This window comes from Schistocerca gregaria, chromosome 4, assembly GCF_023897955.1.
Source record: "Schistocerca gregaria isolate iqSchGreg1 chromosome 4, iqSchGreg1.2, whole genome shotgun sequence".
Taxonomy (NCBI): Eukaryota; Metazoa; Arthropoda; class Insecta; order Orthoptera; family Acrididae; genus Schistocerca; species Schistocerca gregaria.
The window spans coordinates 169276943-170412616 of NC_064923.1; the positions used below are offsets into that span (position 1 = coordinate 169276943).

The 1135674-nt window shown below is 42.5% G+C and overlaps 1 protein-coding gene across 1 annotated transcript; it reads left to right on the forward strand.

Moving 5' to 3' along the window:
- The first annotated feature begins 71002 nt into the window (after positions 1-71002).
- Positions 71003-951353, forward strand: LOC126267503 (nephrin-like). The gene is made up of 14 exons (XM_049972800.1): positions 71003-71860; positions 377667-377796; positions 571453-571664; positions 648096-648206; positions 736281-736484; positions 805287-805438; positions 861133-861277; positions 864063-864193; positions 867296-867455; positions 891788-892081; positions 906216-906512; positions 920037-920297; positions 924005-924144; positions 947000-951353. Exons 1-14 carry the CDS (start codon positions 71779-71781, stop codon positions 947327-947329), a joined length of 2649 nt encoding a protein of 882 aa, XP_049828757.1. The 5' UTR covers positions 71003-71778; the 3' UTR covers positions 947330-951353.
- Positions 951354-1135674: the final 184321 nt, after the last annotated feature.

Sequence of the window (1135674 nt, forward strand, 5' to 3'; positions counted from 1 at the left end):
GGTTGCTCAAAGTAACGTTTTTACATAAAAAAGTGCTTCAGAAAGGTTTTAAATATGCTCCTCCCCACCCTCCATCAAGAAAACAACTCGATGTTATGAAAGTTGATATTGAATATGCCCTAACGAAAGAAACCACTGCAAAATATATAGTTGCCAATGCACTTAAGAACGACACTAAATTTGTGTGTAACATCCCACAGTCTATTGACTTCCACACCCTCAAGTCCTTAAAACAGAAATTACAACACCAAAGTATCATTGCCACAAAATCTGATAAAGGCAACAATACTGTCCTTTTGAACAAATGTGATTAGGTGGATGAAGTTAATGATTTCCTAAATACCACAGGCTTCCAAGTCCTTCCAAAATATCGTACTAAATTGTTCAAAGAGGACGTTAAATATGCAATCAATTCATGCAAAAAAGCCTATTATCTGAATTTAAAGCAAAACTGTTAACTAATATGAACCCAGTGCCTCCTAGAATGTATAACTTCCTGAATTGTAAAAACAAGATGTTCCTAATCGTCCAGGTGTATTATCACTTACTGCTCCATCTTAAAAACTGGCCAGTAAACTGGATGTCCTAATTAAGAGCAAGACTAAATTCAAACCAAAGCATGTTATTTCAAACTCTGTGGACCTAGTAAACAAATTTAAAGGTATATCTGTCTCACACAGTGATAAATAAGTATCCTTCAATGTCAGCAGTTGTTTTCTAACATACCAGTAGCAGAATGCATTGATATTCTGACAGAACTGATGCACAAGTCTAATGTCAATCCCTGTGGAATTTAATGACTTGAGACTGGCCATACTTACCTGCTTTTCACAGAGCTATTTCCAGTTCCAAGAGACTCTTCATAAACAATTAGGTGGCTTAGCTATGGGTTCCCCACTTAGTCCACTGTTGGCTGAAATTTTTATGGACCATTTTGAACAAAATTTTCTAAAAACAGAATCTTTGAGTGGAAACGTCAAATACTGGTTTAGATACGTAGATGATGTCGTGTGTATATGGACTGATACTACAAGACAACTCAACACATTCTTGAAAAACCTTAACAGTCAACATAAAAATATCCAGTTCACTATAGAGATTGGCCACATATCCATATACTTCTTAGATCTGACCATTAACATCAGTATACACACACATTGTTTCAAAATTTACAGAAAAAGAACAACTACAGACACAGTAGTACCTTCTTGCTCAGAGCACCCCATAGCTCACAAAATTGCAGCTTTCCACTCAATGATACATCGTCTCATATCCATCCCCATGTCCATAGATGATTTTAAAGTAGAGTTAGATACAATAAAATTTATTGCCACAGCCAATGGCTACAATCCAGTTCTTATTGACCACATCTTACACAGGAAACAAAAACGGAAAATTATACCACTCCACTATGCCCCACTTACTTCTCCATCCACAGTCTGCAAGAAATGGTGTACACTACCATTTGTAGGTCAGGTATCACAGGCTGTAGCCAAAGCACTGAAAGCCTGCAAGTATTGGCTTTCCTACTATGTCAGAAACACGATAGCACAGTATTTTTTTAATAGCTAAGACAAGATCCAGTTATTAGCAAACAGTGGGGTATACAAAATCTCCTGTTCTAAATGTGACAAATTTTACCTTGGTCAGTCAGGCAGAGACATATGAACTAGGCTGGCTGAACATGAATGCAGCTGGAGGTTGCAGAATTCAGACTCTGCATTTGCTGAGCATGTACTGAGTGAGGGTCACAACTACCAGCCAGTGTCCCATGTACTTCACTTAGCAAACAAAGGCCGTAAACTCAACCTGCTGGAAGCCCTGGAAATTAACAAACATCTCGCTCACAGTCCAGATCTCAACATAAATCACCAGACACAGCTCAACACATGCCCTCTCCTAAAATTCATATAATCATATTTGTTGTTCATTACTTCCCATTTCTTCCTACATATTCCCATTTTCCTGTATTCATTAAGTTGTTTTGATTTGTTGAAGTTGTCTTTGCATTCCACATAGACTGTAGTTTCAATAGTTAAGGCTTTCTTTTAACTGGTGCTTGTATTACAGTCAATGTTTAACATCCCTTGTAGTTGTATCATCAAATACTGTTCAGCTCGTTTACTTAATGAAAACTGATACACAGCCACTGCTTTGATTACAATGTTAATGTTAAAATATAGTACCACCACATTCTCAAACTGTAGGTTCCCACAAACAATTCCATTTTCCTGCATTTATTTATTTATTTCTGTTTATTTCTTTGATATTGCTGAAGTTTCTTATCTGTTCTGTATTTACATTGATAACTGCCTCTTCTTTTAATTGGTTGTGTACCACTCTCCATGTTTCATATCTCCCAATGCAGCCTTGTCTAGTACTAACTTTATTTTATTTTATTAGTTTTGTTTATTAAGAGAAACTGTTATGCAGGCGTGCTATTCCTATCTTGTGGTAAAGGTTTCCTGTCTCCTCCATTGTTATTTATGTACTTTTCAGTTCTTACTTTTTCATTGCAAAGATGTTACTTACTGTATGTTTCTACTTCAGTCTAGATGTGTTACTTCTCTTCCAATGTTGTTTGCTAACATTTAACTTCTTTGTTGATAAAACTCAGTAAATGTCTGAAGATGGTCTTGTAAGCCGCAAACCGGTTAACAATAAAAGTAATATTGTTGAACAAAAGCAAACTGGTGCTTTTCATTTATTAAAAAAGTATTAGTTACATTTACACTCCTGGAAATGGAAAAAAGAACACATTGACACCGCTGTGTCAGACCCACCATACTTGCTCCGGACACTGCGAGAGGGCTGTACAAGCAATGATGACACGCACGGCACAGCGGACACACCAGGAACCGCGGTGTTGGCAGTCGAATGGCGCTAGCTGCGCAGCATTTGTGCACCGCCGCCGTCAGTGTCAGCCAGTTTGCCGTGGCATACGGAGCTCTATCACAGTCTTTAACACTGGTAGCATGCCGCGACAGCGTGGACGTGAACCGTATGTGCATTTGACGGACTTTGAGTGAGGGCGTATAGTGGGCATGCGGGAGCCCGGGTGGACGTACCGCCGAATTGCTCAACACGTGGGGCGTGAGGTCTCCACAGTACATCGATGTTGTCGCCAGTTGTCGGCGGAAGGTGCACGTGCCCGTCGACCTGGGACCGGACCGCAGCGACGCACGAATGCACGCCAAGACCGTAGGATCCTACGCAGTGCCGTAGGGGACCGCACCGCCACTTCCCAGCAAATTAGGGACACCGTTGCTCCTCGGGTATCGGCGAGGACCATTCGCAACAGTCACCATGGAGCTGAGCTATGGTCCCGCACACCGTTAGGCCGTCTTCCGCTCACGCCCCAACATCGTGCAGCCCGCCTCCAGTGGTGTCGCGACAGGCGTGAATGGAGGGACGAATGGAGACGTGTCGTCTTCAGCGATGAGAGTAGCTTCCGCCTTGGTGCCAATGATGGTCGTATTCGTGTTTGGCGCCATGCAGGTGGGCGCCACAGGACTGCATACGACCTAGGCACACAGGACCAACACCCGGCATCATGGTGTGGGGAGCGATCTCCTACACTGGCCGTACACCTCTGGTGATCGTAGAGGAGCACTGAATAGTGCACGGTACATCCAAGCCGTCATCGAACCCATCGTTCTACCATTCCTAGACCGGCAAGGGAACTTGCTGTTCCAACAGGACAATGCACGTCCGCATGTATCCCGTGCCACCCAACGTGCTCTAGAAGGTGTAAGTCAACTACCCTGGCCAGCAAGATCTCCGGATCTGTCCCCCATTGAGCATGTTTGGGTTTGGATGAAGCGTCGTCTCACGCGGTCTGCACGTCCAGCACGAACGCTGGTCCAACTGAGGCTCCAGGTGAAAATGGCATGGCAAGCCGTTCCACAGGACTACATCCAGCATCTCTACGATCGTCTCCATGGGAGAATAGCAGCCTGCATTGCTGCGAAAGGTGGATATACACTGTACTAGTGCCGACATTGTGCATGGTCTGTTGCCTGTGTCTATGTGCCTGTGGTTCTGTCAGTGTGATCATGTGATGTATCTGCCCCCAGGAATGTGTCAATAAAGTTTCCCCTTCCTGGGACAATGAATTCACGGTGTTCTTATTTCAATTTCCAGGAGTGTATTTAACCAGTAACTCCATTTAATTTTACTGAGACCTGATAGTCAGGGAGCGGTAGGATAAGGCAACGATTCTGTGTGGGGCTGTAATCAGATACCGTTGGCTTCAGTAAACGTACACTTAATCTGAGGAAATAATTTTCAACAATCATTGTAAACGAATTTACTACATTAACAGCTGAAGGCCTTACTAAGAAGGAATTCGAAATTATTTGTCGGCTGAAGGCCACAAGCAAATTCAGAATACTCAACAGCTTAAGGCCTGATTTATAAGTGAGGAAACCGGTTACACATTAACAAATACTAAGATAGTTTCTTCTTAAACAATCCAAAAACCTGTAACAAGCTGAAGGCTTTATTAAGAAATAATTGCAAATTATCTGTCGGCTGAAGGCCGCAAGCAATGTTACACACAATCGACGGCTGAAGGCCTGATTAAGAAGAAATTCAAGATTATTAGTCGGCTGAAGGCCACAATACATTTCGGAAATACTCAACGGCTAGAAGCCTGAATTACAAATAAGGTAGGCAATTATACGTTAAAAATACTAAAACCTTTTTTAAATAATCTCAACAAAATGTAACAAGCTACAGTGACGGCTGAAGGCCTCATTAAGACAGAATTTCAACTAACTGTTACAAGCTATAGTGACGGCTGAAGGCCTTATCAAGACATGAAATTTTAGGAACAATAAATGTGTGAAGGTCTGATTAAAAAAGAATTCTAAATTATTTCTTGGCTGAAGGCCACAAGCAAAGTTACAAACAATTAACGGCTGAATGCCTGATTTACAAGTGAGGAAGGCATTTACGTGTTGAAACATTAAGGTAAAGTTTAAACAATTGTGACAACTTGAGCAAGTAAGGGGGAGTGGTCCACAGAAAGTGTTCCACGGATCGACCTGAGGAAGGTCACTACAGCTGTGCAAATAGTGAAACTGGCAGCCAGGTGTAATGTTCACCTAAGGAGGGAAAATCAAACCAGAGACACTTTAAACGCCGGTCAACCGTCTTAGCAAATCCACCGAACACCAGATAACCAGAACAACGATGGAATGTACGCTAACCTCCAGGGCAGGTAACTGGGGCATTAGCGTCTACAAGGCAGTAAGATACCGCTGGTAGCACTTCACCAATAACAATATAAAATCCAAACTAATATCAAGCAGTAGAGGCGTCCAATAGCTTCCGCCAACCTGACAGACTCCACTTCTTACGGTTGGTCTCACAGCAACACGCAAAAACAACAGCGAAATCTCAAATAGCGGAGGTTTCACTACTGGATACGGTTGACTCAACTACAAACATCCTGGGTTCAGTCGTCGACTACAGCTCCTCGATCGGTCCCGGTCTGCTCTCGCGCTGCGGACCTCCTCGCTATTCTGTCTGAAGCAGAACTGCCTGACACACGTGACAACCCAGAAACACAAGCAGTCGCGCCAAAGATAGCACCACAGTACTGACTATGGATAACTGCTGCTGCTGCCACTCGCGGACAAAAAGTACTATCAAACTCAGTGGCGCCATTAACACAAGAAGGAAACGAGACGCCACCACCGCTATTACAAGAGGCCAAGTACTAACGGCAAGAACGGTAGGCGCACACGGCTAATTTACTTTGAAAATTTAGTATTTCGGAATAACTAATTCGCACTCAGTGCTTTCTGATTCATTTATTTTCTCGTGTACCTCTGTGCTGCGGAAAAGAGTGACATCCTTCTGTTGCAACGCCAGTAATTATTAGCTTCAGTTTCCTTGCCATTACTTTTCTTCTGACTCTGGAGATTCATTGCGCTAGCGGTCTAGCGATCGTTTAATTGATTCAAATGGCTCTGAGCACTATGGGACTTAACAGCTGTGGTCATCAGTCCCCTAGAACTTAGAACTACTTAAACCTAACCAAGCTAAGGACATCACACACATCCGAGCCCGAGGCAGGATTCGAACCTGCGACCGTAGCAGTCGCGGTTGCGGACTGAAGCGCCTAGAACCGCGAGACCACCGCGGCCGGCGATCATTTAATTATCCCATTTTTAATTAATAAGTGATTTCTTTATATTATCAGAAATTTTTGCTGTAAATATTACGTGGCACCCCTCCCCCAACCCTCCCCCCCCCCCCCCCCTCAGCCCCACCCACTTCAGCCCCAGAGCGGTTCGTGAGTGATTGCACTATATTCCACTCATTTCAAAATTATCATCAGTATTTAGCTTAAGTTTAGGATAGATTCTTCCTTTAGAAGAGACTTTTGTACACATTCCTCCAGCTAACGGGTGTTATTTTCTATCGGTGACCATAGCGTTGCTCACTGTAAAATCTCGTTAGGCATATGGGATCACCGTCAGTTATATTGTAGTCCAGTAGGCCTGTTAGGAAGGAGAAGGTTACAACACGCCATGTGTGAACAAGCTTTGTCCTTTTCCAAAACACCACCACGCATACGACGCAACAGGTGATGGCGCAGAACGTTCCATTGTGTCGTCAGAGTTCCCTCAGTCACTACCAACCACGACCTGTGCCTCTCCAAAATACCCGAAGAATATCGCCGGTCCGAAGTTCATCGCTGTACAGGCTGGCGATGGTCATCAGAGATAGAGCAGAAATAAGATTTACCACTGAATACAATGCCACGCCATTTATCAGCACACTATGTTTCCCGGTCAGTACACCTTTCCAAACAGAGCCGTTTGTGTTATGAAGAGGTCTTTGTTCAACTGATGGAATATGGTAGTTGGTCTAGTTTTATACTGAGAATATTTCCCGTCGTTAGTATTCACTGAACGGTCTGTGGCAAAGAGACTCTGTGCACCGCATATAATATCAAAAGTTGTCCCAAGAAGATATTGGCTCAAAATTGGTTCAAATGGCTCTGAGCACAATGGGACTCAACATCTGAGGTCATCAGTCCCCTCGACCTTAGAACTACATAAACCTAACTAACCTAAGGACATCACACACATCCATGTCCGAGGCAGGATTCGAACCTGCGACCGTAGCGGCAGCACGGTTGCAGACTGCAGCGCCTAGAACCACTGGGCCACAACGGCTGGCAAGAGATTGGTAATTCCTGTAAGTAAAGTGTAACTAAAATCACCTCTTACGTTGCGCGTGCTATAATGAGGCTGGTAAGTGTTTTAAGGCCGTATGACAGCAAGATCTTTAGCGCCAGTAATGATATCAGTTGGAGGAATAGCATAAAAGAGCAATCCGAATGAAAAAAGGGTCCGGAAAATTCGGAACACACACACGCGTACAAAAAGCAACAAAAATCACATTGCCAAATACAAACGAGGGTCCGGAAAATTCGGAACACACACACGTGTACAAAAAGCAACAAAAATCACATTGCCAAATACAAAAGAGGATAAAAAAGAAAAAAAAACAGTGGAAAGTATCAAATGATGACTGAGACACCTGCGGCCGCTTATCGCTGGAAGGAAAGGGTGTAAACAGACCAAAGTGGAACACACTAAAATTTCCAGCTCGAAAGCTTAGGCAAGACTCCAGACATACCACAAAATTTTAAAAGCTTCTCTACACCCCTCTCGTCATCAGATAAAAAGAGTGCACATTTACATAGCGTGCATTGCCTTACATTTTCTAGACGAATTGTCTCGACATAGCTGCTTAAGACATGGAAAGAGTTAGTAAAACAAACCGTTATCACGAGTAGGAACAGCTGCCCACCCAGGGATATTCGTATTTCAGAGATATTTTCGTAGAATTACTGTGACGAAATTAAATGAAGTCACTAATCCACATATCACATAAATTTTACTTGCGAACAAAGGGTGTATACACCCTGGGTGTCTAATGCTCGCATGATTCCAATGTGTTCTCATGTAGAACGACTATACTCCGTTCAACATGGAAGTAAACATTGCATGATGTATTCCTCTTCTTTATTTTTAACTTCAATTGGATTTCATTTCCATGGAACGCAAATCGCGCCTCTGCAAACTAAATTCGCGTAGGTTCGGTTAGAAAAATACAATTTACTTTCAGTCTCCAAGCTCCCTCATCGCCAAAGTGGCTAATGCATTTAATCCGCAGCTGTTCTCTCTCGCCCACTGCTGGAAGATTAGGCAGCAGTTGTTGCATTAAAGCAGAAGTCGCGAATTAAAATATTGAATTCTCTGTATCTACATCTACATTCCACATCTACATTTATACTCCGCTAGCCACCCAACGGTGTGTGGCGGAGGCCACTTTACGTGCCACTGTCATTACCTCCCTTTCCTGTTCCAGTCGCGTATGGTTCGCGGGAAGAACGACTGTCTGAAAGCCTCCATGCGTGCTCGAATCTCTCTGATTTTACTTTCGTGATCTCCTCGGAAGGTATAAGTAGGGGGAAGCAATATATTCGATACCTCATCCAGAAACGCACCCTCTCGAAACCTGGCGAGCAAGCTACACCGCGATGCAGAGCGCCTCTCTTGCAGAGTCTGCCACTTGAGTTTACTAAACATCTCCTTAACGCTATCACGGTTATCAAATAACCTGTGACGAAACGCGCCGCTCTTCTTTGGATCTTCTCTATCTCCTCCGTCAACCCGATCTGGTATGGATCCCACACTGATGAGGAATACTCAAGTATAGATCGAACAGTTGTTTTGTAAGCCACCTCCTTTGTTGATGGACTACATTTTCTAAGGACTCTCCCAATGAATCTCAACCTGGTACCCGCCTTACCAACAATTAATTTTATATGATCATTCCACTTCAAATCGTTCCGCACGCATACTCCCAGATATTTTACAGAAGCAATTGCTACCAGTGTTTGTTCCGCTATCATATAATCATACATAAAGGATCCTTCTTTCTATGTATTCGCACTACATTACATTTGTCTATGTTAAGGGTCAGTTACCACTCCCTGCACCAAGTGCCTATCCGCTGCAGATCTACCTGCATTTCGGTACACTTTTCTAATGCTGCAACTTCTCTGTATACTACAGCATCATCCGCATAAAGTCGCATGGAACTTCCTACATTATCTACTAGCTCATTTATATTTATTGTGATTGGTATAAAAGATGAATAGCAGGCAAAGAGCATAGTTTCAATTGCCATTAAGCACAATGAGCAAGAGAACTAAAATTAAATAGGGAACAACTTCACCGTGGGTCAGACGGAAATTGAAAATTATGAAGAGAACTAGCAATAAAACCCTGTTGAAAACATTGGACATCCTTTGGAAATGTTTTCGGGTATTCAACAGTGTGCCGTCGTCCTAATGGTTCGAAATTTCCGCAGGCTGAGTTGTTGCCATCTCCATGGTAACCGTAGGCTGCTCCACTGGCAAATTGGATTGGAACGTGCGCTGCCGGGATGCGAACAGCGATCAACAGTCTCAGTGCTCGCATTGCAAATGTCGGGAAGCCATTGATGCTTCGAAGGCACATCTAAGCTCTTCAATTGGATCTCCCCAATGTGGTAGTGTTCTGAGCACCCTCAAGGTGGGGCCTTACATATCACATAGTTGTAGCCATCACACAGGTGGAAGAATGCATTTAGAAACTCATCATGTAGCCGATCTCTATGGATTCTTTTAAAATATAGTCCCAGAATATTTTGGCCTGTTTCAATAAACTGATGCCGTCAAATCACGCCATGTCCGTTAGAGAGACAGTGTTCCACCACAGTTGAACTTGGTCATTATTCATCTGTGTGACGCTTGTGTTTCATGTACCATCCTGTTATCGTCCATTTGGCTGACGTAGGTGCATTTTTCCGAACCAGAACGCGATGCGGTAGACATCCGGTCCTCCTTTTCGTCCTCGGCAAGAGATATTGCACCAGTTTTCGCGGGTGTGTTGTACAGGCTTTGCCAAAAGTTTACCGTCTGCCTCCGGAAGTCGTGACCTACCCCCGCTCGATTTTATAGCATCCTTATCATGACGGTGGTTGTAACGGTTTTTCCGCAAAACTGTCTGCAAGTGCTGCACACCGAAGCTCACTGGGTCGGATATACCAGAGGTTTGTGCACTAATGGGCTGAGAACGCGTTTTAGTTATGAAGTGATTTGTACTAGAATCATACAAGCATAAATTTGTGGACATTTAACCACCAAAGTGTATATTTAGAATGTACAGGATGGTCAAACTGAAGCAGGCCCGAAAATCTGGGTTGTCTACCTCTGAGCAGATATGTTTTGCCTACCCTGTAGGCACATATGTCATCAAATAGTTTTTGATATTGCTGGACTACAGTCAGGCAATACGTTTTTAATGAACACGCCACCGTTTGCTGTATTATTATTTATTTAATTACGATCCAGGTTTCGGCCTTTACTTTATTGGAAAATGGCCTTAAATGACGAAACAGGGGTCGTAATTGAATAAGCAACTATACCGTCGAATGGCGATGTGTTCATCTAAAAATACGACTCATCGTTTCTTTTATCCACAACCAGCACAGTTTTTCTTAGGTATTGATGGGAGTGGCAATAGCTCTACTAGTAACTCAAGGATTACAGATTGTTCATGAGGGCAATCGTTTCATATGGTTTCATATGTCTGACTGCACACGTTGTTTGAGTCATTATGGGGCCTTAAGAAGCAATTGAGTATACTGCACAGCCCTTACCCTTTCTTTCGGAAGAAGCAAGGAAGGTTTTATTAACAATGAGGTCATAAAGAAACAACATAAACCTCGTTGGACAGAAATCAGCTGTGCAGCTCTGGAATTATCAGTGAAAGGTTTAGTCCCATCGCTGATAGAGAGGTGGCAATGTGCTCTTCGGCCATCAGGATAACGTGGCTGCATCCTGTTCGAGTGTCGCCTGTCTAAATAGTAGTTATGGGGGCTAGGATACAGTCAGATAGACGCCAGAGGCTGGGATAAACTATTCATTAACTAAAAAGTGCCAGATACATTCGACCAAGACGGGTAAGCACCTACATCTCACAAGTGTGGTGAGGTGTCGAGGTCTCGCTCGCGCAAAGTGTGGCTGCAATATGTGAATGGCTTTGGTCAGACATCTGCAGGCTGCTTTCTCAACGAGGTAATGGTGGTGGAAAAATTCGCATGTCATGTGGGGAACATCAGGTGTTACTTGTTGCGCTCATGAGCTCTGCTGCCGTGCTGCAAGGACCCGATGTCTGGGAACCAGGAGTGGACTGTAGACGATCCCGCCGTTCGAGACGAAGAGTCAGACTGGTTTTCTGGCCTCGCCCACGCACTCTGTGAGAACAAAAGTCGCCACGTTGTTGTTGTTGGCAAAACTTTTGTTAGGTGCTCGCAAGTACCCACATAGGAAAATATCGCCCAGGGCTGCAGAGAAATAAAATGTGCAATTGGAATGTCTCACGGAAAGCCTCAGCTGAGATGTGGAGGATCGAGGCCAGTGGGTGCTGTCTGATATATCCACCAACGGCGACACAAAAATATCCAGGTAGCAATGACTGAACAAGTTTCTTTATCAAACATTAAACAGTACATCTGATTTGACGTCGATTGAAACAAAACATAAAATACGACACTTCTTAAAATAGAACAATAACACTCCAAATGAATGAATGCCCGTTGGATTATTACTGAGTTCATTAAACACAAGCTTTACAGTGGTCTGTTCCTGTAGGGAGAACAATTTCTGCCTCCAGAATGAGATTTTCACTCTGCAGCGGAGTGTGCGCTGGTACGAAACTTCCTGGCTGATAACAACAGTGTGCTGGACCGAGACTCGTACTCAGGACCTTTGCTTTTCGCGGGCAAGTGCTCTATCATCTGAGCTACCGAAGCACGACTCACGCCCGGTCCTCACAGTTTTACTTCTGCCTGTATCTCGTCTCCTACTTTCCAAACTTTACAGATGCTCTCCTGCGAACCTTGTAGAATTAGTACTCCAGATAGAAAATATACTGCGGAGACATGGCTTAGCCACAGCATGGGGGATGTTTCCAGAATGAGATTTCCACTCTGCAGCGGAGTGTGCGCTGATATGAAACCTCATGAGAGATTAAAACTGTGTGCCCGACCGAGACTCGAACTCGAGTTCTGCAAGGTTTGCAGGAGAGCTTCTGAAAAGTTTGGAAGGTAGGAGACACTAGCGTAAGTAAAGCTGTGATGGTAGTGCACTTGGCCGCGAAAGGCAAAGGTCTCGAGTTCGAGTCTCGGTCGGGCACATACACAGTTTTAATCTGCCAGGAAGTTTCAACAATTTCTGTGTTTGGGGTGCAGCCATCTGAAAGTTAAACAGGAATAAATTAATAAGTCCACAAGTCTACCAAGACAATAGGGCCACAAACATTCCTACATCCATAACTGGCAGCTCCCGGTGTTGCAGTGTCAGATGCGAACCACAGTGACATCGTAAAGGCGGTTCTTGAGTAATATTCACATTAATAGCGTCCTTGAGCAATCACAGCCCGGCCTAGGAAACTCACCTGGAGCGAAAGAATCTGATCTGGCATGGCCTGAACGCTGGAGTCCTTCATGGCCGAGTAAGCGAGCACTAAATACGAGATGGGGCGAGCACACCCTAACTGGATAGGCTGCCCGCACAAGATCTTGTGACCGAACATAGAACCCGTGACCGAATACGTAGCGCGTAACTATAGCACATTACATGTGTCATTATCCGTGTGAGACTGCATCCAGTACGGGCTTCTCATTTGTGGTATGTCTTTCTCTCTGTAATCATGTAGCGCGAGGAAGCCAGTGCGGTAAGACGTAAGATTGAACGTTTACACATTGAAGAAACAGGAAGGTCTAAAAGCCCAAGTATGGAGTACATTCTGTTTGTTGTAGAAGAAAACAGTGCATAAACTGCTCCTCAGTACTGTGTTTACAGTCGGGAATCATTCATTTAAAGAAATGAAGTTGCAAGGAACCACACGCAGATACAGCAAAATGTGTTGAAATGATATGAGACCTTTTAATGCTGTTTCCGGTGAAGGTTTCTGAGAACTAGGTGCGCATTATGGAGAAGATAACCTGGCAGATGTCATGCCAAATCCCTCTACTATACGCAGACCTGTCAAAGAACAAGCTAATGCAAAACGAAACAGCATAATGCCTTCTGTTATTGAGAAAGTTATTAATGAAACACGTACTGCGACAGTTGACATGTGGACTGATTCGCTTAATCAGGTGCACTATTTGACGCACATTACATTAACACTGATTGGTCTCTTGCGAATAATGTTTTATTTACAACAAAATTCCCGGACGTTAAGAATATATGAAAGAAATTGAGGAGAGAATGGCTGATTGGGGCATTTCGCCGGACATGTCGCACAGTTTTGTTTTTGTCTCCGACCAGGGTGCCAATGTAATAAAGGCTTTGGAAAATCAGGAAGGGATTTCATGCGCAGGTCATTGTATAAACACAGCACTTAGCCGTACTTTCGATGGAGGTAACTCCTTGTTAAATCGTGCCCCGAACATCGCATCTACGATAAATACTGAAAAATGCATTGTACGGTACATTAAGAAAAGTGGCCTCTGCTCGTCTTTGAAATCATCGTTGAAACAAGTGGCCTGCACGCGCTGGAACAGCTTGTACATTATGCTGGAATCCTTACACACTCAGTATAACGAAGTTACTGCTTTGCTGATGGAGAAGGACTCCACTTACAGATTGCAAGGATATGATAATAACCTTGCAGGAAAAACTGCGCATTTTCTGAGACAGTTTAAAGAGGCCACAGATGAAGCAGAAGGTGAAAAAGAATTAACAATCCAGTTAGTTCGCCTTTGGTTTCACAAACTGCAACAAATTTGCAGTGCCAATGACATTGACTGTCAGGTGAGTAATTAATGCAGTTAAAAGCACTGTTTCGTTATGATACGCGATAGAGTTATAATTAACTACTGTAATTGATGTGTACTAACAGATATGTACTTTTTAACAGGAGGTACAAAGGATTAAAAATCGAGCACTGACTTTCGTTTGTGAGAAGATTGTGATCACTTCCAGACATAAAGTTGCCAGGTTTTTTGCCATTTTTCCGTGTTCTTAATATGCTTGAAATAAATGAAAAGCAGGAAATTCTTAGCAATGTGCGCCTAATGTTTGTTACTTACGGAGGTACAACATGCAATCATTAACATAATTGTTTGTGCGTGGTTAGTGGATAGTGCATTATAGAGAAACCGCAATGTTATAATTCCTACAATATTTCATTAACGTAAAACACCTCGTTTTTACAGGAACGATTCGATGATTTGCACATCAGTTCTGTATTACTTGTCTCTTTTGATTATTATCTTAGATCCTTCGAGTACTGTGTCATCACCACGCAGAAACAGAGATCGTTTCAGGGAATGGAGGAACAACACAGCATCCGCCGCAGATGAAGTAGATCTCTACATTTTAATGCATCCCGGATATGATGATGACATCTTTAAGTGGTGGAGCAGACATGAGACAGATCTGCCAGGCTTGGTTGCAGTTGCAAAACGTATTTTATGTATCCCAGCAACAAGCGCACCTAGTGATAGGTGCTTTAGTAAGGCCTGCATGTTACTAACAAATCGCTTCAGTCAATTAAATCCGGAACGCGTTAGTGATTTACTGCTGATCAACAATTACAATAATTTTGTTTCTGTTGCAAACAAGTGACAGGTATGACAAGTTACGTCTGTAAATGTAAAATGTTCATAGTATGCTTCCTTTATGAAGATGGTTGTCTTCTAGATTACAGGGACAGCACTTCTCTAATGTTTCCTATTAATGAAAGGATAAATGTATCTTCTGTTTGAAAATGATACTCGTCTTCTATCCGCCATGGTATTGATATATCATTTTACGTTCCAAGTGCTTTATGAATCTAGCTGTGTCACACACCCGTTCTTAGAAACGTTACTTTTATATTAGAAGAGAGAGAGAGACAGAGATAAATACATTGTGTGTAAGTGTGTGTGTGTGTGTGTGTGTGTGTGTGTGTGAGAGAGAGAGAGAGAGAGAGAGAGAGAGAGAGAGAGAGAGTCAGAGATGCGTTGGATTTGTACAGTACAGTGCAGCCAGCCGGGGTGAAGAGAGGTGAGACGTCAGCGGTGTTGGTCATGCTCTGTTATCCGCGTGTCCGGAATCCGGACAACAGACATGGGGCGAGTACGTGACCGAGCAGGATGGTGTGAGGCCGGAAACGAGCAGCTCGGTCACCCCTTTAACAGGCGAGCCGTGACCTGTCAAACATTGAGCGTTGCAGCACTCTACTGAACGCTGCTCTAAGTACCACTCGGCAGTAGGATATTACTTGTCTTATTATCGATCTCATGTCCTGCGCAAAAGAGCAGGCACGTCCAGCCTGTGGCCTCTAGTCGTTCTTGGATTGACTCCTGCTGGATAGATTGAGTAAGGACATCCTTCTTCCGGAAAATTGTTCCCTGTCTGTAAGACACTTTTGAAGCAGTGAAGTGATGTTGGCTGCTGAATGCAGGCGTTAATCCTCTGTACATCACAGTGCACTTCAAGCTGTGGCTCATGTCAGCACCAATCACACCTTTCACTTGGGTTCTGAGGCCAGTCTAAATTTTTACGTGCTGCTGGTAGAACTGGAGATAACCAGCCTTGTTCACAGGGTACAGTAACAGCTTACGGTTTTGAGTATCATAACGAGAAGTGATCCGTAACATCAAAGAGTAGGACCTCCTCTCTGGCTATGATTCCGTTCCAGTAATTAATGTGAATAAAAGACTTTTTCATCAGGTGCATTAAAATGACAGTCTCCCTTGCAATTGCAGTCACCACCACATACGCTGAACACATGTAGGTGATTCCGACTACTATAGGGGTGAAATACTGACCCCTACTACTTCCATATTTTTCACTTTCTCTTATATTCATTCACACACACAATAAAATCACATTTAATGTTTTCCTTTTTATGACACATACACAATAAAATCAATCAAATAACAACACACAGCTACAGAGTACGACTTACAATTAACATTTCTCTCACATACACTTTTTACATTCTTCATATACTTACATTATTCGCAACAAACAACATCATCATAATTTTTTCGACAGTAGTGACACCAAGCCATTGTATTCACTTAATTTCATTCATCATAATGTTTTTTCGAAAGCCTGGAACAGTATTAACTATTTAAATCATCACTATAGCCGCGCGTGATGAGCCGAGCGGTAGAAGACGCTGCAGTCATGAAATGTGCGGCTGGTCCCAGCGGAGTTTCGAGTCCTTCCTCTGGCATGGGTGTGTGTGTGTGTGTGTTTGTCCTTAGGATAATTTAGGTTAAGTAGTGTGTAAGCTTAGGGACTGATGACCTTAGCAGTTAAGTCCCATAAGATTTCACACATATCTGAACATTTTTTTTTTCATCAATATATTCACATCACCCAGTAGTGCTAAATATTTATCACCTTTGCTGATAAACTTAGCTTCTGGTGAACAGTAGAGACTACATGGGGATGTGTTTGAGTTAGAGGCAGTGCAGTTTTTTTAAGTTAGATTCCAAACACACACTGATTGTAATTATTGATGTTAGCCAACTAATGCAACACTGTTTCATACCCTTCCTCTGTGCATTATGCAACCTGCCTCAGCCTTGAGTACATGTATTTTTGCTCACAGACCAACAAATACAGTAATAAGTTGACTATAGAGTTCATCCTCTTTTTAGTATCAATAGAACATTTTAACCGTTCTTTACACGGAAACCGAAAGTATCAGATCATGTGTGGACTGTACACAGTGAGAAGCCAGTCAAGGAGTATTTGGAGGTGAGAGTAAAAAAAAAAAATAAATAAATAAATAAAAAATAAAAAAAATAAAATAATAATAATAATAAATATTTGAAAGGATAAAGTGTTCCAGTGCAACTTGGCCTCATAAGTGTGATGTAACCCACTATTCAGTCCGATGGGTCACCGCGAAATTTCTTCCGGTGCACGTTCATGCACTGTGGGGCTAGTCAGATGTCTCTTTTCAGTGCTGCAAGTATAGAATGGGTGCTGCAGCGCACCGACTGTGCTGTCAGGTGAGCGCTGCACCCACACATTCCAACACTGTCCGGGACAGAAGGCCTGCCTGCGCCTGTTTGGCTCCACTGCCAATTGTCCTCTTCACCACAGAGAGGAGCGCGCTGCACCGACACGTGCACGCTGCGCGCCAGCGTGCAGGGCTTCTGCCGCAGTTGACCGTGACTGTGCGGAGTGCCGCATCGTCGCTAAAGTGTCTGCACGTGTGAAACTTGAGATGCGTTCGTGCCACTCCCATGGCTGCGCCCAACCCTCGGATGCGCTGCCCACGGTAGGCACAGCTCATCTGCTGCTGCTGACACTCAAAAGGCGTCATCCACCTGCGTTGCCACCCGGCGTCTATCCCACGTGGTATTTATTGCTCCACTTTGGCCGCTCGTACTGCCACTACCTGCAGCCCTGAGCCCGACAAACCACATCTCGCAGGGGTGCAGCAGCCGCTGTATGGCCAATATCGCCCAACCGTAGGCATAACTGATAGCTCCATGTGTGCCTGAATCTCTGAGGGAATTGACCTGGAGATGGATCGTAACCAGCTGCGCTTGCTGCCCGTGCCGCTGTCATGCTTGCATTATGTATAGTGGTTGGCCGCCGGCATTGGCCGCCACCTACTGTAACTTTACGATACACCGCAACCCATGAGTAGCTAAATACATTACTAGACATTAAAATTGCTACACCACCAAGATGGCGTGCTACAGACGCGCAATTTAACCGACAGGAAGAAGATGCTTTGATATGCAAATGATTAGCTTTTCAGAGCATTCACACAAGGTTGGCGCCGTTGGTGACACCTACAACGTGCTGACATGAGGAAAGTTTCCAACAGCTTTCTCATACACAAACAGCAGTTGACCGGCGTTGCCTGGTGAAACGTTGTTGTGATGCCTCGTGTAAGGAGGAGAAATCCGTACCATCACGTTTCCGACTTTGATAAATGTCGGATTGTAGCCTATCGCGATTTGGGTTTATCGTATCGAGACATTGCTGGTTACGTTGGTCGAGATCCAATGACTGTTAACAGAATATGACATCGGTGGGTTCAGGAGGGTACTACGGAACGCCGTGCTGGATCCCAACGGCCTCGTATCACTAGCAGTCGATATGACAGGCATCTTATCCGCATGGCTGTAACAGATCGTCAAGCCACGTCTCGATACGACGTTTGCAAGACAGCAACCATTTGCACGAACAGTTAGATGACGTTTCCAGCAGCATGGACTATCACCTCGGAGATCATGACTGCGGTAACGCCTTGATGCTGCATCACAGACAGGAGCGCCTGCGATGGTGTACTCAAAGACGAACCTGGGTGCACGAATGGCAAAACGTCATTTCTTCGGATGAATCCAGGTTCTGTTTACAGTATCATGATGGTCGCATACGTGTTTGGCGACATCGCGGTGAAAGCGCATTGGAGGCGTGTATTCGTCATCGCCATACTGGCGTATCAATCGGCGTGATGCTATGGGGTGCCACTGGTTACACGTCTCGGTCACCTCTTGTTCGTATTGACGGCACTTTGAACAGTGGACGTTACATTTCAGATGTGTTACGACCCGTGGCTCTACCCTTCATTCGATCCCTACGAAACCCTACATTTGAGCAGGCTAATGCACGACCGCGTATTGCAGGTCCTGTACGTGCCTTTCTGGATACAGAAAATGTTCGACTGCTGCCCTGGCCAGCACATTCTCCAGATCTCTCACCATTTGAAAACGTCTGGTCGATGGTGGCCGGGCAACTGGCTGGCCACAATACGCCAGTCACTACCCTTGATGACCTGTGGTATCGTGTTGAAGCTGCGTGGTCAGCTGTACCTGTAAACGCCATCAAAGCTCTGTTTGAGTCAATTCCCAGGCGTATCAAGGCCGGCAAGACGTGGTTGTTCTGGGTACTGATTTCTCAGGATTTGTGCACCCAAATTGCGAGAAAATGTAATCACATGTCAGTTGTAGTATAATACATTTGTCCAATGAATACCCGTTTATCATCTGCATTTCTTCTTGGTGTAGCAGTTTTAATGGCCAGTAGTACACCTTGAACTTCCATATTCAGAAAGCATAATTCTGAACGGTTAAACTAGAATTTCCAGGTTTTGCTTTCGTTTGTAATTTGTGGAAGTAGAGGTGTAGTCTTTCGTCCTTAATATTTAGTCAGTAAGTCGAAGAAGCTGTGTGGGAGCTGAAAGAAAAGTTCAAGAATGGGATTAAAATTCAGGGTAAACGGACATAAATGGTAAGATCCGCTCTCGACACAGTGAACGTGAAGAACAATTACAGATCTTGAATGGAGTGACTGGTCTAGTAGAGAATATGGACTGAGAGTAAATCGAAGGAAGACGAAAGTTTTTAGAAAGACCGGTAATAGCAATGACAACAGCATAAACTTAACATCAGAAGAGGGTATCACATAGTAGATGACGTTAAGGAATTGTGCTACATATGCAGTTAAATAACCTATGACAGACGGAGAAATGAGGATATAACAAGCAGACTTTTTTTGTAATTGTCATTAGTCTTCTGACTGGTTTGATGCGGTCCGCCACGAATTCCTTTCTTATGCCAAACGTTTCTTTCAGGATAGCAATTGCACCCTACCTCATCAATTATTTGTTGCATGTATTCCATTCTCTGTCTTCTTCTACTGTTTTTATCCCCTGCAGTTCATTCCAGTACCTTCGAAGTTATCCCCTGATAGCTTAATATATCCTACTATTCTGTTCCTACTTCTTGTCAGTGTATTCCGGATGCCCTTTTAAGGCCTATTCTAGGCGGAACCTTCTCAGTTCATTCAATCTACCGAATTTTCAACATTCTTCTGTATCACCACATCTCAAAGGCTTCGATTCTCTTCCGTTCTGGTTTCTCCGCCGTCTGCGTCTCACTACCATGCACTACTGAGCTCCAAACCTACATTCTCAGAAATTTCTTCCTCAAGTTGAATCCTATGTTAAATACTAGCAGACTTCTCTTGGCCAGAAATGGCCTTTTCACCACTGCTAGTCTGCGTTTTACATCCTCCTTGTTCCGCCCATCAAAACTTATTTTCACACCTAAGTAGCAGAATCTTTGTAATGTTAAGTTTCTCGTTGATTTCAGTTCTGCTACTTCTCATTACATTCGTCTTTCTTCGATTTACTCTCAAACCATATTATTCACTCATTAGGCTATTCATTCCATTCAACACATCCAGCAATCCTTCTCCACTTTCACCGAGGACAGCAATGTCATCGGCGAATAATGTGTGATATTCTTTCATCCTAAATTTTAATCTCACTCTTGAATCTTTCTTTTAATTCCCTCATTGCTTCTTCGATGTTTAGGTTGAACGTTAGGGAGTGAAAGTTTACATCCCCGTCTTGAAAATATTATCTATTATCCGCATTTCTCTATAGGAACCCGTATTTCTCTTAATTTCGAACATCTTGCACCATTTCGCTCTGTCGAACACTTTTTCCAGATCGACAAATCCTATGAATATGTCTTAATTTTTATTCAGCCCTCCTTCCATTACCAGGCGCAACAACTGCCTCAATTGCTGTCGTCGGCTTTCCTAAAGCCATACTAATCGTCATCGAACATATCACCAATTTCCTTTTGTATTCTTCTATATATTATTCTTGCCAGCAACTTGGGCGCGTGAGCTGTTACGCTGATTATTCGATATTTCTGGCACGTGCGGCCCTTGATGTCTTCGGAATTGTGTGGATTATGTTTTTCCGAAAGTTTGAAAAAATAACGTCAGACACACATTCAACACTCCAAAGTGAATAGTGGTTTTGGTGCCACTTCCCCTAATGATTTCAGGAATCCTGATGGAATGCTGTCTATGCCTTCTACCTTATTTGATCTTAAGACTTCCATTGCTCTTTTGAATTCTGATTCTAACACTGGATCCCCTACGTCTCCCTGTCGACTCCTGTTTCTTCTTCTATCACGTCATCAGACAAATCTTCCCCATTGTAGGGATCTTCAGTATACTCTTTCCTCCTAACTTTCCTTTTCTGTGAATTTAACAGTGAAATTACCATTTAGCTCTTAATATTACCGCCCTCGCTTTTAATTTCTCCGAAAATGTTTTGATATTTCCGTATGGTGAGTCGGGTCTTTCGATAATCATTTCTTTACGAATTCTTCACATTTTTCATGCAGCCGTTTCGCTTTAGCTTCCTGTACTTACTATTTATTTCGTACCTACGTGACCTGTATTTCTGTATTCTTGAATTTCCCTGGCCATTTTTCTTTTTCCTTCTTTCATCGATCAGGTGAAGTATTTCATCTGTGATCTATGGTTTCTTCGCAGTTGCCTTCCTTGTACCAATGGTTTTCTTTCCTACTTCTGCAATTTCCATCTTTAGAGATGCCCAGTTCTCTTCAGCTGGACTGCTTACTGTGCTATTCATTATCGCATATCTATAGCCTCAGAGAACTTCAACGTGTCGCTTCATTCCTTAGCACTTCCGTATTCAACTTCTTTGCGCACTGATTCTTCCTCACTAATCTCTTAAACTTCAGCCCACTCTTTATGATTACTATTGTGTGATCTGAATCTATATCTGCTCCTGGGTATGCTGTAGTAGCCAATATCTGATTCTGAATCTCTACCTGAAAATAATGTAATCTAACTGAAATCTTCCCATATCTTCCTGCCGCTTCGAAATAATCTTGAACGGAGTATTCAATATTTTTAACTGATATTTATTGCAGAACTCAATTAGTATTTATTCTCCCTCGTTTCTACTACCAAACCAATAATATCCCGTAACGCTTTCTTCTACTCTTCCACTACAACCGCATTCCATTCTCCCATACCTATTAGATTTTCACATCCCTTTACGTATTGTATTAGCCTTTCAATATCCCAATGTACTTTATCTTTAAGTCTCCAGCTTGCGATGTCGGCATGTGTGCCTGAACTATTGCTGTCGCTGTTGGTTTGTGGTCGATTCTGATAAGAACAATCCTATTACTGAACTGTTGACTGTAACACTCTCTGCTCTAGTATCCTATTCATAAAGAATCCTAGCCCCGTTAAATTATTTTCTGCTGAAGACGATATTACCCCATACTCATCTGACCAGTAATTACTGTCTTCTTTCTATTTCACATCACTGATCCCTAGTATATCTAGATTGAGCCGTTGCACTTTCCTTCACAGATTTTCTAGCTCCCCTACCACGTTCAAACTTCTCACGTTCCACACCCAGACTCGTAGAACGTTATCCTTGGACGCTTACTCAGTCTTTCCTCATCGTCACCTCCCCTTTTGCGGTCACTTCTCTGAGATCCGAATGGGCATTATTGTGGAATATTTTGCCTACTGAGAGATCGTCGTGATACTTTTTCAATAGAAGGCCACATGTCCTTTGGGTAGATGTTCTGTGTCCTTAATGTGGTAGTCTCCATTGCCTTCTTTATCTTCATGCCGTTGATTATTGCTGATTCTTTCGCCTTTAGGGGCAGTTTCCTGCCCGAAGAGCAAGATTGTGCCCTGAACCCTTGACCGCTTCTGCGCACTCTTCTGACAAGGCCGTTGGCTGAATATTGACTTCTTTTACCAGAAATGTTCGGCCAATATGGCTGATAATTTTTGTGAAATATTTTATATGCGGGGTTTGAACACGAGACTGACGACTTTTTTGACTAGTAATCAAAGACACTACCGATTGATCAAGACAGCGTCAGACTTGCAGTGGCTAAAAGGGCATTGCTACCAAAGAGAATTCTACTAGTATCAGACATGGGTTTTAATTTGAGGAAGAAATTTCTGGTAATGTACATTTGGAGCACTGCAATGTATGATAGTGAGACATGGACTGCGGGAAAACCATAACAGAAGACAATCAAACCGTATATGTAGTGCTACAGAAGAATTTTGAAAATCAGAGGAACTGAGAGGGTAAGGAATGAGGAGCTCCTCTGCATAATCGGCGAGGAAAGGAACGTAAAAAACATTGGCATGAGGACGGGAAATAATGATAAGACATCTGTTTTGACACCAGTGAAGAACTTCTATAGCACTAAGAGGGAGCTGTAGAGGGTAACATCTCAAGAGAAAGACGGATATTGGAACACATCCAGCAAGTAACTGAGGTCATAAGGAAACACTGTCACATAATTTTAGTCTACAATGGGTACGTGTTACTTATTAAATGACCTTGTAGGCGAATATTTTGAGGTTAACGGCAAGTCGGTTTTGCTAAGTTAAACTACAAATAAACTTTCCCTTAGAATAATGTTGTATGTATCATATACTGTAACTGGTTTCTTATCCCGTTTTCAACTCTGTTGCTCTTCAACTACTACCTCTAAGTTGATTTCCAGTACTCATACTTCAGAAAAGTATGAGACGTATATGGGGGTATATTTTTGAATACTTTGTGGCTAGATGATCCGCTCTTTCCTCTAATGTTCTGAACTTGTTGTAATGTAAGGGAAAGATTTTGAATCTATTTGTAAGAATTCTTTACGACATATCTGTATGAATTGTGAGTAGATTTTCTTTAACCTCTAGGAATCTGCAGCTAGCAAAACGTTATTGGGAGATACAGCGATTCCTAACAGTTCACACCATCTTCTTCTGTTTCGCTTTTGAGTCGTGATTCATTCTGTTTTATTTCTTCTTTCCTATAGGCATCACTTTTGCTCCGCGTGATGAAATTAGGTTCTTGCACCTTGCTTCACGGACGTGAGTATTTCAAGGACACTGTAACACCCCGTGCCTCGAAAATCGCATATACAAGATTTCAGAAATCACTGTCCCCCTGGCTTCTTTCAACCTTGAAGGGAGTATGCTTTTGTTTTAAGGCTAGATACAGATGTAATTTACTCGTCTCGATTTTCAAAGAAAAATCACAAACCATACCGTTTTTTAGTCGCAGTTGTTTGCATCAGACTGCACACGGGATTAGACCGCTGTGAGCCTGCAGAGGCCCTTTCAGTTGCTATTGGCAATTAGCAGCTGCTGACGCCAAAACTGTTGCAATGCTGTTTCACCTGTCTGACTGTAAAACGAAAGTTTTAGACCAGGAGTGTCCAAGCTGCGGCCCGAGAGCCACCTACGGTCCAAAGCAAGTATCAATGTGGCCCAAGAAGTGAGCATCTATCCCAGGATCAGTAAAGAAACGTCTATAAAATTCCGTTTATGTACACTTATTATAAATTTAAACATAATCCCAAAGACGGTATGAAATTGTAAGCCTTACTTCGCAATCTGATGCAAGACATTGAAAATTAAATACAGGAATTTCGAAAAAATAATCTAATCTTTTTGCATTTGTGCGACAATGATATACAAACGTTGTCCGAAGGTTTTTCAGGTGGACTGCATACAGTGGCAGTCTAGCTTCAAACAAAGACAAAAATGTGGTCATGTGGCTTTGTTGAGTTTTGCAAACCATGCATGCCCAGTGACAAATATTCGTTGGTGCACACTCGTGTGTAATATATCTCATCATATGGAAGCAGATATGTTCGTGAACACATATTTTCAAGAGCAAAGCACACCAACAGTAAATATAGAACCGAAATCTCACATAAATACCTTGAGAACATGCTGATAATTGTCACCACTTCGATCGATCGTGATATTGATATATTAGTTTTCCAGATTCAAAATCAAATGGCACACTAATTCTATATTTTGTAACTACTTACATACAAAATTATTAATGAGATTTCATCAATAATCCGCCAAAGTAGTTCGATCTTGATTTCTTAGAATAAAGAATCTTGAATTCTATATTACTTAAATGTATGTTCTAAGCACCACCGACCATGGTTATTGTCCCTCATCGGTTGTAGGGGATATTAAGTATGCTATGTGCGTTCACAAATACTTCCAACGTGGCGCAGCTAAGCTAAAACGTTGGACACCTACCCCTTGTCCTTCTTTCTGTGTCTCCCTGCATTTCTTCTCTTCCCATCTTGCATTCCATCTCGGTTCACATCTTTAGCATTTCATAAGTGGTAGTTGGTTTACCCCATTTGGGAAGTGTATTAAGTGGCATAATATGAGTGCACTGAATTACGAAGGAGGACTGTCTGCTGTAGGTCTTATAAGTTATTGAGTGATGATATCAAGACTGGTGGCTTTTAGCCGCAAAGCTCAGTCAACGTTAACTGTAAATTATGTGAGTATTATGAAGATGGTTAATAAAGAAAGAGCTAGGTAAGCTTAAGAGGAATATTATGAAGAGTAATAATGTAGGAAAGCCCGTGCGGTTTAAAGCACTGCTTCCCGAACGGGAAGGCGTGCGGTCCCCGGCACAAATCCGCCCGGCGGATTAGTGTCGAGGTCCGGTGTGCCGGCCGGCCTGTGGATGGTTTTTAAGGCGGTTCTCCATGTACCTCGGCGAATGCGGGCTGGTTCCCCTTATTCCGCCTCAGTTACACTATGTCGGCGATTGCTGCGCAAATAGTGTCCACGTACGCGTACACCATAATTACTCTACCACGCCAATTTTGGGGGTTACACTCGTCGAAACCTGGGGGACGCCACTGGGGGCTGAACGGCACAATAATCCTGGGTTCGGTGTGCGGCGGCGGTGGGGAGGGTGGACTGATGTAGCCTGTTGTAGGGTTGTGAACCACTGAAGACAACGGCAGAACGAAGCCTATTAGTCGTTTCAAGGTCCCCGGTTCCATACACAATACAGAATGATGTAGGAAGTAAACTGAGAATATGTTGATGTAGAAGTGGTCGCAGTACGCGTCTGAGTTCCCTATGAGGTGTAAAAATGCAAGGTTGTGGTGATTGCTACAAGCAACATATCAGAGTCGAATGTCGAGCTTCCAAAGCAACATGTAGCTCTGAACTTGTGGAGAAACGTATATTTGGATAGAACATTGCATTAGCTATGGTGCATGCCTCCACCAACACGCCTAAAAGTGACTATGTAACCTATGAGACAGGTAAAAACACTATTATAACGGTTACTGCGTCGGACAATGTGTAGCTGGCCGACTGATGTTAATTGTATGACTTACACAGCCGCCCCTAGAGGTCAGAGAGCTATAGTCGAACATGTGTGAGTTGGGTCAAAATGGCTCTGCGCACTATGGGACTTGACTTCTGAGATCAGCGGTCCCCTAGAACTTAGAACTACTTAAACCTAACTAACCTAAGGACATCACACACATCCATTCCCGAGGCAGGATTCGAACCTGCGACCGTAGCGATCGTGCGGTTCCAGACTGTAGCGCCTAGAACCGCTCGGCCACCACTGCCGGCTGCAGTGAGTTTCTACATCAGGCAAGAAAGTGCATTTTGAATGATTTTAAGTCGCATCCTCTGTGACATGCGAACGCTTGTCGTAGACAGCAGGCAGCATGATGCAAACACGTGGCCCGGTACAACTGTCATCTTGCGGTAAACCAGCCACGCACAAACACGATACCAGAGGCTTCAGACTTTGGTTGGGGCGTCGTAACATAACTCTTTTGTTTAGAAGGATTTTTCTTTACGAATTTTGGGGTTTCTTTTGAATAAAACACCAAGTTTACCTTGATACCTAACTTTTCCTTCAATGCTACTTTCTACAGTTCTGCTTTGTTGAGCATTTCATTTTGTTGCCAAGTCCACGGTGTACACTCACTTATTTCTGTTCTTTTCCTTTCAAAGTATCGCTAATAATTGTTAAAAAATTTTGCATGTGTATCCTCTGCACTTCTTTACAATATTCTGTTCTCCTGTTCGCGGTAAAAATGTTGAGCAGTCTTTTCCTGCTCATCTGCCTTAACCAATGTAATTGTCAACTAAAAATTAAGCCACTTAATTCCTTGACACCTCTGTCTTTTTTGTATCAAAATAACTCTTACCCTGGAGCTTCTCTGCTGTATTTCAATGAAAGCAATTACAAATTCCCTAAACAATTGCCAACGCGTCCTGAATTTAGTATTTGCTGAGATTACACACAAAACCTCTCTAGGACATCACTCCAATCTCAAATTGTGCAGCCTTTGTTTATCTCATTGAGGCAGCACTCTCTGCACTATTGTAAAGACCAAACTCTACTGTACTACATCATTCTAGTTTCCGACAGCACATGTACAATCTGAGGTCAGTGTCCGGTCTTCTGTTGCATAACCGTTAACACTTTTAATTCATCCACAGAATTGATGCCTGTCTACCGTCTGCCCTTGTCTTACATTCGTTGGTATGTGATTTTCTGATACATAGCAACATCATCCTCCATTTAAACGTGCTATGCTCTCCTGAAGATCCTGTCTCCTCTGCAGAAAGTAAACAATCCTTCATTACCCGTCCTCTTGACTGCGAGTGGCGTGTCAATGGTAGACCTAGGAGTCCTGCACAGGGAACTCTCATGTTGTTGTATCGACCCCTAACGAACAAATCTGAAGTGGTGTTTTTCACTGAAACTGAAACTGAGCCAGTGGGATTCACTTCACCTGTTATGGGGAAACCTGTTTTGTCCGGAGTCGGAAAGACGCAAACACAAAATGGTAGGCTTCTGTTAACCGACGGTAGTTCAGACATACGGCGAATGATAGTCCCTTAGAAAAATGGCACCAAGGGACATGAAAAGACACCAGATGTACTCACTGTACGCCTGAGGGCCTCATTCCACATGTTGAAAAGGCTATTCCGACAGCCATTGAGGGAGCAGGATGCAGTCAACGCGCTGGAACAAATGACGCCTGTCGTCTGGGTTACGAAGGCATTGGTGGCTCATTCCAGCGGCTGGCAGAGAAGGTTGAGAAGACCAGTCTAGTGCGTGGAGTTTCAACGAAGCTCACTATTTATAGCGTTGTTCCCAGAACCGATGGTGGCCCTTGGGTCTGAGTCGAGTGAAAGGACTGAACCAGAGATTTCGAAGGTTCTGTGATAAACTGACCTGCAACGTCTTGGACTCGCGCCATCGAGTTGAGAACTGTAGGTTTCCCCTAAATAGGTCACGTGTGCACTATCCTTCAGTGGCTGCTACTAAGGTACTTGACTATTTGTGGGGTGCATACAATTGTTTTCTTAGATAAAGCAGCTCACCATCCAATCCAAACAACGATAGCTGTAGGAAACCCAGACGAATCAGTGTAAGATCAAAATAAATGCGTCCAACACGTGACATGATTAAAATCCTAATGGCAAACTGCCGAAACATTCGCAACAAAGTGAAAGAGTTTTAGTGATCATGAAAAGCAGTGATGCTCACATAATACTAAGTATTATTCGTCATTCGTTTTGTAGCTAGAGTACTGGAGAAGTACAATCAGTCTACAAAGGACACTGCTTGTAAATTACTCGTGATACCGGTTCTACAATACTGCCTAAGTGTTCGATATCCGTACGAAATAGGACTAACAGGGGATATTGAACAAAAACTGAGAATGGTAGCACGAATAGTCACAAGTTTGTTTAATCCGTGAGAGAAAGGCACAGAGGTAATGAAGGAACTGAATTGGAAGAGTCTTGAAGATAGACGTAACCTATACAGTGAAAGTCTATCAACAAAACTTCAAGAACAGGTTTTAAGAGATTACTCTTGGAATAATGTACAGCCCCCTACGTATCGCTCACGGAGGGATCGTGTGGGTAAGATTCGAATAATTACAGGGCGCACAGAGGCATTCAAACAATCATTTTTTCCGCGCTCCATACGTGAATGGAACTACAAAAAACCCGCTTATACCATGGGACGTACCCTCTAGCATGCACCCCATGGTGGCTTTCAGACTGTAGATAAAGACGTAGATGAAGATTTAATGTGATGCAGCTAGTATAAGAGACTAGCTGTGCATTTAAAAACATACCGTTCCATCAAGATAGCGCGTTGGCGGCGCTGGGACGCCTTCACATGCCTGTTCTCCCTCCCGTTCTCCAATCACACCGTTTCACTGCCCCTCTCCTCCTGCATCGTCACTCATGTCTCTTTTGCAACTTGCAGCGTGTGAGCCTCCACTCTCTTCCCCTCAAGTAGTACTTGCTTCATTCCACAGAGAGTAGCCCTCTCAGTCAAGCGGCCATTATGTTTTTTTTTTTTTGTTTTTTGTTTTTGTGTTCCCTTCCTGCCCCACAATGCTATCCATATGGTATTTTGCCATCAGTTTCAGATTTAGTTTACATACAACGTGAAAGGAAGAAGGCAGGAAGATTAGAGTTATACGTCCGGTCTATATCGCGGTCATAAAGGACGGAGCATAAGCTCGGATTACTTCGAGGATGGGGAATTAAATCGTCCGTGCCCGTTTAAAGTAACTACTCCGGTATTTGACGGGAGCGATTTAGGGAAATCACGAGATATCCAAATCACGCTGACCTGACGCGGGTTTGTACCGTCGTCCTACCGAACCCGAGTCCAGTGTGCTAACCACCGCGCCACCTCCCTCAGTCACACAGTGTGTGGGCTCTCGTCATACTGAGACACATTCTAGGCGTAACACTTTTTATATTTTCTGCTCTGGTCGAAGAGTCAGTGCATTCCTCTAAGATTAGTCTTATGAACAGGATCCGGATAAGTTTTGTTGTTTTATTGTTGTGAACACTTATACTTTATTTAACACTAGCTGACAAACCCAGCAATGCCCAGATATTCCTTTAGCCGTTTTTCTATTAGACACGAAAACACACACTGAACTGTGTTTGTGCCGAAGCATTGAAAAAATTTCTTTTTCATGTTTTCATGGAAACATCATTGGGATTATTCCTTTATACATTATTTACATTTCTTTGTATGACTGTTGTATAAATACAGTATCCAAGTTAAGATACATGGTCCCTGACACCCTGACAGGTTCTGTACGCTGAGCGCAACTAGCTGTGAAAAGCGCTACTAAGTCAGGGGTATCTTTAAGTTGACTCGACTGCAGGAGTGTCTCAGTTGTTAAGAATAAATGTATTAAAAGTTCATTCATGATGCGGGATTTTTTCACGTACCTCAGTGCTTATGACGTTGTATACCTTGAATTACGGCACAGCCCTTAAAGGGCAAAAGGTACTGATTGGCCGCCATGTCATCCTCAGCACATAGGTTTCACTGGATGCGGATATGGAGGGACATGTGGTCAGCACACCGCTCTCCCGCCCGTATGTCAGTTTCCGAGACCGGAGCCGCTACTTCTCAATCAAGTAGCTCCTCAGTTTGCCTCACAAGGCCCGAGTGCACGCCGCTTGCCAGCAGCACTCGGCAGACTGGATGGCTCCTCATCCAAGTGCTAGCCCACCCCAACAGCGTTTAACATCGGTGATCTGACGGGAACGGGTGGTACCACTGCGGCAAGGCCGTTGGCTATGTTAATACTGACAGCGAAATATGATGCGAATAGAGTCAATCGCGAAGAAGTAATATGTTTAAATATGATGCGTTTATAACGTCATATCTCCTGATCTATGTGTCATACGATGATATAATTTTCTCGGTACATTCAGCGGCACATTTCAATACTGGCTGAAAAATGTGTTGTGAACATAGTTAGTAGAAAAGAAATAATAAATTGAAACGTCATGCACAATTCGGCAGTTTTTCACGTGTCTCCGTGTTTATTAGGTCATAGCTCCTGAACTGTATACGACACCACAGTATACTTTTGTAGATGTATTGAGCGGCAAACGTGAAATAATGCCTACGAAATTTATTCCAAGTACAGTTAGTAGCACAGACGTAATACATATAAACGTCATTGATGAAGCAGAAGGTTTTCGTGCGTTTATTTGTTTACGATGTCATATCTCTTGAAACACGATAGATGCGTGGTCTTTACTCCCCTACTCATGATTGACTGGCAGTAAGGGATATGTGTACGAAGTTTGGTTGAAATCGGTCGAGTGGTTTAGGAAGAGATTTACAACACACACACACACACACACACACACACACATTTTTACATTATGTATTGCATTCTAGAGTTTAGTCTGTGTTGTCTCTATGCATATGAATTAACATTTTGTACCTTCCTGATTTTTTTACTGGTTTGGTAACAGATGAAACACAATCGAGGCTTCCAAGTGACATGGTCATTTTATGCCTTATCAAGGTTCACCTGGCAGTCTTTGAAAAGAAAAACTAGAGTTCTCAGCGGTCCTCATTTTGAGCCGATCACCCAAGCAGTGCTGTTTACGGGTTTTTCTTTCAATTTTTTCTACTTTTAAGTGTTTGAGGACAGTTTATTAAAAATTATTCTAACAGATTTGTAGAACATTGTGTGTTTAAAGACATTATTGCGAAAATTTTTTAACCTGTGTGTTATTCTAAACAATAGATCTTGTGCAAATATACAATGCAGGTGATGAGACTTAAACACGTGGCGTATTTTTGCCATTTACCTTCTTAGATTTATAGGAATGATTATCTTGCCGTCGGTTTTGCTGCCAGAGGGACATGGAGCGGTGTCAAATTAGTGGACCATACTTTCTCATAGCGGTGACTGAAGGGGTTGTGTGCAGTGCTCTTGCATAAGACAGTTGGTGCGTAACGAGTGCACTTTTTGATGTGATGGACATTAATTATTTGCCTCGAATGTGTTACCACAAGTACTCCTTATTTCATGTTGCTATTGCAGCTGTGATATAATGAGGTGATGAGGTGATACAGGTTGATGATTAACTGGTGGGTCTGGGATTTTGATAGGCGACCAAAGGATTGTGTGCTTTGTACAATTTTCTAAAAACTCCAAACTGTACACCAAGTGTACTCCTTCCACAAACATTTAAGATCGTACCAGATCCTCATTTTGCAACTAGGAAATATTGAGGAACGTCGAGTCTTGAGCAGTAAGTTAAGAAAACTATTGATTAGGTGTCTCTTACTCAAGTAGGATTTACACATAAACTTACGAAAATTTAGTACAAACCTAGACTCGTAATTTATTCATATCCTAAGACGATTATTTTCATCTTCTTCATGATTATGTTATTAATTTCTTGTATCTGTTACTTTTTTGTGTTAGGATGCTTCCTACTATAAACTTTAGTTAGTAAGATGGGAATCAAGCGTCTCAGCTGAATGTAATACACTACTGGCCATTACAACTTTTACACACAGAAGAAATGTAGATGATAAACGGGTATTCATTGGGCAAATATATTATACTAGAACTGACATGTGATTACATTTTCACGCAATGTGGGTGCATAGATCCTGAGAAATCAGTACACAGAACAACCACCTCTGGCCGTAATAACTGCCTTTATGCGCCAGGGTATTGAGTCAAACACAGCTTGGATGGCGCGTACCGGTACAGCTGCCCATGCAGCTTCAACACGATACAACAGTTCATCAAGAGTAGTAACTGGCGTATTGTGACGAGACAGTTGCTCGGCCACCATTGACCACACGTTTTCAATTGATCAGAGATCTGGAGAATGTGCTGGCCAGGGCAGCAGTCGAACATTTTCTATATCCAGAAAGGCCCGTACAGGACTTGCAATATGCGGTCGTGCATTATCCTGCTGAAATGTAGGATTTCGCAGGGATAGAATGAAGAGTAGATGCACGGGTAGTAACACATCTGAAATGTAGCGTCCACTGTTCAAAGTGCCATCAATGTGAACAAGAGGTGACCGAGACGTGTAATCAATGACACCCCATACCATCACGCCGGGTGATACGCCAGTATGGCGATGACGAATACACGCTTCCAATGTGCGTTCAACGCGATGTCGCCAAACACGGATGCCACCATCATGATGCTGTAAACAGCATCCGAAAAAACTATGTTTTGCCATTCGTGCTCCCTGGTTCGTCGTTGAGTACACCATCGCAGGCGCCCCTGTCTGTGATGCAGGGTCTCCGAGCTGATATTCCATGCTGCTGCAAACGTCGACGAACTGTTCGTGGAGATGGTTGTCGTCTTGCAAACGTCCCCGTCTGTTGACTTAGGGATCGAGACGTGGCTGCACGATCCGTTACAACCGTGCGGATAAGATGCCTGTCATCTCGACTGCTAGTGATACGAGGCCGTCGGGATCCAGCACGGCGTTCCATATTACCCTCCTGAACCCACAGATTCCATATTCTGCTAACAGTCATTGGATCTCGACCAACGCGAGCAGCAATGTCGAGGTACGATAAACAGCAATTGCGATAGGCTACAATCCTACGTTTATCGAAGTCGGAACGTGGTGGTACGCATTTATTCTCCTTACACGAGGCATCACAACAACATTTCACCAGGCAACGCCGGTCAACTGCTGTGGCTGAGAAATCGGTTGGAAACTTTCCAGATATCAGTTCGTTGTAGGTGTCGCCACCCGCTCCAACCTTGTGTGAATGCTCTGAAAAGCTAATCATTTGCATATCACAGCATCGTCTTCCCGTCGGTTAAATTTCGCGTCTGTAGCACGTCATCTTCGTGGTGTAGCAATTTTAATGTCCAGTAGTGTATTTGAAAAGTGGTGTCCTGAAAACCTCTTATCGAAATAGGACTACTACCCACTGTCTTAGGAACTGCAAGAACAATAGTTGGGTTACGTTTTGCGAATGATGTAGTACCACTCAACTGTTGCTGTAATCCCGCACAGTTACTTTAATTCAATTACACTCCTGGAAATGGAAAAAAGAACACATTGACACCGGTGTGTCAGACCCACCATACTTGCTCCGGACACTGCGAGAGGGCTGTACAAGCAGTGATCACACGCACGGCACAGCGGACACACCAGGAACCGCGGTGTTGGCCGTCGAATGGCGCTAGCTGCGCAGCATTTGTGCACCGCCGCCGTCAATGTCAGCCATTTTGCCGTGGCATACGGAGCTCCATCGCAGTCTTTAACACTGGTAGCATGCCGCGACAGCGTGGACGTGAACCGTATGTGCAGTTGACGGACTTTGAGCGAGGGCGTATAGTGGGTATGCGAGAGGCCGGGTGGACGTACCACCGAATTGCTCAACACGTGGGGCGTGAGGTCTCCACAGTACATCGATGTTGTCGCCAGTGGTCGGCGGAAGGTGCACGTGCCCGTCGACCTGGGACCGGACCATAGCGACGCACGGATGCACGCCAAGACCGTAGGATCCTACGCAGTGCCGTAGGGGACCGCACCGCCACTTCCCAGCAAATTAGGGACACTGTTGCTCCTGGGGTATCGGCGAGGACCATTCGCAACCGTCTCCATGAAGCTGGGCTACGGTCCCGCACTCCATTATGCCGTCTTCGGCTCACGCCCCAACATCGTGCAGCCCGCCTCCAGTGGTATCGCGACAGGCGTGAATGGAGGGACGAATGGAGACGTGTCGTCTTCAGCGATGAGAGTCGCTTCTGCCTTGGTGCCAATGCGTGTTTGGCGCCGTGCAGGTGAGCGCCACAATCAGGACTGCATACGACCGAGGCACACAGGACCAACACTCGACATCATGGTGTGGGGAGTGATCTCCTACACTGGCCGTACACCTCTGGTGATCGTCGAGGGGACACTGAATAGTGCACGGTAATCCAAACCGTCATCGAACCCATCGTTCTACCATTCCTAGACCGGCAAGGGAACTTGCTGTTCCAACAGGACAATGCACGTCCGCATGTATCCCGTGCCACCAAACGTGCTCTAGAAGGTGTAAGTCAAATACTCTGGCCAGCAAGATCTCCGGATCTGTCCCCCATTGAGCATGTTTGGGACTGGATGAAGCGTCGTCTCACGCGGTCTGCACGTCCAGCACGAACGCTGGTCCAACTGAGGCGCCAGGTGGAAATGGCATGGCAAGCCGTTCCACAGGACTACATCCAGCATCTCTACGATCGTTTCCATGGGAGAATAGCTGCCTGCATTGCTGCGAAAGGTGGATATACACTGTACTAGTGCCGACATTGTGGATGCTCTGTTGCCTGTGTCTATGTGCCTGTGGTTCTGTCAGTGTGATCATGTGATGTATCTGACTCCAGGAATGTGTCAATAAAGTTTTCCCTTCCTGGGACAATGAATTCACGTTGTTCTTATTTCAATTTCCAGGAGTGTACATTGGTTTGTTGGTTGACTTGGGGTAAGGGACCAAACAGCTAGTTCATCTGTCCCACGTGTTCCGACATAACGTCAAGCACCGGCCCGACGATCAAGAACGGAAGAGCAGAGAGGGCTGTGAGACGACGGCAGCCAATAGGAAGCTGACAGACCCCTCTGTAGGACGGCACCAAAACCGAAACGGCCTCTACATGAAGAGAATATAAGAGCCGCGTCACGTATCCGGGGCCCGAGTTGTAGACGAGCTCTCCTACGAACGCTAGAGCAGTGACTTATGAACCGTATTGTTTTGATTACATTGGAATTGTATATACCGCAGGACATTGATTATTTGCAGGTCGCCATTTGCTTGAGATACACCATTGTGCATAAGCAAAGTGTTGTCACTTATCTACTGCAATATAAATCTATTAATACGATTTGCTTTAATTGTCTTCTAGTGATCCGAGAAAGCAGCTTTCATAGAGAGCCTGTTTGAGACGAGGGGGCAGAACACAGTACCATCGGATAAGGGAAGGGCAGGCAAGGATGTCGGCCGTTCTTTTTGAAAGGAATCATCTCGGCATTTGCCTCAAGCGATTTAGGGGAATCATGAAAAACCTAAATCAGGATGGCCGAACATAGGTTTTGAATCGTCGTCCTCCCGGATGCGAGTCCAGTGTGCTAATCACTGCGCCACCTCGCACGGTAACTCACTTACAGACGGAATATTTTTTGGCATGAGCCGGGATTATCACGATCATTGGCAGTCCCCTGATTTGCGGAGTCACTTCTATGGGTCGATACACAAGTATTTGCCGCCTATAATTTGGATAAATTCTCCATTCAGTACATTCTTGACTGGAAAAGTAGATGTGAACTCCACAATAAAAGCGAACATCAGCAAACAAGTAGACTTAAGTTCGCCTCCGTGTGCGAATAGTTGAGGCGACCGACCGTCATGCACCTCTTTGGATTAATAATTGTGCCAGGGATTTTTCCTTGGTGGGAGGACTGGACCTTGGCGCAAGCTCCCTCGTGATGACATCTGGGGAGCTACATGAGTGACAGGTGGTGGCTCGAAGGTCTGAACGTCTACAACGGCGGGAAATATGGTTTGCTGATCCCATGCCACTCCATACCGCATCCAGCACTGAATGACTGAGGATGATATAGCGATCGTTCGACAATCGGCGGGTCTTCACGACATGATAGCCGGGGTTACAGTTTTCAAAGCTTCTTGCTCTTTGCTAATTTGAACCCCCCCCCCATTACAGCAACAATAGGGCAGGTAAATAGACTCGAACGGTGGCCAGAATCTCGTTGCTATACTTTTGAGGGAACGACTTTGCGTGTATGTGGTATTGGTAGGTTTCAGTTGTGTTTCGTGGTGTGTGTTGCGTTAGGAATTTTGTAATAGAGGCGAAGAGTTTTACTGGCGTCGCTGTTCACGTATGCTCAGGTTAACCCGTGCTCGTGCACGTTCTTCGGAGAAGATGAGCGAAGCTGGAAATGAAGTAGCAATTCTATCATTAACTACCGATAGTGAATGAACTACGGGGCTGTAAGACAGTTCACAGCTTATTGAAGTTAGGGAAAGTAAAAACAATACTTGCCAAAGATCAGTAGTAATAATAGTGAATCAAACAAAAGGAGAGTTAGCAGGGAACAGCCCAAAGACGAGTCCTTGTATGCGGCGAATGTGTCTCCATCACAGGCTACGAAGCTGCTGGATGCGAGGAGGTGGCACAGTGTGTTACGCATCGTACGGCAACTTCTCCATCACCGCAACCCTTTAATCTTCTACCCTTTCTGTTGTAATGGCTCTGCAAAATTAGAAACAACATACCAGGCAGCACAATAAGGTCGATAGCGCAGTACAAAAAGTCGGAAGAGCGTTTCAAGAACACAGAAGAAAATTTGTCAGCACTAGCGTTGATCAATAAGCAAGACAGGCAGAACGGGGCCTGCAACAAAAAGACGGAGAAGCAGTCCACACAAAGTAGTTACCTTTTAGCGAAGATAGAAGAACGACTAGTGTATAGCGTAAAAGATTGTATAAATAGACAAGAAGATCAAAGACGAAGTCAGAAAGCCCTGAGACAAAACGACTCAGATGATTCATGAACAAATGAGTAGTTATGTCAATAAGCTAGGCGTTTCGTCTCAAGAGGTGAAGAGCATGATAGATGAATTGGTCAAGGACGTAGACGTGGAAGCAGGAATAGTTGGGCTACGTTATGCGGGGTACAAGTAAGTCGAGCAGTGGTCTTTTTATATTATGATAATAGCACATCAATGAACTTGATAGATCAAGAAGAATTAAGGTCGTTATTCCAAATGAGGTATGTCCAGGTGTCCATCAACTATCGCAACCGAGAAGCATTAGTAAAATTTTTCAAGGAAAGTGAATGAGGCATTGGTTCAGCGAAAAAGATAAGCGAAAAGAAGACGAAGAATTATATGAAGATGGTATCTGTTCTTTCCCACCATGTCCGAAAGAACAGGTACCATCGATGACCATGCAGCTCCCTTAGAATGAAATGATAATCAAATCAAGACCCTAAGTTGTCGACCGGCGTTGGTAAACATCAATGGGGACAGTTGAAAATGTGTGCCTCTACCGGGACTCGAGCCCAGGATCTCCTGCTTACATGGCAGACGCTCTGTCCATCTGAGCCACTGAGAGCACAGAGGATAGTGCGACTGCACAGATTTATCCGTTGCACGTTCCCCGTGATTCTCATACTCCCAACATAATGCCCACACACTACATTCGTTGTGCCCCTGCCCATTACACTCATTACTCGCGGCAGACAATCTTACCGAGTCCCGTAAGAGTTCGGGTAATGCGTGTGCATCTAGTACAGAAGAAGAAGGTCCATGGCCGGTTAGCCATAACTATATGAATATAGTATCTGTTCTTTCGGACATGTCCGGGTTCGCGTCCCGGTCGAGGCACACATTTTCAACTGTCCCCGTTGATGTATATGAACGCCTGTCGCAGCTTAGGGTATTTATTTAATAATCATTTCAGACGAAGAATTACGTCGGCAAAATGACAGACTCTGTCGTATACATGGCGATACAGGACAATTCCCTGCGAACGTACAGCCAGCCCTAAAATCGAGAATGACTTAACACGGAAACACTCTTTAAAGAGGTATCCCTTTTCCCTGACCAATCGAATTGTCTGCATCCAAAGATTTGGATCGAACAGTTCCAAGACAAACTTCAGAGGTCACGATCTACAGGGTACAAAATATATTTCATATACGCTCATTTCTGAGAAGAAGCAGCAGCCACGATGAGAGTAACTGTAGCTCAAAGCCGAACTTATGAATAATTCAGATAGACATTTTTGCATGAGCCTGGGCATAATAGATTCGGAACTATAATGAATGAGCCTCATGCTGGATCACAGTTTTGCAACTCGATTCAGTACCAAAAATAGATGATGACACGAAACCAGTTCTTGGATGCACGAATTCAGCAGAAAGATTTAATACAAATTTACCATATAAAGTTGCCTAACAGAATTCAGAAGCATTTTACGCTTTCAGGCCGAGGAATGAATGATGTCAGTGGGTTCCTACATTTACTGAATGAACTTGGATATCACTGCAGGGCAGAAGTTACTGAACTGGTACACATTGTTCAAATCTGCCACGGGCAGGTACAATATATACCACGTAATGAAAACTGGCGAGCAAGGCCTCCGCACTCCAGGAAAGGAAGAAGGAGGCGCCACCGAAGCGAACAGATTACAGACGGCATCGCAGAGGATGCGATGACCAATGAAGACAGGGCGCTTGAACTCTTCAGGTGTGCGAGGAAATCAGCGACACAAGGACAGAGAGACAAATGCTAGTGGTCGAGGGTCTGATATCAGTGTGTGATGGCATTCAACTTCCCAGAGCGTTAGTCATAAATTGCGGTGAACTGGAAAGGAATTTGTTAGAAGTTGTCGCCAAGTTCGACAGCCGAATAGAGTATATTACACATCCTGTAACTGATTTGACGCGGATGACGTAACAGTGTCGTGTATTCAAGACTCAAGCAAATGAGTCTTGCACTTGATAAAGAAGGGTATAAAATGTGCGACAATGGAAAGAGGTGACCAATGTTCAGAACGTATGGAATCAGAGTACAATGTTTAGTACATGGTAAATCGATGGAAGTTAAGCAACATGTCAGTGCTGACATCGCCTGTCAATCACACAAAGTGCTTATTTTCTAGTTACACGTAAGCTGGAAGTGAACACAATTATAGGGCCCAACATTTTGAAATTTTGGAGAGTGGTGATGTATCCGAAGCAGATATACACTCCTGGAAATGGAAAAAAGAACACATGGACACCGGTGTGTCAGACCCACCATACTTGCTCCGGACACTGCGAGAGGGCTGTACAAGCAATGATCACACGCACGGCACAGCGGACACACCACGAGCCGCGGTGTTGGCCGTCGAATGGCGCTAGCTGCGGAGTATTTGTGCACCGCCGCCGTCAGTGTCAGCCAGTTTGCCGTGGCATACGGAGCTCCATCGCAGTCTTTAACACTGGTAGCATGCCGCGAAAGCGTGGACGTGAACCGTATGTGCAGCTGACGGACTTTGAGCGAGGGCCTACAGTGGGCATGCGAGAGGCCGGGTGGACGTACCGCCGAATTGCTCAACACGTGGGGCGTGAGGTCTCCACAGTACATCGATGTTGTCGCCAGTGGTCGGCGGAAGGTGCACGTTCCCGTCGACCTGGGACCGAACCACAGCGACGCACGGATGCACGCCAAGACCGTAGGATCCTACGCAGTGCCGTAGGGGACCGCACCGCCACTTCCCAGCAAATTAGGGACACTGTTGCTCCTGGGGTATCGGCGAGGACCATTTGCAACCGTCTCCATGAAGCGGGGCTACGGTCCCGCACACCGTTAGGCCGTCTTCCGCTCACGCCCCAACATCGTGCAGCCCGCCTCCAGTGGTGTCGCGACAGGCGTGAATGGAGGGACGAATGGAGACGAGTCGTCTTCAGCGAAGAGAGTCGCTTCTGCCTTGGTGCCAATGATGGTCGTATGCGTGTTTGGCGCCGTGCAGGTGAGCGCCACAATCAGGACTGCATACGACCGAGGCACACAGGGCCAACACCCGGCATCATGGTGTGGGGAGCGATCTCCTACACTGGCCGTACACCTCTGGTGATCGTCGAGGGGACACTGAATAGTGCACGGTACATCCAAACCGTCATCGAACCCATCGTTCTACCATTCCTAGACCGGCAAGGGAACTTGCTGTTCTAACAGGACAATGCACGTCCGCATGTATCCCGTGCCACCCAACGTGCTCTAGAAGGTGTAAGTCAACTACCCTGGCCAGCAAGATCTCCGGATCTGTCCCCCATTGAGCATGTTTGGGACTGGATGAAGCGTCGTCTCACGCGGTCTGCACGTCCAGCACGAACGCTGGTCCAACTGAGGCGCCAGGTGGAAATGGCATGGCAAGCCGTTCCACAAGACTACATCCAGCATCTCTACGATCGTCTACATGGGAGAATAGCATCCTGCATTGCTGCGAAAGGTGGATATACACTGTACTAGTGCCGACATTGTGCATGCTCTGTTGCCTGTGTCTATGTGCCTGTGGTTCTGTCAGTGTGATCATGTGATGTTTCTGACCCCAGGAATGTGTCAATAAAGTTTCCCCTTCCTGGGACAATGAATTCACGGTGTTCTTATTTCTATTTCCAGGAGTGTATGTACTGGTACAGCTAGACGAGAGAGAAATCAAACTAACCTACACGATCAATTCAGGCGATCTGGCGGACAAGAATATTAAAAAGCTAGAGATCGTACTCAGTATCGTAGGGAGATTTTCACTTGGAAATGAGGACGGACAGTTAATGGAGACATAGGAGGAGGAATTAAGCAACGAAGAAGAAGAGAGCAAGCAGCCTGTTTCGTGAGAAGGTCTGAGGGAGGAGGCTATGAGAGGATAGAAGGGAATGCGTCAGGTTCTGAAGGATGAGACAGAGATGACGACGAATGGAAAGGTGTTCGGCCTTCGAGGATTAAGAGATGTATTACCAATACTTAGGATGTAACACTTTTGGAGAGGGTGGAAAAACTTTTCATGTATTCCTCCATCCATGAAAGTGGAAGGTAATGGTTCGAGCCACATTAAGCGGAGATGAGTTTGAGTGCGTGAATGGAGAACTGGTGATAAAACCCAGGTGGAAGTGTTTCGTTAAGAACATGGGACGTCCGACGGTTCTGATGCTGCAAACAGGCTAGAAACGATGGGGATGAACTATAGGGCACTACGGTCGCAGGTTGGAATCGTGCCTCGGGCATGGATGTGAGTCATGTCCTTAGGTTATTTAGGTTTAAGTAGTTCTAAGTTTTAGGGACTGATAACCACAGATGTTAAGTCCGCTAGCGCTCAGAGCCATTTGAACCATCTTGAACTATGGGGCATCTTATTCGATTTAAAAGTTGAGCATAGTCAGTAAGCATCGGAAGTAGGGTAATACAGAATACAGATTACGAGCTGGTTAGTGACGGAAACTTTTACATCTGCAGACAACTCTATCCTCTTCTGTCTCGAAACATTTCCACTCTACCTTTGTGGCTAAAATTTCTGATGAGCGTATCTAAATGAACAACTCAAACCCTCCTACTGGCAGATCTCGCCGCAAAAATTCTGAGCTCGTAGTGCAAAATAGTCTGACAGTACAGAGTGCCACAGAAGGGTAAGTCTCCATTCCCACAATTTGTGAACTCACACAAGTCGTAAGCCACTTTTAATTTCCCTACAATACTCCATATGGACTGTGATTTAAATATCAGACCCAGTGAGGTGTCTGCAAGCTTCGAAGCTTGTCCTAACGGTGAAGGTTTGCTCTTCCCACATTACGAAGTGATCTTATCTTACCAAGGCACTCAGAGTAAGATACTTTTACCACCGGCTAACCAGACGATGGTTCCCCGTATGAGCCATCTTCTCTTGCTAAGGCACCTAGAATCGCATGCCTCTACCGACTGCTAACCGGAACATGCAGCCCACTTTGTCAATAGCTGTCTGGAGGTGCTCTATAGAAAACATTTCTGCCACGCGGAAGTGTTGGGAATAGAAAACTCCAGCTAAGACGCCGTCAGTTCGAAAAACCTTAATCCTCTCCAACGGCCCACTTGAAGGTCCGTGGCGAAGCAGCCCCCGGCCCTCGTCTACACAGTGGTTGCGGTTGACCTGTTTCCCTGTAACTACACAGAGATTCAGTACAGCAAGACGTATTAAATTTATTATGAAAAGGAAATCTCAGTACATATCACACATGCCCCTTCACAGTCAGCCGGCCTGTGTGGCCGTGCGGTTATAGGCGCTTCAGTATGGAACCGCGTCACCGCTACGCTCGCAGGTTCGAATCCTGCCTCGGGCATGGGTGTGTGTGATGTCCTTAGGTTAGTTAGGTTTAAATAGTTCTTTGTTCTAGGGGACTGATGACCACAGATGTTAAGTCCCATAATGTTCAGAGCCATTTGAACCTTCACAGTTAAGTCCTCCATTGTGTGTTCGTTGTATTCCTGGATTCTTTTTTCATAGTCATCAGTCTTCTGACTACTCTGATGCGGCCAGCCAGGAATTCCTCTCCTGTTCCACCCTCTTCATCTCATAGTAGCACTTGCTAACTAAGTCCTCAACCATTTCCTGTATTCCAATTTCTGTCTTCCTCTGCCGTTTTTGCCCTCTACAGCACACTCTCGTACTATGAAAGTCATTCCCTAATGTCTTCACAGGTTTCCTATCATGCTGACCCTTCACCATGTCAGTATTTTCCACGTATTCCCTCACCGATTCTGAGCAGGACCTCCTCACACCTTATCTTAGCAGTCCACCTAATTTTCAGTAGTCTCCTCTAGCACTAAATATCAAATTCTTCGATTTCTTTCATATCCGGTTTTCCCACAGTTCACGTATCGCTACTATGTAATGTTGAGCACCATGCGAACATTCTCAGAAATATCTTCCTCAAATTAAGGCGCATGTCGATATTAGTAGACTTCTCTTGGCCAGGAATACTCTTTTTGCCAGTGCTAGTCTACTTTTGATGTCCTCCTTGCTCGGTCTGCCATTCGTTAATTTGCTACTTACATAGCAGATTTCCTTAACTTCATCTACTTCGTGACCATCAATCCTGATGTTAATTATCTCACTCTTCTCACTTCTGTCACTTCTGATTACATTCGTCTTTCTTCGATTTACTGTCGATTCATATTCATTACTCATTAGACTGTTCACTCCAGTCAGCGAATCATGTAATTCTTCTTCGCACTCAGTGAGAAGCAATATCGTCAGCGAATCATATCACTGACACCCTTTAATCTAGAATTTTTATACCACTCCGGAAGCTTTCTTTTATTTCCGTCATTGCTTCTTCGATGCACATATTGAACAGAAGGGGTGATAGAGTACATGCCTGTCTTACACACTCTTTTATCCGAGAGCTTCGTTGTTGTCCGTCCACTCTTATTATTTCCTCTTATATGTTTACCCGTCTTATCCCAATTTTTCGAAGAATTTCGAACATCTTGCCCCATTCTAGACTGTCGAATGCTTTTTCCAGTTCGACAAATCGTATGACTTATCTTTACTTTTCCTTAGTATTGCTTCCATTATCAACCACGTCAGAATTGACCCTCTGGAGCCTCTATCTTTCCTAAAGCCCAACTGTTTGTCTTCTAACGCATCCTCAACTTTCTTTGCCATTATTCTGTATATTACACCTGTCAGCAACTTGGATACACGAGCTTTTAAGCTGACTGTGAGATAATTCTCGAATTTGTCAGCTGTTGCAGTCTTTGGAATCGCGTAGATGATATTTTTCCCCATAGTCAGGTGGTATATCGCCAGACTTATACATCTAGACACCAACTTGAATATTCGTTTTGTTGCCACTCCCCACAGTGATTTTAGAACTTCTGATGGAATGTTGTCTATGCCTTCTGCCTTGTTTGATATTACGTACTCCAAAGCCCCCATAAATTCTGATTGTAATACTGGTTCCCCTACCCCTTCTAAATCGACTCCTGTTTCTTTTTCTATCACATCAGGCAAATTTTCCCACTAAGAGGGGCTACAGATGTACTCTTTCAACTTATCCCCTTTCTCCTTTGCATTTAACAGTGGAACTACCGTTGCACTCTTTATGTTACCATCCTCGCTTTCAATTTCTCCGATGGTTGTTTTGACTTTCCTGTATGTTGAGTCAGTTTTTCCGGCAATCAGTTCTTTCCCGATTCCTTCAATTTTTTCATGCACCCATTCGTCTTAGCTTCCTTCCACATCCTATTTATTTCATTTCTCAGCGACTTTTTTCCGTATTCCTGAATACCGTTGAAAATTTTTGTACTTCCATATTTCGTCGATCAACTGAAGTATTTCCTCTATTATCCATAGTTTCTTTGCTGTTACCTCCTTTGTACCTATATTCTTCATTCCAGATTCCGTGGTCGTCCTTTTTAGAAATGTCCATCTTCTTCAACTGAACTGCCTGCTGAACTAATCCTTATTTCTGTATCTATAGCCGTTGAGAACTTTAAGCGTATCTCGTCATTCCTCAGTGCTTCCATATCCCACTTCCTATCTAATCTCTTAGACTTCATCCTGCCCTTCTTCTCTACTATGCTATATCTGGCTTGTGCCTTTAGTTTTCATTTTTCAGGTTTTCTAGCTTCCCTACCACGTTCAATCTTCTGCGAGTCCACCCCCGCCTCGTAGAATGTTATAGGTTCCTTTGTTATTCACTCATTCTCTCTTGGTCACCTCCCCATTGACTGTCCCCCCACGCCTACGGCGGGTTCCTGACAATCGGTTGGGGGTACTATTCCGGAATCTTTTACCAATGGAGACGTAGACACCTTTTCAGTAATTAACGATCAGCAAGAACTTTTAAATGTTTGGGGGGCCTGTCCTATTGGTGAAGGCCGTGTAACGACGTTAGTGTTAGCATACGAATGACAGAATCATTCCTTGTGTAGCTTGCATGAATAACCTGGAAGATACAAATAAAATGTCCGGTTCAAGCAGCCCTGGGATGTATAGCGTACTACGCTATGAAAAGTAGTTGCTGAACATGAAAAGTGCTCGGTTATTAACGTCTGCTAACAATGTGCTGTCGACTCCCCTGTTCCTTAGCGATTATCTGAAAACACTCCATACAAATTAAAAATCATATTTATGTGTCGCGGTTTTTGTTAGTAGAAATAAAAAGCAGAATTACTAAAATTTCGTATTAAATTGAGAAAACCTAATTATCATTTACATGATAAACTTTCCAATGAGCTCAGATGAATAGCGTCCATACCTTACGAGAGCGAGACAACGAAAGACAGACTCACAAGAGATAACAGAACATTCGAAGTACAAAAATGTCACACGACCAAAAATAGTCCAAGGATTAGATATGAGGCTTTAGGAGTCGATATACTCAGGTAAATGCCTAAATTTGAAGTAAGAACACTGGTGCGTCGTTTACAGGGTAATTTCACAAGTAGTTCGTACATAGAAAATACGATAAAATAAAAAAAAATACAATACAACGGTCACCTGGAGAATATCCTTATTTGTAACAACGAATATCATGGAAAAGGACCTATACAACCCACGGAGGAAACAAAAAACTAAAGAATAACATGGTTCGAGAAAAGGGAAGGCAAAGTTGTGTGCTTAGGCACGAAAATAAGTTTACGGAATATGTAGTTTCATCATACAGAGATTTTTATTGTTTTGCATTGTCTATCATATGTTATGGTTGTATGTCTTGTGTGTTTTAGAGTGGCCACCCCAGAATTAAAATGATGAACCTGCATTTAGAATTCCAGGAAACAAAACCAAGAAATATGTTCGCAAAAAAGGAAGACAATCTGCCGCTAACAAAGGGAGGACAGTCGCGTATGTTACATGTTTCGTGCTTAGTAGTATGGCGTGCAAAAAGGTAGCCTGGATTTGCATGGTCATCACTATACAGGGGATTCCAAAAAATATCGGCGGAATCCTCTAGAAGAAAAGATCTTCGCATGCACTATGTATGAACAGCACGTACACTAACCTGTAACCATAGGTACCCGCGCGATGATTGTGGTACTCTCCCAGGTTAGGTTAAATAAATAGGTTAAAACTGAGTATACACTACTATACAGGATGTTACAAAAAGGCACGGCCAAACTTTCAGGAAACATTCCTCACTAACAAAGAAAGAAGATATGTTACGTGGACATGTGTCCGGAAACGTTTACTTTCCATGTTAGAACTCATTTTATTACCTCTCTTCTAATCACATTAATCATGGAATGGAAACACATAGCAACAGAACGTACCAGCGTGACTTCAAACACTTTGTTACAGGAAATGTTCAAAATGTCCTCCCATGCATCCACCCTCCGTCGCATGGAATCCCTGATGCGCTGATGCAGCCCTGGAGAATGGCGTATTGTATCACAGCCTTCCACAATACGAGCACGAAGTACCGGGGTTACGTAGACAAGAGCTTTCAAATGCCCCCATAAATGAAAGTCAAGAGGATTGAGGTCAGGAGAGCGTGGAGGCCACGGAATTGGTCCGCCTCTACCAATCCATCGGTCACCGAATCTGTTGTTGAGAAGCGTACGAACACTTCGACTGAAATGTGCAGGAGCTCCATCGTGCATGAACCGCATGTTGTGTCGTACTTGTAAAGGCACACGTTCTAGCAGCACAGGCAGAGTATCCCGTATGAAATCATGATAGCGTGCTCCATTGAGCGTAGGTGGGACAACGTGGGGCCCAATCGAGACATCGCCAACAATGCCTGCCCATACGTTCACAGAAAATCTGTGTTGATGACGTGATTGCACAATTGCGTGAGGATTCGCGTCAGACCACACATGTTGATTGTCAAAATTTACAATTTGATGACGTTGGAATGAGGCCTCATCCGTAAAGAGAACATTTGCACTGAAATGAGGATTGACACATTGTTGGATGAACCATTCGCAGAAGTGTACCCATGGAGGCCAATCAGCTGCTGATAGTGCCTGCACACGCTGTACATGATACGGAAACAACAGGTTCTCCCGTAGCACTCTCCAGACAGTGAAGTGGTCAACGTTACCTTGTACAGCAGCAACATCTCTGACGCTGACATTAGGGTTACCGTCAACTGCGCGAAGAATTTCCTCGTCCATTGCAGGTGTCCTCCTCATTCTAGGTCTTCCCCAGTCGCGAGTCATATGCTGGAATGTTCCGTGCTCCCTAAGACGCCGATGAATTGCTTCGAACGTCTTCCTGTCGGGAAACCTTCGTTCTGGAAATGTGTCTCGATACAAATGCACCGCGCCACGGCAATTGCCCCGTGCTAATCCAAACATCAAATGGGCATCTGCCAACTCCGCATTTGTAAACATTGCACTTATTGCAAAACCACGTTCGTGATGAACACTAACCTGTTGATGTTACGTACTGATGTACTTGATGTTGGTACTGTAGAGCAATGAGTCGCCTGTCTACACATGCACTGAAGTCAACATTACCTTCCTTCAATTGGGCCAGCTGGCGGTGAATCGGGGAAGTACAGTACATACTAACGAAACTAAAATGAGCTCTAACATGGAAATTAAGCGTTTCAGGACACATGTCCACATAACATCTTTTCTTTATTTGTGTGTGAGGAAAGTTTCCTGAACGTTTGGCCGTACCTTTTTGTAACATCCTGTATACATCAATGTCATTCATATCTACATTGGTCATTTTCGATACAGTTTGTCCATTTTCAAGAGGTCAGGGAGCCAAAATGTAATTATAGTGGCTAAAACAATATTTATGTTCTCTCATAAATAATGGTAAGTATTTATTGTTGTAGTTGATGTTAAGTGGGATGGTGAGCGTTCAAAATTTTCTTTTGTGTTTATTTGAGGCTAAATAATTAATATGGACGACAAAGAAAGAATCAGATGATGGGACGGCTTATCAGTGGGATGGCTGCTTCGCAGCTCTGGTTAGGCCTTGTCACATTGCCGCAGGGTGGACACGAAAAGGCAGGAGTGCCACTGAGTCTAACGTGTCGGAGCGCTGTCAGCCTCTGGAAAGGGGCTTATCTGCAACAGATCATGACGGCCACAGGAAGGGACCAGCGCTACCCGTTCGCAGCTGGAGATTACTGCGTGCTAGTGGTGCTAGGGATATCCCTACTAATAGACAATGATGAAGCCAAGAAACAGTGCTTCAGGGGTCGACTTACTCCTATCCACGGAATTAATATCAGAGAAGTTTTGAGTCGACCTGGAACACCAGCATATCTATACGAAGTTTCAAGTAGTCATTATGTTTCCCACAAAAGGACATGCTACATCAATGAATAACGTTTATCATGTGGAACACTTACATTAAACTCTTACGTGCGTGTGCGCATAACCCATGGAACAATTGACACAAATGTAACAAAGCTGATTTATCAGACGATATTAATTTCGTTCCCGTTACGCGTGTGTCAGGATGAACACTACCTTGCCACTCACCTTGGAAACAATATTTGTGAGTCAAACATGTAGATTACTCATATTACTCACCAAGACATTTAGAACACTGGACATAGAGCAGAGCTGGGAGTTGTAAACTTTATGATGACAGATCATGAAAGTGATCCAATTTTTGATTGTGAACACACTATGAACATACAAGGTGCATTCAAGTTCTAAGGCATCCGATTTTTTTTTTCTCTGGACTGGAAAGAGATAGAAACATGAGCATTGTTTTAAAACGAGGCCGCGTTCATTGTCAATACGTCCCAGAGATGGCAGCACCGTACGGCAGATGGAATTTTACCACCAGCGGCGAGAATGAGAACTGTTTTAAATACTTAAAGTGGCGACGTTTACCTTACTTGAAAAGCGTGCAATCATTTGTTTTCTGAATTTGCGTGGTGTGAAACCAACTGAAATTCATCGACAGTTGAAGGAGACATGTGGTGATGGAGTTATGGATGTTTCGAAAGTGCGTTCGTGGATGCGACAGTTTAATAAAGGCAGAACATTGTGTGACAACAAACTGAAACAAGCTCAGGCTCACACAAGCCGGTCTGGCGACATGATCGAGAAAGTGGAGAGAATTGTTTTGGGGGATCGCCGAATGACTGGTGAACAGATAGCCTCCAGAGTTGGCATTTCTGTAGGGTCTGTGGACACAATCCTGCATGACGACCCGAAAATGCGAAACGTGTCATCCAGGTGGTTGCCACGAATGCTGACGGACGACCACATGGCTGTCCGTGTGGCATGTTGCATGGGACTTTCTTTTCGTCGGTTGTCATAATGAATGATACGTGGATGCTATTTTTCAATTCAGAAACAAAGCGCCAGTCAGCTCAATGGAAGCACACCGATTCACCGCCACCAAAAAAATTTCGGGTAACCGCCAGTGCTGAAAAAATGATGGTGTCCATGTTCTGGAATAGCGAGGGCGTAATCCTTACCCATTGCGTTCCAAAGGGCACTACTGTAACAGGTGCATCCTACGAAAATGTTTTGAAGAACAAATTCATTCCTGCACCACAACAAAAACATCCGGGAAGGGCTGCGCGTGTGCTGCTTCACCAAGACAACACACTTGCACATCGAGCTAACGTTACACAACAGTTTCTTCGTGATAACAACTTTGAAGTGATTCCTCATGCTCCCTACTCACCTGACCTGGCTCCTAGTGACTTTTGACTTTTTCTAACAATGAAAGACACTCCCCGTGGCCGCACATTCACCAGCCGTGCTGCTATTGCTCAGCGATTTTCCATTGGTCAAAACAGACTCCTAATGAAGCCTTCGCCTCTGCCATGGAATCGTGGCGTCAGCGTTGTGAAAAATATGTACTTCTGCAGGGCGATTACGTCGAGAAGTAGCGCCAGTTTCATCGATTTCGGGTGAGTCGTTAATTAGAAAAGAAATCGGAGGCTTTACAACTTGAATGCACCTCGTACATAAAAATGACAGCCTGGTGCGTGAAATCCAGATATGCCACAAGCTAACTGATGTAACTCTTCATCTGAGCTTATAACCCAAAATGCTCTTCCATGAGAAAGGCTACAGAAACTCTGTAGACATCTCATTTTGTAAGTGAACTATCAGTCAAGGCTACTCGTGCGATAACTAATGTGTTTCTTCAAGAACAGTGAAGTGTATTAATATTTTTGCTTACATTTGTGTTTTTTTTTTCAGGAACATACTTATGACTCTTACGTTGATGTTTATGTATTCTTCAAGAAATGTGTTTTCAGAGACTGACTTCTAGGTTCATTCAGGATTATTCATTAAAAGAATGATCTTGACATCCATCCACTGTGGATATGCTACTTGTATATGTTATGCTATCTTGTTATGCATTGCCTAGTATGAAAGTAATTTTGTTTTATTTTGAGCATCTCACTATGATATCCTCTTCAGTTTAATGTCACAAATACCATTATAATTTAGAAGTATGTACTATAATCTATCACACAGTAACACAAGTGTTGTTATATAAGTATTCTTGTAATTCTGTCAGTGTCACTAATGTTATCTATGTACGTAAATATCCAAACAAAACTATGACTATATATCTAAATGAGCTTCATGGGTTACAAATTTGTTCTATAATCTGGTCACATAGTGACGTAAGTGTTGTACAGGCTTATTTTCTAATGTTCTGAATGTCCACTCTATGTGCACACCTGTATGTCAGTGTCTGTGTCTGTGTATGTGTCTAAATATACAGTGTACTGCTCATAAACAAAGTTCACAGTACAATTTTCTAAAAGTGTTGATGATTTACAATGGTAACACAGTATGTGTAAATGTGTAAGAAGTGACTCTCCAGATGACTCTAGGTATTAATAAACTTGAATAACAAGCCATTCATGTCTGATGTGAGGATTTCAAGTCATTGCCTTCTCTTATCACTTCTGTAAAAACAAATAGATGTGTATGTGGAATTTTCTTAGCTGGTGCTCTCAATCCAAATAAATTTACCTTTACACCAGCAAACATTAAAGAGTGGGAGCAAGGTTGTGGACAATATGATATATGTCATGAAGCACATCAGTCAGTGACAATCCTAAAATAGAATTAAAATAGTACTCACAGTGAGAAAGAAAGTCTTTGATATGCATGAACCTGAAACATGTCTCACCACAGCTATATTGGCAGCAAAGTTCAAGAGGCGTGAAACGGCTTGGAATGGCCCAGTGATATGTGACAGTGTTTTCGAAAACTGTCCTGTGACCCGTCTAATAATCCAATGTGCAAATCCGACTACTAAATCAAATAAAATCATTAACGCTGCATGAAAAATGCAACTAACAATAACTAATAGCAATGACTGCTATTCTGAACAGCTGTATCTCTTTTCCTTTTGGTACAGTAAAGGAGTCTTGTTATGCATTGCAGGCTCAGGCTTTCAACCGGCTATCAAAAGGCGAGAGTCATCAGGGGGAACCACTCGTAGTAAAAATTTTTCTGCTGAAAGTCAAAGCTTCCTGGAGCTAAACGCAGGGAAGAGCGGTCTACTAACCAAACACAGCAGGAGGGACAAGGAAGTGCAGCCAGCCGATCAAAAGGTTTCATTGTACGTGAAGTGAAACGAATCCCTCTTGTCAAACATCAGGATCTGAACGACAGGAGGAGAAATGCGTTGCTAATAGTTCTATTCTTTTATCTTGGCGGTTCGCGCATGCCCGCCCAGGCGCGGGAGACTGCTGCATTGCCAGTTGCACGCGCCAAGCAAACTTACGTTTAGGGGGGAGCACGCAGTTTATGAAGTAAAGCCACCACGACCGCATTAACTGTTTCGCTGCTACAGAGACGTTCTCCCCGCATTCCGCGCTGTGCGCGTTTTTGTCATCACTGCACTGCTCGCCTGTGCAGATACATGGTGTTCCGACTGCTTTGATACATTTATCATGCGATTTAACAAAAACTATTTGGCCCAAAAATTTGATTTTTACACATCTTTTTGACTGATACCTTCCCCCCATAAATGACTTAATTTTGTTTCGATGTTCAACACAGTTATTGTGCAGCATTAAACGTAGTAAACCGCTGCACGAAATTTTGCGGAGTTTGCAGAGGTAAAGTCCGTTTCCGTATGTTTTATATCACTTGCCACTAGAAATTTCAAATAATTACATTCAAAGTAATAAAATTCATGAAGTAACACACTTCGATATTGTTTTAAAATAAAGAAAATATTAAGTACAAACAAAGTCTGAACTCGGAACCATTCGCTTAGCATCCAAACACTTTAACCAATACACTAACGCAGTTCGTCATTCGATATAGTTCCTGGAGGACTTTAAATGAGGACGCAAAATACCGACATACACTATTGGTGTGACTATGAATTACGTTTCATTGAAATACAATAGGAAATAAACAATTATCGCTGTTCTTTATGGCGAAAAAGCGGTTAGTGAGAATGATACAAACACCTTTGCTTGCTATAGCCTGAATTAGGAGGCTTATTGCTTGTTTGGTTTAATTAATTAATAGAATATGAAGCAATTGGTATAAAAAATGCTTTATCCAAACCTTCTATAAAAGAAATTCGGCTACCAAGGCATTTCTTTCGTTCAGTTACTTTATTTATGACGGTACGTTTCTAAAACTGAAGACACTCGTCCGTGCTCTCTACTGCAGACGAGCTCTGGCAACGTCGTTCTCTGTTCATTGGCTGACGTGTTTCGTGACGTCAGATGCGCAGAACGAACCTAAACTCGGCCGCCGTCATAAAGGAAGCGCACTTCAGTATGAGCCACTGGGGCTAGAGGACACTGGCTAAACTCTTTGTTCAGTGTATAATAACGTGATCTCTGATTGGCTCTTAGTCATTATTTTGTATAGAGGGAGAGTTCACGTATGTGTGTACATAGACACATTCTTATTGGCTATTATTACGTATATGTAGCGAGGGAGATTTCCTTCGTTTTGCTTCATTTTTTAACCATGACAATATCTGTAAAAATTGGGGTTTTGTTAGCATGTTTATTAAATTATCATTGGTCGGATCTCACAAGGTCTGTTGCAACTGGCCGGCGAGATTCAGATACTAGCGGAACTTGCTAAGCTTTTTAGAGGAGAGTAATGAAGTTCCTGCTCCTGATACATTGTAGAAGACACTTCTCTGCAGCTCTTGACGGAATATGCATCACTTTAGAGCTCCAGAGTTACATGAGTCCTTCTTACAGAAGATCTTACCAGAGATGAATTTTTAATTCCTAGTCACTTCTTTAGAGTGGTAAGCGTGGGCCGTATGGATGTTCAGTGAGATAAGGGGAACACAGTCGTTCACCTTGCATGTTTCGTTATGCTGATCCGATTTTCACAGCCAGCTATATGCACCCACTATGCAACTTAGGCGACAGTACTAATGTTTGTTCTTCCTTTCCCAGGACTATTATTATGGTTAATAACTAATTCTGCAAACATTGGTGACATCCATCTTGTGTAACATATATCCACCCACCTGTCCCAAGGCTTTCGTGTACGGTTGCAGTTGTGAGTCATTTGTTAACTGTTCGTTTTCTTGATTCAGAGAATATAACATTTTTGATGTTTTTGGCAATAAATCAGATTGTGATAGTGAGTACAAGTTTCTTTTTTGTCGTTTGAAGGATTCAGTTTAATGTGTGACACCTATATTTTCGTGCTGAACTGGGCTACCGCTGGTAGTATAATTAATTTAGCCTGAGCCCTTTTAATGTACATGATCTTATGGGGAGTTATCCATCACTGTGGGTCACCGGCGATCAATTGCATTTCAGCAATATGCTAAACTCCTCAATCGACACCTCACGTTATGAATAACATATTAATTTGGTAAGTTTGGATTAAATGTTCTTTTGATTTACACTGAAGTATGGAGATGTTTCACCAGACTGCAAAAATTTATTGTATTTTGTGGGGTCTGTACCTGTAGTCTGGAACTGGAACGAGCTGGAATCGAGAACTACCGAAATGTGTGCCACAGGAAGAAACAATCACAGATTCACATGACAAATTATTTTACTCGACAGAATGCCAGTTATAATAATTTACAGAAAAATATTGCGAAAATATAAAAAGTTTAGAATTAAAAAAGTAAAACATGTATGATACATTCGGCAATGATGTAAGCGGTATCATTCACTTCCAAGGAATCGTAGAATGTGCAGAACATATGCTTTCTTATTTCTGAGCATTAACAAAGATACAGTATTGACTTCAGCGATACTGCAATGTAAAAAATTTCTCGTTCTTAACTTCAAGAAATAGACCATGGCTGTTACTAGTAACTCTTTTCTCTGCACATAATGTGTTGCTCAACGGAGAGTAAAAAAATTTCTTAGGATGGGAAGACCATGTGGTCTGAACCCCAAAATTACATGGTACTTTTTTATTTCATTACTCTGCACAATGCGCAGTTAAGTACTAATATTTACAACACATGGCACATTGTACTGGCGCTTCTTCCGAAAAACCCACTCCTTTGTTTGTTATCTAGGGTTTTTCTTTGCTCAGTATTCTGCTTCATGTTTCTAATCCTGCCTTTCCTTTCGGTCATAAAGCACTGGACGGAACGAATCACGTGGAAAACAACTAAAGTGACGTGGTATGAACTACAAGGTCACACACTTTTCAGGAGGGATAATTTGCTCTGAATGAGTATGATTCTTATACGCATACCAGGAATCAAGCAAAAGTAAGTTATTTTTACCAGCTATTTGCCAAACGCAGTGCTCATACCATAGATGTACTCCTCTTACGCCCATCCTCCCACTCTTGCTTTCTGTGAAGTATGCCTTTATGCCCTGGCAAGATAACACACACGAGAAAGAAACCTAGTGGCAGAGCATCTGCAACATCTCGCAGCACAACAAATAACCCTCCAGCCTATTCACTTTCCAGATTAACAGGAGGAGGAGGAGGAGATTAGTGTTTAACGTCCCGTCGACAACGAGGTCATTAGAGACGGAGCGCAAGCTCGGGTGAGGGAAAGATGGGGAAGGAAATCGGCCGTGCCATTTCAAAGGAACCATCCCGGCATTTGCCGGAAGCATTTAGTGAAATCACGGACAACCCAAATCCGGATTGCCGGAGACGGGATTGATCCGTCGTCCTCCCGAATGTGAGTCCAGTGTGCTACCCACTGCGCAACCTCGCTCAGTCCAGATTAACAGTCGCCATAATTGTATACGAACGCGTACGTTTAAATGATCCTGATACAATACTCACGGTACCGCTAATTTGCGGGGTTTCCGTCATATACATTTACTCTTCAAATTCCTTACTTAACGATGGGATAAGTTTCTTCATCTTATCTATAAATTTGAGGGCCAGTCCCGCAGTGTGCTCTGCATCGTCAAGTTCAATGCTTGGTTCAAAATTTCGTTATTTTACATCATAAAAACCTGTAGTACTGTTTAGAATTATGCAACCAACCACTGCTTCCTCCGAAATTCATGTAATCTATCACACGTAACTTGATGTGCACAGTGTAGGATTTCATTATCACGCACGTCTCCTAAATAGTATCGAACATCATTGAAACGCGCAAACACCAGTTTCTGTAACAAGTGCGCCTTGTGCTCCCTTGAATATACACTCCTGGAAATGGAAAAAAGAACACATGGACACCAGTGTGTCAGACCAACCATACTTGCTCCGGACACTGCGAGAGGGCTGTACAAGCAATGATCACACGCACGGCACAGCGGACACACCACGAACCGCGGTGTTGGCGGTCGAATGGCGCTAGCTACGCAGCATTTGTGCACCGCCGCCGTCAGTGTCAGCCAGTTTGCCGTGGCATACGGAGCTCCATCGCAGTCTATAACACTGGTAGCATGCCGCGACAGCGTGGACGTGCATCGTATGTGCAGTTGATGGACTTTGAGCGAGGGCGTATAGTGGGCATGCGGGAGGCCGGGTGGACGTACCGCCGAATTGCTCAACACGTGGGGCGTGAGGTCTCCACAGTACATCGATGTTGTCGCCAGTGGTCGGCGGAAGGTGCACGTGCCCGTCGACCTGGGACCGGACCGCAGCGACGCACGGATGCACGCCTAGACCGTAGGATCCTACGCAGTCCCGTAGGGGACCGCACCGCCACTTCCCAGCAAATTAGAGACACTGTTGCTCCTGGGGTATCGGCGAGGACCATTTGCAACCGTCTCCTTGAAGCTGGGCTACGGTCCCGCACACCGATAGGCCGTCTTCCGCTCAAGCCCCAGCATTGTGCAGCCCGCCTGCAGTGGTGTCGCGACAGGCGTCAATGGAGGGACGAATGGAGACGTGTCGTCTTCAGCGATGAGAGTCGCTTCTGCCTTGGTGGTAATGATGGTCTTATGCGTGTTTGGCGCCGTGCAGGTGAGCGCCACAATCAGGACTGCATACGACCGAGGCACACAGGGCCAACACCCGGCATCATGGTGTGGGGAGCGATCTCCTACACTAGCCGTACACCTCTGGTGATCGTCGAGGGGACACTGAATAGTGCACGGTACATCCAAACCGTCATCGAACCCATCGTTCTACCATTCCTAGACCGGCAAGGGAACTTGCTGTTCCAACAGGACAATGCACGTCCGCATGTATCCCGTGCCACCCAACGTGCTCTAGAAGGTGTAAGTCAACTACCCTGGCCAGCAAGATCTCCGGATCTGTCCCCCATTGAGCATGTTTGGGACTGGATGAAGCGTCGTCTCACGCGGTCTGCACGTCCAGCACGAACGTTGGTCCAACTGAGGCGCCAGGTGGAAATGGCATGGCAAGCCGTTCCACAGGACTACATCCAGCATCTCTACGATCGTCTCCATGGGAGAGTAGCAGCCTGCATTGCTGCGAAAGGTGGATATACACTGTACTATTGCCGACATTGTGCATGCTCTGTTGCCTGTGTCTATGTGCCCTTGGTTCTGTCAGTGTGTTCATGTGATGTATCTGACCCCAGGAATGTGTCAATAAAGTTTCCCCTTCCTGGGACAATGAATTCACAGTGTTCTTATTTCAATTTCCAGGAGTGTAGATAGTTTTTCTTATGAACTACATGGTAATGCTACTGCAGACGTATTCCGAAATCTGTTCACGGTTGTTTTTTTACGAGACTGCTGACGATCTTACATCTACGTAATCACGTTTAGTACCCGCACCTTGGACTACGATTGTCCTTTCCTACGTTTCACTGGAGACGGCACTTGTGGTTCCCTGTCCGACGAGGATGATGAATTACGAGGTTCATCACCTGTTTCTGCATCACTTTCACTTGTTAAGCCCTTGTGAATGTTGTGCTCCTCATGTGCATTGTCCACGCAGTCCAGTGTACAGTACACCACGCGTTCCAGTGACTAACTTGCACAAACGCTAATACTTTATCTGCCGCTTATTTCTAACTCTCTGATATTCCTTGGGTTCCTTTCTGACGCAATGTCAACTTCAGCAATTGTTGTCGTAGATGCAGTGCAATGTTAGCTTCTTTTATTGTTGTCGTTGCTCTGTTTAGTGTCAACGCCAGTAACACCTTAGCAGTGTTGTGAGCTACTCGTCAACTAAGCAGTTAACTACGCTCCGTAGTCTCATGCTGTGCTCACCATTTGATGCCTCCAGCCCCGCCCTCTCTTGCCATTAGCAGCCAATATTGTGGCTGCTTGGTAGACGATACGCGAAGTGTCGAACGCCGTAAAAATCATTGGCCTTCTGCGACCTCACACTCAAAGCGTTCCTTGAACGATGTTTTCATGTGCAACGTTAGTCTGATAGTATGTACTATACCAGGCTCGGGTGATACGGGCAACCTGAGTAAATCATTTCTTTGTTTTGAGAGCACTATGGTTTTAGGCAGCAGCGTGGCAGGAGGTTTGCCGTGAGTCGTCCGGGGCCGCAATCAATCAAGCGATTTCAAGTGTTTTGAAAGACGAAATGATAGCAAGTTCTGCTGTCCAAGGTTGTGACTTTTGTGTAACTACACTGCAAAAGAAACTAAAATTGGGTGTAGGGGATAAGCAGATATTGACATATTTGATGGCATTTTTCTAACTAACATTGTGTTTGGGCAATTTTTTGAAGAAAACCGGAACCCGTGTGTAAGATATGATGGTGGGGACAAGAACGTCAACCATACGGGGAGAATTCACGCTATTAAATATAAAACAGATTTTTCTTTTTTTTCAGCTTAAAAAATTAGGTAAGTATTATATAGGTAACTTGTATCGGTTAAAGAACCAAAATATTTTTTTTCTGTAGGAAATGGACGTGTAAATTTTTACTTTAGATTTTTTATTATGTAGTATTTTTTATAAACAAATAGATTAAATTTCTCTGTGAACCACGAAACTACGCTTTTTACTTAAAATCCCGTATTTTGTTGTTTGGCCCGTACTGCCCAACACTTACTAACGTCTGGGAATATAGGTCTTAAAAAAACTTTTGTTAGTGAGTGTCATTTTGATTATAAATGTATTTTTTGCCATTTAAACGAAAACACCTATTCAAAGAAAAATTTTATGCAATAGCGCATTTCAGAACAGCAAGCGTTTCGGCTTAGGTTGCTCATACTAGCCTTAGCAGCCCTAAATAACAGTAACAGATAAAAAAGAGGGAAATGGCAGCGGGCGTGGATGGCGAGTGGACCACTAGCATGTTTTGGACTGAGGTCCGGTTCCGTTTTCTTGTTTTTGATCAAATTTTACCAGAGAATAGCTGGATGTGATGCCAGTTTGGAACACCCGACGTCCTTGTAGTGAGAGGATAAGGATTTTATTTTTCCATCTCTTTCCTCTTCTTGTTTCTTTTTTATCGACTGTTTTCAAGGAGTCCTCAGATGTGACGCCAATTGGGAAAGCCCGACGTCCTTTGAATGGCCCTGGTATCAAACTGAGAACCTGACCCAAATGGACCCGTTGGCGCAAGTGAAAATGTCGACTCGCAGCCGTCGATTGAAGAGTCTATAAGACCAATGACAATCGGAAGCACTCTTATTCCGAAACAGAGACCCGAGGAGATGACTTGATCTCATTTCAAGTAACAATACTAATGTCTGCCGATATTTAAAAACACTCCGTAACATTCAACTGAGCAATGTCCTAAGTCTGAATCATAAATGCGTTAAATGAAACTTCTGACCACAAATATTAAACGTAGGTCAGGCGGCGAGGAACAAAGAGTACAATCGTTTTCTTCTATTATTCCTCTTTTAAAGACGTATTTCGCCCTTAAATATTTATCCTGTTACCTTCAACGCACTGCAGTTCTCCGTGTTTTTCGCCTGTTGTTAGCAATGTTTCACTTTTCTTTAGTTGCACCCATACCGCCATTTTAAAAATAAGTGCCAATTCCACCTATCTTTTCTTGGTCTATCCCTACCAGTTGAAGCCAAGGCAATTTCCATGCAGCCATACAAAATTACACAGTCACATTGTGTAACAGAAACGTTTCGCTCTATTTCCACAATGAAATTCGAACCCAGTTTCGAATGTACCTTCCTGCCATTATTTTTATCCGGAGTTTAATGTCGACCATAACACACCAGGACGCCGTTCCGGTACCTTTCATGGAATGTTTTAGAACTCACTGCAACAAATCGACAACTGAAACAATTGAAATTTGAAGTAATGCACTAGTATTAAATCACAAAGTAACAATAATTTGCCCCTGTGACGGCACGAGTGAACGTGGCTCACCAACGTGATGCGATGGGCTATATATTTTAGACCACCCTACATATTATATATATATATATATATATATATATATATATATATATATATATATATATATATATATATATATATAGAGGATGCTCCAAAAGTTCTGAAACACCCTGATAATATCCAAATGCAGTAGCAAACATGGAAAGAGAGTCCCTACACACGAAGAACGGGAAGGGGGAAACTTTATAGGCTATTCCACCAACATGGCGGCCATATTGAAAGCCGAGATCTTGGATTCAACTCCAAAATTTCAAATGGGAATGTGGTCATGTGACATATCAAACAGATACAGAATTTCACCAGAAAAACAATGTCGTTGTTATTTTAAATATAGCTTTATTCATTCTCGGGTTATAGCCAATTACTTGCGGCAGCAGTGGGACACTTGGCAGTGTGAGTATTACGTGCTTAGAAGTCATAAAAAGGTAGCTGAAACGGTGAAAGTGACTATCCCATGCCTGATATGTTACATGTGTTTAACTGTTTGATATCATTTACTCATGCTAACATTTTAATCATTGCTTCCTTATTTACAGGTTACAAAATGTCCTTAACACATGAAGAATGCATTGAAATCATCTTGATATCAGGAGAAAGAAGCACATAGGTCATTGCTGAGGATTTCAACAGTCGTCACCCAACCAGACAGCCCATCACTCACAGCGCAGTTGCCAAGCTTTTGGCCAAATTCCGAGCAACAGGTTCTGTCGCAGATAAACCTAAGGCTGGAAGACCAAAATCTGCCACCGATGAAGCAACAACAGTGAGCGTGTTGGCATTATTTAGCAAGAGTCCGCAACGGAGTACTCGTCGCCTGTCACAAGAATGTGCGGTTAGCCGTACCTCCACACTGAGAATTTTATCGCAGCACAAATGGCACCCATACAAAATACAGCTGCTCCAACACCTGAACGAGTATGACCCAGACCGTCAGGTACAGTTCGCAGAATTGGTGACACAGCAGCTGCAGATAAATCCACGTTTCCCCTATCAGGTGCTCTTCAGTGATGAAGCCAATTTCTTTATCAATCGTGAAGTGAACAAGCAGAATTACAGATACTGGTCGAACGCAAAACCGCACTGGGTCGATGCTTCCAAAACGGTCGACTCAGAAAACGTGATGGTCTGGTGTGGTGTGTGGGGTAATAAAGATGTTGCACCTTTTTTACTGATGGTACGTCAACAGCCAACGGTTATCTGAGGTTATTGTATGAAGAAGTGTGTCCGTCGTTGTTAATGGAGGACGGGAAATTTCCGGAATTCTTCCAGCATGATGGAGCCCCACCACATTATGGGCACAATGTGCCAGCATACCTTGTTGTGCAGTTCCCTCAAAAGCGGATTGGTCATAGGGGTGCTGTGGAGTGGCCACGACGTTCACCAGATTTGACTCCTTTGGATTTTTATCTTTGGGGTCATGTCAAAGCACTGGTTTATTCTGAGAAAATATGGGGAATTTGCATCATCTAAAGCAGCGAATTGTTGATGCGTATGGTCAAATTCAGCCAGATGTGTTGCTAAAAGCTCATCAGGACTGGGTTCAGAGGATAGCATTAACAACCCAGCATAATGGAAAACATATTGAGCCATTCCTATGACTGTTGGTGGCCTCTCAGGACTGTGTAACATCAGCGTAATGTCTCTTCGACACATAACACACATGCTGCTGAGTGTCACACCGCTGCCACATGTAACTGGCTATAACCCGAGGATTAATAATGCTATGTTTAAAATAACAACGGCATTGTTTTTCTGGTGAAAATCTCTATCTGTTTGATGTGTAACATGACCACATTCCCATTTGAAATTTTAGAGGTATATCCAAGATGGCGACTTTCAAGATGGCCGCCATGTTGGTGGCATAGCCTATAAAGTTTCCCCCTACCCGTTCCTCGTATGTATGGACTGTGTTCCCTTATTTGCTACTCCATTTGAATTTTATGAGGGTGCTTCCAGACTTTTGGATGGGGTGGTGCACTGATCGTGACCGGGCCAGATATCTCACGAAATAAGCGTCAGATGGCGCTATGGTTGGCCCGTTAGGTTGCGCTGCCATAGGTCAAACGGATATCAACTGTTTTCTTTAAAAAATGGGAACCCCCATTTTTATTACATATTCGTCTAGTACGTAAAGACATATGAATGTTTTAGTTGGACAACTTTTTTCGCTTTGTGATAGATGGCACTGTAATAGTCACAAACATACGGCTCACAATTTTAGACGAACAGCTGGTAACAGGAAGTTTTTTTAAATTAAAATGCAGAACGTAGGTACGTTTGAACATTTTATTTCGGTTGTTCCAATGTGATACATGTACCTTTGTGAACTTATCGTTTCTGAGAACACATGCTGTTACAGCGTGATTACTTGTAAATACCACAATAATGCAATAAATGCTCAAAATGATGTCCGTGAACCTTAGTGCATTCGGCAATACGTGTAACGACATTCCTCTCAACAGCGAGTAGTTCGCCTTCCGTAATGTTCGCACATGTCCTGACAATGCGCTGACGCATGTCGTCAGGCGTTGTCGGTGGATCATGATTGCAAATAACCTTTAACTTTCCCCACAGAAAGAGATCCGGCGACGTCAGATCCGGTGAACGTGCGGGCCATGGTATGGTGCCTCGACGACCAATGCACCGGTCATGAAATGTGGTATTCAAAGCCGCTTCAACCGCAAGCGAGCTATGTGCCGGACATCCATCATGTTGGAAGTACGTCGCCATTATGTCATGCAGTGAAACATCTTGTAGTAGCATCGGTAGAACATTACGTAGGATATCAGCATACATTGCACCATTTAGATTGCCATCGGTAAAACGGGATGGACTGTGCGGCTGGTTCCGGTCCTCCCTTGGAGATGGGTGTCTATGTTTGTCCTTAGGATAATTTAGGTTAAGTAGTTTGTAAGCTTAGGATCTGATGACCTTAGCAGTTACGTCCCATAAGATTTCACATACTTTTTTTTTTTTTTTTGATGAAACGAATATCAATTATCCTTCCTCCCATAATGCCGCACCATACATTAACGTCGCTGATGTTCCACTTGTCGCAGCCATAGTGGATTTTCCGTTGCCAAATAGTGCATATTATGCCGTGTTACGTTACCGCTCCCCCCATGAACCATGGACCTTGCCGTTGGTGAGGAGGTTTGCGTGCCTCAGCAATACAAATGGCCGTACTGTAGGTGCAACCACAACGGAGGTGTATCTGTTGAGAGGCCAGACAAACGTGTGGTTCCTGAAGAGGGGCAGCAGCCTTTTCAGTAGTTGTAGGGGCAACAGTCTGGAGGATTGACTGATCTGGCCTTGTAACATTAGCCAAAACGGCCTTGCTGTGATGGTACTGTGAACGGCTGAAAGCAAGTGGAAACTACAGCCGTAATTCTTCCCGAGGGCATGCAGCCTTACTGTAAGATTAAATGATGATGGCGTCCTCTTGGGTATAATATTCCGGAGGTAAAATAGTCCCCCATTCGGATCTCCGGGAGGGGACAACTCAGGAGGACGTCGTTATCAAGGAAAAGAAAGCTGGCTTTCTGCGTATCGGAGCGTGGGATGTCAGATCCCTTAATCGGGCAGGTAGGTTAGAAAACTTAAAAAGGAAATGGATAGGTTTAAGTTAGATATAGTGGAAATTAGTGACGTTCGGTGGCAGGAGGAACAAGACTTCTGGTCAGGTGAATACAGGGTTATAAAAACGAAATCAAATAGGGGTAATGCAGGAGTAGGTTCAATAATGAATACAAAAATAGCACTGCGGGTAAGCTGCTACAAACAGCATAGTGAACGCATTATTGTGGCCAAGATAGACACGAAGCCAACACCTACGACCATAGTGCAAGATTATATGCCAACTAGCTCTGCAGATGATGAGGAAATTGATGAAATGTATGAGGAGATATTCAGGTAGTGAAGGGAGACGAAAATTTTATGGTCATGGGTGACTTGAATTCGTCAGTAGGAAAACGGAGAGAAGGAAACATAGCGGGTGAATATGGATTGGGGCTAAGAAATGAAAGAGGAAGCCGTCTGGTAGAATTTTGCACAGAGCATAACTTAATCATAGCTAACACTTGGTTCAAAAATCATAAAAGAAGGTTGTATACATGGAAGAATCCTGGAGATACTAAAAGGTATCAGATAGATTATATAATGATAAGACAGAGATTTAGGAATCTGGTTTTAAATTGTAGGAGATTTCCAGGTGCAGATGTGGACTCTGACCACAATCTATTGGTTATGACCTGTAGATTAAAACTGAAGAAACTGCAAAAAGGTGGGAATTTAAGGACATGGGATCTGGATAAGCTGAAAGAATCAGAGGTTGTACAGAGTTTCAAGGAGAGCAAAAGGGAACAATTGACAGGAATGGGGAAAAGATATACAGTAGAAGAAGAATGGGTAGCTCTGAGGGATGAAGTAGTGAAGGCAGCAGAGGATAAAGCAGGTAAAAAGACGAGGGCTGCTAGAAATCCTTGGGTAACCGAAGAAATATTGAATTTAATTGATGAAAGGAGAAAATATAAAAATGCAATAAATGAAGCAGGCAAAAAGGAATACAAACGTCTCAAAAATGAGATCGACAGGAAGTGCAAAATGGCTTAGCAAGGATGGCTAGAGGACAAATGTAAGGATGTAGAATCTTATCTCACATGGGATAAGATAGATACTGACTACAGAAAAATTAAAGAAACCTTTGGAGAGAAGAGAACCACTTGTATGAATATCAAGAGCTCAGATGGCAACCCAGTTCTAAGCAAAGAAGGGAAGGCAGAAAGGTGGAAGGAGTACATAGAGGGTTTATACAAGGGCGATGTACTTGAGGACAATATTATGGAAATGGAAGAGGATGTAGATGAAGACGAAATGGGAGATAAGATACTACGTGAAGAGTTTGACAGAGCACTGAAAGATCTGAGTCGAAACAATGCCCCGGGAGTAGACAACATTCCATTACAACTAATGACCGCCTTGGGAGAACCAATCAGGACAAAACTCTACCAGCTGGTGAGCAAGATGTATGAGACAGGCGAAATACCCTCACACTTCAAGAAGAATATAATAATTCCAATCGCAAAGAAAACAGGTGCTGAGAGATGTGAAAATTACCGAACTATCAGTTTAATAAGTCACAGCTGCAAAATACTAACGCCTATTCTTTACAGACAATTGGAAAAGCTGGTAGAAGCCGATCTCGGGGAGGATCAGTTTGGATTCCGTAGAAATGTTGGAACACGTGAGGCAATAATGACCTTACGACTTATCTTAGAAGAAAGATTAAGGAAAGGCAAACCTAAGTTTCTAGCGTTTGTGGACTTGGAGAAAGCTTTTGACAATGTTGACTGGAATACTTTCAAATTCTGAAGGTGGCAGAGGTAAAATACAGGGAGCGAAAGGCTATTTACAATTTGTACAGAAACCAGATGGCAGTCATAAGATTCGAGGGGCATGAAAGGGAAGCAGTGGTTGGGAAAGGAGTGAGACAGGGTTGTAGCCTCTCCCCGATGTTATTCAATCTGTATATTGAGCAAGCAGTAAAGGAAACAAAAGAAAAATTCGGAGTAGGTATTAAAATTCATGGAGAAGAAGTAAAAACCTTGAGGTTCGCCGATGACATTGTAATTCTGTCAGAGACAGCAAAGGACCTGGAAGAGTAGTTGAACGGAATGGATAATGTCTTGAAAGGATGATATAAGATGAACATCAACAAAAGCAAAACGAGGATAATGAAATGTAGTCAAATTAAATCGGGTGATGCTGAGGGAAATAGATTAGGAAATGAGACACTTAATGCAGTAAAGGAGTTTTGCTATTTAGGAAGTAAAATAACTGATGATGGTCGAAGTAGAGAGGATATAAAATGTAGACTGGCAATGGCAAGGAAAGCGTTTGTGAAGAAGAGAAATTTGTTAACATCGAATATAGATTTATGTATCAGGAAGTCGTTTCTGAAAGTATTTGTATGGAGTGTAGCCATGTATGGAAGTGAAACATGGACGATAACTAGTTTGGACAAGAAGAGAATAGAAGCTTTCGAAATGTGGTGCTACAGAAGAATGCTGAAGATAAGGTGGATAGATCACGTAACTAATGAGGAGGTATTGAATAGGACTGGGGAGAAGAGAAGTTTGTGGAACAACTTGACCAGAAGAAGCGATCAGTTGGTAGGACATGTCCTGAGGCATCAAGGGATCACAAATTTAGCATTGGAGGGCAGCGTGGAGGGTAAAAATCGTAGAGGGAGACCAAGAGATGAATATACTAAGCAGATTCAGAAGGATGTAGGTTGCAGTAGGTACTGGGAGATGAAGAAGCTTGCACAGAACAGAGTAGCATGGAGAGCTGCATCAAACCAGTCTCAGGACTGAAGACAACAACAACAACAACGTTACCGCTGTTAGTGAATGACACATCGTCGCTAAACAGAAAGTGTGCAAAACATCTGTCATCGTCCCGTAATTTGTCTTGTGCCCAGTGGCAGAACTGTACACGATGTTCTAAGTCGTCGCCATGCAATTCCTGGTGGATAGAAATATGGTACGGGTGAAATCGATGTTAGTGTAGCGTTCTCAACACCGTCGTTTTTCAGATTCCCGATTATGTAGCAGTTTGTCTGATACTGACGTGCGGATTAGCCGCAACTGCAGCTACAACACCTTCTTAGCATCATCAGCTGTTGCAGGTCGTGGTTGACGTTTCACATGTGGCTGAACACTTCCTGTTTCCTTAAATAACGTAACTATCCAGCAAACAGTCTGGAAACTTGGATGATGTGGTTCAGGATACCGAGTAGCGTAGATAGCACACACCCGTTGGGCATTTTGATCACAATAGCCATACATCAACACGATATCGACCTTTTCCGCAGTTGGTAAATGGTCCATTTTAACACGGGTAATGTCCCACGAAGCAAATATCGTCCGCACTGTTGGAAGGTTACTTACAAGTTTGTGAGTATTACAACAACATAAAGCGAAAAAAGTGGTCCAACTATCGCATTCATATTTCTTTACGTACTACACGAATATGTAATAAAAATGGGGGTTCCTATTTTTAAAAACGCAGTTGGTATCCGTTTGACCTATGGCAGCGCCAACCAGCGGGCCAACCGTAAGGCCATCTGGTTTCCCCCTTTAAGCTAGACGAGTTTCGTTCTTTGCAGTTTTTCGTTTGATTCTTATTTCGTGAGATATTTGGCCCGGTTACTGTCAATGGACCACCCTGTACATGTGTGTGTGTGTGTGTGTGTGTGTGTGTGTGTGTGTGTGTGTGTGTACAGTGTACCAAAGGTAAGGTGATCTCCACTCGGCAGTTGTGATCGCTACATATCGCCTTTTGGATTGCCAGAGCACCCTCAGCCATCTAGTAGCATATCTACGTCTCGTGTTACGTATGTCAACAAGAAACTAATAATGTAAGCAGTTTTGTAACCTGTTGGCCTCTATAATGTGCTTTCACGATATTTTGTTTTTTCAGCGGCTTTCCTTGGTATCTCCCGGTGATCCGACTGAACAATTTCAGCTCCTTGAATTGGGTCTCACTGTGGGAGTGCCCGAAGCTGTGGGAAGATTCTGGATGGAAGAATCTAAGCATTGCTTAACATGTTGGGCAAAATGTGTCGGTTGTGTGTCGCTCGTTTCAGCAGCGGTTTGTGGAGAATTTTACACCCGTATATCACATTCTGATCGTCTGAATAACACAGACACGCGTTAAGATCGACACATTGTGCGAGCAGCGGTGGCCGAACGAACATCATCCAAGGAAGAGAGCCGGGCAATTCACGTCCCTGCTATGTCACCAAGGACTACTGGTGCATGCAGAATGAAAATTTGAGTCAGCAGCGGAGTGTACGGTGATACGAAACTTTCTAGCAGATTAAAACTGTGCGTAAGACCGAGACTCAAAATCGGGACTGTCCCATCTCCGAGTCTCGGTCCGGCGCACAAAGTTGCCAGGACGTTTCAATTGCTGCATTATTGCGGCAGGACTAAGATCATTTGTGCCTCTAGCTAGGCTATACTGACAGCACGACACCCCCAAACACGGATACTGTGGTGACGTGAAAGACTCAGATGTAGAGGGGAACGGCGCTCTGTCGTATTCAGTGATAAGATTAGGTTCTCTCTGTATGGGAATGATGGACGTACAGGAGTACGGGATAGACCGTGAGCGGCCTATTTCGGAGTGCCATCGACCACAACACTCAAGTCCAGTACTGGACAGGGGAAAAGAAGGGGGGGGGGGGAGGAATCAGCCATAACTCACAGTCACATTTGGTGTTTTTGCATCACACAATAAGCAGTGCCCAAGGTAGTTGCAGGGCTTCCAGCAGGATTATTCGCTTACGTATAGAGATTGCAGAGAAGCAGTGCTCTTCGTGAAATGCAACAACAGCCTTAGCTAGCGAGATCATCTGGCATGCCATCAGTTGAACACGTGTGAGACCTCATTAAGTGGTAAGCTGGGAAGTTCCACATAGTCTGCAAGAGTCATTGCAGCGCAAGTGCAAAGCTGGGAAGATCTCCCAGAATCATTGGAACTAAAGTGCAAGATTCTTCGGGCAGTTTAACGCAGGGTGTCATTTGGTACCATTATGATCCTACGTAGGATGGGTCTATGGCCAACGGCCTTACCGCAAGAGTAACACCGCTTCCCATCAGATCACCAAAGTTAAGAGCTGTCGGGCTGGGACAGCACTTGGATGGGTGACCATCCGGTCTGTCGAGCGCTGCTGGCAAGCGAGGTCCACCCAGTACTTGTGAGGTAGGCTGTGGACCCACTTGATTGAGAAGCTGCCGTTCCAGGCTCGGAAACTGAGATAAGGCCGGGATAGCGGTGTACTGACCACATGCCCCTCCATATCCACATCCAGTGACGCCAATGGGCCAAGGATGACACGGCGGCCTTCATGGCCTGTTCGGGAGGAGTTATAGTAAGCGACCGTTGTGAATAAAACTGTCTACATTGCTTATTAAATGTGTGTTTATTAAAATGTTTCAGCTACCATCAGACGTCGTTTCAGTACTAGCACAAAATCTTGTCTAAGCTTTTTGGTATCTAAGGGCGGCAGTAGGCGAAACGTCGTAATAATTAATAAGCCACCTAGACGTCTTCATTCACCAAATGGTCTCAATTTTCAATTTGATTCGTGTATTTATCATCACATACTGCTACATTGATGAACTAACTGCAAGTCCACTTGCCAATTACTAGGGTTGGAACTTTAATAGTGGCAACTATTTATTTACAGCTTGTACAAAGTAGATACGTGTTTCGAAGTCTTACTGACCTTCAAGGCAGTCACGAGCATTGTGTATAACCCGTTGCCAGCTATGTGGAAGTCGAAAGATGCTCTTAGCAGTGCCATTTGTGTTGATACTTCGAGCGGCGCGGTGTATAGTCCAACGAATTTGTAACAGTTCTCAAACGAATGCCGTGAAGTGTTTCCTTCAGTTTAGAAATACAGTTGAACTCACGAAGGCTTAAGTCAGGGGAGCGCAGAAGGTGGTATAGCACTTAGCAGCGCCATCAATCAAACAAATAAGTAACAGCGTGCCATGAACGTGTTTGAGCATTGACCTGGAAAATAATGGTCAGGTCCAGCAGAAAGTGTAATCACTTCTATCACTAAGCTGGTCGTAGGTTGTGTTCCGAAAATGAACAGCATAGAGGAGTGATGACACTTTCTGCAGGACCTGACCATCATTTTTCAGGACAATGCTCAAGCACGTACAATGCAAACTGTTACTTATTTGTTTGACTGATGTGGCTGCTAACTGCTGTACAACCTACTGCACTCCCCTGACTTAACCCCTCCTGAGTTCAACTCGATTTCTAAACTGAAGGAAACACTTCACGGCATTCTCTTCAGAACTGCCACAAATTCGTCGGAGAATAGGCCGCGCTACTCGAACTGTCAACACAACTGGCTCTGCTAAGAATATCCTACGACGTCCACATCACTGGCAACTGGTTATACACAATGCTGGTGACTACTTTGAAGGTCAGTACACCTTTGAAACACGTATCTACTTTGTACGAGCTACAAATAAGTAGTTGTCACTACTAAAGTTACAAGCTTCCTAAATAACCTTGCCCTTGAGGAAGTTGCATTATTTCCCGGCACTGTCGTATGTCCCATAGAAATATTGAGCTCATAAAATCCGAAAAAAAGAGAAAGAACGTAAACCGAGAATCGAAGCTCGGTTTCGGCCGGTGTGGCCGAACGGTTCTAGGCGCTACAGTCTGGAACCACGAGACCGCTACGGTCGCAGGTTGGAATTCTGCCTCGGGTATGGAAGTATGTGATGTCCTTAGGTTAGTTAGGTTTACGTAGTTCCAAGTTCTAGGGGACTGAGACCTCAGATGTTGAGTCCCATAGTGCTCAGAGCCATTTGAACCGTTCTTGAATCCTCGAACCTAAGTATTTTATGACAAACGACTACCATCCTCACTAAACAGACAAACAGCTGAACAGTATCAAATAAAGATAGTCGTTACACATGCAATTCTAATGTTGGTAAAGTGATTTTTTTCTAACGTCTGTTTTCCATCGAAAATATGCTGTTTATAAAATTTTGTTATGTTTTTGTACTGTTAATATACAAGAATCACGCCCTTTATGCGATTGCGTGTAGACCTTGACGAAGGTCCTTAGTTACTCGCTAGGCTCCCAAGCTACACAAACAGCAATTTTTTTTTCCTGTGCTGAAGAGCTTCCGACGACTTTTCGCTAAAAAAAAAGCCTTCTGCTTATCTTATACAATTGACCCGTCCCTCACAACCTCACGGTTGTGTGTCATACGTCGCATGGAGGCGGAGTACCTGTTGTTTTCTTACCCGGGTTCGGCTTACATATCTATGGTATTATGTTAATCGGTATACTTCGGTCCCGGGTTCGGTTCCCGGCGGACACTGGGATTTTCTCTGCCTCGTGATAACTGGCTGTTGTGTGTTCTTCATCATCATTGACTCGCAAGTCGCCGAATTTCAGTGCGAGTCGAGTGTAGCGTGTTCTGCGATCAGCAGTCTTACTTTGTGCATTCGGACCCCGGAGAGCTCTTCACCTCGGCCGCTGAGGCCCGCTCTTTTCGACGCCGCGAATTGTTACGAGGCTTCACGTCACCGCGCGGTCGGAGCAGCCGGCGTTTGGCACCCGGCGTGCGAGGGGTGCGGAAGCCGGCCGTCTGCTGAGAGCGACGAGTGGCGGAGTAGCGCGGCCGGCGCATGCGCGTGCAGAAGGCGGGCCGTTCCCGCATCTCGGCGGCCGGCGGCCGGCGGCAGTGGCGTCCGCGGAACACGCGCGGCTACAGCGCCAGCGGCGGAACGTGCTGGCGGCGGCGCACTGGCGCCAGTGGCGACTGGCGAGGCGGCGGCCCAGCCTGGAATCGCGCCAGGCGGCGCGGCGCGAGCCACTCTTTGCGGCACCGGTTCTCGTCTGCCGTTAAAAAAAAAAAAAGTTGTGGATTTACTGTTGTGGAACATACATTCTCCAAAACCTTCGACACGCGAAAGGTCAAATGTGGCGGATGCACAATAATTGCGGGGAGGTAAACAATAATTTGCGACAGCAGTGCCGTAGCCACTCATTGCTTTAAAATGGGGTCACAAATAAAATCAAACACTTATTTTTTATCTGCTACATTTTTACACATAATAGTCTTCAGATATCTCAACGAACGAGAAAGTAATTGCTATAGTGCTGTCTGAATTGCATGTAGCTACCTAATTCTCACTCGTGCAATAGAAAAGAGACGAAACTGTTTCGACGCGGTGATGAAGAGTAGCAAATAGCATCCAAACACAAAATATTCCTTAAAGGTTATTGGGCCTTCAACTAAATCCCCTTTTCCTGTTTTTGTAGTTGTTAGAATAAAGCTAAAATACAATTGGTGCTAACAAAGCACCTAAAGGAGATAAGTGTACTAGTGTATATTTTGGACGTGATGCAGTGTGATTCTAACCCGTGTGACGTAATCAAATAGTGTTCTCATAATATAGTGTGCCAATATTACGCAGAGCAAGTGAACTGACACTGGATCCCATACACCAAAGATGAAGACCACTAAAGCGGCCTTCCAACTCGCTGCAGTGTTTCTGCTGGGCGTGATTTCACCGGTATCTGTCTCAGCTCAAGGTGAGTACCGAAGGTTACTTCCTATCAAGTGAAAAACTACAACATATTGAGAAATATCAGAATGCTAATGATATTCGATACTGACAAAGGATATATTTGTTTAACACTTCTCTCTGTATACATCAATGTATCCTCCCCCAATGTCAGTGAAATTGATCGAGTTGTTGCTTGTATATGAATTGAAAGTGTCGCCCAGCCACAAGCTAGCTTACGCTATTCTCACTACTGTCCACATTAACGCTCAAGTCGATCCTACTTGTCAGTTTATGTTGTAACAGCAAACCGACTCGACTACAGTTTTTGGTCAGTTCGGAAAGAAAGATAATTCAAAAATAACACCATGATTCAAAATTAGACTTTCTGCTGCTTTTCGATACAACGAGAAGTGGCCGTTTAGAAATTTTTACGATTATTTGAAGGTGTAGTCTCCAGTTCCTGTATTGAAAAGCTCAATTACGGTGACATGGACAGGGCAAAAAGTGAGTCAGTCATGGTGATATTTTTGGCATCTTTTCTCTGCCGTTCGTCTCATATATGTGGAACCGTTATTTCACGATTTTTGAAAGATGTAAACTACATTTTGCGGCCTTTAATACAAAAGTGCCTCCAATTCCATGGAGAATGCTGCATGCTACGACTAATATCTGGCCTGACTTCGATGACTTTCTCGAATGATATGGTAAGTCAAATATTTTAGTATTTCAGATTTCTCTACAAACTTGTCATCAGATCCAGGACAAATCCGAAGCTTTTGACCAGTAGTTCATTGTCTTCGAAGAGGTGAGAAACAACTGTCACTGAGATGAGGGATATCCAAAGACATAAGTTATAATGGTGCGTCCGACCAGAGGTTACATAAGCGCCAACAATGGTAACTCTTCCACAGCATCTTTGGTCTAATACCGCTAAAGTAAATACTGCAGAGAGCGCCAGCGGAGCAATTGTGTAGACGTGATGTAACATCGCTGGAAAGGCATAATCTCTGGTCACATGGGAACGCCTACATCATTTATATCTGTGAACTCTCGTCACAGCAGAGACTTTCAGTTTCTCTCCTAGCGTAGATAATGGAGGGTATTAATCCAAAGCTTGACAGTTTCTACCAGTTTGACGTGATAAATTCCGTATTACAGAAGGCTGATAGTAATACGATACTTCCAGCATTTCTTCTAGAACACATGCTCCAAAAACGTTGTCAACTTTAATTCTACTATACATTCAAACCACCAGGATATCCTTTCTTCCAAGGAGAAGTAATGGAGGAAGGCGTCAAAACTATAGCTTCTCTCTGACAAAAAATTTCGTATCGATAATTCAAGAGATACTTTCTTTAATCCCAGTCACTACATGTTCCTGAACATTAAATTTAATATGCTGTTACGGAAGTATTTATTTGTTTTAGTTTCTATTTATATGTTTCTTTCATCTAGCAAGATTAAGACATTCCAGCCGCATCTTGATTCTGACCAGGCATCCCTAGTAAGTTAACAATACGATATACGCACTACATCAGCAATACATGACAATAATATTTACAGTGATAATAAACGTAATAATGATGTTTAATAATATTTCAGGAATGCCAGTCTAGTTAACACTGTCTTATGTTATTTATTACTACGTTTCTAGATGTAAGTATCTAACGGAAATTGATGGCAGCAGTACAGAATTAAAGACAAATACATAAACATCTACCATGTGAATACCATAAAAAGACAACTATGACTATAATAAATTGAATAGTAATACTTCACGCAATTACAATTCCTGTACGGTTTTGATCTCGTTGTCCTTGAAAGCTTACAGATTACTTGTAGGAAAGGAATTTTCAATAGTTGACTCCTTTATCACTAATTATTTCCATTGACAAAGTTTCTGTTTTTGAATCCGACCTCTTGGTCACGGTCAGTGACTGGATGTTACTCAAAAAGAGAGATGCTTTGATGTATGAAAGAGGACGAAATTAGTATATGCCCGTCCGGAACAAGAAAACGATAATTCTTCATCAGACCGCTTGTCACTATTCTGCACCAAGATTCAGACATTTGTCTAGAGTCTTTTGGAGCGAGAACATACGACGCGTGGGCCGGTGATCAATCCATGACAAGAGGACGTTACTTACAGGCATCGATCTAATGATAATCGATAGGCTGCCGGAGATCGTCCGTGCTATGAAGTGTTTTGCACTGACATGCAACAGCACAGCACCAGATCTACTGCGGACGAGTTCACAGTCATCTGACCGATACATTAGCCAATTAGTAGACGGGTATGCAAAAGTTAAGGACGACAGTAACTTTCTCATGCCATGCCACTACCAAGTAACATAGTTCAATGAAACCTGATCCACACATAGTACTGTATAGTACAGTAACTAAAAGAAATACGCCATGAGACCACCTCAAATATCACTATCACAGCAATTACACTGGTTCCACCACGATTCATGTTGGTTCCCCGAAAATTACAAAAGGTGGCATACGGTTCTGAATACTGCGAGTTATAATCGCGGATGGCATTGCAAACTTCTCAGTATGCTCCCGTGCTAACTAAAAGATACAGGCGGTTTTGTGGAAGGGCGCTCCATTCCTTCACCAGAGCGGTTGACAACTGCTGATACGACTACCCAATGCATCTTCCGCGCACTCGAAGTCTTTTAAGTTAGCGTAACGGGTAGAGCAGTCCATTCGCGGAATTACCTCCCCTTCCTAGAGCTGCTTCGTCTGCCCTCTTTAACGTGTTCGCTCACGGTCATTCATAAAACTAAAGTCACTGTCGAACGCAGCTCTGAAAAGACCCACAAACGTAGGAGTACAGCGTCACACTAACGTTAACCAGTAGTGTACTAGGTTCAAGATTTGGATGTCAGAACGCTCAAGCAACATCATACCTCCCCACACCCTAAAGATCATGTTGGAAAACGTCCCTGGGGACATTACGTGTTTCCACCTCTTCATATAAGGATGTGCCGAGCATTGCTGGTCGAAGTGTGTAAGATGGTCATGTCATTTTGAGTTTCGTATGCTATCGAAGCACACGCGAGAGAGAGAGAGAGAGAGAGAGAGAGAGAGAGAGAGAGAGAGCAAATTACGTTACTGTCAAACAAACTTTGGTCTTGTCGTGGAACAGTGTTTGCCTCTGCGCAGTCTGATGCATCCTTAGTTGAAGTGTGGTGGGTGATGGACGTACTCTGTAGTGCTGTGTTGACTTGTGGTTGGATCTGTTAAATGAAGAAAACTAATTGTAAAGGACACCAGGGATGAATATATATTCCAAAGTGAAAGGAATTTAAACGCTGAATAATGTTATTTTCTGAAGAGAAGAAACTTGACGTAAGAGAGCAGCGCTGCACACCTAATCGGTATCATCGGAAGATATTTAACTTGGTTCACTAGCTCAGAGCTGAGAGAAAGACCACCCTGAGTCATATTAACTAATCTGTTTGATATCTACAGAAATTATCTGTTGACATTGAAACTTCTTTAAAAGATTGTTCACTTTGTTAAGCATAGTGTTGTTTAGTCGAGTGTCTTGTATGAAGTTCACAAGAAGTCTTACTCTGTTTGAAAACACACTTCATTCTAAACACGTTGCTTTGGAACATCATTAAAAATATTAATAGATACTCTCCCCGCCCTCTTGTTTATCATTACGCGTTAACAGATGGGGTACGCAATAGTTTAGGAACTTTATTTAGAAACAGAGATACAGCTTAGCCGCTGCATGCTCACTGTTTGCTTTTTTGCCGTCGAGAAATCTTCAACAATGTCGTCAAGACGCGAGGTAATTGGAAATTTTGGTTACGGCCAGATAATTCTTTTACTTAAGTTGCGAATTTAATATATTCAGACCAGTTACAGTTTAATTAAAATTAGGTTAATTGGATAACAGTTTGTGAGTACACAGTTCTACATCTACATATATACTCCACTAGTCACCAAGTGGTGTGTGGCAGGGGGCACTATTCGCGCCAAAGTTATATTACCCTACACCCCCCCGCCCCCCCCTCTGCCCCGCTGTTCCACTGCCGGACCGCACGAGGGAAAAACTCGACTGTCTGAACGACTCAGTACGAGATCTTATTTCCCTTATCTTTGAATAGTGATCATTACGCGATTTGAAAGTTGGTGGTAATGATATATGCTCTACATCCTTAGTGAAGATCGGATTTCGAAATCTAGTGAGCAGCCCCTCCTGATTAGCTAGTCGTGTATCTGCAAGTGTGTCCCACTTCAAACTTTCTATGAGATCTGTAACGCTCTCGCGATGGCTAAATGAACCAGTCACGAATCTTGCCGCTCTTCTTTGGACCTTCTCAATCTCTCGAATCACACCCAACTGGTAAGGGTCCCACACAGACGAACAATACTCCAATACTGGACGAAATAACGTATTGTAAAGTATTTCCTTTGTTGAAGGACAGCATCGCCTTAGGATTCAACCAATAAACTGCAACCAGAGTTCGCCTTACCCGTGTAATCTGATCATTCCATTTGAGATCATTTCGAATAGTCACACCCAGATACTTGACGGACGTTACCGCTTCCAAAGACTGGGCATGTGTTTTTTACTCGTAGATTTATGGGGATTTTCGCCTTGTTATACGCAGGAGGTTACACTTACTAATATTGAGAGGTAACTGCCAGTCATTACACCACGCTTTTACTTTCTGCAAATCCTCATTGATTTATTCACAACTTTCAGTGTGATACTACTTTCCTGTAGACTACAGCATCATCGGCAAACAGTCTAAGGCCGCTGTCAGTATCATCAACCAGATCGTTTATGTAAATCGTAAAAAGCAGAGGACCTAGTACGTTGCCCTGGGGCACACCTGAAGTTGTGCTTGTTTCTGTAGAAGTCACCCCTTTCAGGACTACATACTGCTTCCTGCCTGTTAGAAAACTTTCTATCCAACCGCATATGTCATCGGATAGACCTTAAGCGCGTACTTATTGTAACAAGCGACAGTGCGGAACCGAGTGGAACGCCTTTCGAAAGTCGAGAAGTATGGAATCAAACTGGTAGCCGGTATCTAGAGCCTGTTGTACATCATGCACAAAGAGGGCCAGCTGTGTCTCACATGACCGCTGTTCCCTAAAATCTTGCTGTTGTCTGTAGGTGAGCTTCTCAGAGTTTAGAAAGGTCATTATGTCTGAACACAAAATATGTTCCAAGATTCTACAACAAATCTATGTCAGTGAAATTGGCCGGTAGTTATGTGCATCCGATTTTTTACCCTTTTTATAGATTGCTATGACCTGGGCCTTCTTCCAGTCCCGTGAAACTTTCCGCTGTTCCAATAATCTCCGACAGATGATGGATAAGAATGGTGTTATATTTGTAGCATAGTCAACATAAAATCTTACGGTGATACCGTCTGGGTCAGATGCCTTGCTGGGGTCTAAGGTTTGTTAATCTGTAGACTTTTCTACAAAGGGAGGTAAAGTTAGGCTAAATTTCAGACAGAAACAAAAAATAGTTTCGAGGTTACAGGTGTTGCTGTACGTGGAAGTATAATACAGCATTGATGTGCCTGAAACCCAAATCTTTGAAAATGCACTCTCACCGATCAGTGTTGTGCTAATCTGCTCTTCCCTCATATCCCTCTTTTTGGGGTACAATCGGATGGAGAATTATCGTTTTCTATTTCTTGATGGGCGTATTCTAGTTTCTTCCTCTTTCGTGCCTGAAAACATCTTCCTTTGTGAGTTCAACCAAGTCACTTTTGTGGATGACCGTGACAATATAGCAGGTAGAGAAGTCTAGGAACGAGAGGATATTCGGAGAATGAACTGGCCCGCCCGTTTTCCCGTTTTAAATCCCATCGAGCACTTACGGGATTCCGCAGGAAGATGTATTGCAGGACGTCCATACGCACCAACGACTATCCAGCAATTGTCTACCGCTCTGGTGGAGGAATGGGACGCCATGTCACAAGAAATTCTTTCCAACTTTGTGGACAGCATTGGGGTATCTTGCAGAACATGCATTGCCGTCTGTGGTCATCAAACACTTAGTTAAGAACCCTGTCCCGCCATTCACGATGTGTAGGGCACAATCATGAATCGCGGTGACTTCAGTGTATTTACTCTCTGTGCTTATTAGCGTCATTCTGTCCATCTCATTGAGTATCTACTTCAGTTCACCTTCTGTACTATACGGTAGCCGTTCTCTCGATGTGTGGCCCAAGGATTTTATAGCTCTGTTACTTGGTAGTGCACATTAGCGAGAGTTACTTTCGTCCGTACGTTTTGCACACCAGTGAAGGTCGCCCACGAGAAACGAACGGGTATCTAATGATTTATTCATATTGTCATGGACTCGAACACAACTCTGCAGTTGCTGTGATTTCATTTCATATGGAATGGCTGAGAATGAAATGTAAGAATTTATTGTTACAGATATCAGAGAGACCGAAAAAATTCAGCGATTCAAGAATCTGTTGCATATGTTGTTCAAGTATTACACAGGTTAGAGGAGCTACCTTTCTTTTTCAGGTATCAGTGAATCAGTGTTTAGTCGCAAGGTAGGGTTGTGAAAAGTGCAGGCTTTTATGCTGAGGTACTACTTTGCAACTAAGTAACATTTACTAGTTTTCTGATAATCAAACATATTTGTGTTGCGAGAAAGTATAAGTCCCAATAAAACAAAAAGTGTTTTAAAGATAGATGTAAGACGCCGAACGTGTATCAAGATGACATCTCCTACTAAATCGAAGTCTTTGTGATTCGCAGGCTTCATTGTTGTTGTTCGTTATTTCATTCAAACGGCGACTAAAATTACCCTCTTTACAGATTCAAAAGTGATGCTTCCTCTGTCTTCAGCATCCGCTAACTGAAACTGAAAACTATAACAGGAGATAATAATATGTAACTCGCGGCCTAATGGTAAAAAATCATTTTCTTGAAATAAAAAGCACGTGAACGTACGTAAGAAGTTCTAGTCGCTGACTAATCGGGTATCACTGTTATTTCCGCAATTAATTCCAAATATTATGTCACCTGTTTAGTCATACATGTATCTTGAACAAATCAAACCACTCACCATCATTATTTACGCTTTTGAAGCGACACAATATTGTGTTTTTACTGGTAGGAATAGTAGAAGCAACATTAGCACCAATACTAATCATTTTAGGGCAATTCTCTGACTTCATGTAGATTAAATTACGAAACACATGAAGCAGAGAACACATATTTTAATGAATTAATCACAATTGACGTGCCATAAGACTTCAGCAAAAAACTTTCAGGATGATCAGATTCAACATAAAGTGGGTTTGTGTAAACTGGAGACGGTCGGGTAGAAGTGGACCAGCAGAAAATATAGTCAAAAGTGTTGAGAGGTAAGGATTTTGAAGCAGTTTGTTTTGTCTGCTTAAATCCTTCCTGATGACAAAATTATGTCATCCTATTACATTGGGAAGACTGGAAAACATCAAGCAACCAATTCAGTGAGACTTCATCAAATTCTGACTGCCTCCTTATTGCAAAATATTTGACTGTTGAACGATTACTTCACAATGGATGTTGCTCTCGAAAAGCAAGAAATAAAAGCATCAGATATCCAAACGACAGTTGTTAAAATCAGACTCTGTTACCCTGTGTCTCCTACATGTGCGAGTGTTCAAGTTACTTAACATTTTTCGTCCCTTCATTACCAGTGTAATGTGTTCAATTCTTTCCTTTTGTCCTTCTGTTAACCTTCGCATCACCTACTGAAAGAGAGCGAAGTCTTGCGTACTACCTCTGTGAGGAGTTTTTAAACTTTCTTTATGTATTATATGTAACTGTTCGCGTACATTATTTCTGCAGTCAGAGTCTGGAATCAGCTTACAATTTGTTCCAATGAGAATAGGAAAATCCAAAAGTCTCAGACGGATCGATGTATAACATCACCGTTGTATCCATTCTGGTCCCACTATTCTGTCACAATAATCACTGCGGTATTCGATTCTCTAAACCGTTCCATAACTCAGTGGGCCCTACTTTTCATCTTTGTGGCTCTAGTTGCAAAGGGCTATCAATGATAATGCTGCGTGAGTAATAAGCGAAATACGAAAGGTAGGTAACCTACTATAACTGCCGGTACTAACACGAATATTAGCGACTTATTCCTTTGCCTTAGTAACATATTTTAACTTAAGGGTTAATTTGGTACTTAAATAATAAACACTGGTGCAGGAAATGGTGGCAGAGAAGAAATGTTTGGCCGTTGTGTGGCCATAAATGATTAACAAGTCTGAAACACGTTTATTAACAACAGAATTCAGTAAACACATAGCATGAGTGAAAGGAAAATGATCGGCGCTCAACCCTCAAATACACAGTAACTTACCATATAGTATAACAAATGTGAAACCGCCTGCCAGACAAAATAATTTTATGTTTTACTATAACGAGGATGTCAGAAAACAACAGACAGTCGTACCAGTAGCACCATTAGTAATCATACGGACTGGGAGGAATTGCAAGAAATATAAAATGTGGTGTCTAACTCATGATACCAACTAAAACAGCCTCAGAATTAATACTGATACAATGAATCAACAGAAGAAAAACTAACTAGCAGTACTGACTATAAAATAACGTACACTCTTAGGGTGCAATCGTTCCACAATCATATGCTACTGAAACATATTTCGGACAGCAACACTAGGTCTGGCAGTGGCCCCACTGTTTTTGCAGTAGAACAACTACCACGGCATAAGCTGAAATACAGCCAGATAGAGATGTTGAATATCGGCGTTTTCGCCATATACAATCGGTATGACATTCTTCTTATGGACCACCACTCAAGAGCACACAGCAGAGTTAACTTCTGGCTTCTCTACAGCAGGACCTTCCATGGTACCAAAACGACAAACACCGTCCGATCAGCCGGAGCAGGAACCGATGCTTCTTGTTCACAGGAAGTCACTGCAGCTTGGGTCCAAGCTCCACTGGGCTGCCTCCACTGATGTCCATACGATCATTCTAATTTATCTACCCGAAGCGCGCATCGGCTGGCTGTTTGTTGTGCTCGGCTACTTCCTTCAGTTTCCGGTACCCGTGACGACAGCGACTGCCCCGATCTCCATAGACACACGGATGCTTATAAATGGCTAACAGCAACCAACCACTCCCATCTTACAAGGTGCCGCTGCTCGACGGGCAAGCTCCTGCACCAGGCACTTCGAGACAAATAAAACCGGGAAGGGCGCTCTCCGTGTCCCAGCAATCAGGCCCCTGGCGACGACTCTGAATTATTGCAGCTCCGTTGCCAAACACCACATTATTCTCCGCTCCCTCTTACAGCCACTCACAGCCTCACCGTGACGCTGCACTTACTATTTGGCAGGTTAGCGCATGCTCTGTTGCAGTAGGAAAGCATCACCAGTACTAGCGCCCACAGAGACAGGACTTTAGATGTATTCTGAATCATTAAATTATAGGAAATATCCACAGGCACATGGATTGGATAAAGAGGTAGAAACACCACAAGAAAAATGCGTGTTTGAACATAAATATAGATTTAAAATAAGCTCGTAATTGTTTAGTAGCAAGAAACGTTCAGGAGTGGAATTAAAATACAAGGTGAAAGGATATCAATGATACGATTCGCTGATGACATTGCTATCCTGAGTGAAAGTGAAGAAGAATTAAATGATCTGCTGAACGGAATGAACAGTCTAATGAGTGCACAGTATGTTTTGAGAGTAAATCGGAGAAAGACCAAAGGTAATGAGAAGTAGTAGAAATGAGAACAGAGAGAAACTTAACATCAGGATTGATGGTCACGAAGTCAATGAAGTTAAGGAATTCTGCTACCTAGGCAGTAAAATAACCAATGGCGGACGGAACAAGGAGGACATCAAAAGCAGACTCGCTATGGCAAAAAAGGCATTTCTGGCCAAGAGAAGTCTACTAATATCAAATACCGGCCTTAATTTGAGTTAGAAATTTCTGAGGATGTACGTCTGGAGTACAGCATTGTATGGTAGTGAAATATGGACTGTGGGAAAACCGGAACAGAAGATAATCGAAGCATTTGAGATGTGGTGCTATAGACAAATGTTGAAAATTAGGTGGACTGATAAGGTAAGGAATGAGGACGTTCTACGCAGAATCGGAGAGGAAAGGAATATGTGGAAAATACTGATAAGGAGAAGGGACAGGATGATAGGACATCTGCTGAGGCATTAGGGAATGCCTTCCATGGTACTAGAGGGAGATGTAGAGGGCAAAAACTGTAGAGGAAGACAGAAATTGGAATACGTCAAACAAATAATGAGGACGTAGGTCGCAAGTGCTACTCTGAGATGAAGAGGTTAGCACAGGAAAGGAATTCGTGGCGGGCCGCATCAAACCAAAAAAAAAAAAAGAAAATTGTTTAGTCTCAGATACACACATTATGGAATTAAAACATTTGTTTCGATCACCTGAGATCATCTTCAAATCTAAGCATCTGCTTCGGCAGCCCGTCTTGTCTATTGAGAACCACTTATCATAGCACTATTTTATGCAGTTCTCAGTAGACAAGATGGCTTGTTCACACAAGTACTTAGATCTGAAGATGATCCAGTATGTGACTGAGATTGAACAACGAATGGGAATTATTTTATATATCAATACAGTCCTCTCGAGACGAATATGTCTGATATAGTGATAAATGCAGATGCTTGCCAAGCCTGCGGGTAGAATTGTTGTACATGACCACGACAGGCATCTGTGCAGTGTCTTCAAAACACTGCAAGTGTCAGTCCTGGTCAGAACAGTGCTCTGATGTTGTTGCGAGTGTCCCATCTTAATGATTTCGAAAGCGAACACATTGTTGGTGATTCCACAACCAAGAGAGGCTACGTGCTTGGTGTTTCAAGAGGGACCGCATCGAAGGTCTGTTCCGGATGCAGGGTAAGCGGAAATACAACAGCAAAGTCACAATGTGGACGAAAGAATGTGTTGACTGATCGTGATACCCGGCAATCTAAAAGGATTGTGACGACAAATAAGAAACTGACCGGTGTAAAAGTCAGTGCACAACTGAATGTTGCACTTGCGGGGCCTGTCAACAGCCAAACAACATGGAAATAATTCTGTAAGCAGGGAACTGGAGGGCGGCTTGAAATGGCAGAACCACCCATCACTGACGCAAAAGCTTGTAACGGGAAAATGTGGTACCAGAGCCATAAAACATGAACCGTTGGGAATTGGAAAAAAAGGAGGTCGGATGAGTTTTGTTTCACAGTTTTTCCAAATTTTGGTGCTGTTTACATCCTAGAGTGAAACATAGCGAGGGTTCGGTGGTGATTAGGCAACCGTACCGTGGTGTTCCATTGATCCCATGATTACACTATGAGTTCTCATTATTTCCAAGGACAATGACAGTTTTATCTGATCACGTCCATCTCATGACATAATGATAGATCCATAATGGTGATGCTGTTTTTCAAGATGATAGAGCGTCTGTTCACACAACTCACATCATCCAGGACTCATTACGTGAGCACAAGGCTTCATTGTCGCAACTCCTTTGCCCAGTGCAGTCACCATATTACAATATCATTTAGCCTTGCTGGACTAGTTTGGAGAGAAGGCTTAGTAATCGCTATTTACCTCTATGATCGTTACCTGAATTGCCATTAGGAAGTATGGTATACGATTTCCTTGAAAACCGTACAGAACTAGTATTTATCCGTTCCAATGTCACTGTTAGCTTTTTAGAATGCCAGCGGGTATCCAGCACCGTACCTGACATGATAATGCGTTTATGGTGATTCCGTTGTGAACGCGCAAGTATTGTAGTATACGGCATCTTCTCTAATTTCCCTTCTGTCTGTTCCCATCTCCTCAAGAACGCGTAACGGTAATCGCTCGCTGCTGTCAGAGTCTAGCTCAGCTTAATTCCCAGACGTGCAACACTATAGAAAAATTGGTTGTGTCTGGTGCCATCCAGCAACGACCGAACAAATGATCAGTTATCTAATCACCCATCGTAAATTGCGGTATCATACGAATAAATCCTGTAAGCGAAATGGTATAGTATTACATGAATGGAAGCAAAATATTTGTGACTTACACCCTATTTTGGTCCAACCATTACAGCAATGATGATAAGGAACCGACCGTAAATCGCGATCTCATACCGAATAAAAACTGAAAGCGAGGAGCTGGTATTACATTACATGTTTGGAGGCCAAATATTCCCGGCTTACACCCAGCTTCGGTCCAACCCTTATAGTAAGGGTAAGGAACACGAAAAGAGAGGAAGTGATCCACTGTCAACTTGTTCATCTTTAATAGATCTTGAGAATGAGATTTTCACTCTACAGTGGAGTGTGCGCCGATACCAAACTTCCTGTCGGCACTTATTAAGTCATTTAATGAGTGTGTGAACTAAATGATTGCTTTTGAGGGACCCAAGGTGCCACATTTCCCTGAAGCATCTCAAACTGTGTAGAGGTCTGAGCTTTAACAATCAGCTTTTCACGTATTGTGGTGATTAGTGACTGCAGTCCCAACATTGTCATTCATGAAAGCTTTGCTAAGAAAAGGTCATTCACAAATATAAATGTGAGGTACACAACCTTACCTTTTGCGCTTCAGTACGGAGCTATAACCTTCTCCATGGAAATCAGCACGGACTTCGATGGAAATTATATACGAAATTAAATTTGCGCTTTCCACACACGATGTACTTATCAGAGGAAATCCTACTGATACGGGCTCTGTAGCAACTTCGCTACATTGCACCATTTTAGAGAAAGGGCGTCAAAATTAAGAGTATAACTGGAAGTGCACTGTTAAAAGCGGAAGAGAGAGAGAGAGAGAGAGAGAGAGAGAGAGAGAGAGAGAGAGAGAGAGAGAGAGCAGATATGTTGAAAGAGTGCAATCAAAGTTTCTAAAAGCCGGAGTAAACATCTCTTCATGTGAAGGGAAAAGAACTGGAAGTTGATATGGAAGACCTAGAGGACCAATTATTAGAGACAAACAGGGCTTTGAAAAACTTGTAATCAAATCAGGTATAAGTGACAGACATCATACTTTGGAATCTATAGGCATTTGGGAAAGATGGTACCTAGAATCACTGAGGCTGGAGAAATACACTTGGACTTCCATAAAAATAACAACCATGCATCCCAGAGATATAGCAAGAGCAGATGATTCTGACAATTATCGTACAATCAGCTTACCATCATATCCAACCAAGTAGCTGTCAAGACTAATACGTAGAAGAAAAAAAAATTAACTGTTTGTAACGTAATGGGAATTCTTTGCCCACTTTAAAAAAAAACAAAAAAGCATAAATTATTATCTTCCATTAGGAGCCTCGATTTATAAATGTTAAGAAGGATAAAACACTAAAAAAGTTTGGAAAATTTTCTTGTATAATGTTTTATGCTTTTCAGTCCCAACACAACTATAGCTTCATGTTTCTGCATGAAAGGCCATAGATAATTGGAAGACGAGAGAGTAACTGCGTCAGAGGTTCTCCACGTCTTGTACATATACACTAATGCAAGAAGCCCGGTCAGCTAGCCGCTTGCTCTAACGCGCTGCTTACCGAGCGGTGAGAGGTACCGGTCCCCGGCACGATTTGTGTCGAGTTCCGGTGTGCCGGCCAGCCTGTGGATGGTTTTTAAGGCGGTTTTCCATCTACCTCAGCGAATGCGGGCTGGTTCCCCATATTCCGCATAAGTTACACTATGTCTGCGATTGCTGCGCTAATATTGTCTTCACGTACGCGTACACCATAATTACTCTTCCACCCAAAACTGGGAACCACTGAGGTCTATAGCGGGACAGAGCCTCTCCATCGTTTCTAGGTCCCCAGTATAACACACATAATACACAATTTATAGCAATATAGCGATTCTGAAACAAAGCAAGTTACTGAATAGTTCGAACATCAATTTACAGGTCAAACAAATAAAAATTGTCACCACACCATACCTCATCATCAACAGAATGTGTGCACTTATTCTCCAGAGGCTGAAAAAATTCGTTATGACGATGGTAGTGATAACAAGAAATACCTCACAATTACGAGAAAAAAAGAAGAAAGAGAGGATTGTTATGTTCAAAGAGAGCTGAACCCTAAATCTTGGAGCTCATGGGCAGATTTTATTGCTAATCACGAAAAATGTGAAAGTTACTCTATTTACAATAAAGATTCAGGAACTCATTAAAAGTGTTTAAAAAAGAAGGCACTTTTATGTGTCAATAGATGGTACTCTTTCTTTGTTTTTTGTCAAACCAGTTTTCATTAAGTAAAGGTGTCGAGGACTGGACCATTATGAACATTATGAAATGACAGGACTCTGAATCTCCTTTTGAAAAACATGAAATAAAAGATGAAACATATGTATTTCTCCATTTTTGTTTCTATAACAATCTGCCACAATGACATAAAAAACTGAGATTTATCAATGTCAAAGAAAAAAATTCGGGCCGTAAAGGATTTACCAGAGGATCTCGTAGTATGTATCTGAGCACTATGGGACTTAACTTCTAAGGTCATCAGTCCCCTAGAACTTAGAACTACTGAAACCTAACTAACCAAAGGACATCACACACATACATGCCCGAGGCAGGATTCGAACCTGCGACCGTAGCTGTCGCGCGGTTCCAGACTGTAACGCCTAGAACCGATCGAACACCCAGGCCGGCTTTGTTAAAGACCATTTAGGTTTTCGGAAATATATATGACTAAGACAGGTAGTTCTGACGTTGGGCATGACAAGTGAGGTAATACATCAGGCCAAACGAGACACGTTCAATGGTTTAGTCGAACTATGTGAAGAAAGCAAAACAAATTAGTGCAAGACATTTGAAAATGTGAAAATAATAGGAATTACTCACAGGGAAAGACAAACAGTATACAATATGTACAGGAACTACTCGTAAATGAGAAAAATTTGAATGGAAGACCAAGAACGAGGGGCTCGGATTAAAAAGGGTGAGGACCAAATGGTGTTACCTATGTAAGTGTGCAGGCTTTCGTGGCGTTGTTACTGAGATTATATCTTCTGCGTTGTTAGACCGCGTCACATTTCTTCAAAGAAACGAGGTTTTGACACCTCTGCTGGGATATTCTTCAGGATCTTGTGGTATCTCACTCTACAGTGGGAACCACACGATCCTGAAGATGGTCTCAGCAGGGGGGACGAAACCTCATTTGTTTGAAGAAATATGGCGTGGCCTAGCAAACCAGAAAATGTTACCTGTCTAAATACGACATCCGATTTCACTTCATACTCCCGCCGACTGAAACTTTCGCTCCACTTCTCAAGTCGTCGTGTGTAAACTATATTTATTTATTTAACCTAATCAGATTAAGGCCATCAGGCCATCTCCTACATCGGACCAGTGTTCCACACATGCAGCATTTCACACATCAGTGTCACATCATGACAATAGTTTAAATAAGAAAATTAGATTACTCTAGTGACAATATGAATAAAGAGTAATGACTAAGACCCAATAAAGTAAATGCTGGCAGTATTTTTAAAACAGGTGCTATACATACAAATTATGATAAATGCAATAATAATAACAGTAAAAAAATCAAATAATAATGATAAAAACTAAAAAAATGGGCAATGGTACTGAACATTTGTGCAGATGTACATTAATATCTTGGTGTGTAACATAGATGTTTACTAGTGTAGCGAGGTTTGGGAAAGGGAGATTTAAGGAGGGGGAAATAGGGAATGAGGTGAAGTGCGTTCGTGTACAGAGCAAGGCATTACGGTTGCTTAAGTAGATACGTCATTGACTGTTTCTTGAAGCAGGACATGTTTTTAAAATCTCTAACATAAGGACGGAGGTTATTCCAGAGTCGGGTTTCTTTATACCCAATACGTCCCAGCGTCAACAGTGTACAAATAAGGTAAATCGTGATACACTTCCGAAACTGCTCGGCCTCTCAAATGTTTCCGTTGCGTAAGCATTCACGCATTTTATAGCGCATTCCACATCTTGTACCAGTCCACGCACTGAAATTTGTATTTCCATAACTTGCAAATCTATACTGACGGCAAAAAAAAATCACTACACGAAGAACGGTTTGTGCGACAGAACGGAAAGTTTCTACATCTGAAATATGACGTCTGTCCCAATCTCGCTTCAGTCGCATGACAGTGGTGCTGTTAGTGTCAGTATGAGGATGCAAATAAAGTTTGCTTTAAATATACGCCGTACCGAACGTGGGTGTAAGGTAACTTTGAGACTGGACGTGGTGGGTTGATGTTAGTCAAGATTGCCTTTAAGGCGACAAAGATACCGTTATCAAGACGTTACTCAGTAACGGTGTAATAGGGCTACGAGAAGCCGTATGTTCCTTCTGGAATACTGCAGAAAGACTTGGCAGGAATGTAGCCACTGTACATGACTGGTGGCAGCAGTGACCATGAGAATGTACGATATCAACAAGACCGGACTCAGGACGGCTACGTGCTACCTAGGGGGAAGATTATCGTGTTCGACGTATGTCTATGGCGCATCGAACTGAATCTGCAGCAGCCATTTGTGCGGGGCACCACAGTGACAAAACTTACTGTTAAAACTGTTTACTTCAAGATCAACTCCGACCCAGACGTCCTGTTGCGTGCATTCCACTGCGACCATCATTGGCGACTTCAGTGGAGTGAAGCGAGAGCTCAATGGAGGGCAGGGTGGAGTTCTGTTGTGATTTCTGATGAAAGCCGGTCCTGCCTCGCTTCTAGCGATGGCCGCGTGTTGCTCAGAAGGAGGGTAGTTGAGCGCCTGCTTCCAACATGTCCGCGTGCTAGACGCTTTGGACCTACAGCTGGAGTCATTGTCTGGGGTGAGATTTCGTATGACAGCAGGAGCACTGTCATCGTTATTGCTGACACTCTAACTGCAAATTTGTACATCAGTCTGATGATTCGATGTGTTGTGCTGCCATTCAAAAATGTTTCAAATGGCTCTGAGCAGTATGCGACTGAACTGCTAAGGTCATCACTCCCCTAGAACATAGAACTACTTAAACCTAATTAACCTAAGGGTATCACACACATCCATGGCCGAGGCAGGATTCGAACCTGCGACCGTAGCGGTCGCGCGACTCCAGACTGTAGCGCCTAGAACCGCTCGGCCACACGGCCGCTTGTGCTGCCATTCATGAACAGCATTTCAGGGGAAGTTTTCCAACAGGTTAACGATTATCCACGTAATCTGTTGTAATCAACATGCTCTATAAAGTGTCGACCTGTGGACTTAGCCTGCACGCTTACCAGATCTGTCTCCAATCGAGCACGCATGGGACATCATCGGTCGACAACTGCAAGTCATCCACAACATTAATTGTCCCTGTATTGACCGATCAAGTGCAACAGGAATTGGAACTCCATCCCACAAACCCGGTTATTAATAATGTCCAATCATTTCACATTTGCAGTGGCTTATCTCGCGCTTACATTAATCTGTAATCTTGCAATGTTAATCTGTTAAATATGTTAATTAAAGAAATGTAATTGTGAGATTTCATTAAAACTAAACTAAACTCAGTCCCAACAGGCCTAGGAAGACAGAATGGTCCCGACCGGCCGCCATGTTATCCTCATCCCACAGGCGTCACTGGATGCGGATAAGTAGGGGCATGTGGTCAGCACACTGCTCTCCCGGCCGTACGTCAGTTTACGAGACCGGAGCCGCTACTTCTCTATCACGTAGCTTTTCACTTTGCCTCAGAGGGGCTGAGTGCACCCAGCTTGCTAACAGCGCTCGGCAGACCGGATGGTCACCCATCCGAGTGCTAGCCCAGCCCGACAGCGCCTAACTTCAGTGATCTGACGGGAACTTACCACTGCGGCAAGCCCGTTGGCGAAATTTCATTACTCTATGTTAATTACTTTTCCGAGTCGCAATTTTTCTTTCCTCAGCGTACTTCCCCCGTGCCCTTTGTGTGTAACCACACACTGTAAACGTCATGTAAGCGAGGTGGCATTCACGGGCCACCAGAAAATTGCGCATGTCGCACTAGTGTTTAAGAAGGGTAGTAGGAGTAATCCATCGAACTACAGACCTACATCATTGACGTCGGTTTGCAGTAGGGTTTTGGGGCATATTTGTATTCAAACATTATGAATCACCTCGAAGGGAACGATCTATTGATACGTAATCAGCATGGTTTCAGAAAACGTCGTTTTTGTGCAACTAAACTAGCTTTTTATTCGCACGAAGTAATGGCCGCTATGGACAGGCGATCTCAAGTTGATTCCGTATTTCTAGATTTCCGGAAAGCTTTTGACACCGTTCCTGACAAGCGACTACTAATCAAGCTGCGGGCCTATGGAGTATCGTCTAAGTTGTGCGACTGGATTCGTGATTTCCTATCAGGAAGGTCGCAGTTCGCAGTTATAGACGGCAAATCATCGAGTAAAACTGAAGTGATGTCAGGTGTTCCCCAGGGAACTGTCTTGGGACCTCTGCTGTTCCTGATCTATATAAATGATCTGGGTGACAATCTGAGCAGTTCTCTTAGGTTGTTCGCAGATGATGCACGAATTTACCGTCTACTAAGGTCATCCGGAAACCAGTATCAGTTGCAAAGCAATTTAGAAAAGATTGCTGTATGGTGTGGCAGGTGGCAGTTGACGCTAAATAACGAAGAGTGTGAGGTGATCCACATGACTTCAAAAAGAAATCCGTTGGAATTCGATTACTCGATAAATTGTACAATTCTCAAGGCTGTCAATTCAACGAAGTACCTGGGTGTTAAAATTACGAACAATTTCAGTTGGAAAGACCACATAGATAATATTGTGGGGAAGGCGAGCGAAAGGTTGCGTTTCATTGGCAGGACACTTAGAAGATGCAACAAGTCCACTAAAGAGAGAGCTTAAACTACACTCGTTCGTCCTCTGTTAGAATATTGCTGCGCGGTGTGCGATCCTTACCAGGTGGGATTGACGGAGGACAACGAAACGGTGCTAAAAAGGGCAGCTTTTCTTGTATTATCACGTATTAAGGGAGAGAGTGTGGCAGATATGATACGCGAGTTGGGATGTAAGTCATTAAAGACATTTTTCGTCGCGGCGAGATCTATTTATGGAATTTCAGTCACCAACTTTCTCTTCCGAATGCAAAAATATTTTGTTGAGCCCAACCTACATAGGTAGGAATGATCATCAAAACAAAATAAGAGAAATCAGAGCTCGAACAGAAAGGTTTAGGTGTTCCTTTACCCCACGCGCTGTTCGGGAGTGGAATGGTACGGAGATTGTGGTTCGATGAACCCTCTGCCAAGCACTTAAATGTGAACTGCAGAGTAATCATGTAGATGTAGATGTAGATAATTCACATGGATAATGGTCACTGAGCGAAATGAAGAGGAACACAAGGAGAGTTTCCAGGTAACAAGCAGAATTCTCTGGAACACGTTAACCTCTGACTCAGTTCTCCTTCCGAGAAGTTTTACTCCCCCACGTCTTGGATCTGTGTCTCTCTCTTCCTTTCTCTTTCTCTCTCTCTCTCTCTCTCTCTCTCTCTCTATCACACACACACACACACACACACACACACACACACACACACAAACACACATACACATTAAACAAAAAGACACAATAATGAAAATAAATAGGGGAACCAGGTTGCGACCTCTGTTCTTTTGGAAACTTTGTCGACACGCCGGCAGTTGGAAGCCTGCCCCACTCAGCATTGCGCGGCTGGGCCTCAGTAAACGGCGCGCCGTGACAGGTGAGGGGGTGGGGTTTGAGGGTGCGCCCGTGTTTTGCATCCCGGCCGGCGCCGCGGCAGATCAAAGCGCGAAACACGAGTGCTCTCACCGCGCGCCCCGCCACGCCACCGCACGCCGCACGAGAGCCAGCCGCTAAACCGGTACACCGCGACGGCTTTCGACAGGCGGCGCTGCGTAGCGCAGGGCTGAGCTGCTCAAAAACCAGAGGAGGGGCAGGCGTACCTATGCCTCAGCTGCAGCTGACGGCTGACGTGCTTCAGACCAGTTCGCGGCAGGCGGCGCGTCGCCTAAGGCAAGTCCCGTGTCACTGCTGATTTGCGCTGTGCAACTGCGGCTTGTTCGTGTAGCGGGTAGATCACGTGCTGAGGTTGCGTCCACTAATTATGTGCGGGGTTTTCCTTAAAAATTTGGACCCTCATTCCCCTCTGTGCGATTTGGTGAAACGTAGCTGGGACGCCCTTCCACCCTTACCCTGTGGTGGGAGAAATGAAAATTCTTTGTTTGTTTTGCAGATGGATCAACTGATTTAAATAAAACCATATTTTACGTTTGTAAGTAGGATGTTTAGATTTTTATGTTGGTGATGCCACGTAGCGCTCTGTATGAAAATCACTGGCTGTGCTGTGTGCAGTCTGTGGCTAGGTGGCATTGTTGGAATAGTCGCCATTGTAGTGTTGGGCAGTTGGCTGTTAACAGCGCGTAGCGTTGCGCAGTTGGAGATGAGCCGTCGGCAGTGGGGGATGTGGGGAGTGAGATGGCGGAGTTTTGGACAGATAAAGGAATTTAGTAAGACTGGAGGCCACAACTGATATATATATTATGACTTTTGAACGCTATTAAGGTAATATGTGAAACGTCCTCTTAGAAAAACTATCAATGAATGTTCTTAAACTGACACATAATATTTTTAGTGCACCGCAATGACTTTCAAAAATCCCTACAAAAGAATACCCCTGACTAACATTAACCTATACGTTTCACAGATCACTTACTTCACAAAAAACCTTCGTAACTCGAACTACAGCAATACAGCGAGCGCCCCTATTGCCAGCTAAATAAAAGATTCAAACCACTGAAGGCACTAACTACTGAACGGCGTTGTTAGCAAAAGAAAGATTTTGATAGACAACTTACAACGTATTTACCTTACTAGTGTTCAAAAGTCATATATATATAGTCCATGCATCCAGTATTACAAATCTACGCGCTGTTAACATCCAGCTGCCCAACACTACAATAGCCAACAACAATGCAAACCAGCCACAGACTGCACACAGCACAGCCAGTGATTTTCATACAGATCGCTACGTGGCGTTACCAGTAAGAAAACCTAAACAGCCTACTTACATAGCCCCTATGCTCCCCACAAAAAATTTTACACATTGTTTTGGGCACTGGCCAATACATATTGGTTAAACTTTTTCACAATTACAATAACAAAGAAATCAAATGCACACACTTATAGATACAATGTTGGTCAAAAGCTAAAATTTTCTCACAGTCCATAAAGACAGTCCTGATCTTTCATCAAACGGACAGACAGTGCTGACTCTTGACATGCAGACACGTAATGGGCCACAACAGAGCAAACCCACAGCAGTCAGTCAAAGTTTTGAAGAATATTGGTAGGTAGGTCATCACAGAGTAGACCCACTGTAGTCCTGGTAGAGATTACGGTGTTGGTGGGCCACCAGAGGTGCAGACCCACTGCAGTCCTTTTAGAAATAATGGTATCGGTCAGTTATCAAAGATGTATATCCACTGTAGTCCTTGTAGAGACGGCTTGCAGCCATCTGTTGCGACTGTGCAGGTGCACAATCAGCGTTCAAGAGTCTTGCGGAGAATATAGCAAGTCCATGAACCACCACTTGTGCACTGAAAAAAAATTTTTTGAAATGTCCTTAGAACCAGCAATGGTGTTATCCAGTCCCTTGCTGAATTATTAACACACGTGCAAACACTAACAGTCCTCTTTTTTCACATATTGTGCATTTTCTAAGGGGACGTTTCACGCTTAAAGTGCATTAAAGAGTATTTTTAACTGGTGATTAAAACACTATTTTAAGTATGGCATTCCTGAGTAGTATTCGGACGGACGGACAGACAGACGGACGAAAAGGCTCCACGAAAATAGCATTAACTTCTCTGACAGATTCCTAAGACAAATGGCCTTTTATTAACACATGAGACAAAAGTGAAGGACAGCGATGTCCACGTATACAGACGGTGGTAGTATCTAGACTCCGAGAAACTCAGCTGCACAAACCAGTACGGTTTTATTAAACAGTGGTCATGCGAGACACAGCTGGCTCTCTTTGTGCATGATATTCAACAGGCTCTAGATACCAGCTCCCAGGTTCATGCCATATTTCTCGACTTGCGAAAGGCGTCCGACTGAAAAAATTGTTCAAATAGCTCTAAGCACTGTGCGACTTAACTTCTGAGGCCATCAGTCGCCTAGAACTTAGAAGTAATTAAACCTAACTAACCTAAGGACATCACACACATCCATGCCCGAGGCAGGATTCGAACCTGCGACCGGAGCCATTGCTCGGCTCCAAACTGTAGCGCCTAGAACCGCATGGCCACTCCGGCCGGCATAATGCGTTCGACTCAGTTCCGCACTGTCGCTTGCTAGAAAAAGTGCGCCCTTACGGTCTATCCGATGACATATGCGGTTGGATAGAAAGTTTTCTAACAGACGGGAAGTAGTATGTCATCCTGAAAAGGTGACTTCGACAGAAACAAGCGTAACTTCAGGTGTGCCCCAGGGCAGCGTAAGAGGTCCTGTTCTTTTGGCGATTTACATACACGACGTGGTTGATGGTATTGACAGCGGCCTTAGACTGTTTGCTGGTGATGCTGCAGTCTACAGGAAAGTAGTATCACACGAAAGTTGTGAACAAATCAGTGAGGATTTGCATTTAAAAAAATGCGTAGTGCACTGAGTGGCAGTTATCTCTCAATATTGGTAATTGTAATCTACTGCGGATAAGATGGCGAAAATCCCCATTAAGTTACGAGAACAAAACAAATGACCAGTCTTTGGAAGCGGTAACGTCCGTCAAGTATCTGGGAGTGACTATGCGAAATGATATCAATGAAATGGAATGATCAGATTACACAATTAACGCGTAAGGCGAACTCTAGTTGCAGTTTATTGGTAGAATCCTGAAGCGATGCTGTCATTAAACAAAGGAACTAGCTTACAATACGGTAGTTCGTCCAGTCTTGGAGTATTGTTCGTCTGTGTGGGACCCTTACCAGTAGGGTCTGATTCAAGTGACTGAGTAGGTAAAAAACGGCAAGATTTGTGACTGGTACATTTAGCCATCGCGAGAGCGTTACAGATCTCATATAAAGTTAGAAGCGGGACACTCTTGCAGATAGACGGCGAGCTAAACAGAAGGGGCTGCTCACTAAATTCCGAAATCCGATCTACACTGAGTATGTAGAGCACATATTACTACCAGCAACTTTGAAATCGCGCCGTGATCACCATTCAAACGTAAGGGAAATAACTGAGGCGTCCAGACAGTCGTTTTTCCCTCGCACTATACGCGAGTGGAACAGATGGCGGGAAATATTGGGCCCTCCGCCACACACCGCTTGGTGACTAGTGGAGTATATATGTAGATGTAGATGTAGGTGTATTGACGGATCTCTTACTTATACTCCGTTGATTAACGTGGAAAAGCGTTCGCCACCATTATGGCCACACGACAGCAATTAACAGACTTCGAACGCGGAATGACAGCTGGAGCTGGACGCATGGAACATTCCATTTCGGCAATCATTAGACTCACAATGCCAAGATTGTGCCGAGAATACCACATTTCAGCCATTACCTCTCGCCATGAACGATGCAGGGGTCGACAGGCTTCACTTAACGACCCGAAGCAGCCGCGTTTTCCTTGACTTGTACTAAATGACAAGCACACTGGATGAAATAATCTCAGAAATAAATGTGGGACTTACGACGAATGACTCGGTTACGACCGTGCGCCGAGATTCAACGTTAATGGGCTAAATGGCAGCAGGCGACCGACGCGGGTGCCTTCGCTAACAGCACATCATCGCATACAGCGACTTCCGTGCGTCCGTCAGCATATCTGTTGGACCTAGACGACTGGAAGGACCTAGACGACTGGAAAGCTGTGGCCTGGCCGGATGAGACCCGATTTCAGTTGGTAAGAGCTGAATGTAAAGTTCGAGTGTGGTGTAGACCCTACGAAGCCATGGACCCCACATTGTCAACAAGGCGCTGTGCAAACTTGGCCTTCCTCCACAATGGCGTAGGTAGTGTTTACATAGAATGAACTGGATCCTCTTGTCCAACTGAACCGATCATGAACTGTAAATAGTTATGTTCGGCTACTTTATACTTGCCGCCATTCATTGACTTCATGTTCCCAAATAACGATCGAATTTTTATGGATAACAATGCGCCATGTCAACGGACCACAACTGTTCGCTGACGGTTTGAAGAACATTCTGGATAGCTGCAGCGACACAAATCCCATCGAGCATTTCTAGGTTATCGAGAAGTCAGTTTACTCACAAAATTATGCCCCAGCAACACATTCGCAATTATGGACGGTCGTAGGGGCAGCATGGCTCAGGATATCTTAGGTGGTGAGGGGTGGGGGGGAAGGGAGAGACTTCTATCGACTTGTGGAGTCTAGGAGTCCATGTCACACACATTAGATGTGTTATGTGGATGAAAGACTAAATCGTTGTACCTTGCTTCGAATTGTATGACTACGTAGCTTTCTAATCTCTTGCTTTCAGATTAGCTCCACAAACGATTAATTTCTTGCTTGCATGTGTTTCGATTTGTCTGCATGCTTTGTAACATACTCTTACACTATCAGTTTTGATAATAATTCATGTTGAACTCTAACATCGACTTGACGTGCATTGCAGAATATCGTGACTGACTCTGGGACTGACAGTGACAGCTAAGCTCAGAGAGGTGACAGAAATTGGTGTGCACTTTAATGCAGTCGGGATACAAGGCAAAATGTTATTAGTTTAAGTAATTTTTATGCTCTGTATTAAATAGTTGACGTAAGACTTCTATTCTACCTTCCTATTTAAATGAGATTTGGTGAGATTTCCACGAATCCCCCCCCCCCCCCCTCCACCAATTTTCAACTCACTTTGTGGACGTCGCTTAAGTCAAGCACAGAGTGTGTCCCAAGGGGAATGATCAATATTCAGGGATATGACCGGAACTATTATTTCAACCAAAATGTCTAATGAACATAGACTCTAAAATGGGTACCTTAGCAGCTGTGAGCACTTGTTCAGTAGACGTAATGTGTACAACAGTAACGAAGAAGAACAAGTGTTCACAGCTCTTAAGGTATGCATTTTAGAGCCATTTTTACACTTGTTTGCTTCGAATGATCGTTACTCTTATATACCTGCTTACTGAACATTCCTGCTCAGACACTCCTGCTGATATGAATGTGAAATCATTCTAGCGATGATAGTTGGCACAGGTGGGGTTCCACTCACAAAGCGACTTCCGAGTCGTAACCTAGGAACGAGTCCCTCAGAGACGGCAGTGCTGGTCGGCTGTTCACATCCAGCTGTTGTGAGCATCTACGGAAAATGCTGAATGACAACAAAACCACGAAAAGCTTGAAAATATGGACGTCTATGGCTTCAAATGGCTTTGAGAACTATGGGACTTAACAGCTGAGGTCATCAGTACCCTAGAACTTAGAACTACATAAACCTAACTAACCTAAGGACATCACGCAAATCCACGACCGAGGCTGCAGTCGAAACTGCGACCGTAGCGGTCACGTGGTTTTCCAAAAACTCAATTATTACCACCTGTCGCGTATTCCACTCGCATTATATTTTCCCAATCCTTGAACTTTTGTTACTTTAGTTGTCTCAGTTTTATTTCCTTCGGTAATTCTTAGTTTGTTTGTGTTGTATTTTCCTTGATACTGTTTATGTTTTTGATGTAATGTGGAAAATGGAGAGCGAAATTTAGTTATCTCTGCTAATGGGCTTAAATCATGACAAACATTTGCTAATCGTATCACTAAAAGATGTACGTGAATATTAGGAAACACAATTATTGACATTACTTGGACAACTAACTTTCTGCATGATAGTACGTGAAACAAATTTTCAAGGAAAAGAAGAGCATAGAGAAGCGCAACATGAAGGTAATTTGGATACATGCTGTCGGTAATTTGAGACGTTAGTAGAAGATGACACTAAACATTCTGAGTCGCGTTTAATTTTCTTATGATGTTTATTTATTCAACATTGTTTTCAGAAGGCTATCGGACTGCTCCCATTATCCGGGAGGACTTTAAGCATTACAAAATTAGTGTTTCCTTTTTAGCTCTCCCCTGGAGAAAGGTACATAAGGGTGTGGCACGGAAGCACTCAAATTACTTCCCCTATTCGTTACGTCTGCAGCACGAGAGCCCTTTTTGAAAGTTATTATTGTTTGCAGAATGAGCAGTATTTGTACCCGCACAGAATTTCCTAATTTATTCATTGGTGACAAAGAGAAATAGGGAGACCGAAATGAAAATTTATGAAAATTACGAGAAGCTCTCCTTAATCTATAGTCATGAAGAAATGGAAATAAGAAAAGCTCCAAATTAATGATAGAAGAAACTAAATATCAGAAACTAAATATCATTATAAGATCGTTCTCTACTGTTCTACAGGATGAATTACAATTGTTAGCGATTACTGACGCGGGTGATGTTACACTATTAAAGGCAAAAACTTTTCAATAAACATGGGTCTGCAAACGAAGGGCCACTAATTTCAATATATACTTGAAACGTAAACTTTTCGGTTAAGTCTCCATCCGATAGTGCTAAAATTTCAGTCACGGTCTAGCTTAACAATACAGATAATACTGTTTTAGCATATTACATGTTGTACTTTACTCTGCACTCGGAACTATTCTCTCAATTACCCATATGCTGTATCATTTCGCAAATCTTGTAAGGAACGTACGATTCGCTGTTGCATTTTTCCAACTTCATTAGTTTTAGTTTTGCAGCGCTACAGATTTGAGAAGACTACGGAGAGAAAACTCCGGAGCATTGCTGTGTACTTATTGTACATCGAAATACATTTATAATACATAAATCAATGTATGTAGGCTTACGTTCCAGATCATCTCTTAAACTATTAGAATGATTTCAGCCAAACTTGGTGTACACATCATTTACTGGCTGCTTGGACTGTGGGGTCAAGGACCCCGTACCTGCGTAATGGGTGGGTGTGGGAGTGAAATGAAGTATAACTCAGGAATGTTAGGAGCCGTTTATACAAAATCTGAAATACACATGAAACGTTATTTATGTTGTTCGTGTAATAACTTGTACAAAAGTATTGCTGAAGGAATAAGCCCTGTGAGTATGAGGCTTATTGTATGTTTAAGAAGTCGTGACATAGAAAAATATTGCCGGCCGCGGTGGTCTAGCGGTTCTAGGCGCGCAGTCCGGAACCGCGCGACTGCTACGGTCGCAGGTTCGAATCCTGCCTCGGGCATGGATGTGTGTGATGTCCTTAGGTTAGTTAGGTTTAAGTAGTTCTAAGTTCTAGGGGATTGATGACCTTATATGTTAAGTCCCATAGTACTCAGAGCCATTTGAACCATTTTTTGAACCCTGTGATTCAAATTTAGCTGTAAGGCAAAAATACTACAGACACATACGAAATACGTGTATAAATATGTGTCGAAAGTGATAAATGTGTGTGACATATACCAGCATGCCACATATGTATGAAATACACATATGCGAGCGAAGCAGCGGGCAAAAAGCTAGCATTAGAAAAACAGGTAGATTTGCATTTGGAGATAGATCCCGTGAATGTAATTATGACAAATTGTGCAAAACTTTAGTCGGTTGTTGTCTAAAGTTTCTTATACAAAAGATTTGACAATGAACGCATTCCTTTTCCCGATCTTCAACCGTAATGGATTCTGTGCCAGAGCGCAGAGCAGCTGGCGTGTCAGCCATCGATTCTGCCCGCAGTGGCCGCTAATTAAGGCATCCCCCTCAAGAGAGAGGGTTCCGCTGTCCGCGTCTCTTTAAAGGCACCAACCTCCGCGTGCCAAACTCCCACTGACGATCCAGCAGCACCCAGCTGAAAAGCAAATCTGTGTACCTCGGAATTCAGTGGGCAAACTGAAGCACAACAGTCGATGATTATTCTACGATGAGAACTGAAATGTGGTTCAAATGGCTCTGAGTACTATGGTACTTAACATCTGAGGTCATCAGTCACCTAGAACTTATAATTACTAAACCTGACTGAACTAAGGACATCACACTCATCCATGCCCGAGGCAGGATTCGAACCTGCGATCGTAGCTGTTGCGCGGTTCCAGACTCAAGCGCCTATAACCGCTCGGCCACAACGGTAGGCAACTTAAATGTGGGTCACTCCAACACAAACAGTTTGAAATATTGGTTCATGTAAGCTCTCAACTCCAAGGAAAAATCCTGCAACCTTAAAAATTTGATATACGACTATAGGGTGAACTTATTATGATAAGGTATCAGTAAGCCTATCTTTCTACACAGTCTGTTGGACGAACTCCTTTTTATCAACTACCGTCATGTTCAGAAAAAAACAGAACATCTCGAATGACTTGAGATAGGATGTTCATATTCACAGAATATGTACTTTGGTATGTTCTACAGGAATGTTAGTATTTGAACCATATCCGCGTGCGGGTTCAAGGTCAACGTCGATATCGTAGCACAACACCACATGACGGTAAAATGTTCCTGCGTCTCACGTTGTCGCTATAAACCGAGGCAAATGGATCAGTGTAACTTGAGGAGACGTTTAGGATGCCTCGCAGATATATGCGTGAATCTCATAGTCAATCAGTGAGTTTGAAAGAGAGCGTATTATTGGAAGAATGTGATGCATCCATCTGATGATGTTGATGATGGGTTTGTGGGGAACTCAAAAAAATGGTTCAAATGGCTCTGAGCACTATGGGACTTAACACCTGAAGTCATCAGTCTCATAGATTTAGAACTACTTAAATCTAACTAACCTACGGACATCACACACATCCATGCCCGAGGCCGGATTCGAACCTGCGACCGTAGCAGCAGCGGGGCTCTGGACTCAAGCGCCTAGAACCGCTCGGCCACAACGGCCGGCTGTGGGGAACTCAACTGCACGGTTATCAGCACCCGTACATAGTCCCAATTTTAAACAGTTCAATTTTACACGAAACCGAGTCCGCCACTGTCAGGAATGATGATGATGAAGTGATTATGACAACACAAACACATAGTCTCAGGGCAGAGAAAATCCCCAACCCGGCCGGAAATCGAACCTGGGCCCCTGTGATCCAAAGGCAGTAGGGCTAGCCACTAGACCACGAGCTGCTGACAGCATCCATCTGGGAAATTACTGCTCGTGTCGGTCGAAATGTTTCGCCAGAGAAACGGGTGTGTTCAAAGGGTTTGTGCAGCATTGTTCATTGAAGGCCGTAGAATACGAGGAGATGTGTCAGGTCGCACCAACCAGACCACCACCCGTATCGACATCTTTTACGAATAGCACTGCGGGACTGGTCTGCGTACTCCTCCGCTCTGGCGCAACAAAGGAACTCGAAAACATCGTACGCTATCATGGGTGACAGTCCGTGGCCGTTTATTACGGCATGGGTCACGTGCCGATCGTCTAACTCTCCACTCCCCTTTGACGAATGTGCAAGAGTATGCTAGACGGCAATGTTGTGTGGAACGAAGTTACTTGGGACAGGAATGTCATCAGATAGTGTTTCCGGACGTATGCAGGTTCCGTTTGTTTGAAAATGGTGGTCCCATTTTGGGTTGCCACAGGCAGGGAGCGCGGCATCACAGTGACTGCATTCGCACAAGACATACAGTACCAACTCGAGGTCTTATGGTGTCAGGTGCTATTCGGTACAACAACAAATCAGATTTGGTGCTGGCCCAGGGGACTGTCACCTGTGTGGACTGCGTGAATGACATCCAACGACCTGTAGCCACCGCACCCCCTGCGTAACACCTTAGACGCCATTTTTCAGCAAGACAATGCACGATAACATGTTGCGGCACGAATACGCGACTTCTATTGTTTCACATGATGTTAGCCTTTTGTGCTGTCCAGCCTGATCATCAGACTTGTTGCCAATTGAAAATACGAGGGATATAGTGGAATGACAGGTGCAGCACTATGACCCAGTGCCAACCACCGCAGATCAACTTTGGAACCAGGTGAAGCAGAATTGTTGGCTAACCACAGGATCGCATTCGCTCCTTATACGCTTCGATGCAGTCATACATGGAACAAATTATCAGCGCCTTGGGCCTACTACGCAATAGGATACATACTGAACCGACGTGACTGAAAAAGTTATCACTTCGGCGGAAGATACAAATGTGTATGTCCTATGTAAATGAGATCCTATCTCTGTTCGTTCAAGGGCTCTGTTTCTTCTGAACATGAGTGTACTTAGGTTGTGTAAAGGACATCTACGATAATTCAACAAATGACTTGCAACATCCATGCAAATACAGGTGCCAGATGCAACTAGTGATCCAATTACTCACCGACTGGTCGATAACAACAGATCAACGATGTGTGGATAGCTTCTTCCACATTGCCGGAGGGAAAATGCAACACCGTCACGGTCAAGGTTATTTCAACGGTGTGAGAGGTAGGATATCTTTGAAGGAGCATATGATAACAAATTCAGACCCACTCAAACACCACCTGTCACAAATAGTCGTATCATTACACAATGTTGCCTCCTGTAGCGGCAACGCATTCGTTTATTCTCGAATGCGATCATGAATATGACGAATGGCATCCTGTGACAGATTTTTAGAAGCATCTTGCAACTTTTCATTGCATGTCAACAATGATTTTTACATGCTCTGGAGAACGAGTATGTTCCCACGTCACCACGTCCCATGCGTGTTCGACTGGGGTGAGATCTGATGATGTTGCCGTTTTTGTATGCCACATGGAGAACGTTTCGTCGCAGTCGCCGTATGTAGATCTTCACTGTCGTGTTGAAAATGGACATCACTTCCTAGTTGAAGATATGGCATAGCACACAGAAAAAAACTTGAGCAATATAACGAGAACTGGTTAAAATGTGACCCTGTGTTGTAATTGGTGGCCGCCGACACTATGAAGCTTGGGATGGGACCTGCGTGTCGTGGATGAATACACTCTGGAGCAGACCGCTCACTGGTCTACGCTGCACACCTTTATGCCCATCACCTCCGCGTAGACAGAACCTACTCTCAGCACTGAGACAACGCAGCGCCATTCCACTTGTCAATCGAATCCTTCACGGCAGTTTAGCCGTGCGTGGCTGAGTTGTGGTGTCAGTTGTAGCCTGGCTATACGCACACATAGTCTCATCCCGATTCAAGCAGACGGTTCACATCGGTCCTCAGTGACACAGAAGATGCAACATGTACCCATATTTCTTTCCTTGATAACGTTCGGTCGGTCTCTGCACTGTATCCAGAATAGAAACGAGGGGCGTTCAGTAAGTAATACAACATTTTTCTTCTGAAAGCAGGTTAGTTTGATTCAGGATTCCAGTACGCCATATAATTACCTGCTCTTTTGCCTACAAAACCTCACTTTCCAACATAATCTCCGGTCAGTGCGGCGTCTTACGCCCCCATACTGGAATGGTCTGTATGCCCGAAGGTCGTCGTCGGTGCCAACAGCTTGTTGCATGAATAACGTGCCCGTCAGCCACGTACTGTGCCACAAAGAGTGCGTCCTTTATTTGATCATACAGATGAAAGTAGGAGGTTTGAGATCCGAGTTGAAATGTGGATGAGGAAGAACAGCCAAATGACATTCTGTGAGCTGCACTTTGGTGGGAAGACTAGTGTGAGCCCTTGAGTTGCCATAGGGAAGGAGCTGTTCATTTGCATTTGTGTAGCGAGGATCACATTGCAGGAGTCATAGCTGTGTGCGGCCGGCCGGTACGCGAGAGATCCGGCAGGTTTGCGCCACCCTGTTGCGACGATGGCAATCGCTTCGCCGAACGACTCATTGTGCTTTTGTTAACTGCCAGGTCTCTGCAGACATTGCGCGAGGGCCTATGAATATCTGGGATGGTCTGGTTTTCCGCGAAAAGAAACTCAGTGATGGTGGTAAGCGTTATTGGCATAGGGTTGCCTGGGAGTGGAAGGAGCGGGCAAGAGTAGGATTGAACATCATTCGAATTAAGATTTTTGTTAACTCTGCTCAGGATAAATAAGTTTATCAAATACATCAAATGGATCTTGGCATGTTAAGACAATTTCAGAACTGATAACCGATACATCAATGTCTTCAAAGATTCTTAAAGTTTATGTACAAAATTCAAGACTATCCCAAATAACAGTGATTCACAACTATAGCTTGATAGAGAAACTGTCATCAAAACAGGCAGGCTATGTAAACCTTTAGAATACGTGTGACTAAAATACAACAAATAACTCAGGGTTACCTGAAAGGAAGTACATTAAAAGGAAAGAAAAACAATTAAAGCCACTTGATGCGAAACCACCATGCATCGAAAAATTTGGTCCATGCTAACGGGGAGGCCTGATACGACACTCATCGCTTTTCTAAGCAACGAGAGGGAACGCGTCCCAATCCACAAACGTCGAATGACAGCTTGATGAACAGAGAAGTAACTTTTAAGTAAAACGAGTAAAAACTTTTGTCATCAGATTAAAGCGTAGATAATGAAGTTGTGATAATCCGTCAGAAGGTAATGAGGTAGTTGGCCAAGGCAGTCACCCCCTGCTAACTTCCGATTGTAAAAAAGTTCAGCGGCCAATCTAGATTTAGCTTCAAATCACGCCACGAGGTAGAAACGCGCGTGGGACCCAAAACATAAGTGGAAGAAAGACGCAAACGGTAGGCTAATGAATCTCGTCTACGTTAAACAGAAACTTGGCTTGGAAGTATATCCCATCAAAATACTGGCAACAAGATTTGCCCCGTAAGAGGGACAAGTTTGCGCGCTCCAAACACACTCCTGGAAATTGAAATAAGAACACCGTGAATTCATTGTCCCAGGAATCGTAGAGATGCTGGATGTAGTCCTGTGGAACGGCTTGCCATGCCATTTCCACCTGGCGCTTCAGTTGGACCAGCGTTCGTGCTGGACGTGCAGACCGCGTGAGACGACGCTTCATCCAGTCCCAAACATGCTCAATTGGAGACAGATCCGGAGATCTTGCTGGCCAGGGTAGTTGACTTACACCTTCTAGAGCACGTTGGGTGGCACGGGATAGATGCGGACGTGCATTGTCCTGTTGGAACAGCAAGTTCCCTTGCCGGTCTAGGAATGGTAGAACGATGGGTTCGATGACGGTTTGGATGTACCGTGCACTATTCAGTGTCGCCTCGACGATCTCCGGAGGTGTACGGCCAGTGTAGGAGATCTCTCCCCACACCATGATGCCAGGTGTTGACCCTGTGTGCCTCGGTCGTATGCAGTCCTGATTGTGGCGCTCACCTGCACGGCGCCAAACACGCATACGACCATCATTGGCACCAAGGCAGAAGCGACTCTCATCGCTGAAGACGACACGTCTCCATTCGTTCCTCCGTTCACGCCTGTCACGACACCACTGGAGGCGGGCTGCACGATGTTGGGGCGTGAGCGGAAGACGGCCTAACGGTGTTCGGGACCGTAGCCCAACTTCATGGAGACGGTTGCGAATGGTCCTCGCCGATACCCCAGGAGCAACAGTGTCCCTAATTTGCTGGGAAATGGCGGTGCGGTCCCCTACGGCACTGCGTAGGATCCTACGGTCTTGGCGTGCATCCGTGCGTCGCTGCGGTCCGGTCCTAGGTCGACGGGCACGTGCACCTTCCGCCGACCACTGGCGACAACATCGATGTACTGTGGAGACCTCACGCCCCACGTGTTGAGCAATTCGGCGGTACGTCCACCCGGCCTCCCGCATGCCCACTATACGCCCTCGCTCAAAGTCCGTCAACTGCACATACGGTTCACGTCCACGCTGTCGCGGCATGCTACCAGTGTTAAAGACTGCGATGGAGCTCCGTATGCCACGGCAAACTGGCTGACAGTGACGGCGGCGGTGCACAAATGCTGCGCAGCTAGCGCCATTCGACGGCCAACACCGCGGTTCCTGGTGTGTCCGCTGTGCCGTGCGTGTGATCATTGCTTGTACAGCCCTCTCGCAGTGTCCGGAGCAAGTATGGTGGGTCTGACACACCGGTGTCAATGTGTTCCTTATTCCATTTCCAGGAGTGTAGCTAAAGAAAGCGACTTGCCGGTTTGGTGCACCACGTATCAAGCAACAAACTTTCGAACATGAAGAATAATGACACACTGAATATAAGAAAATTTCGATACATTAATACTTTAACACACACGATCAGAACGCAACTCTGTAGCAGTTACCAAACTGAAGCTCTTATGTTTTAGTGCAAGCGACATTCTCCTCAAACCGCCTGGACACAGGACCAGGGAGCAATAACAACAGGAGGCTGAACCGAGTCTGGTGCAGAAGCAGTAAGAAACAAACAAGCGCTGGAAACGAACCAATCACAATTATCACGCTTACAGCAGGGACAAAGAACAGTGTTGGGAATCCCGCGTCCTAGCGGCACGGAGGCAACGAACGAAAAGTAGCTCACAAACGACAATTCAGAGTTGGTGTGCGGTGACAAACAGTAGAAAAACTCGCAGCATCTAGGAGACGTGTGGATGACAACGACCCACAGCTCGTCACAAAATCTGATCGACCAAAGGAATAAGATGTTCAGCCAGAAAAACTTGGAAGCCACACAGGTGGTAAAACCCGTTGCTCCGCAGACCTCTACTACCCGTCCTGCTTCAGTCACCGCTCTGTCGGAAAACGCCGTCAAAGCCAGTCGCGGCAAACGTACCATGCCCCTTCACATCAAAGATAACGTTCCAGGAGACGTTGCACGAGCTATCGATCGCGCAACTCTTCAGGCAGCTCTCTGCCTGGAATGCAACTCTTTTATAGACGCCGCCACCTATCAGAACTTCATGAACCTATAGGGACTGAAGCGGGGATATTTCACAATGCCCCCCAAGTAATTCCACATTTTTCTCAACCGAAATTACCGAGAGAAAAAATAACTGAACACCCCTCGCACATTTCCCATCGCAGAACAGTAAATCACTGCTGTAGATTTCCTTTGTTTGCAACATCGCTGAAACAGTTTTAAGTTCGCAGTAACATCGACTCCAAGGTATTCGCTTCGAAAAGGCTGTTGTAATAAATTATTGCCACTTTGGTTTGTAAGGACAGTGGAATTTGAGTAGGAATCACAATTTGTTATAAAATTTAGTACCCTTACATCAAACTCTGTGAAACTAACAAAATATGTGTTTTTATTGCAAAGGAATGGCGGAGAGAGATCAGTGTTTAACATACCATCGACAGGGAGATCATTAGAGACAGAGCACGAGCTCGGATTGCAAAAGGATGATGTAGGAATTGAGTCGTTCCCTATTTTCTTGGGACGGGGATGGAAATTGTCCTACCGAATGCAAGTGTGCTAGCCACTCAGTCACTTCACGTGGTCTCCTTATATACACATACATCAAAAAGTGTTTTGCATCACCCCGTTTCTGAGATTTCCGGGACCTGTACAGAAAATTGAAACAGCGATCAACGTAAACATCATTTCCGCCCTTTTCATTGCTAATGCAGACCGTACATTGCAAGTAGTACCACCGTACAGCGAGTCTCTCAGTGGTGGTGGTCCAGATTGCTGTACACACCCGTACCTCTGATACCCAGTAGCACGTCCTCTTGTATTGATGCATGCCTGTATTCGTCGTGGCATACTATCCACAAGTTGATCCAGGCACTGTTTGTCCAGATTGTCTCATTAATCTCCGGCGATTCCGGATAGATCCCTCAGAGTGATGGGTGGGTCACGTAGTCCATTAACAGCCCTTTTCAATCCATTCCAGACATGTTCGATAGGTTTCATGTTTGGCGAAGATGCTGGCCTCTGAAGTCGAGCAATGTCTCTATCTTGACGGAAATAATTCGCAAGATGTGTTTGATGGAGGCACGAATTGTCGTCCATGAAGACGAATGCCTCCCCAATATGCTGCCGATCTGGTGGCACTATCGGTCGGAGGATGGCATTCACGTATCGTACAGTCGTTACTGCGGCTTCCATGACCACCAGCGGCTTACGTTGGCCCCACATAATGCCACTCCAAAACAGCAGCGAACATCCGCCTTGCTGCACTCGTAGGACAGTGAGTCGAAGTCGTCCAGTCTGAGCAGCTTGCCTCCAAACACGTCTCCAACGAGTGTGTGGTTGAAGGCATATGCGACACTCATCGGTGAAGAGAACGTGACGTCAATCCTACGCGGTCCATTCGGCATGTTGTTGGGCCCATCTGTACCGCGCTGCATGGTGTCTTGGTTGCAAAGATAGACCTCGCTACGACACTGGGAGTGAAGTTGCGCATCAAGCAGCCTATTGCGTACAGTTTGAGTCGCGTAATGACGTCCTGTAGCTGCACGAAAAGCATTATTCAACATGGCAGCGTTGCTGTCAGGGGACGCTAATTGACGAGTCCGGCTGCTGTTCTCTTACCAATGGAGCAGGATGACACTGTTTGTTTCAGGGAGTGCCTTGCCTATTCTCGGATAGTGACGCACAAGGTGGGTAGACGTGGTATCTTGAAGACGCGTTTTCGTGCCCTTAGGTGCTGGCACAGTCTAGCACTGGAACAATGACACATTCCAATGCCCCACAACTGTCGATATTGTACAGTTCGATCAGCCAGCTAATAACGGACCCAAAATGGCGCCCTTTTGGAAGCATGATACACTTAACGAGCACACAGCATCCCCGTGTCCTTCATAGTGATCATTCAATACCTGACGCTATTCCTGCCCCTTATAAAGCCACCAGACCTGGAAACAAATGTAAACACCAATGACACTAATGCACTCTGATGACACCGGCCGGGGTGGCAAAGCAGTTCTAGGCGTTATAGTATGGAACAGCGCGACTGCTACGTTCGCAGGTTCGAAACCTGCCTCGGGCATGAATGTGTGTGATGTCCTTAGGTTAGATGGGTTTAAGTAGTTCGAAGTTCTAGGCGACTGATGACCTCAGAAGTTATGTCCCATAGTGCTCAGAGCCATTTGAATCATTTGAACACTGATGGCCGTTCTAAAGGTAACAGAGAATTGCAACTTGCAGCAGAACAGCGTTACTTTAACATTTAAATAGTGTGCTGCTGAAATGTGATATGATTTTAACGATGGTTAAGGGGAGAGAAATGTGATCAAAACATTGTAAAATATGTTGTGATTAGTAACTGCACGTTTATTTCATTTTTAGATACGTAAGGAATTATTCCAGTCACGTTTGTGAAGTCTGAGCTCTTCCTGACGATGGTACATTTTTTTATTGCGGAAAGTGCAGTATTCTGCCTGAGAAATCAGGTTATCATTAGGCCTGAATACCGCCGATGTTTTACCTAAGTTTGGGGAATGTCATTACTATAACAGCAAATGCGCTTATTATTTTTCCTAATTTTTGGGAATGTCATTAGTATGACAGTAAAAGTGGTTATTGTAGATCCAGTGGACAGTGTCGAGATTCTGTTTGCAGACGTTTCGCATCGATTCTGTTTTGTAAAAGTCTTTTATGTGGAACCAGGGACACGGATAAAAGACTTATCTGTAAAGAAGTAGCCAGCTAGGAATGGTTTAGAACCCATGAATTGTTGTGTTCGACAAAATATTAAATTTCTTGTGATAGCTTCAGTATAGTTTATGAGAGAAGACAAGAATAAGCTCATAGGTCATAATCAGTCGTTTCACGTAAATCTTAACCGTATATGCAAGACTTCTCTAGTGAAAAATACGGTATTGGCAAATATTATGACCGGCTGCTGTGGCCGAGCGGTCCTAGGCGCTTCAGTAGGGAACCACGCTGCTGCTACGATCGCAGGTTCTAATTCTGCCTCGGGCATGGATGTGTGTGATGTCGTTATGTTAGTTAGGTTTAAGTTGTTCTAAGTCTAGGGACTGAAGACCTCACATGTTAGGTCCCATAGTGTTTAGAGCCATTTGAACCATTTGCAAACATTACGGCATTTCACTTCTAGAACGCTTCTTAAAGGTGGACGTCATATCTTCTCTGGTCTCTCTAATTAACAAGAGACGTGAAGAATTTGTGGGACTATTTTTGCATCTTCTTCTCAAACTCCTTAAGACAATTTATTTCATTATTGATGTACAATAAAGCCACTCCTATGGTTATATAAATACTTATAAAGAGTGGGTTGGCTACAGCATATCAACATTAGTTTCAAAAAGGCTTACCAACTTATTCACGTATCTCTCACTATTTTGCTTAAACCCTTTCTTAGAGTTACTATATACTGGGTGGAAAACTAAGTGGCGCGGAGTGGACGCGCGGTTTGAGGCACCGTCTCGAGGACTGCGGGGCCCCTCCCGGTGGATGTCCGGCTCCTCCCTCGGACGTACGTGTGTGTGTGTGTGTGTGTGTGTGTGTGTGTGTGTGTGTGTGTGTTGTTCTGTGTGTGTGTGTGTGTGTGTGTGTGTGTGTGTGTGTGTGTTGTTCTTACCGTAAGTTAGTTTAAGGTAGCTTAAGTAGTGTGTAAGCCGAGGGACCGATGACCTAGGGAGTTTGGTCCCTTAACACTTGGAAAATTAAGAGCAATGAATACGAACTAAGACTATGTAGTTTATTAAGGTAAGAAAGTGGAGGTACACTTCTTAGAGGATTCTCTTGGAAACAATTTGTTTAATTTCATTTTCGAAAGGGATCAAGAGTAAGGTAATTTCTACTGTGATGCGAAAACTACGTAATGTAAAGTTTACAAAGGGAGTCGTTTAAGACCTTAATAGTCACATAACTACTATTATAAAATTATAAAAATGTAAACTCAGTAACTGTTCTAACAATGGGTGGCAACGACGCTGGGTTCACTGGTTTACTTCAAACTTTGTACACCTTTGATAGGCCATTAAAACAATGTAATATGCAAGTAGTAAGATGTGCTACTCTGGCAACTCCTAGAAAATAGCAAGAGAAATTTTACGCTTCTATTAAGTAATTGATGTATCTGTGCGTAGGTCATGATGGAGTGGTTAGAATTCGACCTTCGTAAGACGAACGTTTGAGTGCTGACCTCTTCATTAACATCGGGTACGATACTTCGACCCTGCCACCAACGTGAGGAAGTGCTCCACCATCCCCTCCGTCCATCAGTCCATGTTGGCCACATCACGGCACCGCTCGCACACCTTTGGGACTTCTTCGTCGATTACAGTTCCTTTCAGGACATTCTGCCGGAGACCAGGCTGCCCACAGTACAGTGGCAGAGAATATCGTTGTAGTATGTAGCGGTGAACGGCAAATGGCTCTGAGCACTATGGGACTTAACATCTGAGGTCATCAGTCCCCTAGAACTTCGAACTACTTAAACCTAACTAACCTAAGGACATCACACACACATCCATGCCCGAGGCAGGATTCGAACCTGCGACCGTAGCAGTCGCGCAGTTCCGGACTGAAGCGCCTAGAACCGCTCGGCCAGCGCGGCCGGCTGAACGGCAAATTCTCAAACCGTCAACGGCTGCACTCTATTCATCTGACCGACACGTCGATATGCCCCAACTACGCGCCCATCGACTCCGACGAGCAACGTTTGGTTTGTGGCAAGGCAATCGACTGTTGACTCTAACGAGGAAAATGCAGGCCCTTTTTACTGCGTACGGCCCACAGGGCGATCAAAGCTTACGACCTACGGTTCCCAGACAAGGTACACCTTCCGGTTGCCAGGAGGAACGTCGTAAACTGTTATGGAGGGGATGGCGACGTATTGTCTGTATCGCACAGATGACAAGGACGTCAGAAGCGTTTGGTACATACATCAAGGACAATAAGTGATCTTGCGGCAATACGTGAATTATAGTAGATGTTTTTCCAATTACTGGGGGTTCGTCATTCACGGATCCTCCGGCTAGCTGGGGTGTTCCGGGAGTGAGAAGTGAAATGAGGGTGATGTACTCTGGGGACTAGACATCGTTTTTAAGTTATCGAGAAGCGCAACTGGCCCCCTGGGCCGCAGCAGGGTCCCGTTTTTCTTTTGTTTGTGAATTCTTTAAATGTAAACGGAGTTGGGAGCCGGTTTACTTTTGGCTGTGTTGTCTAGAGAGACACTTTTACTTACTGTATGTTTTATTTTGCTTCAATAAAAGGCCAGAAAGTATCTTAAAACATGAAATAAAATTTTTAAATAATACAAAAAAGTCATTTTATACCTCGGACAACATCCCCAGGAACGGGAGGGAGGAGACATTGTGGCCAGGCGTCAGGGCTGCGATCCCTGCCCATGCTGCCTCCGCCAACTCATCATCTGATCCCTTAAAGCTCTCGTAAAAAAAGGAAAAAAAATATGAAGAAGATGAAGAAGAAGAAGAAGAAGAGGATGAAGAACTGTGTGTGCGGCGACCACTCGAATACCGCTCATATCTCCATTTTTGTAGTAGAAGCGTAAACTCTGTGATATTGAAAAAATTTGCACCTACGGCAGTCTTTGTTGCTACATTAGCAACGCATCACCGCTACTCGGGTTAACTGCGAAATGGCGCCTGCCTCTGTGTCTGCTGCTCGAAGCTTACCAGATTGCTTGTATAAGGGATTTCGCATATAACGACAAGCACACATTTTCAGGAAAAGTCTATGCGTTTCTTCACTTACTTGTCGATAGTTATAAATGTGTTTGTTCTAATAACTGAATATCATTGAAATAACATGTAGCCAAATAACTAAAACTTAAATCAAATAGACTTCTTTTTTTAAATGATATTACCTCCCAAAGGTCATATATATAATACGACAAGTGATGACAAAATAGAGATTAGAAATCACGATTCAGCGATAGTCGAACTCTGGCTTCATACACGTTTGATTTATCTGGCTCTAACGCAAAGCGTTTTTTTAATCTCATTTTCGTTATTTTTCGTTGCATTTGTGCGGGGTGGACTTCCCATGACAACCGTTCAACTACATCAGTGATCCATTCATTCAGTTTTTTATTACAGAGGGTCGCTAACCCTGTGACCGAACATGCTGGGCTACCGTGCCGGTTGCCATCTGACCACCATGAAATATAATTTGTAGTATCTTCTCGCAGGTACATCATATACGTTCCTTTTTCTCCTTCTTCTTCTTCTACTTTTTTTTTGTCATAAGTCTGCTGACTGGTTTGATGCGGCCCGCCACGAATTCCTTTCCTGTGCTAACCTCTTCATCTCAGAGTAGCACTTGCAACCTACATCCTCAATTATTTGCTTGACGTATTGCAATCTCTGTCTTCCTCTACAGGTTTTGCCCTCTACAGCTCCCTCTAGCACCATGGAAGTCATTCCCTCATGTCTCACCAGATGTCCTATCACCCTGTCCCTTCTCCTTATCAGTGTTTTCCACATATTCCTTTCCTCTCCGATTCTGCGTAGAACCTCCTCATTCCTTACCAAGCAGTCAACCTAATTTCCAACATTCGTTTATAGCACCACATCTCAAATCCTTCGATTCTCTTCTGTTCCGGTTTTCCCACAGTCCATGTTTCACTACTGTACTGCAGACGTACATCCTCAGAAATTTCTTACTCAAATTAAGGCCGGTATTTGATATAAGTAGACTTCTCTTGGCCAGAAATGCCTTTTTTGCCATAGCGAGTCTGCTTTTGATGTCCTCCTTGCTCTGTCCGTCATTGGTTATTTTACTGCCCAGGTAGTAGAATTTCTTAACTTCATTGACTTCGTGACCATCAATCCTGATGTTAAGTTTCTCGCTGTTCTCATTTCTACTGCTTCTCATTACCTTCGTCTTTCTCCGATTTACTCTCAAACCATACTGTGTACTCATTAGACTGTTCATTCCGTTCAGCAGATCATTTAATTCTTCTTCACTTTCACTCAGGATATCATTGTCATCAGCGAATCGTATCATTGATATCCTTTCACCTTGTATTTTAATTCCACTCCTGAACCTTTCTTTTATTTCCATCATTGCTTCCTCGATGTACAGATTGAAGAGTAGGCGCGAAAGGCTACAGCCCTGTCTTACACCCTTCTTAATACGAGCACTTCGTTCTTGATGGTCCACTCTTATTATTCCCTCTTGGTTGTTGTACATATTGTATATGACCCTTCACTCCCTATAACTTACCCCTACTTTCTTCAGAATCTCGAACAGCTTGCACCATTTTATATTGTCGAAAACTTTTTCCAGATCGACAAATCCTATGTATCATTGTATCACACATACAGCGAGAAATCTAAACATACAACATGCAGTCTTTGCCTTGCCACGGGGCGGTAAAATAACAGAGAAGACGTGCGCTTGCAGAGAGTTCACACGCGAATGTGCATATACAGATGTTGGTTAAAAGTGTTATTGCAAATTTTTGGCTCTCACGTGAGTCTCAGGCGATGATTTCCACACTTCGTGCATTAGTACACTTCCACACTCACGCATTTGTTATAGTTTTGAATCAATTGTTCACTCATACATAAGAGCAGTTTATGCTAGGGAACAATAATCAGGTGATTATTTTGTTAAAATCAGTTTTTAACGACGCAGTTCAATCACCATTTATTGGCGTTGTCCTTTTCTTTCACACAATGAAATTATCAGTGGTGAGACGGTTACAGTTTTACTTTAATAATAATTTGCCTCCGAGCCCTCAGTAACAGTAATGTAGGCTGCTATAATCGAAAGTTATTCAATCAATTCGAACAGAACCACAAATCGCACTGTCCTCTTCTGCTCAAATGACTCTGAGCGCTATGGGACTTAACATCTGAGGTCATCAGTTCCCTAGAACCTACAACTACTTAAACCTAACTAACTTAAGGACATACACGCATCCATGCCTGGGGCAGGATTCGAACCTGCAACCGTAGGGGTCCCGCGGTTCCAGACTGAAGCGCCTACAACCGCTCGACTACCACGGCCGGCTGGCCTCTTTGTTCTCACTGTTTTGGCGCGAAATCATAGTTCGACACGTGTTCAATTACGACGATGCCACCCACACAAATAATCGTAGCACTTCCAGTTGCACCATTAAACAATACTCTTTGTCGAAATAAGTCGGCTCGAAAAAGAATTCTCAAACGACGACATGGGCCACCCTTAAGAGGGGCTTGCTCGGCACCCACCCTCCAACGACTGACCCTGGCCAAGATGGCCTCTCGCTTATAAAGGCTCTGACGTCAACCCCCTTGTTATGCAAGCACCATTCTCCCCAGTTAAGGCTGCAAATTGTGATACATACATCCCTCGACAGAAATACACCATCGGAACCGCGCTAAAAAGTACATTTTATGTACTATTTTACATACATCTCTTGTACTATTTTACATTAGTTTATAGGGTTATCAAGTGTTAAGTTTTTGCAAATTTCGCTACTTAGCGATTTGTTTGTTGACATCTGCGCTGCAAAGTTTTAACATATAACTGCATGTAGCACCGTCTTAGACGTAACCTATAGCTGCACAAAATGTTCATATCTATTATAATTAATTCATTATGGGCGATAAGTGTTAATAATAATTAGCAAACAGTGAAAACTATGTCAAGTTAAGTGTATAGTATAACTTAAGTAGTTTAAAACACGTGTGATGCCACCCTAAATATTATATAGTGCCATTCTTTACGTCATGAATTTTGTATTTAACTTTATAAACAATTTTCCCTCAAAGTTTGTTTATTGCTCTTTACGGACTTAATTATTTATGAATCTTAACATATGACTACGGCACTCGATCCGCTATGACGAGACGTTTTTAATGAACGCTCACTTATCCCTGTAAGTTGTTATTCACTATTTTTATTAATCTTTCAGGAATCGTGATATTAACCGATTTTGAGGTTACTATAACTTTAGCGTCTCGTGACTTCAAATAAAGATTGATCTTTCTGTAGGTGCATATTGCTGACCACAATCCACTGCCGCTTCGCTCTTCGCCGTAAGTTACATGGTTTTCGCGTAATGCGCGAGAAAGCAAACAATGACCCAAGCTGCAGGCCACGTGGTCGCCCGGCCGCGGAGACCGACCGTTGCAAATCTCGCGCGGGCGATGCACGTGCATCCGCGAATCGCGCGCCGTCTAGCGCGCTCGCTCTCCACAAAGCAATCCTTGCATCCTAGAAATATTCATCGAGTAACGGGGGTTTGTACCGTCACAGCCTGCATCTGGGAACTGTCCTCGTCGCTCAGCGGTCACACCTCTTTCACTGGAGTACAAAGACCAGCTGCGTCTCATCCCAATTCATCCGACAGTGTTCAGTATTGATACAAGCGTCCTTCTTATGGCATCGAGTCCTGTTACCTTTGCTTGCCCCATTTCAAAGTGAAACAGAAAAAGAGTCCAACAGATTAAGCAGCAGATACAGGACAAACGGTATCGAAGACTCTCAAGTTGAAGCCTGCTTTAAGACAGCTGTCTAGTCACCTCTTTCTGAAGCTCCGCTGGAGCTGTAAGATGTCCCAAGATCGGCTTTCAAAGGCACTGGCTGGCATAATCCGCATCGTCAGCGTACTTACTGTTCTTGCGTCTTGAATATGTGCAGTTGCTCTCCCTATCAGAGCCATGGTGCAACAGGGATATCTGCCGTGGGAGAGGCAGCCTAGCCGAGGCGAGTGACAGAGCGCAGATACTTGAAGAGCTGAAACCGTTTCGATAAAAGGCTGGTCACGGTAGGTGCAGCGGCACAGAGACCTGGAGTTTCTCCCTCCGACGCTTGAAGGGATCTTCCAACTTCCATGTGAACAAGTATGTTACTGCTTAAATGAGTGTGATCTGTAGCCACAGATTAGATGAAAAATATCGGCCATAAGAATTAACAGTAAACTATTTCGTCAAAATTATGCACTTGATGCACTTGTATTTCTTCTTTCACAAATTTTTCTACTCATGAATGTTGGGCATTTCATGTAACTTGATGACGGCCCTTGCGAATGTGAATTACTGTTTCACCCTTATTGTTCTATTAATGCAAGGATCTATGCCAAAGATTTATAGCTCATCATGCCGCGCAGTTTGAAGCGCCATGTAACGGATTGAAAGAACCCTCCCACGGGAGGTTGGAGACCACCCTCCGGCATGTGTGTGTGTGTGTGTGTGTGTGTGTGTGTGTGTGTATGTGTGTGTGTGTGTGTGTGTGTGTGTGTGTGTGTTATTTGTTCTTAGAATAAGTTAGCGTAAGTAGTGTGTAAGTCTAGGACCGATGACCTCAGCAGTTTGGCCCCTTAGGGATTCACCTACCCCCTATAGCTCATCCAGTCATCCTCAATGACCATCATTAAATTACAGGAGCAATGATAGCCCATTTGAATGTCATCTACATCTACATGATTACTCCGCAATTCACATTTTAGTGCTTGGCAGAGGGTTCATCGAACCACAATCTTACTTTCTCTCTACCATTCCACTCCAGAACAGCGCGCGAGAAAAACGAACACCTGAACCTTTCTGTTCGAGCTCTGATTCTCTTATTTTATTTTGATGATCATTCCTACCTGTGTAGTTTGGGCTCAACAAAATATTTTCGCATTCGGAAGAGAAAGTTGGTGACTGAAATTTCGTAGATAGATCTCGCCGCGACGAAAAACGTCTTTGCTTTAATGTCTTACATGCCAACTCGCGTATCATATCTGCCACACTCTCTCCCCTAATACGTGATAATACAAAACGAGCTGCCTTTTTTGTACCCTTTCGATGTCCTCCGTCAATCCACCTGGTAAGGAACCCACAGCGCGCAGCAATATTCTATCAGAGGACGAACGAGTGTAGTGTAAGCTGTCTCTTTCGTGGACTTGTTGCATCTTCTAAGTGTCCTGACAATGAAACGCAACTTTTGGTTCGCCTTTCCCACAATATTATCTATGTGGTCTTTCCAACCGAAGTTGTTCGTAAAACACCCAGGTACTTCGTTGAATTGACAGCCTTGAGAATTGTACTGTTTATCGAGTAATCGAATTCCAATGAATTTCTTTTGCAACTCATGAGAATCACCTCACACTTTTCGTTATTTAGCGTCAACTGCCACCTGCCTCACCATACAGCAATCTTTTCTAAATCTCCTTGCAACTAATACTGTTCTCCGGATGACCTTACTAGACGGTAAATTACAGCATCATCTGCGAACCACCTAAGAGAACTGCTCAGATTGTCACCCAGGTCATTTATATACATCAGGAACAGCAGAGGTCCCAGGACGCTATCTGGGGAACACCTGATATCACTTCTGTATTACTCGATGATTTGTCGTCTGTTGAAAGCAACAAACACATTTCTCGGTATGGAAGTTATAATAATACTTTTGGACGAATCATTTCGATTCTGAGTACCCTCATGGAGTGTGATCTTGACGAGTTTTTAATGGCGGCAGACTCTGTATACATGGGCTCTCCTCACATTTGCAACTCCGGCAACACATTTTATTCGTGTAAAGTGTTGTTCGGTGCGCTAGCTGATTTACCTGTCTCAAATGTTTCGCTGTTGTACATAAATTAATGTTCAGCACATTCATTACGATATAGTATTTATAAGTTACACACACTCTATTTACATGTTACTCGTATTGCTAGTGAATAACGATTTTATTTCACTTTAACGTGAAAGGTAAACATCTGTTAGATCCAGCTCTAAGCTGAAATTTTTTAAATGAACATTCCACCATTTGACTACATTGTTCTTTATTTAATTACGTCCCAGGATTCGGCCTTTTAAGCCCGCATCTTCTGGTCGTGTGGTAGCGTTCTCGCTACCCACACCCGGGTTCCCGGGTTCGATTCCCGACGGGGTCAGGGATTTTCTCTGCCTCGTGATGGCTGGGTGTTGTGTGACGTCCTTAGGTTACTTAGGTTTAAGTAGTTCTAAGTTCTAGGGGACTGATGACCATAGAAGTTAAGTCCCATAGTGCTCAGAGCCATTTTTTTCGGCCCTTTAAGGTATTTTCAAGTGACTGAGTTTACATCACTAACACACATTGCTGGACATCAGGCTTAAAATTGGCCATAAATTAAGCTGATAGATATCTGCAGAGCGGCGAGTTGGGTGATGTCTTTGAACCGTGATTTTACTTTCTAATTTTTTGTCTTACAGAATTTACTTCATTTACTAGCGATTCATCAAGAACATTAACACATTTAATCACACTAGGTGAGCGTGGAAGTAGTTGCCTGGAAGGAACTGGTGGAAAATGAAATTACTTTTAACAAATGTGAATTTTATTCCTAAAAGCTTTTTTCAAAAACAGATTTAAAATTATCATCAGAATAGCACTCTCGAAATATCAAGTAACATTTTTCTTTAGAGGCAGAAAGAGCAGTATTAACAGTATGAGCCTTCGGGCTGAGAAGCTTGCCTTCTCCCTTTCAACACGGCCGTAGTCATGACCGCTCACAACAACCTCTGGAAGAGTACACCGGTGCAAATCTGCATCTCACCAGATTACTTTAAGCTAAAATATTTTTAACAACTCACACAAACACGTAAGCTATGCACCCCTTAAGAGGTATGTAAATGGTACGACACTCAAATTATTTGCCACCGAAACAGAATTTTTTTAAGCGCTATTACGGTGGAAGGGTGACAACCTTATAACCTAAAATGACTATCTAAATAAAACCCATAGAAAGCAGACTTGCATAAAATGTACGACATGGCCTACATTACACATATACCACCACGCAAGATGATAGAGAAGATAAAAACATATATCAGGAATTCGGCCTTTACCTTAAGCAATACATTTGTTAACACCGAATCCGACAAATATGACAGAGGCAGCTATTAACGTACAGAAGACCGACAGACAGACAGACAGACACTAACTGCCTAACAAATGCGGAAAAGAGACAGAGGAGCAAGCTGGAGGCGAGAGACTGAGGAAGAAAACAAGCAGAAGTTAACAAGTAAGTGAAACAACATATCACGAAACACTTAAATTCTAATAAACTGCGATATCTGGCGAAGACCTGGCGCAGCACCCTCAGAACGCTCTCCCGAACCGTCTGCGGTCAGCCGCTTCAACGGAAGCAGGAAGGCGCGCCGATCTCCCGTCTCACGGATTCGCAACTCGTACCGGCCAGACTGATGTCGTGGGTGGACTCCTGTTGCTCTCGTACCGCCAGCGAAGCCACTACCCCTCGCTATACAGCGCGGCCAGTGGACTCACGTGGCCACCTCACATGCGGCGACGCTCCAGGCGGAAAAGTCATCGGGCGTCTCAAAGCGCGACCGACCAACCGATCGATCCAACCACCAATGACCATTGCCTGAGCAAACTCGAGCGGACTGGCGGCCTAACACATAATAGCACTCCGGACGACCGACAGACACTGACTGGCCCATATTGATCCGGCTGACCAACTGCCCAGACTCTCCCCCTCGTGCCGGCTTTAAAGTTTGATCCGAACGACAGATATACTGGAACTCCGAACGACGGACAGACACTGACTGCCGAACATTGACCCGGCTGACCAACTGACCAGACTCGCCGAGACTGACAGACTGCCCAATTGCCACTGGCGTGTCTTTGCTTTATTGATTTTAAATACCCCCCGAATGGGGCGGGCTGGCAGCAGCTTAGTACGCTGCTCTTCAGCCTAGAGACCTTTTTTTAAAAAACGGAAGAAGGAAAGAAACATGAAAAACAGGCGATAAAACGGTGACTTAAATTGTGAAATGGTGGAAAAATGCGGAAAGTTAAAACAGTAAGCAAAAGAAAGCAATGTTAATAAAAGACACAGGAATCAGACAAGTAACAAAGTACACACACAATTAAAAAACGTGGCGGCAGTCTGGTTTCTGTTCGCAAGAGATGAAAAGCACACCCAGCGAGAGTAAGATGGCCGTTCACAATACTTCCCGAAAAAAAAAAAACACACACACAATACGGAACACTCACTGTAAAACACTCACTGTAAAACACTGCACGAAAATGGCGGCACAAAGATGACACTCCTGAGCCAAAGGCAGATGGGAGGGGTACCTTGAGGAGTGGGGAGAACAAGGAGGGAGGAAGGAAAAAATGAAAAGGGGGAGGGGGGACCAAGGAGGGAGAGAACTCATAAAGGGGGAGAGGGGCAGGGCAGACGCGAGAGAGAATGAGAAGAGGCAGAGGAGGGAAATGCAGAAGCACTTGGGGGAGAGAAGGGGGGAGAGAGAGGGGAGGTGGGGGAAAAAAGAGGATAGAAGGGGGGGAGAGGGAGCCCGGGAAAAGGACAGAGGAAAGGATGGGGAGTGAGGATCAGAGTCGATAGGGGGGATAAATGGAGGGAGAGAGGGCCCCTGGCGAGTTTTTTTTTCATTTATTGCTATTTTAATACCTATACAAACAGGTAGGCTGGCAGCGGAATGCTACGCCGCTCTTCAGCCATAGTGTTGGCAATGACAGAACACAGGTTGGAGAAACAGAATGAACATAGGGACTGGCTAAAAAATAGTGGTCACAGATACACACAAAAAAAAAACACGGAGCCGTTCACACTCGACGAGAACGACACCGGAAACACGGTGACACGGCACACAGAACACTGACGAATCCGATGGCACAAGTGAACGTAGAAGCGTGACGGCGGACACTAAAAACACAAAACGACATCACACACACACGAGACACAGATGGCGATGATCTCCGGCGCGCGAAAGTCTACGTAGCGTATGCGAGTCAAGGGACCTGCCAAGAGGGGGAGAAAGGTGCAGGGGGGAGAGGGTGGGGAGGGGATAACAAAGATGCCAATGGCTGAGGAGATGGGAGGACGGGGAGAGGGACAGGGGAGGAGAAGCCCGGGGGAGGGGTGGGGAGAAAGGGAGGAGGTAGGGAGGGTGCCCAAAGGAACAGACAGAGGAAGAGGGAGGGAGGATCAAAGTTGATAGGAGGGGTAGATGGAGGGGAGGAGGACATCATCAGGGAGGGGGAGCTGCCAGAAGCCACCTTCGGAGAGGGTAAGGAGGGTGGAGAGATGGAGACCGGGTGGGAAGTGAGAATACAGGCGTGGCAGCAGGCGGGGTTGGGAGAGGATGGGCGAGACAAGCAGGTGAGGAGGGTCGAGTTTGCAGGAGGTGTACAGGATCCGTATCCTTTCAAGGAAAAGGAGGAGGTGGGGGAAAGGAATGAGATCGTACAGGATCCGCGTGGAGGAGGGGAGACGGATGCAATAGGCGAGGCGGAGAGCATGGTGTTCAAGGATTTGAAGGGATATATAAAATGAAGGGGGGGCAGAGATCCAGTCCGGATGGGCATAACAGAGGATAGGGCGGATGAGGGATTTATAGGAGTGGAGGAGGGTGGAGTGGTCCAGACCCCACGTTCAGCCCGAAAGGAGGAGGTGAAGTCGGGAGTGTGCCTTGGCTTGGATTGTCCGGAGATGGGGGGGCCAGGAGAGGCGACGGTCGAGGGTGACGCCAAGGTACTTGAGGGTGGGAGTGAGGGCGATAGGACGGCCATAGATAGTGAGATAGAAATCAAGGAGGCGGAAGGAAGGTGTGGTTTTGCCTACAATGATCGCCTGGGTTTTGGAGGGATTGACCTTGAGCAATCACTGGTTGCACCAAGCGGTGAACCGGTCAAGATGGGATTGGAGAAGGTGTTGGGAGCGCTGAAGGGTGGGGGCAAGGGCAAGGAAGGCGGTGTCATCGGCAATCTGGAGAAGGGGGGAGAGGACGGAGCCTTGGGGCACACCGGCGGAGAGAAAAAAGGTGTAGGAATCTGTGTTACGGATGGTGACGTAGGAAGGACGGCGGGAGAGAAAGGAACCGATCAGACGGACGTAATTAATGGGAAGGGCGAAGGTTTGGAGCTTGAAGAGGAGACCGGAATGCCATACGCGGTCGTAAGCACGTTCGAGGTCCAGGGAGAGGAAGATTGCAGAGCAACGGGAATTAAGCTGTTCAGAAAGGAGATGAGTGAGGTGAAGGAGAAGGTCTTCGGATGAGAAGGATGGCCGAAAGCCACACTGGGTTACGGGAAGGAGGTGGTACTGGCAGAGATGCTGGTGGGTGCGGCGGCTGAGGATAGATTCCAGGACCTTGCTGAAGACCGAGGTAAGGCTGATGGGACGGTACCCTGGCGAGCTTATAGCGCCCCTTAACAGGCAACCTTTCCCCTTTCACACCAGAGGGAGACACCAAAGCTGCGATTGCCACAGCAGCGCCACCGCCAGAATCGGAAGGCGACTGCTTTGCACTACTCGCTGCGGCGCGCTCTTCAGAAGCAAATTTTTACCACAGCTCAGTCTTTTCCTGTGTTTTACTCGTAATATATTGAATTTTTGAGAGTCTCGATCCGGCACACAGTTTTAATCTGTCAGGAAGTTTTGTATCAGCGCACACTCCACAGCAGAGTGAAAATATCATTCGGGAAACATCCCCCAGGCTAAGCCATGTATCTGCAGTATCCTATCCTCCAAGAGTGCAAGATCTTCAAGGTTCGCAGAAGCGCTTCTGTGAAGTTTGGAAGGTAGGAGACGAGGTACTGGCAGAATCGAAGCTGTGTTGAGGTGTCGTGAGTGGTGATTGTGCAGCACAGATGGTGCCAGCACGGTAGCTCAGCGTGTTCGGTCAGAGGGCTGCGCGCTCTCTGTAATAAAAAAAAAAAACTGAATAAAGGAATAAACGATCAACTTGAACGAATGTCTTGTTACTTCCGCCCATACCAAACGCAACGAACTATATCGAACAAAATAAAAGAAGTAGAAAAAAAGGCGGTAGAGCATTTGCCCGCCAAAGGCAAAGGTCCCGAGTTCTAGTGTCGGTGCGGCAAACGGCTTTATTCTGTCAGGAAGTTCCGTGTTCAATTTTGTTTGTGTTTTCTGTTTAAGAGGTTTCGTCCCGCAGTTTTGTAAGCGTGAATTCATTCAGTCTGTAGCGCGGTGGTTTCTCATTTCTTTTATTATTTAATACGATCGTAGGTGCATTGAGTGAGTCAATCAGGTAAAGTCCTCGGGTGATACACATCAGCAGAGTGGCAAGTTCAATGTTTATGTGTTCCTGTCTTTGCCTCACAGAATTTGTTTTTCAACTTCGTGCATATTTCCGTTAAAGACGTTTACGCTCGCATTTTGCAAGTGTAAATTCGGACCGACTGTAGAAAGTTTTCATTTCTTCTGAACACCCAGCTCACTAAAGCATGCACGTCGACTGGTAAGACATCAGGACGGTTGAAAGTGCATATCTAGGATTTGTCTGCTTTTATAGTTTACTTTTTCATTTAATCTTAGTTTACTTTTTCAGTCTTGCTAGGATGGGAACGATGTGTGCATGCTTTGTGTGGACACAAGAAGAACTGGTGACAGTTTACGAACACCTGAAAGCGCTTTTGGCTTTGGTCAGTTACTTTGAGTTTGCTGCCTCGGCATGTAGCATTGGTGGAGAATCTGGCACGTCTTGTGGGACATTTCAGGTCTGCTGATTGCGTCCAAGGGCTCTGCTACTGAGGTACCTCCTAGTGGACCTGACTCAGTGGATTCGCCCCCACAGCAGTGTGCGTGTGGAGTGGCAGTGTGGAGGCTAATCGTCTGGCCTCGACCATTTACTCTTGAGTGGACAGGTGGTCGCTTCTTCAGCAGGGTCCGAGCAGGCACACAGGGGAGGGGTTTGTTAGTTATCAGGAGCTATGAAGTACCTAAGGCAGAGAGCTTTCTGGGCTGGAAATAAAACCAACGTGCACATGTCTGTCGGAGGGTATCATGCAAGATGTGGAGGCAGCCTTGCCTCCCGCTATCGATCGTGCAGGGTGAAATCTTCAGCAAGCTGTGGCTGACACCGGCACCGACAATACCTGGGTTCTGATGCCATCCTCAGTTTGTACAGGCGCCTGGCGGAAGCGATGAAGACTGCTGGCCTAACATGTGTGTGTAAGCAAAGCTCATAGTATGCAGCATTGTTCCCAGAGCTGATCAGCGTCCTATGATCTGGATCCAAGTGGAAGGTCTTACGCAAAGGATTCGTCGACTTTGTGACGGCCTTGGTTGCAGATTTCTAGATCTGTATTATCGGAGGGGGATTAATAGGAAGAAACTATTCGAGTAGTAGAGTACGTGTGAAGTTTACATGAGGTTCTTTTCTTAATCTAGGAGTAGACTGAGGTACTCTGATGAACACTCGCCAGTCGATACACAGCAAGGGAAGCCACACTGAGTTCATAATAAAGACACTTCGACTGTCAAAATTTTATCAGTAAACTGTCGAAGTATTCGCAACGAATTCCCGAACTTACTACCTTACACGAAACATCTCGCTCTGAAATGGTTCTTGGGGCCGAGACTTGGCTGAAACCGAAATGGGAAGCTTTGAGATACTCATATTTAGCGAGTCATGGAATGTATTTGGAAAGACAGAGGCCACAGGAGGGGAAAAGTTCTTTGCAGTTGACAAAAATAGTGTTTCTATTCAGGTCGACATTAAGAGTTACAGAGAAATTAATCTGGTCGCATATAACAGGTCTAGGTGACATCAAGTTAATTATTGTATGTTTTTACGCTTCACCCGATTCCGCTGTGACAGCTTTTGAGTCGTTCAAAGAATGCTTATGGCCAGTAGCACGTAAATACCCAGATCTTATATTGCTGGTTGGAGACGACTTTCACCTACCACGTGTAGACTGGGATGTCTATCGATTCATTGAAGGGGGTACAAAAGTCGTGTGGAACACTTTTGAATACGTTTTCCGAAAACTGTCTTGACCAGTTAGTTCGGGAGCCCACACCCAATGGAAATATCTTGTAGCTGCAAATAAGCCGTACCTTATCGACAGCTTCAGTATAGAAAAGGAAATTAGCAACCATGATGTCGTTATAGCAACTTCGGAGAGTATTTCTGATATAAAAATTATATAAGCAGTTGAATTGACATTACTCAGTATCAGTAACATAGAGGTAGAGGAATTATGGGAAAAATTTAAGGAGAGTGTAAACTGTGATCTAGATATTGTTAGTAACTGGATAAACGGCTTGAAAGACTCACCAGTTTCATAACGAGATTTAGAAATTGGCGAGGATGCAGAGGCCTTTGCACTCTCAATTGAAAAGAGAACGCATAAATGACGACAAGGAAAGATTATTAGAGATTCATGCTTCCGTGAAAAGGTCTACGAGCGAAGTATACAACTGCTACCACAGGCATTACTTAGCAACAGATCTGGCAGAGAACCCGAGACCTGGCAGAGACCCAATATCTGACAGAGATCAGTCTGGTGTGGAAACTGAAAACTGCAAAACGATAGCAAAAATTTTAAATATCACGCTCAATAAATCGTTGACGCAGGAAAATCGTACAAACATACCTTCGTTTGACCATCGAACAGACTAACGTGCGGACGATACATCGATAAGCAGTCCTAGCGTCGAGCAACAACTGAAGTCGTGGAAAACAAATAAATCACGAGTTCCCGATGGAATCCCAGCTGGGTTTTCCAAAGAGTACTCCACGGCGTTGGCCCCTATGTAGATTGCATTTGTCGTAAATCTCTCACACAGCGCTAAGTCCCAAGCAACTGGAAAAAGCGTTTGTGACTCCTTTGTATAAGAAGGGCGAAAGGACGGAACCGCAAAATTACATACAAATATCGCTAACATCGGTTTGCTGCAGAGTCCTTGAACACATTCTCAGTTCGAATACAATAAATTTTCTTGAGACTCTGAAGCCTATGTCCACGAATCAGCGTGGTTTTATAAAGCATCTTAGTGCGAAACTCAGCTTTAGCTTTTCTCGCATGCTATACTATGAACTATGCATGCTGGACTACAGGCAGATTCCATATTTGTAGATTTGGCACGGTGCCCCATTGCAGGCTATTAACGAAGGTACGAGCACATGGAATAGGTTCACAGATATGTGAGTTGCTAGAAGACTTCTTAAGTTATAGAACCCAGTGTGTTGTCCTCGACGGCAAAACTCAGCTTGAGCTTTTCTCACATGATGTAATAGGAACTGTGAATTCATTACCACAGACAGATTTCCCATTGCAGGCTTTTAACGAAGGCACGAGCACATGGAATAGGTTTATAGATATGCGAGTAGGTCGAAGACTTTTTAAGTTATAGGACCCAGTATGTTGTCCTTGAAGGTGAACGTTCATCAGAGACAAGGGTATCGTCAGTAATGCCCCAGGAAAGTGTGATAGGACTGCTGTTATTCTTTATATGCATATATGATTTGACGACACAGTTGGCAGCATTCTGCAGTTGTTTGCTGAAGATGTACGATAAGGTGCCGACGTCGAATGACTGTATGGGAATGGAAGATGATTTAGACAAAATTTCTCTTTAGTATGATGAATGGCAGCTACCTTTTAATGTAGAAAATGTAAGTTAATGTGGATAAGTAGGAAACATGGGGCGTAACGTGGCAAAGCGGTATGATACGGAACGATCGTGTGAGGATTGTAGTAAGAAAAGCGACTAATCGACCTTGGTTTGTTAGGACATCTATAGGAAGGTTTGGTTTACCTGTAAAGGAGACCGCTTATAGGGCGCTAATGCCACATGTTCTTTAGTACTGCTCGAGCGTTTGGGATCCCTACCAGGATGTATTAAAGAAGACATGAAGGCTGTTCAGAGGGACGTGCAGTTGCTGGTAGGTTCGAACAACACTCAAGTGTTAGGAATGCTTCGAGAATTCAAATGGGTGTCTCTGGAGGGAAGACGACATTCTTTTGTGGAACATTACTGAGAAATTTGAAGAACCAGTATTTGAAGACGACTGGCGAACGGTTCTGTTGCCTCCCACACACACTGCACATAGGGACCACGATTGTAAGGTTCGAGAAATTGTGCTCCTGCGAAGGCATGTAGATAGTCGTTATTAGATTGTTCACTTTAGGAGTGGAACAGGAAAGAAAGGGACTAGTAGTGCTAACCATCCACCGCGCACCGTAGGGTGGATTGGGGAGTATCGATGTAGATGTAGACTTCTGTGCTAAGAATGTAATCAATCTCTATTTAAAAAAAAACCGTCTGAATCAAGGGAAGGGTTTAACAAAATAAACTCTTTCTGCTGGTCATAGTGAGAGGTGATGTAGATCTCTAGATCGAATAGAAAACGGTCTCTACTTTATGCTGACTTCCATGCAGCAAAAATTTTTTTCTGATTTATAATCAAATAAATCAGTTGCTCCTGAGTTCTCCATTATTAATAACGATTTCAGCTTCAATTTAAAGTGCTGTGTTCATTTTCACTTGTCAATTAGTTTGTGTGACAAAACTAATTTTTGTTTGAATACACGCGGAAAACGTCTCTGAGCAAACGACTTTGTGTTGACTGAGGAACAAGGTGACCGAGGAACAATGAGGGTTGCTCTTCCTTCCATTGTTCTGGAAAAAACTTTATTGTTCTTCTAACACTGTCATAGCATACACAGGCTAAAGGAAGAGTATATTTTATTACACGTGGGATAACAGCTCAGTATTACGTTTGCTTCGTCAGTAACTACTTCTTTGACTTCTCTTTTCTCCCTCTATCACGTAACAGTTTATTCTCTATTTAAGTTCGGTACGAGCGTGTGATATTAGAATAAAAAGGGTTCAGTGATGTATAAATGTGATCATATGTATACGTAACACAGGAATTATGTGCTAATTTGGAATATGTTCTTTTTCTTCTCTTGTCCTTAAATCGCCTAACACAGCTTATTCCACTCACTAACAGCAGTGTCCCATCGTGTTGGTATTTCAGCGGCCTTCATGGCATTTCTTAGGTGTCATTATCACAGCTCTCACCTTAGTTGTCACAGACGGTACTCTAATTTTTGGGGATAAATCAGGTCGACTGTTGAAATGGAGAATCCTAAGCCTCATTGACTAGTACAGAAATTTTTCAGCGCGCTTGCATCAGGGACCCACTTTTATTGCCTAACAACTCCGTAACAGTTTCCCTGAATTTCACTCAAGCCTCGTGATTTTCATTCGACGTTAGAATGGAAAATCATTGTACGAATGTAAGGTCCAACACACACATTCCCTTTCGGTTCTGGTAGTTGTCGCAGACATACTTAAAAAACTACTCATCCTTAAGGTTTCCACAATATTACAATAAGAGGGTACGTAACTAGAAAGGATGGTAAAATAATGTTTCTCAGATCTAAGAGTTCCTTGCTCAAAAACAGGAAGATTTCTTTGTGTCTTGCTGTTTTTGCCCGAGACCGTATTATGAACACTGAGGTCATTCACATTTGGGCTTATGATAACCCACGTATCACAACTGTGAGGGCAAAACAGTGAACTTTACAGTCAACGTTTGGGAAGGCGTTAGTGATTGGTTGATAGTGCCACGTATCCTACAGACGAATTCTGCTGGTGTGTACATTCAGACCCTGTAACACAAGCTAACTGACTAGTTGGATGATAATCTTTCTGCTGAAAGCTTGCGTATGTGGTACACGCACAGTAATGCATCTGCACGCATTATGGTGCGTAATATGGAATACGTAACACGAATCATCGACAACAGGTGTTTAGTCCATAGATCGCTATCAACTTGGCCTCCCACATTTTACAATTTGGACTTTATGTATAAGGATATTTGAAGGCTTTAGCCCTATTGACGACGTAGATGAACTCTGGGAAGACATTGTGTGTGGTTGTTAAAGTATTCGGCACATGGTTCAAATGACTCTGAGCACTATGGGACTTAACATCTTTGGTCATCAATCACCTAGAACTTCTTAAGGACAACACACAACACCCAGTCATCACGAGGCAGAGAAAATCCCTGAACCCGCCGGGAATCGAACCCGGGAACCCGGGCGCGGGGAGCGAGAACGCTACCGCACGACCACGAGCTGCGGACTTCGGCACATGCCTAGGACTTCTGAACATATACGTGTATCTATGAGGAGTCATGTTGAAACCTGGACGGTGACCCTGTAGATCGCTTCTTCTAATACGTTTTCTCTCTACTGCGTATCTGGAACTTTGATACTTGAGGATTGTTGTCTTCTTGTACACAGACATAACGCAATAAATTGGGTATTGTTTGTCGGACTTACGTTTCCCAGCGGATCAGTACCGAGGTCCTGTGTGCCGGCCAGTCTGTGGATAATTTTTAAGGCGGGTTTCCCATCTGCCTCGGTGAATGCGGCATGTTACTCTTATTCCACCTCAGTTACACTATGTCGGTGATAGCGGTGCAAACACTGTCTCCACGCACGCGTACGCCATACTTTCTCTACCACGCAAACATTGGGGTTACACACGTCTGGTGTGAGACGTTCCCGAGGGATCCACTGAGCGCCGAACCCCACAATAACCCTGCGACGGTATGGGGCGGCGGTGGGGTGAGTGGACTGCTGTAGCCTGTTGTGGGGTTGTGTAGCACTGAGGGCTACGGCCTCTCCGTCGTTTCTAGGTTCCCAGTTCCATACAATACAATACACTCCAGTATTCTCCCCAATCGTTTGCACCTAGTACAGGGTGTTTACCCTGTATAACCAAATTCACAACGTTTCCTTTTAATATTGAGTGTTGGATATATTCAACTTTTTAGTAAGACTGATTTTGTATCGTATTAGGATTGAGCTCACTAGAAATCACAAAAGGTAGCCAGTTTCATAAAAATGGGGTTGGCCTGTGTAAGTTGTAACGAATCTTTTAACCGACTTCTTGTATTATTGAAGTGGGGTTAGAGGGGCCCAGCTCCGTGGAGGGCGTCTGCAGGACGACTGGGTGAACACCAATGAGGCTTCACTGTCGAAATTATACTCTAGCTCTAGACGCCGATCAATATCACAGACACAAACGTGGGTAGAGTTGCGTTCAGTACGGAATGCGGTTTCATTATACAGCAAACCCTGATCACAAAGGCCGATCATTCGCCCTCGCTCGTAACTTCATTGTACGCTTCCCTTTGGTGTCGGCGATGCGTATTGATACCTCAAATACCGTTTACTACTGTCAGGCACTAATACACGTTATTCTCCACAGTGTGATGCTACAGCGACTACCAAGTCGCTTCTCACATATACACTTCTTGTAACAGAGCTCTCAAACATTTAAAAGACAGTAAAGTTCGTAGTTTTAGTGTTTCTTTACATCGTACTGTTAGCCAATTTGAATTTATGAGCCTTATGTAAGTGGTCTAGCAGATGTAGAACAGTAAATACACAAATTTAGCGCTACGGCGTTTTCCGTTCTTTTGTAGAACAAAATGTGGTTAACTAAATATGATAAGAACACTCAATTGCATAAATTTGTATGTTTCCAGGCCAATCCTAGTACTGAATGTCAAATGTCGTACATTTTCTCTAATACATGTGCTACACAGTTCCAAATACGCTCTGTAGCAAAATACTGAAAGAAGTGTACATTATCTCTATTTGGAGAAATGTGCAGTTTCTGTGGAACAGACTTCTCAAATGGTTCAAATGGCTCTAACCACAGTCCCCTAGACTTAGAACTACTTAAACCTAACTAACCTAACCTGCGACCGCAGCAGCAGCGCGGTTCCGGATTGAAGCGCCTAGAACCGCTCGGCCACAGCGGCTGGCAGCAGACTTGTCATTCTAAACACATCTGAAGGGTGTAGAACCAAATCTGAGGGACGTAATATTATACTTTGTTTTGAATAACTTCTAATATTTCTAAACTTAAGACAAACAGTAGCACATAATGGAAACGAAACCCCATAGGTATAAAGGCTCATTTATATCTATGGTGTAATGGCGTGAGCAAGTTTTGTGCTGCATATACCAGGATGTGCATGGAACTACAACTCTACTGTAGTTATTTGGTATTGTCGTCGAAGAGTATAAGAGACTTCTCCTACCTGTTTCATTGTTACATAAGTGTTTAGCAGAGACTGGTGTAAAACTATCAATTACCTCAACGCCAGCCTCAGCGAAACAGAAGTCGGGTGTGCTTCCAATTAGGACGACGAGATGTTTTCTTGGGGCATTTGCTTCACAGTCAGTGATGTAAATACTTGGAAGCATGGTATATATCACATATCAGATAACGCAAATAGCGCTTTTCACAGCCAAAAACAGCCTGGTGTATGTGAACATCTACATCATCTACATCTACATTTATACTCCGTAAGCCACCCAACGGAGTGTGGCGGACGGCACTTAACGTGCCACTGTCATTACCTCCCTTTCCGGTTCCTGTCGCGTATGATTCGCGGGAAGAACGACTGCCGAACAAGCCTCCGTGTGCGCTCGAATTTCTCTAATTTTACATTCGTGATCTCCTCGGGAGGTATAAGTAGGGGGAAGCATTATATTTGATACCTCATCCAGAAACGCACCCTCTCGAAACCTGGACAGCAAGCTACTCCCCTATGCAAAGCGCCTCTCTTGCAGTGTCTGCCACTTGAGTTTGCTAAACATCTCCGTAACGCTATCACTCTTACCAATTAACCCTGTGACGAAACGCGCTGCTCTTCGTTGGATCTTCTTTATCTGCTCTGTCAAAAAATGGCTCTGAGCACTGTGGGAGTTAACATCTATGGTCATCAGTCCCCTAGAACTTAGAACTACTTAAACCTAACTAACCTAAGGCCATCACACAACACTCAGCCATTCCTCTGTCAACCCGACCTGGTACGGATCCCACACTGATGAGCAATACTCAAGTATAGGTCGAACGAGAGTTTTGTAAGCCACCTCCTTTGTTGATGGACTACATTTTCTAAGGACTCTCCCAATGAATCTCAACCAGGCACCCGCCTTACCCACAACTAATTTTATATGATTATTCCACTTCAAATTATTCAGTACGCATACACCCAGATATTTTACAGAAGTAACTGCTACCATTGATCATATAATCATACAATAAAGGATCCTTCTTTCTATGTATTCACAATACATTACATTTGTCTATGTCAAGGGTCAGTTGCCACTCCCTGCACCAAGTGCCTATCCGCTGCAGATCTTCCGGAATTTTGCTGCAATTTTCTAATGCTGCAATTTCTCTGTGTACTACAGCATCATCCGCGAAATGCCGCATGGAACTTCCGATACTATCTACTAGGTCATTTATATATATTGTGAAAAGCAATGGCCCCATAATACTCTCCTGTGGCACGCCAGAGGTTACTTTAACGTCTAGAGACGCCTCTCCATTGATAACAAAATGCTGTGTTCTGATTGCTAAAAACGTTTCCATTCAGCCACACAGCTGGTCTGTTATTCCGTAGGCTCTTACTAATTCAGAAATTAATAAACTGTATTTAACAAAGTTTTCGTCGCCCCCACTCACCTGAGCGGTCATCACGTCTGGCTGTCATAACAACGCGCCCGTGTTTGATTCCCGATCCGGTTGGAGATTTACTCCGCTCGGAGACTGGGTGTTCTACGCATCATGATCTGCACGAAAATCGCCCTATATAGCGTCAACTTGAAAGCAACTCGGCGGCCGGACTTTCCAAGATAGTGACTCGCTGCCATCAGTGTTATCAAGATTTCTGTTTCCAGAAAGTCAGCTCTTCTCCCGTAGTTTAGCTGATGCGCTACGGTATTTAGAATCGACGAATTAAAACTATATCTGCATTCCTTTTAGTAATGATGGACGGCATTCAATACATCCGTTGTATACTAATATTAACTACTGCATGTTTAACTTTAAGTAAAGAACTTTTTTGGAAATAGGTAGGAGCTTAGCCATTATAAGAATCATACCTGGATAAACTTCCAGGAATTTAAATAAGTTTAAGGATATTAAAGTAACTTGGTACGTTCTTTGAAGGAAACCAGAAAAAATCAGATCCACAAACTGAATAGTTTTGCACTCGTTTACATGCCGTTAGATGTGAAGGATGTCAAATATGGGGATGGTCAATACATAAGTAAAGAATCTGGTACGTAGACTATCCACAGCTGAGAGACATGAAAAGACATTTAGAGAGATTTGTACATCTATACTAATTATTTATTCAATCCACGACCGGTGTAGGTATTTTAAAATGCTATTTCCAGGTGTTGTGGAAATTATTGTATTTGCTAACACAACATGTAGTCCGACCACTCAGTGTAAGAGCTCTAATCACTGCACCGGACAGCCGCGTTCCTCAACTTTCCGCTGAACAACGGCGGACAGTTTTCGCCAACATGTAAAGACTGCACCTCTTGAACTGACTGGCACGAGCCCATGTTATGTGTTACTGAGTACAATAATTTCATGCACCTGGAGATGGGTTTTTAAAATGCGAAAGCGGTCGTAGTTTGAATAAATAATTAGTACAACTAAAGCGAATCTCTCTAAATTAATCATCGACCAGTAAGTGATGATCAGAACTGCCGATGATTCGAAAACTTACAGGTAAAACCACTATCATGTGCCAGTAGTTCAGGCTAGATGTAAGGCAAACGATGCCTTTTTTTCAAGAGATTGTATCGGAGCCCGGTGTTAACGATAGGTACATGCCCCACATACTCATTAATTTTACTTCCTTACTTCCTGGCTAGCTCATCTAACAAAATAGCAACTACTGATGTGGTGGTATGTGATCTCGATATAAAGAAGTACTCAAATAAGATTTTTCCTGCTAATGATTTTTCGTTAAAATTTGCTCAGTGTTTTAAGATGGATTTATAATTTCCTCATAAAGAGAAAGTAATGTACAAACAGACGACAAAAAGATTTACTGATAAGAAACGTTGTTAAAAACCCTTACACAATGTCTCTAACCCCTAATACGCAGCCATTGGTAGTGGATAATAAGTAATTCCAAGAAATCTTTATAAATCAAAAGCACTATACTATGGTATTCCAGAGTATCAGTTGTTTTTTTAACCGGTTTTCGGGTTACAAAGCCATCATCAGACTTCGACTGATTTTCGTCGTCAAACACTGATAAAAAAGAGGAAACCATAGGCATCGAGAGTAAAGTGCAGTGTCATCTTTGACTATGTCACTGTAAAGTAGTGAAAATGGTGAAGTGTATCAGTAAATAAGTATAAAGGGAACAAACCACCAAAACAATAACTCTAAACCTTGAGACTACAGTTTGTTTGTATGTACGAGCGTGTGTCCGAGAGTACGCAATTTCGCGTGCACCTCACCGTGAAGAGTAAACAAGTTGGTTATTCGAGGTTTTGTGTTAATGTTTTTCCGGTTTGTTTTTATGTTTATTTACTGTTTTTCTTATTTTTTAGCTTCGTCACTTTCATCTAACTCACCACTGTGCTGTAAAAGATGGCATTTACCCTGTGTTTGTATCCCACTTTTGCTGTGTAACATCTGTTGTAAAGCAGTTCAGAACTATTTTACTGTCTCTGATGACGATAGTTGAAGTCTGGAGTTGGCCTTGGATGCCGGAAACCAGTTAACGGAATAAACTAATACTGTAGAACATCGGCGACATTGTGCTTTTCATTTATAAATAAGACGTTGGTCTACCAAGGAGCGACGAGAGAATTACTTGCTCACCATATAATTCGTCTCTATGATGATTAGCTTTTTATAATTTATGTTTTACGGGAAATACGTATTATTCATCTCAACTAAAATATGCGATATCCCTCATTATAAGGAATTTGGTAACCGTACGTTTCCGTTTCAAAGATCTCCCACATTAACCTTTTAGTAGTAACAAGCAAATCTTGTGACGTAAAAGAAATAAAATCAGTTCTGCTATATATACCGCTCTGAAAAAAAAAAAAAAAAACCACTCTCGCGTCACAAGTATCGTTTTTCTATATATAACGTTGTTTTCTACCTGAAGCCAATGAAGTTTCTGCAGTCCTACTTTATGTGCAAGCAACTCATACGTTCACAATATTCACCCAGTGGAATTCCAACGTCTGCCTAGCTCTAAGCGGCAGCATTGGAATAGAAATATGCTTCCTCGAAAAATATTTTGAGAGGGCTATGGACGTTCACTTGTCACCAATTGGGAATTTTACTTTTCTAGCACGGGCAGAATTGCAACAGAAATATGCTTCCTGGAAAAATAGTTTGACAGGACTATGGGCGTTCACTCGTAAACCGTCGGGAATCTTACTTCTCTAGCCCATAGATGCCTTAGGTGTGTACTCCCTTATTCTCAGGACCACTGTATGTTGGCCAGATCGCACTAGTGATTCTGGTTTCACGTACTTTCTGGTCAATAAATGATAAGCTGATATTGAAATTTTCTACAGATCAAATCAGTTTTAGAGCGCAGACTCAACATAGAGGCTGTTTTTTTCCGTTAAGGTACTCTTTATGATTTGGTCATCAATCTTAAGTTTAGTTTGATACAGCTCTTCATACCTATCTCTTGGAGAACTATGGGACACAGATCAATAACAGATTCTATAATCGCCAACAGTGACATATGAAAATAGATACAGAATGTTCGTGTTTTCAGAGTTAGTGACATTCACTAGGACTTGAAGAAGTAGTAGGAAAAATAGCTATGCTCACTAGATGGAAGAAATCAAAATGAGTTGGGAAAAGAAAGATCTGTTACAGGAAAAGAGCGTAAAACATCTATACCAAACAGATAGAATCTTTGCCAAAGCCAGGGAGGTACAAATGATAGCTCAGCAACTGCACAGCAAATTTGAAACGGTCGCTAGTGACTCATTAGGAAATAAGGATATAAGGATATGACAAGAGATAAGAAAGGTCTACGAGTGTGGAATGAACATATTGCAAAAACAGTTACGGAAAAGAAACGAGAATATCAATTACACCCCAAGACAAATAAAAAGAAAAAAAAATTGTACGCCCCATAAAGGAATTATCTGAATGTGATGGAAATTCATAGATACGGTTTACAGGTACAAACAAACAAATGATTACCATATCAGAAAAACTAGATGATTTATTCAAGAGAAAGAGCTTCACAAACGGAGCAAGTTAATACTACCTTTATCTACTTCTGGTCCTTATGCAAGAATTTATTTAGCTTGTCATTGATTGACAGACTTGTTAGATATTCTCCTGAGAGATATCGTGTCAAATTCGTCCAATTGGGGCGTTAGATCGGCAACATCCTTAGAGCACTTTGCCTATAATGCTTTAAACACTCGCAGTTAGGGAGAGATCCGGAGACTTTTCTGGCCAAGATAGGGTTTGGCAACCACGGAAACAAGCATTACCATCTCTCGCCATGTGCGTAAGGACATTATCTTGCTCAACTGTATGCCCCGAATCACTTTGAATGTAGGACAACAAAACGGGAAGTAGAATATTGTTGACATATTGCTGTGTTGTAATTGTGCAGTGGATGATAAGTTAATGGGTACTGCTATGAAAGTAAATGGAACCCCAGGCCCTTAATCCTCGGTGTAGGGCTGTATGGTGGGCGATAGACACGCTGGTATCCTGCCACTGTCCACGGCTTCTCGAGACCCGTCTTTTCTGGTCACCGGGCCTCATTTCGAAGCGAGAGTGACCACTAAATACAACAGTCCAGTGAATGTGATTCCAGGTTGAACGTTCCAAGCATTGTGGGCACAACCTATCTAAAGTACCAGTTGGGTAGAACCTGGCACGATGTCTTTCAGAAGAACATCCAGCAATTCTATCAGTCAGTAGAAAGCCAAATAACTGCTCGCACAATGGCCAGAGGTGGACCAATGCGTCATTTAATTGCTCTATTTTTGAAGCTTTTTCTTCTGAATAAATCATCCAGTTTTTCTGATATTGTGATGATTTGTTTTTCTGTTCATAAACATCATATCTACCAATTTCCATCCAGTTGGATAATTCCTTCGTGGTGCAATTTTTTTGGTCTTAGTGTGTATATTTACAGGCGGAAACATAATGTGTGAGAAAACAATATACAGGGAAAAGAAACAAAGTAAAAGCCAATGTAGGATAGCAAACAAGAATCGTGGAATAATCCTATTAGCAGAACAGAAAACGACATCTGTGGAAGGCAGTCTATAACTTACGAGATAATAAACTATTTACATAAAGATGAAAAAGAAACAACAAATTTAATACCAGAGGATGATTGGCTACTAAATTATAAACATGTCTGGTGTAATAAAACCAAGAATTAGTGGAGGATGCCCATGAAATGGATCAACTGTATGACGGTATCTCATAACGATTCGAGAACTAAACTACACTAAACCGCCAATGAAACAGTAAAACGGAAAAAAAGAAACCTCATGGCATCAACGCAGAGTTAAACACAGTGGTTGTTTTTGAAGCTTAGACTTCTTCATTTGTACAATATGTTTTGCCCTGGTCGGTTGATGAATTCTGTGTCAATTCACAATTGACACAGAATTCATCAATGACCACGGCGTAATATACCGGATAATTATAATGGACAAGTTAAACAAATTTTCGGAGAAACAAAGAGAATTTCATACAAAACACAGATACGATTTATAGACTTAGAGAAAGCCTTCTACGGTGTAGATATGAAAATCTTATGCAACATAGACAAGAAATTATACCTTCAGAAAATAGTAAATATGTAAGAAGGTCCACATAACGATACAAAAATAAGAATAAAGACTAAAAATACTATATCAGGAGACATACCCATAAACTGAGAGGTCGCCTATGGTGTGACATGTCTAGGATAATTGAGATCGAAAAGTGGACAAAGAAAAAGATCGCTGGCTTTTTATAAGACGGAACAAGCGTGTGATGAAAGAAGAAGAAGACTGCTCAATGACATTATCTGAAGGAGTTCATAAAATTAAAGAAAAAAGAAAGTCAGTCATCACCAGAGAGGGAAGCCACTACAGGCTGAAAAATGCTGCTATTAGTGTTTGACACTTGACAAGTGGTAGCTTTCACGAATTTTTTAAACCCGGTCAATTTTCTCTCAGAAAATTGCCTGCCACCTCAGAGTGAATTCTGCACGACATTGATTTACGGTTGATTTACGGCTCGAAAGCCGGGCTCCCACCGGTAATAAGCTGTCAATGGAGCGTTACAGGTGATGTATGACTCACGCCTTTTGTGTTTGCTGCTTCGCGGAAAGGAGCGATTCTCAAGGACTACATACCTTCGTGTGTACTTCGTACTTTCTGTCTTCTATGGAGACTTAAAGTACAGTACTCACTTCATTTTTAAAAATTATACATTAAAAAAATCAAAAATTATAAAAACTGTACAATACTGTTCTACAGTTCTTATGATTATTATGTGAAATGGGATAGTATATGACCAGAAATACTCTGTTTTCGTGTTCAAGGTAAACAAACTCGACAGAGACACGTTTTTATTTCTTGCGCAGATATGTTTTAGAAACATTCTTGAGTTGGCGACTACAATGTTCGTTTTACATCTGCGTGATAATTTGTGAATTTAGCCAGTGAGAAACATAGAGTACAGATCTACCATGAACCTTATTCGCAGTTATGATAACTCGTACGATTAGCTTTTGCATTCCAATATGGTTTCTCCCGACACAGTTCTTAGGCGAAATCGTGTTAGTTCATCCCATCCTAAAAGGAACCAGTAACTCTCCAGAATATACACAAACAAGAAGAAGGAGCCACTGATGGTAGGAAGGAGCCACTCATGGTTAATTTTGTAAAGTATAATGACGACAAGCTCCATCTGGATTCCAAGGATATTCACACATGTTGCTTCGTCTAGTGTAAGCTTATTGATCTCTACCTTTGGCACCTTTAAGCCACTTTTATTTCTGTCGAATGGCGTTATATGAGTTGTTGTAATATTGTGGGCTAACTAACGTGATAGTCGTGAACCAGTTTTTCGTCTCTTATATTATACTAGCTGCTGCGTCTGCTGTGAGTTTACTTGAACACATAATAAACACAATTATGCCATCAGCAAACAATACAGTCCCAGGGAAGAAGGAGAGGAATGAGCCAAGTTCTGATGAAGACCCCACATTTAAAGTTTCTCAAAAATTTAACCTTGATCCTGTCTCATCGCTTTCAAATGTAACATAGCGTTTCCTTTTCTTTAGGTGTGACTCTATCCACGCAACAGGAAAGCCTTTAATATCATACCATTTTAGTTTTCGTAGGAGAATTTTAGGAACAAAGCACTAGTTCAGGTTTAAAACGTAACTCAGCCTTAAACGACTTTTACCACATCCACTTCAAGAAAGAATGCTTTGACTGAAGTTGTAATTTTATTTATCTGAAGAAGCCCACTACCAGGGTTTACGTAGATGCTGAGGCACAGTAAGGGTATGTGAGTAGTAGCTTTCTTAGCAGATCGGTGGTATAGCTGCCATTCGTCCGTCATAGACGTCATCTTGGGTAGTATACATGACCTTCTAGATATTTGGGTAGCGTCTGATTCATCCGATTCGTCCAGCTGTTTCATACAAAATATTACTACAGCGTTAGTTAACATCATCGGCTTCATCTAGTAAAAATAACAGCTGAAATGAACCTATAGCTTTAGCAAAATGAAATATGAGCAAAAATCCACGTCTAAACATCATCCACCTGAGAATGAAGGGACAAATGATCGTAACGTCTAGTGGATATTAACAGAAATGAGACTGACGGCTATAACTGAATTCGTCTCTTTGTATCGTCTGGCAAGCACTAAAGGGCTCAAGATGTAGCTCATGTGACACGCGCGTTTAATGTTTACATATTAATTTTCTTTGGGTTAGTTGACATACGGGTTGTCTACACACAACCACTTTCCAGACTACAAACATAATATACACTCGGATAGAAAATAAAATATGAAATAGTATTAAATCTTTTTTTCCACTCTATCCTATGCAGTCCTCTTCATCTCTATATAACTACTTTAAATCTACATAGATTTGAATTCCTCACTTTAATCAAGACGTGCTATTAATCTATTTGTCGTCCACGTTTCGCTCCTGCACAGGGATGCAATTCAGATGCTACAAGAAAGGACGTCCTAACACAATGAGATATTTTTTGTATTAACCAGTTTTCCTTTTTCAGGAAAGCTTCTCTTGCTATTGGCACCCTGTACCTAATTTCCCCTTTACTTCCGACATTGCCCGTTATTTTGTTCCCCAAATGACAAAACTCACTTGCTACTCTTCATGTCTCATTTGCTGATATGATTATCTCAGCACCACCTGCTACATTCCATAGCCCAGTTGTATTTTTTTCACTCAAACAACCAACATTCCATCGATGTGTCTGTCAAGAAGATAATGCATGGTCACTTCATGCTCATTTCATAACGTTTTCCTGCAAGAGGCAGGTATGAAACTAATTCAGAGGCCTTTGGTATCTGCTGACATGAATACGAGTCAGCATGCTTCAGACTCTCCTCAAGCACTGAATAATCCTAGTAGGGCCGTCATCGAAGATATTCCAAGCTCAAGCAGCGACACCTTAACCACTTCGTCAGTAGCATACCAATGAGCACCGAAGTATGTTACAAGGCTCAAGTTGGTTTTATTTTAGTTGCTAATTTTTAGTTTTCTAGTTTCACAATGTATTTTCCTTCATTGCCCGTCTTTCACTCTAAGGCAACACTCACTTGGAGATATGCAGATAGTGCAACACTTTCTTTCAGTAGTTTATGAGCAGCCCGTGTGCTGGTTAACTTCGTAACCTTTTCACATACAATACTATAAATAGCGAAGTCACATATCGAAATGACGACCTCATGTGTTGCGTAGACCAGTAGTGGATCCTCAATGTAAATGTATAAAACCTATACCACGTACGTGGGAGGAATGTACATTACTGTTCAGTTAGCCTGCTTATGATAACAAATGTAAATGATTTGAGATTTTTATTCTGAGGTAGTTTAAGGCCCATAAAGAGTTGGTTGCATGAGAAGTAATGACTAGCCTGAGATTCGTTTGAAAAATCCAAGGCAAAATTATTTTTATCATAAAATGGAACCCTCACTGCACAGATTGCTCAATAATCTGAGACACCTACTAAAATTCACTCAGAATAGTGGTCGAAGGCTAAACGGTACCGACTGACCGCCGTGTCATCCACAGCCCACAGGCATCACCGCATGCAGTAGTGGAGGAACATGCGGTCAGCGCTCTGTTCTCCTGGCAGCTGTCAGTTCCGTGACATCTCAACGAGTAATTCCTCAATTGTCCTCACAAAGGCGGAGTCCATCTCATCTGGTAAGCCCAGAAAGTCACCCAAGTGAGTATTAGCCAAGCCCAACAGCACTCCACTTTGGTAATCTGACGGTAACCAGCGTTACCACTGTAGCAACGCAATTGGCGGGGCACATAAGATAAATTGAAAAGATACGGATGTCCCAAAGAATAGTGGTAGATTGGTTACGTATACCAGAGAGTATTGTGGTAATGTTCATCAAAAGTAATGTGACAAAAGGAGCTGTGATTCACAGAGAAAATAGAATTAAAATTTCAAATTATTATGAATAGTGAGGCAAAACATTATATACTCACACTTACATCTAACCAAATGACTATGATGGGACAATTAGAGTGTTTGAAACTAACTTTTAGTTCAATCCAGGATCAAGTCCACGCGTCATCTAACTGATACTGTAACGGTGCAGAGGACCCCATTAAATGCCAGGATAGTTGTCTCAGGAAGGCATGTGCCGATGTGTTGCATATTCAGCTGCTCAGTCGTTGTGAAATCAGAAGAGTTGAATTAGTAATAACATTCCTCATTCAGTAAGACACTTGCACGGAGCTATACGGGCAGTCAGTGGGGTGTGTCGACGCCTGAGCAGTTGTTGCCACCTCAACATAGCATACAGCTGTATGCTTGGTTCACAGTAGTGTCAAGACCCATGGGTAGCTGTGTACCGCCTCAGCAAAGTACCAGCAGCTGGCATAGCCTTGCAGATTCAAGACACACCAAGCGTTCATCAGATGTCGAGCCAGCAGATGCCTGTGTCAGAAAGACTATCGTTCCCGGTGCACAGGTGTGCCGGCACTGCACCCAGTACCCCTTGTGGTAGGTTGTAGACCAGCAGCTGTAGGATAATGCAGCTGGACGTAGTCGAAACTGATTGCTTCGTATGGGACCAACAGCTACTGCCAGCATGGCATCAGCAGTAGTTCAAAACAAGACACTGCCCGGATCCAAACAGAATATTAATCTGCTCGTTTTTGCTATCGTAGAATTCAGTGACATGGGCAACCAAGGTAGCACGTCATTGGCCGATAGCACGAAGAAATAAAGCTCGACACAGCACCAGACTGGGGTCAGGCATCATGGTTTGCCAGCAATAATCTAGCACCAGCAGCGAGACTCCGACTACCTGCTGTGGTACTGTTGAGTATGTTGGAGCAGTGGTTCTGTGCTGATGTAGCCCTTTAGTGTGACTAGTAGCATGTAGAGAGAATTAAGTATGTTAGTATCCAAGGTATTTTTCAGTTTCGTAGCTAGCTGTATGCCTGGAGGATTGGCTGACGAACATAGTATTGCATATATTTGATTTAGAACCACAATTCCTTTTATACCTGGCAGAAGCTGACAAAGCCGTACTACATGCTGTTAAGTAGTATTCAGGTGTCCCTCACTTCTTTCGAAACCCCATGCACATAGAGAGTTGCGAAAGCAACAACTGGATCATATATAGAGTGTACCTAGTGAGGTTCCTAAGAAGTATGGTTGGGTTGCGAGGATGACCTGTGAGCATCCTTCCATACCCACTCCCCACGCCATCCTACCGACATAACGTCTCGTATGTCAGTCGGACCCACCATATACTGCCGGCCGTAGTGGCCGAGCGGTTCTTGGCGCTTCAGTCTGGAACCGCGCGACCGCTACGGTCGCAGGTTCGAATCCTGCCTCAGGCATGATATGTGTGATGTCCTTAGGGTAGTTAGGTTTAAGTAGTTCTAAGTTCTAGGTGACTTATGACGTCAGATGTTAAGTCCCATAGTGCTCAGAGCCAGCCACCATATACTACCCAAAATCACACCATGCCGCAGCTGTGAGCTACATCATTTCTCAACGCGCCATTTAAATGATCAAAACTGAACTTCACTTAGGGTTCATTAAAACAAGAAAATAAGTGCTTCGTGCATCAATGACAGCCTGGGTGCTCAGTTAGAAATTTTATCTCAGCAAGAGGAGATATAGGGGTGTGGGCACCAAGCATGAAGGGCGTGATTTGGTGATAGTAACGTGGAGTGTAGGGCGTCTGGTTTTACCTATTACGTGTGAGCACTCCATGGCCCAAACGTAGCTGGAAGGCAGTGGGGTAGTGTGTGTGGTGTTATTGGAACCATCACTCCGGTTTGGTTAAACTGTCGAGTTCTCAATACCTGGAGAAAGTGAGGAATGCAAGGAATGCTTAAGAGCGAAACCTAACACTGGGCAGGGAAGCTTCGCTCTTGTAGAGCTATTAACTAGGTCCCCTAACTCATACGAATGAGTTAATCGGTTTGTGTTGATGACAGTGGACGCGTTATCCCTTTTGGTTTCAGTAGTGCCTGTAGAGGAGTAAGGTGGTTACAAGGACAATTTTGATATAAAATTAATTGACAAGTAAATTAAATCTAATAATTAATTACCTCCTCCTCCCCCACCTGGAAAATGGCGAAAAATTTAATATTGGCGGTAAATTAAAAACTGCCCAGAAATTCATTTTTTTGGTAAATTCAGGTGCTGATTACATTGCATTGCAGATGACATAATTATAATAATAATAAATAACAATGTATTCATTATTTACAATAATTTGTTTTGCATATAGCTATTGTGGAATCATGTAGGGTACGCTCTTTATTTCATCATCTTTCGAATACTGGCGCAGTCTATCTATGGCATCATAATCCAAGATAGACGAACGAGAACAGTGGCACAGTGGAACGGTTCTCCTCCTACTGGCGGGAAATTTAAAAAAATGCCAGAAAATTCGAAAATCGGCTATAAAATTCAAATTATTTCCTCTGGCTGGACGCATGAGAGTTGGGGCCATTAGTAGGACTAGATGTCCAATGCATTGTCACCGGAAGTGTTAACTATAGTAAAATACCTAGCAGCAAGCATTTGAAGCGAGCTGAAGAGGAATGCGTTTGTCGGGTTCAGAGTCATTTGCTGGAATCTTAAGTGAAGCAACCCAAGCTCTAAGAAATGATAGGTCGGCGAGTTAAAGTGGAAGAATCTGTTAAATTCATTTGCGTGGATTTTTAACTGGGAGGAAGAGGCGGGGAGACTGTAAGTCACCCACAGGTACGTGACAGTGTAGGAGACGAGTCATCGTATATCCCGTCGTTGTTTCACCTAGCTAGAGACTGACCCTGAAATTCGGATAGATGTGTAAGCGCTACTAAGATGAATGCTGCTGCTGGAAGAAATATTGTCACTTATTTTGTATGGCTTGTACTTGTTGATTAATTGGCTGTTGATATACATGATAAGTACTGGGGTTGCTTGTAAATAAATAATTTCCACTACTCCTATGTACACTACCCAAGTGGATATTCTATTTTGTAGACGGAATACAGTGTCATGGTCGGTCCACACTCGAATAGCGTTTGGGGTTAAATATGAGAAATGCCGTAATAAGTCCCCAATCCCCTCTATCTTTGTAATGCTTGGATGTGTAGGTTGTTGTACGAGTGTCACTGATTTAATGGATAGCGTGTTGGAAGCTCTCTGATACACTCAGATTTGTATTCTGTAGATATGCTCTACCTGAAAAAAAACAGTGATGCACTTCTCACGAAACTCTGTGCTGTCAGCGAAGACTCTGATACCAAACTATTGACGTATTTCCAGCGTAGTAGTCATAGGAATACGACAAAGGAGGCTAGGACGCGTACAGGTGGGTATTTGGAGACCGTCATTAGATATGCTTCTGACTGTCTTTGTGCAGTCCTTGTGTAATCTGCATTGTTGTGTATTGCTTCCGGTACAATAGTCTGCTACTTTTTGTCGTTGTGCTAGCTCTCTACTTTGTGACTGGCGGGGGACTAAGGCAGCCTTCTAACTAATGGAACAGTGCTGTCGGAACGTGATAGAATTTCTATAAAATTTGCAGGGGCCTGCGACTTGGCTGGGGACACATCTTACTCGTCAAAATGTGGTGGTTTCAAATGCTATATCAAAGACTGCAAGACTCGTGACAATATGGCGGCTAATAAATACTCTGACGAATGGGGAGTTGAGAAGTGTTCTCTATGCCACTACTTCTAAGTTTTGTGGGCAAACATATTACAACCTCTCATATAAATCTTGTGACGTGACTGCAATGAGAAAACTATAGGCCAATACAAAGGTTTTTACTGAGAGACAATCAGTGGCAGAAGTTACGTCTTTTGCTTACTGGATAACTAAGAGAGAATATTCATCTGTAAGTTTTGTGTGCCTATAAATGGATGGACAGGCATCTTAATATGTAGATGAAATTTACCTGCGTCTATATACGTAATTCTGAAGCCATCATACGGTGCATGGTGGAGGGTACCCTCTGCCACTAGCAGTGATTTCCTTTCCTATTCCATGCACGAACAGAACAAGGGAAACGAAGACTGCATACATGCCTCTGTAAGAGCTCTAATTTCTCGTATCTTATGTTCGCGATTCTTACACGAAATGTATAGTGTTTGCAGTCAGCTTCGAGAGTATGTTCTCCAAATTTTCTATATATTATTCGTCGAGAAGGATATCATCTTCTCTCCAGGTATTCCATTTCAGTTCTCAAAGCATCCGCCCACTCACATTGCATGAGCCAATTAGAATGCTTCTATAGCACTGCATTCTGAGCGAAATCCAGGTCTTCGGGATCATATACGAGCGTCGCCCAGAATGTAATGCTCCGAACTTTTTCTTTCAACAATTCTGTATCGAACGTAATGAGAATCAGACACATGAAAGAATGGTGTTTTATCTGCACACCCTATTTTTCCACGTAATCTCGATCCCGTTCTATGGCCTTGCTCCAGTACTTCTATCGACAGCAGATGTTCCATAAATTTTGTACAAGATTTAGTGAATATTCCCTACAGTTTCTTTCTCTACAGTGAGAAATTCAATGACGGCACGTTGCTTCTAACGTACATCACCAACAGACGCCATTATTAAACTGTGCTGCAGCTACGCTATCTGTCGGAAGCTACAAAAAAAATGTGGTAAGATCTTACGGGACAAAACTGCTTAGGTCAACGGAGGAGGATATTTGTGTTTAACGTCCCGTCGACAACGAGGTCATTAGAGACGGAGCGCAAGCTCGGGTGAGGGAGGGATGGGCAAGGAAATCGGCCGTGACCTTTCAAAGGAACCATCCCGGCATTTGCCTGAAGCGATTTAGGGAAATCACGGAAAACCTAAATCAAGATGGCCGGAGACGGGATTGAACCTCCCGAATGCGAGTCCAGTGTGCTAACCACTGCGCCACCTCGCTCGGTGCTTAGGTCAACGATCCCTAAGCTTACACACTACTTAATCCCGAGGGAGGACTCGAACCTCCGACGGAGGAAGTCGTGCGGACCGTGACAAGACGCGAAGACCCCGCGGCTACCCCGCGCCGCCTCGCGTGCTTACTCAGGAGACTTCAAAATATATACACTCCTGGAAATTGAAATAATAACACCATGAATTCATTGTCCCAGGAAGGGGAAACTTTATTGACACATTCCTGGGGTCAGATACGTCACATGATCACACTGACAGAACCACAGGCACACAGACACAGGCAACAGAGCATGCACAATGTCGGCACTAATACAGTGTATATCCACCTTTCGCAGCAATGGAGGCTGCTATTTTCCCATGGAGACGATCGTAGAGATGCTGGATGTAGTCCTGTGGAACGGCTTGCCATGCCATTTCCACCTGGCGCCTCAGTTGGACCAGCGTTCGTGCTGGACGTGCAGACCGCGTGAGACGACGCTTCATCCAGTCCCAAACATGCTCAATGGGGGACAGATCCGGAGATCTTGCTGGCCAGGGTACTTGACTTACACCTTCTAGAGCACGGTGGGTGGCACAGAATACATGCGGACGTGCATTGTCCTGTTGGAACAGCAAGTTCCCTTGCCTGTCTAGGAATGGTAGAACGATGGGTTCGATGACGGTTTGGATGTACCGTGCACTATTCAGTGACCCCTCGACGATCACCAGAGGTGTACGGCCAGTGTAGGAGATCGCTCCCCACACCATGATGCCGGGTGTTGGCCCTGTGTGCCTCGGTCGTATGCTGTCCTGATTGTGGCGCTCACCTGCACGACGCCAGACACGCATACGACCATCATTGGCACCAAGGCAGAAGCAACTCTCATCGCTGAAGACGACACGTCTCCATTCGTCCCTCCATTCACGCCTGTCGCGACACCACTGGAGGCGGGCTGCACGATGTTGAGGCGTGAGCGGAAGACGGCCTAACGGTGTGTGGGACCGTAGCCCAGCTTCATGGAGACGGTTGCGAATGGTCCTCGCCGATATCCCAGGAGCAACAGTGTCCCTAATTTGTTGGGAATTGGCGGTGCGGTTCCCTACGGCACTGCGTAGGATCCTACGGTCTGGGCGTGCATCCGTGCGTCGCTGCGGTCCGGTCCCAGGTCGACGGGCACGTGCACCTTCCGCCGACCACTGGCGACAACATCGATGTACTGTGGAGACCTCACGCCCCACGTGTTGAGCAATTCGGCGGTACGTCCACCCGGCCTCCCGCATGCCCACTGTACGCCCTCGCTCAAAGTCCGTCAACTGCACATACGGTTCACGTCCACGCTGTCGCGGCATGCTACCAGTGTTAAAGACTGTGATGAAGCTCCGTATGCCACGGCAAACTGGCTGACACTGACGGCGGCGGTGCACAAATGCTGCGCAGCTAGCGCCATTCGACGGCCAACACCGCGGTTCCTGGTGTGTCCGCTGTGCCGTGCGTATGATCATTGCTTGTACAGCCCTCTCGCAGTGTCCGGAGCAAGTATGATGGGTCTGACACACCGGTGTCAATGTGTTCTTTTTTCTATTTCCAGGAGTGTATATAAGTATTGAATATATTATGATTATTATTATCATAATTATTTTATCCTCTGTAATTCTATAAAAGTGGCATTTGAATTTTCCGCCGGCCGCGGTGATCTCGCGGTTCTAGGCGCTCAGTCCGGAACCGCGCGACTGCTACGGTCGCATGTTCGAATCCTGCCTCGGGCAGGATGTGTGTGATGTCCTTAGATTAGTGGTGTTTAAGTAGTTCTAAGTTCTAGGGGACTGATGACCACATATATTAAGTCCCATAGTGCTCAGAGCCATTTTGAATTTACCACGAAAAATCGAATTTAACACAAAAATTCGAATTTCCCGTCAATTTTGAATTTCCCACCATTTTTCCAGATGCAGAGGGAGGGTGGAGGGCTAGTTAACTGATCAATTTAATTAATTAATTAACTTGATATCAAAACTAAGCCAGAACCTCTTTTTTTACCTTACTAACTACAAATATCCCATGTACATGTGCAGATCCAGCACACAAGATTGATCTCCCAGAGGGAAGTGCTGGGGATTTTTCGGGAGGGGTCGTTGAAGGGACCACCTGGGTGGTTTCCGATGCGGGGAGATGACAAATCGATTGATCAATGTAATTAATTGGATTGATATGAAAACTGTCTGTAACTCCCTTATTCCACTACTGGTGCCATAAAGGGCATGTACTACAAGTGTAAACATTAAGCCAGTCATGATTTCTGTATGTTTGTGACCTAAAAAGTTCTGTTTACTGATAATGCACAAGCTTTAGTTCCTTGTGAATTAAGAAAGATTTTATTGTACCACCACTATTTCTCACAGAATTGTCGTCTGCTCCTTCATAACACTCATCCACTGATTGAGTTAACCTCAGTTCGAATCGGCCTTGATAATCTACTATAGGAAGCCACACCGAATTGAGGTAAATCCAATGGGTGGCTTAATTTTGTCAACACAGCCATGCATGCAGTCTATGTTCACATTTCCCATTAACCAACCACATTACAGCCTGTGGTTGATTAATGACCTAGATTCTAAGACATTTTGAGTTCTAAGCGTGAGAGGAGTGAAGGTACTGCTAAAATGTTGCCAAGGTTTTTGTGGGAGCACAGAATGTGGTCCACATCACTTCCCAGTGAGCTCCCTGATCCAGGACGTTCACCTGGTAAATTAACCAGTGCTCATATCAGCAATGTGGCGATTGGGAACCAAGATTTTGGGGAATCCTTCCATACTTGCCCACTCGTGTTTGTTTCAGCTTAATGAAGACGAGAATTGTGCCATGTGGTTGCAGCATACTTGGCACCAAGTTGTCGATAACATCTGTTCTGCGTATGTCTCTGCCACTTAGTTGGGAGACCAAGGGTTGTCAACCCACAAGAGGATACGTTAGCATTGGTGGGTGGAGATATAGCAAGTAGAGAGGGGGAGATGCTGGCAGCAGTGTGGGGAGTTGGAGGTTGTGTTTCACCTACGACTGATGAGGGTTTCATTCGGCTGGAAGGTGGCGGCCTATCCTGTAGAGTGTTACTGGCACCATCACACTGGCTGGAGTTTGTCAGCTGCAAAACCAAAGGAATAAGTGCGTCTGCTAGGGGAATTGTTGCATATGTATATCGTTCATTTCATGGTGGCCCCTTCCCTGTAACAGACTGTGATTTCTTCTTGACAGGAATGCGTTCACTGTAACAAAGGCTTCCCCAGACATTGTATAGGATGCACAGACCCTGTAGCATAGCCTATGAGATCACTAGTTTAATACCCCTTACAAATTTACTAGTGATCTGAAAAGCATTGTTTATTCTGAACCAGTTCCTGATGTCTCGACTCTTTCACAGTGTGTTGACAATGCGTGCGATGCTGTTCAGAGAGGAGCTGGAATATGTGGAAGAGCGTGACAGTCCGTAATTGGATGTGTCAACGCATACCTTGCATTACATGAAGGCCACTTTGTATATCTGTTGTGATGTGGATGTGGTGCAGCTCTGTACTGTGTTTTGGGACAATTTATTGTCGTTGCACACATACCATTCAATTCTGGACACGTGTCTACCGGACCTTTTTTCCCCCACATCCAGTGAGAAACTCGGCCTGCAGTTTTTCAGTTTTATTTATGTTCACCCTATATTTTAAAAACAGATAACAGATAACTGCCCCGGCAAATTACAGTGCCAAAAACTAACAGGCGCCAACCACCATAAAATCGCTGACAGAGTCTTTTTTCACCTGTTGTACCTTCCAATCAACCGACCAATTCAGGCGGATTGAGAAAAGCACATTGAGAAAAGTCAAAGCTGATTACTATAACACGACATTCCTCTGTGTGACTGGATGTCTTCTGATACAAAATGGGATGTGGTCTAGGATGCAGATGGCAGATGATGTGTGCAGGATGATGTGCTGAAAGAGATAATTTAGCAATGACGTTCTTTCTCTATTATGATGCTTACAAAGAATTGGATGGTAACTTAGTAACTTCCTCAGGGTAGTTTACGGCTGCCTGCTTGGCTCGTTAGAGTACGGGGACGCAGTGGCTGGTGCACCTGTGGAGAGACAAGGCAGCTCGTGCATATGCTCGACAGCCAGTCAATCACGCTGTTAGATCAGGTCCACGATACACTGATCTGTATGAACTGAATCCAGGACTCTTTGGTGATACCCTTGGGGTGATCCTGACGGCACCGTCTAGAACCCCACTACCATGACGTCTTGCTGTGGATGATGCTAGACGAACCGGAATGGTCCAAATGAATCGACAGCTGGCGTGGAGTACGACACGTCTTCGTCAGCTGTCAAGGACAAGGTACTGTTAGGGCACGAGGAATTAGTATTTCTGGTTGCTCCATCCAGTTTTTTTGTGATAGGGCACTGCCTTCGACATGTAGGCGACCATGGCAGTGCAGCTTTAGGCAATGGCATGTGGGAAGTCAGTTCACCACTGCTGTGTTAGCAACGATAAACCATAGGCAGCAGGATTTCGTAGGCAGCTCGCTTACCTACCTGTCTCTGCATGGGCTGCGAAGTCAGCATGAAGGGCAGTCGTCGCAACAGTACTGATGGAGTGATACGTACAAGGCGATTCAAAACTCGTGTCCCGTAGAGCGAGGTCTACATTAGTGACTGAATAGTCTTGCTTAATAGACAAAGTCGTAATTAGAAAATATAAGTAAAAAACTTCAGACAGCAAGCAGCTACAATAGCGTCTGTGGATATTACTTGCTCCAGCAAACTATGCTGTCATTTTTGGATCTGCAAAGCATAGACCAAGTTGTAATCACAATGTGTTCACACATGTCAGATGTGACATATCTACAAATCAATTTTTACAGAACATGGGTATAGAACATAATTTATGCACTGCGCTTCGAACAATATTGCCCTTGTGCTCAATAGGTTGTGTCACTTAGTAAAATGACATTCCAAGAACATGCAAGGTGTTAAATATCATAAAAAATACAAGGTGCACAGTCCACCGAGTATACCTGCTCGTTATCTCTTAAAGATAATTGAAGACTGAGATTAGGGCTTTCAGTCCAAACATAGACTCACAGAATTGTTTTGAATGCAGTTATACAATTTAAGTATACGATAAGTCATCCAAATAAGGAAGCATAACTTTTTTATACAATGTTTGTTCTTTATATTTCTTTTATGTATTTCTTATTTTATTATGTACGGTAATTTGGTTGACTTCTTACGTAGCAATACTGTATAATCGAGTTGTAAGCAAGTTTGAAGATCTCTGTACTTAGGCTTTATACAGTACGATGTATTCCTGTTTTCTACAACCATAGCAACACCTGGGTGGTTGATCTTATCTGTAATGTTTCCTCCAGAATCTCAGTATTCACTTAGCTTCAAGGGAACACGAGTATATGTTCTCGGCGCACTATGCATGATATTTTATATAATTAGAGTTTTACTTATGACAAGCCGGCGTGCTACGCCTTTCATGTTAATGAACAATAAACGAGTAATGCTCAAGTGGGCGAGAGTAGATATGTCACACCTGAATTGTATAATGACATTGTGCTTACAATTCAGTCTCCGCTTAACCAATGCCAAGATGGCAAGATAGTTTGCCGTAACAGATAATCTTAATAAATGCCCCACAAAAGCATGTGTCTCTTTTTCAAGTTTTTACTTCTGATTTAATATCAATCTAGGTGGCCCAAATTGAAACAGTGCCAAGTATGCGTAAAATCGTAAGTAGTTGAGATTTCGAAACTACAAAAATGTCCTCGTTGGTCACATATTTTTAACGGTACGCTCAATACTGCATGCTACAGACAACATCTTGGGAAGACATTACTGCCCCAATTAAATGATCTACTACTTGTACGGAGATGTACGTTATTCTCCCAGCAGGATGGAGCACCTGCAAACTTTGGACGAAACCTGTGGCAACTACTGGATGATGTTCATCGTGAGCGTTGGATTGGTAGACGGGGTCCGGTCAAATGGCCACCTAGGTCACCAGACCTAACAACACTGGAATTTTTCTTTTGGGGGCCACTGAACTCTGCCCAATTGGTGCAGTCGCGTCTATTTACCTACCAGTTCATATGAAAACTAACTTCATCGCTGAAGAAAATATCAGTTTCAAGGTTCCACTGTTGTTTGTGTCTTCCTTCAAACTATTTACAACGATGCACCCACCTGTCAGTACCATCTCAGTGAAGTTCTTGTACGTACTGGATTCGATAGGGATGGAAATGATTGGAGAACAGTGTCTTAGACACGGAGGCTTCACTTATGTAGCATTCCTGTGTGACCTGCTTTATTGACCGAGCTGGACTCGGCTGATGATTGTGTATCCCTTGATGCTGTGTCTGTGGTCGTTCGGACCGTCTTTTGTCGTGACCACTGCGTATAGAGTTTAACCGTTCCGTTAAACCGGCAATTAATCTGTGATTAGGCTTAATTAGGATTAGATGTTGCCTGTGGTATTCTGCCGATGCTATCCGTTGACTAACGTCTACCTCAGGTGAGAACGGTTTCCGGTTTCTCCTGATGGTGTACATAACTGTACGAAGAACGCGAAGGAAAGCGCCACAGTGCAGAACTGTGGAACTGCCGCTCCTTTACAACCCTTCCATCAGACTGCGTTAATCAACTGCCTCCCACGCAACACTACTGTGCTACCCAGTCCGCGCGACTTGGCATTTACGTGGGGTGGCGATGATTAGTCATTGCTCTCGTTGTAGTTTCCGCTATCTCGATTGCCACGGTATTTGTCTAATGGGACATGACTTTGAACCACTCTGAATATGAAAAAAGCTGGTTTCGTGTATATGAATCTAATTATTAATATTGAGCATGTTGACGAAATCCGTAGCGAAAAATACTATAGCAGTTTCATGTCTACACGCCGGCTAGACAACATTAATGTTGAGTAAGGACCAGCCTCCCATCTGAAGCTAGAACAGCTATCTCCAGCGATTACATGGTCCTGAAATTCATTTATTTGCAACCACATTGAACGACTGGTTTACGAAAGATTAAACTGAGCCTAAGGAGATTTTACAACGAAAAATATTAACTCCATAAACCCATTAGAAATCGTATGTGTGCAATCTAAATATGAGCAAGTTGGTATCTGATCAATTACATCTAAACTGGGTGGTACAAATAAAAGTGACTCCGAGGACAGATTTACAGGGTACATAAAAACGCAGCAAAGGAAATACAGTACTAAGCTGAGTAGAGCAAATGACAAAAGTGACATCAATTCATCTCTTGGCACTCTTGGGCGTGAAGATTGTGTAAATGTGTTCCAAGGTTCGATGTGGATCACGTGGCGGGCATACACGTGATGTGTGCGTGAGAGGTGTCGTTACATGCATAGATTCACGTACAGTCGCACCCATTCGTCTATGCCACTTTTGTTTGGCCCACTCTGTACTTTGCCAGCCACGTAACAGACTACGACAATATTGGCAGCAGGATGCTGGTGACCTTACTCGGTGCTGACTCGATACTCAACTGCACACGGAAGAGTGCTCTGCGCCCTATAAGGAACTGTGTACAAAACAAGATAGAGGTGCCCCTGATATTATTTTCACACAACTCTCAGAAACTAAGAGAACTTCCACTTTTCTTCTCCAAAGCAACTGACAGAAAAACTGCGCGCGCGCACGTGTGTGTGTGTGTGTGTGTGTGTGTGTGTGTGTGTGTGTGTGTGCGTGTGTCTGTGTGTGTATTGGCGAGAGAAGGAGAAACGGGGGGGGGGGTTAGGGGGGAGCGGGGAAAATACTACAGAGGCCTCCTAAATGTAGATCTCAACTGCATTTGTCGTCTGCTGAACGTATTTGTTATGATGAAATGTTTCCGAACGTAACAGCCATCTCTTAACACTTTAATTTCACCAAAAGGAAACAATAAGTGGATAAAGTGTTTCATCGTGTTAAACAAGATCAAATTGAGCTGAAATGTCAGTAGCAACAGCAATTTAAGCAAAAGTAACGTACGTTTAAAACGACAAGAGTGAATTTACCTTTACAGCCACTGGGCGAAAGCCGATTGACATCAACATTTACTAAACGGAACTGCCAGAAATGCAATTAGGGTAGTCGGATCAAATACAGCATGAGAACGTTTGATCATATATCGGTTAGCCTGGTGTAGGGAAGCAACTGCAAGAGTGGAAAACAAATGTGTTGCCAGGTTCGGATGGAATTCCAGTTCGGCTTTACAACGAATACTACACGGCATTGATCCCTTACCCAGCTTGCTTTTATCGCGAATCTGTCATCCAGTGCAAAGTCCACACAAATCTACTGGAAAAAAGAGCAGGCATATAGACAGTAGTTTCCTTTCGCTCTGTTTCTGAATGGAGCAGGAAAGGAAACCTCTAGTTGTGGCACAGTGTACCCTCCGTCACGTCATGTACGGTGGCTTGCGGTCTACGAGTATAGACGTAGACGTAGGTTGCCTTTTCTTGCGTATTTCAGATTCTGACACCATCCACTACACACTGCTCCATAATCACTGCCGGCCGCGGTGGTCTCGCGGTTCTAGGCGCGCAGTCCGGAACCGTGCGACTGCTACGGTCGTTGGTTCGAATCCTGCCTCGGGCATGGATGTGTGTGATGTCCTTAGGTTAGTTAGGTTTAAGTAGTTCTAAGTTCTAGAGGGAGTGATGACCACAGCAGTTGAGTCCCGTAGTGCTCAGAGCCATTTGAACCATTTTTACAATCACTGTATTTCTATTGAAAACATGAGCTGCCGTATGCCAATTATACAAAATAATCACTGCTGCTTTTGCACTTGACTGTCAGTCATTTTAATTGTTGCAGCTCCTAAAGAAACCTACTTCTGGCATTGAGTCATCGTCCTTTGTTACGAAAAAGAGCGTATTTTCATTCTCAAAATTCTGTGACTCCAGTAAACAGAAATAAACTATAATAGTTGTTAGCATTTGAGGACTGTGCGGCTGGTCCCAGCGGAGGTTCGAGTCCTCCCTCTGGCATGAGTGTGTGTGTTTGTCCTTTGGATAATTTAGGTTAAGTAGTGTGTAAGCTTAGGGACTGATGACCGTAGCAGTTAAGTCTTATAAGATTTCAGACACACGTTAGAATTTCAAGATATTTCTGAAAAAATAGTGGGAAATTCGTTAAGGCATTCATTAGTCCACCAGCACTCTTTAGCATCTTCATTGGCTAGCAAATATAGCACAGTAGGGGGCACATTTGTTGAGTTCCGGGCTCTGCCACACATTCAAGATATTTCCTGCTTGTTGCTCCAAAGTAAGCAACTCTAGTCTCCCGAAATCGGAATCGATCGAATGATGTTAACAGCTATCGTTCCAGTACAAAGGTTGCACTGACTATTTCCTTTCTCATAAAAACCATTTTTAACCATAGTGAAAATTACTCCTTCTGTGTTCTATCATTCGCTGAAATCTTTACTCCAGTGTCTCAGTTGCTTTGTAAAATACCGTAACACTCACTTTAATCAATCCGATTTTTCGAACCACGTACTTGTACATAATCTGAAAACTAATTCCATTTTTGTCTAGAAATATAAATGAAAATGAGTGTGACAAGCTTCAGATTGATTGTGCAAGGTTGACTATTGGTAGTTCATAAGAATTTCGTGGTCTGCGTTCTGATTATTTTCTGTGACTTCGCCATTATACTGGAACGAAGATACGCATATCTGGTCGGGAACAAGATTTTCGTATGAAATTAAAAGTATTATATATTAATTGTTATAGCGCATGGAAATTATTTAATCTTGTAAACAACACGTATGTCAATATTCGAAGACTCCCACAGTAAATGTGATGTAAGCACGTTTATACATTCTTTTCCTGTTATCGATTATGCTGCTCATGGGAGTTGTAAAAGTAATTCCTGCCAACAGAAATACAGCCTCAATGCGCTCGAACGAAATCAGTGTGTAATAAAAAGTTTTTTTTTCGTTTCTATGTAGACCCCAGCCGCGTTACATTTAGTAAAAAGTGCGGATTGTATAAAATACTGCCTCGGAGCACGCAGCCACTCTGAATTGAAATCGTTTATGAAAAACAATCCGTTTTACGATTCATTCAGAACGTGTGACATCGAAAATTTTTCACTAGACGGAAATTTTAATTGTCTTCCTGGAGCAGTAAGGATTTGGTTCATTACGCCGGCTGTCAAGAATGGGAAGCGCGGAACTGTTATTAGCCGCCCCAGAGTGCCAGAAGGCAGTAGGAAATAGAGGACGTGGATGGGAAGGAAATGAGGTTTAATTAAGTGAATTTAAGCAAGGCTCGCCGTTGAACATGTAGCTGCCACAAATGAACCTACAATTCGCTTTTAACTGCAAAGACACAAGGCTCGAATGCCATTTCTGTCTAAGCTGGTGGGTCGGCTTTCTAATTATCAGACTTATTATACTTTCGTAATGGCCTTTTCTAAGCCTGAGCGGGCACTCAACTATGAAATATGGCATATACGTGGCCGTCACGAATTGTCGAAATTATCGTAAGGGCAGAAGTGTGGGGTAATTAGTCTGGTTACACTTATACTCGATTCCGAGGTTATTTAAGGCATACTTTCCCGGGACATACTGTTTTAAATATTATTCTTAAATGAGGAGGACCTATCACTTTTGCGATTCTAACACAACCTTCCTGCTGTCATTCTCTCTTTGCTGTTCTACGTTTACTAGAACACAGTATCAATGCAACGAACGTCAACTAAGGTACTACGAGCAGACGGTTCGAATAGCTCCCAGAACGAAGCTACTTCCAGAAATGGCTGATGAAAATAGGAGACCGAGTTAGGTACATCCGATGGGTCGGCATCATGAATAGAAGTATGTTGAATGAGGTACTAGTCTGTGTAAAACCTGAGTTTGTTTAGTAAGAAAAAGTTAAATCAGGTCACAAATAGAACAAATCCGCCTGCTAGGTGGTGTTTTTCTGCAGTTAACGGCTCTACCGTATACAGGGAGGTTCTTAGTAGCTTTCAAACACCCCCGAGGTGACGTAAATGACGCTGAGGTGAGTAATTTACCATAAGGCACGTAGGAGAAACAAATGTTGGATAAACCTAAAAGCCGGTCATTGTGGCCCAGCGGTTCTAGGGGCTTCAGTGCGGAACCGCGCTGCTGCTAGGGTCGCAAGTTCGGATCCTGCCTCGGGCATGGATGTGTGTGATGTCCTTAGGTTAGGTAGGTATAAGTAGTTCTAGGTCTAGGAGACTGATGACCTGAGATGTTAAGTTACATAGTGCTTAGAACCATTTCTAAGATTTTTGATGAACAGCAAAATTGGAAGAAAAATGTGGATCATGTGACGTCACCAGATGACGTATCTCGCCTCACGTGCAGTGTTTATGTCTGTCGATCGTACCCTCGCTGGTACTGAGCAATGCTACACATCGCTCCGGTAGGCTGGACGTCAGAAAATGTTTGAAATTATTATAGGATCAGAAGGGTGCGATAACAGGCGTCATTACTCTTATGGTCGATTCTGAGTCTACTGAAAGCATGCTTCCTCATGATATTAACATTATCGTATATAATGAGGGTCTATCGTTTTTTGCGAAACCAACTTTGTGCTGTGATTTCATTGTTCCTAGTCTGCACTTCGTACCTGACGATATCATTGTAGGAAGCGTCAACTAAGGTATCACGAGAGATGATTCAAACAAGTCCCAGAACTTGGCAAGGAAAAATTAAATCAGTGGGCAAACAGAGCAAATCAGACTGGTAGGTGTTGTTGTTCTGCAGTTATCGTTTAAATAACCTATACAGTTAATTAGGCCGCCAGAATAAATTACTGCATGCGCTGCCATAGAAAGAAACTTTTACAAGGTTAGTCCAAAACACAGCTGTGAGGCATTGCACTTTGTGTCGACTACCGAACGTTGAGAATAAACAACTTACGTTTGCGCCCCCAGAGGTAAAAACAAACAATATTATTTACGATATGTTTCGTTATTGAGAATGGTTGTCAGCATCCATATTTAACATAAATTTTGAAAATCAAAATAATATAATTAAAAAGCAATTTATTAAAATTAAAAATAAATTACTTAGTGGGCGTATTGTGTATGTTAGGAACTAAACTTGATCATGTCTGTAGGTGATTTAGGGGTGTAGATGGAGCAAAGTGTAATGCACAGACCTGCCACCTCACGAGGCGACAAAAGCTGTAGCCCTGGTTGGGTATCAAATAGAAATGATTATTTTCATAAACATTTATGGAGGAAACAGGGGATCAAAACAGAATATCTGAAATTAGCTATAAAACAGTCTACATCGTAGAGGTTGGTTGTTTAAAACGTGACCAATTTCAATATACGCGTGGTTATCATCAGCCTTTCAAAACCATATTGATGCAAAAAGGCTGTACGTGAAGCAGAAACTGCTGAATGGTGGTAGTCATCTGCTCAGCCGTCCTTCAGTGGTTCTTGCAGCCATTCTCCATAGTACGGTTTTGACGGCCTGAGGATGATTGTGTTGTGAAATCACATGTTACCACCACCACATATGCGTCATAATGTTGGCATCGGAATTACCAACTTCCGTTAGATGCCGACAGCAGTCGTGTGAGATTCAGCAGACCCAATGGAGCGTGCCCACTGAGCCACGCCTCCAGCTGCTCTGGACTACCAATGCCCTGTGCTGCTGCAGTATAGGATGGCCGGTGACAGACACTCGACTCACTTGCGCTTGGATTCTCTTCGCTACAACATCATCCTTCATGCTAAGTTCAGGGACTCTCTTTCTTAATGATATTGAGAGCTCGATGTTATTTCTTCCTGGAACATTTCTAATAAGTCTTCATTGACTTGAAAAGCTACAAGATACGTAAATCTTTTGTTTACTGTGTTAACTTGTTAGCTTACTATTCCTGCTCCTGTCTAGCCTTCCGCTGTATCCATTCCGTATCCCTCCTAAGGTTACTGGATTTTTCGAAGGCGTACACGAAACAAGTTATGATCGAAACCTATCACCATTTAATAAACGTACTTTTAGGATATATACTGTTTTTTAATTAATTTCAAATCAAATTAAGAGTTTACCTGCAGGTGTTGGTATATCATTCCTTGCTGCTACCACTGTGTGTCAGAGTTCGTCTATCGAGAACTCTAGCGTGTGAATAAATTCCCAATAGGAGATAACCCTAGACCATATGTTTTTAGTGGGTCTCAAATCTGGAAAACGTTCATACCATAGCAGCAGTCGAATACTTTGTTGACAAGGACAGTCAGGATGGTAAAGTCACCATAAGATATTTTGTTGTTTTGCGAGTACTATACAGATAGCATCACGAAAATTTGTAACACAGTGCAAAATCGCTCGCCTTACAAAGTATAAACGTAAAATTTTATGTCCGAATTACGGGCTATGGGAAACAGGGATGATCCCGTTGTTTATACAGTGGCACCAGATGCAGGGCCCATGTGACGATAATGTGTTCAAATTTGTTCTTCTTGGAGTATTGATATGCAAGGCTCGCTGGTACTAAAACGTGACCAGTATTCCCGAAAGACTTCCAAAACCCCTGCTGCTTTCATCCAGGAGGCACACCACTGTCACTTGTAGGTCCTCACCACTCGGTATACTGAATGGAAACAAACGGGGACATCACATATGTTCCGAGGATTGTTTCAGCACTTGGCACAGCGTCACCGAGATCCAGGAAAAGCTGACATGTCAGCTCAAAATGGCTCAGAGCACTATGGGACTTAACTTCTGAGGTCATCAGTCCCCTAGAACTTAGAACTACTTAAACCTAACTAACCTAAGGACATCACACACATTCATGCCCGAGGCAGGATTAGAACCAGCGACCGTAGCGGTCGCGCGGTTCCAGACTGAAGCGTCTAGAACAGCTTGGCCACTCCGGCCGGCAACATGCCAGCTATTCCAGAAAAATCTCCGTAGGTTACCGACTGCTTTCATGCAGCCTGCATCAGCAGTTACGACCTACGTCCTTAACTGTCTGCTGGATGTATTCCAGTCTCTGCCATCGTATATGGCTTTTACCCTCCACAGCTCCCTCTAGTACCTTGCAAGCTTAACAGACGACTTTCCATCATCTACCTTCCTCTTATTAGTGTTTTCCATATATTCCTTTCATCGCCGATTCTGTGGAATCTTTTTCATTCCTCCCCTTATCAGACCACCTAATTTTCAACATTCTATTGTATTATCACACATCAAATGTTTCTCTTCTCCTCTGTTCCGTTTCTCTCACAGTACATGTCTCACTAGCATACAATACTCATCTCCTAATGTACATTCTCTGAAAACGCTTCATCAAGTTAAGACGTATGTTTGATACTATAGAACTTTTCTTCGCTAGGAATGCCCTTTTTAACATTGCTACTCTGTTTCTATGTACATCTGGCTCCATCCGTCGTGGGTTACTTTACTGCCTAGGCAGTAGATTTTCTTAACTTCGTCAACTTTGTGATTCCCAATCCTGACGTGTAAGTTTTTCGTTGTTCTCATTTCTGCTACTTCTCATTACCTTCGTATTTCTTCTATTTACTCGCAATCCATTTTCTGTACTCTTTAGACTGTTCATTCCATTCAATGCCTCTCGTAATTCTTCTTCTTTTGAACTGAGGTTGTCGGTGAAATCAGCGAATCTTATCATTTATATCCATTCATCCTGCATCTCTTAATTCTTCTTATCTTTAACTGAGGTTGTCAGTGAAATCAGCGAACCTTATCATTTATATCCATTCATCCTGCACCTTTCTTTTATTTCCCTCATTGATTCCTCGATGTGTAGATTGAAGAATAGAGCGAAAAACTAAGTCTCTACCTTATACCCTTTTTCTTCCGAGCACTTCGTTCTTGGTCTGCCAGTCTCATTATTCCCTCATTCTTCCTGTACATATTGAGTATTTCCCGTCTTACTCTACATCTTACCCCTATTTCTCACCGAATTTCGTACTACTTGCAACATTTTACATTGACAAACGCTTTTTCTAGGTCGACAAACCGTATGAACGTTTCTTTATTTTTCTTTAGTCTTTTTTTCTATTATCAACCGCAATGTCAGAACTGCCTCTCTGGTGCCTTTACCTTTCCTAAAGCCCAACAGATCGTCGTCTAACACGTCCTCAATTTCCTTTTCCATTCTTGTTTGTATTATTCTTGCATAAAAGTTGGATGCATGAGTTGTTAAACATTTTAAACTTTATTGTGCCATTATTTTGCACTTTTCAGCTCTTATAGTATTGGGAATTGCGTAGATAATATAATATCAGATGGTAGGTCGCCAGACTCATCCACTCTACACACCAACGTAAACAGTCGTTTTGTTGACACTTCCCTCAATGAGTTTAGAAATTGTGATGGAATGTTGTCTATCCCCTCTGCTTTGTTCAGTGCTTTCAATGCTTTTTTTTTCTACCACGTCATCACATAACTCTTCTCCCGCGTAGATGCCTACATTGTAGTTTTTGGACACATCCGCTCTTTCCTTTGCATATAACTGTGGGATTCCCGTTGCACTCTTAATGTTATCCTTAATTTTAATTTCACCGAAGGATGTTTCGACTTTCCTATATGCTGAGTCCGTCATTCTAACAATCATTTCTTCTTCGATTTCCTTAAATGTTTCATGTAACCTTCTTGCAGTAGCTTCCATGCACTTCCTTTTTATTGCGTTCATAAGTCACTTGCATTAATGTATTCCTGAATAGGCCTAATCAATTTTGTACTTCATACTTTCGTCGATCAGCTGAAGTAGTTAATCTGTTATCCGTGATTTCTTCGCAGTTGTCGTCTTTCTACCAGCGATTTCCTTTCCAACTTTTGTGATTGCCCTTTTCAGAGACATCGATTTCTCTTTAACTGAAATGCTTACTGATCTAGTCATTATCACACTATCCATAGCCTCAGAGAACGTCAAGCGTTTTATTCCTTAGTACTTCCGTATCACACATTTTTGCGCACAGATTCTTCCTGACTAATGTCTTAAACTTCAGCCCACGCTTCATAGTTACTAAATTATCGTCTGAGCCCCTATCTCCTCCTGGGTAGAATTCAGAATCAGATTTCGGAATCTCTGCCTGACCATAATGTAATATATCTAAAATCTTCTCGTGTCTCCCGGCCTTTACCAACTCTGCTACCGATATAGTCATTATCACACTATCCGCCTCAGAGAGCTTCAGGTGTTTTATTCCTTGGTATTGTTTCTCAGTACTCGTGCTGTTGTCCCACTATCCTACTTCAATTGGCTGAACACTGGGTCCTACGCTTTACTGAGAGCTTAGCTACTGTCTCTGTTGGTGAGGCGGTCGGACATTCGTATTTCAACAGATTCCTTTATAATAAAATCCACAAATTCACGCTTATTCTACAAGTATCAACTGACAATAACGTCAAGGTACACCGTCGAGATATTGCGTTTCGTAAATGACTCTACCCGGCTGGACAACAGAGAGCAGTGCAAACAGTTTAGTCGTAGGGGAAGCTTAAGATAATAAAAATCACCTGACGTATAACAACTCGGTAGTGAAAACATAACTAGCTCGAGATTTACATTACGAAAAACAGAGTATAATAGACCAAAAAATGTAACAAATGTAATGATTACTTATTCACAGTATGGGAAAAGTAAGAAAAGACCTAACTAATAGACACCGAACGACTCATATAACTGACCACAGGAGTTAACGTAAAATTTGTGAATGTAATGGGGAGTAGCAAAAGCTTATGCTTGTTGTAACTATTATTTTTATCGTAAAATGCTATGTTTCTTTGAAAGTAAGTCATATTCATGAACTGTCTTTAGAAAAGTTTTCATGCTGTAGCCTATTTCTATTAGATCAAAGTTAATAAATGTATTAATAGCGTCCACTTATGGAGAGAGAGGGAAACTCTCCATTCAAAAATAATTTCCCACAATTCTTTTAAATGTTTAACATTATCTCGCTTAGATTTAGATATGTTTGCAAATATCAGATGGAGTCGTCATGAAACTGCTATACTATGACCAGATCACGTAGTGAATATCTGCAGAAAATTTTATCACCGGTTAGGTCTTCTACTGAATTCTGCATTATACTTACCAATTTACGAAATCTGTAATCAATACATTGTGATTTACAATTTGTGCAACGATAAATCTATGGAACTCGATTCCTAAATGTCCATTGTAATGTCATATGGTCTGTGTTGGTAAATAGGATGCAATAAGAGAACCTTGTGTACGATGGTTGTATGGACAATTTCCAAAAGCAAATAATAATAGAAAAACCAGATCTTCAGAGATTGTAAATTCAGTCCATCAGTTTACTTTTATAGATTTTTCCCCAATTGATAACTTTTTCACATTCAAGAAATAAAGAAGGTTTTTGTGCGCTGATTATGGAAATTCATTTACATTGTAGTTGAAGAGTGTAACAAGTATGCGCAAATTGTGGAAGCTCTCTGTTGTACGTTTGATCTATGAAACGTATTTGAGTTGATTAAAAATATTTGAAACCCAGACTGGCCGTGTTTTCTTTAGGTAACAAGTGATTTACGAGTTCTTCTATCCACGATAAAAGATTAAGTCCGATGAATTGTGTACGTGACATGCACCACCGGGCTCCAGTATTGATGGATTAGAGTAATTGATCTATTTCGACGTTCCGATTTTTCTCAGAAGTCATCAATTATTTATACTACAATTTCGTCCGATCGGCCAACATCTCAGCATGAAAGACAGCTAGTTGACAACGTGCGAGAGAAAGTAATCAATTTGGGCTAGGGAGTTCGAAGTAGCAGAGCTTACGTCAGTCGGTCTGCTGTAGCTAGACACTTATACACTGCTTCGGTACGTCAGAGTAAACGCCAGTTATAAGGACTGAATCAGAATATTTTGAATTGGAAACAGCCTTAGTTTCCTTATTAACAACGCGCTTCGCATTCGTGGGCCATCTTCAGATTATCTGAAAATTTTTCTGTTAAACCATACTGAAAACAACAAGACGGCTCTATTCAGGACTGAAGCAAGCGTCGAATCAGAGGAACCCACAGAAAACTTTTCCTTTTACAGTACATTAAAAGCCATAATACGACTCTGTGTTTGATCGAAGCCACAGACATCAATAAAATCGTACCAGCGGGATAAAATGGTGCAAGGGTAGGACCACACTATAGAGAAGCATACATGTTTACACATAATACACAGTGCTGCTGGCTTAACTTCACGGCCTCAAGAGGGCACACAGGCGAGCAACGAAATCAGAAATTCTCGTCTCGTCCCGACATGATGTTGAGTCAGTCTGTTCCCAGAATAGATAACACATATCTAAGATTTTGAAGAGCATGTTGCACAACGGAAGGAGGATGTTAGCAGCTTTGTACTCTTGGAAGTACTTATCTCCCGGCATTGTAAGAACTTAAGAAGAAAGAATTTCACAATTTTCACAAAGAAAAGGCTGCTAAGAACGAAAATCTCTACGTATGGAACAAGGGGTAGCAGTGGTACGAGAGTGCCTCATTTTCAGTTGGATTTCAGTTCAAGTTCCCGTCCAGCGTTAAGGAGACACTGTATGCCGTATGCCGCCAATGTTAAATTATCGAATTTTGTGACCCATTATCTTAGAAACTCTTTCAGACACCAACTTACAATTTTCCATTACTATTGAATTCACATTTCTAGGTACACTGAACAAGAATTATTACTAAAATTGTGTTGTGGGGCATGATATCTTTTTCTGTCTTCAAACACTTAATTTTTGACAGAATTTGGTAAATAAATGAACATAAAAACAAACAACTCAGGATATTTCAATTATTTCAGTTCCATATGTGTTGACTTACACTTGGCATGCTGTTATAATTTGATGTCTCTACCTCACCAATTTGATGTCTCTTTCTTAGAAAACTGGCCATTTATTGCAAAAAATGTAGATCAGTGATATTGAGGTTTAAAACTTTTTTATTACAAATTCTTATACAGTCTTACATTTCTGCGTCTTTTACGCACTACAATTGCCCTGGCCAATTGTGTCTTCTTCATTGTCACAGCAGATTTATGATTGCCTCCTCCTTTTCTTCCTTGCTTCTTTTGTTATTTTCTGAGCAGCTAACTCTTCTTCACGCACACGAAGCTCATCCAGTTCCGTCAGTCCTTTAGCTGTGTTCTGCCAAAATCTTACCCCTAACATCTCCAGGGCTTTAAGTCTTTCATAGATCCAACCATTAAAAGTTAAATGGTTCAAATGGCTCTGAGCACTATGGGACTTAACTTCTAAGGTCATCTGTCCAATAGAACTTAGAACTACGTCAACCTAACTAACCTAAGGACATCTCACACATCCATGGCCGAGGCAGGATTCGAACCAGCAACCGTAGTGGTGGCGTGGTTCCAGACTGTAGCGCCTAGAACCGCTCGACCACTCCTGCAGGCCGATAGAAATTAATACAGCGTCAGACACTGCTAGCTTTAGAGCCATAAGGCCAACAAATGTATTTTTAGGCACACAGCACCACACAACATTATTGAAGGACTCATTCACATTCTGGGTCTTCCCATGTAAATACTTTTTAGTAGCTGAGGGTTTGTCAGGTCTCTGTAAATAGGTTTGTTTGCCTCCATTACTGCCAAAGGAAATGAATGTTTATGTGTAAATTCATGCTGGGTGCCAGAAAATTCAGTTTGCCTATATTTACACTAAGTATTTGGTGGAGGTGTACACAGAGCAGGACATGGCTTTTCTAGTACTTCAGAAGAAAATGCAGGTCTCACGCATCTGTTACCAGCCAATTTGCGTTTCTTGAAGTTAATTGTACGCTTAGTCATTTTCTTTACGTATAAAAAGCGATAGAAGTTAGATTAATAGAAAAGTTGCCAATAATGACACTACTTTCATCGAAAACTAGTATCAGAAAAAGGAATGATTTGTTTATTCAGCGATGTTGCAGTAGGCACAAAACAAAGCAATTCACAGCCTTCTAGACTTTGTAGTCCCAAGATATGACTGCTCAACTGTGGAAGTATATGCATAGCTACGAAATTTGACATTCACACATCGACATTCAAAATACTATTTGAAGATCTCACAATTGTCTGATATTAATGTATTATATACCAAATATTGAGGAAAGTACAAAGTACATTATGGAATAGAAAACCGAAAATGTCAAATTTCAGCGAATTTCATGTACAATGTCCCCTTAAAGATTTAGACATATTCCAGTTTTCTTAAATTGCGTGAGACAAATTCCGTGATATGTGCTTTGAAACACCAAGGCTGATTATGTACCCCAATATAACGATACCTCCCCGTCAGTGCTGAGTAGTTGCTCTTCCATACAGCATCCCATACGAGCAAACATTTTGTGTCTTTCACTACAGTTACTCGTAATTTAGGTAGCTCGATGCAGACATAGGGTCGAACCGAGCACATCTGCTTTCAAGGGTCAAGGGCTGCAGCTTATTCGCTGTAGATAATAAACTGTGGCTTTGATCCTGCGGTCAATTGTCTGTGCATTGGCTAGAACTGTTAATAAAATAGAGTGAAATACAAAATAAAAGTTAGATGAATAATTTAATAACATGGTTTTTAACGTCTGTAATTGGTGTAGGGGACAGGGTATTATGTTGAATAATGTTTATTTAAGAAAGGGCGCCACAAACCAATGGGAACCGTTCATAGGATACTCAGTTAAAATACAGACAGAAATAACACTAGGAGAATGTAAAAAAAAGAAGAAATGCAGATGATAAACGAGTATTCATTGGAGAAATATACACTCCTGGAAATGGAAAAAAGAACACATTGACACCGGTGTGTCATACCCACCATACTTGCTCCGGACACTGCGAGAGGGCTGTACAAGCAATGATCACACGCACGGCACAGCGGACACACCAGGAACCGCTGTGTTGGCCGTCGAATGGCGCTAGCTGCGCAGCATTTGTGCACCGTCGCTGTCAGTGTCAGCCAGTTTGCCGTGGCATACGGAGCTCCATCGCAGTCTTTAACACTGGTAGCATGCCGCGCCAGTGTGGACGTGAACCGTATGTGCAGTTGACGGACTTTGAGCGAGGGCGTATAGTGGGCATGCGGGAGGCCGGGTGGACGTACCGCCGAATTGCTCAACACGTGAGGTCTCCACAGTACATCGATGATGTCGCCAGTGGTCGGCGGAAGGTGCACATGCCCGACGACCTGGGACCGGACCGCAGCGACGCACGGATGCACGCCAAGACCGTAGGATCCTACGCAGTTCCGTACGGGACCGCACCGCCACTTCCCAGCAAATTAGAGACACTGTTGCTCCTGGGGTATCGGCGAGGACCATTTGCAACCGTCTCCTTGAAGCTGGGCTACGGTCCCGCACACCGTTAGGCCGTCTTCCGCTCACGCCCCAGCATCGTGCAGCCCGCCTGCAGTGGTGTCGCGACAGGCGTGAATGGAGGGACGAATGGAGACGTGTCATCTTCAGCGATGAGAGTCGCTTCTGCCTTGGTGGTAATGATGGTCGTATGCGTGTTTGGCGCCGTGCAGGTGAGCGCCACAATCAGGACTGCATACGACCGAGGCACACAGGGCCAACACCCAGCATCATCGTGTGGGGAGCGATCTCCTACACTGGCCGTACACCTCTGGTGATCGTCGAGGGGACACTGAACAGTGCACGGTACATCCAAACCGTCATCGAACCCATCGTTCTACCATTCCTAGACCGGTAAGGGAACTTGCTGTTCCAACAGGACAATGCACGTCCGCATGTATCCCGTGCCACCCAACGTGCTCTAGAAGGTGTAAGTCAACTACCCTGGCCAGCAAGATCTCCGGATCTGTCCCCCATTGAGCATGTATGGGACTGGATGAAGCGTCGTCTCACGCGGTCTGCACGTCCAGCACGAACGTTGGTCCAACTGAGGCGCCAGGTGGAAATGGCATGGCAAGCCGTTCCACAGGACTACATCCAGCATCTCTACGATCGTCTCCATGGGAGAGTAGCATCCTGCATTGCTGCGAAAGGTGGATATACACTGTACTCTTGAAGACATTGTGCATGCTCTGTTGCCTGTGTCTATGTGCCCTTAGTTCTGTCAGTGTGATCATGTGATGTATCTGACCCCAGGAATGTGTCAATAAAGTGTCTCCTTCCTGGGACACTGAATTCACGGTGTTCTTATTTCAATTTCCAGGAGTGTATTATACTAGAAGTGACATGTGATTACATTTCCACGCAATTTGGGTGTATAGATACTGAGAAATCATTACTTAGAACAACCACCTCTGACCTTAATAATGCCCTTGATACGCCTGGGCGTTGATTCAAACAGAGCTTGGATGGCGTGTACAGGTACAGCTGCCCATACAGCTTCAACACATTACCACAGTTCATCAAGAGTAGTTACTGGCGTATTATGACGAGCCAGTTGCTCGGCTACCATTGACCAGACGTTTTCAGTTGGTGAGAGATCTGAAGAATGTGCTGGCCAGGGCAGCAGTGGAACATTTTCTGTATCCAGAAAGGCCCGTACAGAACTTTCAGCATGCGGTCGTCCATTATCCCGCTGAAATGTAGGGTTTAGCAGGGATCGAATGAATGGTAGAGTCACGGGTCGTAACATATGTGAAACGTAACGTGCACTGTTCAAAATGCCGTCAATGCGAACAAGAGGTGACCGAGACGTGTAACCAATGGCACCACATACCGTCATGCCAGGTGATACGCCAGTATGGCGATGACGAATACACACTTCCAAAGTGCATTGACCGCGATGTCGCCAAACACGGATGCGACCATTATGATGCTGTAAACAGAACCTTGATTCATCTGAAAAAATGACTTTTTGCCATTCGTGCACCCAGGTTCGCCGTTGAGCACACCATCGCAGGCGCTCCTGTCTGTGGTGCAGCGTGAAGGGTAACCGCAGCCATGGTCTTCGAGCTGATAGTCGAAGCTGCTGCAAACGTTGTCGAACTGTTCATGCAGATGGTTGTTGTCTTGCAAACGTCCCCATCTGTTGACTCAGGGATCGAGACGTGTCGGTTAAATTTCGCGTCTGTAGCATGTCAACTTCGTAGTGTAGCAATTTTAATGGCCAGTAGTGTATATTTCGTGATCACAATACATATAGTATTGGCTGGCTAAAAATGGTTCAAATGGCTCTGAGCACTATGGGACTCAACTACTGTGGTCCTTAGTCCCCTATAACTTAGAAATACTTTAACCTAACTAACCTAAGGACATCACACACATCCATGCCCGAGGCAGGATTCGAACCTGCGACAGTAAGAGTCGCACAGCTCCGGACTGCGGGCCTAGAACCGCGAGACCAGGAGAAATTTGAAAACTTAATAAACCACGGAATAATGTAGATAGGGAGGTAAAAATTGACGAACATACTTGAAATGACATGGGGTTTTATTAGAACAAAAAAAAGTTCACAAAATGTCCGACAGATGCGTGTCGTTTGGTGATGATCGTGTGCTCAGCCGCCACTATCGGCATGCTGGGCCTCCCAGGTCCCCAGACCTCAGTCCATGCGATAATTGGCTTTGGGGTTACCTGAAGTCGCAAGTCGCAAGTGTATCGTGATCGATCGACATCTCTAGGGATGCTGAAAGACAACATCCGACGCCAATGCTTCACCATAACTCCGGACATGCTTTACATTTCTGTTCACATCATCATTCCTCGACTACAGCTATTGTTGAGGAATGATGGTGGACATATTCAGCATTTCCTGTAAAGAACATCACCTTTGCTTTGTCTTACTTTTTTATGCTAATTATTGCTATTCTGATCAGATGAAGCGCCACCCGTCGGACGTTTTTTGGACTTTTGTATTTTTTTGGTTCTAATAAAACCCCACGTCATTCCAAGCATGTGTGTCAATTTGTACCTCTCTATCTACATTATTCCGTGATTTATTCAGGTTTAAAATTTGTACTGACTTTTTGTTCACCCGCTATATAGGCTGAAGTAGATAGTGAAAATTTGTACCACAGCCGGATATCGAACCCAAGTCCCCTGCTTACTAGGCAGGTGCGCTAGTCACTAAGCCGTCTTGGTACAGCGGTTCGCATAACTGCATGGATTACCCTGGCACGTCTCATGCCACAATCCACATTCTCACTGCGGCCCCAAATAAATTTTTAATCAAAGCACCTAATAAATATGTGCTGAACGATTCTTGTGTTGCGCACATGTATTTATTGTTTCCTTACTGTGACATAAATGCCGATCAAGTACTGTATTACCACTATGTTATGAACAGACTAGGGTTTTCGCTGACTGATTTGCTGTGATAATTTCATTTTCTTTTTGTGCCTGGTTGGTACTTGGGCCTTGAAAATATCGTTTTCGACATAAAACTAATAGCTTCAGCTGTTTCAGCATTTGCTGGCAAAGAAAAGGACACTTACGTCTTCTCGAAATGAAGGTGGTCGCCGTAAGTCAGAGAGAGAACTGTTTACAGTCCTCTAAATACGAAACTCTTAGTAAGTGCTTGAGACGACCATATTTTATTGCGTGATTGAAGAATTATTTTCGATGATCTCGCCCACAGACGGCTGTAAATAAAGATCAGGAATTTGTAACATTCGATGTACATGCAGGACGCACTCAATGGAAGGACTGTGTTGAAATGTATTAGGGATACATGAATCCAGTCACCGGAAGTAAACGAGTATTGAGTTGCTGATCCCGTAATATTGCGGAATTACCACGCGTAAATGAAGAAAATTCCAGATTATTTATTTCGTTTTCCCTTCTGCACAACGAGGTAAGTATTCTGAAAATAATTTGTGGTTTCCAGATATCGTTCTCCAGTACCTCAGAAAATCTCTTATAACTGAGAAATTAATATAATTGTTTATCGTTTACATCCAGTGCAGGAAATTTAGCTAACACACTTTACACCGTATGCTCCGGAGGGAAATCATCCACCGCGTAATTAAAACATGAGAAGCAAGAGAGGTGTGGCTGACATTCGTAAAAGTTTCGGTTAATACACATGTTAATTACTAGATCGTTTAGTTAATGTAACGTAAGATTTTAATTACACTTTCGCCGGCTATATGGCAACGCTGCTTACGCAGCCGCTCTTGTATGTGAACTGCGCCTCTCATCTCATCTCGCATTTTCATAAAGAGGCGTCAGCCGCATAACATCGCGTAATGCGGCCCTCACTACATTTCGTTTCCTGCTAAAGGTACATCTTACGCCACTGGATTCGGCACGCAGGACGAGTGCACCGAGAGTCTTTATAAAAGTGTCGCATTGTACTCTTCTCAGGAGCTCCAACTGTCATTTTGGCATCTTAATTTATCTGTTTCTTTCTCTCCTTTTTGTAATCGTTTTTATCAGTTTTCGAAATTCAGTAGTCATAGAAGGGGAAGCAAAATGTGGACGACAAACCGAGCTCCTAATCTTAAAGCACTTTGTTTACGGGGGTTGTTGTAAAATAAGTTTACACATTGGTAAGGTAGTCTGATTACCATGACAGCGCCGTATATACTCAAAACGCCAAAAAACAACTTTCACTGACAGAAAGGGTGGACGGGAAACGACGGGCTTTTGTACTAAATTAAATCAACAGAGCCTACTCTTATACTGTATTGCCTGCAAAACCTATGTCGGCGAGATGTCAACTGTCTGCTGGCGTCACGACTCGACCATTGCCTCCTGACTGAACATAATTCCACCATTAAGAGATGATGATCAGGCACAGGAATATGACTTATAGCAAGGCCGAAAACAATATAAATCATGAAAGATCTAAATACCTGCCATGAAGGACTGCATAACGTTTACTTTATGTTTCGACTGCGAGCGAAGAAGCTTATTTAAGTTGTTGTAACTGGAATCCAATCATAATTTTTTTTTTCAAGGACAGCATCTTTTCGCTAGTGGCTGTCGTAAGGTTTTATTACACTATTGAAATTTCGGCCTTAGGCCATTATCAAATGCTGATCTTATGGCTGTAGGCCACAAATAGAAATGTGTCAACTTATATTATGTTGACATGGGTTAAAGCCATTATATCAGCACTTGATAATGGCCTAAAGCCGAAACTGCAATAGTGTAATAAATACTTATAACAGTCACTGGTGTAAAGATGATAACCTTCAAAGAGGAAGAGATTTACTGTGTGTCCAGTTATTTGCTATTTGGTAGCATCACTATTGAACTGTTGGTGGCATTGTTATCGTTCGACCGTTTCTCTGCGAGTATGCCAGTTCCTACTCTCAGTGAATATATGGTAAGTTAGAAATAGGTTGTAACGTTCCAGTGGAGCGTATGACATGTGAAGGAGGCCTTCAGCTGCTCATTATTGGAAGAAATATATCCAACCACACTCCGTTTACTAATGGAAGTCAGTCATAACCATCAAACCGTTGTCAAATGAAGTGCAGTTTCTGGTCGAGAGGCACGAACAATTGGTGAAGTTCATATTTTTTCCTCGTACAACGACTCTTTTTATGCGAATGGAGGTTTTATCACTTTGTTATATATACAATGGTGTACGATTTTTTAAAACTTAAAAAAAAAAACAAAAAATGTCGTCGGCTGCCCTTGTCAAATTACGTGCCTTCCGGCACGTCCTAGTTTGCGTGAAGCGTTGTATAAACTCTTTGCTGTATCTGAAACCCATAACAATAGAAAATTGTTAAATTACAATGAATTTGAATGCCCTAAAGATGGGGTTTTGATAACGAATTTGTCAAAAATGTTAGCTATGGGGAAAAACGTATCAGTTTCATGGCATATTCTAAGTTAGAGTGTATAATGAAATATTTACAATTCGAATAAAAAAAAACGAAGATCGCACTTATTCCCCTTTTAATTTTTTAAAAAATCTAATAAATTGATAAAATTCACTAGAGCGCTTCGCTCGTAGGAAAAAGTTCTTTCCAGAAAAATGGGTTTCAATTTAAAAAAGTTCTAAAAACCAGTGTTTCAAAACTTGAAGTTCTCCTGTGATTCAAGGATCATACAGACATCCATCCTCTTAGCAAAAAATGCTCTGGTTGTGAGTTTGGTGCAGCATTTTTTTCAATATTGGCTCCGATAACAAACAGAGACACATTCGTTTTCTGTCAGATACCTCCAAGAAGGTTTTGATGTTCGTACCTATGACTATTCCTAACATGTTCATGTCCTTCAGATTAGATGAGTAAGCTTCACGGAATATGCCTGGAACCTTTTATGTTGCTATTTCAACAGCTTTTGTCCCACAATGGAGATACACTCCTGGAAATGGAAAATAGAACACATTGACACCGGTGTGTCAGACCCACCATACTTGCTCCGGACACTGCGAGAGGGCTTTACAAGCAATGATCACACGCACGGCACAGCGAACACACCAGGAACCGCGGTGTTGGCCGTCGCATGGCGCTAGCTGCGCAGCATTTGTGCACCGCCGCCGTCAGTGTCAGCCAGTTTGCGTGGCATACGGAGCTCCATCGCAGTCTTTAAGACTGGTAGCATGCCGCGACAGCGTGGACGTGAACCGTATGTGCAGTTGACACCAGGAACCGCGGTGTTGGTCGTCGAATGGCGCTAGCTGCGCAGCATTTGTGCACCGCCGCCGTCTGTGTCAGCCAGTTTGCCGTGGCATACGGAGCTCCATCGCAGTCTTTAACACTGGTAGCATGCCGCGACAGCGTGGACGTGAAACGTATGTGCAGTTGACGGACTTTGAGCGAGGGCGTATAGTGGGCATGCGGGAGGCCAGTGGACGTACCGCCGAATTGCTCAACACGTGGAGCGTGAGGTCTCCACAGTACATCGATGTTGTCGCCAGTGGTCGGCGGAAGGTGCACGTGCCCGTCGACCTGGAACCGAACCGCAGCGACGCACGGATGCACGCCAAGACCGTAGGATCCTACGCAGTACCGTAGGGGACCGCACCGCCACTTCCCAGCAAATTAGGGACACTGTTGCTCCTGGGGTATCGGCGAGGACCATTCGCAACCGTCTCCATGAAACTGGGCTCGGTCCCGCACACCGTTAGGCCGTCTTTCGCTCACGCCCCAACATCATGCAGCCCGCCTCCATTGGTGTCGCGACAGGCGTGAATGGAGGGACGAATGGAGACGTGTCTTCTTCAGCGTTGAGAGTCGCTTCTGCCTTGGTGCCAATGATGGTCGTATGCGTGTTTGGCGCCGTGCAGGTGAGCGCCACAATCAGCACTGCATACGACCGAGGCACACAGGGCCAACACCCGGCATCATGGTGTGGGGAGCGATCTCCTACACTGGCCGTACACCTCTGGTGATCGTCGAGGGGACACTGAATAGTGCACGGTACATCCAAACCGTCATCGAACCCATAGTTCTACCATTCCTAGACCGGCAAGGGAACTTGCTGTTCCAACAGGACAATGCACGTCCGCATGTATCCCGTGCCACCCAACGTGCTCTAGAAGGTGTAAGTCAACTACCCTGGCCAGCAAGATCTCCGGATCTGTCCCCCATTGAGCATGTTTGGGACTGGATGAAGCGTCGTCTCACGCGGTCTGCACGTCCAGCACGAACGCTGGTCCAACTGAGGCGCCAGGTGGAAATGGCATGGCAAGCCGTTCCACAGGACTACATCCAGCATCTATACGATCGTCTCCATGGGAGAATAGCAGCCTAGTCGAGCTGTTAAAATATATTCTTTATTGTTGGGATATTAGAAATGATTTTCAGGATCAGTTGTGTTCCCTTTGCCACTTTGTGCATGCTCTGTTGCCTGTGTCTATGTGCCTGTGGTTCTGTCAGTGTGAACATGTGATGTATCTGACCCCAGGAATGTGTCAATAAAGTTTCTCCTTCCTGGGACAATGAATTCACGGTGTTCTTATTTCAATTTCCAGGAGTGTATTACGGTACCAGTTTTCTTATGCAAGCGTGGAAGCTCTCGTTGTCATTTTGCGTTTTGGCACCGAAGCACATTTATTTAAATCGCTATTAGACAACATTTCGTATACTGTACGGGCGATTCTTGAAGTAGTTTATCGAGCGCCTGCAGTTGCCTATATGTCGGTAGGCGTGCAGTCGAAATTGCAGAATTGTGGTAAGGTCTTATGGGATCAAACTGCGGAGATCATCGGTCCCTAAGCTTACACACTAATTAATCTAACTTAAACTAAATTACGCTAAGGACAACACACACATGCATGGCCGAGGGAGGATTCGAACCACGGACGGGGGGAGCAGTACGAACCGTGGCAAGACGACTCAAACGTCGTATTCAAAACACTGTAACTTCAGAAATATTTCCACAATCAAAAATTCCTTTAGGAGGTATAATAATTATAATATAGGAACGCAAATTATGTAAAAGAAATTATTTTTAATCGTCCTACAGAACCTTCCTTCCAATAGTGTAAAACGGAAGTCTATAACTAAATTGTTTGAGGGACCTTTAAAATTAATTCGTTAATACATTGCCTCTAACAGACTGGACATTTGCAGCCAAGATATTACTAACATAAACTGTTTGAAAATGAGAAGGAAAATACTGTTGCGCCAACTTAACTTGAGTTTTCCTCCGCTCGCGCAGTTGACCCAAAAACTGACCACCACCCACAGTTGACCTGTTTGGAAAAGTGATCATCAGTGCAGTTGACAACTCCTGGAGCAGGTAATAGTTTGGCTCTACAGTTGGGATCACGCAATGCTCTAATGTCCTTCTAAGAAGCAATTGCCGTAGCAACAACAAAAAATGGCATAACTCGATTGTAAGGTGCTGTTCTTTTTGAAATCGTGTCTGCTAGAGTAAGAGAAACTTTACAATCTGTAATTTGAGGAAGCTATGACCCATCGTAGGTAAAGTTACGAACCATTCAGTGGATTAAAGAATGCAGGACGACGGTAACATGACAAACGAAAGTTTTCTGAACAGAAGACACTTACATTAGTTGTGCAACGGAGAAACATCAGGCATAGCTTGAGTAAAGGGAACACAACTGAACCTGAAAATCATTTTTACTATCCCAACAATAAAGAATATATTTTAACAGCTCGACTAGTAGTCAGTTTTGGTGTTCAAGGAGTGTAGTTCCTGGTTTGTGTTATTAGAGACAAATATTCAACAAACAACACCTACACCTCTGCAGAATAGTGTACAGAGACTCTCCAAGTATCGCCAGCGTCACGACCCAAATTATTTGCTCTAGTTACATATACAGAACGGCAACACGCAAAGTTTAGAACAAGAGGGGGAGGGGGCCTTGGAGGAGGAGACCAGCCAGTGAGGTCATCGGTCTCATCAGATTAGAAAACCGCGGAACGGTGGGGAAGGAAGTCGGCCGTGTCCTTTCAAAGGAACCATACCGGGATTTGCCTCCCTCACTAAAACCTAAATCAGGATGGCCGGACGCGGGATTGAACCGTCGTCCTCCCGAATGCGAGTCCAGTGTGCTAGCCAGTGCGCCACCTCACTCGGTTTTAGGATAAGAGATGCTATCTCCGATACAAGATATTAGTCGAGAATTTCCAAATGCCTCAGTTTTCAGAGACAAGCGTTGTCTTTCACAGAATACGCCCATGTCATGGCGACATAATAAAAATAATACAAATTCGCTTAGTGACCAAGTAAATGACCAGGGAAGTTGAAATAAGAAAGACTATTTAAGCTCTACGACATATATTGATTCAATATGCCAAGTGAACAGAACGGAACATGACCTCATTGCAGCACAAAGACAAGTGGCTGTGAACTAGATGTTCGACCGTCAAGTGAGCCAAGATTCCACACACAATATATGCATACGTATATGCACATACGTTAAGTGTAGAGCATAGATTTGTAATGGATGTGAGGAGTTGGACAAAAATAATAACGGTAAGTCCTTACAGAACTTTTTTGAGATGCGATAGAAAGACATGTAAGAGGTATGCGTCCATCCTGTACATTTAAATATTTTTTATATATGCACCTCTGTTACGGTCGCTGGAGAAAAAATTAGTCACTTTATATTCAGCAACTGACTTTATGCATTTCTAGTAAACTCATCTTCAAAATAACGGAGGAGGTAAAGGGCTTCGTACACACGGTATGTTGTCATGTATCTTGTGGTTATAATTAAAATTTCGGTCTGCGCGCAGTCAAAACGACCCGATGTTACTCAAGGAGGCCCAGTGTGAGCTGTAATTATCGTATGACAGAGATACATTTTGGGTATACCAAGGGTTAATGAGGAACGCTGGAAAAGGCGAGACAAGTGACAAAGGCAAAACACTAATTTTACACTACTGGCCATTAAAATTGATACACCATGAAGAAATGCAAATGATTAACGGGTATTCAGTGGAGAAATATGTTATACTATAACTGACTTGTGATTACATTTTCACGCAGTTTGGGTGCATAGATACTGAGAAATCAGTACCCATAAAAACCACCTCTGGCTGTAATAACGGCCTTGATAGGCCTGTGCATTGTGTCAAACAGAGCTTGGATGACGTGTACAAGTACACCTGCCCATGCAGCTTCAGCACGATACCACAGTTCATCAAGAGTAGTGACTGGCGTATTGCTCGGCCATCATTGACCAGACGTTTTCAATTGGTGAGAGGTCTGGAGAGTGTGTTGGCCAGGTCAGCAGTCGAACATATGCTGTATCCAGAAAGGCCGTACAGAACCTGCAACAAGCGGTCGTGCATTATCCTGCTGAAATGTAGGGTTTCGCGGGGATCGAATGAAGGGTAGAGCCACGGGTCGTAACACATCTGAAATGTAGCGTCCACTGTTCAAAGTGCCGTCAATGTGAACAACAGGTGACCGAGACGTCTAACTAATGGCACCATATACCATCACGTCGGATGATGCGCCAGTATGGCGATGACGAATACACGCTTGCAATGTGCATTCAGTCTGATATCGCCAAACATGGATACGACCATCATGATGCAGTAAACGGAACATGGATTCATCCGAAAAAATTACGTTTTGCCATTCCACCCAGTTGAGTACACCACCGCACGCGCTCCGGTCTGTGATGCAGCGTCAAGGGTAACTGCAGCCATGGTCTCCGCGCTGATAGTCCATGCTGCTGCAAACATGGTCGAACTCTTGGTCCAGATGGTTTTTGTCTTGCAAACGTCCCCATCTGTTCACTCAGGGATCGAGACGTAGCTGAACGATCCGTTACAGCCATGCGGATAAGATGCCTGTCATCTCGAGTGCTAGTGATACGAGGCTGTTGGGATCCAGCCCGGCGTTCCTTATTACCCTCCTGCACCCACCGATTCCATATTCTGCTAATAGTCATTGGATCTCGACCAACGCGAGCAGTAATGTCGCGATGCGATAAACCGCAATCGCGATAGGCTACAATCCGACCTTTATCAAAGACGGAAACGTGATGGTTCGCATTTCTCCTTCTTACACGAGCCATCACAGCAACGTTTCACCAGGCAACGGCGATCAACTGCTGTTTGTGTATGAGAAATCGGTTGGAAACATTGCTCATGTCAGCACGTTGTAGGTGTCGTCACTGGCGCCAACCTTGTGTGAATGCTCTGAAAAGCTAATCATTTGCATATTACAGCATCTTCTTCCTGTCGCTTAAATGTCGCGTCTGTAGCACGTCATCTTCGTCGTGCAGTAATTTTAATGGCCAGTAGTGTATTATTAAGCACAACTTCTACAACTTGTTCTTTATGACCACCAGAGAGGTCGACGAGATGCTGCATCCGTAAAATGACATGATCGAAAGTAGCTAGGCCAGCCGGTGTGGCTGAGCGGTTCTAGGCGCTTCAGTCCGGAACCGCGCTGCTGCTACGTTCGTAGTTTCGAATCCTGCCTCGGTCATGGATGTGTGTGATGTCCTTAGGTTAGTTAGGTTTAATTAGTTCTAAGTTCTGGGGCGATGATGACCTCCGATGTTGATTCCCATAGTGCTCAGAGCCATTTGAACCATTTTGAACAGTGGCTTGTAGCAGCTCCAGTCGAATCGAAGCAAATTTTTCCTGTATGCTGGCCTTTAGATCAGGCAGAGACCGAAAGTGTCCCCGTTTAACGCGTTCAACAGAGCCAATACTCACACGGATACAGATGAGGTAATCTTGGAGATCTGTAAAATCTCTGTAGATACATATTCGTTGGACGTCGCTTTAAGCAGATCTTTCACTGGGGTAGCTACATGAGATGCATGAAACCAGTGGTATTCACGCCTCTTTCAAAGAGGGAATCCCCTGCTGTACTGGGATATCACAGTGAGGTGCAGGAGTCACGGTACTGCTGACTGGCCCTCTGGGTAGTCCGTCTTTAACCCTTTCAGACCCTTTGGCTACAACTGTGTACATTTATTTTCAAAAAAATGTTCAAATGTGTGGGAAATCTTGTGGGACTTAACTACTAAGGTCATCAGTCCCCAAGTTTACACACTACTTAACCTAAATTTTCCTAAGGACAAACATCCATGCCCGAGGGAGGCCTCGAACCGCTCCCTGGATCAGCCGCACAGACCACGGCTGCAGCGCCTTAGACCGCTTGGCTAATCCCGCACGGCGTAGATTTATTTTCACTATCTCTCACCTGCAAGAGAAACATTTTTCTTCAGTGGAAACATTATGTACACATTTGCGACGATACAATCTTTACTTCATGAACCATTGCTGCCACCTGTCCAGTATATATACTAAAATATCAACAAATGACCGCATGCATTGCACGGTAGTTGATGGTTAATAACAACACGTGACGGCAAGAATATCCGTAAGTTTTTCGTTAACTATATTCCATTGTACAAATGAAGGAAACTATTGCTCTTTTCCATGATAAGTACTGAATGATCAGTTTATTTGTTACAAGAGTGTGCATTTCGAAAATATTTATTTTTGTCCATAAAATGAACCTAGTTGTACAAAGTATCTTTTGATAAAGGATACGTATATTTCTGTAAATATTGCTTGCGGAAACATAAAAAAATCACTTAAGAGCATTAGAACATGAATAAAATTTTTCCTGCCTCCAAAAAACATTTGGGTCTCAAAGTGATAAATAAGAACGGAGAGAGAATAGATCTGGGTTCGCTCCAAGCATGAACACGTGGGTGTACCACCCTTTTGTAGTTCTGTCGCATCATGTCTGAAGTGACCCCATCAGTTGTGGATCATAGATAGGTGATCAGTTGACACGTACTGAAGTGCCTACGAAAGCGTGATTCAGGTGGTGGCGTAATGCCAGTCATGAACGAGTTCCTCAACGGAAGTTGGACTGTGGTGAGTTCAGTTTCCGCTGCTGTCTTGACACAGAGAATGAAGCGGTTGGTGGAATCGCTAGAAAAAGGAAAGAAAAGTCGATGGTGGACAACGAATTGGATACTTAAATGAAAATCACGGGGACACAGTTTCGTGGACTTGTAGCTAAGAAATGATTTACCTGGAGGATTAAAAAAAATGTGTTATGAATAACTGAAGCTGAGTGTGACAACCTTCTGGAATGCGTTTCAACATTGATTTCAAAATCATCCAAGTCGTGGATTTTGAACCGCATCACTAATTCTTTGGCCAACTGCCTTTCTGACGCTTCCGTTTGTGTATTATTGGTGCTTACATCATACAATAATTTCTCAGTATCGTAAAGATCCATATACTCTACAGTTTCACTCCCTTGTAACTTGACCACACAACATTTAATGACACTGGGTGTCATCTAGTTGTTCACAGCATTAGACGTTGTAATATGATGCAGCCACAGGAGAGGCAAGCTCACGAGTTAAAATCAAACACGTTTGATTTGAAGCGTGAACCCACACACCTGTCTGTGACGTCAAGGTCAAACTCACGTCCCTTGTTCACACGGCTCATGCTAGCTTAATGGTGTTTGTGAAGCCACACCAAAAAGTCACATACGGCTCTTCGTGCACAACACGTGGTTTAACAGTAACCGAAATTCGGCAGTTCTGTGTATTCACTGAACTCTGTAGTGTGAAATGTGCCTCGTCGCTCTGAGGATATTGTTCGGTCATATATCATCAACTACGATCCGCGCCAGAAGTCGAAGAGGACCTCGTCAGTAACTCCGCCACGAAAGGACGACTTCTAGGTGCCACACCAAACTCATCCATTTTTTAAAATTTATTTATCATCTTCCTTAACCCATTTAATGACCTTGGGCCTCTCCTGATATCTTACAGTCGACGATGCTCTCTCAGTCCAGAGCTGTAATTGCTGCTGTCCACATAAGACGGTTTCACTAACAGCGCTCGGACTCTACTCTAGATAGTCACACTGTACACTCACGGTTTCGCTTTTCAAATGACAGCTTGGATCTCATACCGACATATAGGGCACAGCGCCAGACTTTTACCTGGAGGTTAAAAGTGGAACTATTTTTTGTCAACGTATATCTGTCCCGCAATAACGCATTGTCACATCTGTCAAGTTTCGCTGCCACGCGATAATTACAACACACACTGTACTCTGTAAGTAGCTGCAGTTTAATTATAACAATCCTTTACAAGTAACCAGCCTCATAGTACGCCGGAAACACACCGCAGATGGAAACCACTCCAGACTCCGGTCCGTGCAGCATTTCCTGGATCCACAAGGCCCACCACTATCCGTTGCTCCGGACCAGAACGATGCCTCGGATTGTCAGCGAGCCAGCACCAGCCATAAGTGGGTCAGGCTGCATCGCTGATTTGCTACATCTAGGTTGCCCTCTCCTCAGAAGTTGTTAGATGTGTTGCTTTCTGGCTGACAATCTTCCTACATCCTTTCCTCTGCTCTGCAGCCTCGTCTTATCACAAGAGTGGCCACCCCTATGCTACATCTACAGGGGACCGCTATCCTGGGCAAGCAACGTCTTTACACGAAGAAGATCAGACGGCGCAGAATGCGTGGTCCGACGCTGAAGGAAAGGTCTTCTCTGCCGATGACTTCGGACCGTAAGCGATGACTCCAGTTTGATGATGCCAGATTGCTCCATGCTGTGACAGCATGCCGCACCAAGCCTCGATGCGACGATGGAGTGGCCGAAGACAATACCAGTGCTCTCACCAGCAACCAGAGCGAGGTTGTAAAGAATGCACTACGATGATGCAACGTACTAAGCAGTTCAGTGGAAAATTCTATACAGAGTGTTGAGATGTTGCAGCCTTATGTCGCTTTTACGATTGCTGTTTCTTTATCTGCTCATTTTTATCATGTTTGAGGAAAGCACAAAGCTGACTAAGTAGGAATGTCTCAGTTTGCCCCGGTGGGATGCGTGTAGGCTGAGTGGACGCATTGCCGTTCGGCGGTACCACACGGGGTCCATCCGTCTCAAAGGCTCCGTTGGAAAGAGGCCGGAGTTATGGGTGCTGCTTTTCGAAGAAGCGTCCTTAGAAAGCCCCTGGCATTCCTTTCTGCCACGAACGCAGTTTTCTTCTTTGAAAGGACTTTCCGACTAGCCGCTCTGAGAATTTCCATGTGTGACTATTCCACCTTCCGGACACAGAACGCGGAAGGGAGCCATACGGCGCTGCTAGCCCACCGTGGGAAAACGCGTTGCCTTCGCTCCAAAATCCGGGTTTCCAGTCAAGCGAATCTTGGTCCCGAAGGACTCGTCCAATGAGTAAAAGCTGTCTGGGAGTCAACATCAACGTACTGCATATTAAAATGGGATCAGTGACCCAAGATTGGTACATCTGTGCTGGACTATTCTGTATTCTGGAGAAGAAAGCGAAATTCTCGCCGCTCACTGTGGCAATGCCTGGAGATCGCCTTCTCCAGATTGAATTCTTCTAGAGGTAGAGAATTAGGAGGAGACGAGGATTCCATTTCGGAGAGAGGACGCCTGGACCTGTGCTCACAGTTTGCAAGGTATGTAGTGCAGTTGGGTAGCTTAATTACTTGTGTTATATCGCGTGCGTTGCACTCGATTACTTTGTATTTACAATCTGTGCAGATTAAGAAAGTTTGCTAAGATTGCCAGTCTTCTGGTTAGATTTGATGCATCCTCCAATGTTATATTCATATCCAACAAAGCTTCTAGTGAGCCACTGTTGGCCGTTAATGTTCAAAGGACATTTTAATTCCCCAGGGTGTATACGACCAGGGACAACCAGGAGATCCTGGAAAAACCAGGGAATTTTCTAATGCGGGAGAAAACCGGGAAAAACCCGGAAATTTTTTAGATTTCCGGTACTTTCTTTGTTTTAGTTTTCAGTTCAATTTTTGTTATTTTGACTGGTGAGAAATAATATTCAAACAAAGGATATTACTGCAGTAATAAAACATGAACGAGAGGAAAAAAACTAAAATAAAACTTAAGTTGGCAAAGGAAATGCGTCATGTGCAACAACAAAACTCAGTACTAACACAAACATCTGCCAGCAGCAAAATGTGTCAAAGGCTTTAGGAAGACTATGCAATGCTTCATAATAACAAACTGCCTCCGATGAGCGTAATGTCACAACTGTTTACATTGGATTCGTGTGAGCAATTGCGTGCGGGCCCATGCGCATGCGCAGTTGAGTCGCGTATGTGTAGTACTTTCTCCCACTTCTAGCTACAAAAGTGTGGCTCTTAGATGTATAAGCAGTAGTAAGATAATACTCGGAAACATTTTACTGTCGCGCGCAAACTCCCATATTCGCTGGGAGCCAACCGGGGTATCTGCTCCGGGCGGCAATTTCAGTGAAGCATTAATCGCCTTGCAGAACGATGAAGTTATTTTTGTCGGTTTGCTAATGAAATGTTTTTATTAATCTTTTCCGCTGAGGCAGTCAATTTATTTGTAACGAAATGTTTAATTCCACACTATTGGCTAGTTTCAACTGTCCTCTGCATCTGAAGAGAGCATGTTTTCGTTTTCTTGCAAGTATGGCACTATGTCACAATAAAGAACCAAAAATGAAATGATACAGTACTGGTACTCCAAGAAAATTTACAGCTGAATCTGGACGTACGAATGATCACTTTAAACTGAATTATGCACGTTATTATGGTTCACGAAATTCCGATGCCACTGGAATATCCTCTGATGTCTTGTTTCTTTTATGACATAACGTAAGATCTTTTAATGTTTTACACGTACGAACATACGGGCTTCCTGCGTCATCGTAGCTGCGAAGCGCCGTGACACCTGTTATCTCGCGCTCTCTGGCAACTGCTGAAACGAACCTCTTTCTAACAAATCGCGAGAAAATATCGCGAATGATTGATCGAAAAGCGTTACTTTCAAAGTAAATTTCCTTTTACCCAAGCTGAACTATGTGCGATGAATTTCTTTAATCACAGAGCGTTTCACTCTCATTTAAAAATCAACTCTTTGATGACGACCATTTAGAAAAATTTCGAGCCCCGAAGATCAGACTTTTATGTCGTTATTAAAAATTTGACTGGCGCACATGTGTGATGTATCTTAAAGTGTAACACGCGCATAGAAGACCAACGCTATACGTGAAAGTTCAGCTTCTCTTGCAGCTTACTAATCGCTGATACCAATATTGTATGTGAAAGCTTTGCTTTTCTTGTAGCAACACTATGTAAATTAATTTAATCCATTAACTTTTACTGTTTGTGCATACGCGCTACTTAAAAGTGATAATGCTATTAGCTGACGACATGACGTGTCCTGTGCTTTGAATATCCGCTGTACCGGCTGGCGAGATCATGTGACGTGAGCTACGACTGGCTTACAGAAGCGCGTTGCAATCTCGATAAATTGATAAGTTTTACAGTTCCGAGGAAAAATATACTGTCAGTTAACACGGAAAAAGTGTATTTTTACCCGAGAGAAAGTGTATTTTTATCCGGGAAATCCGGGAATTTATTTTTTCCTTGTGCACGTGTGCACCCTGCTTCTCACGATATTCAGTGCTTCATAATTTTATTTGGTTTAGACAGAACTTTGTTCATCAGTTTTTCACTGCATTCGTCCTTTGCAGTTATAAATCAGATTCTCCAAAACTAATCCGAACTAGGCGACCTGTAAATAATCAATATTGTTAGTTACCTGCATATTTAATTTGTTGTCTCAATTTGGCGGTATTTCCGTTGTATAAAGGAGCCCACCCCTTGGAGATTTTCATTAACTTCTTTAAATTAATAGTGCACTCGATCATGTAGCAGCTAGATATTCAAGTCTTAAGTGAGGTAGGTAGACAGTACCCATAACTGCCGAGCCCCAGCTCCGATTTCGTGATAACGTCTCTTTGGGATGCGAACAGTTTAACACCGTAGAAAGATTGCATTTCACTGTGTCGTATATCTTAACAACTAGAAATAATCTTTTGCGAAAAGGCAAGATAAAAGAGGTGTGAACTGAATTTTGTTTGGCTGCCACAGGCCCATCAATCTTCATGACTGCCAATTTTGCAAAGTTACTCACTATGAAAATGTGAACCACTGCACATCTTTCTTAAATAACAAACCACTATTTTTATTTGGTAACCCACTGCCTTTCCCCAAGACAATTTGAAGAACACAAAAGTGACATCGACTCTGCTGTACTAGTACACAGCCCGGGAACCCTGCATAACGTAATTGGTAATTTTACTGGATTTGACAGTAAATAAATGGTAACGCAAGGAAAATGCACACCGTTCCCCCAGGCCCCTATGGCTTGTTCCCCCAAGTGGGTAACGTATCCATTCTTCGTTGGTGCACATTCTGCTCACAAAATACTTCAACTGAAAACGATTGACTGAATTACCGGATTACATTACCTTTTTGTTTCCATTTGTTTTCTGTCAGCTCCGACAAATGGAGGATTTCGTGCTCTCGGATAGCACTGTGTTTAGCACAGGAGAGTAAAAGTCACTTTTCTTTTACGGTTTTTGTGACATCATGTTTACATGAATCGTATCTTCATAACGAACAAAGTTGAGAGAGACGTGATTATGCTGCGTAATGTCCCAATGGTAGCAAAACATTTTTGATGGATTTTTTTTTTATTTTGCCTTTAGACGAAAGTTATAGCGGGTAGTCAATTTAAACAGGCCACTCTGTATTTTGTTATACTTCTAGCTAAATATAGGGACAGTGAACTAATATGCTCTTAGCTCTTCATAAACACTACAAATACTCGTACTTTTGAAGCTGCATCGGCAACATCTACTATTTACTTTTAGAAAGGAATATGATGAGAGTTCCTTTTTCTTATGTAAACGTAAAACTTTTCTTTCTCTAGAAGCTCGTGTAAACTTGAGTATATTCACGAATGCACAAAACCACGTTTGACCTTCCTGATCTTTGAATCAGTGACATTTAAGATGTCTAGCGAAGCTGTATAAACAGAGGAAGATAGAACTATAGTTTCATTTTCCCAGGTATACTAAACACCACCTCGTCGTGCCATCCAGTCCACTCTTTCAGTAACCCGCGTAAGGCCCACCTCTTTTCCGCTGCACTGCTCTTATAAACCAGAGAATGTTTACCAGGGACAGAAAAGAAAGGATGTCCAGAGGGACTGCTATGCCTTGAGATCGAATTGGCGAGTATATCTGAGAAACTTCTGTCACGCGTCTCGAGCAAAAAGGCAGAGATACTGCAATGTTATCGTGGTTCCACTGAGAGTCGCCATGCACGATAAAATGTCTCACGCTTATTCAGATATGCAAATCAGATCGCTGCGCATGTGGAGATCTAAAAAGATTCAGGTGTCTCGCCTGGACGACAGTTTACTTCGTTATTCTAATTTTATAAAAATAACTGCTTACTCATAAGCGATATCCAGCTTTATTTTCAAACTTAGTTAAACCGCTCGTTTCTTCCACTGCATTTAATCGTAATAGGTATATAAACTGCACTTCAATACGAGTTTGTTGAATGTCAAACAAATATCATGGCATTTCAAAAACAAATAACACGTTACTACGGCAGTCAAGTAAATTCAAATTTTACTGAATTCTGCACAACAGAGCATACATGTACATGGTGTTTCAGAAGTAATGGTCAATAAATCACATATGTAAAGCATAGGACAAAAACACCAAAAAAGCTCCAATAAACATGGGTCCACAAATCAACCGTTGCCGAGACACAACACATTTTTTCTTGCGGTCCATTATTGTCTAGGAACACATGGTATCTCTTAAAGTAGGAGTTCGAAAGGTTGTTCATGCGTCTCAATAGAACATTCAATTCGTCTATGGAATGAGTTGCGAAGCATTTCTGGGGTATTTTATAAATGCTCGAAGGCTGCTTCAATCCGCAAGCGTAATTCCTCAAGAGACTTGACTCGGTTTTTGACATGACCCCACGCACAGAAATCCCTGGTATTGAAATCCGGAGACCATGGGGGCCATGGCACAGACCCTCCTCTACATATCTAATATTGACGGTACTGCAGAGTTAGAAGCCGGCGAACTCGAATAAAAATATACTGGAGCACCATCCTGCACGAACCACATGTTCAGAGGTTGGTTTCGTAGAACATCAAGTACATCTGGAAGCAGAGTCAGCAGAAACCACATGTACCGCGGTCCGGTTAGTCTCTATTGTATAATGTGTGGTCCAATTATGCGGTCTCCGAGCAGTCATGACCGTAAGCTCAACCAATAACGCTGCTGATGCCATCATACCTGTTTTGTATTAAGATTGACATCAGCCCAAATGTGACAGTTATGGTAGTTAAAAGTACCGTCACAGGTAAATCGAGCCTCATCAATGATCAGAATACTGCTTACTGTTGTTGCATCTGTTAACAGCCATTCTCTCTTGGAGCAAAGTCTATATTGTTGAGGGCTTGCGCTGCTGGAGATGATGTGGATAGAGTAGTTGTCAATGTAAAATCCGCCACACACTGCTATGACTCAGGATACGTTCTTGGGTAACAATTCTACTTGTTGAAGTACCCGGTTACTCGTGTGCATTGCGTAACACCCTTTCCTCAACATCGAGTGTTTGGATCTGGTCGACCTTCTCGTACACGAATGAGCGAAACTCCCGGCTTCTCTAAGGATTTGCCGTAACCGGCTAATTGTACGCCTGTGTCTGTCTGCGGAGAGGAAAATTCATACAATGGTGTGCCTCAAGGGCATTGCCATTCGCCTTGCCGTTCATGAAGTAGATGTCAGCGTACTCTTCATTGGTGTTACGTCTGTCCATGGTGCCTTCACGTTCGTAACTCATTGTGAGGCAGGTACGGCAGAGTGCACGAAGGTGGTAAGAGAAGTAGTTGCGCAGGCGTAAATAAACAGATAGTCGATCCCAAACCTTGAGATATATACGAAAACGCCGCAGTATCCAGGGGCGTTTACAATTGGTTCCCAACTGGAATTAATGCAACACTTCGGCAACGGTAAATTTCTTACCCATGTTTATTGCTGATTTTTAGCTACTTTTGGCCTATACTTTCCATCTGTCAGATATTGACCATTACTTCTGAAACACCCAGGAATTCAGGAAGGCTGTGAGGGACACACGTGTATTCAGGGGATTCTTTGATTACACTGGTCATTATTTAATCTGCAGTGAAATTGGGATTGTGAGGCCGAAAGTGCAAGAGGTCAGGTCCATATGCAGAAGGATAAGAGTGGAGAAACTTGAGGATAAGGAAATCAGGCTCAAGTACATAACAGCGATCTCAGAAAGGTACCAGTTAGTTGAATGTAGTTAATTACAATCATTGGAAAAGGAATGGATAAGGTGCAGGGACGCAGTACTAGAAGAGGCTAAATAATGTCTTGGAACAGTATTGTGTAAAAGTAGGATGAAGCAAACAGCTTGGTGGAATGACACAGTCAATGCAGCCTGTAAAAGGAAAAAGAAGGCGTATCAAAAATGGCTACATACTAGAACTCAGGTAGACAGAGAAAGTTATGTTGAAGAAAGAAACAAAGCCAAACAGATAATTGCAGAATCCAAGAAGAAATCTTGGGAAGACTTGGAAACAGGTTGGAGACATTGGGTCAAGCTGCTGGAAAACCATTCTGGAGTCTAATTACCCGTCTTCCAAATGGAGGTAAGAAGGAAATGACAAGTATTTTGGACAGGTCAGGAAAACTGCTGGTGAATCCTGTGGATGCCTTGGGCAGATGGAGAGAATATTTTGAAGAGTTGCTCAATGTAGGTGAAAAAACGATCAGTAATGTTTCAGGTTTCGAGGTAGACTGCGATAGTAATGATGATGGAAATATGATCACATTTGAGGAAGTGGAGAAAATGGTCAACAGACTGCAGTGCAATAAAGCAGCTGGGGTGGATTAAATACAGTGGAACTTCAGGTCTTAAATGGCTACACAGGATAATTGAAATGGCCTGGGAGTCGGGACAGATTCCATCAGACCGGACAAAAGCAGTATCACACCAATCTTTAAACATGGAAACAGAAAAGATTGTAACAACTACAGAGGTATCTCTTTAATCAGCGTTGTGGGTAAAATCTTCTCAGGTATTGTTGAAAGGAAAGTGCGAGTATTAGTTGAGGACCATTTGGATGAAAATCAGGGTGGGTTTAGGCCTCTTAGAGGTTGTCAGTACCAGATCTTTAGCTTACGGAAAATAATGGAGAAGTGTTAATAGTAGAACAGGGAATTGTATCTATGCTTTATAGATCTAGAAAAGGCATATGACCGGGTTCCTAGGACGAAGTTATTGTCTGTTCTAAGAGATTATGGAATAGGAGGCAAACTTTTGCAAGCAATTAAAGCTCTTTACATGGATAGTCAGGCAGCAGTTAGAGTTGACGGTAAATTGAGTTCATGGTTCAGAGTAGTTTCAGGGGTAAGACAAGGCTGCAACCTGTCTCCACTGTTGTTCATATTATTTATGGATCATATGTTGAAAACAATATACTGGCTGGGTGAGATTAAGATATGCGAACACAAAATAAGCAGTATCGCATATGCGGATGACTTAGTTGTGATGGCAGATTCGATTGAAAGTTTGCAAAGTAATATTTCAGAGCTAAATCAGAAATGTAAGGACTATGGTATGAAGATTAGCATCTCCAAATAGAAAGTAATGTCAGTGGGAAAGAAATATAAACGTAATGACTGCCAAATAGGAGGAACAAAGTTAGAACAGGTGGACGGTTTCAAGTACTTAGGATGCATATTCTCACAAGCTGGCAACATGGTGAAATAACTGGGAGCGAGGCGTAGCAAAGCTAATGCAGTGAGCGATCAGCTACGATCTACTCTCTTCTGCAAGAAGGACGTCAGTACCAAGTTATCTGTGTACCGTTCAATCTTTCGACCAACTGTGTTGTATGGGGCGAAAGCTGGGAGGATTCAGGTTACCTTATCAACAAGGTTAAGGTTACGGATATGAAAGTAGCTAGGATGATTGCAGGTACTAGTAGATGGGAATAATGGCAGGAGGGTGTCCACAATGAGGAAATCAAAGAAAAACTGGGAATGAACTCTATAGATGTAGCAGTCAGGGCGAACAGGTTTACATGTTGGGGTCGCGTTACACGCATGGGAGAAGCAAGGTTACCCAAGAGACTTATGGGTTCAGCAGTAGAGGGTAGGAGGAGTCGGGACAGACCAAGGAGAAGGTACCTGGATTCGGTTAAGAATGATTTTGAAGTAATAGGTTTAATATCAGAAGAGGAACCAATGTTAGCACTGAATAGGGGAACATGGAGGAATTTAATAGGGGGGCTATGCTCCGACTGAACGTTGAAAGGCATTATCAGTCTTAAATGATGATGACGATGATGATGATCACAGGAATAGTATTTATCTGCGTATTTTGCAGTTTCCTTGCCACTAAAATCGGTCACTGTGATGCATTTTATCCATCCTTAATGTATTAGAATTGTGTGTGCAGGATACTAGGAAGAGAGTGCCACTCTTGATGCACAATGGTCTCAGCGTGAGAGGACTCAGGCAACGTATTTCCCCAACTACCTACTTAAATGTCCTGCCGATTAAGCAGGCTTTCATTCAGAAAAAAAAAGCGTCGAATGTCTGTGTACCTTTGAAAGCAATTAACTGTGGACCAGGACCTGCAAGGAATTACAATTTTATGGTTCACCTAGATCTCTTTACTTTTTGTGGAAGGAAAGAAAGAATACAGATTACAGATTTACGTTACGTCTACACTTATGTTGAGACAAATGTATATTTCATCATATACTGCAATTGTGGACCTCTGTGAAGACTTCCAGTTAGGATCTCGATACCAAAGGTGAAATTTCATTTCCTTACTGTCAGAGTGAAGTTATGACCCGTCTTTTTTAATGAGTTATATTTGACTTGATAAGTGCTTAATATGAAATTATAGACGGGGATGGGACCATTACAGATATTGTTTATTGAAGAGTCTTATTTAGAATATATTAAAACATATATACACTCTAAGCCAAAAAAAGGGAACGAAAACATCGCACTACGATGAAATTTTCCGAATTAGACGGAACTCGATAGATGTGATGTACGTGAGGAGACAAAAGAGTCATTACAAGTTCAAAAAATTGAATGACTTATTCAAGAGGAAGAGATTCAAATATTGAAGAAGTCTACGGCGCGTTGGTCTATTTCTGGCCCTTATCGAAACACCTATTCGACTTGATATTGATTAACTCAAATGTTGGATAAAAATCAGATATAAACAGTTTCTATCGCGTTTTCATATTTTCTTATTTGTTACCAACGGTTTGGGCCCTTTTCTCTATCAGGCTTTTGATCGCTTTATGGCTGCTGATGGCAGCAGACGGAACGAGAACGGTAGAAGAAATATTGTCACAAACTTACTTCTAAGGATCTCGCTCCGTCTGCAGTCACCAGCACCCGTAATGTCCGTCAAAATCCTGAAGACTGTCTGAGGAAATGGCGAAGAGCGGTTTTTAACAAATGAAAAACTATGGAAATGCGATCGAGACGGTTTTTATCAGATCTTTGGCATTTATACAGATCGCTATGCTCCAAAATGCTTTCTAGAATTTTAACACTTGTTAGTTGCGTTGCTGCGGAACATCGTGCCAGAGTCTCTCCAATTTGCCCGTTAGACCATCAAAATTTCGAGATGGTTGTGGGGTCTTCACAAAATGCCTCATACTTTGTCAACAGGGCAGAGATCCGGCGATCTTGCTGGCCAAGGTACAGTTCATCAAGCACGTAGACACTCGTTGCAAACTCTCACCGTGTGCCTGTGGGCTTTATGTTACTGAAATGTAAGCCCAGGATGACTCGCCATAAATGGCAACAAAGTGGGGCGTTGAATTTCGCGACGTACCATTGCATATTAAGGATGGCACGGATGAGAACCAGAGAAGAAATGTCTCAATACACCGTCACATTTACGCCTTCACTGTTCATGCGATAAAACTTCAGCAACAGAGTGTTGTTTTGCTGGCAACACATTATGCAGAGAGTATACCCATACATCACGGAATCTACCTGCAAAATTGCGTCACAGTACAGCGAATAGTTGAGTGGATACGAAATCATAAACAATGAGATGAGTGTAAAACGCTTGAAGGTGTTTCTTTTATGAGTTGAGAGTCGGGGTGGAGGTGGGCGAGCGTATTTATTGCTCACACAAATCGAGGAAGAATCCCCTTATATTTGTGAAAGATCATTAGGTTATAGCCATGTCTCAGCTGCCTGTAAAAATTACCACGTATTATTATTATAATTTCAGTATTTAATATTCCTAACCAATAGTAGTATGCTGTTAATTTTTGGCTTTGATGACTCCTTGTTCCTGTGTGAAACCCAATCAGATACATGGTATCGTAGCCCCTCGTTGATGATACATGTCATGAAATCTCACTCAGATACTGTAAAGCAGGACCTTACAGAAGACAACTCATAGGCACGAGCCTGAATGTATTGGTGGGTGCGACAGAAGGACAGTTCCATGGTAATCTAATGTATGTTGACCTGTTATTCTGTTAAAGACCACATGCGAAACACTGAGGAAATATTTCGACAATTTATTTTTGATTCGTATTTCAACACATGTCCGCAATAAAATTTGTTAAGGTTAGTAGCATGAATTTTATATCCAGATAAATTACTAATATAAAAGGATAAGAATTGAACGTGATTATGATTGCACTGACTTAGTGATTCTGAGGTGGTATAATACAGACACATGCTGAAATCAGGGAGTACAAACGTTGTGGATGGAATCAAGGAAGATCAGGAAAGATTCTTGTTCTGCATAGTTTATAGGATAGTCAGCAGAACATGACATGGTAATGAGAACAAGATGACGATCAATCATATCCTGGACATGTTCCATGAGCGAGCGTTAGTTTAATTTTCAGGCTAAGTCTTGGACATTCTTCTATACATTTCAGCAGTTACGTATTACTTGAAGATTTGCGTGATTGAGATACAGCATCTTGACCTGTAAAAGCTCGCTGATATACAGTTTTCTGCACTCTATACATAGAACTCTACATTGCCTGTTGCAAGAGGTGCTGCCTCAAACCATCACAAGGAGCCGAGTGACACCCTGACAAGACACTCATCTCGCATTCGGGTGATTGGCGGTTAAATCTGAGGCTTGCCTTCCATATTTGGGTTTGCCTTGGTTTTTCTATGTCCGCTGGCATGTATCTCTCACACAACACCCAAATGCAGCTTGCCAGCTTGCAGTCTGCTCAAAAAGATGTAACATCACTTTCACATGGATGGAAAAGTATTTGCCGAAACGGAAATCAGCATTTTACTATCAGCGTCATTCTTGTGTCTGTTATAGTTGAGGGTGCAACATTACCACTTTGTTGAGATACACCGCCTCAAGCCACGAAAACGTTCCAGGATCGGTCGAATCTTTAGCTTGAGTCGTCACCACACCCGCAGGTGCTTCTCCCATCCGCTGGCGAAAAGAATGAGCAGCAACAAGAATCGCAGCGAGTGTGGTGAGTTACTGTATAATATACTCTAAGAAAAAGAAGAAAAATAAAAAAAGAACAACGTACATCGAAGCAGCCATGCACATTCTTTGTGTAGAGGAATCGACCGAAAAAGCAAAAGAGTGAACTTTGGCGGGGTATGGCCTAATGCGTGACGCTGTAGCGGGATTTGACCTTGCAGCTGGCATGGACGGTAAACAGGGGTCATGTCGATACCAGGGTATAAAGTATTTGCGAGTTATATTCCACATACTCAGTTAGTACTCAGATAGTGGTCCGCCGACAGGCGCGTGAACAATAAACGTACATGGTAGTATTTGAGAGAGAACGTGTAGTTGGCACCCAAGAAGCTTCTTGAAGCAATCGGTGAATCGCTCGACCTTTGAATAGGAGCGATGCAAATACTCGGCGATATTGGCGAGAATGGGTGAACCATGGCCGAACATACCGTCAAGAACGGAGCGGTCAACCTAGAGAGGCGACAGAACGTGAAAACTGAACAATCGTCTGAGAGGCGTTCGGAGCCGCGGATTCATCATTGATGTAATGTGCACCTGGAGCTTCACTCACCACAAGGACTGTTAATAGGATGCTCACAGATTGGTGGCTGAACCCATGTTACCCCTTGTGCCGACTAACATTGACTTCTGTACACCAACAAGCCCGCTTGGCCTGTCACATTCGCTAGTCACTGGTGCTCAGCTCGGAACGGGTCGCCATTGAAGACCATTGTAATACAGTTAATGAGATTCGAGGTCGAAGACGAATCTGGAGACGTCCCGGACAGCGGTGGGTTGCAAAATGTCGGTCGCCAAATGCTCGACAACCAGGAGTGATCGTCTGGAGTCTATTTCACTTCATAGCGGGACCGCTTTGGTTTTCATCCACGACAAACTTACAGCACAGAGGTAGGTTGACGATATTCTACGCTCCGTTTCGTTGCCTTTCAAGGCAAGCTAAACTGGGCTTATATTTCGTGCCCGCCCACACGCGTTGAAAGATTCTACAGTTTATATCTGGGTTTGCCAATACCTACCTTCATTAGCACGGTCGCCCTATTTCTCACCAACAGAGAACGTTTTACCATTGTGTGCAGGACCCTGTAACCAGTCGAGATCTTGACAATCTAACGCTCCAGTTAGACCGAATCTGGCCCATTCTCTCTCAAGAGGACATCCAGCAACTGTGTTAATTAATACCAAGCCTAATAAATGCCAGGGGGGGACCATCATGTTAGTGACCTACTCAGAATGTGACTTGTACCTCTTGAATAAAACACCTAGTTTTTCTGAAACTGTAATCATGTGTTTAACTACACTCCTGGAAATGGAAAAAAGAACACATTGACACCGGTGTGTCAGACCCACCATACTTGCTCCGGACACTGCGAGAGGGCTGTGCAAGCAATGATCACACGCACGGCACAGCGGACACAACAGGAACCGCGGTGTTGGCCGTCGAATGGCGCTAGCTGCGCAGCATTTGTGCACCGCCGCCGTCAGTGTCAGCCAGTTTGCCGTGGCATACGGAGCTCCATCGCAGTCTTTAACACTGGTTGCATGCCGCGACAGCGTGGACGTAAACCGTATGTGCAGTTGACGGACTTTGAGCGGGGGCGTATAGTGGGCATACGGGAGGCCGGGTGGACGTACCGCCGAATTGCTCAACACGTGGGGTGTGAGGTCTCCACAGTACATCGATGTTGTCGCCAGTGGTCGGCGGCAGGTGCACGTACACGTCGACCTAGGACCGGACTGCAGCGACGCACGGATGCACGCCAAGACCGTAGGATCCTACGCAGTGCCGTAGGGGACCGCACCGCCACTTCCCAGCAAATTAGGGACACTGTTGCTCCTGGCGTATCGGCGAGGACCATTCGCAACCGTCTCCATGAAGCTGGGCTACGGTCCCGCACACCGTTAGGCCGTCTTCCGCTCACGCCCCAACATCGTGCAGCCCGCCTCCAGTGGTGTCGCGACAGGCGTGAATTGAGGGACGAATGGAGACGTGACGTCTTCAGCGATGAGAGTCGCTTCTGCCTTGGTGCCAATGATGGTCGTATGCGTGTTTGGCGCCGTGCAGGTGAGCGCCACAATCAGGACTGCATACGACCGAGGCACACAGGGCCAACACCCGGCATCATGGTGTGGGGAGCGATCTCCTACACTGGCCGTACACCTCTGGTGATCGTCGAGGGGACACTGAATAGTGCACGGTACATCCAAACCGTCATCGAACCCATCGTTCTACCATTCCTAGACCGGCAAGGGAACTTGCTGTTCCAACAGGACAATGCACGTCCGCATGTATCCCGTGCCACCCAACGTGCTCTAGAAGGTGTAAGTCAAGTACCCTGGCCAGCAAGATCTCCGGATCTGTCCCCCATTGAGCATGTTTGGGACTGGATGAAGCGTCGTCTCACGCGGTGTGCACGTCCAGCACGAACGCTGGTCCAACTGAGGCGCCAGGTGGAAATGACATGGCAAGCCGTTCCACAGGACTACATCCAGCATCTCTACGATTGTCTCCATGGGAGAATAGCAGCCTGCATTGCTGCGAAAGGTGGATATACACTGTACTAGTGCCGACATTGTGCATGCTCTGTTGCCTGTGTCTATGTGCCTGTGGTTCTGTCAGTGTGATCATGTGATGTATCTGCCCCTAGGAATGTGTCAATAAAGTTTCCCTTTCCTGGGACAATGAATTCACGGTGTTCTTATTTCAATATTTGAACATCACAACTACGGATTTCAATCCAATTCAGGTAATTCCCTCATGGTGTGTCTTTTTTTGTCTTAATGTGTGGAACAGGATACGCTGTTATATAAACATTTACGTAAATGCAATTGCCAAAACGCTGTAATCTTCACTTATGGAACCAGTTCCGCTAATGAATGTACACCGTTTCAATTGCTTGTTCATCATTAAATTATTGATACTGAAACTGTGAATTCAAGTTGGGATATAAGTTTTTTTCACCATGATATTCATTTCGTTTTATTCCGGTTAAATGGTTTGAATTCCTCATCCATCTCTCGCTCAGGATGTCTACAAGTACGTTTCACAACAATATATCTCCATGACACTAGCACTAGATATCATATAAAGGAAAGTAGGTTACCATGAATTACAAATAACGAATCTTACCTAGGATTATATTGCGCGCTAATAAGGTACAAATATTTGGTTGCCAAAGCAAAGACCAGGGTCATCACAGAGTTGAAGGTGGTACTGCCCTCCTTATGGTTCTCATGCCCCTTGTCGGCCTTCTACTCCAGGTGGCCGCCACTCATAATCCAATTTCGTTGGTAAACTACAATAAATATATAATCAGTCGCTAGAGTAGTTAAGTTAGTATTAATCTCGGAGTAACTAACTGAACTTCAAAGTTGAAACTGGTCTCCTAAAACAGCGGATGGCGGTCGCATGACACAGCTAGCTTTGATCACTTATCACCCATTATAATAATTCTTTATCAATATATATTAATTTGTGTGGACATTACAGGTATAGATTCAGCATATCGATGTTCTGGGCCAATGAGAGCACAGACAGTGCACAACAGTGGAGTTCGAATATAGTCATGTGGACAAGGAAGCCCTGCAGACGATTGACACTAACTGCATGGAATGACCCTCTGTATAAAAAAAAAGTTGTGAATATATAGGCAGAAAGACCGTTTATCATACGATTATACAATTTCAGAACAAGCACTGAAAGCAGATGGAGCGATCTGAAGCTCAATTACCACATAAAACTAATCGCGGCTAAGGCTGAAGCCAGGCTGAGATACATTGGAAGACTCCTCAGGGACTGTAGCACAATAGCAGACGAAACACTCGTTCGACCAATACTTCACAATTGCTGCTTAGGGATAAAGGAGAAAAAGAAGAGCCAAAGAAGAGCGGGGGTTTCTATTTATTTAGTAAGGTAGAAAGCATCACAGAGACTCTGCTAGGGAGGTGTTCAGCATCAAGATGTGGGGTATTATTGTTAACAATCCGGGGGGCGAACGTTCCCAGAAGAATCAACAAATGTATTGCTTTTTCTTACGTATACCTCGCGAAAAGACCATGAGGATAAAATTAAAGAGATTCGAGTCCACACGGATCTAACCGGCAAATATTTGCGACTGGAAGTGAAAAACAGGGAAGGGACCGTGGTTCACAAAGTACCCTCTACCACACACAGCTAGAGGAATTTCGGGTGTAGTCTCAAATGAGTATAGTGGCCGTTATCTCTAGAATTGTACAGTACTGTGACGTGTTCTCGATCACAGTAGCATGCGCTGCTCTAAAAATGTTATCTTTGTTGCAACTAAGCCAATTTTTCCATAGAGTGGTTACACGCAAGCAAACTAAATACATTAAATCACAAAACCTGGTCACCAATCTGATACTTTCGTAATAATAGTAGTCAAAGTTTTCATATGTGGCGTCGTGTGGAAGGGGCTGCTGGATAAATAGTTTATTAACGTTGGTACTGACCACGTATCTATTAAAACATGTTTTTTTTCATCTCGATACACGTTTCGTATTATTCGGCTTCGAAAAAATCAATCTTAGGTATTGAATTAAAATTTAAAAAATGTCAAGAACACTAGCGTGAAAGATTTATTTGGTGTGGAATCCGCAAGAAGGCTACTCTACCTTCATATGCGACAAAAAGGTGACTGCACACCACTGTTGTTGTTGTGGTCTTCAGTCCAGAGACTAGTTTAATGAAGCTCTCCATTCTACTCTATCCTGTGCAAGCTTCTTCATCTCCAAGTACCTCTTCAACCTACATCCTTCTGAATCTCCTTACTGAATTCGTCTCTTGGTCTCCCTCTACGATTTTTACCCTTCACGCTGCCCTCCAATGCTAAATTTGTGATCCCTTGATGCCCTACACAATGTCCTACCAACCGATCCCTTCTTCTGGTCAAGTTGTGCCACAGATTCCTCCTCTCCCCAATTCTATTCAGTACCTCCTCATTACTTGCGTAATCCACCAATCTAACCGTCAGCATTCTTCTGTAGCACCACATTTCGAAAACTTCCATTCTCTTCTTGTCTAAACCACGAGGTTTGGAACTTTAATAGTGGCATCTATTTATTTACAGCTCGTACAAAATGGATACGTGTTTCTAAGTTTTACTGACCTCCAAAGTAGTCACCTGCATTGTGTACAACCCGTTGCCAACGATGTGGTAGTCGTAGGATACTCTTCTCAGTGCCAGATGTGTTGACTGTACGAGCGGCGCGGCCTACTGCCCGACGAATTTCTATCAGGTCTGAAGTGAATGCCGTGAAGTGTTCCCTTCAGTTTAGAAATCGAGTTGAACTCACGTGGGTTTAAGTTAGGGCAGTGCGTTAGGTGGTACAGCACTTATCAGCCCCCTCAGTCAAACAAATCAGTAACAGAATGAAATTTTCACTCTACAGCGGAGTGTGCGCTGATATGAAACTTCCTGGCAGATTAAAACTGTGTGCCGGACCGAGACTCGAGCTCGGGACCTTTGCCTTTCGCGGAAAAGTGCTCTACCGACTGAGCTACCCAAGCACGACTCACGCCCAATCCTCGGAGCTTTACTTCTGCCAGTACCTCGTCTCCTACCTTCCAAACTTTGCAGAAGCTCTCCTTGCAGAACTAGCACTCCTGATAGAAAGATATTGCGCATACATAGCTTAGCCACAGCCTGGGGGATGCTTCTATAATGAAATTTTCACTCTACAGCGGAGTGTGCGCTGACATGATAAAAAGACCATGTCTCCGCAATATCCTTTCTTTCAGGAGTGATAGTTCTGAAAGGTTCGCAGGAGAGATTCTGTACAGTTTGGAAGGTAAGAGACGAGATACTGGCAGAAGTAAAGCTGTTAGGACGGGGCGTGAGTAGTGCTTGGGTAGTTCAGTCGGTAGAGCGCTTTCCAGCGAAAAGCAAAGGTCCCGAGTTCGAGTCTCGGTCCGGCACACAGTTTGCACTGTACATACTTGAACATTGTTCTGCAAAATGATGGTTAGGTCTTGCAGAAAATTTCACCACTTATGTCTCTATGCTGTTAATTTTTGGAATACAACCTGCGACCAGGTTTTGAGCAATTTTCCTCGGCTATTATTTAGATTTCGCCTCACATCGGATATTGCGAGCGTATTTTACAAGTACATGTAAGGTAATTTTAAAAGTTTGTATCTTGGAAAGAGATAAAGATACCAAAACAAAATTTCAAGATTGTTCGAGACAGGGAGGTAAGAAGTATATCTAAAGAATTTTAGCCATTTGCCGTCTCTGAATCTGCTGCTCGGTTTTGGAACGAAACCAACACGTATTTGGCATTTGCTAAGGAACTGGCCATGAACTAAGAAAGATTTTAGAAAACGAGAAGATTTCACTTCTAGATAAGTGCCTATAGAATACACCGTTAAAATTTTAGCAATTTTCTACCGTAATTGATTATTTAGATTTCAGCTCATATCGGATATTACGTGCGTATTTTACGTGTACATGCATGGTAAGTTTAAAACCCTGTATCCCCCAAATGATAAATATACCAATAAAATTTGCAAAGCAGTTCAAGATCGTGATCTTAGGAATATATCGTAAAGAACTAAAGAATTATACCCGAATAGCTTTAACGGTGAAAACGAAGCTCGAAATAACGTGGCATACTATGAAACGGCTAGTATGTAAATACTGGGGCTGTTCGGAAAGTAAAGACCGATCTGTAGCGAAATGAAAACCACAGTGAAAATATATATTTTTTTTTTTAATCGCAACCGTTAGCCATACCTTCCATCTACCTCTCTTAATAGTTGCCGCTCCGACTTAGACATCTGTCATGGCGTAGTCCAAACTTTCCAGTGCCCTCGTCGCACCAATCTGCCGCCTGTGCTTGCCGCCAATTCTCTACACTGGTCTTTCTTTCGTTTTTTGTGCCAAAATGTTGTCTTCGTAGACAGTGGTTCATGTGAGCAGAGATGAACATCGGACGGAGCCAGTTTAAAGGCTGTATTGTGGGAGATCAAACACTTTCCATAGAAAACGCTGCAGGAGCGTCTCCATTGCTGTTGCAGAATGCGCCTGAAAATTCTCTTGAAGAAAGAAACGCATGACATGTATGTTATGCGGGCTGAATAGCTTCAGGCGAAATCTTTTACCTGTTGCACATACTTGGCGGGAGACACTGTTATTTTAGGCATTTCTACATGATCACTTTGTGCTCTGAATTGAAAAGAGCGACGTGAAATGATCGAAAGGCACACTGAAGACACTGCCCAACACATCTGTGGGAAGTTCCATCGGATTTTCACAGTGGTGTCCATTTGGCGCATCATCGGACGTTACTTTCCGAATACGCCTCGTATTTTTGGCACAGCGTATATAAATGACTGCATCAGAAGGGCGAAGCCGACGAAGGGAAGTTTTGTTCCCCCACACTACGCCACACTCTTCGCAGGCCTTCTTCTGAAATGAGAACTAGACTTACCCTTCACGGTGTTAGACACACTTCAGCTACTTCCATTGACATACCATTGTTACAACGCCAGGCCTTCGCAGGTAAAAAGTCGGGATAGTGACAAACCAGTTTTCCAGAGACCAAAAAATTTGTTGACGGCTCTCCATAAAATTCGTTTTCCATAAACACCGACGTTATCGCCCACACAGAGGATTATAATGATAGATATACTTGTCCACCATCTACCTGTCTGTAACACTGACACTTACTGCTGAATCCCTGTACTACTTCGCGTTCCAGTTTGTACTCCTTTGGCCGATTCTTGCTGCGCACTGCTATTCCTACAATAACACGTTGCACCTTGTCTTTTTGTGTAATCTGTCTTCTTTCCTCTCTTGTTACAAAGTCTTCCTCGTGCACTCTATGTCTTTAATTATTCGTCGAATGTGTTCGAATCTCTTTCTTCTCATACGGTTTATACCTTCAAAAGCTACCTCCACTTCCGTGGAAGTTACCCCTTGATGTCTTAAATTAGGTCCTACCATCCTATCTCTTTTTTGTAAGTGTTTTCCATATTACTCGCCGATTATGCGGGGAATGTCGTTAGTTTTTATCAGCCCACATAATTTTCCGCGTACTAGATTCGAAACGCTTCGATTTTCTTCGTTTCTAGTTTTCGCACGTCCATGATTCGCTACCATAAAATGCTGCGCTACGTTCTCTGAAACTTTTTCCTTAGATGGAGGCCGAGTCTTGAGACTGGCAAACTTGTCTAGGCCACGCATGCTCTCTTTGGCTGCACTAATGTCCTTTTCATGTCCATCTTTCTTCGGCCGTCACGTGTTATCCTCCTTCTAAATTCCTTCTCTTCGTCTTCTTCTTGGTCCCCATACTTTACGTTAGTTTTAACGTAATCTCTTTTCTGCCACCCGTTATTACTTTCCTGTGGCTTATTCTGAATCGGCATTTTGCACTTATTAGACCGTTAACTCTATCCTAACACCTTCGTCAACGTCAAAAATGGTTGTGGAGGTGTACCTCGCCTTACTTCCACTTCTTCTAACAAATGGAACCGAAAAAAACGAGATGCCATAACGTGGTGTCTTGGGAGCATCAGACTTGTTTCTGTTTACAGTCGTAAATCAAGTACTCAGTTTGAACATCTATTACTCAAAGCTTATGAGGCTGATGTAGGCGAACAGGAAGGGCCAACCGCAATGGAAAGATTGCAAATCTGACTGTTTGATTGAAATGTATTCATCTTTTAAAACCTGCCAAGAAACGCATTGAAATCGGCAGGAAAGGGGGCTCTGTTATTCAATATCTTGTTTCACATCTAACCGGGCATCAATTAAAGTAAAAGTTACGAAATGACATCAACAAAGCCAGTGTAGTGCTTAGACGAGGGATTAAGTAATACTACCAATGAGGCAAAACGGAACAGGTTCACTACACCGGCATTAAATTGGCGTGACTCGCAATCAGGACATTATCTTGATTCTTTTTCTTTTGTCAAAATCTGTGGTGAAGATGAAAGGGAGTAAATTTCCTTCGATGAAGGGAAATGAATTACAGAACGTTTGTAGCTCTCGTGGCGTTGGCCGGTACAGTTTGCTGAATCCACAAGTTATTACGGTTCCTTTAATCCATGTATTGTTGTAAACAACACATTCATTTAGAGAGGTGTTGGACGAAAAATCCTTATCAGAATGTGAGATCCTCTAAATAATTACCTGCAAGGATCTCTATCTGAGCCGAGTGCTTACACTAACACTAGTTCTTCTAACTACTTCTGACCTCGAATAACTAATCAGTCGTTCAGTCGGCAGGACTTTGATTTAATTCACTAGTATTCAAGGGCCACTTAGCCTACAGTACCGAGTACCAAGCGGTGACTTGTTCTTGCTATGAAATTCAACTGTTCGCACCTTTGAGACAGAGACCGGCAGTCTCTGCTGAGCACTGCTCCAATTGAAACTGTAATAGGCCACTTATCCTGCAGTTGCTCTGTGTCCACCGAAATGTATCACCGTTTTCTCGTAGTTGAGGTGCCTGTTGCTCTATCAGGTGCTGCTGCGGAGCGTCAATGTCCTCTGGATGATTGCTGCTGGAACTGAAAACTGACTGCTGCTGGCTGACCTTTTGCTTGGATTTTAATTGATTACAGGAACAAAACGACCCTCTTTATATCTGTCTGGAACATTGTCTTGGAATTGTCTCAAATGAAAAGCAGCCCACAGTTGCACTTCCCTTGGAACTTACCCTCGATATGGGATGGCCTTACTGTTTTATCGACGCTCTAAATCCCACTCAGGACTCTTCCATGCCGAACGTCGTTATGTTTCCTCTAATTCCATTGACGTCGAACATTTGCGCCCATGGCGAGGCGTCAAGTGTAACGCTTACTTCCCTTGGAACTTACCCTCGATATGGGATGGCCTTACTGTTTTATCGACGCTCTAAATCCCACTCAGGACTCTTCCATGCCGAACGTCGGTATGTTTCCTCTCATTCCATTGACGTCGTACATTGGCGCCCATGGCTAGGCGTCAAGTGTAACGCTTACTGGCTCTTTAGAGCGGCATTATAGCAAGAGAGTCCAGCTGCTTCGGGAAGCATTTTCTCCCTACATCGTTTTTGTCTTCCATCAGCCATGTTCTCGGAGCGGTTTCACTATGGAACGTTGCGCTCTCTTCCCGCTATGATCTGACATATATTTAACATTATTCAAATTTTCTAAGTTCGAGACATGTGAACGGTAATGAGGTGTTATCTAGTTTGTTGACCGTAGCATCTCGACGTCTGTTGTCTTCCGATGGCGTGAATCACATAGATCTAATACAGCTGATAATGTTCATTCTCTCTCACTGCTTTAACTAGTGCAAATGCTTTTTGGTAGTTGTACACTTTCAGCAAGATGGCGCCCACCACGAGGTCCGAGGTGAAAGACTACGTGAATGGTACGTGTTCACTGCTCCAGAACGCTCACAAAAGTGAGGCTGAGTCAGCTGCATTGACCTCTTTAAAAACCCAGCCCCATCAATAAAGCAGAAGACTTAGCGTACGCACTATTTGCAATTCGCCCGAAAAATGTCCATTGCTGCAAAACGTTGTTCCGTCTTTGGGTAATTCCTTTCTTACAAAAAGCTACTTCCATCTTACAAGCTTGTTCTCAGGGAATTCTACAGATGGGTTAGTTTGCCAGACTCATCCTGACCTTGCGTCCTTGTTGAAACCGAACAGTCCCCCTTCATCTTCGTGACCAATAATTGCTATTCGAAAGGTTTCGCTTTGTAATTAGCTTGGCTCTAAATTAGTCCTGTTTAGAAGAACTGTGTAGATTGGAGACTGGATTCAAGACTTCCTTACAGACAGAACTCAACACGTCCGTTGTCATGACAGGTGTAAAGATAATTTCCTGAGTACGCCAAGGAAGCGTGATACAACTGTTACTGTTTACACTGTATATAAATTGCATAGTGGAAATCGTGGGAAACTCCTTAAGACCGTTATGAGATGATACGTTTGTAACGGGTGATCAAAAAGTCAGCATAAATTTGAAAACTGAATAAATCACGGAATAATGTAGACAGAGAGGTACAAATTGACACACTTGCTTGGAATGACATCGGGTTTTATTACAACCAAAAAAATACAAAAGTTCACAAAACGTCCTACAGATGGCGCTTCATCTGATCAGAAAAGCAATAATTAGCAATAACAAAGTAAGACAAAGCAAAAATGATGTTCTTTATAGGAAATGCTCAATATGTCCACCATCATTCCTCAACAATAGCTGTAGTCCAGGAATAACGTTGTGAACAGCGCTGTAAAGCATGTCCGGAGTTATGGTGAGGCATTGGCATCGGATGTTGTCTTTCAGCATCCCTGGAGATGGCAATCGATCACGATACACTTGCGACTTCAGGTAACCCCAAAGCCAATAATCTCACGGACTGTGGTCTGGGGACCTTGGTGATCAAGCATGACGAAAGTGGCGGCTGAGCACACGATCATCACCAAACGACGCCCGCAAGAGATCTTTCACGCGTCTAGCAATTTTTTTTATAATAAAACACCATGTCATTCCAAGCATGTGTGTCAATTTTTACCTCTCTATCTACAATACTCCGTGGTTTATTAAGTTTTCAAATTTATACTGACTTTTCGATCACCCGGTGTATAATAAAGCAGCGCCACCAGAAGGCAGAATCGACCTGCCGAATCACCTGCAGATGATTGATGAATGGTGCATGCTCTGGCAGTTGACCCTGATCGTTATTAAATATGACACGTAGCGAGTACACAGAAAAAGAAATTCGTTACTTTGCAACTAAACTATTGGTGAGAAATTGCTGGAAGCATTATCCACCATAAAAATGTAGGAGTAAGTATCTAAAGCGACCCTTAGTGGAATGAACACATAAATCAAATACTATGAAAAGCAGATGCTAGACTAAAATTCATAAGACGAATTTTAATAAAATATAACTCATACACACCGGGAGTGCCTTACAAGGCACTTGTTCGACCTATTTTCAATATTTTTCGTGGGTCTGGGATCCTTTCCAGATACGACTGATGAAAGACATGGAGAAGACACAAGGAATAGCAGCGCGTTTTGTCACGGGATCGTTTAGTGGGCAGGAGAGCGTTACGGAGATTCTCAATAAACTCCAGTGGAAGACGCAAGAAGAGACACCTTGCGCGTGAGGGAGGGATTTGCAACTGAAATTTCGGGAGGGCCCTTTCCGGGATGAATTGAGCGACGAATTACTTTCTGCCACATATATCTCTCGAAATGACAACGACAAGAAAATTAGAGAAATTTTAGCCTATAATGAGGCTACTCGTGAGTGGAGCAGGGAAAGAGGATCAGTTAGTGATACCAGAAGTACCCTCCACCACACACCGTTAGGTGGCTTACGAAGTATGATGTATATGTAGCTGTAGAAGGAATGATTATGTGGAATCTCTGTTTCATTCTCATTTTAGGTGGGACATAAGTAGCAAGGATTTTTTGTTTTATTTTATAACTTATTTGCCTAACAAGCTAAACAGAGACAGTGTGCCCATAAGCAGCAGAAGCGTAGATGACTAGAAGACTCTCTTCCAGTAGTAATAATGAATGTTTGTACGCCCACCATACTCACCTAAATACACAGTTGTATCTCAATCGTCGCTCTGATTATTTTCAGTTGCGTATAGCAAAACTGGGGTTTCTCTGACACAGTAGTTTTACAATCCCTTTGTTATGCTAAGTGCTCCAAAAAGATTCATTTAAAAAACTTAATTACCAATTGAGTTGCTTTCTTCAGGTGAGGCCTTTACAGTTACCGCATATAAAACTCCTCATTTGTCACTATAATAAATTTTCCTGCATCGCGAAACACAGCTGTGTGTTCTGCATATCAATCCATTATGAAATTCCTGCACCACATGTAATGCTTGTACTTTTCGATGTAAATACCGACAATAGTATTTTGAGTTGGCTTTGTTTCGTTTCTGTCCTGCTTAACGTTGGCAGAAGAAAGTTTGTGATCACTCTAAATGGGCCGGGGGTGACGCAACGACCGAGAAATTAGGTGGTTCATGAGGTTTATGACAGTGGAATCCAAGATGCTAACAGACTGCAAGCAACATACACCAGATCATAGCTTAGATCACCAAAAAGCGAGCGAAAAGAGTCCAAAGAGCGACCCAAAGCGACATTCATAAAGGCAGGTAAGGCCAATAACTCTACTATCATTGGTATGTATCAAAGGCATCAGAGAACAGCGAGATTTGCTGGGCAAGTATTTACGGACACTTTCGCCTCAGTGGACAGGCCTAAGTGATATACCCGTGACGGCGGCTAACGTGGACAGACTGCTGACCTATTATGAAGCCCGAGTATGTCCTGTCTTCCACATCGATATTCGAGTCGGTTCAAATGGTTCAAATGGCTCTGAGCACTATGGGACTCAACTGCTGTGGTTATCAGTCGCCCAGAACTTAGAACTACTTAAACCTAACTAACCTAAGGACATCACACACATCCATGCCCGAGGCAGGATTCGAACCTGCGACCATAGCAGTCGCACGGTTCCGGACTGCGCGCCTAGAACCGCGAGACCACCACGGCCGGCTATTCGAGTCGGGTGGGAGCCATTGTATGTTGCTAAAGTTCTTTTAATTCTACACTTTTGCATTGTCCCTCATGAAATAAATTATGAAATGTCATGCACATGAACATTGTACATTGTCCAGTGACATTAATATCACCACGTGTGAAAATCCTGAACCACAACCTTTTGCAGTGCGGATCACTGTGGTACCTGCAGGAAGAGTGTCAGTTAGGTTCTGCAAGGTATTAAGGTCCGTGGAGCCGTACAATGGCCAGCTGCGATACGTTTCTCAGTAGGAAAGCCATGGCGGGAACAGCCCGAACGAGGTGGTCCCATAGATTATCGACTGCGTTTAAATACGGGAAGACTGGTGGCGACGGGAGTACGGTAAATTCGTCCTGCTGCAGTTCGAACTACGCAGGTACACTGTGACCTGTGTAACATGATACACTGTCCGGCCGGTATACACCATTGTACCGAAGAGAAACCAGCTGGTGTAGGGATGGATGTGATCCTATGGGATAGGTGTTGATCCAGTGTGCCTGCCAGAATGACGAGATCGCAGAGGTAATGCTAGGAAAACACTTCCTGGCCAGGACGCTTCCGACAATTGTTACAGTGTGTTTGCATTCAGTCTTTCTCACTCCGTACACGCCGACGGCTATCTGTTCGATGGACCACGGAACGTGATCCACCTCAAAGGCCACCTTTCGCCACTAATTGGACGCCCTGTTGCAGTACTGGGGTGCAATTTCCAGCCTTCGTCGCCAATGAACAGCAGTCAGCATGGCTGAATAAAAGAGGCGCCTGCTGCAGAGGTCCATACTCACCAATGTTCCGCTGAACGGTCACTGGGGAGACAGCGTTGGTAGCCCTTTGGTACATATGGTCGGTAAGTTACTCAACAGACGGCCTTACATATCTTGACAACCTTCATTCACATATATCATTTAGGCCTGTGGGCACCTATTACCTCGGCGCTGGTTTTGGATGGCGCAATTTGGCCCCGCATGGTGTTCTTGAACCACGGCATCACGCGAAAAGGTCACAAGTTTAGCCGTTTCAGAAACGTTTCCATGCGTGGCCCGAAAGCCAGTGATCGTCCCTTTTTGGACGTCACAAATACCGCTCCGTTTCCGCAGTACTACAACGTATGCTTTGCTTACCGCGTCCCCCACCGACACGCTTTACGCACCCTCACGTATTAGAGCGCCACCTGCCTACTGTGAGTGATTATTGCACGTTGACTTCGAATATCACGTTACTGTAACTCTAACGTATATATCCATCTTTGGGTATTGGATGTTTTATTTTAGCACTATAGTGAAGAAGAGGATGTGCCTCTGGGAGGGTAGAAATGAAACAGTCAATATTCTATAACCCAATTGGAATGTTACTGTACATAACCGATCATAATTCTGCTCCCGCAACGTACATTTTACGTAAGGACTATGCAGACAAGATAACAGGAATTAGGGTTCGCATGTAGGCTTGTAGTGTGTTTTCTTCCGTCTCTCCATCTCCGAGTACATCAGGAAAAATAACTAGTAGAGGAATCATACCTACTGCCACACACTGTATGGTGGCTTGTGGAGTACCTGTGTAGATTTGGATGTCGATTTAGAAGAACTTTGTTACATGCGGGCCTTTGTACTGCATTCAATGTCTCAGTGCATTGATATGACGAGCTAAAGCTACGTACACATGGGAAACCACACGTAGCCCACATACGCACATACTTTCAAACTTTGCTGATTCTGTTCCAATGGGTGGAAGAATAGTAGAAGGAATAAATAGTGCACTTTCGGAATTACTTACAGCAAGGCCTCGACTAAATTTCTTAATTAACGGAAAAAAGACAAACGCAGCTCGTAGTAACCTCACAGAAAACTTTTTAGCTTTAGGCTGCATTTTAGGTACCGTTACTGGACAATATGTCAAAGCATGTCTTCGTCACAGAGTGAAATTAATACACTAGTGCATCGATCGTAATTTAAGTTTTTCTGTATTGTTCTAAAAATTTCGTATGAAAGCATGCAACTTTGAATAATCTACTTTGATAGTTCCTGTTTTCGTATCCCACCACAGTCTGAGCTTCTGTTTCGCCTCTAATAACTCTAATCTTCCTCCTCCCTTTGTATGACATTCAGTGTCGTTACTGCATACATATTGTCTGACAACACAACAGAAAATAGGCAACATCAATCATTTATACCCAGATACTTTCAAACGTTGCTGCTGCGTTCGTGCAGTCTTAATTTCAGCTACTGAAAGCGCGCTGAAAGTGCTCCGGGTGGGATTCATTTGAATCCTTTATTCCGAGTGTTGTAACTTGCACAATATACTGATTGTGAGAGTTAAAGAAACGTTTGCTACACGGTGGATATGTATAACAGTGTATTGGCTGTGTTCCGTGTAAGACGCCACTATGATTATGCCTATACTTTCCTAAGGGAACCTTTCATGCATATCGATTATCAGATCCCGGTATCCAAACCTCCCCGCTACAATTCACGTGTATGGAAATGATGTAAGCTGAAGGGAACGGGAAACAAGGTAGTGCCTGACGTATCAATCTTAGCTTTTGGTCTAGCAAGAAATTAATAAATTTGAGAAAAGTATTGGGGAAAGATGTCTACTGGAACGAAACAGGAATTCAGAAACGTTGCGATTATTCGGCAATTTAGTTGGATGAAAGCCATCACCTGAAAAACACAAGTAAACAGATTATCTCTCTTAGCATAAATGAGCACTGTACATGAGTTCATGGAAACAAGTACTTTAAACTGCTAGAGTGACTGATATGGATAATAAAAGGATGGAGAGTGCTCTGGTAATAAGCTTCACAAAGAACCCAACTGAATTTAATCGCAGGAATATTCTGTCACGATGAGTACTTCGACAGTGTAAGTGTTACGGTTAAGCGAGCGGAAATTCTAACTTCAAAGTCGTGGCCTAGACAAAACGGGACAAATTAATATTAGTGAGCTCAAATCACGCCTATTCCCTTGCAAGTGTTGCACACTCGACACATTGCTGCGTAAATGTATGCAAGTTAAACAGTGATGAGGTCAGATGAATGGCCAGGGAGTGATGGTCTCCTGAGTATGCATTGCATAATCTCCTGCCCTCTACTGTCCACTAAAGTGTTTACGAAGACGACTCCTGTCCCTCCTGTTTCGGTAGACGACCCTATACTTTTCTGTCTCGAAAAATGTACACTCTACGTTTCTGCTATCACGAGCGGCCAAAATTTCTCGTAACCCAATCTAAATGAACATCTTAAATTCTGCTAGTAGTATACCTTGCCTAAAAAATTCTGCGCTCGGTATGCGGTAGTCTGATCTTCTTCGGGAAGCGGAGAGTGCGAACGAATGATATGTCGCCATAGTTTACTTAGTCTTAATTTCCCTAGCATAATGCACGTACACCGTGTTTTCAAAATCGGCCTGATTAATGCGTAGGTAAGATTGTACTAACATTGGAGTTTTGCTCTTCCCACGCTACGAACCGATTTTATCTTGATAAGGCACCCATAGTCGCATGCTTTTACCGCCTGCTAACCGGAAGATGCTGCCCAATATGTCAATAACTGTTCGGAGACGCTCAATGGAAAACATTGTAGACTCGCGGAAGTGCAGGAGATAGAGTACGCTAGCCGAGGAGTCGCCAACTCAAGGAAACGTTACTCTTCTCAAACAGAGAATCCGCCGGCTCACTTGAAGGGCCGTGGTGGAACTGCCCTCTGCTCTCGCCTGTACAGTGACTTTATTGTGAACTCTTCTCCGGACACAGATCTGGCCTCCAGCCTCGAGCCACTGGCACCCCGTGGACTCTGCTGTGCTGTTCTACCCTCTACCTAAAAAGAGACATAGCACAGCAAGAGGTATGAATATTAGGAATGGGAAATTTCAGCAGTCATCAAACATACCAGTTGATAGTTAAGCCCTCCATTATGTATACTTTACATTCGCGAGTACAAAATCGGCGTGTTCTTCTTTAATTGTCGTCAGTATTCTGACTGGTCTGATGCGGCCCGCCACGGATTCCTCTTCTGTGCCAACCTCTTCATATCAGAGTAGCACGTGCAACCTACGTCCTGAGTTATTTGCTGGATATAATCCCGTCACTATCTTCCTCTACCGTTTTTACCTTGTACAGGTCTCTCTAGTACCGCGGAACTTATTCCTTGACACGTTAACAGATGTATTACCATTCTGCCCCTTCTTCTTGTCAGTGTTTTCCATATATTCCTATCCTCGCCAGTTCTTCGGATAACCCCCTTTACTTACTTTATCTGTCCAACGAATTTTGAATATTTTTCTGTAAGATCACATCCCAAATACTTAAATTCCCTTCTTTCCTGGTTTTCCCCACAGTCCATGATTCAGTACCGTACAATGCTGTGCTTCATTCATACAATCTCACAAATTTCTTCCACAAATTAGGGCCCATATTTGGTACTAGTAGATTTATTTTGGCTAGAAATGCCCTTTTTGTCAGTACTGGGCTCCTTTTTTGGTCCACTTTCCTCCGACCATGTTGGGTTGTTATGCTGCCTAGGTAGTAGGATTCCTTAACTCCGTCTACTTCGTAATCATAAATCCCGATTTTAAGTTGCGCGCTGTTCTTATTTCTGCTACTTCTCATTACTTTCGCCTTTCTCCTATTTACACGCAATCCATATTCTGTACTAGTTAGACTCCACTCCATTCAGCATATCATGTAAATATTCACTTTCACTCAGGATAGAAATGTCATAAGCGAATAGTATCACTGATATCCTTTCACCATAAATTTTAACCCCACTCCTAAACCTTTCTTTTATTTCTATCATTGCTTCTTCCGTGTACAGACTGAGTAGTAGGGGCCAAACACTACATCCATGTTTTACATCCATTTTAAGCCGAGAACTTCGTTGATGGTGGTCCACTCTTATTATTTCCTCTTGGCTCTTGTGCATATTGTATATTACCAGTATCTCGTCTATAGCTTACCTCTTTCTTTTCTCAGAATTTCGAACAACTTGCCCCATTTTACACAGTCAAGTGATTTTTCCAAGTCGGCAAATATAATGAACATGTCTTGCTTTTTCTTTAGTCCTGCTTCAGTTATCAACTAGCACCGTCAAAACTGCATGTCTGGTGTCTTTACCTTTTCTAAAGCCAAACTAATCGTCATCTAACACATCCTCAGTTTTCTTTTCCATTCTTCTGGATAATGTTCTTGCCAGCAACTTGGATGAATAAGGTAATCAGATGACTGTATCATAATTCTCGCAATTTTCGGTTCTTGCAGTCTTTGGGATTGTGTGGATGATGTTTTTCCGATAGTCGGATGGGACATCAGCTGACTCATACATTTTATACACCAACGTGGGTAGTAATTTTTTTATCACTTCCCCAATGAATTTAGAAATTCTGATGGAATGTTATCTATCCTTTCTGACTTTCTCGATCTTAAGACTTCCAAAGCTCTTTCAAATTCTGATTGTAATTCTGGATCCCCAATCTCATCAGATACCTCTTCCCCCTCATACAGTCCTTCAGTGTACACTTACATATTAGCTCTCTCTCTCTCCTCTACATTTAACAGTGGAATTCCTGTTGTATTATTACTGTTACCACCCTTTTTTTTTACTTCACCGAAAGAACTTTTGAATTCTTCACATATTTTCTGCAGCTTCTTCCCCTTAGCTTCCCTCTACTTCCCATTTATTTCAATTGTAAGTGACTTGTATTTCTATGTTCCCGAACGTCCCTGAAAATTTTTGCACTTACTTCTTTCATAGATCAGATGCAATATTTCTTCTGTTACCTATGCAGTAATATATATATATATATATATATATATATATATATATATATATATAATGTGTGTGTGCTCAAATGGCTCTGAGTAGTATGGGACTTAACATCTGAGGTCATCTGTCCCTTAGAACTTAGAACTACTTAAACCTCACTAACCTGAGGCCATCACACACATCCATGCTCGAGGCAGGACTCGTACCTGCGTCCGTAGCAGTCGCGCGGTTCCACACTGAAGCGCCTAGAACCGAAGCGCCTAGAACCGCTCGGCCACACCGGCCGGCCATATATTTGGGGTCACCTCAAATGTAAACAAATTAATAAACGTGATAGTCTTACTTTTGGAATTCGATATTCCGTACTGTATAGCGGCGGCGAGTCATGACATGTAAGAATACGTGAAAAATATGATATACGATAAAGGAAAGCTAAAATCGGTAACAACAAAACTTAGAGGAATCTTAAAACTAGCATACATCCCCACTTTGGCGGCCGAAAACGGTAGTAAACAGTAAGCAACGTTGTTGATCTTATGTTTAACGACCTTGGCGGCCGAAGACTTCCGGCATAAGTTGTCACCCTCATTCTGCCAACGGCGTTGTAAAAGACAGCTGAGGAGCGGACATACAGTATGTTCTAGTTAAAATGGCTCTGAGGAATATGGGACTTAACATCTGTGGTCACCAGTCCCCTAGAACTTAGAAATACTTAAACCTAAGGACATCACACACATCCATGCCTGTGGCAGGATTCGAACCTGCGACCGTAGCAGTCGAGCGGTTCCGGGCTGAGCGCCTAGAAACCGCTAGACCACCGCGGCCGGCTCACTATGTGCTCAAACGTATCTGGACACCTGGCTAAAAATGACTTACAAGTTCAATGCGCCATCCATCGGTAATGTTGGAATTCATTATGGTGTTGGCCCACCATTAGAGCTGATGACAGCTTGAACGCTCGCAGGCATACGTTCAATCAGGTGCTGGACGGTTTCTTGGGAAGTGGCAGCCCATTCATCACGGAGTGCTGCACTGAGGAGAAGTATCCATGTCAGTCGGTGAGGCCTGCGTCGAAGTCAGCGTTCCAAAACATACCAAAGGTATTATATACGATTCAGGTCAAGACTCTGTGCAGGCCATCCACTACAGGAATGTTACTATCGTGTAACTACTCCACCACAGTCCGAGCATTAAGAACAGGTGTTCGATCATGTTAAAAGATGCAATCGTCATCCCCGAATTGCTCGTCAACAGTGGGAAGCAAGAACATGCTTAAAATACAAATTTAGGCCTGTGCTGTGACAGTGCCATAACAACAAGGGGTGCGTGCCCCCTCCATTTAAATCACCACCATACCATAACACCACCGGCTCCGAATTTTACTGTTGTGACTACAAACGATGGCAGATGACCTTCACCCGGCATTCGCCATACCCAGACCCTGCCATCGTATCGCCACATTGTGTACCGTGATTAGTCACTCCACACAACGATTTTCCACTGTTCAATCGTCCATTGTTTACGCTCCTTCCATCAAGCGAGGCGTCGTTGGGCATTTATCGGCATGACGTGCGGTTTATGAGCAACCGGACCGTGAAATACAGGTTTTCTCACCTCCCGCGTAACTGTAGTAGTACTTGCAGTGGACCCTGATGCAGTTTGGAATTCCAGTCTGATGGTCTGGATACATCTTCGCCTATTAGCCATTATTACCACCGAGCGGTCTAAGGTGCTGCAGTCATGGACTGTGCGGCTGGTCCCGGCGGAGGTTCGAGTCCTCCCTTGGGCATGGGTGTGTGTGTTTGTCCTTAGGATAATTTAGGTTAAGTAGTGTGTAAGCTTAGGATCTGATGACCTTAGCAGTTAAGTCCCATAAGAGTTCACACACATTTGAACATTATTACCATCTTCAACTATCGGCGGTCTGTGTCAGTCAACAGACGCTTTTGCGCTGTACTTGTCCCTTCACGTTTCCACTTCAATATCGCATCGAAAACAGTGGATCTAGGGATGTTTAGGGGTGTGGAAATCTCGCGTACAGACGTATGACACAAGTTACACCAAATCACCTGACCACATTCGAAGTACGTGAGTTGCGCGGAAAGCCCCATTCTGTTCTCTCATCATGTCTAATGACTACTGAGGTCGCTGATATGGAGTACCTGGCAGTGGGTACCAGAACAAGGCTCTTAATATGAAAACGCATTTTTTGGGTGTGTCCGGATACTTTTGATCACAGTTAGTTTATGTTAGATTAAGTAGTGGGTAATCCTGGGGACCGATGACCTCAGCAGTTTGGTCCCATAGTAACTTACCACTAATTTCCAAATTTTGTATCCACAGGACATGTGGCCTGAAACTGAAAAAGTGTCATGATCATGTCTCCAAAGGCAAAAGATTCCGGAATAGTCCCACTCCGGGAAGGGCCTGCCTAAGGAGAGACGACTATGATAAAAAGACTAAATATCCAAAGAAAGGAAAATGTTCTACAAGTCGGCGCGTGGAATGTCGGAGGGTTGTACGTAGTAGCGAAACTAGAAAATCTGAAAAGGGAGATGAAAAGGCTCAATCTAGATATAATAGGGGTCAGAAAAGAGAAAGGGAAAGAAGACAGAGGATTCTGGTCAGATGAGTATAGGGTAATATCAATACCGGCAGAAAATGGTCTAACGGAAACAGGATTCCTTATGAATTGGAAGGTAGACAGACAGTGAGTTTCTGCGAAAAGCTCGATGATACGGGTCTTCATTTGGTAGTAGCTAATAGTCTGTACAATAATCACAAGACGGGGTGTTATATTTGGAAAAGATAGGGGGATACGGATGATTTAAGGTAGAGTACATCATGTTCAGACTGGGATTCCGAAATCTGGAACTGTGTTGTAAGATGTACTCGAAAGCAGACGTAGACTCAGATCACAACGTAGTAGTGATGAAGAGTAGCCTAAAATTTAAGAGACTTTGTCTGGAAGAATCAATACATGAAGAAGAGATATGCGGAAGTATTAAGGAATGACGAAATACGCTTGGAGTTTTCTAAGGCTATGCCGACTTCAATAAGGAATAGCTCAATGGGCAGTACATATGGAGAGGAATTGACATATTTAAGAAAGGCAGTCACAGCAGAATGAGATTTTCACTCTTCAGCGGAATGTGTGCTGATACGAATCTTCCTGGCAGATTAAAGCTGTATGCCGGACCGAGACTCGAACTCGGGACCTCTGCCTTTCGCGGGCTAGTGCTGTACCATCTCAGCTACCCAAGCACGACTCACGCAGTATCCTCACAGCTTTACTTCAGCCAGTACCTCGTCTCCTACTTTCCAAACTTTACAGATGCTCCCCTGCGAAACATGCAGAACTAGCACTCCTGGAAGAAAGGATATTCCGGAGCCATTGCTTAGCCACAGCCTGAGGGATGTTTCCAGAGTGAGATTTTCACTCTGCCGCAGAGTGTGCGCTGATATGAAACTTCCTGGCAGTCAGTTTTTGAAACAAAAATACAAGAACATAGAAGGTAATTGCGAAGAAACCATAGCTAACAGAAGAAATACTTCAGTTGATCGATGAAAGAAGGAAGTACAAGAATATTCATAAAAATTCAGAAGTACAGAAAGACAAATAGCTGAGGAATGACATAAAGAGGAAGCGCGGAGCAACTACGACGGGGAGACAAAGACGAAATGGATCCATGAAAACAATGTCAGCAGGAGTGACTCAGGATATACGAAAGTCAAAATAACCTCCTGTGAAACTAAAAGCAAGTTTGGTAACATTAAGAGTGCAACGGGAATTCCACTGTTAAATTCAGAGGAGAAAATGGATAGACACATTGAAGGCCTCTGTTACGGAGAATATTTGTCTTTTTTGATAGAAGAAGAAACAGGAGTCGATTTAGAAGAAATGGAGGATACACTATTAAAATCATAATTTAAAAGCGCCTTGGACGAATTTAGATCACATACGTTAGTCGGGATTGATACCATTCCATCAGAATTTCGAAAATCACTGGAGGAAGTGGCATCAAACCGACGACTCGCTTTGGTGTGTACAATGCACTAGTCTGGGGAAATACCATTTCACTTTCTGAAAAATATCATCCTCTTAATTCAGAAGACTGCAGGAGCTCACGAGTGCGAGAATTATCGCACAATCACCTTAACAGCTAATGCATCGAAGTTGCTGACACGAATAATATACAGAAGAATGGGAAAGGAAATTGAGGATGGATGACGATCAGTTCGGCTTTAGGAAGCGGAAATGCGTCAGAGACCTAATTCTGACGTTGCGGTTGATAATGAAAGCAAGACTAAAGAAAAATCAAGATATGTTCACAGGATTTGTGGAAAGCGTTCAAAAGTGTAGGCTGATGGAAGATGTTCGAAATTCCGAGAAAAAAGAGGTGAGCTATTGTATAAGAGACAGACGGGTACAAGAGCATAGAGGGAACAATAAGAATGGGCAACCAAGAAATAAACGTTCAGTTAAAGGTAGGTGTGAGACAGGGATGCAGTCTTTCGCCCCTACTGCTCAACCTTTTCATCGAAGAATCAATGATGGAAAAAAAGGTTCAGAACCGGGATAAATATTCAAGGTCAAAGGGTAGCAATGATACTATTCGCTATGATACTGAGTGAACATGAATAAGATTTACATGATCGGCGAATGGAATGAACAGTCTAGTGTTACAGAATATGGATTGAGAGGAGAAGAAAGATGAAAGTAATGAGAAGTAGCAGAAATGAGAACAGAAGGAAACTTAACATCAGGATAGATGGTCACGAAGTAGATGGAGTTAAGGAATTCTGCTACTTAGGCAGCAAAATGACTAATGAAGGACGGAGCAAGGAGGACGTCGAAAGCAAATTAGTACTGGCAAAAAGAGCATTCTTGGCGAGAAGTAGTCTACTGCTATCAAACATAGACGTGAACTTGAGGCAGAAATTTTTGAGAACGTTCATTTGGAGCATAGTATCGCATGGCAGTGAAACATGGCCTATGTAAAACCGGAACATTGAATGTTGAAATGAGATGAACCGATAATCTAAGGAAAGATGTTCTGCGCAGAATTGGAAAGGAAAGGAATATGTGGAAAACACTGACAAGGAGAAGGGACGGGATGATACAACTTGTGTTAAGACTGCAGGGAATTACTTCCATGGTACTGGAAAGAGGTATAGATAGTGAAATTGGAAGAGAAAGACAGAGATTGGAGTACATCCAGCAAATAATTGAGGACGTAGGTTGCAAGTGCCACTCTGAAATGAAGAGGGTGGCACATTGGCACAGGAGCGTATTTCGTAGCGGGCTGCATCAGACGAGTCAGAAGTCTGACAAAAAGAGAGAGAAAGAGATAGAAGTGTCCAACAACGAACGGATCCCACAACTCTAAACATGTAACTGGGAGATAACAAGAGGAATGTAAGAAATTAAAGCTCGTTAGCACAAAATTTGATTACGGATCTCTTATTAACTAGCACACCTGTTCATTCATGTAGAAAACGGAGCGTAGCTTGTGGCAGTGGTATCACAAGAGAGAAATCGATACATAAAGATGAAGATTAAGTTACCAATGCGCAGATGTGTCAGCGATCATTTTGGAAGAAAACTGAAAGTTAAAGAATGGCCCAAAACTGGACAATGTAACAATGGTGGTATGTGAATTCATCTTTACATTCTGCACCACAAACTTTCCTCTGTGACAATATAATAAATTTCCTACTTACTTACAGCAACCAATCACAAATATCTATTATCAAGCAAATTGAAAATTCGTGATTAGACAGAAAAGGTGCATTTTACTTTCTGACTAAAAAGAACAGTTTCCGTCAAAAAACGACCCAACCACCGACCAAAAAGGTGACACTGATTACAAGTCATGTGACCAAAATGTTGCGTGACTGATTTTATTCCTGGAGTAGAAGCAACGTCAGCCCAGTAAGTACGGTGACAGCTTGAAGTCTAAACAACAGATATGCGTTCAACCGGTCACTTGTGACCAGACCGATTGGCTTATGAACAAAAACGACTTAACGGACAAAAGGAATAGCTCTGAGCACTCTGGGACTAAACTTTTGAGGTCATCAGTCGCCTAGAACGTAGAACTACTTAAACCTAACTAACGTAAGGACATTAGACACATCCATGCCCGAGGCAGGATTCCAACCTATGACCGTAGCGGTCGCGCGGTTCCAGACCGTAGCGCCTAGAACCGGCCGGCCACTCAGGCCGGCTGTTAACCGACATTCAAGCCCATGTAGTGCTCGAGAAGAACAACATTCACAATAAGGGTTTTTCTGGCAGTTTGATGGTTGTACACTGGTGCTCGTAGCATATTTAGAGCACCTGAAACATTACGAGTAAAGGCCACCATCGCAACGTTTCTCTGTTTTCTATTAATCTATTCTTTTAATATTTTGGACTGACGTAAATGAAAGTTGTACATTAACTGCATCCGAATTATGAAATGCAAGAAAGTACGCGATTGATATATAAGAAAATACGTTGTCTGGGTGCATTACAAAGGTTGTATACATTACATGTTACATCTGTCGTATGGCGTTCGCTATGATATGATTTTCTGCAGAAACTTTGTCAGCAGTTACTAGTAGTTCTAGTACTCTACGTCAAAGACAAATGAGAAAAGCGACATAATATGGAACGATGACTCAAAAGTACTTCTAAGAAATGGAGCCATCTGTTCTGAAATTCGTAAAAACGTAAAGGAATGTAACTTTACCCTGAAACGGGTTACTTACATTAGCCTCGGCTTGCCTAGTCTTGAGTATGTGTGCCAGAGTAGTAATTAATACAGGAGACAGGTAGTTAGCAAAGTAGAGCATTTCGTTTATTAACGGTTACATGCTGCCAGCTGCACACGTTACACATGACATGTTATGCGTCATGGAGAAGTTTTCTGATAGAAACCTGAGAACTTACATACCGTAAGAGTCAGGAAGCTTATTATTTCATTCTATGAGCACCTGGCAAAATGCGCCTCACTGGAAGTTCAGAGGTGTACGCGCGATTACCGTTAGTCTCTGTTTCCATATACCATTGAAGAATGGAACGGGGAGAGACGGAAATGAGGGTGGCGTGCAAAGTATCGCCGGCTTTGCTCCAAGAAAGACCGCTGTAACTCGTCCGAAACATACACCTATTTCAGTATTTAATGTATATTATATGATGACGCTGCAGCGCACCCAGAAGGATTTTAGATATACTGACGCTGGCCGTAGAAATCTATGTATTTACAAGATGTACATTTACCAGCGACGTATAAAAACTGAAAGTGTAGTGACGCGAATACGACCGATAACTATGTGACGTGTTCCAGCACTGAGATAGCATTCGACCTCCCGTATACTGCTAATGAAGTGAACTGCTGGTCTGTTTGCAGCAGAACACGAAAAAAGAATACTCCCAGAGATCGCCGTTCATTATTTAACGTTATGCACATCACGTTTCTGCAATCTGTTGTCATTCACAGACACGTTTAATTTTCTAGATTAATGAAACACGATGAACCCGAGTGCGTTGGCGTGTATGATAGTCATATGAAAATTTTTTACCATTCCAGTTTCATTTGCCAGAGCCACTGTCAAAAACAAAACAAAAAAAGATAACTATACATCAGCATAATATTATGCGGAAAAAACGTGGAATATTTGTTACGTTCATTGAATTTGTCATCCGCATGGAAACATATAACGTCATTAACGTCAGCAGCGGTCTAAGCTTGGAAGGTGTACGCTACTTTCATAACGGTCCGTATATCGTCTGGGAAAAATTGTTTAATGAACTGTCTTTCTAATCTAACTTTGACAACAACTGTGGCAAGTCAGTCATCAAAAATTTTAATACTTGAAGCAAACTGGTGCAACAGCGAAAATAGTGCAGCATACGACGGCTTGAACTTTAATAGTGGCAACTACTTATTTACAGCTCGACTTAGGAAGTGGGGATGAAGGCTGCACTTAGCACGGAAGGTCAACACCTGTATAATGTCACTTCTAAAAACACAACTAGCAATTCTAGAAATAAATTTAAAAGATTTATTTTAGAACACTTTAATCAAATAGCTAACATACAACCAACATATGGCCATCTTTAAGACAATATCGAAAAATGACAGCTTCCTTCTTAGGCAAGCAGCAAATTACAATTGCTCAACGAACAGTAAATTACACCAGTTGTGATTTCAAGAAAAGCGGAATGTGGCACCGAATATATGCACTACTGGTCATTAAAACTGTTGCAGCAAGAAGAAGTGCAGATGATAAACGTGTATTCATTGGACAAATATATCATACTAGAACTGACATGTGATTACATTTTCACGCAGTTTGGGTGCACAGATCCTGAGAAAACAGTACCCAGAACAACCACCTCTGGCCGTAATAACGGCCTTGATACGCCTGGGCATTGAGTCAAACAGAGCTTGGATGGCATGTACTGGTACAGCTGCCCATGCTGGTTCAAAACGACACCACAGTTCATCAAGAGAAGTGACTGGCGTATGGTGACGAGCCAGTTGCTCGGCCACCATTGACCAGACGTTTTCAATTGGTGACAGATCTGGAGAACGTGCTGGCCAGGGCAGCAGTCTAACATTTTCTGTATCCAGAAAGGCCCATACAGAACCTGCAACATGCGGTCGTGCATTATCCTGCTGAAATGTAGGGTTTCGCAGGGATCGATCGAAGGGTAGAGCCACGGGTCGTAACACATCTGAAATGTAACGTCCACTGTTCAAAGTGCCCTCAATGCGAACGAGAGATCACCGAGACGTGTAACCAACGGCACGCCATACCATCACGCCGGGGAATTCGCCAGTATGGCGATGGCGAATACACGCTTCCAATGTGCGTTCACCACGATGTCGTCAAACACGGATGCCACCATTATGATGCTATAAACAGAACCTGGATTCATCCGAAAAAATGACGTTTAGCCATTCGTGGACCCAGGTTCGAGGTTGAATACACCTTCGCAGGCGCTCCTATCTGTGATGCAGCGTCAAGGGTAACTGCAGCCATGAATTCCGAGGTGATAGTCCATGCTGCTGCAAACGTCGTCCGATTGTTCGTGCAGATCGTTGTTGTCTTTCAAACTTCCCCATCAGTTGAGTCAGGGATCGAGACGTAGCTGCACGATCCGTTAAAGCCATGCGAATAAGATGCCTGTAATCTCGACTGCTAGTGTTGCGAGGCAGTTGGGATCCAGCACCGCGTTCCGTATTACTGTCCTAAACCCACCTATTCCATAATCTGCTAACAATCATTGTATCTCGACCAACGCGAGAAGCAATGTCGCGATACGATAAAACGGAATAGCGAAAGGCTACAATCAGACCTTTATCGAAGTGGGAAACGTGATGGTACGCATTTCTCCTCCTTACACGAGGCATCACAACAACGTTTCACCAGGCAACGCCGGTCAACTGTTGTTTGTGTAGGAGAAATCGGTTGGAAACGTTCTTCGTGTTAGCACGTTGTAGTTGTCGCCACCGGCGTCAACCTTGTGGGAATGCTCTGAAAAGCTAATCATTTGCATATCACAGGATCTTCTTCCTGTCGGTCTGTAGTACGTCATGTTCGTGGTGTAGCAATTTTGATGGCCAGTGGTGTAAGATATATAGCAATAACACAAGTAAGACGTCACAGGTAATATAGTTCTTTAGCAATCGAATTAACCTTTTTTTTTTTTTTTTTTTTTGAATCACACATGCGAGTTTATCAAACGGGCAGTTACGCCAGGCTGACCTGGGCAAAAGGTGACATAACTTAAAATGGCGTATGCTGCAGATGAGTCGTCCAAAACAACACCTAAACGCTGGGGTCCAACCGGGAGTCACTACCCATTAGACAACATGTCACAGCTTCTGTGCACGGAAGCAGAACGTCGCGCCGCTCCCACACAGAAAACTGGAAAACAAACAGACCGCAGAAAACACGGCAAATACTAAGCAAACATCAATTAATAAGAGTTAAGAGATCAATAATATTAATTAAAAAACCAATAAGTGCCATTAATGGATGTGACAGAGTTTGCAGCAATATCAACGCTGTAAAACATTTAAACTAAGAAATGTACACCAATCCAATGCTGGAAATATAGTATCAGACATTTACGCCCTGGTAGTTTCCTACGCAATATTATCACACATGATTAAGATCGACAATGTGTGCAAAGATGAAATGGATAAATTTCGGGATACTATGACGTTATTCAAACCCACAACTTTGCTGTAAAACATTTAAACTAAGAAATGTACACAAATCCAATGCTGAAAATACAGTGTCAGACTTTTACATTCTCATAGTTTCTCAAACAATTTAACCACATGTGATTAGGACCGACAATGTGTACAAAGATGGAATGGAGAAATTTCTGGATAATATTGCGTTATTCAAATGCACAACTTCAGAACAAACTAGCTTTAGAGCACCTAAATTTCCCTGAATAGGTCTGCAATGTAACTGAATTGTTTAAGTTTGGTGTGCAGCAAATTACAACTAGACTATGACCTAATATCTTCAGTAGCTTAGAGTCACTACATCTTTCGGGGACGCTGATTTCCTTAAAGTAAGTATTGACTGCTAGTCTCCTTCCGGTCACACACCTTACCAGATGCTCTTACTTCATCAACACATACACTAGACCAACCAATCAACTCACCCACAAGTGACAGTCTCTGCAACGCAAATGGTTCCACGAAACGAAGGTACCGAAACCACTTATACCTCCGATGGAGAGCGATGTTCTAGATGGTGCCGAGGAAAGGGTCTGTTCGAGAAAGCAGGTACCAAAGCAAGACGACGATCAGCGCCCAGAGTTTACATCAGGCAGGTGTACCACCAACTCGCGACCGTCCTGCAAGGTAGACCGGCCGCGCGGCTGCTGGCCGAACCCGCGTGATTTGTTCCTTCATCCCCTCAAGCACGTACTAACGCCTCATAGCGAGTCCGACGACCAACTCCTTACCGCAATTACCCGCCGCCAGATCACAACAGCGCCAAAGATCGTTGTACACCCGCGTAATCGATAGTACTGCCAAAGAGCGAGTGTGCCAGAAAAGGCTCATCATGTCTCCATAGATACGTGTTTAAAAGTTTTACTGACCATCAGAGTAGTAACCAGCATTGTGTATAATCCGTCGCCAGCGATGTGGAAATCGTAGGATACTCTTAACAGTGTCAGTTGTGTTGACTGTTCGAACGGCGCAGTCTATTGCCCGACAAATCAGTAACAGCTTGCACTGTACGTGCTTGTGCATTGTCCTGCAAAATGATGGTCAGGTCCTGCAGAAAGTGTCATCACTTCTGTCTCTATGCTGGTAGTAAGTTGTGTTTCAAAAATTAACAGCATACGAGGGCTTTTTTCCAGGGTCAGATCGCTCACGAAGTTGAAACCACACTGAAAATCCGATGAAGCTTTTGTGCAGATTTATTGCGTAGTATCTCTGCTACGCCCGTCGATCGTGTTAGGTGGCATTTTTCAGTTCTGAGCACACACTGAGCTCATAAAGATGCCTGGAACAAGAGAGTCTCCCTCCAAGAATGATACCATTAGATTTATTCATTTTGATGGGTTCTGCCTGATTTAATGCAGCCCACATATCCTAACCGCCATCGATGACAGCGAAGTGTTACAATGGTGCAGGAACTGTGAAGCTTGAGCTACAGACGTTCATCATGCAGGCGGTCAACCGATAATCTCGTTCAACGAGTGGGTCAGACATTTCGACGAAAGAGCCATAAGTAGCGCATTTCAGAAAAAAGCGAAGACGAATGTAGTCACCACGAATTCTCATTCCTCATGACAATGCTAGGACTCACACTGCACCTGCAACAAAGATACTTCTGCAGCGTTTTCAGCTAAGACTTGGCTTTCATCTTCTTGCTAGCAAGAGCTGCTGGCCATAATGACAACAGTTTGGGACTGACAACGAGCTGCAGATCATCGTACAGAAATGTTGCAAAGCACAGGCGATGCCACCTTATGACAATGCTAGGACTCACACTGCACCTGCAACAAAGATGCTTCTGCAGCGTTTTCAGCTAAGACTTGGCTTTCATCTTCTTGCTAGCAAGAGCTGCTGGCCATAATGACAACAGTTTGGGACTGACAACGAGCTGCAGATCAGCGTAAAGAATTGTTGCAAAGCACAGGCGATACCACCTTATGACGAGGGTAATGGAACTTGTACCTCGCTACGACAGAGATCTAATTAGGAGTGGCGAATATGTAGAGACGTAACTGGAAATTGTATTAAACTGTTGGAAATAAAATTTATGTTCGCTGCAGTTTCCATTTGGCGACCGGTCAGACCTGGCCAGGGAAGTAGACTGCAAGTGCTAGGAAGCTATTTTTAGTAACTTTTATTAATTTCAGTGAATAAAGTATTCTACAAGGGGCATTGGAAAAGTCCGTGCAAAAATATAAACTTCTTACGTAGTTTCAACTTCTTACGTGTTTAGGGTAAACGTTTTTTTTATTTTTCGACATAGTCTCCTTTTAGACTTATACACTTCGTCCAACGTTGTTCTAATTTGTTGATCCCTTCAGAATCATAGGAATTGTCCAAGTCTGCTAAATAGCTATAAGTTGCTGCTGTCACCTCCTCGTCTGAATAAATCTTTTGTCCCACTAGCCATTTCTTCAAATTCTTGGGAAATAAATAGTAGTCCGAGGGATCCAAGCCTGGAGAACAGGTGAGGAGGTGGGGGAGGGGTGGGGGGGGGGGGGGGGGGTGAAACCAGTTGGAATCCTGTTCCCAATAATTTTGCGACCACAACTGCTGAGGTGTGTACTGGTGCGTTGTCGTGATGGAAAAGGACTTTTTGCGGTCCAAACACAGCGTTTTTCTTGAAGCTTTGATTTCAGACGGTCCAGTAACGAAGAAAAATATGCACCTGTAATAGATTTACACTTTTCCAGACAGTCAATGAGGATTATCCCTTGCGAATACCAAAAGATAGTCGCCATAACCTTTCCGGCCTTCACACGATTCCGTATTTTGTCAAGCCTGAGAAATCACGGTACCCATAATGCGGATAGCTTTCTCATGTCCCAATGTTTATGCAAAGTATTATGTACCCGTTCATTCGAGATGCCCACAGCACTAGCAATCTCACGCACCTTAACTTTTCTGTAATCCATCACCATATCATGTATTGTACCAGTGATTTCTGGAGTCGTAACCACAACAGGGCGTCCAGAATGTTTAGCATCACTTGTGCCCATATGGCCACTCCGAAAGTTTTGAAACCACTTAAAACTGTTATAATCGAAGATTCACCGAAATCTTTGTCAAGCTTCTCTTTAGTCACCTGAGGCGTTTCGGTTTTCATAAAATAACGTTTAATCATCACACGAAATTCTTCTTCGTCCAGTTTTTGACAATCCACACGAATGCCAAACACAAAGAAATAGACCAATATGGCTGAAACTTGGTGTGCTTTCTTTCCAAAGACGCTAATAGCTAAACATGACCTCAATAAGCACCGGTGGTGCCACTTCTCGGACATTGCACGGACTTTTCAAACGCCCCTCGTCTGTCCAGGGAACTATTCGAATTATTTATGAAACTCGTAGATGTGAATGCTGTTCGACGGTGTTCTGTAGTATTCCCCATTTCATCGCCCCGCGTGTTAGGTGAGGTACTGAAGATCCAGTTCCACTTCATACTCGACTTCTGATCTGACGAGAACCCAAGAAGCAAAAAAAATGGTGTTAGTCTGATAAATCTTTTACCTTCCTCTACGGTGCCTTACGTCCTTCTGTCCAGGCGCACAGTTGTTAAGAGCATGACCTCTTTTTTGCTTTTTGTGAGATGAATGAGTCCATTTCAGTCATGAAGCAAAGTTTCTGCTCAATAAACACTGCGTCACAGATACAGGGTGTTTCAAAAATGACTGGAATATTTGAAATGGCAATAAAAACTAAACGAGCAGCGATAGAAATATACCGTTTGTTGCAATATGCTTGGGACAACAGTACATTTTCAGGCGGACAAACTTACGAAATTTCAGTAGTTACAATTTTCAACAACAGATGGCGCTGCAAGTGATGTGAAAGATATAGAAGACAACGCAGTCTGTTGGTGTCCATTCTGTACGTTGTCTTTCTGCTGTAAGCGTGTGCTGTTCACAAGGCGCAAGTGTGCTGTGGACAACATGGTTTATTCCTTAGAACAGAGGATTTTTCTGGTGTTGGAATTCCACCGCCTAGAACACAGTGTTGTGGCAACAAGACGAAGTTTTCAACGGAGGTTTAATGTAACCAAAGGACCGAAAAGCGATAAAATAAAGGATCTGTTTGAAAAATTTCAACGGACTGGGAACGTGACGGATGAACGTGCGGGAAAGGTAGGACGACCGCGTACGGCAACCACAGAGGGCAACGTGCAGCTAGTGCAGCAGGTGATCCAACAGCGGCCTCGGGTTTCCGTTCGCCGTGTTGCAGCTGCCGTCCAAATGACGCCAACGTCGACGTATCGTCTCATGCGCCAGAGTTTACACCTCTATCCATACAAAATTCAAACGCGGCAACCTCTCAGCGCCGCTACCATTGCTGCACGAGAGACATTCGCTAACGATATAGTGCACAGGATTGATGACGGCGATATGCATGTGGGCATCATTTGGTTCACTAACGAAGCTTATTTTTACCTGGACGGCTTTGTCAATAAACAGAACTGGCGCATATGGGGAACCGAAAAGCCCCATGTTGCAGTCCCATCGTCCCTGCATCCTCAAAAAGTACTGGTCTGGGCCGCCATTTCTTCCAAAGGAGTCATTGGCCCATTTTTCAGATCCGAAACGATTACTGCATCACGCTATCTGGACATTCTTCGTGAATTTGTGGCGGTACAAACTGCCTTAGACGACACTGCGAACACCTCGTGGTTTATGCAAGATGGTGCCCGGCCACATCGCACGGCCGACGTCTTTAATTTCCTGAATGAATATTTCGATGATCGTGTGATTGCTTTGGGCTATCCGAAACATACAGGAGGCGGCGTGGATTGGACTCCCTATTCGCCAGACATGAACCCCTGTGACTTCTTTCTGTGGGGACACTTGAAAGACCAGGTGTACCGCCAGAATCCAGAAACAATTGAACAGCTGAAGCAGTACATGTCATCAGCATGTGAAGCCATTCCGCCAGACACGTTGTCAAAGGTTTCGGGTAATTTAATTCAGAGACTACGCCATATTATTGCTACTCATGGTGGATATGTGGAAATTATCGTACCATAGAGTTTCCCAGACCGCAGCGCCATCTGTTGTTGGCAATTGTAACTACTGTAATTTCGAAAGTTTGTCTGCCTGAAAATGTACTGTTGTCCCAAGCATATTGCAACAAACGGTGTATTTCTATCGCTGCTCGTTTAGTTTGTATTGCCGTTTGAAATATACCGGTTATTTTCGAAACACCCTGTAGGAGTGCGCTGAAGCTGTTGTCTTGTTTCTGTCTTTCCAGCACAAATGTTCAGCCTGATATACAATAAATTTCTGTCTACTGCAGGCATTTTTCAGTACATTCGATGCATCCTTTTTTTTTTAAGACTTGAACGTCGGACACATGTGTGTCAGAACAGTTCATATTGTTGTAAAAGCAGTTAGGTGAAACAGCCATCCAATGTGTTTTACTGTTATCGTTATTACTCTTAAATGTGCCAAAAGACGACACGAAGACCGTACGTAAATGATCGTGCCTTGGACAGAAACATGAACCGGTGATCGCTGTAGTCCTGCTTTAGTTCCATCTGGAACAGGAGGCCGGGTTGACAAACATTACCCACTTATTTAGATCAACATGTTTCAAAGAAACTGGCCTCGAACATATGCCTACTAGGATGCCAATTACTGACATTTAGAACTTCAGTACAGCTATGAATTATTTATTTAAATTGTGGAAAGTCTTAAGAACTAGTTCTCAAATTTGTATTCAGCGCAAACATAGACATGCAGGGGCGGACATAGATTTGAGACAAAGTATCTATATCACGGGATGGATTACAATCAATTACGACTGAAAACGTCTCTTAATGTCTTGGTCCAATTGATATCCACATTATGGAGCCATTTAGATTTTTGGGTATACTTAAAGCTGCAAGAAGTTTTGAGTAAGTCTTCCTTTAGTATGTCACCGTTGACGCTCCTTTTAATGGAAATACGTTTTCTTCCTCCCCAACTTTGATTCCATAAGGCACTGTTAAGCACAGCGACCGCAGAGTGTAAGGAAGAAGAGGCACACAGCAATTAGTCGCAATCCCATTATTCTTTATAGCGCTTGCATATCTATATTTCGGCTAAAAATACCCATCTTCATTGCATTTGAGTTACAGTCCAATAAATTAGCGGCAGTACTAGTATATACCAGTAAGATCATTTGACAGATTCAGATTTTGACCAGTGCTTAGCCACCATCACTGCACTATTTTTTAATCTCGATGCATCGATCCATGTTAGTTCTCTGTTATTCGGGTGTCACTCATCTGGATTTGCATAATAAAATCTGCAAAAGGAGAGGACGACTAATTGCTGCGCTCTATAATTTATAAATCACATAACAGTCGCTGAGTGCATACAATTTCCTAATGGAAGGTAACACGATGATAGTTATGGAGTAGTCAGAAAAACTAATAAGATTACGACTGATTGATGTACGACTCTTTCTTGCGTCATCCGCTGGCATCAGCATCAGCATAAGTGCGGCAAGCTGAAAGTCACATCGCGGGCAGTGAGTTTCACTTCGAGATTCAGTATCATACAGACTGAAGAATCCGGGTCCATAATTAAGGACCGTGGCCGTAGGTACAGAGTGCCATCAATTACTGAAAAGGAATGGTGAAGAAATAATGTTGAAAGAGGCATTAATAACAGAGTGCCTGCCTCATTCAAGATAAGACTGAGGCATCACAAGCAGAGTTCCAGCCTCATTCAGAATGAGAGTGAAGACACACGAGGATGACAGAGACCTTGTGTGAAGAGCTGACAGCTTTTATTTCTGAACACAAAGTGTTGTGTTGGCAGGAGAGCCAACACCGTGTTACTACTGGGGGCCGAAATGCACGCGTTTTAGCTCATGCAGGCTGGCGTGAGGAGGGACGGACTCTACTGACGTGAGGTCTGGAACATGACACGGAATGAGAATTCAGAAAGCGAACGTAATTAGTTTGATACTTAACTTTGATCCATTAATGATGAACGTCGTTCTTGACGGTACATGATTCACAATATTATCTGTTCAGAATAGTAACTGAATATGGCGCCTTGCTAGGTCGTAGCAAATAACGTAGCTGAAGGCTATGCTAAACTGTCGTCTCGGCAAATGAGAGCGTATGTAGACAGTGAACCATCGCTAGCAAAGTCGGCTGTATAACTGGGGTGAGTGCTAGGGAGTCTCTCTAGACCTGCCGTGTGGCGGCGCTCGGTCTGCAATCACTGATAGTGGCGACACGCGGGTCCGACGTATACTGCCGGCCCGCGGCCGATTTAAAGGCTACCACCTAGCAAGTGTGGTGTCTGGCGGTGAGACTACACAAAGCATTTGCAGCGACAGACTAACTTCCTCGGATCCAGTGACACAGTTCGCAGGCGTCTGAGTAAAGGTGGACTACACGGACGAAGGTCCGCTGTGGGGCATCAGCTCAGCGAGTATCTGTCGCGGCTAGCGATCTGAACGCCAGGTGGGAAAACATATTTTAACTGATGAGAAACTGCTTTCCGCGAGATTCTACGGTCCAGGTGTGAAGTACGATCCACAACGGTAACGATAGTGTGAAATACATCTAGTGACGATAAAAATATGTGGGCGACGATCGATTTACTGCTGGGAATGCCTTTGAGAGAAGATAAGTAGTAGTTCACGAATGTGAGGGAACTGATGACAGCAGGTAGTATGCCGACGTAGCTAAGTAAGCGATACTGCCTTCAGTTTGAATGCTATACAGCTAAAGGGAATTCGCGTTATAGGACGGTCGCTCTCCTGTGTGTGAGTCAGTATTCTTTCAGCTGCAGCTGTAAAATATGGGCAAAGTCATTGACTAGCCGCATAAGCAGCTCGTATGGATACACTGGAGAACATGTAGGCTGGGGTAGCACGAACGCTGTCAGGTAAATGAGCACGAAACGAACCGGCTACTGCTGGAGACTCAACGCCGAGAAGCATGATTTAAGTTAGATTTCGGGCAAGATAGTGTAGCACAGATTTTTTTCCTTATGTTTTTATTTCTATAATTTTTTTTTTTTTTGCTGAATTTTCTGTCTTTGAGGCGTAGTGGAAGTCCACTTGTCAACAGAAATGTATCGAACGCCAGGTAATTAAATGCGAGCTAGTGATTAATGAAAACCACTACAGCTAACACTAGCGTTAGTGATTAATGAAACCCAGATCAGCTGTATTATTACATGTTTGTTATGTTACGATTGGTTTCGTAGATAAAACACTTTCAGATTGCCGATTTGTGTTACAGTCACGATACAAATGGTCTGGTTGTAGTAAGTATCGTTAAAGAACAAATCCAAAGCAAACAGTTCGCCCGTTGGTCAGCAGAATGTTTATGAGCATTGTCTTTGGATTTAGAGCCGGCCGGTTCTAGGCGCTACAGTCTGGAACCGCTCGACCGCTACGGTCGTAGGTTAGAATCCTGCCTCGGGCATGGATATGTGTGATGTCCTTAGGTTGGTTAGGTTTAAGCAGTTCTAAATTCTAGAGGACTGATGACCTCAGTAGTTAATTCCAATAGTGCTCAGAGCAATTTGAACCATTTTTTTAAATTTGGTCTTCAATACTACAGACTTTTCTGATCAGAGCATTTGTGTCATGACTGTAGCACAACTCGACAACTTGTAGAGATACTATGAAGGAAACCAGATGTAGCATAATAAATGTGCAATAATACAGCTGATGTGGTTTTCATAGATCATTAACATAAATGTCAGCTGCTGTGCTCAACATGATCAAGAATAATTTTCTTATACTTTTTTATTTCGGTGCAAAATAGCTATACCAACCAAAGTGATGTTTTCTTCGTATGTTGTTAATATAATTACAAGCGAGCTGTGTGAACTTGCTGTAATACACTACATTAACCGGAAAGAATCGCAAAACCAAAAAACTATTAATGTACCGTAATGATACGTAGGGAATACTTTAGGTGACATATTTCATGTGATTGACATTGCAGAATTACAGGTTAATGTAGGCGCGAGGTAAATTATTGCAGAAGTTCAGTGAAGCTTTTTGCGGATGATGCTGTAGTATATCGAGAGGTTGGAACAATGGAAAATTGTACTGAAACGCGGGAGGATCTGCAACGAATTGACGCATCGTGCAGGGAATGGCAATTGAATCTCAATGTAGACAAGTGTAATGTGCTGCGAATACATAGAAAAAGAGATCCTTTATTTTTTATCTATAATATAGCAGGTCAGCAACTGGAAGCGATTATTTGGGAATAGTGATTAGGAGTGATCTAAAATGGAATGACAATATAAAATTAATCGTCCATAAAACTTATTCCAGACTGAGATTCATTGGAAGAAAACTAATGAAATGCAATCCGAAAAAAAAGGAAGTAGGGTACAGTACACTTGTTCGCCCATTGCTTGAATACTGCTTACCGGTGAGGATCCGTACCTGATAGGGTTGAATAGAAGAGAGAGAAGATCCAATGGATAGCAGCACTCTTCGTTACAGTGTCACTTAGTGATCGCGAAAGCGTTACGAGGATGATAGATGAACTCCAGTGGAAGACTTTGCAAGAGAGACACTCAGTTGCTCGGCACGGGCTTTGTTGAAGTTTCGAAAACATACCTTCACAGAGGAGTCAAGCAGTACATTGATCCCTCCTACATATATCTCGAGGCATACCCCCAGTCCTTCTTTCCACGAACAATACGAGACTGGAATAGAAGGGAGAACCGATAGAAGTACTCAAGGTAACCTCCGCCACACACCGTCAAGTGGCTTGTGGAGTATAGATGTAGATGAGAAATTAATAATCGGTGTAACTAGCACATTGTTGAATGAATGTATGGAAATGTGCATGCATAGTGTTGCACAGGTGCCGAATGTCAGTTTGTGGAAAGAAATGGTTCAAATGGCTCTGAGCACAATGGGACTTAACATCTGTGGTCATTAGTCCCCTAGAACTTAGAACTACGTAAACCTAACTAACCTAAGGACATCACACACATCCATGCCCGAGGCAGGATTCGAACCTGCGACAGTAGCAGTCGCGCGGTTCCTGACTGAGCACCTAGAACCGCTAGACCACCGCGGCCGGCTTTGTGGGATGAAGTTTTACGATTGTTGTATTTGGTAGTTTAATACAGGGCTGGTTAATGCTGTTTCTGAAAAACGCGGGAGTCGTCCGATGATGTCCCACATACGCTCGATTGGAAATCTGAAGATCGGCAAGGCGTTGGCAACATCTCTACACTCTGTAGCGTATGTGTTATGACAGCGGTATTGTGTTGGAAAACAGTCACTGGACTGCTGTTCGTGACAGGCAGCACAACAGTTCGAATCACCAGACAGGTATCCAACTTTGCAAGCAAGGCACATGGGATGAACACGAGACTGCTCCTGCTGTTATACGAAATCGCACCTCCGGGCATAACGCCAGGTGTGGGTCTCATCTATCACACGGGTTGGTTGTGGGCCTTCTGCCCTCTTCTAACCAACTCATGGCCATCTATGGCACCGAGGCAGACCAAGTGTTCATCAGAAAGCACAACAGACCTGATCTCCAACGAGATGTCACTTGACACCGCTGAAGTCGCAAATGCCTTGTGGTTTGGGGTCAGTGAAATGAACGCTACAGAGCGTCTGGTATGGAACTGTGCTTTGTAGCAGTTCCTTGTGTCACCGTCGTGAAAACTGCTGCTTAGATTGCTGCTTCAGATGCACAATGCACCAGAGCCACACGCCGTACAAGATGGTCTTCCGTCTCGTTAGTGTCACGTGGACGTCTGGAGACCGGTATTGTTGAGACTGTACATTCTCGTGACTACCGCAGCCAACAGTCGTGTACAGTAGCTACGTTCCTGCCAGGTCTAAGTATCGCAAAAGGAATATCAAGCTCGTTGTAGCCCTATTACAGAGAAAACAAAATGGCTCAAATGGCTCTGAGCACTATGGGACTTAACTGCCAACGTCATCAGTCCCTTAGAACTTAGAACTACTTAAACCTAACTAGCCTAAGGGTATCACACACATCAATGCCCGAGGCAGGATTCGAACCTGCGACCGTAGCTATCGTGCTGTTCCAGACTGTAGCGCCTAGAACCGCTGGGCCACCACGGCCGGCTATTACAGGAGCCTATTCAAATTGAGTGAGGTGTTGACAACATCACCTTAACGGCATTCTCAGCTAATATGAACTGACCACCTCCTGTCTCAAAGGTAACTAGAACTCATGACGGTTATAGCGTGTATTTCAAGAAAACCGGATTTGGACCCTCATAATGGCGCTACTAGCGTCACTCTTAAACGAATGGCGCTAAATCTGAATAGACTTCATCTTTCAGATGTGGAACCACGCCTACCAACTTTAGTGTTTTGGGTTTTTTCTCCGTCAGTGTATTTACAATTGAAGAGAACATGTATTTATTTTGCATGAAGAATGATGTTTTGAAAGATATGGCGCCGGCATCTGTGGCCGAGTGGTTCTAGGCGCTTCAGTCAGGAACCGCGATGCTGCTACGGTCGCAGGTTCGAATGTTGCCTCGGGCATGGGTGTGTGTGATGTCCTTAGGTTAGTTGGATTTAAGTAGTTGTAAGTCTAGGGGACTGATGACCTCAGATGTTAAGTCCCATAGCGCTTAGACCCATTTGAACCATTTTCGAATATTGCTGCATAAAAATGTTAAAAATTATGACATTCGAACGTGGGCGAACAGTTGGTGCTCTTACTTCCAGCACTTCCATAATCAAGCGAATAGAAGTGTTTTGTGTCTCAAAAGGAATTCTATCGAAGATTTTTAGCGAGTAAACGGAACGTGGAAAAACATCATTCGCAACATGGACGAAAGAGTACACTGAGTGATCGTGAGACGATTATTGAAAATGACTTTGACGAAACATATATGACGACGACAGTAGCATATGTCACTGCAAAACCTATATACACACTTGCGAAGCCTGACAGTACCAAAACAGCAAGAATGTAGCTCCATATTGTGGGAACTGCAGGGCGAGCTGGAATTCAAAAACCACCCGACAGCTACGGAAATTCCTGAAACGGGATAACGTGGTACGGAAGCACTGAAATCCTTATTAGTTTTTTTAGAAGAATGGAAGAAATATGTTTGGTAAGATTCGCGTTTGACAGTTTCCCACTTTTGACAGATTTCATATTCACAACATAGCCAGAGTTCAGTGATGAATTAGGTAGTCACATCGTGGTATCCAATGCGCCGCATGGTTACTCCTCAAGGTCGCATTAATGCCAAGCATTATGTGACCATGTTGGCTAATCAGGTCCAACCCCTGGTACAGTGTTTGTTTGCCAATTGCCATGCGGTAGCCTACTCTAAGACGGCAGAACATATGTTCACACTGCTAGTACCGCTAAGAAATATTATTGTGCGCACGAGAATGAAGTGCCGCATCTTCCATGGCCACCACCGTCACCATATTTTAATATTATTGAACCATTGTGGTCTACTTTGGAGAGAACGTGTAAGTATTTTGCATGAAGAATGATGTTTTGAAAAATATGGCGCCGGACGCTGTGGCCGAGAGGTTCTAGGCGCTTCAGTCAGGAACCGTGCTGCTGCTACGGTCGCAGGTTCGAATCCTGCCTCGGGCATGGATGTGTGTGATGTCCTTAGGTTAGTTGGATTTAAATAATTGTAAGTCTAGGGGACTGATGACCTCAGATATTAAGTCCCATAGTGCTTAGACCCATTTGAACCATTTCTGAATGTTGTAAGATACCCTTGAAATCTGCACATAGCCTATGTTTATTTATTCCGAGACAACTGTAAGCTGTTTTGAATGGTAACGAATTTCCTACGCTGTATTAGGATTTTTAATGTGTTGTGTTTCCGTTGTTTACATATTTTAGTCTAATCAGCTATGGAACGTATTCACTCTTTAGTTGTAATGTCTCCTCTGCAGTACTGATGGTTCCTGGTGCACCGGTAGGAACTGTTTCCCATTCACATTTAAATGTATGCCTTGACCCAGCATAGTACTTGTTTACTAATGTAGCGATAGACCTGGGTACAATGATGTGGTTGGTACTTACTACATAGCGACGGGATCGTCTACGTCACATTTACTCGCAATCATCAAGTGAATGTGTCGGCTGGCGATGATAGCAACTGTTTATCTGGACCATGTCTCCTACCTAGTCGTTATTACAATTTCCTCGCCAGAGTTTTGCCAGAATATCTGGATGACGTGCTACTCGCTACAAGACAGCGCATATGGTTCCAGCATGATGATGCCTTGGTAGATTTCAGTCGTCGACTGTTTCCAGAAAGTTGTGGTCCAGTAGTATGGAATACTCTAGACTTTTTTGCTGTAGAGAGAAATGCACAGTGTCAGCAGCTCGTGGTCATGCGGTAGCGTTCTCGCTTCCTACGCCAAGGTTACCGGGTTCGATTCCCGGCGGGGTCAGGGATTTTCTCTGCCTCATGATGACTGGGTGTTGTGTGATATCCTTAGGTTAGTTCGGTTTAAGTAGTTCTAAGTTATAGGGGACTTATGAACATAGATGTTAAGTCCCATAGTGCTCAGTGCAATTGAACCATTTTGAAGAGATGCACAGCCTTGTTTCAAAATGGCTCTCAGCGCTATGGGACGTAATATACGAGGTCATCAGTCCTCTAGAACTTAGAACTAGTTAAACCTAACTAACCTGAGGACATCAAACACATCAATGCCCGAGGCAGGATTCGAACCTGCGACCGTAGTGGTCGCGCGGTTCCAGACTGAAGAGCCTACAACCACTCGGCCACACCGGCCGGCCCAGCCTTATTTACAAAACCACTTTGAAGCATAAGAGTATCTGCTTGCGTGGATAGTAACAGCAGGCGGAGAGGTTAGGACACTCCTGCAGTCTTTGACCATGATTGATTGAACATTTCCCGCCTGCATAGCCTTTGCTTGCAAGTCAATTGAGTCAATTTTGAACCACTGTTGTAACTCAACTAACTCGTTGTGTTAATGTTATTAGCTCTTGGTAATAAAGAAGCAAATATAGTTTGTGTTACTTGCTGTCTTCTGTGACATTTGATGTCCTAGTAAAACGGGGACCACATAAAAGACCATACAGGAAACCACATGAAGTTACTTCAAGTTTCCACAAAACCTTCCACAGTTTGTTGCTTCAATTAATTTTCATCCAGAAAAAATTCCTTCTAAAGGTTTTAAAAATCCTCACTTGAAAGTAAGGCATTAGAGAAAAGTACTTGGGTTGATGTTCCGTCCAACCTCCCAGAGCGTCGATTCAAATAATTTTCAAACTGTATTTTGCAAAATTCACCCTGCCCTCTGTGGCTACTCAATAGTCTACAGCGGAAAATGTGGCAGTAGTTGCTCCGCTCACCAGACTGGACTGTGTGGTGGCCACACGCTGTAAGAGTGGCGCTGCCTCAGCCGCTGACGCCGCACGGCTTGCCCAGCAGTGGACGTGCTATCGGGGAGCGGACAGCGCTGACAAGCATGAGTCATTCCACGAGGCGGCAACTTGCACGCGCGGCGCATGGTACTCCGAACCCAGGAACTCGGCTAAGCGTGCAGTGTCTTCGACCCGTAGATGGCTGTCTGCGGCGTCAGGGCGCGTATAGGCGGTGCCTCGGCAGCGAATAATGTGCGAAAGGCACCCAAGCGCGGACCGACAACAGAGGACGCTTTGAAGACGCCAAGCAGTCCGGTGTTGTCAGCCTCCGGAGGCCCCAGACGGATGCCGCCAGAATGGAGGCAGCGCAAAGTTGTAAATGAACTTGGATGACCTATATCACGTCGATGGCCGACGTAGTGTAGTTCTCGTCTTAGGCAGAGTAGGAAGTAGTTTAACTGGTAGTAATAAAAGTAGTGATTGTAAAGTTCCTTGGGCTACCCAAGGCCAAGGGAAATCCCACTGGGGTTAGCTACTTGAGCATGGCCAACACCCAGTTGGTTTACACGTAATCTGGCACAACTTGTAACGCCACAGGTAGTGATTGTAGTTACTCAGGAGCTTTGGTAGAGTTAAATTAATAAAGAAAATAAATTAATAGTTTGTCCACATGACACCTAAACCTAGTATCACAACTTTTACGAAAGCTGGTATTGTAATTGCATATAAAAAAGGCGCTACTTATTAGATTAGGTGGTGGGTTGTGTTGTATCATTAATAATAAAGAATTTTTTCATTCGATTCTTTAAAGGCGGTGCTTCTAGTCACACAGATCCAGGCAACACAACATGAGATACCACATCGCACCACTAACCTCTTGGTTTACGTCATGTCACGTCAACAGAACTATGACCCTGCGAGTGGAATTTAGAAGCCAGTATGCTGGCTCACTTGGCTACAGGTTTTGAGGCTAGGGAAGGTGCTGGTGTAACATGAAAGACATGACCGGAAAGTTGATGGTAGTAGAAGATATTGCCCAAGACCGTGTGTGGAAACATTCCGCAACAGGCAGGAAAGATACTAGTATGTATCGCACTTCCCACGTCTAAATTTTACAAAACTGCAATGCGTGTGCCGCACGGAAATACACTCGCCGGTACAACGGTGCATTCTTTGGTTCGCTCCAGGAGGAGATCGAGTAAAACTATAGCACATAAAATTTTTGTTAACATTATTACAATACATATAAGAAAATTTAGTTAACTTGTACAGTCCGTTGCACAGGAATGTACTGAGTATTAAAGTATCACTTCAATATACAAGACACTGCACTTGAGGTATAACTGACATGATGTTCACCTTACCGTTGTGCCTGAGACACTTAATATAGTGGAGGCCTGTCTACGACGATGCCAGAAGGCTTTGGACACCGTTTCCCACAAGCATCTTCTAACCAAACTGCGTGCCTATGGAGTGTAGCCTCAGTTGTGGAACTGGATTCGTGATTTCCTGTCAGAAAGGTCACAGTTCGTAGTAATAGACGAAAAGTCATTGGGTAAAACAGAAGTAATATTTGGCGTTACCCAAGGAAGTGTTATAGGCCCTCTACTGTTTCTGATCTATGTTAACGACATATGAGTAGCCGTCAGAGATTGTTCGCAGATAATGCTGTCATTTACTGTCTTGTACAGTCATCAGATGACCAAAACGAATTGTAAAACGATTTAGATATCTGTATGGTGCTAAAAGTGGCAACTGAAGTTATTCACGCGAGTACAAAAAGTAATCAGCTAAATTTCGATTACGCGGTAAGTCATACAAATCTGAAGGCTGTAAATTCAACTAAATACTTAAGGATTACAAAGACAAATAACCTAAATTTGATCACATAGACCATGTGGTTAAAGCAAACCAAAGACTGTGATCTATTGGCAGAACACTTAGAAGGTGCTACAGGTCTACTAAAGAGATTGCTTACACCGCGCTTGTCCGCCCTATTCTGGAGTACTGCTGTGCGGTGTGGGGTCCGCACCAGGTGGGGCTGACATCGTAAAAGCACAAAGAAGGACAGCTCTTTTTGTATTATCGCGAAATAGGGGAGATAGTGCCACAGACGTGACACCGGAATTGGAGTGGCAATCATTAAAACAAAGACTTTTTCGTTGCGACGGGATCTTCTCATGGAATTTCGGTTTTCTTCTCCGACTGTGAAAACATTCTGTTGGCACCCCACCTACATAGGGACAAATGATCACGATAAAAGTAAGAGAAATGAGGGCTCACACAGAAAAATTTTAGGGCTGGTTTTTCCGCTCGCCTTTCAAGAGTGGAACGGTACAGAGACAGTTTGAAGGTGGTACATTGAACCCATTGCCAGGCACTTTATTGTGAATTGCGGAATAAACACGTAGATGTACGTGAGAAACTAGCATCTCCGTTCCTCTGTTCAGCCGAAACTGCAACATCGATGGCGGTGGCGGAGGCGTGTGGTTTGTTGCGAGTTCAAAAAATGGTTCAAATGGCTCTGAGCACTATGGGACTCAACTGCTGTGGTCATTAGTCCCCTAGAACTTAGAACTACTTAAACCTAACTAACCTAAGGACATCACACACATCCCTGCCAGAGGCAGGATTCGAACCTGCGACCGTAGCAGTCGCACGGTTCCGGACTGCGCGCCTAGAACCACGAGACCACCGCGGCCGGCTTGTTGCGAATTGCCAACTTGATCTGGCCCCCCGTTCTTCCGGCAACTTCACAGCATCATGTACGTACATGAAAGCATTTTTTATGTGCTACGATGAACGCCATGCTATTGACTGTCGCTATTGACTGTCGCATGGTCTCCGTATCGAACAGGCTGTTCCAGCTCTCAACTCCTGTCAAGCTGCGGATTTCCAGCAATGCATGACCACGGTGCTTCGAGTGATTCCGCGGAAAGCGATAGCTCACAGTTCCCAGTAGCTTCACAACCGGTTTCCGGAGTGTGTTGTAGCTAATGGTGATTACTCTGAAGGCGATTAAAGGTATTTTGTTTGCAACTCTTCCAGATGCACGTTGTATTATCAGTGGCAAAGTAAGTATATCTTATGCGTTTTCTCGTCTAAACCGCTGAATGTATTTTGATCAAATTTAGTCAAGAGATAGCTAGAAACATGAGGAAGATCGTAGAAAACTTCATTACACAAACATAAAGATCGGACCGCAGGACAATAATTTTGAGAATGGAACATCTTTTTTTCATAATTGAACATAAAAGATGTTAAAAATTATTAATTTTGTTTTATAACAGACGCCTTGTTGTTGTTGTTGTGGTCTTCAGTCCTGAGACTGGTTAGATGCAGCTCTACATGCTACTCTACCCTGTGCAAGCTTCTTCATCTCCCAGTACCTACTGCAACCTACATCCTTCTGAATCTGCTTAGTGCATTCATGTCTTGGTCTCCCTCTACGATTTTTACCCTCCACGCTGCCCTCCAATACCAAATTGGTGATCCCTTGATGCCTCAGAACATGTCCTACCAACCGATCCCTTCTTCTGGTCAAGTTGGGCCACAAACTTCTCTTCTCCCCAATCCTATTCAACACTTCCTCATTAGTTATGTGATCTACCCATCTAATCTTCAGCATTGTTCTGTAACACCACATTTCGAAAGCTTCTATTCTCTTCTATTGTAAACTATTTATCGTCCATGTTTCACTTCCATACATGGCTACACTTCATACAAATACTTTCAGAAATGACTTCCTGACACTTAAATCTATGCTCGATGTTAACAAATTTCTTGCCATTGAAAGTCTACATTTTATATCCTCTCTACTTCCACCATCATCTGTTATTTTGCTCCCGAAATAGCAAAACTCCTTAACTACTTTAAGTGTCTCATTTCCTAATCTAATTCCCTCAGCATCACCCGACTTAATTCGACTACATTCCATTATCCTCGTTTTGCTTTTGTTGATGTTCTTCTTATATCTACCTTTCAAGACACTGTCCATTCCATTCAACTGCTCTTCCAAGTCCTTTGCTGTCTCTGACCGAATTACAATGTCATCGGCGAACCTCAAAGTTTTTATTTCTTCTCCATGGATTTTAATACCTACTACGAATTTTTCTATTGTTTCCTTTACTGCTTGCTCAATATACAGATTGAATAACTTCGGGGAGAGGCTACAACCCTGTCTTACTCCCTTCCCGACCACTGCTTCCCTTTCATACCCCTCGACTCTTGTACCTCCCATCTGGTTTATGTACAAATTGTAAATAGCCTATCGCTCCATGTATTTTACCCCTTCCACCATTAGAATTTGAAAGAGAGTATTCCAGTCAACATTGTCAAAAGCTTTCTCTAAGTCTACAATAGCTAGAAACGTAGGTTTGCCCTTCCTTAATCTAGCTTCTAAGATATGTCGTAGGGTCAGTATTACCTCACGTGTTCCAACATTTCTACGGAATCAAAACTGATCTTCCTCGAGGTCGACTTCTACCAGTTTTTCCATTCGTCTGTAAAGAATTCGTGTTAGTATTTTGCAGCTGTGGCTCATTAAACTGATTGTTCGGTAATTTTCACATATGTCAACGCCTGCTTTCTTTGGGATTGGAATTGTTATATTCTTCTTGAAGTCTGAGGGTATTTCGCCTGTCTCATACATCTTGCTCACCAGATGGTAGAGTTTTCTCAGGACTGGCTCTCCCAAGGCCGTCAGTAGTTCCAATGGAATGTTATCTACTCCGGGGGCCTTGTTTCGACTCAGGTCTTTCAGTGCTCTGTCAAACTCTTCACGCTATCATATCTCCCATTTCATCTTCATCTACATCCCCTTCCATTTCCATAATATTGTCCTCAAGTGCATCGCCCTTGTATAGACCGTCTATATACTCCTTCCACCTTTCTACTTTCCTCCTTTGCGTAGAACTGGGTTGCCATCTGAGGTCTTGATGTTCATAAAAGTGGTTCTCTTATCTCCAAAGGTCTCCTTAATTTTCCTGCAGGCAGTATCTATCTTACCCCTAGTGAGATAAGCCTCTACATCCTTACGTTTGTCATCTAGCCATCCCTGCTTAGCCACTTTGCACTTCCTGTCGATCTCCTTTTTGAAACGTTTGTATTCCTTTTTGTCTGCTTCATTTACTGCATTTTTATATCTTCTCCTTTCATCAATTAAATTCAATATTTCTTCTGTTACCCAAGTATTTCTACTAGCCCTCGTGTTTTTACCTACTTGATCCTCTGCTGCCTTCACTACTTCATCCCTCAAAGCTACCCATTCTTCTTCTACTGTATTTATTTCCCCCATTCCTGTCAATTGTTCCCTTATGCTCTCACTCAAACTCTGTACAACCTCTGGTTCTTTCAGTTTATCCAGGGCCCATCTCCTTAATTTCCCACAGTTTTGCAATTTCTTCAGTTTTAATCTACATGTCATAACCAATAGATTGTGGTCAGAGTCCACGTCTGCCCCTGGAAATGTCTTACAATTTAAAACATGGTTCCTAAATCACTGTCACGCCTTATATTATATATAACTAATGTAACAATACGATGTATGGATGAACATACCCATGCTCCTCCGCACATACCTCTCAGCAGCGACGCTGCACGTGTTGTGTCATTGCAGCATTTCATTTGGGTGGGAGTGGTGAGGATTGGGACATTCACGAGGTTAGATGACACGAACAGGTAGAAGCGTGACGTCAGCCGACGTTTCGAGACACATTATCGTTATCATCATTTAAGACTGATTATGCCTTTCAGTGTTCAGTCTGGAGCATAGTCCCCTTACAAAATTCCTCCATGATCCCCTGTTCAGTGCTAACATACGTGCCTTTTCTGCTGTTAAACCTATTCCTTCAAAATCGTTCTCAACCGAATACAGGTGCCTTCTCCTTGGTCTGCCCCGACTCCTCATACTGCTGAACCCATGAGTCTCATGGGTAACCTTGCTTCTCCCATACGTGTAACATGACCCCACCATCTAAGCCTGTTCGCCCTGACTGCTACATCTATAGAGTTCATTCCCAGTTCTTCTTTGATTACCTCATTGTGGACACCCTTCTACCATTGTTCCCATCTACTAGTACCTGCAATCATCCTAGCTACTTTCATATCCGTAACCTCAACCTTGTTGATAAGGTAACCTGAATCCACCCAGCTTTCGCTCCCATACAACAAAGTTGGTCGAAAGATTGAACGGTGCATAGATAACTTAGTCTTGGTACGGACTTCCTTCTTGAAGAAGAGAGTAGATCGTAGCTGATTGCTCACTGCATTAGCTTTGCTACACCTCGCTTCCAGTTCTTTCACTATGTTGCCATCCTGTGAGAATATGCATCCTAAGTACTTGAAACCGTCCACCTGTTCTTTGTTCCTCCTATTTGGCACTCAATCCGTTTATATTTCTTTCCCACTGACATTACTTTCGTTTTGGAGATGCTAATCTTCATACCATAGCCCTTACATTTCTGATCTAGCTCTGAAATATTACTTTGCAAACTTTCAATCGAATCTGCCAACACAACTAAGTCATCCCCATATGCAAGACTGCTTACTTTGTGTTCACATATCTTAATCTCACCCAGCCAGTCTATTGTTTTCAACATATGATCCATAAATAATATGAACAACAGTGGAGAGAGGTTGCAGCCTTGTCTTACCCCTGAAACTACTCTGAACCATGAACTCAATTTACCGCAACTCTTAACTGCTGCCTGACTATCCATGTAAAGAGCTTTAATTGCTTGCAAAAGTTTGCCTCCTATTCCATAATCTCGTAGAACAGACAATAACTTCTTCCTAGGAGCCCGGTCATATGCCTTTTCTAGATCTATAAAGCATAGATACAATTCCCTGTTCCACTCATAACACTTATCCATTATTTGCCGTAAGCTAAAGATCTAGTCCTGACAACCTCTAAGAGGCCTAAACCCACACTGATTTTCATCCAATTGGTCCTCAACTAACACTCGCACTTTTCTTTCAACAATACCTGAGAAGATTTTACCCACAACGCTGATTAAAGAGATACCTCTGTAGTTGTTACAATCTTTTCTGTTTCCATGTTTAAAGATTGGTGTGATTACTGCTTTTGTCCAGTCTGATGGAACCTGTCCCGACTCCCAGGCCATTTCAATTACCCTGTGTAGTCATTTAAGACCTGACATGCCACTGTATTTGATGAGTTCCGACTTAATTTAATCCACCCCAGCTGCTTTATTGCACTGCAATCTATTGACCATTTTCTCCACTTCCTCAAATGAGATCCTATTTCCATCATTCATATCCCATTCTACCTCGAAATTTGCAACATTACTGATCGTTTTTTCACCTACATTGAGCAACCCTTCAAAATATTCCCTCCATCTGCCCAAGGCATTCACAGGGTTCACTAGCAGTTTTCCTGACCTGTCCAAAGTACTTGTCATTTCCTTCTTACCTCCCTTTCGAAGACTGCTAATTACACTCGAGAATGGTTTTCCAGCAGCTTGACCCATAGTCTCCAACCTGTTCCCAAAGTCTCCCCAAGATTTCGTCTTGGATGCTGCAATTATCTGTTTGTCTGTATTTCTTTCTTCAACATAACTTTCTTTGTCTACCTGAGTTCTAGTATGTAGCCATTTTTCATACGCCTTCTTTTTCCTTTTATAGGCTGCCTTGACTGTGTCATTCCACCAAGAGACCCATTAATATTTAAAGATTAGCACTGATCCGAATTTCAAATCATACCAACTGATTTGCCATCTCCATTTAAAAGATTACAATTCCCACTAAAAATTGCTTCTGCAATGACCATAAACGAAGTGCAAGGACAAACATTCGGAGGGTACGATGTGAATTTACAAAAGAACATGTTTTTTGTAATGGGTACCTCTATGTGTCGTGCAGACGTCTATCCAGCGCATAAATTTTTACGTCCTTGAAAAAGAAGGCAAGACTAAGAACGATGTTTATAGAACCGTGTTAAGATTTTGATATAAATAATTGGTAGGAACATTTGACAAACAGAAAAATAATTGGAACATTCATTACTTACCCTTATGGCAGCACTAAATAAATTTATACATACACCTATATATAAGTAGACCATTATAAACCTAGATATTTATGAACTACTACCTTATTTACCCACCATCAGTCATCATAACTAATGGTTCAAATGGCTCTGAGCACTATGGGAATGTTTCGAACTCAACATCTGAGGGCATCAGTCCCCTAGACCTTAGAACTACTTAAGCCTAACTAACCTAAGGACATCATACACATCCATGCCTGAGGCAGGATTCGAATCTGCGACCATATCGGTGGCACGGTTCCAGACAGAAGCGCATAGAACCACTCGGCCACACCGGCCGGCTAGTCATTATAACAAAACAACTGGTACGAAAAGTCACCCACAGGTAAAAGCTAGTAGAATCATAAAAACTGAGTGTTGTATGAATATCACTTAGTAAATTTTTAACTATTTTCCCACCGTTTACATTTCGGCAACTAAAAATTTTGGAGGGCTATGTCAGACATGTATGTGTAATGGATAAGAAAATCATTTTTGATACAAATAAATTTAAAATGGCATAATTGATCATTAAAAAATGAAACAAATTTTAGCACTTGTCATGCAGCACGGTACTAAGTTTCCTAGTCGGAACAAATTTATTCGTATAATCAAAAATTCATAATGAAGTTATTGAGTTAATTTTTCGAACACAACAGGCCTAAATCAAAACGTTAGTCTAACTTTTAGTGGAACTTTTATCACACATGAGGTAAAAACCGGTCAGATGTTTATGAACACAATTCTCATGGGCACAACCCTTACAAATGTGCATTTGAATCAAATGTACTTCAAATTTTTCACTGAACATAACATTATTTCATGTTCGTCAACGAATTTTATTGAAAACCTTGTTATTTCCTGAAACTGGGCTCATGGACTCTTCTTTACTTGTTGTTGGTCTATCATATAATGTAATTGTACGGACTGATCATTTCTCAGCAACTTCCCCTGTTGTCCTTTCAAGACGTCTGACTTTTCCTGCCGCTTCCTTCATGTTATTTTCATCCCATAACCTATTTATATCGTGACGTCTCCTCTATAGACAGCTAAAGAAAAAAAAACCGAAGAACCTGAAGTTGTAATGGTATATATTTTTACAGGGATAGCCCGAAACTGTCTTGAAACGTGAAAATGCAAAAAGAACAATTACAGCAACAAGAAGAAGACGAAAAGAAAGAGGAACCCGATATTGCTTTGCCCAAAACAACCGAGCATACCGCTGTGGCAGTTTAACATTTTTACTACTATTTCTTTGGCTACAAATTGTCACAGCCAACAGTTGAAAGTAATACTTGTTGCATCTAAAGATACGACAAAATGAAAGATTTCTTACTTGCAATCCGAACAACACTCCTTAGTTCAGTTAGTCCTGTTGTTTTGATTTACAATATCATGAGCGGTGTTGCTTCACCACAGGTCACACTGTGGTCATGTTTTAAGTGCCTCACTAGCACTACAGTTTAGAACAGCTCTTGTTGGACATAATCTGCTGTTCTATACTAGCCGACCTTCCCCTGCATACGGTAACTCACCTGAATACTGCATCGGTCATCATTCTGCATTTGTGTCCGATGTTTGGAGTCAAAACCGGGTGGAGGCTGCCCACACTCTAAATGTTGAGTATACAGAGGACATTTTGAAACTCGTTGAGGAGGGAACTTTATTTAGGCCTAGAGCCGTAAGAGCACTGAGCTTCGTTTAATCGTCCGAAGGTTGGCTTTGAATGTTCATGCTGTTTCAAACTCATACTGTTAGAAATGAACACCCAGTAGAGGATCAGATTATATAAAGTAGTATGAGGTGTTGAATGACCTTTCAATATTAGGCACGTATTGGTATTGTCCTTACGTTTCACAGCAATCAACTGCCATCTTGGTTATTGTTTGACTTTGTAACAACGTAATTCTTACGGCTTCTTCTACTGTGATATATGGGGCTCTGAACACGAGTGTTAAGCGACACAGTGTAATAACCATAAACTCACGAATCAGTAAGAATTTCCCGCTATAATTATTTTCCTCTTTATTTCTGAAACAAACCGTAAGCATCACGTACGTGCCATTCTTTATCGCAGCTAAAATACAAACATTATACTAATTCCCGTAGGAGATATGTTGTGGTTGGCAGGAGAGCCAACACCGTATTACTAAAGGAGGCCGAAATGCACGCATTTTAGCTCACGCAGGCTGGCGTGAGGTCTGGAACATGACAAGGAAATTAGAATTGAGAAAAACGGACGTAGCTGGTGGAATACTTAACTTTAATCCATTAATGACGAACGTCGCTCTTGACGGTACATGATTTACAATACCAATAGAAAATGATGATGGCACCTTGCAAGGTCGTAGCAAATAACGTTGCTGAAGGCTATGCTAAGTATCGTCTCGGCAAATGAGAGCGTAATTTGTCAGTGAACCATCGCTAGCAAAATCGGCTGAACAACTGGGGCGAGTGCTAGGAAGTCTCTCTAGACCTGCCGTGTGGCGGCGCTCGGACTGCAATCACTGATAGTGACGACACGCGGGTCCGACGTATACTACCGGACCGCGGCCGATTTAAAGGCTACCACCTAACATGTATGGTGTCTGGCGGTGACACCACATTCCTCCCCAGCAAATCGGCGGACAGTTGTGGCGTAAGGCATCCGCCCGCAGTGGGGAGGACCCCATGTTGACGTATGAGACGAGGTGGGGAGCCTAACAACAGACGAGGCTGTGCCAACCGCACCCTGCCATTCGGGCCGCGGAGAGCAAGGAAAACCTGCTCCAGGGTGCACGCCAACATGCGGTGTATGCGCCCTCAGAGAGACAGGAGGAGCCAAAGGGTCGACCTCCATCGGGCCGGTCGAAGACGACATATGGTCCGGAGAGGGCAAGAGTTCCATGTCGGAGGACAACTGGTCACGGGAATAGTAGACAACGTCGCCTGGAGCAAAAGCAGATTTCTGCATCTGCACAGGAACCTGATGCGGCGGATGTAGCAAAGACATCAAGGTTCGATGAGGACGACCGTGGAGCAACTCAGCCGGCGAGCGACCATCTCGGGGCTGAGAGCAATACGAGGACAAAAAGAGCAATATCGCGTCCTCCCGAGAATGCGACTCTTTCAACTTCAACATCTGTGACTTGAAAGTTTGACTGTGGTGAAAACGGCGCTGACGTCAGATGTTGAATACCATTGGCCCTGCAGCATGACAAATTCTGCGGACATGAATTGTGGGGGATTGTCGGTAACAATAGTCTGTGGAAGACCTTCTATGCAAAAGATAGCGGATAACGCTTGGATGGTGGCAGATGACATCGTGGAAGACATCTGGACAACAAAAGAAAAATTACTGAATGAATCTATCACTACCAACGATCGAGCATTCCAGAATGGACTAGCAAAATCGATGTGTAACCGTTGCCAAGGGGAAGTGGCTTTTGGCCATGCAAAGAATTTACACGGTGGTGCTGATTGTTGTTCGGCACACACCATGCAAGAAGAGCACATATTCGTAATCGCGGCATCGATTCCGAACCAAGTACAGTGCCGACGAGCAAGTTGTTTCGTTCTCACTATACCCCAATGCCCTTGGTGGAGAAGCTGTAAGACAGAGGATTGTAACGAACGTGGTACCACGACCCTGGACTGATTATTATCAGAACGCAACAGCAAAACACCACGTCATACAAAAAGTCTCTCCTTGTGAGCAAAAAATCGGCGAACCATCGGCTCCCCGATCCGTGACTTTGACAAGGGCCATTGCGTAGCAACAAAACGGGAGCAAGGACAGGGTCGGCAGCTGTGGCTGTAGCTACACGACGAAAATCAATCGGAAATGATTGGACCACTCATCGGTTTTCGCGTCAATGAACATGCAAGCAAGTTCGGAGGAATCGAATGCCCTATCCTGAGCAACAGGCAAGCGGGACAACGCATCAGCGTTTCCGTGCTTAGCAGTGGACCGATACAAGATATCGTAGCGGTACTGCGAGAGGAAAATAGACCAGCGAATGAATGTCTGCGCTGTACGAGGAGGAACAGGCTTGGTCGGATGAAAAAGCGATGTCAAAGGTTTGTGGTCTGTGATTATGGTAAAGTGACGACCATAGAAGAAATAATGAAACTTTGTAAGACCAAATACGAGAGCCGTTGCTTCTTTCTCGATCTGTGAATAATTATTTGCGCAGACGAGAGCAATTTGGAATCAAAGGCAATAGGGCGTTCGTGCGATCCATCTTTGTGCGCAAGCACAGCACCGATCCCGAAATCCGATGCATCCACCCTCAAAAAGAGGGGCTTCTGTGGATCGAATGGCGTAAGACAAGTATTGGAAAGCAACGCTGATTTCAACTGTCGAAAGGCGCGTTCGCATTCCGTCGTCCAGACGAACGGAACACCCTTACAGCGTAAGCGATGAAGTGGAGCTGAAATGGAAGAGGCATGCGCCATATATTTGTTACAGTAATTTATTTTTTCCCAGCACACTCTGTAGCTGCTTCATATTCTGCCACGAAGGAAAGTCTTGTATGGCACGAAAGTGCGTGGGACTGGGATGTATGACTTGGGCACTGAGTACATGTCCCAAGTATGGCAAGTCCCGAGCAAAAAACACACATTTGTCCCTCCGCAAGCGAAGACCATTTTGTCGCAAGACCTGAAATAATGTTCTGAGATTGGCCAAATGTTCTTCTTCTGGCTTTCCGGAGATCACAATATCGTCCAGATAATTTGCTGCAGTACGGACCGACGCACAAACAGTTTCTAGATATTGCTGAAACAATGCAGGGGCGGATGCACACCCGAATGGCAGTCGTTTGAATTGATACAAACCAAGATGCGTGTTAACCACCAAAACCCGCTGGGATTCTTTGTCCACCGGTAGTTGCAAGTACGCATCTGCGAGGTCCAACTTCGAAAAACATTTACCCGGGCACAGTTTGTCAAAAAGATCTTCCGGGCGGGGTAAAGGAAAGTTGCAACCACTAGTTGTGGATTCACTATTGCCTTGAAGTCCACACAAAGTCTCAACTTTCCGGAAGGTTTTGGCAACACTACTAAGGGTGATGCCTAGAGAGAAGCCTGCACAAATTCAGTTACACCTTGTGATTCCAAATCGTGTAATGTTTTTGCGACCTCATCACGAAATGCGTGGGGAACATTGCGCGCTCTGAAAAATTTCGGTTGCGCGTTTACTTTCAGTGCGAAATGTGCTTTATAGGTGTTAGCGCAACCGAGACCCGGTGCAAAAATATCTGCATATTCTTCACGTAGACGAGAAACACTGTCTGAAGGCACCGTCTGGTTCACTGATAGGACCTGATTACTATAGACAAGTTAAACAACTGAAATAAATCGAAGCCAAACAAGTTCACTGCTGAAGAAGAACGAAGGACGTAAAATGACACAAGTTTTGTTTGTCCTTTGTATGTTGCAAGAAGAGTGCACTGTCCTAACACAGGGATATCTTGATCGGAATAGTTAGTTAACATTTGCGGCACGCAACGGAGGTATGCCCAGCAGTTTGTAAGTGTCTTGATTGATCAGTGAAACTGCAGCTCCGGTATCGAGCTGGAATGGTATCACTTTGCCGTAAATGTCCAAGTCTACACAAAGTTTATTGTCCTGCTGACGACAAGAGCGACTGTCTCGTGCAACGTGAACTGGGACATAATCACTTGTGACTTGACGGGGGTTCCGGCGATGTCGACGCACACTATTTTTGGGACGAACACAGTCACTGTTATAGAGAGTGGCAGTGGGCGGAGTGGAATGAACTACATGAATTTCCATGGGCGAAGGTTCGCGAGCCTGAGTATCCTTGGTTTGAATCCGATTCCGGCGCGAAGCAAAGGGCCTTGAACGGTTTTGAACTTCCAACCTGAGCTTTTTCTGGCAAACACTCTGAACATGTCCATTTTTATTACAATAAAATCATATAGCTTGGAGTGACGGACAATTCTCACGCGAATGTTTAGTAGAACACCGCGGGCATGATTTGATGACTGCATTAGCGTGCCGGCGCGGTACACGTGGCTGAGAGCCTGGCGGCAGCGGCGCGGCCGGGCGCGGGGGTTGTTTACTGCTCCGTGCAGCTCGCCCGGCGGGCCGGTTAACCTGACACACTGCTGGCGAAGTTTCAAATGATTCCTGAGCAAAGTCAAGTATGTCCTGCAGATCCAATATGTCCAACACTTGTTGATAGGAGGGTTTCACTAGTTTAAAAAATCTGTTCCCGTATACGAACATCAGAAATGTTCTGTGCAATTGCATCACGTACTATAGTATCTGAATAAGGGAGTCCACATTGACACTCAAAACCACAATCACTAGTAAGGCCTTGCAAGGTTGCAACCCACTCCGGATTAGTCTCACCTGCGACTACATTGACTGATTCTCTGAAATATGCATCTAACGAAGACAAAATTTCTTCGTAGGACAGAGTCGGGGAAATAATTTGACTATCACACGGTACGTAGTCACGCCTACTGAGGACAACAAAAAAGGCTCCCGCTCGTTACCTTGAATTCTGTAGGCGGCGAGATGGAATCCAAATTGGCCGGACCACTCCGTCCAGCTTCCCAGTGAAGCATCAAAAGGTCGAAAAGTGGGTGCAACAGCGTGTTGTAGCTGCGTGAGCGGTTGAGCGGTGGCTGACGCATCGTTTTGCATTGCACGTTGGCCCTGGACTAGCTGTCCAACGGCATCCAGTAATGCCTGTGTCTGCTGATTCTGTAAGCGATAAAATTCGGATAGTACATCTGGAGATTGTGGCGAAGCAATGACACAAGTAAATCAGGGCAATTTAGATAAGAACATTTTTACTCTCGTCGCCAATGTTGTGGTTGGCAGGAGAGCCAACACCGTATTACTAAAGGAGGCCGAAATGCATGCGTTTTAGCTCACGCAGGCTGGCGTGAGGTCTGGAACATGACAAGGAAATTAGAATTGAGAAAAACGGACGTAGCTGGTGGAATACTTAACTTTAATCCATTAATGACGAACGTCGCTCTTGACGGTACACGATTAACAATATCAACAGAAACTGATCATGGCGCCTTGCTAGGTCGTAGTAAATAACGTAGCTGAAGGCTATACTAACTATCGTCACGGCAAATGAGAGCGTAATTTGTCAGTGAACCATCGCTAGCAAAGTCAGCTGTACAACTGGGGCGAGTGCTAGGAAGTCTCTCTAGACCTGCCGTGTGGCGGCGCTCGGTCTGCAATCACTGATAGTGGCGACACGCGGGTCTGACGTATACTAACGGACCGTTGCCGGTTTAAAGGCTACCACCTAGCAAGTGTGGTGTCTGGCGGTGACACCACAAAACAATTTTCGCATGATGATGGATGTCAGCCGGCCGTTGCGTGTCCAAATGGTTCCAGGCGCTTCAGTCTGGAACCGCGTGACCTCTACGGTCGCGGGTTCGAATCCTGCCTCGGTCATGGATGTGTGGTGTCCTTAGGGCAGTTAGGTTTAAGTAGTTCTAAACTCTAGGTAAGTGATGACCTCAGATGTTAAGTCCCATTACACTCACAGCCATTTGAACCATTTTTTTATGGATATGAAATGTTATAACGTAGAATGTTGTATTGTATGTTGAGTATATCAAAGTATCCCTTCCCATTACTTCGCTGGCAAATAAAGATCGGGCATGTTCAAATGCAGAGGTGTCTTCAGAAGACATCTACATCTACATCTACATCTATACTCCGTAAGCCACCTGACGGTGTGTGGCGGAGGGTACCCTTAGTACATGCAGTTCTAAAGACAAAAATATCCTGGAAATGAAGGAATCACTTTAGAATTAACACCATCGAACATTCGCAACAATGTAGAATCGTGCGTGATGTTATTTCTATACACAATAATGGCGTTGTAATCTTAGTTGCTACTTCGACTGGAAATAACTGTACTTTCTGTTTTCGTTATATTTTACTAACATTTACATATTGTGCCTCCGTCAGCTTACGTCACTGAGCCCGTGGTTCCTATTTATAGTTTCCCCTACAGTTTAGCATCGCACTCCATAATCCGACGGGAAATTAATTATTTCGCTTTAGCTTGTTTACATCCAAGCTATAGGAAAAATCGATTGAACTACTGTTGTTTACCCTCGCACCACAGATTTTCTGTTTACAGTCGCTCTCAACATTTAGTTCCAACAGTCGCAGGGTCCGCATAGTACTCTACCCATCAAGCACCCGACAACAGTGGGCAAACAGACCTCTGCCCCGCTCTCTATGAAATATGGTTACCAAACAGAGAAGCAGATTTAATTAACAGATATAGGAATTATACAGTGACCACTGAAGAATATTGTAAGCACGAAATAAGTCTGTTAGGCAGCTATGTCAGTAGATACGGAGAAGTGTAGACATTTAATTACATTTTAATGTTGTCTTTCATTCATCGGAAAACGTTTTAAAAATTAAAATAAAAGTTCTGTTCTCTATAACAGCGAAGTACTTCTCCATTTTTGTACAACTGGATTTAGCAATCACACTGCTGTTCGTACACACAACGAGAGTGATAAAATAACGAGTCTTAAAAACTAATAAGATGACCTGCAAGAAATTATTCCCGCGACATAACAAATTTCACAGCAAGTTTTACATACAAATGAAGTAGATGTGAGATCTACAGGGTGTTTCAAAAATGACCGGTATATTTGAAACGGCAATAAAAACTAAACGAGCAGCGATAGAAATACACCCTTTGTTGCAATATGCTTGGGACAACAGTACATTTTCTGGAGGACAAACTTTCGAAATTATAGTGGTTACAATTTTCAACAACAGATGGCGCTGCAAGTGATGTGAAAGATATAGAAGACAACGCAGTCTGTGGGTGCGCCATTCTGTACGTCGTCTTTCTGCTGTAAGCGTGTGCTGTTCACAACGTGCAAGTGTGCTGTGGACAACATGGTTTATTCCTTAGAACAGAGGATTTTTCTGGTGTTGGAATTCCACCGCCTAGAACACAGTGTTGTTGCAACAAGACGAAGTTTTCAACGAATGTTTAATGTAACCAAAGGACCGAAAAGCGATACAATAAAGGATCTGTTTGAAAAATTTCAACGGACTGGGAACGTGACGGATGAACGTGCGGGAAAGGTAGGGCGACCGCGTAGGGCAACCAAAGAGGGCAACGCGCAGCTAGTGCAGCAGGTGATCCAACAGCGGCCTCGGGTTTCCGTTCACCGTGTTGCAGCTGCGGTCCAAATGACGCCAACGTCCACGTATCGTCTCATGCGCCAGAGTTCACACCTCTATCCATACAAAATTCAAACGCGGCAACCCCTCAGCGCCGCTACCATTGGTGCACGAGAGACATTCGCTAACGATATAGTGCACAGGATTGATAACGGTGATATGCATGTGGGCAGCATTTGGTTCACTAACGAAGCTTATTTTTACCTGGACGGCTTCGTCAATAAACAGAACTGGCGCATATGGGAAACCGAAAAGCCCCATGTAGCAGTCCCATCGTCCCTGCATCCTCAAAAAGTACTGGTCTGGGCCGCCATTTCTTCCAAAGGAGTCATTACTGCATCACGCTATCTGGACATTCTTCGTGAATTTGTGGCGGTACAAACTGCCTTAGACAACACTGCGAACACCTCGTGGTTTACGCAAGATGGTGCCCGGCCACATCGCACGGCCGACGTCTTTAATTTCCTGAATGAATATTTCGATGATGGTGTGATTGATTTGGGCTATTCGAAACATACAGGGAGCGGCGTGGATTGGACTCCCTATTCGCCAGACTTGAACCCCTGTGACTTCTTTCTGTAGGGACACTTGAAAGACCAGGTGTACCGCCAGAATCCTGAAACAATTGAACAGCTGAAGCAGTACATCTCATCTGCATGTGAAGCCATTCCGCCAGACACGTTGTCAAAGGTTTCGGGTAATTTAATTCAGAGACTACGCCGAAAATGTACTGTTGTCCCAAGCATATTGCAACAAACGGTGTATTTCTATCGCTGCTCGTTTAGTTTGTATTGCCGTTTCAAATATACCGGTCATTTTTGTAACACCCTGTATATTCATACTACGTGTCTACTAGTTTATTAACTACGAGACTGAGTTAAGAAGGAAGCAAAATTTTCGCATTCCTAACACTGCGTTTGTAGGCCAGCATCCTCCTTTGCGTTTATACTTTAGGAAAATCACACGTGTGGCCAGCGGATTATCTGAGCATTCGGATCCTAGGGGTTCGGTGATAGTATTAATCTCATGAGAATCGACAGCAAACCACGCTAACCACAGTTGTTGAGGTTTATACATGTCGACGCCTCAAGCAGACGACGAAGAGGTAAGTATATGAGAATATGGAACGTGTTGTTCAGAATGTAAAGGTACCCGAGAACAATTGATTATTGGAACGCTTTAGTAGGGGAATAAACTGAAGACGGGGCCACGAGAGATAGCAGATTCTATAACAGGAACGGGAGAGGATAAAGGCTGATCCCTGCAACAACTTTCAGCTAGTGATATCGAACAGAATATTAAAAAACGAAGAGGTCTACTTCGACAGGAGGAGATCCCGAAATCAGACGTTAGATTCCGAGAGTACCCAGAACCAGTTCATAATTAAATAATGATAAATTGTTGTTCTCAATTTAAGTGAATCACCTGGAAGGATCTATGTGAAAAGAAGTTAGATAATGGAGTACTAAAGAATGACATTTGTTAGAAGCTCCGTAAGGTGGTGCAGACTGCGATAATAAATGCCACAACACGCATTTAAGTTGAAGAGGAGCAGACACTTAAAAATGGTAATCAATGAAGTTGAACATATAAGCGAAGGTACTTTCGCTATCAAAAACACCGACTGATCATAGAAAGAGAGAGAAAAACAAGATTACAGAAATATGTGGAAGTTAGTAATAAAATAATGAAATAGAATGGTCGTCGGAAAGACTGAATCGGCGTACAGAAAAGTAAAACAAACCATCGATGAATTTAGAAGCAAAGGCGTTACCGGTATGAATGCAGGAGGAAACTCACTTTTAATTGCAGAAAAGATATCTGTTGGGTGGAAAGAGTGCACTGAAGGCCTCTGCCAGTGGAAGTGAGCTCTCTGAAGGCGTGATAAAAGAAGAAGCGGAAATCAATATGGAAGAAATACGATTTCTGAAGACGCAAATAATTTCGAAACGCGTCATGCGTACTTTGTGATCAATAAAGTCATTCTCCATTTGCTGTATGACTTTTTATATGATCTAGCCTGCATAAGTACAGATCTATGCATATCTACTGAAATGTGTTTTGTGTAGCAATGAAACTGGTGAGATACCACCCGACTTTCGGCGAAATTCATTCACAAATTTCCGAAGACGAAAAGGGCAGATAAATTATCGTAACACCTCATGCATCAAGGTTGGTGACAAGAATAATGTACATAAGAACGGAAATGGACGAGAGACGCGTTTCTGAAATGCTATAGATAGTGCAAAGAAGACTTAATAAGTATTCCGCCACGTTCACAGGCATTGTCGTTACAGCATATGTAAAATGGTGAAGGTTTTTCGAAACTCTCAGAAAAATAGGTGGGAGCTATAGTAAAACATGAGTGATATGCAGTATATAAAGGAGCTCTGACTGAAAAGAATGTAATATAGAAAAACATTCATTCGCCCTCACTGTTCGGTCTATACATCGAATAACACTGTCGGAAATAAATGAAAGCGTCAATGGAGCGATTATATTCAGGTGATGACACTGCTGTCGTCAGTGATAATAAGAACTGAAATGACTTTTCAATAGAACGTAATGTCGGAAGGCTGAACACTGTAGACTGACAGTAAATCGAAACAGACAAAGAGGTCATCCCTGACTAACAAAATTCTAGTAGTATCAAACATTTGCCTTAATTTGAGGGAACCTGGATCACAGTACTATATGAAAGTGACTCAACGATTGGACAAAACCGAAAAGACGATAATGGAAGCATTTGATATTAGGCACTATAGATAATATAAGTTTTAGTGTAATGATAAAATAGGAAATGAGGAGCTTCTTCACACAATCGATAAGGAGAAAAAGGTAGAAAACATTGACAAGAAGAAGGGACAGGGTGATAGGCAATGAAGTGTGATTCAGCTGACCCTATTGATTTCGTATTATGCAGTCCGCATTGTTATACCTGGGCTTCAAACACTACGCGGGAGATTTTAATATTCTTTCACTCGTGACGCACAAACTATTTGCCGACAAAAACAATGGTCAGGACCTTTGTGTAGGAACTTTAATGTAGTTACAATTTATACTGGGATAAGTTTTCACTAGAGACCATATTTTTCAAGTTATTCAAGATAAACGTATAAAAATGGCCTTCAAACGCACTCACACTCCCATTCTCAGTCCCCCCTACCCCCGGTCAGGATTTCTAGTATGTTCTTCGAGGTAGGGCGTCCTTCCACTCTACTATAACCTTGGCCTACACGTGCTATTTCTCACATTCGACCTTTTTCATTCTTCATTGACTGACCTTATTACACCACCGGTGTAGTCGATCATTTAAAAATTGTGCAATTACCATTTGTGTAAATTGCAGGTAACAGTGTTGTGAATTTTAACACAACGACTACGAAAGTGCCGTGCTCTCAGGAGTGAGTGTGGGGGTGGAGATGCGTTTGAAGTTAACTTTAATACGTTTTTCTTGAATCGAAAACGCATTCCAGTACAAAAATTAACTACACTAAATATCCAACACAAAGGTGCTGTTCCTTTTTTTCTATCGGGCTAATGGTTTGCGCCTGGTCAGCAACTCAATATGAAAATTTTGCGCATGGTTTCTGAAGGTCAAATATAATATTATGGACATATAACCACATTTGTAAGGACAGCTGAATCACCCTATAGGTTAGGACATGGAGGATTAGCTTCCATCGTACTTGAGGGAGTCGCTGGTGGTAAAAGTTTTTTTCGAAAAAACCAATAATACGAGTTACTTTCTTCTTCGCATAGTATGGAAAGTTTTCTTTTCCAGCCTGGCGTACAGCAGTTACAACTTGAACTTAAGCAACATACTCGCAGTACACATTTGCTACAGAAGATGTTACAGCAAGTCCACTGATGAGCCAAAACATTTAAACCACTTGCTGAACGGTGCGTTAGTCCACAGGTAGTTGCAGCAGCGAAGCACAAGACAAGTGTTTGGGTGTTTTACGGTGCTGTGTGGCACCCGACGTGTTATCCCATGCGTCGGAGTTTCCGTACACTACAGTTCGGTGGTTATAGGTGGGGTTTTTGTGCTCGGTGATATCACAGTTGTGTTGTATCCGGTTCAGATTATACGAGTTCAATGAACAAGATATCAACATGCGATAGCTGTCACGCTCTTGAAAGAACTGTAGCGCGAAACTGGACGCATGGCAGGGACAGTTATCCTGCTGTAACATGACATCGCTGTCAGGAATGGAAGCATGAGGATAGTCTGCAGTCATGTTCACATAGTCCAATACTGGATCCTTCTATTGCTACCACAGGCCCCAAGAAAGGACATACCTGCACACTCCGGCATGCCTCCCCAGGGCAAATAGTGTTCGAGCAGCCCTTCGCCTAGATGGTAGGACGCCCAGAAACGAACATAAATATGGTTTAACTAGAAATGTGATTCATTCGACTAGATGTCACGTTTCCTTTCATCCACGGTCCAGTAGCGATCATCACGCGCCCACTGTGAGCGTAACTGACAATACCGTTGAGTGAAGGTGGTAACATGTACGTTTCGGTGGGGCCCATATTCAATAAAGAGAGAATATGCGCTGCGAAACAATTGTGCCTGCACCAGCATTTCATTCAATTGTCGCGTCTGTTACAGATCACCGTCCATCCCACTTCACAGAACGAGCAAGCCTCCTACCTTCACGTTCTGTGATGTGTGGATGTCCGACAGCGTGCCATCGACTCGTGGTTTCGCCATCCATCAGTCACTTTCAGTAGATTACCACGACAGTAACACACGAACATTCGACAAGCCTCGCAGCAGGGAAGGCTACATTATGTCCTCTGTAATTAAATGGATTAGCTCGTTTGCGGCACGTATGGTCGCAACAATGATTCGCCATTCGTCCCTTCGCCGCTTATACGGGCAGGAGGGGTTAAGGGTCCGCAGCAGCAAAAGTGCCTATTGCATACCTTTATGTCCTGGGTAGTGCTGCTCTTCGCCGAGAAGTGATCGAACGAGTTATAATATACAACTCATCGCTGTCAGTGAGTTTCACAGAGGAATCCTGTTCCATTACGTTTAAGTGAAGGTTTCAGGGTATTCAAACGAGTCATAGCAGTAAAGTCATTTTTAATCCATATTGACAGTTATCTTGAGACAAATAATTTGAGTGTTGTTACTAATTAGAAGTTATTCATTAAATGTTTTGCTTCCTAAAAGTGTAAGCTGTCTGTTGGATTATGCAAACTTTCAGCATAGGATTCGTAAACTTAGAAATGTAAGAACAGTCTGCGAGAATGTGTTGCAAAATCTAGCTGCGAGAACGTAACTTGATTGAAAGTGCCTGTCTAGTTCACTATGTTATAAAAAATTCGTAATGGCAAAAATGCTGTCTGAATCTGGTTCTGTTACTTTTTAGCAACAGTTTTCTGATTTACCAAGCATTAATAGTTATTTGAATACAGATATTTTAGTAGTTGTTACTGATTAAAGGTTCTTAACGAAGCATGTGGCTTGCTGACAGGGTAAAGTAATGCAGGATTATCTTAGCTCTCGACACAGGAAGTCATTTGATTTGAAGAAGCTCAGATCAAAGAACTTAACAATTGATCTGTTTAGTAGGTGAAAATGACTCCCTACCCTCACAAAATCTTTCGAACTACTCGCTACCTTCCCTCACACGCTAAAAATAAGTGATCCTGAGTGGTAAACCCAACTACCACCTAACCTTCTTGAATATATAATGTGTATCAATACAGCATCAACAGCCTAACGCGGTCCATATTCGCTCCACATGGGAAATCATAAACTTTCATCGTAAGAATTCGACTGCGAGAATGTGTTGCAAAATCTGACAGCGGAACGTAGTTTGAATGTGCCTATCTGGCTCTGTGTCTGTTTAAACATTCGTCATGGCAAGAATACTGTCTAAATGCTACACTGTGAATCATTAATCTCTTAAACTGATAAAGTGGCCCTGGGGAAAATCAGTGTTCCCTTTTTTATTATTTAATTTCATTTTACCTGTTGCACAAAGGGAACGCCGTGGCACTACTCTTGTCTTGAAGGTGTGTCGCATTTGCTGAGCTACAAATAATTACTGAGACGCAACTGGTGCAACGCGTTCCCTTTTAAATAAAAGCCGAAACATATCCGGTTCATAACAAATCCGAAAAAAAAGATACCTCATATTTTGGAATGGAGTTTGGATGTAGACAATGACTTAGTATAAGCTGTAACATCAAATGTAATTAGATTCCTGATTAGACAAGTTCTGTATTGAAAAACTGTGTCTTTCTTTTCATAAAACCATTAATACACAAAAGAATTACAGTTCTTCAGTGGACAAACAATTAATGACATAATTTCAAAACTGCAACTCATAAAAACGACCTTAAATATTCAACAGTTATTCTTACCTCCGAATTCAAATTGAAAATTAGGCATGGCTGTTTATCCTTACCTATACTCAAGTCTGTGGATGCCTGAGTCAAGAATGTCTGAATCAAGAATGCGTAACTACAAGCTGCCACAGTAAAATACTAAATCTAAAATCTATTAATTTAAATTAATTCCTCCGCTAATACTCATGAAAATAATCACAATAGGCTGTTCTTCTCATAATGCTTCAATGTCTTTCCTCATCTACAGTTATTACTCATCAAAATAATTTTAATGAAACGTTCATCTCAGATTGCTTCAACTTCTTTCCTCATCTCAAATAATTAATCAGTAAACCAATAAGTTCAACTTCCACAGGACATAAGTGCAACCGCATCACTCGGCCTACGCTGTACTACAACTCGTGACACACTACTGCCTACAAATGTATCTCTTTATCTCACGAGTACGCATCAACTCGTGTGCACCTTGCAAAGCATAGATGGTCCGAACCAGCCTCCAGGCGACACAGCATATCTGATGACACTGCGCACTTGTGATTTCCAACTTTACAAAGGTGCTTAGGTTTTTATGACCGCCAAATACTAGAGAAATGTCAGTGAAACTATCTACGACACCGTATCACAACCCATCGGCTTTTCTCGCCATATTTTGAAGAGTGGCATTTGTAAATGGCAAGGTTCATCCGCAAAATTTGTTAACCATTAAAAGTTTTCTAAGTACTACACTCATTATGAAAAATAACTAAAAGAGTGTCAGTAGTGATGACAAAAGGAATCAATCGTTATGTACAATTCCACAAACATAGTCGTAAATATCTGTTCCATGAGATAACAAGTCAACAATCATTATTACCCAGAAACGCCAGAGTTAATTCTTTACCTGTTCTTGTTATAAGTTATCGCTAGTTGTTTTCATAACGTTAGTTGCCACAAGAAGTACGCACTATACATAGCCGGTAAAATTTTTTCCTAAAAATTGAGTTTCGTCAGAAATGTAGGATTTCCAGTGCAGTAGTTATTATAGTGTCTTGAGTAAAGAGTACTGGCGTAACTGAAATATATGCAACAGAATTCGGGAATAACATCACAGTATAGCACCAAAATCTTGAAGAATTGTTTCTTGAAGTGATCTATGTCGAAGACTCAGTGTAAGATAGAAATTGTTTTCATTTCAATGACATTGACAACCGCAGCATGAGCTGAATCGTTTGTGTGTGTGGGCTAGGAGCAGTCTGAGAGGAAACTATATCACTCTAGTGAACACTCAGCTGACAACTCACAGCCAAATATATCTCACAATCCTTCTGCTGAGCATCAAGTTCCATATGACATAATCTCATGTGTAGTAAACAGTAAAAATGTAAGTTCATTCCTTATAATTAAAACCAAATAATCTCAGTATATAAGCATTGACAAATAATGACATCAACAGTGAAAAACTGTGAGAGAAATCTTAGTTACAAAAGAATGCATCTGCTTCATACAGTTATGAATTAATGTTTTCTTGCTTAAAACTATGTCATATATTGTGAAACATATCTACGATTATTTTATCTAAGCCAGACTACTTTTCTGCAGAGTTTTACGAGCACGTCTAACTACTGGGAAGTACTGTAAATGAACAAGGAGAAAAATGGTTCATTTCGCTGTGAATAGTATAGTATTTGTTCCTGTTGAAGTAAATATGTTACTTTGGAGTCATTAATAGCACACAACATAAGTAAAATCAGTTGCCACAAGGGTATCTAATTACGTATGTACTGACTAAGAAATCTTATCTAACAAGTATCTGCTTAATGTACTACAAATGCATGTCAGGTATAGGATAAACAAGAAAGAGATGGTGTACAAAGATTACTGCTAAACATCATGAAATAAACAGAAATCATCTGAAACAAAGTGGTGTTGACATGCTAAGAAAAACTACTGTAAAATTAAGAACATGAACACGATTAGCATCTCTCATAACCAGAGTGAGCAAACAGTTATCTACAGACGAAAAAACAAATCGTTAGGACCATCCTGACTAATCATATGAGTGTGCGCACTGCAAGCTTATCAACAACCTCCTTTTTCAATGTGTAAGGAATCCCTTCCTCAGGGAAAAATATTACTAAATATGAAAAATCTCGAAGTGGGCATAGTAAGCAAATCACAAGTTTCCAAATCCTTCTCGCATGTTTCTACACATCATGAATAAATCGCTTGGAAATATATCAGATAAAGTCACTTAACTGTATTTAAATAAAATCTCTGTAACATCATGTTATATGCACTACCAAAATTCCTCCAATCCGTCATCATCCATCTTGCAATCAATGTAAATGTTCCTGAAATGTTTCGTGACTTTGCTGAGAAATGCTGCCTTTGCCGTAATTCAACTGAGTAATCGTAGCTGAAAATAACGAATTCTTCCAACATTTTAATAACTCCTTCAAAGAAATCTTACATCATCTGCACAAGCATCCAACCTCATTTACTTTTATCAGTAAATTCCACAATAACATCGTCGTTCTGCAAGAAAAAGTATTATCTTTGCCTTAAATCGAGGACTCTACATGGCACACAGTTTTCTACAAACAAAATCACGACTAACAATTTGGCAAAAAGCTAATTGCGAAACTGCTGGAAAATATACGATGATAAAGAGTTGCTCGCCATTACGACTCAAGCTTAGTATAGACGACAATCACACACAAAAAAACCAAACAACGACAATAAACAAAAAAAGGAACCTAGCTTTGGGAAACTTGTTCCATCATGAGGGAGGAGAGAGGAGGAAGGGAATATGAAGAGAAAGTGGATATAGGTCAGCAACAACTTATCCTATGAGGCTACCTTTTTACATCATCAGTTACTTTGTGAGTGACCTAGATTCATTTTTTCTTCCTAGTTTCCCCCTCCTCTCTCCTACCTGTTAAAGGAACAAGATACTGAAAGCTACGTCCCTTTTCATATTTATTTATTTTCTACGATTGTTATGTGGCTGTCGACTGTAGTGAGCTAAGTACTGGAAAGGACCTCTGTCTCTTTACATATTTTTTATATTTCTGTACGATATTTTCCTTTTAATCAAATTGCAGAAAGCACAACCTCATTCCATATATGGTGAAGGATCTATCCTAGACTGTTTCCCTCAATCTTGATCTGCATTCGCCTTACCCTATTGCAGATCGGCCTGACTGTAGTTTATAGTGAATATCCGTCATACGGCATCAAAGATGATGCAGCATTTTAGAACTGAAGCATCGTTCACCACGTTTCTACTCACTTTATTTATCTCTCGGTTAATTTCAATAGGGAAGATTTTCTTTGAATCCAGGTATCGTAATACACAACGAACCTCGCTCTGAGATTGATAGTTAATTTTGTCTGAGATTTTAAAGTCGCAGAAATGAGCAGTAAACGACACTTCTCGCTCACTGTAGTACCATACTGTCGGCCAGTAAAATTAATGTAGTGCTGAGTCACAGACGCAATGAGTTTTCCCTCGCTATGATTAGAAGTACAACAGAACTAGCACTGACGGAAGTTACCCTCCGCTATGCTGTCTCTATTAGCTTGAGCATATACAGGTACTCGTGGATGTACATCTACCTACCTTCAGACGTTTTTGGTAAAATAACGACTATGCTTTAATAAAACCGGTACGTGTAGGAACGTATCTGTGTTAGGGTAGTTTATTTTGGCAGCAGTTGAGTTTCTGTTTACGGAGGGGAAGCCCGCGCTTGCTAGGCCTCCGCCGCCCGCACTCGGCTGGAGCTCCCACCGAGACGCGGCACAGCCGCACAATTTCATTAGCCAAACACATGCCGCCTCCAGCTCACCGCTAGCCAAATATTTTGCCGGCTCCTAGCTGCAAGCGGCTCTCTCCGCGGCAGTTTGGAATTTTGAAAATTCATGACGTGTGGCTCGAGCTGGTGGGCTCTGTAACGCAGAAAAATCTCATTTGAGAAACGATGCTCTCCATATACTAGCAAATTCTTCTCAGAGAACATTTTCAAAGCTAAATGCTATTATTATTAGCTCTAAGGCCATTGGAATCTACTTTCAAATAACTCTTTGGTGTGTATGTTATATTTTGGTGTGGTATTTATTTAAGAGTGGTTTGATGCAGCTCTCCATCCTGTTCTCGCCTGTGCAAGTCGCTTCATCCCTGAATAACTATTGCAACCTACATCATTCTGGATTTTCTCACTACATTCATCTCTTTGTCTTCCTCTACGATTTTTAGCCCCCACCCCCAACCCCTCGTGCCTACACACACACACACACACACACACACACACACACACACACACGAACAGTTCCATCCAATACTAAGTTGGTGACCCTTAATATCTGAAGCGCGGGATAGCTGCGCGGTCTTTCACGTCTTGTCACGGTCTGCGCGGCTCCCCCCGTATGAGGTTCGAGTCCTCCCTCGGGCATGGGTGTGCGTGTTGTCCATAGCGTAAGTTTCTTGATGCAATAATTTACCAACAGCCGTGTGTATTGTAGAAATTTATTTTATTTTATGAAGTTATATGTGCTACCAGTTTCGGCATTACATTGATGCCATTTTCAGGCCCCACTCGCTGCACACGGGAGGTACCATATAACCGGTTCCGTGAAGCACTTCGTCGTGCAGCAGCTCTGTATCGCCTAGCCAACAAGAACTATTGCAGGACGATTTGATTCATTGATCCGGATATATGGCTCCCGTGTATAGCAAGTGGGGCCTGAGGATGGCATCAATGTAATGCCGAAACTGGTAGCACATAAAAGTTCATAAAATAAAATAAATTTGTACAATACATACGGCTGTTGGTAAATTATTGCATCAAGAAGTTCATCCCAGCTATCGTCCCACGATCCATAATAGATCAACGAAGATAGCGTAAGTTAGTTTACGCTAGATGAAGTAGTCTGTAAGCTTAGGGACAGATGACTTACGCAGTTTGGTCCCATAGTATCTTACTACAAATTTACCATCTTAATGTTTCAGAATGTGTCCTATCACCGGCCGTGTGGCCGAGAGGTTCTAGGAGCTACAGTCTGGAACCGCGTGACCGCTACCGTCGTAGGTTCGAATCCTGCCTCGGGCATGTATGTGTGTGATGTCCTTACGTTAGTTAGGTTTCAGTAGTTCTAAATTCTAGGGGACTAATGACCTCAGAAGTTAAGTCCCATAGTGCTCAGAGACATTTGAACCATTTGTTTCTTATCAATCGATCCCTTCTTGAAGTCAAATTGTACCCAGTTCCATTTGGGACCTCCTCGTTAGTTACGTCATATTTCCACCTAATCTTCAGCATTCTTCTGTAGAAGCACATTTCGAAGGTTTCTGCTCTCTTCTTGTCTCATCTGTTTATCATCGAGGTTTCACGTCCATACATGGCTGTACTCCATAGACATAGTTTCAGAAGGAATTCCTAACATTTAAGTCTGTATTCGGAGTTAACAAATTTATTTTCTTCAGAAATACTTTTATTATCATTGTCAGCCTACAATTTATATATCGTCTGTACTTCGGCCAACATGCGCTATTCTACTGTCCAAATAACAAAACTTACCTACTTCCTTCAGTGTCTCATTTCCTAATTTAATTCCCTGAACATCACATGATTCAATTCGACTATATTCCATTATCCTTGTTTTGATTTTGTTAATGTTCATCTTATATCCTCCTTTAGATACAGTTCCATTCCTTTTTACTGCCATGTATTTTGCCGTGTCCGACAGAATTACGTCTTCGGCTTACCTCAAAGCTTTTATTTCTTATCCTTGAACTTTAATCCTTATTCCTAAATTTTATTTGGTTTCCTTTACTGATGGCTCAATATACACATTGAATAATATTGGCAACAGGCTACAGCCCTGTCTTACTCCCTCCTCAACTACTACTTCTCTTTCATGCACCGCGACTCTTATAACTGCTGTCTTGTTACTGTACAAGTTGTATATAACCTTTCACTTCTTGTGTTTTACCCCTGCTACCTTCAGAATTTCAAATAGAGTATTCAAGTCAACATTATCAAAATCAGCTAACTAGCTAATGCATTCGGAAAGAGAAGCATAGACATCATTGGTTGCTGTTACAAACTCACGGAACCTCTGCTACAACTAACGTCGTCGGCATGGTCGTATCAGCGAAATGCGATGGTTCTGTCTCTGAAGTGCAGAATAATGATGACGCCCTCTAGAAAATTGTCTACATTTCAGAGGGGTGTAAAGTCACTTCTTCAGTGCCTCCAAACAGGCCTCATTGCAAGAACAAAAGTGCCGTTGTCCACTGCTGGACGAGAATACTGCAGAAATCGCAGCAGAAGACTGCCTCATCGTCGATGGTGACCTAAATTCGACGGTGGACGCAGATATGGAGCGAAGAACGATGACTGCCAGCGAATCCTGTATTAAGCAGAAACTCATGACCTGGTCATCATGAACTCTTTGTTCAAGAAGCTTGACACTCATCTAATTATAGAAGATCAAACGCAACTATGTCCTAGAAAGACGTCAGAACTTCAGAGGTGTATTAGATACGAAAGTTGTTCCTTGTGAAGCCGTCGCAATTCAACACGGACATCTAGAAGCTCAGAATAAACCAACCAAGATCTGGGTACTCTGCCAGAAACAGTCAATCAAGAATCAAATGGCGGCGCTTCAGAGAGAAGGAGGCTGACATTGGGTCAGAAATTACAGTACTACCAGTTACCACAGCCGAAGACACCTAGAGTAAATTGAAGAACTCTGTTCTTGAAGCCACACACTCTAATCTCGGAACAGCGAAGTACGGAAGAGCACTTTTGAATGACAATGTTACGGCTGCCGTACGCAATAACAAGAACCTGTAACACGAGTTTCTCCCAGACAAAACTTTATTTCGCTGGAATGCCTATCAGCAATAACGTAGGCAGTGAAGAAGGTCAGAGCAGTATCAAAAACAGACAGGTATTCAAATCTGTACAAGAAACTAGGCACTCTCGAAAGGGAACAGTGATATTAATCGAGTAGTCAAACCAAAAAGTCGAAAAACGGAAGACATCCAACACTTTTCATGGCAGAGTGATGAAACGGGTGCGCTGCTCATCGACCGAATGAGAGCAACCGAGCGCTTGAGAAATTACACTCATATTCAGATCAAAAAGAGAACACCTTGAAAGACTGGAGTTAGGACGTTCCTATTCGCAGGACATGTGCATTAGTTTGTTCTGTAGAAACTATCGGCTTTTCCGTTATCTCGGTTCCGAGTTTTTCTTGTTGCTTAGTAGGCGTAGTGTCTGTCCAGATAACTTGTTCCATGCGTGATAGCATCTACGCGCATAAGGCATGACTAACGTGCCGTGGTGTAGCTATCTATGCTGCATTCACCTGGTTCCAAAGTTCATCTGTGGTGATTGGACTGCCATTGTGTCACAGTGCTGCAACCATCATTTCACCATATCCCACACATTTTCAGTTCATGACAAGTGTGGTGAAAAACGGTATGCAGCGAACTTTTGAAACAGTACGAGAGCAGTGGAGATGAATTTCTTGGAAGAATTGTGACAAGTGATGAAACATGGCTCCATCATTTTTCACCAGAGACGAAGAGGCAATCAATAGAGTGGCATCATGCAAATTCACCTAAGAAAAAAATGAAGAGAAATTCAAAACCACACCTTCTGCTGGAAAAGTTATGGCTACGGTGTTTTTAGATTCCGAAGGACTCTTGCTACTGGACATCATGCCAAGTGGAAGCACTATACATTCTGATGCATATGTGACGACACCAAAGAAACTACAAGCACGACTGAGTCGTGTTCGACCACATCGGCAAAAGCAGGGTATTTTGCTGTAGCACGACAATGCACGGCCACATGTCAGTCAAAAAACCATGGAAGCGATCACAAAACTCGGATGGAAAACACTGAAACACCCGCCTTCCAGTCCTGACCTGGCTCCATGCGACTATCATCTCTTTGGAAAACTGAAAGTCTCTCTTCGTGGAACAACATTTGAAGATGATGACTCCCTGCCAAACAGTGATTCCAACAGGTTGGTCCAGAATTTTACCGTGCCAGTATACAGGCGCTGGTTCCAAGATGGCATAAGGCAGCTGAGAGGGATGGAAATTATGTGGAGAAATGAAAATATTGTTCCTAAAGGATGTATCTACACACTGTAAAATTTTCAAACATGTAGAATAAAAGATGGATTTAAAAAAAATGTGTGTATTTCTTTTGGAGTGACCCTCGTACTTTGGGGAGTCTCAGTGCTGAAAGTCCTGTCTTCTCTGCTTAATACTCAGTTTTGGCGTATCTATTCCGTAAATGAGAAGCATGTACCTGAGTCAAGGATTCATACGTAGATTTTTTTTTCATACTGCATTTGAACTACTAGAGACCACCACCTAATAACTTTCCTGGGGTCCGTAGTGCTCCACTCAGTCCGTACAGCCGGAACCAATTTTCTAAAAAAGGTACTGACATTTTCACAGAATGTCAAGAATAAGATTCTCCGCATATGTAACTAGAATAATGATAATTTGCTATGTTGTTTGGTTATTATGTTGATTTACTTACAACATTCTGCCAGAAAAATTAGGTGTTTGAGAGAAATATAGTAACATGCTTCATAACACAATTTTTGCAATAATTATAGTACATTTTATTTAAAAATGTTCATTCATAATACCGAAAAATTGGTGTCTTAAAAGCTTTCCAAGATAATGGGTCACAAAGATTGATAATTTAACTTTGGCAGCATAGGACATACAGTCTTTCCTTAAATTATATGTTAAAAAATCTACTTAACAATACTAAGAGTTTTAACGTGGCTCTTCTAACAATAACCAGTCGGGTTTGATGTATACTTAATGGTTCTGTATTTGGGTGTCAAAATGTTCTTGTTCATTAGTTATGTTTTCTGTCGGTGTTGTAGGAGTCCATAGTACTGGAGTCCTCATCTGAACTAACCTGGATGTCTCTTTGACGTCTGCTACGACACCCGTAAGGTCTAGTTTGTTTACAGATGGTGTGTTGTGTCTTGGAGATGTAATGTGTTATTTTGTTTACCTGTCTCCGTTTCTGTGAGTCCTGGAGTGTGTGTTGTAGTATTTCTGCTGTGATTCCTGTCATGTGTCTCCAAGAATGGGTGTACCAGCCACAGCACGGCACAATGTGCAGGAGGTCCATGGTTACCACACTGGAAGTTGCTGTCCACGGCCAGGATTGGCATGATTAATCTCTAACCATTCCTTAATGTCTGAGAAAAAGGCATGTATTTATGGCTTTTGTCAGCTTTGTCTCACTCCTGTTACCAGGCATTTGTGATATGGCCATGCCTAGTCAGGGAACGAACGATGCCTTGGCTGGGACTGGCATGATTCATCTCTAAGCATTCACTGATCTTCAGGAAAAAGGTGTGCACTCTATGGGCCTTGTCATTTTGGTTCCAAACCAGTTGCCAGACATCGGTGAGATGGCCACATCCAGCCAGGAAATGAACCACACAACAGCCGGAATGGCCATCGTTTATCCCTAACCAATTGGTGATGTACTGGGAAAAGGTGTACACCTTTTACTATTCGTCATTTTGGTCTCACCACCGTTGCCAGACATCGGTGATAGAACAGAGGTCAGTTCTGTACTGAAAGGGCTAAGGGTGCGGTTGTTGCGGCCGGTGCGGAGTTTGCGGCCTCTCCCCTCCCCTTACCCAACCACCCGCCGCCCCCGCATAGCTGAGGCTGGCACGGCGCCGCGACGCCAGTGTCCGCTGGCGCCGCCCACGCACTCCGCCCACCGCCGCTGCGGCCCTTGCGAGCAGGTCTCGGCGCGGCCGTGCCCGCCTCCCCACTGTGGCCTGGCCGGCGCGCGGCTATACTTAGCGCGGGCGTTCGCGGAAGGCCGGCGGATGCAGCCGGTTTTTGCGGCCCCTATTTACGGCCCGCCGTCGCCACGGCGCTCGTTCGTCCCATGTGCGCAAGCCGGCGTGCGTAGCGGATGCTCTGCGACTCCACTGCCGGGGGCGCTTTAAGCTTCGGGCGTCTCGTGAAACCCGATATGATACGACACGGGGCCGAGTTTTTCCGCTTCTCTTGCGCAAACAGCAACAAAAACGCAGACACGTTTCACGTCCCGTCTCTTGCATGACAACAAATGGCCTTACATCCATCTCGATGTAACCAGTACGTTTTTGCTTAGCTATTATCACATGTATTATCACATGAATGTAGCCGAGTTAACTCGGGTGATGTCGAGGGAATTAGATTAGGCAATGAGACACTTAAAGTAGTAAAGTAGTTCTGCTATTTGGGGAGCAAAATAACTGATGATGATCGAGGTAGAAAGGATGTAAAATATAGACTGGCAATGGCAAGGAAAGCATTTCTGAAGAAGAGAAATTTGTTAACATCGAGTATAGATTTAAATGTCAGGAAGTCGTTTCTGAGAGTATTTGTATGGAGTGTGGCAATGTATAGAAGTGAAACATGGGCGATGAATAGTTCGGACAAGAAGAGAATAGAAGCTTCCGAAATGTGGTGCTGCAGAAGAATGTGAAACTTGGGCGATAAATTGTACGGACAAGAAGAGAATAGAAGCCTTCGAAATGTGATGCTAAAGAAGAATGTTGAAGATAAGATGCGTAGATCACATAACTAATGATTAGGTACTGAACAGAGTTGGGGAGGAGTTTGTGACACAACGTGACTAGAAAAAGGGATCGGTTGGTAGGGCATGTTCTGAGGCATCCAGGGATCACCAATTTAGTATTGGAGGGCAGTGTGGAGGGTAAAAATCGTAGAGGGAGACCAAGAGATGAATACACTGAGCAGATTCAGAAGGATGTAGGCTGCAGTACGTACTGGGAGATAAAGTAACTTGCACAGGATAGAGTAGCATGGAGAGCTGCATCAAACCAGTCTCAGGACTGAAGACCACAACAACAACATTATCTCGTACTAAAAATGTTGAAAGTTGTGATCTCTGTCATAAACTTCGTTAGCCGTAGTATCATGAAACCACATGACGCCAAATTATAGATCAAGGTGAAATCTAAACCACTCTCTACCCAATATATAATCATACACAGCGAAAGAGTGTGATAGGTCTTCCCTTCTCTCAATTTTCTAAGTGACTGATCATTGACCTCGCCACGTGTACACTACGAAAATACTGTCACGGTGAGATCTAGAGCTTAAGTTGCCTAAATATGATAAGCTTGCAGGACAGTACTCGCGACGGCATTGGCGACACGGCATCTGCCTTGAGCGAAGGCAGGCACCTGCTTTTACAACAAAGACACAGAGAAGGCCACAGCCCGGTTTCAGCTGAAACTGCCCCAACTTCCCGAGGATTCTCGCTCCTCCTAATACTAGTCACTGCTTGACACTTCCGACAAACGACAACTGAGACCACACCTGCATTGCACTTTCCCACTGCGGAAAACTCAGAACTTTCCTCCCAGGCAACCGTGTGCAGTACACTCTATAAAATAACGACGAAACAGTGGCAGGAAATGAAACAATATCGGACAACAATATGTGACAGTTTCGTCGTGCTGGTAGCTTTGACAGTTGGAGTAGTGATGGTAACAAGGGGTGTGGTTGGCAATTAAATGTAAAAATTACGATCAAATGTATATTCGTGACATAAGGACACCAGTGAATGAAATTCCACCAGAAAAATATCCTCCAGTGCTCTTCAAAATTCTGACAAGCATAGTTAAAAACTGAACTTCAAATTCTCAGTCGCACCTCAGTTGCTGTACATGATTTCGACTGTCATTCCAAGGTGCGTCAGACACATCACTTATCTACTCTGTTTTACTTTTAGACAAATCATTTCACTTTTTTTTCCAAAATTGTCTTTACTTTCAAGCATTACTCAGGAAACACACATTACTAAGATATTGAGTATTGTCAGTGTTCCACTATTATAAAGATGTTATAGCTCAACAGAAAGGATATAAGATTCGAAATATTGATATAATATTTTTTGACATTTCATTTACGCAACTAATGGAACATGCCAATTTTTTTCTCAAATCAGTTTCCGGAAACAGCTTCATTACTTTCAAGCAATTAAATCTTTCTTTGCTAAACAAAACTGTACGTTGGTTAGTAGTATGCCCAATTTGTTTACTCCCCAATCTTAATTTGACTATGAAAATACGGTAAATGTCCTTTATTCAATTTTTACGGAGTCTTGTTTCCATCCCGTTGAAAAACATGACCAAGTATGGATCCTTGCACAACACAACGTACTTTGAATGAAACTGTCGAAGGCAGGAGATATAAAAATGAAGCATTAGATGAATATTAATGGGAAAACAGGTGTCTAATGAATGAGACTAATTTTAAGTGCAAAACGCAAAGTATGAATGGCTGGACGAACAGGCATGCATAATTAGAGGAAAAATAAGAAAAAAATTGCTAGAGTTTGGCTAAAAGTAGTGATTAGTTAACATGACACATCTTGGGACATAACGGAATAGTCAGTTTGATGATGTAAGGGTAGGTGGGGGTGACTGTAGACAGAGACCAAGCTAGACTATAGTAAACAGCTTCATTCGGACGGAGGTTAGGCAGTAGTTACGCAGGTATGATAATGCGTGCTCAAAATGGATTGGCACTGAGAACCGGATCAAACCGGTCTTCGGACTGAAGTCCATAGCAACAACACAACAAAAACTTGCAACAGCTTTGTTACATTATCTTACAGGTACATAATTCTATTCTTAGTTTTTTAATTGCAAACACATTGTTCTTGCTACTGTACTACATTCATCTGCAGTCCAGCTGCGTTTCACTTTTTATGTCTTGAGTGGGCTTTTTCTGGAATAATGCAGTTCTTATTGTACTTACACTTAACAGATTGGAACGTTTCTCATCACAATTTTTACCTGAATAAAATTTAGGTTACTCTACTTTTCTTCCGTAGGGACGTCTCTTTCTTAGGGCCACGGCTGAAAGGTACACTTGGCACTAACTACACCTATGAAAAATCGGTACATATACGCATTGAGTCTTTAGGTTTGGTAGTTTTCGTACATGTAAGAAGTATGAAGTCGAGGAAATACAAAACTAAATTATTCTAGTAAAAAAAACTGAAAAAAGCTTTCTTACAAATAGATGTAATGCCTATGTAACGTAAATAAATAATATTTTGCAGAAAGAAAATGAGACTGAATTGCATAACGAATACTTACATAGCGTCACACCAACAAACATGATACATTTAATTAACTTATAGTAAGCTGGTAATCACGTTTTTAACCAATATTAACTTGGCTGCTTGTACCTTGCACTTGTTTAGTGAGATAAATAACAGATTGTAGCCTAGAAACAGACACGCAGACGTTTGGAGATGGTGATATTAAATGAATTCTCACATCTATTACTATTGCAAATAGTACAACTTTTATTTATGATTGAAGTAAATAAATTGCCAGCGTTCTTTCAAGGAATTTAAATGTCTGAACTTGAGACTAACTAGCAACGGGACAGATTTAAATGTTTCCTCTTTAAATTTAAATTACTTTCTTGGTATCCAAACATTTTATACCGACAAGGAAGGCTATGTGAAGTGCATGGTGTGGGGTACAGCATTATAATATCACATACTATATTTCCTGTTTACCCACACTTAAAGAAAACGTCGTGTCTCTAACTCTCAGTAGACTTTCTAGTGTTCCTTATGTTCTCATTACTCAAACAGAAGATCTCGAGGGCAGCAACGTCTTCCACCCAGAGATTCCAGTATAATTTTCCTACATGTTACCCTTGCAGTACGTGACAATTATCTGTGCTTAACCCTCAATTCTCACGATGGATGCTGTCATGATGATTAAAACTACAAACACTGGAGCGGTAAGTCGTACGAACGTCTTGAATGCGATTTCCTGTCGAGACTGCAGATATACTGCACTTTTATACAATCTGCCCACATATCTAAGTCTCTGCTACAGATATCAAATGTTCATCACATTCTGCATCACTTCACAACATAACAAGAAAAAACCTAAACGATATAAGCCCAAAAAGTCAACTCCATCTAATCTCACAATCACATATTACGGATCTATGTGTATCTCACGATCATTAAATTCCATTTACCGTCATTTAAGTATTTTGTATACAGTTATTACAGTTTACCTAGCGAATCTGCAACTATAGTATGTAATCTCAGAGAGTTGTTACCTGTAACTGACAACTTGATTATGTGCACAATGAATCCGAACTCCACCAATAATATTCCTAAAGTTGGTAAGGGATGTTTTCAGAGTATTCTGCTACACACGTGACCTATGATGACTCGTTACAGCCTAGTAATGTAATCAATATTGATGTCATTTAATACACGTTACCTTCGTCTTTGTGAAAATACATTACAGATATGACAAAGACGAAAAATCGCACGAATCTAAGGGCTGTCAATTTGACTAAATACCTAGGAATTATAATTACGAGCAACTGAAATAGGAAAGACCACATAGATAATATTGTGGGGACGGCGAAGAAAAGACTGCGCTTTGATGGCAGAACGCTTAGAAGATGCGACAAACACACTAAAGAGAAAGCGTACATTACACTTGTCCGTCCTCTGCTGGAATACTGCTGCGCGGTATGGGCTCCTTACCAGGTAGGATTGACGGAGGACATCGAAAAACTGCACAGAAGGACAGCCCGTTTCGTGTTATAGGGCAATAGAGGTGAGGGTGTCACTGATATGATACGCGAGTTGGGATGGCAGTCACTGAAACAAATGCGGTTTTCTTTACGGCGAGAGCTATTTACGAAATTTCAGTCCCCAACTATCTCTTCCGAATGCGTAAATATTTTGTTGACACCCACCTACGTAAGGATAAATGATCATCGTAATAAAATCAGAGACATCAAACCTCGAACGGTAAGATTTAAGTGCTCCTTTTTCCCACGCGCTATTCGAGAGTGGAATGGTAGATAAGTAGTATGAAAATGGTTCTGTGAACCCTCTTCCAGGCACTTAAGTGTGAATTGCACAGTAAATATGTAGATGTAGATAATATGTTATCACCAATATATGTACATAAAAACACAGAGTTATACAACAACCTTCCGACGCAGAAGTAATTTAATGTGGTGGCTGCCACTGTGGAAATAAAGCAACAAAGCTTTGCTGTGCCGTTCATCCATTGGATTTAGAGAGCCCATGCACTGGAACATATGGATGACTTTAAATCTGTAACCTATCAATACTGCTCTGCATAACTGAAACACAAAAGGGAGTGAGGGGGTCGGGGGGGGGGGGGGGGGGAGGTATGAAAGTGGCCTCAGGAGTTCCCGCGCCGCAAATAGTTGGGTTGCTTCCAGATTATAGACGTAAAATGAGAAGTTTATTCGTACAAAATCCATTCCACTAGAAGAGTTACGATGTCAGTGTATTCTAAACATTAACACACATATTGTAGGTTTTAGCTATGAAAACACATATTACTGAGTTTAGAATTGGAGCTGTATAACCATAGACATGTTAACTTATGCTACACCGACTCTTGTAACAATAAAAATGGATATGTTAGTGCTTCGTGTCATATTATCTGTAACACCTTTGCGAAATTCATGCTACCTAAGGCAAGAACTCGTATGGAAGCCGAGCTTACGGCTACACAAGAATCGATTTCCTACACCGAAGGGCTTCTCGGTCTGGTTCGTCGTAGGCGCTTGTATTTCTGCGATACCTCTACCGTAAACAGAGCATTTATTCAGCGCCATTAACCTAATATCAAATTTCAGAGCTAGGTATCTGTGTTTCAAGCACTCTGTTGAGCCAGTAAACATACATCATGCTACTTATTCGTACTTACATTGCTCGTCCTCAAGGTATTTCTTCTTCCTCTTCTTATCTGTTCCAATTCTATTTCAAATTTGTTTCTCGTACTCTGATCAACTGAGTAAAATTATTTTGAAATAAACACATCTAGATTTCCCTCAGACAACCATAGAAGCACGTCTAAGACAACGATTTTTAGTCGAATAAATTAATAGCATTTTCCTATTAGGAAATCTAATACAAATTAAATTATTACGGTTTTCATACGAACAATGCGTTTTTTCGTGAAGTCACTTCTTAATAAATCACTGTTTGTCAGAAACTTGATTGTCGGATGTAGTGATTCCTTAGGCAAAGATGTTTCCATAATTGTTGCATTCAGAAATCGGTGTTTTGTCAGTTGATAGTTGCTTAAAATGAATTTCCTGCTCAGCAAGATTTATTACGTCAAAATTGCTTTTTTCTAAGGGATCTCGATTAGATTTTCTGCCTCTTCCTCTTAGATGTTACCATCCTGAGACAGATCAACTTTTCTCCCCTTTAGCAAGCAACGAAGTCTAGTATCAAGACTCCTTTGAATGTGACTAATATATTCTCATTACTCTTTCTGGGTATTGGACTTTCTTTTTGTCTACTAGAACTTCGAAATAAGAAGTCTGTCTGTCACCTAGATGTTTAGCGTACCTAACGCTAGACTGCCTGTCTCGCTCGTCAAACCACCCAGTGCAGGGTTAAATATTACAGTGTTTTCAAGGGTCTGTAAGGCCGTTATCAAGATAAAACTTGTATTCAACATAGAAGAGTAAAAAATATATAAATCACAGAACAGAATTTTGGAATGCAGATCCATTTGATATAAACACGGAAATTGTATTTTGTTTTGTTAGCAATGGGCAAGCAACTACATAACCCTGTTGTGTGTGGATGTTTAGTTTTATTGATTTGAGTAGTGTAAGGTTTAAATCAGGAAGAAATTTCCTGTGCTTTGTTTAACATGACGCTGAAATCTTACGTGTTGTCGACATTCATTTCTGTGTCTAATGGTAATCATTCTTGTAATAATGTCCTTTGACAGTGTCATTCAATAAATCAAACCTGCAATTAGGAAAAAATGAATATCATTTATAAATTAGAAAGAAAAATGAGTGTAGTATAAGAAAATAAGGAAATAACTGAATACAGTAGTAAGCGAAAGCAAAGTGGGGACAATATAGATAAAGCCAAAATGTTACCACAATGATTGTTGAAAGACTACCAGAGTCAGAGAGGGACATTTGTCGATCAAGGACATAGTGAGTATAATATTTGTTAAGATGGAACAAGCGGATGTCTCAATACAGTATACAAAACGATGAAGATCTCTTTCATAACAAACACTGCCTGATTCAGTGTAGAAATGAAAAATTCCTTTCACTGAAATGGACAAACGCCGTGACACCAGAATGCGGAGTTGATGTAGCTGTCAAGCAGTGGCAGCTGCATTTCCTTAAGAAGACAGCTGTGTGAAAAAAAAAAAAAGCACTGCGACACATCTGGAAACCGGGTCGCTGGCGCTTTTCAGGCCCGCTCTTCGTGAGATAAGGCCCTCCGTACGCTAAGCCTTAAAGACGGATCTTTTGCTTCTCTCGCAGGGAAAAGAAAAATCCCTCCTTAGCAGGAGACAAATCTCTGAGCAGCAGTACGATCGAAACATCCCGAGCGGAACGTTTCTCGTCGGTTGAGCAGGTGCGTTTTCCATCGCTATGCACGTTACAAGATGTGGAAACTAATTTAGTTTCCAATATGACTGCTAATACTGCACCTTTTTGTGGGTACAATTACCAATCAGTTATGTAAATCAAAATTAACATTGATAGTGACTACATGGAACAAGATCTGGACTAAGTCTACATTCACCGAGAAATTATAAAAATGAGACTCAAAACAGAACTATCTACCAAGTAAATGTACAAAAAATACCGAAGGTGATTGATGAGAAAATTAAAACGAACTTTGTTAGAAAGACAATTAAGAAGGACCTATTAAGTAATAGCTTCTATACAGTGCAGGATTATTTAGATAACACAGAACAGGGGGTTAGTAAGAAATGTAACAGAAGTAATTATAATAATAATCAAACATCTGTGTTTCTCGTAACACTTTCTCACTACTTTTTATGTATCCCTCATTTTATTCTCTTCTTCATGTCTTCAAGACATTACTGTCAAATTAAATAGTTTCTACTCTACTACTATCAATTTATGACCTTCCTGAGTTGAATTTTTCACTTTTTATAGAGAGATGCTGAAGTAATTTTTCAGGTTAGGCCATGGGATCTTCCGGTACATGAAATGAAATAAAAAATAGTGCTATGATCCTGATCTCAACATACACTGACCAGGCAAAGAAACTGGTACACCTATCTAACACCAACGTACAGAGTTCCCGCGAGCACGCAGAAGTGCCGCAGCTCGACGTGGCATGGGCGTGACTAACGTCTGCAGTAATGCTGCAGGGAACTGACACCCTGAATCCTGCAGGGCCGTCCATAAATCCGTAACACGACGAGGGGGTGGAGCTCTTTTCTGAGCAGCACGTTGCAAGGCGTCGCAGATATGCTTAATAATGTTTATGTATGGGGTGTCTGGTGGCTGGCGGAGGTGTTTAAACTAAGAAGAGAGTTCCTGGAGCCACTCTGTAGAAATTCTGCACATGTGGGATGTCGCATTGTCCTGCTGGAATTGCTCAAGTCCGTCGGAATGCACAATGGATATGAATGGAAGCAGGTGATCAGACAGGATGCTTACGCAGGTGTCACCTGTCGGAATTGTATCTAGACGTATCAAGCGTCCATTATCACTCCAACTGCACATGTTCCACACCATTACAGAGCCTCGAGCAGCTTCAGAAGTCCCCTGCTGACATGCCGGGTCCATGTGTTCATGAGGTTGTCTCCATACCAGTACACGTCCATCACCAATTTCTCTCAGTTTCCTCCTCACCCCTCTTTCTATACCTCTTCTCCCACTGTCCGTTTCCTCTTCCTGTCCCCACTGTCCATTTCCTTTTACCCTCACACTCTGACCTTGCGACTTGTTTATTGTTCTTGCAAACGAAACCTCGATCTGGTAATAAAGTCACTAGAAATGAATGGCCAAATCAGCTGGTATCGTTAATAGAAAAGATGTAGGAGACACCCCTCCAATTGCTCGATCTGTGAGAACTGTAGGTTCAGTGACAGTTTTTAATCTTTGATCGGGGAAGACTGCCAAGTTTCGGATGAATACTTAATCAAAAATGGTGTAATATGAGCATAAATCCAACATCCCTTCTTCCTCTTAAGACAGTTGGTTATAAAATTTGTGAAATTGTATATAAGGAGAAGGAATATATGTGTAAGAAACCATTTGAATAATAGTTAAAATACCCTGATTTCTAGGTTAAAACTAACTGGGAGGATGAAACTCCTACATTTTCACAGCAAACCATTTTTTTTTTCTCGCAGTCTACTTTACACAAAAATAAGTTGCTTAAAAGATATATATCTGATTGTGGTCCAAATGTTTATTAGAGCATCGTGCATTTGAGATAAATTGGTTAAGAACTTTTCGAGATATTTGCTCACAATTTTTCCAAAACAATGCTCTAAACACTATGGGGCTTAACATCTGAGGTAAAACTACTGAAACCTACCTAACCTAAAGATATCACACACATCCATGCCCGAGGCAGGATTAGGACCTGTGACCGTAGCAGGAGCGCGGTTCAGGACTGAAGCACCTAGAACCGCACGATCACATCGCCCGGCTCACAATTTTTCCCCTTTTCGCATTACATACAGGGGTATTTATTTACAATACATCTTTAATAATATGTAGCGTATGTCCTTCCGAATGTTTAGTAGAGTATCGTGTAAAAATACGGAATAAAGTGGTGAAGATACTTCCAGAATTTTATGAACGCCCTTTTCCCTTTGTATAGTACGTACTTATATATATATATATATATGCACTACACTAACGTCCATTAAAATTGCTGTACCACGAAGATAACGTGCTACAGACGCGCAATTTAACTGAGAGGAAGAAGATGCTGTGATATGCAAATGATTAGCTTTTCAGAACATTCACACAAGGTTAACACCGGTGGCGACACCTACAACGTGCTAACATGAGGAACGTTTCCAATCGATTCCTCATACATAAACAACAGTTGATCGGCCCTACCTGGTGAAACGTTGTTGTGATGCCTCGTGTAAGGAGGAGAAATGGGTACCATCACGTTTCCAACGTTGATAAAGGTCGGACTGTAGCCTATCACGATTGCGGTTTATCGTACTGCGACATTGCTGCTCGTCTTGTTCGAGATCCTATGATTGTTAGCAGTATATGGAATCGGTCGGTTGAGGAGTGTAATACGGAACGCTGTGCTGTATCCCAACGGCCTCGTATCACTAGCAGTCGAGATGACAGGCATCTTATCCGCATGGCTGTAACGGATGGTGCAGCCATGTCTCGATCCCTGAGTCAAGAGATGGGGACGTTTGCAAGACAACAACCATCTGCACGAACAGTTCGACGACGTTTGCAGCAGCATGGACTATCAGCTCGGACACCATGGCTGCGGTTACCCTTGACGCTGCATCACAGACAGGGCCTGCGATGGTGTACTCTACGACTAATCTCGGTGCACGAATGGCAAAACGTCACTTTTTTCGGATGAATCCAGGTTCTGTTTACAGCATCATGATGGTCGTATCCGTGTTTGGCGACATCGCGGTGAACGCACGTTAGAAGCGTGTACTCGTCATCGCCAAACTGGCGTATCACCCGGCGTGATGGAACGGGGTGCCATTGGTTACACGTCTCGGTCACCTCTTGTTATCATTGACGTACTTTGAACACTGGACGCTACATTTCAGATGTGTTACGACCAGTGGCTCTACCCTTCATTCGATCCCTGCGAAACCCTACATGTCAGCAGGATAATGCAGGACCGCATGTTGCAGGTTCTGTACTGGCCTTTCTGCATACAGAAAATGTTCGACTGCTGCCCTAACAGCACATTCTCCAGAGCTTTCACCAATTGAAAACGTCTGGTCAATGGTGCCCGAGCAACTGGCTCGTCACAATACGCTAGTCACTACTCTTGATGTACCTGTACACGCCATCCATGTTCTGTTTGACTTAATGCCCAGGTGTATAAAGTCCGTTTCTGGGTGGTTGTTCTAGGTACTGATTTCTCAGGATCTATGCACCCCAATTGCGTGAAAATGTAATCACATGTCAGTTATGGTATAATATATTTGTCCAATGAACACCCGTTTATCATCTGCATTTCTTCTTGGTGTAGTAATTTTAGTGACCAGTTGTGCTTATTTGTAAAAATATTTGTAGGTTTGGTCTGTCTGAACAGTTGCTGGAGTCATGCAATGTAGGCTTTCACGGCCGGTGTCGTCGTAAGTTGAAACTTCCGGGCTGAGAGGCCCTGGTCGATGTATAAGATTTCCATATTGTACAGTGGCTACTGCAGTAGCCGGACGACCTCAGAAGATTTTTCTCGCAGATGGAGACGAAAGGTTACGTGGAAATGTTAACTGACGAGTAATAAGAGTATCATGTAGCACATCGGTCAGGAACATTCTAAGCTTTTTCCTGACTACATTTCCCTTTTTTGTAGTATGCTGTTTATTCCATTCAGTATGTCCTGCAATTCTTCTTCACTTTCACTGGCGATAGCAACATTATCAGCGAATCTTACAGTGATATCATTTCACCTTGAATTTTAATTGCACTTTTGAACCTTTCTTTTATTTCTGTTATTGCTTCGTAAGTGTTCAGACTGAACAGTAGGTTGGGAAGCCAACATACCTGTCTTACATCCATTTTAACCGGTGCACTTCGTTTTTGTTCTTCAGCTATTATTATTGCGTTTTGGCTCTTATGGGTTTTGCATATTACTTGTCTTTCTCTACAGTTTACAAATATTTTTCTAGAATTTCAAACATCTTGCACCATTTGACACTGATTTTTCCAGGTCGACAGTTCTATGAATGTGTCTTAATTTTTCTTTAGTCTTGCTTTCATTATCAATAGCAATGTCAGAATTGCCTGTTTGATGCCTTTACCTTTCCTAAAGCCAAACTGATCAACATCCAACATATCCTCAAATTTCTGTTCTATTCTTCTGTATATTATTATTGTAAGCAATTTGTATGTGGTAATTCTAGCACTTGACGTCTCATGCTGAATTCGGAATTGTGTGGATGATTGGTTTATCGCCAGACTCACAGATTCTATACATCAACGTGAACAGCAGTTTCGCTGCCAGTCACTCCAACGACTTTAGAAATTCTAATGGAATGCTGTCTATTCCATCTGACTTATTCGATGTTAAGCCTTCCAAAGCTCTTTTAAATCCTGATCCTAATACTTGATCCCATAACTCTTCCATGTCGACTCCTGTCTCTTCTTCTACCACATCGGACAAATCTCCCCCTTCATACAGATCTTCAACGTACTCTTTCCAACTACCCGCTCTCGTCTCTGCATTTAACGTGGAATTCCCCGGCTCTTAAAATTATCTCCCTTGGTTTCAATTTCGCAAATGATTCCTTTGGTTTTCCTACATGCTGAGTCAGTCCTTCAGAGAATATTTTCTTTTTCGATTTTTCGTATTTTCGTGTACCCATTTCGTCTTTGCTTCCCTGCATTTAATATTTACTTGTTTACTCAGAGACTTTTACTTCTGTATTCCTCAGGTTCCCTTAACATTTCTGTACTTCCTTCTTTCACCGATCAAAAGTATTTCTTCTGTTAGCCATTGTTTCTACGCTTTGCAAACACGTCGTTCTTTGCTACTTCTGTGATTGTCCATTTTAGAGATGTCCATTCCTTGTCAAGTTTAATGGCTATTGAGCTAGTCCTCATTACTCTATATATTGCCTTAGAGAACTTGAATCGTATCTCGTCATTCTTTAGTACATCCTTATGCCACTTCTTTGTATACTGATTCTTCCTGACTTACCTCTTAAGCTTTAACCTACTCTTCAGCACTACTACGTTGTGATCCGAGTATATATCTGCATTTGGGTATGCCTTACAATCCAGTATCTGATTTAGGAATCTCTGTCTGACCATGATATAATCTAACTGAAATATTCCCATATCACCCGTCCTTTTCCATGTATACCTCCCTAGTTGCAATTTATTGCAGAACTCAATAAGTCTTTTTCTTCTGTCATTCCTAGTTTCAAGTGCATAATCTCCCGCAACCCTCCCTACTCCTTCCCTTAGACAGCATTTCAGTTCCCCGTGCCTGTTAGACGTTCATCTCGTTTAACTACCCGTTCAGTATCGTCATATACTTTCTCTGTCTCTTGACCTGTAGCTTGAGACGTAAGCATGTATACATGAGCCATCGATGTCGGTATTGGTTTGCAGTCGATTCTGATGAGATTAATTTTGCCAATGAACTGTTCAAAGTAACTCACTCCTCCTTCTACCTTCCTCTTCATAAGGAATCCTACTCCCGTAATACCATTTTCTGCCACTGTTGATATTACCCTAAACTCGTCTGACCAGAAATTTTTTCTTCATTTCATTTGACTTCACTGACCCTATTAAATCCAGATTCATCCTTAGCATTTCCATTTTCAGATTTCCTAACATGCCCACAACATTCAAACGTTTTATCTTTCACGATCCGACCAGTAGAAGTTTATCCTTTCGTTGATTATTCAGTGTTTTTCTCATGGTCAACTCCCCCTTGGAAGTCCCCTCTCGAAAATCCGAATGGGGGACTAGTTCGGAATTTTTTTGCCAATGGAGAGATCATCATGTCACTTCTTTCCAGCAACAGACCACATGTCCTGTGGATACACATGTGTGTCATTAATGCAATGATTTCCATTGCTTCTGCATCCGCATGGCGTTGATCACTGCTGATTCACCTGGCTTTAGAGACAGTTTCCCAACTAAAGGGTAAGAGGTCGACCTGAACTTCTGTCCACTCCTATACCGTCTTTGACAAGACCGTTGGCTGAATGAGAGTGACTTCTTAAGCCGGAAGTCTTCAGCCAAAATTGCTGACGATTTTTACTCAAAATTTAACGGGCGGTGGTGGCACAAATTTTGTCTCCCCACAATGTGTGCAGGTGTCGCACTGAGTCAGATCCTTTTCGAAAGCAGAGAAATATAGCAGCTACTTTCCTTTCAGGGCATCATGTGGGAAAAGTGAGAGTTGGATTTCGCACGACCGATGACTTCGGAATCCATACTGGTTGAAATGGAGTGTGATTCCGTTCAAAATACCTCTCTACGTTAAGGCGCAGAACTAGTATTAAGAATCTATAACAGAGGAACGTCAACGATATATCGGACGGTAGCTTTGTGGATCACTTCAGTTACCCCAATAGTAGACAGTTATGAGCAATGCGGTTTTCCAAATACTGAGCACAGTATTTTATTCAAGAGCATTTAAGGTTGAAGGAGGTGTGTGCAGATGAAGCCTTTACACACCTGCAGTCATATTTTGCTGGGAAAATTTGTGAGATGTGTAGGATTACCGGTGTGTATTCTAGAAATTTACTAGAGGAAAGTTGGGAAAATACAGTTAATGGGAATTTCGTGTTCGTGACGTTTGGCAAATATAAATGACGGCGTAGAATGTATGAAATTCAAGAACTCCTAATGAATTGAGTGGAATTTCAAACAATATTGGAGAGGGTGACAATTAGTCAGACAGGGCTGATAGGTGTGAAGTGCAGTCAACGGGCGTTGACTCTATGTTTTCGTTCCTTGTAATTTCAGTACAATGATTGTTTTCCTGTTTTTTTTTTCTTTTGTGGAGCAATGTTTTTTGCCATCTATAGTGATACAGTGTTATTGGCATCCTATGAATCATAAAACGACGATTAGACTTTGATGGAGACGTTTGACTGGAAACATGGTTCGAGTAAGACGTGTCCATGTGGTTATTGTTTTATTGCCGTTGGTAGTACGCTAAGGCGTTTTATCAAGTGCTGCGACTGTTCGTGACTCCTCATGCTGGTGATGGATTTGTGTGGGGGGACTGAGAGTGAGACCCAGTAAATTTCACCATCCCATCGTACAGCATGGAGATTATGGCGGTGAGATGTTCCATTTAGCAACAGCGCGTATGTGCTGAAGTCTTTGTGTTCAATGCCCAGATGCGCACTGTTAAAATATGAGTGATTCGCAATACAGCTGATATTAATGAAGAAGTTTCAACACTGTAGCTCAGAAAAGTGCAGCCATTGTCTGCTACTTTTGTACTGCTTGCTCAGGTCTGTAATGAAACTAGAGATTAATGACGGACAGTCACGAATCGTGGGTCGGGTATGTGTAGCCATTCACACAGCTTGGTCGTAACTTCCAACTATTTGTAAGTGAATTTAGCTGGTATTTTATTTCACTCACAGAAAATTTAACTTCTGCTACTACGTCCCAAACTAAGCGCAGTCTCGGAAATTGCGATAATCACAACCTAGGAGGTCGTGACATAAATAAGGAAAGAACGTAACAGAGACGCGAAAAAGTCTCACGCAAAAACTTACGGATGGTGTGGCCATTTTTGTGTTATCGTAAGATCTATACTGTTTTTCTGGAGGGCTCTAGCTTTTGACATGGGCTGGGGGGTGGTCCTTGACGTAACAGAGACGCGAAAAAGTCTCACCCTAAACGTGCGGGTGTTGAGGTCTTAGCGCTAGGCTGGCGATGTGGGTGTCCAGTCGGTCCCATAACGTAGGGCCATCTATCTTAACACGGTTCTGCTCTCGGCTTCTGTTCTCGTTTCTCCCCTCGGAACTGCATCTGTCTCACGGTGGGAAGTTATGACATGCATTTAGGCATTTTTGTGTTAGTCTGTGGTATTCCATTTGCTCACTCGTTACTCGTATTACTTTGGTTAATTTAATGTCTCGATTTATTCGGAGCTATGTGACATACTACTGGATTTGTTTATCATGTAAGGCTTTTCATGGAAGGTGTTGGATTTGCCTGACATCTTACATGTTAAAAACCTGATTGGCCGGCCGGGGTGGCAAACGGTTCTAGGCGCTACAGTCTGGAACCGCGCGACAGCTACGGTCGCAGGTTCGAATCCTGCCTCGGGCATGGATGTGTGTGATGTCCTTAGGTTAGTTAGGTTTAAGTAGTTCTATGTTACTGATGACCTTTGAAGTTAAGTCTCATAGTGCTCAGAGCCAAAAACCTGATTAGACAAACTTTTGCAGATCGAGACACGAAGGAAGGAGGTTCTGGCAGGTATCGACAGGGATTTGGGGCCATGACAACTGGAGCGCAGTGGCGAGCTGCACTAGGTTTCTCGGTTGAGGATCCATGGCGTCAAAAGCCCGCTAGAGTGATCCCACAGATTTGCGACATGGTTTAAATCCGGGGAGTTTTGCGGTCAGTAATGTCTGGAAAACACCCTTGTGTTCTTCAAACCATGTACGTGCACTTCGACCTGTGTCACACTCTGAATTATTTTACCGGTAGATGCCATCTCCCGAGCAAAAACAAACTGTAAAGTTGACCATGATCCCCAAGGAGCGACGCATACCTGTGTTAATCCATTGTGCATTTTAGAATGACGACATCGCCCAGTAAATGCCACGAAAACATTTCGCACACCATAACGCTCCCTTCAAACGACTGGTGCAAGGTGTTTGCTTTCAGATGATTGACACCGTATACTCCAACAGCCATCTATGCTTTGAAGCATAAAACGTAATTTATCTGAAAAGGCCACATGTTGCTACTCAGTGGACGTCCAGTGGCTGTATTGGCTTACAGATTCCAGCTATCGACGCCGATTAACAGCGGCTAGCATGTTTGCATGAACAAGGTTCTTAATTCGGAGGCCCATGCCCAGCAACGTTCGCTGAACAGTGTTGAGGAGAACGCTGTTGGTAGCCCTTGCTTCATCTGATCGGACAGTTGCTCAACCGCTGCACATCTGTTCACCCGCACGCATCTCCGCAGCCGTCGTTCACCCTTGTGATCTATGACCCGTGGGGCATCACGGTTGTCTGGGCGCTAGTTTTGGATATATGTGTTTTGCCACACTCGGTATACTTTAACCATGTAAGCAGGCGAACAGTTTACAAACTTAATTCGTTTCAGAGATACTCCCACCCTTGTCCAGAGAGCCAAATATCATGATCTATTGAAAGATAACTCATTCCGGTTTTGCATTATAACAACGACTGCGCCGTTTCCTGCGTTTTCCCGACACTCTTTATAGAGGGTGTTACAAAAAGGTAGCGCCAAACTTTCAGGAACATACCTCACACACGAATAAATAAAAGATGTTATGTGGACATGTGTCTGGAAACGCTTAATTTCCATGTTAGAGATCATTTTAGTTTCGTCAGTATGTTCTGTACTTCCTCGATTCACCACCAGTTGTCCCAATTGAAGGAAGGTAATGTTGACTTCGGTGCTTGTGTTGACATGCGACTCATTGCTCTACAGTACTAGCATCAAGCACAACAGTACGTAGCATCAACAGGTTAGTGTTCATCACGAACGTGGTTTTGCAGTCAGTGCAAAGTTTACAAATGCGGAGTTGGCAGATGCCCATTTGATGTATGCATTAACACGGGGGAATAGCAGTGGCGCAGTACGTTTGTATCGAGACAGATTTCCAGAATGAAGGTGTCCCGACAGGAAGACGTTCGAAGCAATTGATCGGCGTCTTAGGGAGCACGGGTAATTCTAGCCTTTGACTCGCGACCGTGGAAGACCTAGAACGACGAGGACACCTGCAATGGACGAGGCAATTCTTCGTGCGTTTGACGATAACCCTAATGTCAGCGTCAGAGAAGTTGCTGCTGTACAAGGTAACGTAGACCACGTCACTGTATGGACAGTGCTACGGGAGAACAAGTTGTTCCCGTACCATGTACAGCGTGTGCAAGCATTATCAGCAGCTGACTGGCCTCCACGGGTACACTTCTGAGAATGGTTCATCCAACAATGTGTCAATCCTCATTTCAGTGTAAATGTTCTCTTTACGGATGAGGCTTCATTCCAACGTGATCAAATTGTAAAATTTCACAGTCAACATCTGTGGGCTGACGAGAATCCGCACGCAATTGTGCAATCACGTCATCAACACAGATTTTCTGTCAACGTTTTGGTAGGCATTGTTGGTGATATCTTGATTGGGCCCCATGTTCTTCGAACTACGCTCAATGGAGCACCTGTGCTGCTAGAACATATGTCTTTACAAGTACGACACAACATGTGGTTCATGCGCGATGGAGCGCCGGCACATTTCAGTCGAAGTGTTCGTACGCTTCTCAACAACAGATTCGGTGACCGATGGTTTGGTAGAAGCGGATCAATTCCATGGCCTCCACGCTCTCCTGACCTCAACCCTCTTGACTTTCATTTATGGGGCAATTTGAAAGCTCTTGTCTACTCAACCCCGGTACCAAATGTAGAGACTCTTCGTGCTCGTATTGTGGACGGCTGTGATACAATACGCCATTCTTCAGTGCTGCATCAGGGATTCCATGCGACGGAGGGTGGATGCATGTATACTCGCTAGCGGAGGACCTTTTGAACATTTTCTGTAACAAAGTGTTTGAAGTCACGCTGGTACGTTCTGTTGCTGTGTGTTCCCATTCCATGATTAATGTGATTTGAAGAGAAGTAGTAAAATGAACTCTAGCATGAAAAGTAAGCGTTTCCGGACACATGTCCACATAACATATTTTCTTTCTTCGTGTGTGAGGAATGTTTCCTGAGAGTTTGGCCGTACCTTTTTGTAACACCCTGTATACTGAGCTTACTGCACCTGACATCGAAAATAGGTATTGGTAACATTAATGCGGGTCGACCGTCCTTAAGACTGAATTATTTTCATTGGATACGTGATGGGTTATGACCAACGATAACGTACTGGCAACAGTAGCACGCAACGAAAGAGCTGGAGACACCGTAAACGCACTTTAGCTCTATACATTGTACCCCGAATATTAATGAAATATGTTTCACTTTCAGTCTAATTCCCTATATTTATAAATTAATTACATCTTTTAATTAAGTTAATTATTAATAATCGTACTTTAATAAAGTTACTACTTATCGTGAGTTAACATCTAGGAATTGTATGGGTGTTAGTGATCTGCTTGGGTGCTGAAAGTGGAATGACTGTAACAACAAATGTAGCGAACGTGTTTAGTTGCGGCTGCGTGGTGACTGTATATTTAAGGAAAGTCAATCTCGCTGTAAATAAAGCTCTACTCATAAGTGTCGTCGCAGCAGGTGCCTATTTCGAAAGCGTTAGGAGTCAAAGAGCAATCTATTCTCTCCGCAGGCTGAAATGGAAAAAAAAATGGATAATAACTTTTCGTCTGAGTTACTCGTGCTAGTTAGCTTTTGCTAGAATGTTTGTTATATTTTTTAAAAAAACCTGCTCTTTTCTGCGAGACTGAAATTTAACCTGACCGCGCAGAGTTTCGAAGTAGAAGGCAGGCGGCAGAAGGCGGGCCAGACAGCCCGGACGTTCATCACGGGCAGCTCGGCGGAGGCCAGCTGCATTTCCGCCGGGAACACGGACTACATTTCATGCAACTTGGCAGCGGACTTGTCTGCCGCCAAAACTCCGCCGGACGTGAGCAGCAAGGCGCCCCCCCCCCCCTCTCTCTCTCACTCCTTCTCCCGCCATACTCTTCCTCCAAGAGGTGGGGGCGTGGTAGCACCCTTCTCCTCCCCTCCCGTCCACACCCGTCCAACTGCTCAGCACCCCCGCAGCCGCCCAGTCGGTCCATATTGTGGCTTTGCAATCTCGTCCGCGCTGCCGTTCTCGCCCAAGTTCACCGTCTCTACTCGTATGCAGTTATTCACTCCCTTGTCCCTTTCGTTCCCACTTCGTGCGTCACCCCAAAAAATACTTCTCTGCCCTAGACCTCACCGGTATACCGAGCACTTCGTATTTTACACACGAAGCGGCTTCGAGGTTTAGTTGGTATTGTCTCATCTGTTTACTTTTGTACACTTACTTCTAGATGTACATTCAGGAAGAGCAAGAAGAGGAGAATGAGGAAGTCGAAATGATGAACATATGGCTTTCTGTAATGGATGGAGTATAGTTTAACGTACACTGTCCTCCACATGTTTCGAAACACCATGCTACGTTGCCAGAGACACGAGGTACTGGTGGAATTAACGCTGTAAGGGCGGGTCGCTGGTCGTGCTTGGTAGCTCAGTTGGTAGAGCACTTCCCCACAAAAGGCAAAGGTCCCGAGTTCGAAGCACACAGTTTTAATCTGCCAGGAAGTACCATAATACGTATTACGAAAGAGCAAGATCTGACTGATGTATGTCAGTTATTGGTTACAATAGGGAGTAGTGTGCCCGAATAACGATTAATAATGGCATAGTGTTGTTCATACACATCGGTATATATTGGTATTGCTCCGTTTGATATGAAACGACCTCATCTGTCCAAGTAGTTCTAGTTAACACGCCAGGTGTGACCAGTAGACAGTACAGTTGTGTAGAGCAGGGCTGGCCACGGAGTGCCAAACTTCATGCGGCGTAGCTTGCTGTCCACGGGGGAGTCAAGGGTACGCCCGTATCGGCTGTGCTCCATCGTTCCCAAAAGTATTCGGTTGAATGCGGTATTTCGTTTAATACTGCCGTGTCGCATTTATCTGTCGGACCAAATATCTTCAGTTGGGCAGAATCTTAATGTCGCGCTATTTACCCTCCGCTATTTGTTAGTGGTATGAAGGACGTTCACAAGTCCAGTGTATATTTGTAGAAAAAGAGTCGGTCTAGAGATGTATCGCCACAAGCCTTTAAAAATGAATGAGAATCGCAGAAGAGAGGGATGCGAAATCGCAGTATCTATTACGCAGGCACAGGGCAACTACCTTGCCGCAGTGGACACACCGGATCCCGTGAGCTCACCGAAGATAAGCGCTGTCGGGTGTGGTCGGCACTTGGATGGGTGACCATCCATGCCGCCATGCGCTGTTGCGTTTTCCGGGGTGCGCTCAGCCTCGTAATGCGAATTAAGGAGCTACTCGACCGAATGGTAGCGGCAATGGTCAAGAATAACATCATAACGACAGGGAGAGCGGTGTGCTGACCCCACGCCCCTCTCACCCGCATCTACCACTGAGGTTGACACGGCGGTCGGATGGTCCTGGTAGGTCACTCGTGGCATAAAGACGGAGTGCTTTATTACGCAGGCACATGTGAGACGGTTACTACAAATTTGCTAGGAAACGATATTACAAAGGAATACTGAAGAATTTAAAGACTTGTTTGTCAATGAGAGAGCAATGGTTTGCAACGATCGATAAGTAAGATTCATTGCTCAGCACATCAGGCTTGCAAATGAGTAGTAACATACGTATATGAAGTCTCACACATTATTTCACTCTCAGTTGCAACTGTTTTAGACAGAATTGGAGTATGGAGACTCTTTGCCTCACTGCAAAGTACTTTGATGAAGTCAAGGGGCAACCATGGAACAATTTTTCGATTTAAAACTCGCTACAGATTAATTTATGAAGGAAAAAAGAGTCCAGGAACGAAAAGTGGAACATCCGGATTGCAGGTCTCGCATTTTAAATCGATTTGACCACACTGTTCCCACAGTAAGATATTGCAAGGTGAGGAACAACTGCTTTCTGATTTGATGTGGATGTATTTAAACAGAAAATTGCGTTATACAAGAGATACATTTTGACGAACACAGTCCAGTTCCCTAACCTCACTGCCGTTAAAGGCAACCTCAGGTTTGGTGAATATATTGTGACCTTGAAAGAATTGCAAAAATAGTTTCCTATACGTTTTGAGAACACAGACATCTTACATTTGTTTTCGATCAGCTTTAAAACAGTTTTCGAGACCGTTTTCCGTTTCAGTGCAAAGAGCCCCCTTGGATGTGCAGATGTAGATTATTAACTTACAAGATAATTTTCGTTTTAATGACAAATCTTTTTATATTAATCTTTCCAGGACGTCTACATTGCTTTCATCGCATAAAGTTTACACATCTCCGTAATGAGACTGCAAGGCTCTAACAATGATCTATTCACTATTTGTGTGAATTTTTTTTTCTCAAATGTTCAAACGTGTGTGAAATCTTATGGGACTTAACTGCTAAGGTCATCAGTCCCTAAGCTTACGCACTACTTAACCTAAATTATCCTAATGACAAACACACACGTCCATGCCGGAGGCAGGACTCGAACCTCCACCGGGACCAACCGCACAGTCCATGATTGCAGCGCCCCAAACCGCTCGGCTAATCCCGCGCGGCGCGGTTTTCTCGATTATGGAAATAAGTAAGTCACGATTATGTGGTAACAAGAGTGTGAAAACTTGTGTAACTGTCTGCGTCTGTCCGTATGCCTGCAGTTCTTATGAGGTAAAGAGCGTGCCATAAATAATTAAACATTACTGAAAATTCGTTTTGTTTATGAAGTGCGACTACACTACCACTTAATGTGGTGTATTTGCTGTTTCCCCTCTTCCTCCTTCTCCCGCCCAGACACCCTGGTGTGACTGTGGGAGTATTGTGCAGCGTAGCTTGACGCTCTAACACTTACGCCAGGTCACGGAGCGCGAGACGAAGTTTTGACTGTACATTGTTTACAGTTCTGTTCAGTTGCAATTCCGTTTGTACGAATGTAGGACACGCCGCGAAATAAGATAATAAACTCGGCGGAAGTAATTGAAATCGAATCCAAAGTGTTAGGTTTCTTATGACTTACATATACAGTTGATCACTTAGCACCAAAGGGTAATAGTGTTCGAAAAATATCGAAGAAATTCAGTATCTCCGTCAGCAGAGTTTTCAAGCCAATACATTGGCATCCAGATACAAGTTCCTATGATGATAGTCCTCGCTCAGGAGCATCTAGCCAAATGTCAGAATACTGGGAAAACTATTTGGTAGTGACCAGTAAGCGTAATAGATTCAAATCTACCTCCATAGTTATGTAGCGGATAGAAAACCATTTTTGCATCCTTTAAGAATAAAAGCCTTCCGTGGGCTACGACAAACCACCGTTGGATAGCAGCGGAGTGAGAAAGAATCTCAATCGCCGATGAATCGAAGTTCAAAATATTTGTAAGTAAACGCCATCAGTTCAAACGTCTAACCCAATGCTTCAATTCTCAGTGCGTAATTCCAACTGTGATGTATGGAGGGGATTCTTTTATGGTATGTCAATCTCTTTAGGGCAATAAACTCAGAGATTTTATGAATGTAGATGCAAAAATGAATAAAAGAATAATCATACCCGAGTCCAGTGGCATGCCAAAACACCAGCTCTGTGTCTGATTCGGAAAGGATTTTTCTTACAGCAACAACCCTAAACGTACATCCCGCAAGTGTCAGAACTATGCAAAGTCTCTAGAAATTCAAAAAATTTTGCTGGCCGGTGTGACCAAGCGGTTCTAGGCGCTTCAGCCTGGAACCACGCGACCGTTACGGTCGCGGGTTCGAATCCTGCCTCGGGCTTGGATGTGTGTGATGTATTTCGGTTAGTTAGGTTTAAGTAGTTCTAAGTTCTAGGGGACTGATGACCTCAGATGTTAAGTCCCATAGTGCTTAGAGCCATTTGAACGATTTCAGGCAATTTTGAAAAAACATGGAATGGCTTCCCTAGTCCCCTGAGTGTAAACTAACCGAATTACTATCGGATGAGGTAGGAGCATGTCGAAAACGGGGATAAGGAGTAGGATACACTTTGGGGGGGGGGGGGTAGAGTGGGGAGGAAGGGTTTTGCTGCAACAATGGACACTAATTCCAACTGAAACCCCGACATAATTGATCCATCACATCCGCGAGTATGCAAGGCAGTAACTAAAGCAAAGGGTGGCTATTTCGAGGAATCTACAATTTAATAGTTACATTTACCTCTGTATTGTTTGAGTTTAATGAATATTTACAAATAAAAATATGCTATTTTGTAATGTAGCTCCTTTCCATTGTCCATAATCACTTTGTGCTTCCTAACTTATGAACGGTAGTGTACTTCAAGAGGCCGTAGAAAGCTGTAAGATCCGAAAAGGTTCTGGAATGGACAATTTATATACCGTGTAACAGGGATAGGTCCAGATGTTATTATATGTGCTACCTTCATACGTACTCTCTGTGTCGAACAGTCTCCCCACAGAAAGGTCACCAACTTTACGACCTCATGTTTCCTGCATGGTCGCACTGCTCCACTAAGAGGGCTCTGCCTGTCACTCTAGAATAACTGTTTTGTGTACACGGGACCACATTTCAACACCTGACCTGCTGCCCAGTGGAAATAAGCATAAATGGCTTGGTATTTCCTCATGAACTTTGAGGTACTAATTAACATCAAAATGGTGGTTGTAATGGTTACTGTTATTAGTCTGCAGTGTCGTAAGTGTTGCCGCGCGGGATTAGCCGAGCGGTCTGAGACGCTGCAGTCATGGTCTGTGCGGCTGGTTCCGGCGGAGGTTCGATTCCTCCCTCGGGCATAGGTGTATGTGTTTGTCATTAGGATAGTTTAGTTTAAGTAATGTATAAGCTTAGGGACTGATGACCTTAGCAGGTAAGTCCCATAAGATTTCACACACATTTTTTTCTCGTAAGTATTGATGTAACGTTCAATACACCGCCCTCAGTCATCAACAGAAATATCTTCACTTACACCTATTACATCCAGTGTACAGATTTTTTTTTAATTCACTACTGATCAAAAGTTTTCGATGACCTATTAAAAGAACGGATTTGTGGTTAAAAAAGGGATTTTACTTCGAATAGTCTATCTTATTCTGATTCTGATAACAAAATAAATATAAACATAGAGGGACTAAATGCCTCTATTGTCTTTTTGACTGGGTGTTCACCTGGGGTGCACTGATGTCTATGTGGAATAAAACTAACGTGCCTTTACTTAACACGGTTGCATTCGAGTAGGCCTCTGTCCTCAACTATTTGTGCAGCAATCAGTTCGTATTAGTTTAAAGTAAATTGCGTGCATCTAGTAATACGTTTGTAAACCTGATCAGTCTCATCCCATGTTACCCCCTAACGGGACGAAAGCAGGAGACAGGGGTTCAATAAAGTGCTGCGATTGAAACTCTGCTTCATGAAAACTATAGTAGTATGGCAATAGCAACAAAGGTTGATATACCTGCAGGTACATATATACATTGCAGAGGCTCAAGCGAACTGTTGCCTATGCAAATGTGTCAAGACTAGGAAGACACCAAGTAACGTCATACAAGGAAGATCAGTTAATATTCGTACAGACTAAACCTTGCGCTACACATGAGTTCCTAGAGAATGTAAGTAGTATGCGACCAATTTCAACCTCTGTCTCAACAGTACAACGCCGTCTTCGTGAGCGAGGTGTGAAAGTGTGTACAACGGCCAAAAATCCTTTTCTACGTAAACAAACTCAGGAGAAACAATTGCAATGGGCACTGCAACATAAAAAAAAATGTAGCGTGCAGCAGTGGTCCTAGGTGTTATTGTAAGTTTGAAGTATTTGGAAGCATTCATCGAATGTTCATCAACTTCGTGGGGAACGTATAGAAGACTAATGTGTGACGCCAACAGTGAAGCATCGTGAAGGATCGATCATCGTGTGGGGATGATTCGCGGTTGATAAAGTCGGTGATCTAGTGAGAGTTAATGAAGCATTGAAGAAGGAACGTCATCACAGGATACTGAGCAAAAATGCAGTTCCATGTAACAAGAGACTTATTGGTCGCTGGATTTGTTGTGCCGCATAATAATTATTATACGCCAAGACAAAAGCAAACAGAATCGGAGACATCGTGGACATCATATTACTCGAACAACAAACAGTTCGGAATACCTCAGGGAAATTAGTATGAAAATCAGCAAATGGGGTAAAAATTAATAAAGTGTTGAAACTTCGGGAAAATACTCATTTATAGTAATAACAAACAGAAAAGTTCCTCCTGGTAGGGGGCGGAGGGGGGGGGGGGGAGGGTGCGTCTCCCTTTTATCCCCACCAAAACTCCATTTGTTCTATATTTAAATTAAATTAATACGCAAAAAGGCTCATTTTTCGAACAGAGCTCTTATTAATAAATACATTCCTCGAAAAATTGTACACGAGAAAGATCTTGCCATCTTTTCATTTAAACGAATGGTATTTGAGGTATAAGAATTGAATTATAATTCTGTTATCGTAATAGTTTGTAGTTTTGTTGCATAGCAAAGTATTTAAATGAAAAGCGTAACAAAGTGTATGGAAATATTTCGAAGTCTATGTATTCTACTTGATGATACTTCTCTTACGATCAGTGTTGTTGAAATCAGGAGTACGTGCCAACAAGGAAAAAGTCAAGTTCCCTTCCTATTCACATTGCGCTCCCCTACTATTATTGTCGCTGCCATTTCTTTCTACCCAGTGTCCAGTACAGTTGACTTACCGTTGTGAACTGTCAAAGTAGTGACAGAGAGTTTTTGTGACAGTATTCATCAGTTTGTGGTGTTATGAGGAGCTTCTTCTTAGTCTCATTTCGATGGTCCAACTGCGAAAACAATAATACTTGACCCTACTACCTGTTTCGTTTGTTGTAAATCTGTTTCGGAAGGTGAGACATCAATAGCGGCTAAGGGCTTAGAAACTATGATACGCGTCAGCAAGGAACGGAAGGATGGGGCTCATAATCTTGTACAGAAGGCTAGACTAGTTAAAATGCAGAAGGTATGTCGGCGTGCATATATTAAGGAAGGTAATATAAGGAAACTAATTAATCAGAACGTTGCACAAGAATATGATAAAAATTGTAGATCCTCATCCTCTTATCCATTCAATTTCAAAAATGTTCCTTTCATATGTGCTGAAAAGTGTGACATGGAGATGGAAACAAACAAAAATCGCTCCAGAAACTCCGTAAACAATTTGAAGTTCGCTCTTTACTATGAGACATATGTTGTTTGAGAAAGCAGAGAAACGCGATCATGATTTCGACAGAAGGGTTGCCGAACGCCTCAACAGTGTTTTGTGTTTAGTAGCTGCAGAAGCCCGTTATCATCAAGATTGCTATGCTAAATTAGTGTCCAACTCCTTCTCTATTCGAAAAAGAGGCTTCCCTCAAGATACTAAGTTTGGTGCCGCTGCTCAAGAATTATGCAAATTTATTGAAAGTTCAGAGGAAGGTAAATTTTCACTGCTCGATTTTCAGCAGAAAGTTAGCATATGTCTCAGAGAAGGAAAGACAATGACTATAAAAAGTCTGAAAAATAAACTGACTGACAACTTCGGTGATTGCGTCTGGTCTGTCACAATGCCAAAAAGTCCCCCAGCTGTATGTTTTCGTGGCAGTGGCCGCAAACTTTTGAATCAGTGTTACAATGAACGAACTGTTAATGAAAAATATGAGAGAAAGAGAATAGTAAAGCAGCACGAACTATCAGCCATGAAGATATAAGAATGACTCCTTACAGTATTGCCGATTATCCAGCTATCAATGACTTCACAGAGAATGCCGAAATTATGGTTCCTGACACTTTACACGAATTTGTGAAGGATATGGTTTTGTCAAAAAGGAAAGGTAGTGAACAGTCCTCTTTACAAAAAATTTACAGCAATATAGCATTCGATTGTGCCAGCTACCAGACCTCATTCATTTATCTCCGCACTTCAACTTGGTCTTACAGTGTACTAGTTTCGTGAAGCGGAAACAAAAAACATTGTTGAAATTGTCTCCAATATGGATTTCTGTTCTTCATATAGCACCATGGCTTTGTCTGAGGCTTCTGCTTTTCAGTTCTGGAAACGAAATATTTCAAATGATTCGTTCTCACAGTTCGTTTTCGACAATGCTGACTTCACTATTGTCACAATGACTAGAAAATGTACATTCCATGCTATGGGTGGACTCAGGTGAGTGACTCCAGGGAGAGCGATATAACATCAGAAAGTAACGAAACACTCTGTCATGCCGAGCTCTACTGAAAGAGGAAGTGCCCAAAGAAGGCAGAATAGAGTTGGGATTGAAGAGATTGTTCTGCTCAGAACAATCATTCAGTAAAGCAACAGTGCTTACTAATCAAGCTTTTAATTGGATGATGGGAAACTGTTTACAGCTTTCTATTCCTGCATGGCAAGGTTTTATGGAGAAAATCACATCTGGGGAACCATACACGCAATCAAATGTGTTAGCGCTTCCACTGATCAGCCACCTGCCGCCAGACTATAGCACTGTTTTAACTGCTCTAACTCACGCCATAACGGAGAGTAAGAAGACCACACAGCAAACATTATCGTGATGTTTGATCAACCACACTACATGAAAGATAAAGGTATGAGCTCTTCATTAATGTTGTTCGTTTAGGAGGCTTTCACTTGATAATATCTTTTCTAGGAGCAAGAGGATTCTTTATGAGGCCAATGGACTTTCTCAACTTTTGGAGACTGTATATGCTGCAGCTTCTGTTCCCCATGTACTTTCTAGTCGTGCATAGACGAGGGCAATTCAGGTTCACTCTGCAGTCATGTATGCTCTTTCCATCATAATACAGGAGGAAATGGCAGTCACTGAGGAGGAGAAGCAACATATTAATGACTGTATTTCTGATATGAGTGGAAAAGTTGCACCCTTTTAGCAATTTTGAAATAGATCAAGTGATTGAAAAGATGAAAAATAAATTTGTCTGCGCAGCTGATGATATTAAGCAAAGAGGGAAAACTTCTTAGTTATGAACACCTTTCAGCTGGTCATCTTGGCACTGCGTTTTATCCAAGCAGAACGTATGGGGAATTGGGAGTTCCATACCGAATGTGTGAGAGCTATTCTCTCGATATTCCATGCAACTGGACACTCCTTATGCTAAGGAGGACATGGAAAAACTGAAAGAAACCATGGTACCGGCGGAGTTCAAAGACAGCTTCTTCATGGTTCGGCACTCTGCTAAGTATTGGTGTGGAGTATCGACCGACATGACGATAGAACCAACGCTTATGAAGAAACTGAAGAGTGCTGCAGGTGTTTGACATAGCGGGAAGTTTCACAGACAGTGTGTTGAACCGATGGATTTGCGGTACATCAATGCCCCACCACATGTGTGAAGCCCTGGAACAATTCTTCAATTAACATTCGGTTTCGAGTGATGAACGTTTCGAACTGAGGACTGGGAGATTAGAAATTGATGGGAAAATTCGCAAAACATTTCCGCTGTGGTTGCTACAACACACTCCATGTGTTTATAATGAGCAACTGTATTCATTAGGATCTGGATTAGTAGCTTATCAGGAAGTAAACTTTACAAAGGTTTGTATGTTCGTGAAGAAGCTCTTCGAACAATAGTTCCTTTATAGGAAAAGGAAGAGATAACAATTTAAAAACTTGTGACAGTATTTACATAGGAAAGCTGTGGAATATTATAGAAAAAAAGAGAAATATCATTACATACAATCGGCGTCATCCGCAGCATAAATATAGACACACAGATAATTGTAATGCCATTTCCCTGAAATATTGCCCAATGAAGTACTAATAAAGAATTCAGACACAAGTGCTGAATCCACCGATTATATTTAGATAACGTTTAGAGGGAACAGAAAGAAAGAATAGTAAGAGTTAATGTAGAAGACAGCTTCAAAAGAAGAAATTTTATTAAAACTCTGTGTTTACGAGATGATTCTAGTTTCAGATAACTAAGATAACTATAGAAAATACAAACGCGACACTCACTAAGCATATCAGCAAACAAAACCCCAAATCCATGGCTTGCAAGGCTCGCTACCATTAAGAAGCAAATTTTTATTAGAAATACTTAGAGGAAGAGCACAAAGGAGTGCAAAATTTTTCGTAAAGCTGTGGCAGTTCCCTATGAACGACATGAAAGCGAAAAGTTCACTCTAAGCTCTTCAACGCACTGTAGCCTCAAAGCAGCCAAGTTGAGATTTTTGAAACCAGTCTAGTAGCAAAAAAAAAAAAAAAAAAAAAAAAAAAAAAAAAAAAAAAAAAAAAAAAAGGGAGACCATCCGGAATATTGTAGGAATGTACAAGTTAAATGAAAAGATTAAGGAATACAGAGAAGCATGGAAAGGAATAAAGATAAAGAATGGGTGTTGAACACATTCCCAAAAACCTACTTTAGCGCTTCGAAGAGAAGATGGATGGGTCAGGAAGTCGCAACGGGCCAGCCGATTGAATCCATGACAGAGAAGTATAATACATTTATTGTTTAGTACCTCTGTACCTCAAGATATCGAAACAGCTTTTTAATCTCTGTGGCATTTACAGGTGTAGCTGTGTATTCTGATCATAATTTATTGGCTAAGAGCTGCAGATTAAATGTGAAGAAATTGAAAAAGCGTGGATAAACTGAAGGAACGAGTTGCTGAGGCTTTCAGAGATAGCATTAGTCAACGTGGCACTGAATCTCGGGAAAGTGTTACTATAGAAGACGAATAGGAACGTATGAGGGTTGTAGTAGGGAAGCCAACAGAGGACTTGCGTTAAGAAGGTAAGGCTTAACGTAATACAGGAGATACTGAACTTAACTAATATAAGGACAAATTGAAAAAAATTATGCATGGCATGGTATGCTCACAAGGCGATCGTTTTATTGCGTGACAATACACATCCCCGTGTGGCTCAACGCATTCAAGAGTCAACGCACTCAAGTCTCATCACATCGCACGGAAATAATGTCACTCTCCTTATAGTCGTTACCTATTACCCAGTGAGTCTATTTTGTTACTGTACTTAAGGAAGCACCTTCACTGTCAGAGCTATAGGACAGACGGCGATGTCAAAACGTCAGTACAAGACTCATTAATTTCGGGTGGTACATATCTTCAAGAATCGATTTCAGAACGTCATCATACGGTGTGATAAATAGCTTAATATAGGCTCTAAATTATATTGAAAAGTAAATTAAGGTCCAAGCTTGAGGATAAACGCTCCATGTCGTAATGTCGTTTTAGCTTTATATTTTACTATAAAAGGCTGTTTAAGCGTATGTCTGTCAGGCATGCTAATCTGAACCTTATCATATCCTGCTACTTTTCTTGCATATTTATTCCATTGTAGGATTTCTTTTTCTCTTTTTTCGTTGCTTATTTTCATTGGAACCTAATCGTTTGTAAACCATATAGGAGTATGAAATCCAAGGACTGGAATTGTTACTCTCCGTGTTGAACTCACTATACGCGAGTTCTTGTGACAATTTCTTTGTTTTTAGTAAGCAGTTGTTCGAGTGTAGCAAAATGGCAATATATATTTCATGTCCTGAAATCGATTCTCACTGCTCATTTCTTCTTTTTCACCAGCAGTTCAGATTCTTCTAAAATTACAAGCCCTTTTAAACGAATTTCTTTTTCAGTAATAGCGAGTTTCAACAGTTTCAACAGTTTCTACCCTCTTGACAGGGCTTCATTGACCTGCACAATGATGGATATTGAGTACATGTTTAGTAATTTAATTATCGATGATTTATAGAGATTTTTTAATATTTCTGTCATTAGACTGAAAAGATTCTTTCATGAAGAGGAATATAAATTTCTCCAATCTGCATACACCTGCAGCCTTACAATGCATAGTCCAGTGAGTCCGAAACTTTCCCTGCTCTGTAATTTTACGTATTTGTCAGAAATCAGTCAATAAGTACCTGAGTGCAACCGCTTGATTGGCTGAAATAGATCCCTATGAGCTGCGGAGGATTTATATTCCTCCCTTCGTACAACTGCATCGTTCCCGCACATCGGTATGTTATATTCCCGTCTCGCAGCGAGAAGTTCATTAATCAGAGCTATTTATTCCAAACCTGATTTAGTACTGAGCAGTTCATTAATCACGGCGTTTTATTCCAAATCTTGTTAGTTACGGCATTTTTTTTATTTTTTTTATTTTTTTAAAGCGAACTTCGTCAATTGGAATGCGGAAGCAATTCATCCGGGCATGGGCGAAGAGGAAGTTGTTCTGTTCAGTAATTTTAAGTTTCAGGCTTTGTTTATTTACTTGGAATGTTCAGTACTTTTGTGTTTCAGTCGTTTTTTTTTTGTTTAAGTGGTAAAGAGATATCGGCTGATTCACTGACACAGCCTGTTTAAGCCAAAAATTTGATTTATGAAATTACGGACCACATCCACATCTACATCTACATCTACATGACTACTCTGCAATTCACATTTAAGTGCTTGGCAGAGGGTACATCGAACCACAATAATACTATCTCTCTACTATTCCACTCCCGAACAGCGTGCGGGAAAAACGAACACCTAAACCTTTCTGTTCGAGCTCTGATTTCTCTTATTTTATTTTGGTGATCATTCCTACCTATGTAGGTTGGGCTCAACAAAATATTTTCGCATTCGGAAGAGAAAGTTGGTGACTGAAATTTCGTAAAAAGGTCTCGCCGCGACGAAAAAGTCTATGCTGTAATGACTTCCATCCCAATTCGTGTATCATATCTGCCACACTCTCTCCCCTATAACGTGATAATACAAAACGAGCTGCCCTTTCTTGCACCCTTTCGATGTCCTCCGTCAATCCGACCTGGTAAGGATCCCACACCGCGCAGCAATATTCTAACAGAGGACGAACGAGTGTAGCTTAAGCTGTCTCTTTAGTGGACTTGTTGCATCTTCTAAGTGTCCTGACAATGAAACGCAACTTTTGGCTCGCCTTTCCCACAATATTATCCATGTGGTCTTTCCAACTAAAGTTGTTCGTAATTTTAACACCCAGGTACTTCGTTGAATTGACAGCCTTGAGAATTGTACTATTTATCGAGTAATCGAATTCCAACGGATTTCTTTTGGAACTCATGTGGATCATCTCACACTTTTCGTTATTTAGCGTCAACTGCAACCTGACACACCATACAAAAATCTTTTCTAAATCGCTTTGCAAATGATACTGGTCTTCGGATGACCTTACTAGACGGTAAATTACAGCATCATCTGCGAACAGTCTAAGAGAACTGCTCAGATTGTCACCCAGGTCATTTATATAGATCAGGAACAGTAGAGGTCCCAGGACGCTTCTCTGGGGAACACCTGATATTACTTCAGTTTTACTCGATGATTTGCCGTCTATTACTACGAACTGCGAACTTCCTGACAGGAAATCACGAATCCAGTCGCACAACTGAGACGATACCCCATAGCTCCGCAGCTTGATTAGAAGTCGCTTGTGAGGAACTACGTTTACGCACTGGTGGAAACTGAAAAAGAAATCTCCAGAAACTTGTTTATGAAAGTGTAGTAGAAACTGATCAAGGTTTGTTACCGTAAGCACGGTTTAGTGCTGAACAGTCCAGGTAACCGTTGTGGCGACCGGAGCGCGTGATGTATCTGGGGGCGCGTGATAGGTTAAGGTACAAGACACACACAGTCATTAATCTACGGAAAGAGCAAACTGAAAATAATAAGATGTTATGGATGGTTCTTATTACGGTCATGTTCTGTCAGACATATACTAACCTTGAGGCCTATAACTCCCATGTGCTGATGTCATTTACTGATCACGTATGTCATTACTCGATACACTCAGGAAGTGGCTCCTGCAGAATCATTCCTCTTCGCACACCTGCAAATACACACCATTCACCATTCCCGGTACACTTTCGGGTGTAGCCTATCATGCATGCAGAACGATGAAGAGGTGTTAGAGGAAACAATTAAGACACCAGGTACCGTACCACGCAGTTTACGTTTAGCAAATAACAACAAATAATCCTTAACTCAGAATCGAACCCTCAGCCTCCTGAATGCTAACATAAAACGATACACATTACCTGAATGCTAACACAAAACGATACCCATTACACCTTCTACACAGCACAACTGGTATTTCCTGACAGAGGTAGTTACGGACACATGATTAGAGAGTTGCCAGATTGCCAGTCTTTAACGCCCATTTACTGCCCAAAATGGGAAGATCGAAATTTATGGCAGACATTTTTGTAACGCTAGTATGTGAAGAACCGCACTGCAAAGTCCAACTGCGCAAATGATTCATCACACTGTATACAGCGTGAAGGCGCACCGCGACACGCCCAGGCCGCAGTATAGTCAGTAACAACTCATAAATCGCAGTCGTTCGACAGGAGTCCTTACTAACACATTTTGTCTTGAGGACTCAAGGTAACAACACCGTAGTCCCTCACCACAACAAAATCAGAATCCCCTGTCAACTGGCATGGTTCTGCAAAGGTTAACTACTTCGCACAGGATGTTAATCCAAACTGCCCCGATCGCAATTCTCTATTCTACACACCATTAATAATTTAATTCCAGTTTTTACCGATGAAATGATTAGTTTATGACCATCAACCGTTTTCTCAGCTTAATTTCTTTGGATGTACAGCACACTTAAAGGGACAAATGAATGAACTTCAATTCATCTCATAAATGATCATACACACTACTGGCCATTAAAATTGCTACACCAAGAAGAAATGCAGATGATAAACGGGTAATCATTGGACAAATATATTAAACTGGAACTGACATGTGATAACATTTTCACGCAATTTCGGTGCATAGATCCTAAGAAATCAGTACCCAGAACACCACCTCTGGCCCTAATAACAGACTTGATACGCCTAGACATTGACTCAAACAGAGCTTTGATAGCGTGTACATGTACTGCTGCCCATGCGTCTTCAGCACGATACCACAGTTCATCAAGAGTAGTGACTGGCGTATTATGACGAGCCAGTTGCTCGGCCACTATTGACCAGACGTTTTCAGTTGGTGAGAGATCTGGAGACAGTGCTGGCCAGGGCAGTAGTCGAACATTTTCTGTATCCAGAAAGGCCCGTACAAGACCTGAAACATGCGGTCGCGCATTGTCTTGCTGAAATGTAGCGTTTCGGATGGATCGAATGAAGGGTAGAGCCACGGGTCGTAACACATCTGAAATGTAACGTCCACTGTTCAAAGTGCCCTCAATGGTAACAAGAGGTGACCGAGAACTGTAACCAATGGCACCCCATACCATCACAGCGGTCATACGCCAGTATGGCGAAGACGAATACACGCTTACAATGTGCGTTCAGCGCAATGTCGACAAAGGAGGATGCGACCATGATGATGCTGTAAACAGAACCTGGATTCATCCGAAAAAATTACGTTTTGCCATTCTTGCATCTAAGTGCGTCGCTGAGTATACCATCACAGGCGCTCATGTCTGTGATGCAGCGTCAAGGGTAACCGCATCCATGGTCTCCGAGCTGATAGTCCATGCTGCTGCAAACGTCGTCGAACTGTTCGTGCAGATGGCTGTTGTTTTGCAAACGTCCCCATCTGTTGACTCACTGATCGAGACGTGGCTGCACGATCCGTTACAGCAATAGGGTCAATCTGCCTGCCATCTCGACTTGTAGCGATGCGTGGTCGTTGTAATCCAGCACGGCGTTCCGTATTACCCTCCTGAGCCCACCAACTCCATATGCTGCTAACAGTTATTGGATCTCGACCAACGTGAACAGCAATGTCGCGATACGATAAAACGCAATCGCGATAGGCTACAATCTGACCTTCATCAAACTTGGAAGCGTGATGGTATGCATTTCTCCTCCTTACACGAGACATCACAACAACGTTTCACCAGGCAACACTGGTCACCTGCTGTTTGTTTATGAGAAATCGGTTGGAAACCTTCCTCATGTCAGCATGTTGTAGGTGTCGCCACCGGCGCCAACCTTGTGCCAATGCTCTGAAAAGCTAATCATTTGCATATCACAGCATCGTCTTCCTGTCGGTTAAATTTCGCGTCTGTAAAACGTCATCTTCGTGATGTAGCAATTTTCATGTCCAGTAGTGTATGTTACTCTCTGCAATTATGTAAGGCTTTCAGTCTAGAAAAATGCATTAACCTGACCGTGAAAACGTTTCGGTTATGACTGTAAGCAACTCTGTAAAGTCGACTCACCTATCGGGTACCAAACTCTACAGTCAACGGAGAACTCTCTCATGTAGCTTCTTTATGCAACACGATCATGCAACTGCTATAAAATTCATACTAAAGGTCAGCAGCAACTAAAATTCGACAAAAGAACAGTGTTACTATTAGTTTCAAGCAGTTGGTTATTTGTGCTGGACGACCATCGCCGAAGAGTGCTGTGGTTGACTTACTGCTCGTAGCATAATCTTTGCTGCCACAGAGGTCCAGCATATCTGGCTACTCTCGGCATCAACAGCTTGTGCCATTTTTCTTATTTCCTTTCATATAGAACATATGTCATAAACATTTACACCAATAAAACAATCACATCAATCTCTACATATCCTTAGACATTTATTGCTGATCAGTAAATAAAGTTGGGCCGCAGTTTTTTTCATGATAGCCACGAAAATTTTGGTCCTTTACATGATGTTTATTTATAATTTTTGGTTCTACTATCTGTGGTTACGAAAGAATTGGCAGTTTCAAAATGTGGTATACATGTGTTTCTTGTTAATAATGTGATACGTGTATGTACAATGAAATGATACGCAAGTACGTTTTTTGACTTCTACAAATTCTGTTGCTACAAGAGTGGCGATATTTCTTTTTGACTTACTCGTTCTGCCTAAGGCGCTGCACTCATGGACTCTGGAGCTGTTCCCGGCGGAAGTTCGAGTCCTCCCTCGGGCATGGGTGTGTGTGTTTGTCGTTAGGATAATTTAGGTTAAGTAGTGAGTAAGCTTAGGGACTGATGACCTTACAAGTTAAGTCATATAAGATTTCAATATTTTAACTTACTCGTTATCTGCTGTAAAAGAGACTGTGGATATACACTGATCAGTCAGAACATTTTGATCACTGACGTACTATCGATACAAACCCATCCAGCCAATAGCACCATCATCTGTCGAGAAATAATTGCTATAGTTGCCGGCACGAAACTAGAGTCCTTAAGGTCACGGCCGCTGCCTGCTGTCAGCAGGGGCTGCCGGCTGTGATTCGCCCGCCTCTCGGCTTTGTTGCCGTATAGGTACTGTCAGGGGAGTGGTATGTCAGAGCAGCTGAAAACTCAGTGTTATCGTGCTATATCGAGTGTTCATGTCTGATCTCAGTGTCTCACTGTCTGTAGAACAGTACTTTGATATGTGTTCCGTGGTGAACAACAATGCAGGAGCAGCGGCGTATTTGTAGTACTCCTCTGGTCGGTCATAAACATCCGAAAATTATCGTATCAATTGTACTCAGGTTTTTTACTGATCTGGCAGACAATGAAGAAGGAAGGAACAACTTAGTTTTGCGCCATCTTACCGCTAAAGCATACGGTGTCTGTAAGTCAACTGTGGGCTATTTTAGCAAATCTGTGTCTTTGGCAGAATCTCCAGACATGAACGAGTGTTTCGATTATTCAAGAAAGGGATACGAACGTGAACGGAAATCGACAGACTTTCACGATTATAACAAAGAGCTCATGCGTAGAACTGAACTTGTACATTATGACAGAGGAGAATATCCGACGCCTAAAAAATACATGCTGACCTTTGTGAAAAAATCAATTACTCGGGCTCAGAGACCCCTTTCTTCGTCTTCTCCGCTCCCTTGGTTTCTGATTCAAGAATTCTAATGACAGACAGAAATTCTTAATGGTACGCAGAGACATTGCAGCTGCAAGAGCGAAGTATTTGCATGCAATGTACTTCTTGTGCCCTGAAGACACCAGGCCTGCAGTGTACTTGGATGAAATTTCGGTGTCACAGAACCACACCAATATGTATATATGGCACGACTACAAAGGAAACGGCGTTGTGAAAGTGCCTACTGGTAGAGGTGGCCGATTAATCATCGCCCACGCTGGCTCATTGACCACAGGCTTTATACCAGAGACTATACTTCGTTTTCGTGGTGGGAAAAGCTCTTGCCAATCCGATTACCATTCAGAAATGGAGAAGTTTTTAAGAATTTTTATATTCGACTGTTGTCTGCACAGGAAGAAAGGTCAATTAACGTGATGGATAACGCCAGATACTGCTCCTTTCACATAGAAAAGCTGCCATTTTCAAATTGGAGCAGTCAGATATTACGGAGTGATTAAAGAGAAAGGCCGGCCGCGGTGGTCTCGCGGTTCTAGGCGCGCAGTCCGGAACCGTGCGACTGCTCCGGTCGCAGGTTCGAATCCTGCCTCGGGCATGGATGTGTGTGATGTCCTTAGGTTAGTTTGGTTTAAGTAGTTCTAAGTTCTAGGGTACTGATGACCACAGCAGTTGAGTCCCATAGTGCTCAGAGCCATTTTAAAGAGAAAGACTGTTTCATTCACAGTCGATGAAACGAATGCTGAACTCCTGTCTAAGGAGAAACCATAGGCGCCAAAAAGACCTACGAATAAATCAACTGGCAAACGAAATGGGACACCAAGTGGTACGTCTACCACCGCATCACTGCCAGTATCATCCTATTGAAGTGATATGGGCCCAGGTAAAGCAAGAAACAACGAAAATAAATCATACTTTGAAACTTGTTGATGGCGAGAAGCTAACACACGAAGCGCTTTACAATGTTACTCGGCTGGACTGGGAGAAGTGCGTAATACACGCAGAAGCGTTGCGAGAAACTGATTTCTTGAACCAGGGTTTAAGAGACACCATAGTAGAATCTGTGATGATACATCGGGCTGAAATAAGCGACCGTGAATCTGAAGACATAGAGCCAGAAGTTACTTCAGTTATGGTAAGTGCCGTCTATGTAACAAAACTGACTTCATTTAAATGTTTGTCTATTCACTTCAGTTATAGAGGACATCCTCCGAATTTTTTTCCCTTAGAGCAGACGTCTGATAAATTTATCCAAAGTGGTGGCGATTAGTTTAGTCAACAGTAACTGTCAGGTAAAATAAGATTATCATTCAGCATTAATTAACAACAGTTTTTCCTAAAAACCTTTAACGAATGTCTTTACATTCGGATATAATATTACTGCATTCGGTTTACTTGTACGTTGTGGTGATACTGTATCGACTTTATATATAAACAGTGCAGTAACATCAGAACAGTCCCAGCATATATTCTGATTCTCCGAGAAGAGCATTGAAATATATGATATTTGACGACTTTTACAAAAAGCTAGAATGTAGAATTGTATTACCTTAGTATGACAGAGGATAGTATTCGATGGCTAGAGAAGTAAAGGGAAATTTCCGTGATAAAGTTGATTATTCTGGCTAGTCACTTCAATGCACTGTCTTCTCCGCCCACTTGGTTTTTAATTCAGAAACTGTAATAATGGACAGGGGCATTTCAGTAGTAAGAGCGAGGTATTCGTGTACAAAGCACGTACTGCGCTCTGAGATTAATAGCTAAACTTGGGTTTCGCAAAACCTTTGGAACAAATAATTTGCTTGACATTAGTGAAAATATTGGCTTCAAAATAAGTTCAATAACTTTTGCTTAGCGTATATGGGCGTATTGAGTGATGGATGCAATGATGAAGGATATGTATTATCAGCCAGTAAAATATTTTCGGGAAGTAGGGAATATTCTCGGTCATATTAAAGGGACCTGTCTGAACAAAAGTCCTGGCGACGGCCCACAACGACTCGCGCGCTGCTATGCACGGAATAGCGCGGAAGTAATGTACCTGTGTACGTGATACGATACAGTAATGATGTCTGAAATGTTACCAAAAATAATTTTGTAGTTTTCTTAACAACTGCCTCATGGAATGTTTCTTCACAGTCCTACAGAACAAAAATTCATCAGTGAGTTCGAGTCTCGGTCGGGCACACAGTTTTAATCTGCCAGGAAGTTTCATATCAGCGCACACTCCGCTGCAGAGTGAAAATCTCATTCAGTGATTACATTGTTCGCTACGCAGTCGGAACAGTTTCACACCTCTTATAATACTTTATTTTTTATCTCAAAATACTTTTATGTTTCCGAAATAAAAGATGCAGCATATGCATGTGTAAACTTTGAGGATGTTCATATACTTTTTTCAGTCCAATCACTTTAGTGATTCTGTTACTACCACAGATTGAAGAAAAACATTTTTTTCCACCAAATTTCTAGTAACGTTAGTTATCATTTTTTTCTAGCACCTAGTGAGAATTTTCTTTTGGAAAGTCCTCCTTCATAATCTAGACTAAAAATAGAGTTGCCTAATATTTCTTTTGAATTTTTTTGAACATTTGGCATTATCACTATAAAAAAAACTGGTAATGCTGTAAGACGGCGAGATGACCTTGAAGCCCTATTTTCGTGCCAGAAAGTATAGTCACACACATGCACGCTGCATGTATTTCAGTGAGGGTGATATTTGTTTGTGGATAAGGTTAGGCACCAGCATTTGGTAACTACCCAACTTGTCTGGAGTTCGATGATGACTTGATAACTTCAATACATGGGGAAACAAGGTGAAACCACATTCAGACGTCATAGGGTTGGACAGCCACTCATCACAGCAGATGTCGGACGTCAAAGGTAGGGTTGATTGGCAAAAGAGGACGGCGGCGAAGTGTGGCTGAAATAAGATTAGATTTTAACGCTCACCAGAATACATGGGTGGGTATGTGCTAACGTTAATAACACGATATCGGCAACCACGACTGAAACAGGCACGTGTCTCTCGGCACGTGACGTTGGCACAGTGGCAGAGCGTTCCATGGTCTGATGAACCCCGATACATCCTTCACCATGCCTACGGGAGGGCGCGATCGTGTTGTCTTCGAGGGGAACAGCTCCTTGACACTTGTACCCCAGGATGGAGATAAGCTGTCGGTGTCTCCATTATGCTCTGGGAAACATTCACGTAGACATACATGGGCCAGTGGAGCTCTTGTAAATCTACATGAAGGCCAAGGAATATAGCACACTGGTTGCAGAATATTTAGACTCCTTCATATCGAGCATGTTTCCTGATGGCAGTGACATTTTTCAGCAAGATAATGTGCCATGTGATAATGCCAGGAGTGTGATGGAGTAGATCGAGGAACACAGTGACGAGTTCCAGCTCCTCCTCGAAATTTACGAGAATTGGGTGACATGTGCGTACAGATGTTGTGTTAACCCCCTCCACCGACCCCAGCATGTCATTGCTTCAATGCCACGACGCTTCGCCGTTGTTATCCGTGCAAAAGGTGAACATACCGGCTACAAGAGAGGTGGTCATAATGTTTTGGCTGATCACTGTAAAACTCGAACCTTACAGTATTTACCAACTCTCTCATCCTTTCTAGGCTTCCATCGTCCTCCAGGTATTTGTATCTAATCACGTGAGATAGGGTAACTTCTTTTATACTAGGGCTACTTCTTTTATATCCTCTACAATGTAGGCTCTTTGCTCTCACTCATCTGGTACAAATTTCCTTCGTTTTAGCAGGGAATCATTTTACTGTCGGCTGAAATAGTTAGGCTGCTATTTGACATTCTGGAATATGTTGACAACAGATAATTTATCAACAAAGAACAAGTATGATATTTTCAACAGAATTAGATTTGCTGAACAACGTAATTTTTGTGAAACATGTGGTTTTGTAACTCAATAATGTACACGTCTGTGCAGCCATGCTGTAAATAAACTCTATTCGCCGATCCTCACTTACAATGGCGAGGCTGTTTTGATAAAATCGGTTAAGACTTCGCGTATCGGAGAATCTACAGGGTGTCTTATTTACTTGAACAACAAAAAAGAATTTTTCCAGAAGCAAAATAAAAAGAAATTAAGGGTGAAATGTTGATTAGTCACCAGAGGGACAGTAACCAACACAATTGCCTTTCATGTAACTCAGTGCATTATGAACATGTGAACGGCAGTACTTTTTTTACAGCATCGTATGTTTTTGCTTGGTGGCCCATTACTTCTCCTCAAAATATATCTCATTGTACCATTGACGTAAAAATGCCCTGACTATATAACACAAAAATGGCTTTGACTTTCATTTAATAGCACTCAGTGCATGATCACAGAATAATGTAATTCGTCCACTTGCTGAAGTTCGAAGTACGCAAATGGAAGCAGAAGGAAAAAGCACACTGTTCGTTTAGTCACCGTTTTCTGTTGAAGGTTCATGTGAGAACCATTTTCGTTAACGAACAGAGGATAGACGTGCTATTCGTCTATGGTCGGGGAGCATTTTCCTGGCGTTTTCATCTGTTGACCGTGAGGAGCAACAAGTGGACGAGTTACAAAACCACATGTTTATACAATCTCAGTTTTGTGGTACCTTTCTAATGACGTCATGTTTATGTGAATGGTATTCTGTGAAATGTTTCTAAATAGGTCTTCAGGAGAAGAAGTGGGTTACAGCAAAAGTGCGGGGTGCTGTTTAGGAAAGAGACACACTGCTTTTTCATATTTCCGTAACTAATATGGACACAAAAAAGGCCATCACAGTGGATACTGTTTCCCTGGTATTTAAACAACGTAATTTTTGCTACTTTTTTGAATTTCCTCTAGCCAAAATATTGTTTGTGATCAGGATAAATAGAATCAATCACTTATCATTACAGCCTAAGCTGCAAGATCCTTGCAAGCTTTTCTGTTTCAGACCACACCCTATGTCTTGCGCCAGATCGCTGATGTCTTCTGATTTAAAAAATATAGCACATAAACATGTGGTGTCGTCCGAAGGACGGGGTGCATACACGGTAGGCAACTAACATTGCAACCGCAGAAGAGTATAAACGCTACACGGCCCACCAACGAATGAGAAACGCTGGCGTAGCCACGCCTCCAAGAGCTCCTCTTCGCCACAACGGCTCGTGTACTTGTGATATAGTAGATTAGGTCTTTTGATGTTTTAAAAAATAATGTAAAACCGATATATGGGACGGAAGTATTGATATACCGGCAGAAAAAGTACGAAGGTACCTGCGTATAAAAATATCGCTACAGTATGTAAATACACTGCCGGATTTACAGCTATATATTTAAGAATTATCAGATGTTCTGTAAAACAAGAAGCTAGCATCCTGTCTATCCAACCTTAGAGCAAGGATTGAAAGGAAAACTTTCACGTTTGCGTTTGGCGATAACGGCTTTGTTAAAAAGGGCAACTGCATGTTCTGTAAGGTGTCTGACTTTGCTGTCTTTTTCATTTCTGCAAACGCCAGCGACCTAGAAGATGTAGTGTAAAAACTGCTGAAGTTAAACGTTGCTAGTTTCTGTTGGTTGCACCGAGCGCCGATTACGGCAGCATTTCTCCTCACACGTCTCTGCTCATCACAACCACCAGTCTTGTTATTTACAGTTACAGCAACTATTTGTGAAGAGTTTCGATGTGAAGAAATACATTAGTTGCGTTACAAATTGTTTTTTACACAACTGGGCCGGCCGAAGCGGCCGAGCTGTTGTAGGCGCTACAGTCTGGAACAGTGCGACCGTTACGGTCGCAGGTTCGAATCCTCCCTCGGGAATGGGTGTGTGTGATGTCCTTAGGTTAGTTAGGTTTAAATAGTTCTAAGGTTTAGGGCACTAATGACCTTAGAAGTTAAATCCCATAGTGCTCAGAGCCATTTTTTTAACACAACTGGTGTGCTCTTTCTTTAGCACTTCTAGTGCAGCCGGTGCTCTTTTGTGCCAAATATGTTGCTTCACACAATTAAAGAGAAAGTTTGGACGTGGTGAACGCTCAAAAAGTAGTAACACTCCTTCACAATGTGAAAGTAAAATTATGTCCTATTACAAATATTTTCCGAAAATATGCGAAAAATGTAAAATAGAAATATAGGCACACGATGTTGCCGTTTCCATGTCATCGGGGAAAAAATTACCTTGATATGTATCGAAACGTTTTGAAAAGAAACATCAATATATCAATATTTTATCAACAGCCCTAGCTCAGTACAGTTCACAGTTAAAGATCAAGGCGACAGCATCGTCGTAGTTAGGCTACCAGTGTATTTAATGTCTTAGGCAGAACATGAATGTGAACATTATGTCAGTTAAACATCTGGTCAAGAATCCTGTGAAATTACCTGTGTCAAGTGTTAATATTCACAGACAGTTGTAAATATTCATAACATTCCTGAGGAAGTGGATTGTCCATGTTAAGCAAATCTGCGTAACTATGCTTCTATAAAGTGTACTAATAATTTATGTATTACAGCTCCACTCTTGCTTCTCCCAGAGCAAATCAAAGAACCCACTGAAGCACTGATAGGTATATTTTTGTATGGCAGAACACTTAATACAGTATTTCATAGTAAAATTATTTCCTTCCTCGCGAAAATTGTTACATGATTCAGAGGGCGACGAGATGGTAGCAGCTAAAGATTGATTAGAACTATGACATCTAGCTGCAGACCTGACTACAACATAATCAATTAATACGCAGGGAATGTTTACATTCATTGGAAAGCAATATAAACGTGATTCTGCGTTCCGAATGTTACGTGCCACCAGATGTTCATGAAATGGTCAATCAGTTCCCATTGAACTACGGGTCAGTGGTTTGTGGATGTGTATCTGGCACTCCATAATGTCCCAGATACGTTTATCGTGAGGCCCAGGCGCCATTCTCAGTTTACTATGAGCCTCCTCAGACATGAGAGCCCTCTTCTCACCAGCCATTGCCCTGGCCCAGTGCCGGCCGGGGTGGTCAAGCGGTTAACGGCGCTACAGTCTGGAACCGCGCGACCGCTACGGTCGCCTGTTCGAATCCTGCCTCGGGCATGGATGTGTGTTAGTTAGGTTTAAGTAGTTCTAGGGGACTGGTGACCTTAGAAGTTAAGTCCCATAGTGCTCAGAGCCATTTGAACCGCTTTGAACGTGACCCAGTGTTTGTTTCGAGCAACCGTTCCCCTGGGTGACAGTCGATACGGACAAGGCCATAGATTGGGTGCACAAAGAAAGATGGAAGGCCGAGCGACACATTTCCACTTTTCCACAGTCAAATCTCGATGCTAGTCTTGAAAGTGGCTGCCCGATTTGCCATGTCCATTTTCAAGAAGTTTTGGCCATGTTGTGAATGAAGCTGTGCATCTGACAGGTGTACTCGACTTGTGTAGTATCGATATAGCCATATTCTTTCTAAGTCTCTTCTTGAAACCACTAATATTCGTCAGAGAGGTTACTTCTTTTGAAGAGACTAATAGGCAGTGTGTTTTAGACAGACTGGCAGTATATTTACCTTGAAAAGGATGGAAGCTGTCCTGCCGCACAGTGGACGCCGCATTTAGAAAGGTTTAGCAATTATATGTTTTGATGAAAGCACTAAGTAAGTGAGATTGTACACACATTAAAAAAAAGTTTTGCATCACCACGGATCTGAAAGTACCGGATCCTGTACAGAAAATTGGAATAGAGATCAACATAAACACCATTTCCGCCCTTTTTATTGCTCATCAAAACCAGACATTGTAAGTAGTACCACTAAACAGCGAAAGCTTCAAAGGTCGTGGTCCAGATTGCTGTACACACCGGTACCTCTAATACCCTGTAGCACGTCCTCTGGCATTGATGCAAGCCTGCATTCATCGTGGCACACTATCCACAAGTTCATCAACGTACTTTTGGTCCAGATTGTCCCACTCCTCTACGGCGATTCGGAGTAGATCCCTCAGAGTGGTTGGTCGATCACGTCGTCCGTAAACAGCCCTTTTCAGTCTATCCCGGGCATGTCTGGAGAACATGCTGTTCACGCTAGCCGAGCGATGTCCTGAAGGAAGTTATTCACAAGATGTGCACGATGGGGACGCGCCAATATGCAGCCGATATGGTTGCACTGTCGCTCGGACGATGGCATTCACGTATCATACAGCCGTTATGGCCCCTCCATAACCACCAGCGGCGTACGTCGGTGCCACATAATGCCACCTCAAAACATCAGGGAACCTCCACCTTGCTGCACTCGCTGAACAGTGGGTCTAAGGCGCTCAAACTGCCGGATTGCCTCCAAACACGTCTCCGACGATTGTCTAGTTGAAGGCATATGCGACACTCATCGGTAAATAGAACGGTCCTTTCACCGTATTGTAGGGCCCATATGTACCGTGCTGCATGGTGTCGTGGGTGCAAAGATGGGCCTCGCCGTGGACGTCGGGGGTGAAGTAGCGCATCATACAGCCTATTGCGCACAGTTTGAGTCTTCACACGACATCGTGTGGCTGCACGAAAAGTGCTATTCAACATGGTGGCGTTGCTGCCAGGGTTCCTGCGAGCCGTAATCCGTATGTAACGGTCATCCAATGCAGTAGTACCCATTGGGCGACCTGAGCGAGGCGTGACATCGACAGTTCCTGTCTCCTTGTATCTCCTGCATGTGCGAAAAACATCACTCGGAGACGCCTGGACACTTCCCTTGTTGAGAGCTCTTCCTGGCACAAATTAAAATGCGGACGCGATCGAACGGCGGTATTGACCGTCTAGGCATCATTGAACTACAGACAACACTAGCTGTGTACCTCCTTCATGCTGGAGTGAAGGGAACTGATCGGCTGTCAGAACACCTCCGTCTAATAGGCACAGCTCATGCATGGATGTTCTCAACTTTGGGTGGGTTAGTGCCATCTCTGAACAGTCGAAGGGACGCTGTCTGTGATACAATATCCACAGTCAACGTCTCTATTCAAGAGTTCGGGGAACTGCGGTGATGCAAAACTTTCTTTGATGTGTGCATATGAAATACTGAAAATGAAATTTTTGTGTCCTCTCGAAGACGTTAAACCACATTCAACTGAGATCGGGTTTCTGAGTGGCTGTAGTACAGAACAGTAGTAATTAAGAATTTCGTTTGCAAAGCATTCGCCAGCATCCATGAAACTGAAACTAGAAGTGCCAGCTGAAGGTAATTACATAACTAGTACTACTTGAATTGAAACGTTTATCAGCAGGTGTAACGATAGTACACTACGGAACACAGTTAAAGGATCGCTTTTCTAAACCAAGTAATGGTCTCCCATTTGCGAAGGAGCAATGCAAAATTCGGCTCAAAGGTGCCTATTATCTTACCCATTTGCAAACGAGTGCCACCCTGCGACGTTACCCTAGGTCCCGGCGATGCTTCGAACTGTTCAAACTGGAAAATGTAGGGACATGCGAAAAATAAGACCACATCTAAGATGTTCATGTTAGGTCTAATGTCGCATCAGCTCCAATTTTCACTACATGTCTATCCACCTCCACGATGGACGTGTCAGATGACGGAAATGTTGTCGCACGTGCTCGTATACACATTTATCCCCGCTTCTGACTCCTCAGCGATGGAGGTCAGAACCGTTAAACCCAACGTTGAAATCGTGCAATTTTCTCATGGGTGGCCGAGGGAAACATTGCAGATACACTAACGCTCAGGATCGATCCGAAAGGGATCAATGAAATCACCTCTTTCCTTGGAGCTTTGATCCCCACACATTTTGCCGCCGATAGTGACAGTTCCACACGTAGAATGTTCTTAGATAAGGTTTGAATAGTGAGAGGGTGTCAGCAGCATCATAAGCTGTAAAGAACGTTGTCCTCTCGCTCATTTCTTAAGGAAATTGTCGCTGTTGTTTCGTTTCTGGGCGGTGATGTGTCTGAAATGGATTGCTCGGCCACTCGCGACAACACGAGCCGTGTAACTCCTACCTGGTGGAATGACTGGAAATGTTTGGCTACCGGGCCCTCCACCGTCTAATATGCGCTGCTCATGCATGGTTGTTTATATCTTTGGTCGGTTTTAGTGACATCTCTGAACAGGCAAAGGTAGTATGTCTGAGATACAATATCCACAGTCATTGCCTATCTTCAGGAGTTCTGGGACCCGGGGTGATGCAAAACATTTTTTGACGCGTGTATTAATGGAGCAATTATGGAAGCCCACGTGTAAGGGAATCAAGATTTTTCACATTTGTAATTGTGTATTTTATTATTGTTAGAACATGGCGTATCATTGAAGTTTTGTGTAGAAATTTTATAATGCATTAATAGGTTTTCTCTTGTAATCGAAACAAGTGTCGAGGAAGAGTAACCGTGCTCAGGAAAATTATTAAGAACTGTTTTGCGAATTTCTCTAGTTGTGACAACCAATAAAATGTGTATTATTTTTCTGGCTTTACGAGGATTAGTTTTATTTGAAGCCTTGTTCTCATTTATCGGTCGTTAAGTTTAGTTCCTCTTTTCATTCTTTACTATTATGAAAGTGTTTTGCGTACTCGCATTGCACATCGCGAGGTGTGTGCTGCACAAGAATGTTTATGGAAAGTGATAAGTTACCATCTCGAGCTTGTATGTGTCTGGCTGGCTACTGAAAAACTGGTATGAAACTTATTTTGATATCGAAACACATAAATCTTAGTGCAGGGAAACAAAACTGTGTTAATATTAAAATTTGGAAGGAAATATGCGTAGCTCACGCTACACAATGCGAAATCCAGGCAAGCCAGAACGCCAATTCGCCTGCGAGAGATCAACGCGTTTTCAGAGAAATTTACCTATGCTATATGACTGCAAAACAAATGATTCCGATTAAAATGTTGAATATAGAAACACGCAATGGTCGTCTGCTGTGGACGCCCATGTTAAGCTACATGTGCTGAGCAATGTGCTTCCAAACATTTGTGCCTTAACGACTTATGCCGATAGATCTGCCGCGGATCGTAGTCTGTCTTGCTTTATGGAGCGGGGCAATCTTCGAACTCCACGTTAAGTGATGAGTTGCGGACGTCTAATACTTTCATTTACTTGATGTTTCACCAAACTTCAATCATTTTCCATAGATGCTCGCAACAATACCGTAGAAATATCCTATCAGCTTCTTACTTCCCGAGATGCTCTTTCCGACGCTCTGGGCCGTAGCACTTTGTCAAAGTCGCTTATGTCAGTGGGTTTTCTTTATCGTCGCTAGACTGATTCCCTATTCGCCTCAATGCCATTAAAGGAAACCGGGATAACATTCCCGTGGGCGGAGCTTTTGTAGTACGCATTTCTGCCACTAGGCGTGTATAGCGAAACTCATTGCCAAATCAGTGCCACCTGTGTCGTCGAACTGACTTTTTCTGTTCACCTGCAGTGATTGTTTTTGCAATCATCTCTGTTTTGTTCTTGTTTCAGTTTTTTTGTAATGGTAGGTTCCACTGAACAACTTGCAGGTGTGAAATTTGGGTTTCTACTCTTTAAAAATGCTGCTGAAACTGTTTTAATGTAGAAAACAGCTTACCAAGATGACGCCATGAAAAAAAAAATTGAAGTGTACGAATGGTTTGCTCGTTTTAAAAACGGCTTCATGTCGATTAATGATAAAACTCGTCCTGGACGTCTATTAGCTGCCCGACTCGACGAAAATATTGAAAAAATTCGAGAGCTTGTGCTCACAGACTGTCGACAGACAACTTATCAATGGTCAGAGATTAGTGGATTATCTTAGCATTCGGTTCTGCGAATTTGAATTCAATATTTGAGAATGAAAAGGGTTGCTGCCAAGTTTGTTCCTCTGATTCTGACTGATAATCAACAGGAACGTCGAATTGAAATATGCCGTGCTTTGAAACAATAGCCTGAAAGTGATTCTGATTTTCTGTCAAGTGTCAGTACCAGTGCTATGGTTGCGACCCATAAACAGAGTAGCAATCAAACCCATGGAAGACTTCATCCTCACCAAATCCAAAGAAACCTCGTCAAGCCAATTCAGACAGCATAACAATGCTAATTTTGATGCCAAGGGTGTAGTTCACTCAGAGTTTGTTCCCCCAGGTCAGACCATAAATCAAACCCTTTTACTTGAAAACTGCGCAACAGTGTTCGTCAAAAAAGACCAGATTTGTGACACACAGGAGACTGGTTCTTCCACCACGATAACGCGCTTGCATACACAGACATCTCTGTTAGACTATTTTTGGCTAAAAATGGCATGGTTACGCTGCCCAACGCACCTTACTCTCCTGACCTGGCCCCGTGTGACTTTTTGTTATTTCCACGCATGAATAGGAGCATGAAAGGTGGCCGATTTGACAATACTGAAGAAGTCAAGGAAAAAAAATCGAAGGAGTTGCAGTCAGTCACTTCTAAAGACGACTACAAAATTGTTTCGAACAGTGGAAGTACCGGTAAGACAAATCTATTAGCCCTAATGGAGAGTATTTTGTAGGGGATAAGGTTTTTTTGTAAACAATTTGAAAATATATAGCTTTAAAAAATAATTCTTTTTTTTTCCCACCCCCACGCTCACCGCATCACGTATATGTTTCGCCAGAAAGTGGTATTTCATCTTGTAGTGGACAGTGGGCAGTGGGCATAACGTTTTTGCTCGTGCAAAAGTATTGATTTACTCCTTTTAACAGTGGCTGGTCCACACAACGTTAAAGGAAACATTAAGAAGTAATAATCTTCCTTATGGAAAATGAACATGAAATACGGCATATGATTTATACTTATTGTCCTGGAACCACTTTTAATTTTCGGCAGTCGCCAAGTCAAAATGCAGTGCGCAGATCAGTTTAAAACTGATCCACAGAAAAATGAGACAAGAGTAATGAGGAATTCCTGGGGTATTCGTTTAGAGATTTAAAACGCGGTTCGCCGGAAGCTAGTACGGTAGCTCTCGCGTGTTGGTAGGCTCACGAGCATAACGAGACCCACTTTTAGCTGCCTATACGGTCGGTTGCCACGCAACCTCCTGGCGAATTGCAGCTATCGCGTGACACCATGTGGACGCCGTGAAAGCAGAACAAGATAACTATCGAATTTCATTTGTTGTTTCAAAACATTAATTCTGCCAAACTTCACAATTGACACAGCAGTTGGGAACAGTTGTGAGGAATACTTGACACTTGGTACAAAATATGTTTTAGAGGGAAAAAAAAACAGTATCTCGTTGCTGACGATCAATTTGGCTATAGCAGAGATAAAAGCACCAGATATCCAGATGTGGAGATAATGGAAGCAAGAGTTTAGAAAATTGAAACCACTTTCATAAGATTTGTCTATCTTGAAATACAGATCGGTGACATATAATGGTGTAAGATGTTCGAAATTCTTAAAAAAATATTAATATATTTCTAACATAGTCAGTATGAGATCGATCTGCAGTAGTATGAACCCTGAATAAAGTTTCAAAAGCCAAGAGAGCTAAAATAATTTTTTCCTACAGATAACGTGTTTCTACAATGTCTCTGTTGCCATCTTCGGATCTGTGTTGACATCACTGTACAATAGTCTCCTTCAGTATATCCGTGTTCATGTCGTGAGCTGTACTAGAAGTTGGCATGTCAGTTTTAAAATAAATGCTATTTACACATATGTTATTTCCTCGATTACAAGTGCAAAAAACACGTTCATCACCACTTTATAACTCATTATACTAAACGAGAAGATTGTGTAATGTTGTAAACATAATTCGAAGATGGCAACAGGGAACTGCCGAAACCAATTATCTATACGAATAAATGATTTTAGAGATTTTTGCAGCTGAAAAATTTATTTAATGGTCAGAAAAACAGGGTTAAGCTGTACACAATAAGTACAAGAACAAAGAAGAAACAGTAAGACTAGAAGATGAAGGACGTTTTGCTGGGATTAAGAAGGGTGTAGGACAGGTATTCAGTTTTTCTACTGTAATTTGCAATCTGTACGTCTCATAAAGATAGACGAAACTAATAATAGGGTACAGCAATAGGATTAAAACTCAAGGTGAAGTGGTAATGATGAGCAATTCGCTTATGACATTGCTGTCATCTGTGATGATGGTGATGTTTGTTTCGTGGGACGCTCAACTGCGCGGCCATCAGCGCTCGTACAGAGTACCAATCTTTATACAGTCCAGTCTAGCCACTTACACGAATAATGATGAAATGATGAAGACAACACAAATACTCAGTACACGTGCATAGAAAATCCCCAACTCTGTCGGGAACCGAACCCAGACCCTGTGATCCAGAGGCAGCAACGCTAATCACTTTACGATATAACCTGTGATAGCCAGGAACAATTACGGGACATCGTTAGGAAAATCAACAATCTACTAGGCATTGCTTACGAACTGAGAGTAAAATGAAGATAAAGAAAGTAATGATCGACAGAAATTAAAGGCAAACTTAGTATCAAAATTATTGACCACTACGTTGACAAAGTTAAGGAACTGTGCTAAATTTTGCTGCCTGGGCAGCAAAATAACACATCACAGACGAAGCAAGGAGGACACAAAAAGCATACTAGGGTAGGCAAAGAGGGCAGTCCGTGCCACAAGAACTCATGTCGTATTAAATGAGAAAGTATTTTCGCTGCTTGCCCTTTTGTAGGACAGCGTTGTATGGATGTGAATCGTGGACTTTGTGAAAATTGGAGACGAAGAGAAACGAATTTTCTAAAATGTTTTGGTATTGAAGGATGTTGAAAATTATATGGACTGATAATGTAAGGAATGTGCAGGTACCTTACAGAATTGTAGAAGAAAACAACACATAAAAAATACTGACAACCAAATGGCGCAAGATGATAACTCGTGGTATAAATCATCAGAGAATAATTTCCGTGCTATTAGAGAGAGCTTAGAGGGTAAAAACAGTACGTAGAAAGGAAACTCGAATACATCTAGAAAATAATTGAGCACGTAGAGAAGAAGTGCTATTCTGAGATGAAGAGGATGACACCAGAAAGGAATTTGTGGTGGGCCAACGCGTTGTTGATAAAGATTTCCCCATTAGAATTTACTGTTATTGTGAGTGTGGTTTTTAAGCAGACGTATAGAGTGAAATACGGGAATATGCTTAGAAACGTGTCCTTCTAACCGTGAGGATTGTGTAATGTCGCACTTAATGTTGAATTATCACACGAAAATTTCGCACGCCGTTATGTCGTAATTATGAGATTAACATATATAGTAACAACGCAGCCAGTACATGTTAAGCCTATGTATCAATGCATTATAATTGAAGAAGTGGCTCGTGTGATATGACAACTAAATAATCTAACTTACAGCATTGAAATACTGACGTATGTTATTATTCTGGAACTCGCTATGTTTATTTCTGTCAGTTACCAGTTATTGTCAGCGCACTTCATTGTTGTCTACGTCATGAAGATTGTGGGATAACTAAAAGTTATATTGAGGAGATACTACACTATGTACTTCCCACACGTTGCCAGCAGTCACTTACATTTGAATTTGTGGTCCCCATTCTTCTTCGATTGACAAGTGCGATTAAAACGTTACTTGTTCGGCGTGTAACGGAGCTAGTGCCTTACATTTTATCTCAGAGCTTCAGATTTCTTTCTCATATGTTGTTGCACATGATGTTATATAAACTATGCGAAGTAGTATTGAAGCTACAGATTGTTCTACCGTTCCACACTGGCGGAGCGATAACTCACAGCGGCTGAGACGCTGGACGTGGGATCTGGAGGCTTACGGTTCAAATCCACCCCTACGTTTCTGAATTTACGTTTTTGCTGGATTACCAACTGAATTAGAGGTATTGTCTTGAGAGACGTCTGTCGTTTTTAGCCGCTAAGCAAATCGTCGATCGGGGGCTGTTACATCCCAGTCTTCGTTTGTCTAGTTCCACACTTATTGCGTGGAACCGATGATGGAAAGCGAATTGCTCGTAACAAATATATTCATCACCGACTGCATGTGACACTTTCAGGCAAAGACAGTTGCAATATTTGCGTTAACATTGTCTTCGTACTGCAGGTAACTGAACTGCGATGCAAAACACTTTGCTGAAATTCAACAGCGCTGCCTGCACTTGGTAGCGTATTTCCACAACAACACCGATACTGAGTTTCATGGGCTCAGGAAAAACTGCCGTTGTTACGGACCTCTCGCCATTGTGCTTTTATTAAAGCAGTAAATTCCTTACGCGTCTATTAGAATTTACCGACACAATCTAAAACTGTTCACCAGTTCTTGCGTGCATGTTTGTTATATATGGGCTTACATTTATTTGAAATATGCTGCCCGCACAGTAAATCAAAATCGGTCAAAACAGATTTTAATTAATTGAAACTGAAACCACAGGTGAAGAATATTTCCGAGAACGGCGGGGCCGTACGATACACATCTGCTCGCTCTCTCCTAAAATTAAAACAAATGGTAACGATTAAATACGGCAGCGACTCGTTGATCGACTCCACAAGACCAATGAATCATCTTTCCGCCTTTATATGAAGTAACCATCGTGTGTTCCGAGAAACACTCGACGAAAATGATAAACTAGGGTACATGAAACAAGTTCATTTTGCGAGGGAGAACTACAAAATACTAGGTCCAGCAATCTCTAACCTAAAATGGGTCTTAATAAATTAACAAAATTGAAAGCTCCTTCTGACGTAAATTTGTTAAAGTACTTTCTTTTTCAAATGATAGAGCGCTTCAGGTTCCCATTAAAATCTGTTTACTGTCAGCTATAAATATTTCGAGAAGTACGTGAGGTCTAACTATTTTCTGTGTTTACAATATATGCGTCATGTTAGAAATGTGAGCTAACATCAAGATCTGGATTTCAATCTTGAGACATGTTAAATGTCAGTATCATGTCACGAAGTGTGCTCCAACTTTTCGTTTTTTTCCTTTTAATTTCTGTACAATTTGTGGTCCTTAACTGAATATTTAGATTAAATGGCTGCCAGTAAGATATTAAAGAAATTCGTTAATTCATATTCAGTTGGTAATATATTAACAAACTGTTTAAGAAAGTGCAAATCACAGTTTATATCAGACGTAAAAATCGTACGGTGCATATATAAAAATCATTTAAATAGCTTATAATTAATTGCAATCTACTGTTTGTAATTATTTCGGTATATTCTCTAATTCAGAGAAATAAAAGACATTTTAGTTATTTATATTAATGTGACTTACGTAGGATTATACAGAAGTCATGTTGTCTAGCTAAAAATTACTTTTTCATTGCCTTACTGTAAGCAATCCCTATATTTTGTTGTGGCTTAAGTAAATGAGCTGTTAGCAATTAAGAAAGTCACAGAAGGAATGGATCGTCTAGAAGAGCAATAAACACGAAGAACACAAAATTTAATTAATTTACAGCTCTAAAATGAGATATACAGAGATCCTTCAAGTTATATTTGTTGCAAATGATTAAAATATACATGTCTTGGGAGATCGTTTTAATGCTGACATCAGACATTTTACCGCTTTACCTATTTGGAGATTAAAACCAGTTATTTAAGTAGACTTCAAGGTACGTATTTACTTACAATATTGTACAGTGGTTGGACAATTACTGAAAATCAAGACAGGCATTCCACTATCCACCATAATAGAAATTTCTTGTCTATGGTCAGTTCATGCGTTACAAGCAGTCTGCAAACACAGTGAGATTTATCTACGCGTATTTTCGGAAAATAATCGGGACCAGGTTACGTTGGTTGAAACCAAATTCCAACAGTGCACTTTGCTGTACTAGTCTTTGTTGATGTCATTTGGTCCAGAGCAATAGGTTCTTAGCAGAGATCAGAAACCGAGCCGAGTACGAGTCTAAAGTTCACTGCTGCATGCCTTTGAATTCGAGCTGCTACTGTTACGTCAGTGGTATATTGTTCTGGGGAGTATGACGAGTCAGAACTGAGGCACTGCGATCTCTTCCTGCCCATCGACTCGTTCCCCCTTAGTGAAGCATGCATTGTAGCAAGCCAGATGAGTGCTCGAGCTTGCTTTAGCACTGTAGCACTGACAGGGCGAAATTAGTGATGGCCAGGATGACATGGTCTCTAACGAAGCTGTGCTCTAAAAGGCTCTAGAGGGTTCGAAACGAAAATTAAGAGATACAGTGTATGCAGTTGCAGATGGGCTCCATTACAGGACGAGCTGTGTAACGAAAAGAGCCATCATGTAGTCCACCATTCAGTCCATATTTCGTCCAGTGCACACAGGGTGATTATACTGCTGAATGAAACTTTCACTCTGCAGCGGAGTGTACCTTGATGTGAAATTTCCTGGCAGATTAAAACTTGGTTGCAGACAGAGACTCGAACTCAAGACCATTTCCTTTTGTGGGCAAGTGCTCTAGCGACTGAGTTACCAAAGCACGAACCGTCCTCACAGCCCAGCTTCCCCCAGTACCTTGTTTCCTACCTCCCCAACATCACAGGAGTTCTCCTGCGAACCTCATAGAAGAAAGAATATTGCGGAGACAAAACTCAGCCACACCTCTGCGGATGTCTCCAGAATGAAAGATTCACTCCGCAGCGGAATGTGCGTTGAAATGGAACTTGCTGGCAGATTGAAACTTTGTGTCATAAAAGACTCAAACACAGGACCATTGCTTTCGCAGGCAAGTGCTAGTCCTCCAGGAGAGAAAATTTTATAAGTATCGCAGGAGAACTCCTGCGAAGTTTGAAAGGTAGGAGGAAAGGTGCTGCCGCAAGTAAAGGTGTGAGGACAGGTCTTGAGTCGTGCTAGTGTAATTCAATTGGTGACAGCTCTCTTTCTTTAACTCTTGAAACATTGCTCAGATTCTGGCTACGCCATGTCTTCGCAGTGTCCTTCCTCCCACGGGTGTTAGTCTTGCAAGGTTCGCAGGAGGACTTCTGTGAAGCTATAAGGTAGGAGACGAGAAACTGCCGGAATCTGAGCTATGAGTCTAGGTCCTGAGTCTTAGTTCAATAGGAAGAACAGTTATCCACAAAAGGCAAAGGTCTCATGTTCGACTTTCGATCCAGCACACAGTTTTAATCTGCCAGGGAGTTTCGATTACAATCATGTTACAATCATGTTTATTCTTTCTTCACAATGGAAAATATGTGCTACGTCAAAGAACAGGAGATTAGAAAAACGTCACCACTATTATGTAACTGAGACCATAAAACATACTATTTGTGTATTTTTTGTCATGGCAACTTGCGTTTATTTCCTAAGAGTGAGTTGTGTAGCTTATCACTCATTTCTGTAACAACTGCAAAAAATATATATATTTTAAGAATTAATCACTATTTAGAGCACACATTTCGTTCTTGTATGTTGCTTTGTTTGTGCTGTTGTGATCTCATACTTGGTATCGTGTCGAAAACATGATGAAACTGTTAGACTTCCTCTGAGCAGAGATTCAACACTGAAATAAATTTACAACAACTGTGCGATATATAGGCTGTCAGGGTTATAAGTGAATGTTTTTTGATCATTTATACCTTAATATGTATCCACTTCAGTTTCTTAGCTGTTTTTTTTGCTCCGCATCTAATAGTCTCCCCGCAAACACATCCAGTAATTTACTACCTGATGTTTTCTACGTAGTTGTAACTGCATCACTAAGTGGACTACACCTCTCAGGGTACTCTATTCATTTTGTCTCCAGGTGCCTACACTTAAACACCTGACATGGTGCTCAGTAAAAAAATAACAATTCATGGTTCATATGGCACTGAGCACTATGGGACTTAACTGCTGTGGTCATCAGTCCCCTAGAACTTAGAACTACTTAAACCTAACTAACCTAAGGGCATCACACATTCATGCCAGAGGCAGGTTTCGAACCTGCGACCGTAGCGGTCTCTTGATTCCAGACTGAAGCGCCTAGAACCGCTCGGCCACTCCGGCCGACTAACTGAATGCATTTTATGTGAAGAACGACATAATGTTTAACCTTTTTCTACTCTCCGTTTCGAATTTTTGTGTAGGTTGAAGTTTTCGTGCTTTTTTATTTTTTTGAACAAATGTCCAAAATCCCTAATTCACATATTAGTTAACGAATTAGCCTCTGGGCTAAAAATCAGTCATTCTGACGTTGCACCTAAACAATAACTTATGTTTATTGTACACTTCTTCGTTAAATTTTCGATTGTAGTTACGCTTACATGATTTCTTCACTTTCTCAGACAACAGGTATGGTGTGGGGGGCCCTAGCTCCTTTGCGGCTAACTTTTCAGGTAATTTTCTTTCTGTTAGCGCTTAAAACAGATTCAACAGAGTTCATGTTCTCACTGTTCAGGAATGCCGATTCCTGCAATGTAAGCAACTGACTCAGAAAACAAAGTACCGTATCCGTAAATTGTTAAATTCCAGTCGTACTGTCTACCAACAAAGTCACTGGACGATAATACAAATGAGGCACTGACAGCCATAAGGGCCAAAAGCACACCGTATTCGACCCAATGTAAGTGAATATCATAGAAACCACTGAGACAGCTCCTGGTTAATGTTGATGTATACGTACAACCTGGGCGTAGAGTAGAGATAAAATGACGCACCAGACGATCAACAGCTGTCAGATGCATGAATAAACGCTATAGTCTCACGATCGACAATCATGTGCTTAATGGTTTTCAGCGCCTCAAATGGGTTACTGTATGATAAATTCCAAAATTTAATACACTATATCTCATTCAGAATCCCACAAAATAGCTCTTTCTCTCAGTATAACTATAACATATACTGATGTACGATCTAATATCACTGTATAGTGAATGAAATGACTTATTTGTAGGGTGTGCTGCTGCCTACTATCACCTGGCGACATTGATGTAAACATGTAGTTGAGTGGCAAGGGCTAGCGAGGGCTAGCAAGGCTTACGCAAATACATTAGATTATAGTTAAAAGGCGACCACAACGTCATTTATAAACTATTACTTGTTTGTGAAGCCCAGCTACAGGACGATAATCTTAGTTTTTGCAAGGTCACAACAACCTTTCGGCTTTCAGGCATACACTTCATTACTAGACTACTAGGTCCACTCAGAAAGTATAAATGAAAAATATCGTCATCTAAATCGCTTATTTCGAGTTAGAAACATGTATTTTCGTACCGTATATTCTGATATTCTAAGTGCACTGCCATTCCACTAGGAGCGTTGATGTACCGTAACGTGGGTCTTGTATTTTTGATATTTTGGTGTTTCTTGTAGCTGATGGTTCAAATGGCTCTGAGCACTATGGGACTTAACATCTGTGGTCATCAGTCCCCTAGATCTTAGAACTACTTAAACCTAACTAACCTAAGGACATCACACACATCCATGACCCACACAGGATTCGAACCTGCGACCGTAGCAGTCGCGCGGTTCCTTGTAGCTGATTCTTGCCATCTGTATAGCCTGTGATGCTGTATTTATGCAAAAATAAATAAATAAATAAATTCACCTGTCTCTTCGTTATAAAGAATTCTACTTATTTCTGGCTGCGGACTTTATATCAAAATGCGATCTAAAAGGCTGGTGTGGGAGCAAAATATAAAATTATTTTTATTTTGCGTTTTCGTGGCATTTTGTGGCAGTCATACTATAATTAGGCAAACGAAATTCAAGTATACATTGCCGACACGTTCAGACATATGGAGTTCGACATCCAGACAGTATACTGATTACAGTCAAGCTCTATTCAGCATTTTCTTTGTTTACTTTTATGATAACTTCTCATCAATTATCAATTAGACTTACATTACTGAATGATTTTCATCATACAACTGACTGTATATTTAAATTTGCCATAGCATTTCAGGTTAATTGATCCTCCTGCTATTCTCCTCTAGATAAATACTATGCTTCCTTTCTGTACTTTAAAACACAGAAAATAAAATTGTATCTTTTTCACTTATTTTCTTATAATATCAATTTTTTTTAATTTTTCTTTCTGCAGGCATATACTCGCTCCCTTCGAGTGTCTCGGCATTCCTTCCTTAAAGTAATCTTGACCTCTCTTGAAAGACAAAAAGAATCTATTTGCCATCGCTACTTAATTCGAGAACACTGAATCAAGAAAATCTTATCCACCTCGGGAACTGGCGACTCGCTACTCATGAATATTCCAATAAATTGGAAAAACCATTTACAGTAGCATTCATTTCAGTGGCTAAATACGCTGCATCTATGTAGCACTCAAAATAACATATTATCATTACAACAACACTAGACTCGTTACCGGCCGTAGATTTGTTACGAAATGCGGACATTGATCTATACAGTTACCAGTCCAACAACTTTAGGCATATCCCCAAGTAAGTAAGCTTGGAAGAGACTAATGATCACTATTTCTCCTCCTTTACCCGTATCAAATGTTGACTGAAACTGATCTACTGAGAACAACGATGTAGACAATTTATTCCGAAGATAATTGTGTTCCTGTAACCAATTAGATTTTCCTACTTCACCAACCAATATACCCAGTCAACTCCGATCCTAAAATTGAACTGACTGTAAAAAAAAATTTTTCTTGCCATTTGGATGAATCATAAAAAATTAACATATCAGCGTTACCTACACTTGTTAACAACGCTCGGCTGTATTTAATGGTCATCCACACATAATCTCTCCACCAACCAACTGTGACGCTTAGAGTGTTCCTTACCATCCACAGAAAACACTCCAGCAGTTTTCAATTCGGATCAGTAGGGATCTCCTTCCCCTCCCATAAACTTCTGTAACGCTATACGAGGTATGTCCACAAAGTAAGTTCCGTTTGGTTATATAAAACAAACGTGTAGAGATATAGAAATAATATTTATTGTACAAAAATCTACAACTGTTAAATTACTTTTCTACATAGCTTCCGAAATTTTGTAGGTACTTTTCATAGCGTGACACAAGTTTGTGTATGCCTTCTTCATGGAAGGTTGCGCCTGTGTATTCAACCATGTGGTAACATGTCTTTCAGCTCGTCACCATCGTTGAAGTGTCAGCCACCAAGGACAGATTTTAGGTGTAAGCAGAGATAAAACTCGCAGGGAGAGAGGTCTGGGCTGTACGGAGAATGATCAAAAGCGTCTCAGTGAATTTCCCGTAAGAGTTGTTTGGTCACTTTCGCCGTGTGAGGTCGGGCATTGTTGTGGAAAGAAGCAACACCTTTTGCAGTAATCCTCGGCGCTTATTATGTATTGCGCGGCGCAATTTCTTACTGGTCTCGCAGTAACTATGTGCATTGATTGTTTGACTTTGTGATAAGAAAACATTCAGCAAAATTCCTCTCCTGTCATAAGAAACGGTGCACATGACTTTTCGAGATGTCAAGATTTGCTTGGGCTTATCCTTCGTTTGGGATGAAGTGTGCTTCCACATCTTTGCTTGCCGTTTTGTTTCAGGGGTGTCGTACGATACCCAATTTTCATCCCCCGTGACTATCCGAGAAATGAAACAATCGCCATCTTCATTGTAGCGTGTCAAAAACTGAAGTGCAGTGCCAATCCGTTGTTTTTTTGTGTTGTTCAGTAAGAATTTTGGGTACCCAAAGTGAGCAAAGTTTTCGAAATTTCAGTTTTTCAGTAACAATTTGATGAATTAGTGATCGTCAGATTTGCGGAACTTCCATTGCAAGGGCACTAATTGTAAACTTATACTTGTGCTTAATCTCCTCTTCAATTCTGTGAATCAGTTCATCAGAAACCACAGACCGGCGTCCACTTCGTTCTTCATTGTGCAGTTGACCGCTTCCTTCATTGAATAATCTTACCCATCATCTAACCAATGATTCACTCTTAGTATTTTGTCCGTAAAACTCGCAAATTTGACGATGACTTTCCTTTGGCTTGACTTTCTTTGCATTTAGAAAACAAATCGCAGATCTGATTTCACACATGGTGGCATTTTCAGTTGTTGTTGTTGTGGTCTTCAGCCTAGAGACTGTTCTGATGCAGCTCTCCATCATACTCTATTCTGCGCAAGCTTCTGCACTTCTCAATAGCTACTGCAACCTACGTCCTTCTGAATCAGCTTAGTGTATTCATCTCTTGGTCTTCCTCTACGATTTTTACCCTCCACGCTGCCCTCCAATACTAAATTGGTGATCCCTTGATGCCCCAGAACATGCAAAATCAACCGATCCTTTCTTCTAGTCAAGTTGTGCCACAAATTTTTATTCTCCACAATTCTATTCTATACGTCCTCATTAGTTATGTGATCTACCCATCTAATCTTCAGCATTCTTCTGTAGCATGACATTTCGACAGCTACTATTCTCTTCTCGTCTAAACTATTTATCGTCCACGTTCCACTGCCATACATGGCTACACTACATACAAATACTTTCAGAAACGACTTCCCGACTCTTCAATCTATACTCGCTCTTAACAAATTTCTCTTCTTCAGAAATGCTTTCCTTGGCATTGCTAGTCTACATTTTATATCCTCTCTGCTTCGATCATCATTAGTCATTTTTCTCCCCAAATAGCAAAACCCATTTATTACTTTAAGTGTCTAATTTCCTCATCTAATTCCCTCGGCATCACCCGATTTAAATCGACTATATTCCATTATCCTCGTTTTGCTTTTGTTGATGTTCATCTTATACCCTCCTTTAAGACACTGTCCATTCCGTTCAACTGCTCTTCCAGGTCCTTTGCTGTCTCTGACAGAATTACAATGTCATCGGCCAACCTCAAAGTTTTTATTTCTTCTCCATGGATTTTAATGCCTACTCCGAATTTTTTTATTGTTTCCTTTACTGCTTGCTCAATATATGGATTGAATGACATCAGGGAGAGGCTACAACCCTGTTTCACTCCCTTTCTAACCACTGCTTCCCTTTCATAGCCCTCGACTCTTATAACTGCCATCTGGTTTCTGTACAAATTGTAAGTAGCCTTTCGCTCCCTGTATTTTACCCCTGCCACCTTCAGAATTTGAAAGAGCGTATTCCAATCAACATTGTCAAAAGCTTTATGTAACACTACAAATGCTAAATACGTGTGTTTGCTTTTCCTTAATCTTTCTTTTTAAGATAAGTCGAAGGGTCAGCATTGCCTCACGTGTTCCAACATTTCTACGGAATCCTAACTGATCTTCTCGAAGTCGACTTCTAACAATTTTTACATTCGTCTGTAAAGAATTCGTGTGAGTATTTTGCATCCGTGACTTATTAAACTGATAGTTCAGAAATTTTCACATCTGTCAACACCTGCTTTCCTTGGGATCAGAATTACTACATGTTTCTAAAAGTCTGACGATATTTCGCCGGTACCATACATATTGCTCACCAGATGGTAGAGTTTTGTCAGTGCTGGCTCTCCCAAGGCGATCGGTAGTGCTAATGGAATGTTGTCTGCTTCCGAGACATAGTTGCCACTTAGGTCTTTCAGTGCTCTGTCAAACTTTTCACATAGTATCATATCGCCCATTTCATTTTCACCTACATCGTCTTCCATTTCCATAATATTGTCCTCAAGTACATCGCCCTTGTATAAGCCCTCTATGTGCTCCTACCACGTTTCTGCTTTCCCTTCTTTCCTTAGAACTAGGTTTCCATTTGAGTTCCTGATATTCATACAAGTGGTTCACTTTTCTCCAAAGGTCTCCTTAATTTTTCTGTAGTAAGTATCTATCTTACGCCTAGTGATATATGCCTATATTTTCAGTTTTGGCTGACATTAAAAGAAGCACAACAAGGCTTACTTCAGCAGCAGCTATCTGAAAATGGCGTAATTCTCTTCTCCTTGAGTCAGAGTAACCGCCGCGCATGCTCGGAACTGCGATCGTAGGGCTGTCGCGGATAGAAATAGAAACGGAACTTACTGTGTGGAAGACCCACGCAACAAAATTTTCACGTTAGTTCACAATATACAACGCAGTGTGACATTGCGGATTATTCGGACGACGAAATTTTTGTTAGTATTCAGCGTAATGTTGAACTGTATGGAAGGTAGAGTATACTTTCTTAAATGACGAATAATTCTCATTCTGTCCAATCTCAAAGTACACATAGAGATAAAGTGGTTGGTTTTGCACAGTAAGAAACTGCCAAAGTAAATTCGAGGAACTGGAAGGACTATTAGTGTGTGTAACATAGTGGAAGCAATGAGTAATTCAAATACTGAAATAATAAGATTGAGTTTCGTATTTCTATATGGTGCGTATACATTTTTTTAATACTCCTTGGACATAAAGCTAAACTTACTTTTACTGTCATATTTACAGGTTGAATGATACAGATGAATGTAAAAAAAATTTAATTTCGTTTTCAAATTAAAAAACAACGCAGAACGGCTGGAAAAGACAGGAAGAGATCTGAGAAAACAACAGACAAGACGCCATACAGGACTGGGAACATTTCAAGCTAATCATCAGTACTGCTAAATTTCCTGCCCACCAACAAAAGGCACATACTAGGAGATTGATGTCTGGAGAACGGAAGCAATATCTCAACCACTCGACTAAGAAACCCTGGGAAGGCAAGAAGGTAAATGCTGTACCACAGAACAGGAGAAACCCTATAAAAATATGTATCTTTTATCACAAAATTTCTCCAATTCTAGACCGCTTAGAACCTGAGACTAACGCCAATATTTTTCTTCAGATCTCTCCGTAACATCGCTCATTACCTGTTTGCATGCCTCTTTTTCATTCTACGTCGCCCGCTTAGGTCGTGGTTTTTGCTATGGGTTATGAAATTCCGCAGCATTGATGATTACCCTGAAATGTTCCCAGTCCCGTATGCTGTCTTCTGTGCCATTTCTCAGACTCTTCTTGTCTCTAGGAGCTGCCTCGAGGCGTTCCTTAATTGGAAAATTAAATTAAAAATTTTCGTTGTTAGCCTACTGTAACTCATTCTGTAAATACACTCCTGGAAATTGAAATAAGAACACCGTGAATTCATTGTCCCAGGAAGGGGAAACTTTATTGACACATTCCTGGGGTCAGATACATCACATGATCACACTGACAGAACCACAGGCACATAGACACAGGCAACAGAGCATGCACAATGTCGGCACTAGTACAGTGTATATACACCTTTCGCAGCAATTCAGGCTGCTATTCTCCCATGGAGACGATCGTCGAGATGTTGGATGTAGCCCTGTGGAACGGCTTGCCATGCCATTTCCACCTGACGCCTCAGTTGGACCAGCGTTCGTGCTGGACGTGCAGACCGCGTGAGACGACGCTTCATCCAGTCCCAAACATGCTCAATGGGGGACAGATCCGGAGATCTTGCTGGCCAGGATAGTTGACTTACACCTTCTAGAGCACGTTGGGTGGCACGGGATACATGCGGACGTGCATTGTCCTGTTGGAACAGCAAGTTCCCTTGCCGGTCTAGGAATGGTAGAACGATGGGTTCGATGGCGGTTTGGATGTACCGTGCACTATTCAGTGTCCCCTCGACGATCACCACAGGTGTACGGCCAGTGTAGGAGATCGCTCCCCACACCATGATGCCGGGTGTTGGGCCTGTGTGCCTCGGTCGTATGCAGTCCTGATTGTGGCGCTCACCTGCAGTGCGCCAAACTCGCATACGACCATCATTGGCACCGAGGCAGAAGCGACTCTCATCGCTGAAGACGACACGTCTCCATTCGTCCCTCCATTCACGCCTGTCGCGACACCACTGGATGCGGGCTGCACGATGATGGGGCGTGAGCGGAAGACGGCCTAACGGTGTGCGGGACCGTAGCCCAGCTTCATGGAGACGGTTGCGAATGGTCCTCGCCGATACCCCAGGAGCAACAGTGTCCCTAATTTGCTAGGAAGTGGCGGTGCGGTCCCCTACGGCACTGCGCAGGATCCTACGGTCTTGGCGTGCATCCGTGCGTCGCTGCGGTCCGGTCCCAGGTCGACGGGCACGTGCACCTTCCGCCGACCACTGGCGACAACATCGATGTACTGTGGAGACCTCACGCCCCCACGTGTTGAGCAATTCGGCGGTACGTCCACCCGGCCTCCCGCATGCCCACTATACGCCCTCGCTCAAAGTCCGTCAACTGCACATACGGTTCACGTCCACGCTGTTCAGCATGCTACCAGTGTTAAAGACTGCGATGGAGCTCCGTATGCCACGGCAAACTGGCTGACACTGACGGCGGCGGTGCACAAATGCTGCGCAGCTAGCGCCATTCGACGGCCAACACCGCGGTTCCTGGTGTTTCCGCTGTGCCGTGCGTGTGATCATTTGCTTGTACAGCCCTCTCGCAGTGTCCGGAGCAAGTATGGTGGGTCTGACACACCAGTGTCAATGTGTTCTTTTTTCCATTTCCAGGAGTGTATTACAGTTAATCTACTCTACTTTGTTGTTCCCTTGATTGTTTCCATGTTTCTGTATAAATCTTTTCTCCTTTTCGTCCTCTTGTTATATTTCTTTTTCTTTTGCGTTCCTAAAATTTTTTCTCAGTATTTTCCTATCTTTCTTATCCAGTTCTACTTGTTCACCACTTTGGATCAGTGTTATAATGCTTTCGGTTTAATTACTGTTGCGTAGCGAATGTGACGCCTCTTACATTCCATTTTCTCCAAAACGAATAGCACATCCAGCGCGACCATTAGCATTGATTTATGTTTCCGCGAAAGCCAGAAACGCAGGGCGGCGCGCCTCCAGTCTGTGCTGCCTGTTTGGCGTTCGACAGGAGCGCTGCGCGACCTTTCGCCACGTCGCGGGACCGTGGTTGGCGGCCACGTTCCTTATGCATGCAACGCTCCTGCTGGCGCGCACATATCGAGCGGAGCGCGGAATTTAAATTTTTATTGCTCGTAACTCGAGGCGGACTTCGGCCCGACGAACCCTGAAAAATATATCTGCGTGCGGAGCGGCAGCGGGCGGGTTGTAGAGAACGCGGTGGAAGCTCGTAAAGATTAGGCGTGGCGGTGTACGGCCGCCAGGTCGATTAGCGCCGCGACGGGGGGCGTCGGCGTCGTGTGGCGAGCGCGGCAGGCGGCTGGCCGCTGCTGCGGCTTCCGCCTCCCGGCACGGTAATTGTTTCCGTCGTGCGCAGCTGACTGCGAACCACCTTGTGAAGGCGACTTGCATAGTTTAGCAAGTCGTTCACTTCTTCTAATATTCATTAATTGCGTATACAGGGTGGTCCACTGATCGTGACAAGGCCAAATATCTCACGAAATAAGCGTCAAACGGAAAAACTACAAAGAACGAAACATGTCTAGCTTGAATGAGGAAACCAGATGTCGCTATGGCTGGCCCGCTAGATGGCGTTGCCATTGGTCAAACGGAAATCAACTGAGTTTTTTTTTTTTTAAATAGCAACCCCGAGTTCTTATTCAATACTCGTGTAGTGCGTAAATAAATATGAATGTTTTAGAGGGACCACATTTTTGCTTTGTCATAGATGGCGCTGTAATAGTCACAAACATACTGCTCACAATTTTAGACGAACAGTTGGTAACAGGTACGTTTTTTTAAATTAAAATACAGAACGTAGGAACGTTTGAACATTTTATTTCGGTTGTTCCAATGCGATAGGTGTACCTTTGTGAACTTATCATTTCTGCGAACGCATCCTGTTACATCGTGATTATCCGTTGTAAGAGGTCCGTAATTAGAGAACTTGTTGCTGGCGCACTCGAGCTGATGTAATTTCGATGTATTGCTCACGCGCTGCCTGCGATATGTAAGCTAGAAGAGAAACTGAGACCAAAGAGCAGTATTGACTGCAGTAAGAACAGCGTAGCAGTAGGAGTAAGTTGTTAGCGAACAGTCGTGTCTGGTGTATCGTGTTGGCTGGGCCGGTCGTGTGCAGCGATGGGGGAGCCTGAGCGTTGTAGGATAAGGTAAAAGCTGCCTCGCGCATATGTAGTATTGTTACATCAAGTCCCATGTAAGTGTTTTAAAAAAAATCTGTTAATAATAATCTTTCTCATAAAAAGTAACTTTTGACATTTATCTCAATTTAAAGAATTCACTAATTTCTCCAATCCTTGGCAATCCCGATTATTGAAAAGAAAAGTCGGTTCTTTCCTTTTTTATAAGACAAATCTATCGGCCATCATTGCACTTAGCTGCGCCAGGAAAATTTCTTATAGGAGCAGATGTATACGCGTTATCCGGCGATCTAATTAAGGTAAGATTTTTCAGTTTATTCAGAATGATGTACAGAGCCATGACGCAGCATTGCTGACGTCCAAAATTTTGCAGGTTAAATTGACTGTCAATTATTGAAAGGTTATAGGTTTGTCACATTGTATTATATTTTCACTGTTGGGTAGTTACGCTAAATGAGAGAATTATTCATATTAATTTATTTTGTGGGGAGGTTACACTTGGCGACAACCGGCCAGGATCGTATTTTTGTGAATTTCTGAGAGGTGGTCAGCTATATATCTGCTCTTATTTACTTAATATTAAAAGTAGTTTGCATCTGGCGCAACGCATTTACTAATTTGTCACTTTTTCTTTCACAGATCATCGGCAATTTATTGCTCTTTGTTGTAACTGTATTTGTTCCATTTTTGCTTTGTCTTTGTTTGATTTTGTGCTTAACTTTTAGTTGTGAAAATGCCGCGAAAAACTGCTAACAGTACATCGCGAGTCGTAACGAGTGAAAAAGCCGACTTTAATAATTTGACTGATAATACTAGCGACACTCAGTGTCTTGATGATAATCCTCCAGTTACAGACAATCAGTGCGTACCGATCACTAGTAATGATTTTAATGCTAATGATGAGAAAGAAATTCAATTGTGTCCTCTGTTAATTTAACGACAACTGATGACGCGGCACGTTCCGTTACAATGAACGCTGCCCAGTTTAACACACCTGATTTGCAAAATTTACACAGTGAACACAAATTTTTCTCACGAAGATCAACAATGTAGTCAAAATACGTCAGATTTATTTGATTCCGAGGTAGTGACCCACAGTGCACGTCCAATTAGCAAACCTTTTCGTGAATCAGACAATGACCAAATGGTTATACAATACGTGATACATGCAGATACACCATCACACAGCACAGAGAATACAGCAGCTAATTTTGGCATGGATCGAGTTATGGCATTATTGCTACAACTTAATGAAAATCTCAAACAACAAATTAATGAATCGAACAAACAACTTAATGAAAAACTAGACAACAATTTCAAACAGTGGAATGAAAAACTAGACAACAATTATAAACTACTAACTGAATCGTGCACACAATTTAATGAAAGAAGTTTCATATCAGCGCACACTCCGCTGCAGAGTGAAAATCTCATTCTGGAAACATCACCCAGGCTGTGGCTAAGCCATGTCTCCGCTATATCCTTTCTTTCAGGAGTGCTAGTTCTGCAAGGTTCGCAGAAGAGCTTCTGTAAAGTTTGGAAGGTATGAGACGAGATACTGGCAGAAGTGAAGCTGTGAGTACCGGGCTTGAGTCGTGCTTGGGTAGCTCAGATGGTAGAGCACTTGCCCGCGAAAGGCAAAGGTCCCGAGTTCGAGTCTCGGTCGGGCACACAGTTTTAATCTGCCAGGAAGTTTCAATTTAATGAAAGTTTCAAACAGTCGAATGAAAAACACGACAACCTTAATGAACAGACCAAACAACTTAGTGAATAGATTTCAGACGTCACCGTGCAAAGTCATGATACTAAAGAACAATTAGGTGAGGAAATGAAGGCTTGTGCTAGGAACAGTAGTGAAGAAATTAGATCTGTTATACAAGAATTAAGTGATACACATGCAGCCACAACAGAATCACTTAGAGACGAAATTAGTGTGGTTAGCAAACAATGTTCAGAAAACGCAACACATTTACGCGACGAGTTTAAATTAATGTCAGCAGAACTTTCGCGCACTCCGGATGCGAGAGTCGATGAGAAATTTGAAAAACAGAACAGCCAAATTGACGAACGTTTTAAAGTGACAGAAATGGAAAATGTTTCAGCCTCTAACACGACACAGCATACGCCACATTCCGAACATTTGCGACACTCACACAGCCAGTATAATTTAGGTAGTTCGCAGAGAGTACGTGACTTGGATTCCGGGCAGACACAGACAAACAGATTATCATACAATCCTGAACCAGTTCACATATTCAGAGACGATAACGTTGATTATAAGCAATTTTTATCCGTGAAAAAATCTAAGGTGTTTAATAATGACAGAACACAGATTCACCCTTTGGACTGGATACAACAATTTAGCTTTGCTTTTCCACCAGCTTGGCCTTTAATGCAGAAACTAGCATTGGACTGGATACAACAATTTGCTTTTGAATTTTCACTTGCATTGCCTGTAACGCAGAAACTAAAATTTATTTGCAGCGCGTAAGAGACCTCAGGGGATTCATTATACTTCGATGAATATGTGCCGTAGCGTGCACAGGGCCTCGAGCCGTAGTAGTGCTGTTTCATCTTTAGTTTTCTGCACTGCTGCCTTCTCTTTTACTATCCTTTATAGCCGGCCGCGGTGGTCTCGCGGTTCTAGGCGCCCATTCCGGAACCGTGCGACTGCTACGGTCGCAGGTTCGAATCCTGCCTCGGGCATGGATGTGTGTGATGTCCTTAGGTTAGTTAGGTTTAAGTAGCTCTAAGTTATAGGGGACTAATGACCACAGCAGTTGAGTCCCATAGTGCTCAGAGCCATTTGAACCATTTGAACTATCCTTTATATCTATCGAAACAGCTCTTCAACTATCCATCTATCTTGAATTAGGAATGAGTAAAGAAAATCTTTTATGGGAAGTTTTACCGAAAGTGACGGTTTTCATTATACGCTCCAGAAATGATAACCACCAGAATTTTAATGACAAGCAAAATTTTAGTCATCAGAATGCAGAATTATGAGCAATCGCAAACACATTTTGGGAACAATAGAGGGTTTTCACCGCAACAGCATCAAAGCCAGCCGGTTAGCATACCAAACCAACAATGTTGTCTGCAAGGTCAACCAAGCTTTAATGTTTCGCCGCCTACACGTATAGCGTCGGCTCCACCAAATAGTAACGCACAGCAACAAGGAAATCACTACGTACAGAAAACACACCATTTCAACTCCTATCGCAATGCGCCGTATAGCAACGATTATTGTGACAGGCGTAAAAGTAATGAGCACTGTTTTCAGCGTAACAGTCGGTCTTACCAGCAGCATAATCAACCACAACAACAGATTATCATGAATGAACCTTACAGTAGATATCATCCCGAACGTAATACGTCAGGAAGAAATCACAGAACAGTACAAATAGTCGAAATACCACAGCATCCTCCCGCAAATAACAGTACGTCAGAAAGAATTTGACTAGATACAGTACAGGTTGCATCTTCCAACAACGTAAGCACTACTTTTGACACACAGAATCTTGTTCACGTAAGTGTTATTTCTTTTGACGACATCAGAGACACACTACTGAATTGAAAGACAGAATCACAACGTATGTAGACGACATTCTTATTGCAGAAGCTAACTGGTCTGAACACAATTTGATTCTGGAACAACTGTTGCAAACTTTTCGTGCACAAGGACTCACAGTTAATCTTAGCAAATCACACTTTGGCAAAACTTCTATAAAATTTCTTGGACATGTAATTTCAGCAGAAGGCATAGCGCCTGACCCGGAAAAACTTCAAGCTTTACGTGACATTACTGTTCCAACGACGAAGAAACAACTACGCACCTTTCTGGGATTAATTAACTTTTTCCGTAAATTTATTCATTACTCTGCTTTAGACACCCCTAGATTATGCCAACTGACGGGTAAAAACACTATTTGGTCCTGGGATAGCCAAGCGCAGTCAGAATTTGTCAATCCGAAACAGGCTTTTTTGAATGCACCACTTTTATCACACCCAGATTTCACTAGAAATTTTTCCATTGCCACCGACAGTTCTAACACAGCTTTAGGCGTACACATTATTCAGGAAATAGAAGAAGACGGTAATACAGTAATTAAAAACATCGCTTTTGCAAGTCGCGTTCTGTCACCTGCTGAACGCAATTATTCTGTTACAGAACTTGAAACATTATGTGTTGTATGGACATTTACCCGATTTAGGCATTTTCTTTATGGAAGACATACTACCGTTTACACAGACCACAGAGCTATCCAGTTTTTACTTTCCGCTATATTTACCCATGACAGATTAAGCAGATGGAAACTATATTTACAGGAATTTAATTTTACAATTGTTCACATTCCCGGTACACAAAATATTGTAGCAGACGCACTATCCCGTTCTCTCTGCAACAATCAGCAAGACATCGCAACCAACTTCTGCCAAGCAAATTCTAGCCTCATGTATATTCAACAAGTCGCATTTGAAAACTTCATTTCATCGTCATTACGAGACATAGCACAAGAGCAGAGTAAAGACAACGTATGGAAAGAAATTAAACACCTTTGGCAAGATAAGAAGAAACCATTACACGGTACGCAATAACATTCTGTTTCGCCGCTCTCACCCTGACGGCAACAACTGGTTATTATGCATTCCTGACGAACTTGTTAATAAATTAATTTGGTATACTCATTTAAGTTACGCCCATTATGGAGCCAGAAAATGTTTTCTTATACTGAGACAGAACTGTTTATTTTGCCAACATGGAGAAACGTATTCGACGAGTTTTAGCGTTATGTAAATTCTGCCAGAAAGCTAAATCAGACACGACCTCACATATTCCTCCGTTACATCCCATTGTACCTGTTAAATTGAGACACATGGCCGCTGTAGACATTTTTGGACCGATTCCCAGAACTAATAGAGGTTCTTGCTACATCTTTGTCGCTGTTGAACTCACTTCGAAATTTGTTACCTTCACTCCATTGCGCAAAGCTACTGCTAAATCTATTTCGAATGCATTTGTAAAACATTTTTTATTACATGTAGGGCATGTATTAAAAGTAATTTCCAACAATGGACCACAATTTCGATCTGCGATATGGACACGTATGTTACGAGCTAGAAACATTTCTCCGATCTATATATCCAAGTATCACGCTTCTTCGAACCCTTGTGAACGACTGATGAAAGAAATTGGTAAACTGTGTAGAATGTACTGCCATAAAAGACATATTGATTGGGATACACACATACTCTCATTCCAGGATGTAATTATCTCCATACCAAATGAATCTACTATGCTATCTCCGACTGTTATATTGAAAAATGTGGAACCACCTAACAAAACTAAAGAATTAGTATCTTTTCCTCCATCTCGTAGACTACGTCACTATGAAATAATTGACATTGCGCTCAACAACATCAAACGTGCCGCAGAGCGCCGGAGACGACAGCACAAACAGGTTTGTACACGCCGTGACTTCCACATTGGACAGAAGATATTAGTACGCACACACTATTTATCCAACAGAGGAAAGAGTAGATGCAGCAAACTTGAACTTATATACGCAGGTCCATACAGAATTCGCAGCATTCCTCATCCCAATGTGGTACATGTTGAAACTTTGAGAACCAGAAAAGCAAAGGCAATCACCATGTCTCCAATATTAAACCCGTTATTGAATGAACATACTTTATGATTTATCACATTGTAATGCCTTTTCCGGTTATTGATATGAACACTTACTGATGATTATCATATTTTTTCCTGGCAAGTGCCTGGCAAGGTAAGGTTAGCAGGTCGCTTTTCTTGTCGTTATATATCAGACCGTGCACATTATCGATTTTGTGTATGTATGATTGTTTTCCTATCGAAAGTAGAATTTTTGTCTGTATGCGCTATGAAATCTTTATGATGTAACAAACAACAGTTGACTTTGACATTTTGCATTATGATATCTCAATATCTTGACTATTCTACATTTTTTGCTAGTACATTATGATACTGTGTGTACATTTTTGGCACTTGGCAACTGACTATGTTTTTGACCTAATATGTTTTCTGTCATGCTATGCTGTATGCTTAATTATATTACTAGAAACAAGTTTTTATTTAATGGGTATATGAATTCAATGCAAGATATTAATCCATATTCATCATTTTTCAGAAAGCAATACCGTGTAAAAGAAATGAATTAAACAACCACAGTGGTTTACTATGAAATGGAAATTTTACCATCAGAATGAACGAAAGAAAATGCAATACTATGTCATGAAGAGTAAATGGATCAGAATTAACAAGCATTAACCAGAATATACTATACACATCGTATGATAGCAGTCTTGACTAATTATTTTTCTTTCAGAATACAAGGCGATTGATGCAGGCTCTCAGACAGAACTACACATGATAATTTTAGTGATGATATATGCTAGAAGTAAGAAACTCTATACTATATGAAGTAATGATTGATAATGAATAGTTGTATGAAGTAAATGGTAATATGAATATGCATAATGAAGTGTCTATTTTTTGCAGATGATGATAAATGATGATGAATAGTTATATGAAGAATATGGTAATATGAATAATGAAGTTTTTCTTTGCAGGTGATTATAGTGATGAAGTTATGGTAATATGAATAATGACGTTTTTCTTTACAGATGATGACAATATTTACTGTTAGTTAAGAAATGCTATGTAGTTAATTAAGTATTTGTTGCAGTTCCTTTTGACAGTATGTCTTATGTCGCATAGTATAATGACTGAATGTTTTGGAAAAGACAGCTAGAGTACATACATATTAAGTACACGTTTCAGTACCTATTAATTCGAAGATTACTACTTTTCAGCATAATATGCATTTCTTCTTTCAGCTCAATAATCCATTTTGTATTTTTTCCAGGAGAAGCTTTTCGTGACATAACATGCTATAAGCAGTTAGTTATTATACCTTTTCTAGTACTTTCATTTTTTTTACCCAGTTGTGTCTATTATTTATGAATGTGATCACATATACTGTACTTAGTTCATAACCTTGCTACAGCTGACTCATGACGAATGACGTTAATAATCCTTATTTCCAGCAATAAGTCAAAAGCAAATATTTTCATGCCCCAGCAATTAATTATCGATGCCAGTGCAATGCATTGCTAGCAAAAAAATTATTATGAAGAGTACCAACTATTACCACTATACAACTAAATAATGCTACCAGGTTAAGATATATTTTTAGTCCTAAAGATAATGCAAATTTTCTGTGTATTGATTCCATTATGGCTATGTATTATTGGACTACCGACCTTGAGTAATAGTTCCAATGTCTTACATTTTAAATATGTCTTATGTCACTTACATGATATCATATATAAACACCAGTAGCTTGATGCTACACTCAATAACTTCTGTTTAAATGACTTGTGAATAACACTGAATAGTGTTTTGTAACACTATATGAATACTTTGTAACTAGCCAATGAATGTCAGTAACTCAGTAGCTCCTGTTTTAAATGATGACTTGTGAATAACACAGAATACTGTTTTGTAACACTATATGAATAATTTGTAACTAGCCAATGAATGTCGGTAACTCAATAGCTCCTGCTTTAAATGATGACTTGTGAATAACACTGAATAATGTTTTGTAACACTATATGAATACTTTGTAACTGGCCAATGAATGCCACTGATTCAGTCAGATGAGTTATGAATAGTGTTTCGTAATACTCAATAATTATTCAGATCGGTTGATACATTAGTGTAATTCTATGATGACTAGCATAAGACTTAATGTGTCCTTCACTTTCTGACCTAATTACTGCAATATCCGTTTATCCTGTTCATCCTCATGACCATGGAGCACTATATTGGTTTTTGCACTAATTCTACGTTGCTGTAAGAGAATGGATTCTACAAGAATATGGTGTTGACATATCAAGCTGCCACCACCTTGAACGATGGAGATGTTATTATGGTCCCACTGTTTGGTGTACCTAATGTACTACCAAAATGATAACATTGAATATTAATACAACATTTCAGTGTCTTGGCTACACTGATAAATACTTCAGGGAAGAGAACTTCAGATTGTCTCACTTGGTGGTGTGCTTCTGTAGAAAGATGTGGACTTCCAGTGCAGCTACGTGCAACCTACTGTGCTACAACCATGATGCAATCCTTCCCATTCCTTTCCTAGTTCCTGTAAAATAGTAAAGGCTTATACAGTGCATTTAAATTCTTGTAAAAATATATGTTTTGTACTCAGTGCGTGTGCACTCTATATTGTTAATATATTTTGTACTCATTGTGTATATACTTTGTCATTTCTGAATATGATTTGTACTCAGTGCGTGTGCACTCTATTTTGTTAATATATTTTGTTCTCATTGCGTATATACTTTGTCATTTCTGAATATGTTTTGTACTCAGTGCATGTGCACTTTATTTAATTTCCTAATATGTTCTGCACTTATCAATGATGTATATACTCTGTGACTGTAAACACAGTAACTAAATAGATTATAGAAAAATTTTTTGCTCATGGCAAGTCCAATTGACACACCATCGCTGCCAAATTTTTGCCCCCTAGTGGAGGGTTATGTAAGAGGTCCATAATTAGAGAACTTGTTGCTAGCGCACTCGAGATGATGTAATTTCGATGTATTGCTCACGCGTTGCTTGCGATATGTAAGCTAGAAGAGAAACTGAGACCAAAGAGCAGTATTGACTGCAGTAAGAACTGCGTAGCAGTAGGAGTAAGTTGTTAGCGAACAGTCGTGTCTGGTGTATCGTGTTGGCTGGGCCGGTCGTGTGCAGCGATGGCGGAGCCTGAGCGTTGTAGGATAAGGTAAAAGCTGCCTCGCGCATATGTAGTATTGTTACATCAAGTCCGATGTAAATGTTTTTAAAAAAAATCTGTTAATAATAATATTTCTCATAAAAAGTAACTTTTGACATTTATCTCAATTTAAAGAATTCACTAATTTCTCCAATCCTTGGCAATCCCGATTATTGAAAAGAAAAGTCAGTTCTTTCCTTTTTTATAAGACAAATCTATCGGCCATCATTGCACTTAGCTGCGCCAGGAAAATTTCTTAAATGAGCATATATATACGCGTTATCCGGCGATCTAATTAAGGTAAGACTTTTCAGTTTATTCAGAATGATGTATCAGGGCCATGACGCAGCATTGCTGACGTCCAAAATTTACCAGGTTAAATTGACTGTCAAGTACTGAAGGGTTATAGGTTTGACACATTGTATTATATTTTCACTGTTGGATAGTTACGCTAAATGAGAGTATTATTCATATTAATTTATATTTTGTGGGGAGGTTACACCGTAAATACCACATTAATGCAATAAATGCTCAAAATGACGTCCGTCAACCTCAATGTATTTGGCAATACGTGTAACGACATTCCTCTCAACAGCGAGTAGTTCGCCTTCCGTAATGTTCGCACATGCATTGACGTATGTTCTCAGGCGTTGTCGGTGGATCACGATAGTAAATATCCCAACTTTCCCCACAGAAAGAAATACGGGGACGTCAGATCCGGTGAACGTGCTTCGGCGACCAATCCACCTGTCATGAAATATGCTATTCAATACCGCTTCAACCGCACGCGAGCTATGTGCCGGACATCCATCATGTTGGAAGTACATCGCCGTTCTGTCATGCAGTGAAACATCTTGTAGCAACATTGGTAGAACGTTACGTAGGAAATCAGCATACATTCCATCATTTACATTGCCATCGCTACAATGGGGGCCAATTATCCTTCCTCCCATAATGCCGCACCATGTATTAACCCCCAAAGGTCGCTGATGTTCCACTTGTCGCAGCCATCGTGGATTTTCCGTTGCCCAATAGTGCATATTTACGCTACCCCTGTTGGTGAATGACGCTTCGTCGCTGAATAGAACGGTGCAAAATATGTGTAATCGTCCCGTAATTTTTCATGTGCCCAGTGGCAGAACTGACACAACGGTCAAAATCGTCACCATACAATTCCTGGTGCATAGAAATATGGTACTGGCCCAATCGATGCTGATGTAGCATTCTCAACACCGTTTTTGAGATTCTCGCACAATTTATCTGCTACTGATGTGCGGATTAGCCGCTACATCAGCTAAAACACCTACTTGGGCATCATCATTTGTTGCAGGTCATGGTTGACGTATCACATGCGGCCGAACACTTCTTGTTTCCTCAAATAACGCAACTATCCGGCGAACGGTCCGGTCACCTGGATGATGTCGTCCAGGATACCGAGCAGCATACATAGCACACACCCGCTGGGCATTTTGATCACAATAGCCATACATCAATACGATATCGACCTTTCCCGCAAATGGTAAACGCTCCTTTTTAACACTGGTAATGTATGACGAAGCAAATACCGTCCGCACTGGCGGAATGTTACGGGATACCACATACTTATACGTTTGTGACTATTCCACACTATCAGGTTTCCTCCTTCAAGCTAGACGAGTTTCGTTCCTGGTAGTTTTTCGGTTTGATGCTTATTTCGTGAGATATTTGGCCCTGTCACTATCAATGGACCACCATGTATATGACGAATGTGGTGAAACCGTCGTTATCATCATCATCAGCGGCACAACAACCGTTACTTGAACCGTGGACGTCTGTAGAAGATCATTCCATTCCTTTCCGTTTAGTGGTAGACTCATCTAATTTTGGATTCTAATTTTTCTTACATCTCAACTTCGAACTAATGAAATTATTCAGCTGCAATTAACTTGCCAGATTTGCAGTGCTAGCACCTCATTAAAATAATTTATATTATTTGAGTAATTTTAAACCGCTTTCAAGCAAAACTATATTGATCCACTCACAAAATATAAGTAAATATTTTTTTTACGTTCACTGACAGAAAAAAAGTAAGACTAAAAATAATTAATGTAGAGTAATGAAATTTCCGAAATACATTTGTATAGGTAGCATATTTAACTGATTAACATTGCAATATCAAGAGTAAATATATCACAAATATGAAATGCTGGTACATTTATAACCGGTGTAACCATCGGTATGTTGAATGCAAGCATGCCAAAGTGCGTGCACTGTGTTGCACAGGCGCTGGATGTTTGTTTGTGGGTTAGAACTCCATGTCTGTTCCACTTGGTCGGTCTGTGCAGGGACGACTAATTCTGTTTGTTCCTATTGGAAAACACCCCCTGGAATGATGTTCAAGAAAGGGTAGCACAAGAGCTCAAATAAATTAGACTGGCGTACAAATTTGCATGTCCGAGCGTACACTGATACAATGTATTCCCTTCTGTTGCATTGTCACAACAGTCACAACAGTCATGGTGCAACTTCGTGTTTACAATTATTTCAGTTACACATTTATTAAAATCTTCCTCCCTCCTCCCATCCCCCATCGATCCCCTTTATCAGATACTCCAAGGATTTATATATTAATGTTGCCATTGTTGGTCAATTGTTTTACGAAACGTTTTATCGCAATAAACCGAAATGGTCATTCTTGTCTCATTTACTATTTATTGGATTCACAGTTTCTTATTTTGGAGCGCATGTAGCTTTCTGTCAACGCCTGCCTAAGATTTCTAATCTATTTTTTTGATAAATGCATACAAATTTCTCCGAAACCACAGTGATCGCTGACGAGAAGGTGAAGCTATACATAAAAATGCCAATAAATGAAACTTGCGAAAAAAAAGAGAGAACTTATTATGTTATGGCACCATAGGAAAAGGCGAACTACGTGAATTTTTGGATCTCTGATTCTTAAAAAGAATTGCAGCCAGGTGATGTCTTCGACAAAAGTCGATTTTTCTACAGTTGCACAATATGACGTTTTCAAGGTACAAAATGCAACTGGCATTTCCAGCAAGAGAAAGCCGTAGAAGAAAATGTTAAACTTAATCCCCCATTTGCAGACCATATTCCGAAGTATATCACACAAAGATCATAAACACTAGTGCCACCACACAACCAAAGATGACTAAAAGTTGAAATGTTATCGACAGAGATTATTAATAAAGAAGTGCTGAAATAGCGTTACCTCTGTCTCTCAGTTGTTTAATGCTAGAGAATGTAGGATTCCCAAGCAGAATTCAAGCATAATGGTTTCAGAGAAAGACTAATCACATCCCGAAGAAAATATTTTTATTTCATGAGACTATCAACAATCTGCGCTATTCTGCTGAGCTGACTTTAGGTCTGAGTGTGAATTGTATTAATAATTCGGAGGGATTTCTTACAAAGATAAGAGGGATTGCAGTTGAATGACTCTGATATTATAATAAGTTCAGATTTGGTTTCTCTCTTCACTCGCATTTCTCTAATTCCTTACGGTAAACTGGGATTACGTTAAATGTTGAATTAATGTTTTTCGACCACCATCTATGATTCGAGCAATAATAGGATCTAAAAACTATGATATTGGTTGGCATAAGGTGAGTGTTCTTTGTATTCCGCCCAGTAGTGACTTCTAAGACATTGTGAGACCATCAGGATCGTGGATGACTAGTCTCCTGAGCATAAACACAATATACGTTTAAAAAAGCCGAGGAAATCCACTATTCCGGCAAATTGTCTTTGCATCGGTCGTGCTGTGGAATATTACTATGGATTCTGGCATGCACTTCAAGCTATTAAGATAGTGTTACTATGGAAGCAGTTAAGATCACATTGGAAATTGACCCTGCCTTGAAACTTGTTCTCTCCCTGATCAAAAATCTGAGGGGCAGAGTTGATGTTACCTAACCTGTTGGTTGCTAACATATATTCACTCTCCTCTTGGTCGACGACAGAAGGCCGTACAAAAGTGGTCAGAGAAAGAAAGAACGACAGCTATATAAATAACTCAGAAATGAAGTAAATGGGCAGCCGCAGCAAAATGAGTCAAGGGGAAATGTGAAGAAATCGAAAAGGAGTGACCTTCGGGAGTACTAACTCTGCACATGGAAGAGTCAAACCACAATTCGGTGAAATTAAAAGCAAGGATGGTAAAATTAAGGTTGCAATTGGAATTCCTGTGATAAACACAGAGGAGAGAGCGGGAAGGTGGATAGGGTATATTTGAGGCCTCTATGATCGGAAAGGGAGGAGCTGGGACTCGTCTGATGTGTTGATAGAAAAAGAAATTGTTGTTGATACAGGGTGTTTCAAAAATGACCGGTATATTTGAAACGGCAATACAAACTAAACGAGCAGCGATAGAAATACACCGTTTGTTGCAATATGCTTGGGACAACAGTACATTTTCAGGCAGACAAACTTTCGAAATTACAGTAGTTACAATTGTCAACAACAGATGGCGCTGCAGTCTGGGAAACTCTATAGTATGATATTTTCCACATATCCACCATGCGTAGCAATAATATGGCGTAGTCTCTGAATGAAATTGCCCGAAACCTTTGACAACGTGTCTGGCGGAATGGCTTCACATGCAGATGAGATGTACTGCTTCAGCTGTTCAATTGTTTTTGGATTCTGGCGGTACACCTGGTCTTTCAAGTGTCCCCACAGAAAGAAGTAACAGGGGTTCATGTCTGGCGAATAGGGAGGCCAATCCACGCCGCCTCCTGTATGTTTCGGAAAGAACAAAGCAATCACACGGTCATCGAAATATTCATTCACGAAGTTAAAGACGTGGGCCGTGCGATGTGGCCGAGCACCATCTTGCATAAACCAGGAGGTGTTCGCAGTTTGGTCTAAGGCAGTTTGTACCGCCACAAATTCACGAAGAATGTCCTGATAGCGTGATGCAGTAATCCTTTCAGATCTGAAAAATGGGCCAATGATTCCTTTGGATGAAATGGCGGCCCAGACCAGTACTTTTTGAGGATGCAGGGACGATGGGACTGCAACATGGGGCTTTTCGGTTCCCCATATGCGCCAGTTCTGTTTATTGACGAAGCCGTCAAGGTAAAAATAAGCTTCGTCAGTAAACCAAATGCTGCCCACATGTATATCGCCGTCATCAATCCTGTGCACTATATCGTTAGCGAATGTCTCTCGTGCAGCACTGGTAGCGGCGCTGAGGGGTTGCCGCGTTTGAATTTTGTATGGATAGAGGTGTAAACTCTGGCGCATGAGACGATACTTGGACGTTGGCGTCATTTGGACCGCAGCTGCAACACGGCGAACGGAAACCCGAGGCCGCTGTTGGATCACCTACTGCACTAGCTGCACGTTGCCCTCTGTGGTTGCCGTACGCGGTCGTCCTACCTTTCCCGCACGTTGATCCGTCACGTTCCCAGTCCGTTGAAATTTTTCAAACAGATCCTTTATTGTATCGCTTTTCGGTCCTTTGGTTACATTAAACCTCCGTTGAAAACTTCGTCTTGTTGCTACAACACTGTGTTCTAGGCGGTGGAATTCCAACACCAGAAAAATCCTCTGTTCTAAGGAATAAACCATGTTGTCCACAGCACACATGCACGTTGTGAACAGCACACGCTTACAGCAGAAAGACGACGTACAGAATGGGGCACCCACAGGCTGCGTTGACTTCTATATCTTTCACATCACTTGCAGCGCCATCTGTTGTTGAAAATTGTAACTACTGTAATTTCGAAAGTTTGTCCGCCTGAAAATGTACTGTTGTCCCAAGCATATTGCAACAAAGGTTGTATTTCTATCTCTGCTCGTTTAGTTTTTATTGCCGTTTCAAATATAGCAGTCATTTTTGAAACACCCTGTATAAAGGACGTAGGGAATCCAACATTACAATCAGAACTGAAAAGAGTTCTAGAAGCAAAGTCTCTCGCATAATAGGGTTTTGATGAGACCAGTAAAGGGACGATACTCTAACGACGAATTGGAACAACATTCCGTAACAGATAACAACAGAATATTATTTTCTTGTGAATTACTAACGATTAGAAATCTGCTGGAGCACGTATGGGCGATAATTGTTTAGCTGCCATTGCGACTATCTTACCGAGATAACAACGAATTGTAGTGACTTCTTAGAATCCGCTGGTCATTTGGTTAAAAACCTCGGACAGCCTAGTATGAATTACATTAGCTCACTTGATATATTCCGAATCTTCAGAGTCACTAAAATACGACGCCAAACCAGTCATTTCTTGATAATAATATTTTGTGTGTTACAAATTTGAAATCCGAAGACGTTTTGTCAGATTAGCTAGCCCCATTCTAATTACATTCTTCGATAGTGGCACTACGCACAATGGCAGGTGAGGTTCTCCAATCAGTAGCTAAACCCAATCCCTTTCATCGGATTGCCATCGGATACAGTACGATTCACAACTCCAAATCGCTCGTACACATTCGTCCTTTCAGTAAAGATCGATTCTCTAGTTAGGTGTTGAAGGACTGAAATTTTCTTGATGGTCGATGTCAGAGTCACTAACCTCACCTGAAAAAGCTATTGTGCTGTTACTGCTTCTCTACTGGCAACACACCACTCCTCACCTCCTTTTACACACGCAGGTCTGCCTCTAGTGACATCTTGCTGTCAATTTCGCATTGCATAGTACCGTTCGGATACTTTGGAACAAATAATGTATTACTGTGAATAATAAAACTGCCCACCATTTACGAAAACATCTAGCAGGTAGTATGGAAGATTTCTACACTTACATACAAGCGAATGAAGCTGAACATACTAGATAAATGTTAAACAGTTAAACTGAATACAATGAAATCAGCAGTCCACATTTGATTACCAATGATTTTTTTACTATATTTGAAGAAATGACACTATCAAGTAGGTGTAGAAGTCATATGGTGGCATCCTAACAAAGGCGCCGTGGTTACATCACTGCTCTGTCAAAGCCACTACTAACACACCCTTCCCCCTTTCCACCATTCCCAGAAACCTTCTCCCCCACTCATCCCAGATTTAATCTGCATGCGGTGTTGTTTAACACACCTTGCGAAGTTCGAAGACTTTATTTGTGGTAAACATGTGTGTCAATTTTTACCTCTATATCTACATTATTCCGTGGTTTATTAAATTTTCTAATTTATACTGACTTTTTGATCACCCGGTATATCCTAACAATCTGTCGGTGTCACACATCTATCATGTGAGCATAATGATTGCGTGTCATATACGACACACTGGTTTAGTCAACGTCTACAATTAATTTAGTGCTCAACATTTCTGACTTAACTACATGTTAAGAGTCGTATACTCGAAAGTATCCGAACTATTTGCGCTGTTGCTCTCCGAATAACTGACGTAAGACACTTTGATAGGAGCGAATGTATGGCATATTCTGCAATGTGCTGCAAAGTATCTGAACGACCTGTGCACCAACATAATGCTCAAGTGCAACTACCGCAGTTTGATTGCGCGAGCGTCATCATGATAAAATGCTCTTGGCCAATCGCGGGTGGCCTCCACTGCTTTCAGTCCCTATGCAACTGTGCCCTGTAGTGTGAGGATCAGATTTGTTTGTGTATTTGTTACAAACATCAAATCGATTACATTATTATTCGAACTATACTTGTTTCACCCTTCTGCTCTCGATGTCAAGTTAACATCTTGCATCTTTGGGCCTCTTTGCTCTCCATTTACTAACGTAAGACACCATGACACATTTGATTACCAATGATGTTTTTACTATATTTGAAGAAACGACACTATCAGGTAGGTGTAGAAGTCATATGGTGGCATCCTAACATTGGCGCCGTGGTTACATCACTGCTCTGTCAAAGCCACTACTAACACACCCTTCCCCCTTTCCACCATTGCCAGCTCTCTTCAGTGACTGTCTTTCACGATCACGCAACACACACTTCCGTCGACGTTTTAACTTAGCGAGTGATGTTTTTCCGTTTTCCCTCTAAGCCGCATAAACCTTCAATACGACGCCTTTTGAAGTGCATGTATGGTACATTCCATGCTGTGCTCAGAACGTATGTGAACTTAATAAAACACACATATCACCTCTCTCTCGCCTCTTCTCGAATCATAGCTCCACTGCTCTTGACCAATTAGATTTCCATTCCAAGCCTACACTCTGTAGCGAGAAGATCAGGGTGTGGGTATTCGTTAAAAATTATTTTAATTATCTTCCAATTATATGCCAAGGTCTGTACGCCATAGTGAGAAGATTGTTAGCAACAGATCTTTAAAAAGTGGTTTTCCATAATAACTTAATACACTTTGACATTAGAATGTGTTGGTAAAATATGTAAAAAGCGGCAAATTTTACGTAAAATTCTATAGCATTACATTGCGTGTATAATTTAATGGTAATGTCCCAAAAATGATGGAAATAACTAATAATTCTCTGGCGGATTTTGTGTGGCAGCTTACCATGCCACTAAAAATGCTATTCAGTATTACCGTAACTGACAACTGACTTTCAGTTTCGAATCTCAAAATTAGCAACAGAGTATAGGGAATTTTTCAGTAATAAAAAGGTTCAAATGGCTCTGAGCACTATGGGACTTAATATCTGTGGTCATCAGTCCCCTTGAACTTAGAACTACTTAAACCTAACTAACCTAAGGACATCACACACATCCATGCCCGAGGCAGGATTCGAACCTGCCACCGTAGCAGTCGCGCGGTTCCGGGCTGAGTGCCTAAAACCGCTAGACCACCGTGGCCGGCTTTTCAGTAATAGTTACCCGTTTCTTTCTATTTTTATTACAAAAATGCCTCCTCTGAGTACGACAGATAAATCATTACTTCCTGGCAGATTAAAAATGGCTGCTGGACCAAGACTCCTACTCGGAACTTTTGCCTTTAGCGGGCAAGTCCTCTACCATCTGAGCTAACCGAGCACTACTCACGACCCTTCCTCACAGCTTCAATTCTGCCAGTACCTCGTCTCCTACCTTCCAAACTTCACAGAAGCTCTTCTGCAGAATGAAAATCTCATTCTGAAATCATTACTATTAAGAAACACATCTTACACTGCCTCCTCTCGTCCTTCTACATTAAAAATTCGGGCGAAATGAATATGCATTAGCAATTGCGGTAGACTGTGTGGCTGGCGTTCACTTGTTCGTAACGCTTGACTTTACAAAGTATTTGTCGATTAGGCACCAAATGCCTAAACCTTTTTTCTACTCTGAACTTATGGGAGAAACACACATAAATTTCCACCTAGTCAGTGATTGAGGGCTGACTGTGTGCTTTCCCAAGTTTAAACTTGTTGGAACTTGTCGAGATGGTGAAATACCAGATAACGTACATACCAAACACAGCACAGTCAGAATGACACTGTTTGCATGTACCAGTCCTAATGTGATGGTGTCGTAGAACACAATGGTTATACAATTTCAATACAGCACTTGTGTGTCCAGTATGCCGGAGTCAGTGTAGTTTATTAAAGCTGTACGCAAACAGAAATTAGTTAAGAATAAACTTTATTGACTGGATAGTTTACCTCTACACCGGCAGACAGACTGCAGATCACGGGTTCACATGTCGCCGAGACAGCCTCGACTACGCTGCGGAATATTTCCTATAGAGTCCCGATTTCACCCCTTGACATGAACTTATTTTTGGTGACCTGAATAAAGATATTCACGAGCGCTTAATTGCTTTGGACGAAGAAGTGCACGCCTGGGTACAACATGGTTCCATTGGTAACCGTGAATAATTTTCTGTGAAGACATTGACCATCTTTTCTCATGTATTAACACTTATGGTGATTATCTTGGAAATAAAAAAAACAGGTTACTTACTTCTTTTACATCTCTTGGTTTCTATTTTACTGCCCCTTATGGGTGTGGACTTGCCTCCATGGTCATGGCTTCGTAACTGGTTCGGTGGACAGACCACCAAGTTGCTGGGAATTTCGTTGTCTGTGCTATTCACAAGTGAAGATACTTTTATGCAACCTTCACAACAACTACCTGTGAGAGCTAAGAATAGCTTCCACAGTATAGTGGCTGCGTTACGTCATCACTAGTTCAACCTCAGTGTGTGGTTGGGGATTATTGGCATCTACCTAACAGGACCAGTCACACTTACACGACCCCTCAAAGGCCACGTATCGCTGCACTTACAGGGGCCAGGTATTTGTGCTCTTACTGGTGGTGACCCTGCATCCCCTGCTCGTAGGCGTGCCTATGGTGACACGAAAGATAACGTTGCTACTACAAGATAGTGCTCCAGTTCACTTCAGAATTTCCGTGCGGAGGCAAGACATCTCAACAACACCTACTGTGACCTATAGATCAGGCGATGAGGTCCTTTCGCAAAGCTTGCCCACTCATTGTATCTCAGCGGTTTAGGTTTCTACCTGTGGTGGCACCTGAAAGAATTCGTGCATGCAGAGCCTACCGCGGACGTGAAACAACAAATTTACACTGCCTGTGACGCCATTCGATTGCAGTATAGCACATTGGAATATGTGCTACAGTTGCTACTCCGTCGTGTTTGCACATGCCAAGAGGATCTAACGGTGGTCTCATCGCATCATGTCATGCCCTTCATTTTATCGTACAAGCCTCATGAAGTAGTACCTCATACATTTCTGGCCATGTATCCCAATTTTCTCTTTCTTTTATCATCTCAGGGACCTTTTATTGCAGTTTGCCCCATTTTATCAAATTCACGCTGTGTATTTGAAGAGCGCATTCATTTTGTTTTCATCTAACGTTTTGTGGAAGTGGCGAAGAGATACTGTTTCTAGGTAAGTGGCAACCTACCATTTTAATAATGGGTCAATACACATGGAATAACGTTAAAATTCAGATAGGCACGAATCTGTATTCGTTGTGATTCCTTTTTAGGAAACTGACAAAGAGAAACTGGCGACGTTGACTATAATGTAACGCTATAGGTTTCCGGTATTGTACCTGTACAGCTGAAGAAACTTGCCCGTATAGTTAAAAAATCCGTTCAGCAAAATAATGTTCTAATGCTTTTCTTATCATAAATTACTTATTAAGTAATTATTTTGTGTTACAGTGTGGAAATAAAAAGGCCTTGCGAAAAGAAGAGCATAGATAAACAGCATTTAACTCTAACAGTACATCTAAACTGGAATCTTCGATTAAATGTAAATACACCCCACATGTGCCTGAGCTAACAAGAGGCACACTGAAAATAAAAAGAAAATGCAAACGGGTATTTAAAAATATTTGTTGCAGAAGAAGTGTTTTCCAACGAAAATGAGCTGGAGCTCATATTCTTGCATTCGAAGAGACGTAGTTCGTTTGCTTTCGACATTGGAGCAGAATCGGATTACCCCATAAGCCATGCCAAGCAATAACTGAACTAAAGATGTCCATCCAACAGATACTACCAAATCTGAGGAAAATCAGGAAAGTTCCAAGAAAAATAGGCCTAACTGACGAGCCTTCGAACTCACGAGTAACCTATAGAAAAAAAAAGCTAACGGAAACAAAGGACATGGAATCTAGAACTACAGCGTCGCCTGTAAAAAGTATGTGCTGTGGAGCCTCTGATTGGAAGCCACTGAAAGGAAGCCATCACAGAAACTCTTTAGTAAAATAGGGGATTGGTATTGAGAATTGTGCGAGGAATAGTAAACAGAAAAAAGTCTTCGATTGCAAGACACGCAATATGAAGGTTCATGGAAACTGTGCAAGGGTGAGGAATGGAATGAAGTATCTGTATTGTAATGCCTGCAAATATTGACGTAAGAACTGAAATATGGAACATTTCGTTAAACTTAGACAGGTACATATCTTCACGCTCAGGAACAGAGTTTATAAGCGTGATATAATTTATGCATCCACTGGCACAAATTAGGAAAGTAGATTGCTAAGTTGTACCACATGCAAATGTTTAGAAAATTATTTTCGTGTATTCCTTTTTCTTTCCAGAATTTCTATTCTTTAAATCAGATACGCGAGTAACATCGTATTGTTGACAATAGAATTTTACAAATAATTTTGTGACTTACTATTTGGGCTATAGTAAGTGAAATATCAAAAGTGATCCATATAGGCAACTCTCCCATAGAAAGATTCCGAGAACAGAAATCTTGAACTCAGCTTTGCATCACCATTTTTGGTTAATATCAACGAAGGTTTGTACTGATTTTTGAACACCACCAATGCCAACAATTATCGAAGCACAATACAGTTCATCTTGGATACTCCACCTCACTACACATGAACACTCTCTATGTTTCGAGTGCAACGCAATCACTGAGTCCTTCGTTTCAATGAAACCAGCAACGCTAAAATCACTCTCCTTTAGCTACGTACGTTAGGTGGACAAAGTGTTGGAAACACCGAAAACGCATCGCCCACATTTCCATGCCTGGCGCTGTAGGAAAATCGTTATTATTCAAAACAGTTTCCAGGCGTCTTGAAATCAATAAATACTGATCCTGTATGGCTTTCAAGGCAATATTATACTGTTGTGCCTGAAAAGTAGTGGCAGATTAAGGTAATGATCATGGATGGCTATAGAGAACACCCACCCTTCCCCCCCAAGCAGACAACAAAGGGTCAATTACATTGAGGTCTACTGACAGTGGTGGCCAGGGGAGATGTCACAATTCATCTTCGTGCTCAGAAAACCAGTCCTGAATAATGCGAGACGTGTGAAAATGGACCATGTGGTCTTGGAACTGTGTTCCGTTGGGGAACAAATATTGTAAGTGTTCAGCCACAATGGTCATCCAACACCTAGCAGTTTTGCGATATTGCAGAGTAATCATGGTGCCAATGGAATATCACGATATGGCTTTCCAAAGCGTCATCAAACCCCGACGATTTTCCATTCTTGTGACCTAAACTCGGGCAGAAGCTGCAAATAATGTGAAACAAGTGTCAAATCAGATGACTTACTTCCATTGCTCCATAGTCGAGATTGTATGGCTTCGGTAAGAAGTTTTCCTGTCAGGCATGGCTAAAATATTGAGAATAAATCTATTTTGATTTTCAGGTTACCATCTTTATTTCAATTTTTCGGTTTCTGCTTCTTTAATTAGATTAGGTTCAAAAGAAAAAAGTTTATTTCATTAAATAAAATTGTGTTTGTTACTGGTGAGTGGTTTCGGAATTCCAGCTGCCCTGCGGCCTTATCCTCCTGGAGCCCCGTTTGTGTTGTTTTGGTGCCTAATGTGTTCCCGAGTGCAACAATTAGTTCTACAATCAATTTTGCAGATGTCCATCGCTCATTTTTCGACACAGCTCTCTTCAGTGACTGTCTTTCACGATCACGCAACACACACTTCCGTCGACGTTTTAACTTAGCGAGTGATGTTTTTCCGTTTTCCCTCTAAGCAGTATAAACCTTCAATACGACGCCTTTTGAAGTACCTAGCACTTAGGCTAGCTTAGTTACAGAAGAGCCATACGAACATCAACAGTTTTCCCACATTCGAATTCACTTAGTGCCGCCATAACGCACTCACATCTGCACATAACACTGTTATGACCACATACTGACACTTCGTGGCCCAGTACAAAAGCGCAACCTGCGGGCTTCGCTAGATTTATGGTCACGTAGGCATTTCTCGCGCCGCTTCCTAGTACACAACGGTAAGGAGAGGTGTTCTACAGAGTGGTGTGTCATCTGTCATCATAGGAAAGCTGGACATAGCAGAAATTATTAGCGAACAAGTTAAAAGGACAAACAGAAGGTTTATTCGTGTCAGCAAAGATATCTCTGTACCAAGCACAAACAATGGAGTCGGAGGCACCACTAGGTGCCGTCTGCATCTCATAGCGAAGAAACTGGAAGCGCAAGAGCGAGTGTGCCGCTTCCAGCTACTATCCTCTAACGCGGCAGCAGCGGTCGTTTGTGATACGGAGCCACTGGAGGCGTGTAATGGAAACTTGCCAACTTTGTGACGCCGGTGGGGTGGCACTGATATGGGATACCACAGCTCTAACCTCATTACTTAGGCAGTGTGGTAGAGTGTGCAGTAGCTTTAACTGAGAGTAAGTTAGACGACTTCACATCTGCCTTGCAAACAAAACTAAAAGAAAGTCAATGCACTATCTGATACTTCGTACTGGCGTGCTGTAGCAGCTGCTCGATGTCATGTGCCGAAATTCAGACTGAAACCTTAGCTGTTACTTATGGTAGAACTTGCACGTAAACCCACTCCTCTCCAAGCCTCACACACACAGTCCCCAGTAAAAACAGATACTATCAGACCAGTTGTCACTGCTAATAATACATAGAGCCCCATACTCAGGAAAGAGTATTCGGGGATCATTCATCGATATCCTGTGTGAGATGCCATTTCGGAGGCTCTCGTACAGTAGAACGGCAACTCTTCCGTCATATACACCAAGCCCGCAGCTACTACCGATCCTGCACGCCTCAGCGTCGCATGTGCGGCACGACGCCATCAAGACAGGCCAACACGTGGCGGAGCAGACGTTTGAAGAGGCCGCCGCCAAGAAGGAACCGACTCGCGTCCGTTTTCATACAGTATTATCCGGCAGATAGCTAGACAACTGTATAAGTCGGCAGCGCCAGGACAGTACAAGTCAGTCACGCTTCGGTGCATGTGACGGGCTCTACTCACTTTATAAAAACGGTTTGCTCTCGAAGTCCACTGTTAGGGACAAACGCCGCTGTCAGAAGCTACCGTCGTTTCTTCTTTCGGATTCTTACGCCGGCTGATATCCGGGAACGTTAGTAACGTTATTCTGAATTGGACGTCCCGACTTTCGGCTCCTAACCTTAAGTGCTACTTCGTTCGTTCTAACGCAGAACAGCTTCGTTCGATCTAATACAGAACAGCCGTCGTCCTCGGACTCAGACTTACAAACCACCAACCTAGCACCATCAAGTACTCATTCCCGATTTCGCTCTGGGTAATGATTAGTTCCGAACGGAGAATTTGGCCACTGTTTCCTGTGTAAACTTAGCCTCCGACGGGTTCCCTCCGTGCTTACTGCCAGTCTGTCCTTGTAATCCACAGTTTTTTTCTTCAGTATCTGTGCCACGACCTTGGATATGCGACAGCTGTGGGATACCAACCAGACTGTTGCCTACCATATGGACCGACAACCAGAAGTGATAGTCTTTTCATAGCAGTACTCCTTTTGTTTTCATCTACAGTCCCTTGCAGCACAACCGTTCATCGAAGATATTCTAGGCCCTGTTCTGTTGCCATTCATGGCAAACCATCCTGGCCTTACATTTCAGCAAGATAATGTCTGCCAGCAAGGCCATCAGAACTATTCCCAGTGAAGAATATTTGGAGCATTATGGGCTGGGTCCTCTAACGAGCTTCGGTTTGTGGTGTTCTATCGCGCCAATTGGGCAAAATCTGGCACGATCTTCCTCATGAGTACGGGCTACAACTCTGTCAGTCACTGCATAGCGAACTACTTCGTGCATAAGGGCAAAAGGTGGACCAAAGTATTATTGACTTTCTCTGTTTGTGAAGCTGTGTTTCTTGAACAAATCATCCTGTTTGTGTGAAATAGTAACAATTTGTTGGTCTTTATATGTAGGACTACATGACATCTACCGATTTCCATTGCATACACATAATTCCTTCGTGTTGCGCGTTTATTTTTTTTCTTAGAGGGTAAAATAATATAAAAGCAATCAAACAATTCCATTACCAGCATGCTCTTTCCTCTTCCTGACAGGATAACACAGCAGATAATACAAGCTGAGAAAAGACACGCTGCAGAATAACTACAGGGTAAAACTACAAAAGTACATAAAAGATGCCCACCGGCTAGCCGCGTGATTGAACGCGCTGTTTTCCGAGCGGGAAGGCTTGCCGGTCCCCGGCACGAATCCGCCGGGCGGATTAGTGTCGATGTCCGGTGTGCTGGCCAGCCGGTGCATGGTTTTTAGGTGGTTTTCCATCTACCTCGGTGAATGCGGCATGGCCTACCTTATTCCGCCTCAGTTACACTATGTCGACGATTGCTGTGCAAACACTGTCTCCAACCATGCATACATCATAATTACTCACCCCGCAAACATTTCTGGTTACACTCGTCTGGTTTCAGACGTCCCCGGGGAATAGGGAGGTGGGGAGTGGGGGTGAACCGCACAATAACTCTGGGTTCGGGGTGAGGCGGCGGTGGTGTGAGTGGACAGCTGTAGCCTGTTGTGTGGTTGTGAACCACTGAGGACTACGGCGGGGACGAAGCCTCTCCGTTGTTTCTAGGTCCCCGGTTCAATACACAATACACATATGAAAGGTGGGTTGACTGCGTCTTTCTCCAATGAAGGTCGATCTTTGACATCAGTACACTTTTTCTTCACCGCGATTTCCGTCTTTGGCTATGTTAACATGCTTTTTTTGTACTCTTTGCTTCGAGATGTGTTACTTTGCTTCTAAGGAATTCCTTTGTATCTTAAACTTACGTGGTGATCAATTCTGATGCTAAGTTTATTGCTAATTTTATTTCCATTGTTACTCATTAGTTTTCTTTTTCTTTTGTTCACCCCAATTCATTTTCATTTTACGTGGTGATCAATTCTGATGCTAAGTTTATTGCTAATTTTATTTCCATTGTTACTCATTAGTTTTCTTTTTCTTTTGTTCACCCCAATTCATTTTCATTAGCCTGTTAAATCCATTCTACAGAACCTGTAGTTTTTCTTCACTTTCACTGAGGAGAGCAGTCATCAGTCAATCTGATCATTGATATCTTACTCTCATTGCTGACCCTTCCTGTTATTTCCGTCATTGGTTCTTCAACCTATACACAGTTTGAACAGTAAGCGCAGAATAGTGCATCCCGGTCCAACTATTACACAAAAAGTGCGAAATTAAGATGATTTCCCTGTTGACTTATTATGAAAGAAGAGTGTATGAAACATCTAATATTTTTGTGCCCTAGATATAATTTGTCAATATCAATTTCCAAGATGAACTGTACAATTGCTGTCATCCCGTTATCGTGTAGTAAAGCTGATGTGTGGAAGCTTCGATCTGTAAGAGCATCGTTTTAATTTTCTGCGACTGGCCTGCGATCTGACGGTTACCTCCAGCAACAGCAGCTGACACAGATGGAGGGAGAGATACTTTTTATCAGTTTCTATAGCAATGTGTCACATCGCCGACAACTTTAATTTTGGCATAATTCTGTGCGCCTTTATCCCATAAGGACGCAGACTCTGATTCATTTACTTTACGACGATTTCTTGTCCTAAGAACCAACGGCATTATAGGCTGGGCTTTAACTGCTCCCTTATTTTGGGCATGACCACTCTCGCCTGCTTACGCTTCAGCTCGCGAACAGAGCTGCTGCAGGGTCGTGGAGTGTCTGGGAAATGGGCCCGCAAGACATTGCGACAACAGGGGAGAATCGCGAACTCTGAAATAAGGCTAATACAATTTAGACAGCGATGCAGTCCAATAGAAACAACAGCGAAACGGCATTGCGTAACACCGACAATGTCTCCGGACTGCAATCCACAGTGTAAGGTATTTTACCATTGTATTCAAAAAGATGTGCTCGGGAAATTCTTAACGTTTCATGACACGCTGAATACCTCCAAGAAGTTCAGTGTACCACATCAAAGAATATACGAACGAAAAACTGAGAAAGACGCTTTCTGAAGAGATGGAAGAAGAGCAAGATGAACCCAGTCAGTAGGTAACTTTCCCACTGAATTTGTTTTTGTGTGAAATGTTGCCCAACCTCACCTCCTGCTCTACAAAATCTACGTAATACTAAAACTATGTACCCACAAACAGTTATCCTACTTAAACTCGTATGCTAACCTTTGACTAACCATAATCTAACTTCAACTGAACTGCAACACATCTTAACCCACTTTTCATTACATTAAATACGCAACTGAAGGAAACAATTATCTGGTTCTAATCAAAATTTCCGCGCAAGGCAACATTTTTGCTATTTTCTCAAAAGTGGCCACGCTAGGTAACCACACGGTTTAAGGCCCCTTGCCACGGTTCGTGCGGCTTCCCCCGTCGAAGGTTCGAGTCCTCCCTCCGGAATTGGTATGTGTGTTCTCCTTAGCGGAAGTTACTTAAGTTACATTAAATAGCATGTAAGCTAAGGCACCGATGACCTAAGCAGTTTGATCCCATAGCACCTTACCACAAATTGCCTATTTTCTCACAAGGTGCAATGTGAACAGAGAATTTCTAAAACAAGCAAACAGTTTAATCAATTAATATGCTAATGCATGACTGAGGGAAGTGGAGTGGTCTTTCTCTCAGTTCTGAGCAAATGAGCAGAGTTACCTAGCTCGCAATAATAATTCTGACAAACATACCATGCACTACTGCAGTCCTACCTCAAGCACCTTCTCTTCAAAAAATAATAACATTGTTAAAAATTTATATTTTCTTCGCTTTCTAATACATACTTCTTATTCATTCTTGTTGTCCTTTACAGTCAATTTTTCATCATCTAACAATCACAAGTCCACACAGCACTACGAACATGTCCATCACCTGCCGACCGCGGTGGTCTCGAGGTTCTAGGCGCGCAGTCCGGAACCGTGCGACTGCTACGGTTGCAGGTTCGAATCCTGCCTCGGGCATGGATGTGCGTGATGTCCTTAGGTTAGTTAGGTTTAAGTAGTTCTAAGTTCTAGGGGACTGAAGACCACAGCAGTTGAGTCCCATAGTGCTCAGAGCCATTTGAACCATTTTTATGGTCCATCACCTACCACACTTCAACTAAAGATGAATCTGACTGAGCAGAGGCCAAGACTGTGTCACGACAAGACCAAAGTTTGTTTGACAGTAACCTAAGTTGCTATCTCTCTGTGACGTACACATCGATAACATTCAAAAATGAAAATGGCGTCGCCATCTTACAAGAGTGCCGTTAAGATGGTTTACAAAACAGCACTGCTTTTAGCAAAGTTCTTGCTCCCTCTTGCAGATAATGACTTTTTCTTCTTTCCCTTGTGCCTTTGTCCAGCAGTTACGCTGCGTCGGCATGGTTACGGTCGGATTCGGCACGGTTAGTGTAAGAGGTGGCCGGATGCCCTTCCTGTCGCAACCTCTTTGAAGACAACACAAACACTCAGTCCCTGAGTGGAGAGAACCTCCGACCCTGCCGGGAATGGATCTCGGACTCCTTGGCACGACAGCCCGTCGCACTGAGCGCTCAGTTATCGGGGCGGACGTATTACAGATAGTGACTTAATAAAAGCATACGCACTAACTGCAGTTGAAAATTTAAGTTCATATCAGGTATAATAAACTAGAGGCCATTACAATTGCTACGTCTCGAAGCTAACGTGCTACAGACGCGAATTTTAACCGACAGGAAGAAGATGCTCTGATATGCAAACGATTAGCTTTTCAGAACATTCACACAAGGCTGGCGTCGGTGGCGACACCTACAACGTGCTGACAGGAAAGTTTCCAACGGATTTCGCATACACAAACAGCAGGTGACCGGCGTTGCCGGGTGAAACGTTATTGCGATGCCTCGTGTAAGGAGGAGAAATGCGCACCATCACGTTTCCGACTTTGATAAAGGTTGGATTGCAGCCTATTGCGATTGCGATTTATCGTATCACGATATTGCTGCTTGCGTTGGTCGAGATCCAATGACTGTTAGCGGAATATGGAAACGGTGGGTTCAAGATGGTAATACGGAACGCCATGCTGGATCCCAACGGCCTCGTATCACTAACAGTCGAGATGACAGGCATCTTATCCGCAAGGCTATAGCGGATCGTGCAGACACGTCTCGGACCCTGAATCAAGTGATGGGGACGTTTGCAAGACAACAACCATCTGCACAAACAGTACGTGGACTTTTGCAGCAGCATGGATTATCTGATCGGAGACCATGGCTGGGGTTACACTTGACGCTGCATCACAGACAGGAGCGCCTGCGATGGTGTACTCAACGACGAAGCTGGGTGCACGAATGGCAAAACGTCATTTTGCGGATGAATCCAGCTTCTGTTTACGGTTCACGATGGTCGCATCCGTGTTTGACGACATCGCGGTGAACGCGCATTGCAAGCGTGTATTCGTTACCGCCATACTGGCGTATCACCCGGCAGGATGGTATGGGGTGCCATTGGTTAAACGTCTCGGTCACCTCTTGTTCGCATTGACGGCACTTTGAACAGTGGCCGTTATATTTCAGATGTGTTACGACCCGTGGCTCAACCCTTCATTCGATCCGTGCGACACACTGCATTTCAGCTGGGTAATGCACGACTGAATGTTGCAGGTCCTATAAGGGCCTTTCCGGATACAGAAAATGCTCGACTGCTGGCATGGTCAGCACATTCTCCAGATCTCTCACCAATTGAAACCGTCCGGTCAATGGTGGCCGAGCAACTAGCTCGTCACAATACGCCAGTCACTACTCTTGATGAACTATGGTATCGTGTTGAAGCTGCATTGCCAGCTATACCTGTCCACGCCACCCAAGCTCTGTTTGACTCAATGCCCAGGCGTATCAAGGCCGTTATTACGGCCAGATGTGGTTTTTCTGGGTACTGATTCCTCAGGACTTGAAAATGTAATCACATGTCAGTTCTGGTATCAAATGTTTGTCCAATGAATACCTGATTATCATCTGCATTTCTTCTTGGTGTAGCAATTTTAATGGCCAGTAGTGTAATTTCGCATGGTTCTGTTATTGAACACAACAGTCATGCTTCCAACACACGACATGGCAGACGTCATTAAAGCCAGCTTGCATGTACTTTAGCGCTCTGTTAAAGAGCAGATAGCGCAAGGTACAAGTGCGATTGTTAGCAGCGTTGAAAAAAGAAAACGTAAGTTTGTTAATGAATTTGTTAGTTTATATTAATTCAGTGTAATCACTTGTAACGTTGGGAAAAAATCAGGATCTGTAGCCTAAGTGAAAGGGAAAATGAAAACGCTTCCAGTACCAATTTTGCGCTGATCCATAGCTTGAAGTAAATCATCTGTTACGTGGGGGGAAGAGGTAGACGATACAGATGTCTTAAAATCTCCCCCGCGAGCGATATTTTCGCTCACAGAAGGCTCTCCACGGTTCTCCCGCTTCTCCAGCCTATTTCCGCTGATGATGGAGCTGGTACAGCCTACAGTACTCGTTGCTTGCAGGGCTGTGCTCCCGACTGCACGGTTTGTACATTTTTTGTGGAGCCCTGCTGCTAGTGGAACTTCCTACTCGCCTGCCAGTTCACTGGATCCATTGCGCTGCGACAAAAACAGTACCACCTTTTACTTAAACAGCAATGAAAGTAATTGAAATAATAACAACGTAAGTAGTTGGGAAGCTACGACGTATACTGGGCGGCCAGTGATGGACTGACGACATGAAATTTTCCCGTCGTGTGAAAAGGAATGTAACTTTACCTTTGATATCCTGTCTGAGAGTCAAGTGCTCTTTGTGTGGTACGAGATGAGACGGTTTATCCATATTGCACCAAGATCCGCACAAAAAGTAGAGCACAAAAGGTAGAGTTTATTAACAGGCTTTCTGCAATATTATCAGCTACTCTGTGACGTCGCTTAGACGTAGCTTTTGCCGCGGGAACAGCGCATTTCCGCCATGCATTTGTTCAGTGCTTCAGTTACTGCTGAAATAATAAACGTAAGCTGCTATTACGGTAATTCTGGAACGCTACTGCTTGCCCAGCTTTTAAACAGCCACAGGTGACGTAAAGAAATCAGACGGCTACAACACAGAAACACGTACAGAACATAAAAACTACAAGCTACACTAGTAGTTTATTTTGAAAGTTTCTCTCAAACTGAATGTTGGAAATGAGCACCCAACTTCCTACGTTGGCTCTGAGAGAAGTTTCAGTTAGAAAATAGTTTCTAATTAATGCAGTATTTATTCTGCATGAATCACAAGTTTAAGTGACTTGATAGGTAGCCGCTGTCGTTTCAAATGACTTAATTGCAGAGACCGTTTTAACAAGATTATCTAATTGTCACACACACTTTTTATATTCTTTTCGTCACAGTGATATTCTTTGTACATCACCTTCAGTGTTGGTACAGAACGTTTGTAAGAGGTCCATGATTAAGGAATTTGTTGGTAGCGCACTCGAGCAGAAGTAATTTCGAAGGATTGCTCACGCGCTGCCTGCGATATGTAAGCTACAAGAGAATCTCAGACCAAAGAGCAGTGTTGACTGCAGTAGGAATTGTGTAGCAGTTGTGGTAGTAGTGGCTAGCAGTCTGATGTATCGTGTTGGCTGGGCCGGTCGTGTGGAGCGATGGCGGTGCCTGAGCGATGTAGTATAAGGTAAAAGCAGCCTCGCGCATATGTACTATTGTTATATCAAGTCCCATGTAAATGTTTTTCAAAAAGTCTCTTAATAATAATGTCTCTTATAAAAATTAACTTTTGACACTCTCAATTTAAAGAATTTACTAATTTCTCCAATCCATGGTAATCCTGATTGTAAAGAAAAGTCAGTTTTCTTTTTATACATGACCAATCTATCGGCCAGCATTGCACTGAGCTGTGCCAGAAAAATTTCTTATAGGAGCAGATATATACGCATTATCCGGCGATCTTATTGAGGTAAGAATTTTCTATTTACTCAGAATGATCTTTCAAGGCCATGACACAGCACTGCTGACGTCCAACATTTACCAGTTTAAATTCACAGTCAATTATTGAAAGTTTATAAGTGAGCCACAATTTTATTGATAGGTTAGTCATTGTATTAATGGTAGGTTACGGAATTTTTTGTTGGGAGGTTACGCTGAAAGTGAATGATAATTATGTTTATATTTTTTGTGGTGACGTTACACGTAGATACAAACTATTTAAATTTATTCGTTAAAGGGAATAAGCACGATAACATAAGAGTCTGTAAAATAAGATTCACAGGAAACTTAAAAGAATTCGCACACTATGCCTTCCTTTGTTGTAGAGTGGGCAATAAGAGCGGATGTGAGTCAAATTATGTAAACTGAAGATGAACGAGGGAGAAAGGAAAGGGAAGAGAAGGAACTAATGATAAAAGCAGCAACGGGATTGTAGGAGGAAGCGGCGGAAACTAGAGAAAGGAAATGTGTGACGGACCGGGGCTCGCACCCGGGACTTTTCCTTTCTCTTCAGGCCACCTTCAGTTTATACAGCATGTATCATAGCTGTGGATTTCAAGTGGTGTCTGTTATTTCGGACACATCTGAAAGAACAGACACCACGCATTCATATAATAAGACAAATCTTGGAACCATCAGTTTTGGAATCTTGCTATGTAGTAGGTGATCCAGTGGTGACGAACACTGTCAGAGTTCTTACAAACTCCCCATCTGATCCCCCTCAGATTTAGTGGTAAAATGGCCCAGTGGCTAACCAGTCGAAAAACTGAAAACAGATCAAACATGAAAACATCAGAAGGTATACTGAACTGTGAAAAAAGAAGCAAAATAGAAGTAGTGAACGTTCCAGGCTGAAGATGTGCAACGTCGAGCGAATTTAACGAAGCACGGCGTTGTCACTGTATGGTTACCGTGTAGCACTACAGAGTGGGAGATCCGTATTTAAATCTTCCTAGTGCCCTTCATCTTTTTTCACAAAATTGGTCAGTGAAAATGAATCATGAGGTAAGAATATATTAATGCCGCAAGTGAATGTTATGGATAGTGAGAGCATGAAGATGCCGGATACACCTCTCACAGAAATGAAAACGACAAAAACGATGCGAAGTATGTTACCACAAAGGAATTCAAGAGTCAAAACATCCGATACGGAACCAAAGAGTCATAACACGTGATATTCTTGTAGAACAATTAGAAGGTACGTACGTCTGGACCTTCCTTACACCTCGCTGTTGCAAACAGATGTTACACCATTACATAGACAAAAATATGAATACAGCGAAGAGACACGTCAATGACCAGATGGGAAGTTCATGAAGGTGAAAAAAAAAAAAAAAAAAAAAAAAGGGACGAATGAAATTCGTTCGATGTTGCACATGTTGAGCTCGGTCCGTTGACTGTTTCGATTTTGCTGTTTTTTTCCCCACAATTCAGTTCACCTTATTCCTGTTTTCGTCCTTAATGGGCTATCCGCTGGACCATCTTGCCACTAAAACTGAATGGGGTGCGATGTGAACTTTCCATTATTAGATAGCATAATTTAGGTAAATATTACTCATTCTGTCCTAAGGCAATAAAATATACCAATTCCCTGCTTTGCAAAGGAAAAGTCTCTCTGTTTTCCTTGCCTTGTCTTTGGACGATACCTAGCGCAAAGACAAATTTTAATTATTTCTGGATAAACAGTACCTCTAGGGGTTCTGTTAATTAACTTTATCTGTATGATAACGTACAACGTGATTACGAAATTAGCATTTATCAGCGCAATTCGTGCGTGCTGAAAGCTTTTGTAAAGTCACTAGGCTTTTTCAACTTATCCCACCTACTTTAAAAGATTAGCTCCGTTACTTCCGTTATACGTGATGAATTGTCATTCGCACTACTACAAGTTAAGTCGCATGATCGAAATGCTTCAGGCTTAAGCATTCCACAGAGTGGTATGAAATATGGCAGGTCTCAAACATAATAAGCTAAATGTCATCTTGCAGCGTAACCAAAATAAAACAAGAGAAAGAACTGAGCCGTTGCTCCAAGTAGAAAACATTGACCATTTGTCAGAGTTTAGGTTATTACTATTTAAAAACACTATGTATTTACTAAGAGAAACAATGTCTGAGATCAGCAACATTCGTTTTAGACAACAATTGAAACGGGAACAACATTTTTAATACTAACAGCAGTTTTAAAGTGAAACAAGGCCTTTTATCGAATTGTATCTTTTCATAGACAAGTCGAGAAACTCGAAATTTTTAATGTGAAATCACGATTAAATGTTATCATTTAAACCGGACTGTGTACATTTTAACAAACGGCACAGCTTGCCGTACGTTCATTTCCATTTTCCAAACTAGGATTAGAGAAGGAAGGGGAAGGAAATCAGCCGTGCCCTTTCAAAGGAACCGTCCATGTACTTGCCTGAAGCGATTTAGGGAAATGACGGAATAGGTAAATCAGGATAGCCGGTCGCAGATTTGAACCGTCATTCTCCCGAATGCGAGACTAGTGTGCTAACCACCGCGCCACCTCGTTCGATGTACACTTGTTGTACATATACAAAGTTCCCAATGCCGAACGTCACTACGTCTGGTCACAAATTTGAGCCACGTGACCCCCTTCACACCAAGATAAAAGGACGTCACCGCTCAAGCTCCACCGGTCCCAGCTCACTCACTGCTCCTTGCGGTAACGCCTCGCATCCCGGTCGCAACGCCACCACCACGCCCCCTAGATAAACAGCACATTGTATACCGCGGCTGCGCACTCATGCGGGAGACGAGAAAATTGTAAAACAAAAGGGGCCGACGTTGCTCAATAAGTCCCTTCGAAATGAGAGCATATTCCAGCGTTTACGCCTTACACAGCTTCTTTTTACATCATTCCGACATCTAATCTTATGCATACATGCATCGTGAGGAATCGTATGAAGGAATAACTTCAGTATCTTTTGTGTTACGATTATAGCCAACAACAGCACAGTATGCTATTCCTTAAATGTACTCCAAACACTTTTACTTGCCGTGCGGAGTGGTAGCGTGGTTTGAGACGTATGTCACGGATTGCGCAGCCTCTCCTGCAGGAGGTTCGAGTGCTCCCTCGGGCATGGGTATGTGGGTATTCTTCTTAGCAGAAGTTAATTTAAGCAGTGTGTAAGTCTAAGGACCGTTGGTCCCTTGGAATTCACACACATCTTAACACATTTACTTAGAATCACACACTGAACCGAAGCAACTAATCGAAAATGATACACTAAACAAATGACTTCCAACATAGAAGTATGGGCGTTGAGAGTACCTTAGCGACGTTATGTGCACAACAGCAGAAACGCGTTTTCCCTGCGCGTTGTTTACTCCTCCCTCCACCACCTACTCCTCTTGTGTAGCACATACCTAGTGCCTATCCTATGGGTCTTCAGGAGCATTTCCTCTGGTGTTGCGTTTTTGCAACGTGTAGCTGGTGACAGCCCAAATGAATACCGTTCATCTCGTTTTTTCGGCGGAAAGTGTCGTTTTTCTCGTTACACACAAAATAATTTTTAAATTCGTGTTTTATTAGCCTGTTCGATAGAGAGCTCCTAGATGAGGCCGGCCGCGGTGGTCTAGCGGTTCAGGCGCTCAGTCCGGAAACGCGCGACTGCTACGGACGAAGGTTCGAATCCTGCCTCGGGCATGGATGTGTGTGATGTCCTTAGTTAGGTTTAAGTAAATCTAAGTTCTAGGGGACTGATGACCACAGATGTTAAGTCCCATAGTGCTCAGAGCCATTTGAACCATTTTCGATATCAGCTTCACGTTGCAAAAACGACATTTCAAATATATGTCGAAACACTATTGAAAATGCTCCTAATGACCCCATAGCACGTGAAACACATGCTATCGCCTCCTCGCTGTCAGGTGGCCTCACAGCTGCAATGCTTAGCTTTTTGGAGGAAAATAAACGGTTTGCAGATCTGAATTTATAATGGTTCTACTGTTTAGGTTACGTGAACAGAACTGTAAAGTAACTTCAAACATCTAGATATAACAGATTGTTCCCACTGTATATTGTATTTCATTAAATGACATTTTTTGCGTTAGTAATCGTAAAGTAGCATCATTTGTATATTCTGCTCCATTGTGATCTACTGAGCACTATTATAAACTGACACGTCAGTAATATCTCCAGAGATTATTTGCCACACTTTGTTAGCAAAACTTGCCTAAAATTCATTTGTTGCAACCGTTTCGCACGAAACAATTACACCGCTGAGCAATATAGTAGGACAATCTTAACAGTCACGTCTGATAGAGATTTTTGTCAGTGCAAATGTTAGTGATACTCTAGCTCAGTAAGTTCTCCTAGTGCGAGCCTGTTTTAAGTTCCTTTCAAAAATTCTGCATTCTATGTCCGTGTACTCCTCGTTTTATTTTTTCGCATTTCGGTAAAGTTTTCATACATGCTTCCACTCTTTAACGTGCTTAGATACTTCTGAGGGCTTTTCTGTATATCCGAAAGACTCACTGTTCGCTTTCGAGCGCTCACCACTTCACACAACGTAGGTCAGGTTTTCCCAAAATTAATGTCACGGCGCTTTATTGTGTGGCACAAAACTGTGGACTACGCTGCGAAATTATATTCCATCGTCAGAGCCAAACCTTCCTGTTTTTGTGGTCTTCACTCCGAGGACAGGTTTGATGCTCCTATTCACTTGAGTCCATTCCATGCCAACCTCTACTTCTCTGAAAGACTACTGCAACGTTCATACATTTGAACACGCTTACCACATTACTCTGTTTGTCTTCCTCTACAGTTGTTAACAGCCACACACTCCTCTGTTCCAAAACTGACGATTCGTCCATGTCCAAAGTGTGTTAAACCTTGTAGGACTTAACTGCTAACGTCAACAGTCACTAAGCTTACACACTATTTAACCTAAATTATCCGAAGGACAAACACACACACCCATGCCCGAGGGGGGACTCGAACCTCCGCCAGGACCAGCCACACAGTCCATGAGGGCAACGCCCTAGACCGCTCGGCTAATCCCTCGCGGCGATTCGTCCATGTCTCCGGAAGTGTCCTCTCATAAAATTTCTAGTTTTAGTCACGCTATACCATAAATTTGTTTCACCCCTAATTTAATCAGGACCTCATAATTTGTTATTTGATGTACTAATATATCCTTACCACTCATCTCTAGGTCCACATTCCAAATGGTGCTATTTCCTTCTTAACTAAAATGCTTATCATCCATGTTCCACTTCTGTACCGAGCGACATGGCGCAGTGGTCAGCACACTGGACTCGCGTTCGGGGGGACGACGGTTCAATCCAGTCTCCGGCCATCCTGATTTAGGTTTTCCGTGATTTCCCTAAATCGCTTCAGGCAAATGCCGGGATGGTTCCTTTGAAAGGGCACGGCCGATTTCCTTCCCCATTCTTCATTCACCCGAGCTTGCGCTCCGTCTCTAATGACCTCGTTGTCGACGGGACGTTAAACACTAATCTCCTCCTACTCCACTTCTGTGGAAGGTCTCATACGAGACAAATACCTTTAGAAATGATTTATCCAGAAATGCTTTTCTTTGTATAGTGAGTCGGCATTTTACATCACTCCTACATGGGCCGCCAACAGTTACTTTACTGTCAAATAACAAATCATTTACTTGTTTTGATGTCTCATTTTCTAGTCTTATTCCCTGTAAATCCTGTACATTTATAATAAGAAACATTTTCTTAACGTGACTTGTAATAATTCTTCATCAATTTCAATAAAGTCTGTACAAGTCAACTCCTTTATTGGCGGACAAGTGTCAATTCAGTGAAGGTATAATCCGGGTACAGTGACTGCCTTACTCTTCCTACTTAGCGACTGCAGGAGCAAAAGCCCCCTATTCCCTGGGTCTGTTTCAGCGGATACATCACATAAGTATGACGTGACCTTCAAATTTTACTTCATGTTTGTTATGGAGACCTGTTATTGAAATTAACTCTGATTCCTGTTTGCTATTTGAGTGTAGATAATAAGATCAACTTGTAATTTTAGTGCGCTACGAGGAGCGGATTATATTTCTTGCATTTGTTCAAAAATCGATATACACAGCACCTATTAACGCTTATGTTAGTGGAATAAAGCCTACACAGCACCTATTAACGCTTATGTTAGTGAAATAAAGCCTCGGTAGAAGTTCTCTTCAAATTCATCTACACGAAATCCAGCAACTCTTACTTTTATTTTTTTATTTTATTTATTTATTTTAGAAAATGATTAATACAACCAATTTCAGACTATTTCTCTGCAGTTTCAGTCTCGAACAGCAAATCGGAAAAATTAAGACCTGAATCGTTCAGTGTGAGCTCCGATTGCCGTTATTTCATTACAATACTTCCTTGTCCATGTGTACGTGAAAGTCAAGAAAATATTTTGCAATTTGGAAGAGATAGTTGGTAACTGAAATCCATGGAAAAATATCGTCGCAACGAAATAAGCCTACGTTTTACTGATTGACACGCTAACTCGCTATTCATATCCACGATGCTCTCTCCCCTGATTCACCACAGAACCAAAAGAGCTTTTCTTTTTCTACTTTTTGCGTGCCCGCTATGAATTATACCTGGTAAGAAGCCCAGCAATACGCCAGCAGACAACGGACAAGCGTATTGAAGGCAATCTCTTTGCCCCATTTGTTACTACACCGTCTAAGTGATCTGCCAATAAAGTTTTCAGTGTGATGGTTCCAGTTCGAGTTGTCTGTAATTGCAAACGCTAGGTATTTTGTTGAACCCACAAGCTTCATATATGTATAATTTGTTTGGTAAGGGAAATTTTTGATTACTCATGTGAAGGACCTCAGCGCCAATAAAGCAAAATTTAAAAAGATAGGAAAACTACAGAGGGGCCCGGGTGGTAATCAGTCTATGGGCTCTTTTTCATCTTAATGCGGCACTAAGGATGTCGTAAAACTAATCTGATTACCTGTATAGGAGATTCAGTTCTAAATACGTTCTGAGCACTGCCTATAAAAGATGAAGTACTTTGTGTTGGTACTGTAAACTGATATGTATCCCCACAGGTCCTGGTGGCGACCGCACACTGATGACTGTATTTTGGTTTTTGTTTAGGTCGAGTGGTGCAGGTGCTGTCCGTGGTGAATGGTAGCGCGAGGTTGCCGTGTGACCTGACGCCGCCTTCACACAATGATTCCGTGATACTCGTCATCTGGTTCAAGAATGAGAAGACCGCCATCTACAGGTAAGGTTTTCTGTGTAATCTCCTCTTCATCAAGTCAAAAAAAATCTGTACAGTTATTCACTAAGTGTCTGTAATGGATTACGTAATGAGAAATGAAAATATCTCATAAACTGCAATCGATATCGATTTCCTGCATCTCACGAGCTGTAGCCTTATTAGTCATAACCTTGTTTGAGCACGCTTTCAGGCCTGACTCATAATGTTTTCATATACGAGTTTCAGAACATCACTGATAGGGATTATATCTTATGGTAAATAAAAATAACACATATGAAGGAATATACTCGGTGGAGGAGGGTGATATACAATAACAGATGCCAAAACATTTCTTTAGACGTTCGAGCGCAAAGAGGTTGTTTGCCAGATAACTGCAAATGCGCAGTTTCAAGAGACAATCTTCAGTACGAAGTAGTGACCTAGATAGTTAAAATACATTTGAAATTTAGGGCTGTGAGCAAGAACATGATAACCCACAAGTGAGTACTTCTGAGGAAAATGAGCAAACCTATTTTAAATCTGTATGCTACATAAAAATGTGGTATTTTCATTTGTTACTGAGGAGGCTGGTTAATGCTAATGAGTCAAATCGTATGTTAGATCATTACTGAATCAACCGTTCTGATGTAGGTTACCATATTTCTTTTATTTTAGAACAAGCGCCACGAAAGGGACACAATTTATTTGTTTATTTACATTTTCTGAAATAATTAAAGCAAACAATGAAAAAAGATTAAACTTTCAACATTTTAGATAGTTCAGACTTAAGGTACGTTGTACAGTATTTCACTCAAGTGTGTAATGTTTAGCTTTCACTATGACAAAAGCATTTATCGGAAATGATTCTAGAATCATGACCTCAGTTAGAACAAAGAAAGAAATCTTCAACGTAGTATTTGTGTCTCCCTCAAGTTGCTACATTAATTGAGAACACTTGTTTCATTAACTACTAACTTGATTACTTAAGTATTAGATCAATTTATTCTCTTTCAGACAAGTGTAACTTGTGGTATGCTGGAAACACGTATTATTCTGTATTTGTCCATTGGCAGTGGATTAACGTCTCTCTCTTTGCAAAATCAAATGTGGAAGTCGTCATAAATATTATTCATGGAAAATTCATGGCCAAAGTGCACCTGGTCCGTTTTAGTCGCCTGCTGCAGTGACTTTGATATTTCGGAGTTTTGTTAATACGCTGCAGCTCAAAATATTTCTGGTCCATTCTCAGAGTCATGTTCATCCCTGTGGTGTGAGAACCTCTTTTGTTTTGTGCAGTGGTGGTGAGCTCATTCCTTTTCATATCTTTCAGCCACACTCTGTGACCTTCCCATGGTTCCTGAAGCCCAAACGAATTTAGCAATGCTGCCTTGCATACCGTTGTTACAGTTGAACTTACCAGAACGTTGTAATGAAGGATAGTGCTTCGCTTGCTGCTTTCACCATTCTGTGTATATATAGAGGTTTTACAGGCTTAATTGGCAATAGACCGTGCATGGACTCATTTTGGACATCCTAACTGCCAGTTTTCCAGAATTTCGGAAGCTACACGACTTGTCGGTGTTAGAGGAATGCGGTGGTGAGTGCCTTCAACACGTGGCGAAACCAAGGTGAACCACATCCAGTCATCGTGACATCGGAGGCCCAATCCTCGTTACAGATGGACGTCGTAGGGTGGGCAGATTAGTAAAACAGGACAGGCGGCAAATTGTGGCGGAACTGACATCAGACTTCAGTGCTGCGAAGAGTACAAGTTTGCCTGAACACACAGTGCACCGAACACTCCTAATGATGGGCATCCGCTGAGGACGACCCATTCACGGGCCAATCTGAACACCACGACATCGGAAATCGCTATTGAAATGTGTATGTGACAATCGAAACTGGACGCTGGCGCGGTGGCAGAACGTTGCATGGTACGATGAATCCCTATACCTTCATCATGCCGTTGGGAGGGCGAGAATCCGTAGTGTTCCAGGGGAACACTAACTCGACACCTACACTGTGGGAAGGGGACAAGCTTGTGGCGCCTCCATTACGCTGTGGGAAACATTCACGTGGCATCCATTAGTCCAGTGGTGCTGCTGTAAGGTTCCATGAAGATTACATGGTGTACATGACGATCATATTCTCCAATAGTGGCATTTTGCAGCAAGATAATGCGCCATATCACGAGGCCCGCTATGTAATGGGGTGTTTCGAGAAACACAGTGGCCAGTTCCAATTGATACTCAGCCCCCCCCCCCCCCCCACGTCGCCAGATTTGAAGCCGATCGAACACACATGGTATGCCAAGTCAGAGCTCATCACCCTCCTCCCTCGAATTTATGAGGATTACGTGTCTTATGTGTATACATGTGGTGCTAACTAGAACAGCGACTTACCAAGGCCTCACTACTTCTGTACCACGACACCTCGCCACTGTTATCCATGCCAAAGGTCGACGTACCAGCTATTGGGTAGGTGGTCATAGTGTTCCGGTTGATCAGTATGTTACTGTCCATTGTAAGCATGGTTGTAGTGATCATTCTGTTCACCGTTTTGTCATATTAAATTTTGCTCTATTCTTCCCGAGTCTTTCGAATTTCCTACAGGTCTGAATAAAGGAACATATCGGAACAATGCAGCAGCGTTCTGCTACATTTTTTGCCGGTAAGCTGAATAATCACGTGAGTGTCACAGAGATGAAATGGGAATCCTTGATGGGAAGACGACGTTCTTTCCACAGAAAATGATAAAATGCAGAGAACCGGAATTTAACGGTGACATAAAAAACATTCTACTGGCGGCAACATATATTTCACGTAAGGACCACGGATATAAGAGCATTTAGGGCTCTTAAAGAGACATATAGACAGTATTATACAAGTGCATGGTTTTGCGGCGATATGTAGTGATAAAATTCTATCAGGCTCCCAGTGGCGTCAAGGAACGTTTTCGATGCGCCCTTGCTCCCGCTACAACCTTCCAATGTCCTGCTTAGCTGCAGGCCGCCGTCTTTATTGAGGTTGTTGTCACAAATTTTTATCACGGTCGGTTCTTTTATGACGCTGTCCTAGAACAGTGTAACAACATAGTCATTTCGAATGCAGTATGATGTCCGTTGTCTGGAGCATGCTATCGCTGTTTCCTCAGGGTACCGAAGGAAAAACATCTCTCGTTCTACACAGCACTGTACAAGCACTGTACAGTCTGCTCGACAAACAGATACACAAGCCAGCCTCCTTGCACTGTGTGTACAACATCAAGAATACGACCGACTTCATCAGTCGAAGTAAACGCTCGCATGTTGGAGGAGGAGTAATTATGGTCAGCTTTGGTGGAATGTCATTAATCATTCGCATTACAATCAAAGATTTCATCGATCATCTAACATTCTGCGTGGTGTCTGTTTGTTCTAAGTCGTGTGTCCCTACCACTTTCGCGCAACGACGCTCTGAGCGTGTTTTTTTAGGGAATTGACTAGTTTGAACCTGGGACCTGTTGCTGGTAAGGAGACGCCAGACCACACATGACATGTAGAATTGAGAGGAGTTCAGTGAGACTAGCGATGATATAATCAAATACTTAATTATTTCAGCGTCAGCTCCACTGCACACCCTGTAAAAGAATCTTAATGCTAACTAAATTTAGTGGAAGGGGTTCAAGGCTTTCCTATTTTTAGTTACCTGGCAAAATAACGCAGAAAAAGCAGTTAAGTTTACCATTGGAAATTTTATTCTACTCACAAAACATTATTTATAAATTGCACTATTGATAAAACGAAATATTTTAGTACAGGATGATAAAAACCAATTGCGTTCAACAAGAATGTGAACGAATATTCCCTGAATTGGTGTCCAAGTTCTATAATGGATCGAACGATGACCTATGCCGTATCACATCTATAATCTACGTTTAAATTAAGTTTCATAAAAGAGAAAACTATCAAAAATGGTCTACAGTGACTGTCAATTATCTTTAATTACTTATTTAACTTGTCGTAAATTACAGTGGCTGATTTGGCTTATCTGGAATTGTATAACACGAATATCTTTCAGATTTTAACTTCAAGTAGCAAATGTGAATATCAAGAAGTTTAATTGACGATCGACACTAGTATTACGTAAGAAGGGGATGTAAAAGATGAGACTTCTGCAGTTATGAGTGAAGCCTTATGCGCTCTTATGGGGCATCGCGTGCGTTCATTACTTTGTCGGTGGTTAGGCAGCGTCAGGGGCGGTGGGCGATGCAGTTCCACATACCTCGCCATCTTGGTGGCAGCTCTCTCAAACTTCTCCTTACTACAATTTTCCGAAGTTGGTTTAAGAAAAAGGTATCTGGCTGTGTTTTCAACTGACCAATCAGCGTCTCAATGTTAACCTTAAGCTCCGCCTACCACAATTCAGTCTATCCAATGAGAAACGTTATACTTTTCGTGGATGGGGCAATGTTTTTTGATGTTTGCTACGTAACAGAGACACGTATAGTCTCACGCTAAAACTTGCAGCTGGTATGGCCCTTTTAGTGTTATCGTAAGATCTATACTGTTCTTTTGGAGGGCTCTATCTTTTAACAGGGGCTGGGGGATGCTCTTGGCAGTCGGGCGGCGAAGTGGGTGTCCTCATCGTAGGGCCTTCTAGCCTACACGGCTCTGCTCTTGGGTTCTGTTCTCGTTTCTCCCCTTGGAACTGCGTCTATTTCACTGTGGGGAGGTATGACATGCATTTTGGCATTCTTCCGTTAGTCTGTGGTATTCCTTTTGCTCACTCATTGCCCGTATTACTTTGGTTAATTCAACGTCAGGATTTATTCGGAGCTATGTGACATATTGCCGGATTTGCTATCATGTCAGGGTTTTCATGGAAGCTGTTGGATTTGCCTGACACCTTACAATCTTTCTTCCCATATACTTGACGACACTCTTGTGGATTTATTTAACCATGCACTGACGCCATCGTATCTTTTGTATGACGGAGAATACTTTAACCAGACCGACGACTTCGCGATGGGGAACCCATTAGCTCCTGTTTTAGGCAGCCTGTTTAAAGAGTACATTGAGGACATTGCTGTGGACACGGCATCTGCGAAGCCCAGCTGCTTTTACCGTTTCTCGATGTCTGGTTCCATGGACTTGATAAATTTGGAAAATTCGCGTACCACATCAGTAATATCCGTGACATCAAGTTCACGGTGACAGTAGAGGAAGATGGTGCTTTGCTGTTCCTTGACGTCCTCATCCACTGTAAAACAAATGGTTATCTCAGCCATAATATTTCCCATACCGTCTGATATCTGCAAGTTAACAGGTGTCACCAACCGTCGCAGAAACGTTCTTTTCTGAGGACGTTGGTGCATAGAACGGATGCCGTCTCAGACGCTGGAAACCTGACAAAGGAACTGAGCCTCTTACGGAAAGTATTTAAAGAAAACGGCTACAATAACTGCCATATTTCACAAGCCGTCTTTCAGAAAACAAATGTGTGTTCAAATGTGTTTGACCTCCAATGCGTTATTAACTCTCTCTGTTTGTGAAGGTGTGTTTCAAATGTTCCAATATGTGTGAATTTCTAAGGGATCAAACTGTTTAGGTCATCGGCCCTAGACTTACAGACTACGTAAACAAACTTATGCTAAGAACAACACACACACACATGCCCGAGGGAGGACTCGAACCTCCGGCAGGAGGGACTGCACAGTCCGTGACGTGACGCCTCAAACAGCTCGGCCACTCCATGCCGCTCCGAAAACACGTAAACAGAATCACCCAGAGGAGTATCCGAAGAAGCTTCTATTTTTGCCGTTCTGTGATTCAGAAACAGGAAAGATTAGTCAGCTCCACAAGAGGCGAAAAATCGATTCCGTGTTCCTCTGCTTAGCTGGATGGTAACATGCTCGCCTCCCATGTAACAGGGCCCAGGTTCTATTTCCTGCCGTATTGGAGATTTTATCCGCTCGCAGATTTGACGTTGTGTTGTCATCATCATTTCACCCTCATCACAGCTGCACAAGTCACCTATTGAGACGTCGACAGAAATAAGACTTTCAGTTGGTGGCTGAACTTCCCAAGATGAGGCCTCCCGGCCAACGATGCCATTCGCTCATTTCATTTCTTCGATTTCGTCTTCAGGTTTCCAGCAAAAATTCTACAGCTCTAGATGCCTTTGAGAGAAGATGCATGTTTCAGAACGCTGGGAGTATATAAAATACCGTGTGGATGTAGACAGTTATGTTGGATAGACTGTGCTGGAGCGAGTACCGGGGACGGTAATAGAAGGTGGCTCAACTATGTAAGGTTGGTACTAATAACCAAAAAGTAGTTTCCACTTGACAGTTGCCGAGGAGTCCTCGGCCGAAAGTTCGTGTATTTTAAATCACTTAACGTGGCTGATAACTCGAGACACAGTAGTCCTTCTCTCTTTCTGTTTGCAAGCAGAACAAGAAAAGAAATTACTCGTAGTGGTACAACGTCCTCCCTGCCAAGCACCATTGGTTAGCTTGCGGATTACGTATGTCTATATAGACGTAGATCCGTGCTATTATGAACCAGATTCTCGTAATCTATGCTCTTTACATCCACAGGGGGAGAGAGTCAGTTAATGTCATCTCTAATGACCGAAGTGGCCATTGAACAAGACCACCGTGGCCAGTCCACTGTTGTCCAAAAGAAGTGCTGGAGATCATGGGAACCTTACACCTAAATACTCAGAATCTATCTTTCGGCAACCTCTGAATAACCTTTGTCGGTGGCGTTCAAGTTTATCCTATACAAAAAACACGGCGGGTTCGATATATCGAAGTAAGAAATTTATTTTTACAAAATAACATGAAGATGTTCGTGTAACCTTCCCATTTCACGTATGGAAAATGTTAAGCGTATGAAATCCTCTACTGCGCTGTCAGGAAAGAATTTCATCCATGAAATTCACTTTGAGTGCACCACAATTTTCCACGTTCATTTCACTGACACTTCGTCGAAATTCCTCTATCAAGTCATGGATGTTTCGGAGTTTATTGGCACACACTATTATTGTAAGATGACCAAAGGAAAAACTTCACAAGGAGTTAAGTCGCATAACCTTGGTGGCCATTGATGAATAGCATTGCGAGAAATTATGCGATACGGGCACCACTCGTGGAGCAAATGAATTGTTTCATGGGAGATATGGCAGGTGGAACTATGCTACTGAAATCACTACTCTTTGATGTCCATTCCACTCAGACGAGGCCACAAAAACTGTCTTATCATCATACAGCATCGGTCTCAATTGACTTTCACAGATTGTCCTACCAAGTCTTCAAAGAAATAAGAGCTGATGACGTCGCCCGACAAAAAGGCACAGCAAACTGTCACTCGTTGTTGATACGCTTCCCTTTCTTGGATTATGGAAGCATTTTATGACTCTCTGATATGGTAGTTCTGCTCATTCATAAAACCATTTAAGTGGAAATATGCTGCATTGCTGAAGATGATTTTGTTTGCAAAACTGTTGTTCCCCTATTGTTTTCTCAGAATTCAATGATCAAACTGTCATCTCTCCTGGGGATCAGTGTCTTTCAGCTTCTACATCAACTGAATCTCATAGTTGTGGTAAGGAGATCACACTAGAGAATTCTCTTACTGAAGAACAGTTCAAGCCCAATTGTTAGCAGTGGTGACGAATAGATTTCATCAGGGTATCAGCCACACTGACACGAACCACTGCAATGTTCTGCTCACTTTGGCCACAACTACAATGCCAAGGATTTTTAAAGTGTAGTGTTCAACGCATCTCAGTAAACGTTGTCAGAAGTCTGCGAGCTATTGACTCATTTGGTGCCTCTTTACGCTCTAGAATCGTGCAAAGTCGCCCGACAGTTGCAGCATAACTTTGTCGATTCTGATAAAACATTTTTAACGATTAGCACAACTTGAGCAGAAGTGATATGCTCCATGGTTAGATATGGAATGCGAGAAATTCAAAATGAGTTAACAGTCAAAATGTTCCTGGAAAAAGAAAGGAAATGAATCAATGTCTCCAATCGACAAACAAAATCTTACCAGCTGTTTCAAAACAGGTGCTCGTTCATAACCACCATTTTTATGAAACCCTATGAGAACAGCAAAAAAATCTAATGGGTCCAAGCACTATGGAACTTAAGATCTAAGGTCATCAGTCCCCTAGACTTAGGACTACTTAAACCTTACTAACCTAAGGACATCACACACATGATAGCGGAACAAACACTGGTAGCAGTTACTTCTGTTAACTATCTGGGAGTATGCGTGCGGAACGATTTGAAATGGAATGATCATACAAAATTAATTGTTGGTAAGGCGGGTTCCAGGTTGAGATTCATTGGGAGATTTCTTAGAAAATGTTGTCCATCAACATAGGAGGTGGCTTACAAACCACTCGTTCGACCTATACTTGAGTATTGCTCATCAGTGTGGGATCCGTACCAGATCGGGTTGACAGAGGAGATAGATAAGATCCAAAGAAGAGCGGCGCGTTTCGTCACAGGGTTATTTGGTAACCGTGATAGCGTTACGGAGATGTTTAGCAAAATCAAGTGGCAGACTTTGCAAGAGAGGCGCTTTGCATCGCGGTGTAGCTTGCTCGCCAGGTTTCGAGAGGGTGCGTTTCTGGATGAGGTATCGAATATACTGCTTCCCCCTACATATACCTACCGTGGAGATCACGAATGTAAAATTAGAGAGATTCGAGCGCGCACGGAGGCTTTGAGACAGTCGTTCTTCCCGCGAACCATACGCGACTGGAACAGGAAAGGTAGGTAATGACAGTGGCACGTAAAGTGCCCTCCGCCACACACCTTTGGGTGGCTTGCTGAGTATGAATGTAGATGTAGATTTAGAGCCATGCCCGATGCAGGATTCGTACCTGTGACTGTATCAGCAGCGCAGAGCAGGACTGAAGCGTCTAGAACCGCTCGGCTACAGCGGATGGCTATGAAAACAGCAATGGTTGTGAAGATCACAGCAGTAGAACCAGTGAGGACGTCTGTTACCTGGGCTATCAATGTGTATGATAAAGCTGTAACAAGAAAGTAGTAGAATTTGGAATCGCATGTTGAATCATAATTAGATACAGTTGAGCACAACACACAGAATCATTATCAAAATGTTAGCATCATATGTGAGTAAAATTTCAGTTTTCAAGCTGTGTCAATTCGAATAAAATTCTCAAGTTTTCGATGATCATCTCTGACACTGTTGTCAGGAGTAAAACCACTGACTACCTGGGCTGTTTTGTTTCATTTATTGTAATTTCATTCCCCTGTCTCATATGGGCAGGGGAGGGCTGGCAGCAGCACAGTACACCGCTCTTCAGCCAAATATCTTTAACAGGAAGACAAGAGGAACTCTTACATAAAAATGGGGGTAAAAAAGGGACATAAATGTACAGTAAATGGATATGATGGGATTTAAAATATACACCAATACAGGGACACTTTGGGGACAATTAAAAAGTCAACTTTAAGTTAAAAGAAAACAGCTGGCAAGTCGTTGCACACTTAAAATCACTGGAGTCAAACACAAGTTGAAAGATGGCCACAGTACAGAAATCATGCCCAGCGAAACACTTACAAAAAAAACTGGAAATAACGGAACACACACTCACAATAAAAACTGCTGGTAGAGACCTGCCAAAGAGCTGGAGGTCGGAGAGGAGGAGGAAAAAAAGAGGGAAGGGGTTGGGGTTGTGGGGGAAGAGGAAAAGGCTGGGAACAGGGAGCGCATCAAGAGGCAGGAGAAAGGAAGTGCAGGAGATGAAGAGGGAAGACAAGTCAAGATGTGTTGCAGACACTGAAAGAGAGCACAGGAGAGCGAGGTAGTGTAGGAAGGGGAAAGCCACTCAGAGTAGGGGAGGGGGCAGGAGAGGGACGCCTGAGGAAGAGGAGGAGGAGGATGGTGGGGTTAAAGTTGGTAGGAAGGGTAGACGTCAGGGCGAACCAGGGCTGGCACTGTTCTCCGCTTAAATAGCCACGATTGCGGACTCTGGCAGGTGTCAGAGAGGGCCGAAACGACGCGTGTGCCGACACTGATTGGCCAGCTCATAGCAGCTCCCGTTCGTGGCGGGACCGAGAAACGTCAGCTGTCGCGAGGGGCCGGGCCACCTTTGAAGCTGCCGCTGCCGCCTCCCTACAAGCACTAAGCATTCGTCGTCACATATGAAGCCTTCCCCCACACCCTACTGTGTGTGTAGCCTTGGTCTCTGTTAAAATTCTTTCCCTTCATTCTAATCTATTCCGCCTTTTTTATAACGGATCCCAGTATGTTGACGCAAGTGTAATACTCATGTTTTAAAATTGTATTTTGTGTCAGTTTTCCAAGTTCTGCTCAGATAAGGCCGACATGTCATCTCTCTTTGTGTAATATGTCGCTTTTGCTAAGTACAAAGCTCTTTAACAGTGCGAATTCTCTTACCCATTTAGATGCTGCGTCACTCACAAAGGACACCATACACAACAGGCACACGAAGAAGTATGTCATCTTAAATAGGGCGCAGCATATATCGTTTCTTGTCGGGCGGCGGACACACTGGTCTCAGTCTGTGTCTGCAGCACACGTCCTAACTTCCTGCTCTTTGTCCCATAGTATGGCAGAAAATCTGGCGGCTCTTCTGCCGATTCAAAAGGTACGCTTTCAGGTGCCACCGAAGGAGATTGCATGACAGAGAACGCTCTCTTACTCATTCACTCATCAAATAGTATAAGCAGAAAATTATAATACAATGCCTGTTTTTTTTTCTTATCTCCCTCGATTGTGTACACCATCAAACCCTCTCAGAAAAAGTCAAGTTTTATGGAACTGATGGCTTTACACATAGCTGGTCTGAATCATACTTTACAAACAAAATGAAAAATGTTGTGCTGAGTAATTCAGATTATTTTGGAAAGTTTGAAAAAACTTTGTGACTGAGACAAAGAAAAAAAATAGTAAATCGGTTGCCACAGGTTTCAATTTTTGGTCCATTCCTATTGCTTATATAAGTGAAGGACTCTCAATATTCAACTAGCAATACTTACGCTTTTTGCAGACGATTCTAGTGACGTAATAAATCCCATCAGAGAGAAAGGAACAGAAGTGTTAGTAAATGACTCACCTCTACTATTGAAAAAAGACACTATACTGATTTCTGTTCAAAAATAGCCATATCAAAAATTGATGTAGCGTGTGAGTAGGAGTCAGTAACTAGGTTATAAATAACTCTCCAAATTTTCAGGTATACATATTGATGAAAGCTTGAATTGGAAGAATCATAGTGGTGAGCTTCTCAAGCAATGAAGCTCAGCATCTTCTGCTCATCAAATAAAGATTAGTCTTGGAAACAAAAGCATCAGCTTCCTGACATATATTGCATTGTCAGATTAATTTTCTGTAGTAACTTACCAAAGTATTGATTGCACAAAAATGAACGCTAAGAATAATATGTGAAGTTGACTTCAACAAACTAGGCATTCTAACTGTGCCTTCGCAATACATATTTTCGATATTAAAATCCATATTAAAAAATCCAAAATAATGTGAGAAGAACTATGATGTACATACCTGCAACACTAGACCAAAAAATGGCGTTTATTACTCATTGTTAAAGCTGTCAGTGACTCACAGAGGAGTTCAGTATTCAGGAATATAATGTGTTAATCATTTTCCCAATAACACAGCATTTCAGACTGCTAGAGAAACGGGTTCTAAATCTGATTTAAAGTCATTTCTCTTCAACGAATCCTTCTATTCCACTGACGAATTTCTATTTCAAAAGTGGTAGCCAGTAAAAAAAAAGAAAAGAATCAAATAATAAACTTTTTTAAAAGTATAGTTGTATAAGCAGGAATAAAACAATAATGTGTTCATCAATGTCAACACTAAATACGTATTATAACATGTAAGCCCATTCGTTCCACGTCATTTCGATACAAAAAATCCTTCAAATGATATGACACATATAAGTAACTAACAACCTTGCTCTTTTCGTGGGAAAATACGCCAAGAAATGCAAAAGAAACTGAAATGATCAACAGCATGATGATGCCGAAAGCAAGACAAATTGCTCCACTAAAGACACATAATGTGTGTTCAAAAGATGCATTGCCTTCAACTGAAACAGGTCCATTGGAAAAAGATACGGATTAGCCTACATTCGATATCTGGGAGGGGACTGCCAGGCATGGTGACGACGAGAAAAATGTAGAATAACCATCGAAGGGATAACATTTTATCACTTGCAGCATGGAATGTGAGAAGTCTGAAGGTATCAGAAAAGCTATCAAATCTGAAAATAGAAATCCAAAGACTCGATCTAAATGTAATAGGCGTCAACAGAGTGAAAAGGAAAGATGGTAAGAATTTCTGCTCAGAAAAATACAGGTTAATGTCAAAATCAGCAGCAAATACTATGATTTGTTATTAATAGGGAAATATGGCAGAGAGTATGCTAGTGTGATCGGTTCATGACCGGTTCACTGATATGGTTATTTTCATCAGATTCGAGAGCAAACCAGCGCCGGGGACGATAGTTTAAATGCGGATGGTCTCCTGGTAGCCGAACGTAACCACTTCCAGTCAATGATCAGTTCAGCTGGACCACTGGATCCACTGCATTCCATGAAACCACGGCCACAGCATTATGGAGCCAGCAGCACTTATACATAGAAGAAGCAATAATGGAGACAAAATAATGATTCCAGAATGGGAATAAAATTCAGGGTTGAACTGATAGAATAAGATTCGTTGATGACATTGCTATACTCCATGAAAGTGAAGTAAAATTATAGGATGTGTTGAATGAAATGTACTGTCCAATATGAACAAAATAGGGATAGAGAACAAAATACATAAATCGAGAGTAATGAGAAACTAACGTGAAGTAGCAGAAATGAGGAAAGTGAGAAACTTAACACCAAAATTTAGGATCACGAAATGGGTGATGTTAAGCAAATCTTTTACCTAGACAACACAAAATAAACCATAACGGAGAGAGCGAGGAGGAGATACGTAGAAGACTAAACAGGCAAAAAGGGCATTCCTGCCCAAGAGAAGTCAACTGGTATCAAACATGGCCCGTAATTTGACGAACATATTTCTGAAAATATGAGTACAGAGCACAGCACTTTACGGCAGTGAATCATTGTCAGTGAGACAGAAGGAAGAGAAAAAATCAAGGCGCTTGAGATGTGGTGCGACAGAAGAATGTTGAAAATCAAGTGCACTGGTAAGACAAGGAACGAGGCATTAACTATAATCGTCGAAGAAAGTATCATTTGGAAAACACTGTCAAGAAGAAGCGACACAATAATAGAATATTTGTGAAATTTACTGAAGGTTCAAATGGCTCTAAGCACTATGGCACTTAACATCTGAGGTCATCAGTCCCCTAGACTCCGAACTACCTGACTAACCTAAGGAAATCACACACATCCAAGCCTGAGGCAGGATTCGAACCTGCTACCGTAACCGCAGTGCGGTTCCGGACTGAAGCGCTTAGAAAGCTCGGCCTATACTGAAGAGCCAAAGAAAGTTGTACACTTGCCTAATATCATGAAGAGCCTCGGAGAGCACGCAGAAGTGCTGTAACACGACGTTGCATAGACTCAGCTAATGTCTGATATAGTGCTGACACCATGAATCCTGCAGCCCTGTCTATAAATCTGCAAGAGTACGAGCGGGTGGGGTTCTGAACATCACGTTGCAAGACACCTAAGACATCCCAATAATGTTCATTTCTGGTTATTTTGGTGGTCAACGTGTTTAAACACAGAAGAAGCCACTGTGTTGCAATTATGGACTCGTTGAGTGTCGTATTGTCCTGCTGGACTTGCCCAAGTCCATCAGAATGCACAGTGGACATGAACGGATGCAAGTGATCAGACAGGATGCTTACTTACGTGTCACCTGGAAGAGCCGTATCTAGACGTGTCAGGAGCCACATATCACTCCACCTGTACACGCCCCACACCATTACAGAGTCTCCACCGGCTTGAACAGTCCCCTGCTGAAATGCAGGGCCCATGAATTTATTAGGTTGCCTCAAAACCCGTATACGTCCCTCCACTCAATATAATTTGAAACTGGAGTAGTCCGACCAGGCAACATGTTTCCAGTCACCAACATTCCCATGTAGGTGATGACGGGCCCAGGAAAGGCCTAAGGTTTTGCGCTGTGCAGCCATCGAGGGTAAACGAGTGGTCCTTTGGCTCCGAAATCCCATATAGATGATGTTTCGTCGAATGGTTTGCTAGCTGACACTTGTTGATGGCCAATCATTGAAATCTGTAGCAATTTGCGGAAGGGTTGCACTTCTGTCACGTAGGTCGATTGTCTTTAGTCGACGCTGGTCCCATTTCTGCAGGATTTGCTTCCCGTTGCAGCGATGTCGGAAATTTGATCTTTTACCGAATACCTGGTATTCACGGTACACTCGTGGAATGGTCATTCGGAAAAATCCCCACTTCACCGCTATTTCTAAGGTGCTGGGTGTTGTGTACATAGTTCCGAGTAGTCAGCGCGTACACAACTTTCCCACTAAGGTTTATGATTTTTATTATTTGAATATATGAGTGTGTAAAATTAATCAAGTTCTGTTTAAAGTTGGTCATCGTCAATCTGCTACCGTAAGCGTGCAAGTGGCATTTCTATCGTCTGACCTGACGGCAAAAGATAAACACGCCACGATAAGACCACGAGACATATTGCTGACACTCGCCCACTTCGTTAGAGCGACAAGTCAAATAATCTGATGGTGTGTGTACAGAAGGTCTTACAGTACGCACATCACACTGTGTCCCATGGCTCGTGCGCCAACCGTAACATCATGTTCAAACTGACTTAAATCTTCATAACTTGCCATTGTAGTAGCAGTAACCGATCAACAACTGCACCAGATACTTTTCGTCTTACATAGGCGTTGCCGACCGCAGCACCTTATTCTATCTGTTTACATAACGTATGCCTGTACCAGTGTCTTTTTCGCTTCTGTGTACTTCGTGATCATCAATTATGATATTAAGATTCTCACTGTTCTCAATTCTACTACTTATCATTACTCATTACTTTCTTTGATTTATTTTCAGTCCACATTCTGTACTAGTTGAACATTTCATTCCATTCAGCAAATGCTGTAGTTCCTCTTCACTTTCACTGAGGATAGCAATGTCACCAGCGAACCTTATCATTGATATCCTTTCACCTCGAACTTTAATTCCACTCTTGAACCTTTTTTTTTTATTTCCGTGATTGCATCTTCGACGTATATATTGAACAACAGGGTGGAAGACTACATACTTGCCTTATCTCTTGTACCCTACTCAATGCGAGTACTTCGTTCTTGGTCTTACACTCTGATTATTACCTCCTGGTTCTTGTACATATTTTTCCCAGAACTTAGAAAAAAAGTTTTCAAATGTGTGTAAAATCTAATAGCACTTAACTGCTAAGGTCATCAGTCGCTAAGCTTACACACTACTTAACCTAAATTATCCTAAGGACAAACACACACACCCATGCCAGACGGAGGACTCGAACCGCCGCCGGGACCAGCCGCACAGTCCATGACTGCAGCGCCTTCAGACCGCTCGGCTAATCCCGTGCGTTAGAATTTGGAACGTCTTGCATCATTCGACGTTGTCGAACGCTTTTCCCAGGTCGACATGTCACATGAACAATTTCTTCACTCTTGGTCTATTATCAGTCCCTACGTCAGAATTGCCTCTGTGTACATGGACACTTTTAAAATGTACCATCTAGTGTTTTGCCGAACTGGAGGGTATTAGAGGGCCCGTTTGCTGTTTTATTTACGCATGTTCCCATGTAGTATCTTCCTAGATAACGCCACAGGACACAAAACAGGAGCACTGGAAATGCATAAGCACAGATCCCTTAGCTGATTCGCATCATGTTCTAATTTCATATAAAGGTTTTAAACTGTCGCTGGTGATTCCAGCCTGTGCATGAGAGTAATCATTGCGGTCGGTCGCGCTGCGCTGCTAACTGGTGTGACCACGTTCGTTGGCGATGCAGACTCACAATGACCTTAGAAAAAGAGCTGAAATTTCCAGGGGTGTTAAAGGTTATCAAGTACGTCTTCCAGTTGTTGACCACACTGCGAAATGTGTGTTATCAACGCCCCACGGAAAGGGTTGGTTTCAGTCACTCTACTTATATGCCACCACCTGAGCCCTTTCCGTACCGATTCTGAGCGGTTGTGTGTCTAGAATCTTTTGCTCTGCCACTCATAAGAAAACCGCTTGATTTCAGTATTGGACGTCGCGTTTCCCACCATCGCAGAGGCTAAAAAAAGGGGTGTAATGTGCGTAAGAAAGGGTGTAAAAACCTTAGCATCGTGTACCACTTCCACGGTGGCCTTGGGCAGAACTGTGTTGAAATTTGGTGCCAATGTGACATCATTAACCCACCTTACAAGTCACATCATCTTCCGATCAGTGGCCTTTTTTTTTTTTGGATGTGCCGACATCTTACTGTTCGAAGTCCGCGGGTAACACAGCGATGATACAAGCTTTTCCACATTTACAGAGGAAGTTTGTCTGCAGCTTTGAGTCAATTTCCTAACTTAATTGTCGCCATGTTATGAAGAAATGATCCTTTCTCTTGCGCAGTGTATTTACAGATTAACTGCTAACGAAAAGTGCCGGATAAATTCTGTCGTACCTCTGTCCAGAAGAAAACTTCTTACCTATTACAATGAGATTTCACTCTGCAGCGAAGTCGGCGCTGATATGAAACTTCCTGGCAGATTAAAAGTGTGTGCCGGACCAAGACTCGAACTCAGGACATTTGCCTTTCGCGGGCAAGTACTCTACCAACTCAGCTACCCAAGCACGACTCACGCCCTATCCTCACAGCTTTACTTCTGCCAGTACCTCATCTCCTACCTTCCAAACTTTACAGAAGCTCTCCTGCGAACCTTGCAGAGCTGTGAGTACGGGGCGTGAGTCGTGCCTGGGTAGCTCAGTTGGTAGAGCACCTTCCCGCAAAAGGCAAAGGACCCGAGTCGAGTCTCGGTCCGGCACACAGGTTTAATCTGCCAGGAAGTTTCTTGCCCTTTGCTTATAGTGCTCTAGCTGCCGGAGCTATCTAGGAAGGCCATCATGTTTACCTCAGTGTAACAGTATAACTACAGATTTGTCCAACTCCAGGTTCGAATCCTGGTTTCGAACAATGTTCTAATTTGCCAAAAAAATTAGTTACAGCGGAAAAGCCGCTGCGAAGAGAGAGAGAGGCTCATTCCAGAATATTCTTATGCAACTAAGACAACTTCGGAGGAAAGAGAGACATATGCAAAAATGCAGCTACACTACATTATGTACGTAAGTACAAAGAATTTTTAAAGGGCCAGTCTACAAATATTTATGAACGGAGTATATTCCTAGTATTCTATACACACTTAAATAGCTTTCCTTGGTGCCTTTAAACTTAGGCTGCAATTAATAGCACATCTTATCTGTGAATCAATTTAGGGAACCGGCCCGGCCCTCCAGAGCAAAACATTTGCATTGTTTTCTAGCTGCATTAACACGAGGGATAAATACAAAGTTCTGACCAAGGTTCTTGAATTAATCCGGAATTGAAGTGAAACGTACGCGGGAACGCGCCTGTTTCTCTGCCCTCGACTGATATTCGCAGGGGTAGGAGTGATAGAAATGACATATTCTGAGACGATGTTCAACGTTAGTGTTCCCCCTCTCCCTGCCTCACCTTCAACGACATTCCTCTCTCCCACTCGGCCGAGTTAGAATAAAAGTGGTGTGAGAGAAACTCATTCTTTGCCATCATTTCCGGTTAAATCCGGATATTAAACTTTTGTCTTTTCAAGCGCCCATCGTTTTCCGATCATTTGAATGTCGCTACGCCTTACCAAAGTTCATTATTGTGCCGGATACCCACGAAAAGCTACTTTAATTAATTGGCTGTTTAAAAAAATCTGCCGACACCTGTTTCCTAACAGACCTAGAATCATTACACTGACTATTTATAGATGAGCACTGGCTGCCTGAAATTAAACGTGAATCTGTGTCGGGAGGAGAATCAATGATTCGGCAAAAACAAGAAAACAACACCAAACAAAAAAGCCACTCTGTCCTTTTGATGTAACTACGATAATAATGAAAACTGTATTTTTATATGCTATGACAGCAGAAAAATTTGCGCCAAAACGGCGATCGAACGCGAGTTAGCAGCGATGACGAATTGTCACTGATATTTCCATTTATGAATTCCGAAAGCAACTACCACTACTAGAAGTGTGGGAATAACATCTCCAGATGACCGTGGCTTACGTTCGCGAATCACTGTGGGAGATTACATTTTAATATTGTTAATTTACTAACTGAAGTAACCTGGCAGGGTAAGAATAAAAGTTATCTGTACATTATAATATGTATCAAGATACTGAGAACATCGGTTTAACTGGACTCTTCGTTATAGAAATAATCTGTCACAGGCACACGTAACAAAATCTGTATAACATGTAATCTTACAGGAATATACATTGGAATCGAGAAATGCTACTTATTTCTGAATCAAGGAAATACGCAACATGTAGTCACCTTACCTCATGGGTCAGAGAATTATCACCGCTTAAAGCACTTAGCTACGTAGCTTTTAGCTCAAGACAATTGGAGTACAAATTTGAATGAAAATTAGTATCACACATTTGGCACCTCCAACTGTAGATATATGACAACATAAGACAAGTACTAAGTGAAGCAAACGAAACACGTTCTGTGGAAAGTTCACATCTGAATGAGCTCTTATTGAAACACTATCATTCAGTTCCTGTCGTATCCGACGTTAATTTGATCTGGACCTTTTGGTGCCCCTTGAAACAAAACACATCGGTTTACAACAAGCAGAAATAACAGATGTCCTACCACTAGCCAACAACATACGACGAACAAATCGACTGCAACAGAAAGTGCAAGTGTAACAGGCGTGCATGACGCAATTGACTCCCAGATGTCCCGACTGGTTTTGCATTTTTCGGTTTCAAGCGTGTGTGTTCTACATGTTACATTTAACTGATTTTAGTTGCAGTGCAGTTGCTAGTACGTTCCACTCCACCAAATAAATTCTGATAACGGATTAACCTATTCTCAGACCCCGGGGAAACTTGTTAACCCGTAAATGAACAGCAGTTAAAGATGGTAAAATCTTAATATGAGATTGACTCTCAGTGTAATCCAATTTTGTAGATGTGCAGTCTTTACATTAATTGTACAAAATTACAAGGGTTTTTATCAGAATTTACAGAGCTCCCGCTACCGTAATATCTTCCTCTCGACATGACACTACCGACACTTGTACATGAATTTTCCATTCTAAGCTGCCACAACTCTGCTAGGCTGTGTGGCATGTGATTTATTCTGCCTGTCACTCTGAACTTCACTCTGAACTTCAACCAAAATGCCAGGATGGTTCAAGATATGGTTCAAAGGGCTCTGAGGGACTTAACATCTAAGGTCATCAGTCCCCTAGAACTTAAAACTACTTAAACCTAACTAACCTAAGGACATCACACACATCCATGCCCGAGGCACGATTCGAACCGGCGACCGTAGCGGTCCCGCGGTTCCAGAGTGAAGCGCCTAGAACCGCTCGGCCACACCGGCCGGCAATTCAAGATATGCTCGACATTAATAGCCCAATATTCTCCAAGTGACAGAAATAATCTAAACTCACTGGCGTAACCAAATGGTCGTGAGCGACGTTAATATCATAAAGAGACAGTGAACACTGAGACAGCATCCTGCTTACCAACAAGAGTTGAAGCGATGGCATAAGGCGTGGCGTATGCTTTGTTCTTTATCTACCATCGCCTAAGTCTACGAAGGTTGAAGGTAGAATCTTCTGGGTTGCTGGCCCGTGTCATATTTCGATCCCTCTGCTGGGATCTTCTTCAGAATCATGTGTTGCCCACTGTTGACTGAACACTCTGTGTAGATTGACACGATTACAAACTATCAAATCGACTTCCGACGTGAGTATACAATCAAACGTTGTTAACATTCGCCGAAACAAAGCCTATTGATACATATAGGCAGAGCTGACGTTCGATGCATGTCTCCTAACTACAGCCGCGTTTTTGCTGATCTATGTCGCTTTGCCCCCCCCCCCCCCCCCGCCCCCCAGAAACGCGTCATGAACTTCATTCAGTAGCTACACACCATCCACTTTAAGAATAGTAGTGCTTCTGCTATTACAACAGCTTAAATCGATTGCTCCAGTCCAGACACGCTCCGAGTGAAACAGAATTTGCCCTACCTCCTGACTACAACAATCCGTACCTTCCCTTTGTACTCACTTGAACTCTCTACCAGGTCGCAGCTCAGGGATCTATGCCCAGTCAAAATACACAGCATTTTCAGTTCGATCATGTATTCGTATGCCAGCCTTCGAACCTCCAGAAGCCGTAGTCTCAATCCCCATCACGCTAACTAGCGTCTACGTGGGCGCCTCCAACTTCCTCCAAGACAATGGCGGCAACTCCCAGTTTTCGGAATTGTGAATAATTAAGCTGAATTAAAATTCAAATATTTTGTGATTCTCCACTGATACAACGATACGGCTTTCAGCAATCTGCCTATGATAAACGCTTACATACATTTACTCGTTTTCCACTTGATCCCAATGCTGCTTCATTGATTAAATTTATCAACTCACTAACAATGAGATGAACGTGCAAAGTGTGAAAACCTAGCCATGCCATGCCTCATTTGTTTGACAATACTAAGTAATACAGGGTGATTATAATTAAAGTTAAACTTTGCGCTGTAGAAATAACACCACTCGTCAGAATGACGTCAAATTGCAACGCAATATTATCGGAGAAGGGGAAAAAAAGAGGCGGAAGATAAATAAATAGTTACAAAATGTAGCAATAGATGGCGGCGTATGCATCATAATTTAATAGCGGTCGACTACGAATCACAAATGAATCATACAACGATTCCTAAGGTGAACCTTTGACGTTAAACAAACTGTACTACTCAGCGTTCATGGGTGTACAGGTGTGATATTGTTAGTTACGCAAGCCCATCCACCACGGCAAGGTCATATCAAGTCGGATGGGAAAAATTGGATTTTTGTTCTCCTAAGGCCAAAACCGCATAATATGCATCAATCAGACTCAAATCCGATTATTAATTTTCGTGTGACTGACGCAAAACATGTTTAATATGCTGTACACCGTTTTTTGTAACAAGTTGAAATCGAGAAACAGAATGTTCCACAACTGATCGAAGTGATTTCGGGGTCACGTTCACAATGTGTTGCGCTATGCGTGTCTTCAATGCAGCTACGTTTGCAGTCGGAACACCGAACACAACATTTTTCAGATTGCCCCAAAACCAGAAGTCACACGGATTAAGATCAGGCGATAGGGACGGCCAGGTTATAGTGAAATGGGGGCTGATAACTCTAACATTTCTCAAATGGCGCTTCAGCAGCTACTTTACTGGATTTGCAAAGTGCGGAGGTGCGCCATCTTGCATAAAAAGGATCCCATCCACACATCCACGCTGTTAGAACGCTGGAATGACGTGGTTTGTTGGTTGGTTGGTTGGTTGGGGGAAGGAGACCAGACTGCGAGGTCATCGGTCTCATCGGATTAGGGAAGGACAGGGAAGGAAGACGGCCGTGCCCTATGAAAGGAACTGTCCCAGCATGTGCCTGGAGTGGAATGACGTGGTTGCGCTTACCAGTGAAGGTACAGATAACAATACTGGAAGCACCTGTCTCTTCGAAAAAATATCGCCCTATGATAAATAATGTCCCAAATCCTCAACACACAATGACTTTTTCAGGATGAAGTGGTACTGGTTGATCTGAATGTGAATTATCCTTTGTCCATACTCGACAATTCTGTTAATTGACGTATCCTGTGAAATGGAAGTGGGCTTCTTTCTGTCCACAGAATCTTCCACGGGCAGTCATTGTCTACCTCCTCCCGAGGAAGAAATTCTAAAGCAAGATTCTCTCTTTCTGGTAGATAAAGAGAATACAACTTGTGCACATTGGTAATTTTGAGTGGATATCAAAGAAGCATGTTTCGTAGGATCTTACGCATCGGAGTCACGGGTATGTCAAGTGTTCGGGGAATGCTCCATGCACTACACGTTTGCACATGACCACTCGTCTCCTCCTGCATTGCTGGTGGCCACTGCTTCCACTGATCTCCACCAGGTCGCACACCAAAAGAACCCGTCTCTTCGAATTTCAGAATCATTTTCTCCAGACCCATGGCAATCATTGGACCAATCCTTCGGTGTCCGGAAAATCTGCAGCGGGACGTGTGAACAGTCATCATTCTTGCAATACAGCTTCACAAGCAGAGCGTATTCCTGCATTGAGACAGTCTTGGCGAACGTCACAGACGCGAAAGGAGGAAAAGCCGCGTACCCGGAGTGTTTATAAAAACATCAGTCGGTCGTGCGTATGACAGGTGTTTTCGTTTACGTATTCGGACACATACAGCGCCATCTCTTCATCAATTTTCACAGTATTTATTTCTTATTCCATACGTTTTCCTCCTTCTCCGATAATATTCCATTTCAGTTTGACTTCATTCCAACCAGTGGTGTTATTTCTACAGCGTTTTGAAATTTTGACTCTAATTATAATCCCCGTGTATTTTACGACTCTAGTAGATGTGACGATGGACTAGCAGAATAATCTTACACAAAATCTATCAAGGTATGGTAAAGAACCACTAAAAAAGGTGGCATTAAGAGTTAAAAGAGTGCGTTATTCGTCAAAGAGTGTTCAGTGCAAGAAAACAACTAGACCTATTATTCGTATGACATGGACTTCATCTCAACTAAGAACCAACAAGTTAAACGTTTATCTGAATAATCTAAAATAATGTCCGACAGAAACTTACTGAAACCTGTAAAAGACGAGTTTCTACCTGCCAGAAGGTATACAAGCACAACACAGGACGATGACAGATTGGATGAATAACCTCGTCCATGTAGGTACAAATCTGAAACACATTCTAGTTTACGCAAGAAATTAATTAAATGAAATTAAACTGTATGTGGGTACATTTGAATCTGTGTCCTCCCACTACCGAAGAGTCACCATAAGTGTTAAAGCAAGAAGATCGCCTCCAAAGATATGATTGGCAATATCACAGTCGCCCTTCCATGTGACGACAGTAGACCTAGATGAATTCCACCTAGAACTGAGTGGGTATTAGACAGGCATCTCATACATGTATTTAAACTGAAATGAGACTAAATAAGAGCCAGATTTCAATTGAAATAACTGCCTTGGTGATTGGGAGATAAAAGTGCGACGACATTGCATGATATAGTTGCAAACTAATCATATATGCTGAACCTGAAACATAACAAATATGTGGGTTTTAATAGGTTTATACGTGGCTATTTATATGTGTTAACAACATTCTTTAAAAAAAGCAGGTAATTTGTCCTATAGCGTCTGTCTCAGAGAGAGACAGACATTACTTGCGGATTCAGCGTTTCTAAATGAATATTACTTTTTGCGACGGAACCTAATGGTTACTGAAGCTGAGTAGTTCCTCTTCGGAACCGAAGTCCATACGAACAAACCCAGTTGCGTGTTTACCTGCCGTTACTCGTACTTTAGATATCTGGGCTATGCACGCCTCAGTTTAAAAAAGAACAGCTCGATATAATCATAGGGTCGAGCCACGCATATCTGCTTTCATGCCGAACAGCTAAAGTACTGCAAATAATAACCTGTAGCAATGATCCTCCAGTCCAACGGCCTATGCATTGGTAGAAGTGGGAGTTAATAAAATAGATAGGAACACAAAATAAAAGTTAAACCAATTATTTGATAACAAGTGCTCTATTGTAAAGTCTCTACGGATGTGGATGACAGAGAATTTTACTGAATAAAGATTCTTGAGAGAAGAACATTTCCAATAAACGGGAAGTGGTCCTACGAGCTTCAATCAAAATAGAGGCAGAGTGAAAGAAGATACACTTATAAAACGCAGTGAAGTAACGTTGATAGCGTTACAAGATTGTTAGAAAAATCCCCAATATAACGGCCATCAAAGATGCGTGAAAACTAAGACCATTTTGTCATCACAAAGTACGAAATCCTCAATAGGTCATATCAGTTCAGAGTTCAATATCATGATTCACATATTATCACATGTGATACAAAGAATAGTAACTCATATTCTGTCTCTTCTTAACTCCATGATACAAGTGGAATACGGTAGAAACATATTTTTCGGAACATTCGGACCTCTCGAAGTACGAAGTCCCTTCAGAAGTTAAGGTATGTTAGCGACCGTTCACATTTCAGAGTAACCTATACGACTGACGAAATTTACCTCAGACAGGTCTGCCTTCGCCAAGCACCCGACATAGTGTCCAGCATAGCTCCCTTGAGCTCTTCGATAGAAAAGTCCCACTCAGCACTTGCCTGCTGTAGTGTTCTGCCACTGTCTTCTTTTAGCTGAAGCTTGTCCCCATCAAAAAATAGATCGTTCTCAAGCTCCACAGACATGAAGTGGCTCAGCATGACAACTTACCGGACGAAACTAATTTAGTGCAACAATATTCAAATAAAGAAATATTGTAAACATTTGGTCACACTCAAAACATTCAAAGTAAATATAAATAAAGGACTGATCATAAATATAGCTCTTATTCTTGTGCAAGTGTGCTCACGATAATTGACAACGAATTATAGTTAAATTTTCTTTAAGCAATTACATACGTCTTAACAGAAACGTCTTTTGGTTCCCTTTTCAATTGTGGTGTCCACTAATACACGATACAGACAACATGAAACTCGCACAGTCATGTAATAGCATTTGATGTCAACATTTAAATAAACATACTGGTGAAATAGAAAAACTTTCATTAAATAGAAAGAAAACTCTGACAAAATATGAGGTACTGATGCTGTGTTCATTTGCTCTGTAAATGTGGAGAATGCAATGTTCTTCGAAACATTTGCGTAATGAAAAAGATGCAAAAGACGTCATAAAAAAAGTAAGTAAAATAGATACAGACACATAGCCTTCAGGGATGATAGCTATAATACAACGCTTCCACGTGAGAATCGTCTATTGAAATCGCATGAAGCGATTATAAGTCGTTAATTCAGAATTTCATTGCGTAAATATTTATCCATTGTGAAATATTAACTTCCGAAATTTTAAAGATATTGAAATATTTTTGTGTTATTGGATATCTCTCATTTTTCTGATATCTCAGACGCATTCAGATTTGCATTAATATTTGACTGTGAGTTATGGTAACTTAGCCATCTTTAAGATTCTCTGACGTTCCGCCCTTTCTCGGAGCATCTACTACAAAAAAACCATGCGAGTACCAGCCGTCCAAACTCCCAGCTTCGTAATTTACCCCATTTCTGGCGATGCAGTTAGCTGGACTCACTTGTATCAGTCTCTTAGCAGGTAGCCGCAACTTCTGCGTTGTACCCTGAGACCTGGACCCGCTAGCTTTCAACTGTACAAGCAAATTCATGTCTTGCCGATTTTTTTCGGCCGACTAGCTCGCCTTTACACACGTAACGTTACATGGTACAACTTAATCTTACTAGATCTTCTTCAATTCATCCCCTTCTGTGACATTCGGTTTCATTAGTTAATCAGTCATTCATTACGCGTAATTGATAAATCGGTTTAAGGCATTTACTGCGAAATATTTCAAACAAAGTACTGAGTGGTAAGATGATAAGTAAGTGAAAAGAAATAAAGTGCACAAGTAATCGCTAGTAAGGTAATTTTCTCCTCTGTCTTAGCTATCAAAGAAAGAAACAATGAGTAAAGCGCCGTCTTGATAGTTGGAAGTATGACTGCTTAATTTTGTATCTAAGTGAAGTACTAGTTTAATTATTACAGAATACGAGCACATTGCAGTCCTAATGCCGGACTACATGCATGTGAACTAACTGCTTCGGTCCATGGCAATACTTGGAACCACTTATTAGCCAGCTGTACTGGCAGACATCACACTAGTCACAATACGTGAGCATAAAGAAATTGTAGTTAGGCAACAGAATAAGTTAATTATAATAGCCTTCTGAATCCCAAATTTAGAATCACGTAATATGGTGACAAACAGAACATTGAACAAATCGATAGATGCTACAAGAAGTATTTTAATAGCGACAGTGTGTGACATCACTTATTGCAACAAGTCCTCATAAGTAAAACTTGATAATAGTCAGAAATTTAATTGTAGAAGTAATACATTGAGGTATTTATACTTTCACGTCAGCCAGAGGAAACTGTCAGTACGCTGGAATACGACACGTCTGACATCAATAGACATAATTACAGGGTGCACAAAAAGTAATCCCCATCGTTAACAATTTAAAGTATTTAAATTTGTCACCCCATACAAGTTTGATTAATACTTGACCACCAGTTTCAAGTATTCTCTTCTTGTCAAGTATCATTTAAGTTTCAGTTAGTGAGTAAATTACTTCCAGTCAGTCTGATAACACAGAGAAAAAATCACTTTTACTATATGACATCATAAATGAACCAAGCAGTTTGTGGCTCGTGTTCATGCCATTATGTATTTTACACCCTGTTTGAACCTACGTCCACCTCACTACTATAATTGAAATTACTGTTGTCAATGAGATGCTGCTTTGCCTGACCCTGAGTGGAGTTAGCAGCGCGTATCGATATATCCCCTCTCGTAGTATCTTTGCTTGACTGCTATTAATTAACGGTCGCTGTCTGTCGTAAGCCAGTGAGTTCGTCGCCAGGTCGGGTCGCGAGTTCGGGCTGCCAGTCAGTTGGAACGTGTCTGGAGCGCATTCCGGAGCTGCTAGTCGGGGAGTTCCAATGCGGCACTCGGGCAGTTGGAGAAGTGAGGTCTGCTTCGACATGGCTCACCCAACCATTGGCGCCACGCGTCATTTGAGCCGGGGCGCGGTCATTTCGGATTGTCGGTCGATCGTCCTACAGGACGACGCGTTTTGTCTCGCCGATCGTTCATGAGTCGGCTGTGTGCGTGTGTGCGCATCGACTCCCGAATTGTCTTGGTGCGTGTTTAGTTACTTTTGGGTACCGTTTAGGTCTTCCTGCAAGTGTTTGTCGGCTGTGTGTGTAGTTCGCGTAATTACCTTTGACAAGTCATTTTAAATGTTGTCGTTGTACTGCCTCTCATCAGGCGACGTGTAGTTGGTTCTCCGAACGCTTCTGGGCCCCTTCAATTACCATCTTGTGGAACTTGGGCCGGTCCTTTCCTGGTGCAGGGATGTCGTTTAGCCAGTGGGCGTGTTTCCTCTGCATGGTTGGGTCCGAGCTTGTATTTCCGCCGTCGTATGTGTAGAGTGAGTGGGAGACGCACCAGCAGTACAATCGCGACGGAGCAGCACTCGCGAATGGACCAGCAGTGAGTTGGTCGGCTGGTGTAGACGTGTAGTGCAGTCGGCTGGGTTCGCTGACAGTCCCTGCGCAGTGTCGGAGCGTGTATGGAGCTGTCTGATCGCTACGAGCTTCGTGGTTCACCGACCCAGGACGTCAACCTTGAGTAGTGGTTACAACTACCCAAGCCACCTACAGTAATGTTGTGTTCGTTTCGGTGATTCATTGTTGTGGAGGTTTTCCTGTGACCAACATCGAGTGTTTCTATTGCTGAAATTTAGCCGGTTGACTCCAATTCGAGTGCACCAGCGGCATTTTCTATCTATTGGCCGTTTGTGTTCCGGTTACCTGCCTTGACCACTAACGTAATTTCTGGCAGCGTCCTTTGCTCACCAGTTGACGCTGTCTCAATGTGGTGTGTAAATTTTTCAGCTAATATATACTCCATTGTGGATTATCACGTTTGTAACCTTTTCTGTTTGACTTCTCAAGTACTGATCGATGGGAAGCAAGTCGTTGTGTCGGTCGGTGCGTGGCTGTCCCCTGTTTGGGTTCCGACGGATCAAATATAGTTGGGCTCACTGACCTGTGAACGAGATCAGACCGCCCTCCCTGGAGGCTTCTGAGTGCTGTTGTCGTAACTGTATTTCCACCGGTGTTTAATTATCTGTTTTCAGCTACTTAAAATTTAAGGTTTATGGTTTTTTTTCTTAAAAAATTTGAAAAATTAATTGTGAGCTTTCAGTCTTGCAACCTTATTCATAAAATTATCTTTCAACCTTAAACATTGCCGCCTTCTGCATTTAAAAGACGATGGTAATGTATTTAAAAAAAAATTTAAAACTTAATTGTGACCTTCAGCCATTTAAATTGTACTTGGAATTTGTTTGTTTTATCTACTTTGGTTTGAGGTTTTCCACCTAGCTGTGATAGACTTTTTTTATTATTTTAGTGCTACTTTAGTTGGAGTTTATCTTGTTGATTTTTAAGAGTTTTTGTTTGGAGGCCTTAAGCCGTGAAAGAGTTGCATTTGGTAAAGATTCGGTTACGTGGCGCTTGGTGGTAAATGTGTTATTAAATTACAATAAAATACAAGTAGAAGGCGAAACTGACCCGAACCTAATGTGACCCTTTCCACAGTCCTAATTACCTGTTCTGCCCAGTGGGTTTAGCCGGCGTTTCGTGAACATCATTAATTATTTAAATTTGCAAACATAGCTTGACACTCGGAACACCTAATAATTTTCTAGGTAATGATAACTCATAACAATGGTTACCGCGATCTAATGTTACATTTCATGCTCACTTATCTTGGTTGTGTATATAATGCAAAACACTTTCCGTCGTTTTACTCAGTTAAATGTCGGTTGGGGTTTGAACTTACAGTTTTCCTGCTAAGACATGAAATAGTACCTCGGCGACCTCGATATCCCATCCATTCCTACCCTAACACTTGCAGTACTCGCTTTGGTTAATAGATTATTGCTACGTGGCAGTCTTCCTCCACCGAGACATCTTGAACCGTCATAATTAGCAGCCAATGTACTGTTCACCTTTTACCTTGCAGTGCTGCTGACTGTGACAAACACCCGCTGTATTTGTCTACGCTGCAGCAGTGCCAGCAACATTCGCTCCTCTCTTTCTGCCTCTATCGCTCTCCATCTCTCGGAATTACACTCTTCTTGACGACCACGACTCGACTGTACAAAGACTTTTATTACAGTGTCAAAGAATCTGCCTCCATGTCCCACTTCGTAATTTTTTCTTACATTGTCAAAGACTCTGCTTCCATGTGCCACTTCGTAATTCTCATAATAGGTTCCTGACATTGCCAGTGCGTCTAAAAATGATTCAAATGTTTCTGAGCACTATGGGACTTAACTTCTGAGGTCATCAGTCCCCTGGAACTTAGAACTACTTAAACCTAACTAACCTAAGGACATCACACACATCCATGCCCTAGGCAGGATTCGAACCTGCGACCGTGGTGGTCGCACTGTTCCAGACTGAAGCGTCTAGAACCACTCGGCCACAGCGGCCGTCTAATAAACAGTGAAGAAGTCTTTCTACTTCTATTAAAATTAAATCGAAAAGGTACTTTGTAAATTTACTGAGAACTATAATTTCTGGCTTTTGACCACGTGCTTTGTATGCAGACCTTGTTTCAGATTCCATCATTATCACGAGAGGTACTACGAACCGTCGACTTGTTTTCGGCGTAGGTATTTTTACTGTGATAACATTCGATACAGTTTCTAGATTAAGACCTTCTTTCTTTATTTCCAGTCCATGACCATAAAACAGTGTGCTTACACTAAAGAAGCACTCCGGACAAGACATTAATGACCCCCAGGTGACGTCATGCTAATTCCGACAATCATCACTTGGATCCTTGATAAAGGTGTTAACTCCACGAGGAAGAGAGCAAAGAAGTATCTTCAGATATGACACATCCTGCTGAAGTCGCTCGCCTATAATTAGATCCCACACAGTTACCAAAATCAGAGAATGCATACCGAGTTATCGGTAAGCCTGTCATGTCAATTTTGATCTGATTTTCACTTGGCAGGATTACCGAGAACTTTCTATCTAGGGACTCCGTCGTGAAAGATGTTCTTCAAACAAGGAAGGTATGCCTGCAGTCCTGTGAACAGGTCGTTCTTATCTTGGAAGACGCGTGCATTCAAAGCACACTCATCATGAAGGCGTAGAAGAAGCATTGACGTTTCATCAGACGGAAGTTAAAATAAACATCATTGTTCATTAGTTTCGACATGTCAGTATGATGATACCGCAAATTCTGTGCAGTTAATTAAAAGCCGCTCCAGTTGCTTATTTGAACGTTTATAAGTCCACATACGGCCGGTTTTGGCCTTTACATTAGGCCATTACCAAGTGTATCCAAAATTGCCACATGTAATACGCTGAGATACTAAAGTCTTATGATAGCAATATGTACATATGCAGATGGTGGTATTATCGAATGTACAAGATATAAAAAGGCAGAGCATTGGCGACACTGTTATTTGTACTCAGGTGATTTGTGTGAAACGGTTTTCTGTGTGTCTGTGGTCTCAGAATGCGAATAACCAGGCTCTTATCACGGAATGGTAGTTGGAGCTACAAGCATAAAACATTCCATTTTGGCAATGTTAGGGAATTCATTATTCCTTCGGCCTTCACATAACTACCGAGAGCAGCGTGTTTTGTGTAGAGTTGTCGGTCCTGACGTACTAGGGGACTCTACAGAAAACAAAGTGGGACGTACGACGAACGTATCCGTTAGGACAGTTTGGCGAAATCTCGCGTTAATGGGCTATGGCAGCAGACGACCGGCCCAAGTGCCTTTGCTGACAGCACATCTCCTGCAGCGGCCCTCGTCGTTTCGTGATCCCAATGTTGGACCCTAAACGACCGGAAAATCGTGGCTAGATCAGTTGAGCCCAGATTTCATTTGGTAAGAGCTGGCTGTGGGGTTAGATTTTGCCGTAGACTCCACGAAGCTAGGGACCCAGTTTGTCAACAAGGCACGAGCCGGTGGCGGCTTCATACCGGTGTGGGCTGTGTTGACATAGAAGTGGGTCGTCTGGTCCTCCTGAACCGGTAACTGATTGGAACGGATTAGATTCGGCTATTTGAAGACCATTAGCAGCCATTCATGTACTTCATGTTGTTAGACAACGATGGAATAGTCGCTGGCCACAATTGATTGCGACTGATCAGAAATATATCGTGGATAATTGGAACGAATTACTTAGCTACCCCGATCGCCAGACCCAACAGAAAATTTATGGATCATAATCGAGAGATCAGTTCGAGCACAAAATCTTGCACCGTCAGCACTACCGTAATTGTGGAGGGCTAAACGGGCCTCATGGGTTAATGTAAGCTGATTTCCGACGAGTTGTTGAGTCCATGCCACTCCGAGCTGCCTGCACCACTATGGTCAAAAGGATGTCGGACACGATATTATCTCAGTTTTCTCACCTCAGTGTATGATGGATATATGAGTGGACTTCATGAACTTCGAATTAAGCAACTCGAGCGCCTTTTCATTAATCCTGGCTTATGTTCACGGTAAACTGCCCGAGCGAGTTTAAGTCATTTTACGAAAAATGAACTAAAACTATACTTCTCCCGAACATGCCATGAACGCCCAATGGTACCTACCATCCGCCGTGTCATCGTCAGACCATAGGCGTCACAGGATGCCGACATGGAGGGACATGGGGGCGGCACACCGCTCTCCCGGCCGTATGTCAGTTTCCGAGACCGGAGCCGCTACTTCTCAATCAAGTAGCTCCTCAGTTTGCCTCACAAGGGCTGAGCGCACCCCTCATGCCAACAGCGCTCGGTAGACCGAATGGTCACCTATCCAAGTAGTAGCCCAGCCCGACAGCGCTTATGTTCGGTGACCTGAAGGGAACCGTTGTTACCACTGGGGCAAGGCCGTTAGCCATGTTATGAAAACTACCCCCAAAACATCTCAGTACGAGCCCCCACTGATCGCTGTAGGATGAACACTTTTTAAGCCGATGTAACGGATGCCTTACGTCATTTAAAACGAAGCACAAAGCGATTTGTCGGAACACACTACGCATCTCACCTGCTGTCCAGTATCTATGTTGTTCCACCCATTGAAGATGTGCACTTTTATGTGCCACTGTGACCAATGGTCTCTTGCTAGACACCCGATACAAAAGTGATCACTGCATGCAGTTTCGTTTGCAATGTTCACTCGAGGAGCTAACTGTGCCATAGGTTCAAAGAAAAGTTGTTGACTTCCGTTTTTTCTCTTTATCTAAGTTGCCGAACAAAAATCCCGACACCAGGAAATAATTAATTTAATTTCTGGAACACATTTGTCCAGGAAATAATATTTAAATGATTGACGTTGAAAGATCAGAGGTTATTGTAAGTGCGAGATTAGCCATTGCAAAACTGAAATGCTGGTACGTTAATAACCAGTCTAACTGCCAGGTTAAGTTTGTAGGATGAAGTCTCATGCCTATTGCAACTGATATGTCAATACAGGGACGGTTAATGCTGGTGGTGGATGACGCGGGAACTGTCGTTCGATGGTGTTACACACGTGCTCAGTTAGAGACAGATCTGGTGCACGAGCAGGCCCAGGCAACATGTAGCCGTTTTGTTGGAACAGCAGTACGTGGGCGAGAGTTACCTTCTTGGAATTCACCCACTGTAATTATGCTCATGAATGGCAGCACGGCAGTCGAATAACCAGACTGACATACCAATTTACTTTGAGGGTAAGTGGGCTATTTACGAGTGTGCTCGTGGTACTATACGAAATATCACTCTAGACTATAACTCGAGGTGTAGGTCCAATGTGTCAAGCTATCGCCTGAAACTACTAAAGTCGCCAACTGTGGTTGTTTGGGGTCAGTGGAATGCATGCTACGCGGCGTCTATCTCGGAGCTGTTCTCTAAGTAACCTATTTATAACAGTTCGTTGTGTCACTGTTGTCAACTGCTGTTCGATTTGCTGCTGCAGACTCAGTATGAAGCACCAGAGTCATACACTGAATACGGTGGTCTCCCTCTCTGCCATGTCACGTGGTCGTCCCTTGCGACCCTAGATTCTAATGACAACCATTCGTATTTAAATCAAACCTGATTTGCGTTCTCATAGTGGCAATAGTGACGCCACTCTTATGTGACTGGCCCAGTATTTAAATGGACGTCATCTTTCAGATGTGGAATCAAGCCTACCAATTTTCGTTTATCTCGCACAATTCGTTCTTGGTGTTGGGATTTTGTTCCCATCAGTGTACTTCATATTTAAGCTTCAATTGTTCCACACTTAGCTCACAATATAGCACTGTATCCTAAAAACTATAATGCATCACATATCTTTTAGTACCTTGTGATAGTTCTCTGAATAAATATTGCTTCATTTAAACTCAGCTAATGAAGTCAATCTGGGAAGTGAGACTTTTTCACCAAAGTGCAAGTTGGGTTACACTAAAGAGACTAATAAGTTATTCTGAAAGTAAATCTCACCAGCACACTATAGAATCTACTATGATGCTTCTGATACGCATGTCGTTGATTATCAGGTGCGACAAAAGTATTTTATGAAGGCGAACAAGAAGCAATAACCTTAGTTCTAGTTTTTATTCCTTAGTGGGAACAAGTTTCACAGTAGATAGAATCACACTATGATTGTGGCAGCTGTTAAGCACAAATATCTAACTGTAACATTAGGCAATCCAATATGCGTACAGAATAGATGTTAACTCGGAAGCAAAGTACCGTTCATTGTATCTAAGTTATTTTCCATGATGTTATCAAGCAGCAACGAATACTGCACAGAATCCTAAATAACTACATGCACTACGAATTAGCTGTGGCTAACAGGTAACGTACTAGAAAATGAAAATTTACGAAAAGTAAGGGCACAAAACTGACTCACTAGAATAAAATTAAAAATGTTATATTAGACTATTACCAACACTAGAATGAATATACTTGTCCAGTTTTAATAAAAACCTTGTACGTTGAAATCCCACTGTAAAGTGATCAACCAACGCGTTGGCCACTTGAAGTAGATCGGTAGCCATCCGAAATACGTCTTTAGTTATTTATACTTCTTTTCTACTGTTTACTTTTTAGGAGGAAAATCAAACGAATAAGGTTTAGTTTGCCTTAATTTCCCCTAGACGAAACTGTGTCAAACTGTGGTATATAACGGATTTGTAAGAATACCACGACATTCCCTATCAGCGATAAAACGTTACACATCTGGTATCGAATTAAGCGGAACAAGAAGTGATTTCAAGTGTTTGCGTTTCTGTTAGTCCCAGCAGAAGTCGTAGTGATTTCATTAAATGATATCGTTAAACCCGTCTGTTGTATCATTTAATGAAATCACCTGGAAACGCCTCCAGCTGCTGTTAGCAGATATATAGGAAGAGTTATGACGAACGTAGAAAGAAATTGGGGGTATGCTCGTATATTACTTTCATTCGGTACGTAGTCGATGAAATGGTTCTAAATAACTAATTGGAAATAGAAATGGATAGTAGCTGCCTCCTAGTCACCTGTTTGCACAAAGTACTAAAATACCTGACGTTTTATATTAATTTGCTACCTGAATCGAAATGTATGCAAACATCAAAATATACATAGGTAAACCAGTATTCATACAACAATGTTTCGTATCTGTTCCTTCTCAAAAATACGCGTGTGTTTCTCACAATATTTAACAACCTAGATTTGAAAAGTAAAATCCACTTGCATAATATTAGCAGCCACGCTTCACTTCAACAGCAGCTTAAAGATATAGAACAGTACGCCACAAGTGTTAATCGATTTTAACTGCCTTTAATTTCAGAGCTTTCTTAATACAAATTTCACGCCAAGAAAGGATTAAGCGATGAAAGAATGCAGTAATCTGCAATAATAGAATGATTTTATTTCAAGAATATGCAGTTGTTCGGTTATTTTGGTATGTATATTAGTATTTCATTCTGTTCAAGGTAGTAAAAAAGGCTCAGTTGTTCAGACAATAATATGAAATCCAATTTACAAAATAAGTAACGGCAAAGTAAGAAGTGCTGACTTTTTTCCTAAATTTCTTTGATGGCGTTATGTTGAGGTCACTGAAAGTCTTTGTTCTCGTAACGAGGTTCAGTACTAACATACAGATTGATTGCATATTTTCATATCATTACTCTACTGCCTTTTCCAAAATTAAATGCCAAACAAAACGTAAGAGTGACTTCTCAGCGTTCAGTTTCATTACACACACACATGAAATTAGTGTAAAAAAAATACGTGGCAACCTTTAGTTGTCACGTCAGTGTTTAATAATCTTTCCCATCGTCTTGTAGAGGATTTTTGATGTAAATTGCTCTTTTGGGATGGCGATCGTAAATTACTTCCTTTTCGTTCATTAGTGTAACTTTTGGATTTATTACCAGTGGTACCCCTTTCTGTCCAGTGATGTTCGTGAGTGAATGCACAAAATAACTTTCATTTTTCAAGTTATAGCCCTGTTCGGTTTAATTACTTTTATTTTTAGTAGATTTCCCATCAGAAGGGTCGGTTGTACACTTTCCTACTACTTATCGGTATCACTTCTTCGGGAAAGATAGCCTTATACTATTAGAAAAAATCGGTTAGGCTTACACGCGATCCACGGTCATATTTTATATCGCGAGGAGTATAGGCCGATTAGTAAAAGGGAGGTTACATAACTCCAGCAGCCACATTACGGTGAGTTGCAGAATGTGCTTCTATTGGAATTATCGTTTTTTCGCTACTATATACCATTCACAGAAAATAGATGGGAACGCTTGTAGAAAAAATAATTTCCCTGACGTTCCTCTTCGTAGTCTGTGTAATGGATGGCCCGACTTTTCTTGGAATATACTGACTCGGAATTTTAGCAGGCAACCTCTTTCTGAACCACAGAGCATCTCTTGCAGTGTGTTGAATGTCTAGAGTAATGGGCATCTCCGAGACACTCTCGTGAGACAAACTGCGCCGCTCATCTTTGAATCTTATCTACCTCCTCCACTACTCCTACCCTGAAGGGTACTAGACTAAGATGTAGTCCCAGAGTAAGATGTCAAGGTAAATAACATCTCGAGCGGGTGATCTGTAAGCCACCTCTTTCGTATGTGCATTCATTCTCTTACAATTTTTCCAACTGCTCAAATTAACAGTAACTGTTCGCAGTATGCAAGGGCCTCACTAAAAGTTCCGGTCCTGTGCGCAAACCTAAAACAAATGTTCCAGAGAGCTAAAACTGCTGCATAGGTGTGAACATCACTCCACGTACGGGAAGGGTGGAGCTGGTCTTGATCACAGGTCTACGCTGTGTTCAGAGCTATCAAACGTAGTAGACCTGCAGGTCCGAGTTACTGTTCGCTATTTGAATGTATAAGTGATCTTCTAGATCACAAGTTCCAAAGCGTCTCAGTAATAGAGAATTTTACATTTTCGTTAATATTTAAATTTCTTGTGTAGTCTATCATCCTCAGCTCGGAAACAAACAATCACTGCTTGAGGTAAGAAGACCAGAGTTGAAGTGCATTATCGCCAATTGGCGCTGTCCTACGAAACGCAATGTACGCAGCTCTCAGGCATACTGAGCAAATACATCAGTGATGAGGAAAACTCTTCTATGCATTTAAAAGTCTAGAAAAGGCAAAATAATAACACTAGCAAATTTCGTAAGGTTTACGCACACATAACTCCCAAATGTCATCTTTTACTAATAGTAACATTAATTGACAGTAGAAATGACTCTTCCTGAACATTTCAACACACGTATGTGTACTCAACATTTTTTGTACTTCTTAAACATTTTTTTTAGTACCCCACTTGATGCAATAAATTCTAAGTACAAATTTTTTTCTAGGTGCTAATATGTTATATGCAAATTGATTTTTACTAACGCTTAAAAACCCCCGTAGCCACGTAGATGATGCTGACACAGATAATTTAATATGAGACACATGCAGCCTAAAATGCCAGGAAAGAGCCGAAAAGTGTGTGAAAAAAGATGGTATATGTGAATTTTTTACGGGCGTTATGCAGTAGAGAAAACGTATGGTAGTGAAGCAATTCAAAAGCTTACACTGATTTGCTTTAGGCGCAGTACGGTAGGTATCATGCAATGAAAAGAAAAAAGTAGTGCCCCTAGCGCTAAAGGCTACATGTAGGCGTAGAGTCACACCGAATGAATGCTTGGCTTGGGTTGGGATAGTCAGGTGCAACAGATCGAAAGGTTCAACTTCTGCATGTGTGGTGCGGTATGTCTTATGGTGACGTCAGTAAGTCTTATGTTAAATTACTTATCTCAACGTCGTTTACGTCACTTTGGAGGTTTTCAGACATTTATAATAACCACCCCGTGTATGATATATTCCTGATTACTTACAAGGTGACCCCTAGTTAAGGAATCCCCCTTCTAAAACAAAAATAGGCAGAAATTCAAAATCACATAGTATGAGATAGAGATGGCGGTTGTTGAGGAATAAACGGTTTTTCGGTTATATCGGTTTTTCCATAGCCAGTTTAACATGAGGGTTTCTGAAAAAAATCGTTTCCGTTTTTCGTTTCAACTTATTTCCTCAAATAAACGTAGAAATCGACCCACGCAGTATCAAGATACATAGACTCAAAATACTAAATTAAATATGCAGATGACCAGGAAATTTAATCCGTCTACATATCGCTACTTTTCTCGAAAAGTGGTTGTTGTTGTTGCGGTCTTTAGTCCTGAGACTGGTTAGATGCAGCTCTCCATGCTATTCAATCCTGTGCAAGCTTCTTCATTTCCTAGTACCTACTGCAACCTACATCCTTCTGAATATGCTTAGTGTATTCATCTCTTGATCTCCCCCTACGATTTTTACCCTCCACGCTGCACTCCAATACTAAATTCGTGATCCGTTGATGCCTCAGAACATGTCCTACCAACCGATCCCTTCTTCTGCTCAAGTTGTGCCACAAACGTCTCTTCTCCCCAATTCTATTCAATACTTCCTCATTAGTTATGTGATCTACCCATCTGATCTTCAGCATTCTTCTGTAGCACCACATTTCGAAAGCTTCTATTCTCTTCTTGTCCTAACTATTTATCGTCCATGTTTCACTTCCATACATGGCTACACTCCATACAAATACTTTCACAAATGACTTCCTGACACTTCAATCTATATTCGATGTTAACAAATTTCTATTCTTCACAAACGCTTTCCTTGCCACTTCCAGTCTACATTTGATATCCTCTCTACTTCGACCATCATCAGTTATTTTACTTCCTAAATAGCAAAACTCCTTTACTACTTTAAGTGTCTCACTTCCGAATGTAATTTCCTCAGCATCACCCTACTTAATTCGACTACCTTCCGTTATCCTTGTTTTGCTTTTGTTGATGTTCATCTTATATCCTCCTATCAAGACACTATCCATTCCGTTCAACTGCCCTTCCAAGTCCTTTTATATCTCTGACCGAATTACAATCTCATCGGCAAACCTCAAAGTTTTTATTTCTTCTCCATGGATTTTAATACCTACTCCGAATTTTTCGTTTGTTTCCTTTACTGCTTGCTCAATATACAGATTGAATAACATCGGGGAGAGGCTACAACCCTGTCTCACTCCCTTCCCAACGACTGCTTCCCTTTCATGTCCCACGACTCTCATAATTGCCATCTGGTTTCTGTACAAATTGTAAATAGCCTTTCATTCCCTGTATTTTACCCCTACCACCTTTACAATTTGAAAGAGACTATTCCAGTCTACATTGTCAAAAGCTTTCTCTAAGTCTACAAATGCTTGACACGTAGGTTTGCCTTCCCTTAATCTTTCTTCTAAGATAAGCCGTAAGGTGACTATTGACTCACATGTTCCAGTCTTTCTACGGAATCCAAACTGATCTTCCCCGAGGTCGGCTTCTACTAGTTTTTCCATTCGTCTATAAAGAATTCGTGTTAGTATTTTGCAGCTGTGGCTTATTAAACTGAGAGTTCGGTAATTTTAACATCTGTCAGCACCTGCTTTCCTTGGGATTGTAATTATTATATTTTTCTTGAAGTCTGAGGGCATTTCGCCTGTTTCATACATCTTGCTCACGTGATGGTAGGTTTTTGTCAGTACTGGCTCTCCCAAGGCCGTCAGTAGTTCCAAAGGAATGTTGTCTAATCCGGGGGGTTTGCTTCGACTCAGGTCTTTCAGTGCTCTGTCAAACTCTTCACGCAGTATCGTATCTCCCATTTCATCTTCATCTACATCCTCTTCCATTTCCATAGTACTGTCCTCAAGTACATGGCCCTTGTATAGACCCTCGATATACTCCTTCCACCTTCTACTTTCCCTTCTTTGCTTTGAACTGGGTTTCCATCTGAGCTCTTGATGTTCATACAAATGGTTCTCTTGTCTCAAAGGGTCTCTTTAATATTCCTGTAGGCAGTATCTATCATACCCCTAGTGAGATAAGCCTCTAAATCCTTGCATTTGTCCTCTAGCCATCCCTGTTTAGCCATTTTGCACTTCCTGGCGATCTCATTTTTGAGACTTTTGTATTCCTTTTTGCCTGCTTCATTTACTGCATTTCTATATTTTCTTCTCTCATCAATTAAATTCAATATATCTTCTGTTACCCAGGGATTTCTACTAGCCCTCGTCTTTTTACCAACTTCAGCCTCTGCTACCTTCACTACTTCATCCCTCAAAGCTACCCATTCTTCTACTACTGTATTTCTTTCCCCCATACCTGTCAATTGTTCCCTTATGCTCTCCCTGAAACTCTGTACAACCTCTGGTTTAGTCAGTTTATCAAGGTCCCATCTCCTTAAATTCCCACCTTTTTGCAGTTTCTTCAGTTTTAATCTACAGGTCATAACCAATACATTGTGGCAAGAGTCCACATCTGCCACTGGAAATGTCTTTCAATTTAAAACCTGGTTCCTAAATTTCTGTCTTACCATTATATAATCTATCTGATACCTTTTAATATCTCCAGGGTTCTTCCATACATACAACCATCTTTCATGACTCTTAAATCAAGTTTTAGCTATGATTAATTGTGCTCTGTGCAAAATTCTAGCAGGCGGCTTCCTCTTTCATTTCTTAGCCCCAATCCATATTCACCTACTACATATCTCAGTTCGGAACCGCGCGACTGCTACGGTCGCAGGTTCGAATCCTGCCTCGGGCATGGATGTGTGTGATGTCCTTAGGTTGGTTAGGTTTAAGTAGTTCTAGGTTCTAGGGGACTGATGACCTTCGAAGTTAAATCCCATAGTGCTTAGAGCCATTTGAACCATTTTTCTACTACGTATCGTTCTCATCCCTTTTCCTACACTCGATTTCCAATCACCCATTATTATTAAATTTTCGTCTCCCTTCACTATCTGAATAGTTTCTTTTATTTCATCATACACTTCTTCAATTTCTTCGACATCTGCAGAGCTAGTTGGCATATAAACTTGTACTACTATAGTAGGTGTGGGCTTCGTATCTATCTTGGCCACAATAATGCGTTCACTGTGCTGTTTATAGTAGCTTACCCGCACTCCTATTTTTTTATTCGTTATTAAACATACTCCTGCATTACCCCTATTTGATTTTGTGTTTATAACCCTGTAGTGACCTGACCAGAAGTCTTGTTCCTGCTGCCACCGAACTTCACAAATTCCCACTATATCTAACTTGAACCTATCTATTTCCCTTTTTAAATTTTCTAACCTACCTGCCCGATTAAGAGATCTGACATTCCACGCTCCGATCCATAGAACGCACAGCAAGTGGTAACAAGTTGAATACTACAAAAAGTCACCAGCAGTCTGCTAATAGTTTTAATTGTTTGGAAATGCTAAAAAATCGGGTTACAATAGAGGATCACTATTTGGGCATTAGAAATAGTGCTAAATGGTGTAAAATGGTTTTGAATAATTCTGTTTTTCGTGTTCTTTTTTCCATTTTCAACAGTTATAAGCAGATAAGGGAATATTACCTAGCAAGGGCAACATATCAACTACTTCTAGTTCTTATTATAAACACTGAGTGAATTGTTTTTCTCTTTATATGATGCCGCAAATCACAAGTTCACTGTGTTTCCTCCCGTTCCTAATCTTTGAAAGGTACTGTATCGGTACCGCACTTCGTAAAATATTTCCAGGCTAGGGGTGGGGCCATTCAGTAATGAACTAATGACCAACGTCGACAGCGTGAAACTACCATATAGATGGGGCAAGTCTTGCACACTGCGTGTATACTGGGACCACTCCATGAACCACATCACATAGTAACAGGCTCATTATTGCTGTACCAATTTTATGTCATCTGTCTTGTCATCGTTTCCGTCGGCATTGTTATAAAAATAACGCTGATCGCTTTTCTGTGTTTTATATAATACGACAATATTTTAAAGCAATGGTAATTTGAGGAATAAAAATTAAGTTTTTTAAAAACGTTTAGTTTAAAAGCCATTGCTAACTGATATAAGAAGACCTATTATAACCGAGACGAAACAAATACCGAAAATACCGATTATTCGGAACTAAAAGAGCGGTGTCGATTTTAAACGATGGCCAGTTCATTTTCCTATTATGGAATGGGGGAGGAAGAAAAAACCTGTGAGGTTATGTTACCAACATTAAGGTCAGTTTGGAAGCAGCTGTCTTGCTTGACACTCGTGACTTTCAGCTACAAAGGGCGTACGTGTGACATAGTAAGCAGATAGAAAATTATACGAGAAAAACACTGATCGATATCATTTGAGAGTAGCGATTGTTAACAGCCGACGCAATGAGCGTATTTTACGAAAAACCACGTGAAACTTACATCACCTACGTTTCAAGAAAGCCAGAAGCAAGTAACTTTGTTTTATTAAACATCATAGTTAGAAATAAAAACAAAGGTACAAGAAACGTAATGGGAAGAAATCATAACTACGAAAGTACTTCGGTTAATAGAGCAAAGAAGGAAATAAAGAAGTCCAACGACGGTCAGGAATACAGAAATACAACAGTGGGATTAAAATCCGAGATGAAAGGATATCAATGATAAGATTGTGTAATGACTTTCCTGTGCTCAATGAAAGTGATGAATTCCAAAATGTGCTAAATGGACTGGATACGTCTCAGAAATAATCACGGAGTGTAAAAATATGTTGTTCACAATTTGTTTGCTATGTTTTGTGTTTTTCATTCTCGCGAGATTAAATAAATTTTGATGCTCATTTGTTATACTTTTCAATTTCCCATCCTGTCAAATCATTTTAGAAACAAAACATTAACTCTGAAAACACTATGTTCACATGTGTCCCACCTCATCTATTATAAAAGAGTCAAATTAAAATGGTTTGATAGTGCTGATCAAACTGGAAAAAACGTTTCTGATATTTTGATTTTCAGATATATGTAAAGTAGGTAGGAACTACTGAAGTCTTATATACGGGGACATGGGGACCACGCTACTGGACCCATACGAGAAAATCAACTCTGGGGAAACGGTATACCAAGTATGCCTGAGCAGCTAGCCCTTAGGTAGCTAGAGCGACGCATTTCGTCTCGAGGTCGTTCAGCCAGCACGACAGCGTTACTAAGATGCTCAACAAACTCCACTGGCAGTCGTTACGAGAGAGGCACTGTGCACCACGAAGGTGTGTAGGCCTACCACTGAAATTTCCAGAGAATGCTTTCCGCCAAGAGTCGGACTACATAGTATTTCATCCCTCATACGAGTACATATCGCGTAGTGACCACGAAGAGAAAACTTGAGGAATTAGAGCTAGAAGAGAGGCTTACCAGCAACCATTCTTCCCATCGTCATTCGCAAATGCAACCGGACAGGGGAGACCCAAAGGGAAATGCAAAGGCTCAGTCAAGGTATAGTACAACTGAAATGGAAAGAAGACAAGTGTTCTGATGGCAGAAGAGCCAACACCGTGTTACTAGAGGAGGCCGAAATGCACGCGTTTTAGCTCACGCAGGCTGGCGTGAGGAGGGAAGGACTCTACTGACGTGAGGTCTGGAACATGACAAGGAATTAGAATTCAGAAAGCGGACGTATTTAGTTTGATACTTAACTTTAATCCATTAATGAGGAACGTCGCCCTTGACGGTACATGAGTCACAATGTTGTCTGTTCAGAATACATTCTTGAAGATATTGCTTGTAGTACGCAATATGGCGCCTTGCTAGGTCGTAGCAAATGACGTAGCTGAAGGGTATGCTAAACTGTCGTCTCTGCAAATGAGAGCGTATGTAGGCAGTGAACCATTGCTAGCCAAGTCAACTGTACAACTGGGCGAGTACTAGGAAGTCTCTGTAGACCTGCCGTGTGGCGGCGCTCGGTCTACAATCACTGATAGTGGCGACATGCGGGTCCGACGTATACTAACGAACCGATTTAAAGGCTACCACCTAGCAAGTCTGGTGTCTGGCAGTAACACCACAACAAGGAATTCTGAAAAGTTGATTATAGGATAATATCAAAAGCCGCAGAATATGGTACAATGGAAAGTACGATCGTTATGAATAGCAGTGTAGGGCATAGGTTGTGTTACTGTCAACAGTTTCGAAATAGAGTTGTTCTTATCAGAATCGACAGCGATAGTTCATGGATACATTCCGACGTTGCAAGCAGAAGATGAAGAGGTAGAAAAAGTATGTGAGGATATTGAAAGGGTAATACAGTACGCAAAGTGAGATGGAAATGTAATCGTCATGGGGGACTAGAACCCAACTGTAAGGGAAAGAGTAGAAGAAAACGTTACAGGAGAATTTGAGCTTGGGACAAGGAATGAGAGAGAAGAAAGACCAATTGAATTTGGTACTAAATTTCTGCCAGTAATGGCGAATTCTCTGTTAAAGAATCACAAGAGTAAGGGGTATATTTGAAAAATGCCAGGTGATAAGATAAGATTACAGTTACATTACATCATGGTCAGGCACAGATTCCGAAATCAGATACTGGATTATAAGGTATACCCAGGAGCAGATGTTGTTGTTGTTGTGGTATTCAGTCCTGAGACTGGTTTGATGCAGCTCTCCATGCTACTGTATCCTGTACAAGCTTCTTCATTTCCCAGTACCTACACCAACCTACATCCTTCTGAATCTGCTTAGTCTATTCATCTCTTGGTCTCCCACTACGATTTTTACCCTCCACGCTGCCCTCCAATACTAAATTGGTGATCCCTTGATGCCTCACAACATGTCCTACCAACCGATCCCTTCTTCTGGTCAAGTTGTGCCACAAAATCCTCTTCTCCCCAATCCTATTCAATACCTCCTCATTAGTTACGTGATCTATCCACCTTATCTTCAGTAGCACCACATTTCGAAAGCTTCTATTCTCTTCTTGTCCAACCTATTTATCGTCCATGTTTCACTTCCATACATGGCTACACTCCATACAAATACTTTCAGAAATGACTTCCTGACACTTCAATCTATACTCGATATTAAAAAAATTTTCTTCTTCAGAAACGCTTTCATTCCACTTGCCAATCTACATTTTATATCCTCTCTACTTCGATCGTCATAAGTTATTTTGCTCCCCAAATAGCAAAACTCATTTACTACTTTAAGTGTCTCATTTCCTAATGTAATTTCCTCAGCATCACCCTACTTAATTCGACTACCTTCCGTTATCCTTGTTTTGATTTCGTTGATGTTCATCTTATATCCTCCTATCAAGACACTATCAATTCCGTTCAACTGCTCTTCAAAGTCCTTTTATATCTCTGACCGAATTACAATCTCATCGGCAAACCTCAAAGTTTTTATTTCTTCTCCATGGATTTTAATACCTACTCCGAATTTTTCGTTGCTTTCCTTCACTACTTGCCCAATATAAAGATTGACTAACATTGGGGAGAGACTACAACCCTGTCTCACTCCCTTCCCAACCACTGCTTCCCTTTCATGTCCCACGACTCTCATAATTGCCATCTGGTTTCCGTACAAATTGTAAATAGCCTTTCATTCCCTGTATTTTACCCCTGCCACCTTCAGAATTTGAATGAGAGTATTCCAGTCAACATTGTCAAAAGCTTTCTCTAAGTCTATAAATGCTAGGAACGTAGGTTTGCCCTTCCTTAATCTAGCTTCTAAGATACGTCATAGGGTCAGTATTGCCTCTCGTGTTCCAACATTTCTATCCCAACTGATCTTCCCCAAGATCGGCTTCTACTAGTTTTTCCATTCGTCTGTAGAGAATTCGTGTATTTTGCAGCTGTGTCTAATTAAACTTATAGTTCAGTAATTTTCACATCTGTCAACACCTGCTTTCTTGGGGATTGGATTTATTATATTCTTCTTGAAGTCTGAGGGTATTTCTCCCATCTCATACACCTTGCTCACCAGATGGTAGAGTTCTGTCAGGACTAGCTCTCCCAAGGCCATCAGTATTTCTAATGGAATGTTGTCTACTCCGGCGGCCTTGTTTTGTCTCAGGTCTTTCAGTGCTCTGTCAAACTTTTCACGCAGAATCGTATCTCCCATTTCATCTTCATCTATATCCTCTTCCATTTCCATAATATTGTCCTCAAGTACATCGCCCTTGTATAGACCCTGTATACACGCCTTCCCCCTTCTGCTTTCCCTTCTTTGCTTAGAACTGGGTTTCCATCTGAGCTCCTAATGTTCATACAAGTGGTTCTCTTGTCTCAAAAGGTCTATTTAATTTTCCTGTAGGCAGTATCTATCTTACCCCTAGTGAGATAAGCCTCTACATCCTTGCATTTGTCCTCTAGCCATCCCTGCTTAGCCATTTTGCACTTCCTGGCGATCTCATTTTTGAGACTTTTGTATTCCTTTTTGCCTGCTTCATTTACTGCATTTTTATATTTTATCCTTTCATCAATTAAATTCAATATTTCTTCTGTTACCCAAGGATTTCTACTAGCCCTCGTCTTTTTACCAACTTGAGCCTCTGCTGCCTTCACTACTTCATCGCTCAAAGCTACCCATTCTTCTTCTACTGTATTTCTTTCCCCCATTCCTGTCAATTGTTCCCTTATGCTCTCCCTGAAACTCTGTACAATCTCTGGTTTAGTCAGTTTATCCAGGTCCCATCTCCTTAAATTCCCACCTTTTCGCAGTTTCTTCAGTTTTAATCTACAGGTCATTACGAATAGGAGCAGATACAGATACAGATTATTATTTAGTCGTGATGAAGTGTAGGCTGAAGTTTAAAAATTTAGTCAGGAAGGATCGATACCCACAGAAGTGGGATAAGGAACTACGAAGGAATGACGAGATACACTTAAATTTCTCTAAGGTTATAGATATATCACCAAGGAATAGCTCAGTAAGTAGTATAGTTAAAGAGGAATGGGCATCTCTAAAAAGGGCAATCATGGAGGCTGGAAAGGCAATCATAGGTACAAAGAAAGTAACTGTGAAGAAACCATGGTAACATAAAAAATACTTCAGTTGATCGACGAAATAAGGAGGTACAAAAATGTTCACGGAAATTCAGGAATACAGTAATGCAAGTCGCTGATGAATGAAATAAATAAGAAGTGCAGGGAAGCTAAGGCGAAACGGCTGAATGAAAGACGTGAAGAAATATAAAAACAAATGACTGTCGGAAGTATTGACACAGCGTATAGGAAAGTCAAAACTACCATCTACGAAATAAAAAGCAATGGTTATAACATTAGGAGTGCAACGGGAATCCCGCTTTCAAATGCAAAGGAGAGAGCAGATAGGTGGGAAGAGTACATTGAACGCCTCTATAAGGGGGAAGAATTGTCTGGTGTAATAGGAGAACAAACACGTGACGGTTTAGAAGGAATAGGGCTTCCAATATTAATATCTGAATTTAAGAGAGCTTCGGAGGACTTAAGGTCAAATATGGCTGAATGGATAGATCATATTCCATCAAAATTTCTGAAGTCATTGTGGGGAATGGCAACAAAGCGACTATTCACGTTGGTGTGTAGAATCTGTGAGTCTGGCAATATATCATCTGACTTTCGCAAAAATATCGTTTACATAATTCCGAAGCCTGCAAGGCCTATCAAGTGCGAGAATTATCGCACAATCAGCTTAACAGCTCATGCATCCAAGTTACTGACAAGGATAATACAGAGAAAAAAGAAAAGAAAAATTGAGAATGTCTTAGATGCCGATCAGTTTGGCTTTAGGAAAAATAAAGGCACAAGAGAGGCAATTCTGATATGTTGCGGTTGACAGTGAATGCGAAACTAAAACAAAAAAAACAAAAAAAATGGGAACACGCTAACAGGACTTGTGGACATGGAAAAAATATTCGAAAATTTTATTTCTTTATTTATTTCTTTAACAGTACAGAGTTACCCACCACCTTAAAATGTAAGGTGAGTCGGATGCTTCTGAATCTAATAACAAAGGCTTCTCATTGTTACAGTGTTATTGGTGTACAGTTGTTAATGTTTTTTTAAATAATATATAGAATATAATATATGAAGAATTCTCCGAGGTTAAAGCGAATTGAATGCTTAACAATTATCAAAATGGTTCTATATAATTTTTTACTACCTAGTTGATGAGAATCAATGCAAATGTCAAAGGAAAAAAATTACACAATGAGCGTGGTTAAGAATAATTTGTAACATGTAGACAGAAGTGATATGCTGTATTTGGATGAATAATACAGTCTAAGTACCATCTGGGTTAGTAATGGCTTAATTCTATCTATTTTAGATTAGAAGGTCTCGGTATAACCTCGAGCTATTCTCATTTGAAATGGTTTTCGCTAGTGTATGGTTACAGAGATTATACAGATTAAATGCTGATTGAGCACTTCATACATGGGAAACATGAATTTTACCTTCACATGGGAAATACACTTATGTTTGTAGCTTGTTACTTGAAATATAATATAGTTCATTGCTACTTGAATGCATTATTCCTTAAATGGCTTAATACATTTCTTGTATATGAAATTTATTGTTTATATCTGTGAAGAGAGAAGAGAAGATACTTCTGTCTGCACACAGTAAGACGAGCAATACATTACTACTTGTGTGCAATATACTTTGCACACTATGCAGAGTTCCATTGTCGAGGAAGAGCCTCGTAGTATAAGTTCTTCCATCCTTCTCCTCCCACGCGACATTACCTTATTACTACAGTCTTAGTATGGGTGCAGTTGTTTATTTGTTTTATGATTGTTGCGTTGTTTATGACTGTGTTGTGACATTCAGTGTCATACATTGTTGGTTTTGATCCCTTACGTGTTGATCCCTTCTGAGTCATTTTCACTTAGTGTTCCTTATTCGGTTTCGGAATCTGTGGTCGTATTTGTGTCCTCCCATGTGGTTTGTTGTGTTGTTTGTGCTTGTCTACGCCTCCTGCCATATGGGTTGTGGCGCTTGTATTCTTCGTGCAGAGTTTTCGATACAATATCGGCTACGCTATTTATTGTGCTCCAGTCATCGGGATTACGTATTATTCTGGCGATGTCATTGTCATTCTGTATAGGTCTCACTTGTGTTAGCGTTTTGCACAACAGTGTGACATGTTCTGGAGTCCCAGTTTCTTCACATACGCATACTTCATCATTAGTGAGTCCCATACGGTTTAAGTGTACCGGATACGGCCCATGGCCTGTCAGGAAATGGACCATCTCCCGGTTTGGGTAGACATGTTTCAGCTCTTGTCTTTCGTGTACATCAGGAAGGAAAGAGTGTTCTCGGCGACCCTTATCGGATACATCCCACCCCCTCTGCCATGTCTGAATCCACCATTGTTTCACTTGTGATTTGTTCATAATGTTGGTTCTCGTAATTTCGGTGACTTTATCGACCCTGTCCCTCTTAAGCCAGTAAAGTGCCGCTCTGTAACGTATTGTTATGTCTAGAGGGCAGATCCCCATTACAATGCAAGGTGCCTCTAGTGACCTGGTGTTGAGAGCTCAGCTCATTCTCAGGAGTGCACTACGTTGACTTCGTCTTGCAATTGTCTTGCTACTCTGTATGTTTAGTCTGTGAGTCCAATCACTTGCGGCGAAGCATGCGATGGATTCATATATCGCAATGTGGTAGGTCCTTATCGTATCAATAGGTAATCTGTACTGAGTTGTGTGTAGTCTCGCTATTTTGTGCATAATTTTGGAGGCTTCGTCAGTTTTATATGGTCATTGAAAGTCTTTTTTTCGACAATGTTCGACAGTGTAAAATGGTGCAAGAGGTTCGAAATTCTGGGAAAAATAGAAACTACAGTGAGAGACGTGTAATATGTAATACATATAAAAGCCAAGAGGGAATAATAAGGATGGACGACAATGAACGAAGCGCTCGGATTAAGAAGGATGTATGAGAGGAATGTAGACTTCACCGCTCCCCATCCCCGCTACTGTTCAATCTGTACATCGAAGAAGCACGATGGAAAGATAAGAAGGTTGAGGAGTGGGAATTAAACTAAAAGTGAGACTATATCAATGATACGATTCATTTATGACATTACTGTCCTGAGTGGAAGTGAAGAAATATTAAATGATCTGCTGAACGGAAGGAATAGTGCAATGAGTGCAGAACATGGATTGAGAATAAATCGAAGGAAACCGAAAATAATTATAAGTATCGAAAACGAGAACGGCGAGAAACTTAACATTAGGATTTATGGTAACTAAGTAGATGAACTTAAGGAATTCCACTACCTAGGCAGCAAAACAACCAACGACGATTAGGTGACGCAGGACATCAAAAGCAGACTAGCACTGGAAGGAAAGAAGGGTATTACTGGCCAAGAGAAGTGTATTAGCAACATACATAGTCTTAATTTAAAGAAGAAATTTCTGAGAATGTACGTTTGGATCACAGCATTGTTTGTTAGTAACACATAGACTGTGGGAAAACCGGAACAGAAGAGAATCGAACCTTTTGTGATGTGGTGCTACAGAAAAATGTTGAAACTTAGGTGGATCGGTAAGGTAAGGAATGTGGAGGTAGTGTGCGAAATCGGAGAGGAAGGAAATGTGTGGTTCAAATGGCTCTGAGCACTATGGGACATCTCGTGATGACTGGGTGTTGTGTGACGTCCTTAGGTTAGTTAGGTCTAAGTAGTTCTAAGTTCTAGGGCACTGATTACCATAGATGTTAAGTCCCGTAGTGCTCAGAGGCATTTGGACCGTTTAACATCTGTGGTTATCAGTCCCCTAGAACTTAGAACTACTTACACCTAACTAACTCAAGAACATCACACACATCCATGCCCGACGCAGGATTCGAACCTGCGACCGTAGTGGTCACGCGGTTCCCGACTGTAGGGCCTAGAACCGTACGGCCACTCTGGCCGGCCGAATGTGTGGAAAACACTGCCAAGGAGAAGGGCCAGGATGATGGGGCATCTGTTAAGACATCCTGGAGTGACTACTGTGGTACTAGAGGGAGCTGTAGAGGGGTAAAACTGTAGAAGAAAACAGGGATTGGAATATATCCAGCAGATAATTTAGGACGTAAGTTCCAAGTGCTATTGTGAGAAGAACGGGTTGGCTGAGGAGAGTAATTCGTGACGGGCCGTATCCTTCTGATGACACAAAAAAAAAAAGACCTGACTTGCGCAGTGTGATCTAGATGTAATAAAACTGAATCCGTCTATAGATGTTTGTCTCAGCAGTATCAGTATCAAATGTGTGTGAAATCTTATGTGGGACTTAACTGCTAAGGTCATCAGTCCCTAAGCCTACACAATATTTAACCTAAGTTATCCTAAGGACAAACGCACACACCTGTGCCCGAGGGTGGACTTGAACCTCCGCCATCTGCAGTATCTATGATTCTGTTTATTTACCCGTCCATTGAAACATAAATTGCCGAGCGAAGTGGCGCAGAGGTTAGCATAATGGACTCGCATTCAGGAGGACGATGGTTCAAAACCCCGTGTCGCCTCTTGATTTAAGTTTGACGTGATTTCCCTAAACCGCTTCAGGCAATTGCAGGGTGGTTCCTTTGAAGGGGTACAGCTAACGTCCTTTTCTAATCCGATGGTGGCATCGCTCTTTGGTCGCCTCCTCTCCATCAATTAACCAACCACGTATAAAATAGTTCCGTACGTAAATAGTCCGACGTAGCGGAAACAATGGTTTAAGTCCAGTTTGCATGCCACCCATACTGCTTCCTGAACCAGACGATCTTGATCGTGCTGAATGTAATGTAGTATTATGTAGTATTTTTATTTAGTTTTTGTAAGTGTGTCATTCATTTATAGCTATAGTTCTCTCAACCCAGTTTCCTGCGAAATGCGTCGAATTTAAAGCAGTCAGTTGCCTCTAAAGTTTGCCAGAACGGTGGCTGATGCTGTTTCGCCATACCATTTTTATCTTGTTGCCAGACCTTCTGTGACAACGCAAGTTTTAATAATTTTTCCACGGTATGCGGAGTATTTCGACGGAGAGTAGAATGGTAACACAACCGTAAGACCTCTATCTGCAATATTAATTGTAGGCGTTATTGTATTAATAAGTACAAAGGAAACCGCAATTTCAGTTTGGACTAATGTATTTTCAACATTTGTTATATAGATTATGAAAATAAGCACAAAACATCCGAAACCTTCATTCTGTTCTCGGAGTGTTTTTTTATTTTTTTCATATAACAAAACTACACATCCCGATCTACGAAACATAAGGCTCGTAAACGGATTTTTCGTATTTAAAATATCTGGCTTCTAACATGAATCCATTAACGACTGTGATAAAAACTAAAATTGTTCGGAACAGCTGAGTCACGTTAGTTTGGACCTGAAAGCTCAACGGAAATTGAAAATAAAAAAAAACCTCTTGGCAGCTACCAAAAACTGTGTGTTCCACATTTTACGCCCTTTTTCGCGACATCAGGAGACATCAGAGTAATAAGCTTCAATCCGCTATAGAGATGTAGATGCATAAATTTAATTAACGGTCCCTCTCGGCAACTTTTCGCCCGACCACTCGACGCAATATCCGAGCTTTCGTCCGATATTACACCGCTGGCCGACACGACAGCCGTGGTTGGAATTGTCCAGTAATTGCAGGGCGCCGCACTGCGCGTTTCGACTGTTCACCACCAGAGGCGCCACCACCAACGAGCGGACAGAAAAGGAAACCGAACTTTGCTGGCAGTTCGCTATCAACGTGGTATAGCTATGATTTTATACAGCATGGCAACTGTAATTTAGGTATTCCTGTAATCGCTTGTCTTTACAATCGCTTAAACAAGTAAAGCTTCCTTCTATCAGAAGGCTTTTTGAACGCAGAATAGCCTTACTAGAAGTAGGTCTATTAAACGCAGGGCGCTCTTACCTTCGTAGAGCCTTTGATCTGACCAACAGTTCAATGTGAATTCAAATCATTGTACAGTTTCGCATTTTCCTCAGTAACTGCCGGCTATCGGTGATTAAAAAGAATCTATTACCGACAGGGTGATCTATAGGGTGTTATGGCCTTTGCAGCCCAGTACACGCCCACTTTGCCGAGCTCCACAGTTGCTCTATTATTGTTATGTACTAAAAATTAAAGAAGATAGTATTAATAACTATTCCAAAGAAGACAGGTGCTGACAGGTGCTAATACTACCGACGTATCTGTTTTATAGGTAATTTTTGCAAAATAATGACACGAATAATGTATAGAACAATGAAAAAAGAAACTGCTTGATCACTATCTCAGGATTGATCATTTTATTTACATTCTGAAGAAATGTAGGATGATGCAAAGTTATGCTAAATCTACAACGTATATTACAAGATTGATGGAAGGCAAGCTGCATTCATAGCACTTGAAGCAAGTTACTGACAATGTTGACGAGTGGTAGATGAAAGTATCAGGGATACAATACATTTTGTACAGGACACAAACTGGAATTATAAAAGTCGAAGGGGCTGATAAAGGGTCGTTAGCTAAATGGGGACAATGAGAAATTGGGAAAGAAAATTAAAAGTTCAGTTATATTAAATATAAAACTTCGTGAGTTGCAGGTATAATAAGTCTTCCAGAGATGGCGAGTACTTGGAAGACCAATTGAATAGAATCTATGCTGTCTTGAAAAGAGGTTATAAGGTGAACATAAACAAATGTAGGATGAGGGGAACGTAGCTGAGATAAATCAGGTGCGGCTGAGAGAATTGGATTCGGAAATGAGGCACCATAAGCAGTAGATGAGTTTTGCTATATGGACAGCAAAAGAAAGATGGCTTACATAAACGGGATGTGAAATGTAGACTGGAAGGAAAAGAGTTTATCTAAAGCAGAAATTTCGTAACTTCGAATATAAATTTAAATGCTAGGAAGTCTGTTTTGGAGGTGTTTCTGTGGAGCATAGCCTTTTATGGAAGTTAAACGTGATCGGTAGGCAACGAATGCAGGAACAGAATAGAAAATGTTGCAATGTGGTGTTACAGGAGAACGATGCCGATTAAATGCGTAAATCGGATATTTAATGAGGAGATGCCGAATCAAATGGGGAAAAAGAAATTGCGGCTTAGGTTGTCTAAAAGAAGGGACTCGTTGAAAGAATACATATTGAGACGTCTGGAAACAGTGAATTTTAATAACTGAAAAAAGTGTAAAGGAAAAAACCTGTTGAAAGAAATCAAGACATGAGTACAGTTATTGGGTGCAAACTGAAATGGGTTGCATTAGCTAGGAAGCGCTAAAGGAGAGTACACAGAATTCACTTACGTGGAGCTGCATCAAACTACGCTTGCGAATGGAGACCACAACATTAAAACAGTTAGTATGCTCACAGCGCTTTGCTCCCTGTTAGAAAGAATAAGTGTAGGAATGATTTAACGACAAATAAATAACAATAATTCTTTTTAGATTCCGTGAACCAATCTGGTTCAAAGTTATTCTATCATAAACCAGGCTTTCCACAGCCAGAACACAAAAAGTGGTTTTATGATGACGTATGGTCCCTTGTGTGTCAGCTATTCTTTACCCTGATGATTGGCACTAGTTATTATGTTTAATGGAATTCACAGTTGTGCTTTTGCAATATTTAACATTAATACTGAATGGATATCTGCCTGCTGCAGAGCAATTGATTACGAACTTGGATTTCTCTCTCTCACTCTCTCTCTCTCTCTCTCTCTCTCTCTCTCTCTCTCTCCTCTGTCTCTGTAAAATATAGTGTATTTATTTGAAGAAATGAACTTAAGGAATGTTACTCTTTCTGGTCAGTTCAGAGTCTACGTTATCAAGTTTCCAAAAAGTTACAGCAATGATCAGTAATTTTTTTTAAATCTCTCTGGTATTTATTTATATAGATGAACCTTAGGAACGTTGTCATTTCTTGTAAGTTATGAACCTTGATTATTTATTTTCGAGAAAGAACTTTTTTTCTATCACTTAGCTGATGTGTTTATTCTGCCGGCCGCTGTGGCGAGCTGCTCTAGGAGCTTCAGTCTGGAACCGCGCTGTTGCTACGGTCGCAGGTTCAAATCCTGCCGCCGCCATGGATGTCTGTGATGTCCTTAGGTTAGGTAGGTTTAAGTAGTTCTAAGTTCTAGGGGACTGATGACCTCACATGTTAGGTCCCATAGTGCTCACAGCCATTTGTACCATTTGAACATAACCAAAGATCGCGGATCAACATCGCTTGCTCTTAGATGTGTGCATATCAATGAACAAAGGTAAGTAGTTAATAGTTCTGTAACGACCCAGATGACACGCACACCTCACACTGATACTATCGTTTTAGTCCTGCCTGGCTCTTGCTACCTCTATACAACCCATTCGAAGCAACCTGCTGACCTACTCTCTGCCCATTTATTCTGATCCTAGTCAGCTCTGATACTCTGCTCTGGAACGTCCCGATCCTCGTGTCTTAAGCCAAGTTTTCTACTCGATTCGAAATGTTCCGTCGGTACCCCGCCTGTAACTGACATGACCTGATCCCAAAGATGATCCGCCATTTCGTTTGCTCTAATTCTGTATTGGCTCTGGTATGATTTTCAAAGGCTGCTAGGAGGGAGAGAGGCGTCACTCCTTCTACGTCGTATACTTTGTCATAGGCCTGGCATTGGTTCCTCATGATGTATAAGACTCTCTCCCAAAGCCCAAGTCTCTCTCCCTTACCACTCTGTATACTCATACGAACCATGTGTAGAGTTCACATGGAGCTGCGTCCGCTAACGGAATACTATAATGCCCCTACTTATATCGTCAATGAACTGTCACCCTGGGTCGTTGTGGACCTATTGGCTATGTTGAAATAAACCGAGGACTTTACCCTGTTTCCGTTACTAGTTTCTCACAAGGCTTGGCTTTTTCTTTGTAGGTACCAGACCATGCTGGCCATTCCAGAAAGCCACGGCGTGGTTCGCTCTACGAAATTTGTTGTTCAGTCATGAAGAATTTTGTAACCATCGTGCAGCCTTCACATGCTGCCTCTAATTCGAATGGTTCAAATGACTCTGAGCACTATGGGACTTAACTTCTGGTGTCATCAGTCCCCTAGAGCTTAGAACTAGTTAAACCTAACTAACCTAAGGACACCACACGCATCCATGCCCGAGGCAGGATTCGTACGTGCTACCGTTGCCGTCACGCGGTGTCAGAAAGTAGCTTCTAGAACCGCTCGACCACACCGGCCGGCGCAGCCTCTAATTTATAGAGTGACATTTGAAGTAGAGGACCTAAATATTCAACGGTGAAATATCGATCAATCCTAACTGACAGAGTTACCTGCGAAATAGTATGGACCGATGATTTCGCCTCCATGGATTCCACGATCGAATGGAGTACTTACGTAGAATTTCCTGTGGACCAGTAATGCATATTATGACGGATTATGACGCTTCATTGTATCATAATACGTGAATATTGATTCATCAGAGAACCTAACACTTCGTGAAGTGTCCGTGGTGCAGTTATTCCCGGCTCATGTGTAGAAAGTACCTCTCCGGTTGAAAATCCTTTCCATACATTTCCTGTTTCAGTGACAGGAGGCGTGGATGAAACTTGTGACTTTGTACTATTCGCCACACAGATATAGGTCTGTCACCTCTCATAAACTGACATAAGCATTATGGTGTACAGAAGCTAAAACAAACAGGTTCATAAGCTCTCTTCTTTTTAGTATACTACCGCGGAGCTTTCACAGATTGCTTTTCTCGAAGTCATCGGTCAATAAGTTAAGCAGTAATGATGGATGGAGGTCTCCGAACAATATCTCAAGGCATTGACTACAGCCGCGTTCATTGCCATCCGTTGAGGATTCGCCGAGCATCAGCAACACGATTAGTACCTCTGCTGATCCACTGTACACGCGGACAGCGGCTGGTCAAACATTCACTAACGAAAATGGGTAAACTGCCGTACGTTTTTAGAAGTTATTTCGTTTTTACAACAACTTTGAGGTGCCATAGGCACTTCATGAATAGACATTCCGATCTACCGACATTGATATACTGAAGCCATCAGTATCTGAATACTATGAATTCGTTATTCGAGCGCTACCTTCGAAGACTTAAGAATTGAGCACACGTACAGTTGACGGACCCCCCCCTATGGTGATCAGTTCTCCCTTTGCTACACATGCAACGAAGCGCCAGAGAAACTGGTATAGACATGCGTATTCAAGAACAAAAATCTGGTAACGCATCCAATCTCCGACATCGCTGCGGTCGGAAAAAGATATTGCAAGAACGGAATCAACGATGACTGAAGAGAATCGTTCAACGTGACAGAAGAGCAACTCTTCCTCAAATCGCTGTAGTTTTCAGTGCATTCAACAGGTGTCAGCATGCGAACCATTCAACGAAATACCGAAGGCCCACTCAGAAACCGTTGATGAGTGCACGACATAAAGCTTTACGACTCGCCGAGGGTCAGTCAACATCGACAATAGACTGTTGATGGCTGGAAACATGTTGCCTGTTTGGGCGAGTCTCTTTTAAAAGTGTATCGAACGGATGGATATGTATGGATATGGAGACAACCTCATGAATCCATGGACCCTGCATGTCAGCAGGAGACTGTTCAGGCTGGTGGAGAATCTTTATTGCGTGGTACATGTGGAGCATATTGATACGTCTAGGTACGACAGTGACAGATGGCATGTAAGTAGCATCCTCTCTTATCAGCTGCATCGATTAGTGTCCATTGTGCATTCCGACGGATTGGGCAATTCCAGCAAGACAATGCGAAACCCCACAGGTCCAAAATTGGTACACAATTGCTCCAGGAACGCTCTGTTCAGTTTAAACACTTCCCCTCGCCACCGAACTCCCTAGATACGAACATGAGCATATGTGTCATGCCTTGTAACGTGTTGTTCAGGAGATATCTCCACCCACTGCTACTCTTATGGCTTTATGGACAGCCCTGAAGGACGAAAGGTGTCAGCTCCTTCCAGCACTTCTGCAGACATTAGTCGAGTCCATGCCAAGTCTTGTTGAGGCACTCCTGCGAGTTCGCGGCGGCCTTACACGACATTAGGCAGATAAACCAGTTTCTTTGGCCTTTCACTGCAAATCTTCATTAATTGCTTTCAACATCTGCTCCAAAATTTTATCGTATAGCACCTGCAATTCATCGGTATCTATGTTCTTCCCATCCTCATCATAGAATTCTTCATCAGCTCAACAGTAAACACTTTCTGTACATCAGATCATTTTTCTTTGAATTATGTATCATATTCTTTACTGCGGTACATACTCTGTTCTTTCCCATGAAGAAATTCTTCCAAAGCACCATTAAACATGCATATTCTAATTTCATTACGATTATTATCGTCAGCTGTATCACCCTAACATCATTTCTAATCTCCGATACCATGCTAACACTGAATGCAAAGGCTAGCGGATTCAAATTACACTTAACTCTTCTGCAAATGCTAGCTACTTAAAAGAATGAATCTACTTCCCAGTACTCTGGTTCATTTCTTATTCATCCCCCCACCTGTTATTTGTTTCGTAAATCTTTATCGTCACGTCTTGGTTAACGCGAACTAAATGTAGATCCCTGTTCTGTATTAATTGATCCATTTGCCGAAGTACGGTGCCAACTCCCATCACCTCTCCCTTAATTGTTACGACACATGACCATTCTGTTCACGCTAACGTTGGGACCTCTTTCTACGTTTCCTTGCGGCCTATAGGTACTATTTACTGGCACCTCTCCCTGTAACAATTTTTCGACCGTTTCCAGAAATTAATGTATTACTTTATGTAATCCCTGGAAAGGCAATTATCTTATTACGCTATTTCATAAGCAGCTTCCGACCTGCTCAGGGCCTAATTTGTTCGTCAAATACGTTGAAGAGCCAAAGAAACTAGTACACCTGCCTAATATAGTATAGAGCCTATGCGCGCACGCAGAAATGCAGCAACAGGCATGGCATGGACTCGACTAATGTTTCAAGTAGTGCTGCAGGGAACTGACACCACGAATCCTGCAGGACTGTTCCTAAATCCGGAAGAGTACGAGAGGGTGGAGATCTCTACTGAGCAGTACGCTGCAAGGCATCCCAGATAAGCTCAATAATGTTTTATATGGGGAGTTATGTGGCCAGTGCAGCTGTTTAAACACAGAAGAGTGCTCCTGTAGACACTGTGTACCAATTCTGGACGTGTGGGGTGTCGCATTGTGCTGCTGGTATTGCCGAAGTCGTTAAAATGCACAACGGACATGTGTGGTTGCAGTTGACCAGACACGATGCGTACGTACGTGTCACCTGCCAGAGTCGTATGTCGACGTATCAGGGGTCTTATAGCTCCAACTGCATGCGCCCTACACCATTACAGAACCTCCACCAGCTTGAAGAGTCCCCTGCTGACATGCAGGATCCATGGATTCATGGGGTTGTTTCCATATCCGTACATGTCCATCCTCTCGATACAACCTGACACGAGACTAGTCCGACGAGGCAACACGTTTCCAGTCGTCAACAGTCCAATGTCGGTGTTGACGGGCCCAGGCGAGGCGTAAGACTTTGTTTCGTGCAATCGTCAAGGGTACACGAGAGGACCTTCGGCTCCGAAGCCCCATATCCATGATGTTTCGTTGAGTGGTTGGCGCGCCGACACTTGTTAGTGGTCCAACATTGAAATCTGGAACAAAGTGCGCAAGGATTGCACCTCTGTCACGTTGAACGATTCCCTTGAGTCGTCTTGATCCAATTTTTTTCCGCCGTAGCATTGTCGGAGATTAGATCTTTTACCGGATTCCTGATATTCATGGTACCGTCGTGAAATTATCGGACGTGAAAAATCCCCACTTCATCACTACTTCGGAGATGCTGTGTCCCATCGCTAGTGCGCCGACTACAACACAATATTGAAACAAGTAAATCTTGTTAATCCGCCATTGTAGCACCAGTAACCGATCCAACAACTGCGCCAGACATTGGCTTATATAGACGTGGCCGACAGCAGTGCCGTATTCTGCATTTTACATATCATACAGGTATCTCTGTATTTGAATACGCATACCAGTACCAGTTTCTTTGGCACTTCAGTGTATGGAACGTTACTAATCCACTTTCCTAGCGTTGAAATTTTTCCAACATCAGTAACTGTTTTGTAACTGGGATTGTTTCATCTTACCCCAGTGTTCTTTGAAAAAGTCTTCTTTAAATTTTCCTAATGTTTCATATTGTTCAATTGCATTTACATCCCGTGTCCTAGCAACCCCCTCTAAACCCACCAAGAATTTTGACGTAATAATACCAATATTTTTTCTGTCAGTCCACAAAGTAGTTGAAACATTTTCAGAGTCATTTCAGAATTCTTTCGCATGCACACTTCCAGGCGGATCATGTCGTAAAATGGTTTATTTGTAATAGAAGCAATTTCAAAATATTCTGTCACCAAACTACAACCCCCATTGTTAGTACCTCTCGTTGTGTTATGTGCTACTCATACAGTTTATCTTGTGCCGTTTCCGATTGATTATTCAACTGATCTGAATGAAATTCTATAACTTCCACAGATTTTAAACAATTTGCCCTTTCCGTATTAATATTAATGTATATCCCTTTGTGGTCATTTTCACAAATAAATTCGACAGCAGCAATTCCTTGCACAGTCACATGTAAACCACCCTTAACTTCATGTAATCTTTGTTTGCTTCTAACAGCTATCTTTTCTATAATCTCTGTTACTTGACTTTTAACATTTTCTGAGAATTTCTTAAGATCTTCCTCGACGTGAGAAATTCTTTCGTCAGCTTTAGTATTAATCAAATCTAGATCTTTTTCCCACGTTTCTTTAACTCGGGAGCCTGGGTTTGGTTTTTAACATTAATATGAGATTTAAATAGTCTACGTTTACCAGCCAAACTATTAATACTACTTTGACTGCTGTTTAAGCTCACTAGGCTATTGTTCCCCACTAAACTGTTGCACTGTTCTGTTATAGAGATTACCCATACGTTGTACTATATTTTTATTTATATCAATAAAACTTTTATTTATCACCATAAAATTGTTTTTCATCTTTCCCATCCATGCAGAAATGATTTCCTGCATACTTTCTACCCTTCTTTTGACATGCGTCACACCCAGTTGGACATCTGTTACCGCACTTGCTTGTTCATTCACGTTACATAGACTAGCATCAAACAGACTAGTGTCATTAAAGTAGCTCAACCCATTACTGTCACAATTTAAACTTAGTCCTGCAGTCGCATTTGATGAAACATGTTGCCCACGTTTTATCCCCACAAATGGAGATAACTGACATACATCATCAGCTGAAACATCTTTGTTCTAGAGTGCTTGTTTGACTGAAACTCACACTAAATCTTACCACATTTCTGGTTCCTCATGTGCTGCTTATTCTCAGTGTTGTTCAGCTTCACCAGCCGTTAGCTACAACATCTGCCGTTAAGTTGTCTTGATGACATTTGCCTGCCATTTACCGTCCTAAGGATTCCGTCCTCCCGGCATTGACGTTCTTTTTCACTTTCACGTGCACTGCCCGAGCCTATCTTTTGCAAACCCTCGTCGCCAGTATTATAAAGGATTCGTCGCTACTGCTGTGGAGGCCGAGTGGCCACTGTTGTTATGGTAGGCCGAGTTTGTGGGTTCATAAAACGGCTTCTACATTGCTAAGACGATTTCTTCCTGCCACTGTTACACAGCTATGCCCCAGGGCCAGATAATAGAATAGGACAATGAAGGTTCTACAACACTCCAACAAATTATTAACAGAGTCACACAAATCAGTTAAAAAAAGGTTGACATGTTGAATTATGACGTCTGCAGTACTGATTGTAGTATAACACAAAATGACCCTCATAAGTGGCTAATGCAAATAATCGTAGGTACACTTCACAGTACATAGCAAAAAGGAATTTACAACAACTGCCTGGTCATTTCTAAGAATTTAATAGAAAACTGTCACTGTTTAGGTCAGCACTGGACGGTGATCTATGACCAAGTGGGCGAGGGCTGCTCTTCCGAGTAGTCTCCTTTCCATTGTCGTCCGGTGTTTGGTGGAGTGTACTTGGCCGGCAATTGGCCGAGGCGAAGTCGATATCTTCATCCTCACGCCGTCCGGGGCGTTCGTGGAGCTACAGGAAGTGGCGAGTCTCTATGGCACTGCACCAGCTCGCATCTTGGCGCCTGTGGTGTCGTGCCCTGATTGTGTGTTGTTCGGACGACACAGAATAATCTATCACTCACTGTGTTACACTGCCCTCTTTCTAAAGTGCCCTCGACAGCGGTTTCAGTCTCCTGCAGCTTTTTATTCCCTTCCAATGTACAACTACCAGCAGTGCCATTAATTGTAGTTTGCCCCACAGAAAACAATACCACTCACTTTGAGTCAACACGACATCACTATCAAAAACGAGTTATGTTGCTCTACTGGAAAAGCTGTAGTGGATCCTGTAGGATTAAACTAATCCAACGGGTGCAGCAGATGCTTTTCAATATAGCTGTAGTAGAACTAGTAGCCGACCGAAGTGACCGAGCGGTTCTGGGCGCTTCAGTCTGTGACCGCGCGATCGCTACGGTCGCAGGTTCGAATCCTGCCTCGGGCATGGAAGTGTGTGTGATGTCCTTAGGTTAGTTAGGTTTAAGTAGTTCAAAGTTCTAGGGGACTGATGACCTAAGATGTTAAGTCCCATGGTTAAAAAAAAAAAAAAACTAGTACCATTACTCGAATCAAATGGCTGCAACAAATGTTTTTCAACATCGCGTTAAATGAGCAATTATATGAAAGGTAGTTTGTGAGCGAAAATTGAGATATATGGCACTGGTTTGATACTAAAACAGTGTCAAGCCCGTGCAAATCTTGAATTCTTGTTTCAACAAGCACACGTAATAGGGAGATTACGGTAATTAACCGAACACGTTACCAAATGGATTACCAAACGGATTATCTGTGACAGGATGGTCGCTTAAATATTACACAGGTTGACCACTACGAATGTTTAGTTTTCGGTCACCGCTTGTATAACACGCAAAGCGGATTATGGTTATTCAGAAGTCACAATTTATATATTAAAATCGGATGTTCAGGTGTTTGTTTTCGGCACACGTTCGCATGCACTTTGCAGCCCTCCAATGTCAAATTTTAACCACAGCTCTGCAAAAGTGTCACACCTATTCACAGCTCATTGTTTCGGAATCCGAAAATGAGGATGACTGAGCTCCGAAATGACCTGAGGCTTCACGAAGCAATTCTCTTGGCCCACAAAATACGCGCGGACGTACTGTCCTCTGATTGGCAGATTAACTTCGCAACCAATCCCATACTGTTATTAAACCCAGCAATCCCGCGTCTTTTACCTTTGACGAATCCCAAAAGAACAGATTTATAAAACCAGCAAATATCACAATAAATCTTTAAATAAACAATTACTGCAAAATGTCTTGTTCCTTTTTTCAGTCCCTTAAAACAGAGAGTTGCACTTTATAATTTCCCCTGAATATTATTCACTCTCTCAGTACACAGCTCTCATAGTAACGTACGCTTAGATCATGGACATAACAATACTCGTTTATTTTATACTTTGCATTCACATTTCACTCCATCTCACAGCAATAACTAAAAATTTGCAATAATTAATGAAAGTCGCAATGATGGCTTTAAATACAGCTTTGTTTCCCAAATATACAGCTTTAACTACTTGACAGTTTTGTCATCCTTAAGACGCTGACACCTTTCCGCCAAAGCCGAAACTACGAGGGTCAGTCAAAAAGTAATGCCTCCTATTTTTTTTTGTACGTTTGATTGTCAGGAAATTTAAATGCAATTACATAGGTTGAAAACCACAACATTGACGATCATTTTGTCATTTTTCAATGTAATCTCCGCCCATCTGTACAGTTTTGGTCCATCTTTGAACAAGGGCATGTATCCCAGCACGGTAAAAGTCACAGCTCTGCTTCCTAAGCCATTGACGCACGGATGTTTTGACGGCCTCCTCATCTTCAAAATGAATCCCATGATGAGCTTCTTTTAGTGGCCCGAACAGATGGAAGTCTGATGGTGCCAGGTCAGGGCTGTATGGGGGATGAAGCAAAACTTCCCATCCAATTTTGACAATCTCGTCAGAGGTGTGACGACTGGTGTGTGGTCTTGCATTGTCATGCAAAAGAAGAACATCTGCCATTGATTTTGTTGGGCGAACTCGCAGAAGACGTGCTTTAAGTTTTTTGAGGGTTGTGACGTATTGAACAGAATTTATCGTGCATCCCTGCTCCAAAAAATCAACCAGAATCACACCCTCTGTATCCCAGAAAACTGTTGCCATAACTTTCCCTGCCGATCGCACAGTTCTGAATTTTTTCTTCCTCGGCGAGCTTGTGTGACGCCACTCCATTGACTACGTCTTTGATTCGGGTTCAAAAAAATGCACCCATGTTTCGTCCCCGGTCACAATTTTTTTCAGAAACTCATCTCCCTCCAAACGGAAGCGCTGCAAGTGTTGGGAGGCTATTGTTTTCCTTGCCTCTTTATTCTGATCGGTTAACATTCTTGGAACCCACCGTGCACAAACTTTTGAGTACCCCAATAGTTTAATAATCGTGAACACACTGCCTTTACTAAGAGAAATAATGCGACACACTTCATCTGCAGTCACCCGACGGTCACCACGAATGATGTCATCAACTTGCTGAATGTTGTGTGGAGTCACTGCACTCACCGGCCTGCCGCTCCGCTTTTCGTCAGTCAACGGTGTTTGCCCTTCAGCTTCCTTACAACGAAGAACCCATCGTCTAACAGTGCTGACATCCACTGTCACAACGCCATACACCTTCTTCAGTCTTTCATGAATGCGTATGGGCGTTTCACCTTCTGCATTCAAGAATTCAATCACACAACGCTGTTTCAAACGAACATCGATGTCGGCCATCTTACAAACTTCTGCTGTGCTGCCACCTGTTGACACAGAAAGTTACTACTGCAGTGGATTGCAGAAGAAGGTTTGAGGAATGGCGTCAAATTCAAATTTTTCACTTAACTTAATTTTTTTAAGTAGAAAAAAAATGGGAGGCATTACTTTTTGACCGACCCTCGTACTTGAGGCTAGCTACTGGATCAAAGCGCATCTGTGATGTGATAACCACGACTCATTGTACCTATTGCTCGCTCCCGTCTATGACTTACACAAGCGCGATGCTAGGCACTACAAATCATTGGCATCCATTATTTGCTGCCCTCGTCTGGCTACTGTAAGTACAAACAGGAACATTAAATCATGTGCCAGGTGAACTGCGACATGCGTGAGAGTGAGAAAATAAAGTTCTTCAATATTTTCGTCCGAAAAAAATTTACATAGTAAGCATACAGTTGAAGAGTGATTTTGGTGGTGACAGCGTAGACAGCATACGTCAGCAACCATTTTTAAGAGTTACAAAGAGCTTTATTGATCTTGGTGCACGGCGTTGTGAGGGCGGCTCTCCTTTCCTTGCTCACCCTGAGTTAGACCGATGAACCGATGCCTGCTAAGCTGTCGCATCTTGCAGCTGAGGCCGGCAACCCTGCAGGTCACTGTCATTTACGTCAGCAGGGCGTTGAATTGTGCTACGATGTCGCTGCAATATAGGAGCCGGACTCTCGGCTCCACACGAGGTAGCAGTGGTGGCGTGTGCGCGTTACTTCCAGCAGCAACTCCCCCCCCCCCCCTCCCCCAGCAAAGGAACGCGAAGGCGGCAGTGCGCCATATGCTACTCCCTACGCTCGGGCAGTAGTTTGTCGCTGGTTGGGGCTATGGCGCCGAGCCCCACTACATGCTCAGCATCGGAGATGGGAGGCACGGATGGCAGATCGGCAAGTCATAGAAAACACATCCAGTGCATACGGCAGGCACAGCCCGGTTTCGAATCCATGGCTGCAGCTAGCGAATCCCAGTAATCCCGCCGCCCGCCATTGATGAGGAAGCGTTTGGTATTGCTGGCTATTGACGACTCATCATAGTCTTAATATGCCTCCAGTGTGCATTTGTTTCACTAATGGCGGACACCTAGTCACTTTGCCAATAAAAGAGAGTCGCCCTGGTGTGGTGACACTGCGTCACTTGCTGTGCAGTGCCATTTACCGCTGAACTACGCTATCCTCGTTGCGCTAATCTGTTGTATCGCACATGTCACTACACTTGCAGGTACTGACCTTCAACTGTGCACGCAATGCTCTATGGGGTTTCCATACCATTTCCCCTTGCTTTTGGTTGAAGACTAATTGTTTTCTGACCAAAGACTGTGTCGTGGCACTAAACTGCCCTCTCTTATGGAAAAGACCCAGTCGCTCAGGTCTTTCCCCTGCCTGAAACTCTATTGCCATTACTCCTATCCTTAATCCGTAAAACTAGTACCTGACACTAATCCGCTGATCTTGACTGCTACTTATCTCAGACTCTACAAATCTTTTTTTTTCTCTCTCCCTCATACAGATTAATCTCACAACATCATTCACGCGTCTCTAGCCATGCTCATAAACTCGAAAACTATTAAACTTATTTCACAGCTAGCCCTCTTACCATTGTTCTAATAAAACAGCTTCTAACTCTCCATTTCATATTTGCAAGCTAAAATAACTCTCCCTCTTTCCGAATCACTTATCCTTAACTTATCAACATCAAATTTGTTTGGCTTCATTAAACTACAATAGAGGCAAACAAAATTGGTGCACCTGCATATATCGTGTAGGGTCAACGAGAGCACGCAAAATTGCATCAATACGACGTGATAGGGGCTTGACTAGTGTCTGTAGTAATCGTGGATGGAATTAACACCATGAATCTTGCAGGGCTGTTTGTAAATCTGTAAGTGTATGAGTCACCTTATCAGTCCACCTAATTTTCAACATTCGTCTATAGCACCACATCTCAAACGCTTCGAATCTCTTCTGTTCCGGTTTTCCCACAGTCCACGTTTCACTACCATACAATGCTGTACTCCAGACGTACATCCTCAGAAATTTCTTCCTCAAATTAAGGTCGGTATTTGATATTAGTAGACTTCTCTTGGCCAGAAATGCCTATTTTGCTATAGAGAGTCTGCTTTTTATGTCCTCTTTGCTCAGTCAGTCATTGGTTATTTTACTGCCTAGGTAGCAGAATTCCTTAACTTCATTGACTTCGTGACCATCAAACCTGATGTTAAGTTTCTCGCTGTTCTCATTTCTACTACTTCTCATTACCTTAGTCTTTCTCCGATTTACTCTCAAGCCATACTGTGTACTCATTAGACTGTTCATTCCGTTCAGCAGATCATTTAATTCTTCTTCACTTTCACTCAGGATAGCAATGTCATCAGCGAATCGTATCATTGATATCCTTTCACCTTGTATTTTAATTCCACTCCTGAACCTTTCTTTTATTTCCATCATTGCTTCCTCGATGTACAGATTGAAGAGTAGGGGCGAAAGGCTACAGCTTGTCTTACTCCCTTCTTAATACGAGCACTTCGTTCTTGATCGTCCACTCTTATTATTCTCTCTTGGTTGTTGTACATATTGTATATGACCCGTCTCTCCCTATAGCTTAGCCCTACATTTTTCAGAATCTCGAACAGCTTGCCCATTTTATTTAGTCGAACGCTTTTTCCAGGTCGACAAATCCTATGAACGTGTCTTGATTTTTCTTTAACCTGGCTTTCTTTATTAGCCGTAACGTCAGAATTTCCTCTCTCGTGCCTTTACTTTTCCTAAAGCCAAACTGATCGTCACCTAGCACCTTCTCAATTTTCTTTTCCATTTTTCTGTATATTATTCATGTAAGCAACTTCGATGCATGAGCTGTTAAGTTGATTGCGCGATAATTCTCACACTTGTCAGGTCTTGCTGTCTTCGTAATTGTGTGGACCATGCTTTTCCGAAAGTCAGATGGTATGTCGCCAGACTCATATATTCTATACACCAACGTGAATAGTCGTTTTGTTGCCACTTCCCCTAATCATTTTAGAAATTCTGATGGAATGTTATCTATCCCTTCTGCCTTATTTGACCGTAAGTCCTCCAAAGCTCTTTTAAATTCCGATTCTAATATTGGATTCCATATCTCTTCTAAAGCGACTCCTGTTTCTTCTTCTGACACATCAGACAAATCTTCACCCTCATAGAGGCTTTCAACGTATTCTTTCCACTTATCTGCTCTCTCCTCTGCATTTAACAGTGGTATACCCGTTGCACTCTTAATGTTACCACCGTTGCTTTTAATGTCACCAAAAGTTGTTATGACTTTCTGTATGCTGAGTCTGTCCTTCCGGCAATCATATCTTTTTCGATGTCTTCACATTTTTCCTGCAGCCATTTCGTCTTAGCTTCCCTGCACTTCCTATTTATTTAATTCCTCAGCGACTTGTATTTCTATATTCCTGATTTTAACGGAACATGTTTGTACTTCCTCCTTTGATCGATCAACTGAAGTATTTCTTCTGTTACCCATGGTTTCTTCGCAGCTACCTTCTTTGTACCTATGTTTTCCTTCCCAACTTCTGTGATGGCCCTTTTTAGAGATGTCCATTCCTCGTCAACTGTGCTGCCTACTGTGCTATTCCTTATTGCTGTATCTATAGCGTTAGAGAACTTCAAACGTATCTCGTCATTCCTTAGAACTTCCATATCCCACTTCTTTACGTATGGATTCTTCCTGACTAATGTCTTGAACCTCAGCCTACTCTTCATCACTACTATATTGTGATCTGAGTCTATATCTGCTCCTGGGTACGCCTTACAATCCAGTATCTGATTTCAGAATCTCTGTCTGACCATGATGTAATCTAATTGAAATCTTCCTGTATCTCCCGGCCTTTTCCAAGTATACCTCCTCCTCTTGTGATTCTTGAACAGGGTATTCGCTATTACTAGCTGAAACTTGTTACAGAACTCAATTAACCTTTCTCATCTTTCATTCCTTGTCCCAAGCCCATATTCTCCTGTAACCTTTTCTTCTACTCCATCCCCTACAACTGCATTCCAGTCGCCCATGACTATTAGATTTTCGTCCCCCTTTACGTACTGAATTACCCTTTCAATATCCTCATACAGTTTCTCTATCTGTTTATCTTCAGCTTGCGACGTCGGCATGTATACCTGAACTAACGTTGTCGGTATTGGTCTGCTGTCGATTCTGATTAGAACAACCCGGTCACTGAACTGTTCACAGTAACACACCCTGTGCCCTACCTTCCTATTCATAACGAATCTTACACCTGTTATACCATTTTCTGCTGCTGTTGATATTACCCGATACTCATCTGACCAGAAATCCTTGTCTTCCTTCCACTTCACTTCACTGACACCTACTATATCTAGATTGAGCCTTTGCATTTCCCATTTCAGATTTTCTAGTTTCCCTACCACGTTCAAGCTTCTGACATTCCACGCCCTGACTCGTAGAACATTTTCCTTTCGTTGATTATTCAATCTTTTTCTCATGGTAACCTCCCCCTTGGCAGTCCCCTCCCGGAGATCCGAATGGGGGACTATTGCGGAATCTTTTGCCAATGGAGAGATCATCGTGACACTTCTTCATCTACAGGCCACATGTCCTGTGGATACACGTTACGTGTCTTTAATGCTGTGGTTTCCATTGCCTTCTGCATCCTCATGTCGTTGATTAATGCTGATTCTTCCGCCTTTAGGGGCAATTTCCCACCCCTAGGACAAGAGTGCCCTGAACCTCTATCCGCTCCTCCGCCCTCTTTGACAAGGCTGTTGGCAGAATGAGGCTCACTTCTTATGCCGGAAGTCTTCGGCCGCCAATGCTGATTATTTATCAAAATTTAGACAGTGGCGGGGATCGAAACCGGGACCGAAGACGTTTTGATTACGAATCAAGGACGCTACCCCAAGACCACGGGTACTAACCCATAACAAGTGAGAACTCAATATCTGACTTCAAAAAGACATTCCATAGAGTTCTGCATTATCGCATAGACAACAAAATATGAACTTAAGTGGATTCGGCTATTCGCAAGAGACCAAGCTGAACACGTCGTTGTTAACGTGCCGGAGCTGTCAGCAACTTCGTGACACATGAGCACAACAAATTAGTATTACTAGGCCATTAAGGTTCATGATATACTGGGATCGTGATATTTAAACCGACTGTCACGCAAATGCTGCTGCGCGGGCTGTATACATCGCAGAACGATGAAACTTCTTTGGTATGTTCATTAATCGGTGCAGGTGTTTTATCGCTCTTCCCCTTTTCCTGCAACCACACCACATTCTGGCTATTTAACCTGTGCAAGCTTCTACATCTCCGAGTAACTACTGCAACCTACGTCCTTCAGAATCTGTTTAGTATTTTTATGCCTTTGTCTCTCTCTACGATTTTTACCCTCCAATACTTAATCGATGATTCTTTGATGCCTCAGAACGTGTCCTACCAACCAATCCCTTCTTCTAGTCAAGTTGTGGCACAGATTCCTCTTATCCTCAACTCTGTTCAGTACCTCGGACAGCAGTACCAAGTACAGCATTCTCCCATAGCACCACCTTACGAAGGTTTCTATTCTCTTCTTGTCCAAACTATTTATCGTCCACGTTTCACTTCCGTACTGTGAGTTAAAGAGCGTTGCGCTCTCATTTAAATGTGTGGCTCAAAGTGCCAGCAGACAGGAATTATGAAACTAACCCAGTCGTCCAGGACCGCGTGCCACAAAGGGCGCAAATTCACCACGAGATGGGGAAACTCACAGGCGTCTATTGTCTATTGAGGCCTAAGCGCTGTAGAACCTACGCCATAGGGAAACCCAGTAGAAGACTTTTGTGGCCAAGGAGACGTAGCAGTGTTAAATATGGTGGACATAAGATCGGCCATTAAGGGAAACATCTATAAAAACTATTTAATTCTGTAGTAGTGCAAGGAATCAAGCCACAGTTATTTTAATGTCATCCTCCATAAATTTTCATGGTGATCTCAATAAAACCTGAATATTGATCATATCTATAACTTCTGGTAAAATTAAATTAACAAATTTGGTAACGAAGACCTTAATGCTAAAATCTTAAGGGTTTGGTAGACCTTAACCGTCGACATTTTATATAGAAGAGCATCATTAAAATGACAAACGTTGTAAATATCAACTCTAAGTTTATTTCTTTAAAAGAAATACTAAATTTAATTTATCAGTATTTACAGTTAATCAACAGATCATCATTTCCTCCACACAAAACACATTCAACTATGACAGCATGAGAGCGTATTTAATTATTAAGTAATAGAATATTTGTTGTTAAGTTTAGCCCATAGCTACGGTCGCAGATTCGAATCCTGCCTCGGGCATGGATGTGTGTGATGTCCTTAGGTTTGTTAGGTTTAATTAGTTCTAAGTTCTAGGCGACTGATGACCACAGATGTTAACTTGCATAGTGCTCAGAGCCATTTGAACCATTTTTTTAGTGCATAATAGTTACTTTTGTTCTTTACTCATTTATTGTAAAGCATATTGGCTCAAGGCTACTGACCGTGACATTCAAAGTTAAGAAGGAATTTGTATTTGTCTTATGTAAAAGAATTTAACGTTTATTATGTAATTGATATTATTGTTACTTTATTTAAGACGTGAAAGTGGTCAAGCTTTGATTATTTAAGCATGTTAAAATGTAAAGTAATGTAGAATAACCTCTAGCAAATCAGATGGACGGCTTTATTAAAGGGAACTGCAATAGTCAGTTGAGCGAAGATGTTCGGCGAGTGGGTATCGCGGTCGGAGACGGGCAGAGGGCAATTCTGGTCAAGACACCAAAGGGAACAGTTCGGATGGAAACGGGAAAGCGGACAGTTCTGTTCTAGACACCAAAGGGACAGTGCTGGAGGAGACGCTATAGCGGACGGTCGGTCTTTTGGTAGCTTGGAAGTGAAACGACTTGGACAATTTCGCGTTGTGTGGTATCGCGAGAGTTAGTCTCTGAGCGGTGAGCAGCCGCGCGCCTAGTGTGAACACAAACTTATCGCATAGTTTACGAGGTGGAGTAATGACCTTGTATTGCGCGATGAGATTGTGAATGTTCGAACTGTGTCAAATGGATATGCGCTTGAGTGTAACAGTAACCACTTTCGCAATTAGTTTGCTTTGTGAATAAACTTTATTCTAACGAAACCGCAATTCTGTGGTCTACATCATTTATGTGTATTTAATTTAGCCGCAAATATTATGATTACTGTTATTATGCGTTACGTTAACTTTGTATTTCACAAACTTGCCATCATCCAGATAATTTAACCAAAGGGTCACAAGTGTCTAATTTGGAGCCTGTAATGCAACACGTGCGGTTCAACACCTAGACGAGTTTCAGCTAAGCCATTTCGACGAAGAGGAACCGCATCTGAGGCCGAACATCTTTGAGATGTTAGCTCGCAGTACATGCCTACACTCCATACAAATACTTTCAGAAAAGACTTCCTGACGCTTAAATCTGTACTCGATGTTAACAAATTTCTCTTCTTCAGAAACGCTTTCCGTGCAATTGCTAGTCCACATTTTATATCCACTCTACTTCAACCATCATCAGTTATTTTGCTCCCCAAATAGCAAAACTCATCTAATATTTACAGTGTCTGTTTTACTAATCTAATTCTCTCAGCATCACCTGATTTTAATCGACTACATTACACTATCCTCGTTTTCTTTCGTTGATGTTCATCTTATACCCCCCTTTCAAGACACTGTCCATTCCGTTCAACTGCTCTTCCAGGTTATATATCAGTGGAAAGCTGAAAAATCTATCGATTTAATGATGTGTAAGACACTCGATTTCTTTAGATATTTTGCGAGTTACAATTAATCGTTTTTAGGTTTTCTTAGGTTTATCCCCCCACTAGTCCCACCTATGAAGCACCCTCCAGAAACTGGGAAATGTGCAGAGCAGGTAGGAAGGAAAGTGATACATGATATGAGTGAGAAATGTCTAGTGGCGTTGCAGATGCCTGTAGTTTTTCGGGTATACCACACTAACTAAAATATGTAACACAGGATTGCTGTCTTTCCTCATCACTTCAATAAATAGAAAGGATAGATTTATAATTAACTGCTGTCAAAGAAATCATATAATTTAGAGAAAAGTGTGTGAGACAAAATATGCAAATTTTCGTAAATTTAAATCGTAATTATAGGGTTGACTATGGAGAAAATATTAGTGACTCAGTGGGTTAAATGGGTGACGCCATCATCCTGCCACGCCCACTGAAACAGCGCTTCAGAACTAGCTGTGTCAACAACGATCCCATGCTGTACTTTCGATCACAGGTAAGGTGGCTGTGATACGTACTCTTTATTTGACAAATCATCTGCTACTTTGTTCCATGTCTTAAAAACAATACCAAGTCAGCTACTTTGTTTATGGAGAAATAATTCTTGTTTTAACACATTTTAAATTGCTACAGTTGTCACAACTGCAACTTATAATGCAGATCTTGTATTTAATGATAAGGAGGATGAATATATTCGAGAGAATGGGCTTTAAGATAGGAAATTTTACTCGTGGCATCTTGAGAAAATCTTACTTTGAGCGCCTCTCTGCAGCTGAAAAATCAGATGAAGACCTGGTATGGGAAATTTGGCGGAAAACAATAGATCTGAAGAGAAACCTTGAAGGGAAACATGACCCTGAGCACAAACCTGGGTTATTTTGATGAGGTTACGAAAGAAAAAGAACGTTAGGTTGAACTTTAACTAGCATTTCCTGAGAATTATATTTTTTGAAGTTTATGTACCTTTTTCTCACCATCTATGAAGGCTAGATTTGTGGAATTTCGTACACCTATTTCTATAAACCAACAAATGTTGTCTCAAGAGTAGTTTTTCAACTTCTGGGTGTTAGCTGAGATATGAGGCAGAGTACTTGGAATTTTGCATGAATTTTCTGTTATACTTACAACATTACAATTAAAAATCATTAAAATTCTCCAATTCGACATATTGAAGAAACCTCGTGAGAAAAACTTACTATATGCAAATAGATTCAGTCGGGGAAGTTTTGTAGAGATCGTTTAAATAGGTTTTGAAAAAAGGAAAGTATACTATTGTTTTTAAAATAAATTGTTTAAACTCCGTAAAAATTTTTAATATGTAGAATCCAACGAACTCAAGTCACATGAAGCATGGTGCAACATTTCATTGCTGTTCCTTAAAAAATTGGTGCCTCTTTTGAATAGCGTGAGTTTTACATGAACGCCGACTAACGCAGTGTTCTGCAGCGCTTCCATGCTACTTTTACTTACTTTTCTTGAAGACTAATAATATTCCGACCGAAAACTGAGTCACAGCACTACACGATATTTATTGAATTACATTTGTCTCGGTAAGTTAAAACCTGGAATTTATGGTACCTTTGCTTGGAGTAGCTTCCTAAGTACCACAGTTCAGCGTATAAAATACGATCCATTAATATGTAATTGCAGACTGTGGTAATAGTGCGCCGAAAAAAAAGTGATTCCTTGTACGCAAACGGTGGCATAGAACAGCAATGAGTCAATAAGTATCTGATATTTTTATGTAGCATTCATCAATGATATTTAAAATACGTCACTTCCTGTAGAAAGAGTCAATCCAATCATATATATATATATATATATATATATATATATATATATATATATATATATATATATATGTTGTTTTGATCTTCTGTCCTGAGACTGGTTTGGTGCACCTCTCCATGCTACTCTATCCTGTGCAAGCTTCTTCATCTCACAGTACTTACTGCAACCTACATCCTTCTGAATCTGCTTAGTGTTTTCATCTCTTGGTCTCCTCTACAATTTTTACCCTCCACGCTGCCCTCCAGTGCTACATTTGTGTTCCCTTGGTGCCTCACTACATGTCCTACCAACCGGTCTCTTCTTCTTGTCGTACCAAAAACTCCTCTTCTTTCCAATTCTATTCAATATTTCCTCATTAGTTATGTGATCTACTCATCTAATCTTCAGCATTATTCTGTAGCACCACATTTTGTAAGCTTCTATTCTCGTCTTGTCTAAACTATTTACCGTCCATGTTTCACTTCGATATGTGGCTACACTCCGTACAAATATTTACAGAAACGACTTTCTGACACTTAAATCTATACTCGATGTTAACAAATTTCTCTTCTACAGAAACGCTTTCCTTGCCAATGCTAGTCTACATTTTATATCCTCTCTACTTCGACCATCATCAGTTATTTTGCTCGCCAAATAGCAAAACTACTTTACTACTTTAAGTGTCTCATTTCCTAATCTAAGTTCCTCAGCATCACCCTACTTAATTCGACTACATTCCCTGATCCTCGTTTTAACTTTGTTGATGTTCATGTGTCAGTGTCAAGACACTGTCCATTCCGTTCAACTGCTGTTCCAAGTCCGTTGCTGTCTCTGACAGATTTACAATGTCATCGGCGAATCTCAAAGTTTTTTTTTCTTCTCTATGGATTGTAATACCTACTCCGAAATTTTCTTTTGTTTCCTTTTCTGCTTGTTCAATATATAGATTGAATAACATCGGGGGTAGGCTACAACCCTGTCTCACTCCTTTGCCAACCACTGCTTCTCTTTTATGTCCCTCGACTCTTCTAACTGCCATCTGGTTTCTGTAAAAATTGTAAATAGCCTTCCGCTCCCTGTATTTTACTTCTGCCACCTTTACAATTTGAAAGAGCGTATTCCAGTCAACATTGTCAAAAGCTTTCTCTAAGTCTACAAATGCTAGAGACGTAGGTTTGCCTTTCCTTAATCTTTCTCCTAAGATAAGTCGTAAGGTCAGTACTGCCTCACGTGTTCCAACAATTCCACGGAATCCAAACTGCTACATCTAAATTTATGCTCCACAAGCCACCGAACGGTTTGTGGCGGAGGACACTTTACGTGCCACTATCATTACCTCCATTTCCTGTTCCAGTCGCGTATGGTACGCGGGAAGAACGACTACCGGAAAACATCCGTGCGCGCTCAAATCTCTCTCATTTTACTTTCGTGGTCTCCTCTGGAGGTATAAGTAGGGGTTAGCAATATATTCGATACCTCATCCAGAAACGCACCCTCCCGAAACCTGGACAACAAGCTACACCGTGATGCACAGCTCCTGTCCTACAGAATCTGCCACTTCAATTTGCTAAACATCTGCGTAACGCTATCACGCTTACCAAATAACCCTGTGACGAAACGCGCCACTCTTCTTTGGATCATCCCATCTCCTCTGTCAACCCGACCTACTACGGATCCCACACTGATGAGCAATACTCAAATATAGGTCGGACGAGTGTTTTGTAAGCCACCTCCTTTGTTGATGGACTACATTTTCTAAGGACTCTCCCAATGAATCTCAACCTGGCACCCGCCTTACCAACAATTAATTTTATGTGATCATTTCACTTCAAATCGTTCCGCACGCATACTCGCAGATATTTTACAGAACGAACTGCTACCAGTGTTTGTTCCGCTATCATATGCTCATACAATAAAGAATCCTTCTTTCTATGTACTCGCAATACATTACATTTGTGTATGTTAAGGGTCAGTTGCCACTCCCTACATCAAGTGCCTATCCGCTGCAGATCTTCCTGCATTTCACTGCAATTTTCTAATGCTGCAATTTCTCTGTGTACTACAGCATCATCCGCGAAAAGCCGCATGGAACTGAGTTTAACATCCTTACTGAAGTGCAGAATGATTCAGCTGCCCTCAAATATGGATTTTATGCCACCCGCATTGCCTTGAAAATCCAAGAGCGGTGCCAATTATTAGTACTACAGGAAAAACGAACGTCGTTAAAAAAACGCGATTGAAGGACAGTTTTGTTGAATTTTCTTTATTAATTCGAGAACTATGGCCTCTGACGAAAATGGACCACAGTACAAAATTTAACTACGTTAATAACAATAGTTTACAGATAATGAGCGAGAGAATACTAAAATATCTCCATGGTTTTCGAGGCTGCTGTGGGCTGCATAAAACACGTACGTATTAGCAGCTAAATCACCCTGTATACACTCCTGGAAATGGAAAAAAGAACACATTGACACCGGTGTGTCAGACCCACCATACTTGCTCCGGACACTGCGAGAGGGTTGTACAAGCAATGATCACAAGCACGGCACAGCGGACACACCAGAAACCGCGGTGTTGGCCGTCGAATGGCGCTAGCTGCGCAGCATTTGTGCACCTCCGCCGTCAGTGTCAGCCAGTTTGCCGTGATATACGGAGCTCCATCGCAGCCTTTAACACTGGTAGCATGCCGCGACAGCGTGAACGTGCACCGTATGTGCAGTCGACGGACTTTGGGCGAGAGCGTATAGTGGGCATGCGGGAGGCCGGGTGGACGTACCGCCGAATTGCTCAACACGTGGGGCGTGAGGTCTCCACAGTACATCGATGTTGTCGCCAGTGGTCGGCGGAAGTTGCACGTGCCCGTCGACCTGGGACCGGACCGCAGCGACGCAGGGATGCACGCCAAGACCGTAGGATCCTACACAGTGCCGTAGGGGACCGCACCGCCACTTCCCAGCAAATTAGGGACACTGTTGCTCCTGGGGTATCGGCGAGGACCATTTGCAACCGTCTCCATGAAGCTGGGCTACGGTCCCGCACACCGTTAGGCCGTCTTCCGCTCACGCCCCAACATCGTGCAGCCCGCCTCCAGTGGTGTCGCGACAGGCGTGAATGGAGGGACGAATGGAGACGTGTCGTCTTCAGCGATGAGAGTCGCTTCTGCCTTGGGCCAATGATAGTCGTATGTGTGTTTGGCGCCGTGCAGGTGAGCGCCACAATCAGGACTGCATATGACCGAGGCACACAGGGCCAACACCCGGGCTCATGGTGTGGGGAGCGATCTCCTACACTGGCCGTACACCTCTGGTGATCGTCGAGGGGACACTGAATAGTGCACGGTATATCCAAACCGTCATCGAACCCATCGTTCTACCATTCCTAGACCGGCAAGGGAACTTGCTGTTCCAACAGGACAATGCACGTCCGCATGTATCCCGTGCCACCCAACGTGCTCTAGAAGGTGAAAGTCAACTACCCTGGCCAGCAAGATCTCCGGATCTGTCCCCCATTGAGCATGTTTGGTACTGGATGAAGCGTCGTCTCACGCGGTCTGCACGTCCAGCACGAACGCTGGTCCAACTGAGGCGCCAGGTGGAAATGGCATGGCAAGTCGTTCGACAGGACTACATCCAGCATCTCCACGATCGTCTCCATGGGAGAATAGCAGCCTGCATTGCTGCGAAAGGTGGATATACACTGTACTAGTGCCGACATTGTGCATGCTCTGTTGCCTGTGTCTATGTGCCTGTGGTTCTGTCAGTGTGATCATGTGATTTATCTGACCCCCGGAATGTGTCAATAAAGTTTCCCCTTCCTGGGACAATGAATTCACGGTGTTCTTATTTCAATTTCCAGGAGTGTATAACAATAACGACTGTTACTTTACCCATTTTCGAAAATTTGTGTAAGTAGAATGTCTACGAACTGTTCTCGTTTTTAGATAGGATTAATCACAAGGTACTGTTAATGTGTGTAACTTTACAGGTATTTAGGCGAGCTAAGCGACCTCCTAGAATTGGTACAAAGTAAGATAAATTCGTTATACAGCTAGTCAGTAGCGGGCCCAAGTGCTCTCGGACACGTCTCGACAGGTCCGGATAGGGGACCAGTCCAGGTGAAACCAAGCTAGGAGACATGGAGCATGTGGCGGGAAATCTAGAAAACCCTGGACGTGAAATTTTGACGCGTAAGATGGCAGACAATGCTTCAAGATATGGAGGCGTGTTGGACAAGACGAAATGTGGCTCTTACAGCTATCTGAGAGACGATAATAATTTATAGTGAAATGTTAGTGCAAAACTAAATATATTGGCGATTCCAGAAGAGCGAGGACCATCCAGTGAGACAAATATAAGTTCAGTGTCTTTAAAATGACGCAAGTTAATATTTCAAAGTGAATAAACTTTTACACAGTGAGACTCTGAACTAACAGCTTTTGAGGTTACTTTTCGGTTAGATCTTGAATGGGACACTTGGATGTTCGCTCTGGAAGAAGACTGACCTGCCTGTGGTACTTTGTCGCTTTTGATGGAACGGGTGAATGATGCTGGGCTCTGAACGGCCGCTACTATACCTTTTTTTCTGAAGGGACTTTATCTTCTAAGAGGTCTCAGTGTGCTCTAGTGTGGGACACATTTTCCGCTTGTACTATAGAACCGAAGACAGAGTATGAGTTACTATGCTTTGTAAATCTTTATGGTGCATTGTGAAGAGTTTTGAGCAGGTGAATATTTTGTGCATTTTCATTACGAAATGGAATTAGTTCTTGGTTATCTACGATTAGAGTTTAGTTAGAGGATTTTTTCATCGTTCTCAGTGTAACTCTTGTATATTTGGTAAAGGTGTCGTAGGACCACTTCCGGTATATTTGAGATGTCCGTTCTTGAATAAACATTATTCCAAATAATTCTCTGTTCTCGACATCAATTACAGGCGCTAGAATAGAACAATTGTTGTTAAATTATTCATTTTACTTTCATTTCCTATTTCTGTGTGTTTTATTGATTCGCGGTTCCAGTCAGTGCATAGACTTTCTGACTGCAGGATCGCAGCTTAAGTTTACTATTTACAGCGAATTAGGTGTCATGCAAGCAGACGTGCGCCGCTCGATGCTGTGACTACATCGAGGTATTCTTTTTTAAACAGAGTCGTCCTTAGCCCCAGGACCTAAAGTACAACTAATTGCGGGTAAGGACGCAAATGTTTATTTGTGTGGACTACTGTCTAGAAGAACCACTACACATCAGTAGCAGTTAGGCACCACTCAAAGTGTTAATGAAATTCTGGACCTAGCGTACAAACTCCCAAGTTGCAAGTGTGGAAATATGAAACCCCTTTATATTAAATAGGAGAGGAAGTAAACTATACAGTATCTAAGAGAGGGAATGAAATGTATCTAAATTGAATCTGCTGATATTTCCCATGTGTCGTGTCATTTATCCAACCTAGGTTGGTTCTGAACATAAATTTTCGAGTTCCTGAAAAATAAAAGTTGTGGCAGGCTTACTCCATGAAAAATAATAGATCTGGCAAGCTTCCTTTTGCGTCGTGCCTTTCCCTCCCAGGACGATAAATCATTTTATGTAAGAATAGCTGAATTTCACGTCGATGCAGTAAAATGATTTTGGGGCGTAATTTGCACTCTTTTTTGTGCTGCTGAACACTGGATCTAAAAACAAAATCTATCAACACTGAAGAGGCAAAGAAACTGGTACACAAGCCTAACATCGGGTAGGTCCCCCGGAGCACTCAAAGGTCCGGTACACGACGTGGCATGGACTCAACTGATGTGAGAAGAAGTGCTGGAGAGAATTGACACGACGAATCCGGCAGGGCTGTCCATAAATCCGGAAGATGACGAGGGGGATGAGAGCACTTCTGAACAGCATGTTGCAAAGTCTCGCAGATATGCTCAGTAATGCTCTTGTTGGGAGTTTGCCGTCAGGGAAAGTGTTTAAAATAATAGAGTGCTCCTGGAGCCGCTCCATAGCAATTCTGGAATTGTGGGCTATCTCATTGTCCAGCTGGAGTTGCCTACGTCCGTCAGAATGTGCAATGGATAGGAATGAATGCAGGTGATTAGATTGGTTGTTTACATACGTGACACATCTTAGTCGTATCTAAATGAATCAGGTGTCGCGTAACACTCCAACTGTCCACGCCTCACATCGTTACAGAGCCTCTAACAGCTTGAACAATCCCCTGCCGACATGCAGAGTCCATGGATTCATGAGCTTGTCTCCATGACCGTGCACGTCCATCCGCCCCATGCAATTTGAAACGAGACTCGTCCAACCAGGCAACGTCTTTCCAGTCATTAACATTCCAATGTCGGTGTTGACGGGCCCAGGCAACATGTGAAAAAATGGCTCTGAGCACTATGGGACTTAACTTCTTAGGTCATCAGTCCCCTAGAACTTAGAACTACTTAAGCCTAACCAACCTAAGGACATCACACACATCCATGGCCGAGGCAGGATTCGAACCTGCGACCGTAGCGGTCGAGCGGTTCCAGACTGTAGCGCCTAGAACCGCTCGGCCACCCCGGCCGCCCTAAGACATGAAGCTTTGAGTCGTCCACAATTAGTCCTTCGGCTCCGAAAGTCCATATCCATAACGTTTCGTTGAATGGTTCGCAAGATAATACTTGTTGGTGCCCAGCACTGTAATCTGCAGAAATTTTCGGAAGGGTTTCACTTCTGTCAAGTTGAACGATCCTCATCATTCGTCGTTGATCCAGTTCTTGCACCGATGTCGGCGACTTGATGTTTTACCTGATTCCTGATATTCACGAACACTCGTGAAATGGTCCTACGGGCAAATCCCCACTTCATCGATAAATCGGAGATGCTGTGTCCCTTTGCTCATGCGCCGACTCTAACAACACATTCAAAGTCACTTAAATCCTGACAACCTACCATGGTAGCAGCAGTAGCCTATGTAACAACTGCGCCAGACTTATATAGGCGTTGCCGACCGTAGCGCCATATTCTGCCTATTTACACACCTCTGTATTTGAATACGCATGTCTATACCAGTTTCTTTGGAGCTTCAGTGTATATATAGATATTCTAAGAACTGTAAGTTCTGACACATGCGATACCTTTGCAACGGAAATGATATGGAAATCACTTTGCTAACTACAGATTTGATTGTGAGTGATGCACAGTGCTCTATGTAGGGCAGCATTTCTAGCAGGTTATACATGGTCCAGTCACATTAATGCTACCGCAGCTTATGTTCGACATCAGCGTGGTATTACCTCTCACACACGGCAGGTGAAAGCTTTAGCTGCGCGGGGTATGTAGAGTGTGGCGGGCGACGCTGAATATAGCGCAGTCATTGTAGTAGTGACTAAAAGGTTCACTTTATCTGATGCCCCCATGGCATGGTCGTTGGCTTTCGGGCCAAAACAGGAAGCATTTCCGAAACCTCTAAGTATGTTAACTGTTCGCGTGCTGTCGTGGTTAATGTACACCGTCGATTGCAAAATGGCGCTAAACGAAACCAGTACCAGGTCACCTGTGGTGCATCACATTCCAAAAATGACAGGAGTGAATGGCGGCTCTGGGGACGTATACAGGCGAATAGACTCCCAACTGTTGTGAACTGGGCAACCAGATGAACCTAAGGGCTATCAACAGTGTCTCCTCAACGACCGTTAAAGGAACGATTACGTATATGTGTCTCCACAGCAGGCGCTTGGTTCATGCACTCTTGATGTTCTTCGTCGACGAAGGCTGCAATATGCACACCAAAATGGCAATTGGGCGTCCACTGAGTACCGATAGGTGACCTTTTCACCAGAACCAGGTTTTCTGCTTCATCGTACAGATGTCAGTTGGCATTTACGCTGTGAAACGTCTGAAAGTAAACACCGTGCATGCGTTGTAGTCTGGACAATGTTTTCGTGGCATTCCCTGGGTGATTTCGTCACTCTGGAAGGCACAAAATTCAACATAAGTATGCATCTATCCTTGGGGACCATATTCGCGCATACATGCAGTTTGGTTTACCTAGGCTCGGTGGAATTTACCAGTAAGCATGCATCTACCCTCGGGGACCATGTTGACCCATACAGGCTGTTGTCTTTTGTCCGTCCCCGGTAGCTGAGTGGTCAGCGCGACGTAATGTCAATCCAAAGGGTTCGGGTTTGATTCATGGCTGGTCGGAGATTTTCTCTGCTCGGGGACTGGGTGTTGTGTTGTCCTAATCATAATCATTTCATCCCCCATCGACGCGCAAGTTGCCGAAGTGGCGTCACATCGAAAGACTTGCACCAGGCGAACGGTCTGTCCAGCGGGAGACCCTCGTCACACGACATTATTATTATTATTAGTTGTGTTTTCCTAGGCTCGGTAGAATTTACCAGTAAGTATGCCTCTACCCTCGGGGACCAAATTCGCCCATACATTCAGTTTGGTTTTCCTAGACTCGGTGGAATATACCAGTAAGCATGCGTCTACGCTCGGGACCATGTTGAGCCATACATGCAGTTTGGTTTCCCTAGGCCCAGTGGCATTTACGAGTAGGACAATGTAACGTGTCACACAGCTCGAAGTGTACATACCAGGATGCGTTTATTGCATTCCTGTGGCCACCAAACGGATATAAAGCTACTAGAGAATCTGTGTGCCCACTTCGATCGGGTAGTTCGTTCGTTCCATGGATAATCGAGAATCCTAGCACGGCTCTCCGCTAGACAGCAATCGGCGTGGATCCACGACCCCATTGGTAGCTTTCACAGCTTCACTCTCTTGCTGCTCGTCTCGTAGCGGTCCGCGCAGCAAAAGGTGGTTATTCAGCCTTTTATCAGGCGATCACATTAATGTGAGTGGATAGCTTACTTCCAACACGAACGGTAATCGAAGCCTGGATATGTATCCTATCCTTTTCGTCTAAGCTACCACTGCGCTGTACGTAGATCGTCTAATGGTAGCATTGGTTAGTAAATCACTTTTTCTAACCTCTAAATATCTATACAATAGTTCTTTGCCGGTGAATGAGATGTTGATGAAAGTATTGGAAAACATTGCCACATACTGAACACAGACTGAAATGACTCATTCTACATTTGAGCCCATCTGGAAATAATGTTTGGTAATTTAATTTTGAAACTACAGGTTCCAGTACTGAAGTACATTAAAATGACCTCTTTCATCGAGAGTTAGAGAGGTTTCTTGAACTTTTTCAGGTGATTTCCTTGTGATGTATTTTATGCCTGAGAGAACATCGACAGATTTAAGTTTTCTTATAAGTATGCTCTAATCAAATTCTACTGAAACCAGTGTCTGTGAGCAAGCATCGGTCCAGGTCGAGAGCAGACAAGTAGATTTCATTAGTCACAATGCTCATACAGAAGAACCTATGACGCACAGGCGGAATTTTAACTTCATAACAAATACCTCAACTATAAATCAACCAATCCAAGAAAATTCTGGTTTTTGATTTGCTGCAAGTTCTTAAATAAACGCAGAACAAAGCGTGTCACCTATGATAACGCTGATCAAAGACTATAGAGATCTAACTACGTCTCGGTAACAATTCAATCAGGACAGCTCTTTTGGATCTATGGTATCAAATATAGACCTGTTGGTAGGTACACTCACTTTGGGAGCAGTCTCCAGATATTCTGTAGTCGTTGTATGTATCATTCTGGTGGTCGATTGAAACACAGTACCACAAGAAATGCACACCAACCTTGTGACCAGAGTGTGTGTTCATTGCAGAGAATGCACTTCTGTTCGTTGTGTTCACACATCCTCTCTTAAGAACTCTCCAGTCCGTCATAACTCTAAGTGACTTCGGTGTAATTATTGTCTGTGAATGAAAGTACCACTTGCCTTCTCCCAATTGCGTAGTATTTCTTCCAACCAGATTCTGTAACCCGCATTCAGCAACTCTGATTTATGTTTCTCGTGAATTCCCTAAATCACTTTAGGCAAATGCCGGACTGTTGCTTTGAACGGGACGGCAGACTTCCTTCCCTAAACCAATGGGACTGCTGTTTGGTCTCCTCCCCGTAAAGCAAACAACAAACTGCCAGCTTCTGTGACGACTGTAGCAGTTCTTTCTACGTAGGGTCGAAGTTTCATAATGTTATGTTACTTCACAATGACACATCGTGCGATAGTTACTTTGGTCTTTAAGTTTTGCATACCAGTGTACGTATTTCATTTGTATTTCTTGTTGCAACGTTTCCTCTTACCATCAGTTTCATATTCCAGTAGCCTCTCAATATTTTTTTAAATTTTTTTCTTTCTCTGCAAGATACACATGTTCGGTGAACACTTTGATTCCGGTTTATCTCATTTGGCGTGTATCCTAATTTCGGTATGAAATCACGAATATCCACTGAAGGCAGCCTTAGGCAATTGTTCCTAAGATCAAAAGTGATAAACCCTACGTACTTGATAATCTGAATTCTGGGAAACTACATGTTGGATTTATCAGAGGCAAATATCTTTGAACTTATTTCTGTCCGATATATCATACTAGCAGCAGAAATTAGATCCAATTTTTAAAAAAAGGAAGTTTATATTAATGCATATGTAATTAATATAGTTATTGCAAGACACTATACATCGTTTAGTGAAGACTTTTGTAGAATTCATATAGATGAGAACAGAATTACGATAACCTAAACAGTTCAGGAAGCATTTGAGGTGACATGCTTAACTGAAGAACCCTGTACATCTACATTTACATCTACATGATTACTATGCAATTCACATTTATGTGCTTGGCAGAGGGTTCATCGAACCTCAATCATACTACCTCCCTACCATTCCACTCCCGAACACCGCGCGGGAAAAACGAACACTTAACCTTTCTCTTCGAGTTCTGATTTCTCTTATTTTATTTTGATGATCATTCCTATCTGTGTAGGTTGGGCTAAACAAAATATTCCCGCATTCGGAAGAGAAAGTTGGTGACTGAAGTTTCGTAAATAGATCTCGCCGCGACGAAAAACGGTTTTGGTTTAATGACTTCCATCCCAACTCGCGTATCATATCTGACACACTCTCTCCCCTATTACGTGATAATACAAAACGAGCTGCCCTTTTTTGTACCCTTTCGATGTCCTCCGTCACCCCACCTGGTAAGAATCCCACACCGCGCAGCAATATTCTAACAGAGGACGAACGACTGTAGTGTAAGCTGTCTCTTTAGTGAACTTGTTGAATCTTTTAAGTGTCCAGCCAATGAAACGCAACCTTTGGCTCGCCTTCCCCATAATGTGATCTATGTGGTTTTTCCAACTGAAGTTGTTCGTAATTTTTACACCAAGGTACTTAGTTGAATTGACAGTCTTGAGAATTATACTATTTATCGAGTAATCGAATTCCAACGGATTTCTTTTGGAACTAATGTGGATCACCTAACATTTTTCGTTATTTAGCGTCAACTGCCACGTGCCACACCATACAGCAATCTTTTCAAAATCGCTTTGCAACTGATACTGGTCTTCGGATGACCTTACTAGACGGTAATTTGCAGCATCATCTGCGAGCAATCTAAGAGAACTGCTCAAATTGTCACCCAGGTTATTTATATAGATCAGGAACAGAAAAGGTCCCAGGACGCTTCCCTGGGGAACACCTTGTAACATTACAGGACATATTGGGACATATTGAAGTATTCGATACTGTAGACATTTAGGGGATGTCGATACAGATATGCAAAATGTAAAGCGAATCTTTGGTGATGTTTAAATATTGTACTGTGTCAATATTAGGACATTTTGCACAGAAATAACAAAAATAGAATTAATGTAAATATATATATAAGTGTTAGTAACCTATTTTCATTCAATTTTGTAATTATATTTCATTTTGTAAAAGAAAGACTCACTATTTGCTGTAGCTCTGATTAATTGTATAAATTATCAGTTATGAGCTAAATTATTTCGGATAATATGGACAAATACTTTTAAAAAAACTCACCAGCTAAAGAGAAAGTCTGTAAATGAACGTTTAATGCACACTTCTGGAACTTTCAATGGAGAAATTCTATATTATGATCGCAAAAATACGAAAACTTGTGAAAACTGTTTCATAACCTAATTTCGAAAGACGATTTGTATCAAGAAATATTGCTAAAAAAAAGATTTATTTACGTTTTGAAACACGATTTAAATCATTTTACATATAAATAGTGCTTCTAAATCACTCAATAAATATCCAGAATCAAATGTCAAGATATTTCCTGAAACATCGGTACATATCTGGTGAAGGTTATCCAGAAGCTGGTAGAAAAATGTTATAAAATCTATTTGGAAATTATGCTTGTAAGAATTTATATGTACTGATCCTCTTACTTACTTTAATCTGTACTAAAATTCTGTAATGTCTAATTTAGTTTTAAGTCGAGAATTGCTATCGTATTGTAAACAAAATATTGTCAAAGACTCTCATTGTTTGGAAAGATATTAATACACCTAGGAGTTGTCAGTGGCCAGTTCGGATATGCAGTGCGGTTAGCTCTGTGAGTCAGTTGTTGAGTCTGTGAAGTCTGTCAGTTCTGTTTGTAAATAAACGTCTGTAATGAAGAATTACTTGTTGTCGTCAATATGAACTCAAGACCTTTTGCACGAAGCAGACACCTCCTAATGCAACGTTTTAATTTGGTGTTGAGGAGCTGAAATGTTATAACCTGATATCGCTTCTATAACCGCTTTAAAAAAATGAAAATTTTTACGTAGTGCCTTACGCATGATTCAAATTTAAGAATTACTTTCGGAGACATACCGAGTAATATATATTGTTGTCTGAATACGAACGACCGTCTCCAGCATACATCAACAGATGCTTAAGCGGCGGAGCGATCCCGCAAGCTATTGCAGTCTGCTAAATTACGACTGCTTCAGCGACGCTCCACTTCTACGTCGATATTGGTTTACCTCAGGAGGATCCGGAACTCCACTCAGCCGTGGTGAAGCCGATTCATTCCAGAGCTTAATAGGATTGACTTATTTGTTGAAGCGGAAATCTAGGGCAGTTATGAAGACTCCCTGTGCTCTATTCCACTGATGGAGACTATTACTTTCCTCTTCTCAATGTGCTCCCAAAGAGCTAAGAGAGATCAATAATAAAAATACTTACAACTAATTCAGAGACTACGTGTCTTTTCACACATGTAGAGTACTTGATATGGTTCTATAAACGAAGAATATTATGTATTATTATCTAGTGTCTTAAAGCTATCAGTTTGTTATTGCGATGTAAGTGCAGCAACTGAATAATTTGTCTTTAATATGCACTGTGTTGATTGTGCTTGATGAGGTAAACATGAATACTGAAGACTGTTACGAATGTGGATCTCTGCTCTAAGCAGCGCTGTGCAGTCAGTTACAGTACACGAATACGCTTTATGTACTGAATCAAACTTTAATTCCTGCATACTCATCTACGCATTCCTTCTTATAAACCTAAGTGATTGTTTGAGGGAATAACTACATGCATACGTCCGTAAATCCTTAAAGCCATTGTAGGGCTTTACAGGAGACACCGCTTCCAATGAAACAATAAGAAAGAAACGGATGAAATTGGGAAGTGTAAATTTAGTTAAAATTGACTGCAACATATTTTAAGTTTCATTTAGTCACTCCCAAATTAACTTTTTGAATTATTTTCAGTAAGATGACCTGTGAAGCCTGAGGCAAGATTTTTTTCTCTTGATGAACGCGAGTTGCACTGAAATTTTATATACATCTTGAGGTTGAGGAACACACTTGTTTGGTAACAAATAAATTTGTATTTGGGTAGGCACGGCCTTAAGCAAGTACTTTTACGAGGCCTATTCTGAATGTAAGCTTCCATCTGACACAAAATGGAAACCACGGTGAAAATAAGAAGTGTTTTATTTGCAATAGTTAGCCACACTTACCAGAAAGAAGGCAACCGCTTGCACTTTCGCCGATTCTCTACGCTGAACGGCATTTCGTTGTCTGTGGCAAAAAGTTGACTTTAGAATCAGCGGTTCATGTCACCAGAGATGAAAATAAGAGGGAGCAAAGTTCGGGCCGTATGGAGTGCGATGACACACTTTCCACCGAAAACGCTGCAGGATCGTCGTCATTGCCCCTGCAGAGTGCGGCGCAGAACTGTCATGAAGAAATAAATGCATGACATTTATGATGTGTGGGCTGCATCAAATCAGGTAAAGTCCCTCACACGCACTCATACTTGGAGGGAGACATTGATTCTAGGCATCTTTACGTGATGACTGTGCGCTCAGAACTGAAAACACAGACGTGACGCGATCAGCAGGCATTCTACAGACACTGTCCAACACACCTGTCCAAATCTTTATTCGATTTTCACTGTGGTATCAATTTCGTGACCGACCGAACAGTACTTTCGGAATGCGCCTCGGACTTACCTCTATTTACTGTGACGTGTTTCGCTGAATTTTCATCTCCATAAGTGGATTTATTATTTTATTTCTATGAAATAACGGGAAAATTGCTGGATATTGCCAGACATACTGTAGTCACACATTTGAAAAACAAATAATATTATACACCTTGTTATCACACATTGTGGTTTCTGTGGTTATCTGTATTTTGCTTTATAGCTGTTGTTGAATACTTCCCTTAAAAACCAAAACTTTATTTATAAAGCTAACCAAGAGGAATTTTCCTGTTATTTAATAGAAAGAAAATTAAAAGCGAACAGATGATGCTGTAATTTCAGCGAAAATGTATTGATGGAAAGAAGAATTAATGTCGTGTTTTCTCAATGCCCTTAGAGCCTGTCAGAAAACGAGCTCAGTTTTATATAATGTTTATGAGCGAAAAAATTTTTTTCGAGGTGTCATGCCTTTTGCGTGGTCATCTCTTCAGCGCATTTACGGCGTACGTGAATCTGAGCGCCAGTGCCAGTTGATTCGAGTGCCCTCCCAGAACATTCTCTTAACATGTCACAACTGCCTATCGGTATTTTTGTTTCATCAACGTCTATAGCACTGTCTACCATACAGACACTTCATACCGTCATGCCTAAAGAACATGGAAATTCCCGTCGGTGGGGTTGCTTTCGTACCTCAGCGATACAGATAGCTGTCCCATACATACAACGACAATCGAGGGGTATCTCAGGAGAAGGCAAGTAAAAGTGTTTTTGTGTGCCCCTCCTTGTGCGTGGAGGTCTGGGGGGCTACGGGCTTTCACTGTTGTAAGAAAATTAAGCACCTACAGCTGTCCTTATAATTTCATTTCTTGTGTGACTACTAGTTTCAGTGCATCAATGCACCGTCTTCAGAGCTTAGCTGATGCTGAAGGGGATACCACCATCTGTATACACGATGCATCAGTGGCCAACATAACTGATTTACGCAGTTGTTGTTGTTCTTGTGGTCTTCAGTCCTGAGACTGGTTTGATGCAGCTCTCCATGCTACTCTATCCTGTGCAAGCTTCTTCATCTCCCAGTACCTACTGCAGCGTACGATCTTCTGAATCTGCTTAGTGTATTCATCTCTTGGTCTCCCTCCACGATATTTACCCTCCACTCTGCCCTCCAGTACCAAATTGGTGATCCCTTGATGCCTCAGAACATGTCCTAATAACCGATCCCTTCTAGTCAAGTTGTGCTCCAACCTCCTCATCTCCCCAATTCTATTCAGTACCTCCACATTAGTTATGTGATCTACCCATCTAATCTTCAGCATTCTTCTGTAGCACCACATTTCGAAAGCTTCTATTCTCTTCTTGTCTAAACTATTTATCGTCCATGTTTCATTTCCATACATGGCTACACTCCAAACAAATACTTTCAGAGACGACTTCCTGATAGATAAATCTATATTCGATGTTAACAAATTTCTCTTCTTCAGAAACGCTTTCCTTGCCGTTGCCAGTCTACATTTTATATCCTCTCTACTTCGACCATCATCAGTTATTTTACTTCCTAAATAGCCAAACTCCTTTACTACTTTATGTGTCTCATTTCCTAATCTAATTTCCTCAGCATCACCCGACTTAATTCGACTACATTCCATTATCCTCGTTTTAACTTTGTTGATGTTCATCTTATATCCTCCCCTAAAGACACTGTCCATCCAGTTCAACTGCTCTTCCAAGTCCTTTGCTGTCTCTGACAGAATTTCAATGTCATCGGCAAACCGTACTGTTTTTATTTCTTCTCCATGGATTTTAATACCTACTCCGAACTTTTCTTTTGTTTACATTGCTGCTTGCTCAATGTACAGATTGAATAACATCGGGGAAAGGCTACAACCCTGTCTCACTCCCTTCCCAACCACTGATTCCCTTTCATGCCCCTCGACTCTTATAACTCCCATCTGCTTTCTGTACTAATTGTAAATAGCCTTTCGATCCCTGTATTTTACTCTGTCACCTTCAGAATTTGAATGAGATTATTCCAGTCAACATTGTCAAGAGCTTTCTCTAAATCTACAAATGCTAGAAACGTAGGTTTGCCTTCCCTTAATAGATCTTCTAAGATAAGCCGTAAGGTCAGTATTGCCTCACCTATTCCAACATTTCTACGGAATCCAAACTAATCTTTCCCGAGGTCCGCTTCAACCAGTTTTTCCACTTTTCTGTAGAGAATTCGGGTTAGTTCGGTAATTTTCACATCTGTTAACACCTGTTTTCTTTGGGATTGGAATTATTATATTCTTCTTGAAGTCTGAGGGTATTTCGTCTGTCTCATACATCTTGCTCACCAGAGAGTAGGGTTTTGTCAGGACTTTTTCTCCCAAGGCTACCAGTTGTTCTAATGGAATGTTGTCTACTTCCGGGTCCTTGTTTCGACTCAGGTCTTTCAGTTATCGGTCAAACTCTTCACGCAGTATCATATCTCCCATAACATCTTCATCTATATCTTACATTTCCATAATATTGTCCTCAAGTACATCGCCCTTGTATAGACCCTCTATATACTCTTTCCACATTTCTGCTTTCCCTTCTTTTCTTAGAACTGCGTTTCCATCTGAGCTCTTGATGTTCATATAAGTGGTCTTCTTTTCTCAAAAGGTCTGTTTAATTTTCCTGTAGGCAGTATCTATCTTACCCCTAGTGAGATAAGCCTCTACATTCTTACATTTCTCCTCTAGCCATCCCTGCTTATCCATTTTGCACTTCCTGTCGATCTCATTTTTGAGACGTTTCTATTCCTTTATGCCTGCTTCATTTACTGTATTTTTATATTTTCTCCTTGCATCAATTAAATTCAATATTTCTTCTGTTACCCAACGATTTCTACTAGCCCTCCTCTTTTAATCTATTTGATCCACCGCTGCCTTCACTACATCATCCCTCAAAGCTACCCAATCTCCTTCTACTGTATTTTTGCTATTTGGGGAGCATAATAGCTGATGATGGTATAAGTTTAGAGGATATAAAATGTAGACTGTCAATGGCAAGGAAAGCGTTTCTGAAAAAGAGATAATTGTTAACATCGAGTATAGAGTAAATTGTCATGAAGTCGTTTCTAAAAATATTTGTATGGAGTGTAGCCATGTATGGAAGTGAAAAATGGACGATAAATAGTGTGGACAAGAAGAGAATTGAAGCTTTCGAAATGCGATGCTACAGAAGAATGCTGAAGATTAGATGCGTAAATGACATAACTAATGTGGAAGTATTGTATAGAATTGGGGAGAAGAGGAGTTAGTGAGTAGTAGAAGGGATCGGTTGGTAGGGCATGTTCTGAGGCTGCAAGGGATCACCAATTTAGTAGTGGAGGGAAGCGTGGAGGGTAAAAATCGTAGAGGAAGACCAAGAGATGAATACATTAAGCATATTCGGAAGGATGTAGGTTCAGTAGGAACTGGGAGATGAAGATGCTTGCACAGTATAGGGTGACATGGAGAGCTGCATCAAACCAATCTCGGGACTGAAGACCTTAACAACAACACAACTTGAAGTTCAGTAGCAGAATTAACGAGACTTTGTCAAATGAATACAGAGTTATAAACACAAAATCAAATGGGTGTAGTGCAGGATTGGTTTTAATAATGAATAAGGAAATACTATGAACAGCAGACTGAAACGCCTAGAACCGCTCGTCCACACAGGACGGCCAGAGTGTGTGAGTCTAGGGGCAGATGACCTAAGCAGTTTGGTCCCTTAGAACATTTGTTGTTATGGTGTGGTCGTGTTTTTCATAGAGGGGAGCTTACAGCCCTTGTTGTTTTGGGTGGCACTACCACAGCAAAGGTTTAAATTCATGTTTTAAGCACATTCTTGCTTCCCATTGTTGAAGAGCGATTCGGGGATGGCGATTGCTTCTTTCAACATGATCTATCACCTATTCATAATGCACGGGCTGTGGTGGAGTGGTTACACGACAGCAGTATGTCTGTAATCGACTGGCCTGCACAGAGCCCTGACCTGAAACCCATAGTACTCCTTTGGGATGTTTTAGAACGCCGACTTCATGCCAAGCCTCACCGACCTACACCGATTCCTCTCCTCAGTGCAGCAGTCCGTGATGAATGGCCTGCCATTTCCCAAAACCCTTCCCTCACGTGATTGAACGTACGCGTGCGAGAGTGGAAGCTGCCATCAAGGCTAAGGATGGCCCGACACCAAAAAAATTTGTGTGAAATTTTATGGGACTTAACTGGTAATGTCATCAGTCCCTAACCTTACACATTACTTGACCTAAATTATCCTAAGGAAAAAAACACACCCATGCCCGATGGAGGACTCGAACCTCCGCCGGGACCAGACGCACATTCCATGACTGCAACGCCTGAGACCGCTCGGCTAATCCCGCGCGGCGGCCCAACACCACATTGAATTCCAGCGTTATCGATGGAGGATGCCACGAACATATAAAACTAACCTGTGTTACAAAAATCGAACTGCGTTTCGTTTCGTTGCAACGTTTTGAAGCAAGTAGAGAGCGAACGGGATAAATGACGATCATCTGTCCTGCATCGCCAACTCCTGGAGTCCCATGAACATCTGCGTAGCTGTTTCTCGTTTACTAAAGTACTCGTGAGCTAACAGTTTGTTTTATCATTTCTAGGGTCTCGGTCGGTGTTTTGTATGGATGGAAAACACTTTTGAGGTTCCTTCGAAAGAATATCAGTATGGCTTTCTGACGATTAGTTTCGTACAGTCTTTAAGTTGATATATGCACGTAGCCCGAGATTTTAACGAATGTGACTGAGCAGTGCTGCTGTTCACATTGGTGCTGTTTGTAGGTTTCTGCCCTCTGTTGGACGCCAGACCGTTTCTTTTAGTTGGCATGGTTGTGGTTGTTTGTCTGCCTTATCGTCTTGACTGGCGCCACACATTTCTCGAGCGTTGCCTGTCCGGTAGTGGCAGCAGCGGCGGTTATCGATATGTAGTAACTGTTGCTCTAACTTTGGGGTGACATCGTTGTTTTTCCGTCTCGTTTGAGTGTAGCAGTTCCCTTGAGGAACCAGGTCCAATCAGTGCAAGAACACGCCGGGACAGCTGGCGGCACTCATGAATTGCGGGATGGAAGAGCTGTGGTCATGAGGGTGCAAAACCTCGTTGAAAACTGGATCCAGCAAGCTCTACCATGAGCGCATTTCAATGCCAGTAGAGAAACCTTCACCACTGTGATATCTTGCCCTTCTCCAGTGACTTGGGTTCGTGTTGCTACTCGTAGTGCCGCCGAGGTGAAGAACAACGAGTGGAGTACTTTATACTCTGGTGGTAGTGGTTCCTTTCTTGTTCTCGGTGCTCTAAACACAGTATTCTGGGGGCTTAGTGCAGACCGCCGGTTCTGGCTTAGGCGTATTGTTCCATCGTAGCATTTAGTTTACCGGACGTCAGGTAGCTTCAGTAAATTTATCATTAATCAATCGTTAGAGTGCCACTAGTCTCAGTTACCATCTTGTGAAGTGAATGCCACTCTTGGCTACCTATCTCATCGCTCGCGAATGTGTCTGTTGCTGGATTTTCTCAGAGCTCGGTTCCTGGTGCACTGTATGTGGCTCCTTGTGTTACAAAGTTTACCATCATCTTATTTCATCCATTTGGTGATCAGTTCCTTGTTTTTTTTCTTAATTAACATTAGCTTTTGTTTTTGCAGTTTTACAGTAGGTTTCTAAATTTTTATATTATTGCCGTTCCTGGTATGGAAGGTCTTGAGCCGTGATTGTGGTCATTTGCCTTATAATTATAATTGAGTATTTTTACTTTTGCAGGATGCCTTAAGACCTTGTTTACTGGCATTTCCAGCGTGCGTTGCCTTCTGCCGAGTTTGTGGCGACTTGCCTTTCATATTTCAATACCAGTAATTTGTAAGTTGCAGCGAGTCTTAAACAATTCTTAATTTATTGCTATTCCTGGTGTGTAAGGCCTTATGCCGAAATCACAGTGGCCTGTTTTTAAAACATTATCTGATGTATCTGAATTTAATGCTGATTTGCTAAACTGTAGCTCACTGAAAACGCTATTATTTACACAGTTGTTTATTCCTTAATTAATAAAAAAAATGGTTCAAATGGCTCTGAGCACTATGGGACTCAACTGCTGTGGTCATTAGTCCCCTAGAACTTAGAACTATTTAAACCTAACTAACCTAAGGACATCACACACATCCATGCCCGAGGCAGGATTCGAACCTGCGACCGTAGCAGTCGCACGGTTCCGGACTGCGCGCCTAGAACCACGAGACCACCGCGGCCGGCCTTCATTAATAACGTGTGGTATTTTATTTACTGTTGAGTCTACAATTACTAGTTTAAAATAACTTGTAACTGCAAAAGGCTACCAATAGTATCTGATTACGGCCCCGTCCCCAATCGTAACCGAATTCTGCCTTCCCATGACTTTCAGGTCCAAGCGACTGTTTCCAGTGATTGTTCGGCAATCACGTATTGGAATGTATCAGTTATTATGTTTAACTGATTTTTCAGTCGATGCTTGGCAGAACTTGACAACAATATTGAACCTGTGGGTGCTAGATCGACGAGGTGTGTAGCATATATCAGGTAAAGTTCACAGATGAAAATGAAGGAGGCTTGAAATTAAAAGTTGCACACTTACGGAATATGAATATTTGGCAACGGATCTGACTGCAAAGCTCTGTTTTAGACTTCTGTTTCAGCACGCTGATTTACCCCTGGTATGATGGTTTATTGTATCTCTTATTCCTCGTCCGTTTGAATAGTTTGTTCAAATTTTATGATGAACTTAAAATCCACAAAGTTGTGCACGCCGAAACAATGTTTGGAATAAAGACATAGTTTCCCTATGCCATTCAATCGATTCTCTGTATTAGCTAAACGGACCTTTTGCAGTCGATGTTCGTGTTGTACCACTATTAACCTTCTGAAGGGTAGATTCAGCCAACTAAAGAGAGAGGTTTCTGTTACCACGCTCAAGGTGGCCTCTTTCCTTGAGATTTTTGAGAGTTAGATGTTAAATTGTAGAGTTTCGACGATTGTAACTTATCTGTGGTTAGTGCCGTGTAACGTCTTTGCTGTCAGATAGTAGAGAGACTGAAACCCTACGAGAGGGGGAAGGGGGACAGAAGCCCGTCAAGAATAGTATCTAGGGGACCAATCACACGAGCGGATGACCATTAACCGCGTCAGTTGTAGTCGCTCCTCTCAGTCCAGCACAATGGTGACAGTTAGGTGGTTATGAACTTAATGCCCGCTTACCGCCCAGTACTGGCAACGAAAATTCGAACAGGCTACCTCCGACTCGAGAATGTTTGCACAGGTGGGTGTCAGCGGTAAAGGCTGCAGAGGCGGTCTGTTGTTTGAAATAAGTCTCTGATACATAACCTCCCCAGTCACGTCAAATGTTTCGTTTACGTGTTCCATGCTATTTAATGAGTGAATTATGAGGGAGGAGCGAAAGTGCTTTCATTTCTCATACACATGCTGCGTTCGCTGGAACATTCATACTTACTTTTTACCTTTGCCCTGTTATGAGTTATTCATTTCCGTGGATCTGATATCTCGTACATTTTCATTTATCTGTGGTATATATTCGCTCTCTGTTGTTTACACCACACTCTGTTTCCTACAGCTCCACAAAATGCATGGTGATAGTCACTGTGTGTCACTGTTATCTGCATTTTGCCCTGTTCCTTTCAGCCAGTTTGCGTCCAGCCCATTCAGGAATTCGACGAACAGTGCCTATAACTCAAACTTCCCCCTATAAATAAATAGTCATAAATTAAATAATGTGACTTCACAGTTGAAAACAAAGAATAATAATTCATTATTTGTCTATTAGTTTTACGTTAAGTTTCATTTTTAGACGTCACACAAGTGCCACATTTAATGTATTTAACAATCTGCCTCATAAGCTTTGTTCAAGCGGAAACCTTTTTCTGACATTTTTATTTTGAATTTGAGAGAATATATTAAAGTAAGCCTTGAGTGGAATAGTATCGAGCAGTGCGCAGTATTAATATGAGCTTATGGTCAGCAAAGACAAGGACTAAATTTTTATTCGAAATTTATATTTGAAAACAATCCTTAATCACGGTTCCGACTTCGGGGGTTCTACATCGCTTAACCATGAACCAATACCAATTTCCATAAATGGACTTTAATTAAGAAATGACAGAATACAATGATAAAATAGAACGTCTCACAGATACAGGTTTAATTCCATATCTCCACACAAGTTGAATATATAGCACATCAAGATTCGTGCGGTTACAGCAGAATTTCTCCATCCAAAAATTCCGGAGGCCGTGACATAAGAATGCGTCTCTTAATGACTAAAGTGCTTAAATAGCATCTCTTTCTCCTTCTTAATGCAAGAGTTGAGGAGCAAAAGAATGGTAGCAGACTCATAGATAGCAATATAAATAGTACGCTTCAAAATTCTTCCGCTAATATTCAATTACTCTGACCAACGCCTAACACATAAGATACCGTCATGAGAAAATACACTAACTCTTCACATTCCAGGTCGTCATTGGCCACCGCTCTAGAGAAATCCACACGCCATTGCTGTCTTCTTGCTACAAGTCAGCGCGAACATAGTTTCATGACATCTTGGTTTTCTTAAGGAAACGGTGTGAGTGGAATATCTGACAGGCAATCAAAAAATAGTTACAAGGGAGTATGAAATATTCCACCGATAAAACAGAGACAATGTTGGGTTGGGGAGGATCCTGGTTTTGTACTATTTAAAGGAAAGCACTCTACGCAATCAAATGGAAAGATAACTTCCTGGAAATCCTGTAATAACCTCCCACTTGAACCCACGGTTGAAATTTACACGGCTTCTTTGAGGGTGGCCGAAGAAAACGTTTCATACACACTGCTAGTCAGAATCGACATGAAAAGGTTTCAGAGGGTGACATAAAGGATGTCAATGAAACCATCTGTTACCCATGGACGTTGATACCATCACCTTTCGCATTCAGGACCGATAGTTCGTAGTCCGATGAGCAACAGGTAGATACCCTTGACAACGTCTGACACTGCTGACGCCCTCGGACGTGTCAGTCATTCTGTAGGGACACTGTGGGCCTCCATGCCCATTCACCGTGGTCTCACCCCTTTGGTGTGCAGCACGACCGCAATATTTACTCTTAGGTACATGCAGTAAGCAACCACTAGGAACTCTTCAAAGCCATCTGGTGAAATTCGAACTTTATCTGAAGCAGCAAAGGTTACTTAGGTTTTTTCAGTTATCTTGTTTTCCCCCTCATAAAATGTTCAAATTCCTAAAAATGGTTAAAAGCAGTATGGGAGTCATCAGTCATCAGTCCCCTAGACTTAGAAGTACTTTAACCTAACTAACCTAAGGACATCACACACATCCATGCCCGAGGCAGCATCCGAACCTGCTACCGTAGCAGCAGCGCGGTACCGGACTGAAGCGCCTAGAACCGCTCGGCCACTGAGGCCGGCTATGAGTTCCTAAGGGACAAAACTACTGAGGTCATCGGTCCTTAGACTTACACACTACTGGAACCAACTTGAACACACACACACACACACACCCATGCAGTCCGTGACATGGAGCCTCTAACTGCGTGACCACTCCGCGCACCGCCCCTCCCGTCCTTCCTACGGCGTGACCACGGGGTGGGGGGGAGAAGGGTAGAGTGCTACAGGAGCGTACATAAACGGCGAAGGGTCTCTCTAAGATTCCCTAGTTCGCCAATAGCGTCGGTGCATCCACGCACATTTGCTTAGCTCGTTACAAATATACCTGCAAAGGAATTTCAACATTTCTACCGGGCGACTGCTCTAGTGCCTGAGGGTTAGGCAACCCTTTCTTCAACCTTCGGTGGCGTCTGCCTACATTCAAGCGCTAGAGCTACTTCCTGGCTGGTGTCGAAAATCCTGAGAGGTACATTTGTAACCTGCTAAATAAAAGTTTGTGGATGACACCGAGGTTGTCAGCGAACTGTGGAGTCTTAGAAGGATTCTTTGCCATAAAGAAACCGAGTTAATTTTAATGATGGATGTCGTGGTTCTGACCTCCATTGCAACGGCATCGAAAGAGGAATGAAATGTGGGTTAGGAGGCTGTGACGAGGTTCTCATCTTATGACATGCCCAGCGTGATGTTGAGCAGAATTATGGTGAAATTTGGTGCCAACGTGATAACATTAAACCATCTTACAGCTCACATGAACTTCTGAGATCTGGTCTTTTTCTCATCTGTATCGACAACGTTGAAGGATCACGAAGGATCCCTAAGGGGAGTTCACTGTCACGCTTTTGCACCATTACAGAGGACAGTAGAACGCTCCTTTGAGTCAATTTGAAAATTAGGTCTCACAATGAGAGGCAACTGCTGCGTTTCGAAAAAGCGATCTTCCAAGTCGGTTACACAGTGTCGGTTAGTGTTTGGAGCGAAGCAGAGGAGATCACAATTAAACCAGTCGCGTGGCTGATGAAACGAAGTCATCACAACGTCTGAGAAACAATGGAACAGTTTAGCTAATGCATCTAGCGGGGTGGCTAAGTGCACTCTGGAGTGACGTAATAACGAATGTATGTGGCTATTCCAATATTAAATGAAGGCATAGTTTATACCATTTCTTCCATTTAGTAAATGTATCAACTAAGCATAGGTTTATATAGAAGTTTTATCTACCCTATAGATATATGCGCTGACATTTTTAAGTTTATATGCGTGGGCTGGAGAAAGTACCCCAGATTTTCTGTAAATGTCCCGATTTACAACGTTGGCAAGTTTTTAATTTCTGTATTGCAGATAATGGTTATTTCATCCTCCTGCAGCTAAGCAGAACCATATCCTATTACTGACACACCTATTTTATGCAACTTAGCTTTAAATGCTCCAGGATCACCTTATATACCAGGGAGCGCTTTTGTCGTTTTCTCAACGTCTTAGAAGTGTAGGTTTAATATTCAGATTTTTGCGCTATGTGAATATATGTAGCAGAAAATGTAAATCATTTCAAGAAACATATCAACAAACGTATTACGATTTCTAGTCACTGATACTGATTTTAGACCAAAAATTAGAAACATATGACAACACTAAATAACGCGAAATTAATTTAGACAACGGACATTAAATTAAACACAACGAATTACTGAACAAAGAACTGCAACCGAAACACTTCAGATAAGATATTAATAAATAGAAGAAATACGCAATAACAGGCTTCCACATAGGTCCCTAGCCAGATGTTTCGTAGAATGGTAAGAGAAAAAATAAAAGATTTGGGAGTACCAGCTATATTCCTAAATTTGCTAACGTCTTCATTACAGCCGCGGAATATAGAAGCGAAGATGCCTTCGTGAGACGGGAAGCCGCTATTCTATGGTTATCCCAAGCTTTGTCTCACTAACAACATGGCCAGAATGTCACACAGTGTCAACATAATATCTTCTCTCCCGTGGCTGCGTCGTAACAAACTCGCGGCACCGCTTTCATTTCGGCAAACTGCTCTTTCTTTCTTTTGCTAGTCCAGGCTGCATTTAATTAGAAACTTGCCACTCGGGTCTCTTGGTTCCCCCCTTTTAATTTCTCCTGTTCTTCGGACGACGTGGTTAGCTCCCTCGTGACAGATCAAGACGAGGTAAAAATTAAATTATTTCAGCGCTAAGAAAAATCACTCGCTTCTATAGTTGCAGAAGAGTGTTCAGTTATATGCGTTTCGTTGTGTTATACTGAAACTCAGACAGCCTTATTTTAAGTCTAAAAGTGTTCAACGCCAAATGAAATCAGGTGGCAGAAAAGTAAAATTAAAATGTATACCAAAAATTCGATTTATGTGCCGCCATAGTGCAACCAGATTGTACGTACGTACGTTCCATCGACGCTTACTGCCCTCTGATGAGTGCATTTCATCATTTTCATTCTCAGAGACATAGTAGGCTCTAGCGCTGTACTGAAAATCGATCATAAATTTTCTTATCTTCCCTTCAGTCGATTTGTGTTCCTTCATTTTTGTTTTCAATTATCATCTTTGCTGCCATTCTTCATCCTCTTCATCCATATTTTCCAACGATGTGGTAGATTACATTTTAATTTACTGCAAATATTATTAATTCTACTCATTTCGTTTACGAGTATCACCGACTCATTTTCATAAACACAATAAGATATTTAAATAATTTTAGATAATTTAGCTAAACAGCTTAGCACGATTGTCTTTCTCTTTTTTTGTGTTATTTTCATTTCGCCCTCCCACACGTGGATCGGTATTGTATTGCACTTTCACCTAGAACATAAATTTTACAGCTGTGGTAACCTATTTTTGTTTCTCCCTCCATTTTTTTCCAAATCAGTCCTTTCTTGTAAAATCCGTAACTTCTTTTAAGAATTAGAAATTACTGAGTTGTCATTTACAGACATTTCCTAGCTCAGGAATGTAGCACAATGCCAATTATGTTTGTCGTTGAATGCTGTTACCTGTCATTAGTTAAGAAGTGACATCGCATACTGTCTGCTGTTTCAAATCTGTAAAGATCTGCAAAGTGCAGGGTGAGACACTTTAGTTTTTCAAACAAAATGACTTTAAAGAGATTTGTAAAGCTTTTCTAGCTAGAGGAACACTAGTCATGTCCTCATCAAAGAAACTGCAATGCATTCTCTCAGCTACATTAATAATAGCGATAAAGGCAGAAATTTCATTGTCGCTACACTAGCACGTCACAGTGAGAAAAACAAAGTGAAATAATTTTTTTGTAGAACTGAATGGAACACGGAGCAAAAATATAATGCATATGGGGATGTTTATGTTGTTGCAAACGGTAAAAGTTCCGTATTCGAATGTGTTGTGATCCAAATCGCCATACGGCCATCCCCTAGATTTCCTCAAATGGTGTAAGAGATGGACAACTTTTTTTTGAAGAACCGACAAATTTCCTTCCCCAACATTACTCAATTTGAATTCCATTTCTATCAATCTCATCATCTATGGGGTCTTAAATACCAAACTAAAGCAAAACCTACCTCTAGCCAATCTAAGTATCACCAGAGGCGTATGTACAAATTTTTAGTGACTAACTTCTCAGAGAGGTCACGATAAGCTGTTTCACACTCAGTCTTTCAGACGATCTCTCCCTCCCCGATATCCCCCTCCCCCTCCCCCTCACCACCTCCCCACCCCTAAGCCATGCCTCAACAACCTCTCGTCACCCGACGTTAGACACTGGCTTTTCCCTTTGTAACACCATTAGGTTTCTGCAGCAACCTTTCTATACAGCTCCGTTTTTCAGTTAGGCGATATCTCACACCATGCTCCCTTATTGGTAACAATTACATCTTAAATTTGCAAGAGGCTTCCACTGACGTGCAAAACCAGCGAGAACAGGACAATGTACAGGCGTCACATATGCCCAAAAGCCTGTCTTTCCACACAACCATCTAAAAAGAAAACGTGTGACGATGAAAGAGGTGCACTCTGCTTGGATTGAATTTGCGAGAATTTTAAACGTGCCGGCGTACTGTATAACATGCTGAGCGTTCAGTGATGGTAAATCACACCTGCTGCCCAAAAATCTCATATGTAACGCGCGTCACACATCAAATCAGTCCGCTAATTAGTATTCATGTAAGGTGATTGAGGGACGTAGTACCAGAGTGTGCTGTCCCGTGCACGTGTAAAAAGTGTATTTGGAGTGTTTGAAGAGCTCATGCCAACTGTTAACTAGATTTATAAATGGTTCTGAGCACTATGGAACTTAACATCTGTGGTCATCAGTCCCCTAGAACTTAGAACTACTTAAACCTAACTAACCTAAGGACTTCACACACATCCATGGCCGAGGCAGGATTCGAACCTGCGACCGTAGCAGTCGGGCGGTTCCGGCCTGAGCGCCTGAAGCGCTAGACCACCGCGGCCGGCATCCATTTATACAAATGAAAGACGTTTACAGTTGGTAAGACGGTACAAAAATTCTACATATAACAGAAATCATCTAGATGGTAACGGTTTGTGAATGATACATCTGTGATTCTGTCACGCGAGGAGAATAATTTAATAATCTAATATAAATTCAAAAATACAGTTCACCACGCAAGTGGAAAATGACAAGGGAATATAATTCTTTTGTGTTTCGACTAAGAGGAAGAAGAATATAAAGTAGGAACATGAAGATTTCAGGAAATCACGCATTGAGACAGATTTTTACCTAAAACCTACAACCATTGCCCACAGTAAAAGAAAGATGACGTTAAAACTCTTACCGACAGAGAAAAGGTATTGCCACACCAATGCATGTACATATCAAATTAAAACCCCTGAAGTGGTATTTCCAGAAAATCAGGTAGTGAGGAGAAGACATAAATACTGCGTTCATGTAACAGTAGACTGAAGCACATGGTCACTTCCCACCTTTTTATTACATATGAACATTTTAATACATATACACATAAGTAAGCACTGAATGCAAACTCAGCAAAAATTACAAAAGAAATAGGTGCTAGATTCACAAAGAAAATCTTTTTCTACTGTCTTCAATAGTGAAATGTACAAACTGCACCTTAAGTATAATTTATACAAAAATTTTCTTTACATGTCAGTACAATTTATATTAATTAAGTGCCGCATTCACCCAAATTAATTTTGCACTGAATCCAATAGTTTTATGTTCAAACAGTACTTTAAGTAAAGAATTCCTTTGCTTGTGGTAAACTGTTTCATCACTGAATCTCAGGATAAATTAATCACTTGTATACACATGGCAACACATGTACCTTATGTAAAGAGTCTTTCTGAATCTTTAATATTCCTCACGCCAATGCACTAATCCACAATCGGCTGCTTAGTTTTATAATCTTGAAAATATACTTGTTGAAAATTATTTTAGTCTTGCATATAAATACAAGATGTTCATATTTGTAATGCTAGAAGCAGGAGAAATTAAATTTCAAGCAATCCCGTGCTGTTGTTCACAAAATAGCCTTCTTCTGGATAATTGTGGAAAAGAAATTTTTTTTATGTCTTCTTGACTTTTTATTAACCTTTTCCGTAACTCAAAAGTACAGTGCAACGTTAGTATGTCAAGTGATATCTGTTTTCAGGCGGATTAAAATAATCTTCTTATGATGTAAAATGTCTTCCTGTAGAAACTAACATTGGCTCCTTGCCAAATAAAAAAAAATAGCAGAACCCACCCGGAGAGCTGAATGAGGGACTAGATTGGAATTCCTTGCCAGTGGAGACATCAAGATGACACTTTTCAATTACAGGCCACTTGACATGTGGATACAGATTATGTGTCTGAAATGCTGTGGTTTCCATTGTCTTCTGCAACCTCATGTCGATTATCATTGCTAAGTGTTCCATCTTTTAGGGACAGTTTACCACCCTAAGAGCAAGAGACTGCCATGAACCACTTTCTTCCCCGCCCTCGCTGACAAGGCCGTTGGCAGAATGCCGCCGACTTCTTGCACCGAAAGTGTTCGACTAATGATTTTTATACAACATTTATGCAGAGGCAGGCTTGTAACCCTGAATCGAGAAAGTTCTGATTACTAGTCAATGACGCTCTTCCTAGGTCACGGTATTGATTAGCGGTAGTATAATTTAATATCAACGGTGCTCGCAGAATTACGCAGCACTTTCTTACGTTTAAGGTAGTGGAACACATGTTACATGATATTGCACTTGATTCTAAATGCGACTTACACTGTGCTGCACTCTCAGTGAGCTCTTAGTAAACCACAATACAACAGCTGGAAACCAGAATGCTGCCTAGAACAAATCAAATAACTTCAGGAAAGAAAATACCAAGGTACAAGCTAACCATTCTAACACCAGCGCAAGCCGGAAGAAGCAAGCTGGTCACATACCATAGTAGGAACAACAGCGAGACCAAGTGCAGCTTTGAATATGTGGTCCAACTACCGAGATATACTCGCAATAGCTTTTCCCAAAGCACACCAGTATAGAGATAAAACTATCGGCTCTGCTCTAGGCTAGCGAACCCTTTGGAAGAATCCGCCTCTTGGCGGGTGACTGAGTTCTGTTTACTGCAGCCTATTAAAGGGACTGTACCTTGAACTGGCTGTTCTGCACTACGCCAAACCCGAAAACACTGTTGAGCATTACTGTTGAGAAAACCGCGCTCACACTGCGTACAGACCAAATACTGCTTCTTGTTACGGCTCCAAAAGCTCTGTCGCCAGAGAGGTGTAATCACATATGTGCGTCTCTGTATCCCTAATCATCCACCCGCCCCTGGTGACAAACAGCGAAGATCCACCTACCAATCCAGAGTAAATATCTCTTGCTGACCACAAGTCTAACTACCACAAGTCTAACTACAGCTCAACTTTTATTACCAGGAAACCCACATTTTTAATCCACTACTGTTATGCAGCGAAAGTTTCGGTATAGCTTCTCCCATGCCATTATCGTTACGAATTATACATAGACACTACAATCAAAAGTTTGCGTACCCCATTATTCTAAAACCAGCTGAGTGCCCGGCATTGCCCGGGTATGGATTTGTTCCATTTCTAACAGTTCATCTGTGACTTTCTCCTCTATCTGTCCACCAAATCTACCCTGGATTTTCTGTCCATTTCCTCGTGTCCCCTCTCTGTCCATCTGCTCCACCGCACTCTCTCTGTCCATCTACTAGTGCCCAGTCTCTCCGTCTACTCCCCTCCTCTCTGATCTTCCTCCTCTCTATCTCCGCCGCCCCTATCTCTCATACTTCTCTCTCTCTCTCTCTCTCTCTCTCTATCTCTCTCTCTCTCTCTCTCTCTCTCTCTCTCTCTCTCTCTCTCTCTGTCCGTCTCCTCATTTTGTACATTTCTTCCACCCCTTCTCGCTGTCCGTCTCGTCGTCTTCACGATCTCTGTATATTTCTTCCTCTCTCCGTCCATCTCCTCCTCTCCTTATCAACGTCCTCCACACCCTCCTGCCTCCTCTGTCTGTCCATCTCTTCCTCCTCTCTAGCTCCCTTACTCTATCCACGTTATACCAACAACACGAGGTCGCTCGTTCTTACCCCCATAGTACTTCTTTCCAGATGGTATGTAATACGTGTGACAAGTTCGGTTATAAAGGATCAAGAGCTTCAGGCTCTGCTCACATATCTCCATCGGCAGAGGCCTCGACGATCCCACCTGATCGCCGTGTTATTTTCAACCGACAGGCGTCGCTTGATGAAGATACAGAGGAGCAAGTGGTCAGCTCACTGCTCTCCTGGCCGATGTCAGTTTTCGTGACCGGAGCCGCTACTTCTCAATCATGCAGCTCTTCAAGTGGCCTCATACCGACTGAGTGCAACCCGCTTAGCCGGCCGGGGTGGCCGAGCGGTTCTAGGCGCGTCAGTCTGGAACCGAGCGACCGCTACGGTCGCAGGTTCGAATCCTGCCTCTGGCGAGGGTGTGTGTGATGTCCTTTTAGGTTTAAGTAGTTCTAATTTCAAGGGGACTGATGACCTCAGATGTTAAGTCCCATGTTGCTCAGAGCCATTTGAACATTTGCAACCCGCTTACCAACAACCCGCTTACCAACAAAGCTTGGAAGTCCTTGTTCCAACTTCTCGCAAAGACCGTCAGCCGTTTACTTAGCTGAACCGGTGTGACCACGTTGGGAAGGCTGTAGGCATGTCATAAAAACTTCACATATGCGTAACATTCACCTGAATCTCTAGCGAGATTCAACTTCCTTTCCGCCTTCAAGCAACTCAATGCTTATGGCATCACATAAATTTGGTGGCAAATTCTTGTGAATACAGTTAGTTGGTTCAAATGGCTCTGAGCACTGCTGAGGTCATGACTCCCATAGAGCTACTTAAACCTAGCCAACCTTAGGACAGCACACACATCCATGCCCGAGGCAGGATTCTAACCTGCGACCGTAGTGGTCACGCGGTTCCAGACTGTAGCTCCCAGAACCGCTCAGTCACACCGGCCGGCTACAGTTAGTAGTCTAGAAGTCTGATGTGGTAGTTTTCCTCTGTGACGTAAAACGATTTCTGTTTTCATAATTATCTGTGGCATGTCAGCTAGAGAAAGTTTCGTAAAGGTTACAAATAATGTATAGAGTCACTAAGTGCTCTCATTCTCAAATACTGGATGAATTAGTTGCGGGTATGAGCCCATCGTGGACTACTTTTTCACCCAGACTCCCATCCTATTGATAACTAGGTCGTTCTTACCCCTTAGCGATTGTTTCCAGACAGTAAGTTTGATTTAAATCGGTCCAGTGGATTAGGAGGAGATGAGGAACATACCTAAATAAATTTTTTAAATTATGTATGGAGTTTTGGCAATCAGTTGAACAGGATTCTTACAACTTCTACTAAGCTCCTTTTCACAGTATTTATAAGTCGAATTGGAATGAAAACTGAAAACCTTCCTCAACGCGACCATGTAGTGCTTCCATTGAAAAATAATCACTACATACGTTTGAAATCCTACTGGGAGAGTAGACTATCAATTTCTGTTTCATGGAACGCGGTCGGCCGCTGACTGATCCGCAACCACACCCACCGTTGCACTTCCTCCTCCTCCAAGTAAAACCTACACTACGGAATTCTTTCTTAAGGTCGCGCAAGATGTTAAAATCACCCGGTGAAACATGTAGGCTGTATGGAAGATGTTGCAGTGTTTCCCACACAAGTAGCTAAAGCTCATCCTTCCTACAACAGGGCAACAGGCAGTGTGGAAGCGGGCATTATGGTGCAACATGATGATACTACCCAACAGCATTCATGGGTATTTTGACTTCATCCCGAGTCGCAGTTCGTGCAGAGCGTTTTCATAGTATTGAGAATTTGATGTCGTTCCAAGCTCGAGTAACTCAAAAAGCAGAGGGCCCCTGCAGTCAAAAGAGGAGGTCATCATAACCTTGCTGGACTTATGCTAACAGATTTGGATTTTTTTGACGAGAGAACAGGGGATGTGGCTTGGCGTTTGTCCACAGGCTGTCGTAATGCTGGCTGTCGGAATGCTATTTGACTGAATCAGGCGCCGGCACTGTCAGCCGGACGAAGAAGGGTGGGTTGGGTAATAATGCAACATTCACCTTGCAGCCCGCATATTTCGCAGTGTGATTTTCAAATCTTTGGCGACCCGAAGAAACACGTGTGTGGACGTCGGTTTCAGTCGGACGGATTCGCTTACAACTTTTGATGCTGGATGAACTTTGCGAGAATAGCTTTTGATCGATGTCTTTTGAATGATCATGATGTCAATCTTCAGTTGAGAAACAATATAAGAAAGTTACAGTCATTAGTATATAATAATTTTTCTTCGCAGGGATAATCAATGTACTGGAATATGCCTGATACAAATCATGAAGTTTAGAGTATCACCTGCGACAATTGAAATCCTGCAGAATTTTGTTTCCTATTGTCTTTCCTGTGGCGTATATTACGTTAAGTTGTACAGTTCATTTTATGTTCATGGTGTGAAAACGTTATGTTTTAACCATTTATTCGCAGATTACAGTTATCGTAATTATTTTATGCCATAGCAATGAGTTACTTAATACTTTCAACTAACGAAATACACATATGTGAAAGGGTAAACTAAAAAGAAGCCAGGAATGTAAAACGCGAAACAACAATGTAAAACATAAAACGAATATAGGTAAAACAAATAGTGAGAATAGAAATGAATGTTAAGATATTTTAATTGTGTATGATGAAAATTCTGCGACAGTAAACTGTGTACAGCCTGTGCTCCAAAAATTTTATTTCAGGAACGAACTTTGTTACACGGGAATGTAAGTGGCTTGACAACTTCTTTAATTTTTTCTGTAACAAAAGTTTCCATTCTTAAAAAGTAATTAACTGTGGTATAATATTCTGCAGAGTTTCAAACTGTTACTAATGTTGTTTATACAGTTTTCAAGAAGAATAATTACATATAAACTCCGGCATGAAAAACATTTTTATATGTTATCTTCTCGAATATATTCCCTCTAAACCTGAAATGCCAAATTACGTTTCGGCGTGTGCTTTACCCTTAACTGAAACTGGGCACGAACAAAATATAAGAGTTTTGCACTATTTTGGCTCCTCTACATACCCACGAAGTTACATCAAGATCGATTATTGATACTTGGGGATGTTCTCTTTGAAGTGTGAAAACCTTAAAATTTATTTGGAGGCTTGGTTTTGAGAGAATCGTCATCATCGCAAACAGGACAGTAACTTGTAAGACGTTCGACCGCGGCCACTTTCTCCAACGCGCCACGAGCGGCCGTGGAGGTGGAAGGGGCCGGACTAGATGGGGCGAACCTCCGAGAAGATGAACACTGCCGTCATTTTGCAAGCAACAGCGGGAAGCCGGGCTGACGTCCTCGCCTCTCTCAAGGTGGGACACAATGCGAATGGCCTGTCTGACAACGGGAAGCGTACCGAGAGCTGATGGACCCCTGCAGCCATTAGGAGGGAACACCGAGAATGTACGCGCGGAAGCATCTGAGCGGAAGCATCTGCCTGGCGGCAGTCACTTTACCTGCCTTAGACAGCAGGGATGTACCAACAATTCCAGCACCCAACGGGCACTGGGAGTAGTGAATTGGCGGAGGTTCGAATCCTGCCTCGGGCATGGATATGTGTGATGTCCTTAGGTTAGTTAGGTTTAAGTAGTTCTAAGTTCTAGGGGACTGATAACCACAGATGTTAAGTCCCATAGTTCTAAGAGCCATTTGAACCATTTTTTGAATTGGCGCAGAGAGGGATGTGAGAAGCCAGCATTCTTAAGGACATGTTTTCCTAGACAGTGAGGACATTCCTTTATAAATGACGGACGACGGCACATTTTGAGTCTGTCCACGGCTCACGCAGAGAGAGCGGTTATAAAGAAGTATGTTGTATGTGCTCTCCCAACAGCCTCGAATTGCTGGAAAACATCTTAAGAATGTGAAATCGTAAGAAAGATGCCGATTCACGAGGCACACGTCAACCCACCCAAGATAGGAAAATTTCCACCCCGGACTGAGAGGCGTGGCGATGAAACGGCGATTTGTCATTGGGTTGCATGGAAAATTTCGTCCGCCAATGGAAACGCCGAATGGAAGTGGTGTTGCGCTGAGATATGGCGGAGAAGGGAAAAGGGGAGTCGTGGAGACCCTCGGAGGCGTGAGGTCATGGGCGCTCTTCCACCCATCGCCAACATCACCCTTCCGACGCCGTGATAGCACACCTTCGGCCACGCAACCCACAACAGACAGGTAACGCGGAAATCGTGCCTGGGCTCCGCCGCAAAGCCGCCATTGCTAACGAGGGCACCCAAGCTGTGCAGCACAGCTCCGACGCGACACGTCGTACGGAAGCAGCGCCTGTCGCTGACAGCAGTATACGACGAACGATAACGAAGAATGGTGAGATGATTCGTGCCCCCCCCCCCCCCTCTGTTTCCCCTTAATAACTGAGTCCAGTCCACGGCCAGTCAAATGGGCCCCGAGATTCATAATGTTGTTTTGTTTTGTCAAAACAGTAGAAAAATGGATACGTTTCTTCCATGGTTTGATCTTATAAGCACTCTTTTACATTCATAAATGAACCCCTTGATTACACACCATTTGTGCTTGTTGCCTCCCAATGTGGGGCAACCTCATTAGTCATCTGTTCATGATTTCATGTCTGATAGCAGAAAGAATAATTTCTCGAGTTCATTACAAACTGGTCACTATTTCATGCAACCAGCTATCGACTCACAAAAACTCGGAAAAAATACCTTTACATTGTATAGTTGTATAACTATTATGGCTCGTCCACACTCACATGATACGCTAGACTGATATGCAAATCTCTACATTTATTAATCACCTAACTTTGCGAATTTCTTTTAGCTTGTAGTGTTTTGCTTTCTATGACGTAACTGGTCGAAAATTTCATCACCATCCATTTAAAGTGTTGCATCGAAGCTCTTCGTACAAAATGGCGCTATACCACACGTAGCTCATATGTAGACATTATTGGTGCCAACAGATGATGTGTTAGCTGCTTATTTCCAGTTTCATAATACTAAATTTTTCACTAAATATTAATTTTGCCATTTTGTAATGTGATATCATTAACACTACATTATCAGACAAACGTAACGCTGTCGATCATTATAGTAATGAAGGAATACTTAGACGTTAGAAAGCATGTGCACATAAAATGAAGTAAAATGCTTTAACTGGTGTTGCACTTTCATTGTGTTTATTGGGTTTGCAAAAATTAGAGAAAATACATATTTTAAGGTTATTGTACCCTGATTTGTATTAAATTTTTCATATTTGGAATACCACACGCTGGCACTCAATGTTTCAATTAACTGCCGCTAATGTCAATTCTGTTCCAGTTAGAAATATTTAGGACGAGTATCGGGTAACTATTGACTGAGACAGCAGAAATGAGTACAACCGAAGAAGGATTGGTCATTCTGAGAGGTGAAATAATGAAGGCAGCTTTGGATTAAATAGGAAAACAGACAAGCCTAGTATGAATTTCTTAGATAACACAGAAGATACTGAGAAAATACACGTGTCAAGGAAAGGGAAGGAAACATAAAAAGAAGAGGAAACGAAATGAAACTCCACGGGGTGAGAGAGTATGTGTTATTTTATAGTTTACGGAATAGTCAAGTACACAAAACACTTGTCAGCAGGACCGCACTGGCCACTATAAAGGTGCACCGCTCTGACCGGGATTGTTGCACTGATTCGGTTTGAAACGGTGCCATACAGCCGCTGTAAGGGACAAGCTGGCCTCCAGCTGTTGCAGGAGGTCTTTGGTATTCCTGATACAGGCACTGGGATGGACTTGAGGTCAGAGCTGGTTCCACAAACGTTCCGTCCGGGATGGATATGCGAATCTTGCTGGCTAAGCACACGGTTAATATTGCCACCGGCAATGTTTGGACGAGAGTGGTCCTACTGAAAAATGGCACTTACTTCTGTGCGTTAGAGTTTCCTCAATCACTACAGTCCTGGCGCTAAGTCACATTCGACATCTTCACGTTCCTTGATGCTAGAAGTCACACCATTGTTCCTCTCCAAATGTATTCGAGACTGGGACTTCTCCCCAGATCGTCCCAGTACTCACTGACAATGGTCATTCGTGGTAGTCATGGCTGAACACTATGCCATGCCAATTGTCAACAGTTCATATTTCAAGGTCATCGCACCACTCCTATCGCCGCAGTTTGAGCTGTGCCTCCTACGTATGGGACAGCGATTCCCTAGTGGAGCTGCTGTTAGTCTTCAACAGATGGTGGGCGCTGAAACGATTTTTTGGAAGGAGTCTATTACTTGTTCTCTGTTCTCGGATGGCAGGTGCAGATGTGAAGAGGTTACGGTGTACTTGATGCACAATACAGCGATCCTTCCTCGTGGTGGTCAGACATGATCGACTCGAACCTTGATAACGGCTCTGCCTTCACCTTCCCATGAACTCCATCAAGGACCTACTCACAGCTGAATGTCCCACAAATCTATCGTACTATTCGACCAGTCGGCCGTATGGAAAACCACCGAGACCCCTTCTAAACTCTATCAGGAGATGCTAATAGCGTCTGACACGAGTGCGCGTCATCTCCATGTCCTTCACAGTAATCGCAAAGCCCTTGATATAACATACCAGACTAGGTAACAACATTAAATACGAACAGCGCATATGTACTCTAGTGACCGTTCAGTCACGAAGAACTGCAGCTCCAATAATTTGTCGTTTACAAAGTTTTAATGACATCCGACCATTTTTGCTAGGTGCTTCGCTAAATATGTGGGGGAAATATACATGTAGCTTTCAGGAAAACTGAAGAGACCTTTACAGAAAACAGGACTGTATCAAGGGCTAAGATGGCAGGTCGGTACAAAGAGAAAATCGAAAGGATGAAGGAATACATATCGAAGAGCTATAGAATGGAAATGAAAATGATGATAGTATTACAGAAAAGGAAGAGCAAATAAATGAAAATGAGATGGTGTATAGAACACAACGGAAAGAATTTGAAAGACTTAAGTCGAAGCTAGGCGTCTGGAGTGGACGACATTCCATCAGAGTCGCTGAGAAACAGTCACGACAAAGTTGTGTTGCAATAACTATGAGACAAGCCAAATGCTCCGAGATTTCAAGAATGTGATAATTTCGAATCTCAAGTGTCAATAAAACCAAACTGCCAATTTCATAAGATGTGGTAGCGAAACACTGGTGCCAATGACTTGCGTAAGAATGGGGAAACTGAGGAAGATCAGTTTGGATTCCAGCGAATGTAAAGAACATGTGAGGCATTGTTGACTATACGACTTATCAAAGAAGATAAGTTAAAAAAGGTAAGTTCATAGCCTTTGCAGATCATGGTCTCTTATTCGACTCCTGCCACTTCACAAATAGGCTTTGTCCCCCACTCGGCTTCCCGGTAGGGGCTGCCAACGGGAGATAATCATGAGTGAAAGATGGAACACCAACGATAGTGTAACACCCTTTGTAGGTATTGGAATGTCTAGTAGTGTGGAAGTGGTAAGGAAGCTAGAAAAATTGAAAAGTGAAAGGTAATGCCAAGAAGGAGTTGTGCGACATTAACTGAAGTTTGTAGGTATTTACTACAGCTGAAAGTTGATAACTATCAAAATTTTACGTCGGTCGCGTAAGACTGACGGTACAGCGCCACTAAGAGAATGCAAATTTGGTTTACTTTGCATACACTTCATAACGGTCGTGCCGTTGGATATCTATCAGTTTGTACATAGTGAGCTGATGTTAGTCATGAATGCCTGTAAGACGACAAAGACGCAATTACCACCAACACCTCTCTGGATTTCAACGACGTCGTGTGATATGGCTAAGACAAGCTCGATGTTACTTCGCGATACTGCGTAAAGACTAGGCAGGAATCTAACCATTGTACAAGACTGCTGCCAGCGCTGATCATGAGAACGTGCGACCGCTTGAAGACCCGGCCCCGAGCAGTCACACGGCATTACCGAAATGGAAGAACCTCATGAGTTTGTGGTGTAATTCTGGCGCATCGTACTGCGTCTGCAGTTGCAATTCGAGCAGCAGTTGGCACCTCGGTGAGACAACGAACAGTTGAACTTCGGTTACGCCAAAGAAGCTCCGAGGCAGAAGCCATGTAGCGTTTATTCCACTGATTCCACACCACCGTCATTTGCCACTCCAGTGGTGGCAAGCGATACGTCATCGGAGGGGAGCCTGGAGGTTTAAAATGAAATAACAATAAGCTACCAGCTTCATAAAAGAAGTTTCTTTGCCTGTTTCGAGCTCTTAGTGACCATCTGCTGAAGATTACGTCTATGCCACGGTCATGTAGTTTTCAATGTCTACTGACACTGTGAACAACAAGGCCATGGCATTTGCTATCTGGACTTTATTACCGACACTGGCAAATAGTGCGATAGACATCACCTTCTGAAGAAGGGCACTAAGTGCCAAAAACTGATAAATAAATCAAATTTCGTTTTTGTAGCAGGTAGCTTTTTATTTCTCTGTACAGAGGGGTAAAAAAAATGGATCCACTGCTTAAAAGTCCATAACTTGCAAACTAATTGACGCAGTTGTCTCATTTTTGGTGAAAGTGTGGCTTAAAGTCCATCTTAAAGATATCACTGTAGGTGTTCGAAATGGTCACCATTAACATCCACACACAAACGATGCCGCCGATCTGCAGCCCGAACTACCGACTGCAACGTGTTCAATTGGATATTTGCACATGAATGTACGATGGATTCTCGAAGTTCATCCAATGTGCGTGGCTTTTGTCGATAAACGACGTCTTTTAGTGTTCCCCGCAGATAAAAGTCCAGTGGAGTTAGGTCTGGGGAACGTGGTGGATACTGCACAGCACCTCTACGGCCTATCCATCTTCTTGGTAGATTTTCGTCGAGATACGCCTTAACACGATTTTGGTAGTGGGCTGGGGCACAATCCTGTTGAAAGTAAACTCTTCCGTCTCCATACAAGTCTCGGATGGCAGGTAAAATGGATGTTTGAACCTTCTGTAGGTACACCTCACCAGTAACTGTGCCGTCAACGATGAATGGCCCAATAATGCCCCGGTAAGACAATCCACACCACACATTTTCTCCTGGCAAATTCACGCCTTTGTCTACATGGACGTTTGGATTTTCGGCGGCCCGTTAGATGCAATTGGGGCTATTTGCTGTACCATTGAGTTTGAACTGTGCCTCATAAGACCACAAAATCATCTCTGCAAACTCTTCCTCGTTGCGCACCATGTTAGTAAACCACTCGCAGTACTCCATTCTACGATCTGGGTCGTCCTCGTTCATTGCGTGTAGCAATCGCGGGATGTAGCACTTACACTTTGCTGTCTTCAAAATTCGCCGAACACTTGAGCGACTAAGTCCACACTGTCTCATAGAATTCTGTGGTGAGCGAGTGAATTGTTGTAACACACGATGAGAGTTTGCTGGACTTGTTACTGTTACAGGTCGTCCTGATCGTCGTTTGTGTACGTCTTTAACACAGCCTTTGGCTTCAAATTGGTCTCGGAAGCTACGAATCGTTAAACATGTCGGTGGCGCTGTTTGATACTCATTTCTCCATTGCCGTTGAACCTCATTAATGTTTTCGTAATTAAAATACCAGTTCAAAAGTGACTTCCTTTTATCGAATTTAAGCTATGCGCCAGCGCCGGCCGCGGTGGTCTAACGGTTCTAGGCGCTCAGTCCGGAACCACGCGGCTGCTACGGTCTCAGGTTCGAATCCTGCCTCGGGCATCGATGTGTGTGATGTCCTTAGGTTAATTAGGTTTAAGTAGATCTAAGTTCTAGGGTACTGATCACCACAGATGTTAAGCCCCGTAGTGCTCAGAAATATTTGAACCATTTTTTGATCCTTTTGCCAGCCATGTTTACTCGAGTAACTAGGTGCAACTAATAACAAAACACTGGCTATCTGGCGAATGTCATTTGACAAAAGAAAACAAGGCTTGTGTGGCGATTGACAGAACTATAAACTATTACACTACCAAAGATGAAACAACTCCGTCAGATAGTTTGCCAGTTATGGACTTTTAAACAGTGCACCCCTCTGGATATGACCACAGTTGCTGAAGACGGATAAAATAGTATCGCGGTAGGTTTGTTGTGTTTTCTAATGAAAGGTAATTGTGCTTCGGTGACAGCGATTGCCATGTGTTGGTTAGCAGAAGGACAGTTGAAGGCCTGCAACCAACCTGTGTACGTGCTAGACCACGCTGTAACTATATAGTTATGACATGGAGTACGATTTCGTAGGACGGCAGGAGTACTTACGTGGCTAATCCACACGCCCTGACTGCAATACTGTACATCAGACCAATGATTCCACCTGTTGTCCTACCATTCATGAAAAGCGTTCCTTATAGTGTTTTCCAATAGGATAATGCTCGCCCAATTACCCCTGTTTCATGAACTGTGCGGCTGATCCTGGCGGAGATTCGAGTATTCCCTCAGGCATGGGTGTGTGTGTTTGTCCTTAGGATAATTTAGGTTAAGTAGTGTTTAAGCTTAGGGACTGATAACCTTAGCAGTTCAGTCCCATAAAATTTCACACGTATTTGAACATTTTTACCGCTGTTGGAAACCAGCATGCTCTACAGAGTGTCGACAAACTGTCTTGGCGTGCTTCATCGCCAGATTTGTCCCCAATCACGGGCATATGGGACGTCATCGGACGACAACTTTAGCGTCATCCACAAAAACATTATCTATCCCCGTAATGACCGACCAAGTGAAACAGGCTCATAAACTGACGGCCAGCACCTGTACAACACAATGCGCGCACGTTTATATGCCTTCTTTCAACATTCTGGCGGTTATACCAGGTATTGACGTACCAGAACTTTGCTTAAGTGGTTGCTTATCTCGCGCATACGTACCTTTAATATCAAATTGTTTATCCTTAAATATGTTATCTAGACATATATGTCCCAGATATTTCGTTACTCTACATTAGCTGCTTTTGAATGTTGTGATTCCTTTTTCACTATTGTATATGAGATTGCTGAAAGAGTACCTCAATTCTTAAAGAGGGATTTAAAGCCTACAGGTCATGGAGGACTGGAATCTAATAGTGGCGGAAAGAACAGAAACAAGAGGTACTGAAACTTACAGGATTGGAAATTAAATAAGACAAAATAAGGTCTAATCGCGTTCCGTAATAAATATCAGTTAATAAGAGCGAACATGAATCATAGGAGGGGCTTGGTGGTATACCTGTAAGATTCCAGAAGGTAATGGAAGATTCCAGGCAGTTATGACAATGTCAGGGAGAGGACTTCAAACTCGGATGTTGGAAGTAAGGCGCACCCAGGAGCATAGGCACAGCAAGGAGGAGAAAGAGGGTGCATTGACTTTATTCATACATTACATTGATAGTTACTGATTCATATTCAGTTTTACGTGGCACCTGTAAAGTGTAGCTGTTGTGGAATGACATGTATCGGAAATGACCAAGTCAATTACAAAAAAAAAAAAAAAAAAAAATTCACAATTTGGAGCCTTTCAGCCCCGGGAAAAATCTCTGCGGACGCCTTCGTGGCCAGGAGGAGATGTAGTATCTGATCACAATTTAGTAATCATCAAGAGCAGACTGAAGTTTAAGAGCGTCATCTGGACGAATCAGTGAGAAAAGTGGGATACTAAGGCTTGATGAGTACGTGTTTGATGTACTCTAAAGCTGTAGTACTGCAGTAATGAAAACCACACTAAACAGTTCAGTTCTCCAAACGACAGACACAGAAGATGGACAGACACACCATGTGTGATGAAGTTAGTTGCGAAGAAACTTTGGGTAATAGAATAAGTACTTTAGTTGATCAACGAAAGGAGGAAATGCAAAAATGTACAGGCAAAATAAGAAATACAGCAAATAGTCACTTAGAAGTGAAATAAATAGGAAGCCGAAGCTGAATGAATGCATGTGAAAAAGTAAAAAGGAATGTTTGTTGGAAGGGCAGGATCTGCATTTAGAAATATTGAAACAGATTCCTGCTGAATTAGAAGAAACAGTGGCAACCACAGTCGATAGAGTGTATTGGTAGGAAGATGATGTTTGGTTTGTGGGGCGCTCAGCTCCACTGTTATCAGAGCCCGTACAAATTCCCTACCTTTGCGCACTCCAGTCTTGCCACTTTCATGAATGATGATGAAATGATGAGGACCGCACAAACACACAGTCATTTCGAGGCAGGGGGAAGTCCCTAACCGCACCGGGAATCGAATCCTGGACCATGTGACCGGCAAGCGAGGACGCGACTGATAGACCGCGAGCTGCGGACACATCGACGGACTCCACGTGGCAGAGGCCTAGTCTAATGCCATGACAGAACATGAAATGGGAGTTGTATATGGTGCATATTCTGAGAACACTAGGAGTAATCTACAGGCATATGTACAAGAACCTGGAGCAAACGTTAAGACTGGAAGACGAAGTAGGATGTGCTGACATTAAAATAGGGTGTAGGACAGGGATGCAGTCTACCGTCAATTCTGTACAATTTATGCATCAAAGAAGCAATGACGAAAATTAAAAAAAAGGATCAAGACTGGGACTAAATTCTGGGTTAAGGTTATCGCTGATAAGACTGGCTGGTAACACTGCTGCCTGAAATGAATGAGAGATAGAACTGTAGTGTCTATTAAATGGGATGGAAACCGTTCATTGGGAACAAACGATGGATTGGGAATGAACCGAAAAAATAACGAAGATTATGAGAAGTAGCTTAAATCAGAAGACCGAGAAACGTTACATAGGAATTTGTGATTAAAAAATAGGTCAATTGAGAGAATTCTGCTCCCCTGTAAGGAAAATTACACATGAAATCAGATTAGCATATGTAAAGAGTGCATTCCTGGCCAAAATCAACAACATCTATCACACATAGGTCTTAATCTAACGAAGAAATCTCTGGGAATGCGCTTTTGGTTCTCAGTATTGTACAGAGGTGAGATATAAATGATCGGAAAACCAAAGTAGGAGATAGACCAAGCTTTGCAGACGTGATGTTACAGAAAATTGTTAAAATGAAATACAATGATAAAATAAGGATAGAAGAAGTACTCTACAGAATCAGTGAAGACAGAAACATACAGAAAACATTGACGAAAACAAGGGTAAGTAAGATGATATCAACTGAAAAATCTTCTGGTCTGTAAGTTCCCTTCATATTGTTCTATACGATCGACGTTTCGACATGTCTTCTGGAGTCATCTTCAACATTTCGTCGTGTTCAAGGTTGATTTCAGTGATAACGACCACGAAAGCCTGCAGACTTACATAAGATGACTGTTCAAGCGTTAAGATACCAGGAAATAAGTGCAACGGTACTATAGCGAATTGTATACACGAGATTGGAATATATCCAACAAATAACTGGGGACATTGGATGCAAGTGCTACTTTCAGACGAAGAGCGATATATTTGTGCACGACTGCATCCAAGCAGTTGGAAGACAGATGACTAAAACTAAAAAAAGATTTGGAGAAAGCTTTTGACAATGTAGACTGGAACTAATTTTTTGAAATTACGAAGATTTCTGGGAGAAAATACAGGGAACGATAGGTCCTTTATAAGCTGGACAGAAAACAAACTGTAGTTATAAGACTTACAGGACATGATGTGAAGGAACTGTTCAAGGATGAAATGAGGTAGTTTTGAAGCCTTCCTCTGGCGTTAATTTATCTGGATGCTAAACAAGCAGTAAAGGAAAGTAAGGAGAAATTAGGAGAAGGTTTTCAAGATCAAATAGAAGAAATAAATACTTTTGAAGTTTTGTTGATGGCATTGTAATTTAATCAGAGATAGCAAAAAACTTAGAAGAATGAAGGGAAATAATGGTGCACTAAAGAGAGGTTACAAGGTGGACAAAAAAAGTGGAATAATGGGATGTAAGAGAATTAAACTTGGCGATGGTGATGATAGTAGATTACAAAGTCAGTCCCAAAAAGTTGTTGGTCAGTTTTGTTATTTGACAGCAAAATAGCAAACGATGGTGGAAGTAGAGAGAATACAAAACGAAGAGTGGACATAGCAAGAAAAGTGCGACAGAAAGAGGAATTTGCTAGCATCTCACAAAACTTTGTTAGGAAGTCTTTCCGAGCGGTATCTTTCTGGAGTGTAGCGTTGTATGGAAGTGAAACACGGATGACAAACAGTTCAAAGAAGACGAGAATAAACGCTTATGAAATCTGGCGCTATAAAAGAATACTGAGTATTAGTTAGGTGGATTAAGCGACAAGTGAGAAAGTAATTAACAAAACTGAGGAAAAGAATTGTTGTAGCACAGCTGCATGGAAGTAAGGGATCAGCTGATGCCACTCATTCAGTTGCATCAAAGATTTGTCAGTTTGATATTGGGAAGAGGTTTAGGGGGATAAAAGCTGTAGAGGAACACTATGGCTTCAATACAATGAGCTCGTTGAAATAGATAAACATTTATATTTATCATCGAGTCAATCTATTCCCGAAATATCATTGCTATAAATTCATTATTTTTGGTGTTGCGATTTTCTTCTCGTCTAACATTGAAAGATCACACTTTAATGTAAGTGCGAGACCAGCCATTGCAAATTTGGAATGCTGGTACATTAACAACCGGTGTAGCCGCCATAATGTTGAAAACAAGCATGCATACGTGCATACCTTGTGTTGTAGAGGAAAGGGATGTCAGTTTGCTTGAGGGAGTTCGTTGCCTGTTGTATATTGTCGTTCAGTACAGGGACGGTTAATTTTGTCTGTGGATGACGCTAAGGTTATCGTCCGATTATATCCCACATGTGCTCTATTGGAAGTTCCGGTTATCGAGCAGGCCACTGCACTATGTGGATGTTCTGTACAACATGTTGTGTTACAACAGGAGTACGTGTGCGAACGTAATCCTGTTGCAAAAAACCCTTTCGAACACTGTTCGCCCGCCGCTGTGGCCAAACGGTTCTAGGCCTTCAGTCCGGAACCGCGCTGCTGCTACCGTCGCGGGTTTGAATCTTGCCTCGGGCATGGATGTGTGTGATGCTCTTAGGTTTGAATAGTTGTAAGTCGAGGGCACTGATGACCTCAGATCTTAAGTTCCATAGTGCTCAGAGCCATTTGAACCATTTGAACACTGTTCATAAATGACAACACAAAATGTCGAATCACCAGACTGACGTACAGTTTTTATGTCGAAAAACAGCTAAATGTTCAAGCTGTAAACTGATGTAAACCACTGTAGAAATAAACAGGTTAATGTTCTTATAAAAAAAATAGGAGACCTCACTTTTGAGATTACCCTTGTAGAAACACCCCTACGAACTTCCGTTTCCGTCGCACAAATCTTATTTTGGCCTTGCGATGTTTTTCTGACATTGAAAATGTAGTTTGCAGAAGTTAGAGAGAGATGAAGTGACTTGTAGGAGAGGCCAGCGTTGAGACTGCCGCCAGACCAGTTTTGGGTTGGGGTTGGATTGTTTGGGGGGAAGAGACCAAACAGGAAGGTCATCGCTCACATCGGATTAGGGAAGGATGGGGAAGGAAGTCGGCCGTGCCCTTTCAAAGGAACCATCCCAGCAATTGCCAGGAGCGACTTAGGGAAATCACGGAAAACCTAAATCAGGATGGCCGGATGCGGGATTGAACAGTCGTCCTCCCGAATGCGAGTCCAGTGTGCTACCACTGCACCACCTCGCTAGGTACCAGTTTTGGGATGAAGACACAACATGGCGTGTACGTCTCATTTCGAAGCAACAGACATTACAAGTAGCAAGTGGGTCGCTGTACAGTCTCTCGTCTTCGGTCTTTCGGCAACCTCCAGCGCCTTGTTCGGCGAGCGTACCAGCACCGGTGAACCAGAAATCACAGAAACGGCGGACGGCGGCGGCAGAGGCAGGGCGATACGGCAGCGGCCACGGCGCTTATCGCGCGCTCGCTGCCTGAGCCGGCCGCGGCACGCCTGTCCGTAAATCACGAGCGCCGCGATAGGGTGCCAAGTCCCGCGTCAGCCCCGCGACGCGCTGCCGCGCTGCCCTGCCCGTGTCCCGGCTGCAGTTAATTGCGTCGACTCGCGCCCCGGCCGCGGTGGAGTCCACAGATAGGGTGGAGCCAGGCGGCGCTGCGAGTGTGGTACGTGTGCAGTGAGCCGATATTGATGGCGGCGTGGGCGCGAGCGCAGCGACCCGTACGTTGTCCGCGTCAGCCGTCTCCTTTACCACTGCCATTGGTACACCTCTGCTTACTCCACCAAAACCCAAAGAAAACCTACAGGGTGACCCATGAGTCACTAAACTTTGGAAAAGGCATTAATTCACTGAATGATGTAGTTGGGGAAGTAAGCTGGAATGGATCTTACAGGCGGTAAATATCGAGGTTATCAGCGAGAGAGCAAGAATTGACACACATATCCTGAAATGATATTTATTCAGACCAAAAAAGAGTGCAAAACTCGGCCAACTGACGGCGCTAGACAGCAATACGTCATGGACCCCGCATATACAAAATGAACTGTAGTATGCGTGGGAGTCAGATGCGCCAGCAGTCGCAGCATGTTGACTTTAGCAGAAAATGCCCTGTTATTCAAGCTTTACTATTAGAATGGGGTATCCCCTGCTGCAACTTTACAGTCCTGTCGCCGTAAGAATAATACTGCATTCCAACGCGTAAAAGGCCTGTGACACGTGTCGCTGCGAAGAAGCAGGTCACGAACTTGGAAGCCGCGAATTGTGTATACGATCGACGCCGCAGCGGGCCAATAAGCGATGCTGGTGCTCGGACAATTCAGGGAGAAATGTAGATTTTAGCTGGTTCATCTCCCCATGGTGAAGTCCGAGCTCTCTCATAAGCTGTTTGGAGGCCATTAAGTGTACACTCCAGTGCTACCTGTATAAAATCTAGCGTCATCCAGAACTGCCAGCTACCAATTTTGTGACGCGATACGGGCACTTCGGAAAATAGGGTAGATGACGAATGGTTGTCCAGACTAGCATAGACCGACGAAGCTTGTTCAAAATGTGTGTGAAATCTTATGTGACTTAATTGCTAAGGTTATCAGTCTGTAAGCTTACACACTACTTAACCTAAATTATCCTAAAGACAAATACACACACCAATGCCCGAGGGAGGACTCGAACCTCTGCCGGGACCAGCCCCACAGCCCTTGACTGCAGCGCCTTAGACCGCCGACGAAGCTTGTTCCGCACTCAGAGAGTCTGTCCACACCCTCACCTTAAAGAATTTTCTCCACTGATCCTACAACTGTCGTGCTGACCCTACTGCATAACGAATGAATCGTGATTGGTGTCTTGGTCTGAGAGGGAATGAGGGGTGCTACTTCTCATACTGTCAGCGTTATGTGTGTTAGGTACACCGATATGTTACAAAATCTCATAATCTCTAGCTGGTGGATGGAAAGTATGACCTTCATGCATCATGGGACTCCACCCTGGCCGGACTGAGTGGCCGACTGGTTCTAGGCGCTACAGTCTCGAAACGCGCGGCCGCTGCGGTCGCAGGTTCGAATTCTGCCACGGGCATGGATGGGTGGGATGTTCTTAGGTTAGTTAGGTTTAAGTAGTTCTAAGTTCTAGGAGACTGATGACCTCAGCAGTTAAATCCAACACTGTTCAGAGCCAGTTGAACCATTTTGATCTCCACCCTGTATCTCTATGCGTGTGAAATACCTCTTGCGCACATCATTGGGTGAGGATCTAGTGCTGAGCGATCATGTATGACCTCCCAGGTCCCCACCCCTCAGTCCGTGTGTTTATTGGTTGTGGTGTTACGCCGGTCGCTGTGGTCTCGCGGTTCTAGGCGCTCAGTCCGGAACCGTGCAACTGCTACGGTCGCAGGTTCGAATCCTGCCTCGGGCATCGATGTGTATGATGTCCTTAGGTTAGGTTTAAGTAGTTCTAAGTTCTAGGGGACTTATGACCACAGCAGTTGAGTCCCATAGTGCTCAGAACCATTTTTTGTGGTGTTACGATAAGTCGCAAGTCTATGGCGATAGTCTGAATTTAACGATCCTAAATGACGATATCCCACAGCAGTTTATCACAATACCTGCTTATAACGCTATACGGTGCTGTTCACAAGATTGTCATTCGGCTAGAGGTATTGTGGATGAACGACAGTTGACATGTGAGCATTTGTTATAAGCAATCTCGTGTTTGTTACAAATTAAAGAGTGATAGTAATTATTCCTTTTATTTCATATGAAGCGCAAATTTGGGTTGTTTTGTGTATTTCTTTTTGTCGGTATAACTCCATCTAAGGTGAATCAATTTTTACCTCACCGCCTACAACCTACATTATTTCATGAAGAATTTTCGAATGTCAACGAAATTTTGGGTACAACAAGCAGAGAGGGGTAATACGCCGTGCTACAGTCAAGTCTCATACTCAAAACTCAGCAGGAATTCCTCGCCTAAACACATCGTGTGATCCGGTCTCCTATTCCCAGAGATGACGCGATCCGCTTCAGGATTTCCCGTCAACTCATATAGGTTTGCATTTATTTTACGGATTATGTCCGAAAGAAACACTACACTCTCATTTGCCTTTCGTATTAACCCCCCTCAACTATTCCTAAAAAACCTCGTATCTACACTCCTGGAAATTGAAATAAGAACACCGTGAATTCATTGTCCCAGGAAGGGGAAACTTTATTAACACATTCCTGGGGTCAGATACATCACATGATCACACTGACAGAACCACAGGCACATAGACATAGGCAACAGAGCATGCACAATGTCGGCACTAGTACAGTGTATATCCACCTTTCTCAGCAATGCAGGCTGCTATTCTCCCATGGAGACGATCGTAGAGATGCTGGATGTAGTCCTGTGGAACGGCTTGCCATGCCATTTCCACCTGGCGCCTCAGTTGGACCAGCGTTCGTGCTGGACGTGCAGACCGCGTGAGACGACGCTTCATCCAGTCCCAAACATGCTCAATGGGGGACAGATCCGGAGATCTTGCTGGCCAGGGTAGTTGACTTACACCTTCTAGAGCATGTTGGGTAGCACGGGATACATGCGGACGTGCATTGTCCTGTTGGAACAGCAAGTTCCCTTACCGGTCTAGGAATATTAGAACGATGGGTTCTATGACGGTTTGGATGTACCGTGCACTATTCAGTGTCCCCTCGACGATCACCAGAGGTGTACGGCCAGTGTAGGAGATCGCTCCCCACACCATGATGCCAGGTGTTGGCCCTGTGTGCCTCGGTCGTATGCAGTCCTGATTGTGGCGCTCACCTGCACGGCGCCAAACACGCAAACGACCATCATTGGCACCAAGGCAGAAGCGACTCTCATCTCTGAAGACGACACGTCTCAATTAGTCCCTCCATTCACGCCTGTCGCGACACCACTGGAGGCGGGCTGCACGATGTTGGGGCGTGAGCGGAAGACGGCCTAACGGTGTGCGGGACCGTAGCCCAGCTTCATGGAGACGGTTGCGAATGGTCCTCGCCGATACTCCAGGAGCAACAGTGTCCCTAATTTGCTGGTAAGTGGCGGTGCGGTCCCCTACGGCACTGCGTAGGATCCTACGGTCTTGTCGTGCATCCGTGCGTAGCTGCGGTCCGGTCCCAGGTCGACGGGCACGTGCACCTTCCGCCGACCACTGGCGACAACATCAATGTACTGTGGAGACCTCACGCCCCACGTGTTGAGCAATTCGGCGGTACGTCCACCCGGCCTTCCGCATGCCCACTATACGCCCTCGCTCAAAGTCCGTCAACTGCACATACGGTTCACGTCCACGCTGTCACGGCATGCTACCAGTGTTAAAGACTGCGATGGAGCTCCGTATGCCACGGCAAACTGGCTGACACTGACGGCGGCGGTGCACAAATGCTGCGCAGCTAGCGCCATTCGACGGCCAACACCGCGGTTCCTGGTGTGTCCGCTGTGCCGTGCGTGTGATCATAGCTTGTACAGCCCTCTCGCAGTGTCCGGAGCAAGTATGGTGGGTCTGACACACCGGTGTCAATGTGTTCTTTTTTCCATTTCCAGGAGTGTATTTTCCTTACGGTATTTCTGACACAAACCTTCTGTTAACCGATCGAATTTACTTGCCTTGCTCAGTGTCTCATGATACCACAAGTTTATCTTAGCCTCACCAGTAAGGCATAAAATGGCCATCCCCAGAGTAATTTCATGTGACCAGTTATACAATCAGCCTATGGCCAGCACATCATTACTGAATACCACGACGTTCTCTGTTGTTTTGCTGGACAAGGGTGCGATGAAAGTAGATACTGAAGAATCGACTGAAAAGTGGGACCCAGCTACTGACGACTTAAATTCACTGTAACGCGGCTGTGAATCCCGCTCGGCCTGCAGAGGTTCTGTGTCGTCAGTAACTCATGGCGTAACTTCTGTTGCGTATTCTCCCATAACAGTTGTGTTACTTGATACACTAAAGCGGATATGCTATCACTAGTAGTAGCTGACTTTGTGCCTATCATATCTGTGCCATTTACCACTATCTTAGATGTGTACCAAAAATATCTGTGCCAACATATACCAGGCATGAAAAATTCGTCATATACTGTACGAAACAAGACTCTCTCTCCTTTTGCCTGATATTCGCCCAGCGGCACTCAGTACATTCTTGTGCTGCATGACAATAACATCTACAGGTAGAACAGGTTACCGGTACAAACTTAGTGCATTGTTCATAGTGACTCGTTAAATTATAAACAGCTCATCTCACTGGTGCGAAATACTTTTCTTTACAATTGCCTCTGAAGTCTGATAAATCAACAAGCTCTGTTGGTTTTACAAAACATACTTTTGACGTAGCAAGTCCATCAGTACGCCTAAATTCTGCCCCATGACTAAGAAAGGAAACATGATTTTCGTGATCACCGCACTGCGCTAACTGCTGCGAAGTGTTGACGCTGTAAGGCAGACCAGTGCGTCCGAATTCCAGACGCTGGAGTCGAATACCTGCGACGCCTAATCCTCTGATGATGGCCTCTGAGTGCACACTTCTGACAACAGTTTACAGAGGCGCCGAACGGAGTTTCGTCAGCATGGAGTCAGGATAGCAGTTGGGTACCTGTGAAGCGTATCTGACGCTGGTAAGAAATTGTCGAAGTTCCATGTATGTAATATTTAATCGGGGACCTAGGAACGACAGAGAGGCTTCGTCCCACCGTAGCCCTGAGTGATTCACAACTCTACAACAGGCCACAGCAGTCCATCACACCTACCCCCCCCCCTCCCCCCAACCCAGGGTTATTGTGCCATTTGGCCCTCAGTGGGGAACTCCAAATGTTTTGTGGTAGAGTAATTATGGTGTAAGCGTACGTGGAAACGGTGTTTGCGCATCAGTCGCCGACACAGTGTAACCGAGGCGAAGTAAGGGTATCCATCTCGCATTCGCCGAGGTAGATGGAAAACCGCCTTAACAACCGCCCACAGGCTTGACGGCACTCCGAACCCCGAACCATGTGTACAATCGTCTTGTTCCACACTGGCCTTGTAGCCGGCGCTTCATTGACCTGCGTGTAGGTTTCCCACTGACGGCTGCCGAGCTATCTCGTCGTCTGCACACCCAGGCGAGGTTCGAGTAACCTCGTGCTGTTACGCGCCAGCCTCGTGCTAGCTGTTCCGAATTCTATGGGGGTATGACACATCCGCGATATGCTGTTGTAGGATGTCGTGCGATCGATCTGCTTGCTACCCGGCGAGGTACGTTTCAGCACCGGAGGCACCTAAGTGTTGAACTGGAACGTGGACTCACGAGGCCCTTCTACTGGTTTCCGCTCTGAAGATTAATGGCAACAGCATTGAGCGATGTGGTTTTGACGGAAATCAGTCAATTTCTCCGTCTGCAGTGATAGGCGGAGAACAGTATGAAGTCCATCAAGCAAAGAAAGTCATCTCCATCTCCATCTCTGCCTAGTTCATAGACTGTTCTGGAGTTTCGAGGATATGGATTCGCTGCAGTATCGTAATCTTATAGCTGAACGCTATTACTTAGAACCCCCATTTATCCTAACTATCAAGTCCTCCCTCTCCCTCTCCCTCTCCCTCTCCCTCTCCCTCTCCCTCTCCCTCTCCCTCTCCCTCTCCCTCTCCCTCTCCCTCTCCCTCTCCCTCTCCCTCTCCCTCTCCCTCTCCCTCTCCCTCTCCCTCCCTCTCCCTCTCCCTCTCCCTCTCCCTCTCCCTCTCCCTCTCCCTCTCCCTCTCCCTCTCCTCTCCCTCTCCCCTCTCCCTCTCACTCTCACTCTCACTCTCACTCTCACTCTCACTCTCACTCTCACTCTCACTCTCACTCTCACTCTCACTCTCACTCTCACTCTCACTCTCACTCTCACTCTCACTCTCACTCTCCATCTCCCTCTCCCTCCCTCTCCCTCTCCCTCTCCCTCTCCCTCTCCCTCTCCCTCTCCCTCTCCCTCTCCCTCTCCCTCTCCCTCTCCCTCTCCCTCTCCCTCTCCCTCTCCCTCTCCCTCTCCCTCTCCTCTCCTCTCCCTCTCCCTCTCCCTCTCCCTCTCCCTCTCCCTCTCCCTCTCCCTCTCCCCTCTCCCTCTCCCTCTCCCTCTCCCTCCCTCACCCTCTCACTCTCACTCTCACTCTCACTCTCACTCTCACTCTCACTCTCACTCTCACTCTCACTCTCACTCTCACTCTCACCTCTCCCTCTCCCTCTCCCTCTCCCTCTCCCTCTCCCTCTCCCTCTCCCTCTCCCTCTCCCTCTCCCCTCCCTCTCACTCTCACTCTCACTCTCACTCTCACTCTCACTCTCACTCTCACTCTCACTCTCACTCTCACTCTCACTCTCACTCTCACTCTCACTCTCACTCTCACTCTCACTCTCACTCTCACTCTCACTCTCACTCTCACTCTCACTCTCACTCTCACTCTCACTCTCACTCTCCCTCTCCCTCTCCCTCACCCTCTCCCTCTCCCTCTCCCTCTCCCTCTCACTCTCACTCTCACTCTCCCTCTCCCTCTCCCTCTCCCTCTCCCTCTCCCTCTCCCTCTCCCTCTCACTCTCACTCTCACTCTCACTCTCACTCTCACTCTCACTCTCACTCTCACTCTCACTCTCACTCTCACTCTCACTCTCACTCTCACTCTCACTCTCACTCTCACTCTCACTCTCACTCTCACTCTCACTCTCACTCTCACTCTCACTCTCACTCTCCCTCTCCCTCTCCCTCTCCCTCTCCCTCTCCCTCTCCCTCTCCCTCTCCCTCTCCCTCTCCCTCTCCCTCTCCCTCTCCCTCTCCCTCTCCCTCTCCCCTCTCCCTCTCCCTCTCCCTCTCCTCTCCCTCTCCCTCTCCCTCTCCCTCTCCCTCTCCCTCTCACTCTCACTCTCACTCTCACTCTCACTCTCACTCTCACTCTCACTCTCACTCTCACTCTCACTCTCACTCTCACTCTCACTCTCACTCTCACTCTCACTCTCACTCTCACTCTCACTCTCACTCTCACTCTCACTCTCACTCTCACTCTCACTCTCACTCTCCTCTCCCTCTCCCTCTCCCTCTCCCTCTCCCTCTCCCTCTCCCTCTCCCTCTCCCTCTCCCTCTCCCTCTCCCTCTCCCTCTCCCTCTCCCTCTCCCTCTCCCTCTCCCTCTCCCTCTCCCTCTCCCTCTCCCTCTCCCTCTCCCTCTCCCTCTCCCTCTCCCTCTCCCTCTCCCTCTCCCTCTCCCTCTCCCTCTCCCTCTCCCTCTCCCTCTCCCTCTCCCTCTCCCTCTCCCTCTCCCTCTCCCTCTCCCTCTCACTCTCACTCTCACTCTCCCTCTCCCTCTCCCTCTCACTCTCACTCTCACTCTCACTCTCACTCTCACTCTCACTCTCACTCTCACTCTCACTCTCACTCTCACTCTCACTCTCACTCTCACTCTCACTCTCACTCTCACTCTCACTCTCCCTCTCCCTCTCCCTCTCCCTCTCCCTCTCCCTCTCACTCTCACTCTCACTCTCACTCTCACTCTCACTCTCACTCTCACTCTCACTCTCACTCTCACTCTCACTCTCACTCTCACTCTCACTCTCACTCTTGGCGCGGTGCTGTTGCGTGCTAAGACCTGGCCTAACTACTACATACCGCATATTTTCTGGCTCTATCTCAGCCTCCAGTGTGACCTCATTTTGCTTGTAGCAAGGTGAATGAGTTTTAATAAAATTTTCTCATTTTCAACCTCTTACTATCCTGTACGGCAGCGGACTTGCCGCAGGGGATACACCGGTTCCCGTCAGATCACTGAATTTAAGCGCTGTCAGGCGTGGCCGGCACTTGGATGGGTGCTGTTGCCATTTTTCAGCGTGCACTCAGCTACATGATGCCAATTGAGGAGAAGTTCGACCGAATAGCAGCGGCTCCGATCACAATAAACTATCATAACGACCGGGAGAGCAGTGTGCTGACCACACGCCCCTCCTATGTACATCGTCAGCTGAGGATGACACGGCGGTCAGATGGGCTAATTGTGGTCTGAAGACGGAGTGCTTACTTACTGTTCTGTGCCGTAACATTTCCTTCGTCATTAACCAAGTTCATGCCGAATTTTCCTTGTTTTTCTTATCACTGCTTAGTCAGTACCTGCCTTAGGTTTTCGAAAATTAGTTTAAAATTATTTCCTGTGTTTTTTCACAAGCAAAATCTTGTACTTCAGTAGCGCTATGCTCAGAAAAATTTTCTGGTCACCATCAATCCCCTCCTTCCTTTATGCAAGTAAATAAACACAGAACGTGACAAGTAAATAAAATTGAAACTAATCTAAGTAACAAACAAATACAGTATGTTCGGTGTATTCCAGAACATACACTATTTACTTCTAGACCTCTGTGTATACGGTTCGTTTCTCTGATATACCTGCTTCCTTTGTATTTCTGCTTTGTCCGTACGTTTGAAGGTTTTTATGGCAATGCACCAATCTCATCTTTAAACGATCTAACTCTACTGACATGTACTGTAGAAGTTCTAGTTGGCAACTGCAATTTTACGTAGAGTTGCGAAGTAATTTCGATAACTTGGTGGGGGCCCAGTTGTTTCCTTAGCAATTTCTTTGTTTAGTCCTATGGGGTATAGGGACTAGCTAGTAATACCCACTGTCCTAGCCTGTAGTTTGGCAGTGAGCTCGGCCGTTACCCGATACTTTCTTACATCTCTAAGGCTTTTCTGTTTGCACGTTTTACCCTTTGCCAAATTCTTTCGATTCTTTTGCTAAATTCTCCACTGGTTCACCCACTTTGGTAGAACTATATCAAAAGGTGACGATATTTTCCGCCCGTACACTACCTCGCACGGGGAGACATCAGTTCTGGGTCGAACGTTTGAATTATAACCAAAGACGACAAAACTTAAATATATATCCCAATCTGAATGCTATGCATTTTCGTAATGGCTTAAAATTTAGGATAACGCATGGTGGACTCGCGTCCATTCGTTTGAGGATGGAACAGGCTGTTACTTAACTTCTTAAGTTTTAATAAGCGACATAGCTGTTTCATTGGATCTGGTAAAAAATAACTGCTTTGATCTGTAATGATGGTTTCTGGCACACCAAATTTTAATTACCAGTTGTTTACCATGGCCTGTGTTACCGTGCTCATCTTCTCATCTACAATGGCTACCATAACTAAATAACGTCAATAATGATCTAACATCGTGAGAACATATTTTTTACCTGCTTGTGTTCTATTAAAAGGTCCAGGACGTGTTATCCTAACAAAGAGAATGGTTTGTCAACTTTTGGCAGTCGTTGTAACTGAATTTTCTGGTAACTCACATCTGCTTTTTGTGAACATGGGATGTAGTTCCTTACATATTATTCTATGTCACTGCAACGCTTTTTCTTCCAAAATCTTTCAGCTAGACTTGTATCTGTGGCCCGTTTTCCTCCGTGAATCGATAATAAGTGTTCGAGCGCTTGACGTCATACGTCCAGTCTGTGAGGAATATGCCAGAGGATGTTCTTTTCCATCAATATTCTGACTTAAAATACAACTGAATGCATTGTTGGATGCATCACACGCAAGTATGAACTCCTGTCAAAAGTAAGAATCTGTCATTAATATCTCCTTGTGTTTCCCAAACTCTTCTTGGAATTGTGATGTCAAATGGAAACTAACACGTTTTAGTAGGAGCTTAGTTAATCGTCGTGCAACTTCAGCAAACTCTTTCACGAACTTGAGATAATAACTGCAAAACTCAACGAATGAATGTAACTGTTTAGTAGTCTGTGGTATCTAAAAATAAGTTACGACCGAAGTTAGTCTAGGATCCATCCCCCCACCCTCTTTACTGATAATATGCCCAATGTGAGTTACTTGTGTCTGAGCATAATGGCATTTCTCCACACTTGCGTTAGGTGTGCTGCTGGACTTTATTAGACACTTCATCCACACGTCTAACATGACCTTCTATGGTTTTTGAAAAGACAACTATATCGTCTAAATAAACAGTACCGATTTGCGGTTGTAACTCACGAAGTACACTATGTAATAATCGTTGGGACATAGATGGAGGATTTTTTAAATCCAAACGGCTTTCTTTGATATTGGTAATTACCTGAATTTCGTGTGAAAGCAGTTGTGGGTTTGTCTGCAGGAAACACTTTTAGTTAGTGATGAAAACTTCTGTGATCAGTGGATGATAAGTAATTAATTGTATTGAGAAGAAAAACGTCACTTTTCAGTGAGTACCTGTGTAAGCAATCTCTCCCAGATGCGTGGCAATACGCAGTGTTGCAGCCAAATCCTCCGGATTTTTCATTCAGCCTCATCGTGAGGCTTATGTTCTCTGACGCCCAGAGATAACGCCATCCGCGTCAGGATTTTCCTTAAACTCATATATTTTTGCATTTATTTTACGGATTCTGTCCGAAAGAGTCTCTACAGTCTAACTTACCCTCTGCATTAACCCACTCAACTTTTACCTAAAAACTCTGGATCTATTTTGCCTACGGTACCTCTGTTGCGACCTTTCTTTTAACCACTCTAATTTACTGGCCTTGCTCGGTGTCTCATGATACCTCAAGTATCTCTCACGTTCACCCAGAAGGCATAAATCTGCCATCCCCAGAGTAATTTCATCTGACCAATTACACATTATAGCTGCAGCGAGCGCACCATTAATGAATACTGGGAAGTCCTCCCTTGATTCACCGGAAATAGGGTATGATGAGGTTGGCAATTGAAAAATCTACTGAAAAGTGGGGCACATATACAAACGACTTAAATTCACTCGAACCTGTCTGTGAGTCTCGCCTGGGCCGCAAGGATTTTAACTGTTCCATCAATTCCTCATGATGTAATTTCTGTTGACCATTTTCCTGTAACAAATGTCACAAATGATCCGTTAAAGTGGATGTAGTATCATAAGTAGTGGCTGACCATGTACCTATCATATTTTTGCAATTTACGACTACCTCATATGTATACCAAAAGTATCTGTACCAATATAACCCAGAGAGGAAAAACACGACTTACACTGTACGAAACAAGGCTGGCTCTTCTTTAGCGTGATCATCGTGCTGCGATACTCAATAAACTGTTGTACTGCATGACCATAAAGTCAACAAGTAGAACAAGTTAGCGGTACAAACTTAGTGCATAATTCACTGTGATCCGTTATATTACAAATAGCTCATCTCACTAGTACCAAATAGGTTTCGTTTCACTTGATTCTGAAGTCTGACAAATAGTCAGGCTCAGCTGGTTTTACAAAAGATATTTTTGATGTAGCATGTCCATCAGTACAGCTAAATTGTGCCATATCGGAACAAACAATGTTTTTGGTGCTGACCGAGTTGCGGTTAGAGCTGTAAACTATTGACGCTGTAGACGCAGACCACTGCGTCCGAATTTCAGGCGCTGGAGTCCAACATCTCCAGTGCCAAATCCTACGATGACAGCGTCGGAACGCACACATCTGACAATAGTTTACAGAGGGGCCGTATGGAGACACGTCCGAATGAAGTCAGGATAACAACTACGTACCTGTGAAGCGTCTATGAGGCTAGTTAAATATCGATAAAGGTCAATTATTTATTAACGATATTTACAGTCGTCTTGTTCCATACTAGCCTGTAGCATAGTCATCGTTATGTTGTTTGTTGGATTCCCGCTGACAGCTGCCGAATCAGCTTCTTGTCTGCGTACCCAGGCAGACAGTGAATGACATCGCTGTCGTAGGAGCCCCTTATCACTTCGAGGTCCCGCACAACAGGCAAGCAGGGTAGGCTGCCGACCTCCTTCCAAGAGCTCACATCGCCAGTGGATGTAAACAACAACAGACTTTCCGAATAAAAGGGGGACTATTTCGTGAAAAGCCATGTTTCAGAGATGAACTAATTGGAACTAACATGATTAACGGCAGCACCGAATCGGCGTTAGAAGCACACCAGCAAAAGGGCAGTATGTATATACAGCTAGAGCAGGTATGGGTGATACCTAAACTGGCTCTAGCGCAGTAGACACTCGCTGTAGCATTCAGTAGAATGTAGTATCTTTGTAACTGGTAGAGTAGTATTTTTATTATTATTTTCTATTCATTGTCTTGTACCGTTAGGTGGTTTTTGCCAGCACAAGAATTGTTCAAAAATGGTTCAAATGTCTCTAAGCACTATGGGACTTAACATCTGAGGTCATCAGTCCCCAAGAACTTAGAACTACTTAAACCTAACTAACCGAAGGACATCTCACACATCCATGCCCGAGGCAGGATTCGAACCTGATACTTTAGCAGTCGCGCGGTTCCAGACTGAAGCGCCTAGAACAGCTGGGCCACACCGGCCGGCCAAGAATTGATGTGCATCTTGTTGTTCTGTTTGGAAATTAGTGCACTCCAAGAAGGCCTTTTAGTTACAATAATGTGCGTTGAAACTTAATTGTTAGTTCTTTCCAGCCGACCCCAGGACACTATAGTTATTGGCGATGAGGATAAAACTTTCACTTTAAACGAAATGGCCTCCTCAGAGGAACTTCTTCAATCCTTGGTGGAACCTTTGCATCAGATTCAGGCAGCGCTAACAAGGTCATAACTTCGCTCTCACTCACCAGCGTTCCAAGATATAGCTCATAAGTTGATTCCATCGCGGGTAAATGGAATACTTTGCACTTGGCTCCACTGACGTGTCAGGTTTTGGATAGGTCTGTCGAACCATGATCTATTATGTCGAACGATTGGAACAACTTTTACTGGCACACTGAATCCACGACGAAAATCGAAGTCGGACTTTTTATTTTTAGCAACAGTCTATCCACAGGTGTATCATTTAATTCACCAATTGAGCCCTGAGCATTCCCGACGCGATCTCTCGCTTACCCATATTAAGGACTGCAGTGTCGAGTACTTTGGCGCAAAAATCACCTCCGCCCTCCAAACTTGTTTTTTTTCCGAAAGTCTCCAGGTCAGAGATATCGGGAACATATTACGACGCTCCAGAGCCTCTCCCGCGATTTCAAATTCCGGTGTGCCTACGTTGCCTGAAGGAGTCTTATGCCTCTCCATTGACTCGCCATGTGGTGATCTTCCACACCCTAGATAAGAGTCTTTGGGCTGATATTTTGAAGTTACAGGACTCGTTCCTCGACACCTGTCTGCCGATCATTCGTGCGTTTGAACAGTCGCACCATTTACAACCGATGGGTCTTGATCTGGCTGTTTTCGCGGATCACCAGGTTCCTAGCGCCGAGTGGGAGTCTCGTCGGTCAATTGCTACATCTAATGAAAGAAAGTCTTTCTCCCATTTTCCGGACCCACCAGATGTAAGTGTCCCCACCTGTGAGCAAGCGAGCAAGGTGCCTGGCTTGAAGCCGAACGGGCCTTATTGTCGTTGTGTCAGGTTTCACAGAGACATTGCGTAGATGGTATGCTTCCTGTAGATGCACAGGCGCCTCACGAACCGTTACGTCAGGACCTGGAAGACTCGCATTCCCTTGACGGACAAGTATTCTCCATCATTCGCCAATCAGGAACCCGTTTTCTCATTATCTTGGAGGTTATGCATATTCTGGCGGTCTCCCAAATTGACACAGCATCATCCGTTTCTGTTATGGATGGTCCCACATACCAACGTTGTGCTTGACAGCTTTGTCCCCGAACACTCACACATTGCGTAGTTTCAAGACTCGCCCTACACCAGTCAACGTTGTTTAATCCACACCCTTCTCTTACAACGGTTGTTCCTTCACCACTCAGTTTTTGGTGGTCGGCTATTGGATGTCTCTGGACTTCTGGGTTTGTCAGTGCAGGACGAGGTACGGGTGGTTTCGATTCACCCCCCCCCCCCCCCCCCTCACATACCCTTCTTGCTCCGTTTCTCAGCATATTCGAAACGTTGTTGTCATCCTCCATATCAGGGGTGAATGGTTTCACTGCGCAAGTTCAGCTTCTTCCCAATGCTTTCACTCGTCTGTTTAAGGCTGCCTTTGCTCTCCGAGACAGGCTCCAGGTGGAACTTCACCGCTTATAAGACGTAGGAATCTTTTCTTCTTTTCTTCCTTCGCGTACAGTTGCTGGGCGACGCCTATCGTGTTAGTCGAGTGCTTTACACATCTGTAACGATTTTAAGGTCATGATAAATTCTCAGTCCATCGTCCATCATCCTGTTCCATCGGTGGATGACATAATCACACATCTTGCAGGCTTAATCGTTCAGCAAAATTAATTTGTTTGATGCTTATTTGCAGCTGCCGTTGGGCGAGGTATCACATTAGATCCTAGTCATCAATAGCCTGTATGGCTTTTTCTGGTACAACCGCCTCCAGTTTGGCATTGCCAGCGCCCTCGCCATTTTCCTACACTATTTTAAACACCTCACCAGTAGGTGCCCTGGTTCAGCCAATTATCTGTATGATGTCGCCATTGGTGGCTCGTTTGTGGTGGACAACATTTGCGCAGACAAGCTGGATAGGCCGTTTCAGGTTTTTTCCGAGGCTAACCTGCATTGCCAGAAAGGAAAGTGTGACTTTCTTCCGCACAGGGTCAGTTATTTCGGGTTCATGATTGACGCCCGTGGCGTACGCACTTCTAAGGAGTATGTTGAGGTGATTCAAAACCTGCCTTCCCCCACCAACGTGAAGCAGATGGGATCTGTCCTCGGTCAAATCAACTATTATCCGCGATTTATACCGCACGCCGCTGAGATTTCGGCGCCTTTCACTGAGTTATAATGCAAGAGAGTATGTTGGTTTGGGACGTGGGATGTGAGTAGCCATTCAAACATTTAAAGTCGGCTCCCTCCATCCATCCTTGTCTGGCTGCCTACAATCCTCCCCTGCCCTTCAACGTCGCCGCCGACGCATCTGACTATGGCCTGGGTGCGGTCATCTCGCGAGTGGTCGACGGAGTTAAGAGGCCGGTGGCCTTCGCGTCCAAAAAAGTGACCGACACTCAAACCAAACATTGTCAAATTGAAAAGGAAGCCTTGATGATGATTTTTGCCCAGACGTAATTGTACAATCTCGTGTATGGCCGTCATTTCATTCTGCAGACTGACCATAAACCTTTCGTTTCTTTGTTTTACCCAGGTGCCGCAGTGCCCACCTGGACAGCGCGCCGCCCCCACTGTTGGGTGCTCTTCCTGGTGACGTTCAAGTTCGGAATTATCTATTGCAACTCTCAGTCGCACGCAAACGCCGATTTTCAGTCCCAGCTGCCTGCCGGGGGGGGGATCGTGAGTTTGACGTCTCCCCTTTGGATTGTTTTCATGTGGAGCCGGATGTGGATGTAGCTCTGGACGCCCTTGCGTTGGATGCCTATGCGGTGTGGTGGGCCACCGCTCAGGACCAGACACTGCAATCTCTCTACCACCAAATCGCTGCGGGTTGTCCGACTGGCCATCATAGCGTTCTCGAAGCGTGGTTCAGCATTTTTGGGTCATTGGCACAGACTCCTTTTTCCCAATGGTGTCATCGTTTTGTATTGTGACTCATACCTTCTCTTGGAGGTCATCCACATTCATTACGCCGTTGTGTCCTCGACCTCTTCCACATTGGCCATTGGCGAATCGTCTTCACCAAAAAGCTGCCTGCCGACACCTTTATTGGTGCTATTTGGATAAAGACATTGTCTCCCTCATTTCACCTGCAGCACGTGCCCAACACGTCAGGAAGCACCCCCCCCATCATTATTTTTCATTGCCGGATGCAGCGGTTCCATGGGAATGTTTCCACTTGGATTTCACAGGGCCATTTCATGGTTTGAATTGGCTCATCCTGATCGACTCCAGGTCGGTATTCCCTTACATATGATGAACATCTGTTGAGACTATCAAAATTCTCAAGCGCATCTTTGCTGTCCAGAGACTCAACAAACCGATCGTTACAGAAAACGGTCCACAGTTTACTTCCACCAAATTTAAGCAATTCTTTACTGCCAATGGAATTTCCCTAGTCCATAGCGCCCTGATTCACCCTGCGTCAAACGACCTGACAGAACGTATTATGCAGAAATTCACGACCAAGGTCAATAAGCTGCTGAGCCATCAACCACTGGAGATGGCCATGCTTTCAGTATTGGCAGCAAACTGCACCATCTTCCATGCCAGTAAAATTCCAATGGATATAGTTCACAGTCGAACATTCCACTCTCCTATATCTGTCCTTGTTCTCAAACCTTCTCACCCTCCCACCCCCACTCTGGCGCACTCCTTCCATGTCGGGCAGTAGGTCTGGGCGCGGATCTTCTCTCATCCAGGGCCGTGTTGGGCGCCTGCCATCGTCACCAAGCTCTGTGGATGGGCGATGGCATCTCTCTGGTCGGTCGATTGTTCCGCCACCTGCTGGCACCTGAACCAGCTCTGCCACCGTCTGGTGGACCACGATGCCCCTGGGGAACTGCCAGTGCCTGTCGCAGGGTGCCCAATGATGGAACTTCCGCTTCCACCACTGCCTCAGATGCCAGTTAAGCCTCAGCTGCTTCGCCGCCAGCTGCCCATCCGGCCACCTAATTATGGACGTCGACCAGGGCTCCCCTACTCCTCTGGGCGTCTGCAGTGTTGTGCATTTATTTTCCAGGGGGTAGAGATTTCGAAGCGGCTCCTTACAAATTAGAGGACCCGCACAACAAACAAGCTAGGTGGGCTGCTGACCTCCCTTCAAGAGCTCAGACCTAAACATCGCCAGTGGATGTAAACAACAACTTTCCACATAAACACGGAACTATTTCGTAAAAAGCCACATGACAGAGAACCACCAATTGGAACTAACGTGACCACGTGTAGCACTCCACCAAATCGGCGTTATAAGTACACCAACAGTGTCAGACCATCAGTTGATCTACCCCATCCTCTGTTATGCCAGCGTAGCTTGGATTTCCGCCCCTCCCCGGTTCTATAAAGCTCTTCAAATCCTCGAACGCTATGAGCTCAGCCTCGCCTTCCGCATTCGCCTTCTGTCCCTCACGCTCATCCTCTATGACCTCGTCCCCTTCCCCCACCTTCTCCTTTTCCTTGAACACATCCACACACTATATATTGTCCGCCGCCTTGATCCCCCACACCCCCTGGTGTCACCCTTCCTCTCCACCCCTAACCAGTTGCCGCGCCTTTACCGTTGTGTCCCAACCTCTCTCCATCTTCACACTGTCCATCTCCTTTCCCAACGAATCTTCCACCGTCTACCCGTCCAGGATGATGAGCTTTGCCCTGACAGCTACCCTTCCTACCAACTCTAACCCCATCTTCCTGCCTCCTCCTCAGGGCTCCCTCTCCTCCATCTCCCTCCTCCTGAGTGGCCCCCCTTTTACTCCCCCTCCATCTCTTGTGCCTCCTTTCAGTGTCTGCGCTCCCTTTTGCCCTGTCTTCCCTCTTCATCTCCCACCCCACACATCTACTGCCTCTTTCGTGTACCCACTGATGCCCCTCTTCTATTCATCCCGCTGCTTCCCCTGCTGCCCCTTTGCTCTCCCCTCCTTTTCCATCCTCTCTGCCCTTTCCCTCGGCAGGTCACGCCTGGCTGTTCTATTCTTCGTCGTGTGTGCTCCAAGTGGGTTTTAAGTGTGTTCTTCCAGAGTGTTTTTACTACTGTGGACGACTTTTAACGTGTGCATGTCCATTCAGTGTCTTCTAAGATTTGAAGCCTCGTCAACTTTCTGGGGACTTTTAAGTGTCCTCCATGAACGTCTCCATGTTTGTCTATTTTTTACCTCCATTTTCTCCCATTATTCTGTTTTAAGTTCCCCTTTCTCGCTTTATGTATGTAATATTTTATTCCTATTTTAAGTTATGTCACTCGGCTGAAGAGCGGTGGATTGTGCCGCTGAGAGCCCTACCCTGCCCATATGGCGCAGTGGAATGACAGCAGAATAAAGAAAAAACAGACCATCAGTGTTTACCTACAGTTAGGACAGCTTTGGCTAATAACTACGCTAGCTGTAGCATAGTAGACACGCGCCACAGCTTTCAGTGGAAAGTTGTATCTTTGTAATTAGTAGAATAGTGCTTAAGTAATTTTTTTCTTTTCATTGCCTTTTACCCTTATATGGTTTTTGCCACCAGAAGAATTATTGTGGCTCTTGTTGTTCTTGTGTTTGGAAGTACTGCCTGCTCCAATATGGTCCAGCACGAATGGTCTCGTACTAGCTGCCTCGAAATCGGTTTTGACTCTTGATGATCCCTTCTCGAAGTGATGTTATTGGAACTCGTGTGGTCGGCCGACTTCCTTGCTACTGGCCAGGTAGATTTCAGCAGCCGGAGGTGCCTTATTGTTGAACAGCTTCGTGGACCCTACTATGCTCTGCTACCGTCTTTGGCCTGAAGTTCAGTACTGTCAGCAATCCACGATGTGGTGTTGTCAGATGACGATCTTCTTCTGCATCAACAATGGTAGGTGGTGAACGCTATGAAGTTCGTAAGGCGAAGACCGCCATTTTAGGCACTTCTACGGCTGGTTTATAGATTATTCTGGATTATCTAGAGGACAGATTACCTGCAGTATCGAAATCATGGAATCGAATACTATTAATGTGAACGCCATTGATTGCAGTCATCACCTCCTTCAGAGCTGGAGAGCTTGAGTACTAAAGGGGGCTAGCGTGAGGATATGATGCGATGTTGGGTTCGTAACGACCGCTGTGTCCTTATTTTGCTATATTCGCGTATCGGTCTCTTGACTGCCTCGTCGGTTCTGTGACACTGGTTCTTATTAAATAGGCACAGTTTGTTTCGACATCTCTTACGAAATATTGAATATTCGTGTCACGTTTCCCGTTGGTTTTACGTCTGGTGCTATTTTCTCCTCAGCTCGTCCTCTCTCTCTCTCTCTCTCTCTCTGGCGTGGTGTTGTAACATGATGAGGCCTGAACCACGTGAGACATACTGCTTATTTCCTGGATCTGTCTCCGCGTGACCGCCCTTTCCTTGTAGCAAAATAAATGAGTGTCATTAAAAGTGTCTAATTTTCAAGCCCTTACTATTCTATGTCTATACAGAAGGACGTTAAGTAACACATGTTTCGTATTCGGCCAACTACTTTAAAAAAAATTTTAATTTTGTTTGTAATATCCTTTATAATTCCTGCATCATCTCGTATATTTTTAGTAACTACTGCTAGATGGCAGCGCTGTAATCAGTCTTAAAAACGGCGTCTGCAACAGAAATGAGCTTCAAGCGAAGAGTAGTAATTGATATTTTCAACATTTCGCGGCCCTGTCGGCAAATACAGAAATATTAATTTTAATTTTAATAACCAACAGCCTCAGTTACAATGTTTACCTAGATTTCAGTCGGGATAACCCAACATTCTTCAGAATAAAATTAAGTAACCTTTGTCCATTATGGACAAACGGTAGTTACTTTTATTCTGAAGAAGGTTGGGTTATCCCGACTGAAATCTAGGTAAATCTAGGTAAACGTTGCAACTGCGGCTGTTGGTTATTAAACTTAAAATTAGCTGTAATTGAATTTCTTTGACGTAAAACCAGACTGTCCCAAATGTACGCTAGCATTCTTCGAATGTTTATGAACAATGGGCAGTGGATTAAAATGTGATAAGTTGGAACGATTACACTCTGTCGTCCGTGGACGTCAACACCAATGGTGATAGGAGGGGGGGGGGGGGGGGAATATCAACCCCAATGTTTTGAAAAGTAATTCCGTTCCATTGAGATTTAATGATTTCTGATAACACTGCTCGAGAGAGTCAGCGATCAAAACAGAATGTTCTAAATTAATTATAATATTGCAAAGCCGCGTTTATTGTAAGGTTGTAGCACTGATACATTCTACTATCTAGTCCGTAAGCACGTGAAAGTACGGTAGCAGCTAGTCCAGCGCTCTCAGAAAGGGAAAGTTCCAAAACGAAATTTAATTAATACTTCTGACTACAGGTTCACCTTTGCCTTTAAATTACGAGTTGACCGATGCTGGTCACAGGCTAATCAGTCCAGTAGCTTAAAAGTCAATTTCATTGAACCCAAATTAAATCGTATCAAATGAATTTCTCCCGGCAGTTAGGGACATCAGTAGGCATGGCTAACAACAGCACTCCTGACTATTGAGGAGATTACAGTTTTCTGACGTATGGTTGAATCGATATAGAATTTGTACAATATAACTTATTTCTTGGAAGGCCAAGGGAGTTGTTAGTTAGAATTCAGTCTTCATCATAGCGGTGGAGGGACATACGCTGCCCGCAGCTTTCTGAGAAGACCTACTATTCCAGTTCTCCCAACATGTGAGCCGCAGTCACTGGCTTCACAGGCCGAAATAAATTCGCATGAGGCACATTTGTTACAAGCTGGTCACGTTGCTCCTCTTCTGACGGCGGAGGTCTACAGTGTCGCTGTCATAGTATACAAAACCGACGCCGCTGTTGAACTCAGTTCTTAGTTGGAGCAGGTCCGTGACCGTCGTCAGCCAGTGAGCCATTATGCATAGATGTGCATGCGTGTTACTTCACCCATTGACCGAGTAACTCACGACTCTATGGCCAGTAACGAGTTCCCGCGTGCTAATCGGTAATAATATCGACGAGATGCAGTAGCGCGTGCACCGAATGGTAAGCACAGTATCATGTCTACGGAACAGTAGTCTAAGACACATCCACACTATGTGATCAAAAGTATACGGACACCTGGCTGAAAGTGACTTACCAGTCCGTGGCGCCCTCCATCGGCAAAAATGGCTCGGAGCACTATGGGACTCAACTGCTGTGGTCATCAGTCCCCTAGAACTTAGAACTACTTAAACCTAACTAACCTAAGGACATCACACACATCCATGCCCGAGGCAGGATTCGAACCTGCGACCGTAGCGGTCTCGCGGTTCCAGACTGCAGCGACTAGAAACGCACGGCCACATCGGACGGCTATGAACAGGTGTTGTATGGGATTCACGTCAGGACTCTGTGCTGGTCAGTCCATTACAGTCGTGTAGCCACTCCGCCTAAGGCCGTGCGTTATTACCAGTTGCTCAACCGTGCTGAAAGATGCAGTCGCCATCCCCGAATTGCTCTTCAACAGTGGGAAGCAAAAAACTGATTAAAACATCAATGTATGCCTGTGCTGTGATAGTGCCACGCAAAAAAACAAAGGCTGCAAGCCACATCCAGGAAAATCACGACCACACCATAACACCACCACCTCCGAAATTTACTGTTGGCACTACGCACGCTGGCAGACGACGTTCAGTTGGTGTTCGCCATACCCACACTCTGCCATCGGATCGCCACATTGTGTACCATGGTTCGTCACTTCACGCAGCGTTTTTGCACTGTTCAACCGTTTAATGTTTACGCTCCTTACACCAAGCGAGGAGTTATTTGGCATTTACCGGCGTGATATGTAGCTTATGAGAAGCCGCTCGACAATGAAATCCAAGTTTTCTCACCTCCCGCCTTGCAGTGGGTTCTGCCGCAGTGTGGAATTCCTGTGTGATGGTCTGTATCGATGTCTTCTTATTACACATTACGACCCTCTACAACTCTCGGCGGTCCTGTGAGTCAACAGACGAGGTCGGCCTGTACCCTTTCGTGTTGTACGACTCCCTTCACGTTTCGACTTCACTATCATATCATAAACATGGACCTAGCGACGTTTAGGGCTGTGGAAGTCTCGCATACAGACGTATGACACAAGTGATACCCAATCGCCTAACCACTTTCTAAGTCCGTTGGTTCCCTGGAACGCCCCATTCTACTCTCAAACTATGTGTAATGAATACTAAGGTCGCTGATATGGACTATGTGGCAGTAGGTGGCAGCACAATGCACGTAATATGAAAAACGTTTGTTTTGGTGGGTATTTGGATACTTTTGATCACATACTGTACCTGGGCCAGTCTCCTCAGGTCTCCTGACTACCAGTATTTCAAGTATATCACGGATCACTCTCTCTTAATACAGCGGTTAAATCATTCATCACAATGTCTGTAATTTATTTTTTGTTTAACTGTTACAGTGTCTTGACTTGCAGCAAGACCAGTTCCCGCTAGTTTCTTAATTTGTGTACAGTAACCGTTATTCACTTGTAACAGGCTACCTCTCGTTTAATGTGTTCTTCTGAGGTAATATATGCAACATTTTCCAGATCCGCAATTTTTTCCTTGGTCTGTAGTTTCCCCTTGTTCTCTCTTTTGTATCCCGCCTGGAAGGCGGCGCGTGGGTCTGAACCTGAAAACTGAAGAGTGGGCCGAATGCAGGAAGCTAGGAGGAGCAGATGAGGTAGATCTCTCGGTACAACTTTTTACGTAAAAGTACTTTTAATAGAGAATATTAGCCAATGACATATACGTAACTTTTGGTAACGATGAGCATGTCGGTGCGAAATCTGAGACCCGTCGTAAGTAGCACAAAGTCTCTATATGAAGCGAAGTCTCCCGGCCGTCTGCTCTTGATCAAAAGGGCTGAATCTGGAGCGGAGATCGCAGAGCTCCACAGCGCCTGCTAGAGGGCGCTGTCGTCGGTGTCTGTCGTAGTGCCAACTTAAGAACTTGCACCTACACCGTGGCATCGTAGCTATCGACACCATAGTCTCTTTTTACTATTAGTCTGAATACAAAAACCCTAGAGAAACGTGTTGGAGCTTCATGCTGGCCACAGTCGGGACAGCAGCAGAACTGCAGGTGAGGTTCAACATTGCCAGTTAATTTGGGTAATAAGGTAAATTACAAACAATTTAAATCATTGTTATCATACTTCGATTAATCACGTCATCTCACTCCATCTCAAGAAGCATTGCAGCCACAAAGTAACCAGTTTCGAACATCAGATTATCATCTTCAGACCTTCAAAATGATGGGCAATACCTGTATACGGGCAGCAATCAGTCAGTGACGATAATCAACTTACTTGACAAAATGTGACATACCGAAGCTTAACTAATTACACGCACTAGGAGCTCTTTTGCAGTAAGAATTAACGGTATGCAAGATTTATTAACGTGCCAGCAAATAAAATCCACTTACATTGTTGACTAAAAAGTCAATTTTCCAGTGTATTTATGTTGGTACAAATACAAGAAATTAAGGGTATTCCCGCGTCACACGCCGGGCGAGTAGATTCTACCTGATACAACCTCTATAGTAACACTGAGAGAGATTTCGTTTTTGTCCGTTTGTGTCACATCGTTGTTTGTTTCTCGGTGTCTCTTTGCGATGCCATTTTGACGCGTAGTTGTCTTGCTCCGTAATATCATTAAACGCACAGGTACCGTCAGTCTTAGTTTTGACAAGGCCACGTGTTACGTGCAGCCGAGTCCGTTAGAAATTCGCAGAGGAAGAGTGCACAGTAGTTTCTTCTCTAGATTGTCGCAGAGATGAGAAAATGGTTGATATCTTAATAGATGACAGAGGGATAAGAAAAATTAAAATCACTCAAAAGAGGAAAGGCCGTTGGACTTGATGGGATACCAGTTCGATTTTACACAGAGTACGCAAACGAACTTGTCCCCCTTCTTGCAGCGGTGTACCGTAGTTCTCTAGAAGAGCGTAGCGCTCCATAGGATTGGAAAAGGGCACAGGTCATCCCCGTTTTCAAGAAGGGACGTCGAACAGATGTCCAGAACTATAGACTTATATCTCTAACGTCGATCAGTTGTAGACTTTTGGAACACGTATTACGTTCGTGTATAATGACTTTTATGGAGCCTAGAAATCTACTCTGTAGGAATCAGCAAGGGTTTCGAAAAAGACGATCGTGTGAAACCCAGCTCGCGTTATTTGTCCATGAGACTCAGAAGGCCACAGACACGGGCTCCCAGGTAGATGCCGTGTTTCTTGACTTCCGCAAGGCGTTCCATACAGTTCCCAACAGTCGTTTAATGAACTAAGTAAGACCGTATGGACTATCAGACGAATTGTGTGATAGGATTGAAGAGTTCCTAGATAACAGAACACAGCATGTCATTCTCAATGGAGAGAAGTCTTCCGAAGTAAGAGTGATTTTAGGTGTGTCGCAGGGGAGTGTCGTAGGACTCTTGCTATTCACAATATACATAAATGACCTTGTGGATAACATCGGAAGTTCACTGAGGCTTTTTGCCGATGATGCTGTAGTATATCGAGAAGTTGTAACAATGGAAAATTGTACTGGAATGCAGGAGGATCTACAACAAATTGACGCATGGAGCAGGGAATGGGAGTTGAATCTCAATGTAGACAAGTGTAATTTGCTTCGAATACATAGAAAGAAAGATCCTTAATCATTTAGCTACGATGTAGCAGGGCAGCAACTGGAAGCAGTTAATTCCATAAATTATCTGGGAGTACGCATTAGGAGCGATTTAAAATGGAATGATCATATAAAGTTGATCGTCGGTAAAGCAGATGCCAGACTGAGATTCATTGGAAAAATCTTAAGGAAATGCAATCCGAAAACAAAGGAAGTAGGTTACTGTACATTTGTTCGCCCGCTGCTTGAGTATTGCTCAGCAGTGTAGGATCCATACCATAAACTTCAGTGGAAGACTCTGCAGGAGAGACGCTCAGTAGCTCGGTACGGGCTTCTGTTGAATTTTTGAGAACATATTTCACCGAGGATTCAAGCAGTATATTACTCCCTCCTACTAGTATCTCGCAAAGAGATGATGAGAATAAAATCAGAGAGATTAGAGCCCACACAGAGGCATACCTACAATCTTTCTTTCCGCGAACAATACGAGACTGGAATAGAAGCGAGAACCCATAGAAGATCTCAAAGTACTCTCCGCCACACACCATCAGGTGGCTTGTGGAGTATGGATGTAGATGTAGATTGCCTTGTAGATACGATTAGGATCGCATCAGAACAGCTCCACACGGCCGAAAGATGTGGCCGAGCGGTTCTAGGCGCTTCAGTCTGGAACTGCGCGACCGCTACGGTCGCAGGTTCGAATCCTGCCTCGGGAATGACTGTGTGTGATGTCTTCAGCTTAGTTACGTTTAAGTAGTTCTGAGTTCTAGGGGACTGATGACCTCAGATGTTAATTCCCATAGTGCTCAGAGCCATTTGAACCATTTAGCTTCACACGGCTTACTTCGATTCTGAATCGTATGAGTTTTATGTGAAGTTTATATACCCGCTTAAGGTTAAAAGACTCGTATTGCGGCAAGGACAGCAGCTCCCATTCACTTATCGTGAGTGCTCTAATAGCGTTGTTATTCTGGTGAAGGCAGAGGTAGAATATGCGAATGTTAAGGCGTTTAACCTTCCGCCCGAAGTTGATGACAGTTTGCTCAACACCGCCCTGCTTCCGTTTGGGAATGTATGGAATTTACGAAGGCTACGCTCGGCCGTCCAAGATTCAACATTCGCTGGTGTGTGGATACCGGGTGGATATGATATACACGGGTGGATATGATATACACTGGAGAAGAAAGAACCTCTTGTACATATAATGAGAGAGAACAGATCCTTAAAAATTGCCTGCGCCGTGTCGCTGTCTTAAAATTCACTTATGAATAACGTAAAAGATTAATAACTGTATTGTCCCAGTTACTCAAATTACAGCCATTGTACCCAACCACGTTTCTGAGGGACGAGATGAGTTATTGGGTGTTGGTCCTAGTGATTTCCGCTGTTAGTCTCTCTTAGGGACATCACTACTGTAGCTTCCGCACTCACTTCAAAACAATCATAGACGGACGCAAGATGGTGATGAGTAACAATATTCCTCTTCGCTTTTCCCCTCTACTAAAAAGAATCCGGTGGAGGAGGCCTCTCACCTCCCTGCGTTTAGGCCTGGTGATAACATGTCGGTTGTTCTTCAAGATTCGAAAGCGTGCAGCACTCCCTCTGTCCTGACTCCCGAGGCCGCCTCTTCGGAATCACATGAGGGTAAACCTTTTCCGGAGCTCCGTACTACAACTACGGAGTTGCCAGACATCTGTGAGCCTGCAAAGTATTCCCACACTTCTTCTGCGCCCCCGACTGGCGAAGACATGACACAAGCCGCTACTGATCACAGCCACATCGGCGAAGTGTACCAGCGGCACATGTGGTGCCGGTAAAAGATGTACCGTCAGTTTCCATTTCGGATGTTTCCCATTTGCCGCACCGCCCACTTGTGGAAGAGTGGGGTGTATCCCCTGTACCTGATATTGAACTTACCCAGGCACTCCCCCCCCCCCCCCCCCCTGCTCCCCCCACCTCCAATATAGCCTCATTCGGTAGTCGTCTTCCCGCACGGCAGCAAGAAACAACGTATTTAACCTGAGCGCGCGGCATAGCGATGAAGGGAAAAACAGAAAGTGGGTGGAAGAGAGCGACACACATCTTTACATTAAGATCCATCGGTTAACTTTGACGGCCACTTGCAAGTAATCAACTGCATAGTTTTGCTAATCAATAGATACAGGCCTGTATCTTTCTTACCTTGAATATGAACAGAAATAGTTGCGAACTTACACGTGAGGTGCTGCAGACAATTTATTTGAGATTCTTATGCAGACGTGATATTTTTACAAGAATTGTTATTTGAAAAAAAAATTCCTGGTTTTCCACATTCTTTAATGTCGCTCCTGAACTATCTACTAGTACTGCGTTATTTTACAGAGAGGGAATACCACTGACTGATTTCAAAGTTCTTCGTAACAGCCGAGGATCATCTATCAACCCTATCTGTTACGGATCCCACACTGGTGGGCAATATTCATTTGTTTTCGGATTACATTTCCTTAGGATTCTTCCAAATTTTGTGAAATTACTTTAATTCTCATCTGTGCCTGTTCAGGGTCTGGGCTTTCCTTCTGGGCTTTCCTCGGATTGTGGGCGTTGCTCAGAAAGAAGATATAGTTCATCTATTTCGCAAAACCCCGCAGAAACGTCTGTTAGGTGGAGATTTTAACTGTGTTTTGCGTTCTGTTGATTAAACCTATAGGTTAACCGACTCGATCGCTTTTATTTTTCAGACTCTTCATATGGAGAGCTGTTAGCGATAGAGTTGATACCCGCTTGTTTCACTGTTCACTGTGTTGTAACTGTAACTTTAAATCATGTTCCAAAACCAGTGAAACTCTATCACATCATCTGGATGTTGAATACACTCTTGGTAAAGAATCCTTCGCTTGAGATACTCTTTCGAGAGGTTTGGGCCTATAGCTTGCGTTCACAGGATCGTTAGCCTTCTCTTATGGAATGGTGGTCTGGGTATGCAAAAAAATTTCCTCCGGAAAGGGTTAAAGCCGGCCGGAGTGGCCGAGCGGTGCTGGGCGCTACAGTCTGGAACCGCGCGACCGCTACGGTCGCAGGCTCGAATCCTGCCTCGGGCATGGATGTGTGTGTCGTCCTTAGGTTAGTTAGGGTTACGTAGTTGCAAGTTCTAGGGGACTTATGATCTCAGCTGTTGATTCCCATAGTGATGACAGCCATTTGAACCATTTTGGTAAGGGTTAATGCGTTACGGCGCCCAGAGGGGAGGGATCTAAGGCGATGCTTCTTCAGTTAAAGAGGCAACAACTGTAAGTACTCAGGGTGCGACCAAAGCGCCGCTCCTGCCTACAGGACCTCCTAACATCACATCCTGTTGCGGACGCGTCATAAACGAGCATTTGTCACATCCCTTACTCTCACCGATGATCACATACTGACATCCCAACGTGACACTTCCACACGGACCTTTATGATGACCCTCCGACTTATGCTATTGTCCCTGATGGGTTTAGTCCTCGGTTGCGTGGTTAAACGATGCATTCCTAAGTGAATTTACTTGGTTGATATACCTCGTCTTATTGTTGATTCACCATCGCATAAATCGCCAGGACTCGACGGTGTTCCTAAGGGATTTTATGTACATTTTTGACCCCATAGTTGGTACCGTAACATCACTGGTAAATGGGGTAATCCGGAGGGTTTGACTCCTGACCACTTCAAGGTTGGTAAAATCTTTCTAATTCCAAAGACAACAGGATGCCCAGACATTGATAAATTCTGCCTTATCACACTACTTAATTTCCACTACAAAACTACGCCTAAGCGGCTGATAGCCCTTTGTCGATACTATTAGAGAAAATTCTGACTGCCCACCAAAGCCGTGTTACTGGGCCCTCTATTCTGTCTTCCGTAGTGGAATGCCGTGACGTTGTCTCTGTGGCTGCAGAGACTTCTGTTCTGGATCTTTTATTTTTATTGATTCTAGTAAGGCGTTTGTCCTTGTCAGGAACGGTTTCTTGATGCCGGTGCTCAAGGCGACCGGTCTCACCCGTACTGTGGCTAAGGTATTGTGCAATCTTTTTACAGGTATTCACGCTTCTATCGCAGTGAATGGAAAACTCACTCACCTACGGGGCTTACCGCAGGGGAGCCCCCTATCCAAGTCATTTTCTGTCTTCTTGTTAGAATCTCAGCTTCGCCGTATTTCTGATCAATGAAGTGGCTTGAATATATCGGGAGAAACATTCTCGGTACAAGCGTCGCGGATTATATTATGGTACTGCTACATAATGTCGATCACACATCCTTGCTTAAGATCATATTAGATTCCTTGTGTTGTCTCTCTGGGGCCCGTGTTAATGAATGGAAATGTACCCTGTTACCACTACAGGGTTTTCAACACGTTGTCATCGAACGAGCAACGGTTTCTGCTCGCCACAAATCGTTGTGAATTACCGTGGATGACTGACTGATGAAAATGGTTCCACTGAATTGGTGGGGGTGACGAATCGAATTCAAGCGGCAAGCCGTTCCGTTGATCTTCTTCACAAACTGCGGATATTAGATTCTTCCACTTTCAGAAAAATGTACTATGTTGCACAAATACTCCCGCATCCCGCGATGATGGCGCACGAATTGATGCAAATGTCGAGTCGTTTCCTTGGTAAAAGTCATATTTTTCGACTTCAGTATGAAGTGGTTGCGAGGCCACGTCTCCTTGGAGGCTCGGAACTTCCCAGTATCAGAGTGAAGGCTTAGTATTGTTTTTAGGGTGTACCGTTTTAACATGCACTGGAGCAAGTCGTTCTATTACATCTCGCTTATTTACGTGTCCTCGGCGGGTCAGTCTGACTCCGCCTGCCGATGTAGGCTGGATCAACTCGAAACAGCGGCACGCAAGTGAATTCTGCATTATAGTAAGTTTTCTGGGAGCTGACATTTTACAAAGACACACCTTACCACCACATTCTTGCTTTCTCACTGGGGAGTACAATCACCCCTCTCTCCAGGTGAAAACGCTGCGCCATTGGTATCCCGGAAAACAGTGTAGTTTCACGTTAGTTTTCCTATCCTCCCGATGGGAGTCGCCTCATCGTGGTATAGGGTGATTCAAAATCTGATCTCAACCAGCTAATGCCTCTATCCCACAGGTCTTAGTCCGACTGATCTTTGCGGCACATGTCATCAACCTGATAAATTACCACAAAGTTTTGTCACTTGTGGACAAGAAAAATGGCACTTCATTCGCCAACAACTGGCTTTCCCGGATCAGATGAAGTGCTTTCTCTGTTGATCTTCTGTGTTCAGATTTTTCTGTTTTCCCTCGGACGAAAACTAATTGGATCATATGGCTCCTCGCACAATACGCGCACAATGTAGTCGAGTGTGACAACGATTCTGACCCCCTTGTTTTTCGCCAATGTATGGGGAATACTCATTAGAAGTGGCAGAGGTTTCGACGTTATCGAGCTTTATTTGAAAATATGTGGCACCTCGTCTTCAATCAATTTTTTGGAAATATGTCTATTAAGCTTTCTTTCCATTTTATGGAGACTAGAAATCTATTCTGTAGGAATCAGCATGGGTGTCGAAAAAGACGATCGTGTGAAACCCAGCTCGCGCTATTCGTCCACGAGACTCAGAGGTCCATAGACACGGGCTCCCAGGTAGATGCCGTGTTTCTTGACTTCCGCAAGGCGTTCGATACAGTTCCCCACAGTCGTTTAATGAACAAAGTAAGAGCATATTGACTATCAGACCAATTGTGTGATTGGATTTAAGAGTTCCTAGATAACAGAACGCAGCATGTCATTGTCAATTGAGGGAAATCTTCCGCAGTCAGAGTGACTTCAGGTGTGCCGCAGGGGATTGTCGTAGGACCGTTGCTATTCATAATATACATAAATGACCTTGTGGATGACATCGCAAGTTCACTGAGGATTTTTGCAGATGATGCTGTGGTATATCGAGAGATTGTAAAAATGGAAAAATGTACTGAAATGGAGGAGGATCTGCAGCGAAATGACGCTTGGTGCAGGGAATGGCAATTGAATCTCATTGTAGACAAGTTTAATGTGCTGTGAATACATAGAAAGAAATATCCCTTATCATTAACTACAATATGGCAGGTCAGCAAGTGGAAGCAGTTAATTCCGTAACCTCTCTAGGAGTACGCATTAGGAGCGATTTAAAATGGAATGATAATGTAAAGTTGATCGTCGGTAAAGCAGATGCCAGGCAAAGATTCATTGGAAGAATCCCAAGGAAAAGCAATCTGAAAACAAAAGAAGTAGGTTACAGTATACTTGTTCGCCCAATGCTTGAATACTGCTCAACAGTGTGGGATCCGTACCAGATAGGGTCGATAGAAGATCCAACGGAGAGCAGCGCGCTTCGTTACAGGATCATTTAGTAATCGCGAAAGCGTTACGGAGATGATAGATAAACTCCAGTGGAAGATTCTGCAGGAGAGCGCTCAGTAGCTCGGTACGGATATTTGTTGAAGTGTATTTGTTGAAGTTTCGAGAACATACCTTCACCGAGGAATCAAGCAGTATACTCCTCCCTCCTATGTATATCTCGCGAAGAGATCATGAGGATAAAATCGGAGAAATTAGAGCCCACACAGAGGCTTACCGAAAACTCTCCTTTCCACGAACAATACGAGACGAATAGAAGGGAGAACCGATAGAGGTACTCAAGGTACCCTCCGCCACACACGGAGTATGTAGATGTAGATGTATCAAGTCCAAGTGAGGGATCAGCACTGTGCGATGGAAGCATCCTGGCCAGCCTCAGGTTTCGACCCTAGCCGTCCTTGTGTCCATCTGGCCTGACTGTAGCCGTTCATTCCAGCAGAAAAAAGTCATTCTGCACACACACACACACACACACACACACACACACACACACACACACACACACACAAACACACACACAAATGTTACACTGGCTACTTAAGAATTGATGCGGTTAATAATATTTCTTTTCTCGTTTTCTTCATTCGATTTGCAAACGGCCAGTACGAAATTAAGGGAAGCTCTGATCTGATTCAATACAAAAAAAAATTAAGTAGCGTCTATGAATTTGTGGTCAAAACGACCTCGGTCCCGGGATCGGAGCCTGCCACCGCTTATATTTTGATTAACAATCAGCATTGGTGGCTGAAGACTTCCAACACAACAAGTCACACGCTTTTCACCAACGGCCTCCTCGAAGAGGTCGGATGAGCGGTCAGAGGTATACGGTACTCTCTTGTCCTTGGAGTGGGAAACTGCCCCTGAAGGCGGAAGAATCAGCTATGATCAATGGCATGAGGATTCAGAAGGCAATGGAAACCACTGCTAAGTCTCTACAGGACATGTGTCCTATAACTGAAAAAGTGTCACGATGTTCTCTCCGTTGGCTAAATATTCCGGTATAGTCCTCCGTTCGCATCTACGGGAAGGACCTCCCAGGGGGATCTGACCATGACGAGAAGTTTGAATAACCAACGGAAGGATAACGTTTTACGAGTCGAGACGTGGAATATCAGAAGTCTGAACGTGGTAGGGAGCCTAGAATATCTGAAAAGGAAAATGCAAAGGCGCAATCTAGGTAAGGTTTTCTAATATGATGAGTATCAACAGCAGCGGAAAATGCAATAACGGAAGTAGGATACGTTATGAATAAGAAGGTACGGCAGAGAGTGTATTTTTGTGAACAGTTCCTATCAACAAACCAACACAGTTATACATACCAACGTCGCAAGATGTAGGTGAATAGGTACAGTATGTATATGAGGACACTGAAAGGGTAATACAGTACGTAAAAGGAGATGAAAGTCTAATAGTGAAGGGGACTGGAATGCAGTTGTAGGATAAGGAACAGAAGAAAAGGTTACACGGGAATATGGGGTTGGGAGGAGGAATGACAATGGAGAAAGAACAATTAAATTCTGTATTACATTTCAGCTCGTAATAGCGAATAACCTGTTCAGGAATGACAAGAGGAGTAGATACACTTGGGGAAGGCCGGCTGATATGGGAAGATTTCAGTTACATTACATCATCGTCAGACAGAGATTCCGAATGTAGATACTGGATTGTATCCAGAAGTAGATATAGACTCATATCACAATATATAGTACTGATGAAGAGTAGGCTGAAAATCAATAGAAGAGATTGGAAACACAAAGAACTGGTATACTAAGGCATTAAGGGACGAGATACGTTTGAAGTTTTCTAAGGCTATAGATACAGTAATAAGGAAAGCTCAGTAGACAGTAGAGTTGAAGATGGACATTTCAAAAAAGGGCAATCAAGACGTTGGAAAGTAAAACATAGGTACGCAAAAGATAAATGGGGAAAAATCATGGGTCATGTCTATTATGATTATACGGGCTGTTGTGCAGCGGTCAGTTGATGAAGTTTGTCTCAATTCCCAACGTTTCGTCCCCGTCTGCGGGAAACATCTTCAAGAAGGTCTGTAGCTCGATGGAAGGTCCAACACACCCGCTGGCTCGCTACTCACTCAGGACGGACTTCGTAGTGTGTAATTTGTGGAGTAAAAAAGTTTTCCAACATGTTTGCGTATCTTTGCAAAGTCACTGTTACAACGTTACCAAAGCCATTTGTAAAAAACGTATGGCCCTATGATCACTAATGAAGATATGGCGTACCACAGAGTAACGTTTGCGGAGTGCAGTGGTTGCTGATGGACTTATCTAAGTTTTACTTCACTCCAAAATCGAACGTTCTGCTTTTTCACGTTACCGCAGAGATGAAAGTTTGCTTCATCGCTCATCCACAAACGGTATACAATGCCGTCGTCTCGATTAATGGTGTCAAAAAATTCGGCACACGTAATCTGCTTCCTTAAGGGCCTGAACCATTTGAATTTTATAGGAGTGAATGTGCAAATCCTGAGATAAAATTTTTCTTACTGTTCTGTTTGAAATCCCAAGCCGGCGAGCTGAGAGACGAGAGCTTCTCTCAATGACAGCTATTACACATTCGATGTTTTCAGGTGTAAGCACAGTTTGGTCTTCCCGTTTTCTTTTTGCCATTGGCGTCGTCTCCTCAAAGTTTTCAAAGCGGTTTTTAAACTCACAGGCAGATGCCACGGTCGATTCCGATTAACACGCAAGTGGTTGCGGATTGCACGACGTGGTAGCTGATATGAACTACCCCTTTGATAAATGCTTTGACACCGCACATACGATGCTGTGGGGTCCAGCACTCTATTAAGCCTCAATGCTATATCACGCCATACGGAACTAACGCTATCCCCTCCAACTCTCTCGACGGAGCTTCATTCACGAGGTTTTTAAAATCGCTCGATATTATGCCTCACCCTGTGTTTAAATCACGCACAATACCAGCCACGTTTGAAAAAAATAAAAGTGTTACATTGCTTATTGAATGCTCCTCGTATATATGAAAAAGCAAGCAAGGTACAGAGAACGCGGAAAGGAATTGAAAAGTTATCTACCATTTTTCAAAGTAACATATATTTACGGTGCCAGTAAAATCTAATTCATACGTAAAATAAGAATACTGAGGGGACTTCATGCTGCTATTCGTTTAAAGAAAAAAATCTTAGTCCCAACAACATATTAATTTCTGAAGTGAACCGAACGAAGGAGGTTATAGCTTAGGAATACCGTACGTTCTTTGTGGAGTGCTAGAAAAGCTACTTGATCAGCATCGTAGAGGAAATGTGGCATACTCTGCCTTGTATGTATCTACTGCATGTTCTACATACGGGAAAGGAACTCTCGAATTCGGTTGCTTGTTCCGACATCCATGCGTGGCCGGCTTATCTGTCTGCCATCAGCGCTCCAAGGTCGTTCCTATAAACGGAATAGTTTCCCGTTAGTTATTCACTAAACCGTTGGTGAAACAAAATTAACGGAATAGGAATTTTCGTCTGCAAATTATCTGCACAACCTGCAGGTGACCTACTAGTATGAATCGAGAACTCACGCACAAGAGAACGAATGACACCGTATACTACGGACTATAAGACGCAATATTTTAGAAAATAACATTTTTACCATTTGTATAATTAGGTTGCAAAAACAGTCTAAAAAAACCCATACCGAGCTGACATTTAAAACCTCTGAAAACTGTCACCTTCTAGTTTTGGTCATTTTGCATTCATTCGTGTATTTGCACATTTAGTCTTCCTAATTTTTTTCAGTTCCTCTCTAATAGCCCACCAGTCGCGATTGTTTTTTTTTCTGCTGTTAGGGGGCCGAAATACCACTCAGCTGCTCTGTCTCCATGTTCTTCTGCACATACTATTACTTTCAAATTACAGCCCTCATAATATGGATACCCTTTATTTTTTTATTATGAAACTAGCTGCTGACATAAGTATTACCTATTATTCATGTATGGGCCCAATAGGTCCACCCAAGGTACGGTCCATCAACATCGCTTTCGATAGTGAGACTTCCTTTCTGTCCAAATGTGTGTCAGCCTTTCAGAAAGAAGTCTCTTTCGTTCATGAGACCACGGTGTTTCAGCAGGTATTCTAATTTTCCTCTTACCAACTTTCTATTCAAATATATTTTGCTTGAATGTTTTTCTATCTGTAACGTCTGCTTGAACTATACCGGCTACTTTAAGATCCTCCTTAATCGCAACGACCCATTTAATTAGCTCAGTTTTGGGCTTATTTCTGTTTTCGTTGAATTTTAGTATTGGTTTTGGGGCAGTCATTCTTTTAATGTGCCCATAAAATTTAAGTATTCGTTTTCTCATGTCGTCATATATGTCTGTGTATTCTTCTATTTCCTTTTTGCTTCTCAACCTGTAAGTTTCTCCATGAGTAATTTTGGGGCCTAATGTTATCCAAATAATCTTTCTTTCTTTCTAATTTTTCACTATCTCACTTTCTATTTAAAATTAAAGTTTCTGCTCTATGAAAAAATTCAGGTTCTATTACAGTGCTGTAAAGCCTGAGTTTACTGAATTTGCGAAGTGGTTTTTTATTATAAATATTATGTATTAATCTGAATGCAGCTGTAGTTTTTTGACAGCGATCTTAGTTTGCAGCTTATTCCGGACCATTTTCTTCCACGATTTCACACAATTATTTAAACAGAGGAACCCTTTTCATTTTTCCATATTTTGTGTTCAAAAACTTTGGTGCTTGTTTATTGTATGTCATATATTCCGTTTTTTCGAAAGTTGTCTGCTGTGCTACTTTTAACGCAACTTCATTAAGAATTTCACTTCGTTTCTGAGATATGATAATGTTCCTAGCTAAAACTGCCAGATCATCTGCAACGGCGAGGCGGTCTACTCCCATATTATTTCTGTCTATCTTGACTGATTTATCTATATTTTGACTCGACTTTTACTCACGTCATTCTGTAATCACGGTTTCCAAAACACAGTTAAACACTGATTGGGAGATGCCATCTGCCTGTTTAACATCAGACTTTATATCAAATGGTTCAAATATTTCTGCCACGAATTTAACTGAAGAGCTAATGTCACTTAATGTTTCCTTTATCGGTGTTACAGTTTATTCTCTAGCCCTTGCTCTTCTAAATTTTGGAAAAGAGATTCATTATCAACTGAGTCATAGGCTTCCTTAAAATCCACCAATGTACGTACAATATCGTTATCAGAAATCCTTTGGTGGCTAGGGATTAGGTTTAAATTAAGTATTTGTTCTGGACAGGATCTGCATGTTCTACAGCCTCCTTCGTATTCACCAGTTTTTTGTTCTAACTGTCCCTGGGTTCAATCATGTAAACAATGTGACAGAATTTTACATGTGACCGAGAGAAGAGAGATTACTCGGTAATTATTAACATCGGTTGTATTCCCTTGTTTATGCAGTGGATGAAGTAGGACAGTTTCCCACTCCTCAGGTATCTTCTCTGTTTACCAGATATGTTCCAGTAGTTGAATGATCTCTTTTTAATGCTAGGACCAACTGGTTTTAGTAGTTCTGCAATTATACCATCTCTTCTGCATGCTTTTTAAGTCTCTTAATTTGTTTGATTATTTCTGTTTCGTCTTGTTCGTAAGAGTTAGGTTTGGTGTTATTAATTTGCTGTGGTTTGAATTTATTTGCTGGTTCTGGACAGTTTAATAGTTTTAATAATTGACAAATACCTTACAATTCTCCTGGTTGTTATATTGTTCAAATACTATACTGTTACCGGTAACAGCAATCAATTTGAATTCAAGTTCATTGGCAACGTGGACTGCACTGGCGTATGACAGGCTACACGGTGTTCTGGCTTTGTGATGGCGACACGGGAGGGAGACAATGTTAACAAGCTTGTAAATCGCCCCAACTCACGGTCGCCCATCGCTGCACTCCTGCAGCTAGTTACACCCAGTGTTGCCAGATAGGCATAGGTTTTCCGTGACATCGAATAGATAGCCATTTTTAAGACTGGCGGGAATTTTAAACGTACAATTTCTGTAGCAATTTCGACTATAAGGCGCATCTGAATTTTCGAAGAGAAATTTGCCCCTTATTGTCCCTAAAATAAAATATGTGTTATAGTAGCTTTTTCAGGCCGTAATAATACGAACGATGAATTACTTGGAAAAACATAAAGCAGTAAGCCACATTATGTTTCATTTTATTTTGCGCAAGAAACTGCTGGAGTAATCACCCACATTCAGTGGTTTAAGCCACTGCCTACTCTCTGACATCAGTGGGGTAAAAGTCAAGAATAGCTTGCCTCGTCGGGGCTACTTTTCGCTTTTATTTACGTCATAATTACAGTAAACGTTATTAAAGGCGTAATATGGCCAGAGGGATAATGCTGAGCTGCAAGACTATATCAGAGTATGTAAAAGTGAGCTACACGTACGTAATACTGAAACCATCAGCTAAACGATGCAGAATAAAAGTAGGTATCCTTAACCGTAAAATTTACCTAAATAGACGACTAGCAAAAAGGCGACATCTGAAGTAATTGACGTTTGATAGAGGGCGGCTGCAGAACTGAAATGACGCCAGCATAACACGATAATGGTGAATACATAAAGTATCTCACCTTAGAGTTGCCAGCCGTATTTTCTCTGTATTTCGCAAATTATTTCAAATTTCGTGCCTACAATCCGTCGATCGAGTCAGTTGAAACTAACACTGCTAAGAATGTGTTTTACGCGTGCGTCATTCTTGGCGGGGCCAAGCGGTTAAAGGCGCTACAGTCCGGAACCGCGCGACCGCTACGGTCGCAGGTTCGAATCCTGCCTCTGGCAAGGATGTGTCTGATATCCTTAGGTTGGTTAGGTTTAAGTAGTTCTAAGTTCTACGAGACTGATGACCTTAGAAGTTAAGTCCCATGGTACTCAGAGCCATTTCAACCATTTGAACCATTTCTGGCGGAAAACGTCGGATTGTTTAGCGTCACAAATCAATTTTATTCACCTCGTATTTCTTGGCCGACTTGTCTCAATTTAGAGCTCGCTTCTCGCTGTCTGTGCGCTAGCAACATGGCGCTGTTAAAGTACTGGCACATTCAATGGGACTTGTCGCTTAAGAAAGATTAGTACAGAAGATGATTTAACGTAACGTACTAGGAATAACATTTTACTTCAGTTTTAGCAAAGAATACACAACAATAATGGAGATACAATGTCAGAGATGTCAGGTACATTACGTAATTCATCGACGTCCCCCCAAACATCTCCAGGGGGGTGCCCCACAAACCGAACATCATCATCATCATCATCATCCGGGTGTTGGGGTAAACAATACAATATGTCTGTAGATGGCTTTATCAGGTTACAGGAAAATACTCCTATTGATTGCCAGCTGTGAATTTCAATGTCTTGCAACAAATATTGACCATCAAATCAATTTCTGACACTCACGTTGTATTATGGCTTTAGTCACAAGGTCTTCTGCATGCCATATTCCTTTCAGAGTGTCGAATTAGTTGGCCATTTATCAAGTGGAAGTCTTATCTGCCTTAAGATCGTGCTCTGGACATGGTGTATGAATGCTACCAAGTCATTCTGTGCAAAACGTAACACAGTATCAATAGTAAATGTAGTCTTCTCTACATGTGCTGACGCTGAGGGATAATACTCGAAATTGTCATTCAGTGCAGCCAACCTCCTCCTAGCTGACGATGGTAACGCATCACTTCCTGCGAGCACAAATGATATGCTTTTAAGGAGACAGGGTACTTATAAACGGTGGAAAGATTGAAAAAATTCTATAACTTTTTTAAAATTCTATTGTCTTTCCTGATTAGATTAACAGATACACTATAGTGTTTCAAATGAAAAATCATCTATATATACCAAAACTTTAAAGTTACAGTCATGTATGCCACCATGCAACCATTATTTCTGTTACAGAAACCAGTATTATTTCGAAAAGAACTGTGAACTTTCTGTTTCCAGCCATTATACGTATGATACATTGTATATGTAGGCAACGGAGCGCGTTTCTACTGTCTACAAGTGACTATCTTTGCTACTCGTAATATTTGCTTTTGTTTCGCTGAAGCAGTTTGTTCACATGTTACAAAATGTTTGTTGCCCAAGTGCTATATATATTTGTGGAAGTACATATCCTTTAGTGTGCAATAAATACGAACTATACTACGCATCGGTAAATTCAGAAAAAGGAAATTCCGTGATAATCAGTTCACAAACAAAGCGAGCCTCACTGTTGGAAGTAACCTATGTATCAGTTCTTCAGTAAAGAAACACCCACTTGGCAAGCCTCCTGCTGATTCAAATTTTTGTGTTAACAGTGACACTGTTTGTAGTGGATTTGTTGTTGCTGAGGTGGGCATCTTGTCTTCTTTGATAAAAGGAAGTGGCGCAATGTAAAGAATGTGATGGTGTATTGAACAACAAAAGAACGGAAAGGGTGTAGCGTCAAAATTAGTTATTCTGTGTAGATCCTGCAACAAATCTACCTCTAAAATGACTCCTAACATTGTGCATAATTCATATAATGTGACTTTGAAGTTAGTGTATGCAATGCATGCAACAGGAAAAGGAAAAAGGGCTGCTAAAACGTTTTCTGGTTTGATGGTCCTTCCTCCTCCTTCTAGTAGGGTTCACCGTGTACATACAAATACTTTTAGATTCCTTGAGGTTGTGTCTAAGGCATCTATAAAACGTGCAATGGAAGAAACTGTAAATATTATTGGCAGCAGGGACATTGCTGTTGCACTTGATGAGACACGGCAACGTCGAGGACATCGTTCCCTGAATGGTGTTGTAAGTGCTACGTCTCTGGAGAATGGAAAAGTTTTTGATGTTGAGTGCTTATCTAAGTACTGCCACACCTGCCATGGTAACACTGAAGGACGTATTGAATAACAGTGTTCTAAGAATTATGATGGTTACAGTGGAGATATGGATTGTGATGGAGCTCTAAAAATATTTCAGACGTCGATGCCCGTTTATAAGATTGAATATACTAAGTACCATTGCCATGGGGACTCTAAAGCTTTCAATAGAATTAATTAGCTCAATGTTTACGGTGATACCTCGGTAGCAAAACTGGAGTGTTGTGGACATGTGCAAAAGAGGATGGGTGCTAGATTGAGGAAGCTACGAAGGGAAATGAAAGGAAAGTTGGTATGTGATGGAAAATCCCTGTCTGTCCTAGGCAGACTGACAGAAACTGAAACAGACCTTCTTCGGAGTTATTATGGACTGGCCATCAGACGAACTGCACCTGTTAATGATGTTACAGCAATGGGAAAATCTGTATGGGCTCCCTGATGTCATAAGTTGTCCACAGATGACTACTGTGTTCATGGACTTTGCCCTAAAGTAGCAGATTCCTGGTGTTGTTACCAAAAAGCAAAAGAAAGTGGTCAAATATACCATCATAATCATTCTCTTCCTGAGCCTGTTATGAATGAAGTAAAACCCGTTTCTAGAGACCTGAGCGGCCCCGTTTTGCTTAATAAATGTCTTCAAGGGGTTTCTCAGAACACAAATGAAAGTTTCAACCTTTGCATATGGGAAACATTACTAAAGAATGTTTTTGTAGGACTAAACACATTAGAAGTTAGTGTACTAGATGCAGTGATTTGTTTCAGTGATGGAGTGATAGGAAGGTAGGAATTCCGGAGAAATGTAGGCATATAAAGTGGCTCTAACACGGAAGATCAATTGCTTACGTGTGACAGACAACGGGTGTATGAAGCTGAAAGAATCGCTCTTCTAGTTACCAAAGAAGCAAGATGTGCTAAAAGGAATGCCAAGAGGAAGCTTGAAGGTGAACAAATGCTGCAAGATGAAGACTATGCTTCAGGAATGTTCTGAGGCACTTTGTAATTAATTCATATCTTCATTCGCGATTTCCCGCAAGTTGTATTTTTTAGAATTCAGGTACAAAAATTTCCTGTAGTTTATAAAGCATTGCTCTAATTTTCCTTCTGCAACTTGCAATAGTTCATCCTTATGTAGTAGACCTAAGCTTTATTGCAGAATCAACAAAAGTTATAGAAAAAATTACATTTTTATTACGAAAAATTGATAAAAATAGAAATGTAAGGTGTGATAATTTTTATCCTTATATATAATAGGTAGAATTAGATAGGTCCAGTACCTCAGCCACCATGTCATGCATATCTCTTTCAAATGCATAACATTGGATTAAATGATACCTCAATTTGAGGAAGCATTTTGGAAAAAATTTCTTTGTGTTTTTTTAATAACCTTAAGGAGATTCAAAAATATTCAAAGTACATCTAATTTGTTTAGAAAGCGTGCTACATTACCTGATATCAACAAAAATCTGTAAGACATATACATTATAAACAGTGCCTGAAAGAAATAGGTGTTGATTTTTACTTGCTATTGAGCCGGAAAAGTACCCAGTATGCTTAAAGCGAAGTGTGATGATATCTTCAGTGACGTCGCAGTCGTTTGTTGTACAGGGTGATTATAATGACGTCAAATTTCAACGCAATATTGTTAGAGAAGAGGGAAAACGTACCTCTGAAGATAGATAAATAGTTGCAAAATGTAGCATTACATGGCGCTGTAAGCATAATTTAATAGTGGTCGACTACAGATGACAAATGAATCATACAGCAATCCTTAAGGTGTACGTTTGACGTTAAACCCACTGTACTGCTCGGTATGCATCGGTGTACATGTGTGTTACTGTTAGTTACGTAAGCCCATCCTGCCACATTGGATGGGAATCCTGAGACTAAAAACCACATAAAAAGGCCAAAACACCACACAAAGCATGAATTAAAATCGAATTGGAGTATCAGTTTCCGTGTGACTGCCGCAAAACATGTTTAGTATGCTGTCGACCGTTTCCTGAAAATGTGAAGTCGAGAAACAGCATGTTCCACAACTGAACGAAGTGCTTCCAGGGTCACGTTTAGAATGTGTTGCACGATGCGTGCCTTCAGTGCAGCTAAAATTGCAATAGGAACACTGAGCACATCTTCCAGATAGCCCTACAGCCAGAAGTCACACGGATTATGATCAGGTGATCGGGACGGCCAGTCTGTAGGGAAATGCTGGCTGATAATTCTAGCATTTCCGAAATGGCGCTTAAGCAATTGCTTAACTGGATTTGAAATGTGTGGAGGTGTGCCATCTTGCATAAAAATGATGCTATCCACTCATCCACGCTGTTGGAGAGCTGGAATGACATGGCTATGCAAAAGACACTCATAGCGCTTACCAGTGACGACATAGGTAACAGGATCGGAAGCACATGTCTCTTCGAAAAAATATGGCCCTATGATAAACGATGCCGTAAACCTGCAACACACAGTGATCTTCAGGATGAAGTGGTACCAGTTGATATGCGTGTGGATTTCCCGTTGTCCATGTTCCACAATTCTGTGTAGTGACATATCCTGTCAGATGGAAGTGGGCTTCGTCTGTCCACAAAATCTTCCACGGCCAATCATCGTCCACTTCCATGCGAGCAAGAAATTCAAAAGCAAAGGGCTCTCTTGCTCGCAGGTCAACAGGAAGTAACTCGTGCTAGAGCTTAATTTTGAATGGTCAGCATAGAAGGATGTTTTGTAGGATTTTACGGACTGTGCTCACAGGTATGTCCAATGTTCGAGCAATTCTCCGTGCACCACACAGGCACCACTCGTCTCCTGCTGCATTGTTGTACCCACTGCTTCCATTGACGTCGAATCAATTCGTTCCCTCTCTCTACTAGGTTGCACATCAAAAGAACATGTATTTTCCGATTTCCGAATCATTTTCTCCAGACCCACGGCAAGTCATCGAACCAATGCCTTTTTTCAAACTCTCCAGTGTCCGGAACATCTGCAGAGTAAGGTGTGCACAGTCATCATTCTCGTAATACACCTTTACAAACAGAGTTGCGATCCTGCATTTAGACAGTTACGACGAACGTCGAAGAGGCGAAAGGAGGAACAGCCGTGTACCTGGCGTATTTATACCAACTTCAGTCGGCCACGTGCATGACAGGTGTTTTCATTCACGTATTCTGACACATACAGCGCAAGCTATTGAATTTTCACACTATTTTTTTTCCTCGGCCACACTTTTCCCCCTTCTCCGATAACATTCCGTTGCAGATTGACGCTATTCTGACCAGTGGTCTTATTTCTACAGCGTTTTCAAATTTAACTTTAATTATAATCACCCTGTATTTCACTCAAGACGATACCACAATAATCTTGTGAGATATCGGTTCTCACTCCTTACACTTACGTGGGCTTGGTCAACACCACAAGCAAAAACCATTATAAATCTGCGACACTGGAAAGATATGGTGAAACATTCAGAGTGCACATTGAGGCTTCTTTATGATGCGTCTGCTAATTTGGTGGATTTTAATGAGCAGTGTTTGTACAGGCTCAATACATGTACGCAGGACCCACATAAAATCTCAGGCAGCCCTGCATCATACACACATACAGATAACTATCATTTAACTCCTTGCTAAGCCTTGTGGCTAAGCCATAGCATTTATATGGATAATTTTACTGTTGACTGGGCCTGATGGCTTCTTTTCTCTTATCACACAGTATGTAAAACGTCTGTTACTTCTTCTGAGAGAGACTGTCGACATCTAGATAACGGTTTGAATGAACTTTTGGTGGGAAACGGGTTGCTGTGAGATTCCCATTGTATCCGTAATCCTACAGCTGCTGACTGCTCCCATGTTTAAAATTTTAGACTTTGCAGATCTGTCTGTGCAAGTGTATAACTCTGGAAGTGTTTTGGCGAAACGTATTGCAAAGTCTGACATTCAGTGACATATTTAATGACGCGAAACAGACCCTGTAGCAAAAACACACACAACATAAAATATTGCTCGAGTAAAGAGAAGTCTGGATAAAAGTTCAACGAAATGTCAAAGTCATTTATCTGTGCAAGTGAAAATTAAAAAATTCGTTGTGTCGAAACATTATCATTCAGGGACTGTAACGGTATCGTTACTAATTTAGTGTTGCGGATGAGCCCAGACGAAATTTCGCGTGGTGAGTCCTGCAGGCGGTTCTGGGCTTTAGGATTCTCAGTTTTTCATTTCTGCATAAGGAGCGTTGTTCAGGCTGCCAAGGTATAAAATCCCGAATAGTACATAATAGAGCCGTGGCATCATTTCAGAATTTGTGTTTCAGGCGTAATGTCTAGTCTCCGATAGGTAAGCAATTCTTTCACCAGCAGCAGTAAACGATCTATCAATTGCACCAGACTGGTCTCTTATATTCGAGTAGCCGACCGCACCACCCTATTCTGCCTGTTTACATATCTCTGTGTAAGTGGGCTGTTCAGGTTTTTATGTTGGTAACACCATGCAGCGCTATGTATGAAAATCACTGACTGTGCTGTGTGCAGTCTGTGGCTGGTTGGCATTGTTGGAATATTCGCCGTTGTAGTGTTGGGCTTCTGGATGTGAACAGTGCGTAGCGCTGCGCAGTTGGAGGTGAGCCGCCTGCAGTGCTGGATGTGGGGAGAGAGATGGCATAGTTTTGAGACAGGACGATCTGGACGTGCGTCAATCAGAAAAACGAAATTTGTGAGACTGGATGTCATGAACTGATGTATATATGATGACTTTTGAACATTATTAAGGTAAATACATTGTTTTTTCTCCATCGACATCTTTCATTTGCTAACTATACATGTCAGTAGTTAGCGCTTTCAGTAACTAGAATCTTTTATTTAGATAGCAGTATTGGTGCTCGCTGTATTGTAGTAGTTAGAGTAACGAAGATTTTTGGGAGGTAAGTGATTCATGAAAGGTGTAGGTTATTGTTAGTCACGGCCATTCTTTTGTAGGGATTATTGAAAGTCAGATGGCGTTGCGCTAAAAATATTGTGTGTCAGTCTACTGTTGATCAGAATAAGTAAAGAGAGAAATGTCTGAGTACGTCCAGTTTTGCTCAGCTCTTTCAAACACAAATAACGTAAGAGTTTTACCAGCATTGTCATTCTTTAAATTCAAAGGGGTAGTTGCAACCATACTGTTTATGCCAGGCAGTATATCCTGGAACTGTTTAGTCCATGTAGGTATCAGCTCCCAAAGATAAACGATTATATGCACTTTTTTTTCAGAAGTAGCACACCCTGACTTAAAAATCTTATTATGAGTTCATGAGGTGTTCGGTGAGATGACGACGATCAATAAAGGGCGGGCAGTTTCCTGACCACCTAGATCGCATGACCATTCTCACTGTGATTTTTGTGAGACAAAATGAAGTGTCAGGAATCCCACATAATCTACATCTACATCTACATTTATACTCCGCAAGCCATCCAACGGTGTGTGGTGGAGGGCACTTTACGTGCCACTGTCATTACCTCCCTTTCCTGTTCCAGTCGCGTATGGTTCGCGGGAAGAACGACTGTCTAAAAGCCTCCGTGCGCGCTCGAATCTTTCTAATTTTACATTCGTGATCTCCTCGGTAGTTATAAGTAGGGGGAAGCAATATACTCGATACCTCATTCAGAAACGCTCCCTGGTGAGCAAGCTACACCGCGATGCAGAGCGCCTCTCTTGCAGAGTCTGCCACTTGAGTTTACTAAACATATCCGTAACGCTACCACGGTTATCAAATAAACCTGTGACGAAAAGCGCCGATCTTCTTTGGATTTTCTCTATCTCCTCCGTCAACCCGATCTGGTACGGATCCCACACTGATGAGCAATACTCAAAGTATAGGTCGAACGAGTGTTTTGTAAGCCACCTCCTTTGTTGATGGACTACATTTTCTACGGACTCTCCCAATGAATCTCAACCTGGTACCCGCCTTACCAACAATTAATTTTATATGATCATTCCACTTCAAATCGTTCCGCACGCATACTCCCAGATATTTTACAGAAGTAACTGCTACCAGTGTTAGTTCCACTATCATATAATCACACAATAAAGGATCCTTCTTTCTATGTATTCGCAATACATTACGTTTGTCTATGTTAAGGGTCACTTGCCACTCCGTGCACCAAGTGCCTATCCGCTGCCGATCTTCCTGCATTTCACTACAATTTTCTAATGCTGCAACTTCTCTGTATACTACACCATCATCCGCGAAAAGCCGCATGGAACTTCCGACACTATCTACTAGGTCATTTATATACATAGTGAAAAGCAATGGTCCCATAACACTCCCCTGCACCACGCCAGAGGTTACTTTAACGTTTTCATTGATAACAACATGCTGTGTTCTGTTTGCTAAAAGCTCTTCAGTCCAGCCACACAGCTGGTCTGATATTCCATAGGCTCTTACTTTGTTTATCAGGCGACAGTGCGGAACTGTATCGAACGCCTTCCGGAAATCAAGGAAAATAGCATCTACCTGGGAGCCTGTATCTAATATTTTCTGGGTCTCATGAACAAATAAAGCGAGTTGGGTCTCACACGATCGCTGTTTCCGGAATCCATGTTGATTCCTACAGAGTAGATTCTGCTTTTCCAAAAACGACATGATACTCGAGCAAAAAACATGTTCTAAAATTCTACAACAGATCGAAGTCAGAGACATAGGTCTATAATTTTGCGCATCTGCTCGACGACCCTTCTTGAAGACTGGGACTACCTGTGCTCTTTTCCAATCATTTGGAATCTTCCGTTCCTCTAGAGACTTGCGGTACACGACTGTTAGAAGGGGGGCAAGTTCTTTCGCGTACTCTGTGTAGAATCGAATTGGTATCCCGTAAGGTCCAGTGGTTATCTGTTTAATTGCTCGAGGTAATTTTCGGATAGTGCACTCAGTATAATGTCACTCGATGCTCTTTCCTACCACCCGTCCTAAACATCTGAGTGCCCCAGTCTATGTCTTGTAAATTGAAATCTCCACCTAAGACTATAATATGCTGAGAAAATGTATGTGAGATGTATTCCAAATTTTCTCTCAGTTGTTCTGCCACTAATGCTGCTGAGTCGGGAGGTCGGTAAAAGGAGCCAATTATCAACCTACCTCGGTTGTTGAGTGTAACCTTCACCCATAATATTTCACAGAAACTATCCACTTCTACTTCACTACAAGATAAACTACTACTAACAGCGACAAACACGCCACCACTGGTTGCATGCAATCTATCCTTTCTAAACACCGTCTGTGCCTTTGTAAAAATTTCGGCAGAATTTATCTCTGGCTTTAGCCAGCTGTCTCTACCTATAACGATTTAAGCTTCGGTGCTTTCTATGAGCGCTTGAAGTTCCGGTACTTTAACAATGCAAGCTTCGACAGTTTACAATTACAATACCAATTGCTGCTTGGTCCCCGCATGTCCTGACTTTGCCCCGCACCCTTTGAGGCTGTTGCCCTTTCTGTACTTGCCCGAGGCCATCTAACCTAAAAAACCACCCAGTCCACGCCACAGAACCCCTGCTACCCGTGTAGCCGCTTGCTGCGTGTAGTGGACTCCCCACCACCCTATGGCGCAAGTCGAGGAATCTGCAGCCCACACGGTCGCAGAACCGTCTCAGCTTCTGATTCAGACCCTCCACTCGGCTCTGTACCAAAGGTCCACAGGCAGTCCTGTCGACGATGCTACAGATGGTGAGCTCTGCTTTCATCCCGCTAGCGAGACTGGCAGTCTTCACCACATCAGATAGCCGCCGGAAGCCAGAGACGATTTCCTCTGATCCGTAGCGACACAAATCATTGGTGCCGACAATAGCGACCACCTGCAGATGCGTACACACTGTCAGAGTTTCTGATTCCCTCAGGCTGAGCTGCTACGCGTACTCGCAATCCGGTAAATCGAGAACATCAAGCTGCAACGACATGAATGTTTCCCATTTCCAGTGTCTTCTATGTTGTTCATTGACAAAGGTCGGTTCTTGGACTTATTTTACCGACTAGCTATATTTCCCCACTTTCATACATATTAGTAATTACGTAATCCGAAAGTAATGCAATATATTTCTTTTCTAGGCCAGTTTCGCTTGAAAAACTGCAACATTTGTTGTGGGACATCTTGGAACATTCCCGCTTCAGCCCCTATAGTTCCACGCAGTGCCGATGGATGGCGGCGATATACGTAACCTACAAAATGGCGTCTTTAAAGGAGGAGCTTTCCAAGCTGAGAGCTGTTATTCAGTTTCTTTTGGCGGAAAACCAGAAATTGCAGATATTCGTAGGCGCTTTCATAGTGTGTACGGAGAATTGGCAGTGAACAAAAGCACAGTGAGACGTTGTTAGAGGCGTCAGTCATCATCATCATCAAAACGGCAAGCAGAACTTTTCGACATCCCGCGTGCCGTACAACTGTGACTTTTTCAATACTGGAACCTGCGAAACTCTTATTGGAGGTGATTGGTGGATCACAATAACGCACAACTGGGCGTTTCTGTTGGTTGTCCTGTTACACTCTTTCACCACTTGCGGTACTCAAAAGTGCGTGCCCGCAGGGTTTCTCGTTGCCTAACAGAAGACCATAAGGAGCAACAAAGCACCATCTGTACTGAATTGCTTGCGAGTTGTGTGGGTGATCGTGGCAATTTTTTGTCTAACACTGTCACGGGCGATGAAACATGAGTTCACCACTTTGAACCGAAAACAAAACGGCACTCCATGCAGTGCCCCACACCACCTCCCCTGCAAATAAGACGTACAAAGATGTACGTTAAACAGGTAAAGTCATCGCCACAATCTGCTGTGACTCTGAAGGGGTTATTCTGTTTGATGGCCTCGCTCGTGGTGCAACGATCAACTCTGAAGTGTATAGTGCTACCTTCAGAAAACTGAAGAAACGCATTTCTCCTTCTCCATGACAATTCAAGGCACCCAATAGGAACTTAAAATATATCGTTGGACTGCTCTACCTACTCGGCTCCACAAATGGTTCAAATGGCTTTGAGCAGTATGGGCCTTAACATCTGTGGTCATCAGTCCCCAAGAACTTAGAACTACTTAAACCTAACTAACCTACGGACATCACACACATCCATGCCCGAGGCGGGACTCGAACCTGCGACCGCAGCGGTCACGAGGTTCCAGACTGAACCGCCTAGAACCGCACGGCCACACCGACCGGCTACTCCGCTCTACAACCTGGGTCTAGTACCTTCCGACATCCATCTGTTTAGCACAATGGTAGATGCACTCGGCGGGAAGCAGTACGTGGATGGTGAGGAGGTTGCTAAGGCCGCAAGACACTGAGTCCGACGACGGCCAGCTCAGTGGAACCACGCGGCCACACAAGCCCTCACAATATGGTGACGTAAAACCGTTGCATTTAACGGAGATTATTTTGTAATATAGGGTGTTGTAACCAAAATTTGGGAAATAGTATGGTGTATTGGAAACCTGAATAAAAGTAATCTACTTTCAGAATATTTTTTTGTATTAGTCACAGTATGCTCTTCATACCTCCTGTCAGGAAACGCACAAGGCAAAACTGAAAAATTTAAATTCCATTCCCGCCGACTCTGACAGGAACATCAATGAGAAGCGAAGTATCGGTATTTATTTTGCTGGTATCAATATGTATGCACGAAGAACAAAAGGTCATCAGCTGGGAAACTTTTCATCAAATATTAATCTTAACATTATGCAATAACCGATAAATATAATAATGGGCATAAGATTCTTTGAATTCGAGTTTGCACGGACAAGTGTACCGACTTCCTGGACTAAATTGCAAGTTACACTTATACGCCAAAGAAACTGGTACGTTCATGAGTATTCAAATAAAGAGATATGTAAGCAGGCAGAATACGGCGCTGTTGTCGGCAACGCCTATAAGAGAAAACAGGTGCTTGACGCAGTTGTTAGATCGGTAATTGCTGCTAAAACGGCAGGTTATCAAGATTTAAGTGGCTTTGAACGTGGTGTTATAGTCGGCGCACGAGAGATGGGACACAACATCACCCAGGTAGCGATGAAGTGGGGATTTTCTAGTACGACCATTTCACGAGTGCACCGTGAATACCACAAATCTGATAAAACATCAAATCTCCGACATAACTGCGGCCGGAAAAAGATCCTCCAAGAACGAGACCAAGGACGACTGAAGAGATTCATTCAGCGTGACCGAAGTGCAACCATCTCGCAACTTGCTGCACATTTCAATGCTGGGCCATCAATAAGTGTCAGTGTACGAACCATTCAACGGAACATGATCGATATGGGCTTTCGGAGACGAAGGCCCACTCGTGTGCTCTTAATGACTGCACGACACAAAGCTTTACGCCTCGCCTGCAGCCGTCAACACAGAGATTTGACTGCTCATGACTGGAAACTTGTTCGCTAGTTGGACGAATCTAGTTTGAAATGGTATCGAGTGGATGGACGTGTACTGGTATGGAGGCAACCTCATGAATACGTGGAATCTGCATGTCAGCAGGGAACTGTTTAAGCTGGTGGAGGCTTCTGTACTGATGTGGGGTGTGTGCAGTTGGATTGATGTGGGATCTCTGATACGTCTAGATACGATTCTGAGAGATGACATGTAAGTAAGCAACTTCTCTGATCACCTGCATCCATTTATGTCCATTGTGCATTCCAAGCCACTTACGAAATTGCAGCAGCACAGCGAGACAACCCACGTCCAGAATTCCTACAGATTGGCTCCAGGAACACTCTTCTGAGCTTAAAGGGGCCACAAAGTGCCTATCTAACCAACATTAATTTAGGCAAGTATTTGACCCATTTCTGAAAAAAACGATTCGATGCAGGACCTTAATATTTTTACTGTATCTTACAGGACGCTAATAGAGTCAAGTGTACTAATATATACTTTATCTATTTTATAGTTCTTAAGAAATACTTCTTCAAATTTATTATTAAAAATATTATGTTTTTTCTGCAGAAAACATTTTTGTGAACCTCGTAAAGCGAGAATATTAATGTATGTAGTACCAGAGGTGGCTTTTTATGTTAAGTAGAGTCTCTGAAAATTTCATTCATTTATCTATGTTAGTTTCAGATATAATGGGGCATATGTGCTGAAAATTTTAGTTCGCAGGAAACTGACTTTAAAGAAAAAACTTTTGAAATTTGTTACTTACAGTTAATTGAAACTGTCCTGCTGCATACGATGGCCCTTCTTTGACATCTAGCAGGTCTTCCAGCTTCTTTTTCACCTTCCTGGATGTTCATCTTGCTTTCTTGGCCATATTAGATGCAGACCCGTCTGCATCGGTTATCCTCATTTTATCGCAATGTTGCAGCCCAGTGCTCATATTTTCACCAGGATTAATTCCAAACATTTTCCAGTATTACCAAAATTTAATGTAATAACAGCATCATGAACTCCTAGTTTCATTGTATGCATGCCTACAAATACAGCTTTTAGGAAGGCAGTTCCAAATTATGCTGTGGAATCATTCATTTGTACTCTGTGTCTGCCCATGCAGACATTTAGAAGGTCAGGACGAGCCAAGTCTCAGAAAACCGGCGTGATTGCGTTAATAACAGCAGCAGGAAGAGAATGCTGGTGAGAATATGATTCTCCAGTTGCCTGAGCCCTATTGTATTTGCACCACGAATTTTCTCCTGATGTACACAATCCGTGACATAGCTTACCTTCAGTAGAGGACTTATGGAAGAATATGGCCCAAACATCTCTCTTCATTGTCTCCAGATTTTCTTTATGTCTCCGGGTTTGCCAGCTCATAGTATACCTGCAAGTTTTCTATTACAGTTTTATTCACCGACCCTGTCCGGTCAACAATTTTCGATCTTCTAATTTTTTCCTCTCATATCAACAGTTAGTTTTCTCAGTCTTGTTCCCAAACGTTTTTGAACATGGCCTACACATTCTTTTTTGCTAATAATGGCATCTCCATATGGCTGAGAGTTCGGCACATTCTTTTATGCCTTACTGTCACCTTCGCCCAATTATTTGGCGTATCATACACCGCTTGTTTCTACAGAGCGATGAAATATTTGTTGTACTCCATGAACTTCATACCATCACTTGTTCCTCTAAAATTAGCCACACAGTTGCGTTCTTTATGTTTATTGACTTTACAACATTTGCATTATTTAGACATTATCTCCAAATCTAACACTTTACCGGTATCTGCACTCGTGGCAGTCACTACTCCATTCTGAGAATTATGTCCTCTTTTTCTGCCAACTTCTGTCAAATGCAAATGCAATATCTGAACATCCATCAGTTTCTTCCACTGCTTCCTTAGCAGCCAGTTTCATGCTTTCCTCGCTGACCTCACATACAGCTTTCTGTTATATAGCAGTCAGTTTTTCAAATTTATTTGGCGGTTGTTGTAAGTTCATCATTGAACAAAATGTTTTCCGTGCAGCGATGCCCTTGACAATGGATCGCAAGGCATAAATTAAGCTAGTATTGATTTCCTAAGGGCCACTTGAATCTGGTTTTGAATAACTAATCAATGAAATCACAGCTGAAAACTTAGTGGAAATTAAATCCAAAGCAATTACTAGACCTTTTCTCCCACTGGATCTTTCACAAATTGTCACACTCTGTGACACTGTCTACATTGTACAAATTTAGAAATTACATCTGATAATATTACGAAATTTATAATAATATAACTGCACCCCTTGTCGCTTACAGTAAATGTCTTATAACTCTATTGAAATGGTGAGAGCTTCTTTGATGATGCACTTGTCGAAGAATTACAATTAGAAACATCGTTGCCAGGCGAGATACCCTCTTCTTCAGAAAGCTTCCTAAATCTGTTTCCTCTAAACTTTCGTTTCTTGAAAATGCCTTTACGTTTCGTCATCTTCAATAAACACAACATAACACACGTAAACAATCACTGCAAACGTAAGTATAGCAACTGGTCGCAATCACAGTTGAACAAAACTAACCGCGTCTTTGAAAGCGTGTTGTTTACAAACAGCAGAAACAAAAGAATATCGAGCATTGTTTTCCCAAGATAGCCAACACACTCGGGAGTAAGAAATAATCCCTAAAGTGCAATGGAGAAGATGTAAAGATCTAAAGGAGGTGACAGAAAAGGGGGCGTGCCAATTAAACGCACGTTGTAGGAAAATGCTCTTTAATTGCTCGAAAAATATTTCTTTCAGCAAAATCCTTTTCAGAGTACTTAAACAAAACCTTAATCTATCTAAATATGATGAAAACCGAAAATCGTTTTTTTCCACGTGAACCACGGTGTGGTCCCCTTAAACACTTCTGCTGGTCACAGAACTCCTTAGACATGATCATTACTGAGCATATCTGGGACGCCTTTCAACGAGGTGTGCAGAAGAGATCTCCATTCCCTCGTACTCTTACGGATTTATGGACAGCCCAGATTGATTTGTGGTGTCAATTCCCTCCATCACTACTTCAGACATTAGTCGTGTCCATCCCACGTCGTGTTACGACGCTTCTGCGTGCTCGTGGGAGCCATACATGATTTTAGGCAGGTGTACCAGTTTCTTTTTCTCCTCATTTTATGTTTTCTAGTGTGTGGATTTGTTTCATGTATTAATTAGTTGATGTCTTTCCTGTTTTGAAACAACGTGGCATAATAAAATTGTGTGATGGAGCAGAATAGGGAATGAACTATTTAGGACGGCACGCATTCCGCTACAAATTGAATGGTTTATGTTTTAAGCAATGCCATACCTGATGGCTCTGCCATTTCTTCAGTAGTATCATCTTCTCTTGAAGTACGGGTACAGCAAAATTGGCAGGAGGGTATCAGTGAAACTTAGAAACTTGCAGAAGACAAATTTTGGGAGAAGTGAAACATTAAAGGTGGATGGCGCGCACTGCCTAGATAGCCATATGGAGAGAAAAATATTAGTCTGATCAGTGACGATGTTGGAACAGCTCATAGGCAGAATTTACGTCTCCTCAGAAAAGAAATACACTGTAGGACCATTTACTATTAGACAGGCTGAGAAGATTGCGATACACTGCACAGTGAGAGGTACCAAACTTGAGGAAATCCTACCAAGAGGGCTCAATGTTCAAAACTGAAATGAAAAGTGCATGTAGCTATGGCCTCCCGTCGGGTAGACCATTCATCTGGTGCAAGTGTTCAGTATAAGCCACTGCGGCGACTTCCATGTCGATGATGATGAAGACAACGCAACACCCAGTCCGTGAGCAGAGGAAATATCCTACCTGGACGGCAATCGAATCCGCGTTCTGTTGCGCTGAGCGCTCAGCTATGGAAGTGGACAGTTCAAGAATAAGAATTACGGAAAAAAGATTTCTGTGGCACTGGAACCATTAGTTCTTTTAATCGGAGGAGTACATTGACTTGGTTAGAAATTTTTATCTTAATATTTTTATTTATAATTTGGAGTTCTATGCGGAGCTCGGACAACAGAGGTTCAACACTACCACACGGAGAAAGACGTAGCTGTACACAGCTTCTAGCAGCAGCTTACAAAGAAAGATGACAGGACGTAAATTCATCTAAAGTATGATTTTATTATACTAGTTGGGAGAAAAAATTGAATATTTTTGGATTTTGATCTGACTTTCAATGGGAATGTAAAGACCGGTTATTGGAAAAGAAAAAGATAAATCGGTCTGTAAGAGTGTTACCCACAAAAGGCAAGGCAAGGAACCTAATTACAGTACCGATTATGTTTTCACGAAATACTCAAAGCAATATTCATGACATTTTTATTTTAGTCAGACTGGCGATTACTGTCGCATGACTGTTTCTAACATGGCTACCAATTTAAAATTTCTTCAGAATTTATGCGGAGATGTTACCTTAGGAACTGTATCTTTGTGAGAAATTAATTGCAACTGTTTATCTAGTCAACGGACTGACTTCTGACTTAGCTTTTCACGTTAAACGCAAAAATTTGTATTGATAGCCTTGGACCGAACTCAGTGCTAAACTGCCAAGATCTGCACACACTTCGCTGCAGGAGAAAAGATTTCATTTTGAAGCAGAAGCTTTTCTTCACAGAATTTGTAGCAAGTTCATTATTGAATGTCGCCGTCGTCGAGTGGCTAGGGACGAAGTTCTCCTCCCAGCTTTCCTCTGTTTGTTTTAAGTACTTTCGGAACGGCGCGTCAATATCGAAGGAGGCAGTCCAGGGCTTCTTTGTAAAGTGTATCAGCTTGATATGCCAAGAAAGAACTAGTCAGGGCTTTTCATCAAGTTCTGTGGGAAGTAGAGGAAAACCAACAATATTTAACTCCGCCATTTAAACTTACTTTCAAAGAAAATACGGTGCCGCCGTCTTCGCTATCGGATAAACTTTTGCGTAAACGTAATAAAACGTCTCGAGGCGTTGGATTACTTCATACCCTGATGCATCCGAAAAGTTAACGGGGGCAGACGTCAACTTCGTTCGCGTTAGGAAGTGTGGAAGACCGAGGCAAAGTAGTGGTGGTGACCAATGCCCCTAATTTCTAGGTACCATGTTTGGAAGACAGTGAAGTGTCACGAATTAAGTTTTGGTTCTATTTGGACATTCAGCAATTGATGGCAATTGTATCGTTTCTTGACACACTTTCCTTTGTTGATAAGTAATTTATGTAAACTAAGCAACTCACTTTTTGGTGGAATCACATTCTTAGTTGGTACGGAATGATCAGTTTAAATAGCGATTGATAAAAAAAAGTTTTTCTCGATCCGTAGATTAGATTAGATTACATTTACTTTAATTCCAATTGATCTGTAGCGAGGAGGTCCTCCAGGATGTGAGACATGTCAGAAAAACAACAATACATTAGAAATATTTACAACTCAAACAAATAAGCTAATGTACCATTCCACAGGTCCCAAGTGGCATGGTCGTCATTTTTCAATGAGGGTTATATGAAAGAATCATTTTACAAATAATAATGCATTGAATTTAAAATACATTTTTTAAATTTATTTATAAGGTAATAAATGCGTAACACAACTACTAAATACTTATTTACAATGAACACATTACTGCACTGAAATTCTACACTCCTGGAATCGGAAAAAAGAACACATTGACATCGATGTGTCAGACCCACCATACTTGCTCCGGACACTGCGACAGGGCTGTACAAGCAATGATCACACGCACGGCACAGCGGACACACCAGGAACCGCGGTGTTGGCCGTCGAATGGCGCTAGCTGCGCAGCATTTGTGCACTGCCGCCGTCAGTGTCAGCCAGTTTGCCGTGACATACGGAGCTCCATCGCAGTCTTTAAGACTGGTAGCATGCCGCGACAGCGTGGACGTGAACCGTATGTGCAGCTGACGGACTTTGAGCGAGGGCGTATAGTGGGCATGCGGGAGGCCGGGTGGACGTACCGCCGAATTGCTCAACACGTGGGGCGTGAGGTCTCCACAGTACATCGATGTTGTCGCCAGTGGTCGGCGGAAGGTGCACGTGCCCGTCGACCTGGGACCGGACCGCAGCGACGCACGGATGCACGCCAAGACCGTAGGATCTTACGCAGTGCCGTAGGGGATCGCACTACATCCAGCATCTCTACGATCGTCTCCATGGGAGAATAGCAGCCTGCATTGCTGCGAAAGGTGGATATACACTGTACTAGTGCCGACATTGTGCATGCTCTGTTGCCTGTGTCTATGTGCCTGTGGTTCTGTTAGTGTGATCATGTGATGTATCTGACCACAGGAATGTGACAATAAAGTTTCCCCTTCCTGGGACAATGAATTCACGGTGTTCTTATTTCAATTTCCAGGAGTGTATATACAAATCAGATAGTTCTACTGAGAAATTCATCAATGGAGTGGAGGGAGTTGGCCACCAATAAATCCTTCTGTCTTTCCTTAAACTGAATTTCACTGGTTTTTAAGCTTTTTATGGCTGCTGGCTAGTTATTGAAAATGTGTGTTCCTGAATAATGCACACCTTTTTTGTGTAAGACTAGGTCACTTTAAATCCTTGTGATGATTATTCTTATTTCTAGTATTGCTTCCATGAACTGAGCTGTTGGTTTGACAAAGTGATATATTTTTAATGACAAATTTCACTAAGGAATAAATGTATTGGGAAGCTTCTGCAAGATGTTCTTGAGTTCACACCATATGTAACTCTTACTGCACGTTTTTGTGCCTCGAAAATATTAGCTTAGCTTCATGAACAGTCCCCAAAAATAATCCCATATGAAATTATGGAATGAAAGAAAGGATGATATGCCAGTTTTTTCATATTTATATCCCCTATGTCTGACACAATTCGCATTGCAAATAGAGATTTGTTAAGCGGCTTCAGCAGTTCTGTGTTTTGCTCTTCCCAGTTGAATTTATTATGAAGCTGTAATCCCAAGAATTTAAGACTGTCCACTTCTGCTACCTGCCTGCCATCGTATGTTAGGCATACACTCGTGTGACACCCCTTACAAGTTTGAGCTGCATGTAATGGGTTTTCTCAAGTGTAATGACAAAGAACGGGCTAGGAACCAGTGATTAATGTCCACAAATAATTTATTAACTTACATTTCTAAGACTACACTTGATTTGATATTTATTGCAATGTTTATATCATCGGCAAAGAAAACGAACTTCGCTTCTGGTAATGTTACTGATGAAAGGTCATTGATATACATAAGAAAAAGTAAGGGCCCTAAAATGGAACCTTGTGGGACCCCACATGTAATTAATTCTCAGTTGCATTATGCCAGATAGCTTGATACATGTCTCTTTCATAATGACACCCTTTGTTTCCTGCCAGAGATATAAGATTTGAACCATTTTGCAGTATTTCCTGTTACATTATAATATTTTAATTTACTTTAAAGTATATTGTGATTTAGACAGTCAAATGCCTTTGACAGATCACAAAATGTACCAGTTGCCTCCAATTTGTTGTCTATTGAATTAAGGACATTTTTACTGGAAGTGTCGATAGCCTTCTCCATATCAGAACCCTTTAGAAACCCGAACTGTGACTTTGACGGCATGGTACTTGAAATAAGATGGTTATAAAGCCGATTGTACATTACTTTTTCTAAAATTTTGGAGAATGCTGGCAAAAGTGAAATAGGATGGAAATTTGATGCTATTTCTTTATCTCCCTTCCTAAACAATGGCTTAATTTCAGTATATTTCAACCATTCGGGAAATATTCCACTGATATATGACTGGTTACACATATAGCTTAATATGTTACTTAACTCAGAATCACATTCTTTAATTAACTTTGTTGATATTTCATCATACGTGCTGGATGTTTTTGATTCTAATGAATTTATGATGGATATTATTTCTGATGGAGTAGTGAGGCTCAAATTCATTTTATGGAAGTTACTTGAAATGTCTGGTCTGATGTATTCCATAGCAGCATCTACAGAACCTGACAACCCCATCTTGTCATTAACAGTTATAAAACGTTTAGTAAAAATTCCTGCAACACTATACACGTCTGTCACCAATGTATCATTTACTCTTACAGCTTTTTGTCCCTCTTCATGTCTGATTCTACTGGTCTCCAACTTCACTAAATCCCATATAGTCTTCATTTTATTATCTGATATGACTATCTTTTCCTTATAATATATTTGCTTTGATGTCCGTATTACTGTTTTTAATATTTTGCAGTATTTCTTGTAATATGCTATAGCATCAACATTGGAACTGTTTCGGATTTACAGATACTGTTTTGTTTTTGTTTTACAAGATACATCTATTCCTTGACTAATCCATGCCTTCTTTGTAAAATTTGCTCTAACCTTGGTACATTTTGGGGGAAAACAGTGTTTGAATAAGGTAAGCACCTTATTAGCAAAAGTGTTATATTTTTTATTCGTGCCAAGAGCACTGTAAACATCAGTCCAGTGAATGTCTCTGAAGAGTGTCCTAAAATAATAGATTTTTGGCTTATTGATTACCCTCTTGAGCTCATATTTCACAGATTTTATATCATGTTCAGTATTAACATATAACAGAAGAAACTGCATGTCATGATCTGAGAGGCCATTGACTATTGGTTTTGTAAGATGACTTTGTTCATTGGATATTATCAATGGTTGTTTGTGAGCTATTGGCTACATAAGTGGGGAACTTTACAGTTAAGTTATTACTGGGAGAGTCTCTAAGGAAATCTACATTGAAATCACCAGCAACCACTATTTCTTTGTTTTTGGTTGTTAAATGGGACAGTAGACATTCAAGGTGGTTACCTGCAGGTGACCGATATACACATAATAATATGAAGGATTTTTTGTGAAATTATGCTTCTGTTGCATATGCTTCCATATGCTGTTCTAGGCAAAATTTATGAATGTCTCTGTTCTTAAATTTATGACAGTTCCTGATCAGTGTGGCTACTCCACGTTTCTCTATTTCTGATCTACAAAAGTGAGATGCTAACCTAAACCCTGTAACACTTAAAAGTTCTATACCAGTGGTCACATGATGTTCAGAGAGACAGATTATGTCAGCTGGGTTTGAAGACTCTAATTCACCTATGCAGATAATTAGTTCATTAATTTTATTTTTCAGTTCTCGAATATTTTGATACAATAAAGATTGACTGAGTTAAAATTGGATATAATTAAAATATCTGCAGACTGTTGTAAATTCGTAACCAATAGCTGTTTACGCTGATTTAATAAGCTAGAATTATGTTTTTTTTTGTTTCTTTCTGAAACTGAAGGATTGTCTTAGTCCTAACCTCTCTTAAAATTTGGTTTCTTTCTGTTCTTGCTACCGTAAAAAAGGGTTTTTGCTGAACCCTATAACCACTGGTATTTTATCACTGATTACAGTGCATCCTCCCTTTAACATTCCTGCTATTTTACCAGCCAGTTTGCCCTTCTCCTTCCTGTTGAGGTGAAGGCCATGCCTAGTATAATGCCACCTATTGAGAGACTCTACATGAACCACACCAATGTGTGGCCCTGCACTCAACATAAGCAGCTGTTCCAACTCCAAAATAAGAGTTCAAATGAGGTCGGTCATGGCGCCCAAATACCCAGATACAAACTCAACACTAGGATGCTTCGATGCTGATGCAATCATTGCCAGGTCACACTCTATACTGTACCTAGGATGTCTGTCGATACTATTACCTGCCCCACCCACTATAACCACAGTGTCATCCTTAGTGAAATCTTTGCAAAGTGATCCTAAATACTCTGTCACCTGCTCCAGACCAGCATTAGGTTTAAAAAAATTGGTGACCAGATATTCTGACCCTAATTCATCCACCAAAAGTTGTTGGCCAACACCTCTTCCATGGGAACTATCTAACAACAACACATCTTTCTCTTTACTGATTTCCCTACATTCTTACTTCTCAATTTGCTGCTGGAAGTTTGTTGTGCCCGGTCTACACCTACAGCTGCTGAGGCTCACCAGCTTCTAACTGAAGCAACAGGTCAAATCTACTTTCCACATTCACCACGAAGCTGTCAGACAAAGATCTAGGCCTGTTCCTCCTGTTGCCTGTTGCCACTTCCCACTTCTCTTTACCCTTCTCCCTCCTTAACCAGTCAATGTCTCCCCTAGCCTTGTCTAACTCAGCCTGAAGGGAGGCAATTTTCCCCTCCTGTTTCAGTATCTTCCTATCTCTACGACAAATCCTAAAAAACTTCTGTTGATTCTCATATACTTCCCCTATTCCCACGCCACTACAGTCGTCCACATGGAAAAAAACTACAGCACCCATCACACCAAATCTTGGACCTAACAATTCTACGGCAAGTCAAGCACTTTTCACTCATGATGAACGTAATAGATTATTAAGAATATGTCAGTTAAATTACAGATAAATACGAAAATATTGATATTTGGCCTATACGCAACTGTGTGTAAACAGACACAACTTTGCAAAGTTTCAGAAATAACAACTTAAACTTGGCGCTACTTTCCGAAAATGCTAGTTAAATAATGAGGAGGTACGCTACATTTCAATTGCTCGAGAGAGCAAAGAACAACAAAACGAAATTATATAGATTTACTGCGGCAAAACGTATACGGAAAATACGACTGTACGATCTTTTCGCGTTATCTGCGATATTACGTAAAGAAAAATGAAACCTTTAATGGTACACTTAAAAGGAACACTAATACACATATTCACCAAGTAATCAGTAGTAAACTATATGTTTTATAATCTAAAATGACTTAACTTGAAGAGAACACCAAAACACGCGCTATTCGCCTGGCTGCAGGGCTGCCAACCTGTAGACTAGTTTGAACATTGCGGTGTTTTCGTAGACATAGATTTCCTCCTCAGGCCTTTCATGCCTGCCTTGATAGTTAAGGTAGATTCATGAGCGCCTCACATACCGGCATTCACACGGAAATAACATAACGGAGCGTCGATGTCAAGCATGTCCAGGAAAAAAATTTGATATCGATGTTGACGCGGGACACCGGCTTTATCTCTTAACACGTCACGCTCACTGATATTATAGTACTGGACTGTACACATTTGTATCTTGTAAATCTTATTTTATTGCTTGTCTTGTTTTCGTGACGTAATGCGAAGGTTTCTCGAGGGCACGATATTTTTCCTACAAGTAATATCCCATAAACCAGACAAAACGATTTATGCTTTACGTTACAAGGCGTATGAAAGGCAAACTTTCTGCACCAGTTGTGACATAAAGAGCTAAAAGAATTTTCTCTAATGAAAACGATTTTCGCAGTGAGTATTTCGTCTCCGTTTAGAGACGATTATTTCTTATGTTATTTGTGAACTGAAACTATATACACTGTGGTATTTTTGGCTTCAAAATAATGTTTAATGTGTATATGGGTATATTTTCAGAAGAAATCAGTATCGAAGTTTGGAAATGTTTGGAGGACATTTTCTCCTTCCTTTACTTCCTCGAAATGTGGAAAATTTATCGCATGACTTTTGTCAGACATTTTGAATATTTCTCTGGTATTTCAAACTCTAGTGACGCTGTTACCACCTTCATGCTGTTTTTTGTATTGACGTTTAAGAAGCTGCATGGTCTCACATAATGTTGCTTTTACATTACGATATCAGGTTGAGCTACGAGACCTTGTGGTATGCACTTTTCAAGCTGACTGTCTCAATTTTTACTGGGGTACCATAGCTGGTAAGGGGTGTAGGTATATCTTGTTATATCAGAACTTGAGAGGTAATTGATTTTGATGAGAGGCTTTATGACATTACAGTGAAACTGACTACGAATTTTATCTCATCTAGATAGTAGATGGGGATGTGTATACTAGTATGTTTGTGATCATACGTCAGAGTAAATAGGAAAATGACTTCTACAATGTTGCTAACCTTGTGTTAGACTATGAAGTTTACATGATAAATCATTTAGTAGGTTTATTAATCACCTTGATACTGAAGCTCTTCTGCTCATACCTGATTATAGTTACATTTGTTTTCTCAAAGGGTCCACATTGAGCAAAACACAGTTTTCATTTCACACAAATATTTCGCTTTAGTTTCGCTATCATCAGTGTTTTTTTAATATCTTTCTACAAAACAGGAAAAACGCTCTTTACTGCTTCTACACATATAAATTTAAGTTTTTAGACAGAATTTTCATATTTTCAAAACAGACAAGTTTTCTGTATGCTAGTACCTTGTGTCCACTTGCTGTGGATTTCCTTAATTTTTATTTTATTCAATGCATTTGTTTTCTGTTACAGTTTGTCATCTGCAACCTTATATAACATAATTTACAATTGTTATCTACTTCAAAATTTTGTGACTGGGCTTGTTATAGTTATGCCTATCTTTAACTAATACTATGTTGAAGATTTTGTGTGTGTGCATGTGCGTTTACAACCTGTTTCACTTACTTCTTTTGGGTCTTCTCATTCTCTCCACTGTGAAGGGCTGCGCTAAGTAACTTTCACTGTGGTGTTTACAAAATACAGAAACAAGATGGCGGTCAACTGAACCGTTGAATGTCTTTTGGGCAGGAGCTTTAAATATGTTGTGTATCTGCCATTTCGTGTGTGTGTGTGTGTGTGTGTGTGTGTGTGTGTGTGTGTGTGTGTGTGTGTGAGTTGGTGTGTGTGTGGGGTGTGGGGGGGGGTATGTATATGTATGTAAGTGGATGTGAGATTTATTTATTTAATTACTATATGTAATATTATTTACCTTTATTTTTTCTAATTTTGTGTGTGTGCGTGTTTGTGTGTGTGAGCGCGCGCGCGTGCGCGTTCAGGAAAGAGGGGTTCGGGGAGTTTATGGGTTGGTGTTGTCTGAGAGCCTTTTGACGGCAGAGAATAGAGTTCTGTTGCAAAGGGCTCTGTAATCATTTATTACTTCATTTCCTTTAATTTTACTCGATAGTTTCTTCTGATGTTAGTGTTTGTGGGGTTTTTTAATTTTCAATTTAGCATTGATGTTTTTTTTTTGGCTCTGTTTCATGTTCACAAGGTGTTGAGCAAATGTAGAATGACAACTCTTACTTTTTAATGGTCTTCTTTGTATCAGATGCTAGAGATTCTGTTTGTGTGTCCTACATCAACTAATTTACAGTTCTGGAATATCTTGGTTCATTGATTGATTTGGGGGATGGGACCAAAGAAGTCAACAGTCCAATAGGATTAAGGAAGGATGGGGAAGGAAGTCGGCTGCGCCTTTTCAAAGGAACGATTCCGGCATTCACCTGAAGTAATGAAGGGAAATCGTGGAAAACCTAAGTAAGGATGGCCGGACCCGGGTTGGAACCATGGTCTACTCGAATGAGAGTCCAACCACTGCTCCATGTGCCTCGATTTTCATTATCTGTGCTTGCGTTCATTGCCCTCAGTTTTCTCTTCATTGATTTTTTACCCTGTAGGCTACTTTTAGCCCTTGCTTTTTCAATATGTTACCTACTACGTCGGCCAATTTGTTGTTGAGATTGTGCCATTTGCTAGTTGTTATTAGTGTTTGTAGTTCATGTGTGCTTGTGGGTGTGCTCTGAGTGTTTGTTTTATGGGTCTTAATGTTCTGTGTCTGTGTTTGTAACTTGGTCACAGGCTCCAACTTTTTAAGAGTTACATGTCCCCTTTATTTTTGTTTTTGATTTTGTGAGTCAGTTTCTTTATGATGTTAGTGCCATATCTATCCCCTATAGCTATTTGGCTGATTGTGTGTAATTCATTTTTGTAGTTATCTTCACTGTGGAATTTTGTTCAGACCATGCAGGATATATTGGAAAAGTGATGGTTCCAGAACAATCACATGATTACCGTATTTGTGTATGGTTATGCTAGTTTTGATGACTTTCCTGAATATCAAGAATTGGTTTTGGTCGCTATCTATTGTGAGGTCAAGGAAATTTAACATTTTTTCATCTTCTGTTTCTATGATGGATTTCATTTTTGGGTGAACTGTATGCATGTCATTGTCAAGTTGTTGGATGTGACTTGGTGTTCCCGCCAGAAGGTGTATGATGTCATCTACATAGTGGGATGCAACATACTATCCTAATTTGCTTGTGTATTACTATTGTGGCTAATGTTTTGTTTCCAGTGTGACTGAGGAAGATGTGGGTCGACTAATGGAGAACTGTGTATCAAATGATAAAATGTTTGGCTCTGTCATTTGTTTTAGAATGCTAGCTAGCTATTTCTTTTACTTGAAGTTTGGGAAGAACTTTCTGTTGTTCCAGTTTCATGATCCTGCTGGTTTCAGTGGTGAGGATATTCATGTACATCTATGCGATGTCAAATGGTGTGAGCATGGCTGTTGTGGGTATGTTGATGTCTTAGATTTTTTGTATCTGCTCTGTGGTGTTATGTATGGTTCTGTTGTTTGCATACACGTAATGTTCCTGCAAATACGTGTTTCTCTGGCTATGTGATTTGTGATTGCACTTCCAAATATTACAGCTGGTCGTATAGGAATGTCTCTCTTGTTGAGCTTCGGTAGGCTGCTGAGTTTTGTTGCCTTGAGGTTCCTTTGTAATAGCATGTCATATTCTGATTTGTATATATCTATGAAATATTTCTAGTAATGTCTTTATATTTTTCTGGTATCTTTGTGTTGCATTACAGATTAACTTTGTTGTATTGATGTCTTTATGCAATTGAAGGGTTTTGTCTTTGTGTTCCTCCTCTTTTATTAAGACCATGGTGTTGCCATTGTCTGATCTAATGGTGAGAGCCGCTTTGTTTTTACATTTGTACATTATTTTCCTGATAGTTATCAGTTTTTGTTCCTGTCAGTATGTTGTTTTTGTTTCCCTTAATTATGCATCTTGTTTCTTCAGCGACCCAATCTCTTGGCAGACATGCAGTAAAGATGTATTAGTTGTTACTTTCTTGTTCTTTTATTCTGTATGCACTTTCTGTGATAAGATTGTCTACTGTCTTGTGTGTAATGTTTGCATTGATGTTGTATTTCGGTCCTTTCTCTATTAGAGTTATTCATTGGTTAGTTAGCTACATGTCAGTAAGGTCGACAAGGCGTTCGTTCAATGTGTGGTTTCTATCCCTTCTTTTTTATGTATACTGATTTTGTTTTGTTTCAAAATTGTGTTGAGTATTTGTTGGTGTTTTTCCCATTTTCCTTTTATTAGTGTTCCTGTGTTTTGTTTGTATTCTTGATGTTATTTAATATTTCAGGTGAGGAGGGCTATTGAAGCATTTGAGGATTTTCAGGTCAGTGTTGATGTCTATCGGGCTGTGTTTCATGTCCATAAGGCGTTTAGCAAATGTTGAATGAAAGCTGTTACTTTTAATGGTCTTCTGTGTCCTGTATATCTAGTTTTAAAGTCCCTGCTTGTCTGTCCCACATAAATTGTCCTGGCTCGTCAGATGGCGTATACCAGATGTTTTGTGTTTGTTTGGTTTCCTTTAATCTTCTATGTACTGAGTTCTCTGCCTTTGGCGTCCTTTGTTCCTAGTTTTTTCTTGAGTATGTTTCCTATTTTATGCTCTGATTCGTTGTTGTAAGAGAGACCGCACAATTTACTTATTATTATGGGTGTTTCTTGTTGATGTGTACTTGTGCATGTGCTCTCTTTGTTGTGCTGTGTTTGTTTATGTTCTCTGTGTCTGTAATCGTATGTTGGGGACATAAAAAATCCAAAATCTCCTCAGTATGTCCTGAAAAGGTATATGTGTAAAACTTTTAAGGAATGAAAAATAAAAATACAATCTCAAGAACTTGAATTTAAACTTGTGTAAGTGGTAAAGAGCATTTTTACTGTTTTATAGAAACACAATAAGAAAAAACACTGATGATGCTGATATGTCAACAAAACATGCCAGGTAAATTTTATAAAGATATGTGTCTCTCTGAAAGTGGGAACTGTGCAAAAAGAAATCTAATTGTCTCACATTATAGCTGAACAAAACATATTAATAACATGCCACAAGAAAAGTTAGGTATTCATACTCTAGCAATACAATTTACTTTACGCATGGATGACTGAGTTTATCTACATATGTGCTCACACCACGCTACAATACTACTGCCTGGTTGGCACCAATCGCTTGCTTAAAGGAAGTCCCTCTGTTTAAGGAATCACCCTCAGAGGACGTCATTTTTCCAAGTAGAGAAGGAATTACCATATTTAATCAAAAAATGAGAGGTAATAAAGATAAAGTTAGTGAACTACTTATAGATGTTTAATCTGAAATTATTGGTATAGCGGAGCACCACTAAAACAAATTGACAATAAAGAGGCATCCTTTACTTGGATACGGATTAGCTGGCTGTTTTTCTAGAACAATTCCATTTGAGCCCACAGATGTATCACGGTATTGCACTGAACAGATATTTGAATTTTCTGCAGGGTATAGGATCTACGGCCCTATACTACAGTCGGTAAAAACATTTTTCATAATTCTTTAATATGTGGTATAGTGAGAGACAAGTGTGTTTCGGAGAAACAGTTTGGTTTTGCTAGTGCAGAGATGATGTAACAGTATCTTCACAAGCCTCATTAAATAGACTGAAAACAATGATATCTTTTACATATAAGAAGTTATTATTATTGCTGATTTGTTGTTGTATTTCTTCTCCTTGGTTGAGTAGTCATGATGCTAGTAAGACGCACTTTAATCTGCCGCCTACGATAAGGTCTGGTATTATTACAATTATGTAAACTACATATTGTAAATTATTGAAGAAAAATAGGGAATAATGTTATTCAAGTTTATCTCACATTTTCTGGAAGAATATTACTAATGTTGACCTTTCTGCATTCCATCTTTGCTTCGCTGCAGATGAGCTGCAACGTTGTCTCTAGCGGTAGTGTATTTATTTGATTTCATTGCCAAGAGTTATAGTTTTATTTCAGACTGAAAATGCTGAGAACAATTATTTAGAGCTGAATAATATTTTTTCATATCGAATTCAGTCAGTTATTTTCATGTAATCGGAACAGATGGATTATGTGATACACTGTTGTTCATTTATCGGCAACCATTTCATGAAAGCATAACGTGGCAAGTTTAAATTGTCGAATCATTCAAACAAATATATTTACCATTGTAAAATTAATCCAAGTGAAGGTAACTTGATTGCATATCAAAATATATGCTATGAAAAACTATTATAACTTCTAGTATTCTTTGCTGGATTCAGAGCATAAAACTTTCTCAGCTAAAGCTCAGAAATCTTTTCACTAAAATTCGCCGATTCCTCTGCTGTGCTTCTCTGTGTTATAAAAGTCAAATGATATTGAAGAGTGCACTAAGTTTGCATGAAAGTAGTCAACGATCCTAACTGAATAGTTTTAAACAGATACTCTTCTTTACATCATATGAAAATGTTTGTGTGTTTCAATTTAGTTCACATTCATGCTCATGTCATATTCTAGCCGGATAATGCAGTAATTGAATGACAATTTAGAGTGGAAGGCATATTTAAATATTTATGTTGGACGCTGGTAAATTTACATAGTCACAACACGGTTTAAAAGACATCATAATAGGCAACTGAATGTAGTGAAATTGAACTTCTAATTTTTGTTGTTTATAGGTCCCCAAACTCAGACATCAGAGAATTACTGCTCAAGCTACTGAGCATTCTTGATTCACTTTATAGGAAGCACCAGAATTTAGTTACATATGATGACTTCAATATTAATTTTTTATATTATGGTTGAAAAAAAGAATTGTCTTATATCTCCTAATTCATATTACCTGATACAGGCTGTGTTTTTTCCAGTCAAGGTGCAGGGGAACAGTAGCATAGCCATAGACAATATTTTAATTCATACTACATTACTAAATGGGCATTCTGTTAGTAAAAGGGTGATGGCTTCTCAGGCCATTATGCGCATATTTTAATACTGAAAGGCTTTTATATTCAAACAAATGTCACATATGATTACAAACTAAGCAGGAAACTTAAACAAACGGCAATAGTGCGTTTTTTAAACCCTCGTGAAGGAAAAAAGAGTGGCAGGATGGTTTTAGTGATGATAATAGAGATAACATATGTAATGCTGTCCTTAACACATTTCTCATTATCTTTGAGAGTTTCATTCTATTAGAATATTCTAAAAATCTTTCAGAGTTTCTTTCCATTAGAACGTCCTAAAATGGGTACTACTAGTAAATGGCTGTCTGGGTGGCTGACTAGTGGGATAAGGATATTATATAGAACAACGTGGGAATTATATCAAAATATAAGAAGTATTCAAAATCAAGCTTCAGGAGCCTATCACAAACAGTACTGTAAGTTGCTTAAAATGTTATTAGAAAGGAAAGAGTTTTTGGTACGCAAAAAGAATAGCTAACTCACAGGATAAAATTAAAACCTTATGGTCAGTTGTCGAGGAAGTGTCTGGTCAGCAGCATAAGATCGACAGTGTAAAGTTAGTTCATAGCAAAAATATTGCTGTTACTTGTAAGTCAGATAAGTGTGCAGTATTTAACAATCATTTTCTGAGAATTGCTGGTGAATAAAATAAAAGTTTACTTTCTACAGGGAATCATATACTTCTTTGGAAAATGCCTTTACGAGGTTGGTGTCTGAAATGCTCCTCTGTGATATATATAAGGGAGAGATTGAGTCAATAATTAAATCACCAAAGACTAAGGACTCTCATGGATATGATGAAGTGCCTAGCAGAATAGTAAACTACTGTGCTGCACATCTTATCCCTGTATTTAGCTATATTTGTAACTTCCTCTTTAGTAATGGTCAGTTTCCTGCACGATTGAAGTACTCAGCAGTAAAGCCAAATTATAAAACGGGAGAAAGGGATAACGTAAACAATTTTAGCCCTATTTCTATGTCATCAGTGCTTGCGAATGTTATCGAAAAAACTCTGTATGTATGGATTATTTATCATTTTATATCTCCCATTTTGCCATCAAATGTACAGTTCGGCCTTAGAAGGCGTTTACCAACTAAAAATGCTATACTCTCTTTTCTCTCTCAGGTACTGGCTGGGTTAAACAAAAGGTTTCCAACGGTAGGCAATTTTTTTTATTTAACTAAGGCATTTGATTTTGTTACTCACAAAATATTGCTCCAGTAGTTGGACCGTTGCAGAATACAGGGAGTAGCTTACAATGGGTTCACGTTCTACTTAACCAACAGATAGCAGAAGGTCGTTATTCAGAGTGTTGCGAATTGCTGTGATGTGGGGTCTGAATGGGGTCTAGTCAAACGAGGGGTGCCTCAGGTATCAGTGTTGGAGCGACTAGTGTACATTATTTATATAAATGATATGCACTCTGGTGTTATGGGTAACTCTAAAATATTTCTGTTTGACGATGGTAGTAAAGGATGCTGTGTGCATCATAGGCTCGGTTTCAAATAGTGCAGTTCATGACATAAGTTCATGGCATGTAGAAAAAAAACTAACCCTAAACCACAATAATACTCAGTTTTTACAGTTTCTAACATAAAATTCAACAAAACCCGACGTTTTAATTTCGCAGAATGGGCATATGATTAGTGAAACTGAATGGTTCAAATTTCTAGGTGTTCAGATGGATAGCAAACTTTCGTGGAAAGCCCACGTTCAGGATTTTGTTCAAAGACTTAATGCTGCCATCTACACTATTCTAACGGTATTTCAAGTAAGTGGACGTTCGACACAAAAACCAGTCTACGTTGCTTATTTTCATTCACTTGTGTGGTGTTATATTTTGGGATAACTCTTCCCATTCTAAAAGGATACTTTTGTCACAGAAACTGGCGGTTCATGCAATATGTGGTGTAAGTTCGCGAACCTCTTGTGGACCCCTGTTCACTAGTCTGGGTACCTTGACATTCGCCTCTCAGTACATGTATTCCTTATTGTCATTTCTTGTTAACAATATCAGCTTATTCCCAAGAATGACCAGCTTTCATTCAGCTAATACACGCCAGAAAGCAAACCTGCATTTGGATCGCACTTGCTTAATTTCTGTGCAGAAAGGTGTGCACTACACTGCTGCATCCATTTTCATTAAGCTACCACAAGATTTCAAAATCTTGGCAGTAATCCATGCGCTTTGAAATTGAAACTGAAGAGTTACCTCATACGTCACTTCTTCTATTCTGTCGAGGAATTCGTTGAAAAATTGAGCTGTTTTTTTTTTTTTTTGTTTTATTGATTGCGTTTGCTTAAAATTAATGATGGCTTGACTTTTTTTCAGTTCATAAACATTTTATTTTTATCTGTTATTACGTTGACATTGTAATATTATATACTGACACGTTCCATGATCTTGTAGATTTGTTCCTCAGTTTAGTCCCACGGAATTTGATTTGTAAGTAAAATGAAAAATTAACTGAGTGATCTTTACTTACATTGACCATGATGCATGGAGTAATCCGCACTTTCTATCTGTTTATCTATAGTTACCTATAATATTATTATCTAAACACTTCGTAAGAGACTGAAATTAAGGATATCTCTCATGCTCTTTGGGAGTGTATCTGAAGATTAATTTTGCTAAAATTAGCAAATGAAAGTAAACCACTGACGCTCAGACACGAGGATAATGCCCTCTAGCTTTCACAATAGCAGCTAGTCCGAGCTCAAGCTGTTTCTGCTGGCGCAGTTTTCCTCGGCCTTTGAAGCATCCGTCGTGGTCGCCCTATACCACCTTACGACTCCCTTCGTCTGCTGTTATTGCAGTGCTTACCTCAGGTTTCAGCCACATGAATAAAGTAATTGTTCCAGGAGCCACAAAATGCCCATGTGATTATTACATTAAGTTCAAAACTGCTGACGATTAATTTTACCGCAAGAAATACTCTTTTCTTGCGGTACACGCGTAACGTAATAATGATACAATATCAGAAAATCGCAGAAAACTGATAGCCAATTTAAGGAAAAGGGTTCGATACACTGAGCAAGTCAATCACGTGTTGGTCCACTCTGTCCTTATGCAAGCAGTTATTCGGCATGTTGTTGATTGAAATATTGTTCGATGTCCTCCTGAGGGATATCGTCGGAAATTCTGACAGGTTAGGTCCTTAAAATCACAAGCTGGTTGGAGGACCCTGCACATTATGCACCAAACGTTCTCAGTTGGGAAGAGATACGGCTACCTTGCTGGTCAAGGAGGGCTGCGGCAAATAAGAAAAGAAGCAGCAGAAACTCTCACAGTCTGCGGGCGGTCATTATCTTGCTGAAATGTAAGCCCAGAAAGGCTTACCATTAAGTACAACAAAAGGGGGCGTAGTTTATCGTCGATGTACCTCTGTGCCAAAATCTTGTCGCTGATGACAACTAAAAGCGTCTTGCATTGAAGAGAAACGGCACCCATGACCTTCAGTCCTGGCTTTCTGGCCATTTGCTAGGCGAGAGTCAGGTTGGTATTCCACTGTTGTTCGGGGCACCTTCAGACACCCTTTTGCCGGTCATCGCGGCGCAGTTTGAAGTGGAACTCAGAGGTGAAGACATTTCCACTTCTGTCAATGACATCCCATGCCGAAAACATGTCTGGAGAGTTCCCGGACAATGGTGGGATACCAACCTAACTGTCATCCGGCACATGGTCCGGTAACCAAACGTGTTGGTCTGGGGTGCCATCTCTGTTCATAGCAGCACGATTTTGGTCTTTATTCACGGTACCCTTACAGCATAGCTGTCCGTCGACGATACTGTAGGACCCGTTTTGCTCTTCATCTAAAGGCACACTGGGCTTACATTTACTCAACAAAACCCCGTTATACATGGCGAGAGTTTCTACAGCTTGTCCTCGTGCTTTGCAAACCCTGCTTTAGCCCGTAAGGTCACCCGTCTCTCCGTAATTGAGGACTCTGGAGCATTATTGTCAGAGCCGTCGAACTATCTCGGATTATGATGACCTAACGGGCCAGTTGGACAGATGTGGCACACTATCCCTCAAGAACACACCTAAAATCTCTATCAATCTGTACTAAGCCAAATAAATATTGGTATAACGGGCAGAGGTTGGCCAATGCATTATTTACTTGCTCGATTTGTGAAGCTTTTTCTCTTGAATAAATCATTACCCTTGTTCTGAAATTTTAATAATCTGTCTGTCTATACACATACAGCACACCTACGGCTTTGCATCCCATCCAGATAATTTGTTGTATGGAAACATATTCTTCTTCCTTTTTCTTTTTCCTTAGAGTGTATGAGTTTATTGCTTAGTGAGCAATTCAAGACAGCATTTCAAATTTTCTAATTCGGTCAATAATTATACGAAATAGTGACGATCAAGCTCGTTGCATCTGAAAGCAGCTAATTAAGCGACGTATAACTTGGAGAAAGTGACGGTTTTAACAGGTCTACAATATGGTACGTAGGTCCTAGTGATCTCTCCCAGTGAGTGGTGGAGTAGTGTAGTTACCTTAAAAAGTATGCAGCAGCGCATTAGTAAAGCATCAACAGGCTTTGTCGCTGAGTGTGGGACTCGTTGCAGCTTCGACGCGCGGCAGCGGCTGTCGGCGCCGGTGGAGTCGCACTGGAAGCACCCCCAGCTGGTGGCGGACCGCGGCCTCTTCAGCACCCTGGAGTCTCCAGCCGAGCTGACCCTCAGCCGCCTCCAAGAGAGCGACGAGGCCGTCTACCGCTGCCGCGTCGACTTCCGCCTCTCTGCCTCCAGGAACTCCAGGGTCCGCCTCACAGTCGTTGGTGAGTTACGCCCAAAGGACTCTTTTGTGCCGGTCTGCTAATACCAAGTTTACTCACAATTATTGTCCGTTAGACTTAAGATTACATTAGTACGTGTTCCATAGATCATGAATACGACACTTCGTAATGATGTGCAACGCGTCAGGTTAATAAAAGGTGTCAATGCAAGAAACTACATTACACAAAATATTACATGACACTCAAAATTTTAATTTTTTTTGTGAGGGATGGGAAATTACCCACTTACTATATCCCAAAATTCATCTAATGAGTAGTTGCCATTGATAAATTCTTTTAATTTCCTTTTAAATACTATATGGCTATCTGTCAGACTTTTGATGCTATTAGGTAAGTGACCAAAGACTTTTGCGGCAGCATAATTTCCCCCCTTCTGAGCCAAAGTTAGATTTAACCTTGAGTAGTGAAGATCATCCGTTCTCTTAGTGTTGTAGCCATGTACATTGCTATTACTTTTGAATTCGTTCGAATTGTTAATAACAAATTTCATAAGTGAATAAATATACAGTGAGGCTACAGTGAAGATGTCTAGTTCTTTAAATAAGTGTCTGCAGGATGATCTTGGATGAGCTCCAGCAATTAGTCTGATTACACGCTTTTGTGTAACGAACACTCTTATACTCAGTGATGAGTTACCCCAGAATATTATGCCATATGAAAGCAGAGAGTGAAATTAGGCGCGGTAAGCTAATTTACTCAGATGTATATCGCCAAAATTTGCAATGGCCCTAATAGCATAAGTAGCTGAACTCAAACGTTTCAGCAGCCCCTCAGTGTGTTTTTTTCCAGTGCAGTCCCACATCAATGCACACACCTAGAAATTTTGAGTAACCGATTTTTGATCGAAGTCTATATTTATTAATGGTGTCATTCTATTTACAATTTCACCGGTTAATTCTTGTCTGTTTGGTGTGATAGCTATACTTGTATCATCGGCAAAAAGTACCAGATTCGCGTCTTCATGAATATAGAATGGCAAGTCATTAATATATATTAAGAGCAGCAGAGGGCCCAGGACCAAACCTATAGGCACCCCATTCTTGATTGTCCCCCAGTTTGAGAAATCACCAGATTTTTGCTGAACTGTTTATTTCAACTTTCTACACTCTTCCTGTTAGGTATGATTTAAACTATTTGAGCACTGTCCCATTCATACCACAGTACTTGATCTTATCTAGAAATATTCCATGATTTACACAATCAAAAGGCTTTCATGGATCACAAAAAATCCCAATGGGTGACTATCGGTTACTGAGAGCATTTAATATTTAATTAGTGAAAGTATATATACCATTTTCCGTTGAAAAACCCTTCTGGAGACCAAACTGATGTTTTGTTAAAACTTTATTTTTACAAAGGTGTGAAGCTACTCTCCAATACATTACTTTTTCAAGAATTTTGGATAAGGCAGTCAGAAGAGAGATAGGGCGGTAGTTGCTAACATCGGATGTAGAGAAACGAAGTTTGTTATTTCTACATTAACCAAGTCTCTCGAACCTATTGTCTCAATTAATTTGGAGACATCCGCTACAGTTGTGCTAATTGTTTATTCAAACCACGAACGGTTTCGGAATTTTAAAATCATATCTGCAAGTGTATGAAGTTATTGTATTTTTAACACATAACATGAGGTCGGGCCAGACGGCGCCGCAAACCGGTTGTGGTTTTAGTACGTAATTACTACAATTGATGCTGATCTCTCTATATTAATTAGCGTGCCTCGCAATTCCGATGGTCTTGGATATCAAATCTTGTACTATAGCGTCAAAATTATACGGAGTGTGTAGATCTTTTGAGACTAAAATTATGTACCGGACTGGTACTGGTACGAGGGTTCTTCGCCTTTCAACGGCACCTGTTCCTCCAACAGAACAACCCAAGCACGACTCACGCCCTTGACACAGGCAACTAATGGGCAGAAACAAATAAAAATCCCAGCGTCCTTACGTACTGTTAACACATTGGTTCCACTTTCGTGAGGATTACCATATGTCCCTACAGAAATGCAGTTCCATGGTTTTTCCAGAATACTTAGAACTAACGCTCGAATGGCTTCTTTGAAATTACCTAGCTCCTAAGTCCCAAAGCATTCTCTCTCTAAAGGATATTATCATCGACAAAACGTTGAATTCTTTTCTTTTTCTCTGTCAAAACCAGTGTCTGTAATCGTTTGCTGTCAGTCAGCCGGCCGGCGTGGCCTTGGGGTTCTAGGCGCTACAGTCTGGAACCGAGCGACCGCTATGGTCGCAGGTTCGAACCCTGTCTCGGACATGGATGTGTGTGATGTCCTTAGGTTAGTTAGGGTTATGTAGTTCCAAGTTCTAGGGAACTGATGACCTCAGAAGTAAAGTCACATAGTGCTCTTAGCCATTTGTCTGAGGTCAGTAACGGCACCTTTAAAAAAAAAAAAAAAAAAAAAAAAAAAAAAAAAAAAAAAAAAAAGGTAAAACTTAAAAGCTTGTCTGTAGTCTGTGCAAAGCGTCCTGCTTTCCTAGGAGGCTACACAAGTACACTGAAGCGCCAGAGAAACCGGTATAGGTATGTCTATTCAAATACAGGTATCTGTAAAAAGCAGAATACGGCGCTGCGGTCGGCTACGCCCGTATAAGACACCAGTCTGGTGCAATTGTTAGACCGGTTACTGCTGCTACAACGCCAGGTTATCAGGATTTAAGTGTACTTGAACGTGGTGTTATAGACGGTGAAGGAGCGGTGGGACACAGCATCTCCGATGTAGCCACGAATTGGGGATTTTCCCCCACGACCGTTTCACGAGAGTACCGTGATTATCAGGACTTCAGCAAAACATCAAATCTCCGACATCGTTATCGCTGGAAAAAGATCCTGCAAGAACAGGACCAATGGCGACTGAAGAGAATTTTTCAAAGTGACAGAAGAGCAACCCTTCCGCTCATTGCTGCAGATCTTAATGCTGGGCCATCAACAAGTGTCAGCGTGTGAACCGTTCAACGAAACCTCAGCGTTGTTGGCTTTCGAAGCCCAAGGCCAACTCGTATACCCTTGATGACTGGACGGCAGAAAACTTTACGCCCCGCGTGTTCCCGTCAACACCGACATTAGACTGTTGATGACTGAAAACTGGTCGGACAAGTCTCGTTGTATGGAGCAGATGCACCTGTACGCCTATGGAGACAACCTCAGTAACCCATGAACCCTTCATGTCAGCAGGTGACTGTTCAAGCCGATAGAGGCTCTTAACGGTTGAGGGCGTGTGCATATGGAGTGATATGGGACCTCTGATACGTTTGGATACGACTCTGAGACGTAACACGTACGTAAGCATCCTGCCGGATCAGTCTGATATCCTCTGTGCATTCTGGAGGTCTTTGGCAATTCCAGCAGGACAATACGACACCCCATACGTCCGGATATTCTTCAGAGTTGCTCCAGGAACACTGTTCTGAGTTTAAACACTTCCGCTGCCACTAAACTCCCCAGACATGAACACTATTGAGCATATATGGAATGCCTTGCAACATGCTGTTAAGAAGAGATCTCCATCTCCTCTTAGTCTTGTGAATTCGTGGATAGCCCTGTAGGATTCATGGTGTCAATTCCCTCCAACACTATTTCGGGATTAATTAGAGCCCATGACACCTCGTGTTGCCGCACTTCTGCGTGCTCGCATGGGCCCATACGATATTAGGCATGTGTACTAGTTACATTGGCTCTTCTGTGTAGTTTGTTGCACGAAAGACCGTTGCAAACTTAATATCCGGTTAAAAGAGTTCTAGCTTTCAGTCTCTAATAACGGGGATTTTCGATACATTGTGATCCTGTAATGCATTCTTTAAGTGTGTCATCACTTTCAAATGGCTCAAATGGCTCTGAGCACTATGGGACTTAACTTCTGAGGTCATCAGTCCCCTGGAACTTAGAACTACTTAAACCTAACTAACCTAATGACAGCAAATACATCCATGAACAAGGCAAGATTCGATTCTGCGACCGTAGTGGTCGCGCGGTTCCAGACTGTAGCGCATAGAACCGCTCGGCCACCACGGCCGGCCATCACTTTCAACACTTGCTAAGAGCTTGATATGTTGTTGTTAGATGCATATTTATTACACCACAAAACGACGTAATCATACATTTCTGACAGTGAATTCAGTGTCACGAAGTACTTGATATGCGATGCTCTACGAGCTGCATAGTTCTAGCCCTAAAGACATGTGACCACCTGAAGCTCCTGCAGATTTGTTGATCAATTAGAAGAGCTACCTGTTTTTATTCCATAAAGCCGGGTGATACAGCTGAGACTTCTTCTTTTCATAAGTCGTCAGCCACTGACTGGTCTGATGCGGCCCGTCACCAGTTCCTGATTTGTGCCAAGTCCTACAACTCAGGGGAGCGTTTGTACCCTACGTCCCCAATTATTTATTGGATGTATACCAATCTCTGTCCGCTTACAGCTTTTACCCCCGTCAACTTCCTTTAGTAACATGGAAGTTATCGTCTGAGTTCTTAACACAAGTCCTTTCATCCCCTGGCTTCTTAACACTGTTTTTCATGTTTTCCTTTCTTCCTCGATTCTGCGAAGAAAATCCTCATTTCTTATTTCTCAGCCTAATGTTTATCAGTCTTTTGTAGCACCACATCTCCACGTCTTAGATTCTCATCTTCCCGGGTACTTAACAATTCATACATTTCTGCTATACAACGTCGTTCTTCAAACGTGTCTCCTCAGAAAATTCTTCCGCTTATTAAGGTTATATCTGATAGTTGTGCAACGTTCTCTTTGCCTGATTGGTCTGCATTTTATGTCGTCTTTGCTTCGTCACGCGTTGTTTTGCTCCATTGCTATTGTCTGCTTCCTGGTCACCAACTTCGATGTTGTGTTTAGCGCCAGAGGTATCGTCTTTCATTAGTTATCAAATAATCCTTGGTGCCGGGTTCGAACTCTGTCACTGTTTACGTTTTAAATAAAAATCTTCAGCAATGGTGGCCGAAGACTTTCGGCATAAGGAGTGACCGTCATATGCCAACGCCTGTGTCAACGTGGGTGAAGGCGAGAACAGAAATTCAGGACCCCCTCCAGCCTCTGGAGTGGGGAAAGTGCTCCAAAAATGCGAAAAAAATGAGCAATGATCAATGATATGAGGTTGCAGAAGGCAATGGAAAACACTGCATTAAAAACACATTCAATAACATTCATCTACAGCACACGTGCCCTGTAAGCCAAAAAATGTCTTGATGATCGCTCCATTGGCAAAAGTTTCCGGACTAGTCCCACATTCGGTTCTCTAAGAGTCGAGGCGTGGAATGCCGGAAGTTAGAACGTAATAAGGAAGCCTGAAAATCTGAAAAGGGTAATGCTAAGACTCAATATAGATGTAATTGGCGTCAGTGGAGTGAAAAGAAAAGAAGACAAGCATTTATGCTCAGACTAGTATAGGGTAATACCAATAGCAGAAGAAAATGGTATAACGGAAGTAGGATTCGTTATGAATAGAAAGGTAGGACACACACACACAGAGAGAGAGAGAGAGAGAGAGAGAGAGAGAGAGAGAGAGAGAGTTACTATAAACAGTTAACTGACAGGGTCATTCTCAACAGTATCGATAGGAAAGTAACACCGAAAACAATAGTTTAAATATTCATGTCGAGGTCGCCAGCAGAAGATGCAGTGACAGAACGTATATGAGGATACTGTTACACAAATTTACTATGTAAAGGGAGATAAAAATCCAATAGGCATGTTGAATTAGAATGCGTTTACAGGGGACCGATAACAATTAAGGGTTACGGGAAAGTATGGGCTTCATAATAGGAAAGACAGAAGTGAAGGACTAAATGAGTTATACAATACATTTAAGATAGTGACAATGAATTCTGTGCTCAAGAATTACAAGACAAAGAAGTAAACTTGGAGAAGACCCATAGGTAGAGGAAGACATCAGTTGATTCCGGAATCAGATACTAGATTGTGAGGCCTACACCTGGGCAGTTACAGACTCTGACCGCTGTTTAGCATTGATTAAGAGCAGTCTGAAGCTTAAGACGCTAGTCAGAAAGAATCACTGCGCTAAGACGTGATATACAAAAGCACTAAGGAATGAATACTTGTGCTGGAAGTTCTCTGAGACTCCAGATACTGCTGTAATGAACAGCAAAGTAGACATATCAGTGGAAGCGGATCGGAAATCTGTGAAAACGGCTATCCCCGATGTTGGAGAGGACGACTTCCGTACAAAGACGGTTACAGTTAAAAAACCATGGGTAACAGAAGAAATATTTCAGCTGATTGACTAATGAAGAAAGTACAAAAATGTTCCATGATATTCAGAATATAGAAATACAAAACACTTAGGGATGAAATAATTAAGAAGTACAGGGAAGATAAGGCGAAATGTCTGTATACAAAAATGAATAAAACTGAAAAAGAAAGTGTTGTATCTGAGACGGGAACGGTCGCGAGCTTAAGGTGATGGAAAGTGCCTCGGGACCCAAGGAGCGACCCGTCAACAACAACACAACGGGAGAGGACGGGCACAACCAACGAAGGACCTAACGAATGACAACAGAATCGGAACAACAGATTCACAAGAAACCACGTCCACTCGTATTCAAAACAAGAAAGTAAATACGTCGTCTAAGGCAAGGCGATATGTTAGGAGACGCAAGCAAGATTAGACTGTCTGGCTAAACTTCTTTTTCCTTTATTAGAAACTGGCGAAGTCACAGACAGACTCTTAAACACATGATCGGGGGCGCCGCTATTGGCCACTGGAAACCATGTGTTCCACTGCGGGCGGCCCTCACACTAAATGTGGACCAGGAGGAGCGCCGCCACGGCTTAAGGCGCGTATGGTCCAGAGACCTCTAGGGGAATGCAACATCTATGCCGTCTGGCGCGGACTCAAATTGCGCCGCGCGCGGTACCAGAGAAAGCTCTTGGAAAGATGGGTAGTGTCCAATATGTAGAAGAACCAAGAGGGAACAATAACAGTGGAAGATTAAGACCAAGTGCACGTATTAAAAAGCTCGTAAGGATGTGGTCTTTCAACCATACAGTTTAATCTGTACAGCGAAGAAACAAAGAAGAAAAATGAAAGAACGATTCCAGAGTGGAATTAAAACTGAAGGTGTAAAGTTAGTAATGTTAAGATTCGCTGATGACATTGCTGTCTTCATTGATAGTGGAGAAGAAATGTAGGATCTGTTGAATGGAATGAACAGTTTAATAAGTAAGTAACTTGGACTGAGAGTAAATCGAAGAAAGACGAAAGTAACGTGAAATGAGAACAGCTAGGAACTCTACATCAGGATTGATGGTCATGAAGTACATGAAGTTAAGGAATTCTGTCACCTAAGCACCAAAACAACCCTGGACGAACGGAACACGGTGGGAAAAAAAGCAGACTAGCACTAGCAAAAAGGGCGTTCCAGCAAAAGAAAAGTCCGATAGTATCAAACGACAAGGTGATAAGGCATATGTCTAGGCATTATGGAATGTCTTCCATGGTACTCGAGGAAGCTATGGAGGATAAAATCTGTAGGGAAAGAGATTGGCATACTTCCAGCAAATAATTGAGTGTGTAGGTTGCAAATGCTACTGTGAGAGACATAGGTCTGCAGAAAAGGGGAATTCGTGGTGGGCCACATCAAACCAGTCAGAAGACTTATCACAACAAGAAAAATTTCCTGCTAACCATTCTTCATCGATTTCCTGATACATACTCTGAACTCTTTAATTTAATCAGCACATCTTGTAAATCTTTTCACTTCCACTTAGCAATGGTACCTTTTCACCCTGAATTTAATCCCGCTCATGGAGATTTTATTTATTTCCATAATTGCTTTATTGGTGTTTATATTATTTAGCAGGAGCGAAAGACTGTATGTCTATCTTACAACTTTTTAATTCAGCTCCTTGTCAATCCACCTTCATTCCTTTTGTTCTATCTCGGTTCCTGCACAGATCTATAATAATCCATCCTCCCTATAGTTGTATTTTTCTGAGAATTTTGCACATGTTGCACCATTTTACATAGTCGAACGCCATTTCCACGCCAACAAATCCTACAATCTTATCTTGATTTTTTTCAAGTTCTGCTTTCACTATCTATCGTAATATCAGAACAGCTTTGCTGGTACCTCTACTTTCCGGAAGCCAAACGATTGTCTTTTAACACATTTTCTATTTTCTTTTCTATCCTTCTCGGTATCATCCTTGTTTTCAACTTGGATGCATGAGATTTTAGACAAACTGAGTGATATCTCTCGCACTTATGTGTCATTGGCATCTTCTAGGTGGTGTGGAAGATATTTTTAAGGTAATCTGCAGGTATGTGTCCTGTCGCAGAAATTTCACCAACCATCTTCATCCTTATGTTGACTACTCCCCCCAATAACTTTAGAAATTCCGAAGGAAAGTTTCCTATTCTTCTGATAAACTCTGACTCTAATACTGTACCCCCTTTATGTTCTACCACACCACCAGACAAGCCCTCTCTCTTTTAGAGACCTTAAACGTACTCTTCCCATCTACCTGCTCACTCGCCTGCGTTTAATACTAGAATTACCACTGCTGTATTCATGTTCACGCCAGTGTTTTTAATTTCCTTAAGGATTAATTTGACGTCTCTTTTGTTTTGACCAGGTATCATTATCTTCCCATTTCATTTCACTGACCCCCAACTGCATATATGGTGCGCCTTTTTCCTTTGGCTCTTAAAAGTTTTAGCTTTCCCTGTCACCTCCGAACTTGTTACCAATTCGTTGATTACTTAATCTTTTCATTCTAATTAATCCGTAGTTTGTAGCCAGAGAAATTATCGTGTCTTCTTTTTTCTTCATTACAGACCGAAGCCCTGTAGCTACGATTGACGTCTTTTTATTCCATGGTTTTCGTTTAATTATGCATCCTGAAGCCGATCATGACGTGATCTGTGGACCCCGATTTTTTCACGGGAATTTAACAAACGGCCACAAGTATGTACAGTTCTCAACAGGTGATCTGTCCCGTTACGGCAAGGCATGCGACCGGGTGCAATGCATGAGGCAATACACGATGGATGTTGTACGTGCGCTCAGTCACATATAACATTTGTAGACTTTGACTTGCGAGTTTAATTAAAATAAGCGGCCTTGTACTTCAATTTAAATCTCAGGAAACTTTTAGAAATTATATGGGTGATTGAGCGTACAGGCAGTTATGTGTTTTCCATCTATATTCCGTTACTCGGAATGACAGCAACATCCATGGTGTACTGTCTAATGTCTGTCTTATCTCCAGTGATATGTCTTGGAATGACTGCGATAGCACATCTTTTAGGAACTGTAGATACTTGTGGCCGTTTACAACTCCCGTCAGAAAAGCAGGGACCATAGGTGACATTCTCAACGGACTCCCGACGACATGAAACGCCATACAAAAAAGATCGTGTTGCAGCAAGTCCAGATTTCTATATGCTGTATCCTTAAAAAGTTTTACTATCTAATGGCTGGTGAAGCAAAACATCTTTTACCTGGAAGCGTATTGGACAAGGTGTTTTGGGAAATCATCAGAAGAAATTAGACCATGGGTTATATGGTATAGCAGATACAATTCTCTTAGAATATCTACTAAAATTTGATCCGTAAGAGTGGAGAAATTATCGTGCCTTCTTTTTTCTTCAGTACAGGTCGAAGCCCTGTAGCTATGTTTGGTGTCCTTTTATTCCATGGTTTCCGTTAACTTCTGCATCCTCAAGCCGTTGTTATCGTCATCTGTGGTCCCTGCTTTTTTTAACGGGGCCTTATAAAACGGCCACAAGTATGTACAGTTCTCAACAGGTGAGCTGCCGCCGTTATGGCAAGAAATGCGACCGGATGTAAGACAATGCATAATACAAAACACGATACTTCGGCATCCTCAAGCCGTTGATGACGTAATCTATGCTCCCCGCTTTTCTAACGGGGCTTTAATAAAAGGCCACAAGTATGTACAGTTCCTAACAGGTGATCTGTCACCGTTACGGCTAGACATGCGACCGGATGTAAGGCAATGCATGAGGCAATACACGATGGATGTTGCATTTCTCTCTATACGCGAAGACGCATTTCAGAGAATTGTATCGATTGCAGTCTGTAGCTTTATATTTGTATTTTCGGCTAACTTTGATTACTAGGGACACACAACCATAACACAAGGCAACTACAAACTAGTGCACGAGTTCTGTCTTCCAGTGACCACAAATAACTTGGGGCCTTAGTGTCTTTTTACGCATAGGACTATTCCTACATTTTACGAAAACGTAGCTAGATTCGTGCAGAAAATAGTCTAAATAATACAGACTTTTACTACAGTTAACGTTTTACCCATGAATAGCATCAAATACTCACTCATGTACATTGTATACGAATGGGACAGAAATCAGATAAAGAAATCTTGGCACCTCGTAGTTTCCCCATCGTATGCTTCAAGGTGCACACTTCGGCACAAACCTAGGGAATGCTACACACTAGCCCACAGCTAAATTCTCGCGAGATCACACGCGTCTGAGCATGCTGACGTAGCCATGTGACTCTACAGCGAGTGTCAACAGCACTCACCAGGGACTCGCGAGTTCACCGCGGCTGGGTAGGCAATTAAGATGGTACGGCCGTGCGGCATTGTACGCTGGTGAACCCCAGGGGAGTTTTCAACTGGCTAATTGTAAAGGCTTCCCTGCCCCGACACAATGGCGTCTTTCCTCCGCGAGGGTCGAATGCTGTGTAGGGGGACTTTCACACGAGGGAGCGTGAAATCAAGTTTTAGCGAGCTGAAGCCATCTGCTTTGCACTGAATGTTACGTGTCCTTTGATACGAAAGGCGCGTACCCATCCATCCTCCGGCCCGGAGAATATCACGAATATCAGTTTCCTCCCAGTCCACTCCGTAAAACAGATACACCCCACTTTGAAAAAAAATCATTTTCACGCGTCATTAACAGACAGTATAGATAAATATAAAGTTGGGAAAAACTTTATTCCGTTAGAGTATTTGTTCATTGACAGACATGCAAATACAATAAATTAAGTTTTACAGTTTTAATGAAACTTTCCATGTTTTTGCAACTCCGCGTCAGAGTAACGGCCACTTGCTAAATTCTCCTAATTCGCAGTCTAATACTCGTTCCTCTACGTCATACACATCTTTTCCAGTTTCCTCTGCTGCAGCATCACCAGAAAATTTCTCTCCCACATGATGACCTTCAGTGTTCTCTTCCATCCATCCATTCTCTCTTCTACATATAACAGTTGAAATCCTAATGCATTCCTAATTCTACCACTCTTGCTTTTAATTTCAGCAACGATTGTTTCACCTTCTCCTTCACTGTATACTGAGACAGTTCTTCCGACCATCGTCTCTGATAAAGTTCGTGGTGAAACCTTCAGCTGTCCTTTATTTTGCACAATTTGCTACTAGGTTCTGTCAATTAGCATTATCAAGGTTAGCTGGCGTAAACGGCAGCAACGTTATACCATAATTTTAACAAAAGTAATTTGCTGTTTTGATCTCATCGTAGTACTTAAAAACATGCTGACAATATTAACCGTGTACAAGTATTCGTCAAGAAGCTAAGTCCACAACTTCTTATTGCGACCTCTGTACCACGATTCTCGAACACCATTGTTCTTTCTGCATTTGGCCAATGGCCTTGCCACAGTGCTAAGATAGGTTCCCGTCAGATGACCAACTGAGAAGTAGCGACTCTGTTACAAAAACTCACAGCAGCCGGCAGAGCGATATGCTAAAAACATGCCCCTCCGTATCCGCATTCAGCAACACCCATCGGTTGAAGGCGTCATGGCGGTCTGTACCATTGGATCATTCAAGGCTGTTTGGATGATGAGTTTCTACATTTGAGCTTCGACTTGGAGCTTAGTATTAATGCTTATGGCTCTGTGATACGAGAATCTCCTTTGCACATGCCCCAGCTCATGTAGGTTTCATTTACAATAACAGGGCCGACAGCTGCCACAGGTGACCAATATTTCTGGCCCTGTAATTAATGTCGGTCTATCACATCCAGATTTCAAGTTACGGATCCTCCAACTGACGGGGAAAGATTAGGTGGAAGACTGGTCTCTTTCATTCTGTCATAAAGGTGCGATCCAACCAGTAATTAGAAGCACTACCTTGTTTCCAAAATTTCAGACGAGCAGGAATCTGATACCTTCCTAAGTACGAACGTTAACCAACCACGGTTCATCTCGTTCTCAGCTGCATCGCATGGACAAGGATAATACACTCTGGGAGTGTCAGAAGAAAAAAAGTTCCATCGAAATACAGCAAAACAGCTTAGTGCGAAGCCTTGAGAGATAGAAGATAACTTCTCCAATAAATGCTTCTGTTTCACTATGTCATGTAGATCCTTAAATATGTAAGGACTCTTTCTTAGATTTCTACTAGACTGGAACGTGTGTACATGCAATTTGGTAATCTATCTGTGATTGCATTAACACTCTAACCTCCAGGTCTGAACATCCCAATATACGTTGAGTTCTTTTCATGTTCTATTAATTTGTCCCTAATTAATAAAAGAAGTTTACTTAACTGTACAGGGTGAGTCACTAACTATTGCCAACAAGAATAACTACGAAAGTATGAAGTAAGTGATCTGACAGTAAGAGCTGGAAAGTTTGTGCGACAAAAACTTTGGATGTGACAACGGGGGACATAATATGACATTGGTTTATTGTTTACAGAAGGTGTTCGAAGTGGATTTCTAATCCCTGTCTAACACAACTTCTCAGACTTTTAGATTCTCTTCCTTTAGATATTTTAACAGTCCATAATTCACTTCGACACACAATTCTGTGGTACAAACGTTTGTTCTCAGAAATTTCATTCTCGAATTACCATCCGTGTTTGATAGTAGCAAAGCCCTCTGAACGAGGCCGGTCATCATTGCCTGTGCTAGTCTGCTTCTTCTATCCTCGTTACGTTCAATCTTTACCTTGCCTCCGTCATATCAGAGTCCCTTCACTTCGTCCTCTTGGTAATACCAAGTTTCGATTCTTTTATAGCACATCTCATTTGCACTATTCCTCATTACTTTCATCGCTTTTATTGTTTTGTTTATTCCCAGTCCATATTCTGTTCCTGTTAAAGTGTTCACTCAGTTCAACAGATTTGGTAATTCTTTTTCATTTTGACAGTGGGAGCAATGTCATAAACAAATCATTAGATTTATATAATTTTACCCTCAAGTTTAATCACATTCCTGAATTTTAACACACTGACGAAAAAAAATCCCCATTTCTATAAGAATTTGTGTGACACAAACGAAAGTAGATAGACATGTTTCTACATCTGAAAGATGATGTCTATTCATATTTGGCGCCAGTCGTCTAAGGGTGGCGCTATTAGCTCTACTATGACGATGCAAGTCAGGTTTGCTTTAATTACACGCTGTAACGTCAGTTGATGTAAGACAATAATGCTCTCTGCGCGTCAATAACGCCATTATTAACTCCTCGCTGTGAACGAGTCGTGCAGTAGGGTCACGAGAAGCTCTTGTGAAATTGCAGAAAGACTTGGCAGGAATGTAAGCCGCTGTTCATAAATGCTGGCACCGGTTGCCACGAGAATGAACAGTCGCAGGATGCCCACGTTGCACTCTCGAGAGCAAAGACCGTTATGTTGATCTGTCGCATCGTACTGCATCCGCTGCAGCAATCTGAGCAGCAGTGGGCGCCACAATGACGGAACGAGCTGCTACAAATCGGTAACTTCGAGGACAGCTCCGAGCCAGACGCCCAGCCGTTCGCAGCTTCAGTGGTGACAGGCGAGAGCTCATTGGAGGACAGGATCGACGTCTGTTGTGTTTTCTGGTTAAAGCTGGTTCTTTCGGGTGCCTGTGATGACCGTCTGCTGGTTAGAAGGAACCCAGTTAAGGATGTGCCCCCTACGAGTCTGCGAGCTACACACACTGGTCACACACCGAGAGCGCAGTTTCGCAGGACAGCATGAGTGGTTATGCCCCGCACCCTGGTTGCAGAATTGTACGTCAATCTGGTATTTCAACCATCTATGAAGAGCATTCCAGGAGATGTTTCCCAACAGGATAACGCTCTCCCGTATACGGCTATTGTCACTCAACATGCTTTACAGAGTGTCAACATGTTGCTTGGCCTATCTTCAGCCGAGCATATACGGGACATCATCAAACAACTCCAGCATCTTTCACTACCAGCATTAGCCATCCCTGTAGTCACTGTCCAGGTGCAACGGGCATGAAACTCCATCATAAAACGTGACATTCGCACCTGTACGACACAAAGCATGCATGTCTGCTTGCTTGCATTCAACATTCTGGCGTTTACCTCTTTTATTAATGTGATTTCAGCTTTGCCATGGCTTATCTCGCCCTTACATTAACCAGTGACCTTGCAGTGTTAATCACTTAAACATGTCACCTAGACTAATGTATTCCCGAATTTTTTTCGTGTTACATTTTATTTCGTCTATGTATATTCATCACTTCTTCATTAGATAGGTCGAACCAACTTATACCTACTATTTTGAGAAATTCAGAAATCTTGCTCCATTTTACTGTGTCGAAAAAGATTTCTAAGAGAGCTGTTTGTTTGAACCGCCGATCGATCACGAAATAGTAATGACGGTGAAAAACAAAAAAGTTTTATTTGTCTCATTTAGCCATGTTTTCCGGATACTTATCTGCACAATTGCCGCTTTGAATTTATTTTGGTTTGGTACCAACTTATCAATAACCTCATTATGGAGGCAGCTTCCTCTGCTTTCCGTCGATTCCCTACGCTGGTCTGTACAAAAATCATCTGTTCACAGTCAGCCTGTCATGTGAGCAAACCTACGAAAATCAGAGGGAGTCACGTTGGGGCTGTAAGGTGTGTGATCAGAAACTTCCTAACAAAAACGCTGGAACAACATTTTTGTTGCACCTTCAGTATGCAGCTGAGAATTGTCATGAAAAAGGAAACGCATGACAGTTGCATGAAATCAGGTGAAACCTATCAGCATAGGTGTCACACTTGGCTGGGGAATCAATTGTTCTAAGCGTCTTGACGTGCTCAGGGCTTTTTCAGAACTGAAATGTGCAACATGACGTATCTACCGCGCGGAGAGGCCGCGTGGCTAGAGGCGCTATGCCATGAATCGCGCCGCCGCTTCCGACGGAGGTTCGAGTCCTTCCGCGAGCATGGGTGTGTGTTGTTCTTAGCATAAGTTAGTTTAAGTAGTGTGCAAATCTAGGGACCGATGACCTCAGCAGTTTGGTCCCTTAGCAGTTCACACACATTTTGACGTTATCGACAATCTTACCGGAGACAGTGCACAAAACATGTTTTTCATTGTGGTTTGAATTTCGCCGCCGATCAGAGGTTCTAACAAAATTGCTCTCTCTCTGATCGTCAGATCCTATGAAGATGTTCTGGCGTTTCATAAGAGTTACTGCGAGTAGGACTTCCCTTGAATATGTCAAGGAAATAATGACTAATTGCATTTCACACTTTGTTTCACCTGCTTCAAATACAGGAACACAGTCATCGATAACAGATGGTTTGCCCTCTATACATCGTTGGCAGTCAAGTCACTCATTACTGACACGTAGAGCTGAGCAGTTTTCACAGCAGGCGCTCATTTTACTTCAGTGATGATGCAACTCCACGACAGACATACACTCCTGGAAATTGAAATAAGAACACCGTGAATTCATTGTCCCAATAAGGGGAAACTTTATTGACACATTCCTTGGGTCAGATGCATCACATGATCACACTGACAGAACCACAGGCACATAGACACAGGCAACAGAGCATGCACAATGTCGGAACTAGTACAGTGTATATCCACCTTTCGCAGCAATGCAGGCTGCTATTCTCCCATGGAGACGATCGTAGAGATGCTGGATGTAGTCCTGTGGAACGGCTTGCCATGCCATTTCCACCTGGCGCCTCAGTTGGACCAGCGTTCGTGCTGGACGTGTAGACCGCGTGAGATGACGCTTCATCCAGTCCCAAACATGCTCAATGGGGGACAGATCTGGAGATCTTGCTGGCCAGGGTAGTTGATTTACACCTTCTAGAGCACGTTGGGTGGCACGTGATGCATGCGGACGTGCATTGTCCTGTTGGAGCAGCAAGTTCCCTTGCCGGTCTAGGAATGGTAGAACGATGGGTTCGATGACGGTTTGGATGTACCGTGCACTATTCAGTGTCCCCTCGGCGATCACCAGCCAGTGTAGGAGATCGCTCCCCACACCATGATGCCGGGTGTTGGCCCTGTGTGCCTCTGTCGTATGCAGTCCTGATTGTGGCGCTCACCTGCACGGCGCCAAACACGCATACGACCATCATTGGCACCAAGGCAGAAGCGACTCTCATCGCTGAAGACGACACGTCTCCATTCGTCCCTCCATTCACGCCTGTCACGACACCACTGGAGGCGGGCTGCACGATGTTGGGGCGTGAGCGGAAGACGGCCTAGCGGTGTGCGGGACCGTAGCCCAGGTTCATAGAGACGGTTGCGAATGGTCCTCGGCGATACCCCAGGAGCAACAGTGTCCCTAATTTGCTGGGAAGTGGCGGTGCGGTCCCCTACGGCACTGCGTAGGATCCTACGGTCTTGGCGTGCATCCGTGAGTCGCTGCTGTCCGGTCCCAGGTCGACGGGCACGTGCACCTTCCGCCGACCACTGGCGACAACATCGATGTACTGTGTAGACCTCACGCCCCACGTGTTGAGCAATTCGGCGGTACGTCCACCCGGCCTCCCGCATGCCCACTATACGCCCTCGCTCAAAGTCCGTCAACTGCACATACGGTTCACGTCCACGCTGTCGCGGCATGCTGCCAGTGTTAAAGACTGCGATGGAGCTCCGTATGCCACGGCAAACTGGCTGACACTGACGGCGGTGGTGCACAAATGCTGCGCAGCTAGCGCCATTCGACGGCCAACACCGCAGTTCCTGGTGTGTCCACTGTGCCGTGCGTGTGATCACTGCTTGTACAGCCCTCTCGCAGTGTCCGGAGCAAGTATGTGTTCTTTTTTCCATTTGCAGGAGTGTATATGACCAGTTAGTTCTTCCGATAAATGATAATTATTCCATTTTCAGAATAGTCTGAACATGGCGCCTTTCCTGTTAAGAGGATACACGTCTGCTGAGTCAAGCTAAAGAATGCTGACTTTCTCCGCTACCTGAAGACATTAAGTGTGGAGAAGGATTTGCAATCACATTAGTAGCACTTTATGATAGTCCGTAGGAAACGTCGCAGAAAACTCGTAGAGAATTAATTGTGACAAAAACCTTTAAAGCAGACGGTGTAATGATAAATGCGTATAGAAAACATAGGATAAATCGTATGGAACAAACATGGTGTATACATCTGTTGTCAAATATGTCATGACGTCAGTGACACAGATACACTACTCAAGTGCTAATACCATGTCCATTTCCTAGTCTTGCATCTTCATGCTGGCTATTTGGGAATATTACGCAACATTACAATTATAAGAAAACTCTTCATTGCTTCCTTGCTTCCTGAAATGATGGAAACTTCAGCAGAGTAACGATCTCCAGTTTTTTATACGTATCCGTGGCAAAGACTTATCAAGCTGAAAGAAATTACACAAATCACAGAAGAATATGGAATACTAGTCAATACTGGCATATCGGTATGATCAACATATTTGGTTAACGACTGGGAACAAGTTTAAAATTTAACCAATACTATCAGACGACTTTATCAAGTAGAATCCCGAAGTTTAGAGCATCTCCTACATTCTTGTCTACCTTAGCTTGATGTGGATTTACAGGGACAGGTAAATTCCGTTAAATTCTCGCAGATACAGAATAGGAAGGTATTACTGCCACGTCTTGCACACAAAGACGATGCTGGCAAGATCTACGAGGGTGAACGGACGCCGGCTGCGATACAGGAAAGGTGGGATCAAGGAGCTTAGTGCTCTGCTAGAGCACACCAGCTGGACATGGTGATAACAGAACACAAGGAGCGAAGGGCGGGAGAGGGCGACACAGAGGTGGCCAAAAGGAAATAAAGAAGACAGACGTATCCTCGTATCAATCTGTCACGTTTTAAGCTTAGGGGATACTTGCTTTGGACGTTTTGAGGATAAAATTGCTGCCAACATCGAGGACAACAGCACAAGCAACATGGAGCTGTCAGCGGTGAAGCTGTTGCATAGGGTCTTTCAGAGACACTTCACAGCAATTTCTTTTTCTTTCTTATTATCTGTGGGTTCGATATACTCTGACAAAATATGTTCTTGGCCAACCAATAAGGGCGAGAAGAACGGTCACCTAACAATTCTTGGTCGCTGCTGAAAAATTAAGAAATCATACATTAGAATTTCACGTGAGAAATTGCGAAAAGTAAATTCCGGGAAAAATAGCTCTAAAAGAGCAGCTTTGGCAATTCCTTCGAAAAACGTCTCCTGAATATCACTATTTGAACAGCGCTTAAGTAAGAAACAAAATTTTGGATATCATGAAGGTGTAGTTTGTTGTAGTAATAACGGAAAATATTACCACTTCCATGTTTCAATTAACATTGTTTATAATTGTAGCAGAGATAAAAGAATAGAAAATATCACACATTTTCATTCTCATTTACATAATAAGCGTCTAAAACCCACATCCATCTGGCTTTAAGATTAGTTAGGTAACTCTATGTTTATTTTGGATTCGCCAAACTATCTGTTAACATGGGAGCTACTGGAATGCTTCGCGAATTCTTTGATATAATCTCGCGTTCTCGAGCACTGTTGGCGCAAAATGTCATAGAATCTTACTGTTGGTGCAAAATGTCGTAGAATATTACTTTTCAACGAAACTAACAGAATTCGGACAGAAATGTTTCGTATTTAAGGCAGTAGAATGAAAAAGAGGCAGACAGCAAACTGTTTGTTGTTTCAAAAGCAATCACAATAGCCGTTCATACAGGGTGAAAAGTATTTAAACCGACCAACTCTGGGAGGTTGTAAGGGACATCAAAACCAATATTTTTCCCTAACGTCATTTTTTCCTATGTGGAGTACTTAAACCAGTAGAGGAAGATTTCTCTGGCGCAAATTAATTAAACCAACAAACACTTTTCCATTTTTATGACCAAGAGACAACACATTAACACATCCCAATTTCAGTTACAGTATATTTTGAAAAATGCCTCCATTGACACGTAAACAAAGGTTACACCATCGGATCATTTTCTGTCTGACATGGGCAAAAACCCCAGCAGTATCCTTAATTTTTCCTGCTGCTGCTACTATCCGGGCAACCAGATCCTCTTCTGATGCAACAGGAGTTGCGTAAACAAGGTTGCGCACCTTTCCCAACACAAAAAAGTCCAAAGGGGACATATCTGCGGATCGAGCACACCGTGGTATACAGCCACTTCTGCCAATCCTCATTTCTGGGAACCGTCGGTTCTGGAATCGACGCACACGACTATTTACATGTGCCGGCACCCTGTCATGTAGGAACCATATGGGTTGTTTTGTAGGGAGCGACGTCTTCCAGAAATTCTGGGAATGCTCTGGCGAGAAAATTCTAATACTGTCTGCCATTTAATGGCCTAGGTAGCCGATACGGCCCAAATTAAACAGTCCCCAATAACACCGACCCAGACATTTACGAAGAACCGCACTTGATGAGGGCTAGTAACTGTGGCATGTGGGTTACCCTCACTCCAGACATGCGAATTGTGCATGTTGAAGACTCCATCACGGTCAAAAGTTGCTTCATTGGTAACGACACAGTGGATGGAAATGTAGGATGCATTTCACACTGTTCCAGGTACCATTGTGAAAACTGTGCTCTGGTTGAATAATCAACTGGTTCCAGGTTGTGGACACGCTGTACGTGAAATGGACGTAACAATTGCTCTCGAAGGACTGTTCTTACATTGGTCTGATTCGTCCCCACGTTACGTGCAATTGCACGAGTGCTGATTGGAGGATGCAGCTCCACATGCTGCAAGACAGTTTCCTCAAATTGCAACGTTCTTACCGTGCGACGGCATCCCTGTCCAGGTATTCTGCTAAATGACCCGGTCTGACGCAGACTTTGGTACACAGCAGCAAAGGTCGTATGATGCGGACGGGATACGGCGATTAGGATATTGTTGTTTATAAACCCTCTGCGCAGCACATCCGTTGTGGTGCGCTACGTAGTATGCACCAACCATATCAGTGTTCTCACTCCAGGTGTATCGCTACATTATTAAACAGAGACAATGCACTACTACACTGGTGGACAGCAGTTGCCTACAACTAAAGACCGTAATACGCCCTCTAAGAACTGAAGATCGTATTACGGCCTCTAACAACTGAAGAGCGTAATACGGCCTCCACCGGTTTAAATAATCCTCATAGAAAAAAAATGACATTAGGGAAAAATATTTGTTTTGATGCCCCCTACAACCTCCCAGAGTTTGTCGGTTTAAATACTTTTCACCCTGTAGATATAGCACACTGTGAGACAAGAGCACAATTCCTTCTTTGAAAAATGTTTGCTGTCATCTGCGGCGCCATGATTTAAAGTAGTCTTGTACTTCTTCGTCCGAAGGGGCTCCATAAGTGCGCAAATCGCATGGGGAGAGATGGGGACTGTATGGAGGATGTGTAAAGTCTTCACAGCCAAACTTGTGCGGCGTAGTCGAAACAACCTTGACAAAATGTTGGCCCGCTCACGCTGATTGTGCGATAGCTCTTACACTTATCACCTTTTGATATCTTTGGAACTGTGTGGATGATAACAAGGTGGACTCTTTACAAAATGTGAAGCTCGCTGTTGACTCCGAACGCGCAGGAATGTTGACGGATGGTATAATTCTTCCGAAAGTTAATGCCCGTCTACATGTTGCCAACGTTGCAGACGTTTAGCTATGAAGCCGTTAGATATCCCGACCTTATCCCATGCGTAGTTTTGTAGCCCTGAAGAAAGCCATTCGTGACCACTGATTTGCTTCGGCGAAGAGGTGCCCACCTGGGTAGAATCACGATTCCACACGGAACCGCAAACACTTTTCCGTGAAGACACTGGCCCTCTTGTCTGACAGTGGGCTAAGTATGTTAACAGTTGTGACATTTGGTGACATCACGGTGAAAGCACATTGGAAGCGTGTATTCGTCATCGCCATTCTGGCGTATCACGCGGCGTGATGGTATGGGGTGCCATTGGTTACACGTCTCGTTCACCTTTTGTTCGCATTGACGGCACTTTGAACAGTGGACGTTACATTTCAGATGTGTTACGACCCGTGGCTCCACTGTTCATTCGATCCCTGCGAAACCCTACACTTCAGCAGGATAATGCACGACCGCATGTTGCAGGTCCTGTACTGCCTTTCCGGATACAGAAAATGTTCGACTTCTGCCCTGGTCAGCACATTCTCCAGATCTCTGACGAATTGAGAAGTCTGGTCAATGGTGGCCGGTGAACTGGCTCGTCACATTACGCCAGTCACTACTGTTGATTAACTGGGCTATCGTGTTGAAGCTGCATGGACAGCTGTACCTGTACACGCCATCCAATCTCTGTTTGACTCAATGCCCAGGCGTATCAAGGCCGTTATTACGGTCAGTGGTAATTGTTCTGGGTACAGATATTTCAGGATCGATGCACCAAAATTGGGTGAAAGTGTAATCACATGTCAGTTGTAGTATAATATATTTGTCCAACGAATACCCGTTTATTATCTGCATTTCTTCTTGGTGTAGCAGTTTTAATGGTCAGTAGTCTAGTTTTGGTAATATGTTGAATTTTAGGAGAGTGTGAGGTAAATTTGGGCTAAATTTCATGCAGACGTTTATAGTGTAAAGCTCACAAGTTTAGCAATTAATAATAAAATCGCTGTACATACAGCCTGAGGCGCCGTCCCAACGTCCTAATTGCCTCTTGAGCAAAAAAAGTTTGAAGTAGCTGATAAGGTAATTCATTTTCTGTATTTAAAACTGAACAAGGCTGTAACGATCCGTGTTGTGCGCGAGGAAGCGTCCGGCCATGCGCACCATCTTATCATACAGAGAGCAGGTGGCGCTGACGCTTCCAGCAGGTCCAAAGAAGTCTGAATGATCAGACTGAAGAGTCAGAACAACTCTCTAATGAGAACAGGGAATCTGCGGAGGAGCGGGGCTTCTGGGGCTCGATGACAGTGGAAAAGTGAAAATCAGTCACAGTTCATCATCAGGAGAGGAGTTTTTAGATTGCAACGGAGTTGTGGTAACTACACTCCTGGAAATGGAAAAAAGAACACATTGACACCGGTGTGTCAGACCCACCATACATGCTCCGAACACTGCGAGGGGGCTGTACAAGCAATGATCACACGCACGGCACAGCGGACACACCAGGAACCGCGGTGTTGGCCGTCGAATGGCGCTAGCTGAGCAGCATTTGTGCACCGCCGCCGTCAGTGTCAGCCAGTTTGCCGTGGCATACGGAGCTCCATCGCAGTCTTTAACACCGGTAGCATGCCGCGACAGCGTGGACGTGAACCGTATGTGCAGTTGACGGACTTTGAGCGAGTGCGTATAGTGGGCATGCGTGAGGCCGGGTGGACGTACCGCCGAATTGCTCAACACGTGGGGCGTGAGGTCTCCACAGTACATCGATGTTGTCGCCAGTGGTCGGCGGAAGGTGCACGTGCCCGTCGAACTGGGATCGGACCGCAGCGACTCACGGATGCACGCCAAGACCGTAGGATCCTACGCAGTGCCGTAGGGGACCGCACCGCCACTTCCCAGCAAATTAGGGACACTGTTGCCCCTGGGGTATCGCCGAGGACCATTCGCAACCGTCTCCATGAAGCCGGGCTACGGTCCCGCACACCGTTAGGCCGTCTTCCGCTCACGCCCCAACATCGTGCAGCCCGCCTCCAGTGGTGTCGCGACAGGCGTGAGTGGAGGGACGAATGGAGACCTGTCGTCTTCAGCGATGAGAGTCGCTTCTGCCTTGGTGCCAATGATGGTCGTATGCGTGTTTGGCGCCGTGCAGGTGAGCGCCACAATCAGGACTGCATACGACCGAGGCACACAGGCCCAACACCCGGCATCATGGTGTGGGGAGCGATCTCCTACACTGGCCGTACACCTCTGGTGATCGTCGAGGGGACACTGAATAGTGCACGGTACATCCAAACCGTCATCGAACCCATCGTTCTACCATTCCTAGACCGGCAAGGGAACTTGCTGTTCCAACAGGACAATGCACGTCCACATGTATCCCGTGCCACCCAACGTGCTCTAGAAGGTGTAAGTCAACTACCCTGGCCAGCAAGATCTCCGGATCTGTCCCCCATTGAGCGTGTTTGGGACTGGATGAAGCGTCGTCTCACGCGGTCTGCACGTCCAGTACGAACGCTGGTCCAACTGAGGCGCCAGGTGGAAATGGCATGGCAAGCCGTTCCACAGGACTACATCCAGCATCTGTACGATCGTCTCCATTGGAGAATAGCAGCCTGCATTGCTGCGAAAGGTGGATATACACTGTACTAGTGCCGACATTGTGCATGCTCTGTTGCCTGTGTCTACGTGCCTGTGGTTCAGTTAGTGTGATCATGTGATGTATCTGACCCCGGGAATGTGTCAATAAAGTTTCCCCTTCCTGGGACAATGAATTCACGGTGTTCTTATTTCAATTTCCAGGAGTGTATGTTATGGGACGCTGTCAAGGCTGGCGGTAAGTTGCCAAAGTCGCTACTTTTGCTCCAAGACAGTGCCGCAACTCATTCAACTCGGTAAATACGTACTGCAACCAGACGTAGTTTTAAAGGTGCCTCATTGTGCGTCTCCATTTCGCCAGTTGGTCAACTCGTAGAATACCTAGTGGCAGACGTTATAAGAACAGGGGTTGCGCATCTCAGAGATGTTTATTATTGAAACTCCGGCAGAGTACGTTCCGCGAAGACACGACCAACAGAATACTTCCTGCAAATACGCCACACGAAGTAACTACAAAGACATCAATTAAAACATCCGAGCTGTTACGCCGTGGGCGTAACATTTCCTCTCCAACCATCTTCAGAGACTAAATGTCGATGAAGCTCCGAATATATAGGCGGTGCACAGGGCACCGCAGTCTATAACAGCGCCGCGGGGGTAGCCGAGTGGTCACAAGCACCTTGTCGAAGGTTCGAGTCCTGCCTCGGGCATGGGTGTGTGTGTTGTCCTTAGGTTAGTTAGGGGGTTGATCACCTCAGATGTTAAGTTCCATAGTGCTTAGAGCCATTCGAACCATTTAGTCTATCACATGACGTCGGCTACGAAATCTTCTTTGGTACTGCCTACATTTACGATTGAAAGTAATCAATCGTCAGTCTAAAGCAGCAAAGCTGAAATCCAAATTTCTTTAATGATTTAACACTTTCCTCTTTTTCTGTTAATAATTACAAAGAGAAAATATGAGAAATATGAGCTAATACATAGATTTACAGTTGCGTTTTTACAGTACAGATAGTGTTGAGGGTCATTGGACAAAGTTCAAAACAATCGTACAATATGCGTTAGATGAGTATGTGCCAAGCAAGATCGTAAGAGATGGAGAAGAGCCACATTGGTACAACAACCGAGTTAGAAAACTGCTGCGGAAGCAAAGGGAACTTCACAGCAAACATAAAAATAGCCAAAGCCTTGCAGACAAACAAAAATTACGCGAAGCGAAATGTAATGTGAGGAGGGCCATGCGAGGAGGCGTTCAATGAATTCGAAGGTAAAGTTCTATGTACTGACTTGGCAGAAAATCCTAAGAAATATTGGTTTTATGTCAAAGCGATAGGTGGATCAAAACAAAATATCCAGACACTCTGTGACCAAAATGGTACTGAAACACGACAGAGAGGACAGAGGGATAGAGAAGCAATTAAAATCGCTCAAAAGAGGAAAGGCCACTGACCATGATGGGATACCAGTTCGATTCTACACAGAGTACACGATGTAACTTGAACCCCTTCTTGCAGCGGTGTACAGTGGGTCTCTAGAAGGGCACAGGTCATACCCGTTTTCAAGAAGGGACGCCTAACAGATGTGCAGAACTATGGACCTATATCTCTAACGTCGATCAGTTGTAGAATTTTGGAACACGTATTATGTTACAGTATAATGACTTTTCTGGACACTAGAAATCTACTCTGTGGGAATCAGCGTGGGTTTCGAAAAGAGGATCGTGTGAAACCCAGCTCGCGCTATGCGTCCACGAGACTCAGAGGGCCATAGACACGGTTTCACAGCTAGATGCCGTGTTCCTTGGCTTCCACAAGGCGTTCGAGACAGTTCTCCACAGTCGTTTAATGAACAAAGTAAGAGTATATGGACTATCAGACCAATTGTGTGACTGGATCGAGGAGTTCCTAGATGACAGAACGCAGCATGTCATTCTCAATGGAGAGAAGTCTACCGAAGTAAGAGTGATTTCAGGTGTGCCGCAGGGGAGTGTCGTATGAGCGTTGCTATTCCAAGGTAGAATTTTTAGAGAATGTGATGTAAATTGTGGATGACACTGGAAATTCCCTGAGGCTTTTTGCGGATGATGCTGTGGTATATCGAGAGATTGTAACAATGGAAAATTGTACTGAAATGCAGGAGGATCTGCAGCGAATTGAAACATGGTACAGGGAATGGCAATTGACTCTCATTGTAGACAAGTGTAATGTGCTGCGAATACATAGAAAGAAAGATCCCATATCATTTAGCTACAATATATTAGGTCAGCAACTGGAAGCAGTCAAATCCATAAATTATCTGGGAGTACGCATTAGAAGTGATTTAAAGTGGAATGATCATATAAAGTTGATCGTGGGTAAAGCAGATGCCAGACAGATTCATTGGAAGAATCCTAAGGAAATGCAGTTCGAAAACAAAGGAAGTAGGTTACAGTACGCTTGTTCGCCCGCTGCTTGAATACTGCTCAGCAGTCTGTGATCCGTACCAGACAGGGTTGATAGAAGAGATAGAGAAGATCCAACGGAGAGCAGTGCGCTGCGTTACAGGATCATTTAGTAATCGCGAAAGCGTTACGTAGATGATAGATAAACTCCAGTGGAAGACTCTGCAGGAGAGACGCTCAGTAGCTCGGTACGGGCTTTTGTTAAAGTTTCAAGGACATACCTTCACCTGGGAGTCAAGCAGTATATTGCTCCCTCCTACGTATATCTCGCGAAGAGACCATGAGGATAAAATCAGAGGAATTAGAGCTCACACAGAGGAATACCCACAATCCTTCCTTCCACGAACAATACCAGACTGGAATAGAAGGGAGAACCGATAGAAGTACTCAAGGTACCCTCCGCCACACTCCGTCAGGTGGCTTGCGGGGTATGGATGTAGATGTAGAGGCAGTGCGTCACTTAAATCGTCTCACTAATAGACTATATCGAAATAAGTGTCCATAGCTCAGAAAATCAACTGAAACCACTCAACGGAGGAAGGTCACTTAACTTGGCGTATTACTAGTACGATTATACGTCTCTCATGTAGCAAACGTAGTTTCCTAGAATAAAGATAGTGTGTAACCGAAATCTTTCTACTCGTTCACGAAACCCGGAAAGCAGTAGATCCCGGCACCCAGAGGGATCTCGTGTTTCTTGACTTCCAAAAGGCATCCGATACAGTTCCGGACTGCCACCTAATGAAGAAAATAAGAGTGTACGGAATATCAGACCAGCTGCGTGACTGGACTGAAGACTTTCTAGAAAACAGAACACTTCATGTGACTGTGAACGGAGAGAACTCTTCAGACGTAAAGGTAACGTTGACCTTGCCCCAGCGGAGTGTTATAGGATCATTACATTCCACAATATACGTAATTGATTAAGAAGGTAACGTCGGAAGTCCCATGAGGCTTTCCGCGGATGATACTTTTGTGTACAGAGAACTAACTGGGTTAGAATGTTACAATGAAATACAGAAATTACTGCAGAGGATAGACGCTTCGTACAAGGAATATCAGTTGGCTTCCAACATTAACAATTATAACGTACTGCAAACACACAGACCGAAATAACGTTTATGGTACGATTACGCAAGTGCAGAACAATCACTGGAAGCAGTTACTTCCATAAAATAACTAGGAGAACGCCTGCAGAGCGGTTTGAAACGGAACAGCCACTTTTGGCTAATCTTTCTGTATTTAACGATAATAATTGGTTAAGGTGGATGAAGAATAAATAAACTCTTTATTATGAAATCATTAATTTATGGTGAGTAGCGCAGATGACGTACTGAGATTCATTGGAAGAATCCTCAGAGAATGTGGTCGATCAACGAAGGAAGTAGTTTACAAAACACTTTCTACCATTAGTTGAATATTGCTCGTCAGTATGGTATCCCTACCAGAAAGGAGTGATAAAGGGAATAGAGAATATCCAAGGAAGAGCGGCGCGTTTCGTTAGAGGTTCATTGTATCCCTACCAGAAAGGACTGTTAAAGGGAATAGAGAATATCCAAGGAAGAGCGGCGCGTTTCGTTAGAGGTTCATTTAGTAATCACGGAAGCGTCACAGAGACGATCAGTAAATAGTGGCACACGCAGCAAGAGAGACGTTCTAGATCATGGTTTTATGATATGGCTGTTTTGGACCGTAACCAGTAACCGTAGTGTCACTTCGCATCATCATGTAGATAAGTGGTTAAAAAACTCACATTGATAAGGTTATCTTTTAATAGAAAAGGCTTTCTCAGTAATAAATTTTTAAGTCTGGCATTTCTTTAAAAAAATGATTTCAAAATAATTTCAAATAGCTTGACAATTTTCATTATGAAAAGGAGATTACCAGGTATGACATTAACAACTTGCCAACAATGCTATATATATATATATATATAGCTCTATGTAAAGGATATTGCAAGGTTTGACGTTAACAATAAGAAGATTTAAAACTTGTTAAATCAATAAGGGAACAATTAAAAAAGTAGCTAGCTTGTACTAAGCAAAAATAATTGTCTCTCGCCAGTTACGTAACTTACATTTGTTACATGATAAATGTGAAGAAGCCACAACACTAACCTTCACGTTAAAAGCATTCCCCCCCCCCCCCCCCCAAAAAAAAATCCTTTGCTCGATGAGGGACTGACACGTGTAAAGGTGCTCTAATCACAACAGGCCCATGGCAGATCAGCCCCAAAACTTCGCTTACAAGCCACCACCTTCCCGAGTTACTCAAAACCAGAAGATGTAGCAAGGGTGGTGCCTGCACAGACCCCGAACCACAGTAACCGGCGACGCCGGCCCTAAATCACCCGATCGAGGTGTGGATGAAAACGGCCCGACCAAGAAGCCAGTACCACATTCCCGTGGACAGGCAAACGGAAACTATTGTGTGGGACGACCCCAACAAAACAACTGGTGAAGAATCTCATACACTTCACTAGAACTTGAAAGCCTGACGACCCCTACAGCAGGCCCCCGCTCGCGCCACCACCTCTCTCGGTCACCGCCCAGTACATACTCCTCGATCGTCACGCGACCGTACACTTGCTCCACCTCCCGCCAGAGGACGTTAGCGATCCGAACTGCGCGCCAAATCGAAAGCGCCACCGTTAACACTAGACGCGAAACGAAAGCACTCCGCCTGGCGCGCTTTTCGAAGAGCCGGACACAACTACGGCTAAGTAGGTTAATGCATTCAATGACTCGGCTCGTGTGGTAGTTCGGAAATGGAATTTGGGGCGGTTGGAGGAGGCGGAGGGGGGTGGTTGTTATGTGGGCGAGCTGGCGTATTTTTCTTTTTCATGTCGGGAACTGATGTTGACAACTTTGTTCAGTAGACCAGTATGTCTGCATTCTGCCGCGAAGCTTCCGGAACACTGCAGAGTGGCCGTCAAGCGGACTGTGGGGGCGCGGTCACAAAGGCCGCGAGGGCCCGACTGTCTCGCAAAACTGCGTAAGCGCCTTACGTCACAAAGGGAGCACTCCCAGCGCCGCGCCGTCCCACTTCCAGGGCAGTTCCAGGGCCGCAATTGCCAGGGGAGTGTCTTCGTATTTCTCAATTACGGCCGCAGTAAAGTGGCGAACGCGTAGCTTCTCAGGGGCCACCTAGGGCTGCCGCGGCGGACGGATAATATGCCGGGCACTTTACTGCCACACCGGGCTGTGCAGAACACGAGACGAGGTAGCGGCGGGATGTAGCTCAGCTCCCGGACCGGAACGTCATCGTCAAAACGTTTATGCTCCTCCAGAGAAAACATATGCTGGCAAAAGAACAAAATAAGAACAGTGGCGCTCCGTTCGAATCTGGGACTGATGTTGTGGTCTTAAAAGCGGCGGAATATGCTTGTTCGTTCAAAATGATTTCAGGAAACTATCCCCCAGGCTTAGCCATGTCTCCGCACTATTCTTTCTTCCGGGAGTGCTAATCACGCAAGGTGATACACAGAATGGGTAAGCTAACAGTGTGGGTGACAGGTTAGGCAATGAATTTAGAATATACACTCCTGGAAATGGAAAAAAGAACACATTGACACCGGTGTGTCAGACCCACCATACTTGCTCCGGACACTGCGAGAGGGCTGTACAACCAATATTCACACGCACGGCACAGCGGACACACCAGGAACCGCAGTGTTGGCCGTCGAATGGCGCTAGCTGCGCACCATTTGTGCACCGCCACCGTCAGTGTCAGCCAGTTTGCCGTGGCATACGGAGCTCCATCGCAGTCTTTAACACTGGTAGCATGCCGCGACAGCGTGGACGTGAACCGTATGTGCAGTTGACGGACTTTGAGCGAGGGCGTATAGTGGGCATGCGGGAGGCCGGGTGGACGTCCCGCCGAATTGCTCAACACGTGGGGCGTGAAGTCTCCACAATACATCGATGTTGTCGCCAGTGGTCGGCGGAAGGTGCACGTGCCCGTCGACCTGGGACCGGACCGCAGCGACGCACGGATGCACGCCAAGACCGCAGGATCCTACGCAGTGCCGTAGGGGACCGCACCGCCACTTCCCAGCAAATTAGGGACACTGTTGCTCCTGGGGTATCGGCGAGGACCATTCGCAACCGTCTCCATGAAGCTGGGCTACGGTCCCGCACACCGTTAGGCCGTCTTCCGCTCACGCCCGAACATCGTGTAGCCCGTCTCCAGTGGTGTCGCGACAGGCGTGAATGGAGGCACGAATGGAGACGTGTCGTCTTCAGAGATGAGAGTCGCTTCTGCCTTGGTGCCAATGATGGTCGTATGCGTGTTTGGCGCCGTGCAGGTGAGCGCCACAATGAGGACTGCATACGACAGAGGCACACAGGGCCAACACCCGGCATCATGGTGTGGGGAGCGATCTCCTACACTGGCCGTACACCTCTGGTGATCGTCGAGGGGACCCTGAATAGTGCACGGTACATCCAAACCGTCATCGAACCCATCGTTCTACCATTCCTAGACCGGCAAGGGAACTTGCTGTTCCAACAGGACAATGCACGTCCGCATGTATCCCGTGCCACCCAACGTGCTCTAGAAGGTATAAGTCCACTACCCTGGCCAGCAAGATCTCCGGATCTGTCCCCCATTGAGCATGTTTGGGACTGGATGAAGCGTCGTCTCACGCGGTCTGCACGTCCAGTACGAACGCTGGTCCAACTGAGGCGCCAGGTGGAAATGGCATGGCAAGCCGTTCCACAGGACTACATCCAGCATCTCTACGATCGTCTCCATGGGAGAATAGCAGCAAGCATTGCTGCGAAAGGTGGATATACACTGTGCTAGTGCCGGCATTGTGCATGCTCTGTTGCCTGTGTCTATGTGCCTGTGGTTCTGTCAGTGTGATCATGTGATATATCTGACCCTAGGAATGTGTCAATAAAGTTTTCCCTTCCTGGGACAATGAATTCACGGTGTTCTTATTTCAATTTCCAGGAGTGTAGATAAGGAAAGAAGAAGGCGATCACACCAAAGTGATTTTTTGGAAAAAGAATACAGTCTCAATGAGATAGCTCTATAACAGAAAGGGCAAGCAGCCTCCCACGCCCGCTACAGGTATAACTCTCCTCATCTGACTGTGGATAGTTCGTCGGTCACTTGGGTAGCTCACCACACTCTGCTCTGTCTGCACCAGCGGTATGGCACTTCGTCCCTTGCTTCTCTCCCTTAGCCGCTGGCCACTGTGGCCGAGCGGTCTAGGTTCTTCAGTCCGGAACCGAGTGACTGCTACGGTCGCAAGTTCGAATCCTGCCTCTGGCATGGATGTGTGTGGTGTCCTTAGGTTAGTTAGACTGAAGTAGCTAAAGGTAAAACTCTCCCGATCTGACTGTGGATAGTTCGTCGATGGCTTGGGTAGTTCACCACACTCTGCTCTCTCTGCACCAGCGGTATGGCACTTCGTCCCATGCTTTCCTCCCTTAGCCGCTGGCCATTGGGGCCGAGGGTTCTAGGTGCTTTAGTCCGGACCCGAGTGACTGCTACGGTCGCCGGCTCGTAGCCTGCCTCTGGCATGGATGTGTGTGATGTCCTTAGGTTAGTTAGGTTTAAGTAGTTCTATGTTCTGCGTGACTGATGACCTCAGATGTTAAGTTCCATTGTGCTCAGAGCCATTTTGAACCTCCCTTAGCCACCGTGGAACGGTCAACAACGTCGAGGTTGTTACATACGTTTCTGAGATTTATACATGGCTGTCAGGAACAGTCTCCAAAGCTAGTAAGGATGTTCAAGGGTAGGTTGGACTTAGAAATAATTGCTAAAAATAAATTTGATACGTAAAGGTGTTTCCCAGTTAATTTGCTTCGAAGGTAATCAGTCAGATAGTTGTACGCGCTAGCTCAAATGGACCGCCGGAATTGTTCTCATGGTATAGATTATAGCGCACGTGACTACTCAGCCTTTGGCTCGGTTTCGTCCCACGTCTAATTTTTGTGTCTCTCTCTTGTTCGTTTTTGGGAAACCAAATGAATAAGACCTTTCGCTCGTATTGGGGCTTATACGAGTAACTAAGGGACGGGGTATTAAAGAAAAACGAAAGTTTCATGCTGTTACATTCATAACATGCATTTTGTGATTGAAATGAAAACAACACTGTGACTGGTGTTCCGACGAGCAGTGGCTGCATCTTGCAAATACAAAGAGGCAGCAGAATGGACAGGGTGGCCACCAGTCTGGTACAGGTGGGCACATAAACGTGACTTGAAACAAGTACGAGCTAGTCATTTGGCCATTACTTCATGATCACCCTACATAGATGACTGTAGAAGATTATACCCCGTAAATTGCATAAGCTTTTAATTGATTCAAAGAAGTTAGCACTTAACGATAGGCTCTCTGATTTTACGTTTTTGTTTTGACAGTAACGTAATGAAATATGTTACATAAATGGGGAGCCCATTGGGAGTTGCATTTGTACCTTCGGTCTGACGAGTACTCTTCATTGATGTGTGCAGATATTACTAGTATTTATGAGTCCACAGAGGTTTGATACTAGCACAGATGATGGTCATACAGTGACTGAAATCGATATTCTACAGAAATAAAGGTTGGCTGATCGATTTGGAGGAAGGGGACCAAACAGTAGACTCATTCGTCCCATCGGATTAGGCAACGATGGGGGAGGAAGTCGCCCGTGTCCATTCAAAGGCATCGTCCTTGCATTTGCCTGAAGCGATTTAAGGAAAACGGAAAACCTTCAACCTTCGTCCTCCCGAACTCAAAGTCAGTGTGCTAACCACTGCGTCACCTCGTTCGGTCAGATAAAAATGTTTCTATTCCAACGAGCAATTCTAATCCTGCTTTTGTTATTAATAAAATTACATAATCCACATATCTTTTTGCGAAATGTGACAAACTGACACAAAAACGTCTACTTAACCCACCTAAATAGCTACATGTAGGAAGTGGTCGGTTTTCTTTCACCTGTCAAAGAACAGGGTCAGCGGTGTACTAACACTTAGCATGGCTTGAATGATAAAAAGCGGAAGAGCTTTCCTTCAAGACATCATAATAGACACAATATCCTCTTCTAGTCAGTCTAAATCAAAACAATCTCACATGTCATAAAATAAGAAATGCATAGTAAAGATCTCTTCAGCAACGAGGCGATGTAGGAAAGCTCGTGAATTCTGGCATAAAATTCTACAGGTAGGTAAATGTTGACGTGAATATGAAACTAGTAGAATAGCTCATGGTGCCACTGAATAAGCAGCACATGCATTCTGTAATGGCGTTGTGGCAATTCTAGATTTACTTCTGCAGGAGGTCGAGCAGATGTTACAACACATGAAAAATATTTGATGAGTTCATTAAAACTTGAACTAAACATTGACCATGATGTTCCTGAGTCTCCTTGGGGTGCTAGAAGTAGTGTTTTCTGAAAGTTGGTTACCAGCCATCTGTTCAAACCCCTTTCTAAGAGGTCTTGGATTTCCCTTCAGGGTTATCTCCCTTAGACAATATGTTCTTGTTCTTTAAAGGCCACGGAATACTTGCCGTTCATCCCCTTAGCTACCTAACATAACGTAAAGCCACTGTACGCTACATACTGAGCAGAGGCCATCCGACTAATGATTGGATGTGGGAGTAGGGTCTGTTGGTAAAACTGCCCTGAATTCTCCAAGGTCTGATTTATTTATCACATTTCAGTGGAAGTTCCTCAGAGTTTTTATTCTCAACAGATATTGGCAGCCTGAACAGATTTCGAGATCCCTATCCAAACCTGGACCATTAAGATAGAAAAGGAAAATGAAAGACACTCTCAGGCATCGAAACCAAGTACCGTAAGGTTCGAAAGAAACAAGAGATGGTTAAGGGAGACCAAGAAAAAAAAACCAGAAGGAACTTGATACAAGTTGTGGAAGTAATGTCAGACTCAGCTGAGTGCCCATGTTATTGCCAACCTCGTACCCCCAGGGAGGGTGCCCCCTACAGGGACTACACTTCGCCTGGAAACTCACCACTGACCAGTCTGGCATGGGTGACCCTACCAGGTACGTTGCTCCCGTCAGCATAGCTCAGCGGATCAAACCTCTGCACCAACGATTAGGTGGTAGTACATGGTAAGGCCAAGGAAGAAGAGACAGAGGAAGATACCGGAAACAATAGGTACTGTAACAGGCAATTTCGCCTAATACATGATAGAGTACCTAACATCTGAGGAGAAGAAGCAGACAAGATAAACATAAGTTCTAACGAAACAAAAAAGGACTGTCATTATGTATATGTTATTGTGGTGAACCGTAAAACTTTTCACTTGATTCGATGCAGACTCATGATCATATTTCAGTGTACAACTGACTACAAACGTTGATAAGGTTCTGATCCCTAATACAATTAGCACCGCTGGATATGAAGTAAGACGATGCCGTCGTGGCAAGATATGATTTACAAGTTAGGTAAGTAGCGCTGCGCTCTGCTCTCAATGAACATCCAGCAGCGGTGCGTAAGGAAACTCTTGCAGGTGTTTCTACGTCTATGTCTCCCATTTGTTTCTGCGTCAGGCATCGACTGTTTTTACTTTTGGTTCCGTCGTACCAATTTCAACATACGACGTGGTTCGTAGGACGACACCAGACATTCAGCGTTCCTAAAGGTAAATATAAAACGAAAAGAGAACAAAACGAACTGTTATTAGAGTTAACAGGAAGGAGACCGTATAGTCATCATTACAGTAACAACTATTAAGGAGCTCTCTTGTACATACGAACAATTTACTTTTCCTCCATCAGTCCGTCAATGGTACGCGAGGGAAAATTTCTTTTTTGCTACAAATGATCGTCTGCCACGCATTGTAGAAAGTAGCTTGCAGAGACATCATCTACCTGTTCACCACCAATCCTGAACAGTGGCTAACAGTAATTCCTCCAGTATCGAACTCAAAAATGTGAAAAGTGCAGACAGTTTTCCATATTATGACGTACTGCACTCAGGAGCACATAAAACGTTTAAGCGAGTACGAAACCTTTTACGAAATGTGAATCTGGCGCGCAAATCAATACGACTACACTGAAGTACTACTAGATGTCTCCCCACACATTCTTCCAGCATCTGTAAGTCAAGTGGATTCGAGTTAGTTGTTAGTATGATTAGCAGTTTGTGTGCAAATTATCTCTGTCGAGCTTCGGCGAGTTTACGCCTTTTTGGATGACTGATCTTTAGTTGCTTATATTTTGACCAGTACTGCTACTTTCGGCCATAGGCCATTTTCAATCTTAACAGGTGTAAATAGAGGGAATGCTACACCAGATGCAAACATTTACGACCAAGGTCAGCAATATAACAATACTATGGCTTTGTTTCTAGCAGAAATTGTGATCCTTTGGGTAATGGTGTAATATTTTGCCATTCATACCTCCTAAGCTTGAAAATTAGCGAAACAAGCAGCAGCTGTAGGTTTCCATTATGAATTTCAACGATTATTTAGCAGCCTATTTTCCCCATCTATATGCTTAGAAGACCTTAAGGAGTCTAACTAGAGTTTAGAATTAAACTAGGGAATTCCGTGAAAGACACACAAAAACACCAAACGTTGTACTAGGGTCTGGGAAACAACGTACAACAGAGCATAAAATGTCCACAATGTGACGTATCTGATTCTGCAAGCTCTTAGGATGATGAATCATAATCTCATCAGCTTAGAAATATGCTACTATACCTATGAACGTACCCTGTCAGAATAATAGAGGAGGAATATTGCCAAGAAATGTATGCCACGACTGTTTACAGACTATGAGAAGCACCATCTCCAGTCAATTTAAACAACTGCTTCAAAACTATGTACGTTTATGGTTGTGGCTATGAAACTATCCAGCAGTTCTCGAAATGGAAGAGTCCCTCTTCAGCTCGACCAAAGAAATTTTGACAAGTGAAGTGTAATATTATTTTTATTTGTGTGGTTCTTCATGCAAAGTTGGTCGCTCTGATCTGGAATCTCAGTAAGGGAATCCCAGCAATTTGAGACGTTTGAAGGTGGACATGAGAAGATAGGGTCTACGGAAGTAACTTACGAACTACATGGTATTCCATGACAACGCACAGTCACAAGCTGTCTGCAGACAGCTGTCTGCAGGAACTTTGGGCTAAGAGCAGGAGAATAGTTGTTCCCTATCGCCGTACTCACAATATGCAACCCCATGTGACTTTTTCCCTTTTCTCCTATGATTTATTCCTCTTCTTCCTCTTCCTCAAACAAAATGAAGCCACGAAGATTTAATACAGTAGTAGAGACTCAAATGGAAGTAGAGAGTTGTGTCTTGACACACTGTAACAGAAGTTTAATATTTCTTATTCGGTTTTTAAATGACGGCATATACATTATATGTGCTGTGGTCTTTTCTGAGATTACAAATACTTCTGTAAATGTAATAACGTTTTCCGTGGTAGAAGATAGTCGTATACCTAGGAACACATACTCCGCTGAAAATTAAAAGCGCTGAAATTTAGAAAATATTTTCAGTATTTTACGCAGTAAATTAAAGATGGGAAGAAGCATTAGATGTAAAACTAATCCTCGATATTTCAACAGTTCCAGATAAGAATAACGCTCATTTCCACAGTTCCCGATTAATATCATCTAAACCAGTGGCCTCTCTACTTTTTACAGTTTTTAGAGCTTCCGTCATTACTCTCATATCAATATCGTCCAGGTCATTAGTTCATTTAGTTTAGGAAACGTCTGAATTAAAGTATCATTAGAACAGAATTCTTTTATAATGAGCTATCCTTTCTTCCTCTCCTCTATTATAGATATGTATATGATCTTTTCTTGTCTTTTCAGTGATATGAATTTATAAGCGATAGTTTATCTGCCATGTAAATCATGCTCTGTATCGCTAGTAAAGCTTTCCCATGATTTTTTTGCACTTTCCGAGTTATGTGTTTCAATTCCTTACAGTTTTCATTTCTGGCATTAAGTATTTATGTACACATTGAAAACTTCTTATTTTTCTGTAATTGTTGGTTCCATCTATTGTGTCCAAATGCATACTCATCTACGTTTTCTGTGCTTTCTTTTCTTCACTACAACCCCATTAGCTATGTTTGGCATAGCTATTTGTAAATATTAAGTTCTTCTTACAAGTCTTCTTAACCTTCCAAATCTGCTAGTATAATTTGTCATCCGATTTTGGAAGATATCTCTTTTTGCTGCTACTTTCTAAATGGTAAACCTTGAGAACTTATTCTTCCTTGTGATCTTTAATTGGTTTCTTCGGTTCTCTCCAATTTGCACAAATATCAATTACTGGCACAAATAAGAAGTGACCTGATTAAATATCCACTCCTCGATAAACTCTGGTATCTCTAATACGTCCAGAAATCACTCATTGATTATGATATAACCTATAATAAATCTATATCCTCGTATTGACCGGGTAAATTTCTGTATGTCTTTCTTCCTAAATAAATCATTGGTGATTTTTATATGATTAATGGTAACAAACCCATGAGGCATTTTTCCGTTTTCATTGGAAACGTTTTCTCCAAAAGTGCATACAATTTTTTTGGAATTGGTGTATTTCCAATTCTACCATTAAGATGTCTCATAAGGAAAATCTGATTTTCTTGTTTTTTATGTTGCTGAGCAACAGTCATAGGGTAATTTCTAAATAAACACACCACCATTTGACTGTATTGTTGTTTATTTAATTGGAAATAGCATAAAATGCCGTACGCTGGGACAAATAGCCGTTTGTTAATTTCAAAATGGTGTTATTGTATCTGTTTATTATCACTCGCAGTTGTTTGTAAAATCAGTTACTGTTATTCTTAGGATGCATCTTGAACCCTTAATTCCTGCTAGTACAATGCATTTATTCACACATTTATTGCCCAGTATTTCCTCTTGTCATGTTCTAGCTATGTAGTTAGCAATACCTTAACTTTCCCTTTGCTCTTATTTTACTTAATTGCAGATTACACCATAGTCATCTCTGTATTTCGTTCAAGAATTTTCTTCTTTGTGTTTATAATTGCTGCAAAATCAATTTCTTTTCTTTAAAATGTTACGCTAATTCTACTTACTTAAGAGCAATTTCCCTAATCGAAAAAGGATAAGAGTTAAAACGGATGCACACTTTGCAATTTTGGGTTTGAAAAAATTTTTCTATCATGTGAATAGAGACATGCTAAGGAATATCATGGCCGAACGAGGTTACCCATCTCATTCTATGCACAAACACCGAAATTGTTATAGAAATGGGAAATATAACAACAAAGCTATGAGCATAAACGAAGGAGTATGAGAAGTATGTTGTATCTCTTTCGGGACTCTTCAGTATAATGTGTAGATGAAGTCATCATTAAATAGAAAATGTTGATCATAAGAGGACTTCTTCTAGATAGTGACACTAAAATAAATGTAGTTTTATAAGCAGATAACGTAACTCTGATTACGAGGAATGAAGGCGACCTTCGGATGAAAGTCTATAAGTTGCAGGTAATAACTCAGATTAGAACCTGACATTGTTGGTGGATATAAAGGAAAGTGATGGCAGTTCAGTGTCGACAACAACTGAGTTTTAAGGCAGCCCTGAATAGCAAAATCTTGTAGCAAGTAAAACATTTTAAATATCTAGGGCGCGATATCATGTATGAATATAGCGATGACATGGACCAAAACTAGATAAATTTGTCCCTATGTGTGGAACCATCATTAAAGGTTTGCAGGTTAAAGCCAGGAAACTGACCAGGCCGAAGTTTTTAAAACAAGAGCAGTACCAACTTTTACATATGGCAGTGAAGCCTGGGCTACAGACGACACCAAGAAAGTAGAATAAAGGCTCTAGAAATGAGATTTCTAAGAAGAGGGGAAGTACGTACAAGGGAAGCCCGTACAAGAAATGAGGATATATCGAAAAATTCACGAGTATGTAACCTGAATGAAAAAATAAAGGGATATAGGAGAAAATGGAAGAAACACACAAACTGCAACGGCGAAAAAAAGTTCCCAGTAAAGGCCCTCAATCAGAAATGCAGTGGAAGAATGTAGGAAGAGCCATGGTACCGTAATAGACAGTTTACATATAACAATGAAGATAAAGGAAAATTCTGTTCCGGAAGAATTAACAATATATTCTAAGTAGTTATAATGCGTAGTAGTTAAATATGTAGAATGCGATATATTTATTAATGCTGCAAAAAGAGATAGAGAGCAATAGAACATTCCGGAAACGCCTTCTTTTCTAAGGTTCATTGTCTTCTAGATACAACACTTCTACGTACTCAACACTCTCACAGAGATATACGAGGGTCGTTTCAAAAGTACTGCTTATTGACTATGGGTGACTGCTACGGTGGTGTGATCAAGTTGTAATTCATGTCACTTGTGAGGGAGGCTTTAGGTGTGACCACCGTGAATGTGTTTACTGGTTCGTGTGGCTGTGTCGTGAGTTGGTTGGTTGGTTGATTTGAGGGAGGGAACCAAATAGCGAGATTATCGGTACCATAGGATTAGGGAAGGAAGTCCACCGTGCCCTTTCAAAGGAACCATCCAAAAATTTACCTGGAGTGATTTAGGGAGATCACGGAAAACCTAAATCAGGATGTGCGGACGCAGATTTGAACCATCGTCGTCCCGAATGTGAGCCCAGCGTACTAACCACGGCGCCCCTTCGCCCGGCATGTCGTGAGCAGTGCAGTTTCAAAATGAATGCTGAAATAGAGACAGATCGGATTATATATAGTGATCAGCGTTCCTACATCAGAATCTAATCTGTATGTTCAAAGAGCCCACAGGCGTGTGGGATTAGTGTACCGGTACAGGAGTGTGTCGTAGCGCTGTATCGCGGTGGTATGTCAGTTTTCTTGAAGCACTGAGGATAACCCAAGAAACTGAAAGCCGCCAACTGGAACAGGCTACACCTTTCAGGTTATTGTTAACGATATTTCGAGAGAGGATTGACTAAAATATGTAAGGAAATTGCGTGTTAGGCCAGAATATCTGTCACTTCAGTTTACTGAATCCTAACTGAAAAGTTAAAGATGAGAGAAGTTGCTGCCAGATGGGTTCACACGATCTGAGTGAAGAACAGGAAGCAAGTAGCAAAATAGTAAAAGAAGAATTGCATCACCGTTATCGAATAGGAGGAGAACAGTTTCTGAAAAGCATTCTTGCATTTCATGAAAATTTGATACGATATTTTGAGGCAGAAGTGAAGTCTCAGTCGTCACAATGGAAAAGTTATGCCTCCCTACGCCCGAAAAAATTCCGCCGCCAACAATTGAAGGTGAAACTGATCATGATCTTTGCGTATGACATTAGTGGAGTCATAGCTACGATATAACAGAGTGCCCCAGGAGACGTCTGTAGCAGGTGCGTACTGCAAGCCGTTTCTGCATAATGTCGTCAAAGAAGGCTTCCAAAATGTCGGCAATGAAGGCCTGACATACTTCCAGTTGGTGTCCTCTTTTTGCACTACAATTCAAGACTGCATATTGTCCTACCAGTGAGAGAAACGCTCGACAAATAATTATGGATGGGAAGCACTTCCCCACTCACCATGTAGTACTGATATGAGCCCACCAGACTACGATTAATTTCTGAAATAGAACGATCACTTTCTTGGGAAACGGGTTGATACAGCTGATGAAGCTTCCAGTGTGAGTTCACTTCCCCACTCCCCATGTAGTACTGATATGAGCCCACCAGACTACGATTAATTTCTGAAATAGAACGAATAGTTTCTTGGTAAACGGGTTGATACAGCTGATGAAGCTTCCAGTGTGAGTTCAAAAATGAAGGTTTCTCATCCGGAGTACAGGAGTTGACAAAATGTTGGCAAGGTAGCATAAGCGAGAATGGAGACTATATTAACGTTCTGTAAATGTATTTTGTAAAATAAATTGTTTTCTCTAATTCTATCTTACAGTGAGCAGAACATTTGAAATAACTGTTCTAGTCCTGTGTGTTAATTAGTCATTAACTAGAATTTACTACAAGACGTCCGTTAGCTGTCGTATGTAATAGTATAGTTTCACGTGGACAATATTATACACAGCCCGTACCTCGCTTTCCTTCACTCTGATATTCAGGGCACAGCGCTCGTTGCTGGAATTGCACACGACAGTTGCGCTCGTATTTCGTTGTATAACGTCCTCTGACTTGTTATGAAATTGGATACTGCTGTTTTCAATTTTCAAAGAAATTTTCGGTGTCCATTAGGGACATCAACACGAATATATGTCCGTGTCCCAATATAAAAATAAATACAAACGCACTCGGTGGCCTAATGACGTTTTACACCGAATAAAGCCATTCGCTTTTATTTAAAAACAGTAACGTTCTCTCTTTCATGTTTCGGTTACTAGTACATTTAGCCCACAAATTGCTGAACTAAGCCATATACAAAACACTACAAAAACCATCTGTATTGATTCACGTCTTCTGATGTCAGGCGTATTCGCTTACGTAGATATTCCTAAGGATACCGGTAAGCTATCCTAATTGACGAGAACATTCTTCTACCCCTTATTCGCAGTTCAGTTTAGTTACTCACCCTCATAATCTAGCACCTGTTATATTTTATTCATGACACTTTCATTTTCTGAAGAAACGTGGATGTTCATGTGCTCTGTAACTGCAGAGAAACGTTGCTACAGTGAAGTTTGTATGACTTTCATGGTCAGAAAAAAAAACTCTTTTTCTTTTCAGACTCTTCTCCGCACATAAAATAAATCAGAATTTTATTGTTCATTCACCCTGCCACTTTCCACCCTGCTACCGTATTAGCAAAACTCAATATGATTCGATTCAATTTATGAGGAGAAAGGTTTAGCCCTAACCTGACTAAAACCAACAATACATTGAGAGAACACGCTCTTTAGGTTTCAGTAGTTATTTTATGACTTGAACACTGTACAGAGGTTCCAATTGATGTAGGGAGCATCAGGTATGGCACCGATGCAACAGAACTGCTCAGAACAGTGTTTCTTCAAAGGGTCATCGGACTGATGACTACAATGACAAACTAGCAAAGGTCGCTTATACCTAAGTGTTTAAGATCTAAGACTTGTATTGTCAGAAGCGTGGTTGTAATTCCTCTATTTCTTTCCATACATATATTTTTTCCCTGATTATTTTAGGTGACTATTGGGATTAACCTTCAATGTAGTCCAGTGTTCCATCGATTCATTTCCATATTTATTCTGAAACTGTCCTCGTTCCCCATGGGCGTCTTTTCAGGGGTGCATTTGGCCCTAACTTGATATTTATGGCTGACTATGCCCGATTAATCGGACAGCGCAATTTGTGGAGGTCTTCGAACTATTTGACGAATGATCTGATTTGTCAGTTCCCCCGGCTTAAGCCACATCTAGGACGTCAGGTATGCTCTGGGAAGATTGACTGCTGCAGGTTAACGTGCAACAGTGACCAACCAGCAACTTTAAATCTCGCTGATGGAGGAACGGAACGCCCTACGACGAGAACCCCTTGCCAACTTCGTGACCATCATAGGAGCACGTTGTTGAGCCGTTCGTGGTGCTATTACATCCTATTAAGAACTATCTCACGCCCTTTGAGAAGTCCAAGGACCCATCGTGAATCTGACTTCAGTGTAAACACTATCTTTCAACGAAAATGCCTTTGCTGTTCGTCTCATTTCCGTTACCTTTTAAACTATACTGAAGCAGTTCTTTCTGCTTACAGTCCAATGTTAACTGAGCTGTGATAACTGACAGTGACACAGTTTGCGAAAGTAACTCCCACCTTAAGCTTTGCACACCAGTGCATGTTAAACATTGAACGTGTATAAATTCAAATTTTAGAATGCTTCTCGTTTTTCTTCTTTCTTTCTTCGTTTTTTTTCCGTTTACAAACATTAAACATAGACGTATATGTAATACAGTACAGTTGCTAAATTGTGGGAAGAAATGGAAAACTACATGAGGCGAACAGGAGAGACTCTTGGATATCATAAGTACTGTGAGAAATGATCTGAAATTCACTCTACGCTCTCCTGATGGGCTTACCAGGGTATGGAACTATGGTGCCCAGGAAAACGTTTATCTCCTCCACAAATTCGCCATCACGATTTGTTTTTTCCCTAGTGGCTTGTTACATTCACTAACCGCCATCGATTTATGATGTTTACTTAATTGTTGTTATTCTAGTTTCTACAGTTTGCTTATTATGTCTTTATCTTTACCACGGTGTCTATTCAGTTGAAAAATTCACGTAAAACTTTTGTACACTACTTTTTTCAGATATTTGTTTTCGAACAGAATGATGGCGATTACCGTATGACGTGGAACAGACACCCAGCTATTGAGATATCTCCAGTCGCATATATAGAATCATTACGTTTGTTAGAATATCACATGATAACACAGTCATTCTAAGAGAACATTTAATGCAGGCCATTGGCTTCGTCGAAGGACAGCTGTTTCAATAACATATAAAAGTAAAGGAAAAATCTCTCCGCAAGAGGAAGTTTGGTTTGAACGCTTTACCAACCGTAGGCACAGTTAAAACAGTATTCTCTCGGCACTATCAGATTTTTGAAAAACTTATCCAATAATGCAAACGGAGGCTAGTGTTTAAGGTCAAATTACGCATTGTTCACATTGACATTTTTTTGGGGTCATTAATCTTCTGACTAACTTGATGCGGCCAGCCTAGAAACCACCTCATAGTAGAATTTACCCCCAACACCAACTACTGTTGGATTCCAGTCTTTATCTTATCCTAGAGGTTTTACTCTCTACGACTTCCGTAAGTACCATGAATGTTACAGTTATATGATTTAACATAGAATCTACCACCATATCACTTCTTCTTATTTATCTTATCAGCGCGCATAATTTCCTACATCATTCTTTAGTACTGCATCTGCGCCGTTTCTGTTCTCTTCCTTTTCGTAGGCTGCCCGGTTTGTTTCCATATAACGCTCCTTTCCTAACGTACAGCCTCAACAATCTCCTCCTCAAATTAAGGACAACATTTGATACTACAAGAGATGTTTTGGACGTCTTTGTCTATCAAAGTTTGCTTTTTATGTTCTCTTTGCTTCGTCTGTCGTGTGTCATTTTGCTTCCAAAGGAGCAAATTCTTTGACTTCATCTGGAATGCTACCCATATTTTGATGACAAGTTTACTGCTTGACGCATTTCTGGTACTGTTCACCGGCCGGTGTGGCTGAGCGGTTCTAGTCGCTTCAGTCTGGAACCGCGCGACCGCTACGGTCGCAGTTTCGAATCCTGCCTCGGTCATGGATGTGTGTGATGTACTTAGGTTAGTTAGGTTTAAGTAGTTCTAAGTTCTAGTGGACTGATGACCTCAGATGTTAAGTCACACAGTGCTCAGAGCCATTTGAACAATTCTTTTTTTTTTGTTAATGTTCATTACATCCGTGTTTCTTCGATATATTCGAAAAACATACGTTCTGCTCTTTAGAATGTTCAACTCATTTAACACGTGTTGAAATTCTTCCTCATATCTACTCAGGATAGCAATGTCGATGCGAATGTTATCACTGACGTTGATTCACCATGAACTGTAGTCCCAATCCCAGCTCTTCCTTTTATTCTGTTATTGCTTGTTCGATATGTCCAATGAGTAGGAACGGAATAATATATTCCTGTGTCATAGATATTGTAATCCGAGAACATCTTTGTCGAGATTCCATTCTTTTCCCCTCCATGTTTCTATTATACATTGTGTACGAATATGACCCATCTTTCTCTATAGCTTACCCCAATTTTCCTGAGATTTGGAAACCCTTGCTGAGTTTTTCGAAATCTGGGTCAGCAAATGTTAAGTATCCCATGCTTCAACCTTCAAGGACTGCCTCCCCGGAGTCTCTTCATTTCCTGGAGACAAAGCGAGGGAATTTTGGCACCAACATTTTCTATTTCGTTCTTCTGTGTATTATTCTTGTCAGCAACTTTCATGCAAGAGTTTAAGCTCATTGTGCGATAGGCCTCATACGTATCTGCCCTTGCTACCTTCGAAATTGCATTCATGATTTTTTTCGGGAAGTCTGATGGAGTCACTCCAGGCTCAACTTGAATAGCCGTTTTAGTGTCACTGCCTACAAATTATTCCTGATGTTAAAGGAGTGAGAAGTGACGGTAAAACATGTTGCATCCGACTTGATATTGAAGCCCAGTGTTTGGACTTTTAGAATGACAGAGTTGTTTAGAACGACAGATTCATTTAACACTCAATGCACGTTCACTAGGAATTTATTTCGAAATTTTACGTAACATATGGAACTCAGTCTTAAATCTTAGTTTGAGATCAGTATTATATTAAGAATGCAGAACGTTTTCGTTATACACGGGTGATTCACGAATGTATGCAAATATTTTAATATGTTATTCTACGAGTAAAACTAAAGAAAAATTTCATATAAACATAGCTCCGCAAATGTTTAGTTACGGAGTTATGGCTAATAAAAGTTTTTGCCTGAAATGTAGCAACTTGGCCAATATGAAGTCATCGCAAAACTGTACGAGGTTGAAGTAAAGCACGATTTCCATTTACCTTGTTGTTATTGGTCTGATGAATCCAATGAAACATGCGCCAGGCGTGTATCTGCAGTAGATTTCCAGAACATCCAGAGAAGCAGAGATGTAAATATGTTTTCTTTCCATTAAGAATGTAGAAACGTTTATGTCATTGTTCGCAACCGTTAGTGAGTTGTTCCAGTCCTTTTCTAATAATGAAACGAGTTAGTTTTCTGTATTGTTGAGTGAAAGAAAATAATAACAACGGTGTATTTATGTGAAACCTTATAGTAACTATTGTACGAGGGTCAGTCAAAAAATAATGCCTCCTATTTTTTTCTACGTTTAATTGTCAGGAAATTTAAATGCAATTACATAGGTTGAAAACCACAACATTGAGGATCATTTTGTCATTTTTCAATGTAATCTCCGCCCATCTCTACAGTTTTGGTCCATCTTTGAACAAGGGCATGTATCCCAGCACGGTAAAAATCACAGCTCTGCTTCCTAAGCCATTGACGCACAGATGTTTTGACGGCCTCCTCATCTTCAAAATGAATCCCACGATGAGCTTCTTTTAGTGGCCCGAACAGATGGAAGTCTGATGGTGCCAGGTCAGGGCTGTATGGGGGATGAGGCGAAACTTCCCATCCAATTTTGACAATCTCGTCAGAGGTGTGATGACTGGTGTGTGGTCTTGCATTGTCATGCAAAAGAAGAACATCTGCCATTGATTTTGTTGGGCGAACTCGCTGAAGACGTGCTTTAAGTTTTTTGAGGGTTGTGACGTATTGAACAGAATTTATTGTGCATCCCTGCTCCAAAAAATCAACCAGAATCACACCCTCTGTATCCCAGAAAACTGTTGCCATAACTTTCCCTGCCGATCGCACAGTTTTGAATTTTTTCTTCCTCGGCGAGCTTGTGTGACGCCATTCCATTGACTGCCTCTTTGATTCGGGTTCAAAAAAATGCACCCATGTTTCGTCCCCGGTCACAATTTTTTTCAGAAAACTCATCTCCCTCCAAACGGAAGCGCTGCAAGTGTTGGGAGGCTATTGTTTTCCTTGCCTCTTTATTCTGATCGGTTAACATTCTTGGAACCCACCGTGCACAAACTTTTGAGTACCCCAATTGTTTAATAATCGTGATCACACTGCCTTTACTAAGAGAAATAATGCGACACACTTCATCTGCAGTCACGCGACGGTCACCACGAATGATGTCATCAACTTGCTGAATGTTGTGTGGAGTCACTGCACTCACCGGCCTGCCGCTCCGCTTTTCGTCAGTCAACGGTGTTTGCCCTTCAGCTTCCTTACAACGACGAACCCATCGTCTAACAGTGCTGACATCCACTGTCACAACACCATACACCTTCTTCAGTCTTTCATGAATGCGTATGGGCGTTTCACCTTCTGCATTCAAGAATTCAATCACACAACGCTGTCTCAAACGAACATCGATGTCGGCCATCTTACAAACTTCTGCTGTGCTGCCACCTATTGACACAGAAAGTTACTACTGCAGTGGATTGCAGAAGAAGGTTTGAGGAATGGCGCCAAATTCAAATTTTTCACTTAACTTAATTTTTTTAAGTAGAAAAAAAATGGGAGGCATTACTTTTTGACCGACCCTCGTAGTTTGTAGATTGTTTACGAAATAGGGATTCCTTTCAAATTTATGACAGAGGAATAGGCCGATATGGTGTTTAAAGATGGAGACATTTTTTAACATTTATTGTGAATGTACTGTATGTACACTGAACAACTTCCTTAAGACTGAGCTTTGTTTTTCTCTTATTTAACATGAACTCAAGTATTTTATGGTATTAATAAAAGCAGATTATCTGACACATTCATGCACTTTCAGTTAATGTTATTACCATCATTTTTGCAAAATTCAATTCTCTGCTACTTCTATTGAAAACTTTGTGCAGTTGTCTGTAATTTAAAAAATAAATTGCGGCAAATAGTTAAAAAATAAAAATTTTTACCAAATAACGTCTTTGCTTGCCTTGATGTTCTGGAAAACTATTGCAGATACACATCTAGGACATGTTTTATAAGTCATCAGACCAATAACAACAAAATAAATGGAAATCGTGCTTTGCTTTAACCTCGGTCACTTTTGCCATGGCTTCATATTAGTTAAGTTGCTAAATTTTTTGCTAAATCTTTTATAAGCCGTAACTGCGTAACTAAGCATTAGCGGACCTATGTTTATATGAACTTTTTTCTTTAGTTTTACTTGTATAATAACATAAATATTTGCATATCTTCATAAATCATCCTGACGGCCATAACACAAACAAGAATAACGAAAAATCGTCAAAATTAGTTATTACTTTTCGCCTGGAGTAGCGTGAAACTTGACAGATTGAGTATTCCCTGCAAGCTTTATGCTTCATCATTAATCGTTAGGTTTTATTTTTTAATCATAACATTAGGGCCTCTATCTCACAATTCCAACGAGGTGAGAAAAGTCATGGTATACCTCCTAGTATTGTGTTGGACTTACTTTTGACAGGTTTAGTGAAGTAACACGACGTGGCATGGACTCAGTAGGTAATTGGAAGCCCAGTGCAGAAATACTGAGCCATGCTGCTTCTATAGACGTTCATACCTGTGGAAGTGTTGGTGGTGCTGATTTTGTGCACAAACTGGTCTCTGGATTATGTCCCATAAACGTTCGATGGAATTGATGTCGGCCGATCTCGATGGTCTAATTATTCGCTCGAATAGTCCACAGTATACTACAAACCATTCACGAATAACTGTAGCCTGTTGACATGGCGCACTGGGATACAAAAATTTCAATAGTAGTTTGGGAACATGACGTCCAAGAAGGGCTACAAATGGTCTCCAAGTAGCATAACATAACCATTTCCAGTCAATTATCGGTTCAGTTGCACCAAAGAACCAAGGCTGTGCCAAGCAAACACAGTCAACATAATTATGGAACCACTACCAGCTTCAATGGACCCTTGCTCTTGCCTTCGGCCAGTCTCCACCGCACTCGAACCCTATGATCAGCTCTTTATCAACTGAGATCGCGACTCATCTGACGAGGTCACGGTTTTCCAGTCGTCTAGGGTTAAATCGATATGGTCACCAGCCCAGGAGAGGCGCAGCAGGCGATGCCGTGCTCTTGGCAGTGGCACTCGTGTCTGCCGTCTGCTGACATAGCCCATTAACGCCTAGTTGTGCTGCATTGCCCTAACAGATAAGTTCGTCGTGCATCTTCATTGATATCTGCTGTTATTTCAAGCAGTGTTGGTGTCCGTCATTAAGCGAATGCCGCCGACCACTGTGTTGTCCATGGTGAGAGGTAATGGCTGAAATTTGGACTCTCGACACTCTCTTGACACAGCGGATCGCGGAATATTGAATTCCCTATGAAGGTTCAGAAATGGAAAGTCCCATGCCTATAGCCCCAGCTACCATACCGCGTTCAAAGTCTGTTAATTCCCCTTGGGCGGCAGTATTAACGTAAATCACCTGAGTACAAATGATAGCTCCGCCTATGCACCACTCTTTTAAACCTAGAGTACGCTATACTGCCGACATCTCTCTATGTAGATATCGCCATGCCAGGACTTTTGTCAGGTCAGTATGAAGTGTACGAAGTGTACTTGACAATAGGATCTTTAGATTTTGCAGAATTATGACCTGCTGTACACGGTAAAAACTGTTATGCCATCCATCTACTGACATATCGTCATTGTACAGGGTGTTTCAAAAATGACCAGTATATTTGAAACGGCAATAAAAACTAAACGAGCAGCGATAGAAATACACCATTTGTTGCAATGTGCTTGGGACAACAGTACATTTTCAGGCGGACAAACTTTTGAAACTACAGTAGTTACAGTTTTCAACAACAGATGGCGCTGCAAGTGATGTGAAAGATATAGAAGACAACGCAGTCTGTGGGTGAGCCATTCAGTAAGCCGTCTTTCTGCTGTAAGCGTGTGCTGTTCACAACGTGCAAGTGTGCTGAGGACAACATGGTTTATTCCTTAGAACAGAGGATTTTTCTGGTGTTGGAATTCCACCGCCTAGAACACAGTGTTGTTGCTACAAGACGAAGTTTTCAACGGAGGTTTAATGTAACCAAAGGACCGAAAAGCGATACAATAAAGGATCTGTTTGAAAAATTTCAACGGACTGGGAACGTGACGGATGAACGTGCTGGAAAGGTAGGGCGACCGCGTACGGCAACCACAGAGGGCAACGCGCAGCTAGTGCAGCAGGTGATCCAACAGCGGCCTCGGGTTTCTGTTCGCCGTGTTGGAGCTGCGGTCCAAATGACGCCAACGTCCACGTATCGTCTCATGCGCCAGAGTTTACACCTCTATCCATACAAAATTCAAACGTGGCAACACCTCAGCGCCGCTACCATTGCTGCACGAGAGACATTCGCTAACGATATAGTGCACAGGATTGATGACGGCGATATGCATGTGGGCAGCATTTGGTTTACTGACGAAGCTTATTTTTACCTGGACGGCTTCGTCAATAAACAGAACTGGCGTACATGGGGAACCGAAAAGCCCCATGTTGCACTCCCATCGTCCCTGCATCCTCAAAAAGTACTGGTCTGGGCCGCCATTTCTTCGAAAGGAATCATTGGCCCATTTTTCAGATCCGAAACGATTACTGCATTACGCTATCTGGACATTCTTCGTGAATTTGTGGCGGTACAAACTGCCTTAGACGACACTGCGAACACCTCGTGGTTTATGCAAGATGGTGCCCGGCCACATCGCACGGCCGACGTCTTTAATTTCCTGAATGAATATTTCGATGATCGTGTGATTGCTTTGGGCTATTCGAAACATACAGGAGGCGGCGTGGATTGGCCTCCCTATTCGCCAGACATGAACCCCTGTGACTTCTTTCTGTGGGGACACTTGAAAGACCGGGTGTACCGCCAGAATCCAGAATTGAACAGCTGAAGCAGTACATCTCATCTGCATGTGAAGCCATTCCGCCAGACACGTTGTCAATGGTTTCGGGAAATTTCATTCAGAGACTACGCCATATTATTGCTACGCATGGTGGATATGTGGAAAATATCGTACTATAGAGTTTCCCAGACCGCAGCGCCATCTGTTGTTGACAATTGTAACTACTGTAGTTTCGAAAGTTTGTCTGCCTGAAAATGTACTGTTGTCCCAAGCATATTGCAACAAACGGTGTATTTCTATCGCTGCTCGTTTAGTTTGTATTGCCGTTTCAAATATACCGGTGATTTTTGAAACACCCTGTACATACATACGTGTAATAAGAACCAATGATTGGCTTTTGGGCGGGATAAGGAAGTATCAGAAGAAAAAATATGTGTATGCTGCAATACATCCTTTCATTTTTAAATATTTTATTTCGTTTTATTTGTACTTTCTCTCTCTGCGTCAGATTTACAAAGCATTCCGAGAACTAATGAGAAGTACGTAATTCCATTTCAGCCACAGCGGTGCTGCGCACGTGAGGAGGATGAGATGTAGCATATTGTTCATTTGGCAAACTCTCACGTTTACGCTCCGCGGAAACAAAGAAGTGCGTGATGTCAGTTCAGCCGTGCAGAGCTGCTTTGCTTGCCGTTTTTACGCTGGCACAGAGCGAAAAATCGCTGATAACTGCAAACTCGTGAAATGTAAGCTCGGATTTATTCGTGTGGCAGGACCTCTGGGAGTAGGTGCGAGCTCCGACTACTGCTCTACATTTTCAGTTTCTAACAGCCTGGGTACTTGTGGAACAACTCACTATATGTGAAGTGCATTTCTAATATGTCAGTACTTTGCTGCCAGCAATAATCATACAAAGGTAAATAAATTCAATTTTACGTTTATGTGTTCTCAATAAACATTACCTGTTCCGTCATGCGAGACGGTTGAGCATTGCTTGTCTGCCTCTACATTGTCTGTTACTCGTAATACGATGGGTTGATATATGGTAATTTCTATTGCCATATGTAGATTTATTTTCACGGATGCTGCGTAGGATATCTTCTTGTGTGTGTCGTGTGTTGGTTTGGACTAATTTCTCGTTACGCTGAGTTCGATATCAATATCCAGAAAGATAAGGCTATTTTTATATTTTATCCTAGAAACTGGTTCATTTATTTAACTATGTAGTTGTTTCATTAGGTTTCGAGATCTTTAATAACACACGAGCTGATTTGTAGGGTGTTGATACCAAAATTTAAAACGAGAAGGCAATAAAAATCGGTAAAGGCTCAACACTTACTGGAGGTATTGGGGGAGTAGCTTCCGTACAGAGTAATAGGTGTGTGCCACAAAGATACTATTCGTTTTAATTTGAATGTCTGGTATGTATCGCTAAAAAAATTTCGTTTAGGTGGAAGCATATTGAAAATGAAGCCTATATAACAGTTTTCCGTGCAGTGCTTAAAGACCTGATATCCAATTGCCAATCGTTTTCCCATGTGCATTCTATCTGTAAAAATGGCAATTCCTTTTGATTGAGTCCATATTATTAGCCATAAAATCTATGAGAAAGTATATTAACGTACAGTGATTGCAGAAATGTCTTTCGGGTACACATAATTAATTGCCCCCACGAAGTTGATGAACTCACACTGTACATCATTCCGTATTTCTCTGGATTAGGAACGTGGATGCGCAGAGTTTCCCTTAAATGTGTTACCATCTTATTTAATAAATTTCACCTGGAATTATAAGTAATATGTTTCCGTAGTATGGAATGCAGTAAGCTGATGAAGAAAGGTAGGCATGGCTGCTCCAACGGCCTCTTTTTTTTCCGTCAGGTTTCGTCGTCGTGGAAGACCGTTATCTAGCAGAGACGAGCTCGTAGGGGAAAAAAATAAAGATACGGCTATGAGACCCGCACATACCTCCAAGTTCACAACAACTGTACTCCACTTAGTGCGTTACAGTATGAAAACATAGATAAGTGTAGAGAAGGTGAGAGTATTGCAGCATTGGGTTCGGAAAAATGGATTTCAAAGGGGCGCTATGTAGACCTGGGGCTCAATTTAATAAATACTCGTTTTATTAAGAACCAAACATCAATTGACAAAATAGTTAATCACTCACAATATATATATATCTGTATCGCGAAGGAACTTAAATTAGAATCTGGATAACCAATCGCACAATTACTCTAATAATCAAAACAGAAGAAATTAAAGTACACAACGGACAGTCGGGCAACAGTGTAACAATTTACAATGGCTGACACTTATCCTTAACCTTAATTAATAACTGTAAAACTTAAGATGACCAAGAATACTTAACCTGATGGTGGCTCAGTTTATGTAATCTCACACTACACATCCTGATCTACTATTACTGTCGTCACCAGACTACTAAAACACCAGATATACATAACACTACAAAGCCAGCCACGCTTCTGCCTGAATAATTTCGTATGTAACAGAATATATAAGCTTACTCTCAATGCAGCAAAAGTGAGTTACAAGCTGAGTTACACAGAATCAAAAATATAACAAACTCTTAAACCCACTGAAAGAACCATCTACTTTACTCTCAGTCAGTCAGTTTCTGCTTAATGTATTTAATCAGTCCCACAACATTTACAGGAATACACCAAATGTGCTTCACAGCATACACTATCGCATGTCCCGTGTGCTACAAATACCAACTACACTCCTGGAAATTGAAATAAGAACACCGTGAATTCATTGTCATAGGAAGGGGAAACGTTATTGACACATTCCTGGGGTCAGATACATCACATGATCACACTGACAGAACCACAGGCACATAGACACAGGCAATAGAGCAAGCACAATGACGGCACTAGTACAGTGTATATCCACCTTTCGCAGCAATGCAGGCTGCTATTCTCCAATGGAGACGATCGTAGAGATGCTGGATGTAGTCCTGTGGAACGGCTTGCCATGCCACTTCCACCTGGCGCCTCAGTTGGACCAGCGTTCGTGCTGGACCTGCAGACCGCGTGAGACGACGCTTCATCCAGTCCCAAACATGCTCAATGGGGGACAGATCCGAAGATCTTGCTGGCCAGGGTAGTTGCCTTACACCTTCTAGAGCACGTTGGGTGGCACGGGATACATGTGGACGTGCATTGTCCTGTTGGAACAGCAAGTTCCCTTGCCGGTCTAGGAACGGTAGAACGATGGGTTCGATGACGGTTTGGATGTACAGTGCACTATTCAGTGTCCCCTCGACGATCACCAGAGGTGTACGGCCAGTGTAGGAGATCGCTCCCCACACCATAATGCCGGGTGTTGGCCCTGTGTGCCTCCGTCGTATGCAGTCCTGATTGTGGCGCTCACCTGCACGGCGCCAAACACGCATACGACCATCATTGACACCAAGGCAGAAGCGACTCTCATCGCTGAAGACGACACGTCTCCATTCGTCCCTCCATTCACGCCTGTCGCGACACCACTGGAGGCGGGCTGCACGATGTTGGGGCGTGAGCGGAAGACGGCCTAACGGTGTGCGGGACCGTAGCCCAGCTTCATGGAGGCGCTTGCGAATGGGCCTCGCCGATACCCCAGGAGCAACAGTGTCCCTAATTTGCTGGAAATTGGCGGTGCGGTCCCCTACGGCACTGCGTTGGATCCTACGGTCTTGGCGTGCATCCGAGCGTCGCTGCGGTCCGGTCCCAGGTCGACGGGCACGTGCACCTTCCGCCGACCACTGGCGACAACATCGATGTACTGTGGAGACCTCACGCCCCACGTGTTGAGCAATTCGGCGGTACGTCCACCCGGCCTCCCGCATGCCCACTATACGCCCTCGCTCAAAGTCCGTCAACTGCACATACGGTTCACGTCCACGCTGTCCTGGCATGCTACCAGTGTTAAAGACTGCGATGGAGCTCCGTATGCCACGGCAAACTGGCTGACACTGACGGCGGCGGTGCACAAATGCTGCGGAGCTAGCGCCATTCGACGGCCAACACCGCGGTTCCTGGTGTGTCCGCTGTGCCGTGCGTGTGATCATTGGTTGTACAGCCCTCTCGCAGTGTCCGGAGCAAGTATGGTGGGTCTGACACACCGGTGTCAATGTGTTCCTTTTTCCATTTCCAGGAGTGTAGTTACTCAGCGCACTTATAATCCCGTGCAGGAAGTTGTTTATGAGAGGCCACATTCGATTCGCTGCACATAACGCGGTGCGCCGCCTCAGTCATAATGAAACCAAGATGCCACCATTATTTGTGTAAAAACTTATGACAAAGCCGTTACTTCCCCTCCATTGCAAATCACTGCTCCACCCACGCTGGCCGTCATATAGTTCAATAACTGTCTCGCCCACCAGCTTCTGTAGGGCTTTGGCTCTGTCTAGGACTGCCTTCTTTGACTGTAGCAACTGACCAACTAACTCCTATGACATCAGGTCCAACCCACTTTTACTGACAACATGGCCACTATGCGAGACATAATCCAGATTACTTGCCACCATCTGCTCCTAATGCGGCTGAGCGGTAGTGGGGTCGGGGGATCATGTGGCCCCACCGTTCACCCTCTTGTAGTACTAGTGCGACAGTCGAACAAAGAAACTTCCAGAGTCGTGGAAATCGGTTCCGATGCTCGTCATTGCACAGTATTTTAATGGCCATTCAGCAGCGTTAGGTGGTTTCGACACCAGCGAACGGGCTCTCTAGTAAGAAGTAGAAGCAAACTAAGCAAAGTTCACATCTCAAACTCATACATTAATAATCGTTGGTTACGGTGCAGGGATGCTAAAGATCCACATCCAGCAGATCGTATGGACGTTGAACGCGCTGTACTTGCTGATGGTGCGCTTTTAGGATCCCAGCGACAAATGTGAACAGCACAGCATCGATCAGAGCGGACTGTCCTTGCTGGACAGTCACTCGGTCACTCGACAGCGGATGCGGCATTCAGTGCTGCCGGCACAGTCATGTCGAAAAGCCAGACGGTGGCAGAGTAATTTGCTGTTCGGCCTAGCAGAGGCTTGCAGTCAGGGTGTTATTATCGAGGAAGTGAACTGCGCCCACTGACAACTGGCCGACGGCATCTGGTGGATAGCAGGGTCCCAGTTGGGCCCTCTGACCCACCCTGTGGCCCATCAGTGTTATGAGCAGGACCGTATGGCGTGCGGTTGCGTATAATGATGCTGGCAGAAGATGGCGGCTGCACGAGCAGACAGTACTGAGCGACGACGGTTCTCCGGCCTCTGTGGTCATCGCTAGCTCGATAGCAGTCTCGACCGCCTAGCCGGTCGCTGTTTGTGCAAGCACTGTGGCCCATCAGTGTTATGAGCAGGACCGTATGGCGTGCGGTTGCGTATAATGATGCTGGCAGAAGATGGCGGCTGCACGAGCAGACAGTACTGAGCGACGACGGTTCTCCGGCCTCTGTGGTCATCGCTAGCTCGATAGCAGTCTCGACCGCCTAGCCGGTCGCTGTTTGTGCAAGCCCGGACTAGATGTTTTGTGTGGGCGCAGCAGAGTCATCCAGCCCTCCGACGATATTTTGGCGTGGCACCCCACACTTCGATAAAGCCCTTGGCTGGAACAAATTGTTGTAAACCGCTGTTTCAGGATAACGCCACCCACCAGACCGCAGCACGTCTGTGCGACCACCGTTCGGAACCTAGGGCGTTACCGAAATCCAGAGTTTTCGACGGATGGACTACGTGACACCTTATCCTCCGTGTAGATCGCAGCTTCAGTTTCGTATGGCTGCGTTTTCCTGGAAAGCTAACTCATTTGTCTGGCTGCTGTAACTTGCTTTTGAAGCCTGCGTCTAGATGTTGACAGCAGGCTGGAGGTTTAATACTGTTGTTAACTAGATTCTTGACTACTTTGGTTGCTTATGTGCACCATAGTTTTTTAAACGCTCTTACAATGATTAGGAAGCTCCTAAAGATTTCTCAGTATGTTGGCGTTTGGCAAATTTTTTTCTTTTTTTCCGTGTTAGTCCAGTAAATAAGGTGGAAACTGATCTCTCAGTGTGTCTCAGGTGGAAGAGGAATGCGCTTTGTGGGCAATTATTCACGCGATGGTTAATTTCTTGCAAGCAGCGAATGGTTGCCGTGCATGTTGCTGCGTGAAATGGTACTACGTTGTTCAGTTGATCTGGCCAGCATTTTACTAGTTTGATATAAAATCCTGACGTGTACACTGCTAGACGTGCAGCACGCATCTGTCCGTCTCAAGTATGTGCATACCAGATTTTCGCTGTTTGTTATCTAGTTCAGCATGTAAAGGGAATCTTTGTGTGGTCCTTAGATGAAGTTGCAGACCGTGGTTTGTATTTGTCGTACAAAACTTCTGTTGGACGGGCCGGGTTACTTTTTACGAGTTTTTATATCCTGTGTGTCAGTGGAGAAGCGCGTTTTGACATAAAGTCGCTGAGGGCGTGGTCTCTCTTCTTGGTTTTAGGAGGCCGCGCAATGTTGTTGTTGTTGTTGTTGTTGTTCTGGTCTTCAGTCAAGAGAGTTGTTGGATGCAGCTCTCTATGCTACTCTATCTTGTGAAAGCTTTTGCATCTCCAAGTAACTACTATAACCAACACACTTCTGAATCTGCTTAGGATCCCTTGATGCCTCAGAACGCGTACTACCACCGATTCCTTTTTATAATCAAGTTGTGCCACACAATCTCCTTCTCCCCAATTCGATTCAGTATCTTCTCATTAGTTACGTCATTTACCTATCTAGCCTTCAGCATTCTTCTACAGTACCACATTTCGAAGGCTTCTATTCTCTTCTTGTCTAAACTAATTACCGTCCACGTTTCATTTCCGTTCATGACTACATTCCATAGAAATACTTTTAGAGAAGACTTAATGTCACTTAAATACTCGATGTCAACAAACTTCTCTTCTTCAGAAATGTTTTACTTGTCAGCACCAATCTGCATTTTGTACCCTCTCTACTTCGACCATCATCAGTTATTTTACTCCCCAAATACCAAAACTCATCTACTACTTCAAGGGGCTCATTTTCTAATCTAATTCCCTCACCATCACCTGATTTAATTCGACTACATTCCATTATCCTCATTTTGCTTTTCCACACAGTGTATGTACAGTCTATGACACCGTAAATATCTCTCCACAGTAACGAGGACACCATTTGCATCATAGCTCCTCCCAGTCCTTCGGGAAAGCTTAAAATCTGGACTCTACACCAAATCTGAGAGAAAGAGTTTGTTTATTACCTTTAACCTTCTGCCTATGTCCGGTTTCTTGTTGGCGTATGCTATAGTCAAAGCTCTGATAGGGAGCAGTATTGGTTGCCAGTTGTAAGCTACTATTTGCTGAATACTGATGTACTGCGATGCTTTTGTCTTTCTCTTTTATAATGTACCAAGGCCGCTGTAATTATCTTGTGTTTGTACTTCCTTGTAAGACTATACTTTTGGAAGAGGTTATTGCTTCATCCGAAGGTCTTTCTTATCGATATAGATCTTCCTTATGCTTTTCGACGTCTAGGACATCTGTTACGCTGTCATCAGGCGGTGGGCTATAAGAGCTGTTTAGCGGCTTGCATTATTAAAACCCAGGGAAAATTTGCATAGACGAGAGGGAGAACATAAACATTTCACATAATTTAATGTGATATGAGGGTGCAGCTGTGAAAAACAGGTAGCAGTAGACCGAAAGATGTGCATGTGGCACTTCCAAAAATTCTGTTTGAAGCAGTAACAAAGCAAAACTATTTTAAAAACTACACACTAAAAAAGTACACACTAGAAATGGTACCTTAAGTTACAGCAATTATATGAGAAACTATAAGAGAGGATACATGGGTTGAAGTGAAGGACACCCTCTGGTATAAATAAGGGAATAAATTAAAATTAGCAGCGCGGGAGTGGAAGCGAATACAAGCTTGGGCCATAGTGAGAATGCGATGTCAGCCTGTTTCGACTACAGGAAAAGTCTACATTAAGGCACATGTCAGAATAATAGTATGACCGAGTGATGCAATGCTCTGCACAGAAATGTGATCATGACATGGAGATAGATACCAATGACGTGAATTTCTAGCGGGGAGAGTTGGTCTCTCACTATCCTTTAAGCACGGCTTCCTAACGTGTTGTCCGCGGACACCTTAGGGGTCCGCCGGCTCTTTCTAGGGGGTCCGCGGCCACATTTCACCAAATCGTAAAATAATGAGTAAAATTGTTCAATAAAAATGTGAAAATGAAATTCATCACTATTTTTTTGCATGAAAAACGTACTTTTACTTCAGGTCGTATTCCCAAGCAGCCTTAGAGGTTCCTAAGTGAGAAAACATACACAGTTTAGTGCCGGAGAATGCGGCCTCTCTGATCGACTGTTTCGCAACCAATGTTGGGGTCGTTTGTGCGCCGGCTTACGGGGCTGAAACCTTTTACACATGCACGGAGCGAGCTTTGTCGATCAACTACAGCGCTCGCTGGCATGTATGCGGCCTCAGGCATCAATAAATGTTAAACTTGCTTTGTCAGTGCACTACCTATTTCATAAGTCGATTTTTGGCCAGTTTATTACTTCTAACATGGATCGGTGGCTGAAGTCAGAATCAACTTAAGAAGGGTGCAGTTTCTCCATCACCTTCACAACAAGGGAAGTTTTCAGTTGAAATGAGGGAGGAGGGAGGACGACGAAAGGAAGAACAATCACAAGAAGCTCCACAGCCGGATTTATTATGTGAAAACGCTGCAAGTACTCCATTGGTTGCAATATCCTGTGGAAGTGGAATAACCAAGAAGCGTAAGTACAATGAAAGCTATCTATAAATGGGCTTTATGGAGACCAAGGTGGGTAAAGCTCAGTGTATAATTTGTGCGCGAGTCCTTCCACAGAGCTCAATGGTTCCAAGTAAATTGTGCAGTCATTTTGAAGATACTCACCCGGATTTCCAGGCTAAAGGCATCGATTTGTTCAAAAGGAACAGTGCTGAACTAGCTGCTTCTCAGCATTGCATAAAAACTCATGCAAAAACAATTAATGAATATTCATTAAAAGCTTCTTTCTTGGTTAGTTACCCAGTGGCAGAAACAGGCAAAGCTCATATCATTGCAGAAAATTTCATAAAGCCGTGTGTTAACGATATTGTTTCTTGTATGCTAGACGAAAAGGCAGAAAGCTTGTATCTTCGGTTCCATTATCAAACAATACTCTGAAGAGACGCATTGTTGACATGTCAAATGATGCGAAAGACACTCTTGTTTTCGCATCCAACACAATTCAGTTTCTCTGCAAATAGATGAATCCAGTGATGTTGCAGGATTAGCGATTTTATTGGCTTTTCTCCGTTATGAATATTCTGGATGTTTTGAGGAGGACCTCTTATTGTGCAGACCACTACCGGCCAACACTACAGGTGCTGAAATATTCCATCTATTGTGTGATTTTTTAAGGACTAACGGAGTTTCATAGTCTAATTGCATAGATGTGTGCACAGATGGTGCTAAAGCTATGACGGGTCCTACTACATTCGGAGCAATGACGAAAATAAAAGAAAACACCAAGAATATCAGCAGTAGTCATTGTGCTCTCCACAGACACACTTTAGCTACGAAACAAATGCCTGTTTCGTTCAAGAAAGTCTTAGACGAATCCATTCAAATCATTAACTACATAAAATCAAGGCCGTTGGAGTCAAGACTTTTCACAATGCTGTACGAAGATATAGGAAGGCTTCATCATTCCCTGCTTCTCGACACAGGAGTGAGGTGGCTCTCACATGGGAATGCACACACTCGGTTGTACGAATTAATATTGGAAGTCTTAGTTCCTTTGGGAGCATAACACCAAATTAGCAGACCTTATTAATGACGAAAATTGGCAGTGTATAGTTGCCTATTGGTCAGATGTTTTCTCCAAAATGAACGAAATGAATATTTCACGCCAAGGGCAAAGTGAAACGAAGGTCACTGCTGCTATCGACAAAGTTTGAGCATTCAAGAGGAAAATCCATTTTTGGGCAGAGGGTGTCGAGGAGGGGGATGTCGAGTGTTTTACTCTTCTCTAGGAGTTTTTGAAAATCAAAACATTGGCGCTTGGGAAGAATTTGTTTCATCAAATCCTGGAGGATTTCCAAAGCTTGATGTCATTGTTGGAGCATTATTTCCCAACAGCTGAAGATGAGAATCTGCAGAAATATGAACGGGTGGTCAACCAATTCACTTTATCCAAAAAGCTGAACATTCTATCATCAAATGAATATGAGTTGTTGATAGAAATTGCCACAGACCCTACCTTGAAGTCAAGTTCTGACATTGATGATGACTCACACTTTTGGATCCCTTTTGATAACAAAAAATACTACCCCCTCGTTGGAAAAGCAAAATGGATTCTTGATCTATGCTGCCCACAAGCTAAGTACCGAAGCTCTCTAGCTGCGGAACCAGACATCCGACTCCAGTTGTCAACAACTGAACCCAACATAACCCACCTTTTGAAAATTGTGTCAGCAGAAGCACCCTCAACCATCACATTAGGATTCCATTATTATTCCTACAGACTCATCTATAGTAAAGAAGGAAGCATTTCTCTTCGTAGATTCTCAGTGAATGTACCTGAACTATAGCTCTGAAGGAATTTTGCTTCTGTCTTCTATCATTTACAAAATAATTATTAATTGAATTCTGTTGGTATTGATATTTTTGTTACGAAAATTAAAATGATCTCTAAAGCAAATTTCTTTTCTTTATATTATATTCCGTCCTCTAAGTTAATAATATGGCCTGCCTATACTTCAATTACAATTACCTGCTATTACTCTGACACTATATTGTGGTAACTGGCTGCGAGCGTAAGCAAATCAGGACTTTTCACGTGCCACCTTGTAGAAGTTAAACCTCCTCTACCAGAAGTGTTTCCTTTGAGGAAAAAACTCTTACGTTCTGTGAAATGCTTTATCTTCTTATGTAGAAATAAGGGAGTCTGTTTGTTTGTTTTCCTAATTTGTTTACATTCGAGGCTCACTGTATATAATGTCCAAGTAGTAGTTGAAGTTGTCAGCTGTGGCTAAACTGCTGCCACGCCACCTGCCAGTTGCCAGCTACCAACTGACGGTACACTGCTGCAACGTGGCCTCCTAGATGCCGGCTATGGACTGACAGTTGCCGTTCAGCAGATACGCAAAGACGTAAAAATGAATAGACTTCCCGATCTAAACAGATCATGTGTACGAAGATTGAATGGTTCAAATGGCTCTGAGCACTGTGGAACTTAACATCTGAGGTCATCAGTCCCCTATAACTTAGAACAACTTAAACCTAATTAACCTAAGGACAACACACACATCCACGCCTGAGGCAGGATTCGAACCTGTGACCGTAGCAGTCGCGCGGTTCCGGACTGAAGCGCCTAGAACCGGATGGCCACCGCGGCCGGCCACGAAGATCGATTATGGAACTGGAAAACGGCTTTATAAAAGCAGATTTCCAGAATTGATTTTGAAGCAGTTACTTGACCAACCAAAAGCAGAACTGGAACATCAGCTCACGAAATCCGGTTGTGGAATCGCACGTAAATTTGGTGAATGTATTCCCCTACAATGCACAACAGATGTCACAATAGTCCTTTAAAGGCAATTCCTTGGCCTCTTTTCTTTCGTGATGTGTTTCTATCCCGAATCATGGGTCTGCCTCTTTTCCTCACAGCCACGCGGAATGGCCATGCAGTCCAAGGCGCCATGTTGTGGATTGCGTGGCTGTTCCCGCCGAAGGTTCGAGTCTTCTCTCAGGTGCGCGGGCGCGCACGCGTCTGTGTGTGTGTGTGTGTGTGTGTGTGTGTGTGTGTGTGTGTGTGTGTGTGTGTGTGTGTTGTCCTTAATGGAAGTTAAACTAAGTTTAATGGTGTGTAACACTAGGGGCTGATGACATCAGCAGTTAAGTCCCATACACCTTACATACATTTCAACATTTTTCTTCGGATTTCACGAAAAACCAAAAACCACACACACACACACACACACACACACACACACACACACACACACACACGACTGTTACGAAATATGCCTGCTCCTTACACCACATAAGTAGCCAAACCGTGGAAGTGAACAGACCACAAGCGGCAGCTTCTCAACAGCGAACAGGTTGGATGGGACGTTGATTGCTCTTGGAGGAAGGCAGCTCCAACGTGTGAAATGTCAATTACCAAGTAATTTTAATCAGGCTGTGGCGTGTTGAACAAAGGGAGTAAATCCACTAGTATGTGTCTGGATACAGTGGGAATTCCAATTGGATCGTTAATTCGTTAATTTCAAGTTGTTTTCATTCATCTCTAAACCAAAGACTATTTATACTTGGGGGGGAAGGTTGGTCATTGGGAACATGGCACTTGCATTAAGAAGCTTTCAGTTCCAATGGGTTTCACTCTAAAATTTAAAGTTACTGTGATCTGGACTAATTAGGGATCCGCCATGGATTTTCGATTGAAGAAGGGTTCCGCCAGCTGAAAAGGTTGGGAAGCCCTGCTTTAAACAATCAGTCTGCCTACTTGCAAAGGTTTCAGGTTGCCTGCGCCTTCACCCTGTCGTGGTAGATACTGGTTTAGCCGACAAAGCAGCGTCGACGAAAATTCCACTAGATAGAAGCCACGTATTGGCCACAAGCTCTAGTCCGTGGGCAGAAGCAGAAAGTTAAACTATCGAGCGATTATGATTCTTGCACGCTTCGTTTGAAAAACATCTATAATTTCCTTTAAGTTGGTTTATTGTCTTTAATACGCGGAAAATGACTATCAAGCACGTATTTAACAATCCGAAATCAGTTACCCAATGTTTTTTTTACTTTCTCTCTTACAAATTAACACCCTAAAGCAGCCAGAAAATATTTAGTCTGACCCGATATTTTTAACGTCCTAAACAGTCAATAGCCCACTACAACTTGCCAGTTAACACATTCAGTCGGTCAGCAAGCTTCTAGCAAAGAATTTCTCTTCATAATGTCTCGTAATTATGCACAAAACACGCCCTGCGTGGGCTATGTGCGACATGAAACGTTCACACACGAATATCTACTAAAATAAACCACTCACAAATCTCAAACGTTCACAAAGTACTGTGGTCGCGTTTCGTCAACGACACGAAAACCGATCAAACGCGCGAATTTCTTTATTTTGGTTCGAATTTGGTCAGCTCTGTTTAACGTAGCTGTTTACCAGAAGACAATTCTCGAGTGACTCTCTCGACTCAGAGCTGAGGCACAAAGGCCCATTCAGATGAGAAGGAAATGCTGAATTCCTGTTGGATAGTACATCAAGTAGCCCCTTAGATCATCTCTAGCACTGCTACACTCGTGGTGTTTCTAATATCAAACATATTACCACAAGTCATTTAGATTAGAAATCTCGTAATTCCGAAACTAAACAATTTTTATGAAAAGAAAACACGATTCCTTTCCACAAAAGAAATTAATAATAAATTTGATACTCAGTGCCCCCTTTGGATGACTTTCCAAAATCATGTTCGCTCGGACATACGTCACAAATGACCCTATTACACAACATTCTCGTGCATTCATTTACATAAATTTTAATAAAATATCACATTCTCTCTTCACGTATGCCCTCCATTCACTCTCTAGGTCCCTCCAAAACACTCACGCAATCAAAACACGATGAAACAATAATTTTCCAAAGTACTTTTAATTGCGTCAGTCATTACCACGGACCTTATAGTACACAGTAAGGATCATGAGGTGTAAGCACGTTAGCAAGCTGCACAACTGACGTCAGAGTGAACCCACCCAGCGTTCAGTTGCCCGCAATTGCCGCACCTTATTGTGCAGTAATAGCGTTTACGAGGGAAAACAAGATTTTTTTATTTTAAAAAGAGTCAGTATGACTGTCTATTAGTAACTGGTGGTTGGGTACAGAGCTGCGCCGTAATTAACAGTCTACTGAACGATTTTTTGGAGAAATTTGTTTAGGTAAAAAGTAATGGTTTGAAGCGCAGTCGCTAATTCTACTGATCACAGCAGACAGGTACATCATATCTTCAAAAGGCAATTCCGATACTCTAGAAAACTAAGTTTCCAGAGGAAGAGGACTGTGGAGATTCCATGGCCACACTTTGCCTACCACTGTCTCCCAAGAAATTAAGTCTGTGATTTTGGGCCACAATGCGAGCGGAAACGCATCGGGGGTAGTACATGGAAGAATGAGAAAACATTTGATACTTCAAGAGATAATATATTGGCGGGAACATCTCTGCAGATCGTCATCTTATGACCAGCACGACACTGGTTGTCTACAGGAAAGAGAGTACGATGAGAAGGAAGTTTATAAAATTGTTTCAGAGATTGGAGAGAGTTCTAAAAATGTCTCCTAAATGTTCCAGATCTGTAGGTAAAAGTTGAGCTATTAGAGACGTTAAATGCGAACACCCCGAATTAGCGGATGTGTATGGTAAATTAAATGGCCACGTAAATGTTTTAGGAAATAATTGTCGTGATACAGTTTTAAGAATATTTTTAATGAGTCCAACTGTAGCTTTTATGGAATTCTCTTGTAAAATGAAAGGGGAATTTAATTTCAGAAATTCATCCACAGTTTCGGGGGTTGACAGTAACCCAAAAGGTTTTGTGACGTTAAACTATGCAGTAATGGAGGGCTTCCCTCTAATGTGTTTCATAAGGACACACACTTCCATCGAAATGAAATCTTCAACAAGGAAAAAAATGCTAAGGTGGTAAACAAACTGAGTGTGAACAAAGACAAAAACAGAAAAAAAGAGAACATTTGTAACACAAATTTCTAGAACAGAAACAGAACGTGTTAGAATACAAGTATAGTTAAAACGTTTAAATTTACATTGTCTGGAGTTTCTCCGATCTACACGTCTTTGTGGTCTAAGACTGCGTGTACCGTTTCCCCAAGATAAACAAGCACTGCCCTCTGACCTGGTGAAAGAGGATGACGACCTTCTGAGGCTTTACACTAATTTTTCAGCGACCAAAGAAAAAAATAGTGCAACGAACATAAAGCTTAGAAATAACAATATAAATACTACACAAAATAAATCAGAATAATTAGCAACAGTTGCAAACAGGAATTAGTTTCTTAACCTGGCAGTCAGTGCCCTTCTTACGAAATTTATACCTATCGCATTATTTGCGAATTTTAACAATAAGATGCATACAATAAAATGCGGCGGTCATGTGGATCGTAGTGTACAGGCACTATGACCGCGGCATTTTGCTTTGTGCTTCTCACTGCTGACACTCACAAATAATGCGACATGTATAAGCTGATGAAGAAGGGCAGGCACTAAGTGTCCGTAAACGGGCACATTAAAATCCTTTTTTGTAACTGGTTGATGATTATTTCGATGCAAACAATTACAGTTCCTATGGAAGGAAAAATACTAAATACAAAAAAAACATGGAAAATCTCGATTACATTCATACCTGCGTATGAGTTAAACAAGTGTGCATCGTGTGCCTGTAAACTTGAATGCCATCAATGGCAAGAGGGTTCACAGTGACATCACGTTTAACAATAATCTACGTCGGGTACCAAACTATGGTGGTCTAATGTCAATATTACGTTAGAGTAAAAGTTGGGAATCAGAATGAAAAAAGCTCTTATTGTGGTCCAAACAAAGGTGAATATATTCTGGACAGAGTTGGGGATGTTAAAAAAAAGGAAGGAACTAGCTTTTCGACTTATCTGGCAGCTTCAAAGATATTTAAATAACATCGTCTTGACATATTCGCGCTTTTTTACTGATTAATCCTACTTCCCCAGAGTGAGCCCTGCTAGCCACATTTTTTGGGCCGAAGTCCCTGATCATGTGCCCAAAATCCAGAAGATTCGCCGGCCTCAGTAGAAATACGTAATATCGCACGGATGAAGAACTTGCATGTAATAGTTAAAATAATGTCTGGGGCCATGAAATGTTACATTATGTGAGACATAGCGCTCTGTTACATGACATGGGCACTAACGCTAGCAACTAAAAAAACGCCAGTATATCGAGATTTTTGATTTAAATGTCTTTGAAGTTGCAAGTTAATTTGGAAAGCTACTTCCCCTCTTTTACATCCCAAACTCTGTCCAGCAAACACTCGCCTTTTTTGTGCTGTAATAGGAGCATTTTTCATTCTGTTTAAAGTGCGTGCCCGACATTCGCAGGTTCTAGTGCCGCAATGGTTAATGGCTCTGATGCGTTCGAACTCACAGGACATTCTATGTACAAGCTATATACAGCGGATGTGAATGTTGTGGGGGAACTACACGTAATTACGAAGGGACTAATTAACTTTTCGTCTGTGATCTTAACGTTCAGGTGGATACACACTGCCTCGATGTTTCTCGGATGTCCACTGCCAACTGATACGTTCTACAGAGCAGGGAACGTAGATCGGAAATTACGTCTTTCCGCTTCGTCTTCCGCTACTCTGCCGCTACACAACAGGATATTACAACCTGTGAAAAGACGATAATATGTCTTTGTCAATGAGCATCTGCATTCATTGTGTGGGAGCTTTACTAGGGAAGCACTCTAATATGATGAAGTGTCTGGTCCACTTATACCACCCTTTTCCTCATCAATATAATCGTACACTTAATTATAAGGTTAAACAAGAAGCTAGCAGGAAATTACCACCCTTACTTCAATTCCTTCTTCATATTTACCTGGAGATCTATGGTCAACAAGTCACTTAATTAATATTTGCCGGTAAATTCCCTCAAAATAAACTCATCTGCGACACAGCAGGTACTCCTGCAGTATTATACGAGAGGTAAGAGGGAACCAAGCTGACACCACTCTGTGACTTGTGACTCCGTATATATGAGTAATAAAAGTTACTGGGACATAACATATTCCTGAATTAGTACAGTTTCCTCTGATAAATTGTATACTGTAGGTTTCTCAGTTAAGGTTCTCATGTATAAAAACACACTAAGAATAGTCCTGACAATATTTGCCAACACGAGTACTGAATATTTTATGATTAGTTTCTCACATGTACGGAAATTTTCATTATCTTAAGGAGATACTGTCCTTCCTCTTTGACGCTTCAGTTTTGACGACATCCTTTAGCTTGCAGAATGAATTTTCAATCTGCAGCGGAGTGTGTGTTGATCTGAAACTTCATGGCAGATTAAATGTATGTGACGGACCGTAACATCAAACTCCTTTCCAGGGCAAGCACATGATTGTACTCTAATGACAGGAAGTCACTGAGTAAAACAGAAGTAATTTCTGGCGTTCCACAAGGTAGTGTTATAGGCCCTGCGTTGTTCCGTATCTGTATAAACGATTTAGGAGATAATCTGAGCAGCCGCCTCGGTTTGTTTGCAGATGATGCTGTCGTTCATCGTCTAGTAAAGTCACCAGAAGATCAAAATAAATTGCAAAACGATTTAGAAAAGATATATGTAAGGTTGGAAAATTGGCAGTTGACACTAAATAACGAAAAGTGCGAGGTCATCCACATGAGAGCTTAAGAGCATTCGTTAAACTTCGGTTACACGATAAATCAGTCAAATCTAAAGGCCTAAATTCAACTAAATACCTAGGAATTACAATTACAACTTACACTGGAAAGAACACGTTGACAATGTTGTAGGTAAGCGAAACAATATCTGCGTTTTATTTGCAGAACACTTAGAAGGTGCGACAGATCTATTAAAGAGACTGCCTACACTACGCTTGTCCGTCTTCTTTTGGAGTACTGCTGCACAGTGAGGGATCCTTACTATATAGAATTAACGGAGTACACCAAGAAAGTTAAAAGAAGAGTAGCACGTTTTGTGTTATCGAGAAATACGTTAGAGAGTGTCATTGACACGATACAGGATTTGGTACGGACATAAAAAGAACAAAGGCGATTTTTCTTGCGGCGAAATCTTCTCTCGAAATTTCTATCATCAGCTATCTCCTCCGAATGCGAAAATATTTTGTTGACGCCGACCTACATACGAAGAAACGATCATCATAATACAGTAAGGAAAATCATAAATCGATCGGAATGATCGGTTTTTCTGCACGCTGTTCGAGATTCGAATAATACGAGTAGAGAATTCATGTAAAGATGGTTCAATGAACCGTCTACCAGGCACTTACATCTGATTTACAGAGTATCCATGAAGATGTCGGTGTACCAGGAAGTCTCATCTTATAGCTTTCTGTAGCTGTACCACACTCTTCATGATACTAGGTATAACGACTTAGGAATTCATTATGTAGGGCCTATTCCAATACACCTATCCTGATAGACCTTTCTTCTTTTTTTGTTAAAAAAATTCTCTTGCTGCTTTGTAACAGAGTCAGTCGTGGAAAATCACCTGAACATACCATCAACCGGCTAGTGTGGCCGAGCGGTTCTAGGCGCTTCAGTGTGGAACCGCGCGACCGCTACGGTCGCACGTTCGAATCGTGCCTCTGGCGTGGGTGTGTGCGATGTCCTTAGGTTAGTTAGGTTTAAGTAGTTCTAATTGGGGTCTGATGACCTCACATGTTAAGTCCCATAGTGCTCAGAGCCATTTGAACAATTTTTTTAACATACCATCTCATTTTGAACCACAGCCATTTTTTATGATCATTGTAGTTGTTAGGTTCTTTTTATAACTATCTATGTGTGCTACTGAGTTTTTTCATAAGCAACACTAGCCGTACTTGAAAAGTCCTTCTATTCTGCATTCAACAATGGCATAGTCGCATATTCATTTGTAAAGTTACATGGAAATGGATAGTTAACAATTTTCTGTTTTATGAACACTGCATGCAACTTATGCTGTAAGGTTTACTACGGAACACGTTAAGGGTCAGAGTCTTAAGATGATACACAAAAGTTAAGGCTCTGAACACGAATACGGAAGAAATGAGACTGAAATTTCCATTTGGTCATAGTGTGTAAGTTTCTCTCAAAATAATTTCATATTAATGATGGAGCTGTATCTCTGATTGAGTAACGGCAGATATCCTACCCGTCATCGTGCAGTTGAACAAATCTGTGAAGAACTCGTCACAGATATATTTAAAACTCTAACCGTCAGTATTTGCAGGATTCAAATATCAGTTATGAGTATCACATATTAGAAAGAGTACTGCCATATTTACTCGGGTATTCCATTACATCATTACTTGCTTGGTATCATTAATTATAATTCAACTTATTTTAATTTTGCTTAACATTTTATTTATCGTCAAGGGTGAAAGAATGACTTCAAAGATGTTTTGTCAAACACTGACGCAACGAAAATTATAGGGTGCCAGGAAACAATGTCATATTGACTAAATGAAATATAGTAAATGCATAGCAAAGGAAAGCACATCTGTTGAATTGTTACAAATTTATTGCGGACTGTAGATGTGATGTTGAGATGTGTTCACGGCAATGCTGTCCATCACAAGTTTAGTGGAATCTTAAATCGAGCGCAAAAGCGAAGTGGCGCAGTAGGTATCCTGGAGGACGACGATTCAATTCCTCGTCCGACCATCCACACTAAGGTTTCCTGTGAGTTTCCCAAACCGACTGAGGTAATTGACGGGTTGACTCCTTTGAAAGTGCACGTCCGATATCTTTATTCATCCTTCCCTAATCTGGACTTACGCTTCATCTCCGATGACACCACTGTCGAAGAGTGTTCAACAGTAATATCCCTTCCTTCCTTTAGAAGGAAGAGAAATATTTATTCTAGGTGAGTCGACACTGCTCTCTGATATCATGGAAGAGACAGCGCTTGTTTTTCTGTCTCCCTGGAATCTCTTCCTCCCACTACTAAATCCTAAAGGGCCACGTTCTATCTTCCTGCTACCTCTGTGTTGACTTTTGACAGGCACATTGAATGAATAAGATGCTTCTAAACATAATATATTTAGGGAAATTTTTTGAGAGGGCTAACAAGTGATAATTTGGCTGCTCCAGTGGGATTATCCCCGCATAATATCTGTCTTCTCTTCTGACCGTGACCTAGACATTTCCCGGTGGTATTCTCCGATTCTTATCCCTGGACAGTGGGTGAGAGGCAGCTGTTGGTGTCTGTCAAGCTATTTGCGAATGCCTGCTGCGTCCTTTACATGCCCCAGCAATTTGCATCTGCGAAGTGCACACCTCAACAAACTAAACCGGACCTCCTCCAAGTTACGCCACTGGTGCCGGCCATTGCTTTTCCGTCCGCCGTCACATGTGCTCAGTTGCGGAGAGTTTGGTCGAATACCTTGGTGGAGCTATTATAATAAGGTGACAGGCAGCATCTTAATTATCCGACTACTACAAGAGTAGCAGTAGTTAGAGTGCAGATATTCAAAACGATGATAACACCCATCTCATTTGGTGGCGGTTGGTATAGGATAATCTTTCTGCTTTTAGTTGACCTTTAACTGAGTAATCTCAGTTTTCAATATTGGCAGCAGTATATTCGAAGTTAATCACTTTTTGATGTATTAATTATTTCACTTTCTTAACTAATTGAATGATAATGATACGTATAGTTAATGATGATGATGCCGGCCGGAGTGGCCGTGCGCTTCTAGGCGCTACAGTGGAGCCGAGCGACCGCTCCGGTCGCAGGTTCGAATCCTGCCTCGGGCACCGAGCGAGGTGGCGCAGTGGTTAGCACACTTGACTCGCATTCGGGAGGACGACGGTTCAGTCCCGCGTCCGGCCATCCTGATTTAGGTTTTCCGTGATTTCTCTAGATCACTTCAGGCAAATGCCAGGATGCTTCCTTCGAAAGGACACAGCCGATTTCCTTGCCCATCCTTCCCTATTCGGAGTTTGCGCTCCGTCTCTAATGACCTCGTTGTCGACGGGACGTTAAACACTAATCTCCTCCTCCTCCTCCTCCTCCTCCTCCTCCTCCTCCTCCTGCTGCCTCGAGCATGGATGTGTGTGATGTACTTAGGTTAGGTAGGTTTAATAAGTTCTAAGTTCTAGGCGACTGATGACCTCAGAAGTGAAGTCGCATAGTGCTCAGAGCCATTTGAACCATTTTGAAATGATGATGATGATCTTACGTATAGTTAATCGCACGCTATATACGCCTTTTATCCATTGCAAGCTTACTTTATCTTAGAATGCGTTCCGCATAGCTACATTCACAATGATAAATTAGTGAACTGTAACACGACAGTATGCCACCTTAGGCAATTTATAACACTTAAAACACTTGATAATGACACTTTTGAAGCCGAAATCCTGATTGTGTATTTGTAAATGTAACACTCTAAATAAGCAACAGTCTAATGGCGGTCCTGACCTTAAAGAAATAAATTAAACTCATGGCACGAAATAATGTTCAAGATTTTAACTGTTTGACAGAAGTAAGGCCAAAGCAAACTCTCTCGCAGAAGTGAGGTGCTTAAATGGCGGTTAAACGCCGTTTATCTTTTCTAATAGTCAACGAACAAAACGAAAATGGCTCCAACGATGTCTCATCTACGCGCGCAATAGTCTTTGTTTAACTCAAAGATACGGAACTAGAGGGATAAATGGTTCTAAGCAAAGTGGTACCTTATACTACTATAGTTAATACATTATCTTGTACATCAGGTAGCTTTATGTGTACGTGAACTAGCTTTCTTCCCGCATAGTCCTATATTGTGACAGGGAAGAGAGGCAATCCATTGGTAAAAGTAGTAGTTTAACATTTTGATATAAAGATATGTACAGTCGGTTATGTGGTGGCACGGAAGACCTCAAAATTATGATTAATTTGTAAATAATGGCCGGCAAAATTCTTAAATCGACATGCAGCGGACATTCCATGGAATAATTTTAGACGTTCACTCAGCCGGCCGATGTGTTCGAGCGGTTCTAGGGGCTTCAGTTTGGAACCGCGCCACCGCTACGGTCGCAGTTTCGAATCCTGCCTCGGGCATGGATGTGTATGATGTCCTTAGGTTAGTTAGGTTTAAGTAGTTCTAAGTTCTAGGGGACTAATGACCAAAGATATTAAAGCCCATAGTGCTCAGAGACATTTGAGACGTTCACTCAAATTTATTGCACGCCGATTTTCGAATCCATTATCTTGCTCTCGTGACTTTAATTTTCATTTGGAAGGAATGTTTGACAATGTGTTGCTGGTAATGACAGTTGTGGCTTTCTAGGTTTGTGCTCATACTACTTCCCGCTGTAATTTTTCTCTTCAAGTATTTTGTTCATCCATTTGGCCTAGCTTTTGGTTTCTACATGGTACGTCGTTTTCTATAGTGACCTGCAACGTTAGTGTCACACTCAAGTTCCAGAATTACTATGAATGTTGTTGCTTTTACGCAGCTCTCCACGCTTATCTATCCTGTGCAAGCCCCTTCATCTCTTTACAGTAACTGCCCCCTATATCCCCCTCACATTTCTTCAGTTACCAAATTGATGATTCCTTGATGCCTCATCCCGTGCCCTATCAATTTCTTTCTTCTTTTAGGCAAGTTGCGCTATAAATTTCTCTTTTACTCTGTTCGAGTCAGCACCGCTTTATTAGATACTCGATCTACTCATCTACTCACACAATTTTCAGTATCCTTTTTGTACCACAATATTCCAAACGCTTTAACTTCTCACTAGTTACCCAATCCGCTAATAAACGTTAGCAGTATTCTGTATCATCAATATTCAAAAGGATCTCTTCTCTATTTGTCTAAACTTCAATCGTCCACGCTTCACTTCCATTCAAGGCTACACGCCAGACAAATACGTTCAGTAATGACTACCTGAAACGTAATTTTATATTGGATTGTAGCAAATTCCTCCTTTTCAGAAATTATGCTTGTGTTGTTTCCCGACTGCATTTTATATCCTCTCTGCTTCGATCATTATCGACTACTTTGCTGCCCAAATAGCAAAACTGGGCTTTCTCTAAGGTCTCATTTCGTAATGCAGTTCTGTCGGAATCACGTGATCGCCTTCGATTGCATTTCATTACCGTTGTTTTACTTCTGTTGATAGTCCTTTTAGGAACACTTTTCAAGACAGTATCTATTCCATTCAACTGTACCTCCAAGTAGTTTGCTCTCTCTAACAATGTAACAGATTCACCCACAAACGTCATAGTTCTATTTCTTCGCCTTGATTTTTAATTCCGCCCTTTGAATAGTACAAAGTCAATTCCCTTCCCCAAACTTTTACAAATCGAATTGGTGTTCCATGACCTCGATGTAGACGGGATGTCAAACCATAATATCCATTTTTCTTTTAAAAACGACGTTCGTAGCATTCCTTCAAAGTGTCTTTCCTTGGCGTCATTGTTGAAAGTGTTTGTTGCATCATGGCAACTAATAGAAGCCTTGCAGCGTCCATGCAAGTATGGAATTTAGCTGACGACGGCTGTATTTTTTGTTCTGTCTAATAAACTACCCTTCGGAATCTGTATTTCCGGTTTCAGGTTCATCGTCATTTTTTTATGTTGACACTGTTCCATACTCAACGTCTTGTGAGCAACGTTAACCGTGATTTGTAATATTTAGGATATGCTGTTTGAGAAATATTCTTAGATTTCTTGTCGGTGTCTATCTTTTGGGCTCTAATATATCTAATTATTCTGAAAGTAACATTCTAGCTATGTATGTATATCTAATTGTTAACGAAACGTATTGTCTACATAAGCGTGGACATCTTCAGCAGACGGAATCAAAGTTTGCGCTTAGACTTTATGTCATGATTTCTTATCAGTAATATTAATAAGATCTTATATATCATCTACGTATCTAGTACATAATGATTTATCGACTAAGAGATAAAGAAGTAGCAGTAATATACGTCCTTGTGTTAATACTTAGAATCAAAATGTTTTACACTCCTAGATTATGCCGCAAATATCAAATCCTAAGATTTATACGTTGCTGTTAAATTCCACAACCAAACCATGTATTGAAACTTATCCCTTATGCCTAAATTACCTGTCACGAAAAGGACGTTCCGAAAGCTGTCTACATTAAAATGTTTTCAGCTTGCTAACAATTTATGACTACAGAATTAGTGTCAAATGATAATGAAGCGTCCATTACCTCGCCATATTATTAGACAGTGCCACATGTCTCTACAAAGCAGACACTACTGAGTTACAAGCATCATTTTGTTTCACCGTTAACGCAACCCAAATAAAACTTGAATATGGCATAAAATGAGAGGACATGTGCCACAATTCTGACATATTAACGATATGTACTGCCTCATCCTGAGATCCACGGAATTTAAATTTTCGCAGGTAAGTCTAGATTGCAAAACATTATTCTCAAGAGAAAATACGTTCAGCTGCCCACTTAGTGAGTGAGATAGGTATTGCAGAAAATCGTTTAATCATTTATCATACACAACTTGTCGCTGGACGATTATACCATGGCTGGGTGATTGCACCATGGCTTATTTCGGAATGATACGGCATTTCAAAGACACTCCTGGAAATTGAAATAAGAACTCCGTGAATTCATTGTCCCAGGAAGGGGAAACTTTATTGACACATTCCTGGGGTCAGATACATCACATGATCACACTGACAGAACCACAGGCACATAGACACAGGCAACAGAGCATGCACAATGCCGGCACTAGCACAGTGTATATCCACCTTTCGCAGCAATGCAGGCTGCTATTCTCCCATGGAGACGATCGTAGAGATGCTGGATGTAGTCCTGTAGAACGGCTTGCCATGCCATTTCCACCTGGCGCCTCAGTTGGACCAGCGTTCGTGCTGGACGTGCAGACCGCGTGAGACGACGCTTCATCCAGTCCCAAACATGCTCAATGGGGGATAGATCCGGAGATCTTGCTGGCCAGGGTAGTTGACTTACACCTTCTAGAGCACGTTGGGTGGCACGGGATACATGCGGACGTGCATTGTCCTGTTGGAACAGCAAGTTCCCTTGCCGGTCTAGGAATGGTAGAACGATGGGTTCGATGACGGTTTGGATGTACCGTGCACTATTCAGTGTCCCCTCGACGATCACCAGAGGTGTATGGCCAGTTTAGGAGATCGCTCCCCACACGATGATGCCGGGTGTTGGCCCTGTGTGCCTCGGTCGTATGCAGTCCTGATTGTGGCGCTCACCTGCACGGCGCCAAACATGCATACGACCATCATTGGCACCAAGGCAGAAGCGACTCTCATCGCTGAAGACGACACGTCTCCATTCGTCCCTCCATTCACGCCTGTCGCGACACCACTGGAGGCGGGCTGCACGATGTTGGGGTGTGAGCGGAAGACGGCCTAACGGTGTGCGGGACCGTAGCCCAGCTTCATGGAGACGGTTGCGAATGGTCCTCGCCGATACCCCAGGAGCAACAGTGTCCCTAATTTGCTGGGAAGTGGCGGTGCGGTCCCCTACGGCACTGCGTAGGATCCTACGGTCTTGGCGTGCATCCGTGCGTCGCTGCGGTTCGGTCCCAGGTTGACGGGCACGTGCACCTTCCGCCGACCACTGGCGACAACATGTACTGTGGAGACCTCACGCCCCACGTGTTAAGCAATTCGGCGGTACGTCCACCCGGCCTCCCGCATGCCCACTAATATGCCCTCGCTCAAAGTCCGTCAACTGCACATACGGTTCACGTCCTCGCTGTCGCGGCATGCTACCAGTGTTAAAGACTGCGATGGAGCTCCGTATGCCACGGCAAACTGGCTGACACTGACGGCGGCGGTGCACAAATGCTGCGCAGCTAGCGCCATTCGACGGCCAACACCGCGGTTCCTGGTGTGTCCGGTGTGCCGTGCGTGTGATCATTGCTTGTACAGCCCTCTCGCAGTGTCCGGAGCAAGTATGGTGGGTCTGACACACCGGTGTCAATGTGTTCTTTTTTCCATTTCCAGGAATGTATTAACAGTTCCAAAATGGTGAGAACAGGATCTTTTACGTTTAAGAGAAAGAGAACCCCTGTGTGATAACAGTTTGGGAATCAAATTAAAAGAAAAATCCTTGTGTTTACAATCAGTTCCACTTGCGTATCTACGCAGCAATCTTTGACAGTAAGAAGAGCGTACACTCATCAGTTGTATGCTTTTCGATGTTTCCAAACTATATTCACTGCACTGTCTTTTGGTATACCGGAATTTACTGTTTTCTGCTGTTCGCCAACGGTTACAGACTAGTACGAGGGGCAACTAACTACATTTCTTAAGCCTTACTTTGCACGGCGGTAAAAATTAGATCAGAATTCACTGACTTAACCTTTCTTCTTTCACAGTTCCTCCACAACGGCCAGAGATCTTCGACGAGCGTGGGGTGAAACTGGGAGGTGTGGCTGGACCGTACGAGGAGGGAGGCAACGCGCGGCTCACGTGCATCGTGTCTGGAGGTCAGTATCTTGTCGCGGCCTGCGCGCATTCCAGCCACCGTAACCTTCATTTCTGTTACTTTTACGTCTGCCAGTACCATTACAGCCTACAAGTGAGACCTGCCCACCGGCGCTACCTATTACTTAGGGACATATTTCTACACATGAATTTTGAATGAAACGCTGGTAGCAAGGCATTTCCTACCTACTAACAGATGGTTGCAGTTGGTATCACAGTTCTCCTGCCGATCGCTGGAGGAACGGGTGTCAACATCAGTGAAACTGAGAGAGAAAATGTTTGTTATCTACCTTTTTCTGTTTCTTATGCATCTCTGAGTGTGTCTTTAACAGCAACTTAGGCTTCCTGCATGTCAGTGCTTGAGCTGTATCACGTGAAATAAATACTTTCAGATCAGTAATAAAATTTACGAACTTAGGTGTGCTGGAGTAGCTGTGAGTCGGCAACTTCTGTTAATGAGTACAACGAAAGTCTTGTCAAAACGTACAAATTTTACTCTTTTTATTCACTCGGGCCGAAACCAACCATCGAGTGAATAAAAAAAGTTAAATCTGCAACTTTTGATTTGTTAGTACTGAGTGACAAAATGTTTAAAATTCCATCTGTTGGATTTGCAGCTCTTGTCTTTTCTCTATGTCTGACGTTAAAATTATGGAGTTTAGTTTAATCCTTTTACCAAAAAAACATTTCTTCCTCAAATTAAGGTCTTTGTTTGATACTAGTCTACTTCTCTTGGCCATTAATGCCCTTTTGGCTATGCTAGACTGCTTTCGATATTACCCGTGAACCGTCAATTATTGGTTATTTTGCAGCATAGGTAGCAAATTCCTTAACTTCATCTCCTTCCTGACCATCAATCCTGATGTTAGCTTTCTCTCTGTTCAGATTTCTGACATTTCTCAGTACTTACGCCTTTCTTCAGTTTACTCTCAGTTCAGATTGGGTACCCACTAGACTGTTCCTTACATTCAGCAGATCCTGTAATTGTTCTTTACGTGGACCGGAAGTTTCAGTACAAAGACGCCGCTAACATGGTCACAGAGATCTCTCATTTGTCGAAGGAGGATTATACCCAAATAACAACTAAAGCCGTGGTAAGTATTAACTGCGACTCATTGCACTTAGTTTCGACAAGAGGTCACTGGGTGTGTGAAACAAGATTTTGCTAGGATTCATAATTGTACGGAATAAGTAGGAAAGGGTATGATTCCTTGACAATAACTTTGAAAATCAAGAATTCTCTTTCAAGACATCAAGTAGAATTTTGTTTCCTGTCTAGCAATAAGACACGATGCCTCCTTTTCTAGGAGGAGCGACATTCAACTACTCTTTCGTACTGTAATATTCGGAATGATCTTTAAATGTAAAGCTCTGATTGTCAGGTTGAATTTCGCAAAACAGCACCACAACAACAAAGGGAGATCCCGACTACAGTATTAGAGCTAAATGCAATATTTATCAGTTTATTTGTTCCTCTTACGGAAAACATGAAAAGTTCTATGCAATTTCAAACCGTTTCGTTTACGGTTACGTTGGAGCTGCATGTCATTAAAAGAAGAACTTTACAACATTAGTGTATTACAGCAAGTTGCACTATTGATTACAATCGGGAAATGATGAGCCAGCCACAATTTAACACTATATCTGCGTGAACGCTTATTTTAGCGTTCGAATATCTCAGTAAGGAATCGTGTGGTAAAAAAGGAGAGAATGAAGGAGCCTGATCGTTGCTACCAAGAAACTGCATTAGTGGTTACAAAGAAATGGGGGAGCGTTAACATGCAGCCACCTCTGAGGTGGATAATCCGGGAAATAATTCGCCACAGGGATGGAAAGATAGTGAATGCGCATCCCTTCTGCATGTTAGGTAAATTACTAGAGCATTCATCACACGATCTGTAGCATACTACAGTGCAAATAATGGGTTCCTCAGCCGCGAATAATTACTGTACTATTAAGAAGTACCAAATTCTACCACTCGCGACGTGGTTCTAGGATTCAGGAACAAAGCAACAAGCTCATGTCTTACGGAAATTGACGGTTCTGAACATATTCACGTCACTCGAGAAATATTGAATCGAATATAGGACTCGCGAAACAGATGGATGAAAAACGGATGAATTTACTTAATCCGGTCGTCAAGTTTCCCCACGTGCACTAGACCTAACTAACGGACAAAACCTTCGAAAAGGACAGAAACTGAAGTAATGAATTAAAATTTGTGCCAAGGTCGATACCTGAACCCATGTCCCTGCTTCCAATGCAGACGTGCTATCCATTACATCACCCTGGCATTGCTGCTGACTCACCTGCATGGCCATCTTAATCCAGTGCCCTCTCTAACGCAAACTTTAATTCTTGTATAAGTCCATCTTGATTTTCCCTATTTTAAACCGTCTGTATTGCCGATGGTCTCCTATATTGGAAGACGACCGCAGCTTTCTGCGTAACGACGAAATTCTATGTGCCTATCAAGTGAGTATGATATATTTGTGTGAGGCAACACATTTTTCCTGGGGGCATACTGAGTCTCAAATTAAGGGAAAGCTCCGTATCAGGGAAGGTCCATGCAGCTGTGTTAGCCACAGTGCAAGGGTGGTGTAGTGGATACCACGTCTGCTTACTAAGCAGGTAACTTGGAATCAATTCCTATATGTCTCCAGGAAAAATGTAATCCCATCACCTTAACGGACAAATGCTTTGGTGCTGAGTCCAGCACAGCTAAACGAACATTCAATTAAATTCGCACGCAAAAGTATAAATAAAAATTGGGGTAAGAACAGATAAGAGAAAAAGAAAGTGCTAATGCTTTCAAGTTTACTGGATTCCTGATTTACATCACGCACGGTAGCTTAGTCTATATCTGTGTCCACTAAGAACACATAGTTACACATCGACGTCAGGAATACAATTCTTCTACTGAAGGCAGCCTCTCTCCCTTGTTCAAATTGGAAACGTAACGCTGTGGGGGAGGAAATGTGCGATCCTGTCCTAGTCAAAGAGACCACACAAAATTAACGCTTGAAATACCTAATCGCAAGTATCCCTAACGCAGCTGTATGCCTCGTACTTGAAGAAAATTGAAGCAGAGGGACCTCTTTGCGTCACCAAACACGAGGAGAGGCAACGCTTCAAAGTGTGGTGCTGCTACGTAGGAGACTATGGAAACGGGTTTCTTTGCCTCCTACAGAGCATTGAAACGCACAAGCCATGTTCTCAAGTTAAGAGTTCTACGCAGGATAAGAACTCCATTATGGCTACTTGAGGCAGACTACACTTTTTAAGAAAATGAAACAGAAATAACTCTTAAGTATCAGTGGGTTTTTAGTTGTAAAAAAATTAGGATCAAAATGACATCGCCAGACCAAATTGGTACCGATATCGTTGCAGAATCAAATACCATAATAATATGAAAGGAGTACGAAATAATTTTAAGTCTTTCACCTAGTCTTCCTTCGTTGTGCTACAAATTTCTAGAAATGTGAAGATCTAGAGATTTGAAGATCGAAAAAGAAAAGAAGATAAAAGGAAAGATTTAGAAACAGGTAACATAAAAAAATAAAAAGATAAACGGAAAAAGGAGAAAATAGAAGGAACATGTAGACCATATTGGTCGAGGGAGATTATCGGTGAAAGCACTCAGTTATAACTGCCCGGTAAAAGGAAATGCAGGAAGACCCAGCCACTGATGGAATACCGTAACAGGCAATTTGCCTAGTATATGAAGGGAGAAGAGGAAGAAGATTTCTAGAGATGTGAGGTCTTTATGTACAATGGTATTGGGAAATTGTAGGAAATTAGTGTTGGCAAAAACGGAAGTGAGGTGGGGTTCCTCTTGTCCATCGGGAAGACAGGGAGAGTTAGTAGCGAGGCGCCACTCAAAATGTGCGATCGAGTAACCAGGGCGGCTCTGAAAAAACGGTCGCGAGTAAGTATTGCAGCTGTTAAACAATATGTAAAATGAAGATTAGTTACCGGTGAACGCCATGTGTCGTTGGGAATGTATACCCCGAGTATGGAAAGTGAGAAATGTGTTTGAATTGTAAAGGGTCGAATATAACGGCATAGCCCCTGAGCCGTCAAATTCTGTGACGTGTGTGTCAAAGCATTTACTTTATTAAAACGAGTACAGTACAAAAGGTTGTTGACATTTAACAAATGTCATCCCGAAACACTCCACTTCAGCAGGATCACAACCTACGTGGAACCTGGTGCCTGAGCTCTACTACTGTGCGACGAGGGACTACCGGAGCAGCACGACACCAGGTTAGTGATATAGCGACCAGAGAAGTACTTCTTTCTCGCTCCAAAGGCACAGAGGGCATCGTAACAAGACTAAAGAAAAATTTAGACACATTCATAGGATTTGTTGAGCTGGAAAAAGCGTTCACGGTGTAAAACGGTGCAATATGTCCGAAATTCTGAAAAAATAGGGATAAGCTGAAGCGATAGACAATATGTACAAGAGCCAACAGGGAATAATAAGAGTTTAAGACCAAGAACGAAGTACTCGGATTAAAAAGGGTGTGAGACAGGGATGTAATCTTCCGCCACTACCGTTCAGTCTGTACATATAAGAAGCAATGATGGAAGTAAAAGAAAGGTTCACGAGTGGAATTAAAATTCATGGCGAAATGTTATCAGTGATGTGAATTGCTGAAGATATTGCTACCCTGAGTGAAAGTGAAGAAGAATTACATGATGTGCCGAGTGGAATGAACGATATCATACTTCAGAAATTTTTACTGAGAGTGAATGAAAGAAAGACGAAAGTAACGAGAAGTATCACAAATGAGAACAGCGAGAAACGTCACATCAGGATTCATGGTCACGAAGTAGATGAAGTTAAGGCCTCCCACTACCTAGACAGCAAAGTAACCAGCGACGGGCGGAGCAAGGGGGGCATCAAAAGTAGACCAACACTGGCAAAATGGGAGTTCCTGGCCTAGAGAAGTCTACTAGTAGCCAACTTAGGCCTTAATTTCAGGCAGAAATTTCTGAGAATGTACGTTTGGAGCACACCACTGATGGTAGTGAAACGTGGACTATGGGAAAACGGGAACGGAAGACAATAGAAGCATTTGAGATTTGGCGCTACAGACGAATGTTGAAAAATTATATGGATTGATAAGGTAAGGAGCGAGGAGGTACTGCGCAGAGGGAAGGAATATGGGGAAAACACTGACAACGACAGGATGACAGGATTTTTGTTAAGATATGAGAGGAATTACATCAATGGTACTACACTGAGCTGTAGAGCGCAAAAACCGAAGAGGTGGAGAGAGATTAGAATACATCCGGCAAATAATGGAGGACGTAGGTTGCAAGTGTTACTCTGAGGTGAGGGGTTCGGCGCTGGAGAAGGATAAGTGTCGGGCCGCATAAAACCATTCAAAAGACTGATGACTCAAACCACCCACACAAAAAAAAAAAATAAACCTTGGAATGGATGATGCTGTATGTTTGTTCTCTGTTGTTGCAAGTAGAACCTCGCGAACTCATCCAGTGCCGTGCAGTCACTGTGTCTTTGGGAGGTGCAGGCACTCCGGCTTGTGGTGTCGGTGGCGCGCCGCGGCAGACAGCTAGTTTGGGCGGCCGCCAGACGCCGGCCTCTTGGGTCAGCGTGTAATCCGAGAGGCGCGGCCCTCATCTAGGCCCTCGGTCGGCCCTCGCGGGCCCTTGGAGCGTCGCCTTGTTTGCAGGGCCCCTGCCCGCCTCGCGTCGCGCCCAACGCAGCTTACCACCCCTATCCGCGCCCCTGTTGTTGCTCCGCTCCGCCTTCGGCTGTTTCTTCCGGAGCCACCAGCGCCCCGCGGGCAAGGCCTCCGTATCGAATTTCATATCTGCACTGTGCAAACGGTGGTTCCGCGATGGCGCTGCTTTCTAAAGAAACCCTGTATACTGAATTCTGCAAGCAGAAAAGGACTCTACTGCCGACAAACGTGGAACTTATTGTGATGATCGGCACAGTATATTCTCAACTGATGGATGCGTCTATAGGTGCTGAACTACGTGGCTCGATTCGTTTCTACATTTTTTCATTGTTGTTTAACCTTGAACCATGATTTATTTTCTAAGAATATTGTTAAGAGTTTATTTCATTTACTAGCGATTCATCAAGGACATAAACACACTTAATCACAATATGTAAGCATGGAAATAGTTGCGAGGGAATAACTAATGATATCATAACCAAATTCCTTTTAACAAATGGGAATTTTATTCACCTTAATAGTGCCTAAAAGCATTTTTTAAAAGAAACATTTAAAATTATAATCAGAAACGACCCTCTAAATATCAAAGTTACAATTTATTCAGAGGCAGAAAGAAACAAGTTCTGACTCTATGAGCTTTAGGGCAGAGAAACTTCCCGCTCCCTTTTGACACGGCCGTAGTTACGACCGCTCACAGCAGCCTCTGAAAGACTACACTGGTGCAAATCTGCAACACGCCAGATTACTTTAAACTAAGAGTTTTAGCAGTTTACACAAGCACACAAACTATGCACCCCACACAGGAGGGATGGAAATGGTACGAAACACTAACAATTAAAATATTAACCTTGCCACCGAAGGTGCAACTTCATTTTAACTTCTCAGAAAACTCTTACAGTGAAAGGGTGGTAATTTGATATACAAAAATGATCATTTAAATGAAAGCCTATGAAATGCAGTCTTATATAAAATTCTACAAGGTTGGCCAAACAATAGTTAATGACGGCGACATGTTTGATCGCCGAAATATTGTGCCCGTTGGACACTATAGACCGGCAGTACACCCGTCGATATTTTGAATAGTTAAGATGCTCTACAGTACACAGATACTGCCTCTCAAGATCATAGGCAATAATACCAAAGTTTCCAAAGATCAAAGAACATTTCAGGTATTAGGCCGTTACACTCCAAGAAAAAAATTCGTGAACACACCAAATCCGACCAGCATGACAAAGGCAGCTATTAACGTATGGTAGAGTGATAGTGAGAATATCGACAACCCCACCCGCAGGTTGCTCTAACCCGCCCCTACTTCAGAAGCGAAAAACGGACCACTCAATTTATAAACAACCATCTTCCCGCGGGTGGGCAATTGGAGAAGAATGGTGGGACGATCCCAAACCAAAACGGCTGGTGACCTCACCAAGAAAACAAGTAGAATTTAACAAGAGTAAATCAAACAACATATCACCAATCACTTACAATAAACTGCGATTTCTAGAGAAGACCTGGCGCAGCTCCCCCATATCGCTCTCCTGAACCGTTCGCTGCCAGCCGCTTCAACGGACGCAGGAAAGCCCGCCGATCTCCCGTCTCACGGCGTCATAGCTCGCGCCGGTCACAAATATCATGGTTTGACTCCTGTTGCTCTCGTGTCTACAGCGAAGTCACTACTCCTCGCTACACGCCGCGGCCCACTGGACTCACGTGGCGACCTCACATGCGCCGGTGCTCAAGACTGACTAGTCGTGTCTCAGTGCGCGACCGACCAACCGATCGATCCAATCGCCAATGACAATTGCTTGAGCAAACTCGAGCAGACGGGCGGCCTAACGTGCAGACTCCGATACAGGAACTAAGCCCCGACCGTTCGACCACACACTGAGTTCCCTTACTGGCGGAGTGGAAAGACTCTCATTTTGCCGGCTTTAAAGATTGATCCGAACGACAGACATACTAGCACTCCGAACGACAGACAGATATTAACTGCCTAACAAATGCAGACGAGGGACAGATTAGTAAGCTGGGGACGAGAGACCTACCCAGACTCACTGACTGGCGAGCTGATAGCGCCCCTTAAATGCACGTAAACAGGCTACCTTCCCCCTTTCCCACCAGAGGGAGACACCAAAGCTGCGATTGCCACAACGGCGCCACCACCATAAACGGAGGGCGATTGCTTCACACTACGCGCTGCGGCGTGCTCTTCAAAACAGCATTTTTTGCGGATCAAACCTGTTCGCGATACATTGGCTAAAGAGGCAGAGTAGTACTTTCAACATTCGTCCCTCGTTATTTGCTCCGTGTATTTCAACCTTTTTCTTCCTCTACTGTTTTTACCCTGTACAGCTCCCTCTAGTACATTCGAAGATATTCCCCAATGTCATAACATCGGTCTCATCATCATGTAGCCGCGCGGACTTGGGTGCCTTGCCTCGGTTCGCGCTGCTCCCCCGTCAGTGGTTCGAGTCCTCCCTCGGGCATGGATGTGTGTGTGTGTATTGCCCTTAGCGTAAGTTAGTTTATGTAAGATTAAGTAGTGTGTAAGCCTAGGGACCGATGACCTCACCAGTTTCGCCCCATAGGTACTTACTAAGTCGTCATACTGTCCCATCTGCTTACTAATGTTTTCTGTACGTTACTCACTTCACCGATTGTGGAGACAACTTTCTCTTTTCTTCCTTTATGAGTCCACCTACTTTTCACCGTTCTTTTGAGGCATCATATCTCAACACCTTCGATTCTGTTATGTTCTAGTTTTCCCACAAGTCACGTTTCAATACCATACAGTGCCGTACTCCAAACGTACATTCTGAGAAATGTCTTCCTCAAGTTAAGGTCTGTACTTGGTACTATTAGACTTCCCTTGGACGCAGATGCCCCTTTCGTCCAGTGCTAGTCTGATTTTTGTGTTCTCCTTACTCAGTCCCTCATCGGTTACATTGATGTCTAGGATGCAATTATGTTTAACCTAGTCTATTTCGTGATCCACATTTCTGATGTTATCTCAATATTATCATTTCTGCTACAACTCATTAATTTCGCCTTTCTTAGAGTTTCTCTCAATACCTATTCTGTACTCACCGGGTTGTTCAATACATTAAACACTACTTGTAGTTATTCCTCACATGCACTGAGGATAGTAACGTCAGCAGCACATCCTGTCATGAACATATTTCCACATAGAATTTTAATTCCACTCTTGAAACTACTCACGCCGTTTCAGTTTTGTTTCTAGACCATGCCCTCTTAGACGAATTATAGATTCAGGCATATCTTCTGAAGAAGGCTCAATTATTTGGGCTGAAACATAGGTAAAGGTTGGTTTTATTGCCGCAATCGAGGCTGATAGTTTCTTACATATTAGATTATCACGATTGCTGACTGTGCTGCAATGTCGAAAGTTTACCTATGAAAAGTCTTGATTTTTCTTCAGTCGCATTATCAACTGCGACGTCAGAACCGCCTCTTAGGTGCCTTCATCTTCCCTAAAGCCAAAGTGATCGTCAGCTAACCAATTCTCACTTTTCTTTTCAATTCTTCTGTATTTTATTCTTGTCAGCAACTTTGGTGCATCAACTGTGATTGTGCGATAATTCGCTCACATATCGACTCTTGCAATCTTCGGAATTGCGTGTATGGTGGTACATGGCCAGTCTCACTAACTTAAATGTAGGTTTGGTTAACAATTCCCCCAATAGTTTTAGAAATTCTGATGAGATATTGTCTTTCCTTCTGCCTTATATGATTTAAAATGAGCTGTACTGAAACCAACAGAAAGGAATCTAACGGCATTCGTATGTTGCATAGATATGGAAAAACCCAGAGACCACTTAAATCCCAAGCGAGAGCTTCATCCTCTTAGGGGCGTCAAAGGCACCCATGTATAATAAACGTTTACCTTGTTTACAAAGTGTATCGTAACTAGAGGCAAAAACTAACTCGAGTCAAAGTACATGGTAACACGACAAAAATCTTTCCAGTGTCATTGGTCCCTAAAGGAGTACTTCGTCTTCAGGCTGGAAGTGGCCCATCGGGATCATCCGACCGCCGTGTCATCCTCAGCTGAGGATGTACACTCCTGGAAATGGAAAAAAGAACACATTGACACCGGTGTGTCAGACCCACCATACTTGCTCCGGACACTACGAGAGGGCTGTACAAGCAATGATCACACGCACGGCACAGCGGACACACCAGGAACCGCGGTGTTGGCCGTCGAATGGCGCTAGCTGCGCAGCATTTGTGCACCTCCGCCGTCAGTGTCAGCCAGTTTGCCGTGGCATACGGAGCTCCATCGCAGTCTTTAACACTGGTAGCATGCCGCGACAGCATGGACGTGAACCGTATGTGCAGTTGACGGACTTTGAGCGAGGGCGTGTAGTGGGCATGCGGGAGGCCGGGTGGACGTACCGCCGAATTGCTCAACACGTGGGGCGTGAGGTCTCCACAGTACATCGATGTTGTCGCCAGTGGTCGGCGGAAGGTGCACGTGCCCGTCGATGTGGGACCGGACCGCAGCGACGCACGGATGCACGCCAAGACCGTAGGATCCTACGCAGTGCCGTAGGGGTCCGCACCGCCACTTCCCAGCAAATTAGGGACACTGTTGCTCCTGGGGTATCGGCGAGGACCATTCGCAACCGCCTCCATGAAGCTGGGCTACGGTCCCGCACACCGTTAGGCCATCTTCCGCTCACGCCCCAACATCGTGCAGCCCGCCTCCAGTGGTGTCGCGACAGGCGTGAATGGAGGGACGAATGGAGACGTGTCGTCTTCAGCGATGAGAGTCGCTTCTGCCTTGGTGCCAATGATGGTCGTATGCGTGTTTGGCGCCGTGCAGGTGAGCGCCACAATCAGGACTGCATACGACCGAGGCACACAGGGCCAACACCCGGCATCATGGTGTGGGGAGCGATCTCCTACACTGGCCGTACACCTCTGGTGATCGTCGAGGGGACACTGAATAGTGCACGGTACATCCAAACCGTCATCGAACCCATCGTTCTACCATTCCTAGACCGGCAAGGGAACTTGCTGTTCCAACAGGACAATGCACGTCCGCATGTATCCCGTGCCACCCAACGTGCTCTAGAAGGTGTAAGTCAACTACCCTGGCCAGCAAGATCTCCGGATCTGTCCCCCATTGAGCATGTTTGGGACTGGATGAAGTGTCGTCTCATGCGGTCTGCACGCCCAGCACGAACGCTGGTCCAACTGAGGCACCAGGTGGAAATGGCATGGCAAGCCGTTCCACAGGACTACATCCAGCATCTCTACGATCGTCTCCATGGGAGAATAGCAGCCTGCATTGCTGCGAAAGGTGAATGTACACTGTACTAGTGCCGACATTGTGCATGCTCTGTTGCCTGTGTCTATGTGCCTGTGGTTCTGTCAGTGTGATCATGTGATGTATCTGACCCCAGGAATGTGTCAATAAAGTTTCCCCTTCCTTGGACAATGAATTCACGGTGTTCTTATTTCAATTTCCAGGAGTGTATATAGGAGGGGCGTGCAGTCAGCACACCGCTCTCCCAGTCGTTATGATAGTTTTCTGTGACCGGAGCCGCTCCTGTCCGGTGGAGTAGTTCCTCAATTGGCATCACGAGTCTGAGTGCACCACGAAAAATGGCAAACAGCGCATGGCCACGCCCGACAGCACTTAACTTACGTAATCTGACGGAAACCGGTGTGTCCACTACAGCGAGGCCGTTGCCGTTCCGAAAGGAGCTGTCTGCAAAATAATTGGAAATGTGTGTTTATGAGATACCACTGACGTTAGTATGAAGTACTGTTCTATTAGTATAAACATACTCCCAAGTAAAACTTTCGATCTGGTCCTCATTTAATTAGATTCAATTTTCACCGAAAGCATAATTTAGCAAGAAATACAATACTGCTTGAGAAAATCACATGCTTTGCTAGTACCTGTGCAAGCAATTGTTATGCATGTTGTCCTAGAATTGGGATCCAGTACTCACACGTCGTCTAAGTGAGCTACAAATTCTTTTAAACACCCTAGGACTGGCGGAAGTAAAGCTGTGAGAACGGGGTTTGAGTCGTGCTTAGGTAGCTCTGTTGGTAGAGCACTTGCCCGCGAAAGGCAAAGGTCCCGAGTTCGAGTCTCGGTCCGGCACACACTTTAATCTACCAGGAAGTTTCATATCAGCGCACTCTCCGCTGCAGAGTGAAAATTTCATTCTGGACCCTAGGATTATCTCGCAGATTCTGACAGTAGTGTACAATTCGCTGAAGGATTTCTTCAACCGTTCATAGAGGAGTAGGGCCGACTGACATTCCAAGTGGAAAATGTATCTAGGACCATAGTTTCTTTTTAGTCGATACCTCAGTCTAGTGTCCAATTTTGGGTCCGGAAACACTTTATTTCCAAGTCAGAGGTCAGTTTCTACATCTTTTCAACACATTAAACATGGGATATAAACAGGAGATCACTGTATTAGCACAGTATGAAACACTTTCCCAAATGAAATGTTGAAAATGGTCGTATACCTTCACAGCCTTGCAGAAGATAGGCACGAAGACTCCCTACATCTCGTACCAATGTTGTGGATGTAAGATTTCAATTGCCTTCACAAATAAAAGTGTAATGAATCTAGGCTCAGAGTCAGTGGAAGTCAAGGAATTGTTCCATCTCTATCTTTCCATCTCTCACGGAACCTGTCATTTAAAAACCTACCAACATTAATACTGAAATGAGGAGGTAGACTACTCTCTAAGAAAGCATGGCAACATTTTCCGTTCAGATTGGGTGGATGAACATAAAGCCCTAAAAAAGTCACCAAAAATACAGGCGTAAGCGTTGACAGAAAATCTTCGTTGGTGGTGTTACTGCACAATTTCGTGAGATTTCTGGACGGTGCACAGAAAGGAAGAAAAGTAGACACAAAACTGAATCTAGACGGCCCTCTTTGCGATTTTTCCCTAATAACTAAAACGCTTTGTCCTTCCAACAATGTCTGAATTATTCACTACAGCGTTTTCGCCCTCTTTGTTAAATTTCATTGAACTCAGTTCTGTTTCCTGTAATTAATGTGATAGGAAGTAGAAAGTGAATTCTAACATAGAATCAGAGCGTTTCTGGGTCCATGTACGCGTAGTACATTTTATTCCTTTCTTTGTGAGGAATGGTTGTTGAAAGTTCGGCCACTCTATTTTTTTACACTCTGTATAAGATGTGGACAGTTAAGCCATTCTTCTTCGGTCGTGCGCCATCTTGTACCTTTGTACAAGGTCTGTTTCTATGGAAAGTGTGGTTCTTGAAAATGAACTGAGTTTCTTTAATGTCTTAACGGTTCCATCTATCTTCAAAACGGAAATTTTTGCTGCTTTCATATAATTCTACTTCAAAATGTTTTTAACTTGTAGCTGGCTTTTGGCAATACTCCTCCTTAATTTGATCTCGCTTACTGGCTCCTGGTGTGCGACAGAGTAATGATTTAACGTATAGTCTATTAAATACATTATCGACACAATTTCCTCTAGTGCAACACTTCTACAATCCATCGAGTATTGTTTCCTAGGTACGTGACCGTGTTATACTGTAGGAGATGTTTGTAGGTTTTGAAAAATCTTAATTTTGGAGTGATTTTTTGTAATTTCAGGAAGACTACAAAACATTAAAAAGTGAACACCCTCATTTAAAAAAAGAATACGAAAATTTGTGAACTTACAGGGATGGCTACAGGACACAGTCTGAAAAGTTTACAAATGTACAACGCTCTCCCCTACTGTATGCCACTTGTGAGATGACCCCTCACAGAAGGGCCTACAGGGTTGACCTTCAAGTCCAATTTACAACAAATATGGCACCATATTAGAGCTTTACATGTCTTACATCAGCAGTAGAATAGGCCTGTGCCCCATCTTGCTGACATCCCTTTCACAAAAGTTGCACATGTTGTAGTAGGCTATGGGCGGAGTTTGAGATGGGGAATTAAAAGCAAAATTTTTAATTTCATATTCATTTACACTTATCATGACAATGTTTTGTACGCAATAGGCAAGTAGCAGCTATAAGCTATGTTTACTGTAACGTTTAGATTTCTATCGTAGTATTCTTTTCACTAGTGTCATTTTTCGCTAATAACTGTGATCCATCTTGTATAGGCATATATAGAGTCTCCATGGTTAAAGTTCCAATTTTAAAACGCTGAAGAAAGACAACCACTGTCCAGAATAACGTCAAATTCTAAGAGCATATCATTGACACAGGTGGAAAAGTCATGGAATGGAGCAAATTTAACAAAAATTCGACCAATAGATGGTGCTGTAAGCATCGGGATATGTACACTAGCCGGCTGCGGTGGTCTCGCGGTTCTAGGCGCGCAGTCCAGAACTGTGCCACTGCTACGGTCGCAGGTTCGAATCCTGCCTCGGGCATGGATGTGTGTGATGTCCTTAGGTAAGTTAGGTTTCAGTAGTTCTAAGTTCTAGGGGACTGATGACCACAGCAATTGAGTCCCATAGTGCTCAGAGCCATGTACACTAATAGACGAGTGGCACACGGCTGTTTCTGAGTTTGAGTCCGAGGTGCCCAACGTTAGTGTCTCCATAAAGATGGAGCGTTGCTCCCAATGCTCTTTTAAAAGAAAGGTGATTGAGCACTAGTAGCCCTGCTGAAGTTCCAGACACTCAAGGGTATGAAGAAAGGCATTCGCCCGATATCTACTAAGCGTTTGGAGAAAGTTATTATAATATTAGAAAATACATTTTCTTTTGAAGGGCGATGTGGTGGAGGGAGGAAAGCAGTTGGACCGACGTCTGCAGAAGATGTGGCCACAGCATTGCAGAAGGGGTCGAGCGGTGCAATGCAAACATACAGTGCACAGCGGAATTGCCAGAACGTTGGACATGCGTGCGAGGAAGGTGCATAAAATCCAACGAAACATCCTGTCATGCTATCCATAAGAAAACATCCATTAACTTCTAATGAATGGGATTCACTATGAAACAGAATTTTTTAAACGGCGTTATATTCGCCGTTGACTGTAGAAATTATTTATTTCACTATAGCAGTTTAGTCCTTTGGGCGATTGCCCGCAGCTCGTGGTCGTGCGGTAGCGTTCTCGCTTCCCACGCCCGGTTTCCCGGGTTCGATTCCCGGCGGGGTAGGGATTTTCTCTGCCTCGTACTGTCTGGGTGTTGTGTGCTGTCCTTAGGTTAGTTAGGTTTAAGTAGTTCTAAGTTCTAGGGGACTGATGACCATATATGTTAAGTCCCATAGTGCTCAGAGCCATTTGAACCATTTGAACTTTGGGCCGTTTTCAAGAAGTACTGTAGAAGATTCAGCTTCAGCACATGCCATACTTGAAAATCCTACGATGGCAGTATACACGTCGCAGAAATTTTAAGTGTGACATGTGCTGAAGCAAAATCTGCAGTACCACTGGAAAATGCCCCACAGGCCAAAATGCAATTGTGAAACAAATAATTTATACAGTTAACGACGAATATGACGTTCTTTAAAAAATCACCGATAATAATGACTTGCTTCGTTCTGTTCTGCCAACAAGAGAAACATTCGCTCTGGAATTTCTTGCTCGCATGGAAGTCGACAATGATTGGCCATGCGACATTCTGTACACGGACGTAGCCCATATCTATCTCACCTCATTGGCCTCCGCACGCACGTCAACGAGTTACATTTCATTCGTCAGTGGTGACTGTGTAGTATGGGTCGATGGCATCGTTTTATCATAGGGTTGTACCTTTTTGGAGGAGATTGGTCCTGCGTGTCTAGTTGTCTGTGGCGTCACTGGTAAATGCTATGAGCGTCTCTTGCGCATCATCGTTATTCCAACCCTTCACCATCCTGGATGTGTGGGTAGGATGATTTTTCATTTTTATGCAAAACGGCCCTCCTCTGCACTGTGCACAGCCGATGAAGCGGCTGCAGCAACGGCATTTTGGAAATCCTAAAATTATCAACCTTTGTTTCTCTTCATCCTGGCCATCCAAATCATGTGATCATAATCAATGTTACTTCTGGCTATGGCGTGAGTTCAAAGATGTTGTGTTCAGAGCTTCAATTACAAACGGGGATAAGGTGAAGGGATGCATTGTGCAACGGACTCGGCACGTGACTACTGTTATGGAACACACTGATTAGCGATTTCAACTTTTTGAGGAACAGGATGGGCAGCATACTAAACGTTACTTGCTCCAGTTTCACGACAGCTAAAAAATCATTTCATTCCCGCTGCTTATGGGTTTGTGAGGCCCAAGACAATTCCAATCCGAATTACGAATTATTCGTTGCTTTTCATGCAGGTATTTGGCCTCTGGATAGTTAAAAACCTATTATTGCCTTTCGATTTGGTACTGCCTCACCGTTTTAAACGGGATTACATAATAACAGCCCCACAACTGTTGAATACCAAACTTGTACTGCCATGAATATTGTACAGCAAAGCAGATTTAATGTTCAACCCACATCGCAGTCGTTGTATTGTGATTCGTCTGTCATATTTAGCCAAGCCCTTTTACGTTATGACACTTACACCGCAATCTGTTAGGATGTTTATTTCCCATAACGTTTCCCCCTTCTTCGATAACATTCCGTTCATATTTATCGTCATTCTCAGCAGTAGTTGTTTTTTACGGTGGTTTGATAATTAAACTTTAATTACACTGAAGAGCCAAAGCAACTGGTACACCCGCCTAATACTTGTGGGGCCTCCGTGAACAAGTAGAAGCGTCGCAACACAACGTGGCATGGGGCGGACTAATATCTGAATTAGTGCTGGAGGAAATTGATACCATGAATACTACAGGGCTGTCTGTAAATCCGTAAGGCTACAAGGGGTGGAGATCTCTTCTGAGCAGGACGTTGCAAGGCATCGCAGATATGCTCCGTAATGTTCATGTCTCGGGAGTTTGGTGGCCAGCGGAAGTGTTCAAACTTTGAAGAGTGTTCCTGGAGTCACTCTGTAGCAATTATGAAAGTATGAGGAAGGTTTATCTGTTTAGCAAGAGTAATAGAAGGCAGGTTCCAGACTACCTAACAGATCAAAACGATAATATCTGTTCCGACACTGACAGTGTTGCGTGTTTATGGAAAAAGTTCAAGGCAATCGTAAAATGCGTTTTACATAGGTACGTGCCGAGTAAAACTGTGGGGGACGGCAAAAACCCACCGTGGTTGAACAACAAAGTTAGGAAACTACTGCGAAAGCAAAGAGAGCTTCACTACAAGTTTAAACGCAGCCAAAACCTCTGAGACAAACAGAAGCTAAACGATGTCAAAGTTAGCATAAGGAGAGCTATGCGTGATGCGTTCAGTGAATTCGAAAGTAAAATTCAATGTAACGACTTGACAGAAAATCCTAGGAAGTTCTGGTCTTACGTTAAATCAGTAAGTGGCTCGAAACAGCATATCTAGACACTCCGGGATGATGATGGCATTGAAACAGAGGATGACACGCGTAAAGCTGAAATAATAAACACCTTTTTCCAAAGCTGTTTCACAGAGGAAGACCGCACTGCAGTTCCTTCTCTAAAGCCTCACACAAACGAAAAAATTGGTGACATCGAAATAAGTGTCCAAGGACTAGAAAAGCAACTGCAATCACTCAACAGTGGAAAGTCCACTGGACCTGACGGGATACCAATTCGATTATACACAGAGTACGCGAAAGAACTTGCCCCCCTTCTAACAGCCGTGTACCGCAAGTCTCTAGAGGAACGGAAGGTTCCAAATGATTGGAAAAGAGCACAGGTAGTCCCAGTCTTCAAGAAGGGTCGTCGAGCAGATGCGCAAAACTGTAGACCTATATCTCTGACGTCGATCTGTTGTAGAATTATAGAACACGTTTTGTGCTCGAGTATCATGTCGTTTTTGGAAACCCAGAATCTACTCTGTAGGAATCAACATGGATTCCGGAAACAGAGGTCGTGTAAGACCCAACTCGCTTTATTTGTTCATGAGACCCAGAAAATATTAGATACCGGCTCCCATGTTGATGCTATTTTCCTTGACTTCCGGAAGGCGTTCGATACAATTCCGCACTGTCGCCTGATAAACAAAGTAAGAGCCTACGGAATACCAGACCAGCTGTGTGGCTAGATTGAAGAGTTTTTAGCAAACAGAACACAGCATGTTGTTATCAATGGAGAGACGTCTACAGACGTTAAAGTAACCTCTGGCGTGCCACAGGGGAGTGTTATGGGACCATTGCTTTTCACAATATATATAAATGACCTAGAACATAGAGTCGGAAGTTCCATGCGGCTTTCCGCGGAAGATGCTGTAGTATACTGCGAATTTGCAGCATTAGAAAATTGTAGCGAAATGACGGAAGATCTGCAGCGAATAGGTACTTGGAACAGGGAGTGGCAACTGACCACTAACATTGACAAATGTAATGTATTGAGAATACGTAGAAAGAAGGATCCTTTATTGTATGATTATATGATAGCGGAACAAACACTGGTAGCAGTTACTTCTGTAAAATATCTGGGAGTATGGGTGCGGAACGATTTGAAGTGGAATGATTATATAAAATTAATTATTGGTAAGGCGGGTACCAGGTTGAGATTCATTGGGAGAATCGTTAGGAAATGTAGTCCATCAACATATGAGGTGGCTTACAAAACACTCGTTCGACCTTTACTTGAGTATTGCTCATACCAGATCGGGTTGACGGAGAAGATAGAGAAGATACAAAGAAGAGCGGCGCGATTCGTCACATGGGTATTTGGTAACTGTGATAGCGTTACGGAGATGTTTAGCAAACTCAAGTGGCAGACTGTAAGAGAGGCGCTCTGCATCGCAGTATAGCTTGCTCGCCAGGTTTCGAGAGGGTGTGTTTCTGGATGAGGTATCGAATATATTGCTTCCCCCTACTTATACCTCCCGAGGAGAGCTCGAATGTAAAATTAGAGAGATTCCAGCGCGCACAGAGGCTTTCAGACCGTCGCTCTTCCCGCGAACCATACGCGACTGGAACAGAAAAGGGAGGTAATGACAGAGGCACGTAAAGTGCCCTCCGCCACACACCGTTGTGTGGCTTGCGAAGCATAAATGTAAATGTAGATGAGGTCTCGCACTGTCCTGCTGGAATCTCCCAAGTCCGTCGGATGCTGTCGTACTTGTAGCTGTCACAGTCGTGTCTAGACGTATCAGGGGTCTCATATCACTCCAACTGCACACTTCCGACACCATTCCAAAGCCTCTACAAGATCCAACAGTCACCTACTGACATGCAGGATCCATGAATTCATGCGGTCGTCTCCACACCCGATACAATTTGAAACAAGTCTCGTCCATTCAGGCGACATGTTTTCACTCATCAACAGTCCAATGTCGGTGTTGATGAACCCATACGAGGCGTATCGCTTTGTGTCGTGCGATCATCAAGGGTACATGAGTGGGCCTTCTGCTCCGAAAGCCCACATCGATGATGTTTTGCAGAGCAGTTCGCACACTGACGTTGATGGCCCAGCACTGAAAGCTGCCCCAATTTGCGGAAGGGTTGCACTTCTGTGACGTTGAACGATTCTCTTCAGCCGTCTTTAATCCCGTTCTTGCAGGATCTTTTTCCGGACGCAGTGATATCGAAGTTTCGATCTTTTATAAGATTCCTGATATTCACAGTACACTAGTGAAATGATCGTACGAGAAAATCGCATGTTTACCTCGAAGATGCTTTGTCCCATCGCACTTGCGCCAACTATACACGACGTTGAAACTCACTTAAATCTTGATAACCTGCCACTGTAGTAGCAGTGACCGATCCAGCAACTACGCCAGACACTAGTTGTCTTATACAGGCGTTGCCGACCCCAGCGTCATATTCTGCCTATTCACAAATCTCTGTATTTGAATACGCATGCCTACACTGGCTTCTATGGTGCTTCAGTGTATAGTCACTTTGTATCGTAAAACAAACTTTTTTATTTTAATGTTTATAAGCGATTAATCTCTTGTGAATCACACCATTATGTAAACATTTTCTTCTCATGCCAACTTAGCAATGGGCGTTTCAATTTCAGTTTGTGCGCTCGCTAGCAATCTAACCCACGTGTTCCACTTGAAAAGCGCATTTGAGCTACAGAGGGGTATTGTTATATTCAATAAATGCCACGTGTCTATAAAATTGTTTTAGAACTTGTCCTGAAAAAGCCTTTAATGACATAAAACGAGGCAAAATGTTTGATATCTTGATAAGTAGGAATAGACTATATCAAAGAATAATACGCAACACTGTGCCACGATTTTGTGGCCCCCGGCGCTTTAGAAGCCGTGCCCAGCTCGGCATTTCTTTCCAGCGCTGTTGGAATGTTCCTGCCGCGGCAGAGAGCACACTAGTCTTGGAAGTAGCGGAGGGCAGTGCCACTGCGCGGCTATGAGAGGTCGCGAGTGACAGCCATAAGCAGTCTAGGGTGTGACAGCGGAGCAGCAGGGGCCATTAGTAGCAGCTGCAGCAGAAGACTTCGAGTGAGGCGCTTGTCCACGGAGGGCGCGCCATACAGTCTTGTTTACGTTCCGGAGTGGCTGTTAGGCCTGGCGCACACTGGGACGCAGCCGACGAAGGGCAAGGCAGCGCAGCGATACTTCGCCCCACAGCTTCCGTTGTCGCGCCTACCGCGCGACCACGAGAGCGCGGGATAGGTATGTAGCCCGTCAGCTTCGCGGCGCTCGGGCGGCGAACACCGAAGTAGGCACTGTGCTGCTCCACCCTGCTCTATGTTCCCTGCATCCCATAATGCGCCTGGTGTTTCCGTCGAACGCAGGCTCAGCCTGGACGCTGAGACGGCGGCTGGGGAGATGCGTCACAGCAGCAGGCTGATGGGAAAACGGAGAGGCTAATATGCGAGGATCACTGACTGGCTAGTGTTGTTTTGCCAACTGAGAGTTGATCAGTAAGCAGCAGGGTCGAGGCGAGTACCAGCAGTTGCCTGGGGAAACGAGTGGCAGTTGGCTACTGGTTTCTGTATCATGGACACTGAAAGCTGAAGAAGAAGCAGATGTAGAGTCTACGGGATGCTACCGAAGAAGAGCAACAGTAAAGACGTATGTGACCAGTACAAACAGGGCTGCAAGTTCGCATGTGCAGCAGTGGGGAAGCCTGGTGGAACAAGTGCCAGACAAAGCAGCTAACGGAACATGTTATCAACCCACAGAAACCGGTTCCTGTCCAGGCGACGCTATGCTGACGTGAGCAAAAGGGTATTATTCGAGATATGCTGTGGAGCAAAGGTGCATAAGGAGAATGTCATGCCGGTGTTGCTTGGCCGCAACATCATTTGGGCCGTTGCATTCTGGTAATGCTTCATCTACAAGCTCGGCTAGCGGTTTGAGGTTCCGTTTTGTTTCCTGTTTAAATGGCTCTTGAGAAGTATGGGACTCAACTGCAGTGGTCATCAGTCTCCAAGAACTTAGAACTACTTAAACCTAACTAACTTAAGGACATCACACACATCCATGCATGAGGAAGGATTCGAACCTGCGACCGTAGCGGTATTGGAGATCCAGACTGTAGAGCCTAGAACCACTCGGCCACCCCGGCCGGCTTTTTCTGTTTACTGTTACCCTAACTGAAGTGCCACTGAAAGAACAAAAATGTGCAGGCCGCTGTCGCCGAGCGGTTCTGGGCGCTTTAATCCGGAAACGCGCTGCTGCTACAGTAGAAGATTCGAATTCTGCCTCGGGCATGGGTGTGTGTGATGTCCTTAGCTTAGTTAGGTTTAAGTAAGTCTTAGTCTAGGGGACTGGTGACCTCAGATGTAAAGTTCCATAGTGCTTAGAGTCATTTGGAACATTTTTGAATCAAATATGTTCCGCCGAAATATGTTTCAGATGTTGAAGGCTTATGTGAATGAACGGATGAGGTGGAATTAGGGTGGAGGTGTTAGGTGTATAAAGTGATGGCCCTGAACAGTGTTGGTGACGTACTAAAACCTTGCCTTAATCCCTAATTTATCTGTATTTCTGGTATCAGCTATATGCCAATATCTACTATTATTTTCGTGTTTTTGTATGTTCTTTGGCAATATCTATTCTTATTTGTTTTCTTTGCAAAGACCTTGTCATATTTTTATCAGCTGTTCGGTGAAACTTCTTTTGTCCGTTACCTACCAGAGCTTCTTTCTCTGCATGCGGTCAAATTCATTGTCAGAGTTGATAAGTGCTAATGTGTCTTCAAATTGAAATCTTCTCTATTTTGCATAAATTGTTTCAAAGTGAAAACATCGTTGGCACAATATCTTCCTTTACAGAACCTTGCCAATTGTTCTAATAAAACTGAAGAGGAGATGATTCGATGGTTATTTTGATATACACTCCTGGAAATTGAAATAAGAACACCGTGAATTCATTTTCCCAGGATGGGGAAAAATTATTGACACATTTCAGGGGTCAGATACATCACATGATCACACTGACAGAACCACAGGCACATAGCCACAGGCAACAGAGCATGCACAATGTCGGCACTAGTACAGTGTACATTCACCTTTCGCAGCAATGCAGGCAGCTATTCTCCCATGGAGACGATCGTAGAGATGCTGGATGTAGTCCTGTGGAACGGCTTGAGATGCCATTTCCACCTGGCGCCTCAGCTGGACCAGCGTTCGTGCTGGACGTGCAGACCGCGTGAGACGACGCTTCATCCAGTCCCAAACATGCTCAATGGGGGACAGATCCGGAGATCTTGCTGGCCAGGGTAGTTGACTTAAACCTTCTAGAGCACGTTGGGTGGCACGGGATACATGCGGACGTGCATTGTCCTGTTGGAACAGCAAGTTCCCTTGCCGGTCTAGGAATGGTAGAACGATGGGTTCGATGACGGTTTGGATGTACCGTGCACTATTCAGTGTCCCCTCGACGATCACCAGAGGTGTACGGCCAGTGTAGGAGATCGCTCCCCACACCATGATGCCGGGTGTTGGCTCTGTGTGCCTCGGTCGTATGCAGTCCTGATTGTGGCGCTCACCTGCACGGCGCCAAACACGCTTATGACCATCATTGGCACCAAGGCAGAAGCGTCTCTCATCGCTGAAGACGACACGTCTCCATTCGTCCCTCCATTCACGCCTGTCGCGACACCACTGGAGGCGGGCTGCACGATGTTGGGGCGTGAGCGGAAGACAGCCTAACGGTGTGCAGGACCGTAGCCCAGCTTCATGGAGACGGTTGCGAATGGTCCTCGCCGATACCCCAGGAGCAACAGTGTCCCTAATTTGCTGGGAAGTGGCGGTGCGGTCCCCTACGGCACTGCGAAGGATCCTACGGTCTTGGCGTGCATCCGTGCGTCGCTGCGGTCCGGTCCCAGATCGACGGGCACGTGCACCTTCCGCCGACCACTGGCGACAACATCGATGTACTGTGGAGACCTCACGCCCCACGTGTTGGGCAATTCGGCGGTACGTCCACCCGGCCTCCCGCATGCCCACTATATGCCCTCGCTCAAAGTCCGTCAATTGCACATACGGTTCAGGTCCACGCTGTCGCGGCATGCTACCAGTGTTAAAGACTGCGATGGAGCTCCGTATGCCACGGAAAACTGGCTGACACTGGCGGCGGCGGTGCACAAATGCTGCGCAGCTAGCGCCATTCGACGGCCAACACCGCGGTTCCTGGTGTGCCCGCTGTGCCGTGCGTGTGATCATTGCTTGTACAGCCCTCTCGCAGTGTCCGGAGCAAGTATGGTGGGTCTGACACACCGGTGTCAATGTGTTTTTTTTCCATTTCCTGGAGTGTAGATTTTGTAAGAATCATTCTTAAAAGTGATTATAAGTAGTTGTATTCCTCCTGTCTCATTTTGAAACAGTCTAATAACTTCACAGCATCTCCATTTTCTTGGAATTTTGCCTAGACGTAGATGGAATATTTTGAATTCTAGAAATGTTCCACCATGTATTCCATCTACCACAAATGCTTTACTATTTTTAGTTTTCATGAATGCCTAGTTTAATTCTGTAAAATCTGGTAGATCTGTCCCTTTCTCTGTTTTCTTTTCACTGGAACTTGTGCACCCGGTTATGACAATTTTGCATAGTGGTTTCTCCAGTGTTCTGAAGAAATGATACTTATAGGTCCATTATCTTAGATTTTTTTTTAGCTTTCGGATCAGTTTATATGGTAATTTCTGTCTACCGTGTGAGAGAATGGATGAAGGACAGAATGTCTGCAGTTAAATGAATTCACCGAGGCAAAATAAAAATTACGGTGGTTTCTGCCGATATCTGGGTTCAAATGGTTCAAATGGCTCTGAGCACTATGGGACTTAACTGCTGTGGTCATCAGTCCCCTAACTAACCTAAGGTCATCACAAACATCCATGCCCGAGGCAGGATTCGAACCTGCGACCGTAGCGGTCGTGCGGTTCTAGACTGTAGCGCCTATAACCGCTCGGCCACTACGGCCGGCGATATCTGGGTAATCATAGAGGACAGTGAAGACAAATTACGAGGTACAGAGATTCTTAGCTCATAATCTTAAGATATCAGCGACAGCAACAAAAACGATGGCCTTTTTCCGAAAATGTCCCATAGGGACAAAGCAAATCACCAGCAACATAATAACATTACAGAAGTCCTATTTCCAATGTCTGTGATCTAGAATAACTTCTGAAGAAGAGATAGGCATAAATAAAAAATTAACACGTATCGACATGTATGTGGTACGATAAGAACACTGTGCACAAAAACAAGGAGAGAAACCCGAATGAAATTCTACTCATACAAAGTCTTGGCACAACCCACAGTGTTACAAGGAATAAAAAGTTGGACATAAAGATTAACACACCTGAGAACACTTGAAACATAAGAAATGAAGTTGCTTATATCAGTGGCACGCTGCACAAAGGAAGTGAGGGTGGGGCGGAGGGGGGGAGGGGGTTTCAGCCACTAAATAAAAATGGTGTGGCCGAAATGGGCCATAAGGCTTCACCCTGGATTGGCAAAAAAGATGAATGTGGATGATCTTACGTTTACCCGGTTGACCTAATGTTCAATTTTGCTAGACCTGTTTATCTTTTCTGTATTCTAGCACACTGTGGACCTTTTTCTGTTTCCTCAAGTCGTCTGTTTAGTGCTGTCTTTATCTGACAGAATTTATGTTAGCCTTTTCTTGACTCACTTCTCATTTATACTTGATTTGTGAATTGTAGCCGGCCGCGGTGATCTCGCGGTTCTAGGCGCGCAGTCCGGAACCATGCGACCGATACGGTCACAGGTTCGAATCCTGCCTCGCGCATGGATGTGTGTGATGTCCTTAGGTTAGTTAGGTTTAAGCTGTTCTAAGTTCTAGGGGACTGATGACCACAGCAGTTGAGTCCCATAGTGCTCAGAGCCATTGAACCATTTTTGTGAATTGTATTTTGAGCTTGTGTACAGCTACTGTATTCCATTATTGCGTCTTTCAGTCTGTATAGTTAATAGTTGAAGGATTTTGAATTTACGTTGTGCTCCGCAATTCTTGAAAAGTTAAGTTTGTTTTAAGGGTCTGCAATTTTGACGAGTCGGTAGTTTGTATTAGTTAGGTTAACGTGTATTTGTTGGATTTCAGCGCAGGTAATAATTCGTTATGTTTTTATTGTTTTCATTCTCTCAGATTTGCTTGACTGTGTTAGTGATAAATGTTTTGAACTTGATAATTATTTACGTCCCACAACTCCCAGTTACTTACCACTTCCACCATTTTCTGCGCCGCACAAAAATGAGATTCTTGCTGCTAATGCAAGCATAAAACAAGACATGTAGATACAGGAAGTGTCCGACGTAGCTGTGCATTATCAGCATTTTCTTTAAACGGTATATAGAACAGACAGAGATGGTCCACAGGTAGGTACACTATTACAAAAACTGAGAACAGATATATTAATAAATGCCGTCACACAACTTTCCTTAAAGTGCAGCCGATCTTGAAGTCATTTTACTAAAATATATGTGTAATATGTAAGGTGGTATAATATGAAATAAATAAGTACGAAACAAAAGTGATGGCATATCGTAAAGGAGTGAAAGATGAAGTCCGAATTGGTGCTAATAACGGGCTACTTGTGCACTTTGAATCTAATTATTTAGGAAGCAAGGTCAGTAATTGGACACGAAGCAAAGCAGAGGTCAAAAAGCAGGACTGGTGCGGCCAAAATTGCCTTCAGCAGGAAGAAGAAGATATTATACTAAAACTGGGAAAAAGGTTTCGCAGAACCTACATTTGGAATGTAGCATGCTGTGGCTGTGAAATCTAGGCACTGGAGACTAGGAGAAGAAACAATTTTTTTTCTAGCTGTGGAGTTACAAATGTATGCACAGAAGAAAACTGTCTGACGTTGTTACAAATGTCCTTAAAGAGTGCGTGAGAAAGGGAGCCTTAAGAAAGCAGTTGACAGAAGAAGTGCGGTAATGGGATAAGATGAACTCCTGCTCTCAGGAATAAAGAATTGTCTGTGACAAGGGACCCAAACGAAGAACCCGACAAAGTTACGTAGACCAAACCACAGAAGAGCTACGCTGTAAGACAAACATATATAAATAAAGAGTAAATAGTAAGTAAGTGAATAGCGCGTTCCTGCTGCGAATTTAAATGTTACCATCAAATCCTTCCATGATCGCTACAGAAGAAGGCGAAAAACATGGGAAGCGTCAGCGTTGTTTACCTTAAGCAAAACCATTGGACCGTTTCTTTATTTTCTTGCGGCTCAGTGGTTAGGTGGCACACTACAAATTCAAAGGTCTGCGGTTCGAGTCCAACTCGGTACTAGGATATTTTGTGCCACTTACCACTGCTTTTAAATCTGACAATGGTCTGTGTATGTGAAAAACGTCGAATGTCTCTGACAATGCAGGGTGACCCAGCAAGGACACTATTGTCGTACTCCAGAAAACAGCGGTTCAAATCCCTATTGAGACATATAGATTTAGATTTTCCGTGATTTCACTAAGTCATTTAAAATGAGTGGTCGGATGGATCCTTTGAAAGAGAACGGTCGATTTCCTTGCTTATCCTTCCTTCCTCAGGCTTGTGCTCTATCTGTAACGACCTTCTCTTGGATGCGGCATTATATCTTAATTTCCCTTCTCAGCTTCCGAATTCCACCATGATACTCTATTGGTTCACCTATAACAGTATAGAAAAGTCATTTCAAGTTTCAGAGGAAGACAGTTGCAATAACGTCCACGAGGGTCGCAAATAGTAAAGCACTGTGGTGTTCAAACCAACCCTTCGGTTTCCAGCTTTCGTCGAATACCATAATCGTCTTCTTCAATAGGAAGTGGCTGTATTGGCAACTGCTAATATAGTCCATGGATATCATCGGTAACAATTACGTCATGCTGCCATAGGTTGTATGAACGTCTGAGCTAGTGGAGACAATGTTGCAGCGAATTCGTCTGCTTTTCTCTGCATCGAGAGCTCGCTTCCATCCACCACTAACGTCATATCTGCTGTACCAGTTGATCTGTTCTCGGAAATTCTTATTTCCACCGCCTCTCTAATAACAGAATTACTGTATGTACAGCTTGGGACAAATCTTTTCATCATATAGTTTCTTTTAAAGCTATGCCCAGCAACTGCAGACTCTCAAGTTCACGAATTGTAATGGTCTTTAATCTTCTGCAAAGGTATCATAAACTATGTGGAGGGACTAACCGATGTTGTTCCTTCCACACTCGCAAGTGATATTATAAATCCCAGGCACTGAGTCGGATACTGTCCTTAATCGGAGGCAGAATCTCCTTTATTTTCTTAGGCGTGGAAAAATAGGTGTTATTCTTCGTCTTCTGGCAGTTTTGCTGGTTTTAGCACAACAGAAAAGAAGGAAATCATTCTGTGGCTTATCACATTAATATTCAATGATGACGTCCCACGTAACTTCACTATGAATCAATTAACTGATTTTAAAGTAATGAAGAGGTCTTGAAAAAATCTCAACTGCTGGGTGTAAGATACAACCTTAAATACCTTAAATACCTGTGACCGAGCGATTCTAGGTGTTTCAGTCTGGAACAGCGCGGCTGCTACAGTAGCAGGTTCCAATCCTGCCTCGGGCATGGATATGTGTGATGTCCTTAGGCTAGTTACGTTTAAGTAGTTCTAAGTCTGGGGGACTGATGACCTCAGATGTCCCATAATGCTTAGAGCCATTTGAAACAAATAGCTCCCCGAAATACCTTAGGAATTATCAGATAACTACCTACCCGTAAACCACTAGAATATGCAGCATTATGACACACATACATTACAGTTAAACTTTCAGTTATCTAGTGAAAAATAGAGACATTCTGATTATGCTTCTAACAATCTAATATAGGAGTTTCTATGTCGTTGATAATCTGTATCTGCTCGCGTTAGAAGCTCCACCATTTAAAACATTGGCTTGCTTCTAACATTTGCAAAAAGCACCAACAAGCAATGTCAGTTAAAATTAGTACTGGTTATTAGTATATGGTACTTGATTTAGCAACGAACATTTTAAAACTCCGATGTTGCTTCCGCCATTTTGGTACTGTCGTGTATTTTTGTCGCAATAGTCACGTGTCTTCCTTGAGCTACAGCTTAGTATCACACACGGGTAGTAGCTTATCTACGGCAGTTCACAAAGTATTGAACTGAAAAATGAAGTTCATACCTAACACGAAGTCACTATAATGTTTAGGTGGGGTCGGTGTCAGTTTTAGTGACGAATTTGGGACTTCAGAATAACGTTGTTTACTTTGCTACTTCTCAGCGATAGGTGCACTTTAAGCTGCAATATAGAGCAGCAACAATGTACATGTGTTACATAAGAAATTTTTATGTATTCAGAAGAATCTAATGCGTGTTCTTGTTGTTGTTACGGTCTTCAGTTCATAGACTGGTTTGACGCAGGTCTCCTTTCTACTGTATCTTATTTCCGAGTAAATACTGCAACTTACAGCCTTCTTAATCTGCTTACTGTACTCATCTCTTGGTCACCCTCTATAATTTTTCACCCCCACATTTACGTACAATATTAACATGGAGATCCCTTGATGCTTCAAAAGTTGTCCGATCCCTTCTTCTAGTCAGATTCTGCCAGAAACTTCTTCTCTCCCCAGTTCTGTCAGTGCCTCCTCATCTCAGAAACACATTTCTTGCCATTGCTAGTCTACATGTTATATCCTCTCTTTTTAGGCCATCATCAGTTATTTTACTGTACAAATAGCATAAGTCATCTACCGCTTGAAGTGTTCGTTTCCTAATCTAAATTCCTCAGTCTCGATATGATTGAATTTGACGACATTCCATTATTCCTGTTTTGATTTTGTTGATGTTCAGCTTATACCCACCTTTCAAGACACTGTCCATTCCGTTAAACTTCTCTTACAAGTCTTTTGCTGTCTCTCGCGGAATTATAAAGTCATCACAAACGTCAAATTTTTTATTATTTCTTCTCCCTGAACTGAAAATGTTTCCTTAGATTCCTTTAATGCTTGTTCGGTACACAGATTAAATAGCATCGGGTATAAGCTACAACCCTGCCTCGCCGCGTATTGGCGCGCCATGTCACGAATTACGCGGCCCCTCCCTACGGAATGGGTGTGTGTGTTCTCCTTAGCGTAATTTAGTTTAAGTTAGTTTAAGTAGTGTTTAAGTCTACGGACCGATGAAGTTAGCAGTTTGATCCCTTAGGACGTCACACACATTTTTGAACCCTGTCTCACTCCTTTCCCAACCACTGCTTCCTTATCAAGCCTGTCGACTCTTGTTAACTACCGTCTGGCTTCTGTACAAGTGGTAAATAGCCTTCCACTTTCTGTATTTTCCCCTGATACCTTTAGAATTTAGAGGAGTATATTCCAGTCAACATTGTCAAAAGGTTTTTCTAAGTCTACAAATGCTATAAACGTAGACTAATATGAGTCATAGTTTCAGTATTAACTCGCGTGTGCCCACATTTCTCCTGAATCCAAACTGATCTTCCCCGAGATCCGCTTCCGCCAGGATTTCCATTCTTCTACATAGAATTCGTGTTAATATTTTGCAACTATATCTTATTATACTGATAATTAGATAATATTCACACCTGTCGTCACATGTTTCCTTTGGAATTCGAAATACTACAGTCTTTTTGAGGTCTAACGATATTTCGCATGTCTATCATGCACACCCGAAGGAAAAGTTTTGTCATAGTTGGCTCTCCCAAGGAGCGTTGTTCAAAGGTCGAAATATAAACGTCCATTATATATGATCTATTTCATTAGCACCAATAAGAGAGCCACACATATTTTAATGTTATACAGACAATTTAGAAGTGTTTATATTAAGTCTGAGGGCCCAATGTATCTGCAAAGTGTAGCACAAAGATGTGGAAATTGACATTGTGACAATTTACTTAAAAATTGAATTATTTTTGTAGCTCACGTGATTTTCCACACATTTGAGAAATATAAACAACATTTTGGTACTTGTAAAACAAAACAGAACGATTTAGATATAGCAAAGAATTTGACAGTATGTTGTGTCTTGCCGGCCGGAGTGGCCGTGCGGGTCTAGGCGCTACAGTCTGGAACCGCGTGACCGCTGCGGTCGCAGGTTCGAACCCTGCCTCGGGCATGGATGTGTGTGGCGTCCTTAGATTAGTGAAGACCACAGCAGTTAAGTCCCATAGCGCTCAGAGCCATTTGAACTATTTTGTTGTGCCTTACACCAAGCATGATTCATTGATAGAAGTAAGAAATTTTGATAGTGCTTCCATCGTTTGTTAATGGCAATTTTGATGTATTTCGGAATTTTAGTAGAAGTAAAACTCATCTTCGGCAACAACATATTTCTAACTGGTTACTTACACTGTATAAGGGAGTTTTCTTATTTTATAGTTCATGGAGGGTTCATTTTACACTCATTCTCTATATAAGATACATACAAATGTACCTATTGGTCTCTATGCCTTTGGTGAAATTGAAATTCATCACAGCCCATATACGTCTCCAAGTAGCAAACAGATTTTGCCATCTGCCTAGGATAATGAGTAGGCCCTGATGCACAAAATTGTGCATCAGCAAAAGATTCTCAAATTTCACTGTAGCTCTGTATGTGGCTGACGCCCGTAGAGGTCCCATAAAAACCACAATCTCCTTTCTGTAGTGGAGTAGTTCCGCTCTGCCCTCTTTAGTTGCCTTCGCATGTAAGCTTATGCATCTTTACTATTTATGTTTTGATTCAAAATACAGCTCAGTGCGCCAGTGCTCCCCTCACTTGACAAGAAAAACCGGTTTTTCTACGTCAGGAAATAGCAGTACAGGATCTGATTTTAAGCTTTTATCAGGGTCTCTAATGCTGTTTGACACTCTTACGATCACTCACATATTGCCATTATAAAAGACTCAAGCCGTCTTCGCATTCTGTAAAATGTTTTGAGAAGTTTCTTTAAGACACAGGCCTATGAATGAATGTAACTGTTTCATTGTCTGTGGTGCCAAGAACTACAAAAAATGGTGCAAACGGTTCTGAGCACTACGGGACTTACCTCATGAGATCATAAGTACCCTAGAACTTAGAAGTACTTAAACCTAACTAACCTAAGGACATCACACACACCTATGCCCAAGGCAGGAGTCGACCCTGCGACCATAGCGGTCACGCGGCCCCAGACTGTAGCCCCTAGAACAGCTCGGCCACCAAAAAATTACAGGTTGCGGATATTAACTCGGGATCAGTTTTATGTAGTTTCTGCTGGTCACATGTCTGAGGTAAATGAATTCTCTCTTTGCAAAATGGCATTTATCCACACTCGCCATTTGATGTGCTGTCTATAGTCTGTTGAATACTTCTTCTAAGCCACTCCCATATTATTCCATAATTTTCGACAATACTGTGACGTCACCAAAGTGACGTCTTCTTAGGGTTGCGAGCTAACATCCCAAAGATGTCCGGACTAACCTACGGTTCCTCTTCGTCGAAATGTCTTGGCTCAAACTCGTCTAGGGGTTGACCCACACGTATCGCACTAGACGCCCAAAATAAGACACTTGTGACCTTTTGGTTAACTTGTCTGGATGATGGCAAGTTTGCGAAATTATATGAAACATATACTACTGGCCATTAAGATTGCTAAACCAAGAAGAAATGCAGATGATTAACGGGTATTCATTGGACAAATATATTACACTATAACTTACATTTGGGTGCATAAACCCTGAGAAATCAGTTCCCAGACCAACCACCTCAGGCCATAAAACGGCCTTGATGCGCCTGGGCTTTGAGTCAAACAGAGCCTGGAATGCGTGTACAGGTACAGCTGCCCATGCAGCTTCAACACGATACCACAGTTCATCAAGAGTAGTGACTGGAGTATTGTGGCGAGCCACTTGCTCGGCCACTATTGACCAGGCGTTTTCAGTTGATGAGACGTCTGGAGAATGTGCTGGCCAGGGCAGCAGTCGAACATTTTCTGTATCCAGAAATTCCCGTGCAGGACCTGCAACATGCGGTCGTGCATTATCCTCCTGAAATGTTGGGATCCCAGGGATCGAATGAAGGGTAGAGCCACTGGTCGTAACACATCTGAAATGTAACGTCCACTGTTCAAAGTGCCATCAATGCGAACAGGAGGTGACCGAGACGTGTAACCAATGGCACCCCATCCCACCACGCCAGGTTACACGCCAGTATGGCGATGACGGATACACGCTTCCAATGTGCGTTCACCGCAATGTCGCTAAACACGGATGCGACCATCATGATGCTGTAAACGGAACCTGGATCATCCCAAAAAATGACGTTTTGCCATTCGGGCACCCAGGTTCGTCGTTGAGTACACCATCGCAGGCGCTCTTATCTGTGATGAAGCGTCAAGGGTAACCGCAGCCATGGTCTCCGAGATGTCAGTCCATGCTGGTGCAAACGGCGTCGAACCGTTCGTGCAGGTGGTTGTTGTCTTGCAAACGTCCCCATCTACTGACTCAGGGATCGAGACGTTGCTGCGCGATCCGTTACAGCCATTCGCATAAGATGCCGTTCATCTCGATTGCTAGTGATACGTTACCGTTGGGATCCAGCACGGCGTTCGGTATTAGCGGCCTGAACCAGCCGATTCCATATTCTGCTCGGTATTAGCGGCCTGAACCAGCCGATTCCATATTCTGCTAACAGTCATTGGATCTCGACCAACAGGAGCAGCTACGTCGTATTACGATAAACCGCAATCGCGATAGGCTACAATCCGACCATTATCAAAGTCGGAAACGTGATAGTAAGCATTTCTCCTCCTTACACGAGGCATCATAACAACGTTTCACCAGGCAACGCCGGTCAACTGCTGTTTGTGTATGAGAAATCTGTTGGAAACTTTGCTCATGCCAGCACGTTGTAGGTGTCGCCACCGGCGCCAACCTTGTGTGAATGCTCTGAAAGCTAATCATTTGCATATCACAGCATCTTCTTCCTGTCGGTTAGATTTCGCGTCTTTAACATGTCATCTTCGTGGTGTAGCAATTTTAATGACCAGAAGTGTACAACGTTAATATAACATATAAAAATAGTAATAATAATATCGGGAGCTATATTAACGTACCCTAAAAGATGTAGGCCACACAGTTGCGATTTGGTTAGAATAATTTTTATTCAAAAAGCGAACTAATAGCGAAAGTGGTCGTATTTAGAATTACTATTACATTCGAGTGCATATCCATTTGACAAAGATCGTTCATTCACAATCTCATCACAAATTACAAGTCCAATAGTCCACCTCGTTAACTACTTGAAAAGTTACTACATTATTTTACATTTTAACATATTTAAATAATCAAGCTTGACCACTTTCATGTTATAAATAAAGTACAAATAATTTTCATTATACAATAAAGGTTAAATTCCTTTACAGAAAACCAATGCAGTTTCCTTCTTAGCTTTGAATACCACGGCCAGTAGCTTTACACAAACGTGCTTTCTGATAAATAAATAGAGAAGAAAAGTAACTATTATGCACCAAACTTTGCAACAAATATTCTATTACCTAGTGATTCAATAAGGTGTCATGCTGTCATCGTTCAGTGTGTTTTGTGTGGAGGAAATGGTGATCTAATACTTAACAGAAAATATTGATAATTTAAATCTGGTATCTCTTTTAAATAAATAAAGTTACAGAGCTGGTATTTACATTTGTTGTTTTAATGATGCGCTTCTTCATGAAATGTCGACCGTCAAGATCGACCAAAGCGTTCCGATTAAAGCATTCAGGTCCCTGTTACAAAACTTGTTAATTTCTCTGTTACAGTAAATTCCATTCAGGAATTAGGCAGACGAACTTCATCCATGCTAAAACTATTTATGCTGAAATAATGCAAGAACTCGCAGTCTATATTACTAGTATGTGTTGCATTTTTTTATTTTATTTTCTTTATTTATTTCATTTGATCTGACCAAACAATATTCTGTCGAAAACCGACCTTTTCATCTGAGAGTAGCAATTCCAACCTATGTCCTTAATTATTTGATGGGTATATTCAAATATCAGTATTTCTCTACAGTTTTTACCCTCTACAGCTCCCTCTAGTACCATGGAAGTTATCCCCTGATGCCTTATCAGGTGTCCTATATTCCTGTTCCTTCATCTTGTCAGTGATTTTCATATGTTCCTTTCCTCGCCGTTTCCGTAGAGAACTTCCTCATTACTTACCTTGTCAATCCACTTTATTTGCAACATTCTTCCGTAACACCACATCTCAAATGCTTCGATTCTCTTTTACCTCAGTTATCCCAAATTCCCTGATTCTCTGCCGTACATTCTCAGAAATTTCTTCCGCAAACTTCCGTCCACATTTGGTACTAATAGATTTCTTTTGGGAAAGAGTGCCGTTTTTGGTAAAGCTAGTATGTTCTTTATGTCCTTCTTGCTTCATCCTTAATGCTTTATGTTGCAGCCTGGATAGCTGAACTCCTTAACTTCATCTACTTCGTTAGCACCAATCCTGATGTTAAGCTTTTTACTGTTCTTATTTCTGCTACTTCTCATTACATTCGTCTTCCTTAGATTAAATCTCAATCCACATTCAGTACTCATTAGGCTGTTCATTGCATTCAACAGGTCCTGTAAATCTTCGTTTTCACCGAGAATGCAATGTCATCAGCGAATATTATCCTTTCACCTTTACTTTTAATCCTACTTTTGAAGCTTTCTTTTATTTCCGTCATTGCTTCTGCATAGTATAGATTAAACAGTAGGGGCGAAAGACTGCATCTCAGTATTATACCCAATTTAATCTGAGCACTTCGTTCTTTGTCTCTTGGTTTCTATACGCATTGTATACTACCCAGCTTTCCCTATACATTACCACTTTTTTTCTTTGAATTCAGGACATCTTGCAGCATTTCACATTGTCGAACACTTTTTTCCAGGTCTACAAACCCTAAGAACGTGTCTTTCTTTGTCGTGTCCAGCTTCCATAATCAATCGCCACATCAGAAATGACTGTCTGAGCCTTTACCTTTCTTAAAGATTACGTGATCGTCTAACAGATCCCGAAAGTTCTTTTCCATCCTTCTGCATATTACTGCTGTCAGAAACTTGTATCCATCACCTGTTAAGCTGATCGTAGGATAATTGTCGGCTTATGTTATCGCGCGAATTCTATTGCCGATATTTTTTCGAAAGTTTGAAGGCACATCGACAGTCCTATAGATTGTAACGTGGCCGGCTTTAGTGGCCGAGCGGTTCTAGGCGCTACAGTCTGGAACCGCGCAACCGCTACGGTCGCAGATTCGAATAGTGCTTAGGGCATGGATGTGTGTGATGTCCTTAGATTAGTTAGGTTTAAGTAGGTCTAAGTTCTAGGGGACTGATGACTTCAGAAGTTATGTCCCATAGTGCTCAGATGTGTTTGAACATTTGAACCATTTGAACACTAACGTGATTATTCGTTTTATTGCCAATTCCCCGATTCATTTTATAAAGTCCGACGGAAGGTTATCGATCCTGTGACCCTACTGTAGCTTACGTTGTCCAATATTCTGATTCTAATACTGGACCACGTATCTTTTCATTGTCGATTCCTATTATATCTTTCATTGCATTATTGCATTGGTGTATTTCTTCTGTTACCAATGGTTTCCTTGCAGATACTTTCCTTGTACCTATGTTTCAGTTTCCAACTTCTGTGATTGCCCATCTCGGGGGTAACCATCCCCTTCTACTAAACTGCCAACTGAGATAATCATTATGGCAATACACGTAGCGTTAGTGAACTTCAAGCATTTGTATTAGGTCCGTAGGTCTTCTGTATCCCACTTTTTTGCGGGCTGATCCTTCCTGACTAGTCTTTTAAAGTTCGACATACTTTTTATCATTGTTCAATTATGATCTGAGTCTATATCTACTCCTGGGTGCTCCTTTCAGTCCAATTTCGCAATCTTTGTTTGACCCTAATGGAATCACCCCCGGGTGTTTCCATATATAGCTATTCCCCTTGCGATTATCGAATCGAGTGTTCACTGTTACTAACTGATAACTATGGCCGGACTCAATTAGTGTTTCTGCTACTACCAAGCCCATATTTTTGCGTGACACGTTCTTCTACTCCTTCCACTACAACCACACTACAATCACCCCTAGATTATTATTCATCTCCCTTTATGCATTGAATTGGATGGCTAGAGGACAAATGTAAGGATGTAGAAGCTTATCTCACTAGGGGTAAGATAGATACTGCCTACAGGAAAATTAAAGAGACCTTTGGAGAGAAGAGAACCATGTGTATGAATATCAAGAGCTCAGATGGCAGCCCAGTTCTAAGCAAAGAAGGGAAGGCAGAAAGGTGGAAGGAGTATATAGAAGGTTTATACAAGGGCGATGCACTTGAGGACAATATTATGGAAATAGAAGAGGATGTAGATGAAGACGAAATGGGAGATACGATACTGCGTGAAGAGTTTGACAGAGCACTGAAAGACCTGAGTCGAAACAAGGCCCCCGGAGTAGACAACATTCCATTAGAACTACTGACGGCCTTGGGAGAGCCAGTCATGACAAAACTCTACCAGCTGGTGAGCAAGATGTATGAGACAGGCGAAATACCCTCAGACTTCAAGAAGAATATAATAATTCCAATCCCAAAGAAAGCAGGTGCTGACAGATGTGAAAATTACCGAACTGTCAGTTTAATAAGCCACGGCTGCAAGATACTAACGCGAATTCTTTACAGACGAATGGAAAAACTGGTAGATGCAGACCTCGGGGAGGATCAGTTTGGATTCCGTCGAAATGTTGGAACACGTGAGGCAATACTGACCTTACGACTTATCTTAGAAGAAAGATTAAGAAAAGGCAAACCTACGTTTCTAGCATTTGTAGACTTAGAGAAAGCTTTTGACAATGTTGACTGGAATACTCTTTTTCAAATTCTAAAGGTGGCAGGGGTAAAATACAGGGAGCGAAAGGCTATTTACAATTTGTACAGAAACCAGGTGGCAGTCATAAAAGTCGAGGGGCATGAAAGGGAAGCAGTGGTGGGGAAAGGAGTGAGACAGGGTTGTAGCCTCTCCCCGATGTTATTCAATCTGTATATTGAGCAAGCAGTAAAGGAAACAAAAGAAAAATTTGGAGTAGGTATTAAAGTCCATGGAGACGAAGTAAAAACTTTGAGGTTCGCCGATGACATTGTAATTCTGTCAGAGACGGCAAAGGACTTGGAAGAGCAGTTGAACGGAATGGACGGTGTCTTGAAAGGAGGATATAAGATGAACATTAACAAAAGCAAAACGAGGATAATGGAATGTAGTCAAATTAAATCGGGTGATGCTGAGGGAATTAGATTAGGAAATGAGACACTTAAAGTAGTAAAGGAGTTTTGCTATTTAGGAAGTAAAATAACTGATGATGGTCGAAGTAGAGAGGATATAAAATGTAGACTGGCAATGGCAAGGAAAGCGTTTCTGAAGAAGAGAAATTTGTTAACATCGAATATAGATTTATGTATCAGGAAGTCGTTTCTGAAAGTATTTGTTTGGAGTGTAGCCATGTATGGAAGTGAAACATGGACGATAACTAGTTTGGACAAGAAGAGAATAGAAGCTTTCGAAATGTGGAGCTACAGAAGAATACTGAAGATAAGGTGGATAGATCACGTAACTAATGAGGAGGTATTGAATAGGATTGGGGAGAAGAGAAGTTTGTGGCACAACTTGACTAGAAGAAGGGATCGGTTGGTAGGACATGTTTTGAGGCATCAAGGGATCACAAATTTAGCATTGGAGGGCAGCGTGGAGGGTAAAAATCGTAGAGGGAGACCGAGAGATGAGTACACTAAGCAGATTCAGAAGGATGTAGGTTGCAGTAGGTACTGGGAGATGAAGCAGCTTGCACAGGATAGAGTAGCATGGAGAGCTGCATCAAACCAGTCTCAGGACTGATGACAACAACAACAACAATCCTCTATACTTCCTCCGTCTCTTCACCTTCTGCTTATGAAGTCCGCTTCTTCACATTAACTCACCCTCAGCCCCAACTTCCTATTCACAACGAATAGCACTGAATTTATACTACATTCTACTGCTGTTCATAACTATACTCATCTGACCAGAAATTCTTGTCTTCTTTCAGTTTCACTATACGGACTTCCAGTACATCTAAGTTGAGCAGTAGCATTTACTTTCTCAGATTTTCTAGTTTCCTACCACTTTCAAATTGCTGACTTTCGACTCCCTGAAAGATAGAACGTAATCATTTCGCAGTTTATACCAATTTTGTGTCATGGTCTCCTCCCCGTTGTCAGCCCTCTCCTGGAAATCCGATTGGGGGAATACACCGGCAGCTTTTGCCAATGATGAGAACAGAATGACTCATTTGCAGTTACACTACACATTTCAATACACATTATGTGTCGTTACTGCAGTAGTTCTCACGTCTTGGATCATTGCTTATTCTTCCGCCTTTTAGGGACAGTTTCCCGCCTTTTGCTTGTGTCCATCACTGAGCACTATGGGAGTCAACTGCTGTGGTCATTAGTCCCCTAGAACTTAGAACTACTTAAACCTAACTAACCTAAGGACATCACACACATCCATGCCCGAGGCAGGATTCGAACCTGCGACCGTAGCAGTAGCACGGTTCCGGACTGCGCGCCTAAAACCGCGAGACCACCGCGGCCGGCTGTGTGTCCATCACTCTGTCCTTTTTGGAAACTGGAGAAAAGCTGATAATTTTTATTCGGAATTTAAACAATGGCGAGTTTCAGTCCTGGGGCCAATTCCGTAATGAAGATTACTGAATGTGGATTAGTTTTCTGATTGTGTCAGCATTCTTCACTACAAACTGGTGTCCCAACGTTCCATTTCAGGCCATCAGCTTGTTACTTTCTGCAGTGTCAGTAGACTGAAAATCATTCTGGTACACATTTTCATGCATGAACTCCACTGCGCATGGCTGGCAGAGTGACATAATGCTCTCTTCACAGTGAGATAATATAAGTGGCGTTCAAAAAGAAACGAGCCGGAGGTATAATTACAGAAACCAGTACTTGTATATTAGAAGTATTGACACTGGCTGCTGAGAGGCTTGTCCCACTGTGACACAAGGCTGTGAATGGCTGTCTCATAAAATTCCCGGGGCTGTGATGATAAACAGTTCCGAACGTACAGCTCGACGCCTTGTCCGAGGTGAACCTTTTGCCCATCTTCCATACAGTCCCGACCACTCTCCCTTTGATTACGCCATTTTTGGTCCTCTTAAGAAGGCTCTGACGGGCAAAAGATTGACCTCGGACAAGGCGCCGAGCTGTACGTGCGGAACTGGTTAACATAGCAGCCCTGGGAATTTTATGAGACAGGCATTCACCGCCTTGGCTCTCAGTTGGACAAGTGTCTCAACAGCCAGGGTCAATACTTGTAACATACAGGTGCTGGTTTCTGTAATTATGCCTTCGGCAACATTTCTTTTTGACCATCCCTTATACTTTGCACTGATGATGCAGACACCGAGCTAAATGAATGCGCAGCAATTGTCTCTGTTTTGTCATGCTGTTTACAATATCGGTTCTCCTTTCTCTTTGACATTCCAATGCAGACGTTGTCTACGAGCCTGCCTTGGCTGCGCTTGGGTTTGACCAGGAAGAAGCTTCAAGAGTTTACATTCGCGCAGGTTTTCTTTATGTTGAGTAACGGTACATTACTGAACGCAGGGCTATGCTGCTGACAACTCCTGTTATCACGTTGACTCAACGATAATGACACTTACGTTTGCAGTGGGCATTTGGCTGTTGACATTAGCCCAACGATCAATCAAAATGTGTCATATGTTCGGATGAATCTTATTTCGTGTTACACCAGGCCCATGTTCGCTTCCGTTATATGATTGCCATCACGGTGAAAGGATGTTCTAACCATGAACCACATCACTGACTCAGCCTGCTGGGCCCAGTGTTATGTTATTATGTAATGGAGAACATACAGCTGAGATTCCATGGGACATTAAGCCTTTGTTAGCAACTGAAAGCACTGTGGCTGCTGTGGACTACGTAAACATTGGTGGAGACTACAGGAATCTCTGCATGTTTGAGGTATTCCACCACAGTGGTGGCATCTTCTAGTAGAGTAATAAAAGGGTGGAATCGTGCCAATGTTGTGCGCAGTTGATATCATGTAAACATGATCTGAAAATAGCTGAACATATCTGGAACGTTGTCAGGCGCCAGCTTCGCGCTCACTCAAAAATTACTGGACAGTAATTTAGGGGAACTTAGAACGTATGCATAGAAATATGGCGGCATATGCCTCATCAAAATCATCTGGGAGTCGTCAAATCCATGACACCATGAATGCCACTATAACACATTCCAAAAGTGGGCCAAAACGCTATTAAACAGGTGGTCACAATCTAGTTCTCAATGGGACAAGGATTCCTTTCTCTTTAATCGGACGTGTACGACAGAACGGATGCCACTAATGATACAGGCGGACGTAAAGGAACTACACTATTGGAATTTGAAATAAGAACACCGTGAATTCATTGTCCCAGGAAGGGGAAACCTTATTGACACATTCCTGGGGTCAGATACATCACATGATCACACTGACAGAACCACAGGCACATAGACACAGGCAACAGAGCATGCACAATGTCAGCACTAGTACAGTGTATATTCACCTTTCGGAGCAATGCAGGCTGCTATTCTCCCATGGAGACGATCGTAGAGATGCTGGATGTAGTCCTGTGGAGCGGCTTGCCATGCCATTTCCACCTGGCTCCTCAATTGGACCAGCGTTCGTGCTGGACGTGCAGACCGCGTGAGACGACGCTTCATCCAGTCCCAAACATGCTCAATGGGGGACAGATCCGGAGATCTTGCTGGCCGGGGTAGTTGACTTACACCTTCTAGAGCACGTTGGGTGGCACGGGATACATGCGGACGTGCATTGTCCTGTTGGAACAGCAAGTTCCCTTGCCGGTCTAGGAATGGTAGAACGATGGGTTCGATGACGGTTTGGATGTACCGTGCACTATTCAGTGTCCCCTCGGCGATCACCAGAGGTGTACGGCCAGTGTAGGAGATCGCTCCCCACACCATGATGCCGGGTGTTGGTCCTGTGTGCCTCGGTCGTATGCAGTCCTTATTGTGGCGCTCACATGCACGGCGCCAAACACGCATACGACCATCATTGGCACCAAGGAAGAAGCGACTCTCATCGCTGAAGACGACACGTCTCCATTCGTCCCTCCATTCACGCCTGTCGCGACACCACTGGAGGCGGGCTGCACGATGTTGGGGCGTGAGCGGAAGACGGCCTAACGGTGTGTGGGACCGTAGCCCAGGTTCATGGAGACGGTTGCGAATGTTCCTCGCCGATACCCCAGGAGCAACAGTGTCCCTAATTTGCTGGGAAGTGGCGGTGCGGTCCCCTACGGCACTGCGTACGATCCTACGGTCTTGGCGTGCATCCGTGCGTCGCTGCGGTCCGGTCCCAGGTCGACGGGGACGTGCACCTTCCGCCGACCACTGGCGACAACATCGATGTACTGTGGAGACCTCACGCCCCACGTGTTGAGCAATTCGGCGGTACGTCCACCCGGCCTCCCGCATGCCCACTATACGCCCTCGCTCAAAGTCCGTTAACTGCACATACGGTTCACATCCACGCTGTCGCGGCATGCTACCAGTGTTAAAGACTGCGATGAAGCTCCGTATGCCACGGTAAACTGGCTGACACTGACGGCGGCGGTGCACAAATGCTGCGCAGCTAGCGCCATTCGACGGCCAACACCGCGGTTCCTGGTGTGTCCGCTGTGCCGTGCGTGTGATCATTGCTTGTACAGCCCTCTCGCAGTGTCCGGAGCAAGTATGGTGGGTCTGACGCACCGGTGTCAATGTGTTCTTTTTTCCATTTCGATGAGTGTATATTATTAGAACACAATATTTCAGCCGCCTGGGTGCAGTGAAAGAAATCAGTGGCGAAGGTTGTTAATTTGTTCCGGACAGCGTCTCTACGCCGGATGCTTCCCCAGAACAGTTACTTTAACCACGTCTTCCACCTTGGCACAATTCCTGTCTAATCAAAATTCTCAACTTGTGACGCGCAAGTGACGCTCCCATCTATTATCCGAATATGACGTGCTCCCACAATTATTTACTGATCTTTCTACAAGATGATGTATTTGCATCTGCAATTTTGTGAGGAGCCAATATTTTCGTAATTTATTATCAATTTTGAACTTTATGTCCTGCAATGTATTAATGACATAAACTTAATCGCTTAAAAGTTTCGTTAAAGGCTTAAACCTATGTCATTATTAAATAAACAACAATTCAGTCAAATGGCGATGTGTTCATTAAAAAATTTAATAGCCCGAAGGTCGTGGCATTCACTAAATCATGCAGGCGTTCAGAAGATATGCTGCATCCACACAGAAAGTACCGAGAGTGGTCCTTGCTTACATTTATATACATTGAAACGCTAAAGAAAATATAAAAGTATGTAAACAGGCAGAATACAGCGCTGCGGTGTGCAACGCCTATGTAAGACAGTGTATGGTGGAGTTATCTGATCGGTTATGTTGCTGAAATGGCAGGTTATCAAGATTTAAGTCAGTCTGAACATGGTGTTATAGTTGGCGCATGAGCAATGAGACACAGCATATCCGATGTCTAAACATTCATGGCGGTGTCTGTTTGTTCTATATCGTGTCTCCCTACCACTTTCGCGCAACGACGCTCTGAGCGTGTTTTTTAGGGAATTGAATAGTTTGAAGCTGGGACGTGTTGCTGGTAAGGAAACGCCAGACCACACATGACATGTAGAATTCAGAAGAGTTCAGTGAGACTAGCGATGATGTAACCAAGTACTTAATGATCTCAGCGTCAGCTTCACTGCACTCCCTGTAAAAGAATCTTAATACTAACTAAATTTAGTGGTAGGGGTTCAAGGCTTTCCTATTTTTAGTTAGCTGGTAAAATAACGTCAAAAACCAGTTACGTTTACCATTGGAAATTTTATTCTACTCACAAAACATCGTGTATAAATTGCACTATTGATAAAGAAATATTTTAATACAGGATGGTAAAGACCAACTGCGTTCAACAAAAATGTTAACGAATATTTCCTGAATGGGTTTCCAAGTTGTACAATGGATCGAAGGATGACCTATGCCATATCACATCTATAATATAGATTTAAATTAAGTTTCACAAAAGAGAAAACTATCTAAATGGTCTACAGTGACCCTCAATTATCTTTAATTACTTAACGAAATTGACGTAAATTACAGTGGCTGATGTGGCTTCTCAATAACTATATAACAGAAAAATCTTCGCGTTTCAGATTTTTACTTCAAGTGGCAAATGTGAACACCATGAGCTTTAATTTACGATCGACACTAATATTACGCAAAAAAGGGTGTAACAGATGAGACTTCTACAGTTCTGAGTGAAGCCTTATGCGCTCAAAAATTCGGCATCGCGTGCGTTCATTACCTTGTTGGTGTTTAAGCAGCGTCAGGGCGGCAGCGGCCGGCGCAGCAGCCATCCAGCTCGCCGTCTCGGAACTAACTCTCTCCTAACTTCTCTTTACTACACTGTACCGAGGTTGGTTTAAAAAAATATATGTGGCTGTGTTTTCTTCTGACCAATCAGGGTATCAATGTTAACCTTAAGCTACGCCTACAAAAATTCTGTCTATCCAATGAGAAACGTTATACTTTTCGTGGTGGGGCAATGTTTTTAAAGTTTGCAACGTAACAGAGACGCTAAAAAGTCTCATCCTAAAATCTGCAGCTGGTGTGGTCCTTTCAGCGTTATCGTAAGATCTATTCTGTTCTTCTGGAGGGCTCTAGCTTTTAACATGGGTTCGGGGGGGGGGGGGGGGGTCCTTGAAGTAACAGAGACGCGAAAAAGTCTCACACTAAAACGTGCGGGTGGTAGTCTTAGATGTAGGCTGGCGACGTGGGTGTCCAGTCCGTCCCTTATCATCGGGCCTTCTAGCTTAACACGGTTCTGCTCTCGGCTTCTGTTCTGGTTTCTCCCCTCGGAACTGCGTCGGTCTCACGGTGGGAAGGTACGACATGCATTTTGGCATTCTTGTGTTAGTCTGTGGTATTCCATTTGCTCATTCGTTACTTGTAATACTTTTGTTAATTTAATGTCACGATTTATTCGGAGCTATGTGACATACTACTGGATTTGCTTATCATGTCAGGGTTTTCATGGAAGGTGTTGGATTTGCCTGACACCTTATAGATGTACCGATGAAGAGGGAATTTTCCCGGACGACCATTTCACGAGTGTACCGTGAATATCAGGAATCCGGTAAAACATCCACTCTCCGACATCGCTGCTGCCGGAAAAAGATCCTACAAGAAAGGAGCCAACGACAACTCAAAAGATTCGTTCGACGTGACAGAAGCGCAACCATTCCGCAAATTACTGCAGATATCAGTGCTGGGCCGTCAAAATGAGTCCACGTGGGAACCATTCAACGAAACATATGGGCTCACGGAGCCGAAGGCCCTCTCGTGTATCCTTGATGAGTGCACCGCAAAAAGCTTTACGCCTCGCCATGGCCCGTGAACACTGACATTGGACTATTGATGACTGAACAAATGTGGCATGATCGATAGAGTCTCGTGTCAAATTGTGTCGAGCGGGTGGACGTGTACGGGGTATGGAGACAGACCCATGAATCCATGGACCTCTCATGTCAGCAGGGGACTCTTCAAGTCGGTGCAGGATTTGTAATGGTGTGGGGCGTTTGCAGTTGGACTGATGTATGACCACTGATAAGTTTAGTTACAACTCCGACTGGTAACACGTATCTAAGCGTCCTGCCTGATCAACTGCATCTGTTCATGTCCATTGCTCATTCCGACGGACATCGGTAGTTCCAGCTGGACAATGCTACACCCCACACGTCCTTAATGGTTACAGGGTGGCTGCAGGAACATTCTTCAAAGTTTAAACACTTCCGCTGGCTACCAAACTCCCCAGACATGAACATTATTGAGCATAACTGGGGAAGCAAGCAACGTGCTGTTGAAAAGCGATCTTCACCCCCTCTCACTCTTATGGATTTATGGAAAGCCCAGCAGGATTCATGTTCTCATCTCCCTCCAGCGCTACTTCAGACATTAGTCTAATCCATGCCACGTCGTGTTGCGGCACTTCTGCATGCTTGGGAGTACTCTGCACTATTTTAGGCGGGTTTATTTGGCTCTTGAGTGTAGATATTTAGGGTCTGTTCTGTCGGACCGTGAAGAAACTATATTACGTGAAAAAGGGTATATTGTTTCTTTACAGTCACTGTACCACAATGGTCTTTGTTCCGTCGTACATGACTGTACAAGTATGATCGAGCACGGCTCTCTGTACTTACTGAGCTGATGCACAGTGTCTTACAATATCTACCGAACCCCCGCGAGAATTAGCGAGCTATGAGCAGTGGATCTAATGGATGGGAGGCGCTACTTGTGCGTGGGGTGTCAAGAATTTCGGGTGGACAGGAATTGTGTCTGGGTGGCCGATGTTGTTAAGACAACGTTTCTATGGAGGCAGAGTATCTGGTTTCGAGTCTCGGTCTAGAACAAATTTTGAACACCCTCCATTGATTTATTTCAAAACCGATAGACAGCTGAAGTCCTGTAGTACTTGATTAAATGATAATTTACTAAGAACTCGAATCCATTTGTGCAGCCTGATCCTGAAACAACCGTTGAAATTATTTTCTTTACAAAATGAGAATTGCATTGGCTTCCAGGAAAGATGCCAAGTCACCGTAAATATGAGCGCAGATCAGCCAGTATTAGTTGTTGAATAGGTTAGTTCAAGTTAGTTATAACGAACTTAAATTGTTTTATTAGTGCTAAATTTATTTTTTCATAATGTTATCGTCAGGCAAGTAGGGCAATACAAATATATGTAAGTCAGATACGTGTAAATTTCACTGTAGTACTTTCTGATATCGGCGTCTGGTGTGTACATTCTGTCACTGTAGTATAGTTGTGAGACTACACAGATTGTCACAGTGCACGAGTGAAATTAAAGATAATCCGGTAAAATGTATGAATAATTGTTTCAGTGCTGCCATATTTTCTTGACTTTGAGGGCATAGGTTGCAAGACGTTGCAGAAATAAAATAGTGTCAGAAAGAATGAATATGGACAGGACAAAACCGGGAACACACAAAAGTATTGATAAGAAGCACAAGTGAGAAAAGCGATATTTTTAATATCAAATTGTTGATCACGAATTAGACGAAGTTGTTGAATTCGCTATCTTGGAATCAAAATAACCCGTAACGGACGAAGCAAGAAGGACATAGAGTCCGTAGTAGCACAGGCAAGAGGGGATTCTTGGACAAGAGATATCAAACCTAGACCTTATAATGAGGAAGAAATTTCAGAGAAGTTACATTTAGAACAAACCATGGCAACGGCAGTTGATCATGGACTATGAGAAAGCCGCAGCAGAAGAGAATTGAGGCATTTGAGATGAGCTGCTGCACAAAAATATTGAAAAATTGGTAGACTGATAACATAATGCGTAGGGAGAATCCGCAGAAATGGCGAAGAGAGGAACACTTGGAAAATATTGACAAGAAAATGGGACAGGATGACTGGGCATTTGTTACGATATCAGGGCATAACCTCTAAGATACGACAGAGAGGTGTGCAGGGTAAAAACTGCAGAGGAAGATAGAGACTGAAGTATATCCAACAAGTAATTGAGGACGTGGTAAGCAAGTTCAATTGGAAGATAAGCAGATCGACGCAGGACAGGAAATTCGTGGTCAGTCGCATCAAAAGAGTTAAGAGACTGATGGCTCAACAACAAAAAAATTAAAAAAAATAAAACGAATATACAAACGTCTGGGTTTGTTAGCGCACTCCGTAATATTAAAATTCCTTCAGGATATATTATCGTATCCTCTCACACAATTCTAGAAAGGTGAAACTGAACAATATCAGAAGTTTCGATGGTGTCGCAGCGGCCTTCCTCATCCTACTCCTCCTAAGGATCGCTGAAAGACTGCCGGAATGTCAGGTATTATGGTACTGTAGCATTTTAGTATTTTAGCGTTTTAGTATTTCACCACTAAACCCCTGAATTGTTAAGGAATCGAACTCGCAAGGACAAAACAGATTTCATATTTCTGATTACTTTGAAAATGAATTAACGTGTTAAATATTTGACGTTGAACATGGAAATCAGAATAAGTTTAGATTTGTTCAAAGCCACTCCGTGCTCTCATTATCAGAAACTGGATGAATATATCAGGGCTAATTTGATGTCCGTTTGAGGCAAGAACTAGTCTTTCCCTAAAGTCAGTGATTATGAGGTCATATCTCCTGAACAACGGCCTATATGAAATACGGCCAACTCCCCCTCCACGCCCCCAACGCGCAGCGAACTTATTACGTAACACAAGTTGCTTTCCTCGACATACACCACGAATGCCCGATTGCGTTCGGTGCCACACGCGAAATAAGTTCACAAAAAAGTCGTTAATTTTCGCGAGCTTGACTATATTTAAATGTACGACAATGAAGCTTTGAATTGGTCTGAAATATAGAAGGCAGCAGTCACATAAAAACCGAACCATCACCGTAATAGGACCATGGAATGGTGATAGTCAAAAGTGATTGTTGTTGTTGTTGTGTACTTCAGTCCTGCGACTGGCTTGATGCAGCTCTCCATGCTACACTATCCTGTGCAAGCCTCTTCACCTTCCAGTACCTACTGCAGCATACATCCTTCTGAATCTGCTTAGTGTATTCAGCTCTTGGTCTCCGTCTACGATTTTTACCCTCCACGCTGCCCTCCAGTACTAAATTAGTGATCCCTTGATGTCTCAGAACATGTCCTACCAAGCGATCACTTCTTCTAGTCAAGTTGTGCCACAAGATTCTCTTCTCACCAATTACTTTAAATGTCTCATTTCCTAATCCAATTCCCTCAGCATCACCCGACTTAATTCGACTACATCCCATTATCCTCGTTTTGCTTTTCTTGATGTTCATCTCATACCCTCGTTTCAAGACACTGTCCATTCCGTTCAACTGCTCTTCCAAGTCCTTTGCCGTCTCTGACAGAATTACAATGTCATCGGCGAACCTCAAAGTTTTTATTTCTTCTCCATGGATTTTAATACCTACTCCGAATTTTTCTTTTGTTTCCTTCACTCCTTGCTCAATATACAGATTGAATAACATGGGGGATAGGCTACAAACCTGTCTCACTCCCTCCCAAACCACTGCGTCTCTTTCATGTCCCTCGACTCTTATAACTGTTATCTGCTCTCTGCACGAATTGTAAATAGCCTTTCGCTCCCTGTATTTTACCCCTGCCATCTTCAGAATTTAAAAGAGAGTATTGCAGTCAACATTGTCAAAAGCTTTCTCTAAGTCTACAAATGCTCGAAACGTAGGTTTGCCTTTCCTTAATCTTTCTCCTAAGATAAGTTTAGTGTCAGTATTGCCTCACGTGTTCCAACATTTCTGAGGAATTCAAACTGATCTTCCCCGAGGTTGGCTTCTACCAGTTTTTCCATCCGTCTTTAAGGAATTCGCGTTAGTATATTGTAGCTGTGACTTATTAAACTGATAATTAGGTAATTTTCACATTTGTTAACACCTGCTTTCTTTGGGATTTGAATTATTATATTCTTCTTGAAGTCTGAGGGAATTTCGCCTGTCTCATACATCTTGCTCACCAGATGGTAACGTTATGTCAGGACTGGCTCTCCCAAGGCTGTCAGTAGTTGTAATGGAATTTTGTCTACTCCCGGGGCCTTGTTGCGTCTTAGGCCTTCCAGTGCTCTGTCAAACTCTTCACGCAGTATCATATCTCCCATTTCATCTTCATCTACCTCCTCTTCCATTTCCATAATATTGTTCTCAAGAACATCGCCCCCTGTATAGACCCTCTATATACTCCTTCCACCTTTATGCTTTTCCTTCTTTGCTTAGAACTGGGTTTCCATCTGAGCTCTTGATATTCATGAAAGTGGTTCTCTTTTCTCCAAAGGTCTCTTTAATTTTCCTGCAGGCCGTATCTACCTTACCCCTAGTGAGATAAGCCTCTACATCCTTACATGAAGTGTAGATCACCTCCCCGATGGTGCACCCTGGGCAACGCTGCGTCATGACTCAGCGGCGAAGAATCTACACACTACGGCGACCGAACGCACGAGTGCCTCCCGGTCCAAGCAAAGGCGAACGAGAAGTAGGAGAGCCCGCCCCGGCGGGAACAAGCGGGACATTAAGAGATTATGTATATGCCATCTCAATATAGAAGGATACACGAAGACGAAAGGAGAAATCCTGGAAAAAATCTTAGTAAGGGAAGGAGTAAATGTAGTGTTTTTACAAGAAACACATCTGACGAAGGAAACGATTTCGACACTTAAAATCCCTGGTTTTTCTTTGGTTGAATATAAGGGACATGACAAACATGGCATAGCAACCCTGGTCCAACAAAATCTTACAGGAAATGTGAATACAGACCTAGAACAACCGGAACATGCCATAGGAATCAAAGTGAAAGACCTAACTCTCTTCAATGTGTACAAACCTCCATCTGAACTCTGGCCACTGGATATACTGCCAAAAGCCGAACACCCAGCTGTGTATGCTGGCGATTTCAATTCGCATCACACTAAATTGGGTTATTCAGAATGCAATACAGAAGGCGAAAGACTGAGTAACTGGGCTGAAGGAAGAGATCTCCACCTCCTGTACGATACAAAAGACCGAGCGACCTTTTCATCAGCAGCATGGGGATCACAAACAACACCTGACCTGACATTCGTTACAACGGGAGCAACAGGAGACGTGATCCAAGCGCAAAGAAGGGTATTACCAAAGTTCCCTAGAAGCCAACACCGACCTGTGATCGTCGAAGTGGGACTGTCAATTCCTGTCATACAAAGCCCTCCAATCCCAAGATGGAATCTAAAGCATGCTGACTGGGAAACATTTCGGACGCTTACAGAGAGAACAGTGAACCGTATTCCACCTATACCAGAGAACTATGAGCGGTTCACTACTCTGATATATAAATCTGCACTGAAAAGCATCCCACGCGGTGCGAGGAAAGAATACACTCCGTGCTGGACGCGAGAGTGTGAATCATTATTGGAAGAATACCAGGACACAGAAAGCTATGAGGTCGCGGAACAACTAGTTCAAACAATGAACGAAGAACGCAGGTGTAGATGGATGGAAACGATGGAGAGCATGGATTTCACCCATTCTAGCCGCAAGAGCTGGAGTCTGCTAAGAAGATTGCTAGGAGCTACAACCCTACACAGACCACAGACGAGAATGACACCCACCCAGATAGCGCTGCACATAAAACAAACCTCGAAAATCCATCTAAGAACATCTGAAAAGAAGGACTTCGATCATATGATAAAAGAGGTAATGAAGAACAAACAAGAGAACACAGATCTTATAAAAGTTGTAGAGTTTCAAGAGATCAATAACGCACTGAAAGGAGTGAAAGCTGGCAAAGCAGCAGGAGTAGATGGAATCCTACCAGAATTCCTTAAAAATCTAGGACCAGCAGGAAGAAACTGCCTAGCAAAACTCTTCTCTCAGTGCATCAAGCAGAACAAACTACCTTCTATATGGAAAGAAGCCAAGGTAGTCGCTGTCCTGAAACCAGGGAAGACTGGAGAAAACCCCAAACATTTTAGACCACTTTCTCTTTTATGCACTGTATATAAATGATTTGAGAGAATTCTGATGACCAGACTCTCCCCATATATAGAACCCTCCCTGCCAAAGGAGCAAGCAGGTTTTAGGTCTAAAAGAAATTGTTGTGATCAAGTCCTTGCCCTCACAACCTTTATCGAAAAGGGTTATCAGGATAAGAAGAAAACTGGCTTTGTCCTTTTGGATCTAACCTCAGCATACGATACAGTGTGGAGGGATGGCCTACTTTATAAACTGATGGAAAAACTCAGAGCAGCCAGACCTATAATCTTATGAAGAACATTCTAACTGGAAGAAAAATTAGAGTTACTCTTAATGGCAGAACCAGCAGATGCGTAGCGCTCAACAACGGACTCCCACAGGGCTCGGTACTGGCCCCCTTATTGTTTAACTTGTATACTGCGGATATCCCAGAAACAGCGTCCCGTAAGTTTATATACGCGGACGATATGGCAATAGCTTATCAAAGCAAATATTTTGAAACAATAGAGCGGAAATTGAACGAAGACCTAAACCTGCTGCACCTATACTACACCAAACGGCATCTCCAACCAAATCCAGACAAGACAGTAAGTGTAAACATGCATCTCAATAACAGAGCAGCCAAGAGAAAGCTGAACATCTGCATGAATAACCAGACCATTAGACATGAAGACAATCCTCGGTACCTTGGAGTGAAGCTCGACCGATCCCTAACGTACAGAGCCCATCTAGAGGACACAAAACAAAAACTGAAAACTAGAAATGCCATTCTAGCTAAACTCACCGGAACCACTTGGGGATGTGATGCAAATACCTTGAGAACTTCTGCCTTGGCACTGGTATACAGCGTGGCCGAGTATTGTGCACCTGTATGGGCCAGAAGTGTGCATGTATCAAAAATCGATATCCAGCTTAGAGAAACAATGAGAATAATATTGGGAGCACTTAAACCTACCCCTATAGATTGGCTACCCGTACTGTCCAACATAGCACCACCTGAAATCAGAAGAAATCAGCTGCTGTCAAGAGAATATATCAAAATACTGGCAAATCCAAACCTACCCATACATCAGGACCTGACACCAAAAAACCGCCTGAGATCGAGGTCACCTCTATGGCAAATAGGTGAAGAGGTGTTTCCCTTCGACCCAGAAAATGAATGGAAAAGTTTATGGAGTAGAAGCGCAGTAAAGAACAAAAAACTAGTTACTGACCCAAGCATACAAATAGAGGGCTTTAAGCTTCCCAGAAGAGTGTGGACTACGCTGAACCGTGTGAGGACGGGTGTCGGAAGATGCAGGGAGATGATGACAACATGGGGCCTCGCGAACGACCCTCAGTGCGAATGTGGACTCAATCAATCAATGGCCCACTTGATCGAGTGTACTGTGCATGGTTTTAATGGTGAACTGGAGGATATACATAATCTCACGGACAATGCCATTGAATGGCTAAAAAAAATAAGTCATATAGTATGAAATTTTGTATTTTGTATTATGTAATTAGGTAAAGCTGAATGTCTCATTTTTAATGCTGTGATGTTCAAATTTAATATTTCGCCTTGTAAATGCCGATCGAGTAAATAAAAAATAAATCCTTACATTTGTCCACTAGCCCTCCCTGCTTAGCCATTTGGCACTTCCTGTCGATCTCATTTTTGAGACGTTTGTATTCTTTTTTGCCTGCTTCACTTGGTGCATTTTTGTATTTTCTCCTTTCATCAATTAAATTCACTATCTCTTCCATTACCCAAGGATTTCTACTAGCCCTCGTCTTTTTACCTGCTTGATCTTCTGCTGCCTTCACTATTTCATTCCTCAACGATACTCATTCTTCTTCTACTGTATTTCTTTCCCCCACTCCTGTCAATTGTTCCCTTACGCTCTCCCTGAAACTCTGTACAACCTCTGGTTATTTCAGTTTATCCAGGCCCCATCTCCTTAAATTCCCACATTTTTTTCAGTTTCGTCAGTTTTAATCTACAGTTCATAACCAATAGATTGTTGTCAGAGTCCTCACCTGCTCCTGGAAATGTTTTACAATTTAAAATCTGGTTCCTAAATTTCTGTCTTACCATTATATAATCTATATGAAACCTTTTAGTATCTCCAGGGTTCTTCCATGCATACAACCTTCTTTCATGATTCTTGAACCAAGTGTTAGCTATGATTAAGTTATGCTCTGTGCAAAATTCTACCAGGCAGCTTCCTCTATCATTTCTTAGCCCCAATCAATATTCACCTACTACGTTTCCTTTTCTTCCTTTTCCTACTGTCGAATTCCAGTCACCCATGACTATTAAATTTTCACCTTCCTTCACTACTTGAATTATTTCTTTTATCTCATCATACATTTCATCAATTTCTTCATCATCTGCAGAGCTAGTTGGCATACAAACTTGTACTACTGTAGTAGGCGTCGGCTTCGTGTCTATCTTGGCCCCAATAATGCGTTCACTGTTCTGTTTGTAGTAGCTTACGCGCAGTCCTATTTTTTGTTATTATTAAACCTACTCCTGCATTACTCCTATTTCATTTCGTATTTATAACACTGTATTCACCTGACCAGAAGTCTTGTTCCTCCTGCCACCAAACTTTACTAATTCCCACTATAATTAACTTCAACCATTTCCCTTTTTAAATTTTCTAACCTACCTGCCCGATTAAGGGATCTGACATTCCACGCTCCGATCCATAGAATGCCAGTTTTCTCTTACCTGATAACGATGTCCTCTTGAGTAGTCCCCACCCAGAGATCCTAATTGGGGACTATTTTACTTCCAGAATATTTTACCCAAGAGGACGCCATCATCATTTAATCATACAGTAAAGCTGCATGCCCTCGGGAAAATTTATGGCTGTAGTTTCCCCTTGCTTTCAGCCGTTCGCAGTACCACAACAGCAAGGCCGTTTTGGTTGTTGTTACAGGGCCAGATCAGTCAATCATCCAGACTGATGCCCTGCAACTACTGAAAAGGCCGCTGCCCCTCTTCTGGAACCACACGTTTCTGGCCTCTCAATAGATAGCTCTCCGTTCTCGTTGCACCTACGGCACGGCTAGGTGTATCGTTGAGGCACGCAAGCCTCCCCACCAACGGCAATGTCCATGGGTCATTTGGGGGGGGGAGGGAAGTGAAAAGTTATCCCCACACAAACATGAAAGCTTTTCTCGATCTGGGAAATGAAACGATCAATTCCTATTTCTTAGAACGCAGTCAGCAGTTGATGAAACCAAAACTACGTCAATTCTTGCACTTCTCTGTCCAACTGAGCCGATGTCCATGCATGTCTTTACTTAGGTCGCCAAACATGTGGAATGAACCCAGTGGAAAATCCGCCTGTACAGTGGTTGCTGCACTGTTTTCCAGCCAAATAGGTGAAGCGTAGCCTTCCTTCGATTGGCAGTCTGGGGGCGGATGTTACTATACGATTTCGTCCGACAGCACGAGGGCAAACGGAAAGGTCAACAGTGGATGAACTGAAATGATGGTATGGCGCTGATGTTCGGGAATCCTCAAGTGGAGAAATTGGGGCACCTAGTTGCAAGCCTTTCAGCTGACGCCACACCAGGTTACTTGCTTGTCGATGATAGTGAACTGATGGGGATAATACAATACCCAGTTACCAAATGAAAGAAATTTCCGAAGCGACTGGGTATCGAACACATGCCTACTGCATGGCGGTTAGGCCGTTGACCATCGAGCTAAAGGAGAGGACGTCAGCAATGGAAAAATCTACAGGTCTTCCGCCAAACAAATTGTAAGCAGTTTGCACAAGTTCCAGTAAAGTAATGCTGATCTCCGTCTTCGACTGCACGGGTCCTCTCTCCGTCGAGGTGCTCGAGAAAGTCTCCGGCCTGGACTTGAAGGGTCACAACTTGATAACTCCGTTCATCACTTTTGAACGGTATCAATTTTTAACCATCAATCATCCATACAGCTAAAGTTTAGTTATCATCGCTAGTTTGTAGTATGCTAGTAAAACTATAGATATATCAGTCATGATTACCTCCTCTTCCAAGGAACATTGTGGATGCTTCTTCTTATATGGTGTCACCAGTTTCTTGTGCTTCCTCCCGCTCTTAATAACTTGAAAGAAGTGGAGCACTCTACTTCATTGCTACCGCACCTTGTAAGATACTTCCACATTAGTGATGTTAGCGTTCTGTAGTACAGCTGATGTCCCAGGATGACGCGAGTAACTATCTATATGCCAGGTGGGGGACGTCTTGTTTATAACACTGGACATACATGCGACCCGTCTAAGAGGCTACACAACACGGGTACAGGAACATTACCGTCTCTGAAATGCGATATAGATTCTTATATCATGTGTTCGTTTCTAGTTTCTAACTATACTATGTGATCAAAAGTATCGGGACACGTGGCTGAAAACGACTTACAAGTTCGTGGCGCCCTCCATCGATAATGCTGGAACTCAATATTTTGTGGACTCACCCTTAGCCTTGATGACGGATTTCACTCTCACTGGCATACGTTCAATTACGTCCTGGAATGTTTCTTGGGGAATGGCAGCCCATTCTTCAAGGAGTGCTGCACTGAGGAAAAGCATCGGTGTCGGCCAGTGAAGTCTGGCAAGACGTCAAATAAATTATTCAAATGACTCTGAGCACTATGAGACTTAACCTCTGACGTCATCAGTCCCCTAGAGCTTAGAAGTACTTAAACCTAACTAACCTAAGGAAATCACACACACGCATGCCCGAGGCAGTATTCGAACCTGCGACCGTAGCGGTCGCGAGGTTCCAGACTGTAGGGCCTAGAACCGCTCGGCCACTCCGGCTGGCGGCACGACGTCGGCGTTGCAAAACATCCCATAGGTGTTCTATATCATTCAGGTCAGGGCTCTGTACAGGTCAGCCCATAACAGTCGTGTAACCACTCCGGGAAGGAAAAAGATGCTTAAGAGATCAATGTAGGCCTGTGGTGTAATAGCGCCATGCAAAACAACAAGGGGTGAAGGACCCATCCATGAAAAACACGACCACACTATAACACCACCTTCTCCAAATTTTACTGTTGGCACTAGACATACTGGCAGATGACCTTCACCGGGGATCCGCCATACCCACATCCTGCCATCGAATCGACACATTGTGTACCGTAATTCGTCACTCCACAAAACGTTTTGCCACTGTTCAATTGTCCAATGTTAACGCACCTTTCACCAAGCGAGGCGTCGTTTGGCATTTACCGCCTTGATGCGTGGCTTATGAGCTACCGCTCGAGCATGAAATCCAAGTTTTCTCACCTTCCGTCTAACTACTTGCGTTTCCTTGTACAGTTTGGAATTCCTGTGTGATGGTCTTGATAGATGTCTGCCTATTATACATAACGACCCTCTTCATCTTCCGGCGGTCTCTATCAGTCAACAGACGAGATCGGCCAGTGCACTTTTGTGCTGTATGTTTCCATTCAGGTTTCCACTTCACTTTCACGTCTGAAACACTGGACCTAGGGATATATAGGACTTTGGATGTCTCGTGTTCAGACGTATGACACAAGTGACACCGAATCAATTGACCACGTTCGAAGTACCGCGTAGCGCCCCATCCTGCTCTCTCACGATGTCTAATGACTCCTGATGTCGCTGATATGGAGTACCTGGCATTAGGTGGCAGCACAATGCACCTAATATGAGAAAGCATGTTTTTGTGGGTGTCTTGAAACTTTTGATCACATAATGTATATGCGTTTTTTCAAAGCCATGGAAATTTTACAAATAAACGCTACTAATTTTTATAGAGAGTTTTCTTTAAAATCGAAAAATCTGAGCAATGCCATATGACAAATTGATACTCCAATTTTTTTACACATTTACTATTAAAAGATTAAAAAAAAGGATATCTATTATACCCCAGACGTATCAAATACCGAAATACACCGTTTATTCAGTTTCAAAATACCGGTATCGATTTTAGCCGCTCAGTTTTTCCCCTCCTTAGCGTAGAAACACAATCGAAAAGCCATAAAAGCAAAACATCCAAAAATGTTGTCAGACGGAAATATCCAGTTGCACGATAATGCGCGGCCCGTTCTGACAGTGACAAATATTCAAGATTTTGTTGGGAAACGCTTCAGCGTCCTCGGTCCTTTCCGATTTTTTCACCGTGTGATTTTCACTTATTTGGCGACCTAAAGGAAGACATACTTGGGCGCTTGGACGAGGAAGCGCAATAGGGGCTGCGGTTGTGGTTCATGAGCCGTCGACCGCATTGTATGAAACAGGTAATTGATCGTCTCGTCCCCCCGTGGAATGAATGTCTTTAAGAGTGTGGAGATTACTTTTAAACCATCGTTCGGTTTTCATATAATTGCCCCTCATAGTAACTCACAACCGGTTAGAGACGTTCGCTGCAGCTCGTTAAGATCTGCGATGAGACGCACGGAATAGCACCTGTACATCTAGCTGGCCTCGGTCTGAACCACGTGTCGCAGAATGATACATTTTGTAGGTCATTCACTGGTGTACGTTGATACTGTCTCAAAATGAGTAGCGAATACAGTCGGTACTAAATGAGTTGTTCTGAGTCATCATTCTTCTGACGTTTGATGCCGCTCACCTGAATTCCTTCCCCGTGCCAACCTTTTCATATCAGAGTAACAACTGCAACATATTTCCTCAATTATTTGATGGACGTGTTCCAGTCTTCGTCCTCCTCTACAGTTCTTACCCTCAACTGCTCGCTCTAGTTCCACGTGTATTATTCCCTCTTGTCTTAATGGATGTCCTACCATCTTGTTCTTTATTATTATCAGTGTTTTCCATGTGTTCCTTTCCTCGCTGATCCCGCAGTGAACCTCCCGATTCCTTACCGTATCAGTTCAATTAACCTTCAACATTCTTCTGCAGCCCCCGCATCTCAAATTCTTCGATTCCTTTGCCTTCCGGTTTTCCCACTGTCATTGTTTCACTACCATGGATATGAGTGTTCCAGATGGACATACTCACAAATCTATTCTTCGAATTAAGGCCTACGTTTGATAGTAATAGATTTCTCTCGGCCACGAATGCCATTTTCGACAAGGCTAGTCTACTTTGTATGTTCTTGCACTGTCCGTCATCGGCAATTTTCCTGCCTAGCCAGCAGAATTCCTTGCCTTCGCCTACTTCGTGACCCCCAAATCTTTTCTTAAGATTCACGCTGTTCTCATTTCCGGTATTTCTCATTACAATCGTCTTTCTTCGGTTAACTGTTAATACGTATTTTGCACTCATTACACTCCTCATTTCATTCAACATTTCCGATACATTTTCTTCACTTTCTCTGAGAATAGCAATTTCATCACGGAATTTTGTCAGTGATGTTCCTTCACATTGAATATAAACCCAACTCATGAACCTATCTTTTATTTCTATTACTTTTTCTGCGACTCATAAATTGAACAGCAGGCCCGAAAAAGTAGAACTACGTCTTACACCACTTTTGGTCTGTGCACTTCGTTCTTGGTCTTCCACACTAGTTTCTTGTACACATTGTATATTAAGTCGTCTTTCCGTATAGATTACAACAATTTGTCTCAGAATCCTAGACGTTTTGATCTTTTTGACATTGTTCAACGCTTTTTCCAGATTGAAAAATCCTATGAATGTGTCTTGGTTTTTCCAGCTTAACAAATCCTATGAATATCTCTTAATTTTTCTACAGTCTTCCTTCTAATATGAACGGCAGCGTCATAATTGCCCCTTCGGTGCCGTCATAAAACCAAACTGATCGTCAGCCAACAGATCCTCAGTTTTGTTTTCCATTCTCAACAACGTTAGGTGTCACACTTGAGGCTTGTTTCTATCATCGGAATTTATGGATGACTTTTCTCCGGAAATTAGATGGTACCTCGCCAATCTCATACCTTTTACACACCAACGTAAATTGTCCTTCTTTGCTGCCTCCCTCAGTGACTATACAAATACCGATCAAATATTATCTACCCAAAGAAGCGGTAACTACATGAACAGTGAGAGCGCAGTAATCAATAAACATTTTCCTTTCATCTCTTTTTTTAGGATGGGGGGAGGGGGAGGAGTGAACAGGGCAGGGCAAGATGCGTCAGTGTGAAATAGTTTCGTAAAGGCTTGTGATCACTAACAAGTGGTCTCATTGTCATATTTTTTTCAATCATCAGTCTTCTGACTGATTTGATGCGGCCCACGACGAACTCCTCTGCCATCCCGCCCTTTCTCTTCTCTGTGTTTTCTACGTATTTCCTTCCTCTCCGATTCTGCACAGAACCTCCTCGTTCCTTACCTTGTTAGTTCAGCTAATTTTCAACATTTGATTCCCACAGCACAAACGCTTCGATTCTCTTCTGTTTCGTTTTTCCACAGTCAATGTTTCACAACCATGCAATGCTGTGCTCTAAACATAACTCTCAGAAATTTCTTCCTGAAATTAAAGCCTGTTTGATACTGGTAAATTTCTCTTGGCCTGGAGTGACCTTTTTGCCAGTTCTAGACTGCTTTCGATGTCCTCCTTGCTCCGTCCGTCACTGGTTATTTGGCTGCCAATGTAGCAGTATTCTTTAACTGCATGTAATTCTTCTTCACTTACACTCATGATAGCAATGTCATCAGCGAGTCGTATCACTGATATCCTTTCACCTTGAATTTTAATTCTACTCCTGAACCTTTATTTTATTTCCGCCATTACGACTTCGATGTACAGATTGAACAGTGGGGCCTAAGGACTACATCGCTGTCTTACACCTCTTTTAATTCGAGCACTTCCTTCTAGGTCCACTCTTATTAATCCCTCTTCTCTCTTGTACATATTGTTTATTACCCTTCTCTTCCTACCGCTTACCCCTATTTTTCTAAAAATTTCCAACATCTTTCACCATTGATAAGATTTTCTCGGGCTTCCAGCCGCGTCAGGTGGTTAAAATTCCACGGGCTTTCGACCGAGCTCTCCTCAGTCATTGTCAAGTCGCCGTGACTGCTTTGTCGCCGTGGCCGCGTCGTTATACAGCCGCACTGCTGGCTGTGACGTCACTAGTGCTCTCCTCCTCGCCTTATGGTAATGTTTTTGTCCCGCGTCCATCACGCCAGTTTTAACCTCGCGATGGTCCGGTCCCAGGCTGTGCTGGGCTGCAAACCTCCGTCCGTGTTGATAGTGTTTTCAGAGGTTTTTATTTCAATAGTTTCTTTTACGACGCTATCGCAAAATCCCTTCGTCCTCATAACGACAGATGCTTCGTCGAATAGAAATCGGTGTCCATTTTCTAAGGCGTATTCTGCCACGGCTGATTTTTCTGGATAGCGTAGGCCTAAGCACCTCTCGTGTTCCGTCCGGCGTTGCTCCACAGTGCACTAGTGACGTCACAACCAGCAGTGCGGCTATATAATGACGCGGCCACGGCGACACAGCAGTCACGGCGACTTGACAATGACTGAGAAGAGCTCGGTCGAAAGCTCGTGGGGTTTTAAATACCTGACGCGGCTGGAAGCCCGAGAAAATTTTATTAATTCATATCGCCGTGGAACCATGCATTCATCTTTCACCATTTTAAGATACTTTCTCCATTCTCAGGTACTGGTTATTCATACGCGATGAATTACGCTGTCTTAAGACAGGTACTGGATTTACAACTGTGAAGCTTGTTTTACTGTGTTCAGCCTGTATCTCTCAATAATTAGATTAAATTAGCATATTAAACTTTCAAATTCAGTTACCATTTGTGTTTGATTGTGGAAGCGGTCCGATGGGCAGTTTGCCACTAAGTTTAGGTTCGGGATAGTCGCTTATTTTACATAGACAGGACAAAGCAACAGTGCACCCAGACGGATTTAATGAGATTCAGCCTAGTCATGGAAACCTACATATTTTTATCGAAATTTCGCTTTTATAAATTTTAATAAACATTCACATTCGAGTGACAGCCAATGTGACTTTAACCTTTAAGAAAAGCTACATCTAAGCCTCCCTCTCTATAGCTTGTAGCAGTTTACTTCCGTTGGTGTAACTGTCGTTTCGTTTGTTGCGGTATTATACGTGTTAATGCCAGTGGAGCGCTACCTGACCGCTGGCTGACGGTTAAGCAAGCACGAAGTCCGATTTTCGGGCACAGTGGAGGGCGGCGGCAATCCGCCAGTGTCGGCGGCGCGGCCGCCGGCAGGTTGCCGCGTTTTCCGGCAGGCTGGCCACACCCGAGCCTGCCCGCGGCGGGCGACCGGAGGTGGCCTTCCGCCCCCAACCACCCCCACGGTGCATATCGACCGCCAGCCGGGGGCAGGGGGAGGGGGCAGGACGTGAACTGAACAATGACTACCGGCTACCGGCACGCCCCCGCAGATCGCTGGGACCTCTCTGGCGAGCGCACCTCGTTTTATCCGCCCAATTTCCATCATTACTTCCAGCCACAAGCTACCATTCCGCTTTCTATTCAACGGGTAGTGGCCTTTCAGCAATTCTACGCAGCGTTTCTAATCGTTAGCTCCTGTTACGCACAGTTTCTTGTTTAGCTGCAGAGATTTAATGGTGCATGAGAATTTCTCGCTAGGCTTCCATAACAACAAGCCATAAGATAATGTTTGCTGACTCCATACATGTACGTGATGAAACTTTGCATAATTTACGTAGGTGACGACGATCCAGTTCTAGCCCTCTGGTGATCTTGGATCATAGCACTCACTCACACACACACACACACACACACACACACACACACACACACACACACACGCACACACACATACACACTCCCTCTTAGTCCATTTCTACAAATTGTATCCCACCTCCACAACTACATCTACATTTATACTCCGCGAACCACTGTGAAGTACATGTCAGAGGGTACATCCCACTGTACCAGTTATTGGGGTTTCTAGTTTGGTCCTCACGATTCCTACGGGAACAATATGTAGGGCGTTGTTGTACATCCACAGAGTCGTCATTCAAAGCCTGTTCTCGGAACTGTGATAGCAGACTTTTGCAGGATAGTTTCTGCCTATCTTCAAGAGTCTGCCAGTTGACTTTCATCATCTCTGTCACACACTCAGGTGGGTCGGGCAAACTTGTGAATAGTCATGTTGCCCTTCTGTGCATATTGCCAGTTTTCTGTACTTGTCCTATGTGGTACGGGTGCCACACTCTTGATCAGTATTCTGGGATAGGACGCACGAGTGATTTGTACGCAATTTCCCTTGTAGACGGATTGCAATTCCTTGGTATTCTACCAATAAATAGAATTACGCTAACTGCTTTACCCACTACTAAACCTATCTGATGGCTCACTGACTACTAAGTGTCACACACCCTGCTACTTGCATGACTTCACTGTTTCAGGTTGTGAGTCACTAATGTTATATTCATAGGATACTATGTTTCTATGTTTTGTGAAGTTCAGAATCTCATATTTATGAATATTTAAAGCAACCTGACAATCTTTGCACCACTTCGATATCTTATCAAGGCCTGACTGAATATTTATACAGTTTTGTTCAGGCTGTACTTGGTTGTAAATAACAGCATCATCTCCTAGATGTAAATAACAGCATCATCTCCTAAATGTTTGAGGTTACTACTAATATTGCCTTTTTAAGGTTTTGATGGGGCCCCTCCACGCCCACACCGACGTGGTGACCAAACCAAAATTTCCATGTCACCTCCGTTTAACATGTTAGTTTTTTAATGAGTAGTTACAGGATGCGGGCTGTTATGTTTTACATGCGTCTGGGTAGGAATACTGATTGACATGGTCCATCAGGAGACAGAAAGTCGACGAAAGCGATCGAAAGGTAGCGGTTTGTAAGGGCAGAGGGGAAGAAAACTGCCAAGGCAAGCCCAAAGGGAAGAAAAACCCTCTGCGACTATAGGACGGGTAGTAAGGGCAATAGCGGCATGCTAGCTGCGACAGTGCACGCAAGTTGAGGTTATGTTAGTGCGAGGTATCGTGCATCGTTACCTTTGTCGTTGCGGTTGCTCGTTGTAGGGCCTGCTGCAGCGGCTGCGTCCTTGTATTAGTCCGAGGTCGTCATACATTAGTGGGCGATAGGCCACAGATCAGCTCACAGTGTTGGGTGTGTGTGTGTGGCTGGTTTGCGTGTTGTGTACAGTAGGGCTTCCCAGCGATTGCCTGTTTTTCGGCGGGTCGAGCATCTGAGGTTACCAGTAGTAGCTGTGTTGCAGGGGCTCGACAGCATTGTTGTGTTAGCGTGCTATGGACCAGACATGTTTAGTTCCTTGCTAATAATGTCTTTGTATTCAAGATCATTAATATATAACATGAACGGTAAGGGACCCCAACACCCAACATTCTTCCCTGAGGTACACCCGAAATTATCTCCACATCTGTCGTGGCTCTCAATCCAAGGTAACTTGCTGCGTCGTTCCTACCGGGAAATTCTCAGTCCAGTCTAAATTCTCACCCCCCACTGTCGTATTTTTCATAATAAGCGTTGCTATCTTACTGACTCAAATGTTTTCCGAAATTGGGAAGTACTGCATCTATCTGATTGTCTTGATTGATGGCTATAAGAATGTTGTGATGAAACGTGTGAGTTGGATTTCATGTGATCTATATTTTCGAAAACTACTTTGATCGGCATAGAGGAGGTCATTCTGTTCCGGATATCCCATTATTTGAGGTCAGAACAAACTGTACGATTCTACCGCAAATTGATGCCAGTGACACTGTGCGGGAGTTTTGTAGATCATATCCGTGACCAATTTTTTTTTCCATCTGCTGGTTACGCTTTTTGTTCGAGGTATCTGCCGTAGATTGTAGTTGAAAGAGGGGCTAACTCAACCGCATGTTAGATATAGAATCTGATAGGGATTCCATATTTCAACAGTTTCTCAGCGCCACTGTCACTAACATCTACTTCACTCATTTCTTCAGTGACACGAGAATTAAATTGGAGCAATGCTCCTGCGTCTAAATGGACATTTGAAAACAGATTAAGCATTTCTGGTTCCACTGTGCTGCTCTTAGTTTCGGCGTCTGCCTTACTGAACGAGGTCACGCAATGGTTATCACACTAGACTCGCATTCGAGAGGATGACGTTTCAAATCCGCGTCCAGCCATCCAGATATGGGTTTTCTGTGACATCCCGAAATCGCTCCAGGCAAATGCTGGAATGGTTCCTTTGAAAGGGCACAACCCATTTCCTTCCCCATCCTTGAAACAATCTCTCCTTGTGCTTCGTCTCTAATGACCTCGGTGTCAACGGGGCGTTAAATCCTAATTTTCCATATCGACTTCTGCTTGTGATTCGACGCAAACTTTGGTGCCACTAACAGTCTTCACATACGACCTGAATTCTTTTAGGTTTTGGTGGAAGACCTTTCGAAAATATTCTGCTAGGGTTGTCATTGAAGACTTAACGCATTGCTCTCTCTACTACCAAATGTGCTTCATTCACCATCTCCCTATGTACAGGCGTATGATTTGTTTTATACCTATTACACAGTAGTATTCTTTTCTTTAGAAGTTTCTTTACAGTGACTGTATACCATGGAGTCTTTACAGAGACTATGTACCATGGAGGATCTCTCCCATCATGAACTGTTCTACTGGGTATATATATCTGTCGAGTACATAGACAATTACTCATTTAAAGTTGAACCATAGTTCCTATACAGGCTACCGCCCTAAGCTAAGAGTTACAAGCTCCTAATTAAGGTATGACATTGCTGCTTCTCTTTCTAGATTGCTGAACATATAGTGCTTCTTGCTTTAGCTGAATTTTGTATTTTTGTATTCATTGTTGCGGCAGCTGCCTCACTGTCACTGATTCGAGCTTCGATTCGGACTTCCTCAATGTGGTCACGATCTGTTTGTTGCACTTTCCATCATGAGGGCGTTTTGGGCGTTGTGGGTAATTTTCAGGGAAGGCATTTAGTAATGATTCTCGGGGTGTCTTGTGCCGTCCACCATTGGGAAATCTGTAAGTATCCAAATTGATTGTTGTATAATAAAAGTCTCCTCCAGTGATTATAATATGATTTGGGACCTTATGTATGAGGGAACTGACGTTACATCAGGAAGTGAGCAGCTGCTTGATGGGAGGATCCCTTTACAATTTTATTCTCTCACTTGCTACAGCGTCTTCACTTCCTGTCTCGGTGGATTTTAGTGTCTTGTCTGCTGCATCAAATTACTCATTTCCTTAACGTCTCGGTATACACTACAATTATCCCCAAAAATCTCACTACTGTCAACTTTACTACTTTAACCAGGTTTCTCTGTCTCATATTATGTGAGTTAGAGTGATTTTTAGGAGCGCTTCAAACTGTCGCACTCTCTTGCGCATGCTTTGGCATGTTGCGGCTGGAATTTTAACACTTTCATCTGCGGTAGGCATTTCATTGGATCTTATCCTGATACACCTGAGTTTTCTAGAGTTATCGTTACCTGGAAAGGTTGGAGAGTCGTAAAAAAAATTCTTTCGTGTACATCATACATAGTCAGCCATGTTGGATACCTGCCTCTAATGCGCAGTGCACACCATTTAGAAGGACCGTACAACTCGAACGCTACTGCTCAAATGTAGGAGGTAGCAGCCTAGCTCATACAAAATCCTGAGAGTCTCTGGTTCAAAGCTTCCATTCAGAACCAGGGAGCCATGATCTATTCTAGGGACAAAGCTGCAGATTCTGAGCTTCGTTGAAACTGCATAAGGAAGATTGGTGTTCTCAAACGTTCCTGCTATCCGCTGAACTGATCCAAGTATGACTTCAGAGTCCACGTTAGAGGCATCATTTGTTCTAACGTGCGTCACAATCTGTAACTGGTTGCACCACTCATCATGTTGAATGGATCCTGTAGACACGCACGCTGAATGTGCTTGGGTTTCCTTCCCATCACTTTCTGCCATTTACCTAAGGGCAACATTATTCGCCATACGTTTGAACTGCCGACGACTATTAGACTACCACTGTTCTTTTACTTTCGCTGCTCCTCGACACAACACACAGCAGGTTTCGCTACAGATGAAGTGAGTCTCACAGGCTCAGTGGCGGTTTCAGTGAATGACAGCGCCTCGAACCTGCTTGTTAGTTGGATGAGTGCAACATCCTGACCTCTCCCTGACACCACAGTAAGGTGGGCCAGTGACGAGGGAGTTTTGTATTTTCCACAGGCGCGACAGTGTCGACAGAAGAGGTTACTATTTGAGATACCATTGGTACTTCTGATACACGCTCATTAGTAGCAGCTGCTAATCCCTTGAAGTAGTCAGTAGGACTTCCAGTTGCTTATGAATGACAATCACGTCACCCCTCCCGGAAACTGCAAACACAGTGCGGTATTTTACAAAACAGTAAAGAAATTACTTATGCCTGGTATACAATTTTGCACAATAGTAAACAAATAAATTTATACTACGCTTTCTGGTCCTCTTTCAATTTCCATGTTTAGATTGAACAATAGGGGCGAAAGAATTTGTTCCGGCCTTATATCCTATTAATCCGACCACTTCGATCTTTGTCGCCCACTGTTATTGTTCCCTCTTAGTTGCATTACGTATTGTATACTAGCTGGGGTACCTGGCTCAGCTGAGGTTGTTGATATGAGATTGTGTGGCAGTTGGAATGAGAGGTAAAAACATTTGTTGAAAATGTATTATAAATATTTGCAATAGTTGTTCATAATTTTTCATTTTGTTGTCCGGTATATATATCAAAATTTTTTTCGAATTTCCAATTCCTACATATAGTTGACCGTGAGAGAAGCAGGAGTCTTTGAGGTTGACGCCGCATACTACAAAGTTCGACCTTGTGCATTGTTAGTTGCAAAACTGTAGGCTAATTTGGTTGGAAATTGCAGTTCAGCAGAGATCAGTGATATTCTGGGAATAAACCGTGTGTGTCCTTTGTACTTACCAGTCATAAGTTCTGCATAGATGACGTTATTGGATAGCAGTTCCATTACATAATTGTTCCATTAATTAGTTGAGATTTCTGAGTAGTATCATCGGAGATACAATTTTACGTTTCCTGGACTGCCGTTCAAATCGTTTGCCAATATTTTATTAGGTTTTAGAATTCAGATACTTATTTTAAAGATTATTGGTGTTAATATTTGCTGTAAAAGTACTTTATTAGTGGTTTTCCATTCTATATTTTTATGCTATTAATTCGACTGGTCTGTTATTCTTGAGTGTTCTTACGTCTCAGCAATGTGTTTACATCTCGCGGCGTGCAGTTGCAAATGTAGCGATTCTTAAGTTAAGTAGTGACAAAGTGGTTTGTCGTCGATATTCGATTATAAATTTAGTAGTATTCATCGGTGTCTCATGACGTTTCTGGTGAAATAATGGTTTAATGTACTTTTGGAAACTTTCGCCCACTTTGTTTTATAGAATTATTTGTGTGTTGTAGTCATCTATTAAATTTCGTACGGTAGATTTGAGCTGACATTTCTTATTGTTTGTAGTGAAATATATCAGTGAAACTTTCGTTGGCTCTGTTTAATTTAGTTCAGTGTTACAGTGGTCGCTTGAATTTTTGGTTTAGATAAGAAATTGTGTGAACTTTTTGTGGTATTGGTATTATTTGTGGTTTAGCGGTATTAATAAAAGTAGCTGCCTTCTTAGTAAAGTGCCAAATTCGAGATCACTACAGTTAGTTCTACTGCAGTAACTGAACTTCGGTAAAGTAGACGGTTACGTTTTTCAGTAACTTTTAAAATTTTACCATGAGTGAGAAGTGTGGGCTTCGTTGTAGGTTTGTGAATAGCGCGAAAGGAGGAACCGGGTAGTATGAGGAGAGTGAAGGGCCCTGGGGAATGGGAACTGGTATGTGATAAGACGGCAGATAGAAGGACGAGGTATTCAGACAGTTGTATTTTGGGTTTATCCAATAAATTTGACCAACTGTCAGACTTCAGTGGAGAGGAGCCTCTTGTAGCTGTAGGTGTAGGAAACATGCAGCGGTTCTCAGCAGCTAGGGAGCCTAAGTCAAATGTCACTTCTAACAGAAAGAAGAAGGCTCTGCTGCTAGGTAGTTCGCATGGCAGAGGTTTGGTCCAGCGGTTGCAGGAAGTGTTGGGGACAGAGTACCAGGTTACCAGCATTGTCAAGCCTAGTGCAGAGCTGGCTCAGATGACTGTTGGCGTATGGCAGCTATGTAGGAATTTTACGAAAAAGGATCAGGTAGTGATTGTAGATGCAGCTGGGAATAGTTTTGAAAGAGACGGGGAGTATAGTGTAGGTGGTGATCTGGTAAAGATAGCTACTCAAGTTGGTGGCGCTAACGTGAACTTCGTGCATCTGTTTCAGTATCACAATCGGCTTCATCTTAATGCTGCCGTTAAGCGCGTTAAAAATGGGTTGGAGAAGGCACTGATGGTGGAGAACATAGTCCACGTTGTAATGGTGCCAGCTGAGTCTATCAATAGATTGCATTTCACTAGGTCTGGCATGCCTATAGGTATGGGAAGGGCAGGCTGGCAAAGCTTATAGGTGAAGTGTTGAGGGCTGTGCTGGACTCTGTCATGGGAAAATTCCTGTAATGGTTGATGTTAGAACTGCACCTTTTCTGGATTGAAGTCAGTTGATGGGTATCCTTGCTTAAAGGAACTCTCTTTAACAAAGCAGAGTGTGTCATGAATCAAAGAAGTAAACGAATTTGCAAATTTCATCAAAATATAAGAGGTATTAGAGATAAAGTAAGTGAACTGCTTCTTGATATTGACTCTAACATTATTGGTCCATCGGAACACCACATGAATGATTTGACAATTCGGAGGCTTCCTTTACCAGGATACGTATTAGCTGGCTGTTTTCTCTAGGAGTTCTTTGCGAAGTATGGGTGTGGCCATGAACGCAGAACAGTATTCCTTTTGAGTCTGTAAACGTATCAGGGCACTGCACTAAACAGGTAAGCGAATGTTGTGGAGGGGCAGATGAATCTAGTGAAACTGCACTCCAATTGTGATGTTTACAGGTCGCCTAACTCTGATATCAGAGCATTTCTGCTCGAGCTAGACAGGGTCTTTGGTTCACCTGATGGCAAGTACCAAAAACTACTTGTGTGTGGTGACTTCAATACAAATTTTGTATTTGATTGCGGAAGAAAAAGGATGTTGGAATGTCTTATAAATTCAAATGATGTGATGCAGACTGTATTTTTTCCAACCAGGGTGCAGGGAAACAGTAACACAGCCACAGAAATATTTTTATTCCTTCTTCATTACTAGATGGTCATTCTGTTAGCAAAAGGGTGAACGGCCTTTCAGACCATGATGCACAAATTTTACACCAAAAGGTGTTTGTACTGAAACAAATGATATAAACAGGGTGTTCCATTGATCAATACCGAGCCAAATATCTCACGAAATAGGCGTCAAATGAAAAAACTAAAAAGAACGAAACTTGTCTAATTTGAAGGGGGAAACTAGATGGCGCTATGGCTGGCCCGTTAGATGGCGCTGCCATAGGTCAAAAGAATATAAACTGCGTTTTTTAAAATATGAACCCTCATGCTTTATTACATATTCGTATAGTACGTAAAGAAATATGAATGTTTTAGTTGGACCACTTTTTTCGCTTTGGGATAGATGGCACTGTAATAGTCACAAACATATGGCTCACAATTTTAGACGAACAGTTGGTAACAGGTAGATTCTTTAAATTAAAATACAGAACGTAGGTACGTTTGAACATTTTATTTCGTTTTTTTCCAATGTGATACATGCACCTTTGTGAACTTATTTCTGAGAATTACCTGTAAACTCCACATTAATGCAATAAATGCTCAAAATGATGTCCGTCAACCTCATTGCATTTGGCAATACGTGTAACGACATTCCTCTCAACAGCTAGTAGCCCGGCTTCCGTAATATACGCACATGCACTAACAATGCGCTGACGCAAGTTGTGAGGCGTTGTCGGTGGATCACGATAGAAAGAAGGAAATCCGGGCACCTCAGATCCGGTGAACTTGCGGGCCATGGTATTCTTCTTCGGCGACCAATCCACCGGTCATGAAATACGCTATTCAATACCGCTTCTACATCTACATCTATATCGATACTCCGCGAATCACTTTTAAGTGCGGCAGAGGGTTCATTGAACCACCTTCACAATTCTCTATTATTCCAATCTCGCATAGCGCACGGAAAGAATGAACACCTATACCTTTCTGTATGAGGTCTGATTTCCCTTATTTTATCGTTGTGATCGTTCCTCCCTATGTAAGCTGGTGTCAACAAAATATTTTCGCATTCGGACGAAAAAGTTGGTGATTGCAATTTCATGAGAAGCTTCCGTCGCAACGAAAAACGCCTTTCTTTTAATGATGTCCAGCCCAAATCTTTTATCATTTCTGTGACACTCTCTCCCATATTTCACGATAATACAAAACTTTTTCGATGATCTCCGTCAGTCCTATCTGGTAAGGATCCCACACCGCCCTAGCATTATTCTAAAAGAGGACGGACAAGCGTAGTGTAGGCAGTCTCCTTAGTATGTCTGTTACATTTTGTAAGTGTCATTCCAATAAAACGCAGCCTTTGGATAGCCTTCCACACAACATTTTCTAAGTGTTTCTTCCAATTTATGTTGTTCGTAATTGTAATACCTAGGAATTTAGTTGAATTTACGGCTTTTAGATTAGACTGATTTATCGTGTAACCTACGTTTAAAGAGTTCCTTTTAGCACTCGTGTAGATGACTTCACACTTTTCTTTATTGAGGATCAACTGCCACTTTCCGCACCATTCAGATATTTTTTTTAAATTGTTTAGCAGTTTTTTTTTAATCTTCTGATGAAAGCGTCATCTGCAAACAACCGAAGACGGCTGCTGAGATTGTCTCCTAAATCGTTTATATAGATAAGGAAGAGCAAAGGGCTTATAACACTACCTTGGGGAACGCCTGAAGTCAATTGTGTATTACTCGATGACTTTCCGTCAGTTATTACGAACTGTGACTTCTGTGATAGGAAATCGCAAATCCAGTCACATAACTGAGACGATATTTCATAAGCACGCAATTTCACCACGAGCCGCTTGTGTAGTACAGTGCCAAAAGCCTTCCAAAAATCCAGATATACGGAATCGATCTGAAATCCGTTGTCAGTAGCACTCAGCTCTCCATGTGAAAACAGAGCTAGTTCTGTTTCACAGGAACGATGTTTTCTAAACCAATGTTGACTGTGTGTCAATAGACCGTTTTCTTCGAGGTAATTCATTACGTTCGAACACAATATATGTTCTAAAATCCGGCTGCATATCGACGTTAACGATATCGGCCTGTAATTTAGTGGATTAGTCCTAGTACCTTTCTTGAATATTGGCGTGACCTGTGCCACTATCCAGTCTTTGGGTACGGATCTTTCGTCGAGCGAACGGTTGTATACGATTGTTAAGCACGGAGCTAACGCATCAGCATACTCCCAAAGGGACCTAATTGGTATACAGTCTACAAGAAAAAACTTGCTTTTATTAAGTGATTTGAGTTCCTTCACTACTCCGTGGATATTTACTTCTACGTTACTCATGTTGGCATCTGTTCTCGATTCGAATTCTGGAATATTTACTTCGTCTTCTTTTCTGAAGGCATTTCGGAAGGCTGCGTTTAGTAAATCTGCTTTGGCAACACTGTCTTCGATAATATCGCCATTGTTATTGCGCACAGAAAGCATTGATTGTTTCTTGCAGTTAACATACTTCACACACGACCAGGTTTAGAGACAAAGCTACGTTGTGGAAACTGTTATAGGCGTCTCGCATTGAACTCCGCGCTAAATTTCGAACTTCTGTAAAGGATCGCCAATCTTGGGGATTTTGCATCTGTTTAAATTTGGTATATTTGTTTCGTTGTTCTGCAACAGTGTTCTAACCCGTTTTGTATACGAAGGAGGATCGTCTCCGTCGTTTGTTAGTTTATTTGGTATAAACCTATAAATTCCTGCCGATTCTATTTCTTTGAATTTAAGCCACATGTGGTCTACACTTATGTTATTAATTTGGAATGAGCGGAGATTGTCTCTCAGGAAGGCATCAAGTGAATTTTTAACTGCTATTTTAAATTGTTGCTTATTCTTCGAGGATTTAGGGATTACAGTAGTCAATCTCGCTATGACAACCCTGTGTTCACTAATTCCTTTATCGGTTTTGATGCTGGTTATTAGCTCAGGATTATTTGTTGCTAAGGGATCAAGTGTGTTTTCACAAACGTTTACTATTCACGTGGGCTCATGAACTAACTGCTCGAAATAATTTTCAGAGAATGCGTTCAGCACAATTTCGGATGATATTTTGTGCGTACCTCCGGTATTAAACATGTATTTTCGCCAACATATCGAGGGTCAATTGAAGTCACCACCAACTATTATCGTATGTGTGGGGTACATGTTTCAAATCAAACTCAAGTTTTCTTTGGACCCTTCAGCAACTCTATCATCTAAATTGGGAGGTCTGTTAAAGGATCTAATTATTATTTATTCAGGTTGCCAATATTGACCTCTGCCCATACTAACTCACAGAAAGTAACTACCTCAATTTCGCGGCAAGCTAAACTACTTGTGAGAGCAACAAACACGCCACCACCAACCGTGCTTAGGCTAGTTTTTCGGAACACCGATAGGTTCTTCAGCCGCACGCGAGCTATGTGCCGGACATCCATCACGCTGCAAGTAAATCGCTATTCTTTCATTCAGTGAAACACCTTGTGGTAACATCGGTAGAACATTACGTAGGAAATCAGCCTACATTGCACCATTTAGATTGCCTTCGATAAAATGGAGGCCAATTATCCTTCCTCCCATAATGCCGCACCATTCATTAACCCGCCAAGGTCGCCGATGTTCCACTAGTGGCAGCCATCGTGGGTTTTCCGTTGCCAAATAGTGTATATTATGCCGGTTTACCTTACCGCTCTTGGTGAATGAGGCTTCGTCGCTAAATAGAAGGCGTGCCAAAAATCTGTCATCGTCCCGTAACTTCACTTGTGCCCAGTGGCAGAACTGTACACGACGTTCAAAGTCGTTGCCATGCAATTCCTGGTGCGTAGAAATATGGCACAGCTGCAGTCGATGATGATGTAGCACTCTCAACACCGACGTTTTTGAGATTCCCGATTTTCGCACTGTGTGTCTGCTACTGATGTGCGTATTAGCCGCGACAGCAGCTAAAACACCTACTTGGGCATCATCATTTGTTGCAGGTCGTGGTTGACGTTTCACATGTGGCTGAACACTTCCTGTTTCCTTAACTAACGTTACTATCCGGCGAACGGTCCAGACACTTGGATGAAGTCGTCCAGGATACCGAGCAGCATACATAGCACTCGACCGTTGGGCATTTTCATCACAATAGCCAAACATCAACACGATATCGATCTTTTCCGCAATTGGTGAACTGTCCATTTTAACACAGTTAATGTATCACGAAGCAAATACCGTCCGCACTGGCGGAATGTTACGTGAAACCACGTATTCATCCGTTTGTGACTATTACAGCGATATCTACCACAAAGCGAAAAAACAACTAAATCATTCATATTCCTCTACGTACAACACGAAAGTGTAATAAAAAATGGGGGATCCTATTTGCAAAAACGCAGATTATATCCGTTTGTCCTATGGCAGCGCCATGTAGCGGGCCAAACATACCGCCATCTGGCTTCCCCCTTCAAGCTACACAAGTTTCGTTATTTGTAGTTTTTATACGATGCTAATTTCGTGAGATATTTGGCCCGGTCACTATCAATGTACCACCTTGTATAATTACAAACTATGTAGGAAAGCCAATCCAGCGGTAATAGAGACTTTTTTTAAACCTCAGTAAGGATGTTTACAATGCCGACAACATAAATAACAAATATAATGCTTTCTTTAATACATTTCACTAGATCTTTGAAAGTTGTTTTTCATTAAAAAGTTCTAAACAGGATACTAGTAGTAAAAGGCAGCCTGGGTGGCTGACTTGTGGGATAAGGATATCATGTAGAACAAAGTGGGATTTATATCAACATGTTAGAAGTAGTCACAATCGAGCTACAGCAGCCCATTACAAATAGTAATGTGCTTAAAATGTTACTAGCAAGGCAAGGAGTATGTGATATGTAAATATAGTAGCTAATTCACAGAATAAAATTAAAACCATATGGTCAGTTGTGAAGAAAGTGATTGGTCAGCAACACAAGGTTGACGATATAATGTCAGTTAGTAGCAAAATTGTTTCCGTTATTGGTAAGTCAGTTATATGTACAATATTTAACCGTCAATTTCTTAGCATTGATGGTGAGTTAAATAAACTCATATATAACTCTCTTGGAAAATGCCTTTCCGAGACTGTCTCATGTTTATATTGTCTCTTTTTTCTGTGAGGAACTGGATGGATTAAAGAAAACGTTTCGAACGCTAGGTATCATTTCTGATTTAACTATGTTGTTAGATTGTTTTGTTCACAGAATATTACTACCGAAGTTGGACTATGATACTGACAAGGGGGATATTGCGTCAATAATTAAATCGCTGAAGTCTATGGACTCCCATGGGAATATGATGGAGTACCTAGCCGAATATTAAAGTACTGTGCTTCGTATATTAGCCCTGTACTCAGCAATATTTGCAATTCTTCCTTTAAGATTGGTGAGTTTCCTGAACGATTAAAGTACTTAGTAGCAAAGCCGCTTTATAAAAAGGGAGGAATGGAGAATGTAGAGAATTTCATACCCATATGTAGGTCATCACTGTTTGCCAAAGTTATTGAAAAGATTGATTATAAAAGGATAATTGACCGTTTTATTTCACATTATTTGTTATCAAATATACAATTAAGTTTTATGTGAGCTTTAACAACTGAAAACGCTATATTGTCTTTTTTCTGTGACGTACTGGATGGATTAAACAAACGGTTTCTAACGCTGGGCATCGGTTTTTATTTAACTATGTCGTTTGATGGTGTTGATCACATAATATTGCTCCAGAAGTTGGACCATTATGCAGTATGGGGAGTAACTGACAGTTGGTTAATTTCTTACTTTAAGAACAGACAGCAAAAGGCCATACTCCGCAGTGGTGAGAATGGCTTTTATGTGGAGTCTCAGTAGGGGGGTGGGGGGTGGGGGGTGGGGGAGGGAGTGATGCCACAGGAATCAGTGCTGTGGCCGCTCATGTTAATTCCTTATATAAATTATATGCCCTCTATTATTACAAGTGATCCTAAAATATTTCTGTTTTTGCTGATGACACTAGCATGGTGGTAAAGGATGATCTATGCAACGTTAGTACTGTTTCAAGTATACAGTTCAAGGCATAAATTCATGGTTTTTAGAAAATAAACCAACGCACAATAATACCCGGTTTTTACGGTTTCTAACACACAATTCAACTAAACCTCGCCGGCCGGGGTGGCCGAGCGGTTCTAGGCACTACAGTCTGGAACCGCGCGACCGCTGCAGTCGCAGGTTTGAATCCTGCCTCGGGTATGGATGTTTGTGATGTCCTTAGGTTAGTCAGGTTTATGTAGTTCTAAGTTATAAGGGACAGACGATCTCAGAAGTTAAGTCTCATAGTGCTCAGTGCCATTTGAACCATTTTAACTAAACCCTGCGCTTTGATTGCACAGATTGATCATACGATTAGTGAAAGTCTACATTTCTTATTTCTAGGTGTTCAGATAGTAGTAAACTATCGTGGGAAGGTCACGCTCAGGATTTTGTTCAAAGACCTAAGCTTATTGTTGTGACAGTATCTGAAGTTACTGGTAGTTCGACAGGAAAAGTAGTCTACTTTGCTTATTTTCATTCGTTTGTGACGTATGGTATTTTATTTTGGGGTAACTATTCCCATTCACGAAGAATAATTTTTATCCCAGAAACCGGCGGTTCAGGCAATAAGCGATATAAGTTCTCGAATCTCTTGTCGACTCTTGTTAATTAGTCTGGGTATTCTGAAGTGGTCTCTCAATATACATTGTCCTCACTGTAATTTCTTGTTAACAGCAATAGTTCATTCCCAAGAATTAGCAGCTTTCACTCAGTTAACACTAGGCGGAAATCATATATGCATCTGGATTGCATTTCCTTGACTCTTCTGAGGAAAGACGGGCAGTGTACTGCTGCATCCATTTTGAATAAGCCACCATATGTTGCCAAAAATCTTGCCAGTAATCCACGCGATTTCAATTCGAAACTAAAGAGTTCCCTCATGGGTCACACCTTCTATTCTGTAAAGGATGTACTGACAAGGTCCATGACCTTGGAGGTCTGGTCCTACAGGACCAGAAGTAAAATGAAAAAAAAAAAAGGAACAGCTGAAGGGAGTGTAATGGAATTCCTGATACTTGCCAAAGAGTTTAGAAATCCTTTAGAGATGTTCACTTGTTAATTAAAGTTTATCACCGTGTCGCTTGTATATTGTCTCTTCACCGGGAATTTTCTTTTGAATATTAAAGATTATATCGTTGTTCATAACATTTTCAGTTGCCAAAATTCAACATTTTAAAAAGCCAGTCCGAATTGTTATAGCTGTGAACAATGGTTGGTCGATGAGTTCGTTTTCAGCAGTGGATATGCTGCAGAAATGGATGTTGAGTTTAATGAGGCCGATCCTCTGGTCAGTAGGATATGTATCTTTGCCTATTAGTAAAAGCTGTTGAGCAAGTTGTGCTGCTGTTTCGGCTTTCGTTGCTTCAACTCTCATATTTTTTGTTAGTCGCAGTATTTTCATTTGTCGTCAGAGACGTGAATTTTTTAAAGTATGCATTAATCTCGACTGCTGGTGTTGACTAGGGTACAACTGGAAGTGTTTCTTGAAAATTTCCTGAGAGTACGGGTATTGCTCCTCACATCAGTTCGGAGTTTCCTCGCAAGTTTTGTAATGTCTCTCTATGGCATTGAGCGATTCTTTAATGTGTCATTGAGATAATTTTATTTTACTTTACAAGTAGTGATGCTCTTCAGATTTTACATACTGGGAATTGTTCTTCAGCCATAGTCAATGGTAGTCATAGGTCGGATGGGCAGTGCACCCTCCTTTCATTAATGTCGTTGAGAAGTGGTTTGTTGCGAGCAATGTATTGAAGTAATTCATTGATGATGTAGCTTTTTTCCTTTTCAGTTTCGATGTTTAGTGGACGGTTAGCATCTTTGCGTAGTAAGGTATGGTTGTTTACAGCTGAACATTTATCTTCTAGGTGAAAGAGTGCTTCATTGAAGATATCGTCGTTGAATTCAGTGGTTAGTTCAGGATCAGCTAGTCGGGTTTAGTACAGTATTTCATCCCCCATATTTTCCTTGAACAAGTCACATTGTTTTGTATTCGATGGTTTACACGTTGTTAGAATTATCGCAAATAAGTCTCTCATTTTTTTCAGTTGAGTCTGTGAGCGAGGTTTCTTATAGTATTAGTTGGTTCAAATAACTCTGAGCACTAGGCGCCCGAACTTCTGAGGTCATCGGTCGCCTAGAACTTAGAACTAATTAAACCTAACTAACCTAAGGACACCACACAAATCCATGCCCGAGGCAGGATTCGAACCTTAGACCGTAGCGGTTGCTCGGCTTCAGACTGTAGCGCCTAGAACCAAACGGCCACTCCGGCCGGCTAGTATTAATTCCCAGTGTTTGTCGTTTTCCAGTAGTCCTAAGAGTCGGCACGCTTCTCTGTAGGTGTGGCATAGGCAACCGTCAACAGCCTTGAGATTTATGGAAACTGTTGGTCCCCGCATTTCGTATGGCAACATCTGTAGATAGAAACATTTGGCACTGTTCGGATGTACGGTGCATATTCGGCCTAGTTCGCCGGTTTTCATGGTTCCTGTATGATCTTCTACTCGAATGCATTGCTTTCGTCGCCGAAAATGTTTTCTTATTGAGTTCCACGTATAATACACCTGGCTGAAAATGACTTACAAGTAAGTGGTGCCCTCCATCGGTAATGCTGGAATTCAGCATGGTGTTGAGTTCAGCCAGGTGCTGGAAGGTTTCTTGGGGAATGGCAGCCCATTATTCAATGAGTGGTGCACTGAGGAGAAGTATCGATGTCGGTCGGTGAGGCCTGGCACAAAGTAGGCGATGAAACATCCCAAAGTTGTTGTAAGGATTCAAGTCAGGACTCTGAACAGGCCAGTACAGTATAGGGATGTTATTGTCGTGTATTATAAACAGGTGCTCGATCGGTTTGAAAGATGGAATCGCCGTCTCTGGAATTCTCTTCGACAGTGGGAGGCAATAAGGTGCTAAAACATCAATGTTGGGCTGCGCTGCGATACTGCCACGCAAACCAACAAGGGGTGCAAGCCCTCTACAAGAAAAACTCAGCCACCCATAACACCACCGCCTCCGAATTTTACTGTTGATACTACACGCGCTGGCAAATGATGTTCACCGGTCTTTCGTCATAGGCACACCCTGCCATCGGATCGCCACATTAAGTACACCAAGCGAAGCCTCGTTTGGCGTTTACCGTCGTGATGTGTGCTTATGAGCAGCCGCTCGACAGTGAAATCCAAATTTTCTCACCTCCCACCTAACTGTGGTAGTACTCTCAGTGGATCCTGATGCTGTATGGAATTCCTATGTGATGGTCTGGGTAGATGTGTGTCTAGTACACTTTTTTTTGGCGGTGTCCTTTGTGAAGAAAGGTCTCTGTCCATTCTCCAAATGTACTTCTAAATGTTGCACAGTTGTTTCGTGAATATCCTCCACGCTGCTTCGTTACTGTTGATCTATCTTCTCATTTGGTACACGAGGATCCCGCAATTTCTGTTTTGTTATTCGCTACCTTTGGCTATTTGAAACACTGCCATGTCACTGCCTTTGTCCACATACTTACAGATATATTTGACGGATTTCACTGAATTGCACTATTCTATGTTTATGTCTACTTTGAACATTTTGGAAAGTAGTGTGTTCTATGGTACTACCAACTGATTATCTATTTCCAGTTAGTCGCTGCCTCGTATTCGTATTTTTGCTGTAAGGGCGCTGTTTTTTGTGAGATCGTCTTCTGTATTTGGGGTAACCATTAGTTCTGGTTTGTGTTGTCCAAGTATGGTTTGGATATTTTTTTTGTGCATTTTCCATCATTCATACATGGCCAATCGGGGTTTAATGGCCAGCGTGGCCCTTGAAACATGTTTTTCACTACTACTTCGTACAGTTCCTAATTTTCTTGTGGCTTGGGAAATTCAACTTAGATGAATTTGTCGATATCGGTGGGATGAATTATGTCGTGCAGCCATATGACATTGTGGAAGAGAGACAGTTCTCATTTTTGCATTCGATTGTGTACATCCAGCATCTAAGAGTTCCAAATATATGGTATAATGTATTTGTTTTTGTCGAAAACGTGGGATATTCTGTCGTGTCTATGGATGGCGGCCTGTCCGTATTTTAATTGTTCTTTGATTTCTGGCTACGTGAATGTTACGTAGAGGTCTGGTCGTCCTTTTTCTTTAGTTTGTAGGTTGAGGCATCTGGAGTGTATTCGTGCATGTATCTCGGAATTCCTATGTATGATGAGGGTAAAATTAGCGTTAATCCAATGTCGTCCATTTTTGCATCATTTAGGACTGTATCTCATTCTTCCACTCATAGATTTTTTCTGATTCAGTCTTATGTAAAGCATCTGTTCCATTTCTGTTTTTGCATACATACCTACCTACCACGAATTGTTGGAGTACACAGTGAGTACTAAGAATGTGATTCTATGTTCTTTTGTCTCTGATCATTAAGTGGTAAGCATATAACTTCTTGGAAGCGACACTTTTTTTTTTTTGCTATGGCTGTTTCAGATCGGAGTTTTTTGTCATTGAAATACACTCCTGGAAATGGAAAAAGGAACACATTGACACCGGTGTGTCAGACCCACCATACTTGCTCCGGACACTGCGAGAGGTCTGTACAACCAATGATCACACGCACGGCACAGCGGACACACCAGGAACCGCGGTGTTGGCCGTCGAATGGCGCTAGCTGCGCAGCATTTGTGCACCGCCGCCGTCAGTGTCAGCCAGTTTGCCGTGGCATACGGAGCTCCATCGCAGTCTTTAACACTGGTAGCATGCCGCGACAGCGTGGACGTGAATCGTATGTGCAGTTGACGGACTTTGAGCGAGGGCGTATAGTGGGCATGCGGGAGGCCGGGTGGACGTACCGCCGAATTGCTCAACACGTGGGGCGTGAGGTCTCCACAGTACATCGATGTTGTCGCCAGTGGTCGGCGGAAGGTGCACGTGCCCGTCGACCTGGGACCGGACCGCAGCGACGCACGGATGCACGCCAAGACCGTAGGATCCTACGCAGTGCCGTAGGGGACTGCATCGCCACTTCCCAGCAAATTAGGGACACTGTTGCTCCTGGGGTATCGGCGAGGACCATTCGCAACCGTCTCCATGAAGCTGGGCTACGGTCCCGCACACCGTTAGGCCGTCTTCCACTCACGCCCCAACATCTTGCAGCCCACCTCCAGTGGTGTCGCGAAAGGCGTGAATGGAGGGACGAATGGAGACGTGTCCTCTTCAGCGATGAGAGTCGCTTCTGCCTTGGTGCCAATGATGGTCGTATGCGTGTTTGGCGCCGTGCAGGTGAGCGCCACAATCAGGACTGCATACGACCGAGGCACACAGGGCCAACACCCGGCATCATGGTGTGGGGAGCGATCTCCTACACTGGCTGTACACCTCTGGTGATCGTCGAGGGGACACTGAATAGTGCACGGTACATCCAAACCGTCATCGAACCCATCGTTCTACCATTCCTAGACCGGCAAGGGAACTTGCTGTTCCAACAGGACAATGCACGTCCGTATGTATCCCGTGCCACCCAACGTGCTCTAGAAGGTGTAAGTCAACTACCCTGGCCAGCAAGATCTCCGGATCTGTCCCCCATTGAGCATGTTTGGGACTGGATGAAGCGTCGTCTCACGCGGTCTGCACGTCCAGCACGAACGCTGGTCCAACTGAGGCGCCAGGTGGAAATGGCATGGCAAGCCGTTCCACAGGACTACATCCAGCATCTCTACGATCGTCTCCATGGGACAATAGCAGCCTGCATTGCTGCGAAAGGTGGATATACACTGTACTAGTGCCGACATTGTGCATGCTGTGTTGCCTGTGTCAATGTGCCTGTGGTTCTGTCAGTGTGATCATGTGATGTATCTGACCCCAGGAATGTGTCAATAAAGTTTCCCCTTCCTGGGACAATGAATTCACGGTGTTCTTATTTCATTTTCCAGGAGTGTAATATCCGTACGCTCCCTGCAGAATTGTTAATGGAGACTGGAGGGCATCATGCGAACGTCGTGTCTCTGCACTGCGTTGTAGTCTTTCTCTTCTTCGTTGTACAACTATCCCACGGCTTCTGTTTTCATTGTCCACAGTTACGATGGCGAATTCGTCTATCTGAGGTGCATTAAACTGAACTTCGTGCTCTCCGGATGCTCTTTCGTCTGCTTGAATTATAATTTTATATTCATTAGAAATCATTTGGTCTAGTGCTGTTTTCAATGTGTGAATGAGTTGATTGTATTTATGTAACACATTCTGTACATCTTGGACTATTCCCGTTTCAAGCAGCTTATACTTGTGCATCGTTGATCAATTTCTGTTTTCTCATTCCCGATTAAATTTGCCTGCACCTATTTATGGTCCTTTTTGTGTAGTGGTAGTAATTATCCCACGTTGCGGTTGTTTTTGTCCTTAGATGGAAAAAAGTCGGTGTCGTCTCTGTTAGTGTTAATCGAAGTGACACCGAAAGAATTCGTTGGGAAGCAGGCATTGTAGACTTTATATTTTGAAGAAAGTGTTTTGATTCTGAAGCAAAAATTCCCTCGGTTGTGCTTTCAGTGGTGGTAATCGAATTATTCCATTCATGCAACAGAATACAGGTTTTTCTCTACTGAATTTTTTCGCATGCAAAATTGGCTGATTTTACCCATTTTCCCGATTACGACGTGTTTGTGTTTGTTACATTCTTTCGTCGGGTCGTAGCGAAATGATTCATTTGTTAGGGCGTACTGTTTTGTCCCTGTTCATGCTCCTCGTAGTGTCGCATTTTCCCAGTACCGATTTGCACTGTTTCTTGTAAGTGTCATTGTTTCGAGTCTGTATGTTGTTCCTGGCAGGATGATCCTACAATAAATGTTCCTTTTGAAACATAACTTAATTCCCCTAACGCCATCCAGTTGAAGTCATTCTGCTAGGTGATCTCTGCTGACTGATTATCTTTCACGAGATGGATTTTATGTCCGAGATACATGTATTCATTTACTACATCCAAAACATGGTTTTTAATGACGACCGCGATACGGACATGGCTCATGACATTGTTATTTTGGCGATTAATTTTGATGCTTAAAGATCGGGAGGCATCTTTATGTTCCCGGCTTATTTTTAACAGTTGGCTGGCGATATCGTTTGTAGAGCGAAGAAGCTTGAGACGCTTTCCATCGCAGTTGATCCCGTCTAGTCCACAGGACAGCCACTTGGAAAACGTCCCCCAGACTCAAGGTGAACAACAACACTTCAGGTACACGTGCCGACAACACATACCGCAGATAAAGTGGTACAGGAAGTGTATGATGATATCGAACGTGTAATTCACTACGTAAAAAGAGATGAAAATCTAAGTCCGGGCAACAGAAGAAATACTTAAGCTGATCAACAGAAGAAGGAAGTGAAAAACGTCCATGGAATTTCAGGAATAACGTCAGACAAGTCACTTACCAATGAAACAAACCGAAAGTGTAGGGAAGATAGAGCGTAATGGCTGTACGAAAAATGTGAAGAAATCGAAAAAGAAATGAGTGTCGGAAGAACTGGTCAGCATATAGAATAGTAAAGCACCTTAATTTGAAATTAAATGTAATGGCGGAAACATTAAGAGGGGAATAAGAGTTCCACTATTAGATGCCGAGGAGAGAGTGGATAGTTGAATTGAGTACACTGAAGGCCTCTATGAGAGGAAGAACTTGTCCGATGACTGGATACAAGAAATAGGAGTTGACAGGGAAGAAATAGGGGACCCTTTACTAGAGTTTAAGAGATCTTTACCAAAGATAAAATGAGGAAGAAGGAATAGATAATATCCCTGCTGAATTTCTAAAATCGTTTGAGAAATAGCAACAAAACGACTATTCACATTCATTCGTACAATTTGTGAGAATGGTGAGGAAAGAAATTTATGGAAAACACTGAAAAGAAGAGGGGACTTGATGGTACTACGTTTATTGCAGAAAAACATCATCCACATTATTCCGAAGATTTCAAGAGACGATAAATGTGAGAATTATTGCATATTCATTTTAACAGCTCGTGCATAAAATTTGCTGACAAGAATAATACACAAAAGATAATAGAAAATCTGTCCGATAGCGACTAGTTAGAAAAGGCAAAAGTTCCAGAGAGGTTCTTCTGACAGTGCGGTTGATAATGAAAACAAAAGTGGAGCTTTGTCAACATGGAAATAAGGTTCGAGTACATAAAATAGTACAAAATGCTCGAAAATAATGGTTCAAATGGCTCTAAGCGCTATGGGACTTAACATCTGAGGTCATCAGCCCCCTAGGCTTAGAACTACTTAAACCTAACTAAGCTAAGAACGTCACACACATCCGTGCCCGAGGCAGAATTCGAACCTGCAACCATAGCAGCAACGTGGTTCCAGACTGAAGCGCCTAGAACCGCTCAGCCACAGTGACCGGCTCAAGATGTTCTACAGTTTGAATAAAATAGGGTAGGCTATATGTAAACATGGTTAATATGTGACAGGTACAAGTTGCACAGGAAGAAACAAGAGGCCAAAAACGAATTGCTTGTTTTATAAAGGATATGAGACAGGGGTGTAATTTTTCACCCCTAATGTTCAGTCTATACAGCGAAAAAACAATGACGGAAATGATTAGTTCATTGTGAAAGGGTACCAATAAGATTCGCTGATGACATTGCTATCCTCAGTGAAATTGAAAAAGAATTGCAGGATGTCTTGAATGGAATGAGATGTGTAATGAGTGCATACATTGATTGAGAATGAAGCGAAGGAAGACGAAAGTAATGAGAAACAGCAGAAATGAGAACAGTGAGGACTTAACAACAGTACTGGTGATCAGGAACTAAATGAATTTAAGGATTTCTGTTACCTAGGCAGAAAATAATCCTGATGGACGAAGCAAGGAGGATGTAAAAAGCAGACTATCAGTTGCAAAAGAACATCCATGGTGGATAAAAGTCAACTGGTATCATACATAGATCTTAATTACAAGTGGAAATCTCTGAGAATGTAGCGAAACATGGGTTGTGAGAAAACCAAAACAGAAGTGAATCGAAGCATTTGGGATGTGGTGCTACAGAAGAACGTTGAAAATTGGGTGAACTCATAAGTTAACGAATGAGAAGGTTCACTGCAAAATCGATTGGGAAAGAAATATACAGCAAACACTGGCAAGAAGAAGGGACCTGACGATAGAACATTCGTTAATACATCATGGAAGAATTTCCATGTTACTACACGGAACTGTAGAGAGTTAAATACGTAGGGGAAGTCAGAGATCGGAATGCATTCAGCATAGCATTCTGCATAAAATTGAGGATGTAGGTTGCAAGTGATACTGTGAGATAGAAAGGTCATCACAGAAGAGGAATTCGTGGCGAGCCGTATCAAAACAGACGGCCAAAATGAGCCTCACTTACTAACCGTACGTTAGGCATACGTAGACGTTTGTTGTCTCTTCAATTATTCAGTTTGCACGTAGGCAGGGATGTAGAGTATAAGTTTGGTATCGCTCGATTAACATTTTTCATTTACGTCTCGGAATAAGGCCTGTTTATAAATTTAACATTCATGAGCAATTAAACAAAAGGAGAAAGAAGAAATGGCTAATTAGGGTTCCGTCCCTCAGTAGGAAGAAACTGAACCCTTAAGTAATCACTTTGTTGTTTGTCTGTCTGCCTGTCTGTCCGACTATTAAGACCTCTTTTTCTCAGGAATGGGTAGAGATATCGACATTTATGTCAAATACTTAATCTACGGTCCCATGGCGAGGCGCGAAATTGTAAGCTTCTAAGTCACTGCAGTCAGTTTATGTCAAATGTTTCGACACTCGCAGATTCGCTCATCAAAACCTGTAAAGTACTTCCTGTTGAGATATAATAATGAAATTCATCAAGTAGCAAAGGAAAAAATCCGAAAATTGCTAAGATGTGATTACACCACACATAAATCATTTTTTGAGGTCTATTGTCCGTCTGTCTGTTGTCTATGTTAAGACATTTTTCTCAGGAACGGGTAGAAGAATCATGTTGAAATTTTTGTCTACGGTCTCTAGGCGGTGTAAGAAATTTAACCTTTGAAGTCTTTGTGATGAAATGATATGACAAAATATGTTTTGATATTAGCAAATTCCCTTACCAAAACCAATATATGAACTATCTACGGTTATGTATGTCAGACCTGGGACTCTGGAGGTAAGGCAGATGTCTTTAAACCGAGACGTTGCGGGATCGAGTCTCGAATGGACATAGGTTGTTCACTCTTTTACCCAGCCTTCACCTCTAGATGAAGTGAGGAGTCGCCAGATACAACAGATGATTCTGATTCCACGTTAAATCTCCGCTTTCCCCACTTGGAAAGCTGAAGTAGGTAAGGGACACACCAGTCGCCAAAGTGGAATCCAATAGAATGACTTGTTCTCCGCCATTGAGTCACTCGTGATTATTATTGTGTACATATGTAATTAAGTTTGTACGTAACTCTTAGAGCGAGAGTCCTACTATAAATCGTCCCATGTTATTTCTTTCCTTTTTTAAATACATAATCTCTACGTACATATTGACATTACTTCTCCACATATTCGCCGCGCAAAGTCAAACATTAGTGGTACAATGGCAACTGGTTCTTTACATCTTCATCAAAGAGTAGCGCCACCCGTCTTCAGCCAGTTGGTCACGACATCCGAAGTTCTAACTCACTTTTGGGAAAGGATGAAAGTGCGAACTTTGCCGTATCAAGAAGAGTTTATAAAATTTCCCTGCCATAAAGTCTGAGCGTTTAATTTGTTTGATTTGTAGCACAGGCTCGTTCAATGTCGTGATGGTGCACGATATCTTCGATATTCGTCGTGAACGATTTGTTTTGGACAGAACTTCGCAGTCTCGTAATAGCCTTACAATAAACGTGCAATATCACAGTATTCTCACGTTTTACTCTCATTTGCGATTACTTATTCATGGTCTTCCTCGATCACTTTCAACATGCACAACTGTGAATCCACCATGGAACTTTCTGCCTCATTCCCCCATAATATCGTCGTTCATAACCTCATTGCAATACACTTTAAACAGTCGACGATGAATCTCGTCGTAAATAACTCTTTCTGAGCGCGGGAAGAATATGACAGAATGTACGTCTTTCCTGGCGGGAGACTAAACCACAACGCCCATTTCACTCTCATACAGTTTACACAATGACCAAGGCAACAGGGAGCTGTCTAAAGGAACGTATTCTTTACAACCATGCAAACACCATGAAACTACAAGCATTTTATAGCTTTAGGTTGATTAATGAATGCTATTGGAATGTCTGACGTAAAATTTATATGGTGATCTCGAGTACTGTATGGTTGCCAGTATTTTGTGTTTCTTTTAGCACCAGTGCATCAGTGCAGTGTGTAATTAACAGGTTAAAATTTTGGATGTGTGCAACATACTATATGAAATTAAATGTACACAAGTGATAGCCATAGTGAAACCAGGTAAACCAAATGACAAACCAGAAAGTTTTTGTCGTGTAGTCTTACTTAATACGCTATATAAACTCCAGGAAAGAATATGTCGTAAGACCTACGAAAATATACCATTTGAAGAGGTAGAATTCAGACCAAGTCAAAGCTGCACAAATCAGGTCCTCTCCTTCACACACAAACCTGGTCAGAATGAACGGACATCAGCTGTCGTTTTCATACTCTGACGTCTCCCTGAGGTACTGGAGGTAAGGTGTTACATGTTGAAACTTTTTCATTCCAACCTTAAAATATTTCAGTCTCATCAATGAAATGCTCAGTAATCTATGTTTCCAATTACAAATTGTCAGCAAAACGATTTCACAGATGAAGCTCGGCTGCCACAAGAATCTGTCCTGTCCCATCTCCTGTTCAATTTGTACATATCACATATGCCTGGAACTGGACACTTGCAATGAGACACAGAAGTCTTGGAGTTACCGTGTCTTTATTGACCACTGGTTTATCAACTACTGGTTAGTATTTTCAGAAATGGAAGTTACAGCCAAGTATCGTTCATACGGTAGTTTCAACTTCCACCTCAACAACAAGTTGGCCAATAAAGAGATAAGTTACTTTGAAGGAAGACTACTTTGGAATAAAAGGAACTCGAAACGTCTGCGTACCACTCTTTATACAATGCTCAGTTAAAGCACCACTTATTAGGAACTGATGGGATAATCAAAACACGATACAATATTCTCCAGAATCTCTCTGGCCCATCAAGGGGTTTCTCTGCATCGACACTCTGTACTTCATATTTGGCACTTTTTTCCATGTCAACAAACATCACTCCTCTGCTTGGATGAATATTTCTCACGAAAGACCTGTTAACACACTGCTCTACCATACCACGCGTCTTATAACCAGTAGAACAAGATTTACGCTTACTTTCTGACTACCTATACTTAGCCACTTACCATCTCCATCTCAACGGCACGAAAGCGCACCACTACGGGAGTGCAAAAACAGTACTGGAAAGTCGCCACCTCTCTCTTCACGCAGAAATTCCACACTGTAGGAAAGAAAGGCTTCGCTCTCGTCACACACGTCTGGAAATCGCAAGGATATCAATTGGCAATCACTTTAATATGAATCACAGCTGGTGACACTACGGAACAACTATGCCTTGCACATCGACCAAGCCACTTGGTATTGAACTGCCACGCAGTATGTGGTCGGTTCTTAACGGAATAAGAACCGACACGGGAATCTATACCGACGCTCTGTACAAGTGGAAGAGAATAACTTCTCCATGTTATGACTATGGTGCAGAAAAGCAAACGTATCGCTACGCAATTCAAGAATGTTCTCTGGGGGCTTTGACTGGCGATTCAACAGTATTGCTGGTGATGACAGAGGAAACAAGAAACCTCATTCTTGGCCTGGATGTTAGTTTGTAATTTCAAACACTTGAAAATTTTTCTGCGATGCACGCTTACGCCAAATAAATACACGAGTAGAGTCGTATATCGGAATAGTAGGAAACACATAATGGAACCGCTATGGTGGTGGGGAATGGTTGACATCGTGTGACCTATTCCTTTAGCAGTCACAAGTTTCTTTCTCCCACAGGGAGGCCGGAGCCGTCTGTGCGATGGTGGCGTGGCGAGCGGCTGCTGGAGTCACGGGAGCTGCCTGCTGGAACGCGCATCCGCAAGCGGCTGCTTCTGGTGCCGCGCCTCTCCAGGGCGGACCTGCACGCCGCTCTCACCTGCCAGGCCGTCAACAGCAACCTGACGCTGCCCGCCGAGGCCAGAGTCGCCCTCGACATCAACTGTGAGTACTCTCCCCGCAACTGACTGCCTCTAGCTAAAGGCTGATATCGTGGTTCGAGTAGGTACGGAAATATACCATAGGCAATTGCAAGTGACCTGTATCCATTATGGGTTTCATAATGAAGAGCCTTAAGAATTATCCACTTGTTCTACGAGCCTATTCCATTCCCTTCTTTCGAGTGCACTGTTTATCTATTTGCTGTTGACGTTCATCCTAGCTGTGTCCATTCGGATGTTATCTGGTAACCTAATTCTGAGTCTTTTCCTTCCTGTCGTTCCATCTGTTGTTCTGCAGTGTGCTCTTCTAGATAGTGTATTCTTCTTAATTTTCTGCTATGTGACCTTCCAGTTCAACCTTCTGTTCTTTAGCAGTTTGACGATGTTACGGTTCATCTACAGCTATTATCATACTTCGATGTTTTCTTTCTTTTTATTCAACCCATGTTATTTTCGTCATATGCATACAGCATTTTTCTTTCGAATATCAACAGCTTTCCCTCATCTTTCCTTGTAACTATTAATGCTTCACATCCGTATAATGTTACCAATATAATAGTAAATTGCTACAAAGGAATTTTGAATTTAATACGAAGTAAAATTTACTTTCGATTTTTGATAAAGCTACGAAGTGTTTTGTTCACTCTTGCTAGACAGGCATCTTCATCTAAGTACTGAAAGTGGTCAACTGTCTTGAATGTTAATCCATCTGCCGTCAAAGGTACATCACTTCCGATTTCTCATGACCAGGTGCTCTGTCATTTCTTCGTTCCTCATTCTTACTCACTTACCGTTCTGATCTCTGGGGCGTGAAACTGCACTTTTACGGAAGCACAGAATACTTCTGAATCTACAGCTGAAGGTTCATCAGTTCCCATTTCTTAGTTAAGACTAGGTATCCTATCTTTCCTTTGTTAAAATGTAATCCTGTTTTCCTAGTGAATCGGTACTAATTTGGCATCGTTTTGATTAATTATTAATGATATATTAGGATGTCCATTCATCCGGTACTTCCCAGGACAAAACTGTTTTTCTCAAATACGTGTAGCCCTGTCACGAAGGTTTTTTGAGACGCTCAAATGCTCGCTTTCTTGTGTTTTTACTCGGATAAAATATGTTACGCTACCGGATGTATGATTCGCAATTTATTGCACATTACGCAACTAGGTACGCTAGGAAGCGGCACTTATACAAGTCGCTCTACCATCTTTGTTTATATACTGTTAATGTTCGCCACGGTTCATAGCACCGATTCATGTTTGTTGTTTCATCATGCCAAAACGAGAGTGTAAAGCTAACAACAATATAAAATGTAACTTTACTTTTATTGCCAGCAGTGGAGAAAATATGGAATGTCGGTACGTTGTGCCAATCAGAGTTCGCTATTGGACATGCTGGGAGATCAGACATTACGAGTCACGTTAGACGAAGAACCATCGCACGAGTGTTCAAATGAAAATGCAGTTCTTTACTAAATAGGCGAGGGTGAGAAGTGCGGTGACAGTGCTGCTGAGTAATAGCAACAGTATCATCTGAGAGTATGTGCCAAAGGTAAACTCCTCGGCCTGTTAGATTTAATCAATATAATTTATCTCCCTATTTTCGCTTCACTGTTCCTGATCTGTTCTAAGCTTTGCCACGATTTCTTAATAAAGAATTAAACGAATGTCATATACTAGATCGTCTGCTTAGGTAAGTCCAATAATGAACACATCCTGTAGTGTATCCCTGTGTTTTAGTGAAATCTCTACGATCTTCCTAAAGACGAGGTTAAATAAAATAGTCCATAGCACACCTTAAAATCTCCAGTTTCTCCTACTGATGTCTTATGCAATAGCCAAACTCGTTTCTTCTTTCACCTGAAATGGTTCTTTATATCGTAAAAATAATGTGACTTTGAGATTTTAAGAATTTGACAGCCCTTAACACCCAGGTCAGGTTTCTGTCAGTGTTGCAACTTGGATGTATGAAATTCTGATAAGAATAAACCGAACTGTAAGTGAAAGAAACAAAGGCATATAAGTACGAAAACTGTCGTGCAATCAGGTTACCAGCTCACGTTTCAAAGTACCTGGGAAGACTGACGCAGAGAAAAATGGAAAAGGAAATTTAAAAAACTCTTAAATGACAATCAGCTTTGGTTTACGTAAGCTAAAGTCTCTGTACTGGCGATTCTGAGTTTGCGCATGATACTCAAGATACGAAAATAGGATTTGTTGACGTAATAAAAGCGTCCGAAGGTATAAAATTTTACCAGGTGTTCGAAATCCTCAGAAAAACCTATAGCGAAAGAGGAGTAATATTCAGTATGTACAACCTAGCGGGAACGATAAGAATGGAAGACCAAGAAGAAAGCCACAGTTCTTCAATCTACTGCGTGTAATAAATGGTTCAAATGGCTCTGAGCACTTAACATCTGAGCTCATCAGTCCCCCTAGAACTTAGAAGTACTTAAACCAACTAGCCTAAGGACATCACACACATCCATGTCCGGGGCAGGATTCTAACCTACGACCTTAGTGGTGGCGCAGTTCATGACTGAAGTACCTAGAACCGTTCGGCCACTCCGACCGGCACTGTGTGTAATAGAATGACGTTTTAATAATTTTGGATCCTGTACTGGATTAAATTTTTAACATTTTCATGCATGGACCCTACAGCCGGGTATGTGGAATAACCGATTTACAGCATTATGCACTCTCTACGCCTTCGGTACGCTAAATGAAACAGCAGAATTCAGTAGACTGCAAAACTGTTATTGAAAATAGAGTACAATCAAATACTGTAACTTCACTACTGTAGAGTAAATGATAAATGTGACGACCATCAGCTTGGTTACGAAATGCGCGACGAGTCGAAACACTTTTTGTCTGATTATCTGTGAGATTCCGCGCACCCCTCTCACGGTAACAAAAGCTGTAAAGATGCATTCGGTAAGCTCAGGTACTAATGGCGTTGAGTACACAAACGATTTTACGTAAATCAGGGGGAAAATATCTAGAGCGGTGAGGTCATGGGAGCGCACAATCCGAAGCACTGGGCACCCCTTCCAACCGCTCTCCGTTTGAACTTTTCTGCGACGTATGCCTTGGCCCGACGACCCTAGTGCGGTGGAACGCTGTTGCCTGAAACCGTAAACTAGTGTGAAGTTACGAGGGAACATCCTCCAGAAGTACAGGCAATGAATTGTCAAGAGAGTTGAAATAACATGCACGATTAACGTCTATGTTTCAGTAAGGTGATATCCAAAAATTCCACCCCACATTTTCACATTTGCTCTCACCTGGTAACATCTCGTACAGAGACTGAGTGGGATTCAGACAGCTCACTGATGGCGGCAGAAACTTTATTGCATATGCCGGCTAGAGATTCCTTACATCAAAAAATTCAAATTCGCATCTTTTACAGCTCGAAAATTTGTAGAATGTAATTCGGTTGCCCATTTATTATGTTGATGAAGCAATAACGGAAGTAAAAAGGAGGTTCCGTAGGGGGACTGATATTCAGAGTGAAATGAAAGCAAAGATGAGATACACTGTTTTAATTGCTATCGCAAAAGGGAAGAGGAATTGCGGGAACTGTTCAATGGAATTAGCAGACCAGTGGGGACAGAATGTGGGTTAAATGTGAACAGAAGAAAGATGAAAGTACAGAGAAATGACACTAGTGAGGTCACCCCAAACTTAATACTGAAATTTGTGATTACGAAGAAGTTGAAGTGAGCAATTCCAGATATCTAGTAAGCAGATTAAGGGGAGTTGTAACACCCTACCCCGACAATGTAAAATTTAGTGACTTGGCTTCCCTGTATTTCAGGAGCTACTGTAGCGATTGACATGAAATTTTTCCAGGATATTAATCTGTATGTTCTGAGTATACTGAAGTACCTTAATTGCATTTCAGCAGCTGCTTTTTGAAATACAATTTAAATAAACAGTTAAGAATTTTGTGTACTTTTTTGTACGTTATCCTAAATAATTTTAATTATACATAATATTATATTCTTCTTCTAGTTTATTAGACTCAGGATATGTATCTTATTACTCTCTTAAATGGTGGTTTCTGATATTTAGGGAAAAATGCAACAGAAAATATAAATTTTGAGGATCGGCTCTATAGTTCCAAAAGACTGTAACTCACTTTATATCTGTTTGATTTATTTTTTTATTTTTGGTCACTCAGAAGCACCCTGCACGATACTGCATATCGTCCTCTTGATCTTTTTCTAAGTTTTTAAAAGCAATAACAGCATCACTGACCACTCCCCCCCCCCTCTCCTCCCCTCGCCTCACCACACTTAAGTGTCTCCATTCCAGCAAAAACATTTTGGTTATTAAGATTATCGAACGACTCATTCGGATTTCTTCAGTGATTCAGGATTTGCCGTTTGACATGTCTCTGTAAATAGGTTATGATACCCATGAGTGCTGCTGGGATGCACTGTTATGGCTGTATGAGCTGTTTGAGTACTGGGCATTGCGGTAATTGCCCCATGAATCAGGTCCAGGAAGGCAAAGGTGTGGTGTATTGGTTTTTCATTAGTTGACAGTATGTGGAAGAAGGTAGCCAATACTGCTTGCTTCATTTTCAACAAATCTTCAGTATTATTTCTAATGGCCGCCCACGAATATTGCTATGGTTCATCAATCATTTTGTCTGTCAGTCTGCCTATTATGGTTCTACCATCAGAAAGTTTCTTGTCTCTCAAACTTTGTTTCAACTTCCTCAATCTGGTGCCCGTTCTCTTCTGGACACGACCAGCACATTCCTGTTTTCTGATAATCATCTCGCCATAATTCTGAGAGGCTACTACACTGTTATATGCTTTTGAGTCTCCATCCCCTAACAACTTAGTGTAACACACTCCACCTTCGTTCACAGATCGACTAAAAATTTCAGTAGCTGCAGAGGCCTCCATACCACCACTTATGCCTTCATAATTTCTGTCACAGATATGCCCTTCTTCATACCATGACTTACGCTTATAACAATGTTTGGTTAAAATTTGGAAATCTATCACCTTTCCAGTATCATGACTGGTCACTGTAGCAACATAATTCTTAGAACTGTAGCTGTGCTTCTGCCAAGTACGATCAAAAGCTACTAGTATGTCACACATACCATAATTTATTTCAACAGCTTCGTTTGCAGCACCCTTCATTGCCTCACATGTAACAGATTGCACAGCAGTTCCAATAAATCCTGCATGCTTGTCGATTTTACAAGGTGGGCATAGAACATTCATCGTGGCACACACTGTTTCTCCGGCAGTGTGTCTTTTTCCAGTAACTCCCAATCGATAAAACCACCAACATTTACTTCAAAATAATTATCTTATCAGAATCCCAAAATGAATGAGTATATTTACAACTGGCACAGTTAATGATAATTTTCCTGGATACCTCATTGCCTTCATGTCAACTAAGTGGCCCTCCATATATTTTAGATCACACACATTTACATTAAACCCTTGTTATAATGTGTAAATCGATCCAAATATAACCTAACCTACCATTTACATCACTTTCGTTTTGAGAAAACTGTATATCACAACGTTTTATTTTAATCTTGGAAGCACTGATGGGCGTTTCTCTAGAAACTGACAAGTTCGCTTGTATTTCATTGCTCGTAATTTCACACGCCACATGTTGAACAGCATCTTTCCCCTGATTCGATAATCTATTACCATGAAACCAACGTTTCTTAAAAAAAACCTCGTTTCGGCGTCGTACTTTATTTTTTTGCGAGATTTACCTACCTATTCGTCACTTTTTCTCGGAAAAACGTTAGCTCTTCGACATACAACGCGTGTTTGTACTACGAAACGATACGATAATGTTTTTGGCAATGCTACCAACACAAACACGTAATTTAATCTTTATAATACAGCAATCCACAGCCTTCTACATAAATAATTGCCGATTTTATTAAATCTTGAAGAAATGTACGTAAAAGCTTTTACCTTTTCAACCGGTGTAAAATAAAATACTTCCTATGTGAGTTGATAAGTGATATATATGTCACTTAATTCGAAAAATTGCAAATTTTACGATGAGATAAAAACCCGAAATTGTAAAAAAAATTTTCGTTCAACTCCGCTTAATTCTCTATTGGATAATAAAAACGACGTACCACGAAGGAATGAACCGATTGGGATGGAAACAAGTAGATGTGCTGAACATGTGTAGACAAACAAATGATTACAGTTTCTCGAAAAGTGAGTGATTTCTTTTCAAGAGATAGAGCTTAAATTAAACAAGTTGGGTTGGATTGTTTGGGGAAGATACCAAACATTGAGGTCATCGGTCTCAGTGGATTAGGGAAGGATGGGGAAGGAAGGCGCCCGTGCCCTTTCAAAGGTACCATACCGGCATTAGCCTGAAGCGATTTAGGGAAATGACGGAAAAGCTGAATCGAGATGACCGGACTCTGGATTGAACCGTCGTCCTCACGAATGCGAGTCCAGTATGCTAAAACAGCGTCACCTCGCTCGGGTTAAACTGAACAAGTCACTAACGCGTTGGAAAACTATGCCACGTAAGCATGTAGTTTGTTATTTGGCGTGCCACTGATTGGTAGACTTGTTATACGTTTTTCTGACCGATATCGTGACAAATTGTGTCAAAATGCCTCGTTAGATCGTCAAAATCCCGAAATGGTTGCATTGTTCTGCCCATAATGCTCCAAACGTTCTCATCTCGGAAGGGATCTGGCTACCTTACTGACCAACGTAAGGTATGGCAAACACTAATATAGGCAGTAGAAACTCTCGCCGTGTGCAGGACGGCATTATCTTGCTGAAATGCAAGCCCAGAATGGCTTGCCAAGAAGGCAAACAAAACGCGATGTACAATATCACCAGCGTACCGCTGTGTTGCAAGGGTGCCGCAGATGACGAACAACGGTGTCCTTCTACGAAAAGAAATGGCACCCCAGACCACTATCTTGTTGCCGGACGGCTATCAGGTTGGAGTAAAAACGGTGTAAGCCAGGAATGTAGTCTTTGACCCGCTACTGTTTATCTGTGCATCGAAGAAGGAATGAATAAAAGAATGTTTGAGGAGTAGGATTAAAACTGAAGGTGAAAGTACTTCAGTGAAAAAATTTGCTGATGACTGCCATCCTCCGTGAAAGTGAAAAATAAATGCAGGATCTGTTGAATGCAATGAATCGTCTCATAATTCCAGACTAGGGACTGAGAGCAATCGAAGAAAGTCGAAGGTAATGAGAAGCAGCAAAAATGAAACAGCAATAAACTTATCATCAGAAATGGTGATCAAGAAGTAGATGAAGCTAATGATTTCCACTACGTAGGTAGTAAAACGATCCATGATAGACGGAGCAAGTGGGATATAATAAGCAGACTGTCACAGGCAAAAATTGCGTTCTTATTCAAGAGATATCATTGGTATCAATTTATAAAGCTTGAACTCTGGATTTTTAGGTATTAATTTCAGGAAGAAATATATGAGAATTTGCGCCAGAAGCTCAATAATGTATGGAAGTGAAACGTAGACTGTGGGAAAACCGGTACGTAAGAGAATAGAAGCATTTGAGATGAGACGCTACAGAAGAATGTTCTAAATCAGATGTACTGACATGGTAACAAATGGTGAGTTACTCCTCAGAATCGGTGATGAAAACACGTAAGAAGGGACAGGATGCTAAGATATATGTTATACACCAGGGAATAACATCCAAGGTACTACAGAGAACTGTGTGCGGGAAAAACTGTAGAAGAAGACAGAGATTCGAATACATCAAGCAACTAATTGAGGACGTCTGTTCCAAGGGCTACTGTGAGATGAAAAGTTAGGTACAGGAGAGGAATTCGAGGGGGACTGCTCAAACCAGTTTGTTGACTCAGAAAAAATGACGTTTCATACATTGTGGACAAGTACTTTTCATAAAAGTATTTGATTGCTTTACCATTAAATCTCATACGAACGGATATTGAATGCGTCCTACATAATGAGCACATGTTGATTACAGCAAGTCCTCTACGAATTTATTTGTCACAAGGAGTCACAGATTTTCTAGGTGGTTTGTAAGAACATAATCGGTATTGGGTAGCATGTAAAAATCTGTTTTAGATATATTTTTGGTTCTGCTATGATATCCGCGTAACATAATTCGTGTAAAGAACTTTGAGTATCTCCCCCGACAATGTAAATACAGCAACTGAATTTCGCAAAATTATTCAGTTTTCCTAAAAAAAAAATTTCAAATATCTGAAACGTGTCAGAAACGTCATACGAAGCAATAAAACTTACAGTAAAATTACAATGTACAAGAAACACTTTCTGAAATACACTCGTAAAAAACATTTTATTGAATTTTTACAGAACGACTTCTTAATTATATTTGTTTATAATCTCATCGTTTTTCTGTCAGGTTGTATATTTGCAATGGTCAACAGTCAGTGTTAGCCAGTTCCAGCAATTTACAAGTTCAGGGAATTATTTGAGAGGAAGTACGTTAAAAATGTATGTTGACACTAGTACTTTTTGATGTCTGTCACAGACTTACCAAATAAAGTAGTGACTAAGTAGTTCATTTAATGCAGAATAAACTTCGAAGGGGTGTTAATTGGGAAAAGTACCCCACATTCCGTATAATTTCGGTTACGAAACAAGGAAAATTGGCAAAAAGATGTTTGAGTAGAAGTACATTTGAGATTATGTCATACTGAAAATTAGTAGCGTGGAAGATAATTGAACTACTGACGCAAATCGATCAAGTACGAGTAACTACAACTGCTCAAATTTGATGGAATAAGGTATATGTCATAGTCAGACAATTAGAGACTCTAACTAAAAAATGTTTTATGTTTGTTTTTGTTGGTTCCCAACATAGACGTCTAATTGAATTTAATTATCTTACAACATTTATGAAAACGATGTGAGAGTAACAATACAGAAAAATCAAGAAAGAAAAGTTTCTATCTAGGGATAGAAGACAGATGTTGTGGCATGATCATATAAAGCAACTATCTGGGTTCTATTGGTCCACTACTTACTCGTTGCTTTCGACTCTGACCCCCATATACTTCTATATCAATAACGAATTAACTTTATTAAACCATTATGCCTACTGATTTAAACGGTGTCTTCGTTTTCCTGTGAGAATTCTTGAATTTAGAGGAGATTATATTATATGCTTACCGTGCAACAGAACTATTACTTACAAACTCCACAGTCACTTTCTTTTGATACTACAAATTTTACACAACAATTGTGGAGCAATTTTATGTCTTACATGTTAGTATTGACCTCTTCTGGTATATTCACTTCACAGTGCAGCGCAATTATTCTGCACCAGTGATAACTGAATCTTTTCGTCTGCCTGTAAGGAATCTATATGATACCTCGTGACCTAATATGTGTGTGTGTGTGTGTGTGTGTGTGTGTGTGTGTGTGTGAAAAAGTTTGTAAGAACGAAAGTCACAAACATTCTAATTTACGAAGTTCACGTGATACTGTGACAGCATTTTGGGGGTACGTATGCCGAAATAACAACTCGAACGGGATGTGCCGTCGCCGGTGCGGTAAGTACTACTCTTGTCAGGATGACAAAACGCCGGCCTTCGCGAGAGGGACTCGTGATTAAGTACCGCGAGAAATGAAGAGTCTCAGCGAGTCGCGAGGAAAAAGTAAAAACGGCGAGCAATTTATAAACTTGATGAAGTACAGTTAATCCTAAACACAAATGAAGCTTGGGACATTTTGGAGAATTACGAGGACGTTCTTCTGTGGTACGTAATATAGTGACCATCGTCCCGAACTGAAGGCTGCGATCGGATAGATTTTCGCATATGCCGATTCTCAGAATATGCATTTCAAGAACATAGCTTTTGGATTCATGGGTAGGTACAGCTAATGTTTCAACTCATCTTCATGATTAAAATTATTTTTGAAGGAAGGAAGAATCTTTGTATTTTAGAGTACCGTCGACCACAAGGTAGAGATAGAATGAGGAAGGAAAGCGGCACAAAGTAGGAATGTGAGAATTCGAAATGCGTATAATTTCATTGCAGGTACGGAATATTTCAGAAAATATAATTCTTTACTTTATCTCTTTAATCTAAACAAGATCTTTTGTAGTCCAAAAACACTGTATTAGTACTTGGCGGCGCTACAACTGGCGGTTTCTATTTTGAAGTACAGAGGAGATACAAATTTTAAACGTAGTCATTGTTCTTATTATGTGCCAAAACATTTACTTACTTGGAAGATCCAAGTAATAGAAAGAGGACAGATATCAGTCAGTTATTAAGGTAGTACGTAAGTAAATTTATTTAATATGTGGCTATATGATAAGAACTAGTTATTGAGCTGGCTAGTTTTCCTGATGGAACAATCTTTTCGGTTTTTAGGCAGAATCATTTTCCTTCTATACGATCGTCATTCGACCTCTAAACTGGATTCTTTTTCAGGATGTTGCCGTGACTGAACAAGAAAGCCTTAGGCGTACATGTAAAATGTTACTTCTTAGAAAATACTTATCTAATAAATTCAATAAATAATACTTATTATATCCAGTATAACCTTGTAGTCTGCTTAAGCTTCTAGTTAGTAGGCTTATTAATACAACTAAATAAATCAAAGATCAAGCCCAGAGGACCTACCAGAGTTGATACGCCACCCGTATATCAACAACAAATAAAAACAGTGTTGATACGTAAGACTTCCCAAGCTAAGGAACTTATTCGATTGTTTATGCTCGACTTTTACGTCATCCAACCACTTCTAAAGCCGACTTCTCCCTGTGCCTGAAGACTTATGTTTTTTTATATGTTAGTAATAATTTTTGCAAGTAAAATTGTATATTACGGAAATAACACTAATAGGTCTACAGTTATTAATGCACTGTCTGTTTGTTTCCATGTTAGGAAAATAATCACATCACTATTGCAGTACTGAATAGCTAAATAGCTGTTCAGTACTGCAGCAGTGGTGTAAATAATTCCTAATGTATAATTTTCTCTACTTCTTTAACACTTCATATTCACACATAAAAATATGCCAGACACTGCACATTATTCATACCCTCAATGGCTTTACATAGTCACCTTGGCATTATTATTATCATTATCAGTTTCCTCTGGTGATATATATCTCCATAAAAAACAAGAAACAACATCAGAGACTGACGCCCTACAACATTTGATATGTTTCGTTTTCTTCGTATTTCCATTGTTTCTGGCTGTTTATGTACCATATATTGAATGTATCCACTCGCATTCTCTTCGATGTGTTTGTTTTTATGTAATTTTGAACACTCTACCATGTTCCTCTTACTTTTCGCTTCTAAATGTTGCCATTTCTCTAAAAGCTGCATTGTTTCTTTTGAGGTTTCCTTTCTTCTACTTTGTTTGTAGATGAAACATTTTCAAATGTTGCACAGAAGTACGATTTTATCTATGTCAAGACAATCTACATTTTCTGTAGTACTCAGTCTATTAATTTAATCGAGGAAAGTTCCCCATTCGGAGAAAATTTCTTATAATACGGATTTCTGACTTCCGGCTTTATCTTTAGCCTTTAACTTAGTTTTTCATCATCTCAGATTTGAAACAGGTTAAGGACCACATCATCGGTTGCAATATTTTTATTATTCGGTAAGAATGTAGTTAGTTTAACTTTTGGGGCCATTTAATGCCTATTACGTGTATTTTCCATTTGTTTGCTTCAGGATGAATGCTTTCTGGATAAACGTCTTTCTACTCTAGCAATTTTTAGTAATATATGATTCCCCCCTAAGCTTTCCATGTAATAATCGTGCTTTACATTACGTCCCACTGCCACGATAGAATTGTCTGACTGGCCACACACTCCCAACCCTAAAGCTCATCCAAACTAATATTATAAATGCAGAAGTAATTTTGTGTGTTTCGCTTTCACGACCAAACCACTGAACCGATTTTCATTAAGATCTGGCACGGAGATATCTTGAACGCTGGGGAAAAACATAGCCTACTTTAGGAAGTATGTAGTACAACACATTTTCTGATTTGAATAATATAATGCGAAATACGGAACAATAATTACTCTTTCAGAAAGCTCTTCGCTTTTGAGCTTTATATATATATGAAACTATACTATTGTTTGATAAGCTGTACATAATACGTTTCAGCATAATGAATACAATGTTTATACATCTCTACGTACTTAATCCATACTTCCGTTAGAATATCAGTTGCAAACCCTCCACATCTTAGCCACTGAGCGACTTGCGTCTCTTATAACTGCTTTGTGGCATTCGCATTTGCGGGCACAGCTCACGGTCATGCAGTTGTTTTAGTATCATGGGTTTCTAGGTTCAATGGTCACTAGTGTCGTTTTTTCCACTCGCATCTGGATGAGTCGTTTTATCATCATCGACGTGCAAGTCACCGAATTGGCGTCAAATAGAAATACCTGCAGCAAGCTCCCGAAAATCCCAACCGGGGTCTCTCGGGCAGTGGAGCCATAAGCACCTTTCGTTTCATTTTACCGATACGCGTGTGCAGTCTTGGGTAACAGCTAGATTACAATGCTTATACAGTCCTCAATATGTTTAATCCATGTCAGTCCGTACTTCGATACTAGTATTATAAATGCTGAAGTAACTCTGCTACGTGTTCACCACTGAACCGATATCTATGACATATGGTGTAAGATAGATTGAACGCTGATGAAGAAGATAGGATGCATCACGAAGTGTATAGTTTAAGATATTTATTGATCTGAAGAACATTACGCAAATTAAGGAAAAATATTTAGTCTTTGAAAAAGCTATTTGCTCTTTCACTTTTGAACTTTATCGAACTTGAGAAAATGCTTTTGATTTACGTGTTCTACGTTATATGATCAGTTAATCAGTACAAGGCTTATATATTCTCAACGGATTCAACCGATACTTCCACACCAATACAATATCATTAACTGTGAAAGTAACTCACTCTGTTAAGTTTTCACGACTCTATAGGTGATACGATTCCGATGGTATTCGGTATGGAGATAGCTTGAAACCGTAGGAAGACCGTAGGCTCCATTAGAAAGCTGTATCTTTTTAATTATGGTCAACGTGAGTGGCATGCAGATAACGCTGGCGCGATGGGCGGTAAATCTCAACGGCTATAGATCATTCTGTGGCAGTGCAAATCCAAAATTATTGTGCACTTGGTTTATCACACTGAGTTCCTGCAGCATCTGTCACAGCTGGAGAGTATTGGTGGACATACAACAATAAAATAGGAAGGTATGCCCGAGAATCATTTGTCAAACTACTACTATAAGCTTCGAAAATGTTAAGTTCATGTAATCACATACCAGAACTCTATACATTTTTATACACACTTCTCTACACCACTATACAGGGTTTATCATAAATAATGGCGTAAACGCATACAGTTGAAATTACACGATACTATAAGCAAAAAAGTCTCAGTAAACATAAGGCCGAAAATGCATACGTTAAGATCTACGAGGAATTTTTCATCTTCGATCTGTGAAACAAATCTCTTCTATTGCAAGCTCTTTGCTTTCCATTTTTTGGGAAGTGTCAGTATGGACCAAGACAAGGAAAAAATGTCCCGTAGACGTATGCTCTAAAATGCATATCTTAACCGATTCGAGCATTTATTCATTACAAGACCTATGTTACAAAGTAGGCAAGACGAAAAAGTGCTCATAGCTCTTAACGTATGCATTTTAGATCATATGTCTACTAAACATTTTTCTCTTCTTTTGGATCATACTGCGACTTCCCAAAATATGGTTAGCAAAGACATTACAGTAGAAGACATTTGCTTCACAGTATCGAAGATGAAAAATTGCTCGTAGCTCTTGAGATATGCATATTAGATCCTATGTTTACTGAGACTTTTTTGCTTCTAGTATCGTATACTTTCAACTGCATGCGTTTACGCCATTACTTATGATACACCCTGTATAGACGTACATCTCGTAAAATTACTACCTTACTTACTATCACTGACCATAATAAAACTACTGATATGCGAGCGAAGCAGTGGGTAACCCCTAGTGAAATTATAATATTAACTGTCTCAGGTGAAACTACCCAAAACAGTCGCCTAATGTACACTCCTGGAAATTGAAATAAGAACACTGTGAATTCATTGTCCCACGAAGGGGAAACTTTATTGACACATTCCTGGGGTCAGATACATCACATGATCACACTGACAGAACCACAGGCACATAGACACAGGCAACAGAGCATGCACAACGTCGACACTAGTACAGTGTATATCCACCTTTCGCAGCAATGCAAGCTGCTATTCTCCCATGGAGACGGTCGTAGAGATGCTGGATGTAGTCCTGCGGAACGGCTTGCCATGCCATTTCCACCTGGCGCCTCAGTTGGACCAGCGTTCGTGCTGGACGTGCAGACCGCGTGAGACGACGCTTCATCCAGTCCCAAACATGCTCAATGGGGGACAGATCCGGAGATCTTGCTGGCCAGGGTAGTTGACTTACACCTTCTAGAGCACGTTGGGTAGCACGGGATACATGCGGACGTGCATTGTCCTGTTGGAACAGCAAGTTTCATTGCCGGTCTAGGAATGGTAGAACGATGGGTTCGATGACGGTTTGGATGTACCGTTGCACTATTCAGTGTCCCCTCGACGATCACCAGAGGTGTACGGCCAGTGTAGGAGATCGCTCCCCACACCATGATGCCGGGTGTTGGCCCTGTGTGCCTCGGTCGTATGCAGTCCTGATTGTGGCGCTCACCTGCACAGCGCCAAACACGCATACGACCATCATTGGCACCAAGGCAGAAGCGACTCTCATCGCTGAAGACGACACGTCTCCATTCGTCCCTCCATTCACGCCTGTCGCGACACCACTGGAGGCGGGCTGCACGATGTTGGGGCGTGAGCGGAAGACGGCCTAACGGTGTGCGGGACCGTAGCCCAGCTTTATGGAGACGGTTGCGAATGGTCCTCGCTGATACCCCAGGAGCAACAGTGTCCCTAATTTGCTGGGAAGTGGCGGTGCGGTCCTCTACAGCACTGCGTAGGATCCTACGGTCTTGGCGTGGATCCGTGCGTCGCTGCGGTCCGGTCCCAGGTCGACGGGCACGTGCACCTTCCGCCGACCACTGGCGACAACATCGATGTACTGTGGATACCTCACGCCCCACGTGTTGAGCAATTCGGCGGTACGTCCACCCAGCCTCCCGCATGCCCACTATACGCCCTCGCTCAAAGTCCGTCAACTGCACATACGGTTCACATCCACGCTGTCGCGGCATGCTACCAGTGTTAAAGACTGCGATGGAGCTCCGTATGCCACGGCAAACTGGCTGACACTGACGGCGGCGGTGCACAAATGCTGCGCAGCTAGCGCCATTCGACGGCCAACACCGCGGTTCCTGGTGTGTCCGCTGTGCCGTGCGTGTGATCATTGCTTGTACAGCCCTCTCGCAGTGTCCGGAGCAAGTATGGTGGGTCTGACACACCGGTGTCAATGTGTTCTTTTTTCCATTTCCAGTAGTGTATAAATCCCCAAAACATATGTGCAACGGTTTATTAACCTCATGTATTAACACTTGCGAACTACGTTTCCGTCTGACTACGCAGCGATCCAACTTCTTCCTTACGCAAATCTTAAGTTCGACTTCTAAGGGATTCTAGCTCGTCCTTACAGTAGATACTTCGCACTGTCTCACGAAAGTATTTCTCGATGAATTTAAATACTGCGCCGAATAATTATAATCATCAGTCACGTTCAGAGCTCTTGGCCAAATGCTAAATATTTCCAAACAATGGCGGCCGGGGTGGCCGATCGAGTCTAGCCGCTACAGTTTGGAACCTCGCGACCGCTACGGTCGCAGGTTCGAATCCTTCCCCTGGGCGTGGATGTGTGTGATGTTCTTAGGTTAGTTAGGTTTAAATAGTTCTGAGTTGGGGGGGGGGGGGGGGGGGACTGATGACCTCAGGAGTTAAGTCCGATTGTGCTCAGAGCAATTTTTTTCCGAACTCAGAAGATCTTAATTGCTCCAACACATTTTAACTGTATTTTACATTTTTTGTATTAACGGCACGGTTGGTCTATTCCTTGTCTGTCCTTAAGTATTTCAGTTGTATTTCTTATTCACTGTAATAAAGAGCTTGTCCTGGAACAACATATAAATACACCAGTCATTCAATTACACGAGAAGGTATTTTCTTCAGATTCTTGACAGCATCGTTGGTCTGCCGACTTTCTGTGGCGGCCGATATATTGTCGACCTGCTGCCATCGCCCACAAAATCCTGGCCTGTACTATATCTCCTTACAGCGCTTCCAGAGATTGCATAATGCAGCAGTAACTCTGTACAACTTTGTTAGCAAATTAGCTCATGATAAATTCCATACCTCTTACTTTGTTAGGTTAGTCAGCTATTCATTTCAATACATTTCCCTAACTTTTATGTTTATGAGAGTAGTAAAAATATTGTACTAACAGTCGTTGTGGACGAACCACTGCAGTACTTCCCTGATGAGACGAAGTAACACCACAATGTAGCATGTACAGTGGCGACATCCACTGCTGTGAAAATTGTTACTATCTGACAGTTGGAACGACATTACCGCCTCTAGCGGCGAAAAAACAGCCGTAAGGTTAACGTTAGTTTTTCACTATTTTTCTACGCGACCAACGAAATAGTTATTACACTTTCGAACTCTAAGCACTAATAAATTATCGACTGACACGACCAATAGTGAAATAAATGTAAGAACAGCTGAATCACACTGATTCATTGCCATAAGCTACAACTTACTCACGAAGAAATACTTTCTAAGATGTGTACAATTTCAGATTACTCCGCTGAAATCATGAGAGTATAAACACATAGTTCATGCAAGATGAACGTTAATTTCTATTGTCTGTCATGACAGGAATTTTCCTTAACAAGGAACCATTATGTATGGAGTCTAACGATTCGCACATTCATACATTTCACTCGACTTTGCGAATATTTTTGTAAATGCAACTGCTTTAGCTTCTAAAGAATTTGTTGATTTTTGTCGTTTGTGACTAAGATGTATGAAGAACACTGGAACTCGTTTCTACTGTGTTGGGAAACAGTTTTATTGCTTTTGACAGTTCATTATCACGTCTGTATGGTTTTCTCTTCTGCTAAAGCTGTTGTCGCATGTTTGGAACATTAAATAATGTAAATATTGCATTCCATACAAATTTCCTAAGCTCCATATTCACTTATTTGACTGGAAGTTCAGTGAAGAAAACTCCATGCTGTTGAGCAGGTATCTATTTGGAAAAGTCTGGTCTTCTACTGCTTAGCAGCCATTTTGCGTCCTTAAAAGGAAACGACATTTTTCATTAAATATATGTGGATTCCAAGAAAATTGTAAGTAAACTTTTCAGTGATGTAGCTAATAATACGTCCCGGGGTCTTAGGAAACTAAAGTGATGCAAATCTGGCGTAGTTTTATAGCTTTTGTCGTTTTTTATAGCACTTCATATGGTCCCCATTATAAAAACTACGTTCCAAATCAATGTAAATGGTACTATCCGCAATCAGCCGATTTCGTATTCAGAGGTGTAGCTCGGTGGTCGCTTGGAGCGCTGATGTCGTATAATATAACGAAAATGAGCACTAATGTCAAAACTGTATATTTTATTCTGTGGAAATACTATCTAGAACACGTGTCGGTCAAACGAAGCACAAGCTGGGTCAACTGTAATTTTTTTAATAAGAATATCTTATACCTTTCCAGTAATCTAATAGTAAAATCAGATCTCTGTGGGCTATCACTTTTAGGTGTATAGATACGACACATTCTTGGCTCTTACAGCCCCTCCCCGAGCCCAGGGATTGTAACATGTCAGAACGGCCGGGAGGTATGATTTGGAAAACAGGCATTATCCACGTCGACGAGTGGAGAGAAACACAGGCAGGAGTGTCACTGAATTTATTGCATAGAAGGTACACTGGCGGCCACGCAGCGTGTATGGGTCAGTGCCACGCGAATGCCGACATCTGCAGCGTCGGCGTCCGGTTGCTCTGCCTTGAGGACGTAGCGATCCTAGTCGCGCGTCGGCTAAGTGGCCGCCGCGTGCGTTAATGGTGTCTACGGTAGGGAACACAGGTGACTGCTCCCTCAAGCGCGACTCGTGGACCCGATGTACAGCGCCGGAGTGAAGCAGCCGACCGCTGACGTTGCAGCGAGCCTCAGCAGCCCCGACAGTCCGCCCAGGCACCTCTTTAAGTGCCACAGCCAGCTCTGCACCTTGGAGGCCACAAGTTCATTCCCCGGCCCAGGCTCTGCGGACAGCAACCTTCATTCTGTCGGACGATGTCACCCAGTGAGCGGAGGCTAGCAGCCCTCTCGCTCCTCGCGGCATTGCAGCTCCAAGGTGCGACGCGCGCCGCGAAAGCAATGCCGCGTCTTTGCAGCGGAGTTTGGAGCTAGTTTCAGCGGGCCAGCTCGAGGCCGACATCCATCACCAAAAGGTCGTCGTGGTTGGCCTCCTACTCAATCGTTATTCTCTCCGGTTCTAGACGGGGGCAACACAACTGCCTCCTTTGAACCTCCGGGCTTACTTATTTACGCCTCTTTCTCCTACGCCTCCGACATAGCTCCTCTGCAGGGGACAAGTGGAGTGCTCTTTGATAGTTACAACGTCAACTTTCCTCAGCCCGCTTCGGCCCCTAAATATAGGTCACCAGACACTGTTGTAACTGCAATCTGTGTGTTCTTCACAGCTCGTCGGTGCCCTGTGCTGCCCTCATGATTTCACATATCTATACAGTGCTCGCTAGGCCGTGTCTTTTAGCCTGTGAATGGCTCGTAAGCTCGTTTGCAAAATATCAACATCGCCTCTCATAAGATGAGACAATCGGCCTCTTAACTAGTCTTCCTGCCATTGCTGCACGAAACTTACAAGGATTTCCCAAATCGGCGCCTGTACTGATACGTAGCGCAGCACTATACTCGTATTATTATTGTAGTATAGAATATACTATATTGTTGTTATGTTATCATATTAGGCAAACTACTCTGAATATTTTAATGAACCAAATTATGGTCATACGACTGACACTGATTGTTTAAACAAGGTATGGTACCAGCAGCTCAAGGTGGTAACATGTCATTTTCCAAACATATAAGAACTGTGGGGCACCACGTCCTAAAAATTAATTTATTCCATTCCAATAAATATTACCGAAGCTTATAGTGGGTGTAATTAACCAGTAAGTGTCTCTTTCCTAATACCTTCCCTTAGTTTAACCCTACATTAACAAATATTGATAGAGATCCTTACGTATGGATCTTCTCTGACCCTCAATGCTTCAAATACAATGAGTGAAACGTCAAATGGCTTTGAGCTCTATGGGACTTAACATCTGTGGTCATCATTCCCCTAGAACTTAGAACTAATTAAACCTAGCTAACCTAAGGACATCACACACATCCATGCCCGAGGCAGGATTCGAACCTGCGTCCGTAGCAGTCGCGCGGTTCCGGACTGAGCGCCTGAACCGCTAGACCAGGCCGGCAGTGGAACGTCATTCGTCATTGAGCTCCACAATAGTGTTCGCATCTCATTCCGAACAGTTCCGTTCCAGCGACTGCATTAATGTTTAACAGCTGTTAGTGATGACCACAGTATTCTTCTTGGCAGCTCATTAGCGTGACTATGATATTTTTAAGCAGATCCACACAGTAACTGCGCTATCTGCACTCTCACGTTAAACACAAATTCACACACGTCTGACATTCCTGTACATTACGTATTATAGGTTCAGTCATTTCTTCATATTATCCAAAATTGACGTATATACATTTCACTTCCTTAGATAATTATAATTGCTCTTAGTAAACTGTACAGCTACCTGACATTTTGTCTTAATCTTCGTAGAAAATATTGTTAACGTAATTGAAACATATGTTATTCCCTTCTCTGAAATTTAATTGATTTATCTATTTTCATTACTACTGCATGTTGAACTACTCTGTGAAAAACGTCATGACATTATGTGTTGGTAACAGGATTAACTCTTCTGTTCCGAGCATGTGAGTTCATTACATACGTTACTTTATTTGTATATAATACTATTTATTACTCTTCCATTATTTCTGTCACTTCACACATCGGTGATGGGAATAAATGTTCCACACCACATTGTTAAATATGCTAATAAATTGTATGTCGAATTTACTTTATACTCAGTACTTGCGTTACCCTTAAAAATGGAAGATTATATTTGATGTCATTGTGATGTTTGTGTTGTTTGATATTTATTCAGTATGAGATATTCATTTAACATGAGGCCCTAATGAAGTGACTACGAGATTTCCAATTGCGTTGAGCACTATGCGACTTAACTTCTGAGGTCATCAGTCGCCTAGAACTTAGAACTAACTAAATCTAACTAACCTAAGGACAACACACACATCCATGCTCGAGGCATGATTCAAACCTACGACCGTAGCGGTCTCTCGGTTCCAGACTGCAGTGCCTAGAACCGCATGGCCACTCCTGCCAGCTCACTATGAGATTTACTAAGCAGCTTAGGCTTATGTGTAGGTGTGATCTGGCAACGATTCTCTTATATCAACTACACTTCAGCCTTAGCTGTTAAAACAATTAAACTCTTAAAACATTCATTGTATTATGTAAACATAAACTTCCCTTAGCTTCATTATTTTTTGTTTGAATAATAAATAAATAATTCAGTAAAAAAGACTACTATGACTCAGATACTACATGAAGATACATAAGTCTATAAATGGTAAATAGTTTTGAACTAAATATAAGTCTTTTTTCAGTTCTTCCACTGGTTTTTGTGAGGAAATCACATCTTCATTTATTCATGATGCTCTGACTTGAAATAACATAGTCCCTCGTGGGTCTGGGCAATGAATGCACCAAAGGGTATGCTTACTGAATTTCAAGTAATTACAGTTTGTTGCCAGTAAATACAGTGCATTTACATAACGTAGCATGCGTGAAACACACAGTTCACTGTTAAAAATCTTTACGTTTTAAAATAACAGGAATTGAAATAACAAACTATTTAATATGTATTCGTAATTTAATGTTCCTCTCGAACATTCATTGATTTTTTTATACTTATTAACATAATGCTTAAAAGTGGTATACATGTTAGTATCTCAGCTAGCAGTCCAGCGTTCCTGGCACAAACTGTATTCAGAGCTTAAATCTTCTTTTTAATATTCATTACCGTACAAATAATTTTCGTGGTCAGGATTATGATCATCATACACTCTAACACACTCACTATGACACAGAAATTATTTCTATAATGCTACTTGAAAGTTATCAAATCTTTTCAAGTTGTTTTGGTACTCAACACCTCATACTGAAGTTTGTCCTTTTAAATAACGAACAACAAATCCAATTTTAATTTCCTCTGACAATATATTTGGGAATACACCCTGGAAGAACTTTAGAATATTATAAAATGAAGATGTCCAGTAGGACATCAGATGAGCAAAATTGTGTAATTTTCATTCCATCACCTTTAATTCTACTCCATTGACAAAAGCCGTCGATCCAAATCTTGTTCTTCACCTTCTTCTAACGTTCTAACGTTTATCTTACCCATTGTTTAGTCCGATGCATAATTTTATCAAAACAACATTTTCCCCTTTTTTTAGTTCTGAATGTAATTCGTCAGTACTGGAATAGGTTGCTAGACTGGATTTAAGCTCATTCGTTTACGTTCTACAATTCTATTCCACATCCTCAATAAGGTCATTCAAATCAGGTTTTAACTGTCTTAAATTACTTCAGAAACTTCATTCCTAATCAGACAGATAAATTGATCTTCTTCTTTCTTCAAGTCATCCACAGCATTAAGAGTTGCTGCACAAAAGCTAGGTATCTCATCTTTAATTTCATTCTTAAAGATTACAAAATGACCTTAGTGCCAGTTAATACTTCCTGCCCAGGCACTTCAACGACATGTTGAATTAAATTAGCATCAGTTCCAGTTTCTCTTGTTATTTCATTAATATGGGATAATAAGTCTGATTATAAAGATATCTAACTAGCAAGTACGTTATTCAAAACAGATTCTAGTTCCTTGTACTTAGCCCAAATTACTCATCTTCATTGTCTGTCACCAGATTCTCATTTACCTTGGATAGCATTCGTTTCTGTCTTTCTTTCCACATTACCAGGATCAAATGTACTACGATTACCTCTCATTTTTCGGTAAATGCTCTCAGAATACAACGCAAAGTTGGTGTCCTTCCGACTCTAGATTCACTATCTACTAGCTGTTTCCTCTTTCGTCGTTACGGATAACTTACCAGTTACATCTTTCTCATTGTTACATCCGGTAGTTACTGATTGTAGTTTTTACCCCGTGCAGCTCCTTCAGGTATCTTAGAAGATAGTCTCTGATGCCGTATCATTGTGCCCCTTCTTCTTGTCAGTGTTACCTTTATCTTCCTTTCTTCGCCGAGTCTGTGGACAGTCTAGTTGTTCCTTTTTTGTATCAGCACTCCTAATAGTCAACATCCATCTTTAAAACCACATCTGAAAGGCTTCGAGTCTCTTCTGTTCCGTTATTACTGCAATCCATTATTCACTAAAATACGAATCTGGGCTGGAAACCTAAGTTCCCAGAAATGAAAGCCTACATTTGAAACCAGTAAACTTCTTTTAGCCAGGAATTTTACAGTTGTGAACATGACACTCAGGAACCGCGTACTCGGTTCAACGTAGGTTTAAACAGTCAACCGGTTTCAATATAAACGTTCCGTACCCTGATCTAGGTTTCGACACCAACTAAGCGTGTCTTTATCAGAATAAATTTTTCTAAATCCTATAAAATAATACACAGGAAATGATATATGATCAAAAACACATTCATCAAGATGACAATTTTCATGACGCCCAAAAGTTATTTACGTAAAATTACGTTGCTAAAAAGCAGTAGTCAAATTTTGGAGCAGCTATGCTTCTATTAAAAGTAAAATATCACGTTGCAGCCCTTGTCACATGTGCCCATCTGGGAACATCATACTGATAGGCCAAGTGGCTTACAAGGCTGCCACGAAAACGACGGGAGCTGCTCCTCCTATCAGGCATGCACAGTTTCGGATTGTGTCCGAAAATTAGCAGATGTTCAGTAAAAGTTGAATTTTGTACATTAGTGTCTCGTTTCCCCAACAAATGTTCCTTGTACGTGACACTGAACAACTGTGGAGTTGAGATAGTAGGTGAGACATTTTTTGCAAATAATTGTTCGTGGGAAAGCCAGCTTGGCATCCACATTTTCAATCAAACAATGAAATATGGCCTAGAAAGGGTATTGAGAAAACATGGTTATACACGTTACTCTCAAGAATATATTGGTGCCTAAAGTGTTCGTTTAAGCGTTCGTTTTTACTTTGAAGATATTGGCAACTTACGTGGGATCGTAGCCATTATTAACTTCAATGGTTGCTATTATCTTCATCTGTTTATTAAGCTTTTAAGGTCACAAAGATATAGAGACTGAACGACGACTGGCTGAATGGAAAAATGCTTTCTTATTGGAATGAGGATGCACTGAACTAGCGGGTACAATTGGATCTGTATTAGTGGCATCTCGAAAAAAACTGAAAGTAGGTCTGTCGTTGCACATAACAATACTAAGGTCCAAGTAATTAAACTGATGTTCGTTATTTTCTAAGGCACAAGTGAAGCTAATTTTTACACGAAGACTTGTTCGCCAGGAATGTCCTCTTTGCCTGTGCTAGTCTGCTTTTTATGTCCTCCACTCTACGTCTAGTTCATTTGGCTTCTGAGGTAGCAGAATTCCTCAACTTTATAACCACCATTTTCGAAGTTAAGATCCTTCGTATTGGAGTCTCATCAATTGCGTCTTTCTTCGATTTATTCTCAATCCATATTCCTTACTCATTAGAATTTTCAATCAACAGATCTTGTAATTCTTGTTCACTTTCATTCAGAATAGCTACCTCAAAAGCGAACCTTTTCGTTTATAAAAGATGAGAATTTCACTCTGCAGTGGAGTGTACGCTGATATGAAACTTCCTGGCAGATTAAAACTGTGTGCTGGACCGAGACTCGAAGTTGGGAAGGTGGGAGACGAGGTACTGGCAGAAGTAAGGCTATGAGGACGGGGCGTGAGTCGTGCTAGGGTAGTTCAGTTGCTAAAGCACTTGCCCTCGAAAGGCAAAGTTCCCGAGTTCGAGTCTCGGTCCAGCACACAGTTTTAATCTGCCAGGAAGTTCGTTTTTATTAATTTTTTCACCCACGATGTCAGTCCCACTCTCCATCCATTATTTCTGTCATTGCTTCGACGATGTATTCATTGAACATTAAGGGGGAAAGACGGCATCCCTGCCTTATACCCTTTATAATCCGGAGAGTTCATTCTTGATGGTGCAGTCTTATTGTCCCTTCTCTGTTCTTGTTCATGTTGAAGATTACTCGTCCTCCCCTATAGTTGACTCCTATTTTTCTCAGCATTTCGAGCATCTTTCACCATTTACAACATTTTGCATCAATTAGTTATCCTGGTCCGATGAAAGAGTGGATCGTAAGTCTCTAACCTAACCACGTTATATAAATAAATAGAAATCAGATAAATATTATGTGTCGCAATATCCTGAAAGAAATTGTGTGTAGCTTAACACACAGTGTGAAAAATAGTGCATGTATGACATTTAAAACATAAAGTTTGACATTGTTTCATAACCTGCAGTCTTTTAAGCTAATAATACTTAAATACAATTACAATTAGGTATGGGGAAAACATAAATATTTCAGGCGATACAAATTATGAGTCATATCAATACAAATCCATTATACCTAATGTTAATGGTATCTGGGCAGTTTATAGCATATCATTTCATGTCTTTCATTATTCATTGGTTTTATCTTCTTCGATTACTTCATTTCATATCATCCTATATAATTCAATTTATCTGCGACATAGTACTAGAGTGATTGATAAGATGTCAATATTCGATGACATCCAAGAGCGAACAACATTGCTCAGGAAATATGGAACGCAAGACCGGCTCCTCTGTGAATCATTTACCGCCAGTGCGATGGAAGACCTTATGCAGTCTGACAACAGTTGATATCATGAGAACAACCTCAATAGTTTCGTTTCTGGATATCAGCATACATGACTCGAAGTAGCTGGCTAGGTCGATGGAAATAATTTCTCAAACAGCTACTGAACCTCCATATATATTACGAGCAGCTCTCTGAATTTTAGCTAAGAGATCCAAGATGAACAACAGCCCGGCTGTACGCATCATTATAGAATAAAAGGTGGAAGAATTAAGATGTGCTAGAGATTATGGTTTTTATGGACAATTTCGTCGCATCCAGGCACACATTATATTTGGATTAGATGTAATGCGTAATGTACATTATATGTGTAATTTTATTTAATAGGTGTTAACCAACTTGTCGAAAAATATTTAAATGTACAATAAACGAACGTGTGCTTACGGTCATTCTTGGGTTACTAGTATTTGGTTTACAGCTTACTGCACAGAAAATCTGCGGAAGTCTGATTTTGCGTAACACTCGAGCTATTCGATTTCATTACTGATTTAATCAAACCAGTAAGTTCTCCTAGTAAACAATTTTTCATCGGAGAAAGAGATGGCTACTAATAATCCTTTAGTCGCCTCTTAAACTGAACTTTATTTGCAGTTACGCTTTTTATTGCAAAGGGCAACTTATAAAACGTTGTGTTCCTTAACACATTTGTCAACCAAAGGAAGTAAATTAAATATCTTTGTAAAGGATGTTATTATCATCGTTATCTTCTTACTATTAGTGTAGTGGTTTTCATCCCATGATCTGAGCTGTCGGTTTAAAAAGGAGATACATTATTTATGTCAAATTTCATTAACAGATACTGGGAAGCAATACTCAGTTCCACAGTTCCTTGAACAAGTCTGTACTGGACGTTCTTGAGTTGATACCACAAAAAAAGTATTGTGACTTTTGGACGCGGAAAATTTGACCTTCGGTTGATTGGTTTCCCAGAAAGTGACCCAGTATGACATTATGAAAAGAACGCAAGCGAAAATGGCAACTTCTTATTGTTGATGCAACCTAAGGTTGACAACATTTACATTTCAGAAGAAGATTTGTTTACTTGCTTCAGCATCTGCCACTCCCTCCTTAATTGAACTTCTTATCAAGTTATAATCCCAAGAATTTAATGTTGTTAGTCGCTTCCATCTGTTTGTCGTCAAATCTTGGGCATGTATTTCGAGGGGAGGGCGTCGTCATAAAATTTGAAGTGTATTTAGTGCGTCTTTATCAAGATTACTCATGGGGGACTTTGCTATGAACAATTAATTAATGTCCATGGAAATGTAATTACCTAATATTTTTTAAGAAAATGTATGATTTGCTATTTATTTCAGTGTTTATATCATCTGTAAACAAAACCACTTGGTACCTTGCAATTTTACTGAAGTAAGGCTATTGACCCACACAAGTAAAGGTAAAGGCCCCAATATGGAACCTTCTGTGGTATGACATGCAGTCATTTTGGGGTTGGATAATGGTGGGTAGCTAAACACAGGACCTTTTTCTAATGGCACATTTCTTAACTGTCAAAGATATTAGCTTAGAACAAGTTTGTAGTGTTTCATATGGCACTGTAATATTCTAATTCACTTACAACAATATTGTAATGTACACATTCAAACTCTAGTAAATCTTCACACAACCAAGCAAATTAATTTGTATGTGCCACTAATGGCACATACCTTTCGCTCTGGGAACTCCCTGTTTTAGTTGCTACTACTCCCACCGCTGAATATTCGCCTGGCGCTTTACACAGATGGCCTCAAAGCTTTTCGATGCGTAATATTTCCATAAAACTCTCGATATTCGAATCGCGTCACGACTTCATTGAGCGCTACACCAGTCGACAGATATGATGTGAGCTTTAAGTTTCTTCTGAACTCCTACCTGACTTGAACTCAGGGAACAATTTTTGTGTGCTTTGAATGTGTTTCATCCAAGACGTCTGACACTAATTGTGTGATTAACAACATTTGACAAAACTATGATCTCTAATTAAAGGAGGTGAAATTATGGTTAGCATCTGAACATATTAGTTATTAATAGGCGTACCTGTGTAGTAACATACAGATCACGAAAAAGTGCTTGTAACAACAAAAAATACTGGTACGTATCTACATTAAACTGTCGGTATTCAAAGGTTACGTGCGTGACCAGTGGGACGAATACCACATAGAAACGTTGGGTATTTTGTCTTAACCGTTACTCAATAATGAATATATAGGACTAGCAGCAGCCAGTCAGCGAGAGCTCGTCCGTCTGCGAGTATTGTAGTCGTTTCACAGTCAATTCCGGCAGCAGATATCAGACAAGGTGGACAGGCAAGAGTAGCTCTGCAGTCTACACTATTTCGCTGGTCCATTGTATCCTTCGAGTATTTCACTTTCTAGCATTTCTTATACGTACGGCAATGATAATTTGCAACTACCTTTTTCCGCTATTCTAGTTCTTGTCTAGTTCTACAGGACATCTTTCAACTACTCTTACCAGTTGCTTATTAACTATTACCTTTTAGTCGGTCATCCTTATCTGTTTTATTGTAATAAGTCACTTGCGCCCAAGCTAAATTGACTTTTTGCGAGAAAAGGGTCCATCCTATTTGCTTTGTACCGTTATTTAGGCACTGGCGTTTCTTCCCTTTCCCTAATTATTTCTATGGCATATCATTATATCATGAGTGACGATACATAAACTTGGGTGCTATTACCTATTAACACATTTCCAATACTCAGAAATTACTTGTGTCGTTGGAGTCTTTCGCGACGGCATATATGAATAAAGCGCTGTCGTTTTTCTAGTCGCTTCAATTCGAAATAAAATCGTCGAGCTTCCGATGACCATCTCCGCCGTCGTCGTAAGAAGTTCACTGACTGCCGAGGTTGCTACGGTTTCTCGTTTATATAGGCATGATGACATCATCAGCAACCAATCAGATAGACCCAATGTGGCGTGCGCGAGTAAGCCGACCCGGGCAGCAAGCGGAGGTATTGTGGCAGCAACGGTGACGTCAGGTGGCGCCAGGGGCTGGCGCCGCGATTGAAACTGCCGCTCCCACGTCGCGCATCTGTCTTTGATTTCTTTCGATGTCCAACGCCCGCCACCATGCCCTGCTTAGTGTGTACCCCTGGTCTCTGTTGAAATTGTTGTTGTTTAAACGAAACTCGGCCGCTTCCTATATAACGTAGTCCTGATATGTATACGGATGAACCAACACTTTTGTATTTTCGAACTGTATTTCCTGTCCGTTTTGTAGGAAATGCTCCGCTATGGCCGACTTGTCAAGTTCCCTTTGTGTTATATGTCGCTTATGCTCAGTACAACGCCCCGCAACAGTGTGAACTGTTTGTCCTATATAAGAGCTGCCATATTCACAGGGTACACCATACACGCCAAACACTCGAAGAGCAATGTCGTCTTTAACAGGGCTCGTATCTTGGGAGCGGGCCGGAACACTGGTCTTAGCCCATGTTTCTGCAGCAGACGTCGTAAATGCGGCTCCGATAAGTAATGCATATTGTAAATGGTAGGCTTCTGACTACGCTTTCTCAGTGACTCCTCGTGCTAAGCAAAGGACTAATTAATATCACCCCGCCTCAGATGAGAAAATAGTTAGCGCTCAGTGCTCGGTAGTCAAAAAATTAAAAAACAAATCTCTCAATACGCGACGTACTACTGCAAGGTTTTTCGAAGCTTCTTAGATCTCATCAACCGGTGTCAAGAGACATCATAAGCGTTTTAGTCTAAGCTTTCAGTTGCGGTGTCGCTTGGAAATCGGACAGGTCGTATTTAACCCAGCATGTCAACAGGACAGAACTATAAGGAGCACAACAGAAAAAGATTCACTACATGAAAAACATTGGCTCTGGGCACTATGGGACTTAACATCTATGGTCACCAGTCCCCTAGAACTTAGGAATACTTCAACCTAACTAACCTAAGGACATTACACAACACCCAGTCATCACGAGGCAGAGAAAATCCCTGACCCCGCCGGGAATCGAACACGGGAACCCGGGCGCGGGAAGCGAGAACGCTACCGCACGCCCACGAGATGCGGACTGAAAGACATTATTCCAGTCACAGCCATCTGCCTCGTGTATGACATATAAAATACATGCCCCTACATATAGGTACTAGAGCAAATGTATACCACCGAGAAAAATATTAAAACATAGATACCACACGAATACGTCAAAGAAACAGAATATAACTATTTCCTAATTGATAATGAATTTAATTTATAAAGTGAAGGGCTACCAGTGAGGTCTCCAGTGTCTGCTGTCACAGCACATATATCTAAGAAGCACGTAAAAGGTGTTACATTTAACAAAATACTACCAGATGGTCTGTTACAAGTTGTTTAACATTAGCATAAAACTTTTTTAATATTGTTTAGCAGTGTTATTGAAGAATAGGTATGAAAATACATATTTCTGTAACTTGAATGTTAATTTGTGTTTTCCAATGAAAAGGTGTTAGTTCTCTCACTTTTCTTTCTGCAAACGACACAAGTAGTTGACCTTATGTACGAATTTCCCCATATTTCGTGCACATTTCTAAAGCTCTTTAAACACACAGAAATGGTGCTGTTACAAACATTTCATTGCTATTAGTTGGTTAAAAGTATCTTCAAAACTTTGGTTAGTATTTCATGATGTTCTGGGTCATTTCAGTTTGAAAGAATGTTATATATGGCAGTTGCTGCAATGGATGAAATAATTCAGTTGTATATTTGTTTTGCAATATTGCCACTTTTACAGAGAATGGACTTTACTTGTCCTTCATTATGTTAGTAGCTCATTAGAAGCACATTAAAAGTTCGTATTCACGAGAGTGAACGGCGATCTCACGAAGTGACCACAGCACAGTACGGAGAGCCAGTAACAGAAGCCAAAGTCGTCCTATGCCAGATACAGAGTTCCAGTAGTAAACCGCATAAGAAACCTAGAAAACAGCCTACACGATGTAACATGTCATATGGCGTCCAACGATTAATTTCATAAAGAACATACTGACTTAAGTTCTCCATGTACCCAGCTTTATATCCTGCCCTGTGGGAGAGAACATGATTTACACACCTGGATCTTGCATCTCACTGCAGTAGACGTAACCGGTGTCGACTGTAGTACGTAGCGGCGGTACTAGAACAGTGCTGCTACAAGCTCTACGTTTAAACTGTAACTTTTCAGTTTCTGAATATACGCACATAACAAAACTGACGCTCTAGGAAAGGTAACAAAAACAACAAAAATTTTCTTCCAGTGCGTATAAAGTATGGGTAGGAGAATACACCACTAAATTTTTCATGATTTTGAGTTGCACAGGTTGTGAAACTTAGTACGCAGAGCTGCTAACTCTGACATCAGCAGGTGATTCTAACCGGGATAGACATCAAGTATAAGGTGACGGATACGGGCACGTCATTCCATGTTGCTTCAGCTTCATGTCAGAGTACATAATCCTAGTGGCTGGAGTGTAATGGCATCCCAGTGGTTCGGCAACCCAAGGCCAGATGTTTTCAGTGGTTTACAAACCTTGAGACCATGCCGGCCTTGGCAACGAACGAAAACACCGTGTATGAAGGTACATCAAGACACCATGGCCTCGGTCGATGTCGAGTGATATTGTTGAAGGCTAACGACATGGATAACTCCAAGGTAGTGCACAGACACGTCAGAGATGTAAGTAAAGGTGCCCGCATTACCGTCTGACTGAACCATTAATGTAACAGCACGATCCTGTGCACTCGGGTGAAGTTTGTCAATGTTCTCTCGGACGCTAGTTACGTGGGGTCACTGAGCAGTGTGTGTCGCTGAGTACGGCCCTTGTCAAACTATCAGTTCCATATTCATGGGTCAGTAAGTGAGAAGCAATATCACGGAATGGTGAACTCCAATTACCATCGGTCAGGATTCTACTGCCCTCGAACTGAGGCACGTTCCGATAAACGAGTCTAATTCATACACGAAGCATAACACGATTTTAACAAAAACATGCTACTTCTAAATGCTATTCCTGTATGAGAGTATCTCTGCGTAATCTTTCATCATATGCAGACAGTAGATAATGTGCCTGTTACTCATTTTGTGCGGTTGTCGTGATATGGAAGCCATCTGCATGTGCAACAATGTAGGACTCATGATCCCAATTTCATGTTTTGCAAGGGTCTTCATAATCCTCCAGTCGTAATAATGAGATATAAAATTGATGTGAAGACATACCGAGGACCGAAGCAAAGTGGGAGACAAGTAAGCCTTGTTTGCTGACACGTGGAACAAAAGAGACCGACACACACACATCACACACACACACACACAGACACACACACACACACACACACACACACACACACACACATATATATATATATATATATATATATATATATATATATATATATATATACAGGGTGTTTCAAAAATCACCGGTATATTTGCAACGGCAATAAAAACTAAACGAGCAGCGGACAAACTTTCGAAATTACAGTAGTTACAATTTACAACAACAGATGGCGCTGCAAGCGATGTGAAAGATATAGAAGACAACGCAGTCTGTGAGTGCGCCATTCTGTACGTCGTCTTTCTGCTGTAAACGTGTGCTGTTCACAACGTGCAAGTGTGCTGTGGACAACATGGTTTTTTCCTTAGAACAGAGGATTTTTCTGGTGTAGGAATTCTACGGCCTAGAATACAGTGTTGTTGCAACAAGACGAAGTTTTCAACGGAGGTTTAATGTAACCAATGGACCGAAAAGCGATACAATAAAGGATCTGATTGAAAAATTTCAACGGACTGGGAACGTGACGGATGAACGTGCTGGAAAGGCAGGGCGACCGCGTACGGCAACCACAGAGGGCAACGCGCAGCTAGTGCAGCAGGTGATCTAACAGCAGCCTTGGGTTTCCGTTCGCCGTGTTGCAGCTGCGGTTCAAATGACGCCAACGTCCACGTATCGTCTCATGCGCCAGAGTTTACACCTCTATCCATACAAAATTCTAACGAGGCAACCTCTCAGCGCCGCTACCATTGCTGCACGAAAGAAATTCGCTAACGATATAGTGCACAGGATTGATGACGGCGATATGCATGTGGGCAGCATTTGGTGTACTGACGAAGCTTATTTTTACCTGGATGGCTTCGTCAATAAACAGAATTGGCGCATATGGGGAACCGAAAAGCCCCATGTTGCAGTCCCATCGTCCCTGCATCCTCAAAAAGTACTGGTCTGGTCCGCCATTTCTTCCAAAGGAATCATTGTCCCATTTTTCAGATCCGAAACGATTACTGCATCACGCTATCTGGACATTCTTCGTGAATTTGTGGCGGTACAAACTGCCTTAGACGACACTGCGAACACCTTGTGGTTTATGCAAGATGGTGCCCGGCCACATCGCACGGCCGACGTCTTTAATTTCCTGGAAGAATATTTCGATGATAGTGTGATTGCTTTGGGCTATCCGAAACATACAGGAGGCGGCGTGGATTGGCCTCCCTATTCGCCAGACATGAAGCCCTGTGACTTCTTTCTGTGGGGACACTTGAAAGACCAGGTGTATCGCCAGAATCCAGAAACAATTGAACAGCTGAAGCAGTACATCTCATCTGCATATGAAGCCATTCCGCCAGACACGTTGTCAAAGGTTTCGGGTAATTTAATTCAGGGACGACGCCATATTATTGCTACGCATGGTGGATATGTGGAAAATATCGTACTATAGAGTTTCCCAGAACGCAGCGCCATCTGTTGTTGACAATTGTAACCACTGTAATTTCGAAAGTTTGTCTGCCTGAAAATGTACTGTTGCCCAAGCATATTGCAACAAACGGTGTATTTCTATCGCTGCTCGTTTAGTTTGTATTGCCGTTTCAAATATACCTGTCATTTTTGAAACACCCTGTATATATAAGTTGTCATTTCACTACGATAAACAACCAAGGGTCCAAACTATCCTCTTTTACTTGCGCCATCCATGAAATATGGTCCAGTGATTTGTTGTCATACAATACCACACCACACATTAACACTTCACTGACGTAGTACACCGATCACATCACGATTACCGGCAGCGTGAGGTGCGCACTTGATTGTCAGGACGTGCGCTAGCTGTGCACTTCATTTATTTCAAGTGTCAATTTCGCTTCGCAATATCTCGGGATGAAACTGACGTATTGCGATGCAACCAACGCCATTACTTTTGTGATTTTTCATGCCATTGATTGCAAAAAAAGATATAGGGGTGTCCATTTAAAAATACACAAGTTTGTGTTGAAAATATTATTTGTTAGCATTTTAAAATTTATTGTGGTATTTGGTTTCCTAAGCCCGTGCAGTGCGCTCATGCTGCTGAAAACCGATTTCAATATCTATTGTTGTTCCAGGTATATATATATATTAAGGATATGGGTACAGAACAGGTATTGTGATCATTGGTACCTTAATATGTACCCACTTCAGTGAGTCAGGTGCTTTTTCTCTGCGCCTAACAGTCTTGCCACAAACTCACTACACAATTCATTATTCGGCATGGCCACAACTGTGCTGCAAAGTGAACTATACCTATCACTATACTGGACACAACTACGACCAGTATTAACTTCATTTGCACACTAATAATTATGGCTATAACGAGTAGTGTGTTTTTAGATTGGTTAGTACCTCCAAGTATGCATGGCACAAGAAAGCCATTGATGTTTAGGTTGACCTGGGAAGCAGGTCAGGTATTTAATTTCAGGCACATGGATGGTAGCAGTTACATCTGTAAAATATCAGGGAGTATGTGTGTGGAACTATTTGAAGTGAAATGATCATATAAAATTAATTGTTGGTAAGGCGGGTACCAGGTTGAGATTCATTGGGAGGCGCGTAATGGGGCCCCTTAGGGATATGGCAGCAAGAGAGAAAACCAATGTACACTCCGTGTGCATAGCGGGGGGAGTCATTCCAGATGTGGAAAGGGTCCTTCCGGATGCCATGAAGGGTACAGGGTGCACCCATCTGCAGGTGGTGGCTCATGTCGGCACCAATGATGTGTGTCGCTACGGATCAGAGGAAATCCTCTCTGGCTTCCGTCGGCTATCTGACTTGGTGAAGACTGCCAGTCTCGCTATCGGGATGAAAGCAGAGCTCACCATCTGCAGCATCGTCGACAGGACTGACTGCGGACCTCCGGTAAAGAGCCGAGTGGAGGGTCTGAATCAGAGGCTGAGACGGTTCTGCGACCGTATGGGCTGCAGATTCCTCGACTTGCGCCGTAGGGTGGTGGGGTATCGGGTTCCGCTAGATAGGTCAGGAGTCCACTACACGCAGCAAGTGGCTACACGGATAGCAGGGGTTGTGTGGCATGGACTCGGCGGTTTTTTTATGTTAGATGGCCTCGGGCAAGTACAGAAATGGCAACAGCCTCAAAGGGTGCGGGGAAAAGTCAGGACATGAGGGGACCAAGTAGCAATCGGTATTGTAATTGTAAACTGTCGAAGCTTGCATTGTTAAAGTACCGGAACTTCAAGCGCTGATAGAAAGCACCGGAGCTGAAATCGTTATAGGTACAAAAAGCTGGCTAAAGCCAGAGATAAATTCTGCCGAAATTTTTACAAAGGCACAGACGGTGTTTAGAAAGGATAGATTCCATGCAACCAGTGGTGGCATGTTTGTCACTGTTAGTAGTAGTTTATCCTGTAGTGAAGTAGAAGTGGATAGTTCATGTGAATTATTATTGGTGGAGGTTACACTAAACAACTGAACTAGGTTAATAATCGGCTCCTTTTACCGACCTCCCGACTCAGAAGCATTAGTGGCAGAACAACTCAGAGAAAATTTGGAATACATTTCACATAAATTTTCTCAGCATTTTATAGTCTTAGGTGGAGTTTTCAATTTACCAGATATAGACTGGGACACTCAGATGTTTAGGACTGGTGGTATGGACAGAGCATCGTGTGACATTATACTGAGTGCAGTATCCGAAAATTACCTTGAGCAATTAAACAGAGAACCGACTCGTGGAGATAACGTCTTGGACCTATTCGAACTTTTCGACTCTGTAAGTGCAGAACAGGGAATCAGTGATCATAAGGCCGTTGCAGCATCCCTGAATATGGAAGTTAATAGGAATATAAAAAAAGATACGAAGGTTTATCTGTTTAGCAAGAGTAATAGAAGGCAGATTTCAGACTACCTAACAGCTCAAAACGAAAATATCTGACAATGTTGAGTGTCTATGGAAAAAGTTTAAGGCAATCGTAAAATGCGTTTTAGACAGGTACGTGCCGAGTAAAACTCTGAGGGACGGGAAAAACCCACCGGGGTTCAACAACAAAGTTAGTTAACTACTGCGAAAGCAAAGAGAGCTTCACTACAAGTTTAAATGCAGCCAAAACCTCTCAGACAAACAGAAGCTGAACAATGTCTAAGTTGGCGTAAGGAGGGCTATGCGTGAAGCGTTCAGTGAATTCGAAAGTAAAATTCTATGTATCGACTTGACAGAAAATCCTAGAAAGTTCTGGTATTACGTTAAATCAGTAAGTGGCTCGAAGCAGCATATCCAGACACTCCGGGATGATGATGGCATTGAAACAGAGGATGACACCCGTAAAGCTGAAATACTAAACACGTTTCTCCAAAGATGTTTCACAGAGGAACACCGCAGTGCAGTTCCTTCTCTAAATCCTCGCACAAACGAAAAAATGGCTGACATCGAAATAAGTGTCCAAGGACTAGAAAAGCAACTGCAATCACTCAACAGAGGAAAGTCCACTGGACCTGACGGGATACCAGTTCGATTCTATACAGAATACGCGAAAGAACTTGCCCCCCTTCTAATAGCCGTGTACCACAAGTCTCCAGAGGAACGGAAGGTTCTAAATGATTGGAAAAGAGCACAGGTAGTCCCAGTCTCGAAGAAGGGTCGTCGAGCACATGCGCAAAACTATAGACCTATATCTCTGACATCGACCTGTTGTAGAATTTTATAACACGTTTTGTGCTCGAGTATCATGTCGCTTTTGGAAACCCAGAATCTACTCTGTAGGAATCAACATGGATTCCGGAAACAGCGATCGTGTGAGACCCAACTCGCTTTATTTGTTCATGAGACCCAGAAAATATTAGATACAGGCTCCCAGGTTGATGCTATTTTCCTTGACTTCCGGAAGGCGTTCGATACAGTTCCGCACTGTCGCCTGATAAACAAATTAAGAGCCTACGGAATATCAGACCAGCTGTGTGGCTAGATTGAAGAGTTTTTAGCAAACAGAGCACAGCATGTTGTTCTCAATGGAGAGACGTCTACAGACGTTAAAGTAACCTCAGGCGTGCCACAGGGCAGTGTTATGGTACCATTGCTTTTCACAATATATATAAATGACCTAGTAGATATTGTCGGAAGTTCCATGCGGCTTTTCGCGGATGATGCTGTAGTACACAGAGAAGTTGCACCATTAGAAAATTGTAGCGAAATGCAGGAAGATCAGCAGCAGATAGGCACTTGGTGCAGGGAGTGGCAACTTACCCTTAACATAGACAAGTGTAATGTATTGCGAATACATAGAAAGAAGGATCCTTTATTCTATGATTATTTTATAGAAGAATAAACACTGGTAGCAGTTACTTCTGTAAAATATCTGGGAGTATGCGTGCGGAACTATTTGAAACGGAATGATCATATAAATTAATTGTTGGTCATGCGGGTACCAGGTTGAGATTCATTGGGAGAGTCCTTAGAAAATGTAGTCCATCAACAAAGGAGGTGGCTTACAAAACACTCGTTCGACCTATAATTGAGTATTGCTCTTCAGTGTGGGATCCGTACCAGATCGGGTTGACGGAGGACATAGAGAAGATCCAAAGAAGAGCGGCGCGTTTCGTCACAGGGTTATTTGGTAACCGTGGTAGCGTTACGGAGATGTTTAGCAAACTCATGTGGCAGACTTTGCAAGACAGGCGCTCTGTATCGCGGTGTAGCTTTCTCGCCAGGTTTCGAAAGGGTGCGTTTTTGGATGAGCTATCGAATGCATTGCTTCCCCCTACTTATACCTCCCGAGGAGATCACGAATGTAAAATTAGAGAGATTCGAGCGCGCACAGAGGCTTTCCGGCAGTCGTTCTTCCCGCGAACCATACGCGACTGGAACAGAAAAGGGAGGTAATGACAGTGGCACGTAAAGTGTCCTCCGCCACATACCGTTGGGTGGCTTGGGGAGTATAAATGTAGATGTAGAACGGATACTCTATACTGCCAGGCGTGATACACTCGGCGGCACAGCTACGACCGTGCAGGAAAGTACACTATGTGGCGTGTTTCTGGGAAGACTGTCAGAGAAGCAGAGGAAAAACATACAGATAACTGAATTGGGTGCATATCAAGGTATGAACGATCACAACACCTGCACCCATGTGCCGGCCAACAAGGCTTCTACACTGTCTTTTCTTTTTTTCTCCATTTCAGACTAGCCCTTGCAACCTTGTCAGTGTTCTCCACATATTTCTTTCCTCATCGATTCTACGCAGAAGCTCCACATTCCTTACTTATCCGTCCACATAGTTACCGACATTCCTCTGTAGCATCACATTAAAAATGCAATTAGTTCTTGATTGTCCACTCTTACTATTTTCACTTAGCTCTTGTTTACGTTTTATATTACCCATCTCTCCTGGTGGACAAATCCTATGAAAGTGCCTTGCTTTTTCATTAGTCTGACTTGCATCATCAAACACATTAGTGAACTTCAAGCGTATCTCTTCATCGTAAACTCAGCCTGCTCTTCATCACTACTGTATTGTGATCTGAGACTATATCTGCTCTATCTTACGCTTTACAACCAGTATCTGATATCGGAATCTCTGTCTGACCATGATGTAATGTAACTGAAATTTTCCCGTACCTCTAGCGTTTTTTTCAGCTATACCTCCCCTTCTTGTGATTCTTGAACCTAATATTCTCTGTAACTTGCTGAAATTTATTAAGGAACTCATTTAGTCTTTGTCCTTTCTCATTCCTAGTAGCAATTCCATATTCTCCAGTAACTCTCTCTTCTGCTCCCTCCCCTTCAAACGCAGTTCCCCACGACTATTAGATTTCGATCTCCTTTTACGTACTGAACAGTCAGTTCAATATCCTCATATACTTTGTCTGTCTATTCATTTTCAGCTTGCGACGTCGGCTTGTGTGCTTCTCCACCCCTTTGAACCTGAACTAACTTGAGCCTTTGGTATTACTAGCGGTCATTTGTTTTTGAGTTCCAAATAATACTCTACTCTTGCACTTCTGTCCCTACCGTCTCAGCCGCATCTAGGTTACTATATCACTTTGCATTTCTTTCGAATTAGCTCATTAGCTCCGTGTCCTTTCGACCACGCTACGAACAAACCTCAATTCCCTGATATCTGCTGATGTCTGCTCCTCTCATGTCCCATGTTTCCTAATCACTTCTCAATGGACGTGCAGTAGGTTTCATAAATGAATCTCTTATATTATAGTGGTTCTTTCTTGGTCCATAGATATTTAACTGCTCAACGCAAGTTACTGCCTGCTTAAATTGTGTGATTTTCTCCTGTTGAATCAGAATTGGAGACAACGCTAGGATGAGCTGTTTCCCCCTATTTCAACATCTCCCATTGGTTGTCCATATCTTTTCATCTCAAGTTTCTTCCGGCTGAAAAGGATACAGTAACTTCACTGGCTTCTGCAAAGTGTTTCTTGACCCTGAAATCCTTCTTTAGAGAGTACCAAAGACATCTCCGATGGTTTTTTCCTTGATCTCGTTCATTATAGGAGAGGAGACGGAACTCAACTCTGCCGTAAGCCACATCTCATGCAAAAGTTTTCAGTCACTCCAGCAGCTGTTTTCACTTCTTAAATTTCTTGATCATATGTACTGTGTCACCTATTCTTATTTCCTTCATTGTCCCCCATTCCTTTCATATGTCCCGTGTATTTGTTAGCCAAAATGCCTATGCACGTGTACCGGCTATGGTTATAGTATTTTTCCATTAACTGGCAGAGAGTAAAAATTGCAGCAGTTGTTGATCTTCGCTTTCTGAATCCATATCATTCTTCCAAGACATTATTCTGCATCAGTCAGTTTCTTACATCATCCGTTTTTCCTTGACTATGATGATCGCTTTTCGGTAGTACAAACTCTGATGGCCTACTGACGCATTCTGTTATTCATTCAAAGCTACATACTTGTTCTATACGGTTTGTAGCATACAGGACTATCATCACGGAGGACGTCGGTTTTAGAACCAGGCCAGCCATCCATCTTTCGGTTTCCCTTGCTTTCCGTGATTAGCATAAAGCAGTTGCCATGATGGTTTCTTTCAAAAGGCACGGCAGATTTCCGCCCATAACTCAAGGCTCTCAGCTACGTTTCGAATAAACTCCTTGTCGACGGGACATTAAACTCAACTCTCGCTTCGTTTCTTCCCTGTTTTTAAATTGAACGTTGCATTGTATATTAACAGGGAGAAAGGAAGAAACATTTGAATTTAATTTCCCGTCGACAACGATCTCATTAGAGGCGGAAAACAAGGTTGTGTGGTTGCACGGATGGGGAATGAAAACGGCCGTGTCCTGTCAAAGGAACCATCTCAGTATTTGCAATAATTTAGAAAAAATTACAAAAGTCCTAAGTCTGCATGGTCGAACGTGTATTGGTATGAAAACAGAGATCTGTTTTAAGGGCGACGGCAATAGCAAACTAATCGTAAGCGTTTCTATTTTGCGATTTGTACAAGCGGGACAAATCGAAACACTGACTGAGGTTACCCTGAACCACAGCAGCCGCCGTCCCTGCGGAACTACAACCATACTTGCCCGCAATACGTGCTCTCTAGCAGGGAGTCGGATATCGGGCGGGTGACAAATATCAGACGCCTCGGCTCGCCGTTTCGGCAAACGATGCCCCCCTCCGGAGCAAAGGTGGAAACCGCCCACAAACTCCCGGAGCGGCGCGAAAGTTTGACACCGCCTAAGGGCGGAACACTGCCTGTACATCGGCGAGTGGCGCTGCCGCCTACGCAGAGCTCTGCTGCCCCCTTCCCACCACCAACCCTTCCCCGTCACTCCCCTACTACACACACACACACACACACACATACGTGCCGTCCTGCATTCGTTCTGTCTACCATACAGCTCGTTTCACGCTGCGGCCTCGCGCGACGCAATATTCACTGACAAAGTTTTTCCATTAGGCTTCCGCGGGGTTCACTCCGCAGTGCATTTCGCAGCGAAATTCAGTTTTCATTCGATCTTCCGCTGTTTCGAGCCATCTACAGGCCCAGCAATAATCTGACAGTGACAATAACGCAATACGTTTCAGACTATACAGTATTCAGGTGGGTCGACGTTTCCGTTTTCCCTTCTATAATGTGTCGTGTGCACGCTTGAAACCATAAAATTTAAGAAACGGGATGTGAAAATACGGTCACTCCTCCGTAAATAAACTACAGTGCTGAAGGGATCGAACTGGAACATATTCCCTGCATTGTGCCCCTCTCTTTACAGTGCTCTCTTTTCTAAACCAGTAACCTGAAATGCACCATCCGAGCTAGCAATCCTTTTCCTGCTATAATGATCAACACCAGCTGGGACTACCGACAGACAGATCACTGGCATGAACTGAGGTACAGAAATAAAACTGCCGCGCAGCAGATTCAACAATGTAAATAAAGTAGTATTCGGAAATGAGTCCAGACGTCGGTTCTTACAAAAAGCACTAAAGGTTTGTAACCGTGATCGCTTATGCCTAATGAAATTTTATTGTGAATAAGGCTATCGTTACGGAAGGAAAATAACACTGGTCCGTTGGAGGAAAGTGTATAACAGACCCTCCTAAAGGAAGAATCCATTCTAAACATAATCTAGGTACTGACGGTAATTTTGAAATGGGTGGAATATACTGCAATCGCCCACGAACCGCACACAGGGGAAAACGATACAGCGTAATATTTACTACAAAAATTACTGAAAATACAAAGAAAACTCTCATTAGCTAAAAAGGGGATAATTAAACGGTCGACAGCCCTCTAGGTCAATGAATCTCCAAACTGTTAAAAAAGGTAATAGGAAAAAAGTTTAAGCAAATAATTGCTGGCGAGGTAACAGAAGGTTGCCACGCTTTTTCACAGCACAACAGCTCAAGAGAGAATAAAAGAATCAGAAGGCACTGAGTTTGCAGTTACTTGTTCTTAAATACTAAATTTGGAAAGTAAATTGAAATGGAGTTACTGGTTAAAAAAATGTAACCAAAAATTTGTTATATAAAAAAACTTACTTTCATTAACGTATTGCAAAATTTAGAAAAGGGCAAGCAATTTGCTTTTGATTGTTGAAAGACTGAATTGAGTCTACTTTACGCAAATGAAAAACTGATTTTACATCTAAAATAATAACAATAAAATCCATACTAAGACAGCAGAAGTCACTTGCTAAGCTAAATAAAAAATAAATGAAATTGCACACACTTAATTTGAGCTGTACCTTTAGTTATTAGTTTCGCCTGTGAAATCTTACGTTACTTTAAGTAAATGAAGTTAATACTTAAAACTGAAAATTAGTTAAGCCTCTGTTATGATATACAAGAATAAACAGTTACTGAGGCAGAAAATTTAGACTGAAAGTGATCATTACCAAACAAACAAAACTGGCAGCAAATAGTTAACCAGTGTTCATATTCTTACGACACTCGGTGATTGCGTGGAAAGGAAAGAGACCCTGTTTGCTAATACTGTCTGAGGACAAACAAAACACAAGTGTCCTCCAAGTTGTAACTATTGCAAGTCATTATTCAAGTTACACACACCTTGAGTAGGAAATGTTACTCGGTAATGCTATATCTGTCACTTTACAGTCTTACAATGTTGTAGCTGTGCGGACGACGAAGAATGTAGCCGACGACTATGCAGAGCTGCCTCTGTTATTGTTGTTGTTGTTGCTGCTGGATGAGAGCCCCGAGTGATCTCCAGAGCCACTGATAGTGATGAGACAGGCGATAGAATTGCAGCTTCTTCCGCCTGTTAATTCCTACCGTGCTCTCAACACTCGCGAGTTAACGGTTTTAATGCGCCTACACTGGTGCAGTCATATCAGCACACTGCGCCTGCGGAAGCGCCCAACAAACACTTCCGCACCCTTTCATCACTCAAGTTGCTCTGCTTCCTCTCTGCTCGCAAAGCGACAGAGACTCTCCATACACAAAGATAAATAACGGCATAGCTACTACCATTTTGTCGTTGCTGTAGACACACTATGATGAAGTTCCCTTGGCTATTACCCAGCATTTTACAGTATATTCATTACAATTACAACCCATTGTATGCAGTGAGAAATACACTATTAAATCGATTTCGTATTAACTGTTGTTTCTGTAATAAAGGTTACAGATTCAGAATCAGAAGTACAGAACAAGTTATGAACAGCTATTAAACGGTGAAAAATTTTGGATGGTGCATCTTCGATGTTACCGGTTTAATAACTAGAAAGATATGATCAAACTACTGGACTAAAAATCTTGGCACAATTTGACCCCACTTTCTCGCATGTACTCTATCGAGTCACTTACGATAACAAGAAAGCAATAATTCCACAGTAATACGATTAAAAAATGCGAAGCGAATGAAATTGCTAGTTATGAAGATTGAAACTAACTTAAACCAGAGCTAGACTGATCTGGTAAAGCCCGCAACGAACACGTGAGACGGGAGTGGCTGTCATCGGTACAGGTCATAGTCAGAAAAGCGTAATCATGGATGAGTGTACAGTGATTGACCCAAACCGTGCAAGAAAGACGTATGTAGCCCACAAGTAAATGACGAACCCTGCTCAGTCCTGGATGAGCACTGGAATACCCGACCAAGCGTTAAATTACGGAACCTCATCTAGTCTAAAAGGAATGCTCGAAAACGAATCTGCTATCCCTCCTGGGCAGTCTATGCTGCCACATGTTCTCAACATAAATGATGGAGGGTCGAGTCCTGCTTATGGCCAGGCCTGCTGCTAACCGTTATGCATCAGATGATGGGCTGGACCTCAAAAATGTCTTCTGCTGTATTTCGAAAGTCAGAGTGACCTCATTTGTGTCCCTAAAGAGGAGAATCTGCTCCTCCACATCTCCGAAACCTAGTTGTCGGCCTCTGTTTCCCATCCGTAGTGTGTCAAAAATCCTACTTTACAGAAACCAGCGCGAAAGACACTTCGCCAACCACAAGTCTCCGCTAGACACTGGTCAATCATAATTTTTCTTAAAAGAGTGGTTCAAAGCTAGAAGATGACTTAAAAGTTATCCAGTGAACTGTCATCCCACGTACACAATTCTGAGAAAAGCTAGCTCTAAGTTCTCACTTCTCAGATTTTTTTTAAGTCGCTCAATGTCTTCCCACGCTGCAAGCTTTCTAGAAAACAATGTCGTGAACGCCCATTTATAGATATATTTTTTTCTTATATAACCCAGTGAGCTACTTTCCACCTTGTGAGAGAGAGAAATTCTCACGAAGTGGTGCCCAGAAGTCACACTTCATCCCCCACAAGGGGAGATGAAAAATCTCTTAACAATAAACAGCCACGAAGCCTCCAACGACAAAGCAGAAAGGAACATCGCTCAACGAGACCAGCAGTTTTCTATGAAAAACGCTACTGGCGAATCAACATCCCCATGTGCTGTTTTCACTACGATGTGCTTTAAGCAGAGAGGTCCATTTGTTTAAATAATTTATTCTGCACTGACGGCACGTGGAGCACAGTTCTTTATTTAGGCACAGTTCCGGACCGAACAACGCCAGGCAATAGTTGTGGAAGCTTGATGATTTATGGCGGAGGGCGCTCAACAACAAGGTCATCAGCGCCCTCGTGGAAGATTTACTACACTCACGTCACTGGCGCTACAGCTGACAGTAAGATTCCCGAGGTCTTCATCCCCTACTCCTGTCAGCCTAACCTTCAGAACGGTATCATTCTCCGCAGGGAGCTCCAGGGCTGCTCGTCAGGTGTTTCTCACCCCCTCCTACCGACTGGCCCACCGAATAACCTGTCTGATTCATACAACACGATAGCTACTGGACATTCAATTAATAATACAGATCGAGAGGTATTAAGAAGTGTTTGAGCAGCTCGTCGATCTATGCAACATCAGATACTCATCATTTAGTTGACAACAACTAACTGAAACAATAGCAGTTAGTCACGGATCGTGGCAGACAGCCAGTTGACTGAAGCGTTTCAAATCGTACTACATTATCCATCGTTGCTGAAATACCGAAATCCATTTCTTATTCTTTCCAAATTCACTTAATCCTGGCGGCTGGTATTGTGCTTCGACCATTACCCTCAGGATTACCATATAAGTAATTGCAGTCAAGCAGCAGTACTGAGAGCATTTGCTTCATTTACACACGATATCATGCAGTCAATCGATGAAGGTAACAGGTAGATTGCGTCCTCCAAAATTTACGAATGGCGTTTCACCGTACAAAAAATCATTCAAATGCCACTAAGCACTACGAGGTGCATTCAAGTTCTAAGGCCTCTGATTTTTTTTCTAATTAACTACTCACCCGAAATCGATGGAACTGGCGTTACTTCTCGACGTAATCGTCCTGCAGACGAACACATTTTTCACAACGCTGACGCCATGATTCCATGGCAGCGGCGAAGGCTTCTTTAGGAGTCTGTTTTGACCACTGGAAAATCGCTGAGGCAATATCAGCACGGTTGGTGAATGTGCGGCCACGGAGAGTGTCTTTCATTGTTGGAAAAAGCCAAAAGTCACTAGGAGCAAGGTCAGGTGAGTAGGGAGCATGAGGAATCACTTCAAAGTTGTTATCACAAAGAAACTGCAGCGTTACATTAGCTCGATGTGCGGGTGCGTTGTCTTGGTGAAACAGCAGACGCGCAGCCCTTCCCGGACGTTTTTGTTGCATGGCAGGAAGGAATTTGTTGTTCAAACCATTTTCGTAGGATGCACCTGTTACCGTAGTGCCCTTTGGAACGCAATTGGTAAGGATTACGCCCTCGCTGTCCCTGAACATGGACACCATCATTTTTTCAGCACTGGCAGTTACCCGAAATTTTTTTGGTGGCGGTGAATCTGTGTGCTTCCATTGAGCTGACTGGCCCTTTGTTTCTGGATTAAAAAATGGCATCCACGTCTCATCCATTGTCACAAACGACGAAAAGAAAGTCCCATTCATGCTGCCGTTGCGCGTCAACATTGCTTGGCAACATGCCACCCGGGCAGGCTTGTGGTCGTCTGTCAGCATTCGTGGCACCCACCTGGATGACACTTTTCACATTTTCAGGTCGCCATGCAGGATTGTGTGCACAGAACCCACAGAAATGCCAACTCTGGAGGCGATCTGTTCAACAGTCATTCTCTCCACTTTCTCGATCATGTCGTCAGACCGGCTTGTGCGAGCCCGAGGTTGTTTCGGTTTGTTGCCACACGATGTTCTGCCTTCATTAAACTGTCGCACCCACGAACGCAGTTTCGACACATCCATAACTCCATCACCACATGTCTCCTTCAACTGTCGATGAATTTCAATTGGTTTCACACCACGCAAATTCAGTAAACGAATGATTGCACGCTGTTCAAGTAAGGAAAACGTCGCCATTTTAAGTATTTAAAACAGTTCTCATTCTCACATCTGGCGGTAAAATTCCACCTGCCGTACGGTCCTGCCATCTCTGGGACGTATTGACAATGAAAGCGGCCTCATTTTAAAACAATGCGCATATTTCTATCTGTTTCCAGTCCGGAGAAAAAAAATCGGAGGCCTTATAACTTGAATGCACCTCGTATTGGACTTAACATCTGAGGTCATCAGTCCCCTGGACTTACAACTGCTTACACCTAACTAGCCTAAGGACATCACGCACATCCATGCCTGAGGCAGGATTAGAATCAGCGACCGTAGCAGCAGCGCGGTCCCGGACTGAAGCGCGAAGAACCGCTCCTCCACAGCGGTCGGCTTTCGCTGTACGACATCACTATCTAATAACCAACCGTCTGCATGAAATATCATTACGGTTGCGTGATTGGTTAGTCTGAAATTTGCCTGATACGACCCACTACATTGGAAAACGAAAATTCAATAAGGTTGAAGTTAACATGGAGCATGCACTAAGAAAACTTTGTAGGGCCTCTTTGGCTCTCATTGTGCGTATACAATTGTACACGTCTCATAGTTACTGCTGTATCAATTAACGACTGCGATAGCGGCGAAAGCCACGTGGTTTGTCAGACTGCACCACCGGCTCAATGTAGGGTCATGTAGCGCCAGCCAATGGTGGCATGAGTGGACCTAGACTGCGAACGACAAGTATTTTGACTGCGTCTTGTATGATGGCTCAAATGTAAATCTGTAGGTTTTCCGGGATGTTTGCTCAAGTGATCCATTCGTTCCTGTGGGAGATAAATTCTTCGTCAGGAACGTCAGTCACTCAAGCAGTGTGAAACAGGCTGTGGTGTCGCAAGATTCTCTTTTTGCACATGTCTACACATTCTATCTACATTTCTACACCAACAGCATATCCAAACAGGTGGGAAGAGCAATTACCCGTACGCCGATGACACTGCGCTATTCAAGGGTTGCCTCAACCAAAACATCAATGTTAGCCACCACTAGAGAAATCTGGACAGTATAACCCACTCTTGCACTTCCAAGAAGGTGAAAATAAATCGCAGCAAGGGTGAAGATATTCTGTTCACTCATCAAGCTCTCTAACCGCCAGCTAACAGTTAGTGGCACAGACTTGATGTGACTCAGTCAAATAACTTGGTGTTACAGTGGACTCATCCTGAAGTCTCACGTAAGTAGTCGCTCAGTAAATGTTGCGGATTGTTTTATCAACTGCATTGTCGCTTCAAGACTGATGCACTGTCAGACAACGTAAAAGTGACTATAGTTCCTCGAATGTCCTAAGGTTCAGAAATGTTGTAAATGGCTACCGACGAACACCTGAAAACAATGCAGTCTCGACAAAACAAGGATTTTCGAGTTTAACAGACGCTTCCTGATATATTTTCGGCCCCTACACCAGGGAACACTTATGGCAAAAAACAAATGTAGGTGAAATCCATCAGATTATGTACGAAGAAAACTTCTTCGCCCCACAATATTACAAAAAATATGTCGGTGTTGGAAAGGTACGTGGGTTCCTCCATGAACTTCTGCCTCTTAGCACGTCTGAGATACAGATCATCCCTTCGGTGACACTTCAGCGAAAGTTATATTCAATGGAGTTTAAACACAAATGACAATAATGTGGCCCTGTGTACTGAAACTAAGATGATGAATGGTTTTCGTATTCCAAGGCTACTACTAGTATTCCCATTTAAATAGCTAAAATTAATAAAGGTGATCAAGGGAGCTTGTCTGCTTGAATAACAGACTTAACTCAGTATTATGACTCGTTTATTCCAAAAGATGTAAATTTAATGGAACATACACTCCTGGAAATTGAAATAAGAACACCGTGAATTCATTGTCCCAGGAAGAGGAAACTTTATTGACACATTCCTGGGGGTCAGATACATCACATGATCACACTGACAGAACCACAGGCACATAGACACAGGCAACAGAGCATGCACAATGTCGGCACTACTACAGTGTATATCCACCTTTCGCAGCAATGCAGGCTAATATTCTCCCATGGAGACGATCGTAGAGATGCTGGATGTGGTCCTGTGGAACGGCTTGCCATGTCATTTCCACCTGGCGCCTCAGTTGGACCAGCGTTCGTGCTGGACGTGCAGACGGCGTGAGACGACGCTTCATCCAGCCCCAAACATGCTCAATGGGGGACAGATCCGGAGATCTTGCTGGCCAGGGTAGTTGACTTACACCTTCTAGAGCACGTTGGGTGGCACGGGATACATGCGGACGTGCATTGTCCTGTTGGAACAGCAAGTTCCTTTCCCGGTCTAGGAATGGTAGAACGATGGGTTCGATGACGGTTTGGATGTACCGTGCACTATTCAGTGTCCCCTCGACGATCACCAGAGGTTTACGGCCAGTGTAGGAGATCGCTCCCCACACCATGATGCCGGGTGCTGGCCCTGTGTGCCTCGGTCGTATGCAGTCCTGATTGTGGCGCTCACCTGCACGGCGCCAAACACGCATACGACCATCATAGGCACCAAGGCAGAAGCGACTCTCATCGCTGAAGACAACACGTCTCCATTCGTCCCTCCATTCACGCCTGTCGCGACACCACTGGAGGCGGGCTCCACGATGTTGGGGCGTGAGCGGAACACGGCCTAACGCTGTGCGGGACCGTAGCCCAGCTTCATGGAGACGGTTGCGAATGGTCCTCGCCGATAGCCCAGGAGCTACAGTGTCCCTAATTTGCTGGGAAGTGGCGGTGCGGTCCCCTACGGCACTGCGTAGGATCCTACGGTCTTGGCGTGGATCCGTGCGTCGCTGCGGTCCGGTCCCAGGTCGACGGGCACGTGCACCTTCCGCCGACCACTGGCGACAACATCGATGTACTGTGGAGACCTCACGCCCCACGTGTTGAGCAATTCAGCGGTACGTCCACCCGGCCTCCCGCATGCCCACTATACGCCCTCGCTTAAAGTCCGTCAACTGCACATACGGTTCACGTCCACGTTGTCGCGGCATGCTACCAATGTTAAAGACTGCGATGGAGCTCCGTATGCCACGGCAAACTGGCTGACACTGACGGCGGCGGTGCACAAATGCTGCGCAGCTAGCGCCATTCGACGGCCAACACCGCGGTTCCTGGTGTGTCCGATGTGCCGTGCGAGTGATCATTTCTTGTACAGCCCTCTCGCAGTGTCCGGAGCAAGTATGGTGGGTCTGACACACTGGTGTCAATGTGTATATCAACATATCACATCGATTATATTCTTCCTCATGTTCGTAGAGTGAAGTGTTCTGATAGACAGTTTACTAAGTTGAACTCAGGGTGATGATTTTACTCTAACTCTCACTTTAATAAATGGATAACGCGGCCGGACTGCAATTAATTAATAAGTTGAGATATCATGAACACCTTTACAAGCATATCAACATCACTAGAACATAATAGTGATATGGTGGAAAGCGGAGGGGGAGGGGCTTAGAGAGGGGAGTGAAAAGTCGGGTGCGCAATTTGACTATACGTAACATATTCCTAGTACGTAATATCTGATGAGGGTACGTAGTGTAGCTGACCTACATGTAATAGTAAGAACAGTGCGGGACGAGCATGGGGAGAGATGGAGGGTATTACAAGTTATTCCAACAAATTTAAAGTATATTAACAACCATTGACCAAAGGTGTGATTAATACCACTAAATATGGAGCAAGTATTTCAAGCTTCAAAAACAGACTTACATTATATTAAAAATCATAAAACCAGGGTGTAATTAATTTCATTAAATAAATTCATAAAATAAAGTGGGACAGGAAAAAGAAATAGGCTGGAAGTAACTTAAATACATATGAAGGGAACGGGTGTAACACAGCTGAAGACCATGAACTACTTAAAATCTTTCAGAATATTGTAAGGGATCCTTGACCCCACGAACATAGATGCTAGTATCTGACGCCCAGGTCGATAGTAGCCAGAAGTCGATTGTCGAGTGGTGCAGTAGGCAGCGAGACTAGTGTCGAGTGAGGAGTAGTACTGGAGAGTGTCGAGTGAGAAGTAGTGCGGGAAAGACGGGCAAGAAGGGTGGTCAAGTGAGATGTAAACTGTAAAATTCACCGGAGTATGACGAGTGAGCGCGTCCTCTGATCGTCGTGGGGTTGACACTCACTAATACCGATTCGCGAGTGATATGAAACAGAAAGTGACAAGTGCCGAATTACGTGTTTCGCGTCAACCGCGTCGGCCAGCAACAGCCATGGATTGCAGTGAGGATTGTTGTGAAGGATAACCATCAGCATTGCGTGTGATTAAGTACTGGTAATCAGCAATCAATAAAAAAGATATAAACGTAATTAGACGTGTAAGGCGAAGGTAGCAACTGCCTCAGACTTTGTGTGTTCGTAGAAGATACAATACAGTTTGTACATCGCAACCTTTGTGGTCCTTAATAATAGGCACACTTTCAATCATTCCACTATTCAGTTGCAAACAGCCGCACTCGGTTGAAATACCCCCGAAACCACAGCAGAAAAACCGATAGCCTTTCATCCATTAAGCACACGGTCATAGAATCATAATAATTAACTGTTTGGCGGCTTCGATAAATTAGACAAAACCCAATAAAAGAATGTAATCGGGGGTGTTTCAATAACCTCAAATAATTCAAGATATGAGTTTCTATTGTACATCTCTCCTTCATGCTGCTTACGATGCGGTTCACAAATCGTATGCGTACCGATCTCAAATTCCTCCATGATATCCCAAAATTGACCACCTGCTGCTAACTGTAATGCCTTTTGACTGTCATCGATCTGACGCAGGCTGTGTCCTTCCTTATACATAATTGAGCTGCCCCAACCCATTATCATTGCTAGCATAGCTATGCTCCGAGTACTGTGTATAGAAATCTCTCCCTGTCTTTCCATGATATTTCTTATAGCATTCTCCTCACTATATCTTATAAACCGCAGATTGTTCAACAACCTCCCTTCTTTTATACCCGACAACGTGCCTCAATTTGTCCTATGTACTTTACCTATCTTTACCTATATATTAAGAGTACCTTGATATTCACCTTTCTTAAAAAATTAGCTACTCTTCCACAGTGCGTTCCATTCACCTCTTTAACTTCGCTTTGCATCATACATTTTATAGATTTGAACATCGCACGGATATTGCGCCATGAATATCCGTTAAAAATACCTAATTCAATAATAGTCTGAAGTTTCCCTTCCTTGTCGCCATAACTCATTTCTGTTTTCAAAAGCCTGTGACTCATTGATTGAAGATAAGTCCATTTATAAATCCGTTGATAATGGTATCGGTACAAATTAGTTTCCTAACGATGGAGAATACTAGGTGCTCACCTTGCAATTGTGAGGTCTAGGTAATTTATTGCACAGTAATCTTCCTGTTGTATTGTGAACCGATTGTTTGGATGTAAAGTGTTAAAGAAAGCACTGAGATTTGTCATTTAGGACTTGGTCCCGTCAAACATTATCAAAATATTGTCAACACAATGAAAATATGCAACAATTTTGACTCCAGAGCTGATTCAGGAGCTAAAAACCCACGTTCCAAAATATTGATAAGAACGTCTACACAATTACCCATTGCCAGGGCTTTTTCTGGGTGAAAATTTACCACTGAAAATAAAGAAGCTGAAGGAAAAGAAGATATGCAACAATTCAACAACTTCAATTGCTTCCCCTGTTGTATGTATTTTATTGTGCAATAAACTGATAAATCATTTCAAGTGTTCCATTTGTTGCAACACTGCCGTACAAATTTACGACATCCAGCGACTCCAGTCGTGCACCCGTGGCAGTTAAAATTTTTCTGAGCACTATGGGACTTAACTTATGAGGTCATCAGTCCCCGAGAAAGTAGAACTACTTAAACCTGACTAACCTAAGGACATCACACACATCCATGCCCCAGGCAGGATTCGAACCTGCGACCATAGCGGTCACGCGGTTCCAGACTGTAGCGCCTAGAACCGCTCGGCCACTCCGGTCGGCGTGGCAGTTCGATAGCTTTTAATTTCTCTGCCAAGCCATATATTTAGCGCTATAACGCTCATTGAGTTTTCTCTTAAGGAACTAGTTAGTTTCGTAATTCGAGCATATATGTTGTCTTGTTTTTATAAAGATGACATTTATACTGCCGTCTCTCGATGGAATATTTGGACATCGTGCCTAGTGTGCTGTACGCTCTTTGTGTATGTTCCATGATTGATGTTATTCATATGTGCGATGTAATGCTTATTTTGAAATCGGACGTAATGTGTTAAGGTATTTTTACAATGTTTTGTATATGTCCATGTACGTTTCAATCTTTGAGATCAACGCCATCTGGTGCCGATTTGAAGTAATACCACTCTCGAGTCTGCTACCTCCAGTATGGCACGTGACGTGTGTAAGTATGAAGTTTCAAAATACGCTTAATGGCAGTCCCTTCTCTGTACTTCAACCGTCGGAGGGTGGCACGGAACTTAAAGTTTCACCGCCACACCTTCAAGGTGCTATGCTCGGGCTGTTATTCAGCCGTGGCTTTGACGCTCCTTTCACTTGTCCACCGAGACAGTTGGACCGGAATTCGCTGTGTATCATATTAATGAGGTCCAAGATAGAAGGCCGGGCACCATCGGCCGTAAATTTTTAATCTGTTTATTGCATATTGATTTCAGCTACTATCTATCTGTCTTCACCGCGATGATTCCTCATAAATATAATTTCACATTGGGCCTCTTAACGAACAGTTACTTGCCGCCGATGCTGCCGTTCGTCGATCTTGTGCAAGCCATCGATTGTTTAATATTAGCTACAAGAAACCCAAGGCAAGTTGAGGGCTGTCAATAGCAATAAAAGAGAGAAAACTTGTACAGCAGGAAATACTATTGCATTTCCTGTAATAGAGTGACATGATTTTACCAAGCAGTGAAGCGAAACCCAAATCGTGATTATCTCACATGACACCCTGAAGTGTTCTGATAAAAACAACCCGGTACATGCAGTATATCTTGACCTCTGAAACACAGCTGTCTCAGAACAACAGTTTATTCTTGTTAATGAAAGTACAACCATTTCCGGTGTGAAAGTAAATTTGCAACAGAAATGAAAGTAGCTTGTAATACATTTATTCAGACTGAACTGCTGATGAGGTTGCCCCAGACAGAGTACAAAAAATGGAGTAATATCAAAAGTGAGGGATTAATATGCAACGAGTCCCAATCTGGTTTTCGAAAATATAGTGAAAATGAAGTGAGAAACTGTATGTAAATGAAGTCACCTAACTATGGTCGCCAAAATGTAATAATGTAAACAGATTGATATGAAACGAGATAGCTCCATGTTGGGCACCATAACGTGATAAAATGGAGCTTACTGACAGAATGGTATGCAGATGAGCTTCTCCCACTGTGAATGCCAAATTGTTGTGTTTTAAATTCAGAAATAATAAATACATAGAAACATTTATGTTTATCATTATTTTAATTGACAGGTCTTCTATATAACTACAACCTCAAGAGCGATTTGACTGAGCATAGAGACGACGTTAATTGAGCAAGCCGGTGGCGGGGAGATTAATCACTTCACCCTACCACTCCACAGAGTGCTCATTACTTCCCGATATGTATGGCAGATGCAGTATCTGCATGATGCGTCGATCTTGTCTCGTGGCCTATGGCTTTTATTGAGTACTAGCAGCGTTCATCTGACATATTCCGTGGCTCTGAGACAGCTGTCTAGGCTATCTCGACTCCCTCCTTCTGCTTCTGGTAAAGATCTGACCTTTTCCTGCTAGGTGGAGGACTGCCGACAGCTAACGCCATGTAGTTGTTTGTATGCATGGTTTCTATTGTTTGCAGTGATAAGATCGGAATGGCAGCGTCAACGTAATATTGTGTGGCTGTAGTCAGATAAAGGATAAAGGGTCGGATGCTTAAAGATTCAAACATTGTATCACAAGAAGGAATGGAGGATATTTCACAGACGATGACAGATATCAAAACGAACGCAGGGACCCGACTCGAACACTGAAAAGTCTGCCGAAAACAGACTCACACCTCCAGAACGCAACGTTAGAACGCTTTGTGTGAAACAGCACCAGAAGCACTTCTTCTGAGGCATTACTAGGTTGTCCTTTCTCTGTTTGGTTACTCACTGTCATTCTGATCACGAAGTTGCCCTTGCTCATCAATTTTCTTCATTTTTCCCAACTCCGTCCTTTGGTCTACTGAATTTCCCATCATTTCCTCTTTGTCATTGTTGGGCTCCGTTCTGTGAACTCATCAAACAAACGATCGACACTACGCAGCCACCCCTGCCAGTTTTCATGCACGTTCATCGAATTTCTGATTGTGAGTCGAGAAGATCTTCAGCAGCATTTGCCATGTGGTATGGGAACTCTTGCATTGCTCACGGGTGTCTCTCATTCTCCGTATTTTCTGAACAGTGCTAGTAATTCCTCGAACTGTTGGTTGGCACTCCTGAGTGGTTGTAAAGAGTACTGCAACCCTACAAAGAACCTGCCTCTTGGCAACAAGGTAGCTTGTAAGCCTTTGCCCAGAGGCTTTTGGAGCTTGATGGTGGCCGTACGCTTTCAGTCAGTGTTTAAATGGGACAACACTTTTAGAGTGAATCAAATATTTCAGATAAACCGTAACTATCGGGGCGACAGGAAAATCCCACTAGCTCAAGATGCAACTTAGGTTGAGCTCTTTTTCTCTTGAGATTGTTATAAACTCAAGGCAGATCCCAGGGAAATGTCTTGGGCCAATTCCTATTCACGTTGTGTATTAATGGTCTGCAGATGCTATCAACAATATCCTCAGATGATGGGCAATCCGAGAAGACAGGGCGAATATTCAGATAGGTTATTATCAGGTTTCAGTGAGGTCCAGTAACTCCCAACGTACTCTTCAAGTCCATATATTGTGAACTCGGCACTTTGTAAAAGAAGGAAAACATACTTTCCAGTATGTGCAGTTTGCAAAACACTAAACAGGGCCGACCGGTGTGGCTAAGCGGTCCCAGGCGCTTCAGTCTGGATCGGCGTGACCGCTACGGTCGCAGGTTCGAATCCTGCCTCGTTCATGGATGTTTGTGATGTCCTTAGGTTAGTTAGGTTTAAGTAGTTCTAAGTTCTAGGGGACTGATGACCTCAGAAGTTAAGTCCCATAGTGCTGAGAACCATTTTTTAACTAAACAGGTCGCTGAGGGAAAAGTCGTTGTGAGGAAAAATCGTTGTGAGGAAAAGTCGTTGATGGATGCAAGTTGACTTTATTATTAGAATATTACGCGTTCCGGACATTATCGTCATGAGGAATGTGTAGAAAACAAGATAAAAATGCATAGCCTGTATACGAAAAAAATGGTTTACTAAACCAAGTTAATATGAGGGACAAAAATTTTCTTTACTTAGGGGGGCGCATAATCTATAACACCATGTTGCACACAGGTACAAAAGTAGCGACGGTAAGCAGACTGACGAGTGATTAATGTTCACCTCTCTTTTTTTTCAGTCATCAGTCTTCTGACTGGTTCGATGCGGCTCGCCATAAATTCCTCTCCTGTACCAACCTCATCATCTCTGTATAGCATCTGCAACCTACGTCCTCAATAATGTAATCCTATCTCTGCCTTGTTCTATGGTTTTTGCTCTCTACAGCTCCCTCTAGTACCTGTTGTCCAAACAGGTGTCCCACCGTCCTGTTCCTTCTTTTTGTAGTGTTTTTACATATTCTTTTCGTCTCCTATTCTGCACAGAAGCTCCGCATGCCTTACCTTCTCAGTACACCTACTTTTCAACGTACACCTGTAGCACCACATCTCAAATGCATCGATTCAAATCTGTTCCTGTTTTACCACAGTTTAACTAGCATAAAATGCTGTAGTCCAAACGTAGTGTCCGAAATTTCTTCTTCAAATTAAGGCCTTTGCTTGATACTAGTAAGTTTCTATTGGTCGGGAATGGGCTTTTGACAGTGCTACTGTGCTTTTGATGTCCTCCTTGATCCGTCCGTCTTTGGTTATTTTTCTGCCTAAGTAGTAGAATTCTTTCACTTCATGTAACTCTCCTTCACTTTCACTCGGGATAGCAATGTCGTCACTGAATCGTATCTTTCATAGCCTTTAACCCTGAATTTTAATGCAACTTCTGAACCTTTCTTAGATTTCCATCATTGCTACTTTGATGCAGAAATTGAGCAGTAGGGGCGAACGACTTCATTCCTGTCTTACATGGTTTTTAATACTAGCTCTTCGTTCTTGGTCGCCCACTCTTATTATTCCCTTGTAAGTAACTTCGATGCATGAGCTGTTAAGCCGATTGTACGATAATTTTCGCACGTGTCAACTCTTGCACTCTTAGGAATTGTGTGTATGGTATTTTTCCAAAAGTCAGATGGTATATCGCCAGATTCTTAAATTCTACATACCAACGTGAACAGTCGTTTTGTTGCCACATTCCCCAATGATATTAGAAATGTTGATGGAATGTTATCTATCCCTTCTGCTTTACGTGATCTCAAGTCCTCCGAAGCTGTTTTAAGTCCTGACTCTAATACTGTGTCCCATATCTCTTCTGAATCGACTCCTGTTTCTTTTTTTTTTTTTTTCACACTGGACAAATCGTCCCCGTCATTGAGGCATTCGGTGTACTCTTTCCGCCTATGCGCTCTTTCCTCTGCATTTAACACTGGAATTCCCGTTGCACTCTTAATGTTATCATTGTTGCTTTTAATGCCACCGAAGGTTGTTTTGACTTTCTTGTATGCTGAGTTTGTCCTTCCGATAGTCATTTCTTTTCCGATTTCTCCACATTTTTCATGCAGCAGTTTCGTCTTAGCTTCCCTGCACATCCTGTTTCTTTCATTACTCAGTCACTTGTATTTCTATATTCCGGAATTTCCCTAAATATTTTTGAATTTACTTCTTTCATCGATCAGCTGAAGTATTCTACATCTACATCCATACTCCGCAAGCCACCTGACGGAGTGTGGTTGCAGCGCAATTATCTTCTTTGTACCTATGTTTTTCGTTCCAACGTGAGTGATTGCCCTTTTAGAGATGTCTGTTCCCCTTCAACGGTACTGCATTCTGAGCTGTTCCTTATTGTTGTATCTATAGCCTTATAGAACTTCAAGCGCATCTAGTCGTTCCTTAATACTTCCTTATCCGACTTCTTTGCATATTGACTCTTCCTGACTAATCTCTTACACTTTATCACTACTACATTATGACCTGAGTCTATATCTGTTCGTGGGTACGCCTTACAATCCAGTGTCTCAGTTCGGAGTCTCTGCCTGACCGTGATGTACTTTTAACTGAAATCTTCCCGTATCCCCCAACCTTTTCAAAGTGTATCTCCTCTTGCGATTCTTGAACAGAATATTCGCTATTACTAGCTGAAATTTATCATAGAACTCAGTTAGTGTTCCCTCTCTCATTCCTTGTTCCAAGCGTATACTCTCCTCTCAACTTTTCATCTACTCCTTCACCTACAACCATATTCTAGTCGCCCATGATTATTGGATTGTCATCTCCCTTTAAGTACTGCATTACTTTTTCAATATCCTCGTACACTTCCTCTATCTCTTTATCTTTAGCTTGTGAGATCGGCATGTAAACCTCAGCTATCATTGTCGGTGTTGGTTCGCTGTCGATTCTGGTAAGAACTGCCATATCACTGAACTGTTCATAGTAACACACTCTCCGCCTTCCTTTCTACTCATAACGAATTTTCTGCTGCTGTTGATATTACTCTATACTCATCTGACCAGAAATCCTTGTCTTCTTTCCAATTCTCTTCACTGGCCCGTACTATATCTAGGATGAGGCTTTGTATTTCGCTTCTCATATTTTGTAGCTTCCCTACCACGTTCTGACATTCCACGCTTACACTTGTAGAACGTTGCCCTTTCGTTGGTTGTTCAATAATTTTCTCTTAGTGTTCTCCGATTTGGCAGTCCCCTCCCAGATATCCGAATGGGGAACTGTTCCGAAAACTAATCGAGAGATCATCTCGATGATTTTTTCAGTTACAGGCCGCATGTTCTGTAAATAAAAGTGATGTGTCTTTAATGCAATAGTTTCCATTGCCTTCTGCATTCTCATACCTTTAATGCTCATACTTCCGCGTTTAAGGATAATTTCTCCGGTAATGACAAGAGAGTGCCCTGAATCTCTGTCCACTCCTCCACCCTCTTTGCAAAGACCGTTGGCAGAATGATGGTGACTTCTTATGGCGAAGGCTTCGGCCGCCCATGCTGTGTATTAATCATTATTATTAATTATTTAAACGGTTGCGGGATTCGAACTTGGGACCGAGGGCCTTTCGATTACTACTTAAAGACACTAGCCGTAAACCCCTCGGCCTCTACTAAAACATACATATTCAACATCTGAAGGCGTTGACGTAGCGAATGCGGCGCTGTTTAGTGCCAAATTATAAACTACGTATAATTCACAAAAAGAATCGAATAGAGTACCAGATGATTAGCAACAAAAATTGATATGTCCTAAGACTAAAAGCGCACAGAGAGTAACACGCAAAGAACAATTCTTAACATACCGTATTCCGAATGGATCGTAGTATCAACAAGTGCCAAAGCGGCTACGTTAAGCAACATTACTTAACGCACTAATTATGTAAGTATTACACATGAACATTATTGGCGCCGCAGTGTATCTGGCAACGCAAATCGATGCTGCAAAGATGCAAAACTATATCAAAGTCGAAGGATAAGAAAACAGGAACCTCGTGATGGTAAAAAAAAACAAATTAGGTAATTAACTGTTTACAATAAAAATTTTATGTTACGTGAGTGCATAAGTTCTTTATGTTTGTGATTCACATGCTGGTATTCCGGTTGCTATGGGTTTGTTTATCGACTGCCGTTTTTTCGTTTGTAGTTTAGTATTGCTGTTTAAGTTTCGATATTGTCATTTTGTCATTACTAGACAATGTGTGGAGCCATGGATGCTAGAAAATGTAATGCCAACATTTCCGACGTATTCGCCTGTGTGAGTTCAGAAGAGACGTGACAGAATTGGAGGAAGCCACACACCTTTGCACCGTGTACGTAGATATGCCGTTGCTCGGAGACCGGCGAGAAAATGGCTGTTTCGTTGAAAAAAATCGTTTTTAAATTAGTGACTTCTCTTGGAGGAAAATTTTCGGAATTTGATGAAAATCGTCCAAACGCATCAGTCTTCGTTGATCCACGCCACTCTTCTCGATAACTGGCTAATGTGATGATCTGTGATAAATCTACCATTGTGCGACATTTGCATGCAATGGGAACTGTTAAAAAATTGGGTGTATAGGTACTTCATGCTGTAAGCCAAAATCACAGAAATCAGGAAGTGGTCTTATGTAGTATCATGCTCAAAAGTGTCTGAACTACCTGAAATGGGTTTCTCCTGATCTACATGCAGCCAACGTAAAGTAACTCTGTTTCAGGTCGTGTGATCTCATTTCGGTACAGTCGCTTGACTATCAAAAATGGTTACCACAAGTGACCACAAGGAAACACTGCACTGCATGGCGACAACTCCAGGTGTAAATCGATACCACGAAACTACAAATACAAGGGAATACTTTTGGCAGGCCTTAACGTTATTAAACTCAAATTTAATAGAAAAATTGATATTTGTGAACAGTTACCACCCTCATTAGTATCTGTCACAGAAAATTACTGTAGCTGCAACACGCCAGTCTGTCTTGAATTCTTGTTCTCTAAAAGATTTTCCAACCATCTGTTAACCGTCGTTAACTTGGCGAGTGCCTTTGTACGTTCTGATTAATTAACGAACCACTTAGACAAACCATGATTAACAGCGTCAAGCCCTCTATCGAAGCCTCATCGTCAACAAGCTGTCGGTAGTAATTTTACTACTACATCTTCTTGATGGCACGTTGCTCTATGTGCAGTTGGAAAACCACGTATCGTGCTCGTTATCTAACGCAAAGCGACCTTAAAAATGTAAGTTATTCATATGTTGTGACACGCGGCCACAATACTAGTCCCCATTGCTGACTAACCATAAAGAGACGTTATATAATACATGTGAACTCAATATCAGCTAGCGAGTCTGAATTTTAAAATACGTGATGAAATTGTGTTTACTGTATCGGGACAGCTATCCAGAAACTGTTGTCCTTGTTAACTAACAACAAAATATTTTAGATATGGTTCCATCCCAAGTACCAAACTTGAAATCATGTAATGTATGTGTTATATGGCGATTCGAACCCAGCACCTAGTGCGATATTTGTGTAATCTCGGACAAAGACCGACTATCGAATTTTCTCACTAGTAACGAGATGTCTCGAACTGCAGTGATGAGAAAATCACTTATTTCTACCTGCCCGTTACCTCTCGCCGTAATGTCCACTAAAGGACATTAAAAAAAAGGTTACTTTCACCAGAAGCGAGATGTGCCCATGTTTGAACTTGAAGTGCATATTAGAAACAAATACTCACGTTGTATCACGATTCCAGACCAACGAACTCTTCATACAGCTGTGCCTTGATTTCGGCGTAACACGGGTACACCACCCCGGATGAGAATTCTGACTTCGTGAGGCCCTGGAGTGTTTTACAGTCGGTTCAGTACATTCAATTCTTGCTCAATCGAATCACTATTTACCAGCTGCCTCAGCTACCCAGCGCTTAGGCTCTACTTCATTTTGTAATTTCCGAAATAAAACCGCATAATTGTCATTTACACGAACTGCCAACACTGCGCGATGCGGAAGTTTCCACAGGAAGTGTAGCTTCCACTTAATAGGTAGTCCATGACCAGCTCACTTACCTACCTACTAACAACTTACTAGACGAATACCAATCAGGTTCCCGTAATCATCGAAGCACAGCATCAGCATTTTTAAAGCTGATAGAGGTACCTGAAACTTGCCTGGATTGTCAAGAAGTGAATATCATTTGCTTCTTACATTTCAGCAAAGCACTTCATACTGTCAACTTCGACATCCTACCTGCCAAACTTAGCGGTCTAAATTTCTCGCTCATACATGACGTCTCGTTGGCAATGCGTCCTGCCGGGAATATGAAATAACAATGGCAGTAGGTAGTGTCAGGCGTTCCCCAATGCTCAGTATTAGGTCCTATACTCTTCTCTCTGTATGTCAATGATGTGTCATCGGTTCTGACCTATTGCCAATATCACCTGTATGCTGATGTTGTATCTAAGTGCAAAACCAATAAATCTTAAGAAAGCTTTTGAAAATTTCAGCACTGACCTCGATGCACTATCATAATGGACACAGAACATAGGACTAAAACTCAACCCTTCCATAACCCAAGCGGTACTTGTTGGTCACTCTAAGCTCACTAGCCCAAAACATCGGGAATCCGTACAATCTCCAATCCTAAATGGAACTACTATCAATTTCTCTCACTCAGCAAAGAGTTTAGGAGTAATAATAGATGAAAATCTAAAATGGACAGAGCACGTAACTGCAGTGTGCAAAAAGGTATGAGCATCGCTTCATGCCCTACAAAAATAAAAATAAAAACTCTTCCCTTTCGTGCTGAAAAAGAAATTAGTACTAACCTATATACTCCTAATCACTGACTACAGCGATATTATCCTACAAGGTCTCTCTCAGGAAAACTCGTGACGTCTGGAACTGGTCATGAATGCCTGCGTCCGATATATCTGTGGCGTTCGACTTTTTGACATCAGGACATTTCACGAGGATATGCACAACTTTCCTAGCTGTGTGCAGACAAACGCTGAAATTTACATACACTCTGTCTCATTTGCTGTCCTATAAATGTACACTAGCCCTCATATCTCTCCTCGTCCTTAAAGCTCATGTCTGAACAACATGGCAGAAATACAGGTTACCATCATAATAAGATACTTTCTGTTCAACTTCATTCGAGAGTTACCTTCTCGAAGTCCTTTAAAGTAGCAGGAACCCGACTCTGGAATAACCTCCCTCGTTATATTAGCACTCCGTCGTCAGGCCACGAGTGGCCTACCGGGACCATCCGACCGCCGTGTCATCCTTAGTGGAGGATGCGGATAGGAGGGCGTGGAGGGCGTGTGGTCAGCACACCGCTCTCCTGGTCGTTACGACGGTATTCGTGACCGAAGCCGCTACTATTCAGTCGAGTAGCTCCTCAGTTGGCATCACGAGGCTGAGTGCACCCCGAAAAATGGCAACAGAGCATGGCGGACTGGATGGTCGCTAGAGAACTTAAAAACATATCCGGCTTCAAAAAACAGTTAATGACGGATCTACTTAAGCAACAGTAATGCCTTCTTATGTACATGAACGCACATGAACCCTTTACTTTCTTCGTTCCTACTAGACCTTCCTCAGTTCCCAATTTTTTTTATTAAGGGATGCCGCCTCCTTAAATCTCCCTTGCCCAAAACTCGCTATACCAGTAAACAGCTACTTTATACATCAATATATTAATGTACATCTGCACAAATCTTCATTACTATTGTCATTTTTTTCATGTTTACCATTACTATTTCATGTTTTCTTTTACTATTATTATCAATATTTTTATCATAATTTTATGTATAGCCAATACTGTAAAAATACTACCAGAATTTACTTCATGAGGTCTTAGTCATTACTCTTTATTCATATTATCAGTCGATTAATCTGTTTTTCTTATTCAGACTACTGTCAGGATGTAACTGCGACGTGTAAAATGGTGCTTGTGTGGAACACTGGTCCGATTTGAGATAGGGCTTCATGGCTCTAATCTGGTCAGGTTAAATAAATAAACTACTCTGCATGGTAAACGTAGCGCAGTGCAAAAGAGAAGCTGATTTACTGAACCTGATTCTTCCGTCATCTAGTAAATTACTCCTCGTCGGTCTGGTAACAGCATCAATCTGTTGGTCGCTCAGAAATAATTTACTTCATCTTATTAACCGGCAGTAACAGTAAACCTCGGAGAACGTTTCCGTGAAGAGCTCGTGGCTGCCTGTTCTGATCGGAATAATTTTTCCTCCACCGGCCTACGGCCGCTTCAGTCTACCCGCCCTCAGCTCAAGTGATAGTGATGGAACGCGCCATGAGCCTATGATCTAGAGCGGACGCTTGTACACTCAAATTGGGATACATAATATTATTTAATATTGTAATTTCTTCTTTAGCGTGAAATATCTTCTTCAAAGAATGCGTACACCTTGCAGCAACAACAACGTTTTAAGCAGTATTTTCACTGCATACGATGTGAGCAATACTAAGTATGTAATCTACAACTGCGCGCAATATCTACCAGGAAAATTAGAGTGGAGTATAGATTTGCTGGTCGATTTAGATATCTTAGAGTTCTAGAAATATTCCTTAGCAAACGAACAGCTCATTCCAAAAATTTTACATAAAATCTCTCATCTCTGACAATTATCATGACGCATTTATATGTTAATTTGACAATTACACATGTAATAACACAGTTACATAAACCACAGGACACTTTATTTCGATTTCTTTACTGTTATACATACTCAGATAATTGTAGTTATTAGAGAGAATCTATGTAAACTCAGTGTTGTATTCTGTATGTGCATCGAATGAAGCTTGCTCTCAAGTTGATGACTGATAGCCCACACATATACCAGGATTTGGGTAGCAGCATTACAGCGAGATTTTGAGAGCCATCCAAAAGTAGGTTTCTGCTGTAGGAAAACTTGAGACTGGGAAATATCACAACTTTTGTTTGGCAACTCTGTGAGTGTCGACTAGAGTTCACTTATGCTTCCAAATTCATTGGGTATTTTCTGGTAACTTTGGTGAAACTCTTTGAAGGTAATAAATGACAAGGAAAAAAATTAGTTTTGTAACTGCTAGAAGGTAATTTTACTCTCAAATGTCTATAATTTCTCTTTTCTTTCGCTTTATGAATAATATGTTGTTCTTTCTGCCGTAACGGCTACTAGAGCAGTGAAAGAATGTTCCACGATCGGGGCTTCACTAGCTCTATGATATCTCGTTTATGCAACTTTTACCATAGGGTGGAGTATCGCTCAAGTAGTGGTATATGTAAAGTCATTTGTATTTTCCCTTCTCTGATGTAGCTGGAAAGGAACAGAATGAAATTCAATAATGCCGTCTTAGTTCGTACTGCAATTTTATATAAACTGAACAGACAACATTTTATAGCCCTTACTAGATATTGGAATGTGCCAAACATAAGTTAATTATTACTAAAATGTTATTACTGCTGATATTCGTACGTTCTTAGAAGTTCTTATGTCTCTTATTTTAGCTATTTCTTGCATGCTGAGATGGAAAGATGGAAGTAAATGATGCTCATCTCGAACAATATTACCCTTTACCATTGCTGTTCGCTTAATTGTCAGAGTGAAAGGAGAACACCAAAGCTGATAACAAGGATCTGATGTTTTAGGCATAAACCTACAACAGTTTATGGTGAGTCATTCACGTCGGAGCATTCCCCCCTCCCAGTATATAACGAGTAAACGCGCTGAAACCACCAAAAAACCACGAATGCGATGACCTGAATAGCCTATAATGTTTTTTGGTTGATTGTGTGTTGGGTCCATCAGAATTACTGAAAACTGCAGAACAGGTTTTATGTTACTGGGATTATTGTGCTTTAGTAACTAAGTATGAAAAGGTTGATATACCGCGTTCATCTGGCTTTTGGGGCAAAATCCTAGAAATATTGGCTAAAAATTATCTTGTGACGCACCATACTGAAAACAAATCATAGGTCAAAGTAGGCTGTTTAGGTTTTTTTTATTGGTAACGCCACATAGCGCTCTGTATAAAAATCACTGGCTTTGCTGTGTGCAGTCAGTGGCTGGTTGGCATTGTTGTAATACTCGCCATTGTAGTGTTGGGCAGCTCGATGTTAACAGCGCGTAGCGTTGCGCAGTTGGAGATGAGCCGCCAGCAGTGGTGGATGTGGGGAGAGAAATGGCGGAGTTTTGAAATTTGTAAGACTGGATGTCTTGAACTGCTATATATATTATGACTTCTGATAATATTAAGGTAAATACATTGTTTGTTCTCTATTAAAATCTTTCATTTGCTAACTATCCCTATCAGTAGTTAGTACCTTCCGTAGTTTGAATCTTTTATTTAGCTGGCAGTAGTGGCGCTCGCTGTATTGCAGTAGTTCAAGTAACCAAGATTTTTGTGAGGTAAGCGATTTGTAAAACGTATAGGTTAATGTTAGTCAGGGCCATACTTTGTAGCGATTATTGAAAGTCCGATTGCGTTGCGCTAAAAATATTGTGTGTCAGTTTAAGCACAGCCATGTATAATTTTTCTAAGGGGACGTTTCACCTTAGCAACCATGATTCAGATTGTTGTGTGAGTAGCCGTAGTTGAATTCTGTGAGAACACCTAGCTACATTATAAAATTTCATCTATAAGCCTATAGGAACAAGCTGATTGAGACGAAATTCATCCAGATTTGTTTATTATTCACAGGCAAAATATAATTTCCCTTATCAACGGGACGAGCAGAGAGCTCTTCAGCCAGTTAAACGAGCTGAGACCTTTGGGTATTCAAGATGGATGCATCCACTTGTATACTGCAATTAATGATAAGATATTACATTAGTTGTCTGTTCTCCATTTGATATGAGGTTTTCTGTGAACTATTGTAATATTCACGGTGGGTAAGACACTCCAGCAAGACGGGCTTTCGGTCCAAGGCTCATAGATGACATAAAAGCTGATAAACTGTACCTAAAGCTCCGACTGGTGAGAATGAATAGATCATAAACTAATTCAGCAGCCGTTCTGAAATCGCTCTGTCTCATTGAAGAGCAAACTTTCCTCTTGGATTGCTAGCCTGTTCAAAAAATTCATCGGCTGTAGAAAAGTATTCCTTCCTGCTGTATGATTGGGACTTGGCAACATTTTAGACTAAGTGTGGCAACCCTGTGATAGTCGAGATACTTCCTGGAGTAAAACAGAATTATATTGCTAAATTCCTTTTGATATTGTCTATGTAGTTCAGTTAAATATTCTGAACGTTTGTCATTCATGGTGTGTCGTCTAACGATTAAATACATGGAAGAATATTCCAAACAGAAGCTACAATTAATTTAGTCTTCACAATGACCTCTCTTAGCCATTACTAGTACTGTGAGGGAACTAGGTCAGTGAAAACTATGTCTCCCTCACAAATAGAATTTAGTTGATTCCAGGCCTTAATAACACAGGAGAATAACATTTTAACTTCTATGTGACAGTACTACAGGGGCTCGTCTAGATGAATGTGGCAAATAACTCACATTAAAATCGTCCTACAGGACACGAGAAAGCTATTATTTGACTTCATTTCTTCCATAACACTCACCCCGCTGAGGGCACAGACATTCGACCTTCCTGCCAGCTCGGATGTATTAAATCCACAATAGCCACAAATGTAAGCACCAAAATAATTTTCCTGGTGAACTATTAGCGTGGTGTAGATTACAAATTTAGTATTCCTCACATCATATGCATTGAAAATACTGGTTGCCACGCTGTTGTTACTACAAAGTATACACACTGTTAATAGAAGATATTTCAAGCTGATGAAGAAACTACAATATTAAATCATCTTTTATTTGTCGACGTGGGTGTACAAACGTCTGCTGTAGATCGTGGGCCCAAAGTACGATCCATCACCATCACCTGGGCTTACGCTGGGTAGTGTCAAAAGTGGCTGTAAGCTGATGCAGGAAACATTATTCCGATTAGGACAGGCTGCCACGAGATGTTCACGGAAATGTTTTCGCGAGATTTTGCTGTTACTGTCGGGTGGTAAGATGAAGTAAATTATATCTGAGCTTTCAGCAGATTGATATCACTGCCGAATGATCGGTTTCAATAAGTCAGGTTTTCTTTTGCACTGCGCGATGTTTACCATGGAGATTAGCTTAGTTGGAAGCAGCACTTCCCGTGGAAACGTCCGCATACTAAAATATTGACAGTTCGTGTAGACAGCCATTATATAATTCGATTTCGGTGATTACAGAATGAAGTTGAATCTAGGCAATAGTTAGCCGAGGCAACTGATCAATGGCGATTCAATTGGGCGAGAATTGTATGCAGAATGAGATTTTTACTCTTCAGCCGAGTGTGCGCTGATATGAAACTTCCTGGCAGATTAAAACTGTGCGTCGGACCGAGACTAAATCTCGTGACCCTTGCCTCTCGCCGGCAAGTGCTCTGCCAACTGAGCTACCCAAATACAACTGAAAACCACTCCTCACAACTGTACTTCCGCCATTATCTTGTCTTATATCTTCCAAACTTCACAGAAAAGCTCCTTCGGAACTTGCAATACCAGCACTTTTGGAAGAAAGGCTATTGTAGAGACATGGCTTACATACCACCTGAGGGATGATTCCGGATTGCGATATTGACCCTGCATTGGAGAATCCGCAAAGTTTGGAAGGTAGGAGACGACGTACTGGCGGAAGTACAGCAGTGACGATGGGTCGTGAGTCGTGCTTAGGTAGCTAAGTTGGAAGAGCACTTGCCCGGCAAAGGTAAAGGTCCAGATTTCGCGTCTCGATCTGGCACACTGTTTTAACCTGCCAGGAAGTTTCAAGAATTGAATGTATTGAACTTGCTGTCGAGGGAGTCATGAGGCCAGAGCTCTCATCCGGTGTTGAAACCAGTGCTAAGACGAAATCATGACACAGCCATATGTGGGGTACGGTGGTCTGGGGAATTCATTTTAAGATAGTATCTATACGTAATAGGTACTGGAAGACCCATGATTACACCAAATGAAGAACAAACTATTGCACTGTAGTTCCAGATTCACACTAAACATATCTCTTCGCTACCGATTACACGTTAGGAAGGAACATGAAAGAGGCCTAAATTATTACTTTTCTCGTCACTGCAGCTTCAGAAATCTCTCTGCTGGTGAGAAAAATTAATATCCGGCCTTTGTCTGTGCCTAAATAACAGTATGACTAGATACTGGTTTAGAATTGCCATCCAACAGAAATATTACGTCATTACAAGTTTCTTACTTTGGAATGAAACCACACTTGTCCCGATCCAGTACAAACAATTTCGTCATGTAGTTTAATGTTGAGCTCTGCTAACTGATATTTACTGAAAATGTATTATATAACGTACCATTATGGTTAGTCATCAACGACGATTACTGTTGTGGTCCAGTCACACAACATAGATTGTGAATAAATAGTGCTTGAGAGATTACAGTCGAAGCTTCTCTCTAGCACTACATCGCAGACTCTTCGTATTATCTACTTTCCGTTCTTCCCACGGTCCGTGACTTCCCACTATACATTGGTGTACTCCAAAGGTACGTTCTCAGAACTTTTTTTTTAATTAACACCCGTATTTGGTATTAGTAGACTTCTGATTGACAAGATTTCCCTTCTTGCTTGTAGTAGCCTGCTATTTATATTCTCCGTGCTTCATGTTCCAAGTGTTACTTCGCGTGCAAGATAGGTGAATTTTTCACTTTGCGTGCAAGATAGGCGAATTTTTCATGTAACTCTAATTCGTGGTCGAACATTTTGTTAAGCCTCTCACAGTTCTCATTTCTGGTACTTCTCATTATTTTCGTATCTCATCACATTAGTTTCAATCCATATTACGTTGTCATTCAACTCATCGTTCGATTAAACAGGATCTGAAATTCTTTTCTGTGTCGCTGAGGTTATCAGTATCATAAGCGAATATTAATACTGACATCGTTTCTTCCTGAATTTTAATCACACTCTTGATCTTTACTCTTAATTCTACAGTGTATGTATTGAACCGTAGGGATGGGAGACTGAGGACCTGACTTAAATCCTTTTTTAATTCTAGCACTTCGTTTTTGGTCCTCCAGTCCATCTGTTCCCGCTTCCTTCTCGTACAAATGATACATTATTCGTCTTTCCCTACATTTTAAACCTATTATTCTCAAAACTGAACAATTTTACGTTGTTTAACACTTTTTATTGGTAAACTAATCCTATGGAGGTATCACTTGTTATTATGTGTCGCATCCATTTTATATCATAACGTCAAAACTGCGTAAATAAATCGTGCTCCAACTACCGCCCCAGTAACTTGAAATACCAGCACCTATTTATTTCAGCTCTTACGTCTGCGCACATGTTTACGATGGCTGGTGGTGTTGCAGTCAGGCCGCTGCTGACGAGCATCGAGCTGGAGGAACAGCCGCTGTCCTCGGGACGCAGGTACCACATCACGTGCCGGACGGTGGGGTCGCGACCTCCGGCCGCCGTCTCCTGGTGGCTGGACAACACGCGACTCGTCACCAGCACCGATCAGGTACTCTACTACGTGAACGCTTTCTTCTACTCATCCTTAGCACAGCTTACATGTAACTTGTAGTCTTGACATCGTAATAAGAGGAAGCAGCTTTTAGATAATAAATTCCCAACTTTGGCCGGGAGGGCGGGGGGAGGGGGTGTTTGGTCTTGGTGTTCGGTTCCTGTTTGAGCTAGGAAGATGAGGTACAACGCTTTGGTTTAGACAGGATCAGCTGTCATCTGTATCGTGATTCGAACATGAGAGTAGCATCAGTTGTGGTGAAGCGACGATAGATAGCAGACAATGCCGAATCGGATGTGGCTTCGAGATACTTTCTGATATTAATACACACCGAAGCGCCAAAGACACTGGTACAGGCATGCGTATTCAAATACAGAGATATGAAAACAGGCAGAACACGACGATCCGGTCGGTTACGCCTATGTAAGACAACAAATGTCTGACGCAGTTGTTAGGTCGGTTACTGCTGCTACAATGGCAGATTATCAAGATTTGAATGAGTTTGAACGTGCTGTTATAGTCGGCGCATGAGAGATGGGACACAGCAAAAAAATGGTTCAAATGGCTCTGAGCACTATGGGACTCAACTGCTGTGGTCATCAGTCCCTTGAACTTAAAACTACTTAAACCTAACTAACCTAAGGACATCACACACATCCATGCCCGAGGCAGGATTCGAACCTGCGACCGCAGAAGTCGTACGGTTCCGGACTGCGCGCCTAGAATAGGACACAGCATCTCCGAGGCAGCGATGAACTGGGGATTTTCCTGTACTACCATTTCACGAGTCTATACGTGAATATCAGGAATCTGGTTAAACATCCGATCTCTGACATCGCTGCGGCAGGAAAAAGATATTGCAAGAACGGGACCAGCGACGACTGAATAGAATCGTTCAGCGCCATAGTAGTTAAACTCGTCCGTAAATTGCTGCAAATTTCAGTGCTGGGCCGTCAACAAGTATCAGGGTGCAAACCATTCAACGAAACATCAACAAATGAGTTTTCGGAGCCGAAGACCGAATCGTGTAGCCGTGATGACTGCACGACACAAAGCTTTACGCCTCGCCTGGGCCCGTCAACACCGACATTGAACTGTTGATGACTGGAAACATATTGCCTGGTCGGAAGACTCTAGTTTGTAACTGTATCGGGTGGATAGACGTGTACGGTTCTGGAGACAACCTCGTGAATCCATGGACTTTGCATGTCAGCAGAGGCGTTTTGAAGATGTTGGAGGGTCTGTAATGATGTGGAGCGTGTGACGTTGGAGTGATATGGGGCCTCTATATGTGTAGATACGACTCTGACAGTGACATGTATGTAAGCATCCTGTTATTTATCACCTGCAGCCATTCAAGTACGTCATGCATTCTTTCTCGCTTAGGCAATTCCAGCAGTACAATGCGACACCACACACGTACAGGATTGCAACAGAGTGGCTGCAGCAACGCTATTCTGAGTTGAAACACTTCCACCGACCATCAAACTTTCCAGACATGAGCTTTATTGAGCATATCTGGGATGCCTTGCAACGCACTGTTCAGAAGAGATCTGCAGCCCATCGTACTCTTACGGATTTATGGCCGGCTCTCCAGGATTTATGGTGTCAGTTGCATCCCGCACTACTTCAGAAATTAGTCGAGTCCATGCCATGTCATGTTGCGGCGCTTCTGCATGCTCGCGGGGGCCCTACACGATATTAGGCAGGTGTACCTGTTTCCTTGGTTCTTCAGTGTATAATGTTTAAATAATTAAGAACATAATCGAACGATGCTGAAGACCTTACCTGGTACCTAAAATTTAATTTTACGAATGATTGGTGGGCATACCCGACCAATCACGATAGTATGCGGGAATATGACTGGTGTGCAAAAATTACTTGATGTTCCACTGCCAAGTAATATAGCTAGATGAAAGTTGTAACGTACATAGAATGAAATGCAGCAGTGTAGTACACACTGTAACTAAAGGAAATATCCAGTGAGATATACAGAAATGCCTCTTATACAGTCAACAGTTACATTGAAGGCAGTGCGATTTGTGATGGTCTCCTGGACATTATAAAAGTTGGAGCTTGGTTATTAATAAGAACTGTGATAACCACTTAAGGCAATCCATGCTGGCCACAGGACTGATGAGGAGTTACTGCGGTAAGGTGATCCCCTCCTCCACTAGAGCTGTTGACATCTGCCAAATAATCCTTATTGTAACACGACGGCCAGCCGGTGTGGGGAGCGGTTCTAGGCACTTCAGTGAGGAACCGCGTGACCGCTAAGGTCACAGGTTCGAATCCTACCTCGGGCATGGATAAGTGAAGTCCTTAGGTTAGCTACGTTTAAGTAGTTCTACGTTCTAGGGGAGTCCCATAGTGCTCAGAGACATTTGAACCACTTTGTAAGAGGACGTTGTGCAATACCTCTCACTAACACATCCCACACGTACTCTACGGTATTTGAGTCGGGGAATGGAAAGCCTGTCAATTCACACATATCCCCTCTTTCCGACAGCTCCTCCACAAATATTTCGGTGTAATTCCGTACTGTTGTTGTTGTTGTCTTCAGTCATGAGACTATTTTGATGCAGCTCTCCACGCTACTCTATCCTGTGCAAGCTTCTTCATCTCCCAATACCTACTGCAACCTACAGCCTTCTGAATCTGCTTAGTGTATTCATCCTCCCTCTAGGATTTTTACCCTCAACGCTGCCCTCCAATACTAAATTGGTGATCCCTTGATGCCTCAAAACATGTCCTACCAACCGATCCCTTCTTCTAGTCAATTTGTGCCACAAACTTCTCTTCTCCCCAATCCTATTCAATACCTCCTCATTAGTTACGTCATCTACCCATCTAATCTTCAGCATTCTTCTGTAGCACCACATTTCGAAAGCTTCTATTCTCGTCTTGTCCTAACTAGTTATCGTCCATGTTTCACTTGCATACATGGCTACACTCCATTAAATACTTTCAGTAACGACTTCCTGATACATAAATCTATATTCGATGTTAACAAATTTCTCTTCTTCAGAAACGCTTTCCTTGCCATTGCCAGTCTACATTTTATATCCTCTCTACTTCGACCATCATCAGTTATTTTACGTCCTAAATAGCAAAACTCCTTTACTACTTTAACTGTCTCATTTCCTAATCTAATTCCCTCAGCATCACCCGATTTAATTTGACTACATTCCATTATCCTCGTTTTCCTTTTGTTCATGTTCATCTTATATCCTCCTTTCAAGACACTGTCCATTCCGTTCAACTGCTCTTCCAAGTCCTTTCCGTACTGTCATCCATAAAAATGAAGTTATGACCGAATGCAGCCCTGAAAAGACGCATATTTGGAAGGAGTAGAGCTTCACTGTAACGATGAAAGGTAACTGTGTATTGTTCAGACATCTGGAGGTCAGTAAGCCCGTGGAACACTATGCCTCTTCTCTTACAATATTTAATGTTATAAACCCCACATTAGTTGTTTCATAATCTGAAGTAAGGAAAAAAAACTTTATTAATTACAACAGTGCACCTTCTACAGAGAGATAGCGTTTTTCAGAGATGCTGCTGTTTCATAAACCAGATTTCCTGAAAAATCTTTATAAAGCCGTAACAGCCTTACGACTAGTTACGACAGTCAATTTTCATTTCTGTTTTCGATGGATAACTCTGCAATGTAATAAATGATATATTGCCAACTGTTTTAATGGAAGTAATTTCTTAACAAATTAGGACATTTCTAAACATAGATCATAAACGCTTTGTGTTAAACGAATTTCCACTAAAATTTTTGGAATAGATCTGAAGGTGGGTGCTGACCCGAAACGAGTCACGTGGAAAGAAAGGTAAGTGATACTCCAAGATGCTACTCACACCGGGTGTAAAATGAATGTGCGCAATGGAAAATAATAAACGCTAAAATGAAGATTTGGCGCTGTCTGATTACCCCCTGAAGCAGATCTTAGGATCTCTTAATTCTATAAATTACAATCTAAATATAAATTAGTGATGACGGCAACTAATCCTACCAAATGATAAACGTAGTTTCTGCTTATATATTTATTGTAGATAAAAAAACCTATATATTACAAAGTTTGTATTTCCTGAGTAAAATTACAGATTCTTCCGAACGTTGACCAACCACACGTTAGTCTTTTGTCGTCCAAGGCGGATTGTTTGCGAGGAAATACCTATATTCATACAATGGTGCGCTTCTGAGTAAAAATCCTTTGAATAGATAAATAAACGTATATATTACAAACTTTGCATTTCCTGAGTAAAATTACTGATCAATTGCCCAACTCTGTTCCTATTATGACTCCGCAGTCTAATATCAATAACGCGAAATGACTGACACAATGTACGTACCAAACACCAGAAGACACTACCTTCAAACCTGACCTACGGTGGTGTGGAACCTAAGTGGAAATAAACTAATGTGATCAGAGCTGTTTGGCCTTTATAGCCCTAATAAGTCGAAGAAATTTGCGATATCACCGTATGCACTACGTCCGGTGCGTCGAAGTGATGGTTTTCATACTCCAGCCACAAGTAAACTCTTTCAAACACTAGGACGGCAGAAACTGTCTTTCCCTCTCTGTGTTCTACAGAGGAGAAACGTGAACTCTCAACCACAGGGACGGAATTCAGATAACGGTTCAACTTAAGTATAGGCAGAGGAAGTGCTCTCAATTACTGAACGCTGCGTACTCAACAACGACTCCCAACTCGGAAGTGAAGTTCAAAAATGGTTCAAATGGCTCTGAGCACTATGGGACTCAACTGCTGAGGTCATAAGTCCCCTAGAACTTAGAACTACTTAAACCTAGCTATCCTAAGGACATCACACACATCCATGCCCGAGGCAGGATTCGAACCGGCGACCGTAGCGGTCGCGCGGTTCCACACTGTAGCGCCTAGAACCGCTTAGCCACCTAGGCCAGAATCGTATAGGCTCACAACAGTACAGTTCCTGACTAAACTGTATTGAGGGCAAAGACAGCAAGTCCGTCTCTATCAACAAAGCTTATATCGATCGACCGTCACACACGAGCGCTCACAACGGAATACCTCGTCTCTCCACCGTTGGCTTCCCAGCAAGCCTTGGCTCCCAACCTTCATAATTCCGAAAACGAATCATATGCCTGAAACCACGGAATTTTCTCCCTCTCTACAGATTCTTCGGAACGTCGACCAACCACACGTTAGTCTTTTGTCGTCCAGCGCGGAAAGGTTGCGAGGAAATACCTATTTTCATACAAAGGTGCGCTTCTGAGTAAAAATCCTTTGAAATAGCACGGTCTGCGTGGTTTCCGAGATGCCGCATCTTCGTTCTTCTCACCTGCTTCCCAGATTTGCAAAGTTCGGAAGTATTATCCGGTTATCCTTCCGGTCCTAATACAATAGCGGCCGATAGCGGCCAGTCGCCCTTGTATTGTGTCTTCGCGCTCAGGTGTCACGACGTCTGTCTAGCTACTTCCTGTGTTTAAGCAGGGCCAACACCTGTGCGGGCCTTCCACCCAGAGCTGGAATTCTGCCTGCCGTTTCATCTCCACTGGCCGTCCGACCTTTACTAGTATAGGCAATCATTAACTACGCCATTCTGATTATAAAGACACTCCGTCACCTTTCATGCAATAAGCGTTGACAATAATTTACAAGGCGTACGAGACAATATCGAACTCTTCACCTATTCATATATACGAAGTAAAACCTATCACATGATACCTAATTGTGTTTGTAGATCACGGCAAATTATGTGGATGAGTGCTTGTAAGGTGCAAAATTATAGCCACCTTACAATATGAAGACTGAATTCGGAAAATTTTCTATAAGTAATGATTGCAGACACTCCGTGAAGACGATCATGTCTAGTTTTACAAACAAAAAAAAAAAATAGTACGTAACCAGTGCCCTAAAACTGACAAACCTTTTTCTCATTACACAGACTATGATGATGTCAGTTTACTAAAATTATTTCAAACGAGAACACTTCCCTAAGATTTGTGTGAATCCAACTGCAAGAAACATCACTGACGATATGGAAAACCCAGAGGAGTTTATTACACATCTAAACATTATTTATGGCACATTCAATGAACGTAATGTCTTACACAATCTTTTAGAACTCACTTGCATCACTCTTTCGTAGTTTAACCTAACATTCACGTTTACACAATGTCTTTCCGCACAAATAACAACTCGGTTCTCACGTGAAACTGGGGTGTCGCTTAAACACCTTACAACCGTGCGCCCTTACCAACATATCAACATCAACACCCTCTAGAGAAACTCGGTTTATTTTTCAATAGCAGATGCAATTAGGTACAATTTTTTTTTCCTGTCACGCTGAATTAATGAGATTCTGTTTACCTTTTCAGCAGGCATATTTCCAACAGTGTGAACTTCTCTCTTAAGACATTGTCTAGCTTGGAGTTTGACGCAAAGTTCCTTCCAGGTCCGTAATTCTTGATCCATCAAGCCTTTGTCGGTTTGCTAACACGACGCAGCCGTTATCGAGTTCCGTTTCATAGCTGTACTTGGGCCAATACAATAGGAAATTGGCTATCGAAAATCTATAGTGTACCGATAATATGAGCGCACGTAAGGACGCCGCGGAAATTACCTCCCGCCTCGATTCTCGCTGTATCTTATGGAAATTGCCGAAGCACCAGCTGTGTGTTCGTAGTGTTTTAAATTTCCTGTTTATTTCTTACAGTCATCTACGCTAAGAGTGTTACAATTTCGATTAAGCGAAATGGAATGCCCCCACCGATTACATTAACTTTCCGTTCTCTCAGATAATGGAGCGGCCAGCCGACCGTCCCGAAGTCAACACGAAACTGTAGTTAGCCTTGCAGGGAGCAATAATCAACTTGATGCTGGGAGCGTCTAAAAGGCTAATTCAAAAGATGCTCCACCACTACTGGATGCGTAGGAAGTTGTAATTCAAAGTGTTGCGCAGAACTCGAATATAGTACCCTTATCACATGCTGCCCAAAAGTTTGTGACCCTGTCGGCTTCCAGACTGAATGGACCGGTAAGAAAGGTATGTAAGCGGACCATAGACAAAGGGTGAAACATTCGTGGGACAAAAATGAGCCGGAAATCGGGGAAATCCTCTGACACAATTGCCTCCTAAAAAGGGCACACTGTTACGTCCCGATAGCTCGACACGACCAACTTAGAAACGTGAAGCTCGTCTTCTACTGTCATACTGCTTTCGTGATCATCTACTCTGGTGTCCTAAATTAAAACGACAAGCCGCTGTTTCCCCGTCCTGTGTCTAATTCACGATTTAATTATACATACCATCAACAGATGTCCATACGATAGTGTTCTGCACGGATGGTCGCACTTCGGTCAACGGAAAACCACACTAACGACGACATCAGGGCACCTATCGAACCGAGTAATGTTTGCTGGGTAGTCCCACATCGCTTTGTACCCACTCACGAACTGTGCTGTACTGCTCTGCGGTGGAGGGGCATTGAAAGAATGGAATCATGATAGTCGTAAACGGATGTGGTACGAAGGCTCAACGTGAATCGTGAATTAGTACTGCGCAGCAACTGGCGTCGGACTTCGTAGCATCTACTGGAGGTGTCGTATCGAGGCAAACTGTGTAGAGTGGGCTTCGACAGAGTGGCCTTTATTTGTCGGACAGCTGTATGTTCACCTCTGACGCGTCTGCACAACAGGGAACGTCTAGAGTGGAGTCATCCACTTGCCACCTGGACAGTCGAGGAGTGGACCACATATGAGTCCCGATTTAGTTTGGAGATTGATTCTCGGTGGATTCGCATCTGATGGTAATGTGGTACACGATTTAGACACTCGAGCATTGATGAGAGAGTCCAATATCGAGGAGGATCACTAATCGTGTGGGCAAGATTACGTTGACCACTCGAATACCTCTTCAGGAAAAGGAATGGGTTAATCCTAAAGGTTTAAATGCTATCAGATATCGTGACGAGATCTTGGGACCTCATGTACGTTTGTTGCAAGGTGCTGTGCGCCCGAACTTCGTACTTACGGACGGCAGTGCTCGACCTCATAGAGCAGAAGTGGTTGATGTTTTCTTGGAAACGGAATTTACTGCGCACATGGCGTGGCCTGCTCGCTCTCCCGATTCGAATCCTATAGAACATGTCTGGGATACGCTAAGGAGACCAGTTGCATTGCGTCAACATCCACCAATCATTCTCCCAAGACCTGCGAGCAGCTCCGCAGCAAGACAGGGCATTATTGCCTCAATATGACACTGATGACGTTATTCACAGCATGCCCCGTCGTTGTCAGAGGTAGTCACACCCCGTAATAAGCACATTAAACAGTTGTCGCAATGTGTGTGCATATCTGTTGAGTTCGGTAAAACGAAGAACATTTTCGTCTACTGTTATGCTTGATGCAGTTGTTTACGATCTATATTCTTTACACTGTTTGTTCTTTGCTGTCATCTGTTAGTTTTTTGGCAAAATAAGCGCAACCCAGCAAAATGTCGGTTTGTTGCTTTAACTTTGGACACCTGTGTATATAGAGTGGCTGGAAGATGGTGAAACAAAGAGTGGGCGCAAGATGTTGCTCGTCCGCGCCTCATCACCAAGCGAAGATAGCATGGTGGGATTAATCACGTATGTTGTTACGTCAGATCGATGCTTGTCTGCGGTTACACCATCGCCCAGACGAACGGCTGCGGGAAATAAATGCCACACCACGAACAGATGCCGGTGGAGAAAGTATTACGCTATGGAGTTCATTTACGTAGCGTTCATGAGACATGTTGTGATGTCCTGAGGAAACTAGTCTACCAGGGTTAACTTTGGGTTCGTTGATGGCAAGGGGAGTTGATCGATCGGAACTACAAGGTATGAAACATTATCTCTCTCTATTATATGAAGGATAAAAGATTTCCTTATCTTTATACAATCCACTTCCACAGCAATGAGCAGAAAATTTACAAAATTTTCAACTGCCTTTGAACTGTAAAGTATCACTTGATGCTCACAGTTACAAACATTTCGGCTGAGGTACAAGGTCATAATTTACTAAAGTAGAGAGCCAGGTTCACTTGAAAGAAGCTTGACTAATGCCGGATGCGTAGGAACTCAAATAGCACCGGTCTCCTAACTAGATAATGTTGACTGCTTCGTCAAAGTCACGAAATGCTCAAAGCCAGTCCATACTCTGTTCTACACTCCTGGAAGTTGAAATAAGAACACCGTGAATTCATTGTCCCAGGAATGGGGAAACTTTATTGACACATTCCTCGGGTCAGATACATCACATAATCACACTGACAGAACAACAGGCACATAGACACAGGCAACAGAGCATGCACAATGTCGGCACTAATACAGTGTATATCCACCTTTCGCAGCAATGCAGGCTGCTATTCTCCCATGGAGACGATCGTAAATATGCTGGATGTAGTCCTGTGGAACGGCCTGCCATGCCATTTCCTCCTGGCGCCTCAGTTGGACCAGCGTTCGTGCTGGGCGTGCAGACCGTGTGAGACGACGCTTCATCCAGTCCCAAACATGCTCAATGGAGGACAGATCCGGAGATCTTGCTGGCCAGGGTAGTTGACTTACACCTTCTAGAGCACGTTGGGTGGCACGGGATACATGCGGACGAGCATTGTCCTGTTGGAACAGCAAGTTCCCTTGCCGGTCTAGGAATGGTAGAACGATGGGTTCGATGACGGTTTGGATGTACCGTGCACTATTCAGTGTCCCCTCGACGATCACCAGAGGTGTACGGCCAGTGTAGGAGATCGCTCCCCACACCGGGTGTTGGCCCTGTGTGCCTCGGTCGTATGCAGTCCTGATTGTACCGCTCACCTGCACGGCGTCAAACACGCATACGACCATCATTGGTACCAAGGCAGAAGCGACTCTCATCGCTGAAGACGACACGTCTCCATTCGTCCCTCCATTCACGCCTGTCGCGACACCACTGGAGGCGGGCTGCACGATGTTGGGGCGTGAGCGGAAGACGGCCTAACGGTGTGCGGGACCGTAGCCGAGCTTCATGGACACGGTTGCGAATGGTCCTCGCCGATACCCCAGGAGCAACAGTGTCCCTAATTTGCTGGGAAGTGGCGGTGCGGTCCCCTACGGCACTGCGTAGGATCCTACGGTCTTGGCGTGCATCCGTGCGTCGCTGCGGTCCGGTCCTAGGTCGACGGGCACGTGCACCTTCCGCCGACCACTGGCGACAACATCGATGTACTGTGGAGACCTCACGCCCCACGTGTTGAGCAATTCGGCGGTACATCCACCCGGCCTCCCGCATGCCCACTATACGCCCTAGCTCAAAGTCCGTCAACTGCACATACGGTTCACGTCCACGCTGTCGCGGCATGCTACCAGTGTTAAAGGCTGCGATGGAGCTCCGTATGCCACGTCAAACTGGCTGACACTGACGGCGGCGGTGCACAAATGCTGCGCAGCTAGCGCCATTCGACGGCCAACACCGCGGTTCCTGGTGTGTCCGCTGTGCCTTGCGTGAGATCATTGCTTGTACAGCCCTCTCGCAATGTCCGGAGCAAGTATGGTGGGTCTGACACACCGGTGTCAATGTGTTCCTTTTTCCATTTCCAGGAGTGTATATAGGCCACTGTGCAATGGCGCTGTATTGCTGACGGATAGGGCCTGTCTTCAGGAACGCCTCTCATTCGTTGTAGCGGACTGAGACGAGACATCGAGGTATGGATGCGCGTTACGGACTTTGATGTGCACTATGATCTATGGATGTCACTAAACCCTTGGTAGCAATCTTAGTCGTAATAATGGTTGTGGAGTACAGCAAAGTTATTCAGGAATACCTGAACTGCATCATCCCTGCTATCTGTGACGATGGAGATAGAATGTTTCAGCTGGATACGTTTTCCTGCCACAAGCCATAATCATGCTACAGTGATTTGCGGAGCTTGATACTCAACTCACGTTGACGACTTGGCGACCGCATTCGTGAAAGCTGTTCCTCATTGAGCACATCTCCAACGCTATCGAGGATCAGCTACACTGTCAGAAATAAGTGACCAGTAATTTACTGGTATTTCGTGAGCTGTGCATAAACAACTGGTTTGATGTACTGCAAGTAGTCACTTGCTTTAGTCATAAACGTATGTCTGAATGGTGCTAAACGTTATTATTTTTACATAAGGAAAAGTATACTCTTCTCAATAACTTTCAAATTATGAGCTATATCCTTAATTTTTACAAGTGAGTTAGTGAATTAATACTCAAGGCCCTTTTGTTGTCTGTCTGTGGTCTCTTTCAGAACTCAAATTAATAATCAAATTAATTAATTTACTAAGAGTGAACCTTAAATTGCTGATGTACCCTTTACCATTACAATAAAATAAATTAACAGTTGAGGGAGTATGAATGAGAACAGCGGCGTATTAACACATTGCCGTCCGCACGTCTCGTACAAATGTATTCGCTTGGCGCTGACAGCGCTAATTCGGATTACTTGGCTTGTCACCAGCCGTTCTTGACATTACCGGAAGGATATAAATTGTTAAGTTTTATTAATCTCGTCATTGGTTCCAATATTTTCATAAAATTTCCAAAATATACAAACGTAAATAAATGCAAAATGTGTTTGTTTCGCTGGCCCGGTTGCCCCCGCGGTTGTAGCCGCTTCAGTCCGGAACCGCCCGACTGCTACGGTCGCAGGTTCCAATCCTGCCTCGGGTATGGATGTGTGTGATGTCCTTAGGTTTAAGTAGTTCTGAGTCTACAGGACTGATGACCTCATATGTAAAGTCCCATAGAGCTCACAGCCATTTGAACAATTTTTGTTTGTTTCATATACTGATTTATTTGCATTGTCTTTGGTACTTAGTACTTCTCTTTCGTATGATACGCAGCAAAACAGTCTCCAAGATGTAAAGAAAATTTACACAAAACTTGCGCATTAAGTTTGTTATTCTCCTTTTTTGTCTTTGGAACATACATGGCATTTCTTTCGTTTTCGTTTATTCGTTTCGGAAATAAGTACTAGCTGGTACGCGATGTCATGGCAACCCATAAGTTTTGCTCAGAAGCAGGTACATGGTCTTTTATCCACGAATCAGACACTTTCATCAAAATATCGTGAAACTGGAGATTCTTGTGTTCTGTATTGAAATATTGACTTGTATGGGATGCATTAAAGAATGCGCATTAAAGACGTTCATGCCAGACTTTTTTGACCATTTTATAGTTTTTCTGCATATAGGGTAATAACTCAAATATTGGTCTGACCGATCCATTCCTTTCATGTATTCGTTGTAGTCTAATACACTTTTGTTTTTTTATTGTGTAATAGGTTTCCCTACATTTTCTTTGAGTATCAGTAAAAGTGGCATTATTCGTATCGTTTTAATTTTCGAAGCTCTACATACCTGTGCGAGTACTTCACCTTTCCGTTGATGACAAGCTTCAAACTAATTGACTTTGCGCGCTTCAATTTTTGCGGAATTCCTATATTTTGCTGTATCGTTCCACAAACTCGAATTTTATTTTCAAGTAACTTCCCTGCAATTTCTACACAGTCATAATAATTATCCATGTCGAGGCGATGCTACTTTCCATAAGAAGGTGTCAATAGTTCCATCACTATTTTTGCTAAAGGCTGTCCAGCGCCGCTATATATGTTGAATGAGGAAATGTATCCCTTACTCGACATCACACTGCATCCGAATGGGTATGCCATATTTCGTAATTTTCGACGGATTGTAAACTCTAAAATTCAACCGCTCACCCCCCGGTATCATTCCTTCATCAATTGAGATGTTTTAACTTGGATTGAAGGTTTCTTTAAACTTTTTAGAAAAATAATCAGTTACGAATTGCACTTTGAAAAGCCAGTCGGCATGATGCTGTTTATTGTTGTTGTCGGAAAAATGTAAAAATGGTATTAGTCTGAATCGGTTGCGGGTTTTGCGAAATATCGGTGTGTCTATCACCGGATTCGGTGGCCAACAGTAATCGTTCCTAGCTTTTTTTTACAATTCCCATAAGGATAGCAAGCCCAAACCATTTTCTAAGTTGGAGCTCCGTTACGTCGACAAATTTGGCATTTTTTGTCTAGTTTCTTCAATGGCAATTTTGACTGTAGTACTTGTTGGTTTCGTTGCTAATATATTCAAATAGATCGTTCCCAATATACAATTCGACGATATCCTCGACGCTCTGTGTATCATTGAGAAATATTTTTGGACCTGGAGATCCTTCAAATTAATTTTTGGTTCTCGGTATATCAAGGGCTGACCACTGTGCACTGTCGTCTTCTTCTGATTCATCCGAATCAGTTGGCAGCCGTAGCGTTCGCCGAATTCTTCTTGGACGTATTCACTGTCTTCCGACGATGCTGCTTCACACTCATATATTTTTATATTCGATGTCTTCTTCCCACTCGGCCAAGTCGTCCGAAACGTCAGACAAGACGTCCGCGCATTCATTGAAAAAATGCCCTACTGGAAATTGAAATAAGAACACCGTGAATTCATTGTCCCAGGAAGGGGAAACTTTATTGACACATTCCTGGGGTCAGATACATCACCTGATCACACTGACAGAACCACAGGCACATAGACACAGGCAACAGAGCATGCACAATGTCGGCACTAGTACAGTGTATATCCACCTTTCGCAGCAATGCAGGCTGCTATTGTCTCATGGAGACGATCGTAGAGATGCTGGATGTAGTCTTGTGAAACTGCTTCCCATGCCATTTCCACCTGGCGCCTCAGTTGGACCAGCGTTCGTGCTGGACGTGCAGACCGCGTGAGACGACGCTTCATCCAGTCCCAAACATGCTCAATGGGGGACAGTCCGGAGATCTTGCTGGCCAGGGTAGTTGACTTACACCTTCTAGAGCACGTTGGGTGGCACGGGATACATGCGGACGTGCATTGTCCTGTTGAAACAGCAAGTTCCCTTGCCGGTCTAGGAATGGTAGAACGATGGGTTCGATGACGGTTTGGATGTACCGAGCACTATTCAGTGTCCCCTCGACGATAACCAGAGGTGTACGGCCAGTGTAGGAGATCGCTCCCCACACCATATTGCAGGGTGTTGGACCTGTGTGCCTCGGTCGTATGCAGTCCTGATTGTGGCGCTCACCTGCACGGCGCCAAACACGCATACGACCATCATTGGCACCAAGGCAGAAGCGACTCTCATCGCTGAAGACGACACGTCTCCATTGGTCCCTCCATTGACACCTGTCGCGACACCACTGGAGGCGGGCTGCACGATGTTGGGGCGTGAGCGGAAGACGGCCTAACGGTGTGCGGGACCGTAGCCAAACTTCATGGAGACGGTTGCGAATGGTCCTCGCCGATACCCCAGGAGCAACAGTGTCCCTAATTTGCTGGGAAGTGGCGGTGCGGTCCCCTACGGCACTGCGTAGGATCCTACGGTCTTGGCGTGCATCCGTGCGTCGCTGCGGTCTGTGGAGACCTCACGCCCCACGTGTTGAGCAATTCGGCGGTACGTCCACCCGGCCTCCCGCATGCCCACTATACGCCCTCGCTCAATGTCCGTCATCTGTACATACGGTTCACGTCCACGCTGTCGCGGCATGTACCAGTGTTAAAGACTGCGATGGAGCTCCGTATGCCACGGCAAACTGGCTGACACTGACGGCGGCGGTGCACAAATGCTGCGCAGCTATCGCCATTCGATGGCCAACACCGCGGTCCTGGTGTGTCCGCTGTGGCGTGCGTGTGATCATTGCTTGTACAGCGCTCTCGCTGTGTCGGGAGCAAGTATGGTGGGTCTGACACACTGGTGTCAATGTGTTCTTTTTCCATTTCCAGGAGTGTATTATCGTCTCTTTCGTCTGACATGATGAAATGGCACGTACCTGTTGACTTTTGTAACTTATTGCTACCTAAACAAAACACCAACAGAATGCCAAAGATACTAAAGTGCTGTCGCCGGCCACTGTGCGATACTATGTTCACGACCCCACCGTGTTCTCGCCGGCCACTGAGCAATACCATGCACACGACACCACTGTGGTTTCGCCGCCGTTGACCGCTATTTCGCGCACTACACCACTATGATGTCGCCGGACGGCACAGTGTTAAGTTTACAAAATAATGAAATGTTTTATTAGTCTAGTTTTTGTCTAGTTTCTTCAATGGCAATTTTGACTGTAGTACTTGTTGGTTTCGTTGCTAATATATTCAAATAGATCGTTCCCAATATACAATTCGACGATATCCTCGACGCTCTGTGTATCATTGAGAAATATTTTTGGACCTGGAGATCCTTCAAATTAATTTTTGGTTCTCGGTATATCAAGGGCTGACCACTGTGCACTGTCGTCTTCTTCTGATTCATCCGAATCAGTTGGCAGCCGTAGCGTTCGCCGAATTCTTCTTGGACGTATTCACTGTCTTCCGACGATGCTGCTTCACACTCATATATTTTTATATTCGATGTCTTCTTCCCACTCGGCCAAGTCGTCCGAAACGTCAGACAAGACGTCCGCGCATTCATTGAAAAAATGCCCTACTGGAAATTGAAATAAGAACACCGTGAATTCATTGTCCCAGGAAGGGGAAACTTTATTGACACATTCCTGGGGTCAGATACATCACCTGATCACACTGACAGAACCACAGGCACATAGACACAGGCAACAGAGCATGCACAATGTCGGCACTAGTACAGTGTATATCCACCTTTCGCAGCAATGCAGGCTGCTATTGTCTCATGGAGACGATCGTAGAGATGCTGGATGTAGTCTTGTGAAACTGCTTCCCATGCCATTTCCACCTGGCGCCTCAGTTGGACCAGCGTTCGTGCTGGACGTGCAGACCGCGTGAGACGACGCTTCATCCAGTCCCAAACATGCTCAATGGGGGACAGTCCGGAGATCTTGCTGGCCAGGGTAGTTGACTTACACCTTCTAGAGCACGTTGGGTGGCACGGGATACATGCGGACGTGCATTGTCCTGTTGAAACAGCAAGTTCCCTTGCCGGTCTAGGAATGGTAGAACGATGGGTTCGATGACGGTTTGGATGTACCGAGCACTATTCAGTGTCCCCTCGACGATAACCAGAGGTGTACGGCCAGTGTAGGAGATCGCTCCCCACACCATATTGCAGGGTGTTGGACCTGTGTGCCTCGGTCGTATGCAGTCCTGATTGTGGCGCTCACCTGCACGGCGCCAAACACGCATACGACCATCATTGGCACCAAGGCAGAAGCGACTCTCATCGCTGAAGACGACACGTCTCCATTGGTCCCTCCATTGACACCTGTCGCGACACCACTGGAGGCGGGCTGCACGATGTTGGGGCGTGAGCGGAAGACGGCCTAACGGTGTGCGGGACCGTAGCCAAACTTCATGGAGACGGTTGCGAATGGTCCTCGCCGATACCCCAGGAGCAACAGTGTCCCTAATTTGCTGGGAAGTGGCGGTGCGGTCCCCTACGGCACTGCGTAGGATCCTACGGTCTTGGCGTGCATCCGTGCGTCGCTGCGGTCTGTGGAGACCTCACGCCCCACGTGTTGAGCAATTCGGCGGTACGTCCACCCGGCCTCCCGCATGCCCACTATACGCCCTCGCTCAATGTCCGTCATCTGTACATACGGTTCACGTCCACGCTGTCGCGGCATGTACCAGTGTTAAAGACTGCGATGGAGCTCCGTATGCCACGGCAAACTGGCTGACACTGACGGCGGCGGTGCACAAATGCTGCGCAGCTATCGCCATTCGATGGCCAACACCGCGGTCCTGGTGTGTCCGCTGTGGCGTGCGTGTGATCATTGCTTGTACAGCGCTCTCGCTGTGTCGGGAGCAAGTATGGTGGGTCTGACACACTGGTGTCAATGTGTTCTTTTTCCATTTCCAGGAGTGTATTATCGTCTCTTTCGTCTGACATGATGAAATGGCACGTACCTGTTGACTTTTGTAACTTATTGCTACCTAAACAAAACACCAACAGAATGCCAAAGATACTAAAGTGCTGTCGCCGGCCACTGTGCGATACTATGTTCACGACCCCACCGTGTTCTCGCCGGCCACTGAGCAATACCATGCACACGACACCACTGTGGTTTCGCCGCCGTTGACCGCTATTTCGCGCACTACACCACTATGATGTCGCCGGACGGCACAGTGTTAAGTTTACAAAATAATGAAATGTTTTATTAGTCCTTTCATAACATCTAGCTGACCAAAAATGAAAGTCAGAAATAAGAAAAGGAATGGTGTTTGATTGGCACAGCATACATTGGGGTAGAAGGTAGAAAAATTCTCCCCTGAATTAATCTCTTTTACAACGCAATCTGATTTTGTTTACATGAATCCCCTGTGAGGCCCGACTCCATTCAAATGGAACCAACTATGACCAAATCTAGAAGAAACTATGGTCCACCTGATAACAGGGAGCTGTGAATTACATTTAAGAACCCCATGCCGGTACAACAGCATTTTACCATTTCACCTTGATTAAGGGCGCAGCAGAAAATGGCGCGCTGTAGACGAGGAGCGGTGCATTGTAGCAGATGTAATGTTCTGACGCGTCGACTAACATTGGCAAACTATAAAGTCTGGCGTTCTGATTATCAGAACGTGGGAAATTTTGCTATAAAAACCCTGAAATCACGACAGATTCCAGTGTTAGCTGCACCTATTCGGTGGACTGGTCAAACAAATTTCGCTCACAGGCCAAACGGTGCGTGCTGGAATTGTCAAACGTCCGACTCAGGACAATTAAGTTCACCCTCATGACAAACAATATGACCGAGGTGATACGCAGTTCCACTGTCGATAAAGTTGGAAACTGCCATTGGCTCTTAATCCAAAACAAGATACAGGTCACAAGTCTCACCCACTAGATAAGGTCCTGCAGTTCTTCAACTGGGAGGACAAGAAGGTAAAGAAGAAAAATTCACAGCCACTTTCCACCAAGCCTCTGCACGGAAGCCAAATTAACCAAGACGGAACTGCCCCACATTGCACAAAACCATCAAATTATACTCGAATCATTCAAATTGTTCTGTTGTCTTGGCAGCCAATCTGGAAAGGGCACTGGTGATCCCAAGCCTGGGGAGCAAGCTTCCCTGTTGCATAGCCTGAGAGGAGCCAATCAACACTCCAGATCTCTCTGGTCTGAAAAAAGAACATTTTAGACAAGGGAGGTGTCATTCTCATATACATATATAAGGCTCACCACCCATTTGACCATCTTCTTCTGTGCGGATGCACAAACAGTGCCCGAACTCTTACGGGAATCGGCAAAAAGCCGCAAGTAATGAGTATAATGACTAGGAGCACTATGAATGTTGTGCGTGACAATATGTTGGGAATGTGGGACTCACGGCAGGCGTGCCGGAATAAGGCCCTGCAGTCGCATTATCCTCTGTGTCCTCGCTGGCTCAGATGGATATAGCGTGAGCCATGAAAACAGGAGAAAACGGGTTCGAGTCCCGGTCGGGGCACAAATTTGCAGCTGTCTCCGTTGACTTATATCAACGCCTGTGTGCAGCTAGGAGTGCTCATTTCGTTGTAATCCTCTACCTAGACGAGATCACTGTCCCCCGTTTATGGAGAGATCCTATCTTTCTAGGACGACTATTTCCAGTTTCTGAAAGAAGGTTGTTGAGCAAGCCGGACAGTCGTGCCCATGAAATATATATGGTTTTGCTGCTTACTAAAGGAACCCTCACTAAAAGAACCTGGCGACTTCCTGGCATCAAGGTAGGGTTCCAGTCTTACTGTTACTAAACATGTACACCAGCCACTCAGTCCGCATCGTCCCACCTTCTAGCATGAGAATTCACAGAGTTTTCTGAACGTCCCACCGTTTTCACAAAAGCCCAGTTCACATCAGTCTCTCTTAAATGGCATCCTCCGTCCGCCTTCTGCCAACTGGCTGCATTTGTGACGGACTGCCACAAGACCCAGGCGTAATGTTTGGCAAACTACGACTCTCTTTCTGACCTTAAGAAGAATGTGCAGAGTGCTTTGGCCAGAAGTCCCTCTGCATGTACGATCCACAGATTGCCACTTCCCAGAATCACTCACACATCGAGGTCACTGCACTCAGCATTTATGCCTCCAGTTCTTCTCTCTCCCTTTCCTCCACCGCCTCCACTATGGCCCCTAGCTTACAAGTTCTCTATAGGTTGTGCATCCAGTTATAACAACATTTTCCCTACAACTTCCACATATAAAAAAGTCGTACAACACCCATACAAATCGTAGTAGTGGGGTACACCGAGAACAGGACATAAAATGTGAACGTTAATGTAAAATTTTGCGAAAGTGAGAGAGTGGTGTGATACCTCTTAGTACTTCAAAATATAGCTATTAATGTTTTGTGGAATTCATGACAAGCAGAAACGCTTTCTGTAAAGCATTCCAAATGGGAACCAACATGCGTTTCTGAAGGTAGTCATATGGAATCAAATAGGTGTGGGGTGGAAACAAAGAACACATGCAGTGTCAAGGTGAACAATCGAGGGTCAATCTGGTGTGCAGTTAAAACTGTGTAGTGCAAAGTTCGATTACGTTGGACTGGAAGTTAGACTTCAGGAATCCATAGTGTTGTCTAGCTGTTTTCTAGACTGGAAACATACTTTTCAGATATGTTTGATGTTACTGGATTCTGCGAGGTACTAAAAGAGTAAGGTTCTTCTTGCTGTTACTTGGATGTACACTCCTGGAAATGGAAAAAAGAACACATTGACACCAGTGTGTGAGACCCACCATACTTGCTTCGGACACTGCGAGAGGGCTGTACAAGAAATGATCACACGCACGGCACAGCGGACACACCATGAACCGCGGTGTTGGCCGTCGAATGGCGCTAGCTGCGCAGCATTTGTGCACCGCCGCCGTCAGTGTCAGCCAGTTTGCCGTGGCATACGGAGCTCCATCGCAGTCTTTAACACTGGTATCATGCCGCGACAGCGTGGCCGTGAACCGTATATGCAGTTGACGGACTTTGAGCAAGGGCGTATAGTGGGCATGCGGGAGGCCGAGTGGACGTACCGCCGAATTGCTCAACACGTGGGGCGTGAGGTCTCCACAGTACATCGATGTTGTCGCCAGTGGTCGGCGGAAGGTGCACGTGCCCGTCGACCTGGGACCGGACCGCAGCGACGCACAGATGCACGCCAAGACCGTAGGATCCTACGCAGTGCTGTAGGGGACCGCACCGCCACTTCCCAGCAAATTAGGGACAATGTTGCTCCTGGGGTATCGGCGAGGACCATTCGCAACCGTCGCCATGAAGCTGTGCTACGGTCCCGCACACCGTTAGGCCGTCTTCCGCTCACGCCCCAACATCGTGCAGCCCGCCTCCAGTGGTGTCGCGACAGGCGTGAATGGAGGGACGAATGGAGACGTGTCGTCTTCAGCGATGAGAGTCGCTTCTGCCTTGGTACCAATGATGGGCGTATGCGTGTTTGGCGCCGTGCAGGTGAGCGCCACAATCAGGACTGTATACGATCGAGGCACACAGGGCCAACACCCGGCATCAAGTTGTGGGGAGCGATCTCTTACACTGGCCGTACACCTCTGGTGATCGTCGAGGGGACACTGAATAGTGCACGGTACATCCAAACCGTCATCGAACCCATCGTTCTACCATTCCTAGACCGGCAAGGGAACTTGCTGTTCCAACAGGACAATGCACGTCCGCATGTATCCCGTGCCACCCAACGTGCTCTAGAAGGTGTAAGTCAACTACCCTGGCCAGCAAGATCTCCGGATCTGTCCCCCCTTGAGCATGTTTGGGACTGGATGAAGCGTCGACTCACGCGGTCTGCACGTCCAGCACAAACGCTGGTCCAACTGAGGCGCCAGGTGGAAATAGCATGGCAAGCAGTTCCACGGGACTACATCCAGCATCTCTACGATCGTCTCCATGGGAGAAAAGCAGCCTGCTTTGCTGCGAAAGGTGGATATACACTGTACTGGTGCCGACATTGTGCATGCTCTGTTGCCTGTGTCTATGTGCCTGTGGTTCTGTCAGTGTGATCATGTGATGTATCTGACCCCAGGAATGTGTCAATAAAGTTTCCCCTTCCTGGGACAATGAATTCTCGGTGTTCTTATTTCAATTTCCAGGAGTGTATAATATAGTTATCGTTACTTCCTGGCAGATTAAAACTGTGTGTTATACAGAGATTCAAATACGGATCCTTTAGCGCCAGGAAGTACAACGTACTGAGGTATCCAGGCATATATAACGGATTTCCCTCACTGCTATTCTTCCTCCCAGTACACATGGAATAGCTCAGTTGGTAGAGCATTCGCTCTGAAACGAAGAGATTCCAGTTTTGAGTTCTGGTCTGGAATACAGTTTGATCTGCTAGGAAGTTTCCAATAAGAGCACACCCTGCTACACAGCGAATTATTTGAGCCACTTATAAGTACATGTGTCATAGTTGAGAGATCGCATGGTCACACGAAAGTCAGCAACACACATCGATACTGCAGACATTAGCCATGTCTCGCTGCATCCCGCAGCGATGAATGGGAGAGGCTGAGGAAAACATGTCCTCTCTTTAACACAACAGTGCCCTCGAATAGAGGTCAATATAGAGCAGAGGTTGGAAGCCCAGTTCCTGACCTCAGATGACGCAGTCGACTTCATTGAGTAGAACTAAAGAGTTATCCGAAGAAGTTCAAGGAATGGCAGCTCGTTTCGTATTAACGTGAAATAGGGGAGACAGTGTCATTCAAAGTGTGGTGTGCGTACAGTAAGACCTTCAGTACACACATCATCAGATTATTTGACTTCTCACTATAACGAAGTAGGCGTGTGACAGCAATATGTCTCGTGGCCTTATCGTGGTGTGTTTATCTTCTGCCGCTAGGTCAGACGATAGAAATGCCACTTGCATGCTTAGAGTAGCAGATTGACGGTAACCAAAATTGCCAATCTTATGTTCCTTTGGTATTGGTACGTTAATCTTATTCTCACATATATCTCTGAAACTTGACAAAAGTTTCTATACATTTAATTTCATGGCTATGTACAGGAATATGGCAATCTTATTAGGCGCAGACTGAAACTTGACTATAGACTGGTATACAGACAAATGTAGACCTCGTACAGACTGGTGCAGACAAATGCAGACTGTCTAATCGGAGGTCTGTACACTCGATATAATACCTCGCGCATTCATGTATTACTGCGCGAGTGTGATCCCCGAGGAGAAAAGGTTCTACGTTAGCAGCAATCTCATTGGCTGCGTTACATATTAACATGCAGATCGGCGGAAGCAGAATTTGGTCCGTCTCTATGGCAGCGCCATCTCGTAGTGCGGAGATGGACGTGTGCTGCACCTGAGTGGTTGTGCTTAGCGGGGCGCGCTCTAGTGGGAAAGTTGTGTACGCACTGACTACGCGGAATTGTTTACACAACAGAAACGATACAGGATTTGGGATGGATATCACTTAAAGACAGGCGTTTCTCTTTGTGGAGGAATCTTTTCAAGAAATTGCAATCACCAACTATCTCCTCCGAATGCGAAAATATTTTGCTGACTGCGACGTGCATGTGTAGAAACGATCACTATTATAAGATAAGGGAAATCAAAGCTCGTACAGAAAGATACTGATGTTCGTTCTTTTCGCACGCTATACGAGATTAAAATAATAGAGAGTTTTGAAGGTGGTTTGATGAACCCTATGCCAGGCGCTTAAATGTAATTTACAGATAATCGATGTAGATTTAGATGTAGATGTCTAAGATTGAAACGTAGTTTTCTAAATGTTTAACATTGTACTTCGAGGGAAAAGTTTGTTGAGTAGTGACTCAAGTGATGCTTTACTAGTCAACGTTTGTTGTAAATTATTAAGTCCCCTGAAGCAAAGGATTGAATCAAGTTAAGTAATAAAGTGAGTTAATATATCGTATGTTTTAGCTAAGATGAGCGTTACCGCAGAGCAATCAAAGAATACACAGCTATAGCCGAACGACTGTTGTTTCCTCTGGCCATAACAGTATCAATTTCCACATCCTAATTAAAAGTATTTCATGACACACCCACAAAATCTTACAATGACTGTGTGATTCAAAAAGTTCTGCTTGACAGCCGAATGAAGGAGTCACTGACATGTGTTCCTATGCAATGTGGCTAAATATACCTGGATAACCAAAGCTACCAGTAGGTAAATGATTGAGTCGTGATACCATTCCAGAAGGAATTTTTCACTAAGGAACTATTCTTAAAAGACGTTCCTATTTCTAACTACAGGTAGGGATACTGTGCGCTCTGAGCTGGCAGCATGCTTTAGGGAGCTGTTAACTTAGGTACATCCGCATATAAGCGTCTAAGTACCATTCCATAAGACAACGGTAGCAATTATTAGGAACCTCATATCTGTCGACAGTAATTTTGCTTTAAATTTATATTAACACAAGTTTACAAGTAGAGTGTTTAATTAAAAACTTTCGGCTTGAATTAACATGGTTTTGCGCTCGCTGTATCATTAACTGATTTACATCCTTTTATTGGAAAGTTGTAATGAGTATTGGGTTTGTTATTTAGACGTCTAACAAGAAACTGATTTCGTTGTCTGTAAGAGGATTCTGATATGAGTTGTGATTCGTTAGTGTCTACTGATCTTCGTAGATATATCAGTTGTTAACTGATAGTTTCTGTACAGAGATCACCGGCATGAAAATCTGTCTACGAAAAAGAGTAGCATGGAAAGTCTTAAATTTGGAATGCCTCTGGAAACGGGTTTTATGGTTGGTACGGGAGGAATAAGGAGGGAAGAGGAAAGTGAGGTGCTGTTATAATAGTCAAAATTGCTTCAAATTCTTTTATACCAACAAGCCAAGCTGTTAGAGTATTTTAGGCATACAAAAACATTAAAATGAACAATGAAACATCAGTATGGCCTTATTTTAAAGTACTTTTTGTAATGCCATTTAGCCTGAAGATGAGGTTTGCCTCGCAACATGTCGCTAAATAAATAAGTAATACAACAGTTGACAATGTTTGTAACTGGTAGCGATAATTTAAAAAAGCCTTTACATATCCATATTTTTGTCCAATCGCTATTTTTTTTAAATGCATGTACAAGATAAACAAACAGGACGGAACAAACAGAACCAAATATTCGGATGGTAGGCTCTTGTACGGTTGCTGCTGAGAGATTACTTCGATCAGGTGCCCCACTTCGTGGCAAGCAAACATCAGCAACACCACTTGCAGAAACTATGTTCTCTTGGGAAGCGAAAGGCATTTCATGTGTGGTTTCCTCTGTATTTGGACGTTGCCATGGACGATCAGTAATGTGTAAAGTCACATATCAGTCATGGTGACCAGAATGAATTTTCACTCTGTAACGGGATCTGTGCTGACCTGCCAATACAGCACAACGCGAACCGCGCCAGCCTACTACTCAGGAAGTTCAGCCAGACACGGACGAAACCAGCCCGGCTGACTGACGACCATGAATGCTGCACCTCCCAGCCTGAGTGAAGTTTGTAGGCCGTTTTCCATGTTCGTTCACTCATATTCTGGGCTCATCCCCTCTATCTGCGTTAGAGAACTCGTTAGTCGAACAGTTTCAATAAGATCAAACAAAGAACAAAGTTTACATAATTCAGAGGGCGCCAACGCCTGCTTTTCCTTAGTTCGAATTATAGTGAAGCGGCCCAACAGTGCACAATGGGCCCGCTTATTGGGCAACTGTCGCAGCGCGAGTTTGCGCCCAGATATAGTGGGGACAGGGATTCACTGAGTGGATGGCAAACGCACAAGCAGACCGGTCTGCATTCTATCTCAAAGTATTTTAAAGAAATTACTCAATGAAACAACTGATTTTCGCTCACTTTATAATTTTACTCGTCAGTTCAATGATGATTTAGAATTTAAAAAATTGAACTATTCATTAAACTTGCATGGGATCTGTAACTCACTTCATTCTCGAGAAAATGGATCTATGTAACGCACTCCGTTCCACTCCCGTCACCAGACGATCAAGCGACAGCGAAATATTCGTAACATCCTCTTGTCTCATAAGCGGTTTGGGGTATCGAAACAATATTTTGGCAAATGGTAGCACACAAAGATGAGAGTAGGTTGCCAAAGGGCTACTGTGTGTAACTTTCCCACCTAGGGCGAAATACAAGTAACCACAGATTTTTTTCAGTGGAATACAGTAATTTCTATGGTTCCTCGCCAGCTGGTGAAATGAGAATTGTTACACGGTCCTAGAGACCAGAATTTTTCGAGACATGGTTCTAGCATTCACAATACATCAATACATTCAAAACCATTCTAAGAACTGTGGATTGAACTTCCTAAGTGTTGTGGGACTGCCTCCAGCCACAGCATGAGTACCTTCTTAGGCGATCTTCTGAATACTCTAAATGATTTATACAATGTACAGAACTTCCCAAATGCTGTCTGTGATACTGACAGAAAACACGTGGGTCTAAGGTTTTAGATCCTCTGAAAGCATATTTCGACAAACACTTTCACAGAGCACAACGATTAACGCAATGTGCTTCAGCAATAGTGAGGTCTAAGTGGAAAGTCAATACAAACCTCACCAGATTTTGCCGACAATATTCTGAAATGTGCACGTTCTCCACAACACTGTTATTGACCTATAAGAATCTTTCAGCGTCGATGAGCAACATACCGTAGAAATTGAGCATTCTACACAAGACACTTATCTGACAGGACGAAACTTAAAAAGAGCTTCAAATGAAGCTGTCCAAATGAGACTGTTTTGAAAACATTTCTTCAGTTACTAAAGTACAGGTCCAAGGCTTCCGTTCAGTCCCTTGTTGACTAGTCTGGTGTGAAAGTTGAAGGTAGCAAAACGGAATTCTAATTTTTAATTGCGCGCTCAAGAAATTGTTCACGTTAGAGAAGCGTACAAACATACCATCATTTGACCAGCAGACTGACTCCCGTGTTGATGACATAACAGTAAGTGTCACTCGTCGGCCAGGGTGGCCGAGCGGTTCTAGGCAACACAGTCTGGAGCCGCGCCACCGTTCCGGTTGTAGGTTCGAATCCTGCCTCGGGCATGGATGTGTGTGATGTCCTTAGGTTAGTTCGGTTTAAGTAGTTCTAAGTTCTAGGGGACTGATGACCTCAGCAGTTATGTCCCATAGTGCTCAGAGCCATAAGCGTCCCTCGCGTAAGCAAACAACTGCCAGATTTGAAAGTAAATAGATCACTAGTCTGGATGGAATCCCAGTTCGGTTTTAGAAAGAGTTCTCTATAGCATTAGCCCCTTACCTAGCCTACATCTATCGTGAATCTCTCGCTCAGTACCACAGGTATTTGAGTGGCTCGATGACTTCATAAGTATTAGAAGCCAGTACGTTGCCCTCAAGGGTGAGTATTCATCATAGACAAAGGTTTCGGCAGGAGTGCACCAGGGAAGTATGACAGGATCACTGTTGTTCCCTACATACATAAATCATTTGGCGCAGAGGGTGGGCAGTAATGTGCTGCTTTGTACCGTAAGGAATGGAAGTTGAGTCACTGTAGGAAGATGCGAGGCGACTTACACAAAATTTCCGATTGGTTTGATGAATGGCAGCTAGTTCTAAATTTGGAAAAATGTAAACTGGTGAGGATGAGTAGGAATAAAACTCTCTAACATTGGGATGCAGTATTGCCAGTCCAAATGGTTCAAATGGCTCTGAGCACTATGGGACTTACCTTCTGAGGTCATCAGTCCCCTAGAACTCAGAACTACTTAAACCTAACTAACCTAAGGACATCACACACATCCATGCCCGAGGCAGGATTAGAACCTGCGACCGTAGCGGTCGCGCGGTTCCAAGCATTACCTGTGTTCTACTTGATAGTGTCAAGTCGTTTAAATACCTGGTCATAATTTTTCAAAGCTATATGGAATGGAACTAACATGGAGAACTATGGTAGGAAAGGCAAATGGTCGACTTTGGTTTGTTGGGAGTATTTTTAGGACAGAGTGGTTCACCTGTAAAGCAGACCGCTTATAGATCGTACGTGAGACCTATTCTTGTGTACTTCTCGAGTGTTTGGTATACGTACCAGGTCGGGTTGAAGAAATAAATCGAAGATATTCAATGGCCGGCTGCTAGATTTGTGACAGATACGTACGAACAACACGTAATTGTTACGTAGATGCTTCGGATACTCAAGTGAGAATCTCTGGAAGGAAGGAGACTTTCTTTTCGAGAAATACGAGGGCCACTCCAAAAGAAATGCAATTTTTTTTAAATCCATCTTTTATTCTACATGTTTGAAAGTTTTAAGTGTGTAGATACGTCCCTTAGGAACAATATTTTCATTTCTCCACATAATTTCCATCGCTCTTAACTGCCTCTTAACAGCCCCTGTATACCCGTCCCGTAAAATTCTGGACAACCTGCTGCAGCCACTGTTTGGCAGCGTGCACAGGGGAGTCATCATCTGCAAACTTTGTTCCACGAAGAGAGTCTTCCAGTTTCCCAAAGAGATGATAGTCACATGGAGCCTGGTCAGGACTGTAAGGCGTGTGTTTCAGTGTTGTCCGCCCTAGTTTTGTGATCGGTTCCATGATTTTGTGACTGGCATGTGCCGTCAATTGTCGTGCAACCTCAAAACATCCTGCTATTGCCGATGTGGTCGAACACGACTTAGTTGAGCTTGAAGTTTCTTTAATGTAGTAACATATGCAGCAAAATTTATGGTGGTTCCACTTGGCATAATGTCCACAAGCAAGAGTCCCTCGGAATCGGAAAACACCGTAGCCATAACTTTTCCAGCATAAAGTGTGGTTTTGAATTATTTTTTTTTTTTTTGGGTGAATTTGCATGATGCCACTCCATTGATCGTCTCTTCGTCTCTGGTGAAAAATGATGGAGCCATGTTTCATCACCTGTCACAATTGTTCTAAGAAATGCATCTGCACCATTCTCGTACTGTTCCAAAAGTTCGCTGCATACCGTTTTTCTTGTTTCTTTGTGAGCCACTGTAAGCATCCTGGGAACCCACCAGGCACAAAAATTTTTTTTAACGCCAACACTTTCAGTATTCTGCAAACACTTCCTTCTCCTATCCCAACGTAACGTGATAATTCGTTCACTGTGTTGTGTCTGTCAGCAGTCACTTCTGTACATTGTCTGGAGTGAGTGCAGTACAAGGACAATCCTCAATATTGCCGTGCCCGCTTTCATCAAGTAACCTGCTTGGCCAGCTACTAACTGTATTGCGATCGACAGCAGCATCTCCATACTCTGTTTTCAACCTCTTGTGGATGTTTCCCACTGTCTCGTTTTCACAGGACAGGAATTTTATGACAGCACGTTGCTTCTGACGAACGTCAAGTGTAGTAACAGCCATCTGGAAGACACGCTGTGACGGCGCCACTCACGGGAACTGGTTGAACTAAGTTTGAAAACAAGCGGGAAGGATGTATCTACACACTGTAACACTTTCACACATGCAGAATGAAAACTGACTGCAGCCGGCATACATTGCGCAGAAGGACCACGTAGATAAAACACGAGAAAATAGAGCTTGTACCGAGGCAAAAAGTCGTTTTGCGGTCGCTCTATTTTCGAGTAGAACAGTAAGGGAAATGATTAGCGGTGGTGCAGGATACCCTCCGCGGCGCATTGTAGGATGGCTTGTGAGGTATCTATGTAGATGTAGATTTTCATGTGTATGTCAGCTATGCTCAAAAATGGCTCTGAGCAGTACGGGACTTAACATCTGAGGTCATCAGTCCCCTAGAACTTAGAACTACTTAAACATAACTAACCTAAGGACATCACACACATCCATGGCCGAGGGAGGATTCGAACCTGCGACCGTTGCGGTCGCGCGGTTCCACACTGTAGAGCTTAGAACCACTCGGGTCAGATATGCTTCTTAAACATTGTTGTCACCTATCGTTTTAAGGCAATGAAAGAAAGAAGAAAACAAGGAAATGAATTCCGTACCTGCAGCTTGTAAAACGCCTGCCACCTCTTGTTGCTTCTCTGGTACAAAACGGATGCCGAGTAAAAGCACCTGCTATTAAGGCTCTCTCGCTGACAATACTTTCTAAACAGTGAAACGAAAAAAAAACCACAAGCGCCCGAAACAGTAGTGTCTCTGCTACCTGCAGCAACAGCTGAATGCTGCCGGCGTTGCCTGAATGCAGCCGGTCACTCCATCGCTCTTGTGGCCGCACTCGGGAACAGATATGTTTGATTCGCTCTGCGCTACTATACTTTCAACGCCACTGTAGTGACGTGGACTGAGCAGCACTGGTCTGTTGTGGCTGTGCTGTTCTGCCCACCGGCCCCACTGCTCCGATAGTGGAGTACTGCTTTTCTGTAACCGCAGCTTTAAGCCTAGTTTACACAACAACATTGAGTTGCTCCAGTCGTTGCGTGGAATAAGTTACACGCAAATGGTTGCATATTTGACTGTAGACACGGCGAAATCAGTGTACAGGGTGGTCCAGTGGTAGTGACCGGGCCAAATATCTCACGAAATAAGCATCAAACGAAAAAGCTACAAGGAACGAAACTCGTCTAGCTTGATGGGGAAACCAGATGGTGCTATGGCTGGCCCGCTAGATGGCGCTGCCCTAGGTCAAACGGATATCAACTGCTTAAATAGGATACCCCATTTTATTACATACTCGTGTAGTATGTAAATAAATATGAATGTTTTAGTTGGACCACTTTTTTCGCTTTGTGATACATGGCGCTGTAATAGTCACAAACGTATAAGTACGTGGTATCACGTAACATACCGCCAGTGCGGAAGGTATTTGCTTCGTGATACATTACCCGTGTTAAAATGGACCGTTTACTAATTGTGGATATCGTGTTGATGTATATGCTGCTCGGTATCTCGGACGGCATCATCCAAGTGTCCGGACCGTTCACCGGATAGTTAAGTTATTTAAGGAAACTGGAAGTGTTCAGCAACATGTGAAACGTCAACCACGACCTGCAACAAATTATGATGCCCAAGTACGTGTTTTAGCTGCTGTCGCGGCTAGTCGGCACATCAGTAGCAGACAAATTGTGTGAAAATCGGAAATCTCAAATACGTCTGTGTTGAGAATGCTACATCAACATCGATTGCATCCGTACCATATTTCTATGCACCAGGAATTGCATGGCGACGACTTTGAGCATCGTGTACAGTTCTGCCACTGGGCACAAGAGAAATTACGGGATGATGACAGACTTCCTGCAAGCATTCTATTTAGCGACGAAGCGTCATTCACCAACAGCGGTTACGTAAACCGGTATATTATGCACTATTGGGCTACGGAAAATCCACGATGGCTGCGACAAGTGGAACATCAGCGACATTGGCGGGTTAATGTATGGTGTGGAATTATGGGAGGAATAATAATTGGCCCTTGTTTTATCGATGGTAATCTAAATGGTGCAATGCATGTTGGTTTCCTACGTAATGTTCTACCGTAATGTGTGGTGCGGCATTATGGGAGGAAGGATAATTGGCCTTTGTTTTATCGATGGTAATCTAAATGGTGGAATGCATGTTGGTTTCCTACGTAATATTCTACCGATGTCACTACAAGATGTTTCACTGCATGACAGTACTTTCAACATCATGGATGACCGGCATATAGCTCGCGTGCGGTACAAACGGTATGGAATAGCATATTTCATGACAGGTGGATTGGTCGTCGAAGCACCATACCATGGCCCGCACGTTCACCGGATCTGACGTTCACTGATTTCTTTCTGTGGGGAATGTTGAAGGATATTTGCTATCGTGAACCACCGACAACGCCTGACAACATGTGTCAGCGCATTGTCAATGCATGTGCGAACATTACGGAAGGCGAACTACACGCTGTTGAGAGGAATGTCGTTACACGTATTGCCAAATGCATTGAGGTTGCCGGACATCATTTGAGCATTTATTGATTTAGTGTGGTATTTAAAGGTTATCACACTGTAACAGCATGCGTTCCTTAGAAATGATAAGTTCACAAAGGTACATGCATCACATTGGAACAACCGAAATAAAATGTTCAAATGTACCTACGTTCTGTATTTCAATTTAAAACACCTAACTGTTACTAACAGTTCGTCTCAAATTGTGATCCATATGTTTGTGACTGTTACTGCGCCATCTATCACAATGCGAAAGAAGTCTGAAATGTAAGTTTTGGCCGCTGCACGTCACATGAGTTGTGATGGAGTTAAAGCTTGTTGCGTGAAATCTCTGCATAAGAAAAAAATAAAAAACGTGTTTCGATTAGTGACTGGATGCTCAGCATCCTTGCTGAAATAATTTGTAATGGAAGAAACAAGAAGTACTTTTAATTATTTTAGAATGTCACCAGAACTGTTAGCGTTTCTTTTAATGAGAGTTAATTTGCGATAAGGAATAAAGATATTGTAATGCATGAAGCACTGTCAGTAGACCTGAAATTACATATCACGTTGCATGCATTACAATCGAAAACACACGCCATGCTATAAGATGCGGATTTTGTTGGCGATGACGCTGTTCCAGTAACACCAATAATTATTAACAGTGATAATTATTAACATTAACAGCAGTAATTATTCGAAGCAGTCTGCATTAACAAATGAATGTTTTGCAAACTACCATCTTGAGGACAGATTTGTACAGTGGCTATATTTGTAAATTCAAATGTTAATGGGAAGCACTGCTGCGACGTTTTAAATAGATGCATATTGCATAAAGGATGTAGCTTCTGGTTTTGTGTAGCCTCTCTTCCTGTCAACAATACTCCTTTAAACCAATAGTTGGCCACCTCGAGCGATGGAATTTTATTCTTGTAGACAAGAGCATTTCTACAACTAGAATTACATTTGCTTGTATTCTTCTTAATTCTGTTGTATGTGTGCTCCTGATTCAATACATTTTGCTCTAAGGCTCAGATATTGTCAAACAATGATCTGAATGCACGTGACGGTGTCTGGAGCAGCAGTATGTTGCGGAGTTTTAAATCAGCGTCACTGAAATCCCACAAACACCTATGTAAAGCATGGATATCCAAAAAACATTATTCTTCGTTCCCCACTTCATATTTCAGTTTGTCTACACTCTACCAACACACATAACCTCAAAACTCATGCAACTCGTGTCGCCAAAGTTGAAACAAGTAGAAAGTGTTTAGTTATACCGACGAGTTGCGACAACCGCAGTGGCCGGTAGCGCAGTCGTGTAAACTAGGCTTTAGGTAAGCGACTGTAGATGAAACTTGCGGCTGAATGGTCTGGTGCAATCTTTCTGTCGCATTCCACTTCGGTGACCTGCTTGTCCGTAACATATTCCAGTTAACCATTACATCCAAAGCAAGGAGACCTACCATTTAACGAGTAATCTGAGCCACGTGCTTTTTGGCGATTCCTCATATCGTGGAAGAAGAGGGATAGGCTAAACAGAAAATCGAACAATCCATGGTTCCATTTCGAGACTACCCTGTGACCTCTTGGTTTCCATGCACCCACTTTATCATTTGGCCACAAGGCTGATACACGTAATTAGTTCATCTATAAATTTCATGTATGAGTTTGAAAGTACCAAACTTTATTACATATTGGGCCTTATATTTTGACTGCATTGAATTAAGAAGCTTAAATTTTTTACACCCCCAGACAAAATTTTTTTCTTGATACCTATGCCCGTTCCTGAGAGAAGGTGTCTAAACACAGATAGGCAGATGGACAACAAACGACATTTTTTTATCTGATACAATGAGAAATGAACAATTTTCAGATTTTTTCCATTAGTTGTACTATGAAAACTTGTTTCTTACTAATTTTTATGATTCTAAATCAACGACAAGTACCATATAGGTTATCACCAGTGAGCTAGGGAATATCAAAATATGTGACACGAATGGACGTATCTTTTCAGTGCATTAACTGAAAAGCTAGAATTTCTTACACTGCAAGCGTCTTTAGACCTTAGTATCTAACGTAAATTCCAACTTGGTAGCTGAACCCATTCCTGAGATAAAGAGGCTTAACACACAGACAGACAGACGGACGACAAATGGAAAAAAGAATTTCAAATTAACAACGGTTTCTTTAATTTCTTTGTTCTGTAACACCTTGTTTATTGTCAAATTTTATGATTCTAGGTCAAGGGGAAGAACACTATAGTTTTTAATGTGTGAGTTCGTGAGTATCGAAGTATATGATTCAAATGAGCATGATTGCATTGACTTAGAAGATTAAATTTTTCAGCTTATACTTCCACCCATTCCTGAGAAAATGTGATCTTAACAGTCGGACAGACAGACAGACCAACAACAAAGTGATTCTGTAAAAGTTACCTTTTAACTATAATGAAGAACAGAACCCCAAATATGGCGTAAATCTGAGCACAGCAGAGCCCACTACGACGGGGTAAAAGCTAACGAAAAGAAGAAGAAGCATCATGCGTGCAGATTTCAATTTTCGTGGCACATTAAAACAATGTGCAGGACAGGGGCACCACCTCGGAACCTTAACTTTCCGCAAGCAAAGCACTCTACAGACTAAGTACGAATCTTATCACATAGTTTCACTTCCACCTGTGCCGCTTTTTATACCTTACACACTTCGCAGAAGTTCTCCAGCATTCCTTGTGCGGTAAGCACGCCGTGAAGAAAGAATCTGCGGGAAAGTAACTTAGCTAGAGCTAAGGGGATTGTTTCCTGGAACGAGTTTCATTCTGTAGAAGAGTAAGTGCTGATTTGAAACTTCGAGGGAAATTAAAACTGTGGTTCGGACCAGATTTGAGTCCTGATCCGGAATACAGTTTTAATCTGTCAGAAAGTTTCAATTCATCCGAGTGGTTTCCATGCTTAGAATGTCGCAACAGGACGTCCCAACAGCGAACCTAATTTCGCACAAGCGAAGTAACACAGCCAGATCGCCAAAGTCATAAAACTTTATTTTAAAATACGTTTGATGTGTCTGTTTTATCAGCCATAAAGGTCATTTATTTGTAAAAGTCTGATGCGTTTACAGTCGATGTAAGGACCATAGAAAAACACGTGGTTGAAGAAATAATGCCGTGTAACTATCAATTATGAAGACTGCATTCACAATGATAATAAATGAGGCACTATCTGTCAAAAACTGAACGTTTTCAGAAACATGATACGTTAACTCATAAATTATTTAAAAAGTAGTATTTTCTGTAATAGAAGTAACTGTGTTTTGTGAGTGTAAAGCATCCAGATTTTATTTGTCGAATCTAATCACTCCAAGAAAGAAAGCAGCCTAAACCTAGTTTGTAGCTGTCGCTAATGAATTAGGGTAATCAGCTTGAATATGGAGACGTTACAATAATATTATAGGCCCGCGTGCTAATAATGAATTTATGTAGCTGTAGTCGAACACACTTTAGACGTAGCTCCGTACAGGCCGAAATTGGCATACCCGTGTTAACCTCAGTCATCACTCTAGTGACAAATGCACTGATCAGCCATAAAATTATGACCACCGTAATACTATCGATATAAACCCTTCCAGGGGATAGCAGCGTCACCTGGAGAGAAATGACGGCTCGTCAGACAAGCGCATGGTGCTTGTATTGTCAGTGTGCATGCTGTCCGTGTGTAGAATTGAAATGGGAGTGATCTATGAGTCTTACCGGAGTCAGAGTGTGATGGCCTGGAGGCTCGGCAAAGGCACACTCCTGGAAATTGAAATAAGAACACCGTGAATTCATTGTCCCAGGAAGGGGAAACTTTATTTACACATTCCTGGGGTCAGATACATCACATGATCACACTGACAGAACCACAGGCACATAGACACAGGCAACAGAGCATGCACAATGTCGGCACTAGTACAGTGAATATCCACCTTTCGCAGCAATGCACGCTGCTATTCTCCCATGGAGACGATCGTAGAGATGCTGGATGTAGTCCCGTGGAACTGCTTGCCATGCCATTTCCACCTGGCGCCTCAGTTGGACCAGCGTTCGTGCTGGACGTGCAGACCGAGTTAGACGACGCTTCATCCAGTCCCAAACATGCTCAATGGGGGACAGATACGGAGATCTTGCTGGCGAGGGTAGTTGACTTACACCTTCTAGAGCACGTTGGGTGGCACGGGATACATGCGGAAGTGCATTGTCCTGTTGGAGCAGAAAGTTCCCTTGCCGGTCTAGGAACGGTAGAACGATGGGTTCGATGACGGTTTGGATGTACCGAGCACTATTCAGTGTCCCCTCGACGATCACCAGAGGTGTACGGCCAGTGTAGGAGATCGCTCCCCACACCATGATGCCTGCTGTTGGCCCTGTGTGCCTCGGTCGTATGCAGTCCTGATTGTGGCGCTCACCTGCACGGCGCCAAACACGCATACGACCATCATTGGCACCAAGGCAGAAGCGACTCTCATCGCTGAAGACGACACGTCTCCATTCGTCCATCCATTCACGCCTGTCGCGACACCACTGGAGGCGGGCTGCACGATGTTGGGGCGTGAGCGGAAGACGGCCTAACGGTGTGCGGGACCGTAGCCCAGCTTCATGGAGACGGTTGCGAATGGTCCTCGCCGATACCCCAGGAGCAACAGTGTCCCTAATTTGCTGGGAAGTGGCGGTGCGGTCCGCTACGGCACTGCGTAGGATCCTACGGTCTTGGCGTGCATCCGTGCGTCGCTGCGGTCCGGTCCCAGGCCGACGGCCACGTGCACCTTCCGCCGACTACTGGCGACAACATCGATGTACTGTGGAGTCCTCACGCTCCACGTGTTGAGCAATTCGGCGGTACGTCCACCCGGCCTCCCGCATGCCCACTATACGCCCTCACTCAAAGTCTGTCAACTGCACATACGGTTCACGTCCACGCTGTCGCGGAATGCTACCAGTATTAAAGACTGCGATGGAGCTCCGTATGGCACGGCAAACTGGCTGACACTGACGGCGGCGGTGCACACATGCTGTGCAGCTAGCGCCATTCGAGGGCCAACACCGCGGTTCCTGGTGTGTCCGCTGTGCCGTGCGTGTGATCATTGCTTGTACAGCCGTCTCGCAGTGTCCGGAGCAAGTATGGTGGGTCTGACACACCGGTGTCAATGTGTTCCTTTTTCCATTTCCGGGAGTGTATTTCGGAAACCTCACGACTTGTCGGGTGTTCGAGGAGAGCTGTGGAGTGTGTCTTCAACACATGGCATAACCTGGATGAAACAACGTCCAGATGTCGTGGAGCTGAGCGGCTACCCCTCAGTACAGATGTTGGACGTCGAAGGCAGGGCAGACTCGAAGAACAGCACAGGTTGTGAAGTGTGGTGGAGTGTGGTGAAGTGTTGAGGAAGTGCAAGTGTGCCAGAACACACAGGGCACCTAACGCTCCTAACGATGGGCCTCCCCAGCAAAAAATTGGTCAAATGGCTCTGAGCACTAGGCGACATAATTTATGATGTCATCAGCCGCCTAGAACGTAACTAACCAATGGCCACGACTCACATCCATGCCTGAGGCAGGGTTCGAACCTGCAACCGTAGCGGTCGCGCGGTTCCAGACTGAAGCCCCTAGAACCACTCGGCCACACAGACCGGCCCTCTATGTACGAACCTATGTTACCATCGCCACATCACAACAAAGGCTGAAATGGGCACGTGAGCATCGGCACTGGACGCTGGCCAGTGGCAGAGCGTCACGTGGTGTGATGAACCCCGATACTTTATTCATCATGGAAATGGTATGGCGGAATCCGTCTTCTTCCGGGGAGCAGCTCTTTGACACCGGGAAGGAGACAAATTGGCGGAGACTCTATTACGCTCTGGGGAACATTAACAGGAGGACTCCAGTGGGAAAGCTACCATGGCAAGGCACCATGACTGCCAAGGGGTATCGTACGCTGGCTGCAAACCACTTACACCCCTTCATGATGACCATATTTCCCGACGGCTGTGGCATTTTTCAACAAGGTAATGCGTCATGTCACTAGGTCAGGAGTGTGATGGAGTACTTCGAGGAACACAGTGGGGAGTACCAACTGATCAACTGATATGCTGGCTCCCCAATTCGCCAGATCTGAACCCGACCGAACCCATGTGGGATGCGATTGAACGTGGCGTCGCAATTCATAGCCCCCCTCCAGAGAATTTACGGGAATTAAGTGTAAACATGTGGTGCCAGCTCCCTCCAGCGACCTACCAAGGCGTCATTGCTTCCATGTCGCAGCACGTCGTCGCCGTTATCCGTGCCAAAGGTGGTTCAAAATGGTTCAAATGGCTCTGAGCATTTTGGGACTTAACATCTGAGGTCATCAGTCCCCTAGAACTTAGAACTGCTTAAACCTAACTAACCTAAGGACATCACACACATTCATGCCCGAGGCAGGATTCCAACTTGCGACCGTAGCGGTCGCGCGGTTCCAGACTGAAGCGCTTAGAACTGCTCCGTCACACCGGCCAGCAAAGGTGGTCATAATGTTGCTGATCAGTGTACATCCAAGACCGCAACCGAAAATACAGTGAGTTCCAAAGGCGAACGGAGTGGTAGACGCCAACTTTTATAACCACTTTTAATAAAAATACACGTACTATTACAGTTACCGTTAATATTGATGGTCTGCCCACGGCGAGGGCGATTTGCGCAAACTCTGCTTTATTCCACAAACGCTAAATTTTACTCCACGGCTCCAGCTGTAATGTCGTTACTGGCACAGTTCTCCCGATGCTTTAGACTCGATAATCGAAACCTACACGTACTTGTGACCTTTGTGAATACAGTAGTACTGGCCCTGAGAATCGTGTACCTGTCCATGTTAAGCCTTGGCGCAAGTCAGTAAGATTCTCCCACGTAACGATAGGCAGTTTTCGTATATAGGATATAAGTAATATTATTTATATCTCATATAAGAAAACTGGTGAGGATGCTATCTAGACTGCATTTTGGAATTTGATTTAAACTGATCTTTCTTGGATATACTTCATAATGCTCTTTACAGCCTTTCATAGAATGGAGAGGAAGATCAATTGTACATGCGTAAAGATATCGTATCACATTTAAAACGTAATCTCAACAACTGGTACATCAGATTCGGTTATTACATATGGAATATGATTTGATATGTATACTAGAATAACTGTTTCAGTATCGTATACTATACTGAATCTCAGTGTCATGGAAATATTTTCTCTTTTAAATTGCGAATTTCACGAATGATTTATATATATCACATTTTGTTACCACACAGATAACAAATATCTGGCAACTTGCTGGTCAAAAATACAATGAATATAAGAATGGTCAACGTTCTAAGACAGGTAAATAATATCTTTTGGAAGTATGATTTAATTTAACTGGACTCTATAGTCTCCTTTCCCATGTTTACTGACCACCGTCTGATTTTCTAATTTAAGAAAGTGTCTGCGTTTCAAGACCATTTTAACAGAGAACCTATTTTAAGCTGTTGTATCTTTGTATGTGCAATTTATCTTATCTTTATTCTTCCTTTTTTACCTTGCAGCTGCATTTTCATTAAAGTATTATCCCTGATTTCTGAAAACACGATTTCAAAATTTATTTGAATACCTGTAATGGTTTAGTATTGACAGAGAATCGCTACTGAATAAATATTGCCACATCAGGTTGTACACGTGCTGATACCTAGCTCCAGTGTTCCACACTCCTAACTAGGTTTTGCCAACAACAAAAAATTTACTAACGCCACCGCCATGTGATCTCTGTCTGTTACACGACGAATGCAAATATCGACCACTTCCCGCTTTGTGCCTAAATATACTTCCCAAAAACTGTTAAATTAAGATCGAAGTTCGATTGAGCTTATTGGTAAGGAATTACTACCCATATCCTCCGTTACTTTTAAGCTTTTGTTGTCTGACGATACTAAGAAGAAGCCATAAGTTTTTCTCGCATAATTCTCGCAGTTCATGTTTATGTACTGAGAGCCATTCGGTACGCTGCTGTACCTTCGCTCTAAAGTTTCTAAGACGTTATTTTGCAATAGGTAGACCTTTCTGGCTGACAAAGCTCTGCTGTGAAAACAAAAGACTGGACGTGATTGTTTTCGTAGTGTTGCCTATATTTTTGTGCAAGTTTTTTAAAATTTCTGTCGTACTGTCTATTGCAAGTACATACGCTGTTAGCTTCGTACAATATTTTTAAGTATTACGTTATAATAAATGACAAAAACATAAAATATAAAGTGACCTTGTAAGTACCGTCGCCGCGTGCGAACACTCTACATTAGCAGCTTTGCATGGTATCTCACATGTTGTTCTGTCTACTCTATCTTACACGAATGGACAAAAATTGTGACACTGATGGTTGTTCTGAAACTTTGACTGATGCACAGTTTGAGGTGCTTTTGTCCGAGGACACTTTCAATGATATTTCAGAAATCTGGCTACGAAGCTGAAGATCTCGACAATGTTCACAACTTTGACGAAATTCTGTCGTGCAATTTTCAAGAGCCAAATTGTGACAAACTCCACCAGTTCAGATAATGGTGCCTCTGAGAGTATTTCGCCGTCTACGCATGCAGGGCATGGTGAAAATCAGCCGAACATTGATATAAAGTAGAGAAACAAATGTACTGGGACGAGGAACTGTGAATACAGGTAAAGTAGGTACATTTCTACACTATCCTCGTTTTTTGTTACAGTGTATAAGGGGAGTTCAAGAAGAAACGATCCGGAGGCATAATTACAGAAATCTGTTCCTGTATGTTACCAGTATTGACCCTGGCTGTTGAAATACTTGTCCCACTGTCACACAAAGCGGTGATTGGGTATCTCATAAAACTACCAGGGTTGCGATATTAATCAGTTTTTATGCTGACGTCCCCCTTCTCATTCACTTCCTTCAGCACGGGACAACAGTGAATGCCCAGAGTTACTCGCAAAACCTTGCCCACCCTTCGCCAAGCGATCAAATCAAAAGGACCAGGCACTCTCATCTGTGGAGTCTTTCTACTCCACGATAATACAAAGCCTCATACGACCAAAACAGTCGTGGCACTCATGCATATATTTAAATGGGAGTTTCTCGACCTCTACACAGTCTGAACCTCTCTCCCTGTGATACGCAATTTTTAGTCCCCTTAAAAAGGCTCTGAGGGGCAAACGACTCACCTCGGACGACGACGTCCAGCTGTAAGTGCGGAACTGGTTAACATCGCAGCCCTGGGAATGTTATGAGACAGCCATTCACCGCCTTGTGTCACCGTGGGACAAGTGTCTCAACAGCCAGGGTCAATACTTCTAACAAACAGGTACCGGTTTATGTAATTATGCCTCCGGCTCATCTCTTTTTGAACGCCCCTTATACGACAATCTATTTTTCTTCACTTCATGAATTAGGCTAGAAAGCTGTTCCGACTACAACTGTGGTGCTGTTTCAGTTCATTTATTCTTACTGCAGGTCATGTAGAAGAGCTACTTCACGATTGCCTCTCAGCTACATGTGTTTTTAGGTTCGTTTTGAAGCCAGTCTTAGAAGACAAATGTTCCAGAGCAATCTTAATGCATCACAGAAGTGAAAATTTTTAAATCTCAAGGGATATGAGTTCTAAATTTTTTCTGAATTTATTTATTTGTGGGTTTGCCATAAACTACTATCATGGAACTACTACTGGTCTACATGCGACGACCTTGGTATTTCTGATGTAAGGTTATGTAGGAATAAGGACAGGTTTGTTTTTAATTTGAACGGTTTACATCTTAATGCTGAAAAAAATTCGTAAAATAACACTGACAAATTCTGTTACTTACGTCCGCTTCAGTTGCTTTGAATAATCAATTTCTTTCCATTTACAGGGCACTAAGTAGTTGAGTATGGATGAATACGGGTTTTAAAGCGAAGAAGTAGCATAAAGCTATGTAATCCATTAAAACCATTCAAAAGAGGCTGTAAAATATGGACAGTTTGTGATACAAAACGATACACATTTAAGTTAGGTATTTTTCAAAGTAGAAATGAGACACTTCAGAAGGTGCGGTTTAGGCGAGAGATTTGTATTGAAATTGTCTAAATCGTTTTGGAGTCAGTTCAGAAAACTGTACTTTGACAGTTTTTTTACCTATACTCCAAAGTAGAGAAATTAAAGTTATAACAAAATTGCCTGTGGAACAGTTCGAATAAACAGGAATCTAAAGCGTAGGGACTCAAATCACAGAGTATCATCGTATTTCAATGTCAAAACACTAAAGTAGAGCAGCTTGCGTCAAATTTCTGTGGCACTTAACTGAGTGTAGATTCGAGAATGTAGAAATACGAAACAAGTACAACTATACCATATACAGTTATTGTACGTGTTTATAAGAAAAACATGGATAGGGTGCAGCACGCAGACAGATTACGTTCAATTTACTATCTTGACGGGCGATCAATGAAATGGTAGTACCATCTCTTCTGGGGTGCAATAGAAATAGCTTTCGTCAATGCTTATATGATTTTCCATTATTTACATGGGGCGCAGCCATTGCTGGAATTCAGGCCGGTGAGACACTGGGGCTAATGAATGAGCATCAAGTGTCAAATCTCAAGGAGGAACTTAAGAAAATAATTCTTCCAAAGAAGAGAAAGGATAATTTTTCTGTTCATGAAGATATACATCTTTGCAACCGATGCAATCACTTTGTGGTTTCCGGTTCTAACAGAGGAAGATGTGAAATTTGAGCGAGAAACAGAAATAAGTGGAGACCTTATGCCCAATGCAATGCATGCAAAGTATATTTGCGTTGCAATGACAGGAAGAACTGTTCATTACAGTCTCAAGATTTATCATTAGAGAAGTGGTATGCACATAAAAATTCACATACTATAAGGAATTTCAAAAATCATATACGTTACTGCACCTTCTGTAGTTACTCTAGGATTAAAATTTAATATGAAATTTTTGAAAAAATCAAAAATATCGTATTACTTCTGGGTATCAGCACTGAAAAAAATTAAAAAAATAAAATAAAATAAAATTTCACAAACATTCATAGAGTGTATAGAGGCCACATTAGCTCAAATCCCGCAAAGAAAATGGAAAAATATAAATTTCTTTATGTCAGAACATAAATGGATAATGGACCTTATAACAATACATAGTGGATAAAGAATTCGATCTAGTACAATTTTAGTTTAAGGGTAAATTTAACCCGTCAACAGTTCAACAACAAAACAAAACGTAAGGAAAATATCCGGTAAACATAGACTCTGTAATGCCTGAAGAGCTATGAGCATCTGTTCACCTACGCTTCTGTGAAACACATCTCTCCTGCAGATTTGTTTCACAGTATTGCAGAGGAAGACGTGCTCATACACTATGTGACCAAAAGTACCCGGAAACCTGGCTGAAAATGACTTACAAGTTCGAGGCGCCCTCCATCGGTAATGATGGAAATCAGTAGAGTGTGGGCCCACCCTTAGCCTTGATAACAGCTTCCACTCTTGCAGGCACACGTTCAGTGAGGTGCGGGAAGGTTTATTGAGGAATGGAAGCCCATTCTTCGCGGAGTGCTGCACTGAGCAGAGGTATCGATGTGGTTCCGTCAGGCCTGACACAAAATCGGCGTTCCAAAACATCCCAAAGATCTTGTATAGGATTGAGGTAAAGACTCTGTGCAGGCCAGTCCATTATAGGGATTTTATTGTCGTGTAACCACTCCGTCAGTGGCCGTCAATTATGAACAAGTGCTCGATCGTGTTGAAACATGCGAACATCATCCTCGAATTGCTCTTCAACAGTGGGAAGCAAGAAGGCGCTTAAAACATCAATGTAGGCCTGTGCTGTGATAGTGCCACGAAAACTAACGAGGGGAGCAACCCTCCTTCATGAAAAAAAAAAAAAAAAAAACGACAACGCCATAACACCACCGCCACCGAATTTTACTTTTGGCACTACACACGTTAGCAGTTGACGTTCACTGGGCATGCGCCATTCCCACACCCTGCCATCGGCTTGCCACAAAGTATACTGTAATTCCTCAACCCACACAGCGTTTTTCCACTGTTCAGTCGTCCAATGTTGACACTGCTTACACCAAGCAAGGTGTCGTTTGGCCTTTCCAGCGTGATGTGTGGCTTATGAGCAGACGCTCGACTGTGAAATCCAAGTTTTCTCACCTGCCTCCTAACTGTCTTAGTACTTGCAGTGGATCCTGACGCAGTTTGCAATTCCTGTGTGACGGTGCCGATACCCGTCTGTGTGTTACACACTACGACCCTCTTGAACTCATGGCGGTCTCTGTCAGTTAACTGACGAGGCCCGCCTGTATGAATTTTTGCTGTACATGTCCCTTCACGTTTCCATTTCAGTATCACATCGGAAACAGTGGACCTAGGAATGTTTAAGAGAATGGAAATATCGCATACAGACGTCTGAAACAAGTGACACCCAATCATGTGACCACGTTCAAAGTCCCTGAGTTGCGCGGAGCGCCCCATTCTGCTCTCTCACGATGTCTAATGACTAATGAGGTCGATGATGTGGAGCACCTGGCAGTAGGTGGCAGCACAATGCTCCTAATATGAAAAACGTATGTTTTTGGAGGTGTCCGGATACTTTTGATCACATAGTATAGCTCTTAAGGCAAGCATTATAGAGTCGAGGCGTACTAGACTTCTTTATTTCGAATGATCGTTCCTGTCGCATCCCTTTATACTGAACACTACTTTAGGGAAACCCTACATACTCCTAATTTTAAACAGCGAAATCCTCTGAAACTCACCGAACGACTGGTGATCCAATTAATACACTATTCTTCTCAGTCAGTAATGCAAAGATAGTTGTCAATATTTTTATCGTCGTTTTATGTATTTTATGTATTTCTAAATGTATGTATGTAGGTGTGTGTGTGTGTGTGTGTGTGTGTGTGTGTGTGTGTGTGTGTGTGTGTGTTTGTCTTTTTGTGATTTATTGTAGATGTGGAAATACGGTAAAATTACATTCTGAACAAATAATTCGGATATTTTTGAGGGCACGAAAGATGGGGCTACCCTTTAATTGGCAGTTTCATTTTAATGTCTGCTAAAATACTAGAGTCTAGTTAGTATAGAGGGGAGGCAGTTGGTGCGTTATGCAGTATGTGTGTGTGTGTGTGTGTGTGTGTGTGTGTGTGTGTGTGTGTGTGTGTGTGTGTGTTTTCTATGTCCTGCGAATCTATCGTCACAATTCAGGTGAAGAAGCTAGGAAATAGCATAGTATTTTCAGATATGACCTTCAAGAACGAAGTAAATTTACGTAAATTCTTACTGCATGTAAGACGACTCTATAATTTTAATGCTATGATCTGAGAGAGAGGCGAGCGTTGGTTAGAGACCATAGTTGAGCTATCTGAACTTTTTTGATCTATTTAACTCATTTATTGAAACTTCATTCTGACTGGACGGCCTCGTTTTAAATGTACTGCACTGACATTATTTAGCGGGGTTTGTTGACTTCATAGGGGGCTTGGTTGATTGGTTGGTAGATTTGCAGAAAGGGGCCAAGCAGCGAGTCCAGTCTGATTATGGAAGAACAGGGAAGGAACCATCCCGGCATTTACCCGCAGCGATTTAGGGAAATGACGGAAAACCTAAATCTGGAAGGTCGAACGCGGGTTGTGTCGTCCTCTCGAATGCAGCAGCCCATTGTGCTAACCACTGCGCCACCTTGCTTGGTAGGGGGACTGGTTTCTTCATAAAGTGATCCAGACCGTACAATGAGAACCACGTCGGCTGCAGTTGTCATACTCAAGGATACTCCGGAGGAACAAGGAGAGGTTATGTAATATAAGAAGCGACGAGCTAATGAAGAAGGATACGCAGTATCTGCACAAGAACATTACAATATGTGCTGTCAATTTTGGAGCATGCCAATTTATCAATGAACATAAGAAAAAATTAGTGAGAATTGAGTGCCAAAGAAAAGATTTTATCGCTATATATTAATTAATTTTAAATATATTTGCACTTAACGGTGTGCTACATGAACAGATGAACCTTACCACGGATATTATAAACACCAATGAAAACAGATAACGTGATATGGACATCTTAGAAGAATGTCAGAGGGAAGCAAGAGAGAAAAAGAGGACAACCGCTACTACATCGGAACGAAGGCGTGAGGCGTGCTATACAGAACAATGCCATGCAAGAAGAGTTCTGACACAATCTAAGGAATGGAGACTTGAATGCCAGAGACGGTGGATAGTATAGAAAACTCACGGAAAGGAGAAGAGATGAACTGTGTTGGCCTGAACGTATTGGAAAAATGTCAACCCTTTTATTTAAGGGGGAACAGTAAAGTAATATCCCTGAAAATAATATATTTGGTTGTATCACTGCTCCATTTATTGAACCGAGGTAATTCCTTTGAAAGTAACATACTTTAGATTATATCATGCCACTGCTGTTAATACATGCCAACCGCTTGGAGCTCAAGCATCGCTGTAGTTGTCAACATGTTGTATACTTCGCGCTACAGTGTTTCGCGACTAATTATCGTAGTCTGCGCCTGAAGGCCACATTATTATTCTGAGACGATTGCTTGTTCTCAAGGTCGACACTACTCTCCACGTTTCCATCCAAAACACATCGCACAGTAGTTCTGCACCCTCCTTACGATGCCTAGGGCCCATAACTGTTGGGCAGCGGTCACAGTCAGCCATTGTTTTCACTCGAAGCGTCCCTTCTGCAACATTTCTGCTACAAGAACGGTATGATCTAGGATGACCCAGTTCGACATTTCAGGCACACAGATGGATCACTGCACCATTAATCTTTTGCTTTGCCTGTCCTGCAGTGTGTTCGGCTAGCCGCGCGAGACATCAGAGGCATTTGTCAATCGATTCCAATTGGGGCCTCCGATTTATCCGCCCTCAGAGGACGCTGTTGCGCCCGCGCTGTCAGCCCACGAGTCCTGCGCAGCGAAACCTCCGCAGCATCCATCAGAGCCCCTGGGATCACGCACTGCTGCCTGACAGCGGCATTCCTCTCTCTTTGCGTGCCAAATGCGTTGCCGGCCGGGCCTGACGTTTATTGCACGACCGGGAAAGCCTCGGCGATACGGCCCCGCGTGGATCGTTTCAGGGCAGAAGCCACAGCGAACGAGAGGGGGGGATGTTAACGCCGCATCCGGCGAGGGCTGGCAGAAATTGACGCCCTGGTGGGCCTACGATGCCATGGGGACAAGACACACCACAGTGGATCTGCTTTGTCCGTCTGCGAACGAAATTGAGACATCTCCATTCGCAGCCTTACGAATGTAAGATACTTCAATATGAAATTATTCGGTCACACTTCGATTTGAGTCAAGTGTGATCTGTCATACATGAAGCAGCACCAGAGCAAAACTGCGGCGGATAGAGCAAGAAAACAGCCACGTGTTAAATATTGCGTGTATGTGGTGCCTCTTCTTTCGGACATGTCCGAATGAACATTCATTATTATAGAGCCTGCAGACATTGTGAATCAAGACACAAAGGACTTAAAGACATTAACTGACAGTGGGGACTGATTTATATCAATGGCACAGGTTGAAAATTTGTGCCGGACTGGGAATCGTCTCAGTGTCTCCTGGGCGCTAGGCAGATGCGTTGACCACTATGTCATCTGGACACAGTGGTAACCACAGCCACAAAGACTACCTAGAGTGTCTCGCATCAGACTGAAACTCTCAACTAGCTGTGGCACAGGGATAGCGTCTTTAATTAGTAATCGAAACGCCCTGGGTCCAGATTTCGAATCCCGCCACTGCTGAAATTTTGTATTGAAGTAATCAGCAATAGCGACGGAAGACTTCCGCCATAGGAAATCACACCTCAGTTAGTAAACGGCCTTGTCAAAGAGGGTGAATGAGCGGACAGAGGTTCAGGGCACTCCCTCACCCTCGGCGCCGGAAACTGCCCCCAAAGGCGGAAGAAACAGCAATGATCAAACGCATGAGGATGCAGAAGGTGCGGCGGCGCGATTCCTTCCGTCCCTTTTCGACGAACCTGCACCTACCTGTGAATATTGTCTGAGCAGATTATCAATAGGAAAGCCGAGCGGAACCTACTGTACTTCGACGTAAACCAGGCTTCAGTGAAAGTCAGTAATCTACGTTTCGGGAGGAAGTTTTCACACGAAATGAAAGGTTGGAAATTTTGTCCTTAATTATTGAATTCTGAAACTTAGGTGAACAAATATCACTGCCGAGCCCGTGCTAATCTCAACACAGTCACTCACAATCCCTTTCACTCACGTTAGCAAGTTTATGTTATTGCATTTCCCGAAAACGTAATGGCTACAAAAATACGGATTGTTTCTGATTGACAAACCTCGCTAAATATTAAGTCTGTCGTACCTAATGCCGTCTCAGTTTTTAGCCACCGATTTGCTCAATACGCCACGCGGAATTTGTGCCTTTTCTCGGCACAAAATTCAGTTAAAAGTTCCGAAGCTTCTACACACCTTTCGGAATAATTATGCCGTCACTTTACAACACTTTTGATGTATGAATTACAGCTAGATCCGGCAACTTATCATTTCCATCGGAACTACTACTACACAGGTCCGAACTGTTTCATGGCTAGTCTCCGACCCCTTCCTAGTAAAACTCTAAGTCTTCTCTACCAGCAGAGAGGCGCGCGGTGAATATTGCTTTACCATTGGTGAGTTTACTCAACAGCCAATAGCAAAACAACATTCTCCCGCGTCAGTCCGTGCTTTTCATCAATAACCAGTCGTAAAATAGTAAACCCAACGACTGCACTTATTACCGACGTAATTACCTAATATGCGGAAGTTTTGTTTATGCGTAAAGTTATTTACTGCTGTTACTTATACTTGAATTAAATTTCCCTTTACCATAAACTTATTTTACAAATCTATTCTACAAAAATCCCGTTCGTCCACATCGATACTTCTTCGAAATGTTCCCACACTAAATCCCACTGCATAACTTGTTCATGTGGTTCAAATGGCTCTGAGCACTATGCGACTCAACTTCTGAGGTCATCAGTCGCCTAGAACTTAGAACTAATTAAACCTAACTAACCTAAGGACGTCACACACATCCATTCCCGAGGCAGGGTTCGAACCTGCAATCGTAGCGGTTGCTCGGTTCCAGACTGTAGCGCCCAGAACCGCACGGCCACTCCGGCCGGCCATAACTTGTTAAACAGTTACCTTCATATTAACCTTAATCCACACTCACGCATCATTCGTACTGCTAAAACACATTTCTAACATTTTACCTACACAAAAAGACATAACACATTATGAAAATACCAGAACAGTTTATGAAAAACATTCAATAGTGCACTCTAGTGGGCACAGTCGTTACTAAATCAGTCCCCTATCCATTGTCCTCTATCGGCTGATACATAAACTATGAGCTCTAAGACATATCTCCCACTTAACCGCCTCCAAGGCAGGGTCGGTATACGGCGCTACGCCTCAAAGGCAATGGGAAATACTGCCCTAAAGCCACACAATGTGTATCCGCAGAATGTACGGGCTGTAACTGAAACAGTGTAATGATGATCTCTCAATTGATAAAAGATTCGAGAAAATTCCCCCATTCCAATATCCGGGAGGGTACTGCCAAGGGGTAGGTGCCCCTGAGAAAAAGACTGAATAACCAACGATAGCGTAACGATCTACCAATCGGGGATTGGATTGTCAGAAGGTAAATGCTAAGGCTCAGTTTAGTTATATTGGGGATCAATGAAGTGAAATTGAATTCTGGTCAGATGAGTACAAAGTAGTATCAACAGCGGTAGGAAGTGGTATAACTGGAGCAGGATTCATTACGAATAGGAAATTTAGGCAGAGAGTTAGTTACTGTGAACATTCAGTGACAGCGTTGTTCTCATCATAATCGACAGCAACCCGACACCGACAACGATAGTTCAGGTACACGTGCCGACGTCACAAGCTGAAGATGAAGGGATAGAGAAAGTACACTGAAGCGCTAAAGAATCTGGTATAACAATGCGTACTCAAATACAGAGATATGTAAACAGGCAGAATACGACAATACGGTCGTCAGCGTCTATATAAGACAACAAGTGTATGGCACAGTTGATAGATCAGTTATTGCTGTGACAATGGGAAGTTATCAACCAGTCAGTGAGTTTTATCATGGTGTGGCAGTCAGCGCTCGAGCGATGGGACACATCATCTACGGGGAGGCGGTGATATGGGGATTTTCCCTTTCTATCATTACACGAACGAGACCAACGACGACTGAAGAGAATCGTTGAACGCGACAGATGTGCAACCCTGCCGCAAATTGCTGCATATTTCAATGCTGGACCATCAACAAGTGTCACCCGTGCGAACCTTTACACGAAAAATTATTGATATTGGCTTTCGAAGCCGAATGTCCACTCTTTGTACCCTCGATGACTGTATGACACAAAGCTTTCCCCTCTGCTGGACCCGTCAAAACCGACATTGGAGTGTTGATGACTGGTAACATGTTGCCTGGTTGCACGAGTCTCGTTTCATATTGTACCGAGATGAGGAACGTATACGAGTATGGGGACAACTTCATGAAGCTATGAAACCTGCATCTCAGCAGGGAACTGTTTAAGCTGGTGGAGGCTCTGTAGTGGTCTGAGGCGTGTGCAGTTGGAGTGATATAGGACCTCTATATGTGTAGATACGACTCTGTCAAGTGACACGTACGTAAGCATCCTGTCTGAACACCTGAATCAATTCATGTCCACTGTGCACACGGACGGACTTGGGAACCGTACACGGCAACAATTGCTACAGAGTAGCTCCAGGAAACTCTTCTGAGTTTAAACACTTCCGCTGGCCACCAAACTCCCGAGACATGAACATTATTGAGCACATCTGGGACGGCTTGTAACGTGCCGCTCAGAGGAGATCACGAGCCCTAGTACTTTATTGACAGCCCTGCGGGATTCATAGTGTCAATTACCTCCAGCACTACTTCAGACGTTAGTCGAGTTCATGCCGCGTCGTGTTGCGGCACTTTTTCACTGACGCCCGATATGATACTAGACAGGTGCAATAGTTTCTTTGGCTCTTCAGTGTATATGAGGATACTGAACGGGTAATTCAGTATGTGAAGAGAGATGAAAATGTAATAGTCATGGGCATTGGAATGCAGTCGTAGGGAAAGAAGTAAATGACAGTGTTACCGTAGAATATGGGCTTGATACTAGGAATGCGAGAGGAGAAAGATTAATTAAGACCTATAATAAGTTCACTTAGTCATAAGGAATACTGTGTTCAAGAATAACAAGAGGAGGAGATACATTTGGAATAGACCGGGAGATTTCAATTAGACTACATCGTGATGAGGCAGAGATTCTAAAATCAGATATTGGATCGTGAGGCTGAGATTTAAAGACCAGTCACGAAGAATCAGTTCGCAAAGAAGTGAGATACAATTACTAGGGAATGAAGAGGTACGCGTGGAATTCTCTGAGGCTATACATACTGCGCTGAAGAGTGACTCACTAGGCACTTAATTTGAAGAGGAACTGACGTCTCTAAAAAGGGCAGTTACACAAATTGGAAAGAAAACCGCCAGTACAAAAAAAGTAGCTGCCAAGAAAGGATGGGTAACAGAAGAAATTCTCAGTTCATCGGGGACAGAAGAAAGTACAAAAACGAAACAGTAAATTCAGGAGTACAGAAATGAAGATCACTTAGGAATGAAATAAGCAGTAAGTGCAAGCAAGCTCAGGCGAAATGGCTGCATGAAAAATGTGAAGAAATCGAAAACGAAGTAACTGTCGCAAGCACTAACTCAGGTTATAGTGAAGTCAAAACATCTCTTACTGCGACGAAAACAAGGGCGGTAAAATTAAGATTGCAGTGGTAATACCACTGTTAAATGGAGATGAGCTAGGGGATACGTGGAAAGAGTACATCGAAGGCCTGTAGCAGAAATAGGAGACGGTATAGATGAGATAGAGGTTTCGGTAATAGAACCAGAATTTAAAAGAGCACTTGAAGACTTAAAATCAAATGAGGAAGAAGGAATAGATAACATTCCATCATAATTACCAAAACCATTGGGGAAGTGGCTACGAAACAACTATTCAAGATGGTGCGTAGAATGGATGACTCCGGCGATATACCATGTGATTTTCGGGAAAAACGTGATCCCCAAAATTCCGAATACTGCAACAACAGACAAGTGCGTGATTTATCGCACGATATGCTTAACAGCTCATGTACCCAAACTGCTGGCGAGGTTAATACGAAGAAGAATGGAGGATTTGTTAATAGACGATGTTTGGCTTTAGGAAAGGTAAAGGCACAGGAGAGGCAATTATGACGTTACAGTGGATAATGGAAGCGAGAGTAAAGAAAAATCAAGACACATTCATATGATTTGTCGACCTGGAAAAAGCTTTCGGCATTGTAGAACGGTGCAAGATGTTCGAAATTCTGAGAAAAATAGGGGTAAGCCTTAGGGAAAAACAAGTAATATACACTCCTGGAAATGGAAAAAAGAACACATTGACACTGGTGTGTCAGACCCACCATACTTGCTCCGGACACTGCGAGAGGGCTGTACAAGCAATGATCACACGCACGGCACAGCGGACACACCAGGAACCGCGGTGTTGGCCGTCGAATGGCGCTAGCTGCGCAGCATTTGTGCACCGCCGCCGTCAGTGTCAGCCAGTTTGCCGTGGCATACGGAGCTCCATCGCAGTCTTTAACACTGGTAGCATGCCGCGACAGCGTGGACGTGAACCGTATGTGCAGTTGACGGACTTTGAGCGAGGGCGTATAGTGGGCATGCGGGAGGCCGGGTGGACGTACCGCCGAATTGCTCAACACGTGGGGCGTGAGGTCTCCACTGTACATCGATGTTGTCGCCAGTGGTCGGCGGAAGGTGCAAGTGCCCGTCGACCTGGGACCGGACCGCAGCGACGCACAGATGCACGCCAAGACCGCAGGATCCTACGCAGTAACGTAGGGGACCGCACCGCCCCTTCCCAGCAAATTAGGGACACTGTTGCTCCTGGGGTATCGGCGAGGACCATTCGCAACCGTCTCCATGAAGCTGGGCTACGGTCCCGCACACCGTTAGGCCGTCCTCCGCTCACGCACCAACATCGTGCAGCCCGCCTCCAGTGGTGTCGCGACAGGCGTGAATGGAGGTTCGAATGGAGACGTGTCGTCTTCAGCGATGAGAATCGCTTCTGCCTTGGTGCCAATGATGGTCGTATGCGTGTTTGGCGCCGTGCAGGTGAGCGCCACAATCAGGACTGCATACGACCGAGGCACACAGGGCCAACACCCGGCATCATGGTGTGGGGAGCGATCTCCTACACTGGCCGTACACCTCTGGTGATCGTCGAGGGGACACTGAATAGTGCACGGTACATCCAAACCGTCATCGAACTCATCGTTCTACCATTCCTATACCGGCAAGGGAACTTGCTGTTCCAACAGTGCAATGCACGTCCGCATGTATCCCGTGCCACCCAACGTGCTCTAGAAGGTGTAAGTCAACTACCCTGGCCAACAAGATCTCCGGATCTATCCCCCATTGAGCATGTTTGGGACTGGGTGAAGCGTCGTCTCACGCTGTCTGCACGTCCAGCACGAACGCTGGTCCAACTGAGGCGCCAGGTCGAAATGGCATGGCAAGCCGTTCCACAGGACTACATCCAGCATATTTACGATCGTCTCCATGGGAGAATAGCAGCCTGCATTGCTGCGAAAGGTGGATATACACTGTACTAGTGCCGACGTTGTGCATGCTCTGCTGCCTGTGTCTATGTGCCTGTGGTTCTGTCAGTGTGATCATGTGGTGTATCTGACCCCAGGAATGTGTCAATAAAGTGTCCTCTTCCTGGGACAATGAATTCACGGTGTTCTTATTTCAGTTTCCAGGAGTGTACAATATGAACAAGAAACAAGACGGAATAATAATCGCGAAAGACCAAGTGCGAAGTGCTCAGATAAAAAATGGTGTAAGCCAGGGTGTAGTCTTTCGCCCGTGCTGTTGAATCTATACATCGAAGTGGCAATCACGGAAATAAAAGAAAGGTTCAAGAAGGGAATTAAAGTATAAGGTGAAAGGATACGAATGATAAGATTCGCTGATGACATTGCTATCCTAAGAGAAAATTGAGAAGTATTACGGGGTTTGCTGAATGGAAGGAAGTGTCTAATGAGTACGAAATATGGAATGAGAGCAAACTGAAAAAAGACGAAAGTGATGAGAATTATCAAAAGTAAGAACAGTGATATATTAAACATCAGGATTGGTGGTCACAAAGTAGATGAAGTTAATGAATTATGCTACCTACGCAGCAAATAAACCGTGACGGGTGGATCAAGGAGAACATAAAAAGCAGACTATCACTGGCAAAAGTCGAATTCCTGACCGAGAGAAGTCTACTACTAACTAACATCAAGCATAATCTGAGGTAGAACTTTCTGAGAATGTACGTTTGGTGCAAAGCGTTGTATGGTATTGAAACATGGATTGTGCGAAAACCGGAACAGAAGACAATCGAAGCATTTGAGATGTTGTGCTACAGAAGAATGTTGAACATTATGCGGTCTGACAAGGTAAAGGATGAGGAAGTTCTCTACAGAATTAGGGCGGTTAGGAATATATGAAAAATACTGACAACAAGATTGGAATAATTTCCTTGGTACCACCGTGAGATGTAAAGGGTAAGAATTGTAGAGGAAGACAGAGAATGGGAAACATCCAGCAAATCATTGAGGACTTAGTTTGTAATTGCGGCTACGTGTTGAAGAAGCTGGCAAAGTACAGGAATTCGTGACGGGTCGTCTAAAGGCAGTCAGAAGACTGGGTGACTCAAAATAATAATAATAATAATAATAATAATAAAGCATCCGCACTCTACTGATGTAGTGCCTGTGTTCATTACCTTCGTTAATCACAGCATCTCGCAAATTCCCGTAAGAATTAGAGCTTATGTACAATTATGGCGATGACGGCACATGATCTCTTCAGTCCGGATACGCACTAAGCTCGAACCCCTACGGGTATCATCGAGACGCCGAGGGTATTAATGCTAGTGACCAGGAACACTATATGTCTAACTAACGGGAGCACTACATCGGTTGTGTGTGGTATAAGGTAAGAATCTGGGTCTGAGAGAAGACGTGGTAGTCTAGTCAGTGGGATTGTGGTGACCACTGCGTCCGGACAACATAGTTTTCTGCGCATCTGCCTACTTAGCACGAGACCCGAGCTCGTATCCCGGTCTCAACTTGCCTCATCGACAGAAATCAATGCTCACTGCCAGCTAACGTGTTTAATTCCTTTGTGTCGTGTTAAATGTTGTACTGAGTTCCCGGTAGTACAATTGGTAATTCTGCACTCAAGTTAACCTGCGACTTCATTTTTCATCAAAGAACTGCTCTATGATCTCAGTCCGTCTTAGTCAACTTATTACCCCACGTCTTTGAAAAACCTTGACGGTATTCTCACATGTACTAATTTTCAATGAGTTTTACTATTGTCTAAGTTTACAGGCTTTCAGTTCTGCTGTCTTTGGATGTAAAATCTTCTACGCATAATAGTGAAGTATTAAAACGATCTCAAACTTCGGAATATACCTGTCACATGTCGGCCCCCAGGAGCAACAAAAATTTAATTTTCAATATTTGTTGACCTTATTCAAAAATTTAAAATGCTATCATAATCTAGTTATTGAGAGTTATAATCTCATGTCAAAGTTTAACAGAAGAAGATATTAATTTTATTTAGAAACTGTAGTTTTTTTAGGCATAATAATGAATGGCACGCAAATACCTGGGCTACAGAACGATGCCAGGACAGAAGTTTATGGCTTACTGCCTTTATGTCTGCATCTGCAGGTGAGAGGTCATCGTGGCTGACTGCCATGCCGAATATCTTGGATCGATTCTCAGTACCTCCAGGGAGTTTCATTTGGTGGGTGGGTTAGACCAGGGAGCAGTCACTTTTGTGATATCTGACAGATAGTGTCGGCTCCAGGTTACGAAAACTGATAGCTGCCGGGTAGCGGTGTATTGACTGCGTACCCCTCCATACTGCCTCCACTGACGCTATTGCGGAGGATGACATGACGATCGGTCTGTATTGAAGAGACCAACAGGACGTGGGTGAAAAGGAGTAACTACATTTCCGCTGTTCATGCACTCAAACACAGCATCAAGCATGACGTTGTAATTTACAACTTCCTTACTCCCAATTTCACTCGAACAACAGTTTGCAGACAGTATCCACATATACCATTCAATATAGCTGAACACTATATCGTTGTACAACTTATTGTACAGCACGTATTAGTCCATAAACATTCCGATGCTTGAAAAACCAGCTTTTGCCTAAAATGTGACACTTGATTACCCAGGTTATGTTCATCAGGTGTTCTATGATGAGAGGACTGCTAAGCAAACCTTTTCTAAAGTTTTTCGTCCTTACATGCTGGAAGTCACTCATCGGAAGCAAAGACTTAACTGATTTGTAAGGTAATTCGACGTTTGTAGCTGTTTTATAAATGAGATTTAATTAATTAAAGAATCATGTATTTGCTGGTATTTATTGAATCAGAAAGCAGAAAGCAATATTGTGTAGGAAATAATGGAAATCCCTTAATATAGATTGTTGATCTGTGCCAAGTAATTTGTTGTTGGGTGTCACGAACGACATAGGTTCGATAGTCGACTATCAATTAGGAAACTGTACCAGAAGACCAAACAGTACATGGAGAAATAAATACTACTGGGTAGCAGCTACTGTTTATGAGAACCTGTGGTAACAACACCGTTCTAAGTGACTGTATGTGTTTCTGGTGTCGCAGGTGTCCTCTGACAGCAACGAGACGCTGTCGACGCTGTCGCTGACGCCATCGCAAGGCGACAACGGCCGCCTGCTCACGTGTCGGGCTGAGAACTCGCACGTTCGCGCCGGCATCCAGGAGCACTCCGTCAAGCTGTCTGTCTACTGTAAGTCGCTGCTCAGCTACCACGCCACTCTCCACACACTCACCGACACTCCACAGTACGGATCCACCATCATACATTGCTCAACTCATGTCTCGGGCTGTTAGGTGAGATATGTCTATTATAGCTGTCTGTATCTCAATCTACATAAGCACACACCGGACAGAAGACAGAGCACCCTTTAGAGACAGCACGCTGATACAGTGTAACCCCATCTCTAGCCTTGTTAACAGCACCACTGCAAGGAGGAGAGTCCACAAATTTCTATGTGTATGCCATATCCATCTCAAATCACTCTCTATACGTTGATCCAGAGGAGCTAATAAGCTGCAGGGAAACTAAATACTACTTTTTCCCTCACTGTTCAGAATAGCTCCAATTATTTTCTTTGGGAGAGGACATGGATGTTTTAGAGGGTTCGTCAACACGTTATAGGGAGTCTAAGGGTTTACTCAACCTGGGCGCTTAAATGTGTAGCCTTGTGAAGACACATGTTGTACCTTGGAAGAAGGAAATGGCCACAACACACTCATCATGAAGAGCTAGTAGAAATGACTAGACTTACTCACCGAGATTGTTGAAACAGGCATCCTGCCTCATGCAAACGACAACTGTGGTGTGTAAAGACATGGCATGAGAAAAACACTTCAGACGTCACCTGATTGATTCCTCGGTTGTCTCATCGACTTTCAGTATTTGAAAAACGGCTAAATACCCACTCCTCAACCACTCCCTCTTTCTATGTTGTTTGGCCGACTGAGCAGCGTTCTGTGGGACTGGAAGCAATGGAAATTGACAGATTATTCGACAGAGAACGCATTGAGACGGACATTCTTCATTCATTGACAACATAAATTGAAGTTTAACTTGACTCAAACTTAATTGTTTTACTATTTTTTTTCATTTTTAGTGACTATAAATACTAAGGGCACTGTGGAGGGCAAAAATGGTACAGAGACACCAAGACATGAATACTCTGAGCAGATTCAGAAGGATGTAGGGTGTGGTCGTTACTTGGAGATGACGCAGCTTGCAGAGGATGGAGTGGAATGGAGAGCTGCTTCAAACCAGTCTCTGAACTGGTTAACACAACAACAACAAACGATAGTATCACAAAACTTGTTTGGGATTTTCTCAGTGCAAGTTGTTGCAGGTCCTCTGAAATAATAGATGGATAATATTTTTTTCTGGTAGGTCCCCGTTGTCCACAGCCTGTAGAACATCGAAATCTATTGTTATTCGTTCACTATCTCTGCTTTTTCTTATAAATCTGCATTACGTCCTCCATTAAGGAAGAAACTACAAGTGTCATTTCAGTGCCACTTGTGCAATTAATGTCGTGTTGTAGACGGCACGAGTTTGTTTACCTCTTTGCCGTCCTACCGAATATTGCGTTCTGTTCACAATCAGTAGTATGAGTTAGGAATAGAAAAGTGTATTTAGCTATGTACGGCTCTAATTGAAGATGTGGCTCACTGAAGTAGAAGGGGAGAGTCGTATGCTTCTGCTTGACGCCCTAAGATAAGATAGCTAACTGACCTTTAGTAAACTGTGATCTAATAAATGAAGCATAGAAAGAATATGGGAATGATAGTAATTTTCAGTTAATGGCAATTACCATAAAGGTAAAAATAGCGAAATATTTGGAAATTGTTGAAACGGGACCTTGAGTTTAAAGTTCCCTAGTCCGATAAATTATTCTGAAATACAACAGTCTTATGCACGAATCGAGGTCCTACAAAATACACTTAAACGAGTTTATAGAATAAAAAATTTTAAACAGCAGGTGATGCTGTTTCAAAGTGGCATGAAAAGTGGTGAAGTTCCCCAAAATTTAACAATTCATTCCTAGTTCGGAAGTTGTAAGTGCTACTTGTAACTGAATTTTACTATGTATAAGACTGTACCTCCGATGTATCAGAACAGAAGTCTTACAAAATTTTCGCAAAACATGAAGTATATTACGTAGTAGTATTCTTCCAACAGTTCAATAGTAAAGTAAAACTTCGTGTCCGTCTGCTCCAACGGCTGTACAGATGTGTTCTTCACGTATCCCCTGTGTTCAAGAGCCCTTGCACTTCCTAGCATTCTCCAGTGACCTTCAACTACTGCCAATGGTGACTTGAGGTGTCACCCACCAAAATCATGAATTTTTTACAATGTCATAAAAAACACAAAACGGACCACCATTTTAATACTTTGCCGAAAACATTCATTTGTTAAAATTTCGTCTGTCTTTGATATCCTAGTATTTTTAATGGTCCTGAATCCTGTTATGGAATTTTTATGGCTTCCATTAATTTGTCAGGATATCCATTACTTACCATTACAGAGCGTAGTTCAGTGCTGTTAAATATGTCAAATTCTTTCTACTATAAAACAAATATATTTGGTCTCATTCAACTTCCTTTTTTAATCTATTTCGTTCTTCTCCAGTAAGAGACTTTGGAAATGTGTTAATGCTATTCTTTATGATAGTTGCATACATCTGTTTTTCTTTTTCAATCTTTCAGACTGCTGATCTTGACCAAAATTACAAGTTCTTCAGCTTTTTATGAATCTGGAATTTTTCTGACTGTTTAGCATTGCTTTCTCATACGACATGTGCAGGGCCATGCATCCGTCAGTTTCCGCTGTTTTCATATCTATAATATCTTTTTACGATTCCTAAAGTCTTCGAACATGATGTTATCATCTTTAAACTCACACTCCCTCCCGTATCTGCAGGAAATGTGTTTAGTTTGAACCGGCTTCAGTCCAGTAGCTTCCTGTAGGTGTATCTTCGCAGATGCGCCCACGAGCGAGCTGCGCCTGGGACAGCGGATGCGCCCAGACGACATCAAGGAGGGCAGCGACGTCTACTTCGAGTGCCGTGTGCGAGCTAACCCGCCGGCCTACAAAGTGACCTGGAAATTCCAGGTAAGTGTGCGGACACTGATACAGTCGACAACGTGTTCGGCACCGTCATTGATTTCAGTGACTGATTTCAGCGACGGAATAACAAAAGAAGAAAAAACAAATAATTTTATCTACTGATGGAAACGTTACCGGTAGTGCTACAGAAAATGCACAGTATGACAGTTAAGATTATCCATATTTAATGTTGTAGAAGCCTTGATATGTAGATATGTTTTCACATTGAACTGTTCTTCCTGATTTCTCATGTAATGTGTAATGATTAATCCATAATGCATAAATTCTTGTAAATAAAAGGGAAATCCATTAACTTTAGGGTAAATTAGATACTTTGTGTTGATTATGCCAATATGTAGCTACAGTGTAAAAAGATAAACCAGTTTCTAGAGATATCTGCTGTGCCTGAACGTATAATATAAATATCAAGATCAGTTACCTATATGAACAACGTCAACACAGAAGACGATTAATCTGAGAACCAATACATCACACACAGTGATTCGCAATGGTTTGAGTTAATGTGTGTACGAGATTGCTATAGAATATGGTGTGTGACAATGTGTAGCCTAGGTGAGAATAGTGGTAACGTTGAATGTCCATAGCCGTACGTTCATGTTGTCTTGGACAAAGCATTTTCAGGTTGTTGCGGCCAAAAAACTAATAGCGTACAGACATATATTCTCGAGGCTTTGTGCCGTAAGAGTTAAAGATTAAGAAGCGAAGTCCCAAATGTAATGAAGAAATATGAATGAATCAGTATAAAATATCAGTCTTCTTGAAATAACTGTCCGGGGAGCTAATGGTAAATATTCAGTTCCAAGAGGTGCATTAGGAGATACATTTAAAACTTTGACGGACACTGTGAGGTGTTCATGAGACCTCTTTTTGGAAAGAAAGTTTTTTACGAGAAGCTACAGCGATGAACAGGAAAGAGTACTGGGCGATCACGTTAAAAATTACTTGATAGTTAACATTTCACTAGTTGTTGCTGGTTTTCTCAAATCAGAGCGCCCGAACCGTTCACCGTTGCCTAAGTGCCACAACAGTTAGGTCACTTCCATTCCCTTGTCCGGCTTTCTTTTCTTTCCTACTCATAAAATACACACACACACACCCACACACACACACACACACACACACACACAGGTGTAATAACATAGATCGGCTCATATTACATCAGCTTCGCACGACATTGTGTTAAGCTGAATTTCTGAACGCTGCAATTAATCGTTGGGACTGAGTAAAAAATTCAACAACATTCGAAGGGGACTAGTGAAGTGGTTAGCGTATAAACGTGACGAATGTAAGGTGTAGATTCAAATCTCGTAAAAAGTAACGAAATTTTCAATTATTTCTAAATCTGATCATAACACTTCATTGATCAAAAGACTTCATTGTTCTTATTCAATAAATTGGTTTAAATGTATTTCTTTTTAATTTCTAATACTTTGCCATTTCATTTACTTCATCGTATGGACTATTCGCTCTTATTTTTCCTTCTTGTCGTTCTTCTCTCATTTGGAATCTTCTTGTGTCGCCTATACTCTGCAGCGAAGTGCTAACCAGTAACGCTACTGAAAACGCTGCAGCCCTGATGGTAACGCTGCAGCAGGTGTTAAAATGTTTCAAATGGCGCTGAGCACTATGGGACTTAACATCTGAGATCATCAGTCCCCTAGAACTTAGAACTACTTAAACCTAACTAACCTAAGGACATCACACACATCCATGCCCGAGGCGGGATTCGAACCTGTGACCGTAGCGGTCACACGGTTCCTGAATGTAGCGCCTATAACCGCTCGGCAACATCGGCCGGCGCAGCCGGTGTAATTAGTATGAGGGGAGTTTCAGGTGACCAATCACATCGACGAATTACAGTTTGCGTTTTACGCTGAAATAAATTTTTCTTTCTTGAGGTGCTCGTAGAGTTCACCCTTAAATGCCGTGAACAAAGCGAGCGTGATTTTTTAACTGTCGCAGATTGATGATCGTCGCTTCCTCGGATACACTGCATATCAGGAAGCTGTGATTAGGTTGGGGCATGAGTATAAATTGAGGACTGCAAAACGTGTCGTTTGCCGCAGTTTAGTCCCATTGCGTCACACCTCGCGAAGGCCGCTTCCAACATTGCTCCGCGTTACACATTAACAACATTCCTGAAATGACCGGTCGCGTTTGTGTGTCACGTACAGCCCAGCTGTAGACCGCAGCCGATGTGACAACACTGTAACGACAAATGACAGACATCGACTATGAAGCAATTTTAATGGGAACACAGTGTAAAATTACCCATCGAATACAATGCAACTGTTGAATAGACAAAAATCAAAGCGACGTAGACTTTTACTACGTTTTTGTGAATGGACGGGAATATTTAAGTATGTGGTCAGTTGAATGCACGAGTTTGCAGCGAGCAACAAGGAAACAGTTCACAGATATTTTGACAAATTAGGTGAGCTGAGGAACAAGTTCAATTTCATCACCATTTACGAGCCAATACACTTCTTTGCAGTTTGCAGCTCGTGGTCTTGCGGTAGCGTTCTTGCCTCCCGTGCACGGGTTCGGGGATTTTCTCTGCCTCTAGATGACTGGGTGTAGTGTGTCTTTCATTATCATTCACTCGCAAGTCGCCGAAGTGACGTCAGCTGAAAAGGAATCGCAATTTCAGCGGCCGAAAACCCAGCACGGGGTCTCCCGGCCAACATTGCCGTACGATTATTTCATTTCACTTATTTGCTGCAAAAGTGATGTTTTTACACATTACAGTCTCACATCCGGAATAATCGCCTAAACATTGGAAAGGCCAAATTGCAATAATAGGAAAAAATTTAACACTTCAAGGATCATATTTGTTTTTGATATCGAGATTTGTTTGCTGTATAGAATGCTCAACACAACTTTCAGAAAATAATGCCAATAGTAAATAGCGTACGAATATATTACTATGAGACCTTTCCTACCTGATTTGCCGTTTCCTCATGAACCCGACCTTGTTTTCGCATTTAATTGGTGTTGGCGCACTCAAGTTCACAATGCAGTTGAGGTTCAGCTTTGAACCAAACACTGGATGTGCATGAGTTTGATGCTGGACCGCCACTGTTGCAGGGCCAGACGCTGGTGCAGAACGCGTCTGCCGGGGTGATCGTGACGGACGAGGCGCTGGCCTTGCAGTCTGTCGGCAGGCAGGACGCCGGCGGCTACTCCTGCGTCGCCAGCAACGTGGAGGGCGACGGCGAGAGCCCGCCGCTGGTGCTGAGCGTCAAGTGTGAGTCTGCTGCCGGCCATTCACCACTCACAGTCCGCCAGGCACCGTTTAAGCAGGCGTGGCTCATTCCGAGCAGTGCCTTATACCGAACAGTAGGTGCAGGTGGATTCAGAACGTATCGTCCGATTTCATAAGACAATACCATCTCCGAGGATGAACACGTAGAGGATCTACTGGTCTCCTTCTATGGTTTTTATCTTCCACGCTGCCCTCCAGTGCTAAATTGGAAATCCCTTCAAGCCTCAGAAAAGACCTGCCAACCGAGCCCTTCTTCTAGTCAAGTTTTGCCACAAATTCTTCTTCTCTACTCAGTACCTCCTCATTAGTTTGGTGATATACCCATTTCTTATAACAATGAAATTATCCTTAAAATCTCCAGAATTAAAATTTCACTCTGTAGCGGAGTGTGCGCCGATACGTAAATTCCCGGCAAATTAAAACTGTATGCTGGACAGAGACTCGAACTCTGGACCTATTCCCTAGTTCCCGAGTTCGAGTCTTGGTCCGGAACCAATTTTAATCTGCCAGGAAGTTTCACTCTAGATTCTGTCTCTTCACCCAAGGCACATACAGTTCCTGAAAGTGACCACATAAAGATTACAATATGGCTCCGTTGACAGCTCTCAAAGTGACCAGTTAACGCAGGGCCGGCAAAGACCTCGGCAAGCGGGATTTGTCCAGGCTCGAGTGCAACAGCTCTCAACCTCACTTCGTTTCCCCACACCGCCACACAACGCAGTCTGAGCGCGAGGAGGGGGAAGAGTGGAAAACTGCGAACGCATTGCATTTAAATGGCAGTGCAATCGCAGTCAATACTTGGTTCAGTATTTGACATTTCTCAAAAAACATCGGTAACAAAGGAGAGAAAGAAACCAAGTTTTCATAGTATATAATTGTTTTTGGTGCGCGCGCCGGCGTATGGACAGATGCAGACAATTTGATAGAGTTTCGTATTCAAATTACTATGCAACCGTGACTTACGTAGTTTCATAACCCGAAAAACGTCTTACGCAAAGATAAATCGATTCACGTACGGTAGCACTTTTCTAACCTCATTATGGAGAAGCAAACTGTACATGAGGAAAGCAATGTAGAGGTCCTAGACAGATTTTAACGTAAAAAGATTTGTCGTATCTGGAATTACTTTGCTGGTCAATCAGTAACATCTGCACATATCCACAGTGGCGCTTTTAACTGAAAAGGCAGATGACGTCGAAAGTAACTCGGAAACAAATGTAATACTGACAGTTTCCTCAAAATCTCTATAAAAAATATTCTTCTAATTCTTTATGGGCCACATTGAATTCTTCAGATCTCTCATTTTCTTTAACACGTTTGAGCTTAGGGAGCAGGCCTGTCGTTGTCAGACTGTCTCCCTTTTAAAACGCGATATTCTTTTTAAATGAATCCCTATAAAATGGGAAATAAGTTACCTAGAAATGTCTTTCTGTGTGCAGTGAAGTCCACTTAAAACGGGAAGTCTGCACTCTCATCCGGAATAATTTATTTTCGTTCCTGCACTCTTTTTTCCTTCAAAAAATTGAACAGTAGCTAGTTTCAATCGAATAATAGTCCCATGCATGACCTTTGATTTAACCTACGTACTGTGCAGTAACATACACATATCAAAAAAAGTTCTGCGTCATCCCGGTTTCTAGAACTCCAGAAGATAGACGTTGAATGGGAATATTGTGTCACAGACACAGACTCTTCAGAGTTGTCACTGAATCCCCCAAAGACGTAAACAACCATTCATGAGCAGCACCTATTAGAGCGTGGGGGTCCAAAAGCCGATCAGTTCCAGTAATTCCACCAGGTAGGAGGTAATCGGCTCGTGTTGTCTGTAGTTCAGCCACGCCTAGACGGTCAGTACCGGGTCCGATCGCGTCCGCATTGTTACTTTGTGCCAGGAAGGGCTCTCAATAAGACAGTTGTCGAGGCGTATCGGAGTGAACCAAAGCGTTGTTGTTCGGACATGAAGGAGATGGAGAGAGACAGGAACTGGTGGTGACATGCCTCGCTCAGGCTGCCCAAGGGCCACTACTGCAGTGGATGACCGCGACTTACGGATTATGGCTTGGAGGAACACCGACAGCAACGTCACAATGTTGAATAACGCTATTCGTGCAGTCACGCGACATTGTGTTGCGACTCAAACTGTACGCAATAGGCTGCATGATGTGCAGCTTCGCTCCCGACGTCCATGGCGAGATCCATCTTTGCAACCACGACACCGTGCAGCGTGGTACAGATGGTTCCAACATCATGTCTAATGGACCGCTCAGGATTGGCATCAAGTTCTTTTCGCCGATGAGTGTCGCATACGTCTTCAACCAGACAATCGCCGGAGACTTGTTTGGAGGCAATCCAGTCAGACCGGACGCTTTGAACACACTGTACAGCGAGTGCAGCAAGGTGGAGGTTGCCAGCTGTTTCAGGGTGGCATTATGTGGAGCCGACGTACGCCCCTGGTGGTCGTGGAGGGCGCCGCAACGGCTGTACGATACGCGAATGCCATCCTCCGCCCGATACTGCAGTCATAACGGCAGCATATTGGCAAGGTATTCGTCGTCATGGACGACAATTCGCGCCCCGTTTGTGCACATCTTGTGAACGACTTCCTCCAGGATGACGACATCTCTCGACTAGAGTGGCCAGCATGTTCTCGAGACACAAAACCTATCGAACATGCCTGGGAATGTTTTAAAATTACTGTTTATGGACGACGAGACCCACCAAACATTCTGAGGGATCCACGTCGAATCGCGGTGAGGAGCGGGAAATCTGGACCAACAGTGCCTCGATGAACTTGTGAACAGTATGCCACGACGAATACGGGCATGCATCAACGCAAGAAGACGTGCTACTGGGCTACTGGATAGTAGAGGTATAGACGTGTGCAGCAATGTGGTCCACCATCAATGAAGGTCGCGCTGTATGGTGGTACAACATGCAATATGTGGTTTTCATGAGCAATAAAAATGGCGGAAATGATGTTTATGTTGATCCCTATTGCAATTTTCTGTACAGGTTCAGGAACTCTGGTGACCGAGGTGATGCAAAACTTTTTTCTAATGTGTGTATAAAGTATCCATACTCTTTGCTCAGTTCCATTGAAAACTGTTGAAACTAACAATAGAATAAGGCGTGTTGCTTCAGATATTTTTCTATTTGCACCCTAAATTTGGCACATTCTTCAGGCCTGCAAATTAGCACAAAGTGATTTTTGATGTACAAAATAATGAATCCTGTATTTCGGTCTCTGAAATATTTTGCCCTTTCATTTACAAGTAAATGTTTGCATTCATTCTGTTTGGTATTGCAGTGCTGTTTCTGTCATACCCGCTGATTTTAAAGGGTTCCTACTACAGATCACAAAATTGCCTCCTCTGGGCAAACAGCCACTGGTCCTGTGAATGTCCTTCATACCAGGAACAAACGGCGAAGCTCAAACAGCGCTGACACCACTATTATACGAAACTGAAGATATCTGCGGCGACAAAAATATTCCACACCACAGTGCTAAATGAAACGTCGCTCTGTTCCGGGTTCTTCCGAGAAGGACCGCGCAAAGCCTTGTGTCAACCAGACGTTGGTCGGCCCGTGACCTGCACACGCTTCAAGCGTGAAGCTTGGCACCCGTGTCCCGCCCTGAGTTAATGATTACTAAATTATTCGAAGGGTAGCTCAAAAACGTGACCAGCTAATGATTACAAAATGATTCATAGAACAGCTCTTGCCTGTGAATCATATAAAAGAAGAGTTCACACACGCAGTATCCTTTTCAGCATAGTTCTAACTGGCTACCAGCAGCCTAGATAATGATTAGTTCAGTATAGCTGATGTCAAACAACTGCCGTTTAGCGAAAGAAGATTAATTAATTGAGGTATAATAGGTACAATCAAAAAAATCTAGTAAGACAAGTATCATGGTATTTATAGCTGCGGTTGATGTGACGCAAGCACTCCAAACCTTATTGCTCTGCACATGTGCTTTATACCGTTGGCGGGAGGTGGAGTCAAGCAAACGCGAGATGACACTTTGATAACGTCCTCTGGTGGATGCGCTTAATAGAGCTGCCGACAGGCTCGGCTTAATTCGGAAAATATCTGTAGGATATTACAAGGCACTTTGTCTTACGTGGATGCAGAATCTTGGGTACCTTAAATAATGACATTTGGAAGTAAATTTCTAAGTTACATTTCGTCAGCATTAAACGTGCACTTCACACAGCGCATAGCAAATATCCAGACGATAGAAAAACTTGACTCGTAGTTCCAGGAGCATGTCTGGGTGTAAAGCAGTCATCGGTGTTGCTTTGTAGTGTCACAGTTCACCCGAACCTATACGTGAACTGTACTCGCAGTTGCGAATCCTAACGACCATCACCTGCATAATGGAATGACGATAATGCAATTTGTTCCGGACCGGTACTCGACCCGGATTTCCCGTTTCACTCTAGCGGTCACTTTAACTGCTTTGGTTATCCGTGCATAACTCAGAGCCAGACCCAGATTTCCATACATCGTCGTTCATGCGTCACAACCTGCACCCGTACAAATTATGTAATTCCCGTACAGTCTGAGTATAGTTTAGTCTAACGTCGCGGTCTGGTATCGGAAGACACTACTGTGCCCATATTGTTAAGACATATTACAAGATGTTCCTTCGGACATGCATGCATAGTATTTCTAAACAAGACGGGCACTGCAATAGCGACGTCATCCAAGGTTGTTGAAAAGGAACGCACAGTGATGGAGCCTTTCACAGTCACCAGAAAAGAAATATGCTGTGAGATGTGGCAAAATTGCAGGCCACTGGTGCAATTTACCTTCGGAACTCTCTATTGGGTCTGTCCACCGTTGAAACAAAATATTGTTTAGAAATTTTCCTATATTTTTCTTTCAGTTCTTCTACATCTTAGACCGGTTAGACCGCCAGTAATGAGGCAACTTCTGTGCCTGCTTCAAACATTATTTTTACGAGATTCCAACAGGAGTGACTTTTTATGCTATCTGTTTGGTTACTAATTCAGTTTTCTTAACAGTTTATGTATCTGAGTGCTTACTAGGCACAGTCTTTTGTTCTAATAACAGTGTAGTGTGAAGTACAGCCGTTTGTCTGTACAGTTGTATCGACCTGTGAGGCAACATCTTACGTTCCTTTTCAGATAAGACGAGTACACTGTTTAATTGTGAATTATTTTTTCGAACTTAATACATAAGTGACTTAGTTTCAGTTATCTGTATGGTTACTAGTCTTCCGTTTATCTGTTTGTGTGCTTAATAGACGCCGTCTAGCGTTATAATATATGTGCAGTGTGGGGTTTTCGTGCTTTCAGTATCAATAGGACTTTTGATTGCTGTTTTCAGGTGCGAGCTCAGTTGGTTGCCCTTAGCTCACACCTCCAAGCGTTGTTGGCTTCGCTCACACAGCTTAAGGCTGTTGCCAATGGACTTCCCTGTGGATGAACGCACGTTGGGATCTGAGGAAGTCCAGCACGTCCCACGTTTCTCCCGATCGGTCCACTTTTATTGTCGTACGGGTATCACCCGCAGTGATGAGGAGCCCTCAGCAGTTGTGGAGTTTGAAGTCTTCCGAAAGTGTGACAGGCAGCGAAAGACTTTCCAGGGGGCTGACCGGAGAGCCTACCCAGTTCGTCTGAGGAACAGGTTTTGGGGGCTGTTTGTGACTGACAACGTTCTTGAGCCACATGCAGTCGCTCGCTCTCTTCCAGTAGAAGTCCCTCTATCCACATGGTCTGCGGATTAACAAATGGTGGATTGCTGGTACTAGGGAGCTCCACCGTCATGCACGGAAAGGGGCCCCTTATGCGTATGGCTGACAAAGAGGGGAAGGAATCCAGTGCGCATTGTGTGTGCATACCGGGAGGAGTGATTTGAGATGTGGAAAGGCTGCTTCCGGATGCCTTGAAGAGTACAGGTTGCAGCCACCTACAGGTGGTGGGTCATGCCGGTATTAACGATATATGTCGGTATGTAGCTTTGGATCAATAGAGATCCTCCCTGATTTCGGGCGACTAGCTGAAGTGGTAAAGACGGTCAGTCTTGCTTGTGGGGTAAAGGTAGAGCTCGCCATTTGTAGCATCGTCAACATTGCCGACTCTGAACGTTTTGTACAGGGTCCAATTCAGCGAAATGGTTCAAATGGCTCTAAGCACCAACGGACTTAACATCTGAGGTCATCAGTCCCCTAGACTTAGAACAACTTAAACCAAACTAACCTAAGGACTTCACACACATCCATGTCCGAAGCAGGATTCGAACCTGCGACCGTGGCAGCAGCGCGGTTCCGGACTGAAGCGCCTAGAACCGCTCGGTCACAGCGGCTGGCACGCTTCGCCACTCAGACGGTTCTGCGACCATGTATACTGCAGATTCCTCAACTTGCGCCATAGAGTGATGGGTTTCCTGGTTCTGCTTGATTGGTCAGGGGTCTACTACACACACGAAGCGGCTGCACAGGTAGCAAGAGCACTGTAGACGGAACTGGGCGGTCTATTAGATTAGAGTGTCTCAGGAAAACACAGACAAGGCATCGGTCTAAGAGGGTGCAGGGTAAACACAGAAAGTTAGACATAGCAACAATCGGTGTTGTAATTGTCAACTGTTGTCTTTTTGTTGGAAAAGAACTAGAGATCCAAGCGCTAATAGCAAGCGCTGAAGATCAAATCGTTACCAAGTACAGAATTGGTAACGTTGTGGGGAAAGCAACCCAAAGACTGCATTTCATTGGAAGAACACTTAGAAAGTGCAACAGGTCTGCTAAAGAGATTGCTTACACCACGCTTGTTTGCTCTCTTCTGGAGTATTGCTGTGAGGTGTGGCATCTGTATCAGATAAGACTGACAGGGTACATAGAAAGTAGGGCAGCTCGCTCTGTATTATAGCGAAAGAGGGTGAGAGTGCTAAGGGTGAGAATGTCATGATAAATAAACTGGTGTGCAATTATTTTGAACAATTATCTTGAAATTATTTTGAACAATTAGCTCAGTAGCCCAGTCTAAGAGCAAATGATCGAGGAAACATACTTCACTTCTTTAAGCAAATTATTCTCACCAATTAGGAGTATGGTGGCTGATACACGGAATAGTAATCATCAGGCTGTTGCGAGACTGAATAGCGTAACATTCAAAATAAACGAAAATTGTATCTATTTAAAAACGCAGATAAAAGTTCGTTTGACGTCTTCTTATGTAACAGTCTTAACACCTTCCAGTCTGACTACATGAGCGTAGACAAGATATCGTTTAAATTCAAAGAAATGGTATCGATAGCAATTGTGAGATATATATACCAAAAAAATTAATAAGTGATGATGCTGATACCACATGGAACACAAAAGAGGCCATAACACTGTTGCAGATGCAACGAAAAAGCATTAAAAATTTAAAAGAATGCAGAACCCCCGAGATTTGCTAAGTTTTGCACAAGCTCGAAGTTTAGTGGCGGAACGTCGTGAAGTGAAACGGAAGTAATATCTGTTGTTTCCCAAGGAAATATTACAGGCCTTCTGCTGTCCCTGATCTGCATTAACGTCTTAGGAGATAATCGGAGCAGATGATGCTGTCATTTATCGTCTTGTAAAATCATCAGATGATCATAACCAATATGGAAAGTATTTAGACAAGATGTCTGTACGGTGGCAAAAGTGGAAACTGACTCTACATAGTGAAAAGCGTGAAGTCATCCAAACGAGTGCTAAATGGAATCCGCTAAATTTCGATTACACGATAAATCACACAAATCTAATGGCTGTCAATTCAACTAAATATTTTGGGTCTACAACTACGAATAACATAAGTTGGAACAATCACACAGATAATATTAGGAGGAAAGCAACCACGTCCTGCGATTTTTTGGCAGAACACTCAGAAAAATGCAACATATCTACTGAAGAGACTACTTACATTACGCTTATCCGCCTTCTTCTGGAGTTTCTCTGTCCAGTGTAACAACCGCATCAAATACGACACCGGAAAAGTTTAAAGAAGGACAGCTCATTTTGTATTACTTCGTAAAGGGGAGAGTGCAATGGATATGATGCGCTAATTGCTGTGACCCTCATTAAAACAGAGGTGTTTTTCGTTGCTGCAGGATTCATTCATGAAATTTCAATCAGCATTTTTCTCTTCAGAGTGTGAAAATATCTTGTTGGTGCTCACCTACGTATGGAGATACGATCATCGTCATAAAATAAGTTATAGCCCGTACCGAAAGATTCAAGCGTTCATTTTCCCGTGAGCTGTTCGAGAGTGGAGGAGTGGAACGGTACTGAAATTGCTTGAAGGTTGTTCGGAGAACCCTCTTCTTGGTACTTAATTTTTATCTGCAGAGTAATCATGTGGGTATCGGACACGCAGATGACAGCTTAGTGATACAGCGTGCTGCTAAGAAATGTTTTTCGTCATGTTCTCACAATTCAAGAGATCTGTGGAAAAGGTACTAAACCGCACTGTAGTTAACATTAGCCGATGACGTTATGTATTGCTTATTCGAATGCACATGAGGCTGGTAACAAATGATACCACATGTATGGCTAGAAAGGTCTTCTATATAAATTCACTTGTATTATTCCATTTATGGTCTTGCAATTAAATTTAACTATGTCACTATAACGCAAAGTATGCTTTAGTTGTTTAGCACATTCTCTTGCCGATCCCTTCAGTTGTGGAAGAACCGGAAACTCCAACGGCACGAAACAAGAAGTTTAGGAGGGTCTCCCAAGTGCTCAACAGTCGTATATGGCTCCTGCGTTCCCCATATTCTTGATAAATGGCGGCGGTTCACTTTTCCACTTAACTACAACATAGTTTGAACACTAAACATGAAAATAAATTATCTTCCATCTACTCGCCCACAATAAGTTTACGTAACACTAAGCATTGTTGTTTATCATACCCATAACAGTACTGATTCAACTGTATCCTTACGAACGGAAACACAAAACAAGTAAGTCAAACCCACAAGGACGGGATAATTGTGGGTTCCCACAACGTGCATCCCTCTGCCGTGTTTTTAATCATTTCTCTCCATAGCTAGATCTCTGTATTTCACATTTAGCATTGGCTAACTGAATCATCAATTTGAAATATATTTTAGTTTCTCTCTTCTTCTCAATAACAGTGCCAAAATAACCAAGATTTTCATTGGCAGATTTCCCCATGTGAACGGTCAGGTCGGAAAGACTGAACCTTGGATCACTTTTCCGATTTTCACCTCTTGCAAGCCCTGCAGAAGAAGAATCATGTTTCCTTCTTCCATTTTTGAATGATAGCATTCACTTTTTGTGTGAAAAATATTTTTGCTGAATTTATAAAAATACCTCCACAAAAGTAATGTTTTTCCAAATGCAAAAAAAAAAAAAAATGTTCCGAGGTACAGCATGGTCATGTTCCTATACCCTACTAGAATTTAAAAGTTTTTACAGTCAATAAAATCTGGTCATTGCTGTATTGAATAGCATTCAATACAGTAATACTCTATCAAATAATAAGAATCAATAACTGAAATCAAAGTAAGTAGAAGCACAGTAATCAAAAACCAATTGCAACTTGTATACATTTTGAAATAAAAGGAGCTTTTAGGAAGTAACACTTATTTCCATTTTGTGAACAGGGGAACTCAGTTCATTTATAAATATTGCGTGTCCCATGGAAGAATAGCTTTTTCCATTTCAAGGTACAAGGTGGTGCATGACCGAAAAATAATAGCATGGTTTAACCATTCATATATTATGTATATAGTTTTTAAAATATGTACAATTTTACTCGCTAATAAACTTTGTAACTGAAGAATTAACAATACCTTCCAGATAGCTTCAGTCTATTACCAGCACTTACGTGTGTAGATCTCTTAATATTTACAGACGCTACACGAAAGACAGCTCCATGTCTCAAAACAACAAAAACATTAGGATGTGCAGGAATGTGCTTGTGGCAATCCGTAGTGTGCGTTCCTTTACTTGATTCTAAATCTAAATCACCGACCGGAAAACTTCATGTGTTCCTACGTGCACTGACCCCCAGGAACAACAATCTTCCCTACTGCGACGATCGGTGCTCTCGCATATTCTTAGGCCTGTAACTCTGCTTCCACCGTTTCCTCTCAAACTTTGAGGCTTTCTTGAGAAAAATGTGTGATTTCAAAATACTGGCTGTTGCTGTCCATCTTTCGGACAGCAAACGAATCCCGTGGTGGAAGAGCCGGTGTCTGTTTAGGAGATTCATGAATCGGTCCAGTTTCGCACTTCTTTATATGACCGCAGATAGCCAGGACGTATGTCATTGATCGAAGAGCGAGAGGCAGTAGTGAGCGTAAATTACGGCTGGTGACGTAGGATTTCCCATTTCAACATTTCCAAGTATGTTTTTGACGGGTTTTGTGACATAGTGTAGAGAGCACTGTCGTGCTGGAAAATCACCTTTCCATATCTGTTACAGTATTGTGGCCTTTTGTCTTTCAGTGTTCAGCTCAAACGCTTTCGATAATGATCTCCTGTGACTGTTTCTGTCGGTTTCACTAGCTTCGAAAACCTTCTCTCTCATGCCCCCACAGCGATCTTCGACGTCAGAATCACCGTTCTGGGATAGTTGAAACTATCCTTGGCAGTTTCTTTTACTAGTAGGTCTTACCCACCATTTTACGAACCTCATCCGCAGAGTTCTTCATGTTAAAGCAGAAAATTAAAGTTCCCGTACATGAATGGAATTGGGATCTTAAGTCGACCCATTCAGTCGACAATAATTTTATGATACAATCGACTAATATTTTGATGGCATTATGTCTTAAAATGCCCAAGCCCTACCACTACTTGCTACTATTGCCATTTCTTTCAAAAAAGACGTCACATTTCATCTGTTTTCATTTACAACTAATTATTCACCCTAATTAACTCATTAAGCCAACGAGTGGTATTTAGAGGCAGGTCGCCTGATGGCCCATCGAACAGACTTAGTTCACCAGCAAGGCAGAGGCAGCCTGCGTAATCCGCAGATCAATCCCTGACGTCAGCGGCTAGCGTTGCATAATGGAGAGGACGCCGTCGTAGGGCGGGCACTGGCCGTTCGCTGCAGATTTCAGTCCGCACCTGTTCACTATGGTTCCGCGCTATCGTGTACGCGGAAATAATTTAGCGCACCTGCACGCATGCCTAAATTGCGAAACCGGTCAGCAGGTCTCCATTTGCAGTTTCTGGTTTCGTACCTGTTTCCAGCTGAAACGAAAGTTAGACTTTCAGTATTTCATACAATTATTACGCAAATTTCTAAAATTTAAAATGCTGTCATAAGATACTCACTTAGAAGTATAATCTTAGATTAAGGTTTAACAAAACCAGTTAAGTCTTGAAACTGCACGCAGCGTAATTCCTGACGCGCAAATGAAACAGACTATATCCACCCACCTGAGAAAGAAAGCACGTAGCAACTTCCAAGCAACTTTACACACACTTTCAAATTTTTCTACACTTTTTCTCTGTGACATTCCCCCGCCCAACAGAATAACGAAAGGAAAAATGTCTATCTCTTACTACTTCTTTCTCTGATCACGCAGTAAAACTTCAATATCAGTTACGACGTTTTCATTTAGTAAGCGGCCGGACAAACAATTAGTCACCACTAGAGAAATCGTTACAAGCATTTTCTAGTACTGTGTAATTCCTTAATTCCTCCCATACACCAGATAACCGCATACATTCGGTCAAGAAGTGAGTCCGCAAGGTTGAGCATGTACGTCCCATCCAGGTCAACCCACTCGCTGATGATCTGAACGCACAGTTCCACCAGACTGGACGGGTACTGATGTCGGCGTTCGACCCTCTGTTCCAACGTGTCTGTGGGACAGACTTTCTGTGGGGTTCAAATCAGGTGATTTTGCAGTCAAGTCGAGATGCAATAGGAAACTCCCTACATATGCTTTCAGCCCGATGAACTCTGCTTTTATCGCCTTGAAAAAATGGAGGTATCTATGACCGTCTTCCAACGTTCATTGGATGCAATTCTTATCGCAATGTTCTCGCGCCAACAGGTTGGAACGAAGATTCATTTACTGATTGCAGTAATTTCTGTCGGGTATAAAAGCACTTTCGATGCGAAAGCTGTGAAACGCGTCTTCGATCCCTCTGTGTTTAATGGTCAGGCGTGTTAATCCACTGCTTCTTGACATTTGAACAGCCCTCCCCAAAACACCAGCAAATGTAGCAGCTTCGCATACCGTACGTCCATGGGGCCATGGGAACGGCTAGCCAAGGTTGCCCGTTTTGGCCACTCTGCCACGTCCTCACATTTATTCATGTTTACGTACAATTTCCGCTAGAACGTAAATGTTTCACTGATTGCTCATGCCTTACGCTCACGTAGAGACATTGCGTGCTTGGTTCAGCACTGTATTCGAACGCCTATGTAAGGGCGTGCGCACTGAGGTGCCAAATTTTTTGTCTGGTACGTTTACTTCTTTAGTAGTAAAACGTTTAGTAGACAGTATCCCCATACATCAATGCATGTACTTGCAAAATGAAATAATTCTGCGACACGTACACAGATGGAAACAAATATTGTAACTTCTAGAAGGAGCTGAAGCTGCGTTCCACTCACCCCAACGCAGCGCCATTTGTGACTTCAGTGGTGTCAGGCGGGAGCTCATTGGAAGGCAGGGTGATGAAAATTGGTTCTGTCTCGGGGTCTCCGATGGTCGTGTGACGGCAAGGAGAAAGGAGTCCAGTTGAGGTCCTGTAACCAACGTGTTTCGTCCTAGACACACTGTACATACACCTGGCGTTATGGTTTGGGGTGCGATTTCGTATGACAACAGGAAAACTTGCGTGGTCATCGCACCAACCCTGGTCGTAAATCTGTACGTCAATCTGGTGATTCGACCTGTTGTGCCGCCATTCATGAACAGCGCTGCAGGGGGTGTTTTCCCACAGAATAACGCTCGGCCAAATACCGCTATTGGAACCTAACATGCCCTACAGAGTCTCGACATGATGCCTTGGCCTGTTCCCAGTCGAGCATATAATGGGACATCATCGGATGACAACTCCAGCATCATCCAAAAACAGCGTTAACCGTCCCTGTATTGCCCGACCAAGTAGAACATGCACAAACCTCCATATCATTCCACCGGTTACTAATGTACCAGCATTTCACATTTGCAATGGCTTTTCTCCCGCTTATATTAACCTTTAACCATGCAATGTTAACTATTCTCCCGCTTACATTAACCTGCAATCTTGTAGTGTTAATCAGTTAATTATGTTACCTGTAAAAATGTATTTCTGTTATTTCATTACACTACACTAGTTATTATTTGGTGTTCCGATTTCTATCCGTCACTGTAGTTCAGGTTCTATGACGACCTAAATAATAAGTAGAGTGAGAAATTAACTTTACTTGAAACGGAGCAAAAATTACCCACATATTCTAAGCTATTTTTACAAGTAAGTTCGATATTTTTAAAGAACGGCGGCAGGGGGCGGGGACGTGGATCTCTACTAAAAGTACAAGAAGAGCCAACTATTCTAGAATTATAGTCACCCATTTATCAGCTTCATCGAAACAAGGTGAAGGACATGTGCGTTCAGAGGGCTCTCTGCGTTGCTACACGATCCTACTAGGTTTCTGTAGATCGGCTTGACTCAAATCGCAAAATATTAGTGTTTCAATAATAGCAAACATAAATGTTCAAATTCACGGACAGAAATGTATGTATATCCACGCGTACATGTGGTCCTACTTGGAGTCTTCAGTCCAAAGACTGGTTGGATGCAGCGCTCCACGCAAGTCTAACATACGCTAGCCTCTTCATCTCTGCATAACTGTTGCAACCTACATCCATGTGAAGTCCTTTCCTGTATTCATCCCTCTACAGTTTTCGCGCTCTGCAATTCTCTCCCGTGCCAACTTAATCACGCCTCAGGAAGTCGTCTCTCAACCTGTGTCTTCATTTAGTTAAGTGGTGCCATAAATTTCTTTCCTCTCCTGTTCGATTCGGTATGTCTTCCATCAAGTGGCTAAGCACGGTGTACGGAATAACATTAAATCAGTATTTACGACACTTCGATACTAATAATATAACTATTAAAATCATAAGTGTTTAGATTAAGTAGCATCTCCAAGTACACTTAGCAGGAGTAAGCCGCTAATGTTTAGTTTCACCTGGACATAACAAAATGTGTTGAACTGTCGACGGGCGGCAGAAAAAATGTTAGTCTATTCTGACAGGGGTAGTTCACTTAGTTGTGCAATTACAACCGTGCAGAGAACAGCAGGTCGTAAAGTTTATTATATTTTTGTGGGAAAATTGTCAGATGCAGTGAAAAAAACCAACACAATTATGTGTGTATATTAAGGTTCCACACATAAAAATATCTGCAATCATACACGTAGCACCTTGTATACAGCGAAACCCACTGTAACGGTGCACATTCGTATAGGTCTGCAATGGTGCGGAATCTGCGGATATACGAGGGTTGTCCAGAAAGTAAGTTCCAATTGGTCGCCAAATGGAAACCACAGTGAAAATCAGAAACATTTTATTTCCAAGAGTTAGCTACACTTTCCAGATACATCTCTACATAGTCGCCGCTCCGACTTAGACATTTGTCGGAGCGTTATAGCAAATTTCCGACACCAACTTTATAGAAGGTAGTCACATGTGCTTTCCGATAATTCTCTGCGCTGGTCTGTAGCTCATAGCCTGCGCCAAAGTGCTGTCTTCGTATCCAGCGTTTCATGTGAACAGAGGTTATCCTCAGGACGAGCCAATTAGGGATGTGTTGTGGCTGATCGAACACTTCCCATCGAAAAGACTGCAGGGGCGTCTTCACTGCCCCTGCGGCTGAGAATTCCCATGAAGAAGGAAGTGCGTTGCAGTTGTGTTAGGCGGAGTGCATTCCGTAAGGCGAAGCCTCGCAGCCCTCCCTTCGATTTGAAGGGAGACATCGTTGTTCTATGCACCTTTACTCGCTCACAGTGTGCTCACAACTGAAAAGAGCGTCTTGATGCGATCGACGGTCGTACTAGAGAAACTACCCAACAATTCTGTTCGAAGCTTTAACGGGTTTTCACTGTGTCGTCCATTTCGCGACCGGTCGGAACTTACCTTCTGGACAACCATCGTATCAGGGGATTTTGTAATTAAAAGCCTTTGCTGGAGGGTATATGTGCAGATATCGTCAATAACACTTCCTTCTTGGGTGGAATTTAAAGCCTTGTATCAACAATACGATTATCGTCCTTTTCTGTACAATAAATTTTCTGTAACATACACTGAAGCGATAAAGAAAAATGTTAACAGGCAGAATACGGTGCTGTGGTCACAACGCCCATATAAGGTAACAAGTGTCTGACGGAGTTGGTAGCTCGATTATTGCTTCAACAGTGGCATGTTATCAAGATTTAAGTGCGTTTGAACGTGCTGCTACAGTCGGCGCACGGGCGATGGGACACAACATCTCTGAGGTAGCGATGAAGTGGGTATTTTACCGTGCGACCATTTCAAGAGTGTGCTATAAATATCAAGAATCCGGTAAACATCAAGTAGCCGATATTTCTGCGGCGGGAGAAATATCCTGCAAGAACGCGACCAATGACGACTGAAGAGAATCTTTCAACGTGACAGAAGCGCAACCCTTCCGAAAATTGCTGCAGGGCCATCAACAAGTGCCAGGGTGCGAACCATTCAACCATACATCTTCCATATGTGCTTTCGGAGACGAAGGCCCCACTCGTGTACCTTTGATGGCTGCGCAACACAAAGCTATAAGCTTCCCCTGGACCCGTCAACACCGAAATTAGACTGTTGATGTCTGGAAACATGTTGCCTGGTTGGATGAGTCTCGTTACAAATTGTATCGAGCAGATGGACGTGTACAGATATGGAGACAACGTCATGAATCCATGGACCCTGCATGCCAGCAGGGGACTTTTCAAGCTACTGGAGCCTCTGTAATGGTGTGGGGCGTGTGCCTCTGGAGTGATATGGGGCGCCAGATAGATCTAGATGCGACTGTGACTGGTGACGTGTACGTAAGCATCCTTTCTGATCACCTGCATCCATTCATGTCCTTTGTGCATTCTGACGGACTTTGGCAGATCCAGCAAGACAATGCGACACCGCACACCTCCAGAATTGCTGCAGAGTGGCTTCATGAACACTCTTCTGAGTTTAAACACTTCCGATGGCCACCAAACTCCACAGAAATGAACATTATTGAGCGTATCGGGGATACCTTGCAACGTGCTGTTCAGACGAGGTCTACACCCCCTCAAAGATTTACGGTTAGCCCTGCGGGATTCATTGTGTTCTTTCCCACCAGCACTACTTCAGACATGAATAGAGTTCGTACCACGTCGTGTTGGGCCCCTTCTGCGTTTTCGTGGGGGTCTACACGATATTAGGCAGGTGTACCAGTTTCTTTGGATCTTCAGTTAATATTACTGTGTGAAGCCACTTTAGTTAACCATTGAAGACAGTGTGCCACTATATTGATTTGAATCGACAGAGTCTTGGAGAGGGTATATGCGCCTGCAAGAGAATTCTTCCTCATTTTCCGTAGATTTTACCAATATCCGCAGCCAAGGTAGCTAACGCATGCCTGTGAGGTGGTGTTTGACTTGGTAAGAAGCTGGTTCGAACCCCTACGGTAGATAAGAATTTCACTGTTCCACTTCCGTCACTGTTTGGCTGGAAAAGGAGAGGGGAGGGGTGGTCACGCAGACTTCCTGATCACAAGGCTTTTCTCTGATGTGCTGTACTAAATTCCAAGCTTCTCTGCAGTGTCTCACGAAGTGAGGGCATGCGAGGCTGTTGACTCTGATAAGTCTGTCAGATTGTGACGTTAGCTCGGAGGCCCCACTGGTGCTTTTCACTCAAACACATCAAGCAATAGCAGTATAACACTGCACTATACTCATACATTACTCTCATCTAAAATCCACAACTACACAAAAGGCACATATCACACATACCTGTAAGGAAATAAGCAGTTATGCGCGGCGGTAGAAAGACCCGTTCAGGGTAGGCAACTAAACCTAACCCTTGGGGTCTCCCTGCTAACAATGGCATTCATCTTTATTATACTTCCGTAATTTCCATATGTGTGTCCTGTTTTCATCCTAGAAGCAATTGTCTTATTACTGTTATCCATATTTTATCTGCACGAACCAATGCCACGTACTGCATTGCAAAGCAGTATGAAAGCTGCTCTAGTACACTCTTTCCATTGGAACCTTGAATTCGTGACCTCCCCATGTATCTCATTCGAAACAAATAACATTCGGTAAAAAGCAAGTGAATATAACAACGTTTCCCTCAGGTATATTTACAAATGAACAACAAAACTCTTAATGCACCGTGAAATGTAGTGCGTTAACACAACATTTGATATTAGCGAACAGTATGAAGGTAGCTTGCAGATGACATGAAACTCATTCGCCACTCAAAGCATTGAGTGACGTGTAAATGATTGCAATTATAGAGCGGTAGTGCGCGGGTGGCGAAAGCTTAAGCTCTGCTCTTTGATCGCAACTGTTGGCCGCAGGAAACAAAGCGCTCTGTAGCGCTGAAGTTTGAAATGTAACAAACTCTTCCGAGATTCGGCTCCTCTGGTATAAATTCATAATTCACGTTTAATACCACGAAATATTCAAGATTTAAAAGCAGCGCCTGCCAGACGCAAAATTACTAGGTCGCGAATTGCTATATTACCTTTTGTACTGTGTTCATGGGAATATTATTAGGCCCTTTAACAGAGAGTTTTGATTCCAGGGACTATTTATTGAAAATAGACGTTTCAGAAGACAGGAGTTCTACATAGAACAATGCTTGTCGAAACCCGTGTTTGTAAACTGTTTACGTTTCATGGTAAAACATTAACGATGTCATCGACGTTATTCGTGCAACCCTTAAAAACGTTTTTCGTTTCGCGAAATTTGTTTTGCAGTGTTACCGCTGTTTATAAGTAACTAATATCACATTTTTAGTACCTTTAGATAACAAATACGTATGGCTCAATGGCTGAGTGCAAGTCTCTCTGTAGAACGCCAATTCGGTGACTTGCATGACCCAAACATGTCACAGTTAGCTAACTGGGGAAAGAAGCTACAGTTAACGTGAAATCCGAACCACATATCATTCCTGGCGACTCCTCACATGGATAAGAGGTGAAGACAGACAGAAAATGTTGGGTTAAGCTTTGATTTGATCACAAGGCCTCTCGCATTCCAGTCACGAACTTTATAGCTGGACCCTTAGATCCTACCTATATTTGGATACAACTACAATTTTTGTCGCCCTTGTAGGCTTTGACAATGTCTAGCACAGGAAACAAAAGCAGGAATTTTACACTACAGCAGCAGTACGTCAGGTTTTCTCGGACGAAACAATTTCGGGTTGTATCGGAGAAAACGGAAGAAACTTGATTTTTTCACATGTTTTGTTCTTAAACAACCAAATGCGGTGAAGATACGATTAAATTGGATGAAAATAACATGAAGGAAGATGTGCCCAACGTCACAATTCTTTAAACGAAAATCAGTATTGCGTTTGAGAAACACTCGGTTCCCAGGAACACATTAAGTAACAGACGTAAAGCTTTATGGGAAAAGAAAAAGATAGCCGTGAAACCTGTTTGGGGAGATAATAAGTCTTCTCCGAGAACATTAATTGATGAACAAGAAACAGTATTGTACAATAAACGAAACGTGCGAATATTATTGAATTCCGTGCCACTTTTGCGAGGATCGAACCTCTGATATTTGTGCTAGCGTGACAATGAAGAGTCTGTACAATATGTGAGTTAAATGCTTAACTAACAGTTAAATTAATTATGTGATTTAGACCAAATCAGCTCTAACTTAATGTATTTATTATCAGTTTTCCCTTATATGAGTCAAGTTTCTCTAGAGGTGGAAATTTATTAAGATGTGTAGCTTGTGCTTGCTTCAGTTTAATGTTTATAACTGCTTACTTAGCAATTGAAACTTTAAAACGAAAATTTCTCTTTTTATAATGCAGAAGCTTCTAGTGCCCAGAGATGCTATTCTATAAGAAGTGTCATACTAACTGTAAGATATTTGTTCCAGTAGGGAGAGAGACTTACGAGATATTACGTCATTGATGTCTCAGATAGCTGACAATGTTTCTGGACAAGGAATCTTCATGCAGCAGAGTTTGAGGAGACTGGGCTGAATCGTGAGGGGGAAGATAACTTCATAAGTACTCGTGAATTTTCCCCTGAAATCATGTTCCAAACACTACATTCGTCCCAGTATTCTATGATTTTATGATTTCCTAAAATTCGATTTACGACGCAATTTACATAGTTATTATTCGAATATTATCCTCAATTAACAGCTTTAACAATCTAAAATGCATTGAGATTACTGTATCCTGTAGGCTTTTCCCTGAGATACAATTTATCGAAAGGTGATAACATCCTGACTTTCGATTTGTCATACAACGCTTGGTCATTGGCAAACTATATCAGGCATTTGAAATAATTAATCTGATTTTCAAGATATTATCTCTGTATATGGAAGTGTCCGCTAAAATGGTTGTAATTACTATGTGTCAGAAACCCATCTTTCTTTAACAGTGCGCAAAAATATGGAGTGGACATCATGCAATTCTGTGAGTATAAAGATCAAAGATAGTACTCTAATGAGTACTTATTCACCTAAAGGGTTTATTTGTCGATGTTTGAGCGTACAAAACAGTATTGTAGTAACGGACACATGGAGTATTTCGGTACAACATAAAAATTCATATTATACAATCTTCCTGTCTGATGTTCTCATGAACTACGTGATGGTGATAACTTTGATGGAAAGTAAGTAGGAAAGTAAGTAGGGATGCAAATATTTCATTGTTTGCATTGATGATCGTATGACAGTATCACGAAGGATATCTAGATGTCAGTCTCTGTAATACAGTCGAGGAGCGTGATTGTTACAGAGTTGCTAATGACCGCCTTCAGTATTCAAAATTTGCACTATGAATTAAGGGAGCTGGAAGATATTTGTCTCAACTGAACTTCAGTGGCTTACGACGGCTTACGCTGTGTTACATACCTGCTGTTTGTGAAGGACAGTGTCAGTTACTTTCGACTGTTGATGACCAGGCACTCGCTCTTCAGCAGCGGTGCAGTACCGCCACAGCATTGCACCTACTTGGACTCATTCTCCCTCTTCACCTATCTTCCACGAACCCAAAGACATACCACAAGCTAGAAATGGGCCGACTAAGGGCACTAAAACACGCAGAAACTAATGACACATATAAGACCTAACCTGTGCCATTTTCACCTACTCAGTTATTGCATAGCCCTCCAATCATTCCAAGATGCATCAAGTCCAGGAACGACATGCATTCCAGCTTGCAATCAGTATTTTGCTGCTCCCTCCACCCACAGAGAGAGTGAACTCTTAAATCCCCAAAACATCTGAAACGCATGGAACACATTTGTCTGTCCCACACATCTCATAAAAGTAAATTGATTTCCCTAAATTGCTGTAAACAGATGGTGGAATAGTTCCTTTGTGATGAAGACAGCCTATGTACTTCTTCATCCTTCTCTCTCTCTCTCTCAAAAAAAAAAAAAAAAAGAAAAAAATCAAATGGCTCTGAGCACTATGAGACTGAACTTCTGAGGTGATCAGTCCCCTAGAACTTAGAACTACTTAAACCTAACTAACCTAAAGACATCACACACATCCATGCCTGTGACAGGATTCCAACGTTCCACTGTAGCGGTCGCGCGGTTCCAGACTGTAGCGCCTAGAACCGCTCGGCCAGCCGGGCCGGCCTTCTCTCTCATAAATCGTCGCCAGTGAAACAAGAAACTCAGTTTTCATTTCCATCCTTGCTCAGACAAGAATCAAAACATCCCTTTTTATTCCCATCCCGCAAACTCCTGGCCTGATTGTCGCCTATACCACAATAATTCACCTTCTCTCAGTGTTTTGGGGCCTCATATCCTTTCCTACGGGAAATTTCACTTCATTTTCTTTCCAGACCTTGAAACCATTTGTGAAACCTACACATACTGTCAGTAATAAACTATGCCACTCCTCTCATCCCAGTTAATGGCTTCACTCAAGCATTCTACAGCCTGACTAGAATCCCACTTCCTTTCTACCACCAACATCTCGTTGATTGGTTGGTTGATTTGGGGGAGGAGATCCACAGCGAGGTCATGTGTCCCATCAGGGTTGGGAAGGATGGGGTAAGCAGTCGGCAGTGCCCATTGAAAGGAACCATCCCTGCATTCACCTGAAAGGATTTTGGGGTAAATCACAGGAAACCGAAATCTGGATTGTTGGACGCGTGTTCGAACCGTCGTCCTCCTGAATGCGAGTGCAGTGTGCTAAGCACTGCGCCAATTCGCTCGGTGCAAAATCCTGCCCCCTTGTACAGAGTGCGCCCATTTTGGTCAAATGTTTGATTGAAGCGAAAACAAGGCTCGCTAGAAATTACACAAAGGAATTCTGCCGAAATGTTCAAAGCCAAAGGAAAAGTGGGGAACGAACAAATGGCGTATCAAATTGATCAGCGTGTGATGTAGTTTAGTAAGGGAAGATCTAATTGCTAGGAAGTACTCAAGATAAATAAGGAAAAAATGGTGATCCGAGGCAAAATTACGCAATGGACTTTCCCGTATTTTCACAGGCAAACGAAGAGTCAAAAATGGGAAAACATATCAAAATTACTCATCTGTTTCAAAAAATTATTTAGTTGATAGGAAGTCATCAGTACAGTTAAGAGAAACTTAATGAAATGATTTGAGGGCGAATTTAAATATTTCATGAAGAGCTCCTGTTAGATAAGAAAATAAATTGTCAAAAATATCAAATGACAGTAAACAAAAACATCTCCACGTTCTTTGATCCGTAGTTTCAATAGCAACAAAATGCAGATAAATACCGAAGTAAATTATATTACGTGGTTCCTGGACAGAACTTTAAAATGTAATTTATATTAATAATCATTTTGTCATGTTGCCATTCGCCATCCAAGACCTTAAAGTACAGTAAGAAGCACCATACAACACGTAGATCTTCATAAATTGAAGCCTTGCATTCCAACATCACTGACCTACCATTTACACATTTCTGTATGTGTGTAAAATGTTATTTACATAGCGTGAATTACAGCAGTTTGGATGCTGCCAGATAATCCTCAAAGGAAGAATAGAAAGCAACTGGAATCACTCAACAGAGGAAAGTCCACTGGACCTGACGGAATTCCAATTCGATTCTACACAGAGTACGCGAAAGAACTTGCCCCCATTCTAACAGCCGTGTACCGCAAGTCTCTAGAGGAACGGAAGGTTCCAAATGATTGGAAAAGAGCACATATAGTCCCAGTCTTCAAGAAGGGTCGTCGAGCAGATGCGCAAAACTATACATATATCTCTCAGACGTCGATCTGTTGTAGAATCTTAGAACATGTTTTTTGCTCGAGTATCATGTCGTTTTTGGAAACCCAGAATCTACTCTGTAGGAATCAACATGGGTTCCGGAAACAGCGATCGTGTGAGACCCAACTCGCTTTATTTGTTCCTGAGACCCAGAAAATATTAGATACAGGCTCCCAGGTAGATGCTATTTTCCTTGACTTCCGGAAGGCGTTCGATACAGTTCCGCACTGTCGCCTGATAAACGAAGTAAGAGCCTACGGAATATCAGACCAGCTGTGTGGCTGGATTGAAGAGTTTTTATCAAACAGAACACAGCATGTTGTTACCAATGGAGAGACGTCTTCAGACGTTAAAGTAACATCTGGCGTGTCACAGGGGAGTGTTATGGGACAATTGCTTTTCACAATATATATGAATGACCTAGTAGATAGTGTCGGAAGGTCCATGCGGCTTTTCACAGATGATGCTGCAGTATACAGAGAAGTGGCAACCTTAGAAAATTGTAGCGAAATGCAGGAAGATTGGCAGCGGATAGGCATTTGGTGCAGGGAGTGGCAACTGACCCTTAACATAGACAAATGTAATGTATTGCGAATACATAGAAAGAAGGATCTTTTATTGTATGATTATATGATAGCGGAACAAACACTCGTAGCAGTTACGTCTGTAAAATATGTGGGAGTATGCGTGCGGAAAGATTTGAAGTGGAATGATCACATAAAATTAATTGTTGGTAAGGCGGGTACCAGGTTGAGATTCATTGGGAGAGTCCTTAGAAAATGTAGTCCATCAACAAAGGAGGTGGCTTACAAAATACTCGTTCGACCTGTACTTGAGTATTGCTCATCAGTGTGGGATCCGTACCAGATCGGGTTGACGGAGCAGATAGAGAAGATCCAAAGAAGAGCGGCGCGTTTTCGTCACAAGGTTATTTGGTAACAGTGATAGCGTTACAGAGATGTTTAACAAACTCAAGTGACAGACTCTGCAAGAGAGGCGCTCTGCATTGCGGTGTAGCTAGCTCTCCAGGTTTCGAGAGGGTGCGTTTCTGGATGAGGTATGGAATATATTGCTTCCGCCTACTTATACCTCCCGAGGAGATCACGAATGTAAAATTAGAGAGATTCGAGCGCGTACGGAGGCTTGCAGACAGTCGCTCTTCCCACGAACCATACGCGACTGGAACAGAAAAGGGAGGTAATGACAGTGGCACGTAAAGTGCCCTCCGCCACAAACCGTTGGGTTGATTCCGGAGTATAAATGTAGAATGTAGATATAAATAATAAAGTAAAAACCGTCCGAACAGGACTTGAAGGACAAACGGTACGGACTGGCCTCATGCCATCCTCAGTCCATAGGTGTCATTGGATTCAGATACGGAGGGGCAGGATGTCGGCGCACCATTCTGCCGGCCATTGTCAGTTTTCTTGACCAGTGCCGCTACTTGTCAGTCATGTAGCTGCTCAATTGGCCTCCCAAGGCTGAGTGGACCCAGTTTGCCAACAGCACTCGGCAGACCAGGACGGTGACCTATCCAAGTGCAAGCCAAGCCGGAGACGCTTAACTTCGGTAATCTGACGGGAACTGGTTGCACGGCTTCGGCAAGGCCTTTTTCAGATAACTCATATTAATAAAAAATAGTTCTCTCCCAGCATGTTAGTGGACACAACCACTTACTGCGAAACCTATGGTATGATACACTTTAAACAATCAACTGAGGTATTATTTTCCGCAGATACAAGAATGCCCGTATTTGGATACCCACTATCCCAATGATTATTCCTAGCGGTTGTTCATAGATCACGTAGCTTTGTGTGCAATTAAAATTAATTGGCGCTAGAGTAATGGAAGGAATGATACCCAGTCGTTAAAGTGACGCCTCGTTCCACAGACAAGCCGGTGTGCCAAGGCGGGCAGCGGCAAGTGTTCGCGGTGTCGCCACACGAGTCGGCGCACGTGCGGTGCTCGGTGGACGCGGCCCCGCCGCCTCGCGGCTTCCGCTGGGCCTTCAACAACTCCGCAGAGACGCTGCAGGTGCCGCAGTCTCGCTTCAACTGGTCGGCCGGTGTCTCCAAGCTGGTCTACGCGCCGGTAGCGGACGGCGACTACGGTTCCCTCCTCTGCTGGGCCCACAACGCTATTGGCCAGCAGCAACAGCCGTGCGTCTTCCACGTGATGCCAGCAGGTGAGTCGACCATTTGATCGGAGAATTTCCGTCTCTTACTGGGGTAAAAAGAAGTGGTTCAAATAGCTCTAAGCACTATGGGTCTTAACATCTGAGGTCATCAGTCCCCTAGACTTGAAACTACTTAAACCTAACTGACCTAAGGACATCACAGGCATCCATGCCCGTAGCAGCAGCGCGGTTCCGGACTGAAGGGCCTAGAACCGCTCGGCCACAGCCGCCGTTTTACTGTGTTTTATCTTCCTAGAATGCAGTACACTTGTCATAATCTACGATGCCAGAAACAAAAGTATGCAATAACAGGAAGCAAACAATTACCTACATTTTACTTAGACGGGAGCATACAAGAATTTGAAGATGATTTGGTAATATACGATTGCATAATACGAAATTTAGAACACAGAGCTGCCAACTCTGGCCCCAACAGCGGCTGTGACCTGACTGGGAATTAACCCTCGCAGAATCAAGAGGGGTGGGATTTTAGTACTTTATGCCCACCTTTAGAAAATATCGTGATCTAATCAGTTACTTCATATTTTAAATGTTTTAATAAGTATTTATTGGTTTTAGTGAATTCTTCTACCTGACTGAGTAAATATATTAATATTTTCGCTTAAATCTAAAGCGAAAACTTAGCCTCGTGGGAAAGCCGCGCGGTCGGAGGTTTGAGTCCTCCCTCGGGCTTGGGGGTGTGTGTGTCCTCCTGAGTATAAGCTAATTTAAATTCGATTAAATAGTGTACAAACCTTGGGACCGATAACCTCAACAGTTAGGAATTCACCACAAATTACCAAACAAATCCGAAAACTTGTTTTCAGGTTCAGCACCTTACTTATACATGATTATCTCTTTAAATGTAGTGTTATGAGTAAAAGAAAAAAAATATTGTGGTGGTAATAAGGTAGCCTCCCCTTGGTAGTACATTTCACTGATAGTCTGTTGACATTGCCAAGAGGGTGCTACAACGTGTTTTCAGTTTCTGGACCCGGCGTACACGTAAGCACCTCTTTGAGAAGCTTGTTCTTAACATAGTCAATAAAATAAAAAATTTAGACTTTTTTAAAAATACTTCTTTTACAATTCAAACTGCCTTTTCCTGCTAGTTATTTTATTTATCCCATACGCCTTTCGCCTTCTCTTTTTCTAAGGCATCATCTGTGGGATCTATAATGATACAGTTTTGTTAGTTACAGATTATGAAACAGTTCACTTCGCGATTTTTGTCACCAAAGTTTTCACCCACTCGCTAACAGCTAGTATAACCGCTCCCCCCGCACAAATAAGGCTCTATCCCCCCCTCCCTCTCTCACTCATACGCACACACAGTGAACAGTGTGTGGATGTTGAAAACAAAAAGATGTGAATATAGAAGAGTGATAAAAGTGGTAGTGTGACCTCCAGACCAGACGTGACGAAATGCGCATCAGAAATTCGTAAGTAATTACATTTTTACAAAAAATCGCGAAGTGAACTGTTTGATAATCTGTAACTAACAAAACTATATCATAGTAGATGACACTGATGATGCCTAAAGAACTAGCAGCAGGAAAAGAGAGTTTGTTTTGCAAAACAAGTATTTATATGCTTGTTGCGGGGGATGGCCACACAAACAAACTTGTTTTTTAAAATGTTTTAAAAGTTGGCATCAATACCCCGCACCCCCCCCCCCCCCCCCCACCCTCCTTGGTAATGCGCGTTATGGCAAAAAGGACAATGCGCTGGTACCGCTAGGGATAAGTCGAACTGATCTTGGATTTCAGATGTAGTTACGTCATTTCATGCCACTACAACTCTGTGTTACAACGGATGTGGCACTCTACTTCCCGAGTGGTGCAGCGCCAGTCTCTCCGCAACCCATGACCAGACATTTTCAAGGACAGAGAGATCTGCAGAATGGGCCGGCCGGGACAAGAATCGAACACCGTCCATACAGAAATTGGGTCACGACAGCACAAGCTACATGCCATCGTGTGGCGTCTTTTTGATAATTAACGTCACGAAAATCTCAAAGGCTAGTTACAAACACCGTCTTTAACAAAATTATCAGGCATGCGAACCCAAGGATATCGCATACGGTGCCCAACGACAGCCCGTATCATCAGTCCAGGTGCTAGAGCCATATGACTCTGACGAATGCAATCTGATACGTTCGTTCCCCTCGGAGTCTCCACACATTCACACATTCTTCAAGATTCTGTACACAGACGCCACAGTCCTTTGAAAAGACGCTGTGGTGCCGCTTCAGTACTCGCTTCAATAGAAGCCGCAAATGTGGTCGCCTTGCTGACAATCTGTACTGCACGAGAAGCCGTCGAACTGGTCTCGTTTATACTTACCTTGCTGCAAACTGGCTCATTTCTTGACTCAAGCTTGGCTCAAGGGGCTGTGGAATACTGCAAGGCCGAACAAACAGTACATATGTTCTCTCAGGCGCTGGTCTCTTGTGGCCGGTGAGATCCAGCATGAGTACAGGTTTCCTGGACCTTCGCATGAGAGTGATTCATTTCGGGCCACTGCAGGCAGCAGTATCGCAGAACAATAAACCGCAAGTCCACAGATCATGATCTTACCGTAGTCGAATTTCGACACTTGGCGGTAGAAGTTTCTCCATCTCATACGAGGTTATATAATACAATCGCCTCACAAGAAACCCACTTTCACGTGTAGTTTGTGGAAGGAGAAATCCTCTGTGTAATATTTCCTTAAACATGGTGTTAGTCCTGCACTAAGCGTGCAGTTGTGTTGAAATGTTAATCATGGATACAGTCATGTATGTAGTACCGCTTGGGTTGCGCTCTACCAAAACTGTATGTCGGTGGTTTTGATGTAGATGGTGCAGTACATGGTAGGGTTACGGGTAGTACTGCTGGCATTGGTAGTGGAAGAATCATAATTGAATGCGGAAGAGAGAAACTGAGAGCCGACGACTTATCTTTGATTTTTTTAAACTCTACTTAAGTCAACAGCGTGAACACCTTGACATCAGCGTTACGCAACGTAGTACCCGTAGCATCGTGGCTACGTAACTCGCAACCAGGACGAATTAAATGAAAAGCTATTCGGTCTCTAACATCGGTAACAAGGCTCCTGAAGAATAAACGACTCTAGCGCCGAATTCCCCTGTGTAGGCCGTAAATTGTTGAAAGAGTTCCCGATGAAACTGATGATGTAGCGTTCTAGAAACAAGACTGGTCATCGGGAGATGTTTCAGACACATCATGCTGCCCGATAGTGACCCAGAAGGGTTCCAAAGGATTAAAGTCACGCGTATTTGGTTGGCGATACACCAACGTGGAGGCACTATAGTGCTTCTCAAACCACTGCAGTACGGTTCTGGTTCCGGAACAATTATACTGCTGAAAAATGACATCGCCGTGCCGGAAGACATACCCACCAGCCTGTGTCCATAATTCAAGGCGGTCTCCATCTCGATGGCGGCGTTTCTGTAGACGACCAATGACCTAGTGTAGCAAAAATGTGATTCAACTGAGGAGTCGACATGTTTCCATTGATCGACAGTCGAATTTCGATGGTCCCGTGCCCACTCCAGTCTAACTGACAATGTCGTTGTGTCAACATGTGAACACGAAGGGGTGGTGGCCTGCTGCGAAGCCCCATGTCCAGCAATGTACGATGAGCGATGTGTTCTGGAACACTTGTGCGAGCACCAGCAGTGTGCTCTTTCAGCAGAAATGCCACAGATTACCATCTATCATAGTTTACAGAGCAGACAAGCCTCCCTATTCCACGTTCTCTGAAGAGTCAAGGACGTACAACCATTTAGCGCCTAGCGATAGTATCACCATCGTTCTACCTCTTTCCGTAGAGCCTCACGACAGTAGCACGTGACAATTCGACCAGCTTCGGCAATTTCGAGATACTCGATCACAGTCTCGGCGTAATAATAATCTGCCCCTTTGTCAAAGTCGCTTATCGCAATGGATTTCTGGATCTGCAGCCCATATCTTGGTCAGGGCTATGCCTCGTCCGTGTCTGCTGCGGTTACATACTTTTGTTATCTCGCTATCCGCCCGTAACGCCACCAGGCGGCAACAAATTTAGCCGTGGAGAGTGGTAATAATGTTTTAACTGATGAGTGTATATCGTCACTGAGTTCCTAGACGATTCATCGATTCCAGTTTCAAGGCTACGTACAGCGCTGAACTTCATGAATCTTAGGGGAAGAGGCGTGAACATTCGGCGATGTCCCATAACGAATTCCCTGGTTTTTCATACTAAATTAGCTGATAATAAAAGTGTCGCATTACTTACTGAATGCCTGTCGTATCTTATATCTTTCAGCTATTCAAAAACGTAAACTGCTTCTTTCTGAAGTATGATATCCTAATGACACTTCTGTGATACTTTTGCTCCAGTCAGAGGAAAAATAGCAAGACAGCCACGGATCTGTTCAAATAGTTCTTACGATTAACTGACCTCGGCAATCGGTCTTAATATCTGCAACGAGCTTTGTCAATAGTTAATAAGAATACTGACAATTACTTCAAACAACGATAAATTCGTTTACTCATATAACAACATGACGAGGTGGTCATTTACCCGGAAATGTTTTATAGCAGATGACGGCATTTGAGGAAGTCTACTCTCACCCGTAACGACCTTAAGTTGAGCAAGAGTTGCGGTAGGCAGTTTTTCACAGGAAATGGGGCATTAGTCGAGAAGGAGGTTTTACGGCTCTGCTCTGCATATCTTATGCAGGCTAACTGATCTGGGTCTCCCTGCCACCGCCATCTATCGAAGTCCGGCTGTATTTCACTTGGAAAGTGAACTGATGAATATACAATATTCACTCTAAGGAAAAAAAAAAGAGGACGCACCATGAAGGAATTAAGCGAACGAGACGGAAATCGGTAAGCGTGATGAACGTGTACTGACAAACAAATGATTACGTTTTCTGATAAAACTGGATGATTCATTCACGAGAAAGGGCTTCACAAATTGTGCAAGTCAGTAACGTATTGGTTCGCTTACGCTAGCAGTTATTCGGCTTGACATTGATGGAAATACTTAATGAATCTCTTCCTGAGTGATATTGTGCCAGATTCTGTCCAGTTGGTGTATGAAATCGTTATAATTTGGAGATGGTTCCAGAGCCCTGCCCATACTGCTCCAGATGTTGTCAGTTAGGGGGGTTTGTGAAGCACAAAGACGAGCGATAGAAGCTCTCCTCGTCTGTGGGCAAGCATTATCTTGCTGAAATGTAAGTCAAAGATCGCTTGTCATGAAGGGCAACAAAACGGGGCGCAGGACATCGTCGACGTACCGCTGTGCCGTAAGGGTGATGCGGGTGACAACCAAAAGAATCGTGCCGTGAAAGAAAGTGACACCCCTGACTATCACTCCTGGTTGTGGAGCCATATGGTGGGCGACACTCAAGCTCGTATCCCACTGCACCCCGGAGCTTCTACAGACGCGTTTTCAGCCTGGAGTGTCATGGACTGGCATAGTATTGTCTTCAGTTACATGTGCCGTTTCGAACTTATCACGAATGACTAGCGAAGACGCCCCATAACGTGGTAAGATTCATCCTATCACACGCCATACGGCCGTACATCTAAGAGTGATAATCTGGGGTGCCATTTTTTTCATAGCGGGACCCTTTTGGTTGTAATGCGCGGCAGGATCACAGAATAGCGGTACTTATACGATATCCTACGTCATGTATTGTTGTCCTTCATTGAAAGTCTTCCTCTGCTTACATTTCAGCAAGATAACACCTCCCCACTCACGGCTAGAGTTTCTGCTGCTTGTCTTCCTGCTTGCCAAATCACGCCTATGCCAGCAAGATCACTGGACCTCTCGCCAGCTGAGAACGTTTACAGCGTTATGGGCTTGGTCCTCCAACCATCTGAGGATTCTTACTATCTAATGCGAGAACATTCAACAACTCTATCAATTAAGGCAAAGCCGAATAATTGCTTGCACTTTTGCCAGAGATGGACCAACGCTTAATTGAAACTCGCTCAATTTGAGTAGCTCTTTCTCTTGAATAAGTCCACCGCTTTTACTGAAATTGTAATCATTTGTTTGTCTGTACAAATGCATCTATCTATATCCGACACTTGTAGGAAATTGCTTTATGTTGCATTTTTTATTTTATTTTTGGTGAACGTCACTGTGCTGGTGGAGTCTACTTTGAAAGAAGGCTCCGAGTCAACGCAATGTACAGCAGCAAAGTCCGAGCTAGATGCTTCTCAGTCTTAACGGAAATGATTGGAGAAGCTCTTCTAGTCTTGAAAGGACTTTGTCCCATACGAAGCACGAACAAAATAGATAACTTGATTAATTACTGTCAATTGCTCCATACGTTAGGAAATGATTTTTGAGAGATTTTCTGCTGAGTAAAGTGGTAAATGCGTCACTAGAAGAAGATCAAAAATCTTGATATCATGACTGGGAGACGAGAAACGAGTAAGACCTGCAGACAATAGTCTCTGCTACAGTAATCACTTACAACGGGTAAAGAAACTGAAGTCTTAACAAAATTCAAATTGTAAATCCTTTTGTTGAACATTTTTATGTCGTTTAGTAATTTAAGGAATAGGACCCAAATAGTAGCTAAGAAATGACAGCCACCGACAGCAAAAAAAGGTTAGTATAATGATTATTACAAGTAAGAGTAATCAATATTATTATTATCATGGTCACCTTCATGATTCAATACCTAACGCAGATGGAGTTGCAAATGCCGGTGGTAGCTTTAAAAGTCTAACCTCGTTTGTGACGACTATAAATTAGTTGCCCATCAAAAGCCCAGCGCAAATGGAACAAAAATGCTATAGATTTATGCTACCTGAAAGATACAGTACGAAACATGAACTGTTGTGAACATACACTAATCAACATATATTTTAATAAATTTCCTTTAATTTATGCCTATCGTGACAAAATGTTTGTTCACCGATTACCGGTTTCAGTCTACAATGACCATCTTCAGATCTGCATCAAAAAATATGAGAAAAACATAAATTCGCTGGCAGACTGTCTACAGCTTCAAAAGAACAAATAGACCATAAAGAAAAGTAATACTCACATACATCCGCATTTGTGTGCTTGAACCACGAACAGGCATACCTGTGTTTTATAAAAACCATGTCTTAATGCACTACAACCTCAGTAGCATCGTCGAATGTTAAATGCAGATTCAGCACCAGCATCGTCAGATATATGTAAATAACGGCATAATCACGAATCAGGTTGTCAGTAGGACTACTGTTCAAAAAAGATGCCGTACAGTAGCCACAAGATCTTCGTGTTGTAAGTTCAGCATATGTCTCTACTGTAGGCATACACTGGTTTTCAGTGATTAACTGATAAATGGGGGCATACAGTCGTTGATGTCTGTAATGAGCATATAAGGTATAAAAGGCCTTACAATAATGAAAAGCACGACAAAAGTATGATTGTTGAAAAGAGGAAGAGTTACGAGAAAGTAATTGACATATGCTCAAGTGCCATTATTCTAGATAGTGACATAAGTAATAAACAACTTTCATAGTGCAGCAAATAATATAGAAACTATAAAACATATAGCTAAAAAGCCACAATGAAAGAGGACATAGTGCTGCACATAATCAGCGCCCTCTGTTAGCGCTAACGCCAGAGTTACCCATAGGCGATAAGTAGTTAGAGGGGCACTCTGGCGATCACGTTCCTCTAACCACTTCCTGCCTATGAGTAATTCGTTTATCAAAATGTTCGGGCTGGTCAGTGTATTTTCTTGTTAGTGGAGTTACACACTAGTTCCATGCAGTTTGGCTTACACTGTAACTCACATTTATGCTTTAGAAACAGTTTTATGTAAAAGAGTTTTGGCACATCTTTTGAAAATCTGTTTACTGTCTATCTCTCTCTAGCTTGAAGAAAGTTTTTCTAGGGCTTTTGGTCTTAGGAAGGGTTTTATTCGAAACAATGGAAGATGTTCCATGTCCTTGTGACCTGGTTGCTTCCTGTCTCAACACTTTGATCAGCAGGATCATATCTAAAATATATCTCGCATAGGAGTTCATTTAAGTATATACTTGGTGCTATTAGTATCTGAATGCTTTGAATACTGACTTAAGATTAACTATACATTTTTATTCTCTCCTCTTCATGATGAATACTCTTTTATTATTTGTTTTGCAAATGCGTTCTCTTAAAATTTTCTCACAACTTAACATAGAAGAATTTAGTCTGTAGTCTGTAATTTTCATAATATTCAAATTTAAACTTTTCGTGCCATTTTACGATTTTATCCATTATTATTATAATCACAATGAATTTTGTATATGTTGAGCTCCCTATTACACACTCATCAATGAAGATATTGATAACACCGTTCTGCGAATTTTTTTCTGAAATTTAAGGAAAGTGTTTTAACAATGCTATTACGCAAATTTCGGATTGGGCAACAATTTTGATACCATTATTTACTTTTAAGCTGGCTGTTAATTCCAGATTGTATGTGTCATTAGCCTTCAATAGTAGAACTGCATCTTCTATGTAAGCACTTCTACTGCCTTAATTACCAATGCTTTTGATGCAATTTGTACTTAAAATGAAGGGAAATGGACCACCTGTGAATGGACAAAGAAGTGTAAATACCTCGTCTCAGATTCTCTCTGCTGTCTTCTGCGTTTCCTCTTATACGCCAAATATTTCTGACAATGTTTTGTGGCCTACAGCGTCGATAGCCTTTAGGATCCATAAACACTCATACATATTCTTTTACATTACTTATGACATTACCAATAAGATGTATTACTGCGTATGGGGTTCCTTTCTCTCTCTAAGCCAAGTTTGCTTTTTCTAAATACCCCATACTTTATGAGGAATGTGACAAGTCTGTGTATAAGCTCATAAGAATATTATTGATTCGACAAGTAGGATGCATAGTTTTCTGGTTCGCACTGGTTTCCCATTTCACCAGTTTAATCAGCGCAGTCTTCCAGAAATTTGGAAACGCTCCTACGATGGACGGTGCGTTGAATAGTTGCCTAACAGATTTTTTGGGGTAGTTTGCAGGATAATTATCGTCTATAGATAACATTACATCAGTCAATTTATTTTCTTGGGTTCTATTTTATCAGCTGTGTTTCTTCTTCTGACATTAGAAACAGAGCCATAGTTTTCTCAAGAGGACTAATAAATGATTTCCATGTAATAGTTATCTAGAATCAGTTCGTGTTTGACCTATTGCGGTAGAACGGCGATTGAAGACTTTTATGACATAATTGTGTGCCTTTGTTTTGTTTCTTCTGATCATAATCCACATTTTGCTCTACTGCTGTGAGTTTCACAGTATAAGATTAGCAAATATGATACATCAACAAGCCTTGCATTTATTCTCAGCACAACTTATGTGATCTGCGTAATTTTTTTCGCTTGTTGTTTGACTGCTTGCAGTGCATTGGAATTTCTTTTACATTTTCTGTAATATAGCTTAAAAGTTTCGTTAAAGCTAGTACTGCATACAATATGTTATTGTCTTGTTTCTAAAGGATAAAATGCAGTTTGTATGGATTTTCTGCGTTTACTGCTGTTATTGGTATTCGTCTTTGTTATTTGTCACTATATATGAAGATAAAAAGAAAAGATATTTACATTACTTTATGATCCAGTGGAAAAGCTGATTACCAAATTTCCGAAATTTCTTTCGTCAGCTTAGGCTTATAGTCTGATAGGATTTATTCATTTATGTTTGTTATTACGTATTCGTCGTTAGATGTGAAGCTTTTATTTTCAATTATATTGGTGTCCTTGAATATTATCGGTGGAAGTATAGGTCTGAGATTTTAATTTTCAATTAGACTGGAGTTCTTGAAAATTTTCAGTGGAAGTGTCTATGCATCCGTTTGGAGGCCTGTAGAGGTACAAGATTTACAGTGAATAACTACTTAAATTTTTTTTGGCTGTATTTCTTGTACTGCATTTTCACTACTATGTTTTTTGTATAAATCAAGAGTATATATACAGTTCCTGCTTATCTTATTGTGGATTAATGTAGCACCTCTTTAACCTTTACCATAGCTTCAGCAATAACTAATGGTTACTCTGTAATTTTCTACAGTAAGTTTTAAAATTTCGTTGTCGTCAAGTCCATGTTTTCTCAGTGTTAGAATAATGGAGTTTTTTCATTCAGTACTATTTCTAATAACTTAACCTTATTTTAAATCTATAGTATGTTCCGGCAGGTTATTTCATGTTTTTAAGTCCTGATACTTTTTGTTTTCCCTTTCGGTTTCTCCTCTTCTCAACCTGGACTAAGACTGCTTTGCTTTGGCTTTTCATAAGCCATATTTCAAAACATGTTTTTACTACCTATTTTGCACTATTTGCATGTATAGTGTATTGGCAGAATTTCATGGTAGACGTTATGTGTTTCTTTTCACTGAAAAAAGGTGAGATGATGTTTCTCATCTGACGTGGTTTTTTATCTTTTATTAATTGTGCAAACACAGAGGAAATCTTTTTCTTGCGTATCCTGTTCATAAGCAGCCCACACTGATTGGAATGGAGCCTCTTTACTCCGTCGTATTAAAAATTTAAATCTATCACACATTTATCTCTATTGGAGGTACCCACAGAGGACACAAGGTTCTATTAAATAACTTAATATTCATATTTACCTTTGTTCGTCATTCCTGTCGGGTAGTGTACTTATTGTTACAGTTCTCACGTGGCTGACTGAAGAAGGTACTGCGATTGCACTCTGTATAACACAAATTTAGTTTGACTTAACTTCGATATCCGTTGTTCTTGCCACAATTATTACTGTATATTTTAAGCCAAAATTTTTAATCTACTTATATAAATTGTTAATCATTTCACAGAATGGTGCACCTGTCTTCGTGGTACTTCTGCCGCATCTTGCGCTGGATGCTTTGCTCCGAGCATGTTGAATATCCCAGTACAACCGCTTATGATAGCAGGCGCAGCAGAATACGATGTTCGAATGCCTTCATCTTGATTTATTGGGACATTATCATTAGATATTCCTTTGTTGTTTTAATTAAATTTTTCATTTGCGACCAAATGAATTTGAAAAAAGTATTTGTAATAGGCAAATATGCTTTTCTGCTAGATAGTTGGTTTTGCGGAACTAGAATCACAAGTTGGCGTGCCAAGTACATTAGAGGATAAAGAAATCTGTAGACAGGTCACAAAGGTCTCTGATGAGAGAGCTGTATGTTAGTCATCCACCGGATTGGTGTCGCCACACCTAATTCGCGAGTGCAACATGTCACACGCCTTTTCATCCCTCTGTCGACTCCCCTCCACCTGGTAATAAAATACACGATCCACCCTTGTTAACTTTCGTATGTCAGTGAGCCTCTTAAGCCGTGAAAATTTGTTACCCACGAATAACGGCGCTTAGATAATAAATTGAATGGACGATTTTATTGCTTTCGAATTTATTACGAAGCAGTCAGGGGTTCTTAACATTGCAAAAGTGTTTTATCAAACAGAGTAATATTTTAAAATGGAAACAGTAATAAAATTTAACCATATCTCATAATTAATGTGCATTTCTACATTCTACTGTTTCAGTTGCAGCTGCCGTACTAACCAGACGATATGGGTTCGGTCCTTTGAACAGAGCTTTTTAGTCATCTTAAAAAAATGGGTATATCCGTAGCTACATAACATGAAAATTTATACGAAAGGGGAACACCTGGTCGAAAAAATTATTTAAATAAACATCCCAGTTCGTCTGAATGACTAGGTCTATGTCAAGATACGATAAACACTCCCAGAATTATCACAGAACTCTCTCTGCTCTGTACTATACCCGCCAACCACCGCAAGTTAAGTATACTATTGGGTCCATAGTTCAATCAAAGTGAAACATATGGAATGGATTAAAATTTCGACGCGGTTCGACCACACTACACGCCTCCAACCAGGTGAGGCCAGTTTTTTTCTTTTGTTGTTGTTGTTGTTGTTTAAACGTTTAATTTTAAGAGCCGCTGTAAGAATGTAAATATTCATGGTGGTGTCTGTTTGTTCTATATCGTGTCTCCCTACCACTTTCGCGCAACGACGCTCTGAGCGTGGTTTTTAGGGAATTAACTTAGTTTGAACCTGGGACCTGTTGCTGGTAAGGAGACGCCAGGCCACACATGACATGTAGAATTCAGAAGAGTTCAGTAAGACTAGTGATGATATAACCAAATACTTAATGATATCAGCGTCACCTCCACTACACTCCTTGTAAAAGAACACTAACTAAATTTAGTGGAAGGGGTTCTAGGCTTTCCGATTTTTAGTTAGGTGGTAAAATAACGTCGATAGAGCAGTTACATTTACCATTGGAAATTTTATTCTACTCACAAAACAACGTTTATAAATTGCACTATTGACAAAAGGAAATGTTTTAATACAGGATGGTAAAAACTAACTGCGTTCAATAAAAATATGAACGAATATTCCCTGAGTGGGTTTCCAAGTTCTACAATGGATCGAAGGATGCCTATGCCATATCACATCTATAATCTAGGTTTACATTAAGTTTAACACGAGAGAAAACTATCAAAATGGTCTACAGTGACCCTCAATTATCTTTAATTACTTATCTAACTTGTCGTAAATTACATTGGCTGATGTGGCTTCTCAATAATTATATAACAAAGAAATAATCGCGTTTCAGATTTTTACTTCAAGTGGCAAATGTGAACACCATGAGCTTTAATTTACGATCGACACTAGTATTACGCAAAAAGGGGGTGTAACAGATGAGACTTCTGCAGTTCTGAGTGAAGCTTTATGCGCTGTTATGCGGCATCGCGTGCGTTCATTACCTTGTCGGTGTTCGTCAGGGGGGCGGCGGCCGGCGCAGCAGCCATCCAGCTCGCCGTCTCGGAACTAACTCTCACCTAACATCTCCTCACTAAAATTTACCGAAGTTGGTTTTAAAAAAAACTATCTGTCTGTGTTTTCATCTGACCAATCAGGGTCTCAATGTTAACCTTAAGCTCCATCTACAAAAATTCTGTCTATCCAATGAGAAGCGTTATACTATTCGTGGTGGGGTAATGTTTTTAAAGTTTGCAACGTAACAGAGACGCTAAAAAGTCTCATACTATATCCTGCAGCTGGTGTGGTCCTTTTAGCATTATCGTGAGATCTATACTGTTCTTCTGGAGGGTTCTATCTTTTAACATGGGCTGGGGCGTGGTCCTAATGTAACAGACACACGAAAAAGACTCACGCTAAAACTTGCGGGTGGTAGTGGCCCTTTTTCTGTTATCGTAAGATCTATACTGTTTTTCAGGAGGGCTCCAGCTTTTAACATCGTCTGGGGGGTGGTCCTTGACGTAACAGAGACGCAAAAAAGACTCACGCTAAAACGTGTGGGTGGTGGGGCCCTAGTGGTTAGCTGGCAACGTGGGTGTCCAGTCCGTCCCTTATCGTAGGGCCTTTTAGCTTAACACGGTTCTGCTCTCGGCTTTTGTTCTCGTTTCTCCTCTCGGAACTGCGTCAGTCTCACGGTGGGAAGGAACGACATGCATTTAGGCATTCTTGTGTCAGTCTGTGATATTCCATTTGCTCACTCGTTACTCGTATTACTTTGGTTAATTTAATGTCACGATTTATTCGGAGCTATGTGACATACTACTAGATTTTCATATCATGTCAGGGTTTTCATGGAAGGTGTTGGATTTGCCTGACACCTTACCAGAAGGATCCTCTTGCCATGTACCTCACTGCAAAAGCCAAATGGATGCAGTTCCCTTCACAGTGATTTCTGTTAAACTGCACAAAAATGGTCTGCTGCAGTGAAATGAAGAAATGATTGTATGGCATTGATGGCTGGGAGTCCCCCCACATGGGGAAGTTCGGCCACCGAATTGCAAGTGTTTTCAGTTTACGCCACGTTGAGTGATTAGCAATCGATTACGATGAAATGAGGACATCACGATGCCCGCTCCTCCAGCGGAGAAAATTGCTGACCAGGCTTGGAATCGAAACGTGACCCACTGCATGGCAGGTGAATAATATTTTGTTCTATTAGCTTCGAACTCTGGTGAACAACACGTCGGCTGCACTGTGGTCTTTGCTGCAACGACGGCATATCCTGCCTCCTGGGTGCATGTCGGGCTCCAGTAGATCGCTGTTCCCGTTCTCACAGGGCGTCCCGACATGCCGTCCAACTGCTCGCTGCTCAACCAGACGTCGCAGTCGGTGGCGGTGCAGTGCGTCGAGGGCTTCGACGGCGGCCAGCCGCAGAGCTTCCTGCTGGAGGTGGTGGACGCGGTCTCGGGCCACCTGCTGTTCAACATGACGCAGCCGCTGCCCACCTTCTTGGTGGACGGCCTGGCGGCGGGCCAGCTTCTGCAGCTGCGCGTCTCCGCCTTCAGCGGCAAGGGTCGCAGCGAGGCCTTCATCGTGGACGCCGCCACACTACTGCCGGCAGAAGTGAGGGCCGGTAAGAGAACCAAACGTACACAATACCTACACAAACCAGACTACCTGTAACAGTCAAAGGACATAGGAAGAAAGTATTTGTTGGGGAAGGAAGTAGTTGTTTGGAATGAAATGAGACAGAGTTGTAGCCTTCCTCCACTGTTACTAAGTCTGCACACTGAGAAAACGATAAAAGGAAACCAAGGTAAAATCTGGAAAGGAAATTTAAGAAAAGAAAAACCAACTTTGCGGGTTGTCTATTACACACATCAAAAACTAGTTTTCCATCACCTCGGTTCCGAGAGTTCCGGAACCTGTACAGAAAATGGCAATAGATATCAACATAAACATCATTTCTGTCCTTTTTATTGCTCATGAAAACCACATATTGCTTATTGTACCACCATACAGCGACACCTTCAGAGATGGTGGTCCTGATTGCTGTACACTCCGGTAGTTCTAATTCCCAGTAGCACGTCCCCTTGCATTGATTCATGCCTCTATTCGTCGTGGCCTACTATCCAAAAGTTCATCAAGACAATGTTGGTCCAGATAGTTCCACTCCTCAACGACGATTCGGAGTAGATACCTCAGAGTGGCTGGTTGGTCACGCCATCCATAAACAGCCCTTTCCAATCTATCCGAGACATGCTCTATAATGTGCATGTCAGTAGAACATGCAGGCCACTGTAGTCGAACGATGTCGTTATCCTGAAGGAACTAATTCATAAGATGTGCACCATGGGGGCACGAATTGTCGTCCATGAAGATAAATGCCTTGCCAAAATGCTGCCGATATGGTTGTACTATGGTTCGGAGGATGGCATTCACGTATCGTACAGCCGTTATTGCGCCTTCCATGACCACTAGCGGCGTACGTCGACCCGACATAATGCCACCCCAAAACATCAGGGAACCTCCACGTTGCTGCACTCGCTGTACAGTGTGTCTAAGGTGTTCAGCCTGACCGGGTTGTCTCCAGACATATCTCCCGTCCTTTTTTGAAGGCATATGCGACGCTAATCGATGAAGAGAAAGTGATGCCAATCCTGAGTGGTCCATTCGCCATATTGTTTGGTCAATCTGTACCGCGCTGCATGGTGTCGTGGTTGCAAAGTTGGACCTCGCCATGGACGTCGTTAGTGAAGCTGCGCAACATGCAGTTTGAGTCGTAACACATCGTCCTGTGACTGCACGAAAAGCATTATTCAACATGGCATTGCTGTCAGGGTTCGTCCTAGTCAAATTGCGTAAGTAGCGGTTATCCACTGCAGTAGTAGCCCTTGGGCCGCGTGATCGAAGCATGTCATCGACAGTTCCTGTCTCTCTGTATCTCCTCCATGTCAGAACACCATAGTTTTTGTTCCATTGTTCAGAGCCCTGTCTGGCACAAAGTAACAATGCGGACGCGATCGAACCCCGGTATTAACCGCCTAGGCATAGTTGAACTACAGACAACACGAGCCGTGTACCGACTTCCTGGTGGAATGACTGGAACTGATCGGCTGTGGCCCCACTTTGTCTAAGAGGCGCTGCTGATTCATGGTTGTTTGGATCTTTGCACAGGTGTAGTGACATATGTGAACAGTCAAAGGGGCTGTCGTGATACAGTATCCAAAATCAATGTCTATCTTCAGGAGTTCTGGGGATCGGGGTGGTGCAATATCTTTTTTAATGTGTGTATATTACATGTTAGATGCAGCAAAGGAACTGGAAGATCAGACTAAACTGAATGGCTTGTGTCATCAAAGAGACTGTAAGGTAAACAAGAAGAAATATAAAACAAGAGTAGGTCCGCAGCTCGTGGTCTAGTGGCTATCGTTGCTGCCTGTGGATAACAGGGTCCCAGGTACGATTCTCGACAGGGTTTGGGATTTTATCTGCCCAGGGTCTGGGTGTTTGTGTTGTCCTCAGCAATTCATAATCGTCGTCGTCATAATTTCTGACGGTGACTCGATTAGACTGTGTAAAAACTGGACTATGGAAAAATTTGGACTTTTTACAGTCATTGATGAATCCCGAGTTGAGCTCCCCACAAACCAAACATCTAAACAAGGGTAATTCAGTGAGTCAAATTAAACGCTGTGGAAATTAGACTGGGAAATGAGGCACTAATAGTTTTGAAATTCGAGCAGGAAGTAACTGATCATGGCTTAAGTAAAGAGGAAACAACATGTTGTATGGATTTCAAATTGTAGGGTGCTAATCACCTTGGTCATCAACACCCTTTGACAAGTTCGTGGTACTGATGAATGAAGAGTACTTTCGTTAAAACAAAAAGCATGTCTCATATAACGATAGCTACAGCAATAGAAAATATCACGTACATGTTCCAGTAGTTCCACACACACCGTTCTAAGATTTTAAAAGAATTACATAATAAAACAGTTAGTTGATCACTGAACTAAAAGGATGAGCCAGCAACCAAAAATATAAATAAATGCATAAAATATAGCGTTACAACCTCCATCCTATTGAAATGGGTAGCATTCCTGACGCAACATAAAATTTCAACAGTTGTCTTCCACTCTTTCGCCATTGAATGAAATGGTGGGAAAGTCCCTCGGTACACCAAAGGCTTGCCGCTACTAGCGTATAATGCATAGTCACTTAACACTTGTGGCACTGTGAGTGTGATACCACAGGCACTACATTCCGGAGGGTCTTCTAGTCACTAGAAATGATCAACAGTCTTTAGGCAGTAATTAAATAAATTATGAATAACCCGCCTCGATTGCGAAAATTCCCGGTGTTTACCCAGGTTTCAATGTGGATAACCACGCCTTCTTCAGAACGAAATGCCCATTTAGGCAAGATACTTTTTATTTTGTTTCAACGTGGATAACCACGCCTTCTTCAGAACAAAATAAAAAATAGCTTGCCTAAATGGGCATTTCGTTCTGAAGACGGCGTGGTTATCCACGTTGAAACCTGGGTAAAAACCGGGAATTTTCGCAATCGAGGCGGGTTATTCATAATTTATTTTGATAATTACGATTGCTGACGCGCTGCAATGCTGAAAGTTCTTTAGACAGTCACCGACACTAAGGCGAGTGAGCGAATAATCGGTTTGACTCACCATAACTTTTTGTTACCAGTTTCCATCCACTGTCATTCCCTACTCATCCAACGCTCACTTCAACACCCACCACACGACAGCCTGTAGGGGGACGTGAGAGATAAAAAATCCACACGAGCAGCAAGAAGATTTTCTGAAAAAAAGCAATGTTTTGACATTAAATGTCAATTTAAGTGTTAAGAAAGGTTTTCTGAAGTAATTTCTCTGGGTTGTAGCCTTGTACGGAAGTGAAGCATGGAGCATTAACAGTTCAGACCAGAAGAGAACATCAGCTTTGGAAATGTGATACTACAGAAGAGTGCTGAAGTTTAGATGTGCAAATCGCATAACTGATGAAGTTGTTTGAATGTAATTGGCTAAATAATGTATCGGTTGAGCAACTTGACTGAAAGAAATGATCACTAGATAGCACATTTCCTGAAGCACTAAGCAATCGCTACTTTGCTAATGTACGCAACTGTGGAGGGCAAATACTGTAGAGCGAGACCAGGAAGTGGTTGCAGTACGCAGGTTTCGATAGATGTAGGCTGTACTACTGTTCTGATATGAAGAGGCTTGTACACCATTTAGTAGTCTGAAGAGTTGCATCAAACCAGGCTTCGGACTGATAACCCCAACACCAACTACGCACGTACATAAATATTAAAAACTTTTACTTAGTATACAACAATCTCAGTTAACCATCGATAACGATTGTTCTTCAGAACTGATGGAGTCTCGCTTTGTTGTTCAAGATAATAATGCTCAATGTATTGATAAGAAAACTAAGAGGATCCTATAGTCAACACAACACAGAATAAAAGTAGCTGCAGTTGACGTTGCAAATATTTTCCCATTAATACTTCTCCAGCCGAGACGGACAACTAGTTTATTCTTACTCATAGCCTTTCTCGCTCTTTGAAAATAATTTTCATCTATCACAGAGGTCAGTAAAAGATAAGTGTTGCGGTATATGTTACACTACATCTTACTTGGAATCGAGAAATTAAATCGACAAAAACAGAAAAATTGTCGGTATCTGGTTTTCAAATTACCCAAAAACGGTTGCACGACGAGAAAGTCAGATTCGTTGATGAATTCTGGCCAGAAAATATCGTGGCCCTCATGCATTATACTTGTATCATATGTTCATTGTCTTTGGGATGAAGATATTACACTGTCAATTGATTTTTGCGCTATATGACAATATGAAGAAATGGCAAAAGCCAACTAAGCTATATTGCATTCTACAACAGTAATAAAAATAATGATTATTATTATTCTCACTATTATTATTATTATCTAAAACATTAAATACCTAGCTCATGGGCCATTTTCCCAGCAGCTATGGATATATTTTTTGTGTTGGTCGCAGTAAACAGTTTGATTTCATGAACTTCATATGAATTACTGATTTTGGCCGAAGTACACTGAGGTGACAAGAATCATGGGATAGCCACATGCACACATACAGATGGCGGTAATATTGCGTACACAAGATATAAAAAGGCCGGTGCATAGGATATTAGTTATATACTCTCAGATCATTCTTGTGAAAAGGTTTCCTATGTGATTATGGTCGCACGACTGAATTAACAGACTATGAATGCGGAATGGTAGTTGAAGCTATACGTATGAGACATTCTATTTCGGATATCGTTAAGGAATTCAATTTTCCGAGATCCACAGGCAACAGTATGCCTAGAATACCGGATTTCAGACCTCTCCCGTCGGACAACGCACAGGCCGACAGTCTTCACTTAACGACCGAGAGCAGCGGCGTTTGATATAATGGCATAAATCAATGGCAGACGCGATGAACCTACCTGTTTTGGTAGTGCGGCGAAATATGGTGTTAATGAGTTATGGCAGCAGACGGCCGACGCTATGGGCTCGTGACCATATCAGTTGCACCCAAGACGACTGGAAAACTGTGGCCCGGTTAGACGAGTGCAGATTTCAATCGGTAAGAGCTGATGATGGGTTCCGAGTGTGTTGCAGACCACACAGAACCATGGACCCAAGTTGTGAACGAGGCACTGTGCATGCCGGTGGTAAGTCTGTAATGGTGTGGGTTGTGTTCACTAGGTACAGGCTGGGTTTTGGTTATGTTTGGCTACTTGGAGACCATTTGCAGCCGTTCATGGACATCATCTTCACAAATAAGGATGGAACTTTAGAGATGACAGCGCATCATGTCACTGTGCCACAACAGTTCGCGATTTGTTTCAAGAGCATTCTGGACAATTAGAACAAAAGATTTCGTCACTCAGACCGCTCAACATGAATCACATCGAACATTCATGGTACAAAATCGAGAGGTCGCTTTGTGCACCAATTCAGCATCGTTAATATCTTCACAATTATGGACCGCTATAGATGCAGCATGGTTCAATATATCTGCAGGAAGCTTGCAACGATCTGTTGACTAAATGCCACATTGAGTTGCTACACTATGCCGGGAAAAATGAGGTCCGCCTCAATATTAGGAGGTATTTCGTGACGTTTCTCACCGCCCTGTAAAAATGATACAAACTGTAGACTAGCAATGGCAGAAAAACTGTTTGTGAAGAAAAGATATTTTTTAACATGAAATACAGATTTAAGTGTTACAAATTCTTTTCTCGTGGAATTTGTATGGAGTACAGCCACGTATGGAAGTGAAACATGGACGATAAACAACTTAGACAAGAGGAGAATAGCAGCTTTTGAAATGTGGTGATACAGAAGAATTCTAAAGATTAGTCCATTAAATCACGTGACTAATGAGGAGGTACTGAATAGAACGGAGGGAAAAAGAAATTTGTGGAATAACCTGAATAGAAGAAGGAATCCGTTGTTAGGACACATTCTAAGTCATTGAAGGCGTCACCAGTTTAGTAATGGAGGGAAATGTGGGGGGTAAAGATATTAGAGCTAGACAAAGAGATGAATGCAGAAAGTAGATTGGGAGGGATGTAGGTTGCAGTAGTTATTCAGAGATAAAGGGACTGGAAATGATATAGTAGCATGGAGAGATACATGAACCAGTCTTTGAACTGAAGAAGACAACAAAAAAAGCCTCATTTGACAGATTTATCGCTGAAATGTAATTAACTCATTCAGAGCTGATATTTCATATGAAGATAATAAGATAATGTATCTGTCCTCATATTTTAGTTTATTTATTAGAAATTGCCATACATAATTACTCAGAAATATCGCTAGATATTTCTAGAGAAATACATTTAATGAGTATGTATTAATATTATGTCTGTTCACAACCACCTTTCAATATAGTAATTTGTTGATATTTTACCCCAATTGTTGCTTGTTATAAAACCAGTAAATTATTGCTGTCTTAAACTGAACCTAATCTTAGTGACTTAATTATTATGAAACTATATCATGAATATCTCTTTTTCAGTCTTCTGACTGGCTTCATATGTCATATGGCCCATCACGAATTCCTCTCCTTTGCCAGCCATTACATCCCACAGTATAACCTGCGACCTAAGTCCTCTGTTATTTACTGCATATATTCTAACCTCTGTCTTGCTCGACCGTTTTTACCCTCTCCAGCTCCCTCTAATACCATGTAAGCTAGTCCCTGGTATCTTAATAGATGTCCTAACATTCTGTCCCTTCTTCTTGTCAGTGTTTTCCATATAATCCTTTCGTCACTGATCCTGCACAGATCCTCCTCATTCCTCATCTTATTAAAAAATCAGAAAAAATGATTCCACACTAAATGAAATGAATGTCTGGCATTGTAGGCCAGGAGGCCCAATGCGGATAGTTTTGGCCGCCGAGTGCAACGCTTATTTCAGTCGACGCCACATTGGATGACTTGATATGGTGGTGGTGAGGATGAACTGCAAAAACAAATCAGTTCATTGAGAACACCATCTCACGTTTTCTTAGTGTAGTGGCTTCCAACACAGTTGCAGCAAGTTTCATTAGAAAATCTGTAAGGTTTTGAGGAAGACAACCTGCAGTCTCACAGCAAAATTTAATATTTAATATCTAATAAATGGTATAAAAAATTTAATTTTGATGAGTATGAATACAGATGAGATCCCTGTACAAATGTAGTGGAGCTCTAGATGAGAACTACCCATAAGAATTTCAGTAGCTGTTATAATTGTATTACTACACAGAAAGCATATTATGTAAACTCTTTGTAAATATGTAGAATTTGCAACAGATTATTCACATTTGCAGTTGGACTGGAAATACATAAAGTTTCCGCGATATTTCGGATATCCCAATGGCCATCAAAAGAAGAATTCACATGTTCATTTAAAATACTTAAAACATAAGTCTAATAACTCATGGCACCAATATACATATCTAAAAGCGATGGAATTATTACAAAAGTAAAAAACATATAGGGCTTCCTATTACACCCAACAAATTAAAATGTGTATTTAAGAATTTTTAGAAACTACTATATACACTAGCAGATAACATCTAGCTTTTTCACAATGTGAAATGCATAGATACAAAGTCGCTCACATCTCACATTATAGGATCACAAGCTTGCTTGGTAACAAATTCCATGCAGATAATGTGTGCAGTAGTCTTAGCTGAGGTCATTAGTAAACACAGATGCCATTCATTTAGAATCACATAATTAACTCCTATGTTAGAAAAATCGAGCATAAGGTTTTATATTGCATACAGCCAAGACAGTCTCTCATGCATTAAGAAAATAACATCAGAATCAAAATTACCACTATGCCAGTGCCTGTTATTTCTTTCTTCATAGACTATTTTTCTGCTAGTTGTAATATTACCAGAAAAGACACAGAGACTGTGTTTACCTAAGTCAGTAGACTAAAAAATTAATTATTTTCAGAACTTGTTATGATCATAATTATCACGACTATTCACCAGGCATTTTTGGTGCAGTCCTATTATGTGACTGAAAAAGCTACTAAGTCCAGTGACGACCTAGTATTTCCAACTGTCTTCTTTTTAAGTGTAGAGCATTTTAAAGGCTATTCGATTTTCAAGGCCAACATAATGTAAATAATAATAATAATAATACAAAATTAGTAGTCTATACTTTAATTTAATGAAGCGCAGTATTTATAAATTTATTTATCTTCAGAGCAGCTATTAACTGGGTAACAAACATCCCTGTGTTCTGAGTTGACTATAAATAATGAATAATTTATTTGGGTGCCAGCTTCCGTATACAGTATGGTAGAACTATTTTTTTTTGTTTGAATTTCTGTTTCCGATAACAAATAGCTAATACCAAGTTCCAGTGGCTAAATACAATTACAAAACAATGAATATTTCATTCACTGTAATTAAAGCAATAATTTACCCTCTATCTTAATATATTTATTTATTTATGCATTTATTTTACCTGGCAAGATTAAGGCCTTCAGGCCCTCTCTTACACCTAACAAGGCATACTCAGATTGAACGAGTTACAGTTTCTACATAACATTATGGACAACCTTATTCCTTTATCGTGTGTTTCAGATGTAGCTCTGGGACAAATAGAACATTACCAGCCGGCCGCGGTGGTCTCGCGGTTCTAGGCGCGCAGTCCGGAACCGTCCGACTGCTACGGTCGCAGGTTCGAATCCTGCCTCGGGCATGGATGTGTGTGATGTCCTTAGGTTAGTTAGGTTTAAGTAGTTCTAAGTTCTAGGGGACTGATGACCACAGAAGTTGAGTCCCATAGTGCTCAGAGCCATTAGAACCATTTTTCAACATTACCAGCCATGCTAGCGAAGACATACTTTCGAGAATTTACCTTTAAGGTTAATGAGTACTCACGGCACAATAACCTCGTGATGAGAGAATTCTTAGCGCTGTGTCCCAAGGGGAACGGCGACGGTTGTTGCATGTCCCTGGTTATTGGCACAAAGTGGTATCCTGCCCCTGGTGCTAGCACCAAACTGCGGCATTTGTTATCATCATTTGTGAGCGTGAGCAAAATCATCTGCAAGTTGCCGCAGAAGTTTAGGTGTCTCATATCAGGCTTAGCGACGATGTCTCTACCACTAGGTGACTGTGTCCCCTGGCTTTCTGTAAAATTTACTGAGGGCATTATTATCCATCTTACTCTTCATCTTAGATACCTTGCATCACCAACTGAGCTGTGCAACAGTAACTTCCATAGCTCACACATAAAACTCTTTTTCTCAACGCTTACACACAAGCATTGTCTTTAGTTGTAATTAATTCACGTGAAATCTGCAAACTTTGTATTCTGCTGAAAGGCCCAATGTGTCTCCGGTAGTTTTCACGCAGTAATATAGCCTTACCAATACTCCTTACTCACTTACAAAGGAAATAGTAATTGTCATAACAATAATGATAATACACTCCTGGAAATGGAAAAAAGAACACATTGACACCGGTGTGTCAGACGCACCATACTTGCTCCGGACACTGCGAGAGGGCTGTACAAGCAATGATCACACGCATGGCCCAGCGGACACACCAGGAACCGCGGTGTTGGCCGTCGAATGGCGCTAGCTGCGCAGCATTTGTGCACCGCCGCCGTCAATGTCAGCCAGTTTGCCGTGGCATACGGAGCTCCATCGCAGTCTTTAACACTGGTAGCATGCCGCGACAGCGTGGACGTGAACCGTATGTGCAGTTGACGGACTTTGAGCGAGGGCGTATAGTGGGCATGCGGGAGGCCGGGTGGACGTACCGCCGAATTGCTCAACACGTGGGGCGTGAGGTCTCCACAGTACAACGATGTTGTCGCCAGTGGTCGGCGGAAGGTGCACGTGCCCGTCGACCTGGGACCGGACCGCAGCGACGCACGGATGCACGCCAAGACCGTAGGATCCTACGCAGTGCCGTAGGCGACCGCAGCGCCACTTTCCAGGAAATTAGGGACACTGTTGCTCCTGGGGTATCGGCGAGGACCATTCGCAACCGTCTCCATGAAGCTGGGCTACGGTCCCGCACACCGTTAGGCCGTCTTCCGCTCACGCCCCAGTGGTGTCGCGACAGGCGTGAATGGAGGGACGAATGGAGACGGGTCGTCTTCAGCGATGAGAGTCGCTTCTGCCTTGGTGCCAATGATGGTCGTATGTGTGTTTGGCGCCGTGCAGGTGAGCGCCACAATCAGGACTGCATACGACCGAGGCACACAGGGCCAACACCCGGCATCATGGTGTGGGGAGCGATCTCCTACACTGGCCGTACACCTCTAGTGATCGTCGAGGGGACACTGAATAGTGCACGGTACATCCAAACCGTCATCGAACCCATCGTTCTACCATCCTAGACCGGCAAGGGAACTTGCTGTTCCAACAGGACAATGCACGTCCGCATGGATCCTGTGCCACCCAACCTGCTCTAGAAGGTGTAAGTCAACTACCCTGGCCAGCAAGATCTCCGGATCTGTCCCCCATTGAGCATGTTTGGGACTGGATGAAGCGTCGTCTCACGCGGTCTGCACGTCCAGCACGAACGCTGGCCCAACTGAGACGCCAGGTGGAAATGGCATAGCAAGCCGTTCCACATGACTACATCCAGCATCTCTACGATCGTCTCCATGGGAGAATAGCAGCCTGCATTGCTGCGAAAGGTGGATATACACTGTACTAGTGCCGACATTGTGCATGCTCTGTTGCCTGTGTCTATGTGCCTGTGGTTCTGTCAGTGTGATCATGTGATGTATCTGACCCCAGGAATGTGTCAATAAAGTTTCCCCTTGATGGGACAATGAATTCACGGTGTTCTTATTTCAATTTCCAGGAGTGTAATAATCAGGAGTAATAATACGAATGCACAGCAACATACATTATTACATACTCTGTATCAAAAGAGAGTAAAAAACTGAAGGAAATTAAACGTCTCATGCAAGAACGTTATTCTGTTTCGCTATTACTATATGGTGCCCTTCCTAAAATATCCAACAATATTCCCGTAAAAAAAGCTAACTTAACCTACACCTTAACATGCAAAGAAAACTGTCCAACAAAGTTAAAGGGTCGCTTTCTTTAAAACCCCGTTATTTTCTCTCCCAACGCAGAAGTATCAAACTTAGTGCGAAAGCACTTACAACCTTCCTCAGTAATATTGTAAAAGCATGGCATTGTGCGACGCCAACCCCGGGTTAGTCACCGGTGCAAGCAACATGGTTTCATCACGTGAAAAAAGATAGTGCGAAGCACGGAAGTTCACGTGAGATGTAACGCTTTCAACATTCCACAGATTTCGAATGCCGCCACATGTACTAGTGTCGAGAGTGCTGATTTCGTGCCGCCATGTAGGGATTGGTGGATGGATGTCTCTACAAAAAGACAGTTTTGAAGTGCCCAACAAAGACGGGCTGTTATCACCGGGGGGAAAGGGGATTGGAGGGGGGGGGAGGGAGTCGTAGACGGACCCTTCGTAGTTTAATTCACACTTATAGCACCCCTTTGTGCACCTTTGTGTATACTCCACAGTAGGGTGCGAAGGAGAAGGAGTGAAAAAGAATCAACACCCTTTTCTGCTTGGGATCACGTCCAGATTTCGTCTAATAGTTGTGAACGCTCGCTACTGTTTCCACCATGTGTACGGGAGCAAAAGAATTCAGTCACACTACCTTCCAGAGAAGTGAGATGATATTCTATGTGGTTGCAGTCCTGCTATATACCCAGTGAAACGTTGGACCGTTTGGGAGTGTCAGAGTTCTCAAGGACGTCGTCCTGTTACATGTCGCAGTGCAAAATAACATTTTCGACCGCGAAACGTATGAAAATTTACGCCATTTATGACACCTAATGTGGCCTCTTTGTTTCAATTCAGAGCAGCAGTTTGTCCAAAAGATCATCGGCCACACATAAGAAAACTGCATGATTTCATCACAGGGCATCGCGTTTTTGACCCCTGCCGTACACGCATTAAAGGAAAGGCTGAAGTATGGGCAAGGACAGGAGTGAAGACTTTTCAATTGTGTGAGGCTTTCGTGGTGGCGTTGGGCGGAATTGTGGTGAAATTCGCTGCCAATCTGAAGCCATTAACCAACTTTGCATCTCACATGAACTTCTGAGCTCTGGCCAGTATATTTGAAGCGCCCCGAGAACGAGGGTGCCTTCGCAGATACTCACTAGGCGACTTCTAGCCTAATTCAGAATTTATGTGCCAGCCTTCACAACCCGCGGCTCTCTTAGTGACGCCATGTGGTACAATAGCAGTAAAAAGAAACAACTAGGGGCGCCTAGCGGCGTATGTTTGAAGTACTGATTGGTTGTTTACAGTATTCAGATTCTCCTAAATTTTAGATAGCGCCTCGTATACTTCACTCCCAAATTTGAGGTACTGATATTCTGCAAGGCGTTAAGTCAGCTATTTGTTGTGTATACATAGTAAGATCATCGAAAAAAAGATTAATCACTGCTAGAAAAATCATTACAAACATCATTTAATACCTTGTAATTCCACAACTGAACTTGATGACAGCTTGGATTCGATTAGCTGGTGCACATGGTTTTGCTAGTACAGCGCATCCATGTTAAGTAACTCGCTTAGAATTTGATCCTGCAATTACAGCAAATTTCGGGGATGCTTATGTAGGTGTTTTACCCACCGTTCCCACATGATTCTCAGATTCCCTATTTTGTCTAAGTCAAGTGACTTTGTAGGCTAATCGAGATGTAGTAGGGCGTGTTCAGGAAACCAATCACATATTCTTCCAGCCAGGTAAAATTTGCTGCTGTGATTTGCAAAGCAGAGGGATCAATAGCAAAATACCAGACAGATGTTGACTGAAACTGGCTTGAACCTGACACAGCACACATTACGGATGAAATTTTTCATTTGGTCATCGGTGCACTCGACGACGTGCTTCATTTGAAAATAAGCAGGAACGTGATTGATCAGACTGCATTTCGCTCTCTCACGTTCCAACATTCAGTTACTGTCCACGTTAGGTCATTTCTAGACCAGTAAAGACGCATTTTTGTTTGCCTATGTCAGCAATGGGCTCTTGTGAGGTGATCTATTGCAAATCTTCATTGCCTGCAGTTCACGCCACAATGTTCGATCTCTAACAGATGGGGATGGACTTCGTTCAACGACTGCAGAAACTCTTATCGGATTTGGAGGAGATTTTTATTCCCAAGCCATGAAATGTGTCTGGAGTTGCTATCAGTCCGAAACGTTTCTGACCAGTATTTTGACGTCATGCTTTGCAGCCACGTTTGTTACACAACTTCTTGTATACACTTTTAACTTCACGTACACTATGACCATAGGCACGGCAAAACACCATTGCCCCTTCTTGTCACCTTATCATGTACTTACATTTACCCGTGTTTGCGTACAATATCCCCTTGAAACAAAACTGTCTCGCTTGCAGTTGAACACTTGATACGATGAATGCACCATCTGTAAACCTTTAACGGTGTGTGCGTGCGCACTGGGGCGACAAATTTTTCCTACGGTGAGCTTATGGGAATGAGTGAAAAGAATTTATGTTTCACTGTAGCTGTTTATTCCTATAGAAGTGACTGCACTGACGTTCACTGTACGCAGGGGAGGTGCCAGTGCTGCTGGAGATGACGGCGGCGCTGTGGGCGGTGCTGGCGGTGGTGATGGTGCTGTTGGTGCTGGCCGTGGTGGCGGCGGTGGGGGTGGCCAGGGTGCGGAGTCGGAGCCGGGCGCGCGGCAGCGGTTCGCCTGCCCGCCTCGCGCTCAAGAAGAAGGCCGCCGCGGCCACCGCCGCAGCAGCAGCAGCAGAGAACTCGGACAAGGATGACCGCAACCCAGACGTTGTGCCTTCGCTAAGCGGCGACTGTGAGAGTCCATTACAGCCATTCCTTAGTCTAGATCGTAGCTATATACGTCATACGTTGAGTAATTCGTTTTATTTAACTGCCGCAGTTGTAACACCGGTTCCCGTTAGATCACCGAAGTTGAGCACTGTTAGGCACGGATGGCACTTGAATGGGTGACCGGTCTGCCGAGCACTGTTGACAGGTGGGATGCAATCAGCCCTTGTGACGTAAACAATAGCTACTTCCAGAATGAGATTTTCACTCTGCAGCGGAGTGTGCGCTGATATGAAACTTCCTGGCAGATTAAAACTGTGTGCCCGACAGAAACTCGAACTCGGGACCTTTGCCTTTCGCGGGAAGTGCTCTACCATCTGAGCTACCGAAGCACGACTCACGCCCGGTACTCACAGCTTTACTTCTGCCAGTACCTCTTCTCCTTTCTTCCAAACTTTACAGAAGCTCTCCTGCGAACGTTGCAGAACTAGCACCCCTGAAAGAAAGGATATTGCGGAGACATAGCTTAGCCACAGCCTGGGGGATGTTTCCAGAATGAGATTTTCACTCAGCAGAGGAGTGTGCGCTGATATGAAACATCCTGGCAGATTAAAACTGTGTGCCCGACCGAGACTCGAACTTGGGACCTTTGCCTTTCGCGGGCAAGTGCTCTACCATCTGAGCTACCGAAGCACGACTCACGCCCGCTACTCACAGCTTTACTTCTGCCAGTACCTTGTCTCCTACCTTCCAAACTTTACAGAAGCTCTCCTGCGAACCTTGCAGAACCACCACTCCTGAAAGAAAGGATATTGCGGAGACATAGCTCAGCCACAGCCTGGGGGATGTTTCCAGATGCTACTAGCAGCTTATAGTGTTTAACAGGGTGGTCTTTAGGTAACCCAGGCCATCGTCATCGCCATAATCAGTTTTCTGCGCTAGGGCAGATCTTCACCTGTCGTTCTGCCTGTAGTTCTGTCATTTGCTAACCTCTTCGTTTCCTTGTAGCTTTTTTCGATCCTTATGCTATCCATCTATCCACCATATGATACCATCGGTGTCCCCTTCTTTTTTCCGTTCACCGTTCCTTTCATAGGACCCATAAGTAAACACACTCTTCTCATCCAATGTCCAAGCTGTCTTCCATCTTCCGTATTACCTTTAAAATATCTCTTTCCTCATCCTTTTTAAGACTTCATTTATCATTTTGTTCTCGTTTAAATCCATATCTTAGATGCTTCTACTCATCTTCCTTCCTCTTTCCTAAGTGTCCGCGTTTCAGTGCTGAACAGTGCCACTCTTCATAAAAGCACTTCGTGGGTGTCTTCCTCAGGTTACTGCCCATGCACACACATAGAAGCTCCCTCTCTCCATTAAATACATCGTGGCAATTGCTATACACATTTTCACTTCCTAATTACATCTTGTTTCTTCCGTTATTATCCTTTCCAGATATGTGGAAGCACTAAGTTGTTCTATATCTTCCTGTCGTAACGTTGCAGTTGTTCTTACTTTTGTTGTACCTTTCCCCATACGTTTTATCTTTTTCTTATTTACTCTTATTCTGAATTTTTCACATTCCTTATTTAATTCTCATAACATTCCATGACCAGTTCTTTTCCTCCCTGCGAATAATGCCGCATCACGCGCTAATCGAATGCTTACTTCCTCCTGCCACAAACCTGTACTCCTCTTTTTCGTTTCTGAATGATAAGCTCTAATTATATATTAAGCAGTATTGGTGAGAGACAGCAGTCTTGCCTCATTCCCCTTCCAGTTTTGCTTTCCTCTGTCATGTAGTTCCCAGGGGCAAACCAAAAAACAAATTAAGAGGCTGATCTCATGTACTGACGGACACGAACCGTGAAGAAATGTGGAGGTTGGTTGTAAAAAATCGCATTAAATCGCCGATAGGAAAGATTCATGTGTTCCAGAGTGCTACCAGCAGCCTATGTACTCGTAGTACAATGACTGTGTGTATGGATTTAAACGTACCATATCCTTGTCTTAGAGTTTAGTGCCAGATGTGCATTGTTTCTTCCTTACAATGCAGAGACAGTATGAGCGTGAAACTACACCCTGTCACAAAGCAGTCTCTTTGAGGCAATAATTTGTTGTTAATAACGTTCATGAATAGGAATGGCTTGCCCAGACTCCAGAGTTGAAAAAAGTAGAACACTTAAGGATTGAGTTAGAACATCGACTTCTATCTAGACACCAGGATCCAACATTACTGGCATTGGTTCAGGAATAATGGGCTGCCTCTCCTCCACAGACTCAAAAAACCTCATCAAAAGTATCCACAGCAGTGCTCAAGCTCTCACAACGGCGAAGAGTGGAAAACACGTCATGTTAATGTGGACTTGTGATTGTGCAGATATTTTTAATCAAATAGTGTGCAATTTTCGTGCAATGTGACTTTTGTTATAAACTAGAAAAATAGTAAAGCACATGTAATTGGAAATAAAAGCAATTTAATTTTTCAGCATGAACAATTTCTTTTGTAGGAAATACGTGTCCATTTTCTTATATTTCCGTTCTCTCTTCTCTTCAAAGTGCGTTACATAGGTTTCTCTCTGATGAAGTGCTTGTCGTATGTCTCAGCGAAGTTACCAACAGCACTGGCGCATCATGTTCTCATTCCAACGTCCATGGTACCATGCTTCCTGCACTTTCATGTCTTGATGGAAGCACTTTGTTCTGCACTGACAGCTGATATCATCCTTATTCTAAGGGGAATACTCCACGTCACGAGCCAAAAATTTAATCTTGAAGCTCCTAAGACAGCCTAAACTCTTGATCTCCTCAGCACCTCGGTTGCTACAGAGTTGCCTGCGAAATTAATAACAGCCCTTTAAAATGATTCACTCCAATTCGCAACCATTTCCGATTCAAAGTTAAAATCGAACAGCGCGTCCCGAATGTTAAGGTCCTACAAACACACCATTTTTCCATTTCGCTTACAATGGATGAGCAATTTAAGTCATAGCGAGTTGAAACACTTTGTTAGTCTTTCAAAAACGGATTCATTCCTCTTAAGCGAATCGGCGAGATGCAGCGAAAAATTTAGGAAATTAGCATCAGTAGCGTGTCGTGCAAGTTGAGAGTTTGGGGCTAAAGGGAGGTATAATAGGGTAGTGCTTCCAGTTCCGGTACCCACTCCGTCTGGATGGCGTGATGGTCAACACATCTGCTCGGCAAGCTGGGAACCCAGTTTCGGATACTGGTTCGATACAAATTTTAAATTTGCTCCATTGATACAAATCAGTGCTTATTGGCAAGCAATATAATTAATTCCTCTGTGTCCTGCCTATTTCATTCCGCTAAAATTGGTGTGCAGAAGTTTGTAATAGAGTTCTTCTGATCAAAAAAGGGAAATATACAAATAACTCTTCACAGTATTTGCGATATATACTAACCAGTGCATGTTCAACAACTGCAATCTCACCTTCATACTCTTAACAGTGGAAATAATATATTGCAATAAATATCATTGGTTAAGATGTGTTTTTGAGTAAAGAGTATCGGTTGTAAAAACTGGTGCGTAATATTACTTTTTATTGTCACAATTGGTTTCAGCATATAGCGGCCACTGCTACACTTTCATAAAACTTTCATTCGTCTTTTTTCTGTGCCAAAAATGTGTTTTCATCTTTATGATACGCTGCGCCACCACGAATCGTTCAGAGCACTCAGACTGTCGTGGTTGATAAAATTGTTGCTCCTACACAGGGTCAGAGCCGGAGGCAGCTTCATCTCCCAGAGGGACTCCGGTTGCGCCCGATCCAGAGCCGCCGCCGCCGCGGACACAGCCGCCCCCACAGGTCTTCAGCGTCTGCTCCTCCACCCCCGACGCTTACGTGCCCCACCCGGTATGTTAGCTTATACTTAACCCCCTCGTCCATTCAACTTGTTCAGCAATACTTTTGATTCTTGACTTGTTCACTTCCAAATGGAATTTGCTCCTGGTAACTGCCACTCGATCTGGATTTAACACTGATCGAACTTGAGTACTGACTTTGTCCAGGTAATATGGAATTATTAATACTGCATAAGAAAGATTTGTTCAGTGACAACCAGCAAGTGTTAAGAACTTCAGAAAATAAATTCATAAGAATCAGCTGTTTATTATAACCAATATGTCTACCACTTTCGGTCGTAGCTCATTGTCACAGACGTACTCTGATGAAGATACATGGCTATAACCGGTACATATATAGATCTATAACAAAACAGCTCAAAGTAAATAATGCATTTTCTTATTGAGTAATAAGTCTAGTAATAAAAAAGTGCTCATTTGGTCAGCTTAAAATCCCCCCCCCCCCCAAACTCTCTCACCTAAGTCACGCCGCTTTGCATTGCCATTCCCTCCCGTCTATTTCATCCACTTCACTCTCGCTATTTTTCTGACCATTGAAATGAAACAGCCAATCACTATGCTTAGCGACGCCTTGTTAAGCCGCGCCCCTAGCCAGTGTGTGACTTTTTAAAGTATACCTATTTAGATCTCCCAGTCACACTCAGTTAGCCGGCCTGAGTGGCCGTGCGGTTGTAGGCGCTGCAGACTGCAACCTAGCGCCCGCTAGGGTCGCAGGTTCGAATCCTGCCTTCGGCATGGATGTGTGTGATGTCCTTAGGTTAGTTAGGTTTAAGTAGTTCTAAGTTCTAGGCGACTGATGACCTCAGAAGTTAAGTCCCATAGTGCTCAGAGCCATTGGAACTATTTTTCTGTAGCATTTTATTTTAGCTTCTACTTTCGTCTCCACAGTAAAGTCATCTTCAGGAGCTGTAGCATGAACGACAGAAAGCATGATCTCGTACATGTATATAACAGGGAACCAATATTTGCACCTGTTTTCCTCAGAAGACTTGACAGGGAATGTGGGCTCCTGATAAATTCTACACCTCATTATTGTTAGATGTGTGAAGAGAAAATATTGCTCTTGATGACTTATACTGAAAACAGGCGCAAGTATTGCTTCCCTATTACATCTACATCTACATCTACATCCGTACTCCGCAAGCCACCTGACGGTGTGTGGCGGAGGGTACCCTGAGTACCTCTATCGGTTCTCCCTTCTATTCCAGTCTCGTATTGTACGTGGAAAGAAGGATTGTCGGTATGCTTCTGTGTGGGCTCTAATCTCTCTGATTTTATCCTCATGGTCTCTTCGCGAGATATACGTAGGAGGGAGCAATATACTGCTTGACTCTTCGGTGAAGGTATGTTCTCGAAACTTCAACAAAAGCCCGTACCGAGCTACTGAGCGTCTCTCCTGCAGAGTCTTCCACTGGAGTTTATCTATCATCTCCGTAACGCTTTCGCAATTACTAAATGATCCTGTAACGAAGCGCGCTGCTCTCCGTTGGATCTTCTCTATCTCTTCTATCAACCCTACCTGGTGCGGATCCCACACTGCTGAGCAGTATTCAAGCATTGGGCGAACAAGCGTACTGTAACCTACTTCCTTTGTTGTCGGATTGCATTTCCTTAGGATTCTTCCAATGAATCTCAGTCTGGCATCTGCTTTACCGACGATCAACTTTATATGATCATTCCATTTTAAATCACTCCTAATGCGTACTCCCAGATAATTTATGGAATTAACTGCTTCCAGTTGCTGACCTGCTATTTTGTAGCTAAATGATAAGGGACCTATCTTTCTATGTATTCGCATCACATTACACTTCGCTACATTGAGATTCAATTGCCATTCCGTGCACCATGCGTCAATTCGCTGCAGATCCTCCTGCATTTCAGTACAATTTTCCATTGTTGCAACCTCTCGATACACCACAGCATCATCTGCAAAAAGCCTCAGTGAACTTCCGATGTCATCCACCAGGTCATTTATGTATATTGTGAATAGCAACGGTCCTATGACACTCCCCTGCGGCACACCTGAAATCACTCTTACTTCGGAAGACTTCTCTCCATTGAGAATGACGTGCTGCGTTCTGTTATCTAGGAACTCCTCAATCCAATCACACAATTGATCTGATAGTCCGTATGCTCTTACTTTGTTCATTAAACGACTATGGGGAACTGTGTCAAACGCCTTGCGGAAGTCAAGAAACACGGCATCTACCTGTGAACCCGTGTCTAAGGCCCTCTGAGTCTCGTGGACGAATAGCGCGAGCTGGGTTTCACACGATCGTCTTTTTCGAAACCCATGCTGATTCCTACAGAGTAGATTTCTAGTCTCCAGAAAAGACATTATACTCGAATATAATACGTGTTCCAAAATTCTACAACTGATCGACGTTAGAGATATAGGTCTATAGTTCTGCACATCTGTTCGACGTCCCTTCTTGAGAACGGGGATGACCTGTGCCCTTTTCCAATCCTTTGGAACGCTTCGCTCTTCTAGAGACCTACGGTACACCGCTGCAAGAAGGGGGGCAAGTTCCTTCGCGTACTCTGTGTAAAATCGAACTGGTATCCCATCAGGACCAGCGGCCTTTCCTCTTTTGAGCGATTTTAATTGTTTCTCTATCCCTCTGTCGTCTACTTCGATATCTACCGTTTTGTCAACTGTGCGACAATCTAGAGAAGGAAGCACAGTGCAGTCTTCCTCTGTGAAACATGTATGACTGGATGCTTTTTGTCGTTTATGCCACCGAGCCTGAAGATGGTTCTGTTGAGGAGTCGAAATTGGCTGTATAAATAAAAGGCTATTGGAATAATATTTTCACACTTCATCGACTAGCACGTTGAAATTACTTTTATGTTATTTTGATGTCAAAAATATGTAAAGGGCGTAACTTATAGTATTTCCACGCATCAGTCAAAAAACACACATGATCTTTCTTTCAAGTGTCATCATATTATTTCCACATTCGAAATGTTCATCAAAATATCTATAAGGTTAAATGTATCTAAAAAAATCCATCAACATACGCAATGTTGATGTCAAGTGATACCGTGATATCTCCACACACAAAATATCTGTGCAAATATATAATGGTCATGAGCTTTTCGGTGTTATGCTTACATTAAGATATGCTGGTCATGGAATTATTTTACGGAGGAAGGAGGTAATGCAACATTTTCTCCAACAGAAATATATAATTGGCATTTTGACCTGACTATAACTTCGTTTTGAATTAATTTTAATCCAGAAATTACACAGAGTTGCGTTCCAATGTTGTTGTACACACCATTATTACATATGTCCCGAGACTTAAGCACAGCGGACCATACGAAGTATGACGCTGTTTTTTGAGATAGTAAATGCGTTACCGCATTTAACTACATTTTCATGTCACAACAAGATCGTTGTAGTATGTCAGATACGTTATGTAAACACACAACTTGGCCACACAATATGACACGAAGAAAGACAATGATGGAACTAGCTTCCACACAGAGTCAAGACTTCAATCTCGAAAATACAATCTCGCCACTAAAATAATTTTTTTTTTCAAATAACTAAAGCTTCTCAGTGCAAAACACAAACAGATTCTTTATCCAATATGCAATCGTAACAAAATATCGCTCATCATCAACGAAAATAAGATCTCGCACTTAAATGTAATTATTTGTCAAAATATAAAGATATCAAGTACAAAACACAGATAACACTAATGCTACAGAGTACTTGTTCTGCAACATTAAAAAAAATACAAGTGGATTGCATCATATCGCTACTGATGAAAGTTACTGCTCACACAGCACCTGTAGATGTGCTTAGCGCTATATATGTATCACACACTGAAAAATCCAGGATACACAACAATTTGTTCTATAACGCAATAAAACACACTTAGATACCATGCTGATATAACTTACGGCTTAAAGTTACTGACATCCACAGTTAGATAATCGAATGTACTCTGTCAGCTTCTGGTGCTACAGCACTGATTTAACATTCAATAGCTAACACCATCTGCACAGACATTATGTCAGCTGCTGGTGTTACAGTACCCCACTGCAGATACATGCTATCAGTTAATGGTTTTGGAATACAGCTTTAAGATCTAATACCTGACAAATACTCCAGCACAAGTGCCTTAATCTGACAGTACATGTCAACTACTATAGCTCAAATAGTATGCGAAGACTGAAAGAAAACTGTCACGATGTGTCCCACACTTCACCACTGCAAAATGAAATTCTGACTAATAGGTGTATACATCAGCATTGTTGCATAAAACTGCAACTAATTACCTCAAGTTACCGAAAAAAAAAACAAGTGGAGATCTGTTTCTGGAAGATGAGATGTATTTCAGCAAGCAAAAGGAATTAACCAGCAAGCTAGACATGTTGCTGCCAGTATCTCAAAACTTGGTCCAATAAACAAAGAGATTAGTCAGATTCACGATGCCACATATGCCGATTGATGACTGTCCACGAAGTAACTGTTACCATGTCTTCAGCAGGGCATTTATCTAGACTGCTTCATACCACAATCCAAATTTGTAGCTATATACTGGTCACTTGTTTTGTTATAGTGACCAGTAAAACACTGCACTGTGATTAGTTCTTTCGTTTCTATGATTAGTGTAATAGCTGCCATGGCTAATGCCCTCTTCATGTGACATCATAAAATTAAGCGCATTTCTGATTTAAAAATGTCTTGACCTGCTAGATCTGACAACTCTTGCTAGGCGGACAAATCTCAACTTATTTGCTAATATCTTTTGCTTCCTGAAACAAGCCACAACTTGTTAGACTAAGTCTCAATTTGATTAGTAGGGAACATTTAGAATAATTTGTTGCAATTTTCCTGTAACATTGAGATATGTGGGAAAGTTTGTTTAAGCTTTGCTATAACATGTGTGCAAGTTTGTAACAAATGACCACCTTTTTGTACTTTTGTGCAGCAGCAGTAACATACAATGTAATATGTTAAAATTCCACTGTAACATAGCGATGTTTAGCCCAACTTTCACAAGTGAGTTGTGATATAACGATGGATGGAAAAGTTTACTCTATTTTCATTTGGTGCTTATCTGTCACTGATAACAAAATGAGAGAAACCAGTTGCTGGCACACATTGTGAAGTTATGGCACATATACACACACTGTGTTACAATGCTGTCTGAGATCCAATAGCGTACATAGGCTGCCATATTTGTCATCATAATGGCTACATTGTGGTAGTCACTATAAACAGTCACCATGTCAACTGACCATCACTTTGTCATAATAGTATCTGGCCTTATGGTCAACTGATCATCATTATTGCAACTGTATTTGGGGTACTGACAGTCACCTTGTTAACTAATCATTGTTGCTCCAATGGTGTTTGGGGTAATGGTAGTCACCATATGGCTGTCGACCATTGTTGGCAAACTTCATTATCAACCATGCAATCAGGGTAATAGCAATCACTGTGTCTTGAATTATAAGATTTTCACTTCCCCAATTTGCACAATTTTTGTAAAAATCGTTATGTAAAGGTTTGAGGGGAAATTTTTAGAATATTGCTGTAACTTGCTGATGTATGGTGCTATAGGTTACAATTGTGACATAAAATGGTGATTTATGGGTCATTCATTTAATCTGTAATTGAGAATACCATTCTTGACCCAGTAGCAATCATCTGTTGTAAGTAACAGTACATGCTCTATCAGCATTTGGTATTGAAATTCAATTTAAAAATCCAGTAGCTGACACCCACTGCAAGAACACTGTTAACTGCTGTTGTTGCAATACAGTTTTAAGACCTCGTGTTTATATTCACTATGCATATACACTGTTAGCTACTAGTATTACAATACTGTTTTATCCTTCGGTAACAGAGAACAACTGCACACACACACTGTTTGCTATTTGTGTTAGAATACAGTTTTAAAATCTAACAGCCAACATGTATATATTGCCAGCTTCTTGTGCTAGGATTAAGTTCGAAGATTCAGTTGCATAAACTTATTTTCAGGCTACAAAGTTATGGTATTATTTATATTCAGAATGCTTATTTTTTTGGTCACATATTACTGCCGTCTGTGCTTAGCTTTATGGTTTGTTCTTTGTCATACAATTATTAGCAACAGATGATAAATGTTTTCTTTACTGCAATATAACATTAAAACCACAACAGATGCTCGTTATTAGCAGGGGCTGTATGGCGTGGACTGGGCAATTTTTCAGGTTAGACAGTATTCGGGAAAGATCAAAAAGGGCTCCAGTCTCAAATGGTACAGAGCAAAAGAAACGATAAGAATCGACCAAGTAACAGTTGGTATTGTAGGTGTAAATTGTCGTAGCTGTATTGGAAAAGTACCAGAGCTTCAAGCGCTAATAGAAAGCACTAAAGCTGAAATCGTTACAGGAACAGAAAGCTTCCCAAAGCTGGAGATAAATACTGCCAAAATTTTTACAGAGGGGCAAACCGTGATCAGAAAGGATAGTTCAAATAAATTAGGTCGTGGTGTGTTTGTGTCTGGTGGTAGTAGTTAATCTTGTAGTGAAGTTGAAATAGATAGTTCCTGCGAATTACTATGGGTAGAGGTTATACCCAACAGCTGTACCAAAATAATAATTGGCTCCTTCTACCGAACACCGACTCAGATGATATAATAGCTGAACGGTTAAAGAAACGTTAATCTCATTACAAATAAGTACACATTCATACAGTTATAACTGGTGGAGAGTTCAGTCAATCCTCGATTTGTTGGCGAAAATACATGTTCAAAGCCGGTGGTGGACAGAAAACATCTTCCGAAATTGTACTAAATGCTTTCTATGAGAATTACTTTGAACAATTTGTCCGTGAGCCCATACGAACTGTAAAAGGTTGCGAATACACACGTGACCTCTTAGCCACAAATAATCCTGATCTAATAGAGAGCGTCATGACGGATACAGGACTTAGGGAACACCAGGTCATTGTAAAGAGGCTCAAAACCATATAAACAAATACCACTAAAAATAAACGCAAAGCATATCTTTTTAAAACAGCAGATAAAAATTCGCTTAATGCCTTTCTAACAGAGAGGCTCCATTTCTTCCAAGCTAATTATGTAAGTTTAGACCAGATATGGCTCAAACTCGAAGTTACAGTATCGGCAGCAGAAGATAGATTCATACCATCTAAGTCAATAAGAGACGGGACTGATCCACCATGGTACACAAAACACGTCAGAACACTGTTGCAGAAGCAAAGAAAGAAGCATGCCAAATTCAGAAGAACGCAAAATCCCGAAGACTGGCTGAGTTTCACAGAAGCTCGAAATTTAGTGCAGACGTCAATGCGAGATGCTTTTAATAGTTTCCACAATGAAACATTGTCTCAAAATATGGTGTTGTTGTTGTGGTCTTCAGTCCCGAGACTGGTTTGATGCAGCTCTCCATGCTACTCTATCCTGTGCAAGCGTCTTCATCTCCCAGTACCTACTGCAACCTACATCCTTCTGAATCTGCTTGGTGTATTCATCCCTTGGTCACCCTCTACGATTTTGCCCCTCCACGCAGCCCTCCAACACGAAATTGGTGATCCCTTGATGCCTCAGAACATGTCCTACCAACCGATCTCTTCTTCAGGTCAAGTTGTGCCACAAACTCCTCTTCTCCCCGATCCTATTCAATACTTCCTCATTAGTTATGTGATCTACCCATCTAATTTTCAGCATTCTTCTGTAGCACCACATTTCCAAAGCTTCTATTCTCTTCTTGTCCAAACTAGTTATCATCCATGTTTCACTTCCATACATGGCTACACTTCACAAAAATACTTTCAGAAAACACTTCCTGACACTTAAATCTATACTCGATGATAACAAATTTCTCTTCATCAGAAACGCTTTCCTTGCCATTGCCAGTCTACATTTTATATCCTCTCTACTTCGACCATCATCAGTGATTTTGCTCCCCAAATAGCAAAACTCCTTTACTACTTTAAGTGTCTCATTTCCTAATCTAATTCCCTCAGCATCACCCGACTTAATGCGACTACATTCCATTATCCTCGTTCTGCTTTTGATGATGTTCATCTTATATTCTCCTCTCAAGACACTATCCATACCATTCAGCTGCTCTTCCTAGTCCATTGCTGTCTCTGACTGAATTACAATGTCATAGGCGAACCTCAAAGTTTTTATTTCTTCTCCATGGATTTTAATACCTACTACGAACTTTTCTTTTGTTTCCCTTACTGCTTGCTCAATATACAGATTGAATAACATAGGGGAGAGGCTACAACCCTGTCTCACTCCCTTCCTAACCGCTGCTTCCCTTTCATGCCCCTAGACTCTTATAACTGCCATCTGGTTTCTGTACAAATTGTAAATAGCCTTTCGCTCCCTGTATTTTACCCCTGCCACCTCTAGAATTTGAAAGAGAGTATTCCAGTCAACATTGTCGAAAGCTTTCTCTAAGTCTACGAATGCTAGAAACGTAGGTTTCCCTTTCCTTAATCTTTCTTCTAAGATAAGTGGTAAGGTCAGTATTGCCTCACGTGTTCCATCATTTCTACTGAATCCAAACTGATCTTCCCCGAGGTCGGCTTCTACTAGTTTTTCCATTCGTCTGTAAAGAACTCGTGTTAGTATTTTTCAGCTGTGGCTTATTAAACTGATAGTTCGGTAATTTTCACATCTGTCAACACCTGCTTTCTTTGGGATTGGAATTATTATATTCTTCTTGAAGTCTGAGGGTATTTCGCCTGTTTCATACATCTTGCTCACCAGATGGTAGAGTTTTGTCAAGACTGGCTCTCCCAAGGCCTTCAGTAGTTCCAATGGAATGTTGTCCACTCTGGGGGCCTTATTTCGACTCAGGTCTTTCAGTACTCTGTCAAACTCTTCACGCAGTATCGTATCTCGTATTTCATCTTCATCTACATCCTCTTCCATTTCCATAATATTGTCCTCAAATACATCGCCCTTGTGTAGACCCTCTATATACTCCTTCCCTTCTTTGCTTAGAACTGGGTTTCCATCTGAGCACTTGATGTTCATACAAGTGGTTCTCTTTTCTCCAACGGTCTCTTTAATTTTCCTGTAGGCAATATCTATCTTACCTGTAGTGAGATAAGCCTCTACATCCTTACTTTTGTCGTCTAGCCATCCCTGCTTAGCCATTTTGCACTTCCTGTCGATCTCATTTTTGAGACGTTTGTATTCCTTTTTGCTTGCTTCATTTATTGCATTTTTATATTTTCTCCTTTCATCAATTACATTCAATATTTCTTCTGTTACCCAAGGATTTCTACTAGCCCTTGTCTTTTTACCTATTTTATCCTCTGCTGCCTTCACTACTTCATCCCTCAGAGCTACCCATTCTTCTTCTACTGTGTTTCTTTCCCCGATTGCTGTCAATTGTTCCCTTATGCTCTCCTTGAAACTCTGTACAACCTCTGGTTCTTTCAGTTTATCCAGGTCCCATCTCCTTAAATTCCCAACTTTTTGCAGTTTCTTCATTTTTAATCTACAGGTCATAACCAATAGATTGTGGTCAGAGTCCACATTTGCCCCTGGAAATGTCTTACAATTCAAAACCCGTTTCCTAAATCTCTGTCTTACCATTATATAATCTATTTGATACCTTTTAGAATCTACAGGGTTCTTCCATGTCTACAACCTTCTTTTATGATTCTTAAACCAAGTCTTAGCTATGACTAAGTTGTGCTCTGTGCAAAATTCTACCAGGCGGCTTCCTCTTTCATTTCTTAGCCCCAATCCATATTCACCTACTACGTTTCCTTCTCTCGCTTTCCCTACACTCGAATTACAGTCACCCATGACTATTAAATTCTCATCTCCCTTCACTATCTGAATAATTTCTTTCATTTCATCATACATTTCTTCAATTTCTTCGTCATCTGCAGAGCTAATTGGCATATAAACTTGTACTACTGTAGTAGGTGTGGCTTCGTATCTATCTTAGCCACAATAATGCGTTCACTATGCTGTTTGTAATAGCTTACCCGCATTCCTATTTTCCTATTCATTATTAAACCTACTCCTGCATTAACACTATTTCATTTTGTGTTTATAACCCTATAGTCACCTGACCAGAGGTCTTGTTCCTCCTGCCACTGAACTTCACTAATTCCCACTATATCTAACTTTAACCTGTCCATTGCCCTTTTTAGATTTTCTAACCTACCTGCCCGATTAAGGGATCTGACATTCCACGCTCCGATCCGAAGAACGCCAGTTTTCTTTCTCCTGATAACAACATCTTCTTGAGTAGTCCCCGCCCTGAGATCCGAATGGGGGACTGTTTTACCTCCAGAATATTTTACCCAAGAGGACGCCATCATCATTTAATCATACAGTAGAGCTGCATGCCCTCGGGAAAAATTACGGCCGTAGTTTCCCCTTGCTTTCAGCCGTTCGCAGTACCAGCACAGCAAGGCCGTTTTGGTTATTGTTACAAGGCCAGATCAGTCAATCATCCAGACTGTTGCCCTTGCAACTACTGAAGAGGCTGCTGCCCCTCTTCAGGAACCACACGTTTGTCTGGTCTCTCAACAGATTCCCCTCCGTTGTGGTTGTACCTACGGTACGGCTATCTGTATCGCTGAGGCACGCAAGCCTCCCCACCAACGGCAAGGTCCATGGTTCATGGGGAGGCAAAATATGGTAGAAAACCCAAAGATATTCTGGTCGTATATAAAGTACACCAGTGGCAAAAAACAGTCAATACCTACACTGCGCGATAGCGATGGAAATATTACCGATGATGGTGCCACTAATACGGAGATACTAAATACTGTTTTCCATAATTCCTTCACGAAAGAAAATGAAGTAAATATTCCAGAATTCGAAACCAGAGCAGCTGTTAGTAAGAGTGACATAAAAGTAGATATCTTAGGTGTTGCGAATGAACTCAAATCACTTAAGAAAGGCAAGGCTTCCGGTCCAGATGGTACACCCATCAGGATCCTTTCAGAGTATGCGGGCACAATAGCGCCTTTCTTAGCAATCAAATACAACCACTCAGTTGAGGAAAGGTCTTTTCCTAAAGACTAGAAATTAACGCAGGTCATACCAATATTCAAGAAAAACCCATTGTATTAGAGACCCCTACCTTCACCATAATTTGCAGTCGGATTTTGGAGTGTATACTCTACTCGAACATTACGAATCACCTTGAAGAAAATGACTTATTGACACATAACCAACACGGATTCAGAAAATAACGTTCTTGTGCAACACAGCTCCTTATTCCCATGAAGTAATGAGCGCTGTCAACAAGGGATCTCAGACCGGTTCCATATTCAAAGATTTTAGGAAGGCTTTTGATACCGTTCATCACAAGCGGATATTACTCAAATTGCGTGGATACGGAGTACCGTCTCAGTTGTGTGACTGGATTCGTGATTTCCTCTCAGAGAGGTGACAGTTCGTAGTGATAGAAGGTAAATCATCGAGTAGAACAGAAGTGATATCTGACGTTCCGCAAGGTAGTGTCATAGGCTGTTCCTGATTCACATAAATGATCTAGGTGATAATCAGCAAAAAATTGGTTCAAATGGCTCTGAGCACTATGGGACTCAACTGCTGTGGTCACCAGTCCCCTAGAACTTAGAACTACTTAGACCTAACTGATCTAAGGACATCACAAACATCCATGCCCGAGGCAGGATTCGAACCTGCTACCGTAGCATTCGCACGGTTCCGGACTGCGCGCCTAGAACCAGATAATCAGCAGCCCCCTTACATTGTTTGCAGATGATGCTGTAATTCACCGTCAAGTAAAATCATCAGATCATCAATTACAATTACAAAATTATACAGTGAGAATTTCTGTATGATGCGAATAGTGGGACTGGCATTATACGAAGAAACGTGCGAGGTCATCCTCATGGTACTAAAAGAAATCCGATAAATGTTGGGTATATGATAAGTCGCACAAATCTAAGAGCTGTCAATTCGACTAAATACCTAGGAACTACAATTACGATCAACTTAAACTGGAAATACCTCACAGATAATATTGTGGGGAAGGCCAAACAAAGACTGCGCTTTGTTGGCAGAACACTTAGAAGATGCGACAAACCCACTAAAGAGACAGCAGACATTACACTTGTCCTTCCTCTGCTGGAATACTGCTGCACGGTGTGGGATCCTTACCAGGTTGGATTGATGGAGGACATCGAAAAAGTGCAAAGAAGGGCAGCCAGTTCCCAGTTATCGCGCAAAAGGGGTAAGAGTGTCACTGATGCCATACGCGAGTTGGGGTGGCAGTCACTGAAACAAAGGCTGTTTCCTTTGATCCGGGATTTATTTACGAAATTTCAATCACCAACTTTCTCAACCGAATTCGAAAATATTTTTGTGACATCCACCTACGCAGGGAGAAATGATTACCATAATAAAATAAGAGAAATCAGTGCTCGAACGGAAGGATTCAGGTGTTACTTTTTCCTATGCCCCATTCGAGAGTGGAATGGTAGAGAAGTAGTATGAAAATGGTTCTATGAACCCTCTGCCAGGCACTTTAGTGTAGATTGCAGAGTAACCATGTAGATGTAGATGTAGATATATAATTTTTAAGTTACTTTGAAAATTTGTTGAAAGTTTATTGTTGAAAGCATTGAAACCTTAATTTCCTACATATGTGAATGAATATTACTGTTTCATTGAAGTGTCACGTGATTTCAAATGAGTGAAGGCTTAATTACTTCAGCACAAAGATAAAACTGTTATCATTCACAACTGCACCTTAAGTCATATATCAGCAGTGTGGTGTATTTGTGTTGTGAAATTCTTCCTGAAATAATCATTATGTATCTGTAAGTACATCAGTAGTACAGTGTATCAGCAGTGCGTATTCTTCAATGGTACAGAAGAATTAGGATACAACAGCTATTCTACATATGTTTTATACTCGAAAACTTACATATTTTGATAAAAAAGTTTACTTTTGTGCCAGACCAAACCGTCATTAACAATCAGAAGCCTGTAATCAAACATGCGTATTGTGTTAACAAAACCTACAAGTGTTTCGTACTCAGAATTTTTACTTTTTCGACATATAATGTTATTCTGATGCAGAGAACGTATTTTCTGGACATTCAAGTATGTGTGGAATGTTATTGCATCATTACATATGAACTTATGTATTATGGACTTGTTATGTGTTCTCACTATATATTCGACATAACACGAAATTCTCCTCGCGTTTTATGAAACGTACTTCAATTGATCTATTATTTTTTCTAACTCGTCAAAACGCACGACTTTTACTACGGTTAGTTGTGTTAAGGAGTTGGAAAACGTACCAAACGTGTGTGCCACACCAATGGAACGTAGCCTCAAATGTTAGGTATCAAATTAATTAGGAACAGCAATTTTAGTCAGCTAATAATGTCAGATACATTTTTCTAGTATATATCATGATGCATTTTCTTCATCCATCCTGAAATGGTGCTTGATGAGGTGAATCATTATTGAGAAACGTCTATAAAAGTTAGGTGCTTATAGTTCAGTCACTGTGCCATGGGTAACACACCGCCAAGTAAGCCATGTTCCATAAGCAAACAGCTTTTTGTTTTTGGACACGTATTTTATTTACTATTGTAGAACTGGTCTATCTTTTTAGATAAATTGTGTCATTTACAACTTTAAAGCGTTTCGATGGACATTTATAAGTGAAAATAGCATTGTGGGGCGTGACGTAAACACTGTTCCTATTGCTTTCTTTCTTCCCACGCTACTTGGTCAAGTTTTCTCTTGCTTAGTCACATTTAGGCGTGGGATGAAATGTCATTTGCTCGCTTATCGCGTTGCTTCAGCAGAGTAGACATGTTTGTTGAGCTATAAAGAATTTCAATGTGGAAATACTACAAGTCATAACATTTTCGCAATTTACACATAAAGATAACATTGTCATGGCTGACGTAAGCATTTTTTTGCTGACGCATTTTTCACATTAATTTTCATATGTCAATTCCGTAAGTTACGTTATTATGACTTTTTGATAAACATAACACGTCTTTCAAATACATTGAAGATGAGGCAATTTAGAAAATTATGGCGACACTTACATATTTTGGTAAACACAATCCAAGACAAGAAAATCCATCCGCCGGGAAAGAACTATGGAAATAGAAGGGAAATCGATACATGTATGTACTTGCACAGTCAAATACACGATTAAAATTTCAGAAATATTGGATAATTTATTGAAATGGATGAGCTTCCAAAATTGATAGAAGGTATTGGTTCACCTCTGGCCCTAATGCTATTTGTTATTCGGTTTAACACTGATTTCTGGATGTTTACTGAGGCATTCGAGTATGGTGCTAAATTCTGTGCAGGTGGAGCGTTAGATCTGCAAAATTCCAAACGTTCTCAAGGATATCGTCGACGTACCGCTGCTTTGTTATGGAGCATAACTTCAAGTTGCTGAACTGTACAGCCGGCGACAGTCAGGCTGGTGTCCCACCACTGTTCAAGGCGTCACTACACAAGTCTTCGTTGGTCATCGGAGATCATTTCGTAGCGAAACTCATCACAGAAGACAATTCAATTTGAGTTAATGAAATTTCAAATAGGAGAAGTGTCAGGAGACCACCAGAAATTGGCGGGTTACCAATCTAACTGTCAACAACTACAAGGCCCAACAGCCAGAAGCGATGGTCTGATGTGCCATTCTTTTTCACAGCAGGAACCCTTACATTTTCATACGCGGCGCTCTTACACCACAACATCACATCGACAATATTGTATGCCGCGTATTCTTTCCCGACACGGCAAGTCATCCTGGACTTATATTTCAGCAAAATAGTGTCCGCCCACACATGATGAGAGTTTATACTTCTTGTCTCCGTCCTTGCCTAACCCTGCCTTGGCCAGGAGGCTGCCAGGTCCAGTTACCAGGTCTCTCCCCATTTGATAACGTCTCTAGGATTATGGGCAGGTCTTCATACTATCCCGGTACTTTGACGATCTAACACTCACTTGGTCAGAATCTGGCACGATATCGCTCAGGAGGACATCCATGAACTCTATCAATCAATGCCAATCTGAATATATTTTTCCATAAGAGCCAGAGGTGGTGCAGCACGTTATGGACTTGCTAAATTTCTGAAATTCTTTGTCTTCAATAAGTCATCCAATCATGCTTTTTTTCAAATTCTAATCTATGTTTATCTGTACATGTACATCATATCTACCGATTTCCGTTCAATTCGGATATTTATTTCGTGGTGTGTAGTTATTTTGTCACAGGGTATAATATAGTCATTCATTGACTACTGGACATGGCAAAGACTCAGATATTTGAGATGTTTGTGTGTGTGTGTGTGTGATTTGTGGGTGAGTCGGTGTATATTTGTTTGAGTGTGCCTATATGTGTGTGTGTGTGTGTGTGTGTGTGTGTGTGTGTGTGTGTGTGTGTGTTTGTTTGTGTGTGCGTGCTGTGAGCATGTGCTTACATACTTTTCAATGGGAAATTATGTAAGTTACATCTGCTAAGTGTTTTGATAAGTAATCGAAAACTTCTGAACATGGCGCAAACTGAGACCTTTTTGATACTTTTGAAAATGGCGAAGATGACGACCACATAGTGTACGACTGTATCGTTCCACTGAATCTTAACATAATAGTCTATTACTTGGAGATCTGAATATAAATGGGTTTTCTTGAAAGTTCTCTCATTGGCTGATGAGTGTAACTTTAGAGGAAAAATAGCGCCATATGGCGTGCTAACTCACTTGCTATTCCGTTTCAGTGGCAGGTAATGTGATGGGCTGTGACTGTTTGGATGTAATGGGTAGTAAAATACTGGGATTAGTTCAGTGGAAAGGGATTGGGACATAGCTTTCTTTATAGGTGGGCGGCGTGGTGACTTCGTGCACTATCCCCTGTCACTGCATGACCTTCAGCTGTTGGATGAAGCTCAAATTGGGCCAAACAGTACGCTATATGTTTATTTCGAAGCATCCAATGGATAGCTATAGGACTAAATTTCACTGCAGTAACTATTCCTGAAAACATTGTCTGCCATTTCAGAGAATTAAGGAAGTTTACCCATGGTGACGGGATAAAGGTGCTCAAAGATAAATTTCTGTAGTTAACAAGTAAATGCCTTCTGCATCCACGAATTTTTTTTTATACAGAAAGACACATTTTTTTTAACAAGTCATCCTCAGTGATTGTCCTGAAATATTAAGTGATATTTCGTTTTCATGCACTTGCTCATAGAATTAAAACATTTTACATACCTATTTCAGAATAAAATATTGGAGGCGCTCAAAAAGAGTATGTTTGAGACCGTTGATGCAGCTTATATGAAACGTAACGCAACCCCGATGCCGGTATATGAGCCACGACATATAGGCAGGGGAACACTGTGGCGTTGTATCTTCCCAAAGTGCGTGCACTAAAGGGAGAAACATGAAGTACGGCGACTGTATTACGAAATACACTCCTGGAAATGGAAAAAAGAACTCATTGACATCGGTGTGTCAGACCCACCATACTTGCTCCGGACACTGCGAGAGGGCTGTACAAGCAATGATCACACGCACGGCACAGCGGACACACCAGGAACCGCGGTGTTGGCCGTCGAATGGCGCTAGCTGCGCAGCATTTGTGCACCGCCGCCGTCAGTGTCAGCCAATTTGCCGTGGCATACGGAGCTCCATCGCAGTCTTTAACACTGGTAGCATGCCGCGACAGCGTGGACGTGAACCGTATGTGCAGTTGACGGACTTTGAGCGAGGGTGTATAGTGGGCATGCGGGAGGCCGGTTGGACGTACCGCCGAATTGCTCAACACGTGGGGCGTGACGTTTCCACAGTACATCGATGTTGTCGCCATTGGTCGGCGGAAGGTGCACGTGCCCGTCGACCTGGGACCGGACCGCAGCGACGCACGAATGCACGACAAGACCGTAGGATCCTATGCAGTGCCGTAGGGGACCGCACCGCCACTTCCCAGCCAATTAGGGACACGGTTGCTCCTGGGGTATCGGCGAGGACCATTCGCAACCATCTCCATGAAGCTGGGCTACGGTCCCGCACACCGTTAGGCCGTCTTCCGCTCACGCCCCAACATCGTGCAGCCCGCCTCCAGTGATGTCGCGACAGGCGTGTCGTCTTCAGCGATGAGAGTCGCTTCTTCCTTGGTGCCAATGATGGTCATATGCGTGTTTGGCGCCGTGCAGGTGAGCGCCACAATCAGGACTGCATACGACCGAGGCACACAGGGCCAACACCCGGCATCATGGTGTGGGGAGCGATCTCCTACACTGGCCTTACACCTCTGGTGATCGTCGAGGGGACACTGAATAGTGCACGGTACATCCAAACCGTCATCGAACCCATCGTTCTACCATTCCTAGACCGGCAAGGGAACTTGCTGTTCCAACAGGACAATGCACTTCCGCATGTATCCCGTGCAACCCAACGTGTTCTAGAAGGTGTAAGTCAACTACCCTGGCCAGCAAGATCTCCGGGTCTGTCCCCCATTGAGCATGTTTGGGACTGGATGAAGCGTCGTCTGACACGGTCTGCACGTCCAGCACGAACGCTGGTCCAACTGAGGCGCCAGGTGGAAATGGCATGGCAAGCCGTTCCACAGGACTACATCCAGCATCTCTACGATCGTCTCCATGGGAGAATAGCAGCCTGCATTGCTGCGAAAGGTTGATATAGACTGTACTAGTGCCGACATTGTGCATGCTCTATTGCCTGTGTCTATGTGCGTGTGGTTCTGTCAGTGTGATCATGTGATGTATCTGACCCCAGGAATGTGTCAATAAAGTTTCCCCTTCCCGGGACAATGAATTCACGGTGTTCTTATTTCAATTTCCAGGAGTGTATTTAGTCTTATGATGTGTCTGTCTTGAGTCCGAAGATTAGTTTGATGCATCTCTCCATTCAGCCCTATCTTGTGCATCCCATGTCATCTGCGAATAACAGCTGCTGCCTTTTGAATCCACTTGCTGTATTCATCCCTTTGCCCCGTCTACGATTTTTACCCCCCTCCCCCTCCCAACGTCCCTTCAGTACTAAACGTATGAAGTATTGATGTTTCGGAATGTGTCCTATCAACCGAAACCTTTGTCTAGTCGAATTGTGCCAGAAATTTCTTTTCCCCTCGATTATCTGCAGTACCTCCTCATCAGTTATGTGATCCACCTATCTAATCTTCAGCATTCGTCTGTAGCACAACATATGAAGAAATTCTATTCTCTTCTTGTCTAAACTGTTTATGGTTCTTGTTTCACTTCCATACTTAGAAATACTTTGGGAAAAGACTTCCTGATACTTAAACGTATGTTCAGTATTAACAAAATTGTCTTCTGCGGAAACGCTGTTCTTGGCATTGCCAGTCGAAATTTTATATCCTCTCTACCTCGGCCATCATCAGTTATTATGCTGCTCAAATAGCAAAACTCATTTAATACTGTAAGTGTCTAGTTTCCCAATCTAAATCCCTCAGCATCACCTGATTTAACTCGACTCCATTTCATTATTCTTGTTTATTTTTGTTGCTGCTCATATGTTCTCCTTTCACAATATTGTCTATTCCGTTCAATTTCTCTTCCAAGTCCTTTCACATTTCTGACAGAATTACAATGGCATCGGCAAACCCTAAAGTTTTTATTCTTCTCCCCAGATTTTAATACCGACTCCGAACTCCTAACTTTTCTTTGGCTTCCTTTATTGCTTGCCGAGTGTACAGATTAAATAATATCAGACAATGGCTGGAACCCTGTCTGACACACTTCGCGGCCATTGTTTCCCTTTCATGTTCTCTCGACTGTTCTAATTGTCGTCTGGTTTGTAATCAAGCTGTACAAGCCTTTCACTCCTTGTATATTATCCCTAATGTCTTCAGAATTTCATAGAGAGTACTCTAGGCAACATTATCAAAAGCATTCTCTCTCTACAAATACTATAAACGTAGGTTTGCTTTTCCTTGACCTATCTTCTAAGAGAAGCCGTAGGATCAGTATTCCCTCGCGCGTTCCTACATTTCTCTGGAATCCAAACTTATTAAGTCGGGTTGTACTATTTTTATTCAGTCTTCTGTAAAGAATTTGTGTAAGTGCTATGCAACTACGACTCATGAAACTGCTAGTTAGGTTATATTAGCACCTGCCTCCTTTGAAAGTGGAGTTATTGGAACTGGAACTTAAGATGATCATAATATAAAATTTAAATTGAAAAAAAGTCATCCAAAGTGAAAAATTAGCTACTGGTGTGAATAAGCTGGACGTTCAGAGAAAGCGGGTTAGATAACACCTACGTGCAGATGGAACCGTTAATGGCAACTAGTAGCTGGCGGTAGGATGTGACACCAAATAGTCCGCATGAAACAATTGTTAAGTCAAGCTACTATTATACTAACACGAGGTGGAGGAAAAAGAAACCCCACCAAAGGAAGAAGCAAGCAAGCAAGCAAAAGGGAGACGGGACATCGTAACAGAATTTAATATACAACGAAAAGGGGTTCCATTCGGCAATCACTTTGTTCATTTAATAATTATCGCCGGTACTTTTTGAATCAGTAAAAACTTCAAACTTTGTAGTCGTACCAAAATTTTACAAATTGTGAGAATAATGCCACATATTAAAATGTTTACCGAAGTGTATCAGCTATATTCACATATTTAAAGATCAGAACTAAAAGCGGTGTCATTACCACTGACGTTACAGTGCTCTCAAAAGCCAACATCAAAGATTGTGATCGTTTGGCCTATGTAAATTTTTGGATAAACGCCACAGTTTAAATTGTACACTCTTTTCTTTGTGTCGTACATAATATGAAAGTTGTACGAAGATAGGTAACGATTTGTATTTAGGTAAGAAACGAGCAGTCTCTATAAATCAATGCATCGAATATTTTTTATGGTTTTCGCGTTTGTCATATACTCTATTCGTCTTGGACTTACACGATTTAAATATTTTCTTTGTCGTATAACCGTTAGTTGTAGGTAGGGGCATAGAGAAAGTACGGATGCTTCTTGATGTAGCTTACTTACGATTCGGTATCGACATATTTTTCTCTCTATTCTTCTTAATTGATATTTCCGTCGTATCAGTACTTTATATTAGGTATCGAACAGACCATTACTAGCAGTTTTCCATTACTGTTTTACACACCATTTAAGATTTTCGAGCAGATCTTTTGCTAAGGTATGACGGTATATGTTTTGTATGCTTCGCGCATATATCTTTCATTGGACTCACGAATCTCTAGTAATCTTTTCCTACGTCATTTGCGCGTTCCCTTTTGAGCGAAGAGTTCAACAGTCTCCACTTCCTCAGCATTTTTGATATTTCGTTGTTAAGCCGTGGTGGGTCTTTTTTCTGACCATAGTCACGTTACTAATCACGTACACCTGCAAATCACGATTTACCATCCGTATAAACTTTGCCCACAATTCCTCTAAGTTCACCATACTGGAACTGAATGATATCAGCTCTTCGCTTAATTATACGCCAACAACTGCCTTTCTAATATTTCTAGTAGAAACACTCTTCTATCCTCCTGGACTGTTTATTAACTTCGCCCTCTGATGCCGTCGATAAGGTCAGGGTAGTTTGTAGCTACAATGTCTAAAGCACTTCCATTGAATGTGGGCGGTCGAAATAGCTGCTCAACACAGTTTGCGGAACACGCGTTCAAAAATATTGTCCGTCCGTATTCACTGTAACTAATCGATACACGTCCCTGTCTATACTCCGTAGGTTACAGTCGTCTCTAACTAGTGATGCAAGATCTTGATGTTAAGCACTACCCACCGTAGACTTTCTTTGAATTACTCCAAAACTGTAGCCGTAGGACTCTGCGGCTGTGAAATGCAGTAGACACTCCCCCTCGCATGGCGTCAAATCTGTCTTTCCGATATACCTTCCATGACTCGCTAAGTATAGCAGAGATTTCTGCTTCCGGTTTCAGCCAACTTCCAGTCCCAAAAATAATTTGAGCTCGGTAACTTTCCTGGAAGGCAGTAAATTTAGGAACTTTGTTAAGAATACTTTGACAGTTTATTACTAAAATTTTGAGAGTCTAAGTTGTTTTCTATGAACTCGGTCTGATTTCACATTCACCGTATCGTCTGAACAATATTCAGCAGAGTACCTTAGACTACCGCCTAGCCTGCTCTCCACATGGTTCATAATCGCCGATATATATGTACTGGTTACGAAAACTTTGAGAGCAAGTCTCTTTTCCAGGACTTTCAACAAGTGAACAATTAGTAGAGCTAATGTACCATCCCAAGTGGGTCACCGTAAGTGGGGCAACTAGGACACCACCCCAAGTGGGTCACCCCAAAGTATCGTTATCCAAGATGGCGGCCGTGACGCAAGTACGTGACGTCATGTGACGTCAACTATTTTACCGCCATCTTGAATGACGTCAATCGCGTCATCAGCTGACATCACGTACTTGCGGCACGGCCGCCATCTTGGATAGCGGTAATTTGGGGTGACTCACTTGGGGTGGTGTTCTTGTTTCCCTACTTGGGGTGACCTACTTGGGGTGGTACATATGTAGCTCTACTACTTAAACATGCTAGTACCACCATGACAACCATTGAAGAAGCAGTGTCTGAGTGTCAGATTGTGGGTTTGAAAACGTTTGTTACCCTTCGCCAACGTTAGCAATGTTTCCTTCTCTGTTCGTCAGCTAAAATCTCCTTTATGCATGAATCTAGTTATTGTGGGTTTTTATTTAAGTTTACACCAATTTATGTACAAATATTTCTGTATCAGCAGACAGAAACGCGCCTAATAAAGGTAGAACTTCCCAAAATTTTACTAAACTGGGTAGCAATAAAGTGTGGTGTAAAACCTGCTTAAGAATTTGATGTTTCAGTACAAATTCGAAACTTCAAACAAATTATATAAAAACGTTCCAACTCATCACTAAGGTAAAGTAATTTACTTAACAAGATAATAAGACAGTGAATAGACCATTAAATATTTTAATAGATGCGATCATCCGTGAGTAGTATCGATATTCCTGGGCATCGATACTTTTCTTTGGATACTTCTGTAAGTATGAGGTAGACATGACCAGCGAGTTTTCAGAGGACTGTGTTCCTAATTATTGTTGGTTTTATATTGATGTATACACCAATTTATGTACAAATATTTCTGTTGGTTCAAATGGCCCTGAACACTGTGGGACTTAACATCTATGGTCATCAGTCCCCTAGAACTTAGAACTACTTAAAACTAACTAACCTAAGGACATCACTCACATCCATGCCCGAGGCAGGATTCGATCCTGCGACCGTAGCAGTCGCGCGGCTCCGGACTGAGCGCCTAGAACCGTTAGACCACCGCGGCCGGCAATATTTCTATGTCAGCAGACATAAAGGCGACTAATAAATGTAGAAATTCGCAAGATTTTCCTAAATTAGGTAGGAATAAACAGTGGGATAAACGCTGCTTAAAAAATTTGATGTCTTCAGGACAGGTTTGAAACATGAAAAAAAGATGAAAAAACGCTCCACCACAACAGTTAAGTGAAGTAATTTACTTAACAAGATAGAGAGACCATGAATAACTATTACATATTTTAATAGATGTGATGTGTCGATGTTTCTGGGCATCGATATATTTCTTTGGATGCTTCTGTGAGTACGGTACCTACACTACGATAATGTTTAGGTGTAAATTTTTTGTACTTTCCGTTCAATACCGTGTAAGATTATTGCTTGTGCTCGTCCTCCAATTTGCGTTTCACGTGTCGGAAATATGTCCACTTGCAACGCAGGCGATGCATTGACTGTCAAATGGTCCGGTGGCGTCGTCATCGCCGGCAGCCACACATGGGCTGACGTAACGACTTTTGCGGTTGCAGACCACTTTGCGGCGGCCGTCGAAGGCCTGTCGACGGCAGGCGGACGAGCAGCCGGAAGTGACGTACGCCGAGCTGCGCCTGCCGCCAGCCGAAGCGGAGTCTGCGGGGCGCCCGTGGCGGCGCCACGAGCCTGTCATCTACGCACAGATAGACCACGTGTCGGCGTCGACGTCGGCGCTGTCGGCGCTGTCCCCGAGATCGCCACCACCGGCGAGTCTTCAGAGGACGGCGTCTCCGCCGCACAGCCTGCCCCTGCTGGAGCACATGCACCCCGAGGTGGTGACCGTCCGCACGCCACTCATGTCTGGCCAGCAGGAGAGCTGCGTTTAGCACGCCTCTGTCCGCTGAAATGTTACGTCATCAAGTACGATGGTTACCCATCTGTCTGTAGAACATTTCTGTCGGCAATCGGCACCCGTAGCGGCGCAAGCCTTACGTGAGTGCATTTGAGTTGACACTGGCACACCCGTAATTCTGTGCGCAAAGTCGCATTTCGAAGACATGGGTCATGTTATAGCGTCCATTTGAAAAATGTCATATTCCACCTCCATTTTCTGACACTTCCTTTAGATATGCAATCGGCTTCATTCGTCTGACCATTATCATGTTCTTGTGCAGCATATGAAGTAAGACATAAGTAACATTTAAGGCTTAAACTGTCAGGAATCTTTTTATATATGTAGACTGAAGCGGAGAGTGAAAATATGTGCGTAGGTCGGGAATCGAACCCAGGTCTCCGACTTGTTCGGCAGGTGCGTTAGTTACTGAACCACCTTGGCAAAGCAGTTCAGACACCTGCACGGATTGTCCTGACACGCCCTCCTCCTCGATCCTAATTCTCACTGCCGCCACAGTCTACTTAATGGTCGCCGTCACTCAAGAACGGAATTGTCGAAGCTCCCATTTTTCTGGAATAGCACCTCAGCATCGAACGTAAATAGGAGATTTAGCCTGAAACCCCTGGTGCTGGTACGTACACAAATGACATGTGTTATTTCATTTGTATGAGTACAGCCCCTGGGTTTCAGGAGACCAGGGTTTGATTTTCGGCCTTGGTACAAACTTTCACTCGCTGCTACATCATCTATACGTAAAATCATTCATGTATGAGGCCAGCAACGTCTCTGAAATTCTGTCATTACATTTGTCACGAATCTGTTAAACAATGTAAATGTTGACATAAAAGTTTTCTGGGTTTGGTACCGAGTTATTAGACCCAGAAGAAGGCCGCTGTAATTGTGGCCGAAACGTTGGTTTTTCTATAGCAGCAGTAGTTTTTACATTATGACGCGGTACCAAACCCAGAAAACTTTTATGTCGAATGACTCTGGCTGCGAAAGCCTACGCAATTATAGTGTAAATGTTGACAACACGTACGTAATGAAATGTCACGTGTTCACATAAAAGTATTCGCAGAATCACTTTAGGCGAAATACAAAACCGTTATCACCAAACAATAAAACATGAATAACACTCGGAGAATAAAAGTATTTCATGACACAATGATGTAACTCATTACAAAAATCACATGCGAGAGAGACATAAATCGATCACAAGTGTACACTTACCTCTTGTCGTATCGTAATGCCTCAGACTTAACTGTAGCAGGGAGTGTACTCATTCCCGTTAAAAGTGTAATCTGCGTTAATGTTGTGAAAATATGCATACCACAAGGAGGTGACTGAATGGCTGATCACCGTGTACTGGTAGAGCCAAAGTTGCCCACAGAGGTCTACATACATCGACAGTGAATAGAATCTTACGATTACTAAACTGTGTTTCATCTGCTACGATAAGTGGTTTTGACATTCTTACAGATGCCCTGTAGCAATTTGTGCAAGTTACAATCATATTTGCAGTGACAGAAAACAAAATGTATGGCATTAGTGGTTTACATTTACTTACAGGCACCAAAGTGAAATCAGTTATGGCGACTTTCATATGTAGACTGCTATTATCGTACAGTAACATTTATGGAACAGGCCTTGCAGACATACAATGTACAGTACGTGTAGCGGATATGTCTCAAAGTATACTGTGCAGCTCTCATGGACAAGTGGTTATATTAGCATCTCATATGACACGGTCAATTTAAATTTATATTGCGATATGGTAACAGGTAATTCTCTACAAATCTGAATGAGGTTTTTGTTGCCAGTCACATTACAGTATTATGGGGCACTATTATTTTTTGTATATCACTCGTGGTTTCATCACCTGGCGATAACGATTTTATATTTCGGCTAACTTAACGCTGTGTATACTTTTATATGAGCACGTGACATTCCATTACGTGTGTATTGTTTTTAACATTTACATCAGCTAACAGATCAGTGACAGTTTAAGCCTATAATGTTACTTATATGTTAATTTATTTGTTATATAGGGACCTGATGATGGTCAGAGGACTGAAAACGGTTGCATAAATAAATTATTTTGTCAGCAGCTCGAGGCGGTAATGTGACGTTCCTGAAATGTATAAAATCTGTGGTGCAAGACTTGATGAAAATATAACGTGATGACCTCTTTACCTTTCGAGCAATGTCCCTTTCTCAGGAGATAAGATTCCGCATTTTACCAGTGCCCATTCTATCACACACAGAAAAAGAAAGTAGTGAACTACCACAGCAACTCTCAATACACAGCAGAGTTACATGAGGACTCAGTCAACTATTACTAAAGAAGTTCGTGCACACTCACCCCTGTTCCTTATTTACTTCATAATAGACTTCTGCAGCCTAAAACGGCTACAATCCACCAAATATACTTCATTGTTCCTTCGTATGTGAGGCCACAATTTCGACGCAATTTCTGAATGCTGAAACTAATGTTTATGTTCACCGTAGGCTGTCAGACGTTTTCTCATTTTTTCGTTATTGTGTTTTTATACGGATAATTTTCCTTTACCTTGTGTTTTACATCGTTGGCCTATTTCCACCTGAGGCCATTTTCAGATGAAGATGATCGGCGTAGTGTGTTTCATATTTAAAAGCCCATTTAGTCCTATGTGGGGAAAAATTTTAACCGTCTACAGTGGACTAAAAATGGGTTTTGCATCAGAGTATTACTGCAAGACGCTTATTTCAAGATACGTAACTGCTTTGGTTGTACGGCACGTAACAACTTCGACCAGTCTTCGTCTGTAGCTGACATAATGTTGTACCACATTGTTCTTCTCCTGTGGTCAACGTAGTTGTATGATATACCTCCGACACTTAAAAATTGGCCATTCCAGACAATGTTAAGTTGGCATTTTACTTAGTTCATCTGGTTCCAGAGCTTCCATTTCTATAACATAACACGAATTTCCGCATGAAAGAAAACATGTCTGGAAATTTTAAGTGTTGCAAAAACATCTGCTCACTATTCATTGTTATGTGCTGTATTTTAACTGGCACTTGGAATATTTTATGCTTTCGTTACTGTAGGACTTTTCGGATCCCCAAGCCATCTCCACATTTTAGACAAAATTACAAAGTAATAACACAGTCTCCTCCATGTCTTCACTTTGGTTTCTAAGTTCACGCCACAAATCGGTATGTCTCTATCAACTAAGTAGATGAACTGTATGACAAACCAGTCAGTTTTGAACAGACGCCTCGTGCGTTAAGTAAAGGTAACTGGCCAGCAGTTGGTATTTATCTACCTGTATGTTATCCACTGATAAATACTATTTGAATAACATTCTTGCGTGAAATAACTCTTTCCAAACGTGAATGTGCCTCATTTTTGACAATAATTACGAAGAATACTTCATCACATACACTTTTAACGACAAGAGACGACCAAAGAAGATTCCATAAGAACGAGAATTGTTGTCAACATACTGTGTCTGTTCTCTTCGAAATTGGTGTTGAACTGCTGACGATGTTCACTATGTAAATAGTGGACGCATTGAATATAATCGTTAATAACGTGGTGTAGGATACAGTCACTCACCTGTTTAGACTTCCATTGTTACAGCTGTAAGGATATTGAGTTAATTCGAAGCTGATCAACAAAGATAACTCCAAAGATTACAAATACAGGGCAGTGTAGGAAGTGACGTTTCTTTTGAAAACAAATTGAAACCTGAAAAGGAAAGAAGCCGCATTCTCTCCAAGAAACGTCCATTTTTAGACCAGTCGTGAAAGTTGGAGTCGGGTATCAACGAAAACTATGGATCTCTGTTTCAACTGTAACGAATGTCGTTCCGTCTAGATATTGTTTATGAAAAGTGTTTATCGTAACAATGTGTGTATATTTTTACTGATGTAAATGTTTTGCAAATCATGTGATGTGTACATCTTTGAATTATGGAGAGTCAAATATGCTGTATGTGTTTCATCGAAATAAAGGACTTGTTGTGAATACACCCCTGACGTGCATTTACATAATATCAAAAATATAAAATATGTTGATAAATAAAACAACGAGGACACGCTCACTAACCAGTTTAGGAAACGTGAATTCTACAACGTATCAATTTTATTTTATAAGAATTCGTTGTTTGTCTCGGAAAAGAAAATTCACCCCTAAAAAAAAATTATTGCTGGAAGTTTTAGTTGTATTTTCAAAAGGTTATTGGCGTATTGTGGTTGTGGAAATGGGAAATGTTCCTCATGTAAATGTATTACCAACTTATATAGCGAGGAAAATCTCTTTGACGGGTCTGTTTTACTATTCTAATTACAAACATTTGTTTATCTGGATGCAGGTTAAGTTATACTGCATAACGTAAGTTATTGTCATCTAGCTCGCTCACAGAATAATACTGCACAAGGAAACCCTTGTAATGACAGTGTGACGGTACGATTTACGCTCTGCCTTTCTGCTAACACAGAAGCACTCAATGAGTGAAGCACGGTTGCCCTGAAGCGACGAATAAATGTTCGCCATACATGCCACCAGGGGGCGTATATGCGTTTGACTATATCATGGTGTTGAACTGAATCCATTTTTCCGTATTTTGGCTGTAATTACTCAAGGAAGAAAAGTACTTGTATTAAACAATTCGTTCTGTCACTCTCTATTCATACTTCTATTACCAAGTACGTCTCAGCATGCAGTTCCAGAAATGAAATAAAAAAATATGCACAATTTGCACAAATACTTTCACACTTACATCACACTTACTCGCTGCGTAAGCCAGCTTAGGAACTCAGTCCTTATGCTGAAAAACCCACAATTATTATCCGCAAATGATGAGGTTTTAAACACGCGCAGTCTTCAGTAGCTTTCAACGCTGGCTGAAATGATATGCAGGTCACCATATTTGGGATTCTGAAAGTTACGACTGTACAACACGCTACGCAGAATTCATATCCTTTGAAAGAAAGACTCAGTTTTTCTTAAGAAATCCGCTCAAAGCAACGTGACCTCTAGTCACTAGAGCTGACAACAGATTCTTTCAGACTCGGGTGAAAACTCCTCTCCCACTTTTAAAGCGCGCCTAAGATCTTTTCACTGATTGACTGAATAACACAGCAGTCATTCAGATTCCTATATCACTTCACACAACTCCGTTCTCTGACACTTGGGACCAGACCTCGTACCGAAATCAGTTTGGATAAAATTATATAATGACATACTTGCAAAATGAAGATAAAAACAGGTTAACCAAGTCCTTAATCGTCTGATGAACTTAAGTAAGTTACTTTTCTACAATACTGAAAACTACCTGACTTCACTATCAGATTTCCTAGCTCAAGACAGGTACGTATTCACAATTTCTATAACGTCTACTTCACATATATGCCACATTCCTTCTACCATTCATCCAGACAGCTTAACAGACCTAAATTTGAAATCAGAGACAGTGAAACAATATAGAATAATGTTTTAAGGTGAGACACTTCTGTAATGCATGCTGTTAAATAAACATTTTGATTGATTTATTGTTTTGGAGACTAAGTATTTATTTTACGTCATCGTCTGGCTAACTTACAAAACCACATTACAGTGCCTGAATGTTGAATAGAATGGGAAGCTTGAAATTTTAGTTTTTAGTTAATATAGAAATTTCTGTGATGTTTTAAGTACGAAAATGACTCTGGGAAATTTGAGATAAAATGAGTATTACTCTGGGATGATTTTAAGGGTATGATTTGTTTGAGGGTTTTTTAGCGAGGGCATGATGGTGTAACTTATGTGCTACTAATAAATCGTTGATTAGTGAGACAACTCAAACGATTATGATCGAATTTGTCCAAAACTTAGTGCCAAATTTATGCTTGATATTGTCACGTTGTATCCACATTCAAGTCCAAATACGAGGTCAGAGACTTCAATGAACGACAATCCTTAGAACTGAAACCACGTTTTTGTACGAACACCAATGTACAACCTGTGTACAACCTGCAGAGAACTATCCCCGTCAGAAGGGAATTGTTCTTCTGAGTGGAGACTGCAGCAATTAATATAAACAGCGCAATGTCCAGAAAGATATTGTCTATGTCAGTAACGAATATTTCGAAATATACAAACATTACAAACATATGTCATTTCTGTAACCTTCCGGAAACGATAATTACTGGTTTACAAATAAGTGATGATGGTTTGGGCTGAATCGTCGAGTCGCAGCCTGTTAGATAGTGAAGCTAAAGTCATCGACACAATGGCAGAGATAGCTAACGTTTATTTCTATGGCTACGGCATATCCAACGCCAGGAGACAGCGGTTTCGGCATACGGCACGAGCTGGTTAGCGTGATTTTGTGCTCTCAGCGCTGTAAAAAGACAGTTGTCGGCAATATCTGGCTCGAAAACCATATAGTTTGTTCAAGAAAATGTGCGTCGATTTAATTCCCATGTTAGCTCTATTATAATACACGTTTCCTCTCTTGAACGAACGCTAGCCATGTTGTTCTGTTTACGGCATACATAAATGTAAACGTCAATATCCTTGAAGGTGTAAACGTGTAGTAAGACAAAACTGGAAGATATATGTGCATTCTGTAAGAACATCAGCTCATAATAGTTAGCCATATCGAACAAACTCACTCCTGACAGAAACTGCACTTACATTTACATAACATCAGATATTACAGAAATGATTTCTATCAGATTTTTAATAATGTGATACAACTTTTTATAATCCGCGAAGGTGAAGAAAGAATTGTGTACAGCACTGCGCTAACGCTTTAACAGTCGACTTCTGGTTCTGCAACGTGGTGGCCCAGGCAGTGCTGCTGAAATGCTATCCTGATATTCTGATTCTATGGACATCGTATTTTATGCCACAGTCTTCTAAAGGCTTGAATCGCCGAAATGTTATTAATTAACATCCTATTATAGCAAAACCAAACAAGAACGACACGTTTTCATGGCTCTTCGACTGGTCATTGCCTTAAAACAGCTTCCTCACATAGCACGCCTTTAATGTATAAGTTCGAAAATTCTCTATTCACCATTATAAGGCTTTCCGTCATGTTATTACAACAAATCGTACCAACAAAGATACGTTCTCGTGACGTTGAATGTGTTGGTGCTTAAAACATTAAATATTCACTGGATGTAGCGTATAACATGAAACCCACTGAATATGTTGTGTCTACTGAATACGTGTCTTGCTATCTGCTTGTGACGGAAGGAGCGTTCTTGCTTCCTATTGACACTGCTTTACGCAGGACTTTGCCGAAATATCGCAGAATTTATTTTGTGTTTAACATGGCGAAATGGCCCCTCAATGTGAAAGAGCCGGATATGTCGTCACAAAACCAGTAGAGCGCCACGTCAACTTTAGCTAACATGGTCCGTGTGCCGACGGCTTAAGCGCCTTGCACCGTATGCTCACAGTGCCCACTTCGCTGCTGCATATTTTGTGAGCAGTATCTGCCGGATGGTCACTCAGCACAATCTCCTAGTACCGTGGACAATATTCCTAGGCTAATCGTTCTGATGCTCAAGATTTTGCACACACTTCTTTGTCAGCTATTCAACAGATAGTCTACTCATTCCTTATGAGGACACTTAACTTTCACCCGCCTCCTGTAACACTCTTTGCTTCTACATCTAAATTCAACCTCTACAAATAACTACGAAGTGCGTAGCCGAGAGTACTTCTCATTAGACTCGTTATTAGTGGTTATTAGTGGAACGCGGGAGGGATAGCTCAAACGCCCTGTGCACACTGTGATTAGTCTTATATTATCACTGCGGTCGCTAAGGAGTGATATATTTGGAGGTTGTAGTATATTCCCAGATTCGGCACTTAAGGTTGGTTCTAGAGACTTACAAAGTCCGCTTTCTCTTGATAGTCTGCATCTATCTTGAAGCACTTGCTAGTTAATTTCTTTCAGGATTTCTTTGCACTGTCCCATAGATCAAACAAAGCTGTCCTAACCGGTAAAGGTCCAACACACTTGACCACCATTATTAAACTTGTCACAAAATTGTTTCTAAATCTGCATCTACATAGATACTCCGCAAGGCACCATAAGGTGCGTGGCGGAGGGTAGCCTGTACCAATACTACTGTTATTTCTCCTCGTGTTTCACCCGCAAATAGAGCGAGAGAAAAACGATTGTCTGTATGCCTTCGCATGACCTCTACTTTCTCGTCTCTTACCTTCGTTGTCGTTACACGCAATGCAAGTTGGCGGGAGCACAGCCGTTCGGCAGTCAGCTTCAAATGCCGGTTCTCTAAATTTTCTCAGTAGTTTTTCCCGAAAAGAAAGCCGCCTTCCCTCCAGGAATTCCCATTTGAGATCCCGAAGCTTCTCTGTAACACCTCAGTTTTGTTCGAATAACTGCCCTCCACTGAATTGCTTCGTTGTCTTCCTTCGATCGACCTGTTACTGATCCAAAACTCTCGAGCAGTACTCACGAATAGGTCACACCAACGTCCTATATGCGGTCTCCTTTACAGGTGAGCCACTCTTCCCCAAATTTCTCCCAGTAAATTAAAGTCGACTTTTCGCCTTTTCTGCCACAGTTGTCACTTGTTCGTTCCATCCCATATCACTTTATAACGTTACGTGCAGATATTTAAACGTCCTGACTGTGTCTAGCAGGACACCAGTAATATTCTGTTCGATCATTTCAGGTTCATCCTTCCTATTCAACCGCATTAACTTACATTTTTTTCCAATTTTGAACTAGCTGCCACTCATCGTACCAACTGCAAATTTTGTCTAAGCTGTCTTGTGCTTTCCTACAGTCATTCAACTTCGACACCTCACCCTACACTACGGTATAATCGGTAAACAACAACAGACTGCTGCCCACACTACTCGCAAAATCATTTATGTATTCAGAGAACAAAAGCGGTCCTATCACACTTCCCTGGGGTACACATGTCTCTGAGGACAAGATATTGGGTGCTATTATTTAAAAACTCTTCGACTCACATATCTGCGAACTTATTCTACATGTTCGTACCTTCGTTAAGCCTGCAATGAGGCACCGCGTCAAATGCTTTCCGGAAATCTAGTAATATAGAATCTGCCTGTTGCCCTTCATCCATGGTTCTCAGTATATCTCGTGACAAAAGGGCATGCTGAGTTTGTCACGAGCGATGCTTTCTAATATCACGATTATTCGTCGTCATAAGCTTCTTAGTCTGAACAAAATTTATTATAGAATTGAGAATATGTTCAACAATTCTGCAGCAGACAGAAGTTTGAAATATTGGTCCGTAGTTTTGCGATTCCGTTTGTAAGGTGTCAGGCAAATCCAACACCTTCCATGAAAACCCTGACATGATAAGCAAATCCTGTAATATGTCATATAGCTCTGAATAAATCGTGACATTAAATTAACCAAAGTAATACAAGTAATGAGTGAGCAAATGGAATACCACAGACTTACACGAGAATGCCTAAATCCATTTCGTACCTTCCCACCGTGAGACCGACGCAGTTTCGAGGGGAGAAACGAGAACAGAAACCAAGAGCAGAACCGTGTTAAGCTAGAAGGCCCTACGATAAGGGACGGACTGGACACCCACGTCGCCAGCTAACCACTAGGGCCTCACCACCCGCACATTTTAGCATGAGACTTTTTCGCGTCTCTGTTACATTAAGGACCACCCCCCCCCCCCCCACCCCAGCCCATGTTAAAAGCTAGAGCCCTCCAGAATAACAGTATAGATCTTACGATAACACAAAAAGTTTTAGTGTGAGACTTTTTCGCGTGTCTGTTACATTAGGACCACCCCCCAGCCCATGTTAAAAGATAGAGTCCTTCAGAAGAACAGTATAGATCTTACGATAACGCTAAAAGGACCACACGAGTTGCAGGTTTTAGTGTGAGACTTTTTCGCTTCTCTGCTTCGTTGCTAACTTTAAAAACATTGCCCCGCCACGAAAAGTATAACATTTCTCATTGGATAGACAGAATTTTTGTAGGCAGAGCTTAAGGTAAACATTGAGACCCTGATTGGTCATATGAAAACACAGCCAGATAGTTTTTTTTTAACCAACTTCGGTAAATTGTAGTAAGGAGAAGTTAGGGACGAGTTGCTTCCGAGATGGCGAGGTGAGCAGAGCTGTTTTGCCCCAGCTGCTGCCCTGACGCTACCTAATCACCGACAAGGTAATGCCACTTGAAGTAAGAATCTGAAACGCGATGATTTTTCTGTTATATAGTTATTGAGAAGCCACATCAGCCACTGTAATTTACGAAAAGTTAGATAAGTTATTAATGATAACTGAGGGTCACTGTAGACCATTTTGATAGTTTTTCTCTTCTGTGAAACTAAATTTAAACCTAGATTATAGATGTGATATGGGATTGGTCATCCTTCGATTCATTGTAGAACTTGGAAACCCATTCAGGGAATATTCGTTCACATTTTTGTTGAACGCAGTTGGTTTTCACCATCCTGTATTAAAACATTTCCTTTTATCAATAGTGCAATATATAAACGATGTTTTGTGAGTAGATTAAAATTTCCAATGGCAAACTTAACTGCTCTTTCGACGTTATTCTACCTGCTAACTAAAAATAGGAAAGCCTTGAATCCCTTCCACTGAATTTAGTTAGTATTAAGATTCTCTTACAGGGAGTGCAGTGGAGCTGACGCTGAAATCATTAAGTATTTGGTTATATCATCGCTAGTCTCACTGAACTCTTCTGAATTCTACACGTCATGTGCGGTCTGGCGTATCCTTACCAGCAACAGGTCCCAGGTTCAAACTAGTCAATTTCCTAAAAAACATGCTCAGAGCGTCGTTGCGCGAAAGTGGTAGTGTGACACGATATAGAACAAAGAGACACCACCATGAATATTTAGAAAATGGCGACTCTGCCAGGATGGTAAAATACCATGATTGAAGGTCGACCACATGCCTAACTAGGTCAGAAAAACAGCTGCTGAAAAATTTTCGTAGTAAAAATTTTTTCCCCTTACGTTACAAATAGTCGAAAACAGTAGCTGCATCGACAGATAGTAAAAGTATTCAAGACAAAGTGAGAATTCTAGCAGAGGCACTAGCATAATTAAATTACGAATTTTAATATTGTTAGAATTAAGTTCTCTCCAATGCAAGCGAACAGGTGTCGGATACATTGTTGACAAGTTGGTTCTGGCCCAACAAGTAAGTGAATTGAGTGTCTATTCGTGTGAACGAAAAGTTTATTAAACGCGTGAGATGGTATGAGCGCATGTTGACGCGGAGTAGGGCGCGTGAATTGCTTTTAAACCAGAAAATAAGGGACTCGGAAAGATTAGCAATGGAATATCGAGACCTCGACCGAATTCAGGTAGAGACCCAGCATAAAAATGGACAGAGAATAGAGGACAGTACAACAGACGATGCAGTGTCGCGAGAAATAGAACATATAACGCACCATAACGCGGATAATGTACGCCAAGGCACAGAAAACCTAGGTCAGCAGACGACAGAGGCGCAGGAAAGTAGAGAGACAGTCGATGAGGATTCTAACTTGCGTCTTGAATAAGTAGAACCCATAGTACAAGTAATCAGAGCTCCCTCACCACAGAGTACAAGGAATGCGAGCAGAAACATGTCACCGCACAGTTCAGTGCAATCGGTTGCGAACAAACACTTTGGCGAAAACACAGAGCGTAGGACGTCGGAAGAAAACACAATAGGACACACCAATCTGGCAGAATTATTACAACAAATTACGGAAATCATGACAAGGCAAAATAAAGACATAGCGAACCAAATTCAAATTCAGAATGCAGAAACCACTAGACAAATGCGTGAGATTAAAGAACAAAACAAAAAAAGTCAGTTACACCTGAGCCATATTGAAGACGAGGCAAAAGAATTTCGAGAAGTGATAGGAAACTTAATAACAGGTTACAATCAGTTGAGAACAGACATTGACAAGGTACAAGCGGACGTACAAACATTGCGTAATTACACTGAGGACGAGATCAAAACATTACGTAACAACACCCAGGGAGAAGTCAAGAAACTAAAGAAACAGATAAACGTAATTACTAGACCAGCAGCAGATACAGCGCGTAAAAATGGTTGAAAAAAGCGTGTTACTCAAACGTATCATAAAACCAGCGCTGAAAAGATATGATAACCGCATAGTCAAAATAGAAGCGCAAACGAAGCGACAATTTCAGAAATTGTGAACAGAGTTGTTGCAAACTATTGAAGAGCGTAGTGAACAGGATCGAACAAGCACGGAGTCTGAAACCACATTCCTATCTGTAACAGCACCGGAAAAACAAGCAATTAACGAAGATATTACGCAAGTGCGATTCCAAACACAGGCGGAAAGTAACATACGTGAAATCAGACAGCCTGCACAGCAACAAACACGTTTCAAAATTCTTTGTGAACAAACGTCATCACAAACACATGCGGAACCACACATGTATGTTTCAAGACAGTTTGGATCGTGCAATGAAGCGGCAAGGTAAACCAAACAAGATACCCAACCTATACGTGACAATGGAAAGCCAGGTCGCGAAGAGTACAGTGCAATGCATTCAGCCACACGTTCACAACCGATGGAAGAAAATTATTGCGTACCACTCCAACGATACTACGCAAGGGTAGGCAAAAGTTACAGTGGAAAATATCCAATATCTACCACAACAGGAATGAACGACGGGAGAAATTATCAGAAACAAAAGTGGAGAAGAATTGCGAATTTCATATGGAACTATGACGAAATACGACAACGATCATTTCCTCACAGTCAGAAAATTTCAACACTTTCGAGAAGGAACTCATTACATCCACGAACTTTTATTAATCAATTCCGAGTAGGATTACCAGAACACTGGACGCTAGCACCCAAATTAGACTTTATATGCGCACACATGTCAGGAACAGTCGCAGAAACCATGCCGAATGTTGCAGCGACATGCCGATCGTACGAAGATTTCATAGAGAAGTTTCTCTCACGACATTGGTCCAGCGAAGCACAGAACAGAGTGAAGTACGAATTATTAGAGAAGTAATTAGTCGTGGTGATATGTAAGGTGTCAGGCAAATCCAACCCCTTCCATAAAAACCCTGACATGATAAGCAAATCCAGTAGAATGTCTTATAGCTCTGAATAAATCGTGACATTAAATTAACCAAAGTAATACGAGTAACGAGTGAGCAAATGGAATACCACAGACTAACACAAGAATGTCTAAATGCATGGCGTACATTCCCACTGTGAGACCGGCACAGTTTCATGGGGAGAAAAGAGAACAGCAGCCAAGAGCAGAACCGTGTTAAGCTAGAAGGCCCTACGAGAAGGGACGGACTGGACACCCACGTCGCCAGCTAACCACTAGGGCCACACCACCAGCACGTTTTAGCGTGAGACTTTTTCGCATCTCTGTTATGTCAATGACCCCCCCCCCCCCAGCCCATGTTGAAAGCCAGCGCTCTCCGGAATAACAGTATAGATCTTACAATAACACAAAAAGGGCCACAGACACCTACAAGTTTTAGTGTGAGACTTTTTCGCGTGTCTGTTACATTAGGACCACCCCCCAGCCCATGTTAAAAGATAGAGTCCTTCAGAAGAACAGTATAGATCTTACGATAACGCTAAAAGGACCACACGAGTTGCAGGTTTTAGTGTGAGACTTTTTCGCTTCTCTGCTTCGTTGCTAACTTTAGAAACATTGCCCCACCACGAAAAGTATAACATTTCTCATTGGATAGACAGAATTTTTGTGGCAGAGCTTAAGGTAAACATTGAGACCCAGATTGGTCACATGAAAACACAGCCAGATAGTTTTCTTTGAACCAACTTCGGTAAATTGTAGTAAGGAGAAGTTAGGGACGAGTTGCTTCCGAGATGGCGTGGTGAGCGGAGCTGTGTTGCCCCGGCCGCTGCCCTGACGCTGCCTAAACACCGACAAGGTAATGAACGCAAGCAATGCCGCATTTTTGAGCGCATAAGGCTTCACTCAGAACTGCCGATCTGTTACACCCCCTTTTTGCGTAATAGTGTCGATCGTTAATTAAAACTCATGGTGTTCACATTTGCCACTTGAAGTAAAGATCTGAAACGCGATGATTTTTCTATTATATAGTTATTGAGAAGCCACATCAGCCACTGTAATTTACGACACGTTAGATAAGTTATTAAAGATAACTAAGGGTCACTGTAGAACATTTTCATAGTTTTCTCTTTTGTGAAACTTAATTTAAACCTAGCTTATAGATGTGATATGGAATTGGTCATCCTTCGATCCATTGTAGAACTTGGAATCCCATTCAGGGAATATTCGTTCACATTTTTGTTGAACACAGTAGGTTTTTACCTATATCTATAGTGCTAATTATAAGCGATGTTTTGTGAGTAGAGTAAAATTGCCAATGGTAAACTTCACTGCTTTTTCGACGTTATTTTACTAGCTAACTAAAAATAGGAAGGCCTTGAACCCATCCACTGAATTTTGTTAGTATTAAGATTCTCTTACAGGGAGTGCAGTGGAGCTGACGCTGAAATCATTAAGTATTTGGTTATATCATCGCTAGTCTCACTGAACTCTTCTGGATGCTACATGTCATGTGTGGTCTGGCGTCTCCTTACCAGCAACAGGTCCCAGGTTCAAACTAGTCAATTCCCAACAAAACGCGCTCAGAGCGTCGTTGCGCGAAAGTGGTACGGAGACACGATATAGAACAAACAGACACCACCATGAATGTTTAGACGTTCTTTTACCTTTCTTACATACTGGAGTCACCTGCACTTTACTCCAGGCTCTTGGAACTCTGTGCTGGGCAAGAGATTCACGATAAATGAGAGCTAGGTAACGAGCCAATAACGTATCCATGGTAAAATCTATTTGGGATTCCATCTGGACCTGGTGATTTATTTACTTTCAAAGCTTTCAGCTGTTTCTCTACGCCAGGGGTGCTTATTATTATGTCGTTCGTACGGAAGTCTGTTCAGTGATTTGTAAGAAATTTCCTTTGTAGAGTGATTGTTCTTCCGTGGTATCAAAGAAATAAACTGTTGTCTGTCACCTGCTTTATCTACGACCATGCCTATGTGATAGCTATATTTTATATCCCTAAAAGTTGTTATACTCAGGTATTTATCACAGTTGACCAATTACAGCCGTGACTCTCTGCCACTGTAGTCATAGGATACTACTTTTTCATCTCTTTAAGTTCACAGCTTTCCATCAGTTAACATTTACAGACGGTTGACAATATTTGCATTAATTAGAAATCAAACCATAATCTGTCATCGTGACATATTTAGTTTTGTAATCGAAAAGAGTTCTTTCGCAGAAATACGTCGATCGAAATATTGTAGCACTTTTGTAACCCACTTATGGAGACGTGGATAGTGTACCTGACGAAAACAATGTACATGTCCTCAATAGTTTTAACATATAAATGGGAACTACCTTGCACGTGAATCAATTACATCTGCACATGCCAAAGGGAGCTTTCAACTGAAACGGAAAACGTTCTACAAAAGAGTACGAAAATTTAGAGTGTCCTCAAAACGTTTAGGAAACCACCTTTTTAATTGTTAAAGGCCAGAATGAGCTTAGGCAACTGGACTGTGAGTGTCAGAACGAACATCTACATGGATACTCTGCAAATCACATTTAAGTGCCTGGCAGACGGTTCATCGAACCACCGTCACAATTCTCTATTATTGCAATCTCGTATAGAGCGCGGAAAGAATGAACACCTGTATGTATCCGTACGAGCTCTGCTTTCCCTTATTTTATCTTTGTGATCGTTCTGCCCTATGTAAGTCAGTGTCAACAAAATATTTTCGCATTCGGAGGAGAAAGTTGGTGACTGGAATTTCGTGAGCAGATCCCGCGCAACGAAAAAGGCCATTCTTTTATTGATGTTCATCCCAAATCCTGTATCATTTCCGTGACACTCTCTCCCATATTTTGCTATAATACAAAACGTGCTGCCTTTCTTTGAACTTTTTCGATGTACTCAGTCAGTCCTATCTGCTAAGGATCCCACACCGCGCAACAGTATTCTAAAAGGACAAGCGTAGTGTAGGTGTGTTACATTTTCTTAGTGTCCTGCCAATGAAACACAGTCTTTGGTTAGCCTTCCCCACAACATTTTCTATGTGTTCCTTCCAATTTAAATTGTTCGTAATGGTAAAACCTAGGTATTTAGTTGAATTTGCGGCTTTTAGATTAGACTGATTTAACGTGTAACCGAAGTTCAACGCGTTCCATTCAGCACTCATGTAGACGACCTCACACTTTTCGTTATTTAAGGTCAACTGCCACTTTTCGCACCATTCCGATATTTCTTCTAAATGATTTTGCAGCTTGTTTTGATCTTCTAATGACGTTATTAGTCGATAAACGACAGCGTTATCTGCAAACAACAGAAGACGACTGCTCAAATTGTCCCCCAAATCGTTTATATAGATAAGGAACAGCAAAAGCCCTATAACACTACCTTGGGTAACGCCAGAAATCACTTCTGTTTTACTCGATGACTTTCCGTCAATTACAACGAACTGTGACATCTCTGACAGTAAATCACAGATCCAATCACATAACTGAGACGATATTCCATAAGCACCGAACTTCACTACGAGCCGCTTGTGTTGAACAGTGTCAAAAGCCTTCCGGAAATCCAGATAAACGGAATAGATCTGAAATCCCTTGTCAATAGCACTCAGCACTTCATGTGAATAAAGGGCTAGTTGTATTTCACAGGAACGATATTTTCCTAACCCATTTGACTCTGTGTCAATAGACCGTTTTCTTCGAGGTAATTCACTACGTTCGAACACAATATATGTTCTGAAATCCTGCTGCATATCGACGTTGACTATATGGACCTGTAATTTAGTGGATTACTCCTACTACCTTTCTTGAATATTGGTGTGACCTTTGCAACTTTCCAGTCTTTGGCTACGGATCTTTCTTCGAGCGATCGGTTGTGTATGATTATTAGGTATGGAGCTAATGCATCAGCATCCTCCGAGAGGAACCTAATTGGTATACAGTCTGGACCAGAAGACTTGCTTTTATCAAGTGATTTAAGTTGCTTCACTTTTCCGAGGATATTTATTTTTACGTTACTCATGTTGGCAGCTGATCTCAATTCGAATTCTGTAACTCGATATTCTTTGTAAATGTATCACGATCAAATCAAAAAGAAGCTTTTTCTCACCTGGCAGTGTCCCACTGTGGGTAAGGTCCCCTCAAACCCACTTAAAATGCGAAGTCAGAAATCCCATGCCGGATTTTCCAGTTCTCGTTCCTGCACTTCTTTCTCCTTCATAAATTCAAAAACATCCAGTTTTAAATCTAAAAATCGTCCGAGGCATACCCCTTCATTACACCAACGTATTTTGTATTAATACACAATGTACACTCCTGGAAATTTAAATAAGAACACCGAATTCATTGTCCCAGGAAGGGGAAACTTTATTGACACATTCCTGGGGTCAGATACATCACATGATCACACTGACAGAACCACAGGCACATAGACACAGGCAACAGAGCATGCACAATGTCGGCACTAGTACAGTGTATATCCACCTTTCGCAGCAATGCAGGCTGCTATTCTTCCATGGAGACGATCGTAGAGATGCTGGATGTAGTCCTGTGGAACGGCTTGCCATGCCATTTCCACCTGGCGCCTCAGTTGGACCAGCGTTCGTGCTGGAAGTGCAGACCGCGTGAGACGACGCTTCATCCAGTCCCAAACATGCTCAATGGGGGACAGATCCGGAGATCTTGCTGGCCAGGGTAGTTGACTTACACCTTCTAGAGCACGTTGGGTGGCACGGGATACATGCGGACGTGCATTGTCCTGTTGGAACAGCAAGTTCCCTTGCCGGTCTAGGAATTGTAGATCGATGGGTTCTATGACGGTTTGGATGTCCCGTGCACTATTCAGTGTCCCCTCGACGATCACCAGAGGTGTACGGCCAGTGTAGGAGATCGCTCCCCACACCATGATGCCGGGTGTTGGCCCTGTGTGCCTCGGTCGTATGCAGTCCTGATTGTGGCGCTCACCTGCACAGCGCCAAACACGCATACGACCATCATTGGCACCAAGGCAGAAGCGACTCTCATCGCTGAAGACGACACGTCTCCATTCGTCCCTCCATTCACGCCTGTCGCGACACTACTGGAGGCGGGCTGCACGAAGTTGGGGCGTGAGCGGAAGACAGCCTAACGGTGTGCGGGACCGTAGCCCAGCTTCATGGAGACGGTTGCGAATGGTCCTCGCCGATACCCCAGGAGCAACAGTGTCCCTAATTTGCTGGCGGTGCGGTCCCCTACGGCACTGCGTACGATCCTACGGTCTTGGCGTGCATCCGTGCGTCGCTGCGGTCCGGTCCCAGGTCGACGGGCACGTGCACCTTCCGCCGACCACTGGCGACAACATCGATGTACTGTGGTGACCTCACGCCCCACGTGTTGAGCAATTCGGCGGTACGTCCACCTGGCCTCCCACATGCCCACTATACGCCCTCGCTCAAAGTCCGTCAACTGCACATACGGTTCACGTCCACGCTGTCGCGGCTAGCTACCAGTGTTAAAGACTGCGATGGAGCTCCGTATGCCACGGCAAACTGGCTGACACTGACGGCGGCGGTGCACAAATGCTGCGCAGCTAGCGCCATTCGACGGCCAACACCGCGGTTCCTGGTGTGTCCGCTGTGCCGTGCGTGTGATCATTGCTTGTACAGCCATCTCGCAGTGTCCGGAACAAGTATGGTGGGTCTGACACACCGGTGTCAATGTGTTCTTTTTTCCATTTCCAGGAGTGTATATATGCTCTCCGTTCAGTTCCATCGAAAAATATTGCAAATGGCAGGGGAGTAATACGTGCGACTTCAGAAATTTACTATTCATACCACCAATTTCTTCACGCATTCCAATGCGTGCAATTAAGCACAAAATGCATCTAGACGTGCTGTCTGTCGAAGGTTGCAATTTCTCGCTCTTTCATTGTCAACTAAATCTCTCGGTTCTTGGTGCATGTAATATCGTTTAAAAGCAAATTTTCAGAACCTATAGTTTACGAGGCTGCATGCTAGATTTTGAATATTCTCATCCCTCTATTCCGTCATTTTCAAGCATTTTAAAGGCTTGTGACGACGGATCTGTAGATTGACTCTTTTTGTGCAAACCCCTACTAGACCTGTTAGCTTCCTTTATATCACGGACAAATAGCGAAGCGTAAACAGTTCCTCGAACTGAAGAGAGCTTCGGCGACCGAAAAATGCCACCCGCAATACTGAATGAAACGTAGCGCTGTGGAGAGAAGGAGAGAGCAAAGCCGAGACAATCCGAGGCCCTGGTTCGCAAATGTTCTGTACACCCCGCCAGCCTGAAGTTTGGCACGCCTTGGCCGGCCGTACTTCGTACTATAGTAGTAGGCGGTGGTGGCGAACGGAGCAGATGTTGTGATTCCAAGAACGTTAACTGCCCTGCTCCGATCACCATCACCGCTTACTTTCGTAATATAAATGGTGTGAATATGGTCATATTCTGACTGAAACTGGTAACCGTCGCAAATAAATATTATATTGATATCAGTTCTGTTTTCAATGTAATTTTTAAAATAGTTTATGACAACTTTTTTGTCCGTTGCGACTTAAATCGTGCACCACGGTGAGCTCAAGTGTTACCTACACTGTGTAGGTGGTTCACTACACCAAGACAGGACAATGCTTCAGCTGCTGTGGAGTTTTAATCGATAATATTTAGCGGGGACGAAGTCGTGTTGGTGCGACGACCAACCATCTGACGTAAAAATATAGGGAGGGGCGAAAATATTCATACATTTATTCCTTTTATTTATTTTATTTATTTATTTATTTATTTAACCTGGCAAGATTAGGGCCATTTGGCCCTCTGTTACATCTAACCAGGCATTCTACTTATTTTACATTCATATGTTTTAGTAGGCATGTTAAACTACATCTAATACAAAAAGTGAGATAAACGATTAGAAGGGTACACCTCTAAAAATACATTATTGAAGAGAAAGATTTTAGATAGCTGGCAGCAGGGAGTATGAGGGAGACACATGGTGAAGGGAGGAGAAGAATAGAGAGACATGATTAAACATAATTATGGAAAATATAAAGGAAAAGAAGACTGCGTGGCTAATAGAGATAGAGGAAGAGGAAGGCATCTCATTAGCAAGATAGGAGACGCTAGCTTTGCTATTTGACAGATGAGAGAATTGGCCTTGCACATTAATTTTGTGGAGAATTTTATGCGGATGATAGTAGGAAATGCTTCAACTTCTTCTTAAAAGCAACAGGAGATTGAATTTTCCTCAAGGTAAGGGGCAGTTTGTTCCAGAGGCGAACAGCGGCAACTGAGAAGGAGTTTGCAAAAGTTTTTGTTTTGTGAGTGGGCACAGTTAGGATACCAGATAAGAGTGACCTCGTGTTTCGGTTATGATGGCATGACAAGTTTTTAATCTCTGAAGCTAGGTACTGGGGTGCTTGCGCGACGAGGAGTCGGTGAAGTAGACATAGAGTGTGGCAGTCACGCAGTTTGTCCGGCCGCAGCCACCCTAGCTCGGAGTATGAAGCACTAACATGATCATATCGGCGAATGTTGCAGGTGTAACGCACACAGGCATTCATGGTTAGCTCTAGCCGTCTTTTGTTTTCACTACTCATGCCTTGTTGAATCACATCACAATAGTGGAGGTTCGGTAGAACGAGTGCTTGCACGAGCTGGCGTTTCAACTCCTGTGGGAATATGTTCCGAAAGTTTTTGAGAGCATAGAGACAAGCAGACGTCTTTCGGCACACTGCGACTGTATTCTCCGCCCAGTTGAGATTCTCGTGCAAAGTTACACCCAAGTTCTTCACTGTTTTCTGATATGGTATTGGAGTACCTTCGAGCAGAATAGGAGGTAGCCGTTCGCGGAAATCTGAACTTATTAATTTCTGATGGGCTATTAAGATTACTTGCGTCTTTTTTGCATTTAATTTAAGCCCCAGGTTTTTGGCCCATGTTACTACTGAAGACAGATCATCACTCATCAGAGCGATTGCAGTGTTTACGTCTTCAGGTCTGACGCTTAGGTAGAGCTGGAGGTCGTCGGCATAGAAATGATGTTTACAGGAGGACAAAACCGACGAAATATCGTTGACATATAAAGAGAACAAAAGTGGTCATAAGACTGATCCTTGTGGCACTCCCGAAGAAACATGTTTCCAGGAACATTTTTCATTTGCGCAGACAACACATTGCTGTCTGTCTTTTAAGTAGCTTTCAAACCATCTCATTGCACTATCAGAGAAATTAAGCTGTGGCATTTTTCTGAGTAATATGTCAAAGTTAACAGTGTCAAAAGCTTTGCTGAAGTCCAGCAGCGTCAAAATTGTTGCCTTTCGATTGTCGATGGCATATTTCAGGTCATCAGGTACTTTAATTAGAGCAGTGTTTGTGCTGTGATGTTTACGGAAACTGGATTGAAATTTGTCATATAGACTCAATTCATGCAAGTGTTCAGTGATTTGGTCATGAACAATATATTCAAGTGCTTTGGAAACAGCAGGCAGTATGCTAATTGGTCGGTAATCACTAGGCAGTTGCGGGTTTTCGATCTTAGGGATGGGTCGAATTATGCTTCTTTTCCATGCAGTGGGGTATATTCCGTTCACCAGGGAAAAATTAAATATGTCAGTAAAGACAGGTACTAAGATATCGGCAACATTCTTAATCATGGTTATACCGATACTGTCGTTGCCTATTGCATCATAAGAGATTCTCATTATTGCTTTTCTTGCCGTATTTGTTGGTACATGTTTTAGATGGAAGGTATCGTTGTTAGATATCCTGTTTGGGGATTCTTGTGGACGGTAATTATCAGCTGTGCTGGTATTCAGAGGTGCAGAGAAGAATTCATTTAATTCGTTAGCAGACACATGAAAAATAGTTTCCGATTTTGCCTTTCCGACCCCCAAGCTACGGATATTCTTCCATAGAGTCGTGGGTGTCAGATCGCTGCATACAAGGGAGCGAGAGTGCCTGATTTTGGCATTGCGAATGCATTGCTTCACTCTGTTCCGTAGCTTTCTATATTCTTCGAAACACTCGGGTTTCGGATCTGCCTTGAAACGCCTGTGGGCAGCATCCCTATTAGTCATCATTTGACGTAATTCAGCTGTCAGCCATGGAGCAGGAGATTTTCTTACACGGACTGTGGGCACAGGTGCATGTTTGTCATAGAGGGCAGTGAGTTTATCACCAAGTTCATTAATTTTGCCGTCGATTGTAGGTTCTCTGATTATTTGATGCCATGAGATTTCTGAGCAATCGGCTGTTAGAGCGTCAAGGTCAATACGTTTCATGTTCCTACAAGTTATGTAACGCGATTTGATCCTTGGAGGCTGCACAGAGTAGGCCAGGAACATTACATCATGTGCTGAGAGGCCAGGGGCCGATGATTGACCAACATCTCTTACTTTGTCAGTCTGTTTCGTTGCGATCACGTCTATAAGAGTATGACTGTGCGCCGCATGTGTAGGTTGTAATGGAAGAATGTTCATGCTATTGCAACTAAACAATCTTCTTAGGTTTATTGCGGAGGGAGTGTCTCTTAGCAGGTCTATGTTCAAGTCACCCATTACGATGACATGTTCGTATTGACACTGAAGTGAATGTAATTCCGACTGGTAGGAACTCATTGAGCTTATTTTTGGCGGCTTGTACACGACGCCAGTCAAGAATTTCCGACTTTGTATATTTATTTCAATGAACATGAATTCAGCCTCTTTATCTTCAGCAGGATCTGACGTACATAAGACTTTCGCTTTGAGATCTGTTCGTATATATGCGCCGACCCCGCCACCTCGCTTTTTTGATCTGTCTGCCCTAAGAAATGTGTACCCTGGGATATGAATAGATGCAGAGGATATGTGTGGTTTCAACCACGTTTCGGATAAGAGGATTACGTGGTAGTTTAGATGGTTGAAGAGGAGGCTAAGTTCTTCGTAATGCGCAGGTAAAGACTGAATGTTGCAGTGAGCTGCTAAAAGCTCGGACGCGTTCCGCTGAGCAGCCTGGAGTAGGGTGGCAGACTGGTTTGTCCCTTTGTTAGGCACTACCTGCCGCGAGGGGCACTGGCCGGTGTTTCCGCCAAGTGACATAATACAAGGGGGTGTCCGAGATTTAGCGCGCCCTGTTAGTGACTCCGCGAGTGCCGAAAGAAAGGCGACTCCAAGAGATTTCCTGAGGTTGCGGGAGTATAGAAAATGGATTAGTGGTATTCGGTGCAGGGAGAATATGACCAAAATGGTGACGGCTATGTGTCACTGAGTATCCTATGTCGTAAGAGGAGAAATCTAATTAGAGTATTTGAAACAGCTTAGGGTGGAAATAAGGGAAAGGGGAGTGATTTAAGAGGCCGATGCTGCCAGTAGAGAGAAGTAAGCTTAATATTTAATAGATTATCGTAGGAAGCTAGAATTAAATTGAAATTTACTAGCGTGATACTGGTAGTGATTATCGTAGGAGGCTACAATTAGATTTAAATTTGCTAAAGTGATAATGATAAAGATTTTTGTTATGAACAATTTAAACCGAAGAGATGGTTGACAAATGAACTAAAGGAGAGACTAATAATTGCAATAGAACTATTACAGAATGGAAGAGAATAAACTGAGAAAATGAAAAAAACTATTAGCAGTAACTAAAACTAAGCAATGGCTACAGCTAAAGACACAAAAAAATAGTAAAAAGTTAATACAGTTACAAAAACAATTAGTTGAAGGTACAAATAATTAAAAAGTTAATCCAATTACAAGACTATATCTGAGTATAGGACTGTTAAAATTTGCAAATGGTGTTAAGTTTGACTTTTGGCTCGAGTAGGTTAACTTAATACTATTTAGTTCTGTCATGTTTGTGACTGTCTTCTTTCCAGCTGCAGTCTTAATGATTACTCTGCCATCCTGAGTCCACACATTCTAAAGACCGAAATGGGATTTGGCACTGTTTAAAATCTTTAGCCGCTCGTGTGTCAGATCTTCCCTTATTGTAAGCCCTGTCCTAGCTAACTTCTTCTTCTGGGTAAAGATCTCAGCCCTTTTTCGGTACGATACAAATTTAATTATTATTGGACGAAGTTTGGTAGCACCTGGTAGTTTTCGTCCCACCCGGTTGCTCCTGTCAATGTCTGCCTTGGTCACTTCAACGCCTAATTTTTCACGCGCAACCTGTATAAGCAGGTTGTCCGTGTCTTCTTCTTTATTTTCTGCTACTCCAAACAGTCGTAGACTATTTCGCCTTTGGTACTGTTCTAGCTCGTCTGTGGCGGCAGATAGTTTCACTTCCAACTCTCGTGTCTTTTACGCCAACGTTTAGAAGTAGATTAGACTCTAAGAAACATAGGATATTAGTACCAGGCAAGCACACGGCATTGCCCAAGTATGTATTTATTCCAGTCTTCTGTTTGCCCATATACTCGCCGACCGGAGTGGACGTGCGGTTCTAGCGGTTGAGCCGAGCGACCGCTACGGTCGCAGGTTCGAATCCTGCCTAGGGCATGGATGTGTGTGATGTCCTTAGGTTAGTTAGGTTCAATTAGTTCTAATTTCCAGGCGAGTGATGACCTCAGAAGTTACGCGGTATAGTGCTCAGAGCCATTTGAACCATTTCTGAACCCATTTACTCCTTCGCCCTCTCTCTCCCCTCTATCTGTCGATCCCTTCATCCCCACTCTCCACAATTTCTCCGCCTATCTCAGTCCATTTCCTCCTCCCTCCCTGTCCATCTCCTTATCTTCCCTTTCTCCGTCTTTCTCTTCCTCCCCTTGTCTCCATCCATCCACTACTCTAGGCTCTCTTAGACCATCCCCACTTCCTGCCTCTCTCTATCTATCTTCTCCTCCCACTATCATCACCTTCTTCCCCATCTCCGTATGTCCAACCTCTACCCCCTCCCCCCTTTCTAGTCTCAGCCATCTCCTTTACAATGGAATCCCAGCATGCTGACACATGAGCCAAGACTCTCGTGTTTCCAAACTGTATTTTGTGTCCGTTTTCCAGGCATAGATGCCGCCGTGTTCTTAAGGAACACCATTCACACCGAGCACACCAAGAGCAATGTCACCTTTTAACAATGCGCAACATATCTCGTATCTTCGGGGGCGGCCCCGAACATTGGTCTCAGTCCATATCTCTGCAGTGCACCTCCTACCTTGCTGCTCGTTGCCCCATAGTACGGCAGTAATGCAGCCTGATTGGCCTCTTCCGCCGATTCAGAAGACGTGGTCCTTCGGTGGCTCCTGAAAGCCACCTGTCTCAACAGGTTTCTCAATTGGTGCAATTGAGACTCTAGGGAGTTAGCAGTTTTACTTCTGACGATTATGGCGGAGATGGCCATCGTAAGCTGGAGAATTTTATTCGAATTGACGCGGGTGTAAAATCGAGATTTTATTCAGGCACGCTACGTTGAAAGACGAAGAAGACTTAATTTACTCTTAACTTCGTGCCTGATAGAAATTCCTATTTGTTGATTACTTTCAGTGCATTTACAACTTCGCTTTCATTTGTAATCACAAGACCTACTTCGTCTGCGTATGCTTTACAAATGACATTTTTGACGTGAATGCTCAGCGTTCGCAGTTTTTCTCCAGAATGGCCAGCGGAGCTTCAATGGTGATGACAAACAAAACCGTCGACGACAGAAAAGACTGCCGCACTGAACTCGTCAACTCAAGATTATTGGTTAGCTGACGATTTATCCTCATTTTGGATTTTCTTTTTCTGTAACTTTGTCAATGGGATTAATAAACAATTGTTGAAAACTTACTGCGGCCGTTGTTTTGAGAAAGAACTTTTGGTTCATCCTCGTGAATACCTTATCGAAACAAGTGTCATTATACAGCCTTGACGTGCGACGATGTATACTGTCGCTATGGTTTTCCTACGGTTGCACATATTGTGTATAATTGATCTGTCCTTACGCACCCTAGTCTGAAATGTTTATTTACCCGTACCACGTCAAGATCTGCTATAGACGAGATTAAGTTGTCTACCTACTTAATAATATGTTCAGTGCCACTCAGTCTTTAATCCCATTACGTGTTCACAAAAAATTTATGATTGCTGAAAAATACCGTACTAACCAATGTGTAATTTATGAATTTAATAAGTTTCTCACCTTCAGATCTAAAACTTGCTCAATAAGGGTTATGAGAAGACTCAATGTAGAGGATTTACAAAGATATCCTTGTCGATTTTCGGTGTGACAATTTAAAGAATATGAAAATTTAGATGCCAGATAATAGTCCTTCAGTGAGCTTCGCACCAACAGAGAACAATTTCTTTAGGCTGCAGTCTCATTTACAATACGTTAGCGAACATGTGCTATGTTTCACACCCTGTCACTGCCATTGTGATAGCGAACATAAATAATACGCAACGTAAAAAGCGAGACTAATTTTATTTTCGTCGTGAAACGACCTTCTTGAACTCATCACTGTAGTTCTGTTAACCTTACGTCACACCTTACATGAAAATCACTAAGATTATTTAACGCATCTGACAAGTAGATATCAACTGAATTTTAGCAGGATATATCTGTACCACTCCAAGAATTAATTTGATCATCACAGAGTTGCCAAACATACCTAATGTTACCAACTTTACTAGTCACAGGAACGGTACGTTTCTACTTCCTATGGATTCCCTGAGCATACGTGAATGAACTGAATAAGCCTCCATTGCCCAATTGACCCATGGTTGAAATATCAACAGTATTAACCAATGACTTTTATCCTCATTCATGTAACTAGGATTAGGGACTAGAGCGTAGGTACTAATAATACCCAGACGCACTGACTGCAAGCTGACAACCATAAATCTATAGCTGTCGCAGTTATTATTGCCTTGTTTCTCAAGAGTACAGCAAACTGAAAAGGTCATTCCTAGACGTCATTCACATCTAGAACGTCTATGATGGTTGTAGTGTAAGCATTTTGCGTACTTAATACATCTTTTGACCTTCATAGACTTAAAAAGAATGTTTCTTGAGAACACTGTCAATGGCACTACCTCCAAAAGAAAGGAACGCAGTGACAAGACAGTAACAGAACGTTGTTCGAAAAATGGGAACATCGAGAGAGAAATTCCGTCAGCTACAATAGTATGAAGCCTCAAATAATCCAAGTGAATTGTGCAGAGAAACAATGAGCAACATTCAGAATTACCGAGAAAGGGAGCTGCAAAGACATACATAAATTAAAGCAAGGAATGGTAAAAAGGACACAATACGCTGACAGCACAGTCTTCAGTAGGTCGTTATAAAGTAAAACTGTCATCCAGTCAGTAGTAATCAGAAGAGCGCAAAGTAACTTCTACCAATAATGGGGAAAACAGTCATTGCTGACGCCATGTTCATTAAAGAGGAAAGGTTCTTGTCAGTAAACATTAGAACCTGCAGTACACCTACGACAGAAAGAGACGGGAATAGGAATAAGAAGTTGATCGTTGAGCACATGTGAAACGTAATGCCTCGCAACCAGTGCAGTCTTTCCTGAAGTTATTGCCTGGTGGCTTTGGTAGGTCATCACAATATTTATATAAGAATCATCGAGGAACAAGTGACAGAACGGAATGCTATTTTATGGTGTCCAATTTCCGAAATAAGGTAGTGTTCATTGTGTGATCGCACGTATTCAAGCGTTCAACACGGCGCAATGCAGTTATAGAGCCAGTAGACTTCTCTACGGTTGTAATAACATCTTGAGCACATTTACTAGTCTGCAGAAGCAACGCACTAGCTCCTTTTTAACTGAAGAAGATGGTTGCACTTTAGTGCAAAACGAGAACGACCAGCAGACATGGAAACGAGCGATCTTCCAGACGACATCAGCAAGGACAAACAAGAAAACATCACTGGAAATCGCAAACTTAACCTCCACCTAGCATCATGCAACATCAGAAATTTGTGCAACAGAAGAAAAGAAGTCAAACAAAATAACATGGTTTATTCCCATATTAACGGCCTCATAACGACCTTTAACTGGCATAGTTAGTTATATTATCTACAACGCTGCCTTCGCCTAGTCACGCCTTCTTCCTCTGCCTCCATACATTATACTTTGAATATCAAAATTGCTACTCACTTGAAGCTCCCATCATCAAGACAATCGCCTCTGAACTAAATCACCACACTCGCATTTAGATGTCGGACACCGGTGACGAAATCATACTGGTGATAAAATTTGATCCCAAACACTGAAAGAGAACTTAATTCGTAGTCTTTCTGTACCCGAAATGACCTAGACCAGTCCATATGGATCCCAAATATCAGTTTTGATCAACTAAGATACTGCCAAGATAAATCTGTTTTCTATTTGTCAGCTACGATATCTCTTCCATCTCACGCGAGAGACTACAACCGTCTCGTCGATTCCACGAGTTCCCAGCGGTGCCTGATATTTTTTAGATCCATTAGATCCATAACACTTTACTAATAACAGCTGTAGCTACAGTTAGTTTCGCGTCTTCCCGCACCCACGGGTCTTTAAACTAGTATGGACTGCTGTGCCCCTAAAGTCACTACTCTGCAACGTACTGCGCTCTGACCACACCACATGTCAGGAAAGGTCTCGAGTCGTCAAGTGAAAACGTCACATCAAGTTCAGGACGTCGACATAAGTGAATTCCTATCAACAAAGTCCGTATTCCAAGAGAGGCATCCAAGTTGCGTACCAATCTCAACCCGCAGCTCACTAGAGTGACGTAAAGGGAAATTAAAGATGAATAAATGTTTGAAGCAATAGCTTACATTTTTAGGGGGATGTAGAAGATAGCACAAAAAGGCAGGACATAGGCGAACTTTAAATTTTAACAAAAGTCTTTGAAGAAGCACTCACAATTAATTACTTTTTAAGCATGTAGGCATACAGCAACTGAAAGAGAAATGTAATATCTAAAAAAAACATATTTGAAAGAAGTTTTTCTCAATTAAAAAGTTAACTTTAAAGAAAACTAAGTTACGTTTTATTATTTCGGGTTATACACTTTTCTGTGGCCAACTGATTTTCCACCGAGTCTGACTGTCAGAAAATTGGGCAAAAGATCAATAAAGAGACAAATTTTTTTTCAGTGCTGTAATATCTTGTCCAGGATTCCCCGTTATTTATAACTGCAATCATGCTTCTTGTTATGAATCTTTAAGAAGTTTGACGTAATGACCAGAAAAGACAGTCAAAGGTTTCAAGAACACATTCTCACATGGCGAAAGATGTAGCTGGTTGGATTAATGGCCAGTTATCTGGCAGTTTCAGTGTTGTCTAAGGCTAAATGTTCTCCATTGGATATCATCTGACTATGGTGGCCAGTCCATGACTCTGATGCCTTTGTTGGAAAGTTGCTGCTGAGCGAAAGGGGAATTATGGTCCTGCTGTAATCAGACGAAACTCGTTACTTACGGCCAGCTTTTGGCTCATTGATTGCCCTGAGACAAGGCTTATCAAACTGGAAGACATTAAATATTGTTCCCTCTATTACGTAAATACCAACTGCTCTGTATCAGTATTAACACCGGTTCCCACCAGCTCACCGAAGTTAAGTACTGTCGGGCTTGGCTAGTACTAGGATGGGTGACCGTTGAAGCAGTCCCGCTTCTTTTGCAGACATCCAACTCCAGCAGGAAAGTGATAGATGCTGTTTTGTCTTTGTACTAGCTACATATTCTTCACGATATCTTCTGTTTCGGAGCCTTTAATTCACACTTGGGCCATCGTTGCTCGTGGAAAGCACCTACCGTCAACAATAATTACGTTTAGGGTGGAACTGTATCAATGCCAACTGGTGTAAAACCTTTTCCTCACTGAGTTCCCCTTGCGCAGCATATCTTTCTTCGTCCAGTCCAGTTTCCTTCTCCCATCGGCGAACTGTATCCCTGTACCGAGGAATTAGGTCTCTCGATGCAACTGCTTCTCGTTTAGGACGGAACACAGTGGGCTCTTATACACAACTTATCTGTCCTGCAGCTGTGTTTTCAGCCTCTTCCTGTCGGACGTAGGAACCCTGTTGGTACAGCCTCTTTCAAAGCAGTTCTACCAACATATTTTGGCTGTAGTTGGCGGCACACCATGCCTCCTAACAGCATCTCTCGCTGAAAAACCACCATCTTTAATCAGAGTGACCACCCTGTCTCGAACAGATTACTCTCAATGAGTTATTGCGACTGGCTGCCCACTATCTGATTTTTGCACGCCGTTTTCATGCTCATGCGTGGGCAGAAAGTAAATTTTTGTATCTCCTCAAAATGAGTTGGACTGAAGAAGACCTGTTCATAAATTCTTGCTGTTTTGGGTTTGCTCTTGAGCCAATTTAGCACCGGCTCGTGGAAGCCGACTGGGCCAAGTGGCTAAGATGCTTCCTCGGAGTCACAGATTCGTATTCCACCAGTGAAATTTACAAGTTTGTCATGAGTCTGTGCTCGTCCGTGTGATTCCGTGTGTCCCTGAATAAATATTAGTTGTAAACTAGTTCCTAAGAAACTTGCAGGTATTTTTAACAAATGACACTAGCCGACAGTGGAAATGCTCACAACTAAAAGGACAACGAAAAATTCATAGTTAAAAGTGGAGGGGGGGGGGGCATTTTATTACAATTATATTTTGTTAGCATTCATTGTCAGTGTCTTCCCATTCAGGCTTCGAAACCCTGCTGGTGTTAGAGAGGGAGAAGTTTCAGTTAATAGCTGCGTGTATTTCGACGCTAAAACAAGGGGAAAGGGAAGAGGAAGGGAGGAGCGGAGCATGTTTCCTTTAAGCGTAGTTTCAGTCTCTTACAAGCTGTGTTCTGTTTGTTTGCTGGAAGAACTTGTTACTCAAATGTGGGTAGTGCGTGTGGACACTGTAATTCCTGTGATTCAATACGCCTCACAAATGCATAAACAGTGCCGACAATTTTTGCTACATTTGCAGACAGGCTACATTGAAATCGCGAAAGAGGCCAATAGGAAGGCTAGAGACCGTTCTTTCGCTGTGAAATCAGGCACCAGGACAGGCCTTTGGTTGCTTATCTTGTGTCTCGCGTCTTCAGTTGTGGTTGAACCGTAAAAGATCTTTCATGTGCCACCCATTATAGGGAGGAAACCAAACTATGTGAATGATTGTGACTTTTGTATGACAACTCCATTAACAAGAGATATTTCCATGACGAAAAAGTCTTAATTGACATAGCCTAACATACCGTGAGCAATATGACCAGACTACTCGTAGACGGACTGTCTGTTTCGGTCTCACCTGACTGTGACAGTGAGGAGAGCGGTAGTGAAAACAGTGCTTCACTATCATCTTCCAAACTGGCTTCTTAGAAAGATCCAGATTTTTTGTGTTACTGTGAGTTTAGAGAAATTCACAAAATAATAGAGTGTGAACCTAATGACCAAGGGAGAGAACTGGAATTGCTGAAAGATAAAACTGAGCTGTTGGGGTCAAGACTATGATAAAGGAATTGTGATGATAAGACGATAGATGTAGCCACCATGTGCCATTCCTTCCATTGTTGGGAAGTGAAAAGAACTTGGCATTTCGTAGTGATGTACTGGGACTAATTAATGGCAGGTGTGGGCATAGACTATAAAAGTTATCAATGGAGGTGGTTCATCGGCTGCTGCCGAGTAAGTCGCAGGTAGGTGCTGCTTCACAATGGCAGCGTGTCACCGTCGATTCCGATTGGATTCATGACAGAAACATATGACAGCACGAAAAAGTTGTTATTGCGATAGAACTATGACATGTTTACATAGCACATTTCCTGAGATCTGTAAGTCATAAGTATATTACTTGAACTACAACATGTCTACACCAAATGCTGTTACTACCTGTGCCTCTGGGACACCCGCGCCAAAGAACATCGTTATAAAAAACAAGACTGGCCTAAGCGTCAGTCATTTGAACCAGGATCTCTCCATGTCATGCAAGAAGCACTCATAGAATCCCACAACATAATTCTCCCTGCTCTTCATTTAAAACTGGACCTAATGAGAAACTTCGTTAAGGACAAAGATGCAATTGGGGAAGCATTTCCCTATTTGTGAGAGAGATTGTCATGTCTTAGTGAGGTAAAAATAAAAAAACGGGATTTTCGTAGGTCAACAGATTCGCAAACTGCAGAAAGATGAGCATTTCAACATCACCCTGATAAATGTTGAAAAGTTAGTTCGGCTTGCCTTTGTTCAAGTGTCAACAGATTTAGCAGGGTATAAAAGGACAGAAAGCTATAAGGACCTTATGGGGAAGCTCCTACACTGTTCCAGTAGAATGGGATGCAACTTTTGTTCAAAGTTACATTTCCAAAATTCTCACTTGAACTTCTTTCCTGACGACTGTGTTTCTGTAACCGACGAGCACGGACAACGCTTCCACCAGAAAATTTCGGGCATGGAAATTAAATGCCAGGGAAAGTCGAGTGCATCAGTGTTAGCTGATTACTGCTGAATGCTAGTACGGGAATCACCAGCAGAAAACTACAAGCCCCAGGCAAAGCGGTTGCGCCTTCTGTGACCTTCCTCCGAGTGATAACACCAAGGTAAATGCTTGCTTAAGTTTATATGGAAATAATGTACGGTTATTATAATTTCAAAAGCAGAGAAAATCTTGCACTTTCATTAACATTTTAGCTATCAGCATGCCCGAAAACATAAAGATTAGATTCTTTCATGACAGTTTCAAGAAATAGTAAAATTTTGTTGGCTAGTGTAACTGATAGCTGCAGTGTTAAGATGGTAAATGTCAATAATTAGCTTCAATACCAGGTCTGTGTCCGAGAACAGTTTTTTTTTTTTTAAACAGATGGGTAGTTAAAAAGAAAAAGTCTGTTTGACCTGTCACCTATTGCGGATAGAACTAAACTGGTAAGACGGAGATCGGTGATTCGAAAGTATTCAAAACACGGTGATTTTCGTACAATACTTTTGTTGTATTTTTACGTACTGAGTGGGTAATAACGATGGCAATAAAAATCCAATAAATGGTTGCTTGGGCCAATTTTCGAATGCCGATTTCAAAAATGTGTACCTCTTTAAAACGTTTTGGTCCAACTTCAAGTCATCAAACAAAGGTAAAAGGAATATATGTACTTGAAATAGCTACAGCAGGCACGTTTGTGATGCATGTCAGGTTATAATTGGTTTTCCCTGAATACCATGCATTTATTCAGTCCAGAGATCGAGTCTAGGCATACACCATTAACACTATGAGGTTTCACCCATCCACAGTTCCCAGTGCACAGGTAACTTCCATTCGCACAGTGAGCCGTGAGATTGGAAAGATTGTAGCTTATTTTTGGTATCCAAGAAAAGTAATGTAAGCTGTACTTTCATTCAATGTGACATACTATATATCTGTAAACGGTATATTTTTCAAACAGAGGTTTTCAGAAGTGGATGCTTTGCATCACAGAGTTTCCTAGTACAAGGAATGTGATCTGTAGTTGCTAACTGCATTGTCGTTGCTGTAGCTTTGTAAGAGAAGCTAGTGAGTGAGTTGGGTGTTGGTTATGTTACTGAGTGATCTATAAATAGCTTGCAGAGTTGGAGTTAAATTTACGGAGGATGTCCAGTCGTAGAAATATGCTTTGGCATAGATTGATTTGAGAAACGAAGGGTTTTCAATTACTGTTGGTGCTGCGCTGCTTGCTTGCGCGTAATTAATATGTCTGGAAAGGACAAAGTCTGAGTATAATTTTTGTTTATTTGTTTGGGCTAGCTAGTTTCATTGTTCAGATGTGATTAAGCAACATTATCTATTCACATGGCTTGGCCTTTCAAATTAAGACTTATTATTCCTTTACCATTTCAGTAATTAATGTCATGGCAAAGTAATATTTCTTATAAAAAGTAATGTTTGTACTGATCATTGTAATTTTCAATGAATGGGTTGCAGTGTTTTCAATGTAGTTTTTAAATGCTAGTTTCCTTTTGATCATTTAATAAGTTTAAATTGTACCACTGTCTCCTCACGAACTTTATTTTTTGATTATGTGTGTCGCCACATGGCACTTTTCAGAACTAAACCAAAGCTTTGTCCGTTTGGAATAGTTCAGTGGTTCCCAACTTTTCTTACACCATTACCCCTGAGGCAATCAGACATTAGCAAGTTACCCCGTCCTAGCCCGGCCGGCTCGCTGCGTGCTCCAGCGCACTGCTTACCGAGCGGGAAGGCCTGCCGCCCGGCGAATTCGTGCCGGAAACCGGTGTGGGCCGGTGTGGGGCGGCGGTGGGGTGAGTGGACTGCTGTAGCCTGTTGTGGGGTTGTGAACCACTGAGGACTGCGGCGGGGACGAAGCCTCTCCGTCGTTTCTACGTACCCGGTTAAGTATACGCACAATACACAACACACAACCCTGCCCTCTTCCCCCCTCCCTGATGTCAGTTGCCCTCCACACCCCCACACTATAGCCAACTTCTTAATATGCAACTAAACTGTAGAGGTCTTTTCTTGGTTCACTTTTATTTTTAAACGATGAAAGTGTGTGTGTGTGTGTGTGTGTGTGTGTGTGTATGTGTGTGTGTGTGCACATGTGTTAGAATGAAAGACGAAGAAATTCGTAGTGCGTCGCAGGTTCTATCCCCAACTCCTTCCCAGAGAAGAAAGCTAACTACCCACAGAGAGGGTAGACACTTATTACGAAACATGATTTACCTGCATTACTCCTCTCCATAGTGGCCCTTGCTTGAATGCTTGCTGCAATCCCCTTTTAAAATCACCGAAGTTAAAATGTGTGCACTGTACTTCCTGTTAGTAAATCACTTGACTGCTACACTGCTTGCGTTTAAACTGGCAGAAATTGGAAGACTTCGGGCTGTTAATACTTTGTGTCTGACCATAGCCTCTAACAAATGTAGTAACAATAACAGTAACAGTAATAATACTGTGTACGGCACAACAGTAGCCCTTATGTAGTTACTGCTGTGTCGTGCAGTCAATTAATTCATTTATCAGTTTCGAAGCGACTAATGAATCAATTTCTGAACTACTGCAGGTAGTATCTACAATTGTAGAAGACATTTTCTTGAGATATTTAGCATTTGTTAGATATATGTGTAACTTTTTTCACCAACGATGTACGTGACAAACCATATCATATGCGTGTAGTGGTGGGACTATGTAAACGAATCTGTAACCTCCATCGCGTTAATACTACTAATTGAGAAATAATAATTATTGGTCATTTATATAATCAATATTAGTCTTTTCTTTTGTTTAGCCTATTTGCTCCTGCACTACATGTTAATGTTCATTAGTTCGAGCAATACTTAATTTTATTCCAGAACACGGGAAATGATGAGATCAAAGATTAACGAAAATGGTAAATGACAGACACTGAATCTGGGTGTTCAGGTAAGGAACACGTCACTGACCTTTTCCAACCAGTAATTAATCCCATAATAATGAAAAACCATGGCGTCATCACAAGGAAGCACGTTCAGAAGAAACATAAAAAGGAAGATGAGAGGATTTCAAATATTAAAACAAATTAACGTTACAATAACGAAGGAATTCTGGCTAAAATAGATTGCTTAGTGCCGAGTACTGTAATCACTCAAGTAAATGAAGAGAATGAGGAAAGTTATGTTGCTACTTACGAATTAGAAGAAAAAAGAAACGGCGCATTGAAAACACAATTGGAAAAACAAAAAGAACTGCTGGGTACAGCTTCTGAGAAAGCTGACGACTTACAACGGAAACGACAAATTTGGCGACCAGTACAGACAGGCATCCAGGCACAAAATTAGTGGTTCATTTTTCAGATACAGGAAAACAAACCTTTGACACAATTTACAGATGGTCAGATGAACGTTAAACATCAGCAGAAACGGGAAGTAATTACAATGTGTCATGAGGTTTTATATGGCGAAAGAAAACTAACAGCAGTAATGATTTTGACGATCGTGGTCATTCCCATGTAGACCTTTAAGGGAACTTAGAAAATTACTACTGAGATAAAATTTCTATAGCAGGGAAATTAGTGGACGCCCGTTGTGGCGCAACAAGGGGCATAAGAGTTCGCTGAAGATCTATAATTTCAGTTTCAAACGTTTCTGGTAATACGAAAGTTTGAAGTGTTTCGAAATCTTCCCATGGTGAATATGCAGTGGTGTGCATAGAATCTCAAGCTGTTGGTTCTTTTAGTTTTCTGCACTGCTTCTAACATTCTACTATCCTTTACATCCGTAAAAAGCGACCATTCGACTATCGAACTATCCAGAAAGAAACTAGTATAGTTATAACCAGCCTGGACTATATTACCCAAAAAGGCCATACTGGTTAATGATGAGAAGTTAATGATAGATGAGTGTTGGGAAACCAGCAAACGTTTACCAGCAGCAGAAACGGGACAAATTACATGCGTCATTGGCTTTTATATAGCAAAAGAAAACTAATAGCAGTAATGATATTGATCTAGGTTATTCCCATGTAGACCTTTAAGTGAACTTAGAAGAACTGATGATGCACAATGGGTATGTAGAGGAAAATAAGGAGTGATATTTTCAAAATTCATGACTTTATCTAGTAATGACTTCTAACTCTCAAACTTACACACCAGCAAAATAATCTCACTCCTTATTTTCCTCCACATACCTTTGATACTTCTGACATGTTCATGTGACAGTCTTATGAATAACGACTTTCTAACTATATTTTTCTGACACCTAACTTTATGAATGTATTCAGTAACTTTTCCTTAGTTAATTCGACAACCGTTTCCCTGCCCTGATATGTGTTGGCAGGTAATTTGTTCTTTGCCCCTAAATATACTCGTAGTGGGATAGTAGAGGTTTGTGTTCTGTGTGTAGTTGAGTAAATTAGTAAAGAAAACATAAGTGTGTGACCACAACTAATATTTCTTTTTATTCTTTCCTACTACTAATTATTAAAGCCTAATATTTTGACGTTTACTGCTAGGTTTATTTTGTTTGTGATTTGTTTTCTAAAATTTGAAATATTTTACCTTTGCAGTTGCTTGGAATACCAGTTTTGCTCATTTCTACTGTTGTGATTACACTTCACGTGCAGTTCTACATTAGTATTTTATGGCTCGCTGGTTGTTCAGCTTTGGTATTTGTACTAAGTTTTTATGAGATAAGTGGTTATACCTGCTTAGAGATATATATTGTTGTAAAATACTACTTTGCAGTTCAAATCATTCTCTTCTGGCTTGAATGGCTTCTTCAAACTTAGATTGTAAATTATGTTCTGTTACGTTTTACGTTAGCTTTGTTGGACTTTCCAGAACGATAATCATTTTCACCGAGGCACACGCACATCTAACCTGAAAGAGACAGACGTTCGCATGGTTGATCCTGTACTGTTCCCACCATTATAAATTGAATAAAGAATGTGTCATTATGTATGTCAGGGTGAAGAATAAGTAAGCAGCTTGATTGTTTGGCTTGTTGGTATTCCGGCTGCTGTGGGTTCATTTATGAAGTGAAATTTTTTATTAGTAGTTCATATTTGTTATTTAAGTTTACGTAATGTTATTTTATCATCTGGTGATAGTAAGTGGAGTTGTGGGCACTAGAAAATGGAGTGATAAGTGGAGAAGTCGGAACGTTCTGGCATATTCTCCCGTTTGAACTCAGTAGAGGGGTGACAGGAGCGAAGACAGCCAGAAATATTTGCGCTTTGTGTAGGAATAGTGCCACTGGACAAACCAAGGCAAGAAAATTATTTTCTCGGTTTAAGGAGGATCGTTTTGGCATTAGTGACGTCCCAGTTTCAGGAAGACCTGCGGGGTTTGAGGAAGATAGTTTAAACTCATTAATGATCCACGTCAGTGTACTCTAGAACCGGCAAATGTGATGAACTGTGATCATCCCACCATCGTGTGATGTTTGTGTGAAATGGGGAAGGTTCAAAAGTTGGGTGTATCGGTACCGCATGATTGAAGCCAAAATCGCAAAAATTCAGTGGGTGACCATAAGTCTGTCTCTTCCTCGCTCATCATCAACTGACTCGTGAACAACACCGACTGTTCATATGCTGTCCATTCACGCCTGTCGCGACACCACTGGAGGCGGGCTGCACGATGATGGGGCGTGAGAGGAAGACGGCCTAACGGTGTGCGGGACCGTAGCCCAGCTTCATGGAGACGGTTGCGAATGGTCCTCGCCGATACCCCAGGAGCAACAGTATCCCTAATTTGCTGGGAAGTGGCGGTGCGGTCCCCTACGGCACTGCGTACGATCCTACGGTCTTGGCGTGCATCCGTGCGTCGCTGCGGTCCGGTCCCAGGTCGACGGGCACGTGCACCTTCCGCCGACCACTGGCGACAACATCGATATACTGTGGAGACCTCACGCCCCAAGTGTTGAGCAATTCGGCGGTACGTCCACCCGGCCTCCCGCATGCCCACTATACGCCCTCGCTCAAAGTCCGTCAACTGCACATACGGTTCAGGTCCACGCTGTCGCGGCATGCTACCAGTGTTAAAGACTGCGATGGAGCTCCGTATGCCACGGCAAACTGGCTGACACTGACGGCGGCGGTGCACAAATGCTGCGCAGCTAGCACCATTCGACGGCCAACACCGCGGTTCCTGGTGTGTCCGCTGTGCCGTGCGTGTGATTATTGCTTGTACAGCCCTCTCGCAGTGTCCGGAGCAAGTATGGTGGGTCTGACACACCGGTGGCAATGTGTTCTTTTTTCCATTTCCAGGAGTGTATTTGTTGGATAGGTCATGCCCTGTGTACGTGTAACCTATGTAATCAATATTTTATTTTAATTTGTATACTACAAGGTGCATTCAAGTTCTAAGGCCTCTAATTTTTTTTCTAATTAACTACTCACCCGAAATCAATGAAACTGGCGTTACTTCTCGACGTAATCGCCCTGAAGAGTACACATTTTTCATAACGCTGACGCCATGATCCCATGGCAGCGGCGAAGGCTTCTTTAGGAGTCTGTTTTGGCCACTGGAAAATCGTTGAGGCAATAGCAGCACGGCTGGTGAATGTGCGGCCACGGAGAGTGTCTTCCATTGTTGGAAAAAGCCGAAAGTCACTAGGAGCCACGTCAGGTGAGTAGGGAGCATGAGGAATCACTTCAAAGTTGTTATCACAAAGAAACTGTTGCGTAACGTTAGCTCGATGTGCGAGTGCGTTGTCTTGGTGAAACAGCACACGTGCAGCCCTTCCCGGACGTTTTCGTTGCAGTGCAGGAAGGAATTTGTTCTTCAAAACATTTTCGTACGATGCACCTGTTACCGTAGTGCCCTTTGGAACGCAATGGGTAAGGATTACGCCCTCGCTGTCACAGAACATGGACACCGTTATTTTTTCAGCACTGGCGGTTACCCGAAATTTTTTTGGTGGCGGTGAATCTGTGTGCTTCCATTGAGCTGACTGGCGCTTTGTTTCTAGATTGAAAAATGGCATCCACGTCTCATCCATTGTCACAAGCGACGAAAAGAAAGTCCCATTCATGCTTTCGTTGCGCGTCAACATTGCTTGGCAACATGCCACACGGGCAGACATGTGGTCGTCCGTCAGCATTTGTGGCACCCACCTAGTCACATTTTTCGCATTTTCAGGTCGTCATACAGGATTGTGTGCACAGAACCCACAGAAATGCCAACTCTGGAGGTGATCTGTTCTACAGTCATTCGGCGATCCCCCAAAACAATTCTCTCCACTTTCTCGATCATGTAGTCAGACCGGCTTGTGTGAGCCCGAAGTTGTTTCTGTTTGTTGTTACACGATGTTCTGCCTTCATTAAACTGTCGCACTCACGAACGCACTTTCGACACATCCATAACTCCATCACCACATGACTCCTTCAACTGTCGATGAATTTCAGTTTGTTTCACACCACGCAAATTCAGAAACCGAATGATTGCACGCTGTTCAAGTAAGGAAAACGTTGCCATTTTAAGTATTTAAAACCGTTCTAATTCTCGCCGCTGGCGGTAAAATTCCGTCTGCCGTACGGTGCTGCCATCTCTGGGACGTATTGACAATGAACGCGGCCTCATTTTAAAACAATGCGTATGTTTCTATCTCTTTCCAGTCCGGAGAAAAAAAATCGGAGGCCTTAGAACTTTTAAGCACCTAGTATTATGTATTCGAAATATAATAATTTTTTCTTACTTGCCAAAGTTATTCAACCCATACTTTTTCACTACAAATTTTCTTTTTGTCTCTTTTCTATTAATTGCTTTGTTAGTATTTGTTGTCTGTTCTTTGCTACTTGTAAGAACACACAGCCAAATTTTAATCAGTAAAGAAGAGGAGGGCGGATAATGTAAGGTTTCAAGAAAACTGATGTAAATCTTAGTTTTATTCAATGTGCCATACTCCATATCTGATTACTGGATATTCGTAAAAGAGAGGTTGTCAATAGTCGATATGTTACGCCACAGAGGTAGAAGCAATGTGATCTCTGGTTATTAAAAGCATTTTCGTTGCTGTTAGTGAGTCGGATGGTGGTCGTGCTACTGAGCGGTCTAGAAATAGAGAAATAGTTCGCAGAGCACAGAAATAAAGATACGGAGGATGTTGAATTTTTTAAATATGATTCGTTAACTTATGATGTGTTTGAAAATGACAAATTTTATTAGTATTCGTGTATTTTGGTTTGGGTAGATATTTTCACTGTTCAGACGTGATTAAGCATGATCACATGGGTTTCATTCCAAAGTTATAAATTTTCTATTGATTTACCATTTCAATAATTAATCTCATGTTGCAGTAATATTTGCTATAGAAAATAATTTTTGAAACGCTCATGGGAATAGTCAGAGAATGAGTTAAAGCATTTTCAAAACAATATTAAGAAATTAGTTTCCTTTCAATAATCTAAGAAGTTTACATTGTGCCACCAACTACTCTACCACTACAGTGTCGTCGTAACTGCAGTCTGCTTCACATCTGGTGTGCAGCGAGCTACGTTAATTTAAGCATTAACTGTAGTTTTCTTACTTGTCACTTCTTCCTCCGTGGGTTTTTCCTTTTAGGAAGCTTTAATTGTCGAGTGCTAGTAATAGTGTTCCACAGGTTTCGTGTTTGTTTTGAATACAGCCAGAGAGAGTCCCTTTAGTCAACCATAGTGCCAGAAGTGCCAGAAGTGACAGTGATTGTTTTCAATACAGTCCAGAGACAGGTAGTGCTATTTTCATTGTTTTCTACAAGAAGTCTCTAGCAATCACAGTTTAGTCAACTATCAGCCGCCTTTAGTGAAATAGCAGTCTAGTTAAAGTTGATTAACTCTGTACAGTAAACTGATATCTTAGGATGGATAGGATGTGTGACTGCTGTGTACCGACGCAGGAGGAGCTGGCCACTGTTCGCGAACAGCTGAACGTGTTGATGGCCGCTGTCAGCAGTCTTCAGGCTGCTGCCTCGGAGTGTAACGGCAGTGGGGAGTCTGGTGCGTCGCATGGTACACCCCAGGTGTTACATGCTTCACCCACTGTCCCTGCTGTCGAGACATCTTCGCGGGTACCGGGCGCGTTTGGGCCACCCTCTCCTCAAGGGGAGTGGCGGGTTCAGCGGCGTTCGCGGCGCACGAGGCGGAGGGCCAATGTGGAGGCTGGCCGTGTGGCATCGCCCGCTCTGCCTGTGAGTGGACATGTGGCCGCTCCTTCAGTAAGGTCCGAGCAGGCACACGGGGGGAGGGGTTTATTAGTTATTGGGAGCTCCAAAGTTAGGCGGGTGATGGAGCCCCTTAGGGAAATAGCGGAAAGGTCGGGGAAGGCCAGTGTTCACTCTGTCTGCTTGCCGGGGGGGGTCTCATCCGAGATGTGGAGGAGGCCCTGCCGGCGGCGATAGAGAGCTCTGGGTGCACCCGACTGCAAATTGTTGCGCATGTCGACACCAGTGACTCCTGTCGTCTGGGTTCAGAGGTCATCCTCAGTTCGTACAGGCGGAAAGCCTCACTCGCGGTGTGGAATCTGAGCTAACTATTTGTAGTATCGTTCTCAGAGCCGATTGCGGTCCTTTGGTTTGGAGCCTAGTAGAAGGCTTAAACCAGAGGCTCAGGCGATTCTGCGGAGATCTGGGGTGCAAATTTCTGGACCTCCGTTATCGGGTGGAGAAATGTAGGGTCCCCCTGAATAGGTCAGGCGTGCACTACAAGCCGGAAACGGCTACAAGGGTAGCGGAGTAGGTGTGGAGTGCACATGTGGGTGTTTTAGGTTAGAGAATTCCCTCCCTAGGCCCGACAAGACGCCTCCTGAGACGCGGAAAGGTAGGAGTGGGCAAAATGCAACAGGGAATAACAGTATTAATGTACTAGTAACCTGCAGCAGCGTCTATAGAAAGGCCCCCTAACCGCCCTCATTAATAAACGGTCACAATGCCCATATAGTACTAGGGACAGAAAGTTGGCTGAAACCATACGTAAACAGTAATGAAATCCTAAACTCAGTTTGGAATGTATACCGCAGAGACAGTATGGACAGTGAAGGGGGAGGCGTGTTTATAGCGATAAGAAGTGCAATAGTATCGAAGGAAATTGACGGATATCCGAAATGTGAAATAATTTGGGTGAAGGTCACGGTTAAAGCAGGCTCAGACATGGTAATTGGATGTCTCTATAGGCCCCCTGGCTCAGCACCTGTTGTGGCTGAGCACCTGAAGGATAATTTGGAAAATATTTCGAGTAGATTTCTCCACCATGTTATAGTTCTGAGTGGAGATTTTAATTTGCCGGATATAGACTGGGAGAGTCAAACGTTCATAACGGATGGCAGGGACAAAAAAATCCAGTGAAATTCTTTTAAGCTCTTTATCTGAAAACTACCTAGAGCAGTTAAACAGATAACCGACTCTTGGCGATAACATATTAGACCTTCTGGTGACAAACAGATCCGAACTATTTGAAACAGTTAATGCAGAACAAGGAATGAGCGATCATAAAGCGGTAACTGCATCGATGATTTCAGCCATAAATAGAAGTATTAAAAAAGGTAGGAAGATTTTTTCTGTTTAGCAAAAGTGACCAAAAGCAGATTACAGAGTACATAACGACTCAACACAAATGTTTTGTCTCAAGTACAGATAGTATTGAGGATCAGTGGGCAAAGTTCAAAACCAACGAACAATATGCGTTAGATGCGTATGTGCCAAGCAAGGTCGTAAGAGATGGAAAACAGCCACTGTGGTACAACAACCGAGTTATAAAACTGCTGCGGAAGCAAAGGGAACTTCACAGCAAATATAAACATAGCCAAAGCCTTGCAGACAAACAAAAGTTACGCCCAGCGAAATGTAGTTTGAGGAGGGCTATGCGAGAGGCGTTCAATGAATTTGAAAGTAAAGTTCTATGTACTGACTTGGCAGAAAATCCTAAGAAATTTTGGTCTGATGTCAAAGCGGTAGGTGGATCAAAACAAAATATCCAGACACTCTGTGACCAAAATGGTACTGAAACAGAGGATGACAGACTATAGGCCGAAATACTAAATGTCTTTATCCAAAGCTGTTTCACAGGAGAATACTGCACTGTAGTTCCTTCTCTAGATTGTCGGACAGATGACAAAACGGTAGATATAGAAATAGACGACAGAGGGATAGAGAAACAATTAAAATCGCTCAAAAGAGGAAAGGCTGCTGGACCTCATGGGATACCAGTTCGATTTTACACAGGGTACGGGAAGGAGCTTGCCTCCCTTCTTGCAGCGGTGTACCGTAGGTCTCTGGAAGAGCGTAGCGTTCCAAAGGATTGGAAAAGGGCACTGGTCATCCCCGTTTTCAAGAAGGGACGTCGAACAGATGTGCAGAACTATAGACCTATATCTCTGACGTCGATCAGTTGTAGAATTTTGGAACACGTATTATGTACGAGCAAAATGACTTTTCTGGAGACTAGAAATCTACTTTGTAGGAATCAGCATGGGTTTCGAAAAAGGCGGGCGTGTGAAATCCAGCTCGCGCTATTCGTCCACGAGACTCAGAGGGCCATAGACACGGGTTCACAGGTAGATGCCGTGTTTCTTGTCTTCCGCAAGGCGTTCGAAACAGTTCCCCACAGTCATTTGATGAACGAAGTAAGAGCATATGGACTACCAGACCAATTGTGTGATTGGGTTGAAGAGTTCCTAGATAACAGAACGCAATATGTCATTCTCAATATAGAGAAGTCTTCCGAAGTAAGAGTGACTTCAGGTGGGCCGCAGGGGAGTGTCGTAGGACCGTTGCTATTCACAATATACATAAATGACCTGGTGGATGACATCGGATGTTCACTGAGGCTTTTTGCGGGTGCTGCTGTGGTATATCGAGAGATTGTAACAATGGAGTACTGAGACGCAGGAGGATCTGGAGCGAATTGACGCATGGTGCAGGGAATGGCAATTATATATCAACGTAAACAATTGTAATGTGCTGCGAATACATAGAAAGATAGACCCCTTATCATTTGGCTAAGAAATAGCAGGTCAGCAGCTGGAAGCAGTTGATTCCATGAATTTTCTGGGAGTACGCATTAGGAGTGATTTAAAAAGGAATGATCATATAAAGTTGATCGTTGGTAAAGCAGATGCCAGACTAAGATTCATTGGAAGAGTCCTAAGGAAATTCAATCCGAAAACAATGGAAGCAGGTTACAGTACGCTTGTTCGCCCACTGCTTGAATACTGCTCAGCATTGTGGGAGCCGTACCAGATAGGGGTGATAGATGGGACAGAGAAGATCCAACGGACAGCAGCGCGCTTCGTAACAGGATCATTTAGTAATCGCGAAAGCGTTACAGAGATGATAGATAAACTCCAGTGAAAGACTCTGCAGGAGAGACGCTTAGTAGCTCGGTACGGGCTTTGTTGAAGTTTCGAGAACATACCTTCACCGAAGAGTCAAGCAGTATATTGCTCCCTCCTACGTATATCTCCCGAAGAGACCATGAGGATAAAATCAGAGAGATTAGAGCCCACACAGAAGCATACCGACAATCCTTCTTTCCACGAACAATACGAGACTGGAATAGAAGAGAGAACTGATAGAGGTACTCAAGGTGCCCTCCGCCACACACCGTCAGGTGGCTTCCGGAGTATGGATGTAGATGTAGAAATTTATTTGTTTGGTTGTGTGTCTCCGAACTGCTATTTGCGGAACACAGTGGCAGACTGAAGTTTACTCTTCTGGAAATAGCTTGCACTGCGCAAGGTTTTTCTTTTATTATGCTTCTGCGCTGCATATTGTGTCCATCAATTAGAGCAGTGCTGAATTTCCGTTGCCACAGGTAAACCATGAAAATTTGTTAGTGCCAGTTACGCGACAGTGAAGGCAAAAAGGTCGTATATAGTTACGTGCTGCATTTCAAAATGGTTGTCATGGTCGGGCTAGGTAATTTACTTTTCATATCTCACTTCTTATACAAACGGTTTTATGCAATGTTAAATTTGCATGTGTATCATGCAGTGTTCGGAAATTTATTTAGGCACTTTACGTCCGTAAAATTTCAGGGCATTTTCACATAAACATTTTGGGTTATTTAATCCATCGAAACTCGTTTTTTTGTTTTAATACAGCATTTACATTCTTTTAATCTTGTGTGTTGGAATTGCAAGTCACGTAGTGTGACGTCACGTTTTGTAGCACTGTTAACAGTACAGTACCACGCAGAATTTCACACAACAGCCTTTTCGTTATACAGTTCTACGTGTTGGTAGAAGTTAATTAAAATACTGCTATACAGTTCCACATAATATGGCCACTCGCCTTTATCAGCTAGCGTTTCGTAATTACGACACTTGTTTTGTTCTGGACAACGACACAGACACACGAAGTTTAAGTTGGGAAACGGTCCAGTTTTAGTTCACAAATAATAAATATTTTTATTCACTAAAGTTACAAGGTTAACTTGTTTTGTCTTTGACAGTAAATGTTAGTGCCATTTAATCGTTGTCGTGTGGTTTCAGAACACATAAAAACTTATAAATGTGCCAGAAAAGTGACGCGCGAGGATGGAAAAGCACTTTATCTGCCTACTGCAGTTTGCTGCGTCATATACGGCCGCAGCTAGACAGGCCGTGTTGTTGAAGAAGACTGCTTTAAACTCCTTCGACGTAATCTACATCACAAAAGAAATAAGTAAAAATCAGGTTAATATGCTATGTCTGACATGAGTCATAAACCCCTGTGTCTGAACGTTAGTTACAGTCATCTATCCACAATTAGAACCGCGGCCATAATAAGGTTGACTGGAGGTAAACCGTTCGAGTTTAACGGAGGACATAAGTAACGACATCCAGTGGCGTTGTCGGTGGTTTATGTTTATTAGCTATGATTTTTACCAACAATTTGTATTCTACGTTTATTAAAAGGTCTCTCCCAATTTTTTCCCCTGCTCTATGTCGCGTGCTATTGTTGCCATGATGGTTCATTACCCGACTGGCAGTCATTTCCCCACCTTCTTCCTGTCTGTTCAGTCTCGATTTATCTTTCAGGGGCGGTTAGACTGTTGTAAATTTGTTCGTAAGTAGTAGTTGGGAGTGTATTACAATTGGCAGTAAAGACACCCGTTTAAAACGAAAACCTGAAAATATCACAAACCCCATGAAGTAACTGGAGATTTCTTTTTGCTACAGAAGGTTTGTGGAACTGTATTCCATGGCTTTGACATTGTACTGGATCTTACGCAAGCATTAGTCATGGGAACTGAAAGTAAAATAATAGTTCGGCACATGTGCCGGACGAAGTATGTAGGTTTATAATGGTGCATTCTGACGTATCGTTTTCTTTAACTCGCCAGTGACAAGAATTTACATCGAAGAGTGGTTTTTTTCATGCCTTTAACAGAAGCCCATTAATTGCACGTAACTTATTATTCCAGAAGCCAACATCTGAGTTGAAATTGTTTTGTGAAGCTCTGAATTGTAGGTAGAATTTATTTGTAGAAGTCCACAATAAACTTCATATTTTAAAGTTAATATTTTCTGACAAGCTACCAAGTTCCGTTACAATTTTAATAAAACCGCCCCTTTATAAGAGATCTAATTGGTGTTTATAGGGGCACAAGTACTAGTAATATCATTATTCGTTCGCTGTTGATCGAAGTAACTGTCGTTCATGTGATGGGTAAATGTAATCGCTGCTTCTGAACACTTAATGGTAATAAGTATTAGGGATAGCCGCAGTACGGATTTGGAACATTTCTTACTCTGATCTAGTAATGTTTTCATCTTTGGTTCCATCATTTGAGAACACCTCACCAAAAATTGCTTTTGTGGTCGGATATTTTCTCTGCCATAAGACACCATTCCGCGATTTTGACTACTTGAAGGAAGATATTTTAATTGTAGTGAAGCCGATATGAGTAAGGCGAGCAATTTTGTTACCCTCACAATCTACTTCATAATTCCCGTAAACACTGTCCGTAATTTCACCGTCTTTTTCGTTCTAGTGAATCCGTAAAAACAAAAATATATGGAAGTGTGTAGCTTTGAACTCTACACCTTCTGATCACCCCTCCTCTCATAACCACTGTCCCACGAGAGACGTTGTCGAAAGTCAGAGCAGTCTCCTTGAACACTTGAGTCCACTTGTGGCTTTTATCTTCATCCGAAAAAGTGTGAATTTATCATTTCAACTTGCAAAAGACTAATATGAGCATTTTACGAAATAAACTAGTAGTTAAAATTGGTCTTACAGTAATTTTAGGAAATAAACTAGTTGTTAAAATTGGTCTTTCTTTCTTAGTAATGCCTGAACGACAGATAATGTTCCTCATATTTCATGGTTTCTAGATGCTGTCACTGCAGTTCGAATATTCAGCCACATCCATGACCTGCGTCGTAAAGAAAGGAACACTTATAACATGGGGCATAGGTGAATAAAGAGTGGGCATCGGATATCTCGATTATCCTGGATGAACGATCCTCTTCCTCTCTGTGATGTCACGCCCTAGTCCAGCTTTTATGCTGCTATTACCAAATGGTCATATTTTCCTGCGTTTTCTTTACAGTAGCACAGTTTTTTTACTGTTGAGTGTACATTATTCTTTCAATTTCTTCTGCTACACACCGGATGATATGACTCATCCCAGTAGAAGCGTCTCTTCAGTTTCTTTAAGCATAGAACTGTTCACAAAATCATACATTTAACTGTAGTGAAACTGGTGTGTTCTGTAGATAACAGTGACGAGGATTCTGAAAAACAATTCCAGACAATAAGAAAAACTTGGAATGTAAACAGCAGCAGACGTCTAGAGCCAGAAAACTAAATAAGATAATCGAAAAACCTACCTCATTGTTTGATTTAATCTTCGCGTGTTCTTCTCCTTTGCTCATGATCAAGCGTTCTTTTAGTGTTAGTAACTTTTCTCATGCTTTGCTTTGCAAATTATTTACAATGTTTTCACTATCCATGGTACCGTCAATGCAAAAACGCAAGAGACAGGCCACAAAACGGCAGGAACAAGCGGAAATGTGTAAACCCTATGACTGCTCCAGACAACTCGTGGAACACATCCTGCACCTAACCCGTTTAACCGCCCGCGGTGGCCGACAGGTTCTAGCCGCTACAGTCTGGAACCGAGCGAGCGTTACGGTCACAGGTTTGAATCCTGCCTCGGGCATGGATCTGTGTGGTGTCCTTAGGTTCGTTAGATTTAAGGAGTTCTACGTTCTAGGGAACTGATGACCTCCGATGTTACGCCCCATATTGCTCAGGGCCACTTGAACCATTTTGAACCTAACAAGTTCAGCAGCAACCCACATCACCCGCATTTGTGATAGCGCTTTTGGTATGTAAAAGATATGTTCAATACGACCTAACGAGGTAGAAAACACAGTTTTTCTGCAGAGTGGCACTTAGCCCGTTTATCATAGCATGGGAAGGCGAGGCAGAACTCACGTACAGGTTTATTTTGACTGCAAAGTGATGCGCTCTATAATCACTTTCAGGAACTATTATCCTTCCTTCCTTGTCGGAAGGTAAGAAGCCATTGTAGAAGAGTTTGTCTTCCATTTTTGTGACAGTGACAAGTTTGCTCTTTTTTCTTTTCTTTTTTCTTTTTCTTTTATTTTGTGCCGTTAGAGGATGTGTTATTTTGAAAACGCTTTGCGGGTTTAGCACTGTACACAATCTCACAGCCTGGGGCGGAACGAAGCGGGGTGGAACGAGATTCGGTTCTGCCCTAGGTAGCGTACCATCCTTTCCTACGATTTATTTTGTGGTATTCACCTCTACTATATCACTTCTAAAATATATTAAAATTGTTTCTCTTTTTCTATGCCGCTGCTAGTAAAAATTATTTTTTCCAAATGATAGAGCACGGCAATGAGTCGTCCGTTTTTGGAAGTTGTATTTGGCAAATTCAGATTTCGGTTACTGCCTAGCTATTATCAATGCATTTTTTTCTAGTCTGAATGCATGCCATTTCCCTGTTGTTAGGGTGTCAGTCACAGTTTTTTAAATACTACTTTGACTACTACTTTGAGTAGTGTACAAAGAATTGTGACTGAGTACCGAACAACAGGGAAATGATATGCATTAAGATCAGAAAACAGTGCGTTGATAATGGCTAGGTACAAGCCGAAATCTGGATTTTCCAAATAAAACCTGCAAAAAAGGACGACTGACTGCTGTGTTCTATCATTTGTAAGTCATATCACAGACGCGGCCAGGTCCCTAATGGAAGGTAATTTGAACAATTCTGTTTTCATGGGTGGTTAAAAAATTAGAAGACAAAACTACGCGAATGAAAAATTAATAATCAAAATTTGTCCACAGAAAACGTGGAAGGCGCAGTGACACGTGTTCTGAAAAAGTAAACTGTGCTTAAGAAAGCCAGTATTCAGTTCACCTGTTCCGACAGCAGTTCAGACTGGAATTCAATATGAGACTTTTAAAATTGTCATCCTCTCTATCATGAGCTTGAGTTAGAGCTTATTGGTTATTTAAAAGACATGGATCACAGGTTGTTTGCATGTAAAATGAAAGAGTTCAGAGCGTTAGCTTCTCAGATGGGAGAGAAAAACAAACTGAAGGACCCGGTTAGTAATGATATGAAAACAGTGAGTGAAGACGGGATGACTCAGTTTCTTTCGAGTCACCTAACATACTGCCACATGTAAATTCATATGCTTATTGTGTTTTTGTAGTCATTACGAAAATATGATAATATTTTACAGTCAAACTTCGAAGGAAATATACAACAGCATTAGTCCTTACACAAGGGGCGGAAAAGATTTCAGCTCTCAGGTTGTGCCTCGGCGTGAGTATCACAACCGCTCAGCTTCGCTGCACACTTCCTCCACCGCTACGCCACGCTTCGGAGCGAAGGGCGAAGGAGAACGGGAAGCTGCGAATACCCTGCATTTAAACTGCAGTGCAGTCGCACTGCACACGACTTGGTTTTATATTTCAGATTTCTCAGTAACATAGAGCATAAACACAACAAATTTTCAATACTGTTTATTTTTGGTGCGCTGAAGGCATAGTCTCCAAAATCCAATGGTTCTGAGCACTATGGGAGTCAACATATGAGGTCATCAGTCCCATAGAACTCATAACTACTTAAACCTAACTAACCTAAGGACATCACACCCATCCGCGCCCGAGGCAGCATTCGAACCTGTGACCGTAGCGGTCGCGCGGTTCCAGACTGAAGCGCCTAGAACCGCTCTGCCACTTCGGCCCTCACATAGTCTCCATCTGCTACAAACTGCTTGCATACTGACAGACGCAAACAGTTTCACAAATTTTCGTACTCAAGTTGCCACGTAATCATGAATTATTTAATTTCATAGCCGACAGAAGGTGTTTTACAAAAATATGTTGATCGAAATATTGTAGCAATTTTGCAACCTCATTATGGAGACGTGGGAACAGTACCTGCAGGAGACGTCTTTCGAAATGCTCTCCTCTACAATTGCTACAGCACTCCCAACGTCGTCACTATTTCCGGAGTCAAACTTGGTACGCCTCTTGCTCGATTGCGCGAAGTGCTGTCTCCGAACTTTCTTTTATCTCGTCTATCGTTGCAAATCTTCGTCCTTTTATAGGGGTTTTCACCTTTGAAAGAAAAAGAAAATTCGCAGGGGCCCAGTCTGTAGAGTTCGAAGGATGAGTCAGCGCTGTGATTTAAATTTTTTGTGCTATAGCCACGCACTAACAGGGATGAATGTGCGGGTGCGTTAACGTGATGCGAGAACCATGGATTGTCTCGCCACATTTCAGGCCGTTTTCTTCTCAAATCTTCTTGAAGGTATTGCAACACGTCCCGACAGTACCATCTATTAACACTTGGTCCTTGTGGCACGAACTCATGATGAACAAGTCCTTAAAATTCAAAGACATTTGACCTGACGTGACGAGCTTTTTTTAGTCTTGGAGAACCTTTCCCGATCCATTATGAAGAATAAACCTTGGTCTCAATATTACAACCGTAGACCCACGTCTCATGACCATCTCTCTTAAGTAACATCTCGCTCTCATTTTCTTTATCAAAGAGCTCTTCACAGATTGCGAGGCTAAGGTTTTGCAGCCTTGAATCATGAGTCGTGGGACGAACTTGGTGGCAACACGATGCATTCCAGGATTTCAGTACAGGATATAACTGAAATATTACGTTCTTCTGCAATCTCTCGGACATTCAGTCTTTGATGCACGTAAACTTTCGTTGACTTTCCTGGCAGGAGCGTCGTCGGTAGACGTCGTAGGGAGTTCTGGACGAGGGTCATCTTTAACTTCCGTCCGACCTGCTCGTAACTCAGAGTACAGCTTAAGTACTCATCAGCATAAGCTTCCTGCGTCGTTTGGTGTGTCAGTGTAAGGGTTTTCTCGAGTTTTCCTTAAAATTTAATGCAGACGCGTTGCTCCTCTAACTCTGCCATCTCGAAATTCGCCAACTGTGTGACACAACGATCTGCTCAACACAGCACTGAACAACAACTAAGAGACATACATCAATGAAACTTCCGGCACCTACACATTAAATACAGGTGTGTGCAGGGATGCCAAACGTATTTCGCTCCAACACACAACTGATGAGAATTTACGAAAGTTCAGGAATTTTAGAACTCACGTCGTATGTATTGAGATTTCTCATCCACCTCTTCTGCCTTTCCCATTCATTTTTAGAGGCTTGTGGCGACAGATCGCTAGTCTGTCTCTTTTCGAGCAAACATCCACTGTACCTGTAAACATCCTTCACACGACGAACAAATACAGAAGGGTAAGCAGCGCTCCTGTCGAACTGATGGATTTATGTCAACCGAGATATGCCACCTCGCTGTACTAAATGAAATGTCAGCTGTAAAGAGTACTTTCGGTGATGGACAAGCAAAGGCGATACAGGCGGAGCCTTGGTCTGCCCTTAGACCGCGCACTGGCACGCCGTGGTCAGCCCTTCCTTACGCTGTGTAAGTGATACGACTCTGCGTTACCGCCCTGCCGTAGGTTCCCCTAACACTTCAGTTGCTTCTCTAATCATGTACATAAGTGACGACGGTGTGTACGTGTAAGAAGTTGTACTGACATCTGACCATGTCTTCTGGGTGCCTCTCTTTTGTTGTCAGGTAGTGTGCATGACATTTTTAACTCTTGCAAGTATCAGAGTCTACCAACGTGAAATACGTAGAGGTCGATCTGTGGATTCCGTTGGCAGGTGCACCATTTGTTCCCCGTCTAACAAACCTACCACAACAAAGGTAAAAAATTATGATTGTAGTGTTGTTCACGCTGCTAAATATTGCATTTTCGGGCAACAACAAAGTTATATTATGTGGCAGGTGTTATTAGAGCACAGTTAATAAAGTCATTTCATGAAATAATGAATAAACTAGGCACTCATCTTTTCGTGTTTCCCATACTGGTCTCGTTTTGAACTCCTCGATCGTCGAAATTCTAGGTAGTGATGATTCCAAGCTCGGAGGCAAAGAGGCCTAGGTGTTATTCTGCGATATTCAAAAGTTTTATAGATGTGTTTCGTAAACCATTCTTGAAGATTAAACTTTTGCAAGTTAGCACAATGGTGATATAAAAAAGTAGTTAGCACTCCGAATTTAAGTTAGGCCTACACTTCTTTTTTATTACTTTTGTTGAAATGTCACATAATTCACAAAACATGACTTCACAATATAAAACATACTGGAGAATATCTTCCTCACTGTTAAAGTTCACATTTTATAAACTGACTACAATTTGCATCTTTTCAATATGACGACCAAGAATTGACTCTCTAATAACCGCTTACGCACCCAAAAATCAGAGTTACAAGTACGTCAAAGATCATAATGACAAAAGAAAGAATTCACATAAGAATAATATCATTACAATATAAACATATTGATGTATCGAAGTACCTCTACATTAATGAAATCAAATATGAATGTTGTCTCAGAAATATGTTAACTACTTTACAGAAACACAGTAGAACATTGCCGGTATCGAGACTTTGAGGTGAGGTGAGGTGCCGTAATGGTTACGTAATTGAAGTACCATTACATGCGGCAACATGTGATCTCTGATTCTCACAAAATCTTTCACATCTTATCTTTTTGTACTCAAACAGCCGTTCAGACTGGATAGTTCTAGCTGGTTTCCCTTCCGTGTTGTGTTGCGCCCGGCTCTGCGCTGCCGGTGCACACGCAGAGGTAGGAGGTGCGGCTGCGGGCGCGGCCTCTGGGCCGCACGGTGTTTGTGTGTTTGGCGACCGCGCTTTGTGCGCCACCCACGCTCCCGCCGACGCCCCGACCCGGCACCTGCTGTGGACACGTGGTCGCGTGCTTGTTTACCGCCCGCCGCGCGCGTTTGTTGCTCTTCCATTCCTGTCAATATGCTGCCATCTGCATCGTTAGAGGGCTCAGGTGAAAGGTAAACAGTTTTCCATTTGAATGAGGACGACGACCTGGCGATGAGTGACAGTTGCATCCGTGGCTCGAAATAAGATGAAAGGCTTCTCCCCCTATACGCACGTCGTGTGCTGCTTCAAACGAAAACATAAAAACATTTTAAAGTGCTCAGTGGTCGAGTGCAAGGGTGTACAAGCAGGCACCCTTCGTTGTAGATGGCTTTATAGCCCCCTGCCTCCTACAGTTCCTTCTCTTTTTCCCTATTCGAGTTCTGTCTCACTCTGTTTATCTGATCATTAGATCAATACAATCTCTCAATAATTTGTAATGTGAAATGTATTGGATCTGTAGTCAACAACTGATGTATGGAGTGAATCAAATTTACATCACAAACGTAGAAAAGTGGACCTACACCTAACAACAAGTGTAAGTACAGAATGTGCACATATATATGGGATACGCAAATATAACATACAAATGGAAAAGTTAGCCCAAGCCACTCGTCCAAATTCAGCTACTTAAAAAAAAAGTAAGTGAATTCCAAAGGGCCAAACTGCAGAGGTCATCATCTTCCCTAGACTTACACTGTACTTATACTAACTTACGCTAAGAACAACACAGACACACACCGATGCCCGAGGGAGGACTCGAACCTCTGGCGGGAGAGGCCTCGCAATCAGTGACACGGCGATTCAAGGTACTTGAAAGACACGTATTATGAAAATGTCGCACTATACGCTAATTAATTCTACAGTACGTTACAGTATGTTACGGTATAATTTTGCGAGGATATGAGGACATCCCGCATCTCGTGGTCGTGCGGTAGCGTTCTCGCTTCTCACACCCGGGTTCCCGGGTTCGATTCCCGGCGGGGTCCGGGATTTTCTCTGCCTCGTGATCGCTGGGTGTTGTGTGATGTCACAAGGTTAGTTAGGTTCAAGTAGTTCTAAGTTCTAGGGGACTGATGACTATAGATGTTAACTCCCATAGTGCTCAGAGCCATTTGAACCATATGAGGACATGTTTGATATAAATCTATTTCTATAGTGTATGAATTGACATGCACTACTGTGCAAGACAAATTGCAAGATAAAACTGAGATGTAATTTATATAAAACACGAAATATGTTCTTAAAATGGACAATGAGAGACTTTCAAATCTGAAATATTGAAACATACACCTGCAGGTAAATAAATGCAAGCATATTTAATGTGTTTCAGGACCAGAATATATATATATATATAGTTCTGTATGACCAAGATGAGGAAGTAGTCATCGTTGTCACAGATCGAGTCAGTACCTGAAATTGCGCCAGGAAAAGTAAATAATATTTTACTCTAGTGCTTGCAGACGACAAGCTGCAGCGTTGATTTAACATAATCAACATTAGAACACAGGAATATATTTCATTTTGAAATTTCCTGGCAGATTAAAACTGGGTGCCGCACCGAGACTCGAACTTGTGACATTAGTCTTTCGCGGGCAAGTGCTCTACCAACTGAGTTACCCAAGCACGACTCACGCCCTGTCCTCACAGCTTTACTTCTGCCAGTACCACGTCTCCTACCTTCCAAACTTTACAGAAGCTCTCCTGCGAACCTAGCAGAACTAGCAGTCCTGAAAGAAAGGATATTGAGGAGACATGGCTTAGCCATCCTTTCTTTCAGAAGTGTTAGTTCTGCAAGGTTCGCAGGAGAGCTTCTGCAAAGTTTGCAATGTAGGAGACGAGGTACTGCCAGAAGTAAAGCTGTGAGGACAAGGCGTGAGTCGTGCTTGGATAGCTCAGTTGGTAGAGCACTTTGCCCGCGAAAGGCAAAGGTCCCTCGTTCGCGGCTCGGTCTGGCACACAGTTTTAACCTTCCATGAAGCTTCATATCAGCGCACACTCCGCTGCAGAGTGAAAATCTCATTCTGGAATTTAATTTTGGCTTCCAGTATATTTCTGACAGATTTGTTGGGTTGTATTGGGGAAGGAGACGAGACAGCGAGGTCATTGGTCTCATCGGATTACGGAAGGAAGGAGAAGGAAGTCGGCCGTGCCCTTTGAAAGGAACCATCCTGGCATTTCCTTGGAGCGATTTAGGGAAATGACGGAAAACCTAAATCAGGATTGCCGGACGCGGGATTGAATCGTCGTCCTCCCGAAAGCGAGTCCAGTGTCTAACCACTGCACCACCTAGCTCGGTATTTCTGACAGAACAGAAGGTGTGAGCCATGAGGAAATTCTTTAAATCAGACTTGAAAGTGCGAGGATTGCTGCTAAAGTTTTGTTAATTCGTCTGGTAGCTTTCTGAAAACTGATACAACAGGATACTGCATGCTTTTCTCCACAATAGTCAAGGAGGTGAGATCCATATGTAAACTGGATTTCTGCGTACTAAAGGCTCCTGATTTCTGGATATCAGCTCATACTGCTAACAACAAACGACAGTTAAGTAAACATGTGTATGGAGTGGTCAGTGTTAGAATCCTCAGCTGCTTGAACAGAGATCGACATGAGCTTTGTGAGCTTACACCAGTTACTGCTCAAACTGGATGTTTCTGAGCCAAAAATAACTTTTTTGAGTGGGGAGGGTTACCCCCAAATATACCGGGTGATCAAAAAGTCAGTATAAATTTTAAAACTAAATAAATCACGGAATAATGTAGATAGAGAGGTAAAAATTGACACACATGCTTGGAATGACATGGGGTTTCATTAGAACCACTCCATATTGGTAGACGCGTGGAAGATCTCTTGAGCACGTCGTTTGGTGATTATCGTGTACTCAGCCGCCACTTTCGTCACGCTTGGCCTCCCAGGTCCCCAGACCTCAGTCCGTGAGATTATTGGCTTTGGGGTTACTTGAAGTCGCAAGTGCCTCGTGATCGACCGACATCTCTAGGGATGATGAAAGACAACATCGGTCGCCAATGCCTCACCATAACTCCGGACATGCTTTACAGTGCTGTTCACAACTTTATTCCTCGACTACAGCTATTGTTGAGGAATAATGATGGTCATATTGAACATTTCCTGTAAAGAACATCATATTTGGTTTGTCTTACTTTGTCATGCTAATTATTGCTATTGTGATCAGATGAAGCGGCCATCTGTTTTTTGAACTTTTGTATTTTTTCGGTTCTATTAAACCCCATGTCATTCCAAGCATTTACGTCAATTTGTACCTCTCTATCTATATTATTCCGTGATTTATTCAGTTTTCAAATTTATACTGAATTTTTGATCACCCGGTATATTTGTGTCATAAGGGAATACAAATAAGCAAAGTAGGTTAATTTCTGTGTTGGACTTCGACTTATTGCACATACTTCTCTACTGGTAAATATAGCACATTTACTTTCTGAAAAAAATTTTGAGTATGGGCATTCCATCGCATCTGTCTCCAACACCTATGACTTACGATTTTTTAGATTCACTAATATCATGCCCATTCCATGCGAACAAAAAGTTTTTTTGGTGAACTGTCTGTTAGAAACAGTAAAAAGGAAGTCTTACTGTGACTTAGCAATACTTTACTGCTTGCTACAGACGAGCTTTATGTCGTGGACTGTATGTAATCCGTCAGGTTTGACAATATGGAACAACAGAAAATAATTATCTGGATCTTAGTACAACCACTTAGTATAACCATTGCCTTTGGACCTAACCTTGTTCACATGTAGATGTAAAATCATGTTAATGCTGGTAAAGTACTACACTTGTGGTTTTTGTCCCACCCTTCACTCAAACTATCATTAACGGCATCTTAGTAAGCCACCGACCTTTCATCTCCGCACCCTTTTGTAACCAGGGTGCTAAAAACATGAAGTAATAGCTACAGTCGGTAGTTTGCTACTTGTTAACTAATTCACAGATGTCGTATTTCTGTCGACGTTGCCGGCCGTGGTGGTCTAGCGGTTCTAGGCGCGCAGTCCGGAACCGCACGACTGCTACGGTCGCCGGTTCGAATCCTGCCTCGGGAATGGATGTGTGTGATGTCCTTAGGTTAGTTAGGTTTAAGTAGTTCTAGGTTCTAGGGGACCGATGACCACAGTAGTCGAGTCCCATAGTGCTCAGAGCCATTTGAACCATGTGTCGACGTTCACTAAAACTACACTCCTGGAAATTGAAATAAGAACACCGTGAATTCATTGTCCCAGGAAGGGTAAACTTTATTGACACATTCCTTGGGTGAGATATATCACATGATCACACTGACAGAACCACAGGCACATAGACACAGGCAACAGAGCATGCACAATGTCGCCACTAGTACAGTGCATATCCACCTTTCGCAGCAATGCAGGCTGCTATTCTCCCATGGAGACGATCGTAGAGATGCTGGATGTAGTCCTGTGGAACGGCTTGCCATGCCATTTCCACCTGGCGCCTCAGTTGGACCAGCGTTCGTGCTGGACGTGCAGACCGTGTGAGACGACGCTTCATCCAGTCCCAAACATGCTCAATGGGGGACAGATCCGGAGATCTTGCTGGCCAGGGTAGTTGACTTACACCTTCTAGAGCACGTTGGGTGGCACGGGATACATGCGGACGTGCATTGTCCTGTTGGAACAGCAAGTTCCGTTGCCGGTCTAGGAATCGTAGAACGATGGGTTCGATGACGGTTTGGATGTACAGTGCACTATTCAGTGTCCCCTCGACGATCACCAGAGGTGTACGGCCAGTGTAGGAGATCGCTCCCCACACCATGATGCCGGGTGTTGGCCCTGTGTGCCTCGGTCGTATGCAGTCCTGATTGTGGCGCTAACCTGCACGGCGCCAAACACGCATACGACCATCATTGGCACCAAGGCAGAAGCGACTCTCATCGCTGAAGACGACACGTCTCCATTCGTCCCTCCATTCACGCCTGTCGCGACACCACTGGAGGCGGGCTGCACGATGTTGGGGCGTGAGCGGAAGACGGCCTAACGGTGTGCGGGATCGTAGCCCAGCTTCATGGAGACGGTTGCGAATGGTCCTCGCCGATACCCCAGGAGCAACAGTGTCCCTAATTTGCTGGGAAGTGGCGGTGCGGTCCCCTACGGCACTGCGTAGGATCCTACAGTCTTGGCGTGCATCCGTGCGTCGCTGCGGTCCGGTCCCAGGTCGACGGGCACGTGCACCTTCCGCCGACCACTGGCGACAACATCGATGTACTGTGGAGACCTCACGCCCCACGTGTTGAGCAATTCGGCGGTACGTCCACCCGGCCTCCCGCATGCCTACTATACGCCCTCGCTCAAAGTCCGTCAACTACACATACGGTTCACGTCCACGCTGTCGCGGCATGCTACCAGTGTTAAAGACTGCGATGGAGCTCCGTATGCCACGGCAAACTGGCTGACACTGACGGCGGTGGTGCACAAATGCTGCGCAACTAGCGCCATTCGACGGCTAACACCGCGGTTCCTGGTGTGTCCGCTGTGCCGTGCGTGTGATCATTGCTTGTACAGCACTCTCGCAGTGTCCGGAGCAAGTATGGTGGGTCTGACACACCGGTGTCAATGTGTTCTTTTTTCCATTTCCAGGAGTGTATGATCACATCGATGTAGAAAAGTGTGAACCGGTCATGTAGAATTTTAAACTTTCTGGGAAAAATAAAATTGCAGATCAGGTTCTATATCCATTAAGAGTTACCAGTAATAGTAACAAGTGGGTGTTGAAGGTGGAGGCTAGAAGAGGTAAATGCTACTCCAAATTAATTCAGTTGATTTACTGCAATGAGTTGGTGACCGATTGTAAGGTATGTTTGCCAAGAATTTGAATATCTTACTCTGTATCTATTGTTCTTGTTTGGTGCCCAGTTATTTGTTACTGCCGTTGTATTAAAACTGAGTTGTTATAAATTATTGTTTAAAGAATCTTTAATTTATTCTCTATTTGACTCCCAGTTTGTACAAGTAGTAGCACTGGGTAATATTCCATTGAGCCGTGAATTTGTTTAATATTCTGGTCCTGTAATTTATTTGTAGAAGGTATTTACGTTTTAATAAATGATTATTGCTAAATGTAGCCCACATCTGCACAGCCCCTAGCCCAAACCACACTCCACCTAAATCCAACGCTACAAACTATGTATAGGTACTCAAATTTATTATTATAATGTTCCTTCTAAAGGGGATCCCTCCTCAAAACCTGTTTTCTTGGTTCCATGGAAGGAAATTACGCTGCTTTAGATAAGTATTTCTTGAGATAAAAACACTGTCACTGTGTGTAAAGTACGATTAATAGAAGGATAGTTTTGTTTATAGTGTTTCTAAATCATTTTAAAGATGTTTGGAATTGCTTGTAATAGGAAATTATATGTCTCACTACTTCTAAAAATTAATTAGGAATTCTGTAAAATGTTTCACAGAGACGTAATAGAACGACTTTTAGATTATTTCTTGACGTTCTATTCTCGAATAGCAGGTGATAAAAATAAACATGTCAAGCTTCCCGTGCGGGATTTCACTTCTGCTCTTTCATCATGATATTCATATGCTGGGAGGGAACAAAATGTTTTGGCATGCAACGGATAGAGTTTATGATGGCAGTTTCTTGGAAATATCTCACTGCAATGAAAGAAGCCTTTGTTTTAATTATTGCCACTCTAGCTCGCTTACCTAATCCATCACACTGTCTATTACATGATGGTAATCCAAAACGAGCTGCCCATCTTTGCACTTTTTCTTTGTCCTGCGCAAGAAACATCTACTAAGGAGCCCTCACAGTTCAGCAATAATGCAGAAAAGGATGGACAATAGTACTGATAACGTAGTCTTTTGTACACTTGCTGTCTCTTCTAAACGTTCTGACAATTTTTACTCATGTGTAAGAACTCACACTTTTAATTATCAGAGTTCAATTGCTTCTTTTCAAATGATCTAGATCAATTGCTGAAATATTTTCTAATTTTTCTGAGTACTAGGCACCAACGGCAGCATCATCAGCAAAGAACCTAAGAAGTCTACTCAGATTATCTCTTAAATCGAATATATACAAAGTCTGACAAAAAAAGAAAAAAATGCGAAGCACCGAGAAGGAGAGTAGAAAACGAAACGAAAATTCTGGAGTGATATTATTCCAATGATTACAAAATCGAGTGTAATTTACAAAGATCTTGGCAGTATGAGTCCACTTATCAGTATGAAATTACTCTCTATCAAGCCCGCATGCTACATTGTTATTTTTATTATATTTTGTTGTTTTAAAGACAAGTTTAGCATGTAATATTGGTTTTCATATGGTGTATTGATTGAGATGTCCATTGTAACTAAACTCGCCTTGTGAGTGTTTTGTCGTGTGGTAGTATGTTGGTAACGAGCTGTGGCAGATTTCTTGTTGCCGGCTCTTGAGTCCGTTGAAAATCACCGTGTTTGTTTGCTGGTTGGTTCAACAATCTCCTAGCGTCTCTACAAATCCAAGTCGACGTTGTGTAGCTGAAATCCAAATTCAAATGGCTCTAAGCACTATGGGACTTAACATCTGTCCCCTAAGGACATTACACCCATCCATGTCCGATGCAGGATTCGAACCTGCGACTTTAGCAGCAGCGCGTTTTCGGGCTGAAGCGCTTAGAGCCGCTTGGCCACAGCGGCCGACTGCTGAAACTTTCAATAGTAATTAGACTGACAAGAGAGAGTAATATTTACGTCTGAATCTCACCCTATTTCTTATCGGAGCTGAGTGCTCATTTATTTCTTCGTTGAATACAACTTTTAGTCTTACTATCGAGTTGTAATAGGTAATTTTGACAGTTAAAAGTTCACTTCATCTTTATCAGAGCATAAAAAAATGGGAGTCATTAGCGTTAGATTAAAAAACAGAGACAATACAAATCAGAGCTAATAAAAATCGTAGATAATAAAAGTCATAGATAATGCAATTATCACGTTCGATTTCTTTATACAAGGAGTAAAATCCGTGATTCCTACACAAATCACAGTGTCTGACACTGTTACATGTCGTATTACCGTGCTGTCAGATTTTCCTCAGTCATTACGTGAACAGAAGTCATACATGAAGGTTCCTCATGTGGTGACACCAGGAGAGACACCGCTGTGCCTCTCCAAAACATTGTAAGAATGGGACGCCACGCATCAGCAGCCCACATTTCTCGGTCACGGTGTCATTGCAAACGTAGCCGTTTGCGCACAGGTGTTTAAGGTAGCCTTTGTTTGGGACGGTAGTCTCCTAGTCAGGCTACTGCTAGCGCCCGGCAGTTGGTGCAGGATGACAAAGAATACTGCAGGCAGTCAAACACTTGTTCTCGGTTGGTGCATGCAGATGAGAATGGATGTTTCGCTGCCTCTACTATTTGCTTTGTTTTATTATTACTCGCGTAATAACTAATATATGAGACAAATTATGTTGCTACGACAAGAGCCCCGAAATACGTTTTTATTGGTGCTGTGCTGTGACTTTCTTTGGATCATTAATTTTTAACAAAACAAAATATATTATGTTCTTGTTATTCTGGATCTGGCTTTCTATTGAAGGAAAAGTTTTTAATTACTGTAATTCGCCATAAAGTTCAACATATCTTCCTTACTTTACAGGTATTGAAAGGATTAATGAAAATTATTTCGTTATCAATATTGCTGTTACAGCACGCAATGATTGTTCAACATCAAAATTTTGCAGTGGATTTTTGTTAACAGTAAGACACCAGTATGTACCACTACTAACACGAGAACATGAGACTATCATCAGAGGAAAAGGTGTTTTTACTCTAAGGTTTGCCAGACCAGACTACGCACAGCAAGATTTCTTTTATGTTATGAAGGTAAATTACCTTTATGCACTGTTAATAATATATTATCAGCCGCCCGCGTCAACCTGTAAAACACATCATAAAATCTGCTGCTCTGCTGTGCAATTCCGGAAGCTGAAAGAAATAATTTTAGTTCACTATTACCTGTCCGCTTCTTTGCGGTACGATTGGTTTCATTTAATGCAGTTTGAATGCGCCGCGGCAGCGCCTCGTTCTTTCGTAGCGCAGCTCTGCGTCACGACTGATATTTAAATAACTGAAAATGTATTAAAGGGATGGGATATAATGCCAGGCAAGCTTATTACAAAGCATAATGCACGTTTTCACTAAGTAACTCTATTCAAAACATTTAAACAGATTAAGTTATTACACACCTTTCCAAATCAATGTATAATGGCGTTCCTCTCACAATCTTGACAAAAGAATGCTACGCAAGCGTACAATATAACGTCACAGGCTCTTCCTACTCATGTAACTACAAGAAGACGACAGAGAAATTAATTTGCATTTTTTTTTTATTTATAGTAGTTACATATTCTCATCTTTGTTTTATATCTAATATGTATCGTCTGTGGCGGTTTCAGCACTCGCCGACACAGATATTAAATTAAAAAATCAGTACATAATTCTATACAAGAACAAAACATGACACATAATGCTTTCTCTTCATTACATAAAGTTCACATAATCGTTGTCCACACAATTACAATCATAAAGTTCAATTATTCTTTTTTCCTTTTCTTTTTTACCACATATAATATGTCTTTTGCTAAGAGACGTTACAGGCGACAATGTACTTGGTGCACAATATGATGATCCTCTTCCGTGGTGGTCTTATCTGATAGCCTGGAACATCGACAATGAATATTCCATTCGTCACGTTCCCGTACATTCAGGCCACTGACACATCTAAATGGCCCACAAATCTTGATATAGCATGATTCGACCAGCCTGCAGAACGAAGAAAATGAAGCCCGTTTCACATTCTGTTACATGCTGATAACACTATCTCGCAAACGTATGTGGCATCTCCATGTGCTTCACTGTGATCACTCAACATTTGATGTTGTTCATGGCACTCATAGATCCTAACAGGCTTGGTAATAATATCAAACACAAATAACGCTTTTGGACTCTGCTTCCTTTCACCAGTAACAGGGCACTGTAACTGTAATTGCTAAGAAATCTACCGATGGTGGGTACTTGTACGAAATTACATTGGTGTATGATCATGCTTCTGAACCCTTCAACTTTTTTGTCAGGCAGTACAGATTAAAAACGCCTGTATCACTTTCTTGAGGACTTCACATAAAGCTGCGATAGAAGGAAGGAAATTACAACTGCAGTTGAACAGGCGACGCAATACTCCACTGACACTAAATTTGGTTGGAAGTCTGACAGGACCTTCTAGAAAGCTACAAAAATGGCTTCAGCTCGAGTTCCCCTCTCGCTAGCACAGAACACCCATTACTTCATATGAATAAAGAAGGAAATGTGTTACAAGAGAACGGTGTATTCGAAAATCTGTCCTGGTTTCATGTCATCAAATCGTATATATCGTGGTTTCTCATAATGATGGAATACCGTACTTGTTCGTAACTCCTAGTGGAAATGATATGGGCTTTTAATTCAGGGGATTAGTACATGTGAACTCCATCGGCAGGTATGTAAACGATTAGAGTTGCATTCCTCTCTGACAGGTATTGGTGTAACATGAACAACTTTCCAGTCGCCAGGTACGGGTCTTTCTCCGAACGACAGATGTATACGACTGCTAAATGTGGAGCCATTTCATTAGCATATTCCGAAAGGTGCAGAACTGGTATACATGTACCCCGAGAGACCAGTATTTATTAAATTGTTGTTTCGCTATGCCGCCGATGTTGTTGTTGTTGTGGTCTTCAGTCCTGAGACTGGTTTGATGCAGCTCTCCATGCTACTCTATCCTGTGCGAGCTTCTTCATCTCCCAGTACCTACTGCAACCTACATGATTCTGGATCTACTTAGTGTACTCATATCTTGGTCTCCCTCTACCATTTTTACCCTCCACGCTGCCCTCCAGTACTAAATTGGTGATCCCTTGATGCCTCAGAGCATGTCCTACCAACCGATCCCTTCTTCTGGTCACGTTGTGCCACTAACTTCTCTTCTCCCCAATCCTAGTCAATATCTCCTCATTAGTTATGTGATCTACCCATTTAATCATCAGCATTCCTCTGTAACACCACATTTCGAAAGCTTCTATTCTCTTCTTGTCCAAACTATTTATTGTCCACGTTTCACTTCCATACATTGCTGCACTCCATACAAATACTTTCAGAAACGACTTCCTAACACTTATATCTATACTCGATGTTAACAAATTTCTCTTCTTCAGAAACGCTTTCCTTGCCATAGCCAGTCTACATTTTATATCCTCTCTACTTCGACCATCATCAGTTATTTTGCTCCCCAAATAGCAAAACTCCTTTACTAGTTTAAGTGTCTCATTCCCTAATCTAATACCCTCAGCATCACCCGACTTAATTCGACTACATTCCATTATCCTCGTTTTGCTTTTGTTGGTGTTCATCTTATATCCTCCATTCAAGACACTATCCATTCCGTTCAACTACCTCCGATATATACTTCCAAATGACTCATGTTGACTGCTGTTCTTGATCGAAATTCTGGAATAATTACTGTATTTTATTTGGCGAGTGAATATCGGAGTACAATGTTTAGTAAGTCTGTTTTAGTGGTGAAGTTGTTGGTAACTTCATCATGGTACTGATTGCATCTTGCCTCTGGTATGTTTCTCTTATCATCACAAACTCTTCCGATTTTTTGAGAGATTTCAAGTTGAAAGCATGTCCAATAAAGTTAAGAGTAGTTGTAAACGGGCACCAATCTTGGAGAGTTTTTCTTTAGTTTTCCAAGAACCTTTTAACAACCATATTTTCTGCGTTGGGAGGTTCAGTAACAGGAACCATTTATTAATTTAATTCGGTTTTCGGCTGTACCTTCTGCCCATAGTAATTCTATTTACTTCACATCTAAAAGATAAATCGCTCTTAAAAACAACACACACGCCACCACCAGTTGCATTTCACGTATCGTTTCTACACACCATTAGGTCATTGTTAAAAGCTCGTAATAGGTTCAACAGTTTTTGCTTCACTGCAGTCTGTGGGTGCCTGGGCCTATGGTTCTTACCGAAGATAGTGTCGACAAACTATAATACCAAACCTCTCTAGGTGGAGTGTCGCACTAGACTGGCTTTCTTGCCCAAGTATGAAATTACAACTTACACGAAAACATTCCTACAGCTATGGAGACATGCAAGCTGAAAATAAATTAAGACATAGGAACTGGCAGAAAACAGAAGTTAGGCTGCAAGAGTAAGAATTTGAAGATATTGGGTTGTTTAATATGTCACTTAACTTGGTCTTTAACGATTTTTTATCGAACAGTTATTCATCCATGATGTCGGACCTGAACGACAAATGTTTATGCCAGATTTAGTTAATGTTTTTCAGATTCAACGAAGAAACTGATAATAAATTGAAAATCACTTGTTATCATGTGAAATGATGCGGAGTAAAATACATGTGAAATTTCGGGAACTGTAATTCATAAATGACTTTCATGGTACAAAACGTACCTTAAACCATTTAGGAGCCCTCTTTACCGACACGTGCGACAATCAGAGAATCAGTGAAGCAGAAAATAAGTGAATCGGAGGCTGTTAGTCGTTGTATTGTCCTCAATTGTGCAGTCTGTAGTATTTCAATTCATTAACAAACAAGCCAAAAGATTAATTAAACAAGAGTAATTGCCGCTTTTACTCCTATTTACAAAGAATGAAGCTCAGATGTTTAAGAACTTGCAGATGACAAGATTACAGGGTAAAAATAAATGTTACACTTTCAATCTCGTATGTACCATATACACTCCTGGAAATGGAAAAAAGAACACATTGACACCGGTGTGTCACACCCACCATACTTGCTCCGGACACTGCGAGAGGGCTGTACAAGCAATGATCACACGCACGGCACAGCGGACACACCAGGAACCGCGGTGTTGGCCGTCGAATGGCGCTAGCTGCGCAGCATTTGTGCACCGCCGCCGTCAGTGTCAGCCAGTTTGCCGTGGCACACGGAGCTCCATCGCAGTCTTTAACACTGGTAGCATGCCGCGACAGCGTGGACGTGAACCGTATGTGCAGTTGACGGACTTTGAGCGAGGGCGTATAGTGGGCATGCGGGAGGCCGGGTGGACGTACCGCCGAATTGCTCAACACGTGGGGCGTGAGGTCTCCACAGTACATCGATGTTGTCGCCAGTGGTCGGCGGAAGGTGCACGTGCCCGTCGACCTGGGACCGGACCGCAGAGACGCACGGATGCACGCCAAGACCATAGGATCCTACGCAGTGCCGTAGGCGACCGCACCGCCACTTCCCAGCAAATTAGGGACACTGTTGCTCCTGGGGTATCGGTGAGGACCATTCGCAACCGTCTCCATGAAGCTGGGCTACGGTCCCGCACACCGTTAGGCCGTCTTCCGCTCACGCCCCAACATCGTCCAGCCCGCCTACAGTGGTGTCGCGAGAGGCGTGAATGGAGGGACGAATGGAGACGTGTCGTCTTCAGCGATGAGAGTCGCTTCTGCCTTGGTGCCAATGACGGTCGTATGCGTGTTTGGCGCCGTGCAGGTGAGCGCCACAATCAGGACTGCATACGACCGAGGCACACAGGGCCAACACCCGGCATCATGGTGTGGGGAGCGATCTCCTACACTGGCCATACACCTCTGATGATCGTCGAGGGGACACTGAATAGTGCACGGTACATCCAAACCGTCATCGAACCCATCGTTCTACCATTCCTAGACCGGCAAGGGAACTTGCTGTTCCAACAGGACAATGCACGTCCGCATGTATCCCGTGCCACCCAACGTGCTCTAGAAGGTGTAAGTCAACTACCCTGGCCAGCAAGATCTCCGGATCTGTCCCCCATTGAGCATGTTTGGGACTGGATGAAGCGTCGTCTCACGCGGTCTGCACGCCGAGCACGAACACTGGTCCAACTGAGGCGCCAGGTGCAAATGGCATGGGAAGCCGTTCCACAGGACTACATCCAGCATCTCTACGATCGTCTCCATGGGAGAATAGCAGCCTGCATTGCTGCGAAAGGTGGATATACACTGTACTAGTGCCGACATCGTGCATGCTCTGTTGCCCGTGTCTATGTGCCTGTGGTTCTGTCAGTGTGATCATGTGATGTACCTGACCCCAGGAATGTGTCAATAAAGTTTCCCCTTCCTGGGACAATGAATTCACGGTGTTCTTATTTCAATTTCCAGGAGTGTATAATTTTGGTATCTGAAGTTTTTGGTGTCTGAATCGATTGTCAGCGAGCAGAAACGTTGTAGCTGTATCGTAGAAGCTAAGCTGACTTTGTGCTGTGCGAGGGCGCAGTGGAGCAGACAAGGTTTAGCTTCGGTAGAGAGAGCTGTCGAAGTTCAGCTGTGCTAGAGTGAGGCAATTGAGCAAGCTATGGCAACATTATGATCCAAATTGAATGTGTCTATTTATCATTATGCGACATAAGTATGAAACTGTGTTGTGAAGGACGAAATGTAATGGAATTTCAGGTAAATACAATAATGATGGTACTTTTTTTCACAACTGCTGCGCCATCGAACTAACTTGGTTATTGTACCGCAAGTTGTTAGATTTCAGTGACAGGAAAGCTTGTGGTTTGAATGTTGAGAAGCCCATTAAATTTAAAATGTGCCTCGAGCACTTTTTCTCGATATACAAAAAAAAATTGTGTAGTCATTTATGAGCATATTTCATTTTCTTACCAACTTTTCTCTTACAGGGCCGACTTATGTTATTCAGAGACAGGTTTTGTGATCAAAGTTTGCAAAGCCAATTACTATAGTTTTCATGTCCACGTTAATTACTCAGGCACTTTATACAGTTCAAAATTCTTGCAGTCAAACTGCTAAATTTTACAGTACAAAATACCTCTCTTTTCATTACGAAAACTAATTACATTTACACTGCAACTTGTCTTTCACATTTCGACAGTACAAGTTTCATTACGACCCCTGCTGGATCGGGGATTTTCTCCGCTCAGGGACTGGCCGTTGTATTGTCTTCACCATCAGTTCATCCCCATCCTGCACGCAGGTCGCCCAATATGGCGTCGAATGTAATACGAATTGCACCACGGCAGCCGGAAATGCCCCGTAAGGGGCCTCCCGGCCAATCACGCCAAACGATCATTTCCATTACCAGAGCGTTACAATCAGAAACAGTGGTACTTAAGTATATATGTTTATTTATTTAGAAAACTTTCAAACCTAAGTGACACAAATGTTTCCACAGGACCAACTGGCAGCTAAGTAGCGGTTCATTATCACCCAAAGTATTCAACGACATAAAAACGAGAAACTGAAAGTGAACGGTGCGAGTAGTGTTAGTTGTGAATCTGAGCAGTTGATTATAGGTGATTATACATTGTCTCATATTATTCATAAACCATGTTCCCCTCCGTTAAAATTTAGTTAGATGTTTATACTAAGACTTTTTTTAACTTTCTCAACCATGATCTCGAAATACTCATAAAATTAAATGTAGTCTAAAACCGCAGGGCTACAACTCACGGAGTGTTGATAAGAGTGCAGCAAAGTATTAACTGAGACTGAAGAGAGACAAATGGGTAACGTAGCTGTCCAACCGGAAAACTCCCGAAAAGCTGACGGAACTTTCCGTAACGTGCTGCGTAAAATGCTTGCGAGTAGGCGCTTCCCGCTCGCACAATGCAGACGTGCCAGACAGTTTTCCTAGGGTGCGGACAAAGCAGTGCCGATGCGGGATCTACACTATGTGATCATAAGTATCAGGACATCTGGTTGAAAAAGACTTACCAGTTCGTGGCGCCATTCATTGGTTATGTTGGAATTCAGTATGGTGTTGGCCAGGAATTAGCCTTGATGACAACTTCCACTCTCGCAGGCGTACGTTCATTCAGGAGCTGGAAGGTTTCTTGCGGAGCGGCAGCCCATTCCTTACGGACTGCTGCACAGAGGTAAGGTATCGATGTCGGTCGGTGAGCTGGCACGAAGTCTGTGTTCCAAATGATCCCAAAGATGTAGTGTAGGTTTCAGGTAAGGACTCTGTGTAGGCCAGTCCGTTACAGGGATGTTATTGTCGTGTAACAACTCCGCCACAGGCCGTGCAATATGAACAGGTGTTCGATCATGTTGAAAGATGCAATCGCCATCCCTGAACTGCTCTTCAACAGTGGGAAGCAAGAAGGTGCTTAAAACAACAATCTAGGATTGAGCTGTGATAGTGCCACGCAAGCCCCCTATGTGAAAAACACGACCACACTATAACACCACCGCCGCCGAATTTTACTGTTGGCACTATACACGCTGGCAGATGACGTTCAATCGGCATTCGCCACACCCGCACACTGCCATCGGATCGCTACGTTGTCTACCGTGATTCACCCATCCACAGAACGTTTTTTGACTGTTGAGCCGACCAATGTTTAAGCTCCTTACACCAAGAAGGGCGTCGTTTGCCATTTACTGGTTTGATGTGTGGCTTATGAGCACCCGCTCGACCGTGAAATCCCAGTTTTAGAACCTACCGCCAGACTGTTATAGTACTTTCAGTGCATCCTGATACACTTTGGAATTTGTATATGATGGTCCGGATGGATGTCTGCCTGTATCACATTACGAGCCTCTGCAACAGTCGACGGTCTCCGTCGGTCAACAGACGAGGTCAGCCTGTACGCTTTCGTGCTAGAGATGCTAGAGATGTTTAGGAGTGTGGAAATCTCGTTTACAGACGTGTGACGCAAGTGACACACAATCACCTGCTTCCCGGAGTGGCCGTGCGGTTCTAGGCGCTACAGTCTGAAGCCGAGCCACCGCTTCGGTCGCAGGTTCGAATCCTGCCTCGGGCATGGATGTGTGTGATGTTCTTAGGTTAGTTAGGTTTAATTAGTTCTAAGTTCTAGGCGCTTGATGACCTCAGAAGTAGCATAGTGCTCAGAGCCATTTCAGCCACCCCCAATCGCCTGACCACATTCGAAGTCTATGAGTTCGGCGGAGCGCCCTATTCTGCTCTCTCACGATATCTGATGAGTACTGAGGTCGCTGATATGGAGTAAATGGCAGTAGGTGGCAGCATAATGCAAATAATATGAAAAGCGTATGTTTTGGGGGGAGTCCAGATACTTCTGGTCACACAGTATACCTTCGGGAAATGATTGCATGCTTCGTGTGGTATCTGCCCCGCACTTCGCAGGGAGTTGGTTGATTGGTGGAGTGCGGGAAATCGAACTAAGAAGCAGCAAAATACTCGTACTACGCGACAATTGCAGTAATTGTTTCGTGTTCATGGGCAGCAACAGCGAAGCTAATACTTCCCATTTCAATAACTAAAATTATTCATAAATACATTAAATGGAGACGAAATGGGTAATATAGACAACCATCGGCTGTAGAATGGAATGGCGACAGTGAAAACTGTGCTAGAGCGTTACTCGATCCCAATTGTCACACGCGGCCTGGTAAGCATTTATGCCCCCGGCCTGCCTGATAGTGAAGGAAGCTGCACAAAAATGCCTACAGTACAACGCCATTTGGCTCTAAAGAAAAGCAGTATCTGCGCTATGTCAGGCGTTGGCCACTAATTATGCCTATCCTAATACATACATCAAAAATATTCTCAATCACCCCGCTTCACACAACCCCTGGAGGTAGACGTTGATTGTGGATATTGTATCACAGACACAGTCGCTTTGACTGCGCAGATATGTCACTAAACCTGCCGAAAGACATGAGCCACGATGATGATTAGGCGTAGATAACTCAGAGTTGTTGGTGGATCACGTCATCCATCAACAGCCCTTTTCAATCCATCGATAAGGTTCATGTTTGGAGGACATGCTGGCCACTCTAGCCGAGCGATGTCGTTATCCTGAAGAAAGTCATTGACAAGATGTGCACGATGGGGCGCATGCCTCTGGCATATGCTGCCGATATTGTTGCCCTATCAGTCGGACGATGGCATTCACGTATCGTACAGCCATTACGGCGCCTTCCATGACCACCACCGGCGTACGTAGGCCTCACGTAACGCCACCAAAACACCAGGGAACCATCACCTTACTGTACTCGCTGGACAGCTTGTCAAAGCCAATCAGCCAGTCCGGGTTGCCTCCAAATACGTCTCCGTCAATTGTCTGGTTGAAGGCATGGGCGACACTCATCGGTGAAGAGAAAGTGATGCCAATCCTGAGCGGTCCATTCGGCATGTTGTTGGGCCCATCTGTACCGTGCTGCATAGCGTCGTGGTTGAAAAACATGGACCTCGCCGTGGACGTAGGGAGTGAAGATGCGCATCAAGCAGTCTATTGTGCACAGTTTGAGTCGTAACACGTTGATCAAGGACAACGACCACGTGCAGTCACGACCACAACGATAAACAAATAAATGAAATAATTTTAAAAAAGAATTGCAGTAAGATTACCGCTGAGGAGTAGGAGAAAGAGCCTGTTTTTATGTCATTCTGTAGCTCCGCGTCGGGCAATGCCAGCGCCTGCTGAAAGGACTCAAAATCACATCGATCTGCATGTCGGCCGTAAAATCGATGTCAAAGTAAAGTACGGTATCAGTCACATTGAGCGGGTCAATACTCACCACAGGCGGGCCTTTACCGTTAGAACTGCCTGTGATTACATTAAGGGGGGCACCAGACCCCTCACACAGATCGCCACCCACGCAAGCGCTGTGTTAGCATTTATCAGGCAAAGGACCGAATCGTCCTCCTAGGCGACGCACCAGAATCAATGTCCACATAGCGACATCCCCATCAGTTGTAGTCGTATGCCACATAAAAATGGTTCTATGGCAAAGGTGTACAGTAGCGCCGACAGGGGGCACCCCTGTCGCACTGAGCGCCTGATCAGGCTCGATTATGTGCTTACCCTTAAACAGCTCCCGGGATGTAGCTTCACATAGGTGACGTATGACCATCTGAACAATAGCTTCTTTATGTACCATATGGCGGTGCCTGGCTAAGGACGCCAAAGCTGCGGGAAACTACTGAGCTCGAGCAAGAGCAGTCAGAACCCTGTAGAGGCAGAGAGCTGTCCGAATGTTGTACGCTCCGCCTATCGACCTCTGAGCATAAGACAGCACATGTCGGGCCGCCCTCTTAAATCGCGTTGCCAATATACCGCTATCTAGCAACGTCAAAGGACGATAATAACTGATGTGCATACCCCCGTTGAGTTTGTGAACAGGGAAAATGAGGAGATATCGCGGACACTAACTGTGTAGCATACAATTTCTCCGCAGATGAATTTCCACGTGGGCGCAATGACATGCCGGAAAGAAAGATAAAATTCGATGGGTGTACCGTCAAGACATACATGGATAGCATCAAGAACTTATTCTTCTGAAACTGGGGCCTCCAGTTCCATTTCCACGCCCTCTGGTATGGTGACCAACATCGAGGAGAAATTTTCTGAAATAGCTGGTAAGTGAGGATGGTAAGTGTACAACCTATCATAAATGGCGTGAGAGGCTCATCCAGTGCCACACTGGTGTCATGTTTCCCGTTTTCATCATCAGTGATGTCCTAGTCGCCGTTAAGGTAGAAAGTGGTAAATCGACGGATCTTCCAAAGCCATACAGATACAAGTTTGTGCTCGCACCACTGTCCTTCAAGGTGCCAGCGCGGAAGGCTGCGATATGTGCTTTTGCGCTGTTCGCTATTGTAGATCATTCAGGCAAAAATCAGCATAGAGCCCTCCCTCAGCAGCCATTGATAAAGGTACAAGGAGTGTCTCTACCAAGCTACCGAGTCTCTGCCGTACGCTATCACTGCCCGGAGAAGGGCAGGTATTCCGTTAGACAGTCACCGCGACAACGTACTCAGGCGGCGGCGAAAGGAATCTGCGGTCACCTCAATGAGCAGCCGAAAGTCGAGAGACTCCAGGAGAGCCACATTAATCTTCCACACACCCCTTCCATACCACACCCTCTGGCGATCGAAGGTGATGTTGCAGACTTACACTGAATGGTTGAAGAAAGCGACAGGCCAGATCTCCGCCAGTCGGGTTCCTCCCACCAGCGACCTTGAGATATAAAAGGCGACTGGAAGAATGCGCATTGTAATGTGCGAAACTGGGATGCCCACCATGAATGTGCCACGTGTCGACAACGTGGAGACAATCATGGCAACCTCTGCTCTAGGAGAATGACGTGATAGTTGATCTTTGGGGTGGAGGGTGGAATTAAAATCACTACCCAGCAACAATGCATTTTTCGCGCCCCACGAAAAGACGTAAGAACGCCTTTGAAAAGAAGGCAGAGCGTCTCCTCGATTAGGAAAGATCGTAGACGTTAATAATTCGAACGCCGACGACTTTGTCAGCCGAGTCCCTCGCATCCGGAAGATATTGGAATTCATCGACGGGTAACCCTTCACGGTTTAGGACTGCCACGCCGCTATCGAGATCCGACGCGAGGCAGACGTAAGGGATCTACTAAAATAGATTAAGAAACCCTTCACTTCCTGTAAGAGGGTCAGGTCTACGTCGGATGCGCGAAACGTATCGAGTGCATCGCCAGTTTATGCAGCGCTCGGTTAGCATTGACATTAATGGTAGCTAGGCGATAAGACTGTTCCGGCACTCCTGCAGTCGAGATATGGTGCCCATCAGTTGCATCCAGCCGGGCCAGACCGCACAAGACGGTCGAAGCCGTGGCTGTGGGAGGGGGGGGGGGAGGGGGAGGTACAACTGCTGGAACGCCCTCGCCCACTCTATGTAGTCCGCCAAGAAACAGAAGAAGTGCCAAAGCATTGCGCAAGTACAGGACCATCTGTACACAGCTGCATGTCGGCTTTTTCCCAGAGGCAGCTTGCCAACAGAGAGAGCAGACGGCGGAGGGGCTGGGGAGCACAAACCGCTGAGTTGGGAAGGAGGCACGCTCAACAGTAGGCCTTCAGAGATCGAAACGTCGTTCGACGACAGTTAGCCATCACTCTCAACCATCCAGAGGAGACAGTCTTTAGCAAGCGTACGACTACGTTACTTGCGCTTCCTCGGTGGCTTCTGTTTCCCGACGTCTTGTTCCGTATCGGAGTGGGATCAGCCGTCATCTGACGCCGCTCCAACCAGAAGTGAAGCACAGGTCGGTACGACTTCAGGGTCGATGTTTACTGTAACATCGCTTCTCCGGTGCTGCCCGGCGTCTGAGGGCGTCGCTTCCGCTGTAGGTGATTGAGAGGAAATCTGATGAAAAAATCGTTCAAATGGCTCTCAGCACTATGGAACTCAACTGCTGTGGTCATCAGTCCCCTATAACTTAGAACTACTTAAACCTAACTAACCTAAGGACATCACACACATCCATGCCCGAGGCAGGATTCGAACCTGCGACCGTAGCAGTCGCACGGTTCCGGAGTGCCCGCCCAGAACCGCGAGACCACCGCGGCCGGCCCGATATCTGATGAGTCGCCACCCCTTTAGTATCCGGCAACAATATCAGATCGGAAGGTATCTGGCCTAGTGCATAGGATATCTTGGCAACGGCGGCATTAGTGACAGGGATCACTGTAGATGTCACGGGTATTGCCATATCAACCACCGACTTCTGAACCAGACGTCTGTGGAGGTAATCCGACCAGACATGGCTCGCCTAGCCTCAGCTCGAACAAGTTCGCCTCTGAGCGTCGTACACGACTATCGTAAGCACGCCGGCAATTATCAAATAAGATGGCAAAAGCTTTCTCAGTTCAAGTTTCATCTGAAGCACCCTATTTAAGACGTGGTACGTTTCGAAGGTCTGACGCTTTTCTGCGGTGTGGCTCATTACATTTCCACAAAATCGAAAGGCAGATACTACCATTTTAAGGAAGTTCGAAAACACGTAAGGTGCGGAGGCCGAAACCTGCGTGATCAACCGAAATAGCTCGTACGTGATCATCAGGAGGTCTAAACTTCAGTCCCTGCGTGAAACGTAGCACAACATCATTGCAATTGTTTTCATTCCGTAGTTCGATGTTCGCACGTTGCTCGTGATTCAAAAGTTTATTCCTACAACATTATGAGGTGGAGGTTACGTTCGACACGGATGTACCGTTCTACTTATTTCGTGCGCTCGAGGTCGCGCATGTTTCGCGAATACGGGAATAGCCTGGAAAATTCGGGAATATTCCTGAATGTACCGGAACATCACAGAACATAAAGGAACATCCAAGACCATTGTGGAACATTTCAGTATACTCTCGAATGTTGTGGAATGTTCTGGAATACTGTGGACCGTTCGAAGCCTTTTTGGGATTTTCTGGAATTCGCCACCAGTTGGGGTATGTAAAGCATTGGTTGGTGTATATAAAGCAAGACCCGTCATGTGTTCTAACGTCAGTTTCTTTTCAGTGACGATGGACGGAACTGAAAAAGTAGTTCAGTGAGTGAATGAAAACAAACAGTGAAGTGTGAGTAGTTAAAGTGATACAATGACTGAATACAAATCAAAAATAAATCTTATAAAGTGTACTTAGTGTATTTCTAAATAAAAAGTTACTTTGTTTCACATTTTAGACAATGCCGAACGTAAGAGAGAGCAACCTTGCCAGTTCTCAAGAAAAACGGCGAAAACAAAGAGAACGGAGACAAAACGAAACAGACAAACAGCTCGAAGCACGTTTAAAGTTCCCAACGAACGATACCTGAGAAGTAGCAAAATCGAGGAACAACGAAATGAACGGTTTGAAGCATCAAGAATTGCGACGCAGTCTTATAATAAAAGACCGCGAAGACCGGGAAAACCTTTCTAATAAAACTATTGCGGGCGAAAATACGTGCTAAACAACACATCACACTTGGACAGGCATCCTCTGACATTGCGGCCTCGCCTATGGAAGGAGGACGAATCACCTATTCCGTCCTATAACTACCACTGATTACACCCGAAGAACAATTGCCTATACGTGAAATCTCAAGAGCATCTGGTAGCGGTGAACTTCTAGAGCAAGCTAAAATAACCTTCTGAGACGAACGCACAATGGCACATAAAAATCTCTCGAAACCACTGACAGAACGTTACAAGACTTGCGAGGAAATTCTGCAGTGAAGAGAGGATTTCAACTCATACTCTCAGGAGATTTTCGACAAACACTTCCAGTTATCCCCAAGTCATCACCAGCAGACGAGAGGAATGCATGCTTAATTGAACCACATCTCTGGCCACACGTGCAAATACTGCGACTAAGAAAAGTATGAAAGTTGAACTATCGATAGACGATCAACTGCATATTTTGCTCAACAACTTTTGCAGATAATCGAAGGCACGTATTCTTATGACCAAACGATCGGCTTAATTAAATTCAACAGTGATTTATGCAACATAGCCACTGCTGACATCGACGAAATTCATCCAAACATTGTTCACAACTGCAGCAATCTGGAATTGCTGTTTGAAACGGCAATTTTGTCAACTAAAAATAATGTTGTCGACGATATAAACTATCATATTCAAAAGAAAATTCCCGTAGAGCAGAGAATATACTAATCGATCCACACGACGGTATACGTTGATGGAAGTGTGAATTTCGCTACGGAACTTCTAAACTCTTTTCAAGTACCAGGAATACCATTACACTGTCTTCGACCTAAAACTGTATCTTCGATAGTTCTACACAGAAATCTCAACTCGCCAAAACTATTTAATGGAACAAGGATGATCCTGAAACAGTTATCTAATAACATCAAAGAAGCCGAATTTATGACTGGAAAGTATAAAAGACACACATTATTATTCCCAGAACATCACTGATCTCTACTGAAATGCTATTCCAATTTAAAAGACTACAATATCCTATTAAATTACCTACAGTTTTACAATTAACAAAGCACAATACAAATTTCAAAATATTGCGGCATCATCCTCAAAGACTCGCTTCTCTCACAGTCAACTATACGTAGTTTGCTATCCAGTAGGAAACTGGAAAAGTTATACATATATAATCCAAATAATAAGATGTAAAATGTAGGTCATAAATAAACGTCAGAAGCAGGCCGACAGACAAAATTATTAACGAATCAAAGCAGATATTAGGGGATGGCGATTACCAATAATACTTGTGATTTGTTGAATATGAGGTAGGTAATATGGGACACGTTCTTCCATAGACTGTCAACAGATGCAAAGGCAATACACCAACTTTGCCCTCCCAGACCATATTCATGGTGCAATTATCGCAATGCTCACTCAGTTGATACAGCCATAAGCATTCCGTCCCAGCCACAGTTACGGATGTCATGAAACCTATTTACAGACACGTGACAAATCCTGCGGGGTCTGCACGGTCAGACGCAAAATCCAAATGAGTCTTTCAGTAACGTGATATGGACTCACTCACCAAAAAATATTTTTGCTAGAATGAAGCAACTAAATTGGGGTATAAGTGATGCAGTTATTGCTTTTAATGATGGCAACACTGGTAGGGTGAGAGCGCAGCAACATATGGTAATTAATCCTGTAGCAAACTGCATAAGAGGTCATCGACAAACCCGAGTATGCTGCAGAACTGGCCACTAAGGAATCCAGAAAGAAGAAAAGATTAAGAACCACGGAAAAAAATCAAGAGAATGACACACAATATGGTGCAGGATGCTTCTGAGTCTGAAACTAAAAAAATAAAGTATATTTTAAAGTAAGTTTCAGTCTCTTGAAACCTTAGAAGCCATTCCTAAAACTTTACCCTCTGTAGAGTTTTTCCATAAATCTCACAAACGACTTGGAGTAGAGTACTCAAAGTTTCAGCTAGTAGCAACACGTATATCTTGATTCTACGGAAATAAAAGAAAACCATAATGTTACAATTAAAATTATTTAGGAGAAAGTACAAAATTTTCACCGCGTTATTAAAAAAATTTATTTCCAAACGTAGAGGCTGAAATGATGCGACTGTAGTTCTGTAGCATCATAACAAAACCTGTAATGTCCTGTAAAAGTTTTATGTCACTTGCTTCAGTGGTTTCTGAAATACAGTGAAACCAACTGACAAAATTTAGCCTTGTCGAGATACGGCATGGCAACTCCCCTTCAAGCTGCGTCTGCTGTTCGCATCGGACAGCGAAAGACGCAAGAGTATTCAGCAGCACGCTGCGATAAATTTCCGCACGTAGGAAAACCTAGCTTAAGGGGACCACGGAAACGGCAGCAGGTAAAAATATTGCGCCTATAGCAGTAGCCGCGTAGCGGCTGGTGGGTTGCGGTAACTTCGTTACGGTCCCACAATACGGCCGGAACCCATTTCGCAGGCCTCGCACACTCGGAACAGTATTATGTGCATGGCAGCCAATACCCGTACGATACTGGATCCTAGCAACCGATCAATGGTGCAGCAAGCGAGCTGTCCCTGCTGGCGAAGCGAAAGCTAGAAACTTCAACGATCCTTCGAAAACTGTGTGCGCTCCAACACGGCAGTTGTTTTCTAATGGCTTATCTGTTTTGTATTTCACTTCCTTGTGTCAGGTGAGATGAGAAGTATTTGTTCGAGGAGGTGCTGCAGACATCACACGCAGTTCAGTAACTTAAGTGACGTCGCTTGGCCTGTTACTGAAGAAGGCCCTGGGGAGTGTGTGTAGCCGCCAAAATAGGTTGCCTTCCTTCGCACTCATCAGCTATGACGACGAAATGCAGAATTTTTTGTGTACATTGGAAATGAGTTACTGCGAACTAAACAGTTAATATCATTCTCCATTTCTAGTACTTGTTCATCTACCACTTTTGATGTCCTTAAGCCATGCAGTCAGGGGGTTCTTCCAGTCTTCCCAGCCTTAGTCTTTGGAGTTTCATAAATTTAATCATGAGTTCTTGCTACTTCACTTTATGAACACAATACGAAAAATTTAGCTGTTTGCTATCCATCACGGAGTTACAATTTCAGTGGCCAGCAGTGTAAATGATTTCGCAATGACCGTTTCGAAGTTCAACTGGGAAATACCACAGGTGCAAATCAAATGTTAACTTTTGGACGTAGAAACTAAACATAATGTCGAATGCGGGAAGATGAAAGTCTGATTCTCACAATGAACAAGAAATGTTCAAATGTGTGTGAAATCATATGGGACTTAACCGCTAAGGTCATCAGTCCCTAAGCTTGCACACTACTTAACCTAAATTATCCTAAGGACAAACATACACACCCATGCCCGAGGGTGGGCTCGAACCTTCGCCGGGAGCAGCCGCAGAGTCTATGACTGCAGCGCCTAAGACCGCTCAGCTAATCCCGCGCGGCTCACAGTGAACAGTTTCGGCCACAAATGAGGTATGAGATTTCAAGTACCACATGTTGCCTTGCGAAACACATAAAAAATGGTTGTTACTGTTCTCCACTGTGTCTACAAGAAACAAAGCTGTTCACCTATTGACAGTACGAGTGTGTAATAAATGACTTAGACACACGTCACTCCATCGCTCCAAGTTTCAACGACCAGCGTTACAGAGTCATACGTAGAATGCATTCCGCATCAGGACACGAGAAATTTAAGATGTTCTGAAGCACCTGTTATCGGCGATAAAAGTGTATGGTCACACGTCAAATGGAAATAGTGTTCGCGCATAGTGGATAGCAGATTCCGCCTCAGAAATCGGTGTGGGTTTTAAATGTGAACGATATGTTACTATGCGTCCAAACCGAGATAAAGTCAATAATTATAGAAATTTGTGTGCCTGTAGTATTGAATTCGCTAAATAGAGGGAATCTTTACAATCAGTGTATATTACTAACAAATAGCAAACATAGATTTACTCAGTGAATCGTGGAGCGTGTATTTGTACGTATGTGTATGAGAGAGAAGGGGAGAGAGAGAAAGAGAGAAAGGGGGGGGGGGAGAGTGAGAGAGAGAGAGAGAGAGAGAGAGAGAGAGAGAGAGAGAGAAACAAATTAGTATAAAACGACATGTTGCATTGGCTGAATAGGTTTAGCTTATTAAGAGAAAACCATACATATAGTCTGCGTCCTTACTTCACCCGAATACGTCATATACATTATATGTAAGCTTCCTGATGGAGATTCACTAGGCAAACAAACCAATATAAATTTTCCTCCATGTGCCTTCCATCTTTACAATAATCTACACATTCGATAAAGTCTGAGTCAATGAGCATGTTTCTTTTTGTTATTTTCCTTATTATCTTTCCATCTCTGAAGGATAAGGCAGGCTGTGGTAGAGCGGAATCCTTTCAAGCTAGTTTTAATTAACGCTGTTGTGACACTTTTTATTTTTAATCTTGCGTTTTTATTTGTTTTTAAAGTAGTATGGAATTCTGGTGGATTGCGGGATGATTTTCGTATACTTATATCTTAGTCCCCGTATTCGCCTTATGGCTGAGGATAAACCTCACTGTACCTTGTTTGCCTAATGTCAAGGCACTTTACATCCTGTTCGTTTCTATAGTCTGATTAATATATTCCTCTTGCCGTGGAATCATATTTGATCTAATCTGTGGAATGCAATTATGTCAGTTCTTTCTTTTTCTCTGGATCATCTCATGTGCTAGACCTTGTGTATACCTCCAGTGTTTACAAGTGATTGGTGGATTATGTCAGCTGATGTGTCCAGAATGACGTGAGGAGAATGTATGGCAAAGTGTGGGTGGCTGAAGGTTCGGGGCTGGTGTGAGACTTGTAATTCCAGGTATTTTAACCTGCTGAGCTCATATCTAGAGCAGTGTCTCCCTATATTTTCTGTGTCTCTCGAGAGTGTCATGCAATACGTCATGCGATCGGTAAGTCGTTTTCTAGGTTTCCAACTATTCACAGCATTGACATTATCTGTTCTAGATATTCATGTTTTGCTCGAACGAGTAATTTTTGTATGTAAACAATGGCAGTGGTGGATACACATCACGCAGGTCGCTAGTTTAACTGTCGGCCTAAGTGAATTTCTTGATATTTTAAGTGTGCTTGTGGGATGATTTCTTGGCCCAAAAGATATCTGTTTAGTTTGTGTTGCTTCTGTGCTTGCACATTAATGATGTGTTGGTGACGGAACTGGACTTCTGTGAGATTAGGCTTTTTCCTTCACTAGCATAACCAAATACCAGCCTCACCTGCTTGTTAATCCTGTTTCATGCTGGCGCGCGAATAAAGGTAACCCTTCATTCCACCATCGAGGTGTAGTAATGTTTCCCGTACAGACTGTGTGTAGTCTTGGAGATGTGGTCTCTCGCTGTGGTACTCCGGCTGGCCTGAAAAATGTCGACAGCTGGTCACCCACTCTTCACTTGTGCTTTCGTGAAGCAGTTGGTTTGGCGTTAACCGCGCGATTTCACATGGAAAATTGATACGTTGCATTTTAACTAGCAGAACAGTATGCCACAAACCACCCAAGGAGAATGGTGCTGTTGCATCTGAGATGTCGCTAATCTCTTTCGCTTTACTGATTGGTCTTAAAACTGAGTCAGCTCTGCTGTTGTTTCTCCTGTACGCGGATTGTTCTTGCGCTATTATATCGCTTTTTCCAAGTATATTTGTAGTCTATGGTTTATGAGTGTTTCGAAAATTTTCCCTTTCACTGTTCAAGGCAATAGTTCTACATGAGTTGGGACTGTTTTGTGGTTTACCAGATTTCAGAATAATCATGTTTCATGCTTGTTTCCATTGATCAAGGACTTTTTTTTGTTTTAAGGTTACACTGAATAACTATTTTAAGGTATTTGTGGTGTTTTGTGATAGGATAAATTTAACAGGTTGTTTTCTGATGCTGTCGTTCCTGGGATTGTGTTTCTTTCACCCAATGTAGAAGAACGCTTGTTGTTTATTTAATGTCATAAAACAGAGAATTCTCGGAGGTTGTATTAGGATTTTTGAATATCAGAGATACTTTGCGGGACACTTGTATTCTCAAGGTCGTCTGTTGTGATGTTTTCATCTTGACTTAAGGTATGTTCTTCCAAATAGCATGTCGTATGACTCGCTTGAAAATTTTCCAAGGTAGGACGGCGATGTCTGAGATTCCTTCGTCAATCTGGTAGCTATGAATTATCGAATATCTCTTTATATTAGACCATTGCGTCTGTTCCACTCATACATCATCCACATTGGTGATTCTTCTTTTAAGGTCAGTAGAGTTTTCTTTCCCCTTTAATTTTGTTTCTTACGAGTAACGGATGTCATTGTGTTTCATATTTTCCATTTCGGTAGGCTAATACAGTGCAATGCTTGCACTAGTTGTTGATTATTGTTATCTGCTGCAACTGTGATTTCGGTAGTTGATGCCTCGGTGGTAATTATAGATTTCCATACGTCATATAAACAACGAATGACGCTCGTAATTATATATAAGTTACAGGAACAGACAAACTGCATGTAATATTAATCAAGTATACAGGGACATTCTCTGATATTTGATTCCTACACTACGTGATAAAAAGTAACCGGACACCCCCCAAAACATATGTTTTTCATATTAGGTGCATTGTGCTGCCACCTACTGCAAGGTACTCCACGTCAGCTACCTCAGTAGTCATTAGACATCGTCAGAGAGCAGAATGGGGTGCTATACGGAACTCACGGACTTTGAATGTGGTCAGATGGTTGGGTGACCTTTGTGTCACACGTCTGTGCGCGAGATTTTCACACTCCTAAAAATCCCTACGTCCACTGTCTTCGATGTCATAGTGATGTGAAAACGTGAAGGGACACGTACAGCTCAAAAGCGTACAGGTTGACCTCGTCTATTCACTGACAGAGACCGCAGACAGTTGGAGAAGGTCGTAATATGTAGCAGGCAGGCATCTATCTAGACCATCACACAGGAATTCCTTGTTGTTTTGCGTGGTACTATCACAGCACAGGCCTACATTGATGTTCTATGCACGTTCTTGTTTCCCACTGTTGACGAGCAATTCGAGGATGGAGATTGCATCTTTCAATACAATCGACCAAAGGAATACCCAAAGTATTCCTGTCTGTCGTAAGAGGCGACTAACAGGAGTCTCACTCTTTTCAGCGCTGTAAGTTCAGGTTCCAGTCTGTGGTTTGACCTGCCCCTTTCCAAATTCTACAGAAGCGCGGCCCTATGCTGAAGGACGCCTTACGTGGTGCACAAGTTATCCATAGTGCCCTAAGATTCGATCTCCTGAATCTACTGTCGTCATGGCTTTGCAATTCAAATATTGGGTGACGACACTTTCCGGGGTATGTCGTCTTCTTCCATTGTCTCTTGTCCCCTTTCGCCCCATGAGAATATTGGATTTCTCTGCGACCAACATCCAGCACGGTAGCCAGTGCGTTGTGATTGTGCCTTAATGTACCCATTTGGTGGTAGTCTCCTGACACAACAGGGATAGCGTTCCTGATGTCTGAGGAAGTATATGCCTGTCTTCATGGGGCATCAGGACTCCCAACAATGAACATCATGCCAGGTGGCCTTTGCTGTGGCTGGGTGGCGCCCGTGGGGAAAGCTCCCGATCAGAATGGATGGCATCAGGGCGGATGACCCGCAATGAAGCCGACTAAGTCATCTCTTGCTGGTGACCACACGGCGCCAGCAGTCTCTCAGAAGCGCAAGATCGAGAACAATGCCGACAGGTATGACCCTAAATCGTTTCCCTCCGTCGCTACACCATGGGAGGAACGTAGGGCTACAGAAAGAAGAGAGCCATATTCGCCTGGGTATTTAGTCTGTAGCAGAATGGATGGGAACTCCTTGCTGCCTACGAAGCCACAGCTTTTCGTTGCACATCCTTAGAATAAGTTCGGGAAATTAACAGGGCTGTCTAAGATGAGAAACGGTGTAGTCTTCATTCAGATAGAATCCCCAGCCCGATCCCTCGCGTTACTCGCCTGTGACCGGCTCTATGATATTCCTGATTCCGTCACTCCCCATAAAAGCCTCAAAATGGTCCAGGGGATTATTTTCCATCGTGACCTCCTCTTGCAGTCTTACCACTAGCTCCGCACAAATCTCGAACGGTGGGGTGTTCATTTCATCTGATGTTTTTACAGGGGGCCCAAAGATAACAAGGTTATGACCAGTGCCTTCATGTTGGCTTTTGAGGGTGATTCATTGTCTGAAAAGTTCAAGGTGATGATTAACCACCGTGACGTTAAACCACGTGTACCTCCCCCTATTCGGTGCTTTAAGTGCAGGAAATTCGTGCACATATCTTCCCGCTGCACTTCCAGCTCCACATGTCCAAACTGCGGACGACCACTGCATCCTGATACTCCATGTGTTCCTCCTCCCTTTTGTGTCAACTGTGGAGAACATCTGTCCCACTGCCCGATAGATTGCCCAGTACTCCAAAAGGAGCGAAAGATCATGGAGATAAAGACCGAGGGCGGGTCGAAAATTTGAACTATTACACCCCGTTTGGTTGACGTTCACGTATGCTGCAGCTTGTTTACTGTCACCGACAGAAGTACCAGTCGTACCACACTCTGTGCCACGAACAGTGCCGTCCTCTTGGTGGTAGGGGAAAGTCTCCTTACATTGCTCCCAAAGTACGTACTTGGGAAACAAGGCCCCCAGAACATAGGGGACATCGATCCCGTTCCCCCAGCTGGAGAAGGAACTGCTTCCTCTGACTCCTCTCGGGCAGAAGGGGTCCCTTGTGACCCTCTCCTAAGGTCTCCACTAACGCCACAACGGACGGTCGCCAGTGGCTTAAGGAGCCAAATGCTGCTGGACGAAGAGCTTCACTGTCTTCCTCCATACCTAAAGTTACTTTGTAGGAGTCGTCTTAGTAATCTGCAATAGACAAGTGGGAGGGCAAGAAATCCAAGAAGAAGATTGCGAGGAAAGAGGACCCTCCCGTGGCCCCAAAACTGCCACTTGCTGCCAATTCAGCGTCTGAGGATGAGGTGGAGATTTTAGCCTCCCCTGAGGACCTGGATCTCACTGATGCCTCATCCGCAATAGGAATGGATATAAATGCTCCATCGGTAAAGCAGGTGACCCAAAGGCGTAACCTTCCTCCGTATGTGCTTCATGACTTCCCAGCAATTCCAGGCCATCTGCTCTATGGTTTTAATACCTCCTCCTCCCTTTTATTATGTTTTACGTTTTCCCCTTTGTTTCTTTGTTCCATTTGTTTTCTTTTTAGGTGTGGTTCCGTATTCCTTTTCCCTCTTTTACTTTCCCAAACGTACATTCGGTGTTGTTTTAGCCTTAGCGTTGTTTGCGTCAGGAAAAAGGGACTGATGACCCTGTTGTTTGGTCCCTTCATACTACAAGCTAGCCAACCAAACTTTTCATAATGCACAGCCTATTGCGGAGTGGTTAGACGACAATAACATCCCTGTAATGGACAGGCCTGCACAGAGTCCTGATCTAAATCCTACAGACCACCTCTGCGATGTTTTGGAACGACGATTTCGTGCCAGGCCTAACCGACCGTCATCGATACTTCTCCTCACTGTAGCACTCCATGAAGAATGGGCTGCCAGCACCTAACTGAACATATGCGTGCGAGGGTGGAAGCTGTCATCAAGGTTATGGGTGGGCCAACACCATATTGAATTTCAGCATTACCGATGGAGGGCACCACGAACTTGTAAGTCATTTTCAGCCAGGTGTTGCGATACCTTCGATCACATAGTGTACATCTCAGCAACATGTACAGCAAACTCATGGGAATACTGGATAAGGCAGGGGATGATATGTCATTAAACTGTAAAACGCACATACAAGATGAAACCATATTTTTTAACAGTACAGTACCGCTAGGTGAGGTAACTTTTCAGAAAGAGTAAAGCGGGTTCACAATACTGTAAAGATATGTAAAGTCCCTTATAAAGCACTGAATGTAATAAATTTATATCACGATAACTTGTGGTACCTGACTCGTGCTACCAAACAAAAATACTGCTGTTAACTATCGTTGCCGTTGCATCGTTACTGATGCGCCAGTGTACTGTGAAGGTGTTATCTAAAATACTGAGAACAACTAAGCAGTGATCAGTCGCAAACAAGACATGTAATGTGTGAACAACAGGCCGACATTTAGCATAGCCGTTATCTGTATTAATATGCCCTCAGAGCTGCACCTCCGTCGATTCTGGCTGAAACGTTGGTGGGAGGGACAATATACTATTAATAATGTTGTCCACACCGGAAATTTCCATTTAAAATGCTAAATAAGCCACAATTTATGAACAAGTCGTGTCTTATCTACTTAACACATTCACAGATGAACAATTAGTTACGTACTACATTCACTTGACATCCTATAACATGACTGGCCGAGTTCAGTAAGCTGATAGCGAAGTGACCCAAAGGTTCACTTGTAGCAAACATACATTTAATACAGTCACTGATCTATACTCTTAATACACTGTCTGTCACATCTAACAATCGAATGCACGCGATATGCACAATAACGATGTATTCTAAACAACCAGAAAATTGTTCAAAAATGGTTCAAATGGCTTTGAGCACTATGGGGATTAACTCCTGAGGTCATCAGTCTCCTAGAACTTAGAACTAGTTAAAGCTAACTAACCTAAGGACATTACTCACATCCATGCCCGAGGCAGGATTCGAACCTGCGACCGTAGCGGTCCCGCGGTCCCAGACTGTAGCACCTAGAACCACGTGGCCACAAAAAATTGTACCACACGCTAAAATTAAGCTGGCTAAGTCCTGTATTAACAGTCAAGACTGAAGGCACTGTGCTCATGTCATACAAATGTTGATGTTGAACTGTTTACGAAATAATTATAATAATAATAATAACTTAAAGGGGAAGAAAAATATAACAGCTGGAAATAATCCACTTTCTTTGTTACAATCTGTTCTCGTTGTGGCTTAGACGGACGTCGGTGTACCACAATGGCAACAGAGAAATAAAATCACAGTGAATCTCATGCCTTGATGGGAAGTTCCACAAACACAATCTCTTGAAATACCAATAAAACTAAGATAAAATTCCAGCAAACCAGGCTTTCACCTCAGCGTATCGCGTTGGTTATAGTACGCTTCTGATGAAGAACATACTACAAGTATTTTTCGTCTTTTAGTTCATCAAGAAGAATGTATTCGTCTCGTTTAGCTGAATTAATGTTTGAATATCTAACTGAAACAAGACTCGTAACATCAAATAAATAAATCAGTTTCTTCCCCACGTAAGACTGTAAACATATTTTAAATGAAAACACCAACTATAAGGGGATTACTCAGTTGTATGTACCACTCAAGTGCTCATTTCGTTTACAGTTATTGGGGGGGGGGGGGAGGGGGGATGGGCGTCCGGAGAACGGTGTGCCAAAGCAAGATTGGCACCTCGCAGTCTAGTTACGACTGAGTTGAAGAACGGTCAGCCCAGCTCTCGTTTACCGATCAAGACGACTGCATGGTCTTAGACAGTCCGCCAGTGTATTAAATGTTTCAGGAAGAAATTAATATGAACATTATGTCAGTTGTACATAAGGTGAAGAGTCTTGTCAATCTTTTGGTATCAAGTGACACTTCAGCATTCAGAGACAGTGGTAATTACCCAGCACACTCTGGTGGAAACAGACTGTATACTTAAATCTTCATAGCTTTATTGCTATGATGTGAACTAACATTTTAAGTGTTATAATTAACCCATTAATTTTTTCTTACCATATATTTTTAATCGTATTACACTTGTTAAGCTCACAGAACTCAACATATAATTACTTTTATTACGGGTACTGCCACCGAGCGAGATAGTGCAGTGGTTAGCACACTGGGCTCGCATTCGGGAGGATAATGGTTCAAACCCACGTCTGGCCATCCTGATTTACGTTTTCCGTAAATCCCTAAATCTCTTCAGGCAAATTCCGCGATAGTTCCTTTGAAAGAGCATGGCCGATTTCCTTCCCCATCCTTCTCTCACCCAATGGGACCAACCTCGATGTTTGGTACCTACCCCGAAATCACTCCCACTCCAACAAATACTCCTCTTGTTTCCCATCGTTCATGCTCGAGGTCTTATAAACAACAGAGAAGGACTTTCAGTGTCAGACATTAGTAATTAATTGAGCTTTTTAAAAGTGCATCGGCCGGCCGAAGTGGCCGTGCGGTTCTAGGCGCTGAAGTCTGGAACCGCGAGACCGCTACGGTTGCAGGTTCGAATCCTGCCTCGGGCATGGATGTGTGTTATGTCCTTAGGTTAGTTAGGTTTAACTAGTTCTAAGTTCTAGGTGACTAATGACCTCAGACGTTGAGTCCCATAGTGCTCAGAGTCATAAAATTGCATCTGTGAGAAGTAGTCAGCAGACCGGACATACTATAAATAGCCCTTTCTTGATCCAGCTGTTTGCATACTTGTTTAGGGGTACTGGATAGACATATAAATATAGACTTAATGATTTTGAGTTGGGCGTTAATTTTTTCTACTTTATAGTCGTACACGGGGGATTAAACACCATTGATTAAGGCAGTGAAACGATTTCAGTGCGACATAACCAGATAAGCCAGCCGCCTGATTAAACGATTAATCGCACTGTTGAGATCTTAGTCGACCATATCTTTGTGTTAAATTGGAGGGCAAGGGCGGATCACCTCCAGCAGGAGCACGATTAGTAAAGCAGTGTGGAGCAGAACTAAAATTTCGGGTTGATGTACGTTCTTCTTTTCAAGATGTACAAAGGAGAAACCCCAAGTTGTTTCAACAAAATGCTTTGAAGATGGCTGATTGAGTCGTCGTGTTCCTCCATAATGAGTAACGGGACAACACTTTCCTCTCTTTTGATCGAAACTTGAACGTTGATACGTCGCTTCGTACGTCATATTCGGATAAGAAAGTCATGTCGCACTCATGCCCCACTGGGCAGTGATGAAGAGTTCCCTGCATCACTGCCAGGGCCAGATGCCAACTGCTTGCGCTGTTGGCTGCGTTGTTGGATTACAAGTTGAGCGTACTCCATTGTTAGCCACAGTGGAGGCGTCAGGTAGCACGCCAAGCACGCAGGTCTCTGGACGTCACGCACAGCGGCGGCAGTCTGTGGACGAAGCGCTGGCCAGCGGCTCCGCAGCGCCGCTGATAAACAGCGCAGACCTCTCCTCAAGTTGCGCCATTACTACCCCCTTGAATTACTTCCGTACCCTTTACATTTCGCCGGCGACGCACCACTATTGAAATAGCCCTTTATTCCACGATAATGGTCTGTAGACAAAGTCCAAACGCCAACTGTCCGACGCTCATTACAACCCACAACCTAGAAGAAGGCGGAAAAAGTAGCCGTTACTGGAACGAGAATCGAAGCTCCATATCCGCGTTGAGTGTACTGTGATCTTTCCAAAGAACCTAAACAGGAAGAGAATTTACAGTATCTGTTCGAGTCCTGATCTGTCTCACAGAGTTAATGGTAAACGCAACAAATGTAATGCCTCGTGAAATTCGCTGTTCTGATATCTGCTTCAAGGACAGAACACACCGATCATAATTATCTACGAGTTTGCTGGTCGTATTGTTTGTTTTAAATATTTTTCAAACCTGTATGTAGGCCGTTCTACCTACTTGACGCATCTACGATCGCTTATTAATTTTGATGTGATCCAAAATTCAGGTAATGGTTGTTCGTTTACCCAACTGAATATCATTTGAATGATGTATACTAAGAAAACGGCGCTCATAAGACTTTTTAAAATGAGGCCTCCGTATTTTTTACGCTATAACTTCAAATCTGCATTCAACAGAATTATGATATAACTGTTTTGTGTATCTGATAAGGCATTAAGGATGAAAATCACACGAAATGCGTGGATTTTGGATTTTTCTATGTTATCCTGAAATATGAGGTACGAAAAGACAATTTTTACATCATTTTATTGATTACCGGTTTCGACAGATTTGTGTTGTCATCCTGGTACCTTGTAACACATTAATAGATGTTACTGATCTTTACAAACGTGTAAGTCATGTTGTGCTGTCACGTCGTTTTACAGTGGAAGGTCGCAAGGAACATCAGCATATCAAACATAAAATACATATCAGGTTGTCATGATGTCCTAGTATATTTGTTCACTTAACACCACAATGGCTGCATTGTGGTATTAAGTAACGAGAGCGCTAGCATTACATGATGTAAATGGTGTTTTACGTTTGACATGCTGGTGTTCCTTGTCATCTTTCACTTTAAGACGGCTCAATGTCACTATACGGCTTACAAGTTTGTAAAGATTCTAACCTTCTGGTAATGTGTTATAAGATACGATGATGGTAGCACAGATCTGTTGAAACCGGTAATCAGCAAAAAAGATGTACGAGCTGTCTTATACCTGGTATTTCAGAATGATATAACAACTCAGATCGCCCCCAGCTGTTTACACATTGTCAATTATTGCGTTATTGAATGTCATGCCGGCTGGAAATTTACGCTACATTCCATGTAAATTATTTCCACCGATACATGTGATATGCGATGTTTTCGCCACTCTTCACCGCCTGTGGCATGTGATCTGTTCGATCGCCCACCACAACATCAAAATCATAGTATTCCATGTACTTGCACCTCGCAATTTGTAGTCACATTCACAAGAGATATACATCTCTGATTCTATCTCATGCGTATCGGCTGTTTGACGAAGGGTGTTGCGAAGTCCTATTTGGTTGTAAGGCCTGTATTTATTGCATTTACAGAATATGTAATTTACTTGAATTGGTAGCTTAAGCAGATAGCACAGAAGGGGAAGCTGAAAGGTTCGAGGTATATATAGAAGAGCTATACAAGCGAAATGAACTTCACCAGTATTACAGAACAGTAAGAGGAAGTAAATGAAAACTTATTTACTGCTTTAACAGAAACGTAACAGCAGTTACATGAGCTTAAGAACATAAAAGGGGAGAGAAAGTGGCTGAGGAAGGAGTGATGCAGACTTGTGCCCCATCCCCGACGTTACTCAAACTATACATTGGGCAAATAGTAAAGGAAATCGATGAGATATTTGGGAAGGGAGTTAAGTACACAGAAGAGAAATAAAAATCTTTCCGCGTTGTCGATAACATCGTAATCTTTGAGAGGTTATCGAGAAGGAACTGGAAGAGCAATTGAACGAAATGGAGACAATCTTGTGATACCACTGACGTCCAATGCAGCTGGCAGTGGTGGCTGCCAATATGCAGGGGCCAATACATGCGTGAAAAGCCAAGTCCATCAAAATATGACGTCATCTTGATCATTACCTGACTCGGCAAGCCAATTCCGTTCTCCTCCCATTTGCCTTTCCCGTTACCCCTTCCTGCACTAGCCAATAATAAAGCTTCGAAAGAGCTACTAGGCTGTAAAATATCTTCCCCTCCATTACGCTGTCTGGTATAGCAAGAGCATGCAGCGTACATCAGATAAAAGCAGTCTTGATTGCAATATATTCTTTTATTAAAAACTCTTTTCTCCTTGGTGAGGCATTTTCAGATTATCTGAAAACTTTCGTTCTACAACATCTTAGAAACGATAGAAAGGCTCTGCTCTACACTGAAGCTTTCGCCTAATTAGATGAACCTGCTGAGAATGTTTCCTTTTGGTTTTAAAAACTGTTGTAAAAGGAACATTTAACATAATTTGCTAACGATCCTCTTTGGGGAAATGCGTTTTTAATAAAAGAATCTGTTTCAAAATGGCTCTGAGCACTATGGGACTTCTGACGTCATCAATCCCCTATAGCTTAGAACTACTTAAAACTAACTTACCCTTAGGACATCATATACATCCATGCCCAAGGCAGGATTCGAACCTGCGACCATAGAGGAATCACTTTCAACCAAGACTGTTTTTATTTAAATATTATGGCTCTTTCAAAAATCTTGAGTCGATTTGAACATTTTGGGCCACATTCAGATGATTTTATAAGAAAAGTTAAGTAAAGCATATAGCTTATAGCATTTCCCATCTCAAACACATCAGGAACACCCATACCCCCCCCCCCCCCCCCCCACACACACACACACTACAGTGTCCAAAGATTAGTTTTTCTTGCAATAAAATTCGATAAAATAATGTAACCGCTACTACTTGCCCCTGTTGCTTGACAATGCCATCAGATGACAGCAGTTCCCAAGATTCATAGTCCTGTTATCGTACCACACTTACTGTGGGACACATCAAATTAGCTATCTTCGATATCTTAATTGATCCATGATGCTTGTCAAGTATCAACATATTCTTTCCATCTCTAAAATATCTGGAAAAATACGCCTACACCACAAAAATTCAATTATTAAGAGAAGTGTAGCAATTTTATTTTCCACACACAAAAATATCCGTCAAAACTGGTACATAAATCATTATAGTGAACTCTTAAATTGATTTTCCAACTCTGCGTGCATCCATAAACACGCCTGGCTACAAATAACAATCTAAACAAGCATTTAGACTTCATGTTTAGGCCTAAAGGAGATGATGCAGTAAAACTAACCTAAACAAGCCTGTAACTGCAGTAAACACGTGTTGGTTAAAATATTATACCCAACAGGAAGTCCAAAAACAAATAAGTACTCTTAGTTACTGCCAGGTACGACACGAACGTAATTAATTATACATTTTAAGGTGTATACTTGCTGTAAGGCACAAGGGACTCTCAAATGAAATATTTCCACATCTAAAATGTTATGTGATACTAGTCTAGTAGTACAGTGACATTTTGATCTGATGCTATGTTATTCATTATTCGTAGGATGGACTGCAATTACCGTTTTTAAAAATTTTTCAGTAATGTTTCACCTTTACGAGAATCATTTTCGGGGGAATAAGATATTTCATTTTCTTTTTCTAGAATGTAAACCAATTTTCAAAAATGTTTCACCTTAGCAAGGACCTTTTTAAGTGTGATAAGATATTTCATTTTTTTCTAGAATATGAAAATATTTATGATTATTAATGATGTTATTAACAGTATTACTCTTTTTATTTACAGTTGAACTAAGTTTACTAGTATTTAAGCACAAAACAAAGCTTCGAGGAAACTGTGCAGTATTTGTCTCCTGGAACTATGGTTCTAAGTGTCCTTAAAGCATCTACAGACTGTGAGTAATATGTTTCTACCGCCTCCAGCCACATCAAGTGGTTAAAATGCCTTTGTCAAGTGGTTTGACTGCAGGTGGACTGGTGGTAAGCCTTTATATGCTCCATCTGATGGCAGAAAATCATTGGTGCTCATGGCAAGCTATATATGAACATATTTTGACTCCACATTTGATGTAACCGCTTTAACCTCGCTGTCACTATATCCTGTGTTGTGCTAAACTGAATTGTTCCATCACAATTAGGTGTGCTGTCACTAATTTTACTTGAATGGTTCTTTACGCACATAGTCTCAAAAACCGATAGGGTGTGGTATGGTAGATGTTTCGCTGAATTAGATCAGATGACTGTTTACTAGAGCATTATCAACTAAAACAGATTTTTGAGAGTAGCGTACCTGATAAAAGCTCTCACCCACATTTTTACGATTTTCTATAGTGCACGCTGTTTACCCGATGAAAGAAAGGCCCCCCTCGCAATTATCTTGTAGATCTCAGGTGTTTTGAGACCTGTAAAATCTCTGACTGAACTCATTAACAGCCGGAGTTTTGAACGTAGGCGTAAAGATCGATGTGATTTTGAGTCCTTTCAGCAGGCGCTGGCATTGCCCGACGAGGAGCTACAGAATGACATAAAAACAGGCTTTTTCTCCTACTCCTCAGCAGTAGTCTTATTGCAATTCTTGTTTAAAATGATTTCATTTATTTGTTTATTGTTGTGGTCGTTGTCCTTGATCAACTTGTTTAGATTTCTGAACTCAAGGGACAGGTTATCAGCATCTGATAACCGTTCTCGCACGGTGTTTCTACGTTTGTAAAACGGTTCGTACTGTGCCAGGTGATGATGTGCAGGTATGGATCGATGTGTTTAAGTTTTCTGTAGATTCTGTTGCCTTAGCATTCATTTCGTTTGCGGCGGCGATGTTATCTCAGAAGGGTAATCCATCGTCTATTCTTACTTACATCGTAAACTGTAGTTTTGTATTAATGTCGTTGATATGTTCATAAAATTCGTCTAGTTTGTCACACTGGTGGGGCCAAATGATAAATGTGTTGACAACGTAGTGAAAGAAAAACATCTATGCTTTAATGGGACCGTGCCTAATGCATTTGCGACAGCTGGGGCTAATGGGCTTCCCATCGCAGATACATGCGTCTGATCACAAAAGCGTTAAATGTACAGAAAATTAGATGAAGTAAGAGTGTACCTCAATAAAATTTTAAGTACCTTACGTGGTTGGTAGCCCGACGACATTTTCTTCAATGCAATAGCCACAAGACCCAGCGTTTTTACGTTTCTCGTAATCACCTACTAAACCATACAAAAATTCTGATGAAACTACACGGAATGAAGTCAAAAGACAAAGGATCGAAGAAAGTGTTGGATGAGTCTTTATTTCTATACGACATTTAAAATGCACATTTTCGTAATATGAAAGGAGAAATACTTCATGCGAAGTGCTTGCACTCTACACAACTCGACCTAACGTGGTGGGGAAACGATACAGAGATTGAACATGCCTAAATATAATGGTGGAACAAGACATACACGATACCTCTATACCCAGAAAATAAATGTTTGCCACCAAAATAAAAATTAAAATAAAATATTGGAAAATACTTGTGAACACTGTTGCTGACCTAACTTGCAGCTTAGAGTGAACTTGTTGATGAGAAGTAGCAAAATAAGCGATAGTATCCCAGTGTCTAGTTTAATCCAAACCTTTTCTCTAAGACGGATATCAAAACCGGCTGAGTAGTATAGTGACCGCATGCCACTGTATTAATTACACCTTGTAGTTCAAACGTTTGTGGTTGTGCGTCATGTTCCATTGTCTGTTCATTACACAATCCGTTTTAACATTTTAGTGGAGAGTATATAGCACATTCCACAAAGGTTTGTCAAAACTAAAATTACACACAAGTCTGTCACAAACGTAAATGAAGTTCTCAACACGAAACCAGTTTAGCCACGTGATTCTGGGGCGACACAGCTTGTTTAAAATCTGTGGTAATAACAAAACTTGAAGATTACACGTATTCGCTTCGCTTTTTTTCTATGTTTCTGCACGTTTGACTTTTAACAGCAGCTGCTGTGCGGTATTGTCGTTGCTACTGATGTAGGTAGAAGTATGTGAAAGGGAGACCATTTACTTTTCATAGGTGTGTACAACAAATGTATAACTGTAAATGTCATATTAATAAGACATTAAGTGACGTTACATGTCGAAAAATATAGAGACAAAGCATTCTAAAGTCGTGTATTGCACAGACAGTTTCTGCGATTTTAGGGCCATATTTTTATGAGTCAAGTGCTAGATAAATTTTCAAGTTGAGTAACCCGCCATTCAGTTTCCTATACAGTGTCATTGTTAGATAATTAATTAGAACAGGTTCGAGAACATGAATCGGTGCAACAGAAAACGTAAAAAATAATATTGTTTGCTGTCACGGTTTTCATTACTCGAAAATTCGAAATACGGTATTTTCTTTTATTTTTTACATTTCTCATGAGATGGCGAAAAAATGTTATAGATATTTTACTTGTCTATAAAAAGGAGAAGGGTAATTAAAGAAAAACTGAAAATTATAATGGACAAACAGGTGATAGAAACCGCTAAGCATATTTACGGTAACAAATTCATAGTTCCAAATGCTTCGTTTATTCGTGACGCTTCGGCGCTGTGTGCAGTGTCACTGTAGCGTAATTATTTAGAACGGAGATTCGACAACTTAAACAAGTGCAATACAAAACGTAAAAGAATTTTGTTACCTGTCACTACTTATCCCATTACAGTAAAAACGTAAATAAAGTCGAATCTAAGATACGATATTTTGGGGAAAAAGCAAAATACAATTGCTCTTGAAATCTTCAAAGCAATTCGAGTTTCTGCTAACAGAGTCTTAAGATGTCTGTGAAACACGTATATAAAATGTCAGTGCACTTTTAAAGTGATGTATCTGTAGCAGGGAAATCATAATACTCAAAATACGCTGAACTCTATAGACAGCTCAGAATACGACATCCCAAAATCATGTGATTGAGTTGCAGGGGAAGTTGCGGACAGCATTCTCGTTTTGCGCATCCTAGTGCTCACTTGATAGGTGTTTATAATCTATAGTGTTCGCCATATATAAGCTTTCCCAGAACATCTCTGACATATTAAAGATGTTACTAACACAGTGATCCATCTTCGCAAGTTCTTAGACGGAAAAAATACCAACTTAGAGTTACTTAAATTTTTGTGTGTTGAGCGCAAGCCAGATAACACGTAAGAAGATTAAATGGACTCCTTCTAAAGTGACACGAGAACAGAGCGCTGAGTGTTACCCTTGGGCCAGAGCGAGGCGGGACTGCTTGCGGTCTGCAGCGGTGGTGTCGATAGTGTGGAAACATGGCTGCCTCCAGGGGCGGTGTGAAAGCAGCCCAGGCATGTTGACATGGCCGTAGCTGGTGTCGATCAGGCGCGGGCACAATGGCCCTCGAGGCCTTATTGTGACAATGTTTGCTGGCGCCACGTAGCGCAGCGCCAGCAGCCCTTGTTTTCCATTCATCTCCGCTTAACGATACGCCTCACTGACGTAGAACGATGCACGGTTACTCCCGCGGCGATAACAGTTCCTCCAAGCTCTCCTTTTCAGACACATGTGTGAGATACGGTTCATATTTTCGTGCAGTCGCTAATTTTTGTAATAGTAGAATGCAGTACCATGAACAATGTAAATCCTGACCAATGGGGTATGAGCTTAGGGGAGAGTGGAGGGTGCCCTTCTTTTCTTTGTCTTGAATAACTCGAAAACCATGGCTTTTATCGAGAACTTCTTCTCCCTACAAAATTAAACTAGATTAAATTTCCTACAAAGAAGGTCGTGCTCAATTTATAACAAGGAGTAACCGTTTCCGCATTGCAGGGGATGGAAAGTTCATAGACTATTAAAAATACTGCTTTATTTGTATAAAAACATTTATATTTTAATCCAATGGGTTAGGGACAAATACTAAACGTGTGTAGCACATTTAAGTGCACCAGAATCGTATTAAGGGAGGAATCGGTAGTGTTCTACAAGGGTGTAACAGACTGGTAGTGGTAGGGGGTGGATAGTACAAGGATGAGCTAGGATAGGTCGCTGGATTATGATGATGCATTGCACCCCACCCTGCCCACCCATCGCTTGTTTGTAAACGTAAGAGCTAGCAGATGGTTTCATGCACACAATCTACTCCACTAAGACATTAGTAGCAACTGCACGGTGTCTCACAAAATTATGCTGAGACTCCACAGCGCACCATTTGAATCTCTGCTGACACAGTGCACAGAAATACTTATTGACTTTGTTGACAGTGAAAAATTGAACCTCCTGTACCTAATGGAAATTTGGGAAAAGTAATCGTAACCGAAGTACTTATCGACCATAATGACAGTGAAAATTAAACCGTGTGTACCTAATGGAAATTTGGGAAAAGCAATGAAGTTAATCTGTCGGTAAAGCGGGAAGAAGGGTCACATATAAAAGAAAGGAAAAATGCAAATGAAATTGCTGGAAATTAATTTTGAAAAGGGGGAAAGTTAATAAAGAAAATAAATGTGTGGTCGTTACGTTAACAATTAACTGGCGTTAATTAGATATTTGAGATTTGGGGAAAATTACAGTCGGCAGTCTATTGACAACTACTATAATAACTGAAAAAGAAAGGTAAATGCACATAAAATTATCAGATCGGAGTAGCAACTGAAGGTTGACACATTTTCTGTGAAAACTGAATGTTTGTCAGAAGTAATAAATTTCACTACACTCTGACTTAATTTAGCAAAGGAATTAATAAAACCAGAAAATTTAAAGTTAACTTAGTGACTGAAATTAATAGTGAACTTTGTTAAATTAAATAAGGTTAGCCTTGGGCTACCTCAACAATCATCTCAAAGGCATCTTGAATCTACTCAATTTAGAAATAAGAGATTTAACTTTGAACTTCAATTAAATGATTTTGAACAATTAACAATAGTAAAATTTAGCATGTACCAAGCTGAGCTGTAGTCACACGTAAGCTAAAATATGGTAACAAAGCTAACACTCTTAATTTGTGCTTGTGTAATCGAAATATTGTTCTTATTGTAGCCAGCTATGAATAATTTAACTGAACTTTGAAATTAATGCAGTTAAATGGAATGATATTACTTTAATGCCTGCGTTTGAATTTCAGCGACACTTAGGTTCATTTCGGAAAAGGATGGGACACTGTTCGTTAATGCAACTGGGACATTGAGCAACAAAGGTTCATGCTAAGTTGCTGTATTTTAGTGATGCAAATGGAACAGTTTGAAAAGCTGAGGTCTCCCATACAGTTCTGAAACCTTACGTGCTTTCAGTCTTCCTTGTTGGTTGATTGAAGGTTTGAAGTCGTCGATCGAGGACGTGTCGACCTCTTATTGTCGGCCGTCAGTGGATGTTGGCGCGCCTTCTTCTTGACACGGTCACCAGGCGAAACGGGCTCTTGATGTGTGCCCGCTAATGTTTCCCGTCTGCGACACCGTGACAGAAACTATCATAGCAAGTCGAGCGCAATTACTTGCTGCCAAACCCCGAAAGCGCAAAACTCGCGGGAGCGCCACTCAACACACCTCCTCCACCACCCTACTCCCGCCAGACTCTGCTCTGCATGCACTCCACGTAGCAGAGTTAACACTACCCAAGATCCTAAACACTTTGGTGCTCCACACAACCTACTGATGTAATCGTTTGATAGCACAGTTTTCCCTAGGAAAAACCCAGCGTGAAAATACAAATAATATTTACAAAACAAACCTACTATAAATCGACATAAATGCATAAATATATACATACAAATTGTAAAACAGTTAGAGTATATAAAGACACAGAAATATCATTTCTTCAGGTAACCAAATAAGGGAAAAGATTATAGTACAATAGATGGAAATGGAGGATATGCATTTCCGGCGTTACACCTTCATATGTCTGAAAACGGAAGAGCTATCTGGTGGTTCCACGCACACAATCTACTCCACTAAGACATTAGAAGCAACTGCAGGGTGTCTCACAAAATTATGCTGAGCCTCCACATCGCACCATTTGAATCTATGGTGATACAGTGCACAGGAATGACCAGGAGTGTTTATTTTTCACAACTTTAGAAGCGCTTCATGAAGTACAGGTAAGAGTTGCTAATAATACTATTGCAACAAACTTTCTTGGAGAGAATTTACTTAAATCTCTGCAAACAGTTACACATTCCTTCGGTGAGACTGATTCCTCCATGGCAGCTGTGGCGTTCTTCTGCGAATATAATTTTCCCCAACACGAACGCTGCCAAATTTTCAGTTCATAGACAGACTATCCCTCCCCAGCATTCACTGTCCAGTCCTCATACGTGAGTAGACAAAATAACTTCACTAAGTTCGTCTTTATATACAACTTCACAAAGTCCTTCTTTATAAAGTGTTACTGGATTAGCATTTATATGCAGTCGTTAGATGAGCTATTATGACATAAAGGTGAACAACTGTAAACTGTCGACCACAATGAAGAGCCTGCCCCCAGTGTAACAAGTTAACAATACGTACTCTACTATCTCGATTTCACTGTCACCACTACCAATGGCACGATCGGTTTTTATGGAGTGATGGGTTTCAAATGATTAATCACACACCCAGCTCTGCCATACTCAGAAGGGGCCCAGATAGATAAAGTGAATTCCGCTGCAACAGAAATAGGTTACATAACTGTTATGGAACTTACATTACAACAGAGTAGTGTTGTACATCTAAACATGATTAGTTCCATACCATTGTATGTATTCATTCTCACCTTGGAGAATATATCATGGATGTATGGTAAGTGGATCCACTCAGTTCAGGGCATTCTACGAGTGCCAGCAATTTCTGAGGGGAAAAGATTTACACAGTCTACCAGTCACTAGTGAGAGAAGTGCAGTAACTTTCTTGTCAATCATTAATTCATCACCAGGTAATGGCAACACAATTACATTTCTTTACAATACTCTAGCAACGATAGCCGGAAGAAAGGTGCTACACTTACCAATCCATTCTCTTTTCCACCAAAACTCACAATAGAAACTCACTGAACAACTGCAAGTAACTACTCACTTAATGAATTGAAATACTGCTGCGGTATATAAACATAAGCTCAGTGGAGTTATTTTGCCTCCTCACTTAAGAAAACTTGACAGGAAATGTTACTCATTAGCATACAGCTGAGGGTTGTGTCCATGTGTGAGGAATGGAAGGAGATGATAATGAATGAATGTAAAGGGACTACTTTTCAGTAGTGGGATGGGTTCAGGATGCATTTTGCAACTGATAGAGACCATTGTCAATACTGGAGCTGCTGGTGTTTTTTAACTGGCTCGTCGGTTGTCACTACAGGAGACAAATCCGTCCTATTGCACCGTTGAAGACTAAATGAACCAGAGACGTTCGTCTTGGTGTACAAGCCATCACTGCTGGACAGACGTTCGAAACTGGTGGGAACACATTATTCCTCTCTCATCTACTTGGCAGGAAAAGCTAACAGATCATCAGTTTAAAAAGTCACATACCACTCGAAAAGGAGCTGTCAGACTCTCTACAGCCCTGGTGCTTCAAACACACAGAGATCATGGTACTACACAAGCTACCACAAATAATGGAATTTGCTTCATTACTCTAATTATACATCCAAATTGGCATGAAAGAAGAACCATCACATGTAAACAATGGATCAAAATGCAACACACATGAGAATCACATACTGGTACAAATTTTCTAAACCAAGTAATAAAATTTCCCTCACAGATAGATCATAGCACTAAATATATCAAAGATCTCGTATGCACCAACATCTGAATGCATAAGCATCATCTACCATCTACTGTCTGTAAACCATGCACCGCTGGGTGTAAGCTCTGAGTGTCCACTTCTGTCACTGCTCAACTGACAAACTGGTTAGTTCATCATTCAACTGCCCAGAGAAAGCCACAATCCCCACTAGCTAGTCAATCAGCAGTCGCTAGGCGGCAGCTCCATTTGATATCACAGTGCAGTGACTGGGGACTGTAACTGGGTGTCTTTGATAGTCGATACCAAGGAAACCATCTCCACCCTCTCTCAATTGGTTACTTTGTGTTATAATACCTGCACCTAAAATTTTTAAACCAAGGTGTTGCCCGCAGCCTCTCCTCACCCCAATCCTCCTCCCCTCCCTCAGTTGTGAATTGATGAAAAAAAACTGAATGTGCACTGAGCTGCTGGAGATGAAGTTTGTGGGAACCTGTCTTACAGTTGTCCCCACTTTTGTGATGACCAAGTCTGCAGCTGTAGCTGTTCTCTGACAGAAATATGTTTGAGGGACAAAGACTCTCCCCACTTGATATTGACGATAGCGATCTATGGAATCCTCACTCACCTGCTGATCTTTCCACTTCTTGGTGCAGAGGTATAACATTGGTGTATGGAGTCCACCTCAACTAGTTAACAGAGGGTATTCGAAATGGGCAGGAATGCAGCATTCCACCCTCATCCACTTGTACCTGTCTCTGGTAGGAAGGGTGGTGTCTTTAGCTTTTTTCGAGAGTGTTACCCTACAGTTGCAAACCTCCAGCATCTGACATGCAATCACCCTACTAGTTTCTCTCTGACACACAATGGCGACAAACTTTAAAGTGTTAAAACAACTGCATTGTACTCCAATGAAAACATCGATCAGCATACCTCTTGTAAGTGACTACCTATTAAATAACACAATAAAGCAGTCATGGTTCCACGAGGACAGATACAACCGATTTCTTTCAGTTTGATGGACATACGGTATCGTTCCAGAGTGATCCTCCCGTTCGAAGTTAGTATCTCAGGAAGTCTTACACGCATATGAATTGTCATGCTTGGTACATGCATTTGAGACATCTCCGTACTACAATGTTTCTGCATTCTATTAATACTTTTCGTCCTGAGAACTTTTTTCCAACAGAATCCAATTTTTTTCAAAACAATGGAGAGACTAGTCGTTCGGCCTATGAACAAACCTTTGTCCGACAGTGATACTATCAACTTTTTAAGTGTCAGTTACTCCTTTCCAGTGTAGTACATGTATATACACTCCTGGAAATTGAATAAGAATACCGTGAATTCATTGTCCCAGGAAGGGGAAACTTTATTGACACATTCCTGGGGTCAGATAAATCACATGATCACACTGACAGAACCACAGGCACATGGACACAGGCAACAGAGCATGCACAATGTCGGCACTAGTACAGTGTATATCCACCTTTCGCAGCAATGCAGGCTGCTATTCTCCTATGGACACGATCGTAGAGATGCTGGATGTAGTCCTGTGGAACGGCTTGCCATGCCATTTCCACCTGGCGCCTCAGTTGGACCAGCGTTCGTGCTGGACGTGCAGACCGCTTAGACGACGCTTCATCCAGTCCCAAACATGCTCAATGGGGGACAGATCCGGAGATCTTGCTGGCCAGGGTAGTTGACTTACACCTTCTAGAGCACGTTGGGTGGCACGGGATACATGCGGACGTGCATTGTCCTGTTGGAACAGCAAGTTCCCTTGCCGGTCTAGGAATGGTAGAACGATGGGTTCGATGACGGTTTGGATGTACCGTGCACTATTCAGTCTCCCCTCGACGATCACCAGAGGTGTACGGCCCGTGTAGGAGATCGCTCCCCACACCATGATGCCGGGTTTTGGCCCTGTGTGCCTCGGTCGTATGCAGTCCTGATTGAAGCGCTCACCTGCACGGCGCCAGACACGCATACGACCATCATTGGCACCAAGGCAGAAGCGACTCTCATCGCTGAAGACGACACGTCTCCATTCGTCCCTCCATTCACGCCTGTCGCGACACCACTGGAGGCGGGCTGCACGATGTTGGGGCGTGAGCGGAAGACGGCCTAACGGTGTGCGGGACCGTAGCCCAGCTTCATGGAGACGGTTGCGAATGGTCCTCACCCATACCCCAGGAGCAACAGTGTCCCTAATTTGCTGGGAAGTGGCGGTGCTGTCCCCTACGGCACTGCGTAGGATCCTACGGTCTTGGCGTGCATCCGTGGGTCTCTGCGGTCCGGTCCCAGGTCCACGGGCACGTGCACCTTCCGCCGACCACTGGCGACAACATCGATGTACTGTGGAGACCTCAAGCTCCACGTATTGAGCAATTCGGCGGTACGTCCACCCGGCCTCCCGCATGCCCACTATACGCCCTCGCTCAAAGTCCGTCAACTGCACATACGGTTCACGTCCACGCTGTCGCGGCATGCTACCAGTGTTAAAGACTGCGATGGAGCTCCGTATGCCACGGCAAACTGGCTGACACTGACGGCGGCGGTGCCCAAATGCTGCGCAGCTAGCGCTATTCGACGGCCAACACCGCGGTTCCTGGTGTGTCCGCTGTGCCGTGCGTGTGATCATTGTTTGTACAGCCCTCTCGCAGTGTCCGGAGCAAGTATGGTGGGTCTGACACACCGGTGTCAATGTGTTCTTTTTTCCATTTCCAGGAGTGTATGTTGCCTGATGGCACTGTCGTCAAAGCTGTCCGTTTCTGTCACACGACACGATCTCTTCCTAGACTTCCGAGGCGTCACAGGAACAGGGCTCGCAGGTGAATTGCCAGCCTCTTTAGCATTTGTAACTCTCTTCACTATCGCTGTAGAGATGTTCAATGCTACTGCCATTGTGTCAGCCACTTATGAAAATTCTTCTTCTTGGGAATTCAGAGTAGCATTACAGGCAGCCATGCATAAGCACTTTCCCACTTATACAAATGGCAAGAAATTCACAGAAGTTGTGGAATGCACACGTATACACACAAACTTGAACGTGGCACGTGGCGCAGCTGCCTGAAAGCAACAGTCGCCCAGCGCTACAGCAACACTGGGACGTTGCCACGGTAATGTAAACACAAGTTCACGATCTTAGCGGCCGTCCTAAATGCGCGAATCACGTGCACCAAGACCACGTCAACTGTCAGAGAGCTTTTCTCTCGCCGAATGGAACATGGGTAGCAAGATAACCCAGGCCAGACAGAGCGAGGAGGTCATAAAAAGGAGACTAGCGCTGGAAGGAAAGGCATTCCTGGCCAAGAGAATTCGACTCGAACCAAACATAGACCTTAAATTAGAGGTAGAAAATTCTGATAATGTATGTTTGGAGCACAGCATTGTATGGTAGTGAAACATGAATTGTGGGAAAATCGGACCACAAGAAACTCGAAGCCTTTAGATGTTTTGCTACAGAAGAATGTTGAAAATTAGGTGAACTGACAATGTAAGGAATGAAGAAAGAAAGGGTCGGAATGGTAGGATATCACTTAAGAATGAGGGAATAGCTTCCGAGGATATAGAGCGAGCTGTATAGGGTAAATACAGGTGAAGAAGGCCAAGATTGGAATACATTCAGCAAAGAATTGAGGATGTCCGATTTAAAAAGAAAAGGACCATCTAGGGATAGCTGCAGACAGATATTTGTTATTCAGACCTTACGTTGTTCTCATCATCAGAATGTGTTCTTTACGCAAAATCAAACAGAAAATGATTTGCTTGTAGTACAAGTACAGTATTAAAACGCTTGACAGTTGTTGGTATTGTCGGAGATAAAGTGATATTTCTCAAATTGATGTTAACCTCATTTTGGATACAGCACAGTGGCATGTCAGTGTTCATAAAATAAGATTCGCTGTAGTATTACTAGTGACAAACTTATGAATTTACAGGCTAGCAGTAGCAGTTGTCACAAGGTCCCATTTCTCACATCTTCACTTTCATTTGACCAACTGGCTGATGTTGGTTAAAGCATTATAGTTGACTAAGATCGTAATATGACATCTGGAACTAACTGCAAGAACTACTCTTACTGAAGTATCGCAAGTAGCATAGAAATAAAATAGTTGTTAGAGTTCTGGTAGTAAGGTGACAATTGCTTGAATCGTCGATCGCACTAGTTTCTTTAATTTAATGAACATTTTTAATCCACGTATGGTGCATAGGCTCACACTTTCAAGAGACATTTCGAAAGACCTGCCAGCGGTCTTCTTTTTCTTTCAGTAGAAAACTTGAGAGGTTTTAGGGCTATTGCGTACCTGTTCTTGAAAAAAGTAATTAACTACAGACATATAAAGATCAAGTAACCTCTATATTTATACATATTGAAATTGTAATCTAAACAACTGAAAGAAATCCCTTTTTTTTGCCATCAGTCTTCTGACTGGTTTGAAGCAGCCGGCCACGAATTTCCCTCCTGTGCCAACCTCTTCATCACAGAGCAGCACTTGAAATCGACGTCCTCAATTATCAGTTGGGTGTAATCCAATTTCTCCCTTCCTCTTCAGTTTTTGCCCTTTGCAGCTCCCTCTAGTACCATGCGAGTCAGTCCATGACGCCTCAGCAGATTTCCTACCCTCCTGTCCCTTCTCCTTGTAAGTGTTTTCCAAATATTCCTTTCCTCTCCGATTCTGTGCAGACCCTCCTAATTCCTTACCTTACCAGTCAACCTAATTTTCAACATTCGTCTGTAGCACTACATCTCAAATGCTTCGATTCTCTTGTGTTCTGGTTTTCCCAAAGTCCATGTGTCACTACCATACAATTCTGTAATTCAGATGTACATTTTAAGAACTTTCTTCCTCAGATTAAGGCCTATGTTTGATACTAATAGATTCCTCTTGGACAGGAATGACCTTTTTGCCAGTACCAGTCTCCTTTTGATGTCCTCCTTGCTCTGTCCGTCATTAGTTATTTTGCTGCCTAGGTAGCAGAATTCCTTAACTTCATCTACATCATCACCAAAAATCCTGATGTTAAGTATCTTGCTGTTCTCATTTTTCCTGCTTCTCAATGCTTTCGTCTCTCTTCGATTTACTCTGAATCCATATTCTGTACTAATTAGATTGACCACTCCATTCAGCGGATCATGTAAATCTCCTTCACTTTCACTTTGGATACCAATGCCATCAGCGAATCGTGTCATCGATCTCTTTTCACTTGATTTTTAATTCCACTACTGTACCTTTCTTTCATTTCCATCAGTGTTTCTTCGATGTACACATTGAACAATAGGAGCGAAAGACTACATTCCTGCCTTATACCATTTTTAATACGAACATTTCCTTCTAGGTCGGCCACTCTTATTATTCCCTCTTGGTTCCTTTACTTATTCTATATTACGCGCCTCTCCCTAGAGCTTATCCTTATTTTTTTCTGAATTTCCAACATATTCCACCATTTTACTTGTAGAACGCTTTCCTAGTGCTGCAATTCCTATGAACGTGTCTTTATTTTTCTTTAGCCTTGCTTCCACTGTCAACCACAACGTCAGAATTGCTTCTCTAGTGTCTTTCCCTTTCGTAAAGGCAAACTGTTCGTCATGTAAGACATCCTCAGTTTCCGTTCCATTATTCTGCATATTATTCTTGTCAGTAACTTGGATGCTGAGCCGTTAAACTGACTTGAGAGATGATTCTTGCACCAGTCAGCTGTTGCAGTCTTCGCAATTACGTGTATGATATATTTCTGAAAGTCAGACGCTGTAGTGTCGACTCCTGTTTCTTCTTCTATCATAGCAGACAAATCTCCCCCCTCATAGAGGCCTTCAGTGTACTCTTTCCACCTGTCCGCTCTCTCCTCTGCATTTATCAATGGAATTCCTGCTGCACTCGTAATGTTACCACCCTTGCTTTTGATTTCACTGAACGATGTTTTGACTTCGCTATATGCTGAGTCAGTTCTTCCGATTATCCTTTCTTTTTTCATATCTTCACATTTTTCATGCAACCATTTTGTCTTAGCATCCCTGCACTTCCTGTTTATTTGATTCCTAAGCAACTTAGGTTTCTGTATTCCTGAATTTCGTTGAAAATTTTTCTACTTCATCACCAGAAGTATTTCTTCTGTTACCCGTGGTACCTTTGCAGTTACCTCCTTTGTGAGTATGTTTTTCTTTCAAAATTTCGTTGTTGCCCTTTCTTGAGATGTTTATTCGTCTTCAACTTAACTGCCTACGGGACTATTCTTCATTGCTGTATCTACAACCTTAGAGAACTTCAAGCGCATCTCGTTATTTCTTAGTGCTTCCGCCTCCCACTTCCCTGTGTATTGATTCTTGCCGACTGGTCTCTTAAACTTCACCTACTCTTCATCACTACTAAATTGTGATCTGAGTCTATATCTGCTCTTGGGCAGCCTTACAATCCAGATTCTGATTTCAGATTCTCTGTCTGATCATGATGTAATCTAACTGAAATCTTCCCTTATCTCCCTGCCTTTCCCATGAACACCTCCTCCTATTGTGATTCTCGAACAGAATATTAGCTTCTATTAACTGAAATTTCTTACAGAACTCAATTAGCCTTTCTCCTCTCTCATTCCTTGTCTCAAGCCCATTTCTTCGGTAACCTTTTGTTCTCCTCCTTCCCTCACAACTGCATTCCAGTCCCCCAGTACTATTAGATTTTCATATCTCTTTGCGTGCTGTATTATCCTTTCAATATCCTCATATACTTTCTCTGTCTCTTCATCTTCAGACTGCGACGTCGACATGTATACCAGAACTATCTTTGTCGGTGTAGGTTTGCTGTCGATTCTGATAAGAACAAACCTATCACTGAACTGTTCAGAGAAACACACTCTCTGCCATACCTTCCTATTCATAACGAATTCTACTCCCGTTATACTATTTCCTGCTGCTGTTGATATTACGCTACACTCATCTGATAAGAAATCCTTGTCTTCTTTCCATTTCACTTCGCTGACTCCGACTATATCTGGACTGAGTCTCTGCATTTCTCCTTTCAATTTCCTAGTTTCGCTACCACGTTAAAGTTTCTAACATTTCAAGCCCTGACTCGTAGAACGTTATACTTTCGTTTATTATTCAATCATTTTGTCATGGTCGTCTCCCAGAGATCCGAATAAGGGACTATTCCCGACTCTTTTGCCAATGGAGAGATCATCATGACACTTCTTCATTTACTGGCCACATGTCCTTTGGATCACGTTAAGTGTCTTTAATGCAGTGGTTTCCATTACCTTCTGCATCCTCATGCCGATGATCATTGCTGATTATTTCCCACCCCAAGGCCGAGAGAGTGCCCTGAATCTCTGTCCGCTCCTCCGTCCACTGCCGTTGCCAGAATGAGGGTGACTTTTTATGAAGATGTCTTCGGCCGCCAGTGCAGATTATCAATCAAAATTCAAGCGGTGGCGTATTTCGAACCAAGAAACAAGGACGTTTTGGTTATGAATTAAAGACACTACTCCATGACCACTGGTTTCCCTAAAAGTAATTACATTTAGGCAAATTAAAATTGTGATAATCCACTGAATATATTTAAAACCGTTTACTGAAACATGTTAGGGTGAGAAACAAAAAAATATTTTTAGCTGCTGAAGACAAGTAGTTATTGTTATCTACAGGGCTACCTTCATATGTGCTTGTGAAATTGTTCTTGAAAGAGATTTTGGGTAAATGAGATTCATCGAAAGTTGCTGATAATCTGGTAGCCACATTTATGGCTATCTGTTATATAACAGATTCATATGGTACTGCCACATCGAGATAGCTAATTCCTGTGGAACGGTCACCTAATTTATTACATTTTATGGATGTCTGTCGTAAGGCATAGATGAACTTATATGTACAAATAACAGGACATAGTAAAAATTGGTTCTTTTATGATAATAGCTTCACATTATGTTTCTTTGGCAGTGAGTCCTTGCGTGTCATTCGCTTTCCTTGTCAGATGCACTTCTGTTAAAACGTAGCTTCGTTGAAAACTAGAATATTCGCAGATCCATTGCAACTGGAACAAGAAATAATTAAATTTCTCAACACCAATAGATTTTATTGGAGTGAAAGAATGGAAAAATTTAATATAAAGTTCCTGTGTTTCCAGTCGACTGAGCTTGACAAAATCGTTTTCGATCAGTATTGGGTTGCTCCACATTTAGAGAGTGTTGTCGGTCTGTAACTGTACACTGAACAGAGGCGACGTCACCTCCGTTGCTCATACACTCATTATTTTACCGTACGTCGGAGTTTCGGCTTTTGCATATAAACCATCTTAATGTGTATCTGAAACTGACTTATAAAGTCATGATATAATAGACACATAAATTACACAACAACACTGTAAGTGGAAAGAATATAAATATATCGTACATTGTACTTGGTGAAGAAGCGTTAAATGCTTACGATAATAAAATTCGGCCGTATATAAAAGTATCACGACTAATAATCGGGTAGATATGGCCGTGTGGTGATATATTTGCTGAATATTAAAACACAATGTGTAGGACAGGGTGAATGCGTGTGCCATAAAAATCACTAACCATGAAACCGATCGAGTGACTCTCCAGATTAAAAGTATTTTTTTATTATACGTAATGTCGTGTGATGGGAGTGAAACGTAGGCAGTGGATAAGAAAATTAGAAGTTCCTATAAAAACGTAGCATGCTAATGATGTAAAGAGCTACTAAGTCTTATTTAGTGGTCATTGCTTGTCATAGAGGGGGCAACACGTGGAAGTGATGACATGGAAAATGGACGAATTTCTCCACTTTTCCTTGTTTCCAGTTGGCGGCCGCTGTGGCCGAGCTGTTCTAGGCCTTCAGTCCGGAACCGCGTTGCTGCTGCCGTCACAGGTTGAAATCTTGCCTCCGTTATGGATGTGTGTGTTGTCCTTAGGTTACTTAGGTTTAAGTAGATCTAAGTCTAGGGGACTGATGACCTCAGATGTTTAAGTCCTATAGTACTTGTAGCCTTGTTTTCGTTTAGCGACAGTAATTTGTAACTCTATTAAATCTGTGGAGTCGTCTATGCAGTGGCTGTCGTTAATACTTGAACAGCTCGATCCATAAGTTCTGTAAGCGAATATTTGCTGTCAGTTTCACTTACAGCTTCCACCGAAGGTAAACAAATTTATACGCTGGATAACTTCTCAGTCCTGGAAATGCTATTAACAACGGCGGAAGGTGGTTTAGAGCCAACAAGTCAGCATCGTCTCTCTTCGTCACCCAACACCAGTACTTGGTATGCAATTAAGAGAGTAAGTAACTGACGAATAATATTTCCTTAGTATTTGTCAGAAAGACACAAACTGAAACTAACTTTAACTTTGTATGTGTCGAAGGTGAGTTCTTCAGTCTTGCTGTCGAGAGGAGAAGCACATTTGGCTATATTACTACGCCATCGTTACCGTTTCCAGAACTGTTATACTCACTGTAAGTTGATAACATACAGAACTGAAAGTTGGACAACCATTTGCGGTTGGACTTTAAAGCATTGGACAGTATTATCAGGAAAAAGTATTGCGTGTCTGTAAAGATCGGTGATGTATGCCTTGCTTATGTCGAATGAGGAGAGACTTGTCTAAAGAATCAGTGTTTCATAAGTTATAGCTTAGAATGTGCTTTCTAGCAAGAGTGTAGTACAATAACTTTCTACGAAAGTATAAAATTTTTGTTCGCATTTAGAAAGCTATATTCACACAAATGTGCCTTCAAATGAGTTTTTCTACATATTTTCATTATTTAGTTGTACCAAAAAACATTACATCTAGGAGGACAGCAGTATGTTTCTTAAGGTAAGAGTGAAACGATCATCACGCACAGGGCGCCTTAGAACATGTAAGCTGACAGTGAATGATGAGTTGTTTCGTTTGGTAGTGATAAACACGTTATTTCTCAGCAGTGGCAGACGAAAATTTGTACCACCAGTAAATTACGACCCTATTAAAGACAAATCCGAAAAGCTATCCAAATGTTGTAGAATTTCGTAGACAAACTGATCACAAGATGACAACTCGTTGTTATCGAGAAGAGATAAGGTAATTGTCGTGTCATATCTTCCCACTTTAACAATCACAGTGGCAATTGTGTCCAACATCTCATGGTCAGTATTATCATTACCAAATTTCTTACCGTGCTCCACGTATAACTCTCCCCCCCCCCCCCCCTTCCTACTCCTTCCACCCCTCCCCCACACAGGAAAGACCACTATATTTTGAAATAAATTTTGTTTCTTTATTTTGTTCTTTGCCTTCAAAATATATCAAGGTCTGTAGCGTTTCGATATCAAGGTCTGGTGTGTTTCGATCGAGGACTGGTGCGTTTCGGACATCATTTGGATACTGATACAGAAACATCTCTTAATTTTTTCTTCGCGTATCACACATTAAGATGTATTCCGTGTCCATCTTCCACACTTCCGCACTTACACAAATAAACCTAACTAACTGACGGCTCTAATCTGAGGGAGTTTGAAATTATCTAACTACCACGTACATATTTTAGAGACCATTCCTGAATAGTAAGCTAAATCAGTCGAATGACACTTTTCCTTAGATCACCTGCGTTTCGACTAGCGTGACACCATCCTTCACTTAAGCCTCTCCTGTAGTAACTTTCTACATACAAGCATCCCAATACAGCCGATGCGAAGTCTTAAGTACTATAATTCTAGCTTTCCCTATATTACTTTCTCTCTACTGCACTTTCCAGCATAGAGTTCTTTCTTAAACCATACGGCAGCCAATAAAGTCATCATTTATGTAGCCTATTTTCCCGATGTTGCTTACAGTTTTTGAGGATATTTTAGTTCTGTCTTGTAACCACAGGAAAACGCGCATTTTGGTGTCAGAAAACGCTTTTCTTTAATTAAAAGAACTGCCGATGGTTTATTTCAATCAAATGAAACGCGTTTGGTGCCGAAAATTCGCATTTTCGTGCAGCTGCAAAGAGATAATTAAAATGCCCTAGTCTTACTCATCTGACAGTCCTCGAGGTGATGGCTTCCCTTCAGTGTATGCCTTTCTGCCTTTTAGTGCTGGCCAAAATTAGAGAAAATTCTTTGTCAAGTCAATATCTGATAACATGTGAGCTCTTTAGCTGTGAAAGCAGTTCATCACATGTGTAAGTCTGTTTCTGATATCTCCCTTGCTTTTGCCATCTTATCAAATTTTGGTTCCTTTAATGGCGAATTCTTTATCACCTGCCTGTAAATGATTCAAGATCTCAGTATCAAACTACTATGAAACTGGATAGCTGAGTAAACCTGTGTATCGAACCAGGACATAAACCTGGGACCTTTACCTTTCACGTGCAAGTCCTATAGCAACTGAACTACTCGAGCACGACTCACGACCTATCCACATAGCTTTATTTCTGCCAGTACCTCATTTCCAACATTTAAAATTTCACAGAAGTTCTTCTGTAAAACCTGCAGGACCAGCACTCCTACAGAAAAGGACGCTACGAAGACTTGGCTTAAACACATGCTAGATTGTTTCCAGAACGAGTTTTCACTTTACAGAAGAGTGTGCACATTTATGGAACTACCTGGCACATTAGAAGTGCGTGGAAACTGAACTCGAACCAGGGACTTGTGTCTTTCATGGTAAAATTGCTATACCATATCAGCAACACATTACGCCCTGTAAAAAATATGGTCATTAGACACAGAACACATGAGACGAAATGACAACAATGGATGAAAGTTGGTAGTACGTCCCCTTTCATAAAGCTGTGTGCAAGCTGCGACACAACTTGTATTTAGTAACTCGTCTCTCGCATTTTTCTCCATACCTGATCCCTTCGAGACAAATTTTTACGCCCGGTATTTGGTAAAGAAGAAAGCGTGTCTGTCAATTTATTTGTTTACTCTTGATGCAGTTCGTTATCACCTCCTTTCCCGCGCGCGCGCGTGTGTGTGTGTGTGTGTGTGTGTGTGTAACTGAGAAGTAGCGCATCTTCTGAAGCACGATACTGCATAAAAGGGATCCTAGTCTCATTGGGCTACTATGTCAACACAGCAATTCTCGTAGTTTCTAATTACAAATTGCATGCAAAAATCAAGTTTTCATTGCAAATATAAATTATTGATAACAGAACTACTAGAACCAGAGAAACATTGAGCACCCGATTAGCATTCTCCAATGCTACCAAGTGAGAAATATGGTTCATCATGAAAATAGCTCTAATTTTAATAAATTAAAGTCCTTTGGGAAATAGGAAAGTTGATTTCCTCGAGAACTTTTGGGAGTTGCATTTAACTGCTTTGAGCGAATGGTATTTCCTTTCTGATAGTTACCTACCATATACACAAAAAATTACAAAAAATACATTGCCAGGTGGTCTCGTTAGTTTGGATCGGATTTTCATCACAGTGGTGTTTAATATCCGCAAAAAATGATTACCGTTCTCCAGTGCTACCAAGTGAGTCACACAGTTCATCATAAAAATAGCTCAAATTTCAGTGAATGGAAGTACCTCGGAAAACTTGAAAGTCGGTTTTCTAGATAACTTTCGAGAGTTGTATTTGGTCTAATGATATTTCATTTCTGAAAGTCAAGTACCATATACATAAAAATTTACAACAGTCTGATTGCCAAGTGGTCTCATTGTTAATTTGGAATTGTTATTCATCACAATGGTGTGTAACATTCGTGAACAGTTATTACTCAATATTTTTGTTTTATTTTCTCTTGATTTTAGATTATTTTAGCATGTTTTGTTCTGAGTACTTACATTTAGGTCTTGAGTCTATGCTAGGATCCGCAGTGTGGAGATGAACGATATTATTTGTGGGATGATTATACCTTCCTCCCATTTGCGAGTTCGTATATTCATTACTCGTCTGTCTAAATTGAATTATGGGAGTTGTATTAACATTACGTAACTACCAGATTCTGGCCACCTACGAGCACTTGCTCGCTAAATCAATGGTAGTTCATTGCAACAATGTTAATTGCATAGATCACTTCATACCGACTTCACTGAGCCCCAGTACGCTTGTCTCAATTGAATCATGAAGAGGTTTCATTAATTTTACACCGAACCACGTGACACAGTGGTTAGCACACTGTTCTAGGATTCGGGGGAACGACGTTTCAAACCCAGGTTCGGCCATCTTGATTTAGGTTTCCGTGATTTCCCCAAATCGCTTCAGGCAAATGCCGGGATGGTTCCTTTGAAAGGGCACAGCCGACCTCCTTTCCTTCCCCAAACTTCCCTGATCCGATGTTACCGATGACCTCGCTGTTTGGCCCCCTTACGATGATCAACCAACCAACCATTAATTTTACGTAACCGATTGATTTTTGCTCGGGTACCACTACTCAGCCTATTGCATCCACGATACTGACTGCACCGTTTAGTAGAAGAAGAAGAAGTAACTGCGATGGTTATTTGCATACATGGACGTTTTCTGACTGTCATTTGCTTCTACATAACTGGCGGTGACCAATTCACAGGTCACACCACTGCATTCATCCCTGTAATTCGACAATCTGCTCTTGGTTCTTCCAGATATTCCACTGCTTTTAGCAACATCATTAGGTAACTGTTGCATGCAGCTCTGTTGTAAATTAGATGTGTGAATCTGATTTTGCTTTCTGTCTACCCATCCATACCCTGATAAACAGGACAACACCAGACTGACAGTTATCCTTGCTGTTCTGCACGTATGCCCGATGCATCTGTTATGCTAGGTATGTGCCGTGCTCACAACTCCACTTTGGTCAGAGCTTACGTTTGCCGGGGCCGCGGCTCCTGCTGAGGGTAAGAAAGCAGTTGTGAAGGTGTACGTAAGTCTCGTGTGCGCTTTGGAAGATGATTTTTTGTTCCCGTGCCAGCGAAGTGTTAACGCCCCGAGGACGCCTCTACGCCCCCGGTATTGAGGGGGAGGGTACCACTCTGCTGCCAAAGGTTGAATACCTGCACTGGCTATAACCGTTGGAAACCGAGGCTGTTGGACGTCGAAGAAGTTACACCGTGTGGCTATATGCAGCAGAGTTGCCAGCAAGAGTCCGAATTAAATTTTTTGCTAGCGGACTTACTTACTTTCGGTTGAAAATTTTCTATTTTGTACTGTCGTTAATAAGTGCTAAATTTTGGGTATTTCTTCCATTTTTGCTGACTGTGTGTGCTCGGAAGGAACTCTTAGAACCAGCTTTCCAGTACCATATTTCGGTTTAATTGATAACTTTGCTGTACCTTTTTCGTATTTGTTCACGGTCTATGGCAAGTCATACGACCGTTCGGGGTACCTCTGCTTTTCACCTCTGACAGTTTAGAGGTAAACAGCAAGTGATTTAGAATTTATTTTCGGTTACTTTGCTGGTTTTGCATGTGATTCTACTTTACCTTGTGTCAGATTATTATTTGAAATGGTCAACGGTCGTATGTATTGAGTATTGTTTGCAATGTCTTATGATAGTTTTAACTCGTTTATTCTGCTGAATGTTCGGAGCTGAACAGCGAGTGACTGTGTAGCTCTGTTTTTCTTGTTTATTAACTGGTTTCATGTACATACGTTGTAGTTCTTTTACAATAAGATAGGCGGAAAATTCGTGTCTGTATGAGGTTGCCGCCTTCTGTTAAAATGGCGCAGCCCTCACACGTTAATGTCTGTAGGCTATAGATTTTGACGAACTGTGTTGAGTAGGGACGGCCACAACGAGCTAAGTATTTTCTGATCATTGACCTGCATTTGGCGGACGAGTTGATTCGGCTGTCGGTTTCCCTGTATGCTTCTATTTCCCCTTATGCTTCCCCTATATTTCTTATATCCAAGCCTGTAGCAGATGCTTACCTGGAGACAGTTCACTACCGTAGGTTGAGACTCAAGGTGCTAGAGGCGTCAGTATCTTTCCCAGACTTACAAGAAACTCCTTGAGTGCGACCTCGCAAGGTGTTTTGATGTTCTCGCGATTCGATGCACCACATATTGTCTACCATCCAACCACAATATTGGCTACTAATGACAGCAGAAGCGGGTCTGGAGGTATGTAATGGAGAGCATAGCATGGAGTCTACGGAGTCTGCTTGGCCGACGAATAACTCACAACACTGCTACAGTGCTAGTGATGTTGATACAAAACTGAGCTATGACAACGTTAAAGAAAGCAAATATTGCAGTATACCTAAAACAACAATTGCCAGAGCTGACATTTCGTCAGAAATGAACTCAAGGAATTTCGCAGCATAACAATGACTACGATACGTTCATAAAAACTGTCGAGCCATGTAATTCATCATCCGGCGGACAGGGAGCCAAAAATTCCGTCTCCTGTGAAATGTAAAGGAAAATAGTTGTCGAATATGCGGCTACTAAACATAGTTATGTACGTGGAAGATTGTCATCAACAGAGAGAGAAAAAAAACACATTTCGAATAAGTCCACAGCAATACGACTGTCTAGTGCATAAGGAAAGCTACAGGTATTCAAGGGAGGACAAATTGCACTTGTTGCGAAAACTGCAGTTTGGCGTTTCAAGCACGTTCGATACAGGTTACAGGATGTACATAAAAATCAAAATGTCGTGTGACTAGGGCCTCCCGTCGGGTAGACCGTTCGCCTGGTGCAAGTCTTTCGATTTGACGCCACTTCGACGACTTGCGCGTCGATGGATGAAAGGTGGCTACACTGTGTCACAGCGCCAGAGATTGCGCCAAAGAGTATTATTCAGCCACCTCCAATGGCAGTTGCCGCTGAGAAGTTGCTGATGGCAGTAGTAGTTCTGAGGTAGCCGTAGTTAGAGTACTAATTGTGACCATGTCGCGTGCAGTTGTTCCGTTGGGCAAGACACCAGATGTTTTTGGATTGGGGATGTTGTAATGATCAGAGTGTATTTTCGTCAATATATATGAAGGTAAAGAAAATTTTTTTATTTCAAATGTCTTATGCCTCTTGGTCACAGGTTCAGTCATCAAAGCATCTGGCTCGTGTTCTTGTGTTAGACTGTAATTCTGGTTTCTATATGCAATTATAGAATTTCTAGATTTTTTAGTTACTTCAGTGTAAATCGTATTTAAAATATCTTGTCTTATTGATGTAGAAACGTGCCAGATGTGTACGTTGAATCACACTTCCACACACAGAACAGTTACATTTGTACTTGTTGTTTCGTAGCTTTTATAGTTGCTGGGGAGTTAATTAATTAATTGTGTTAACGGAAATTTCCTTTCATTCTTTGTTGTTATTCTGTGCAGTCAGATTGCGGAGTAATACTAGTTAGGGCCAACCGGTTACAAGACTGCGTAACCGGACAAACAGCGACTAAAATTAAAATTATTAGCATTTTATTTAATTAAGCTCCCATGCACGTGGCGAACGCTGCTTCGATCGTCCCTTGGAATTCTTTTGACAGTAAAAATAGCAGACAGTAGTATTGTTGTAGTAATTTGTAGTTTAGTAATTGTAGTCTATATTGCATGTGGTAATTGAACATTTGTAGTTGTCTTGTCATTCTTCTAATGGTATTTTTGCAGAATTTAATTTTGATGTCTTGTATAGGGGTTTAACAATTTTGTGTAATTATGAAAATTTCAATTGTTCGTTAATCGTGTTTGTCGGGAAGCATTATGTGTGAATAGTATTGTTGGTGATAAAGTGTCATATTCTGTGTAATTTTCGTATAGGGACGAGTTGTGTATGTTTTGTAAATGATAATGCGATCGATGAAAAAGGCAAAAACGTTGGATAGTGAGAATGACGAAACTGTTTACATGGCGAACTCGCCAACACATGAGAACAGTATAATGAATAATGAAGTACAAAAGAATTTAATAAGTCGGGAAAATAGTCCGGAACCAGTTCAAAATTTTTCTCAATCAAAGAAAACGAGATTAACGATAGAAGATTCTGAAATAGTATCGAACACATATAGCTTTACAGCTAAGACGAAGGAAGTTGGTTTTACGGGAAATTTTAGGGGTGAAAAGAATTTCGAACAATTTAATATGGAGCAATTGATGAGTGCAATATTTAATTTGGGATCTGAATTAAAAACAGTGGGATCACAGTTACTATCTGAATTTAAAACAGAGATGGGAACTTTGGCAACACGGTTAGAAACTGATATGGGAACAACGGAAAAACAGTTAAGATCTGAATTAAAAACAGTGGGATTACAAATAGGAACAATTAAAACTGATATGGGAACAATGGAAACACGGTTAGGCTCACGAATAGGGACATGTTTCAAAAACATGAAAGATGAATTAAAGAAAGAAATTAGAGAAGTACAACCGATTTTGATGCTCACAATAATAGATTAATTTCAATAGAAATCAGACAAAAGGAACAGGATAGAGAACAGGAAGAATGAGATCGCGTGATAGTACAGAAATTTTCAGACTTAAATTTACAACTCGCACACGATAAGGAAGAAATATTTGAAAGAATCGAGGAATCTGTACCAAATGAAAGAATAAGTAACCTAACACAACAATGCGAACAGTTAACTACTAAATGTGTCAATACTGAAACCCGAGTCGCGACACTTACGGAAGACGTAAATAAACAGAAAGAACAAATAGGTGACTTATCGGAAAGAGTTGAGGAGATATCAGATAAATTGACAAGTCTTAGTTTAAATGGGGACAGAGGTTCAGACGATACAGCTCCATTGCCATCTGCAGAAACCGAAGAGTACTAAAACATAAATAAACATGTTGAAAATCAGGGAAAGTTTAATGAACGCGTTAAAAGGGAATTTGAGGCGTTACGAAAGCAAGTCAAACAAATTGAAAGCTAAACCGTAGGAAAAGACAGCAGAAGAAATGTAGAATCACAGATAGCAGAGGGGTTGGAAGAAAATAATTTATTTCATTTACGAGAAGCAACAAGAGAGCGCCAGGTGCGCGAACTTGACAATAATCGACATTGGGACTGGGACAGACGCGGTAGGTCTTTGTCGCCACGAGGCGAAAACTTTGACTATAGACACTTCGTAACTGTTCGGAAATTTAAGATCTTTCGCAATTCTAATGACAATGACATACATCTATGTTCATGGTTAGGCCAATTTATGTGCGCACTTCCACCAAATTGGCCACTAAGTCACAAACTGGAATTTATGTGTGGATATTTAGAAAACTAACCGGTGACGCGCATGCGCGCACTTATTAGAGATTGTAATAATTTAAATGCGCGCACTTATTAGAGATTGTAATAATTTAAATGATTTTTATCATGCATTTCTATCGGAATATTGGTCCGAAAAGACGCAAGACAGAGTCAAACATAGTCTTATTATGCAGCGTAATTTTAAACAGTCTGAGTTCTGCACGCCAGCAGAATACTTTGAAGACATGATTCGAAAGAATCAGTTCCTTTCCAACCCTTATAGCCCGACTGAATTAATTCGCATTTGTTTAACTAAGCTGCCACAATCGTTAAGACAAATTGCTTTAGCCGGATGATGTAAAGACGACATTGAGACTTTTAAGACGTTGCTACAAGAACTTGAGTATGACAACGACGACGGGACTTCTTGTAATTTTTTCAGTTCCACTAATTACAATTGATTTTCAGAGAAAAGGAATAGTTATCGGAACGGACGTTATAGCGGTTATTTTGAAAATGACAGACGTAACAGACAGGACAATAGATACCAGCCTCATGACAATAACAGACGTTCTAACAGAAATTACACAGACAATTATAATAACGGAAATTCCTACCGGAATGACCAATCATACGGAAACAGTAATCGGTACCATCAAGACAGCAGTTATTCATAATATAATAGAAATTCTTACTACAGAAATAACCTGGGTAGTAGATAGAACAATAATTTCAGAAGTGACAGTCGAAATTACACAAGAAGCAGTCATTCACATAGATAGGGAAATAGAAATTTTAATAACAGATACAACCAAGAATTTACATGTAACAGACAGGAGGGACTTAATTGGCATCCTCCACGTGACAGAAAGTCAGAGAGACAAGTGCAAATCGTAGAAACTGATCCGCGAAATGACGGGAATAATCAAAGACGTGACGCGAACAACCGACAATGACTTGTACCTTCGGCTCCTGGCAGCAATATAGACGGTTCAGAAAGTAATGACACTACGACTTTACACTACGTACGCCTGGAAGACATGAGAGACATTTTGCTAGACGAAAAGGAAAATAATGTAGACGCATTTTTACATCCTGTTATTGAAGTATGTGTGGGTAAGAATAAGGTCACTGCAGTTTTAAATTCTGGGAGCCCATTGAATGTCATTAGTGAGTCAGTTTTTCGTATATGTCTAAGAACTATTGCTTGTACAGTGTTACCTGTTTCTAAAACTACAATTCGAGGAGCTATTTCTGGAAAAAGTGTGGAAGTCAAACAACAGACCAACTTAAATTTCGTTTGTCAAGGATAGGAATTTTCTGCTAATTTTATTATTGTTCCATTACTCAGTACAAAATTATATTAGGTATGGTGTTTCTTAACACACGTAAGGCAATTTTAAACTTTAAGGAAGGAGGGGTGAACTTGACTGTTGCCGGAATGCCGAGGTGTTTGAAATTTTTCGAGTGTTTAACGAAATATGAATCAGACGCAAAATGTTTAAGGTTTTCTCTGAACATTATGACGACAATGTGTTCATTCATGACAGCGACAATAGATACAGAGACGCGATGGATGATATAATAAATAGTGAAGAATTAATTAATGAGAAGGTTAAGAAAGCTTAAGTGCCAGATGACGTTGCAAGAGAAGAACTGCACCAAATTTTGACGTCACATGCTACAGTATTTAGTCATCACACAGGAACTATACAAGGCTTTCAATATGTATTTAAAGTAAAAGAACACACACCATTTCGAGGAAGAACGTACGCTATTCCTTTGGCTTATAGAGACAAGGTTAAGAGTGAACTTCAATGCATCTTAGATCAAGGCATTATTGAGCCAGCAGTCAGTCTTTATACCAGCCCATTACACGTCGTACTTAAAAAGGATGGGTCAATTCGTTTGGTTCTGGATTCCAGACAGATAAATAATATCATCATTACTGAAACTGACCGTCCACAAAATCTAGGTGAACTTCTTCAACATTTCCATGGAATTAAAAGTTTTATCCACAATTGATTTGCGCGCAAGTTTTTGGCAAATAGAACTCCACCCTGATTGTAGAAAATACACTGCCTTTTTAGCCTTTGGGCAATTTCGGAAATTACCGTTTGGACTTACTGTATCTTCAGCAGCACTCATTTGTAGTTTAAACGAAATTTTACCTGTCTTTCTTCGTGACAATATTACTTCTTATGTTGACGATATTCTTATTGCTAAACGTTCTTGGAGTGAGCACAACCAAATTTTGGATTCATTATTACGTATTTTTGCAAGAGTTGGCATTACAGTGAACTTGGAATAATCTGAATTTGGTCGTTCTCAGGTGAAATTTCTTGGTCATATTATTTCTACAGAAGGTATTCTTCCTGATCCAGAGAAACTAGACGCTATTTGTAATTATACTGTTCCTACTACAAAACGTGATGTTCGTAGTTTCCTTGGTGTCTGTAATTTTCTTAGACGTTTTGTTAGATTGGATAATTTGGCCACACCTCGCCTGTGTGAACTATCTGGAAAAAATTCTAATTGGTGTTGGGATGAGGAAGCTCAATCAGAATTTGAACAACTTCGTGATGCTTTAGTTGCTGGTCAGCTTCTTTCACATCCGGATTTATCAAAAGATTTTTGTTTGGCGACGGACTCATCATCATACAAAGGCCTAGGTGCACACTTATTTCAAGAGATAGAAGAAAACGGTGTTGTAGTACAGAAAACTATTGCATATGGAAGTCGCGTTCTCTCTAAATCAGAAAAGAAATATTCGATTACGGAACTTGAAGCCTTGGCTGTTGTTTGGGCCTTCACAAAATTTCGCATATTTTTGTATGGCAGACGTACTAAGGTTTACACGGATCATCGAGCTCTGGAATTTCTTATGTCAACAAAATTAATTCATGGAAGATTGTCACGTTGGGCACTGTATCTACAGGAATTTGACTTTAGTATAGTTTACATACAGAGTTCTTCAAATATTATTGCTGATGCTTTATCACGTGCACCTATGGGTTTGAAACAAAGTTCTGAGGAGGACTGCAAAGGAAATAATAATTGTTTAATATATATTCAAGGTGTTGCGTTTGAAAATTTTATTTCGTCTTCGCTCCAGGACATCGCTAAGGAGCAAAACAAGGATCCAGTCGGGAAGGACATTAATTAGAAGTGGAGGAGAAAGGGCAGTGTAGCGATTAGACAGTATTATTTAGTTTGCAATGATATCCTTTTTAAACGAAAATCAGTCGACAACTCTGTTTGGTTAGTTTGCATTCCTGATGAGTGGGTTAATAAACTGATTTGGTATACACATTTCAGTTATGCACACTTTGGTCCCAGAAAATGCTTTCATAAATTACGAGAAAATTGCTACTTCAGCATTATGCGAAAACGTATTCGATCTGTTCTTGCCAAATGCAAGCTATGTCAAAACGCTAAGCCGCCAACTATTTCTCACAGAGCACCTTTGTTTCCTATCATTCCAGCGAAATTAAAGGATATGGCTGCAGTCGATTTGTTAGGTCCAGTGGTTCGTTCTACTAATGGTTTTGCGTACATTTTGCTAGCAGTCGAGTTGACATCAAAATATGTGTGTTTTACACCTTTACGCAAAGCAACAGCTCGTCCAGTATCTAATGCTTTCATCAAACATTTTATTAAAGAAGTGGGACATTTTGATAAGGTTATATCAGATAATGGATCACAGTTTCGCTCCAAAAATTCTCTTCCTACTCTACGGCGTCGTAAGATTAAACCAATTTTCATTTCACTTTTTCACCCTCAATCTAACGCTTCAGAGAGATGGATGAAGGAAATCAATAAACTGTGTCGACTTTATTGTCATCAGAATCATAGAACGTGGGATCAGTATCTTCATATTTTTCAAAACATTCTGAATGAACTCCCTAATGATTCAACTTCCTTTCCGCCTATATTGATATTAAAAAATTAAGCACCGACAAATCGCATTTCTGAATTCGCTCCTTTTCCGCCTTCACGGAAACTGCGGCATTCTGAAGTTGTCAACCTGGCTCTATAAAATATTGCATCTGTGGCTGCTAGAAGAGAGAAACCAGTTAAACGTCTTGGTCGTTTAAAAACCTTGTCAGTTGGTCAAAAGGCGTTAATTAAGTCTCATCGTTTGTCTCACCAAGGAAAAGACTTGTGTCTCAAATTTTTTCTGCTTTATAACGGTCCATATAGGGTTCGCAAATTTATTCATGACAACACTGTGGAAGTAGAAACTCTTCAAACTCGGCGCTCTAAGGGAATACATCATATATCGAACGTTAAAATTTTTGTGGAATGACATACTTTTGAGAAACTAACAGTTGTACGTAAACACACGGAGCGTACAAGGATACCGCGCCGTGTTCCTGCGGCGGCACATACTCAAAGCAACAGTTAAGTCTGCGCGCCGCACAAGGCAGTCGTTCACCGCAAACAGTTACTTCCTACGTCACGCGTACCTAGAGCTGATTGAGCGCTCAGTGCGGATGCACTGACAGCCGTAAACAAATACACAGTCCAGTTTCTCCGAATAAATTCAGTATAAAGCTATAGGGACTTGATGAATTATGTTATTAACGTTCAGTATTTTTCAGGATACGGTTGTATAAAATATTTAAGAACTTCAGGTAAATTCTGTGTGTGTCCGACGTTAAGAGGACTTGCTATCGAGAAAATTTTAGGAAGAATGTAATTTCGAAGAAGAAAGTAATAAACTAAAAAGGTAACTACTAATTGAGTTTATTTTTCAGGTAACATATTTCCACTTAGGTACGTACTTTAGACGTAATTTGCTGCTCGCTATTACATGATTTATACTTTGTGTTAACTGATTTTGACAATGATTGATTAATGAACAGGGTTGTACTTATGTATATTAAGCATCGCTTGGCTGCTGTGCTATCTCACCGATGTCATATTTTTTTTATTACGTGCCTGCTGTGCTTATTTATTTAAATTATAATTGTCACCTGATCAGCCGTGCTGATAAGTTTGTGTATGTATGTAAGTTATACTTTGTGAATTATCTGCTTGCACCTTTACGTTTATTTATTAAGATTACATACGAACATTTATTTGCTTATGCTGATATGATGCTAATAACCTGTTTATTATGTAAGATATACATTTGCTGCTTTGCGTATGGATTGCATATTTACAGATTTCGGGTTTGTTGTCATAACTACTCTTTAATTTGGTATATAGAAATCCTGATGTACGGTGTACGAACATGGAGTTTAGGTCACACTGTGGTATTAATTGTAGATTGTTCGCTTGGCAGAGCCTCGTTGTAGGGATTGTGTTGCATTCACTTGTTGACATTCAGTTCTCTACTGGCATATTTACTCGCTATTGCATGTTTTGCTTACGCTCAGTGCTTTATATTTTAAGATAAGAAAATAAACTGCTATAATTCTACGAACGACATTAGTACAAGAAACTGCACTGAAGTCACATGAGCAGGAGGTTTTATGGAATCTGTATAAATTTAAGTTAATAGGAAGGAAGCTAACGACATGACATACCAACACTAACTGTATTCTTCGTGAGCAATGGAAATAGCAAGTGACAGAGCCTGTGGCTAAGTCATGTCTCCGCTATATCCTTTCTTTCAGGAGTGCTAGTTCTGCAATGTTCGCAGGAGAGCTTCTGTAAAGTTTGGAAGGTAGGAGGCGAGATACTGGCAGAATTAAAGCTGCGAGTACCGGGCGTGAGTCGTGCTTCGGTAGCTCAGTTGGTAGAGCACTTGCGCGCGAAAGGCAAAAGTCCCGAGATCGAATCTCGGTCGGGCATACATTTTTAATCTGCCAGGAAGTTTCAAGTTTCATTACCCATGAAATTTAGCCACATCTTTGTCTTGCATCCTTATCCTGTTGACCAATATACATGTAACTGAAGCGGAGACATGTGGTCTTAGTCTGGATACAGCATTAATGAATAGTCACCACCTTTCCAAGAAGAGTTCGTGAAATTAATTTTTATGCAAAATAGAAGTCTCCAGAATAGGAGTCTTTCACCTTGTAGTCTTTGCTCAGGATCATTTGTTCCATATGAGATTCCGTAGTCACATGACAGGATGCCATTCACTAACTTGAACTTTTAAGGTTCACACTTCGCCATACGTACTATCGATATGATTTGATTATCATTGTTGATTCCTTGTCTGAATTATGTTGTGTATGTTATTTTGCTTTTGTGTTCTTTTTGGCAACCTGTATTGATTTTGAGAGGGTGTACTTTTTGCCTTTGATGACATAAAGCGTTACTCAGCTAGGCTTGTGGATCTTCATTAATTATAAGTACAGTAGGGGCAGCTGGATTAGAGACGAGTGTAACCACATGGCTTAGGCCGAGAGCATGTGCCATCGTGTCAACTGGTGTAACTCTTGTTGTCCAGAAAACTGAGCGTCAGGATCCTGTGACTGAGGAAGTGAAAATGATCAGGAAATAGTATAGAAAGTTATTTAGACAATGTGGGGATGTGTGAGCTGATCACTTCTCCAGATGCTGAATAAGAAGAGACAACAGCAGACGTTGAAAGACACACTACCGCATGTAAGATGTAGACACAGCCATGGAAACAGGGGTAGCATTGACATCAGTCTCGTCGACGTTAGGTATACAGACGCTCGAAGAATTACTCAAAAGTCAAATTAGGGAATAAAGTGAGGAATTCAGAGAAATATTTAGCGAATACACTAAGAAATGGAAGAATAGTTTGCAGAACAAAATAAACCAGTGAATTGGATCATTACAGACAGAATCTCTGTAACAAGAGATCACAGATGGTTCAAATGGCTCTGAGCACTGTGGGACTCAACTGCTGTGGTCATCAGTCCCCTAGAACTTAGAACTACTTAAACCTAACTAACCTAAGGACATCACACACATCCATGCCCGAGGCAGGATTCGAACCTGCGACCGTAGCAGCCACACGGTTCCGGACTGCGCCCCTAGAACCGCGAGACCACCGCGGCCGGCAGAGATCACAGAAGCAAGGACTGAGTTGCGAAGAAGAAATCTCTGGGAAGATGAAATTGTGAACACTATGGAACAGATTCGAAATGGTCGATATGAAACGTGGGAACGAACAGAATCTAAGATAACAGTGGTGAGATTAGTCAGTGCTCAGATGGAGCAACAGCTGACAAAATCGTAGAGAAGGCACGTAATGAATAAAAGAACACGTTGGAGATAATGTCCGATCAGGTGACACAGAACAGCTACGGCCACAATGTTACAAATAATGCATAAGTACTGTTTGCCACTGTAGAGCAGCTGTCACTGTGCAACTGCACTGATTCGGAGTGCATTTAGTCGGTTGCCATAGGCGAACATCAGGAGATATAGTCACTCCTAGCATTTAAACAAAATTAAACGTAAATATATAAATTCAACCATGAGGCCGGGCTGCATTTGCAGTGAACGCAGGAAACTGAGGCAGCGCTACCGGCGAATACCTATGTGGATTTGGTGTCTGCTCTTTCGGACACGTCCGAAAGAACACACGCCATTTCCATATAAGTGTATAATTCTGGCGATACCAGCCATGACCTTCTTCTTCTGTGCGGATGCACACATATTACCCGAAGTCGTACGGGACTGGGTAAAAATGACTTCCGCGCGTAATGAGTGTATTAGGGTGGGATACTACGAATATAGTGTGTGGACATACAAGGGGAGAATGTGGGTCTCACGGGGGACGTGCGCGAGATAGTCCTTTCAGTCGCACTATCCTCTGTGCCCTCGGTGGCTCAGATGGATAGAGACTCTGCCATGAAAGCAAGAGGTCCGGGGTTCGAGTCCTGGTCGGGGCACAGATTTTCACCTGGCCCCCTTGATGTATATGAACGCCCGTCAGCAGCTGAAAGTATTAATATAATTCTATATTCTGCCGAAGAATGGCTTGCGTTCACACGCTTCCGCGTACACAAGGATAATGGTAGAAACAGTAAAAGTTGATGGTAGCAACGTGTGGAATTAAGAGAGCTAAACTACAGGCTTTGTTGCGTGAGATGAGATTCTCCTTATGTACCATGAGGAGTAAGGCACGAAAAGGGATGAACTGAGTGAAGGCGACGACAAGCATCATTTTATCTCACTCCAAAAAGTGTTGCATATCGAGATGTGTCCAATGAGCAGCGCACTTGTGCCTGACTTGAACAATTCGAACATGCTCTCACTCTTTCCAGGGGATTGCGTCCTTCATGATGAACCGGCTGCACGACTGAGAGCAGTAATGTGTTATTGTGAGGGTCACAGAAAGGTAAAAAGTGTACTTTTATTAGTGTTTTGGCAGCACAATATCTGGGATAAAGTTAAATCATGTATCTCAGCGATACCCCATTACAGAGATTAAAATTCTCGGGCCCCACTAGATTTCTTAAAGGAATCTTCAACAACAAACAGTACCTTTCATCTCTGTATGATACACCTGAAATAGTGGACATTTTTTGACTAATCACTCATCTGCTCTACACTTGGAAACTGTTGGAAAGCGTATGGGATATTTCAAATTATTTCAGACACTGCTGCAGGGACTTGGATGTAACAAACATTGGGTATGAAGCTCAACGCAGGCCAAGTACAATCATAAAAGACGTAGGGGACCCTACTATTTTAATGATGTGAGAAATAGACAAGACCAGTTCTGTACTCGCAATTTGAGCAGCTTAATGAGGTCCCCAGACCGAGGGAAAATTATGATATCTGGAAATTAATTGCGGGATATATTGAGGGTCGGAGTAAGGGTGGGACATATTGATTGACAACAAGTTGTCAGAATGACAAGGATAAAAGCGAGCATGTGATGTACACTGAAGCGCCAAAGAAACTTTTATAGGCATTCGTATTCAAATACAGAGATATGTAAACAGGCAGAATACGGGGCTGCGATCGGCAACTCCTATATAAGACAAGTGTTAGGCTCATTTGTCGGATCAGTAACTGCTGCTACAATGGCACGTTATCAAGATTGCCTCTAATCGTGGTGTTATAGTCGGCGCACGAGCGATGGAAAATAGTATCTCCGAGGTAGCGATGAAATGGGGTTTTTCCCGTACTACCGTTTCACGAATGTACCGGGAATATCAAGAATCACCGACATCGCTGCAGACGGAAAAAGATTCTGCAACAATGAAACTAACGACCACTGAAGAGAATCGTTCAACGTGTCAGAAGTGCAACCCTTCCTCAAATTGGTGCAGTTTTGATTACTGGACCACTGGACCACTGAAACTGTCTGCTTGATAACCATTCAACGAAACATCATCGATATGGGCTTTCGGAATCAAAGGCCCACTCATGTACCATTAATGACTGCAAGACTCAAAGCTTTACGCCTCACCCTGGCCCGTCGACACCGACATTGGACTGTTGATGGCGGGAAACATATTGCCCGGTCAGACGAATCTCGTTTCAAATTGTATCGAACGGATGGACGTTTACGGGTATAGGGAAAACCTCATGAATCCATAGACCCTGCATGTCAGCAGGGGACTGTTGAAGCTGGCGGAGGCTCTGTAAAGGTGTGTTGCGTGTGCAGTTGGAGTGATATGAGACCCCTGGTACGTCTATGTACGATTCTGACTGGTGAAACGTACGTAAGCATCCTATCTGATCCCATGCACCCATTCCGACAGAATTGGGAAATTCCAGATGGACAATGCAACACCCCACATGTCCAAAATTGTTAGGGAGTGGCTCCAATAAAACTCTTTTGAGTTTAAACGCTTCCGCTGGCTCCCATACATAAACATTACTAAGCAACTCTAGAATGCCTTGGAAAGTGCTGTTCAGAAGAGATCTCCACCCCCTCGCACCGTTACGTATATATGGACAGCCCTGTAGGATTCATGGAATCATTTGTTTCCAGCATCACTACAGACATTAGTCGAGGGCACGCCACGTCGTGTTGCGGCACTTCTGCGTGCTCGCGGGGGCCTTAGACTGGTGTACTAATTTCTTTGGCTCTTCAGTGCATGTAGACTTCGGTGACATATTGAACTTTTACAGTGAAAGGTGAATGTCTTTTTTGATACCTCTTTCATTAATCCTAGAATTCACTAACGTAACTAGGAACATACTACTATTCATATTGCTCTAATTCAACAAAGTAATACTGATACCCAGAGGAAGTGTTGTGCACCAGTATTTTACTTTATTTTGAAGTGTCCTTTATACTCATCAATCTCTACTTTGTGCTCCTTCGCTGCCTCGCATGAAAATATAATTGCGTGTTTGAATGTAAATTTGGCCTGCCTTTCTGGAGGAGGGAAAGAAGCGTCCATTAGCTTTGAAGCAGGATGGAAGCACAAAAAAAAGAAAAAAATGTTCCGGAATGAACACCGGCACATTCCTGCATGTGGCCTACATGGCTTGAGAGGCAACTGCGGGTAGAAACACGAAGTTCAGGCAAGACGCCTCACTGGCGCTCCGGATCTCTCGAAAGAAGCTTTTCGCGAGGGTGCCAAAAGCATGTGTTCTTAAGCGCCTCTCAGGAGGGCTGACTGAGTTAGAATGTCACACAGAGTAGCGTGAAAAGTGATTGGTAACATAGGATTTCGAAAAACATGGGAGAGAAGCCGCATCTTTTGCTCACCGAAAGAGAGTCTGAGCTGTGGGACTTCGTAGAGAACAGTCTGATGGCCGTGTGGAGCGATAGGGACCAGATGTTTGTGGATGGGGGGAGATTAATTGTGATGTTGTATAGATAGCTGTGTGTAGATACAGGAAGCAGTGGCAATTTATAGAGAGGAATTTATACGATATCGGAGGTGTGAAATAGATTACTGGAGATCGTATAAGTGACATCGGTTTAGGACGTAGCAGAAGGCTGATGGGAGACTTCAGATGTGGCCGTTGTGTGGAGATGATTCGGTCTGCAAGCTGATAAGGTAAGAAAACATTTATTTGTGGGAGACGGTAGTGAGGAGATTCGGCCACCGTGGATTTTCTTAGCGTCAGTGCATACGAGAATAGTGACCACGAAAGGTGCCTATTCTTTCAGACAGCCTCTATTTTACTCCTCAGACTTTATTTACAATGGTTATTTTTTGGGCACTTGTTAATTAATATGTCGTCACAGAAGATTAATAACAATGCATTTTAGTAAGGGATTGGCTGTGGTTATTGTACATTAAGTGGCATATCTGCATGACATAATTTTATGGCTGGAAATAATTTCTATCCGCTCTGAGTTGAGACTGGCTGTAAGTTCGCTAACTGGTGCACAAAAGTAGAGGGAACAGGCTGCGTTTCATAGAATTGGTCACGTTGATAGGGTACACTACCACCCGACATTGAAAATAGGTACAGCATTCTTCGTTATTCTTGGAAGAACAACATATTTTTTGTAATAATAACTGAATTTCACTTAATACACCGAAGCCGGATACCAGTGTAGGAAAGAAGGAAAATTTATTTATTTAATTGATCATATGTGCACTCCCACAAAATAAATCCCTATATCCAATTTGGTGAGATCTGCGAAATGAATGAATGTATGGTCGTCTGCTAACCGCAGATAGTGAATGTTCAATATGTGATCGTCTTTGAGACGGTCCTTTGGTCACCTTTGTTGGAACCAAAGAGATGAAATTTACCTGAGCTTTGAGCGCCTGAAATGTGGCTGGCCAATACGGTAGCAAGGCGCTCCCCCACCTTGACGGAGGTGGGAGCTGACCTGAAGAACGGCCATGTTTTCAGCATTCTGGCGCTGGATCTTGTGTTGGTAAATCCTGTCTTAGGTGTGCTCCATAAAGACTAAAGGGTTGATAGAATGGTATGCATGTGGAATACTTAAGAGTAGTTTGGAATAATAATTTCTCTATCTCAGGAACTTTTGTGAGGAGAATTAATGTCATGCAGGTAATATTAAGGGGATCATAGTAATCTTCGGAAGTGGCCAACGGCCACAATGAAACCACGTGTAGCAATAAGTTGAAATACTTCCGAGTGCTAAGTTAAGCTGAATTACTGGCGTGTGTACTTTAAGTTGGAAATATTTATGAAATGGCGTGTGCAGGACTTGAAATTAGAAACGAGTACTTCCACGTGGTAAGTATTGTGTGAGTCTCAATCTATGTGTGAGACAAAGGATAAAGAGAAGTACTCGTCCATGGTATCAGTTGAGGACTCGCGTGTGTGACGAATATGTTCTTAATATTACTTTGCGTGTTATGTTTTCGTGTGACACTTGATTCAAACTATAATACTCCGAGAGTGAAGCAAGGTGAGTCAGCCGTCTATCCAGCAACGTCACTTGGCTTGCATTGCATAGGAAGACGTGCATATATCCTCCAGAGTTCATAGTAAGAAAGAAAAGTTACGAAGTGCGGCAGTGTCGTGTGAAACTGGGATGAATACTATTTGAAGTGGGAAAGCTGAAAGTGATGTGATTATAACGTTGTGACTATTCCTTGTGTTGTATTCCATGTTGCCAGTGTGGTGTATTTCATGTAATTTAAGTATGTGTGGTTTGCATGGGAGATTAGCAAGATAGGTACAGAGACAGTGGGTTACGCATGTTCCTTTTGTACCGCTCGGTCTGGAGGAAATTTTCGATGATCGGTGTGAGAGTCGAAGTGTGAGATATAGCAAAAAATCCACCATCCTATCCAGAAAGTGCACTGTAGTGTTAGATAATAATGAGACCATAAGATAGAGAATCACCAATGTAAAGCCATGCCCACTGGGCGGAGTTAATTGTTGTAGAAAATGTAATGTTGTGTTTAGGTTATAGAATTTATCGGAATAAATAAGATAGTGAAAAGAAAAGAGATTGGTGGCCTTTCCCTTCGAATAGTATGTTGTCATGATATCCAGAATTTATAATGTGTGCACCATTCATATTCAGTGCGATGGACACGTATTGACGAAAGCCGTTGGGTAAGAAAGAAAATGTGGTATTGCTAGTGCGTAGTGAACAGAGTTGTGTAAATTACTGATAGTCAGATGTGCGTTATCCGTTTCCGTTGTGTAATATTTAAACAGGAGGATAATTTGTAACTTAATTGTAAGTACGAGAGTTCATGTTACTCGACAAATAAGAATGAATCCACTCGCTTGGCAGACCACTCATCTTGCAGGCCAGACTCCTTGATGCCACAGTATGAGCAAGGCATGTGGGTACCTCTCAATATCGAGGGTAAGGCTGCACAGTAGTCTAACTTGGCACCCACCACACCGGTCAGCCACTCCTCAGGGATGGCGAACCTATAACAGCACGCACTGGTCACGACAGGCGTGACGGAGAAAGTGCAAGGCGGCATTGACGAGGGTGGAAATGTGGTGGGTAACGCCACCGTTCCCCATGACGACGTGGGCAGAATACTGGCTTCAGATTTCTTTTACAACACCCAGAAACATGCGCTACCTGCTGAAAACGGTGAAATCCATTTTGATCTGTGTAGTTTATGATTTCGGAAGTAATCGTAGAGCTGCCTCATTTTCGCGAGCAAACCTCCGATTGGCTGACTTTCTGTTGCATAGAAGATGGAGGAAGCGTATGTTTTGGTGTCACGTGATTCAGTTGGGGCTGAGAAAGCATGGACTCACTCTGATTACCTGAAGGCCTTTCTGGCAGAGTCCTGATGGAGCTGCATGGCCGCTGAGTAGAGAATTCCTTCAGTGAGAATGTCGCGGTGCACTGATGAGGAAAGTTGGTCTGAACATGGGCGCAAGAGAATTTCATTCAGACAGGTACAGGACCCTGTACTGTTACTTAGTTTGCATCTGAATGCAGCGAGTGAGGGTTGCCACCTCTACGGTGAAGACAGATGAATAGCAGGTGTTTGCCAAACCACCATTTCTTGACAGACGAATAGCAGGAGTTTGTCGCAACATCGTTTCATGCAGAGGACTGTTTTGTGTGTGTGTGTGTGTGTGTGTGTGTGTGTGTGCGTGTGTGTGTGTGTGTGTGTGCAGCTATGTACTTAGGGAAAGTCGAGTGTTAGTTCACTGTCTGTGGAGAGCCTATTTCAGACGACTCTGGGATTGTATTCACAGTCAGACTTGGGTTATCCAAAATTTTTAACCACGTAGATGAAGGTGAGCCGTTTCCACCCATAGTATACCTTTGCGATTATTTGTCATGTACATTATTGCCAGAGCTTACTCGCACTCATTGTATTTTTGATTAAATGTTTTTGTTGCACATTCGGATCTCTGGGGTAATAAAGATTTGAGTTACCCAGAAGTTAATGTTTGATTTCAGTAGTATAAAATCTTCGACTCATTATTTTTGATTGGTTTAATATTATGCTCATTCATTACCATTGCTGGTACAAGTGCACCACTATTTACTGGGAGGGTTCACTTCTAGTTGAATGCAACGACAGCCGAATGAGCATGTAGAGAAGCCGAATGGTCGACTTTGGTTTGTTGAGAGAATTTTAGGAAAATGTGGTTCATGTGTAAAGAAAGACACATATAGGACATTATTGTGACCCACTGTTGCCGGCCGCGGTGGTCTAGCGGTTCTAGGCGCGCAGTCCGGAACCGCGCGAATGGTGCGGTCGCAGATTCGAATCCTGCCTCGGGCATGGATGTGTGTGATGTCCTTAGGTTAGTTAGGTTTAAGTAGTTCTAAGTTCTAGGGGACTGATGACCACAGATGTTAAGTCCCATAGTGCTCAAAGCCATTTGAACCATTTGACCCACTGTTGAGTACTATTGATGTGCTTGACATCTGCACGAGGTCGGATTTAAGGAAGACATCGAAGCAATTTAGTGGCGGGCTGCTAGATTTGTCACTGGTAGCTCTGATCAACACGCAAGTATTACGGAGAAGCTTCGGGAACTCAAATGGAAGTCACTGGAGGGAAGGTGGTGTCGTTTTCGAGGAGCAATGCTGAGAAGATTTAGGGAACCGGCATTTGAGGCTGCCAGCAGAACGATTCTATATATTTCGCGTATGGACCAAGATGACAAGATTAGTGTGCCTAAATCCTATACGGAATCATATGAACAGTCGTTCTTCCCTCGCTCTATTTGTAAGTGGGAACAGAAGAGGAAATGACAAGTAGTGGTGCAACGTACTCTCCACCAAGCACCATACTGTGGCTTGCCGAGTATGCATGTAGATGTAGTTAGCGTTATCCTTACGTCCAAATCTCGGTAGGTTTCTGAAGGGTGCTTTTCTATGCCAAAGATAAATTCTGCAGCAGGAAGTCGTAACAGGTACTCACAGGTTATCATTACGACACCGCACTCTGCACAACGATGAGCGTTGGCAAGATAGTGCGTTGCTAGGTGTACAAAAGAAATTATATCGATTATGATCCAGGTATTCCACTCATATTTTCTCTTAGCACCAGGGGTTTCAGTAGCGAGATTGGAATTCTCTTTAAAACCTTTGTGTGGCCCAGTTTTGTTTCGCGTGTGCATAAGCTTTATGAGTCAGTTTAGAGTCATGTTTTTAGTATGCGAAAGTGACCGATCAGTTCTTTTAGAAAAGTAAGTTCCATCAGCGGTCCTTCGTGTGTAGCAAAGTTTTAATTGGCGGTGAGCGAACTTCGCCGCTCTGATCTCGACACGTGCACCCTCAGTAGAACTTTTTCCCAATGCCTCGCTGTCTTAAGCCAGGTTCCGTAGCTTACGTAACTGAGCATTTCTAGGGCTACATGGCTAATATTTCATACAATTTTAGATACCATTCTCTTAAAGTAAACACTCAAGTCAGAGAGGTTTCTTGCGACGTTGAGTTTTATTGCCAGCTTAGCTTTCCGACTAGTTTTGCTGGGAGGGGGTGGAGCGAACCAGAGACACAGATGAAGGGTCGGTAGCAGGATTCCTTTCCTCCCTCCCTGAAAGGACAAGGACTCTAGCACGATGGAGGCAAAACATTTAGCTCACTGTGCTGCATGGATTGAGAAGTATCGAATGTGTTTGTTTTGTTATGCTCTCATATAATGAAAAAAGTTGTCTCAGTCTGATATTTTATTTAGCTCAAATCGGTAATCCTCGGAGTTGTGTGTAACATTCGTGAACCATTATCATTTCTTGACATTTGTGGTGCAGTTACTGGCATGCTGTGTATTGACCTTTGGGCCGTGTGACAGTGCCAGAATCCAGAATGTATTGATGGACGATGTTATTTGTGAAAATATTCTACCTTCCTCGTGTTCATGAGTAATATATTCATTTCTTCGTCTATGCAAATTAAATTTTACTAATATTAATTTTTGCCCGCCGCAGTGGTCTCGTGGTTCTAGGCGCGCAGTCCGGAACCGTGTGACTGCTACGGTCGCAGGTTCGAATCCTGCCTCGGGCATGGATGTGTGTGATGTCCTTAGGTTAGTTAGGTTTAAGTAGTTCTAAGTTTTAGGGGACTAATGACCACAGCAGTTGAGTTCCATAGTGCTCAGAGTCATCAATATTAATTTTAAGTAACCGATAGGTTGTGGCCATTCATGATCACGTTCTCTATAAGTCTACGCTATCTCATTTTAACCATGATAATTTCTCACATCTTTTATGCCATATTTTCATGAGCTCTACTACATACGTCTAAAATAAATTATGGGATGTCATATGAAATTTATGTGACACACATTATATCAATAAGCAGACACGTGCACTCTAAGACAATAGCAGTTCATTTTAACCACGTTTCATACGGAATTTCTGGAGCTCCCGTAAGCCCATTTAAACAGAATCTTGAAGAGGATATATCAATTTTACGAAAATGATTGATTTTTTATCACCCTCCGCTACTCAACATATTGTGTGTGCACTCGATGCTCTGGTATTAACTGCAGTAAATAATAAAAGGAGAATTTGTAAGTGAACAATAGGTTCTACATTTTTGTCCCTTCATATGCATTAGTGACGAATTCACGGGGCACACTTGTGCATTGCTCCCTGTTGATCCACAATGTGCTTTATGGTATTCCTTACGTTCTATTTTCTTAGTCATGTCATGGTAGGTTAACTATTGCATGCATCCCTGTGTTACGTCACGCGTGTGAATGAGATTTTCTTTTCCGTCTAATCCTCCATACCCTCATACGCGAGACTGCATCCGTCTCAATTACTCGTATGTCCTTGTTGTTCTCTTCCCATTGCCGCTTTGTAAGTTTTAAAATATGTTGTTGAGGTGAGGAGAGGTTCAGATGCATGATAAATCAGTACTATAATTAGGCAGCTTGCTATGGGTTAGGGTAACCTACGCCGTTTAGGCCTCTTCATTGTCCCCACCATTTAATGGAATGATGAAATAGAATTATAGTGATGCTGAGCTCTATAGCGACTGATGAGAATAAAGAAAACTGACCCCATTGTTCTTATGTACGCATTATAAAAGAATTAAAGGGTCACATTGCTGAAAACTCACACTTTGCTCCATTTGCGACACAGACGAGTAATATTTGTCTCAGTGGTGCCCTCTTTTATACCAGTGCAAAAGTTTGATACCCTGTGACACCTCCCTCGGGTGATGCTTCAAACAGAAAGGTATCGGCACACATGGTAAAAAGTAAGAGTTCACAAGTGAGGTGTAAGGAGGGCTAAAGCGGTCACATTGGCACCCAATTTCACCATAATTGTGTCCAACACAACCGTTGACGAGTGACGTGACGGATAAATCGTCATGGGCCCTCCTCCCGTTAACCACTCTCAACCATCCACTTTGCGCCACTGCGATGGAGCTTATAACAGTGACACTCAGCTGTGAAATTACCCAGTTTTCTTAAGGGTGTCTGAGGAAAACATTTCAGCCACACAGCCAGCCGCTTATAATTAGCAGGAGAAGGCCTTAGTTGGTGGCATATAGGGCGTCAATGAAACTGCCTCACCTTAAGGGGCGTTCATTTACAAATGACACTTAGAACAACAGTATTCTACCACTTAACTGTAGATATTCAAACCGATCACCGGCCCACAGGCACCTCGAATCCGTCAGGTATTGTCTCTGTATACAGGTACACTTTTAAGATGTTTATCAAAGCTGTGCGGATGGCGTCGAGGGTGTTGCTAAACTGGTGGGCTTCAGAGGAATCCTCAGCCCTTTTATATATCCATGTGTCAATCTCGCACCACTCTGTGATCACGCCAGAGAAGGTGCGAAACATGAGACATGAAAAAGCAAAAACACCTTTTGCTGCTTTGAATCAGTTCTAATTTCGTCATTTGGTTTTCGACGATGTTTAGTAGTCGCATCATGTATAACAGAGCAAAATTTGTGGTTGTGTTTCGCTCCAAATGGTTCAGATCACGCTCAGTGCAGTTGCAACTCCACGGTGTCCTTACAGAGGGGTTGAATCATCCGGGGTGTCAGTAATATCAAAGGTTGTAAAGAACGTCGTTCCGTTGTACTGTTGAAATGTTGTTTCCGATCGCAAAATGTGTCTAAATGAACGCCCCAAGGGAAGGGTGATTGCTTCTGAGCGGCTGTATGCCAGTGATTTTTCTGAGCGGCTGTGTGCCAGAGGAAGGTTTCACGCACTTTTGAGCCGAATTTTACACTTGTGCGTCTCAATTGGGCGGGGGCCTGGGGCGATGACGGGGTTTCAAAAAAGTGGCACATTAATTCTTTTCGGCAATGTATTTTATTCAAACACAAAAGCTTTTTAGTAATAATTCAGCTTCCCGTTCTAAAATCGAGAGAGGTAGTGTTGTGGTTAGCGCAATGCACTCCCATTGGGGAGGACGATTTTTTAAACCTGTGTCTGGCCGTCCCGATGAATGCTAGAATGCTAGAATGGTTCCTTTGGGATATCACGCCCGATGTTCTTCCCCATCCTTGAATCATCCCGATCTTGTGACCCATCTCTAATTAGCCCGATTTCGGGGTGGCGTTAAATAGTAATCTTCCTTCCATTTTCTAAACTAAAATTTAATGGGAGTGTTATGGTATTAACTGCTCAAAATATTTCGTTTCCAAACCTTGGTGATGGATACGTTTGGGACCCCTGGTCTAGGTAAAAAGAGTTACAAATATCTTTAACTCTTTAACGAGGCATTCGTAGTTAATATGTTGACGTTAGTAACTAGATATTTATGTCATTGAAAATTAGCTTAAAGAAATGTAGAACGAGGCGACGATGACGACGAAATCTCCGTGAATGCGTTTTCTGTGAGAGAAGTGTGTAAGAAGCAAACATGGGTACCTGCGCCCACGGGTTCTCTTCTCGCGCTTCACAGTCGCTGCAGAATACAATTTCCTCCACACACACACACACACACACACACACACACACAGGGCTCGCTCGACTCTGAAGTGCGATGCGAGGACGTTTCTGGAAGTGCCACAGCGGCGCGAAATGGCAGAAAAAGGGGGTCGGTGCGGTGCGTATCTGAGAGGATTCAGCGCAACGACGGCCCCTCCAAGGCTAGTGTCTAGCCTACGTCGTGAGTAATAGCTCTTCTTCCTGATAGCGGTCGGCTCCCAAAGATGAGGAAGCATCACTTGCTTTGGAGCGGAGTCCACAGTACACACAGTATGATGCTCGAGTGACTGCTTCTTTAACTGGCTGTCCGGAATAAACTTTTACTCTGCAGAGGAGTGTGCGCTAATGTGACACTTCCTGGCAGACTGGAACTGTGTGAGAACAGGGAGGCGAACCTGGGTTTTTGGCCTTTTGTGGGCAAGAGCCATACGTCCGCAATATCCAAATTCCAATAGCGCTAATCTTGCAGCGTACGCAGAGAAACTCCTGTGCATTTTGGAAGGTAGGAAATGAAATACTGGTCGGAACAAAGCTGTAAGGGGCGGGTCGTGGGTCGTGCTTGGATAGGTAACAGTCGACGGTCATGCTCTAAGGTCGTGCGGTGAGAACGTCTTGTTTGCGTCCTAGGTGCGTGGAAAATTTACACTAAGTTCAAATTTGTAAACAGATTTCCTTGACAAAAGCGACTGAAGTTGAACATTTTTTGAGAGAATTTGTGAAGCCTGATACTTAATAAGTGATTGGTACTCATCTTTCGATAGTAGCAAGTGTTGTACATGTAAAGCGTATGAATGAAAATTGTTGTTACCGACTCATTCTATCGTCAGGCGTGTGTCGTAGTTCACCCACTCACGTGACAACGTGGGGAATGTCCTGGTGGAACAGTAACGATGCTTTTATTTGTACTACCATTTGACGAGACGGCAAAACAAGTAACATCGGCGCAGCAGCAATACATGACAGTTCTCTCGCATGCGGAAGAAAAGAAACTGTACTGTATGCATTCACAGAAAATTATTTTGAACAATTAGTTCATGAGCCCACTCGAAATGTAAATGGTTGCGAAAGCATACTTGACCTCTTAGCAACAAATAATCCTGGACAAATAGGGAGTATCGTGACAAATACAGGGATTAGTCACTACAGTGCAGTTGCTTCTAGGCTGAAGATCATAACACCTGCAACTACCAAAAAAAAAGCAAAATTTTTCTACTTTAAAAAACTGATAAAAGTTCTCCCTCCTTCAGATGTGATCATATAAACGTAGAAAAGATGTTATTTCAAAGAAATAGTGTCGAGGGCAATTGAGATGTATATACCACATAAATTAATAAGTGATGGTACTGATCCCCTATGGTACAAAACGAGTCAGATCGCTGTTGCAGAAGCAATGAAAAAAGCATGCAAAATTTAAAAAACGCAAAATCTTCAAGAATTGCAAAGATTTACGGATGTTATAAATACAGCGCGTTCGTCAGGGCGAGAGCCTTTTAATAATTTCGAGAACCAAATTCTGTCTTGGAATCTGGCCGAAAACCCAAAGAGATTCTGATCATACATAAAGCATACCAGTGGGCAGACGCAATAAATATACCTTCATTGCGAGATAACAACGCTGGAGGCGCTGAAGCAGTGTCATTAAACTCGGGTTTCCGAAACTCCTGTACCAAAGAAAACAACGTAAATATTCCTGAACTGCAATCAAAAACAACTGCCAAGATGAGAAACACAGAAGTAGATATCTTCGGTGTAGCAAATCAGCTTAAATCAGTTAATAAAGGCAGGCCTCTGGACCAGATTGTATACCAGTCAGGTTCCTTTCAAGTATGCTGATGCAATAGCTCGATATTTAGTAATTACATACAACCGCTAACTCACAGAAAGATCAGTACATGAAGACTATAAAATTGCTCAAGTCACACCAATACCAAAATTGGAAATACGACTAATGCACTGAATTACATGCTCACATCACTAACATAGATTTGCATCAGGGTTTTGGAACATAAACTGTGTTAGAACATTATGAATTACCTCGAAGGAAACTGTTTATTGACGCATAGTCAACACGGATTCAGAAAATATTGTTCTTATCAAGCAATACTAGCTCTTTACACTCATGAAGCAATGAGTGCTATCGACAAGGGATGTCAAAATGCTTCCATATTTTTAGATTTCCAAAATGCATTCGAACTATTCCTCACAAGGGTCATCTAACAAAACTGTGACAATTTATAATATTTTACGTAGTTTTCCAAGATATTGATATTATTCATTAATTTCTATAAATACTTTCAAAATCATTAGCTGCCTTTATGTCATTTTTGTATAAAAATCAATAATTTCTTCTACCAGTCTTATTGTTGAAATGATAAGACTATGAATTATCTTCAATTTTAATCCAGGGTTTATATAATGTTTAAGATTTCTTTAATGTAGATAATTTTTATTTATATTTATAGTTGTTAGTAGTTTATTTCCTCCTTCAGTAGCTAAAGTACATAAGTATAAATCATGCTTTTAAAAACAGAATCACATTTATAATAATTCATAATTTTAAGTTTTTCCACAGCATAAAAATATTTTGCACCCTTCCAGTCTAAATTTTTAAATGATAAAAGCTGAGTCATAGGATATCTGTATAAATTATATGCATCTAAACATTCTAGATGATTTGATTGTTTCTTGAGTGAAAATTTTTGATATATGTGTGATTTGCTTTTGTATGTCCATTAATACTACCACTTTGAATTCCTTACTCAAAATATAAAATCTTATTATTATCATGTAATAAATCTTTTGTCACTTGTAACATATAATCCCAAGCTAATCGTGATCCAGTAAAATACCAAGATGAATCGAGTTTATAAGAGTTAATACATGTGACTAAAGTTTTCGAAAATATATCCGAAAATAAAAATGTCAACCTATAATACAAAATTGTATATTCATCAAAATTTTTAATATTGAATTTCTTTCCAATCCAGTTTTGCACATAGACAATCTTCCTTAGAAATAGTATCTTTATGAAGTCTTGAAGAAACATTCTTTTTTTAGTTAATTCAGTATCTTGTAATTGTTCTTTAGAATCCATATATTTGTAAGGGAAAACTGCTGTGTTAATTATTAAATCTAATTGTTGACCTTCAAAGTATTTTGCTGTTTCTCTAAATTGTTCTTTTATAAGATAGTCAAATAATTTATCAACACTTCAAGCAATAAATTTAAATGTACCTACAAATCTTAAATTTAATCTTCAACATGATTAGTAAAAGAATTATATTTTTGTTCATTATTTGGAACTGTCTCACTGTTCGAATTTTCAATTGTTAATTCCTTAATAAACAGATGAACATCGTAATTTGTTAAGTTATGAATATACATTAGAATAAATTTCTGATTTTGGTAATTAAGATTGTAATCTTGATGTACAGCTTCTTGATGTTTTCCTATTAAAGGAAAATGATCTCTTACTTTCTTGTCCTAAAATTCAATTTGTTTCACATGGCAAGTTTCGCAATTTTTATGATTAATTACATCTTATTTAGTCAATTTCACTGGCAAATTTTGACTATATACTCTTTATATTTCTCTTTATACTTCTTTCAATATATCAATGTAATTTCGTGTTGTATCATTACTTGTATAAGTAACAGGATTTTTATAATCACCATTAGAATATTTAACATTCCAACAGAATGAAATTGGTAAATGTTTTTGATATATGATAATATAAGATTTTTCATGGTTTGATTGACAAGTTTAAACATCTTTTCATAAACATTCGAAATATCCATAAAATCGAAAAGGTAGATAGAGTGAATGATTCAGATTTTTAAATTCATTTTTGACATTAAAAGGCATATCTAATTTTATTTCTTTAAGCCCTTTAAATCGGTTTCATGAGTATATTATTTTTCTTGTGAATTGAGGTATCTTACACATCTATCACAAAGATAAATTGTTTCATTGGGTTTGCTTGTTTGTGTACTAATTAACCTAGAAAAGTCTTTTATGCAACAATATTGGGAAATATTTTCATTTTAAATTAAAAGAAATTTAACATGTTTTTCTTGTTTATTTTGTGTATGGTAAAGAGGATACATAATTTTAACTTCTTCAGTGCCTTCATATCTATAACATTGAGATATTTGATTTCTCTTCTAATGTTGGAATATATGTTAAATGAACAGGAAAATTAATTACTGTTTTCAAAAATGTCAGTACATCTTATCCTATATATTCATAATTACACCTTTTTCTGCATCACATCCTTAAGTTATAATGCAGATTTTGTTGAATAACGAAAACGTTTTTCATCTTTTCTTACATTTATGTCAGCTTTTCTATTTTTTTACAATTTTGATAAATCGACATCAGAAGAACTCAAAAACAGACTGTGTCTATTAATATTTTATTCTTCATTATCTATATACACTGCTTGAAATTGAAATAAGAACACCGTGAATTCATTGTCCCAGGAAGGGGAAACTTTATTGACACATTCCTGGGGTCAGATACATCACATGATCACACTGACAGAACCACAGGCACATAGACACAGGCAACAGAGCATGCACAATGTCGGCACTAGTACAGTGTATATCCACCTTTCGCAGCAATGCAGGCTACTATTCTCCCAAACATGCTCAATGGGGGACAGATCTGGAGATCTTGCTGGCCAGGGTAATTGACTTACACATTCTAGAGCACGTTGGGTGGCACGGGATACATGCGGACGTGCATTGTCCTGTTGGAACAACAAGTTCCCTTGCCGGTCTAGGAATGGTAGAACGATGGGTTCGATGACGGTTTGGTTGTACCGTGCACTATTCAGTGTCCCCTCGACGATCACCAGAGGTGTACGGCCAGTGTAGGAGATCGCTCCCCACACCATGATGCCGGGTGTTGGTCCTGTGTGCCTCGGTTGTATGCAGTCCTGATTGTGGCGCTCACCTGCACGGCGCCAAACACGCATACGACCATCATTGGCACCAAAGCAGAAGCGACTCTCATCGCCGAAGACGACACGTCTCCATTCGTCCCTCCATTCACGCCTGTCGCGACACCACTGGAGGCGGGCTGCACGATGTTGGGGCGTGAGCGGAAGACGGCCTAACGGTGTGCGGGACCGTAGCCCAGCTTCATGGAGACGGTTGCGAATGGTCCTCGCCGATACCCCAGGAGCAACAGTGTCCCTAATTTGCTGGGAAGTGGCGGTGCAGTCCCCTACTGCACTGCGTAGGATCCTACGGTCTTGGCGTGCATCCCTGCGTCACTGCGGTCCGGTCCCAGGTCGACGGTCACGTGCACCTTCCGCCGACCACTGGCGACAACATCGATGTACTATGGAGACCTCACGCCCCAAGTGTTGAGCAATTCAGCGGTACGTTCACCCGGCCTCCCGCATGCCCACTATACGCCCGCGCTCAAAGTCCGTCAACTGCACATACGGTTCACGTCCACGCTGTCGCGGCATGCTACCAGTGTTAAAGACTGAGATGGAGCTCCGTATGCCACTGCAAACTGGCTGACACTGACGGCGGCGGTGTACAAATGCTGCGCAGCTAGCGCCGTTCGACGGCCAACACCGCGGTTCCTGGTGTGTCCGCTGTGCCGTGCGTGTGATCATTGATTGTACAGCCCTCTCGCAGTGTCCAGAGCAAGTATGGTGTGTCTGACACACCGGTGTCAATGTGTCCTTTTTTCCATTTCCAGGAGTGTACAATAAAGACCAACCAGCTTTTTTATCTTTGCACTTGTTCCATTTCAGTTCGTAGTTTATACATTGACTGTTGATAATACTCTTCTAAATCTGTTGCTCTTAATAAAACATAATCAGATGTCTTAAAAATAAGTTCTTGAATTTCATATAGTCTTTCAAATTTACAATAAAATTTCATGTTAACTTTAATAGCTTTTCTTTGAATTAAAATATTATTTAATTTGGATATTATTTCTTCTTAAATCTGACTAAAAAACTCTTGTGGTTCCACAATATTGTCAGTACTATTATTTCCATAAGTTATTATTCTTGATGCTTGGACGGAAGTTTTTCTATAAACTGGTTTAGTTGATTTAAACAAACCTTCATCATCTAGGCAATTGAAATGTGGTGTGTTTTTCTGATATTTTATTGTTTATTTCCTTGTTATTTGTCTACTAAATGGCTCTGAAAATAATTATCACTATCATTATTGATGTTATTGTTTTTATGTTCATTTCTGTTGATAAGATCTATTTATTTTTGTTTCTTAAAGATTAGAATAAATTGTAAAATTGTTTACTTTACAGATTTGATTAAGTTATTTTAAAGACTTTTTTATGTAATTCCTTATCATTATTAATACTGTTTTCAATCACCACGTTTTGAGACCCCCAATTACACTACAAGCACAGAGTTATACACCATTGTCTTTGATATAGCCTTGTTGGATACATGTGACTCGCTCCTACATGGGGACACGAAATGGTTCACATACTTTATGGCTATGTCAGTGAACCACCTTGACTGCATACATATGTAGCGCGAACTTCGAACCTTTCTTCAGCAGTTGGCCGACGGCTTTTGGAGATCACGTGGCATATATCTGCACCATTATCCTGGCGCGCCAGGCAACCTAACACACCAGGCAATTTTCAGCCATTCTGAAGGATCGAGATTGCCGTTAAGTAGTCGCCAAAACCAAAAATGCTTACAATGTGAAGGTGCATACCATCGGGAGCTCCTGTGGTGTATACAGTGCATCAAATCGGCTCTGAGGCAGACACTGTTCGCTATGGACCAACGACACCGTCGATGTGGGCTTTAGTGTCCTTCTGATCTGTCTCATAGTCAAGAACAATATCGGTCAATCTTTTAGAAGTCAACCATGTCAAAGCCAAACATAACTCCCACACCAAAAGATGGATGTAACATTCAATACATCACGGAAGGGATATGGGGCTTGAACCACCCTTCGTGCATCACATTGTAGGTGAAAAGGGGTACCAAATGAGGAAACTCGCTCAACACTTTGGTTAGAGACGACCGGGTGTTAAAAACTGAGGCATATATGAAGAAGGGGTTTGAGGAATACTGCAGCCGTTTCTTCCTGCAGAAGACTCCAGATGGGGTGGTCCTCGACCAAATACTCACGCCACTGCCAGGTCGACTAGAGCGCGAGACTCTTGATGAGATGCAATCAGATGTGACAGAAGGCACAGGCGAATGAATCTCCTGGACTAGATGGGCTGTCAGTACACCTCTATACGGAATTCCAAGGTATGCTAATGCCGACACTGCGATAGCTGTTCGAAGAGTTGCTCATTCCCGAAGTAATGGTACCTCTCGACTTTACACAAAGTCTGATTATCCCCCTTCCGAAGGCGTCATCACAATGTTCTTTGCATGAGTTCAAGTTGAGGTCAGGAGAGCGTGGAGGATATGGAATTGGTCCGCCTCTACCAATCCATCGGTCACCGAATCTGTTGTTGAGAATCGTACGAACACTTCGACTGAAATGTTCAGGAGCTCCATCGTGCATGAACCACATGCTGTGTCGTACTTGTAAAGGCACATGTACTATCAGTAAAGGTAGAGTATCCCGTATGAAATTATAATAACGTGCTTCATTGAGCGTAGGTGGAAGAACATGTGGCCCAATCAAGACATCACCAACAATGCCTGCCCAAACGTTCACAGAAAATCTGTGTTAATGACGTGATTGCACAATTGCGTACGGATTCTCGTCAGTCCACACATTTGGATTGCGAAACTTTACAATTTGATCACGTTGGAGTACATACTGACGAAACTAAAATGATTTCTTAAATGGAAAATTTCTAAAATCATTAGGGAAAGTGGCAACAAAACGACTATTCACGTTGGTGTGTAGAATATATGAGTCTGGCGACATACCATCTGACTTTCGGAAAAGCATCATCCACACAATTCCGAAGACGGCAAGAGCTGACAAGTGCTAGAATTATCGCACAATCAGCTTAACAGCTCATGCATCGAGGCTGCCTACAAGAATAATATACAGAAGAATGGAAAAGACAATTGAGAATGCGCTAGGTGACGATCAGTTTGGCTTCAGGAAAAGTAAAGGCACGAGAGAGGCAATTCTGACGTAACGGCTAATAATGGAAGCAAGGCTAAAGAAAAATCAAGACACATTCCTCGGATTTGTCGACCTGGAAAAAGCGTTCGACAATATAAAATGGTGCAAGCTGTTCGAGATTCTGAAGAAAGTAGGGGTAAGCTATAGGGAGAGACGGGTCATATACAATATGTACAACTACCAAGAGGGAATAATAAAAGTGGACGATCAAGAACGAAGTGCTCGTATTAAGAAGGGTGTAAGACAAGGCTGTAGCCTTTCGCCCCTACTCTTCAATCTGTACATCGAGGAAGCAATGATGCAAATAAAAGAAAGGTTCAGGAGTGGAATTAAAATACAAGGTGAAAGCATATCAATGATACGATTCGCTGATGACATTGCTATCCTGAGTGAAAGTGAAGAAGAATTAAATGATCTGCTGAACGGAATGAACCGTCTAATTAGTACACAGTGTGGTTTGAGAGTAAATCGGAGAAAGACGAAGGTAATGAGAAGTAGTAGAAATGAGAACAGCGGAAAACTTAATATCAGGATTGATGGTCACGAAGTCAAGGAATTCTGCTACCTAGGCAGTAAAATAACCAATGACGGACGGAGCAATGAGGACATCAAAAGCAGACTCGCTATGGGAAAAAAGCCATTTCTGGACAAGAGAAGTCTACTAATATCAAATACCGGCCTTAATTTGAGGAAGAAATTTCTGAGGATGTACGTCTGGAGTACAGTATTGTATGGTAGTGAAACATGGACTGTGGGAAAACCGGAACAGAATAGAATCGAAGCATTTGAGATGTGGTGCTACCGACGAATGTTAAAAATTAGGTGGACTGATAAGGTAAGGAATGAGGAGGTTCTACGCAGAATCGGAGAGGAAAGGAATATGTGGAAAACACTGATAAGGAGAAGGGACAGGATGATAGGACATCTGCTAAGACATGAGGGAATGACTTCCATGGTACTAGAGGGAGCTTTAGAGGGCAAGAACTGTAGAGGAAGACAGAGATTGGAATACGTCAAGCAAATAATTGAGGACGTAGGTTGCAAGTGCTACTCTGAGATGAAGAGTTTAGCACAGGAAAGGAATTCGTGGTGGGCCGCATCAAACCAGTCAGTAGACTGATGACCAAGAAAAAAATGGAAATTAAGCGTTTCCGGACACATGTCCACATAACATCTTTTCTTTATTTGTTTGTGAGGATTATTTCCTGAAGGGGTGGCCGTACCTTTTTGTAACACCCTGTATATACAAGGTGAGTCATAAATGAGGAAAAATACGTCATGAAAATTTCACACACTTAGCTACAAACATAAATTCGTTTTCCGCATGTTCCTATGACAATAAATGACAATGCAATTGAATGGTAAAAATCTGGAAATATGAAGTGTACTTTCGGTTGTTACTGTGCGCCAACATTGGCCAAGGGGACAGATATGCAACATGGCTCAACAAACGAGTATTGTAGGTAGTCTAACCACTCACGAGCAGGCGATGCATGCGCCGTCAAGCGACGGTCTGCGTGACACAGCGCCCACATCTAACTCGTACCGGTTACGCTGGCCGGTATTATGTATCTGGCTAGTTGGCATAGGGAAAGGAACGTAAGGGGGGGGGGGGGGCTGCAATACTGCACATGCCTGTTTTATAATTTTGTTATTGTGTCCCAGACTTAAGTATAATAAACGAGTACATAGATGCAGTATACAAAATACTACTACGCAGGTATGCGGCAGTTTATACAAACGAATACAATACAGATGTACAAATCGAAACTAACATAGAAACACATGACCAGAAGCTACAGTGGTGGTTTATAAGTACTGTTCGAAATGACGGCCACGAGGTGTATGCCAAAGTTTAACTCTTCGCGGGATGGATTGCTGAACAAGATCGATCATGTCTGTATCTCTCTGCGAAATATTACGGGCATATTCTGCGTTGAAGGGTGTTCACATCAACAAACTCTCCTTCATAAAACACAGATTTCAGATGGCCCCACAAAAAGGAATCCAGTGGATTCACGTCAGGCCATCTCTACGACCGATCCATTTCGAAGGGAAGTATTTGTCCAGGTGGCACCGCACCGTTCCACTGAGGTAAGCGTGGCCACCATCATGCATGTACCACAGTTTCATACGAGAGGTCAAACTAACGTCTTCCAAAAATTCTGGAGATATAACATCCAAAAAACGCAGATACCGCTCTCCTGTAATCCTTTGTGGTAGCACATGTGGCCCTGTCAGATGGTGATCAGCAGTACCACACCGGATATTGACACCGCATCGTTGTTGGTACCCTCGTATCACTGTGACGTGGGGGGTGTCTTCCTTTCACTAGTGCCAATTATTGGAATTCAACCTTCGTGAAATAGGCTTCGTCGGTGAACAGTATTGTTCGTGAAAAATGCTGGTCTTGGGTCTGACACCATAGGATAAAGTTGCACAAGTCCAGCCACCTCCGGTAGTCTTTCGGCAATAATGCCTGTACCTTCTGCATGCGAAAGGGATGGTAATGGTTTCTATGGAGTACTCTCATAGCTTTGTGACATTCCGACCGCAGTGGCGAGAGACCTGGTGCTTCTTGTTCGGTCCTCCGCAAAAGTTTGTAACACTTTCTCTTCGCCATCCGCACTGTACGTCGACGGTCGGCCACGACCGACCACTGAATCCTGAAAGTGTTACACAAGAGCCTGTCCACAGAGTAAAACGTCTTTGTGGATAGAAGGAGCTGGATAGGAAACCTCTCGTGATACGGTAGCCTTGCAACGTCAGTCCTTCCATCTGCAAGCCCACAGGTGAGATGGATGTAGGCGTATTCCTCGTTTGTGAAACTTGCCATGGTACTGTAGTAACACTGCGACGCGGCCGTCAGCAGCTGTCCACACGGCGAGTATCGGGCAGGGTGAGCAGCGCGAAGTTGTTGTAAACACGTCATGCACGCCGCGGTTTTACTTCCGCCGTTGACCACTCTTTCCGCTTACAGGACTCACGTTCCCTAACATGGGACTGTTGACTCCGTTACCGCCGGCAACGTGTGATTCACATACGTTACGATGGTATTTGTTCTTTCTCGTATCTTTCAAATGCTGGCAGATACAAATCAGCTCATTGGTGTGTCATGTGTTGAATCTATGGGGGAATGACATGTCGTGATCGTGAGGTTCACCGGTATCTCGTTCACTGTTTAACAGGTGTTTTTGTTTTACGTACACAGTATACCGAAGAGAACGAAATTAACATCGGAGCTTCACGTGTTACGCATTACAGCATGCGGTCCTCGACATATTTCTCCTCATTAATGGCTCAGCCTGTTTATATAAGCTACCCGAATTCATTAGTAATAAATAAGCATAGACAAGACGGTCGCGGGTCCGGACTATCAGGATGTCTCCAAATACTTTCTGTGTCCACGTTCTGAAATGTGTTCCGCAAAGGAAACACATATTTTATAGGCCGGCAGAAGCCTTTACTTTTGTTGATTCTTTTGTAAAGACTCTTTATTGAATGGTGAAAGAATGTATAGATTATGTACATGTGACTGTTGTAAATTTCCCCAGTTATTTCAGTAATGCCAGAAAAGAAAGTTGTATTATAGTGAAGCATGTAAAGTGACGAATTTATAATATCTTATTATAAAAAAATGGTTAAAATGTCGATAGAGAACGTATCCGCATAAGACAGAGTCTTAATTTAGGGTCCCGGTATGGCACACAGTCTTATTCAAGAAGGAAGGTTCTAGCTGAATATGTCTTCCGAATTTATAGAGTCTACTACAGAGTCAGTCGCACAGTGTATTGTGCAGCCAGTATACGAAGTAATACAGTGGAGAACACGAAGACTAAATTATCTGCACTGGCCATTGACAGCTATCGTTTACGTCAGCAGCCGAAGAGGGACAAGGCTTTGTTACATTCCTGTCTCCTGCAAACGTGGTTAATTTATTGTCACTCTAACAACCATCCCACGTACTGCTGCGGAAGGCGACGTCATTGTAAAGTATTGATCGGTGTGAACGCTAACCGTGTCGTTTTCCCCACTGCACCGTAGTTCAGTGGTATGTTTTATTTAGCTGATGTGACGCCTGCGGAGTCATCACAAGCTCTGATTAGCTACTGTAGTACAGAATGTGAGCCAACATGTATCGTTATTCATTATGTGTTACATAAGACATCGTATAGGAATTTGTACCAATAAACTCCGGATTCTTTAAAGAATCGCGTCTATGTACAAACCAGCCTCAAACTTATGATTACTTAAGAAATGAATGGGTTTGATAAATATTTGATGTTTATCAAAATGGCTCTGAGCACTATGGGACTTAACATATATGGTCATCTGTCCCCTAGAACTTAGAACTACTTAAACCTAACTAACCTAAGGACATCACACAACACCCAGCCATCACGAGGCAGAGAAAATCCCTGACCCCGCCGGGAATCGAACCGGGAACCCGGGCGTGGGAAGCGAGAACGCTACCGCACGACCACGAGATGCAGGCTGATGTTTATCATTCCAACGTAAAAGGATTTAGAAAAGGTCTGAAATTATCTTTAAGTCTGTTGGCAGTCACAAAGTGCTCTCATTACCAAACTCTGGGTGAATACATTCTGGAAATTTTGCGTCCCTTTTTAAGCAAAAGGTAGTTCGTACAATGATACAATTTTGTATGTAAATTCCGAGTTACATAGGAAATCTGTCTGCAAAATGTGTTGCGACTACAGTTCGTAGTAAAGAGGTAATACATTTTAACCTCATGGCTGATGCGTCAGTTTTATCGCAGTAAACAGTTTAATGTGGTAAGCGATAACTATTTCCTTTTCATCGGTTTGAGTGGAACGTCAGCGAGAAAAAGTAGGGCAATGGTTTGAAGTTACGTGTAACATTTATTGCAAGTTACGAAGAAAACGAGGAACTGGCAACACTAAGCCTTAGTGCAGCACAGCGGAATGTACACAGAAATCTGTACCACATCACAAAACCGTACTAGCCGCCATAGATCACTGGTTAGACAGCTGGGACATCAAACCCACATCCGACATGGAAATCTGATCCGTTTCTTTTTTATTTCTTTAGATGCCCTTTCCCTAGTTCTCGTCCTTTATAAGCAGGACATTATTTTGTCACGTGATAATAGCCTATCACGTGACAGTGGACTCCATTAAATTGTATACATGTGTTTACAAACAAAAAAGTGAACAACCGCAACGGGTCACATGTCACATTCATGTACGGTGGCCTTCCGAAGGAGTACAAAAACAACGAATACGTCGATATGCTCTTGGTGCTGGGTGCGACCGATAACCAAGATGGTGCGTACGCTGCGCTGTACCCTCGAAGGTGCCATCTCAGTAAGAACAGGTTCTGTCGCCCAGAGCAACGCTTTCAGGAGACCAATGAACTTAGCCCACAAGTAATGTTCAGAGGTCGTAGCAGGACTAAAAGTACTTAACAAATAGAGGACGCGATTCTTGTAACTGCTCATCAATCATATCAACAAAGTGCTCATGATGTTTCAAGGCAGTTCCAAATATCTCGAAGTGTTGCATGACGAAAAGCTGCACCCATATCATTACACGTTAGTTCAATACCTTTAGCCAGAAAAATGCATTCGATGAATAAAATCTGGTGAATGGCTTTTGAATCAAGCAGAAGATACCGAACTGTTTACAAACAGCGTGATTTGGACTGGTGAATCTAGCTTTATTCTTGAAGGTGTTTCTAGTCTCCGCAACAACCATTACCGATTGGAACACAACCCACATTTCACCCGTGAACTTGGCTTTCAGGCCCACTTTGGCATGAACCTGTGGCCTGGAATGGCGGGAGGATTCCTTTCCGGCCCTTGCCTATTGCCAGGAAAGTTGAAGATGAGTTATTAGAAAACGTTCCACTTGGTGTTCGGCAACAACTCTTGTTTCAGCATGATGGTGCACCGCCACAATGCGGAATGAATGTGCGTGGCTAAATGAGGCGTTGCCTCCTAAATGGGTTGATCGTGGTGGTCCAATATGCTGGTCTCCACGTTCCCCATATATTACTACACAATTATCTGTGGGGAAGCTTAAAGGAGCAATTGCACAGTACTCCATCCAAGGATGTACACGACCCAAAAGCTAGTTAGCTTGCCGCTTCTGCAGTGGTGGATGCTGGTGTGTTGTGTAGGGACCAGCAATGTATGAACTAGAGAGTGGCGAAGTCTTTCCAAATGTTGTGTGGTCGCTTTAAACATCTTCTCTAAATAGACATTGCCCGTACCTGTACATAACGACCTTGTAAAGATAAGCCCGGGAGTCAAACATACAGACTGGAACTATTGTGTATAGCATTTTGTGTCATGTACGAATGTACGAAACAATGTGGTCGTTGACATCGTTAAGAAGATCATATTATGTCTTAATGATTAGATAAAGATAGCAGTAACCGAAAGAAATACAAAAGTTCCGTACAGTGGAGGTTAAAATCGATACAATTTCATGCTTTAAATGAAAAAAAGGGTTGGCGCCAACGCTAGTCGAACAACGGCTAGTATGCACGTCGTTAACCAAAGCATTGCCTCGTCTGACTCAGGTAATGGGACAACTCGGGTGAGGGGTAGAGAATATCCTATCTGTTCTTGGGCGCACTGCACGCAATTACAGCGTTGTCGAAGTATCTATTCTTAAACCGCATTTCTATTAAATCTACTGGTGGGACTAAGTTTTACTACCTACATTTTTGTCTTGAACTGGGATGAGGAAACGCATACCGACCGCCAAGTACGGCATCTTTTCTTAGCCCTGTATACAAACAGTTTAAAACTGCAAGACTTGTGTTACTGCGTTGAGCCTTTCATATAAGATTATACCACTTCGATGAGTAGTGTATCTCGGCATTTTTAACATTTAAGTTCGGTCACTATTTATACGTAATACTGAAAATCAAATTTGTGTTCCCCTGAAAGATGTCAGTTAGACAACTTACAACTGATCTAGTTTCGGTGTTCTGGAATAATCGCTAAGTAATACAGATAAGTATACTCTCTCATCAGTATAGTCATCAGAATGAAAAACACTTCTATCACAGCACAGAAAACCGGCGAATACTTCCTGGGCAGAGTTAGGGATGTAAAAGAAGGGAAGACTTTTTCGACTTATCCTGAGAACCCCAAAGATATTTCAGTCAAAACATCTTGACATCAAAAGCTCATGTGCATCATACACCTTAATGTAAAAAGGTAACCTAAGAAATTTCTTGCCATTTAACTTGTAGTACCAAAAAAATTTTATCTCTACAGAAAAACTTTTTTAGCCGTTTACATATACGTATGATATTCAGCCATATGATTTTATATATTGTTTACTATGACTGGCTAATCGTCTGGATTTTGGCCGCACGATCAGTGACTTTAGCCTATAAATTCCGTGCCAAGACCTTGCAGCTAAGAGAAGTCACTGTGCTATGGAACTTGGGTTAACTCGTAAAAAACTGTGAATATCTCTAGCTGTCTTGACTTAAACATCTTTTAAGCTGCCAGACACATCGAGAAGCAAGTTCCCTGCCCAGTAAATATTCACATTTTAGGTACAATGACGGATCATTTTTCATTGTGGTGCGCAAGTTTTACTCTACCACAGTTTTGACACTAGACTGCCATTGCTTGCAACATTGTAGATTTTTGCTCAGTCCGACAGTGACAGATCGAGTGTGGTTTCTTTTATTGTCTTTCGAAGCATGTAGCTGATATCGTGCCAATGGATACAGCTTTAACAAAGAAAAAACCTTCCCAAAAAATTAGAATCGATTCGTGCAACTCTGAAACACAGATGTGGAGCTATTAAAAAAAATTGGTTTTGACACTTAAAATCCGAATTAACTAAAGTTTTGAAATCAGGTTTTCAATTTTTGGTAAGAATGCATTTTTTATTTATTTTGGTCACTTACACAGATTCCACGCATCCAGTTCACGTAAGTATTATTTTTACGTGCTACATTTACATTGACTTTAAACCACTGTATATCGATAACGGATGAAGTCTATTGGATGAAAACAAATGTTTTGACTTCATCCATTTATGCAGCCCTCCCATGTAGCCGTGCGGTCTAACGAGGTGCTTTCTGAGGGTGAAGGCTTGCCGGTCCCCGGCATGAATACGCCCTGCGGATTAGTGTCGAGCTCCGAGGGCCGGTGTGCCGGCCCGCCTGTGGATGGTTTTTAGGCGGTTTTCCTTCTACCTCAGAGAGTGTGCAGGCTGGTTCCCCTTACTCCGCCTCAGCCACATGTGTCGGCGATTGCTGCCCAAACACCGTTTCCACTTACGCGTACACCATAATTAGTCTACCACGCAAACATATGGGGTTACACTTGTCTGGTATGAGACGTTCCCAGGGGGGGACACGTTCCGTGTGGGGTGGCGGCGGGTTAGATAGACTGTCGTGGCATGTTGTGGGGTTGTGAAAGACTGAGAGCTACGGCGGGACAAAGCCTCTCCGCTGTTTCTAGATCCCCGGTTTAATGCGTACATACCATAGTGCAAAGTTTGAAATGATTTGTGCAAGTTTAATGTATAGAAGTGGTGCTCCTCAAAAACCTCACAGAAAAACGTGTATTTTACAAGTAAAATCCGAATGGTGCACATACAAATGATGCATTTAGCTGGGCATTAATTTCAGCCCATTTAATGTCTTTTATAGTAGAGATTAGTTGCTTAACACAACATACATGGGCGCCAACTCTGGTTCGTCATTCAATCCTTAAATCTTGTACTGTAACATAGCTACAGTGAGAGAGATGTTCGGAAGGCTATGTAAATGGCCGCTGGCCTAAATCATTCCCAGCGTTGCCGAGCTACCACCAATGGAGCCCCAAGGCAGTGATCATCTCAGGCTGTGAATATATTTCTAACAGACTTCTCAGCAACCAATGAAATTGTACACTGGTTTGCTAGGTGGCTAGAGTTCAAGACTTGCTGACAGCTGGTAAAGATGTATTGCACGCCACAAACCTGCCAAACATGTTAATCAGTTACCCATCAAGAGAGCTTTACCTACTGTCGTTTCTGTATGAAATGTATATTAATTACATGTGGTGATTATTTTTGCATCCCTATTGGCATATCGCATGTCGATGAGAGAATAAGACTTCGTGATGATTGTAGTTTTGTTTTTTAACGCATGCTGAAGTCGTGAAGGCCGGCCGCGGTGGTCTCGCGGTTCTAGGCGAGCAGTCCGCAACCGTGCGACTGGTACGGTCGCAGGTTCGAATCCTGCCTCGGGCATGGATGTGTGTGATGTCCTTAGGTTAGTTAGGTTTAAGTAGTTCTAAGTTCTAGGGGACTAATGAGCACAGCAGTTGAGTCCCATAGTGCTCAGAGCCATTTGAACAATTTTTTTGAAGTCGTGAATAAAATACTAAAGGTCCCTCTTAAAATTTTGACTACTATACATGACTTGAGTCATCTATCGTACCAGTGCACTTCAACCAACAATGAAAGAATAATAGACTGATGGCGTGTGCTTCCGTTTTTTAAACTGTGTATTTTTCTCACTTGCGTAATATACCCGTACTTCTGATTACTCTTGCTCATAACACCACTGCTGACTGATACTGGCTACAAAAGTGCAACGAATTGGTAGTGAATTATGCAATCCCATTTCATTAATAATGTATCTTGCATATGGCTAATATCGAATAACCAAATGCAACGGAATCATTTAACCAGTAAGCCTATGTAAAGAAAATCGGACACCGGATAAGGTTTCTGGGTGCAAAAAGACAAGCACTCTATCTGTTCCATTGCTCTGTATCTAGCCACACCGGAAACAATCTACCAGCTATGTAGAGTTAGAGGAAGATTGCCACTTACCTGCCTCACATTGAAACACAAAGCTGAATGAAAAGCGATCGTGTAGTGGACTAGCTTGGTCCTGTTCTCACGGTTTCTAAACGTTTTATCTCTTAATGTAAGTCTTCTCGTACTAATTATCTGGCGTTAATAAGAATGTAATCTTCAGATAGACGGGAAATTTTAGTAAAAAAGCGTCGTAACTGTGGACGTAGGCGGCATGTGATTAACAATTGCAAAAGAAGTCTTCAACACAGATAAGACACACGAATAGAGAAATAGATTGCATTATTCACACAAAACCAACTTAAACTCGATTTACATTGAAATGAATAAATACATGCTCATCACATGATGCATATAGTGCGCCCCAGGACAAAAAATTCTGGAACAAAGACCATCTCCTTCTAGAAACAAAATCGAGAAGTGTGTATAAGCGACCCTATATGACTGGATGATTTGACTGGCGTAGCACATTTTGTTTCAGTGGCAACGAATAAAATTCTGGGAACTACGTTAAGTTAGGGAGTATCATTACTTTCATATAACCTAAGCAACGTAGACAGCACACGCCAGGAATGTTGTCTGCAGGCAGGAATATTACGTGTCCTAATTGAATTTCCGTTTGGAGTGGCATGTGATGGCAATGATGGGAGCACACCGTGAAGTAAAGTTTACAAACAATATTGTATGTGAATCATGGGTTGTGTAACTGATACAGTATGTTTCCTGGGCTGACTCTGGTGGAACAAATAAAAGGAAAACTATAAAAAAATGATGTCCATATTCATCTCGTGTTACAGAACTATTGTGAAGCTTAATACCCACTGTGAACCATTGCTGAGGTTCATTGTCGCAATTCTTTGCCGTGGATTGTTTATGGCAGGCTTCTTCGCCGTCCCACGCAATGACTTGTTTCCATGTCTAGGTTTGATACAAGGGAGGCAGAAATCTGTATGCTGAGTCAGCTGCTGAGCTAATGAAAGAACCTACCGCGTGTAAACAAAGCAAAGTTTCTGAAGTAGTTCTTCGAAAAACGTTTTACTTGTAGCATAAAAAGTAAAACACTACTTGGCTTGGAGAAAATGTTGGTTAAAAATATTTCATTTTTTCAAATTGTAAGGTGGGTATTTTTTCGTTATTGATAGTACAGATTTCGATGCTTCAAATCTGAGTAACTTATTGTCCTTTGTTCGAAGAATATGCTGTGGGTTAAAAGTGCTGACTGCGATTGCTAATCTCAGAGTAGCAGTAAATGGCAGTCCGAAACTGTAGTCACATTTCGAGTGCGTCCATCGACCATATATAGAAGCATTTCCAGCTCTTGTGTCCTCATCCACAAGAAATTTCTTATTCCCATTTCAGAAGATCGTGCCCATGCATTTATGATCTTCAAAACTCATAAATATCTTTTTCTCCAAAGGAGATTCGATTACCAGTCAACAGATTAATTTGAATGTATCCAAACAAACAATATCTGCCGCCCGACCACGCAGAGAGTCGTTTTCGCTTCTATGTTTGAGTAAAGCAAACTAGAACCATGTAAGTTAAAACTTCCTTTATATAAACAAAGTAAATTTGCATCCCATCCTGCGTTTTACTCTATGCCCAAAGAACTGAAGAAGGTAGGTTTTGTACTCTCGTGTCTTTTCACTATACAGATCTTCTGAAACAGTCGCAGTCAGTTGTATGTCATTTAGGCGAGTTGCATGTCCTTAACCCGTTATCCAAACGGGGAAAGGGAAGCTACAGTTTAATGTGGAATCCGATACACGTTTCGTTACGGAATAATACAAATTACTCGATAGCGCTAAGTTAATGATGTGACGTAATTCATCTTATGGGTTTCTGATATGTGTATGAGAATGCAACTCCTAAATCTCCATAATCACCACACTGTAAGATGGTTGGTTGGTGGGGCAGGAGACCGCACGGCGAGGTCATCGGTCTCATCGGATTTGGGAAGGAAGGCGGGCGTGCCCTATAAAGGAACCATCCCGGCATTTGCCTGGAGCGATTTAGGGAAATCACAGAAAACCTAAATCAGGATGGCCGGACGCGGGATTGAACCGTCGTCCTCCCGATACTGTGAGAAATTATACAGTGCAGATAACGTTCTCTACAAGGCTACATATAAGCAGATGATTAGACTGAAATAACATTTCATCACACTTAAGAGCTTTGAGCTCAAAGCCAGAGGGCCTTGTAACTTGGATGCGTTGGTTCCTTGCTACTTATTCTGTCAATGAGGCAATGTGCTATCAGAAAGATCTTGTTGTGGGATACGGCTCACCGTAACTACAGCACCCCACTGTTTTGATGTCACAGATATGGGCTGTACCTATATGAAACAACATAAAGTACATAATACACATACTTAGGCAAACTAGCTTGACTTCGCTCCAGGTGTAGGACGTGATTACGGTATTTGGAACATTAATCGATACTTATTTGACAAAATAAAAGTGCGACTGTGGACTAAGGCAAGTATTTTTCTACAATAAAGATTCGGCTAGGAAAGTAGGAGGCTAGCAAGAGAAACGATGTAGCCGACGTTATAAATGTAATACCTTTTACCTTGATGCCTTCAGTAATCGCGAGGATCATATTTACTGCCTTTTAGCATAATATGTTGTTGGCCGTAACCCCCATCTCTCATTCCTTAATGAATCGAACTCCTATATGTGAAACAGCTCGTGTTATCTAAGAGGCCAATGGCCTAGCATAAGTAGTAACACCGGCGCCCTCACATCAAGGATGTTGAGCCTGTTGGGCTTGGCTAACAAATGGATCGGTGGCCATCTGAGTCTGCCGAGGGCTGTTGGCAAGCAGGGTGCACTCAGCCCTTGTGAGGTCAATTGAGGACCTGCCTGACTGAAAAGTGGCGGCTCCGGCCGTGAAAGCTGACAGCGGTCGGGAGAGCGGCGTTATGACTACGTTCCCCTCATACCGGCATCGAGTGACGCCTAATGTCTGAGGATGACACGGCGGTCAGTCGGTGCCTCTGAGCTTTCCAATGCCTGTTCGGACAGAGTTTAGTTTTTCTTTAGTATCAAACACTTGATGAATATAATCTGGGTACTTTGGGCTCAGTAACACGAAAATCTACTTTTTCAGATCTTATCTCCCGAACAGCGCGACAAAATGGTTCAAATGGCTCTGAGCACTATGGGACTTAACATCGGTGGTCATAAGTCCCCTTGAACTCAGAACTACTTAAACCTAACTAAAATAAGGGCATCACACAGCTCCACGCCCGAGGCAGAATTCGAACCGGCGATCGTAGCTGCAGCGCGGTTCCGGACTGACGTGCCTAGAACCGCTCGGCCAAACTATGCGACGTATAATGATGTAATCTTGTAGGTACATTCAGTGAGATATGTGGATACTATCTGCAAATCGCAATGCGAATTGAGGTAGTACTAAAGAAGTAATAAACTAAAACGTCCTGTCTATCGCTAGAGATTTACTACGCAAAACAGCGTAAATATAGAAAGCGATAAAGTTTTTGTTTCCTCTGATTATTTTATAGAGAACGTCTTAGAAACTGGACGAATATTATGTGGGGAATATACTTACCATAAGTTAAACAGACTCAAGATATAAAAACAGGTTCCAACTGTAAAATTTGATTTACTGCGTTAAACTGATAACGTGGGCTTTTACCTTTTACTGAACAGATTATAACAGCTTTTTAAATTTTCAAATTTGGTCAATAATTATATAAAATTTTGATATCAAAGTGGTTCAAATGGCTCTGAGCACTATGGGACTAAACATCTTAGATCATCAGTCCCCTAGAACTTAGAACTACTTAAACCTACGTAACCTAAGGACATCACACAACACCCCGTCATTACGAGGCAGAGAAAATCCCTGACCCCGCCGAGAATCGAAGCCGGGAACCGGGCGTGGGAACCGAGAACGCTACCGCACGACCACGAGATGTATAAAATATTGAAAAATAAATTTTTGTTGCCCCTAGAAGCTGCTAGCCATAATAGAACCGATTGGGCTTAGCCGTTAAATAATAGAAATTATCAGCATTCAGCTTTCAAGTGCTCTATATCTAATTATATAAATTTGTTATTGTACAAGACGTACTATGTACGTTATCTTGAGGCTGAATTTTAGTCCCAAAGTTAATGAGCTATGAATGTCATATTTATTTGCTTACTGTCATTTGTTGTACGTGTCACAGTAAATAAATAAATATGACGTGCACAGTTCAGCAGCTTTTAGGGCTAAGGTCTAGCTGGGAGATAGAGCACCCTTGTGAACATAAGATAGCATTTGTATCGACATTCTCTCGTGCAGCTCAGGCAGCAGAAGCAGATCCTGGTTATTTGTGAAAGCGATAGCCAAAGCGAAGAGCAGCGGCACTTTCCGGCTCGCCGGCAGTTTCCGTCGTGTCCCGGAGCTGGCTCATCAGTTTGTTTTGGCGCAGCGGGCCCTTGTGAGGGCGGCCCACATGGGGGCGGCGCTACTGAAGTTCGCCCGCCTGACGACGCAGCGCGTCAGCGCTCCGGCACGTTTATTGCCCCGGCGCTGGCAGGCAGCGGGGCGGCTGTTTACTTTCGCGCTCCGGCACCACGTGGCCCCGCACGGCAGTCGCCGCTCCGCCAACAACTCTTTATCGCCGCTCGGAGCGCTGCCGATGCCACGCCTTGTCAACAACAGCTGCCACACTACGGCTGCCGAGGCTCTCGGCCTGGTGTCGGATAGAGTTGTTGGAGCTCTGCACGTTTCGGTGGGGCACCTGCTCGTCAACTTCAGGCGTTGACGTCGAACGTCAGTGAAGTACCAAAGCAGTGCGTTAACTGGTAGCGTGCGTCCGTGAGCCAGAGGCGAGGTAATACTGACCATACGACTACTTTCAAGTGAAACTCCCCATCTCATCCCTCAGATTCAGTCGTTAGATGGCCCAGTGGATTGCCAGTCAATAACTGAACACAGATCAGGCCGAAAACAGGAAGAAGATATACTGAACTGTTAAAAAAGAAGCAAAATAGAAACAATGAACGACCAATCTCTGGATGGGCAGCATCGAATGACCTGGCGTCGTGGTGATGTGTTCACGGTGTTGGACTCCAAAGCAGATCATCTGCGTTCGAATCTCCTTCATGCTCCTTTTTGTCACAAAAAACTGCCCTTCGGTCATTGACGTATCCGTTCTGTTTCAGCAGTCTTGGAAATTGTCATACTGCATACTTGTCGTCATGAGTCATGTGGTAAGAAAATATTGCCGCCGCATATAGCTGTGATGTACAGTGAGACTAAGCGAGAAGTCGTATAGACCTCTCACATAAATGAAAACTACAAATAAATCGGCGTGAATTACGTTACAACAAAGGAATTCAAGAGCCAGAACTTCGGAAACGTTAAAAGCATATGATTCGATAGTGGGCCGGCCTGGGTGGCCGAGCGGCTCTAGGCGCTACAGTCTGGAACCGCGCGACCACCACGGTCGCAGGTTCGAATGCTGCCTCGGGCATGGATGTGTGTGATGTCCTTAGGTAAGTTAGGTTTAATTACTTTAAAGTTCTAGGAGACTGATGACCTTAGGAGTTAAGTCCCATACTGCTCAGAGCCAACTGAACCATTTTTTTTTAATAGAGCAAAGGAAAACGATGTCTCTCTGAAACTGTTGCGTTCATTCGTTGTAGCTTATGTGACAAACTCTTATATTTTCATCATTTCTTTGCGGGTGACCTCATTCATAGGAACACCTACATCTGTCTAGGACGCATATCTCAGTCACTCACTAGGTATACAAGTTAGGTGCGTCGATAAGAGATTCCTGTCGTATTAGACACGTACTGTCACTATCCCGTGTATGACACACCAGACGTATTCTGCTGTGCAGGATTCGGTTGACTTGTCACCCTTTTATCAAACTTTTGCTGTTCCCATTAGAGAGCCACTTTCTTTCGGCCACTAATACTGTAGTTGTCCAGAATCGACTTCAAGTTTAGGTCCCTATTCCATTAAAGGTCGGTGTAGCAGACGTACATTACTGCACGACCATAAATTGGGATTCAATGAACAGACACGTCCACGACCAGACTTCCTTAATTTTGTGATAAAAATAAAAGTGACTCATCACGAGGTAGATCTGAAAACGGATCTCCCACTTCGTAGGTCAATTTGTGACAACACAACCACCATTTCTGCGGTGCTCATTTTCACAGCTCAGTGTAACTTCTTCCTGTTTTCATGCTTTATCTGTGTTCAGTTTTTGATGGGCCATCCACTGACCATACAACTAAATCTGAGGGAGGTACAGTGGGAAGTTGAAGACACAGAAACCTGTGTATATACCATTTGTAGATTTAGAGAAAGCTTTACATTGTTGATTCTATTATACTCACGGCAAATCTGAAATTAGTAACTGTGGCACCAAAGATGCCACTCGCATTGGCATCTCAGAGTTGACAACGGAAACGCACGTTTCTGACAGACGCTGATAACGCTCACGCTGGGACCCAGTGGATACAAAGACGCGCGCCAGCTGAGCCACGCCTTCAGCGTCTCCGACTACGAGCTCCTTATCCGCTTTGATATAGTGTCATTGTCAGTCGCAGTCTTCGCCAGTCCTCACTGTTTGCCAGCCTTTGGCAGTTCGCTCATGATTTAATGGCAGGAGCCTCACACAGCACAAATCTTTGCTTCTCGTAATAGATGGACTTTATTGCTATTTGTTCTTTTCTTAAGTTTCTTTACAATGCTTTGACAATACTAAAAGTGAAGTAAAACTTCTGTTTAGTGTATTTGCATGTTTGCTTATCATTTCTGCTCCTGTCCTTCCAACCTACAACGAAAGCTGCTGCACCACTTTGTAGCCCACCTCTCCTTGAAGCTGTGTACCAAGTGGTACCCAACAATATGGATGAAACACAGCATGCCAGAGGCTGTCTACAACCTGCACGTAAAGTAGAGTACAGTTATTTAAGACTGAATAGCAAGTAAACTGTTTTGTTCTGCCGAATTTTTTTTCTTACTAACTAGTTTTCGGCTTATTGGGCCATCTCCAGGAAACAACTGATTATCATCCGCGAGGAATATTTATCTCAGATAATCACATTTTATGAACAAATTTACGTTTCACTTGCACCTAATGTTGTGCACCCAACTTGCCTTTAAAATTTTGAAATCACACTTTACACAATGGACAATATTACATGCATTAAACAATCAAACTATAGAATACTACTATATTAAAGATCTCCAGTTGAACTGCACAAATAATTTGCACAACCTCCTGATCAGACACCAACAGGTAATGTAGTAAAGGAGAAACAAATAAATGCAATTATTTTTAATAAAAGGTATTATGTTTTGAATATTAGTAACAAATGTTAGTGTCACTCTAAAAATATAAATATATCATTATATAAAATACAGCTGACTGTATAACACATAAAAGCGGATATTCTTTGTCAGATTAATTTTATTTTCTAATACTTCTTTACTTCACAAACTGATTTGAAAACAACGTTAGTAGTTGCAGTGTGATATTTGTTTACATTTTGGCTGTATACGTCCTTAGCGAAATGTAAATGTCATTAATGTGCCATGTTGTGAAAAAGCGAAGTATAACTGTTCATTCAAAAACATAGGTACTGGTCAACACAATCCTTCCATTTGAAGCGTCTGATCGCATGATTTATTAAGGGTCATAGGGTTACTTTTATTGGGAACTGTTTTCTTGTCATTTGGAAACGCGTAGTTTGCTCAGAAGGTGTGAGATTAATATCGGGTATGAGCACTGTTTCATTTTAGTGATTGAATTTATCAGTGATGATGTACTCGCCTAATTGAATTGCCATTAACCTTACACCATTAGTTATTCCTTGATTAGTGTTAAGATATCTCATCTTGTATATTATTTCTCAACCTTTTTGTGTACACCATGTGTTTCGCATTATTTAATAAAAACTAATGACATGGTAGCGGAACTGTCACAAAACTCCCTGCAAAAAAACTTTCCAGCGCAATGTACGCACATTATTTCCATATTACCAGTGTTGCGTGTCTGCACGTCACTGTGTGCAGGAAAAAGACAGGCAGAACAAACAATATGTTTTTGGAAGATTATGCAGCTGTATTCTTGGAACGATAGTTTGATGAAGGTAAAGCTGTTAAGTTGGTGACACAAATTCATCATCTTGCAATAACCGTTGGCGTGGAGCAGTGAGGAGCTCATCTGTTTTGTCAGCGATTGCACTGAGCTGCTCTTTCTGAAGTTGAGATTGTTCGTCAACCTATCATCCATTTGTTCTTCAGTGGTCTGTGACACGTTATTGTGGTGTGGTGGTCTCCATCTCGGTCTGCATATTGTGCCCGTGACATCGTGGGGAACTGAAAAGCAGAGGAAAAAAGTTATCAGACAATTGATAGTTTTTGCATCATGCAGTTATTCATTTGTTATGAATAATTTTGTGACACTCGTATACGCGCCGGTAAATGTTTCACCTCTGCCAATGATGTAGATAAATGGTGTTTAGTTTAGGAGAAGTGTGACATAACGTTGCAAACTCTCTAAAGAAATGACGAATTAAAAGTTAAATAAATTAAGTTAAAAAACAAACACTACTTACCTGTGACGATAAACGCTGATGTAGTTCAGTTTATCTGAACAGTACATAACACTTGCTTAAAGAAAGCAGGCAACTCCAAAAGCTCTTGTGCATAATAGCAAAATTATATCCTCAATATATGGCGCCCTCTCACTTCATTATACTGACGAGTATGAACGGTAACGTGTGATATACTAAACTTGCGTCAAGAATCTGCAGAACTGCGACAGCTGTCGTGGATCTTAGTTGAACAAATTGGCAGTAGATGGCAACATTACATTCTTCTTATAAAATGGTTTCGGAATAAGGTTATTCAATGAAAGTATTTGTGGTTTTCATCATTAATGGTAAACGATATCTTTAAAATTCCATAGCAGCCGTTAATTTTTATTAAGTACTACAGGAGATAGGGTGTACTGACAAAAAAAAAAACACTGTTGAGAAATGATATATGTGATATGGTGATAATTCGGGAGTTTTAGAGGTGGTATAGATTATGGACTGTTACTTATGTTGTGCAACAAACATGTTTAGCATTGTAAATTTACATTTTTATCATGTGCTTATTTAGAGTAATTGACTGTCTTTAATGATTTATATTATTTCCTTCCTGTTGCCACCTTCTTCCTGGCATTGATTTTGTTTCCACTCAGGGGTATTTTTGGTTTTTGGTATTGCTAATACTGATTTAAGGTGCATGTTTATACGGAATATTCATTATTGTGTTAATGGAATGACTGTATTCCTATTTTTCTATACACATACAACAAAATATTTCTGCACTATACTTGAAATATTCCACAAGTTGTGAAATTGAGTTGTGGTTAGTAATTTTCAGATCTGTTAAGGAGCTTTTATGTGGTCCTCATAATTAGTTATGTTTAATAATTATGCCAAAATTCAGTTAGAAAATCTGTGATTCTCAACCTTTGTTCTCTAGATTTGAATTCTTAGTCTAAAACTAGAACTGGAGGTGTACCAGAAGGTAATATGGTGCAAACATTGGGCCTTACATATAAGGACAGACACTTTAAATATTTGTATTAGAAGTAAACATTCAGCAGTGATTCCAGATCATTACAAAAATATTAAATCGTTAATGTCAATCTTGGTTTTTGATGCACCTTCTGTAAAGGATATTTACATAATAACTTTCTGTTAAATAACTCACAGAAACTCGCAACCAAATAGAACCACTTCCTTTCCAAATTTAAAGTTACTTGAAGTTACTGAAACAAAAATACATAAAACCTAATGATTATTTACACAATTAAAATTTACTTTAAACTGCTTAGTCGAAAAAACCTTTGAATCATAATAATTATTTACATAACTGATATAACAGGCAAAATTTTCTACTATGTGTTATATAGGAATTAAGATTTATTTATTTATTTATTTATTTATTTATTTATTTTTTTACAATTCATGTCCATGGCTTGCACACCAGGCAATGAAAGTAACTCACATACCATTAATGCACAGGCTGTGCAATGACGTTTCATTAACAACCCTTAAGGTTACGTTATATTACCAACACTTGACAAAGATTAGTAATTTTCATTTGAGCGCAGCTTGGTTGACAGCCCAGGCACCCCAGTAGTATCAGACCCACCATGTAGACAGCCACCACGCATCATACAGCGGTAAATGGCTCCTAACTAGTAGTACTGACAATATTCGATGGATGTTCTCGTGCATTACATTATTTCAGACATTTCGTTATGTAATATGGAAACAAAGATAATTAGTTCCTGGAAACAACGGCCACTAAGGGTAAATACCCACAAGATTTTGACAAGTTGTGAGAATAGTTCAGCATCAGCACAGTGATAATTCTCAACAGTAATACAATGATCACATGCTATAATTTAGTCAGTCACATAGTACTAGAACTGTCCACATGTCTCAGATACCCTTGGACACAAAATTAATTTAAATATTGTGTGCTAACAGTATGACTGGAACAATCAATACGCTTACCCTTTTTTAATAGAAAGATCTCCCTTTATCATAGTTAAAAACCTGTCTAAATGATTAATGGAAATTCTCATATAAAGATGTGAAACAAATGCTAACAAAGAGATAGAGGGACTGGCCAGTACCTACCTCAGCTCAGTACAGCCGATAGATACACAAAAACAACCGAAAATATACGTTCCTAGCTTTCGGAATAAATGTTCCTTCATCAGTGAGGAGAGAGGGGAAAGAAAGGGAAGAAGGGAAAGTGAATTTAGTTACTCACAACCCAGGTTATGAAGCAACAGGGAAAGGAAAACAGCGAGGGTAGCAAGGATGAAGGCATGGTTGTCAGAGGGAAGCCAAAGATACTCTATTGTACAGTACTTACATTAGAATATCTTTGGCTTCCCTCTGACAATCATGATGAGTGATGAAAGACCTTCTCCAATTGGTGATTAGAGTGAGGTGGGCATTATAATGATAGACAGACATGACCAGTATCGTTACATTCTGACAGTTAGAGATAACAAGGCAACATATCAGGATATCCAATATTTGAAAAGAATTCTGTAGGATGTCATTTATCACAACTATTCATTTTAGTGACTGTAGCTTCTGGTCTCGCATATGACATCCATGCAAGCTAATCCATCCTCTTCATCTTAAGGTATTGCACCTGAAATTGGGAAGAAAGTTGTTATTAATTAAAGTGAAGAAGAAAAGACAAAATGCGAATTTTAAAACGTAGGAAGAGAATTTTGTTAATGGGCTTAGGGGATAGATTAACGAAAATAGTAAAAGACTGGAAGAGAATTTTAGAAAACAGAAAGAGAGTAGTGGTACGAGGTTAGAAAAGGGTAATGCTGAAAGTCAGAAAGACCACACTAAAAAGCTTGGGGAAGAGATTAAGGAAGGTAATAAAGAGTGTAGAGCATGAACTTTCGCTTAAGTTCAATGAGATTAGGCGAGAAGTGTGTGAGGAGGTCAAGACAGAGAAAAATACAAAAGTGACTAGACTTCAACACATACAATAATGTTGCCAGATTTTTCTACTCCGTAAGGGACAAATGTTCTACTGGGTCAAACAACGGGATTTCATTTTTTTACGGCACAAAGGAGAAACAAAATATTTTTTTGTGTTTTATTGGTGTTTACTACATTTTAATGAAGAATATGTAACTTTTAACATGTTTTGTTTGATTTTGTATATTTAAAAACAGTTGCAGTTAAAGTCATAGGTGTCATTGCTAATTAATTCACTTTTCATCTAATTTGGGGTAAATTTATTTCGTACATCGGTCCATTTTAATGCCATCCATGAAAAAAAACTCTCTACAAAGCAGTAGCAATTGGGGATACTAAAGATGAACGCTAAAACGTGAAAAGATCCAGCTATTTCAATTTTGGAAAACCATTCCAAAGTACTGTGTCATGTCCAAGCTTCTTTGAGTTATTTGGAATTCTTCGTATAAGAAATCCATGTTCAGCTGATCGATTCTTAAAAGTTCTGTAGCTTTTTACAAAATGTCGTAATTTATTGGTGATTTTAAGTTTAAAAACAGCATCTTGGAAAGGATGTTATTTTCTTAGAAATCACTTCTTTGTAACAAATATCCTACAAAATTGGTGTAGAATTGTAGAGAATCTTTCCTAATTGATTCTTTTCTTGCCTTTTTTCTCTATTCTCAGTCTTTTCATGAATCCCTTGGATTTCAACATGTATCTCAACAACTAAAAGAGAATGTAATTCAATCTTATTCGATGTTATCTCTAACTATATCGTAATGTTATGCAGAGACGATAAATAATCAAACGTTTTTTCCACTTCTTTATAATAGACAAAGACATTCATTGCGAAAGGCCAGAAAATGAGATTTTAGTGCAGCAATAAGTTTAATACTCTTTCGAAAGCAGGACTAAGACATAAAAATCTCGTAGCAACATCTTTTATTATTTATTCCCATTGCATCTCACTCGCTTCAAATTGGATTTGCAGGCCCGCTCTTCGTTTCCCAGGTCTGCTGAAGTGATTGCATATTTTCAGTGTCAAACTTTCTACATCCTCTTCCAGTTTACCAGCACTGTATTTTGCAACGTTGCGGAGAATATGGACGGGGCAAGAAACTTTTACAATATAATCTTTTTCAGCTAAAGGAAATCTATAAATGGAATGGTTTCTGCCGAAGTTTACATTACTGTTGTCGGCGCAGAATGCTGAAAATTTATTCAAAGGCAATGCATTCTTCTCCAGTGTGTCTATTAATAACTTCTATACTTGATACGCACATTCATCGTTCCATGCTACAGTTCCAGTAGACGGTTTACCACCCCAGTACCGTAGTAAAAGAATCGTAAGCAAATTGGAAACAATTTTCAACTTTTTATTACTTGTATCTGTCGCAATATTAAAATATAGATTTTTTGTTGTATGGTCTTTAAAATATTTTTAACGGGTTCTTTGGGCTATACTTCGTATACAATAGCTTCCGCTTTCGTTCATCTGCAGCTAAAACTTTGAGCGATTTTTGAATCACTTCTAGTATATGGTAATAATTTGCGAGAATAATTTCTAATAAGAGAATGCTTTGTCGTGTGATAAACACATGCGAGATCTCCAGCAATAGTCTTGTCCGTCTCCGAGGCAAATGGTTAAGGTTTCAAGGAATATTTCGATAAAGTATTTCATGATCTATTGCTAACAATAGCTATGTGACATTATTTAGATGCATGTTGTTACACATCAGCAACACCTCCATGAGCACACGAGATATCTTTATTGCACAGGCAACAGTACGCCTTTTACGAGTTTTCTTTTAATTGTTCTAACCATGAAAGGCTATTTTTCCAGTTCGGACTATACTTAGTAAGCCTTTTGGCTTTCTAGAAGTTATTTCACCACTTTTAGGCGAATTGTCTGTCTCACTATCGCTTAAATCACTCAATTTGTGTGTAGTGTTATTAATAATTTACAGATGTAACACCTTCAACCCTCATCTGTTCTCGCAAAACAAGGAACGAAGTTTTAAACTTGAATGGCAATCAAGAAGCGACTTAAAAAGTCCTTCCACTAGAGTTAACACTCTTTGACATAGCGTTTCAACGAGTTACCAAACAAACGGAAAAGTTAAACACAAAACTGTTGAAAGAAAGTGAGGTGGATAGTAAGCAAATAGAAGAATGTAAAACAAACAGTCAGAGGCAAACAGAGAATCGAGGCGCCGCGCGAGAGGTTGGGAATCGGTGAACATCGGCCCCACCCGTCATTGTCATAGGCTAATAGCTGAGCTAGCCGTACCTTCATGTGGCACGTGTGAACGTAACAGATACTTGCTGGCTATAGAGCGAAGTATTTCGTAATAGTAATCGAACGAGGATGAAATAGAGGAAAGAGCCTGCCCTGGAGGGACATTTAAAATTACGCTGGAAATACGGGACGTCCCGGAAAGCAGGTGATGTCTGGAAACACTCATATAGAAACTGTTGAAATTCTACCGATGACAGAACAGGAGACTCAGCGCAAGTTGCAGTCACAAAAATTACAGCGTCAGACCCGTTCGCCGGCCGTGGTGACCGAGCGGATCTAGGCGCTTCAGTCCGGAACCCTGCTGCTGCTACCGTCGCAGATTCGAATCCTACATCGGGTATGGATGTGTGTGATGTCCTTAGGTTAGTAAGGTTTAAGTAGTTCTAAGTTCTAGGGGACTGATGACCTCAGAAGTTAAGTTCCATAGCGCTCAGAGCCATTTGAACCATTGAGACACGTTCAGGCTACAGTCAGTCAATCAATTAAAAGTTAAAAAATAGTTTAAGACATATACAAAGAAGGAATACAAACTTAACAAAAATACGGCACGATTGTCCACTGATTCTGATAAAAATTCTCATGACAGTTCTAGATTCCCAATTTCTGAAAGGTTTTTATGAAGGGTAAGTGACTATTAATTCACAACAAGCACGAGATACCTTCCTCGCATTGAAACGAAAATTGATCAGGAAGGAGATAATAGTAGGCTTAACAGTTCTCATACCTGAAATTCTGCGAACACGAAAATTCATGACATGTGGGAGAGCTTTTGCATGAACATAATGCTTCTGAAGACAAGACACGTGGGATGAACATTGTGATGGCAGAGAGAATTCATGTATACAAAAGAATGATGAGTTTGATTACCAATATTTGTTACTGTCAGGAAAGTTGAAGTATTTCGAAATGTTAGAAACGAAGTACATATGAAGGTGTGGCTTCAACAATTTGAATATTCTCTCCCAGTTACATGGCCAGTTGGCCATAAATTGGAATTCATGTAGTTATCTCGTGTTGCAACAATACGTTCTTGGTTTGAGAATGTCTGACTTATGATGGTTTCTATCACGCATTCTTGTCAGCTTATTGGTCAGAGATGACAGTATAGCTTGTCAAACAGGGTATTATTATGCTGAAGAGCACACTATTTCGAACACATTGTGGCTAAGAATCAGTTTTTGCATATACTTACAGTACTGAAAACTTATACAAGTTTGAAACTTCTGGCAGATGAAAACTGTGTGCCGGAACTAGACTCGAACTCGTGACCTTTATCTTTCGCAGGCAAGTGCTCTATCATCAGGAAACATCCTTCAGGCTGTGGCTCCTTTCTTCCAGGAGTGCTAGTTCTCCAAGGTTCGCAGGATAGCTTCTGTGAAGTTTGGAAAGTAGGAGACGAAGTAAAGGTGTGAGGATGGGGTGTGAGCCGTGGGTAGCACAGATGGTAGAGCAGTTGCTCGCGAAAGGCAAAGGCCACGAGTTCGAGTCTCGGTCCGGCACACAGTTTTAATCTGCCAGGAAGTTTCATATCAGCAGACACTCCGCTGCAGAGTGAAAATGTCATTCTGTTATACAAGATTGTATGACCAGAATATGAGTTTGGTTGAGACATACAGTATTGGCAGATTTGTGTAAAGGCGAAATAGAAGCGTTTCAAGGTCTGTTACAGCAACTTGAAAGTCACAATGATGATTGCCCACCGTAACTTACTAGCAACGACAGTCACAGTCAAGAGTACCGCTCGCACTACTGCAATTCAAGAGCACAAGTTGATAACTGGAAAATAATAGAGATTTCGTTAAACATCAACCATATGATGGAAATAACTGACATTCGAGAGAATAATTGCATAAGCATTGTCGTTTCTGATAGAGGATTAACGAATGGGGCCCATGGTATTGAAATTACGGGAATAAAAACCACTTAACCATAATGGCCATAGGGAAAGATTCGCCATACGTGGCCAGAGAGAGGGATCCATAACCGATAGCAAAGAGCTGAAGTAGCTGAAATTATGTCACCAGATCCACGCAATGGCCAGAGACGGGACGGCACATTACAACAATGACACGTGGAACATACAACAATAGATCGTTTTGATCGATGCACTGGGCTCTTCTACCAATAGGATAAATGTAGTATGGCTAGAAGACATAAGGGCTGCCCTGTTACTGGAGAACAATTGAAGTAATTCATCCTACTGTCGCTATTTCTCTTGCAAATGTTTCGCTGTCTGCTGTTTTAGATACTGGTTGTCCTATTTTTGTCATTAGTCATACGGCATTCGGCGAGTTTGAGAAAGTGTTAGTCTGTCGAACAGTGAGCAAAGGTAAAATAAGTGAGTGCAGGAATGAGTATGGCGTCAAAATCGTGGTGATTTTGTATGTCAAGTTCTTGAGTTTTTCGCAAAAATCATTACTGTTTCCTTACGATAAAAGTAATTTTGGGTGTAGAATTCTTGAGTCAGCCTTCTCCATAAGAAACACGGCCACACCATAACACCAGCGCCCCTGTATTTTAGGCTAGGTGAAAAATGAGATGCGTATAGCGTGTGTAGCTCGACGCAGCGCAGCGCGCGTTTTTGTAACATCACAGGTCCAAATGGGACCGCGGAAATTGCGACGCGACGCGACTGGGACGCGACACGCGCCTGCGCCAGGTCGCGCGGCGTTGTGGTTGAGGCACAGTTTCTCGCGCCGCGCGTCGCACGTGCTTCGATAGCACCTTGGGAAATTTGAGGCGGGGAGCAGAAAAGTAGCCCGGCCACATGCTCACATCGTAACGGTGCATATGAGCAGTGGTAACAATACCCATACGATAAATTTTGCCTTACTGTGTACTAAATTTCATTCTCTTCGGATAGTGTTTCGTTTTTCGCCATTTAAACGCTCCAGCTTTCTTCGTTAGCACGTTATATTTTTCTGTTATTTATATCTGCATAGTTTTGTTTTGTTTTTCTTCTGTCAAGAAAAAGGCATACTTCAGTAACTGTTGAGCCATTGGCTGCTGGAATTGTATTATATGCCTCCGCGATGTTTTCAGATCGCAAGAAGGGACAGAGGATAGTGAATAAGGAAATAAGGAATATTATAACATCATGTGATTAAGAATCAAGGCAGGAAAGTAGAAGAAGGTTATCTTCTCGCTGCCTAGTATGCTGACCTATCTGTACGATCTGTTGCAAAAATTTAGAAAGGTATAATCTCCTTGTGCTCCTGGTAAAAAGCGTCCAAGATCTGAAGTATAGAAGTCTCACTGTAATTACTCTGATGTGGATGTAATAATGTAATACGACACGCTGTACTACATGAATGTGAACATCACATTTCCATTGCAAGCTAGCAACAGTCGAAAAGCAGTCAAAAATAACATTTTTTTAATAGGTTCGCCGTGATGAAAAAAGCATTTCAATTGTTGCACGCACATTATCAGCATTAGTAAACTGATTATACAACAGGCTACACAAATGAAGAAAATAGTCGGTACTATTACGAAAGTAGGAATATCCTAAAAGAGTGTTGTGATGAGATATATTTATTTTGTTGAAATGTACTGCTAACAAAAGCCGATCTACTTTCATGACAACGTTTTCCGAACTCCAACTCACAGGGCACACATGGCATTATCCTCCGCTACTTACAATACACTGACCACTATGTTGTGCGACAGATCAATTATTCATTTTTCGCCGGCCGCGGTGGTCTCGCGGTTCTAGGCGCGCAGTCCGGAACCGTGCGACTGCTACGGTCGCAGGTTCGAATCCTGCCTCGGGCATGGATGTGTGTGATGTCCTTAGGTTAGTTAGGTTTAAGTAGTTCTAAGTTCTAGGGGACTAATAACTACATGAGTTGAGTCCCATAGTGCTCAGAGCCATTTGAACCATTTTTGTTTATTTTTCTCAATAACAACTATTTTATTGGCGATTACACATTGTCAGTTTGGCAAGCCGTGGGTGAGTAACCAGTATCTGGCATGTGCCTATTATTCAGCCTAAAGGAACGCTCGCATTAATTTAATACTGCTCCGTTCAAGAGCAGGAATAAAACCCTTTGGTATGTTTCAATTCCAGTCTCTCAGTGTTAAAAATACGATGGGTTACGGGGATTCCACCAAAATTCCAACAGAATAGGCAATCTATTTTTGTGTGAGTTGTTAACCTTTTCTCATTCGAAGAAGCAACACAGTTTGTGGGTAACGGCCACATTTCTCTAGGTGACTGGTTTAATTGTACTTCCTTTGTCACAGTGTAATTTGCCAAACTCATCTCACAGCAGTCATTGAGACAGAATTCCGAAACGGAGTGCTTCATTAACCAAGTAATTGGTTCCAGAATGAGATTTCCACTCTGCAGCGGAGTGTGCGCCGATATGAAACTTCCTGGCAGATTAAAACTGTGTGCCCGACCGAGACTCGAACTCGGGACCTTTGCCTTTCGCGTTCAAGTGCTCTACCATCTGAGCTACCGAAGCACGACTCACGCCCGGTACTCACAGCTTTACTTCTGCCAGTATCCGTCTCCTACCTTCCAAACTTTACAGAAGCTCTCCTGCGAACCTTGCCCCCAGGCTGTGGCTAAGCCATGTCTCCGCAATATCCTTTCTTTCAGGAGTGTTAGTTCTGCAAGGTTCGCAGGAGAGCTTCTGTAAAGTTTGGAAGGTAGGAGACGGATACTGGCAGAAGTAAAGCTGTGAGTACCGGGCGTGAGTCGTGCTTCGGTAGCTCAGATGGTAGAAAACTTGCCCGCGAAAGACAAAGGTCCCGAGTTCGAGTCTCGGTCGGGCACACAGTTTTAATCTGCCAGGAAGTTTCAAGTAATTGGTTATCACAGAGCTCAATAGCTTATGAAAAACCTCATAGTGTCGGTTTGCAGTAACATAAAAGAAGAAATTCAATGCTTATTTTCATACTACAAAGCTCTTGTTTCGCTAGCTGTCGATAACTCTTAAAAAATTACAGTCACTGGAGTGAAATAAATAAAAAGGGAATACATCGCCGTAGATAAGAGAGTTCCGTGTGTTTAAGAATTGGCAAAACACTCTCCTCCTTGTGAGCTATCATTCGCCAAACTTTCGTTTCGATGTCTCGCGCGGTTTAGGAGATATGAGAGATGTTGCTAGTATTTCATTCTCACGGGCGTGAATCGGAAGTGAGCGCGCTACGTGTGATCCATTTTCTCGAGATCGGAGGCAGATAGAGTCCTCCTCCCAAGTCTAAACAAATATTCAGCATGTTAGCTAAATTTCATACGCAGCAACATGTACGGTGTAATACGTACCAAACACAAAATCACAGCGACCCCTAATTTTCGATGAAAACTTTTCGAGGTTTGCCTAGTGCCTTACTAAAATGTGTACATCACGATAAGAATGGTCATTAGCGAGGTGATGGGCACTTCGCCACGAAGCTGATATACAACGCTACAAGTAAGGCAAAAATCACATATTTTCAGTAATTAGTTTCTGTAGAATAGTTTGAGAAACATAACAGGCTGCGCGCGCTTCGGTTGTGTCAGCGCAGAGCGTCGCAAATCGGCGCGTGCGAAGTACGGTGTACGCGTCGCAATATGCGCTGGACCCGCGCGAGTCGTGCGTCACGTGTGTGTCGCGCTGTAGTGCCGTGCCACGCCACATGTGCTATACGCGTCTCAATTTGCGCCTAGCCTTACTGTTGGCACTACACACGCAGGCAGATGACGTTCACCGGACATTCGGCATACACACATCCTGGCATCGGAACGCCACATTGTGTACCGTGGTTCCTCACTCCATACAACGTCTTGCCGCTCTTCAGTCGTCTAATGTTTACGCTCCTTACACCAAGAGAGGCGTCGTTTGGAATTTCTGGAGTGATGTGTGGCTTATGAGCCGCTCGACCATGAAACCCAAGTTTTCTCACCTCCTGCCTAACTGTCATTGTAGTTGCAGTGGATCCAGATGCAGTTTGGAACTAGTTTTTGATGGTCTTGATAGGTGTCTGCTTATTACAAGTTACGACCCTCTTCAACTGTCGGCGGTCTCTGTCAGTCGACAGACGATGTCGGCCTGTACGCTTTTGTGCTGCACGTGTCCCTTCACATCGGAAACAGTGAACCTAGGGATGATTTGGAGTGTGGAAATGTCGCGTACAGACGTATGACACAAGTGACACCGAAGCACAGAGAGCAGCCCAGAGTGCCCCTGAGAGCTACAGCACCAAGAAGAATCGCGCATAGCGCCCCATTCTGCTTCCTCGCGATTTCTGATGACTCCTGAGTTCGCTGATATGGAGTACCTGGTAGTAGGTACCAGAACAACGCGCCTAATATGAAAAACGTATGTTTTTGAGGGTGTCCGAATACTTTTGTTCACATAGAGTAGTTATGCTCAAAAGAACTTCCATGAGAAGCAGAAAAGCGTAGATTAGCCATAGGCCATAAGAGTCCTCATAGATGAGATTATAGAGTGTAGGAGCATCTACGTAAACTGACAATAACAGCTAACAATGTCAGCTTGTATAGTACACAATATGTTAGTACAGAGAAGTGGTGTAGGGGTGAGTATTCTGACTGTTGATTAACTTCTTTTCCATTCTCTTTTCTCAATATTACCATAGCGTATTCCTGCCGCAGTCTTCTTACTTACTAGATTCTTTGTTATAATGTACTGTTTCTGAATAGGTTTGTTTCAGGATGGGTAGCTAATTACATAACACACACCTCAGAGTAATCATTTGAAATTATCTTCGGCTCTACAGTCATAGAGTAGGTAAAACACTAGGAATTTAAGACCTTATAATAAGGTACTCCAAATTTATCAATTTATCTGCTGTTCTGTCTTTTTTTCTTAACACCTGTTTCACCGATCATCGCAATGGTGGCCAAACGTTCCTTCCTTTGGAATTTTTTGGGTCTTATGTGTCTACAATGATTCGTACAGTGCGTTCTGCACAATTTTTTATAGTGTTGAGAAACGTGTTATTTTGATTGAACCTTGCTTGTGTTTTGTGTAAGGTATGTTAAGGAAAAGAATCTGCTAAAAACCGTGGAGAATGTTTAAGGAAGTATAAGAATCTAATGTGAGATAAATACTGTTGTATGCAAGTTCTGATATCAAAGGATGACAAAAGTTTCTGAGTAGAGATGTAAAGATATATAACGTTTTTATCAACTATTCCTTCCAGTTTCGTAAGAATAGAGGTGAAAGTATACTTCAAGATGACATAGAAGACTATATATGATAATTATTATTGCATGTGTAACGCTACTAGTAAAAATGGGAAGATGAGACAATAATTAATGAAGCTCAGACAGGAGTGTTGTCCGTAGATAGTTGAAGAACAATGAGAATTTGGTGTATGACATTCGTAACAGATATAACGAGGCTAGAGAGAAGATCAGGATACTAGTTGTATTACATATGATACAGAATATTATGATATACATGCATATGAATGAGACTTTTCTTTGATGTCAGATTTTCTTTCTTTGTAGTTTTCGAACTACCGATTTCCTTTCTGTATTTGTGGAAAACTATAGACAGAGCACAAATAAAAGTGACAAGATTGAATGTTCGTAAACATCTGTATACTGAAACTGTCAAGCGGCTTAAATGTCAAAATATTCATTTTTGAGTCGTTCTAGGCAATATATGGTATTAACCTTTCATAGATTCAAAAATTTCGTGTATAATCTTCTGCACCATCATTAATTTGCCTAGTTAAACTGACCAGTAACCCTACCGTCACAGAATGTACATCACTGATTTCTTATGAAGGGTATACATGCTCTAAGGAGTTTCTCTAGAATAAGATTGCGTTACAAGTAGGCACTAAGAGTTTATTACTCTAAGCTGTAACGACCAAATACCTGAGTCTTGACTATGATCCTTGTTTTTTATGACAAGTACTTGTAATACACGTACTTTGATGCTCATATCAAGCAGATATCAAGACCATGCATGGTGAACTTAATTCCTTTTTCCTCTGGATTGGGCTGTATATGTGGTGTTGTTTGGCGAATTTATGGAGTGATTACTTAAAGTGTTACTAAGAATCGATATAATACTTTTAAGTAAACAGCTCTCACTGGTATTTCGAACAATGAATTTTAGATACATTTAATGACTGTTAACGTTTACTTCATTGTATACCTTTATTATGTAATGTGTAAAAAAATTTAAATTACCATGTTATGAACTTATATGTTCTTGTTTCAAGAAAAATCATGTATCAAACTATATATATACTTGGCAATTAAAAATTTTATTCCAATTAGGCATAATACTATAAAGTGAAATGGTTTTTGTTTCATGTATTTTGGACATGGGCTGGAGACACTGAGTACTACACAGACGTGCATGCACATGTTACCTTGAGAAGAGCACTTGTATGGTAAAAATAATCACAGAAAGTTGATTTCCTACACCTGATAAGGATCAGAGGCACTTACCTGGGACTTAGTGTCAAGTGCCAAATTCTATTGTTGCCACTTCACTTTACCTTGCTACCTGTGCTTACAGCTAAATGGACTAGTTTGGAGTTGGCAAATTCAGATGAAATACAGATGACAGTGGATTACGGGAGAGCCAACGCTCACGTTATTTCGTCGGTATTGGATGTTTTGCGTTGCCAGTGAAGAAACAGACTCAGCAATTCTGTTCTCCCCGACTGTATCCTTAATCCGCACCTTCCTGTCGTTCTGTTCATTTGAGGCTACATGAATCAGCCAACAGTGTGTCTTCCATGAAACAGAAACTGCACATCCAGTGAAACATGAGATGTAAATGGCATTTTTCATTAGCCAAACATTTCCACCCCTCGTTGCATGACTGTATGCCATATATATTTTGTCCTTCATCTTCAGCAGGCCATTTTACTCGTTTTAAGCCATTTTAATTTTTTTTGTGAAAATGTTGTCCATGCGTCCACTATGTAATGGAATTTCACATTTCTGCCACCTCTTTCACGGGACACATTTGGTATCTGTGCCTTTCGTTATTACTTCACTCACTCTACTTACATGCCATTAAAAATGCAATGACCCTCTATTTAAGGAAAACCGTTATTATCTCCACTATGATACAGTGCAGATCTTTGATATCTCAAAACGTTTTCCCATTGTCAACAATCTATTAAAAATTATGTTAGCTGCATCGAACTTACGCCAGTACAATCTGCAGTTTCGACAGGCCTAAATATCCTGTATATCAGACACCTTTCCAGCCTTGTAAATATATTTATAATTTGTAGTTGGATTTCAATTTGAACGTCAGATGTGGCTGATGATTGAAGAAAAACTCTCATCAAGCAAAGTACTACCACTATTATCGTGACGTAAAAGACAGGCAACGTTTCCTGTTTTTATAATTACGTATCACAGGAAAGGGAACAAATCCGCAGTTTACACTCTGACGTAACAAATTATAAAGAAAACTAACTCTCGGTTTATTGCGTTTAAAGAGGTTTTACTAGCAGAATACTTTCGAAAACCAACAAACTGTACTACATTCCCAAACTAATGTATTATTGTAAATGTGTTATTTACTTCGCCTATTTGATTAAAAATAGTAGTACTTGAATAATTTTTAAGATTACAGGAGAGTTGCTTTGACAATGGAAGAAAATTAATCTTCAGCGATATACATTTCATGTAGTGCGACGTGCATTTCACTGCTACTTCAGCTCAGAAAACAACATGAAGCGATTTAGATTGTGTTACCCGTTCCTAAATGCATTTTATCACGCTCTTAGAGTAACATTTTAATTCTTAAATCAGGAGTTTTTCTTTTGCGATTTCCAGTATTTGCATCGTTTTTTTTTTCTGAAGTTAGGCTGTTCCGTAAAGGTTACCATAGTTCTGTAATAATAACTAAACGTTTAAATCCTACACTTTTCGGAAAAACTGGAAGGGCAGTTCTTCTGATACAGCTTTTAATATTTATTGTACCATATTCTTTGTTAGAAACTTTTCGGTAATACTGAAAACGTATGTATCACCTATCAGGGTCCAATAAACTAAAGAAAAAGCTTTTTAGACAACAGTGTGTTACAAAGTAGTATATTTATGGACACTGAGAGACGTCGTGATCGTAGATATGTTACACGATTATGGTACCATTTGAAGGCTAGCGGTCGCATGCACCAAACAGCTACCAATAGTGCAGTTTTGTGGTAAGAGCCTGCTCTGCAAAAGCATGTTGAAGACGGTCGTTAGGGGGACTGCTGGAGTTAGTGACATCCTAATCCACTCAGTGCTGCGTCGTTTTGTTGGTCTTCCTCATATTAGCACGGTAGGCACCGGGTTCCACATCGTCTATCTTGTGCTACTGCGAATTAAATTATCTCTGATAATGTAGTCTCAGAGAAAGGAAGCCATGGCGAAGCTTTTGGGTAGTTAATCCCGCTAACTTTTCTCGGCAATAAATCACTTTCCAGGAGCTCTAACTTTGTTGCACCTGTTTTCTAAATGCAACGGAATTTCAGCATTATACTGTCTTCCACATTCGTATCGAATCTCATAAAGTCTCTCTTCGACACACACGCACTCGTGCTTCACCACAACCGTCTCACTTCAGTGGTCTTCCACGTGGAATTGACATCATCGCCTGAAGATGAAGTCCAGAAGATAGAGAATTTCCGATCAATTTGCATTTCCTGGTCCATTACAGAACGCGATTGTTTTCGGTCGAACTTCAGATGAGCTGGTAGCTGGTAAGAGAGGTTTCAAATTTGGAATTATTTGGGAGGAATTGCCAATTCGGTACTTGCCTTAAAAGCGCCACAAATCATTGTTCGGAGCAGTGGAACCGAAATATTTTCAATTTATTTCTTGGACAATGCGTCACTGACACAAGCATGAGGTCCTGTAGGTGATATATGTAGCTGCAGGTGTGTGTAAATTGCGTCAAGTTGACGAATATTGTAGAGCGCATCCTCTAAACAGCAGCCAACAACATTAGCAGACCTTTAGTGACACCATCCGTCGTAACGCCTTGATGATACAGCAACCTTTATTACTTTGTGAAGGCTTTTAGTTGTATGATTTTACTGTTACTGAAGTCTGGTAATACGTTTGAAGAGAACCAGTCCGACTGAGGAGACGTTACAGTAAATACTAAAGCAACAAAGTAAAGACATACAGTGTTACTGGATTGTTCTCTGTTAACACACTTGTACTTTACTTCGGTACTTGCCCCTAAATTCCCAAAGACGCAGTGATTTCGTAAGACTATACAGTACACTGCAGCCATATTTCGAAAGAAGTGACTGTAACGTGAAGTTTACAAATATCGCAGTATCCAGGTTGCCATATTCACGGTACCTGAATAACTGGAACTGCTTCTGGGTAAATCATTATGATTTACAGAATTCTTGTGAAGAAGACCTGTAAGTAGAAAGGTATTGTCGAACTTTGAATGGAATTTTGATGAATCGTTGGACCACTACAGCACAAGTGGCCTTGATGTGTATGTTGTAGAATGAGTCTCCTAAAAACAATACTTTGACAGTAACGTAGATTCGAAGTTTTGTCGCGCCAGGTTGTTTAATCACTTTCGTGTGAAGGAAATGAATGAATTCTTGTTGTGGATCCGCTGACAACACTGCGGAATCAGCAACATTCTTTCCAGAAGTCTACCCTTCCGTGACAAAGTGAGTATATTGGCACATAAATATGAAATATTTGAACACAGCATTTTTGTTTTACTTTTAGTAAAGATCTTCTGTATCATATTCCTTCAACATCTGTCAAACTGTCACCAATTTTTTGTGCAGAATGAAATTTACTTGTTCATTGCATCACAATTGTTATCCTTTGTAATAAAACATCTGATCTGTTGTTCATTCTACGTTATCTCTTTTTTTTGTCACATATTTTAAACAGAAGCTAATATTTTCATCTTCTGTGCTATTTAACGATCACTCTGTCTTTTATAGGGTAACTGTGGAAAGGAGTTACTAGGAAAGTTATAAGCGAATCTTGAATATTATTCTTACAACGTTAGTGCTCATTATATAGCAGACTTCCTTTACCTACTTATGATACACCTCTACAAATAAGTAAACAATGTTTTAAGTGAGTGCTAGGTAAACATTTTCATTTCATATGGCCAGCAAAAAATTTGTGTAAATGTAACCTCTCCAGGCGTATATTGTTGACCAGATTATGGCGAATCTGTATTTCAAGTAAATAACTATACGGTGATTTAAATCAGTGACACGTAAATATTTTCATTTTATGTTGCCAGCAAAATTTGTGTTTCAATGTAGACTCTCCCGACGTATACTGTTCACCACATTCTGGGGCATCTGTATTTCAAGGATTCTCCGCAGGAATGCGCAGGGATGGCATGCGCACCCGTTACCACCATCACAGCAGCTTCACACCACTCGCCGCCAATGTTTCAACCAGGTGGCAGTATTAATGTACAGCAAAATTTCGAAGAATGCCATTACCATTAGCTTCAGGTGAAGTGTCGACATATTGAGGAGTCCGTAAATTTTATTGCGGACGACGTAAATTTCATACTGGCCGTGTCTCCCCAGCCCCTCCCTCCCGCGGACTTGGCTTGGGAGGGCCAGAGCTGGTGTGCGGTGTATGGTTGCTGAGCTGGGGGGTAGTGAGTGCGCGTTCACATCTGCCTGGGTATTCCCGCGAAGAATCCTTTGAAATATGGGTTCACGAGAATCTTCACAACAGAGACCCCCAACTTCCTCTCAGCCATATTTTTAATTTAACATGCCAAACTGCGCCGACTTTAATGGCTGATTACCTCACACAAGACAAAAGTCACGTCGAATATGCAAACACATGTAGAGAACGATTTTCCCACTTTGTAGTAGAGTGTACGATAATATGAAACTTTCTGGTTGATTGAAACTGTGTGCCAGATGTGGATCGGTATGGGACCTTCCCCTTTAGTGGAGAAGTGCTCCACCAACTGAGCTATCGAAACAGACCTCATTTTACGCCATCATACCTATACTTCCACCTGCACACATACTGGTTGAAGTAGAGCTTTGACAGCAGGTGGTGAGTCGTGACTTAATAATTAGTCTGCGTTTGAACATTGTGGCATGCGGAAGTACGCTTCATATGTGTGCAGTGGAGCGCTTGTTTACTGCGGAGGGTCGTTTGTGTTCAAGGAGAACGTCAGCTGAACTGTAAGCAACGTGTCCCACTCGAGAAGAGATTTAATTTTGCAAAGAACACGGAAAGTCTCCATCAGGTTTCCTTCCATAAGGAACGAGGGTGCACTCAACGACTGTGATATGACTTGACTTGCAAATAATAGAGCACAGCCAAAAGTCGTCCTTTACTTTCAGGTTTTATTCGGCAGATCTAGATTTTGGCTAGTGCCTAGCCATTATCAGTTCATCATTTTATAGTACAAATGCATGTTCTAATACGTCAGTCCCCTGCTGTCCGGGCTTCTGCCACAGTCCTTTCAAGACTTGAAGAAAGGTGACATAAGACCGGACAGCAGGGGACTGACAAATTAGAACTTGCATTTATATTATAAAATGGTGCATTGATAATGGCTAGGCACTAGCCGAAATCTAGATCTGCCGAATAAAATCTGAAAGTAAAGGATAGAGACACTGAAAGTCTGACGCCGCGCTTTCATCAATCAACAGAAGTATTTCCTCTGTTACCCATAGTTTCTTCGCAGCTACCTTCTTTGTACCTATGTTTTCCTTCCCAACTTCTGTGACGGCCCTTTTTAGAGATGTCCATTCCTCTTCAACTGTACTGCCTACTGCGCTATTCCTTATTGCTGTATCTATAGAGTTAGAGAACTTCAAACGTATCTCGTCATTCCTTAGAACTTCCGTATCCCACTTCTTTGCATATTGATACTTCCTGACTAATGTCTTGAACATCAGCCTACACTTCATCACTACTATATTGTGATCTGAGTCTATATCTGCTCCTGGGTACGCCTTACAATCCAGTATCTGATTTCGGAATCTCTGTCTGACCGTGATGTAATCTAATTGAAATCTTCCCGTATCTCCCGGCCTTTTCCAAGTATACCCCCTCCTCTTGTGATTCTTGAACAGGGTATTCGCTATTACTAGCTGAAACTTGTTACAGAACTCAATTAGTCTTTATCCTCTTTCATTCCTTGTCCCAACCCCATATTCTCCTGTAGCCTTTTCTTCTACTCCTTCCCCTACAACTGCATTCCAGTCGCCCATGACTATTACATTTTTGTCTCCCTTTACATACTGCATTACCCTTTCAATATCCTCATACACTTTCTCTATCTGTTCATCTTCAGCTTGCGACGTCGGCATGTATACCTGAACTATCGTTGTCGGAGTTGGTCTGCAGTCGATTCTGATTACAACAACTCGGTCGCTGAACTGTTCACAGTAACACACACTCTGCCCTACCTTCGTATTCATAACGAATCCTACATCTGTTATACCATTTTCTGCTGATGTTGATATTACCCGATACTCATCTGACCAGAAATCCTTGTCTTCCTTCCACTTCACTTCACTGACCCCTACTATATCTAGATTGAGCCTTTGCATTTCCCTTTTCAGATTTTCTAGTTTCCTTACCACGTTCAAGCTTCTGACATTCCACGCCCCGACTCATAGAACGTTATCCTTTCGTCGATTATTCAATCTTTTTCTCTTGGTAACCTCTCCCTTGGCAGTCCACTCCCGGAGATCCGAATGGGGGACTATTCCAGAAATTTTTGCCAGTGGAGAGATCATCATGACACTTCTTCAACTACAGGCCACATCTCCTGTGGATACACGTTACGTGTCTTTAATGCAGTGGTTTCCATTGCCTTCTGCATCCTCATGTCGTTGATCATTGCTGATTCTTCCGCCTTTAGGGGCAATTTCCCACCCTTAGGACAAGAGAGTGCCCTGAACCTCTATCCGCTCCTCCGCCCTCTTTGGCAAGGCCGTTGGCAGAATGAGGCTGACTTCTTATGCCGGAAGTCTTCGGCCGCCAATGCCGATTATTTATCAAAATTTAGGCAGTGGCGGGGATAGAACCCACGACCGAAGACGTTTTGATTATGAATCGAAGACGCTACCCCTAGACGACTGGTACTTGTTGAAACATGTTTTGTTTTTATTATGTTGAGGGTCAATGGGAACTGACAGGTGCACCAGTTTGGATAGGCCGTATATACATTAGGGACAAGACTATGGGCGTCGGTTGTCTTCGATTCAGTGATCCCATTAAATGAGTTACTTTAAAAAAGCACCTGGGAAAAAGCATTAGGAGGGTTAAGCACTACTGAAATTGTTGCTTTAATCTGATAATTTATTGTTGATGTGGATCCGGTATGAAATCCCGTAACGTATGTGTGATTGGAGAGAGTTTGGAAAATATGGACTTCGTGATTTTCGTAGCTCTTTTCCACGTGTTTCCACTTACATTTGGTCTCCAATTTTGTCTGTATAAATATGATTGTATTGATTTTTTTAATGGTAGTAAAAGCGCAATTACAAATTTGATAATTATAGACAAAAACAAGATTTTCATTCAAAGTTTATTGAACATTGTACAAAAGTTATCACAAAATGACATGACATATAGGAATAGTATTGCAATACTAGATAAATAAATATTTAACATAATAATTCATACAACAACACGCTGAGTAATACACAATTCTTCAGTGAGAAATCAGTGTAATTAACATTTGTTCGAATTATAACATTTATTTAAAGCTACAACTGAAAGAACTGCATGTTTGGCTCATAAAATATTTCAGCCAGTTTATCGCACACTGTTGCGCTGTTATTATCTGTACCATTGCTTTCTTGACGCAGCATTTCAACCTAAGACGAAGTTTTGTGAGATTAATTTTTACTGTGACGATAGCTTGCGTAGTATTTACGTGAGGTGACTTGCTCTTACAGCTCACTATGTACTGTGTTATCTAAATATTAACCCAATTTGCACAAGGACTGGCAGGTGTTTCCTTTAGTCTCGAGTACCAGGAGACCTGAGTGTGCTTTTGTGATTGTTTCCCATACTTTCTTAGCTAAAAATGTAAGTATGTCCCTCGTATCAGCCTCACTGAGCTATTAATCTTTAAACACTACATTCCTCTTCTTATATCGTGGTGACATAGTTCTGGACGGAATTTATCCCACAGAAGTAAGATTCTCTCGAGCGACAGAAAATACATATTAATTGAAGATTTTCCAAAGTTGTATTAAGTCAGGCGTTAGGAAATTGTGTGTAGCTGAAGTCACTCAATGTACGAGACAATGGTGATGAATTAAATGGATACACTTTGGCGGCCATAGACAGACAGTACGAAATTGCCGGAGCAGCATTTGCGCGTAGAAAGGTATCGCTATCGGACAGGAGTTTCCTTTTCTGTTCAGTAACATATGCGCCTTGTTAAACTGTTGCCTGGTGAATCATACAGGGCTCGTTGGACTGGGATTTCTGAACGACATGTAACCGTCAGCTTGAATCAATTTTCGTGTTCATTTTTAAATTAGATTTTCCCGGCGAATGTTCATTTTTAACATCTTGAACTACTATCGGCTATTTAGATCGGTCGAGTGGTTAGATGATACGATATTACGAATTTCTATCTCATTACACTCCTGAGATGACCCACCATGGGGTCGAGTGTCTGAGATCGATTTAGGTGTGTTTCTGTAGGTCGGTTACCTAATCAGTCATCTTCAACTGCTGAAGATCATGCCTGCCTGGAAAGCACACCATTCACAGTCCAACCTAAACATCGCTATACTCACACGAGTCCATGTACGCGTTTACAGCATAGGGAGCAGGAAAACCAAAGCGGTTTACCACTTCTGGTGTGGACAATGAGATGTACGACGACTATTCAGGCACTGAATAAGTGTACATCACGATGTGTTATGTTAGGATCCTGTCATACACGTATCCCAAATCACAGAATATTTACCTCAGAGTGAACGAACCTAATACATTATTTATTTGTAAGGAGTTGAAACTGTACGTTGGTCCTGGATTCGTACCAAGACACTTCCTACTCACTAGTAGAAATCTTCACACGTTACGTCGGACTCATTAGGATGATTCTTGCCAGACGTAGGCGTCATTCTGGTTCGAGTACTGGTCGGGTAGGAAGTACAGAATTTATTCAGTTTTATCAGTATTCGATGAAGTGAACATCCGCTACTGAGGAACATATTTATGAAACAAAAACCCGTTTCAGTCGGTAGTAATTTCTTAAATTATTTCACCACCGGTTTCGAAACATAATGCTTCATCTTTAGATGTCACCAAATAATTATGAGTGGCTAAATTGCGGCAGCTGGGCCAGTCAAACATAGAGGGGGGGGGGAGGGGGAAGTGGAGTTACGGTCACGTAAAACGGATGGGAGCGTAACACCAGCAAGCACAGGGCATGTCTGACAGCACGACACGGGTGTGGCGTGACGTGAAATGTAATATGTCATTGCCAGGTAGCGCAATGATGAGGTTTCTGGGAAATTATATAAACGGTAAATAGAGACGGAGCAATGGTTTGCACACTGTACTCACATTCGGGACGATGATAGTTTAAACCACGTCCGAGTATCCAAACTTAGAGTTTACATGATTTCTCTAAATCGATATTTCCTTTGAGAAGGGCACGGTTGCTCTCCTTCCTATTCCTTTCCTAATCCGAGCGTGTGCTTCATCTCAAATGACAGTGCTGCCCACGGAACGTCAAACTCTGTTCTTCCTTTTTTTCATTTTAATCGACTTTCAAGTACACATGGACACAACGTATTAGCGAATACAACGATATAGTTAGCTAACCAGTAGTTTGTAGAACGTGATAATGGCTCCTGAATAAATTATGATTGTGTATGAATTATATTAATGATACTTCAGTTTTTTTGTTGCTTTATTGACATTGAAGCTTATAGGATGACTCAGAAGATGCAATCAAGAATGTTTGAAGACTTGTTCTAATTTATGTTGCATTGTATGATGTTACCTCAATAAAGCGTCAAT

Excerpts from the sequence above, each read along its gene's own strand:
- LOC126267503 (XM_049972800.1), top strand. The coding sequence starts at position 71,779 with ATGAAGACCACTAAAGCGGCCTTCCAACTCGCTGCAGTGTTTCTGCTG. Across the intron at positions 805,439-861,132 it reads TCGTCACCAGCACCGATCAG|GTGTCCTCTGACAGCAACGA; the intron begins GTACTCTACTAC and ends CTGGTGTCGCAG. Across the intron at positions 867,456-891,787 it reads GCTGGTGCTGAGCGTCAAGT|ACAAGCCGGTGTGCCAAGGC; the intron begins GTGAGTCTGCTG and ends CTCGTTCCACAG.